Raw genomic sequence first — 1,153,433 nt, 5'->3', positions numbered from 1 at the left:
CCTAAAGGATATTAGTAAACCAGATGGGTCTTTCCCGACAATCGACAATGGATTCATGGTCATCATTAGACTCTTAATTCCAGGTATTTATGGATTCAAATTCCACCATCTAACATGGCGGGGGTTCGAGCTTGGGTCCCCAGAATGTTATCTGGGTCTCTGGATTAACAGTCCAGTGATAATACCACTAGGCCATTACCTCCCCTAATTCATAAGGTTGAAAATAGTACAGCAGCGAGTGGAAAGTTTAATTCAAACTATAAAGCTGTAGCTAATTATCAAGTTGAATACAATAATTTAGTTCCTGATAATACATTAAGATGGCAGCGCAGGTGATTGTCATAGTTTCAGCATATGGAAGTTTCTTGATGCCAGTTTGGTCTGGAGCAAACCTGTTTACAGCAAGTATCTGAAGGACAAGTAATTCCAACTCTGATGTTATGAGCTGGAGACTCAATTACAGACACAAACAGATCCGGGAGGGTGAAAGTTACTGAACTCCTTTGTACCAGGAGACAATGACACAGATTTCAGCCAGATTTGGTCAGCGTTCAGCAACAAGAGAGCCCACGTATATTTTTAAGGCACAGGTGGATACATTCATTGCTAAGCGAGGATTTAGAAAGTATTTGGGGACTGATGGATCATAGATTTGAAGGTTACAATCAGATCAGTTAAGATTTCATTGAATGATGGAGCAGGCTTGAGCAGCCGAATTGCCGCCTCCTGGTGCAGATTTGTATCATATGTAAAAGATTCATAAAAACAGTGGAAAACTGAGTTAGCTTGTCAGAGGTTATAAAGAAGAAAAGCATGCAAAGGCTTTGGTCAGTCCACTGATACCTGTGACAATAGCACTATTTTTGAGCCAAGTTTAGAAAGGCTGGGCCTGTACTCATTGGTGCCTTGAGGAATAAGATGTGATTGTATTGAAATAAGATTGAGAGTAATTTGATTGGGTGTTCTTCTTTTTGGATGAGTGATTAGAATAAAAGTACACAGTTTAAAGGAAAGGGTTTCCAATAAAAGATAGAGGTGAGGAGAATTCTTTTCTAAGATGCTTGGGACCTGTCAAATTTTCTTCTCTCGAGAGCACTGGAGCAGTCATTCAACAGTAGGTTTAACGGCTGAGGTATACAGTTTATTGACGGAGAAGGGAGTAAGGGTATGGGGATAGCCAGGAAAGTGGGCTTGTGCCCCAAACGCATCAGCCATAACCTTATCAAGCAGTAGAGGAACCAAATGGTCACACCTCCTCTTAATCTGTATGTATGTTTATGAAACCAGACATACAAATATAATGGAACAGTTTTAAACTAAGTAGTTTCTTTACATATAAAATTAACCAGTTGAGTTTATTTGAAAAAAAACAACTAAAATGAGGAAAATGATTTGAAAAATTAGGCTTGTATCAAAGAAAAAGTGCAGATTCTAATTAGCAGACTAACAAACACAACATACAGTGGATTCTAGAAATAAAACTATTAAATGCTGGAGAAACTCAGCAGGTCTGGAAGGATGTGTGGAGAGAGAAGCAAAGTGAACGTTTCAAGTCCTGTATGACTCTTCTTCAGAAATGGAACATATTAGAATGACACATACTCTTTAAATCATCTGAAAATGGCAGCAGTGTTTATGAAATAAATTGAAAACAGTTTTCAAAATTCAGGCTCCTACAGGCTAAGAGTTGAATTCAATCCAAGTAGTGAAGAAACAACTGCATTCATGAGCAATTCCACAGCCACCTTAAAATGTCTTGCTTTGACCAACGATTGTGTAAAACAAATCAAGACATGATTATTTTGGCATATACATTAAGATGAAACTGTCTGAGATTACTAATCTGAATTAAGAATATCTCAACTGAGGCAGATTGATGGGATTTAGTGAGGCCATGAATAAATCAATTGAGAGTAGTTTGCAGGGAAAATGTTGGTCAGTAATGAACATTCAATTGAGGAGAAGTAGGCTATTAGACACCTCAAGCCTATCATGCCACATAGTCATAGAGATCTACATTACGCAAATAGTCCTTTCGATCCAACTTTTCCATGACGACCATATATTTTAAATAAATCTAGTCCCATTTGTCAGCATTTGGCCCAAATATCTCTAAACGCTCCTTATTCATATACCCATCCAGATGCCTTTTAAATGTTGATACTTGAAATCCAATGGCAGAACAGTCAGCTGTGAAGATTCACCACTGCCAGGTCAAATAGCAGTGCATGTTTATTTCTCCATTTGGTTCATTTCCCACGTTGTTGCTGCTTTTGTCTGTCTTCTTCCTTGTATAAAGTGCCATTGTTTTGATCTTCTTTCTCCCAAAGTTCCAAAACAATGCAACAGCTTATGATACAGTAATTACTGCTCCTAGAAGTTGAGGAAATCAGCTCCAACACTGAAAATACCTCAAAGAAAAAGGGAGCAGCTCTTACAGCCACAAATTTTTCCCATCCTCCATGTTGGATTACCTAGAATCCTGTCATTCAGTAAGATCATTGCTGATTTGTTGAGTTTCAAATTCCGCATTCCCAACAATTCCTGATTGCCCTTGGTTCTCCAGTTAACAAACTTTCTACCTCTGCCTTCAAAGCATTTAAAGACCCCCTTCTCCACTGGATCCTGAGGTAGAAATTTCCAACACTGTACTACCTTCTGAGGAAAGAACTCTCATCACTGGTGGCCCTTAATTTTTAAACAATGCTGCCTAGCTGTGGATTCTCCCGCAAGAGGAATTATCTTTTCTGCATTCACCTTGTCAACTTTCAGTATCTTATATAAGTAGATCGTTACCTCTCATTCTTATAATGATCCTAGACAAAAACCTGACTTGATAGATCATATTTTGATTTTGCATTAAGTAGCTTCTTGCTGAAGTATAAGCACGCAGTGCTGCAGATTTTACTTTAACAATAAAGCAGTTTACTAAAATAAGTGAAGAAGTATGGGTGGAAATTAGGAACAGCAAGGGAGTAGTCACCTCGTTAGGGGTTTACTACAGGCCCCCCAATAGCAGCAGGGAGATTGTAGAAAGCATAGGTCGACAGATTTTGGAAAAGTGTGGACGCAGTAGGGTTGTTGTAATGGGTGACTTTAACTTTCCTAATATTGATTGGAACCTCCTTCGAGCAGAAGATTTGAATGGAGCTGTTTTTGTAAGGTGTGTTCAGGAGGGTTTCCTAACGCAGTACGTTGACAGGCCGACGAGGGGAGAGGCCATTCTAGACTTGGTGCTCGGAAACGAGCCGGGGCAGGTATCAGATCTTGTGGTGGGAGAGCATTTTGGTGATAGTGACCATAACACTCTCTCATTCTACATAGCTATGGAGAAGGAGAGGATTAGGCAGAATGGGAGGATATTTAATTGGGGAAGAGGAAACTATGATGCGATTAGACACGAGTTAGGAAGCATGGACTGGGAGCAGTTGTTCCATGGTAAGGGAACTATAGACATGTGGAGATGGTTTAAGGAACAGTTGTTGGGAGTGATGAGTAAATATGTCCCTCTGAGACAGGCAAGAAGGGGTAAGATAAAGGAACCTTGGATGACGAGAGCGGTGGAGCTTCTAGTGAAAAGGAAGAAGGTAGCTTACATAAGGTGGAGGAAGCTAGGGTCAAGTTCAGCTAGAGAGGATTACATGCAGGCAAGGAAGGAGCTCAAAAATGGTCTGAGGAGAGCCAGGAGGGGGCACGAGAAAGGCTTGGCAGAAGGAATCCGGGAAAACACAAAGGCATTTTACACTTACGTGAGGAATAAGAGAATGGTCAAAGAAAGAGTAGGGCCGATCAGGGATAGCATAGGGAACTTGTGTGTGGAGCCTGAGGAGGTAGGGGAAGCCCTAAATGAGTTTTTTGCTTCTGTCTTTATGAAAGAAACGAACTGTGTAGTGAATGAAACCTTTGAAGAGCAGGTGTGCATGCTGGAATGGATAGAGATAGAGAAAGCTGATGTACTGAAAATTTTGTCAAACATTAAGATTGACAAGTCGCCAGGCCCGGATCAGATTTGTCCTCGGCTGCTTTGGGAAGCGAGAAATGCAATTGCTTCGCCACTTGCGAAGATCTTTGCATCCTCGCTCTCCACTGGAGTCGTACCTGAGGACTGGAGAGAGGCAAATGTAATTCCTCTCTTCAAGAAAGGAAATAGGGAAATCCCCGGCAATTATAGACCGGTAAGTCTCACGTCTGTCGTCTGCAAGGTGTTAGAAAGGATTCTGAGGGATAAGATTTATGACCATCTGGAAGAGCATGGCTTGATCAAATACAGTCAACACGGCTTTGTGAGGGGTAGGTCATGCCTTACAAACCTTATCGAGTTTTTTGAGGATGTGACTAGTAAGGTTGATGAGGGTCGAGCTGTGGATGTGGTGTATATGGACTTCAGTAAGGCATTTGATAAGGTTCCCCATGGAAGGCTCATTCAGAAGGTCAGGAGGAATGGGATACAGGGGAACTTAGCTGCTTGGATACAGAATTGGCTGGCCAACAGAAGACAGCAAGTGGTAGTAGAAGGAAAATATTCTGCCTGGAAGTCAGTGGTGAGTGGGGTTCCACAGGGCTCTGTCCTTGGGCCTCTACTGTTTGTAATTTTTATTAATGACTTGGACGAGGGAATTGAAGGATGGGTCAGCAAGTTTGCAGACGACACAAAGGTCGGAGGTGTCGTTGACAGTGTAGAGGGCTGTTGTAGGCTGCAGCGGGACATTGACAGGATGCAGAGATGGGCTGAGAGGTGGCAGATGGAGTTCAACCTGGATAAATGCGAGGTGATGCATTTTGGAAGGTCGAATTTGAAAGCTGAGTACAGGATTAAGGATAGGATTCTTGGCAGCGTGGAGGAACAGAGGGATCTTGGTGTGCAGATACATAGATCCCTTAAAATGGCCACCCAAGTGGACAGGGTTGTTAAGAAAGCATATGGTGTTTTGGCTTTCATTAACAGGGGGATTGAGTTTAAGAGTCGTGAGATCTTGTTGCAGCTCTATAAAACTTTGGTTAGACCGCACTTGGAATACTGCGTCCAGTTCTGGGCGCCCTATTATAGGAAAGATGTGGATGCTTTGGAGAGGGTTCAGAGGAGGTTTACCAGGATGCTGCCTGGACTCGAGGGCTTATCTTATGAAGAGAGGTTGACTGAGCTCGGTCTCTTTTCATTGGAGAAAAGGAGGAGGAGAGGGGACCTAATTGAGGTATACAAGATAATGAGAGGCATAGATAGAGTTGATAGCCAGAGACTATTTCCCAGGGCAGAAATGGCTAGCACGAGGGGTCATAGTTTTAAGCTGGTTGGTGGAAAGTATAGAGGGGATGTCAGAGGCAGGTTCTTTACGCAGAGAGTTGTGAGAGCATGGAATGCGTTGCCAGCAGCAGTTGTGGAAGCAAGGTCATTGGGGTCATTTAAGAGACTGCTGGACATGCATATGGTCACAGAAATTTGAGGGTGCATCCATGAGGATCAATGGTCGGCACAACATTGTGGGCTGAAGGGCCTGTTCTGTGCTGTACTGTTCTATGTTCTATGTTCTATGTTCTATAAAATAGAATAATTTAAACTATTCATAATATAAATTCAAAGACTTTAGACAGACAGTAAGAGTATAATCCCAAAACACATCTTCATAAATTGAAAAAAAACTTTCAACAGTACTCAAAACAAGTCCCTGATATAATGGCCAAAAGTACATACAATACCCACACCAGAGTGCCTGTATAAAAACACCTCAGTAGGTTTAAGTCACCTGTGACTTTGACTTTTGAACTGGTACTGGTGATGGCTTCTCCTGAAGCCATTATATTTTACATTTTAAAATGTACTTAGCCTTAAGCAACCTCCTTAGAGTTTTTCCAAATGTTTTTGGTGTGGGAGGAAACCTAATTTTTCAGTCTAAGGTAACCGAGTTCATTACATATGTTTCACTTATCAGGCACACTGGTCTATACAGCTATCCTATTCCAACAACTTGACAGGACTACCCAAAACTCTGAAGGGGCTCAGCAGGACAGATTGTTTCAAGAGTGTCCAACAAGGGGAAATTCAGGACATTATCTCAGAGTAAGGGGTTGCTAAGTTAAGGCAGAGATGAGGAGGGTTTTCTTCTCTCAAAGGGTAGCAAATCTGTGGAGTTCTTTGTTCAGAAGTCTGTAAAGGCTGGGTCTTTAAATTTTCAAGGCTGAGGCAGACAGATTGGATTCCCTTACTAAATACAAGAGTTATGGGGAAAAGGCAGAAAAGTGGAGTTGAGGATCATCAGATCAGCCATGTTCTCATTGAATAGCAAAGCAGACTGAATGGGCTGAACGGAGAAAAGTATACCAATGTCTTATGGATTTAAATGAGGAGGCCAAAACTATACATAACATGACAGATGTAGTCTCATCAATCACCTAATTAACTTCAACATAATACTCCGAAAGGATAGCATCCTGTTAACCTTTTTAATTATTTGCTGCATCTTGTTATAATGTTTTGTGATTCATCAACCACAACACTCTGCACCTTGGCATTCTACAGTTGTTCTCCAAATATTTAATATTCATTTTTTTTCATTCATGTTGTCAAAGTGAACTTCCTTACATATTCTCGCATTATACTTTGCTCACTCAACCCATCTTCTTTATTTTCTTCACAATTTATTTCCCCACCGATCAGCAAATTTAGCTTCAGAATGTTTGGTCTCCTCAACCAAGTTGTTGATATAAATCCAACATAGACTGTATAGGACTCCACTTGTCACAAAGACCCCATTGATACACACTATCATCTATCCATGCTATTATGTCACCCCGTACACTATGGGCTCCTACTTTGTAAAATAACTTTTTACTGTGGCACCAATTCAATGTTCCTGGAAATCCAAGTACAGTACATCTACAGGTTTCCCTTCCTGCAAAGATGAATTTTGCTCTTGCAAAAGAACTGCAATAAATTAGTCTTAAAAAAAAATTTCAGTATTTCCTTATCATTTCCAACTATGGCCCATTTCGAAACATAAAAATTATTGTGACGCACCTTGGTGAAGGCAGGTGTGGGGTCTCTAGAGAAGTCGTCCTAGGATCAATTCAAATGCATTCTCCATAAAGTACAAAGTACATCGAGATAACTGGCATGTCATTTACAGTTGTCTGAGTCTACTGCTCATCACCATGCAACCCCCCCCAGCTACCTACTCCCCACCCAATCTTTCTTGAGTAAATGAGTTGTACTTGCTACTTTCTAGTTTGACAAAACTTTAAGGATCTAGTAAATGTTTGAACATTAACACAAACTATAAAAACCATGCATTTTTGTTTTGGTGTTTTTAAAAACTGCGGACTGCAAGGAGAAGTAACTGTTTAAAGAAAGTTCTGGTTACAGCTGCCTGTTTTCTGCAGTAAAAAAAAAGTTAAAACTTGAAGGAAGCCAGTTACCTTTCCTCCTATAATTGTGGTGAGCTGTGATGTTTGAATTGACAAATCAGAACATTTTCCAAGTGAATCAGTTGCTCTCTGCTTCTTACGAACCAGGAGCAGCTTCCAGGAAGAAACAACTGAACATCAAGCCCCTGTCTGGTTGAAAAAGCATCATCTCAGCATCAGAATTGGGAAGTAAACATTTACTTTCCAACAGTTTTCTGCTTTTGCCAATAATAGACTTCCCCTTTTGGTTTGCGCATGTTAGCAATGTTATATGCCAAAGACTTATCAAGTTTACTTGTTGCTGAAGTTTAATTACTTACAATAAATAACTCTAGTTTAATACAGGCCTGTGGTCTGAAAGTCAGGTGAATTGTGTTATACTGCGCACCTTGAAAAAGATGTCAACAAAAAAATACACAAAGAACTGCAAATACAGGAAATCAGAAACAAAAACAGAAAGCACTGCCAAGACTCAGCAGGTCTGGCAGCATCTATGGACAGAAGTCAGTTAAATGTTTTGCGTCCAATGATTCTTCTTCACTCTTTAAACGCTTTAAAACATTTTAATATTGAGTGTATTGGGCTTGATTTACAGCTCTCACCCTCAGTTGGTAGTAACAGAACCCATCTACTACCTCATTAGCCAACTCTTTTAATGCCTTAAGTTGAAGCCCATCAGGACATGGGGATTTGTCTGTCTGAAGGTCTGTCAGTTTGCTCAGAATGAGCACCTGATCATTGCAATTTCAATGAGTTCCCCTCTCAACCATCTGCGTTACATCTATGACTAGAATATTTTATCCTCTACAGTGAAGGGAGAGCAAAAATGTATTTACTTCAGCTGCCATTTCTTTAGTGTCTATTAACTCCCCACTCTCACTGTAGAGAAGTCCAGCAGTCACTCTACTCTTACATTTTAAATATCTGTCGAAACTCTTGCCATTTGTTTATATATTTCTACCCAGATTCCTCTCATTCCTGTAATTTCCTTTTCCTGAGTAATCTTTTAGTCATTCTCTGCCTTGCATTTTATTCTGTATGGTTTAAAGAGTGAAGATCATACTAGAAGATGGGAAAAAGAGACAAGAAACCATGCTCCCAGGGAAAGAGAATAGCAAATCTAAATTTCCCAAGCGATACATCAAAGTCCTATTTGGGCCATTAATAGAGCAAATTCCAAGCCACATGACTGTAAGAAGCAACATCTACATCAATCAGCAAGAAAATTAACACCTTTATGGGCATGAATTAAAAGGGAGAAAACCAATCAATTGTCAAATTTTCCTTGGAACTATTTCCCAGAAGTGGCAGTGACAGAACTGCATAACCCAGATAAAACTCTGTCGTTAGATCATAATTGCTTAAAACACGAAATTTCAAGGCTTCAGCCCAGCCAAGGAAGAGACAGTGTATCAACAGGAATATCCAGTATATGAAAACTTCCCTATGCATAGTAAAGACCATGAGATATAGGAACAGAAGGAGGCAATTTGGCCCATATTCCACCATTCAATGAGATCATGGATGATCTGATAATTCTAATCTCCAATTCCCTGCAATTTTCTCATAATCCTTGATTCTCTTACTGATTAAATATGTCTTTCTCATTCTTGAATATACTTATTGATTCAGCTTTGACAATCTTCTGTGGTAAGGAATTGCACAGTTTGCACTAACTTCAAAAAATAAATTCCTCATCCCTCTGCCTTAAATATGCAGCCCCTTATTCTGAGGTGATGCCCTTTGGTCCCAGTCTCTCCCACAAGGGGAAACAACCTTTTCACATCTACTCTGTCGTGTTCCCCTAAGAATACTGTATGTTTCTATAAGGTTGCCTCTCATTCTCCAACAAGTACAGGCATAATCTACTCAACTTCTCCTCAAAAGATAGTCTCTTCACATCTAGGATCAGTCTCGTGAGCCTTCACTGGATTGCCTCCAATGCCAGATGTATCTTTCCTTAGATAAGTGGTGCAAAACAGTTCATAGTATTCCAACTGCAGTCTGACTCATGCCTGGGATAGTTTCAGCAAAACCTCCTTACTTTTATACTGCATTCCTTTCAAAATAAAGGCCAACATTCCACTTACCTTCCCTGTTACCCACTGAACTTTGTTGCTGGCTTTTTGTAATTCATGGACAAGGACTCCCAAATCCACCTGATCCATAGATTTCTGCAGTCTTTCTCCATTTAAATAATATTCAGCTTCTCTATTTTGCCTGCCAGAATGCATGACGTGATATTTTCCACATTACATTTCATCTGCTGAGTCTTTGTCCACTTGCTTAAACTATCTATATCCTTTTGGGAGACTCAGTGTGTCATCCTCACCATTTGCTTTCCGACCTATTTTTGTGTCATCCACAAACTTGCATTCAGTTTATTCACTTTCCTTACCCAAGTTATTAATATGTTATAAATAATTTTGGCCCTAGCATCAATTCCTGTGGCACTCCATTAATTGCAAGTTGTCATCCTGAAAATGTACCCCTTATCAAAACTCCATCTTCTGTTGTTAGCTAATCCTCTTATCTACTTCCACACCATAGGTTCCTATCTTGTTAAGTAGCCCAATGTATGGTACCTTATTAACAGTGTTCTGAAAATCTAAATTCATTAAGTCTCCTACTTCATGCTTGTTATCTCAAAGCATTCTAGTAAATTTGTCAGATATGATTTCCCCTTCATGAAGCCATGGTGACTCTGCTTGACTATATTACATGATTCTGTATGAAGATGTCTGCTATATAACATCTTGGGCTAAACTACACTTAGATACAGTAAGACAGATATGGGCATGGTGGCAAAATTTGGTAGACTCTTTTAGTGATTAATACTGTGCTAAAAATGATGACTTTTTGATTAATTACTTATCTTGACATTGTTTTCAATTCAGTCACAGCAGTGAAATGATTTTTAAAAAATCAGTTTTATTCACAGAAATCACATTCTAGTCTAACTTGATAGAATGTTTTGAATGAAAAGGTGGTGAAACCTGCAATAACTTTGCCTGTGTCACTCCTATCCAATATGATATTGCAGGTATTGATAGCAAACTTCACCCCTCAGTGGCCACATTCAATGAGTTTCCAGGAAAGGAGGGATCATGGATCCCAAGAAAAATAGTCTAAATCTGTCAGGGAGAATATAAAAATTTACAGGCACAGCCATTTCCTGAATATATGCAACTGGCATGTAGTCTCATGAATGAAGCATACATTTAAAAAATTTGCTGTTCCAGTGAAGTAGGTAACTCCAAGGAAATGATTCAAAGGTCATAGACTATGTAATAAAAATGCCCAAATCTCAACGGTATGACACAAACATTAGATGGTCTGTTAGAAGAAACTTACAGCATATTGTTCAGACTCTCAAAACAGGAAAAAAAGACACAAAGTTAGCCTTACCTATTCCTCTGGAAGGAAACAGTTAACTAAAACAAAGGTTCCAGAGCTGGGTCACAGAACACTTTAGCAAAATATTATTCATTCTCAGGATGTAAGTTTTGCTGGCAAAGCTGACATTTAATGCTGATTCTTAGCTGTCTTGAGAATGTAGCTTTGGGCGGGCTTCTTGAATAGTACTGTCACATCTGATGGTATTCCTTGCTACTTGGTGGGCTACTTCACAGCTCGGTTAAAAGTTGGGCTTTGAGGGTCCCAGCTCTGCCAGAATCGGGGAATAAACTTTGATATAACAAGGAGTAATAAAGGAAAGAAAAATGAACGATTAAATAAACATTTCCCTGATTCCAATACGTTTAAACACTTCCAGTTAACTGAAACACTTCCAGTTGATATTTATTGCCCATCCCTAACTGCTCTTGACAGGATGGAATGAGCTACAATCTTGAACTATTCCAGTTCATGGGAGGGATATACACCCAGAGTGCTGTCAGGAAAGGAGTTCTAGTAGTTTGAGTCAGCAAGTGAAAAAACAGCAAACTAATTCAAAGTTAGATAGGGATCTTGGTGGTACTTATTTGTAGCTACTGCCCCTGTCTTTCTGGGTGGTAGAGGTCATGGGTTTGGAAGGTGTTGTCAGAGCAGCCTGTACATCTTGGAGATGATACACACTGGTGTCACTGTGCATTTATCCAATTCCTTTCTGAAAGCCATGAATGAATTTGCATCCACTGCAGTCTGAGGCAGTACATACCAGAGCTTAAATCTCTTCACATAGCCAGTAGTTTTCTCATTAAAATCAGGGATTCTCAGAATCAGAGAAGCACAGATACCCCAGAGGCATGTAAGAGATGACAAAGATAGAGTGAGGATAGGTCATTGAGGGATTCAAATGTAAAAATGTCTTATTCTTGTTTATTTATAAGCCTTGCATGGTCAACGGCCAATGTAGCAAATTTTGGATGATCTCAAGTCGATGAAGGGTAGAACGTGACAGGCCAGCAAGGGTGGAATGAAATAGTCAAACCCAGCCAAAAGGCAGCAAAACACAAATGAGTGCCACTGAGTTCTCCTCCAAGGGTAAAATCTTGACTTGGAATGATATTGCTTTTCCTTCACTGTAACTGGTGCAAACTTCTGGCACTCATTCCCTAATGGCACTGCGGATATACACATCTCCGTGGTCTGCAACAGTTCAAGGATGCAGCTCAACACCACCTTCTCCAGGGCAATAAATGTGGGCCTAACCATTGATGCAGACGGCCTTCGAACATCAAAGCATCAATGAAGGGGTCAGCAGTAGAGGAGCTGAGACAGGGCTAAAATCATGCAGTTTTATAAACGAGTGACCGTGCCGTCAGAGGCTCACCTGTGGTCATACCAGACATCAAGGCTGCAAACTATGTTCCCTCGACACTACACAACCGTACAGTTGCTCTGAGGATCCATGTAAGGATGCAGATGCTGCAGCAATGCATTCACTTCTGGTTTCTTCAACTGCTGACACCTGCAGGGCTTGGAGGTCCACGCAGCAGCTGGTGACATTAAAAGGAGATTCAGGCTGCAAACAGACTGGGTTCATCCAAGATTGTTGCCAGGGACAGGGATGGAGTTACAAGCTAGGTAACAGAGTTTTGTATGTAATACATCAGAATGTGCGTTCCCGTCTACCTCCACTTCCACATGTGCAGATGATCTCCCTGATATCGATGGAATCCTGTTACTTTAGCTGTATTTCCCAGCTTAAATTCACACTCTCACATTCTCCTTCTCGGCCCTTGAACTTGCTCAGTGCACATTTGGTGAGTGGTGACTGATTGACTGTCCTGGAAATTAATAGGAACTAAATCCAGAGGCCCTAAAACAAACGGTGTAGCCGTTTGGACAGAACCCAAAATCAGTCAAGTGAGTCAATGAAATGCAGTAAACAGCTGACTTTAAATGACATAGTCATTGTTGCTGGAATTTTGGTTTCCTGGAGATCATGTTAAATGCTTAAATATTACAGGAACTTCTACGATGCGAATTTGAATGCAACAATCTGATTTTGCATATGTGCTGCTCCATCTGGATGGTGCTGCTGGTGACAAATACAGCCGTAAATGTATATATAACAAAATAAAATTAATTCAAATTTTGAAATTATCATAATAAAACTTGAAACTATGCTCCCCAGATTATTAGTGCCAGGATTATGATGTCTCAATTCTGAATAATAACAATTGTTTGGGTAAAATATTGGAAATTATCATTCCAGGAGCATGTAAAAAAAATTGATTCAAGGAACTGTGTAAACATTACAGGAGTCTTACTTGTTCATTCACAATTTAATGACAGAATCTTAAATACGTGTGATCTATTAAGGTATGTGGGGCGTACACACTGTTTGCATAATGTAAATCAAAGTTAGCAGAGATTGAACAAGCAAGTTTAGTCCAGCCACGACATGTGCAAACTACAGTGTTTTGTTGGAAGCTGCAAAATGGTTAGAAAAATTGAAATGAAGCTACATTTATGAGATCTCAATGCATTTCAGTCTATTTTGTTATGTATCCATAAAACACCACAACCAGCTAATAAGCAGGATCCTCTAAGTAGTCTAGCAGACTCCACACTACTGGGGATTCCTCACAAAAATGAAAGGTATAGTTCTTTTACAATATTGCTCTAATTAGCGCCAAGAGATCCAGTACTATCCAATTAACATTTTAGAACCAATTTTGACTTGTAATAGCATTGGAAAACATAACAACAGTGGATCAACCACCACCATAATCTCATGGTCCAGCATATCCTACCCAGACTCTTCCCTTACCAGCAAGGCAGAGGATTAAACTTGATTCAATGAACAGTGCAGGAGGACATGCCAGGAGCTGCACCACGCACATCAAAAATAACGTTTTATAACTGGTAATAACTGGTTTTAAACCAGTGAAGTTAATTCAATTCACACACCAGGCAGCAAAAGCAGTGCAATGTGCACAGCTGTCCCACAGCCAATGATCAAATCTTAGCCCTGCACACCTGCCACATAAAACTGACAGAATGATGATGGATAATAAAGAGTGAAGCTGGATGAACACAGCAGGCCAAGCAGCATCTCAGGAGCACAAAAGCTGACTTTTCGGGCCTAGACCCTTCATCAGAGAGGGGGATGGGGAGAGGGAACTGGAATAAATAGGGAGAAGGGAGAGGCGGACCAAAGATGGAGAGAAAAGATGATAAGTGGAGAGGAGAGTATAGGTGGGGAGGTAGGGAGGGGATAGGTCAGTCCAGGGAAGACAGACAGGTCAAGGGAGGTGGGATGAGGTTAGTAGGTAGGAAATGGAGATGCGGCTTGGGGTGGGAGGAAGGGATGGGTGAGAGGAAGAACAGGTTAGGGATGCAGAAACAGGCTGGGCTGGTTTTGGGATGCGGTGGGGGCTTGGGAGATTTTGAAGCTTGTGAAGTCCACATTGATACCATTGGGCTGCAGGGTTCCGAAGCGGATTAGGAGTTGCTGTTCCCGCAACCTTCGGGTGGCATCATTGCGGCACTGCAGGAGGCCCATGATGGACATATCATCTAAAGAATGGGAGGGGGAGTTGAAATGGTTCGCGACTGGGAGGTGCAAGGTGCAGTTGTTTATTGCGAACCGAGCGGAGGTGTTCTGCAAAGCGGTCCCCAAGCCTGTGCTTGGTTTCCCCAATGTAGCGGAGGCCACACCAGGTACAATGGATACAGTATACCATATTGGCAGATGTGCAGGTGAACCTCAGCTTAATATGGAAAGTCATCTTCGGGCCTGGGATAGGGGTGAGGGAGGAGGTGTGGGGGCAAGTGTAGCACTTCTTGCGGTTGCAGGGGAAGGTGCCAGGTGTGGTGGGGTTGGAGGGCAGTGTGGAGCGAACAAGGGAGTCACAGAGAGAGTGGTCTCTCCGGAAAGCAGACAAGGGTGGGGATGGAAAAACTTCTTGGCTGGTGGGGTCGGATTGTAGATGGCGGAAGTGTCAGAGGATGATGCGTTGTATCCGGAGGTTGGTGGGGTGGTGTGTGAGAACGAGGGGGATCCTCTTTTGGGCGGTTGTGGCGGGGGTGGGGCGTGAAGGATGTGTTGCGGGAAATGCGGCGTTCTTGACCACTGTGGGGGGAAAGTTCCGGTCCTTTAAGAACTTGGACATCTGGGATGTGCGGGAGTGGAATGCCTCATTGTGGGAGCAGATGCAGTGGAGGTGGAGGAATTGGGAATAGGGGATGGAATTTTTGCAGGAGGGTGGGTGGGAGTCGGTGGGCTTGAAATGGACATCAGTTACAAGCTGGTTGCCTGAGAATGATAATGGAGCTGAGTTTAAACCCATCAACGCAATCATTTCCTGCATAAAGGCACTAAATAAGAAAAGTTGGGTGCAAAATTCGGAGGACAACTGCAGCTGAATTACTGGTTGTAACTGTGCGGAACTCTATGAAATTGCTAGGTTTTTCTTAAAGGCAGGATACTGGCATCATGTAGCATAGTAGAGCTGGGAGCAAAATAGATGCACATTACGGGGTTGAAGGTTATGTTGGACTGAGAAACATTCGGTTTTACACAACCTTCAGCCCAACATCTCCAGTAGTTGTAGGTTCCCCCGGACATGTAGCCTTCCATTAGGAAGTATCATTTCTGTTCTGTCCCTGCTTACTGTGTTGTTCTCCACTGCATAGTTCCTTCTACATTTAAAAAAATACTCTATTCTCCCAACCATCCCTGTCTATACAGGCTAGTTTATGTTCCATCATACAGCAGTGAACTTCACAAATAAAAAACACATTTTACATTACATTGCAGGACTGTCCTTATCCATCATAATCAAATTGAGACATATTATGCTAAAACATAATTCACATAATTGTTTCACATTTCAGTTGTCATAAATCAGCATTTATCCATTTTAAAAAAGAAAATAGTGTCTTTATCCCCTAGCACAGGTTCCATTCACTACCTTTCGTACCCTCAGCTCTTCAGCCATTGTCTCAGGCTGAACAAGGTTATCAACAAAGTAGTGCCAAAACTGAGCTTTTGATTCCAGTTCTCTCCAAGCATTTCACCCATGAAGGACTCAAGGAAATGGGTGGATAGATAGGAAAATGGAGCAGAGACCACAAAAAAGCACAGCCATAATCTTAGTGAATGCAGAGCATGTTTGAAAGGGGTTGAATAACCTTGTCTGCCTCTTATTAGAAATACTCACATTTCCACATTGATGCACTTTGACATTTGTTTGTTAAACGTTTGTTGGACCACGGTATTATCATTCCCAAGTCAGATTACAGTTGATGTGGACAATCGCTTTAAACATACGTTTTTAAAATGGCAGGCAAAAAAGCAGTAGTATTTTTGGTGGGCGCTCTTTTCCGATCAAGAATACATATTACTGCCCTTCTTTTCCAACTGCACAGACTTTAAAACCCATTCCTCCCCACTGACCTCATGCCCCACCCTTGGAGAGTAAAACCATCCTTGCCCAGCAGTCTCCTCTTTTACCTGGATCTCCTATTGGGCCTCCTCTTTGAGCCTGGTGGCAGGCCCAGCATTGCCTGATAAAAACCCATGACACTGCTAGGTCTGTGAGAGCTGCTGGTTAATCAGATTGGCTGGCACCACCTCCAGAGTAAGAGGATGACACCCCCCTCTACACCAATTTATCTGCCCACAGCGCTTGATGGTTCTGTTCCACATCTGTCAGCCTGAACGGTCGACTATTCTTCCAGAGAAACAAGTTATACTCGAGCAATGATAAATCACTAGCAAAAATTGATCTGCAACTTCTGGCAAAAAAGAAATCCAAATTCTTTGTAGTTACACCCTCGTGTTGCTGAAGTCAAATATGCCCCAGTCCAATCTACTTGACAGAATCATAGAACCGCTGTTCAGGTGTTTGTATCTGGGCCTATTAATACATGATGTCACAGCTACCATCTCCCCACAGTGTTCCTGTTAAATCCATCCCTGAAAATTTCAGCAGGGTATGAAGAAAGAATGGCAGACACGTAGCCGACTTCAAATTTAAAGCAGAGCAGACAAAGCAGCGCTTAAACAAAGTGTGAAGCTGGATGAACACAGCAGGCCAAGCAAGCTTTTGTGCTCCTGAGATGCTGCTTAGCCTGTTGTGTTCATCCAGCTTCACACTTTATTATCTTGGATTCTCCAGCATCTGCAGTTCCCATTATCACTCACCAAAGCAGCGCTTAAAGACAGGTTTACTGCATTTCAACATTTCAGAACAAACAATCCACAAAAACTGGATACAAACTTACTTGTTGTTTCAGGAAGATCGCTGAGATCACTGTGAAACTTTGAAACCCAGCCACTGAGCAAAGGTGGAGAGAAAGCAGGGTGGTGTAGAAAACTGGGCACTAAAAGAATAGATTCACAGATGTACTATTGTACATGTTCCATGATCAAAGCTCAAATCAGTGATGATTTTCAAGAGGAAAATCCTCCCTAACGACAACTTGCAAGAAATGATCTACAGCCATGGTAAAGGGTAGATTGATAAAGGTGGCTTGAAAATATGGCCCGCAAAATTTTAGAGCTCTCAATCAAGAGGACTAAAGTCTTTTCACTGAAGGCATGTTCAAATCATAGTGTTCAACCATGGGATGTCTCCTAAGACAAGGCCTTCAAGGATAATATAATAAATTGCGAAATATCAGGATAATTGGAGGAGAAAAGGCATTCACAGGCAGCATAAAGCTTTGACATGAGCAATTATGTGTCAGTGGGTTTTAGAGCTCTGGAAAAGAATCAGAACGGAAAAAGAGTTCACTTCCCTAACTGCCCTCGAGACGGAGGTAGCGAGTTGCGTTCTTGAACCACTGCAGTTCATTTGCTATAGGTACACTCACAATGCTATTAGGGAGAGAGTTCCAAAGCATTTTGTCCCAGCAGCACTGAAGAAAGAGTGAGATATTTCCAAAACCAGATGTTGCATGGTTTGGAGGGGAGACTGCAGGCGTTGATGTTCCTATATATGTGCTGCCCTTTTCCTTCTAGATGGAGTGGTCTTAGAGTTAGAAGGCGCTATCTGAGGAGCACTGGCAAATTTCTGCAGCGCATCCTGTGGAAAGTACATATTGCTGCTGCTGTGTGTCAGAGAAGGAGGAGGGATTGAATGTTTGTGGATATTGTGCCAATCAAGCTGGTTGCTTTGTCCTGGTTGCTGGAGCTGCACCCATCCAGGTAGGTGGGGAGTATTCCATCAATGGCTAACACCTTTTACTGTGTCTTGTAGATGGCACACTTTGGAGAGTTGGCAAGTGACTAACTGCATGATTCTTAGCCTCTGACTGCTCTTGTAACCACAGTACTTTCAGGACTAGTCAGGTCTTTGGTCATTGGTAACCTCCAGGATATTGATAGTGAGGTATTCAATGGTGGTGATGACATTGAATGTCATGGCGCAATAGCAGACTCTATCTTATTGGAAGTGGTCTTTGCCTGGTACTTGTATGGCACAAATGTTACTTGCCACTTGTTAGCCCAAACCTAGGAATTGTCCAAGTCATGTTACGTTTATGCACTGACTGCTTCAGTATCTGAGAATTAGGAACAGTGGTGAATGTTGCAAAATCAGCAGTGAACATCCTCATATCTGAGCTTTATGAAGAGAAAGTCATTGACACAGCAGCTGGAGACGGTTGAGTCAAGACTACTCTGATATGCTGTACCAATTTTGGCAGTGACCTCTACAGACTGTGGAATATCTAATGCTTTGATGCTGCAGAAGATGATGATTTATGGAATGAAGTGGTCAATGGTATTGTGATTGCGGATAAAAGTGATGTGGATGATCCATATAATGATACAATTCAAAATGGCAATAAATTACTTGTTTATGAAGATGAGGAGGAATGTAAATTTTTTGGATATTATGACATGTTCAGTGCATGGTCAGCTGATAAGAATTATTCATTTCTGTATTGCAAGAAATGTAAACTTGGATACAAGATGTATGTTTTTGATGAATTTGCTTAATTCCAGTATCCTAAATGAATTAATTTAATCAGTTTCCTTGAAGGTTATAAAAATTGAATAAATTTCAGCTCTGTTTAAGCTACTTTTGGGAGCAGGGTAGGTGGGATCATTACCGGATTAGCAGTTGCAATTTGAGAGGGTGGATTTCAACCTCTCTGGAAACATCACTTGTGGAAAAGTTGAGCTTGTGGCTAAATATCTAGTCCCAGGAACTCTGCCTTTACGGGAAGACATATTGTAAATCTTGCCTTAAATACGGAGATCAAAATTGTGCATGGTATTCCAGGTGTGGTCTCAACAAAGCATCATAGAAAAGTAGCATAACTTCTTTATTCTTGTCCTCCCATCCCTTCAAATCAAGGTCAATGTGCAACTGCTTTCCTAACTGCACGTCGTATACGTATGTTAACTTTGTGTTTCTTGTACAAATACACATGCGTCTCTCTGAACATAAACATTCAGAAGTTTCACACTTTTTATAATATATTCTATTTTTCCACTCTTTTGGATAGAACGAAAGGAAAATGATGCTTCCCCTTATTACATGCCATTTGACATCTTGTTTCAACTATCTCTTTGCAGTCTCTTTGTGTCCTCCTCAAAGCTTATGTTCCAAGCTAGCTATTCCCACCACAAGCCTAGACACATCCTTTAAGATGGTCCTTATAATCTGCTTCTTTGACCAAGCTTTCGGACATCTGTCCCAATATCACCTTTTGTATTTCTATGTTGTTTCCCCACACAGAATTACCATTCTCACACTGAATTGATAAGTACTGTCGGTTCAATTTATTTGAAAATCACAAACAGATTTACTTAACAGACAAACTGACAACTTGCAGTCACAGAGAAATCTCTGTTCATATCCTTGAGTCGAACATGCTGCTGCTTGATCTCCGCATGGTGTCATCCTGGTCCTTTACATACTCGGCTCTTACAGCAATAAGACAACATCGTCGAGAGGGCTCAGTGCCTAATCCTGATTTATAATCTTCCTGTGAAGAATCTCGGGACATATTTACTATGTTAAAGTTGGTAGACAAATACAAATTGCTGCCTCAGTATTACTTTATGCCTGTGGCTGGCACAGACCTCATGTTTGTGAAAATGTGCTTAATTGTGCTCATCAATTCACCAATTATCTGGCAGTTCTACAACCATACATCTCTCAAAATGTTTTCAGTTCAGTTTGCAGATTGACAGGGATATTGAGAAGGATTTTATCCAATGTGCAATTACTTTAAAATTACTTCTAATGTACAGGGATCACCAGAACCTAATGTCATATAATTAAGCATCAACTTAAAGCTACCTCACACAAAAAAAAACAAATTTCAGGGGGTGGTAGTGGGGGTCAATAGGAATGTGGAATTTGAAACAAACAGATCAGCCATGAACTTGTAGAATGGCGAAGCAGGTTCAAGGGGCTGAATGGCCTACACCTGCTCTAATTATGTATGCTTATAAATATCAAGTCTTCTGTGGAGGTACTAGGGTGTTGGGCATATTACTCATTGAAGAGCAAGTGTTGCGGACCGTCAGTGGGACCATGAAACGTTTGATGGAACATTGTCTCACTGCTAACATAGAATGTGTATCGTGTGGATAAAGGATATTCAGTCCATCAATCTCAAACCAATGCTACAAAAAGCATCCCACCTAGACCCAGGCCATAACACTATCCCCATAACCCCACATTTTCCATGACTAGCCCACCAAACCTGCACATCCCTGGACACTACTGGCAATTTACCATTGCCAATCCATTTAATTTGCACACCTTTGGACATCATGGCAGTTGTCAGTCCAGATACTGAACTCTTTATGGTAGAAGAACTGGTCAGCAATATTATCAATTCTCTTCCCAGCATCATAACCAACATGCAGGTCAACAAAAGTGAAATGCACCACGTACATTCAGGAAGAACAACAAGCAAAGTGGGTCACATGTTTAAACATTGGCAATATGTCGGGATGACATGAACTCAACAAGATTTTTCATTCTTCGTACACTGTCTGCTGAGGAAGTGGACTGAGGAAGCCTGCTCAGGGAGAAATTCAGTTGGGAGATGGAGAGTAGAAAAATGTACTACAAAGTTGGGATTGGCGCCAGGGTGGGGTTGCTGGTGGTGGTGCTGCTGGAGAAGAGCAAAACTAGAATAAAACAAGAAAAACAAATATCTTCTTCAAATGAAAGTGATAGGTAGGCAGAAAGCAGGGGTGCAAAGGATTTCCCAGAAGATACCACAATTTTTCAGGGACCTTTGGGGCAAAAACACAGTGCTACAAAATTATTTATGAAGGTACTCAGAAAATTGCCTGGAATCTGTTTGAAAAAACATGGTGAAACCAATGGTGAAAATTCAAGTGTGGCAGACAGACAATCATGCAGCAACTTATTCTCAACATATATTCTATCTTTACTATTGAGAGAGATATTCAGGCTATTGTTTTGCAATAAAAAGCATAATTAGAACAGTTACAAAAGCCTAAAAACAATAATTAAAAGCATCCCAAATCACAATACAAGTTTCAAACACCTCAACATTTCAATGACTTAAAACACTGCCCTAAGAAGCAACAACAGCTGCTTGCACATAGATAGTTTGTGCAATAAACTGCCAAATTCTGTATATACATGTCGAGAAAACATTAGTTTTTTTTAGAAAGGATGTTACTTTTGAGGAAATTGCTGTTCATAAACAGCAAAAAGGTGTCTTCCTTCTAATGCTTTTTGCTGTAATCACCATAGTTTGCTACAGTGACTTAAAGCTGGCAGTCTCCAGTCATTCTGCTGCTCTAGACCACACTAAGTCATTCAAATGTTGGTCAACGTCAAACTGCAGTTAAAAAGTGTTAAAAAGGTCACTAAGCAGCCAATTGACTCACTGACGACATTAGAAAAACTGATTTCCAAATTTTTAAACATTGGTATTAAACTGTTGCTGAAAATAACTCCCGGGAGGTTGTTTCATGCCACCTGCCAAAGTTTGACAACTATCTTATGTTGGTCTAAACCACATCAGGACAAAATTATCTTATATAACAGTCCTATAAAGCAGCTGACTGCATTACACCTAGCCAAGCAGAACGAAACTGAGGAGAATACACAATAAATATGAAGTGGCAATCAGCCTGGCATTTTGTCGTTTATTTCACGTTTATATGCGTTGCTAAAAGACGACAGGAGTAAGCAGAACAAAAAGTCACTCAGTAGTGACAATAGATCAGTCAACACTTAATTGAAACTAAAAGAAAAACTTGATTCACCCATGGACTGCAGTTTCTTACCCGAATAGTCCAGGAGTTGGCTAGCTCTGTGCTTTAAGCAGACAGCAAAAACAAGTTTCAATGAGCATGCTCAGTTTTGATCAGAGAACTTTCTGTACTTGCGGTGATGATTTTGCAGCCCTGCCAAAAGATCACCATTATGTGAAACCAGACACTAGTCACAACTAGTAATCTGGTGCTTTTAAACCAATTACTCTAAAGATTAAAATACAAATATATTTAGTATGCCATAATTCTCCAATGAGGAGTGAGACTTAAAGCAGGATGCAAAACAATCAAGCAGCACAAAACATCAAGTCTGTTTCAATGAAAACAAAGCACACGCTCATAATTGAAACTACAATATATTCCACCAAACACAACACAGGGCAATTTCTTCAGCAGTGGGTGGATAATAATTAGATACAAATTATGTGCACACAATCAATCTCAGTGACTGGTAGATTGACAGGAGAAATTAACCAATCATATCTGTTCCGCCTAATAACAGTGACACAATGTGGTGCCATTTTAACTTAAATGGTTAGATTCTCAGAAAACAATAGAAAAGAGCTTAAGACGGCACTGTAAGTAAAATCATTTATTCTGCACGGGGCAGCTCCACAATTTGATCTTATATTTACTGAGATAACTGACCTGGGTTGGAGCATGGGATAATCGGCCAGAACTATTTATAGGAAGTGTGTGTGTGTGTGTGTGTGTGTGTGTGTGTGTGTGTGTGTGTGTGTGTGTGTGTGTGTGTGTGTGTGTGTGTGTGTGTGTGTATCTCAGCAAAGAACAGGGCCTTTGTCCACAGATGTTACCTGACTAGCAGACTGTCTCAAAGCTTTTAAAACAGAAAATGCTTCAGAAAGGATTAAGCTTAGTTGGATAATGGTCTTCATATCTGTGAAGCTTGATGACGCCCTGCTGAGGTTCACAATATGAAATACTCCAGGATGACGATGATCTGTTTTCCAAAAAGAAAAAGAAAAATATAGACTTGGATGGAGGAGAAACTTACAAATCAATGCAAAAATACACATTCCGTCTGATGATATGACTGGATGCAGAAATGTCTCCTAGTAACAGTTCCAAATATTTTTCTGCAAGAGCATTCTCCATTTATCCTGATTGACAAAAATCAACCATTTGGTATTCCACAGCTATCTTCCAATTCTTGTCTCAAAGTTGCTCAGCTCTCCCAGATTATTGCCTGCTTTCTTGATCTTGTTCCTAAATTCCTGATCATTTTACCCCTTCAATATCACCAACATTCCATGCCTCAAGACACCACCACATAACCCACTTTCACCAACCTTCCTCAATATGTAAAAGTATTCAAATGCATCACTGCATTCCAATACGGTGTCATTCTTGCCTTAAACTCCTCCACATATCCATACCATCCCATCATGCTCACCAATGAATGATAGTTGCTGTAACTGTGAGGAAGGTACATTACCTCTTCTCAACCTCATTACAGCCTTGTGACATATTGAGCCACACCATCTCCTCCAACAATTTCTTCCACTGGCCAAGTTTATGGGCTGTCCTTGTTTATGTTACACATGTCTATCTGACTGTCTAGAAACAGACAAGTTCTTTCCAAGTTGTTGTTGCGCCTTGGACATTCTGATCAGTTTACATATTAAAAATACCTTACCCAAGTGCTCTTGTTGCTGAGGTAGACAAAGGGACACAATTCAGCTTGCAGTTCAAAGTGATTTTATTAACAAAATATTCTTTTTAAAAATTTACCATGTGAGCATTTCCCAAAATCCCACAATATTTACTCGCTATCTAGCTCTGTCCTTCTGAGAAAGGATATTACCCACAATAGTCCATATGTTTGAGCTGAGCTGTTGGAATCTCCTTCCTCTCAGATGTACGTCTGTCTCTCTTCCACAAAAAGGTGGGTCTCTCCGGTCCGGGTGGATATTCTCCTGGGCCGTCTTGGGTTGCTGCATGGACTTCTGTCAAAGTTTTTGCTCGCGCGTGAGGGGGATCACTTCTAGGTGGTATTTTTATCCCCTTTGGCCAATGGAGTCATGAGCAGGGTTCAAAGCATCCAATGGGGTTGTGCCAATGCCCTTCACTGTTGCCATTCCAAGAGGTGTAAAGTGCACGACCTCAGGCACTCACTGGAAGTTAAGGTGCCAGAAAACCTGACTGATACTTCTCCAACACTTCTTTTTAAATTTAAAAAATATACTTTATTCATAATATCTTTATATCCATACATAGACACTGAAGCAGTTCTCTTCTGCACTGTAGCATATGAAGAAAACAAACAAACATCAGAGCTTTACTTTATCCAGCAAACAAGCCAAAGCCATCTCTTGCTTGTACAAGATTATATTTGTGTACATTTCAGGTACTTGAAGGACACGATATTTAATAGGCCCCCATTTAACTGTGGCAAGAAGATCTTAAACGGCAATCTTTCCCCACTGCACCTCGGTGGCAGCTGCCCAAAGCTTTAATGCGTCGCCCAGCATGTAGCCTTGGACATTGGAACGTGCCTATCTGTAACACTTGGTCAAGGTCAACTCCTTGCTCTGGAAGACCAACAAGTTTCGAGCAGGCCAAACAGCACCTTTCACCGAGTTGACGGTCCTGCAGGCACAGTTGATGCTGGTCTCAGTGCGCAGCCTGGGGAACAGGCCGTAGGGCAATACACAATCCCTATGATGATTATAACTGAATTACCCCGAATCCTTGTGACCTTGGTTTTCACTGTTCTCTGTAGCCAATAACTGCAGGCTTCTGTTAAATTTAGCTTGACCAATTTTCTGTCAAGCTTTCTCTGGCTGTGGGTCAATTTAGAGGGTCCAACTTAGGGCCTGTGGTCACTTGACCACAAAGCATACAATGTTAGCTTCAGAGAATCCTGAAGGCAATGTTGATGAAACTCAGACATACCATTGCACTAGCTATCAAATGCCTGATAAGACATTGTAATGACATGTGACCATAAAGTAAACCATGGCCCTTTCAAGAGGAAGGGCAAGGGAAATCTCCCAGACTTTTCCAATGATACAAAAACAGGTCAACTGAACATCTTATGTTGAAAATATACATTTGCAAGATAAAAATGGGGCATTCAGCTCTTTGTAATGACATCTGCACACCTTGTTTCCTCTCCCATTTTGATCATATATTTATCCACTTCTATTCTGACTGTTGATGTAGTTGCTATGTCAACCAATTATTGTGCAAATGAATCCCACAGCCTCAACTTGAACCATGAAGAGAATCATCTTAGTCTCTGTTCTAAAGTTGAACTATTTAATTTTCTTGAGACTCCAGATAGAACAGGTCAGAGAACTGGGGTTGGCCCACACAGGAGGCTGAGAAGAATGAATGATTAAAATAGGAAGAGTGGAAGGTTAATAATACTTAATGTGCTGATTTTGAAGGTAATGAAGCTTTCTTTGGACACATTATCTCCCCCAACCCCCTTCACCCATCCCAGACTGAGACTGTAGTAGTAATCTCAGGAGCGACAGAATCTGTGATGTGTAGAAATGCTTCACAGCAGATTCGGTCTCTCCCACAGAGTGGGGTGACTTTAATCAGTCAGTCCCATAAAATGACACTTTCATCTGCACTTTAGGGACGGTAGTGAGAATTCATCCACCACTCAGTTTAACTGTGAGCCCTCCGGCAGCACCAATGTGAGCTTTTACGACAGCCTACATTGGCACCCAGCAGCCTGTATTTACCTCTGACCTCTGCCGCAGCTCAACTGGCCAGACTGCAGACAGGACTTGTTCACTGATAATGAAGGCCCTATTTTTGTGGGCATCTTCTCTGGAGGCAGGGACATAAAACCAGGAATTTTCCAGACTACCTCAATTATGAAAATCCAGGCCCTAATCTCACTCTAATTACTGAAAGATCTGAATGAATGTAGCAAAACAAAAACTAATTGAAAATCACAGATTATTTGGAATTAAATATTAGTACCGATATGGTCCTGTGTCACTTCAATTGAAACGCTGAATGATCGCGTCAATGGCTTCCAATTTACCAAAGTCCTCACATGAACTGAAACGCAGGATGTTACAATTACGCTGTTACGTAATGAACAGCAAGTTGGCAGTCACTGTGGTACCAATTTATGCTTTGTTTTCAGTTATTCGTCATTCTGAAACTCAAATCCAAATGCACGTTGTCAAATATGAAATTTCTACAGTAATTCCCTTAATCAACTGCAGATTTCATTTTAGCTTCTCTCTCTTCTTGACCATTGACTGCATTTAACTGATATGTAATTCTTTAGCAGTATCTGCCTTTATCACCCTCCTTTAGATTCAGTTTCTGCTGCTTCCACTTTAACTTGCACAGAGCAGTTGGTGATTGTCCACGACAAAGTCAAAGATACCATATGCCAAAGTGGAAATTTTTGGGCAAATATTAGAATGAAATAAATATTTTATAAAGGTTTATGAAACTTTTTTTTTGCTACCAAAAGTAGGGCACAACATTTCTATAAGCAAATAAGGGCAAATTCCATAGCAATGACTAGTTGTAAAAAGCAGAAAGATTAAGTCTGTGAATCACCCAATATACCGTAACATACTTGTGGAACTTAACATTAAAAGATGCTACTGTGTGCACTTGAGAGACGAGAATGACAGGTTTATTTATGACAATAATACTACTGAAGTACGCTAAAGTTTGCAATTTCCAATCTCCTTCTGCCTTTGGCTATCAATATCAGTTTCAAGTTTTAGTAAGTCGCAAGGCATCTTGGTGCAAAATATGACAATACTCCCCAGTTATAACATGAAACAATAATAAATGCTGTGGTAGAATTCAGCAATCAATTAATTTATGCCCAATGACAGTTTCCAGTGGTAGTGAGCCCCACTTAAGTCAGCCATTGCCAGCAAGGACCTTTTATAAAAAAATACAAGTAATACAAATAATACTTACAATGAATTATTAGCATGAAAGTACAAAAAAAATGCTGTACTCATTTGTGCTGCAACATCAGGGGACAGACTTCCTGCCCCTGCTTGGTTGCAGTCTCAGAGCCAGCTGGCAGCATTGAAACTATCAGGTTGGTTAAACACATTAACGACGAAGGAAAAAGTTACCTATCATTAGGCCTGATAAACAACTGTACGTTCTTGTATTTCTTTCACTTCTTTAGGAACTGCATTCCTTTGTAAAATAGACTTCTGAAGATTCAGTAAATAAAGATCTGTAATGTCCTGATTACATTAAATGAGAATCTCAACTTTCAATGTGGAAAATTGATTGCAATACTTAATTTAAGGGCATTTTTTCAGTTAAAAACCATAAGTATTTTGACTAAAATATTTAAGGAAAACTTCTCAACAGACATGATAACCCTGGGATTACAAATCCCATATTCTACCAATGGAGCTATTGGGTCGGGTACAAACTTCGTCTACAAAGCCCTAAAACCAAACTACCTTTGGAGATAACACTCCCAGCAAATTTTATTAATATTGTGACCCTATTACATATCAGTGTCTAGAAGGAACAGTTTCCAGAAAATTGTGTTTTTCTATAGGCTGCACGGGAATTCCACGGTGGCATTTCAATTATATTTCCCCTGGCGGTATTACTGGCAAAATACACATGCATCATTGAATTTTAGTGTTGGAATCCCGACTGGAAATCCTTGCATTTCAAGTTCCAATGCAATGTGAGACCACATAGCCTTTGAAAGATTCCAAACCCTTGCTACTGGCAACAAGTGTTCAAGAGCAGTGGTGCGTGCACCAGCTGCCACAGTATGGGCCATGGGTGTACAAAACAACTCTTTACATGTTATTTAGCTTGGTAACAGGGATTAAAGTGAACAACAATAAGCCCTGTCCTGAGAGAAAGCATGTGTTATGTAATTTGTGTTTATTTTGTAGGTCTGTGCATAAACAGCATTACTTGTGTCAATGTTTACCACAAGTCATACACAATGTTTATCAACAAGTCTGAGTTGGGGGGGGGGGGGAGCGAAAGTGACAGCGAGTATAGAGTTAAATGGAAAGATAAGCAGCAGGATAGCATGTGTACAGGTGGGTTTAAGCTCGAGGCAGACTAGGAATACAGCAAAAAGGAAGGATAGCTTAAGACATCTTAGGATTTCCAACATCTCTAATAATGATAAGAAAGTTAGCATTAAGGCACTACCTAAATGCTTGTAGTATTCGCAACAAAGTAGATGAATTAACAGCACAAATCATCTCGAGTGATTATGATGTGGTAGGCATCACAGAGACATGGCTGCACGGAGTTCAGGACTGGTAGTTAAACAGCCAAGGATTCACAACTTATCGAAAAGACAGGGAGGTGGGCAGAGGGGGCGGGGTTGCCTTGTTAGTTAAGAATGAAATTAAATCTACGGCACTGAATGACATAGGGTCAGAGGATGTGGAGTCTATGTGGGTGGAGTTGAGGAACCACAAAGGCAAAAAAACTACAATGGGAGTTATGTACAGACCTCCTAACAGTAATCAGGACCAGGGGCGCAAGATGCACCAGGAAGCAGATAGGGAATGTCAGAAAGGCAAGGTCACAGTGATCATGGGGGACTTCAATATGCAGGTGGACTGGGTGAAAAATGTTGCCGGTGGATCCAAAGAAAGAGAATTCATGGAATATTTACAGGATGGCTTTTTGGAACAGCTTGTGATGGAACAAGGGAGCAGGCTATTCTGGACTTAGTGCTATGTAATGAGCCTGACTTTATAAAAGATCTTAAAGTGAGGCAACACTTAAGAGGCAGCGATCATAATATGATAGAGTTCAGTCTGCAGTTTGAAAGAGAGAAGGCAAAATCAGATGTAATGATGTTACAGTTAAATAAAGGTAATTACAGGGGCATGAGAGAGGAATTGATGAAAATCGACTGGAAGCAGAGCCTAGCGGGGAAGACAGTAAAGCAACAATAGCAGGAGTTTCTGGGTGTAATTGAGGACATAGTACAGAGGTTCATCCCAAAGAAGAGAAAGATTATCCGGGGTGGGATTAGACAGCCATGGCTGACAAAGGAAGTCAGGAAATGTATCAAAGAAAAACAGACAGCCTATAAAGTGGCCAAGAGCACTGGGAAATCAGAAGATTGGGAAGGTTACAAAAACAAACAAACAGAGGATAACAAAGAGAGAAATCAGGAAGGAGAGGATCAAATATGAAGGTAGGCTAGCTAGTAATATTAGAAATGATAGAAAAAGTTTCTTTCAATACATAAGAAACAAACGAGAGTCAAAAGTAGATATTGGGCCGCTCCAAATTGTTGCTGGAAGGCTAGTGATGGGAGACAAGGAAATAGCTGAAGAACTTAAGTACTTTGCGTCAGTCTTGACAGTGAAGACATGAGTAGTATGCCAACAATTAAGAGGAGTTGGGGACAGAGTTGAGTATGGTAGGCATTACAAAAGAGAAAGTTCTAGAAAAGCTAAAAGATATAAAAATTGATAAATCTCCTGGCCCCGATGGGCTACATCCTAGAGTTCTGAGGGAGGTGGCTGAGGAAATAGCGGAGGCTTTGGTCGTGATCTTTCAAAAGTCAATGGAGTCTGGCAAAGTCCCAGATGATTGGAAAATTGCTGTTGTAACCCCCTTGTTTAAGAAAGGATCAAGGCAAAAGATGGAAAATTATAGGCCAATTAGCCTGACCTCAGTTGGTGGTAAAATTCTAGAATCCATTGTTAAGGATGAGATTTCTAAATTCCTGGGAGTACAGGGTCAGATTAGAACAAGTCAGCATGGATTTAGTAAGGGGAGGTCATGCCTGACAAACCTGTTAGAATTCTTTGAAGAGGTAACAAGTAGGTTAGACCAGGGAAACCCAGTGGATGTTATCTATCTAGACTTCCAAAAGGCCTTTGATAAGGTGCCTCACGGGAGGCTGCTGAGTAAGGTGAGGACCCATGGTGCTCGAGGTGAGCTACTGACTTGGATTGAGGATTGGCTGTCTGACAGAAGGCAGACAGTTGGAATAAACGGCTCTTTTTCGAAATGGCAATCGGTGACAAGTGGTGTCCTGCAGGGCTCAGTGTTGGGGCCGCAGCTGTTCACTTTATATATTAATGATCTGGATGAAGGGACTGGGGGCATTCTGGTGAGGTTTGCCGATGATACGAAGATAGGTGGGCAGGCAGATCCTACTGAGGAGATGGGGAGGCTGCAGAAAGATTTAGACAGTTTAGGAGAGTGGTCCAGGAAATGGCTGATGAAATTCAACGTGAGCAAATGTGAGGTTCTGCACTTTGGAAAAAAGAATACAGGCATGGACTATTTTCTAAATGGTGAGAAAATTCGTAAAGCAGAAGTACAAAGGGATCTGGGAGTGTTGGTCCAAGATTCTCTAAAAGTTAACTTGCAGGTAGAGTCCGTGATTAAGAAAGCAAATGTAATGTTGTCGTTTATCTCAAGAGGGTTGGAATATAAAAGCAGTGATGTGCTTCTGAGGCTTTATAAAGCTCTAGTTAGGCCCCATTTAGAATACTGTGTCCAATTCTGGGCCCCACACCTCAGGAAGGACATACTGGCACTGGAGCGTGTCCAGCAGAGATTCACACGGATGATCCCTGGAATGGTAGGTTTAATGTACAATGAATGGCTAAGAATCCTGGGATTGTATTCATTAGAGTTTAGAAGGTTGAGGGGAAATCTAATAGAAACTTACAAGATAACGTATGGTTTAGAAAGCGTGGACGCTGGGAAGTTGTTTCCATTAGGCGGGGAGACTAGGACCCGTGGGCGCAGCCTTAGAATTAGAGGGGGTAAATTTAAAACGGAAATGAGGAAACATTTCTTCAGCCAAAGAGTGGTGGGCCTGTGGAATTCATTGCCACGGAGTGCAGTGGAGGCCAGGACATTAAATGCCTTCAAGGCAATGATCAATAAATTCTTGATCTCACAAGGAATCAAGGGCTACAGGGAGATTGCAGGGAAGTGGAGTTGAAATGCCCATCAGCCATGATCTAAATGGCAGAGTGGACTCGATGGGCCGAATGGCCTTACTGCCACTCCTATGTTTTATGGTCTGATGGGTTGGTTTACTGAAATACCAGTGAACTGTGTCCCGTCTCAAGGCAAGAGAAAATTTATAAAGAAATGCCTAATTGTGTATCCATTAAATAAAGGCTTTTCAAAAAAATACAGATCAAATATTGCACTGAAAAATAAAGCTGCTATTTTGGGAATCATTAATTGATTTGTCCAAATGTCTATCAATGAATGGAAGTCAGCACTGATGTGATAAATGTAAAATCATATTTTAAACTTGGTTTATAGAGTTACTTGCTTAAGTAATAAAAACATTACAAGGTATTAGTACAATTCCTGCTAGCAAAATGGAAGTGCCCGGATTAAATAGACTTAAAAAAACTTGGTTAAGAGACAGAAAACTAAATATTGTTGAGTGTTGAAAGCGACATCTGGTGGATGCTGAAAAGGGGAAAGCAAACCCAGAAAATGCTGGAGAAACTCAGCAGGTCTGGCAGCATCTTTGGAGAGAAAAAACAAAGTTAACACTTCAAGTCCAGAACTGGAGGTGAATTATAAAAACCAACAGAACTGCAGATGCTGTAAACTAGGAACAAAACCAAAGTTGCCAGAAAAGCTCAGCAGGTCTGGCAGCACCTGAGAAGAAAAAAATCAGAGTTAATGTTTTTGGGTTCGGTGACACTTCCTCAGGACTCAATGTTAATTCTTTCTCTCTCCCTTCTCTCTCTCGTCAGCTGTAGTCAGTGGATGTTTTTCACGCTGCAGGAAATTATGCAATGGAGTTGGCATCAAAAACTGTACTTTTTTGATACTACTGATTTGGATACGAGTACTGGGCTTAATTTCAAAGTTTACAGACGACGTGTTATCAATTATAATAACTAGTGAGAAGGGTATTAGACTTTAAAATATAGGTGAATAATATGGGCATCCACAAGGCAAATGAAATATGTAGTCATGAAGCATCAAGTGGTTCATTTGGTAGGATGAAAATGGGCAAACAATATAAAATCAATAGCAAAATTTTGAAGACGGAAGAACAAGTTAAGAAGGCAGTTTAAAAAAGCCTGCGCACCAGACCCTCAGCCAGGGCCTCCTGATCTCTGTTGGAGAACCTCAGTGCCAATTCGCCCTTGTTAGTCATTCCCGTCCGCTCACTATCAGGAGCACTGTGGCTCTGGAAAATGATGCATCTCCAAGGGATGCTTTTCTTATGGTGACTGTCTGATGAGTGGTGTGTTCTCCCAGGAATGGTGGTGGTAAATTAGGGATGGAGATACGTGATACTCACCACTGGGTCAGTAATGGCAATCAAAGCAGGGAATTTACAAGGAAACTGGCTCTGCCCTGTGGCGAGTTTCATTTCATCAAACTCGGTATGACCCACACTCAGACAAAACAAAAGCATAAGATCCTGCCCACTGTATTTTATGGGCCAACTATTAGCATTTATCAGGATCCATTCACTATAACATTGACCCAGAATTAATGGCTGTTACTGCTTGTTGTTATTACTAGTAAAACTGATAGAAACTTCTGTCACTTGCACATGCAGAAACTGCTCCTCCACACGGTGCACCATTGCCTTCTTTGCAGATTATTCAACACAGAGGCTGACTTGGGGCAAACCTAAATAAATTGCCTGCTATTCTCACAGCAAACATTGATAAAAAAGTTAAACTTTGTTTAATCAGGAGCAGTCATTAGTGAAAAACTGCTCTGATCCTGAAAAACTAATTTACCAATTATAGAATTTCACTTTCCCTGAAGGAAATGAAATATGTTTAAAATAAAACTTGTTTTTTTAAAAGTTTGAGCTTTGATATTCAGACTTCTCCCTTAATGTCAAGTCTTTGTTCAACTTTTTTTCTTTTGCTTCCTGTGCATGATGCCTCAAATGTAATTTATGCTGCCCATTTTGCAATCAGAGAGAATTCAAAGGGATCAGCTCATTAGCCTGCTGCCTTATAGAAGGCATCATTTCAAACTGATGTCAGTAAAATCTGTTCTACAGTCTGTTAAAACTTTATGAACAACTTTCCTCATGGTCAACAACGATGTTACTCCTTTGCCACCAACTAAAGTCAAGGCCAAGATTCCGATGCTAAAATAACGCAATTCTGTAGCTTTTGCTATTACTTAACTTTTATTACATAGCTTATTAAAACGTACCATTGCATAATATACATTACAGATGAGTTTCTTGTTTCTGGTAAAGCCTTTCAACACAATACAGTACCTGACAATTAAGCATCAAATGCACTACAGCAGAAGCAGCACATATTGCCTGATTCAACTCAAATGCTGTTTTCGTTTTCGCATTACCAACATGATTAAGGAGGTCATTGACACTGACACCATGCACTTGGAACCGATTAAAAATTAACCATAAAGTTACAATATCCATGTATGGAGCTGCACCAATGGAGCACTTTAGGAATAAAATATTTGAAAATCCAGCTGGTTGTGTTTATCAAAACACAATAAAAGTTCCGTGTTTCAAACAAAACACTGCTGGATGTCAGGCGCTGATTTTTTTTGGGTCATTTTCTATATGCATTGCCAGGAAAAACTGCTGTAAACAATTCAACTCACCAGCTTTGCCAAAGAAATGGCAACAGTGGTAAACAAAATGGTCAGCAAAACAGGGCTAGAACAACATAGAACAAGAGGGCAAGAGGGTCTGCAGGACACATGGAATACACATTAAGTGGCTTGCAGAAACAGAAAGTGCTGACGGTGTAGGTAAACAAGCCTCCATGCTTACATCAACTGGGAGCCTAACCCTCCCTCCACTGACCCCTTCACCTGCTTCCAACACAAGTCCTCCTCCTGGACACCACCCCCAGGCGTCCTAGCCTCCCTCGACCTCTTCATCTCCAACTGCCGTCGAGACATTAACCGCCTCAACCTCTCCACCACTCTCACCCACTCTAACCTCTCCCCCGCAGAACGGGCAGCCCTCCACTCCCTCCGCTCCAACCCCAACCTCACCATCAAACCCGCAGACAAGCGTGGCGCAGTGGTAGTATGGCGCACTGACCTCTACATCGCCGAGGCCAAACGCCAACAGTCCGATACCTCCTCCTACCGCCCCCCGATCATGACTCCACCCCCGAGCACCAAATCATCATCTCCAACACCATCCATGACCTCATCACCTCAGGGGACCTCCCACCCACAGCCTCCAACCTCATTGTTCCCCAACCCCGCACGGCCCATTTCTATCTCCTTCCCAAAATCCACAAACCTGCCTGCCCTGGTCGACCCATTGTCTCAGCCTGCTCCTGTCCCACCGAACTCATCTCCACCTATCTGGACTCCATTTTCTCGCTTTGGTCCAGGAACTCCCTAGCTACGTCCGTGACACCACCCACGCCCTCCGCCTCCTCCAGGACTTCCGATTCCCTGCCCCAACACCTCATTTTCACCATGGACATCCAGTCCCTGTACACCTGTATTCCTCATGCAGATGGCCTCAAGGCCCTTCACTTCTTCATGTCCCGCAGGCCTGACCAGTCCCCCTCCACCGACACCCTCATCCGCCTAGCCGAACTCGTCCTCAACCTCAACAACTTCTCTTTCGATTCCTCCCACTTCCTACAGACCAAGGGGGTGGCTATGGGCACCCGCATGGGCCCCAGCTATACCTGCCTCTTTGTAGGTTACATGGAACAGTCCCTCTTCCACACCTACACAGGCCCCAAACCCCACCTCTTCCTCCGGTACATTGATGACTGTGTCGGCGCCGCCTCATGCTCCCCAGAGGAGCTCGAACAGTTCATCCACTTCACCAACACCTTCCACCCCAACCTCAAGTTCACCTGGGCTATCTCCAACACATCCCTCACCTTCCTGGACCTCTCAGTCTCCATCTCAGGCAACCAGCTAGTAACTGTTGTCCGTTTCAAGCCCACCGACTCCCACAAGCTACCTAGAATACACCTCCTCCCATCCACTCTCCTGCAAAAATTCCATCTCTTATTCCCAATTCCTCCGCCTGTGACGCATCTGCTCCCAGGATGAGGCATTCCACTCCCGCACATCCCAGATGTCCAAGTTCTTTCAGGGCCGCAACTTTCCCCCCTCCCCCACAGTGGTTGAGAACGCCCTTGACCGTGTCTCCTGCATTTCCCGCAACACATCCCTCACACCCCACCCCCGCCACAACCGCCCGAAGAGGATCCCCCTCATTCTCACACACCACCCCACCAACCTCCGGATACAACGCATCATCCTCCGACTCTCCCGCCATCTACAATCCGACCCCACCACTCAAGACATTTTTCCATGCCCACCCTTGTCTGCATTCCGGAGAGACCACTCTCTCCGTGACTCCCTTGTTCGCTCCACACTGCCCTCCAACCCCACCACATCCGGCACCTTCCCCTGCAACCGCAGAAAGTGCTACACTTGCCCCCACACCTCCTCCCTCACCCCCATCACAGGCCCCAAGATGACTTTCCACATTAAGCAGAGGTTCACCTGCACATCTGCCAATGTGGTCTACTGTATCCATTGTACTCGGTGCGGCTTCCACTACATTGGGGAAACCAAGCGGAGGCTTGGGGACCACTTTGTTGAACACCTCCGCTCGGTTCGCAATAAACAACTGCACCTCCCAGTCGCGAACCATTTTAACTCCCCCTCCCGTTCTTCAGACGACATGTCCATCAGGGGCCTCCTGCGGTGCCACAATGATGCCACCCGAAGGTTGCAGGAACAGCAACTCATATTCCGCTTGGGAACCCTGCAGCCCAATGGTATCAATGTGGACTTCACCAGCTTCAAAATCTCCCCTTCCCCCATCGCATCCCAAAACCAGCCCAGCTCATCCCCTCCCTCCACTGCATCCCAAAACCAGTCCAACCTGTCTCTGCCTCCCTAACCTGTTCTTCCTCTCACCCATCCCTTCCTACCACCCCAAGCCGCACCTCCATTTCCTACCTACTAACCTCATCCCACCTCCTTGACCTGTCCGTCTTCCCTGGACTGACTTTCCCCTCCCTACCTATACTCTCCTCTCCACCTATCTTCTTTTCTCTCCATCTTCGGTCCGCCTCCCCCTCGCTCCCTATTTATTCCAGAACCCTTTCCCCGTATCCCTCTCTGATGAAGGGTCTAGGCCCGAAACGTCAGCTTTTGTGCTCCCGAGATGCTGGTTGGCCTGCTGTGTTCATCCAGCTCCACATTTTGTTATTTTGAAGGTGGTAGAGCAAGTTATTCCAAAACAAAAGTATTCTTCACTTTATAAAAAGACAGTGAATACAAATGTGAATAATTTATTCTAAATCTTTATAAATTACCAATTATCCCTCAGCAAGTGTATTCTATCAAACCACTGGTACCAGACTTTAGAAAGGTCAAGGTCTTGGAGAATATTCACTAAAAATAGTTTCAAGCATGAAAGATTACTGGAACCGGGGTCATTTTCCTTAGAGTGCAGGAGGTTAAGAGGAAACATAATAGAGATGTTTGGAGTTTTGGTAAAGTAACGAAGTGGAAATTAATTTTAGAAGCAGAAGGGGAGTACAAGTTCACAGTTCCTTGAAAGTGGAGTCGCAGGTAGACAGGATAGTGAAGAAGGTGTTTAATATGCTGGCCTTTATTGGTCAGTGCATTGAGTATAGGAGTTGGGAGGTCATGTTGCGGCTGTACAGGACATTGATTAGGCTACAACTGGAATACTGCTGCAATTCTGGTCTCCCTACTATATGAAGAATGTTGAGTAACTTGAAAGGGTTCAGAAAAGATTTACAAGGATGTTGCCAGGGTTGGAGGTTTGGGCCACAGGTAGAGGCTAAATAGGATGAGGCTGTTTTCACTTGAGCATCAGAGGCCGAGGGGGAGGGGGGGGGGGGGTGACCGTATAGAGGTTCATAAAGCATGAGGGGCATGGATAGGGTGAAGAACAGAAGTTTTTTTTCCTGGGGTCAGGGTGGGAGTCCAAAACTACAGGGCATAGCTTTAAGATGAGGGGGAAAGTTTTAAAAAGGACATGTGGGGCAAGCTTTTCATGCAGAGGGTGGTCCATGTACAGAATGAGCTGCCAGAGGTAGTGGTGGTGGCTGGTAGAATTACAACATTTAAAAGGCATTTGGATGGATGTATGAATAGGAAAGGTTGAGGAATATGGACCAAATGCTCACAAATGGGACTAGATTAGATTGTTGGCTTCCTCAACGAGCTGGCTGATTATCATATAGATGTTTCATCACTATCCTAAGTAACATCATCAGTGCAGCCTCGGATGAAGCAGTGTTGTTCTACTCTGCTTGGATTTAAATGATCTGGTCTGTTAAGTTGGGGTTGTGTCATTTCCGGTTCTATTCTGCAAGGGTTCCAAATGGGATCTAATTCCACGTTTGTTGATTGTATTATGGGTTGAAAGCCAGGCCTCTTGGAATTCCCCTTTGTATCTGTGTTGGCTTGAGCTAATGTGGTCATGTTGTCCCAGTTGAATTGACGGGCTTCATTATCAGAGTGAATCGAGATAAAATAAAGTTTGTTGTGTCCTTTTGCTGCTAGCTGGTGTATGTGTTTCCTTCCAATTTGGCCAATGTAACGTTTGTTGCAGTCATTGCAAGGTATTTTGTAAACTACATTGGTCCTGCGTATCATGGGTCTGGGGTCATTGGTCCTTGTGAGTGTTTATTGTAGTGTGGCTGTGGGTTTGTGAGCTACCATGATTCCTAGCGGTCGCAGGAGTCACGTGGTCAGTTCGGATATGTTCTTGATATAGGGTAGTGTGGCCAGTGTATTGGAGGATACTGTCTTCTTGGCTTTGCCTATCTAGTAGGCACCTGCAGGTGAAGTTATTGGGATATCTACTGTTAGCAACTGCTTTGTATAGGTGCTATTCCTCTTTCCTGCCTAGCTCTGGCATGTTTCAGTGAGTTGTGGCCCTTTGACAGGCATCCTAACACAGGTTTGTGGACTTTGAGGTGATTGCAATGGAAATTGAGGATTTGGTCAGTGTGGGTAGCTTTTCTATTTATTGAGGTTTGGAACTCCCCGTTCGTTCAAGCCTGACATCTAGAAACAGAAGTTGATGTTGTCTTCCACTTCTCTTGTAAATTTGAACCCCGCGGAAATAGGATTGACGAGATGGTGTGTCTCTTCTAACTTAGTGCTTTTAATGATGATAAACATGTCGCCCATGTATTGGATCCACAGCTTTGGCTGTATGTGGGGCGATGGTAGTGTGTTCCAGTCTTTGCGTGACTGCCTCTGCACTAAGTCCTGAGATTGGTGACCCCATGGATGTGCCATTCATTCGTTTGTATATTTGGGCATTAAAGATGAAGTATGTGGTGAGGCTTAGGCGCAGTAGTCCGAGTATGTTTCCCTTGCTGGTGGAGCTGTTTGGAGTTGGCGTTTCTGCTACATCTAGTATCGTGGCAAGGTGTTTTTTTGGCTAGTGGAATGTCATCATGGAATCATAGTATCCCTACAGTATGAAAACATGTCCGGCGGCCCAGCAAGTCCACATTGACCCTTGAGCATTCCACCCAGACCCATCCCCCCATAACCCACCTAATCTACACATCTCTGAACACTACGGGCAATTTAGCATGGCCAATCCACAGACCTGCACATCTTTGGACTGTGGGAGGAAACTGGAGCACCCAGAGGAAACCCATGCAGACATGAGGAGAACATGCAAACTCCGCCCAAGGAGGGAATCAAACCTGGGTCCCTGGCGCTGTGAGGCAGCAGCGCTAACCACTGAGCCACCGTGCCATGTCAATAGATGTGAATAAAATGTGACATCAAATGATGCCATAATCTCATTCTTGTTGATTTTAATATTATCGAGGCTAAGGAATTCCTGGGTTGAGTCGATGGAGCGGGGTGATCCATTGACCAATATTCCATTGTAGGTTCTTAGTCAGTTTGTGTGTAGGTGTGCATGGTAGGGAAACAATGGGTCTGAGGGGCACATCTGGTTTGTGTACTTTGGGGAGTCCGCAGACGTCGGGGCTGTTTTAAGTGTTCTGGTTTCATTCTTATGTAGTTTGTCTTGGTCATTTACCCTGCATTTTCAGTCTCCTCAGTGTTTGGATGATCCTGCTACCTAGCTGCAGTGTTGCGTCTATCTCTGCCTGTTGGTGAGTGCCTGTATCTGTAAAGCAGTGCCTGTGCTTTCTCAACGTTGTCTGGTTTGTTCATGACGGTCATGAGCCTGTTGTCTGCTGGTAGGATTATGATGTTCTTGTCTTTCGAGTCCTTTGAGTGCTATTCTCTCTGATGTGTTGAGGGTGTCCCGTTCATTCCTCCGTTCAATACACAGATTGTAGTCTGTCAGATGGCTTCTTGTGTTTTGTCTGAGTCCATTTAATATAGCTTCCAGAGCAGCCACAAAGTCTGTTTTGTCTGTGTCTGTGGTTATAGTTTAGTCCATGTTTTACGACAGATTTGTCGGTTTTTGTAAGCAATTTCTAGACAGGTTTCTGATCCATGAATCTGGTTTGTTGTTGTCGTCCTTGTTTTTGTAGTGGAACAGTTTGGTCAGTTTCTCCTCTACTGTGTGTTTCTTCTTTGGTCCTGTGTTGTTTGTTGATGCTGGCCTGTTCCAGGGTTGTAGTCCATTGCTGGTTGGTAATGCTTTGGTATAAATGATTTTTTTGTGAAATTTCTCATTTGTACCTGTAGAGCTGGTTATGGGCATCGTTGATCATTACCCATAGCATTCTCCGGCCACTTTGTTCAGTTGTTTTGCATGCCAGTGGGTTGTTAAGTTGGGGGTTTGTACTTAATGTTGCAGGCAGTACCTGGTTCCTGAGGCGCTCAGGGAACAACTGTAGCTGCTCGCAGGTAACACTCAGTCAGTTCCCAATGTCGGACTATTTTGAGCACGTTGCACCCATAGGTGTTTAAAGTTCTTGTGAAGATTTGCTAAGTATTTTAGGATATCCGGTTGGCATGGATGAGTTGGACCGAAGGGTCTGTTTCTGTGCTGTGCAACTCAATGACTAACTGGTGGTGGTGGTGATGGGACGTGGAAGAGGAGAATTTTATGTATACAAAAAAAAAGTGTGAGGTATGAATGATCTGGAACGCACTTGCTGCATTTACCAATCTAAGCTAAACAACTGTGAAGGCCAATTTTACGTGAAGGATCCACCGTCTGGTCTTTGCATCAGTGGCTAAAACTGAAAGTAATATCATGGAAAAGCCAATACTCAAAGCCAGGCCTATCAAGATTATGTCTGTCTCCGACTACACCCTTCACAACCTGCTGAGGTCACTTATAGATATTTCTGATCAATCTGTTTAGGGGATGTTACGACACAAGTCCCAAGCAGGTGGGGCTTGAACCTCGACTTCCTGATCAGGTTAGGGACACTATCACTGTATTTACAAGAACCCACCACTCTTGGATTGCAGATGTTTGGTGGGATTCAGGCCAGATCCCCAGCACATTATGTGGGTCTCTGGATTAATGAAGCAGATATCATATCCCGAGTGCCTCCTGTTGAGTGCTTTTTACATTGCTGCTCTGAAATGATTTGCCACATCATTATCGATTGATGGGCACTCCAGGACTTCTCTCTGCCTTGTACTTAGCTAATTTGGCACCACTCCATATACACACCTCCCCCTTTCTTTTTACTTCCAATGGGAAATATCTGTTTTCTGCACTGAATTTCATCTGCAGTTGCTATGTGCATTAAGAAATAATGTTTAGTTCTTCAACCGCTTTGTTGTTAACTGCCTTCTTACACTTTGTAACAAGCATTTTGCTAGTATGTTTATATCTGGACATGCAAACAGATAGAGCAACTTTAGTCCATTTCAGATAGCAAGGCAACATTTACACAAAGCTACAGTGTAGCAGCAAAACTCAGACAGTACATTTAGGCATCGACATGTGGCTGAATATTTTCTGCTCACCTTGTCTCTAGATATTTTCATAACAATCTATTCAGCAATGCTATGATACCCTTTTGAAATATGGGACTTGAGCCTAGGTCTCCTAATTCTGAGGGGATACTACCACTGTGTACTAAGAGTCCTCAAATACACGCTTATTTGTGCACAATCACAGAGATCACCCCACCAGTAGTCTGTTATTTTGACAACAAAATCTCAGCTCTCATACCCATTACAAAACACACTTGTAAATTATGATCAAGTTCACCAAGAGTAAATAAAGAGATCATGAAATGCTTTAATGATAGAGTGAAATGAAAACCGAGTACCATCTATTCCCAGTCTAATCAGCTGCTGTGGATTTCTCCCCATATTTCAATTTCTCAGCCAAACCAATGTCTGTCTTGTCCTGCACATGTAGAGAATTCATGATTTTGCTTTCTGCCCCAATCTCTAGCTCATCCTGCTTCTCACAGACAAAATTCATAAAATTCAACAAAAATATCAAATCATACGAAAAGCTAGTTTTAGAAATTGACAGAAAATTGAACACAACATGTACTTACAAACCACCTGCCTGGATCTAAGCATTTAATGTTTAAATTTGAAGCATTTCATTTTATTTGTAAAACGTAATCTTTATAGTATGTATCAAAATGCAATATACTATTGACCTTACGATAGACTAACTTGTATTTTTGCTCAAGGAACTGTGTCAACTTACTACAATATGCAGTTTAAAACCAAGATATTGATAATTTCTGATATCATAGCAAAGGAAATCACCAATCTCACTTACCTTTGGAATGGGAGTCTAAACACTAGACAATACTGATAATCGAGCTTGTGACAGTCAAGCTGGGAGTGGGACATCAATTACTTGAATTCTTGGGCCAGGCTGGGTGGCATACCTTTGGCTTCAATAATGAACTGGAGTCAAGATTTTCCATGCAGTAATGGGAGGAGAGGAGGGAGAGAAGAGGGAAAAAAAAATTAAAGTCATGCTAAACACCATATTTGTATATATTACTTCCAATATAATAATTCTTCCTAGTGAACAGATAACAAGGTAAGGAAAGAGCACATTACAAAAAAAGCACTTTAAAGGAACCATCTTTAACAGTTAAAAAGAATTCTTGTTTTAGATCACGGTCTGCAGGACATACATTGGACCAACTTGATTTGTGCTTCTGGTAGGCACACTGATATTATCCCGAGAGCTCGTACCAGAACTCAAACTGTTAATGCTGGCGTAAATGCTAACTGGACTATGAAGCCATCAGTTACGAATTAATACAAACTAAGACATGGATGGGCCTGCAAAGTAAGTGGCAACCGATCCAACTGTGTAAGTAGTAACGTACCCCATATTCTACGAAGTGAAGCTAACCTTAAAATGTAACTGTGATGCCATTATGAATGGCTGTAACCTAAAACAAATGCCTTTGTTACAACTGGACGTTTTAATTCCAACACATTATTTATTTGGTCCCCTCGATGCAAACACAGATCTGGATTCTCTGAGCAATGTTGCTTGTTTTTGGGGAAAAAAAAATTCGAGTTATACTGCACACTGAAATGAGGTACCAATTAATTCACTAGAAGACCAAAAGGGAAAGCACTGATACAAGTTAAGAGAAAAATGTTAAAACATGGCAGGTGAAATTTATTGTAACCAAGCAGAGTGATAAATTTTGACTGAAAGAACAATAGGATTAATTTATATTGTCAAACCTCACTGAGCTAATGTGTTTGAGATCGGGTGTGCTATTCCTGGGGTCATCACAAAAGTTAAGGAGATTGTAATCAAAACATACAAACTTCTCCAATTTTCCTATCATTTTAGATCTAGGTTGACAGAGAGCACAGACCAGGTTTCTGTATAAGTCTACCTTTTAAAAGTCTAACATCCTTGATAAACTCCCATTACTACACATACAGGCAAGCATATATAGAAACAAAAAAAGTTAGCGTTTTGGTGAAAGAGAAAAACTGGACAGTCATTTCAATGGCTTCTCTCCACATGGTTCACCGAGACGATCCTTTGGCTGGTTAAGACTTATTATTGCACAATCTCTCTTCTTCAGGTATTTTCACTTGTTTGCAGGAGGCACAGACCAATTGCTTCCCAATTTCCAAGTCTCGGTTATAAGCAACAGCTTGTAGCAACTAGTGGGAGGAAATAAACTGTCTTTCTTCAGGTTGTAGATTATTTTTTTAAAAAATTGCACAGCAAAGCCCAACACCTCCCCTCTGGAGATCCGAAGGTGGTTGGCTGTATTATTCACATCCATAAGCTGCTTAGCTACCTGCTAGCCACTTATTTAGTTGCTGGCAGGCAGAAACTCTTAAGCATTGACAACTTGTCACCAATCCACAGACTAATTAACTATGTGTTGCTGGCCAAATTTCTTTGTACTCTTCCCTTGGCTTCATTAATTGTTTCAGGGCTTCTTTGCAGTTTCCCTTTGGTTTTCATCCCATCTGCAATAACGTCCACATTGCTGGAACCAGCAGTATAAACAGCACTTTTGTTTTAAAAAGTGTGTTGGCTACCCACCTTTAAAGAGTGCAGAAATGCTTTCTGCAATCTTTGGTTTTCAAAACAGTCTTTTTCCCATTTTGGTTCACAATCAATCAAAAAGACAGAAAAATAAAAAGGTTCGATCTTTGTAATGCCATAAATGGAAGTAGGGCTGATTCAGAAGAGGAGAAGTGTGGCATGAGCATTGGCTTCATAGAATATAAAAGTCAGCACTTTTGCTTAATACAGCTGTTAAAAGAAAGAAAAAAGGGATTTTGGCCAAGATAACATTAAAAATAAGACAGGCAGTGAACCTCTGACCAAATACTTTTTAACTGAATTCTCAAAACAAATACATAATAAACTCCTTGTTGTAAGGAGAGTGCTGAGGATTTAGCAGGGATACAATGCAAATTCAATAAAACTGTGCACATCATGAAGGAAAACAAAGACATGAAAAAAAATTAGAAAAAGAAATCTGAGATGACAAAAGCGTTTAAAATTATGAAAAGACAGGTTAGATATAAGCATCAGAGATAATGGGAACTGCAGATGCTGGAGATTCCAAGATAATAAAATGTGGGGCTGGATGAACACAGCAGGCCAAGCAGCATCTCAGGAGCACGGGTCTAGGCCCGAAACGTCAGCTTTTGTGCTCCTGAGATGCTGCTTGGCCTGCTGTGTTCATCCAGCCCCACATTTTATTATCTTAGATATAAGCATATTGCTTTCAGTACTTGATAGGTCAGGAAATAGGCCAAAGATACATAATTATTAGAGACTGCAATATGTATGTTGACCTGACACACAAGACAATCTCACTTCTCAGCAAATGTTTATGCCTATACTCGGTGTACATGTCATTCCCCCTTCCTTCCACTACCTTTTCTGCAAAAAAATATAATACTTGTTTTAGGAAATGATCTGAACTCTTCTCCTTAAGTCAGTCTGTGGAGTCAAGCAGATGATACAGGCTGTATGACAAAGATGATATACAGGAATCTAAGGCAGGGAAGTACAGAGCACCATGTGTGTTAAACGACAAATCAAAATGGCAAAATTAAAAGGTGGTTTCAAGCCAAAATTAATAACATTTGCTAACTTGTCAAATTACTTTTCTACAGCAAATGGTTTCAATGATGCTGAAAAACTGATGTGAGGATGAAAGAAGGGATCTGCCCTGAGGAAAATGCTCAAGGTCAAATGTGCCATGGGAACAGAGACCAGCTACTGGACTATTAGCTTGGGAAATGTATCAGAATGGGTCCTCAAAACAGTCACCAAAAATGCAATGTGTACATACACACTTAACTGGACTAAATGAAACCCAGACCCAGCAAAGACTTCGGACCAAACACTGGCTCATGTAGCCATTTACTAGAATGAAAAAAGGTGGTTCAACCTTGTGCAAAACTAAAGAGTCTGGTTCCATGCTTTATGACTCTCTCAGACTTTGATGCCCAAATTACTTATTTCAAATCTGATCCAGAACAGGATCCTTTGGATGATGACATCAAACTAATTCAATCGCATGTTGTGGACAACTGACAGTTTTGAAGATATTTTGGTTGTAGTCAATAGGTATTACTGCAGAATTAATTTATTTCATAAAATATGCGTTATACTGGTAGGGGATTTTTAACTTCCAATAAAAAACAGACTGGGACTGCCATAGCGTTAAGGGCTTGGATGGACAGGAATTTGTTAGGTGTGTACAAGGAAACTTTCTTATTCAATGTGTGGATGTGCTTACTAGAGAAACAGATGGCTATACCCAACATATGAGTACCAGATGGCTATACCCAATCGTATACTCTTATACAGACCAGGTTTCTGTATAAGTCTACCTTTTAAAAGTCTAACATCCTTGATAAACTCCCATTACTACACATACAGGCAAGCATATATAGAAACAAAAACTTGACCCTCTCTTGGGAAAGAAGGCAGAGCAAACGAATGAGGTGTCAGTGGGGGAGCGCTTTGGGCCAAGTGATCATAACTCCATTCGTTTTAAAATAGTGATGGAAAAGGAAAGACATGATTTACAAGTTAAAGTTCTAAAATGGAAGAAGTTCAAATCTGATGGTATTAGGTAATAACTTTCAAAAGTTGATTGGGGGAGAACAATCGCATGTAAAAGGACAAGTTGAAAGTGGGAGGCCTTCAAAAATTAGGTAACAAGAGTTCAGAGACAGTATGTTCTTGTTGGTGTGAAGGGCAAGGCTGGTGGGTATAGGGAATTCTGAATGACTAGATAAATTGAGGTTCTGGTCAAGGAAAGCAAAGCATATGTTGGGTATAGCCATCTGGTACAGAATGAATCTCTAGAAGAGTATAAAGGCAGTAGTAGTATACTTAAGAGGGAAATCAAGACGTCAAAATGGGGACATGAGATAGCTTTGGTAAACAAGGTTAAAGAAGAAACCAAAAGAGATTCTACAAATATGTGAAGGACAAAAGAATAACTGGAGTGAGAACAGTATCCTTTCTGGTGACTGTTTTGAGGACCAATTCTGATACATTTCCCAAGCTAATAGTCCAGTATCTGGTCTCTGTTCCCATGGCACATTTCGCCTTGAGCATTTTCTTCATGGCAGATGCCTTCTTCCATCCTCACATCAGAGAACAATATACTGAATTGAGTCATAGAGATATACAACATGCAAACAGACCCTTTGGTCCAACTTATCCATGCCAACGGGATATCCTAAGTAAATCCAGTCCCATTTACCAGCATGTGGCTCATATTCCTCTAAACCTGTCCTATTCATATACCCTTCCAGATGTTGTAATTGTACCAGTCTCCACCACTTCCTCTGGCAACTTATTTCACATGCATCCCAGTCTGTGTGAAAAAGTTGCCTCTTACGTCCCTTTTAAATCTTTCCCTGCTCACTTTAAACCTATACCCCCAGTTTAGGGCTCTCCTATGCTGGGGAAAAAGGCCTTGGCTATTTAACCTATCAATTCCCCTCATGATTTTGTAAATCTCTGTAAGGTCACCCTTCAGGCTCCGACGCTTCAGGAAGAACAGCCCCAGCCTACTCAGACTCTCCCTACGGCTCAAACTCTCCAACCCTGCCAACACCCTTGTAAATATATTCTGTTTGTTAATAGATACTTGAAACCAAAAGCAGTGGCCGTTAGCTGTGTGGGTTAACTGTTCCATTTCAATCACTTCCCATGTGATCACTGTGTTCGTCTCTTTTCCTCCTTTTTAAAGTGCCATTGTTTTGATCCTTTTTCTTCCCCAAAAGTTCCAAAACAATGCAACAGCTTATAAAGCATTAATTACTGCTCCTAGAATTCAAGGAAATCACCTCCAACACTGACAATACCTCAAAAATAACAAGGAACAGCTGTTACAGTTACAATTTTTTCCATCCTCCACCTTGGATAACCTTCAGAATATCTTGTGTCAGTATTTACTATGGAGAAGGACATAGAAGCTAGGGAACTAAAGGGAATAAATAGTCGTGTCTTGATAAATGTCTGTAAATTCAGAAGAAGGTGCTAGAGGTCTTAAAACACATCAAGGTTGATAAATCCCCAGGATCTGATCAGGCGTATCCCAGAACTTTGTGCCCCCTGCTGAAATATTTGTATCATTGACAGCATGGGTGAGGTGCAGAAGACTGGAGGGTGGCTAACATGGTGCCATTACGTAAGGAAAAACCAGGGAATGATAACCTGGTGACCGTGACCTCAGTGGTGGGTAAGTTGTTGAAGACGATTCTGAGGGACAGGATTTATGTGCATCCAGGAAGGAAAAGACCGATTAGGGATATTCAACGTGGCTTTGTGCGTGAGAAATTATGTCTCACTAACTTAACTGATGCAGAAACCAAGAGACGCATATTGTTGTCAAATTTGCAAATTAATGTTGTCAATCATACCCAGTATTTTTCAGCAAGATTTCCCCATCTTGGAAATAGTGCATCTCCCATCACTGCACCAGCACAGGAAACTAACACTGCTGATGAGATCAATGTGCACATGGAGCTGAAGCCAGAACCAAATTTACCCATGTGCAAGTGTGGTGTCATTGGCACCCAATGATTCATTGCTACCATCATTCCACTCACCATTTCACTATTTACTTGGTACCCTGATCCCGACTTAACTGGCCAGTTTCCTCCCTCACTCCTAGGTACAGCGAGCAGCAAGACCGCACAGCAATGAACAGGTGGTGGTTCAGGCCAGACAGCTATTGGGAGTCCGACAGCGACCAAATCACACTCCCAGGACTTGAGTTCATTTAAAATATTAGAAACACACTCATTTTATTTCCCCTACACTGATACAGGCACCTCACTGTGGCATAGCTGACAGTAACGTCACATGCACTCTGACTGCAAGGCTGGCAAGTGTGCTCCCTGAGGCTGCGATAGCAGACACAGTCTTTTTGCAAAATAGGGAAGGTTAATTCTAAATATTATTTAACCAAACTTGAAATTCAAGCCAAGAGGACAGCAGAGCTACAACTTCCATTCATAACATAGTTTTGATACAGAGAGCATTCCAAGTCTCTGAAATTAAATGTAAGAACATGCATTTATAAGATTATAGGAACAAAATCAGGCTATTTGGCCTATTGGGGCTGCTCTGCCATTTGATCAAGGCTTATTTTTTCTCAAGCCCATTCTCATATATTCTCCCCTCACTCATCTGGAACCTCTGTCTTAAAGACACTCAATGACTTAGATTCCACAGCCCTCTGCAACAATGAGTTCCACAGATTCACCATTCTTTGGCTGAAGAAACTCATTCTCATCTTAGTTCTCAAGGGTCATGCCTTCGCTCTGAGGCCGTGCCCTCAGGTCCTACTGGTGGATTTATCTTCTCCATGTCCACTCAATGCAGGCCACTCAGTATTCTGTAAGTTTCAAGGAGATTCCCCTCACCCTTCTAAACTCCATCAAGTACAAACCTAGAATCCTCAAACACTCCTCATACTACAAGCTCTTCACTCCTGGGACTATGCTTATGAACCTTCTCTGGAACCTCCCCACAAAGACCAGCACAACCTTCCTTAGATATGGGGCACTAAACTGCTCACAATATTCCAACTGCAGTCTGACCAGAGCCTTATACAGCCTCAGCAGTACATCCCTGCTCTTGTATTGTAGTCCTCTTGAAATAAATGCTAAAATTGCATTTGCCTTCCTCGCTGCCAAATGAACCTGCATGCTAACTTTGGGTCACTTTATGTATGTTTCTCGCAACCCAAGAATGTCAAAAAAAAGGTTTTACAAATGGTGCTGTATGTTTAATGAGCAGTCATTGTATGTATAGTTTCTTAAACAATTTGCTTGCAGCAAGGTCCCACAAACAGTAGTGAGATAACTGACCAGATCAGTGATTTTACTGATGTTTGAAGGTCAACTATCGACCAGAGCATAGGGATTTCTTATTCTGTCCTTTGGAAGAGACCTATGGCTTATGCTCACTTAAAGATTAATGACTCAGCAACGCCTCAAACTGTACAAAATGCTTCAGTAATGACAGCCTGCTCAAGACTCTAGGGCTGACCTAATGCACATCCCTTGGGACAGGGCATGCAGCAACCCCCCCAAGCCTGTGCTACTAAATTGTATTGTCACTGATCTGTACCTCAACTCCATTTACCAACTTGCATTCCATATCCCTGAATTCCTCTGCCCAAAGGGATGTGCAAATCTCAGTCTTGAAAATCTCAACTAACATTGCAGCTACAGCCATTTGTTGAAAAAAAGTGTTCCAAATCTCCTTGGTTATGTGGAAAAATGTATCAAAATGCTCCAAGTCCATCTCCCATCCACCAATCCTTTATTACTACTGTTTCAAAATCCTGTAACTCCCAACCTAGCAGTAGCGAGGCAGTACTTTCATCACATACTATAGATCAATTCAAGGGGGCCGCAACCCCCACTTACTAGGGCAACTAAGAGTGAGCAATAAAATGTCATGTTTGCCATTGGTTATGGACCAGACCTGACCTCTCAAAACATTTTAAAGAAGGCTGCTCTAACTTTTTCTTATTTTAAAGGTAGATGTGAAGGGTGTGTTCCCAACGTGATGCAACTGGTCAAACTACTCGACATTAATTTATTTAAACACTACAATTACATTATGCACAAAAGAAAGAGGAATTTAAAATAACTTAACTATTAGAAACCTTAGCCGAATAATAGATACAGTACCTAATACTTACTAACTAACTGCTCCAATATAGTAATATCACATGATCACACCCCTTGGTACAAAGGCAAATTCAGACGCAGATTCTTACATGCAGTTCTCCAATCCAGGAGGGGGAAAAAACCATCGAGAGAAATTTTAGAAAATGTAGCAACTAGGAATCGCTCTCTGAAGCTCCCAAATCTTCCCAAACAGTTTGTGAGTGACTGAAAAGAGCAAAACCCAGAAATCTGAATCTGAGAGAGGTGACCACACCAATTCAAGCTTTAAAAAAAATCCAACGCCTCCTAAACTGTTTACTTAAGCAGTCTTCAGTAGCCAGTTCCGCACCTCTGCTTTCACAATCTGTTCAAATAAAAAGGACAAAATAGCTTTTGAAAGTGACAGCATCATGTATCAGTCCCCACATCCGTGGTCAACATTTCTCCTCAGGCAAAATCTTGCTGCCCTCGATAGCAGTGCCATCATTTTTTTTTTACTTTAGATTAGAATAGATTAGATTACCTACAGTGTGGAAACAGGCCCTTCAGCCCAACAAGTCCACACCGCCCTTTGAAACATCCCACCCAGACTCATCAGCTATAACCCACATACCCCTGAACTCTATGGGCAATTTAGCATGGCCAATCCACCTAACCTGCACATCTTTGGGCTGTGGGAGGAAACCGGAGCACCCGGAGGAAACCCATGCAGACATGGGGAGAATGTGCAAACTCCACACAGACAGTCACCCGAGGCTGGAATCGAACCCGAGTCCCTGGCGCTGTGAGACTGCAGTGCTAACCTCTGAGCTACCGTGCCGCTTTATAGTGCAATTCGTTGCCAGTGAAAAATGATGTGAAAGTAAACAGTGTCAGTGATGCATTACTTTCCTTTATGACTGGTTTATCACCATACAGAGGTATAATGACTTAGACAAACGGCTGTTTTGTATCATTTAAGTTTGTTCATGACACAATGATTCATGGAATATTGAAGAATGTTGATGGGGGTGTAATTTATCAATGTTTCTTTACAATTTTGAGTGAATGTAAAACTACAGCAGAAGAATCTCAAGACAGGCAAGTGTGAGGGCATCCCTCCAGGCCAATAGACAATAGATTAGAGTTTTACTTTAAGAAAAAATAAGTGTAAGGCTGAAGGTCTTAGGGTTTAGGAAGTCATGTACATGAGTAAAACTTAGTGGGCAGGTGGAAAGTGCTGTTTAAGAAAAAGGGCTAATGAAATACTAGTCTTTAAAAGTGGAGAGCAAGAATATAAGAGACAGTATTTAAACAATGCCTTCAACACAATGAAAAGGTCCCAAAAAGCAGTGCATACGAACATTCAGAAACCAAGTGTGACACTGCAACACACAGGAAAAATTTTAGGATAGATGAGCAAAAGCTTTTCAAAGTAGTACCTTCTAAGAAATGCTTTCAGAGAGGAAGCGAGAACGAGCTTTAAGGAAAGATTCTGATGTTAGGGCTAGGCAGCTGAAGGTAAGGACACAAATAAAGTAATTAAAATTGGGGGAGGGTGGGGGCGCGGAATGTTCAGGCGGCCAGAGTTAGAATTTCAAATATTTTGGATTATTTTAGGGCTGGAGGAGTTTACAAAGGAAAGCAGGCTTTGGGATTTGAAAATAAGGCTAAAGAGATTTTAACAATGGATACATTGTTTCTGGAATTCGATGTAGGTCAGTGAGTAGAGGGCTGATAGGCAAACTTGGATGAATTAGGACATTGGCAGGAGAGGTTTGAATAATCTTTAGGATAGGGATAGGAGAATATGGCCAGACAGCCTGAAGTGCACTGCAAAAATCAACTGTAGAGGTAAGAAAGACATGGATGAAGGTTTCAGTTGCAGCTGAGCTGAGGCAGGGCCAAAGATGACTAATATTACAAAGGTAGAATGGTATGGGAGCAGCAAGGGAAAACATTGCATGTGACACTCTGGCTATGATGAGACAAAGAAGAATGAAACCAGGCAAGAGCAATTCCATCTAACTAGAGGACAGTGGAGAGGCAATAGAAAATAATGGTGCGGTCAGCAATGCCAAAAGGTTGCAGGCACGTCAAGCAGGAAACATTCACATTTATCAAAGCTCATAGAATGTCATTTGTTACCTTGATATTCGCTAGCTCAGAGCTGTATCAGGGTGGATACCTGATTGTAGGGATTCAAGTATCCTAAGAAGGATGATTTTGATATATTTAAAGAATTTGAGGATAAAAGCAACGTGGAACTGCCCTGATAATTTAAAATGACAGTAAGATCAGGGATATTTAGCTTTGGGAAGAGGGCAATGATAGCAGATAACAAGGGAGCAAGTCAGTCAAGAGGGATGTAACAAAACTCTTCTTCACAAGGAAGGGAAGAGGGAGTGTGGAACTCTCCCACAAAAAAGGAGCAGATGCTAACTCTTAATATTGTTAAATCTAAGATATATTGATTCAAGAGTATTACATGATATAAGCTATTCACCCACCTTGAGTGAGGATCTAAATCTACTTTAAATCTCACTGAATGATGGAACATGCTCAATAGGCTCTGTCAGACTCAGAGCCTAAGTAGTGTAGTTAATCTGCTAGCGAACAGTCAAAAGCTCAGAATGAATTAACTTGACAGCATTTTGACTTCTGATTTTGTAAAAAATAAACTAAAGAACATAGTAGTTACAATAGTTTGAAAGAAAAAAAATTGAAGTGACAGTACCCAATTCCTAGAGTTAAACAGTTCAGCTCTGAAATTCTAAGTTGAAGTAAATAAATTTGAAACAGTCAAATTCGCAGTAACTACAAAAATATTAAAGCAAAATAAAATTCTTCAACTGTAAATTGAAGACATTTCAAAAGAACAAAAAACAAAATCACTGTCAGCACTGAAACCTTACCACAACATGACCTTCAGATAAATACTTTCCCACTCAGGCAAAATCTGAGGGTTTGTCGACATTGCATTCAAAAAAAGAAAATATTAGAGGTAGCAAACAATTTGAGTTCAACATCAACACAACCGTCTTTTCGAACTGCATGTTGTCTGCAGTTAAACATCAGTCACCCATTACTTAAAAGAAACTCTGGTTGGTTTCAAAGTGACTTTGGATATTCAATTATTCATAATCTGAGATATGTGGAAGATATTTTAACAGTCTCTTTAAATTGAAAAGTAAAGATAAATAATAATAATGGGCATGCAACTACTGCTAGCATTGCCTGGCAACAGACTTAGCGTTGACTGCCACTGGTTACTACTTACTGAATAACCCATGTGCCATATTTCACACTGGAACAGACAGCCAACTGTTGTGGCTTTGTGTTGACTTACAGACTCCCTGGTAGTGTATTCTATTCCTTGTACAGTATATGCTGCATGCAGTTATTGGTGCATCAAGACATTCATCAGGGCAATCTATGGTTTAAGAATATTAGTTGTCTACTGAATAATGTTTATTTAATATTGATTTTAGTTTGTTTGTTTCAATGACAGTCTGAAATTTGAAATCTGGTGTGATTTCATGAAATTGACCACTTGAAATTCAAACACTTGTTTTCAAAATGTAGCTGTCTTCATGAGGAGAGTGTACCACAAGTATGATGAACCTCTTTTTAAATAAAAGATTTTAAGCATGTTGCATTTGCTCAAAACACAGGACTTCTCACTACTACAACACACAGCAAATAGTTTTATTTTCTCAATGAATTAATGATAATAAAACAGTTGCTTAAAATGCACAAGTCAATTATTTTAAACAGATTCACAGGGAGGCTACCTGGAAACATATCACACTTACTGAATTTGTACTGTATTTCACAGTTCTCCCACAATAGTGTACGTATTTCCAAATGCCACCTGTTCCCAATAGCTGATGTGCATTTTCCCTGCTTTTCTGATGAAAACCCAATGTGATGAAATGGATTTAACTATCTTCCCTCTTAACAAATCAACATTGATATTTCAATACTGTGTCGAGGAAGTACTGCACTGTCAGAGGTTCTGTTTTCAGGTTAAAATGAAGCTACATCTGCTCTTGCTGATGTGCATAAATAGGTTCCGTAGAATTATTTGGAAAAGCTGGCAAATCATTCTGTGGTCTGGTCGATATTTATTTCTCAATTAGCATCACTAGGATAGATTGTCTACCCATCAATTTTGTAGTTTATGGTATCTTGCTGTGTACAAGTTGCTTATTTTCTGCATACAATAATGACTACATTTCAGAAGTACTTTTTAAAAGACTTTAGGTTATTATACAAAAAGATATTTATGTAGCTCCTATCTTCAAAAAGCAGTCGTTATGGTAAACAATGAATGTGTATTAAAGTATTAGGTGCTCAGTTTCTGTCTTTACCCTCACTGCAGTCAACTTTAACCTGTAAATGGTAGCTGTAAACAATGTAAGCATTATTAACAGAGCTCCAGACTACAGCACTATTAATCCACTTATGCTTAACACAAGATACCACAACGGTCTTTAAAAGTAACAAAATTGCAGCAAATTCACTGAACTGTCACAGGACAGAAGGGCAGAGTGTGATATTGCTTTGACAATACAGCAAGACAGGACAGGCTCATTATTAATTAATTCAGATTTGGCTTTCAACTCAGGAATAGTGGAACAGCTTTCCATTTATGATGGGTCATTGGTGTAAAATGAGATTCACGTAAATGATGATGATGCAATTGATGACATGACTCTGATATCAGTAAGCATAAAAGGTGCCAGTTTAGAATTAGCACAAGTAAACAGAAGTCCTAGCCGCTACACTGCAGAGCTGGATTTGATAACCTGTGAAACAGATGTAAATAAAAAGGAATGTCTAGTACAAAAAGACTTAAAGAGCCTTAATGATAAGGATAAAGCAGCCTCAATGACGGAGTCTGTCCAGACACCCGCAACCCAAGATATCCTGGAACATTATCTCTATGCTGAGATTGTAGCAAATGGCTTAAAGCACAAGATAATGCAATTGTAGTCCAGAATTTCTACTCGCGATTGAACATATGTGAAGCATGGGCACCCATTACAGTAACAATTTGCTGTAAGAATTAGGAGAAAAACCAGAACAAAATACACAGTTTCAAAACCGTGTGGGCTAGGTGGTGGACTGCCACCCACACCAATAGAGTGGCAGCATCAAGATCTGCAAGAGAAGAGGAGAATTTAGGAGAGGATGGAGGGGAGAAGCAATCTACTTAATGCCGCACCAATGTAAACTACGCCTTCCACAAGTTAATAGTTTGTTTAAACCTTTCGCATTAATATTGTCACCAGGATTGCCATAAACAAAATATTTATAGTCTGTGTTTAAATGATCACCAACGCTGATAAACACCTAAAGGCATGATTTGAGTTGTATTTATTATGGACAGTAATACTCAGTATTAACTGTAAATTCCAGAGGGTAAATGCTGGTCATGGTGGAAGGAATTTAAGTTAATTATCACTATAAATTATAGCCAAACAGGAAAAATTATACAAGTAAAAACATTGCACACAGGAGGCTTAAGAAACGCCAAATCACATGTCCTTGTAGAAGAACCCTTGCTATAAAGCTGCCAGTTCTTAGAATTAAAAGCTTGCATATACATCACATCTTTAACATCAAAAAGTCCCACAAAGGTTCAGAAACGCAAACCCATCAAGAAATTAATAGCAAGAAAAGGTGGGCTTCAAGTAAATAGAGGGTCATAGGGAGAGAATGTCAGAATATGGCATGTGGACAAGAAGGAATGTAGTGATGGACAAACTAGTGTTGGGCTCAGGAATTAAGTAGAATTAGAGAGGGATGAAAGCATGAAGAATTTTAAATTGATGCAATCAATTGGTAAACTCAGTGTAAAATTAGGACTTAGTGCAGATAGGACATTAGCAACAAACTACTGGTTGAACTGAAGTTTACAGAGAACAAAGGATGGGAAGCTGGACATAGACAGTCAATTCTGGAGTGGCATTTTACTTACTCATAAACTTGTTCTTATACAGCACCTTTAACATAACAAAGGCTCAAGCAATTCTGAAGAAACATTACAAAGCAAAGTTTGATACTGGGTCACACAAGAACATAGTAAGGCAGGACACCAAAAGAGGCAGATTTTAATGAACATCTTAAACAAGGATGGAGATGTTAAATAAACAAAGTGGTTCAGTGAGGGAATTCCAGAACTTAGGTATTGCAGCAGAAAGTACAGAAAAGTGAAGCAATTAAAATCAAGGATGATCAAGTGATAATAATTCAAGGAGTGCAGATAAATTGATGGACTGAGAGGCTGGTGGAGATTACAATGCATGATCTGAAAAAATGAATTTTAAAAATCAGGGTGTAACTCAAACCAGGAACCAATGCAGATAGGCAAGCACAGGGAAGATGAATAAATGGTGCTTAGTGCAAGTTAGGACATGGATGAAGCAGCAGTGCTAGAGGACTTCAGATTTACCAAGGATAGAACACAGGATAGTGGTAAAGGCTCAAGTCTAGAAGCAACAGCCCAGCAGAGTCAAACATTGCTATAGAGAACTTAGAAGAGGGGTTGGTGTTGGGGGTGTTTGGGGGCGGAGTGGTGATCAGGTGACTATTTAGTCAGAAGTTCAATACACAGATAAATATGACACAAGGCCGCATACAATTTTGATCAGTCTCAAATAGCTGCAAGGAAGAAAAAAAAGTGAAGATAATGGTTCCAGTGTTAAGCCTGTGGACACAGCAGGTAGCAGGGTGGCTATTAAATACAAATTGTTTCCCATTACTTAAATAGGGAAAATATTTCCTCATATGCAAGTACTGGCTCTGCAACAAGCAACCTCACAAAACTCAGGTGAAAACAGCCCCACAAGCTCGATGACAATATGTAAGCGTTGGAGGAGGACGGTCTAAAAGACTATGCTCAATGCTACAGGCAGATAGAAAAAGACAAAACAAAAAGGAGCATGTGCTTTTGCATAGGATGACATTGGCATGGGACAGAAGAGAATATCAAAAGACAAAATTAAGTTTCTAAACCCAAAACGCCATCCTTGCTTCTCATATATTTACACATCCCTGTAGTCACTCCATAAGATCTTACACTGCAACTTTTCCTTACTTGAAACTGATTTATGTTCAGTTCTCACCGCAGGCAATGTTGGATCTGACAGGTGCAGTTAGTGGTGAAGGCGACACATATTATGTTGGCCTTCACAGCAAGAAGATTAGAATACATTAGCAGGAATGTCTTACCGCAACTGCTCAGGGCTTCGGTGAGACCACATCTGGAATATTGTCTGCAAGTTTGGTCTCCGTCTGAAGAAGGATGTCTTGGCCACAAAGGGAGTGCAATGAAAGCTTTCTGTGATGACAGGACTGACATATGAAGAAAAACTGGGCAGTCAAAATTATATTCACTAGAGTTTAGAAGAAAGAGGAAAGATTTCATATAAACCTAAAAACATTCTAACAGAACTCGGCAAGGTAAGCACAGGAGGAATGTTTCTGATGACTGGGAGTCCAGAATCAGTGCAAGGATACAGGGAAGACCATTTAGGGCCGAGATAAAGAGAAATTTCTTCACTTGGAGTGATTAGCTTGTGGAATTCTCTGCCCAAAAACCAGTTGAGGCCAAAACAATAAATGCTTTCAAGAAGGAGTTATAGTTTTTAGAGCTAAAGTGATCAGAAGGTATGGAGAGAAATAGGGAACCAGGGTGCTGAGTTGTATGAGAAACAGTAGGAACTGCAGATGCTGGAGAATCTGAGATAACAAGATGTACAGCTGGATGAACACAGCCGGCCAAGCAGCATCAGAGGAGCAGGAAGGCTGACATTTTGGTCTAGGCCTTGTTATCTCTCTTACTGAGTTGTATGATCAGCCATGAACAAATTGAATGGCAGAGCAGGCGCAAGGACTGAACAATCTACTCCTACTTACATTTCAGTGTTTTACCATCTCCTTAAAATCAGATTGAAGCATGCTTGCTGAAGTATATAATCTGAACAAGGAAACTTAAGGTATGAAATTTATTTTAATACTGATTTGTATTCAAAAAGCAAAGAGGAAACAAAAGGTGGATTTGAGAAAGACAAAGTTCCAATTATTGTTTTAAACCTTCCATAATTAAAATCTAACAGGAAAGAGACTTGGCTTTTAGAACAGTTAATTTTAATTGCTAGAATACTTGCTCAGTAGTAATCAAAACTTATGCTGTTAATAATTCACTTCCACTTAAAGATCAAACCTTAACCTTTTCTGGTATATTCAACAAGCTTTTAGTGGACAAGTTGTTGGGGGGGGGGGGGGATGGGGAGAGAAAGAGTGATCTTCTGGTGCGGTGGTAGCAGCCCTGCCTCTAAACCAGAAGCTCCAGGGCACAAAGGCTAGAGAGAGACCCCTTCCAATATGCTTATGCCAGTTACACAATGTGTTGTACTGCCTCTCAAGCAAAAGCTTCTGACAACAGATTGGCAACCTGTTCTAAGAAAAAAAATGATCAGAGCAAATGTAAGCATGTACTTTGTCTGCTTTAAATGCAACTAGGTGCGAGAAGAAGAGGTGGGTAAGGATAGCAAATTCTTTACATGAATTTCAAGTTTATGGAAAGCTGTGTATGTATGTCAAGTGTAGCTAACCTTATAGATGAACAGGGCAATAATTAAAAACAAATGCTGAAATTGGGAAGTTGTTCTAAGTGCAATGTGTCTGCTGGGAGTTACTGTCTGTTTTGAATGAGCCACCTGAGATGGCTGATGGTCTCATTATCATTTTACTGCAATATTTGGAACAAACTGTTTTAGCGATCTTGGTCAAGAGATAAATTTTGGCAAGGCTCCTGGGATTTATTTTTCTGCTCTTTGAATAATGACATGGGATGTCAATATTAACTGAGATGTGATAGTTTGTTCAAGGATGTCTATCCTGACAGGCAAGCACTCCCTCTGTGCTGAAGTGCAGAGACTCAACTTTCGAGTGGAACTTAAATCCTCAAGCAATCCCCGAGCTAGGCCAAGGTAAACAGTGGTCACTACACAAATTTGAAAAAAGAAAAAAAACCAAACAAATGGCAACACCAATACTTAAGTGCAGAGGGACGAAGTTGAACTGTCTTCTGTTCCAATCATTATCCCGGCAAAAAATGTATTTGTTTAACCAACAAGCACTTTCTTCTGGCGGGTATTGCTTCATCTCTCGACGTCTCAGCATTCCTTAGACTAACCTGTCTTATGTAAAGACCGCAGACAACCACCCGGAAAATAAATGTCACGGTCATAATACGAAAATTGAAAAAAAGAACAGTGAGGCAAAGTGTAAAAAGAGCGTAGACACTGTCAGCATTAGCTACAACCTCTTCCTCGGGAAGGGGAAATGCTATGCACCCCAAACTAAATAAATTGCCTCGACGATCTGCTCAGTTCTCTAGAAAGACTCGGAGGCGTCCGATGGTGTTGTGACTTGTAATACCAACACACAAAACAAAAACAAATCGCAGCAACTCTTTCCACATCCGCTGTAAGAAAAGCCCTTCCTTCAACTTCTCCTGGAGGTCCGCACACGCCGACTGGTTGCAGGACATTTCTTTAAAAAAAACCCTCGGCGCCTTCCACGGGCGACGTGTCAGTCTCAGGCGGGCTACTTACACGGAGCAGATTCCAGCGGGATTTTCCTAAGAGGTGCACCGCTCCCGGGCGCGCAGCGAGGTTCTTCGGGCTGCCGAGGACGGCTTCCTTCTTTGAATGGGGAACGTTTCAGCAAACATTTGCCCCCAAACCCACGCACCCTCCCTCTCCATGGGGGAAAGAGAGGAGAAAAAAATGATAGGCCCTGGGGTATAGCGAACCTCCACCAGCGAAGTTGGGATTAGGAAGTGACTGGGAGATTTTGAGAGAGACGGATTGACACAGAGAGTGCAGGGAATTCCCTAAAGTGCAGCGACAATGTAACGAGCGAGGATCGAACGTGCGCTTCAATGTAACAAAAACACTGACAAGTACGGCGGCTGGCTGCGGCCACCACAGGCCGCCACATTCCAGCTGCGGCGCGCGCTCTCTCCCCGCCCCGGAGCAGATGGACAGCTCGGCTCGCGCTGCCAAGGTCCTGCAGAGACAAGTCCTTTTAAAGTGACAGCCACCACCCCAACTCTCCCTCTCCCACACACACACCGACGCAATGTCAGGCGGCCATTTAAAGATGTTCCCTCCCCACCAAACCCCTCATGCATTCTCTTCTCGCTTGACTCAATCTCACTTTTAAGCCCCTGCCGCGATTCCAGGGGATGGAGGTGCACCTCTCCCTCGCTCAGGTGCTCAGGGAGGAATTACCTGCGGCGCCCGGAAAAGTTGGACTTTCAAAAGTGGCCCCTCCTCACGTCTTCGTCATTTTTCTTGCCTCTTCAGCTCGACTTTCCATTATTCTCGTTTGTCCCCCCGAGACTCCGGCAACAGTCTACCCCTCTCTTGTGCGCAAATTCGATCGGGCTCTGCAAGCTCCTTGAAAAGCGGTGTCCCAAACTGACCCCCTTCCCCACCCCCCCGCCCACCTCTCCCCGGGCGCTGGAGACGGCGACCTTGAGCGCAGAGAAAGTGAGCGAGGGCTCCAGCGTGGAGCTCCGCCAGGGGGAGTCGCCGAGAACCTCCACATGATCGTAGGCGCCAAGCAGCAGGTCGGAGCCGCCGCGGCATGCCGCAAATACCGAACAAGGCGTATTTTACCTGCATTCTCCAAACGTAGACCCAACAGGCGATTCTCCCTAGTGGGAATGCAATGTGTTCAAGTGTGTTCTTGCAATACAGTTGGATAAAACGCCGCATTCTTTTACGTTGTCGTTTGCAACATACTTTTCTTTCTGTCTGTGATATGCTTACCGATTTTGATAATGCCTTTTTTTTGTGAATACTGAAGCGGACTGTGTTAGCCACGAGCATTTGGATACTTGTATTTTTCATCTTTTTACAACTAAAAGCAAAAGCGCATTTTGCACGTCAATAGAACCTCACAGCACATCCATGCTTCTAATTCTCGTGTACCCCTTGCTTATTTCAATTCTGAGCATCTTAGTTTAATTACAAGTCAGTGTCAAAATTCGCTTCGTCTAGGAAGCTCATAACCAAGGAAAATAAAACTCAATTCTTGGCAGCGGTCCGACATACTGCATTTAAAAGTCAAATTCTTTTGGTCTTCGGTTTTATGATTTAGCTGAAACCACAACATAAATTTCATCTGTTCATTTTCTTTTCCTGTTCATCAAGGTGGGGGATGCGCGAACCTTTAATCTCTGTCTGCTCTCTGAAGTCAGAGCTGTTATTCCCAAAGCTCCGTCCAAACATATCCCGATTTTTTTGCTGTACGAATTTCCTACATTTGGTGGTCTCTAACTGAGAGTTCAAATTAATGCTAAATCAAGGATTTCCTTTTGTTGCTTTTAAGCTTTTGCTCACTAGGAATGGTGATTATGTTACTAATGCTTTAAGCTTATGAACTCAAATCCTATCATGGCACTTGGAATTTAAATTGTGTTAATTAGATAAATATGGAACAAGAAGCTAGCTAGTATTTGTAATGGTGAAAATATAACTACTGAATAGTTGCTTTTAAAACTCCATCCAGTTCAGTAATGTTGCCTGGTTTGCCACCCCATTAATATTCTGTAGGTTACCCTTTAGCATAGATTGAACTGGGCCAGCCCAATGCTGCTCAGGACAGTGCAGACTGCTTAATTGGCATCCCATCTATCCTCTTTAAAATTTACCTGCTCCCCTAGCATGCACAGTGACAGTAATGTGTACTATCTACAAATGCAGTGCAAAAAAAGTGACTAATAGGTCTATACAATTCACACAAACCTCCTCAATCCATTTATCATATCCTTCTATTCCTTTCTACCTCCCATACTTATCCAGCTTCTCTCTTAAAGAAATCCAGGTTCAATTATCAGCAGTGCACTGAAGTGCCAACCAAGATTATGTGGGGACACTATGGAATGAGGCTCGAATTCATGGCCTGTTGCCCATTAGGCATGAAACACCCATCCCTAACATGATTATCTTATAAATTGAGAGATTTGTACAATCAATATGAAAGTTTATGATTTTGGAGTTTAGGACCATTGAATGCTTCACCCATCACAGTACATTATAATAATTATTACATAATATGGACTTTACACTCCAGTTAGGAGAGATTAAAAAAATGACCAAAATTAATAATGATAGCATAGCAACATGTAAAGTGGAAGCAAGCTACAAACAGTAAGCTTCACATAGTCAGTAAAGAGAGATCGCATCCAGAGTGAGACGCACCTTCCGGTTGCGAACCATTTCAACTCGCCTTCCCACTCCCTGGGTGACATACCCATCCTGGGCCTCCCCTAGTATCACAATGACGCCACATGCAAACTGGAGGAGCAGCACCCCACATTCCGCTTTGGGAGCCTGCAGCCCAAAGGTCTAAATATGGATTTTACCAGTTGCAAAATCTCCCTACTCCCAGCATCATCCCATGACCAACCCTCCATCTCATCCCCGCCTCCTTGAGCTGACACAGTCTGTTTGTCTGCTTTCCGACCTATCCACCTCTCCCACTTCACTGACCAATCCCCACCACTGCCTACCTGCACTCACCTATCACCATCCCACCTATCTTCCCCAGCCCCACACCTCCTCCCTCTACTTATTTCTGAGTTCCTTTCCCCCTCCCCTATTTCTGCAGAAGGGTGGTGACCTGAAACGTCAACTTGCCTGCTCCTCTGATGCTGCCTGGCCTGCTCTGTTCCTCCAGCTCCACACTATTATCTCCACAGCCTGAGTGAATATATATTTTGGAGAATTTGGAGGCAGTGTGGGAATTTGGTGCAGATGGGAAGAGGTGGGTTTTGCTTTGTTTTCACTCATGGTTTGTAAGGCTTTTTCCAACAGGATAAAGTGGCAAGCAGGATCAGAATTCAGTGACAAAAGTGTGATATCAGAGATAAGCCATTAGTTCATTGGTTGGTGATAGCTGCTAATTTGATTAACTATGAAAGCCTACTTTCAGATTGAATGTAAATACAGGAAATATTTACAGTTTACAAGCTAAAAAACTAGTAGGATTTTTTAAGAATCAAATTAAGAACTAGGTAAATAAAATGAATGTGTTCTACCTGCATAATGTAGCACCTGGTGGACTCATTGTGGTTCATAGTAATCATAGCCGGAACAAGTATTGGTTGCTTGAAGCCCTCTGGCCTAGAGTTGATGAGCTGGAGTCTGTGCTTTGAATACTGTGATATATGAGGGAGGGGGTGAGTTACTTAGATGCTGTGATTAACTACCTGTCCCACCAGACCAGTCAGTCTTACTTCTGTGGTGGCAAGTTATGAGAGAGGATTCTGAGGGATAGTGTTTTTGATTGTTTGGAAAAGCTTGGTTTAATTAGAAATAGTCAGCTTGGTTTTGTGAGGGGCAGGTTATGCCTCACAAGCCTTATTGAATTCTTTGAGGATGTGACCAAACACATCGATGAAGGTAGAGTAGTAGATGTGGTGTATATAGATTTTAGCAAGGCATTTGATAAGGTTCCACATGGTAGGCACATTCTGAAAGTAAGGAGGCATGGGATTCAGGGAAATTTGGCTGTCTGGAAACAAAACTGGCTGTCCAACAGAAGGCAGAGGGTGGTAGCAGATGGAAAGCATTCAGCCTGGAGCTTGGTAACCAGTGGTGTTCCACAGTATTCTGTTCTGGGACGTCTGCTGTTTATGATCTTTACTAATGACTTGGATGATGAAGTGGAAGGGCGGATTAGTAAGTTTGCCAAAGACACAAATGTTGGTGGAGTGTGGATAGTATGGAGGTCTGTTGTAGGTTGTAACGGGATATAGACAGGATGCAGAGCTGGGGAAAGAAGTGGCAGATGGAATTTAACCCAGAAAAGTGTGAGATGATTCATTTTGGAAGGTCACATTTGACTACAGAATACTAGGTTAGTGGCAGGATTCTCAGCAGTGTAGAGACACAGAGGGATCTTGGGGTCCATGTCCAGAGATCCCTCAAAGTTGCTACCCAAGTTGATAGGGTTGTAAAGAAGGCGTATGGTATGTTGGCTTTCATTGGCAGGGGAATTGAGTTTAAGAGCAGTGAGGTTATCCTGCAGCTCTAGACCACACTTTGAATATTGTGTTCAGTTCTGGTCACCTCATAACAGAAAAGATGTGGAAGCTTTAAAGAGGGTGCAGAGGAGATTTATTAGGATGCTGCCTGGACAGTAAGGCAGGTCTTATGAGGAAAGGTTGAGAGAGCCAGGGCTTTTATTATTGGAGCGAAGGGAAGATGAGAGGTGACTTGATAGGGGTGTACAAGGTGATGAGAGGCATAGATAGAGTGGATAGTCAGAGACTTTTTTCCCAGGGCGGATGTGACTATTACAAGGGTCCATAATTTTAAGGTGATTGGAGGAAGGTATAGGGGAGATGTCAGAGATAGGTTCTTCACACAGAGTGGTGGGAATGTGGAATGCACTGCCAGCAGTGGTAGTGGAGTTTGATACTTTAGAGACTTTTAAGCGACTCTTGGATAGGGACATGGAGGATAATAAAATGTAGGGTAGGCAGGGTAGATTGATCTTATTAGGATAATAGGTTGGCACAGCATTGTGGGCCAAAGGCCCTGTACTGTGCTGTACTGTTCCATATTCTATGTTCTACCCCGAATTTGGTCAGTAGTGAGGGACAGGAGTGTGTGTTGACCAGTGAGGCAGGTAGAGTGGTCCAAGAGGTAGTGCGGAAGGAAGCTCAGTCCTTGAGCTTGATTAACAGGTTTGAGATTCTTGCTCCCCATGTGGAGGAGAGGGGGGTGTAGGAAGAATGAGCAATATGACCATAGCACCGTGGTTCCGGGAGCCAGTCAAGAAGAGGGTGTAAAGAGAAATGTAGTTGTAATCCGGCATTGTATAGTCAGGGGAACAGACACACTGTTCTCTGTGGTGGGATCGAGATTCTGAAGACTGTGTTGCCTGCTTGATGTCTGGGTTCAGGATATCTCATCTGGGCCGCAGAGGAACTTGGAGTAGGAGGGGAAAGATCCAGCTTTGTTGTCCACGTAGATACCAACAATATAGGTAGAAAGAGGGAAGAGGTTCTGCCAAGGGAAAATGAGCAGCTAGGGCTGAAATAAAAAGGAGTACTAAAAAGGTAATTAACTCTGGAATACTACCTGAGCCATGACCAACTTGCACAGGGTTACAAGATTAAAGGGTAAATACACGGTTCAAAGATTGATGTTGGAGAATTGGGTTTGAATTCATGGAACATTGGCACCAGTCCTGGGGAACGACGGAGCGGTTCCAGTGAGAATGCTTCACCTGAATCATGCTAGGATCAGAGTCCTGGGAAATTTCATAACTAGGGCAGTGGATAGGGCGCTAAACTAAATAGCTGGGGGGTGGGGGGGGTGCGGTTGCTTTGTTGGTGGTGGGTTCGGTTGCATGGAAAGTTGTGGGAAAGAGTTATAGACAGTGAGGGCTCAGCAAAGCTGTCAAAGTTTCCTGAACAATTAATTGGACAGACAATGAGGAAAGGGTCAGGAATCTAACTTCAGGCACAGCAGATAAGGGGACACCTATGAGAAGTGGGAGTGGTCAGCGCAGGACTGAGGATGTTGTACTCAAATACAAACAGTATATGAAACAAGTTTAAAAAGCTGTAGTGCAGATTGACTTTAACTATTATAATGATACGGGTATCACAGATGTGGCTGCAACGAGATCAGGGCTGGGAGCTAAACATCCAAGGATACACATCTTATTGAAAGTACAGATAAATGGGCAGACAGGGATGAGGTTGCCTGGTTAGTAAGAAATGAAATGAAATTAATAGCAAGAAGACAGGCAGAGTTGGAAAGTGCAGAGTTTGTGGGTGAAATTGAAGAACCACAAAGGAAAAGAAGACCTTGATGGGAGTTGTGTACAGGCCCCCTAGCAATAGTCAAGATCTGGAGAAGAAAATAAATCAGGAAGTAGAAAATGCACGTAAGAAAAGCACAATTACAATAATCATGGGGTCTTCAAATGCTGGTGGACTGGAAGAATGAATTTGGTAGCGGATCTCAAAAGGCATTCATGGATTGTGTACAAGTTGGGTTTTTTTTTGGAGCAGTTTGTGCCAGAGCCTACCAGGAAAAGGGCAATTCTGGATGTGGTGATGTCCAAAGAGGCAGATTTGATTAGAGAGCTTCAGGTGAAGGAACTCCTAGGGGGGCAGTGAACATAGTATGATGGAATTCACCCTGCAGTTTGAGAGGGAGAAACTGGCATCAGATGTAACAGTATTACTGTTGAGTAAAGGTAACTACAAAGACATAAGGGAGGAGTTGGCCAGCCTTGATTGGAAGGTGAGACTAACAGGGAAGACAATGGAGTAGTAAAGGCTGGAGTTTCTGAGGATAATTCAAGGAAGAAGAAACATATTAAGGATAGAATGAGGCAACTATGGATGACAGGGGGACTCAGATACAGCATAAAAGCAACAGAAAAAGCATATGGTGTGATGAAGATTCAGAGGAAGCTAGATAGGGAAGTCTTTAAAAACAAGCAGAGAATAGAGACTTCAGAAATCTGAAGCTCAAAGGGAGTTGGGAGTCCAAGTTCAGGATTCTCTTAAGGTTAACATGCATGTTCAGACAGCAGTTAGGAAGGCAAATTCAATGTTAGCATTCATTTCAAGAAGGCTAAATTGCATGAACAGAGACATAATGCTGAGGCTGTAAGGCTATGGTCAGACCACGTTTGGAATATTGTGAGCAGTTTTGTGTCCTGTTTCCAAAGAATGATATGCTGGCATTGGAGGGGATCCAGAGGAGGTTTACGAGGATAAAGAGTTGTCATACGAGGAGCAGCTGATTACTTTCTGTCTATACTCAGAGTTCAGGAGGGTGATAGTACAGAATACTGAGAGGCCTGATTGGAGTGGAAGTACAGTAGTACACTAGTAGGAGAGACTAGGATCTTAGGACAAAGCCTCAGAGTGAAGGCAGATCACTTTAAAATTGAGATAAAGTGGAATTTCATCAGTCCGAGGGTGGTTGATTTGTGGAACATATTGTCACCGAGGTCTGTGGTGGCCAAGTCATTCAGTGTATTTAAGACAGATAGATAAGTTCTTGCGCAGTATGGGGTTCAAGAGTTATGGGGAGAAGGCAGGAGAATGGGGTTGAGAAACATATCAGCCATGATTGAATGAATGACAGAGTAGACTCAATGGGGCAAATCACCTAATTGTGATCCAATATCTTAAGGTCTTATAGTATTCTCATTGTGCCTGAAATGGAGGCCATGACGTGCCGGTGCTGGTGTTGAACTGGGGTGGACAAACTCAGAAATCACGTGACACTGGGTTATAGTCGAACAGGTTTATTTGAAAACATACACTTTCAGAGTCTTACTCCTTCTTCAGGTGTTAGTGAGAATCATAGTATCAGACACAGAATTTATAAGTAAAAGATCGAAGGTTCACATCATTGAGGATGTATTAAACAAACCTAAGATACTGTTAAATCTTCAATCAGTAAGAAGGTTTTAATTGAATAATATGTATATGTAAATCCCCGAATTTCTTTTAAGCCACATCCTGAGAAAAATAAAAGTTTTACTAGTGTAAAGAAGAGATGATATTTTAGGTCAGATAATGCATGTTAGGTGTGAGGCCTTGATTAGAATCTGTTTGTGCTTTAGTTTGGAGTCAGACTGGTTTTATTTCTAAAGTAGGAATTTATAAAACACCATATTGACTGACTGTCTATAAATTGCGTGCTTTTCCTCATGGGTATGGAATTTGGCTATTAGCCTCTACTTGGCGACTCTGCATTGTTGTATATCCCAATGTCCGCCTTTGGGAATGTTTACCCAAAGATTGGAGGCCAAATGTTTTTGACTGCTGAAGTGTTTCCCCACTGTGAGGGAACATCCTTGTCTGGCGATTATTGTGCAGTGTTCATTCATCCGTTGTCGTAGCGTTCCTACTTTAGAAATAAAACCAGTCTGATGCCAAACTAAAACACAAACAGATTCTAATCAAAGTCTCACACCTAACATGCATTGTCTGACCTAAAATATCACCCCTTCCTTATACTAATAAAACCTTTAGTTCTCTCATGACAGTGACTTGGAAGAATTTGGGGATTTACACATACATATTAATCAGCTAAAACCTTCTAAGTGACTAAAGATGTAACAGCATCTCAGATTTGTTTAGCACATCCTCATCAATGGTGTGAACTTTTGATCTCTTACTTATAAATTCTGTGTCTGATACTACTCTCTCACTAATGCCTGAAGAAGGAGTGAGGCTCCGAAAGTTTGTGTTTTCAAATAAACCTGTGAGATTGTAACCTGATGTTGTGTGGTTTCTGACTATAATGACGGGTCATAGAAGGGACCCAGAGTAGAATGTCTTGATATGGAAGGAGTCAAAATGATGTTATTTACCTGGAAAAAGGAAGGCTTTGCATATCAGGAGAGCAGACTGAACAAGAAAGTTGTTTCAGCACTTCGGTTAATGACATTCACAACGGATAACAGAAATATGAAGCTTGCGGGGTGTAATGGCAATTGGGAAATGTTGCCTCAGGCTAACCACTGTCAGTAACTGAAGTTCTGGTTAGGTGAGCTACGACGTCCAGGATTGTTACAGAAATATTGGACATTTTCTTATGAGTATGGAGAAAAACTCAAGAAAATGGAAACCAAGTTTAAATCTAGCCAGCCTCTGCAATTTGCAAACTTCAGAGCTGGAACAGGCAGTATTTATGCAGCTAGACCATGGACAGTCAACTTCCCATCAAAACCAGATAGTCCTGGAACTGTTTGGCCAGGTACTAATAGCCACCTTACTTCAAAGGGAACTATTGTTGACACTTCCAGTGAGGCTGCTTTGTTAGAAGAATATTACGCAAACTTGGTGGTACCCAGATGAGTCAAAGGCCAGTGGCATAATGTGACAAGGACAACATTTAGAGTCATAAAATCATAATACTACAGCATAGAAACAGACCCTTCATTCTAACTTGTCCATGCTGACCAGATATCCTAAATTAATCTTGTCCCATTTGCCATCATTTGGCCCATATCCGTCTAAACTCTACCAATTCCTACACTCATCCAGAAGTCTTTTAAACATTTTAATTGTACCAGCCTCCCCCACTTCCGTGCACAGACCATCCCTGCATGAAAAGATTGTCCCATAGGTCCCTTTTAAATCTTATCACTATGGCAGTCCCAGTCTATGTTTGGAAAGTTAAAATCCCCTACCATAACCACCCCAGTATTCTCACAGATAACTGCAACCTCCTTACAATTGTGTTTCTCAATTTCCCGTTGACTACTGGGGAGTCTGTAATACAATCCCAATTAGATGATCATCCCTTTCTTATTTCTCAGTTCCAGCCAAGTTACTTCCCTGGACCTACTCCCAGGAATATTCTCTGTCAGTACAGCCATAATGTTATCTCTAATCAGAAATGTCACTCTCCCTCCTTTCTTGCCCCGCTTTCCATCCTTCCAATAGCATCTATAACCTGGAACATTAAGCTGCCAGTCCTGTCTGTCCCTGAGCCACGTGTCTGTAATTGCTATGATATCCCAATCCCATGGTGCCAGCCATGACTTGAGTTTGTCTGCCTTACCTGCAAGGCCTATCACATCGAAATAAAAGCAGTCTAATTTATCAGTCCAAACTTGTTCCTGGCTTTGTTTCTGCCTGCCCTAATTGTTTGACTTACACTTTTTCCCAACTCTGACTGCTCTCTTTTCTCACTATCTCCCTGGCTCCCAACTCCTCCTTACTAGTTAAACCCTCCTGAGAAGCCATAGCAAATCTCCCTGCCAGTATATTGGTCCTCTTGCAATTCAGGTGCAATCCGCCCTTCTTATACAGGTCACTTCTACCCAGAAGAGATTCCAACAATCCAAAAATGTGGATCCTTCTCCCCTTCACCAGCTTCTCGACCATGCATTCATCTGCTCTATCCTCTTACTCCTATCCTTACTAGCGTGTGGCACCTGGAGTAATCAGATATCACCACCCTCAAGGACCTACTTTCTACCTTCCTGCTAATTTCCTATAATTCTCTCCTCAGAACCTTTTCCTTTTCTTGTCCTCTGTCATTACTTCCAATGTGTACAATAACCTCCTGCTGGTCCCTCTGCTCTTTGAGAATATTCTATACCCACTCTGAAATATCCTTGATCCTAGCACAAGGGAGGCAAACACCATTCTGATGTCTCATTGTTGGCTGCAGAAAACAGCTGTCTGTGCCTCTGACAAGAGAGTGCCCTATCACAATTGACCACTTAGAACCTGGCATACCCCTTGTTACAGTAGAGCCAGTGTCAGTACCAGAAACTTGACTGTTAGTGCTGCATTCCCCTGAGAGTCCATCATCCGCTACATTTTCCAAATACTTGTTTGAGATGGGTTTAGCCAGAGGGGACCCCTGCTCTACCTGCTTCCCTCTCCTACCTTTATGGAGGCAAATTTTCTCCCATCCTGAAACTGCCATCTATCACACCCCCTAGTTCCTGTAAATTCCTCATTGCCTCTAACTCCCACTCCAACCGATCATTGGTAACATGGAACCTCTCCCTAATCTCCCACAACTGACAAGAAGAGTACATCACACTACTAAAGGCCATCTTTGCTCCTTAACAATCTACAGACCTAGAAAAACACAGTCTTACTGCTCTAAAAACAGTGCTCTGGGCTAACTTAGTACCTGTTTCATATTTGTAAAAGTTTAATTGAGACATATCTTAATAAAAACATGTAATAAAAAAAAACACTCTACTCGCTATTGTCGCTTTGCCAAAAAAACCCAGGAAGGTTACACTTTAAAATTAGCCACTTAGCTGCTCCCCTGTTGTCAGCTCCCCTACACATTTTTCTCCAAGGTCAGCTGTTAATTCCACTGCTTGTTTATTTTCCTTAGAACCAATTCCAATGTCCAGAGTTGTTTGTTACTAAATAGCACAGCAAGCCAGCTGTACACATTCCCTGCGGGGTCAGAGAGCTGTGCAGGTTTCGTTCTACATTTTTCACCTCCCATGTGGTATTTGTTAAGTTTCTTTTCCTGCTTTTCTTAAAGTGTTGTTGTTTCAATTTTTTTTTGTCAAGGTTCCAAAACAACGCAACAACTTTTAAAACTGTGATCGGAGATAATGGGCACTGCAGATGCTGGAAAATCTGAGATAACAAAGTGTGGAACTGGATGAACACAGCAGGCCAGGCAGCATCCTAAGATCCTAAAACCGTATTACTGCTCCAAAAATTCAAGCAAATCATCCCTATTATCGAGAAACCTCAAAAAAAGGAGCAGCTCTCACAGCCACAATTTTTACCATCCTCTATCTTGGATTAAGTTGACAGTTGGTCAACTGTAGCCTCCAAATATGGAATGTAGTCACCTATTTGGAATTTCCTGTGCCCACTCTGTGCTAGTATTGGACACAGGCCACAGAGTATTCGGAAAGGGCATGAGGAGAGGGAATAAAGAGGAAACCCAGAGCCTCAGCTCTCTCTGCTTTTTGTACTTTCTTCACTGGCATCTCGAAAGAGCACCTTCAAACTAGCTCTGAGCTACACAGTATCTCCAGTTCCTTGTACATCATGGTGAACACCATCAGACCAACCTGACCCAGAAAGACCACCTCAGTGAGACAATCCTAAGACTAGGAATGAGAGGGGAGGCCCAAATCGACAACTGCAGATCCTGACACATCCGGCCAACCCTCAAAGACCGAGGAATAGCCTGTCCCAGCCTTAGTGAATGGTAATACCAGTCTTTTCAGACAAATAGTTCAAGTACAGCGGTAGGGACCTGAGGATAGGGTGTAGCAAATCCTTGGGAAGGCATGTCAGAAGTACAAAGCTAGTGTAGATTTGAATCTGTTTGTTTAGAGTTTTAAAACTATTTTCTGCAGAGTACTGTGAAGACACTGATAGAATGTAATTAATGTGCACTTGTAGAATCTCATACATTTTGTTTTTCCTTAATAAAGTATTCAATAAAGTTGTGTTGGACTCTCCCCTAATTCTTGTCCCCTTTGTCTATCTCACAGTGTAACATGCCTGAGTTAGAAAGTGTTACTGCAACCTGGTCAAGGTTAGTCAGGGTACATTTACTCACTCTTTTGATTTGTCACACTTGTTTGTTTTGCATAATCAGCTTTATTCATTAATTCAACGGTAAGAATCCAATGAATTCCCACTGCTAACAGAGAGCGTTAACATGTCAAAGCTTTGCTTCTTTGGTTGGGGGGGGGAGGGGAGCGCGTTGGTGTAACACTTTTAAAAAATTCATTGACAGGATGTGTGTGTCACTGGCTGGGCTGGAATTTATTAATTGCCTTTGAGAAAGTGATGGTTAGCTGCTGCCTTGAATCATTACAGTGATGTGATGTAGGCAGATTGACAATGCCATTCAGGAGGGAGTTCCAGAATTTTGACTCTTCAACAATAAGTGAACAATGGTATATTTCCAAGATGGGATGGTGAGTGGCTTAGAGGGAAAGTTACGGATGGCGGTGTTCCCATATATATCTGCTGCCCTTGTCCTGCTAGATGCAAGTGCTTGCGGGTTTGGAAGGGTGAGGATCAGCTGCCTAAGGAACATAAGGGATTTTCTGAATGTATTTTTGCAGACATTTCCACCTTTTGAGCATTGGTGGTGTAGGGAATGATATTTGTGAATGTGGTGCCAATCAAGTGAGTGCTTTGTCCCAGATGGTGTCAAGCTCATTGAATGTTGTCAAAGACACATTCTGATGAAGGGTCTAGGCCCGAAACGTCAGCTTTTGTGCTCCTGAGATGCTGCTGGGCCTGCTGTGTTCATCCAGCCTCACATTTTATTATCTTTCATCCAGGCAAGTGGGAGTGGTGCACCACATTCCTGTGCTTTGTGGGTAGCGGACAGGCGTTGGGGCATCGGGAGGTGAGTTAGAGGATTGTTAGAGGTTTTGGAGGATTCCTAACCATCCTATCTTGTAACCACTGTGCGAAGATTAAACTCGTCTATTTCCTCAAGTTTTCTTCTCCTTATTTCTTATTTGTTTGTCCTCCATTTTCATCCCTGGCAGACCTTCAAATAGTCAGCCCAAGAATGAAAGGCTGAATGGCTTTGTTTTTCTATATCATGTCTCAACCAATTTCTGCGAAAGACTTGATATTTATATAGAATTCTATATGACTCCAAGACCATTTAAGCGCTTTTTAAAGTGTAGCCACTGATGCATCATTGAAAAAAGACCTGCAAAACTTTGCACGCAATGAAATCTAACAAATAGCAATGAAATAATGGCCAGATGATTTCATTTATTTTTTGAGATTGGCTGAACAACTAAGTTTTGGCGGGATACTGAGAGTCTCTCTTTGCATTTCTATACGGAAACCTCTGGTGATGTCCAATAATCCATTCTCAGACCAATCTTAATTCTGAGATGCATACTTTCTCTCTGTCAAACCAATGGAAAATATAATGTTGGTTCTTCCATGTAAACTGATCACACCCAACTCCACCTTACCACCACCTGTCTTGATCCCTCTATTAGTTCTAAATTGTTGGGCTACTTACTTGGCATCCAATGCTGAGTGACCAGAAATTTCTTCCAATTAAATGTTGGAAAAACTGAAGCCATTATCCTTGCTTCTAACTACAACTCAATTTGTAGCTGCTGAGTCCTTCCTGCCATCTGAAGGTTGAACTGTGCAATTTGCAATCTTGGGCATCATATTTGCTCCTATTTCTGCACCATCACTAAGACCAACTATTTCCATCTATGTAACATCATCTGTTTTCACCCTTTGCCTCAGCTATTCTGCTGCTGCTGAAACACTCGATAAAACCATTGTTATCTCCAGACTTGACAGTTCAAATGGACCCCTGGCTGGTGTCCCTCATTCTTCCATCTGCTAAAGTTGAGGTCATTCAAAGCTCTGTTATACATGCCTTGATTTATAATAAATGCTATTTACCTGTCACACCTACACTGTCTTGAAGATAGAACATAGAACATTACAGCGCAGTACAGGCCCTTTGGCCCTTGATGTTGTGTCAACCTGTGAAACCAAACTGAAGCCCATCTAACCTACACTATTCCATTGTCATCCATGTTTTTATCCAACGACCATTTAAATGCCCTTAAAGTCGGCGAGTCTACTACCGTTGCAGGCAGGGCATTCCATGCCCTTAGTACTCTCTGAGTAAAGAAACTACCTCTGACATCTGTCCTATATCTATCACCCCTCAATTTAAAGCTGTGTCCCCTCATGCTAGCCATCACCATCCGAGGAAAAATGCTCTCACTGTCCACCCTATCTAATCCTCTGATCATCTTGTATGTCTCTATTAGGTCACCTCTTACCCTTCTTTTCTCGAACGAAAACAGCCTCAAGTCCCTCAGCCTTTCCTCATAAGACCTTCCCTCCATACCAGGCAACATCCTGGTAAATCTCCTCTGCACCCTTTCCAATGCTTCCACATCCTTCCTATAATGCTGCAACCAGAACTGTACACAATGCTCCAAGTGTGGGCACACCAGAGTTTTGTACAGCTGCAACATGACCTCATGGCTCCAAAACTCAATCCCTCTACCAATAAAACCTAACACACCGTATGCCCTCTTAACAACCCTATCAACCTGGGTGGCAACTTTCAGGGATCTATGCACATGGACACCGAGATCTCTCTGCTCATCCACACTACCAAGAATCTTACCAATTGCCCAGTACTCTGTATTACCGTTACTCCTTCCAAAGTGAATCACCTCAAACTTTTCCGCATCAAACTCCATTTGCCACCTCTCAACCCAGCTCTGCAGCTTATCTATGTCTTTCTGTAACCTTCAACATCCTTCCGCACTAACCACAACTTGACCGACTTTCGTGCCATCTGCAAATTTACTAACCCATCCTTCTATGCCCTTATGCTGGTCATTTATAAAAATGACCAACAGCAGTGGCCCCAAAACAGATCCTTGCGGTACACCACTAGTAACAGCTCTCCAGGATGAATATTTCCCATCAACCACCACCTTCTGTCTTCTTACAGCTGGCCAATTTCTGATCCAAACCGCTAAATCACCCTCATTCCCATGCCTCCGTATTTTCTGCAATAGCCTACCGTGGGGAACCTTATCAAACGCTTCACTGAAATCCATATACACCACATCAACTGCTCTATCCTCATCCACCTGTTTAGTCACCTTCTCAGTGAACTGAATAAGGTCTGTGAGGCATGACCTATCCTTCACAAAATCGTGTTGATTATCCCTAATCAAGTTATTCCTTTCTAGATGATTATAAATCCTACATCTTATAATCCTTTCCAACACTTTTACCCACAACTGAAGTAAGGCTCACTAGTCTATAATTACCAAGATTGTCTCTACTCCCCTTCTTGAACAAGGGGACAACATTTACTATCCTCCAGTCTTCTGGCACTATTCCTGTAGACAATGACAACACAAAAAGATCAAAGCCAAAGGCTCTGCAATCTCCTCCCTTGCTTCCTGGAGAATCATAGGATAAATCCCATCCGGCCCACGGGATTTATCTATTTTCACACTTTCCAGAATTACTAACACCTCCTCCTTAGGAACCACAATCCCGTCTAGTCTAATAGCCTGTATCTCAGTATTCTCCTCAACAACACTGTCTTTTTCCTGTGTGAATACTGATGAAAAATATTCATTTTGCACCTCTCCTATCTCTTCAGACTCCACGCACAACTTCCCATACTGTCCTTGACTGGCCCTAATCTTACTCTAGACATTCTTTTATTCCTGACATACCTATAGAAAGCTTTAGGGTTTTCCTTGATCCTACCTGCCAAAGACTTCTCATGTCCCATCCTGGCTCTGCTTAGCTCTCTCTTTAGATCCTTCCCTGCTAACTTTTAACTTGCATGCACCCTAACTGAGCCTTCACACCTCATGTTTACATAAGCCTCCTTCTTTCTCTTGACAAGAGATTCAACTTCTTTAGTAAACCACAGATCCCTCGCTCGACCACTTCCTCCCTGCCTGACAGGTACATACTTATCAAGGACGCGCAGTAGCTGTTCGTTGAACAAGCTCCACATTTCAATTGTGCCCAGCCCCTGCAGTTTCCTTCCCCATCCTGTGCATCCTAAATCTTGCCTAATTTTCACCTCATAATTGCCTTTGCCCAGCTATAACTCTTGCCCTGCGGTATATATTTCCGTCGCTCAAGAAAACGTAACCGAATTGTGGTCACTATCACCGAAGTGCTCACGTACCTCCAAATCTAACACCTGGCCTGGTTCATCACCCAGTACTAAATCCAATGTGGCCTCGCCTCGTGTTGGCCTATCTACATACTGTGTCAGGAAACCCTCCTGCACACATTGGACAAAAACTGACCCATCTGAAGTACTCGAACTATAGTATTTCCTGTCAATATTTGGAAAGTTAAAGACTCCATAACAACTACCCGGTTACTTTTGCTTCTATCCTGGATCATGTTTGCAATCCTTTCCCCTACATCTCTGGAACTTGTTGGAGGCCTATAGAAAACTCCCTACAGGGTGACCTCTCTTTCCTGTTTCTAACCTCAGCCCATACTACCTCAGTAGACGAGTCCTCATCAAACATCCTTTCTGCCACTGTAATACTGTCCGTGACTAACAATGCCACACCTCCCCCTCTTTTACCACCTTCTCTGATCTTACTGAAACATCTAAACCCCAGAACCTGCAACAACCATTTTTGTCCCTGCTCTATCCATGTCTCTGAAATGGCCACAACATCAAAGTCCCAGGTACCAACCCATGCTGCAAGCTCATTGAATATCTCATTCTTGCTTTTTAATCTCTCAATGATTTGGTCACTGCATTTCTCTGTCATGTCTTCCACCTCCTCAACCCTTTGAGATATATGTGTCTCTAATTCTACCTCTTAAACATCCTAATATTACTCACTATTCCAGTAGTGGTTGTGTCTTGCTGCTTAGGCTCTAATCTCTAGAATTCCTTCCTGACAGATCTCTATATATGTATTGTGTACTGCACTTAGAAAAAAACTCTTAATGTGGACTCAATGCAAAGAACTATTGTTGTTCTAACTTTGCTGACACCTCCAGGAAGAGGGCACCAGATAGAAGGTCTCCTCTTTTAAAAACGTAAATGTTAAAAATGACACATGCACGTAACTTGCCAAAATGTAATAGGCGCATACCAACATCAAGAATACCTGAAATTTAACAGGGTTGTGCTGCATGTCGGACTTTACAGTAACCAAAACACACACATTCAATACTATTAAAGTAATTTACACATCAAAGATCTTTCCCTAAACACTGATATGTACTTAACAAAAAATAAATCATTTGAGAAGAAGCAATTAAAAGAAGCTTATCCTGAATTTTATTGCTCTTTCAAGCGCCTATGCAAGTATCTGTAAGGTTAATTTCTATGTTTGCACCATATCCACATTGGTGAGGAAGTTTATTTAATTCAAGAATATAATCTACAATCTCACTTAACAGCTATTTACTTTGATAGAATGTAATTCTCTGCGCAGTTACATTCTTAGACGTGCCAGAACATGAGTTGAGAATCTTACAGCTTCAGCATGTCATTGGTCCCCAATTTATGTAAGTCTAACTGACAACTGTTTGTACTTACAAACAAAATCCAATGTTAATCATTTTTAAGATCTGACGTGCAAATGTTTGCTTGTACTTCTGAATGGCTATTTTATATTGTATTGTATTGTGTTCTGACTTGCATACAAAATGGACTTACAATTGCATGCAAGACAGAATCCATTTGTATCCCAGGGACCGCTTGTATTCCATTGAAATGGATTACATGTGCAAAATTGATTAGAAACTATTTCAAAAGTATGCTTTTCCTTTACAGTGAAGAAAGCATTTACGTTTCTCCAATTTTATTTGCACTCAGTCAAATGTAAAATCTGTTTCAGTAATTACACTAGTCCTGTTTGTTAGGGTTGAACTCTCCCATTGTCCCCAAAAATGTTGTTCTCTTCCATTTCTTTTAGTCAGTTATGTCTGACAGAACTCACTAAGCTGTTTATCAACACATGGAACCATCTATCAAACCACTTAGGCTTCCCTCAGTGAACTTGAGAAGTTGCAAAACAAAAGCACTGCAACATTCCTCCATCATTACTTTCTCAAATTAAATGTGAAACAAAAAATTACATCCCAGCCTCACCACCATCTTTCAGTTGTACACAGACTATGAAAAAGCTACCACATGCAGCCTTTATTAAACTAACTTTAATTACACTTCTCCCACTCCCCCAGTGGAGGCACAATGCCCCTTCGCATGCTTCAGTCCCAAACCTCTTCACCCACTGAAGAACCTACACTCCTTCCCTTGGTCCAGATCCTACTGACTTCACATGCTCCTGGCACTCTATCCACTATCCCTCTGGCACACATCTTCCCCCCAATGTATCTCCTAGCCACTTGGCAGCCTACCCATCTGGTACCCACACCCTGGCAAACCTCCACTGTCCACCTGGTACCCAACCATCCTGGTAACTTACCCACTTGATATCCTACCCAACTGGCACCCTACTCCCAACACAGCTGGCAATCTACTTAAGTGAGATCCTGGCCCCCTAACAGTTGGCATCCTACATACCTGGCACCCTTCTCCCATCCCCTAACTTCACACTTATCTAGTGTAATTACCACCTAACAGCAAAGTGTCAATGCGGCTGTCTGTATTTTTGGACTTTAAATGTCAGAATACAGCAGCTGATTGCTTTGAAAGTGGGGTATGTTTCAGCTTCTCTTGACAATTTTGCACCAGATGAGAACTTTTAGAAATGAAGTACAGCTTCACAATCTGAAGGTGCCTTGACTGGAATCTCCTGTCAGAAATATGTTGTTCTCTCCTTTGTAAAAGTAGAAGGGGCAGAGTGACAACCAGCATGAGATTACTGCTCCTTGAAAATCTGGCCTATTATGTTCTGAGTTTTACACTCATGATTTGTATGAGTACAGAAAACACTCTGGCTGTTCTATACAGATGGGAGTCAGGTGCTGTTTGTAGTCATTGGGATATAAAACCTATCTAGCTGGCTTCACGCTAGCACTTAAACTTATTTATTTCTTCTTTTGTGTCATAAACGTCTGCTCTTTCGTTAAAGAAATTTTGAAGCCTTACGTAAATGTTTTGGTGACCATCATGGTAACAAATTTTTGAAACAATTCATATGAACTATAAAGCTATGCTTAATTTTGGGATTGGAGTTGTCCAGTAATATGATAAAGCAGGACTATAGCAAACTCATACACCACATTATTCATTGTCCTGGCAGGCAGAATGCCTTTTTCACTTGGCAGCAGCATCCTGTGAGTGGAAAATACCTCTAATGTTGGTAACACACAGTATAAGTATGAAAAGCTCTGCCTATCTGAAGTTACACGGATAACAGGATAGCCATTGATTTATCCAGTTTTCACATGAACTGTGAATGTGTTGTACCATTGCAAGGCCAAAAGGCCAACCCAGACATTTATATTTAAAAACCTGGAAAAGAGACTGCAAGAGTTATAGTTAACAGACATGACTACAGTGACAAAATGCCTACTAAACTGGGCCCCGATTCACATCCATTGCATCCACTACCAGTGTGACTGCATAGCCTTGCTCAAAAGCATGTTACAAAAATATTTGTTGGAGAGGTGCAAGTGTAACCAGCTGCTTAGAGTAGAACTAATGGCAACTCAAGTGCCTCATTCTAATTCCTCCTAAACTACCTAACGCAGGTAGAGGTCCAAACCAAATGGTGGCCTGGCAGATTTTATGGGTGTGCTAGTGCCAGACATGAAGGAAAGGAACCTCCTTTGGGTGTCCACTGTGTCTAATAGCGGTGTCATCACACTTCCTCTCTTTAAATCACCTCTACCCTCCCTTTAACTACTGCCTCTCCAAACCCAGTTGTTCACCTCCCCCAATCCCTCACAGGGACCTTCCAGTCAAGCTTTATTGGTACCGCAGACATCTGTATATCTGTATACTCTGCATAGTTTAAACAGATGCCCACAAGACATCACTTCCTTCTTAATAAATATGGCTTCTTAATGATTTGCACTAAAAGTATATGTATGCACTGTGGGAGATAGTTTGTGTCTCTAAAGTTTCCCACACCCATACTTTACACCTCTAAAGTCCACCATGTTGAGCCTCTGGGGTAGATATTTGATCAGGTACATTTCTGAATGTAAGGAGTATACAAAACACATTCCCAGCATCTTAATAATGAGAACTTATGAGCTCCTTCAATGTTGAACCTCACAGCTCATAAGCATGAGACAAGCATGATGCAGACTGGCAACTGGCAAAAAAGTAAGCAAAGGTGAAGTTGCAGGTAGCTTCTGCTATGTTTTGAAGTTTGCATGGAGATCATGGGAACATCCATGGACTTTTATAACCTTTAAATATAAACAAGCAGATACTTGGAGATCATGCATCTGTACTGCAAATAAAAGCCAGGAGAGGGAGTGCTGAGTCACTCATGGGAAAGAACAAATCGGTTTTCAGTTTTGGGATTGTAAGCAGTATATTTTGTAGGCAGTTATTCATTGCTCTAATGATAGAACATTTTTGAGAAACATGTAACATTGTATGCTGGAGTGCACTTCCATCTGAGTACATATCAAATGTGATAATAGAGCATCAAATAGCATTAAAATGGCAGACATTAATTATTTGCAAATAATCATTCAGATTTTGTTGTGGTAAGTGTTCACTGCCATTACTTATCTGAAACTGATAGCAACTTCTGAAGCCTGATCATGTGTAGTTAAACATGGAAATCCAGATGTTACTGGTTGTGATTCTATGCTACTTCAGGGGTGCATCATTGAAGTTGCTGTAAACTGTGGTCAATTAGAAATCACCAAATTGACTGGAATTTGCCCTCTTACATTCAGAGTCATGTTGTAAACACCTTTAAAATATTGTATTTCATTGAATGAGTTGTAACTGGGTTTTAATGATGTATTAGGTTCATTTTTGCTGCTAAACAGTCTAGCATTGAAAGAGTAATTGTATAATTATCAAATGTCAACTTTATCTTGAAATGAAATGCACAATTTTAAAATTATTTTTTAAAAAAAGTTATAAAGTTTCAATTTTGCTTTAATCATTACCTCGACAATTTATTTTGATAACTGATTCTTAATATTTAAAGTGAAAGGATTCGATGATTTTCATTTTCTGGTTTAATACCTGTATACAGTGATAGAGACACAAAGATGTACAGCATGGAAACAAACCTTTTGGTCCAACTCGTCTATGCTGACCATATATCCCAAATTAATCTATTCTCATTTGCTGGCATTTGACCTATATTACTCTAAACCCTTCTCTTTCATATACTCATCCAGATGCCTCTTAAATGTTGTAATTGTACCAGCCTCCACCACTTCCTCTGGCAGCTCGTCCTGTACACAGACCACCCATTGTGAAGAAAGGTTGCCCTCTAGGTCCCTTTTAAATCTTTCACCACTCACCTCAAACCAATGCCCTCTAGTTTTGGACTCCCCTGCCCTGGCAAAAAAAACTTTGAATACTCAACCCATGCCCCTCCTGATTTTAAAAGCTTCCATAAAGTCACGACTTAGCCTCCAACACTCCAGAGAAAATAACCCCAGCCTATTCAGTCTTTCCCTATAGCTCAAACACTCCAAACCTGGCATCATCCTTGTAAATCTTTACTGAACTCTTTCAAGTTTCACAACGCCCTTCCTATAGCAAAACATAAGATATGGTATCAGAACTAGGCCATTTGGCCCACTGAGTATGCTCCACCATTCGATCACATCTGATATGTTCCCCAACCTTGTTTTCCAGCCTTCTCCCTGTAACCTTTGATACCCTTAATAATCAAGAACCTATCTATCTCGCTCTTAAATACACTCAATTACTTGGCCTCCACAGCCCTACGTGGCAATGACTACCACAGATTCACCACCTTCTAGCTGAAGAAATTCTTCCTCATTTCAGTTCCAAAGGGTCATCGCTTCACTTTGAGGCTGTGCCCTCAAATCCTAGTCTCTCCTACTCGTGGAAACATCTTTCCCACCTCCATTCTATCCAGGCCTCTCAATTTTCTCTAAGATTCAAACAGATACCCCATATCCTTCTAAACTCCATTGAGCGCAAAGCCAGAGTTTTCAGCTGCTACTCAATATAACAAGCCCTTATTTCCAGGAATCATTGTTACAAACATTCTCTGAATCGCTACAATGTCAGCTTCCTTCCTTGGTTAAGGCGGCCAAAACTGGTCACAATGTTCTAAATGCGGTCTGAACAGGACCTTGTATACCCTCAGCAGGCCATCAATAATCTTCCATTCTAGCCCTTTTGAATTAATGCTAATGTTACATTTTCCTTCCTATTTGCCAACTGAGCCTGCATGCTAACTTTAAAGTAAATCCTGAACTAGGACTCCTAAGTCCCTTTGTGCTTCAGATTTGCAAAATCTTTCCTGGTTTAGAAAGCAGTTGATGCCTCTTCTTCCTACCAAAGTGCATAACCTCACCCTTTCCAACAAAGTATTCCATCTGACACTTCTTTGCCCACTCTCCTAACTTGTCCAAGTCCTTCTTCAGTCTCTCAGCTTTTTCAGGGCTATCTGTCCCTCCACCTGTACTTGTGTTATTTGCAAGCTTAGCAACAGAGCCCTCCAGTCCTTCGTTCAGATCGTTATGTATAATGTGAATACTTATGGACCCAACACAGACCCCTGTGGAACTTTTCTCTTTTCTCTGCCAGTCAGCCAAATCTATATTCATGCCAGGGCCTTGCCTCGAACACCATGGACTCTTATCTTATTTAGCAACCTCCTGAGCAGCACCTTGTAAAGGCCTTCTGGAAATCCATATAAGTCACATTCACTGGCTCCCCTTTGTCTAACTTGCTAGTTACCTCTTCAAAGAATTCTAACTGATTTGTCATGCAGGACCTCCCGTTGATGAAGCTGTGCTGACTTAGCCTTATCTTGCCATGCACTTCCAAAGTACTCGCCAATATCATCCTTAATAGTGGACACTAAAATTTACCAACAACCCGAGGCCAGGCTAAACCAGCTTATACTTTCTTGTCTCTGTCTCCCTCCCTTCATAAACAAGGGAGTTACATTTGTCCATTTTCTCCCCTTGTGTCCAGGAACTCCCCATCTTTGTCCGTGACACCACCCACGCCCTCCACCTTCTCCAGAACTTCCAATTTCCTGGCCCCCAACACCTCATTTTCACCATAGACGTCCTGTCCCTATACACCTGTATTCCTCATGCAGTATTCCCCAGGCCTCAAGACCCTCCGCTTCTTCCTGTACCGCAGACCAATCCAATCCCCCTCCACAGACACCCTCATCCGCCTAGCCGAACTCTTCCTCACCCTCAACAACTTCTCTTTTGATTCCTCCCACTTCCTACAGACAAAGGGGGTGGCCATGGGTACCTGCATGGGTCCAAGCTATGCCTGCCTCTTTGTAGGTTACGTGGAACAGTCCCTCTTCCCCACCTACACAGGCCCCAAACCCCACCTCTTCCTCCATTACACTGATGACTGTATCGGCGCTGCCTCTTGCTCCCCAGAAGAGCTCGAACAGTTCATCCATTTCACCAACACCTTCCACCCTAACCTCAAGTTCACCTGGGCCATCTCCAACACATCCCTCACCTTCCTGGACCGCTCAGTCTCCATCTCAGGTAACCAGTTAGAAACTGATGTCCATTTCAAGCCCACTGACTTCCACAGGTACCTAGAATACATCTCCTCCCACCCATCTTCTGCAAAAATTCTATCCCCTATTCCCAATTCCTCTGCCACCACTGCATCTCCTCCCAGGATGAGGAATTCCACTCCCGCACATCCCAGATGTCCACGTTCTTCAAGGACCGGAACTTTCCCCTCGCAGTGGTTGAGAACACTCTGGACCGCATCTCCGGCATTTCCCACAACACATCCCTCACACCCCGCCCCCGCCACAACCGCCCCAAGAGGATCCCCCTCATTCTCACATACCACCCTACCAACCTCCAGATACAACGCATCATCCTCCGACACTTCCACCATCTACAATCTGACCCCACCACCCAAGCCATTTTTCCATCCCCACCCTTTTCTGCCTTCCGGAGACACCACTCTTTCCGTGACTCACTTGTCTGCTCCACACTCCCCTCCAACCACACCACACCCGGCACCTTCCCCTGCAACCGCAGGAAGTGCTACACTTGCCCCCACACCTCCTCCCTCACCCCCATCCCAGGCCCCAAGATGACTTTCCATATTAAACAGGTGTTCACCTGCACATCCGCCAATGTGGTATACTGTATCCATTGTACCTGGTGTGGCTTCCTCTGCAGTGGGGAAACCAAGCGGAGGCTTGGGGACCGCTTTGCAGAACACCTCCGCTCGGTTCGCAACAAACAATTGCACCTCCCAGTCGCGAACCATTTTAACTCCCCCCTCCCATTCCTCAGATGACATGTCCATCATGGGCCTCCTGCAGTGCCAAAATAATGCCACCTGAAGGTTGCAGGAACAGCAACTCATATTCCACTTGGGAACGCTGCAGCCCAATGGTATCAATGTGGACTTCACAAGCTTCAAAATCTCCACTCCCCCAATCGCATCCCAAAACCAGCCCAGTTCGTCCCCTCCCCCCACTGCATCACAAAACCAGCCCAGCTTGTCCCCTCCACCCACTGCATCCCAAAACCAGCCCAGCCTGTCTCCGCCTCCCTACCCTGTTCTTCCTCTCACCCATCCCTTCCTCCCACCTCAAGCCGCACCTCCATTTCCTACCTACTATCTCATCCCGCCTCCTTGACCTGTCCGTCTTCCCTGGACTGACCTATCCCCTCCCTACCTCCCCACCTATACTCTCCTCTCCACCTATCTTCTTTTCTCTCCAACTTCGGTCCGTCTCTCCCTCTCTCCCTATTTATTCCAGAACTGTCTCCCCATCCCCTTCTCTGATGAAGGGTCTAGGCCCGAAACGTCAGCTTTTGTGCTCGTGATATGCTGCTTGGCCTGCTGTGTTCATCCAGCTTCACACTTTGTTGTCTTGGTGTTACATTTGCCGTTTTCCAGTCCTCAGGGACCTTCCCTGACTCCAGTAATTCCTGAAAGATCGCCACCAATGTCTCTACAATCTCCCAGCTATCTCTGTCAAAACCCTGGTGAATAGTCCATCTGGTCTGGATGATATATCCACTTTCAGATCTTTCGGCTTCCTCAGCACTTTCTCCTTAGTCACTGCACTCTACTTCTGCACCCTGACTCTGCTGCAGTTCTAGTATGCTGTTGGCGCCTTCCCCGTGAAGACTGATCCAAGGTACTCATTCAGTTCCTATTTGCTCCTCCACTTCTTTGTTCCCTACTACTGCTTCTCCAGTCTCATTTTCCAGTGTTCCAATGTCCATTCTTACCTTTTTTCTACTGTTTAAATACCTAAAAAAACTTTTGTAATCTTTTTTCATGATATTAGCTAGCTTACTGCCATATTTCATCTTGTTTCCCCCCACAAACCTATTGCTTTATTGGTTGTCCTCTGCTGGTTTTTAAAGACTTCCCACTAATCTCCATGACATTGTATGCTTCTGTATGAATGTGTTTGCTGTTTACTGTACTTAGTGATATCACTGCCTGAAAATCCTCTTGACTTGATGTCAGATGACACTGACTTTACGGTCATTGTGTGGACAGCTCTTTTTGGAGGCTAGATGCAATTGCTTTGTTTATTCATTCAGGGAATATGGGCTTCATCGGCAGCACCAGCATTTATTGCCCATCCTTAGGTGCTGTTGAGAGGGCAGTGGTGAGCTGCTTTCTTGAAATGCTGGAGTCCATCATGTTGCCTTGGCTTAGATCCCAGACATCCATTGCTCTGAGGAAACAATTGAGGCCCTTTGTGATTGAAAGCCCTGACTATTTGATCTCTGCTGCAAATTTCACAATGTTTGTATACACGCTTTCAGATTGTGTGCAAGAGATTTCAAGTGTTATAGTTTCAGCTATTCTTACTTTAGAATTTTTGGATGATTGTTGGTTTGCAGATGACACCAAATCTGGAGATGTAGTGGACAGTGAAGAAGGTTACCTCAGAGTACAATGGGACCTGGGTCAGATGGACCAATAGGCCGAGGATTGGCAGATTGAGTTTAATTTAGGTAAATGTGAGGCACAGCATTTTGGAAAGGCAAATCAAGGCAGGACTTATACACTTAATGATAATGTCATGGGTCTGTTGCTGAATGAAGAGATCTTAGAGTGCAGATTCATAGTTCCTTGAAAGTGGAGCCCCAGGTAGACAGCATAGTGAAGAAGGTGTTTGGTATGTTGGCTTTCTTGGTCAGTGCATTGAGTCTAGAAGTCGGGAGGTCAAGTTGTGATTCTACAGGACACTGGTCAGGCCACTATTGAAATGTTGTGTGCAATTCTGGTCTTCCTGCTATTGGAAGAATGTTGTGAAATTTGAAAGGGTTCAGAAAAGATCTACAAGGATGTTGCCAGGGTTGGAGAGTTTGAGCTATAGGGAGTGGCTGAATAGCTGGGGCTATTTTCCCTGGAGTGTCGGAGGCTGAGGGGACACCTTACAGAGGTTTATAAAATCATGAATGGCATGGATAGGGTGAATAGCCAAGGTCTTTACCCTGGATTGGGGGAGTCCAAAAGTAGAAGGCATAGGTTTAAGGTGAGAGGGGAAAGATTTAAAAGGGACCTAAGAAGCAACCTTTTCACGCAGAGGGTGGTCTGTGTATGGAATGAGCTGCCAGAGGAAGTGGTGGAGACCAGTACAATTACAGCATTTAAAAGGTATCCAGATGGGTATATGAACAGGAAGGGATATAGGTCAAATGCTGGCAAATGGGACTAGATTAATTAAGGATGTCTGGTTGACATGGAAGAGTGGGACCGAAGGGTCTGTTTACATACTGTTCAGCTGTATGACTTAATGATTGTATGACACTCGGTTGGCCTGTAACAAAAAGGAGTATTTTAACATCACGAAAAGATTTGTTTTTAGGAGGATTTTTACACTTCCTACAGTGACTGTATCATTTAATGTTTCTATACAATGTTTAGTGTGTCAATGGCAGTGGGTGAGATAGTGGAGCCTTGTTTGACATGATGGGCGAGACATGGCATGAGTGGGTAAGGGGAATATATGGGACATGAGGAAATGTAAAGTCCAGGGGGATTGATGAGGTGATGACTTGAGGGCCTTGTTTTTTATTTGTAACTAGGATTGAGTCCCATGGCACCATGGTGGACCTTTCAAACAATCCAGCTTTGTATCTGGCAGCCCCTATAGTTGTCTCTGGGTGTTCTTCTGGGTTTCCTCACCCACCCCCACACAATTAAAACTTTGACCTTGTGGATACATTTTCCCTAGGTATATGAACCGAGTGAGATATTTCTCAACTGCTGCCACCTGCCTTTAATGCAAAACATGGATAATGCTACCTTAATAGCTATAAATGGGAAATATGGCCCTTTAGTTGTGCTATGTGTGTGTTTCCATCTCTGTCTATGTACATTTATGTGTCTTTGGTGTTTCAGTCTTTGTATGTGTGCTTTGGTCTGTGTGCATGTTTCTGTGTGGGAGAATGCCCATGGGAACTTGCCTTTTAGTTTTTTTCCAGCATCCATAGAAAACTGCTTTAGCTCAGAATAAAAGACTTAACTATGACTGATTTGAAAAAAAATCAATGTACCACCAAAGCTTAGCAAAATCGATGCAAAAATGTCAAATTTCAATGCGGGCAACAATTTGTACTGAAATTGGTGAATAGGGTTGATAATTGGTTCAATCACAGGATATGCACAATGGCATGCATTAAGGTTTGTGATGAAATTCTTACTGCAGATTTAAATATTGCAAACATATTATTTACATATGAGAAATATGCAAGGGATACTAGTCCTAATGTATGATAATATGTAGCTTCTAGCAAGTATAAGATGCTCCACTGAAAATGCATTTCATGTGGAAATGAACAAAGATGTTTATGAAAGCTGGGCCGAGAAGGGATCCTGTGCTAAATCCAGTTTTGAAATGGAGCAGTCTAACATGCTGCCGGTCCTCAATGTGCCATATTGAGAAATCTGAAAATCGGTTTTCTACTTCTGTCTACTGCAAACCCAGCTTGACTGATCAGTTGGATTTTCTACAGTTCCATGTGGTAAAAGATTGGCTTTATCAGCAATATTATGCAAAAGGCTTAAGCCATTTACTCACTGTGTAAGCTTAATGCCAGAATAGGCCGCATTAAAACAAGCGTACGGGATGCTCATTGTTCCAGTCAGGTCATTACTTGCTGTATTTCCTGCATACTCATGAATGAGAGTAAGGCTGCCACTGTTGGACCTGAAAGATGTTCAATTTACCTCAAATATCAGGAAAATAAAGTATCTCAAAGATTTGAGCAACAGGCAAAGTCAACTGTTTTACGCTGTTACAATGCAGTAGTGATATGAGTGGTATTTTTAAACAACAAATGCTGCTGTCAAGCAAAAATAAAAGGTAATCTGCTTGCCATATATATAAGTGGTATATGAATTTCATTGGTGATGTGTTGCAAAGTGTGTGGGCTATATGTCCCAGTGGCTGATGGATTGTATCAAATAGGATGCCTCTTTGGTTGTTCATAATAGACAGAACACTGACGATACTCAATGAGACCATATTTGCAAAACTTAGAAAAGAATGTCTAACGTTGGAATTAACTCCCTCATTAGGCAATGCTCCCTGAACAATCCTAAGTGTGCTAATAATTACAGCCAAATAAAGATAACCAATCAGGCTTACAGTATATCAAGTTCACACTCACTAGAAGCCTCATACATTCATGCATTAATACTTGTCTACTTTAGGACAAAGGAACATGTGCAAGCATTGTGACTTTTTTGAGTTAAACAAAAGCAATGGGAACAATATTGTCCATGACAATGCCTCAACCAATTAAAATTGATTTGCCAACCAACCAGCTCCCTTTTCTCATGCGGTATTAACTATTGAAATTTTGTACACTTGCATCTGTCCTGACAAATCTCTTGTAAAACAAATCTTGTCTCTCAGCAATGATGAAAGATTTGTTAAATGAGCCAATTAATTAATCTCTTAAACCAGAATTGAGTCATAGACTTATACAGCATGGAAATAGAACCTTTGGTCCAACCAGTCCATGGCGATCATGTTCCCAAGCTAAGCTAGTCCCACCTCCCTGCACTTGGCCCATATCCCTCCAAACCTTTTTCTATTCATGAACTTATTCAAATGTCTTTTACACATTGCAACTATACCTGTATCCACCACTTTCTCTAGCAGTTCATTCTACACATAAACCACTCTCTATATTAAAAAAACTAATGTGCCATGACTGTCATCAAATTCTTTTTAATTTGAAGAGAAGGAAGATGATGTTATGATCACTTGAGGAGTGGCAAATTGGTTTCTCTCTTTGAAAGCATCCCTATTAGTCACAACAAGGGTTTAATTTCTTATTAGCATGGGGCAATAGTTCTGTCCTACTGAAACGTGGTTAACTGATCTGTACTACAGCAATAAGGAGCCAATGACAAGGTTCTCTTGAAAACGCAAGTTTGTTATCTGCTGACCCTGAAAAAAACAACAAAGACGCAACATCAAGCATAAAGCATATGTGATTGTACACAGGCATACGATAATGTTCTGTATAAAAGGAAAATAAAAGTATATATAGTTTGGAATCATATGTGTGTTTTCATGGCATAAGGTTTTAACCTAAGACCACAGATGTTTAATTACCATAGACCAATAGTAGTAGCAAATGTTGTGGTTATCTTTTGAGTTCCTGATCTTCTAATGTTTCCTTTTAGTCAAGATCCTCACCAAGAACTTATGTCATTTTGAGAGACAAAGTGAGAGAGACACCTTCCTAGTCTTTCAGTTCTGCATCCTTAATTTCTTCTTTCTGTCTTCCAAAAGCAGCTTAAGATACAAACTTATTTCTGTTTTCCATGTCTGAGTTTCGAGTCTCCAGGCTCAACAATTGCAAGTGATGTTTTCATTTCCAACATGATACATTCTCGTCAAGGTGTAAAACCGAAGTAAAAGAACCTCTGTGTAAAGTTTGATTGGTTTTCTTGCCTATGATAACATGTTAATATCAGCTTGGCTTTCTGTTATCCAGTCCATGATGAAAGTTTATCACTTGTGCTCAGGAGCTGTTTGTAGCCATTTTAAATCAGTGTTTTTGGTTCCTTTTTAAAAAAAAATTCAGTCCATGAAAGTTCAAGATTTTAAATTGGATGATGTCATTCAAAAATCAGTAGCCTATATTTTAATGATTATGACAGATGTTTGACCTGGTAACCAAATATTTGCTACATTTTCTGCATGATAGGATCATAGAGTCATAGATCACGGAAACAGACCTTCAGCTCAACCAGTCCTTGCTGACTATAATCCCAAATTAAACAAGTCCCACCTTCCTGCACTTGACCCATTTCTTATTCATGTACTTATCGAAATGTCTTTTAAATGTTGTAACTGTGCCTGCATTCGCCACTTCCTCTGGAAGTTTATTTCACACACACACTCTATAAAAGGAAGTCTTTCTCCTGTCATCTTAAAAATAATCCCCCACCCGAGGCAAAAGACACTTGTCATTCACCTTATCTATAACCCTCATTATTTTATAAACCTTTGTAATGCCACTTCTCAACCTCCTACACTCCAGTGAAAAAAGACCCAGCCTATCCAGCTTGTGCCTAAAACTTAAACCCTCCATTCCTGGCAATATCCTGGTAAATCTCTTCTGAACTCTCTCTAACATAATAATATCCTTCCTATTACAGGGGAAATAGAGGTGGAAAAAGTACTCCAGAAGAGGCCTCAGCAACATCCTGTATAATCTCAACATAACATCCCAACTTCTATATTCAAGGGTCTGAGCAATGAAGGCAAGCATGTTGAACTAGATTATATGCAATCCTGAAGTGTTGTTATTTCCACTAAAACTTTGACCTAAGTAATAGAACTAAGTAATAGTAATAGCATTCTTTTTTATTTGAGTAAACTGACTGGACATTAATTTGATCAAAGGATGAAAACAGATTCTATTTGGTTTAGTGTGCTATTTCAGTTTGAGTTACAAATTACTGTCCTCCCATTCCTCCTGAAGCCCAAGCCTCACACTCTCGTGACTTATAAATGGTGGATAAAATTTGGGAAATCAGGGCTTGAGTTAATCACCACAGAACTCCCAGTGTCTGACTTGCTCTTATAACTACAGAATTTATGTCGCTGTCCAGTTCAGTTTCTGGTCCATAGTAACCCCAGGATGTTGATAGTTAGGGAATCAATACTGGTAATGCCATTGCATATCAAGATGAACCAGAGAAGGGTTACAGCACAGAAAGAGGCCATTAGCCTAACTGTATAACTCAGCTTAATCCACTTGCCAGCATTTGGTCTGAACCTCTGCAAGTTATGCCTCTGGAGGTGCATGCAGAGTCATAGCATCATACAGCAGGGAAACAGACTCTTCGGTTCAACCAATCCATGCCGATCATAATCCCAAACTAAACTAGTCTCACCTACTTGCTCCTGGCCAATACTCTGCCAAACCTTTCCTATTCAGGTACTTACCCAAGTGTCTTTTAAACATTGTAACTGTGCCCACATCCATCTGAACTTCCTCAGGAAGTTCATTCCACACATGAACCACCCTTTGTGTATAAAAATTGCCTGTCATTTCTTTTTTAAATCTCTCTCCTCTGGCCTTAAAAATATCTTGTCTTGAAATCTGGGGGCTTTCTGCCACTTCCTGCTCTTTCAGGAAGTGAGTTTCAGACTTCAATCATGCGTTGAGCAAGAGTGTTTTTCCTTATCTTTCCTCTTTTCACCAATCACTCTAAATTGATATTCAGCCCCGAGTCATTAATCTGTCTTCTAAGATCAGTTTTTTCCCATCCACTCTATGCAGGCTTTCATAATCTTGTACACCTCAATAAATCTCCCCTCAGCTTCCTCTGTTCCAAGAAAAACAGGTCCAGCCTATCTAATTTTTCCTCAGAGTTGCAATTACCCAATCCTAGCCTGGGATAATAACTTCTTATTCTCTGATAATTCCACTAAATTCCTCTTTTCAGGAATGATGCTCAGCACACGCCACTCCATTGAAAGACCTTTTAGCACTTTATAGCTTAATTCACACTTATCTCTCAAACAGCTTCCCAGAGCAGATTAAAAATGACCGTCTGAGAGGTTCTCCTTTTAAGCCATCTCAGTAGATCCCTAAGAACTCTACATAACTAACTTGGGCATCACTGGCCGGCCAGAATTTATTGCCCATCCCTAGTTGCCCTTGAGAAGGTGCTGGTGAACTGTCTTGTTGAACCGCTACAGTCTATGTGATGTAGGTAGACTCATAAGGTCCTTGTGGAGGATATTCCAGGATTTTGATCTATGGACAGTGAAAGAACAGTGACACATTTCCAAGTCAGGATTGTGTTTGGCTTGGAGGAGAACTTGCAGATGGTGGTGTTCCCATGCATCTGCTGCCGTTGTCCTTCTAGATGGAAGTTTCATGATCATGGGTTTGGAAAGTGCTCTCTCAGGATCTTTGAATTTCTGTACTGCATCTTGTAGCTAGTATACACTGCAGCTACCAAACATTGGTGATGAGGGAAGTTAATGCTTTTGGATGTGGTTCCAGTCAATTGGGCTGCTTTTCCCTGGAGGTGTCAAGCTTCTTGAGTGTTGTTGGAGTTGCACCCATCCAGGAAAGTGGGAAATGGTCCATCACATTCCTGACTTGAGCCTTATAGATGGTAGACAGGCTTTGGGGAGTTAGGAGGTGAGTTACTTGCTGTACTATTCCCAGCCTCTGACCTGCTCTCATATCCACTGTGTTCATGTGGTCAGAGCAATTGGGTTTCTGTTCAATGTCAAAGCTGAAGATATTGAAGGTGAAGGATTCAGCAATCATAACACGATTGAATGTCAAGGAGTGTTGGTTAGATCATCTCTTTTGGAGATGGTCACAGTCTGGCATTTGAATGGCGCAAATTGTATTTGACACTTGTCACCCCAAAACTGGGTATTGTCCAGATCTTAATGTATTTGAACATGAACTGTTCCAGTGTCTGAGGAGTTGCGAATGGTACTGAACATTGCGCAGTCATGGATGAACATCCTCACTTCTGACATTATCATGGAGAAACTCCTGCAACAATGTCCTGGACCTGAGATGTTTGATCTCAGATAAGAACAACCATCTTCGTATGTAACAGATATAACTCCAACAAGTGGGGAATTTGCCCCCTGATATCTATTGAGTTCAGTTTTGCTAGGGCTCCTTGATACATTCTGTCAAAGGGAGCCTTGATGTCAAGGGCTGTTATTCTCACCCCAAATCTGAAATTCAGCTCTTTATCCATTCTTAAACCAAGGCTGTAATGAAGCCCAGAGATGAGTGGTCCTGGTGGAACCCAAACTGAGTGGCACTGAGTGGGTTATGGCTGAGAAAGTGTTGCTTGATAGCACTGTTGATGACACCTCTCATCACTTTACTGACCATTGAAAATAGACTGAATGGACTACAAACTGGCCAATTGAATTTGTCCTGCTTTTTGTGGACATGACATACCTGGGTGATTTTCTACATTGTCGGGTAGATACCAGTGTTGTAACTGTACTGAAGGATCTTGGTTAGGAAAGTGGCAAGTTCTGGAGCACAAGTCTTCAGTACTACTGCCAGAATGTTGCCAGGGCCCATGACCTTTGCAGTATCCGGCATCTCCAACCATTTCTTGATATCACGTGGATTGAATTGAATTGGCTGAAAATTGGAATCTGTAGTACTGGGACCATAGGAGGAGATACTTCTGGCTGAAGATTGCTGCGAATGCTTCAGCCTTATCTTTTGCACTGACGTGCTGGGCTCTTCCATCATTGAGGATGAAGATATTTGTGGAGCCTCCTCCTCCAGTGATTTGTTTAATTGTCCACCAATATTCACCACTAGATGTGGTGAGACTGCAGAGCTTAGGTAGAATCCCTTGGTTGTGGGATTGCTTAGCTCTGTCTATCACTTGCTGTTTATGCTGTTTCGTGTGCAAGTAGTTCTGTCTGACACCTCATTTTCAGATATCCCTGTTGCTGCTCCTGGCATGCCCTCCTGCACTCTCCATTGAATCAGGGTCAATCCCCTGGCTTCATGGCAATGGTTGAGTAGAAGAAATGCTGGACCACGAGGGTGCAGATTGTGCTGGAGTACAATTCAGCTGCTGTTGATGGCCCACAGTGCATCATTGGATACCCAATCTTGAGTTGCTAGATCTGTGTGAAGGCTGCCCCAGTTAGCATGGTGATAGTGCCGCATAACATGATGGAAGGTAGCCCTAATGTCAAGCTAAGGATTGTGCTGTGTTCGCTGTCATGGACAGATGCAGCTGCGGTTGGCAGATTGTTAAGGATGAGGTCAAATATCCTTTTCCCTCTTATAAAAACAGAAAGACTGTGGATGCTGTAAATCGAGGACAAAAACTGAAGTTGCTGGAAAAGCCCAGTAGCATCTGTGAAGAGAAATCAGAGTTAACAGTTTGGATCTGGTGACCATCCCATAGTACTCTGAGTTCTGAAGAAGGAACTTTGGACCCGAACCATTTACTCTGATTTCTCTTCACAGATGCTGCCAGACCTACTGGGCTTTTCTAATAACTTCTGATTTTGTTTTTCCCTCTTGGTGGTTCCCTCACCACTTTCTGCAGATCTAGTCTAACAGCTATGTCTTTTACAACTTGACCAGTTCAGCCAGTCATGCTGCTGCTGAGCCACTCTTGGTGGTGGGCATTGAAATTTTCTCACCCATAGTACCCACCCTCAGTGCTTTGATTCATCAGCCGAAGGAGGACTGTACATGGTAAACTGCAGAAACAAGAACAAAAATTCCTGGGGAAAGCTCAGCAGGTCTGGCAACATCTGTGGATAGAAATCATTGTTAATGTTTCATGTCCAGTGACTCTTCTTCAGAACTGATGATATCTAGGAAAATGTTGGTTGGACAAATGGCCGACAAATCTGTTTGAATTCTTCAAGGAGGTAGTGAGCAAGTTAGACAGAGGAGAGCTGGTGGATATGATCTATTTAGATTTCTAGAAGATCTTTGACAAGGTGCAGCACAGGACCTTGCTAAATAAGATGAGAACCCATGGTATTAGAGGCAAGATACTGGCATGGATACAGGATTGGCCAACTGGCAGAAGGCAGAGTGTGGGGATAAAGATCACTTTTTCAGGATGGCAGCCGGTGACTAGTGGAGTTCTACAGGGATTTGTGTTGGCACCACAACTATTCATGTATAAATTAATAATCTGGATGAAGGAACTGAGGAATTTGTTGCTAATTTTGCAGATGATATAAGGATTGTGATATAGAGTCATAGAATTGTACAGCACGGAAACAGGCCTTTAAATCCAACTCATCCATGCTGACCACATATCCTAAATTAATCTAGCCCCATTTTCCAGCATTTGGCCTATGTTCCTCCAAACCCTTCCTACTCGTATACAAAACCAGATGCCTTTTAAATGTGTTCAGAGATAATGGGAACTGCAGATGCTGGAGAATCCAAGATAACAAAGTGTGAAGCTAGATGAACATAGCAGGCCGAGCAGCATCTCAGGAGCACAAAAGCTGACGTTTCGGGCCTAGACCCTTCATCAGAGAGCTCTCTGATGAAGGATCTAGGCCCAAAATGTCAGCTTTTGTGCTCCTGGGATGCTGATTGGCCTGCTGTGTTCATCCAGCTTCGCACTTTGTTATCTTGCCTTTTAAGTGTTGTTATTGACCTGTCTCCACCACCTCTTCTGGCAGTTCATTCCGTATCCACACCATCCTCTGCGTGGAAAAAATGTCCTTTTTAAACCTTTCCCCTTTCACCTGAAACCTATGCATTCTGATTTTAAACTCCCCTACCCTGGGGTAAAGACCTTGGCTGTTCACCCTATCCATGCCCTTCATGAGTTTATAAATCTATATAAGGTCTCCCCTCAGCCTCTGGGGGACTCCAGGGAAAAGAGCCTCAGCTATTCACCCTCTCCCTATAGCTCAGACTCTCCAATCCTGGCAAAATCTTTGACAATTTTTTCTGAACCCTTCAAGTTTCACAATATCCTTCCAATAGCAGGGAGACCTGAATTTCACACAATATTCCAATAGTGGCCTGACCAATGTCTGTAGAGCCGCAACATGACCTCCCCACACATATACTCAATGCACTGACCAATAAAGCAAGCATACCAAAAACCTTCTTCACTATCCTGTCTATCTGCGACTCCGCTTTCAAAGAATGGTTAACCTGCACTGTAACGTCTCTTTGTTTGGCAGCGCTGCCCAGGACGATATGATTAGGTGTATAAGTCCTGCCCTGATTTGCCTTACCGAAATGCAGGATGTCACATTTCCCTAAATTAAACTCCATCTGCCACTTCTTGGCCCATTGGCCCATCTGACCAAGGTCCCATTGTACTGTGAGGTAACCTTCTTCACTGTCTGCTACACCTCCAATTTTAGTGTCATCTGCAAACTTACCAACCATGCCTCCTATATTCACATCCAAATCATTTACATAAATGACAAAAAGCAGTGGACCCAACACTGATCCTCATGGCACATTGTTGGTCAGAGGCCTCCAGTCTGAAAAGCAAATTCTACAACCACCATTCTCTCATACCTTTGAGTCAATTTTGTATTCAAATGGCTAATTCTTCCTGAATTCCATGTGATCTAATCTTGCTATACAGTCAACCATGCAGAACCTTGCCAAGCACCTTACTGAGGTCCAAAAAGACAATGTCTACTGCTCTGCCTTCATCAGTCTTCTTTGTTACTTGTTCAAAAAATTCAATCAAGTGACTGAGACACGATTTCCCACACACAAAGCCATGTTGATAATCTCTAATTAGTCCTTACCTTTCCAAATACATGTAAAGCTTGTCCCTTAAAATCTTCTTCAACAAGTCACCCACCACTGATGTCAGGCTCATCGGTTTATAATTCCCTTGCTCTTCCTTACAGCCTGTCTTAAATAATGGTGCCATGGGACTCTATAGGTATGTGAGGAATAAGAGGATGACTAGGGTAGGAATAGGGCTAGTCAAAGACAGAAGTGGGAAGTTGTGTGTGGACCCTGTGGAGATCGGAGAGGTGCTAACTGATTATTTCTCATTTGTTTTCCCTGAGGAACAGGAGAATATTGTAGAGGAGACGAGTGAGTTACGGGCTACTAGAATTGAAAAGATTAAGGTTAGTAAGGAGGAGGTGTTATCAATTCTAGAAGTTGTGAAGGTAGATAAATCCCCTGGGCCGGATGGGATTTTTCCGAGGATTGTCTGGCAAGCTAGGGAGGAGGTGGCGGAGCCTTTGGCCTTGATCTTTGAGTCCTCATTGTCTACAGGTTTAGTACCACAGGACTGGAGGATTGCAAATGTTGTGCCCTTGTTCATGAAGGGCAGTAGGGATGACCCAGGTAATTATAGACCTGTGAGCTTTACGTCTGTTGTAGGAAAAGTTTTGGAAAGGATTATAAGAGATAGGATTTATAATCATCTAGCAAGCAACAATTTGATTGGAGATAATCAGCATGGATTCGTCAAGGGCAGGTCGTGCCTCACAAACATCAGTGAGTTTTTTGAGAAGGTGACCAAGCATGTGGATGAGGGAAGGGCAGTTGACGTGGTGTACATGGATTTCAGTAAAGCCTTTGATAAGGTTCCACATGGTAGGCTATTGGAGAAAATGTGGAGGAATGGGATTGATGGAGATTTAGCAGTTTGGATTAGAAACTGGCTTTCTGTAAGAAGGCAACGAGTGGAGGTTGATGGAAAATATTCAGCTTGGAGTCAGGTCACTAGTGGTGTGCTTCAAGGATCTGTTTTGGGGCCACTGCTGTTTGTTATTTTTATAAATGACTTTGACGCAGGCATAGGTGGATGGGTTAGTAAGTTTGCAGACGACACTAAAGTCGGTGGAGTGGTGGTCAGTGTGGAAGAATGTTGCAGGTGGCAGGGAGACTTGGATAAACTGCAGAATTGGGCTGAAAGGTGGCAAATTGAGTTCAATGTGGATAAATGTGAGGTGATTCATTTTGGGACGAATAATAGGAAGGCAATACGCTGGGTCAATGGAAAGATTCTTGGTAGTATAGATGTACAGAGGGATTTTGGTGTCCATGTACATAGATCCCTGAAAGTTGCCACCCAGGTTAATAGTGCTGTTAAGAAGGCTTATGATGTGTTAGGTTTTATTGGAAGAGGGATTGAGTTCCGGAGCCGTGATGTCATGCTGCAACTGTACAAAACGCTAGTGCGGCCTCATTTGGAATATTGCGTGCAGTTCTGGTCGCCCCAGTAGAGGAAGAATGTGGAAGCATTGGAAAAGGTGCAGAGGAGATTTACCAGGATGCTGCCTGGTCTGGAGCGCAGGGCCAATGAAGAAAGGCTGAGGGACTTGCGTCTGTTCTCATTGGGGAGAAGGAGGCTAAGAGGGGGTTTAATAGAGACATACAAGATGATCAGAGGGTTAGATAGGGTGGACAGTGAGAGCCTTTTTCTGAGGATGATGACTTCAACTTGTACCAGGGGGCATAGCTACAAATTGAGGGGTGATAGAGAGTGATAAAGGCGTGGAACGCCCTGCCTGCCAATGTAGTTAGCTCAGCCACATTAGTGGCATTTAAACAGTCCTTGGATAAACATATGGATGATGATGGGATAGTGTCGGGGGAGGGGCTTAGATTAGTTCACAGGTTGGCGCAACATTAAGGGCCAAAGGGCCTGTTCTGCGCTGTTTTGTTCTATGTTCTATGTTCTATGTTAGCCAACCTCCAGTCTTCCGGCTCCCACCCATGGCTACCAATGACAGAAATATCTTAGCAAGGAGCCCAACAACTGCAATCCTAGCTTCCCAAAACGATCTCAGGTATACCTAGGTCCTTTCCTTTGTTCATTAACAGGATGAGGGCATCACTGGTCTGGCAGCATTTATTGCCCATCCCTAATTGCCCAGACGGCAGTTCAGAGTCAAAAGCATTGCTGTGGGCCTGGAGTCACTTGTAGGCCAAACCAGGTAAGGATGGCATTTTCATTCCTTAAAGGACATTAGTGAACCTGATGAGTTTTTCCTGACAATCAACTCATGGTTATCACTAGACTCTTAAATTCCAAATATTTATTGAATTCAAATTCCATCACCTACCATAGCAGGATTTGAACCCATATTTCCAGAATGTTATGTGAATCTCTGGATTAACAGTTCAGCAATAATACCACTATGCCATCACCTCCACATAGTGGAGGGATAGATAGTGTTGAGGAAGCAAGGAGGCTGCAGAAGGAATTGGACAGGCTAGGAAGTGGCAGATTTAATACAATGTGGGAAAGTGTGAGGTTGTACACTCTGATAGAAAGAATAGAAGCATAGAATATAATTGGAAATCTGAAGCACAAGGGTACTTGGGAGTCCTAGTTCAGGATTCTGTTAAGATTAGTATGTTGGTTCAGTTGGCAGTTAGAAAGAAAAATACAGTGTTAGCATTCATTTCCAGAGGGTTAGAATATAACAACAAGGATGTACTGCTGAAACTGTACAAAGACTGTATTTTAAATAGTGTGAGCAGTTTTGAGCCCTGTATGTAAAGAAGGGTATGCTGGCCTTGGAGATTCTGCAGGAAAGATTCACAAGAATGATCCTTAGAATGAAGGGCTTTTGAAGACTCTGGATCTGTGGCTTGGAATGATCAGGGAATCTTACTGAAACTCCCAAAATACTGGATAGAATGGATGTGGAGAAGGTGTTTCCGCTAGAGTGGGACCCAAGGGCACAGCCTCAGAATAGAGAGGTAACCCTTCAGAAACGAGATGAGGAGGAATTTTTGCTGCCAGAGGGTGGTGAAACTTTGGACTCAGTGACACAGGCTGTGGAGGCCAAGTTATTGAGTACATTTAAGACAGAAACGAATAGGTTCTTCATTAGCAAGGAGATCAAAGGTTATGGGGAGAAGGCAGGAGAATGGGGTTGAGAAACATATCAGCAATGATCAAATAGTAGGGCAGATTCAATGGGCTAAAAGGCCTAATCCTAGTCCTATAATCTTATTGATTTATGGAGTGAGAGCTGAGGGAATTAATAATGGAAAATAGCAAAATTGCAGATAAATTGAACAGATAATTTGCATTTGCCTTCACATTACAGAAATAATTGTGAATCAGAATGTGAAAAGGAAAGAGGAGTTTAAAACAATTGCAGTCACTCGGGAAATATTACTGAGGAAACTTATTGAAATAAATTTAACTAATCCTGAAGGTCTTGTTGCATATCATTCCAGGATGTTAAACGTAATGCTAGCTGGGGTAGAGATGTATTAGTTTTAATGATCCAAAATCCCCTATTTTTTTTTGGGAAAGTCCCATCAGATTAGAAAATAGTGAATGTGACTTCTTTATTCAAGAAAGGAAGGAGACAGAAATACAGGAAACCGAAGCAATTTAGCCTAAGATCTCTCATTGGAAAAATGCCAGAGTCTGTTATCAAGGAGATTATAACAGGACACTTAGAAAATCTGAATATTTTGAGATTTTTGGTGAAAGCCAATATGGTTTTGTGGAAGGAAAGATATGTTTGAATAAATTATTAGAATTCTTTGAGGAAGTACCAAGTCAGATAGATAAAGGGGAACTACTGAATGTATTGTATTTAGATTTTCAGAAGTCATTTGACAAGATGCCACATCAAAGATTACTATGTAAAATAAGAGTGAATGATATAGAGGGTACCAGCATTAACATGAATAGAGGATTGGTTGGCTATCAGGAAGCAGAAGCTAGGCATACATAGGCCTTTTCTAGATCAGCACAATATGATGATTAGTGCAACCCAAGAATCAGAGTTGGAGCACAATTATTGATTATTTTATATCATTGACTTGGATGATGGGACTAGATGTGTGATTGTTAAATTTGCTGATGATACAAAAATAAGGAGGTTAGTAAGTTATGAATAAGATATAAAGAGTCTGCAAAGGGATATAGAGAGATAGTGAATAGCCACATATTTGACGGTTGGAGTTTTATGTTGGAAAATGTAAACCTGTCCGCTTTTCCAGGAAGAATAAAAAGGCAGCATATTATTTAAGTGCAGGGAATGATTAATGCACCCTGCGGTGCAGAGGGATCCTGGTACAAATGTCCTTGTATATGAATCACAAGAAATTAGTATGCAACTACAGCAAGTGATTGGGAAGGCACATGGCATATCATTTAAAGCAGGGGAATTTAGTAAGGATAGGGATATTTTGGTACAACAATGTAAAGGGCTGGTGAAGCCAAACTGGAGTGCTGAGTACAATTTTGGTCTCCTTATTGAAGAGAGGATATAAAAATGTTTGAAGCAGTTCAGAGAATGTTTACTCAACTGATATCTGGGATGGGGTGGGTTACCTTATGAAGAAAGTTTGTACATACTGGGCCTGTATCCATTGGGGTTTAGCAGAATGAGACATAATCTTAATGAAACATAAGATCCTTAGTGGACAGGTTGGATGCTGAAAAGGTGTTTCCCCTTATGGGAGGAGTAGAACTGGGGCCACAGTTTAAAAAAAAGGTTGTCAATTTATGACGAAGATGCAGAGAGACATTTTCTTTCAAAGTCTTTGAAACTCTCTTCAAAGATAGGGTGAAGATATCTAATGTTGAGGCAGATAAGTTCTTGACTAACAAGAGAATTGATGGTTATCAAGGGTAGCTGGGAATGTTGAGTTGAGATCACAGTCAGATCAACAATGATGTAATTGACTGATGGAGCAGGCTATATGGGCCAATGGCCTTCTGTTTTCCTTTAACTTTGTATGTTTATGTGTAAGATAAGAGCTCATGCTTTGTGGTGAAGTATTTATTACCATGGATCTTGAGTTAGCAGCAACTTTCTGTAATATAATCTGCACCCTCTTGAGAAACTGGGTTCATTCCAATTCTAGCTCAAGTCAAGTTTACGGGAAGAGGCAGCAAGAATCTGGATCTTTTCATCTCCAAGGAAATGTCTGAGAGATGATCTGACACAAGTATGTAAAATATATTCAGAAAATTATTTAAAAATTCATTTCCTGCATTACAGAAGTGACCACCCTTCAAAAGCACTTTATCATTTGTAAAGCACTTTGTGGGGTTGTGAGAGACACTATAAGACTTTTGTTTGGAATTGTGCGCATTGAGCAACTGCTGGTCTCCACAGCAACAACAGCAACTTAATCTCATTTTAGACCTGATCCTTGTATCTGTCTGGTTCTAGTCTCCTGCATTTACTCAGCCTCAAGTCTGGGCTGTCAGGTTGCTCACACTTTCATGTTGGAGAAGCTGTCTAATGAGCCAATAATATTAATCATTAAACTTTATTCTATTTCTTTAAATATTTTACATGTAGAAAATCTCTACATCTAGTCATGTTCATAATAGAGCTATACCTACATCAAGAAACACCATTATATTTGACAATAAATGTAAGAACACAAAACTAGAAAACCTGATTTAGGAAGATTTTATGTCTATTTGGTGTTCAGGGTCTGAGATTTTAGTGATCATTTGAATATCTAACACACATGAAACTCCTGAGAAATCTGAAAGTTGGAGTTCCACTCAGCGTACTATATACACTTTCTCTTTCAATGATGTCCTGGATAATTAAGTGAGCCAACAAATCTCAGCACTAAAATACTATAAAGCAGTAGGTCTCCTCAGCCTCTAGAGCCTTTTGTATCTTGAACCATTAATCATCCTTTGTAATGAAATCTGAAAATGCTGGAACTATCCAGCAGGTCAAAGAGTAGCTATACAGAGAGAATTATACTTAATGTTTCAGATAAAATGACTTTTTAACATAACTGGGAACAGATAGAAATGTGTTGGGACTTAAAGGAATATGATTGCAGATGGTGGAAAATGAAATAAAGGAAAGGTCAGTGAGGTGGTTGAAAACAGGAGATTAAATAACACAAGTTTGTAGCGCAGGGCCAAAGGGAGGGGCAATGGAACAAGTAAAATTGTAAAATGGTTTGTCTAGAGGAGGTTTCAGAAAATGAAATTAAAAACTCAAACCTGCAAAAGCTGAAGGAAAAAGGAAACAAAACAAGGGGCGCCCTTCCATGGCCCAGTTGTGTTCCTTAAATGGGTAATTAATGCTTACCTAAGGACCTTATCCCATGACCTCTCCAATGGCTGTCCACAACTCCTCTTCCTCCAGTGCTGCTGCAATACATGATCATGGTGAGCCGCAGACCAGCTGACCTGTGATTGGTCAGAACTCTATGAAGTATGATTTCCCTGGAGATGGAGAGAAGTTTTAGCTCATTGGCTTAAAGAGCCATTGCCTAAAAAAATTGAAGCAAATTGAGCCAGACAAGTGAAGGAGGTCTTGCCACCTATGTTTATACTGGGGGTGCAGAAAACTCACCTGAAGGGTAATGGGATTAATGTCAGAAAGATGTGCAATTATGTAGTGATAATGTGTCACTAGTGTGTTGCTTAGCAAGAACCAGAATGCAACAGAAGCTTTATCCTATGCTGAGAGAATGCGTTTATGGATTAAGTTGTAGATAAGGAATTCTTGCACAAAATTCCATGCACTCCAGCAATGTTAGTTTGGGATACTAAATTGTGCGAAACCACGAACATAAAATATTCCCCTCTGTGTATAATCCAGTCTGAAATCTCAGTGCAGTATGGATATGGAAAGTGGGAAATAGGCATTCCTATGCCACTCCAGATCTTTTCCATATATTGCAATGATCCTGCACCAGTACTGATGGTGCAGAGGCACCAGACCAGTCCAGAAAAAGCAACACAGCCATCATGGTATGAAAATATTGCACAGAATAGGATGACAGCATAAAACTGTTTTTATGAGCATACTTGCAACACACACAGGTGTAGTCCCCCCCAAACAGCAACAAAGCTTTAAAAAAGTTCCACCTTATGTGGATTTGGGCTGTTGTTGGCATCTGGTATTTGATGTGCTTGTCACTAATTTCATTGATACCTGAGAGGTCCAGCCAAAAAGCATAGACCCATTGCTGAATTTAGCAGCAAAATTGAAGTGAGTAGGACAGAACATAATACAACTCAAGGAGTAAAAGTTAAATATTAGAAAATTGGAACAAATTGGGCAGGGTGGGACAGCAGAGTGCAGGAACATGTTCCAGTGATCAAAGATCTAAGAAAGAATGTGTTGTGGAAAAAAAATAGCATGCTGAGTCTTGAAGCCAAGTCAAATAGACTGAGGGATATTCATTACACTAGCAAATTCAAAGATTAAAGTTTGAGATTTCATGCAGTATTCTTGCAGCAGACATTTGGCTGGGATCTATCTTGAGGTTGAAGACACGCTCACCGATTTGCTGTGTTTAATTGCAGATGTTTTGTCACCCTGCTAGGTAACTTCGTCAGTGTGACTCCGGTGAAACATTAGCATTCTGTCCCACTTGTTACTGATGTGCTTCGGTTTGCTGAAGTGGTTGGCGTCATTTCCAGTTTTGTTTCTCAGTGGTTTGTGAATCGGGTCCAGTTCAATGTGTTTGTTCATGGAGTTCTGGTTGGAATGCCAGACCTCCGAGAATTCCCTGGAGTGCCTCTGTTTGGCTTGTGTGATTATGGATGTCTGGTCCCAATCAAATTTGTGTTCCTCATTGTCCATGTGTATTGAGATAAGTGAGAGTTGGTCATGTCTCTTGGTGGCAAGTTGGTGTTCATGTATCCTTACTGTCAGTTTTCTTCCAGTTTGGCCTATGTAATGTTTCTCACAGTCCTTATATGGTATTTTGTATATTATGATAGTTTTATTGGTTGTGGGTATGGGATCCTTTATATTCATCAGGAGCTGTGGCAGGGTGGTTGTTGGTTTGTGGGTTACCCCAATACCTTGTGGTCATCGCTGATATATCTCTGATGTACAGTAAGGTGACAAGTATTCTGTCTTCTTGTTGTGGTGTGTGGTGGAGATAACAGCGGATTGGGTATCCATTCCTTTTAAACACTTCATATAAGTATGCCTCTTCTGCTTTGCGCAGTTCCAGGTTGCTACATTGTGTTGTGGGTCATTTGAATAGTGTTCTGATGCCGCTCTGTTATGGGTGTTGTGGTGGTTGCTGGTGTAATTAGGTATCTGGTCTGTATGAATGGTCTTTCTGTATATACTAGTCTGGAGTTCCCTGTTGTTCCTACGTTCTACCATTTTATCTCAGAAGGGTAGTCGGTTATTGTTTTCTTCTTTTGTGAAGTTATTTCCGGTGACAATGCTGGTTGTGTGTTGATGGGTTTCTTCTAGTCTTATGCATTTGATAATCATGAAGTTGTCCTCTACATAACGGGCCCAGATTTTGGGTTGTATACTGGGGAGTGCTGTCCGTTCTAAACTTTGCATTACAGCTTCTGCAATCAGTCCTGTTTTTTGGATCTATCTTCATTGAATTGTGGTCTCAATGTTGCTAGTGTGTTGAATCCTGAATGTGACTGTAAACGTTTCATCTGCCCACTTTGCCCCATCTCAACATTAATTTTGAGTGTATATCTGGAGTGGATTCTTGAAATCCCTTGAAAATCATGCCAGATATATGGACAATGCTGCAGGGAGGCCTATACACTTACAGAAAGCCATGTAGGCCCTGTAGTCTCAGATTTAAACAGCAATAACTCTTCACTGGAATTGGTTGCTGTGCCACATATTGAAACAACTCTTGGAACTTGGGGCTTGGGCCTTGACCAAGTTGGATGCAACTTAATAGACAGAACTTTCATTATGTTGGACTTCAGTTGATGCAACAGCACTGCAAGGATTTTTTACGCTAGATGTCAAATGTGGATTGTTGAAGTGAAAGACGAAGGGCCATTCTTACCCTTTAAACATTCAGTGTACTCTTAGTTTAATAGACATGGGGTAATTCTGTCAGAACTGATACTCCCACTGAAAGCCTTTATTTAATCAGCAGATTTATTGCATTTACAATATTCAGCAAAAGGACAGGTTGCTTAAACAAACCACTGGGCCAAATATTAAAATGCTTTTTTATTAGTAAGCTGAGTTTGTGCATTCTGCATTTACAGAATCATATTAGAACCAAGGCCATGAAAGTCTGTTCTGATGTTTGTTGACTGCAGGAGCAATATTGGACAGGGACCAAAAGTGGGTGCAGGGCTGCAATACAGGACTCATTACTGCTAGTGCAGCCAGGTCCTCTGCCCCTTAAAGGGGTGGTGCATTGTGGCTGCAGCTAGTGCTGGAAGTCATTCTGCAAGGGAGTATGATGTGGGCAATGTTCCAAGATTATCCAAAGCTCCCTTGAGGTCTTGTTCTTTAGTGACAGAAAGTGAGGGCAGGAAATGTATGAGTGATAATGGGAACCGCAGATGCTGGAGAATCCAAGAGAACAAAGTGTGGAGCTGGATGAACACAGCAGGCCAAGCAGTATCTCAGGAGCACAAAAGCTGACATTTCTGGCCTAGACCCTTTATCAGAGAGGGGGATGGGGAGAGAGAACTGGAAAAAATAGGGAGAGAGTGGGAGGCGGACTGAAGATGGAGAGAAAACAAGATAGGTAGAGAGGACAGTACGGATGGGGAGGTAATATGGTATATTGTATCCATTGCACCCGGTGTGGCTTCCTCTACATTGGGGAAACCAAGCGGAGGCTTGGGGACCGCTTTGCAGAACACCTCCGCTCGGTTCGCAATAAACAACTGCACCTCCCAGTTGCGAACCATTTCAACTCCCCCTCCCATTCCTCAGACGACATGTCCATCATGAGCCTCCTGCAGTGCCACAATGATGCCAGCCAAAAGTTGCAGGAACAGCAACTCATATTCCGCTTGGGAACCCTGCAGCCCAATGGTATCAATGTGGACTTCACAAGCTTCAAAATCTCCCCTTCCCCTACTGCATCCCAAAACCAGCCCAGTTCTTCCCCTCCCCCCACTGCATCCCAAAACCAGCCCAGTTCTTCCCCTCCCCCCACTGCATCCCAAAAGCAGCCCAGCCTGTCTCTTCTTCCCACCTCAAGCCGCACTTCCATTTCCTACCAACTACCTCATCCCACCTCCTTCACCTGTCCGTCTTCCCCGGACTGACCTATCCCTTCCCTACCTCCCCACCTATACTCTCCTCTCTACCTATCCTGTTTTCTCTCCATCTTCGGTCCACCTCTCCCTCTCTCCCTATTTATTCCAGTTCCCTCTCCCCATCCCCCTCTCTGATGAAGGGCCTAGGCCTGAAACGTCTGCTTGAAATGTATGAGTGGGTCACAGTGGGTGACAGGGCTATAAGTGCTGGGAATTTGAGGAGGAGGTGGTGAGTTTTTGGAAATTCTGAGGAGACAGCTCACGGGACATGGGGATTAATGATGTGGGTGTCAATGTGAGTGAGTGAAAGTGTTGGCGGTAGTGCGATTGACAGAACATGAGCCTCAATGGGACATGGGAGCAGTAGCAGAGATATAGCGAGTGTGAAGTGGCAGCGGAAAATGTGACACTTATCATGGTGGGGCCAAGAAGGTCATTTATCTCCCAGTGGCACTGCTAGCCATTCCTCCAGACCTTGGGATGACACTGACCCAGGTCATGACCTGGAACTTGGCTGGCAGGGTTTGTTGGTGTGGCCTCATCTGCCAGTCCTCCAGGAAGAGGACATCTCTCCTCCAGACTACACTGTCCGTCTGGAGCTCCAGACCCCAGTAAGAGAGTTGCAATTCCACCTTCCCTTTCTCTGTCATGTTTCAAACCTGTGTATCAACAAGCAGCTCTGGATGGCCAGTGCTCAACCAGGTACCGCAGCCTTTTTAACATGGTAGATATCCACTGAAGGGTGAATTGTTTTCGGAACAGTGTGTGGTAGGATGCAATGTAAATCAGACATGAGAGAAGCCCTGTGGCATGGTAGGTAATTGATGTGGAGTGTTTGGTAAGATGTAGTGAGAGAACATGTTTGGCCTCAAAGCAAATAACCCATCCCAGAAACATGATGCAAGTCAAACCTAGCCAAATAAGCTAAGATTGAGAGATATCAGCCCATTTACCTGTGACAGTACACTTCAGCTTCTCTCTGCTGCTAGTTTTTATCATCTATTGTGGCACTCCCCCCCAGCCTCTCTCTCTCTCATTCTTTCATTCTTTATGAAACTGTTGCCCCAGTTTCTCGCATGCTGTTTCAGAAGCACAGCATCCTGATCGCTCTGTTGCTCCCTCTGTCGCTTTCATGCATATTTTAACTGCTGGTCACTGTCTCTGGGTCCTTCTCTTTTCCATTCATCGTGCAAGAGTCTTCTGGGGAAATTAGACACCACTGGATGGCTGAAATAAAATGTTTAAGGATTGCTGTAAATTGGGTTCAAATTTACTGCCGGGCCTCAAACTGAAGTTGTGCATCATGATGAAAAAAATCGAGCAGTCTCAATAGTTGTAGCTCTGTCAGTATCATTCTGAATTTTACTGTAATGAGGTGGATTCAGAGCAGTATCCAAACACGAGTGGGTTATCTGAAGAAAGCTCCAGACCCAAAACGTCAGCTTTCAAGCTCCTCTGATGCTGCTTGGCCTGCTGTATTCATCCAGCTCTATAACTTGTTATCTCAGATTTTCCAGCATTGGCAGTCCTACTATCTCTGCGTTATCTGATTTTTATGTGTAGAAAGGCGCTGTAATATCAATATTCCATAATCATTACTGCTGATTCTGATTGAAATATTAATAATCCAAGAAAAGAAAATAGGGCCAAACGTACCGTGATAAAAATAATGGTCCTGCGAAATGTATCGCTTCTAGGAAACGTCAGGCAAATCCCATCACTGAACCAGTTCTACCCATATTATTCCAAGAATTAATCTTTCGAAAGTCAAGGCCTTCTCAAAGAGGCACAGGTATAGGTTTTCCAAGGGTCATTTAGACCTAATCCCCAATCCATATGGAAGTCTCAAACCTACCCTCATCATCATGAAAGCTGCTGGCTCTACAAATTTCACTTACACAAATGCAAGACTGGAAACTTGCATCTGTTCCCTGTGACTTTATGATGAATTTGAGTCCGGTTCTCCTACATAACCAGGTCACTCTCAGTCCTGCGCATGGGCAGCACTTTTTCAAAAGTAGGATGCAATTAAACTTTAAGTCCTGATTTTACGAGTTAGATGCCTTGTGTTGCACTCTTAAATCGATCATTAACATGCCTTGTGCAGTTCAAATTAGTACCAATGAGTGGCACTGTTTGTTCATACCTAACTCTTTGTACAACTTCTCAAACCTTTCAATATGTGTAGAGATGGTTGGGAAATTGGATTTTTTTCGATCTGATTTTTTTGTGTAATATGACTATCGTTAGGGATCTGACATGAAGTTCACACATCACAGGCATGCGTAGAGTATGCCAGATGCTGCATTGTAAAGCTACTGGCATGCATATAGTTAACGTCTCCCAGATAAACCATAGTGTCAATCAGAGTGAACTTGGGGCCCGTTTGTTAGGTACATTGAAGAGGGAGCTGCTTGTAGCCATTGCAGCTAAAGGGATCAAGGGGTATGGAGAGAAACTGGAAGTGGGCTACTGAAATTGCATGATCAGCCATGACCATATTGAATGGTATTGCAGGCTCGAAGGGCCAAATGCCCTATTCTTGCAGCCATCTTCTATGTTTGTGTTAGACAGCAGCAATATCATTGCAGATCTCCCTGCTTCAGATGGCACTTCCTCTGAGGTTTGTTCAGCAAAGCACACATTAAACAGCTGGCAGGGTATCCCCACCTGTGCTATTTAAAGGGATCATTAACTATGTCCATACTAGTTTTTAGTTCATTTCTTCTGGATGTTGCCATAAATTGATATGTTGATGTTTCCTATGGCTGTTTCTTGTTTAAAACAAGAGTGGTGTGACAGGTGCTGGAGAACACTTTACTGACTTCAAGACTGCTATCGAAACCATTTGCTCCCAGACATGGCTGCAATGGAACATCCTTTTACTTTCATGAGATATGCAAACACTGGGAAGGCCAGTGTCTGCAGCTCTTTCCTGTTTTTCTTGAACTGAGGAGCTCACTTGGTCATTTCAGAGACCAGTTAAGAGTCACTGCTGTTGGGTTTGGAGTCACGTGTAGATCAGGTCATTGGCAAATTTTCTACTCTTATGGACATTGGCAAACAATTTTGTTTTTTGCTACAATCAATGATAGTTGATAATCTCTATTGCTGAAGCTGGTTTCCAATTCCAGAGTTATTAATAGCAGAGGTGGGATTTAAATCTATTCCTCCAGAGGATGAATCTGGCTCTCGAGATTACCTGTCCAGTCACATTGTCATGATGTCACCTTCCCCACTGACAGTAATGTGGAGAATTAACAAAAACCAAAAATCGTACAGAGCAGCATAAGCTGAGAGGGGGGCATTGCTGGGGAGGTGGGGATGGTGAAGGGCGCCTGCTGAAAGGCTTTATCAGCTCAGTGTGTAGAAAGATGTCACCCCATCTGGAACTCAGCTACAACCCCACTTTGGAGTTATCTCCACTTTACTAATTATGTCCTCACTGAAATCTGCCAATTGACATGGACAATTCCAGCCAGAGAGCAGAAACCACATTGCCATTGGTTATGTAGGTGATCGCTAGTGTCAACATTTATGCATCGGGCTTCTTCCAGATATTGACAAGATCTTGCAGTTTGTCTTCCACTGTAACTTGGAAAGGATCATTTCATTTCATTCACTTCTCCCAGAGCAAGCAGGAAAGTAAACACAGTTTTCAGGCTTCCCTATGATTTGGGTGTCATTAACCACACACATTACTTTGCAGGCACTGCTTTGTCAACTCTGCCGTGTATCAAAACTGAAAGAACTGCAATTCATTCAAAGTACCACTTTCTTTTATGTCTTTATTCCTGGCTGTGTCATTGCTAGCATTTACTGTCTATCCCTTGTTGCCCTTGGCAGTAGTGAGTTGCCTTTTTGAACCATTGCAATCCATGTGCCATTATGCCAAATGTCAACCCTAATATTTTCTGAGTAGTCACAATGCCTTTAGATATATCAATCCACCATGGGATAGCTGCTAGGCAGTAGGTGTGTAAACACTTTAAGACCCTGGCGCAATCTTGTGATGATGTAATGGAATTGCTCCCCACTGGACATAAATAGTACAGTGTGGGGCAAGTTAGTCAGACCAAAGATAGGCAGCTGAGATTGGAAGAGTGAAGAGAAAAACACACATAGAAAATAGCCTTAAAGTATAACTGTAAGTTTAGTGCCTGGCCTATCTCAGGTTACCAAGTGTAATAGTAATTAGTATGAATATGCTTTAAACAGAGTTCTAAAGATGTCTAAACCTGGACACAGTCCTTGACCCACTCCTCAATCAGTCTGCCTTGAAACCAATCTCTTAGATGGGGAAATAAAGCCATGCAGCAAAAAATAGGGGATATCCACCAATGGCATGGTTGATGACCCTATTTCACATCTCATGCACTGTGTGCTCCGTTGAAGCTAAAGGAATTGCAATGGAGCAGACCATTGACAAGTTGTTAATCTTTTATAAAGACAGAGACTTAGAGGGATATAAGGTAGTGATAAACCTTAGCTAAAGCCAAAGCACTGAGGATACTGGTAATCAGAGATAAAACCAGAAAGTGCTAAAGAAACTTAACAGGTCTTGCAGCATCTGTGGTGAGAGAAACAGAATTAACATTTCTAATTCAACATGACTCTCTGTGGAACTAGCAATAAACCTACTTTATTTGCGTATTTGCAACAATTGTACAAAGAAGTTAATAACCAGACAAAAACTTGGGTGGAGATGTTGTATAAATTAGTACCTGAAGGGTTAACTGACATTGTAAGATAAACTATGACCCATCATGCTATAAATGACTCCTTTGGACAGAGGTAAGTGGTGTGATAATAGTTCTTCCAGTCTCCAGAGTGCTTCAATGATTTGCTCTTGGTATCAAAAGCATGCAGTTAAAGTCGTAAAATGCATATCAGCTCTAAAGTTGTCCTGGCATGGGTTTTCCATTGGCAAGGCAAGCCTCATTCCAGTGTATTGGAACAGTCCCTCTTCCGCACCTACACAGTCCCCAAACCCCACCTCTTCCTCCGGTACATTGTTGACTGTATCGGCGCCGCCTCTTGCTCCCCAGAGGAGCTCGAACAGTTCATCCACTTCACCAACACCTTCCACCCCAACCTTCAGTTCACCTGGGCCACCTCCAGCACATCCCTCACCTTCCTGGACCTCTCAGTCTCCATCTCAGGCAACCAGCTTGTAACTGATGTCCATTTCAAGCCCACCGACTCCCACAGCTACCTAGAATACACCTCCTCCCACCCACCCTCCTGCAAAAATTCCATCCCCTATTCCCAATTCCTCCGCCTCCGCCGCATCTGCTCCCACGATAAGACATTCCACTCCCGCACATCCCAGATGTCCAAGTTCTTTCAGGGCCGCAACTTTCCCACCACAGTGATCGAGAACGCCCTTGACCGCGTCTCCCGTATTTCCCGCAACACATCCCTCACACCCCGCCCCCGCCACAACCGCCCCAAGAGGATCCCCCTCGTTCTCACACACCACCCTACCAACCTCCGGATACAACGCATTATCCTCCGACACTTCCGCCATTTACAATCCGACCCCACCACCCAAGACATTTTTCCATCCCCTCCCCTGTCAGCTTTCCGGAGAGACCACTCTCTCCGTGACTCCCTTGTTCGCTCCACACTGCCCTCCAACCCCACCACACCCGGCACCTTCCCCTGCAACCGCAGGATATGCTACACCTGTCCCCACACCTCCTCCCTTACCCCCATCCCAGGCCCCAAGATGACATTCCACATTAAGCAGAGGTTCACCTGCACATTTGCCAATGTGGTATACTGCATCCACTGTACCCGATGCGGCTTCCTCTACATTGGGGAAACCAAGCGGAGGCTTGGGGATCGCTTTGCAGAACACCTCCGCTCAGTTCGCAACAAACAACTGCACCTCCCAGTCGCAAACCATTTCCACTCCCCCTCCCATTCTCTAGATGACATGTCCATCATGGGCCTCCTGCACTGCCACAATGATGCCACCCGAAGGTTGCAGGAACAGCAACTCATATTCCGCCTGGGAACCCTGCAGCCATATGGTATCAATGTGGACTTCACCAGTTTCAAAATCTCCCCTTCCCCTACTGCATCCCTAAACCAGCCCAGTTCGTCCCCTCCCCCCACTGCACCACACAACCAGCCCAGCTCTTTCCCCCCACCCACTGCATCCCAAAACCAGTCCAACCTGTCTCTGCCTCCCTAACCGGTTCTTCCTCTCACCCATCCCTTCCTCCCACCCCAAGCCGCACACCCAGCTACCTACTAACCTCATCCCACCTCCTTGACCTGTCCGTCTTCCCTGGACTGACCTATCCCCTCCCTACCTCCCCACCTACACTCTCTCCACCTATCTTCTTTACTCTCCATCTTCGGTCCGCCTCCCCCTCTCTCCCTATTTATTCCAGTTCCCTCTCCCCATCCCCCTCTCTGATGAAGGGTCTAGGCCCGAAACGTCAGCTTTTGTGCTCCTGAGATGCTGCTTGGCCTGCTGTGTTCATCCAGCCTCACATTTTATTATCTCCTTCCAGTGTAAATGGGAATTATGCGTGGGACCTTGAGAAATACCAGTCGTAGCACATTCCAAAGAAATTGCCTGGAAAATTGAAGATTCTGTTGGGCAATTTCTTCTATGTGTGATATCCCTGAAAGTCTCCATTTAAGTTTCCTGACTCAGAGGCCCCTTCTCCACTCTGGACCTGTATTCCCCATCCCTTGTTCACTCCTTCTCACCTCTGGACCTGCATTCCCCATTTCCCACTTTACTTTTCAAACCTTCCAACACTCTGAACCTGCCACAACCCAACTTGGTGGCACAGTGGCTCAGTGGTTAGAACTCTTGCTTTAGGTTCAATTCCACCCACGGGGTGATTGTCTGTGTGGAAATTGCACAATCTCCCTGTGCCTGCGTGCGTTTCCTCCAGGTGCTCTGGTTTTCCAGTTGCTCCAGTTTTGTCCCATAGCCTAATGATGTATGGATTAGCCATGAGAAATGCAGGGTTACAAGGATCAGGTGAGGGTGATGGGTCTGGGTGGGATGCCCTTCAGAGGGCCAGTGTGGACTTGCGTGGGATGGATGACCTGCTTCCACAATGTAGGGATTCTGTGATTCTATGAATTCTCCACTCTGGACCTGACCCTCCCAGTTCCTCTGCTCTAGATCTGATTTTTCCCCACACCCTCTCCGACTGCATGAGCCTAATAGACCCCACCCCGGGACTCAACACTGTCTCCTCTCCTCCTGCCCGCAACCACTGGACCCACTATCGTCTGTACACCCTGACCAACACTACACACTGCATAACCTAAATGGTAGCCAGGCACTCCAGCGACTGGCACCCTACCTCCTAGGAGCACTATCTCACTTGGCATCCTACCTACCTGGTACCTTGACCCCTACAATTTTGCATCCTTTCCCACGTAGCATCCTACACCTACCTCCTGTCCATGTGGCATCCTACTTTCCCGGCACTTTAACCTCACATTTACCTGATGTGCTTACCATTTGGCAGCAGCTGTCAAAGTGACTGTCGATGCTTCTGAACCTTTTATGTTTCAGCATACAGCAGCATACAGACCGCTGTGAAAAGTGGGTGTGGTTCGCCTTGCCCTGACACTTGGGCACTTTTATACAATTAATAGAATGGAAATATAGTTCCGTATTTCTGAACGAACTTTGACTGGAATCTCTTGTCAAAAATACCAAAGACGGAGTGTAATGCAATCTGCATGACATTGCCACTCCTTTGAAAAACCTGGCCCAGCTGCAAAATCAATCGTGTTTCAGTTCTAGTGTAACTTGCTACTACATAATATGTAATAAACATTTACTGTTTAATCAACACTGAGTTTACCTTTTACTTTGATGTTGAGTGTGCCCTAAATGGCATTGATAGCCTAGACTAATACCAGCGAGAAGAATTAGTGGTCCTGGATCTACCCATGTTGCTATCCAACATTGTAAGAAGGTGACAGCAATGAGGATTTTACAAATATTATACTTCAGGGGTTGTATTTGTGTTTGTGTTCGCCTTAGGAGTGAGGATATTTATTCAAAGAATTCGGAATAAGCAACAGTTGTCCATCTCTCAGGAAGCTGGATTGGCCACAGATTCCTTGGTCATATGTTCCTGGACTGTTCTGGTCACAGTATTTCTCAGTCCCTCTGCCTATTGCAGCCATCTTTGTTTTCTCAAAGAGAATAATCTTGTACAGGCATGGTTGATATTCTGACTTAGTCAGTTCCTGCTGTCAGCTTTGATGTGCCAATTTTACACAGGAGCCAAACACTTGTGATTGTAAACGAATATACTGAGGTGTTTCTGTTTGTCATGCCTCAGTTGGGAGTAATGAGATATATACGAGATTTGAGTAGTGCCTGTGAAGAATGCAAAAATGTGGATTCTGTAAACATCTATGCATATATAGTGATGGAAGCAATGTGTTAAGATTGTGATACTGGTCTTTGTGCAGTTATTGAACAGAGTGCTTCTGAGGTGGGATCTTACCTTGTCATGTCAAACATTTTTTTTTCTGGCACTGAAGATATGTCCGAGGCTCAGGCCTGGGCCCAGACTGAGGCTCCTGGCTACCTTCCACCACCACCCCCCAAAATCTCCGCAAATGATCTCAACGAAGGTGACTCACAGCTGCTTCTGTATCTCCTCCACCAGGACTCTCAGTGCCATGTAATAGCCTGGCACCCTCTATCCAGGTCCCTGGGCTGACCCAGCCAGCACACTGGACACTCTCTGGTCAGTAGAAGTGTCCTTATATTTACCCAGTCTAGCCCTGTTAGAATTTTATAGGTTTTTTATGAGATCCCTCCTCATTCTTCAAAACTCCAGTTGATATAGTCCTCACTGATCCAGTGTCTCTTCATGAGTCAGTCCTGCCATCCTAGGAATCAGTCTGGGTAAACCTTCGTTACACTCCCTCCACAAACAGAATATCCTAGCTCAGGTGAAAACTGTACACAGTACTCCGTATATGATCTCACCAAGATCCAATTGCACAAGACATCCCTGCTCCTATACTCAAATCCACTCACTATGCAGACCAATAAGTGGATAACTTCACCTTTATCTACATTATACTCCACCTGCCTTATATTTGCCCACTCACACAAATTGTCCAAATCCCACTGAAACATCTCTGCATCCTTGTCCCAGTTCACCTGCTCGCCCAGCTTTGTGGTCATCTGCAAATATAGAGACATTGTATTTAGTTCCTTCATCTAAATCATTGATACATATTTTGAAAAGCTGGGGTCCCAATGCTGATACCACACATAACCCACTACTCACTGGCTGCCACTCAGAAGGAGATCCATTTATTCCTACTCTTTCTTTCCTGTCTGCTAACTAGTTCTCTAACCACGTCAGTGCACTACCCAATCCCATGTGTATGAATTTAACATGCTAATTTCTTAAGCAGGACCTTATTGAAAGTCTTCTGAAAGTCCCTTCTGTACGTCCATGCTGACCTTGTCCAATCTGTCACTGTTTTTCAAATTCTCTGTTATTAAATTTTTAGAATGGACTGTAGCATTTTCCCAATTCCTGATCTCAGGCTAACTGAACTGTGATTCTTTGTTTTCTCTCGAGGCCTGAAACCTCATCAGAAAAAGAAGAATCACCAATTAAACGGAAAGCTGTCTGCTCAATCTAGACTTTGAAGTAAGTATTTATTAATAGTGCTGTGCCCATTTTGTGCCTGTTTTCACACCAAGGCATAAATAACCCTACTATTTGTGAAAAGACCTAATTGCTAGCTGTTGTGAGAGGTTAGTCTTCTGTTACTTTTGCTCCTCATTCCTCCTCTTCGTATAACCAAATCAAACTTCCATGAATGACACTAGTGACAAGCTGTGTGATTATTATTATTATGTAAAATAAAATTGGGGCAAACTTCCCTATGGCAATTCAGTAGATGCAGTAATGATGATATGAATGGTTGCCTTTTAAATGTTGCTTCTAAAATCCATGACAGTCAAGTTGTCAATTCCACTAGGATTTACCTGGTGAGTGTTCGGCTCTGAGGGTTTTCATCTATTCATCTGAAAATTGTAAGAGGTCCTAATATTATCACATGATTTGTATGCATTTGTGACATTTCTACCTAGCTCTTGTGCATGTTAATTCACAAGATTGAAGTCAAAAGAAAGCATTTTTTTCCTGTGTTGTACATTGCAGGGCTTCAATGTCACAACAGGATTTATAAGATTTCTAAAAAAGCATTGTGTGTGAATTAGCAAATTTATGTGTGGAGAGCAGTGTAGCAAGTTGATGTGGGTATTGATTTTATAATAGCCCCCGGCACAAAGACCTTTCAATTGTTACGTTGAAATAATATTCAGGCAGAGTATGGCATTTAAATTGATTTTATTACAACAAGTTGCTCATTATTGTTCATCCAGTGATTAAGGACATGTTCAGTGTAAATGGAGTTTGAGTGTGAACAACCTTCATGCATAAATTGACAATCCAGCATTAAATCTCTGAAGTGACTCTCTAATTGCACCCACTAACACTGTAGCAGTTCAAGGTAAAATTGGAGTCGAAAGGGTGGAGCCTCCTCTGTCAACACACTGCCTTTGACTGCCCTCCAAAAACTAAAAATTACTGCAACAGGAGAAGAAGAAAACGATTGGTCACTGGCCAAATGGACAGAGTGCTGCTGAATTATAGATCATTACCAAACTAGTTCCAAAGCAATAGAACACAAAAATGCAAACAGAAGTTGCTGGAAAAGTTCAGCAGGTCTGGCAGGATCTGTGAAGAGAAATCAGAGTTAATGTTTTAGATCCAGTGTCCCTTCCTCAGAACTGATGGTAGCTGGTTTATATGCAGAATATCGGGTGGGTGGGGCAACAAGTAAACGATGGTTACTTGAGGTTTTGCACTTTGGAAAAAAGAATACAGGCATGGACTATTTTTTAAACGGTGAGAAAATTCGCGAATCAGAAGTGCAAAGGGTTCTGGGAGTGTTGGTCCAGGATTCTCTAAAGGTTAACTTGCAGGTAGAGACCGTAATTAAGAAAGCAAATGTAATGTTGTCGTTTATCTCAAGAGGGTTGGAATATAAAAGCAGCGATGTGCTTCTGAGGCTTTATAAGGCTCTAGTTAGGCCCCATTTAGAATACTGTGTCCAATTTTGGGCCCCACACCTCAGGAAGGACATACTAGCCCTGGAGCGTGTCCAGCTGAGCTTCACACGGATGATCCCTGGAATGGTAGGTTTAACGTATGATGAATGGCTAAGGATCCTGGGATTGTACTCGTTAGAGTTTAGAAGGTTGAGGGGAGATCTAATAGAAACTTACAAGATAATGTATGGTTTAGAAGGGGTGGACGCTAGGAAGTTGTTTCTGTTAGGCGGGGAGACTAGGACCAATGGGCACAACCTTAAAATTAGAGGGGGTAAATTTAAAACTGAAATAAGACGACATTTCTTCAGCCAGAGAGTGGTGGGCTTGTGGAATTCATTGCCATGGAGTGCAGTGGAGGCCGGAATGTTGGATGCCTTCAAGGCAGAGATCGACAAATTCTTGATCTCAAAAGGAATCAAGGGCTACGGGGAGGAGTGCAGGGAAGTGGTGTTGAAATGCCCATCAGCCATGATTTAAATGGCGGAGTAGACTTGATGGGCTGAATGGCCTTACTTCCACTCCTATGCCTTATGGTGTTATGGATGGGTGGGGATAGATGGAAGAGGAAAGAAGAGCAGTTGGACAGACAAAGGAATTGCTAATGATCTAGCTTGGAGGGTGAATAGTTGTTAATGGTAGCTCGGAGGGTGAATAGTTGTTAATGGGGACTGTCAGTGATTAACAATAGGTAGTGTGCAATGACAAACTATGTGATAACAAGGCCTCGTGTGTGTGTGTGTGGTGGAAGGCTAGGATGTAGGAGAGGTTAGGCCCTAAAATTATTGAACTTGACAATGACGCCAGAGGGCTGCAGGGGTCCCAAGCCGAAGATGAGGTGTTGTTCTTTCAGCTTGATTTGAGCTTCACTGAAACACTGCAGCAAGCCTGAAACACAGTTGTTGACCAGAGAAAAGGGTGGTGCGTTAAAGTGGCAGGCAGCTGGAAGCTCAAGCTCTTTTTGCAAGCACAATGTAATTGTTCTGCGAAGTGGTCACCCAGTACAGGGTTCATTTCCCCAAAGTACTTTTCTATGTTCTATATTCTATGTAGAGGAAACCACATTGTGAGCAGCACTGCTTCACCTGGAATGTTTGGGGCCTTAGAGACTGAGCAAGGAGGAGGTAAATAGGCAGGTGTTACATCTTTGGAAGTTGAAGGGGAAGGTGTCATGGAGCTGTGTGTGGGGGGGAAGGAAGAGTGGACCAGAGTGTCCTGGAGGGAATGGTCCCTGCAGAAGGCAGACAAGGGAGGGGAGATGAATATGTGTCTGTTGGTGACATTTCGCTGGAGGTGATGGAAATAGTGGCTGATGATCTTCTGAATGTGGATGCTGGTAGGATGGTAGGTAAGGACAAGGGGATCCCTATCACTGTTGCGGGAGGGAAGAGATGGGTTGAGGGCGCAAGTGCGGGAGATGGGTTAGTTCCAGTTGAGGGCCCTGTTGACAAGGGATCTGGGAAATCCTTGGTTGAGGAAGAAAGTGGACTTTTCGGAGGCTCCCCTGTCGAAGCTGGCCTCATTGGAACATATGCATTGGAAACAAAGGAACTGGGAGAATGAATTGGAGTTTTCACAGGAAGCAGGGTGCAAGGGTGTATAGTCCAGGTGGCTGAGGGATGTCTTCTCTCCTTCCCACTGTGAGTGCAGTCCTTTGAAAATCAGCTTCTGTACCACAATGTGGTCAACTTCACCCCAGTCAAGTGATTTAGCTGTTCCATGTGTACGTGTTGATCATTGAAATAAAAACTAGAAGCTGGATTTTTTGATTTTCAAACCATTGTAACCACTGTCCATCATTCTTAAAGTTCTGAGTCCATTCCAACAGAAGAGAACCTCATATGTGGCTGTTGTGTTTTGGAAGGATTATGGGACATGCGTCTGATTGCCTGCTACCACAGCTGAGGCTTCACACAAAATGCACGGACTAATAAAAAATCCTCTATTAGCAAACCAATCAGAGTGAGGCCAAATTTCATTCTACCATTTGGCTGAATATCGCAAATGCCAAGCCTAGATTGTTGCCCTCCAATTTTAACTGTATTTGAAGTCCAAATGGTAACACATTGGATTGATAGAGGAAACATTATTAATATAATGCACTAAATTCACAAAAGTAAGTTAAAAACATTTAGCAAAAATGCAAGCATGTATTTAAAACGGCATTTTGAAGGTTAGGTGGAAGGAGAGCTCAATGAGCACAATTGCTTAAGACCTTAAGGCACATGGCAGGAGTATCTACCCTAACTCAGAGTCTGGGTTAGCCTTATGTGTCACTATTAATGGAAAACAAATTTACAAGACTAAACTGTTTCTGAGTCTGTCTAATTACCAGTAATCATTTCTAAATTCTCTGGCACAGACAAGACTAAGAAGAGACTGACAGAGATCTTTAAAGTTTTGAATACACCCAGGCAGCAGCATTGGGTATAAAGGGCATAGTTGTGCCCGTTTGAAGGGCTATGGGCTCTTAGATTCGATGGACTGCCTGTGGATGGTAGGGAGAGAAGTGGGTCAACTTGCCTTTGCTTCCTCCATGTGCTCCGTGGAGCAAGACTGGGTGAGAGGGGCCAAGTCGCCAGGAATCATTGCCACAGCCTTAAATTCTTCAACCGATTAGAGAGGGAAACATGTACACTGCACAGGGAGAAGATATCTGCCTGCAGCATCTGGGGCTCCCCTTGTACAGTAACAGCAGTCTTTCACGAAGCTGCAAAGATAGCGGCAGTTCTTGTACCTGCACAGGGAGTCCTTAATATGCTGGTGCCAAAGCTTGTCAAGCCTCAAGCAACTAGAGGATGGTCACTGTGACCATCAAAAGCCAGAAAAAAGGAATGTCAGCTGCCTGGGACTACCTCAGCTGACAGCAAAGGAGGTCATATCAGATAAGAACACCTGGAAGCCCTAAAAAGTGCACCAAGCTGAGTTGGAAATCATGGAGGCATATTTTGTCAATGGATGTTTTAAATGAATCTGGAATGGAACAACAGAGCTATAACTCTTTCTTTACACAATATTGGTCAATTAAAATTCTGTAAGGTCAACTCACTCTGCAATTTGTTGTCTAAAGTATTTGCCGGAGCAAAGAATTGGTAAGTCCAATCAAGGAAATGGCAACACTGCTGCATGAGTTTGTGGCTTTGTTAGATAGAATGGGTCTGATAATAGGCTCATCTGAAGCATACCAAATGAACACATTGTGAGCCTTCCTTGTGCATGTCTTATGGCACCCATCCTGCACTCCCTTCAAGTCTTTTTAAAAATGTATTCATGTGATGAAGGTGTCGCTGGCTTGGTCAATATTTATTGCCTTTCCTTAATTTCCCCAAAGAAGGAGAAGGTGAGTGGCCTCCTTGAACTGCTTCAGTCTTTGGTGTATAAATACATCCTCAATGCTGTTGGGAAGGATGTTCCAAGATCTGGACCCTACAGCAGTGAAAGCACAGCGATATTGTCCCAAGTCAGCATGGTATGTGGCTTGGAGGGGAATTTGCACATGGTAGTATTCTCACATATCTGTTGCACTTGTCCTTTTCAGAGATAAAGGCTACATGTTAGGGAGATGCTGTTGCAGGAGGATTGGTGAGTTACTGCAGTGGATCTTCTAAATGGTGTATATCATTGTGCATCAGTGGTAAAGGAAGTGAATTTTGAAAGTGGTGGATGCAAATCCAGCAGTTGCTTTGTCCTGGATGATGTCAAGTTTCTTGAGTGTTACTGGAGAAACATCCATCAAGGTAATTGGTGAGTCCTTCATCACATTCCTGAATTGTACCTTGTATATGGTGGGCAGGCACTGAGGAGAAAGGAGGTGAGAAACTTGCTGAAGTTTTTCTAAACTCTGATGTATTTTTTGCAACCACAATATTTATATGGTGAGTCTAGATGTCCTTACTGTGCCATATTGAAAGGTTCCATCAGATCTATCCGGCATCTGAAGTACATTCTCAGCAGCACTCCAGCCTGCTCGATTGTCATTGGGGTTGTCTCATGGTAGCTGTTGTATCTGTCCCATGATTTTGTGCTTGTGTTCTGCACAGATTAAGTCAGGGTGTCTTCAGTGGATAGTCCTTGTCAGGCAGCATCCAAAGGGCAGGCTCCTTACACTGTCGGCATAATGCAGCTCCCTGGGAACCCTTCCCTGGACATAAAAGATCTGTTTACGTTTAATGTTGTAAAGTTGCACATTGAGCTAGTGGAAGCCTTCCCTGTTGATGAAGGCTGTTATATGGTTGTAGAAGCTTCACAGCTGTATCTATATAATCAATGACACCCTCCTTCAGGATGGTCCTGAGCTCAACAGTCCTCTCAGCCTGACTGTAGGGCTCAGTAATAGACCTCACACCTCTTGAACAGGGTCTTTGTGCCCATCTCGATACAGCAATGAGTGTACATAAATTGCAAGAGCCAAGAACATTCTTGGAATGATCCTGAAGAGCACATATTCAGTTCCATGGCGATATGCAGCATTCCACACATTGAGGAACACCGCATTCCCACTGGACTCAGCTCCTTCTCCATCAGGATGCATAACCCCGTGTCTCCTCCCGAAGAGGTGTGCTTTTTCATGGTAATACTGCTCCAACATCTGGAGGAAGCTGAGTTTCTGACCACAGACCGTCTTTGGCAGTAACTTCTGCGCACACGTGACTGGTTGTACGTTCCTCTTTGCCCTCCTCGTCTGCTCCCCCTTCCAAGCTCCTGATCCTAATGTCCCACTGGGTGCTGATACCCAGCTCCTGTTGGCCACAGCTTTCTCTCTCTTCTCCTCACCTGAAAATGATGCTGATGGAAAGAAGCTAAAAACAATGTGCAAGTTAGCCCACTCCTCTTTTCCCCCTTACTCCGTGCATACTTATGCCAAGTTAGCCAGCACACTCAATTGCTGGGCCAGCCAATTGTATTTGGCTACAATCTGCGACTGCTGCTGTGCATTCAGTTTGACCCACAATATGGAGGTCCTGCTGCAGCTTGTAATGGTTGCTGACTGCCGTCGGTTCTGACCTGTCGCTGAGCTCCTTCCTTGTTATAACAGGCAAGGTCTGAAGCTCCACTGTTCTCAATCTGAAACAGTTTATTGCCTGTTTAACAGGATTCACTACTCCCTTGTCAACTCAACGTATAAAATCCCCCTTTCAGCCTGACCACCTCTTGAATTATTCACAAGTGATGTGAAGATGTTGAGTTTCCCTCCTGACACAATCCCTTATGATTTTTCTAGCCCTGCCACTTCCCAGTCCGTCTCCTTAAAGGGGCAGAAACTCCCATTTCATGTTCCCTTTATGTAAAGCATTAAGAAGAATGTTCAAATATCAGGTCAATGTTTCCCACATGTTTTCCCATTTCAACATTGAACATCATCACAACCCCTTGGTGAGAAATGAATGAGGAGTTGGGAGCAGTTGCTGGGGTTGCTGGGAAATAGACCTATGGCAGCAGGAAGTGGGAGGAGACGCAATCTTCAGGAGGGGTTGGCGGGTGGAAGGGTTGGTGGTAGAAAGGGCAGAGCTAGCTCCATGGCAACTGTTCTACCTCAATGCTAGGGAACCCAAAAATTAAGTTTATAATACTCCTGGGGCCCTGAACCCCAATTTGATAAGCCGTGCTGTAAACATACAAATTCCATTAACTTCATGGTAAGGGCAACCTGAATCACAGAATCAGGTCAAAATCTCACCCCCAGTCATTTCATTGATGCAAACTCGCTATCTTTCTGGACTCTTTAGTCAATGAAATATTCTGGCATTTACGATTAAAGATTAGATTTCTTACAGTGTGGAAACAGGCCCTTCAGCCCAACAAGTCCACATCGCCCCTTGGAGCATCCCACCCAAACACATCTCCCTATAACCCACACACCCCTGAACACTATGGGCAATTTAGCATGGCCAGTCCACCTAGCCTGCACATCTTTTGACTGTGGGAGGAAACCGGAGCACCCGGAGGAAACCCACGCAGACATGGGGAGAATGTGCAAACTCCAAACAGACAGTTTCAGTTTCATTAATTTCTGATTCATGAATAATAAAAGACAGAAAAATGGAACTGTCCAAGTTAATTCTTTGTGATTAATTTTTAAAGAGGCACTGATGGTAGCGGTAACATTGTAATGTGTGGGGATTATTATTTTTTTTCTACTCCATAGCTGGGAATTCCTAGTAACAATGTAATTAACGGGCCTAGAAACGAATCAGTATATAAAACTGAAAAAGCGGCCAGTTGTAATTCAGCCACAATGTGAAAATGATTATACACTACTTGGTGACCAGTTTTAGTTACAAAATTAAAGGGATTTTGATGGTCCCAAAGATCCCGGTCTACATTTGAATATTTATTTTTTAGGCTTGAAAACCATGTGATTCCTTGAGGCGTTATTTCTCTGATTATAAATCTGCTTTTTGATGGGCATCTTTCATTTTTTTTATTATTTTGAGCAGCTGTTGTTGTTGCCTGTGGAGATTAGGTGAGTCGTTGATTGCCAGACAGAAATGTTTTATTCTGAGCAAGTAAGCAGGCAACAGCATGCATTGTGCAGTAACATCTGTCTCTCTCATTTCAGCTTCCGTTCTGACACATAGTACATCTTTTAGCCAATCTAGCTAATTACAAATGATGCACCATATAAACAACGGGGATCATGATGAGTCAGAACAGTTGATGTTCTCTTTGGAAAATGTATTTGTGTAAAGACATTTTAATCAGACATTTATTAAATACCACATTCTCTGTTCTTATGCTTAAACCGGAATGCTGAAATAATAGTGTTGTCCTTTGCTGTGTTTGTAGAGCTGAGGCCGATAGACTGTGTTGGAGACTGAAATGTTTACATGGTTAATGAAACTGCTTTCAGAATGAGGTAATAGGAACTGCAGCCATTTCTGATGAAGGATCTAGGCCCAGAACGTCAGCTTTACTGCTCCTAAGATGCTGTTTGGCTAGCTATGTTCATCTAGCTCCGCACCTCGTTATCCCTGCTTTCAGAATGATTTGACTCTTGTACCATTGCTGGAAAAACTGTGGCATTTAGTTATCTTTACTTACTGCTTTTTGCTGCTTAATTAAACAGTGGTGGTTTTGCCTGTCAGTTAACAATGTTGTCTGGCAAGGCATATCACTTTGCAATCAATATGGTTTCAAAGAGCTACCCAATCAAGTATCGGAACAATCAAGAAAAATTGAATAAGCAAATGAATTATTGCTAAGAAACCACAGGACCATGAGATATAGGAGCAGAAATTAGGCCATTCGACCCATCCATTCTGTTCTGCCACTCAGTCATGGCTGGTACATTTCTCAACCCCATCTCCTGCTTTCTCCATGTAACCTTTGATCTTGTTAACAATGAAGAACCTATCTATCCCTGTCTTAAATATTATCAATGGCCTCAACAGCCTTCTGTGGCAACAAATTCCAAAGATTCACCACCCTCCAGCTAAAGAAGTTTCTCCTCATCTCCCTTCTAAAAGGTTTTCCCTTTACTCTTAGACTGTGCCCTCAGGTCCTAGTCTCTCCTGTTAATGAAAACATCTTCCCAACATCCACTCCACACAAGCCTTTCAGTATTTTGTAAGTTTCAATTAGATTCCCCCCTCATCTTTCTAAATTCCATCAAGTATAGACCCTGAGTCCTCAAATGTTCCTCATCTGAGGTTGTTGACTTGCTTGCCAAGTTGGCAGGTTATAGTTCAGAAATTCATCTAGGCAACATCAGCAGTGCAGCCTCCAATGGAGTGATGCTGTTCTACTCCACTTAGTATTTATATGATCCAGTCTGTTGAGGTGTTATGTGTCATTGCTGGTTCTTTTTTTGTAAGGGTTTGCACATGGGGTGTAATTCCACATGGTTATTGATTGCATTATTGGTGGAGAATCAGGCCTCGAGAAATTCCCGTGCATGTCTATGGTTGGCTTGAGCTAGGATGGTCATTTTGTCCCAGTTAAATTGATGGCCTTTGTCTGAGTGTACTGACATGAGGGAAAGTTCATCATGTCGTTTTGCTCCTAGCTGATGTTCGTTTAACCTGATTGGCTATTTTCCTTCCTGTCAGGCCAATATAATGTTTTTGGCAGTCGTTACACAGTATTTTGTACACTACGCTAGTCCTGCATGTTTTGGGTATGTAGTTTTTGATCCTTGTGAGCATTTGTTGTAATGTGGCTATGGGTTTGTTTGCTGTCCTGATTTCTACTGGTTGGAGTCTTGTTGTCAGTTCCGATATATTCTTGACAAATGGTAGTGTGGCCAGTGTATTAGGTCATATTGTGTCCTCTTGGTGTTGTCAATCTAGTAGGCGTCTGCGGATGAAGTTGGTGGGGTATCCATTGATAGCGAAGACCTTGCATAGGTGCTCTTCCTCCTTCTTGTGAAGTTCGGTGTGTTGCAGTGGGTTGCGACCCATTTGAATAGTACACTGACACAACTATATTTGTGGACGTTGGGGTGATCGCTGTGGAAATTGAGGATTTGGTCAGCGCAGGTAGCCTTCCTATCTACTGAGGTTTGAAACTCCCCGTTTGTCATTCGTTCTACCCTGACTTCTAGAAATGGAAGTTGATTGTTGCTTTCCCCTTCTCACGTGAATTTGATCCTGGTGAATACATTGGTGATGGGATGATGTGTATCTTCTAAGTTAGTGCATTTAATGATGACAAACGTGTCGTCCACGTATCTTATCCACAGTTTTGGCTGTATGAGGGGGAGTATCATGCATTCCAATCTTTGCATGACTGCCTCTGCAATGAGCCCTGAGATGAGTGACCCCAAAGGTGTGTCATTAATCTCGTTTATATACTGGACTGTTAAAGATGAAGTGTGTGGTGAGGCCTAGGTCCAGTAGTTTGAGTGTGTTGTCCTTGATGATGGAGCTGTTGGTCAGCATTCCTGTTTCCTCTAGTAATGTGGCCAGTGTTTCTTTGGCTAGTGGGATGTCAATGGATGTGAGTAATGCTGTGACATCACAAGATACCTTAATCTCGTTGTCATTGATTTTAATTTTCTGGAGGTTGTTAAGAAATTCCTGGGTTGAGTGGATGGAGTGGGGTGACCCGTCGACCAAGTGTTTCAGTGTCTATTGTTGGTCCTTGGCCAGTTTGTGTGTGGGTGTGCCTGGTAGGGAGACAATGGGTCTGAGGGGGATATCTGGTTTGTGCACTTTGGGGAGTCTGTAGAAGCTGGGGCTGCTTGAGTCTTTTGGTTTCATTTTTATGTAGTTTATCTTGGTTATTTGTCCCTCATTTTACAGTCTCCTCAGTGTTTGTGCGATCCTATTACCTAGCTGCAGTGTTGGGTCTGTCTCCACCTGTTGGTAAGAGTCTGCAAAGCAGTGCCTGTGCTTTCTCAATTTCGTCTGGTTTGTTCATAATTACAGTCATGAGCCTGTTGCCCGCTGGTAGGGTTTTGATGTTCCTGTCTTTCTTGAGTCCTTTGAGTGTTTTTCTCTCTGAAATGTTGAGGGTGCCTCATTCCTTCCTCCAGTTCAGTGTAGGGATTGTAGTTGGTCAGATAGCCTGTTGTGTTTTATCTATGAGTCCATTATCTTTTGGTGTAGCTTCTAGAGCAGCCATGAAGTCTGTTCTAGTTGTGTCTCTGTGGGGAGTTTATAGTTTAGCCCACATATTACGACAGATTTGTCGGTTTCTGTATGTGGTCTGTTGGATAAGTTACTTATCCATGAATCTGGTTGTTGTCCTTGTCTTTGTGGCAGATCAGTTTTCAGCTTCTCCTGTAATTTGTCTCTCTTCTTAGTTCTGGTCCTATGTTGTTTGATGGTGCTGGCCTGTTCTAGGGTTGTAGTCCATTGCTGATCGGTAGTGTTTTAATATAACGATTTTTGGCGTGAAATTTCTATCTCGTGCTTGTGGATCCAATTATGGGCATCGTTAATCATTACCTGAAGCATCCTGCGGCCATTTAGTTTGGTTGTTTTGTACACAACTGCTACAGGGCAGTACCTGATTCCTAAGGCATTTGTGGAGAAAATGAAGTTGTTCGCGGTTAGCGCTCAGTGGGTTGGTGAAGGTTTCCCATTGTCGGGCTATTTTGAGCATGTTGCGCCTGTAGGTGTTTAGGGTTCTTACAAGGTCTTTACTATCAATGGGTACCCTATCAGCTTCATCCACAGATGCCTACTAGATAGACAACACCAAGAGGACACAATATGACGTAATGCACTGGCCACACGGCCGTTTGTCAAGAACATGTCAGAACTGACAACGAGACTCCTACCACCAATGGGAATCATGGTAACACACAAAGCCACTGCCACACCATGACCAACACTCACAAGGCCCAAAGAACCCTTACCCACAACATGCAGGACCAGCGTAGCGTACAAAATACTGTGCAACAGCTGCCAAAAACATTACATTGGCCTGACCGGAAGGAAACTAGCCATCAGCATACACAAACATCAGCTAGGAGCAAAACAACATGATGAACTTTCCCTCATTTCAGTGCACTCAGACAAAGGTCATTGATTTAACTGGGACAACATGACCATCCTAGCTCAAGCCAACCATAGATATGCATAAGAATTTCTCGTGGCCTGGTTTTCCATCCATAATGCAATCAATAAACATGTGGAATTCGACCCCATATACAAACACTGGCAAAAAAGGAACCAACAATGACACATAACACCTCAACAGACTGGATCATATAAATACTAAGCAGAGTAGAAAGCATCACTTTATCAGAGGACACACTAATGGTGTTACGTAGCATGGTGACAAAATGTTTGAACCATAACCAGCCAGCTCGGTGAGCAAGTCAACAACCTCACCCACAACCTGAAGTACAAATCTTCGCAGAACCTTAAATGGTCCTCCTATGTTAAGCCTTTTGTTCCCGGGATCATTCTCGTGAGCCTCCTCTGGACCTTCTCCAGGACCAGCACTTCCTTCCTGAGGTATGGGGCCCAAAATTGCTCACAATAGTCTAAATGTGTTCTGACCAGAGCCTTATTAAGCTTCAGAAGAACATTGCTGCTTTTATATTCTAGTCTTCTTGAAATAAATGCTGACACCGTATTTTCCTTCCTAACTACTGGCTCAACCTTAAGAGAATCCTGGACTAGGACTCCCAAGTCCCTTTGCACTTCAGATTTCTGAATTTTCTCCCCATTTAGAAAATGGTCTATACCTTCATTCTTCCTACCAGAGTGCACAGCCTCGCACTTTCCCACATTGTATTCCATCTGCCACATCTTTGCCCACTCTCCTAACTGGCCTAAATCCTTTGGCAGCGTCCCTGCCTCCACAATACTACTGTCCCTCCTCTGTCTTAGTACCATCTACAAATGTAGTCAGAATGCCCTCAGTTCCTTCATTGAGATCATTAATCTTTAAAGTGAAAAATTATGGTCCCAACATTGACACTTATGGAATACCACCAGTCACTGGCTACTACCTTAAGAAAGACACTTTTATCCCCACTCTCTGCTTTCTGCCAGAGAGCCAATCTTCTATCCATGCTAGTACCATGTCTCCAACACCATAGGCTCTTATCTTACTCAGCGACCTCCGGTCCGGCACCTTGTCAAAGACCTTCTGGAAACCCATGTAGGTAACATCCACTGGCACTCCTTGGTCTAACCTACTCATTACACCCTCAAAGAATTCTAACAGATTTGTCAGGAATGACCTCCCCTTGATGAAATCATGCTGACTTTATCTTATTTTATCATGCACTTCAGAGTGTTCAGAAATCTCATCCTTCACAACGGGCTCTAAAATCTTACCAACAACGGAGGTTAGGCTAATCAGCTTATAACTTCCTGTCTTTTGCCTTACTCCCTTCTTAAACAGGGACGTTACATTAGTGATTCTCCAGTCCTCTGGGACCCTCCTCGATTCTAGTGATTCCTGAAAGATCATCACTAACGCCTCCACTGTATCTTTGGGTATCTCCTTAAGAACTCTAGGGTGTAGTCCATCAGGTCCTTGTTATTTATCTGCCTTCAAGCCATTCAGTTTTTCTAACACCTTCTCCTTGGTGATGGCCACCATACTCACCTCTGAACCCGCCCCCTGCCGAGTCTCTTGAATTTTTGTGATGTTATTCATGCCTTCCCCCATGAAGACTGATGCATAGTACTTGTTCCATTCCTCTGCCATTCCTTGTTCCCCATTACTACTTCTCCACAGTCATTTTGCAATGGCCCAGGTGCTGCAAGTTGTGACTTTGAATTGGATATGTCTGAGACCTCTTTTAAGTAAACTAGCCACCCTGTGCCTCGTGCAAACCAGTGAAATCATTTGGAAAAATGAAAGCCAAGGGAAAACCATCGGATCAGCAAGAACCAACCCAATGCCCTTGGAAACAACATCAATGGAACTGTTTCCCCTATTTTGCTTCTGGCCACGTGTTATTTATGCCCTCTTTATATTTGATTGTCTGTGAATATGGAAGGATGAGGTTTTAACAGGATTTCAAGTTTTAATTTGTATTGTTTTCTTGATTTTGTTTTATTGTTTACCTGCAGCTAGAATCTTTAATTAATAGGAGTTTTTGTAGGAAGCCTGGTCTGTGTTGTCCATTAAACTGGGTCTGAAAATTAGGTAGTTTGGGAATATTGCATATTTCTTCCAAAAGCTTTCATTTTTGTGACGACCCTGGGAATAGCACTGCTACTCCCACCTAGAGTCATGGCACTTCAGGCAGTTACACTGTAGCTATCTTGAGCAGTCTGACTATTACTGGCTGAGCTTTTAAGAGAGTAAATCCTTTTAGGTCGTTAGACTTCTCCAAGTTTTAATTGGAATATATGCAAGCTCCATTCAATGCTCAAAGATAAGCCCTTTTAAGGAATTTCTCAGCTCCAAGTGCTTCGTTGTGTGGTCTTCTGCTTCTTTTTTTGAAATAAACTGTGTGCTTCTGTGGTTCACAATGGGACTCAATTGCAGATTTGATCTGACAATTTTGCAGAATAATAATCTCTGAATGACCAGTATTGGATTGATCCAAATTGAAATTAAGGGTTTCCTTTCTCCTGGATAGGATTTTGGTGACTGCTTGATGTACATCCTCAGTAGGCTGAGTGGAAAAGCAGGTCCATTCACCTTTTCCCACTCCTTTTCAATGAAAAGTATGTCTCCTCATATGATGCAGTGTAAACTTCACCATCATTCATGCCATATCCGAAAAATATAGCTAGATCCAGGGTCTCGCCATGTAATAAACCATCTGCCTCTTTTTCCAGTGAAATAAAGTCCACAACTTCATTTTGTGGCTGGCCACATCCCATTCCATGCTGTTGTAGCCTTTTTTCAAATAGAAGTGAACTATCTGCAGAATCATTCTGTAGGCTTGCAGATGGTGATTCTACAGTGAATACAAGCTCAGAGGACAATGGGGCACCTGTAATTTCTGCTGCAGCTGCTGAATTACAAAAATAAAGATACGCATGTGATCCTGTTTCAGAAAGAACAATGTTGATTGGGAATGACATTCAATATTTAAATGGTCTGTCTCCCATTGCCTGCATCTGTCCTCATGCTGTCATCTTGGGCTGGATTTTCTGAGGAGTGTCTGTTATGCTGAGATTACCACTCCACACCTCCTTTGGTTATATCAAAGAGGAGCTCCGTATTCCTGACAAATGATTCCGATCGGTGCTCCCTCAGAAATAGGGATTGTAATTTCAATTTGAAAGATCCCTCACAGTGCAGGATAGTTAGGGGAAGGAAACTCACATACCTTATTCACAGCAATAGTTAATGTGTTGGCGATTTAAATGTCCAGCATCACAGGCAGCCATTTGCTCCAGTGAAATGATGAGGTAAAGTTAAGTGTGAGATTAGGGCGCCAGGAGGGTAGGGTGCTGGGTAGGTAGGATGGCAGGTGGGGAAGAGATAGGTTGATGGGTGGGCTGGATGTCAGGTTAACAGGATGAAAGGATGCCCATTAGGAGGAGATGGATTGATAAGTGACGGAGTGTTTAAGGTAGGTGAGATGGGCAGGAGATATCATTTCTGGCTGGGGTGGGAGAGTTAAATCTTAAATTTCCTTGGCAATTCTTTCAGAATCTTCTGCATTTGGGATTCCATGGCGTCCTGATGTGCAACTTGTATCTACACTGCAGTCATTAGCCCAATGGACAATCCACGCCATTGTGATTCCTCCTGCACTTAAAACTTGATGGAAGGCGGTAGATGAAATTAACCATAACATTAATTCTGAAAAAGTGGATACTCTTGCCACTGATTCCAAGTTAATATTGGCTCTCTTGTCACTGGCCATGCCAGAAATCATCTTGTGGCTTTACCACCTTTCACAGAAAGAATTTGTTATAGTCATGGGAAGCTTCTACTTGTACTTTCACAGGCGAGAGTTGCCTGAACTTAAACATAAGATCATAATAAATAGGAGCAAGAGTAGGCTATTTGCTCCATCAAGCCTGCCCCATCATGCAACAAGATCATGGCTGATCGGCCCCAGGCCTCACCTCCTGTTTGGTGCCAGCTCAGTGTGTCCATCAATTTCCTGATATTTTGAAAATCTATCTACCCGCTGTTTAAATACTTTCAGTGATCTAACCTCCACAGTTCTCCAGGATTGTGGATTCTAGACATTCACTACCCACTGGAAGGAGAAATTGCTTTGCATTTCAGTTTTAAATAAGTGACTTTCTACTCAGTTCAAGATTGTCTAGTATAAGACTACAAAGACTAATATAAACATCTCCTCAAGCCACAACAGTATCTTATATGTTTCAATAAAATCACCCCTCATTCTTCTTAATCTTAATGTATAAAAATGAAACTATTTAGCTGTTCATGATAAGTCCACCTCTTCACATAGGAATCAGCTTGGTGAATCTCTTTTGAACTGCCTCGAATGCTAATGTTTCCTTCCTTAAATAGGAAAACCCAAACTGTACACAATACTCCAGGTGCATTGTCAGTTATAACAAGATTTCCCTGTTGTTTTTAAGTTCCCACCCACGAGCAATAAAAGCCAAAATTCCATACCAAACTTCCATGCAGCAACTGGAAATCTCCTATTACTATTTCAGCAGACTGCCTAAAAATGGCCTTTTCATTACTGAGTGCCAGTATTGGTGCTGGTGCCTGGGTAAGGTGGACAAGAAGCAATGGTGGGAGCAGCATTCTTGTCATAGTGTGACTGCTATCTTACTGGCACATGGGCAGCCATCTGATTTATAAACTGGACTGAATGCAGTCCATTGTCTCGCCACAGGAATATTCTAGTTCCCCATTGTTTAGAAAACGTCTGTTCTGCTTGTTTATTTCAGCCTGTCTTACAAACTGCATTGCTTTTGGTAATGTCTTCTTCAAATTGTAAAAATTCCAATCATGTTTCATCCAACACCACCAGTACAATGTGGTCCTGTTGATATTGCCAATTATCCACAAGGTGGCATAAATCATCAGTAAAGGAGTCAGTGGTTTATCCTGGCTTCTGACTGTACTCATTAACCTTTGCTCAGTGTGTAATGGGGTTGAACCTGAAAGTATAATAGGAGTTGAAGGCCTGTATTACATCTTTGTATTTTATAGTCTCTTCCTATATGCCTTGTCTGATAAGAATGAAGTTGACACTTCTCCCGATTATGCATAGCAATGCATTGACCTGGCCTTTGGCTGGCTTTTTATAAAGGGCTGAGGCAGTGGAGTATCCGCTGAGCCAAGAGCACCACTCTATTGAATACCCAGTCTGTTCAGATCCCACTACGTGGTTTTAGACTGTCTGCTAAAGGAAATCTTTTTCCACAATTGGGTGTATTTGCTAAGTGGGCTATGGTAACTGAAACCTTTTGCCTTCCCACCCTTTTTTTTATAGCATTGTGTAGTTTCCTCTCCTCCTTTATGGAAAGATGTCAAATCTATAGTAATTGATTACTCACTGTGGTTGACTGATTATTTGTAGTTTGTCACGTTCCCTGCCCTGGGCTTTTTCCAGAGCTCTGTCAGAATTGCACAGGGGTTTCCCTTTCCATAGACAGATGACTGAATGAGCAATGAACTCCTTCACCCACAAACGTAGCTGCTGGGCTGCTTTTCAGTCTTTTTCCCCTCTTCTGTGTTTGGATAGCTAGGCTGGCCTGATATTTCACTTGTACTGCCATTAGGCTTCACTCCAGCTACTCCCTGCTGCTTATCTCTGGTCTCACAGGTCTGGTCACCATTGGTACCATATCACAAGATCAGGTCTGCACTTAGGTCAGTGAAAAATGACAGGCCTCATTGAGCACAGCTATGTACAAGAGATTGTTAGAGAGGACAGCCTCTGAAACCTTACATATTCAAGTCCCTGTTTAAAGGGATCTGGCCTCACCAGACTATAGTTTCTTAAAGACATGTTTAATAGCTGTTCTCAGAGTTAAGATAAAGTTAAGCCTTTACTCCACAGAAAAAGAAATATCTCGGAAGCAGTATCATAATAGAAATTGAAAAGTAGGCTACCTAAACTAAAAAAATTATTGACTGGGAAGGAGGCGAACAAAGCAAAAGCATGGGAAAAGGGAAGAAGTATGGTAAAAGGATGGAGAAGAAATTTTGAGATGATCTGAATGGTTAGCTCTTAAGACCAGTTCAGGTATGAAGGGTCAATTGATCACACTCTGATCTGTAAAATTCAATGATTCTGATCCAGTGGTTCACATTGCATGATGGCAAAGGTAGTGAAATTGTCAGCATTTGCACTGATTGGAAACTGGAAGCAACTTCTGGAGTCAGCACATTAGCAGCTAAATGGGAAAACAAGGAGTGCCATCAGAGGCTCAACATTTACCTGCAGAATGCTTTGTTGACGGCTCCACCAAATGCAATTTTAGCTATCACCAAGCTGATGAGAACTTATCCCTTTATGATATTAATCTCCTGTAAAAAGTAAAGTAAAAGTTGTACATTTTTATGTAAGTATGTCACTAGATTTTTAAAAGTGTACAAACTTCATAATTTTTGTTTAAGGGCTTTTTGCATCTGATAAATTAATTTTATGTTTACAGAATGTCAGAGCTTGCCATTGCAATAAAATAACTCAACAAACTTCAATTTTAGAATAAACTATATAGTGAGGAAACAGGTCCTTCAGCCCAACAAGTCCACACCACCCCTCACAACCCACCTAACCTACACATCCCTGAGCACTGTGGGCAATTTAACGTGGCCACTCTACCTAATCTGCACATCTTTGGATTGTGGGAGGAAAGGAAAGCATCAGGATGAAAGCCAGGCAGACAAGGGGAGAATCTGCAAACTTCACAGAGACAGTCACCCGAAGGTGGAATTGAACCCAGGTCCCTGGTACTGTAAGACAGCAGTGCTAACCGCTAAGCCACCTTGCCACATGTTTGTCATTTACTTTTTGATATTTCAGATCCCACCTTGATCCCATGTATCTGCCTCAATTCTTAATGTGATCACTGGGAAAAAATAACGTGAAGGTTAATCAGTCTATTTGACTCCCTAGTTTAGTGTTTGTGAGAATATGGGATATGGGCATCACTGCTGCTTTTGTTGGCCACCCCTAGTTGACTTCGAATTAAATAGTTTGTTAGACCATTTCAGGTTTTGCTTAAGAGACAGCCACGATACAGTGAACCTGGAGTCACGTGCAGACCAGTCTGGCGAAGATGGCAGATTTCCCTTCACTGAAGGACATTATTTGAATGTAATTGAATATGCAAATGATTACAGCATAACTGATGTTACTCTGACAGCAGCAGAGCAGACCAGACAACAGAGTCGTGAGATGAGAAGTATGTAAAGAGAAGGTCTTAGACTCCACACTGGAGTGCTGTATTCAGGAACCTGTAATACATAAATATGAATGCAAAGTGTCCCATTGCTGAAGTAAATGAGAGAGTTTTGTTCTGGGATTATGTGAGCCAGAGAAGCAAGAGACCAAGATTAGTGGTAACTTAGGAAAATGGAGCAGGTTCTGTGTATGTTTAGACACCCACAGCCCAGGGGTACTATGAATGCTAGCAGTGGGGTTGACGTAAAGCAATTAGCATATCAAATTTTTTTTAACAATCAATGCTAGCGCTATGTTCACCATTATTTATAGAAGTTTTCAATTCCAGCTTCTATTAATTGAACTTAAGTTCCATCATTTGCCATTTGGGACTTGAATCCATGTCTCTATTCATTAGCCTGGGCCTTAGTCTCTTGGTCCCTGATTACTAGTCAAGTAATATTGCCACTGTAATACTGTCTGTCCCATATTAGGATCAACTTCTTACCCTATTGGATGTCATTACCATTTCTAGACAATGGGACATCTTGATTTGGCATCAGATTCAAAAAAATGTCAGCAAAAGTAGAAGCCACTCCACAGCAATTGTTTCATTTTTATTGACATCTTTTCTTGAGGTTGGCATTGAGCACCATGGTGAACACTGGAGGCGAAATTAGGACCATTCTATAATGTGGAATATCAGACCACTTTAGTAGACTTATGTTTCTCTACATGGTGTTACAATCTGGTAGGGAAGGGGCAGTCAGCTCCGTTCTTTTTAAAACATAGAACATAGAACTGTACAGCACAGTACATCCCTTTGGACTACGATGTTGTGCCGAACTTTTACCCGAAATCTAAGGTCTATCTAACCTCCACCACTACCTTATACTATCATCCAAATATCTATCTAATATCCGCTTAAATGCCCCTAATGAGGCCGACTCCACTACCCCCTCCAGCAATGCATTCCACACTCTGAGTAAAGAATCTACCTCTGACATCTCCCCTATATCTACCACCTTTCACTTTAAAACTATGTCCCCTCATAAAAGCTACCTCCGCCCTCGGAAAAAGTCTCTGTCTGTCCACTCTATCTATATCTCAGATCATTTTGTACACCTCTATCAAGTCACCTCTCATCGTTCGTCGTTCTAAAGAGAAATGCCCTGGGTCTCTCAACCTTTCCTCATAAGACCTTCCCTCCACTCCAGGCAACATCCTGGTAAATCTCTTCTGCACCTTTTCCAATGATTCCACATCTTTCCTGTAATGAGGCGACCAGAACTGGACACAATACTCCAGATGTGGCCGAACCAGGCTCTTGTACGGCTGGAGCATAACTTCACGGCTCTTGAACTCGATCCCTCTATTAATAAAAGCTGACACACCATACGCCTTCTTAACAACTATATCCTGGGTGGCAGCTTTCAGAGAACTGTGAACATGAACCCCAATATCCCTCCACACTGCCAAGAATCTTTCCGTTAACTCTGTATTCTGCTTTCAACTTTGTCCTTCCAGAATGAATCACCTCATACTTTTCAGGGTTAAACTCCATCTGCCACTTCTCAGTCTAGCTCTGCATCCTATCAATGTCCCTTTGTAACCCAGAACAGTTCTTGTTAGGCCACAACAAACATTTTTATTTTTCAGTACAGAGCAATTACACTTAAATTAAATGTATAATTCACTAAAAAACAAATGAATCATGTACCAAGGTTTTCTTGACTGACAGAATACTTTGTGACCAACTAACCCTGAGAAATAGTAGTGAAAATGTGATCTCAAACATGTACAAATACTGGTAATAAGCTTAAAAACAAGTTAAAAATAGAGAGGGAAAATAAAAGATTTGCTGTTCAAGAGCCCTTGAGATGTTAGATTCTTAATCTGAGACCACAGTCTAATGGTTGACTTGTACCTTCAGTAATAGTGGAATCTGTAGATCTTTGAGTTCTTGGCGAATGACTGTTTCCCCAATTTTTGTTTTTACTGAGTATTGTTTTCTGAGTTGAGAGAAACCGGCCAAGAGGGATGAAGTTGACAGTGCTTATTTCCACTTCAGTTTTCCCTCCCTCTGCCCTACTGTTGAAATAAAGTTCACTGAATATTCTGGAGTGAGCTATATTATTTTTCCAAGCTGACTAATTGGTAAAGAAATGTTTCATCTCCCAATATGTAAAATTATCAGTCAGTGTGAAGTAGAGTGGAAATACAGTTTTCTTGCTGTTGACTCAGTTGTATGATTTTGGTGTCTTTCGATTGAAATTTCACATAGGTCACCTGATGCCTGCTCCAATCTGTGGTCAAGTGACCACTGCAGCTATTTTAGCTCCATGATTGTTTTTAAAAGCAATTTTAGCTTATGAAAGCAATCAGCTACAGCAATCAGATGACAGAAGTTAAAATTTGGTCGTTCATATATACTTTGATTGTGACAATGATTACATGAATCCCTCTACTTTGTATGGATTTGACGTTTTACTGTGAGACAACAAATGTAAATATTTAATACATTAAATTTTTATATCTGTCAATTTTCTTCTAAATTTTCTCCTTCAAAAGTACCTCAACCTGTTTGATTTTCCCCAGTTATAGAACATAGAACATAGAACAATACAGCACAGAGCAGGCCCTTTGGCCCTCGATGTTGCACCGGCCTGTGAACTAATCTAAGCCCATCCCCCACACTATCCCATCATTATCCATGTGCTTATCCAAGGACTGTTTAAATGCCCCTAATGTGGCTGGGTTAACTACATTGGAATGCCCTGCCTGCCACGCCCTTACCACTCTGAGTAAAGAACCTGCCTCTGACATCTGTGTATGTGAGTTTGCTCGCTGAGCTGGAAGGTTAGTATTCAGACGTTTTGTCACCATTCTTGGTAACATCAGTAAGCCTCCAAAGCGCTGGTGTTATGTCCCGCTTTCTATTTATCTGTTTAGGTTTCCTTGGGTTGGTGATGTCATTTCCTGCATTGGTGATGTCATTTCCTGTTCTTTTTCTCAGGGGATGGCTCCAAAAATCAGGGTGTTTGTTGATGGAGTTCCAGTTGGAATGCCATGCTCCTAGGAATTCTCGTGCATGTCTCCGTTTGGCCCGTCCTAGGATGGATGTGTTGTCCCAAACTGGTGTCCTTCCTCATCTGTATGTAAGGATACGAGTGATAGTGGGTCATGTCGTTTTGTGGCTAGTTGATGTTCATGTATCCTGGTGGCTAGCTTTCTGCCTGTTTGTCCAATGTAGTGTTTGTCACAGTTCTTGCAAGGTATTTTGTAGATGACGTTCGTTTTGCTTGTTGTCTGTATAGGGTCTTTTAAGTTCATTAGCTGCTGTTTTAGTGGGTTTGTGGGTTTGTGGGCTACCCTGATGCCAAGGGGTTCGAGTAGTCTGGCAGTCATTTCGGAAATGTCTTTGATGTAGCGGAGAGTGGTTATGGTTTCTGAGCCCGTTTTGTCTGTTTGTTTGGGTTTATTGCTGAGGAATCGGAGGACTGTGTTCATAGGGTACCCATTCTTTTTGAATACGCTGTATAGGTGATTTTCCTCTGCTCTGTGTAGTTCCTCTGTGCTGCAGTGTGTGGTGGCTTGTTGGAATAATGTTCTAATGCAGCTTCGTTTGTGGGTGTTGGGATGGTTGCTCCTGTAGTTCAGTATTTGGCCCGTACGTGTTGTTTTCCTGTAGACGCTGGTTTGAAGTTCCCCATTGGCTGTTCGCTCTACTGTGACATCTAGGAATGGCAGTTTGTTGTTGTTTTCCTCCTCTTTTGTGAATGTTATGCCAGTAAAGGGTATTATTGATGGTCTTGAAGGTTTCCTCTAATTTGTTTTGTTTGGTGATGACAAAGGTGTCATCCACGTAGCGGACCCAAAGTTTGGGCTGGATGATTGGCAGAGCTGTTTGTTCAAGTCTCTGCATTACTGCCTCTGCTAAGAACCCTGATATCGGAGATCCCATGGGTGTACCGTTGGTTTGTCTGTAGGTTTTGTTATTGAAAGTGAAGTGGGTGGTAAGGCATAGGTTCACTTGATGATGATGTCCTTGCTGATGAAGTTGGCGTCTGCTGTATGTGTCGTTGGTTCTTCTAATAGTGCAGTCAGTGTTTCTTTGGCCAGGTTGATGTTAATGAATGTGAACAGGGCTGTTACGTCAAAGGAGATCATTATTTCATCCTCTACTATCTTGGTGTCTTTGGTGTTCAGGAATTCTTGGGTGGAGCGAATGGAGTGGCGTGAGTCTTCCACGAGGTGTTTTAGTCTTTGGTGTAGTTCCTTGGCTAATCTGTAGGTTGGTGTTCCAGGTAGCGAGACTATGGTCTGAGGGGGGCTCCTGGTTTGTGAATTTTTGGTAGTCCGTAGAAGCGTGGTGTGCTGGATCCATCTGGTTACATTTTTTGGAAGTCTCTTTTGTTTAATTCTCCAGATTTCAGAAGTTTGAGTAAGGCTGTGATTCGGTTCTCTAGTTGTGGGGTCGGGTCTATTGCCACCTGTTGGTAAGTGTTGGTATCTGCAAGCAATGCCACCCGCGAACAGCTGTACTTCTGACATCTGTCTTAAATCTATCACCCCTCAATTTGTAGCTATGCCCCCTTGTACAAGCTGAAGTCATCATCCTTGGAAGAAGACACTCACTGTCCACCCTATCTAATCCTCTAATCATCCTGTATGTCTCTATTAAATCTCCTCTTAGCCTCCTTCTCTCCAATGAGAACAGACCCAAGTCCCTCAGCCTTTCCTCATAGGGCCTGCGCTCCAGACCAGGCAACATCCTGGTAAGTCTCCTCTGCACCTTTTCCATTGCTTCCACATTCTTCCTGTAATGGGGCGACTAGAACTGCACACAATATTCCAAATGAGGCCGCACTAGCGTTTTGTACAGTTGCAGCATGACATCACAGCTCCCAAACTCAATCCCTCTACCAATAAAACCTAACACACCGTAAGCCTTCTTAACAGCACTATCAACCTGGGTGGCAACTTTGAGGGATCTATGTACATGGACATCAAGATCCCTCTGCACATCCACACGACCAAGAATCTTTCCACTGACCCAGTATTCTGCCTTCCTATTATTCCTCCCAAAGTGAATCACCTCACATTTATCCGTATTAAACTCCATTTGCCACCTTTCGGCCCAATTCTGCAGTTTATCCAAGTCTCCCTGCAACATTCTTCCACAGTGTCCACTACTCCACCGACTTTAGTGTCATCTGCAAACCTACTAACCCATTCACCTATGCCCGTGTCCCAGTCATTTATAAAACTGACAATCAGCAGTGGTCGCAAAACAGATCCTTGAGGCACACCACTAGGAACCAGACTCCAGGCTGGATATTTTCATTCAACCACCACTCGTTGCCTTCTTACAGAAAGCCAGTTTCTAATACAAACTGCTAAATCTCCCTCAATCCCGTGCCTCTGTTTTCTCCAATAGCCTACCATGTGGAACCTTATCAAAGGCTTTACTGAAGTCCATGTATACCACATCAACTGCCCTACCCTCATCCACATACTTGGTCACCTTCTCAAAAAAACTCAATGAGGTTTGAGAGACACGACCTGCCCTTGACGAATCCAAGCTGATTATCTCCAATCAAATCGTTGCTTGCTAGATGATTATTAATCCTATCTCTTATAATCCTTTCCAAAAAAATTTTCCTACAACAGACAGAAGGCTCACAGGTCTATAATTACCTGGGTCATTCCTACTGCCCTACTTGAACAAAGGCACAACACTTGCAATCCTCTAGTCCTCTGGCACTAAACCTGAAGACAATGGAAGACTCAAAGATCAAGGCCAAAAGCTCCACCACCTCCTCCCTAGACACCAGACAATCCTTCCATCTGGCCCAGGGGATTTATCTACCTTCACATCTTCTAGAATTGATAACACCTCCTCCTTACTAACCTCAATCCTTTCAACTCTAATAGCCTGTAACTCAGCCTTCTCCTCTACAATATTCTCCTTTTCCTGAGTGAAAACAGATGAGAAATAATCATTTAGCACCTCTCCAATCTCCACAGGGTCCCCGCACAACGTCCCACTGCTGTCTTTGACTGGCTCTATTCCTACCTTAGGCATCCTCTTATTCCTCACATACCTATAGAAAGCTTTAGGGTTCTCCTTTATTCTACCTGCCAATGTCTGTTTATGCCCCCTCCTTGCTCTTCTTAACTCTTTAAATCCTTCCTAGCTAACCTGTATCTCTCCATCACCTCATCTGAACCATCTTGTCTCATCGTCACAAGTCTCCCTCTTCCGCTTACAAGAGATACAATTTCTTTAGTAAACCATGGTTCCCTTACCTTATTGCTTCCTCCCTGCCTGACAGGGACACACCTGTCAAGGACACGCAATATCTGTTCCTTAAACCAGCTCCACATTTCAATTGTCCCCAATCTATGCCTCCTAAGTCTTGCCTAAGTGTATTATAATTGCCCTTCCCCCATCTATAACTCTTGCCCTCTGGCATGTTCCTATCCCTTTCCATTGCTAAAGTAAACATAACCGAATTATGGTCACTCTCTCAAGTGCTCACCTACCACTAAATCAAACACCTGGCCTGGTTCATTACCAAGTAACAGATCCAGTGTGGCCTCCCCTCTCGTGGGCCCTTTGACATACTGAGTCAGGAAACCCTCCTGCACACATTGGACAAAAACCGATCCATCCGACGTACTAGACTTATAGCATTTCCAGCCAATGTTAGGGAAGTTAAAGTCTCCCATAATGACCACCTGTTCCTTTCACTCCTGCCCAAAATAGTTGTGTCGATCCTCTCCTCCACATCCCTGAAACTTTGCAGAGGCCTATTTTAAAAAACCTCCCAGCAGTGTTACCTTTCCTCTCCTGTTTCTGACCTCAGCAGACGAGTCCTCATCAAAAGTTCTTTCAGCCACCGTTACGCTGTCCTTGACTAAGAAAGCTAAACCTCCCCCTCTTTTACCACCTTCCCTGACCTTAATGAAAGATCTAAACCCTGGAACCTGCAACATCCATTCCTGACCCTGCTCTATCCATGTCTCCGAAATGGCCACAACATCGAAGTCGCAGGTAACTTTCCATGCTGCAGGCCAGTTAATCTAACATAGATGCTACAATTTTCTGAGAACCAATTAATAGGGAAATCAGAAAATTGCAGTATGATCAAAGTTGTTCTGAACATGTAACTAGCATGGTAGTTAAAGTAGAGCCAATAGTTGTAATATATTTGGATTTTCAGAAGATATTTCATAAAGGGCCAAACAAAAGGCTAATACACAATGGTCTATGGAGTTGAGGAATAAGACAAAAGCATGAATGAAGAAATAGTTTTGTGTTAGGAAATAAAATGAGCAAGGATTATAAGCAGGGAATTCTCAAGTTGGTAGGCAGTGACTAGTGTAACCCCACAGAATAACTGCAGGGGTTCCAGCTACTTATAATCTTTATTGCTCACTTTGCCCAAATATTAATGGCACAAGGTTAATCAGTCCATCAAGTCCATGCTGTCTCTCCATGGAATGATCTAATCAGTCCCATTCCCTACTCTATATCCGTACCCTTGCAAGTTTTTCCTCTCCTACCTAATCAATTTCTTTTTGAAGTTATTAGACAATGAATTCAATGCCAATTCTACACAGCTCCCTCACAGTGCATCTCTTGCCCAAAATCAGAGTTGAAACTCTGCACCACTGGGGCAAAATAAGTGATCTCATTGAAACATACAAGATTCTGAATGGACAAAAAAAAACCTGAAAGAACTGTGGATGCTGGAAATCTGAAACAAAAACAAAAATTGCTGGAAAATCTCAGCAGGTCTGGCAGCATCTGTGGAAAGAAATCAGAGTTAATATTTTGGGTCTAAGACCCTTCTACAGAACCCTGACATTCTGAAAGGGTTTGACACGTATACATGTAGTGGTTTCCCCTAGTGAAGGAAACTGAGCAGGGTCTTGGATTAACAAGCCAAATCATTTAGGACTGAGAAAAGAATTCCTTGACTCAGACTGTTAACCTTTTCCAATTCTCCACCTCTGGAGGGCCATGGATGGTAAATATATGATGAAGGCTGTGATAGGTTTTTGGTCTCCCAGGGAATCAAGGGTTCAAGAGTGCTGAATGAGAAAGTGGAAGAGAAGCTAAAAAACAACTGGCCGAGCAGGATCAAGGGGAATGTCTTTTTGTGTTCCCATTTTTTATGTTCTCAATTTAAATCTGGAGCTCAGTTCTCCAAAAAGCTATGACCATAAACTGACATTTCAATTGTCGGAGGTCAATGGATTTCAGCTGTGTACGTGAACATGGAACAAGGACAGGTAAACAGCTGAGGTAAAAATCATACAAAAATCTAACTATGGCAGAATAAACTGGACAGACATTCTCTGAAGACTTCTCTTACTTTCTCATAAGTCTTTTTAAACTTATTTAAAAGGTGAACGTGTTTTGCTAGTTAATTAGCAATTTCACAGCACTAGTTTTATTCAGTAGTAGTACTGAAGTATTCTTTCCAGTCTTTCTCCCCTCAGGCTAGGGCAGAACCTTCATGTCACTGCTTCTTTCAGAAGATTCAGATCGTTGCAGTAAAGATCTACTTAAATCACACTTGTTCATTGCAAATCACTCCCAACCCAAACTAGTGTTAGAGATAACAAGGTGTAGAGCTGGATGAACACAGCAGGCCAAGCAGCAGGAAGGCTGACGCTTCGGGCCCAGACCCGAAGAAGGGTCGAAGATCTAGGCCCAAAACGTCAGCCCCTCCGCCCGGCCCGCCGTGTTCATCCAGCTCCACACCCCGCTATATCAGATTCTCCAGCATCTGCAGCTCCTACTATCTCTCCCAGACTAGTGTTACCCACTTTTTCTTAGAGCAACCATAAAGGCTCTAATTATCAGTTTCAACAATAGGACACAACTCAGACATTCACATGTTCCATACTACTGTTTGGTTAGCAACTCAAGGCTCCTTTTTAATTTTAATTCATTGTTCCTCTTTCAAGGTTGTTTCTTAAAAGGCGCTTGGTTCATTTAAATTAACAATTTAAAGGATTTTTGTAGCTCATCTCAACAGCATTAAGCAATAAAACTACATTCAGCAAACAGAACTACTTGATGAAAATCACAAAGCAATTAAACATCAACATATCTTGACCTCTTTCCAATTCAGCTCTGTAAAGCAGTTTAATTTATTTACTCTTTTTGTCATCTTGGTCAACTGTGTTATCTCCAGTTTATATTATGGCATTTTCTTTTCCTTCATTCAGCACAAGTATATACGCTTGGACCAAATTCTGGGAGTTCAGTAGACCTGTGTAAACTTAAAGCCTGCTTGCAAAAAGTAGGTTTGTGTCATCACAAAATGCTGGAATTAGTCAGATTTCAGATTTCATTTTCATTTTCAGATTTCTAGCACTTTAGTATTCTGCTACTTTGAATGAAAGTTTATTTTACTGTTGCTTTGCAAACTGTTGGGGTGAGCTAAGATCCACAGGGACTGAACCACAACTTTTTATTAATTCTATCCACAGACTGGATATCGCTGGCTGGACCAGCATTTATCACTCATTCGTAGATGCCCTTGAAGGTGGTGGCAGCTGATTTTTGGACCACTAAAGTCTATTGGTGCAGATATACCCACAATGCAGTCAGCTGCTAGGGGGAAAGAGTTCCAAGATTTGGACCCAGCAACACTGAAGGGACTGTGGTCTCTAAGTTTTTGTTCCATCGTTTCTGGTCATTTTTGCACTTTCTCCACTGTTTCATATCCTTTCTGTAGTTTGTGGATTCAATACTTTTACCCTGGAAATACATCTCAGTACATTGTTAGACTTTCCAGTTGCCAGCCTATGATGCCACTTAGATCATACATTGCCTACAGTGTGGAAACAGATCCTTTGGCCCAACAAGTCCACACTGACTCTCAGAGCATCCCACCAGACCCAGCCCCCTGTAACCCACCTAATCTACACATCCCTGAACACTACGGACAATTTTGCATGGATAATCTGCCTAGCCTGCACATCCTAGGACTATGGGAAGAAACCGGAGCACCCAGAGGAAACTCACACAGACACAGGGAGAAACTACAAACTCCACACAGACTGTCACCTGAGGTCGGAATCGAACCTGGGTCCCTGGCGCTGTGAGGCAGCAGTGTTTTTAATAGTTTGACTATCTACAACCTTGGCCAAATTATACTCTTGTATTTTGCTCAGTTTATTTTGTATTTTCAATGATGTCAGTGATACTTCCATTATTCCTACGAAAGTACATCACTCCATATTTACTTACATTTGCCTTCATTTTATACTTAACAGCCAAGTCTGAAAATTTTCTAATGTTTTCATACATTGTTGCTAATGTTTACTATAATGCATAGTTTGGTATAATTTGCAGATTTTGCTGTTGATTTAATTGTTCCTAAGTTCAAATCGTTATCTTGAATTACGAATATCATGTGGAACACTACTTTCTCAATTCTTCCAAGTACATTACTCAGTCCTTTGAGTATAAGAGTTGGGACGTTATGTTGAGGTTGTACAGGATATTGGTGAGACCTTGCTTCTAGAGTACTGTGTGCTTCTGGTCACCAGTTCTAGGAAGTACATTGTCAAGCTGGAGATGGTTCAGGAGAGATTTACCAAGGTGTTGCTGGGTATGGAAGGTTTGAGTTATAAAGAAAGGCTGGATAGACTGGGACTTTTTTCACTGGAAAGTAGGAAGTTGAGGGGTGAATTGATAGAAGTTTATAAAATAATGAGAGGCATAGGTAGTTGATGGTAGTTGTCTTTTTCCTAAGATGTGGAATTTCAAAACTGGGCGGGGGGGCACATTTTTAAGATGAGTGGAGAGAGATTTTAAAAGACATAAGAGGCAATCTTTTTACACAGAGGATGGTTTGCGCGTGGAATTAACTTCCCGAGGAAGTGATGGATATGGGTACAATTACAACATTTAAAAGGCATTTGGACAAGTACGTGAATAGGAAAGGTTTAGAGGATATGGGCCAGGAGCAGGCAGGTGGGACTAGCTTAATTTGGGGTCATGTTTGGCAAGGACTGGTTGGGCTGAACGGTCTGTTTCCGTGCTGAATGACTCTATGACTCTATAACCGATAATGTTAAATTTTTAATGTATATTTCAAGTGACTATCCAAATCCATCTTTTAAGGTGAGGCAAATGTAAAACAATGGCACAAGGCACAAGGTTCTAGGTAATGTGACTATCACCACCAGATATGCATGTCTGAATTACATGAAGAACAAAAGCACTTAAACTTCAGTTTGCTGCAGATACTGTAGGGGGCAGTGCTGCTGTTCCAAATACATTCAGATTCTATCTAGGCTGTATTTGAAATAAGTCAAATAGAACTGTTCACTGTCTGTCAGCATTAAACACTGGAGACCTAACCCTCTCAACTTGCTTTGCTAATTGAACCCAGCCTATTTTTATAACTTGATGGTTGGCAGTTATGTCATTGTGCATTTGCTGGAAGCCAAAGTACAAAGTATTCGTAATGTTGCCATTGCCTTAAGGCCTTGAGGTAAATACTATGTTCTGTATGCTTGAGATGCTAATTGAGGGTGTTGAAGGGACATTATGCCCCCAGATGCATTCCAGATATCAGGGACAGCAAAAGTGGATTGGGCGTAGCAAAATTGTAAGCGTTCTTTTCTAAATTGCCTATATTGCACAGTGTAAACCTTCCCCTCAGGAGATTGCAAATATGACTCTTCAAAACATGTTACTGATATGTGTTGCACTTACATATTCTTAATGGAACAGTAGAAGACACCCTATCCTCTTGATGGAAGTAAGCATATTTTATAATAACATTCTACAATCAACTCTCACACTTCCTGTCAAGTCCAAAGAGAATGTTGCCTTGGCTGATAATGTAAAATTAGCAATTGCTTTGAATTGTTGAAGCTATTTTACAGCCTGATTTTCTTTTGGAATAGAATCATAGAGCTGAACCTTATGTTTACTCGCAAATTGCAAGTTGCATCAGGTTTGCTGGAGGATTCTCAGCACAGTGCCCAGTCAGATTTCTCACAGTATCTTCATTAACTACTTACCCAGCTCCTGTGATATCTGTGATTTCAATTCTATCTCCATCCTATAATCTGCTATTCCTGGAGCAACTTGCCACTCACTGGATATCCATCGAAAGGCTGGGTCCTTTGTGCCATGCCATCTATAAAAGCCCATCGTGTACTCAGACAAGCACAGTCAGTCCAGAGCTGCCCGGAATCATGCTTGACATTTACCCCAGGTATGGCAGACAGATGCTCTGCTTTGTGAGCAGGGACCTGGTGGGTGTGCTGGAGAGGGTGGCGCAGATGAGGGAATGCCACTTTCTCCGGGACCAGGAATGGAGGCCCTGATACCAGACTGCCTGGGTTAGTGCAGTCTCCACTGTCTGGAGGAATGCACAGAACTGTAGGAAGAAGGTGAACGTCCTTTCCCACTCCTCTAGTGTGAGTGCCACCATCTCTCCACCAATGCCTCGCACTCACTCTATCTCTGCTACTGTGCTGACTTCTGACTAAGGCTGATGCTCTACCTATTTCACTATTGATTGCGATATCTTCTCCACTCATGTCACCCACCTTTAGCCGGCCTCCATGTCATGCCGTCTCACTCAGGACTCATCCCCAGCTGCCCCACAAATAACAACTGTACCAGCCAGGTTCATCTCCATTAATTAGATTAGATTTCCTACAGTGTGGAAAAGGGCCCTTTGGCCCAACAAGTCCACACCGCCCCTTGGAGCATCCCACCCAGGCCCATCCTCCTATAACCCACACATCCCTGAACACTACAGGCAATTTAGCATGGCCAATCCACCTAGCCTGCACATCTTTGGACTGTGGGAGGGAACCAGAGCACCCGGAGGAAACCCATGCAGACACGGGGAGAATGTGCAAACTCCACACTGGCAATTGCCCGAGGTTGGAATCGAACCTGGGTCCCCGGCGCTGTGAGGCTGCAGTGCTAACCACTGAGTCACTGTGCGCTGGCCTCTCATACTGGCCTCTATCTCATTCTGGGATGAAAACAGCCACCAATAGGACAGAAAGACAAGGAGTGGACTGCCAGACGTTTGGCTCCTCATGCCTAATGAGGAGATGACCCTGGCTCTAACCACCTGACCAGCTGACTGACTGTATCCAAGCCTGGTATTGGTGGCTGTCCTTGACTTACAGTGCCAGGAATTCCTGATGATAGGCTATCCCGCTTGACTTGACTGAAGCCTGCTCACAAACAAGGCAAGCTTCCAGCTTTGTGTCTGCGCTAGACAGAAGTAACATGAGCCTGGTATCTCTGGCTGAGAGGCAATTTACAAAAAGGCAAGGCAAAGCAGGGATATTGTGAGCATCCAGATGGGTTCAGAATGAGTGAGCACTATGACGATGAGTGAAAGGCCCAGAGGTGCAGCCTGGACCAGACTATAGGCTGAGTGTATATCACTGACAACAGTGCCTTTACTGTAGCATTACAATGATAATTGCTGGTACAGCACAAAGTGTAGCTCTGTGGGGCACATTTGAAATATCAGTGCCTGTGGGCATGCGCAGTGTGTGGTTAGTGCCAATGAGAGGCATAGCCTGAGGTGCTCTGACTTCTATCTTGACTTTTCTTGCCATTTAGCTTGTTTGTTAAATTTATAAGAAGCTGAATATTGATGTGATGAGTTGTGGTGTTAATAAGGCATTTAACAAGCTATGAACCTCCTTAATTGGCCATAGAAAGGTACAGCTTACAAGGAGGCCATTCAGCCCATTGGGTCTGTGCCAGCTCTTTGAAAGGGGCACCAATTAGTACTATTCCAAGTAGCTCTGAAAATATTTCATTTGCAATCAGTGAAATTTGCTTCTGAATCTGTATCAACAACTTTCCTTTCAGGCAGTTTACTCCAGATTGCAATTACCTATTAAGACTAAAAAAATTCCTCACCCTGTTTCTAGTACCTTTGAAAATAATCTTCAATCTGTGTCGTTTAGTTACCAACCCTTCCACCACTGGAAACAATTGGTCCTTGTTTACTATGTCAAAGCCTATCACGATTTTGAACTGTTCTTTCAAATCTTCACTTCACTTCCTCTGCTCCAAGAAGGATACCCTAGCTTTTTATTCAATTCTTCAGTCTCTCTATGCATTTGAGACATAGGCACTATCTGGTCCTACCCATTTATTATGCATATTTTGCAATGGTTAGTTTTGTGTCAGATGACTGCCTTTAGAATTTCTGTACTCCTGACATTTGGCTGGCTAGCCTGCAGGTGCTGAATTTAACTCTCTTCCTGTTCATTGCAGAGTGTTGTACTATTTGTAATCCTTCACTCCCCTGGCACTGCTCCCATATTTAAGATCGATTGAATGATTTGGCCCAGAAGCTTTGTTGTCTCTCTCCTTAGTTCTCCAGGAAAGGAAAAAGTAATTTATCCAGATTGAATGACTTTTCTATATTGAGCACTGACAAGATTTTAAATATGTCCTTCTTAATCAATTTTCATCTCATCTACTTGTCTTGTACATTCTTCCTTAATATGAGATTGGCATTATTTTCTTTTTATTGATAGATGCAGTGTGCTCAGTTAGTAGCACAGCCATGATGTCTGTGCCAACAAGATGAGTGAAACTTCCCTAGAGCTGAACAATGTGGGCATCAGGAGAGGATTGGGAGAACTGTGCAGATCAGCAGTGAAGATCTTCATGCTGTCGAGAACAAAAAATATCCAATTTTCCAAGCAAAGGCTGATCAGCGGTACAAGATTCTTGATAGTGCAATGTGAGGGGTCCACCTGCATGTATTAGCGTGCATGAACACTTTTATTACTACAACATCTCACCTCACTGATGTACAATTTCCTGTTCTCCAACCTGCTGCATAGAAAGAAGACAGTAACAATGTCTGACACAGAACAGAGGGGGTTACCTGGTGACTCCAGCTCACCCCTTGGTCTTCCAGATCTCCATCAGCTCCCAACACCTCAGGACACACTTCATGGACACCAACTGCACGTAACTCCTGTCCTCTGAAATGTCCAGATTCCTTAAGTCAAAGTGGGTGCAAATTACCTTCTGTCCAACATATCGAGGACAATGAAACAAAGTACGCTGGGCAACTGTGGGACTGCCAAGTCTTGACTGGGTGCACAGCTGGGTTTTAAAGATGGCACGGGCACCAGAAATGCCAGGAGATCCCGGCAGTGTCCTGTACTTTAGCATGTGGTGAGCGGGAGAATAGGATAAGCAGGGCACCGTGGGGATATGTAGAAAGGTTGGGAAGATATTGTGGGAAAACCTACTCTGTCTTATGGAGAGAAGCCCTCTGGGGAACTCCGCAAAAATGACTCTTAGCCGATTTTCGATAAAATTTAGCCAAGGTCTTTTTTTGGTCCTCACTGGACCTCAGTCTTCCTTTGACCACCTTGACTATTAATACATTTGTTAAAGATATTTTGATTTCCTTTCATGTTACTTGCTAATTTATTCTTGTGCGTTCACTTTGCCCCTTTTATTTTCTTCTTCATTCTTCATCTAAACCTTCTGGATTCAACCTACTTCTGTATTTTTTCATATGCGACATTTACTACAAACTTTCTTTTTATGCCCCACTTTAACCGCAATATCTTTAGTCATCCAGGATGCTCTAACTTCTTGTATGTTACTTACCATCCTGTGACAACGCAACTAATCTGCACCCAAACTGCCTACTCTATCAAGGCCTCCCACTTCTCATTCACCGTTTACTTACTTACCTTTGAGTCCAAGCCAGCTGGACCAGCTCCCCTTCAATGCATTAAAATTAGTATGCATTTTATTAGTATCATTTTATTATGTACATATGTATTTGTATTGTATTTATCTTCAAGTAAATTGGAAAGAAAATCAGATGGTGTGAGTGAGTTTCCAATTTGCCGTTTCCCACTTCCCATGTTTGCCTTTAAAAATTCTTTGCATTAATCAGAGTCAACTAACTGTCAACAGCGATTCTCTGCTTTTGTTGGAAAATGAAAGCATCATCATTATCGTCAATGCAGATTGACTACATCTGTGTGCTGTAGCATGTTCAGACACTTGTGTCTGAGGAAGGCTGACCGCCCACGGGCTGTTTTACTCTGTGGTAGATGAATTATCTGTTTAATGTCTTAAATCTACCAGCTCCTAGAATTTGAAATCATTGCATGATTCTGTAAAGTCACACTGTGTATTAAATTCGGGGGCAGTCTTCGCTCCAGCTGTTACGTTGTTCTCCCTAAGCTGAGCCACCTGGACTTACGGTACAACTGAAGCAGAAGGTGATTTCATAGTTTCTATGATAATTTCCCTATCAAATGATACAATTATGGGCGTAAATTCAGAAACAAAATCCTAATTTAGAAGAGCGTTAGAATATGCAATAAACATTTCCTGAACAAACAACAGCAGATCTCAAAGACAAGATTTTCGAAATGGCCCTAGTTGGCTAATCTTGAACAGTTAATTTGTCACATGTTCATTGTCGTCTGGCTGACACCCTTTATGTATTCTTTTGGTGCACCTTAAAGAAACACCATTCTGTCATTCACTCATCAAACAACCGGACCTTAGTTTCACACTGCCAGGAATTATTAGGTCTCCAGCCCTTAAGGAAACCATTACGTAGAAGGTTAGAACTTAAAATAAAAACGCACCTATTTCTACCCTTACAATTCCAAGGAAATTTGTTACGGATGTAAATGAGTTAGTGTCTAAACCAAATTATTACTCAAAGCCTTTGGTATGGAGAATTCCCTGAAATGAAAACAAAACCAACTCGAGTTATGAAGGCCTCCTGCAAACTAAAGCAATGTTGGTCTTTCCAAAATTATAGCCAAAACTAGTACAAATTCAAAGACAAACCTTGTACGAAAGTCTCTTGGGTCTGTAACTAGAGCATTGAGTGTTCTGAATGAATTCACCATTCCCCAGTTTGAATTAAGGTGCTGATAAGCTGCTTCCGTCATAATCATTGACAGATGGGAAAAGAGGGAAAAACTTGCAATTGCATGCTGCCTCATTCCCACTTAAACTGAGGAAACTGGCATTTGGAAATCTGATGAAGAGATTGTGCTTTCGCTTTCAAACCTGAATCACTTTCCTGCAGGCCCTTCACTGGGAAGCAGTGAGCTGGGGTATGTTGGAGAAAAAAGCAGTCACATGGAAACAGAATCAAATGCAAGTTCTCCTCTCAACTTCTCCTTTACTGTCACTGGGTCAAAATCCTAGGTCATCCTTCTTATTGCACTGTGGGTGCAAATATTCACTACGGACTGTTAAAAGTTCAAAAAGATGACCTAGCACAATCTCAAAGAGAACTAGAGATGGGCAATAATTTCTATCCCAGCAAGTGACATCCATACCCTGTGAATAAATAACTTTCAAAGAGAAATCGTTGAAGATTAACGAGCAGCACGGTGGCTCCACGATTAGCACTACTACTTCACAATGCTAGGGACCAGGGTTCGATTCCACCCTTGGGCTACTGTTTGTGTGGAGTTTGCACATCCTCCCTGTGTGTGTGTGGGTTTCCACCACGTGCTCCAGTTTCCACCCACAGCGCAAAGATGTGCAGGCTAGGTTGATCGGCCATGCTCAATTGACCATAGTGTTCAGGGATGTGTTGATTAGGGGGATGGGTCTGCGTGGGATGCTCTGAGGGTCAGTGTGGACTTATTGGGCCAAAGGGACTGTTTCCACACTGTAGGCATTCTACAATTGCACAACACTCCGATGCCTAATCGGATGTCAACTATCTACAGGCGCAAGTGAGGAGTGAAATGAAATCTTCCCTGTTTACTTGAAGTTCCAACAACATTTGAGACCATCCAGGACAAAACAGTCTGTTTGAAAGATAATAAAGTGTGAAGCTGGATGAACACAGCAGGCCAAGCAGCATCTAAGGAGCACAAAAGCTGACGTTTTGGGCCTAGACCCTTCATCAGAGTCTGATGAAGGGTCTAGGCCCGAAACATCAGCTTTTGTGCTCCTGAGATGCTGCTGGGCCTGCTGTGTTCATCCAGCCTCACACTTTGTTATCTTGGATTCTCCAGCATCTGCAGTTCCCATTATCACTGTTTGAAAGATACATTACCTTAAAGATCCATTCCCTCTACCATAGCATCCAGTGGCAGTGGCATGTACTTACATACAAGATGCTCTTGAGAAACTCATTAAAGTTCCAAACAAAAGTCCTCTACAATCTAGAAGGACAAAACCAGCAGATGCTTGGAAACACCACCACCTAGAAGTTCTTCACCAAGCCAAACACCAAACCAACTTGGAAATATATTGCCATTCCTTCACAGTCATTGGATAAAAAAATTGGAGCTTTTTCCAAACAGCATCACGGATGCACCAATATCACAACGGCAGCATTGGACCACGAGGACAGCTCACATCATCTTTAAATGCAATGAGGAAAGGGTAATAAATGCTTGCTTTGCCAGTAATGGTCACATTTCCATAAATGAACATTTCAAACTTCCGAAGGAAAATCTGGAAGCACATGTAGCTTTACAATATGTTACGTTTTTCAATTAAAGTTCACTTTTATCTCCTCTTACTCACCGTATAAAAATAACACTTCCTGATTTACATTTAGAATTAGCCTTCCATAATCTCTGAATTTATTTCAGCATTAATCATTGATTATAGTGCTAATGATTAAAATGATCTGACACGTAACCCTTTTTTGGCTCATGAGTGAACCCATCATTCAAGTTTCATTGGGCCATTTCAAATTATCACATTTAACGGACTGTATTTCAGTATGTTAGCTTTTTTTGTCAGAAATAAGAGAATATCAGCACAGTGAAAAAATACTCCTCATATATGACTGACGTACTATGAAATCATTTCTAGGCCAAAAAAATGTTTACTTTTTAAAAAGTTCCATTTCAGCTGTCAAAATATGCACTTCTTGAAAAATAGATGTATTAACCCATTGCAAAGAACAACCAGCCTCCCTCAATCGGGAGAAGTTGCTTGTTTCATTGCTTGGTTTTGAGATCTTGCTGTTCACTGAGGTTTTGCAGGGTTCATTTGCCGGCTTATGGCAGTTTTGTCATTTTGGAGACTCTCTGTGGAATTTCCAAATTCTCTTGCCCAATGGCTTGCAACCTGTGATACTGAAAGATGAAAATTGTAAAGGTGAAGACCATTTTACCAAGGTGGTGGCTTTAAAAAGGCTGCACAGACATGTGATGCACATCTGTGCCTACACATCAAAGGCAACATAGGATGCACCTTGTATGTGCGATTGATTTGTATTTTGTTCAGCCACAATGCCTTTTGTTAATTTGTTTTCTTCCAACTAATTTTTCTGTGGCTAATGTTTGAGCCATCTACCATTTGAAAGGAATGATAGAATCTTAGGACATAATTTAAGCAAATGATCATGTTCCCTGCACTTCTCTTTTCTCCTTTTTGTTATTCATTTGTGGGGGTGGGCGTTGCTGGCTGGCCAGCATTTCTTGCCCATCCCTGTTTGCCCTTGATAGGTGGTGGAGAGCTGCCTTCTTGCCCTACTGCAGTCCTCCTGCTGTGGGTTGACCCACAATGCCAATAGGGAGGGAATTCCAGGTTTTTGACCCAGTGACAGTGAAGGAATGGGGATACATTTCCAAGTCAGAATGGTGAGTGGCTTGGAGGGGAACTTGAAGGTGGTGGTGTTCCCATATGTCTGCTGCCCTTCTCTTTTTAGATGGACATGGTCGTGTGTTTGGAAGGTGCTGTCTTAGGGTCTTTGGTGAATTTCGCAGTGGGCAAGTCATAGCTAGTACACACTGCTGTAACCGAACATCAGTGGTGGAGGGAGTGGATGCTTGTGGATGTAGTGCCAATCAAGTGGGCTGCTTTGTTCTGGATGGTATCAAGCTTCTTGAGTATTGTTGGGGCTGCACTCATCCAGGCAAGTGGGGAGTGTTCCATCACACTCCTGACTTGTGCCTTGTGAATGGTGAATATTGTCCTGATCTTGTTGCATGTGAACCTGGACTGCCTCAGTATCTGAGAACATAGAACATAGGACACTACAGCGCAGTACAGGCCCTTCGGCCCTCGATGTTGGGCCGACCTGTGAAACCAAACTAAAGCCCATCTAACCTACACTATTCCATTATCATTCACATGTTTATCCAATGACCATTTAAATGCCCTTAAAGTTGGTGAGCCTACTACTGTTGCAGGCAGGGCATTCCACACCCTTACTACTCTCTGAGTAAAGAACCTACTTCTGACCTCTGTCCTATATCTATCACCCCTCAATTTAAAGCTATGTCCCCTCGTGCAAGCCATTGCCATCCAAGGAAAAAGGTTCTCACTGCCCACCCTATCTAATCTTATGATCATCTCGTATGTCTCTATTAGGTCACCTCTTAACCTTCTTTTCTCTAATGAAAACAGCCTCAAGTCCCTCAGCCTTTCCTCATGAGACCATCCCTCCATACCAGGCAAAATCCTGGTAAATCTCCTCTGCACCTTTTCCAATCCTTCCACATCCTTCCTATAATGTGGTGACCAGAACTGTACGCAATACTCCAAGTGCGGCTGCACCAGAGTTTTGTACAGCTGCAGCATGAAGTCACGAAAGGTGCTGAACGTTATGCACTCATCAGCGAACATCCCCACTTCTGACCTTATGATGGCAAAAGGTCATAGATGAAGCAGCTGAAGATGGCTCATTGTTAATTGACTTTGAACAATAAACCATCAGCTAAGGAAGAAATATCTTCTAACTGTTATTGCATTTCTTCATTCTTCTTTTCTTCACCAGATTTCCCTTCCTTTCTAATATTCTCAACATCCCTCTTACTACACAAGAACAGCAACAGTAACAAATTGCATCTATGTTGCGTTGCAGATATTGTAAAATGTGCCTAGGTGCTGCAGGAAACATTATCAAACAAAATTCGATCCTGAGTGACATAAGGGGATTTGAAGGCAGATGGTCAAAAGCTTGGTCTAAGAGGTAGGCTAACGGCCTGGGAGTCATATTAAGGCCAGACCAGGCAATGACAACAGTTTCCTATGCTAAGGGACTTCAGGGAACCCGATAGAGACAATTCTGGGATAACAAAGTGTAGAACTGAATGAACACAGCAGGCCAAGCAGCATCTTAGGAGCACATAATTCCGGTCTCTTTTATAAAACAGATACAATAACATTTGAAAAAGTGTGAAGAAAATCACAACAATGTAACTAGAACTGATAAAATTTAACTGAAAATATTTCCACCAGTAGCGGCGTCCTAAACTAGGAGTCATAAAAATAAGGTTGTCGGTGATAAATCTAATTGGGAAATTAGGAGGAATGAGTTTATTCAAAGACTGATAAGAACAGTGAGCTTACTACCACAAGAAGTAGTTGAGATGAAAAGCATTAAATACATTTAAGGGGATGTAAACTAATGACTTCAGAAAGAAAAAAAAAAGGATATGTTGAGAGGTTTATATGAAAATGAATATGTGTTGGCTTATGTGGCGAGAAACATCTCCATAGATCAGATGGACTAAAGATGCATTGTAGATTCCATAAAACACTCTTGAACTATATACCTTTTCTCCCGATATCTTATCAATTTTCCAAAAGTTTAATTACTGAGATGAAAGAGGTCAAGCAGTTTCAAGTCTCAAACTTTTGTTTGATGCATTTGCCTTAAATGGTTGTCAGAAACTTTACATTTTTTGAAGTCTTTCTGGCCCAACTCATTTTCTGCAGAATCTCTACACAATTGATTTGACCTAGTTGATTTTAACAGCAACAACAACAACAGCAAAAACAGTTCTGAGGAAGGGTCACCGGACCTGAAACATTAACTCTGTTTTCTCCTTCACAGATACTGCCAGATCTGCTGAGCTTTTCCAGCAACTTTGTTTTCGTTCTAGTTGACTCTAACTCCCTTTACCAGACATAATAGGGGCAGTTGCGGACTGCAACCATTGTTGGGCCACTTATCATCTGATTTGCACTGATGGTCCAATCACTGCCACCTTGGATAAGATTCTGAGTTGATTGTTTGAATAGGCGCCTGTTTTAGGAGGCTACCTATAGCGTGCAAATCAGAGTCCTGTGCCAGGTCTAGGACCCCAAATGTAGTCCTGATGTGCAAAAATGAGGAGTGTCTGCGTTGTGTACTGTGTCTACTTGTAATGGATGGTGAATGTGCATAATTAAGTATCAGCTGCCAAGATCAAAAGTAGTCTTGAAATCAATTTTTTTTGTGCAATTGATCAACTTTAGTGATTCTATACTCTCAAAATGGAACATTTACAGAGGAAGTAAGATACTGCAGTTGATTGCTGTCTGAGAACCCTATTCAATGACGCTGTTCTCTGGTAATGTAAGATCACTGAATAAGGCCGAAGTAGGATGGATGTGACTTTATATTAATAACACTATGTACGATAAATATTGAAGAGAAAGCACTTCTGTATAAATAAATGTTGCTTTGCATAATGAATACAGTTAATATCTCAAAATAATAGGACCATCATTAAGGATGTTACTTTACTCTCTATTGTCCGAAGTTGCCCACACATTGGTTCTGCCAGTTGTATTTTTTAAAATTGGTTTGATCTTAATCCTGGAAAATGTAATCAACTTTAAATCCCATAACCAAAAATAAAAGTACTGTACTGTGATGTGCGCAATTTAGATTCATGTCCTTGGAGACAAGCCGGCTGGGATACAAGAGAACCGACTCTATGTAACATAGAACACAGGATCTTTTGTATCCACCTCTGGCAGTCAACATAATCATAACTGTTAATCAAACTCAGTACACTATTTCTGCTTTCTGTCCATCCCTGTGATTCCTTTAGTCCTAAGAGCCGTATCTCAGTCCTTGAAAACATGTAAAGTTTTGGTCTGAACAGCACTCAGTGGCAGTGAATTCCACTGGAACTCCACTCTCCAATGAACAAATTTCTGTTCTCTTTCAGTCCTAAATGGTCTGTTCCATAACCTTAAATTGTGATAAGAACAGATGTTGCTGGAAAAGCTCAGCAGATCTGGCAGCATCTGGGAATAAAAAAAATCAAAGTTAATGTTTCAGGTCCAGTGACCCTTTCCCAGAACAGATGGTGGCTGGGAAAATATCGGATTATATGCAGAAAATAGGGAGGGGGATGAGGTGGGTAGTAAACGATAGGATAAAGATAGAGCCTGAAGAGAGAGAAGAGCAGTTGGATAGCCAAAAGAGTTGATAATGATCTGGCAAGGAGGGGGAATAGCTGTTAATGGGGATGTTAGTAACTAACAATAGGTAGTGTGTGATGGCAGGCTATGTGATAACAAGGCCTGGTGTGTGGGGCAGGGGGCAGAATTTAGGCCCTAAAATTATTGAACTCGATGTTGAGTCTGGAGGGCTGCAGGGTCCCCAAGCAGAAAATTGGGTGTTGTTCTTCTAGCTTGCGTTGAGCTTTGCTGGAACACTGCAGCAAACTTGAGACAGAGATGTTGGCGAGATGTTGGCCACACTTCACCTGCACTTCCCAGAATCTAGTCTACTATTGCTGCTCACTATATGGTCTCCTCTACACTGGGGAAAAGAAGCATAGACTGGGTGACCGCTTCATAGAACATCTACGTTTTGTTCACAAAAAAGACCCTGATTTTCCAGACTAGTGGGAACTGCTGATGCTGGAGAATCTGAGACAACAGTGTGTAGAGCTTCCAGTTGCCTGCCACTTCAATGCACCACCCTGTTCCCTGGCCAAATCGCTATCGAGAGCCTACAGCTTGATGACCTGAACATAGAATTCACCAGTTTTAAAATTCCTCCCAACCCTGGCCTCATCCCAAGTCCAACCCTCCCTCTCATCCCTGCATCCTTGACCTGACATAACCTGTTCATCTTACCTCCCACCTATCTGCCTCACCCTTCCCACTGACCAATCCCTACTACACCCTACCTGCATCCACCTATCACCATCCCACTTAATTTCCCCAGCCCCACCCCTCCTCTGTCTACTTGTTTCCCAGCTCCTTTTCCCCTCCCCAGTTCTGAAGAAGGGTCCCAAACCAATACGTCAACTTTCCACTCCTCTGATGTTGCCTGGCCTGCTGTGTTCCTCCAGCTCTACACTATGTTGACTCTGACTCCAGCAGCTGCTTGGTATCTGCCTGCCAGGCTTGCTGAACTTTTCCAGAAACTTCTGTACTTGTTCCTGATTTACATCATCCGCAGTTCTTTCGGTTTTCCTTAGATTGTGACCCCTGGTTCTGGACAGCCCAGTCATCAGGAATATCCTTTCTTTACTTACCCTTTGGTCCTGTTAGAGTTTTACAGAATTCTATGGGATCCTCCCTCTCTCTGGTAAACCCATCCTAGGATTGCTTGTTCTCAATTTGGTTCTTCAACATATTGATCCAGAATACAGTCTCCAGGAATTCCTCCTCTACAGGATTGTTACTGATTTGACTTCCCCGATTTATGTTCAGATTAAAATCACCCATAATTATAATTGTACCTTAAACAAAAATCTAAATAACTTGCAGACTCTGGAAATTTGAAACAAAAGCAGAAATTACTTCAGACTCTTAGCGGATCTGGTAGCATCTGTGGAGAGAAAGCGGAGTTACCGTTTTGCACCCAGTGACCCTCCTTCTGATTGCTTGTGTCTCTAATTTCCTGTTTAAAACCTTCCCCAATGTTACCACTACAGTTTGGGGGTCTATATATAAGCCCCATGTTGATTTCTCCCCTTTAGTGTTTCTAAACTCTACCGTATCAATTCCACTTCACCAGAGCTAATATTGTTACCCACTATTCTGTTGATACTGTTTCACCAGTAATGCTACCCATCTCCTATTCCTTTTTGTCTGTCATTCCTAAAAACTGAATACCTGTGTTCCCGTCCCTGGTCATCCTACAGTGATGCCTCCAGAATCTTAACTATATCATACCTGTTTTTAACTACTTGTGCAAATAATTCTTCCATTTTGTTGTGAACGCTCTGTGCATTAAGACACAAGGCCTTAAATCTCATCGCTTTAATATTCTTAATCTCATTTGCATTATTTTGGACTGTGGCCAAGTTTAATTCTTGCTCTTGAATTCTGCACCCATCACTTCTCTTACTTCCCCTTTTGTCTTCTGTTTTTGCCCTTGTATCCCTCTCTTCTGTGTCCCTGTATAGGTTCCCAACCTGCTGCCATTTTAACTTAGTTCCTCCCTAATCATATATACAAATATTCCCCTGAACACTTCATTTTCCGTCCTGCCTAGGTGCAACCTATGCACTTTGTACAGGTCCCATCTCCTCTAGAATAGGCCCCAACGTCCCAGGGATCTAAAACACTCCCCTCTGCACTATCTCTTTAGCCGCAAATTCATCTGCTATATCCTGCTACTTCTATTCTGATTGGCAGGTGGCACTGGTAGTAATCCTGAGATCATTGCCTTTGCTGTCCTAGTTTTTAATTTAGTTCTGAACACCCTATATTCTACTTTTAGGACATCATCCTTTTTTTAACCTATGTCATTTGGACCAATATGTACCAGGAGCATTGGTTGTTCACCCTCCCCCTCCATGATGTCCTGCAGCTGCTCTGAGACCTTGACCCTTGCATCAGGGTCATTTTTGGCCACAGAAATGTTCCCTTAATAATGGAATCTTCTATTATGATAGTCGTTTCACATGTTTACATCTTCTGCTATGGAGCAGAGCTGACATGGATGCAATGAATTTTACTGGTGCAACTTTCTTTGAAGGCCATTCCTCACAATAGTATCTAAAACAGTACATCTGTTTTGCAGAAGAGTAGCCATGGGGTCTCCTACATTGCCTGCCTGGTCTGCTTTTTTCTGCCTGGTGCTCATCTCTTCCCTCCAGGCCTGTGGAGTCCTTAGGCTGCAGGGCGATCACCTCACTGTTTCCATGCTATACATGCTTTTCTCAAAGCTTGCAGATGCTCCATTGTGTTTCCAGCAGTTACTCCAGCTCTGTAACTTGGGCTTTCAGGATTTGCAGCTGGAAACACTTTCTGCACACGTTCTGTTCCTGGGCATTGGACGTGTACCAAATTTCCCACATAAAGCAGGAGGAGCATATCGTGGCTTCAAGCGGTCCTGCCAAGACTTAAATATATAATCTAAACTCTTTGATCCTTAAACTCTTCAAATGTGTATTGTTACGAAATTCTTTAGAAATCTTTCATTCGTTTGCACCAAAAAAAATTCCACGCGGAATGTTGATTTTTCAGTTTACATGTACACAATGGAATAATTCTGGAACAATTGGAATAGTTCTGTGATTCTATGTTTAGGTGTTTAAATGCTCAAACAGAGTGCTTTCAGCTTCTGCCACTGGTAGGAATGGAAAAGGAATGAAGCTATCACGATCAAAAATGCAAATGAAGTGAAAGCCTGAAACAAAATCAATTAAATGCAATTAAAAATGCAATGCAAATTTCAACCTTCAGGCCCTAGCCCTGCCTTGCCAACCAAATCTTCTAGATCTGCATTGTGGAAAACACACCAGCAGGAAATTATCAGAGATAGTAAGAACTGCAGATGCTGGAGTCAGAGATAACACAGTGTGGAGCTGGAGGAACACAGCAGGCCAGGCAGCATCAGAGGAACAGGAAAGTTGACGTTTCGGGTCGGGACCCTTCTTCAGAAAATTATTCACGGCCCAGCTTTCTAGAAAGAATGTCCTTGACACTCTTAAGGACAGAAATCACAGTTCTGGAAATAGCAGCTCTCGCACCTCTATGTAACTTAAGAGTCTTCCAAAAATAAGAACAATATTGTTTATTGACTTAGATGGGCAACGCCCTCAGGGTCATTCCCAGTGGCAAAGTGACAGTTCATTTATTTTTTGTTTTTGGCTTTAATTCACTGCAGGTGATCGTCCAGAACTCTGAACTGCAGCTGAAAAGAATCATTTCACTTTTATTTCTGCACAAACTCATAAATGTTTGCCAAGAAAATGAATATTACACAAAGTTCAGTATGAACTTTTACAAAAGTTGATTATTATAATTAACTTTGAGATGTTGTTTGCTCTAATAGTGGGAGGATTAATAGCCATTCTGCTAAAAAAAACTGATTAGCTGTTTTCTTCAGCTGCAGAATGTTCTGGTTAATTGCAGACTTGAATTATGTTATTCCATGTGACCTGTGAAGTGACTCACTAGTAAATTATGTACGCGAATGACGGTCACAATCTTATTTTAGTTGTGAGTAAAATGCAAAGGAGTCAATTAAAGAATCTTTGTAACCCCCCCCACCACCCACTTTAATATCAGTATATGCTGTAATGAAAACTGCAGTCTTCACTGAGATCTTTACTCCTGTTCTATGAAGCAACAATCCTCACTGTTTTCAAATCATAATTATACCAAAACTTCATATGCTAATTTACTTACTGAGGACATCTGCAATGCAAACAATGTAACTTTCTAGGGCATTTAGGAAATACAGGGTTTATAGTTTTTTATTGAATTTTGTTTTCCATCTCATTGTCCTTTGTGAGCTGTATCGAAATGGTATGAGTTCACAGTTCTGAAATGCCTCTTTCTATATTGGTCCTATTGGCCTTCAGTGATTCCCAGCTGCCAAAGAAACAAAGAAACCTACAGCACAGGAACAGGCCCTTCGGCCCTCCAAGCCTGCGCCGATCAAGATCCTCTGTCTAACCTGTCGTCTATTTTCTAAGGGTCTGTGTCCATTTGCTCCCCCCCCCAATCCATGTACCCATCCAAATATATCTTAAAAGACGCTAATGTGTCTGCGTCTACCACCTCCGCTGGCAACGCATTCCAGGCACCCACGACCCTCTGTGTAAAGAACTTTCCACGCATATCTCCCTTAAACTTTCCTCCTCTCACTTTGAACTCATGACCCCTAGTAACTGAGTCCCCAACTCTGGGAAAAAGCTTTTTGCTATCCACCCTGTCTATACCCCTCATGATTTTGTATGCTTCAATCAGGCCCCCCCTCAATCTCCGTCTTTCTAATGAAAATAATCCTAATCTACTCAACATCTCTTCATAGCTAGCACCCGCCTAGCAACATCCTGGTGAACCTCCTCTGCACCCTCTCCAAAGCATCCACGTCCTTTTGGTAATGTGGTGACCAGAACTGTACACAGCACTCCAAATGTGGCCCTTGATGACAACCCACAAGCAATAGCCCCTTCGCCAATATTCTCATAGAAGGCTAAATGTCTGTTTTAGGACCCTCAGAGTAAGAGCTGCAGTCAGTGGAGCAGGCACATTCGGATTCGCTGCTTTGGTTGTCAGGAAAGCGTCTTTTTAATATGAAATCAGGAACGACAGAAAGAGATTCTGCACCCCAGTGTCTGATTGCTCTACAGTTGGCCTGCTTGTCATACTCCACCTTCAGGACTTACCTGAGAAAGGAAAATGGCAAAAATGTCAATTATTTTTCAGAGTGAATTACAGTTTGAAGCATGGAGGATGCTGACAGCTTGCTTGGAATATATAAATAAGGTCTGAGATATAACTCAAGGCTGGACTCAAACCATTCAGTTTGGATATGTTCCGCGGTTGTTAACTGTCTACACTGAACTGAAAGTGCTATAGAAACTCCAGGCAACATCTGAGCATTGAGGAAAAAAGTTAACATTTCAAGTCCAAATGTAAGACAACAAGGTGTAGAGCTGAATGAATACAGCAGGCCCAGCAGCATGTTCCCAGTATCTCAAGTCTGAATGTAAGTCTTCTTTAGAACTTAGTCAGTTCTCTGGGGTTGAGTTTCATGTTGATTTTCTACTTCGGACATACTCGACATTTCTGACATGAGTTACACCCAAACTTGTGACCAGCTTGAAAATTATTCCAGATCAAATTTATTTGCATACCGTCAAACCCGTATGCCATCATCAGCCAGCTCAATCCAACCACGGTGAAAACATTTGATTTATATTATTTCTTGATATATGTAAGTGTGACAATGCTGTCACTTTAAAGAGGTTATTTTGCCTTAGATTTTTTCCAAGAGAAGTTGGAAAGGCTGAGGTACAAAAGTGTCTTCTGGATCCGGCCTAAATCAATAGGTTAAGAGGTCTTTAAGATTTTTTTTATCGCAGCTGTAACAATGGAAGGGAGGATCCAGCTCTCCCAGATCGGGGTTTCTAGTTTTTGTTTAGCTGTAGCAGCCATAAGCTGTTTGAGTACTGGAAAAGTTGGAGCTTCAGTAAGTGATTCCTAACTGTGACCTTTTGACTGAAATCTCTCTTGTTGTTCCCTGTTGTTCCACATTAGCGTCTTTTAAGATATCTGTGGTTGAATTTACCCTTGTGGGAGGAGGGTGTTTATGGGGCATTACTATATTGGAACAGTTAGTTAGTAATAGGTACTGTATATATTGTTCAGTTTAGTTTTCCAATAGTTAAGTTATTCTAAATGCCTCTTTCTTTTGTTTGTATTTTAACTACTGTGTTTAAATAAATTGTTTTACTAAACGTCAAGTGGTTTGCCCAGTTGCATCATATCTGGAACAGTCACTTCACATCTACCTTTAAAACAAGAAAAAAATGAGGCCCAGGCTACCTTCTTAAAATATTTTGAGGGGATCTGGTCTGTTACATAACAGTAAGAATAGCAGCTTAGTGTAGGCAGGTTAATACAGCTGAATATGGATTTATGGTATAATAAAAAGAAAACAGGGTCTGTTGCATTATGCTTCATGGACAATTGACAGTATGCCTTTAAAATACATACTCATGATATCATCACTGTAGTATAACACGTGACCTAAGGGTTTAAAATTCACATACTCCATCTTACCTGGGATCGCTTGAAGCATAAACTGTTGGATGTATGGTTCTCAACTGTGATGAAGCATTTCAATGTTAGCCTGGACCCTGCGCCTGGGGAATGTAATGTGTGTCTACAATAGTTAGTTGTAATAAATGGCTATTGGATTCTTTATACTGGTATAGCCATATCCAGTTTCTTCTCCCACAGGAGATAACACAAACATTACCACGAAAGGTAACATACCCTGTTGGAGGCAACTCATAACAAGCTAACAGTGCTGGTTATTTATAAAGTACTTCAATAGTTCAGTGGTAGATATTTGGAAAACTGTTTGAAGATCAATTGGACAATAGTTTTGGATAAAAAAGAATTGAAGGTTTCTAACCTTTAGGTAACATCAGTTTCTGTGAGTACAGACAGCTGTCAAATTTGTAGATAAGGCATTAACCATGAAAAAAAATCAATTTATTTTTGATTAGAAGTTAAATTCTTTCAGAATTAAATAAATTCCTAAGATTGCCTAAACTAAATGAAAAATAACTGAAGTATACCCTTGAGCTGGGACAACAACACAGTGCAGTAGACAAAGCTGGAAGGCTTGAAATCTCTGTCTTGACATTTGATAGATGAGTAACAGTTTCTCAATACAATGCTACAAAGCCTCAAGAAAGAAGCATTTTTAAAAATTTACACTGACATGGAGCCAGGATGCATAGTTTAAGGTGACACAGTCCAATATTTCCAAGGTAGAATCATGGATAGCAGCAACTTAGCAGAATCAATATTGTTAACCTCATTCATCATATCAACAGTTTAAGAGAACTAGTAGCTTTCACAACTATGAACATCGTGTGTCCTGAAAAGGCAGGAGGACACTCACATAAAAGGCTACAATTGACAGGAGAGTCAGTGGGCCTGGCTTTCCTTGGCATCCACCATTACTTTCTAAGATGGCAGCAGAGTAGGACACCTCAACCGGAGTGTGTACATTCTGTCCATTTCTTTTCTTTTTCTCTCCTTTTCTCTTTTCTGTTTCCTTTGCTCTCTTTTTTTCTTCTTGGCAATGGCCTGAATTCCTGGCTTCAGTTTGACTCGGATTCCCGGTTTCAGCACAGAATCAGTGAGGCATCCTCTCGGCCTGGTGTGGCAGTCTCCTAGCCCAGAGTGGTGGCCTTCCAGCCCAGCAAGGTGTCCTCACGGCCCTGCATGGTGATCTTCTGGCCTGACATGGCGGTCTGTCAGCGGCCTGATGTGGCGGTCTCTCGGCGGCCTGATGTGGCAGTCTCTGGGCGGCCCATGGTAGTCTTTTGGCAGCCCATGGCAGTCTCTTGGTGACCTGGTGTGATGGCCTTTTGCCAGTCTGTGGCAGTCTTTTGCCCAGTGTGGCCTCAGCATGGACTTTCGAGCTCAGCGTGGACTTTCGAGCTCAGCATGGACTTTCGAGCTCATCATGGACTTTTGGGCTCAAGATGATTCTGGGGTGATCTTCTGGCCTCAAGAACCTCGAGATGAAGCTTGGCATAGTCTGGAGTCAAGGCCCGGTGTGGACAGGAGGCTAAGTGCCAACATGAGCTGGTTTGGAAGAACTGTTGTTCTGAACTTTTTATTTCTCTATTTTCTAATTTATTTCTATAATCTGTAATGTTGGACCTTTTATTTCCCTAATCTTCTAATAGTTTTTCCTAAGAACTTGTACTGAAGAATCTGTATCGAAGTACTTTGTATCTAAGTTGGCGCCGCAAGTGACAACTTGTAAACTTTTCACTGTATTCATGTGAGTAAATGTGATAATTAAACCAATTCAGTTCAATTCAATTCACGTGTCTATGGGGTCAGCCAGATGATCCCATACCTGAAGCAGCTGGGTCATTGTAGTTTAGCTGCCCTGTTTCAGCCTCTGGGCAGTGAGGGCCATTGCCTCCAACATCCCTGGCTGCCACTCCTCTTCCTCCCTGTGCACATGGATAAAGTCCCTGACTGCTGGCAACTCAGGGTCCTCTCCATGCCTGGTCTCCAGCAGTCTGCCAAGTGACAGCACCTTGATGTGTCTCTTCCTCGGCCAGTTGCCAACATTGAGGTCCTCGCCAGCCTGTGCTCCCAAAACCTTCTACCCCTGGAAAGTTGTCAGCAGCTTTAGTTGCAGCTTGTCCTTGTAGGTGCGCCCCACTACCAGCCATGAGGATATCTCATACAGCTTTGTCTCTCCAAGTGGTAAGGACCTTTCTTTTATTTATATGGCTGGGGGAAGCAGCTATAGTTTGGTATTGATGTTAACGACCAATTCAACAGCTTCAGATGACAAGGGCTGTGCCCTTATGGCAGTGTCACATACAGCAGACCACCACAAAATAATACTTTCCTGAGTAAGGCAGGGCTTCTTCACAGTGGTCCAATAAAAATGTTATGCTGGGGTGTCGGTGATCTGCTCTATTACATACCTTGTGGTAGCATGGCTCACCTTGTAGTACAATGTCTACCTGGGCATGGATTGAGTGTACGCATCAAGTGCAATGTCGGGAAAGGGTTGCTTTTGTTACCCAGCAGCCAGCTGCTGGAAGCCCAAATGTAGCTGCTCCCTGTTGAGGGAATAGAACCAGAGCTACAGTCGGCCTCACAGCCATTGGAGTTGTCTGTCCTTGCCTTGCCCCTATGGTTGTGGCTTTGGCTGATTTCAATGAAGGTGTCTTGGATGAAGATGAAGAGTAAGATTTACATTTAAATAGCACTTTTCCTAACCACATGACATTTAACAGCATTTTGCAAGTAATGAAGTTCTTTGTTGAAATGTAGTCACTCTCGTGTTGGAAATCAAAAGGCTAGTGTGTTCATAGCCAACTCCCACATACAGCAATATGATAATGGTCAGATAATGTATCTCTGTGATGTTGTTGAAAAATAAATATTGACCAGGGATAACAACCTCGCCCTTCTTCAAAATAGTGTTTTGGAATCATTTATACCCACCTGAGGGGAAAGATTGAAGTTTGACTTTTGGATTTGTCTAATGATGTATTTGGAATGAGATAAGGTAGTAAATCCATATGAAATCGAAAGTTATTGTAAGAACACTCAGTGACCGAAGAACATCTTTATTTATCTTTGTGTAGGTGGAGAAAAGCAGCACAGAAGAACAGCTTCAGGAGTGTCAGCATCAGACAGGTCTTTCACGTTTGCTGATGCATCATCTGACACACTGCTAACAACAGTAACGCCACAAATGGAACAATATACGGAGCCTGACAGTGAGGAATCAACCTGAGAATCCAGGTTGTCCAATGTTGAATAAAAACGCTCTGGAGCTGAGTCTTTATGCAGTTTTTTAATGATAGAGATATACGCTGTGTAACTCATACTAACAGCCACAGCTCAACTGGATTCTCCACATAAACACAGTAGCTGCAAGAACAGGCCAGTGACTGGGAATCCTGCAGTAAGTAATTCACCTCCTGACATCCCAAATCCTGTCCACCATCTACAAGGCACAAGTCAGGAAAGTGATGGAATGCTCCCCATTTGGTTGGATGGGTGCAGCTCCAACAACACTTAAGAAGCTCAACACAGTCCATGACAAAGCAACCCCTTGATTGACATTTTATCCACAAAGATTCACTCACTCCACCATAAATGCTCAGTAGCTGCAGTCTGTAACATGCATAAGATGCACTGCAGAAATTTGACAATGACACCTTCCAAACATTCAACCACTTCCCAGGACAAGGGCAGTACATTCATGAGAACACCAACACCTGCAAGTTCCTTTCCAAGGCTCTCACAATCCTAACTTGGAAATACATTGCCATTCCTTTATTACTGCTGCATCAAACTCCTGGAATTCTCTCCGTAAGGGCATTGTGTGTTTGCCTACAGCACATGGACTGCTGCAGTTGAAGAAAGCAGCTCACCACCATCTTCTCAAGAGCAACAAGGGGTGGAAAATAAATGCTGGTCCAGCCAGTGTCTCCCACATCCCACAAATTAGTAAAAAGGCTTCCCTTTGTCCCTATACTTTTGATCACAGGTGAGTCGTCTATAATGCCCGCCACTTGGATTCAATTAAACACCCAACTAACAGACAACAAATAGACCCATAAAAAGATGATTCAGGAATTATGAAGGCAGGTAGCTTAGAAGGCTGTTCCAAACTGTTAGTGCAATAGCCATCACGTCATGAACTGCCAGACGATGACCTTATGAAGTTTGCTAAGGATGTCAAGTGATTGTTCTACGTATGTTTCATGTGAGAACGAAAGTGCTACACCTCTCTTAACTTCTTTCCTACCAAAGGATTGTTGGAATTTACCTGATATTATCTGGTAGAGAATTGGACTTTGGTTATGAGAGCAGTTAAACTGACTGTTCACAAGCACATGCTGGGAACTTGACCAAGTGTCAAAGTGTTCTGTAGACTGTCTAGATGGCCACAGACACCATCATTGGAAACCATCATAAACAACATGTGTAACTTGGTCGCACCAGCCTGTAATCATGGGAAAAAGGTCATGGAATATTGCTGAGAGGCTCTAACTATCAATAGTGTACAAAAGAGTCCATTGGTCTATGAGACACAGGGCTTAGAGTATGGATGGAATTTAAAGCTGTCTCCTGAGACAGGTCTGGTGGTGGTGGGTTTACTTTGGTGGGACAGTTTGAAATGTGGACAGCATCGCCTTTGGGAAAGACGTGGGAAAAAGTCCAGGACCTTCCTGCACCAGCACAATCTGAGGCCTTTAAGTAGGCAGTTTCTACTATCACTGACTGTAGATATAGTGCTAGTATTAAAGATGAGATTTTTTATCAAAAAGTGTAGAAATCAGACTCCTGCATCACTGAGTCTTATCATTGCAAAGGAAAGAAACCGCATATGATCAATGCTAAGACCATTAGACCATGAGATAGAGGAGCTAAATTATGCCATTTGGTCAATCAAGTATGCTCCAAATTTGATCATAGCTGATTTGTTGCTCAACGCTATTCTCCTGCTGCTCCTATAACTCTTGATCCCCTTACTAATCAGGAACCTATCTATCTCTGTCTTAAATACACTCAATGACTTGGCCTCCACAGCACTCTGTGGCAATGCACTGATGCACCATGCACTGGCTGAAGAAATTCCTCCTCACCTCAGTTCTCAAGGGTTGCCTCTGCAGTCAGAGGTTGTGACCTCAGGACCCAGTCTCTCCTACTCATGGAAACATCTTTTCCACATCCATGCTATCCCAGCCTTTCAGCTTCAATGAGGTCCCCCGCATCCTTCTAATCTCTATCAAGTACAGAACCAGAGTCCTTAAACGCTCTTCACGTGACAAACCCTTCATTCCTGAGATCATTCTTGTGAATCTCCTCTGGATCTCTCCATACCCAGCACATCCTTCCTTAGATATGGGGCCCAAAACTGCTCACAATATTCCAAAAGCAGTCTGACCAGAGCTTCATACAGCATCAGTACTCTTGTATATACCTACTCTTGTATATCCCTACTCTTGTATTTCTATCACTCTTGAAATAAATGCTAAAATTGTGTTTATTTCCTAACAGCCAACTGAACCTGAATGTTAACCTTAGGAGAATCCTGAACTAGAACTCTCAAGTCCCTTTGTGTTTCAGACTTATAAATCCTTTTTCCATTTACAGAACATTCTATGCCTCTATTCTTCCACCAAAATACATTACCTCACACTTTCCCACATTGTATTCCATCTGCAACTTTGCCTACTTTCCTGGCCTGTCCAAGTCCTTCTGCAGCCTCGCTGCTTCCTCAACACTACCTATTCCTCCAAGCTATTTTTGTGTCAACTGCAAAGTAATGTGATTGATGAAGGAACAATTAACCTTGAAGAATATGCAGAGGTTTTACTGCTCATGGGATAGATTCTGAGAAAAGGGAGTTAACTGCTCGGATGATGTTGGGAAAGGATCATTTCATTTTTCCATGTAACCTCAAAGCCTTTCAATGAGCAACAGCCCAATGATACTACTGCTTCTATAGATGGCTTGTAGGGACAGTATTAAAAAGGCAATTTTGTGGACACCTTGTGGTGCAGTGGCAAGGTACATTCATGACCAGGCAATACAATTTACTTAATAATCGGTAAATCCTTCCAAAGCACCTACGACAGATTGTAAAGTTGCCAAGGTCCCAGAGGACCATTGGGCTGCTCTTTCATTACAAAGGTGGTGAGTTTAACCTGAGGGCCCATGCACTTCAGGCAAGGAGCAAGTTTGTGACTCACCTTGCGTGGGAAATTAACCTGTTCTGTTGGCATCATTCTGCATCAGAAACCAGCCGTCCAGCTAACTGAGCTAACCAATTACCTTGATTGGAAGCCTAAAAGCAACCTTACATATATTTGCCCTGTCACTTCTGAATGAATATCAGCAATACAGTAATAAGGTCCTCGAATGGGCATTAATTGCCCATGCCTCTGCCACGTCGTAAGTGTGGGAAATTTTCCAGGTCAATCAGAAACACATAGTAGCTACAATGCAACAGCCTGCCCATGCTCAAAGACTCCACATATAGGTTCTTGTCACAGGCTGTACTCTGTGGCAAGTGTTGTCCCCATGTCATCAACATAAGAAAAGGACAATTTCAAAGGTCTTTCAGGATGTAATTGGCGCTATGAGTTTCCTTTGTGAGGAATTTGTTATTTTAACTGAGAAACTACTTAAATGGGTGGAAAGAACTTGTTTGAAGAATTGCTCTGCTATTCAAAAAATAATACAGTCAGCTAAAAAGATTTTTTGCTAAGTTTTGGTATAAAACGTTAATTGGCATGGATCATTGAGTAACGGTGCTCACTGTGTTGGACTGCACAAGCATTCTGAAGCGCTGCAAAAGTACACGATAGGTTGAAAAATCTGCATCCACTACATTCTACACCAGTAAGAGAAAGATAAAGTGTTTCAAATTATGTTTATTTTCATCTGTACTTGAGAGAGACAGCCAGCAGAGATTTGTTTTAAGATCTTGATTTTAAAACCAGATTCAAAACGATTATTTTATTACCTATTTTTATTATGCTTGAAAAAGATCTAGTGAAATAAGTCACAAATTGTGATATGCCAGTATTAAACAATCACCTTCTGACATTGCTTGGTAAATAATTCTCCTTTAAATTGTTGAATATTCACTCAATTCACAAAGGACATCATACAGGTTCAAACCTGTACTCTAACATCATATAGTGATAATGGGAACTGCAGATGCTGGAGAATCCAAGATAATAAAATGTGAGGCTGGATGAACACAGCAGGCCCAGCAGCATCTCAGGAGCACAAAAGCTGACGTTTCGGGCCTAGACCCTTCATCAGAGAGGGGGATGGGGTGAGGGTTCTGGAATAAATAGGGAGAGAGGGGGAGGCGGACCGAAGATGGAGAGAAAAGAAGATAGGTGGAGAGGAGAGTATAGGTGGGGAGGTAGGGAGGGGATAGGTCAGTCCAGTGAAGACGGACAGATAAAGGAGGTGGGATGAGGTGAGTAGGTAGGAGATGGAGGTGCGGCTTGGGGTGGGAGGAAGGGATGGATGAGAGGAAGAACAGGTTAGGGAGGCAGAGACTGGTTGGACTGGTTTTGGGATGCAGTGGGTGGAGGGGAAGAGCTGGGCTGGTTGTGTGGTGCAGTGGGGGGAGGGGACGAACTGGGCTGGTTTTGGGATGCGGTGGGGGAAGGGGAGATTTTGAAGCTGGTGAAGTCCACATTGATACCATTGCGCTGCAGGGTTCCCAAGCAGAATATGAGTTGCTGTTCCTGCAGCCATCGGGTGGCATCATTGTGGCACTGCAGGAGGCCCATGATGGACATGTCATCCAAAGAATGGGAGGGGGAGTGGAAATGGTTTGCGACTGGGAGGTGCAGTTGTTTATTGCGAACCGAGCAGGGGTGTTCTGCAAAGCGGTCCCCAAGCCTCCGCTTGGTTTCCCCAATGTAGAGGAAGCCACACCGGGTACAGTGGATGCAGTATAGCACATTGGCAGATGTGCAGGTGAACCTCTGCTTAATGTGGAAAGTCATCTTGGGGCCTGGGATAGGGGTGAGGGAGGAGGTGTGGGGGCAAGTGTAGCATTTCCTGCGGTTGCAGGGGAAGGTGCCGGGTGTGGTGGGGTTGGAGGGCAGTGTGGAGCAAACAAGGGAGTCACGGAGAGAGTGGTCTCTCCGGAAAGCAGACAGGGGTGGGGATGGAAAATTGTCTTGGGTGGTGGTGTCGGATTGTAGATTGCGGAAGTGTCAGAGGATGATGCGTTGTATCCGGAGGATGGTGGGGTGGTGTGTGAGAACGAGGGGGATCCTCTTTGGGCGGTTGTGGCGGGGCTGGGGTGTGAGGGATGTGTTGCGGGAAATGCGGGAGACACGGTCAAGGGCGTTCTTGACCACTGTGGGGGGAAAGTTGCGGTCCTTGAAGAACTTGGACATCTGGGATGTGCGAGAGTGGAATGCCTCATCATGGGAGCAGATGCGGCGGAGGCGGAGGAATTGGGAATAGGGGGTGGAATTTTTGCAGGAGGTTGGGTGGGAGGAGGTGTATTCTAGGTAGCTGTGGGAGTCGGTGGGCTTGAAATGGACATCAGTTACAAGCTGGTTGCCTGAGATCGAGACTGAGAGGTCCAGGAAGGTGAGGGATGTGCTGGAGGTGGCCCAGGTGAACTGAAGGTTGGGGTGGAAGGTGTTGGTGAAGTGGATGAACTGTTCGAGCTCCTCTGGGGAGCAAGAGGCGGCGCCGATACAGTCATCAATGTGCCGGAGGAAGAGGTGGGGTTTGGGGCCTGTGTAGGTGCGGAAGACGGACTGTTCCATGTAACCTACAAAGAGGCAGGCATAGCTGGAGCCCATGCGTGTGCCCATGGCCACCCCCTTAGTCTGTAGGAAGTGGGAGGAGTCGAAAGAGAAGTTGTTGAGGGTGAAGACGAGTTCGGCTAGGCGGATGAGGGTGTCGGTGGAGGGGGACTGGTCGGGCCTGCGGGACAGGAAGAAGCGGAGGGCCTTGAGACCATCTGCATGTGGATCATATCATATATTTGGCTTTTGGAGCATTCGAAAGAACAAAGAGAACAAAAGAGAAGTACAGCACAGGAACAGGCCCTTCGACCCTCCACGCCTGTGTCGATCATCATGCACTGACGAAGCTAAAAAAAATTCCTTTCCTTATTCAGTCCGTATCTCTCTATTCCCTCCCTATTTATGTAACCATTTAAATGCCTCTTAAATGTCACCAACATGCCTGTTCTATGACCTCCTCTGGCAATGCATTCCAGGCTCCTATCACTCTCTGCTTGAAAAATCTTCCCTCGCGCATCTCCCTTAAACTTTTGCCCCCTCACCTTAAACCTGTGCCCCCTTGTAATTGAAACTTCAACCCTGGGAAAAAGCCTCTGAATATCCACCCTATCTATGCCTCTAATAATCTTGTAGACCTCTATCAGGTCTCCTCTGAGCTGCTTTCTTTCCAGCGAAATCAATAGAACATAGGACGTTACAGGACAATACAGGCCCTTCGGCCCTCGATATTGTGCCGACCTGTCATACCGATCTCAAGCCCATCTAACCTACACTATTCCATGTACGTCCATATGCTTGCCCAATGGCGACTTAAATGTACCCAAAGTTGGCGTATCTACTACCGTTGCAGGCAAAGCGTTCCATTCCCTTACTATTCTCTGAGTAAAGAAACTACCTCTGACATCTGTCCTATATCTTTCACCCCTCAATTTAAAGCTATGCCCCCTCGTGCTCGCCGTCACCATCCTAGGAAAAAGGCTCTCCCTATCCACCCTATCTAACCCTCTGATTATCTTCTATGTCTCAATTAAGTCACCTCTCAACCTTCTTCTCTCTAACGAAAACAGCCTCAAGTCCCTCAACCTTTCCTCATAAGACCTTCCCTCCATATCGGGCAGCATCCCAGTAAATCTCCTCTGCACCCTTTCTAAAGCTTCCACATCCTTCTTATAATGCGGTGACCAGAACTGTACGCAATACTCCAAGTGCGGCTGCACCAGAGTTTTGTACAGCTGCAGCATAACCTCTTGGTTCCGGAACTCGATCCCTCTATTAATAAAATCTAAAACACTGTATGCCTTCTTAACAGCCCTGTCAACCTGGGTGGCAACTTTCAAGGATCTGTGTACATGGACACCGAGATCTCTCTGCTCATCTACACACTACCAAGAACCTTACCATTAGCCCAGTACTTTGCCTTCCAGTTACTCCTACCAAAGTGCATCACCTCACACTTGTCCGCATTAAACTCCATTTGCCACCTCTCAGCCCAGCTCTGCAGCCTTTCTATGTCTCTCTGTAACCTACAGCATCCTTCGTCACTATCCACAACTCCCCCGACCTTAGTGTCGTCTGCAAATTTACTAACCCATCCTTCTACGCCCTCATCCATGTCATTTATAAAAATGACAAACAGCAGTGGACTCAACACCGATCCTTGCGGTACACCACGAGTAACTGGTCTCTAGGATGAACATTTCCCTTCAACTACCACCCTCTGTCTTCTTTCAGCAAGCCAATTTCCGATCCAAACTGCTATATCTCCCACAATCCCATTCCTCCGCATTTTGTACAATAACCTACTGTGGGGAACCTTATCGGATGCCTTGCTGAAATCCATAAACACCACATCGACCGGTTTACTCTCATCTACCTGTTTGGTCACCTTCTCAAAGAACTCAATAAGGTTTGTGAGGCCAACCTACCCTTCACAAAACCATGCTGACTATCCCTAATCAATTTATTCTTTTCTAGATGATTATAAATCCTATCTCTTATAACCTTTTCCAACACTTTACCAACAACTGAAGTAAGGCTCACTGGTCTATAATTACCAGGGTTGTCTCTACTCCCCTTCTTGCACAGGGGAGCCACATTTGCTATCCTCCAGTTGTCTGGCACTATTCCTGTAGACAATGACGAGTTAAGGATCAATGCCAAAGGCTTGGCAATCTCTTCCCTGGCTTCCCAGAGGATCCCAGGATAAATCCCATCCGGCCCAAGGGACTTATCTATCCTCACACTCTGAAGAATTTCTAATACCTCTTCCTTGTGAACCTCAATCCCACCTAGTCTAGTAGCCTGTATCTCAGTATTCTCCTCGACAACATTGTCGTTTTCTAGAGTGAATACTGTTGAAAAATATTCATTTAGTGCTTCCCCTATCTCCTCTGACTCCACACACAACTTCCCACTACTACCCTTGATTGGCCCTAATCTTACTTTCGTCATTCTTTTATCCCTTAAGTAACTATAGAAAGCCTTAGGGTTTACCCTGATCCTATCCGCCAACAACTTCTCATGTCTCCTCCTGGCTCTTCTGAGCTCTCTCTTTAGGTCTTTCCTGACTACCTCGTAGCCCTCAACCGCCCTAACTGAGCCTTCACATCTCATCCTAACATAAGCCTTCTTCTTCCTCTTGACCAGAGATTCCACTTCCTTTGTAAACCACGGCTCCTGCGCTCTATAGCTTCCTCCCTGCCTGACAGGTACATAATTATCTCGGACACACAGGAGCTTTTCCTTGAATAAGGTCCATATTTCTAATGTGCCCATCCCCTGCAGTTTCCTTCCCCATCCTATGCTCACTAAATCTTGCCTAATCTCATCATAATTGCCTTTCCCCCAGCTATAACTCTTGACCAGTGGTATACACCTATCCCTTTCCATCACTAAAGTAAACATAACAGAATTGTGATCGCTATCACCGAAGTGCTCACCTACTTCCAAATCTAACACCTGGCCAGGCTCATTACCCCGTATCAAACCTAATGTGGCTTCGCCCCTTGTTGGCCTATCTGCATACTGTGTCAGGAAGCCCTCCTGCACACACTGGACAAAAACTGACCCATCTATAGTACTCGAACTATAGTTTCCCAGTCAATATTTGGAAAGTTGAAGTCCCCCATGACAACTACCCTGTCTCTCTCACTCCTATCGAGAATCATCTTTGCTATCCTTTCCTCTTTGTCTTTTTAACCTTTCCTCATAGCTAATGGCCTCGAGACCAGGCAACATCCTGGTGAGCCATCTCTATCCTCCCTCCACAGCTTCCATGTCCTTCTGGTAGTGTGACGACCAAAACTGCACACAATATACCAAATGCGGATTTAAAAGGATACAGCAGCAACATGTTTTGCCATCTCTGTACTCAATGACCCAGCCGATGAAGGCAAGCATGCCATATGCCTTTTTGATCATTTTGGCCACCTGTGTTGCCACTTTTAGGGAACTGTGGACGTGTATACCCAGATCTATCTGTATATTAATGTTCTTAAGAGTTCTCCCATTAACAGTATAATTCACACCTAAATTTGATGCCTAAAATGCATCACCTCACAATTTGTCTGGATTAAACTCCATCTGCCATTTCTGTGCCCAAGTTGCCAATCTATCTCTATCCTGTTCCATACTTTCACAATAGTTGGTACTATCAGCAATTCCACCAACCTTCGTACCATCTATAAAATTACTAATGAGACCACCCATTTTTCTTCCAGATCATTTATATATGCTACAAACAACAGAGGACCTAAGACTGATCCCTGTGGGATGCCACTAGTTAGAAGTCTCCATTCTGAAAAACACTCTTCCACCACTACTCTCTATCTTCTATGACCAAGCCAGTTTTGTATCCATCTAGCCAGTCCACCCTGAGTCCCATGTGATTTTAGCTTCTGTACCAATTTATTTAGTATAAGAATTTAGAATTCATTTATTCTGAAAAATCAAGTTGATAAAACATTTCCTTCTCCATTTATAGAAATAATTCTGTTTTCTCTATGGAAAGAATTACATAGATGGTTACATAATTTTATGTATAATTATATACTTGGTACATTTACTTTAGATTTCTCGGAAAAGTTATTGACAGACAAACCAACATATATGCTTAGCAAGAAGGATTTAGGCTTGTAGAGGACACGATGTGACATGATATGACAAAACAAAAGATGAATCATGCCATTCACTGAAAGTAATCATCATCTTTTGCTTGAAATCAGAGCAGTGAGAATCAAATGAATGCATTATATTCCATCTCTTAATACCACTATTTCTCTGTAGATTAAGGTGAACAATATTAAATTATACAGCCAATGATGGTGCATAAAAAGATTTCTAGAATTGCAGTTCTCTCCGAAATTTTTAAGAAAGCAGGTCACTGAAATTACGTATTTACTGGAGACAGAATCTAGTAGCTGAAATAATAGGTTTTTAAATAATGGCTTCACTGCAGGATGGATGTAATAGAGGCGGTGTAGGGCTTGGTCTGTTAGGGAAGGGGGTAAGTTCTTAATGGAGTAAATCTTTAAACATTTGTGAGTTGTATTGGAACATCTAATTCAGGCACTTTGTTGACTGAGCTGTTGCTTGTGTTTCCTTCAGAAACTGTCATTTGACAGCACTTTGTACTGAGTAGCCCAGGGTATTCACTTCTGAATTTGTATAGGTGAAAGTAAACATTGCTTTCCATCTCTTGTTTTCTCTTGTACTTCCTTGTAATTTTTGTGGGATTCATTTTACTGACTACAAATCCACATTCTTTGGAACTCATGCATATATTTTGTAACCAACCGAATCTCTTCTTTGCAAGACACTTTTCTGTGCCATTTATTACCCAAACTGAGAGGTTCTGTAGATAATCATTGCCCCCTTTTCAAACTGCTTGACTCTTTAATATTAACTCGTGGAGAAATAGTGGTTATGAATACATAGAAAATTCTACATTTATTTGGCTCTTTCTGTTCCAATTATAGGCAAAAGATGAGGATCACTTTCATTAACTGGCAAAGTTCATCTTTCCATTTGTCATAACCCATCACATCATGCTCTCTGGCTCCATGGTGCTTGCTAATCAGCTTTTAGATATTAAGCATGAGCTCTTCAAGTTACTGTGCTCTTGATATTATTTTTCTTTTTGTGGGAAATTTCTGGCTTGCACTTAATCTCTATTTACATGGGGGTCCAGCTGCGAATGAGAGCACAAATAAGAGAATCAACCATGGGCTTATTTCATATATTTGGTCCATCCATGGCATGGCCCATCCTTTCCTTTCCCTGCAATTTTGGCAAATAGCTTACGTTGCCATTCCAAAGTTGTGCAGTTAGATGGACTAGCTGTGCTAAATTGTCCTGTCGTTTCCAAGGATATGCACGCTAGCTGGGTTAGCCATGAGAAATGCAGGATTACAGGATTAGGATAGGGGAGTGTGTCTGAGTGGGATGGTCTTCAGAGGGTTGGTGTGATCTTGAGGGGCCAAATGGCCTGCTTCCATGCTGTAGGGGTTCTATGATTCTATGCTTCTGCAGTTGATGTGGTGTGGTGATTTTGCTGTCGCAGGAGACCATGCATACGACTGAGGGAGGTGAATAATTCTGCTTGTAATTGGAATGCACATGGAAACAAGGTAGACTGCCGGAAGTGAAGATAAAGCCATACTTTATTTCGTTTTCTTATTAGGATATGCACATAAGGATCTCACAGTTCTGCAAATTTGGGATTCATTCTGAGATGTCAGATGGTAAATAGAGTACCCATCTGACTTGGAGCAATTTTAGTTTAACCTACCCGACCTGAAACTAACAGCAATAGATGCAACTGTGCAAAGAATTAGATTAAAATGACCTCCTGCTTAGCCAGAAAAATGACTGATCAAAGTATGTTAAAATGATTTACTACCTTCAAGAACAGAATGAAGAAACTAAGTGAGAATATTCACATAAAACTATAACGTATTTACAGAAAATGTACTAACTCCTGACAACAATAACTAAATGGTCTATCAATATTCTTATCCTGTCAGAAGCACAGATACTTCTTTCTTTGATACATTGGGCAGATATTACGATGGAACACTGCACAGTCCAAGTTCACTATGATTCCTAGTGTGTTTTCTTTCATTGTCAGAGTTAACTTAGCTCATCAAACAAAGGACTTTAAACTTGCGACGAACTAGCAAATCATTAGAACTCCATCAGTCAACAACCATCTGCATTTTGGTGTTGGGAACCCAGCGGAAACTAATTTTCAAAATGGATTCATCACGCAAAACTAAAACATTGCCGACAAAGGACTGCTGTATTCCAGTTAGGAAATGCATCATTTTCAATTATATTGCCTTTCCAAAATAGGAAGGTTTTAGTTATATGCAATTCATTCCAGCACCTCTAATGTGCACAATCCTAAAATGACTTTATTATCGCAGGCAGCAGCCTCAAACCATCTCACAGTGAACTCGTTATTCCTCTTTCTATCGGGTGCTCAGTTAAAGACAGGAGTTATGTGTAGAATTTTAATGACAATAAACCATTTTCTCTCTGATTGTTAAATCATAACATTATGTTAACAACTGCAGACCATTGAACTTGGATTAAAGATGGGGCCAAACTTTATTTCTCTACTGAGTAGACTTAATATCACTTGCCTTATCTCATCCGCTGCTGAAGCCATCTTTAATAGCTTAGTTGCCCCCAGCCTCAACACTTTGCTACCTCCACCCTCTCTAAAGAATACCATCCAAAAGACTCAGTGATAGTAGGAACTGCCGATGCTGGAGTCAGAGGTAACACAGTGTGCAGCTGAAGGAGTACAGCAGGACACGCAGCATTAGAGGAGCAGGTAAATTGATGTTTTGGGTTGGGACTCTTGTTTAGAAATGGCCCCGACCTGAAACGTCAACTTTCCTGCTCCTCTGATGCTGCATGGCCTGCTGTACTGTTCCAGCTCCACAACTCTAAAAGACTGCTGGCCATATCCTCTTCTGCACCCAGTTCTACTCATGCATAGCCCCTGGTGCTTGCTGACCGCCACTGATTCCAGGTCCCCAAAGGTCACAACGTTAAAATACTCCTCCTCGGGTTTAAATCCTTCTTTCACTTTGTGATCTCCCTCTCTTTATAATCTGTACAATCCTCCAAAAATACTTATTCCACCAACTTTTACATCCACCTCTTCCTTTACCCCCAAAATGGCAGAAATACCATCCGCAGTATAGGGCCGACATACTTGAATTCTCAGTGTAAACCCACCACCAACTCTCTGAATCCTATCCATTCTTTAAACCACCACAAAACCCCTGGGAGTTTGACCAAGTTTGCAGCCATTCATTTCGGTATCTCCTTCTATGGTTTACTTTGGTCAGTGAGCTATGTTTCTCTGCTTAAAATTTAAGGGCAATATAAGCACATCCCTTAATTTTTTTCTTACCTCACTCATTGACAGTGATGCCATTGCAAAAGCCTGTGAAAAAATGGATTATCAAATCAGCAAGTTGAACCTTCAATGCTGGTAAAAAGAAAATCAGTTGTGGGATCTGAGGAGTCCATTTTGGAGTGCTCATACAAGATGGGCCAAATGGCCTTTTTTTGTACTGTAACAGTTCTGTGATGCTGTTGCTCCAGTGAGGCAGTCAGGACAAGAAGGCACCCTCTCCAACCAAGCAGACCTATAAGGAGCTAACTGGGACAGCCCAAAAGTGGAAGCATAGTCTTTCCTACCTGGAGGGGATAGACAAAATCACCCTGGGCCTTAGGAGGCTGGGGAAGGTAACACTGCCAGATACCACATTCTAAGTCTCCTGGCATTGTCCTGCACTATACTCCTCAGGACCTTGCAACTCCATTTGTTCCTCTTTCTGCTGGCACCTCACCTTTAAACAACTAGGGTTGGAACTCATCCTAATGCTGTTCTGATCTTGCGCCCACACCTCAATATAAACCTCCATAAACACTGTCCTTCCTTGCTATTGGCAAAAGGTATTTTTAGCCTTCAAAGCTTCCAGATATCTCTCCTTAACAAGAGAAAATAGCACTCAACCCGCTGGGGGTGTGGGGGTGCGGTGGTGGTGGGGAATGGTGGTGGGATAGGGGAGGAGACACCAGAGGGGTACTACCATAGTTACAGCTAATACATGCTCAGCTGGTACAATGGGAAGGTAGATATCTTTTTCTAGGAGGCTGCGGGTGTCAGCAGTGACCTACCACCTATTCCTCAGCATCCTCAGACACTGGTGCATTTCGAGAAACTGGATTCTCTGTTTATAGACTCTGTGTTTGGCGATTTTATTCTCCTTCTAGTGTCCAACTCCACTACCCTGTGATATTTGGAGAGATGGTGGCACAGTGGTGATGTCACTGCAATAATAAACCAGAAGACCAGGCATGAATTCTGGTGAAATGGGTTCAAGTCCTACCATGGTGGATAGTGAAATCTGAATTCACAACATAAATAAAAGGCCAGTCTAATGGTGACCATGTAGTCATTTTTGATTGTTATATAAACCCACGCTTTAAATAAAAGAAGCCTGGCCTACATGTGATTCCAGATCTACAGCAATAAAATTGACTTTTACCTGTATTCTGGCATTTAGGGATAGGCAATAAATGTGGCCTGGCCAGTGATGCCCAAAGCCCATGAACAAGTAAACAGAAAAAAAACTCCGAAAAGACAGCAGCAGCTAATGGCAGTGTTGCTTATTCTCGTATCCCTCATCAAAAGTGCAATGTTAAGTTATTTAAGTTGCTCTTATACTGGGCCAAAAACAGGCAATGATATCTGAGATAGTAGGAAGTGCAGATGCTGGAGAATCTGAGATAACAAGGTGTGGAGCTGGATGAACACAGCAGGCCAAGCACTATCAGAGGAGCAGGAAGGCTGATGAAGGATCTCGGCCTGAAACGTCAGCCTTTCTGCTCCGCTGATGCTGTTTGGCCTGCTGTGTTCATCCAGCTCCACTTGGTATCAATGACCTCCGAAGTATTGTGCATGAAGGGTTAATTACTATTACCTTAAATTTTAATGACCTATTATTTAGATTTCAATCATGAATCAACATCGCAAAAACAGTTTTAGTTCATTATCAGGAAATGCTACACTTGCCCCCACACCTCCTCCCTCACCCCTATCCCAGGCCCCAAGATGGCTTTCCACATTAAGCAGAGGTTCACCTGCACATCTGCCAATGTGGTATACTGCATCCACTGTACCCGGTGTGGCTTCCTCTACATGGGGGAAACCAAGCGGAGGCTTGGGAACCACTTTGCAGAACACCTCCGCTCGGTTCGCAATAAACAACTGCACCTCTCAGTCGCGAATCATTTTAACTCCCCCTCCCATTCTTTAGATGACATGTCCATCATGGGCCTCCTGCAGTGCCACAATGATGCCACCCAAAGGTTGCAGGAACAGCAACTCATATTCCGCTTGGGAACCCTGCAGCCCAATGGTATCAATGTGGACTTCACCAGCTTCAAAATCCCTCCCTTCCCCCACCGCATCCCAAAACCAGCCCAGTTCGTCCCCTCCCCCCACAGCACCACACAACCAGCCCAGCTCTTCCCCTCCACCCACTGCATCCCAAAACCAGTCCAACCTGTCTCTGCCTCCCTAACCTGTTCTTCCTCTCACCCATCCCTTCCTCCCACCCCAAGCCGCACCTCCATCTCCTACCTACTCACCTCATCCCACCTCCTTGACCTGTCCGTCTTCCCTGGACTGACCTATCCCCTCCCTACCTCCCCACCTATACTCTCCTCTCCACCTATCTTCTTTTCTCTTCATCTTCGGTCCGCCTCCCCCTCTCTCCCTATTTATTCCAGAACCCTCACCCCATCCCCCTCTCTGATGAAGGGTCTAGGCCCGAAGCGTCAGCTTTTGTGCTCCTGAGATGCTGCTGGGCCTGCTGTGTTCATCCAGCCTCACATTTCATTATCTTAGTTCATTATCATATCACTTTTTTTTCTGGGAATTTGCTATGTGGATATTAGCAGCTGTATTTCCTATATTGCAAATGTGGCTAAGCTTAAAAAACTGCTTTAATGGCTGTTCTGTGCTTGGATAACTAGTGGTTGTAATAAGCGCTATATAGTTGCAAGTCTTATATTACTCACAGGGATTCTGTGATCACTTTACTCCTACACAGACGAAACCCAGAAGTGGGATGCAGTTGGGATCCAGATTTCATTTCGTTGCGTGGATTTACATGGTCTGAAACCTGCCGCCACATGTCAATAAAAATTCTTCTGTTAATCCTGTTTCTCACTCTATATAAGGACCTGTGATTTACTGAGCATTTCTAGCATTTTCTGATTTGTTGTAGGCTGAACTATTCCACTAGTTATATCTTGTCAAACCCATAATTGTAGGTCAGAACTAAAAGAACTGCGGATGCTGTAAATCAGGAACATAAGCAAAGTTGTTGGAAAAGCTCAGCAGGTCTGGCAGCATCTATGAAGTAAAAACAGTGTTGAAGTTTCGGTCCAGTGACCCTGCCTCAGAATTTCACTGATGCTGCCAACCTGCTGAGCTTTTCCAGCAATTTTGTTTTTGCCTGTAATTGTAGGTGGTCAGCACCTTTTATTACCCTTACATCTCAGTCACCAGCTCAAAAAAGAGGCTCTTTATTTAACTTACAATTATATTGTAAACAAATAGAATGCGACCAGCTGCCCATGTAGTATAGTGATAATGGGAACTGCAGATGCTGGAGAATCCAAGATAATAAAATGTGGAGCTGGATGAACACAGCAGGCCCAGCAGCATCTCAGGAGCACAGAAGCTGATGTTTCGGGCCTAGACCCTTCATCAGAGAGGGGGATGGGATGAGGGTTCTGGAATAAATAGGGAGAGAGGGGGAGGCGGACCGAAGATGGAGAGAAAAGAAGATAGGTAGAGAGGAGAATACAAGAGAGTTGCAGTGGGAGAGAGATTTACAAGAGAGTTGCAGTGGAAGAGTAGTATAGTGGTTTGTTTCTACAATACATTTTTCACACTGAGGCATTTTTGTTAGCAAAATTATTGTATCATTATGGCAGAGATACCAGTCTTGTCAAATAAAAATGACTCACCAAAGCTCTTTTGACAGCACCTTTCAAACCAACAACCTCTGTCAGCTATAAAGACAAGGGAAAGAGATGAATTTGAGCACCACTACTTGCAAGTGCCCCTCCAAATCATGCATCAACCAAACTGTGAACCACATCACCATTCCTTTACTGGTGCTGGGTCAAAATCCTGGAACTCCCTTCTTACCAGCACTGTGGATGTGCTACATGGCAATGACTTAATAGGACAATGCACCACCACCTTCTCAATAGCATTAAGGGATGGGCAATAAATGCTGACAGCAACATCGCACCCCATGAAAAAAATCTCAAGAAATAAAACAATTCGTCATGCATCACTTGATGTAGAGAATTGAAGCTTCTTGTGATGATTTTTAACGCGCTCTGCATACAGGCCACTTTTACAGTAAGTTCACGTCCCTACTATCATCAGAGGATAAGAAAAGGCAACATTAGATCTGTGTTCAATCCCTGAAAAGCAGATACCTTCTGTTTTGGAGAAAGAAAGAGAGTGAGGAAAGGGTGATGGGCAGAACAGAGAAGAGGCGATAGAGTGCAAAGGAGGAAAGAAAGGAATGTGTAAGGAAAGATAGATATAAATGGGCTGCTGAGTGTCATGAAAGATATTAGATATAATTTCAGATGCTTTGGTAGCATTAGAAAGGAGAACATACTTTACCCTTTGAGCTATGAGCTAGACAATGGAAGTTAGGCACTCATAGCTAAGTGTCAAGAGAATCTTGTAACTTGAAAACAAGTGGGATGGTGTGGTGAAAATGTTTAGCTGCACAAACTATGTTGCTTTTAGAGCAGTGAACTTGTACCTATTAAGGGACACACCTTATCTCTAACTCATTTACAGGTGTCCTTAAGTTAAGGTAAAACTGCCTGATAACAGTCCTAAGATTGGCCCATCTCAGTTTGTTATTGATCTGTGAATACATTGCAAGCATCCAGTGCTAGCAAAGAACAAAAACCTCTCCCTCCCCACTTCTGTGTGAGTAAAAAGGCAGAAAACGTAAAATCTCTAACAAAAAAGAAGAATTCTAATACAATGAAAGACCCAATTAGTGATTGAATTCAGGATTGACTATCACTCTGCAGACAATGTTGTGCTTTCATTTCTAAAATCAAAAGAACTGTGGGAAATAACTTTCCAAATCGTGGTCTGGACTTTTGATCTACAGGGATTGTTTTCCCTATCTATATTTTTCTAATAGCGTGTCAAACCTTCTGTTTTTTTGCCTGTCTTGCTCATTAATACAAGTGTGTGTATTTGAGGCTTTAAGGGGGTATGGTTTAGGGTACATATTAGCAAATTATGAATCTGTTGTTTTGCCAGTCATTCAAAAAGCTTGTTTATAATAGATAGAGTTATTTTTCCATTAATGACAAAGGCTGATGTGAATTGTATGTGTTCTAAATAACAGCCAGCCTCATAAATTCATCACCTCAGTATCTAACTGAGTCCTCATACATTTTTGTAATGACTTGTGGAATAGCAGGGCTCAGTTATTGAAACATCTTTCCCAAATGAGTTCTGACTGTGTCTAAAACAGGAAGTAGACCTCTTACATATGCAAGTGAAGGACATTACGATGGTTTTAAAGCCCCCTTTCTGAAGTTTGATACCTTAGAACAATGTAGGACCCAAGCTGTGGCTAACCTGTTCATACGGCCGAGGTGCCTACAGAGAAACAGCCAGTGCCAATAATTCTTCAATCAATACCAGTCAGGCCTGGAATCCAATTTTGGGCTGGCCTGAGGTATCCCTCATTAGAATCCAACATACACATGTACTGAAGATTCCTGCTAGCTTTTAGGGACTGTCCTTCCTGACTGTGCTATAGATTAAGTAAAGTTTGGCATGATGAATCCGTGGCAACTTTGCCTCACGCGACTAAGGTTGGCAATTTAAACTCTTGCATCCACTGGATTCTGCTGTCTGAAAATGGTTAAAATTGCCCCTTGAATCCTATTACTAACCAGATATTTATCAAGTTGCTTTTTGCAGGAGTTAATTGTTGTTGCATAACTGCTGCTGATGGGAGCCTTGTTATATATTGTAATTAGCAGCAATTAAACAGCAGCATCGGAATTACTAATCTTTTGAGGTGGGAGGATGACCTATGAGAAATCAAATTTGTGAACCTTCCTTTGTCGAGTGCAAGATTACTAACAAAAAGATGTCCACTGGATTTTGGAACAAAGTCCTCATTTTAACACTAGGCACTCAGGAGAAAATGGCCAGTGGGTATTTACATCAGCAAAACAACTATGTCCACCAACTATGTTATTTTAATCTATTTTCTTTAAGAGGCATTTGAGACTCCCATCAAAAGTCAGGAGAATCTTGTTTTAAATGTGCTCCAGTAATATCACTGGGACTGTATTATAATTTAAGCTGCAGCTCTGAGTACAATTACATTCAAATTGCATGGAAATACTAAACAAGGAAAAATAATTAGCCACAAGTTGATCCACAGACAGAAAGGGCCCATTAAATTGATTCAATTTATTTATTACCATTTTGTTTGTTGACGGCAGTGAAACCATGGACCTCTCCTGCCCAGGCCTGCCCTTTCACAAAATATAATGCCCTCCTGTAAGAATCACAGAATCCCTATGGTGTGGGAACAGGCCATTCGGCCCATCAAGTCCACACCAACCCTCCAAAGAGCATCCCACCCAGACCACATCACTACCCTATCCCTGCAAACCTGCAGTGCCCATGGCTAACCCACCTACCCTACATATCCCTGGACACTATGCCCAATCCACCTCGCCTGCACATCTTTGGACTGTGGGAGGAAACCAGAGCACCTGGAGGAAACCCACTCTCTGCAGGCACAGGAAGAATGCTCAACCTCCACGGAGACAATTACCAGAGAGTGTAATTGAGCACCAGTCCCTTTTGCAGTGAGGCAGCAGTGCTAACCACTCAGCTACTGTTCCGTCCTGTTTGCTGGAGAATTCCACTTGGGTCCCTGCTCGTGGCTTGCTAACCAAATCCCACACCTGTCCACTGAGTTGGTTTGATTTGCTGCTGGGTTCAGGAAGGAAGTCAACATGCAGATAACACCGAAGTGTTAAAATCATCTGGGTATCATGTTGCAGGATGGTGAATGGTTTGCCACTATCTTGGCTCACTGAATATGGAGTTAAAGTTGACACCGAAATTCAGAAGAAGATTTGAAAGGATGTATTTTGGAACGTTAAAAATGACATTTTATCTTAATATTTGTATTTCGTACTATACTTTCATGCAGTTTAAGAGAGTGTTGGCTGGAAAATGTACTTAATCTTTAGTCTGACAATTATGGATCTTTGATGCGTTATTTAGTTACTATTCTAAGTTTTCAGGAGAATTAAGAATTGATATTTCGGTTGGCATCAAGCTTATAGCTGACAGCAGATGAACAAAAATAACCAACGAAGTATACAAGCCTGATAATGTGAATTTTCTATCACATCCTGGCTCTTGCCAAAGTTGTAATAAAAATAATTTTTGAGTTCTAATTTTCTCAGTTCCCATTTGGAACAATAATTAATCCAACTGATTAGACACTTAAGACTAGAGCTGTCCATTTGCAGCAGTAAGACTTTGTTAATTCAATATATTAATCTCTTTCAGATGGAGTTGAGAGTGTTGGACCAGATTTATTTAGAAAGCTTCAACTGAATGTTTGAGCTGCTTCCAATGTCCTTTCCATGTTTTGTGGAATACTTTAGCTTGAAACATTTTCTGCCTAAGAGAAGGGCTGTAGGCAAGTGGGAGTTGTGCAGCATGCAAACAGACCCTCCGGCCCAACTTGTCCATACCAACCAGGTTTCCTATGTAACTAGTCCCATTTGCCTGCATTTGGCCTATATCCCTCTAAATCTTTCCAACCTGTGGACCTGTCCTAACATCTTTTAAATGTTGTAATCACACCGGCCTCTACTACTTCCTCTGGCAGCTCATTTCATAAATGACCTCATCCTCTGCTCCTCAGGTTCCTTTTCAATCTTTCCCCTCTCATCTTAAACCTATACACGTCAGTTTTGTACTCCCCTGCCCTGGGAAAAGACCTTGGCTTTTACCTTAACTATGCCACTCATGATTGTATAAGTCTCCTATGCTCGAGGGAAAAAAGTCCCAGCCTATCCAGTCTCTCCTTATAACTCAAATCCTCCAATCTCTGTAACATCCTTGTAAATCTGTGTTTTCACCATTTCCAATTAAATAACATCCTTCTTATTGAAGAGTGACCAGAATTGTATGCAGTACTCCAAATGCGGCCTTATCAATATCTTGCACAGCTCTGACATGATATCCCAACTCCTTTACTCAATGCTCTGGCTAATAAAGGCAAATGCTAAATCCCTTTTTCATTGTCCTGTCTATTTGTGATGCCCTTTCAATGAAATATTTACCTGCACCCCTACATCTCTCGGTTTGACAACAGTCCCCAGGGCCCTACCATAAATTGTATAAGTCCTACCTAGCATGGTGACAAAACTTCTTAATGAGAACAAGCCAGCACAGCAAACAAGTCAACAATGTCACCCTCAACTCAGGCTATAGATCTTTGCCAAAACCTTAAATGGCAGATCCTCTAACTCACTGCCATATTCCCACTTTCTATCCATATCCTTTGATGCCTTTAAACTTTAAGCATTTATCGATCTTTTTTTTAATATATTCGTTGACTTGATCTCCTCAACCATCTGTGGTAGCAAATTCCACAGGTTGGCCACCCTCTGTGTGATGAAATGTATACTTACCTCAATCCTACATGACCTATGTGCATACTGATACTGTGACCCCCTAGTTCTAACCTCCTGATTCTGTGGAAACAAACTCCCTGCATTTCCTGTCAGAATTTTGTATGTTCTATTCGGTCCCGTGTCATTTTTCTAAACTCTACTGAGTAAAGGCCCAGTTGAAACAATCTTTCTTCATTTGACAATGCTGCCATCTCCAGGATTGGCCTTGTGATTGCCCTCCATGGCAAGTGCATCATCTTTTAGGTGGGGAGACCAATATTGCACAAAATACTCTGAGTGCAGTCTGATCAAGGCCCTATATTACTGTAATAAGATTTCCCTACTTTCTATCTCAGACTCTCTTGGAATGAGTACAAACATATCATTTGACTGCCCAATTTTTTGCTACAACTGCCTGTCTACTTTCATTGTCTGGTGTACAAGGGTGCACAGATCCCTTTATATATCCACATTTCCCAATATAAATCAACAATTAAATAATACTCTTCTTATCTGTTTTTCATTCCGAAGCATGCAAATTCACTTTTATCCATGGTATATTGCTTCAGTTGTTACACAGCAGGTCTCCCCCACTCAACTCAACAACACGTTAATCACCATATAAATGTGCCCAAAAAGGCTGAGATACAAAATGGTAACCTTAACAGAATCGAGCCATCTACTTCAAAAAGAGTTCCACACAAAATTCAGCATGCATAATGCACCGTTTAATATCTAACAAGGAACCAGTTTTCATGCAAATGGGGGAGGTGATGGCCTAGTGGTATTATCACTGGACTGTAGCTGCAGGGACCCAGATAATATTCTGGGGACCTGCGTTTGAATCTATCTGCCATGGTGGAATTTGAATTCAATCCAAAAATATTGGTAATTAAGAGTCTAATGATGACCATAAACTGTTGATTGTTGGGGAAAAAAAATCCCATCTGTCCACTAATGTCCTTTAGGGAAGAAATCTGTCATTCTTTCTTGGTCTGGCCTACATGTGACTCCAGATCCTCAGCAATGTGATTGACTCTTAACTGCCCTCTGGGCAATTAGGGATGGACAATAAGTGTCAGCCTAGCCGGCTACACCCTCAACCAATGATTAAAAAAAACTCGGCTTTTTCCAATGTGTCTTGGGAAACATTGTCACTTAGTTACCTAGAAAATATACCAAAAAAGTACAGACACATTAGCCAGCAGGGCTAATGTTCTCATGAATTTACCACTGAACAATAGCAAAAATAATGAGGAGCTGCTTATTTTTATGAAAATGTTGACTTTCCCTAGAGGGTATTCATTGTACTGGCAACAATGTTGGACTTTATGCATAATGATGGAATTGTTTTAAGTTTTTTGCGTTCGATAAGACATGCTTCCACCAACGTAGAATCATGGGAAATAATATCCATTTTCTTCAAAGCCCTGTGATTCCTCAAACTCAATACGGTCACCTGCCCTTCCCTTCTTTAAAGAGCAATACAGAGTGGAAAAGGCTGTCTCGTCCCATCTTGGTTATAATTCCTATGGACCTATCATGCAAAACCTAACAATGCAGCCCAGCTACAAATATTTTGTGTGTAATTATTGTCATCTTCATTGTACATGATTTGACTTTGAAAAGAAGGTTCAATCTGCAGTTTTATTGCCAGGATAGCAAATCTATGATAGATCAAGAGGATGCCATCGGCATTGAAATTGATCACACCTTTCTATTTTCCACTCTCCTCCAAGTGAATGTCTTGCAGCATTCTATGAATCCTTGGCCCTAGCACCAAGGAGGCAACATACCATTCTAGATTTATGTGTGCTGTCACAGAAATGCCTGTCTGTTCATGGCACTAACAAGTCCCCTGTCACTTCTACTCTTCCTTTCTTCTTCTTCCCATTCTGTACAGCTGAACCCCCCCCTTGGTATGACCAACTTGGTTCTGACAGCATTCCTCTAAGGAATCAACACCATTACCAATGTCCATTTAAACCAAAAATGACTTAGAATAGCCTATCTCTTGAACCTAATTTGCTACTCAAGGTTTATATCTGGCTCAGATATAGTCTCCTGTTGGTGGGTCCCTTACTGACCTTGATTTTTATGTCAATGAATTGTTTCTCATCTCAATATGTCTGAACTCCAATTTATTTTTAAACGAGCTCTTCAGTCATCTGGTTTTAGAACCTTTCTCGCTATTATACAGATTTTTAATCAAATCCTTCTTGAGACAAATGTTCCCTGTAGCCACTTTGCCCTAAAAGCTGAACACTAACAGTTGAACATGGGATGACTCCTGGAACATACTTACCTCTCTAAATAAGTTGTAGATTATCTGTTCTCCTTTATGTTTATTTCCTAGGAAGATCAATCATGTGATCAGATACTGGAAGCAAGCTGCGTTTTTACAATAAATCTTTCAGATAATCTTCACTCTTAATGGGACCACAATCCAACATAAAGCATGTTTTCTTTTCCCTCTCAAAGCACGTGTATGTCACAATTCTTCTGTTTAATTCTATTTCCTACTTATTGCTACATATTTTCATAGCTGTGACAAAGCTTAGTTTACTCACTGTGTGATCTTGTTGTTTTCCTTCTGATATTCAAAAATTTAAAAAAGCTTAACATGATCGTGCATTTTTCATATCCAATATCTCAATGACACATTGAAATAAGTTTTTACAATTTATTTTGATTCGTTAACTAGTTAAATGTCCAATACTTTCTGGAGTTATAGAAGAAGGTATACTTCTATAGGAAAAGAGCAGACAGGCTTCAGTCACCTAAACTGCATTCCTCCTCTCCAGAAAGCCTTACATTGATGTGTGCAGGATGAAAATAAGTTCTCCTGATTCTGTAATACCCAACTGGGCGGCAATTTCATTGAGCACACATCTGGCCATGCTTTCCCAGAGGGCCAACATGTTAGTAAAGCAGTTCATTATAACACTGTGTGGTAAAACAGCTTGTGTTATTAGAAGCACATTTTTTTATTAAATGTGCTTTGAAGAGCTACAGTATAGCAGTTTTGATTAAAACTCTAGGTAGAAAAAGAAATGTAGATTTCAATTCTATGTAGTAGTGGAAGACAGATAATAGTAAATCCTCAAAGCATTCAATATCTCTCTTGTTTCTAAGTGGGTTGCCCATGTTACACTGTCAAACAAAGTCAAAATCTAGCCCGGAGAGGAACTGCATCATTTAAGATTCAGAGACACGAGTATGATTTCCTGATATAGCTTTGAAATGAAGGTGAATTGTCAACAGAAGATCTATATGTAACAAAGCCCTTCTGCAATCTGCCGCAGTCACCCAACTACCTCACTTAATAGTGTTTTTATAACCTGTACTGATAAATGTTTCTTGTGAGATAAGTGATTGGTGACTCTTTTAATTGTTCTTCTTTATTAACCAATAATGTCAAGGAGGTGGCTTACATCCTTTGAAAACAATAAGAACCCAAGAGCATATGTGAAGGTCACATTTTTCCTACCTTGATGTACTCCTATCATTAACGAGCGACAGCATGTTCACCCTTGAATCATAACATCTAATGCGGGAAGGAGGCAATGGAAATTTAGTTAACTGCTTTACATTGAATTAAATTTGGTTTAACAGTATCTGGCTGTGAGCATTTTCATTGGAAGCTGAAATTTATATTTTGTTAACTGCCAAAACCATTAAAGCTCCCTTATTTAATGTGAATTCCTTGTTTATGCTATCTTTGTAAATCCACGCAATCAATACCTTTTAATTGATGCGCTGTAAATTATAACTGTATTTTTAGAATTTCGTATATTGATATAATTACAGATCTGTCTACCATTATTGCCATAATTTGATGTTGATGCACAGAATTGATGGAAATGTAGCATTTACCGCATTATAGCAGCTTATTTTGAAATTGCATTTTAGATTTCTTTTATAAGATGCTGTCATGTTAAAACTCATCATGATATTCAGGTTGATTACTCAACCTGCGTTTAGAACTACAAACGTCCTGTACATATAATACTCAGACTTCATAAATACTTATTAAAGTGTGGTTCTCAGCCAGGCTGAGATGGTGTTAAGAGGGTAATTTAACAACGCTAGGCTGGATATTAATATGCACGTATGTTGAGAACTGGAACAGTGACGATTGATGAGGGAGGGAAGAGGCATGATAGTACCCCAGGCAACCCACAAACATATTAAGTGCATCTCTGTGTGGCTTTTTAATGCAGTTACCTCATTTGCATTTTAACTCAGGGTTTCTCACCAAATTGCATCATTGGCCACAATGATTATTTGAATGATGCAATTTTTATTCCTCTACTTGAAAAGGAGAATCCAAGTGTGCAACTTGAAGCAATCGAGGTTTGGAAGAAAGAGGACAAAAATCAGAATTGGGAGGCACGGTGGCTCAGTAATTAGCACTGGTTATAGGAGGATGGATCTGGGTGGGATGCTCTGAGGGTCTCTCCGAAAACCCAGAAGCAGATGCTGTTAATTGTAACATCAGCAAGAGGCTGAATAGAAGAAGCAAGAAACCATGGTCAGAAGTGCCAGAAGATACAATATACGAAGCAGTTTAAAGACGTAACCAGGTACAAAAAGTGGGAACCAGAGTGCATTCTCCCACATCCTCATGTGATATCACCCTAATAACTTTATTCCATCTTCTCAAACCTGTCGCAGTACATCACTCAGCACACCAACTTGCCTTGCAGATATTCCTATCCCTCACTGTAAATGCCCTTCCCCACATCTCTGTCTATCTGCCCTCCACTGCTATGCATCTTGGTCTTTCGGCAATGTCAGTGTCGTGCCTCTTCCATATAGTTACCCTCAGTAAATGTTCTCCTTCCATTGGGTGAAAACGAACAGCTAATCCTACTCAAGATAATAAAATGTGAGGCTGGATGAACACAGCAGGCCAAGCAGCATCTCAGGAGCACAAAAGCTGACGTTTCAGGCCTAGACCCTTCATCAGTGTTCATCCAGCCTCACATTTTATTATCTTGGAATTCTCCAGCATCTGCAGTTCCCATTATCTCTGAAGCTAATCCTACTCATCAGTCTCTTTGATTTCCCATTGGAGAGAGAACACAGAACACAAGGGGGAGCCACAGAAGTGGAGTTGGCCATCCAATCATCTCCCTCTGAACAATGTGTAGGGGAGGAGGTGTTGAAGATTTGTGGAGACTCGGCGTGCCTGGCAATTGGAAATGAGGAAATGGGGGTGTCAAGGACACTTGATCACAGTGTTAAGTTTCAGGTGGCCTAATTGCATAGAAATCTCTCTTACTTTGTACAGTGTATGATTCTCAGCATAATGGTCACTGATACAGTATACAATCAAGTCTTTTATCATGGACAGGGACATCCTACATCTAGTGGGAAAGGTCGAATTGGCTGCTATTGATGATTGTCCACTCTTCAATCGAATCATTTAAGTGACGGTTTTGGTATGATAAGTCAGATTCCTAACCAAGTTTAATTCCTCTTTTACATGAGAGTTTTGGAAAAAAAAGACAGCTTAGATAATCAATAACTGTAGGTGTAAAATAGTATTCCTGAGAGGGACCACAGGGTGTACGATAAGTGTGTTCTGTGCGTTATACACACAGATCGTACCATACAAGAAGCATCAGAGTAGCAGAACAGAGTGCAGAATACAGTGTTACAGCCACAGAGAAGATGCAAAGAGAGAGAGAGAGAGAGATCAGCATTTGAGAGATCTGTTCAAAAGTCTGTGAACAGTGGGAAAGAAGCTGTTCTTAATTCTGTTCGTAGGTGTAATCAAACTCAATACCTTGTACCTGACAGAAGTGGGTAGAAGAGAGTATAACCAGGGTTGGAGAGATCTTAGATTGGTTGCTTTCCCCAGGCAGCAAGTAGTATAGGGCAAAGAATAAAGGGAAGTTCAGCACAGGAACAGGCCATTCAGCCTTCCAAGCCTATGCTGAACATCAAGCACTGCCTAAACTAAGAAACAAACGTTCTGCCCTAATTTGGTCTGTATCCCGCTATTGTCTCCCTATTCATGTAATCATCCAGACCCTCTTAAATGCTGCCAACGTGCCCACTTCCACCACCTTCTCTAGCAGTGCATTCCAGGCTCCTACCATTCTGCATGAAAAACTTCCCTCGCACATCTCCCTTAAACTTTTGCCCTCTCACCTTGAAAGTGTGCCCCCTTGTACTTGAAACTTCAACCCTGGGAAAAAGCCTCTGATTATCCACGCTATCTATGCCCCTCATGAGTTTGTAGATCTCTATCAGGTCTCCTCTCAGCTGCCTTCTTTCCAGTGAAAATAATGCTAGACTTTTTAACCTTTCTTCACAGCTAATGCTCTTGAAACTGGGCAAAATCCTGGTGAACCTTCTCTGCACTCTCTCCAAAGCTTCCACATTCTTCTGGTAATGTGGCGATCAAAACTGCAAGCAATACTTCAAATGCATCCTAACAAGGGTTTTATACAGCCGCAACATGGTTTGCCAACTCTTGCACTCCATGCCCCGGCCGATGAAGGCAAGCATGCCATGTTCCTTCTTAATCACCTTGGCCACCTGTGTTGCCACTTTTAGGGAACTGTAGACCTGCATGGCCAGATCCATCTGTATGTTGTAGATGGAGTCAATGGATGGAAGGCTGGTTTTCGCGATGGATTGGGCTGTGTTCATGACTCTGTAGTTTCTTGAGGTCTTCAGAAGAGCACTTGCCCTACTATACTATAAAACATTTGGATAGATGCTTTCTATGGCGCATGTATAAAAATTGGTAAGAGCCATTGTTGACATGCCGAGTTTCCTTAGCCTCCTGAGGAAGTAGAGATGTTGCTGTGCTTTCTTGACTGTTGTGTTTTCTGTTTTCCCCTTGAAAGAATGTATAAGGATAAAAATGAAAAAGCCAAGAAGGATCTCTGGACTTGAAAGATTAACTTTATTTTCTCCCCACAGTTGTTGCCATACCAGTCGAGTATCTCACGTAATTTCTGTTTTTGTCTCAGATTTCCAACATCTGCAGTTCCTTATTTTGCATAAAAGTTCATTTGGGTCTGGGAGAAAATTATCCATAAGAGAAAGGATACTTTCAAATTAACCTTGTTGCAATCAACTGCGGTTTTAGGTGAATAATGAAGGGAGTTGGTCCATCCGTCCTCATACGAGAGTCTAACAGTATGGGATATCATGTCTCGAATTATAATAAATGAGGAAACATTGCTCGGGATCTGATCATAACAGTGTTGACATGGCCCTTACCACTTCAGAAGTGTTGACTGCTACAAGAGGAAAACTTCATTGTAACTGCCTCAGCATCTTATGCATTTCACCTGAAATAAAAATTATTTTTGTTGTTGCACAACTGTATATTGATACAGTGGAAGACTTTGGAGTTGATTAACATTCTTGGTTCATCTATGTGTGTCTTAATTGCCATGTGTGTACAATCAATGAAGCCCTGCAGACGAGGGAAACAATTGGAGCCACACAATTACAGCTTACACTGGCATCATTGGTGCAAAGTTGACACAATTGGAGAACTTGGTAAACATGCTGTCAACCACTTGTCTCTGTAATTGTGTACTGCCAACCACAAGATCCTGAAAATACCTCCAGCAGATGCTCAGAATAGAGCAGAGGCAAAGGGTTGAGGATGACTTTGATAGTCAAAGTACAGAAAAACAATCGGCTGGCAGCAGTTTTTAAACGGTTGCCACAACCTGACATGGTCGCCCGAGCTTCCTGAGGTGGTGTTTAGACATGTTGAGAAAGCTGAGTCTTTGACCTTGTGTTTCAGGTCCAGGGACCTGTAAGTTACATGTGTGCATTGCTTCCCTCGCTCCTATGGAGAGTTAGGCCTGTTACTATTTGGTTAATCTGGTCAACAATTGTCCTCGTCTGAGAGTGATCTAATGCAGTATAAAAGGCACCCATACTAATTTGATCATTTAGAACTCTAATTTTCAGTTCAAATTTCCAAGGTACTAGGTGTGGATTGATTGTTGCATAGTTTTTGTGTTTAATCATGTGCAGATGGAGGTCACGAACTGGGCTTTCACTTGAAAATTTAAACACTCTTATCCCTTTGAGGAGCAGCTCATCAGTTAATTAGTTTATTTTGTTCAATTGTTATTCTGAAGACGATAAAGAAGCAATTGCTAAAGTTTTTTTTGCCAGTTTTGGTTATTTTGTTGCATAATCTTGAAGGTTCTCATGTAGGAGTTGATTTGCTTTTTTATATATTCGGTTAATTTGAATTGTTCAAAAGTAGGTAAAGAGATAATTCTGGAGTGTGTCATCAGCCAGTAATGGCATTTAATTTAAAGAGATTCCTTTGTTTTTGCTGGAATAACCTGATAGTGCCCCTTTAAGAGTTTGATTATTTGTCTCTGTTATCAACTCTCAGAAGGGTATGTTAACCACAAGACGTGCACCAACTGAGCTCATAAGGATTAACAGAAAACAGAGCTTGGGTGGTGGGGTCGGATTGTAGATGGCAGAAGTGTCAGAGGATGATACATTGAATCTAGAGGTTGGTGGGGTGGTATGTGAGGACGAGGGGGATTTTCTTAGGGCAGTTATTGTGGGGGCGGGGTGTGAGGGATGTGACCCTGCCCCCCACAATAACCGCCCTAAGAGTATCCCCCTCGTCCTCACATACCACCCCACCAACCTCCGGATACAACGCATCATCCTCCGACACTTCCGCCATCTACAATCCGACCCCACCACCCAAGACATTTTTCCATCCCCACCCTTGCCTGCCTTCCGGAGAGACCACTCTCTCCGTGACTCCCTTGTCCGCTCCACACTCCCCTCCAATCCCACCACACTCGGCACCTTCCCCTGCAAGCGCAGGAAGTGCTACACTTGCCCCCACACCTCCTCCCTCACGCCCATCCCAGGCTTCAAGGTGACTTTCCGTATTAAGCAGATGTTCACCTGCACATCTGCCAACGTGGTATACTGTATCCACTGTACCCGGTGTGGCTTCCTCTACATTGAGGAAACCAAGCGGAGGCTTGTGGACCGCATTGCAGAACACCTCTGCTCGGTTCGCAATAAACAACTGCACCTCCCAGTCACGAAGCATTTTAACTCCCCCTCCCATTTGTTAGACGACATGTCCATCATGGGCCTCCTGCAGTGCCACAATGATGCCACCCAAAGGTTACAGGAACAGCAACTCATATTCCACTTGGGAATCCTGCAGCCCAATGGTATCAATGTGGACTTCACAAGCTTCAAAATCTCTCCCTCCCCCACCGCATCCCAAAACCAGCCCAGCTCATCCCCACCTCCCTAACCTGTTCTTCCTCTCACCTATCCCCTCCTCCCACCTCAAGCCGCACCTCCATTTCCTACCTACCACCTCATCCCGCCTCCTTGACCTGTCCGTCTTCCCTGGACTGACCTATCCCCTCCCTACCTCCCCACGTATACTCTCCTCTCCACCTATCTTCTCCTCTATCCATCTTCGGTCTGCCTCCCCCTCTCTCCCTATTTATTTCAGAACCCTCTCCCCATCCGCTCTCTGATGAAGGGTCTAGGCCCGAAACGTCAGCTTTTGTGCTCCTGAGATGCTGCTTAGCCTGCTGTGTTCATCCAGCTCCACACTTTGTTATCTTGGATTCTCCAGCATCTGTAGTTCCCATTATCGCCTACCAACTCTATCTATGCCTCTCATTATTTTATAATTTCTATTGGGTCACCTCTCAACTTTCTATGTACCAGTGAAAAAATTCCCGATCTATCCAGCCTTTCTTTATAACTCAAACCTTCCATACCCGGCAATATCCTGGTAAATCTCCTGTGGGCCCTCCCCAGCTTGATGATATCCTTCCTATAACCAGGCGACCAGAATTAGACACAGTATTCCAGAAGATGCTTCACCAACGTCCTGTACGTCAACAGAACATCTCTCAACTCCTATACTTAAAGGTCTGAGCAATGAAGGCAAGCTTGCCAATTACCTTTTCAACTATTCTATCTATATGTGACACAACTTTAAAGAATTATGTACCTGCACCTCTAGGTCGGTCTGTTCTACATCACTACCTAGGCCCTAGCATTAATTGTATAAGTCCTGCCCTTGTTTGCTGTACAAAAATAAAATACCTTGCATTTACCCAGATTGAGCCCCATCTGCCATTTTTCAGTCCATTGACCCATTTGATCAAGATCTCTTTGTAATCTTAGAAAACCTTCTTCACTGTCTATAATGACACCGTCATCCACAAACTAACTAACCAATAAATAATGACAAACAAAAGAGGACTCAGAACTGATCCCTGTGGAACACCGCTGGTCACAGGCCTCCAGTCCCAAAAACAACCCTCCACCATTACTCTCTGTCTCCTGCCATTAAGCCAATTTTGTGTCCAATTGACAAGCTCACCCTGGATCTCATGTAACCTAGCTTTATTAATTAGCCTACCATGCAGAACCTCGTCAAAGGTTTTACTAAAATCCAAATAAACAATGTCCACTGCTCTGCCATCATCAACCTTTTTTTGTAATATCCTCAAAAAACTCAAGTTTGTGAAACATGATTTTCCTCACACAAAACCATGCTGATTGTGCCTAGTCAATTTTTGCCTCTCTAAATGACCATAAATCCTGTCTTTTATAACGATCTCCAATAATTTACCAACGATTGAAGTCAAAACTCACAGATTTCTGGTTCTCTGGTTTCTCCTTACAAAATTTCTGAAACAGAGGTACAACATTAGGTACCTTCCAGTTGTCAGGCACCTCACCTGTAGTCTCTTTATTTATATCTCTTCCCTACCATTTCAAGCATAGCAGTTGTTTTTTTGCTCTGGGCCACCTTTCCACTTGTTTCTCCTCCTTCCTTTTTTACACCATAGAACTCATCACTTTTCCAGCTCCCTTCAGTTGTGAAGAATTGAACTTGAAACATTAACTCTTTTTTTCCATCCACAGACTTGCACTCTCTGTTTGTATGTAACCATTGTCAATTGTCATGAAAACCCATCTGATTCACTAATGACCTTCATGGAAGGAAGTCTGCCATTCTTGCTTGGTCTGCTTAATATATGACTCCAGATCCAAAGCAATGCAATATGCTCTTAACTGCCTTCTGGGAAATTAAGGACAGGAAATAAGTGCTGGCATAGAATGAATAAATAAAATGTCATTCCTGAGGAGTGGCTCTCCAGAAATTCTAGTAACTCTTTGAGGCACAGATTACTGAACTGTTGTTTGAGCCTGTAACACTAAGCATCTGAGGTTCCTTTACTGTACTGAGATCTTGGATCGATTCTACTTTGCTGCAACTGAGGACTGAGACCATGAAACACTGCATCATGATTTGGTCTGCATGGAGTTAACCACCACTTCCACCTTGGGTAAGATGGGTTCCACGCTCTGTACGGTCCCCTGCACCACATCGGAGCCATACTCTGCTTGCTTCTTGACATTGACAAAAGGCTGTTCTACCCAATGTATCTGCCAGAATACCAAGGATGTCTGCTGCTTCCCTTTATTGTCCTGTGATTGTATGTGGCTCTACTCTGGTGATGTGCTCATCATATTGAATAACTGGAGTCGCATGGAGGTAGTGAGAGGTGGGTATTAGTCTTTCACCAGAGGAATCCCTCAGGGTCTCTTGCCATCTGTTTCCAATTTCCTTTGGAGTGTCTATTTTTAGAGTCTAGTGAATGCATTTGAAACCAGTCCTCTTTCTTCCCTTCTATTAGAAAGTCATCAATGCTACATCAATGAACTGTGTAGACCTCTTTGTGCCTTGGTGCTCCACTTCCCTCAAGCAGAATTGCAGTGCTATCAGTCGGCAGTAGCCTCCCATTCTACAGTACAGACTCCCTTCAAGAGGAACACACTAGTTTTAAAAGATGAAGGTTAGCTGTAAGATGTACATTTTGGGCATTGTTATATCTCCTATTGTGCAGGCAGCCAGCCAGCCAGCAACATGAGTTAAACTGGGCTGGGCTTTCGCTGGGAAAATGGAAGCAGGATATTTTAAGGGTAAACATTGTCGTAATTCATGATTCATTCTACTGAGAGTGAAGTTTTGCTTTGAATGGTGCTTAGAGCTGGAAGAATGAGGAAGACATTCCTTGATTCTTTTGTGCCTTTCTGGGTTATTAAATGCATGTACCCTTAGCTCATTATTCTCCCTTACATTGTTTGGAATTAATTGATGGTTTATGACAATTTTTAAAGCCACTCCTCAAATCACAACAATGCGTTTGCATCTTTATTTTTGGGGGGGAATTGTCACACAAAAAATCACAAGGCCAGAACGTCTGTTATTAGCTGGCATGGCTGCAAAAGCATGCTTAACTTGGACAAACTCAGCCCTCCAAAAATTGTCATCTATGGTAGTTTGGCACCGATTGAATATTTTCTGTGTTGACTTGTATAAACATGGGGACAACAATGCTGTATTAAACCAAAAAAAATTAAATGGCTCAATTACACAATGTACGGAACTCCAAGGAACTGGGTTGTACAGGAACCAGATTTGAAATATTGATTCATCACAAGACAACGAGATAATATCCTGTCTTCTTTTTGTTAGCCTGTTGATTTCATTGTAGATCTGTTTTTCAGTGAAAATGATCCCAGGCGGGACACATTATCTGGAGTACAGAGTTGGAACCTTCTGCTGCAATCAAGTATTTTGAATAATATGTCCCAACTGGGAAGCCTACTTAATATGAAGTCAGCTGGCAGATGGAAAAAGGCAAAAAGATTGCTGCCACATGTGTTACAAGCTGAATATCTCCCTAAAACTGTTTCATATAATTCTTGAGCACAAATGCTGGGCCTGCTGTGTTCATCCAGCCTCACATTTTATTATCTCGGATTCTCCAGCATCTGCAGTTCCCATTATCACTCATATAATTCTTCATGTGGGGCAGATGGGGTTTTTATTTCAGCAAAAGTATAGAAATATTGCATTTTTTAAAGCGTCAAAGTGTTTGCTCTTTATATCCAGAATTTAAGTGTGAAACTACTATTGAGAGGTACTCCTCACTTTGATGAATCCTCAAAATAGTTACCAGAACACAATTCAAATAATAACAAAGTCCACAAAAAAATTGACAGAATTGCAGAATATGACCCCCAAATCACCAGTAAAAGTCCCTAATCACAAGCAATAAAAAATTGGATTTGACTTTATATCGCCATAAATAAACAGTGAGCACAGTTCCATCTGGAGCTAAATTTTAGCAGTTAATGTTGCCATGGTTAAAAACTACTTCAAATTGATTTGTCTCCTGAGGGTGATGAATAGCTACAGTTCAAACTGCCAGAAATGAAAAACTGAAATTATCTTTGATGATGGTAATCCAGGCAAAAAAAATAAAATGGTGTGACAGACATTTATTTGCCCTCCAGGACATGTTGTGGGTGAAGGTGGCCCCATGATGAGGGAGTTGGTTGGCTCAGTGGGCTGAATAGTTGGTTTGCAATGCATAATGATACCATGGTTTAATTCCCACGCTGTTTGAGATAATTGTGAAGGACTGTCCTTCTCAACCTCTCCCCTCGCCTGAGACATAGGGATCCTTGGGTTAAACCACCCATTAGCTGTCTCCCCCTGATGGAAGAGCAGCTGTGAGGTCTGGTTGATTTTTACTGTACATGTACCTGTCCTGCGTGGTGTCAGAGGTCACGGGGCTGCAAGAAACTCTTTGAAGCTGTGAACAGAGTAGACTAGCTTCGCTGAGAAAGTCGTGATCAACGTTTTACTTGTGCTGTTCTGTTCCTCATGGTGATGATGTTTTCCTGTGGTACAGGGTGGTGAATTACAGGATTGGGAGTTAGTGACATTACAGCCTAAGAAATGGAGCCATCTGTTTCTGTCAAACTGCTCTGCCATTTATTAAACTCATAGTTGACCTGATTGTTGCCTTAATCCCATTCTTGTCATCTTCCTTCCCCAACTTCTATAACCCTGAGTCGTTTTTTGGCCAAACTTCCGTCTAAGTCAGCCTTGAGTATATTCAACAATCCAGTCTTCTCTCTATGGAAGAGAATTCCAAAGATTAATGTCCCTCTAAAAGGTGTTCCTCATGTCTAACTTAGATGATAGATGTCTTATTTTGAAATTGTACCCAGCTCTCGATTCCCCATTCTCTCAGTGTCTCCCTGTCATCTGTTCTCCTTCCTTCATAAGCTTTTCGTATCTTTGAATACAAGCACTTCTCATTCTACTAAACTGATAAGAGTAAAGGTTCAATATGACCAAGATTAACTCACAAACCATCCTGCAGTCTCACCATGTAGCATAAGCCTCCATCATCTCTGGTAAAATCCAAGTGGTACAGGATGAAGTCCAGAGGCAGGCAGACAGTGCAGTGTCTTTCCTGCACTGTTAAAATACTGTCAAAATGATGTTAAACTGTTGAGGCAGTTAGCTAACTGGCATGGTGCATTTAGAAGGCCACCCAGTTTTACAGCCAAGCTCTTCTGTGTTCCTTGATGTGGCAAAACACAGGTATACCAACTCACCAAACATCTCATTGTGCATCATCATCATTGTATTCCAGCCCATCAAAACCATTACCTGAGTCTGCGGCTGCGGAACTCACTGCTGTCCAAGAATCTGTCCAATAATAGGATACTGGATTTGCCAACTTGCCAATTTGTGAGAGTAGCAGTGGCATTGTGAAATACCCACCTGCTGTGCTTGCTGTAGTTGATGGCATTTGTGTTCCCTACTCTGGCCAATGCCACTGCCTGCTGCCACTCAGGCAGTCTAGACCATTGGATCCGTGCTAAGGTCCGAAGTCAGGCACTCAAAGACCAGAGCTGCTGGAGGATGATCTACAAGGCTATCAGAAGTCCAATCAGTGATATCAGCAGTTTCTAACAGTCTTTCTGCTGCTGGGGCCACACTGCATTTTTGACGGCACATCCAGTTTTATGCAGGCCAGGATGCCTCCTTCCTGCATCCTCTTTTTGTCTCTCTTCCAACTCTGTGGCGATTCCCCTCTCTGCATCCTGCCCTCAATTTCCTGGTAATTTCATGCAGACTCAGCACCCTTGCCCTCATATTTAAGTCACTAATTCCCTTGTTTACCATGACTGTAAGCACCAATTGTCAGAAAACATCTCCAAACACAATAGAGGTACATCCAGAGATTTGGCAATTGCCAACATTCTTCAAATTCACTTTGCCTGCAATTGGATACTTAGCCTTTTCAATATCGCTAGTGCTGGGCACTTCTACACTGAATGTTTGGCTTTCGGTGACTGACTTAGAAATTTATTGAATTCACCTGCTGATGTGTGTTGCAGGAACAGGCATCGGTTAAGGTCCTTTTGGTGTGTTTACAGGATGCCTGTATGTTTGCCCTTCTTAAGGAGCTTTACATGGGGGTCGAGCTATTGCAGTCCCAGGAGAGTGATTGGCTCCAGTGCTGTATGCACAGATATTACTTCTTCATATTTACATTAAAAATCAGTAAGTCAAATGTTTGCTATTTTGCGAGACTGTTGGGTCAGCCCTGTAATGCCTTCAAAGTGTGTGTTCAGCTTCATCTATGAAGATCAGCCTTTCTATCTCTGCCAGAGCTCATTTTTATTTTGCTATTTTAATAAAAATATTCAACTACATGTGTGCACCTTGTGAATATAAATATTAAGATCACGCGCCCAAAGGCTGTGGCAACACTCATTTTTTGAAAACAACATGTGTCAATAGGGGACAAAATATGAAGAACTGTGGATGCTGAAACATAAACAAAAATTGCTGGAAAAACTCAGCAGGTCTGGCAACTTCTGTGAGGGGAAAGCAGACGTAATGTTTTGAATTCAGTGATTCTACGTCAAAATTGATCGTACCTGAATTGACCAACTTCCTTCGTCTCCAGTGAACCAAAAGAGAATTCTCAGGCCTCCAATGGTTCCAGATACCATTATTATTAACAAAGAGGGTTAAAACAAGCAAGTTATGCTAAGAGGGGCTTCAACTGGATTATCCTGTGCAATTCTGGGCTAGTGCATACGGTTCTGTGCATCACACTTTAGGAACAATGAAAGGGTGCAGAATAAACTTTTTTTTAAAGTTACCAGGGGTAAGGGAGATCAATTATTTCATCAGACTGGATAGACTGGGGTTGTTTGATTTTGAGAAGAGAAGATTTAGATTAGATTTCATAGAGATGTTCAAAAATCATGAAGAATTTTGATGGAAGAAGTAATAATGATAAACTGTTTGCAGCAGCACAGTGTTGGTAACCAAAAGAAACAGATGAACATAATAGGCCAATGAACTAGAGATGACATGCATTTCCTGGGCTTCTGCTTTCACATCCCCTCGCCCCAACAAAAATAAAGGCAGACTTCCCCTTGTCCTCACATATCACCCCACGAACCTTCACATCCAGCGTAGCATTCCCTACCATTTCAGCCACCTACAGCCCCACAATGAAGAGATATTTCCCTCCCCATCCCTTTCTGCCCTTCATAGGGATCAGTCACTCTGCAACTCCCTCGTCTGCTCCACACTCCCCACTAGCCGCACCACTCCCGGCACTTTTCCTTACGATGGCAGGAATTACTACCTGCCCCTAAACCTCACCCTTACACCTCTCCTCTAACTTCCATCCTAGGTCCAAAACAAACCTTTCACATCAGACAGACGTTCACCTGCACATCCGACAACTTGGTCTATGATATCTGCTGTTCCCGATGTGGCTTCTTCTACATTGGTGAGAACGTTTCGTGCAGCATCTGTGCTCTGTTCGCAACAAACAACAACACTTTCCGGTCGTGAACCATTTCAACTTCCCCTCCCACTCCCTGGGCAACATGTCCACCCTGGGCCTCCACCAGTGTCACAATGACACCACCTGCAAACTGGTGGAACAACACCTCATTTTCTGCCTTGGGAGCCTACAGCCCAATGACCTAAATGTGGATATTAACAGTTTAAAAATCTTCGCAACCCCTGCCTCATCCCACGTACAACCTTCCTTCTCATCCCTGCCTCCTTGACTTGACACAACCTGTCCATCATCTCTCCCACTTATCCGTTCCTCCCACCTCACTGACCAATCCCCACCACTGCCGATCTGCACTCACCTATCACCGTCCCACCTACCTTCCCCAGGCTCCCCCCCCCACCCCCCAATTTATTTCGGAGCTCCCTTCCCCCTCCCCCATTTCTGAAGAAGGATCCCAACCCAAAATGTCAGCTTTCCTTGCTCCCCTGATGCGGCCGGGCCTGCTGCGTTCCTCCAGCCCCACACCGTATTGTCATCCAGCATCTGCAATTCTTGCTGTCTCTGACATGACCATGCTTTTTTTTTGTTTTGCGACAACCTGAAATTTGGATTTGTCAATTTGAATTTGTGATTGACTGGAAAGGTGGTAGAACCAGATTCAATAGTAATATCGAGAGTGAATTGGATAAATATTTGATGGAAATATAATGGCAGGATACTGGAGAAGAGGAGGGAGTGGGGCTAATTGAATAGCTTTACAGATGGTCTGCAACAGCAGGAAGTGCTACATGTCCTATTTTGTGGTGTGCCATATGTTAATCCTAACATGATAATAAAAACTGCACCTATCTGGGCCCCACATGAATGTTAGCCAATAGGAGTAGCCGACAAATTCATGGATTAGGTATTCAGTGAGGAAACATCCTGACAATTTGGGATGGAATTGAACTAAATCATCAAAAGTGAAAGGCCATGATATTGTCCCCAGAAACATTAAGTACTTAAACTAATTATGTAAATCAATTGGCAGATTCATGAAGGTCAAGCCACAAAACAAGCTATTTTCTCCTGCTACCAACTGATGATGTCACTCTTCAGGAATGCAATATCTGAGGTACAATATTCTACAATTTACTTTAGTATGGGAAACCATTGACTAATTCCCTGACACCACATCACAATTAAAGAAAACTACAAGCCATCCACCTGTATGGTGTTCAAAGAGTTCACCTGAAACTAACATAAGTCTTATTTCAGAGGTAGTAGGAACTGCAGATGCTGGAGAATCTGAGATAACAAGGTGCGGAACTGGATGAGCACAGCAGGCCTAGCAACATCAGAGGAGCAAGAAGGCTGACATTTCGGGCCTAGATCCTTCATTTCTGAAGAAGGGTCTAGGCCCGAAATGTCAGCCTTCCTGCTCCTCTGATGCTGCTCGGCCTGCTGTGTTCATCCAGCTCCACACCTTGTTATCTCACAAGTCTTATTTCAGACATTTTTAAACAAATTCTATCTTCACCATTGATTTAATTGAATTGTCCTTTCACATAATGCTTGCTTTATTAAGTTGGCTTACCAAAATACTGCAGGCTAAATGTTACTTGCAAAGAATCCTCAAGTACATCCATGAAATATAGAAGAACTATTTAGAAAAAGATGGGCTCCAGTATTGACTTTTCATTTATGCAGGATAAGAAAGGATTCTTCCAATCAATTCCTTAATTTTTTCAAATGTACACAGACTTAATAGGTCACATTAGCACTAGATTAATGAATAACATTAGGAGTTTAATATTGATTCAGCCTTCTCGATTTTAGAAATAGATGTCCTTCATTCTATTTGCTTCATTTTAAAGTATAATGAATAAAACCTTCTGTTCCAGATTCATTTTCATCATTTGTTTACTAACCAATTTCATTTGCATAGCAAGGTCTTGCTGTACCAAAGCCATCTTCAATTTGAAGTGTGAAGTGATTCATGTGAGTGCATAGGGCACAAAGTCACAGCAGAAGAAAGTTATACATTTCCATGATTGTAACATTAAAAAAAAGCACGATGACTTGTTTCTGAGCCCAAATGACGGTGTTTTGGAATATTATGGTGAAAAATGCAGTTTTGTTGGAACTATAAATAGTACATGCTGCAGTCACAGAATATTAGTTGATACACACATCCTGTATGCATGAAGATATTGCAAATTTTTACTTAATAAAAGAAGCACAGAATATGGACGATTCAGAGGTGGGTTTGGGTGATTTGTGTGTTGTGTACCTACATAGACATAGACATGTATGAGCATATCCCTGGGATGCTATTTTAAAAGTAACGATAGCTGGCAGACTTGCCGTTCCAGTGAAGATGAAATTACAAAAACAGATTTTTAGGGTAAAACAAAACAAAGAACTGCCAATTGGATGTTGTTCATACCTGGCACGTTGATGAAACAGCAAACATTCTTCATTGCATGGCAAATTGCTTAGCCATCAACCCATTATGTGGACAATGGAAAGATTGATACTATAGTTATTAACTGGTCCGTAATAAGAAATAACTTATTAAAATAAAAGGACTCCCTAAGGGGCCTATGAAGAACAGATAGAAGTCATCTCACCCAGCAAACAAAAACCCCGCATCAAAAATCCACCACAGACACTGAAGTGAGACTACTTTGTTTTACTTGCAAGGTTTATCTTCACGAAAGGAGCTCATCAACAGAACCCTCTGGGACAAAGCCATGTTGTGCGTATTAAGTCATCCCAAGTTAAGTACCTGAAATGTCCAACTTCCTTTGTCTCCATTGAACCAAAAGAGAATTCTCAGGCCTGCAATGTTTCCAAATGCTATTTTGAAGAATCAGCATAACAATAATATTTTAATTCTCCTTAATCAATGCATACTACATCTTTAGAAAACATGCATTGAGTATGGGAGTTGAGAGGCATGTTGCGGCTGTACAGGGCATTGGTTCGGCCAGTTCTGGAATACTGCATTCAATTCTGGCCTCCCTGCTATAAGGAAGATACTGTTAAACTTGAAGAGGTGGAAAAAATAGTTACAAGGATGTAGCCAGGGTTGGAGTGTTTGAGCTATGAGGAGAGGCTGAATAGGCTGAGACTTTTTTCTCTGAAGCGTCAGAGGCTGAGGGGTGACCTTATAGATGTTATAAAATTATGAGGAGCATGGATAGGGTGAATAGCAATGGTCTTTTCCTGAGGGTATGAGAGTCCAAAATTAAAGGGTGTAGGTTTAAGGTGCGAGGAGAAAGATTTAAAAGGGACCTAAGGGGTAACTTTTTCACACAGAGAGTGGTGTTCATATGGAATGAGCTGCCTGAGGATGTGTTGAGCATTGGTACAATAGGAACACTTAAAGGTATCTGAATGGGTACATGAATAGGAGGATTTTAGGAGAATAAGGACAAAATGCTGGCAAACTGGACTTGATCTGTTCAGGATATCTGGATGAATTGTGCCAAAGGGTCTGTTTCAGTGCTATATGTCTTTTGACTCTATGGCAGTTTGTGTGCATTGTGAATGAAGAGTCAATGTCTGTTGTGGTTATATTTTACATAAATTGATTTTTATATTTTCTTTTGATTAAAATTTCAAGAAAACTTGTTTCGTGCCTCTTCTTAAAAGTCACACCACTAAAGGGGCTAAAGCACTTCTCAAAAATGAACTTGCCGCGGTCAGTTAAGAGGTGGGAGCACGGGGAAATTATCTAACATATCTCCACTGTCAGAAACTCAATGGAGATGATGAGCTGCACTGATTTTAACTGAACTACTCTTTTTCTAGATATTGTTGAGTTTTAAGTGTTGTGGCGGCACTCCTGATGAAGAAACTTTGAGAAGTCAAGTGTTGAGCCAGTTAAATGTAAGTTTATTAGCAACATGAATGAGAATGGACCATGCACCCTTAATGTACCTGAACTTACTCTTTGGCCTTGGAGTTGATATGTTGAGATTCAAGCATGCAAACTGATGAAGGTTATAAGGCAGGGATTCTTTGTTTTACTGGTGTTAAGCCTCTGTGACATTACTGGAAAAGCTTATCATTGAGAAGCTGACAATTTGCAACGGACCTTAGTGTCCAATACTCCAGATCCATCAGGGAACCACTCAGAGCTTAATGCCTGATCTTTAATCAGCCATGGAGAGCAGAGTTCAGTTGGGGAAACACCAGTTGCTGACTTCCCTTGACTGCTGAGGCAGGCATGAAGTGAATGTTCATCTCCTAATGGTTTCTCAGACTTTGAGATGCTGCCCAGGACTCCAGCAGCTGTGCCTGCTCCAATTGTTCTTCCCAGTTCTCCAGCCACTAGCAGAGGCTCTGGGATGCCCTATTCCTGGTGTTGGCTGTCGCTGGGGATCTGCGTTTCTGCGACATTCTCCCATCTTCTCATAACATCTGTCTCTTTCCCATCCAGTCTGCTAAAGGCACAGAGGGACCACAGGGCTGACTTATTGCTCTACTTGGAGTAGTACACCACTATTGCCAGCTACTGTGGGAGGCACAATATTATAACGTGTGACTTGGTAATGACGTTCAGGAACTGGTGGCTAGCCTTTCATCAGATGGAGATGGTCAATATCTGGTACTTACCAATACTTGCTAGAAGTCATCTCAATCATAGGTCTTTTCTTGAATTCCTTAGTAGACCAGCATGAGCTTTGTTTTCCCTTCAAGGTGTTGTAAGCAGAGTTAAACTCTGGTGAATTACAGTGAAGTGGTCCATTCCAAATCTTACAGAACAGCTGAACAATGCTGGGATGAGGGTGTCGCATTAAGGAGCTCCTGCACTATTTGGATAATAGTAAATTTTGTTTGTTTTATAGAAAGGAAACATGGTGGCAAGATAGCCCCTGATGTGTCAGGTGTGAACTGAGTTAATTTATTCCTTAAGTAACTCAGCTTATCAGAGGTATAAATATGAAAGATTCAGTTCTGTTGCATTGATGATTTGTTCATGCTTTTCATACTCGCTAAATAACATTTTCAAGCGTGGCTATTTGTTCTTAATTACTGATAAATCCCACCAAAGAGCTGGTTGTACAGTGTAGAATCTTCCATTATAGAGTGCAGGCATGGCATTAGGCATATTAGAAGTTGTCATTTTTGGTAATGGCCTGGGATGAGTTTGCTCATGCAATCACGTGGGTTTCAGCTCATGACTCAAGCATTCAGGGTTCTTGCGTGAGCTGACCAGCAGGACTCCCAGAACAGACAAATAGGAAAATCTCATACCTTCCAGGACATTTTGGGCCCAAAGTTTCATGCACCATGTTTAAATGATATGCAGATTTTACTTCTATTAGTGGCATCTTGCAGCATTATTTGAGCCTGTGTTGGTCACCTTCACTCTTCCTGCAAATAAACAACACTAGATAAAAACTGACCCTGCAGCTCAGTGAGTCCTCACTGCTGGTCCTGGTCTAGACTATGCTATAAAGAGGTAAGGTCCACGTGCCCAATCATGGCAAATATTGACCATCTCCATCTCTTTCCAGAGAAAGAGTAACCACCTCTTCCTCCCCTACAATAGTAATACCAAAGCCAGGGTGTTTAGACTGAACTTGCAGTGCAGGTCAGTGCCAGTAGCCCCCATACAAAGGAAGTCAGGGCAAGTGTGGGATGAATTATCTCCAGTGCTACGCAAAGCTAATTGGTGACTTCTTTTCACTGACACTCATAGTGGCATCAGTCAATGCAACTGTCTCACATTGGACTATTGTCTGCAAGTAACAATAACACACGGATCATACCCAGCAAATGTCTTTAAAGCAGCTCAGGCTGTTAATATTCTCATCATTGTCAAGCAGTGCACCTCCAAAGCCACAAATGCTGTGCTGGATATTTGAATCCTTAACCCTTTTGAGGGGCAGATCATAGACCTGGCAGAGGACCAGAGGTGACTGGGCACTGCCAATGCTGAGGTAGACTATTACAGGATACCAGTGAGGAAGCCTGCAGTCTGTTGGTCTCAGGTATGCACACTGCATCAGACGCATAGTTCTATAAGTCACTGTGAATGTTCAGCAAGTAATTCTTTCTCTTCTCCACTCCAGGGATGAATGGATACTGGAAAACAAAGGACAGGATGCCACAACGTTCCCCCTTATTATCATCATCTCTGAGCATAATGCCACTGAAACCTCAGAGGATACACTGTTTACCTCCATCAAAATTGAAAGTTTCAACCTCAGTGGGATCCCTATCTAGAGAACGCTCACAGTCACAGTATTGTTAGCACATCAATGGCACTGGTCCACACTCAGTGGATGAACTATTGTCCACATTGTCTACCAATCTGAGGGCTGCTGGAGGCAGGAAGGTACCAGTAGAAAACCACAGGGAGGAGGAATGCCAGCCAGGCTCTCAGCAGGGCAGCACCCTCTAGATCATGACCCCCTAGACGTTGCCTGGCAAAGCCATCACAGTCACCAGGATGTACCAGTCAATCATGTGCCTCCAACCCCACTGGGGATGTTGGGGCAACACCTAACTGTAGATAAAGAAAGATGAAGACACTTTGAGGACATATGACTGATATGGTTGTTCATTAAATCTGCTATTATTAATGCCTGTCAATATCTATTCAGTTGCACATTGATTTAATATTTGCTCAGAGATAATGGGAGCTGCATCCCAAAACCAGCCCAGCTCGTCCCTGCCTCCCTAATCTGTTCTTCCTTTCACCTATCCCCTCCACTCACCTCAAGCTGCACCTCCATTTCCTACCTACTAATCTGTCTGTCCTCCCCGGACTGAACTAACCCCTCTCCACCTCCCCACCTATACTCTCCTCTCCAACTATCTTCTCCTCTATCCATCTTTGATCCGCCTCCCCCTCTCTCCCTGTTTATTTCAGAACCGTCTCTCCCTCCCCCTTTTCTGATGAAGGGTCTAGGCCTGAAACATCAGCTTTTGTGTTCCTAAGATGCTGCTTGGCCTGCTGTGTTCATCCAGCTCCACACTTTGTTATCTTTAATATTGCTGTTGTCTCACTATACTGTTCGGTATAGACATTATTGTCTGAAACGCAAAGTTTGTAGCATCTAGCCTTAACAGTTTACAATTCTGGTCATCCATCAGCATATCTTTTATAGTTTAACATCTTACCACTCCAATTCCTCCTTACGACAGGCCTGTCACCCAGTAACACCAGACAGACCCCTAGCCATAAATTTTCCATTGCACGGACCATACCCTGGACCCTATGACTGTCCCTTGTCATCACCTCAAACACCACAAGGACAGAATTGCTATGAGGTCCACCATTTTGCCCTTGGGCAGACAGAACCTCACTCTTGATTGGACAGTAGCCTGAAGGCTTCTCTCTTCCCCTAACCATCTTTGCTTCACCCTACCCCTCATTGAGAAGCCACCTTCCCTTCTATTAGCCATTTGGACCATATATGGATAACATACCTGAGACACAATGTGACCATCATTTAAATCCATATTGTTACCAGGACAAGGAATTTACAGAAAGAAGTAAAAATTGACAGATCTTCATGGTCGGATATCTGTAAGGATGGATTTCTGGATTTGATCATAGGAACATAGGAATAGGGGTAGTCTATTCAATCCCTTGAGCTGGTTCCACCATTCAATAAGATCATGGATAATCTATGGTCTAACTCCACATGCCTGCCTTGGGATCGTATCCCTTAATACGCTTGCTTAATAAATGTATGTCTACTTCAGATTTAAATTTAACAACTGAATTAGCATCGGCTGTTGTTTAGGGAAAAGAGCTCCGAGCGTCCACTGTTCTTCAATTAGATCATTCCTTAACTTTCTGAATTCTAGAGAGTAAAGGTGAATTTGTCTAATCTCTCCTTATAACTTAAATTTGATGTTCATTGGGATTGCCCACTTAATTGCAGTGAGTGGTGATTTTCATTAGATGTAAATGCATGCAGTCGGGAAGGCTGGCCTGCTCATTAAAGTCAGAGAACTTATCACAAAGATTTATCCCGCCTGTGACAATCTGCAAGTTCAATTGAGTTCACATGACTCCCATTCATCTTGCCTCCTCCGGGACTGGAAGACTCCTTCCACATTGAAGAAAGATCTTGTATTTACTTAACACCTTTCGCAATTTCAAATATTCTCAAAATGGCTCACAGCCAATGAAGAGATTTGAATTGATGGAATATAGAGAAATGTATTGGTAAACCGTCATCAGAGATGTTCTTATTTTTCTCATTTATGTGGCTTCCAAAGTAGTATTACAAAATACGATGAAGTTTTTTAAAGTGCTACAATCTTAAATAGTTTCTTCCTCGAATGTTATTTAGGAGTGTTGTCACAAACTACCTCAGAGAATGATGGAGACAGTCTAGCGATCTCAATCCTGACACTGTACACAGTTGCCAATGCAGAAGTCAAGCCCTTCCCTGCAGGAAGTCAGAAAGGAAATAAAGAAAAATAAATGGATTACGTAATGCTATGTTAAAAGGGCACTTATATATAGTGCGCGGAAACTGGTAAAACCTATATTTTTTTGTGGGGAGCAAATAAACAAGCTTTGAATCACAGTTCACTCAACACACCACAGCCAGACAGCATGTTCACAGAGGCCTGAAGACATAGAGGAGCAAGACAGCAAGAGGTTGCTGCCTGATTAGGGACAAGCTGACACCTAAGTCCTGATCTTAACCTGAGATGCCAGCAGCTGGGACAGCATCACATAATTCCCTGAATCATCCAGTTTCTGCTTTCTCGTCCACTTTTTCTTCCTGAGCAAACTGAAAGGAGAGCCCCCTTTGCGGTCCCAGACAGCGGACATGAAGCAAGAAATTATGAATTTTGTCACTCACTCCAGGCTGTACTGAGGGATTGATTCATAGCTGCTTGTTTCACTGTTTCACACTGGCAGTACTTTGATCCATCATCGTCCTTAATTTTGCACATTTCTGATTATATTGTCATTCATTGCCCGACATTGGCTAGAATATTGCCCCTGATCCCATAGCTGGCTGGGTGGAACAGGGAGGGATTTGAAGGCAGTCTAATGACTGTTATCACAAAATTGGTTACATGGCTGCATTATTTGCTGCTTAATATCACGAGCCAATTGAACAGTGAGTGAAAGGTGGCCTGCATGACTAGTTTGTGATTGAGACCTGTGCTGCAGGAATTCTGCAATGTAGGCATATCCAGGCACTCTACAAAAGAAAAACAAAAGAACTACAGATGCTGTAAATCAGGAACAAACACAGAAGTTGCTGGAAAAGCTCAGCAGGTCTGGCAGCATCTGTGAAGAAAATTCAGAGTTAATGTTTTGGGTCCGATGACCCTTCCTCAGAACTGATGTGATCAATGTTACCAGAATCAGTGAATGGAATGAATGAAAGGGGATACATTTTAGAATCATGGAGAGCTTCGCTGACACAGAAAGTACAGTGCAGCTGCATTATCTCTTGTTTCTGAGTGAAATTCAGGTGCAATTCCAGTTTCTGAATGCCTGCAGACTGTAAAAGAGCCTGTCCTCTTCCCTGCATCACCTTCCACTGGCTGATTGAGCAAGTTGTTGCTGCCATCAATTCTGTTGCTCTTCCTCCTGTCCAGGGAATTAAGGAAAATGTCCAGCAAAACCAATGGAGAGCAAGTGAATTCTCAGAAAAAGAACTCAGGACTTCTATCGACTTGTCTCTTCCACTGTGTTTCAAGACAAAGCAATTGCCAAAGCAGCCAAAACTACAAGTCTACAAAATCTAACTTTAATGCAGGCTGCTCTACCACTGTCCTTGTTATTGTTTGTTGGATGGGTTTAGAAAGTGATGTATACGAGCACCAGTTTATAAAGGAGTCCAAATTCAGTCTCAGGAACCTTGTTAAGATATTTTAAGGATTTCTGAAGTTTGCTTCAGGCTGCTGACAGAAAACTCCAAAATTGGCATCAGATGCATTTCCATTATAATACCTTTGTACCTTGTAAATGGCAAAAAGGTATTTCTATTTATATTCGTTGCAGATATTTGGAGTTTATACTTGCTATTGAAGACCATTTAAGCTTTCTGACCCCTGTGTGGTCAGGGAAGTTTAAGTCTCTATTACATTCTTTGAGCAGTTTTTTTTGACCTGATATCTGAGCAAAATCACAGAACAGATCATTATTACAGCTCTTACAGACATGCAGCATTTGCTCTCCACCTGGGGTGTGGAGCCAACCCTGTTTCATCGAGCTCAGAGTCTGCAATAACAGGAAATGTTTAAATTCTCATTGAGTGACTGCTTCGCTCTCTGTCTAAGGATAAACAACAAGGGTTGTGTTTGCTTTTTGGGATGGGTCCGTCCTAAATTACAGGAAAATAATCAAAAATGACACACTTGTGACTTTGCTCTTCATTTGCTGGACAGTTAGTTCCACTCATTGCTAATATATAATTCAATTTGAAGGACTGTTGTGATACTCTTTGTTGCTGTAGTAAGGTTTCTAATGAATGAACTGACAAACCAGATGTTCTCTCAGCAATTGGCCTGAGCACTGTACATTTCAAACTCTGAAAGTCGCAAGTTTCTCAGGGAATTTCACAAACACAAGAATGGTATGCGTTATTGCACACAGGTAAACACATAACATTTCCAAAGAATAATCTGAAAATCATGAAAAATGTATTAAGTGTGAGAGATTCAAAGGTAAAGAACGACTTTTGCACAGTGGAGACCGAGTACAGTAATGAAAAAACATGTAATGTAAAACATGTCAAACAAGCACAAAGAAATAATCTTGCTGCTTGGTCTGCTGTGTTCATCTAGCTCTACACCTTGTTATCTCAGATTCTCCAGCATCGGTAGCTCCTACTGTCTGTGTAACAAAGAAATAGTCTCATGGTTTTAGTGGTGAGATTGAAAACAGTTGACTGTGTTTTTATTGTTTGAATGGAATGGGACCTTGAATGGGGATTGACACAGTAGGGAAAGGAGCTGGCGCCAGGACCACCTCATCGATGCAGAAGCGTGGGCTCACTCACTGCTACTGATGCCACTGCTGTGACCAAATTCTTCAACAAGAGGTAAGTAAAAGATGAAGGGTCTAGGCCCGAAACGTCAACTTTCCTGCTCCTCTGAAGCTGCTTGGCCTGCTGTGTTCATCCAGCTCTACACCTTGTTATCTCAGATTCTCCAGCATCTGCAGTTCCTACTGTCTCTCTGCATTTGTGCAGGTTATCTTCTGTTTGCAATGAAGTGCCATCCAAAGCCCAGTGTAGCTTGACATCTTCTTGCTGTTCAATGTGGCAGTGTCACACACATGGAAGATTTCAAATTGTTGGAAGGGTTCACTTTTATTCAACAACAGCAAGAGGAACGATAAGAAAAATGAGCAAATGTCCTGTAAGGCGCTTGGAACAGAGAGGAAATGCTTGTATTCTGATTAATAAAAACTTACTGTCAATGAGTAGTCACTCTCCCCAGCTCACATCGAGAGGAAGCTGGTGTCAATTAGATACTGCCTGACTTAATGCTCCTGATGTTGCAGCACTCTTTCACGTGCAAAAAGTGACACTCCTCCTTTCATTGTCAAAAACAAAGAGAACAAAGAAAATTACAGCACAGGAACAGGCCCTTTGGCCCTCTAAGCCTGTGCCGATCGAGATCCTCTGTCTAACCTGTCATCTATTTTCTAAGGGTCTGTGTCCATTTGCTCCCCCCCATCCATGTACCTGTCCAAATATATCTTAAAAGACGCTAACGTGCCTGCGTCTACCACATCCACTGGCAACGCATTCCAGGCACCCACGACCCTTTGCGTAAAGCACTTTCCACGCATATCTCCCTTAAACTTTCCTCCTCTCACTTTGAACTCATGACCCCTAGTAACTGAGTCCCCCACTCTGGGAAGAAGCTTCTTGCTATCCACCCTGTCTATACCCCTCGTGATTTTGTAGACCTCAATCGGGTCCCCCCTCAATCTCCGTCTTTCTAATGAAAATAATCATAATCTACTGAACCTCTCTTCATAGCTAGCACCCTTCATACCAGGCAGCATCCTGGTGAACCTCCTCTGCACCCTCTCCAAAGCGTCCACATCCTTTTGGTAATGTGGCGACTAGAACTGTACACAGTACTATAAATGTGGCCGAACCAAAGTCTTATACAACTGTAACATGACCTGCCAACTCTTGTACTCAATACCCCATCCAATGAAGGAAAGCATGCCGTATGCCTTCTTGACCACCCTATTGACCTGTGTTGCCACCTTCAGGGAACAATGGACCCGAACACTCAGATCTCTCTGTTCATCAATTTTCCCTAGGACTTTTCCATTGACTGTATAGTTCGCCCTTGAATTAGATCTTCTAAAATGCATCACCTTGCATTTGCCCGGTTTGAACTCCAGCTGCCATTTATCTGCCCAACTCTCCAGTCGATTTATATTCTGCTGTAATCTCTGACAGTCCCCTTCACTATCTGCTACTCCACCAATCTTAGTGTCATCTGCAAATTTGTCCTCATCTACCTCCTCAGAAGGCTGTTCCCACATTAAAGGCAAAAATTGACACAGGACCCAGTGCTAATATGTTAACACTGTGCACCCTGACAGACATGTACCTCAGCAAATGTCCCTCCATGGTGCAGCTTATGAGAGCATTTCACATCACATACAACAGCTCTCCAATTCCATTCATTGGCACAATCGCACTGAACTGCTAATACACAACATAAACTCACGTTGGCTTCCCAAAAATATTCTGCCAGGTAGGCACCAATGGTCCACCTGTGGCGGGACAACTCGTATGTACAGGTCTTGGTATTATCATGATCCATCAGATTCAAATCACACCTGTGTGATGGAGCAGTCTACGTGAGACACAGTTGAATCAGTCAATTATCTCAAATGCCTGTACCTGGGTGAATTTGTGCAAGCAAATATTTTGAGAGATACGCAGTATTGCATCTTAAAGTTTGTGTTAACTCATTTTTTGATCCTCCAGGGCAGTGCAGCGTGCAGATTCAGAGGAAACTTTGTGGGGAACTGAATGAGTTGGAAAGAAGCTAAATAATTTGGATATTTAACAACTACGAAAATTGGTATAGCTCCATCACATGGGATTCAAAGAAAGATAGCACCGTAAAAGTAAACCTACATCCTCAGCACCACAACCTTTCAATTAAGAGGCAGTCACACCAAATGCTGATGTAGGAAGGATTAATTCTTAAAGTTTCTGGAGCAAAGTGCTGGTCTGTCCATTTAGCAGAATCCCAAGAGCTCTTGACTTCTTGGCTGTCACTTGGGCTTTTTTTAATAGCATCCCTACAGTGTGGAAACTGGCCATTTGGCCCAATAAGTCCACACTGACCCTCTGAAGAGTATCCCACCCAGACTCACCCCTACCCTATATTTCCAATGGCTAATCCATTTAACCTACACATCTTTGGAGTGTGGGAGTAAACTAGAGCACCCAGGTGAAACCCACACACACAGGGGGAAGGGTGTAAACTCCACGTAGACAGTGACCCGAGGCAGGAGTTAAAACCAGGTCCTTGGCACTGTGAGGCAGCAACGCTAACCACTGAGCTATCCAAGCTTCTGGATTGGTTTAATAAAAGCATTCTGTTGTCATGTAACCTATGAGCATATCAGAAGCCCTTACATTAGGCATCTAAGAAAGGCAATGTTTGTTCTCAATTGTAGCTTTTGCAAACATATGTAGTATCTGGCAATACCATGAAACTTACATCCAGATTCTTAATTTAGGGAAAATAAGCATTACCATGTCAGATAAAATACCACGTTGGAGGCAAAATCCACATCAGGGATGAGATAGCATGAGACATCAACGGTTACCTTGAGGTCAAACATTATGCAAATATTACGATTTTGAATACTTAGTTGCTTGTAGCTCCTTGAAAGCTTATGTAGTGATTCTAGACATAGAAAATTGTTACGCTGGAGATGTTGATAGTTTCTTGTGCTCCTGGCTGTGAATTGTTTTCTCTCTAGTAGATTGCAGTCTCTTAAAAAGACAGGAGAACTGCAGATGCTGTAAATCAGGAACAAAAACAAAGTTGCTGGAAAAACTCAGCCGATCTGGCAACTTCTGTGAAGGAAAAAACAGAGTTAGTGTTTTGAGTTCTGAGGAAGGGTCACTGAAATGTTAACTCTATTTTTTCCTTCACAGATGCTGCCAGATTGCAGTCTCTTGTTGAATTTTCCAGTGAGTGTGACAGGCACAAAAATTCCACCCAGAAAGGTCTGAATTTTCTTTTGTTTCATCCTGTGCAGCACTCAAAATGAAATTGAAATGCCCCGACAGCTCTGATCATTTCACATTAGGATTTTTAAATGAGAACTGGGACAAATTTATCACTTCTATTTATCCTAATGACATTGAATGGGTCCTATGTGAAATCTCTGCGCTGGAAAACACCTGGAAATGACCAGATTCCTGAAGGAAAGAGTCACTGAGGAGGAGTTATTGTTATTGTTGTAAGCAATAGAAAAATGAACCAGTGCCATAGTGCATTTCTTGTCAGTGTAATGCTGACATATGGTCAAGCAAATTAGAGGGATGCACCATAATAATCTTAATATGGTGAGGTAAGCCTCATAGATTTTAAATTTCAGATAATTCTGTTTTACAAAAATTGAAAGCTGAAACCCAAATTTACTCTTTCGGAAGAGGCTGAACTTTCTAGCTCACAAATAATGTTCCGCGCCAGCTATGTTTATATTACTTACATCCACTGATTAAAATTGAACTGACATGCTTCAAAAATACTGAATAATGTTATTGAACTTTTAACGCATCTTTTGGCATTCAATAATCCCTTACTTCAGTGAATTAATGTCTAGCTCATTAATTGTTAAGCTTTCATCCCTGTGCAATCAATTATGGATCATGAATTGTTCCAGAAAAATGATGAAACAAGCATTGATTTGTGAGATGACTGGACAAGTCCACTTTATTGAAGAAAAAGCAGTTGAAGCTGGCAATCAGTTTCTTGAAACAATCCAAGATCTGAAGAAATAAGAGTGTCAATCGATATTTTTGTGTATTTTGTGCGCTGTGCTTAATACCAATCTCCGTTCATTTTTCATTCTGTCTGCAGCCTAACTACTTAGCATTTTAGAAAATCATCAATATTTTTGTCTTTCATTATATAATATGTGTTGACAGGAGAAAACAAAACCATATTGGCACTGAAATCTCACTGTCACTGATTGTTTTAAATTTATGGTGCTGATCTACCGTAATCATCCCTCCCCCTATTTAAAAAGAGGGGCACTTCCCAGAGAACCGGCAGAATTGGTCATATCACCAACCTTCGGCACTCCGTTCTGAGGTTGCCGGCTGGGTCAGTGCTCCGTCTACAGCCTGGAGGGCTGCCCAGCAGTGCCATAAGACAGTCAATGACCTACACCGTTCTGTCAGGTAAGTGGTGCACACTGTTCTCTCTGCTACCTCATACTCACTCTGTCTCTGCTACTGCACCCATCTCCTATCTCTCAGTCTCACTATTTCCTGTACATCTTCCATCATGCAGATTTGAACTTCTCTAACCTGGCCCACCACTAATCTCAGCATGTATACTCAACTGCCCAAGGCACCTCACTAGCTTCTGACCAACTGAACCAGCATTAAGAGCTGTGCAGCCCACTTTCAGCTCACTCAGTCCCTCCCTCTCTTTCTTTATAGGAGGAAGTAGCTGATGATACGGCTGGAAGAGACAGGGCTGGTGGTGGAGGGGGTTTGTGACATAAGGAGAATCCGGTCCATTACAGGAGAAGACTGGGACCACTCCTGGGGGAATGCTGAGACATTTACGGCCTACCAACTGAGTAAGTGTCATAAGTTATCCTGGACACTTTGACCAGTTTATGCATTAAAAACACTTTACCCAAGCACTCTCGCTGGTGAGACGAACAACGGGACATAGAATTCAGTTTGTGGTTCAACTTGATTTCATTAACAAGATATTCCTTATTAAAAACACCAAGTGAGCATTTCCCAAATTCCTACAATATTTAGTTTCTATCTAGCTCTGTCTGTCTGAGAAAGGATATTACCCATGATGATCCATATGTCTGAGCTGGGCCAATGGAATCTCCTTCCTCTCTAACCTCGGGCTGGCACTCTTCCTCAAAGGCGGATCATGCAAGTCAGCATGAGACCCTCCCTTGGCTCTTCATGGGTTGCTGCATGGTTTTCTGCCACAAGTCTTGCTGTGAGTCTCCACTGAGACGGTGAGCTTCCAGTTATTTGTTATGATCTGCTCTTGCCCCCAACCTTCTGGATCATTCTGTGGCCTTTGTCCAATGGGGCCATGAGTTCAAAGCATCCAATGGGGTTGCACCGGCACTCTTCTTTGTTGCCATGCTGGGGAGTGCATGTCCTTTGGCACTGGCTGGAAGTCAAGGTGCCAGAGAGTTTGACTGATTGGACTTGTCCACTCCTTCTGCTTTTCTTTACTTTTTTTTAGTATTTTCTCTTTTTATAAACTCTCTTTCTTTTACTTAGAGATAACAAGGTGTGGAGCTGGATGAACACAGCAGGCCTAGCAGCATCTGAGGAGCAGGAAAGCTGACTTTTCGGGCCTAGACCCTCCATCTTTTACTTACCTCTTGTTGAAGAATTCGGTCACAGCGGTGACTTCAATGGCAGTGAGTGAGCCCAGGCTTCTGCATCGATGAGGTGGTCCTGGCGACAGCTGATGCCTGCTGTGGCTGAGGCAAGTTTGGGTTCCTGGCGGCATCTGTGGGCAGTGCAGATTTGTGGAGGAGGCTGCGGAAGTGCGTTTAGGCCCAGTGTGAGACCTGAAGTAATCGGCAGTAGCCGCATCGGCGAGGTGGGCCTGAACCTGACGCCGGCTCACGGTGGCAGTGGAGTGGAGTTTAGGCCGGTGCAGTGCCTAGAGGCATCAGTGACGGCTGTGTCAGCGAGGCCCAGCGAGGAGTCATAGTGACAAGGGCATTGGTGGAGGTAAGATGGTGCCAAAGTGTGAAGACTCTTGTTACAGCAGTGACTGCGAAGGGGTCTCACAGCTCACAGCTGGCAGGGGACCATAAAGTTGAACACTATTTCTTCTTTTGTTTCTTTTTTCTGCTTATTTTTATTCTAGGTTTTGGTTTACTTTCCTGTGTTTTAAGATGGTGCTGGAGAGTGGCAACACTGTACAACACTTTTCACTGTATTTTGTAACAAAATACGCATGACAAATAAATCAATCAATCAATCAATCTAGTACATAAACTTTGGGCTGATGCACCCCGAACCTTTGTAGCCCTCTTTGATCTTGATTTCAATGTTTTCCATTGGCTACTGTTTAATTTAGTTTGGCCAATTCTCTGTCAGACTGTCATTGCTCAGAGACTGCTGGAGTGCAGCTACGCTATGGTGACCCAGCAAGCCCAGCCTATCTGGGTCTGTTGGAGTGATGCACACACCTAACATCATTGCTACAATGACCGATCCTCACGGCTGAATGCGTGGTGACAGGGGAGGGGTTCCTGATGCATACTCCAGGTGCCCCTTCCTCACAAAGAGACAGGGCAGCGCCAGGAGGCACTGAGCCAGAGTAGGAGCCACACAGACAGGGCCTTCAGAAGTCTTCTCCTAGATCACTCCATCTCCACTCTGCCCACAGCCCTCCTCTTACTTTTGGAATTTGAAGCTGAGCAGAGCCCACTTGTTTCTGGCAAGGGGATCCTGGCCATGTCCAGGTAGTCCAAATCTCCAAGGCCATGGGACTGTGTTGACCAGCAGGCTAACTTTGCTCTAGCTGTAGAGAACCTGGGATGACACTGCAATGAAGGGAGAGGGGAAAAAAAAAGCCTTTCAGGGCACTTTGGTGACACAGGTGACATGAAATTGTCCATCGATGCTCACATTTCCATGAATGGTCATTAATTTGAAGTATGCTATTTATTTAACGTTTGTGCGGCACTGACTGTAATTGTAACACAATGAGGCCTAAGTTCAATTCCCTACACAATGTACTTCAATCAAATTTTATATTGAGGGACTGCTGCAGAATGAACGGGGCATATATCGAGCAAGGAGTTCTACTGACACCATTGTTTTCCAGGCCTCTGTGTCTAAAAGTTTTGTGTTGAATGAAGTGGTCAGTGAGACGTGAGCAGGGAGAGTCACGGTACATTGGGATCCCATGCATCAGGGTCACCAGCCAAAGGGACACTACAGATCAGTCTCCTGTACAGTCAGTGTGTAATGTTGTTATTCTCTAAAGGATCTCACAGTTCCTTCTCTCATATATTGAGACCTTACCCCTCCCTCAGTCTGATGGGGTCACAGCCATTTTCTTTCCATTTGTGTTGTTTGGATTTCCTGCACAATGAAAGGTGACTGTGAGCTCACTTTGGGCAGTGATTTCCATCCTCTACTTGCACATGTTGGTATGATCCTTGGCCATTTGAGTCCTCTTTGTGGTAGCCCTTTGCAAGGGAGAACATGCAACTCTGCACAGACAGTCATATGAAGCTGGAATCAAATCTGGGTCTCTGTCATTAACCACTGTGCCACTGTGCCACCCTGTTATGGACAGATGCATCTGTAGCAGGCAGACTGGTAAGGGTGAGATCAAGTATGTTTTTCCCTCACGTTAGTTCCCTCTCCACCTGACGCAGACCTAGTCTAGCAGCTATGTCCTTTACAAACCGACCAACTAAATCAGTAATGCTACTGCTGAGCTACTTTTGGTAATGGACATTGAAATCTCCCAACCAGAGCACAATCTGCACCCCTGGCATGCCCAGCGCCTCCTCCAAATGGTGCTCAACACAGAAACGCGTTGACTCACCAGCTGAGGAGGACGGCATGCAATAACAAACAGGAGGTTTTCTTGCCCATTTTGAACTTGATGCCATGAGACTTCATGGGGTCCAGAGTCATGTTGAAGACTCCCATGGACAACTCCCTCCCAACAGTATACCAATACCAATGTTTCACGACCTCTGCTCATCTATCCTGCCAGTGGGACAGGGCATTTCCAAGGGAGGTGTTAGTAATGTTTGGGACATCATCTGTAAGGTATGATTCCATGAGTATGACTATGTCAGGGTATTGCATGACTAGTCTGTGAGACAGTTTTACCAATTTTTACACCAGCCCCTGGATGTAATGAAGAAGGTCGACCACTTTTCCAGTGCCTAGTGGTCCATCCAATGTTCTGTGGACCAGGTTCAACTCTCACCATGGCAGGTGATGGAGTTCAAATTGAATAAATATCTGGAATTAAGAATTTAATGATGACCATGAAACCACTGTCAGAGAAACCCCACTGCCTTACTAGTGGTTTTCAAGGAAAGAGATGATCTGCTCTGGCCCTACATGTGACCCCAGACTCTCAGGAATGTGGTTGATTCTCAGCTGCCCTCACAAATAGCTGAGCAAGCCACTCAACTCAACTCAATTGCTCGGAAATGTCACCGAAGAAATGAAACTGGATGGACCACTAGGCACAGGAAAAGTGGTCGACCTTCTCCATTACATCCAGGGGCTGGTGTAAAAATTGGTAAAACTGTCTCACAGACTAGTCATGCAATACTCTGACATAGTCATACTCATGGAATCATACCTTACAGATGATGTCCCAAACATTACTAACACCTCCCTTGGAAATGCCCTGTCCCACTGGCAGGATAGACGAGCAGAGGTGGTGAAACATTGGTATTGGTATACTGTTGGGAGGGAGTTGTCCATGGGAGTCTTCAACATGGCTCTGGACCCCATGAAGTCTCATGGCATCAAGTTCAAAACGGGCAAGAAAACCTCCTGTTTGTTATTGCGTGCCGTCCTCCTCAGCTGGTGAGTCAACGCGTTTCTGTGTTGAGCACCATTTGGAGGAGGCGCTGGGCATGCCAGGGGTGCAGATTGTGCTCTGGTTGGGAGATTTCAATGTCCATTACCAAGAGTATCTCAGCAGTAGCATGACTGATTTAGCTGGTCGGTTTGTAAAGGACATAGCTGCTAGACTAGGTCTGCGTCAAGTGGAGAGGGAACTAACGTGAGGGAAAAACATACTTGATCTCACCCTTACCAGTCTGCCTGCTACAGATGCATCTGTCCATAACAGGGGTGGCACAGTGGCTCAGTGGTTAATGACAGAGACCCAGGTTTGATTCCAGCTTCAGATGACTGTCTGTCAGTCCAAAGATGTGCAAGTTAGGTGGATTGGCCATGCTAAATTACTCATGGTGTTCAGAGGGATGTGTAGGGTAGGTGCATCAGCCATGGGAATTGCAGGGTTCCAGGAATGGTGTAAGGGGATGGGATGCTCTTCAGTGGGTTGGTGTGGACTTGTTGGGCTGTATGGCCTGTTTCCATGCTGTGGGGATTCTATATATAAATTTCAAACTTCCCCAGGTGTGCATCCAAACTGGGTCTCCCTGACCCTGTACCTGCCCATCCTCTGCCCCACGGTCACACCCAGGTGACCATACTGGGCTTTGTCACATACTGTCCCCTTCATCTTGAAGCCACAGCGACTCTGTGTGTAGATGTGACACCCGACTCACCCTATTCTTATCTATGCTTTACCATAAACCCTCCCTACAAATTCAGTTGCCCCTTTTCACAATTGTTACATTTCCCTTCCCACCGACCACCAGCACCCAATCCTCAGGAATAGGTTCCAGAGATTCCTTCCAGAACAGTTGACCCCCTCTTGACCCCTAACCCTAATCCCCCTTCGTTTCTCTGATCATTGCCTAACCTTCTGAGTGATCGAACCTTACAGCCCTTGGACTAGGGGTGCCCAGACCTCTGACGGAAACCTGCACATCTGCCCAGCTCCATCAGTGCTACCACCCGGACTAGTCACTTGGGAGCCACAGGACCAACCATGATCCATCCCCGATGTTGGTGATGGCACGGGCAAAATGCTCTGGACTGAGATCACTCCTGACCATGGCTGATCCACTGGACTGGTATTGGAGGCTGCTCTGATCCTTACAGGATCCCCCTAACTGATGGTGCCTTTCTGGAGTTTAGTGAGGACTACTCCCCCAAGATTTTGAGCTACAGCTGTTTGCTTGCTGCACATACAGTGTGTGTGCTGCTAAGCTGCTGGCACATGGAGCTGGTGGGAGATTGCTATAGCACACTGCTGTTCTGCGAGGTGTCCACCCCCATCACTGAGGAGGACAGAGTGGTGAGGTAAGCTGCCTGATTGTTTGGCTGCACAAGTAGAACACAGAAGGCCAAGTGAACCATGGATGCTGTGGGCATCCAGCATGGTACAAAATCAGTGAGTACTAAGATAGCAAGTGAGCTGCACTTACACACAGCCTGCTCCAGTCCATCAGCTGGGTGCCTGTCCCTGCGGGCAATGCGTCCTTGCAGCAGCCTTCCAATGCTAGATGTTGCTGTGCCAGCAGTTAGGGTAGGCGATCACCTACTGGTATTATTGCTAAACTATTAATCTAGAAACCCAGCTCATGTTCTGGGGAGATAGTAGGAACTGCCGATGCTGGAAAATCTGAGATAACACGGTGTGAAGCTGGATGAACACAGCGGGCCAAGCAGCATCAGAGGAGCAGGAAAGCTTGATGTTTTGGGTCGGGACCGAAGAAGGATCCCGACCCGAACCGTCAGCTTTCCTGCTTCTCTGATGCTGCTTGGCCCGTTGTGTTCATCCAGCTTCACACCGTGTTATCTCATGTTCTGGGGACTTGGGTTCGAATCCCACCACGGCAGATGATGGAATTTGAATTCAATAGTTAAAATCAAAAGTCTAGAATTAAGAATCTACTGATCACCATGAAATCATTGCTGATTGTTAGAAAAACCTATCAGATCCACTAGTGTCCTTCAGGGAAGGAAATCTTCCACCCTCACTTGGTCTAGCCTACATGTGACTCCAGACCCACAGCAATGTGGTTGACTCTCAATTGCCCTCTGAAATGCGGAGCAAGCCAGTCAGCTGTGCCAATTGTTAAAAAGTATCAAAGAAAATGGATCATTGGCATCGATGTAGTCACCGGAAAAGACAACAGCAGAAACAGCCCTGTCAACTCTGCAAAATCCTCTTCACTAATATCTGGGGGTTAGTGCCAACATTGGGACTGCTGTCTCACAAACTAGTCAAGTAACAGCCTGACATAGTCATACTCGCAGAATCATACCTTACAGACAGTGTCCCAGACACCACTATCACCATCCCTGAATATGTCCTGTCACAGCAGAGGTGGCGGCACAGCGGTATACAGTCGGGAGAGAGTTGCTCTAGGAGTCCTCCATATTGACTCAGGATACCCATGAAGTCTCATGGCTTCAGGTTAAACATGGATGAGGAAACCTCCTGATGATTACCACATACTGTCCTCCCTCAACTGATGAATCAGGATTCCTCAATGCCAAACAACACTTAGAGGAAGCATTGATGATGGCAAGGGCACAGAATGTACTCGAGGTGGGTAATTTTAATGTCTACTACCAAGAGTGACTCAGCAGCAGCAGTACAGATCGAGCTGGTCGGGTTCCAAAGTTAATAACTGCTAGACTGGGTCTGCGACAGGTGGTGAGGGAACCAACAAGAGCGAAAACATACTTGACCTCATCCTCACCAATCTACCAGCTGCAGTTGTATCTGCCCATGACAGTATCAGTAAGAGTGACCATCGCACAGTCCTTGTGGAGATAGCGTTCCGCCTTCACATTGAGAATAACTTCCATCGTGTTGTGTGGCACTACTACTGTGCTAAATGGGACAAACTTTGCAAAGAGAGATAACAAAGTGTGGAGCAGGATGAACACAGCAGGCCGAGCAGCATCTTAGGAGCGCTAAAGCTAATGTTTCAGGCCTAGATCCCCGAAACATCAGCTTTTGTGCTCCTAAGATACTGCTTGGCCTGCTGTGTTCATCCCGCTCCACACTTTGTCATCTCAGACTTTGCAAAGATCTAGCAACTCAAGGCTAGCCATCCATGAAATGCTGTGGGCCATCAACAGCAGCAGAATTGTACTCCAGCACAATCTGTAACCTCATGGCCCAGCATATCCCCAACTCAACCATTACCATCAAGCCAGGGGGCCAACCCTAGTTCAATGGAGACTGAAGGAGGGCATGCCAGGAGCAGCACCATGCATTCCTGAAGATGAAGTATCAACCTGGTGAAGCCACCAAGCAGGACTACTTGCATACCAAACAGCGAAAGCAGCAAGTGATAGACAGAGAAAAGCTCTTCCACAACCAATGAATCAGATCTAAGCTCTGTAGCCCCACCACATCCATTCATGAACAGTGCTGGACAATTAAACAACTCACTGGAGGAGGAGGTTCCTCAAATATTCTCATCCTCAATGATGGAAGAGCCTGGCACAAGGTAAGGCTGAAGATTTTGCAATGATCTTCAGCCAGAAGTGCCGAGTGGATGATCCATCTTGGCATCCTCCAGTGGTCCCCAGATTCACTGATACCAGTCTTCAGCCATTTTGATTCGCTCCACATGATATCAAGAAATGGTTGGAGACACTGGATGCTGCATAGGCTATGGATCCTGACAATATTCCGGCAATAGTACCGAAGACCTGTGCTCTAGAACATGCTGCTCCCATAGCAAACTTGTTCCAGTACAGTTACAACCCTGATATCTACCTGACAATGTGGAAAATTGCCCAAGTATGTCCTGTACACAAAAAGCAGGACAATTCCAATGCAGCCAATTACCACCCCATCGGTCTACTCTCAATCATCTGAAAATGATGGAAGGTGTCACTAACAGTGCTGTAAAGTAGCACTTGCTCAGAAATAACCTATTCAGTGACACCCAGTTTGGGTTCTGCCAGGGCCACTCCTGATCTCACTACAGCCTTGGTTCAAACATGAACAAAACAGCTGAATCAGAGGTGAGGAGAGAGTGACAGCCCTTGACATCAAGGCTACATTTGACTGAGTGTGGCATCTAGGAGCCCGAGCAAAACTGGAATCAATGGGTATCAGGGGGCAAACTCTCTGGTGGTTGGAGTCATAGCTGACACATAGGAAAATAGTCATGGTTGTTGGAGGCCAGTTAACTCAGCTCCAGGACGTCTCCTCAGGAGTTCCTCAGGGTAGTGTCCTTAGCCCAATCATCTTCAGCTGCTTCACCAATCACCTTCCCTCCAGCATAAGGCCAAAGTGAGAATGTTTGCTGATGATTGCACGATGCTCAGTACCATTTGTGACTCCTCAGATGCGGAAGCAGTTCCATGTTCAAATGCAACAAGATCTGGACAATATCCAGACTTGGGCTGACAAGTGGTAAGTGACATTCGTGTCACAAAAATGCCAGGCTCTGACCATCGCCAATAAGAGACAATGTAACTACTGCCCCTTCACATTCAAAGGTGTTACCATTACTGAATCCCCCACAATCAACATCCTGGGAGTTATCATTGACCAGAAACTCAACTGAATTCATCAAAGTGACACAGTGGCCACAAGCATAGGCCAGAAGATGGGAACACTGCGGTAAGTAGCTTATCTCCTGACTCCTCAAAGCCTGTCCACCATCTACAAGGCACAAGTCTGGAGTGTGCTGGTATACTCCCCACTGGTCTAGTTGGGTGCAGCCCCAACAACACTCAAGAAGCTTGACACCATTCAGGACAAATCAGCTTGCTTGATTGGCACCACATCCACACTCCTCCACCACTAACGCTCCGTAGCAGCAGTGTGTACTATCTACAAGATGCATTGCAGAAATTAATCAAAGATCCTCAGATAGCACCTTCCAAACCCACGACCACTTCCATCTAGAAGGACAAAAGCATCAGACATATGGGAACACCATCACCTCCAAGTTCCCCTCCAAGTCACTCACCATCCTAACTTGGAAATATATTGCCGTTCCTTCAATGTCGCTGGGTCAAAATCCTGGGATTCCCTCCATAATAGCATTGTGGGTCAACCCACAGCAGGTGGACTGCAGCGGTCCAAAAAGGCAGCTCACCACCAGCTTCTCAAGGGGCAGCTTGGGACTGGGCAATAAATATTGGCCAGCAATTGACATCAACACCCCACAAATAAGTAGAAAAAAAAAGTTTAGGCCTGCACTTTCTAAACATCGTGCTTGGCTTGTGATGGGTGGCAGTTAACAGATGCTGAAGTCTGTGGACGAAGGCTGAATGTGACTAGTGACCGGTGAACATGCTCTGAGATGCTTTAGTGTTGGGACAGACGAGGAGGCTGTAGTTGACTGGCGGCAAGCTAAAGATGGCAGGTAATCTCGCTGATGTCCATGTTGAAAATTCTCTGCAGTTAGTTTGTTTACAGCAGGTAGCAAGATAGGAAGCTGCTTATTACTGAATCAAAGTGTGCCATTAATAAGGTTGTTCACAAGCACTAATCCCTCTTACTAGGCCCTTGTCACTGCCCAGTGAGAATCTCACCTTTACACCTAGAACTTAGTTGAACAACGCAGCGAATTGCTCTTGTTGTTGAGATAGGCCTCACGGGAATTCTCGACTTAATTCAGTCACATTTGCTGCTGAAGACCACGGTGTTTGGCTCTCAACAAGAAATCGCCTTATCTTTGTTCCCTTTTTTAGGTTAGTGATCTCTTTATCATCTTCTTTTATGTAGTTTCTCCTCAGTAAGAATAATAGGCAGCAGGACAGCCTGGGCTTTCCCTACCTCCCCTCACTCCAGAACAATTTGTTTTCCCTGCCCACCCAATGACCTCAGTTATTACCCAGTTATTCCCCAATGCAGTGATTGATCATGTGCTGGCAATTTCAGTTCATATTCCTGGTGTTTGGATTGAAAATGGCCTCCTGTGCACCATTACTACTGTGTCCCCTTTGATGAAAAATTAACCTCACGCCCTACTTTGGAGACTTGAGCACATGACTTATGCCGACATTTCACTGCAGGACTGATGAAATGCTACACTGTTGCAAGTACTGATGAGACATTAAACCGAAGCCTGTCAGCTTTCTCAGGTGAATTTTTTTAATAAAAAGCCAAGCACAGTAATGATAGCATAGCAGGGAATTTCCAACGTCCACCATTCAATCAATTCAATCAGGAAAATAAATAAGACTGCATTAATAAAAAGGTTTTTTTCCTAATTATTTGAACATTGTTGTGACTTCTTGCGTAATTGATTGATTGATTTAGTGTTGTCATATGTATTGAGATACAGTGAAAAGTGTTGTTTTGCGTGCTTTATACACACAGATTGTACCATACAAAGTGCATCAGAGTAGCAGAACAGAATGCAGAATACAGTGTTACAGCCACAGAGAAGATGCAGAGAGAGAGAGAGAGAGATCACTGTTAACATTTGAGATGTCCATTCAAAAGTCTGATATCAGTGAGGAAGAAGCTGTTCTTGAATCATCTTAGAAACATAGACAATAGGAACAGGAGCAGGCCATTCAGCCCTTTGAGTTCCCTTTGCTAGTCAATATAATAATGGCTGATCATCCAACTCAATACCCTGTTCCTGCTCTCTCCAGTGCTCTTTGATCACTTTAGCCCCAACAACTATATCTAATTCCTTCTTGAAAACATTTAATGCTTTCGTGTCACTTGCTTTCTTTGGCACAGAGTTCCACAAGCTCACCACCTTCTCGGTGAAGAAATTGCTCCTCATCCCCATCCTAAGTGGTCTACTCTGAATTTTTGGACTGTAATCCCTAATTCTGCACTCCCTGGTCATCAGGAACATCCTTACTGTGTTTACCTTGTCCAGTCCTGTTAGGATTTTATAAGTTGTTGTAAGATTCCTCCGAACCCTCCCCCACCCCCAGCCAAAACCCATTCTTCTAAACTTCAGTGAACATAGTCCTATCCAGTTCAATCTCTCACCGTATGTCAGCCAGACTAGGACTCACCTGGTAAAATATGGTTACACTCCATCCATGGATCAGAACATCCATCCTGAGATAAGGAGACCAAAATTGCACACTTAGTTGTCTTGCGTTATATCTAATGTTTAATGTTAGTCTAAATGTAAACATTGTTTGGCCATTTGGAATAAACAGAAGACTGTGCTCACTATTTTAAGTGGTGTGACAAACCATAGGTGACAGGGGTTTGCTTTGATCAAAAGTATTCAGTTTCTCAGAGAATGACAGAGAGCCATCCCTGACTGTGCTGCTCAATCTTCACCCCTATCGTATGATGTCCCATGCCGTCACCACACATTGTGGCCTGGGATCCACCACTGGTCCTGGGCCTTGTCGTTCGAGGAGCAGGCATAGCTGCCAATACAGCAGCCAGCTTCTGATGGGCCAACTGTGCTTAATAAGTGAGATGGCTGTCCATAGGGTCAATGAGCCTGTAAGAAGTCCTGCTACAGGGCTGCCTAGTACCTGACTGAAGCTTGAAGTGTCTGGTCTTCCTATAAAGAGGCGACAGAGGAATCTAGCTGGCTTTCCAGCCAGCCCTCCTTTACAACATCACCTCCGACTGTTTATCTACTTTATTCTGGAAAAACAATTCAGAACATTGAGAGAGATTTTAGGAAGTTTGTAATGGCTTAAGTTTATTATGTCCATAAGCTTTCGGTGGAGTATAGAAATAGGACTGCCTTTTATAATTTTCTCAATCAATGAAAGTTGGTATTGTTTGGAGTTTAGAAAAGATAAAGCCAAAAGATCCACATACACATTTGTAGAAGTCAATGTAAGGACCAACATGTATAAGGTTCAAGATTTTTATCATGTATAGTCAATGTGAACAATCTGCACGCTTGTTATGCATTTCAATTCAATAATTCAATTATGTATCCTTTCATGCAACAGTACCTTAGTCATAACGTCACTACATGAAATAATTGTTAAATTGAGTGATTTCTTATGTTTAAGCATTGGTAGTTCTTATGCAATAGTCAAGGATCAATTCAGCTTAAAGAAAAATACAAGTTAAACTGACTGCTTTGGACATTTCATGAGCTGCCTTAATCCTACTCTGCTTCTGGCATTGTAATCTCCTTCATGGCAGATCCATGTCAATAAGATCACTGCACACTATTAAGTACATAAGAGAATTTCAAAGAAAAAATAGCTCAGTTATGACATATACATTTTATTGCAAGGATCATTAAGTTTTAAAAGTACTTTGCAGAGATTTTGAGCAATTGAAATAATGTAGCTCAGGAGTAAATCTATGTTATGGTGCAAATAAGAATATAAAACAGACAGCAGAAAATTGTCCCATATGTTCTCATCCAGAAAGCCAGTCAGTGAAGGACAATACTCAGTTTTCCTTTTATTTGCAGAGTCCAGCATTACAAGCACACATTCCCCATCTCAACCATATTAGAGTTGCAATAAATGTCTTTTACGTGCATTTAAATGAAACCAGAAATAATGCCTACTACTTCCACACAATTCATCAAATTAAAATATCATTAACAACGAGGTGGTGCTGCAACTGCAAAAATAGGAAATTCGTGATGTGGGTGTTATAGTTCCAATGCTAAAATTGTTGTTATTAGGAAGCAAAAGTGAAAAATGTTATGGGGGAGTACTGATTTGCTTAAAGTTCTCCCTTCCCTGTGCAAAATAAAGTTAGAAAAAGATTTTTTTAAAGAAACAAATTCTACAGCCACAGAATCATCGAGGTCTACAGCACTAGCAAAGCTCTTCAACTCATTGAATCTGCACTGGTTAAAAATAGCCAGTGACAGGGGTAGCTCAGTGACTAGCACTGCTGCTTCACCACATCAGGAACCTGGGTTCAATTCCAACCTTGGGTGACTGTCTGTGTGGAGTTTGCACATTCTCTGTGTGTCTGCGTGGGTTTCCTCTGGGTGCTCTAGTTTCCTCAGAGTCTGAAGATGAGCATGTTGGGTGGATTGGCTGTTCTATATTGCCCATAGTGTTCAGGTGGGTTAGCCTTGGGAAATGCAGGGATTGGGTGAGATGCTGTTTGGTGTGGACTTGATGGGCTGAATGGCCTGCTTCTACACTGCAGAGATTGTAACAGTGAAACTATTCTAATCCCACTTTCCAGCACCTGGCCCATAGATACTTGTGTCTTGGCATTGCATGTGTACTTCTAAATATTTCTTAAACATGATGAGTGTTTCTACCCCTACTGCCCTTTTAGTCAGTGAGTTCCACATTCCCACCATGCTCTGGGCGAAAATGTTTCTCCCACATTTACTGTGTAGAAATGAATGCTCACTACTTTGAAATCGTATATCTTGAGAGATTGTTCGATGAGGCTACTGACTGAGTAGAATCACCTATATTTAACACAGAAACTAAAGGCAAAACAGATGTTTACCAGTATAGGGTCACATTGCTTGCAAAACCTATCATCTTCTAAAAGAATACCTCAGTTTATCTCAGTAGGTCAATTCTTTTCTCAAGGAATCAATGTAGCTTTCAGCATTAAAAAAGTGAAATTGTATTTTTTTCCCCATTAGAATTTCCCTTTCATCTTCCTTACTGATGGTGCACACCCAAACTAAAACAGATAAACTCCCGCCACTCTTTAGTGTCTCACTCCATGAATACTTTTAAGTGATGTTTTACCCTTAGCTACACAAATCCCACACTCTGGAATTTTCCTTCCAACATTTTTTTTCATCTCCGTGTCGTCCTTTACAATTCTTCTTAAAGTTCACTTCTTCCCTTCAGTATCCCTTCAGCCATCCTTATTTTCTTCCTTGGTCTGGCCTCCACTTTTGTCCAATTGTGCCTCTGTGAAGCACTCCAGACAATTTTCTACATGAAAGATGTTTGCTGATGCTGTTTGTCTGAATGGGGATCATTGTCAGGCTTTTGGGCTGTCAGGAAATCAAAGCAAAATAGGCCCTGTCCTCACCTGATTTCCATGGGTTTACATGGCTTACTGTAGTTCTCTAAATAATGATCAGCTAAATCTGCACAGATTGGAGATCAGCCCAGACACTGGTGGAATTTTTTGATTACCCACGTATCAGTTTTATCAAATAAACTATTAGGAATGTACTTGCCACAATTTGCTTGGAAGTGGAATTCCTACTGCTGCAAAGGAATATTTGTGAGAAAGACCCGAAGCCAAACATTCAATATCGCCTGCAAATGGGGACAGGGATTGCAATGTATAATCACCCTGTGCTTAGTTACAATGATGCAGTTAGCCTAAAATCTCTGCGCTACCTGCTCATCTCTAAGATTGTGGCATGTAGCCCAGTGCTAAGGGCACTGCTGAGAGACTATCTACACAACAGGGAGTTCACATTCATGTGTGCATTGCCTGCACTTCTTCAAGCCAGACTGATGAGGAGTGAAGTGGAATGTCCACCGAAGTGTTAGTGGTGCAAGTAGGGGCTAGAGGGAAGTGAGGTGGTTGGTGGGAGAATTTTAATGATCGGTACTCAGCAACGTTAAGTGCTACCATCTTCTTTCTGCTACCTCACACTCAACGGTCTACCACTCGCTCCTACTCTGCCACTGCAGATGCTTCTTACATTTGCATTCATCATGTCCACTCAATGGCTTCCCGATCTTATCTTCCCAAACTACTGACCATTTCTTTCCTCTGCACTTCCTACTCACTCAATGGGAACACTTCATTATTTCTCCTGACCCCTGCATCATCACTAACTGCTTCTTCAATCCACTTTCATCATACTTAAACCATTGCTTAGTCTCATTGAAGGAAAAAGTGACCTGAAGGAAGCAGGCAGGTCTTAGGTATCACTGAAATCCAGGCTGAAGTCCTGAAGAGTAGAAGCATGTGAATGGGTTGACATGATGATGTGGTGATGCTAGTGGTTTGCCAATGTCAACTTGCATGGATAAGGTGTTGAGGATGATGGGAGATACAGGGATGTTGTTGTGAAGATGCATTTGAATGATGGTTGGGGCAAGCATCCAATGATCTGTAGCCACTAAACACTTGAAATGCACTACACCAGGAATTTACTGTATAGTTTCTCTTGGGAAGAAGAGAAGTGGAAGTGGCATTGGGGTTTTGATGAAATGCAAATGCTTGGATATAAAGTGGATGCTGCTTAATCATGAAATTTTAAGGTTACCATTTAAGTCTTGAGGAGAAAATCCCAGAAGGGTTTCTTGATGTTGAGATTCTGATGTATTTCATTCCCTTTGTATTTTCTCACCTTCCTCATTATTGCTCATGCCACAGCATGGAGAGAAAAATTCAACCCCTGGCAAATGTCTAGGTGATGGCCACTGTCTGCCAGGATATCACTATAAATTATCCCTACTGATAGAATAGAATACAATACAAATATTACTGACAAATTGACAGTAACATAATTCCTTTACTGATAATATAACTAATGTGTATTTGGAGATGGATCATTCTGGTTATCTGGATCTTGTCCTGCTTGATTCATTGCAATGCCTTTGACCTTGGACTGATGCATCTTAGTAATACTTACACCTTCCAAAGCGTCTAATAAAACATGAAGCAAAATTTAAAAGAATAAATTTTTTCATACATTCAAGTGGGGACGTTACTGATTTATATGTTGAATGTAGGTTACAGTTGGCATGACTTTTATTCAGAATGCAATAGAATCATGCTATAAATTTTAAAAATCACATCTTATAAGGAATATTTTGCTCATCTAGCTTTACAGCTATTACATTCGCTTTTTTCATAAACAATCAAATTAAATGGTGATAGTTTTAGCATTAACCACTTACCTTTCTCACAATCCAGACCAAGAGTACTCTCAGTGTCTGACTTTATGTTTATCCTCGAATTAACACCTAGCAACACCTCAAACAGATAAAACATTGACTATCGAATCCACGACAACACAATTATTTACTCATAATATAATTAAGGTGCACTAAAACAGAGATTGGCTCTTATCTCTTGCTGCTAGTGGGACTTTTTCTGCACATATTAGCTGCCACGTTTGCTGCATTTGAAGCATGACTACACTTCTAAAGTTCTTCATTGTTTGTAAACATCCTTGAAACTCACCGAGGCCATAAAACCTGATTCATAAATGCATGTGTTTTCCTTTCATAATCATTTAGTTCAACAGTCTCTAATATTTCTTGATGAAATCAATTAGTCTTATTGTAAAATTGGTGAAAACAAATGTTCAACAATTAAACAAGAACTGAATACGTTGTAAAAAGGTATGAAAATTAGTCCAATAAAACATTTCAGTAAGTTGTTGACTCAATGAATCTACCAGATTTGCATCTTCATTGCTTTTGTGTTGTGCTGGGTACTTGCTGAAGCTCTGAGGAAGGGTCACTCGACCCAAAACGTTGCCAGATTAGCTGAGTTTTCCAGCAATTTCTATTTTTGTTTCTGATTTACAGTGTCTGCAGATCGTTTGGTTTTTACTTGCTGGATTGCTATTTTCTCATTGGAACCCATGTGCCTTAAACAACAGGGATCGAAACATTTCCTTTAAGGAATAATGACACAGAATGAGTGGTGACTGTGATTTTCATTGTTAAAGCTTGTTAGAAAATGGGCACAGAAGACAAAAGGTCCTCTTCCAATTAACTCCTGCAGCAAGAAGAACTCAGATGTCATCGATAAAGATTGATGTTGGGATCTTTACAAAATTGCAAAGTTCAACATGACCTCCAAGGTGTCAGCTCAGACTTCAGCCAATTCAGGGAAGAAATATCTGAGGACCGTGATTTCAAACATGAGACTAAACTCACAGTTTACTGGCAGAAACATTCCCGTGGTCTATATGCTTCAAAGTCTTTGATGACTTTCAGTAAGCACATCAGCAATGGAGAAATGTCACCAGCAGAGCTTGTAATAAGATGAAATCTACTCTCATCTGACTGAACAATAACAAGGTTCGTTAAACATAACTATATGTAACGCATGGTAAGAGGAGACATTCGTGCGGAACTCCATAAACTCAGACTGAAGTTCCAAGTGAAATGACATCACTATGACGCAGCTCCTTTTTGTGCCTTCTCAGTAGCTATTCTTAATGGTATAATTAACCTTTAATCAACTGTGTCTTCACAAAATCCTCTAAATCCAACAGCAAGAAAGTAGCTCCTCTCCAAGCTAATTTTCCCATCATTGAGAAGATAATTTCTCAAAATCAGCATCCCTGCTGACGACATTTCATTCAGTCAATTTGGGGAAGGATTATTTGAAGACAATATAGCAGCCACTTATCTCAAGAAGTAAATACTCAACTCAGAGCTTGGTTATAGCAGGAGACTCCCAGGAAGAGAGCAGAACCACTTTGGAGATGTCCTCACATTATCCCTGAAGTGGTCAACATGTGGAGTACCCTGGCTTATGGCCAACTAAAATGGAGAAGCCTCATTCAGGAAGGCAACAAACACATCAAGACATCTCGGCAGAAATGAGCAGAGGTGAAGACAAATTGTCAGAGGAAGCATGCGAATCTCAAAGCTACATGTTTACCTGACCCTTATGTCTTGATCACATTTTTTACTGGCTTTGTAGAGTAGGTGTGGATTGAATACACAGACCTCCACAGTACCACTGCACCACAAGACTTTTGCACCACAGTATGTCTGATCACAGTCTATTATCCATATTTATCACATTTAATTCTGGGTGTAAGAAAAAGAGTTGCACCTGTATTGGAGATCAAATTACTGTTCTAAAATTCATTTTTGCTTGATCAATCAAATTGTTCAATATTGTGGTTTTATTCTCTTAGTATGTCCTTTGGATCTTTGCCTTTGTCTACTTTAAAAATTAAAGTTACTGGCTCTTAGCCAGATGGTAACATAATTTAAGGTCTGATCTGGGATTATAAGTCTCTATAAACTGTGCACTATTGCAAATCATTTAGACAAAGGCAAAATTGATTCCATTGTTATTATTAATATTTAGTCTTTTTCGAAATCAGTGGAATTTTATTTAAAGTTAATCAATTTACAGTGTTTGGAAGGTACAAGGAAACAATACCCAAGGTAATTGCAACTTTCCTCACGGTAAAGTCATGTACCTGCAAAACAGTTATCTTTTATGGAGACAGTTTATCACAACTTAACCAACAGCTTTGGCAGCAAATCTAATACTGCAAAAAAAATCCTTTCAAATACAATCTTGTATTGTTGATCATCATGCTGTGCGCTTCCTAAGAATGCAGCAGGCTCCCAGAAAATATTGATCGCAATGTTAAATATTAGTGTAATCTGTTTTATCTGAAGTAAAATTTCATTACTTCATAGTTGATTGATTTCCTTTTCCTAGTGCCTGACTTGAGTCAGTTTCTGGAGTGATGGGAAGAGTGAGACAGACTGGAGAACCTGTTTGTAAAAATAGATAGCCTATAGTGCCAATTTTTCCTTCCTTTGCACTTGGCACTCATTTTCAGGGATATTTCCAGCATGCAGGTCATGAATAATTTTAACATACCACAAATGAAGGATTTCAAAATTTACTTTCTCCCTGTTGCTCAGTAGAGATCTGACCTTTTGACAGGTCTGAATACCAACAGGAATTTGCACTGACATGGACCCGCTCAGTGGTTTAATTTACCTCTCCAACCTGCAACGAGTGGAGATTTCCCAGGGGCATGCATAGTCAGGGACTGAACACACCATTTAAGTGATCTGAACCTTGAAATGTTGCCCAGTTCAGGTAAGATAATGTGGTTGAAAGGTAAAGAGTATTGCCCAAATGAGAAGGAAATTGATGCCAGTGATGTGCAGTTACTTGTTAAGTAGTTTGGGCTAAAGTTGAAAATGGCCAATGACCCTTTGCGTTAGCAGACATTAGCAAAACATAGGCACATCCATTTCAGATACACGCTTTAGCTCGTGAAGCAAATTATCAATGGTCTGAAAAACTGACTTCAGTATCTTGTCATTTTTATCTTGCTTTTCTACAAGCTATAGAAACTTGCTGAGAGCCACCACCAAATTTTACTGTTCCAAAGCAGTAAATTAGATCATATGCAATTAGTAGGTGATCAAAGATCTTTCTAGAAGAACAGACAGAAGAATAACAACTTAGTGAGACACAATCGTAATCAACCATATCGAACTTAACAAAACAGGCTATTTACAAGCCATTGCAAATTATAGCTCTTTTCCATACGAATCTTAAGCATTCAGATTTGGATTGATGGTACATGTTATTGATATCTCATTCCTGCTGAAAATGTATTATTTTTTACATTGTCATTGTTGTCAGTGATATAGCATTTTCAGGTCAATTACAGTATGAAAGTTCAAATACAATTCAGAGCGCTCCTGTGCTTTCCTGACAATGTGCTTGAACCCAATTCACCTTTGCAATGTCAGATGACCTTTCCATTTCCTTTGGTATTCTTCTTGTCTCTCTTACTGAGTTTGTTGAACTGATGCCAAACGAATCTACATGGATATCCTTTGCTCAATAGTCAAACTGCTATGTTAAACTACTTATGTCTCCTGTCAGGATATAGCTGGAAACTATCTTTGCAACACACAGATTAACAATAACATTTTTACAGCCATCATTGCACATTTTTTTGGTGTTAATTCAAATAACTAAATGTGAGCAGGCAGGTAAGCAGCAAGAAACTTGTATACTATTATCATTGCTTCGAGTCTTTGTCAGAAAGATTAGCACAGTTTCTTAAGAGCAATATTGAGAATATCATGCAAGGTACATAGAAGTTATTAAAAAGTGAGCTCTGATTTCATAACTAAAATAAATAAACCAAAAATTACTGGAGAAAGACAGCAGGTCTTGCAACACCTGTGATGAGAAAATAGAGTTAATGTTTCGAGACCAGTCACCCTTCTTCAAAAGTCACCAGACTCGAAACATTAGTGCTCGCTTCTCTTCACAGATGCTGCCAGTTCTGTTGATTTTCTCTGACAATTTCTACTATTTGTTTGTTCCAGATCAGATGGGGGTTATCAAATGAGGCCATATGCTTAGAACTTAGAAACAAGAAGAGGATGGTCACTCTGTTGGGAGTGCATTAAATGCTCAAGTAGCCAGTGGGTGCGACAGGAGCAGATTTGTAGAGAGATTGCAGATACATGTAGGAATACAGAGTAGTATAGGTTGGAGATTTTAACTTCACCCGTATTGACTGGGCTACCCAGAGTGTAAAAGGCCCAGATGGGGTGGAATTTGTCAAGTATGTCCAAGAAAGTTTTCTAAATCAAAATGTAAGATGCAACAATGGACTTTCTTTTAGGAAATGAGGCCGGGCAAGTGACTGAAGTGTCAGTTTGAGAGAACTTTGAGTCCAGTGACCATAACTCTCTTCGTTTTAACATAGTTATGGAAACAGATAGGATGGGTTCACACGTTAAGGAGCTAAACTGGACCAGGGCCAAGTTTGTGAGCCGTTAGGCAGGATCTAACAGGCCGATTGAGTGGGTCAGTTTGAAGGAAAAGGAACAACTGGCAAATGGGAGGATTTTAAAAGCATCAAGAGTCCAGGGACACTGTGTCCCCCTTAGGGTAAAGGGAAAAACTGGCAGGTTTAGGGATCCCTGCTGACAAGGGATATTGCGGTGCTGGTCAGGGAAAAGATGACATACATTGGGTTTAAGATTTTGGACTCAAGTGAATCCCGAGATGACTATAAAAAGTGTAAGATCACATTTAAGAGTGAAATCAGGAACAGCAAAAAGGGTATGAGATGGATCTGGCAGATAAGGTTAAAGATAATCCCAAGAGGTTCTATAGCAATATTAAGAGTAAAAGTATGGCTAGGGAGAGAATAGATCTCCTCAAAGATCAGCAACGCTGTCTATGTGTGGAGCCACAGGGGAAGATGGAGGCTTTTATTGAATATTGGGTGCTATGAATCATGTGTGCTAAGGAAACGATGAAAACAAGTGGGGTTGTTTTGGACCACATACATATTACCAGAGAGGATGCGTTCACAGCCTTACATCACTTTAAGATGGCCATATCCCCTGGGCCTGATCAAGTCCATCCTTTGATGCTGTGGGAGGCTAGGGAAGAAATTGCAGAGGCCCTTGCAGACATTTTTGCTTCATCTTTAGCCACTGATGAAGTTCAGGAAGACTGGAGGTGGCTAATGTTGTTCCAATGTTTAAGAAAGGTAGCAAAGACAAGACAGGGAACTACGGGCCAGTGAGCCTAACATCAGTGATAGGCATGTTATTGGAGAGCGTACGGAGGAGCAGGATCAACCAATATTTGGATAGCCAAGGTCTGATTAGGGATAGTCAGCATGGATTTGTGCACGGGAAGTCATGTCTGACAAATATTTTAGAGTTTTTCAAAGAGGAAACCAAGACAATAGATATGGGTAGGGCAGTGGATGTTGTCTATATTGACATTAGTAAAGCCTTTGACAAGGTCCCACTTGGCAAGCTAGTCATGAAGATTAGGTAGTATAGGGTTTAGGGGGTGCTAACTAATTGGAGTCAAAATTGATACAATGGTAGGAAGCAGAGGATGATGGTTGAAGGTTGTTTCTCAGACTGGAGGCCTATGACTAGTGCTGTGGCACAGGGGTGGTGCTGGGACCTTTGTTATTTGACAATTACAATAATGATGTGATGTGACTGTGCAAGGCATGATCAGTAAGTTTGTAGATGATACAAAATTAGGAGGTATTGTTGATAGCAAGGTTATCAAAAATTACAGAGGGATCTTGATCAGAAATTGGAGTGGCTGAGGAATGACAAATGCAATTCTGTACAAATAAGTGTGAGGTGTTGCACTTTGGACAGTCAAACCAAGGTAGGATGTATACAGTAAATGGTAAGTTCCTGAGGAGTGTTGTGGAACAGAGGGACCTAGGAGTACAAGTACATAGTTTGTTGAAAGTAGTGTCACAGGTGGACAGGGTGATGAAGAAGACATTTAGCATGCTGGCCTTCATTGGTTGAGGCACTGAGTATAGGAGTTGAGACGTTATGATACAGTTATGTAAATCGTTGGTGAGGCTGCACTTGGAGTATTGTGTAGAGTTTTGCTCACCCTGTTATAGGAAAGACATAGTTAAACTGGAAAGTGTGCAAAGAAGATTGATGAGGATATTGCCAGAGCTAGTAGGTCTGAGTCATAGGGAGAGGTTGGCCAGGACAGGACTTTATTCCTTGGAACATAGGAGAATGAGGGGTGACATTATTGAGGTGTATAAAATCATGAGGGGCATAGATAGGATGACTGCATATAGTCTTTTCCCCAGGGATGGAGAATTAAAAACTAGAGGACATAAGTTTAAGGTGAGCAGGAAAGATTTAAGAAGGATCTGAGGGGCAGCTTCTTCACACAGAGAGTGGTGCATGTATGGAATGGGACACAGAGAAAGTGGTTGAGGCAGGTACAACAGCAACATTTATAAAAATAAATTTGGGTAGGTATATGTATGGGAAGGGTTTCGAAGGATATAAACCAAATGCGGGCAGTTGGAACTAACTGAGTGAGCACCATGGTCAGGATGGACCAGTTTAGGCCAAATGGCTTGTTTCCACGTTGTATTACTCTATGACTCTATGGCTACATGGCTCTCTTTCCAGTTTCCACAGTTTTTTTGTTTTTTTTTGTTTTATTTTTGTATTTAGAACATGTCAGCTATGATTTCAAATCACCATTGGACCCAATCTCTTTATGTTATTTTAAAATGATCTAATTCACTCTTGTATTTACAGAAATAATAGTCACAAACTCATGTTCCTTCTGGCCTCGTGTCTCCTTCATCTTCTTTGGTCCAAAGGTGACAATTGGGTGCTGTATCAAAGGCATTGGAGAAGTATCACCAGCCGTGCCTTCATAAGGTCCTCCAAGGTCAGTGGCGAGAAATTATGTTCTCTTCATGGCCAGCATTAAGGCATTAGCATTTCAAACCACTAGAAAAGATTTATTACTTCTCAGCCAGATGCCATACTCCAAACAAGCACACTACCTATGTCAATGATGGCTGGGAATAGTAGAAGTGCTTTACAGATGTCCTTCAAGCACCATTCAAGGGGTTAAAGACCCCAACAACTCTCTGGATTGTCACCAACCAAAATAGAAAGGTTCATTCAGGGAGGCACCAAATAATTTTGCAAGAGCATGCAGAGGTGAAGTTGACGTGTTCTAGGGACTGCACAAACTTCCAAACAACTGATGCAGTTGAGCATTCCAATAGCATGTGGCCAAATGTGCATATCACAGATCAAACAGTTCACACGTCTTATCAAGTCTGAATGAAGTGAGACACCGTCAATCCCCAGTGACTGCCTGAGAGAAAAGAGACCGTGATGGTACCATAGGATACTACTTTGTACTTTCAGTAGGCTTGCTGCTGTGGCTATCCAATGGTAGCCCCTGATTAACACCAACACAGTAAGAATGGAGAGAGAGATGAACATCATAGCCACCAATTTCTGGGCTCTATCTCCTCATTTCTGAAAGGAGATAGGGTATAAATTTAAGCTCCAAGAATAGTTTTTATTTTATTTGCTCCTCAGAAAAATAGGACACCTTAGCATTGCATTATATTTCCTGTTCCCAGTTTCCTGAGACATGATGGCAAAACTTCTTGAGCTGCTGATGGGCAGAATTCCCACTGTGTTGTAGGAACATCGAACATTTTGACTGTGTTAATAAAAAAAGGCACTATATATTTTAGTGGTTGAGGGAACTGTTGTGGGGACAGGGGGATGTGGTTGCATACTTTTACAGTAAGCTTGGTGAGACATTGCAGTGCGTTCTATAGTTAATGCATACTGCAACCATCGTTTGCTTTTGTTGGAGGATCTTGACATTGTGTGGTTCTGATCAAGTGAGTTGCTCTGTTTCTGAGCACAGCGCTAGCCATAGCCTTTGAGACAAGTGAACGCATTTTCCATCATATTTCATTATTGAGCTTTGCAAATGGGCTGTGATTAAGGAACCTGATAATGACACACTTTTGCAAAGTACCAAGCTTTGTCCCTACATTTAAAAAAAGTGGAGTAGGCAAGTTAGGCCCAGAATCTCATGCTTTTAGTTTTGTATTTTTTCAGTTGAGGAACAACATAAGATGGGACACGAGCATTAATTTCTGTTCCCTTTTGAAATTGATAATACATTTTCAGAAGGACAGGCAGAGAGTTTAACATTGTGTAATATTGTGAAAGGGGTGATAGAGAATAGGAAGCTAATTTTACATCTCTCCCTAATTGCTGTCTCTTGTTTTACACTATCACTGAAGTCACATTCTAGCTCACAGTGTGGTGTTATTGAAACAGTGATTCACAGTGTCTAGAGATTTGTGATAAGTAATTCTAATGCTTCAATCTTATCGAGTCCTCTGGGAAGCCTATTGAAAGATAAAAACTGAGGTCTATTCTATTTAAATCCCAGAGAAATTCGCAGCTCAGCTTTGACCACATGCAAAGGGAAATGGTAACTTCAACCATCAGTAATCGATGGGCAAAATCCCAAACCTTTCCAAACAAGAACAACAAGAAGCAAGATCAACATCATAGTAACTGTCCAACCTATTTGGGTAATGTGAAGGAAGCACTAAATAGCTGCAGAAATTCTTCAAGCTGACAAGAGCTGATTGCTATCTTTTTATTCACATGAAACCAGAAGGAATAATATCCCAGTCAATGTTCCCTCTAAGCAGGTCATGCATTGGTTGTCACTCTAAGTTACCACATGTTTAGTGCCACCCAAAAAACCTTAAAGGGACCATACCTTTAAACAAATCGACAATGCTCTCAAGAAAGAGAATGTTGTTTGCACTGTGTATATGATTTTGTTTACCCAATCAAACTTCAGCACCAAGATCTCATCATCGGATTTTCATTGAATGAAAGACAAAGAAACATGTTCGAGTTATTCATTCACAGAATGTGGGCATTGCTGGCAAGGCCCAGCATTTATTACCCTTTCCTAATTGCTCATATGACTGTGAAAAAATTTCGAGAGACCTTTAGAATGTAGAATTCTCTGCCACAGCACAAAGAGTTGGTAAATTCTTTTAAAAATCGTTAAATATATGCATGACTGAGAAGAATGTTAAATGTATGAAAGAAGGAAAGAAATTTATATTCATGTAGTTTGTCTTGTGTTCTCAGGAGGTTTTACATTTGTTTGAATTGTAGCTTTGGTGCTTTGCTTTGGATCCGTTGATGTGCAAGAGGCAGGTTTACTAAATCATGTCAGAATAAACCATTCCCTAGAAGACAGTGACAATAACATGGTAGAGTTTACCTTTCATTTTGAGAGGGAGAAATTTACGTCAGAAATAACTGTGCTTAGTTTTAAAGAGGAAATTACTTAGGAATGAGGGCAGGGACGGCTGGTCAGGACAGGGAAATGAGTTGAGCAGCAAATGTGGCTGAGGAACAATGGCAGACATTTAAGAAAATAGCTCCTGACTCAACAGCAAAGATATTTTCCAGAGAGAATGAAAGATTTTAGGAAGGAGGTAAACCAACTCTAGTTACCCAGGTAAGTTAAAGCTCGCAAAGAAAAATGAAAAGCACAATGTGGCGAAGATTAGTGGTAAGCTATTGGATTGGGAAGTTTTTGAAAAAAGCTGAAGATGACTAAAGAGAAATATAAAGAAGGAGAAGATAAACTTTGAGGATAAACTTGCATGTAATATCAAGTTGGAGGGCAAGGGCTCCTTTAAATTTATTAAAAAAACAATAAAGAGGCCAAAATGAACATAGACTTCTTAGAGAATGAAACTGGAGATATAATAGTGGGGGGACCATTTAATTGCAGATGGCCTGAATAAATACTTTGCATCAATCTTCATAAGATGCTACTAGCATTCCAAATATACCAAATAATACAGGGACAGAAGGGGGAGCGGAAATAAAGATGATAACTCTCAATGGAGAATAAAAACACTCAGAAAGTTAATGGGGCTAAAGACCAAGTTGTACCCTGGACCTGATGGTTTTCATCCTAGGATATTAAAGGAAATAGCTACAGACACAGACACTGGTAGTAATCTTTCAAAACTTATGGGTTCTAGAAAAGTCTCAACGGATTAGAAAACCTTTACTCAAAAAGGGAAGGAGACCAAAAACAGGTAACTATAGGTCAGGTGGCTGAACATCTCTTGTGAGGGAAATGTTAGAGTCTGTAACAATGTATGTAATAGCAGAGCATTTAGAAGTCCATGATACAATCAAGTTGAGTCAGCACAGCTTCATTAAAGGGAAATCATGGCTGACAATTGTATTAGAATTCTTTGAGCAAGTAAGAAGAACAAAGGAGAAGCAATGGATATACAGATATAGGGCTTCCAAGCAGCATTTAATTAGATATGACATTAAAGACTATAAGATAAGTGCCTATGGTGGTGAAAGTAGTCAATTAGCATAGATAGAGGATTGTCTAACTAATAGAAAAAAGAGATTTGGGATAAGTGAGGTGTTGAGTATACATGCAATAATACACCATAGAAGACTTTGATTGTTTATTCATTAGTTTCATTGAGTGCAAGGTTCATTAACTGAAGTTTGCTCTTTACTTTTTCCTTGTTTAAGCCTTTAGCCTAACTAATTTTAACAGAGAGCATTTTCAGGAAAGCACCTTGTAACAAGTAGAATGCCACTGGAATCAGTGCTGACCCACAATCATTATTTACAATATATTTTAATGACTTGGTTTAGGTAAGTTAATGTAATATTGCCAAGTTTGTAGATGATGCAAAAGTAGGCGAGAAGTCAATTGGTGAGGATGACAGGCTGAGTCTGCAGAGGGATACAGAGAAGTTAAACATATAGAGAAGCTGAATGTTAATTAAATGGAGAAAACTGCAAAACGCTACACAACTGAGGAATTTAGGAATACTCGTGCATAAGTCAGAGAAAGCTAGTGTACAATTTCAGCAGGAACTAAGAAAGGCAAATGTAATAGGATAGTAGTAACTGCAGATGCTGGAGAATCTGAGATAACAACGTGTGGAGCTGGATGAACGCAGCAGGCCATGCAGCATCAGAGGAGCAGGAAAGCTGACGTTTCGTGTCTAGACCCTCCTTCAGAAATGAGGGAGGGGAAGGGGATTCTGAAATAAACAGAGAGAGAGGGGGAGATGGATAGAAGATGGATAAAGGAGAAGATAGGTGGAGAGGTGACAGACAGGTCAAGGAGGCAGGGGTGGAGCCAGTAAAGGTGAGTGTAGGTGGGGAGTTAGGGAGGGGATAGGTCAGTCTCCCTGGCAAATGTAATGTTGGCTTTTATTCCAAAGGGAATGGAATATAAAAATAGGGAGGCCTTGTATAGCCTTAAAACTACAGCAGGCGCTATGTAGACCACATCTGGAATACTCTAAACAGTTTTGGTCCCCATATCTAAGAAAAGATATACTGGCCTTAGAGGCAGAGAAAGTTCATTAGGTTTGTCCTTGGTATAGAGGATTATCTTATGAGGACACAGTGCGTAGGCTGGACCTGTACACATTGGAATTTAAAAGGATGAGTACAGACCTTATTGAAACACATGATTTTTAGGGAACTTGACAAGGTAGATGTGGTCAGGTTGTTTCACTTTTGGGAGAATCTTGGACCAGAGGGCAATAGGAGAATCAAGGCTTTTGGGGAAAAGGTAGGAAAGTAAACTTGAGGATTCTTCAATCAGCCCTGATCTCATTGAAGGCGGAGCAAACTCAATGGACTGAATGGGCTACTTTCTACTCCTCTGTCGAATGGTCCTAAGGGCTGAGGACCAGCTCTCTACACAGTTTCTGTCACAGCCATTTTGTTGAATATATGTGATGTGTGTCTGCTGCATAGGCAGCTGGAATGAGATTAACATCTCAGTGTGCCGTACAGCTAGATGGCACCCCACCATGCACCATTCCCTAATGACAAGTTGTCTGTTTGTTTGTGTAAAAACACATCAATACGGCAACACCGAAAGCCTTTAGTTTTAGCTGAAATGCCAGCATTATAACTGGCATGCATCAGCATGGCAAGTTAAGGTATGCATGTTGTGAGCATGCAGGTGGGCACTGCATGAATGAGCAGCATGAGAGCAAGTGAGCAACCTGAGATGCAGCCTGTCCTTGCATGCACGGTGTCCTTGCCACAGTCTTACAAGGCTAGCAGCAGTACAAATTTGTGCTTTCGTAGTAGTTTGCACTTGGATCAGTGAAGTGCCAAGATGGCCGTGTGGGTCTAGCAAGTGTCAGAAGCTAATGGACAAGGGCTGCAAGAGGCTTATGTCCATGGATCATATTCTGAGATGCTGTTTGGCCTGAACAAAATGGAAGCTTCTTGCAGCCAGCTGAAATGCCAGATATTCTCTCTGACTAACATGTTGCGATTTCTCAAAGTCTAGCTTGTTTGACATGTTTGGTAAGAGAGGCAGTTGAATATTAATTAAACGGGCCATGTCATTAATAAAGTGTTTAATAAGCTTTTTTGCTCCTTAATTGACAACTCATGACTGTCTAGTAAGAAACTCATCTCGCTGTTCAACAACAGCTCATCAAAAGGGCAAAACAGTCCTGAGCTTGAAATGCACGTCACCTAATTTCTCGCCCAGTTCAGCTGCAAATCTTGCCAGAGCTCATGTCATGGACACCCCATAAGATTCCACCATTTGAATAAATGTCTCATGGCTTATTTTTTAGAACAGCTTTTTTAAACTGGCAATTTGATGAATGGTCACTATACCATCAATTCCACTCAGCAAATGTAACTAGCCATTCTTCTGTATCAGCAACATTTGAAACGCCATCTTCTTATGATGAAAAATGATCAGTAGCATTAATAGATCTGTTCTGAAGGTCAGTTGGGTGTTTGGTCCAAAACGCCTCCAGTATATTAATTCACGCTCTCCTAAATGTTTCAGCAAAAACATGGAATATTGGGTATTTGCAGAAGAAAAGCTGAATTATAAAAGCAACTGTCAATGTAAAGGATGACGCTATAACATCTTGTAAAGGATTTTTGGTTTTCTGAATGAAGACTTTACTTACTGCTTCCATCTTTTAATTGATTCCATTATTTTCTCCACGCACGTTTGCCTAAGTGCTAGCTCCTTTTAAATTAGTATCTCAGCTATGCTTTTGACAAAGACTTACGAGGCACCAGTTATATAGAATCAACTATTCTTTATCAAGATAGCCAACAGCAACTGGAATTGATGAATCAATTCCAGTATGGTACAGCGGCTACTCTGACCCTAATGTGTAATATTTGACAAGAACAAATATAAAAATATGAAAAAACCCACGAGAGACATCAATTTTGGGATCTTGCTTCAAAAAAAAGCTTCAATGTGAGATTGCAATTGTGCTTGACTTAACTGCAATATAACCAGTGTGAAATCCACAAAAGCGAATGTCACATTTACCTTCCAAAATCACTTGTGGCCATACTAAATTCATGAGAATTCAGAGCAAACTGTTCTATCAAAAATCAAGGCAAAACGTAGAGTCTTTTGGATTTTATTCACAAGATTGGTGTGACATCAATATGGCAACATCCAATTTTCTTCAATATGAAGACATTTTGACTTAAAGACGACCTTATATATTAAATGAAACAACTTGTTGTTCAGCTAATTGAATTCAACTCCACCAGTCAATCATCTTGGAATAGTAACAGAAAGTTTTGGAGAAACTCAGCAGATCTGGTAGTCTGTGGCGAGAGAAACAGAGTTAACATTTTGAGCCCAACATGGCTATGAATGAAGCTTCTTAGAATTTTGTAATCTGATTTTTTTACCATTTGAATATACCTGAAGATGAAAGATAACTAAGGATATTCTAAGGGTGGCATGGTAGCTCAGCGCTTAGCACTATTGCTTCACAGCACCAGATACCTGGGTTTGATTCCAGTCTTAGTTGACCGTCTCTGTGAGTTTTCTCTGGGTGCTCTGATTTCCTCCCACAGATCATGATGTGCAGATTAGGCAGAGTGGCCACGCTAAATTGCCCATAGCTTCCAGGGGTTTGCAGGCTAGGTGGATTAGGCTTGAGGAATGCAGGGTTACACGGAAGGGGTGGGACTGGGTAGGATGTTCCTTGGATGGTTGGTCTGGATTTGATGGGTTGAATTGCCTGGTTTCACGCTGGAGGGATGATATAATCCATAATATTAAAAAGTACAGCAAAGAAAACCTGTAACTGAAAAATAGAAACTTACTTATGCAAGTCTTCACTGTTATAATTATTATTAAGATTCCTACTGATTTGGTAGTTTTTGAGCTGCATAAGGTTTAAGGGATATTCTCTTAGGGATATTCGCATTGCTTAGGGGCAGGTAGTAGCATTGTGGTAACGTTACTGGACAAGTAATCCAGAGGGCTAGACTAAATCTCTGCTGGAATTTAAATTCAATTAATAAATCTTGAATTAAAAGTTCATCTAATAGTGATCATGAAGCCATTGTTGATTGATATTAAATCTATGTAGTCCACTAATGTCCTTTGGATAGGAAATCCGCCATCCTTACTGGGTCTGGCCTACATGAGACTCCAGACCCACAGCAATGGTTGTAATCTTAGCTGCCCTCTGAAATGACCTAGGAAGACAGTCAATACCATCAAACTTCAATGACAAAACTGGGCAGACTTCCTGGCATCAAGTTAGATGCAGAAAACAATAATAAAAATCCAACAACAAAAACAGAAATTGCTGGAGAAACTTAGCAGGTCTGGCAGCATCTGCAGGAAGAAGACAGAGTTAACTTCATCAGAACACGGTCACCTAATTCGAAATGCTAACTCTACTTCCTGCTGAGTTTCTCCAGCAATTTCTGTTTTTGGTTTAGATCTCCAGAGTCTGCAGTTCTTTGTTTTAGTTTAATGACAGACTAACCCTGTCTGTCCTGCAAAATCCTTTGTGGGCTGGGGCATGGTTGTCAAAATTAACAGGGCTGCCTCAGAGATTAGTCAAATGACAGCCCTACATAGCCATAGTGACGGGATCATACATCACAAAGTTCTTGACAACAACATCACCATGCCTGGCTATGTCCTGTCCCAGTGACAGCATAGGCCCATCAGAGGTGCCAGCACAATGGTATACAGTTGGGAGGGTGTTGCCCTGTGAGTACATAGTATCATTTCATGTCAATTATGATGATACAACTGATGACATGACTCTCACATCAGTCAGACAGAGTCTAGAATAGACACGTGAAGACAGAGCTGTTCTGCACTGGAAAGCTGTATTTGCTAAACCATTATGTGCGGATGTAAAGAAACGAGTGTCACAGTACATAGGAGTTGAACAGCCTTACTTCAGAGATGATGTGGAGCTGGGGCGGACTAGGTCAGAAATCACATGACACCAGGTTATAATCCAACAGGCTTATTTAAAACCACAAGCTTTTAGTATATGGATGTCATTCGGTTAAATAAAGTAGCAAGAAAAGCAATCCAACTTGTTTCACCGGGCGTTAGTAATTGGGCAAAATTGGCAACAAACACGTCTTTCCCAAAACTGGCAGATACCTCCAGACCAAGAGTGAAGATTGCTGACAACATTCATTACAATATTTGTCAGTATTGCTTCAGGCATCTACCGTTTGGAATTTCAACGGCATCAGAGATTTTCCAAATGTCTAGAATCCTGGAAGGGAAACAAGGAACCATTTGCTATATGCCATGTGCTGCTTCAGAAAGTGGTGGCAGCAGGATCATTGAATATTTTTAAGGTTGAAGTGGATAGATTCTTACTAGGCAAGCAAAACTTACCAAACATAATTGGGAACAGGGAATTCAGAACACAAACAGAGTGCAAAGCCATGATTTTGTTGAATAGCAGAGTAGGCTTGAAGGTCTGAACAGCCTATTTGTGGTATGAGTTTGCATGTGATTATTATCCCAGTGCATGGTAAAGTGAAGAAGGAATGCCACTGGAGGGTCAGGATGTGTTAAAATCACTGCAGCACATGGGTCTTACACCAAATGAGACATGCCACTTCTATAGAATGTTGATTACATTTCCAAGAACTTGGCATTGTGGCAAAGCCAATAAAGACAGGAATCACCAGTGAATTTCCAGCATTAAAGTATCTAAATGATGTATGGGGCTTCTTAGGCATGGTGAATCAACTCAGAAGGGTTTATTCCCAACTTAACAAGACTTAGTCAACCGTAACAGAGCTTTTGAATGTAGGCCAGCTTGGTGTCTGGAACAGATTGCAGCTTTTGAAAGAATTGAAGAGAAGTTTACTTGCTGCTGATGTTCCAGTCCATTACAATCCAGCCTTATTCATTCCAATGGCTGCAGATGCACTGTCTACAGGACTAGGAGCCATGACTGTTCAAATGTGAACTGATGGAACATGAAAACTGGCCTATTTTATGTCAAGAATTTTGACAAAGCTTGAACAGAGGAACATAACTTTAGGGAAGGAAGTCTTAACAATTACAAGGGTATATAAAAGTTTCAGAAACTATTTTATCAGTTGAAATCCTGAGTTAATATGGATGACATGCCATTGGTAATGTTATTAGAGTTGAAATGAATCTTAAAACTGCCTCTGGGCAGATAAAGAATTAGCATTAAGTTAATGAGCTGTGACAGTGGAACGTAATGAAGGTAGATACATTCTCGAGGCCAGCTAGTAGTTCGAGCAGAAAAGAGAATCTAATTCTGACGGAAGCAGAGTCTTTCAGCTATAACCTAGCCACTGAGGGGAATATCAGATTAGTTGATGTATCTCGAAAATCTGATAAGGAGTACACAAAAGTCCGTCAACTCCATCTATAAGTGTGGCTCAAAATACGGTCCAGCAGAATAAGTGGAAAGAGGTAACAGAAATAAACCTTGACAATATTGCAAGATTTATTAATGTTATGGCTATAGATTGTTATGGAAACGAGGCATATCTAGGTACCAGGAAGTGTAGAGCAAGAGATCAACAATCTGTCTTAAGCCCAAATATTTTGAAAGATGCCCAGGATTACATTCCAAACATGTGCCAGAAAAAGTCAAGTGTTAACAGAACCAACGTTCCATCAAGTTTTCCGGAATGGCCATAGGAAAGTTTACAAATGGATTTGTTCAATTTTAAAGCAGAGACATAATTAGTTCAGGTCTACCAAAATTCAGGTTCCATTAAAATGACAAGATTTCATTGGACACTAGCAACCTCAGTGATCAGATCACTGGAAAGGATTTTTGTGATACCTAGCTTCATGGAAGGATATGTATCAGGCAGTGGAACTCAATTTATGAAGAAGGATTTTGGGCAGATCTTTAGAAACGGACATCATAAGATGTCAAGTTCTCCACTCCATTTGAAGTCAATCAGACAGGCAGAAAAAGGAGTCAAGACTGTGAGGTCACTGGTGCATAAGCATCCAAACTGAAATTAACTTTACACAGTTACGGAGCAGCACCATTGAATAATGAGTACTTGCCAGTGGAATTGTTAATGGGGAGAACACACCCTTGAGCAAAACATTACCTCTGAAGACCATGAAAAAGAAAATTAGTTAGAAAAAAGACACAATAAAAAAACAGAAAGGGTGGTACAACTCCGGCACCAGGTGAAAACATTGTCAACCTGAAAGCTGGGTAGAAAGTTTGGTTAAAGGACAGGATGTTAGAAGCACCAGTTGTGAGACAAGTGTATCGACTAAAATCTTATTGTCAAGACGCCTAAAACAACATTCCAGAGTAAAGCGATGAATGTACTTGAGTCAAGTCATAAAACTAGAGTGTGGTTATTACTTCAGGGAAGGTACAGAATGATCCAAGTGTTCAGGTCAAGCGATGTGTGGGCGTGAGTAATACTGGTGATTACAGTCATAATGGTAATAATGCTGCAAATAATGATGTTACTTATGACAAAGAATATATAAATAAATGAAAGTAAACTACATGAATAATGTAACAAAGTAGAAGGAAAATTGGTGGGAATGTAATATAATGAGATTCATGTAACTCATGATCATCATATAATTTGTTGTGACTTCAGTAAGAGAAAAGCTACTGGCCTTGAGTAAGAGATAATAGGAACTGCAAATGCTGGAGAATCCGAGATAACAAGGTGGAGAGCTGGATGAACACAGCAGGCCAAGCAGCGTCTTAGGAGCGGGAAAGCAGGAAAGGGACTAGGCCTGAAACGTCAGCTTTCCTGCTCCCAAGATGCTGCTTGACCTGCTGTGTTCATCCAACTCCACACGTTGTTATCTCGTAGTTTTGAGTAAGCATGTGAAGAGATGATACCACACTCGAAAGCTGTTTTTGATGACCTCAGTGTACTGGTGTAAATAAAGGAGTGTTGCAGGCCATAAGCAATTGAAAGCCTTCCTTAAAGATAGGGAATAAGCTGCTTTGGGAAAATGTACATGCAGACACCACAGCCCAGAGGAAGCCCAGTCTGGAATTTCAAGGTGAGGTAAAAGTATTGCATAAAAGCACAAAATAAAGTACTTGACATTGATTCCATACCCCATAAAGTCTCAAGACATCAAATTGTCAAAAAAGTCTCCAGTTGATCACCCCAAACCAGACTGCTCAGCTGATGAATCAGTGTGTCTCCATATTGAACACCACTTGGAAGAAGCAGCAAAGTACACAAGATATTTTCTGGATGGGGACTTAAATGCTCCTCACAAGACATGACTCTCAGAAGCACCATTAATGATTAAGCTGGCCAAGAACAAAGGAACATAGCTGCTGGAATAGGTCTGCAGTAGATGGTGAGGGAAACAAAAAGAGAGAAATACCTTTGAGTGATAATGGGAACTGCAGATGCTGGAGAATCCGAGATAATAAAATGTGAGGCTGGATGAACACAGCAGGCCAAGCAGCATCTCAGGAGCACAAAAGCTGACATTTCGGGCCTAGACCCTTCATCAGAGATACCTACTTGACTTTATCTTCATCAATCCACCTGTTACAAATGCATCACATTGTGACTATTACTGTCACAGTCCTTGTGGAAACAAAGCCCCATACCACATACCATGCATTGCATTGTGATACGATGCTAAATGGATAGATTTCGGACAGATCTAGCATCTCAAAACTGGTTATTTATGCAGTGCTGTGGGTCATTAGTAGGAGAAGGAAATCTTCAATGACAACTGGTCATCTCATGGTCTGGCAAATTTCCCGGTTGATCATTGCCATAAAAACGGTGGATCAGCCCTAATTCAATGAAAAGTGCAGGAGGGGATGCCAGCAGCAGCACCAGGCGTACCTAAAAAAGCCAGAGATAGCAAGAATTGCAGATGCTGGAGTCAATGTCAATACAGTGTGGAGCTCTACACTGTATCTGAAAAAGCCACTCAGTGGAATTGGTACAGCTTTGCACAGATATGATTACTGCCACTGGAGCCATGCTGATTTTCTCTTTGATCTTTCTTTCTCTCTCCTGTGATCTCTTGCATTATCACAATAGGAAGTGCTACTCCTAATGCTTCAGGCATGAACCCTTTCAAGCCCTCATACTATAAATGCTGCGAAGACTAAGACCCTGACAAATATTCCAGGAATAGTACTGAATACTTGTTCCCCTGAATTTGTTACAGCCCTAGCTAAGTTGTTTCGCTGCAGCTACAGATCTACAATTTACCTGACAATGTGAAAAGTTACCCAGATATGACCCAGATAATACAGGATAACCCAACCTAGCCAATCATTGCCTTATCAGTTTAATGTCAATCTTCTGTAAAGTGATGGATGGGGTCACCCACAGTACTATCAAATGGCACTTGCTAAACAATAACCTGCTCATTGACACTCATTTTGGGTCCTTCTGGGGCTAGTCAGTTCCTGATCTGATTACAACATTGGCTCAAATATGAACAGAAGAGCTAAACCCAGAGATGAGGTGAGAATGACAGCCCTTGATATCAATCCAATATTTGACTGAGTGTGGCATCAAGGAGCCCTAGAAAAACTGCAGATGATGGGAATTGATGGGGAGGTTCTCAGCTGATTGGAGTCATACCTAGTCAAAAGGAAGATTGTTGCGGTTTGTTTTAGCTCAATCTTCATAGCCCCAGGCCATCACTGGGACCGTTCCTCAGCATAGCATCCGAGGCCAATCATCTTCAAATGCTTCATGAATATATCACTGTTCCTTCACTGATGCTATATCAAAATTCTGGATGTCCCTAGTTAACAGCTCAGTGACGAAAAGTGAAAATTATGATCAAAATGAAGAGAACTTTACAATTGCCTTTACAGCATTGACCCTGTCAAATTCCTTCAGGATCCCATACAGGGAAAAGTATTGGTAATGGATATTCTTCGGCCTGAGGAAGGTTTGAAGTGGAGTCTCTGAGGGTAACCGTTGGAAGCTTTCCTCTTCCTGATACATTTAAATCACCTAAACACTGGTGTGCAAGGAACAATTTCAAAATTTGACGATAAAATAAAACATGGGAGCATTAGAATCTGAGGGGAGGATAGTGTAGAATTATAAAAAGACATAGACAAATTGTTGAATGGAGAGATATGTCACAGATAAAATTCAATGCGGAAAAATGTGAGGTGAGTCCTTTTGGTAGGAAGAATGTAGAGAGACAATATAAAATAAAAAGCCCACTTCTGAGGTGGATGACAGAGCAGACAGATCTGGGTGTTTAAATTGCTAAGTCGTTAATGGTGGCAGGATGGTTTAAGAATGCATTTATCAAGGCTATAGGTATCCTTGGCTTTATTTTTACCAGAGCGAAAGCAAGGAGGTTAAATTGAAACAAACTCAAAGAATGCTGGAGAAATTCAGCAGATCTGGCCACATTTGTGGAGAGGAAGAAAGAGTTAACATTTCAAGTACATAGAACATAGAACAGTACAGCACAGAACAGGCCCTTCAGCCCACAATGTTGTGCCGACCATTGATCCTCATGTATGCACCCTCAAATTTCTGTGACCATATACATGTCCAGCAGTCTCTTAAATGACCCCAATGACCTTGCTTCCACAACTGCTGCTGGCAACGCATTCCATGCTCTCACAACACTCTGCGTAAAGAACCTGCCTCTGACATCCCCTCGATACTTTCCACCAACCAGCTTAAAACTATGACCCCTCGTGCTAGCCATTTCTGCCCTGGGAAATAGTCTCTGGCTATCAACTCTATCTATGCCTCTCATTATCTTGTATACCTCAATTAGGTCCCCTCTCCTCCTCCTTTTCTCCAATGAAAAGAGACCGAGCTCAGTCAACCTCTCTTCATAAGATAAGCCCTCCAGTCCAGGCAGCATCCTGGTAAACCTCCTCTGAACCCTCTCCAAAGCATCCACATCTTTCCTATAATAGGGCGCCCAGAACTGGACGCAGTATTCCAAGTGCGGTCTAACCAAAGTTTTATAGAGCTGCAACAAGATCTCACGACTCTTAAACTCAATCCCCCTGTTAATGAAAGCCAAAACACCATATGCTTTCTTAACAACCCTGTCCACTTGGGTGGCCATTTTAAGGGATCTATGTATCTGCACACCAAGATCCCTCTGTTCCTCCACGCTGCCAAGAATCCTATCCTTAATCCTGTACTCAGCTTTCAAATTCGACCTTCCAAAATGCATCACCTCGCATTTATCCAGGTTGAACTCCATCTGCCACCTCTCAGCCCATCTCTGCATCCTGTCAATGTCCCGCTGCAGCCTTCAACAGCCCTCTACACTGTCAACGACACCTCCGACCTTTGTGTCGTCTGCAAACTTGCTGACCCATCCTTCAATTCCCTCGTCCAAGTCAGAGTGTAATACAGCATGGAAACAGGCCCTTCGGCCCAAACTGGTCTGTGCTGACTATGGTACCCACTCAGCAATTTCTAACTGCCTGCATTTGGTCCATATCCCCACTAAACACTTCCATCCATGTACCTGCCCAAATGTGTTCTAAACGTTGCTATTGTACCTGTCTCAACCACATTCTCTGGCAGCCCATTCCAAATATGCACCACTGTCTGTGTGAAGAAGTTGCCCCTCACGTCCTCCTTAAATCTGACCTCTCTCACCTTAAATCTGTACACTCTAGTTTTCCATTCCCCATCCCTGGGAACAAGACTACGTGCATTAATAAAAATTACAAACAGTAGAGGCCCAAGGACAGAGCCCTGTGGAACTCCACTCACCACTGACTTCCAGGCAGAATATTTTCCTTCTACTACCACTCGCTGTCTTCTGTTGGCCAGCCAATTCTGTATCCAAGCAGCTAAGTTCCCCTGTATCCCATTCCTCCTGACCTTCTGAATGAGCCTACCATGGGGAACCTTATCAAATGCCTTACTGAAGTCCATATACACCACATCCACAGCTCGACCCTCATCAACCTTTCTAGTCACATCCTCAAAAAACTCGATAAGGTTTGTAAGGCATGACCTACCCCTCACAAAGTCTTGTATAATTCTTCTTCAGGTTACATTGAAGTTGTCTTTTTCAGCCTTGGTTAAAAGATGGCAAGCAGTTCGAGGCACTACATTTTAAGAAGGATGTGTTAGCACTGCAGAAAGTACAGAAGTGACTTAGAAGAATGGTTCTCCTGAAACTCTATAATATGCTGAAACCTGCAAACCACGGAGTCCAATTGGTCAGAACGTAAAAATAAACAATGCCCACAAATAAACATGCCAACCTAAAGTTCTAAATGACCCCAAACCATGATGTGTGTAGACTTACTGTGTGTGTTGTCCCTTAGTACCTGTTCTATGGATTTTGCATAAACACAGCAGGCCATGCAGCATCATAGGAGCAGGAAAGCTGATGTTTCAGGCCTAGACCCTTCTTCCCTAGGCCCGAAACGTCAGCTTTCCTGCTCCTATGATGCTGCTTGGCCTGCTGTGTTCATCCAGCTCTACAACTTGTCATCTCAGATTTCCCAGAATCTGCAGTTCCTACCATCTCTACGGATTTTGCAAGTCTTTTTGCCAGTCCTAATAATCTTTGCAGTGCTGGTTGAGTGTTTAAGATTCCTACAAGATGTACAATACGGTAGATAGCAGAGCAATTAATTATTCACATGAGGTTCTCAGAGAATTTCCCAAATAAATATTTCTTCTGCGTTGGTAAACAGTTGGTAAAGTGTCTCAGAAATTCTCCTGATGTGAGAGACCGACTTCACGGTTCCTACAGTAATGACATAGAAAGAGTGAATGTTTTTAAAGGAGCACATGAAATCTACTCTGAAGACATGTTTACAGCTGATCACCATTCAGAGAGAAGATGAGTTAAATTGTGATCCAGCAAAATGCTGTGCAATCTCTTTAATGACATTAGTAACCAGACTCGTCCTCACACTCAACAACTTCTCTTTTGACTCCTCCCACTTCCTACAGACTAAGGGGGTGGCCATGGGCACCCGCATGGGCCCCAGCTATGCCTGCCTCTTTGTAGGTTACGTGGAACAGTCCCTCTTCCGCACCTACACAGGCCCCAAACCCCACCTCTTCCTACGGTACATTGATGACTGTATCGGCGCCGCCTCTTGCTCCCCAGAGGAGCTCGAACAGTTCATCCACTTCACCAACACCTTCCACCCCAACCTTCAGTTCACCTGGGCCATCTCCAGCACATCCCTCACCTTCCTGGACCTCTCAGTCTCCATCTCAGGCAACCAGCTTGTAACTGATGTCCATTTCAAGCCCACCGACTCCCACAGCTACCTAGAATACACCTCCTCCCACCCACCCTCCTGCAAAAATTCCATCCCCTATTCCCAATTCCTCCGCCTCCACCGCATCTGCTCCCACAATAAGACATTCCACACCCGCACATCCCAGATGTCCAAGTTCTTCAAGGACCGCAACTTTCCCCCCACAGTGATCGAGAACGCCCTTGACCGCGTCTCCCGTATTTCCCGCAACACATCCCTCACACCCCACCCCCGCCACAACCGCCCTAAGAGGATCCCCCTCGTTCTCACACACCACCCTTCCAACCTCCGGATACGACGCATCATCCTCTGACACTTCCGCCATTTACAATCCGACCCCACCACCCAAGACATTTTTCCATCCCCTCCCCTGTCTGCTTTCCGGAGAGACCACTCTCTCCGTGACTCCCTTGTTCGCTCCACACTGCCCTCCAACCCCACCACACCCGGCACCTTCCCCTGCAACCGCAGGAAATGCTACACTTGTCCCCACACCTCCTCCCTCACCCCCATCCCAGGCCCCAAGATGACATTCCACATTAAGCAGAGGTTCACCTGCACATCTGCCAATGTGCTATACTGCATCCATTGTACCCGCTGCGGCTTCCTCTACATTGGGGAAACCAAGCGGAGGCTTGGAGACCGCTTTGCAGAACACCTCCGCTCAGTTCGCAACAAACAACTGCACCTCCCAGTCGCAAACCATTTCCACTCCCCCTCCCATTCTCTAGATGACATGTCCATCATGGGCCTCCTGCACTGCCACAATGATGCCACCCGAAGGTTGCAGGAACAGCAACTCATATTCCGCCTGGGAACCCTGCAGCCATATGGTATCAATGTGGACTTCACCAGTTTCAAAATCTCCCCTTCCCCTACTGCATCCCTAAACCAGCCTAGTTCGTCCCCTCCCCCCACTGCACCACACAACCAGCCCAGCTCTTCCCATCCCACCCACTGCATCCCAAAACCAGTCCAACCTGTCTCTGCCTCCCTAACCGGTTCTTCCTCTCACCCATCCCTTCCTCCCACCCCAAGCCGCACCCCCAGCTACCTACTAACCTCATCCCACCTCCTTGACCTGTCCGTCTTCCCTGGACTGACCTATCCCCTCCCTACCTCCCCACCTATACTCTCTCCACCTATCTTCTTTACTCTCCATCTTCGGTCCGCCTCCCCTCTCTCCCTATTTATTCCAGCTCCCTCTCCCCATCCCCCTCTCTGATGAAGGGTCTAGGCCCGAAACGTCAGCTTTTGTGCTCCTGAGATGCTGCTTGGCCTGCTGTGTTCATCCAGCCTCACATTTTATTATCTTACATGATAATCAACTGTTTACCCAGTCTTTAGGGACTGAGTACTGGCTTTGACTCCTTTACCAGGATAGCATCTTGCACAAATGTGGCATAAACTGGCATTTCAGCTTAAGATCCCATCTTGGATATCTCTTTTCCTTTTTAGAGTAAAAATATTTGAGGAAAATGTCCACAAATGCTATTTGGTGAAAAGTCAGTGCATATTTTTGGTTTTTATTCCGCATACAGCTGAATCTCACATTATGATTGATGTGTTGTTCTTCAGTAACCAACTTGATCAACCATGTTAAAATTCTCACCTTAGTAATGGAAAGCATTGCTGCTGACACAGCCTGTGCCACTGCTGTGCCCCACCCCTGATGCTAACTCTCCTCCACCCCATTCTGAACAGAATAATCATGTTCCAGAGCAGCCCCTTCCCACTGATGAAAATTTTACCCAAGGTCTCACTTCACTGTTTGTTGCTCTGCCTCCTTTTCCATGCTCCTCTCCCATCCTCTTCACACTTCATTCATTCACAGGATGAAGGTGTCGCTGGCTAGGAAGCATTTATTGCCCATCCCTAATTGCCCAGAAAACAGTTGAGAGTCAACCACATTGCTGTGGGTCTGGAGTCACATGTCAGCCAGACCAGGTAAGGATGCCAGTTTCCTTCCCTAAAGGACACCAGTGAACATAGGACATAGAACAATACAGCACAGAACTGGCCCTTTGGCCCTCGATGTTGCGCCAACCTGCGAACTAATCTAAGCGCATTCCCCTACACTACCCTATCATCATCCAAGGACTGTTTAAATGCCCCTAATATGGCTGAGTTAATGACATTGGCAGGCAGGGCATTCCACACTCTTACCACTCTCTGAGTAAAGAACCTGCCTCTGACATCTGTCTTAAATTTATCACCCCTCAATTTGTAGCTATGCCCCCTCGTACAAGCTGACGTCATCATCCGAGGAAAAAGACTCTCATTGTCCACCCTATCTAATCCTCTGATCATCTTGTATGTCTCTATTAAATCCCCTCTTAGCCTTGAATCAGGTAGGTTTTTCCGACAATCAGCAATGGATTCATGATTTTCGCTGGATTCTTAATTCCAGATATTTCTTCTCTTATCTCCTCCTCTTCCCTTACCCTTTTCCCCTCTATTACACTCTTTATACTTCTCCATCCCACTACCATCTCTCCCATTCCCATCTCCCGTTTCTTCATCTCCTCCACCCCTCCATTGTGTCTCGTTGCCATCTTGCTGTCTGTCTTAACCTCTGCTCTTTCCTGTTCACTTCCTTTTCTTCACCCTGCTTTCCTCTTCTTTATTCCTAAATGTTCCTTCTCCCACATTTGCTCCAACTATCTCTCCAATTATAATCCTGCTTGACCTGAAAGTGTGGGCACTTCCTTCTGACACCCTGAGGGCTATGCTATGGCAGATCAACCTGTTAAATATTGAAAGAGATGGAGTTTCATTTTAAATTCAGCATCTTTGTAGATGGTAGGCAGGCTTTGGAGAATCAGGAAATACAGTTATTCACTGTAGAATATCCCATCCTATGCTTGCTGTCATAGCTACAGTACTTAAATGACTGGCCCAGTTGTGATTTTGGTCAGTAGCAGCACGCAGGTTTTTGATGAAGGGGTATTGGTGATAGTTATGGCTGTTGAATGGGCTGTGCAGTGTGATACTCACTTCAGAAATCTTTTATTATTCCTAATAGAGTGGTTTCTATTAGGTGACCTAATAGAGACATACAAGACGATCAGAGGATTAGATAGGATGGACAGTGAGAGCCTTTTTCCTTGGATGGAGATGGGTAGTACGAGGGGGCATAGCTTTAAATTGAGGGGTGATAGGTATAGGACACATGTCAGAGGTAGGTTCCTTATTCAGAGAGTAGTAAGGGTATGGAATGCCCTGCTTGCAACAGTAGTAGACACGCCAAGTTTAAGGGCATTCAAATGATCATTGGATAAACATATGGATGATAATGGAATAGTGTAGGTTAGATGGGCTTCAGTTTGGTTTCACAGGTCAGTGTAACAGAGGGCCGAAGGGCCTGTATTGTGCTGTAGTGTTCTATGTTCTATGTTCCTCTGTGTTCATGTGCCTTCGCGAAAGCGTAACCCTCTCACAGAAACATACACCTGGGTAATTCTTGTTCATGTGTTCCTGATATCACTGTGAGAAGTTTATTGAGGAAAGAAATGATACACTGCAGGACAATCTGCATCTGTAAAATAAAAAGGTGAATTGGCTGAGCAGTTGGTTTGCGAAGTACTGCGATACCGCTAGCATGGGCTCAATTTCTATATTGGCTGAGATCATCATCAAGACCTTTCCTTCTCAACTTCTCCCCACATCTGAGGTGTAATGACCTTCAGGTCTAGCCAACATTAGATGTCTTTCTCTAATGAGAGAGTGTCCCTATGATCTGCTAGCATTATGACCATATAAACTTTTTACCTTTAATATTTTGCTTCTTTAGTTAGCGCTTTTACTTACACTTTCCACATTAATGCTACGAATTGTAACTGTCATGTGTAGTATTAGTAGCAACATATAATAATGTAAAACAAGTAAAGAAATACAACTTGGTGTATTCACTTCCCTCCTTACGACCCTCTGATTTATAAAATCCAAGAAAATTCACCACAATGTGACATTATCAATGTGACATTTCATTTATTCCAATGACAACCATGCATTTGAATACAATTCCATCTAGTGTATCAAAACAGAACTCAAAATTCACCAAGGTAATTAGGAATGGCCAACAAAGGCTGGCCTAGCTAGTGACATACACCTCCACAAAGGAAGGAAACAACAACAGCACTTGGAATTAAATCAGAACACTTGGATCAGAACTCTGATAATTCCTCTCATCCATAGGCAATCTGCAATGGCTGCCCCAGGTATATTACATAAAGATGTTGTTGTCTTTGTCCATCAGATTTATTTTGCTGACTGTACAAAATACATGTAAAATATTTATGCCGAATGCAAACATTCTGAATGCTTAGATATAAAGAAAAATATTTAAAAATTCACCATCTTGGTTTAGTACAACACCCACCAGGAAACTCAGGCTCAGGTCTCATGTAGCTGATTAAACAAGGCTGATGATCAGTGACTATCTGAAAACTGCTTCCGCTGTGGGTGTCAGAAGCACCTTTCAGGTCAAGCAGGATTGAGATTTGAGGGTTAGTCAGCCCAAGAATGGGAGATAGGAGATAATCCATTTAGTGGGTGGGGATAATTTTGAATTATGATAACGTATAATAGATTATTTTGATTCAGCTCCCATTATTATCTCCTGAGTTTTCATTTCTACAACAACCTATTGTCAATTATTCCCTTCGCATGCGTAGCAAGAAATTGCACTGCATTTGGAAAGACGTTACAGCAGTAGAAAGGGAGCAGTTCCAAGACTATTCCTGGCTATTTCTTTCTAAACTCTTGGCAATAGGTTTCTGTCTCATTTGTACACATTACCGCTATTGTGTAAGATTGTCTGCAGCACTTATAATTGGTTTTGCCCTACTTTCACCTCGGTAACAATGCTTGACTTCATTCCTGCACCAGTTCATCTACTGCTAAAGCCCTCACCCATTGTTACCTTTGGACTTGACAAGTCTAAACACAGCTGGCTAGCCTCCCTAAGGTATACTCTGCATGCTTGAAGTCATCTAAAACACTACTGCCTATGTATTTTCTCATGCTTAGTTCCATTTATTCATCAGCTCTGTGAATTACATTGCCTCCTGGTTAAGCAATGCTACAGTTTTAAAATTCTCCTCCTAGCTTTCAAATTTCTCCAGGCCTTGTCCTTTCTTCTTGCCCCCAGCCCGACCATCCTCTGAGGCAGCTTCATTAATCAAATTTTGTTCTCGCATCCTCGGTTTTACTTGCTGTACCACTGGTGCTTGCACTTCCAGGTGCCTGGACCCCAAGCTCTGAAATTCCCTCCCTGTTCACCTCGTGATCTCTCCTTCCTCATTTAAGGTGCACCTCAAAACTTATCTCTTCGATTAAGCTTTTGGCCATCTGCCTAACATTGCTGAATGACTAGGGTGTTCAGTTTTGTCTGAAATTGCACTTGCGAAGTGTGTGGGACATTTTATTACTTCAAAGGTGCTATATAAAAACAAATTATTATTAATACGTACTTTACCACTGACAACATTCTGTAAAATAAAGCTCTTAGATATGTTCCTCAGCATGGCTCTTGGCCCATTGTATTATCTGAAAATAAGCAAGAGAATTCTCCCAGTATCCTAGCCAATATTGACCCTTTAATCAGCATCAACAGAAGAAATGATCGCTTCTCTTATTTCTGTTTAAGGATCTTTCTGGAACTTAAATTAGTTGCCGTGTTGCCTGACAGTAAAACTGAAGCTAGCCTTCAAACTGACATTAAATTGAAAGGCACAGTCAATATTGAGGTGGATTGTAAGAAATTACAAGAACGTGTAAACAAACTTACAGAAGGGGCATCAGAGCTAGTAGGAACTGCAGATGCTGGAGAATCCGAGATAACAAAGTGTGGAGCTGGATGAAGACGGCAGGCCAAGCAGCATCTTAGGAGCACACAAGCTGATGTTTTGGGCCCAGATCCTTCATCAGGTCCAAAACATCAGCTGTTCTGCTCCTAAGATGCTGCTTGGCCTGCTGTGTTCATCCAGCTCCACACTTTGTTATTAGAGAAGGGGCATATCTTGGCACACAAATTGTAATGCCAAGTTGTCAAAAAGAAAAAGATGCTAAAGGCCAGGGAATACCTGAAGAATCATGGGACCCTGGGAATCATTAAGGATCAGGAGGGACTTTTTGTGCATTTCGCCCAGTTCCTTTAAAGTATCAGGACAGGTAGATAACTCCGACGGCTGTCTGTACAGCTCCCAGACTGACCTACTATTTCTGGGCCGATTGCTCTCGAATTGCAATGATACAGAACCTCTGAACCTGACCACCCCAAGGAGCTGACTGATTGTGTTCAAGCCCCTTAAATGAGATTGGATGCTGCCATTGTCTGACAGTAGTGGCACCCACTGACTGACAACAATCCCCCTCAGCATGACTGGTGACGTTCATCTTAGACTTTGACACATGGCCATTTGGCTAAAGCACATGCAGTGTGTTTGACACATAAGTTGCTGGTGCACATTATAGACATGGCTTGATGTTAGTTGGTGCTGTACAGCAATATGCCCACTCTCTCGACTAACCACTGCTGACGACCGTAACAGGCTTTGTGTCAGTTAGGCGAGACGTCAGTAATGTGAAGCTAGGTGCTCTGAATGAGGTGAGGAGGAGATGCTATGAGCATCAAGTTGGTGCAGATGTGAGTGAATGCTAAGAAAACAAGCTGGAATCTCTGAGTGCACCCTGCTCTGATGTATAAAATAGGGTCCTGCCCCTGTGTGCAAAGTAGCCTGACAGCAGCATTTTAATGAAAGGTGTTGGGTGCATTCCAAAGTGCACCATTAAAGTGAAGAACTGCATTCCAAGTCAGCCTGAAAAGTGCCATAATAACTTGGTGAGGCAGTCACATGCCTAATGCTGACCCACATGGTTTGGGAGTTGATGGGTGCTGGGGGCAGTGGCTGCCCGTGGAGCATACCCTGAGATACCCTGTGGCACGCCAGCCAAGGTGGCTGCTAGGAGGAGCAAGTGGCAAGCTGGAGCTACCAGCTAACTACTCTTACTGTCACATCAGGAATTGTCACCATCTAGTTTCACTTTACCATGTGGGAGCAGTGTAAACTGGGTCTAAATGAGACAAGATTATTAATGCAACGCAAATCCTTTTAAATCATTCCTCCACTATTGAGATTCTCATCTTGCCAAGCAAACCCCCTCTATAAAATCAGACTTCTTTGTCTCTGCTTTGAGAATCTCCTTTTTCTATTCTTTCCATATTTTCTCACTGACTTGCTGTTGCCCACATTATTCAGCACTGGGAACAGTCATCATTTTCTGACCTCCTTCAGTTCTGAGGAAAAGTCATATCAGCCTCAAAACATTAACTCTGTTTTGCTCCACACATGCTGCCAGCACCTCTGGGTATCTAAAACACTTTCCTTTTTTATTTCTCCTTCTCCAGAGGTTAGAAGCTCTGGGACCTGGGTCTGCAGGTCGTTAAGGGTGGATGGGCAGATTAAAACAAAATGTAAAAAGACAAAAGGAAGTTTTCAAATGTGTTCATAAAATCACAGAACATCAAAGGAAAGTGCTAATACTGACACTGCATAACTGCTTACACAGGCTATGGTTTGGAACACCCTATTGTAGAAAGGATATAGAAACAAGTTTATTAATGAACCAATAAAGTTATTTCAAGAATCAATGATAGTTTCATGATTATCATTTCCAACACTAACTTTCAATTGTGGAATTATTAACTGAATTGAAATTACATCCATTGCTGTGGTAGGATTTGAACCCATGGCCTCAGTGCATTTACTTGGTTGCCTGGGTTACTAATCCAGTGATGTTACGCCATCGTCTCCCCAAAATCCATGCATATGCTTTAATAGTAAAAGGTTAATTGAAAAGAAGGATAATTTAAAAAAAAGCAAATGGAACAGGTAGAAATACATGACACAGAATTGGTGAAAAGTACTGCAATAGACAAAACAGTGGGTGAATTGTTTTAATAGGGGCAGCCTGTTGCCCAGTTGAATGGTTGATTGTGTAAGCTGTTTGCCAGATGTACCAGTTTGTGGAAGTCATTCTTATACTGATGTGTCAATCAAAATTACAATTAATTTTCTTAGATCATTGTTACTCAGTATACTTTTCAACACCTCAGAGCTGAAGGACTCCACAGTTGTTCAGTACTTAATATTTAAAGTTTCACATTTGGAAACATCTTCCTCAGGGGAACTTGAATTTATTTTTCATTTGTAGGATGTGAGTATTGCTGTCTGGGCAGCATTTATTGCCCATCTCTAATTGCCCAAAAGGCAGTTTTGAAATCAACCACATCACTGTGGGTCTGGAGTCACATGTAGGCCAGATCAGGTGAGGACAGCAGTTTCCTTCCCTAAAGGACTTTAGTGAGCCAGATGAATGTTTTCCCCCAACAATTGTTTCGTGGTCATCATCAGACTCTTAGTTCTAGATTTTTATTTAATTTGATTTGAAAACAGGTCCCCATAACGTTACTTGGGCCTTATGCATTAATGAAACACTACTTGGCCATTGCCTTCCCTTAACACTGGCTTGAGATCCAAGCAATTATTTAGCATTAGCAAAAGAAGTGGCTGCACGTATTATTAATGTCCCAGTTTGACTAGCTCATTTTCCTTGCTGACCAGTAGAGAAGCCTTTAGTCAAGGAATCCCAACTAGGTTGGAAATTGGATTTTGTGACAAATCTTGTTCCTGTTTCACACAAAAGTGATTTCACCTTGAACAGTATAAACAATGATTGTAACTCACATAAATGTGACTTTTGAAACTAGGTACATCATCAGAGAAGATAAGCTCTAAACTCACTTTATAGCATAATACACAAATGCTTCAGTTTATAAAGTAAGTTTACTTTATAAACATATACATATACTTATAAGCATAATACATATTTTAAAATAAAATAATGTTAAAAGCTGTGTTATCAGTAGGATTCTATACTTACCAAGGCATTATTACAGAAAGTGCCTGCTAAGTTTCTACTCTTCATTTGTTTAATTTTGCCATAGATTTGGCATTTTCTTCATTAACATTAGATGTCATGAAGCTGCACTAATATTAGATTACATTATGTGACACTGATTTACTATTCAGACCACAAGGGGGCTCCTGATGCAAGAAATGTTAAAAGCTGCATCTATTTCTCTCTTTTACCTTTATAATACAAAACGTGCTGAAGCTAAACCAAATTGAGGGAAGTTACAAAGATCATTGTCAATCTGAATGATTCGAGTAGATTTTCTTGACTCATGGTGAAGTGGAAGAATGGATCAAAATCCCTTAAGTGTCTGTTTCTCCTTGTGCTGCTCTGGGATTTCCTTAACTTGTTCAAGTGGCCTGTTCTTTTATTAAGCTCAGAATTTGATACATAATAGTTATGGCTCTCTCTGCCTCACTTTGTGCCAGTACCCTGCATTGTGCTTCCTGAAAAACTTTTCACAAGAGCTCACTCCTAGATCCCTGTAATATGGAAGGCTTGTGGAGATCATAGGGGCAAGACTAAATATTTGGGAGGCAAGGCAAGAAGTTTTTTGTTGGATAGCTCTCTGCCACTGCATAATATCTTGAATTTACTATTTTGCTGCACAGTGCAGGTTTGATATTAAAGGGGTGAAATTCCTCTTGGATGTCAACACACGACATGCGATAAGAAATCACTGGTACTGTTTGGAATCTGCCCAATTCTTTTCTCCACAGTAAATGTTTGTCATTCCAATGAGGTACAGGTTTGCAACAAGCAATGCACTTTGCGATTTTCAATGAGTTTCCAGTGTGGTAAAATGTTGTTGATGGCAGATCTAGATCAAATAGTCTAACGCTACCCTGAGCAGTGGTTTGAATTCTTTTAAAGAAAATGTTTGAAAAAAAACCCAGCAAGCTAATGAATTATCACTGCACCTGAAAGCTAGACAGGTTAGTTCGTGGAATATTGCAACTCAAACTGATTTCAAACTGAAGTTGTAATGGTTGTTTCAGTGATCCAAGATGGCTCCTGTTTATATTCAAAATAACAGGATACATTTTCTTAAAAGATATCCCAAGATGGTGGTGGGTGGGGTGATGTGGCTGGTGTGGCTGGAGAGGCAACTGGCTTTGATGACAAGTCTGTTAATGAATGGTTGATGGAGGAGAAGTTAAATGACCCAGGTCTCCCTGTTTCTGGGGAGGGTGACAAAAGAATGACTCTGGTGGTGGGTTTATTGCCTCACTTTGGATTGTGGGTGTGTGGTGGGTGATTTTGGAGCTGGGGATGGGAATTAACAAGAAAAATAAAGAAAAGTTCTTCCAAGTCAATTTTGGTGACTAGCAGAATGTACCCTTCTACAGAGAAGAGACTGACATGCTCCTATTATTTTTCTAGTTTTTGAGGATTAGTCTGCAGTAAAAGGGCTGGGTGACACTGTTGGTTATTGCGACTCAACACATTTACCTATTAACTAAACTTTTAAAAAAATGTATTCATGGGATGAGTGCAACGCTGGGAAGTTCAGCAGTTGTTGACAGTCCCCACTTGCCCTCGAACTGAGTAGCTTGCTGGGTCAATTCAGAAAGTATTGAAAGGCACAGACATCTCTGTCAGTCTGGAGTAACATGTTGGCCAGACCAGCCAATGCCAGCAGGTTTCCTTCCCTTAAGGGTATTAATGAATCAGATGGTTTTTACTACAATTGATGATATTTTGTAACTACTATTACTGAGACTAAATTTCAGTTCCAGGTTTGTTGAATTGAATTTAAATTCTGTGATGGGATCAGAATCAACATGCCCGGAGTCTGGATCTCTGGATTACTAGTCCAGTGATATTGCCATGATAATGACTAGAAAAATACATGTGAATACAAAAGACATGGGGCCAAATTTTAACCCTAACAGATTGCCAGTTTTAGGGAGGTTGAAGTGTTAAATATCTGAATCTTGAACAGATGCACAACTTACCAAATTCAGGTTTTAATGGAAATGGTTGAGGGTCCGACAACTACAGTGCACTCAGGAGGTGGGATGACAATTTATTGATTCTCAATTTCAAGTTTAATTCTGGCCAGCCAAGATTCATGGGCCTTGGGAAAACAGCAACTGAAGGAGAGGGAGGATTGCAGTCACATAGAGGCGAGAGCCTTCCCATTTAGTGTACTTGCTGCAGTCACTTACTTGCTGTATTTATTGTACCTGCTGTATCCACTGTACCTGCTGTATTCACTATTCAGGCTGTATTTACTGTACCTGCAGTATCAACTGTAGCTGCTGCAGTCACTGTACCTGCTGTATTTACTGTAGCTGCTGTATTTACTGTAGCTGCTGCAGTCACTGTACCTGCTGCAGTCACTGTACCAGCTGTATTTACTGTAGCTGCTGCAGTCACTGTACTGACTGCATTTACTGCACCTGCTGGAAACACTGTACTTGCTGCAGACAGTGTCCTGCTGCATCCACTTGTACCTGCTGCATCCACTGTACCTGCTGTATTTATTGTACCTGCTGTACTCACTGTACCTGTTACAGTCACTGTATCTGATGTATTTACTGCACCTGCTGCAGTCACTGAACCTGCTGTACAGACTGTACTGGCTGGATATACTGTACCTGGTGTATCCATTGTACCTGCAGTATTTACTGTACCTGCTTCAGTCCACTGTACCTGCTGCATTCACTGTGCCTGCTGTATCCATTGTACCTGATGTATTTACTCTATCTGCTGTATTCACTATACCTACTGCAGTCACTATACCTTCTGTATTTACTGTACCTGCTGTATACACCGAACCTGCTGCAGTCACTGTACCTGCTGTATTAACTGTACTCGTCTCCCCTGTACCTGCTGTATTTACTGTAGCTGCTGCAAACTATGTACCTGTTGTATCCACTGTACCTGCTGTAATTCCTGTACCTGCTGCTATGGCTGTACATGCTGTATCCACTGTATCTGCTGTATTTACTGTGCCTGTTGCAGTCACTGAACCTGCTGTATTTACTGTACCTGCTGTATTTACTGTACCTGCTGTATACACTGTACATGCATTATTTACTGTACCTGCAGAAGTTACTGTACCTGTTGTATTTACTGGACTTGTGGCAGTCACTGTACCTGCTGCAACACTGCACCTCTGTAATTACTGAAACTGCTGTATTTACTGTACCTGCTGCATTCGCTGTTACTGCTGGTTTACAGAACCTGTTGCATTTACTCTACCAGCTGCATTCATTTTACCTGCTGTATATACTGTCCCTGCAGTATTCACTCTACCTGCTGTATTCACAGTAAATGTTGTTTCCACTGTGCCTGCTGTATCCACTGTACCCACTGTAGTCACTGTACTGCTGTATTTAACGTACCTGCTGTATCCGCTGTACCAGCTGTATTTACTGTGTCTGCTGTATTTACTGTACCTGCTGCAGTCACTGTACCTACTGTATTTAGTGTAACTGCTGGTGTCACTGTACCTGCTGTATTTAGTGTAACTGCTGGTGTCACTGTATCTGCTGCATCTACTGCACGTGCTGTATTTACTGTTACTGCTGAAGTTACTCTCCCTGCTGCAGCCACTGTACCTGGTGTATTTACTGAACCTACTGCGATCACTGTACTTGCGGCAGTCACTGTACCTGCTGCAGTCACTGTACCTGCTGCATTCACTGTACCTGCTGCAGTCACTGTACCTGATGCATTTACTGTACCTGCTGCAGTCACTGTACCTGATGCATTCACTGTACCTGCTGCAGTCACTGTACCTGTTGTATTTACTGTACCTGCTGCAGTCACTGTACCTGATGCATTTACTGTACCTGCTGCAGTCACTGTACCTGATGCATCTACTGCACCTGCTGTATTTACTGTACCTGCTGTGTCTACTGTACATGCTGCAGTCACTCTTTGTGCTGGATTCCGATCATACTAGCTTCTGCTGTCTGACACACAGCCCACCCACTGATCTCTGTGTGCCCATGTGCCACACACCCCTGGCATCTGATTTCCAACACCCTTCAATTGATTTCCAACACCACCTCTCAACCCTGTCTGCGAAACCAAACCTGCTTTCTTCCATCTCCAGTCTCCATCCTCTACATTACTGGTTTGTATTACCTGATCTCATTGTACCCAATCTCCAATCTCTCAACTCTTCCTCTTTATTCTGCATCTGTGGCTTCATACAGATCTTGCAATCTCTGAATCTATCTGACTACAGCCGGAAAATGGAGTAAACTAATGTCAAAAGGGCCTTATGGATCCTGAAGAAATTTAACCTATGTTTCTGGATTTCCGCAATGAAGCTTCTCTGTTCCTTCCTTCCCTTCAAGTGAGATGCTAGCACCTGCTATCTGGTTCTGATCACCCAAAGGAGCACCGGGGCTCAGTGGTTAGCACTGCTGTCTCGCAGAGCCAGTGACCTGGGTTTGATTCCAGCCTCGGGCGACTGTCTGTGTGGAGTTTGCACATTCTCCCTGCATCCATGCAAGTTTCCTCTGGGGTGCTCCAATTTCTTCCCAGTCTAAAGTTGTGCACACTGGGTAGATCAGCCATGCTAAATGGCCCATAGTGTCCAGGAGTGTGCAGGCTAGGTGGACTAGCCATGGAAAATGCAGGGTTACAGGGATAATGTGGGGGGTATGTCCGGGTGTGATGCTCTTCGGAAGGTCAATGTGGACTTGATGGGCAGAATGGCCTGCTCCCACACCGTAGGGACTCTGTGATTTGGTCCTCACTGCTGGAGGTTCAGATTATTTACAGAATTAGTAGTCAGAGACTACCCGAGGAAGATTTGATACTTGTTTCAAGCACTTACTCGGAGATTTACTAGGATGTTGCCTGGTATGGAGGGAAGGTCTTACGAGGAAAGGCTGAGGGACTTGAGGCTGTTTTCATTAGAGAGAAGAAGGTTGAGAGGTGACTTAATTGAAACATATAAAATAATCAGAGGGTTAGATAGGGTGGATAGGGAGAGCCTTTTTCCTGGGATGGTGACGGCAAGCATGAGGGGGCATAGCTTTAAATTGAGGTGTGAAAGATATAGGACAGATGTCAGAGGTAGTTTCTTTACTCAGAGAGTAGTAAGGGAATGGAACGCTTTGCCTGCAATGGTAGTAGATTCGCCAACTTTAAGTACATTTAAGTCAGCATTGGACAAGCATATGGACGTACATGGAATAGTGTAGGTTAGATGGGCTTGAGATCGGTATGACAGGTCGGTACAACATTGAGGTCTGAAGGGCCTGTACTGTGCTGTAATGTTCTATGTTCTATTTCAGAAGCTGATGGCCAGAGATGGACAGTATTTCTTCAGGTACAGGTACGTGTTCTTTCTGAAGGAAAGGATATGGGGTTTGAACCTGCAAATGGTTTGTAAAGCATGAGATATTAACCGAGAAGTGAACAGCGCTAATAGCAAGTGCTTGTGCTGAGGCGGTTTTGGCCATTATTGGAAGTGGCTTCTGATTATCAAAATGACATTACAGCTAAATTGAGAACCTTAATTGAGAGAAGGGTGGAATCAGCACTAATATGTATGATCAGCCCATGTCTGCAGCTCATGCAGCAAAGGTACAGCGCAGAAATGAGGATGAGATGATTGTCAAGGAAGTATCCTGAGTGGATCCTTAAATTGCTTAATTGGGTGTTGGGAAAGAAATCCTTACTTGAGATAGGAGATAATGGGAACTGCAGATGCTGGAGAATGCAAGATAATAAAGTGTGAAGCTGGATGAACACAGCAGGCCAAGCAGCATCTCAGGAGCACAAAAATCCAGCTTCACATTTTGTTATCCATACTTGAGATATTTGTTTTTCACTGTGTAAGGTACGAGTGGCAGCAAGCCAGGGATCTCCATGGAGCTGGACAATGGAGGGAGGTGTCAGAGCAGGATGGTGTGCTCAAACTTGTTAGAAACCTAAAGATGTTGACAAGAATAACACACCAAAATCACAGTCTGAACGATGTTATTCAGTCACTGTAAATGAGTGGCCTGAATGATATCTTTATGTTACATGTAGACGTTAAGACTGACAGATAATACCCAAGATTACATATGTGTACAATTGCTGTTATGCCATTGCTTAACTTTGCACTTGCTAATTTGATTTTGAGGCAAATCTCTTGCACGTGATAGATTCAATTGCAATTTTTTCACCTGATTAGCTCATATGCAAATTCCTTAATTTTCAAATCTAGCAGCCAGTGAGATATCACAACAGAAGCAGCAATCACAGATATTTCTCAGTATTTCATTATTTCATAATTATTGTTATAACTGTGATCTATTCTTCACAACTGGATAAGTCAAAGCATGAGTTTATGCTAAATCTTAGGAAATGGGACCTTGCTTATGAAAGCAGCATGTTTCATCAGCGGTAATAAAGGTATTTGACCAGAATTGACCGACCGAGTAGAATTTTATTATGGCACCTGGCATCTTGTCTATCATCTGGAAAGACAGATACATGTCTATATTCTATCTTCCAGGGAGGGCCCACTGAACCCTGAGTCCATCAGGCAGTGGTAAGGTCACCTTTAGAACTTCCCTTGCAATTAAGATACCAGGGGACAGAAGTCCTACGTGGTGAGAGCTGCTGACCAATCAGAGGCCAGAACTCTTTGTTGTCAGCAGGACCACTGATAAAGCAGGAGATCTCTCAGTCCAAGGAATGAAGGCAACCCAAGGTGATAGCAAGTCATGTTGTGGGAGGGAACTGTCATGGGGAAAGCTGTGAAAGGTTGGAAGCAAGGGTTGGAAGAGGGTTCAAAGCAAGGGCAAGTGGTTTGGTTGATAGCCCCAATCACCAACCTGATGCTCATCCTTCAATCAGACACAGATTGACTTTGACTGAGGGACATAGACCCCTCCCCGGTCATCCCAAGGTTGTGCAAACCGCATGGTGGTCAGTTCTCTGAATTTGGGTTAATCCAAACAGAGGTGATGCGAGCTCTTTACATAGTCCTTAATTGGCGACTTAATGGCCTCAATTTGTGATGGGGTAGGTAGGTTAACCAGAGCCATTCGTGTCCAGGCGTAATTCAGGTAGAGACGGTAAGGTGACAGGTATTTAGATTGATGGACAATCAGGTACAAAGGTCTGTCCTAGTCTGCCATAGCCATGTGGCCTCTAACATGTGGCACATCCCCTGCAGACATACATCTTAAACTTCACATAAAGTCCTCCTGTTGAACACAACACTAGGTTGTGCACTTGAAATATGGTGTCAGGTGAGGCACTGAATGAATGTCCAGAGCTGAAATAAAAAGCACAAGCTGCAGAGCTGTGAGCCGCCACTGGGAAAGAAAGACCACCAGGAAAATGCAGTTTACAATAAATTAGCTGCACCTTTTCCCCAACCAGCTCCTGTTCAGATGGCTGGGGATATAAAACTGGGAGCACTTGCAGAATTATTTTATAGCCAAAGATTTTTGAAAAACCTGAAACGAGTACATATCATTCCCCTTCTATCACTGTTAGGATATTCCACCCAAAATCTCTCTGGAGATCAGAAAAAAAACACATGGTAGAAATTTTAAAGCTCTGAATGCATGCTTAGAACTGCAGTGAACATTATATATGAATGGTATATTTTTAATATTAAGGATCAAAGTGAATATAGAGGCCTGTGATGATATGTAATGTCATTAACTCAGCTTGCAAAAACCTCTGAATTTGTGCAGTTAAAAGATGAGCTAAATTTAAGGCAGGATCGCTTTAGGAATAAAGGATCCAAAAGTGAAAAAAACGTGCCTCCTGAAGTGAAGACAAACTTACACTCAGGAGAGCAATTGAGCTGTACAAGAAATACTGAGGATATGAATCAACAGCAAAAACATATTCATGGCAGGGCAGACCAGGTTTCGCATTACACTGACAGATCATGCAGGGACAAAGGGCAGAACAATCATAGACAAAAGACAGGAACCAAACACTGCAGAAGACATCATTGCAAAAGAGAAGGTGTGTCCAGCATGGTGAAAGCAATGTTCTCACTGCAAGATGTTGAATTGCTTTGCACCATGCAACAGGTTGGTTCAGACAAGTTAATGGATGAGAAATGGTTTGTGATTGTTGCAGATGAAGAACATCAGGTCAACATCAAATGTCAGATAGACACTGGTGTGTAATGCAACATCGCAACTTTTATAGACCTGTTCAGAGTGCCTCAATATAATGAGCCAAAAATGAAGCCCTTGTACTGACTTGGCAGATAATTGTCAGCCCATTGTAGTAACACGAATGAGGATCTGGAGTTCCAGATCATAGCTGGGAAGGAAATGCCACTCATTGCAGCCAGACCAAGTCTAAAGCATGCACTGGTAACCCTCAATGTGCCAAAAGAGATTTGCAATGTGTCGCAGCTCACTAAACTATTGTCTGGGAACATACCCTAGATGAGTACAAAGATGAGTTGATAGGGTTACAATTTTCTACAGAATATGATCTCAAACTAGATGAGAATGCAAGACCAATACAACATCTGCTGGGGGGAATCCTTGCTGCTTTCACAGCCAGCCTGAAAGACAAGATGGGAAGCTGGAAAAGAGAAGAGCAGTCAAGAAAGTGATGATTCTGCAGACTGGATTAGCAACATTGCAACAATGAAACGCCACATAAAAGTGAGAGTATGCACTTGTTCCAAGGAATCTAAATAAAGCCCTTAAGAGATCTCACTAACCCGTGTGAAAGATTTGCTAGTTTGTGGATACAGAGACTCAGTGAAAGGATTCATTGATGACCATGATCACAATCTAGAGTGACAGAGCACACCAATTGAATCTGAAGTTCAAAAAGAAAACAAAAAGTAATTAAAGATGCCTGACATCAAGTACATGGGACTTGTAGTGATAGGAAAAAGGTTTTTACACAAATCTCAAAAGGGTGCAACTCCACAAGATGTAAAAGCAGTGCAACCATTTGTTGGATTCATCGCCTGTTTAAAAAAATCTGTGTCCAATTTGTTGCTGGAGTGTAAAGCATCATGCCAACTCATGACCAAGGAGATGTAACAGTATTTGGACATGAACAAGAAGCAGCAGTCACTGAAATCACGTGGCTAGTGATTTCAATGTCAAATCCGAAATACCATATCATAAATAATGAAACCCCCTGTAGTTGATGCCAGTGAGAAAAGAATTGAAGCAACCTTAATGCAGCAAGGACAACCTACCACAAACAGAAAGACATCATGCTCAGATCGAGAAAGAGTTCCTATCTATCATCTTTGCTTGCGTTAATTTTCATCAGCACTGAATTGGAAGAAACAAACAGATTCCTATCATAAGACAATTCAAAATATTTTGCATTTACCTGCACCTAAAATGGCTGCTTCTCTTGGGCCTCAAAAAAAAATAAATAAAGGGCCTTTTATACATGACCACGAATAGCCTGTAAAGAGTTTCCTGGCTAGTCGCTCAATTCTTGGTACAACTCAATGGGAGCATTTGTAACACAGAATATGCCCATTTGTAGTTGAATTTTGCATCTAGCTTCACAACCAATGGTGGACCCAACATATTTAAAGAACTGAACGCCATTTTCAGGTGTGCATCTGAACAACTAAAATTTGCTTGAGCCAATACATTGTCTGGTGTGTTTTCAGTACAGTTCCAGTAGGGTCAATTGCAAACTGCAGTGGTCCTAAACTGAGTTAATACTGGGAAAATGGCTGTCTGTGTGTTGAATTTGCCCTCCTTGTTCAGTTTTCTATTGAATGCTCTTTCATTAATTCATTTCCAGAGGTATTTCTTGCTTTTTTTTTGCAATTTAGTTACCAGATCTCTAATTGGGGTGAAAAAAGTCACCTTGAAACTTTGTTCAGAAAGAAAGTTTGGGCCTAAGTGTGTGATAATTGAGAAAAGTAATTTGCAAGCCATACTTTGGAAGTAGACTAATTTTCTATTGTTGTTAAATATCTGTCTATGTTCTTTGTTCCCTTAAAACAAAGCAAAATTTGCAAGGTGAGTTCTCAGATGAATCAAATGACCAATATTAATGTTGTCTGAAAATTTATCCATAGTTTGCCAAGATGCAGAAGAGCCAGTTCTTCAGCAGAATGTGCCTGTAAGTCACAATACTGAGAAGCTTCATGAAAATAATGAAATGAATCTTTGTCTTTCATTCGAGTAAAACTGTTGTTTCCAGAAAATCTGTTACCAATGGTGAAGAATTGGAAAAAAAGAATTGAGAAAATAAAATGTTAATCTGGTTGTAGAAATTCTTTAACCATTTATCTGGAGACCTTGGGGTGACTCTCAATATTAGCAGTAATCCATTCAAACGTGTTGAATTAACTGTAATATGTGAGGTTTCTTCAATACTGAGAGTAAACATAGTCAATCAGGGCCAGCATTATTATTGCAAGATGATTGAAGAGCTGGAGCTCAATCAATAAATGAAAATAGAAGTTGTGGATGTAAAAATTCCCTGATGTATTGTAACTATGACTGCAGGCATGATGAAAGACCTGAGGTCTACTCATATTCATTAATCAAAAAATTGCCCCCTTGGTAGTTAATCTACATTGATTAATATCATAAGTTCATAGAGTTAACCTGCCCAAATTTGTAGACATTGCATTTTCGACCAGGAGACATTGTATGCATAGAGGATCAAGGTATTTTCATTTTTGCTGACAACATAATTAAATATACAATTCAAGAACTTCTTTGCGAACTTACAATTAGGCTTCTTATTGGATGAGGCTTTTTTTGATATGTTACAATGCTTTTAAGGTTCATTTGACCATGAGGAAGTAGAACTATTGTGTGATGTAATACATCACAAAGTGCTTTACAGGGAAATGGGTGGAACAGTTTTGGAGGGAGTATTGTATTACAAAGTAACAAAATATACAAAAGTAGCAAATATTTTTAAATCATTAATGTAAAAGGATGGTAGACAATGTCAGATTGATATTCCAGTGTTGGGCACTCACACCATTGGTAAATGTTTCATAAAGTGCAATTTTAAACATTATGATATTCAGAAATTCCATCACAATTACATTGCTCTGTGTAGGTCTGTAGACCACTGGCTAGTGGGAAGTAGGTAGAGGAACAGCTCAGCAGGAATATGACAGAAAGTTGCCGACATTGCAGAGAGGATAAATTGAAGTTTTAACTACCATGACTTAGACAATTGAGTACAGGAATTAGAACATAGAACATAGAACATAGAACATTACAGCACAGTACAGGCCCTTTGGCCCTCAATGTTGTGCCGACCTGTCATACCGATCTCAAGCCTATCTAACCTACACTATTCCATGTACGTCCATATGCTTGCCCAATGACGACTTAAATGTACTTAAAGTTGGCGAATCTACTACCGTTGCAGGCAAAGCGTTCCATTCCCTTACTACTCTCTGAGTAAAGAAACTACCTCTGACATCTGTCCTATATCCTTCACACCTCAATTTAAAGCTATGCCCCCTCGTGCTCGCCGTCACCATCCTAGGAAAAAGGCTCTCCCTATCCACCCTACCTAACCCTCTGATTATTTTATATGTTTCAATTAAGTCACCTCTCAACCTTCTTCTCTCTAATGAAAACAGCCTCAAGTCCCTCAGCCTTTCCTCGTAAGACCTTCCCTCCATACCAGGCAACATCCTAGTAAATCTCCTCTGCACCCTTTCCAAAGCTTCCACATCCTTCTTATAATGCGGTGACCAGAACTGTACACAATACTCCAAGTGCGGCTGCACCAGAGTTTTGTACAGCTTCACCATAACCTCTTGGTTCCGGAACTCGATCCCTCTATTAATAAAAGCTAAAACACTGTATCCCTTCTTAACAGCGCTGTCAACCTGGGTGACAACTTTCAAGGATCTGTGTACATGGACACCGAGATCTCTCTGCTCATCTACACTACTAAGAATCTTACCATTAGCCCACTACTTTGCCTTCTGGTTACTCCTACCAAAGTGCATCACCTCACACTTGTCTGCATTAAACTCCATTTGCCACCTCTCAGTCCAGCTCTGCAGCTTATCTATTGGAAGATAACTGAAACATATAAAATAATTAGAGGGTTAGATAGGGTGGATAGGGAGAGCCTTTTTCCTAGGATCCTATCTAGAAGATCATGTTGATGATGTACAGGACATTGGTGAAGTCACTTCTGGAGTTCTGTGTACAGTTTTGGTCACCCTGCTATATAAAGCATATTATTAAATTGGACAAGGTGCAGAAAAGATTTACAAGGATGTTGCCAGGACTGGAGGGTTATAAGGAGAGGCTGCGTAGTCTGGGACCATTTTTTCACTGGAGCGTAGGAGGTTGAGGCATGACCTTGTAGAGATTTATAAAATCATGAGGGGCATAAACAGAGTGAATGGCCAAGGTCTTTTCTCTGGGGTAGGAAATGCAAAACTAGAAGGAGGAAGATTTAAAAGGGAGCTAAGGGGCAACGTCTTCACACAGAAGTTGGCTCACATGCAGAATGAACTGCGAGAGGAAGTGGTAGATGCAGATACAGTTGCAACATTTGAAACACATTTGGACAGATACATGAATAGGAAAGAAAACCCCTCTGAGTGCAGTGGTGCGGGTTCTCACAGCATTCAGTAATTAACCATTTCATGGCGAGGAATTGTTAGCAGTTATTAGTAAAAGGCATTGGAATCTGGTAGGGTTTGCAACCGCAAAGTATGCTAGTCAACCCAATAACAGGTTTACAATTTCCTAAAGCTTGCTAGAAGATCTCCTATAGGTTACGCTCAATGGCATCTTTATAGAATCCTGATGCTTTGTGATAAATTTCAATTTGTTTCCGTTGAATCAATTCATAATTCTTGCTCACAGTGGGTGGTATGGTGGCTCAGTGGTTAGCACTACTGCCTCACAGTGCATGGGCCATTGTGAAGAGTTTTCATATTCTCCCCGTATCTGTGGGGATTTCTTTCAAGTGCTCTGGTTTCCTCCCACAGTCCAAAGATGTGCAGTTTGAGTGGATTGGCCGTGCTAAATTGCCTATAGTGCCGAGGGATGTGCGGGCTAGGTGGGTTAGCCATTGAGAATACAGGGTAGTGGTGTAGATCTGGGTGGGATGCTCTTTGGAGAATCGGTGTGGACGTGATGGATCAAATGGCTTACTTCTACACTGTGGCTCTCTGATTCTATAATCTATCTGGAAGTAATTTTTGACCTTGCTGGATTGTCTTATGGGCAAATGCAGGCAAATAGGATTAGTTTAGTTTGGGGAAACTTGGTCAGCTGGACTGAAGAGTCTCTGTTGTCTTGTATAGCTCCATGACTCTACCCAAATGTTAACTGGCAAGGTAGTGACATTAAGGACAGAAAGTGGCAATTTCCTAGATTGTGTTTTGAAAAATTTCCTACAGTAAAAAATGTTCAGTCCAACTAGAATGAATGATGTATTAGACCTGGCTTTTGGAAATGTGATGAGACAAATGGATCAAGTGTCAGTGGACGATCATTAGGAAACAGTGATCATTGTATCGTAAGGTTTTGAATGGTGACAGCAACATGAAACAGGTAATCCAGAGTAATAATAATTAACTGGCAGAACAGAGCTGGGCCAGAAAGACGGGAACTGAAGAATGATGGGAAAATCTGTCGCTGGATAAGAAAAATGGTTCAGACATGGTCAAGATATATTCCCTGTAAAGGTTGGAGAAGCAAATTAAGTTCCCAGGTTGAAAAAGAAAATAGAAATTAAAATAAAGAAGAAAAAGTGTGCTCATGATAGGTGCCAGATGAAAGATGGGAGGTGATAATGCATATAAAAGAAGAGGCAGAACATTATGAGAAATGACTGGTGGCCAACGTAAAGGGGAATCCCAAAGTATTCTACAGACACATAAATAGTAGAAGGTTAATATGAAGAGGAGTATGGCTGATTAGAGGCCAAAAAAGGGATTTACACATGGAGGAAAGAGGTAAAGAGGTATGGCTGAGGTGTTAAATTAATATTTTGCACCTGGCTTTTCCATGGAGATTGCTGATTCCCAGGCTATTGTGACAAGGAGAACACTGTGTCACTGTAACGATTCAAAATTGATAAGGAGGGTGTATTGGATAGGCTATTGATACATAAAGTTGACGAGGCATCAGAATTGAATGAGAGAAACCAGAGGACTTTGGAAGAAGTGAGAGTGGGCATTGCAGGGGAATTGACCACAAACTTTCAATCTTCCTGAGACTCAAGGACGGTGCCTGATGATTGGGGATTGTAGACATTGAGCCCTTTTTAAAAAAAAAAGTTGTAATGGTAAGCCTAGCAATAACACACACGTCAATTTGACTTCAATAGTGGGGAAGCTTCCAGAAACAATTATTTAGGATAGATTTAGTTATCACATGGAAAAGGTGGAGTGGTTAGGTAGAACTAGCATAGAATTCTAATGTGGAAATTGTGTCTGACTAACTTGCCAGAATTTTTGAAGAGGCATTAGAAAGGATCGATGAGGGGAATGTGGTGTGCATTGACATCCAAAAGGTGTTTGATACAATGCCACACAACAGAGTTGTGGGAAAGGTCATAGTTCATGGAAAAAAAAGGGATGTTAGTAATGTGAATACAAAATTGGCTGAGTGATAGGAAGTAGGGACTACTGGTCAAAGGATATTTTCTGGGCTGGAGGAAGGTTTCCAAACAAATTCACCAGAATTGGTTTTAGGGTCCTTGCTTTTTCAGCATCTTGGTGAGAAGGGGTAATTTCAGATGATACAGAATTTGGAAGAATTGTGAACTGTGAGAAGACAGTGTGGAACTCGAAGTGAATTTAGATAAGTTGGTGGAATGGGCAGATTGGTGGCACATGAAGTTTAATGTGGAGAAGTGTCAGCTGAATCATTTGGTACATAAACCTTGGAAGACAATATATAATGGGGGATACAATACTTAAGAGAGTGCAGAAGTAAAGGATCTTTGTGAGTATTTGCACAGATCATTGAAGGTGGCAGGACACAGACAGCAGTTAATAAAGCATATCCTGGATTTTATTAAAAGCCCCTTAAAGGACAAGAACAAGGAGGTTGTGTTGAATTTATATAAGTCACTTTTTAGACCTCGCCTGGAATGTTATATGTAGTTTTGGATGCCACACTGTAGTAGTATTTGAATGCTTTGGTGAGAGTGCAAAGAGAGTTGCAAAACTGATTGTCGGGATGAGAAACTTCACTTGAGGATAGATTGGAAACATTGGGGCTATTCTCCCTGGAGAGCAGAAAGTTATGAGGACATCTGATAGAAATTTTCAAAATCATGACAGATCTGGTTGGGGTAGATTGGGAGATACTGTTCCCACTTGTAAAACAATTGAGAATGTAAGGGTATGTACTTCAAGTGATTTGTAACTGTAGCAAAAGTGATGTGGAAAAAAAATTCTCACATGATGAGTGGGTTGGGTTTGGAATGCATTTCCTGGAAGCACAGTAGGCAGAGTCAATTGAGATGTTCAAGGGGGAGTTAGATGATTATTTAAATAGGAACTATGTTCAAGGGTTAGAGTAAAATGTAGGTGAGTGCGCAAAGTCAAATGTTTATTGGAGAGCTGGTACGAAAACGATGAACAGACTGGTCCCTTTCTGCACCGTAACAATTCTGTGATTTAAGTATGTTTTCCGATGAATGAATCTGACTGCAGTAACTGTGGTGTGCAAATTCCTGATTTGAATGCTTAATGTGTCCATAAATTCCTCCCTCTGTTAATTCAACCTATTTAAAATAATCATGCTAATAAGTCTGTAAAAATATTGGAGTCTGCAATTTGACGCGAGTCTTTTAAACATTTGCATAATAAAAATTTACTGACAATCATTTCTACTCCCAATTCTGCTAGTAATGGACAAACGTCTTTTCATACAAAACAGGGATCTGCTTTAAATTTGCCAACCAGTGAAATGAATGAGCTAGTAAAATGTGAGGCTGGATGAACACAGCAGGCCAAGCAGCATCTCAGGAGCACAAAAGCTGACGTTTCGGGCCTAGACCCTTCATCAGAGAGGGGGATGGGGGGAGGGAACTGGAATAAATAGGGAGAGAGGGGGAGGCGGACCGAAGATGGAGAGTAAAGAAGATAGGTGGAGAGGGTGTAGGTGGGGAGGTAGGGAGGGGATAGGTCAGTCCAGGGAAGACGGACAGGTCAAGGAGGTGGGATGAGGTTAGTAGGTAGCTGGGGGTGCGGCTTGGGGTGGGAGGAAGGGATGGGTGAGAGGAAGAACCGGTTAGGGAGGCAGAGACAGGTTGGACTGGTTTTGGGATGCAGTGGGTGGGGGGGAAGAGCTGGGCTGGTTGTGTGGTGCAGTGGGGGGAGGGGATGAACTGGGCTGGTTGAGGGATGCAGTGGGGGAAGGGGAGATTTTGAAACTGGTGAAGTCCACATTGATACCATATGGCTGCAGGGTTCCCAGGCGGAATATGAGTTGCTGTTCCTGCAACCGAAGATGGAGAGTAAAGAAGATAGGTGGAGAGGGTGTAGGTGGGGAGGTAGGGTTCTTCCTCTCACCCATCCCTTCCTCCCACCCCAAGCCGCACCCCCAGCTACCTACTAACCTCATCCCACCTCCTTGACCTGTCCGTCTTCCCTGGACTGACCTATCCCCTCCCTACCTCCCCACCTACACCCTCTCCACCTATCTTCTTTACTCTCCATCTTCGGTTGCAGGAACAGCAACTCATATTCCGCCTGGGAACCCTGCAGCCATATGGTATCAATGTGGACTTCACCAGTTTCAAAATCTCCCCTTCCCCCACTGCATCCCTCAACCAGCCCAGTTCATCCCCTCCCCCCACTGCACCACACAACCAGCCCAGCTCTTCCCCCCCACCCACTGCATCCCAAAACCAGTCCAACCTGTCTCTGCCTCCCTAACCGGTTCTTCCTCTCACCCATCCCTTCCTCCCACCCCAAGCCGCACCCCCAGCTACCTACTAACCTCATCCCACCTCCTTGACCTGTCCGTCTTCCCTGGACTGACCTATCCCCTCCCTACCTCCCCACCTACACCCTCTCCACCTATCTTCTTTACTCTCCATCTTCGGTCCGCCTCCCCCTCTCTCCCTATTTATTCCAGTTCCCTCCCCCCATCCCCCTCTCTGATGAAGGGTCTAGGCCCGAAACGTCAGCTTTTGTGCTCCTGAGATGCTGCTTGGCCTGCTGTGTTCATCCAGCCTCACATTTTATTATCTTGGAATCTCCAGCATCTGCAGTTCCCATTATCTCAAATGAATGAGCTAGCCTCCTGTTATGATGGAAAAGTGAAGTACGTGGGTGGTTGTTGAGTGACTGACTTAAAGCCCTCTCTTCCCCTGTGTCAGCCTACCACCCTCAATCCCCGCAACTCCCCCACCCCTCACCATCCCTGTTTCTGTTTGGTAGTAACAACCCTTTTGTCAGGGAAGAGTTTGTACAGGAAGTTCAATTTATCAGTCATTTGGCCAAGTCTTTAACATTATTAGCACCTTGAAAAGAAAAGAAGCTGTGTGAAGCTTTCAGTATATGTTGTAGTTCCTTTTGAATGGGAGCCAAATCTCAGTAGTAAAGTCACTTGTTTTAGTTTATTACTCAACTCTCTTCTCAGTTAATGACTGAATGGTTCTCGGCTGTCCCAGTTTGTGTCTTCTGGGCCACCTGGGTTACTGATCATGTAGACACACTTATGCTGTACTGGTAAGTGTGATGGATAAATGGACTCACCATGAACTTTTACTTAAATGTAAAGTTGAATTTGCTTCAAAACTTAGAGACAAAGGGGTTTTTTTAAGGAGGGAGCGGCTTTTTTCGGTACATAGTCAGAGAAACATAGAAAATCCAAGCAGAAGTAGACCAATAGGGTTTTCAAACCTGTTCTACCATTCAATACAATCACGACTAATGATCCTACTCAGCATCCTGTTACTGTATGGGGACTTGGTGAGACCACACCTGGAGTATGGTACGCAGCTCTGTCTCCTTGTCTGAGAAAGGATGTTCTGGTTATGAAGGGAGTGCAACAGAGATTTACCAGACTGATTATTGAGATGGCAGCACTGACAGATGAAGAGGGACTGAATCAGTTAGGACTATATTTGCTGGGTAAACGCAGGAAGGAGGTTCCTGAAACAGCAGTCACATTATAAAGATTTGGGGTAGATCATTTAAAACGGAGATGAGGAGAAATTTCTTCAACCAGAGATTGGTGAGCCTGTGGAATTCTTTGCCACAGGAAGCAATTGTGGACGAAACATTGAATGTTTCCCAGAAGGTGTTACACATGGTTCTTAACGTGAAAGGGATCAAAGGGTTTGGGGAGAAGGCAGTAGCTTTAAGATAGCCTGGATCCTGGACTTGAATCCTCTCGCTATGAAGGCCAACATACCATTTGCCACTTTCATTCCCTGTTGCATGTGCATGTATACTTTCAGCAACTGGTGTACAAGGGCGCCCAGGTCACATTACACCTCCCTCTTTCCCAATCTATTGCTCTTCAGATAATATTCTGCCTCCTTGTTCTTTTACCAAAATAGACAAGCTCGCATTTACTCACATTACACTGCACTTTCCATGCATTTGCCAACTCACTCAACTATATATTGTCCAGAGCTGTGAGTCCACGTATTGATCACCGTGTACACCAATCACTGCCTGTTACAGAGAAAAAGAGCTGTTTATTTCTATGATAATAAAATGTGAGGCTGGATGAACACAGCAGGCCAAGCAGCATCTCAGGAGCACAAAAGCTGACGTTTCGGGCCTAGACCCTCTGATGAAGGGTCTAGGCCCGAAACGTCAGCTTTTGTGCTCCTGAGATGCTGCTTGGCCTGCTGTGTTCATCCAGCCTCACATTTTATTATCTTGGAATCTCCAGCATCTGCAGTTCCCATTATCTCTGTTTATTTCTATTCTTTGTTTCTTGTCTGCCAACCAATTCTCTACTGATATCAGTACATTATTCCTAATCGCATGCACTTTAATACCACAGGCTAATCTCTTACATGGGACTTTATGGAAAATCTTCTGAAAGTCCAAAGTAAATCACTTCCATTGGCTCTCCCTTATCAACTCTACTAGATACTAGAAATATTCTAATGAGGGAACAGTTACCGTTTCTAACATCAATGAAGAGCGTTAAATGATCTTAAAACTCTTCATATAAATTTCACATAACAATCTAATGCTTCAAGATAACGTTGTGAGTTTCATTACCTCTATCGGCAAAGTGAGCAAGGAGGAAAACATGAACCAAATAATGATTAGTGCTAACTTCAGGCAAGTTGTACAAAAGATAGCACACTGAAACAGTTCAAATGCAAACCTCAAAGTGATAGCTGGGATTGGGCCTGATCACAAATAGTGCAGAGAGACAGTGATTTTCAATTCTGGGTGATGAACAGGGCTACCTACTCAATTTTGAGTTGTTAAAGAATGATCCAGAAATGCCCACTGGCATAGTTCAAGAGTCAGGCCAATAGGAGGTGCTCTAGCTCTGGTACATCAGCAACCTTAAGGGGGCTGTAATTTATTATGGACAGAGAGAGGGCTTGTCAACACTAAAGGACAGATCATAATTTTATAATTTACACTGACCACTGATGCCTGGCTGTGTTGTGGAAGAACAAAATTTCCAAGGGATGGCTAGCAACAATTCTAACCCTGAAGCCATGATAACTTGTTGGGGCGAGGGATGGGTGGAAATGCTTGCATGATCCTTTGGTCCATACCCCCAGCTTTGGCTCTGTTCATTACCAATGAATTTTGATAAAAATGATGGTGACTTTGCAAAGGTAAAATCTTTGGGGAGGCAGTTATCATTGATTCATTCAATTAAATATACTTCTTTCAGACAATAATATATTGAGCTGTAGAATTATAGTAAATTGATCATTTCAAACATCACATGCAATTGCATCATTGGAGGAGCAAAAAGGTGTCTTTGAACCACTTTTGATTCCCAAAGCTTTTCAGCACTGCGAGCCTTCCTGGTGTCATTCCAGCTCCTGCATGATAGGCCTCAAGGGCCAACAACTTTGTTTACATCAGAATAATACAAAGTGACCTAGATGGAGCTTGGACATTTTATGCCGAGCAATTCTGACATTTTTGAAGGAAAAAGATTGGGGGCAAAGATACAAGGTTGATGACCTTCATATCTCTTTCCAAACACCTGGATCTCATGAATCCCGCCATATCAAGAGTCAGCTCCTAAACTCCCGTAGTTGCCAGCTTCTCCCTTCAATTGCATCTTCTTCTCCCGAAAATATGAGACCCACTATTGCCATGGGATCAGTTAAGATACCTCATAAAACAAAATCTGTGAGAAAATGTAATGTGAGATAATGACAACTCTTTACTGGAGAATACCTCATATGGACTTTCAAACAAGATGTACTTTGTTTAATAGTGAGAAGGGAATTTCCAATAAGAGCATTCAGGTCTGCCCACACATTTAGTGCCATCACACACTACCTTCAAGATTCCTGCAACCGTGAAGAGGCTGTTGCACATATCCTGCTGAAATGCAACTTCGCAAAGATGGTCTGGAGAGAGATTCCGTGGATTTTATTGAAGATCATCCCAAGTAGCTTTGTGACACAGGACTTTGTGCTCTATGGGATGTTCCCAGGGATGTACACTAGGTCAAACATTAACCAAGACTGGAAGTCTCTAAGGTTTTGGAGTAGATTTGTACTTCAGGTTGTGGGTGTTGAGGTGGGTTGGCTGGCTGGCCGAGCTGGTTTGTTGTTCCGCAGACATTTCGTCACCATGCTTGGTAACATCCTCAGTGCAGCCTCTGATGAAGCATCAGTGTGTTTTCCCACCTGGCTTTAAACTCTCACCACAACTCTTCTATGACGGCTGGGCATCAAAGTGGCACATAAACCCACATCAACCCTATGACAAGCGCTCACCGAACTAAAGACGCACTCCTCGCCATGGACAGGACCAATATCATCTACAAGATCCCCCTGCAAAGACTGTGAGAAACACTACATTGGACAAACGGGAAGGAAACTAACAACACGAGTGCATGAACACCAACAGGCTACAAAAAGACACGACCAATACTCACTCATCTCAATCCACATGGACAAGGAGAACCACAACTTTGACTGGGGCAACACCGAGATCCTGGGACAGGCTCGGCAGAGACAAGCACGAGAATTCCTGGAAGCGTGGAACTCCATGAAGCCGGCTATTAATAAACATATTGAAGCCGACCCCATATACATTCCACTATGGAGGAAAATGGGAGGTGAGGCAATCCATCGCAACGGACCACAGAGTTTAAAAACCAGACGGGAAAGCATACCGACGCTTCATCAGAGGCTGCACTGAGGATGTTACCAAACATGGTAACGAAACGTCTGTGGACCAACAAACCAGCTTGGCGAGCCAACCAACCTAAGACTGGAAGACCATCAACTCAATGAAAGATACGCTTCAGTTTACCTGAAACGTATTGATTTTCCAAAGCAAAGTATCAGCCATGACTAAGTGTCTCACACTGGCATATTCCAAGGCCTGGGGCTATGTGCTGAGGGCTGCAATAAGATTTGGAACAGCTACTGCAAAGGCACAGAGGCAAATAATCACTCACTAAGACCTTTCTGCCATAATGTACCAGTTGGCTGACAGTTGCAGAACTCCACAGACTGTATGCTTGCTATGGACTGTATCTAGTAAAAGTCACATGTATTACAATTATCTTGAGTGACCTTAAAATGAAATATGCTCATGGAGAAATGTTGAATATTATTGCAGTTTCCATAACCTCCACTTTGAAATATTTTAGAAAGTATTTTCAAATAGTTTTTGAATTAAGACCATTATGGGGATTATTGGCCTGATATCCATATTGGCATCCCAGAATTGCTACTGGGGACAATTAAACAACCATCTGCACACACCAGTCTAGTTTATATGAAGCTCAGTTTTGGGCGTACCGTGAGCCTACCGGGCCCTGTGTGAGGATTTCACCATGTTATCTTTGTTCCTCCAGTGAGGTGTTTCAAGCGATTGTAAAAACTTTACATGAACTTAGTTTGTAAGTTGCCCAATCATTGAATGTTAATTTAATCAAAAACATCCTGGCTTGTCACATTGTTGGCTGATTATTTGTGATTCTACTGTCCGAAATGTTGTAATATATAAAGAAAGTGATTTTTTGAAAGTGTGAAACAATAAAATTTTAGAGATTACTAAGGTCTGATTCCACTGATCTCTGTGTGAGTGTGAGGGTACAAGTTATTGTTGGGGGCCAGGCGGTTAGTTGGAAATTAAATTGAACTCTAATGTCATCATTTTACCTTCTGTTCCTCAATTACACATTGATTTACTGCCTTTGTGATCATGTGAAGTACCTGTCCATATGTAACTTTTTTAAAAAATCTAATCACATTAAAGCTGATAGAATGTTTAAGTGCATTGGGAAAAAGTACAGAATACAATGTCAAAATTCATGATTAAATCATACTGCAAAGGATGGGATTGCGTAAAATTTTCAGTTGAGAAGCAGGCCACTTGGTGCAACCAGTCCTTGCTTGTGTTTATTTTCCATCTTTTTTCATTTAAATATATCGAAACCACCTTCTATTCCTGTCTCTCTCAAATGCTTGTCGAACCTCATTTTAAATGCATCCATATTTTCTGCTTCCAAGTTTTGCATTCTCATCACTCTTGGCTGATGAGGTTTCTTTTGAACTCCCTATTTCATGGTGACGTTCTTAAAGGTTAATAACAAGATAGGAAATATATTTTCTTTGTATTTACTGGATCAAAACCTTTCCTAATTTTATAAATGTCTTATTTTATCAACCCTCTGCCTTCTTCTTTCAACTAAGAAGTGACCTAGCCCGTCAATCCTTCCTTGAAATTATAGGGTCTTATTGGCCCACATCTTTGGAACCTTGTGCAGTACCAATCACCAAGATACAGGAGAGACTTTCAAGTCTGTAAAGGTTCTAAGAGACTTTTCCCTTAAAAGATAAATGAAATAAATGGTGCAAGAATGAAGCAATTGTCTGTAGGCTCAAGCTAGCAAAAAGTAAATTTAAAACTAACATTATAAACTTCTCCACACAAAAAGCGAACAAAAGATTAAATGAATTTGTGACTCAAAACTAGGTATGAAATTCATGGATCGTACAACAATCAATTAGAGGTTTCGACAGGGGGCCTTAAGTAGGATGGGCCTTAATCCTTTGATTAGGAGTTCTTTCTAAATTTTCTCGACTTGGACGTGACCCCTGAAGCCTTTAGAGACAGGGGAGAGTTTGACTTGGATAATAGCCTTCAATGGTGACAGCTTAGATGTTCCGTCTCACAGCTGCTCTTTATGCAGTTCAGTAAAAAGGTGCGTGTTGCTTATAGCATCACACCTACACTGGCCCAGGTATTGGATTAGTGCCTTCATTTATCTCTTCAGCCATCAGGAAGTCATCACTTTGAGATAACCACATGTTTTTGTCCTCAGCTGCCATGATTGTTAAGATTTCCACCACTTAACAATGGTGATTAACTTTTTTCAAGAGTTTTATTGCTGATCATAAATCTTCAAACTCATAAACCTGCCTTCAGATTCTGAGCAGCTGGCAGCAGTAATAACACTTCAGGCAGGAAAAGCATAGCTTGGAAAATTCATGTGATGTTTCCATCCCCTGAAGGATCCTGTCAGTCCACAACAGCCGTTCTGTCATGAACTGCACCCAGCTTTGGTTTCCTCTTTAAAGTAAATTAGTTCAATCTTCTATTTTCCCCCAAGGATGCCTTTGCTTTCAGGCTAGAGGAGGGGCAGGTCCTTGTTTCAAATGTCTCCAAAGTGGGTATCAATGCTGCTTGATGAATAACAAGCAAGAGGCATAAATTAAATAATTTAACTCAACAATATCATTAGCTCCTCCCTCACCATGGAAACAAAGAATAAAAATATTTTCTTCTCACCAAAGTGTCATGATGAAATATTCACAAAGTCAGTAAAACTGAGCGTGGCTATGAAATTAAATCACCAGTAACCCGAATAAATATATCCCAAACTTGTTTGTCGTCATTGGAGACATAAACTGGATTATTTGCAATTGAATGTTAAAGTGAGTTGAGGGTTCATTGTAAATGAAAGGTGAAAACTGGTGGTGAGGTCAACCTGAGGGTCTCCATGCCTAGGGCAAGGGTCAAGGTTGAGAAGGTGGAGCTTTTATGCTGCCCTCATTTGGTGAGGGATATAAGGCAACACTGCTGGTGTCATTCTGCATTGCTAACTGTCCAGCCAAATGAGCTAAATAATGCCCTTATACTTTGTACCAGTATTAAGTCTATCTTCCGTGTTGTAATGTATGCTTCACCACTGGCCGCTTCGTATACAGCATAAGTGACGCACGGAGAGGTGCTCTCTGAGTATGAATGGTCATGATAATTACTTACATTAATTGATGGATTGAAATTGACCAGTTTGTGCAGACTTCATCTTTATTAGTCCCTCCTGAAACAACAAGCTTTAGAAAGCATGGTAAGCCCTGTTGTAGGATTTATTTTTGCATATCAACCACCAAATCATGTTCTGGATTTTTTTTTGCCTAGTTATAGGATTATTTAAAAGGATACTTAATAAATTGCGGCTGAGGTGCCTTTGGCTGGCTTATGGGGAAGAAAGATAGATTGCATTTCTTGGCTACTGGCAAACTCAAAGCACTTGTATTTTTATTCTTTCATGGGTCACTTGTGAGGCCAGCATTTATTGCTCATCCCTAATTGTCCTTGAGGAGAGCGAATTGAGCTATCTTCTTGACTGCTGCAGTCCATGTGATGTCGGTACACTGACAGTGCTGTTAGGAAGGGAGTTTCTGGATTGTTATCAATGAAGGAACAGCGACAGAGCTTCATGTTAGGAGTGTGTGTGGCTTGGAGAGGAACTTACAGTTGGTGGTTGTAAGCTCCATTTCTAGGTCTTCCATAATGACCAGAGGAACAGGCGTGAAGTGGCTCCCCTCTGCCCAACCTCCTCGGTTAGTCACGACAGAGGTTCAGGCTCCTTTTTAAATGAGGCAATATCTCTCAACTTGATAATATAGTTAACTACATTTGCCATTAGCAACAACGAGCCAATCAACAGGGTTTTCTTTGGAAAAAGAATGAGTAAGCATATTATCTGTTAAACCTGAGAAAAAGTAATAAAAATGAAAGATATAGATAACCTTTGAACACAGGTCGTGTGTGTGTGTGTGTGTGTGTGTGTGTGTGTGTGTGTGTGTGTGTGTTGTGTGTGTGTGCGTGTGTGTGTGTGTGCGTGTATATTTGCATGGATGTGTGCTCATGGATGTGTGTGTATTTGTGTGCATGTGTGTGCGGGTGTCTGTGCAAGTGTGTGCACGCACATGTCTGTGTATGTGTTTGTGTGTATGTGTAGATGTCTGTGTACATGTGAGCATTTGTGTTTGTGTATAGGTGTCTGTGTACATGTGTGTGTATGCATATGTTTACATGTGTGTATGTGTGTGCAAATTTACATGTGTATGCGGGTGCACACATTTGCGAGCGTGTGTGTGTGTGTGTGTGTGTGTGTGTGTGCATGCGTGTGTATTTGTGTAAGCGTGTACGTTATGTGTATGTGCGCGCGCGTGCGCGCGTGTGTGTGTGTGTGTGTGTGTGTGTGTGTGTGTGTGTGTGTGTGTGTTTGCACATTGAGGGTGGTGGCATTAATTTGACAGAACTGGCTATTTGCTCAAACGGGGGATCAATTATTTTTACAAAAGGAGCCAATGGTTCATTGGCAGAGTTTGTGATTCTTTGAGATTTACGGTTGAGGGGAGGTGTTTCAATCCTCCTATTTGCAGAATGCTTTGGTTTGAAGTAATTATTCCAGCAATACCTGTAGTTGAGAAGTCTCTCTTTTCTCATCCTTTTGAGAGTGGATTGCTTGGATAGTCACCTCAACCTTGGAAAATGGCCTTTCATTTTTAAGCATTTTGCCTCATCACAGTGTCACTGAGTCAATAGACAGCTTGTTAAGTACCTCTATGAATTTGGCCACTTTCACAGTTGATGAGTTTAGTGTCCGTGGGAGACAGCGGTGTTGTCACTGGGCTAGTATTCAGGGACCAGATAAGCCTCTGGCAACAAAGGTTTGATTTTCATCAGTGCAGAACAGCAGCATTTTAATTCAATATGTAAAATTTAACCTTGAAATATGCATTTAAAATATACATAATTTTAAAATATATGTTTTAAAACAGCTAATCTCGAGATGATCATGTAATCATTGTTAATAATCATAAAAGCCCAACTCGATCACTGATGTCATTCAGGGAAGGGAATCTGCTTTCCTTACCTGGTCAGGCCTAAAAGGATAAAGGTAGCGGATACATGGGATCACCACCCTCCAATCCACTCACCATCCTGAGTTGGAAATAAATCTTCATTCCTTCAGTGTCACTAAGTCAAAATTCTGCAAACTCTGGGAGAACTGCAAGTGTATCTGCAGCACACGGGCTACTGCAGTTCAAGAAGGCAGTTCACTCCATCACTTTTTCAGACACAGGTAAAGATGGGCAATAATCGCCTGCATAACGGATGTCACCCACATCCTGTGAATGAAGAAAAAACATGTTAAGCACCATAACCCATACTTAAACTCTCATTCTGAGTGTCCAAGGCTTTTAAATTAGCTGATGAGATTTTAAAGATTTATAGTTTGCAGTTTATACCATCATGAAACTTTTATAAGTTAATTTGCACTAGGATTATAAAATTGAATATGATTTTAGACAGTTAAATTAAGTTTTCTGTTTAAGTGCTAATACTCAGACAAGAGATGAGCGTTTTATATTATTTTGGCTGAAAGTTCTCTTCACTTACAATCACACTACAGACAATTAGCCTGTGGGTGAATGCAGTCAGTTGGTTGATCAAACAAAAACTTCAGTCTTTTCTTTGCTCTTGTTAACTGTAAGGGCTGTATTTATATTTCCATTAGGCCATCCTAGAATGCTTCTTTTGAGTGAGATGGATGCTTCTTAGTCAAAAACATATTGTCCATTTGTTTCAAAACACTTTCTTCTCTGATCATTTCCTTTGCAGTTCCAACCCCTGACAGTTCTCAATCCTCATGTGTTATTTCTTATTGGAATGGGTGCCTGCAAATCGTGACCACATACGACGCAGACAATAACTACCAGTTCCTTCCTGTGGCTTCTCATCAGATTGAGTTACTTCCACAGAATGCATTGTGCTGCTCAGACTAACATCACCTTTAACATCAAGGCTCCTGCTGGATCTTATTCGTAAAATCATAGCTAGTCTTGATTGGCCAGGTAGCAGTTGCAAATCTTAGCCAACCAAGTTAATTGTGGTTCATTGAAGGTGTTCCCCGTGTGTGATGCCCTTGTCATTTTCTAGATGGCACAGGATGTGTGCATGAGAAGTGTTGTTGAAAAAGCCATGGTGAGCTACTACAGCACCTATAAGTAGTTCACCCTGTCTTCACTGTAGACATTTGTTGTGGTAGATGGAGTGAAAGAGTAAAAAAGTGGCTAAGAAGAGGTCCACTTAAAGATCAGCACGGCAGTGATCTTGTCTATATGGATGTTGTCTATATGGACTTTAGTAAGGCCATTAACAAGGTCCTGCGCAGCAGTCTATTCATGAAAATTAAGTTGCATGGGATTCAGGGAGAGCTAGCTAATTGGATTCATAATTGACTTGATGGTAGGAAGCAGTGGATGATGGTTGAAGGTTGTTTCTTGGACTAGTGGCCTGTGACTACTGGTGTGCCACAGGAGTCGGCACTGGACCTTTGTTATTTACATCAATGATCTGGATGTGACTGTACAAGGCATGATTAGTAAAATTGTGGATGATAAAAAATTAGGAGGTATCGTTGAAAGCGAAGAAGGTTATTAAAAATTACAGAAGGATCTTGATCAGATGGGGAAGTGAGATGCGGACTGGTGAATGCAATTCAATACAGGTAAGTGTGAGGTGTTGCACTTTGGAAAGTCAAACCAAGGTAGGATTTACACAGTAAATGGTAAGGTCCTGAGGAGTGTTGTGGAACAGAGGGACCTAGGAGGACAAGTACATAGTTTGTTGAAAGTAGCGTCACAGGTGGACAGGATGGTGAAGAAGGCATTTAACATGCTGGCCTACATCATTCATGAATCATGAAAACGTAACCAGAAAATGGAGCACGGGAATTGGGACATTATGTTGTATAAGTCATGGGTGAGGCCACACTTGTGTACAGTTTTTGTCACCCTGTTATAGGAAAGACATAGTTAGACTGGAAAGTTTGCAAAGAAGATTTATGAGGATGTCGCCAGAACTAGTAGGTCTGAGTTATAGAGAGAGGATGGCCAGGATAGGACTTTATCCCTTGGAGCATAGGAGAATGAGGGGTGACATTATTGAGGTGTATAAAATCATGAAGGGCATAGATACTCAATGCTTGGGAAAATAAATACAAACAAAAACAGAAATTCCTGGAAAATGTCAGCAGGTCTGGAAGCATCTGTCCTGAGAAATCAGAGTTAATATTTTTGGTCCAATGACCTTCCTTCAGAAACCTTCTTCAGATCTTTGGCTTGGATTAATGTTCCCGTTGAAGGTCTTCCGCTCAGGTGGAGAAGCAGGGGAAACCCTGTGATGATTCTGTGGGAGAGTTAAAATTTGGGACCACATTAAATGTCTATCAGACAATCTTGATCATTATAGGAAGAGAAGCGAATGAGCCTGCTGGGAGAACTCCTGAGAGAACATGTCCTGTTGGAAAGGTCTTTACGTTTTTACAATGAAGCTGCTTTATTCTTTCTTCAGCTGCTTATTTTACTGAAGTAGGATCATATTTAAAATGGAGCTAAAAGTTGAGACGTACAACTTTATTAAAGTATTTAAATCTGCAACCATCTTGGGAGAAGAAGTTGATAGTTCACCCAACTACCCATCAACCCTCTTCCATTAAAACGGAAAGCGAGTAGGTATGAGGCACAGTGAGTGTGAGCTTGAGATTGCTTTGTTTTGTCAGTTATCTCGGACAGCTGATTTGTGATGCAGAGTGATGCCAATATTGTGGGCTCAATTCCGACATTGACTGAAATTACTATAGTGGACTCTCCTTTCCAACCTCTACCTTCGTCTGAGATGCAGTGACCCTCAGGTTAAACCATCTTCAGTCATCTCCCTTAAATTACTTCCACTTACACTCAAACCAACACAAATCCACCTATTCCTGGGTTTCACCTCCCTGCCACTTAATTGAGAATAATGACAACACTTTGGGAGATATATTGACTAAATATCAAGACTAGATTATCTGTACTTGGCAGAATAGGAAAAGGGAAGATGAAAGTCAAGCAGTGAACAGAATCGGAAGAAAACAGACAAACTGTACTTGATGTGCAGAATGCACAAGGGGATCCAGAGTTGGCCAGGGTTTAAGAACAGTGAGTACAAACCAGGAGTCTGAGGATTGGAATAAACAGGAATAAATCCGCTGCTGCATCTCTTCCAAATCTTACCAAGACAGAAGCATGATAATTCCGGCTGAGGCAATGAAAGGCATTTGTCTGTGTGCATATTCCTATATTTTGCAAATCTTACTCTTTTCTTTTCAGAAACATTTAAGAAGTGTTTCAATGGAATGTAACTGCAAGGCATGGCCTGTCATGAATGGTGCCTGTTGAGTCTGTGAGCGGGCACAAGCTGGGACTGGATTCATTGTGGAATTGTATCCCCTGCATAATTGCTAAATTAGCTCCAACAATTACCTGGAATGTAAATTATAGTGACAATCTGTCATAGTAATAGGTGCTAATACACCTTAATAAATATTATAGGATCTAATAGCATCTTAATTGGATATTTGAACAAATCCTGTGGGATTGCAAGAAGCAAACTATCAGTTGTTTTGATTGTTGCCACTGTAGGATATACAAGATGTTGGAAAATAACTTCAACGTCCTGTGTTATCATGCATCATGAAAACGTAACCAGGAAATGTTAGAACAAGTAAATAGGTTCAACAAGTTATCATTTTGGATATGGAAGCTCAATCATTATTACAATTTTGTACAGGGTCAAAATTTAAAAGTAACTGAACAGGTGAAGGGATAAACATATCTGTGCACAAAGGAAGTAATTGAATAGCTTTAATGTGCCACAGTTGAAGCACAGGTTCTCAGAAGCACATAATCTAGATAGAGACCTTTCAGTTCATCATGCCACTGCCAACGTTTTGAAAGAACTTGAGTACTGTGTACATTTCATTACATGCAGGACGTTATTAAACTGGAAAGGATGCAAAAAAGATTTACAGGATGTTACTGAGACTGGAAGGCTTGCGTTTTGAGCAGAGGTTGGATAGATTGGGACTGTTTTTCCTAGAGCGTAGGAAGCTGAGGGGTCACCTTACAGAAGTTTATCAAATCATGAGGGGCATGGTTAAGGTAAATAGCCTTTTCCCCTGGTACAGGAGTCCACAACTAGGGGACATAGGTTTAAGGTGAGGAGGAAAGATTCAAAAGGGACAACTTTTTCATGCAGAGGGTGGTATATGTATGGAATGAGCTGCCAGCAGAAGTGGTGGAGGCTGGCACAGTTGCAACATTTAAAAGGCATCTGGGTGGGTATATGATCAGGAAGGGTTTAGAGGCATATGAGTCAAATGCTGGCAAGTGGGACCAGATTTATTTAGGCTATCTGGTTAACATGGACTAGTTGGACCAAAGGTCTGTTTCTGTGCTCTACACCTCTATGACTCTATATGTAATTTTGATCTTGGCAATGCTACGGGAAAGCAAAAGAATAATTTTTTTTTGATTAACACAACTTTGTTTTTGCCAAGCAATGAAAAAATGTTTGCCAAATACCTTCTTGTAGAGATAGTGGCCAAGAAATCTGAATAATGGCAACAATCAGTGCAACATGGCCATCATATTTAGGTAGAATGTGGTGACATGGTGGTTGTTTGTATCATTAAGTCAAGAAGTGTTAAGGGCATAGATGAGGGTTTCAGCAACAGCTGAGCTGAACCAGGAGCAATGTTGGAAACTGTTACTGAAGTGGAAGTGGGTCATCTTAGTGATTTGGAGATAGTTGGAACTGCCGATGCCGAAGTATCTGTGATAACAAAGTATAGAGCTGGATGAACACAGCAGGCCAAGCAGCATCAGAGGAGCAGGAAGGCTGACGTTTCGTGTCTGGGCCCTTCTTCAGAAATGAGGGAGGTGAAAGGGATTCTGAAATAAATAAGGAGGGGAGACGATGTTGGAAGGTGGCTAAAGTAGCAGATAGGTGGAGAGAAAATGGACAGGTCAAGGAGGCAGGGTTGGAGCCAGTAAAGGTGAGTGTAGGTAGGGAATTAAGATGGGGGTTGGTCAATTGAGGGAAGACGGACAGGTCAAGGAGGTGGAGATGAGGCTGGTAGGTAGGAGGTGGGGGTGGGGTTTGGTCAGTGAGGTGGGAGGAGTGGATAGAAGGGAGAAAAAAACGGACAGGTCAAGGAGGTGGAGACAAGCTGGGCTGGTCTTGGGATGAGGTTGGGGCTGGGGAGATTTTGAAGCTTGTAAAGTCCACATTGAGACCATTGGGCTGCAAGGTTCCCAAGCGACATATGAGGTGCTGTTCCTGCAGACTTCGGGTGGCATCCCGAAGGGGAGGCCCAGGATGGACATGTCGTCTATGGAGTGGGAGGGGGAGTTGATGTGGTTGACGACTGAGAGGTGCAGTCGTTTGTCACGAACCGAGCATAGGTGCTCCACACAGCAGTCCCCAAGCCTCCGCTTGGTTTTCCTGATGTAGAGGAGGCCACATTGGGAACTGCAGATGCAGTATACCACATTAGCAGATGTGCAGGTGAACATCTGTGTAATGTGGAAGGTTTTCTTGGGGCATGGAATGGGGGTGAGGGTGAAGATGTAGGGGCAGGTGTAGCACTTCCTGCGGTTGCAGGGAGAAGTACCAGGGGTGGTGGAGCTAGAGGGGAGTGTGGAATAGACGAGGGAGTCATGGAGAGAGCGGTCCCTCCGGCAGGCAAATAAGGGTGAGGAGGGAATAATGTCCTTGGTGGTGGGGTCAGATTGCAGGTGGCGGAAATGGTGGAGGATGATGTGTTGAATCTGGAGGTCGGTGGGGTGGTATGTGAGAATGAGGGAGAATCTGTTTTTGTTGTTATTGCGGGGAGGGGGTGTGAGGGATGAGATGTGGGAAACACAAAAGATGCGGTCAAGGGCGTTTTCAACCACTGTGGAGGGGAAATTACGGTCCTTGAAAAACGAGGACATCTGGGATTACTGGGATTACATTTGGACTTCCCAATATTTAATTAAAGGAAATTTCTGCTCATCCGGTAAAATTGTGAGATGAATAATCTGATAATTTGGATACAGTGAAGGGGTTCAAAGAAGCAGTGGTAAGATAGGGCTTGGAGCATCCACATACAAATGAAAGCTGGTATTGTGTTTGTTGGATGGTGTCGCCAAGGGAAGCCTGTAGGTGAGAAACAGGCGAAGCCAAGAGAAGGACAACAGGGTCTGGACAGTGAGGAGAAGGAAAAGAAGCCAATGCAGATGCTTTTCTGATACAATTAGGAGGATAGGGAGAGGACCCAACTGAGTGAAGTGCCATTCAACTGAACAACAGTGAAGAAGCATTTGAGGAGCTCGCTGTGATTCCCTGTGTGAAATCCTGTGGATTACCTGAGAAGGATAAAGAAGGATCGTTTTCCATGGTCCAATTCTTGTAAGTCAGTTATGACTGTGCTAACTATTTTGGCACTGTGGCAAAGGCAGAAAAATGTTTAGAAGGATTCAAACATGGAGTTGTAAGAAAAAAAAAGACCATGGATTTGGGAAGCAAATGTTGCATGATTGTGCAATTTTGACAACTGATACTCCTGTGCATAAATGTGAAAACAGTTGGCAGATCAAATGTTTTGTAGCAGGGATGAAACACACAAATCAGAAAGACAAAGGCAATAATCTGCAATGCCCTCATGCAAAAAGAAAACATTATACTGATTAATCTGTAGAGCTTGGCTAAGACATTTAAAAAAATTAATTCAGAAAATTAAAAGTCCATAGCTGGCTTTGTATCTGTTGTTTGGTTTTTGTTTCATCAGATTCTTCTCAGCCTCTCCTCGTGTGGTATTTATGTTGTGCAAGACTCCAAGTCCTTCTTGTCTTTCATCTTCCCTTTCCTTTCTTTGCAATTTGAAGTGTGATGAAGGAAATCTATATGCATCTGACACTAATCAGCGCTGAACAGAAAACTCTGGAGCATTGTTTCAAGGCAAGGTATGGGAATCGAACTGAGAGGCTGTACACTGAAGCTGGTAGCAGATGCATTTTGGAGTAATCAACGTCATGGAATAAAACTGAATAAAACTCATGGAAGTGAAAAGTTCAATAGATTACTTTTTGGACACTGTGAGGTGAATGTCACCTTTCTTTTTATACATAAATTCAGAAGGATCAAAGAATGCCCCTTGTCTACATCTATATTTTGATCTTATATTCACTTCTTCTCTACAATAGTGCTTCAGTGCTCAGTGAGAGATATTTGAGGGCTGAACGTGACCAGATTCTTTATCCTTTCTCTTGCTTTATCCATCTTTAATTTTGGGAGAAAGCACAAAGGTAGTTAAATATCACTGTAATTTATGTTTCCCTTAGATTGTGAAAGTAGACCAAGAAAAGATCACTATAATGTTGGATGACTTAGAAATCAGGCTGTACTGGATGGAGGAGATCAATGTGTTGAATCTGAGTTAAACTTGCTTTAATTTGAGTTCTGAAGAAGGCTCACCGGACCTGAAACTTTAACTCTGATTTTTTTTCTTCACAGATGCTGCCATGCCTGCTGAGCTTTTCCAGCAACTTTGTTTTTGTTCCTTAATTTCTCACTCTGTTGGTATATGAGATCCTTTAGTTTTAATGGATCATCGTAGACTGTTTCCTCCTGTGTTGTGAAGAAGCCTCAATGGAAAATTTTTCAGGAATACTTTACCATTTAGATGTTCTGACTCACTAGAGAAAAGGTCCATAAGCTCATTTTGGAAAGATATGTTTCATAAATATTGTACTGAACCACTTAAAATTGAGGACAGAAATGCTACAGCCATTGTACACATTGTACAGTTTTTAAAGTCAATGGCATTGATAATATATTAATACAACTCTCTCCTTTGCAGTATGGTGTAAGCATCAGGCACTAGTGAGAATGGAATGTGTGTAGTGTTTAATATATAATGTTTTGGATGAAGGAACTGAGAGCATTGTTGAAAACATCTCAGATGAATCAAAGATAGGTGGAGGGAAAGGTAGTGTTAAGGAATGTGCGTGGCTGCAGAAGGACCTGGACAGGCTAAGAGAGTAGGCAAAGAACTGGCAAATGGAATACAATGTGAGAAAGCATAAGGTTATGTGCTTTGAAAGCAAGAATACAGGCATAGACCATTTTCTAAACAAGGAAGGTTTCAGAAATTTGAAGCACAGAGAGACTTGGGAGTCCTAGTTCAGGATTTTTTAAAGATTAACATAGAGTCATAGAGTTGTACAGCACAGAAACAGACCCTTCAGTCCAACTCATCTGCATGTACCTGAGATGCTGCTTGGCCTGCTGTGTTCATCCAGCTTCACACTTTGTTATCATCTGCATGTAGGTTCAGTTAGCAATTAGGAAGGCAAATGCAACATTAACACTCATTTCAAGAGGACTAGAATACAAGTGCAGAGATGTACTGCTGAGGCTGTATGTGGCTATGGTCAGGCCACATTCGGAATATCGTGGCTAGTGTTAGGCCATGTATCTAATGAACAGTGTGCTGGCCCAGGAGGGGGTCCACAGTAGATTTTCAAGAATAATCCCAGGAATGAAATTGTGAAATGAGGAGTGGTTGAAGCCTTTGGGTCTGTCTTGTGAGAGTTGGAAAGGACGAGGGAGGATTTGATTGAAACTTATAGAATACAGAGAAGCCTGGATACATGAATGTGAAGAAGATATTTCCACTCATAGGAGAGACTATGATTCAAGGGCACACCCTCAGAATAAGGAGGTGACCCTTTAGAACTGAGATGAGGAGGAATTTATTCAGCCAGAGAATGGCTAATCAATTGAACTTATTGTTGCAGAGGGCTGTGGAGGCCAAGTCATTGAGTATTTTTAAAATAGAAATAGATATGCTCTTGATTAGTCATGGGATCAATGATTACAGCCAGAAGGCAGGACAATGGGGTTCAGAAAACTTATCAGCCATGATCAAATAGTGGAGTAGATTGATGGGCCAAATGGCCTAATTATGCTCCGATATCTTACGAGCTTATGGTCTTATTATAAGTTATGCACACCACAAAATCTTATTTGTATGCTATGATCTGTCATGATTTCAGTCTTTCCACAAAGGCAGCATCTCTGAATACTGCAATTCATTTGGAATACACCATATAGTTGGAGATGAGATATTTTGGCATCTGACTTTTGAAACAGCAGATTTATTTAGAGTCTGGCGTGTGTTTACTGTGTACTTAAATCTTTTCATCCCATATATTTTAATGCAATATCGCATAAAATTCTTTGAGACTGTCTATCATTACAAACCTGTGCTAATGTAACAATCCACTGGACAACTATACATATAAGCATTAACTTTGGACAGAATAATGTAACTCAGATAAGTTCTGAGTGTTATTCCCCATACAGCAGCAATTAAGATCTTAATGTTATGTTCTTTTGCTACTTATAATAAGGTCCTGTGGGAGAAGCTTTGCTAACAGTTGGTCCCCTGGCAACGCGCACCATCAGTCAAGAACCTTACAGCTGCATGAAATCGGATTCCAATGTCATCAGGCTGTTGGCTGAAAACTGCAAACCACAATTGGGCATCATGAGCTAGCTCAGCAGTCCCATGTGGGTGACATTGCAGACACAGCCTCCTCTTCAGGAGTGATTAGGTAGATCAGGGGATGGGGAAGATCATCCTTGTTAAAATGAGATTTTCAGCATTGGACTCAACGGCCCAACGGGAGCCTCAGCAACATCTCATGAAGGTTTAGCAACATTCCTGTTTGTGTTCTTGATGCAAACACGGTCACAATGGTTAAAGAAAAAACACTTAGAAAAGTACATGAATAGGAAAGGTTTGGGGATATATGGGCCAGGAACAGGCATGTTGGACTAATTTTGTTTGAAATTATGTTCGGCATGGACAGCTTGGACCAAAGAGTCTGTTTCTGTGTTGTATGACTCTATGACATGATATTACTGGCGTGCCCAAGATTTATTGCACACCCATAAGTGACCTTGAGAAAGTGACGAGAATCTTAACTGATCTGCTGAAGTCTATGTGGTAAATATTTCCGTCTTTCAAGCCAATGATCCTATTTTCCGAGACTATTTAGCCCTACAGTCAGACTTGAATTTTGCTTTTACGTAAATCTCAACTGCAAATGATGTAAAGGAGGGAGATCAGTGAAAATGTCCAAGTTTAAGCTGACAACTGAGGCAGCAGATTTGGAGATGATGACCCATGTAGGGAGAGCGTGAAGAGGTTGTGAAGAAATATAGACAGGTTCAGGGAGGGGTTGCCAAGACTGAACGTGGAGTACGATGTGGGGGTGTGAGTTTATTCACTTTGGCCACAAGAATAGAAAAGCAGAAACTTTTTGAAATGGATGAAAATTTAAAATGTTGATGTTCAGAAAGAAATCTGTGTGCTCGTAAAAGGAATACTGAAAGTTAGCATGCAGGTACTGCAAGCATTTGGGAAGGCAAATGGTATTTTGGCCTTTATTCCAAATGAACTAAGTAAAGCCATACAAGGCTTTGATGGGACCACAGCGCACAGTATTGGCCTCAAAAATTTTGAAAGGAGATATGAAATGAAAATTCTCTAAGTTGATTCCTGTAATGTAGGGGGTGTCCTATGAAGAGATGCTGAGTAAATTGGGCCTTTTCCCTGGAGTTTGAAAAATGAGAATTTCATCAAAACCCATGATTGTGAAGGGGCTTGATAGGGTAGATGCTGAAAGATTGTTTCTGCAGGTCTGGAAATCCAAGTCACAATGCCATAGTCTCAGGATAAGAGGCCAATCATTTAGGAATTGGAGGAGAGGAAATTACTTCACTCAGAGGGTCCTGAAGCTCTGGAATTCTCTACACCAAGAGGTAGTGATTACTCTGCCATTTAATACAATTAATGCATCAAGAGATATCTTCATCTGTCAGGGAGCCATGAGATATGAGGAGCGTGCAGGAGAGTGGAGTTGAAGACCAAGATCAGCCTTGATTCCATTGAGTGATGATGTCAGCTCATCAGGCTGTATGGTCAGCCAGCTCCTATTTCTTTCCCAGACTTAGTGCTATGAGGTGCAGGTGAATGTATCCCTGGCATTGTCTGGGAAATCCCAGTCAAAATCATTTTTGAAACCAGCAGGAAGTGACAGGTGGGAGTGGATTGTCACGGAGTAAGGGGCTGCAGGCACTGGCACAGCCCAATGCGAGTAAATTTCCAGGATGGGAGTTCAACAAGGTCCCATAGTTAAGGGAATTCACAGGACGGAAGGGAAATATAGAAAAAAGATTTGATCTTTTTGGCTTGTATATCATCAGGGTTTTGAGATTGAGTCGCAGTTATCAGCTACTGGGTTGCTTCAGGAAGAGTGGCTGCTGGAAGGAAGAACACTATGTGTCTGGAGACTGTCACTGTTATCCAAAGAAGGACTTTGGCAGGAATTCCGGAGAGGAAGCTCATTTCTAGGTTGTCACGGCTGGCAAACTGGGAAAGTGGAAGTCAGCACTTTCTTCGGAAAACTTAAAAAAATACTACTGCTTGTCCAGATCCTACTAAGCTTCTTTTCTAACAATGTATGAAAGTGGGTGTTACTCACGGATCTGTGTTCCTAGTGCACTCCACTCTCAACTGATCCTCATTTGGAGCGAACAGATGAAACCTGCTGGTCCTAGAGTCTGTGCTCATGGCAGAAAGGCTCTCTGTAGCCAACAAAAAAATTCTAAAGCAGTGGCCTGTATTTTTATCACATCCATCAACTGTTGAACACTTTGGTTTGGATTGACAAAAATTTTGCTGCAGCCCTCAGAGTTTTCTCCACTTCTCTTTGTGCCCCACAAACACAGTTGGCATTTTCCGTATTGGCAAGAGCAGAGGTGGGCATCCTGTGCAGAGCCTGCTATCTGAATTAGAACAGGGTCAAGATAGCAGGAGGAAGTTCAACAAGTTGGGATAAGACGCAGAAAATTCAGCTCTGCCTATTGGTCCCAGGTATCTGTCACCTTCTGTGTATCATAGACCAGCTGGAAAATGTTTCTGGAATCCATTGTGACCTATTCATTGATAATCTTGTTACAGTGGCCTCGGCACATTCACCAGAGTACACCAACACCAGTGAACACCAGCTGTTGATAGTTGAACCAACAATTGCTGAAGTCAGAGAAACTGAATTTAGAGTAAATAAACCACACAACAAATTAACACTTTATGTTAGTGATATAACAGAGAACTCAAAAGTGATTTCTGGGCAGTATCAAGGCATAGCAAATGAATGGAAATTGTTCTAATTTTTTTTATAACTTATTTTTCTAATCAACCTCTTCAGCAATGTTATTATACACCCCTGGGACTTGAACCCAGGCCTCTTGGTCCAGAGTTAGGGACACTACCACTGCACTATTGGGCTTGTCCATACAGTTTATGATGTCATTGGATCCCAGTGAATGGACTACTGCCTTTTAATCACTTGATATTGATCTTTGCTCTTTAATTAATTAGCCAGTGTTTAAACTGATTTATTTTTTACACGATCAATAATTGGACTACTGCATTTCATTACCTCCATTACGAGCAAATTAATCGGTGTAGTGGATAAAGCATTGGACTTACATGCCTGGGACCCTTGTTCAGATTCATTTCCAACTGAAATATCTCTCTCTGTGCTGACTGAGTCGTCTGTGTGAAATGTGGCTCAGCTGGTTTCACCATGTTTCTAAGGCATAGGCTCAAAGCGCAATTCTAGTCAATTTTGGCTCTAATTTAACTCTAGCATGATTCAGTTTGGAAAGGTCATTATCACAGTCCCATAGTAGAAATTTTGCAAATGGCCCCCGTGGTGCAGTGATAATGACCATACCTTTGAGTCAGGAGGCCTGCATTCATAATCCCACATGCTCCAGGGGAATACAAGAACATCTCTGAACAGACTGTTTTGAACGTACATATACATGTTGTGAATATCTACTTTGTGTTAATATTTTAGAAGTAGTGTTTAGCTCTGGGTTCTAAAGGTAATGCAGTTAAAATGCCGGGCTTTTGTGATTGTGTATTGAACCTAAAAAAATGGCAGTTTAGAAGGTTCTCATGTTTGTTTAATGGAGTCAGAATAGAAAAAATAGACCACTAAAACAAAAGGATGGCACGGTGGCGCAGTGGTTAGCACTTCTGCCTCACAGCACCAGGGCTCTGAGTTCAATTCTAACTTCGGGTGGCTGTCTGTGTGGAGTTTGCACATTCTCCCTGTGTCTGTGTGGGTTTCCTCCCACAGTCCAAAGATGAGCACACTAGGTGAATTGGTCATGCTAAATTGTCTGTAGTGTCCAGGGTTACAGGGAGTGGGTCTGGGTGGGATGCTCTTCAGAGGGTTGGTGTGGGCTTAACAGACTGAAAAGCCTGCTTTCACACTGCAGGAATTCTACAACTAATCTGGAGAATTTGTGAATGGGAGCTTATTAGTTTAAAAGGCAATTACAGGACAGACCACATCAGGCTATATCATCATGGAGGTCTGTGGAGCTGAGGAAGGCTTGCTCAATACAACTTTTCTGGAGAGGTTTTTAGTGGCAGTTTTGATCAGATAACTGAGAGAAGGCAAGTGTGCCTGTACAATAAGCAGAGAAAAACCCCAATGTCTTCATTAATCTATGGAAGGTAGATGAGGCTTAATCTCCGTTTGAAATTGTTGAGGAACAGAAGTTAGAAGAGTACCAAGTTTGAAGGTAGTGGAAGATTCTGTAATAGAATGTCTTTATTGCAAATTAAAGTAACCAATGGATTAGCTTAGATACATTGGAAAAGTAAGAGCAAGGAACTGAGGCTTCTACACTTATTGGGGAGTGTTTGAAACTTTTACTTCCATGGGTAAATAAAGCTGAGGGGAGTAAAAGACTTCCCAGGGGAATAAGGCTTACCTACAGAAAAAAAAATTAAGAGTAATGTCTATTACCAGTGAATTCTTGGGGAAAGAAGGCAATAAATTTGAATGTATAAGTGGTTATAAGTCACATTAAACACTTGGTACCAATTTTGTCTGATTATTTTATCGACAATAGAGTTCATTTTTTAAAGAAGAAATTTAAATCTTTGGATATGTTTTCATTGGATAAGATGAGTTATTTGGGTTTCCTTTCAAATGTTAATGATCCCAAACTGGATCATAACCGTAAATTCATGTTGAAGCACATGATTGGCCCATTCATTTCCCATAAATGGAGAGAAAAGTACTCCTTTCTCCAGTTCTACATCTTGATGGAAATGTTAACCCTTCAAAAAAAATCAAAATTAAATTTAACCAAATACTTTAAAACAATGGGTGAGTAGGAAGTGGCAGAAGTTCCAAGCCTTTTGACATTGTTTCCTCTCTAGAATTCATTTTCTTGTTCTGAACACATGTCCACAGATTTCTGAACCCTTGCTGACATGAGCATTTTTACATGAATTGGAATACATTTTAGGTTGTTTATATGTTGACAGATTGCTGGTACTTCATCCTTATAAATATAAAACATACTGAATTTCCCAGACAATATCACTTATGGATAGAATCTATGACTTAATTTTACCAAATCAATTTTGAGACCAATTATTATGGCTTACTGCCTTCTGTTTGGAAAAATGCAACTGTACATTTTTCTGAAGAAGTGTCATAACCCAAAACGTCAACTTTCCTGATCCTCTGATGCTGCCTGGCCTGCTGTGTTCCTTCAGCTCCACACCCTGTTATCTCAGACTCCAGCATCGGCAGTTCCTACTATCTCTGTACATTGTACTAGCTGTCTTTCTATAGCCATGATCACCTACCTCTGCTGTATGGGTGACAAAATGGCTCAGTGGTTTTCACTGTTGCCTCATAGCACCAGGGACCCGGGTTTAATTCTCACCTCGGGTGACTGTCTGTGCGGAGTTTGCACATTTTCCTTGTGTTTGCGTGGGTTTCTGCAGGGTATTCCATTTTGTCTCCATAGTCCAAAGATGTAGAAGCTAGGTGGATTGGCCATAGTGTTTAGGGATATCTAGATTAGGTGGTTACAGGGGAAAGTGTTAGAGGGATGGGTCTAGCTGGGTTGCTCTGAGGGCCAATGTGGACTTGTTGGGCAGAAGGGCTTGTTTCCACACTGCTGGGATTCTATGTAACTTGCTTTCACTTTAGCCATTAAATAGCCATTTAAACATTTTACTTTGAAGATTGTATCAAAAATATTCAACTGGAATTGTGAGGCTTTTCAGAGTTGTAATTTAGCCAGTTTCTGTATTCAGCAGCTTTGAAGTGCTGGGTGAGTCAGATTGGCTACGAAATTTCCATACTGTGCCCCAGTGAAAATGAAAGAAAAAAAATGAGACAGAAATTGAATGTATTGCACTCCCAGTGGCAAAATTATGAAATATCTATAAAATTAAATAAAAAGGCTGAGCAAGTAAGGGGAACAACCCTTTTATCAATGCTGGGGTTAGAGGTTCATTGTACTCGTTGAGGAGGATTTTGAAGGCTTTGAAAACATACAATGAGCCTCATATTAATGTTACTTTTGAACAGTTTATGTTCAACATCAGAGCTTGGGACAGAGGGCCACTATTGATCAGAATGCAATGGCACTGATAGATTTAACTGAATCCTGTGAGTTTGTACAACCGAAAGATGATCTCATCAGAGATAGGATTGTCTTAGACATTACGGAACCCACTGTGGCACATTTTTGCTGAGACAGGAGAAGCCTGCCTCGAGAAAGTTATCAACATGTGCGGATGCTCAAAGGTGTTAATCATGGGCTAGAGTTTATTAATAAGAGAATAGATGAGACTTTGGAAGAAAGGAAGAAATATTTGCAGATGGGCCAGCAGAAAGTTCAAGATCAGTGGGCGTTATGCAAATGCTATCGAGGACAATGTTATTGTGGAGAAGGCAGTGATATAACTGAGGGCGTATGATAGAATGATACTCATCCCAAGAGGACAAATGAGGCTGAGAGCACACTGCACTGGGAACATTGAAGATGCGAAAGACCTAATAGTAGAATCTTTTGAGAAATCCATTCATCTTGGGTGAAGCACATCTAAAGCTTGCTCTGGTAACTGTACACATAATGGAAGAGATTTGTAGTGTTTTGTAAACCATTGGCGGCTGCTCAGACCCTAGACAAAAGGTGCTCGTACAGGTCTAGAATGTCTTCCTGGAGAGCGTTTTCTAAAAGTAACTGAGAGTCTAACTCTTGAACTATTCTGAGTGACCTACTGTAACCTCAAACAAGTAAACCCGACAGCTCGCCCATTGTTAAGCATGTCGACTGAAGGCAGAGGAGACATTTTCAAAATCGCGAGTGGTCTGGACAGTTTAGAGGGGAAGAACCTGTTCCTGTTTGAATGAACTGACAACCAAAGGGCTAGTTTTAAATTGTTTTGCAATCCAAGCAACTGTGATGTGGGAAAGAACTTATTCATACACCGAGTAGTTAGATAATGGAATGCACTGCCTGGAAGTGTGATGGAGGCTGGTTCATTTGAGACATTCAAGAGGGTCTTGGAGAATTATTTAAAATGAAACCATGTGCAGGGCTATGAGGAAAAGGCAGGAGATTGGCAGTAAACTAAAATGCTTGGAGAAGGAGTGCACACACCATGCATCAAAAGGTCTCCTTCTGCACAGTAATAATTGTGTACTTTTGTGACATCTTAGGCAGAGTTCACTTACAGTTTAGTTCGATACCTCAATAAATGCATAAAGTAATAACGTAATTCTATCAAATCACAACCCAAAAGTGGAAAACTCCAATTTGGTCACTTGGAATTCAATGAGTTGAAATGGCTCCATTTGGAGTAGTAACTTACATAAAGTTTACGTAACTTAAAATCTTTAAAAATCTTCTTTTTATGTCCAACAGAAGAACCCGGAGAGCACAATGTTATCATTTTTTTGAAGTGTGCAGCGATGAGCACACTGTTCCCACTGGCAAGATAATCCACTTGGTGACCTGCCAATCTGCTCATTAAGAGTTCAGAAATCAGGATTCTTGCATTTTTATCCCTTCCTCAGCCTCTCTCAACAGTGCATCTCCTTGAGGGGCTGGCAAGACTTCAGATCTGCCAACTCAATCTCATGCTGCATGACTATTGTTTTTAATGGGATGGTGAGAAATAGCTAATTAGGAGACTATCTCCCTATGAATAACTTCTCCGCTCTGGCTCCCAGCACCTGTGAGTTTGGGACATTCATATGGGCTCAATTTCAGAGTCATGAAGCCTAAAGGAAAATTTTGTCTGTGGCTCTCTTTAGCATTGCACAAATTAGAGCTGCTTGACCAGCTAAACAATAAACTAAAACCTGCTGCATAAAATTGAAGGAAGAATTATGCATTTTACAAATGTTACAAATCTATAAGATATACTGAATCTAGGCCTAATTGAACTTGATTCCCGTGAATCATAATAACCTGCAAAACAATCCCTTTTATCTCATTTAAATGAGATTCCTCTTACTGTGTTAAGTTTCTGTAATGAAAAGAATGAGGATATCTACCAGGTGCTGTGTTGTTAATGTATATTTACTAAGTAAACAACAGATTTATTACAATGAGGTTTGACTACTGGGTAAAAGCGCATTAAAAATATATTTAAATCATATGGTGAGGCACAAAAACAATATAGATTCCATCATATTTAAAAGTTGACCTTGTACGGGTGACTACAACAGGAATAATCTATCTTTAAATAATTCCATTTATAACGAATGGAGCTAGCTGCATATTTAGACATTCTATCAAATGCTGGTCATTTTCACAGTGTTATAAACTTGCAACCATTCATCTGAGCCTTCTGCTTATTTTTTTTCCCTGAAGCTCCACTGCATTTTTATGTATTAAAAAAGAACCAAAGAAATATTGGTCCATTTTAAATGGCTCATCGAAAACATCTGGTACAGTTTTATGACTGAATACATAAATATGTCTCTTCACTAAAATTTGAAATGGTTCACTTGAATATATATACATTTAATAATATATATTATATATAACAATATATGATCTATATTTTCACATTTGAATATTATACTGAATATCCTTAGGAAATTTGTTCTGTGGTTTTTTGTGATATATTTTCATTATATTGTAATCTGTCTGTTTTCCATAACTCATCATTAAATGGAACACCATCTATTCTTCATTATTTCTGAAACCCCATTATTTTTTAAGCCTTGAATTATTGTTGCATTAATCATGACTTGGTTTCCCCACGGCAATATGCAACATACGGCTCACTTCCTACCACGTTAGGTAGAATCCAGACAACAGCACTCAGACTCTTCACCATTATCATTCTGTGTCCCCTGGATGTAGGATTTGCCAAGACCCAATTTCTAGCAAAAAAAACATTTCACTTTCAAAGGGTAACATTGAAATTCTAGTGCTGTTACCCCACATACAGTTGGGTCCTTTCCCACTCTTTTCTAGGAGTCTGTTGCTCTATCAATACAGGTGGTTTTGTTTCCCTGAATCAATATAATATTTGGTCATTTTGTTTGTGCTGACAACCTTTGGGAACTTTTGTTTTTTTCCACAGATTTATCATATCCTCTCACTTTGCGACCGTCACCAGTTAGGACACTGCCACCTTTGAATACTCCTTCTTCAAAAACACCCCTCACCCCACAACTTCAAATCTATACTCAAGTTATCATTGACTCTGATATTGTCCTCCATGTTTAATGATAGGATTTAAATGGATTAAAATGGTCCACTTGAATGAATTGTGTTTGATGTTATGTTGACATGGAATTGACTATTATAATTACTATAACAGTACATATATATCACCACACCCAAGGTTGTCATCAATTCTGATCTTAATTTTGTAACTGCTTAGGAGAAAGTTTAGCTAAGGTAGTTGCAAATCCAGTCAATGGAGGACACAATTTAATGTAACGTAGATAGTTACTTTATATTCAAGGATGACGCCAAATTGGAACTCATGGACGATCTTCACAGTCATTTGGATGATTATAAATGAGCCACAGCTTATATTATGACAATCACCTCTAACGAGTGCACCCCTCATTTTAAGGCAAACTGTATTGGGGTTCCTATGCATGGTCGGAGATTATCTTGTCTATGGCGAGCAGTCCCCAATCAAGTCCAGGGAGACACCCTTCAGTCAGGGGATCCCAGCACTGTAAACAAAGGACTGCATCATAAATCAGTCTAGGCTATTAGGCATGGTCAGGGAGTCTGCACCTCTACAGTCTGGTTAGTGGGCCATGCAAAGCCCTGTGTGTTCGGTACAGGGAGTCACAGGAAGACAATTAGGGAGCTGTGCAGGTTTCTGGTCACTCACCATTCAGAGCCATCTGATTAAGTTGTTCAAGGGGAAGTAGTCTGGCTATTAAAAGACAAGTGGTGCCCTTTCAGAGACCATTGCTGCAACTGAAAAGTTGGAGAACCTAATTTTAGGGACTGGAAACAGAATGCTAGAATACAGAAAAGATTGGTTGTAGCTATTAGAGACATAAAAAAACTGCAGATGCTGGAATCCAAGGTAGACAAACAGTAGGCTAGAAGAACACAGCAGGCCAGGCAGCATCTGGAAGAAAGGAGCAGTCAATGTTCCGGATAATGCCCTTCTTCAGGACTGGGTATGGGGGTAGGGAGAGCTGCAGATACAGTCAAAGTTGACAAACAGGAAGCCAGAGGAATCTACGCCCACCTCCAGTCCTGAAGAAGGGTAATACCTGAAATATTGATTTCTCCTTTCCTCCAGATGCAGACTGGCTTGCTGTGTCCTTCTAGCCTCCTGTTTGTCAAGCATAGTTGTGGCTGTGATTCATAGGCTCTCTCTGTCTCTGTCTCTCTCTTCCTCTCTCTGTTATATATAAAAGGCATGGAGACAGTAGTGGATTGACCAGAAAGGTGTAAAATGGAAGTAGGAGTTGGTGAAAGCCTGCAGCACGAGGGCTTTGATGGAGAGCAGTTCATCACAAAGTCTGACATGGTTACTCGATATTGCTGGGGCTATAGTGTACTGGGGGAAAGGGATAGGTGGGATGGTTTGGGTGGGAAAATGGGCTGATAAAAATTTAGATGGAGGTATTAGGTGGGGACTCAGGGAAGTTCCAAGCATCAGGGAATGTCTGGTAAGAAGGGAATGTGTACAACTGGGAGTTCTCCAATCGTAAGTGACTGAGCCTGAGGTGCACTGTGCTGTTTCCTTCCATTGTGCTATAAGTTACAACGGCACAAAGGAGCTGAAAATGGCTACCAATGCACCTATAGTGGGCGAAGTAAGTGTTTCATTCCAAGACGGAGGGTTTCAATTTTGGGTGAAGCGATGCCCACCGAAGGCCAACAGTATCAGACAGACAGTCAGCCAGGGCAGATGGAAGATTCCTGTGAGCAATGGATGCTGAATGTGAACTGTAGGCATTAACCTAATGTGTACGGTCCAAATCCTAGTCCAAGCACTCTCAACTATTACAACTCAATCCCATTAATGGCTGTGATACTTAAGCAATGCTCTGCTGCACAAAAAGATTGACCCTGGAGCTGCTTACAGCACAGCCTGACCATTGAACATCAGCCAGCTCTAAGGACAGCTAGGCTTTGTACCTTCAGTGTTATAGTTCAGCCTAGACAGACGTCCAGACAGCAGATTAAGAAAAGTGAACGTAGCTTTCCAAATGTGATATCTTTACAATGATGTGGCCCCATGACACAATGTGCCCTCTGAAAGTTATCTTCCTTCTATCCCTCCCACTATGTCCCAATTTCCAGAGCTGGGATGGCAGGAGGCTGCGTTACCATGGAGTCCATTGGCATTGGGGGTCTCTACACTTTGATGCAGCAGGCTGTGATAGTGAGATGGAGTGCAAGTCTTTACATACATATATCCAGCAGACTCTGATAGGCCTGGACCAGGGTCTCCATGACTGCTACCAGCCCAAACACGGAGGTAGTCAGAATAACACATTTCAGGGACAGGAGCATCCCAATGGTGTTGCTGCACTCCTGTAACCATTATGTCAGTTTGTCCTGTGCCCCTGACCGACCTGCCTGCTACCACTGTATCAACGAAGTCATCAACAGCTGGCACTGTGAGAACCTCTCCTGTCTAGGGCTAAGCAGGTGCCTGCTCTCTGCCAGTCCTCTGCATTCCAAATAACCTGGGCATTTCTTCCTTAACCAGGTACAGAGATATGTCAGGGATGACTCTAATCTTGCTAAAGTACCCACCAGGGTGTCAGTGTCTGAACTGATAGAGGGTCCAGGAGGCAGTCTTGCAGGTGCACCCGCTGGGGTATCCCTGCTGTCTTGCAGATAGATGATTGGGGCATGTATAGCTTGGTGCCCTCCTGGCATGTTGATGTACCTGCAGGAGACAAAAGAGAGAATGTGGCACTTCCACCAAGCAGTAGATGTTCAAAGGGGAACATAACAGTTTCTTACTCAGTTGCTGGGGCCATGGATGTTTCCTTCTCTCTGCAGGTAACAGTCTCAGACGTCACCAATGACGGCTCAGATCCTCTCTTCACACGGGGCGAGGAGCTGAATGTCAGGTACTTCACCATCCATCCTGACTCTTCCACCCAATTGTGGGTCACTTGCCCCTGCAGTGGGACAAAGGGAGGGACTGAGGGAGGTGAGAGTGGGTGGCATTGCTGTTAGAGCTGGTACAACTTGGAGGAAGGTGGTGAGGTGCCCTGAATGAGTGAGTAGGCAGCGCAGAGGCCATGCAGGGTTAGAGGTGTGGAAGCATTCTGGTGGATGGCAAAAGTGGTTTGGGAGAAGATGGTTCATACAATTGTGTGGAAGGTAGAGCAGAAGCCTTGGCAGGAGGTGTGTGCAGCAGCAGAGGTAGACTGAGTGTGAAGGTAGCAACGAAAATATGGTATAGCTATCTAGGAAGTGGCGAATAGTTCCACCTGCATCAAGTTGAAGGCTCAGGCTAGCGTTGGACAAGTGGGCCACCGTAGGGGTGTGGTACCATGATAATGAAGTGAGTTTGGGACGATAGTGTGAAAAAAACACTCTGGGCCTCACCAAGAGAAGATCTCCAGGAAACTTGACAAAAATAACACTTAGCTGATTTCCTTTCAAATCTACTCCAATGATATGTGTTATGTCAAGAGTATTCCAGACTAGAGAAAAGTCAGTGAGTGTGTCATGTTAATATATTGAAGTGATACTACAATAACAGATAGTCAGGAAAGAAGTGAGTTTACAGTAGTGAAAGAAATGGGGAGTAAAGTAAAAATATGAGTGATTTAAGAAAATATCAGAAAGTGAAAAGTCTACGGTTGACTTTACTAGACTGGATAAAATGGAAGTGCTTAAAAAGTTAAATGGAATATTATATGGTGTCATAGAGGTGACTAATGGAAACTATTTCGGAGTGGTTAATCAGTTAGTGTAAAGTGGCCAGGGAAGATATCTTTGTCCACACATGAATTAATATAATGAACCCATCACCCATAAAACATCATCCTTACAGATTCAGCTCAGGGAAGTTAGTGCAGATGAGGGCAAAGATTATGTTCACGAAGGAAATGACAGCATTGAACTGAGTCACAGTAGCTGGAGCTCACTTATTGTGATGCTAACAAAACCAGCTGGGTTATAACAGAGATAGTAGGAACTGCTGATGCTGGAGAATCTGAGATAACAAGGTGTAGAGCTGGATGAACACAGCAGGCCAAGCAGCATCAGAGGAGCAGGAAGGCTGACGTTTCCGGTCTAGACCCTCCTTCAGAAATGCATTCAGAAATGGATTATAACAATTGTCAACAGATTATCACAGTCATTGTCATAGCAGATGAGGCCACATATCTGATTCCAGGATTGGAGGATTGTATTGAGATGATTTGGCAAGCATATTTCATTCTAAGAATTGATTTATTACAAGGACGTTGACAAGTTCCATTGACTGGTATGGCCAAAGAGCTATCAGCTTTTATAACCTTGGATGGATTTTATCTATGTAAAGTCATGCTGTCTGGAATGAAAAACATGCACAAGCAACTTTTCAATGATTAACTAACAAGGTCATTGAAAAATTATGCAACAGTGCTAGTGATGATTTTGTTGTGTTAGGCCAAGCCAAAGAACATTTACAAGACTTAAGGGGATTGCTTGATTGATTACAAAGAGTCAATTTAGCCACAAAGAGCCAAGCTGGTCTCAAAAAGCCTACTTGCACATGAGCTTGGACAAAGGTGAATTTGACAAATTAAAAATACGGCTTATTTAATCTACACTGCAGAACAGCCAAGTAATACATAGAGAAGCAAAAATAAGGATGTTTCCCTTGGCGTTTCCACTGTCTAAGGCAAAATGAGAGATTTTGTGGTAAATAGGCATGACCAGATTCTACCGCATATTGGTTCTAAATTTCAGCACTTTAATCATTCCTTTGGTGGTTTTTAAAGAAAGGCAAGTCACTTGAATGGCCAGAGGAATGTCAGAGTGCTTTTGACAATTTGAAAGTTGTACTGACCATGACACTAGGTTTACCAGCGCTGAATTATGCAAAGCTATTTTAAACTGTCTGTAATATTAGCATCAGTATAGTGTCCTTACACAAAAGAGAAGATGGGGATTGAATGAATAATCAGTTATTTTTCGAGAAATAGTCAACTGTGGAACAAAAAGAAGACATTACGAGTTTGGCATTGGCTCTATAACATTTTGAGGTCTACATATTCAATAACTGCTTGTGAACAATAACATTTTAGATTTTCTAGTAAGATTTCATTGCAAGAATTTGAGCCTGTTTCGTTAAAGGTTAATGGTACAACCACACAATATGAAGATAATGTACGCAGCAGGAAGAGACAATATCATAGTGGATGCTTTATCAAGAGCAAGTACGGAGAGAAGTGATCAAAATCTGTGATCAAAACAGGCGTATGTTAAAGATGATTGTTATGGAAAATCCTTGTGCACTTAGTAAAATGTCGTTACTGTCAAAGTAAAATGTGCATAAGTAAAATAGAAATAATGTTAAGAGGATCATATTATAGAAAATTAAAATGCCTTTTAAAGATAGCATTTCACTTTTTTCTGCTGGTTTGGTATACAATGTTATGGTTGAACTTAGGATATAAGTGGAGGAACAATAGATACTAATTTTTCTGTTCTATGAAAATCTGATTTCTTTTTGGAAAGATCAAAAAGTGGTTTTTAATGTTGAGTTGAAAACAGCATTTAAATGACCAACAAGTCACCTGGGGTAATGTTCACTACAGCGTTTGCTGACTTAAGTTTTATGACCATGAAAATGAGAGAGAAGGGGCCAAGCATGAAGGAGGAAGTAGTTCAGGATAGTGGAGGTGAGCTTTTTTAGCAATCTTCAAAAAAGTCAGGGCTGGGGAGAAGTCTTGAGTTGCTTAGAATTCAGAGAGGAAAAAGATCCAAAATTGGACATCTCTTGCAGAAGAGTGGGATGTGACAGAGAGAAAAATATCCTATAAGCTATTGAAGAAATGTGTTTAGAAATCCATGTTTAGGAAACCAAGCAATAGTGGGAATAAATTACCAAACTGGTTTAAGAATTTCAGGCAGAGGCACTGACTTAAGGAAATAACATCTAGCGAATTTGCGGTGATTTGTTGAAAAGACACTGATTACAGCAGTAGTAGCAAAACAAGAAGCTTTAACATGGAGGTAGGCAGGACTTTTCACTGAAGTTTGAGATTCTGTAAGGTTATTGCTGGGATAAAAGGGGTAAACTTTTTTCTCTGGTGTTATAATGAGATTTCTTCAATGAACCTTGCATGATGATGAGTCCAGAGATAATGGGAACTGCAGATGCTGGAGAATCCGAGATAACAAAGTGTGGAGCTGGATGAGCACAGCGGGCCAAGCAGCATCTTAGGAGCACAAAAGCAGGCGTTTCGGGCCTAGACCCTTTATTTAGTGACTGACCTTCAAGGTAAACAAAACTAAAATATAAAAATTATCATCAATAAAACCGGATTTCACGCTGGAATCTGACTTGTCTGATATTACTATTGGCTGGAATCATTGCAAAATCGTGTGTGTAAGTAGCACACAGTTCTTCTGGGTCAATTTGTTTAAAATTATTTACAGATACAGGTTCGAATGGATCAATGTGACAGGCAAAATAGTGATGGAAGATGCAATTTGGGTATAAATGCAATTTGAAAGGATGTATGCTGCCGAAGAGAATTGTCACAAATGTGCATCTAAATCCATGAGCACCCCAAAGCTGGAAGGGCAGGAGGCTAAGAAGTGATAGGTACAATGTGAAAGATAGGGCAGGCACATGTAGAAAATGGCCTGAAAGGTCAGTTCGGTCATTGGCTGGAGCAGGCTGGAGTCTGACTGATTGAGCTTTGCTGACTGATATCTCTCTGATATTCCTTCTGTCATTACATGGTGTGAATGGAGTGGTTTGGAAGAATCAAGCAGCTAAACAGATAGAGAGACCTCCGCACATATCGCTGCTGTCGTAAGTTAATTCACAAATCAAGCCACTGCCTGCACTGACCATGTACTGACTGAAGTGAGACTTGGTTACCTCTGTTGGTGCAGATGCTGTGCGTGGACATTGCAGAGCTTTTGCACATCTTGACCCACTTACTATCTTTTTATTTGTCCTCCTCTTTTCTTCTGCTTCTTAAAAAGAGCACCTGCACTTAGGAAGATTGATTGTTGTGATGGTGCTGTACATCTGAATAAAAAGGATTACATAAATTTAATTGCCATTTTAAAGGGTCTTTTAAGTAAATTTACTTGTACAGCTTGATGAACGGCATCGTTGAATGCTAGTAAAATAGGACGCTGATTTCAGCTGGTGTAAACTTCAAGACATAAAAAGGAGTAGGAATTATCATCTTTTAAATATACAATAGGGGAGGTTTAAACAAATTTAGCAGAGGAACAAGCATTATGGTAAAGCATTGCTGTAATACCACCCAATTGGTCGGAAGAGACAAACTGCATTAGAATGGAGATTGGCTAAAATAGGGAGGATTCAGACAAGTGAAAACATAAAATAGTTAGGATGGAGTGCATGTTAGTAAATAGACTGAGCCTGGTAAATAGAATGATAAGCTACAGGCACAAATTGTGCTCTCACAGCATAATCAGAAAGCTGACTCAAATAAGAGGAGAACTGAAAACTTTATTTTCACAGCGCTAAGGCATTCAGAGGAGATAGGAAGAGAGAAAAGGAAGGCATGATGGTTTTCTTTTAAAACATTGTCAAGGCATTGGGAAAGCATGCTGCACCTAAGATTTTAATCTAGAGGGCTAGAATATCAATTTAGGCATATTTGATCACCCAAGTTCAAATTTCTGCTAGTTTCTCAATTGAAACTTTTGCTAAAGTTCCCAAATAAATTCATTTGCTTATCAACAAATGCAGATGACATAAAAATAGGTGGAAAGGCAGATTACGAGAGGGATACAGTGAGATATTGATAGGTTAAAAGGGCAAACAGTTGGCAATGTGGGAAAATTTGAAGCTGCTCATTCTAGAAGGTAGAGCAAAAGAACAGAACATTATTTAAACAGAGAAAATCTACCAAAAGGTACAATGCAAAGGGACTTGGGGACATTGTGTAAAAAAACACAGAAAGCTAGTAGACAGGTGCAGTAGGTAATTGAAGGATAATGGAATGTCAGCCCCTATTTCAAGGGGTTAATAGTGTAAGACTGGGGATGTCTGACTGCAATTGTACAAGGTGCTAGTGAGACCACATCTAGAATAATGTGAGCAGTTTTGGTCACTTTATTGAAGGAAAGATATTATTTCACTGGAGGCAATTTGGAGAAGGTTCACTGGAAATGATCCCTAGTATGGAGGGATTGTTTCATGAGCAAAGGCTCTACTCACTGGAGTTTAGGAGATTGAGCGGTGATCTCATTGAAATGTATAGGGTTCTTAAGGGACTTGACAGGGTAAATGCTGTTGTTTAAGGATGTTTCCCTTCATGGAGTGTCTAGCACCAGAGGGTATTGTCTCAGAACAAAGGGAACCAATTTAAGAGTGAAATGCGAAGGAATTTCTTCTCTCAGAAGGTTGTGAGTCTCTGGAACTCCGTGGCACAGAGTGCCGCATGTGTATATTTAAGGCACTGAAAAATGGAACAGTCTTGACGGGCTGAATGGCTTCTGCTTGTTCCTGCTTCTTGATGTCCTACAGTCTTATGATTGGGCAAGATACTACCACAACTGATCCTGATCACAACTTCACAACCTTCCATGCTGGAGCTTCTAGCAAATGACTACATACTTACTCAGGCAAGGAATTGTTGAGCTCTGTCCAGTGCCATAACCAGGTTCTTCAGATGGTGTTACAGGTGCCAACATTCCTCTCCAATGTTCATGCAGACTCTGTCAGTCTGGCTGGGGTGGTCTCCTTTTTTCCAGCCAACCTGCGGGCATTCTGCTGATCACTTATGGTCTGGAGGAAGGCTCGCAGGGAGTCATTAGCAAACCATAAGACTTTCCTTATCTCCATCCGTAGCTGGTGGTTCCATTCTCTCCTCCATCCGACACAGCGCTTCATCCCAAGTGAGGGGCAGGATTCCTGTCTCCAGCCCATTAAATGCTCCACGCAGTGTTTAACGGAGGTGGGGCTGCTGGGAGGAAGTGACATGGTAGGACTGACCCATAGCAACTGAGCAGGCACACAGCTAAAATTCACTAATATCCTTGCAACACTCTCCAGCCTTGGTACTCTGTGATTTTAACTGGAGTTTTTGATGACTGGCTGATCTTTGTTGACATAAGGAGGTTGTCTCTCAATCACATCATCAGACATCAAATATTATTCTAATGTTGTTGCAGCTTCCCTATCAGTTAGAGTGAAGGCAGAAGAGGAACTGAGAGCAGAAAAGGTCATTTAAGATAAAATATTTTTTCTCCTCCTATGAGGGCAGGAGGAGAATGAGCACTTTGCAAGGAACCCCTCAGTCCCTGGCTAATAAAATGAGAGGCTGGATGAACACAGCAGGCCAAGCAGCATCTCAGGAGCACAAAAGCTGACGTTTCGGGCCTAGACCCTTCATCAGAGAGGGGGATGGGGAGAGGGAGCTGGAATAAATAGGGAGAGAGGGGGAGGCGGACCGAAGATGGAGAGTAAAGAAGATAGGTGGAGAGAGTATAGGTGGGGAGGTAGGGAGGGGATAGGTCAGTCCAGGGAAGACGGACAGGTCAAGGAGGTGGGATGAGGTTAGTAGGTAGCTGGGGGTGCGGCTTGGTGTGGGAGGAAGGGATGGGTGAGAGGAAGAACCGGTTAGGGAGGCAGAGACAGGTTGGACTGGTTTTGGGATGCAGTGGGTGGGGGGGAAGAGCTGGGCTGGTTGTGTGGTGTGGTGGGGGGAGGGGACGAACTAGGCTGGTTTAGGGATGCAGTAGGGGAAGGGGAGATTTTGAAACTGGTGAAGTCCACATTGATACCATATGGCTGCAGGGTTCCCAGGCGGAATATGAGTTGCTGTTCCTGCAACCTTCGGGTGGCATCATTGTGGCAGTGCAGGAGGCCCATGATGGACATGTCATCTAGAGAATGGGAGGGGGAGTGGAAATGGTTTGCGACTGGGAGGTGCAGTTGTTTGTTGCGAACTGAGCGGAGGTGTTCTGCAAAGCGGTCTCCAAGCCTCCACTTGGTTTCCCCAATGTAGAGGAAGCCACACCGGGTACAATGGATGCAGTATACCACATTGGCAGATGTGCAGCTGAACCTCTGCTTAATGTGGAATGTCATCTTGGGGCCTGCGATAGGGGTGAGGGAGGAGGTGTGGGGACAAGTGTAGCATTTCCTGCGGTTGCAGGGGAAGGTGCCGGGTGTGGTGGGGTTGGAGGGCAGTGTGGAGCGAACAAGGGAGTCACGGAGAGAGTGGTCTCTCCGGAAAGCAGACAGGGGAGGGGATGGAAAAATGTCTTGGGTGGTGGGCTCGGATTGTAAATGGCGGAAGTGTCGGAGGATGATGCGTTGTATCCGGAGGTTGGTAGGGTGGTGTGTGAGAACGAGGGGGATCCTCTTAGGGCGGTTGTGGCGGGGGCGGGGTGTGAGGGATGTGTTGCGGGAAATACGGGAGACGCGGTCAAGGGCGTTCTCGATCACTGTGGGGGGAAAGTTGCGGTCCTTAAAGAACTTGGACATCTGGGATGTGCGGGAGTGGAATGTCTTATCGTGGGAGCAGATGCGGCGGAGGCGGAGGAATTGGGAATAGGGGATGGAATTTTTGCAGGAGGGTAGGTGGGAGGAGGTGTATTCTAGGTAGCTGTGCGAGTCGGTGGGCTTGAAATGGCCATCAGTTACAAGCTGGTTGCCTGAGATGGAGACTGAGAGGTCCAGGAAGGTGAGGGATGTGCTGGAGATGGCCCAGGTGAACTGAAGGTTGGGGTGGAAGGTGTTTTAGTCCCTGGCTGTTTTGATCCAGTATCCTTACTGGCTCAAGGATCTACCAGTGGGGATTGGTCTGTGTTCAGGATGCTTTGAACCTCTGCTAATGAACGAAATTGAGTGGTTTCTGGTCAGGTCAGGTGGATTACTCTTTGGTACACCATTCATTACGATCCACATGTGGGAACTGTAACCTAACCACATTTACCAAATGACCTGTAAAGCAGAAATTACAAAGTCCATTCATTACAACTTCTTCTTTAACAGAAACAATAGAAATTAAACATGAATTAAAATCATACTATAAATATAAAGGGAAATTGCATTTTAAATGGTCAATGCAACTAAGATGCATCTCGAAAGCCACAAGTCTGCATGATACATGCATAATCTGGCACCACATAGCTGCATCACTCCACAATCTGTTGTTCTTTACAGTGTCAGTCAGTATGCTTATTTGGGAATGGCGATCATCTCCCAAGTTCCATGGGTACGAGTGTCATGAGCAAGGCACATAAATCTTCCTGTTTGGTCATGCCAGCTCGGATAGTGTAGCGTTCCAGAATTCAGTTTGTCCACTTCTGGGGATACACTGACGTTGCTAAACTATCCACACAGCTTTTCAGGTTTTGGAGCACAATTAGCCAGCTCAACAGTCCCTCGAAGAGATCCAGCCTCCTCAGCTGCCAAACAGAAAAACCTGAACTCTTTCTGAAACTGAGTTGCTTCTTCCCTTCACAAAATCCAATGTGTTCCTCTTTCTGTCTCTGTTGGTCTCTCTTTGACTGTACATCTGTGCACTGATTATCTTCATATTTCGCCTGCCAGCTCCTCTGGATATAGCTCTCCTTTGTGTCTGCTGCCACATGGTTTCTGTCTTGCGTTCTTCCCGTCAGGGTAGCTTCTAGGTCAAGGAGCACCAGGTGAAATGAGCAAGCATTTTATATTATCCAAGAAACTTACAATTGATCCTTTTATAATTGCTGCAAGCTCTTAAAGGCCCTATTCTAACATTTTAAAAATCAATTTCAGACTCTACATCTTTAAAATAAATTGCACATTTTACGCAATGTGCTGAGTCTTGGCCAGTAGTTGTTGGACTAGTGCATAGGTGTGGCCATGGGGAAAGGAGAAAAGAAAATCAGTGGTAGTCAACTGCTTTGAAGGTGGTCTATATAGTCTGATAAAGCAGAGTATTATGCAACTCACTGTAAGCAATGACATGGGAGCCAAATGCCTTGCAGGCACCCATCAGATTCAGATGTCAGCATTTGTTAGAGATGCAAAGCAGACTTTAAAAAAGAAAGAAACCTGCCGTTGACCTGGAGCCTGAAATATGCAAGTAGTTACATTTGCCCTGTGAATGACCTCAGCCATTTAAACAGCTACAATTATTTGGATGTGCCTATTTAGAGCACTCGCTTTAAAAGGACGGGCCGAGATTGCAGCCAAACATCACAAACACTCTGTAAGACCCCAGACTCTCCGTAAGCAATGCCATGACTGATTCACAAGACATTACAGAAAAGATTCATTGTTGGTATATTTCCCCCTCCCCACCCCCACAGTAATATCAATGTTGCTCTGAAATGGTTATTGCTTCTCCTTGTTGGAGATGTCACATGATCAGCCTGGAAGGAAGCAGCACCAAAATGACAGGTCGCCAGTGGGGCAGGAAATTTGACGGTTTTTAAAACAGTTGTGAATAATTTTATAATTATGAATATTTTTGCATTGGCATTAGGGAATACTTTGAGCACAAAGCGTTCCCTACAGCATTTCCTTCCTCCTTAATCAAGTTCTAGTTAAAGAGCAGCAGGCTTTACAACGTGGTGGGAGAGAACAAGCAGCACAACCAAATGTCATTTGCACTGTCTCTGGTCACAGGTGAAGAACATCCTAATAGACACCCAGATGTTTATTACTACAGAGTAATGCACAGTATATAATCCTGGGCTGCTTTTGTATAGTTGCATATAAAACACAAATTAATGTATCTTATCTGTTCAGATACTTGTCCATTTGACAAAAATGCACATAACTATTTATATATCTACTTCCTTTTAGCAAACATAATTAGCATTACATCTGGGTGAGCTGACTACTTGGATAAGTAGGTGCTCCGCAATAATGAGCAATGACCATGATGTCAGAGGTTTAAAATTGCATTGTGTAAGAGTGGCCCAATGTCAAACATACTCAGTAGATTGTTGCCCAGAAAATATGGCACTTTTTATTTTACACAATATTAAAATATTTGCAGTATGTGCATTCTGTGTAACATTCTGTGATATCAAAAAGATCCTGAGCCATAAGTTCCTGTTGCCATATTCTAAGATCAAACAACACGGACTATCAATGTGGCACAACATCACACAAATGACCAACGTTGTTCATCAAAAAATCATGAAATACTGGATGATTGGGTCAGTCACTGCATCATTTGTTCACGGTCCTTACAGAAAGCTATCTCGCATCCTTTCTGCAGTCTGATACCATACATCTCCTAATGTGCACAGCATGAAGCAGAGTACTTACCAAGACATATTTTAACAGAATACATTAGGCAAAATGTATTTTGGTTGGGACTAGAAATAACATGTGAACAGTTTAAGCTAAGTTGAGGTGATTTCCCAAATGCATGAATAAAAGGCTAAAATCTGCCTTTTCTCTTTGGGGACCATCAGGAATTTTATGTTTCCTGATCACTTCAATGTCCCTCAAAATACAAGCCTTGCAAATTTTGTAGGAAAGAAACATAAAGGAATGCTGAACGAGAGCACAGGAGAGACTGGGTATATTGTACTTTTAGTGAGTTGTGAAATAAGTCACTTTCAGGTAACACCCTTCACTCTAACATTTTCTCCACCTCCAACCTGCAGTGTTAGTTCAGAGCAGGGTCAAATATCACTGATACTGGGGGCTTTGTTGTGCTTCTCCCTTGTACTTCCAAACCTACCCACAGCGAGAGAAGTCGCACAAAATCAACATATGCGACTTATTTTAATGCTGTGGAATTGATTTTAAAAATGTTTGAATAGGACCTTTAAGAGTTTGCAGCAATTATAAAAGGGATCAATGTAAATCAGTGCTTACCTCATACTTGTGTCTGAGGATAATATATTATTACACCACAGCTTCCATCAATATTTTAGGGGATAGAAAGACTAAGCCAGAATTTCCCTTTTTTTTCGCTGAACGTCATGTTCAACAGTTTCTCATCACAGCCCATTGTGTCCTTTCTCATGCAATATTCACCTGGTTACCTGATCAAATATGCTATCAGGGCAGCAAGTGGCTCAATGGTTTACACTGCAGCCTCACAGCACCAGGAACCCACGTTCAATTCCATCCTTGGGTGATTGCTGTGTGGAGTTTGTACGTTCTCCCTGTGTCTGTGTGGGTCTCCTCAGGTGCTCTGGTTTCCTCCCACAGTCCAAATATGTGCAGGCTAGGTGGATTGGCCATGCTAAATTACCTGATGTTCAGGGACATGTAGATTCAGTGTGATATAGGGGGATGGGTCTGGGTGGGATGCTCTGATGGTTGGTGTGGACTTGTTGAGCTGAAGGGCCTGTTTCCACACTGTAGGGTGTCTCTGGGCTCAGTGGCAGTCATTTTGTTCAGTTGTGTGGCAGCAGAGCCAGGGCCTTTCAGTGTTCATACTGTGAACACTGTATTTAAAACACAGCTATGCATTTCGAGCACTGTAAGCCAGTAGCCTGCCTTCACATTCTGCTGCCTGATCATTATTACTGAGGACGTGTTTGAGAGGGAGAAGTTGGCACACCAGTTTTCCACCAGAGACCTAGAAGTGTTCAGGCTGGAGCGGGGGGAGGGGAGTACTTTATCCTGTGGCCAGTCAAAGGAGATTATAGCACCTGATGCTGCCAGCCTGGATGAAAATAACTACCCGAGTCAGTGCTGTCTCCATTGTAAGACAAAATGGCCAGAAAGAAGGTCAATGACATTTTGCGTTCTGCAAGGTTAAATGTCACCATCTTCCCTCAACTACCTACACTCACTCCAGCTCTCCACTCTTATCAATCTCACTATTGCAAGCAGCATCGTCCCTCACTACATCTCTCATACCTCATCCTATCCAACTAGTATCCCTTCCTACCCTTTGTACTTCCTACTCATTCACTTCCCCAACTTTCCATCTCATGCACTACTACCAACAAACTTCCCTGGCACTTTCATTAGGGAAGGAAATTGTGTCCTTACTAGGCCTGGCCATATGTGAATCCAGTTCCAGAGCACTGTGGTTGACACTTAACTGCTTTCTGGGCAATTAGGGACAGGCAATAAGTGCTGATCTAGTCAGAAATACCTCCATCTTATGAATGAATAAAAATATACACACAGAAATAAAGTTTATGAAAGGGTAGTACAAAAAGTAATATCACAAATATGTTTTTTTAATGAAGAAATGTCCCTGAGGTGTTAGGGTTTATTTTGAGACCCACAGTTGTTTAACTGTGGTCTTGCATCCTTAGTAGTGGTGGTAAATATAGAAGTTCTTAGTGAACGGATGTGTGTCCAATTTGTTTTGTCAGCAGGTACTGTTTTTAGACAGGCTGAGAGTGATAGGGAGGGAGACAGTGAGAGAGTGACAGAGCGAGAGAGAGAGAGAGACAAAGCGGGAGAAAGAAAGAGAAAGGTTTCTAGAAATTCTGGTACAAATCCATTTTCCTCTCTTCCTTCACCCAATAGCTGTTGCCTGAAATACAACTGATTTGCGTTTTCCCATTTTTGGCTTCTATTCAAGTTGGATAACCTGCGGGTGACTTTCATCCTAATATGTGAACCTTAGAGAAAGCTGTAAATCAAAAAGAGGATACAATCCATAGTGACTGGTTTCAGTCACTTTGGTGGCACATTAATTTCACTTTAGATTAGGGTTTTTTTGTTGATGATTCATGGTTAGTAAGTTTACGGACAGCACCCAAAATTGGTGGCAGAGCAGAGAGTGAAGAAAGTTTTCTAAGGTTACAGAGAGATCTTGATCAAATGGGTCAACAGGCTGAATAATGGCGGATGGAGTTCAATCTGGATAAATGCGAGGTATTGCATTTTGGTACAACAAACAAGGGTAGGGCTTATACAATTAATGGCAGGGCCTTGGGTAGTGTTGTAGAACTGAGGGACCTGGGATGTAGGTGCATAATTCTTTGAAGTTTATGTCACATACGGACAGGGTGGTTAAAAAGGTGTTTGGCATGGTTGCCTTCATTGCTCAGTCCTTTGAGTATGGGAGTTGGGAAGTCATGTTGTGGTTGTACAGGACATTGGTGAGGCCTCTTCCAGAATGCTGTGTTCCTTTGAGTTTAGAAGAGATTTACTAGGATGTTGCTGGGTATGGAAGGTTTGAGTTATTAAGATATGTTGGATAGGCTGGCACCTTTTTCTTTGGAGAGTGGGATGTTGAGAAGCGACCTGATAGAAGTTTAGAAAATAATGAGAGGTACAGATAGAGTTAATGACAGTTGTCTTTTCCTTAGGAGGGGGAATTTCAAGACGGGGGAGGACATTTTGAGTGGAGAGGGATTTAAAAAAGATGTGAGGCAAATTTTTTACACTGACGGTGGTTCGCATGTTCCATGTGAATGGAATGAGCTTCCTGAGGACGTGTTGGATGCAGGTACAACAGTGATATTTAACAGAACATAGAACATAGAATAATACAGCGCAGAACAGGCCCTTCGGCCCTCGATGTTGCACCGACCTGTGAGCTAATCCAAGCCCCTCCCCCTACACTATCCCATCATTATCCATATGTTTATCCAGGGATGCTTAAATGCCCCTAACGTGGCTGAGTTAACCATGTTGGCAGGCAGAGCGTTCCATACTCTTACCACTCTCTGAGTAAAGAACCTGCCTCTGACATCTGTCTTATAACTATCACGCCGCAATTTGTAGCTATGCCCCCTCGTACAAGCTGACGTCATCATCCTCGGAAAAAGACTTTCACCGTCCACCCTATCTAATCCTCTGATCATCTTGTATGTCTCTATTAAATCCCCTCTTAGCCTCCTTCTCTCCAATGAGAACAGAGCCAAGTCCCTCAGCCTTTCTTCATAGGCCCTTCGCTCCAGACCAGGCAGCATCCTGGTAAATCTCCTCCGCGCCTTTTCCAATGCTTCCACATCCTTCCTGTAAGACATTTGTGTAAGTACATGAAAAGGAACGGTTTGGAGGGATATCGGCCAGAAGCAGGCAGATGGGACTACTTTAGTTTGGCATTACATTTGGCGTAGACTGGTTGGACCGAAGGGTCTGTTTCCGTGCTGTATGACTCTATGGCTCTATGGCTTAACCTGTGGTTAAGTGATTAATGTGGCTGCTGTGATTGTAATGAGGTCAGCCAGGTGGACCTCATAGAAAATGAGTTCTCTAATTGGGACTGTCAGTCTGGTGCAATCCGGGAGCCCTGGTTGACAGATAGGGAACAGGAGTGTCAGACATCATGTTTGCTCTGAGAGCTGCCTTTGAGGGAGCTGGATCAGCATCAAGGACTCTCAACATGTAAATAAAGGGTGACTTGGTGATGGGATACCGGCCTCCGTGAAGTTATTTCTGTGGCAACAAGAGTGGGATTAACGATGTAACCATGCAAATACACCAACTAGCTGAAGTCCAAATGGATTTCAAACAGGCACTACAAATGGTTTTGTCATTGGAAAATGCAGCAAGTGAAGTATTTGTGTTCCAGGGCATTACAATGGATGTGGACATTCATGCCAGTCCAACTGAGCTTGGGGAACACCACTTGAATGAAGGCAATTGTATAACCTCACTAAGAGCATCCTGAACAGAGTCATACAGTCATACAGCTGTGCAGCATGGAAACAGACCATTCAGTCCAACTCGCCCATGTCAACCTGATGTCCTAAATATATCTAGCCTTATGTGCCAACATTTGGCCCATATCTGTCCAAATCCTTCCTATCCACATGCCCATCCAGATGTCATTAAATGTTGTAATTGTACCAGATGTCATTAAATGTTATAATTGTACCAGCCTCCACCACTTCCTCTGGCAGCTCATTCCTGAAATGCACCGCCCTCTGCTCGAAAACAGTGTCCCTTAGGTCCCTTTTAAATCTTTCCCTGCTCACCTTAAACTTGTGCCCTCGGGTTTTGGACTCCCCTAAACTGAGGAAAAGACCCAGACACTTCTGAATGACCTCTCCCAAAACCCACAACCAACATCACACCCCCCACCCCAAGTCCCACTGCTCCACCCTGGGGCCCATGCCTTCAGTTGCTCTGGATATTCCCCTCTACACCTCCCCATCTTTCTTTCCCACTTCTGAACTTTTTGTTTTCCACACCCCCCCGCTACTAATAACCACATTACTCAGTGACAGACGTTACCTCACAATTATTTCTGGTCTGGGACTGCCCAGACAATCAAAGGATATAGAGGCTTGTTGTGGATTTAAAGGTAAGAAGTAGGTGGCCATGCAGGGATTTGAACACCAGGATGGGAATTTTAAGATCGACGTGGCTGGTTCATAAGTTGCAGTGCAAGCAAGGCTACTGATGCAGCCCAGGCAATGATTGAACACAATTTATACCCACATAAGAGGAGAATGTATAGAGGTTAGTCAGGGGGTTATGATAACCACTTGGCACAGGGTTCTCTGCTCTCGCTCAGCAAATCCTCAAAAGCCAAGCATTGGCCAAATAGTTAAAATTTTCTTCTGGATCTAGGACAGCAAGCTATGGTAATTGTTGCTGGTATGTGGACTCAAGGGAGCAAAACAGTTCCATTAGACATAAATTGAGTAAGAGAACTCATGGGCCGGTATCCAGGAGAGTGCACACCCTGGAAAGTTTATCAGCATCTGGTTTGGAACAACTGAATTGCTTAGCAACATCCAAATCAGAGCCAATCAAATTAAACATCCTGTTAAGCGGATATGCATGAAGCTGGACATGAACCATACCTACCTGCAATTGGAGTTAGATGAGGAGCCTCAAAAGCAAGTTACAAAGGTTTGCACTAATATACAAGGCTGTCATTTAGACAATTGTTAGCCTGTGCAATTTCTCAGGAGACAATGGAGAGCATTCTACAAGACCCATCCCAGGTCGCCAGTTATCTAGATGATACGCTGATAACAGGAGGACTAATAAAGAACACTTAGAGAACTTGGATATAGTCCTTAGCTAGTTCTCCCAGTCAGGCATGTACCTTAGAACAGGAAAAGGTGTGTTCCAGGCATCCCAAGCAATCTACTTAGGCTACAGAGTCAACAATACTGGGGTATACCCATTGGAATATAAAGTGAAGATGATCAAAGGTACCCCAGCTCACATATCTGTACCAGAGCTTAAATCTTTCACTGGGTTGGTGAATTATTATGGAAAGTTCACATATAACCTGGCCTCCATCCTGGCACATTTGCATCAACTCTTTAAAAAGGGTCGGCCTTCGAAATGGTTATGTAGCCAAGCTGTAGTTTTCAGGGAAGTGAAGAGACAGCTATCAACCTTGAAGGTATTGTCACACGATGATCTGAAGTGGGGTCTGGCATTGGCATGTGATGCCTCCACATGTGGCATGGGGGTAGTATTAGCTCAGAGGTGGCCTAATGGAGAGGGATGCCCAACCACATATATATTTAGGATTTTGGCTGATACAGAGCAAAACTGCACCCATATAGAGAAGGAAGATTTGGTGGTCATATCTTGAGTCAAGAAGTTCCACCAACACCTTTTGCGGATGTAAATTGATAATAATGAAGGACCACAAACCCCTGCTAGGTCTACTTAAAGATGAGAACGCAGTGCCACCCATAGCTTCAGGCCGAATTAAGTGGTGGGCTCCAACACTAAGCACGTACAATTACAAGCCAGAACACTGTCCGGGAGGCCAAGTAGTGAATGAGGAAGCATTGAGCTGACTCCTGCTGACAGATACACCACCGGTGGTACCGCCACTGGAAGAGTCCGTAATGGTTTTAGGTTTTAGGTTTTCTGGAAGTATTTCTGGTCACAGCTGACAATGTCACATTTTGGATGCAGAAAGGTCCCGTTTTGGCAAAACTGAAACAGCTGGTGGTGATGGGGAAAACCAAAGGGTCATTACAACTAGAAGTGGAATCTTTTTGGACCTGGAGACACCAGATCACAGTAGAAGATGGCATGGGGAGCAAGCGTAATTATCCTGAACAAAGATCGCTGCCAGATAATAGCTGAACTCCACTGGGATCATCCAGAGGTTTCCAAAATAAAGATGTTGGCCAGAAGTTATGTCTGGTGGCCAGCATTGGATACAGGCGTAGCCATATTCATGAGGACATTCCCAGAGTGCCAACCAGGACAAAAAATACTACCAGCAGCTCCCTAACATTTGTGGGAATGGCTGGGTAAAGCCCAGACTGTTAAACATCAACTGTACAGATCCTTTCTTTGGCTCAATGCTTGTGGACGCTCACTCAAAGTGGATGGACATGCATAGAGTTCATTCCTCAAACACAGAGATGACAATAGAAAAACTACATGCATCTTTTGCAATACATGAACTTCCAGAAATGTTGGTCATAGATGAAAGGCCATTGTTTACCAGTAGGAAATTTGAGAACTTCCAAAAGCTGAATGGTTTCCCTTACACAAGGACTGCTTCATACCGTGTATCATTCAATGATCTAGCAGAAACATCAGCCCAAACTTTGAAGGAAAGCTTAAATAAACAGCCAACAGCTTCCCTAGATACAAAACTGTCATAAGAACGGATTTTTTCTGGCCCCAACTCCACTTACCCATCTGCTCACCATAACCCTTAGTTCCTTTACTGTTCGAAATTCTACCTGACTTTGCCTTAAAAAACAGTCAACGAGGTAAACTCAACTACTTCCCTGGGCAGGGATTTCCACAGATTCACAATCCTCTGGGTGAAGAAGTTCCTCCACAATTCAGTCTTAAACCTGCTCCCCCTTATTTTCAGGCTATGGCCCCTGATTCTAGTTTCACCTGCCAGTAAAAACAACCTCCCTGCTTCCATCTCATCTATTCCCTTCATGATTTTAAAAATGTCTGTAAGATCCCTCTTCATTCTTCTGCATTCCAGTGAATACAGTCCAAATCTACTCAATCTCTCCTCATAAGCCAACCCTCTCAACTCCGGAACAACCCGTCCACTGCCTCTACATCCTTTCTCAAGTATGGAGACCAAAACTGCATGCAGTACGACAGGTGTGGCCTCACCAACACTCTATGTCCTCAACTACTTTAGCCTCCCTGTCATCAATTTTTGCATGTTATTTATGTCTTCCACTGTGAAGACCAACACAAAATACCTTTCAATGCCTCAGCCATATCCTTATATCCCATTATGAAATCCCCCTTCTTATCCTCTAAAGGACCAATGTTTACTTTAGCCACTCTATTTCGTTTTATCATTGTAGAAACTTTTGCTATCTGTTTTTATATTCTGAGCTAGTTTATTCTTATAATCCATCTTAGTTTCTTTTATAGCTTTTTTCAAGGCTTTCTGTCCCAGTTCCTGTTTGATTTTCAGACTACCACTCATGCAACTACAGGAGTAGCTCCAGCAGAGTTGCCAATGGGGAGAAGCCTCAGCATCAGTTAAATCTGAGCTTCCAAGACTGGAGGAGTAGGGTGGGGTGGGGTGGGGGTGCGAGATAAGGGCCAAACAGCGTCAGGAATGTCAATGTCGGACACAAGGCTCTGCTAAGCAAAAGAAACAGTTTAGGAGACAAAGTCTGGGGAAGGAACCATGGGAATGGCCCTGCATGGATAAGTGGCCTGATCAATCTGAGGTCAGGTCCAGTGACATATAAAATTTAGGTAGGCACGACACTCCTGAATGTGTATCACATGAAAGCTGAAAACTCGCAAACGGTGCTGGAGCAAAACGTGTCCAGCTCCTCGACTGCCTTTCTGACTGTTCCAGAAACCATGGGTTCTCTCTCTCTCTCTACTTCAAGTGATACCTCAGAATCTGAGATGGGCACAGCAGATGTCATCGCCCTCGAAGCCTTTGCAATCTCGAGAGTAGAAAGAATTTATTTTGAGACACTCCAGGCACAAAAGTCAATCTACTGTGTGCTACACGCCTCCTGTATCAGAAGCAGAGTTGGAGGAAGCCGACACAGCGCTAAAACGCCCCAGAAGGAGCTACGAGAAAAGAACCGGCCTATGTCCTCAGATTCAGAGATGGAGGGATGTGATGATTGTAGAAGTCAGCCAGATGGACATCATAGGATATAAGTTCCCTGATTGGGGTGGTTAGTCTGGTCCAATCAGGGAGACCTGGCTAACAGATAAGGGACAGGAATGTCAGACATCCTGTTCACTCTGAGACCTAGTTCTGATTGAGCTGGATAACTGTTAAGGATTTTGCACATGTAAATTAAGGGTGACTTGGAGACAGGATGCAGGCCTCTGTGGAGTTATTTTAGTGGCCATGTTAAGTTAGTGTTTCTTTTTCCCTTTTTTGAAACAATTGTAATCTTGAAAAATGCCAGATGTTAAAAATCAGAAGATAGAAGGAAAAGAATTGAACATTCACTTTTACAAATATCACAACATAGCTCCTGGCTTTCATTTTTATGGTGATGGCAATCATTTAACTCTGTCCGTCATTACTGGAAAGAATTATATAAGTTCTTGAGCAACCCACTAGGTGGTGGCTCACACTGCGATAAAGTACTTCACCCTGGGAGATATAAATCTGAAACAATGAGATAAAGCCCTTCTCTAGCTAACCAATCCACAATGGGATATAATGAAGGATTAGAGCCACTGAAACCTTTGCAGTTGTTATACAAATTGAAGCAGCTTCTATGGATAAATACAATCAGAAAAGAACAGGGGTAAAAATGAAGTGAAAATAATGTTGCAAAAGCCGTGCAAAAATTGGAATTAATAGTGCATATAATTCAAGGTTTCACTGCCTTTCAAGTAAATCAAAACAGTTGATACAAAACCTCACAAGATGGATCTTTCCGGTGAAATAATGTCGGGCATCAAGATATTTCATTTCAGTCTGGCAAGTTCTGTTTTGACATGTTTCTAAAACTGTTCATCACCAGCCCACTCCTATTTAGTCATTCAGTGTGTAAGCTAGTGTTATTTCCAGTACCTCTGAACCCCATTGTAAAGGGTTAGAGTTACAGTGTGGTACGTGCTGCTTTACTGTACTGCAATTCATTCTATTCCCAGGTGTACGATGTGTGTGTTCATCGGCCAAATGTTTAAGTTTGTCTTGGCACCTGCCCAATGACTAAATTTTCAAAACTAATGGTGAAGCATTTTAACTTGAAATCTTTGGTTCTTCCACGCTCTACAATTGCTGGGCACTAGCTTTGCATCAAAAAAACGACTTAAGCATGGATTCTTTAAATGCACTTTTGTTTCATTTCCATAACCTTAACTAATTGTCATCCTGGGAAGAAAATTAGTGTGACATTTTAGTGCAGTTGTTGGTTAAATAAAAGACATTTACTGTTCATTGTAGGAAACTGCCGGACATAGAGTTAAGTTGTTTTGAACAGGCTGTATAAATGATTTTGAATGGCTTTTGCATGGTACACATCTGGAAACAATTTCAGGCATTCCTTCTAGATTAAACCATGTTTTTTTTATTTTAAAAGAAGTTCATTTGCCAGGTTCTAGGCATGATGGACATAGTTGCTAAACTGTGTAGGGGCTGTTACCGAGGCTGATAACTTCTGCCTCTTAATTTTCTGAAGGACCCTGAGAAATGTTTGTTAACGTTAACATTCAACACAGTCACAAACGGAACAACAGACCGTCTGCATGCTCTGCACCAATATGCTACAAAGCTGTTAGAAATGGCGCACTGTGACAGCAATGCCATATAATAGGAGGAAATAGCTCCAAGTCTGCAGTTCCACATATGGAGTTGGTGTTGGCTTTGAGGGGGAAGTGGCAGCTTAAGAATACAGGCTAGTTGATTCTCATAAGGAAGAGGAGAAAATCACAGGAAATAATTCCCGTCATTGGCTCAAAAGCATCACTGGCAGAAGTTTTGAGTGCATTATTTCTCGGCAGGGAATAATACATTCTATGAAGAAGATATAAGGAATAAAAACAAAACAAAATTAAACACTTTTTTTTTCTGCAACTTATTTTTATACGGCACATTTAAGGGAAGTTATTCCCCAAAGTATTTGCTGGTTGGAGCTTGGCAACAAGATACCGATTGAAGAAAGGAAATAAGAGAAAGGCAGCAAACATTTGATCATTGCGGAAGTTTTTACGAAGCTTTTTCAAAGGAAGAGAGAAAGAGAGGTGGATCTTGGTGAGATTTGCTCCTGGCACCAACTCCTCTCCTGTGCTTGTGGTGATACATTTCACCTCATTGGTGGTTTCATGAGGGATACAGATTGGAATTTCTTAGATGTGGATCTGGAGTTGAGATGGTCCAGAGCACTTGTGTTGAATCTCCTGTGAAAATTCCTGGTAACTCATGCGGTAACTTGCCTTTCTGACTGCCTCCCTATTTTCACATTACACACACACACTGTCTGCCACCGTTATCAAAAAGAATTGTTACCATAGATGCGACTTCAGAGTTAACAATACTTTGTTAAATAATACAAGGCGAAGATGCAACATTTTGATGTGGGCCATGAATTCCAGGGATTTGACAGATTTTCATTATGAAAGTTTCTCCAATGCATTTTCTGTGTTAATATTAACTACTTTAAGTCCTTCACTCTTCTCTCTTCGAAGAAGGAGACAAAAACAGAAAAATGTTAATTCTGACTCTTCTCTCCTTATGAGGAGAAAGTACTTGAAATGGCCAGAGCAGAGATTGACTGCTCACGGGGGTGGGGATGCGGAGACTTCAATAGGCGACTGATTGGGAATTTGGTTGTGGTCTCCCGTGACTACCAGTGTGAACTCATTCTTAATATTCACAAGCTTCAATCTCTCTTATACAATTAATTCCTTCCCTTCCGTAACGTAGACCCAAGGGGTAGCTTGTGAGCCTTCGCTCTCTAGTAGCCAGCACTGAGAGCCTCAGCTTCACCCTCACCTCTGAGCAGGAACCCTCAGAGGGTGCACTAGCAAGACTTTCCCCTGCACTCTCCTGCAGCTCAGGGACTTTCATCTCGGGGATTTGGGAGAGTCTCCTTCCACATCTTTCTCGGGGGTTCAACCTGGTGAACACAGCACTGACACAACTTATGTTCTTAAAATGTCTGTTCTGCTGACTTTTTGTCAGCCTGGTTGCATAGCATGTGAGATGTGAGCAACCACTTTAAATGTCATAGCTGAAGGAAAATGTTGAGGGTCAGGCCTCTTGTAAAACCTCAGTTCCCTGTGGATATCCTCAGGTGACAGGGACTCCTGAACTGTAGCACTGAGGACTGCAGCCAAAGTGTTGCACCTTCATGTGGATGACACTGAGGATAAATGCGGCGCATTCCTGTCAACACCCAGCCTGTGATTGAGAGTATGGAGTCGACTGGGAGATGTGCAGTGGGCCCTTCACAGTCCCACTCTCCCTCAGTCAGTGGCATGCTGAGAAAAGCTGCACACAGCACTACCCCTCACAAGCTCAATGTTGTTCTCCAGGATGCTCGAGAGTTTGAGGACAACGTTTCAAAGAACAAAGAGAACAAAGAAACCTACAGCACAGGAACAGGCCCTTCGGCTCTCCAAGCTTGCACCGATCAAGATCCTCTGCCTAACCTGTCATCTATTTTCTAACGGTCTGCGTCTATTTGCTCCCTGCCCATCCATGTACTGTCCAAATATATCTTAAAGGATATCTTCACTCTGAAACATCAAAAGTTTCAAACAACGGATAATAGAAGGGATCAAAGGAGATTCCTCAGGACTCTTCTCAATCTCTTGTCGGTCATGAGAGACTTCACTGCACAGCACTCGGATATGACATCCTGCTGGCAGCTCTATGTACTACTGAAACTTTGTACCAGTCAATGTTACTTCAATCTCTCACTGATTGATGCTTTTTCCTGAACACTCTGTTAGATATGTAATACAGTGAGCGTTCAAAAGTGGGATCACCCAAAGACATCAAACTTACAGTCAGAGAGATAACTGGACATTCAATCAGTAACAGAAAAGATTAAGAACTGCCAAAATAACAAGTCTACATGCCCTTCACAGTAAGCAGAGGCTTCTTGCAGTATTACTGACAGACTCTTAAAACAATTGGAAGAAGTTCAACTCTAATCCATTCATCCTGAAAACATGTTTCAATGTGGCTCTCTCTGGTTTCTCGTGTTCAGTGATGTATTGTTCTGTTGCACTGTTTTGGATCATCCTTCTGGTCAATATCCCAGCCATTATCATAATCTTCATGAATATAAATAGAGGGAACCATGAGTGGATGAGGCACTAATTGGTAAGGAAGGGTTACAGAACCTTACCAAAAGGATAGCCATGGTTCATATTTTTTAAAAAAGCGTCCATAAATTACAACAGTTATTCTTTTCTATCTGGAGCAAAACTAAAAAAGGAAAGATGGCCCAACCATGGCTTACAAAAGAAATTAGGGCTAGGGCTAAATCCAAAGAGGAAATACATAAAAATGTGAGAAAAGGCAGCACGACTGAGGATTGCGACCATTTTAGAATTCAACAAAAAAAGACAAAAACCACTCCAAGGATTGAGGGAGAACATAGAATAGAATAGCAATTTATTATCATGACTATTTATGAAAACACAATGAGACATATATAAGGCATCACAATTTGGTATCATTTTAATTATCGGAATTAGAAAAGAAATAATTGAGACAAAGTTAGGACAAAGTTCATCTTTTGCTCCCCTCATGACAGTCTGGATTTGTGGAATGGATACAGGATGTCACCTCCGAAGCTGCACCCTAAGGCCACTGAAGCAAGGAATTCTGGGCCAGACTCGCCACTCTGCCACTGGCAAAGGTGACACTGTAACCATAGGCACCATAGCAAGGAGGGACAGACTAAGTCATCGACACTGAAACTGTCACCACTTCGGTTGCTGCCTGAAGCCATCACATTGCCGCCATCGTCAATGAGGAATTAACCAGAACTGTGATGCGGCCACTGCTATAGTCGTCGCTGAAACTGCTACACCGCCAACGGGAAGAATGGACCAGAGCCACCGATGATGGAGACTTCGGGAAATCCACAACGGATCCACCACGCTACCACTGCCACAGCAAGCCTTCATGTCTTGACTGGACCTGTTGTTTATTTTCCACCTGGCAGTAGTGGGGCCCTGTCCTTAGGTGCTGTAGCTCTCAGTTTCAACACTGCTGGGTGGAGAGGTTAAAATTGGAGCTTCTCTCTTCTGGTCATTCCTTAAGTGCCAGTCTTTACCAGGAGGCTCTCCTGGTGTTGCCCATTGCCCTCAATGGATTATGAGAGCAAAATTGTAGTAAGCATAGAAACTGAACATAAGAGCTACTGTAAATATGTTAAGAGAAAATGATTTGTAAAAAACAAAATGCAACTCCTAATAGTCAGAAAGTTGAGGATGTAAGGGATAGAATAGATAAGAGAGAACAAGGGGATATGAAGTCCTGTATTTGGATTTTCAGAAGGCTTTGGATCACGTTCCTCCTTAGATGTTAGTGGGAAATGTTAAAGTACATGGGATAGAGGGTAAAAATTGGCATGGATCAAGAATTAGTTGACAGAAAAGAAACAGAGAATAAATGTGCCTTTTCCAACTGGCAGGCAGTAACTAATGGGGCTCCAAAGAGTCCATGTTTGGGACATGGCTATTTTACATATACAAATGACCAACAATATATAAAAGCTCCGCAGGTCTGGCAGTATCTGTGAAGTGATGGGCCAGATGGCCTGCTTCCACACTGTAAGGATTTTTTTACAAAATGAGCTTTAGGAATAATTTTGGTTATAATGTTAGAGCCAACTGAAGGAAGAAACTGTCTTTATGTGTGATAGATTTTATTCACAGAGTGAAAGGTTGCAGGTATGTGTCTGCTGTCTCCATTCTATTCCTATGTATTATCTGGATACACTTAAAGGAATTTGTGAAGGATTCTCAGGTAGAACCTTCCAAACACTTGATATCCACCTACTTAAAAGTACCAGGAATGCGTGAACAACATTGCCTCAAAATATCCTACACTAACACACCGTCCTTACCTGAATATGTGTCACTATTTTATCATTGTCACCGGTCCAAAGTGTTGAAACTGTTTACCCAATAGCATTATGGGGCACCTCTATGACATAGACAGATGTGGCTCAAGAGAAAGGACTCGCACCACTTTCTCCAGGGCAGCTAAAGTTCAACTCTAAACACTGCCATTATCTACATCCTGTAAAAGAATTTTCTGGACATTTTTCATGTGTTTCATCACTTGTCTATAATACTTCAGTGTGATGGCTGTATCTTCGAGGCTGCTATACAATCATGGGCCTAGTTTAGACCCACTCAGGGATAATGAGATGAAAAAAGATTTCTGTCTCATATAATTGCAAGTAACTTCAAGTAATCTTAACCTATTTATTTGCTGCGAAAATTATATTGAGGAATGAGTTTGAAATTTCCTGTGCTCATCACACACAGTTAGATTAGGACAAACCATAGATGAGCATTAATTGTAACTAAATTGGTAATCACACTTAAAGATAGCACAAAAATAGCTGATGCAGGAAAAACGTAGGCAAGGAATTATTTCTGGTTAAAGTTGAGAGCAGACAATTCTAATGATGTGACACATGGCTCCAATTAACCCCAGAGCAGATCCATAGAATTATTGCTATCATCGATGATGTTGGCAAGCAGTCCTTTGTGACACTGAACTGAATCTTCCTTTTCTCTTAAGTTTCCACGTTGTTGAGTTTCGTGGAATGTTTCTTTCCATGAGGTCCAACACATTCTGTTTCTGGCTTTACCAGAATTGCTTAATTAACAATCTTCCCTAATCCTTTGCCTAATTTTTACCACTCGCTATTCCCAGTAGAACACACTACTCACTGGATATCCCCTGGAAGGCCAGCAGCCCTGGCATTTTGCCATCTTTATAATGTGCCTTGCTCAATGACAGACAGTGCTCTGAAGATATCACACAAGGAAAAACATGGTGTCCTGATTCACCAGCAGGGACCTCCAGGTCATGATGGACAGGTAGCCCTGAGGAATGCCCGCCTCTCCCCTGAGTGCCTGCAGAGGTGGCCATACCACCAGACCCCATCAGTCTGGTCCTATGATGCCACCCGGGTTAGTGCTAACTCTATGGTCTGGAGGGCAGCAGTGCAGGATGATGGTTAATGAACCTCTACACTCCTCCGGGGAAGTGCCGCAGGATTGCAGAGAGTCCCTGTTGCAGTCTTTCACTCCTGGTCACTGGTTCACCCAAAGTGCAGATATCAACTTCCTCAGTTGGATCAGAGAGGTGTCATGAAGATCCTGAGGAGTTGACATTGATCAGATGTCAATGCCCGTGAATGAGAGGGCAGGCGGCTGGTGCTTCTGGTGCCCAGTGTGAAGGCCCCTTGGAGCCAGTGGTGAACTGAAAATGCCAGTAACCCACTTTGATTTCCATTGTCTAGAATCCCCAGCATTCAGTTGGCAGGCAGCAGATAAAAGGATAGAAAGCTGCATATTAATGTGGAGTGATCCGCCGTTACTAAGATCACTGACATGCAATAATTCACATCAACAGGCAACTTGCTGCTGCCTGGAGAGATTCTCACCTAATATCCGTACTTAGTTAAAAGATGCAGCGCGTTTTTCCTCGATGTCGGGATCAGTCTTGCTGGAACTTCTGCCCAATTCTACCAGATGTTGCATTATTAACCACTTTGTTCAGTCTGTGTAAGATTCCACCCGTTGTTTCCCTTAGTCGCTATTCAATCGTGTGTGAAGTCACTTTTAGGGATCAATTCTATTCAGAGCTGGGAGATTGAAGGATGTATGGAATCTTAATGCAGCCTTTAAATTGATTCAAGAATGTAACATGTGGCTGCCAGCTTTTAAGTGATGTGCTCAATTGCATGTATTATCAAATCAGTCTGCTGGTTTCCCTGACAAAGAGGCTGATATGTTTCAAGCCAACAATTAGTACATCATGTAAGGTTAACAGTTCACAGGAAATGAACCCAATATGAGCACAACCTGACTTGAAGAAATTTTAAACAAAAATCATTGAATGTAGAGTTTTTTGAAATATTAATTTCCAATGTTTAATTGAAGAATGTTGTTTCTTAATTGCAAACATGTAGGGCTGAATCTTACCAATTTTGTTTGCTATCAATTTCTTTGAATTTCATGGAGAGTTTCTCATCTGCGAAATCTCTGTGAGTTTTCTCAGGCTATTGTCCCAGGTTCACTGCATAACTAGCTACCACATCCTACAGCACCCCTCTCATCCATCTCTACTACTCGCTGCAGTCAGCAGAACTTGTCACTGCCCCGGTATCCCAGGTAGCCTGGCACCCTTGGCACTCGCGCCATCTTGGGACCCTAGCCAAGCATTTGCAGTCCAGAGTTATCCTTCGCCATTAACATGGCACAGCACAGCAGCCATGTTTCTCACAGTACAGAGGTAGCACAGCCAATGCTTCCACATACAACTCCACCTTCTTAACACTATTTAATCACACAGCTTACCTTCCCTGATTCGCAACTCATCTTACTGGCCTTTCCAAGTCACCATTGCTCTCTCCAGTGTTCGGAATGGCCCAGCCTCTTATCATTGAGGCCCATCCCATAAAGGAAGCTCTCAAACTGCACAAATCAGGAATGTGATGGAATGCTCCCCACTTACCTGGATAGGTGCAGCTCCAAAATCTTTCAAGGAACTTTACACCATCCAGGACAAAGTAGCCCTTTCAATTGGCACCACAACCACAAACATTCATTCTCTCTAGCACCAATGCTCAGTAGCAGCAGAGTATATCATGTACAAGATGCACTGCAGAAATTCACCAACATTCCTTATACAGCACCTTTCAAACCCACGACCACTTCCATCTAGAAGGACAAGGGCAGCATACATATAGGAACACCACCACCTGCAATTTCCCCTCCAAGCCACTTACCATTCTGGCTTGGAAATATATCACTGTTACTTCAGTGTCTCGGGGTCAAAATCCTGGAATTCCCTCCCTAACAGCCTTGTGGGTCTAATTACTGTATACCGTATCAGTTCCAGAGGGAGATCACCACCACCTTCTCAGGGACACCTAGGGATGGGCAATAAATACTGGCCCAGTGAGTGAAGCCTACATCCCACGAACGAACAAAAGAAAAGCCCCAGGTGATCTTTTACTTACAAATTCCAAACTCAAACAGAAAGAAAATGAATAGAAGATGCATTCCTCTCACAGTTACAAATAACTCGCTTACATGTTGAACAGCAACTGTTGTATAATTGAAGATTGTTGCTACCAGCTCTAATAGCCTAGCGCTCAGTGTCAGTCAGGTCTTGTTGGGTTTGTTATACCTAATACAGCTGAGCTCTGTCATGCGTAAAGTGAGGTTCTTCCTCCTTAATGATCTTGTCTGACTCCGTTGACTTTTCCTGTTGTCTTACTTCCTTGGCATCAATCAAATCCCCTTGTTGCCTGTTCTAGTTGTGCTGGGATGATGTGGCACGCTTTGCCCAGAGTATATTGCAGGGCTACACCCAACCTGTCCAAGCAATGGAAACATATCTTCAGGAAGCCTAACATCGACTCCACCATGACCCTAGTTAAGGCAGGGATGACATGTGCTCGGCATCAATGCAGGTTCACATCATCACAATCATAACACCATGAATGTGAAATTAATGCAATATTCAAGTATGTGGGCCGCAGGAATTGGCTACAACCAACATCCACTTTTCCTCAAACACTGTAACTCGCAACCCCTCAACGAAGTGCCTGCCTCAGAGTGTCATGACAATCCTATGTGTAACCATGCTTGTCTGTATGGCCTGTGCCTCATTGTATGGAGAAGTGTGCTCAGCCGACATTGTAAGATTACTGCCTCTTGTCACAGCGAATGGCGCGTTCTACCCTTCTGTTCCCAAACGCAGGCTTGGTGTGAGAATGAGTAATGTGGCTGTCCCAGTGGCTGCCTTGCTAAGAAGGGAAATCAATGATAAGCAGTTGCACCAGCTGTGGGATCTGACAAGCTTCCAACACAAGTAGAAGTCACAACCACAGGGTCTATTAGGATATATTAGGGGCACGATAGGGCCACAGTGTATCATCCTCAAAGCCCTGTCCTTCAGATGAGCAAGGCACAGCTTCGACACAGACAGTATATATCCCAGGACCCTGCGACGACACTGTGCCAGATGTTGGATTGGGACCTGAGACCGGCAGGAGTGGGTGACCCTCCTCTCCGCAAAGCTACGGATGTGACAGATGTATTGACTTCACTGCAACTGACTCCCACCAGGAAACCACTGGTGGCCTATATGGGATCTTACAGTTATCCACCCACATCAGGACATCATGACCAAGGTCATCTGATCGCACCAGATCATTTAGTTTCCCCATGACATGGCCGGGCAGTAGGATTCAGAAATCACCATTTCATTCCTCTAAACGTAGCATGCCATCAACTCATTGCACACTTTACTGAGGGGACCATACCACGACGTAGCAGAGTTCACCAGTAAGAAGGAGCTCCAGCCCATCAATGTGAAAGTGAATGACAATCACCAGTTCTACTTCTTGGAGGGTGGCACCCAGTACCTTGGTAGCTGCAATGACTCCTACATCATGCAGAACTCCCACATCCCTTGTGCATTTTAGGGGCTAGACACCTTACAAAACTGGCTGGTGGGGGATAGGGGCTACCTACCGTGACCCACACTGATGGCACCATTGTTGGAGATGAGCAGACAAAAGTCTTTTTATAATGTCTTATCTCATCACTACCCTTACAAAGTGGAGATCGACCCTTCTTTTATTAACTAAAATTGAAACACCAAAGAGAAGCTCGCCTTGCCTCATAATCTACTAAAGAAATTTTGAAAAGTGATCTCTCACTGCCCCCTCTAATCTGTGACAAAGGGGAGGTTAAATGAAATGAACTCCTGACAGTCACTCTTCTTAAATAGCCTGGCAGTAAATTTCTACCCTTGGTCTGACCGAATCTCCCTGGGTAATCCATAACAGGTAAAGAAAGCAAGCAATTCCTCAACAACCTTTCTTGCCTTGACATTCCATAATGAAATTGCCCCGGAAATTTGGTAGACACATCCATTATGATTAGCAAATATTGGTTCCCACTTTTTGCTTTAGGGAGGGGACCTACACAATCAATCATAACCCATGTGAAAAGTTCTTCAAATGTGGGAATTGGCATCAAAGCCACTGGTTTTATTACTGCCTGTGGCTTTCTTACCATCTGACACGTATGTCAGATGCAGCAAAATTTAATCACATCTTTAGGTAACCCAGGACAAGAGAAATGTTTTTCTATCTTTCCCTGAGACTTCCTCACTCCTAGGTGACCTCCTACAGGTAATTTGTGCACTACCTGCAATACCTTGTGTCTGTATGCCACCAGCAATCTGGTGAAGTTCCACCCAGCTCTCCTCTGTGCTAACCTGCCAAGGTCTCCATTTCTGCCTTAGGATTCTAACCTTAAGGTAACATTCTGATTCCTTTTCTGAGTAGGCTAATGGTATACATCTTTCATGGTCTCATCTTTTTGTTGTAACTCCATTAGTCTTTCAGATCTAAACACCTCTGCCTGATCCTCTACCTGCTTAGGTTCTTCCTTTACCATTGCATACAAACAGGACATCAGCTAACTGGACCTCAACTCCTTCATCTTTCGCTTAAGTTTTCCCTTCTTGCTTTAACTTACGGCTGTGGGATCTTCTCACCACATTGTCCAGAAAAAAAATTCCAGGGTTTTTTTTAACTCTTCCGTTCCCTGGTGTTCTATTGGCTTCTTCCCAACAATGGGAATCACTCCCACATTTGATCCTGCTCGGTCATTTCCAAGAACAAACTGTATTCCTCAAATAGACACTCTTTCAATCACTTCCACTGTCACTTCTCCAGTCTTGAATGGACTTTCCAGCCTTACCTTACACAGGATAACACTAAATCTCTCTCCATTTTATCACTCTGTTGGGTAACATTTCAGAAGGAGCGCAAACACTTTCATCTCCTACTTTTAGACACTGGCCAGCTTCCATTTCTCATAATACTATAACTTCTTTACCTTCTCCCTTGTTCTAACTGAGTAAAACTTACCCACAGAGGTGAAGTCTTTGAGAAGAATGAGTTCTATTTTACTATCCAGCCCATGAATAGGCTATGTACTCTCCTGTAGCTCCTCGACATCTCTTGGGATTCCCTTCACAACTTCAACGAATCCCACTGGTTTACCACATCCCTTTCCCCAGGTGATCTAGTTTTTGTTCTTCTTTGAAGAATCTCCCTTTTTCCCAATTTCTTTCCACTATGGAATGAAATTCCTGCCAGAAAACAAATTTTGATTTATACACGAATGTGTATTCACCTGCCATCTCTGCAGCCCTTCTCGCTGTTTTAACTTTCTGTTCTCCACATGAGTTCTTACCATTTCTGGAAGTGAGATTTCGTTCTCCTCCAGCAGAATAATCTCTCTAAGATCCTCAAATGTCTCTTCTATTTTTTAAGCTCTCATCCACCTATTGAAGTTCCTCTGGTTAATTCGTTCAAAGTCAATATAAGTCTGAACTGTTGCCTATATGCTTCTAGTACCAATCTGTAGGCACTCAAAATAGCCTCTTTTACTTCTTTACAGTCTCTTCAAATCTCCCCTGACAACGCTGCAAGCACCTCACTTTGCCCACCTACCAACTTGGTCTGAATTAACAATACCCACACAGTCTCTGGCCTCGTTTGGTTCGCCAATTTCTCAAAATGTTTGAGCTGCTTCATCATTTCCAACTCAAACATTCTTTCCTTTTCTTTCTCTTCTGCCCTGGCTATCCTTTTGTTTTCCTCTTTTGCTTTTAACCGTAATTCAAAATGTTTCATTTCTCTTTCTTTCTTTTACTCCAGCCTCTTAAGTTCACTTAGCTCCAATTGTCTCACTTGTAATTTATTTTTTTCTAATTCCATTGCACCTAACTGTTTCTCTGGTATACCTAAATGCTTGACTAACTCCTTTACAATTCCATCTTTCCACTTATCCCTAGTTAAACCCAATTCTAGCCTGTTTGCTAAGTCTAAAAATATATCCTTCCTCTGTCTTTCTAAACTTTCCTGGCAAATTTGGGAAACATCTTCAAACCTCAGAACCTCTTTAACAATTTTAAGAGCCATTTCCCCAATTTTGATTGAACCAACCACAAGTAACCAAAAGTAAACAGGTTTTCCACTTCTCATGCAAGTGTTATTTAAAGATTTAGGACACTAATTACAACCAACCACAACATCCACAACCCAAACTGCAAAACTACTCTAAAACCTTAGACAAGTCTGTTTAAATCTGTCCAAACCCATTCAGCCCCTGTGCACGAAATGCCCAGATCCTGAATGAGCCCTCAACCTGTTATAAGGCTGACGTCGACCCCACCCCTTTTATAACTAAAATCGAAACACCTCGGGAAAATAGCCTTGCTTCTCCATCTGTTGAAGGAAGTTTGAAAAGTGATACAACCTGTCTCTCACCCCCAATGTGTTATAAAGGAAGGGTTAAATGAAATGAATTTCTACAGTCATTCTATAATTAACAAGTACCAATTTATTTCTCTAACCCTGACAGGGAACAAATTAACAGAACTACTAACAAGCCAAACAATTCCCCGTTAACTACTAACTCTTCCTGAAGAAAACAACATCCTAATGGGATGTCATTTCAATAGATATGAATCCCATTTATATATACCTAACCAATTTTAAAATAAAGACTTAAAACTTAGTCTCTTGAAATTATAGCTGGGATACATCTTCCAGAATGTTCTGCACCCTCTCTGTTGATCCTCAGTCTGGAATGCCTTTCTCCATTGAATTCCTATGTCGGGAATATTAGCTGCTGAATGCCGCTGTACCTTTATTAAAATGATGGCTTTCTGAGAGTTTAGAGAATTCTGTGGGAGCCAGTGATTTTCTCTTTAGATCTGATGCATTATTAATTCTACTAGATGGCAGTTGCTCTCCACCAATTTTCAAATGCCATCTTATTTTATACCATTGACGACCTATTAATTTCTTAAAATTGGTTTGGTCCTAGGTTGTCAAAATCATTAGATTTAAATTTAATTGGCTTTTAGTCTCTAAGTGTCCGGCTTAAATTAATTGACTGATATTCAAACTGGTTGCGTTGCTAACAAATCAAGATGACTGTCTCATTCGCTTGTCTTTTGATACAAATGTTTCAATTTCAGGAATTCTCAGCGCCTGGTGCTGCTTGCAGACCTTATTTTTTAGATCTCCAAGTCTAGAAAAACCACATTATCTTTTAAAGGGACCACACACTCTTCCCCTCTATTACACAAACATCACATGCTCTACCTAACTTTGCAACAGCTATGTTGATAGATTGCTGATCTCCCGCCATGCTTTCTTTAGGGATATTTCAATTGGCAGTACTGGAACGTTCGATGTGCTGTGCTATGGGTGATATGTTAAGCAAAAGCCCCTGCATGCTTGCTCCAATGGAACTCTTTGCAAGGTATGGAGTTTTACATATCAAAAACCAGGGAATTCTGGGAGTGTTCCGATATAAACAGTTGTAAAATAGGGTTAATTAGTCTCGATTGTCATTGTTGCTTGTGGGAGATTGCTGTGCGTGAAATGGCTGATGCTGTTCCCCTAGCAGAGCAGTTATGAAAGCTCAGATTTTATTGAATGGAGATGATTCGGACAGGGTTCTGAGAAATGTAATACAGTGACATGCATACAAATGTCTTGTTACTTGCTCTACTTTACATCCCTCAGAATCTGAAAAAAAATAATGGGCAGACCAGAAATCTTCTGACATGTAAAATACTGTTCACATCTGCATCACCAGATGGTGTATAGATTTTCAGCTAACTCTGTGTTTTATGTTCTTGCTGCCTAGTGAGATTATAGTTATTTGATGTTCAACAGGGGGGCTATCAGCAACTTTTTATGAGTTTCTGATGTTTATTGAACATCAGAGACATAATAACAATTTACAGGGGCATTTATTTTCAATTTGATGGACCATCTATCTAAAATAAGAATATGTGAAAACCTTCTTTACACTTCTATGTCCAAATTCACGTTTCTTGTCTATGTGCTGTGTATCAGCAGATATTAATTTTCTCCTTTATAGTCAGCTTGAAGTAAAATTAATGGAAGTGAATCTGGTGGAGATTGGATATGTGTAAATAATAATATCAATCTGCTATGCGTCAAGGAACTACAGGGATTAATTACCCTTCACTATGACATCCACCCCATGAGCTGTAGGTAGTTTAAGCAATGTGTCATTCATTCCAAATATAATTATATTATTTAATACACTTGATTTAAAGCATATGAGCAAGTTAAATAGAATTGTTTATAAATTTAAATTAAAGACATTAATTTGCCCAGAGGAAGTCTCCCCAGACCCCAACATGTATCATGTACAGAGGACCAGGGAATGCTTTCCTGAGAATCTGGAGAAAAGTGTATTATCCAGTGTGGAACTGACTTACAAAAGCAGAATACTGTAGTTACTGGAAATCAGAAATAAAATCAAAACATTTTGGAAGATCCCAACGGTGAAGTGACATCTGTGGAGAGTGAGAAAAGGACTAACATTGCAGCTCAAACTGGAAGAAGTGAGTCCTTCATCAGTTTAAAAGTAGAGCAGAGCCAAGGAACAAAATTATGGGATGGATATCACTTCATTTGTCTCAATCCAAGTAGTATCAGGTTTTTTGGATTTTTTTTTGCTGCTAAGCCTAGTGAGTCCCCTTCCCTATTTTACAAAACCCGTCCTATTAACTATCTATCCCATGCCTATGGCGCCGATGACATTCAATGCCAGCCATATCTTACCTTGTGCCATTTCCAGAACACCACTCAGTGGATATCACCTAATAAAAACAGCATCTTGACCATCTTTCAAAGCCCATTGTGCACCCAGACAAGCATTGGAGGACCAAAGCTGCCCTGTGTGTTGATGGACAGAATCTGAAACAGGTATTTGCGTTTCTTTGACAAGGACCCAGAACGCTTGGTGGAGGGGGTCATGCAAGGGTTTGGGGGGGGGAGTGTAGGGATTGCATCCTCTCCCCAGAGAGCAGCTAGAGGAGGTCATGCCATCAGTGATACAAGAAGGTCAATGACCTTCCCCATTCTATAATTTCCAGAATCTCCTCCTGGTTACTTCATACTCCTTCTATCTTACTTCACCCAGCAAGGCTGTTTCTCTACCATTCTCACTATAGCCTATAACCCTAAACTCCATCCTTTCACACACACAGACACACACACACACACACACACACACACACACACACACACACACACACACACACACACCCCTCCAGATATAGTCACTGCTGCCTACGCCACCACAAATAGTAAAAATAGTCATTCTGCTCATTTTCAGTGTTGGTGGTGGAGGGAGTGAATGCTTGTGGATACAGGGCCACTCAAGTTGACTGCTTTGTCCTGGATGGTGTCAAGGTTCTTGAGAGTTAGTGGAGCTGCACTCATCCAGGCAAGGGGGAGGATTCCATCACACTCCTGACTTACATGTTGTTGATGATGGAAAGGCTTTGGAGACTTAGGAAGTGAGTAGCTCATAGTAGGATACCTAGTCTTTGACTTGTTCTTGTAACCACAGTATTATATAGCTAGTCAAGTTCAGTTTCTGTTCAAAGGTAATCCAGCAGGATGTTGATTTTGATGGATTCCATGATAGTAATATTATTTTATGTCAAGTGACAATGGTTAGTCTCTATCATTGGAGATGGTCATTACCTGGAATTTGTGTCGTGCCAATGTTACTTGACACTTTTTGACCTATGCCTGGATATTGTCCAGGTCTTGTTGTGTTTGGGCATGGATTATTTCCATACCTGAGGACTCTCAAATGGCATCAATCATTGTACAACCATCAGCAAACATCTACACTTATAACCTTTTGATGCAGGGAAGGTCATTGAAGAAGCAGCTGAAGATGGTTGGGCCTTGGACACTACCCTGCGGAAACTCTGCAGAGATGTCCTGGAGCTGAGATGATTGACCTCCAACAACCATGAGCATCTTCCTATGTGTCAGGTATGATTCCAACCAGTGGAGAGTTTTCCGCTGATTCCCATTGAACCTAGTTTCACTATGGTTTTAGAGATTATTTTTCTCTCCAAGACATTAATCAAATCAAGAGAACTATCCTTGTTCATAGTGTATTTAATTATCAGGGCCTATACTTACTCATATATTCTTCAATCTAATTCCCTACTTCTTTGCATCTCTCAGAAACATGGCTGAATGTACCAATTAAATTAATTCATTTTCAATATAGTTATTCTTATTTTGTAGATCAATGCTGCAGGTCGTTCGGTTCAGTGCAAATGCTTTGAGCAACAATGGGAACAGAGTGATCCAGTGTGACTAATGCAGATGAGGTGACAGTACCCAGATTTGTATGCTGCTCATCTTCAATAGAAAAACCATGGACAGCTTGCAAATTGCCGCTCTTATGCCTGAATAATGAAACAGTCCAAGTTTTAGCCCTAAAAAATCCCAATTATTTGTATGTTGGACTATCAATGGATAAAATCATTTGGCATTTATGTGCTCTTAGGAATCTGAAAGCAACATTAGATAATTTACATCGCTGCAATGGAGTTTAAAGCTATGACTCTGACAGTTTCATTAAATTTGAAGCCAGGCATATTTATCTCCACTCCCAGATGTTTGGGAAAGATATTTTATGAGGTGCAACACTGACAACATCTGGATTTAAACTTGCCATTTGTGTTAGTTTACTAATGCATTTCCTCCAGTTCCATTCAAATATTCAATAAAAATATATCAAAAGGAAAAAAAAACTTACTTTATTAATTGAAATGCCAAATTTCTGCCTCAGATGTGTCATATATGCCTGTGATATATGTTTTGCCTTGCTAATTTGTACTGTGCCACATTGTAACAAATCAATTAATAATTGCTTGCTGCTTACCTTGCAAGTTCTGCTTCTGGTACACCTTGACACTGGTACTATTTCTGAACAATGTGGAATGAGCAGGTATTTTGTATCTCAATCGGTCGTAAAGAAAGTAGTGTGTTCACAGCAGCATGCGTATGCTAGTTAAATTTTTAATGCTAGCAAAGAGGTAATGAGCCAGACAAGTCTTTTCCTCTACTGGCATGACCAAGTTGCTCACTTGGATTTCTTCCAACCGATTTTCCCACACAGTTGTTTGCACAGTAGAATTTCGTAAAGATCTCTTCATGAAGTGCTCTCACAGCACTGGCCGAAAATGCATTGTGGCATTATTAGCCATCCTTATTTGTTAGTTACATTACACTTCAGTTTACAGTGACGTGATGTGAAGTTTATGTTGCAGACATAAAATCTTTGGAGAGCTCGGTCTCAAGGATCCTTAACCATTTCAAATTTGGCCAACTTTTTGATTGATCCCAGATTAATCTTGAAATTAAATTTTCCTGAACATAATGATTTGTTTTATAAGCAAATCACCTTCTTAGACAATTAAGCTTAATCAAACTAATATGTTGCACAATCTGGGCAGAAGTATAAAGACAAGCCTTTTGCCTGGCATTTTCACTCAATATGGCTAAATTATTCTATGAGCACAAGGATGTCATCTAAGTAAGTGTTAAAATGTCATTTCTGTGACTCAGTTCAGTGGGAATTGAGGGCTTTGGCTTTCCCCTTCTCCTAATTTTATGTCAATCCCTTTGTGTTTGACAAAGGTTTGAATTGTTGTCTAGTGACTTATTTCTTTGTGTTATAGACATTCGTGGTGCAGTTAATCTTGTTCTATGCTAAATTGGTTCATTAACTAGCAACTGGAAAGGATAAATGTAAAATCTCCTCCCAAAAACATGAAAACCCAGTTAACAGGATTCAACTCACTGTAAACATTTAAATGAATAGTGGGGAAGTAATGGAATTTTGGATTGGCTCTTAATTCTCTCTACGCCTCATCAATCCCAACCTTTCCTTGTGGCTTAATGTTAAAGAAATGAAAATGACACATTTATTCTTATGCGCCAAATGAATAATTTCTGTGTGTTTGGCATATCTTGACTGCATAGATTAAAAAAAACTAATGGCAATTTGCATTATCTGAATATGAAAATGTGATAAAGGATGCAAAACAGTAAGGGGCATTCAAATTGAATGACTGTAACAGAGGGTGGTACTGCAACAGAATGAGGTAGGTTAGTTGATGAGACTAAAGGAGACATGCTGCTTTGAACTGGGCAAACAGTGACCAGACTCTCCCCAGTATATTCATAAATGCAATATATGAATCAGTCCTGATTCCAATTTGGAATTACTGTTTAAAAGAAACTGTAATAAAGAAAAGCAATTAGCCTTTTGCCATAATGGTGTAGGAACCTGCGGTATCCTGAAGCAACAGAATATGAATTTAGATGTCACGAGTGGTCACCTGGAAGAGTTATTCATTCATTGTAACCATGGGCGAGGAAGAAGGAGTCAACTTACTTTGTCTGTTGATTCGAAAAAGATTAATTCAAAGTGGATTCTTTCCCTTGTGAATACCTTCCCCCGGACCAAATATATCAACGTTTCAAAAGGAGCCAATTTAACAAGACTTTCTTGAGTTAAACAATGAATGACTTTGCTATCCACTAAAATGTGAGAAAAGGAATAATAAAACACAATACAGATTAGAAATTAGCAGCGAGTCTAAAATGTAAAATGGGGAAAAAGATATGAATCAATGTTTGGCTTTTCTGTGACTAACACATTGTGAAATATTCTGGCTGATTTCAGTAGCATGGTTTTGGCAGATGAACAGTTGTTTGGAGATTATTGATTCAGCATGTGTAGGTGTACAGTTTGTAGTTTGTACAGTTCCTTTCCAGTGGCTTTGCTAAAGACATTTTTCCGGCAATCAGAAAAACAAACTTTATTTTTTTTAATCTGTACGCATTGGGTTAAGTCGTGGACATTCTCAGCTTTGTCTTCACACTGGACATTATGACAGTATAACCCAAACACAAGCCAGCATTTTAGCACACCAGCAATCTAACACACTCCCGATGGTGCTGAAGTTGGTTTGTAACACTCTTTCTTATGTATTCCTGGAAGGGTAAAACACAGTAGTTTTTCACCCAAAACTGCCTTTCTTTAAACCCAATTCATTAATGAAGTCTAGAACACAATGCACCAGGAAAGCATGGTTTAGATTTTTGAGTGGCATCTCTCCCTCTGAAATTATGCTGACTGACGTTCCCTTGACACTCATCAGGTGACATATTCCTTAATTCCCTTGGGACTTGGTGCAACCCACAAACTACAGTCCCCAGAAAACTACCAAATCTATGTTTTCTGCTATCGTTTAGCTTATTGCTACGTTTTTAAAAAATATATTGAATAGGTCAATATCTGTAGGTAATTTGGCTTTCAGATCCATTGTCATGACAAGATGTGGTAGTATTTTTCAGGCCAAGATTCTACTAAAAGTACTCAATGAACAATCAACAAAGCTCTGTGTACCTGCCTAAAACTTCATCGAAAGTCCTCAACATTACAGTTGCCAGTTTTAGCAAACTGGATTGACTCTTCAAAATATCAAGAAATGACAAAAGACACTGGATACTGCAAAAGCTACGGGCCGGGGAATATTCAGGCATCTAGTACTGATGAAGGGTCCAGGCTCGAAACGTCAGCTTTTGTGCTCCTGAGATGCTGCTTGGCCTGCTGTGTTCATCCAGCCTCACATTTTATTATCTTGGAATTCTCCAGCATCTGCAGTTCCCATTATCTCTGTACCAGCACAGTTATGGCCCTGACATGTACTCTCAATGTGGAAACTTGCCCATTTATGCTCTGTTTGCAAAGACCAGAACAAATCTAACCCAATCAGTTACTGCTCACTCTCTACTCCTAATCGTCAACAAAGTGATGGAAGAGGTTGTCTACAGCACTATCCAACAACATTTCCAAAAGAATAGCCTGTTCACTCTTACTTTGTTTGCATTTATCTCAGCCATTTGAACACGTCACAGATTTGGACAAAAGACCAGAACTCTACAGCTGAGTGTGACTGATCTAAATATCAAGGCAGCATTTCATTGAATATGGCATCAAGGAGTCTGTATCAAACTGAAGATAATGCGATCAGAGAAAAATTTTCTGCTGCTTAAAGTCCTACCTCACACAAAGCCAGGAGGGGATATGAGAAGTCTTTGGCACGTAGGATCAAGGAAAACCCTAAAGCTTTCTATAGGTATGTCAGGAATAATAGAATGACTAAAGAAAAATTGGGGTCATTCAAGGACAGTAGTGGGAAGCTGTGCGTGGAGTCTGAAGAGATAGGAGAGGTGCTAAATGAATATTTTTCATCAGTATTCACACAAGAAAAAGATAATGTTGTCAAGGAGAATACTGAGATACGAGCTATTAGACTAGACAGGATTGAGGTTCACAAGGAGGAGGTGTTAGCAATTCTGGAAGGTGTGAAAATAGAAAAGTCCCCTGGGCCAGATGGGATGTACCCAAGGATTCTCTGGGAAGCTAGGGAGGAGATTACAGAGCCTTTGGCTTAGATTTTTATGTCGTCATTATCTTCAGGAATAGTGCCAGAAGACTGGAGGATAGCAAATGTTGTCCCCTTGTTCAAGAAGGGGAGTAGAGACAACCCTGGTAATTATAGACGAATGAGCCTTACTTCAGTTGTGGGTAAAGTGTTGGAAAGGATTATAAGAGACAGGATTTATAACCATCTAGAAAGGAATAATTTGATTAGGGATAGTCAACACGGTTTTGAGAAGGGTAGGTTGTGCCTCACAAACCTAACTGAGTTCTTTGAGAAGGTGACCAAACAGGTGGATGAAGGTAAAGTGGTTGATGTGGTGTATATGGATTTCAGTAAGGCGTTTGATAAGGTTCCCCATGGTAGGCTATTGCAGAAAATACGGAGGCATGGGATTAAGGGTGATTTAGTGGTTTGGATCAAAAATTGGCTAACTGTAAGATGACAGAGGGTGGTTGATGATGGGAAATGTTCACCCTTGAGGTCAGTTACTAGTGGTGTACGGCAAGGATCTGTTTTGGGGCCACTGTTGTTTGTCACTTTTATAAATGTCCTGGATGAGGGCGTAGAAGGATGGGTTAGTAAATTTACGGATGACACTAAAGTCAGTGGAGTTGTGGATAGTGCGGAAGGATATTGCAGGTTACAGTGGGACATAAATAAGCTGCAGAGCTTGGCTGAGAGGTGGCAAATGGAGGTTAATTCAGAAAAGTGTGAGGTGATTCACTTTGGAAGGAGTAACTGGAATACAGAGTACTGGGCTAATGGTAAGATTCTTGGCAGTGTGGATAAGCAGAGAGATCTCAGTGTCCACGTGCAGAGATACCTGAAAGTTGCCACCCAGGTTGATCGGGTTGTTAGGAAGGCACACGGTTAATGAGGTTTTATTGGTAGAGGGATTGAGTTTCAGAGAAATGAGGTCATGTTGCAGCTGTACAAAACTCTGGTGCAGCTGCACTTGGAGTATTGTGTACAGTTCTGGTCGCAGCATTATAGGAAGGATGTTGAAGCATTGGAAAGGGTGCAGAGGAGATTTACCAGGATGTTGCCCAGTATGGAGAGAAGGTCTCATGAGGAAGGGCTGAGGGACTTAAGGCTGTTTTCATTAGAGAAAAGAAGGTTAAGAGGTGACCTAATCGAGACATACAAGATGATCAGAGGATTAGATAGGGTGGACAGTGAGAGCCTTTTTCCTCAGATGGAGATGAATCTCTCCTCATTAATGTGCGGGTTCCTATTCTACCACCCACCATGAGGTTTAAAGATTTAAATTGAGGGGTGATAGATATAGGACAGATGTCAGAGGTAGGTTCTTTACTCAGAGAGTAGTAAGGGTATGGAATGCCCTGCCTGCAACAGTAGTAGACTTGCCAAGTTTAAGGGCATTCAAATGGTCATTGGATAAACATATGCATAATAATGGAATAGTGTAGGTTAGATGGGCTTCAGTTTGGTTTCACAGGTCAGTGCAACATCCAGGGCCAAAGGGCATGTACTGCGCTATAATGTTCTATGTTCTATGTTCTAAAGGATGATGCTCGTGGTTGTTGGAGGTCAGTCATCGCTGCTAAAAAACATGTCTACAGGAATTCTTCAGGACGATGTCCTTGGTCCAACTATTTTTAGCTGTATCATCAGTCACCTTCCCTCCATAAGTGGTCAGAAGTCAGAATGTTTGCTAATGATTGCACAATGTTTAGCACCACTCACAACTCCTCAGATACTAAAATAGTCCACAGCCAAATACTGCAAGACCTGGACAATATCCAGTCCCGCATTGGTATGTGGCAAGTAACATTAATGTCGCACAAGTACTATGCAATGACTATTTTCAGCAAAATAGGTTATAACCATTTCCAGTTGATGTTCAATGACATTACCGTCACAGAATACCATCAGCTGAAATAATTAATGTTGTAGTCAGAGGCAAATATATTGTATTGACATGTAATATTTGCATACCATTATGAAGCAGCTTGAAGATTCTTAGTTTTATACTAATGGATCATTAATTTAATTGAATGCTAAGAGAAAAAAACACCAAACATTGTAGTTCAATATTTTAACTCTGTGTACTGATGTAGTGGATCATTTGATTGATTTTTTTTAGTTGTTCCTTCTAGGATATGGATGTCACTTACAAATCTGGAAATTTCTATCAATGCCTACCTCCGCTTGAGAACATGTTGATGGATCTTCTTACTGAATTACTGTACTCCATGTGATGTTTATAGACAATATTGTTAGGAAAAGAGATCCAGAATTTTACTTCCACAATGAAGCAACAGAAATATATGTTGATGGCAGGGTGGTGCATGCTTTGGAAAGGAACTTGAATTTGAATATATTTCTAAGTATTTGCTGTTTTTGTCTTCTGGGCCATGATGGGAGAAGTATGAGGCACTGTCAAAGAAGACTTTGCAAATAGGTGTGTTGTCTGCAGCCATGGAACAATGGCAGTGGGTATTTAGATTGGAGAGTGAGCAGTTGGTTGACTGATGTTTGCCATGGGTGATGCTGAATGTCTTAGTCTAACAATTGAGGTATTTCAATGTTTGAGCGCATGTGGGATGGCCATTATGTAGAAATGCACAAAACCTGTGTATTTGCTGAATTGTGCCAGTGATTATGTCCATATGAATCTCTTTACATGTCTTCCAATGAATCTTTCTGCTCTGTCTCTCACGCTCCTATCTAGCTTCCTGTAAATGCAGCTGTGTGATTTGTCAATGAGTTCCATATTCTCAACACTCGCTGATGAAAGGATAATAAGAGCTTAAGTGCACCCATTTTTGGACCTTAGGCTTCATTATCATCAAGCTGACAATTTGTAGGCACTGATAGAGGGATCGGACTGCCGCAGCAGCTCCCCTCAGATAAGTGACAAAAAGGGATAGACCAACCTGGTAAGATGAGTCAAGAGCAAGCAGCGTGATTGGGCAGACAGATTGTTGGTTGACAGCAGTCTATGAACACACCCAATCCATTCCCCAAATGGTTTCAAATTGCCCCATCACAAACATGTTTATAATTCTTCAGTGGTTTTTGACATTAACATAGAAATTATACCAATAACTTGGAGAAACTAATTCTATTTGGTTTTTCATCAATAATCTACCATTTTAGAGTTTGGTATAAAATTAATTTCGATTCAATGGCCAGAATCAATATAGTTCACAGGCAGAAGATTAGAGTCAAAAATGATTCAAGTGCGATTGCAATTCTTTCAGGGATAAACTTTATCATTTATTTAGTTTTTACAATATTAACTTTGAATATTTCTGAGAAAAGATGCATTGGACAAAATTTCCAGAGGCCTGAATGACGTGCTGTGGTGAGAAATGTGGGAGAAATCAGGAATTGCTCTTCTCAATGTCAGGAACAACTTGTTACATTTTCAGTCAGAGTTTCAGACATCAAGACAAGATTCAAGTTAGGGAGCAGGGAAGCAGCAAGATGCCTATTAAAGGGGATTGTTACTTGTTAACAGCCTCAGTAACAATGAATCTCTCCTCATTAACGTGCAGGTTCCTATTCTACCATCCACCATGAGGAGACCAGGCACCAACAATTCCCATTATGAATATCAAAATGGGTCTTTCAGAGAGAGGCCAGAAGGCCCACAGCACTGCCGTACTGACTTGCTGTTTAGCTCACACACAGAGTCAAGCTGCTTGTGTGTAGCGATCAGGGGCAGGGGCAGGCATCTTGCTGCACAGCACAATGAAACATCAATCTCACACCATGTGCCAGCTGCCTGCGCAGCAAACACACTGGATAACTTTTCCAACAAATGCTCACCTCGCAAAATATGCAGCACTTTATCAAGAGGGTGTGCTATCACTCGGGGTGATCCAATGCTGGGGGTCATGTGTGGAGACCGTTCAGGGTCTAGGCCACTGTCAATTTAATGCCTTGGACAGTCATGGCCAGGGAATATGTCCACATACAGCCCAGGAGTGGGCTACAGTTAGGCCCTCAGGACACCTGGAAACAGTCAGGAGAATCACATGCCACCAGGCTGGAAGCTACAAGGACAGCAATCTGGGTTCTGATTGTCAATAGTTGGTCTGGAACAAAGTTAGGGCCACAATGTAATCGATCTGGGGCAGTGGAGAAGAGGAAAGGCATCCGGAGCCAAAACATTGAAAACTGGGGAGGACGAGCACAAGCAGGTACTGAATTGGGGACAAGTACAGTGACACAGAGAAAGTCAGGGAATAGGGTAAGTCGGTGTTAACGAGACAGAGTGGGGCGACATGAAAAGCTATGGGAGGGGGAGATATTGGCAGTGGCCACTATTATAGTCTCAATGTGGGGAGGGAGATTGTAAAGGTCCATGTAGGGGGCATCGTTAAAGTGTAATGTCAGGGATCAGGAGTCAAAGGCAAGGGGAGGTTCTATCTGGAGGACTAAAACAGTGGAAATGGATTGTCTGGGAAGACCAAGCTAAAAGGGTATGTGGCGACTCAGTGGGCACACGTAATGGCCAGGATGACCTGGTGCTGAGAGTGTCCACCATTACTTTCCCTGCCTTCATTTGCCATTTGACAGAAGTGACCTGCATCTATAAAGTGTTTAACCCAATAGGCCAGGGTGTGTGGAATCAGTGTCAGTTCATGAACAAATGAGCTCATGAGGCTCAATTTCTGGTGGATGGGAGGACTTTGCTGGGGTAAATGAGTTCACCTCATTTGCAATTTTATTATTGGAGTGTGGGCAATGCATCTGAAAGTGTTTGGGGTTCAAATAGCCATCCCAGGCAATGACTATGACATTGTCCATTGAAAATTGCTCAGAGTGACCTTAAATGAAGTAGATGTTTTGGCTACTGACTTTAAAGAGGAGGATACCAACCACAATCAATACAGTACTTGCAAGAGCTCCAAGGGCATTATGCAACACAGAACCAATCCAATCTAACACTTGCACAGTGAGTATAAAGATAGGTGCAACTGCACGCAAGATAATATCTATGTTTTATATGAGGCTAGGATAAGAAGGGATCAGAACATATGAAACAATCCCAAGAAATTGTTCTTTGTTATTCACACATTCAGTGTAACGTCTCCTCCAAGTAGGTGGCTATCCCAAAGAGCCCCAAGAACTATAAATATGGCCCTCATTGTCAGTGCACTGCAAGTCTTATTACATGACAAAACATGCAGCCATCACTTGTAAGTTACGCCATAATTGACTGTCGAAGAATCAGTTCTGTTTCTTACGCGCCCACAACCTGTTGGCAGGGACCATGGATTCGTCCACAGGCGGCATGCTGGGTGCAGTGACAGGCCTTACTACGAAGATGAAGGCAGATGCAGAAGGACCAGGTTCAACAGCATCCCCAGGACTGGCAGCAACCCACTGCCAAGGCAGAGGAGCACCCAGCTCTAGCAGAGGTCACAACTTCAGACTCCCTCACGATGCACTGGGGCCAGAGTGTTTCACCCTCAAGCCCACTTTCTTGGGATGAATGGGGTGTAATTTGAATGCAGGCTCTGTATATCCCAGGACACTGTAGTGGAATTGTGCCAGCTGCTGGATTGGGACATGAAGCCTGTAGGTGTGGGGGCTATCCCCTCCTGGAAGTTGCGAAGGGAACTACGTCAATGAGCCTCTGTGTGGCTGGCTCCTTGCAGTAGGTGATGTGTGGGTGGGATCTCTGAGTTGCGCTCCCACAATCCATCAATATAGTGACTGATACCATCTGTGTAATATCAAACCAGTTCACTTCCTCTTCCGTGATGAGGTCAATGCTGCAACCCAGGCAGTAGGATTCAGGAGCGGAGCTGGCTTCCCCTGGGGCCTAGGCCCAAAATGTCAGCTTTCCTGCTCCTCTGATGCTGCTTAGCTTGATGTGTTCATCCAGCTCCACAACTTGTTATCTCAGCTTCCCCCAGGTGCAGGTTACCAATCAACTGTACACACTTGGCACTGAGAGGGTCATATCACAATGCGGAATCAACCTGTCCATCTTCTCTCCCACTTATCCACTCCTCCCACCTCGCTAACCAATCCTCATCATTGCCTACCTGCACTCACCTATCACCATCCCACCGACTTCCCCCAGCACACCCCCACCTCTCTATTTATTTCAGAGCTCCCTTCCCCCTCCCCCATTTCTCCCAACCTGAAACGTCAACTTCCCTGCTCCTCTGATGCCGTCTGGCCTGCTGTGTTCCTACAGCTCCATACTGTGTTACCATTGGATTAATGCCCAGGTGATCTGCGATCATTGTTGCCACTTCCTGGAATTGTGTGCCCATTACCCTGGCAGAACTCACCACTCCCTGGATGTTCCTCATGCCAGTGCCATCTTTAAACCCTAGCCAAACACCCGATCAAGTATTGACATTGTAAAGTTTACCAGCAATATAATAGCACAACATCCCCAAACACAGGCTGCTCATGGCACAGAGATGGCATGGCTTACACCTCCTGGCATATGAAGCCCCACATTCTAGGCCCAGTGGTTGTCTAACCTTCAGGCTTCACAGCTTACCTGTCCTTAGACACATCCTACCTACTACCCTCTCGATGTCACCTCTACTCTATCTCTTACTGCAGACCAGTGGGTGAGCATGAGATAGGCAAGCATCTGGACAAGTCCAAATACCAGCTTTTATTATCAGTCATTAGAAATGATCACAAACAAAAGTAAAATCAAGGTTGTATGCAAACAAAAAGCCGGTATGGTGACCAATGACTATTTTACACGATGCTCTGCTACACCCAGCTCTCCTCTCCTGGAAGTGGGTGTCCAATAGCTCCTGACTGGCATATAGTGCCTGATGCATCTGAGCTCTGTTATGGTCAAGGAGAGCTTTCTTCTCAACATCTTCATCCCACTCCTTCGGAGATGCTCCCACTCTCACAGTTGCTATGGATCTCACACATCATCTCATCACCAGCTCCAATTGGGTGGAGCACAGCACACCAGTATGATGAGGTCCACTGCGTCTGGACTGTACTGGAGCTCCCCCCCCACCACCGCCACCACCCCCCCCTCCCCCCCCGCCCCCCCCCCCCCCCCCCCCCGTCTCCCCCAGACTGGTCCAAGCAGCAGAATTGTATAGTCAGCAGCCCCATTGTCTGCTCTATCACAGGGCCTGGACAAGGCATGGGTGGCGTCATACCTCCACACTATATCAGTCAGGGGTTACACAATGGTGTCATGATTAGTTTCATGGTGTCAGTGGCTAGTTCCTGTCCCCAGTAACTGGCCATGGACTCTCAAACATGCTGGGTACATGAGAATAATGGAAAATGAAAATTGAATAACATCGATTTCACTAGTTATACATTTAATTCTCATCAAAGCACCAGAAATGTGCAGGGACTTTGAGCGAATGCTGAATACAGCTCAGAAAAGATTAACAAAAACACATTCATGAACTGTGGCACAGTTGGTCACATTCTTGACTTTGAATCATGAACTTTGGGTTCCTGAGTCACTGTAGGGCCAGAACCCATAAATCACGGGGTGACACTCCTGTTGAGAGCTGAGGGGCTGTTGCATGATTGGAGGTGCCAGTTTCCAGGTGGAATATGAAACTAAGGTGCCACCTATCTGCACTGGTGAATGTTAAAGCTCCTCCATCATCATACTGAAGAAGAGCAGAGGAGTTATCCCCAGTATCCTGACCAATATTTATCCTTTATTCAACACAAAATGATTATCTGTCCACATATTGGCTGCCGTTTTTAATTTACAATACAACTATCGGCTTACTTCTACCAAAAAAATGGCTAAGTACTAGTCAACATGGTTTCATGGAAGGTTTCTCGCTGTGAACTCTAGTTTCTCATGCAATTTTATATTTTTTATGCCCTTAAGAATGCACCTCACCACTTCAGTGTCTCACGTGAGCTACTATACACATCACAGTGCCTGAACTGCTTACCACTGCTGACACCTTCTGGAATGACCAGCATCAACAATGCATTTAGAGATCGGCCGTGCACCAGTTCACTGCTGCCAGCCAGGAATATGCCCTTATTCATCTGTGAGACATGGGTGTCGCTGGCTGGCCAGCATTTATTGCCCATCCCTGGCTGCCCTTGAGAAGGTGATAGCAAGTTGCCTTCTTGAACTGTTGCCATCTGTTCTGTATACCTAATGCACTTAATGAGGGAGATCCGTAGTTTTGACCCAATGAAGCCGATGGACCGGCAATAAATTTCTAAGTAAGAATGGTGAGTGTCTTAGAGGGAGGTGGTGTGTGTCCCTATGTATCTGCAACCCTTGTCCTTCTGGATGGAGGTGGCTGTAGGCTTAGAAAGTGCTGAAAAGGAGATTTGATGAATTTCTGCTGTATGTCTTGTAGATGGTACACACTACTGTTACTGAGCTTTGGTGGTAGAGAGAGCGAATGCTTGGGGACGCGGTGCCAGTCAAATGAGCTGTTTGTCCCGGATGGTGGTGGAACTGCACTCATCCAGACAAGTGGGGAGTATTCCATCATACTTCTGACTCGTGCCTTACTTTTGGTGGGCAGGCTTTGGGGATCAGGAGGTGCATTACCCACCACAGAATTCCAAGCCTCTGGCCTGCCCTTGTAGCCACTGTATCCAGTTTAGTTTCTGGTCAATGGTAACCAGCACGGAAATGATGTGATGAGGCTATTGCATGTCTAATATCAGCCATTGTAATTGCTGCAGATTGTTATTTCCCATAGAACATGCTCTGAGCTCTAGCTGAGTACTGTCCAAGGTAGAAGCCCAGGGACATGCAAGTACTTGGTCTGACTTTCATGTCACACATTGTCACTATCTAGTTTCTCTCCGATGCATGGGACAATAGGAGACTGCAGATCAATGAGGTGAAATTAGGTACTGATGAAATGTTAATGCATACAAATAGACTTCTTTCCATGAGATTCTCATCTCAGTGTTCAAACTTTGAGTGCATCGTTGGGCTTCTTTTTCATGATTTCCAGAATCTCATTTTTCCGATTTTGCCACATTTTCCCAACTGACTCTCTACTGCAGCGGCTGGGAGAATTCAATCTTATATTTCAAAAGTATTCCCTGGTTACAAAGCCCTTTAAGATGTAGAGTGCTTGCTAAAAGTGCTGTCTCAGTGCAAGTCTTTCTTCAACAGAGGTGTGTCATTGAGAAGATTGAACTCTGATTTCCTGTTACAAACTGCCTGTAGATGTGAATTTCACCCTTAGTTCCAGCATGCCCACATTTTAAGCCACAATGAATCCCACCAAAGAAAATAATTAGTAGTCAAGTGTTGTGGTGTCGCTGCTCAAGTTTAGCTACTGCATCTGTCTACACACAATTGTGCCCACAACTCGAAGTAAGCAATTTATGTTACAAATTCAAGTTTTCTACTGGGAGCGAAAAGTGATAAAAATGTAGCTCAAAAAGTAGGAGCGGTAGGTTGAAAGATGATGAAGTGTCCAAACAAAATATGAGTGTCATGTAATATAAGTAACTTATAACGTTTAAAATAATGGTTAATACCTTCCTGATGTGTACTTGTATTTAAATATTTCCATTCTCAGTAGCTAATAAGCATAGATTTTGTTGTATTCCCACTGATATGTGCATACTAATGCACAAACTACAACTTCTGTATTTTTTTAACTTAGGAAAATGAACAATTTACTTATTCCTTTGCAGTGTTAACGAATTGTTAGGGTTCTGTGGAACTTGCTGTGTGTGAAGTGCTGACTTACTGGCCAGGCTAATAACTCATAGGAAAGTGTTCACAGACTGTTGCAATTTATAATATAACCAACAAAGACAGTCTAAATATTTTCACTTTGCCATGTCCTTAAATTACGCTGTCACTTGTCTCAAGCAAATAATAACAACATTGGAAGAGATGAGGTATTTCCCTGATGGCAACAGCAGTTCAATGTTGTTACAAAGAAGAACTTCCTGAGAACAAAACATCTAATACAGAGAGGAGCTCAAGGGATTAGTGTCACCATATATGCACCAAAGAAATGTGCTGGTGAGTGACGCATTTAAATTTAGAAGTTATTATACTACTGAAAGTTTTAATACTTTTAAACTCCAACCAACAAAGTCATGACTTATGATAATGGAGAAAGATGTCTTTAAAATCATTATGCACGAGTGAGATTTTAAACATATTGGAAGATTTCCTATATTTGCTGTTTCAAGAAAAAGAATTGAAAGCATGTTTTGACTTACTACAATGAATAATCAGAGGAAACTTTCACACAATGGTTTAGTATATTGTTGTCACATTGTGGTCAAATATAAAAGCTTCCACTCCAGCTACTAACTCCTATCTCATCTTCAATGTTAAATTTACATTGTATTACTCTTTACAGTTCCTTCTACATAAATAGTCAGGTCAGGTCATTAACAATGCAAATCTCGCTCTAGGCTATGGCTTGCTTTTGAGCATATTCCCTTCTTTTTAAAGATTCTGCTTAATAAGATTTTAGATGCAGTTGGTTTTTACTTAGACTTGATTTTGCAACTAATTAATTAGTTGCTGTTGCAACATATTTAGTGACACTACTATGCATGTTGACACTGACCGAAAAATGTAAGCATTTATGGAAAACGGCTGTGTTTTGGAATCTGTAATTTCCACTTTCATGAAAATTCTCCATGTTGGAAGTTAATTTGCTCCTGACATAAATGATTAGTGAGTAGGTTTGCCTTATCACATGCTGAGTTTCTGCCTCTGCTGTCAAAGGCACTTGATGCCCCCTGCGGTGTAAATGGCAAAGAACTTCATTACTGACATTCATATGCTTCTTTTCTTAATTAAGCAGCAGTAACTTTGAAGTTGTGGTTACTGATTTGCAGCTGGTCATGTGGAGCATGTGCTTTATGTAAGTAGACAGTAAATTTCCATGTTGTCAACAGTGATAGATGTTGATGTTAGCGAAGCTTTGAGTCATTCTTGCATTTTTAATGTTGTCAAGTAGATCCAGCGCTAAACCCATCATCTTACATTTGAAAGGGTGGATCTAAAATGGGTATTTAGGTATCATTGTAAATATGAAAACTAAAAATGCACCGATATTATTTCACTAGTATAGTTGAGTATAAATGGTCATATTCAATCATCAGTTTGATACCCTATTTGGAACGTGTTACAGTGGTCTGGTATTGCATTGAAAGTCAATGCTTCTTCCAGATTAATTGAAGGGGCTTCCATTTTGTGAAATGAAGCGCTGATAGAACAGTGGTGAGTGATATATTCTGGAATTTCTACTGTGGTTACCTCTCTGAACTTCAACAACCTGGATCAATCTCAATGCAAATGTTTACCCAGCCAGGATCTAGACAGTTCGGAATGAACCCAAAAATCAAACAGAAAATGATTTTATGTATTGGTACCATCATGAGGCTTCGACATTGGAAGATAGGACAATAAATAAATTTTAAGGAATTGACTATTAACTGACAAAATAACACAGAATAGACAAATAAACCAAGAAAATTTGAAATATACTTGAAAAGAGTGAATTTGCAGGCTTTTGGGGGATGGTTGGAGGCCTGTGTTGGAGGCGGGGGAGTGGAACTGAACATAGAAAGAACCAACACAAGAGTGGTGGGCTGAACAGCCTTGTTTCATGCTTGTGATTCTCTGATGCAATGAATAGGAGCAATAAAGCACTGCAGTTTTACAATAGGTACAGGCTAAGCAAACGTCAGGTAAGAAATAGCATACAATTAAGTTGGGCTAATCTTAAATATGAGCTGAGTATTAATCTTTGATTGTTCATCATTTTCTGGACTCTGGCCGTACCTTTCTCTCCATGATGCCTTCAAACTGAATAGCTAATTTCAATAACGTATAGACCTGAATTACTGAGGGATGGAAAGTGTCTTTGGCTTAAGCAAATGACAATAGAGCCATAATTCTGGAAGCCTGCACTCCTGAACCTGGTACCTGCCATTTTCACATAATGGGAAGGAGTGTAGGGCAGGTTGGAGGTTGCACATTCATGTTTCATGGAGGCAGCAGTGCCAGTAAAAACAGAAGTTGCCTGTTAACACATCCAATTTACATTAGTGGGATGTCCAAAACATAACTTGCAGGATTTACACCTTTCAGGAGAAGGTTTAAACAGGGCAGAGTTCTTTGGTAAAGTAGAATATTCCTTTGAAAGAAGTAAGGATGCATTTTGTAGGCAGATGTGTCTTTTGGAAGACAGTAAGAGCCCTTTGTGAGAGGTTAAATGCCCTTTGGGATGATTCAAAGCTGACATAAATGCATGCAAAATGTGGATAAAGTTATTGGCACTGTTAATATACTAAGGCATTTAAAATCTCTTTGAACTGTCAAACGGTCAAGACACAAAATATTCTGGCCTTTGAATGAAAAGAAAGTAGTCTGTAATTTTAAAAAAAAGTGTTTGGTACTTCACTCTGCTATTTGACAAAGACCTGAGGGCCTTAATTATCGTATTTGTATCGAATGACCAATCTTATAATCTACAATTAACAGAATGGAGTGCCTGTCAATTCACAGTTTGAATGACAACTCCAAGTAGTTACAATATACAGCTACAATCTTATTGCTTATCATGTAAAGGATGAAGTAGTTGGAGATATGAAAATATAGTAACTAGCTTTTATTAAAAATCAACAAGCGAGTTTTCAATTTCAATGTAGTAATCATCTACCAAAATGTGGAACTTATTTTGTTTCTTTTCAGCATAGCTACTGACTAATTTGGCTATAGTGGACCATAGGGAGTAGGTGGAATGGCAAAGAATATATGAGGGCCTTGAGGAAGGATAAAGAGCCATGAGGTAGTATGGGTTGACAATGATGGGGCATGTAGATTGTGTGAAGGATGTGTGGGATGTGGGATGAGAGCTAGAGAACTAGCTTTAATGTTTTGCCTTTTATGGCTCACAGTGCCAAGATAAAGCTATCACACAGCCTTCTTCCACAACTGACAGCTCCTGCAGATGCCTCTGTACTGTTCCTGGGGTATAGCAAGCCCAAGCCCAGGTAGCAAACAAAGCCCCCAACCTGAAACAAAACTAGAACACCAAGCACTTTCTCCCAAATCAGGCTTTTGCACTGGGGGATTTTCCTGACCCTGTACCCCCAACTGGGGCCATAGTTTTGAAAATGAGACCAGAAATACACTGAATTCTCTCTCGCTTAAATTGAATGAATAAGATGCTGAAATAAAATTTAGATAAAGCTAGTTAGAGAGCACAGGGAACATGCAGGCAATGCAAATGATAAACCATGCTATTTGTTCGTTGTCATGCTTGTGGCCTGCAGCCCTAGGTTACATTTATTGTTGAATAGTTGCCTGCTCGGGAAGGAACACATTTGTATAAAGCTAATGCCAATTAAACCCAGCCTGCATCTCTTTAAATAGAGCAGCAATTGGAATTGATTGCAAGGAATGATCTAATAAAAATGAAACTGGAATAGCGGAATAACCAGTGGGGGAGACTATTGCTGGGTTGTCTGATATTGCAGCACTGGTGCTGTTGTTGCAGGAAGGTTCTGCAGACACACAATGTGGAAGTGTCACAAGAGCCTGCTTCTGAATGCGTCAAGATAGTCGAAAAGTAATGATCTCATGTGAGCAGAACTGGTCAGTGAATCTTAAAATGGCATCTACCACCAAATGCATCACCATCCTCATGCACTGCTCAATGCATCTTTACTGTCTTTTCAGCTGTCTCTAATGATTAGGTTCCTATGCTGGTTTCAAGGGATAGGGGCCAAGAGCAGGTGGTTGGGTCTAGTTTGGTTTGGGATTATGTGCGGCATGGCCTGGTTGGACCAAAAGGTCTGTTTCCGTGCTGTATGAATCTATGACTCTATATGCTCTCTATAATTCAGCATTTGTATGGCAGACATAGCATTTTAACCTGTTCCTAACCCAATGAATTATTTTCTTAAATGGAACCAGGATGCGGTGGAGAAACTCAACAGGTTTGACACCTTCAGTGGAGAGACCAACAGAGTTAACATTTCATAGAAACATAGAGGAAAGGAGCAGGAGAAGGTCGTTCAGCCCTTCGAGCGTGCTCTGCCATTCTTCACGATCGTGACTGATCAATAGCCTAATCCTGCTTTCTCCCCATAACCTTTGATCCCATTCACCCCAAGTGGCATACCTAGCCACCCCTTGAATACATTCAATATTTTGGCATCAACTGCTTCCTGTGGGAATGAATTCCACAGGCTCACCACTCTTTGGATGAAGAAATGTCTCCCCATCTTATTCCAAAATGGTCTACCCTGAATCCTCAGATTGTGACCCTGGCTCTGGACACACTTACCATCAGGAACATCCTCCCTTCATCTAATATGGCTCTTTTTTGGAACTGGAATTTATTTCTTCCTAAGTCAACTCAATTTTTTTCTCCTCTTGTTCAGTCTTTTCCCATTACATTCATGATCATTCTGATGTTTTAAGTCAGCCCTACAATTTCCAGTCTCTCCAACAGCCACCTCTTTACCATGGATGTGCGATCCCTCTACACACCCTGCAAACTTTATCAGGATGGTTTCAAGGCTGTCTGCTTCTTCTTGAAAAAAGGCTTGTGCGGTCTCCATCAACCAGCCTCCTTTACCTGCTCTCATTTTGAGCAGCTCTTCCCAACTCATCTGTGGAGTGAAGAAAGGTCACTGGACCCACAAAATTAACTTGGCTTTCTCTCTACAGATGCTGCCAGACCTGCAGAGATTTTCCAGCAATTTCTGTTTTTTTTCTGATTTCCAGCACCCACAGTTCTTTTGAGTCTTTTCTTAAGACTGAACTCTGAGTTCAACATCTTCAGAGCATGAACACTGTGCTCCATTTTGTTTACACCCTCCTACATCCCAAATGATGTCTTGTTTGTGTGGATTTGCTCTCAGAACAGCCAACTTATTTTACACTAGTCACACCGGCCATTAGCACCAGTTTTACATCACAACCGCAACTTTAAAACCATTAGCACTCTAAGTGTTTCCTTGTGGACTCCATCAAAATCTGTTCTGGTTCCTTCTCCTTCTTTGTTAACAGCGTTAATCACATCATCTTCCAGCTTCCTTCAGTTTTGGAGAAGATTCATTAAACTTGAAATGTTCACTCTATTTCACAGCTACTGCCAACTTTGCTGGGTTTCCACTGATCCTTCTGTTTTTACGCCAGGTCCCCAGTGTCTGCAGTATTTTGCTTTCCTTTTACTTATGTGTGCCACCTCATTCTCGTGTATGCACCACTGCTGTAAGCATCACACTCAGTTCTCAAAGCTTTCATATAATTCAAGGTCTTTGGTTATGCATGGGGAGAGGAGCAGGGTAGAGAAGGGGTGGTGATGGCCTAGTCGTATTATCGCTGGATTATTAATCCAGAGACCCAAACAATGGCGTGGAAACCCAGGTTCGAATCCACGACAGATGGTGGAATTTGAATTCACTTTAAAAAACCTGGAATTGAAAATCTAATGATGACAACTAATCCAATGTCGATTGTTGGAAAAACCCACCTGGTTCACTAATGTCCTTTAGGGAAGGAAACTGCTGTCCTTACATTGGCCTACATGTGACTCCAGACCTACAGCAATGTGGTTGACTCATAACGGCCCTCGGGGCAATTAGGGATGGGCATTAAATGCTGGCTTAGCCAGCAATGCCCTCATCCCTTGAATGAATAAAGGAAAAACTAATACAGATACAACTCATACCCTGTCACCATTCCTTCTGTCCTGCAGGACCAAGTGGTGAATCATAGAATCATAGAATCCTTACAAGTGTGGAAGCAGACCATTCAGCCCATTGACTCCACACTACCTCTCTGAAGAGCGTCCCACCCAGACTAACCCCCCCTCCCCTATCCCTGTAACCTTGCATTTCCATTGCTATTCCACCTCGCTTGCACATCCCTGGACCCTATGGTTAATTTAACATGCCTAATCCACCTAGCCTGCACATCTTTGGACTGTAAATGATGGGAGGAAACCACAAAGAATCAGCTTGGCTGAAAATAACTTCATTTCCTCACTGGCTTGGAGCAGAGAATGCTCAGCTCTGCAATTAACTCACCCAAGGTCTTCTGACAACACCTTCCAAGCCTATGACCACTGCCACCTAGAAGGACAAAGGCAGCAGGTACATGAGGACACCACAGCCTGTAGGTTCCCCTCTAAGGCAGACACCCTTCTAACTTGGAAATACAGTCAGTTCTGATATAACAGAATAGTCCTGTTTTCTTTTATAAGAAAATTGCACAATAGCCCAGCCATTTAAACTAACGAGGCCAGAATTGTGTTACAGCCAGTACAGGTAAGGAGTACTCACGTTCTACATATAGTGGTTTAAATTCTTCAATAGCATTAAAGCCAATTTATGTTGAAGAAACACATCTTTTTGCAGAACCAAATGTCTTTTGCTGTTCCTCATTTTCTATCTGAAACCCAAGGGCAGCAGCGGTTCAAGATGGCAGCTCCCCATCACTATCTCCAGGATAATTTTGGATAGGCAACAAATGCTGTTTTTGCCAGTGATGCCTGCATCCCATGAACACATAAATAAAAAAAAAGATTTAGCACTTGGGCCTTACAATCAAAGCAATTGGTTTAGCCATCATCTTATCAATGGCTGAGCAGGCCGACTGTCACTCTTAATGCTTATGAGTTATGAACTCAGGTAGCATAGGCAGTAGCCTTGAGGGACTACATTTATAGAGTTTCTATAACCATTTTGAGTCAGATGTCTTTATTTTGTCAACTATGGGAAATGTGTTAGAAGTAGCCTCTCTCTCTAATAATTGAAATTGCCCGTACAGTGAAATTTGTACTAGGAGGCCAAATATAATTTGAATATTGTAAAAAGTGAGTGACACGTGAACCAGGCTAATTCGTTTAACTCTTGTCGGATCAAAAATTGTTAAAAGGTGAAATGGATGTTACAAACAAACATCTAAAGAGTGTTGAAGGCATAAGGAACAGTCAGCATAGTTTTAGATGTAAAAAACCAAAAGGGCCGCAGATGCTGGAAACCAGAAACAAAAACAGAAGTTGCTGGAAAATTTCAGCAGGTCTGGCAGCATCTGTGGAAAGAAATCAGAGTGAATGTTTTGGGTTCAATGACTTTCCTTCAGAGCTGATGGTAGCTAGGTAAAGAATGATGTTTATGCAAAGGATAGGATGGGAGGAAGAAAGAGGAGTAAACAATAGGTGGAGATAAAAGCCAAAGAAAGAGAAAAACAGTGGGACAGACAAAGGAGTGGGTAAAGGACAGTACAGAAAAATGAATAGTTGCTAATAGGGACTATTCACAGCTGACAATGGGTTGTGTATGGTAGTAGCCCATGACAAGGCCTGGTGTCTGGGTGTTGGGGTAAGGGCACTGGAGAAAGTGCCTTGAGTCCTAAAACTGTTGAATTTGATATTGAATCCAGAAGGCCGCAGACGTCCCAAGCAGAAAATGAGGTGTTGTTCTTCCAGCTTGTGCTGAGCTTCGTTGCAGTATTGCTGCAAGTCTGAGACAGAGAGTTTGGCCAGATACATGCTGGCGTGTTGAAGCAGCAGGCAACTGGGAGCTCATGGTCATTTTTTGCCAGCAGAAGATACATGTTCTATGAAGTGGTCACCCAGTCTGCACTTTGTTTCCCCATTGTAGAGAAAACCGCATTCTGAACTTTAGGTATAGTTGGCCATGCATCACTTAAAACCTACCAAAGCTCTTTGAGAGGGAAATGACAAAACTGGATGGAATGCTTTGATAGGATTAGTAGAAAAATATGCTGTAAATTGCCCACAATGCCATGTTAATGAAAGACCAATTGTTAGACTGGGAATAAGGCTAACTGGACTTTCTACTGGAATTCTCCAGCAAGATCAGCAGTTTGTAGTGTAAACCATTTCTCTGGAATGTCTGCTACATCCCAACCATGTCACAACTGAAGAATTGGAGACCTCTGAGAAAATTCATGATAACTCATGTCTTTTGGATTAATATTTGTTTCAGCAAATATTAAACCCATTTTGATTGCTGCACAATACAAGATGTTGATATTGCTCTCCAAAATCTTGAAGTTGTAACTTCTGCAATTGAAATAAAGTTGTCTTCAATAGAACTCAACTCCGAAACATCTGTCTAACTGAACATTAATTAAGAAATTATTTGTACTATTGGATCACATCATGTTTATCAGATAGTCACAACAAGCCCCATATAATTGAAGAGCTGATCTTCATTTGTGAAATTGGGCAATAATTCGACAAGTTTCAATCACGAGTCATGTAGTTTTGGTCATGTAGTCGTAAGGGTTTCAATGATCTGCACTGGGCTACATTCTCCCCTTGCTCTTGGCCTCAAATTGTCCTCCATTATGTCCATGATTTCACAACCTATGAGATGTTTTCAAAGACATTCAGTCCTTAATTAATGAAGAGGCTGCCAGTTATTAGTTTCCCTTCTGCATCAATATAGTCCAGCATATTAACAGCTCAGAAGAAATAACCAAGATCTAATCCTGGTAAATCTGGGGTGCAAAGCATCATTGTCCAAAATTTGGTTTGAGTTGACAAATTGTAAGACTGGAAGAGGCTGTACTGATGTTGTGTGTACAAAGTGTAAAACTGATTTAATGTGCAAGCCATTTCAAAATAGCATAATTACATCATTGCAATGTTGTTTTCTAGAAAAATGCAATCACATTGGGAGCTTATAATCCAATAAATTCTTGAAGTTTTCAGAAAAAACATATTAACCGCTTGAAAAAAGCACAGAAAAAAACATGTAGCATCGCTTTGTCATTAAATTATACTGGAAATTTAGACAATCATGCTTGATTTGTAGAATGCAGTAATTGCTCATGTTGTAATAATACTTGGGAATTCTATTCTAATGTATCATATATAAAGAGCTGCATCTTACATTTTATTAACTAAGTCTGAGTTTATTGGAAGGTTTGTTGCCATGAGGCTGAGTTACTTACTAAATTAATTAACTTCCATGCCCCAGTGCATCTCATAGGTCTAATTTCCATGTCAGCTTGCTACATGCCATTCTCGAAACAACTTTCCACTCGGTGTAAATCCCAGAGCTGACTAGAAAACCTTGTGCCCACGTCAACCTCCCAGGCCCTGCTGGCCTGTAGGTGCCCTGTCTTATTCCTGACATTTGGCCTAAGTAGCTGATAGAGGGTAATAGGTGTCCTACCATGCAAGCATCGTCCTGGATGTCCTTCTGGATGGCGTGGTAATACCATGGGATGTCATCCTTCCTTCCACAGCAGTAATGGAGGCTATGGCACCAGCCCATGCCAGCCTGGTCGGAGGTTTCCACCTGGAATACAGCAGTCTCAGTCGCCTGAAGGAATGCCCAGCTCTGAAAGAAGAATGTCATTTCCCTTTTCTGCTCCGCCAGCATTCATGGCACAATCTTTTCTCCAATACCTGATACTCACTGTGCTGTTATCACATCCACCCCCATCATGGCTCTTGCTCTTCCACTCTCACTATCACCTGTAACATCTTCCTTCATTTGCTGTCACCCACGTTGACCCCAACATCACTATCCCTTATATCTTCTTTGCTGTCTTCTCGCTTGCTCAGGATACTACCCTGCTTGGACTAATAATAACTGCTGGGCCATAGACTTTCAACATGCGTAATACCTACCTCTCTCTCATTCCATGAAGACAACAGCCCATATAGAGCAGAAAGGTTCACTGGTACACTGCCTGTAATTCAGCTCATCCCCTCCCAAGACGAGAGGTTCCTGACTCTGACAACCCTGAGCAGAATCTGGACTGGTACCAGAGTCTGCCCTAGATTTAATCTGCCAGAAACCCATAAGCAAGCACTATCACCATTCACTTGACTGAGGCCTTCTGGTAACTACAACAAGATTCCTGCCTTTGTGTCTGTGCCAAACAGCAATGCAGAAACAATATGAGCCTAGCTGAGGTGGCAATGTGCATGAAGCCAAGGCAATGTGAGGCAGGGTTGCTGTGAGCGTCCAGGTAGGCTCAGAGTGTGTGATTGCTAGGAGAGCAGATAAAGAGCCCAGAGATGCAGCCTGGTCCAGTCTATGAGCTGGGTCTGTGTCCCTGAGTGCACAGGGTCTTTGCAGGAGCATTAAAATGATAATTGCTAGTCCAGCCTTCGATGTTGTATTAACATGCAGAAGCATGCTGTAATTGTCTTGGAGGTGTGCCATGAGTTAGAAGTTGGTAGATGTCAGATACCAGTGTCCATGAATGTGGTGTGCATGTAGCCTTTGCCTATGGACCATGCCCTGCGATGTTGCTGCCTGGTATCCAATATGGAAGCACTAACTGATCTGCTGAATCCATCAAGTATTTGCTCTGGTTTTTCTGTTACATTTTCTAACTGTTTCGTTTGTTTAGAGAGATTTTTGAGATGGCAAAATAAATGTTAAAGAGCTGTGTTGGGCTATTCACAACACATTTAGCAAGCGATAATCACCATCAATTGGCAGTTCACGCTGCTTAATGAGGATCTTGTCACAACGCTTAAAAGCATAAAACATGGCACAAGTTACTGCCAGTGTTGAGATGGGCCTCACTGGATTACTAACTGATTCTGCCACACATCTTGCAAGAACCCACATTGCTCAGGTCCCTGTAAGATTCTGCCCTATATTAGGTCCAATTAAGACCAATTGGAGCATTCCTTTCAACATCTCATTGGATAGCAGCCAACTAGGTACAGCATTAAAATTCAAATGTGGATGTGCTTTGTTCTATATGCTGAATTCTGCATTAAACCAGTTGAGTCACAAGAGTAGTGTCCCAGCTTTGGTGGTTCAGTTGGTGGCATTCTTGTTTCTGAACTACAAGGCACATGGCTCAAGTCAAGAAATGAGCAGAAGCATTAGGCTGGCCATCCGGTACAATACCGATGGAAAGCCACACTGTCAAAGCTGTCTTTTGGATGCAGTGTTAAATTTACACTCCATCTGCCTTTTTGTGTCAATGTAAGAGAAGCTAATGCACAGTTTAAAAATAGGGGGTAGGCCATTTAGAACAGAGTTGAGGAAAAATTTCTTCACCCAGAGAGTGGTGGATATATGGAATGCTCTGCCCCAGAAGGCAGTGGAGGCCAACTCTCTGGATGCTTTCAAGAAAGAGATAGACAGAGGTCTTAAAGATAGTGGAATCAAGGGTTATGGGGATAAGGCAGGAACAGGATACTGATTGTGGATGATCAGCCATGATCATAATGAATGGTGGTGCTGGCTCGAGGGGCCGAATGGCCTACTCCAGCATCTATTGTCTATTGTCTATTGCACTATGTTGCAGAAAAGCAGAATTCTTGATATTTAACCTTCGATTGACATTACAAAAACAAATGATCTGTCTTTATCACGTTGCTGTTTGTGGGAGTTCCCTGTAACATATTAGCCTCTATGCTTCCTATTCTTCAAAAATGACACATTTCAAAAGTACTTCCTTGGCTGTAATGCACTTTGAGGTGTCCAGTAGTCATGAGAAGTGCTGTATTAATGCAAGTTATTATTTTCTTTCTGTTTAAATTGTAAGTGAAGAATTCAAAGCAAATGACACTCATTTTGCTGCTGGAAAGTTTATATTCAAAAATACGACCAAGGTAATGGGATACACAAAGTCTTTTACCACAGAATTACTGTTGGGAAATTCTCCATCCAGACAGCCAAACCTCCTTGTTGGAAAACAGAAAGCATAAATATCTCTGAGCACTTTCCACGCACCTTTTAGGATTAGCGCCTTGTTGATTGCTGCTCTTTGGTGGATATTGTCTCTGTGGTTTTAGTTTAATAGGCAACAACTTGGCTAACGGTCATGAGTTGCCTGACTGATATTTCCAACCAAAGCGTTATTTAGTTGGAGCAACAGTTTTGAAATGAGCACCAGATATTAAACCACAGTTTAGCTTATCTTAAAATTGCATTATGAACTTCATTTAGTAGGGCAGTATTTATAGAGCCAAAGGGAGCTATGGCGCAGAAAACGGCTCTTCGGCCCATTAAGTCTACACTAGTGAAAAACAACCATCTAATTATTCTAATTCTATTTTCCAGCACTTGACCCAGATCATGGTATGCCTTGGCATTACAAGTGTACATCTAAGTACTTCTGAAATATTATGAGGGTTTCTGCCTTTCCCACCCTTTCAGGCAGTGAGTTGCAGATTTGCACCATCCTTGGGGTGAGAAAGTTTTCCTCACATCCTTTCTAAACCTATTGTCCCTTATCTTAAATCTATACTCCAGTCATTGATTGCGCCATCAAGGAGAAAAACTTTTCCTATTTGCCTTATGTATACCCCTCATAATTTTATACATCTCAATCATGTCCCCTCTCAATTGCCATTGCACTAAGGAAGACAATCACAGCCTATCCAAGATAACAAGGTGTGGAGCTGGATGAACACAGCAGGCCAAGCAACATCAGAGGAGCAGGAAAGTTGACATTTTGGGCCTGGACCCTTCATCAGAAATTCTGCAGAATTCTTCTCTGAGGAAGGGTCCAGACCTGAAACATCAGCCTTCCTGCTCCTCTGATGCTGCTGGGCCTGTTGTGTTCGTCCAGCTCCACACCTTGTTATCTCAGATTCTCCAGCATCGGAAATTCCCACTAACTCTCACAGTCTATCCAATCTCTCTTCCGAGCTGAAACTCCCCAGTCCAGGTAACATCCCAGTAAAACTTCTTAGCAACCATTCCACAGCTATCATATCCCTTTTATAATGTGGATTCCAGAAATGCATACAGGGCTAGTCTACAATACTAACCAATTCATCTCCTTTTAAATTGTTGCATTACTTTATGACTTGTTTAGTCATGATACTAATGAAAATTCACATGGTAAACATACTGGCTAATAAATGTTATGAGAGGGAGGAGTTTGATAAATTATAATTTATTATTATTCAATTATGGTTTGATAAATTAACAGCTTTTTTATTTCTTCAAAAACACTTCACATAAGTGATCAGATTCTAAATGTTCAGTTGTGAAAATACCATTCATGTTTGTTGTAATATTCTTCATTTTTGAAAGTGATAGAGATGTATTGGTCACTGACGTGAGAAAAGGGAAAGATCTTGTATTGGCTCAAATGAGGCCAAAGTATACTCAATCTATTTTATTCTCAATGAGATTGGAATTTGATTAAATCTCATAAAGAAACACAAATCTATTGACAGAATTGAAATTCAAATTACAACTTCATTTTACTGTAACTAGGATTGAAATAATGCTAGGTAACTTGAGTTTGAGATTGGGCTCAAATTCATTATTTCATTAATAGTTCTCTTGAAATATATTATTATTTGATGTCTTCTTCCAAGCTGTAGCCTTTCCAAGCAGGATCTTTTTGTTATTGTCAATGATGATAATTGCACTGCTTTGCTAAGAGTGCCATTAGATGTTTTATTAGAGTCAAATATTCAGAAGCTTCTGTTATTCATCTGAGAAAAAAATGTCACTTACAATAAACAGCGACCACAGGAAATAAGCTAATGACACTTTTGTTGAATTCATGGAATGGTTAGGAAAAGCTGTTTGGATTTGTTACACTAGACCTAATTGTTGCTTACTGACCTTTACTGCTTCATCAAACTATGCAAATATTGTAAAACACTGTAACATATTTTTGTTACTTTCTCTGAAACTAAGACAGCAAGGAGCCTTTCTGTCATTGCAATAAAAGATGGACGAGGCCAAAGTCCAGAGGTTCAGTCCACAGACATGGCCCCCAGCATTTTCACAGTGGGGGTATGGGGTGAGTGTCACATTCCACCCATGTTCCATTGAGGCAGCTATCCTTGTCAAATCATGGCTACTTCCAGTGAAGTTCAATTTTCATCAGCTAGGAGTCAGAAGCATGTTGTGTGTGGTTTAGACCTTGTAGGAGCAGGTTTGAACTTTGTGCATTGCTTTGGAAAGATAGAATATCCTTTTGGATATAGTCCTTGACACCTTTGTATGAATGTCCATAAAAAACTGGAGTGTTTAAAAACATCAGCTTGCTTTTTTCACCCTATTGACACGAGACTGAAAGTTATCATTACTGAATTGGTGATGTATGACTGACTTAACAACCTTGTGTTATCAAAGTATGGTATCTATCGGTTCATAGTTTGATTGACAATTTGCAAGAAGTTATAGACACTTTGAAGTGGGAGTGTGAATTGCAACATTTGTTTTTATAAGGAATGAAAGGAGGTCAAGTATTTTAAGTATTTTATTATTGTGTGTTTTTTTAAAATACGGAATTCTTCAAGTGACACTCTAATTTCAGCATACGTCATGAAGTCTGCACACAGTGGATACTGGGTGTTTTGGCATGGTCATTATAAGGGCAATGGATAGTGGTTGGGGGCATAAGTTGGCATGTATTGACAAAAAGCATAGAAACTTATAATGGGGTAGCTAGAGTTGTAGGTTGGCGTGGAGGCTTTGCTGCCAGGCTTTGGGTGGCATTGCTGTTATAGGTGAGGCCCCCAGAATATAAAATCTTGATTTCTGAGGCACTTTTTCAAGGTCTGGTTTGTAGAACCAAGAACTGCCTTAACTCTGTTCTCACAATCCAGGGAGTGAAACTTCAGTCCTGAATAACTGAATGCAAATCTTGTAGCAAAAATAGTTATATAGCAAAAATGGTTAATCCTTGAGTAAGACCATCTTCTCCCCGTTCAGATATTAAGGGTGAAATGCTGTTGAGGAATTGGGAATCAGTCCTGCCAGGTGGAGAGCCTACAATGTCTCCTTTCAGGAATACCTAGTGAAACCAGTCGGACTGTGGTGAGGCTATTGTTGAGTCTGCCCCTGGGACCTAGACCACACAGGATAGTGAGTGTGCTTCACATCTAATCCCTGGATGAACCTCTGGCTGTTTTTGAACAGGGGGCTACAAGCCAAAACCCTAGAAGTGACAAGGTTTCAACTGCTGCACATTGTATGGCAATAAGGCCGTCCTGTTTCTGGGTTCATCCAAGCAGTGAAGTCGTCATAAATTAGCTACTGACGGGTCTTGATTTCATGCCTAGAACTTATTTCAACATTGACTAGGAGGTGACTAGATTCAGATCCATCACCACTATTCCACCTAATCAAATATTTCCCACCTCTAATATCACTATCAGTGAGAGAAAGGTGAGATATTTAAACTCTAGTAGTACCACAGATAATAACTTTTAATTGGCATCATATTGTACTTGAAGGAAGGGAATGGAGGTGTATAAAGTATACATATCAGGCTGAAGCTTTTTAGTGAGCACAGAGTTTACAATGTAGGATTATAGCAAGCCCAGGGGAGAAGTGATGCAGATACATGAACCTTGGACTACCTGTTGATGTCCATGACTGGCACATGAAGGACACCGCACCCTCAGCAGGGAGCCCAGGTTCAAATGTAACTTCTTAAAGCCAGCATGTACTTCTTAAAGCAGAAGTGCATCGTGGCTGCAGGAAGTCGAACTGATGGATTGGACGATGTTTCCTACCGGAAAGTAACATGTGCAATGGAGCTTATGGGTATGATGGGTGTGTGGCTGGGTTCTCAGGTGCAGCACTGGAGGACTGAGTGTACAAGGACTAAAATCATCTTTTTACAGGGAGCCAGGAAACTTTCCAAACAAACACATATTGGAATTGGGAGTAGACAGACATGGAGCTTAATGCCAAGTCTCTGGAGTAAGGAAATGGGATATAATACAAGATAAAACTCTTCCTGGTGATCATTCAGTTCACTCTTCCCCAATTTTGTACAATGCAGTAAAGCTTAAAAGACACTTTACAACAGTGATCTGAAACCCTTTAAGTGTATGGCCCACAAAAATCCAGTTACTTCTTTGGAAAAATATTGAAATTCATTTTAGAATTAAATAGAGTGTTAGTTCATTAATGACTGAGAGTAATAAAAGATTGATTAAGTAACAGAAATTCTTTGACAAAACTAAAGTAATTGAAATCATAAATTTATTGGCTTTGTGGAATTACTTGTGAAATTACTTTTGTAACACCATAGTCGCATTCTGTGTGACCTTGCAGTATAGAAAATTGCACGGTAGGAAACTGCCATAGGAAATCATGTTATAGGGAAATGGCTGTAGAAAATTGCTATACCTGCACAGCAGAAAGTTCGCATTATCTACAAAGCATCCACTATTCATCAATCATGTTGCAACCCAATTCATGTTAATAAAACACGTGCTGTAGCAGAACTACCTGTATCTCTAAGTATCAAAAATGGAATTTAATGTCTAGCTTTATTCATTCTTATAACTTCCTCAATCTCTGAAGACAGTATGTTATTGCCATAATTTTAAACCTAACAGTAGGTGTAAGGGAGTGTAGTGGTAGGGAGGGAGGGGGCACTATTTGTGAACAATGCAGGGTACAATTACTTGCTTGAGCAGTGCAAATAATGTTTTTATTCCCCACAAATACGATACAACAAAGATGCAGAGCTATTCCACTCAGTAACACAGAACTTGGAATAAGTATAAGTGGGATTTATCACCTATGTTTAGGTGATTGTCATTGCCAGGCAGTTATTCAAAACATCTTGAATGTGATGACTCTCAGATCCAGATGTTCTGTTGATGAATTACCAACCATAGAGTAGTGCATATACATTGGGGTCAAGTACCAAATCCCAAAACACTCATGGAACATCCTTGGACAAATAGCAAACCATTATCTCCAACCACCATCAAGTGAAATCTCTGGCACCTTCAGGTGAAAACAGAAGTTTCCACTGAGAAACCTAACAAATATATTTGGTTCGAATAGAGTCATTTATGTTTGTGAACTTCAATACAGATGAATTGCTAATTGTCATTTCTATAACGTGAATCATCTATTGAATCGGGTGTATCTGAACATTGGTAGGGACATATCCAATAGAGAAAACATTGACAGTATGAATGGTGCAATGGCAAAAAATTATTTTATATGGTCTTTAAAATTTCCATTCATTTAGGGAGGATCCATTGGTGGCTTTTTGAAGTTTAACTTGCTATGTGTGTGACCACAAGACAATAAGATGTCTGAGCAAAAATAAGCTATCCTGCTTCACCACTCACTAAGATCATGACTGATCTGTTAATCCTCAGCCCCACTTACCGGCCTTTTCTCCGTCAGTCTTGATTCACTTACTGATTAAAAATCTATCTCTGCCTTGCATATGCTTAATGAACCAGTCTCAATAGCCCACTGTGGTAAGGAATTCCAGATTCGTTCCCTTCTGAGAGAAAAATAAACATGCGATTGTTTACTCTGAAGTTACACCCTCAGGTCTTAGACTCTCCCACACTCGGAAACAACGTTTCAACATCTACTGTGGTCAAGTCCCCAAATAATCTTGCATGTTTCAATCAGTTCTCCTCTCATTGTTCAGTATCCTAACAGTACAAATACTACATTGTCAGTGAGGTGTTCTGGAGCTATTTGAATTGCCAGTGGCCATATGACGTATTGGTCAGTCACATCATCCATAAAATAGAGTTCATTGGGCAGCCTTAGCACGTTAAATACATTTTTAGAAGAATGTTATCTCATATTGTTCATCTACCACTGCCTCCAGTATTTATCTAATCTCGTTCCTTCTCTGTTCCCAGGGCAGATTTGCTGTGCTATTCACCGCAATGTGTGAATTTGTCTGGATACGGAAGCATATAATCTGCCTTTCATTATAAAATTCTCTAAATATAATAAGACGTGGGAAATAAGCGGTACATGAAATAAGAGCAAAATGCTGCAGATGTTGAAAACCCTAAATAAAGGCAAAAATGCTGCAAATACTCAGCAGGTCTGGCAACATCTGTGTACAAAGAAACAAAGTTAATACTTTAAACAAAATATGACCATTCTTCTGAACTGAGAGAAATAAATGATTTGGGATGTCCAGAGTATAATGGATATCTGGAAGAACGGGAGGCTGTTAAAACAGTCGGGTGGTTCAAATGATATTATTGACTGCATAAAGATGTCAGAGGTTGTGCGATTTTCTAACATAACCCGACCCCCTTCAATTGAGTTATTTCCTGGGATATCTGTTACTTAATCACAATATACACTGCTTGCTATGTGGTATTTATGTCCCTGATGATGCAGACTCACCCTCACTATACATGTTTACTAGATAGGTCTTTGATGTTTGCAAGCATTGCTATTGAAATGTCTGAAGTTCTTACCAAAGTTTGAGAATATTTAGTTTAAAACTGAAACAATTCTATTTCTAGAGGATATATGGATGGTTTGCCAAAATGTTCTCCTTCATTAAAGCTGCGTATCAATTTAGAATTAATTCAGTTTGTAGCCCTGCCTGGTAGCCTGGTGATAAGGCTAAATAAAGCTGTTTTACAGATAGTACTTCCATGCACTGTAACCATTTGCACTGTATCAGGCATTCAAGTTTTTTTTTGTAAAAATTATTGGCCGTCACTTGATTGAGTGTAAAATTAATTTGCATTTATGTGAGGGTTTAGTTCTATTCACAGAAATAGCGTACCACTTTCCAAATTCCTGCTCACACAATCTAAAGATTCACCAGTCAGTTCACAGCAATTCAGTAATGAGAGAATTGATTTTTTCTTCTGGCTTCATGGAGAACTGATTTGATAGTAGAAACGAATGCACCTCTCTCTTGCTACATGTAAGCCTTGAGCTCTCCGTCTTCATGACAGTTGGTGAAAGAGCATTGCTGATTACGGACCTAACGGAATTATTGGCAAGCACCAACATGAAGACCCTTGGTGTTTCAAAATCTTTTTGTTCACACTCAAGATGCCTTCAGTCTGGTGAGATGCATTTTTAATTCTAATGATTTCAGTTAACCTTTAAATGATGATTTTATTTCTCACATCTGTATTCGTGAAACCAAGTTCGGCTCTGTTACACATTGCATCACAGATAAAATTCACTCCATCTAATAAAGATAATGTGCTAAAGGTATCTTGCTTTGATCTGTATAATTTTGACAACATATACATTATTTATAGCAATAAAATCATAAATATAGAGTTGTCACTCAGCATGATCTGTTATATGCTTTTCCGTGTAAACTATACCTTATTTTTCCAGCTGTTTTAGTTATTGTATTGGTAACCATTTGAAGAATTGCAATAAAATATCAGGATATTATTCCATTTGTTGTCATGCTGTGATTGGTGAGACACATAATGTTTAAATGCTAGCATCTGGTTGTTGTCCTAAAGTCTACAATGTTTTGCTATATCAATACTTCCCACCTAGGGAGTACTGCAAGCTATAGAGCAGATTTACTGTAGTTGTCCTTAAATTGCTTTTCAAATATTACAGATATGCAATGGAATGGAATTTGATCATACTGACATCAGGTTTCTATGAATATACGGTTGGTCTCTCAGATACTCAGATATGACACAACCATTGATATGTCATGCAGTATTACATGAATTTGTATTAACATCTCAGATACTGAAAGATATTTACATTATTTAGAAGTTGTTTTCTTTTTATGTATTTCTTGCTTGTTAAAAGTGCAAAACTGCTGCCTCAATTTTAATAGAGTTAAATATGGAACCGTGTCATGTACATTCTGAGGAGCACTCTCTGGGTTGTATTCTGATTTGTAAATGTCTCCCCCAGCCATTGACATTGAAAGTGTAGTCAGGGGAAAGTATAATCTCTCGGCTGCAGATGTGAAACTGAAAGGGTCTTTCACTAAGGTCTATTACGTTAGTTAAATAATGTGTAAACTTTACTAAAGCTGAGTCTCCATAATAAATTGAAGTATGATTTTGCTGTGTGTTCACATTCATCTTTAGGACATGGAGCTCTGTAAATATAATAATGTATATGAGACTAAAGTGAAGAAGAATGCCCTATTCATTTTGTATTTCTTGTCACTTTTTATCACATATTGGAGCTGCCAAATCTCCAGTGAACCTTTTCATCTTTTTATACAGAATTCCTTTTTCTGTTTTAAGGTAGCACGTGGAAAGTTTATTCACTTCTGTAATGTCTTTTACTGTTTATGAGTCAATGTTAAGTTTGGCATTTTCCATATAAGTAGCAGAAACTGTAGCACTTTAAACCTCTATACACAATTAAAAACATGCTATAAAAAGACACGACTATATATTAATTCTATTAATTAACCACTGTTGTAATCTTATCACATCCTCAGATGCGTAGACTGCAAGTTGCATTTTCCATCTTAGTATCAATTTTTCTTTAAATTTTTGAAAATAAAATTGTCTATCAGTTTATAGCATAAACACATGACTAGATGTAATTACAATTCTGTGGTAGAGGCTGCTGAAAATCATGCATGATTCAAAAGTGCTATGGGCAAACCATCTATTTCCAGCTCTGTGTTTATTGATCAGTAGCAAAAACTAATTAATAGCTGCATGAATTTTTTCCAGATGGCAGTTTAGAATGGGACAAAACAAGTAGTTAATTCTTCAACCATCATGGTGACAAAAGACGTAACTCTCAGTCAACTTCTTTGTGAATTACTGCATTTATATACATATGTCTGCTACAGAAGCATTGGACTGATTTTGTCACATCCTAGTATGGGCGTAAATCAGGTACAGTGCACTTGAAGTTTCTAATTCCTGACCTACATTTCCATCAGTTGATGTCCCACAAGTTCAGGCCATTCATGAAGATAAGATTGACAATTAAAGGTGCAACACAAGTAAGTAACAGGCAGAAGACATTCTATCCCGATTACTTCATAGTGTTGGTACTCAGAAAAGGAAATTTTTAGGGAGTGAAATTGGTCTAACGAATTGATATCCTGTACTACATTCCACCAGATTTGTTTCTCCCATCAAATATTGCCAAGACTTGTAGGCTTAAACCAAGTAAATGTGAGCAAGGCTCAGAAATGAGTGTCCAAAACAGAATTGTTGTTTTGTGAATAAAAATAAGATTGGCTGGAAAGAAAATTAGCCGCTGATTCACTGTGAGCCCATTTCCCGCTAATGAAATAGACCAGTCTCATCCCCATAGTTTCTGACTGTTTGCAAGTTTAGACTGGGCTTTACTCAGATCCTGGAAACTTTGTGAGATCTGGGTCCAAAGCCATCATTCACTTCAGCCAATGCACCCAAAATTGGATTTTATCTTGCTTAACTAAAAGCAGATGGGTTGGAAGATAGTATGATGTTCCTTTGTCTCTTTTAGAGGAATATGAGCCAAATGCAGGCAAATGAGACTAGTTTAGTTTGGGAAACCCAATCAGCTGGACAAGTTGGACTGAAGAGTCTGTTTCTGTGCTGTATGACTTTAAGACTCTACTTCAAAGTTTACAGCTTCTATAGCTTTAAACATCTCAGCCCCTTTGAGAAAAGCAAGCATCCTCAAGCACTGCAAAGGAATTGGACAAATGAAATGTTTGAGACTTTGTTTCCATTGTCTCGTGTCTAAGGCAAAAACATTGGTTGAGTGCAAAACAACAAAACAGAAAAATCTGGCACAAAAATCTCACCTGTTAACCATTTTACTCGCCATTTTAGATTATTCTGAAATGGTCCAGGCACGCAGTTCTAGTTACAGTGACATTCACCTGCCACTGTGTCCTCATTACATCAAAACATACAAAGTGGAAGCAGCAGCAAAGCAAAGCAGCTCCAATCTTTTCTGCCATTCATTACAATCATCACCGATCCTCAGTCTTAACTCCACTTTCTCGCCTGTTCCCCATATCTCAATTCCTCAAGAGAGCAAAACGGTCTCAAACTCACATGTGTTCAACAATAGACCATCTACAAATCTCTGAGGGAGACTTCCAGAAAATGAATAACACTTTGAGTGAAATAACATTTCTTCCTTGCAGTTATAAATGGTCAACTCCTAATCCACTGAAGTCTGGATTCCTCAAGCCAGGGAACCAACATCTCAGTGTTTATCCAGTGAAACCCTTTCAGATCCTTATGAGTTTTAATAAGATTGCCTCTCATTCTTCTAAACTCCAGGGAGTGTAAGCCCAATTTATTCAGCCCTGTTCATAAGACAACGTTCTTATTCAAGGAACCAATCTAGGGAACTGTGCGCACTGCTTCCAATGTAAGTATGTCTATGCTCAAAAAATAAACCAAACAACTACAGTTGCTGAAAATCAGATACAAACACAGAAATTGCTTGAAAACTTCAGCAGATCTGGCAGCATCTGTGGAGAGAAAGCAGAATTAATTTTTCAGGTCCAGTGACACTTCTGCAGAAGAACGGCCTGAAGAAGCTCTGAAGATAGTGCTAGTGGTACTATTGCTCGACAATTAAACCAAGACCCAGATAATGTTCAAATCTTGCCATAGCAGATGGCAGAATTTAAATTTGAATTCAATAAAAAAAATCTGAAATTAAGAATCTACTGATGACCATGAAATCATTGTCGATTGTCAGAAAAACCCATCTGGTTCACTAATGTCCTTCAGGGAAGGAAATCTGCTATTCTCACTTGGTCTGGCCCAATGTGACTCCGGACCCACAGTAATGTGGTGGACTCTCTACTGCCCTCTGAAATGGCCTAATAGACTATTCTGTTGTAACAATCACTGCAAAGTCTCAAGGAAATAAAACCGATGGATCACCTGCCATTGACCTAAACACCAGAAAAGACAATGGCAGAAACAATACAGTGTGGAGCTGGAGGAACACAGCAGGCCAGGCAGTGTTAGAGGAGCAGGAAAGTTGATGTTTTCGGCTGGTTGGGTTTTCTGAAAAAGGACCCTGACCTGAAAAGTCAACTTTCCTGCTCCTCTGATGCTGCCTGGCCTGCTGTGTTCCTCCAGCTCCATACTGTGTCGTTTCTGACTCCAGCATCTGCAGTTCTTGCTATCCCTGAATAATTTAATGGTGACCATTTTTTGTTTGTGTATAGATTTACATTTATGTGTTGTCATATTTCAAATCATCTCATATACTTTGAATTACTTGAGGTGCAGTGACTATGTGGGAAACTTGGATGCAACTAACTAGCTGTGATTTCACCCTTCCATAGAAAGCATATTTACAATGATAGCTATTTTTTGCATCGGTTATGCTTCATTGTGTGATGTGGCTATAAATTAATTGGTGAAGTGGTGATTATTAATGATATTCTGAATTCTTCTAAATCCATATCTGTAATGCTCCAAATACCTCACATACCAACACAAATACAGAGGGTAACATTGCAATGTGACTGCAACAACTATCAAAGAAGTCAGCGAGAATGATAAAAGCAGCGAGAATGATAAAAGCAGCGAAAATAACAAATTTTGGAGATCACAGCAGGTCAGGCTGCATCCTTGGAGAGAGAGCATGCGAGCAGTTCGAGCCTAGATGACTCTTAATCAGAGCTGATGTGAAGTGTAGAGAGGGTATCATTTATGCAATAGTGGACTGGGTGGAGTGCTGGGGGAGAGAGGCTGCTAATAGAGCAGATTAAGTGATCAGAATGTGAGAATGGCAGAACAGTGGTGTGTCTAACTACTACGCAGGAGAGAACAGATAGACCCACTAGAGGGGACCCGGGGCGAAGGGAGAGAGGCCATGTTACAAGTAAAACTAACTGTAACAAATAAAACTAAAAGAAAGGAAAGGAATGGGAATAGGTTCACAATCTGAAGGTGTTGAACTCAATATTAAATTTAGAAAAGAGTTGCCCCTGAGAACCAAAAAGCAGCCTCCATCAATCAAAAGGCAGCCATCGAGAAATCCTCAAGAGGAGCCCTCAAAACAAAACGTTTACCACTGTTAAAAATGGTCAAAAATCCCACAATACCAGATTATAGTCCAATAGATTCCTCACGCATGAGGAAGGGGCTGAGCTCCAAAAGCTTGCATTTTCAAATAAACGTGTTTGACCATAACCGGGTGTCATGGGATTTCTGACCTTGTCCACCCTAGTCCAACACCAACATCTCCACATCACTGTTTAAAATGGACAAATGTTTATGGCCTAGCATCAATTCAGCTCATCCTTCTGGACCAGGAAAATGGGATGGATGCATATGTGCAAAGTAGGGTGTGTATGAATTGTTCAAATGTTTCCCCTCCCACGTATTATCTCTCAGGCTGCTTTGTATCACCCTGTTGAATCATTCAGTACAATTTTACAGTTGTGATATCAAGTAGGGTTGAAATCCATCACTTGCTTGGAACTCCATGAACTGGAGTGAACTACAATGTAGTCCATTGTCTGTAGCAATGCTCAATACTAAAAACTATTTTGTAAACAGTTTATCTATAGTGTCAATGATTGAAATGGTGGTTATGGAATTTGTTTGGCTATTTACAATGTTATCAACAGACAACAAGCAGACTGTATTGATCCCTAAGGGCTGCTTGCGCTTTTATCTACTTGAAGTTGTTTCCATAGTTTTGTTGGCCACTGCGTCAATTGTAGGATTGAACTCTTCTATGCAGTAATCAATTGCTGGCCACTAACCTGCTTCATGGGAGCATTGCTTCAGCTCAATAACAGCAAGTTGTTCCTGGGCAAGATGCAATGCCTGATGCAGTAGCAGTTTTGGTGTAACCAGTTCAGTTCTATCCACACTATAGTCATCAGCAAACAATGCGAGTTTATCGCATACTGTATCTTATAAGACCAGTCATTCTCCTGGTTTACAAAGCTTGTTGCGTTTCAGATACTTGGCTACTTTTTGTGGTGCATGGTCTGTTGCGAATCCTGCCTCCAACTCCTCTCACACAGCAAGATTTTCAGTCATAGACAAAATCACTGCAAAGTCTTCAAATATTATGAAATGATTTATTATCACTGATGCTGTCTGTGATAGCAAAATGCTTTGGCATACAGCTACTAAGTTGTATATATCCGCAGGATCCTCAGCCTCAAAATTATACTGATGAAGCCAATCTGACCAACTGTAAATAGGTAGAGGCTGAAGACCTGGTCCTGGTGTAGCCAACAATATAGGCAGTGGTGGTGAAACAGTATCGAGAGTAAACCTACTGCTGTAGATTTACGTACAACAATGTTTACATGTGTGGATGCAGGCTACTGCTGCCTGTTCTTCAACACAACATTTGTGATCAGTTTCTTACAACTGGCTCACAGGCTAATTGAAGCTTTTTTCAGTGGGCAGTCAGAGTGCAGCTCCAATTGGAATTCCTGATCTATGTTTTGAGACATTTTTCTGCATGTGCATCGAAATGCACGAGAATGCTGTTATCACTTGCAATATTTCAAACAAGGTGTATGCTGTCATAAAGAACATATCCATTTATTTTTCTGCATTCTTGATTGTGGACTGAAATAAGGACAAAACTATTTAAAAAGCCAATTCAGGGATGGCTGAAATTTCTGAAAAGCAAGTTACTTGGCACTCATTGTAAGTGTTGTTTACTCAGCTGTTGGCTCAAGCTGTGGGGTAGGTTAGCTATAGACAGGCTAAAGCCAGGAAGCTATGTATAAATGGGAGATTTGGTTGGCCACATGTAACTGATTGGTTTCTACTCTCAGGTGGTTAAACAGCTTGGGAGTGTGAATGTTCTCATCAGAAGACATCGGACCTCTGGAGGGGAGCAAACTGTTTCTGTTTTCAGTAAACAGCATCTCGAATCTGAAGATAGCCAATTTATTTCTCTTCATCTGTAGCTATGCAATTTAACTTAACTGTATCAGACCGGTTAACATCTTAGTAAATGTGAAACAACCTCCCTGTGCCTCCTACCAACTAGTGAAAGAACCTGTGGAAGTAAAATCAAGAAGCAGCATTCTGATCCGCAAAAGGATCATACAAGCAAACCATTGAACTGCCTTCCTAGTGTTGCCCTCCCCCTGTAACACCCATGGTTTTGTGTGTCAGTCTATGTGGAGGGGAGCTTTATAAGGAGGTTTGAATTTAAACTAGTCGAATTGTATGTGAAGATGCATAAATATTTATCTATTGTTGCAATCTATCTATTTGTAATAAAAAGTCATTCTTGTTAAGTATAAAAACCCAGCTAGCAGTTTTTGTCAACCTGGGTATGAAAGAGTGGTAAATTGGGGAATTTCGTGTACTTTTAAAACTCTTTTAACTTTTATGATGACTCTGCAAATAGTGGGGACTGCAGTAAGGTGTAATCCTGTGGTGACTGTCTATTCCCAGGGCGCACCTTTACGCAATAGTGTCTATGAATTCTTCACGATCTCGGTGCAGTAGGAATGAATTTATTATAAATGTTGGTAATTCCAAGGAATGTTGCTAACTGTTTCACATCAAATAGTCCCAGTAGTTTTGTCAACAAGGATCACTTGTTTCTTACTTTTCTTTTTGGTCACCACTTCTTCTTTGTCTTGCCACCAGTCTTTTTTACTGGATTATTATCCTTTTTTACCCCTCTCATTCCTCTTCCTGTCACCTTTAGGAGGCATGTTACTGACCACAGACTAAAATTATCTAGCAGTGTGTAAGAATCTGTGATCAGACAAGTTTAATCAAACATTACTGCCTCCACTAGTCACAGTGTACCAACTTGAAAATGTTCTGTTTATAACCATTCCCTGCTTCGTGTCAAACGGCCAATCCTCAACTCCATGAGCCCTCTGTAAATTTAAGTACTTCTGCAGGTTCTCCATTATCCATTCTGCTAGTTATACTCTAAAAAACACTTTTATTTAAAACGTAATTTCCATTTCATAAAGCCATGTTAAATTTTCCAGACAAATTATGTTTTTACCAGTTCATGACTAAGTCTTCCATGATAATGGATTTTAGCATTTTCCTAATGACTAATGTTAAGTTAACTGACCCCTAGTCCCTTTTATCTCTCTCTCCTTCCTTGAATAGAATGGTTACATTTGTTCACTTGCAATCCACTGGAATAGTTCTAATATCTAGAGGACTCCAGAAAATTGTAACCACTATCTCCGTAGCTACCCATTATGGAACTTGAGAATGTAAACTAACAGGTCCTGGGGATTTGGTGGACTTGAGTCGCTTCCCATTCTCCAACAATTTCCTCCTTCCTGTGTTAATTATGTTGTGCTCCTGTCCTGACTTCTTTTAGCCAAAGATTCAACTAGATTTCTGGAATGCAATTTGCGTCATTCATTCTGAAGGTAGACACAAAGGGTGGAATTTAATGAATGCGTTACTTAAGGGTCTTACACAACCTCTGGACTGAATCTTTCCCATGCAAAGCTTGGTCATGGAAAATCTGCACACTTCCAAACTCATCTCGATGGGAGGGTATCAGAGATAATGGGAACTGCAGATGCTGGAGATTCCAAGATAATAAAATGTGAGGCTGGATGGCCTGCTGTGTTCATCCAGCCTCACATTTTATTATCGATGGGAGGGTACTAACTTCTCACCAAAAATATCTGTTCAATGTGTCAGCTATCTCCTCAATCTATAACTCTTACTGCAAGGAACCAATCCTTACTTTATATACTCCCTTCTGCCACATTTAAATATGTTTTAAATATTATGTTTAAACATTTAAATATTGGTTAATATCTGTGTTTGCTCCCATTTCATTTTTCCCCCTTTATTGCCTCTTGGTGATTTTCTAAAACATTCCTCATTTTCAATGCTTGCTACTATTTTTTGCCTCATTAAAAGCCTCATCTTTAAATGTAATATTATCTTTACTTCCTTAGTGACCCATGGAAAGATTTTACTTACTGCACTTTTGTTTTTAAAGTGAATACACTTTTGTTGAATGTTTTGAAACTTTTGAAACGTTTCCCACTGTTTAATTATTACCACATCTTTGGATCTATTTACCCCAGTCAGCCTCCGCCAACTCTCCCCTCATACATATGTAATTGATTTTATTTAAGATTCTTGTTTGGGGCTAAAGTATGTTTCTTTCAAGTATAGTGTGGAACTCAGTTGTAATCATTTGTCGTATGGATTTTTTACTCTGGAATTATTCACTTCACAATGCTAGATCTAAAGCAGCTTTACTTTGCAATATAATGCTTAAAAGAAATTCACTAAACTGATGACAAACGGAAAGAACTGCAGATGCTGTAAATCAGAAACTAAAACAGAAATTACTGGAAAAACTCAGCAGGTCTGGCAGCATCTGTGAAGAGAAATCAGAGTTAACACTTTGGGTCCAGTGACCCTTCCTCTGAAACTTCCTGAGGCCGGGTCACCGGACCCAAAACAGTAACTCTGATATCTCTTCACAGATGCTGCCAGATCTGCTGGGCTTTTCCAGCAACTTCTTCTTTTATCACTTGACTGATTCCTGAGTGAAGGAGCTGATTTATCAGGATGGCTTAAAAAAAATTGGATCCTTCTTCATTCGTGTTACAAGACTGAGGGGCGATCTTATTGAAATGTACACATTTCTGAGAGGGCTTGACAGGTTCAATGTTGAGGAGATGCTTCCTCTGCTGGGGGAATCTTGAACAAGGATCTATAGCAAAAGAATAAGGGGACACTCATTTGAAACTGAGATGTAAAGAAAGTCATTTTTCCAAAGAGTAACCAAAGTCTGGAAATCTTTATCCCAGAGAGTCATGGAGGCCAGATCTCTGAAAGTATTTGAAAAGAAACTCAGCTGCTAAGGAGTTGATAACTATTCTGAGCTGATATGAAAGTAGACCAAAGGCCTAGGGCAGACTAGCCATGATCTTATTGAATGGTGAGGCAGGGTTGAGGGACTGAACTGTCTATTCCTCACTCTATTTCTTACGTTCTGATATTCAGAAAGCGGAATTGCAGAATCACAGGAATATTGTGGGACATGGGCAGGCCATTTGGCCCATCCTGCCTTATACCGAAACATACTACAAACAAATTCTAGACCACAAAAAAAGTGTGAAATGATTCATTTTGGAAGGTAAAATCTGAATGCAGAATACACAGTTAATGGCAGGATTCTTGGCAGTGTGGAGGAACAGAGGGATCTTGCAGTCCATGTCCACAGATCCCCCAAAGTTGTCACCTAATTCGATAGGGTTGTAAAGAAGGTGTATGGTATGTTGGCTTTCATTGGCAGGGGAATTGAGTTTAAGAGCTGTGAGGTTATGCTGAAGCTCTATAAAACTCTGGTTAGACCACACTTGGAATATTGTGTTCAGTTCTGGTCACCTCATTACAGGAAAGATGTTGAAGCTTTAGAGAGGGCACAGGCAAGATTTGCCAGGATGCTGCCTGCGTTGGAGGGCAGATCTTATGAGGAAAGGTTGAGAGATCTCGGGCTTTTCTCATGGGAGCAAAGAAGGATGAGAGGTGACTTGATAGAGATGTACAAGATGACGAGAAGCATAGATGGAGTGGATAGTCAGAGATTTTTTTTTCCCAGGGTGGAAATGACCATTACAAGGAGGCGTAGTTTTAAGGTGATTGGAGGAAGGTAGAGGAGAGATGTCAGAGGTAGGTTCTATACACAGAGAGTGGTGGGTGCATGGAATGCGCTGCCGGCAGTGGTAATGGAGTCAGATACATTAGAGGCTTTTAAGTGACTCTTGAATAGGCACATGGATGATAGTAAAATGAAGAGTATGCAGGATAGTTTGATTTTAGAGTAGGATAATAAGTCGGCACAACATTGTGGGCCGAAGGGCCTGTACTGTGCTGTACTGTTCTATGTTCTATGTTCTATATTCTACTTTCATTTATTTGCTTGGCCCAGTCTGAATGCAGGCTTAAGTTCCTCATAATTATGACATTACCTGTTCTACAAGCTCCAAGTATTTGTTGCTTAATGATCTGTCTGATGGCATATCTATTGTTAGAGGGCCTTTACATTATTCCTATTTATATTTTCTGATCCATATCATTCCTAATCACTGTCCATATTGATTATTCTTTCTGACCAGACCATTCAAGATCTTTTCCCAATACAGACTTTACCATGAAGGTTACTCTCTCTCCTTCTCCGTTCTGTTCGTCGCACTCTGGAATTTTCACTCTCCAGCTGTAAGTAGGAGTTTTTAATAGTGGTGAGGGGAAGGGAAGCAGGTGAAGGTTCCTGCTGAGTTACTGGAAATACTTGTGAGGTACATACTCCTGCTTTAGATGGCTACCACTCAACAACTGATGTTTCTGTGGCGTTTCAACTAGCTGAAGGCAGGATTTCTTACCCCATCAAAGGAGGATATTCAGCCTCAGACAATCGACAGCCAACCTAATGGACCAGTAGATCTTCAGTCCCAGCAGCACCATCAGGATTGATCGTCACAGCTGGGACTGCACCCCAACCCAGTGAAGAAGAGACAGGATCCATCAGCATGTGAGCAGTGGTGGTTATCTGGTAGAAGACATTTCCTGATTGCTATAAAATCCTACTAATTTTCATTTCATTATTTGCATAAGAAAAGAAATGAGTTATGATCTAGAGAGTGTGGCTGAACTATTGCCCCAGATTAAAGCCTATATAATGAAGGTTAACCTTTACTCTCAAATGCCTGATACACTGATCGATACAGGCTTTGACCTGCTGGCTGGGTCTTACAATAGTAGTTTGTAAACCTGTCATCGAGAATGCATTTCTGAATTGACCAAAATAACGAAGAAGTAACTATTCTCATATTTATCATTATGCTACAGTGAGCAATCAAAGGAAAATAAAGTGCTGGAGAAAATCAGCAGGTCAGCAGTATCTGGTCATACTGGATTCAAAATGTTAGCTCTGTTTCTCTCTCCATGAATACTGCTCAACTTGTTGGGTTTCTCCACTGCTTTCTGGTTTTATTCCCGATCTCAAGCATCTACAGCATTTTGATTTTAAATCAATGACCAAAAGAACTCTACTCCCTGGTATCTTTGCTTCATCTAGTCTTTCCTTGATATCTGAAGATGAAAGAGTTAAAACAGAGAAAGAGTTGTGGGTGGGGGCTCAAGTAGGACTAGAACAAGTAATCTTCTACATACCCCAGAAAGAGATAGTCATAACTGGGACCCATGTTGACACCTTTAACTTGGAGACAATTAAAGGAAGAGTTGTTCAAATTGAGAATGGGCTCAGCCAGATGAAGGAGGGTAGTGGATGGGGACTGTTCAGGTCTTTTTTTCAAGGAGGAAGTGGTAAGTAATCAGATCTTCCTGATGGGGACGGATGGGTAGAGGGATTGCACACATATGGTGCAAAGGCTAGACCCAAAAAAACGGAAATTGTGGAATCAACATAAAACATCAGAAGAGTCATGAATGGAAGTGGAGAAAGACTGAATAAAGTGAGGGAAAATAATTGGGTTGAGATAGAAAGAAATAAGTTCAGTGGGGCAGAAAAAAGGCTGAAACAATGATCCTGCCAGGGCAATCCTGATAGTAAACATGGGGAAAAAAGTAGAAGACGGGTCGTGCAGAACTGGAGGTCTAGTCGGTGGGAAGCAGTAGGGAGATATTACCGGAGATGAAATTAGTGACAGTCCTGGAAACTACAGCCTAATGTTCAATGGTGGGATCATGTCCCAGGGGAGAGAAGGAGGAGGTGTCTTTGAGTTGGCACTGTCTTCTCCAGGGTAGAGATCAGCATAATAACAGCCAAATGAGAACGACACCCCTTATCAGCAGGTTTAATAACCATATTAAACCAAGTTTAGGGGAAAACAAATCAGAGAGGATGAAGGGAGCAGAGGAATCATGGCAGCTGATTTCACATTGGCAGTTTGTCATGAAGAAATCAACTGCAAGCAAAAGGCCAGAGAGAGAGGTTGGAGTGGCAAGGGTGTATTGGAGACAAGTAAAAGGGTCTGTGTGGCAGGGAGAGAACTCCTGTCTAAAGAAAATAGGCACGGAGGTGAAGGAAAATAAAAAGGAGTGCAGTTTCATTACATTCCTAAAATTCATTCCAAATCTTACATTTGCTTCTCCTTCCGCTCTGTCTACAGCATGATCAACACAACTTTTCAGCCCTTTTTCATTCTGAAGGAGAGCAATACACTACTTGTAACATTAACTCTGTAACTCTCACCACAATTGTTACCAGACCTGCTGAGTTTCTCTAGCACTTTCTGATTAGATTTGAAAATGATTACCAAACAAGATGGGAATTTGGGAACTATGGACTTCTTAAATGAATAGACTTAAATTGGAAAATAGATACAATAACGGCAGATGAAATTTAAAATAGACAACTCTAATTTACTACACATTAGAAGAATATATAAGCAGCATTTGTTCCTGTCTAGTGTTGAACTGGCTATAGATGAAGTTGAGAAAGGTCATGGTGTCTTAGAACTCTCAATGTCCAACATGGGAAGTCTAGAAAAACAGTGCAAACTTTATTTACACCATTTTATGCCCTTCAAGAATATTCTGTTAAAGTTCCCGCATACAGCTGGCATGACCTTGTTAAATCCACCTCTATTAGTTTTCCCTTGAATTAAGGATGGGTAGCTTTAGTATAGTTCTCGTTCTTTACAACTACCACAATTAGAAATTGTTCCCAGATTTTCTTTGATTATAGTTTTACTGCAATCCATTATCTTAGTGTAAACTGTGTCTTCAAATTATCAGCATTAAAGACAATCTGTGCAAGCTCACCTATATAAAAAAAAGTACCATCTCTCAACACAGTCTCAAACATTCTCTTAAATGATTCCATATTCCTTGTATTATTTCCATAGTTATGACTGAAATGTACCTTTTAGCCTGCGCTTGAGAGAAAAATGTCCTTTCAATCAATGCCCAATTTGCTTTTCACCAGTTCAAATTTGTGGTTCTTTGCTCTAATTTCATGGCAACATTCCACATTTGCATTTTCTGTACCAATAGTACAGTCATTTTGCGAACATGCTACCATTTGTCAGTTGGATTATCATGAACTGATAAAGGTCATACTCAGTAGGTAAGTGAGAAGGGTCTCAAAGTAGGTCCAAAATAACAGGCCTGCTGACAGAAGATTGGAAGGGAGTCGATCTTCTGTGGCAGACAGACCAGTAAAACCAATAATTGAAGCCAAGCTTGTCCAAGCGCTTAAGTTACTGTGAGGTTTGATGATTGATCTGCCATCTGACAGGCTAATGGATTAAAGAGTGCTGCCACTGAAAAATATGATATACAGATAACACTGAAATCCAAAGACCTAGCAAATACAGTTTCTCTGACTTGGTGTGCAGTTGGAAGCTTGTTATGTGACACACTTTGTTTGGACTGTACTGCAAGGCTCCCCATCCCAGACTTGATTCAAGCATGAGAACGCCATCTTCAGCAAACCTATCATCTACTCCACGATTTCCCCGGTGGAAGAACAGGCTCCATTGTATCTACCTTAGGCCCCTCGGGACAGCCCTAAGCAGCACGATTGAAATAGATCATCAATTATTTTGCATAGCTGTCTAGTGATTGCTCCCAGTGTTTGGGGCTTTCAGTGCGATTTGAAGTTGCTAGGGGTTCCAGGCAGTGGTATGGACCATCCTGGAGCATCTTTCCTGGCTTTCTAAGTCACTTGCTCCCAGACATAGGAGTAGTGAAATGTTTTCATCTCAGACTATACACTGACAAGCACACACATCCACATACAAAAGGCTATAACCCTAAACACACCTTTCGTGGACTACAGAGATCATAGCTAACTAATTTTCATCAAAAGAACGCACAAAACTGGAAGATTTTACTCAGGATTTTATGCCCTTTTCATAGCATCTCAGATTGGAATTTAACAGTTGACACTATGTCCAACAGCATTCATTACATTGACAACTTACACAGTAGCTCCTGAACAGGTGCAATCTTAAGATAGAGGTTCATTGCCTCAGTGATTTCCTGGCTCCTAATTAGCTAAGTGTTCCTTTATTTGCAGGTTCAACATTATTCACTCACTTTTCCATCTTTCCTCTCCTTACATTCCCACCATGAAACCTCCCACCCTCTCCTCAATGCCTTGCAGACATCATACAATAACCTCCAATTTCCCTCCCATTCCCCCAACTTGCAGCTTCTCACTTCGCTAGCTTTCTCGTCTCTCTACCTCTCCTTACACAGTCTTCACTCCTCTCTCTCTATTTCCCTTGCCACCATCCCCGCAGCACCCCCTTCTATTGATCATCTGACTCCACCCCTGCTGTTCTCCCCCAGCATCTGAATTTGTGCCCTCGTCCAATCCTCTTAACTCCTGCTGCATTCACTTTCTTGCTCTTTGCTCCTACGGCACTGCCACCACCCATCAAAGCCCCTACTCCTATCATTCCCTGGCAACTCACATTTGTACAGCTTCATTTGTCCAGGCACCTAAAGGATGATGACTGAGTAACAAGAAACAGCGTGATCAGAGATAATGGGAACTGTTGATGCTGGAGAATCCGAGATAATAAAGTGTGGAGCTGGATGAACACAGCAGGCCAAGCAGCATCTTAGGAGCACAAAAGCTGATGTTTCGGGCCTAGACCCTTCATCAGAAAAGGGGGATGGGAAGAGGATTCTGAAATAAATAGGGAAAGAGGGGGAGGTGGGCTGAAGATAGATAGAGGAGAAGATAGGTGGAGAGGAGAGTATAGGTGGGCAGGTACGGAGGGGATAGGTCAGTCTGGGGAGGACGGACAGATCAAGGGGCCAGAATGAGGTTAGTAGGTAGGAAATGGAGGTGTGGCTTGAGGTGGGTGGAGGGGATAGGTGAAAGGAAGAACAGGTTAGGGAGGCAGGTACGAGCTGGGCTGGTTTTGGGATGCAGTGAGGGGAGGGGAGATATTGAAGATTGTGAAATACACATTGATACCATTGGGCTGCAGGTTGGGCTCCATGTCGCAGCTTGACATAGAGGATATAACGGGCCATGAGAGTGAGAGTACAGGGCCATAGCTTGACGTGGTGTATAAGAAAAGCATGGGAAGTGGGCGGAGGTGACTATCATGGCATAGAGGCAGTTATGCTGAAGGCATGAAATGGCATGATGGGGCATGGGCAATATTTTGAGATGAGAGGTGTGAGACGTGAGGGCTAGTGAGCCATGATATTTTATTCTAACATGGAGAATATCTCAAAGCATTAAGAGAAGCCTTTTGAACAGCCAGCCTTGACCCTCGGTTGCCCTTGTGCTGCCTCCAAACTCTTTGTGTGGGCAATAGATCCACCTCTAGCACTCCCACCCCTTTGGAATGAAAATTATACCTCCAAAGCCATTCACTCCCAAGGCAAACACGCAAAACAAGGTATTTTCTGACATCTGCTACTTACTTTGAGGATTAATTCCTGATATAATTTGAATCCACATGGACACTTCTGTGATAGTAGGAACTGCAGATGCTGGAGAATCCAAGATAACAAAGTGTAGAGTGGACGAACACAGCAGGCCAAGCAGCATCTTAGGAGCACAAAAGCTGACCTGGACCCTTCATGTTTGGTCGCTGTATTAACTTTCACCATTTTCTAACAATGCAGCAAGTGTACATTGATATGTTTTCAGCCAATGATTCATTTTGCTTTCCACTTTTATGCTTTATATTTTGAACAATTTCGATCCTGTACTCTTTACTTGCCCCAAAGTACACATGATTAACATCTATTGAAAATATTGGGCCAGATTGGAGAGCTGAGGTTGCTAGGCGGTCTAGAGGAGATCAGTAAGGGTTATGTGAGGTACATATAGGTCATGATAACAGTTACTTGGGAATTAGACTATGTATTTAATTGCCTGACTTTCCCTGAGTGACTATTTTACTCTAGTTCATTGGAAATATCTGAAGTCTCTCATTTAAATAGAGACTTTCAAAGGGTTCCAGGATTAAGTGGAATTGCCCAGAGAAAAATTCAATTTCCCAGCCAGTTCCTTCAGACTCTGTAATAGTGGAGATTCTGCAGTCTCTGTGTGAAGAGTGCAGGGCCAATATGTTCCAATTAAGGTAAAGAACGGGACCAATTGGTCCCGTGAACCCTGGGTGTTGAAAGATATACTGATTGAATGAAGAGAAAAAGGAAAGTTTATTACAGATGTCAAGGCCTCAAAACAGCAGAAACCTAGAGGAGAACAGAATGTGCAAGAGGGAGCTTAGAAAGATCAGAAGAGCAAAAAGGAATAATGTCAGGTAGAATAAAGGAAAATTCTAAATTATTTTACAAACACATTAAGTATAAAAGGATAACAAGGGAAAAAGTAGGGACCGATTAAGGACCACCGTGGCAATTTGCTCGTGGAGCTAGAGGGCAGAGACATGATTGAAAACGAATACTCTGTGTCGGTGATCACGAGTGAGACAGGTGATGTGGACATGGAAATCAGGGAGAAGGGCTGTGAAATAACTACAGAATTTAGCAGAGTTAGAGACGAAGTTCTGGGTGTTCAGAAGAAGTTCTAAAACCTTCTGAGGAAGGTCTTTCGGGTTTAAAAGTAAATAAATCACCAGGGCGCGATGAAATGTTTCCCTGGCTGTTGAGTGAGCCAAGGGAGGGAACAGTAGATGCACTGCCAACAATTTTCAATTCCTCTCTGGCCGTGGGAAAGCTGCTCCAGCGTTAAATGTCAGCCATTGTGGGGCTGTTATTCAAGAAGGGAGCAAGGGATAAATCAGGAAACTACAGGCCAGTCCAACTGAACTTAAACAGTGAGGAAACAATTGGACGCAATTCAGAGGGACCAAATTAATCTGCTTGTGAAGAGGCAGGGATGAATCAAGAAGCACCAGCATCGTTTTGTTAGGGAGAAGCGTTGTCTGACCAACTTGATTGACTTTTTCAAAGAGGTTACCAGGTGTGTAGATGAGAACAATGTTTTTTATGTAGCTTACTTGGGCTTCAAAAAGTCCCATAGGATAAGTCCCACATGGGAGAATGTTAACTAAGGTAAATGCCAATGGAATCTAAGGACATTTGTTAAACTGGATCCAACATTGGCTGAGTGACAGGAACCAGACCTTGAAGGTTGAGGGGTGATTTTGTGACTGGAAGCCTCTGTCCAGTGGGGTCCCACAGGGATCAGTGTTGGGGACCTTGCTGTTTCTATTATATATAAACAATTAGACTTGAATGTAGGAGATTTGATCAGAACTTTTGTGGATGACACAAAAACAGATGGTCAGGAGGACAGCCTTAGATTACAGGAGGATATAGATGGGTTGGTCAGATGGACTGATCAGTGGTAAATGGAATTCAATCCACATAAGTATGGTGTGATGTTTTTGGACAGGATAAGCAAGGAAAAGGAAATACATGATGCACAGTAGGATCCTGGGGAGCACAAGGATCAGAGGGACCTTTGTGTGCATACCCATCAGTCCCTTAAGGTAGCAGGACGGGTAGATAAAGTGGTTAAAAAGGCATGTTTGAGACTTGCCTTAATTAGAGGAGGCATAAAGTTTAATAACATGGCGAGTATTCAGGAATTCTATAGAACGTTGCTTCAGCCACACACATACTTTAGTACAGTGTATAATGTTGGGATCTGTATAATAGGAGGGATGAGATAGCACTGGAAATAGTTCAGAAGAGATTTACCAGGATGTTACCTGGTCCAGAGAGTTTTACTTATGAAGAGCAATTGAACAGACTGGGGCAGTTTTCCTTGGAGAAGAAGAGACTGAGAGCTGCATGGTCGAGATGTATAAAATTATGAGAGCATAGGTAAGGCAGACAGGAAAAGACTTTTCTCTTTGGTGAAGGGATCAATGATTCTTTTACTCATTCACAGGATGAGGGTGTCACTGACTAGGCAGCATTTATTGCCCATCCCTAATTGTCCTGTGGGTTTTTTTTTCAAAGAGTCAACCACATTGCTGTGGGTCTGGAGTCACATGTAGGTCAGACCAGGTAAGGATGACAGTTTCCTTCCCTAAAGGAAATTAGTGAAACAGAGATGCTTTTCTGACAACTGATTCATGGTCATCATTGGATTCTTAATTCCAGATATTTTAATTCAAATTCCACCATCTGCTGTGGTGGGATTTGAACTTGTGCCCCCAGAACATTATCCAGATCTCTGGATTAACAGTCCAGCGATAATACCATGAGGTCATTGCCTCTGTGCTATGGTCTCTATGGGAGTATAGAATTAAAGTAAGAAGCAGGATGTTTAGCGAGAATATGAGGAAAGGTTTCTTTCACCCAGAGGCAGATGAAAATCTGAAACTCACTGCCTGTAAGGGTGGGAGAGGGAGAAACTCTCATAATGTTTAAGAAGTATGTAGATATGGACTTGCAGTGCCAAGGCATACAAGGCTCTGGGCTGAGTAACGGAAAATGCAATTAAAAGTTATCACAGAATCCCTACAGTATCGAAACAGACCCTTCAGCCCAACAAGTCCACACCAACCCATCCCCCTATAACCCACCTACGCTCCACACCCCTGAGCACTACAGGCAATTTAGCATGGCCAATCCACCCAGCTAGCACAGGTTTGGACTAACTAGAACACAGCAGCAGAAATGTACTGCTGAGGCTGCGTAACACAGTCAAGTCAGACTGCATTTGAATACTGAGAGCAATTATCGACCCTGTATCTAAGAATTAATGAGCTGGTATTGCAGGAGTTCCAGCGGATGTTCATGAGAATGATTTGGGGATGGAGGGCTTGTCATATGAAGAGCACTTGAGGACTAGTTACTAAGAGGCCTGGATATAGTGGATGTGGAGATAATGTTTCCAATAGGAGGAGAGACTAAGACCCAAGGCCATAGGCTCCAAGTGAAGGGATGACATTTTGAATTGAGATGATAAGCAATTTACTTTTCAGCCAGAGGGTGATTAATCTGTGGAACACATTGCCGCAGAGGACTATGGAGGCCAAGTCATTGAGTGTATTTAAAAACAAGTAGATAATTTCTTGATTGGTAAGAAGATCAAAGGAGAAGCATGGACAACGGTGTTGAGAGAACTATCAGCCATGAACGATGTGCCATTTGGCCTGATTCTGCTCTTACGTTTTAGTCCAGACAATTACCATCACCAAGAGACAATCTCACCACAGCCATCGAAATTCAATGCATTACTATCTCCGAATCCCCCATTATCAGCATTCTGGCGGTTACTATTGACCAAAACTCAATTGGACTCACCATATAAGTAAAAGACCAAGTCAGTGACTCAGAATAATACAATAAGCTACTCACCTCCTGACTCCCCGAAACCTGACCACCATCTCCAAATCACAAATCAGCAGTGTGATGGAATACTCCCCAGTCGGATGAGTGTAGCTTCAACACTACAAGAAACTACGCACTACCCCAAGCAAAGCAGCTTAAATAATTGGCAACACCCACTCCGTACACCACGAACGCACAGTCACAGCACTGTGTACTATCTAAAAGGGGAGTGTTGGTTAGTTCAGTTGGCTGTACAGCTGGTTTGCAATACAGATCATGCAGGTCCACCCTCTCAACCTCTCCTCTCGTCTGAGTTGCAGTGACCCTCAAGTCAAGCAACCACCAGTCATCTCTATCTTTCTAATGAGAGACTATATCTTTAGTATCTGCAAGATCCCATGACAAAATCCAAATATCCTTAGACAGCACCTTAGAAACCCACCACCACTCCCATCTAGAAGGACAAGGGCAGCTGATACATGGGAACACCACCACCTATAAAGGTCTCCTCCAAGACACTCAAAATCCTGATCTGGAAGTATAACATTGTTCCTTCCATGATAACACTGTGTGAAGCTGGATGAACACAGCAGGCCAAGCAGCAGAGGAGCAGCAAAGCCCGACGCCCCGGGTCGAGACCCTCCCTCAGGGAAAAAAAGTCTTTTTCAAGGTAGCAACCAGTGACTAGTGATGTTTTTATTCCTGAAGAAGGGTCTCGACCCGAAACATCAAACTTCCCCGCTCCTCTGATGCTGCCCGGCCCACTGCGTTCATCCAGCCCCACACTGTGCCATCTCAGATTCTCCAGCATCGGCAGTTCACACTATCTCTGTAGTAATTGTTCCTTCGGTGTTCTTTACGTCAAAATCCTGGAACTCTCTTTCGAATGGCATTGTTGGTCTACATACAGCACATGAGCTGCAAAGGTTCAAGGGAGCTCACCACCATCTTCTCTAGGATAACAAGGGGCTGACAGTAATACTGGCCAAGCCATCAAAGAAGCTAAAAGCTCCTTTGTAAACAAAGGGATTTCTTGATGGAATCAGCAAGTCTGTAAAAAGCATTGTTATCTCTATTATAGATTTGGCAACTGGTGAAATCAAAATTCAACTAATAAATCCAACCTCAGCAATTGCGATCTTGACAACTATCAATAATTGTTACAAGAACCCATCAGGTTCACTAATATCCTTTGAGTAAGGAACATATGCCACTCCCAACTGGCCTGGTCTCCACATGTCTTCAGACACTATGTTGGATAATTCTTAACTACCCTATGACATTGAGTAGCTTGCTACTCAGTTTAAGGACAATTAGGGAGGAGTAACAAATGCTGGCCTTGCCACAGGCAGCCACATCTCATCAATGATAAAAACATAACAGGTCATAACGGAGTTGTAAAGCAACTGTGAAGGAGAACAGAGCTATCAGTGTGTTTTTAATTTCCCTTTGGATGTCACTGGGCAGGAGTTGGAGACCTTACAACGCAGTTGCAGAGAAGTTTAAAATTGGTCCCAGTTTGTTTGCTTGTTTGTGTGTGCCATCATGACAAAAATGGGTTTGAGGATTATAGCCACATATTTGAGATTGAGCTTTCTGATAAAGCACAAATAACCACAGACAAAATGGTTAAATTATTGTAACCTGTTTTCTTAATATAGACTTTATTTTCAATTAAAATCCACAATTGTGTGGCGTAAGTTCTGCCACTTCATCAAGAGTTTGAATTGCTTTTCAAAATGAATGGTCTCTGCAGAAATTATAACAAAAATGGTCAGAATTGAGGATGTTCACAATGATTGCTAGGTGTTCAAAGCTATTTGCAGTTCCTCAGATAATAAAGCTGCCTGACCCTACGAGGGCATTGCAGCACAGGCTGATATTTGACAAGTAGAAAATAACATTTGCACAACAGTTGGGGGTAGGAGACAGAGGGTGATGGCAGAGGGTTGCTTTTCAGGCTGCAGGCCTGTGACCAGCAGTGTGCCACAAGGATCGGTGCTGGGTACACTGTTTTTCGTCATTTATGTAAATGGTTTGGATGTGAACATAGGAGGTACAATTAGTAAGTCTGCAGATGACACTAAAATTGGAAGTGCAGTGGACAGCCTAGAAGGTTACCTCAGAGTACAAAATGACCTTGATCAGATGCCAATGGGCTGAGGTGTGGCAGATGGAGTTTAATTCAGATAAATGTGAGATACTGCGTTTTGGAAAGGCAAATGAGGACAGGACTTATACGCTTAATGATAAGGTTGTGGGGAGTGTTGCTGAACAAGGGCACATTGGAGTGCAGGTTCGTTGTTCCTTTAAAGTAGAATCACAGGTAGACAAAATAGTAAAGAAAGCATTGGTATACTTGCCTTTATTGGTCAGTGCATTGAGTACAGCAGTTGAGAGGTCATGTTGAAGCTGTACAGAACACTGCTTAGCCCATTTTTGGAATACTGCATTCAATTCTGGTCTCCCTACTAGAGGAAGGACGTTGAGAAACTTAAAAGGGTTCAGAAAACATTTACAAGAATGTCAGCATAGTAACAAAGTCTTAACTTACTCATGTTTTTAAGTGTCGAATACTGCAATGTGGATTTGGAGAAAAAAAACCTGAAATTATGGCCAACGAGGAGTCAGAGCACCAACTGTTCCATTACACCCTGTTTTGATACAAACTATAGTTTGCAATTAGAACAGTAACAACAATAATTGGCTCAAGAAAAGTGATCCAAGCATATAACTGTTTTGGAAAATTAACTAATTTTGATCAATGTGAAATGTTGTAAATGTTTATTAAAGGTCATTAGATTTGTGCACAGGTTCATAACCTTGGTTTAAATATTGCAAGGCTACATCATGGAGGGGGTTTAAGAAGTGTTGTACATTAGCTTGATCTCACACTTGACAAGGAGGTCATATTTTGTCACAGTAGAGCGAACAGCCAATGGGGAACTTCAAACCAGCGTCTACAGGAAAACAACACGTACGGACCAAATACTGAACTACAGGAGCAACCATCCCAACACCCACAAACAAAGCTGCATTAGAACATTATTCCAACAAGCCACCACACACTGCAGCACAAAGGAACCCAGCCAATCCAGCCTTTTTTATAACTCAAACCTGTCATACTTGCAACATCTTGGTAACAAGGTGTAGAGTTGAATGAACACAGCAGGCCAAGCAGCATCAGAGGAGCAGAAAAGCCGACATTTCGGGCCTAGACCCTTCTTCAGAAAATGAAGATCTTGGTAAATCTCTACTGAACCCCCTCCCACTTAATAATATCCTTCCTAATACTGGGCCACTAGAACGGGAGACAGTATTCCAAAAGAGACCTCATCAATGTCCCCTACAACCTCAATATGACTTCCCATCTCCTATACTCAAAGGACTGAGCAATGAAGGCAAGCATGCCAAATGCCTGTATAACCACATTATCTATATTTCAAAGATTTGCGTACCTGAACTAGGTCTCTCTGTTCTGTAACACGACCCAAGGCCCTACCGTTAATTGTATATAAATGACATTATTTGAATACAGGCACTGCAACAGTCCTTCAGGACCATTAAGCTCACTCATTAGACAGAGAGATGAACAATGATGGCTTAACCTAAGGGTCACCACGCCCTAGGTGAGGGGGGAGATTAAGAAGAAGGAATCTTCTCGCTCGAAATGAATACTAACATTGCATTTGCCTCCACATTAGGGGCATTTAAACAGTCCTTGGATAAGCAGATGGATGATGATGGGATAGTGTCGGGGGAGGGGCTTAGATTAGTTCACAGGTCGGTGCAACATTGAGGGGTGAAGGGCCTGTTCTGCGCTGTATTGTTCTATGTTCTATGTTCTATGGCAGGGAACCAGAGCATCCGGAGGGAACCCACTCAGACACGAGGAGAATGTGCAAACTCCACACAATCACCTGACAGTGGAATCAAATCCAGGTCCTTGGCACTGTGAGGCAGCAGTGATAACCACTGAGCCTTCATGCAAGCTTAATGGATTGAGGGGTCCTTCTCTATGCTGTAGACTTCCGTGCCTCCGTTCACACTGGAACAAAAGTTGTCTGGCCAGTGGAAAATCCAGACCATTGATGCTTTGACACAATACCAGCAGTGTTGGTTCTGCTTACAGTGCTCCTTTCAACTGCTTTAATGGGATAATAAAATAATGAAGCTCATGCAGCACAAACATTCAGCCGTGTCATGTACATTTCATTGACCGTTGCAATGGTGATAGAATGCCATGATGATCTTCTCTTTCCTGAAAAAGAAAACAAACCTCATGTTTCAATAAACTTGCCCAGAATACAATCAGGCCATTTGTAGAAATATATTTGTCTCCTCTTTTATTGAAGAAACTGAACGTTGCTGCCAATGAAATTCCCATAATCTGCGACGCTGAACTCCACATCAGATATATCAGGGCAGCTGACCAGATAATGCTTCCCAAACAATGTGGGACATGTATAGGAAAAATACCCATTCCGTCAGCGGCAAATCAATTTATTGGCAAATCAAGCAATGCAATTTCAAAATGACTCAATTAATGACAATTGAATGCTCAATAGGAATAATTGTTTTGATTTTTCACAAACAAATTAACATTCCTTCGAGTAGCGACAATAATACATGACTCAGAATGATTTACTATCAGTATTCACAGGGACTTAGCCACACGGTAGGCGATGGCCTAGTGGTATTAAGTCAGAAACCTAGCTGATGTTCCGGGGACCTGGATTTGAATCCCACCATGGCAGAGGTGGCATTTGAGTTAAACAGAAAGTCTAGAATTAAGAATCTACCGATCACCAGTAAACCATTTGTCGGGAAAAACCTATCTGGCTCACTAATGCCCTTCAGGGGAGGAAATCTGCCATCCTCACCTAATCTGATCTACATGTATCTCCAGGCTCATAGCAATATGGTTGACTCTCAATTGCCCTCTGAAATGGCCAAGCAAGCCACTGAGTTGTACCAATCGCTACAAAGGCTCAAAGAAATGGGACTGGATGGATCACCTGGCATCGACCTAGGCACCAGAAAAGACAATGGCAGAAACAGCCCTGGTGACCCTGCAAATTCCTCGTCACCATTATCTGGGGTTTAGTGCCAAACGTGGGAGAGCTGTCTCACAGACTAGTTAAACAACAGCCTGACATAGTCACACTCGCAGAATCATATGTTACAGACAATGTGTCAGACACGACCATTACCACCGCTGGATATATCCTGTCCCACCGGTAGGCCAGAGATGGCAGCACAGTGATATACAGTCGGGAGGGAGTTGCTCTGGGAGTCCTCAACGTTGATTCTGGATACCCATGAGGTCTCATGCTTTCAACTTAAACAGGGGCAAGGAAACCCCCTGCTGATTATCACATACCGTCCTCTCTCAGCTGATGAATCAGTACTCCTCACTGTTGAAGAACACTGAGAATGGTGAGGGCACAAAATGAGGGCACAACCTCCGGATACAACGCATCATCCTCTGACACTTCCGCCATCTACAATCCGACCCCACCACTCAAGACATTATCCCATCCCCACCCTTGTCTGCCTTCCAGAGAGACCACTCTCTCCATGACTCCCTTGCCCGCTCCACACCTACCTCCAACCCCACCACACTCAGCACCTTCCCCTGCAACCGCAGGAAGTGCTACACTTGCCCCCACACCTCCTCCCTCACCTCCATCCCAAGCCCCAAGATGACTTTCCACATCAAGTAGACGTTCACCTGCATATCTGCCAATGTGGTATTCTGTATCCACTGTACCCGGTGTGGCTTCCTCTACATTGGGGAAACCAAGCGGAGGCTTGGGGACGGCTTTGCAGAACACCTCCACTCAGTTCGCAATAAACAATTGCACCTCCCAGTCGCAAACCATTTTAACTCCCCGTCCCATTCCTTAGATGACATGTCCATCATGGGCCTCCTGCAGTGCCACAATGATGCCACCCGAAGGTTGCAGAAACAGCAACTCATATTCCGCTTGGGAACCCTGCAGCTCAATAGTATCAATGTGGATTTCACCAGCTTCAAAATCTCCCCCTCCCCCACCGCATCCCAAAACCAGCCCAGCTCGCCCCCTCTCCCCACTGCATCACAAAACCAGCCCAGCTCATCTCCGCCTCCCCAACCTGTTCTTCCTCTCACCTACCCCCTCCTCCTACCTCAAGCCGCACCTCCATTTCCCACCTACCAACCTCATCCTGCCTCCTTGCTGTCCGTCTTCCCCGGACTGACCCATCACCTCCCCACCTCCCCACCTATACTCTCCTCTCCACCTATCTTCTCCTCTATCCATCTTCAGTCCGCCTCCCCCTCTCTCCCTATTTATTTCAGGCCCCTCTCCCCATCCCCCTCTCTGATGAAGGGTCTAGGCCCGAAATGTCAGCTTTTGTGCTCCTGAGATGCTGCTTGGCCTGCTGTGTTCATCCAGCTCCACACTTTGTTATCCAGGGCACAAAATGTACTCTGGTTGGGGGATTTCAACGTCCACCACCAAGAATAGCTCAGCAGCAGTACTTTTGATCCAGCTGAACAGGTCCTGCAGGACATAGCCACTCGGTCTGCGACAAATGTCCCCATCTTCAATGATGGAAGATCCTGACACATCAGTGCCAAAGATAAGGCTGAAGCTTTTGCAACAATCGTCAGCCAGAAGTGCCATGTGGATGATCCATCTCGGCCTCATCCAGTGGTCCCCAGCATTACAGATACCGATCTTCAGCCAATTTGATTCATTCCATGCGATATCAAGAAACGGTTAGAGACATTAGATACTGCAAAAGCTGGAGGCTCTGACAACATTCTGGCAGTAGTACTGAAGACATGTGCTCAAGACCTTGTTGGTCTCCTAGCCAAGCTGTTCCAGCACAGTTACAACACAACCCGACAATATAGAAAATGTCCCAGGTAAGTCCTGTACACAAAAAGCTGGACAAATCCAATACAGCCAATTATCACCCCATCAGTCTACCCTTGATCATCAGTAAAGTGATAGAAAGTATCATTAACAGTGTTATCAAGCAGAATCTGCTCAGAAATAACCTGCTCACTGACACCCAGTTTGGATTCCACAAGGGCCACTCAGCTCCTGATCTCATTACAGCCTTGGTTCGAACATGAACAAAAGAGCTGAATTCTAGAGATGAGATGAGGGTGACAACCCTTGACAATCAACTGAGTGTGGCATCACGGAGCCCTAGCAAAACTGGAATCAATGGGTATTGGAGGCAAACGTCTGGTGGTTGGAGTCATACCTGACACATAGAAAGATGGTCATGTTTTTTGGAGATCAATTATCTCAGCTCCAGGACATCTCTGGAGGAGTTCCTCAAGTTAGGTCCTAGGTCTGACCATCTTCAGCTGCTTCATCAATGGCTTTCCCTCTATCATAAGGTCAGAAGTGGGGACGTTTGCTGAAGATTGCACAATGTTCAGCACCATTTGGGACTCCCCAGACACTGAAGCAGTCAGACTTGGGCAGACAAGTGGCAAGTGACATTCACATCACACAAATGCTAGGCTTTGACCATCACCAGTAAGAGATGGTCTAACAACTGCCCCTTGACATTCAATGACATTACTATCACTGAATCCCCACTATCAACATCCTGGGGGTTATCATTGACCAGAAACTCACCTGGACTCACAACATAATTGCAGTGGATACAAGAGCAGGTCAGAGGCTAGGAATACTGCAAGAGTAACTCACCTCCTGACTCCCCAAAGCCAGTTCATTATCTACAAGGCACAATCAGGAGTGTGTTGGAATACTCCCCACTTGCCTGGATGAGTGCAGCCCTAACAACACTCAAGAAGCTTGACACCATCCAGGGCAAATCAGCCCACGTGATTGGCATTATATCCATAGGCATTCATTCCCTCTATCACCAATGCTCCGTAGCAGCAGTATGTACTATCTACAAGATGCATGGCAGAAATTCACCAAAGATCCTTAGACAGCACCTTCCAAACCCACGACCACTTCCATCTAGAAGGACAAGGGCAGCAGACGCATGGGAACACCACCACCTTCAAGTTCCCCTCCAAGTCACTCACCATCCTAACTTGGAAATATATTGTCATTCCTTCACTGTTGCTGGGTCAAAATTCTGGAATTCCCTCCCTAATAGCATTGTGGGTCAACCCACAGCAGGAGGACCGCAGCGGTTCAAAAAGGTAGCGCACCCCTGCCTTCTCAAGGGGCAACTAGGGATGGGCAATAAATGCTGGCTAGCCAGCAACACCCACACCCTGAAACATGAATAAATAAAAGAAAATAATATTTAAGTAACTGCACAGTGAGAAAATTATCATCTTGTTAAATTAACCAAAAATAAAACATGAGCTAAAAACCTATACAAAAGACATTGAAGTGGAGAATATCCTCTTTGGTTAAACAATAGACTTTTGATATCAAGTTAAGAGCTTAGAATTTTTTGAGCAGTTTTGCTTATCACTTATAGTGTTGATTTGTGTAGGTTGTTGGAAGAATAATGTTCCCTAGTTTGAGCAACCATTGTTCTTTGCTTTATAGTATTTATGTTGAATTCAACACATTAATGTTCATGCAGGATGGAAAAGTTGGTTAGCTTAAGATATGCACAATGTGGGCACCATCAATTTTTACAGAGGTAAAAGTTACAGCCTTTTTAATTTAGTTAGAAAAGGTAGCACTCTAAGGTAAGAGATAATGGTGCTTTGAAAGTTGCGTACGGCTATAACATCTGATAACTGCCACCCATCTAGCAGAGTATTAACATATATTATAAATATGACTATTTGATTTTTTGTTATGTTGTACAAATTTATTTTAAATAATGTATTTGTAAATGTGTATTATGCTCAATCCACAAAACCTGTTATAAGTATAAATTCATTGACAGTCATTTGGGAGGAGAGAGTTTGAGTATTGCTAAAATAACATACATATTTTGCCAAAGCTTCTCATTTTGTAAGCACCAAGCCAAATCACAAAAAGGGAAACAACATTTTCATCCTGTTAAAGAAAACTGTGTTGACTGGTTGGCAAGTGGGCTGTGGTTGAGGCTTTGCCATGGAAAATGCACCAGTTTGATGATGCCAACTCACTATTGATGCTATAAGTTTGGCTTTGTCAGCAATCCATTTGCTCACTGGATATGTTTAATACTAAACTAAGGCACATCAAAGCTATCCTGTGAGATAATGGCTATACTAATCAGATTACTTCCCATTGATTATCATGCAAACCCATTAATGGGCCTAAGGCATTCTTTCAGTGCTGAGAAGTGCCAGTCCATCTCAGAATGTAGGGTATGAAATTCAAAATACCTTGGAAGGGAAGGAATATCAAAATTTTAAACAACAGGAGAAGCCAATTGTTTCATGTTGCTACTACGCAACATGAACATGAGAGGCATTCACTGTTAACAGGATACTATCGTTAAGCCAAAGAGACAATGTGCCTGTCACATAACTGATTAATATGGTTTATGAATTTCAGTGCCTGTGTGATGCTAGGTATGTAGGTTGTACATCTCAAAAACTGACAAATCATATCAAGCAGCATGTCCCTTTGGCTGTTCACAACAGGCAAGGTACTGATTGCACTGAACTAGCCTGTGCTTGCAAATCTCCAAACACAATGCCCAACGTTAGATGTGATTTTGCAGTTGGACAGTATTTGCTGACTAATCCTCATTGTGAATAGAATTACTCTGGCAACCAATCTAAGATTGTCAATAAAGCTCCCTGTGTAGTGCACTTGTCTGTACAAGAACCTTGAGCTCTTTATTTGCATGCATTTCACTGTTTCAACTGAATAAAACAGGTTCTTGTTTATTCCTCCAAGTGATATCTTAACCAATCAGGTTGACCAGAGTTAACTTGTCGGGATATATTTACAGTTGACAGTTAACTCATTGGCCAGCAGATTGTTGAAAAGTGCAAACGTAACAGGGTTGTTGTTATAGGTGACTTCAACTTTCCCAATATAGATTGGAACCTCCTTAATGCAGATGGTTTGGATGGAGCTGTTTTTGTCAGGTGTGTTCAGGAGGGTTTCCTTACTCAGTATGTGGACAGGCCGACGAGGGGAGAGGCCATTTTGGATTCGATGCTCGGCAATGAGCCAGGACAGGTGTCAGATCTCGTGGTGGGAGAACACTTTGGCTACAGTGACCACAACAGCCTCACATTTACCATAGCCATGGAAAGGGAAAGGAGCAGTTACCAGGGGAAGATATTTAACTGGGTAAAGAAAACTACGATGCTATCAGACAGGAGCTGGGAAGTACAGATTGGGAGCAATTGTTCCACAGAAAGGGCACAGCAGACATGTGGAGGCTGTTTAAGGAGCAGTTGTTGCGAGTGATGTATAAATTTGTTCCTCTGAGACAGGTAAAAAGGGGTAAGATTAAGGAGCCTTGGATGACAGGTAGAGAGGTGCTTTTTGTCAAAAAGAAAAAGGCAGCGTACGTAAGGTGGAGGAAACAAGGGTCTAGCACAGCTTTAGAGGATTACAGGCTTGCTCGGAAGGAGCTCAAAAGTGGACTGAGGAGGGCCAGGAGGGGGCACGAAAAAGGGTTGGCAGGAAGGATTAGGGAGAACCCGAAGACATTTTACTCATACATGAGGAATAAGAGAATGATCAGGGAGGAGGTAGAGCTGATCAGGGATAGCGTAGGGGACTTGTGTGTGGAGTCTGAGCAGATAGGGGAAGCCCTAAATGAGTTTTTTGCATTGGTTTTCATGAAGGAAAGGGACCTTGTTGTGAATGAGAACTTTGAGGAGCAGGAAAACAGGCTTGAACGGATCAAGATTGAGGAAGTTGATGTGCTGGAAATTTTGACAACATTAAGATTGATAAGTCCCCAGGGCCAGACCAGATTTATCCTAGGCTGCTCCGGGAAGCGAGAAAGGGCGTTGCTAAGCCGCTGGCGAAGATCTTTGCTTCCTCGCTCTCCACGGGAGTCGTACCGGAAGATTGGAGGGAGGCAAATGTTGTTCCTCTTTTCAAGAAAGGGAATAGGGAAATCCCTGGAAATTACAGACCAGTCAGTCTTATGTCTGTGGTCAGCAATGTTTCGGAAAGAATTCTGAGGGATAGGATTTATGACTATTTGGAAAACCATAGTGTGATTAAAGGGAGTCAGCATGGCTTTGTGAGGGGCAGGTCATGCCTTACAAATCTTATTGAGTTCTTTGAGGAAGTCATGAGACAGGTTGACAAGGGTCGAGCAGTGGATGTGGTGTACATGGACTTCAGCAAGGCATTTGATAAGGTTCCCCACGGCAGGCTCATTCATAAAGTCAGGAGGTATGGGATACAGGGTGATTTGGCTGTCTGGATTCAGAATTGGTTGACTGACAGGAGGCAGAGAGTCGTTGTAGATGGTAAGTATTCTGCCTGGAGGCCAGTGCTGAGTGGTGTCCCACAGGGCTCTGTTCTTGCGCCTCTGCTCTTTGTAGTTTTTGTAAATGACTTGATGAGGAGGTTGAGGGGTGGGTTAGTATGTTTGCTGATGACACAAAGGTCGGAGGTGCCATTGATGGTGTCAAGGCCTATTGCAGGTTTCAGCGAGACATTGATAGAATGCAGAGCTGGGCTGAGAAATGGCAGATGGAGTTCAACCTAGATAAATGCGAAGTGCTACATTTTGGAAGGTCGAACTTAAATGCTGAATATAGGATTTAAGGAAGGATTCTCGGCAGTGTGGAGGAACAGCGGGATATTGGTGTTCAAGTGCATAGCTCCCTCAAAGTTGCCACCCAAGTGGATAAGGTTGTTAAGAAAGCATATGGTGTTTTGGCTTTCATTAACAGGGGTATCAAGTTTAAGAGCCGCGAGGTTATGCTGCAACTCTACAAAACCCTGGTGAGACCACACTTGGAATATTGTGTCCAGTTCTGGTCGCCCTATTATAGGAAAGATGTGGAGGCTTTGGAGAGGGTGCAAAGGAGGTTTACCAGGATGCTGCCTGGACTGGAGGGCTTGTCTTACGAGGAGAGGTTGACTGAGCTCGGACTTTTCTCTCTAGAGAGATGGAGAAAGAGAGGTGACCTGATCGAGGTGTACAAGGTAATGAGAGGCATGGATATAGTCAATAGCCAGAGACTTTTCCCCAGGGCAGGATTAACTGCCACGAAGGGTCATAGTTTTAAGGTGTTAGGAGGAAGGTATAGAGGAGACGCCAGGGGACGTTCTTCACCCAGAGAGTTGTGACCGCATGGAATAGTTTGCCAGTGGTAGTCGTGGAAGCGGAGTCATTAGTGACATTTAAGCGACTGCTGGACATGCACATGGACAGCAGTGAATTGAGGGGAATGTAGGTTAGGTTATTTTATTTTTGGATTAGGATTATTCCACGGCACAACATCGTGGGCCGAAGGGCCTGTACTGTGCTGTACTTTTCTATGTTCTATGTTCTTAACTATCAGTCATCATCTACCTGGTGCATTCTTCATGACAATCATCTAACCAGTCAGAATCCTACTGATCAGCATGATTTTTCATACTATATGCAAATATTTGTTCCCTTTGCCTTGGTATTCCTGATAGTAAAAATGAAAAGCTTTGGCAAAATTAGTAATTTTGCAGCACTCAGATTCATTAATATTTTGCAAAGTCAGATTTTACAGAGAGCTATTAATGACATGCTGAAAGTTAACATTGATACTTTCACAATTTCTTGTCCTCTCTTCTTGCGTACCATATGCCACTGTCAAAGCATAAAAATATATCATGGATAAACGTAATTCTACACTAAGACTTTAAAAGTGTGATAATAAAAGCACATTGTGGTTATTTGCTCAGATGCTGCTTTTCAGCATCTGATTGTATAAAACAGTAGCACCAGTTTGGATCACGTCACCTCAGTTTGAAAGGTCAGTTCAGACTCGTTGGCATGTCAAGAATATTTCTTTTAACTTCAAACTAAATGAATGTACCTGTTGCCAAACATAAATATCAGTCAGTTGCAGAAGATGCTTTGATTGATAACTGCAACTCTTGAGCAATTATAATTACTGAGCCCTAAGTTCATAGCAGGGAATTGCCAATAATGGATTATAGCGAAATAATTTGAACTCAGCACCCAGAAATTGTATATCCCTTTTGAAAATGCTGGCTGCATATAATTGTTTACAAAACATCAAGCAACTGATCCACCTGTACAGGCCATGATAGATCAACAGCCAGTATGGGTTTTGGGAATGTGGAAATAGCTTGATTTGCTTCAGCAGGTCACATTGCAGAGAAGAGCTCTCAATTCAGTGAAGAAGTGTACTGATTGTAATGTGGTCAGCCAAGTGGACCTCATAGAATATGAGTTCCCTCATTGTGGCTGTTAGTGTGGCCCAATCAGGGAGCCCTGGCTGACATATAAGCAGGAGAGTTAAGTCATCCTGTCACTGAGAGCTGGCTCTGAGGGAGCATGATCAGTGTCAAGGATTCTCCACGTGTAAATAAAGGGTGACTTGGCAATGGGATTCTGGACTCTTTTTCCACACGGTAGACAAGGACTGCATGCAGTAGAATCATACAGTCACTTGACAGTCACTTCAGCCTGGAAACGTAATTTCTCTATTAGCAGTACTGGATGGAATAAAGTTAATAAATTTCGGTAAATAGTATGAATGATGAAGTCTGTTTAATTTAGCCAGTTTACAATTTCAACTGTTGTGACTAAAGTGATTTTTACATTCATTGTATTTTGCCCAAAAGTAAGTACCTGATAAAAAGAAATTCACAGAGTTTTTGGGTGGAATCTTATAGGGGCCCGATCAGCGTGAGTTATGATGAACTGTGGCAGAATCATATCAGAAGCTCAGTGAGGACCACCTTGACATCAGGAAAAACTTGGGCAGCAATGAGTTGCCCAATAGCTGGGATAATTCCTTCCTGATGACACATCATACCTCATTAATATGCAGTTTCCTTTCCTACCACCAACTGCGAGCAAACCAGATGTTGTGAATTTTCAACATGGAATTCAAAGCATGTACCAGCTAACTTCAGCTCACGGAGAGGAAGTCCAAACTAAGAAACAAGTTCAGGTTGATGTAATTTGTTGACCTATTTCAGCACAAAACTACAGGGAGATTGAGTATGAAACCCAGCAACACAAATTAAAGATGGAGAGTAGACAACTCCGTAGAATACACCACGCAGAAGAGACAAGCAACATCTAAAAGATTTATGATATTGCAAAGAATAAGGTGCCTGCTGTAGCACAATTGACACTCTTCACAAAAGTAACACAAATGATTTAAGGTCCTCCAGCTCAGAAGAGAATGGCAGACCTCAAACCATCAGGAAGATAATCCAAGACACCAACCTTCCACCTAACAAACTACCATTCTCGAAAATCAGAAGGCTTCATGTTTGGGGAGAATAGTGAAACCTCCACGTCATCTGCAGGTGTGAAGTCAATTACCTGTGAGGAGATATGGTGGTGGTAAATGGAATAATATAAACCCATGTATTAAAATAATAAGCTATCAGACATAAAGTTTTAGGAAGGATGTTGTATACAGATCAGAAAGGGTGAATACTTTATTGTATGCAATAAGTACCCTGCCCAGATGGCCCTGGTCCTAACTCAGCAACAGCCTGTGGGCATGGGTTCCACTTTGTGGGGACGCCCAACAGCATTGGGCTGCTTATGGGCTTTGAGGAATGTTAGCATTGGAGAGGGGAGGTGAATTTGGGAGTGGTATCCTCTGTCCTAAAGTATTCATTACCTGATTGAAGCATTGGGTATTGAGAAGTAGCAGGACCCACTGAGAGCCATCGCTCTGTCCTTGTTGCTGACCTCTCTTTACCCATTCCCCTTAAATCGCACCCAGTGACACCACAGCTGCCATCTCTTACAGTGGCCTGGTTCTTCCAATCACATTTACCTCAGCTGGGCGTGGTTCGGGGTCAGCGACAGGTTCCCTGCTGATACTGCCAAGCGATGAAGAGCTGTCTGTCTCTGATGGGATGACTTGGTAAACCCTGGGTGAGACACACCTTGGCCTAATTCAGTGCCTGATGGTGATGGGGGTGGGCCGATGCTTTTTCTGGCTTTCCAACAGGAAGCTGGTGGTGAGAGATAATGGGAACTGCAGATGCTGGAGAATTCCAAGATAATAAAATGTGAGGCTGGATGAACACAGCAGGCCAAGCAGCATCTCAGGAGCACAAAAGCTGACGTTTCGGGCCTAGACCCTTCATCAGAGAGGGGGATGGGGAGAGGGAACTGGAGTAAATAGGGAGAGAGGGGGAGGCGGATCGAAGATGGAGAGTAAAGAAGATAGGTGGAGAGAGTGTAGGTGGGGAGGTAGGGAGGGGATAGGTCGGTCCAGGGAAGACGGACAGGTCAAGGAGGTGGGATGAGGTTAGTAGGTAGATGGGGGTGCAGCTTGGGGTGGGAGGAAGGGATGGGTGGCAGAGACAGGTTGGACTGGTTTTGGGATGCAGTGGGTGGGGGGGAAGAGTTGGGCTGGTTGTGTGGTGCAGTGGGGGGAGGGGACGAACTGGGCTGGTTTAGGGATGCAGTAGGGGAAGGGGAGATTTTGAAACTGGTGAAGTCCACATTGATACCATATGGCTGCAGGGTTCCCAGGCGGAATATGAGTTGCTGTTCCTGCAACCTTCGGGTGGCATCATTGTGGCAGTGCAGGAGGCCCATGATGGACATGTCATCAAGAGAATGGGAGGGGGAGTGGAAATGGTTTGCGACTGGGAGGTGCAGTTGTTTGTTGCGAACTGAGCAGAGGTGTTCTGCAAAGCGGTCCCCAAGCCTCCGCTTGGTTTCCCCAATGTAGAGGAAGCCGCACCGGGTACAGTGGATGCAGTATACCACATTGGCAGATGTGCAGGTGAACCTCTGCTTAATGTGGAATGTCATCTTGGGGCCTGGGATGGGGGTGAGGGAGGAGGTACAATTCCCTAGCCCCCAACACCTCATACTTCCAATTCCCTGGCCCCCAACACCTCATATTCACCATGGACGTCCAGTCCCTATACACCTGCATTCCGCATGGAGATGGCCTCAAGGCCCTCCGCTTCTTCCTATCCCGCAGGCCCGACCAGTCCCCCTCCACCGACACTCTCATCCGCCTAGCTGAACTCGTCCTCACACTCAACAACTTCTCTTTTGACTCCTCCCACTTCCTACAGACTAAGGGGGTGGCCATGGGCACCCGCATGGGCCCCAGCTATGCCTGCCTCTTTGTAGGTTACGTGGAACAGTCCCTCTTCCGCACCTACACAGGCCCCAAACCCCACCTCTTCCTCCGGTACATTGATGACTGTATCGGCGCCGCCTCTTGCTCCCCAGAGGAGCTCGAACAGTTCATCCACTTCACCAACACCTTCCACCCCAACCTTCAGTTCACCTGGGCCATCTCCAGCACATCCCTCACCTTCCTGGACCTCTCAGTCTCCATCTCAGGCAACCAGCTTGTAACTGATGTCCATTTCAAGCCCACCGACTCCCACAGCTACCTAGAATACACCTCCTCCCACCCACCCTCCTGCAAAAATTCCATCCCCTATTCCCAATTCCTCCGCCTCCGCCGCATCTGCTCCCACGATAAGACATTCCACTCCCGCACATCCCAGATGTCCAAGTTCTTTAAGGACCGCAACTTTCCCCCCACAGTGATCGAGAACGCCCTTGACCGCGTCTCCCGTATTTCCCGCAACACATCCCTCACACCCCGCCCCCGCCACAACCGCCCCAAGAGGATCCCCCTCGTTCTCACACACCACCCCACCAACCTCCGGATACAACGCATCATCCTCCGACACTTCCGCCATTTACAATCCGACCCCACCACCCAAGCCATTTTTCCATCCCCTCCCCTGTCTGCTTTCCGGAGAGACCACGCTCTCCGTGACTCCCTTGTTCGCTCCACACTGCCCTCCAACCCCACCACACCCGGCACCTTCCCCTGCAACCGCAGGAAATGCTACACCTGTCCCCACACCTCCTCCCTCACCCCCATCCCAGGCCCCAAGATGACATTCCACATTAAGCAGAGGTTCACCTGCACATCTGCCAATGTGGTATACTGCATCCACTGTACCCGGTGCGGCTTCCTCTACATTGGGGAAACCAAGCGGAGACTTGGGGACCGCTTTGCAGAACACTTCCGCTCAGTTCGCAACAAACAACTGCACCTCCCAGTCGCAAACCATTTCCACTCCCCCTCCCATTCTCTAGATGACATGTCCATCATGGGCCTCCTGCACTGCCACAATGATGCCACCCGAAGGTTGCAGGAACAGCAACTCATATTCCGCCTGGGAACCCTGCAGCCATATGGTATCAATGTGGACTTCACCAGTTTCAAAATCTCCCCTTCCCCTACTGCATCCCTAAACCAGCCCAGTTCGTCCCCTCCCCCCACTGCACCACACAACCAGCCCAGCTCTTCCCCCCCACCCACTGCATCCCAAAACCAGTCCAACCTGTCTCTGCCTCCCTAACCGGTTCTTCCTCTCACCCATCCCTTCCTCCCACCCCAAGCCGCACCCCCAGCTACCTACTAACCTCATCCCACCTCCTTGACCTGTCCGTCTTCCCTGGACCGACCTATCCCCTCCCTACCTCTCCACCTGCACTCTCTCCACCTATCTTCTTTACTCTCCATCTTTGGTCTGCCTCCCCCTCTCTCCCTATTTATTCCAGTTCCCTCTCCCCATCCCCCTCTCTGATGAAGGGTCTAGGCCCGAAACGTCAGCTTTGGTGCTCCTGAGATGCTACTTGGCCTGCTGTGTTCATCCAGCCTCACACTTTATTATCTAGGAAGCTGGTGGTGTTTGCTTTCATACAGGCAGACCAATGCTCTGGCCCTTACAAAGCAAGTTATACAGGCCTCAAGCGGCAGGTACTCAGCACTCTGGGATTTTTTCACGCTGCTGCAGCTCTCAGTGGGGTTTCTGGCTTTGTTATATCCAATTGTTTCTCAGTGGTAGTCTTCACAGATTACAGATATACAACTTGTTATATCCAAAAACGGAATGTGTGGGAGGTTAAAACCAGAATTCAATCAGCTTCAGAGGCCACCTGATTTTGAATTAATTTGAATCACCTTTGGAAAGTACTCTCAAGCATTGGAATGTGGTGCGTTTCAGCTGATGTTTGACCGGGTGCGACCAGCATCTGACAAGATTTTCATTGAGCTGCCCATGATATTGGAAGCGAAGCTGCTGTTTTCACAGAACCCTGCACAACTAACAGCTTGTAACAATCCCTGGGTGAATATGTCAATAAGCTGAGAGATACAAACACTGGTGTTCTCAGGTTGTATTCATCGTAGGTGGTATCAGACTCAGATTGTAGCAACGTCACTGTGGAAAACTTACCGCATTTCACAATAAAATCATACACCGTGAAAATAAAAAACAAATGAACTACAAATAAGGAAAAGAGAAATCCTCTGTTAATTGCAAATAAACCATTGACCAGCAGATGATGGGAATTAACTGGGTGTTTCACTTGTGCCCATAGAAATGAACACAGGGGGTCTTGTGACCAAGTGGTAGTGTTCCCACTCCTGAGCCAGAAGGTTAGGATTGAGCCATAACATGTCTGAGCAGGTTGGTGGAAACTAATGTAAAAGGACATAAAGGGGTCCTGTGGTGCTCTGGTAGTGCACTAACATCTGGGCTGGCAAATTCAGGGTCAAGTCTGACCTGACTGGGAACTGCGTCGGAGTGGGATGGATTGTTCGAGGAGGTCCTTCATAATGAAAAAGTAAAAGAGCTCTACATTTCTGGCAGGAGACTCCAAGCTAGGCTCCTTCAACAATGCAGAGCTGTTCGGCCATTCTGATAGTTCATCACAGTGCCGAACAGTCAGGAGAAGGCAAATTTCTGATCCCTTTCTCACAGCAATCAGTTGCCGTATACTGTGATTCATACGTCCAGGATTACAGACAGCCTCTTTTGAAAGAGTAAGTAGGTAAGGTCAGTCTGAGGTCTGTGTGTTGGCAGGAGAGTGTGCCAAATGAGTAGAATGTCAGGTAAGGAAGGTGCAAGGTTGACAGGGGTTGGGTGTCATGGAAGTATTGTGTCAAGCACATAGGGTGGCAGGTGGACAGGGCGCTAGGTGGATGGGGTGGCAACAGGTAGGGTGTGGCATACCAGGGAGTAGGGAGCCAGGGCACAAGGTGGCGAGGGGGGAAGAAAGTGATGGAATGTTTAGTCTAGATTGAGGTGGGCAAAAAGTGAGTGAATACAGTGCTGGATAATGGGGAGGTATCCAACTCTGGGGGGGTGAGGGGGAAGGAGGGTGTTTTTGCAGAGTGATGAGAGTGTGCAAGGACCAGTGGCAGGGTTTCAGTCAGGTCCCGGGGAGGAAGAAGGTCAGGCCAGATTCATGGCAATGAAATGTTTGTGGGTGAGGTGTGGTTGGGGTGAGTGAGGGAGGTTGAACGTTATTTAAATAGTTACTCAGAAGTTAGATGAGGGATTAAGTAGTCCAGCCTTTTCTGAGCAACCATTTTCTTAAGGGCGGTTGAACCTTCTCAAGTCTCTGATATAATGAATATTTTCAGAAGGTTCCAGGAATAAGGAATTTGCCCAGTCTGGTATGCTAGGGATTCCTCATGGCCCCCATGCAAAGCTCCTATCCCTGATACATAAATAATAATCTGGTCACCAGAAAGTCCAGGCCCTTTTGTCTGATAAAGTTGATTTAAAAGAATTGCCAGAGGGCCTTGTGGTGCACTGGTAGTGTTTCTAAGCCTGGGTCACAAGATCCCAGTATATATGTTCCCTGCCTTGGAATTCTATTATAACATGTCTGAATAAGTTGTTTATGAATAATTTTACAAACAGACACAGATCAAAACCAATTCTTGGGTTGAAGACGTGTTTGTTTCTAGCATGCAATGCTATGAAATACATCCAACATCACGTGAAGATTCACTTCAGTTCCACCCGTCACCAATTGGTTCGCTGGAATAGATCATCCTCCACCAATAAGTGAAATATGTCTATCAGATTGAAAGCTTAATTAAGTCACTTTCATTGCTTCTCCCTGAATCATGGAATATTTGAGTGCAGGGGAAGGCGATTTGACACTTTATATCTGTGCCACTATCTGAAAGCACTATATTGTTCAAATCCTGTAATACAACAATGAATAACTTCACTTCAAAAAATACTTAATTGGGTGTAAAGTACTTTTCTTTGTGAAAGCTGGCTGCAGCAACGTTCATAGTATTCTTCATACTTTGCGTGCTTAATCATTCTGCATTTTTTAGTCTGTCATTACTTTGTTTTACTTTCGTAATGATGCCACTCTGGTTATGTCCAAAGATGAGTGACTTTAAACTGACTGAAGGAGAAATAAGGCTCGCATTTTCACCCAGGAGTGGGAGCAGGTTGGGAGGTTGGTGTGCTGGCCTTGTGGGGCCTATTCCCTCTCTGGCCTGTTTTCAGGGACGTAGCTTTGAGTCGGGGGCGGGGGGGGGGGGGTGCGGTGGTGTGTGTTGGTGGGGTGGCTGGGGGTGTGGTGGGAGGATTGGTGGGGGGTGGGGTTGGTGACAGGAACTGAATGTAGTGGTAGCAGATGGTGCTCTTCACTTGGCTTCTGATTTTGAGGCTGAAATCTGTAGATAGAAACATGGTGGCCTCCTGGTGGCAGGCTAAGACAGTACAAGTGGCATATCCTTAAGGTTCTGCTGGGCTTCAAGGACCATGTGACAGTTGTAGAAAAACTCACTCACTGTTATGATGGTGTCGTGCCTGCAATCCCAGTAAATTTTGTCCTATTTATGAGCCTTTAGAGGCACGCTCTTTTCCTGCCAGCCATCCTAAACCTTGGTACTCCTGTTGGCCCTTCCAACCACAGGCCCCATCCACTGTCCTGAATTGAAGGGGCTCTCAGAGTTGGTCCTCTTAATTGGTTGACTCCTCAAAAATCTCCTTGAGTGCCCCCACTGTCTCTACTCTTGGGCTTCCAATCCTGAAGTAAGAACAAAGTTAGGATTGGGGCCTTTCACATATTCAGTTCAAAATGTCAGCCAGAGATTAGTGGAGAAGTTTTACCAGGATGTTGGCAGGGATGGAATGCTTGAGTTACTAAGAAAGGCTGGATAGGCTGAGAATTTTTTTTGCTGGAGTGTAGGAGATTGAGAGGCCACCTGACAGAATTTTATAAAATAATGAGGGACCTAGATAGAGTTAATGGTAGTTTTCTTTTCCAAAGAATGGGGACACGATTTTAAAGTGACAGAACAGACATTTAAAAAAGAAATGAGGGGAAAAGTTTTTACACGTGGTTTGCGTGTGGAATGAACTTCCTCAGGAAGTTGTGGATGTGGGTACAATTACAAGGTTTAAAAGTCATTTGGTTAAGTCCATGATTAGGAAAGGTTTGGAGGGATATGGGCCAGAAGCAGGCAGGTAGGACTAGTTTAGAGATAATGGGAACTGCAGATGCTGGAGATTCCAAGATAATAAAATGTGAGGCTGGATGAACACAGCAGGCCAAGCAGCATCTCAGGAGCACAAAAGCTGACGTTTCGGGCCTAGACCCTTCATCAGAGAGCAGGACTAGTTTAGTTTGGGATTATGTTCTGTATGAACTGGTTGGACCAAAGGTTCTGTTTTCATGCTGTATGTCTCTATGACTATGACTCTATGTTATATCAGTGCTTCTAAATGGCTGAAGAAACATGGAGTTAGTGCAGTGCAACTACATTTTATGATGGCAAATTTAATGAGATAAATTATGGAAGCTTGGAAGGAGTGTATTAGAAAGAGATCTAAGGATGTCTTCACTATCTCTTTATTGACACTGCTTCACTAATAAGACCAGGCACTGATCATTTGTTAGCACTGCTGGCAATCTGCCAAACAGTGATGACTAGATTCTTCCCAGACAGTAGATTTTATGAGCTCCTTCTAGTTCTGATTTTAAATTCTACTTAGATCAAGATCAGTCGTCTCTAAAAAAAATCAACACACTGGGGAACAGAATTGAAAACCAAGGGCAAAGAAAAGCAAAAATGTTTCCATTTTTCATAGCCAGTTATCCTGTGGAAAAATCATCTCTTATCTAAAGGAAACTGTAAACACCGATGAGGATCAAAGTGTTGGCAGACTTGTAATTACATGTCTTGGCTCAGCAGGAGATGTTTGCATGCTCTAGTCCTGAGAATACTTTGGCTTGTCTTTTGATAAGCAGCATCCCTGTTACAGAGTAAAGACATTCTTAAATCTCCTAGGATTTTAGAGCAATGTGTTCCATAGATCTCTGTCTCCCACGGTGGTAGTCAGATAGTAATTAATTTATTTATTCGACTTTTTTGTTTAACTTGTATCAAAATTCAATTATTACAATATCAGTGAAGCATGTTGGCACTGCAAAGAAAAATATAAAGTTATAGATGCCAGTTCAGAATGCTTTTTCTTACTGCACAATTTTCACAACTGCTACCTTATAGTGCTAGTGTAACACACTCTATGTATGGCGAAGTACATCAGCCTTTGGAAAATTGCTGGGAATGATATGTGTCCTAGAGGAAGCTGACTTTATTAGAAAATTTGTGTTTGAAACTCTGGAGGTGTTTTATTCAGCTTCCCATTAACTGCTTGTAAGACAGTGCAGATGCACAGAGTTATTTCCTTTTTCCTTGTATTGTGTATTTATTGCTGTGTATCAACCAATCGGATGGGGTGGACAATTAGTGGATGTCCTTTGCTTACTTATAAATACTCAAAAGGATGTTTGCTGCATGATTAGTTCTTTCACACATTTAGTACTTCTAGCAGCCAAAATTGCCCTTTATAAACACTATGGCTGGTCCTCTGGGGTTACAACAAACACTGCACAAGCCCAGAGTCCAGTTTAAGAAGATCGCCCAAGAATCCACATGCTCCTATTGTTATCGCTCTTACAATTCTTTTCTGAGAACTGCCCTGCAAATTTCACATTCTTTCCAAATGACTCAAACTCAAGGCAACTCTGAAAGCACTTGCCAATTTGGTTGCAGAACTATTTGAAGAATCTTATTTTATTGTAAGTTCTTAAGTGCAAGTAAGAAAAGAATCTAAAGAAAAGTTGCCCAATTTGCAACAGAAGTATGAAATAGGCGACCGTATAGTCCTTTCTGTCCAGAGAAAAATCCACTTAAATTTTCTAACTTTTCCACAACACCTGGGCAATTAGGATTCAATATCAAGTTCAATAATTTGAAAGCCTGAGCACCTTCTTCCATGTCCTTTATACAACCCAACACTCTCAGCCCTATCATCACAATCACAACCAATCCATTGGTAACAAAGTGTGAAGCTGGATGAACACACCAGGCCAAGCAACATCTTAGGAGTACAAAACCTGATGTTTCGGGCCTAGAGCCTTCATCAGAGAGGCTCTCTGATGAAGGATCTAGGCCCGAAACGTCAGCTTTTGTGCTCCTAAGATGCTGCTTGGCCTGCTGTGTTCATCCAGCTTCACACTTCGTTATCTCGGATTCTCTAGCATCTGCAGCTCCCATTATCTCTGACAAGCAACCCATTGTCAGCTCTCAATGGTCCTCATTAGCAGCTATTGATTCTCCCAGGCTGACCATTGCCCCATTATCTTTCCTGCCCAATTGTTGTTCACTATCTCCGTCAGGGCTCCATCCCCACCTATCATTCACTCCTCACCCTCTCCCACACCTCCAGTATATTTACCAATCTTAAACTGGCTGTAATCAATTCTGATGTAAGATTTGCGGACCCGAAGTGTTAACTCTACTTTATCTCCACAGATGCTGCCAGACCTGCTGAGTTTCTCTAGCAATTTCTGTGCTTGTTTCAGATTTCCAGCATCTGCAGTTGTTTTGTTTTCTTTGAATTCCTGATAACTGGGTTCATCGCAATGTGCACACTTCCCTCCTTACCGTGAATTGTTCCTGTTCCTGCTCAGTTTGTCAGTCTGCCAATCTGCCAGCTCTTCCCAGAGACAAACAACTGAGAGGCTGTGACCAGGACATCTATTCCATTAAGGGCAGTGGGCGGGTTCCTGAGACCACATCTTCAATTAAAGGAACTCAAGATTGCTTCTGAAAAGGATCCGTTCCTTCCCCAAGGTAATATCCTCAATCATTGAACTATTGCCAGGCTATGTTACACTATGGTTTTACCACAAGGCTAAGGTGAAGAGATTAGTACCTCTGCTGGAATAGGGACTAAACCCAGTACTATTGGCATTATTCACAACCACATGGTAACCTTCTAACCAACTGAGCTGACCCAATCGTCCCCCAGAAGCGGTTAGACACGATAATAGAAACCCCTCCACAGGATGACCGGTGGCAGCAACCGTGGCACAGATTGTTGTTGTTGTTTAGTGTCCCCACCTCATGCCAGTAACATGTTTAGATTTTGACCCCCCCCCCCCCCCCCACCAACTTCCAGGCTGAATAGCGCCCTGCCTACAAGTGGATTTCCAAAGGATTGAGACATGTGAGACCACTGATCCGATGCCTCTATCCCTAACTTGCTTCTGTTCCTGCATCCCCAACAACCGTCGCAAAACCAGAAAGGGTCTACCTAATATTCCGGTGGTGTGAGGCATGTTAAAAGAAAAGCCATTGAAATTGTATCATTGTCTCCAGTCTAATCATAACATGAAGGATTCTATGCACAGCAAGGTTGCCAATTCTGGCAAGTAAAAATATATATGTTTGTGATAATGCTGATCTGCATTTTTCAGTCATAATGACACAACTGCGATTTCATACCAATGTGAGAAACAAAACATTCTGCTATTTTTAGATGTAGCGCATGGAATCCTTGGAGGAAGCTGTGATGGAAATTCAGCACCAGTTCAAGACTACTTAACTGTCAATAATTTTACACTTTTATACCCGGCATAAGGCATGGTCCTAGTAGCGCAAGTAAAGGCCATTTAATGCTGATGGATTTACTGCATCTCTGTATCTTTTCATCTTAGAAAAATGTCTTGGCACAATGTTAGGAATCATGCAGTCAAGATAAAAGTGCAAAAGTTATCTTCATGATGGATTGTTATTCTGTTAACACTATTAATAAAGCTTTTCAGCAAGAATCATGTTAATTATATTATTAAAAATAAACACATTCCCACAGTGCAGGTACAGTGACAGTAAATTTTATAAAATATTAATTTGGGCTAAAATATAATTGAATTCCATAACATTTTACTGTTGAAAACAGAATAATTCATCTTGATTAAGTACATTGCTTCATGTTTTCGATACGCTTGCCAAGTGTATTACAACATTGACCTCTGCTGAGATTTTGAGTTTTGCTTCAAATTTGGGTTTGCTGAATAGGTGTAGAGTTATTATCAACAACATATTTATGTTATTTCAATTAACCACTAGGTTCCAAACTTGGGACATAATCAAACCAGAGGGCATGTGGGCTCAGTGTGCACATGCTAGTCTCCAGAAAGTGGAAAATACAATGTTACTTACCTGAAAGGTGGGCAATCTAGATTCAAGACACTGTCATTGTGATCTGCCATGTCTGACAGTTCTGGGTGATCCCACTATAAAGAAAGAGATGGCCATGGGTCAGCTCCATAATTCATTTCTCTAGAACTGAAAATCAGGTGGGGTGTAAAATAGACAGCTCTTTGCTATGAAACAAGAGCTGTGAAAATCAATTTCTTTATATGTCACCCCATCCCCCCACTAAGACAAAAAACTTAGTGACTTCACCAAGTGGTCACTCATTCTTGTTCTTAATTGTCAGTTCCTTCTCCCTGCCTCTTCCTGCCACATATACTTCTTAATGGAATAAATTCCAATATCTAGATGTAGAAAAGTAATGATTATTCATGTGTCCCACAGTAAAGAGCCTTATCAATCTGTTCAGTAGCCATCATAGTCAAGACTGAGCTTGCACCTTCCATTAGTTTCTCTCTTGTCTATCCTCAAATATACCTTTGATCCCACTTCCATTAAACAGCTAATTACCCATCTTCTCCTCTAGTTAGCCTAACAGAGCTCCCTCTTCAGAAGGTATCTCTTGCTCCAGATCTCCTGTCATCATTTCTCTATTCACAAAACTAGCTCTATGCTCATTGACCCTTGTAAGTCATTGTCTCATCTCCAACCATCCTTTGCTTTCCATAATCCTTCAATGTGTTGTCTTCTCCCAAATTCAATCCCGTCTTTCTAGGAGTTCCAAGTTTGAATCCTTCCAACTCAGCTTCTGTCCCTGCCACAGTGTGAAACAGCTCTAATCGAAGCCACAACTAAGATCATTGGTGGCTGTGACAAAGGTATTTTTTTTGTCCTGTCCTTCTCATCCTATCCATTGGCCACACATTCCTTCAACACCTCTCCACTGTTTTCCTGCTGGTATGGTCTGCTCTCACCTAATTGCATTTTGTTTTGTGTGCTGCCATTCATGTCTGGGGTGTGTTGCTGAACAAAGCGACGTTGGGGTGCAGGTTCATGGTTCTTTGAAAGTGGAGTCACGGGTAGACAGGATAGCGAAGGAGGCACCAATAAATGTGGAGTTGGAAAGCACAACTGGTCAGATAGCATCCGAGGAGCAGGAATGTCAACGTTTTGGGCCAAAACATTGACTTTCCTTTCCCTTGGATGCTGTCTGACCAGCTGTGCTTTTCCAGCACCACATTTATTGACTCCAGCTTCCACTATCTGCAATCCTTACTGTCTCCAAATAGTGAAGAAGGCATTTTTTATTGGTCAATGCATTGAGTGTCGGAGTTGGGATGTCAAGTTTCTTCTGGACAGGACATTGGTGAGGCCACTTTTGGAATACTATGTGAAATTGTGTTCTCCCTGCTACAGGAAGGATGTTGTGAAACTGGAAAGGGTTCAGAAAAGATTTACAAAGATGCTGCCAGGGATGGAAAGTTTGATCTTTAGGGAGAGGCTGAATAGGCTGGGGCTATTTTCCCTGGAGCATGGGAGGCTCGGGTGTGACCTTATAGAGGCTTGTAAAAGCATCATAGATAGGTTTAATAGGCAAGGTCTTTTCCCTGGGTTGGGGAGCCCAAAATCGGAGATCATAGGTTTAAGGTGAGTAGGGAATGATTTAATAGGGACCTAAGGGGCACCCTTTTCACACAGAAGATGGTGTGAGTACGGAATGAGCTGTCAGAAGAAGTGGTGGAGGTTGGTACAATTACATCATTTAAAAGGAATTTGGATGGGTAGATGAATAGGAAGGGTTTAGAGGGACATGGACCGAATGCTGGCAAAAGGAACTATATTTATTTAGGATATCTGGTCAGCATGGAAGAGTTGGACTGAAGGGCCTGCTTCCACGCTGTACTGCTCTATGACTCTATGACTATACCTTCAAGTGTTTAAATGGTTCAGTGTGTGAGAGAGTCTAATAAGAAGAACCTTGTAGAACAAACAAGATGTAGTTTGTTATATCTCTACATGTATTAACAGGTTATAAGAAAAGGTTCTATGTTATTACAATAACTTTTGAGAGAATCTAGCTTTGTCTATTTACCATGAGATCCCATTTTGCTTTCTTAGCATTTCAAACTCACACAACAATTCTGATCTATCCAATTTTAATCAGATAAATATTCACATTATGTTCTCTTCCTGCCCTAGAACACTGACTATTACCAGTGGCATGTCCCAAGGATCTATCTTTGGTCCTTTCCTATTTCTCATCTTCATACCGCCGCTTGGTAAGATCATTCGAAGGCAAGGCATTTGTTTTCATGTGTACAAGTTATCTCACCATCAGCTCTCTCGACTGTTTTACATGTTGCTAAGTTATCAACCTGCTTATCTGACATCCAGCATTGAATAAGCAAAACTTTTCTTTCATGAACCTGCAAGGCAGCGGACTCATCTTATTTGCATTTTCATAAATATATTGTATCCATATCTAATTTTACAGTAGATTAGAACTATCACATTTCTCACTTAGTAACTTCTAGCATATAAACTAACTTTTGTTGTGTTTAGGCAATGCACTGGCTCAGTGCTTAGCACTTCTCCCTCACAGCACCAGGGACTGACTTTCATTCCACCCTCAGGCGACTGTATATGGAGTTTGCACAGTCTTCCCATGTCTGCGTGGGTTTCCACTGGGTGCTTCAGTTTCCTTCCACAGTCTAAAGATGTTAGGTTAGGTGGATTGCCCACAGTGTCCAGGGATTTGTAGACTAGGTGGGTAAGCCTTGGGAAATATAGGGGTGGGGTGGATCTGGCTGAGATGCTGTTTGGATTGTCAGTATGGACTCAAAGGGCTGAATGGCCTGCATTCCACAGTGTAGGGATTCTATGACAATTCTAAACTAAAGCTTTGCTGCAAATTGGAACACTGACAAAGCCAAACAGGGATAAATAAACTGTACAAATTTGTAGTGCATGACCGCTCTACAGACATACTTCATATGATCATGTCGCGATAATTTACACCACAGCACATTTTAGAATTTCTTAACATGCGTGGGAGGCAATGGCCTAGCAGTCTTACCACTAGGCTGTTAATCCAGAGACCCAGGTAATGTGCTGGCGTCCGAGGTTCGAATCCTGCATTGGCTGATGGTGGAATTTGAATATAATCAAAATCAAAACTTTGGAACCAAAGACCTAATGATGAGTATAAAACCATTGCCGATTGCTGAGGGAAAGACTAATGTTGATTAATGTCACTTACACAAGGAAATTTGCTGGCCTACCTGTGACTCCAGATCCAGAGCAATATGGTTAATTCTTTCAACCCACTTGTTAATAAATGCCACCCAAGCCAGTAACAACCACATCTTGTGATTGAATGAAAAAGAAACACAAGTTTCCTTTCCTCTGAAGTTCGGAGGTTCCATATTCCTTGGTTTTTGTGAATACAAAATGTTTTTGGATGTTATTCCCATCTTCCTTTGACTGACTTGTCATGCCTGTACCCATGAGGAGTAACTTTGAGTTTGGCGACAGTGAACGACAAATCATATGAGCCACGTCTTAAACATCTCTCCCAATGCTCCCTTTCATGGAAATTGAAATTATTGCCACTTCGTACCTTTAGGTGACAAGGAGGAAGAAGGGATTTTGACCTCTAGATGGGTCATCTTTCCTCACCCAACTGAGGCAATTACTTCAGAATTTTTTGTAGCAGTTAATCATGTGGAGAACTTGCTGCTAAAGTGATCCATCAATTTACAAACATATGACGATCAAAAGACACTAAATTCTGAAAACCTCAGAGAAGGTGAGCGTGAATGAGGTAATTTTCTTTGTGTAAAAAATGGATATGAAATGATAACAATTATGGAAGTGAAAATTGGAAGAGAAATATTGAGTGGTTTGTCTGTTACTGTGCAATTTACGTTATTAGTTAAAATTGGCCCATGTTCAAATTGTCTGTGTCTCCCACTTATCCACACTCTGTGTCAAAATCAATCTCCGAGACCCTGCAATTGCTTTATCTCAAAAACCATCCCTCAAAGGATGAAAATAAATGCATTATGTAAATTATATAATTTCCAGCTTGTATATTTTGACAACAAAACCCTGTAACAAAAATCGTCACAGCATTATAGTTTGAACGTTGGTATGCATTTTTTTATAGGCAGCAGGGGATATGTTTTGTGAATGGCCTATAGTGGCTCCATTGGAAAGAAGCTGCATGCAAATATCGGTGTGGCCACTGATTCAGCATGTACAGATCTCAACTCGACACTATTTTTAAGGTCAATGCTTTGCCAGTACATGAACACTTGACTGCAAGTAAATGATGAAACTTCCTCATCAGTTAGCAGTTACTGTTACATTTATTTGATTGTAATGTAATGCTGAACATTATTTGATTGTAATGTCATACTTGTTGTTGGCTGCTCAGCAGTTAAAGCCTTAGTGTTGGAGACTGACGCCACAGGAAAACAGCATAGATTTGCAGGTGGTAGCAAAGCCCTCAAGGGTCACCTTTGGCACAGACTGGGACCAAATGACATGACAGTTAATGTCCTGATACTTGTCCTGACCTGGCACCAGTGCCACAAGAAGCAGGGAGACAATGGCCTAGTGGTATTATCGCTGGGCTGTTAATCCAGAGACCCAGATAACTTCTGGACCTGGGTTCGAATCCTGCTTTGACAGATGGTGGAATCCTGCTTTGACAGATGGTGGAATTTGAATTCAATTAAACATCTGGAATTAAGAATCTAATGATGACCATGAATCCATTGTCGATTGTTGGGAAAAACCCATCTGATTCACTAATGTCCTTTAGGGAAGAAACCTGCCATCCTTACCTGGTCTGGCCTAAATGTGACGCCAGGCCCATAACAACGTGGTTGTCTCTCAGTTGGTCTCTGGGCAATTACGGAAAGGTAATAAATGCTGCCTTGTCAATGATGCTCTCATTCCATGAATGAATAATAATTTTTAAAAAAGCCTCGTAACCTCATATGAATAAACAAAGTCGATAAACGCACATTCACATGACTGCTGCTACCCACTGGAGCACCAGCCTCTCCCGCTGCCCTCAGGAATCACATCAAGAATCCACATACTCCACCTTAATGTCACATACTTAAAATCATCTACCCATTCTATCTAAACTCTCTCCCAACAAACAACTCCATTTATTCACCTACATTAACCACCATCAAACAAGCTCCATTTGACCCACACACTTACATTCTCCCCTCTTCCTTGAGGACGTAGTAGCTAAAAATAGGAGAGAGCTAATGGTGGGCAATGACATCTGCATGTCCTGGGTCCTATGGTTGAGATGGATCATGGAGCTCTCTGTGATAAAGTCCATGACATCCTGCATTGCTGATAACGTCCACTATGTCAGCATATTCCTAGTTCATGCCCTTTCTCAATTCCCAGTTAACTCTCATCCTGGCATTTACCACGGTGAAGAAGCTGAAGCTGGTGCAAAGATGGTCCTGTTATTTTCCACACCACCCTCTTTCCCTTTACCTAATCATCCCTTCTGATTTCCAGAGCCAGCTGAGAAGGCAAGCTCTTTGTGATATTGTCTATCAGAATCCACCCTGTTCCTTGAGAGCAACAGGAGGCAATCTGATAGGTTAGGGAATTCACCAAAAACTTTAGCCCTTCAACATTCTCCTGCATGTTCCCCATACAGGTCTTCATCTGAAATCCTTTAAAACAGAACCTGTCTACAAGTTTAGCTTCAGGTAAGCAGGTATACATACACCCATTACTACACATGGCTGTAGCCCACTTGTGGCCACTGATTCAGCATGTACAGATCTCACCTCGACACTACTTTTAAGATCAATGCTTTGCCAGTACATGAACACTTGACCGCAAGTAAATGATGAAACATCCTCATCACTTAACAGTTACTGTCTGTCTACTCACCCTGGGCCCGTTATGGCTGAATAGGAGGCACATTCTTCAACCCTGGAGAAACCATATAAAAGGTGACAATGGTGAGTGATGGAAAGAACCTGCACATAAAATTAGATGTACTTTTTTAGTGATTATTAAAAATGAAATGTTTATCTAAGGCAGCCAGAACTCGAGATAGAATTGGTTGATGGTGAAGTATACAGAATGCAGGCTCAACTTTTAGCGAGACTAGGAGTCCATCAGACTCCAGATCTTATAAAATTATCTTTAAGAGAGTGCAATGCAGTGTTTCAAAGCAGAAGCCTTATGTTAGAAAGCACATCAAGATTATTAGCAAATGCCTCTGACAACTTAACTAATGTTAATACATTAGACACATATCTCAAAATATAACTTGCTACCTCTATTCCAAGGATGTTTACAGACATTTGGAATTCCAGAACGAAGGGCCTAAGCAATTGAAAGCATGACTATCAACAGAGGAGCAAGTCAAGTTAGAAATAAGTAAGTGACCAGAATTAGATATCTTGAAAGGCTTTGAAACTGGAAGAGATTTCTGAGATGGGGAAAAGCAAGGTAATCAAGGAATTCAAAATTGAGAATGAGCATTTTAAAACTGGGGCTTTGCTTACCTGGGAATCAATATAGATCAAAAGCAGGTAAGGTCAAGTTTACGGGGAATAAAACATGAGGAGCTAGGAAGAAGTGGTGGTGGTTTGTGAGGTGGTACATTCTGGTGGTTTAATCTTCGTGTTTAAGCAGCAGATGAGCAGAGGCAGTGAAGGAGGCAGGCAATGTTACAGAGATGGAATTGTATGGGCTTCATGATGGTGCAAAATGTGATCAAATCTCACCATTGGGTCAAAGATCATCCAAGGTTGTGAAAAATCTTGTTCAGCCTCATATAGTTGACAGGGAGAAAGTAGTGAGGAATCATCGTTTTGATGGGGACTAAAGATAATAAGTTTAGGTTTCTCAATAATTAGTTATAGAAAATTTTTATTCATGCTGTTCTGAATGTTGGACTAAACGTCTGATTTGGAAATAGTGGAGGAATGGTGATGGTCAAGGAGAGTAGCAATGGTTTTCAGTCTAGACGTGGGCACTAAAAAACTAAACTTTCAGATGATGTCATTGATGGACATCAAGTAGATGAAAATTTGAAGAGGACCAAGTGTTCATAAAAATCTCAATGCTTACTTTTTCAACAAAATTAAATGCAGTAAAATATTAAACAGGAGATAATCATGAGGTGGAAAATGTTAAGAAAAAAGTTGAAGAACATTGCTGTAAACAGTGTCAGACTATTTTCAGAGTTCACATCTATTTCAGTTTCCTTAAATTGCACTTGCTGAATAGATTTTGCATTAGTGTAACACAAAAACCATGTTCAATTGACATTAAGTTCACAGTGCAACTGATACGTGAGTTAATGTGCTATAATCTGTTACAGTTAGGTTTAATTAACTGCAGAAAAATGTGTTTGCAGCAATAGCAACATAGGTAGATATTGCACTAAAAGCCTCATTTAAGTATTCATATAAGTGCAAATGTATGTAGTTTGTGCACAATCTGAAAGTGTCACATTGGGTCATGTAGAAGATGCATAGCTAACTCTCTCAAGTTGGTATGTTGAAATAAGTGAAGGCACACTGGAAAATAATGTTAAACTCATTAAGAGGGATTTACAGAAGTGTCTGAAAAGTCTTATACCTGTAGAGAGACACAACGTCCTCCTTCTCCTTCAGAAGTAATTTTCTGGAGCTAACAATCAAATTATTAGGGACAAGTGTTCTATTGTTAATTTTAGATAAATAAGTATACATGGGCATGTGGCATGGAATACTACTTTTCCCATGTGAAAATATAAATTCAGTTCATTTCAATTGATAATGCTCCTTAGGTTGAAGAAATGGAAATGGTTCGTATCGTGTGACAGTATCTCACCTCTGGAAGAGTCTACTGAACTGACCCAGTGCAGCTGCACTATATTTGAAAAGCTCTTGCAAGGCCCCATATGAAGAAGTAGATTGTCAACATGTTTGAGAAGGCCCTCCAAATTGAGAAAATAATTTTTAAATCCATAGTTTGAAGTGGAGGTTAAAAAAGGAAATCTGCATTGAGTGCTTCCAGTGTGACTGTGGATGCTACAGTCAGTCAAATGTGCCCTTGATTTCAAGGGAAGTCACTCATACCTCACTTTTGCAATTCAGTGATTCTTTTCTACGTATAGACGAAGGTAGCATTGAGATCTCTTGCTTAGTGTTTCCACATGACTCTAAACTGAATGTCAGTGAGCTAGTTATTATTGTGCCAATGCCATATGATAATCCTGTCAATGATTCTGTCTATCACTTTATTGATGATTGAAAGTAGTGTGCTGCAGCACTAATTACCAGAAATGTCTAGTCCAACACTATGAGGTCTGAACTCGTGAAGTAATCAGTTACAAGGGATTTCATCAAATGCCATTAAACATACCTGCCTCCCACCATAATATAAATTAACAATAGCTTTTGTCATTGTTTTGAAAGTGTAGAATGGACAAGAGAATATTTCCTTTCCCTGAGACACACGTGACCACATTGAAAAAGAGATCATGGAAAATTCGACATTGACGGTCATTTGCTTTTTAGTACATTTTCATGCATAGCACTCTCTGTAAAATGAAACAACTTTGCCTCAAGAGGTTCAATCAGGCCTTATTCATTTTGATAGAAATGAAAGTTTTGTCAGTCGATTTTGTTTGTAGCAGAAAGTAGTTTCAAATGTAAGAAATGGTTCAACGTTGTTTTCCCGTGCAGTATCCTGGAAGAAACTGGGGGGATTTCTAATCCCTCACAACAGATAGGGATGTAGGTTAATAATTTAAATCTGAAATCCACCATCTCTCCTACATCAGCTTCTGGTTTGATGGGGGCAAATGACTAATTTCTTTCCAAAAGACAGTCAGATATTCAGCAACTTAAATGTAAGATAAATATACTAATATAGACAGAGAAAAACAGTTCTCATTCATTAAAGGTTGGGAACTAAAGGACACAGTTTTAAATTATTTTGGAAAAGTAACAAATGCCACGTGACAAAAAAACTTCTGCAAAACAAAGCATAGCAGGTAGTTCTCAATTGGCATGCGCTGCCTGGAAATGCACTGGGGGCAGATTCAAGCTAGGCATTTAAAAGGGAATTGGATGATTATTTACATAAATACAATGATTGGAGTATGGAGGAATGGCACGAGATTAGCACTAATTTAAAATGTGCAGAAAGCAAGTGTGGACATAATGGGTCTAATGTCCTCCTGTGATTCTGAATTTGACTGTGAGATAATAGGCCTCAAATTTTAACAAACTCCTAGATTTAATTCCTATGCATTGGGTTTTTTGGGGATGCAATCTCCTCGCCCCACCCTTTGGAGTGACAAACCATCTAGGATTTTATGGTTATCCCACGCCTGGGGTGGTTTGCTGCAACAACAACCTTTTTCTGGTTGTTTTTATTCTTTGCCACATTTCACAGGATGAACATTCTCTGGCTTGGAAGCTGCCACAGCGTTGTCACCACCATCCACACCCCACCTCCCCTGCATCCTCACCAACAAGCCCCGTTCCTATCACCCATCATGCCAAAATATCCCTTCCCTTTTCCCCCAGGAGCTGATCGTCCTTCCCCACTTAAACCGCCAGCCCAAAATCACCACCCCAGAAACACAAGCGGCCCATAAGCCTAGCAGGACCTCCACATACCTACATTTCAAGGTTTGCTGGCTGCTACACTGTCTTCACCTCCTGTGACTAGCAAAACCATTGCTCGTAATGAGGTATTCAAAGAAACTGCTGAACATCTCAGTTTTGCCACCCCTGCAGAACTCCAACATATTTTACTTTCATTTGAGCTGGCGCAGCCATCCGAATCCATCAGGAAGAGAGAAGGAAAACTACAAGAGGCTCTGTCAATAATAGCAAGCTCGCTACAGAAATGTAACGTCTTGTAACAGTCCAGTTCGCAATGTACACTAGCCCGGAAGTTACAAATTTCTGAAGAGAGAAAAATAAACCTGTGCCTGCTGTTATCCTGTACTTTTCATTTGTCCAGTTGATGTTTAATAACCCATTTGGAACTTTATAGGCAGAACCTTGTGCCCTTCCCAGTGGCTGGTTTGGTTGGCAGGAGGGGCATTTCATTAGGCAGCAGGATGGCAGAGGAGACTCCACACTGAACAAATCTGTGGCAGAAAGCCTCAGAGACATCCTTCCTGCCATGTGGCTATTGGAGCATCCCCATGCCTCTGCTGCTGGTGATAATCAATGATGGGTAGGGGATTGCCACTTGGTAACATGGCAAGGTGGGTGGGTTCCTGTTGGGAGGAGAAGGGCTCCTCATCAATAGTGCTCTGTGCCTGACTTGGAGTCCCAGGATTGAAGAAAGGGTTGCTTACTATGAATCACTTCCTGCCCTTGCCATCTACCCCGCTCATCTCATACCCCACAGTTACCCTCCTGTCATCACTCAGCTGCAGGCTAGATCGGGCAACAATACTGGGCCTTGGGTTGCTGGCATACTGGCAGTGCCTTCCCAGTGCCATTGCTGTTCAATTAAGCTGCTGACATCCAATTGGCCAACAGGTCTTGGAGGGTGGTACTTTTGTCCTTGGTGCCCTTGACCTGGGAAAAAGAGCTGCCCCTGGATGGTTAAACGCCTGAGTGGGATGGGATGTGATGGGCATCCCGGGAAAGTAATAATGTGGAGCACATACCAGGACTGGAATAACCTCTGACGCCTCCAAAGGATTCTGGCCGAAGCCTAAGCCAAGATTTATTTTCTGCCTCCTGGATTTGAGGAAGATAATTTGAAGGCATCCAATGTTACCAGTAGCCTAAGTACAGGAAGGATGGTTATCTGCTCAACTTTGAGTTTGCTGCTTTGTCTAGTTATTGAGTAATGAAGGTGCATGTCTGATATGAGCTAGACTCAGTGGCAGTCACCAATATCTTCATGGATGGACTGACTGTACACTAACCAGAGCCATGGTAAGATTGGCAGACTTCTCCATCCTTTGATCCAAATTGCCTCTGCTGTTTCTGAGCCTATTTCAGCAAAGTCATTAATTGTCAACTCCACAGAATCGTCCTCTAAGCTGGGGCTGAGCAGGTACCTGGACCCTAGATGCCCTGTGCGGGGCATCTTTTGACCAGCGAGAGAACTGTCAGTAAGCATGCTCGCCGGGCCGCGCTTCCAAATGTAAAGATGAAAGAGAATCCCTGGCGGTGGGAGGCTTTGAACTGGTGAAGAGGATAGCCTTGGAGCATTCAATGGGCTCCTCCTCATAGGTGAAGGTGGAGCTGAGGGTCTCTGGAACTGGCCTTTTCAGAGAAGTTCACTGTGCAGGTGCCAGTATGGGCTGGAGAAGATAAAGTCAGAAATCACACAACACCAGGGTTGTAGCCCCACAGGTTTATTTGAAAACACAAGCTTTTGGAGCCTCTCTCCTGCTTCAGGTGTTAGTGAGAGAGTAGTATCAGACACAGAATTTACAAGTAAAAGATCAAAGAGTCACACACTGATGAGGATAGAGTAAACAAACCTAGGATGCTGTTACATCTTTAATCAGTTAGAAGATTTTAATTGATTAATATATATATATGTAAATCCACAAATTCCTTTCACGTCACTGTTCTGAGAGAACTAAAGGTTTTATTGGCGCAAAAAAGAGGTGACATTTTACGTCAGAAAATGCATATTAGGTGGGAGGCCTTGTTTAGAATCTGTTTATGCTTTAGTTTGGAGTCAGACTGTTCTTTTATTTCTAAAGTAGAAATTGATAAAATGCCACATTGACTGACTGTCTATAAATTGTGCGCTTTTTGAACAAAATGGAATGTATCTGCAAACACAAATTCACCCCACAGATTCACGTGTGTGTGAGAGAGAGAGTGTGTGTGTGTGTGTGTGTGTGTGTGTGTGTGTGTGTGTGTGGGGTGGAGAGACAGTATGTGTGTGTGAAGGAGAAAGAGAGTCTGTGGTGTGTGTGTGTGTGTATATGTGTGTGTATGGGGGGAGGGAGGAGAGAAAGAGTGTCCATGTGTGTGATTGCATTGGGGTCACCCAGTTCGGGCCATCCTTATGGATACCGAACTTGGCTATCAGCCACTGCTCGGCGACTCTACGTTGTTGGGCATTTCAAAGTCTGCCTTGGACATTTACCCAAAGATCCAAAGCCGAATGTCCTTAACCGCTGAAGTGTTCCCCCACTGGGAGGGAACATCCCTGTTCGGTCATTATTGCACAGTGTCCATCCATCTGTTGTCATAGCGTCTGCAGGGTTTTGCCAAGAAACCATGCATCAGGGCATCCTTGGCTGCAGCGTATGAGATAGACAATATTGCCCGAGTCACAATAGTACCTGCCACGTACATGGTGGGTGGTGTTCCCACGTATGATGGTAGTGTCCACGTCAATAATCTGACATATCTTGCAGATGTTGCTATGACCAGGTTTAACAGTGCTGCGGTTGATGTTGTCCTGAAGGCTGGGTAGTTATCTGCAAATAACGGTCTGTTTAAGGTTTGGTACCTGTTTGAAGATGAGAAGTGGAGGCATGGAGAAGTAGCGAGGCACTCATTGTCATTGATAATGTGTTGAAGGCTGTGAAGAACATGGCATTTTTGCAGTGGGAGCAGTGAGAGCGAGGACCGGGGGCTGCTGGGAAGGTAAGGTAACCCTTTAAAAACCTACCTGGTGACTAGGCGGAACACACGCTGAACAGGAGCAGACACGGGACGTCTGAGTAAGTGAGGTCATATATCTGGGCAGTTGCTTTACCCAAAACACTACTTTGCGAATGTCTCCCACCCACCCTCCTCCTCTAAACAAAACACAAAGGTTCTGAGCTCCAATTTGGTAAGGTTACCAGTTTTTTTTTTCTGTAGTCTGTTTGGGAATTCAGAACAGTAGGAACGGATGTTAGGGCAGTTGCATGCTCCTCCTGTAGAATGTGGGAGATAAGGGTCACCCCACTGACTTCGTCTGCAGGAAGAGCACCCAACTCCAACTCCTCGGAAACTGCCTGAGGGAACTGGAGCTGGAGCTGAATGAACTTCAGTTCATTCGGGAGGCCGAGGAGGTAATTGAGAGGAGTTACAGGGTGGTAGTCACGCCTCAGGTACAGGAAAATGGTAGATGGGTTACAGTCAAGGGACGGAAAGGGAACAGGCAGACAGAGCAGGGATCTCCTGTGGCCGCTCCCCTCAGTAACAAGTATACTGTTTTGGATACTGTTGGAGGGGACAACTTACTAGTGGTAAGCCATGGGGTACAGGTCTCTGGCACAGAATCTGTCCCTGTTGCTCAGAAGGGAAGGGGGGAGAGGAGGAGAGCTTTAGTCATTTGGGACTCCATAGTTAGGGGGACAGATAGGAGATTCTGCAGGAATGAGAGAGACTCGTGGTTGGTGTGTTGCCTCCCAGGTGCCAGTGTCCATGATGTCTCAGATCATGCTTTCGGGATCCTTAAAGGGGATGAGGAGCAGGCCCAAGTCATGGTCCACATAGGCACCAATGACATAGGAAAACAGATGGGGATGTAACGCAGAAATTCAAGGAGCTAGGGTGGAAGCTTAGAGCTAGGACAAACAGAGTTGTTATCTCTGTTACCCGTACCAAGTGCTAGCGAGGCGAGGAAGAGGGAGAAAGAGCAGTTGAACACGTGGCTACAGGGATGGTGCAGGAGGGAGGGATTCAGATACCTGGATAATTGGGGCTCATTCTGAGGTGGGTGGGACCTCTACAAACGGGATGGTCTACACCTGAACCAGAGGGGTACCAATGTCTTGGAGGGGAGATTTGCTATTGCTGTTCGGGAGGGTTTAGACTAATTCAACAGGGGGATGGGAACCTGAATGGTAGGTCCAGTGTACAGGAAGTTGAGAGTAGTGTGGTCATGAATAAGGTTTCAAGGATGCAGGAGTGTACCGGCAGGCAGGAACGTGGTTTGAAGTGTGTCTACTTCAATGCCAGGAGTGTCCGCAATAAGGTGGGTGAACTTGCAGCATGGGTTGGTACCTAAGACTTCGATGTTGCGGCCATTTCAGAGACATGGATAGAGCAGGGACAGGAATGGTTGTTGCAGGTTCTGGGGTTTAGATGTTTCAGTAAGAACAGAGAAGATGGTAAAAGGGGTGGAGGTGTGGCATTGTTGGTCAAGGACAGTATTACAGTGGCAGAAAGGATGTTTGATGAGGACTCGTCAACTGAGGTAGTATGGGCTGAGGTTAGAAACAGGAAAGAGAGGTCACCCTGTAGGGAGTTTTCTATAGGCCTCCAACAAGTTCCAGAGATGTAGAGGAAAGGATTGCAAAGATGATTCTGGATAGGAGTGAGAGAGACAGGGTAGTTGTCATGGGGGACTTCAACTTTCCAAATATTGACTGGGAACACTATAGTTTGAGTACTATAGATGGGTCAGTTTTTGTCCAATGTGTGCAGGAGGGCTTCCTGACACAGTATGTAGATAGGCCAACACGAGGCGAGGCCACATTGGATTTGGTACTGGGTAATGAACCAGGCCAGGTGTTAGATTTGGAGGTAGGTGAGCACTTCGGTGATAGTGACAACAATTTGGTTACATTTTCTTGAGCAATGGAAAGGGATAGGTATATACCGCAGGGCAAGAGTTATAGCTGGGCAAAGGCAATTATGAGGTGAAAATTAGGCAAGATTTAGGATGCACAGGATGGGGAAGGAAACTGCAGGGGCTGGGCACAATTGAAATGTGGAGCTAGTTCAGGAACAGCTACTGTGTGTCCTTGATAAGCATGTACCTGTCAGGCAGGGAGGAAGTGGTCGAGCGAAGGAACCGTGGTTTACGAAAGAAGTTGAATCTCTTGTCAGGAGGAAGAGGGAGGCTTATGTAAAGATGAGGCATGAAGGCTCAGTTAGGGTGCTTGAGAGTTACAAGTTAGCCAGGAAGGACTTAAAGAGAGAGCTGAGAAGAGCCAGAATGGGACATGAGAAGTCTTTGGAAGGTCGGAGCAAGGAAAGCCCTAAAGCTTTCTATTGGTATGTGAGGAATAAAAGAATGTCTAGAGTAAGATTAGGGCCAGTCAAGGACAGTAGTGGGAAGTTGTGCGTGGAGTCTGGAGAGATAGGAGTTGTGCTAAATGGATACTTTTATCAGTATTCACACAGGAAAAAAGGCAGTGTTGTTGAGGAGAATACTGAAATATGGGCTATTAGACTAGATGGGATTGAGGTTCATAAAGTGGAGGTATTAGAAATTCTGGGAAGTGTGAAAATAGATAATTCCCCCAGGCCTGATGGGATTTATCCTCTGGGAAGCTAGGGAGCAGATTGCAGAGCCTTTGACTTTGATCTTTATGTCATCATTGTCTATAGGAATAGTGCCAGAAGACTGGAGGATAGCAAATGTTGCCCCCTTGTTCAAGAAGGGGAGTAGAGACAACCCTGGTAATTATAGAACAGTGAGCCTTACTTCAGTTGTGGGTAAAGTGTTGGAAAGGATTATAAGAGATAGGATTTATAATCATCTAGAAAGGAATAATTTGATTAGGGATCGTCAACACGGTTTTGTGACGGATATGTTGTGCCTCACAAACTTTATTGAGTTCTTTGAGAATGTGACCAAACAGGTAGATGAGGGTAAAGCGGTTGATGTGGTGTATATGGATTTCAGTAAAGCGTTTGATAAGCTTTCCCTTAGGGTAGGCTATTGCAGACAGTATGGAGGTATGGGATTGAGGGTGATTTAGCGGTTTGGATCAAAAATTGAAGGAGTAACAGGAATACAGAGTACTGGGCTAATGGTAAGATTTTTGGTAGTGTGGATGAGCAGTGATCTCGATGCCCATGTGCATAGATCCCTGAAAGTTGCCACCCAGGTTGATAGGGTTGTTAAGAAGGCATACAGTGTGTTAGGTTTTATTGGTAGAGGGATTAAGTTTTGGAGCCATGAGGTCATGTTGCAGCTGTACAAAACTTTGGTGCGCCCACACTTGGAGTATTGTGTACAGTTCTGGTTGCCGCATTATAGGAAGAATGTGGAAGCATTGGTAAGGGTGCAGAGGAGATTTACTGGAAAGTTGCCTGGTATGGAGGGAAGGCTGAGGGACTTGAGGCTGTTTTCGTTAGAGAGAAGAAGGTTAAGAGGTGACTTAATAGAGACATACAAGATGATCAGAGGATTAGAAAGGATGGACAGTGAGAGCCTTTTTCCTTGGATGGAGATGGCTAGCATGAGGGGACATAGCTTTAAATTGAGGGGTAATAGATATAGGACAGATTTCAGAGGTAGTTTCTTTACTCAGAGAGTAGTAAGGGTGTGGAATGCACTGCCTGCCACAGTAGTAGACTCGCCAAGTTTAAGGGCATTTAAATGGTCATTGGATAAACATATGGATGATAATGGAATAGTGTAGATTAGATGGGCTTTAGTTTGGTTTCACAGGTCAGCGCAACATCAAGGGCCGAAGGGCCTGTGCTGCGCTGTAATGTTCTATGTTCTCTGCTCCGGGGAAGTACTGGACAATGAAGGGTACTCTGTCAGACCTATCCTGTGTCTGCCTGCTGAGGAATTCATTACGGTTTTTCACTGTGTCACACCAAAACTGGTGATCGATGATTTGAGTTGAGCATCATATCCTGTTCCTAATGACGGTGTCCTTCAACACCTTCGGGTGTCTGTCATGTTCCTCCTCATTCAAACAAATTCTGTGTCTGTGTAGGGCTCGTCTGTAGGGGATGGCTGTTTTAGTATGTTTAGGGTGGAAGCTCAAGAAGTGCAGCATCCTGAGCTTATCCATGGGCTTTCAGTAGAGTGAGACATTGAGGCGCACATCTCTGATGGAGATGTGTGTGTCCAAGGATGACACTGATTCTAAAGCGAAGTCCATGGTAAGTCTGACTGTGGGATGAAACTTATTGATGTCACTAAGTAGTTGTTTCAGTGATTCCTGTACATGAGTCCAAAGGAAGAAGATAACAAGACTCCTAAGACCACTAGGAATCATGGTGGCCCACAAGGCCACAGCCACTCTATGATAAACACCCACAAGGATTAAAGACCCCATTCCCACAACATGCAGAACCAATGCGTTTACAAAATACCATGCAACAACTGCCACAAACATAACATTGGACAGACACGAAAGAAACTAGCCATCAGAATACATGAACATCAACTGGCAGCAAAATGACACAACAAACTTTTCCTAACATTGGTACACTCAGACAATGAAGGCCATCAGTTTAACTGGGACAAGGTAACCATAGCAGCCTGAGGCAAACATAGACAAGCATGGGAATTCCTAGAGGCATGGTTCTCCACCCTTAATGCAATCAACAAACATGTCAAATTGGACCCCATAAACAAACCCATACAGTTCAAGACCAGAAATGACACAACTCACCATAACGGACCGGACAGTATGAATTCCAAATGGAGTGGAACAACATCGCTTCATTGGATGCTCCACAGATGATGGCACCTAACACGGTGACGAAATACCTGAACGAGAACAAGCCAGCTCGGTGAGCAAGACAACAACCTCACCCACAACCCGAGATGCAGATCTTTGCCAAAACTTTCAAGAAAATGTCATCAATGCAACTGGTGTACAGTATTGGTCGTAGGTCTGTGCAGCAAAGAAGTCTTGTTTGAACCTATGTAAGAAAATGTGGCAGATTGGGGAGCAAACCTGGTTTTCCATTGCTGTTCTATGTGTCTGAATGAAGAACTGGTTATCAAAGGTGAAGATATTGTGGTCAAAGACGAAGTGAATGAGTTGTAGGATGGGGTCTGAAAATTGGTAGTTGATGGTATTAAGCATTGTGGCTGAGTAATCCATAGGGATTACTGGTGTAGAGTGCCAAAACATCTATTGTGATGAGGAATATTCTTGGTTCAACTCTTCCATGGGTGCTGAGTTTCTGTAAGAAATCTATAGTGCTGTGATAGAAGCTGTGCAATGGGTTTCAAGATGCCCTCGACCAAAATAGACCACATTGTCCATGCAGCAGATACAAAGGAATTCATCAGACAAATGAGATTCTGGGAATACTTCCAAGATGTCAGCAGCAAGCCCAAAGACACAACCAATGAATTGGATCAGGCAACAGAGAGATCCATGGGAGAACAGGCAAAGAATAATCGAATTGGACCCCTTCAGAAGGCCGTTGCCTGGGGCTTGACAGGTATGCTCATACCATCAGAAATTGTCAGATCTTCGACAGGGACACGATCATCACACGTGAGTACACCATCCACCACGTACATGGCAGATACTCATGTGACTTGGCCAACATTGTCTATCTCATAAGCTGCAGCCAGGGATGACCTGAGGCGTGGTTTTTTGGCAAAACCATGCAGACGTTACAACAACGGATGAATGGACACCATGCAATAATCATCAAACAGGGATGTTTCCTCCCAGTGGGGGAACACTTCAGCGGTTAAGGATATTCAACATTGGATCTTTGGGTAAAGGTCCCACAAGGTAGTCTTTGGGATACACAACAATGCAGAGTTGCCAAGCAGAGGCTGATAGCCAAGTTTGGTACCCATAAGGACGTCCTCAAGCGGGATTTCAGGTTCATGTCGCTCTATAGGTAATCCCACCACACACACACACACACACACACACTCACACACATTTATACATATACACACTCACTTACACAAATACACTGTCTCACACACACACACAGTTGCACACTCACACACTCACCCAGGTCCTCTCAAACACACACAGCCTGTCTTCCACCCATCCCATCCCACACACATAGACCCTGTCTCATACACACACTGTCTGTCAAGCACACACCGACACTGTCTCTCACACATGCACACACAAACACACACACACTCCTCACACACAAACACACACACATGCACGTGCGCGCACACACACTCACAACACACACATATGAACATGCACATGCACACACACACACACATACATGTGAATCTATGGGTGAGCTTTTTAGCAACTTTGTGTTGAATCTATAGAGTGATTCTGTATTTGCAGATACATTATACTTTGTTCAAAAAGTACACAATTTATAAACAATCAGTCAATATGGCGTTTTATAAATTTCTACTTTAGAAATAAAACCAGTCTGACTCAAACACAAACAGATTTTAATCAAGGTCTCAAACTTAACATGCATTGTCTGACCAAAAATGTCACCTCTTCTTTACACTGATAAAACCTTTAGTTCTCTCAGGACCATGACTTGAAAGGAATTCAGGGATTTACATATACATATTAATCAACTAAAATCTTCTAACTGATTAAAAAATTTAACAGTGTCTTAGGTTCGTTTAGTACACCGTCCCCAATGGTGTGAATCTTTGATCTTTTACTTATAAATTCTATGTCTAATAATACCTCTCACTAACACCTGAAGCAGGAGTGAGGCTCCAAAAGCTTGTGTTTTCAAATAAACCTATTGGACTATGATCTGGTGTCGTGCGATCTCTGAGTTTGTGCCTGCATAAGAGAAGACAGGGAATTAGTTTATAGAAGAGATAAACACAAGTGCAGATTAAGGGTGATTTAGCATTGGTTGTAATGGCAGTATGGTGCAGTACAAGTGTGCTTACATGTTGGTGACTGTTCACTCTCCCTGTCTCCACATAAACAGCTGTACATTTCTCTGGCTTTAATTGTAGGAGGGAGAAGTCTGATTTCCACCACACCCTATGTGTGGGTCACGTTTTCCTGCAATGAGGCAAAGGGATGGATTGAGTTTGATGGAAATGGGTGCAAGAGCAGTTTGTGGGGATGCAGAAGAAAGAGACGTGGTGAGTGAAGCATGCCCTGTACGTAAGTAGGAAGCGCAGAGGATGGAACAGATTGGGAGGATGATGTCGGGGAGAGCTATTGAGGGGACATGATGTTACAATTCTGAGAATTGTACCCCTGAGCCTTGGCAACAACTGCAGATCACAGCCCACGAATCGGTAAGCCAGCTTCGCTTTCTGTGCTACACCGGTCTAACACCTTAGCATCAGAGCCAGATCCTGGGCTGCAGCATCTAAAGTCGTTGTGCTTTAAACAGTTTGCCAATCGTGTGAATGGCAAAAGTTCTCAGCGACGATGAGTGTTCCGCAACCGTGCGATTACACAAGAAGGGATCCACAGAGCATGGCTGCAGAATTCATAACGTGAACAGCCGCAGATTCCATCATGAAATCAGACTCGCTCGAAAAGGCAGTATACCTGAAAGTAGAGCATTCCAACCTTAATGCTCACATGGTAGATGCATCATCTGCCAACTTCCACATGGGTGACACTTTGCTGAGTTATATGAGTCATTTTTGTTATATGGGCAGTCAAACCAAGTCTGGACCTCACCGTGAATGTTGGAGATTTCAATGTCCACCACCAAAAGTGGGCCAACAGCAGCACTACTGATCAAGCTGGTAGGGGCCAAAGGCATAACTGCTAAACTGGGTCTCGAGCAGGTCGGAGGGAATCAAAAGCGGGTAAAACAAACTTGACCTCATCCCTAACAATCTGCCAGCTGCAGTTGTATCTGTCCATGACAGTATCAGTAAGAGTGACCATCGCACAGTCCTTGTGGAGATGAAATCCCACCTTCAAAATGAGAATATCCTCCATTGTGTTGTGAGGCACTATCAATCATGCTAAATGGGAAAGATTCAAACAGATTAGCAACTCAAGACTGAGTATCCAGAAGGTGTTTTGGACAATCGTATTCCAGCACAATCTGTAACCTCATGGCCCAGTATATTACCCACTCAGCCATTACCATCAAGCCAGGGGATCAACTTTGGTTCAATGGAGAGTGCAAGAGGGCATGCCAGGAGCAGCACCTGGCTTTTCAAAAAATGAGGTGTCCACCTGGTGGTGCCAAACAGGACAACGGCATAAGCAGCAAGTGATAGACAAAGGTAAGCAATCCCATGGCCACCAGATCAAATCAGATCCTAGCTCTGCATCCTATCACATCCAGCCATGAATGATAGTGGGCAATTAAACACCTCACTGGAGGAGGAGGGTCCACATCTTTAATAATGGAAGAACCCAACGCATCAATGTAAAAGATAAAGCTGAAGCATATGCAGCAAACATCAGCCACATGTTGCCAAGTGAATAATCCACCTCAGCCTCCTCCAATAGTCCCCAGTACCACTGATACCAATCTTTATGTAATGTTATTCATGTCACATGGTGCTAGGAAATAGCTAATATATAAGGCAAAGGCTATGGGCCCTGACAACATTCTGGCAATAGTACTGAGCACTTGTGCTCCAGAACTTACTGTTCCCCTAATCCAGTACAGAGGGTGGCACAGTGGCTCAGTGGTTAGCACAGCTACCTCATAGCGCCAGGGACCAGGGTTCAATTCCAATCTTGGACAACTGTCTGTGTGGAGTTTGCACTTTCTCCTAGTGTCTGTGGGGGTTTTCTCCGGGTCCTCCGGTTTCCCTGCACAGTCCCAAGATGTGTAGGTTAGTTGGATTGGCTATGCTAAATTGTCCATAGTGTCCAGGGATGCGCAGGTTTGGTGGATTAGCCATAGGAAATGTAGGGATAGTGCAGAGGGGTGAGCCTGAGTAAGATGTTCTTAGGAGAGTTTGGTGTAGACTTGTTTCCACACAGCAGGGATTCTGAGAAAATTATGTTCTATAACACTGGCATTTGCCCACAATGTGAAGAGTTGCACAGGTATACCTTGTACACACAAAGCAGGACAAATCCAATCCTGTCAGTCTCAATCATCAATAACATGATGGAAGGTGTTGCTAACAGTGCTATCAGGCAGCACCTGCTCAGTGATGCCCAGTTTGGGTTCTGCCAGGGCCTCTCAGCTCCGGACATCATTACAGCCTTGGCTCAAACATGGACAAAAGAGCTGAATTCCAGAGGTGAGATGAGAGTGACAGCCCTTGACATCAATGGTGCATTCAACCGAGTGTGGCATCGAGGAGTCAGAGCAAAACTGGAATCAAAGGAAAGCTTTCCGTTTGCTTTAGTCATACCTGACATGTAGGAAGATAGTTGTGGTTGTTGGAAGTCAGTCATCTCAGCTCCATGACATCTCTGCAGGCCCAATTGTCTTCTGCTGACCTTCCCTCCATCGTAAAGTCAGAAGTGGGGATGTTCACTGATCAGCATCATTCGTAACTCCTCAGATACTGAAGCAGCCTGTGTTTAAATTCAACAAGATCTGCACAATATCCAGGCTTGGGATAATATATGGCAATTAATATCTGCACCATTAGAGTGACGGGTCTAATAAGAGGGAATATGATCATCATTCCTTGGTATTCAATGGCATTTCCATCACTGAATCTCCCACTGTCAACATCCTGGGGGTTACCATTGACCAGAAATTGAACTGAACTGGCCATATTGGTACTGTGACTGCAAAAACAGGTCAGAGGCTGGGAAACCTGCGATGGGTGACTCACTCCCTGACTCCCCAAAGCCTGTCCACTATCTACAAGGTACAAGTCAGGAAGTGTGATGGCATGCTCCCCACTTGCCTGCATGAGTGCAGCCCCAACAACACTCAAGAAGCCTGGCACCATCCAGGGCAAAGCAGTCTGCTTGAGTGACATCATATCCACAAGCATCCACCACCAACACACAGCAGTAGCATTGTATGTGATCGATAAGGTGCACTTCAGAAATTCAGCCAAGATCCTTTGAGAGCACCTTCCAGACCCAAGGCCACTTCCATCTAGAAGATCAAGGGAAGCAGATAGATAGGAACACCAACACCAGCAAGTTCCTGTCCAAGCCAGTCCCATCATGACTTGGAAATAAATTGCTTTCCTTTACTGTTAAAGGGTGAAAATCTTGGAACACCCACCTGAACAACATTATGAATATACCTAAATCAAATGAACTGCAGCAGTTTAAAAAGGTACTTCACTATCATCTTCTCAAGGGCACCTGGGGATGGCAGCAACACCCACAAAAACTACCATGGATAAATAAAAAGAAACAAAAGTCTGCAATACAATGCAATTTGTAGAAAACAGAATAGGCATAAATGGTTCATTTTGGGTTTTGAGAGGGTGATGTGCCACAAAGGTGAATTTTTTTTCTGTCTTGGAAAGGTGTTGTTGGTTGGAAATGGCCCCCTCAGAAAGGCAACAGAACCATTTAATCTATTAAGTTGAGTTCAATAAATTATTGATTGACACGGCAGTTAAAGGGATAGAGGTGTTAGATAGGAAAGTGGAGTTGAGGTTACAATCAGGTCAGCCATAGCTTCATCAAATGGTGGAGCAGGCTTCCAGGTTCAGTGGCTTTCTCCTATTCTTACTTCATGCTGCTGTGCAGAGGGACCTTTGGCCAAGAATCTCAACAAAGTTGATTTGCAGCTGCAGCAGGTAATTAAAAAGGCAAATGGAATATTGTTCGCTTTTGCTAAAGGGATGGAGCTTAAAGACAGAAATGTTATGCCACAGCTGTACAGGGTGTTGGTGAGGCCACACCTGGAGCACTGCGCGCAGTTTCGGTCTCCCTACTTGAGAAAGGATGCTCCAGCACTGAAGGGGTGGTACAGAGGAGATTCATTTGGTTGATTCCAGAGTTGAGAGGGTTATATAAAGAGATTGAGTAGACTGGAGCTATACTCATTGGAATTTCCAGCAAGGGTAGAGGAGGGTCTTATTGAAACAAATAAAGTTATGAAGGGAATCAATAAGATAGAAACAGGAAGGTTGTTTTCACTGGCAGATGAAACTAGAACAAGGGTAAATGGCCTCAAAATAAGGGGAGCAGATTTAGGACTGAATTGAGGAGGGACTTCTTCATCCATAGGGTTGTGAATCTGTGGAATTCCCTACCCAGTAAACTGTTGAGCCTACCTCATTGAATAGTTTTAAGGCAAAGATAGATAGATTTTTGAGCAGTAAAGGAATTAAGGTGATTGGGCAGGTAAGTGGAGCTGAATCCAAAAAAGAACAGCCACAGTCTTATTGAATTGCAGAACAGGATGGAGGGGCAAGATGGCCTGCTCCTGTTCCTATTTCTTATGCTCTGATGTCCTAATGTGTGTTTATAAGCTCCATTTAGTCTCTGTTCATGACTGCAATGAGTGTGATCCTCATGGCTTAAATCTCAATTTCCACTTAAAAAGGCACATTCAGTAGGGTCACCTTATATTGTGTAATAGTAGTTCCTAGTCTTTTGTCTTAACATCTGTATTTCTTTGTTTTGTTTTTGCAGTTTAAAGGGAAAAACCATCATTTCCCGAGCAGACTGTAAAGTCTACCAAAGGTACGTTTTGTGGTATAATGGCCTCCAGTTAACCTGAAGCAGAGCGATAAAACCTGTTTTTAATTTGTTCCATATCTCCCTTTGGAACGCAAACATAGATCTTGGAAATTTCATTTGACAGTGTTGAGTACAATTCTTGAGTATTCAGACTGTATACATCCAGGTTTCAACAAACAATTATTATGACAACCGGCAGCCATTCATGTCGGGCACCTATCGCTAACAGCCATATGAGTCGTTATCCAGTGGCTCCATTCCCTTTTATCTTCCCTCATTTACTTGGTGGATTCTCATCTCCTGCAATAAAAGGACTTCACAATCATCCACCTGCAAGTGGTTGCAGTACGCCGTCTCCTGCAAGTGAGTACTACGTTACACAAAATAGCTAATTGCTTGGTTCGTAGTGAATTTATTTTCTTCCGTAATCCTGGCTGTACTTTTAATGGGTTTTCGTGTGAGCAATGTCTTCTGCATCTTTTCTTGATTCTACTGTAACATTGCAAGCAGAAAGAAATTAGTCAGCTTTTTAGGTTTTGTGTTTCAGTAGCAATTACAATTTGAAAGCTTTTGCAACTCTACAGATTTTTGAATTACGCTTCTTCAGTTACCTTTTATGTAAATAATGATATGGTTTCAAGTTAACCTTTGCCGTTTCGAAACTGCTTTTGACTGCACTTGAGATATTTTAGTGCTGCAAATTTGTATTTGTATTCATTTGTTGGTTTCCTTGTTTACTGGAGCTATTTAAATCACAATTAAAACACAACATGAGCCAATTCCACGTGTGACAGGACTTAACTAAAATCAATAGAAGCTGTTTTCCTTCTTCTCAAGCTGAAAAAATTTACACCCCTAAAGTCTGCTCCTTTTCATTTACAGAGTAGGCTACTGGTAAAATACAAGCAACAGACTAACCTTAGTGGGAAGGCTACAGAGTCAAGGGTCATTACAAACATTCAGGACTGGGTAGATATTGCAAAAAATTTATTCCAATTTGAGGAAACAATTTCAGCATTTATTACAGTTTGTTGTTTCTAACTCGTATCTCAGTACCTGCACATCTTCATTACACAGAATATATATTTTTAAAAGGAAAAATGCATATCTTATAACCAACAAATTCCTGGAACCTCTTTTGTCCATGCTCCAATGGACATGAAGCAGTCAGATTTCAGTGTAAACAAAAGAAAGGTGCGATCATTTGGAAATTGGGTAAGAACAGAAGTCTGCTACAATAAACGGCCAGACCTATGTAATGAATAGTGAATATCCCTGGAATCTTTCAAAACAGATTTTGCAAGCTATTCAAAATATCAATATTTGTGCCGAATTTAGCACACGTTCAATATGAAATCGATTACATCCAATCAGTGTTCCTTGATGCAAAATATTTAAACTGACATATCTATGTTATAAAAAGACGACAAAAAATGAAAATTAGACTGAAATCAGCTAAAACTGAAATTAGTCTTTAAGAATGGATGTTAATTTGTGGTGTTTAAACGGAAAATCCTGCTGTGAAATTATCACTTTGATGCTACAAATTAAAGAGATTGTGGAGGTGCCAGTGTGTTGGCCTGGGGTGGACAAGGTCAAAAATCACACGACACCAGGTTATGGTCCCACAATTTTATTTGGAGATACAGCTTTCAGAGCCTTGCTCCTTCTGACACCTGAAGAATGAGCGAGACTCCAAAAGCAATTAACCAGATACACACTGAGGGTTATGAGGGAACGTATACCCTCAGTGGACTGTTTAATGAAATGTTTATAATGCTCTTTTTCTGTAGAAGGGGTTTAGAAGAAACATAAGCTTGAATGAAACATAAGAGATCCTGGACAGTCTTGACAAGGTGAATTTGTGAAAGAATCTCGAAAGAGATGTTTCTTTCAGTCAGAGGATCGTAAGTCTTTGGAACTGTCCACCTCAAAAGGTAGTGGAAGGAGACACTTTGAATGTTTTTAAAGCAGATGGAGATAGATTCTTTTTAAGCAAGGAGGTGACAGGTTAACAGGATAAGAGGAGTTTCAGGTTGCTATTGGATCAGCCATGACCTTGACAAATGGAGGAACAAACTCAAGAAGACAAGGAGCTAGCTCCTGTTCCCGACTCTGGTATTTGTATGTCTGTATGTAAATTCTCACAATTTCTCTACAATTTGCAAACAGATGAAATGCCCATCCTTTACTTACTAAAACAAGAACTTGTGATGCATGCAAAGAGGTTGATATTAGGAACAGAGAAACCGGTATATATTGTACAATGCATTTGTACAGCGAGCTCAAAAATACTCTTCTGATCCAGATGAAAATTAGGGATTTACATGTACCAGAATTTGTATATCTGGCATTGCATCAAGGAAACACAAGTTGAAATTTGCATTCTCCATTTTTTGACTAGCTGAATATGGCTACATTGTAACTCAGCAGGTATAATGTCTGCCACAATGACTGAAAGCATCTCGGTATGGAATACTTACGCCAGTAGTCAAGAAGTGAATAGTAATTACAGTTACAATTTCATAGACTCATATATTGCAATGGAATTTGCTAACTGATTTTGACTGGAATGGTTGGTCAACTTAACGACAGTCCGACAGTATTCTGATCCACAATACTATGTAATTTATTTTGATTAAAATTTGTATTGGTCAATAATTATGTTTAAAAATTTTCAGCTGCAGCATCTAACCCTGCAACAGTACACATATATTTCAAAAAATGTGTCCTCATCTAGAATTTTACCTCGTGAAGTTATAAATTGGAAAGCTGTTGAAGCAAGAAATGAGATTCAAAATTCTCTGTGAAGTGACAATGGCAAGTAATTTTCATGTCACACTGGTCCCATGCAATAATCATCTCCAAAATGAGTGAGCCAACGATTTTCCCCTTGACATTCAGCATCACCAAGCCCTCCACTGTACATATCCTGGGAGGGGGGTACCATTAACCAGAAACTGAACCAGACACATAGATTGGAATCTCATAGGGGTCAGATCAACATGAGCTACAGTGAGATTTGTGGCAGAATGAGATGAGAATACTTGGTGAGGCTGAGCTTGATGACAAGAGGGGCTCATCCTCTCTTTTATACTTGTGACAAGCTACATTGTGAGTTTCTCGCTAGGTGGCAGCAAGTTGGCAATCAAGGAGGATTATCGCTTGGGACACCCATTGTTAAAGATCCAACTAGCCCCATTAATATTCAGCTTCTTCTCTTACCAAATACATCAAATAAGCTCGACATTGAGAAACCTTGACGTGGAAACTACGGCGGGGGTGGGGTGTTACCTGGTGAATTCAGCTCCACATTGTGCTAGCATTTTGGTGTCTTTGTTGGGGGTGAACTGCAGCCTGTGTTGGTTTTGTCTGTGCTCCCTTTGTCTCTCTAAGTCAAAGCTCATGTTTGGATCTGTCCAATTGCTTGCCTGGCTGTAACTTTCCTTTGATGGTCTTCAGTGGGCACCGAGGACAGGATACTGGTGACATAGAGAGGTCTTCCTATGGAATGCAGCTATGGACAGGTAAATAGTGCAGAATGGTAATTAACAGTGATATGGATGAGAGAATGGGGTTTTATCCATGTGGAGGCTTCAGACGTGCTAGCTTTGTGCCATAGGGGATCATGGCTTTGTAGCTGGGATGCCAGTGAGGAGTAATAAGGCACCTTCAAAAATGGTGCAGTTGCAAAGAATGCTGGTTATTTGGTAGAAATCAGCTGATTGGTAAGTTGTTATGGGAAACTGTTCATGATAGGATGAGGCTGGACTCAGAAATGAGGGACACCATAGAGGCGGGTTAGGTTGTTAATGATCAACCAAAAGAACGGCAGACGCTGGAAATCGGAAACAAAAACAGAAATTGCTGGAAAATCTCAACAGATCCAGCAGTATCTATGGAAAGCAAGCAAAGTTAATGTCTCGGGTCCAGTGACCCTTCTTCAGAGGTTGTTAACAAGAGGTGAGTTTGGTAAGATACAGAGAGAAAACCTATAAGGCCTCATGGCAAAAAGCCATCCAAAGAGTTTTACTAAGCCAAAGAGTATAAAAACCAGCCCACTGTATTTACCCATACTTGACCAACTCTAATGCATATTTCTCCGTCACAATCATATCAGGAATGGCAGCAAATAGGGCATTGATTCAGCCCATTTATACTGTGGTTACTAAAGTAGATCAAAAGCTAGGCTTCCAATGAGTTACTCACCTTCTGACTCCCAAAGCCTGTCCACCATCTACAAAGCACAAGTCAGGAAGTGTGATGGAATAATCCCCACTTGCCTGAATGGGTGCAGCTCCAACAACACTCAAGAAGCTTGACACCTTCCAGGACAAAGCAGCCTGCTTGATCAATCCACAAACATCCACTCCCTCCACTAATGACATTTCATCAGTTGGTACCATCTACAAGATGCACTGATGAAAGTCACAAATGCTATTTAAACTGCACCTTCCAAACCCATGACCAGTGCTATCTAGGAGGGCAACAGATAGATGGGAACACCATATCCTGCAAGGTCCCCTCCAAGCTACTCACCATCCTGACTTGGAACTACATCACTGTTTCTTCACTCTCACTGAGTCAAAATCCCAGACCCTCCTTCTTAGCAGCACTATTGATGTATTCAACATGAACTGTAACAAGAAGGTTGCTCACTACCACTTTCTTAAGGATAATTAGAGACAGGCAACAGATGCTCATCTAGCTAGAGAAGGCTGCGTCCTTTGGATTAATAAATAACAAAAACCGCCGCATTTATGTGCAATGTCTATACTCTGTCCGCAGTCACTGGAAGAAATTCAGTAAAGGTAAGTGATGGTGAAACCAAATTATTTCACGTATTGGCAAGAAGATGCATTTAGATTCAGCTGCATTTAGATTTTCAGAAGTGCTGCTGTTTATAATAATGCAAAGGTGAAAGCAAGACTCATGGTGATGCCTCCCTGGATGTGTTGAGTTAAAACATGACAAAATCCTCACTGTCACAATAACAAAGTGGTGCAGAATTAATGGATTGCCACCGATTTTTCTAAATCGAGAGTGATGTCAACTTATATTCCTGACACTATAAGCTACTGCCATTATAAACTCAACAAAGATGTTTATTTATATTCAATTGGAATACATTTATGGAAAGAAAGTCTATCTATTGTACAATGTAGGACAGTAATACTAAATCACAAAGTCAAATTGCGGTACTCAAATGTTCTGAAAAAATGTTTACGATTGTATAGCAAGCAATTATAATAGGCTCAAATACATGTTCTGGACTGAAGTCCACTTCAGAATTGTGCAAGGGAAACAGCCAGAGATGATAAATATAACTGAACAGCATTGTAACAGACTTTAATGACATTGAACAGAAGATATCAATCACAGATCCAATGGATACAATGTTTAAGTAAAAGGTGGGCTTAACCTTGTTACACATGATAGTGGTACACAAGTTATACTCAGTCAGGTTAATAAATCCTTCCAATGTTTCCTTGCATTATGCATTATGAACCTAGAAACATTAGTAACAGGAGCAATTGGTCATTCAGCCCTCAAGCATGATGCAGTATTCAGTGGGATCCTGACGGACTGGCACTTCAATTCCGTTTTCAAATCTTTGCTTCTTTAATAATCTAATTTTTTAAAAACAGACATGCTATGAAGCATCTTGTTGAGAAGAGGAAGCTGCAAAGAAATAGATCATCTTTTACAGCATTAATGAATATTCGGTGTCCAGAGCTCAATGGGCTTTGTTCTCATTATTATTGGCTTTCCACAGATTATACAGCACTATTTTCTGAGGCTGTTTCCTGTTAAGTTTCCGGGGATGTATTATTAATCTTATTTATCCAGTAGACAAAAGATAATCTAACAAAATATGAACAATTATGTTCAACTTTTGGCTTTACTATTCGATTGACATTTAATCCAATGAGCTCTTGATACATGATTTCATCTGAACATTACCAGAAACAACAAGGAACTGTAAGTAATTTACCTGACAGTAAGATTGAAAGTAAGAATAAGGCTGAATAGGCCTAAAGTAAGAATAGATCTAAACATCCTGTCCTCATTTTAAAACTGTGCCCTTTAGTTATTAACTCACCTATTAAGGGGCAAAGTTTTCCCTTATTTTCCCTGTCTGTGTTTCTCAAAACACCTCAAATCAGATGACCCCTATTTCGCTCTACTGAAAACAACCCCATCCTATCTCTTCATAGCTGAATTGCTTCAGTCCAGGCAACTTTCTGGTGACTCTTCCCTGCACCCACTCTCATACAACCACATTCCTCCTGTAATATGGTGACCAGAACTGCACTCCAGCTGTGATCTAACTAACATTATATGCTGCTCCATCATAACCCCCTTGCTCTTTTAATCATGGAAAAGACATCTTCCCAGAGTAGCAAAAGGAAATTGTGATTGGCTTTGTCATAGTTGTGGTTGTAACTGAGGGGGGTAAATTGATTAGTGTGGGTCTGTTACTCATTGTAAAATTATAGTCATTGAGGAATGGTTCTTGTTTAATGGATGATTTCCCCTTTTGCATGGATGGAGAAAAGACATCTATTAGAACATACAGTATGATTTCCTAACTTTTGACATTAACTTCTGCCGAGTGAAATTCACTAACCCATTGCTGCAGAAAAATTTACTTATTTGAAGGAGTTGAGAGGAAGAGAGTGCATAAATTTGCAAGCCCCTCAGCTGCAATATTTTCTTCATTCACTGTCTTTTCTAATTTTTGGATATTAAGGAATACTAAGACTGTGATTTATGATTTTGTTACATATATTAAATTTAGAAAAGTATTCCACATAATTTCTAAAATTCATCCTCTTGCAGTTTCTGCTTGCTTTCTTATGCAGGGTCATCAATTCCTTGTCAGAAATGAGATCTGAATTCTTCTTATTGTTTTGCTGAGGGCTGCTAAACAAGTTTTCATAGAAGCCGACTTGGAGCAAATTGTGATTTCATCCACAATCCAAACCCTTTTTGAAACTAGTTGAAGAATTTTGTGGAACCATAAGTAAATTATTTTAAATTAAAACAGATTTTTAAAGCAAAATCTTACCCTGTTCCAAGACAATGTAACCTTGTGACTTGTCACACCTTACACTATTATCTTTTGCATAATTCAGATTTTCAATTATTTAAATTATTTTTGATATTTTACCACATAAAGTGAATTAAGGATTTTAGCAAACACTCAATTTGTTTTGAAGATATTGCTTTGTCTTTCTAACATTTACAATAGATTGAAAATTATACTTAACCTAAATTATTCAGGCCTATAATATGAAAGCAATAAGCACTTATCTGCTAATATGCCAAAATAAGTTCCAGACATATATCACTTGTCTTCAAATAGTGTGTATCACTCTGTGGATAAAGTATCTTTTTATTGAAACAATATTGTTTTTGACAATTTAATGCAACTACGTTTCATTGTCTTTGCACACAATGGAAAATCTATACTTTACAAAATAAATTATTTTATAATTGCTCAAATCACCTGTTCTGGGTCTTTGGTGTCATTTACTATATCCGAAGGAAAGTGTACAATCTAATTTAAATTTTCTGCCTGTGCTCCTCTGTTATTAAGGGTTTTAGGTTTGGAAATAATCTTGGTAATGTGCGGAGAAATTTTCCTGCGCAATAAGGAAGCACTTGGCTTCCACATGGCATGCCCCTCAATGGCACTGCTGAGACATGGGCACCAGATATAAGAGGTTGATGAAGCCATCAGGAGCAATTTGATGATTGGAAATGCAGGCAAAGGGGTGTATAGTAAAAGATAATAAGAGTTAGTGCATGCCCCCGGACAGTTGTAACAGGCATCGAGAAAGCATGTACTGACTGGTTAGAGCAGCGATTCAGGTCAGTCCCAACACATCATTCACGCCTTGTGATTTGTAAATGGTGTCCAGCTTGCACTCTGTTGAGTTATTTTAAAATGTATTTAATGAACTAGAATATGTCACTGCTGGGACATTGCGATGTGAGCACCATATTAGAAAGACACTCAAGCAGCATTTCACATCTCCAGAAGCCTCCCCCTTCTTTCTTGTGCGAGGAAACAGGTGGCTGGTCCATCTCCTACTCTTTTTTTATGTCTTCACCTTCCCATTGAGCTATGTTTTGCAGCAAACAGTTTCTATTGTAGACACTCTGTCTGGCAAGCATTAGAGTGCTTCCCCTCAGTGGTCCAGGCAATGGAAGCCCATCTACAGAAGACCAATTGCCCATTCAGTGATGGCCTTAGTGGATGCATGGAATACGTACCTGCGCTGTTTGGCATCATACAATCATACAGTATGGAGGAGGTCATTCAGCTCAACAAGTCTGCACTGACAACAACTACAGTAAATCTACACAAGGCCCACTTTGCAGTAGTTACCCCACAGCCTTGGACATTCTGGTATTTCACGTGTTTATCAAGTTTGTTTCAACAGTTCTGAGGTTTCTCTCCTCAACTACCCACCCAGGCAGCACATTCAAAATGCCCACCACCCCCTAGGCGAGAAAGGGTTTCCTCAAATCATCTGTCTTTCACCTTCAAATTATGCTCCCTTGTTATTGACTCTTCAGCGAGGGAGAGCACCAGTTTTCTATCCACGCTTTCCATGCCTATCATAATTTTACACCCCTCAATCAGGTGCCCCCTCATCCTTCTCCACTCTGAAGAAGGCAACCTGAGCTTATCCAGCCATCTCTTCATAGTGAAACTGTTCCATCCCAGGCAACATTCTGGCGAATCTCTTCTGCAGGCCCTCCAGTGCTATCGCATCCTTCCTAAAGTGCGCTTGCCAAAAAAGGTACACAATACTCCAGATGTGGCTTAACCATAGTTTGTACAGCTGCAACATAACTTCCTTGCTTTTTAAAATCCATGTGACAACTGATAAAGGCGTGTCCCATATGCCTTCTTAACTACCCTATTAATCTGTCCTGCCACCTTCAGGGATCTGTGGATAAGATCCTTCTGTTCCTCTGAGAATCCTAGTGTCCTGCCATCAAGGATTTCAGCCACTGCATTTCTTTACAATGTTTTCTGGGTCAGCGTTGAAGGTGTTGTGGAGGACAAACAATTACAGAACCTGCATATGTATGCATTGTGATTCCTCACTAGCATAACCACAGCCATAGGAATTATGCCCTTGGTCACAAAAAAAGGACACCAAGGGAATAAAGTGGCTGGATAATGTCAGACAGTTCTGGGCACCACATATCTGCAGCTGGTGGCCCCTTGTATTTGAAGGAACTCAGCAATGGCTGTAAATCTGCCAGCTTGGGCAGTCCAGGTCCATGATGAACCGAACAAAGTGAATTACTTTCAAGCGGAGGGCATCAATCACCTCAGGCAATGCACACGCAACTGTTGATTGGGAGACAATTTATAAGTTCGCAGGTGAGGCTTGAAAGAAGTCGATGGCTAGTGCAGCAGTGCTACACACAGAATGTTTCCCCCCAGCCACAAGATCTGCAGCTGGAGGAAGCAAATGTAAGTGATGGCTTCCCCAACCATGGGGAAATGCCCCTGGCACTGGTTCCATATATTGTCAGGTGGCTGCTATGACCTTTTCTCAGTGCATTGCTCAACAATGCTGAAGAGCCTGGCTGCCCTCTTCACACGCTTGCTGCTCATCCACAGTTGGAAGCCCCTGAGCCTCATGTCTCTGTTTCTGTTGGTGATGTTCATTCCTTCTTCGCCTTCTCCTCTTCTTTTTAACCTTTTAGTAAAGTTAAGACTGCGGCTAGGTTCAGGTGGTCCAGCCTCTTACATGGAAATACTGATGCATGAAAAAATTATCAGGAGGAGATGCATACTTTCCATTTGAGATCCTAACATCATCAGTTTATCCTTTGGAACCTCCTCAGGCGGTTCATGCATTGGGTGAAATCTCTACATGAGATGAGATGTATCTTCCGAGACCTTTACTGAGGCTACCTATGTGTAAAGACCCCATATTTTTATTTGTCTTTATTTAACATTGTGGACCAAAATGGGAAAGAGAATGCAAGAGTGTAGAAGCAGTCATTGCACTTCTGAAAACAATTTACTGGGCTGCATTGTTAGTTGGGTTTAGAGTGTGGCTTTGTTCAGGCAGTGGAAGAAGATTCTGAGATCCAGTGGACTGCGGGTGGGCATGTGTTTAGACTGTGCGAACAATCTTCATAGACCACAAGAGGCAGTGTGTCTCTTCCTCTCTCTCTCTCTGCAGTGAAGCAACCACGAGCTAAGAGATTGCTCATTATTTGCTATCAGCTGGTACTTCTAACAAGTGATTGAGAAGCCGAACAATTGATATGCAAATCAACCCAACCCATGCCTTTAGTGATGAACTTGGACACAAAATTGGAGATCCGAAGGACTTGATAGAAGCAAAGGGGAACATTGTATTAAATCCTGTAGACTGGAGCTATTGAACTGTGTTTCCCCAAGTCCTTCACCACAACATTTATGTTTGCTGGTCTGAATGTGTGTGTATGGTTATAAGACGGGGTTTGAGGTTCAGCAAGTAGAGTTACCTGGTTGAGGATAAAGGAAGACATGTAGGAAACACTGTTGAGGGAGGTTGCATTATCAGAACAGATATAACAGATGAAGAAACTGGCAGAATTAAATGAAGCCCTTAAAGAACTCAGAATGTGCAGCTAAAATATATTTTGTTAGTTTGTGCTCAAATTCTGTCATTGTTCAGCTGTGTTACATTAGAGTATAATTTATTTCCACATTAGACACATGAGTTGAAGATAGTAGGGAATTGACAAAGGTTGAGCAGCAGTTCAATACAATAGTTTCTGTGCTCTCAGCAAAAAAGGAGCCTTGAGGTGCTAGGCAAGGCAAATTGTCTGCCAGCTTTATGTATGTCGAAGGCTAAAGAGCCATCAGAGAAGTGCCTTTCACAATGACTGACAAGATACTTGCTTCCAAACTATTGCTAATTAAAGCATTAATGTTTGACCTTTGGGGATCTCTCATTTACATTTAAAAAGTACCACCTTGCCTTTAAAGAAGGTATTCTCCTGGCCGCTCAAACAGATTTTTTAAACTGCCTCTGAACTTTCATCTAAGTAATTTAATTTGCACTGTTAAAACAGCTCCGTATTAATTCAGAGCAGCTGGATATTTGAAAGCAGTCCAACTGTTCAGTGATGATATGAACAAGCTCAAGATTATTAACAAGGGTCAATAGCTGATTTTTAACTGGCCATTGAGAGAAATATTAATGCTCGCACTGTCGTAAACATAGCAGGAATTTGTAGGAAACACTAGATGTTTTCTGATCTTGTCCCTTTAACTTTGCTGCGTGTTCCATTCTCTTCAACAGCAACGTAGCTTGGATGTTGGCCAGAACCTTCTGCTGGACTAGGATGACATCCCTAGCAGATTGCTGAGCTCCTCTTTGCAACTAGCAATCCTCAGGTTGTCGCGTTCGTGATCTAATAATCAATCGCTCATCAAGGATTGATTAACTCCATGGGTTAGTTCATTTAATGCAGTCGAATACATCATATGCGAAGGGACAGCCTTTGCAGCAAACCAACTGACTTCTATGAGTGCTCCTAAGATGCTGCTTGGCCTGCTGTGTTCATCCAGCTCCACACTTTGTTATCTCGGATTCTGCAGCATCTGCAGTTCGATTATCTCTGACTTCTATAAGTGTGGTTTGCAGACCCAGACCAGACTAACTGATAGGGAGACATAGTGTGCACAGGGGAAAGACCTATTGTCACTAGACTTGTGTTCCAGAGAGCCAGGTTTATCTGGAGTTAGAAACTAGTTTAATGTCAATTGTATCAGTGATAATGGGAACTGCAGATGCTGGAGAATCCAAGATAACAAAGTGTGAAGCTGGATGAACACAGCAGGCCAAGCAGCATCTCAGGAGCACAAAAGCTGACGTTTTGGGCCTATGAAGGGTCTAGGCCCGAAACGTCAGCTTTTGTGCTCCTGAGATGCTGCTTGGCCTGCTGTGTTCATCCAGCTTCACACTTTGTTATCTTCATGTCAGTTGTCATTTGCTTCACTAATGGTGGTTCCAGAAAGAAATATACAATCCTTACCTGGCCTGGCCTCCACATGACTCCAGACCCACACAGCAATGTGGCTGATTCTTAACTGCCATCTGGGCAATAAATGCTGATCCATGTATCTCAGAAATGAATTTTTAAAAAACACACCGTGTAGAGGGCTTTAAGCTTAAAGGCATAATGTACACGCGACATCTGGAAGTTTAACAAATGAGCATATGAATCTCCATCAGGTATCGGTAATTTGCTAATATTTCCAGGTCTCAGAATGGTTGCTTTGTGTGGAGGTGCTGTAGATTGCCCGCAGTCATTACTCATATTGTTTACCATTCTGCTTGTGTTTGGAATTATGTGCATGGCACAGCTGGACTGGGAGATAGTTGTGAAATTGAAACAGGCCTTACTGTTGCTCATAAAAACTGACAGATCTGCAGATGCTGTAAATCAGGAACAAAAAAAATGTTCCTGGAAAAGTTCAGCATCTGTGAAGAAAACAATCAGAGTCAATGTTTCAAGTCCGGTGACCCTTCCTCGGAATGTGGGGTTGTTCCTCAGTTCAATCTCACCGTTGTGAGGCCACATGAATACACCTCATAAGATCTCAGTTCTGAGCATGTTCTTATTATCTCAGTTGATTGCCATGTACTTCCTATGGGAATTCCTAATTCCTATTCCCTGAATGGGAATTTGTTGTTCAATGCAATTTTGGCAATGACATCAAGGGCTGTCTCCCGCATCTTAGACAGTTGACCATGTGTTCTATCTGTAGTTGGACTAGTTTCCTGGTTCAAACAATAATAGCCCTTATCAGCATGATGGTTTCCATCACTTCTCGCCATATCACGTTAATAGCAATAATCTAATAATCGCTCGTCAGAAATCAATAAACCTCTTGAGTTAGTTTATTTAAAACAGTAAAACACATTACAGGTTGAGGAACAGACAACTGATTCATGTGTGTACAGTTTGTAAACCTACAGAAAATTAACCAACAGGCAAAGTTGCAACATTGTGTATGTACAGCATATGGAGTGCTTAAAGATGAATGCTTGTTGGCACAGCACACATATGACATAGGTGGTGATCGATAGTTTGTGCTTTCTTGTTCTCGGCTGTTTCAGCTACCAACTTCAGGATGTCAGGAGTCAGATATTTTTAACTGAGGTGATTCAGATCTCCTGGTTATATATGTGTTATTTCTTTTCTTTTTTTTGTCCTTTATGCCCTCACAGTACTGCCTCTCAGCAGTACTGCTTATATTTACCCCACAGCACTTGAGTTGTGTGCATGTAAGTGCAGGAGTCAGTAAAAACAGAATGTGCAAGGTCATTTTATTCAACATTCCTACCACCAGGAAAACCATGCATGTGACCAGGGAACCAATAACAAGCAAGGCCTGGTAGGAGTAATGCTTATGTGAAAGCAAAAATGAGGGGAATAACAGGGACAAAATCGAAGTGGTGTTGGAGGGGTAAATAAAGCACTCCACCCCCCATAGTGCCCATCTCTCCCTAAAGGCATCGAGAACGGTGGTGAACCACATGCTCTGTCTCCAAGGATTCCTGGGCTTGAACGTAACTGAGGAAGAGGGGCAGGCACAGGAGTGAGGTGTTTAAGGACAACATCCCGTAGTGGCAATTAACAGGACTGACACCAGCACTCATTTTTCAGGGGAAGTGACTTATTTAAACAATCCATCCTTTACCCATTCCTTATGGTGACCACTACAATACTTACAGTTATAATCTAAAAGCAATGATTGCTTAGTCCATTCTCTGCCGACTTGATAATTTCACTATTTGTCTGTGATGTTGCTTGCCCTGTACTGAAGCTAAACAAGGGTTATGAAAACTTATGAATTTGTAATATTTGTCCACCACATGATGATTGCCAAAAACTCCTTTCAAGGTGATTATGCTGTCAAAAACAGTTTCATTAGTATATCGTTTCCTATATGTTGCAGTAACAATCTATCTCAAATCTCTGCTCTTTTCCTGCTGTGAAATACTTGCTAATGTATACATTCACTTTGAGCTTTTTACTGACTGGTATACATCCTTGGTTGAAGGCAAAGCTGCAGTGCTAGTTCAGGCTATGCACTGAGCAGAGTGCAGAGTAAAATTCATTCAGGTGGTGGTGAGGGACTGAAGGAGAATATTTGTAAATTTTGACAAACTGAAATTTGAACAAATTGTGTGACATTAAATATTTAAACAAATATTGCCAGGTTTTGGCAATGCCTTGAGGTCCTGGCTGAGGTCTGGAAATCTTGTTCCGCTGGACCTGAGCTCTATTAGTGATAAAAAAGACTTTGACAATAAGTAACATTTGGATATTCCAGGAGCATCAATGAGTGAGTTTGATTCTGTCCACAACCAATTCCCATATGCATATACTTCTACCATGGATTACACCAGATTTCACCTCTGATAAACTCAACTCTCTTTGACCCACAGGCACTGAGGTAAATTTCAGTTCCCTGCATCTCATTAAATTAAGACTAGGAACCTGAGCACAAACACTTCACTGTAGTTGGCGTAAAATTAGTTTGTGATGAAATACAGTCTTTCCTTATCTTTGTAAAAATTAAGACTATTCTAATAATTAAAAATCAGAATAAGCTTGATACTTCAGTACAGGAGAAAGAAAAACTCAAAACATTTAGTATTCAGATGTGTCAATTCATTTAACTGCTTCACTTGAAATTCACTTTCTTTGAGCAGAATGTAGCAGCTGTCACTCATCAATCTCTGTCCAAATCATTCCCATTATTTTGCTTCTTTAGACGGAGCTTAATAATCCTCATTGGGGTGAGATAGCAGCCAGGAGGCATAGAATTGGACACCATACACAGTGACATTGGGACAGCCCACCTCAAGCCTATTTCACCCACAGTGGAGGAACTATCAAGTGGCCTGCTCACCCTTAGGCCAATTGAAGGCCTTAAGTGGCCAATTAAAAGTTATTTAAAGGCCTCCTCCTGCTGTCACTGAGAATTTCCCTGTGAATGGGAGGCCAATGTGAAATTATCAGGCCGCTTAACAAATGATGGCAGCCTGGCTGGATGAGTAGGAGGGGTATGTGAGGGAACGGTGCCTCCTATTTGGGTGACAACTGGCCACACCCTCACCTCACCCACATCTCACCATCTCCCTGCCCTGACCACTCTGGCACACTCACCAGGGAGTAGAAGGTGTACTTCCTCCCAATAAAGGGCCCAACGTCCATTAGATGGCAGTGGATCAAGCTGTCTGGGTGTAAGATGTCTTACACTGACTTTCAAATTCAGCCCTTAATCTCAACACAGTTAATATCTTAAATTCTATGAATGCCAGCAGCGCACCCCTCCCCTCCCAAGTGTTGGACTGGGGACCTGTGTAGGCAGTCAGTATTTGCAAGCCCAGTCAGACCACCTGTGGAAGCCCCCTGCATTGATCAACTGTAGGCCCTTTATAGGAAGACTATTATATTTATTTTTTTTAACTTTAGTTCTTATTTTTCTGATAGACTATGAATAACTGTAAGATCACGTAACTTTTTTATATCTCTAATTTGTATCTAAGATCTGTGCCTAGGTACTTTGTACTGAAGATGGTGCCATACGGGGCAACAAAGTAAATTTTTCACTGTAGTCATGTACTTCTTTATTTGAGGACGCGTGACAATAAACCTAATGGTAATTCTATTAAAAACCATTTTAATGAATTAAAATAATCAGGCAGTGAGACCCACCCTCAGCACATATCTTTGTCCGTACATCAAACTCCAGTTAAAAGATCTTGTGGAGCATGGTTTAAGCAAGCTAAGGAACATACACAAATACACTGTCTCAGAGCATTAAAACCCTTTTGTGTAAAACCTGCAATCATGAAAGTTGACTAAATAGCTGTAGTTAAGAGTGCTATTCTTTTGGGTAGTGCTAGAATCATAGAATCCAGACAGTGTGGAAGCAGACCATTCAGTCCACAACAACCTTCCGAAGAGCACCCCACCCAGATCTAACCCTCTACCCTATCCCTGCAGCCTGCATTTCCCATGGCCAATCCACTGACCCTGCACATTTTTGGACTATGGGAGGAAATCGAAGCACCTGGAGGAGACCTGCACAGGCAAGGGGAGAATGTGCAACCTCCACACAGACAGTCACCCAAGGGTAAAAATTGAACCCAGTTTCCTGTTGTTGTGATGCAGCTGTGCAAGCCACTGAGCCATCATGCTACCCTGCGCTTTCTTAGGAAACCAGAATGTTCAAAGGTACAGAGATAGCAGGAACTGCAGATGCTGGAGAATCTGAGATAATAAGGCGTAGAGCTGGATGAACACAGCAGGCCGAGCAGCATCAGAGGAGCAGGAAGGCTGATGTTTTGGGCCTAGATTTCTGAAGAAGGGTCTAGGCCCGATACGTCAGCCTTCCTGCTCGGCCTGCAGTGTTCATCTAGCTCCACACCTTGTTCAAAGGTACAGTCATTACTGAATCATACAGAAGCATATTTGACAAGCAATTCTTTCTTGATGAAATCTGCTCTCAAAGAATCTCACTGAAAATAAACAGTAAAATGAACAATGAGAATCACTCCTTGTCTCAGTATTAATAAGTGTCTGAGGGATTGTAATCTTTTTTACTGAATGCATCTGACAGTAAAATTTAACTTGGTCTTTCCTAATTCTAGAACTTTCTATCAAGGAAAACGTCAAAAAATGTTTCCTTATATATTGCTTTTCATGATATCTTAATGTTCACTAAAAGCAATGAAGTAGTTTTTGATCATCAGACACCATTTCCACCACCTCCAGCAAGATGCCACCACCAGACACATATTCCCCTCTCCTCCCTTGTCCGACTTCCGCAGGAACCGTTCCCTCTGGGACTCCCTGGTCCACACTTCCTTTACCCCCAATACCTGTGATAGGGTTAGGGTTAACCCTACATTACCTTCCCCTGTAACCAGCGAAGGTGCAACACCTGCCCATTTAACTCCTCCCTCCCCAGTATCCAAGGGCCCAACCATACCTTTCAGGTGAAGCAACACTTCACTTGTACTTCCCAGAATCTAGTCTACTGCATTTGCTGCTCTACATTGGAGAAACGAAGCATAGACTTGGCAATCACTTCACAGAACATCTACATTCTGCTCGCAAAAAAAGACCCTGAACTACCTGTTGCCTGTCACTTCAATGCACCACCCTGCTCCCTGTCCAATATCTCTGTCTCTGGTTTGTGACAGTGTTCCAGTGAAGCCTAACGCAAGCTGGAGGAACAACACCTCATTTTCTGCTTGGGCACCCTACAGCCCTCCAGACTCAATAATTTTAGGGCCTCAACTCTCCCATGCCCCGCAACCCCCCACCCCACACACCAGGACTTGTTACCACATAACCTGCCACTACACACCCCCTGTCCCCATTGACAACTATTCACCCTCCCAGCCTGATTGTTAGCAACTGCTTTGTCTGTCCAACTGCCTTTCTCTTTCTTTGGGCTCTATCCTGTCATTTACTCCCGACCCCACCCACCTCCCTATTTTCTGCATATAAACTGACGTTTTCCCAGCCACCATCAGTTCAGAGGAAAGATCATCGGACCCGAAACGTTAACTCTGTTTTCTCCTCCACAGATGCCAGACCTGCTGAGCTTTTCCAGCAACTTTGTTTTTGTTCCTGATTTACAGCATCCGCATCTCTTTTGGTTCTTTTTTTAAGTAGTTTTTCAAATGTATTCACTGTTGTAACATGGGAAATGCTGCAGCAAATTTGCAAAATGCACTGTGATAATGACCCAATAATCAAACTTTTTATATTGATGGAGGGATCAATATTGGCTGTCGCATGAGAGATTGCACCCCTGCTTTTCTTTAAAATAGTGCCATGGGAACTCCTACATCAATCTGAGCTGGCAGATGGAGCCCTGCTTTACTATCTTATTGAAAAGAATCTAGCTGTGCAGTGGTCTTACAATATTGCACTGCATTTTAGACTTGATCTATATGCTCTATACATGGAGTACAACTTGAGCCCAGAACGTGGCAATTTAATGTCAAATGTGGTAACCATACTGACACTGTTCCTGTGCCCTCTTTAGAAATTCACATTTTACTTTATACTTTCTCTCCACATTACTCCCATACATTGCTCTGCATTTCTTCTGCCCCATGAATTCCCAATCCACATTCTTTTTGAAGTCAATCACTCTCCACCTTGCAGTTCATGACATTTCCAAGTCTTGGATCAACTGATCTAAGTTATCAATTATCAACAGATGTCAATTAAAACAGTGATTGAAGTATTGCCCTTGATGAACTCCACAGTATATCTTACTTCAGCCTGAAAACAACTGTTAACCTCCATTCTCTGTTTCCTTTCACACAGCCAACCGAATATCCATGAAGTAACTGTCCCTTTTATTCCATGGACCTCAGTTTTCCTGACAAGCTCATGATGAGTTATTTTATTAAATGCCTTTTGGAAGTCCATGTACAGCTCAAAAAGAACAGTTAAATTTAATAATCACGGTTTGTGTTGTCTTCCCTTAATTAGTAGACCTTTCTTCAAGTGGCATTTAACATTGTAAGGATTATCATTCCAAAAGATTTCCCACCACTGAGACTAAACTGACCAGACTGTTGTTGCTAAGTTTAATCCCTTTGCCCTTTCACAAACAAGGGTGTATCATGTATAATTCTCCACTCCTCTGGTTCCTCTATCTAATGGGGATTGGAGGATTTTGGCCAGAATCTCCAAAATTTCTGCCTTTACTCCCATCTGCGATGAGATACATCCCATTTACAGCAGTCAATAAGCCTTTCCAGTATAAAACAGGGAACTGCAGATACTAGAACATCACGTCACTGAGACTGTAGGAGGAGGAAGAAGATGATGATGCTCTGCATACTTGAACGTGGAGAAGACTAACGTTAAACTTTCGGAGGCTTCTCCCAGCTCCACGTTGTCATGCCTATTGTCTTCCAAAGGATCCAATCTTCGCTCTTTCTAATTTCTCGTCTGTTGGCTGACTATCAGCAACATCGCAGAAAACTGGTTGGTTTTCACATCTACGTTGAGGATATTTAACTCTATCTCATCGTCACCTCTTTTGATTCTTCAACTGTCCCCAAATTTTCAGACTGCTCATTGTGAACCCAGTTTTGGATGAACAAAACCTTTCTCTGATGAAATATTGAGAAGAATGAAGCCATTGTTATTTGTCCTTGCTCCAGGCCCCTTTCCTGTCTATTGGGTCTATCCATCTATCTGGTAACAATCTATACAAGACTATATAAGACTTCTTAACTTCGCTGTCTTATTTGGCATCAAAATGAAATTTGGATTCTATGTTTGTGTGATCATGAAGATCACCTAATTCTACCAATGCAACATCACATGAAGTGGTTCATCTCCTGCTGAAACCCTCGCCAATGCCTTTGTTATCTTGAGACTTGATTAATCCAATGGATTTCAGGTGGATTACCCACAGTTTATCATTCATGATCATGAGCTCATACAAACGTTGTCACTTGTGCCTCAACCTTCCTGGATCTCTCTGTCTCCATCTCAGGCAACCACTTAGAAGCCGATATACATTTCAAACCCACCAACTCTCACAGCTACCTAGAATACGCTTCCTCCTACCCACCTTCCTGCAAAAATTCCATCCCCTATACCCAATTCCTTCGCCTCCGCCGCATCTGCTTCCAGGATGATGCATTCCACTCCCGTACATCTTAGATGTCCTTGTTTTTCAAGGACTGCAACTGCCCCCCTTCAGTGGTCAAGAACGCCCTCGACCGTGTCTCCCGCATTTCCTGCAACTCATCCCTCATACCCCCTCCTCACAATAACAGCCAAAACAGAACCCCCCTCATCCTCACGTACCACCCCACCAACCTCCAGATCCAATGCAATCTGACACTTCCACCATCTGCAATTCGACCCCGCCACCGAAGACATTTTTCTCTCTGCACCCTTATCTGCCTTCCGGAGGGAGAGAGGAAACTCACAGAGAGAGAAGGCACACCAGAAGAAAAGAGGGGACAGCACACTGGGAAAGGGGTTAATGTACGAGAGCAGAGATAATGCAAGGAGAGAGATGCAGCACTGGCAAAGAGAGGGCAGAGTTGTGATGGAGGGGACCTGCCAGGGAGAGAGGGAACTGGGCAGGAAGGATGAATGGCATCTGAAAAAGAGATACAGTGCAGACCGGGAAAAAGTATGCAACCTGGGAAAAAAAGGGGACAAGACAGGAGAGAGAGGTCAGTGGATGGAGAGGAGATAGCCAAATACAGTGACAAAATTTCCTTTTTAAATTCAAAACTATGGAAAAGAAATAAAAATTCCAGCTAGAGTCTAGTACTTTTTCCACTTCGTTTGCTTACATTAAAAGAGCACATGCAACAGATGGAAAACAGACGCAAATTCTGATGTGACACGAGCCCCGTGGCATTTTGTCTTTTCATTTTTACTTAACAATAATTGTGCTAATAATTTGTTAAACATGATCAGTTCCATCTATGGAACATAGCGAGCCTCCCAGTCAGGGACATATTAATATTTAATTGAAGCTCAGTCACACAGCAGCGGCAGCCTCTTGGAGAAAATGCAGAGATGTTCTTTCATTAATCCACCATAGACAATCTTTTTTCTGTCAGTTAAGAAAGGATACATTTAGATCAGTAAATCTTCAAAATGATTAAAGGCACCAAATACATCAAGTTTTATGGGCTTGTATTATTTTGGTGTTCAGGCTCAAAATACAAGTGTTTTTAGTTGGCTCACAGGATACGACCGGAGAAATATAGGGCTGAAAAAGAAATGCAGTCAGATTTCAGATGAGATTTGAAGATATTGTCCAATTGTGCTAACATTTTGATTTATGAAATATTGAAAATAAGTGATTAAATAAGTGCTTAAAAACTTATTTACAAACTACAAATGATACACTCGTGGTACAGTCTTGGAAAAGTTAGATTTGTGAGCATGAAGTTCTTACTTTTTTTAACACGTGTGATCTTGCTGTTTCACAGTGCTCCTTCTTTATAACTACAGTGGAAGATATTGTGTTTGAGTCTGTCAAGACATATAATTGTGAAATGTTCATTTCACAATTTGGAGATGAAAAGTTGCAGTGTTGGTTTGAAGAGCAGATTGACAACATATGTGATGAGTTGAACACTTTTCCATCTGGAAACTAGATTGGCAATGCTATTGGTGTTAAACTGTGAACACTCACTTAATAGTACAGGGGCACAATGTCCTGTCATCTGTGCTTATAGTTATCATAGTCTACAATGTAGTCAACAGCCTGAGTTTGACAGCTCGATGAGAAAGTACAGTGGGGACACCAACACACTGCTAACTTCCAGCTGTTTACAGGAGACATCTGCCTACATGAGATGCTCATAACAAACCCATTCTCAAGAAGCAGAAGATACAGGCAAAACAAGAGTAAAGGAAATGTTAATGATCTAACATTTATGTCCAGTGCTACCCTCAGATTTCCCACTCTTCTTTCATGAATCGTTCAAAACATATAAAAAGAAGAAGTTAACATAGCTTACCATTGCCGAAAAAAAACACTTTGAAAATGATTTCATCAGAATTGGATACTGTGAAAAATGTTTCAACAAATTAACAATTGCCCATCAGTTAAAGTTGCGATAATTTTCAAATCCTAGGTCAGTGTAAACTGGCATGAGTTGGCATGAATAGGGAATCCTTCCATTTAATTTCTTACTCTTGCTTCTTCCGTGTATTCTGTTCTTTAAAAGAGTAAGGTCTATGACACCAATATAAAACAAATATCCAAATTGTCAAACATTCGCAGAACTAGAATCATAATAAAGTGAGGGCTCTAGTGGGATCAGTATGTTAAAAGAAAATCTTTCTTGGCTGGATTATGGAACCCATAAATCTAAGTTGGATTCTTGAATTTGGGCACTGACAATTTCCAGCTGAATTGGCAATAGGTAATTTGGAGAACCCTGGTGAAAACTGTGACAATATGCTGAGAAAACAAATGTGTCTATCAGGAAATAAAAAGAGAATGATTGTGAAAGTAGGGTAATGTTTTGATAGAGACAGTTAAAAGAACTGTTAATTAATGGTGGTTAGAAATTATTTTCTAATAATTAAATATACAAATAACTCCTAATGGTGAGGCAGCTTTAATTTTTTTCAAGTAGTAAATTTCATGGTATTTTTTGAATAAATCTCAAGGTTCAAAAGATTAATTTTTCTTTAGGATTACCCAATACATAAAATTCAGCTGTTTTCATTCAATATCTTGTCTGCTAAAGTCTGAAATGTAATATGAAGAAGATGATTTTCATTGATACAAAGGGAATAAATGACAGCTTAAGTAACATTGCTACATTTACACAAATAGAGCAAAGATCCAACATTCCAATATAAGATCCCTTGAGTGTTAAATCAATATAAACTTGCCGATCTCACCAGTCCAGTAGCACCAGCAGAAATTCGTCAAGTTTAGCTGTTAAGTAAACATTGACATGAATCAGTATTACAAAGTGTGCTTTTTTTCTGTGAGAAATAACAGTGGCGAGAGCAATTTTATATCATCTTCATAGACTTATAGATAACAGAATACTCTTGTGAAAGGGCAAATTATTTTATGGTTGAACTGATTCTGTGCAGAGGAGGGAATACAAATGCTAAGAGCAGTGATGTAGACTAATTTGTTCACTCTGATGCAATATTTGATTCCACTATCCAAAATTCCTCATGTGATCAGATAGCTTTTACGGCAGAATACAAATTAAGCAGTATCAATATTTCTTCAGCTGTTTAAAGCAAATGTAGAATTTGTCTTTGAGTTCCAATCCATATCCCATTAGTGGCGCCTAACCTAAAAGCAGCATTAAGCGTTAGAGGAAACTCACAAAGATCTTGCGTGGGACTGGACTGGGAAAATTGACCAAGCTTCCCATGCTGTGACGGTCCTGTCCCAGTTTATCATGAGCTGTCCTCTACAAAGTTGCAACACAAACATTTCATGGATCTGAGAATAATTTGTGTATCCATTGGAGCACATATTGATGCAAATTTTGTGCATACTGGCAGAAAGTAGTAAGGGAATGGAACGCTTTGCCTGCAATGGTAGTAGATTCGCCAACTTTAGGTACATTTACGTCGTCATTGGATAAGCATATGGACGTACATGGAATAGTGTAGGTTAGATGGGCTTGAGATCGGTATGACAGGTTGACACAACATCGAGGGCCGAAGGGCCTGTACTGTGCTGTAATGTTCTATGTTCTAGTGTGAAGGGAGCAGTTGTTAATTAGAGCAGATCCTTCAATGAGCCAAGTCTGGTAACCTGGAAGAGTAGGAGAATTTTCACTATTCCACTTCCTATCGGCTGGATGACTTGTGCATTTTGTTCCGCGTTTCGAGAATACCCGGTATTATCGGATCTGATATTAACAACAAACGATGGTCAAAATTCTGTCAATTTGTCACATCCAGTCATGGATGCTGGTGAACAATTAAATAATGAATGAGAGGAGGAAGCTCTGTGAATATCTGCAACCTGGATTATGGTGAAGTCCAGTGTGTCAATACAAAAGCCAAAGATCAATTCTTGCCTACAACTGATGCCAGTCTGTAACCAATTTGATCTACTCCATGTCATGTCAAGCTGAACATCCTGGAATGTAGCAACTCCTTTGTTCCACATCCCTCCTGGCTTATAGCACAAAGATTTTCCTCCAGAACTACCCATGTGCCTAGCCAAACTGTTCCAAGCATAACTGTGGCATTGGCATCTATTCAACAATGTGGAAAGAAACCACCTGCTATGTCCTCTTAAAAACACAACAAGTCCAATTAGGCAAGATAATAAAATGTGAGGCTGGATGAACACAGCAGGCCCAGCAACATCTCAGGAGCACAAAAGCTGACGTTTCAGGCCTAGACCCTTCATCAGAGAGGGGGATGGGGTGAGGGTTCTGGAATAGTTCGTCCCCTCCCCCCACTGCACCACACCCAGTTCGTCCCCTCCCCCCACTGCACCACACAACCAGCCCAGCTCTTCCCCTCCACCCACTGCATCCCAAAACCAGTCCAACCTGCCTCCGCCTCCCTAACCTGTTCTTCCTCTCACCCATACCTTCCTCCCACCCCAAGCCGCACCCCCATCTACCTACTAACCTCATCCCACCTCCTTGACCTGTCCGTCTTCCCTGGACTGACCTATCCCCTCCCAACCTCCCCACCTATACTCTCCTCCCCACCTATCTTCTTTTCACTCCATCTTCGGTCCGCCTCCCCCTCTCTCCCTATTTATTTCAGAACCCTCACCCCATCCCCCTCTCTGATGAAGGGTCTAGGCCCGAAACGTCAGCTTTTGTGCTCCTGAGATGCTGCTGGGCCTGCTGTGTTCATCCAGCCTCACATTTTATTATCTTGGATTCTCCAGCATCTGCAGTTCCCATTATTACAAGTCCAATTAGGCAAATTGTCACTCCGTGTCTCGACTTGCAAATATTTGGTGGATGGTATTAGTGGCAGTGCGAACAACAAGCACTTGCCAATGATTAGCTCGTTGATGCCCAAATTGATTTTGGCTACAGTAAAGGCATTTAGTCACCTGGTGATTGGCTGCCTGGCTAATGGTATAAAGAACACAACCTTTTGACCAAGATTTGCTTCTTATTCATGTAGTATTCGACAGTCCCATTTCTTTGAGCATTTCACGACATGTAGTGTCCGAATGGATTAAAGAAGAGGGCATGGGGGCCAATATTGGAAGATAATGGAGGAGAGAAGGTCATAAAGGGGCATCCAAATATTCTTGATTCCCTGAGTTACCAAAATTCTTAGTCTACTTCCACACTGATATTGATTGAGTCAGACATCACAGCTTATTTAAAATGCAGTTGATTAAGTACTTGATTGTAAAAAATTAACAGTGAGAGCCATTAGATTGTATTAGAATTAGAATTAGGTTTATTGTGTATTCAAGTTACAAAAGAACAGGAATACAGCAAAAAGTGTACAATGTCCCCAACCATCTTAGTTCCAAAGTGCCTAGGTATGAAAAATAGAAAAAATAAAGAAAAAAACGTATACTACATTACAGATATACATAGCATATGTTATGAAAATAAGAAATAAAGCTAAAAAGATGGACATTACAGTCTTTCTATAAGGGCTTCCGTGTTGTCTGATTGGGCTCTACCAGTTTCCAATGAGTATAGAGTATACACTTGCACTGGCAAAGCAACTGCAGGACTGATATGATTGGATAAATAGCCTCACACTAACCTGCAGCTCTAGGTGTTGATGTGAAGGCTTTGGATATAATTTGGATCCAGCTGGTAAATATAATCTTGCCTGTGTGTTGGGGAAAGATGTCCGAGTTATAGCCACAAGGGCTTCTCTCCTTACATGGATTTTCACTGCCACTTGTGCAGAGGAAACTGTGGACAAGAGATAAGACATAACCTGACAGTTATGTACTGTTCCTATGTTTCAGCCACATGGCTCTGCAGAAGACTAGAAGAAATGCACCCAAGGATATCAAAGAAAGTCGCTGCAGTGATAATGGATGCATTGGGAGTAATCTTCAAAGAGTCCTTAGCTTCTGGAAAATTGGATTGAAAATTGAAACAGAGGATTGGAAAATTACCAATGTAACACATTTACTTAAAAACAAAGGAACACAGAACAAATAAAAATGGGGCTGGGGAAAATTGGGAAAATGTTAGAATCCATTGTAAAGAATGTAATAGCAGAGCATTTAGAAATACATAATATAATCACATAGAGTCAGCCTGTCTTCATGAAGGGGAAATCATGCCTGACAAATTTACTAGGATTCTTTGAGGAAGTTAACAAGGGGATAGATAAAGGGGAAGCAGTGGATGCAATATATTTCAATTTCCAGAAGGCATTTGATAAGGTATCGCACATTTGAGTATTTTATTTATTGAAGATAGTATATTACTACTGATAGAGGATTGGCAAACTATTAGGACAAAGAGAGTTGGGATAAGAGGGCCATTTTTAAGATGGCAATCAGTTCCCATTGGAATCCCATAAGGATCGGTGCTGGAGCAAAAATTATTTCCAATATATATCAATGACTTAGATGAGGAAAGTGACTCCAGGTGGGACGGGAGTGATTACAATGATACAAGGAGGCTGCAAAGGGATAAAGACAGAAGAAGGGGGTGTCAGTTTATGACTGAGGTGAGAAGGAATTTCTTCCCTCAGGGAGTTGTGAGTCTTTGGAACTCCTTGCTATATAGAGCAGCGGTGGGGTGGCGGGGGGGCGGGGGGGTAACGTAGAGTCTTGTGTATATTTAAGGCTGAGATGGATACTTGATCAGCAGGAAAACCAAGGGTTACAGAAAAATATAAGGAAGTGAATATAGATTAGTCTGTGTTATGAGCTTCAGAAGACATTCCTTATTGCATCTGTGCCACTGCCATGTCCTTCCTAGGCCTGCATCAGGCCTGTCATCAACCTCCTTCATTCAGGGCCTTATAAAATAGTATTCGCTGTTGTATGCATGAAAAATGGGCAGCAAGCACATTCTAATTTGATTTACTTACCTTATCCAGTTGTTCATTATTTCTATTCTGTTCATACAGCTGTGCTAGCATGAGAAAATATGATGTCTATACCCTATCAAACTGGGGGTAAGTAAGTTTAAAAATGTAAACACCACCAAAATGTGAAGCAAACGGTGATATTTACAGAGATAGTAGGAACTGTGGATGCTGGAAATTCTGAGGTAACAAGGTGTACAACTGGATGAACACAACAGGCCAAGCAGCATCAGGGTCTAGGCCCAAAACGTCAGCTTTTGTGCTCCTGAGATGCTGCTTGGCCTGCTGCGTTCATCCAGCTCTACACCTTGCTATCTTGGATTCTCCAGCATCTGCAGTTCCTACTATCTCTGAAGCAGTGATATTTACATCTCTTTAGGAGCAAGTTGCAAGAGCCAAGTATAACAATTGAAACAAAACAACATGCATTTTGAACAACAAATGGTATTACTACCTCCAGGGAAAGTTTAAGTGCTTGAGCTTTTATCCAAGTCTTCCATTGACAAAAACTTGAACTTTCAAAACCGCTTTGAAAGCCTTTGTTTTTCATTTTCTTAATGGTTGTTGATTCTTGAATGAGAAAAATAAAAACCTAAAGCATTGAACCCTGCATGTGAATACCTTCCTTCAGCCGGGTCCCTGGTGCTGTGAGGCAGCCGTGCTAACCACTGAGCCACCGTGCTGCCCCATTGTGTGAAGTTATTGTGCAGCTGATTTTTGGTCGAACATGACAAGCATTCCAACTTGGGTGTTAGAGTGACTGAGTTGTAGGTACCATCGGTGACCCATGACATTTTCCCATCTTTCCAGTGCTCTACTGTTATCTGTTCTATGAACTATGTTCATGTTCACTTTTCAGTCTGTAGATCCTTTTTGTCTGCTCATTCACTCCCTTTAAAGTTCTACCATTTAGTTTATATTGCCTTTCCTCATTTCTCCTTCCAAAAATAATTACTTCACCTATAAGGTGGCACTTAATCCAGGAGATGGGGTTGTTGTACCTTGTCTAGAGAGCATTACATTGCAATAAATACAACCTTCACACAATGATTAATGTAACCTCAAATTCTGTATCGAATAGGTGTAGATAATCTAATTTAAATACTGAATTCAAAAAGTGGTTCTCGTGTGGAATAGGCTATGCATAGCGACAATGAAGGCAGATGCTGTGCAAAAATTCAAAGCAACTTCTGGATAGATTTTTAACAAAAGGATGGGGACATTAAAAGAAAGCTAGATATTGAAATCAGTCTTTGATCACTGCGCAAAATGGGCAATTACGAATAGGCGGCTTGGAAAAGTAAATTGAGCTGGGTGTATATAGGCTACCTATTCTTTATACTTGATTTTGCACTCTGCTCAATGTCTAATTTCACTTACAACATGCAGTTTAATAGTTTTTTTCAGCTATCTTCCTGGTGTGTGCTGATGCACCCTAACTTTCTTTGCCTGCTGGTAGGTTGTCCCACCATTCTATCATTAGCATTTTGTGTTTTTTTTTCTCATTTTACAATTTTTTTTAGAATCCCTACAGTGTAGAAGCAGGCCATTTGGCCCATTGAGTCCACACTGACCCTCCGAACAGCATTCTACTCAGATTCCCCTACTCTACATTTCCCATGGCTAACCTACCTCGCCTATACATCTCTGGACACAATGGACAATTTACCGTGGCCAATCCACCGAACTTGCACACCTTTGGACTTTGGGAGAAAATCAGAGTCACCGTAGGAAATCCATACAGACAAAGGGGGAATGTGCAAACTCCACACAGACAGTTGCCCAATGGTAGAATTAAATACAAGTCCCAATCGCATTGAGGCAGCCGTATTAACCACTGAGCCAGCGTGCCGTGAGTTTAATCAACAAATCTTGATCAACAAACCTTTTCATTTCACTCAGATACTTTGCATTCGACAGCTGAATTGACCAGAATCTTTTTTGTTAATTCACAAAGTTTCTGTTTAATTAACTAAGTAGCATTAGTGCTGGTGCTTTTTGATTAGCCACTATGTTTGGAGTTAGTAATAGTGTAGTCTAACATGTCTGAGCTCACACAAAGCGTGCTGGATAAACCTGTTTCTTCCAGTAAGTGCATAAAAAGGGCAAAAATTGTCACCACCATTTAATATGTTGCTTGTGCCTCAGAGTAAAGGTGATCTCATCAGTGTGAAATCTTGAATAGCAATTGATATGCTTCAAAATGTTTCATTTCAGATCACAGAAAGTGAATATGTTCAGTCCATTATTAAATTTTACCATGTACTTATAAAGATGTTTCATTTCTTAAAATGTTTACTTACATTTGTTTGAAAATAATGATTTGTATGAATCTATTGACATTAATTAACAAAACAGATCTACTGAAAGTTCTAACAAGGCCAGAGCTGATGGTTAAATTCATTGTACCTCTCAACAGAAAGTATTGAAGTAAGGAGCAGTTTTCCAGAGTGGAGTCCACTTACACAGCGATTGCAGGAAAGTGAGGATTAATTGAAATAAATTATCTAAACAATATACAAAATATCGAAGCATTAAAAATATGTGCAGGAGTAAGCCATTCAGCCCATATTTAACTACCCCAATTTATCATATTTTTGAATGTTTATCAAGGTAATTAATAAATTAAACAGACAATATAGACGTGTTTTGATGAAATTTTGAAAGAAAGAAAGAATGGGCACGTATATAGTGTCTTTCACTACCCCCGTGGAAAGCTAAACAGAGTTAATGTTTGAATGAACCCTTCTTCATCAGGAGTTCCTGATGAGTACACCTGCCTCTGGTGAGAGCAAAAACTTGATGAGCTGGGTGCTAGAGAAACTCAGAGTGTGGACCATGAGGTGAGTTTTATATAACAGTACGAGAAATCTCACAAGGACTCACAGAGACAAACTCTCCATGAAACTTGTCAAAATTGACACTAAGCCAATTTCTGTTAAAATTCAACATTCTCTATCTCACTCATTCTTTCTCATTAGCTCATATATATACACACAAAAACACAAAATACAGTATTGTATCTATATTAGTGGGTGGGGTTCATTAACCTTCAGGATGTTGTGCTGGGTGTTTCAGAGGTTTTAACAAAGGTGCCCTGTGGAATCATAACCTGGGTTTGTAGTCCCATCTCCGGTTTGATGAGGGAAATGGCCAATATGGAGACAGTATAGGGTCAGATTGAAAAATGTCAGATTCTTCATGTTGAGAATAGTTAAACAGCAAATTCAGAATCTTTCTTTGAGCAGCAAAACCTTATTTCCAAGCCTTTGCATCTTATTGCAGGCCCACTTTGCCCTCTTGATGCCCTACTTCCAAAGCTCCTCTGATTTTTGATTGACTTGGTTTATTATTGTCCCATGTACAGAGATACAGTGAAAAGTATTGTTTTGAATGTTAACCAGACAAGTCATACCTTAGATAAGTACATTTCTGCCCCTGGGAAAGTAGTTGATTCCAATTCCCAACTGGTAAAAATCTAGGAGGTACTGAATGGCTTCAAAGCACAGAATCCCTAGCCCAGTCAACACGCCTCTGCTTCCTCTGTGCACTATTCCTGCATGCTCCCTGACCACTATCCTCCTGTTCGTGGTGGCTCAGTGATTAGCAATGCTGCTTCACCCTTGGGTGACTATTTGTGTAGAGGTTGCACCTTCTCCCTGTGCCTTTCTTCTGGGTGTTCCATGAATTCCTCCCACAGTCCAAAGATGTGCCGGTTGGGTGGATTGGCCATGTTAAATTGCCCCTAATGCCCAGGGATGTGTGGGTTAGGTGGATTAGTCATGGGAAATGCAGTGTTACAGGGATGGTGTGAGTCTGAGTGTGATGTTCTTCAGATCGCCCGATTTCATCCTGTAGAGATTCTAAGATTCGTATTTGCAAACACTCAACTCCAATTCTGCAAACCAGCAGCCTCACCACACCATCTGGGCCCCTCTCTGACCAAATCAGATACCAGCTGATGACTTTACACTGAAGCTGACAGATCCCTATGACTTGCATGCGTAAGCCAAGTTGCTATGTGAGCAGAGACAGCCACACATCTGATGCATCTGCGCATCTACACATTTGCACTTCCATGGTTCTTAGCTTGCTTTTGTAATGCTCGCTCACTTTCACGCTCACTTGGTGGCTGCCGTTATCTATCGTATGTATTGCTTTCCTAGTGCACACTGACATTAGCACAGAGTTAGAAGAACAATGACTACAGCACAGAAACAGGCCCTTCAACCCTCCAAACCTGCACTGACACATTTTGCCCTTCCACACTAAAACTGTCTTCACTTACAGGATCCAGATCCCTCTAGTCCCTTCATTCTCATGTATTCATCCAAGTGCTTTTTGAATGCAGCTATTGTGTCTGCTTCCACCACCTCCTCTGGCAACATGCTCCAGACACTCAGCACCCTTTGGGTGAAAAACTTGCTTCACACATCTCTTTTAAATTTCGGCCAGCAAGCTGCCGGTCTCTGTATGGTTCACAGTGCTCCCTTAGTTCCCAACATCTTCAGCAGTCAGTTATAGGCTGCCAGCCTCAATAGTTTGCATTGCTTCTAAGCACAGCGGTGCATAATGGTAGGAAGCAGCTTGGAGACTGCCTGACACTGTTGGGAGTGCTGAATAATCACAGGGTTGAATCTGTTGCTGTTGAACACTGTGCCGCATCAATGTCATAACTGCAACATCCGCCACCAGCTTACGCAGCAAACAGTCAGCCTGGGCTTCAACCTCATGGCCATGTCTGAAAGGCAAGCTGACCTTTGTGCGGTCACACGATGCTATAGTCAGGGTATACCATCACGGTTAGTTCAGGGGTCATCCTATTGGAGTCCAGGGGGTTGGATACAGGCAGTCAGCCACATGGTCCCTTGAGAGTCTAGGAATTCATGCCCTTACAGTCCGGACCATTTGGGAATTGACCAGCCCTGCAGGTCAAGTGTAAACAACCTGAGATTGCAGCAAGGTTGACCAGGGCACTGAGGTATTATCAGTCTGGGGCAATATGTACTGAGTAGCTGACGGAGCTGTCACTGTGAAAGCAGGCTATTGAAGATACTACAGTGGGAACTTATGGTGAATGGGAGGGGACTTGGGGGGGGGGGGTCTAGGAGGCATATTCAGCAAGGTTATGGTAACTGATCTATACTGGGGAAGGGCGATGTTCTTTCATTACTTCACCAGACAAAGGAGCAGCGCTCTAAAAGCTTGTAATTTCAAATAAACCAGAAATGCAAAGGGATCTGGGAGTGTTGATCCAGGCTTCTCTAAAGGTTAACTTGCAGGTTGAGTCCGTAATTAAGAAAGCGAATGTAATGTCGTTTATCTCAAGAGGGTTGGAATATAAAAGCAGTGACGTGTTTCTGAGGCTTTATAAGGCTCTAGTTAGGCCCCATTTAGTATACGGTGTCCAATTTTGGACCCCACACCTCAGGAAGGACATACTAGCCCTGGAGCGTGTCCAGCGGAGATTCACACGGATGATCCCTGGAATGGTAAGTTTAGCGTATGATGAATGGCTAAGGATCCTGGGATTGTACTCATTAGAGTTTAGAAGGTTCAGGGGAGATCTAATAGAAACTTACAAGATAATGTATGGTTTAGAAGGGGTGGACGCTAGGAAGTTGTTTCAATTAGGCGGGGAGACTAGGACCCTTGGGCACAGCCTTAAAATTAGAGGGGGTAAATTTAAAACTGAAATGAGATGACATTTCTTCAGCCAGAGAGCGGTGGACTTGTGGAATTCATTGCCGTAGAGTGCAGTGGAGGCCAGGACGTTGGATGCCTTCAAGGCAGAGATTGACAAATTCTTGATCTCAAAAGGAATCAAGGGCTACGGGGAAAGTGCAGGGAAGTGGTGTTGAAATGCCCATCAGCCATGATTTAAATGGCGGAGTAGACTTGATGGGCCGAATGGCCTTACTTCCACTCCTATGTCTTATGGTCTTATGGTCTAAACCTGTTGGACTATAACCTGGTATCATGTGACTTTTGACAATCTCTAACCCAGTCCAACGCCAGCACCTCCACGCCATGGTTCCAACAAGGGCATGGGAGTTTCCAAAGTGAGAAGATCTTGTGTTAAAATAGAATCAGTTATGGTTATATAAAGGGGTTCAACAAAAATGTGGGCAGGCTGAAAAATCACTAGGATTGTAACGAGGTCAGCCAGGTAGACCTCAGTAAGTATGAGTTCTGAGGAAGGGTCACCAGATCTGAAATGTTAACTCTGTTTTTTCCTTCACAGTTGCTTGCAGACCTGCTGAGTGTTTCCAGCGACTTTGGTCTTGTTGCACATTGAGTATGAGTTCCCTGATTGGAGCTGGAATGTCAGATATCCTGTCTCCAGGAGAACTGGCTCTGAGGAAGGTGTGCCAATGACATGGGCTTTTCATTTGTAAGTAAAGGGTGACTTGGTGACAGGCTACCAGCCTCTGAGGAATTATTTCCGTGGCGACAAAGTAAAGTATATTCCTGAATTCAAGAAACAGGGGGATCCATACTGGGATATTTGACTAGGTTATGATGACTGGCAGAGGCATGTGACTTTGGTTTAACCCTTAATGAGATGCTTGGTATATGGGATTTATGATGTAAACATGCAAAAGGACCAACAAACTGAAACCCAACTAGAGTTCAACCAGGCACTACAACTGGTTCTATCGTTGGAAAATGTGGCAAGTGGAGTATACGAGATACAGGGTATTCCAATAGAGGTGGACACCCACACCAGTCCAACTGAGCTTTGGGAAGGAGGTACACTCAGGACATATCCTGAACAGTCAGATTCAAGGTCTTCCCACAGCAAAACCCCAAAACTTGGTCAAACGGTTAACATTGTCTTCAGGATCCAGGCTGGCAAGCCATTTATTAGCTGCCAGTCTGCAGACTCAAGGCAGCAAAAGAGTCCCCCTAGAACTAAATTGAGAAAGATAACTCATGGGCAGGTATCCAGGAAAATGTGCACCCTGGAAAGTTCACCTGCATCAGATTTGGAACAGTTAAATTGCACTGCTACATCTAAATCAGAACGAATCAAAATAAATATCTCGTTAACTAGTCACCCAGTTCTATCAGAGGCCAATACTGGTATAGCTGTTTCAGTCATCACAGAACCTGTCTTTAACAAAATTCGCTCTGGACTCCAACCCTTGCATTTGCGCAAGGCCTCATCTAAACTGAGAACTTATACTGGGGAGGCTTTACAGATCAAGGGTACAACTTCAGTTCTGGTCTGTTATGAGAAGCAGCTGGTAACATTACCAGTGACTGTAGTAAAAGGCTCAGACCGAGCCTTGATGGGGTGAAATTGGTTGAGAATCATCTTGATTAGCTCAATGTTTTTCAATTAGAAAATGGCTGCCTGAGTGAAGTTCTAATTAAATAAATGGGAGTCTTTCAGGAATGTCTGAGGACTATCAAAGGAGTCAAGAACATCTTGCATGCTGTCCAGGAGGCAATTCCACAACACAGCAAGGCCCAGCCAGTGCCATTTACCTTGTGGACAAAATTAGAAGCAGAAAACAGGAGGCTGGAAAGTGAAGGAATCATTAAATCAGTATAGTTTGCAGAATGGCAGCTTTGGAAGTATCGACTATGAAACCCAAAGGGTGGCTTCACCTTTGTGGGAATTTTAAACACATGGTAAACCACTTTTCAAAGCTGAATAAATGCCTAATCCCTCACATAGAGGATTGGTGCACAAAGCTGGCAGGGGGCTGTCCTTTGCGAAGCTGGGCATTTGTCATGCATACTTGCAGTTGGCGTTAGATGAAGATTCGCAGAGGTATCGTACAATTAGTACTCATAAGGGCTTGTACCAATATATGAGACTACCGTTTGGGGTATCATCAGCCTGTGCATTGTTTCAGCAGATGGTGGAGAACACTTTGCAAGGTCTATCCCAGGTCACCATTTATCTGCATGACATGCTTATAACCTGGAATATCCAATAAGGAGCACTTCGAGAACTTAGCTATTTCTTCCAGGTGGGCAAAGGAAAAAGTATATGTTTCTGGCATCCCAAGTGACCGGCTTGGGCTACTGTGTGGGCAGAACCGGGTTACACTTGATCGAAAATAAAGTGAACACAATTAAAAATGCCACAGCTCCCATGTCTGTACCAGAACTTGGGTCGATCCTTAGACTGGTGAATTATTATGAAAAGTTTGTACATAACCTACCTCTATCTTGGCACTTCGGTTCAACTCCTAAAAATGGGTCAGCCTTGGATATGGCCATGCAGCCAAACCCTAGCTTTCCGGGAAGTGAAGAGACAGCTATCCTCCTCTAAAATTTTGGCACAATATGATCCCCAGTGAGGTCTGGTATTGGCATGTGATGTCTCCTCGAATGGCACTGGGATGGAATTAGATTATACGTGTCTTAAGGGAGAGGAATACCCAACAATGAATGCATTCAGGATTTTCAGTAAATACGCTCAGATAGAGAAGGAAGGTTTGGCAGTTGTATTCGAAGTCAGGAAGTTCCACTTTTACAGATGTAAATTTTTAATAATAATTGACCACAAACCCCTGCTAGGTCTACTTAAAGATGAGAATGCAGTGCCACCCATAGCTTCAGGCCGAATTCAGTGGTGGGCTCCAACACTAAGCACGTACAATTACAAGCCAGAACACTGTCCGGGAGGCCAAGTAGTGAATGCGGAAGCATTGAGCTGACTCCTGCTGACAGATACACCACCGGTGGTACCGCCACTGGAAGAGTCCATAATGGTTTTAAGTTTTCTGGACTTATTGTTAGTCACAGCTGACAATGTCAGACTTTGGATGCAGCAAGATCCTGTCCTGGCAAAACTGAAACAGCTGGTGGCGATGGGGGAAAGCAAAGGGCCATTACTACCTGAATTGAAACCATTTTAAACCCGGAGAGACCAGATCACAGTAGTAGATGGCAGCTTGTTATGGAGAACAAAAGTGATTGTCCTGAGTAAAGGTCGCCATCAGGCACTGACTGAAATCTACCAGGGTCATCCAGGAGTCTCCAAAATGAAGATGTTAGTGAGAGGTTAAGTCTGGTGGCCATGCTTGGATGCAGATATGGTTGTGTTAGTAGGGCAGTGCCCAGAATGTCAACAAGGACAAACATTACTGCCAACAGTCCCCAGCATTTGTGGGAATGTCCAGGTAAATCCTGGACTCAGCTAAGCCGGTCCTTTCATCGGCTCAAAGTTCTTAGTCATTGTGGATGCCATTCAAAGTGGTTAAATGTACATAGAGTTCATTCATCAAACACAGAGACAATCGTAGAAAACTGCATGCATCTTGTTTTTACAGATTTCCAGAAGTGTTGGTCACAGATAATGGGCCATCATTTCCCAGCAGCGAATTTGAGCATTTCCTAAAGTCAAATGGCATTCAACATAAAAGGACAGCTCCATACCATCCATTACCCATTGGCCTGGCAGAAAGGGCCATCCAAACTTCGAAGGCTTTCAAGCCTATAGCTTCACTAGATACTAAATCATATTGGTTCCTATTTGATTATCGGACCACACTTCATGCTGCTACAGGAATAGGCTAATGTTGCTAATGGGGAGAAGACACCACACCAGGTTAAATCTAACCTTCCCAGACATGGGGAGGAAGGTGAAATGGCACCAGGAGTGCCAATGCTACATGCTAGACACCACCAAGTGTGAGAGACAGTTTGTTACAGGAGACAAAGTTTGATGTAGGAAGCATGGAAATGGTCCCGCATGGGCAAGAGGCATGGTTGGCAGAAGGTCACGACAAGTGACATATAAAGTTCAGGTAGGAGCAACGATCCTGAATGAACACGTGGACCATGTGAAAGCTGCAAACATGCAAACAGTGTGGGAAGTTTACATGCCTTGCTCCTTAGCACAGTCAGAAAGGCTGCTGGAACCCATGGCATTGAGGAGACTTTGGAATCTGAGATGGACACGACGTATCTCACCGCCTCAACACTTTTGCTGTCAGAAAGTGAATGAATTTCTCCTGACGCACTCTGGACACAAGAAGCAAGCTATTGTGCATTACACGCCACCCACATCCAACACAGAGTTGCACAAACTGGACCTGGTGCTAAATTGCCCCTGGAGGTGCTATGTTAAAAAATAGGATCGGCTTATGTCCTCAGACTCAGATGGGGAGGGATGTGGTGATTATAATGGGGTCAGATAAAAAGAGGAGTGTCAGACATTCTGACACTGAGAGGTGGCTGTGAAGGAGCTGAACCTGTGCTAAGTACTATGCACATGAAAATAAAGGGTGAGTTGGTGATACCGGCCTCCGTGGAGTTATTTCAAGGACAGCAGGAACAGCAAGAGGAAAGGAAATATGAAGGCTTGGGGGAAAATCCTGGTTATAGGCACAGACAAGTCACTTACAGCGAAAGAAGATTGGATCATTGGTACGTCAGGTTGATAGCCAAGTGTGCACTAACTTCACAAATCACTTGTGACCCCGTGCAAAGGGGGCAGGTTAAGTTCCTGTTTCTTACTCCTAGTGAGGAGTAAAAGGACCTGATTTTAAGACTCTTCTCCAGGCAGTTGCTGTCATCATGCCTCCATTGACCCAGTAATGCCACCCATCTGGATTTATCACTGGATTGTTCATTATCCAAGAATGTACATGAACAATTGTAGCTTTGAGCAATTATGAGCATAATATTGTACACTCAGATTGTCTTGTTATCCTGTGAGCTAAATAGCCTTGCATGAAAACAAGGAATTTCAAAGTAAATTTCATGTTCCCCTTTGACAACCACTTTCCATAGCAACCTGGAAGAAGGCTGTTATCATGATGGTGTACGGGCAAAATTCAGTGCAGCATGAAAGTTTTCGTTGTTCATTGTACAAGTGGATGTATTGTCATATAACACAGGGCTCCAGGTCAAGGTATGACAATAAATTCCTTGGGAAGCCTACGTGCCACACTATGGGAGGTTTTGTGATTATGGATTCAGGAGTTCTTTCAATAACATTGTTTCCAATGGTCCCTGGTGATTATCTGCACATGGAGAATGCCATCATCACTGGACGCATTGTGGTCTCGGTGCTACTCTGAAGACAATACCAAAGGGGACAACACTACATTTTATCAGCAAGAACTGTAACCTCCAACAGCAGCTGCACAGCCTCCAGACGGAGAGGCAGCAAGTCAGGATCCACCGAATGTGTGGAGGGGAATGTCAAGTGCCTGCATCTACAGGCCTCACTGTCATTTACACCAACTCTCAGAAAGACAGTGTAGGCATTGGCTCAGGAGATCCCACTTCATCATCTCTGACCTACATTGTGTGCGGCAATAGGTTTAGTTCTCAGAAATGCTGGCTTTCCATCCCATCCCACTGACTCCCAAGCTTACAGTCACCATTAAATTTTATACCAATCTCTCATTCCAAGAAGTGACTAGGAGTGTTGTGGCATCTTCCGGTCTTCGACTCATAAATGTATCCGGGATGGTACTGGTGGCATTTTCCCTACAGCACACATCTCATTATATCAATCCCCGTGATGATTGGAATTAAACAAGTCAGACACTGGGATTCTTTAGCATTGCTGGCTTTCCCCAGTTGAGGGGAACAATCGTTATTGTTCTGAATGTGCCCTCTTACTAACCTGCAGAGTTCATCAATAGAAGACTCTTCCAATCCAGCAACATTCAAATTCCATGTATTCATTGATGCCAAATACTGGAGGTCTGCACCAGATACCCTAGAAGATGCCATGACTCGTATACCAGAGAAATCTGAATGCCTCTTCTGAAGGTCTTAAACCACTTTGGGATAGCTGATAGAAGGCAATGGCTACCCCTGTTCCAAATATGGCTCAAAATGTTTTAATAAAGCCCTCAGACTCACAACGAATCCAAATGTAACATTGTTTATATTTCTACCAGGGCCATAGTGGAAGAGACCATAAATCTAAAAAAGAACAGTTTTCAATGTCTGGACCATCTCAGTGATGTCTTACTGTAACAACCAGAAAGAGGGTAATGCAATCTTGTGGCATGCTGTGATCCTATAATCCTAGCCAGCAAAGTGAGGATTGTGCTGGCCACAGGTGAAATGGGGAATCGACAACAATCTTCTGAAATTGAAGATTAGAAAAAGGATGAGGACATTGGCCAGGAGAGCTATCCAAGACAGCAGGACAGTACAACATACCACAGAGTCTGAAAGGCCAGAGAAATCATTTCCAGCATTAGTGAGCTGGGTTTGGACTTTGTTTAATTGGTTATAATATTGTGGCTAGTCATGTAAGCAGCACAGTGCTTACGTGGTCCTTCTTATTTTCCTGGACATTTTTCATTTTTCCAACCCTTGACCATCTGTATTGCTGAATCTTGTGTTGCCTTGTCATCTCTGTGATTATACATACATCTTCAGATTATCCCTCTTTAAAATATCTACAGACAATATGTCTCGTGACTGTTCGAGGAAAAAAAGCAGCAGTCACTGAGACCACGTACTAACATCACTTGGCACTAACACTAGATCACTCTTAAGGCATCTGTCAGGATATGATAACCAAGTGCTGTGTGGTGGAATCATTCATATTAGCCACCAGGTTGACAGAATCCTGAGGACTCATCTTTTGAAGCGTCCATCATCAACAACCTTTCATTGTTTCAGAATACCAGAGTTGACCGACTGCTACAAAACTCACTCTCTACTACAATTTAGCTGCAAACAGCAAAAATCATTCATTTTATATAACCCTGTCACAGTCTGGCCTCCAGAACTAAATATAAACACGAGATAACAAAGTGTAGAGCCTGGTGAACACAGCAGGCCAACCAGCATCAGAAGAGCAGGAAGGCTGACGTTTTGGGCTTAGACCCTTCTTCAGAAGGCCTGAAACATCAGCTTTCCTGCTCCTCTGATGCTGCTGGCCTGTTGTGTTCATCCAGCTCTACATCTTGTTATCTCAGATTCTCCAGCATCTGCACTTCCTACTATCTCAAAATATAAACTCTGCCATTAACTAGATATCCCCACTGTTGTTCATGAAGCACCTTGATATCTTGGTTGGTTTGAAACTAATTAATGATATGACACTATTCTCAGAATATAGTGAAGTAAAAGAAAGCACAGGAAATGTGAAAGTGATACATTGGGTATTTGCCAGCCTCTATTTCAATGTGGTAACATGAAAGATTTTCATTGTCAAATGTATTTTGTCCACCAATGTTTAAAGCTATAGTCTATATTTTACCTTAAAGATAAAACTCTTAAAGGAAAAGTCATAAAAATAAAATAAAATAGTTGCAAAAGTATATGTCTTAAATTGTGTAATTTAGGACTAACTATCCTTTGAATATTTGCTGTATTGTGAATGTTTCAAGTGTTTTGATTCCACAAATGTGCACTGTTTTGGTACCATGACTTAAACTCTAATGTAATGACCTGTCAAATTGCCTTGGACTGCAAGCCATATTTTGACACAAAATTCATTATACCTCATTATTAGATGTGATTATATTATGCATTTATGAAAACAAGCTGCAGGTTGCCATGTATGTGAATGAAGCTTTTTGGCACATCCCACCTCTAAGCTCACAACAAATTTGGTTGTGAGAAGTCTGATTTTATAGTACGCTCTGTTCTAGGAGTGGCTCTTTCTAAGTCCAAAGCTCAGTCTGCTTGTAGGAGGCATCCATTTTGGTTTAGACATAAATAGCATAAACCTATTTTAAGAATTATGTTTAATTTACAAATCCTGTATGACCTGCCTGAAATTCAGATTAACACCTTAAGACATAAGAACAGGAGTAGACCATTCAGCCCCTCGAACATGTACCTCCATCCAATAGGATTATGGTTGATCCAACACTCCTCAAACCCTTTTTCTTGTATTTACCCAATAATCCTTGACTCCCTTGCTCATCAAGAATTTATGTATCCCAACCTCCAATATACACAAGGCCTCAGCCCTCACAGCTCTCTGTAGCAAGCAGTGGCAAAGACTCTCAATCATCTGAGAGAAGAAATTCCTCATCTCAGTCTTAAATTGGCAGCCCTTTATTCTCAGATTTTGCCCTCTGGTTCTAAACTGTTTCATGAATGGAAACATCCCCTCAGCATTTACCCTGCTAAACCCCTTAAGGATGGTACACGTTTCAATGAGATCACCTCTCACTCCTCTAAACTTTGTCCTGACTTCATACTAGCTTTGTTCTACCAAAGCAGTGAACAGAAGTTTGTTACTGTGTGGCAACATGTTCTTTCAGATTCTGCATGGAACAACTAGGGACTTAAGTTATTTAGCATTGTCGTTACATTGGAAAGGTGTTTGACTGTTTCAATTTCCGTGACAACAATAAGAGAAACAGGCGTTCTTCAGTTCCCTAGAGTCATGGTTTGCATACACTGTACTCATCCAAAGACTGCTTAATGTATACTTAGGTAGGAAATACTTTGTTTCTGATGAGATGGTGACAAGATTATCTGTATGGATTTATGTGGCAATTACTTAATTACCACACCCCTTTCTTTGTTTGCTCATGGGATGTGGATATCCCTAAAATGACAGCATCTGGTGCTTATTGCAGATTGCACTTTTGGAGATCTACTATTTAGAACCACAGCAGTCCATGTGGTGAAGGTACCCCTAAAGGGAATGATAACTAAGTAGTCTTTGGCAATGGAATAGCATTTCAGAGGCCTGAGATATGATTTGGTGCTCATGAGTTTAAATTCAACTGTGCTAGTTGGAAATTTAAATTCAATTAGTCTCATAAATTTAAAACAAAAGGCTAATATCAGTGATAGTGCCAGCAAAACAACAGAACTACATTGTTGTGTAAGCCCAACTCATTCACTGGCACCCTGTAGGATAATGAAATCTACAGTTTATACCTACTCAGGCTTATATACATGAGACAAAAATGGATGGGAGGAGTGTTGGATCAGCCATAATTCTATTGAAGGATAGAACAGGCTCATGGGGCCGAATGACCTACCCCTTTTCCTATTTCTTATGGTGTGAATCTGAATTTCAGGCAGGTAATACAGAATTTGTAAATTAAATTTAATACTTAAAATAGGTTTATACTATAATTAAGTTGAATGTGTCTAAACTGAGGTGGATGTTTCTCATAAGTATCATGGTTAATTCTTAACCACCCTTTGAAATAGCCTAGTAAACATTTAAGTTGTATCAAATAACACAATAAAGTCCAATAAGAATAACATTGGACTGACTATCCAGTATTGACCTAAGAACTGGTTATTACAAATTGCAGTGCAATCAGTCAACACAAACAAAGGGGCTCTACAAACATCCCCAGCCTCAATGATGGGAGACCCTTGCATTGGTGCAAATGATGAGCTCAAACCATTTGCAATATCAGCCAGAAGTGCCAAATGAATGATCCTTATTGGCCTCTTGAAGTCCCCACTATCTCAGACACCAGCCTTCAAACAATTTGATTCACTCCACATGATACCATGTAAAGGCATTGAATACAGCAAAGGAGATAATGGGATCTGCAGGTGTTGGAACATCTGAGGTAACTAAATGTGGAGCTGGATGAACACAGCAGGCCAAGCAGCATCTGAGGAGCACAAAAGCTGACGTTTCGGGCCTAGACCCTTGTTCATCCAGCTCCACACTTTGTTATCTCAAATACAGCAAAGGCATTGGCTCTTTAGAAGCTGTAGTATTGAAAGTTGTATACCAGAATTAGCCAAACCACTAAACCGTCCACAAAAAGCAAGACAAATTAAATTTGTCCAATACCTTCCCCATTCCACCTATCCTCAATAGTCAAATTGATGAAAGGCACCATTAGTGATATCAAAGATCACTTAATAGCTGCTCAGTTTGGATTCCACCCTTGATCCAAATGTACACAAAGTGTTGAATTCCAGTGAAAGGCAAACGTGGCAGTTTATTCATTCATGGTTTCAGACCAATATTTACTAACCATACCAAGTTTCCTTTGAGAAGACGGTAGTGAGTGGTATTCCCGGACTGCTGTAGTGCATTTGGTGTAGGTACACCCACAGTGCTGCTTGGGAGGGTGTTCCAAGATTTGGACCCAGTGACAGAGAAGGAGCGGCGATATGTTCCCAAGATAGGATGGTGAGTGGCTGGAGAGAAACTTGAAGCAGTTTAAAAGCAATTCCCAAGTTTGATTCCTGGGATAAAGGAGTTGACTTATCAAGAACGTCTAAACAGGTTAGGCCTTTTATTCCTGACAGTTTTTAAGAGAATGAGGCATGGTCTTATTGAAACATACTGAGCAGGTTAGACAGGGTAGATGTTGAGAAAATGTTTCCACCAGTGACAAAATCTCAAGCTTGGGGACATACCTACCAAATAAGGGGACATTCATTTAAAACTCAGAATTTCAGGAATTGCTTCTCCTAGAGGGTAATGAACATTTGGAATTCTTTAAACTAGAAAGTCATGGAGGCCAGATTAGTGAAGGATTTAAAGAGCAGGTAGATAGATTCTTGAAATATCGAAGATATAATAAGCTGGGACAAAGAGGAGGTGAGCCAGGGCAATCAGTCATGATCTTGTGGAATGGGAAGGCAGGCTTGATGGGCTGAATGGTCTACTCCTGCTCTTATTTCTTATATTCAATTGTACTTATGACCATAGACCAATCTTGGACTGCAAAGACACTGATCTTGGGATTATAGTTTGGCAGAGCACCTGACTCACTATGGCCCCTGGACTGAAGTGGGGTTTGCTGCTCAACTGAGTATAGCAGCATCCATGACTGACCATAGTCTCCCTTCACTCCACTAAGGGTTGATCCCCTTTGATTTTCAGACATGGTCATTTGATTTTGAACACAACAGGCCAAGCAGCATCTCAGGAGCACAAAAGATGATGTTTGGAACCTAGACCCTTCATCAGAGAGGGGGATGGGGAGTGGGTTCTGGAATAAATAGGGAGGGAGGGGGAGGCAGACGAAAGATGGAGAGAAAAGAAGATAGGTGGAGAGGAGAGTATAGGTAGGGAGGTAGGGAGGGAATAGGTCAGTCCAGGGAAGACATCAGGTCAAGGAGGTGGGAAGAGGTGGTAGTAGGAAGTGGAGGTGCAGCTTGAGGTGGGAGGAAGGGATGGATGGGAGGAAGAACAGGTTAGGGAGGCAGAGACAGGCTGGGCTGGTTTTGGGATGCAGTGGGGGGAGGGGACGAGCTGGGCTGGTTTTGGGATGCAGTGGGTGGAGGGGAAGAGCTGGACTGGTTTTGGGATGCAGTGGGGGGAGGGGACGAACTGGGCTGGTTTTGGGATGCGGTGGGTTAAGGGGAGATTTTGAAGCTGGTGAAATCCACGTTGATACCATTGGGCTGCAGGGTTCCCATGGTAAGGCTGGTGATTTTGCAATGCCAACATGTGTAGAGGAACGTTGGAAGAGATTGGTGTCTGTGGAGTATTTATTCAACTCCCGTGTCACTTCCTGGTCCCCATTATTATTTCAACAGCCTTATTCTCTAAAGGGCCTATGTTCACTTTGACCTCTCCCTTCCTTTTTATATACTTAAAAAAGCCCTTGCAGTCCATTTTAATATAACTTCCTGGTTTGCCTTCCTGGTTTAATTTGTCCCGTTTAATTTAGTTTTGTCATTATTTTTGTTGGCTTTTAAAACTTTCCCAGTCTCTGGTTAGTCACTAATCTCAGCCACATATGTCGTTTTGTGTTTAAAATGAATCAAGAAAGTTAAGGATAATATCAATCATGGGTGCTTTATCCTTTCCTAGAAACCTTTATCATCACTGGGATGTATTTTTTGCTGCAAAATCCCTTTATATTATAACTTAACATATCCTCCCACCTGAACTGTCCGCTCTGGAGGTTAAATCCCACTCCACAGCCCTGGCTATGGAAACCCATGGAGCTGCGTTTCCTAGGCCCTTACAGAATGAGCTTGGAAACCAGAGGGGCAGAATATCAGGACAGAAAAGATCAGGACAGGGACCTAATATCTTCATGTCACACCAGATATTCCCAAAATGGCTGGCACAATGAGAAGAAGTCACACAAAATTGGAATCGTTGGCCATTAGGGAAAGCACTCCACGAGTTGGAATCATGCTGAGCAGAAAGGAAGATGGTTGTGGTTGTTGGGTGTCAGCCATGTCAACTGTGCAGGACTTCCTCAGAATAGTGTTCTAGGCTCAACCGTCTTCAGCTGCTTCAGCGATGACTTTCCCTCCGTCATAAAGTCAGAGGTGGAGTCCTGTTCAGAAAGGTACACTTGCGGACTTTCAGCTCTCCTCAGCTGAACAGGCCCAATTGAGAATCCAGAGACCTGACGCCTTGCCACTGCGGCATAGAGATAATACTATGGACCAGCCAATGAGAATCTGCATACATCTCCAACAGCAACTGGCTGCTCTGCTGGGCATGGTTCTCCGGCAGAGCCTCTGATATTTTGACAGAGGAAGCCAAATGGATAGTTGGTGTGGATGTGCGAGCCCTCTTGACCCTGAAGACTCTTTTACTGCCTGTGCCAGGCTGTGTGTAATCTCTGAAACCTCTGCCAGCTGTGCAGGTACTGCAGGTACAGTATTGTCCATGAGAGCGACCATCAGCCTGGGTACAGCAGGGGCCTGGCTTCCCATGGCCCACTGACTGTCAGTGTCGTCCCCTCTGCCTGTCACAGGCTGTGTCACCTGTTCATGTACGGTTGTACTATGCCCACTAGCTCATGACCCGGAGCTCATGCCCTTAAAATGAGAGTTTCTGATTGGCGGGCAATGTAGGGGATTGATGCGACAATGCAACCTGTAAGGATCCCTCTTCCTCTTCAGAGCTGGACAGCTGTCCTGCATGAGATGAAAGGGTTAACCACTTCTGTTGCTTGGACTGGAGGGCAGGTCTTATGAAGAAGGGTTGAGGGAGCTAGGAGTTTTTGCATTGGAGCGAAGAAAGATGAGAGGTGACTTGATAGAGGTGTACAAGGTGATGAGAGGCATCGACAGAGTGGATATCCAGAGACTTTTTCCCAGGCCGGAAATGACTATTACAAGGGGGCATAGTTTTAAGGTGATTGGAGGAAGGTATAGGGGAGATGTCAGAGCTAGATTCTTTACACAGATAGTGGTGGGCGTATGGAATATGCACAGATACATTAGGGGCATTTAAGCGACTCTTGGATAGGCAGACAAATAATAGTAAAATGTAAGGTATGCAGAGTAGTTTGATCTTAGAGTAGGATAATAGGTCTGCACAACATTGTGGGCTGAAAGGCCTGTACTATGCTATATTGTTCTATGTTCTGTGTTCTATGTTCCTGTTCCTGAGCTCCATGTGCCAGTCTAACAGACGCGGGCACTACTTCTTTCATCTGTCAGAGGCTCTTTGGATATCTGGACCCAGCCACTCAATGTTGCCTTGCTCTCTTGTCAGGCCAACAGCAATGGAGTAGCTCTCGAGTTTCTCTGCCCGTTTTAACAACTCATCCTCCCATGGTCATTGAGATAGCCAATTACTGAATGCCGTAGCCAGTTTTGACCCATTCAAGCTGCCTTCTTCTGCAAGCAGAAAGACGAGCACTCTGTGAAATCAATTGTAGCACTACACTGGTGCCAACCCTGCTGACCACTCAATGAGGATGCCTCCAGCATAACCAGCCAGAAACTGATGTCCATTTCAACCCCACTGACTCCCACATCTACCGAGAATACCGCTCCTGCAAAAATTCCATCCCCTATTCCCAATTCCTCCGCCTCCGCTGCATCTGCTCCCAAGATGAGGCATTCCACTCCCACACATCCCAGATGTCCAAGTTCTTCCAGGACCGCAGCTTTCCCCCCTGCAGTTGTCAAGAACGCCCTTGCCCGTGTCTCCCGCATTTCCCGCAACACATCCCTCACACCCCACCGCCACCACAACCGCCCAAAGAGGATCCCCCTCATGCTCACATACAACCCCACCAACCTCTGGATACAACGCATCATCCTCCGACACTTCCGCCATCTACAATCCAACCCCACCACTAAAGACATCTTCCCATCCCCACCCCTGTCTGCTTTCCGGAGAGACCACTCTCTCCGTGACTCCCTTGTCCGCTCCACACTCCCCTCCAACCCCACCACACCTGACACCTTCCCCTGCAACCGCAGGAAGTGCTACACTTGCCCCCACACCTCCTCCCTCACCCCTATCCCAGGCCCCAAGATGACATTCCACATCAAGCAGATGTTCACCTGCACATCTGCCAATGTGGTATACTGTATCCACTGTACGCGGTGTGGCTACCTCTACATTGGGGAAACCAAGCGGAGGCTTGGGGACTGCTTTGCAGAACACCTTTGCTCGGTTTGCAATAAACAACTACACCTCCCAGTCGCGAACCATTTCAACTCCCCCTCCCATTCTTTGGATGACATGTCCATCATGGGCCTCCTGCATTGCCACAATGATGCCACCCGAAGGTTGCAGGAACAGCAACTCATATTCCGCTTGGGAACCCTGCAGCCCAATGGTATCAATGTGGACTTCACAAGCTTCAAAATCTCCCCTTCCCCCACTGTATCCCTAAACCAGCCCAGCCTGTCTCCGCCTCCCTACCCTGTTCTTCCTCTCACCCATCCCTTCCTCCCACCTCAAGCCCCACATCCATTTCCTACCTACTAACCTCATCCTGTCCCCTTGACCTGTCCGTCTTCCCTGAACTGACCTATCCCCTCCCTACCTCCTCACCTATACTCTCCTCTCCACCTATCTTCTTTACTCTCCATCTTCGGTCAGCCTCCCCCTCTCTCCATATTTATTCCAGAACCCTCTCCCCACCCCCCTCTCTGATAAAGGGTCTAGGCCCGAAACATCAGCTTTTGTGCTCCTGAGATGCTGCTTGGCCTGCTGTGTTCATCCAGCTCCACACTTTGTTATCTTGCCTCCAGCATGTGATTTCTCTCGAGGGCATCAGTAATGAAAAATTAGGGCCTTCCACCCAGATACCTCTGACAGGATATGGGACTGCCTGACTCTATTGCCATGATTCCCTTGGCACAAAGTCACCCTCTCGTTGCCACATACTAGTCCCAAGGAAGAGGAGATGTGGAGAGGAATGGCAGGGAATAAGGACATTGATACACTTATGGAATAGTATTCAGGCATGGGAAGTGGCATTGTTATCTCATTGCTGTTGACCACATCTGCAATGCCACTTGGGATACGCGTGCTGGTCCGCTCAATCTGCCCCAGGGAAGTCGGCCTCTCGTCTTGCCCTTGCAGTTCGCAGAACAGTCTTCAGAGATGTACCATCAACCTTGGTACGTCCACTGTCTTGACCAATGTTCTCCCCTTCTGCCAATTCCCTGGCACTGTCCATGGCATTGTGTGGTGATAGCCATTTAAATATGGGCACTGCCATCTGGCATCGCATGGTAGTATCCATGGAAAGAGAAACCAAGGTGATATTTTGACTTCAAAGATTCATTTGTATTTTTGTGTGGCCTCTTCACCTGCGTTTACTCCTGTATCGGTCAAACGCCCATTTGATTCTTAAGCTACTCTCTGATCATTCAGAGATATTACGACACACCTCCAAGGCAGGTGGGACTTGAACCCAGGCCTCCTGGCTCAGAGATAGATACATTACCAGTGCAGCACAACAGCACCAATCTGCTGATTCTTAGTTGGCCTCTGAAATGTCACTTGCAGCTGATAAATCTCTACCCAAGCTGCACTTCTGGTCCTGAGGGTGGAATTTGAAACTTGGCTGGGAAATTCGACATTTGGAGACCCAGGTGAGAAGAAAATCATGGTGCGGGCAATTTTCCTTCTGACCTCTTAACGGGTCTAAATTCATTTTGTGCCATTTCAGCCGCGGAATATTACTATTGAAAGTAATTGCAAGGCAATTCATTTTAAATTGTCCTGCCAATGAGCCGGGAACCTTGCAACAATCAATTAAATGGGTAGTTACTCTCTGAATAGGGGAGAACGGCTGTATTGTGAAAGCCTGCTCCTTTCCTGTTCTGCAACACCCCGTAAATATTTCAATTTATTGATTCAATTACCTCGATAATTTGTCTATTTTTGTTTCTTGCAATCGTTCCAAACATTTCAAAAGAACAAGTACAAAGCAAACAAAAACAAAAAGACATGAGACAGAAGGAAAATATTTTTTAAGGCTCATTGAAGGATCTTGCACTGTTTAAAGCTTTTGTGCATTCACCTACTCCAGATGGATAGTCAATCAGCAGAGTACGACTCCCTTGTATAGAAATCATATGTACTTCAATTTGCAACAATTACCCACTTACTTGACAATAGCAATGAAGCTCAGTCATTAAACAACTGGAAATCTACAAAGCAAGGGATTGCTTCAAGGAATGAGCAAGGTTATGTCGCAGCAAAATTCCAACTCTCAGCACGACTGCACCGCTGAACCCTTGAACTGGAAGACTTCTCCACAGGTCTCAGTATAAACAAAACCACCTGAGTTTCTCTGGCAAGTTATTCTAAGTACTTTCCGTGCACCTTGGGCAAAAGTAGTTGAGAGGAAATTTATTGAGCAGGGAACCTTGGGACCTGCCAGATGAAGATAAATCAAGTTTGTGGCCGAACAAGACCATGCACAAAAGTGATAGTAAATGCCCGCAGATCCTGGAGGTCTTAAATAAAAACAGAAAGTGCTGGAGAAACTCAGCGGGTCTGGCAGCATCCAGAGACAGAGAAACCAAGTTCATATTTTGAATCCAATATGAATCTTATTTGGAACCAATTTTGTTTATGTTAGGCCATTCCATGAGCCTATTCTCCTCTCAGATATTGTGGGCAAAATTTCAAGACATGTGTCTTCACAGAATTGTCAAGATGCAGAAGGTCACCATTCTACCAACATGTCTTCATCTTCCACATTGTCAACTACTTTCAATATCCTAGCCTTACCTTACTTCCTGCTGAAACACTCATGTGTATCTTTGTTACCTCGAGGCTTCACTATTCCAATATGCTCCTGTTTGGTGTCCATATTCTAGCCTTCATAGACTTGGCCTCATCCAAAGTTCAGCTACCCACATCCTTATTCATGCCCAGTCATTGGGATTGTCCTGGGAGGCACAGTGGATTCACTGGGAAGGTGGAAAGGCACATAATTCGTTGATCTGACAGTTTGCACCTTGGTTTAGATGCTGAATTTCCTGAGGTGTGAGAAAGCAACCACGTTGCTGCTAAATTCAAAATGCTGAATCCGTATGAGGCTCACAGTGTTATGATGATATTGAAATGCCATCCAGCCTCCTGGGAATGGGTTAGCCATTCACCATATCTTTGTCACATTGTAATTAAACTCTGAAACTGGTAGGTAGATGTGGTTTGGGTTAAGATTCACTGGGAGCACTCTACCTTCGCTGCTGTAGAGGCTGAGACAGCAGCCAGCAGGCACTCTGTCATGGGTTAGGCTGGCATTGTTCCTTGGAGGTGCCCACTACTCCCAGTGTGGCAAGAACAGGTTCAACTGCTACATGGTGTCCTACACCTCGGTCGACCTGACCATGCTCAGATCAGGTGACACAAGGCTCTCTGACAGGCCAGGCGAAACAAGAGGCATCTCAACATGCATATTCTTCTGTAAGTTCCTGCATTTTGCCCCAGTGAGGCCCTGTAGCAGAATCCATCAGTCACCTTGCTATAGGAGGGTTTGCCCATGCCCTATCAGAGTTGGATCTGAATGAATGGAGGGAGTAAGTTCAGAGGGAAGGAGTTTCAGCTGGGTGAGGGGCGCAGAGAAATTGGGACCACTGAAGTCATGTCAATGGTTTTCACTGAATGCAGGGAGGGAGGGATCTAGGTAGAGGGAGAGTGTTTGAGGTGGGTGAAACGGAGAGAACTCTTGTGCAAAGACATGGGCTTGAAGCTGAAGGTGACAGAAAAAGAGTTCAATGTCATGTCATGTCATGTCTGTAGTTCACTGAGGTTGGGTGCAGAGGGATAAAATGAAGTCCTTCGATGAGTACAGAACATTCAGCACAGACACCGGAAAGTCAGAGGGGATACTAAATCCCAGCAGAAGGTAGGGCTAGGAGAAGAGAGGGAGACAGTAGAAAGGGGACAGGAGGAAGCTCCCAGAGGGGCATGGTTATCTCAGCGTTGCTGAAATTTGCATTCCTTAATGCCTGAAAGGAAGAGGAAAAAGTTTGTTGTTAGAACATCAAACAAGGTGGAAAATGAAGTGGAATTGGGGGAAGGGGGTAGGGGTGGGGGTGCAGTACACCACTGACATAGTGTAAGGCAGAGACTATAATGGGAGAGAGAGAGGATGAGTGTGTGCATGGCACTGAGTGTGGATCTCAGGGTGCGGGGAGAGCAGCTGTCTGAGGACCATTGTACATCACTGAGATGCTTGTAATTGTTGGTGGATTTCAAATGCAAAGGATGAAACTTCGGTTGGAACCCACATGGAGTCAGTCTGTGCCAGAGGTCACTAAGGAATGTGATGTGGCTGTGGAACTGAGTTTTGGGAAACACTTTGACAAACAGTGGGAGGGAAAACAAAAGGAACGATGGTGAATGAGACCAAAGTTTCAAATGGAAATCTCGTCAGAGGGAGGAGCAGAACTTCTTCAAGATGGACATACCTAATGGAGAAGTGGCACTGAATTAAACATTCAAATGAAGCAAAGAACAGCAGATTCTGGAGATCTGAAACAAAAAATAAAACAGTAAGCGCTGGAGACACTCAGCATCTGTGGGGGGAAAGCAGTGTAATGTTTCAGGGCCAGTGACCTTTCATCAGAACCGCAAGCAGCAGGGAAATGGTGGCATTTGTGCTGATGAGAGGGGGTGGTGGAAATGGATGGAGACAGTGCCCTGAGAGAGAGAGAGAGAGAGAGAGAGAGAGAGAGAAAAAACAAAAGGAGAAGCAGACAGAGGAATTGCTGATAATGAGCCGAGAGAGAAAGATGCCAAATGGCACTAACAGGAACTGTGAATAGTTGAAAAAGGGTTTAGATGTGCCTGGAGCTATCCATACAGAACAGGAGCTAAGGATGTGGGGGTGAGTAACAAATATTTCCTGTGATTAACAATGTTGACTTCTGAATGCTGTGAGGTACCCAGGAGAGAGATGAAATACTGTTTGTCCCGCTTGTATTGAGCCTTGCTACAGCACTGCAGCAGGCATGATACAGAAATGTTGGTCAGAGAACACCATGCTATGTTGAAGCGGATGGCAACTAGAAGCTCAGGGTCAGTTTTACGGACAGAGCAAAGGTGCTCTGCAAAGCAGTCACTCAGCCCACTCCCCACTGTCGAGGAGACCAGATTGCAACGTATGGTGCTATTGATTAGATGGAGTGAAGTGCAAATAAATTGTTGCTTCACCTGGAAGGTCTGTCTGGGGCCTTGGATAGTCAGGAAGGAGGAGGTAAATGGGCAAGTGTGTTACACCTTCTGTGATTGCAAGAGAAGGTACCATGGGGGTGTGAGGTGGTGTTAGGAATGGAGGAAGAGTTGATCTGGGTGTCCTGGAGAGATCAGCCGCTGTGGAATGCTGACAAGGGACAGGAGGGTAATGGTGAAGCTGAATTTTTCTCCTTGCACAAGTGAAGGTTTGATAGAGGTGCTCAAAATCATGAAGGATCTGGACAGAATACAGCCGGTTCTGCTTTAATGCGATAGTTGGGTTTCTGCATGACATTGCATTCTAGAAAATCACACTATAGAAATAACAGAGCCTATGGAAAAAGTGGGATTGGGGCAGGCCACCAAAAAAAATCACCAAATTCACTCAAAAATCACTCAAAAGCCCAACACAAAGGATAACACAATTTGAATAGATGTTTAACTCATATTTAATAATGAAATGAAAGCAAATTTAAGACTTTACCTTGTAAAAATGTCAAGATGACTTGATGGGAGAGGAGGTCGTACTGTACCTCTCACAGAAAGCACTTAACAACAAAGTACCCAAAATGATCATGTGATACAGGCACACCAACTCTTTTGGTGCGAAGATTGTACATATTTGCGACAAAGCCCGTGAAACAATGTGATGTCAGCGTGCACTCCTCCGCGCACCAAAGGAATCGTGTTATGACCAACACAAGTTTGCATTTTAGATATAGCATTCCCCTATTCGTCAGTCACATTACAGCCAATTCGCATCAGTGGAACACGCGTTATTGCAGAACTGACCGTAGGTAGGAAGGGTCAAACACCAGGGAATATCAATTAGTAAGCTGACAAAAGGACCAGAGGCAACAAGAGGAAAGCTTGTTTTGTTGAACAGTAAGTGGTAAGGCACTAGAATGCACTACCTGAGAGCGTGGAGGAGGCAGATTCAATTGGTTCTTGCAAAAGTGTACAGGATAACTAAGCAAAGAGAAAACATTTACAGGGCTGTGGGTAAGGCTGGGGAGTGGGACTAGTTTGTTGCCCTTGCTGAGAAGTGATATGGAACACAATGAACTGAATCTGCCTTTTGTGCTGTAACCTTTCTATGATTCTCTGTCTAGACTGCAACTGACAGATAGGAACAACACGACAAGGGACCCAAATACAGCATTGTTACATTTATTTACAAGGACAAACTAGTTGCTGATGTGCCAGAAAAAGCAATGGGAAAGCCTGCGAACCAAGAGCAGTACTGAATTTGACAGTCAGAGGGTGATCACGGCAGATCTTGAAATTAGGCTCTGGCATGAACATTCTGGACCCATTTTTAAAATTCCATTAAACTAATGGGGACTGCTTTTGCTTTCTTTAAATAGCCAAAACAGCTGTGCTGATGAAGCTGGTCTTTTTAGATTTTTACCTTAACTTGGGGACAGAAGAGACAGGTCCATAGCCATTCTCAGTACATGTTCACATTCCCATTGCAATTCTCTCACTCACCCGATTTCCTCCCACAAAACCCCTGACACCTCAGTCCTGGACTCAAAGTCATACAGCACAGAAACAGACCCTTCAGTCCAACCAGTCCATGCCAACCATAATCCTAAACTAAACCAGTTCCAGAGTAGCAGGAACTGCAGATGCTAGAGAATCTGAGATAACAAGGTGGAGAGCTGGATGATCACAGCAGGCCAAGCAGCGTCAGAGGAGCAGGAAAGCTGATGTTTTGGGCCTAGACCCTTCTTCAGACAAAATGTCTTGGCCCGAAACATCAGCCTTCCTGCTTGTCTGATGCTGCTTGCCCTGCTAAGTTCAGCCAGCCCTACAAATTGTTATTTCTAAACTAGTTCCACCCTGAGTGCGCTTAGCTGATATCCCTCCAAACATTCCTTATTCATGTACCTAGTTACATGTCTTTTAAGTGTTGTAACTGTACCCCTTTCCAACACTTTCTCTGGAAGTTCATTCCACACACGAACCACTCTCTGTGTAAATAAAAAAATGCCCCTCATGTCTTTTTAAAATCTTTCTCCTCTCACCTTAAAATTATGCCCCCTAGTCTTCAACTCACCCAGCCTAGGGAAAGACACCTACCATTCACCTTATCAATGCTCTATCAGGTTACCTCTCAACGTCTTGCACCCCAGTGAAGAAGGTCCCAGACTATCCAGCCTCTCCTTACAAGTCAAACTCTCCATTCCTGGCATCATCCTTGTAAATCTCTTCTGAACTTTCTGCAGCTTAGTAATATCCTTCCTGTAACGGAGCCTTGTGGCATTGGCCCACAGCCTGGCCACCTGAACTTGGTCATGGTGAGTTATGTCGATTCCCCCACTGTAGCCCTAGGTTTATGATAAATAGGCTGCAGGGCAGGCCTAGAATGTTTCTCAGGCCTCTCTGCTTTGGCTATGAATTACATGGATTGCGCTCGGTTTCAGACACAAATTCAGTTATCATGATTTATATGCATTTGATAAACTGCTAACTTATCTGTACAGACACAAGTAGCTTCATGGTACTTACTAATATATATCAGAAATGTTACAACTCGTCAAAGTCCGTTTACATAGTTTCATCACATCTGCCCATCAGATCATGACGGTAAAGAGTGTAATTCATTACATACACAATAGGAATCCATTTTATCAATATATGCTCGTGACTGTGGGTATTATCAAAGTGCTGGTAAATGCTTTGAACTCGCATTCAACCTTGAGCTGCCGGCAACCATTGTGTGGAACAATGCACCAGGGAGAAGTGCCTGGGAAATGTAAAGAGTTTCAGGGATATCAGCATATAAAATATTGTGGTAAGAAAATAACAACAGAGCTGTTTCTATTGAACTTCTGAGCACATCATGATACTTATTTGTAATATAAAGGAAGGGGTATATTCTCTGAAGGCTAATAAAAAGGCATGTTTACACAGAGGGCAAAACAAGTTTTATGCTTGAGGTATTCCTGATGCCATAGTAAAGAGCTAGAATATGTTCATTATCACAGCCAGTAAGTTATATCTAACACCATTCACTTCACCTTTTCACTGAGGAGCACCTGCTCGCTCTGGGGAGTATAGACTTTTCATCTTGTCAACAGCTGGAAATGCAAAAGCAGTTTGTAGCTGCTGTTTGTTTTCTCTGAAACAAATTTTAAACAAAAAGCTTAGATAGAAGAAAAAAGCTAAAAACATTGAAACAAACAGAAGGACCGCAGTTAGTGGCAGCCTTCCATCTGATAAGATTTTGGTGTGCATTGTGACAATTAACTCTGCGTTAAGCACTGCCTGGCTTGGCTCGGGACACCACTTTCTGGCATGGCAGGCTCTGCTGGATTTGTTGCAGAGGAAGGCAATGGGCTGAGAAGGTGTACTGCCTTTCTACAGGCAGGAAGTCTTTTCATTGCTGTTCGTCTATTCCAATGCTCTTCCAAACACTTCACCTCAGGAGCTTAAAGCTGTCGGCATCTGTCTCCCATTTGTGTCAATGTTCACCATCTTCATATGTCACATCCTTCTCACGCTGATATAGGTTGTGACTCAGTGACCAATTCTATAGACGGAATTTTTGAGTGTATAAGGCTGACTTCTACTTGATGAAAAATGGCAGAGCCAGCACAGATACCATGAGCTTAGTAATGCGGGTACGCTGAGAGAAGATTGTGGTCATTCTTAGCACGTGTTCGCAGCCTTTCCGCTATTTCCTCTTCCACCCTGAATTTTATTGCTTAAACTCCCTGCCACCTTCCTCTCAAACTCATCTGTAGCTTTGACCCACACCTTGGCCAGATGAAATTAGTTGCGGCTAGATTCGACAAGGTATGTTAGGTATTAAACTGATGACCCTAGCATTCAGATTCAGCATGCTTCTGAGCCTCAGAGTTTGGTGATTTCATCCCACCAAAGAAAAGCTAAGAATCCATCTCAGATACCAAGGTTGGGGCAGTTCAATCTTTTCTCCTGCCTGGTACTGTATATGTTGCCTGGGTCTGTCCCTTGAAAAGAAGGCATTGAGGACGCAGGTTTAGCAAACTCACTGTTCAGTGTTCGGAGCCAAAATTTATGACTTTTCACATTCACTTACTTACATTTTACATATTGGCTGCTGCTTTTGCAATGCATGCATTAATTTCAGCAACTGAGACTTTATAAAGCTCTAGCTAGGCCCATTTAGAATACTGTGTCCAATTTTGGGCCCCACATCTCAGGAAGGACATACTGGCGCTGGAGCATGTCCAGCGGAGATTCACATGGATGATCCCTGGAATAGTAGGCCTAACGTACGATGAACGGCTGAAGATCCTGGGATTGTATTTATTAGAGTTTAGAAGGTTGAGGGGAGATCTAATAGAAACTTACAAGATAATGTATGGCTTAGAAAGGGTGGACGCTGGGAAGTTGTTTCCATTGGGTGAGGAGTCTAGGACCTGTGGGCACAGCCTGAGAATTAGAGGGGGTAAATTTAGAGCAGAAATGAGGAGACATTCTTCAGCCAGAGAGTTGTTGGCCTGTGGAATTCATTGCCACGGAGCGCAGTGGAGGCCGGGACATTAAATGTTGTCCAGGCAGAGATTGATAATTCCTTGATCTCGCTAGTAATTAAGGGCTATGGGGAGAGTGCAGGGAAGTGGAGTTGAAATGCCCATCAGCCATGATTTAAATGGCGGAGTGGACTCGATGGGCTAAATGGCCTTACTTCCACTCCTATGTCTTATGGTCTTATGGTCTAACGAGAGACAGATTGATGCAAATAGTGAATCGTACGTACTTGAAACTCACAACAACTGCGTCATATCGGCAAAGCTGTTGTTATGACTGACAGGTTATATCCCAGGCTGAAATCTGCCTCTAAAGATGCAATTTTATTTTGGTTTCATCAAGATGGTGTCTCACTGAAACATAAGCACACAATATTGTGTATTTGGTTTTAACAACAAAACTAAACGCTATTGAGGAAAAATGAATGAAGGTAAATAGAATAGACCAAACTCAATAATTGTTGCAACCATTGGTCTTGTGTGGGGTTGCAGAAATTCTGGTGGATTACCACCACATCGCCCCCTCGCACAGCCCCCAAAGCACCAAACCCCCACCCTACACCCCACACATCTGCCGCCGTCTTCAGAAGCAAAAAGATTTGTGTAAATATTGTAGGATTTCCTCCGCTTGGTGAGCCCAGATGACATGGAATCAGCACCTGGAGCTGTGCTAAGGAAACGTAGATCAGTAGCTTTGCTATACTTTGTCACTGTGGCTTCAATACCTGGCTTTCTTGGTGATTGTGCTCTCCTAAAACACAAACAAAGATGATGTCCAGCAGACTATATCAAACAGAGAATTGTTGTTTTTCAGGCTGGAGGCCTGAGCCCAGTGGTGTTCCAAACATTTCTTATCCATGTACTTAGCTACATGTCTTTTAAACGTTGTGTACCCATCACTTTCTCTGGAAATTCATTCCACACATGAACCACTCTCTGTCTAAAAAAATTGTTACTCTTGTCTTTTTAAAATCTTTCTTTTGTTTGTTGTCTATCTAAATGATTTAGATGAGAATATAGAAGGCATGGTTACTAAGTTTGGGAGAACACAAAGATTGGTGGCATAGTGGATACCAAACGGGGTTATCTACGATTCCAAAGAGGTCTTGATCAAATGGGTCAGTGGGTTGAAGGGTGGCAGATGGAGTTTAATTTAGATAAATGCAAGGTATTGCATTTTGGTAAAACAAACAAGGGCAGGACTATACAATTAAACATAGGGCCTTGGGTAGTGTTGGAGAGCAGAGAGGCCAAGGGGTTCAGGTGGAAAGTTCTTTGAAATTTGCAGCACGTATAGATAGGGTGGTTAAGAAGGTACATAGCATGCTTGTCTTCGTTGCTCAGACCTTTGAGAGTAGGATTGAGATGTCATGTTGAGGTTGAACAGGATGTTGGTGAGGCCTTTTTTTTTGGAGTATTGTATCCACTTCTGGTTGCCCCATTAAAGGAAGTATATTATTAAGCTGGAGAGGGTTCAGAAGTAATTTACCAGGACGTTGCCGGTAATGGAGGGTTTGTGATATAAGGAGAGGCTGCATAAGCTGAGACTTCTTTCATTGGAGTATAGGAGGTTGAGAGTTGACCTTGTAGAGCTTTATAAAATCATGATAAGGTGAATGTCAGGCCCCTTTTCCCTAGAGTGGATAATTTCACCACTAGGGGGGCATATTTTTAAGGCGAGAGGAGAAAAATTTAAAAATGACAAGCGAGGCAACTTTTTTTGTACACAGTAAGTGGTTCATGTGTGGAATAAACTTCCAGAGAAAGTGATGGATACAGGTACACTTACAACATTTAAAAGACAATAAAATGTGAGGCTGGATGAACACAGCAGGCCCAGCAGCATCTCAGGAGCACAAAAGCTGACGTTTCGGGCCTAGGCCCTTCATCAGAGATGACTTTCCACATTAAGCAGAGGTTCACCTGCACATCTGCCAATGTGGTAAACTGCATCCACTGTACCCGGTGTGGCTTCCTCTACATTGGGGAAACCAAGCGGAGGCTTGGAGACCGCTTTGCAGAACACCTCCGCTCGGTTCGCAATAAACAACTGCACCTCCCGGTCGCAAACCATTTCCACTCCCCCTCCCATTCTTTAGATGACATGTCCATCGTGGGCCTCCTGCAGTCCCACAATGAGGCCACCCGAAAGCTCTCTGATGAAGGGTCTAGGCCCGAAACGTCAGCTTTTGTGCTCCTGAGATGCTGCTGGGCCTGCTGTGTTCATCCAGCTTCACATTTTATTATCTTGGATTCTCCAGCATCTGCAGTTCCCATTATCACTGACACATTTAAAAGACACATAGCTAAGTACATGAATGTGAAATGTATGGTCAGATATGGGTGAAGCTTTGGCAGGTGGGACTAGTTTAGTTTTGGATTACGGTCGGCATGGACTGTTTGGATCAAATGGTCTGTTTCCGTGCTGTAGGACTCTAAATAGTCAGAGAGATAGACAGGTTTTTAATCAGTAAGACAATCAAGGGTTATGGGGGAACTGGCAGGGAAGTGGAGATGAGGATTAACAGATCAGACATGATCTCATTGAATGGTGAAGCAAACTTGATGGGCTGAATGGCCTACTTCTGCTCCTCTGTCTTATGTTTTTATGGTCATATCTCTGATTAGATCGGTTCACAGATCGGTCAGTAACTGGAGAATAAAAACATTTTGTATCTTGGTGATATTCTTCATCACATTTAGCATTTATGGAAACGGACAAACTGAAGGTGTGGAGGGTATGACTCAGGATGGCCAGTAGAGATCAAAGGTTCAAGTATTTAAGAATCCCACTCGAAATATCATCATATTTTAACACTACATTGTGAACATTTGTTACTCCTAACATATTATTTTATATTTAGAACTGTGATGGGAATATAAAATTTCAGTTTAGTTCTTGTACAGATCACAAGGAAAAGCACATTAGCAACATCTTTACTGTAAATTAACGCAGCCTGGATTGTAAAGTCAGAATGACTGGGATTTCTCCATTATTTATTTACATTTTAAACTGGATAGCCTGCAGTGATGTATTATCTTCTATCCTCTGGAGAATAAACCACTTAACCTACAGTTAATTTTAAAGAGGTGCAATGGGGTGCAATAACTAAATACAATCTGATTTTGCAGGCTTTAAAATCTGTGGGCAAAACAAATGATTAACACATGCTGTTGACGATAGAAGCTTAACGCTGCTAGCAGTCAATTAACAGGCAGTGTTAGAACTGGCTGTCTGCCATGCCTTGTAAAAGCCTCAACAATCAAATCGCCATAATTTGTAAGAATTTGCATTGGAACTAACGTACTGTATCTTGTCACAGGTAACAAATGAAAGGCTGTTTTGCTTCCATTTCAAAAGAAGAGGAACTGTACATTTTTCTTAAATTACAGTCCACTAACGCAACCACTATTTAGAATCGTGCATTTTCTGAAAATGTATTTCGCTAGCAACAAATGCAGCATATAGGTCCTGATCATGCCATAACTTTTAATAATATCTTTTTAATAACATCCTTTGAAACATATAATGCAGCCGACAAACCTCTTCACTGAGCTATGATGCATTTAACTTTTTAGAAATGAAGTTTTCTCTTTTTAAAAAAAAGCCTCTTTACTGACCAGATACCAATCATTTTAGAAAAGTCTGCCCTGGAGAAACGTGAGCACAATTTCTTTAGGGATATTCATGCTTAGTGCCATCTTCCTTTCTTTTCTCATCCTCAAGTACCTGTGAGCCAGGGACAGCTAAGAATGTGGGAGCAGGGCTGGGGCTACTGCTGAGAATGGGCCATCAGAGAATTTAGACCCTGTATGTTTGCCAAATAAAATAGCAAAAATACAGAACAAAAGCTACCCAACAGCAAATGCTCCAGCGTCAAAATAAGAGACAGTCTCATTAAACCTGGAGCAATGGTTACCCTGCTATCAATTACTTTTAAGAGGGCATATTCCAGAACCCAACATTTCTTAAAGAAAAAGAAATTCATTTTCTTGGAGAACTTGCCAATGATTTTGAATTTATGACCTCTAGAATCAGCCCAACGGCAAGTGAAAATATTTTTTCCCTTAGCTAGCGAGACGTCTCATTATCTTCAAAAACATCATTAGATAATCTTTTAAACCTGTGTTTTTTTTTCCTGGGAGAACAGTCCAATCTTTTGCAGCCACTCCTCATAACTGAAATAAGCTCATGCCTTGGAACACTCTGCTAAATATTCTGATGACTTTCCATATTAAGCAGATGTTCACCTGCACATCTGCCAATGTGGTATACTGTATCCATTGTACCCGGTGTGGCTTCCTCTACATTGGGGAAACCAAGCGGAGGCTTGGGGACCGCTTTGCAGAACACCTCCGCTCGGTTCGCAATAAACAACTGCACCTCCCAGTCGCAAACCATTTCAACTCCCCTTCCCATTCTTTAGATGACATGCCCATCATGGGCCTCCTGCAGTGCCACAATGATGCCACCCGAAGGTTGCAGGAACAGCAACTCATATTCCGCCTGGGAACCCTGCAGCCCAATGGTATCAATGTGGACTTCACCAGCTTCAAAATCTCCCTCTTCCCCCACTGCATCCCAAAACCAGCCCAGTTCTTCCCCTCCCCCCACTACATCCCAAAACCAGCCTAGCCTGTCTCTGCCTCCCTAACCTATTCTTCCTCTCACCCATCCCTTCCTCCCACCCCAAGCCGCACCTCCATTTCCTACCTACTAACCTCATCCCACCTCCTTGACCTGTCCGTCTTCCCTGGACTGACCTATCCCCTCCCTACTTCCCCACCTATACTCTCCTCTCCACCTATCTTCTTTTCTCTCCATCTTCGGTCCGCTTACCCCTCTCTCCCTATTTATTCCAGAACCATCACCCCATCCCCCTCTCTGATGAAGGGTCTAGGCCCGAAACGTCAGCTTTTGTGCTCCTGGGATGCCGCTTGGCCTGCTGTGTTCATCCAGCTTCACACTTTATTATCTTGGATTCTCCAGCATCTGCAGTTCCCATTATCTCTGCTAAATATCCTTACTGTTTCTGAAATCTTCACAATTTTTCTGAACTGAAGCAGCAGAGCTGGCTGCAGTCCTTCAGCTGAGGCCTACCCAGTACTTTACATAGCTCCATTAAAATCTCTTTGTTTTCAAATGCCATTCTGCATTTTATAAACCCCAAATTGTATATTTTGAAAGCACCCTATCAACTTCCAAAACCACTTTAAAATTGTGACCACAGCCACCAGGGTCTTTCTAGTTGGTCTACATTCTTCACACATTTATCAGTCACAACGCAAAAGTAGTTAAGTGTTGACAAGTTGGAGAACTAAAGGTATCCAGAGGGGCTTTCGCAAGGTTAAGTGTGCATCATGATTATTTTTGTAAACAGTGCAAACAACATTTATGAACATGAAGGAGTATACCTGCTAAGAAATGTGTAGAAAGCTCTGTTCTACTCCATATGACCATCAGAACAAAGGAGGGACATGTCAGCACCGCAAACCTGCTCTCCCTTTCAATTAGATCATAGGCAATCAGTATCTCAACTCCATTCATTCACATTTGGTCCACATTTAATATCATTACTGAACAAAATTAATAAATCTCTATCTCAAAATTCAACAGTCGAAATAAATTCCAGATTATGACAATTTTTTGTGTTTCCTGCATTAACAATTAAGTGGCCAACCATTCATTTTAAGCTTACATTGTCTTGTTTTGGGCTCTACCACGACATTTAATAATTTCCCTCTATCTAATCTATTGAACCCTCTAATCGCCTTACATACTTCATCTATATCATACTTCTGTCTTCCAATTTCAAAGAATTTAAGCTTAGGCTATGCATCCCATCTCATAATTTAACCCCCTTGGTCCTAGGATAGTATGGTAAACTCACACTTCACTCCCTCTAAAGCCATATATTGGGATGATTTAACTGTGCGTATGTAAATGGGGTTTTAACTCATTTAAATTCAGCCGACCCTTTCTGAGACTCAGTGTCCAGAACTAGAAGCAATACTCTTCATGTTCTGTCGAAAGCTTTACACGACAACATACAATCCTTTGTATTCTTGGGAAGAAAGTTAAATATTCCATGAGCCTCTTAAATTATATTTTGTATCTGTCAATTAGTTTTCAGAGCTTTCTGTCTATAACCCTGAAACCTCTCTGATCCAGTATAGATTCAAGCTTCTCACCATTTAAAAAATACTCCAAGCATTGGTCCAAAGGAGATGGCAATGCACTTCCATTATGGCTTTACTCAATAAATTGATGATTCAATGTCCTTTTGCGATCTTCTCTTCCTATCTAGACTATTTACCGTGCCACCCAACTCAGCAAGCTTGAAGATACGGATATCTATGCTTTTAGTGAGGTGATTTGTGAACACAATGAAAAACCAACACTCCAATAGAAATTCTAGGTGGCACCACTAGTCATATCCTGTCAAATGCCCACTTTTCTGCATCCCAACCAATTCCCAACCTGTGTTAACAGGAGATGTCTCGAAGCCCACATGATCCCACGATTTAAGATAACAAAGTGTAGAGCTCTGATCCCACATTTTAACAGTATTTCTGTGGAAATTTTTAGAAGTTGGGTGTCATCAGCTTACATGTGAATATGGATTTTTGGATGATGCCACTGAGACATAGTGTGTTGCTAAGAAATAGAAGGAGCCAAGAAATAGTGCACAGCAAGTTTGAAGAGAAACCATTTGAAGAGGTACACCAGATGTGGTTAGAGGGTTAAGAATGTAACCAGGTCAAAACAGAGTCCCAGCCAGCTGACTGGTAGAGGAAATGGTTTAGAGAAGGGTGGTGTGATATATGGTGTCAGAAGCTGTAAACAGGTTGAGAAGGATGAGGACCAATTGTGTACCTTCGTCAAAGTCACCATTGGACATCAAACATGTCTTTGAATAGAAGAGTTTCAGTACTGCAGCCGTACTAGAAACCTCTTTGAAGGGCTATATTGGTATTGGATGTAGTGCAGAGAAGGTTCACTGAGTTAAGTCCTGGTGTGGAGGGATTTTCTTATGAGGAGACACTGAGTAGGTTGTTCTTTTATACTTATTGGAATTTAGAAGACTGAGAGGAGACTTTACTGAAACATGTAAGATCGTTCGGACTCCAGTGGAAACATTGATTCTCCTTGTGGGAGAGTCTAGGATCGGAGCGCATAACCTCAGAGTAAGGAGTCACTCATTTAAGACAGAAGTACGAGGATTTTTTTCTCTCCATGGGTATGAATCTATGGATTTTGTTTTACCGCAAAGGGTGGTCAAGGCTGGGTTGATAATCATGTTCAGGGCTGAGATAGATTTTTAATCAGTTAGAGAAGCAAGAAATATGGGGTCAAAGCAAGAAGGTGGAATTGAGAATGATCGGATGTCATTGAATGAACAAGCAGACCTAACCGGCCTACTGCCGCTCCTGCAGCATAAGATTTTATAATTTTAAACAGAGTGTCTGCGAAAGAGGGCCACAAGGTTGAGGATTTTTGGAAAGGAAAGGGAGGGAGAGGACACTTATAGTTTGTAAGGACAATGCTATGATCAAAATGCTACAAGTGTGGAAAATTTGAAATAAAAATAAGAAAGTGCTGGAATTGCTCAGCAAGCAGGATACCATATGCGCAGAGAGTTAATGTTTCTGGTTGATGACCTTTCATCAGAATTGGGAAAAGTTACAAACAAAGAAGCTTTATGAAATGAAATAGCTGAAAGGGTAAGGGAAAACCAAAAACAAAAATAAAGGAAAATCTGTGATCAATTGGAGGTCAGGAGAGAAAAAATTACAAATGATTTGATAGCATAAGGGCATGGGGAGTGATCATAGGGAATGTGAAGAAGCAGATGAGGTGTAAATGGCAGAATGCAAAACAGATGTTTACCTAAAAACAAAAACTGAAGGAAAGTAGAAGTAAAACCAAACTTTGCCTTGGTAAAGGAAACAAAATAGAGGTGGTGGTTACAGTGTGAAATTGTTGAATTCAATGTTAAGCCCGGAAGATTGAAAAGTATTCAGTTGAAAGATGAGCCGTTGCTCCTTGAGCTGACATTGAGCTCCATTGGAAGCCTGCAGGAAAACAGTAACAGAGGGATCAGCGTGAAATCAAAGCAGAGAATCTGAAGAATTTTTAAAGAAGGGTCTAGGCCCAAAACATCAGCTTTCCTGCTCCTCTGATGCTGCTTGGCCTGCTGTGTTCATCCAGCTCCACACCTTGTTATCGGAGAATCCAAATTACCAGGGAGCAGATGCTCAGGTTGTGGACTGAACAAAGATATTTCAAAAAGTTAGCAACTAATTTGAATTTGATGCTCCTAATGCAGACTGTACAGTGAGCAGCAAATACAATATATTCAATCAATTCAGTACCCAGAACATCTCCACCATCTCTACACAACTAAGTGTATCTCCTTCACCTTCCCCACCCCTTCAGTATGGCACTCTGGTCCACTCCAAAATCAGTCCCATTGCTGCTCACAATTTTATATTCCTCACACTGGGATGCTCAAACAAGGATCGGCTGACACTTCATTCCCAGATTCTCCATCGTCCTCTCGCACTGATATATTTTTCCCTGAAACAAAATGGACAAAATCTGCAGAAGTCGAATTCTAGACATTCCAACTTGAACATTATGGAAAGAGTAATAAATTTCAATTTTTCTGCATGAAGCATGTAATCATTCCATGGGTGTCATCATTACAATTGCAATAACTTTAATACTTCCTGCACCAAATCCTTGGGTGTCCTCAACAATCCATGCATTTCTATTTCAGAATTCCATGTTTAAAACATCCAAGCAGCTTCCCAGTGTGGTCACATCTGTCATCGAAGTCACTGTTGGTATTGACAAGCAGACAGCCTAAAATAAAATCAATTTAAATGGAATATTACAGATAACTCAATTGGGTTTAACTTTGCTTCACTCAGTACGTCCCAATCTGAACTGTCTCAATACAACTACCCCGATATACACCAAATTCATCTTCATCATCATTGGTGGTTCTCTTACAGGCGAGGTTGACTCGCTTCCACTCTCAGGGTGAGCCTGTAGGTGGCTGTACAGACCGATGTGGCGACCACAGGTTTTGTTACACTTGAAGCAGAAGGTGGTCGTGGGAAGAGGTGGGTGTGCCAGTGAGGCCTTGAGGGTATCACTGAAGCACCTTCCTCTGTCCACCTGGGGTTTTCCTTCCATTTCGAAACTGGGAGTAGAGCACCTGCCCGGGGGATCCAGTGTTGGACATGCAGAGGATGTGCCCAGCCCATCGTAGTGGATCAAGGGTGGTCAATGCATCAATGCTGAGGATGTTGGCCTGGTTGAGGATGCTGGTGTTGGTGCAACTTTCCTCCCAGCAGATTCGCAGGATCTTGTGCAAACAACATCGGTGGTATTGCCTCAGTGTCCTGAGCTGCCTGTTGTAGACAAAAAAAAGGAGAATTGTTGGTGCACAGAAGGTTATACAGCCCATCATGTCTGTACTGGCTCTCCTAGTTAGCAATTTATCTAATGCCATTCTCCTGCCTTCTCTCTGTAAACCTGCACATTCTTCCTTATCAGTTAAGAGTGTGTTTTTCTTTCAAATGCATCCATTAAATGGCAGGACCACACTTTGAAAACAGAAACAAACTCCCAAGGCAATCTGTAAATAGTTCCATTAATGCTTTGTATGTATTATCTGAACCATGCAGCTTTGGAAACCTACACCCAGAGCTCATTTGTGACAGAATTGTCGTTGGGTCTTTTAAATAAGTCAATTATTGAACTTTTTCAGTCAAAAGAAGAGATAACTCTGAAATGAGCAGTCCAAGTAGCAGTGGATGCAGGACCTAGGAAATGCTTTAAGAAGTACTTAAGCAGCAAAAGTTCTATTTTAATGCTGAAAAATTCTGTAGCGAGTGTCAACAACTGAAAACATTCGAACAAAGGAGGCAGGCCCCTCATCTGAAAAATATACAGTGTGTGAAAACATCAACACAATATCCGAGGTAATCTATTAATGCGCTAGTGTGATTTCAAAACCCCAGTTCAGTGAATAGAAAACTGCCTAGCCTCACTCCAGCAATGTCACTGAGCAAAAATGTGCCACAGTCTGAAGAGCATACTCAACATCAAACCAAATCATTTCCAAGCTGACCTGTAAACTCATCCTTTGGAATAGAACCTTGAAGAACAGGTCAAACTGCAACGGAACAAATTTCTTTATATGGTGGACAAGTGCCTACACATGAACAACAATAATTTCTTTCTCAGAGAATTAACAGCATGATCTAAATGCTAATGATGGGGAAGAAGAAACAGCCCAGCCTCTCCATAGATTACTGCAGGTGCATGCATGCAAGATCTGTCAGCAAGCATTGCTGCTCCAACAGAGGCCACCATGGAAAATGAAAGCTCACTAACTTAACCTCAGCTGTTTCTACACCTGATTCCAAAGACATACCTAGATAGGCCAAGTCAAAAACATGGGAAGTGATAGAAGTTGTAAAGAGAAAAAGTACCATGAATGTTGTAATCTAAGTGACTCATGTGAGAATGTATAAAAATGTCAGCCAATGTTTTTGATGGGGGTAAATAGCTTGGATAGGGAGGTAATAATTTGTGTGTAATGGCTTCAGGTCATAGGAGCAATCTTGCGATGATGCCATGCAGCTGGGTATAAATAGCACAGTGTGGGCAGTGTGGAGAAAAAGAGAGAACCACACATAGAGCTAGGTAAAAGCCTTGTCTAGCCACGTCAAGCAGAGATACATATAGAGTAGACTGGCTGGTATTGGCTGCAAAATTTATGGAATAATATTCCAATAATATAACATTAAGATTAGAGCCTCTCATCTCTATCTATCATAATCTTCATATGCAACAAATTGTATTACAAAGAAGTTGAAGCCTGAAGACTCTTCTTGGCCTGGCCTTCTCTTTAGCCAATGTCCCCGAACCCTAACAAAGCACAACAAAAGTCTAACAATTGTTTCACTCTAATGGAACAGAAATCTTCCCTCTCACGTATCATGTGCCTGTTTCATGCTGCTGGGATAAGAAGACAAATCAAGAAAATATTTTTTACCTTTCTTCTTCACATCACACTTGCTTTGTATGTTCCTCTGCCTATTGCTCAGCACCACAGTGCTGCCCATTGGCTATCTTCCTCCAGGAGAGCCTGTGGGAGAACATTGTTATGGTCAGAATATAGCACAGCAGCATAAAAACATTCACAGTTGGAAGGTACTCTACAATATCTGGGAACAGCAGCAATCATCATTTTATTTTACATGTGCCTGTCATCATGGCTTACCCAACTCAGAAAGAGTTGATAGAAATTGTTTTTCAAAATCAGTCTTCAAAAGCCACATGAACCAATGACACCAAGCTGACGTTTCGGGCCTAGACCCTTCATCTTGGAATTCTCCAGCATCTGCAGTTCCCGTTATCTCTCAATGACACCAATATCATTCTAACTTGATGCTTTCATTGTATCTGACCCCGGAATGGTGCTGTTGCCTTTGTGCATCATGAATCCTGAACCTGGCATCCTCACTAGCCTCTACAAACTGGCTGTCCACCTGATGGCCATGTACCTGAGCAGGGTCAGAAAAGGAAGTTAGGACCTGGAAGAGTTTCTGACATTATTTGATCGGCTCCACCTAATGCAGGATGGAGGGGAGGCGGTGGCATGGTGGCTCAGTGTTTAGCACTGCTGCCTCACAGCAACAGGGGCCTGGGTTCAATTTCATCCTCAGATGACTGTCTGCTTGGACTCTGTACATTTTCCCCAAGACTGCATGTGCTCTCTCCAAGTGCTCCAGTTTCCTCCCACAGTCCAGAGACTTGCAGGTTAGGTGGGTTAGCTGTAGGAAATGCAGGGTTACAGGGATAGGGTAGGTGATGGGTCTGGGTAGGATACTCTTCAGAGGGTCGGTGTAGACTAGATGAGCCAAATGGCCTGCTATCCTGATGGGATTCTATGAGCTTCTAGGATATAAAAGAAAGTTCCAGTGAGGAGCTAACCAGTTATTCAGAGATAGTAGGAACCCCTTCCCCTCCCCCATTTCTGAAGAAGTATCCAGACCCGAAACATCAGCATTCCTGCTCCTCTGATGCTGCTTAGCCTGCTGTTTTCATCCAGCTCCACACCTTGTTAACCTGTTATTCAGTTGTCTCATTATGTTTCAGTTGTATAATGTGTACTTAATGCTTAAAAATAGCCTGAGGACTTACCCTGGACTCTCATGCTATTTACTTGTAATGTAACAGCTACCAAGTACCATGTAATACACCTATTCTGTTAATAAAGATTGTGCCTACCTTCTACCTAAGACATTGGGTAGACATCTTTCTCTACTTATATCAGGAGCTTTTATTAATATCAAGAATAAGGATTGGTGGGGGTGAATCTCCTGACGCATCCCAAATAGTTCAAGTGGACATGACCACAACATGATACATATGGACAGCAATGAGGAGTTCAGCACACTGAGCATGCTGACAGCACTGCTATAGAGAACAGAGAACAACGGTGCGGGCTGAGACCAGACAATGCTAGCCTGAAGAAATCCTCGGCTCTGCAAAAACCATCTGAGGGGGAGGAGGAAGAAAACAATTCCAGTCAGATGACTGCAAGTGAAATCTTACCAGGCTCTGAGCAACTGTAGTGAGACATATGGCAGGATTGTACAAGATGTTCAGTAAGGTCCATCTCAGCAATGAGACCATCCCAAAGAATCCTGCTCGCTTCTCTCAAGCAGCGTGGTGAGATTCTCACTCGGCAATGCTTATTAAACAGATTTAATTATTAGCCTTTGAGAATGGTGTTTCTGGATGACATATCATTTTGTGGGAATGTCTTCAATTCAGAAGCATCCAAAAAAAGGCATATGCTTCTACGCATATGAGTAGAATAAAATGGACTTAAGTAGGAGCAGCAGTAGACTATCCAGTCCCTGAAACCTCTTCTACATATTTCTTTAACAACGTAGATATTTAACAAGAAGAATATGTGTGTGGGTGCGCCTGTCCGTCAATTGACATCTATGAAGTCTAATTTCAGATGTACAATTTTACAAATGCACAAACAGATTTTAAATCTCTGGTCAAGACGGATTACTGATTCTGAGTTGTGAAAATAGAATTGTGTAATTGCTAAATGAGAAGAGATCAAAGTCTGTCTAAGTTACCTTTTACCTGTCTGGTAGTGACACTGTACAGTGATAATGCTGTTGTCAATGAATGATATAGAAGAATGGTGATAGTGAAATTACTAGAAGATTTTTGAAAGTAACATTTAAACTGATAATAAGCACTGTTTGCAATAGATATGGGATGATACAGTAACGATACGGTAAACATTTGGTCAATAACAAGAAAGCACATTTACAAATTGCATACCAACTTAGCTGCCTTAAGATCCTTGAATACGGCAACAATGATTATTATTTAAAAGAAAATAATTTAAATTTATAAATGAATGAGAAACAGTGCTGACAGTTAAAAAAGAATCATTTTTCAAGTACAAGAGGATGCTTGTTGACAGTTTATCGATGAAAGGCTTTTGGTAGGGAAGAAAATTGGCCGGAGAAGAAAGTATTGTCTGAGACTCCAGAAGAGATCCCACTGTGAGGAATTGCTGGGTAACTGGAATTATTTAGTAGATACCACATGTAACACTGAAAAAGAGCCAGGGAGGTTCAGCCCAAGTGCAGCTGTTTGTGAGACTGTTTAAGAAATTGGAATAAGATGTTTTTGGACTGCAGGTTGAAAATTTTCCTTGAACTATTTTTAGTGCATAGTTAATCCTTCTACATCAAGATGCTGTGTGTGCTATTTTCATAAGGTTATTCGCATCAAATAAGTTGTAATTAAAGTTATTGGAGGGAATGAGAATTTAAAGAGTCCATTAAAAGCCTTATTTTAGAGATGTAAACATTTAAATATGCCTTAATTCAAAACAAAATATAAAGACAACGCACATCTCCATCTGTCCTTAGGCATAATGGAAAACAAGAGTATCTTCCAACAGTTTAGTTAAAACAACAATAGAAGGCTCACCAATTGTGGCCACATTTCTCCATATTTGCCTACATCAGCAAATTGCCAAACAGTTTCCACTTTCTCAACTTCTGTTTTTGTTTTGTTTCCTTGGTTTGGGAGCTGTGCTGACAGGGAGTGGAGCTACTGAGGCTTTCAGGCTGCAGTGTATGATTTTATGAGGCATCAGTCAAGGCTACTTTGAGGATACTGATTGTATTTTGCAGTGGCAGTAGTCTGTGGAATTCAGTGGGTCCTTCTGGTTCTCAGGTACCAGTGATGGCCTAGTGGTATTATCGCTGGACTGTTATTCCAGAGACCCAGATAATGTTCTAGGGAACTGGGTACGAATCCTGCCACGGCAGATGATGAAATTTGCATTCAATAAATTTCTGGAATTAACAGTCTAATGATAACCATCAATTCATCGTCAATTTGCAGGAAAAACCCATTTGGTTCACTAATGCCCTTTAGGGAAGGAAACTGCCATCTTTACCTGGTCTGGCCTACATGTGACTCCAGACCCACAGCAATGTGCTTTCCTCTGGGTAATAAATGCTGGCCGAGCCAACGACGCCCTCGTCCCGTGAATGATTTTTTTAAAAAATGAGCGGATGTGAAAATAACCCATTTCATGGTTCAGGCCAGCTTTGGGGTTTGTAAATGAGGGAAGGCATCCAATCTGGAATCAGGGATTGTTGGATAATGCCCATACATGAAGCAAGTGAGATAAGAAAAAACAAACCTTGGAGAAACTCAGCAGGATGCCCTTTCTCTACAGTATTGCAGAAGCAAAAAAAACTGCATCATCTCAAATACCTCAAGATACAGAACCAGAATGGCCAATACATTCATTTCCAGGTACATAGAACATACAACATACAACATTACAGCACAGTACAGGCCCTTTGGCCCTCGATGTTGTGCCGAGCTGTCATACCCATCTCAAGCCCATCTAACCTACACTATTCCATGTACGTCCATATGCTTGCCCAATGACGACTTAAATGTACCTAAAGTTGGCGAATCTACTACCGTTGCAGGCAAATCATTCCATTCCCTTACTACTCTCTGAGTAAAGAAACTACCTCTGACATCTGTCCTATATCTTTCACCCCTCAATTTAAAGCTATGCCCCCTCATGCTCGCCGTCACCATCCTAGGAAAAAGGCTCTCCCTATCCACCCTATCTAACCCTCTGATTATTTTATATGTTTCAATTAAGTCACCTCTCAACCTTCTTCTCTCTAATGAAAACAGCCTCAAGTCCCTCAGCCTTTCCTCGTAAGACCTTTCCTCCATACCAGGCAACATCCTAGTAAATCTCCTCAGCACCCTTTCCAAAGCTTCCACATCCTTCTTGTAATGCGGTGACCAGAATTGTACACAATACTCCAAGTGCAGCCGCACCAGAGTTTTGTACAGCTTCACCATAACCTCTTGGTTCCGGAACTCGATCCCTCTATTAATAAAAGCTAAAACACTGTACGCCTTCTTAACAGCCCTGTTTTTCTCTCTGGGGTAAAGCTCATCGCATTTCAACCTTCAGTTCCATGGTACTGGCTTTAATTCTAGAGTTCACGATATCATTTTCACCATTTTCTTTGAGAAGCCTGTTTGGTGGAATGAGCCATAACTTGTTTATTTCTCTGATATGCTCCATCCCAGACTCAAATTCAGTTTTGAGGTGGCCCAGTTTAAGATATTCCCATTTATCAATGTTTGGAAAATTCTTCCTTAGGTTCTCCTTTAAGGTCTACCTCGAGCATAACTTCGCCAGTCAATATATACATTGGAATTCAAGTAAATCCACATTATTACCAGACATATAAATGGACTTCTCATATAGTAAAGTTGAACATTCCCTGCACCTTCGCTGAAGCTGTAGCACTATTTTTTTGCATTCTGTTCTGATACCCTGATGTACTTATTTAAGGCTTGATTCATCTGGTTAGCACACAATAAAATAGTTTTCACTATATGTGACAATAATAAATCAAATCATGCACTCAAATATTGGCCTAATGAGTAATAACAGGCTGCTTTTCTGATGAGTAGCATCTCACATAGATTACCACTCTTTTTTTTACAACATGAAAGCTTTACATTTCTGAGAGGAGTTTCTGATCTCGTCTCCTTCAGAAATGCAGGGCCATACTTCCATTCTGACAGGTCACTCATAGCCTAAAACAGTCAGGAGATGGTAAGCCATGTCCCCTTCTCATCACGGTCTGCTGTTATATTCTGAAATTTATGGTTCCAGCATCACAGACAGCCATCACTGAAGGTAAGTGTGAGGTTAAAGTGGTGCGAGGCTAGGCTGCCAGATGGATAATCTCAGAAAATTGAACAAAAGGTTAATTACATTGTTTTACACTGCTACCAAATAATGGCTTTGTGAATAGCATTTTCCACTGAAAGATGCTGCTATCAGTCCAAATAAACATTCTGCCAAACTCACGACTGAGTAATATTGTGGATGGATTCCAAGGACAATGTGGTTCCAGGTAATTTACTTGCATGTTCCAATGCTTGTCTGATGGAATCAAATATCCTGTACCATTGGTTGTTCTATAATTGGTCAGCACTTACTGATCAATTCAGAGTGTGTTCATGACCCATTCATGCATACAAGAAGTGGAAAGACAGGAAATATGTTCAAGCCTTGTAACTTTTTGAATTACCTGGGAGCTTGTGAAGCCCATAGTTCCTGGCTGCAGCTTCCATGGCAATGCTTTGGTCACTGACAGTTGTAAGGAGCATGCATTTTTATTTTTGTGTTTTTAAAACCTGGGAACTGAAGTAAGAAAGAAATATTTTAAAACCAATGTTTGTAAGAAAGTGGCTGCCACTTAGAAAGGAAATAACCTGCTGCCCATAATTGGCGTTGTAATGAGTTGTTTGAACAAGCAGCAATAGAAGTTCAGGCTGCAGATGATCTGGAATCAGGGGTATGTACTGATCAGTAAAAAGTTGATTGAAAACTATGACTCATTGACAGACCAAAGATAGAGACCGTTTGTTTACCAACAACAGTGTGACACGTTTCTAGATGGCTGAGCAGCCTGGAGCTGGAAACAAGTGACAGAGACACGGAGAGATAAAAGGTTGTTTGGGGAGGGGGGGTGGGGTGGGGGTGGCACTGTTGGTCAAGAGGAAAAAGCAAGCGTGTAGATCTTGAAGCTGCCTGTATTCAGAAGTCAAAAATTCGCTTTAAACTTGAAGGAAACTAATTAGCTTTCCTGCAGCTGTTGCTAATAGGTATTGCTGTTGAATTGATAAATCAGACATTTTCCAAGTGAATAAGTCACTCTGCAAGTCTTACAAACCACTAGAAGCTTCCATAAAAAAAAAGACAGCTGAACACCATGGGCCTTGTTCCCCAAAGATCATCTCACAATTGGAATTGTGAAGCAAAAATCACTGACTTGACTTTCAGTTTCTATATTTCTGCCAATAACCTGTTTTCCCTTTTTTGTGTGACTGTGTGTAATTGGAAGTTTACAAGGGAACTGGAGTTTAGATTGTAGTGTTATATGCCAATGATTTATATCTGTTCACTTGTAACTATAGTCTAAATACTTATAATGAATAATAACTCTTGTTTAGTAGGAAACCTGATCCATATGTTCAATGAACCTTGGTCTGAAAGTCAGTAAATTGGGATACTGACTGTACTTTTAAAAAAATACATTACATTTGGCACGAGCCCTGGAACAGTGGAGTTTGATCTATAGAACACTACCTCAGAGGGTTAGAACATAGTTGACTTGCCAACCAGAGTACCAATTTTCTTATCTAACAATCTGTTGAGAATCATTTGGATTCTTGCACTTATTCTGATGTTGCAAGACAAAAAGCGTCAGCAACATATCTCTATAATATTACTAAGTTATACAGTCAGAATATGAACATAAATAGACCATCGATCCAATAAGGCAGCTACTGGTGAACGTTAACAAGCATGTCGGCACAGTGGTACTAATTTTTTGGAAGAATCCCTACAGTGTGGAAACAGGCCCTTCAGCCCAACAGGTCCACGCTGACCCTTAGCGCATCCCACCCAGACCCATCACCTTATAACCCACCTGAGCATTGTGTGCAATTTATCATGGCCAATCCACCTCTCCTGCACATCTTTGGACTGTGGGAGGAAACCAGAGCACCCGGAGGAAACCCACGCAGACGTGGGGAGAATGTGCAAACTCCCGGGGAATCTGCAAACTCCACACATACAGTTGCCTGAGGGTGGAATTGAACCTGGGTCCCTGGCACTGTGAGGCAGCAGGGCTAACCACTGAGCCACCGTGCCGCCCTGATTGTTGGTAATGAAAGCCTTTGTCACCATCCAAAGCATATACCCATAGATGTAGCATCAGCATAATGTTTTTGCAAACCTGAATATCAATGCATTCCAATAAAATGCATGTATTTGCGGAAAGGGTAAGTGGTGATTTGACCAAACAAAGCTAAACATGCCATGTACAAGAGCTTGGAGATTCCACACCTGGGATCCAGTATACTAAGGTATTGCTATCAAAACTCACCACAGTCATCCGAGGCATTTCATATTGTGGAGGCCGTAAGTGCAGTGATTACAGGCCGAGCGGAATGCAAGGACCTGTGCTTGGTTACTGTCCTGGGATCATTAATGTAACCACACAGACCATGAAGTTTTTACTTCTTGATATCATCCCACGATTGGGAAATAAGACCATAAGGCCATAAGACATAGGAGTGGAAGTAAGGCCATTCGGCCCATCAAGTCCACTCCAACATTTAAATCATGGCTGATGGGCATTTCAACACCACTTCCCAGCACTCCTCCCCGTAGCCCTTGACTCCTTTTGAGATCAAGAATTTGTCGATCTCTGCCTTGAAGGTATCCAGCGTCCCGGCCTCCACTGCAATCTGCGGCAATGAATTCCACAAGCCCGCCACTCTCTGGCTGAAGAAATGTCGTCTCATTTCAGTTTTAAGTTTACCCCCTCTAATTTTAAGGCTGTGCCCATGGGTCCTAGTCTCCCTGCCTAACGGAAACAACTTCCTAGCGTCCACCCCTTCTCAACCATGCATTATCTTGTAAGTTTCTATTAGATCTCCCCTCAGCCTTCTAAACTCTAATGAGTACAATCCCAGGATCCTTAGCTGTTCATCATACGCTAAACCTACCATTCCAGGGATCATATGTGTGAATCTCCGCTGGACACGCTCCAGGGCTAGTATGTCCTTCCTGAGGTGTCGGGTCCAAAATTGGACACAGTATTCTAAATGGGGCCTAACTAGAGCTTTATAAAGCCTCAGAAGCACATCACTGCTTTTATATTCCAACCCTCTTGAGATAAACGACAACATTACATTCGCTTTCTTAATTACGGACTCTACCTGCAAGTTAACCTTTAGAGAAGCCTGCACCAACACTCCCAGATCCCTTTGCACTTCTGATTTGCGGATTTTCTCACCGTTTAGAAAATAGTCCATGCCTGTATTCTTTTTTCCAAAGTGCAAAACCTCACATTGACTCAGCGATAATGGGAACTGCCGATGGTGGAGAATCCAAGATAATAAAATGTGAGGCTGGATGAACACAGCAGGCCAAGCAGCATCTCAGGAGCACAAAAGCTGATGTTTCGGGCCTAGACCCTTCATCAGAGAGGGGGATGGGGTGAGGGTTCTGGAATAAATAGGGAGAGAGGGGGAGGCGGACCGAAGATGGAGAGAAAAGAAGATAGGTGGAGAGGAGAGTATAGGTGGGAAGGTAGGGAGGGGATAGGTCAGTCCAGGGAAGACGGACAGGTCAAGGAGGTGGGATGAGGTTAGTAGGTAGGAAATGGAGGTGCGGCTTGGGGTGGGGGGAAGGGATGGGTGAGAGGAAAAACAGGTTAGGGAGGCAAAGACAGGTTGGACTGGTTTTGGGATGCAATGGGCGGAGTGGAAGAGCTGGGCTGGTTGTGTGGTGCAGTGGGGGGAGGGGACAAACTGGGCTGGTTTTGGGATGCGGTGGGGGAAGGGGAGATTTTGAAGCTGGTGAAGTCCACATTGATACCATTGGGCTGCAGGGTTCCCAAGCGGAATATGAGTTGCTGTTCCTGGTTTGCGACTGGGAGGTGCAGTTGTTTATTGCGAACTGAGCGGAGGTGTTCTGCAAAGCGGTCCCCAAATACCAAATACCAGTCATTGTTGGACATAGAGCAGTTTTTCCGCCGCCTTCACCTCCAAGCCTACTTCTTCAACCGGGAACCTAACCCTCCCTCCACTGACCCCTTCACCCGCTTCCAACACAAGTCCTCCTCCTGGACACCAGCCCCAGGCCTCCTACCTTCCCTCGATCTCTTCATCTCTAACTGCCGTCGAGACATTAACCGCCTCAACCTCTCCACCCCTCTCACCCACTCCAACCTCTCCCCTACAGAACGGGCAGCCCTCCGCTCCCTCCACTCCAACCCCAACCTCACCATCAAACCCGCAGACAAGGGCGGCGCAGTGGTAGTATGGCATACTGACCTCTACATCGCCGAGGCCAAACGCCAACTCTCCGACACCACCTCCTACCGCCTCCTCGATCATGACCCCACACCCGTGCACCAAACCATCATCTCCAACACCATTCATGACCTCATCACCTCAGGGGACCTCCCACCCACAGCCTCCAACCTCATTGTTCCCCAACCCCGCACGGCCCATTTCTATCTCAATCCCAAAATCCACAAACCTGCCTGCCCTGGTCGACCCATTGTCTCAGCCTGTTTCTGCCCCACCGAACTCATCTCCACCTATCTGGACTCCATTTTCTCCCCTTTGGTCCAGGAACACCCTACCTACGTCCGTGACACCACCCATGCCCTCCACCTCCTCCAGGACTTCCAATTCCCTGGCCCCCAACACCTCATTTTCACCATGGACGTCCAGTCCCTATACACCTGTATTCCGCATGCAGATGGCCTCAAGGCCCTCCACTTCTTCCTGTCCCGCAGGCCCGACCAGTCCCCCTCCACCGACACCCTCATCCGACTAGATGAACTCGTCCTCACCCTCAACAAGTTCTCTTTCGATTCCTCCCACTTCCTACAGACTAAGGGGGTGGCCATGGGCACCCGCATGGGCCCCAGCTATGCCTGCCTCTTTGTAGGTTACGTGGAACAGTCCCTCTTCCGCACCTACACAGGCCCCAAACCCCACCCTTTCCTCCGTTACATTGATGACTGTATCGGCGCTGCCTCTTGCTCCCCAGAGGAGCTCGAACAGTTCATCCACTTCACCAACACCTTCCACCCCAACCTTCAGTTCACCTGGGCCATCTCCAGCACATCCCTCACCTTCCTGGACCTCTCAGTCTCCATCTCAGGCAACCAGCTTGTAACTGATGTCCATTTCAAGCCCACCGACTCCCACAGCTACCTAGAATACACCTCCTCCCACCCACCCTCCTGCAAAAATTCCATCCCCTATTCCCAATTCCTCTGCCTCCGCCACATCTGCTCCCACGATGAAGCATTCCACTCCCGCACATCCCAGATGTCCAAGTTCTTCAAGGACCGCAACTTTCCCCCCACAGTGGTCGAGAACGCCCTTGACCGCGTCTCCCGCATTTCCCGCAACACATCCCTCACACCCCGCCCCCGCCACAACCGCCCAAAGAGGATCCCCCTCATTCTCACACACCACCCCACCAACCTCCGGATACAACGCATCATCCTCCGACACTTCCGCCATCTACAATCCGACCCCACCACCCAAGACATTTTCCCATCCCCACCCTTGTCTGCTTTCCGGAGAGACCACTCTCTCCGTGACTCCCTTGTTCGCTCCACACTGCCCTCCAACCCCACCACACCCGGCACCTTCCCCTGCAACCACAGGAAATGCTACACTTGCCCCCTCACCTCCTCCCTCACCCCTATCCCAGGCCCCAAGATGACTTTCCATATTAAGCAGAGGTTCACCTGCACATCTGCCAATGTGGTATACTGCATCCACTGTACCCGGTGCGACTTCCTCTACATTGGGGAAACCAAGCGGAGGCTTGGGGACCGCTTTGCAGAACACCTCCGCTCGGTTCACAATAAACAACTGCACCTCCCAGTCGCAAACCATTTCCACTCCCCCTCCCATTCTTTAGATGACATGTCCATCATGGGCCTCCTGCAGTGCCACAATGATGCCACCCGAAGGTTGCAGGAACAGCAACTCATATTCCACTTGGGAACCCTGCAGCCCAATGGTATCAATGTGGACTTCACCAGCTTCAAAATCTCCCCTTCCCCCACCGCATCCCAAAACCAGCCCAGTTTGTCCCCTCCCCCCACTGCACCACACAACCAGCCCAGCTCTTCCACTCCACCCACTGCATCCCAAAACCAGTCCAACCTGTCTCTGCCTCCCTAACCTGTTCTTCCTCTCACCCATCCCTTCCTCCCACCCCAAGCCGCACCTCCATCTCCTACCTGCTAACCTCATCCCACCTCCTTGACCTGTCCGTCTTCCCTGGATTGACCTATCCCCTCCCTACCTCCCCACCTATACTCTCCTCTCCACCTAACTTCTTTTCTCTCCATCTTCGGTCCGCCTCCCCCTCTCTCCCTATTTATTCCAGAACCCTCACCCCATCCCCCTCTCTGATGAAGGGTCTAGGCCTGAAACATCAGCTTTTGTGCTCCTGAGATGCTGCTTGGCCTGCTGTGTTCATCCAGCCTCACATTTTATTATCTCACATTTGCTCACGTTGAATTTCATCAGCCATTTCCTGGACCACTCTCCTGAACAATCTAAATCTTTCTGCAGCTTCCCCACCCCCTCCAAATGCTTGCTGATTAATCTTGAGTGTGCCAGAGGATGTACCAACAACCAGTTTAAGCCATTAAATTTTAAGGAGCGCCGTTGGCAATTCTGTTCTTACACTGGAAGAAGATTGCCTAACTCTGCAACACAGATCATTTGTCAGCAAACTATATGACACTGTTTGAATCAAATATGCACAACTAATCTGAGCTTATACACTTTGTCACACTGTAGAAATAATGCTTTAGGGAGACAGAACGGACAAATTGCCCAATTCATGTCTTGATAATATTTCCAGGAGAACCTGGCACGTTTCCAAAAATAGGGGAGAATAAAAGATGACGATGAGTAGCATTAGGTTAACATACTGCCCAGCAGGAGGTTTGAGTAGAGCATCAATCTGATGGCAATTGGAATACATTAGAAATCATCAGCACAAGTCCAGCATCAAGACCATATCAAACACAAGACCACAGGTATGACAGTGCGACAAAACACATGCCAAACTAGAACAACATCACAACCATATAAACTAAGTTATCCAATTGGGTAACTAGAACATGATCTAGGATGCAAAGCAAACCAAGCGTCCCTAACTAGAATTCTGTTAGTGTATAGAAGCCTCCAGCAAAGTTCAGCATAACTAGCGATAAAAAAACTGCCAATATGCTTCAGACAATATTGCTATTTGTTAAAGTACATTCAAACACAATATTATTTTCTTTTGCTGATGTGCAAGTAGCTTGAATTTTTAAAGGTAAATTTTGAGTTAGATAAAAAGAGGATGTAATGGGATGAGTATATATACCTTTCAGGTGCATGCATTAAACTGTTATCAATCATTATCTAGCTGAAAAGGATCTGATAGTTTAGTTCGATGATTTCTTAAGTAGTCTGAAGCAGCAGAGACAGAAGTCAGATTGAAGTCATATGTACAATGCACATTCTCTTAGCAAACATTGTCTGTATAAAGTTAGTCTTCAAATAAAAATTCACATTATTATTTCACCGAACTTTATGTGTAATAATACATTTATGCCGAAAGGATGACTGTTATATTACAGACAAGGCAGTGCACCATACATGGTGAATATTGCTCCATCTAATGTGCATTGTCTTTTCCCATTGAGAGGCTCTTCCTCCAGTGAGGAGGTGGAAGACGAGAAGGTGATCACAGCACTCATAATCTGCATGGACTCTTCCAATATCTATGGCAATGCAGACAAACCTTCTGGAATCTCTGCCAAGTCCCCACTCGCCTCGTACTATACGTCTAGCATCTGCATCCTGATGGATCCTTCAGAAGCTGGTCATCAGCATCTAATTCATCTCCAACACTCCTCCAACTACCTAAGGCCTTCTTTATTCAAATGCCAGCAGCTGATGTTACAACTGCGATGTCTCCTCACTGGTATGTGGATGATTTATAGCCGAACTATTGGTATTTGTGTTCACCAAGATGATGCAACTATCTGCACTGGTACTGGTTGCAGAGCAAAAATATGTTCCTGCACCATCTGAGGTTTCATCCTCCACTTTGGAAGGTCTCTTGGGCTAATTGAATTCTGCTCTGATATTTAGTTTATCGCTGGAAACAAAAAACACAGTGAATGAAGAGCACTATCACCATTTGTGGTGGATTAAGGACACATGCTGCACCATTAAAAAAATGTTTCTTATAATCTTCCAGAGCCAGGCAGACAATCCCAAATTGTACAAACCTCCACAGTCAAAGGACATTGAAACCACATTAAAAAAGCCTCCCCAGCTTCTATGACAGTTGCCCAACACCTTTCCAATGAATAGAGAGCCATACACCCTGAATCTCACCACCCCAGAATCTTCCTCTGACCTTTCCTCAGCCAATGGCTCAGTTTTGTTGTGTTATAGCATAGATTCCAGACCAGAGTGGCCTATACCTTTGAGACAATTAGATGATATCAGGACAGGTAACGTTCCTGTATGAAGTTACGTGCCTCACTTTCAGTCATTTCTCTATGAAATGAACTTTCCATAATCAGTCAGTTGTATCATTGTGAAATGTGCAGTAACATTAGTAAGCCCAGAATTCAGGCTACACGTGTAATTTATGATATGGTTGCTTTGTACACAGGAAGTGTTGTAAATATCCCTCAAGATATTTGACTTAGGAAGAACACATATTTTGTAGTATATGTTATGTGGGCCAACATGTAGAAAACCATGAAGTGCATCATACAAACAGCTATGGTGACATTATGTGGAAACTAAAAACTAATCGTGACAGTATGGATGTAATGAAAAGTCTTTCTCCCCAACCATTATCCAAAAATCTGTACAATTTCAGAGCTGAGGTCACAACTACAACCAAACCTAAAGTGATACAACCAAAACTTAAGACTACAAATCTGTACTGATGCACAATGAGTCCTCTACTCCTCTCTTTCAAAGAAAACATCCATTTGTATCCAGGACAGTTCAGAATTTTAAAAGATTAATTAAAAGTGCTGAAAGACAGGTCTGAGTTCAGCAAGAAATCCTGAAAAAAAGGCATAAAAACAAACATAGGAAAAATGTTTGTTGCACTAAAAAGACTTTACCTGTGTGTCATTATCAATCAATTCCACCATTTTCTTTGCCCAAGCAGCACAATTTTTTTAAAAAATCTTTTATTTTCATGAATGCTACCTATAGGCACAATTCTACAACCTTTAAAGGAATGCCAACTCTGAAGGCAATAGCAATGAATAATAACATAAAAAAAGAGAAAAGCAAGCAAAATAACAGAAAAGGTATCACACTGCAATATACATTTTTGCATTTTTTCACAGCACAAAGTTACAAACTAAATGGAAAGCAGATACCTAACCATGGACTGGCAATCCTCTGATATTTGTTCAGAAATTCAGTTATTTAAAAAGAGTCAATCTTTATAGATCAGCAGATGGTTGAGAAAGAACGAGAAGGTAATAACAACTTACTCTTGCTTGCATAGAGGCGTTAAGAAAAAAAATCCTCTGATGTTTCTTATAATGACCAGAAAAGTACAGAGGAACTTTTTTTAGTTTTCAGAAGATCAACTTAAAGCTCAAAACAATTTCAGGATACATAAGCTTGGGCTCATGTCATAAATGGCAAAAGTTAGGTGAAACAATCAACCAAATCAAAGGTAGGTGTCAACTCAGAGATGAGATTTTGCTGAAGCATATTCAGCTGAAAAGCTTACAGAATTGATCATTGATTTTACATCCATCAAATTCTTTAGAAAAGCATTTCTGGACAAACCCAAAAACATATACCATTGACAGTCTACTAGTAAAAGAAGGCTATTTCAAAGCAATTATAGCAGGTCAGCAGCATCTGCAAGCGTCTGTCTCTGGAACAAGTATTGGAGGTGTCAATAGGTCCAATGGAAGAGATTGCCTAACATTACAACTAGCAGACCCCATTTAGACAGTACATGTGCTAAACCTGATACACCATCAGGGCATTGTCAGAAAAGCTAAGCCTTTACCTCCATCAAAATGATATGCCCAAAAGAAACGGATAAGATGTATTGTATGTGAAAATTACTACTCGTGCAAAGGCAAATATCATCCATTTACACATTTCACTCAAGATGTACACAGGGAACTAGCACAGGTCCACATAAATTAAGCTAATAGCTCATGATAGGTATAAAATGTCATACATTGAATGGATATCTAAAACCTTTCCTATTGTTTAATTGTGTGGACCTTTTCTTATTGGCTTACTGATTTGCATGGACCTGCATATTCTTAAGACACTCAAAACTAACAAGTCCATCAGCGAAAACACCAAAGTTACCAAAATGCAACATTACATTGTTGAGCAGAGCAGATGCAACAAACTCCATCAAGCAATGACTAGTTAAGGTGAGTTGGAAATTTCCAAAAAAGTATTCTTCAAACCTAGACAAGTCGTACAATATCAAAACACTCTAGATCACATGGGAACAGAAAAATACAAGAGACAGACATATAAATCCACAGACATATTCACCGGACATTAATGAGGACATCAATCAACTAATCAAGGTGTGAAACATATCAGTTCCATCAACCTCAATAATTAAGCAAACCTCTCCTTCTCCTCAAGATTTTTTCTGTGCCATGGTGTAAGACTGTGTTGTCGTCCCAACTGATGTTATTACCCAGACAAGTCAGATTCCAGACTGGAAACTGTCTTGATAGATTGTGGTTTTATTTGTTTTGGTTTGAATTAAGTGATGTCTCACTGATCGAAGGCATGCGATGCTAGGATCTTGCTGCCTTAATAAAAATGAAATTTATTGACAAGACAAATGAGGATAAACCTAAAATAATTCAAACTATCTACTTATGCTACAAGCTCAAATATTTTTAAACACAGTACAAATGTAATCCCGTTAATCCCAAAACTCCCCTTTAGAAATTTAAAATAGACAAAACAGCATTCATGTAGAACCCAAAACATATCACTGGTATAGTGCACAGAATACCACTCATACAATACTCACCACAGAATCTATGTAATAACATCTGCGTAGATTTAAGTCACAATGACTTCAGCATTTTGACTGGAACTGCCCATAGCCTCTTTGTGGAACTCTCATACATCTGTTTAAATGTATTCAACTGTAACCAGCCACTTTAGGGGTTTATCCCAATACTTTTTGTCTGGGATTAACACTAACTCCTCACTCCGAAGTAACCTAGTTCATTGCATTTCCTTCCTTTTTCTCTTTTTGTGGAGAACAGTTTTCTACACAGCTGTCCTCTTCCAAGGACTTCACTGGATTACTTGATTCAAGGTCAGCGGTGAAACTCGAAATCTTCGTCTCCCGGCTATGCATGTTTCCATTAAGCTTAAACAAAAAGTCCTAGAATTCTTTAACAATCTTGAAGCTCCATTACTAACCATGCTGGGTTGAAAAACATTCTAAATACACAGAAATCAATGAGTAGTCTACGAAACCTGTTCGGTCTCAAGCTAGGCCTGATAAACTGCTATTAAGAAAAATCACCATGGCTGCACAAATGTGTAAAAATTGATTATTAACTCAGGTATGCATGAAGCCCAGTGCTTACAAATTCAAAAACTAGAGACCCAAACTCAAAAAATAACATTAAATACTGTGCAATCATACAATTTATTTTGCAACTCGTCCTAAACAAAGAATGAAAATATGTCTGAAAGAAGTATTTTCATCACTTATCCAAACTCATCTTACCATTATTTCTACATTATACTAATACCAATTCCATTTGAAGTTTAATTATACACTAAGTTACAAAACAACCAATTTTATACAACACGGTCTCTGGTAGGTGCTCTCTTCATCACATGTCCGTGATTACATTTTCTTTTCAAGGTGCATGAATGATTGTCAAATTGTACAGCTAGAAAATCAAGCTGCATTGAATCAATTGTAAGTTCTTGTCCTAAATTTTTCTTTGAAAATCTAACAGTTGTGGTCCATATAAATAACAGTTTTGACAGTATCAGTGATGCAAATGTCAAAATGGTGTCCAGCCAGCTCAAAACTCAATGTCCCTTTATCAATAGAACATAGAACATAGAACATAGAACAGTACAGCACAGAACAGGCCCTTCAGCCCACAATGTTGTGCCGACCATTGATCCTCATGTATGCACCCTCAAATTTCTGTGACCATATACATGTCCAGCAGTCTCTTAAATGACCCCAATGACCTTGCTTCCACAACTGCTGCTGGCAACGCATTCCATGCTCTCACAACTCTCTGCGTAAAGAACCTGCCTCTGACATCCCCTCTATACTTTCCACCAACCAGCTTAAATCTATGACCCCTCGTGCTAGCCATTTCTGCCCTGGGAAATAGTCTCTGGCTATCAACTCTATCTATGCCTCTCATTATCTTGTATACCTCAATTAGGTCCCCTCTCCTCCTCCTTTTCTCCAATGAAAAGAGACCGAGCTCAGTCAACCTCTCTTCATAAGATAAGCCCTCCAGTCCAGGCAGCATCCTGGTAAACCTCCTCTGAACCCTCTCCAAAGCATCCACATCTTTTCTATAATAGGGCGCCCAGAACTGGACGCAGTATTCCAAGTGCGGTCTAACCAAAGTTTTATAGAGCTGCAACAAGATCTCACGACTCTTAAACTCAATCCCCCTGTTAATGAAAGCCAAAACACCATATGCTTTCTTAACAACCCTGTCCACTTGGGTGGCCATTTTAAGGGATCTATGTATCTGCACACCAAGATCCCTCTGTTCCTCCACGCTGCCAAGAATCCTATCCTTAGTCCTGTACTCAGCTTTCAAATTCGACCTTCCAAAATGCATCACCTCGCATTTATCCAGGTTGAACTCCATCTGCCACCTCTCAGCCCATCTCTGCATCCTGTCAATGTCCCGCTGCAGCCTACAACAGCCCTCTACACTGTCAACGACACCTCCGACCTTTGTGTCGTCTGCAAACTTGCTGACCCATCCTTCAATTCCCTCGTCCAAGTCATTAATAAAAATTACAAACAGTAGAGGCCCAAGGACAGAGCCCTGTGGAACTCCACTCACCACTGACTTCTAGGCAGAATATTTTCCTTCTACTACCACTCGCTGTCTTCTGTTGGCCAGCCAATTCTGTATCTTGCTTTAGTCATTGAAAAGTGACAAAATCATTAGGCTTTCGAACTGAAGAAATGCCATTGCAAATTTTGCAATCAATGTCAAACAGGTAATGTCTGAATTATTTGTCCTTAGAAGGCTCAACAATCAGCAAGTTGGAAAACTCACCAAGTACCTTGTCTGCTGTTCAAAGCAGAGGTGTGTGTATATGTCAAGATAGGACTAAATTTTTTTAAAATTTATGCATGGGATGCAGAATTTGCCTGGTGAGCCGGTATTTATTGCCCAGAGGGCAGTTGCAACTCAGCCAGGTGGCTCAGCGGTTAGCACTGCTGCCTCATAGTGCCAGGGACCCACGATCAGTTCCACTCTCGGGCGACTATCTGTGTGGAGTTTTCACATTCTCCTGTTAAATAGTTTTCAAGATATGCAGCCAATTTCTTTCTAAAATAACTGGCAATCTGTTTAAGCCTTAGCTTGTCACCTCACAGTGAAACAGCTCCCCCCAACAATGTCACTGGCATTAGCAGTATAACTAGGTGCAGCTAAAACCGGTACTGTTGTTAGCACAAGCAATTTGAGATTCTTGTATTCCTTCAAATATTCTCTTTTTTGACAAGTTTGTTAGGGGTGAAACAACAGAGGTGAGGTTCGGTAAAATAGAGCAAAAGGAACCATTCATGACTACATAAAGTTTCACATTTCATCTTTGGCATGGACAAGTCCAAAATAGCCTGTACTTTTGCTTTTCTATGACTTGACTTAATGCCACAGTATGACACAAAATAAGTCACATTGGCATCGGCAAATTCATTTTTGGCCAATTTTTGTTTACCCAATTGGTTTGTTGGAGCCAAACAGTTCAATCAAATGGTAATAAACAGTTTTCCCAGATTTGGCTAAAAGTATCCAAGTCATCAATGTAAGTTTTAGAATTACCAAACCTTATTGGTTGACAGTTGAAATGTTGCTGCCTATTTTTCGTTCCAAATGACATGGCTTCCTTTGAACAAAAGTCCCAATGGTTGTCTCATGCAAAAACAAATTCAAGTTTTAGTTTTTCGTTGACTTTGGTTTTCATTATTTCTTGACCTTCTTTCAAATGTTTTTTCAGCAACTTGCATGTGTTAGTCAGTTTCTGCTAGAAATTTTGCACATAGACTGGAAGCATTGCTTCTGAGCTTTGGTTTAGCAACTATTCTTTGATTAATTTAAATGTTGCTTTTACCTCACATCCGAATACTAGATCAAAAAGAATAAATCCTGTGGACTCAGGCAGAGTGACCATTTGAAGGCAAATAGTATCAAAGGAATTCTCTTATTCCAATCATTAGCACATTCTTGGCAAAAAGCTCTAAAATCATAGAGTCCAAAGTTGGACCATAAGACATGGGAGCAGAAGTAAGCCATTCAGCTCATTGAATCAGTTCTGCCATTTAATGAGATCGTAACTGACCTAAAAGTCCTCAACTCCATTTTCCTGCCTTTTGCCCATAATCAGCAATTCCCTTACTTAAAAATCTATCTCAGCCTTGAATGTACTTAATGACCCAGCCTCAATAGCCCTCTGTGCTAATGAATTCAATAGATTCATAACCCTCTGAGAGAAGAAAGTCCTCCTCGACTCTGTTTTAATTGTATAAACACTTATTCTGAGATGATACCCTCTGATCCTCGACTCTCGCACAAGGGGAAACAACCTTGTCACATCTCCCCTGTCAAGACCCTGTATGTTTCAATAAGATAGCCGGTCATTCTTTTAAATTCCAATGAGTACAGGCCCAATCTATTCAAAATTTCCTTACAAGACAGTCCATACCTTCTAGCAGACATGGTGAGCTTCTCTGAACTGCCTTCGATGCCATAATATCTTGCCTCATGTAAGGGGGAGAAAACTGATCAAAGTATTTCAGCTGTGGCCTGACTCATGGTTTGTCTAGTTTTAGCAAAACTCCCTACATCTATGTTCCATTCCCTTTGAAATAGAGATCAATAGACCATCTGCCTTCTCTGTCTCTCTCTCCAATTGCCAGATCCATTCTGTCCTCCATCTTTGAAGAGCCAAAGAAAGTTAAAAGCTTGCGGTCAAATCCTCTCACAAAAAGTTTATATTCATAAACAGAGTGGGTCAGGTATATTCAAATGACCTTTCCTCCTTGTTAAGCTCTTACCTACTGTAATAGTTAAAAAAAATGAAATGCTTTGGTGGGAGAAAGTTGCTGTTTTCAAAGTCTGTTTTTCTGGTGCAAGAACAACAGTTGTCTGCTTTTGATTGACTAATGATGAGTAACCTCACATCTACCCCTTCTGCTTTCCCCTTCATTCATCCCATCCACCCTTTTCTCAAGTGGGTGCACTGACCAGTTCCTGGAGGTGGTTATCCACCTTCTGACCAGGCAACTGTTAATTTGATAATAAAACACCATTCAAAATGTGGGACCGACCCCTGGATCAGATTACCACCCGGTGCTTAAGCCTTACAAGATGCAGCCCAATGTAGCACTCTATGTCATACCATGTTTCATACCGTCATGCCTGTTTTGGTTATCTGGACATGTCAGGCCTGGTGGGTTTATGGTTTTAATAATCTAGCAGGGGAAAAACATTTTCTTTCTTTTTGATAATGTTGGAGAATAGAATCTAACTTTCATTTGTAAAATTAACCTTGAATTGGACAAACATTTAGACTTGCAAGGACCTCTGAAATGAAAGAGATCACCACATAATAACACACTTACATCCAAAGTAAAAATCGTACTTTGACTTACATACTTATATATTGCCTTTGTTTTCTCTGGACAATTCGATTTGTCCCTTTTCTCCACTCACTGAACTTAAAATCATTCAAAATTCTGCTGTCCATGTGCTTACCTGCACCAGATTGCATTCACACAGCTTACTGACCTCAAAGGGCTCCTGTTTTTATTAAATTTCTAATCCATAGTTCAGAACCTTCATTGGCCTTGCTCTTATTCATCTCTGTCATTTCCTCTGACCCGCTGGGATAATGAGGAGCTCCTCCCAAATCTGGCCCCTTCGGCATCCCTGATTTTAATTGCTTCCCCATTGGTGGCTGTGCCTCCTATTCCCTCGGCTCCACACTCTGGAATCTCTTCCCAAAAGTTTTCTGGTTTGTGTCTCTCTATCTTTCTGTAAGTAGCTTCCTATTACTCTTTCCAGCAAAGTTGAAACCACTGAAATAAAGGGGCAATGCTGGCAAAGGTGCAATGTTGGCTGTATGACAGGAAGCAGAATATAGTTGGCAACTGATGTTTTCTGACTAGTGGAAGGTATACAGTGGGATTCCACAGGATTGGGGCTAGGACAACTGGTCTTCTTGATACCTACTCAAAACTGAGACTTAGGTGTACGAAACAATTCCAAATGTTGCAGATAACATAATAAATGGAAGTTCTGTGAGCAGTCAGAGAAACAAATGATTCCTGAATCAATCTCATATTGAGGTGGTGGTGGGGTGGGGTGTGCGCAAAGGTTAGCTTTGCAGTCTGTTCATCTCTAGACCTGCCTTAATGCTGATGCCCTTTGTCTGCATGTCTTCTGCTGGAAGATTAGGTCTAGGATTATAGGAACTGGGTGGTCACGTTGCAGCTGTACAGGCCATTGGTTCGGCCACTTTTGGAATATTACATTCAATTCTGGCTTCCTTGCTATAGGGAAGATATTGGTAAATTTGAAAGGGTTCAGTAAAGATTTACAAGGCTGTTGCCAGGGTTGGAGCATCTGAGCATTGGAGGCTGAGGGGTGGCCTTTATAAAATCATGTGGGGCATAGATAGGGTAAATAGCCAGGCTCTTTCCCCAGGGTAAGCGAGTCAAAATTTAGAGGGCATAAGTTTAAGGTGAGAGGGAACCAATTTAAAAGGCACCTGAGGGACAACTTTTTCACGCAGAGGTGGTGTCTGTATGGAATGAGCTGCCGGAGGAAGTGGAGGAGGCACGTATAATTACAACATTTAAAAGGCATCTGGATGGTTATATAAATAGGAATGTTTTAGAGGGGTATGGGTTCCAATGCTGGTAAATGGGACTAGATTAAGAGAGCATATCTGGTCGGTATGGACATGTTGGGCCAAAGGGTCTGTTTCTGTGCTGTACAACTCTATGACTATGACAGCGATAGGCTTCAAGGTGACTTAGACAGGCTGGCAGTAATTTGGTGCACAGAACTGTGAGGTTATACATTCTAGTGAGAATTTTTAGGAGAGGTGATATAATATGCAGGGACAGAGAGAGCTGGGGGTGCAGATGTGCACCAATCATTAATTGTGACAAGCTGGGTTGAGATAATGATTTTAAAAAATTACAGATGCTTGTGCTTTTAAATAGATACATTGGATACAAAAGCAAAGAAGTTATGATGAACCTTAATACAACATCAGTTCAATGCAAGTCAAAAAATTCTACCTGGCCCCTAGGCATTGTATGATGTAAATGCAGTAAAAACTGACGAAAACAGCTCCAGGGATGGGGAACGTCAGTTAGGTCGATAGATTGGAGAAGCTGAGGCTGTTCTCCGGAGAAGAGAAGTTTGAGAGGAGATTTGGCAGAGGTGTGCAAAATCATGGGCCATCTACACACACTAAATTGTGAGAAATTGATCCAATTGGCAGAAGGGTCAAGAATCTGAAGATGTCGATATAAGATAAATGGCAAAAGAACCAAGAACAACATGAAGAAAAATTTTTTTTTGGACAGCTGGTTTTTCAGTTCTGGAATGCTCTGTCTAAGAGTATGATGAAGGCAAATGCAATCAAAGCTGCTGAAAGGAAATTGAGAGTGAAGATAAAAAAAATTGCAAAGTTACAGGGTAAGGGCAGGAAAGCAGGTCTAGCTGGGTTGCCCTTTCCAGAGCAGATATGGTGAGTCAAATAGTCTCTCTCTGTGCTGTAACCATTTAAATAATTCCATGAAAAATATCTCTCTTTGGTCATCTGCCCTAACATCACCATATCATCTGGCAAATTCGCTTTATAGTACTGTGTCACGCTGTGGAATCTTTTATCATGTTAAAGGCATTGTATATATACAATTTGTTGCTGTTACATTACAAAAAAGGACTAAAATGGTATTTGAAATAGGATGGTTAAGACTTCCACCCATGTGAGAGCCATTAATATTTTTAAAACGGTTTTGAAAAGAATATTCTCCTTTTGAAGTTAAGGGAAATAATTGATTTATATGATGCATTTTCCATCTTTACGCTCAATATCAACATGTTGTACTTTTCAATTAAAATAAACTGAGATATAGTTCAGTCCCTCTACATGGCACAAAAATATTTCTCAACTCAGAAGAGCCAGTCTGTGCCAGTGAAACATCTGCATTCCCACAACATCTTTCTGACCTTTGAACAGATGCCTACTGAGAACTGATTTGATACCAACCAAAGCCATTTTGCTCAGGATATTTAACAACCACGAGGAAGAAGCTCTGGCTTAGCTCATTCTTAAGTAAAGAGGCTTTTGTACACCATGCCCTGGACCTATTTGATAACTTTGGTTTAATATCTGTTTACATTTCTTCCTTTTGGCATTGTATTGCATTGTATTTTATAAATGACACAACAATTCTTTCCATTAAAAAGGTGGACTGTATGTATTTCTGCACTGAATGATTCACCTGCTACTCAACACTGGAAGATTTCTATAGCAACTTCCATAAATCAAGAAAATTGTCTTTCTTTAAACTTGTTAACAGGCACAACATGCTTCTTTAGAAAATTCTACTATTCTCTCAACAGACTTTGATTGAAAATCTGCCTTTTTAACTAGCACATTTTCATTCACATCTAGTAGCAGTTTGTATGGCTGTCTAGGAGTTAATTTATCAGCCTTTAAAGATTATCCTACACTTGAATGCTTTGTTAGTGTTTAAATTTGCATTTGCTAGCACAGTATCAATGAATGTATCTTCCTTGAACAATACCCATGTCCACATATTGAATTTCAACTTAATCTGTTTGTTTTGTCATTTTACCTTTGCTTTTATAAAAGCTGCTTTTCATTCAAACAAACACTTGTCAGCATGTCAACTTGGCTTTAACTACAAAATGTGGTCAAAGCAGTGGATATTGTTAAAAAGTAATATACTTCAGTATTTTTCCTTAAATGACTTTAAAAATCCAATATGTCTGCTAAATGATACTGAAAACTCCAAACCATATTCTGCTTACAAATTGTGTACACTTTAAATAATTGATAAAATCAATAAAATTGATAGAATCAATAAAATTCTGGTTGTAAAATTTGGCTGCTCCACACTATTGGTTTTAGAGTAATGGGAACCCAGAATTCAAACAAATAGTGTGAGATATTGAATTTTAGCAAGGCCAATGTTGGATCACTTTTTTGAAAAGCATCCTGTGCATTCTCTAGAAACACACCGAATGGCCAGATCACAAGATCAGTTTGGACAGCAACTCCTGAACACAAAGTATGAAGGTGACAGTCTGAGCCTGTGTGACAGCAAGCCAGGCTCGCTTGGCCAGAAACCAAGTTCTCATAGCTTCAGTCTGAGTGCCCAGTGCAGCAGTGAGCTTTTGGATTGTTTTCACTGCAAGTGAAGCTGAGATATTACCCACTTGAGCTGCTGTTATGGAGTTCGCCACCATTCCTTTCTGAGAAAAGAGAGCTAGCCATTTGGAAACAACATTGGCTCAAAGGTAGGAGACTGAAGGTGATTCTGGAAGGCTGCTTTTTGGACTGGAGGCCTGTGACCAGCGGTGTGCCACAAGGATCAGATCTGGGTCCACTGCTTCTTGTCATTTATACAAATGATTTGGATGTGAACATAGAAGGTATGGTTAGTAAGTTTGCAGATGACACCAAAATTCGAGGTGTAGCGGACAGAGAAGAAGGTTAGCTCAGAGTACAATGGCGCCTTGATCAGATGGGCCAATGGGCCCAGGAGTGGCAAGTGGAGTTTAATTGAGATAAATATGAACTGTTGTATTTTGGTAAGGCAAACCAGGACAGGAATTATACACTTAATGATAAGGTCCTGGGGAGTGTTGCCAAGTAAAGAGACCTTGAGATGCATGTGCTTATTTCCTTGGAATTGGAGTCACAGGTAGGTAGGCTGGTGAAGAAGGTATTTGGTTCACTTGCCTTTATTAGTCAGTGCATGGAGTATAGGAATTGGGAGGGCATGTGGCTGTCCAGGACATTTGTTAGGTCAATTTTGGAATACTTCGTTCAATTCCAGTCTCCCTGCTATAGAAAGATGCTATAAAACTTGAAAAGTTTCAGAAAAGATTTACAAGGAAATTGCCAGGGTTGAAGGATTTGAGCTATAGGCAGAGCATGAATAGGCTGAGGCATTTTTCCCTGCAGTGTAGGAGGCCATATAGAAGTTTATAAAGTTATATTGGGCCTGGACAGGGTGAAATTCTTTTCTCAAGGGTAGGTGAGTTCAAATCTAGAGGGCATAGGTTTAAGGTGAGAGGGCAAAGATTTAAAAGGGATCTAAGGATCAAATTTTCACACAGCGCATATGTGGAATGAGCTGCCAGAGTCGTGGAGGCTGGTACAATTACATCACTTAAAAGGATTAAACACTTCAATATTTATGATTCGGAAACATTTGGAGCAATATGCTGGCAAATGGGGCTAGATTAATTTAGGATATTTAGTCAGCATGGATGAGTTGGACCAAAGGGTTTGTTTCCATGCTGTACATCTCTATGATTCTACGAATATGCTTTTTAGGCTCTCCTTGAAGTCTTATTCCAAGTTAAAGACAGAAATTTCCATCAGAGATTCTGTGTCAGACCTGCCAATACACCAAGCCTTATGATGTGTTTTCCTGATCGTTAAAACATCAATCAACACCTTTATCTGACTCCTATCCAGCAAGACTCACCTTTACCAAGGTCTTCCCACGAACTAGCACACAAGCTATTGATTCTCCATTACATTCTATTGGAAATGCTGCCTGCATTTAAAGTTAACAATTCACCAGGACCGAATGGGCTGCATCTGAGAGTGCTGATGGAAAAAAAGGAGGAAATTGTGAAGGTGGTGGCCATTGTCTTCAAAACAGCCTCAAATACTAAAAGAATGCTCAATGGGATGTAATTGTTCAATAAGCATTGTACAGATAGATTCAGCAATCATACACTAGTCAGTTAACTTTGGTAAGTGAGAAGGCGTTTAGGAATTGGAAGGTGAATATGATGGCCTTCAGGGAACAATGACAGTCCGCAGGGCAGACACATGGCTGATGCTGAAGGGTATTGTAAGGTAGTGGATTTCAATCAGCCACCACACTAGAGGAAGGAAGTGAAATGAATAATAAGAAAGTTCTGGGGGTGAGAGTTACGTGGATAGATTTGAGAAGCCAGGAGAATGGATTTCAGCTGTGATTGAATGGTGGAGCAGACTCGATGGGCCAAATAGCCTAATCTGGATCATGCTCCTTCGAAAAAAGGCAATTAAGAGGAGGTTTGAAGTTAAAATTACATCTAGTTCAAGCAGATTGAGAGAAAGCAGAAAGTTCAAGATTCAAAAAAATTCCAGTTCAAAGTGATTGGCATTAAGAACCAAAGACAATATGAGGAAAACTACTTTTCCACAATAATTAGTTTTGATCTGAAATTCACTGCCGGGGGAGTGCGGTGGAGGCAGATTCAATTATGATTTTCCAAAGAGAATTCAATAAGTTAGATAAGTACATGAACAGGAAATATTTGGAGGGATATGGTCCATGAGCAGGCAAGAGGGACTAGTTCAGTTTGAGATTATGTCCAGCACAGACTGGTTGAACCAAAGGGTCTGTTTCTGTGCTGTATGACTCTATATCTGTATAAGTGCCGGGACAGAATAAAAACTTACAAGGTTATATAGAAAAAGTGAAAGACTGAGGCCTTGTTGAGGAGCCCAAGCAACCTAATAAGTCACAATGAGGCAGCTTTGGAGTTGGGTGAGCAGAGACTTTCAGGACACTGTGCCCCTGGGCAATCTCACCAAAGGCAAGTTCATTCCAACACGGAGTGACTGCCTGAAGCACTTATCTGCGGGCCATCCATTTACAGTCAAGGAAATCCTGGTGACATCCACAAGTAGTCCCTTGGGTTCAGGGTTTGGCTTCCTAGCTCTACTGGGCTGAGATTTCTGCCAATGATACCTGCCCCTGAGAAGCCAACCATATCAGTCCACTATAATAAAATGTGAGGCTGGATGAACACAGCAGGCCAAGCAGCATCTCAGGAGCACAAAAGCTGACGTTTCGGGCCTAGACCCTTCATCAGATGAAGGGTCTAGGCCCGAAACGTCAGCTTTTGTGCTCCTGAGATGCTGCTTGGCCTGCTGTGTTCATCCAGCCTCACATTTTATTATCTTGGATTCTCCAGCATTTGCAGCTCCCATTATCTCTCATATCAGTCCACTGTCCTGGCACGAACATTTCAGACCTCTCCCCCATTTCTGTCTTCAGCTTTTCCCCAAGAGGACCAGGAAGATTCTGCCTTAACGAACTAAAATGATATTTATTTCAGGGCACTTAATATTCAACCAACTCTTATCCAGAATATAGATAATGGGTTAGTTTGTAACCCAGAAATGGTTCTAAGTTTCCATTCTCACTCACAGAGGGAAGTCCTGTTCATTAACTAAGTTTTCACCAAGTACAAGAAGTACCACACAAATAAGTGGCACACAGATTATGTCACTGGCATGATGTAATTATAGTTACTGAATGGAACCAAAGAATTTAAACATTTAATAACGTTCAGTATTGACCAAGGAATTATATTAAAATACGCAACTATTGCCTCAATGATAGCACATCCAAATGATTAATATATCCATCCTGTAAAGCAATATTTACTCCAGTCTAGGGTTTTTCCTACAGTCATCAAGTTCAAGTGGTTTGATTTCACCCTTGGGAGACTATCTGTGGGGAGTTTGCACATTCTTCCTGTGCCTGCGTGGGTTTCCTCTGAGTGCTCTGGTTTCTTCCCACAGTCCAAAGATGTGTAGGCTCAGTGGATTGGCCATGCTAAATTACCCAGAGTGTTCAGGGATGAGTAGATTAGGTCGGTTATATGGGGATGGGTCTGGGTGGCATGCTGTGAGGGTCGGTCTGGACTTGTTGGGCTGAAGGGCCTGTTTCCACACTGGAAGGATTCTATAATGGGAGAATGCTACAGCCAGAAACATAGCTCTTTAAATCAAAACATTTTAGATCTCCAGTCACAATCATCAATGTCAAGGTGCTTTGGGGCATTTCAGAAGTAAAAAAGATTTATAACAAAAATAGATTGGGATGTTCTGCTGTGAAATTTGTCTCCTCACATTGCCACCCACTAACTTAAATCTGCTGCTCCCTCATTGTCATTAGCTCTGTTATGTCTTTATTTGCAGCTGTTTTCCAAAGGAAAAAAAATGTTTAAACAAATTTTAATTTGTCTCTCACAGCAATTCAAGTGACACCAGCAAGCAATACATGTCATTGACTTCAGAAAGGCACAAGTGATACTTAATTCAAGCATACAATTCTAATGTACAAGATTCACTTCCCATTCTCTCTAATTATAGTATATGTAATTGCTATCCTGGCATAACACATACATGCCTTCAAACACATTAATCTTAAACATTTCCCCAAACCTTTCTTTACTTAGCACACATATTATTATCTGGTGCTGATCAGCTGCGATTTCTACATTTAAAGTATCATCGGTCCAAAGTTCAGAGCGAAGGAAGAGCAAAAATGCAGTAAAACCCCATCCAGAAGGTCACAATCTGGAACAGAACTGGCTACAGATTTCCTAGACCTGCTGGCATTTCATTGTTGGAGTAATTTGGGGACTTTTCTAGGGGGTGGAACTGGACCATCTCAGCTCAAGGTCAGGTCCAATGGAACTGATCCCTGCTGAAGGGTTAGCTCTGTTCCCTTGATGGCAGCACCATTACATAAATAAACAGTGATTGATCTTGATGGTTTCCAACGCCAGCCTTTGCAGATAATATAATCATTAGCTGATATAGCCATTGGTCTGATGGGACTTTCAGATTTCTCCTCATTTCTTCCAACCTTTGAAGTGCTAAGTATTGCTACAAATCATGTGCAAGTGGAAAGCCTAGCACAGGATAAAGACGTGAGAAAGACAATGACCTGAGGATATGCCTAGGGGTGGAGCACACACAATGATGATAATTATAATGATGACGATCCAATAATTATGTTCCTAGTTTTGGACCTCCCCAAAAGTGGCCTCAAAGTCTTTACATCTACCCTATCAGACTACTTCATTGTTTTAAAGACATCTGTCATTCACCCATCCACCTATTTGCAGGGGAAAAAAGATCTCTGCCTGGTGTAATGTTTACTGATGGACAAAACCTTTCAATTCCAGTATCATCCTTGAATCTCTTTTGCATCTTCTGCAGTGTTTCTTGATTCTTACCCCTTTGAATGGTTTTACGTGGTGACTTATACATCCTAAATCAGTTAGGAATGGCACATTAAGTTGCAGATACTGAAACTCTGAAACAAAAGAAGATCTGATAGCTCGCATTTCGTGCTGATTTAAATGCTAAGGTTTAATATATCGATCAATGGACAGCATTTCTAACAATGTAATACTGTCTCAGTACAGTACTGATATGTCAGACTGAGCTGTGCAACAATGCAGAAACAATAAGTAATCACTTTATACTGACTCGCACACAGATCTCAATTTGGAAGAAACCCAAACCAAACCACATCCAACGAAGCAAATAAAAAATAAATGAAAAGCTCTGGAAGCATTTGGCACATTAGTGCAGAGAGAACCAATGTCAACTTGGGAAATTTTATGGATTTAGTGTCCACTGGAACAGCAGGACCATTTTCAGGCTGGGAACATGTTTACTATTCAGTAGATTTAGATTTTTTCACTGGACCCAATGATCAAGTGAATGGGTGCCTCCCCTAATTATAAAGATTGTTGACTGATCTGATGATGCATTTATCGTCACATGAGTGCAATCAATCACTTTGCAGACCAGCGAAAGAAGTGAAACCTGGATTTGGCTCACCTCATTCACTTGGAGTGGATGTTTTTGGTGGCCTATTGATTTCAGCCTTTATGTTGTTGCTATCCAGCCTCTTCCATCCCCAATGGCTTGCTGCTCCTCCAACTTGACAAGATGTAAAAACAGTGTGAAACTCATGCATGGACATTAATGTCACAATATAGGATTAAAGGACATTTAACTTGTTCATAATTACTTCAATTTTTTTTTGGCAGATCCAAATGGTGCTCCCTGCACATCTCAGAGTATACTCTGGGGAGAGCCAGAACAAGTTGGGTTGACATTAGATCCCAAACAGACCACTTTTAGGGGTTTTACCTTCCCTTATGCACCAAAACCTATCTTACATTGCTTGGAAAAACTCTTCCTAATCTTTCAGGTTGACCTTTCATTAGAACCATTGAGAAAACTTGAGATTGCTGTCTGTCCAGGTGCATTTGTGTCATTGTTACTTCTATTGAGGAAGTCTTGCATTTCGACGGATGCTGTTTTGTGATTGAGATGTTAAACTCAGGGCCTGATCACCGTCTCAGATGGATATAAACATCCCTATTATTGAGAGAAGAGGGGTCAGTACTCCAAAGTCCTGGTCAGCATTTAACCCTCAAGAAGCATCAGTAAAACAGTTAATTGGTGATAGATCTAATTAATGTTTGTAGTTCATTACCACATATAAATTGGATGCGTCATTTTCCTACATTATAACAATGACTGGATTTCAAAAATAAGGCCTGGGCTTTATTGAGGCAGTGAAATTGGGAGCTATTTATAATTGCAGGTGAGTCCCAATTTGAGGATTCTTGTCCCTATTTCTGAGTTTTTCAATTTTTGGGAGTAACTTTTGGGAGTACCTGGTTTGGGTCTGAAGTGTATACCCTGAACTCTGACCTGACCATTCCCATTATGGAAGTAGGTCTTCTAATTCCACTATTTTCACTGAGTTCAGCCATAATTCATGGTGCCCATGAGGTGTGGGGTATCGTAGTCTGTATGAAGTGCTGCAGAACGTCCAGTGGCTTGAATTGTTCAACATAAATACCAACTTTTATTTCTTAAAAATCAATTGTTAGCCATGGCATGAGATGCCACACTCTAACACAGCCTCGCTGTGGGAGTCAAGACATCGATTCCTTTTATTCTGCCAAGTGACTCTCGAGTTCTGCCATAACATTTGCATTGTTACAGCCTCCAACAGTTTCACATCAACAACTCTAGAAAAAGCCCTCTTGGCAAAATTCACAGCATTCCCTAATCAGAATCATTAACATTACATAAACTGTTCTTCACCCTGTAACATTCAAATCTGTACTCCTGCTGCAATGTTCTGCATTTACATTTGTCATATGCTACAAAATAAAAGGAAAGACATTCACTGGAACATTGTTTCAAAGCTAGGTCTACTGTCAGCTATAAATATTTAAAATCTATTCAGTATATTTAAAATATTTTTCTCCACAAAGCTCAGTGCTGTGTGTCCCAAATGGCAGCAAACAAACCAGGAACCTTAGTTTACTGCACCCAGCAGCAACTGGGCACTTCAACAGAACTCATTGCCCATGCACCAGGAATAGGGGAAGTCAGACATGGCCAATATGCTAGATCCCTAGCAAATGAATACTTTGAAAACCGTGTACTACTGGATTCCTCCTCTCTGCATCCCCTCCAACACATGCTGTATTTTGACTGGTTGTTGTTACATATTCGTCCCACAAGCTTGACTTCAGAAAGAAAGAAGGAGAACACGTCCCCCATCGACATCAATGGAACTGAGGTTGAGACGATGGAAAGCATCAGGTTCCTTGCAGTAACAATAACCGGCGACCTGTCCTGGACTTCCCACGTAGGTGCGACAGTCAAGAACACACAACAATGCCTCTTCTTCCTCAGGCAGCTCAGAAAATTCAGTATGTCCACAAGGTCCCTCACCAGCTTCTACAGATGCACAGTTGAAAACCTTCCGTCCAGGTGCATAATGGCTTGGTTTAGCAACTGCTCTGCCCAGGACTGTGAGAAACTATAGAAGGTGGTGTGCACAACCCAGACAATCACAGAAGCCAACCTTCCATCCATGGACTCCATGTACGTGGCTTACTGCTGCGGAAAGACAGTCAACATCATCAAAGACACATCACACCCCGGTAATGACCTCCTACATCCTATTCTGTCAGGCAGAAGATACAGAAGCCTGAACATATGCACTAGAGGGTTCAGGAACTGCTTCTTTCCAGCCGTTATCAAACTGTTGAATAGACTCTAGCCTCAAATAATGTAACCTGCAATGTAACCTGTGTGCCTCTAAGTGTTTTTGATCTGTAGATCCTTTGTTTGCTGTGATCTGCCTGTACTGCTCATAAAAAAAGTTTTTCACTGTATTTCGGTACGTGACAATAAAATCAATCAATCAAAAACTCAATCAATCAAGTAAAACAAAATGAATAAGCCACTAACACACCACCATGTAAATTTGCATACAAAATATAAAAATAAAGTACGAGAGAGCCTTTGAGAAAAACACAATCAGCAGGACTCTTACTGCACTTGAGCAAAGAAAATTGAAGTAGCTCACATTTGCTGCAGTTTGCTAACTAAAAACCATAGCCATAAAATAATTGTAAACATATAAACTACAAATGTTATCCCTTAAAATTGTTGTAAATATCTCTTCTTTTTAGTAAAAGCAAAATTTAATTTAAACTAGATATCTAAATTATCTCTCTGTTCTATATGCAGCCCGTCTAAATATGAATTACTTTTAATTTTAATCATTTACAGATATTTTCAGTGTTCCTGTTGTGTCATCCAGCTGTTGCTATGATCTAGCTATTGCTGTTATATAGGAAGTGCAGGATATAGCACCTCCATCGGCGGCTCAATCAGTTGAAGCACTTAAACTAATGGGGTCACGTCATAGTTCCAGTTCAGACTTTCCAATAGCTATTCTGGGTAAACCAGCAAATATTTTATCGATTTCAAAACAAAGTCATAACTCCATGTTAAGTGTGAGGTTGACAGTGTTGTCAGTGGGAATGAAGATCTGTGTTGCTTAGATCTCATTGCTACTGGCAATGAATAAATGTGCTACAAGGTGAAACAGGGGATCATTTTGGAAACAATGAGTGGTGCATTATTTTTATTGACATCTCTCAAACACCTTGCCTTGCATTTTATTCTAATGTTCTAAATAACCAAAATTTACTTGCTATTTTCCTGGAATTACTTCTGAAAAATTATGTTTAAGTGAATTCCTGGAAAATCAATATTGATAACATAATAATCTTTATCATATCAACATGCCCTACTTTTCCTTATAATCTCTATCATTGGAACAATATCTGCTTTGAAATATGGTGCAATTACACCATCATCTCTGTGACATTTAAAATCTGTCAGCTACAAAAAAAATGTTTTTAAATTAGGAAAATGTCTCTCCTTTTAGCTGTGCCATTGTTTGCACTGCCATGATAGCATTATCAGTAAAAGTAAACCTGGAGCAAACACTAAACTTGACAACATGAAAAGGCAAAATTAACGTTAACTAGAACAATGATAGGATCTGTTGTTTCTTAAAGAAAAGCAGAACCAGGGCAATGCTTTTAGAAACAGTTAGATTCCATCCTGAAAAAACAAGTCTGAGGGATCAAGAGGGATATCTTTATCCAATACTGTTCTGCCAGTAAATCCCCAAACTGAACCAAGTATTAATGGTAAGTATGACTGGAATTTGTCAACCAGCAATTCTGCTCAATATTTCGATGGCTAAAAGAGATGCAGAACAGCCAGGTTTCACGCTTCAGCACTCTTGTAGAAATATATGGTCACCGGTAGACAGGTGAAGCTCTTGCAATTTCAAGAAGGTTTAACATTTAAATTCATTAACAGCATCTACAATCACAGAAAAAAAACTTTTCAATGTTCAGTCATTTTGTCTTTGATTTTCCATTGGCTAGTTACCATGGTTATACAACATTTAATAGTTTACTTACCTAAAATACAGCATTCAATATCACTTTCAGGGAAGGCAGTGACATAGTGACAATACTACTGGATTAACAATCTGGAATGTGGCTTCAAATCCCATAGTGGCAGACAGTGAAATTTCAATTCAGTAAAAATTTGGACAATAAAACTGCTGGTGTACTGTCGACCATGCAATGGGAGGTGATTGTCATTAAAACCCATCTGGCTCACTAGTGTCCTTCAGGAAAGGAAATCCACTGTCCTTACCTGCTCTGGCCCACATGTAATTCCAGACCCATAATGTAGTTCACTTTTAACTGTTAGGGATGGGCAACAAATGCTGGCCCACTCAGCCACATCACACCCTGTGAATAAATAAATAATAGAGAGCCCACTTTGTCCTCGTGCTTTAACAAACTGCAGGCCAATTCCTACAATCATTTACATGTTCATAGTGAGCAGATAAGGATATGGTGGATTACAATATCAACACTAAAACCAGTATTCAAAGAACTTCTTTGATGCTGTACAATATCCCCCTGAACAACATTATCAAATAGAATTTAAATCACATAAAACAATACAAAGACCAAGTACCAGAAGCCAAAGAAGTAGTTTTAAAGAGTGTCTTAAAGGACACCAGACCAGATGCAGTGGGAAACTGATAAGATTTTAGGAAAGGGGTTCCACTACTTAGAACTTTGAGAGCTGAAAACTTGGTTACTAACATTGGTTTAAAATTGGGAATGCCCAAAAGACCAGAAGTAGAGGACCGCTGATATCTTAAAGGTCTATGGAACTGGAAGAGAAAACAGAGATAGGAACAGGGTGAGGCCATGGAGGGATTTGAAGGCAAGGATGAGAATATTAAAACTGAGGCATTACTTAACCGAGAGCTAATGTAGGTCAGTGAGTGCAGGCATAATAGGTGAACAGGAGCTGGAGGGGAACTTGCATGTGACCATGGGGACGGTATGGTGTACTTGGGAAGGTAGAAATGGGTGCAAAAGATGGCAATACCACAGGAAACCACATTGAATCCACTGACCACCAGGTAAAATTCTGAAGAGGACACTCATTTTAAAAATGTTAATGAAGCTGAAAACCTGTGCCTTTGCTTGCCTTGCTGGTTGAATATTGGTATCTCAGTTTCTTCAGCCCTGGGAAACCTGCTAGCAGCTGCAAAGTGACATAGGGTTGGCATTAAGCTAACAGCTAAACAGTACTTTGTGTGGACCAGGTGGAGTTGGAATAAATCCTTTAGTCTCTTCAGAAGCCCCTCTGATACAAATCCGCTTGTCCCTAGTCTATATCTGTACGAGGCATCAGCTCTACATCCCCCAAAACAGCCCCAACCATCAGGATCAGGTCTGAAAGATCATGGATACCCAATCCCCATCCCCTGGCTTTATATTGCCAATCATATATACAGATGCAAAGATGTGCACCTCGTCATGTTGCATGAAATCTCTGTGCGGTAAAATTGTTCACACTCTGAAGAAGGGTCACTAAATGTCAACTCTGCTTTTCTCTCCACGGATACCTGCTGAGTTTTGCCAGCAATTTTGGTTCTTGTTTCAGATTTCCGGCATCTGCGTTCTTTGTTTTAGATTTTAGATCTCACCATAGCTGTTCAAAATATCAGTCTCAACATCTGATTTGAGTTAGCAAATTCCATGTAATAAGTAGCAGGAAGCCAGCACCATGGAGCTAAGCCACAATGGCATCAGATTTCAACAATAAAGGAAGCTACTTCATTCTCACCTTGACTTGTCCAAGAATGGTTCTGATTTGACTTTGTTAAGTCGTTGCTTTGACGCTTTTTCTCTGCATCGGTTGTTGTTCAGTCTGATGGAAAAGGCCCGGCCTACTTTGTTGTGCATGCTTGGCAGCTTGCATGGGGAGAGGGTTAATAGCAGTTCAATTATGTTCATGAAGGATAGCGTTATTGTTCGACTTGTATTCACTGTTGCCTGTGATCAGTTTTGGCATTTAGCATCACTGAATTCTCTGTGTAACAATCCTTGGAATAATTTAAATTTCCAAATCACACAGCCCAAACTCTACATTTGACCTGTTACCCTGTTTGTCTGGGCCTCTGAACTTAGCAACTTTTCCTAGAAAATGGGCAGCTGTGAGAGACAGATTTGCATTTTTGAGGTGTTCATTTTTTTGGAATCTGCAAGCTACCAGGAATTATTGATGACATTTGACCATGGAAATCCCCATTCCTCATTGCCAAACATTTCATAAGTAAAAACTGCTTCTACTCATTCAATGTGAAACTAATCTATGGCCTGCAACCCTTTCAAATTCCACAATTCGCTTTATGGCCATCTGCAAGTTTGGAACTGAGAGCCAGGTGACTTCTGCATCCACTGCAGCCATGGCTTCTTGCCCCATTGGAGAATTCAAAGATAAAGTCTGAAGTTTTATGCAATAAGACACTGTGACTCAACTGAGTTCTTCATTGGCATCTTGAAGCAAAGGTACAGTTATTTGAACCCATTAGGAGAATGTTGCAGTGCAAGCCAGGAAAATCTATAGAGTCTGTTGGGCTTGTCACAATTATGTTCAGAAAAGAGTTTTAGGCAGGTTGTGAAAGACAAATTGCATTGATCATTCATTAAGTGCCTTCCTAAATTAGTGACCAATAAGGCAGATTAAAAAAGCAGGCTCTCACAGAATACATTTTTCCTTAATTTCATGAATAGCCAAAGTATAACAGTGATTTGTTTATAAATATAGCACTTGATCAAAAACTAAACCTGAGAAGTGAGCCTTTGAATACAACCAAGTTTTTCACTATCTTAGTAATCTTCAAGCATTGTTGACCATGAGTGATTGTTAAAATTATTTGCTCTAGTTGCGATGGGTGTATTCCCTTTGTGGCAGTGTACGGTATATATAATCTAGTCCTTAATGTGCTAAGGTCCTTCACGGAAGCAGGAGGAAGTGAGATGAATGGTTGCTGCATGGTACAGGCCATCTCAAGGAAAGGAAATAGTCCGGTATCTCTTTATGTCAAGGTTGAAGAAGGCCTTGCAATGACAAAAACACAAACAGAAATTGGTGGAAAATCTCAGCAAGGTAAGGCAGCATCTGTGGAGAGAAAGCAGAGTTAACATTTTGGGTCAGTGACGCTTCTGTTCTTTTGGTTTCTTGTAGCAACAGGCACTGCATGCTTTGTGTGCCTGCAAACACAGCTGTACTTACTTGAAAAAAGAAATTGTGTTTTAATGGGTATGGCATCACAACAGGAGATAATTTCTTCAAGCACTTAAGTCCCTGGGCATTCTTCTACCTCTGGGAAATCCTTCAGCATGTGCAGAGATTCCTTAGCAAGTAAACCATTGGCAGTAATGAGATTGTGTAAGTCCTGCAATAGAACAGTTTTATTTTGATTCCCGAATATTGTCAGTTCAGACGAATAGGATAAGGCTGAAACCTTTGCAAAGAACCTTAAACGAAGTATGGAAGGTGAGGTGGAGGGCATGTAGAAGTGTTGCTGCAATTTAGAGAATCTAGATGACCAAAACCCTTCATGATGGTCTGCCGTGTCAGTCTGGCAGTTAAATTGCACTGCATGAATAACGTTACATACTGCTCTCTAAATACTCCAATCTAGACAGGCCATTTGGCATGTTCTCAAATAACTGCTCATGTGGAGCTCTTAAACAAACCTCTCAGTTCAGCACTTGATGGCACTGTTACAAATTTAAGATCTTACCTTAGAAATGTTCTTAGCACAGCAATCTGAAAGGCTTACTTTTAAAGGTGAGTTTGCATCACCAAACATCCAGCCACAATAGTGCAAACCATAGTGTAAGCCTCGTGGTTGGAGCTAGAAACTGTCTAACATTTGCATTTGTCTCTTTGCCTTGTGTTTGACAGTGAATTGAAAAACACCTGGAAAGGTGAGGCCACATGGAAATGAATAAACTGCCATATTTTGCAGCCAGAATATCTGGAATTTAAATGTTACTTAATTCAATAAATACTATTTATCTTCATGTAATAACACAACATTGAAGAAACTTCACATTCCACATTCGTTAGGCTTCTAGCTTGACTTAATTCAAATAACTTTCAACTTGTCCTTGAATTCTAAGTGATGCACCTGCTGAAGGTCAATCTTCATTGCTTATTGTTTAAAACCCCAGGCCTGAGTGGGAACAGGAGAGGCTCTCAATCTTAACCAAAATAGCAGAAAAATCCTGAATCCAAAATTTCCACCACTGAATCTGACCTCAGCCTCTTTCTCAGGGTAAATGAGGACGAGTCTGTATTTACATATCCACAATCCATGGAAGCTGCTGTCCATGTTAAAGAGCTGCTGCAAAAATCAGATCTGATTTTCACGAATGGAATATCCAAAACCCGAAGTTACAACTTTAGACCTGCTGGGAGAAGGTCAAAAGCTGCTCCAGAGCTCTTTGCAGAACTTAGGAATTCAGTTACAGAGCTAACGTATCCTTTCGGATATGATCGTACGACAGCTTTGGGAGAGCTCAATGCTCTTTGGGAAATGTAAGATAACCTTCAGGATTGTTAAAAGTAGAGATAAATGTGTAAAAAAATCTGCATAAACTAATTAGAGCTGTCTAGCTCATTGGAACATTAACATGCATGGCTCTCAGTTTTCCATCTCTTCCCAAAAATGTCCAGCCCCTGCAATGAAGATCTAAACATCTAAGGCAATTTTCCCCAGGCTGGACTCCCAGGCTGAGGAATTGTCTTGATTCTACGCTCACAATAAGGAGAAGAATTCAGGCTTCTGGCTTGGTTGTTGCTTCCAGTGTTTGGAAATTAATTTCCAAGTCAATCTTGTTCATATTTTGGCTTTCTTCTATAAACTGTACAAATGCATTTTATTTGAAAACGTTATTATTTTACAATATTTAATCATTCCTGGTATGTTTTTCTCTCCACAGAAACTGCCAGACCTGATCAGCTTGCTTAGCATTCTCTGTATTTTTTTCAGATTTCCAGCATCTTCAGTAGTTTCCTTTAATTCCCTGTTTTCATTTTTATTCCCTTGCAATAAACAACATTCCATTTGTCTTCCTTATCACTTGTTGTACCTGCAAACAGGCTTTCCATGATTCATGGACTAGTACTTGCAGATCCTTCTGTACCACAGAGTCCTGCGATCTCTCTCTATTTAATTAATAAGCTGCTTTTCTGTTCCACTTGCCAAAGTGGACAAAATTACACTTTCCCACATAATATACTCCATCTGTCAAACTTTGGCCTATTCACATAACCTACCAAAATCCCTTTGTAGACATTTTATGTCCTCTTGATGAGTTACTTGCGTAATTATCTGCTGGCCCCTTTATCCAAGTTATTATAGCAATCACAAAGTAATGATGATACTGTGATAAATCTCTAGGTCACCTCCCTTCAGTACTGCTGTTGACTGATAGGCAATTCAAAAGTTGAAAAATAAATTTGCCTTCCATCTTCTGTAGTATTTCTTACAAAACTACGTCCAAAGTATTATAGCTGTGTGGTGTTCTCTGGCCTCTGTGCTGCAATGTTTCAAATTTGTGACTAGTTTTTTTTTCTAGGATAAGCTATGTCATCATTCAACCCCTGGATGATTTCAGTTTTGGAGGATACCCAGGGCTTGAAAAGCAGCAGACAAAGCACCATTGTGCCAAATCCCATTATCAGCTTTAAGTAGCTTGCATTCACCTAAACATAACTCATATTTTAACCTATTTTTCTAATAACTCACATTTTATTTAAGCAAAGTCAACCACTATCATCTATTTCTACCAGTACAAAGAGGTTAGAATCACTGATAGGGCCAAATGGCTTATTGCTATCGTTTAAATTGTTTATTTGCATAATTGTTTGCAAAGCTCTACTGAATAGTTTAAGTCTCCACTGACAATAAATTGGTAGTGAAAAGAGTAAATCACACATTATAACCCTGCATTTAACTTCAAAGAGCTTTAAATCTACCTTATATCTTTACCAGTATCAATTGAGCAAATTATAGTAAGATATAAAGGGACCTCAGGCAGATTAAATGGAATGAAAATTGATAAATTGAACCATTGATAAGCAATGGGACATAACATAATACGATTTGGAAAAGATACAAATCAATTACTTTCCAAGAGTGGAGGCTGGTGTTTCAGAAATGAATAGGAAGATTAGATCAACTTCTGAATCTAAAAGGCATGCAAAAAAAAAATGAAAATAGAAGCAAATGTATTAAAAATTAGTAAAAAGAGATGACTAAGTCTATTACAGAAGATAAAAGAAAATCATTGAAAAATCATGAGAGACAATAATTAGCTCTCAATAGATCCATTACTAATACGAGGATAGAAAGATGGGAATAAGCTTTTAGCAAATGAAGAAAACGAAAGAGATTGAGGGAATGGTAGAGATAATAAATAAGTACACTGCCTGAATTTTCATAAAGAAAGTGGATATTGAGGCTGAAGAACTACTTCTGCAGGCAATGAAACTGCTAATAAACATTTTTGTTTAGGAAAAAAATGCAATAAAGAAATTACTCAAACATAAGATGGGCATTTATTGTTATCAGAAAAAGAAGGACGTGCATGGTTGTACATTAACACATGAATTGGGAGCATAGGTAGACCATTTGGCCTCTCAAGCCGGCTCTGCCATTCAATAATACAAAGATTAAATTGAATGAGGCCTCAGACCTACTTTCCTGACTATCAGTGTTATATGTTGACTCCATTGTTTATCAAGCATTTATCTCCTTTGCCCTTAAAAATATTCAACGATCTTGCCTCCATTGCTGTATTGAAGAGACTTCCAAGGACTTATGGCTGTCATTGAGAAAACATTGTGTACCCTAGTTTCAGTCTCTCCCACAAAAGGAAACGACCTTTCAACATGTACCCTGTCAAATCCCCTCAGGATCTTTGATGTCTCAATAAGTTGAGTTAATATTCTCTGAACTTGATTGGATATCAGACCATCCTTTCCTGATGAGATAGCTGTCCCATATGAGTCAAGTGAGATTTCTCTGAACTGCATCAAATGTATCTTTATCAAATAAAGAGACCAAAACTGTACTCAGTACTCCAGATGCAATATCACCAAATTCCTATACAATTGAAGCAAAATATTCACACTTAAATGTTCCATTTGTCATCTTTCATTAAGCTATTCCATTTGCCTTTCAAATCACTTGCTGTGCCTGAGGAACTAGATCCCTTGGTTCTTCCAAATTCTGCAATCTCTGTCTGTTTAGACAATACTCTGTTTTGCAACTCTCTCTTCTAAAGTGCACAAGTTCACATTTTCCTACATTATACTCTATATACCAAATTTTTGCCTTCTCACTTAACCTATTAATACACCTTTGCAGGATCCTTATATCCTCTTCACAACTTACTCTCAGACTTAACTTTGAGCAATCAGCAAACTTATCAACCACACCTTTATTCCTTCATCTATGCCATTGATTTAAATAGGAAATGGTTAAGGCTTCAGCGTAGATCCCTGTGGTACATCATCTCACAGCTTGCCAACCTAAAATGGCCTACTAATGTTGACCTTACTATTTTCTGGTAACTAGTCCACACTTTATCTTTGTTAATGTGTTACTCCCTGTACAATGAGCTACTATTTTCATAAACTTTGATGTGGGACTTTTGTCAAATGTCTTCTACAAATCTAGGTCCAACACATGGTAGGTATTTCTTTACCAACATTGATTTACATTCCCTCAAATAATTTCAATACATTAGTCAAAAATGATTTCCCCTACACAAAACCATGTTTATTTTAAACATTCAGCCATATTCTCCTTAATTATAGATTCCATTATTTTCCCTTTGAAAGATATTAAGCCAACTCTAGCTTCCATGGCAGATGGTGGATTTTGAATACAATAAAAATCTTGAATTAAAGGTCTAATAATGACCACGAATCCATTTTTTTGGTCATGAAAGACCCATCCGGTTCATGAATGTCCTTTAAATAGGAAAATCTGCCATCCTCACCTAGTCTGCCCTACCTGTGATAATAGAGGTGTGATGAAATCTTAATTGCCCCTTGAAATGTTTGGTAGGACCACTCAGTTGACTACTAGAAAGCCTCAAAAAAGAAATGAGACAGAATGGACCACCTGGCTTCAACCTAGGCACCAGAAACCGCAGCAAACACAACCCAATCTACCCTGCAATCCCAATATAAATCTATCACCATTCCTTCAGTGTCACTGGGTCAAAATCCTGGAATGTCCTCCTTAACAACATTGTATGTCTCCCTATAGGGCATGACCTGCAGTTCAGGAAGGCAGTTCATTTCCACCTTCTCAAGGACAATGAGAAGGGGGCAGGCCATAAATGCTGACCCAGCCAGCAACACGGACAGTTCATGAACGAGTAAAAATAAGATTACAGTACAGCTTGAAGTTTGATATATTCCGTTATGAACAGGTTATCATGAAGAAAGGGTTAATGATACTATTACAATTTGGAAACTTGAATTCTAAACTGCATTGAATTATGAATAGCTTTAAGATTTATTTGTATTTCTACATTGTTAAGAAGGGCGGGGACATAGGGCAGAACCTTGTAGGGGCCTGAACAATGGCAATGGTGAGGAATATGGGGGAGGAATACAGTTGGAAGTGTAAACTCTATAAGTGTAATTGTGGACTGAAATGAGAAAATAATTCTTTAAAAACCAAGGATTTTTGAAAGACTGTTGCATGTTTTGAAAGCAGATAACCTGACACTCATTGGAAGCACTGTTTACACAGCTCAGGGTTTGAGCAGTGGTTCAAAAGTGACTTCAAACAAATTGGAGCCTAGAACTTGTTAGTTAATGGAGCTTTGATTGCTATAAATAGCTGATTGGGTTGTGGACTTATTATCAATGACAAAGGCCAACAATGATGTGATTGGTTCTCAGCTAAGCAGCCTGAGGCTGTGAAGAGGATACAAAAAAAAGCAGGTCACTGGCTTAGGTATCCATGACATATAATCAGTGAACCAGCCAGCCTGTGCTTCCTGTAAACATGTGCGAACATCTAGAGGAAAGTTGACCCAGAAGCAGCATTCTGACCAGCCCAAGAATCATCAGAATCATCTCAGCAACCTTTGTGAGAAGGAATGTCTGAACTATCTTCCCAGTTTCTCCCCCAGTTTGTAACAACCATTCTTTTCTGTGTGTGTGTGTGCGCGTGCATTTGCATGTTTGTGTGACATAGAGAGAGTTTATAACGTGATTAGAGTTGTAATTAGTAGAGTTATATGCTAACTGTTCATGATTGTTTACCTGTAGTTAAAATCTAATTACTTGTAGTAAGTAGTAATTTTTGTCAGTGCAGAAACCCGGTTGTGCTCTCTGTCAAACAATCTAAAAGACAGATAAACTGGAGAATTCTGTTGTTTTTTTAAGAAATCTTTTAACTTTTGTAATGATTTGGGAATTGATTTCCAGCGTGCTATTTCAGTGCAGTGTAACAGGAGCAAGGTTCAATCTGGCAGGTCTCCACGTAGGTGGGATGGGGGGAGTGCGGGCATTGGGGCTGCAAATAGAAATAAGCTAAAAGGATTACAGAGGCTCGAGATGCAGACCTGATGACCAAGTGGGGCCCTGTGCTGATGGTGCCCATCACAAGTTTCCTGGCCTGTCATCACTTGCTGTTCATTAGATGCTAATTGCAACTGGAAAGTATCAGGATCAAAACTCAGGGCTGCAGTCATTGTCCATTTACTGGGAGGAAAATGTGGGATCCATGTCTAGGACATTAAAGAACATTTACATGAAATGTGCGCTTGCAAATTCCAACTACATAATTAATTTGCAATCCTTCCATCGTCCGCGTGCGATGCATGTAGCATCAGTGTGCTTAGGGTTCAGGTTCTAGTCAAAAGTGACTTGCATCATGCCATTAGTCCTTGCAAACTGAACTTTGGCATCTCAGTGATGCAGAAGTTAGTAGCAATGATTTAAAAAGAAAGGAAAGTGCTGGCCAAAGGCAATCCATAACTTGTGACTCCTGCAAGGGTGCTGTAGTAGGAAGGGATGCTTGCTTCATTATTTGTCTTGGTGTAAGCATTGGGATGAACAATACTGAATCCAATGATAGGTTTCATTATTGATGGGGATCTGGGATGGGAACTGTGCTGGAGAGCAGCAGGCAGTTTCTTTTTAATGGAATGTTTTGGTTAGCGGGTTAGCACCTTCACCAAGCCGGTGCCCATGCTGAGGCTGAGGCAGGATGAATGATGGACTCAGGGCCCTTGTTATCAGGGCGCTGCATGTTTCACTGTCCGAACAAGTGTACAGTCTTCATCTATAGGGATATGCCAGTATTGACCGTCCTGAGATTTAAGAACCTCTTTCACTCTTTATTTCACCAACATCCACTATTTGGAGCAGGATCTTGTGCCCAGCCTCTGGTGGCATCTTGGTCACTATGGCAAATACAGCAAGCCAAGGACCACCAGGCGGAGCAGCAGCTGCCCACCACAGAGATTTCTGCTGCAGGACCCTTCAGAATGCATCAAGTCCACAAGAGAATGAGGGGGTTTTTTTGCCCCAACTCCATTTCCTGCGGATGAACAGGGCGCAGGGTTGATGCAGACACTGTGGTGAAATTATGCCAGCAACTCGATTGGCATGTCAGACCTGTACGAGTGGAAGCCAGCCCCTCCTGGAGGCTGTGAAGGGAACTGCATCACCAAACCACTGTGACTGGCTCCTTGCCAGAGGTGGTGCGTGCCCTAAATATGATATCAGTCTTGCTCCCACAATCCATCAGGACAGTGGCCAATACCATCCATGTAAAATCACACCAAAGTAGACAGAACAAGTAATAGGGCAGAAAGTATGGAAGGGGGTCAGGAATCTAACTTTAGTCTTGGCAGATAAGGGGACAACTGTGAGGAAGGTGCAGTCGATGCAGGGACAGAGGGTGTTCTACATCAATGCACAGAATCCTCAAAAGAAAGAAACAGTGCTTATAGCACAGATTGAAATTGGCAAGCACAATAGTATGAGTATCTTAGAGACGTGGCGGCATGGGGACCAGAGCTGGGAACTAAACATCCAAAGACAGAATTCATATCAAATGATGCGCAGAGGGGGTGGGGTTTCTTTGTTTGCAAGAAAAGAAATTAAATCGATTGCAAGAAGTGATATAGCGTCAGAAGACACAGAATCTGTGTGGGTAGAGTCGAGGAACCACAAATGGAAGAAGAGCCTAATGAGAGTTGTGTACAGGCCTCCTAACGGTAGTCAGAATGTGGTGAAGAAAATAAATCAGGAGATAGGAAGACATTGCTACAATAAACATGAGGGACTTCAATATGCTGGTGGAATGGGAAAACCAGGTTGGCAGCGGATCCCAAAAAAAGGGAATTCAAGGAATGTCCAAGAAAATTCTTGGAGCAGCCTGTAGCAGAGCCCACTAGGGAACAGGAAATTCTGGATTTGGTGCTGTGTAATGAGGCAGAGTTGGTTAGGAAGCCTAAGGAAAGGAGACCCTGGGGGGCAATGACTGTATTCACCCTGCAATTTGAGAGACACAAGCTGGACCCAGATGTAATAGTACTACAGCCAAGCAGAGGTAACAACAATGACATGATGAGAGAGGAGCTGGTCAGGGTTTAATGGAACGGGAGCTTAGCAGGGAAGACAATAGAGCAGCAATGGCGAGTTTCTGGGTTAGTTTGAGAGGCACAGCAGAAATTCATCCAAGGAAGAAAAACATGCTAAGGGGAGGACAAGGCATCTACAGTTGACAAGGAAAGTCAGGATTAGCTAAAAGCAAAAGGAAAAGCATTCAATGTAGTGAACATTAGTGGGAATCCGGGGACTGTGATTTCTTTAAAAATCAACAGAAAACGAGTAAAAATTTAATCAGGGCAAAGATGAAAATTGAGAGTAAGATAGCCAGTAATATAAAAGAAGATTACAAGAGTTTTCGTTAGTGATATGAAAGGCAAGAGTGGACATTTGGACCATTAGAAAATGAGGCTGGATAAGTAGTAATGGGAAACAATAAAACAGGTGCTGGAACTGAATCGGTACTTTACATCAGTTTTCACAGGGGAAGACACCTGTAACATACCCGAATTTCAACAGTCAGGGCGTTGAGGTGAATGTAGTGGCTATCATGAAGGAGATGGTGCTGAGGAAGCTGAAAGGTCAGAAAGTGGATAAAACTCCCAGACGAATTGGACTAAACCCCAGAGTTCTGAAGGAGATAGCTGAGGAGAAAGTCTAGGCATTAGTGGTGATCTTTCAGGAATCGCTGGAGTCAGGGAGAGTTCCAGACAACTGGAAAATGGCTAATGTCACACCCCTGTTTTGAGAAAGGAGAGAGGTAAAAGATGGGAAACCATAGGCCAGCTAGCCTGAGCTTGGTTGTCAGTAAGATTTTTAGACTCCATTATTAAGGATGAGATTGCAGAATATGATTGCTTCTGATATAACACATCTTTCTTCAATGTAAGATAACAAAGTGTGAAGCTGGATGAACACAGGCCAAGCAGCATCTCAGGAGCACAAAAGCTGATGTTTTGGGCCTAGACCCTTCATCAGAGAAGGGGATGGGGAGAGGAAACTGGAATAAATAGGGAGAGAGGGGGAGGTGGACCGAAGATGGAGAGAAAAGAAGATAGGTGGAGAGGAGAGTATAGGTGGGGAGGTAGGGAGGGGACAGGTCAGTCCAGGGAAGACGAACATGACAAGGGAGCAGGATGAGGTGGTAGGTAGGAAATGGAGGTGCGGCGTGAGGTGGGAGGAAGGGATGGGTGAGAGGAGGAACAGGTTAGAGAGGCAGAGACAGGCTGGGCTGGTTTTGGGATGCAGTGGGGGGAGGAGACGAGCTGGGCTGGTTTTGGGATGCAGTGGGGGGAGGGGAGATTTTGAAGCTTGTGAAGTCCACATTGATACCATTGGGCTGCAGGGTTCCCAAGAGGAATATGAGTTGCTGTTCCTAACAGTTATCTTGGATTCTCCAGCATCTGCAGTTCCCATTATCACTTTCTTCAATGTAAATTGGTTTTAACACACTTGAGGAATTCTGGATTGATATTTGTAGAACAAGAGATCCCCTTCCTGTATTGGATAAAACTTGATTCCATACCCATTACTTTAGATAGTGTTGTTATGGCACAATTTTCTTATAACTCAAGGTTGCACAGGAATGGAACTTTCACGTTATATCAGAACCAACTGTACTTGGGAGTATATGGTTAAATAGGGCTAAGTCTGCACGGCCTCGTCAAGGGGAAGTCATGCCTGATAAAACTGTTGGAATTCTTTGAGGATGTAATGAGCAAGTTAGAAAAAGGAGAGCCAGCGGATGTGATATATTTGAATTTCCGGAAGGCCTTTGACAAGGTGTCGCACAGGAAGTTGGTAAATAAGGTAAGAGCCCATGGTGTTCGGAGCAAGGTGTTGGCATGGATAGAGGATTTGCTGACTGGCAGAAGGCAGAAAGTGGGGATCAAGGTCTTTTTCAAGATGGTAGCCATTGACTAGTAGAGTTCAGCAGGGGTCTCTGTTGGGATAATGCTAACATAATCCGGACAAAGGAACTGAAGGCATTGTAACTAAGTTTGCAGATAATACAAAGGTTGATAGAGGGACAGGAAGTGTTGAGGAAGTAGGGACACTGCAGAAAGACTTGGACAGGCTAGGAGAAGTGGCAAATGGAATACAATGTGGGAAAGCATAAGGTTATGCACTTTGGGAGGAAGAATAAGGCCCTGGTCAGATTTCATTTGGAATATTGTTAGCAATTTTGGGCTTCATATTTAAATAATGTTGTGCTGGTCTTGGAGAGGGTCCAAGGAGGCTCCCAAGAATGATCCTGGGGATGAAGGGCTTGTCATATGAAGAGTGGTTGAGGATTCTGGGTCTCTTCTTAATGGAGTTCAGTAGGATGAGAGGAATTTCAAACAAACCTATGGAATTCATAGAAGTCAGGATAGTGTAGAGGCAGAGAAGATGGTTCCTCTAGTTGGAGACACTAGGACCTGAGCAGGCAGCTTCAGAGTGAAGGGATGACCCTTTAAAATGACAATGAAGTTGAATTTCTTCAGCCAGCGGGTGGTTACTTAATAGAACCTGTTACTGCAGAGGACTGTGAAGACCAATTCAATTAGTGTCTTTAAGAGATGAGATAACTAGGTTGTTGATTAGTAAGGGGTTTGAGGGTTGATGTATCAGGAGAATGAGGTTGAGAAATATATCAGCCATGATGAAAAGGTGGAGCAATCATGATGGGCTGAATGGCCTAATTTTGCTCCCATATCTTATGGTACTTTGTTTCATTTCCTTCCTCCAGGCTGAGATCAATGCTGCAGGCCGAGCAATAGGATTCAGAACCTCTCTTAGGTGTGGGATGTCATTGGCTGTCCATATATGGCATTGAGAGGGCCATATCACAACACTATGGAATTCATCAACAGGAAGAGATCCCATTCAAATAGTTCTGAAGTGATCTAAGATCACTGTTACCTACCCCTGGAGGTTTGTGCCTGTTACCTTGGCAACTGCCCCAACACCTACATCCAGAACATTCAGGTGTACCTGGTGTATTTGAGGGTCCAGATGCATCGCAGGCTGGTTACTGGGGACAAAGCTCCTCAGTGCGACCATGACTCATGACGTCATTGTGTAACCCCTGACTCATAGTGTAGTGATATAGTACCGCCCATGCCTTGTCCAGGCCCTGTGGTAGAGCAGACAATGGGACTGCTGATGATACAATTCTGCTGCTTGGACCAGTCTGGGAAGGCCTCCAGTACAGTCCAGACAGAGTGTGCCTCATCGTACTAGTGTGCTGTGCTCCACCCAATTGCAGCAGGCCATGAGGTGATGCATGGGATACTGAAGAGTTGGAAGAATAGGGACAATCATCTGAAGAGGAGGATGTTGGGGAGGAAGCTGTCCTCATCCATGACTTAGAGATGATATTTCAATGGGATGTTGCTAAAGGCAGGTATATAGTATGGCCTAGTTAAACAGGAACTGGGCAGAGAGCACGGCGTTCAATGTTCGAGAAAGTGCTGGCTATGTGCAGAGGAGCGTACCCATTGTTGCTGCTGTACCATGACTTTGCTGGTGAGAGGTAATGCTAAATGGCTAATAATTGTCTGGGACACAGTGGCCTTTTGAAGATGGTGCTAGCACCAGCGATTATCCAGTGGCTGACCAAACAGCAAGCTGGAATCAAGCAAGAGGGATGCCGTAAGATTGGGATAGTGAGTTAATGAGGCACTTTTAGTAAGGTACAGAGAGTGATCTAAGCCTTATGGAGTGAACCCCTCTGCAAAACTCAATGAAACTGACACTGCTACTTATTGAACAGCTGAATAACTAACTGAAAAAAAGGATAAGACAGGCAATGGGATTAGTTTTGAAATGCTGTAATAAAATGCAGGCGTTGACATAATGATGTTAATGGCTTCTTCACAACTGTAAATGATTAAATGATTCATTTGTAAAAGAGGCAACAGTTGATTTGGTTTGGCTGATATTGTAGCATTCTATTCGTCTTCAAATATAAAGAGTAAATTTGGCATAGAATAAAAATAGACACACATACTTGATCCTGTCCTTTATCCTTTTCGTTTGAAAAGCTAAACATTATGCTGTAACAGCAAATCATTTTAAATTCCAATGGTTTGTTTTTGCAGGCTTTAGTGCAACATGTTTTAAATGTTTGCAGTAATCCAGAAAACCAACTGTGTGACCTGAGGGTGGATACTCAGCACATTTCCCTTCCTCAGTGGTAAACATGGAACAAGTTCATTTTCTGCCTTTTGCTTCTTTGTTTACTTCTTTCACAAGAGCTTGATGTTACAGGACGCTGTATAGTTTTTGTTCTACAAAACGCGGTTGATTGACCTAAGGACAGGTTATTGGTTCATTTCTCCAACGTTTTACAATCTTGGGCTTTTCTATTCAGTTGGTTGCAAGATTTTTCCATTTTGAATTTCAGTGATTGATATGACTGGAGAAAAGAACACACGAGTTTCCTTGTAGGTTTCCTCAGGTGTGCTTCATGAAAACACAAGTTCCCTTCCAAAGAGGCCTCTGCCTGTAAGCAGCTGTCATCCCTTGAGATTTGAATTCTTCTGCTATCACCATCAAAAATTTGCTGGTTCCACCATTGGCCATGATTCATAGTCCTACACAAAAGCCCCTTAAGCTGGGTCAGGGCTGACTAGTAAAATGACAATATGACCACCTTCTGAGATCTCAAATGACACCATTGGCCTACATCAAGTTAATATATGCTTTCATTTTGGTATTTACTCTGCTGGGATTGGGGGAAGATTGATGTGCACAGATAAGCTCTCCACATTCTCACCAATCACCCTTTATGCTTATTTATTAGATTAAATAATATTATGTTGCTATGCAGTTAAATATGGTCCTCAATACTTTACATTGTAAACAATAACTCAAAAGCTATCTAGGAAAGTTCCATTGACTGAGGTAACAATGAAGTAGTGAACAGAGTTGTGTTTCTTACCTACTAGATTAGTTTTCTATCACTAGCTGGATATCTTCTGTACGTGTGAAATTAAAATAGCCTCCATTTATTGAGTGCCGTAGCAACTTTGGCTGAAGAGGGCAGGTTTCTTCGCTGAATTGCAATTCTAACTGAGAGTTTAAAAAGGTACTTTCTGGCACAGAAGGCTAAGGGGAGGATAAAGGGTAAGATTTAAAGTCTATGTTTCTATCAGGATCGTCTTGTAGAAACAAAAGTCAGGTGAAATGTGAAAGTCACGGAGAAAGATTGGTTCTGCCTGAAAAAAATGGACATAGTTCAAAAGACATTGGGGGTAACCGTCTCTGGAGGGTTGCTTTCTTATGGCTTCATTTCAGCCAAAGAACCAGTGAGCCTCGGAAAAAACATCACAGGAAGCTGGTTTGCTGTTTCATCAGGTACCTATGATGTGTCCAATGGTTATCGCAGACAACCCGAAGAGTTTGCCCGAGAAGAGCATCCACTGTAGGTTACAGCACTAGGGTTAGTTTGCAATGCTATACACCAATGCATTAGTTTGCATCAGAAGTGTCAATACCAACTACTTGGGGATTGTGTCTCTACCCGTGGGTTTAACCCATTAACAGGATGAAAACAGCATGAGTTGTAATTTTCCTTTTATGAAAACTTTAGAGATAAGAGCTTACACCAGATTTTCTACTCTTGTTTTTGATGTTCTTGAGCTCTGAATGATGAAGCATCCACATTGCATTTCCTACCCAGTAAGATTGGTTTGGGTTGGATTCACAATTGCTCATACACTAAACAGAAGCAAGCAGGAGTGTGGACAATGGATGACAGAGGGCTACTCCCATTCACTGGAACACTAGCCCAGGTCAGTTAATCTTGGTTAGATTTAAGTTAACAGATTTAAATGCTCTCCCTCTCAGCTCCATCACCTATTTTGTCCACGAACACGTATGTGAACATTGAATTCAGAGCAGCAGCAGCCCAGAGCCATTGAATAAAATTATTGCTGATCTTATTGTGACTTCGACTTCACTTTTCCCTCTAGGCTGTTTGACTCCTTTTGAAAGTCAAGAATCTAATTAACTCTGACTCTCTCTGTGGAAGAAATTCACCGAGTGAATGACACTCCAAGTGATATAACAGTGGCAGCTATAACACAGGCATGCCCATCTGTTGCTCCATGCATCTCTCATTTCGCCCGCATGCCCTTTCCCTGTGCCCTGTCATGACTCCCATATCCCTCCATACATCCTCCAGATACATCTATCCAGAATCTGTTCACTCAGTATCTGCCCTGGACAGAACTCATGAGTCCTAATAATAACGTGAGGAAGTCTTTGAAATGTTCATGAAATAAATAAATAAAAATAATCTGAATCTGTTATTGGGGTTCAGAGCTCAGAGAAACAATCATGATGAGGTAGTTGCAGATCTGTGTGAGCAGAATCTCCAAAGCTTCATAAAATGGGATCTTTAAAATTGTTTGAATAACTCCACAATATGCTTTGCATTAAGGTTCTTTTGACAGCACTTTGCAAACCCATGATCTCCAGAAGGGAAGGACAGCAGCCACTTCGCTATTCTTCTCCCAGCCACACACCATCCTTACTATATTGCTCTTCCTTCAGCGTTGCTAGCTCAGAATGCAGGCATTCTTAACAGCATGATGTGTGCACTTGTCTCGCACAGTCTACAGTAGTTCAAGGAGGTAGCTCACCATTATGTTCTCAAGAAAAATTAAGAAAAGACAATAAATGTTGTGATATAACCAGTTATGACTGCATCCTGTGTCATAGAGTCATATAGCATGAAAACAAACCTTTCTATCCAACACATCCCAGCCGACCAATTTTCCCATAATAAACTAGACCCACTTGCTTGCATTTGGCCCATATCCGTCTGTACCTTCCCTATTCATTTACATGCCCCGATGTCTGTTAAATGCTATGATTATACCTGCATCTACCACTTCCTCTGGCAGTTTATTCCATGTACAAACCACCCTTTGTGTGGAAAAGGTGCCCCTCAAGTCCCTTTTAATCTTTCTCTTCTCACCTTAAAAATGTGCCCCCTAGTTTTGAACTCCCCCACCCCAGGCAGAAGGCCTTTACTATTCACCTTATCTAAGCCCTTCATGATTTTATAAGCCCCTTTATGGGACCCCTCAATATTAATACCGATTGCTAATACTGTTGAATGCAGAACAGCACGTATCCAGTGAAAAGCATTCACTTATGCATCTGAACATTTACACGATGCTGGTTAGTTAATCATCACTGATTGTTTAACACCAGAGCCCTTTGATAATTCACTGCACTGAAAATAGTCAACTTAATTAAGGTGTATGAAGTATTCTCAAATTGAACAAGCGCTAAGAACACAAATGAGCAGCCCTGAGATGCAGCGCCATCCATTGTACCAGCCTGGCCCTGTGTTCAAAGTGTTCTTGCAGGACCATTGCTTTGAAGGCTGCCAGTGTGCTCCAAAATTTGGTATGAATTTAAAGAAACAGTGTGAGTGGATCAGAGATGTGCTGTGAGATGCAGAGAGGCCGGTGCATGTGAGATGCCAGTGCTGATAGATGCGGGGTATGTTCATGGACTGTGCCCTGAGATACTGATGCTGAATGCCCAATGGAGGAAGTGGTGAGCTGAAGTTGCCAGGTAACCACTCTGACTCTCATGTCAGAAACTCTCAATGTCTAGTTTCTATCTGGCATTTGAAAGAAAAGAAACCTGTATATTAATTAGGTGATAATGAGAATGACAATACCCATGAATCGGTGTCATGCTGCTCACTGGTGAAAATTTCATCTCTATGTCTGGACTGTAGTTGGAAAATGTGACTTGTTGCTTTCATTGAGAAAGGCCTCACTCAGCTTCTCATGTGAAATTCCCAAATGTCCTGCCATAGCCCACATTGTTCAGGAGCCAGAATGATTGTGCTCCAAGTGTGTATGTTGAGTCATCACTTGCCAAATTTCCAATGGCAGTAAAAGTGATAGCTAGCGGGAATTAGTTGAGAAATTTGAATTTATAATACATCTGCCTCCATTTTCAGCCTCCTGACATGGATTTTCCCAGGGTCAGGATGGCAAGATCAGGTCCCTTGTGCTTCATCAGAGAGTTGTGATCTATTCATTTCTGTATGTGTTGTTCAGGAAGTCAGTTTGGTGAGTTATAATTAGAATTTTTATTAGTCCACCTGCAGGAAGGCTGGAGATAAAGTGAACATATGAGGTTGCAGAATCTGATACACTCCCTGGGTTTTGTAATAATTTTACCAGATGTAAAACTAAATAATTGCACTCGGTAGGTAGTGGATTTCCTTACGAAGGGTGATTGGAGATGCAGAGCCTCAGTAATATGCAGTGCCTTTCTGAAATGTGTAAGATCTGGCTGCTTCATCTCAGTCTCAGAATCACAGATTCACTTTTCTGTCCCACAGAATCTCATTATTGGCTAAAAAACCTTTTTCCGTTGTAAGTATGTGAAGTGGACAGAATACTGTAACAGCCTCCCATGCTCAGAATAAACAAATGCTATTATAATGGGATTCAAATATTTGTTGTTATACAATGCAATGTTTTCATTACTTACAGGGCCCACACTGGGTCAAAATAGCTGCCACATCCACAGACTGATTCCTGGCACTCCAGGTTTAGTGTAATGTGTGCGTAGGTTGCTTGTCCCAGTGCTAACAATGTGCTTTAGACATTTGCAGCATCAGCTGATTGTGACTCCAATCCATGTGGGTAGCTAATTCGATAGTACCAATGTTAATTTGAAGCTCAAAGAAAAAGTTTTCCCTTGGCCTTGCAGAGAGAAGTGCTTTCAGCAAGAGGAAGGACACTGACACCCATCCACAGCCGCCCCCTGCCAATGTTATTTAAAATGGTTCATCAACAATAGGGGCTGTTTGATTTCTGGTCATTGTTCTCTAGTTTTGTATAAACATGTAGTGGTTTTTGTCAAAGTCAACTGCTAGGGCACTCCCTGTATGCAGAACTCGAGATATAGCTATTCATGCAGACTTATGAATGTTTCATACAGTTCTAATCTTACCTACCTGTTCTCAAACTTTATGCCTCAGCTAATAAAGGAAAGGAACTTGTTTGCCTTCTTCAATGCTTTATCTAACTGTCCTTCAGGGTCTCCTGGCCTCCAGTGGTTACAGAACTTTCTTCTCCAGTGCAGCTCCTGGATTAAGGACTCCAGTGCTTGTGACCACTTCGTACCATTCCCCTGTCTTTTCTAAGTCAAATTCGCTTTTTGAATGGTTTCCAGCCATTCCCCCAGGTAAAACGCGCCTCCCCTTTTGAGCCCTGTAGCCAGTAGGACCTCTGATGCTGTGCCCTTGCATGGGCATTCAGCAACTTAGCAGCGTGTTTTATCTAGCTGCAAATGACAACCATGTAAGTGAGCACCACTATCTGCAACAGAAGCAAGCAGTTTGAGTTAATCACAGGTCACCGCTGCTGTGTCAGTGTTCACTGTGTATACTCAAGTACTCTCATGTAAAAGTTGACTCTTGATCTTTGGCCAAAAATCCTTTTTGTTAAATTTAGCTTGTCTATAAGTCAATTCCTGACATTTGCTCCCACGATTCCCTGCCTTTTCTGCTTACCAGCCCATCAGAACTCTTCATCCAATGGCAGCTGAAGATCTCGCCATGTCCACACTTGCTGTCAAAGCCACTATCTCACCAATGCCAGCTCACCCCTGTCAATCCCGACATGGAATACCGCAACACGGTGTCCAGACGAAATGGTATCCCGGGGAAACATAAAGTCACTCAGATTGCAGAGTTGGAGAAATAATCACATAATGACTCGAGGACAAAGGAATGAGTAAAATCTCAGATTTTGGCGAGATGAGAGAATGGACTCTGTGTTTCGTCAATCTGCCTGAATCTTCGCTCTCAAACAACCACGAAAATTTAAGTGGTGCAGATTTCAAAGCCTGATGTCCTAACGTTTTGCAAAGAGGCATTGCTTTTTGTTTTGAACAAGCCTTTGATGTCTCACTGAACAAGTCCTTTAAGAGTAAAAGTCGTTCACCTGGTGAATTAGAGGACAGAAGACAATTGGCAAGAGAGGAATCACATAGGCTCTGACGTCTACAATCCTGTGAGAAAGGGTTGCACAAGCCTGAGGTGAAATCAAAATAGAGATTGTTTTAATGATTTGACAACAATGTGGGATAACCAGCACTAGAAGGCACAGGGAATGTTTCTATGTGGAATGATGTAGCAAATGATGAAATGATTGCTGAAGAGTCTGATGTTTGTTCTGCTAAGGACTATGCTTTAATATCCTGTGCAAAATGGAGCGATATTGTACAAACCTATACAAATGGCTTTTGTTTTTGATCATTTTAATTAATTTTGTAAATTTAGTGTCTGTCTCCATCGATGTTGTTATTTTCTGAATAAAAATTCAAGAATATAAATACTTTTTGACTGCCTTAGCCCTATTTTTGGGTCAGAGTTGATGAGAGCCGTCTCTGATCTGAAAATCCTTCTATAGCAAGTCAATGGGAGAAAGTAGATTTCAACCTCTCCAAAATATTACCTGTGTACAAGTTAACACCCTACTTTCTGACTCAAACTTGAGTTTCAAAAATTTGACTTTTCCATAGGTATATTTGGAATCCAATTTTTTGTGTGTGAACCTGGCACAAGTAATCACGTTAAGTTGTCTTGGGGTTTAAGTTGTTGTAAGTGTTTACTACATGGGAACTGACACAATGATCTGTTTGTACAATAGCAAAGTGATGACAGTTCAATCATAACAAACTGTTTTACAAAGAAAAGTCTGATTTAATATGATACACCAATGCTACTTCTTTTTAGGAGGTTGAGAACAGAGAACTTGGAATTCATGTACACACATGATAAGGAGATCATGTTTAAAGCACATAGAAACATAAGGCCAGCAAGTTAAGCAGAATCTTTATGAAACACTGGTTAGGCTTTAGCTAGTGTAATGTCCTCAATTTTCACTGAGTCAGGATATATTGGACAGCCTTAAAATGACATGTGGATTCCAGGATTCCTGGAATCCTGACTTAGCCAGTCCATTGTGTAGATGGATATGGCCTAGTGCATCTTAATGTTCATGGCCTTGGGATCAGCCTTCTAAAGGGCCAAAATTCATGACTTAGACGTTACCCCCTCCTATCCTCCATGCCAAATTATACCTCATTCACAGAATCAAAGAATTGCAGATTTGTAACAGATGAAGTACCTTCGACTCATTGTGTCTGCACTTGCTCTTCAAATGAGCATCATGACCTAGTGCCTATCTCCTGCCTTTTCCATACACTCCTGCACACTATTTCTGTCCAACTATTCATCCGATGCCCTCTTTAATGCTTGAATTGAACCTGAATCCATCACATTTCCAGGTATTCCCAAAAGACCTGCGGTATGAAGAAGTTTTTTTTTCACACATCTCCCTTGCTTCTTTTGCACAACACTTTAAATCAATGTCCTCCTTTTTTTTCCCTTTCTACAAGGCAGGGGCAGATCTACCTGTCTACTCTACCCAGCTCACTCCTGATCTTGAAAATGTCGATTAAATTTCCTCTCAGCCTTCTTCTCTCAAAGGAGAACACACTTCAACAATTCACCCAATACATTACTGTTTAAAAAAAAGAACTGTGGTGAAATTTGGATATATTTTAAAATAATGTAAAGGGAAAGTCATACAGTGATAATGAAGACTATGTTTAAAAACATCCTGCTGACCACAAGCAAATAAAGGTGTCAACCTTTAAGACCAAGTAAAGTTTCCGGGACTGAAACTACAAAGCACTTTAGACCATTTTGCTTTATGTTAATAAATATTGTAAAGCTGCTAGCAGAAATCAGACTCTCAAAGCTGTTGATTAAATATGGGCTCAGGTGTTTCAGGAGCTCAAGGATTTCAGTCATCACAGGTAAGTATACATATTAACTACTCTCTTGCATATATTGTTTAATTTCCTCTCCTGCAAAGTGAGGGTAAGGAATTCAACTCCAGTTTACCTTCCCTTTTGTCCATCATAACCAAATTCACACTGATGATACTATCATTGCCTTTGCTCAGTCCTTCTAAACCTATGTAACTTTGATTCCTTCCCTTGGATAGGGGTTGACAATGGGCACACATCTCCCGTTGCATTCATTGAGATTCCAGCTCGGCCATGTGTGTTGTAGAAGGTAACAGTTCTGAGAGAAGTAATGTTTGAGCTATACTGAGTTCCACTCCATCTGATGACATCGCACAGCCTCCGAGTTGAGATCTAATTCCTTGAACTCTGGCACAGTCATGTGATGGACACAAGTGGCTTTTCCACCTCTTGTCAGTAATAGTTAAAATGCCTAACAATCAACCTGTACATAGTTACTGAGATGTAAAAACCACATCTTGTTATCTAAGATAAAAGTCTGTTCTGCTGATGCTTATTTATGGTCCACCCTGTAGCACAGATTAAACAATGTGTCTGATAAGTACAGGAAGGAGAATTGGTGGCAAATGCTATTCCAGTCACAAGGCTCTAGTGGTTGGTAGACAGGTACCTCATCATATTATAACATGGCATCAGCAGTGGGCATCATATTGCCTATTCTAACAGTGGTCTACAGCGTGGCTTGCTTTGTACACAGCTTGCCAGAAACTGAAATGTTGTTGAAGTTCTTTCTGCACTTAACCAAGTTCTGGTACCACGCTGTGGCCCTTGGCCACATCCAGCCATTGGGAATCTCCTAGAAGTGAAGCATTTCTCCTGGCTTGGTCTGACTCTAACATTCCCTCCAGGGAGACATGGCTAAAATTCAAAAAAGGCTCTACCACGGGACACAGTTATCATTCTCTGAAGCCCATTTCCTTTGAGCTGATTCTTTCTGCCCATCTACATTTGGAATCCAAGATGGCATCTTTTAAATTCTGCCTGTTACTTCTAAGGCCCATCTGCTGCTCATGCCCATCATCTGCAATTGGGCAGAAGTCGTAGACGTAACCCACTCAGTTGATCGTTCTCACAAGCTGGTGATATGATTCGCACTCTGACATCCATTGGCTTGCAGTCTTTGAATGACCACGCCGTCAGTGTGCTTGGAAAATCCAAGCCTGAGCATCTATTAATAACACAAACTTTTACTATTAGCTTTCTCCATTTAGCCTGACATCTTCAACAATTTCTGGTCTTAAAGCTGGAGACAGAGCCCAGAGAGAGATATGAAAGAAGAAGGCAGACAGGGGATTGTTGTACTAAGCCAGGCCCAAACAGAAGTTCAATAAGTGACAATGAGAGCTAGGAGAAGGAGACAATGTGATAGGCCATGCTGAAAGCTACCCACAACATGGACCAGGGAATTGGGGTTGGTACAAACATAGAAGGATGGAATCAAGCTCTGAAGTTATTGAATGTGATGTTGAGTCCTAGAGCCTGCAGCGTCCCCAAGCTGAAAGTGAGATATTGTTCTATGAGCCATTGTTGAGGCTCACTGGGACGTTGCAACAAGCCTGAGGCAGAAAGGTTGGCATAGGAACACAATGGTGTGTTGAAGAGGCTGGCAGGGAACTGAAAGCTTGGGGTCATTGAGACAGACAGATGTAGGAGTTCTGTAAAGCAGTACCCAGGCTGTGTTTTGTCACCCCAGTGTAGAGTAAACCACATAGTTAGTAGCGAATACAAGTGACTAGATTTTTTGAGGAGTAGGGAAATTGCTGCTTCACCCAGAAGGTGCATCCAGGGCTTTGGATAATAAGGAGGGAAGAATTAATTGGGAAGTGTTCCACCTTCTGAAATTGTATGGGAAGGTACTGTGCAGGTGTGAGGAGATGTTGGGGATGGTGGAAAAGTAGACCAGGGTGTCCAGGAGGGAACGGTTCTTGGATAAACCCTAGGTCCACAACACTTCAGATGCTGCAATCCAGTCTGAAGCTGTGCCGTTATCTATGAGGAAAGGACTCAGAAACGCAAATTGGCACTTTACCAACAGGAAACTAGTGGTGCTGGTGGACGGGTGAAGAGGAGAGAACTGCTGTACCCCATGCTTGGCAAAAGAGATTATGCCATTCATCTCAGACAACCTGACAGCCTGGGTAGTGGCGGTGCCCCAGATGACATGCCATATACAGTAGTTGAGAAGTAAAAGATATTCTACGCTCCAATAGAAATGAGCTGAGATTGACTTAAAATAAGGTGCACATATGTGGAAATAAGACCATTGCTGCCCATTTCTGAAATTCAGAGCTCATTGTTTACACCGTAAGGTGAAGTGGGGAAAGAAATACTGCTGGCAACATGTAAGTTACAAAAGAACTCATAGATCAGGACAAAATAAACAGCTCTCAATTTTTAATGTGTTAAAAAGCTAATGAAAAAGGGAAAAAGTACTTTGCTTTTAAGAGCTTATAAAAACACAACAGTAGCAGCTTGTCATTCAAGCAGGCTGAATAATTTGCTCATTTTTAATGCGCTGTTTCGGCATTTTACATAAATCTTTAAATTATTGAAAGAGATCATTTATTGTACTTGTAATTTTTGAACAGATGTAATTTTCTGCAGACACTCACAAGCCTGTCAGGGGATGATTTATAAGAACAAGATAAAAAGATGCTGGGACAGGAATAGCTGGAAAACTCAGCAGTTACGGCAGCAACTGTGGAGAGAAAGCAGGGTTAACGTTTAGGTTTGAGTGACCCTTCCTCAGGACTTTTCGGGCCTCTCGACCCAAAGCATTCACTCTGATTTCTCTCCACAGATGCTGCCAGATCTGCTGAGCTTTTCCAGCAATTTCTGCCTTGGTTTCTCATTTCCAGCATCTGCAGTTCTTTCAGCTTTTGTGATAGCCGAATTTTAAAGGAGTGACACTTGCTTCATCTTACCTATACAGGTCATACCTGTCATGCAGGAAAAAGCAATGGAAATCTATCCTGATAACAATCACACATTATGCAATTATTTACAACCAGTTTTAACATTGTTCCTGCACTCATCCTGGGTCTTCAGACAAGTTAATTTAAAACTGTAAAGTAAAACTTAAAACTACTAAGCCATTGCCTCTCCTCATGTCGGAGTGGTTTCCTCCAGGTGCTCCTGTTTATTCACACAGTCCAAAGAGTTGCAGATTACGTGGATTTGCCATGCTATATTACCCACAGTGTCCAAGGATGTGCAGGCTAAGTGGATTAGCCATGGGAAATGCAGGTTTACAAGGATAGGATACTGGGATGGGTCTGGGTGGGACGGTCTTCAGGCAGACAGTGTGGGCTTGATGGGTCAAATGGCCCACTTGCACACTGTAGGGCTGCTATAATTTTCTGCCTAAGAATAGAATGCATTCAACTTCTTTCGAAATCAAAGCTTATTAAAGCAGGCGTCCCAAAATGTACTCTTCGACTCTGACTTTGCTGAACAGCTGAAGTCTGATTATTAGCCCAAAAGCAATTCAATTTTACTGTCAACGTCTTAATGGGCCTTGAAGAGAAAGAGTAGCAGATGTTAAAGTCCACACCCTGGAATTCAAACAGGCCACCCAGAGTTTTGCAAAGTCTTTTGATTCACCAGTCAGCTTTCACAGAGTTGACAACTTCATGCTATGATGAAACAAAATTCCTATTGTACACCAACTATAATCCGTGCATGACTGATAGTTTGAAGTCTTATGTTATTAAGGTTATGCATAAAGTCACATCAGGATCCCTGAGGAACTGTTTGTTGATTAAGGAGTGGTAACTGTGACTATGTGGTTACCATTTCCAGACAACATGTAGGTTCTTGTAATGGCATCTGGAACATTATAGCAAACAGTTACTGTATTTAATTCCCAAGTCCCTTACCCCAACCCACATGTCCTGTTCCCTTAAACACATGGAATAAACCTTATAAAACTGATTATTTTAAGTTTATCAGGCTTATTCGAGGTTGTTCTCTCAGTAAAAGGTCTGGTTATTTGTGCCGGTAAAGTATTTCCACTTTTTGTTGCTTACTTCATTGACTGGTACGCATAACCCTAATGTAAGGTTTGGTAGCCAAATGCTGCAGTTCATAATTTGCTAGGGTCCATTGGATACACAGGCTTTCTTTAATTTACAGTGTTTAACTTGGAAGGCTGCCAGTGAGAGACTCAAATATTCCACAAAAGTTTTTTTGTGACACAGGACAAAAGGTTGTTAAACAAACACATCTTTTTTTTCAAAGAAAGCAAATGTCATTTATTTGTTCAGATGCAAAGAATTTTTCACTATATAAACATTTAATAATTTGACGGTTCATTTAGAGGTTCCTCTGCCATTCTTCAGTTATTAGATTTTCTAGAAAAACATTTGCTGTTGGCTGAGAGATTCAGTTTACACCTATGTAATAATAACATCTTTTGTGGTATATCGATGCCCTTAGTTTGCACCCAGTGAAGGTTTAGTTACAGACAGGTTTGGTATCTTTGGTTCAGTATACAAACAGACAAGGGGCAGACTGTAGGGTGGAGATGTGGAAAGATAGTTTATGATGTTTTCTTCTCTTTGAGTGAATATTAATTGAACTCTTGTGTAAGCTCAATAATGGTTTCAGATTAAAAATCAAGTTCATTGAAAATAAACTTTAATGTTAAAAATCACACGTTTGGTATCCAATTTACAGTTTAGAAATTACAGAGCTCAAAATCTAGATTCTTCAATTGAATCCTAGGCAGTCCATTACAATATTGAATGAGTGCTAAATATAAATTGTAATATGTAAGTGTGGAATTATTTATCTCAGGAAATTATTATTTATTCAGGGACCCCTTCTTCTTTATCTAACTGGTTACATTCTAGAGACAAGTTAAATTATAATAGAAGCTTAGTTTTTGTTACGCTAAGCTTACAAAGTAATTCGCATATCTGCATTATTCTGTTATCTGGCTAGATGGATGGTTATCTGAACATAGATATCATCAATGCTGTTCTTTGTCAGTCTCCCAGGAAACATTCTTGCTCAATGTGGCTGGAAGCCACTATAGCAACTGTAGTCTGCACCAAGCCAGAAATTCTAAATCTTTCCAGAAATCCATGCCTGGCTGTTTGTTGAAACCAGACTTCATTTGACAATGATTTACTGCCAAAACATAAAGTCGGCATATGACACACAGACCTTCTAAAGAAGGATCAGGTCAGACAGAAGGTATCACCAAACTCATTGGATCATTCAAGGATATCTAATACGTTCATGCGATTATCTTCTGTAGTGAGAAAACAAACACTCCATTACAAAACGGTTATAATGGAAATGATAAGTGCGGAATTATTTGCTCTACAAATCTGTTGAAGTACTCCATCTGCTACGTGTGTGCAACTCCATTCAAGGTACAGTATTCCAAAGATTTTAGGAACATGGTTATTGTTTATCAATCTGATCAAACTCCACACCTGAAACATGGAGTGATATTTAGTGGAGGTGACAGGGGTATCTTGAGACTTGGAGGCAATCCTGTGTTGCCCCTTTTTGGAGAGAGCCACTGAATTAAGTGCCAAGAGGAGGCATCTCCCGAGTTCATCTCTATCAACATTTTTAGCTTGCACGTGTCAATGTAACAAAGTTGTGAAATTCCAGCAGATGACAACCCAGTTGCCAGTTGCTTGGACAGAAGGTCTTTGGTCCTACCACTATTATCTGCCCAGTGACTATGACCAGGCCAGCAGGCATCATTGACTTTGCAATGAGTGTATGTAGATAGAATTAACATTCTCTAGGACTTCTGAATTGGTGACCTTCTCCTGCCAAGGGATGCTGAGGACATATTAATACAGCAGAAGTAGTGAACCTTTGATCAGATTTTTCTCCTGCTTTGTATATGTTGTCACTACTATAGTAAACCATGCTGAAGATGCAAGCTTGCTAGATCCACAGAATGTAGTTTTCAATTAGATTGCTTTTTAGTTTTTATTTCACACTCTCTTACTTAGCGCGAGCATAACTGCTGCAGCTTTTGCAATGTTTAAGTTGATTTCAGAATCAAGTGACAGATTGCTGTTCACTACCAAGTCTAGATATGGGAAACTATTAGCAATCTCACCACTTCTCCATGCTAATAGATAGTGGTAAGGCAATATCCTAGGCTATGACTTTGTCTCCCTGATGCTGATGGTTCAACCAAATACTTTACAGGTGTGAGAGAGTCTGTCCATTTACTGCTGACTGTATTCCTTTCTATTGACTGCTGATGCGGTATCATCAGAATGGAGCAACTTGCTGATGAGATCTTAGTACATTCTTTGCCTTGGATTTCATGTGGGCTTTGTCAGTTCTGCCACCTAAGGAGACACATTCTGTAGATGAACTGTAGGTGTTAAAGAGAGTGGTGGTAAAATGCAATTTTTTTGATCCCAGTGTGGATCAGAAAGAATTCTAATGTTGCTCTGTCATCGCTGACCTTGTCCATCATGCTGTCATAGAATGAAGAGATCATGTTGAGCAACTTCAATGGGTAGACAATTTTGTCTAGCAGATTAATATGAGTACTTAGCTCGCATCATCAAATGCTTTAGTGAGAGAAAAACTTGAAATATACTGGTCTGTTTTGTTCCCAATAATTCACTTGCCTCTGCCAGACTAAAAAGATCATATCAATTTTGGGTCTTCAAGTTATAAAATATACTCAGATGCAGGTAAATGTTTCCAGTAAAGACAAAGACAACAAAGGCAAATACTATTCCTGTGATGCTCAACAGTTGTTGCAATTACTGTGGTTATCCCTGTTCTTGTAGAGGATCACAATGTCCTAGGGCACTTCCCCACTACCCTTTCAACAGAAACAGAGATGTTCATGTAGATATAGCAGAAATCTTGGTTTCTCAAGCTCAATGGTTTCAGTTTTACAGCATTAGCAGCTGGAGCTTTGCCCATGGCGAGTGAGTCAATAGCTTTGCTACTCTTCCCCAATGATGTGTTCATTAACCAGCTTCTCCATGACAGGCAGACCCGATATGATGCCTTGACCTTCCTCGGTGACTGTTTTCTTTCTAGAATGCAACTCAAGATAGTGCTTAACTCATGTCTCTGATTTTTAATTTAGTCCTTGCTGAGATTTGTTGCTATTTTCTTTACCAATAAACCTGTTGTTTTGCTGATCCCATGATACACGTTGCTATATTTCTTATGTCGAAGAACATTGAATATTCTGGCATAATTGGGATCAGTAGTCACTGAGCACGCTATTTAGCAGTCTGTTGGGCTTTATTTCAATTAACTCTCAGTATAATTGCAGTACTTTCGCTCAGGTTTCTCTTGTAATTAGTAGGAATGAACTATTTGGCCTCATCTACATGTTCTATTACAGCAATGTTAGACTCAAACAAGACAGCATCTTCTTACTGTTGCATCCTTTAATTTAGAAAAAAGAGTATAAAAAAAGCAATGCAACAAATTGCATGCATTATTATTCCCAGTTACAGTCTAAACCATGTGTGTGGAAAATTATCATTCATGTGTAAAGATGCGCTAATTCTTGTCTCCCCCATTTTTGTTACTCTCTGCGTGTGTATTTCACACCACAGTTTAAACTGGAAGTAACTGCATCAAGGTCATTTGGCTATGCCAGTTCAGAGTACACAATATATGAATGCATTTCCCCAAACCATGTAAAAATGCTGATAAGTCCATTCAATCACTTTGAGGATCTACTGGTGTAATTTGGCTAGGCTATATAATTAAATGTGGATGCTATTTCTGTTTTGAATGTAAAGCCACCAAGGCTGCATTCTAACTCTAACAAAAACCGAAAGACCTGCAGATGCTGTAAATCAGGAACAGAAACAGAAGTTAGTGGAAAAGCTCAGCAGGTCTGGCAGCACCTGTAAAAAAATCTGAATTAACGTTTCAGGTCCGGTTCTAAGAAAGGGTCACCAGACCTGAAATGTTAACTCTGATCTTTTCTTCACAGATGCTGCCAGACCTGCTGAGCTTTTCCAGCAAACCCTGTTTTTGTTACATTCTAACTATATTATCCACCTGGAACTGATTTGTATCGCAGTCGATGTTGTGGTAGATGTGTGTGTTGAGAATGTTGTTTGGAGAGTTACATCTGGCAATGATAAGATCCAGCTGATGCCATTACCTTGACTTTGAACATTTTCAGGACACCTTGTGGCATTGTTTGTTCTGAAAGAATGTATTTGTTACACAAAGCTTATAGTAGCACCGAAGTTCAAATCATTGCCTCTTTCTCATTTATCATTTCTAGATAATGATTTCCAAGGCTGGAGGGTTCCAACTCACGGTTTGTGCCCATTTGTGCATTGAAATCACTAGTAGGTGATGATGTTTTGTATTATTGCATTTTGCTAATAGCAGTGTTAAGAGACCCAGACCTCATCTTTCACATAGCAGTTGGGATGTCATGCTGAGGTTGTAGAGGATGTTGGTGAGGCTTCTTCTGGAGTACTGTGTGCAGTTCTGGTCACCCTGCTATATGAAGCATTTTATGAAATTAGACAGAGTTCATCAAAGACTTACCACGGTTAATTCTTAGAATCGAGGGTTTGAGCAATAACAAGGCTGATTGGCTGAGACTTTTTTTTCACTGGCACATTGGAGGTTGAGGTTTTTAGAGGTTTATAAGGCCACAGATAAGATGAATAGCAAAAGTCTTTTTCCTAGCATAGCGATGTTCAAAACTGGGAAGTATGTTTTTAAGGTGAGAGGGGAAAGTTTTACGTAGGAAATGGGGTCGACTTTATTACACGGAGAATGGTTTGTGGTCTGGAATGAACTGCCAGAGAAAGTGATGGATGCAGGTTCAGTTACAAGATTTAAGAGACGTTTAGATAAATACATGAACAGGAAGGGTTTGGAGGGATATGGACCAAATGCAGGCAAATGAGACAAATTTATTTTAGGAACATGGTTGGCATAGGCTAGTTGGACCGAAGGGTCTGTTTCCATGCTGTATGACTCTAGATATATTGGAGCACAGTATTGGATCATAAATACTCATAAGGAGGGGCTGGATGGAGAGAACACATTCTGAACAATTAGTGTTAGTTGAGAGTGGAGTGGTGTCTATCATTGAAGCTTGTGTTTCCTCTGGACTCTGTCAGTCAGAGAAACATGATGTTTTTCTTTCAGCGATCCACACTTGGTAAGCCTGGTCTCTTGCAGGGAAGATATGTCAATATAGAGCCTATCATAAATCCATCTCAGTCATCTTTCTGCACTCTTATCAACCAGCTGCGAGCAGTTTATCAATCACACGCGTACAGTCCTGAGGTTCCAGCTTGCCAATCATAGCATTGGCATCTTTCATTTCAAAGACTCTCTACAAACTAACAAGCAGCAACTTAACATATATATGGAATTAAACAGGACAAAATAAAGCCAGTAATTTCCTGCTTATTTCTTCTGACCTTAACCCATTCTCTCCCAAAATAAATTATTCTCAAAAAGCTGTCAATTTCCAGACAAATTTTTCTGGACAACAATAATTAGCCTTTAATCATGTTCAGGATTGGCCATTTGCCACAGTGGATGTGGTGGCTGTAAAGAGACAGGATAGATTAATATAGTTTCTCTCTAATAGTGGAAGTCAAAGGAATCAAATGTTACAGGAAAATGCAGGAAAGCATCAGTAAAAAATTTTGAATCAGCCACTATCCTATCGAATGGCAGCACAGGCTTAGAGGGGCTGAATGGCATACTCTGTTCCTATTTCTTATGATCTTACATGCTACTCCTTTACTTACTATGAGTAGCAGTGTCTTTTCAAACATATATTTGTTCTATGAATGAGTTTTAAAGTGATTTGATGTTGCTTAATTTTGTCAAATCTTATTTTCTTCAGATAGTTTGGATGATACATTTACAAGGAATTGTTATGTTAGAATAATAATTTCATTCTGCCTTCATGCTTTATTATTGATGTGTATTGAATTATGACAGAATTGCACTGTTTGTATAGATGATACAATGAATGCAAGCATTGTGAAAACATTGGTGTCCCATCATTTTCCACTAGAAACTACAAGTGAATTCAAAGCTTTTTGTTTAACTGATTTCTGAGTGCAAAGCTCTAGCTGTTTCAAGCAATGAAAATGATCAAATGTTGACAAAATGCATCTGATTTAACTATGATCTGCTGTTGTCATATCCATCCAATGACTGGATTAGGAAGGGATGTAGGATATAAAAACAGAAAACATTGGAAACATTTAGCAGCATAGACAGCATCTGTACGGTCAATAACAGAGATGCCACTCCAAGTTTGTGAAGGCTGGCATAAAATATAAAAGGGTTTAGGCAATTACTGAGGCTGGGAAGTGGGAAAGCGAGAAAGAAAGGGAAAATCTTGGTTACAGTGGAAGGTTAGAGCTTCCTGTTTGAATAGACTTCCAAACAGTCTCCATCCCTCCACCCAGCTGAACCTCAGAGAACAAAGCTTTTGGTATTGGGAGCAGGAATACGGTGAATGTGAAGTTGTTGGTGCAATGATATCTCAAGGATTCTCTGTCATTGCCTGGGAAGTTTCCACTTTGGGCTGTCAGTTTCTACCTATTCCTTACACTTAGCTCAATGTTGGAAAGTTGACTTAATACGTTCTCCTTATCCAGACTCACCATAGAATTGCTTCACGGTTTGATCTCTGACTACTCTTGACCCAATTAGAGAGACTACATACACACCGTTCCCCTCAATCCCCCTGCTGTCCCCCACAGGGCTGATTATCCATCACCCCATGACTTTATTCCCAATCAGACCCCCTTACTACCTTGACCAGACAACCCTTTACTTCAAACTGAACTGGCTACTGGTCAAGTGGAGATGGAGCCCAGGGAGGGAGGGAGACAGAGAGATATGAAAGGGCTAGATAAAAATGACTATTGATATCAGGCCAGGACACAAGAAATATGAATAAGTGATAATAAGAGCTGAGAGCGAGAAAAGTGTATGTGAGCTATGCTAAATTCAACCAATATGTTGTGATAATTGGCCTAGGAGTATGTGAGAATGTGTGACTTTGCTAGAAACAACCCATGTCATAACAGGACTGAGTGTTGGGGTGGGCTAGAGAACATGGAGGGATGGAATCAGGGTCTAAAGTTATTGAACAAAAAACAAAGTTGCTGGAAAAGCTCAGAAGGTCTGGCAGCATCTGTGACGGAGAAAACAGAGTTAATGTTCCAGGTCCAGTGACCCTTCCTCTAAAGTTATTGAACTCAACGTTGAGTCCTAGAGGCTGCAGGGTCCCCAGGTGGAAGATGGCATGCTGTTCTTTGAGCTTGCGCTGTGGCTCACTGGAACACTGCAGCAGCCCTGAGACTGAAATGATGGTGTGAGAACACTGTGGTGTGATGAAATGGCAGCCAAGTGGAATCTCAGGGTCATTTTTACATACCGGGTGTAGATGTTGTGCAAAGTAATCACCTAGTCTGCATTTTGTGTCACTAATGTAGAGGGCACCACATTGTGAGCAGTGAATACAGGAGGCTATATTGAGTGAAGTGCAGCTAAAGCACTCCTTCACCTAGAAAATGTGCCTCGGACCTTGTATTGTGAGGAGGGAGGAAGTGAACGGGAACATTTTACACCTTCTATGATTGCAGGAGAAGGTGCCATGGGAGTGACGGGAGATGTTGGGAGTGGAGGAGGAGTGGATCAGGGGTTCTCATTCAGCAACATGCCCACCTCATTGACTGGTGACTACTTGACAGCCATGGCAAGCTACCCACCTTTGTGTCTAAACCAAAAAACAAGGCAAGCCACGAAATGCCGTGAGCATCCAAGTAAATGCAAAGGTGAGTGAGCGTGAAGACAGCAAGCATGCTAGCCTGTAATTCACATTATTCTCCCTTTCTGCAGTGTATTGCAATGAGAGACGCTGATGTAGTCCAGAATGCAAGATTATTATATAAAAGTGTAGAGTAAGTATATCAAAAATGTGCCATTAGTGTGCGGAGAAGCTGGCATGAGGTAGATGCCAAGGTCTATGAACATGGGTTGCATGCAACCACTGCCCTGTACTGTGCCCTGTGTTGTTATTCCAGATCCAGAGGAGCATGCCCAAGTTGGAGACACCAGGTACCAGCTCAAGAACTGTCAGTTACTGTCAGTGTTCAGTTCCTATCTGTCCTCTGCTACAATAGAAACCTGCACAGAACTCCACTGGAAAATGTAACTTGTCGCTCCCAATGGTGAGAAAGACCTCGCCGAACATCATACACAATCCTCCCAGATTTCTCGCCATAGTACACGTTGTATAGAGCCTGATAAGATCCCACTCATAACAATGAAGGGATGAAAAACAGAGGAAAATATAAAAAAATCTAGAGAAAAATGGGAAACTAATGGAACTAAAAGCTAATAAGTGCCCAGGAGGCAATCCCAGAATATTAAAGGGAGTAGCAAAAGATACAGTGCCTGACCTGGTAATAATGTGCCAACAATTCTTTGATTCTGGAAAAGCCTGGGAGGATTGGAAAATGACCAATCTAACACCTTTATTCCAAAGAGAGTGGCACAAGAAAGAGGTAACCATTGATCAGTTAGCTCTTACATTTAAGCAGAATCAGCACAACATTTAAGAAAGCGAGATCATGACTGACAAATTCACAACATTCTTTTGAGGATGTAACAAGCAGGAAAGCTAAAGGGGCAGCGATGAATACAGTGTATTTGGATTTTCTGAAGGTGTTTGATAAGGTCCCAGATATTAGGCTACTTAATATGATAAGAGCCCATGGTGTTGGAGGCAGTAAATTAACATCGATAGAGGGCTGGCTAACTAACAGAAGAAAGACAAATAAGAAGGGCATTTTCAGGATGGCAATTTGTAACAAATGGAGGGCCAACAGAGTTTAGTGCTGTGACCGCGATTATTTACAATATATAGTAACGACTAGGACCGTGGAAGTGAATGCCTTAGCCACTAACCTATAGCCAGGTTTGTGGATGCTACAAACACAGATGGGAAGTCAAGTGATGAGAATGGCTGATTTGTCTTTTCCATATGAGGAAAGGCTTTGGAATTACGAAGCACAGAGAGGCGTAGACGTCCTAGTTCAAGATTCTCTAAAGGATAACATGCATGTTCGGTTGGCAGTTAGGAAATAAACATAATATTAGCACTCATTTCAAGAGGGCTAGATTACAAGAGTAGAGATGTGCTGCTGAGGTCATATGAGGCTCTGGTCAGACCGCATTTGGAATATTGCCAGCAATTTTGAGACCCATATCTAAGAAAAGATGTGCTAGTGTTGGAGGGGGTCCAGAAGAAATTCACAAGAATGATCCTGGGGATGAGGAGCGATTGAGGATGCTCAGTCTGTGCTTAATGGAGTTTAGAAGGATGAGGGGGGATCTGAAATTTACAGAACACTGAGAAATCTGGACAGAGTGGATGTAGTAAGGATGTTTCTATTAATAAGAGAGACTAGGACCCGAGTACACTGTCTCAGAGTGAAGAGACAACTCTTTCGAACTGAGATGAGCAGGAATTCGGTCAGCCAAAAGGTAGCGAATCTGTGGAACTCATTGCCACAGGAGGCTGCAGAGGCCAAGTCACTAAGAGTATTTGGGACAGAGATAAATAAGTTCTTGATTAATAAGGAGTTCAAGGATTAGGAGGAGAAGGTAGGAGAATGGGGTTGAGCAACATATCAGACATGGTGGAGTAGACTTGATGGGGTGAAAGAACTAATTCTGCTCCTGTATTTTATGGTCTTTTGGTCTTTTGGCTAAATATGTGTTGTATCGAGGTTTATGGAGGATTTGTTGCTAACAGCCCTGAGCAAGACCTGGACTGGTTTTGGAAGCTGCCTTGGGCTTACTGCAACGGGATTTCCTGAGCAAAGGCTACCCCTCTTTACGTGACCGAGGCCTGCTCACAAACATGACAAGCTTCCTTCCATTGTGTCTGCATTAAACAGCATGGTAAGACAACAATAATCTAAGCCTCAGAGTGAGTGAGTGAGTGCTATGAGAACAGGCAAAGAAACTGGAGGCTGGCCCAGTCTAGGAGCTGTCTGTCTGTCGCTGAGTGCACAGTGTCCTTGCTGCAGTATTGCAATGATAGTTGCGCATCCAAGGTGCAGCATTGAAGTGTCTGTGCATCAGTGACGTGCCATGAAGGTTTTTCGAGGCTGGCACATGTCGAATATGAAGTGTATGTGGCCAGTGGCCAGTGCCCATGGAGTGTACTCTGGGATTCTGCTGCCTGGTCATCCAATATGTCATTTGGAGCAAACAATGAGTTGAATCTGCCAGATTGGAAACATAAAAACATAAAAGATAGGGGCAGGAGAAGGCCATTCGTCTTTCAAGCCTGCTCCACTATTCTTCACAATCATGGCTGATTGTCCAACTTAATAGCCTAATCCTGCTTTCTCTCCATAACCTTTGATCCCATTTTCCCCAAGTGCTATATCTAGCCTCCTCTTGAATACATTCAGTGTTTTGACATTGCCTACTTCCTGTGGTAATGAATTCCACAGGCTTGTCACTCTTTGGGTGAAGCAATATCGCCTCTTCTCCATCCTAAATTATTGATCTGAGCAGGGTAATAGGTCTGTGCTGTAGGACCTATATTGTGCTGTACTGTTCTATGCTCTATGTTTAAATGGTCAATCCCAAATCCCCTGGTGCTGAGCACACCCACCATTGGGAACAACTTCCCTACATCTACCCTGTCCAGTTCTGTTAGAATTTTATAAGTCTGTATGAGATCCCTCCTCATTCATTTGAACTCCAGTGAAAACAATCCTAATCCAGTCAATCTCTCTTCATACGTCACTCCCACCATTTCCAGTAAATCTTTGCTGCACTCCGTCAAGAGCAAGAAGCATCCTTCCTCAATAAAGGAGACCAAAATTGCACACAATATTATAGGCTCAGCCTCACCAAGGCCCTGTATAACCACCACAATACATCCCTGCTCCTGTATTCAAAACCTCTCCCAATGAAAGCCAACATACCATTTGCCTTCTTTACCATCAGCTGCACCTGCGTGCTTACCTTCAGCGACTGGTGCATAAGGACACCCAGATCCTGCGGCACACTCCTCGCTTGTTTCACTGTTGCATTTTCCTGATATCAAGCTGATTTGGTGTGTGTGGTAAGGTTGGAGGCTGAATATTAATGAGGCAAGTTTTTCATTAACAAACATTAATCTCCATCAATTGACTTCTCACTGCTGCCTCGTGAGAATCTCACCAGACTGCTTGCGAAAAGTCAAAGTGAGACATTCCCAACATTGAAATAGGTCTTGTTTAACTTGTTGCCTAATTCTGCTATGGCCCATGTCATTCATACCCCTATAGCTCATTGCCCAATGAGCCTAACAGGGATATGGAAAAGTTAAATGGTTGGATAAAAACTTATCAGGTGGAATATAATGTGGGAAAATGTGAGGTAACACACTTTAGCAGGAAGAACTCAAGAACAGAATATCATTGAATGGAGGAAAAACTGCAGAAAGCTATAGAAGGACAATGGTTCCATGTGCATGAATCACAAATAGCTAACATCCACATTCAGTGAGTAACAGGGAAGGCAAATGGACTGTTGTCCTTTATTTCAAAGGGTATTGTTTCTAAAAGTAGGAACTCTCACTAAGGCACTTATCAGACCATGCCTAGAATGCTGTGAACAGCTCTGGGTCCCCTTTCCAATAAAAAGATATACTAGTATTAGAGCCGGTCTCACAGTCAGTGGGGGGTCACCCATTTAAGATAGAGATGAAGAGAAACTTCTTCTCTGAGAATTCTTCACTACAGAGGGCTGTAGAGGCTGAGTCATTAGAAATCAGTCCATCTCAGCCTTATAATCAATAAGGAAATCGAGGAAGATGGTGAAAAGGAAAAAAAATGTAGTTAAGGATTACCAAATCAAACATAGTCTCATTGAATGGTGAGCTGAACGGCCTCACTCTGCTTCCATATCTTATGGTTTTATGGTAGCTTAAGGAATACCCCCTCATCATTCAGTTCGGCACTATACAACTTTCGAGATTCAACACTGACTTTGACAATTTTGCATCAGTACCAAGGCTATGTTTTCAGTTAACACTGCTAAGAATGATTTATAATGTAAGTGCCATTTTCTCTAAGTGGAACAGAGGTTGTTCGAATGTCCCATTACTGCATGTTTTAGCCTTGTAACAACACCACCTTTCAACAATTCTTACTTTCAACCCAATCCTTCTACCTTGCCTTTTGATCTGTTCCCACTCTCCTCTGCCCTTTCAGTGACTCCGAATTTGCTGTGGGGTATGCCCGAAAGATTCACAGGGTGCATGTGGGGATTTCCTCCCAACGCACACTTTGTGAGCTGCTCTGCCATGTAATAAAAACATGGCAGCACACAAATAAGCTCAATGAACATGAGTGAACAACATGGAAAGATGCCACTGACATTACTGACAAGGATATTGCACATGAGAGTTTTGCACGTGCAAAATTACTTATTTTCGGGTGCATCGGCCAACATTCTGTGAACAATATTCTAGCCCCAACTTCTCCTAATTCTGCAGTGAGGTCATTGCCCTGAAATATTAACTCCATTTCTCTCTCAGTAGCTGCTGCCAGACCTGCTAACAATTTCCAACATCTACTGTTGCTTGTTAATATGGATTTTCAGATTCCAGTCTTTTACTTTGAAAGGGAGATGGAAGAGATTGTTAAATAAAATAGAGATTTCCCAAAACTCATTTGTATTTCGTTCTTGTATTAAAGATTTATTCCTTTTTCATTTTACTTCTTCCCATTGAGCCTGCTGGAATTTGATCCTTTGGGCAGCTCTTACCTGGCGTCCAGTCTAATGAACGACATTGCACAGAGCTGCCTATTGTTTCCCAGACTGCTACCACGGCTGCATAGCCTTGTGTTTCTTCAGCTTGCATTATTTGTATTGTTTCAGATGGGGTGGTGATTGTGGGAGGAGGGCAATGAGAGGGGGTACCTTTGCTGAACTTTCTTTAGCAGCTTCTCCAGGAAATGAGAACATTGACTATCCTATGGGCAGACAAAGGTGATGAAGGGGATGCTGCATATAAAAAGACAGAGCACTAGGTTAGCTCATCTAATCTTTGGTGGTTCACAGAAACATGGAGAATTGTGCCCAATCTTTACAATGGATTCCTTCACAAGAATGGTCACCACGCAGAATGGTTCAACAGTCTTAAGGCCATCTTGAGGGAATGAAAGTAATTTATCACTACAAAACACCGAAGGCTAAATCATCTTTGAAGAAATCTACCTTCTGGGCTAAAAAAGTTTAATTTCCTGTGCTTTCCCTTTATAAAACATTCCTTTACTTTGGGTACTCAATGTAATCATCACACATTCCTGTGTCCAGTATAGCTTAACCTGACACAACATAAGGCTCTGCCCTCTCTTCCGGGAGTATTCTGAAGGGTGTGTTGTCCTTGTATCCTTCAGGTACCATCTAAATGACAGAACTAAGGGCCAGCACTTAGCATATAAAACAGATCATAATTTTGTGTGACTTCATTGAACAGAGATTCATTTTTAATGCGGCTGTTTTGTTTTTGAATGATGAGAATTTTTGGAACACTGGAAGAAATTAGTCCTCCCTACATCTCAGTAATTTGACTTCAGGCTATTCTTCCCTTTATCTCCGCAAATACAAAGAAACAAAGAAACCTACAGCACAGGAACAGGCCCTTCGGCCCTCCAAGCCTGCGCCGATCAAGATCCTCTGTCTAACCTGTCATCTATTTTCTAACGGTCTGTGTCCATTTGCTCCCCCCCCATCCATGTACCTGTCCAAATATATCTTAAAAGACGCTAATGTATCTGCGTCTACCACCTCCACTGGCAACGCGTTCCAGGCACCTACCACCCTCTGTGTAAAGAACTTTCCAAGCATATCTCCCTTAAACTTTCCTCCTCTCACTTTGAACTCATGACCCGAATAATTGAGTCCCCACTCAGGGAAAAAGCTTTTTGCTATCCACCTTGTCTATACCCGTCATGATTTTGTAGACCTCAATCAGGTCCCCCCTCAATCTCCGTCTTTCTAATGAAAATAATACTAATCTATTCAACCTCTCTCCATAGCTAGCACCCTCCATACCAGGCAACATCCTGGTGAACCTCCTCTGCACCCTCTCCAAAGCATCCACATCCTTTTGGTAATGTGGTGACCAGAACTGCACACAGTACTCCAAATGTGGCCGAACCAAGGTCCTATATAACTGCAACATGACCTTCCAACTCTTGTACTCAATACCCCGCCCAATGAAGGAAAGCATGCCATATGCCTTTTTGACCACCCTATTGACCTCCGTTGTCACCTTCAGGGAACAATGGACCTGAACACCCAGATCTCTCTGTTCATCAATTTTCCCTAGGACGTTTCCATTTACTGTATAGTTCACCCTTGAATTTGATCTTCCAAAATGCATCACCTTGCATTTGCCTGGATTGAACTCCATCTGTCATTTATCCGCCCAACTCTCCAGTCTATCTATACTCTTCTATAATTTCTGACAGTCCCCTTCACTATCAGCTACTCCACCAATCTTAGTGTCATCAACAAACTTGATGATCAGACCACCTACACCATCCTCCAGATCATTTACATATATCACAAACAACAGTGGTCCCAGCACAGATCCCTGTGGAACCCCACTGGTTACAGGTCTCCGATGTGAGAAACTCCCTTCTACTACTATCCTCTGTCTTCTGTTGCCTAGCCAGTTTTTTATCCATCTAGCTGGCACACCCTGGACCCCATGTGACTTTACTTTCTCCATCAGCCTGCCATGGGGAAACTTCTCAATTACCTTACTGAAGTCCATGTATATGACATCTACAGCCTTTCCCTCATTGATCAACTTTGTCATGTCCTCAAAGAATTCTATTAAGTCGGTAAGACATGACCTTCCCTGTACAAAACCACGTTGCCTGTCACTGATAAGCCCATTTTCTTCCAAATGGGAATGGATCCTATCCCTCAGTATCTTCTCCAGTAGCTTCCCTACCACTGACGTCAGGCTCACCGGTCGATAATTACCTGGATTATCCTGGCTGCCCTTTTTAAAAAGGAAACAACATTAGCAAGTCTCCAGTCCTCTGGGACCTCACCCGTGTCTAAGGACACTGCAAAGATATCTGTTAGGGCCCCGGCTATTTCCTCTCTCGTTTCCCTCAGTAACCTGGGATAGATCCCATCTGGACCTGGGGACTTGTCCACCTTAATGTCTTTTAGGATACCTAACACTTCCTCCTTCCTTATATCAACTTGACCTAGACTAAGCAAACATCTATCCCTAACCTCAACATCCGTCATGTCCCTCTCCTTGGTGAACACCGATGCAAAATACTCGTTAAGAATGTCACCCGTTTTCTCTGACTCAGCGCATAACTTTTTTTCTTTGTCCTTAAGTGGGCCAATCCTTTCTCTCGTTACCCTCTTGCTTTTTATATATGAATAAATATTTGTAATCATATTTGTCCATAATTCCTCCAAATGATGATTTCATATCATCGATAATTACAGAAGAAGAAAGCTGCTCAGCTCATCTTTGGTCATCCACTCAGAGGGATCCTCCCACAGTAACACAAAAAAAGTCACAATGCCAAAAAGGATGCTGTAAAAAGAAACCCAGTAGAACCAGATGCACTGTGTTCATTCCTCAGGTAATTTTCACTGAGTAGAGCAATTGCTGCACATTGCTCCTTATGCCGAATTTCACTGTGCTACCCTTTTATTGCTATTGCAACATAAATTACCTCAAGATTAAAACACATTCCACTGTAAGGTTAATGCACAAGTGAGAATTAAATGTTTAAGGTGAGGGAATAATTCATCTGTAAATGGCTTACAGATCAAGTATGTTAAATGCATAAAGAAAGAACTTATTTAAGTAGTGTTTTTCATGTCCTCAGTACATCCCAAAACACTTTATAAGCAATAAATTACTTTTGAAGTGCAATCGTTCATAGCACATAGAAAAATACAACTGCCAATTTGCACGTGGTAAGGTCCCATAGATGCAATGAGCTTCATGACATCTTGTTCGGTGTTGTTGGCGCTGTTTGAGTGTTGAACATTTTCCAGGGCACGAAGAGGACCTCCTGCTCATCTTCAAAATACGTGTTCTTTTCTTTACATTCACTAACAAAGGCAGTTCTGTTTCATATTTGATTGGAAGGTTAGGACTTCAGAGAATACAAGTGTTGCAGTCAAGTGGGGATTATGTACTCAAACTTTGTAAGTGATACTTGAAAACATCTATCTCGGAGAATAATAGTTCTACCACTGGGCTAAGCTGACTCTTGAAAATTGCACAGAAAATATTCATCACTGATATATGTCGATTCAAAAACTATTTGAAACACTGCAGAACTATTGACATTTTAATCATCCTAATCAGACCACCCGTCAAACCACTGTGCTTAGATGGATACATGCCAAGATGATGCAACCTGTCCTTATAATTAAAGCTTTTAAACTCAGTATATTTCTGGTAAATGGTGGGCTGAGTCCCCACCAGATTCAATTTATCTTGCCCGAGGTGCACCATCCAAAACTGAGGACTTGATCCAGATGGGATCTGACAAAGGCTCCATACAATTGAAGCACAATGTCTTCCACATTGCCTTTCAGTAAGAATGCCCCGCATCCTGATGCAAAATATTTGCAAAGTGGCAGTGCTGGAAAAGTCCTTAGGTTATAGAGCAGTTGCATTAAAGCCTAGCCTGAGGATGTAAAGTTACAATTTCAAGGAATAGAAGGGTGGAAGGTACACTATTAGGTTTGGAGAAGGTACTTGTACGAGTGTACTAAAGTCTGGTCCAAGTGGGCCCGGCGTTTGAGTCATTTTGTTTTATTTTCAGTTTTTGATAATTGTTCAAAATAAGCTAAACCATATGAAGTGAACATATACGTTCTTCCTATTGGTTCAATGTATTACAAATTGGTAAGGACACAGACAAAAAGAACTTTTTTTATATTCAATTATTTTTAGCAGGAAATCAACAGAATCAGAAACTGGTAAAGACTGATAGGGCAGTTCTATATGTCTGTCAACAATGTGCTAAGAAGGGACTGGACAGTTTCTTTATGAGTAAAACTGTATGGCCAACTGTTTCAGAGTCTTTTGATTTTGGCTCCAAATTCACAGTTATTTTCCACTGTTTTTCTAGCATTTGCATTCAATAAGAAGTTGATTTGTTGATTCTACAGCATGGGAAAGGGCTGACAACAGATTTACTAGATAGATGGTTCAGCCATCCCCTTCAAGTGTTATGAAAACTGTTTAAAATGTTTAGATTGGCCTCTCTGATGTACAATAAATTGTTGTTATCTGGAACGGTTGATAATCAAGGAGGAAAAGGCATAATTAAATTTCAGGAAATGCAGGGCCTGTTTGAGCGAGGGGAGACTGACTTGTTTCTTTGACAGAAAGCTGTGGAAGGCAGTCTGCCTCACAGGAAGGTCTTACATTCCTGTCCTTTTGGTGAACCTGCCTGAAAAAGGAATACAGGAGTTATTGGGTAATCAAGAGTTGTCAGCACCTTGGTTATGCAGCATGGGTTCAATCCGATAATGTGAATGGAACCTGTAATAGGGCTGATGAAAAGAGGAGCATTTGAAAAGCCTTGAATGATTTTTTTGTTCCCTTTCTGTTTACGTGTAATGTGTTATTGATGACTTCATGCATCTGGTTAGGAGGCAGCCTAGAAATTCATTACTTAAAAAAAAAGATCCTGTTACATATAGAAAATTGCACTGGAAGAGCATAACTGAAAGATATTGATTTTCTGGCATCTGACTTCTTCCGATTAGAAACGCAAGTGTATGAGGCTGAAATCCTCACTGCTGTGCAGTTCAGATGTAGTTCAGTGTCAGGCTCTACCATGATGAAACTGATTTTTTTCAAACAAGGCACAGTTTTTGTGATACACTGTTTGGGAACAAACACGATGCATACGATTTGCTTTAAAAGTTACTTTTAGAACTCAAAAGCCTCCAGAGACAGGGTCTAGAGAAAGCTGAGGAGTATTTAAGTAACAAGATCAAAAACTACATTTTTTTTTGTTTAGTTTACTCCCAGAAAGCTGTAATTTAGGAAGCATTTCAATGTCTCTGCACTTTTATCTCCAGTCTCAATTTAGCCCTGGGGATTGATTTCATGAAATGTTCGATTATTGTTCTTTATTTTAAAGTTTGTAGAAAAATAGACAATAAAATTTGAGTCAGAGTCAACATCTCCTGTCCATAAATCCTTTTCTACTTTTATTTCATAATGTACATCCTGAGGGGGGCAAAAAAGAAAATTATCTTTGCAGGTAGAATACGACTTTATATAAAAACGACGTGTGCAACATTGTTTAAAGAGTAAATTGAGATTTTTAGTTAATTAAATTTTCGTTCTGAAAGGGCAGAGGTATGTAATTTAGACAGGTCTAAAATTAGAAAAGTATGTTCTCCCACAGAGTGGTGACTCCACCCAGGGCAAAGATGCTTTGTTTTTCTTTCATTGTGGTATTGTTAACAGAAACTGACTCTGAAGACAAGTTTATAAGTTCACAGTGACAATATCTTTTGTGAGTGTCGCTTGCTGTTATTTAACTCTGAGGTATATTATTTTCCAGTGTCATTCAACCAAACAGAAGTTCATATTACCATAGTTTAAATCATACAATATACTCTAGCTACTTTGGCGGTTGTCTTTAATGCATCTGTTTTCTCACATTCAGGAGCTTACCGCTCAACTCCATTCTTCAAATCATAAACATTTGCACCTTTTATTTGTGTCATTACAATGAGTAATGTATGTATAGAAACATGTTACATGTCAGTGTTTGGTCAAGAATGAAAGCATCAAATACCATTAATAAAGTCGAACCTTTTAAAATACTCCCAACTATATCTTACCCTTTATATCAATTATTCTGTGTAGAGTTCAATTGTCATAAAAGGGCAAATATTCAAACATAATGCCCTTCTGAGAATTCTAATAAAATACAACTCAGTACTGAAATTATAACTCGTGCAAAATCCATTTCCTTATACAGCATCGCAATTGGGCCCCTTAGTGCATCTTGTGTTCCTGTGACCCTTAGACTCAATATGTAACCCTCACTTTAATACACACTTTCTCTATGCTACTCAAAGTCTTCCTTCTCAAGGAATGCTATACTTAGTTTGTCTTTACATACTAAAAGCAAACAAGCTTTTTTTTGTTGGCATCAGACATCAAAATTACAGATTGATAACCAAATAGAAGTTTCCAAGTAATATTTTTAAACATTGAATTACACAAAAAATTCTTATTCACACATAATTTTTGACACTTCTTGATATCTAGTTGAACAACAGTTGCTAAAATGCATCTTTGTTAATTACTAAATGTAAATAGCTGCAGATGTGTGTGTATCGGTCAGGATGCATTGATATCTGCATGTTTTGCCTTGTAATTTTGATTTCTACAGAAAGATAAATGAATGTTTCAACTGTTGTATAATTAGTAGCAATAGAACATATCTAAAACATGATTGCTTTTGTATGTGAACATTGCTGGGGTTTCTTGGGGTGGTTTTTCTTTATGCTCCTATTATAAATGGTCTAATATTCTGCTAAATGTATGTTATTTACCATGGTGGTTAGAATGATTGATCACAGGGTACCATAACCTTATTGAATGCAATTATTGGTATATTAAAATGCTGCTTTAAAATGTAATAGTCAATATCATATTCTCCAAGAAAATAAGGGAACTGGCTTGCACAGGACGTAGAGAAATACAACCTGAGGCATTTATAGTTTATCATCTGCTGGATTCATGAGAAATTTAAGGATATATAGAAAAGACGATAGATTTGATAACACTGCCGTGATTCTTAATACAGCCAGGAACAGCTGGTGTGTGTTCTCTCAAAATTGTAATTTTAGTAAACGCCTTTTTTTTTAAACTAAAAAGCAGGTCTGTGACCATTTTTTTTTCGCTCTCTGAATTCTGTTTCTTCCTATTTTCAATTACATATCACTTCCAACAGCTAAGTTGAAGGGTTTGTTCCCAGTCTCCATCTAAAGTGTTATTTAGGGAGCTCGTCAAAGACATGCAAAAGTAGTGAAATAAACACAGTGAACAGAATTTTATGCATCCATGGAGGGAAGCTAGGGCAGAAGGGACCTTAATGTAGAGAAAGACAATGCAACTAGAGACTCCTCCCGCCTTGGTCGTACCAGAAAGGGAATGGTCAGGATGGCCTTCCCACCTGGAGGTCAACTGAGGCCTTAAGAGGCCACTGAAGGGCTTCGTCCCACCACTGTCAGTGTTAAACAAGTGAAGGTGGGGCCATGTCATGTGATGAACCCTGACGTTATGTTCCTGGGCTGATGGACATGGGGCTCCATCCTATTTGGGCCAATCAATGCTGACTGAGAGATCAACAGGCAGTCTGGGCCACCCATGTGAGAAGACCCCATCCGTGCTATAAAAAGAACGTCATTCCCCTCTGATTAGTGCCTGTGAGCCTGCATCATCTACATTTCCTCCTGGGCCATGACAACAAACCTCAGGCTGTATATGCTGCAGTACTGGTAGTGACCACCTTTCCCAGTGACACTGGCAGCACTCAAGAGCTGACAGTCTCTGATTGGCTAGCAGCTTTCTGAGGCACCGTGTCACTCTGCAGATGACAAGGACCCCTTTCCCAACCAGTTAAGTACCTGACTGATAGTAAATCAGATGACGAGCCTAGAATACATGCAGCAAGGAAATCACTGGCTCTCCAGTTAATAGATAGACCATCATGAACATTAAATCACCTCTAAATATCCAAACTTCCCCCATTTCTTGGCAATAAAAATGCACGCGAGACCAGAAAAAGAACTTCCTTCTAAATAGTACTCAAAAAGACCTTAAATGTGTCAATACACATCAAACAAGCCATATATTTTGAAGTGCAGTCATTGTCGAGAAAAGTGGCAGCCAATCTATTCATAACAAAGTCAAAAAACTGCAGTGAGATGAATAGACAATTGAACTGTTTAGGTGTTGTCAGTCAGAGATGGGTTTTGGCTGGGATATAATTTGTATCCAACTATTTTGTAATATCCAATATCAGCTTCAGGATAGATCATCAAGTAAACGTTGGAGATTTTTTTCCAGGTGTAGAATGAATTTCTTACACCTTTCCATCCGATCCAATATTTCCAGTGACTACAGTTGATGGAAGCAATTTTCAGCTTTTCAATTTTGTAATAAATTACTTTTTAATTACACATTTTAGTCTTTCAAGTTTTAGTGGGGGTAAATTGCCCAAAACATCAAAGTAATTCCACTGTAAACATTTGAACAGCCTCAAAACTGGCCACTGCCATCCTTAGCCATACCGAATGGCCTGAGTACAATGTGGGAAAGTGTGAGGTCATGCTTTTTAGTAGGTAGAATAGAGGCACAGACTATTTTCTAAATGGGGAGAAAATTCAGAAATCTGAAATGCAAAGGGACTTTGGATTCCTAGTGCAAGATTCTCTTAAGGTAACTTCGCAGGTTGAGTCGGTAGTTAGGATAGAATATGTAATGTTGGCATTTATTTCAATTTGGCTGGAATATACAAGCAAGGATGTGCTTTTAAGGCCTTATAAGGCTTTGGTCAGATCGCATTTAGTAATTTTGGCTCCAAATCTCAGGTAGGATGTACTGGCCCTGGAGCAGGTCCAGAAGAGAGTCACAAGAATAATCCCAGGAATGAAAAGCTTAACGTATGAGGAACATTTGAGGACTCCTGTTCTGTGCTTTATGGAGTTTAGTAAGATATGGGGAGATCTAATTGAAATTTCCAGAATACTGAATGGCCTGGGCAGAGTGGACATTGGGAAGATGCTTCCATTAGCAGGAGAAACTATGACCCGAGGGCACAGCCTCATAGTAAAGTGAAGACTCTTTAGAATCATAGAATCCCTACCGTGTGGTAACAGGCCATTCGACCCAATGAGTCCACACTGACCATCCAAAGAGCATCCCACCTAGATGCATCCCCTATCTTTTCCCTGTAACCCTGCTTTCCTATGCTAACACACATAACCCACACATCCCTGAGCACTACGGACAATTTAGCATGGCCAATTCACATAGCCTGCACATCTTTGGGCTGCAGGAGGAAACCGGAGCACCCAGTGGAATGAGGAGATGAGGAGAAACATCTTCACTCAGAGAGTGGTGAGCCTATGGAATTCATTTCCACAGAAAGCTGTGGAGGTCAGGTCGTTGAGTATATTTAAGACAGGGATGGATAGGTTCCTGATTGTTAAGGGGATCAAAGGCTACGGGGAGAAAGCAGGAGAATAATGTAGAGAAATGTATCAGCCATGATTAAGTAGCGGAGCAGACTCAAAGGGCCGAATAGCCTAATTCCTGCTCCTATGTCTTGCGGTCTTGAGGTCAACTCAAACGGTATATCAGTAGATTGACAGTATATGTCGAAATTACCTTTTGGAAATGGAACTTCTGATGATACCAACCCCGGAAAAGCATAACAGAAAATACATTCTTTAGTATTTAGTATTAAGACTGCTGCAGCTCAGCAATGGCTGGTCTGCTGTTACTTCAATCTCTTACCTCGGGACATATGACCGGCTGAGGCTTTGAGCTGTGTATCACAAGGTATTTTAAACACTTGCTACTTTTAATTAAATCTGGTTGCAAGTTGTCTTTAGTTTCCTACTCTTGACAGCAGTTTGAAAACCTGATGCAGATGCCCCGATGGGAAAATAATTAATGTAGATTGGAGTTACATGTGGGGACAGTGTGAGTCCACGAGAATTTCCAAGAAGTTTGAACTTGTCTGGAAGCCTCCAAGAAAACTTCTGACTCTAGATTACAGCCAGAGACTTTGGAGGGTTCTGATTGAATTACACTCAGGGCCAGGAAAAGTTCAGAGGATCAATGATACCTTGACACTCATAACCCCAAACTGAACCTAATCATCCATGACCCAAACCCCCCAGTTACAGTCCACCTCCTCCACAGGAACCTAACACTCAACACTCCTAAGGACAATCAATTCCCTCATCCCCCAGGACTGAAACAAACACACCTTGACCACCTCCCCATCCTGATGACCGCCACTCCATCCCCATCTTGAAAGCCTCCAGTTGTTCTCACCCACCCTAACCCAATCTCCCCCAACTGGCCTTAAACCTTTACCAACCCACCCTGGCACGTGTGCCCCACATCCCCCCAAACTATCTGTCATTGAGGATGTCACTGAGTGCTATGTGAAGAACCATTTGTTCCATGGGGACGTGGAACCAGGGAGTCCATTCACAACAGCACAAGAATTAAGAGCGGGAGTTGGCCTCCAATAAAATCAGAGCTGATCTGATCATGGTCTCAACTCCATTTTCCTTCCCCGCTTCCCAAAAACCTTGACTCCTGTGTCAATGGGAAATCTCTCTAAGTTGGAGTAGGTTCATTGATTCAAGCTCCGCCTGTCTCTGAGGAAGAGAACTCACAGATTAACCACCCTCTGAGAGGCTCTCGTCTCAGCCACATTAATGATCTGGATGAACGAACTGAGGACGTTGTTGCTAAGTTTGCAGATGACACAAAGCTAGGTGAAGGGGCAGGTAGGGTTGAGGAAGTGGGGAGATTGCAGAAGGAATTGGTCAGGCTATTAGAGTGGGCGAAGAAGTGGCAAATGGAATAGAGTGTGGGAAAGTGTGAGGTTGTGCACTTCAGAAGAAAGAATAGAGGCGTACATATTATTTCTGCCACCCAGGTGGATAGAGTTTTTAAGAAAGCATATGGTGTGTTAGCTTTCATTAATAGAGGTATCAAGTTCAAGAGCCACGAAGTTATGCTCCATCTATACAAAAGCCTGGTTCGGCCACATCTGGAGTATTGTGTCCAGTTCTGGTTGCCTCATTACAGGAAAGATGTGGAGGGGTTGGGAAAGGTGCAATGTAGATTTACCATGGCGTTGCCTGGAATGGAGGGAAGGTCTTTGAGAGAGCCAGGGCTTTTCTCTTTAGAACAACAAAGGATGAGAGGTGACTTGATAGAGGTGTACAAAATGATCTGAGGTATAGATAGAGTGGACAGCCAGAGACTTTTTCCTAGGGTGGAGGTTATTATTACAAGGGGGCATAGTTTTAAAGTGAGTGGAGGTAGATACAAGGGAGATGTCAGAGGTAGCTCTTTACTCAGACAGTGGTCGGGGCATGGAATGCATAGCTGGAGAAAGTAGTGGAGTCAGCCTCATTAGGGGCATTTAAGTGGCTATTAGACAGGCATATGGATGATAGTATAAGGTAGAGGTGGAGGTTAGATAGACCTGAGGTTTCGGGTAAAAGCTCAGCACAACATCATGGGCCAAAGGGCCTGTACTGTGCTGTACTGTTCTATTTTCTATGGTCTATTTGTACCCTTCACGCTCCGGCACTCCAACCTAACACCCTACCCCTCATTCGTTTACATAGTTACCTTCTCTCGATCACTGTTTTTAGGAGCTTTGAACAACGGAGTACAGCGGCAATGCTATAAAATTGTGGGCGATATGTTTCCAGTGATGATCACTCCGCTACTGCTTGTGTAGATTCTAACTTCAAGGAGAAGATTTGGGCCTCGCGTCCATCACAAATTGATTTAATTAGAACAAAACTATTAAAATACAATAAAGATGGTTTCAAACTGAATATAGGAATTTCATATTTCATGTGAAATCACTGAGTCAATTCCAATTTGAAATTTTTTATGAGTAATATGTCAGCATTAGAGACTCAGCACAATATGGAACTGTAAAGCTGAGATTAACATTAAACTGAAGTTCACTCAGTGACACAATGACTTAGCTCAATTACTGGCTATTCATCTCAGAGTCAGAAAGTTGCCAGTTCGAGCATCATTCCTGTATGTGAGTTTATAAGGCAGGCTGACACTCTAGAGTAGCAGTAAAAATTTGCTGCATTGTTGAAGATGTGATCCATCAGATAAGATGTTAAACCAAGGCCTTATCTGTCTGTTGCTGTGATCCATGTGGACAATAAAGATCCCACATTGCTATTTGTTGAAATATTGGGCAGCAGGGAGCCCTAGCCAACATTTTTCACTCATTCAATGCTTCTTAAATTAGATTAGCTGGTCACTTGTCTCATGCTGCATGTGGGACAATTCTGGAATAGAATGACTGCTTTGTCTATAACAGCAGTCACTGGACTTTAAAAATAGCTAATCTCATGAAGTGCTTTGAGGTGTTTTGATATGATATAACTGTGTTTTATTCCTTTAAAAGATGTGGGACTGAATCACAGAGACCGGAGCCTCTGTGGCTTGAATTTAGTTCGACACAAAATCAACTGGTCTTGGTGATAGCTTGGAGACTAAGCCCGGCTTCAGTTTCTGTGGTTTAAGTTAGGGGTAACAAATTGATTAAACTAGCTCTCCAATGAGTCTTTTCAGACAGTACAGAAATGTAGAAAATTAATTTCCCGAGACATTGCCATTCCTTGGAAAATCCAGACCAATCTCTCACAGATTCCGCCTTTGTTAAATCATGATAAAGTTTCACATTCCTGACAGGAAATTCCAATCAAGGATCCTTCAGAAATGCAGAGCCGTACTTCCATTCCAAAGGCAGGGTCTGGGGTGGGGGAAGGGGTCAGATTACGTCTGGAGGTATAAGGGGTCTGGAGAAGGTGTAGATATGAGGAGCAGGGTTGCGATACATTGGGGCTCAGTTGAATAGTCATTCAGGAGCCAGAATTTATACTTATAGAGAGATAGGGTCATAGAGTTACACAGTAAGCAAACAGAGCCCTTGTACCAACTGATCCATGCTGATCAGATATCCTAAACTGATCTAATTCCATTTACCAGCATTCAGCCCGTATGCCTCGAAACAGTTCTTATTCAGGTACCCACCCAAATGTTGTAAATGTACCTGCCTCCACCACGACCTCTGTTAGTTCAATGCATCACCTTCTGCATGAAAATGTTATTCCTCAGGTCCCCTCAAAATCTTTTCCCCTCCCATCTTAAACTTATGCCGGGTAGTTTTGGGCTGGCCTATCCTGGGAATTGGACATTGGCTATTCACCATATCCCTATGCCCCTTATGATTTTATAATCCTCTATAAAGTCACCCCTCAGCTTCCAATGCTCCAGGGAAAATAACCCAGTCAATTCAGCATCTCTCTATAACTCAGACCCTTCAGTCCTGGCAACATCCTTGTAAATCTTTTTTTTCTGAATGCTTTCAAGTTTAATGACATCTTTCCTACAGTAGGGGGCCAGAACTGAATGCGATATCCCAAAAGTTGCCTAACCAAGATGCTGTAGAACCACAACGTTACCTCCTAACGCCTATACTCAGTTCACTGACCAATAAAGGAAAGCATGCCAAATGCCTTCTTCACTGCCCTGTCTACCTGCAAATCTCTTTCAAGGAGCTATGCATCTGCACCATTGGTCTCTTTGTTCAACAACACTCCGCAGTGCCCTACCGTTAACTGTATAAGTCCTACCCTAATTTGCCTGACCAAAATGAAACACTTCATATTTATCAAAATTAAGCTCCATCTGCCACTCCTCGACCCATTGACCTATCTGATGAAGGTCCCGTTGTACTCTGAGATAATTATTTTTACCATCTCCTACACCACCAATTTTGTTGTCATCTGCAAGCTTACTAAACATACCTTCTATGTTCACATCCAATTCATTTATACAAATGACAAAATGCAGTGGACCCAGGCCCGACCCTTGTGGGGCACTGCTGGCCACAGGCTTCCAGCCTGAAAAACAACCCTCCACCACCACCCTCTGTCTCCTACCTTCAAGCCAATTTTCATAGTATCCCTACAGTGTGGAAATAGGCCCTCAGTCCAACAAGTCCACACCGACCCTCAGACAATCTCACCCAGACCCATCCATCTATAACCCACCTAATCTACTCATCCACTATGGGCAATTTAGTATGACCAATCCACGTAGCCTGTGCATCTTTGGACTGTGGGAGGAAACCCATGCAGACATAGGGAGAACATGCAAACTCCACACAGACAGTCATCTAAGGGTGGAATCGAACCAGGGTCCCCTGTGCTGTGAGGCAGCAATGCTAACCACTGAGCCACCATGCCACCCAACTTGCACTAATTGGCTAGCTCCCCCTGGATTGCATGTAATCTAACCTGTAATCATTTTTCCTGATGAACTATTTACTAAACTTCAGAGGAATCCTCCAAATTCTACAATTTCCAGCTGTGGTGGAATTGCCCAGCATATACCTCAATTTCTTGGGTAATCCCTGAGGAATGTTCTATGATGAAGATTCCTCTGGATCCCCATGCACAATTCCCATCTGTATTGGAATAACAACTGTCTGGCCATCGTAAAATCCAGGCGCTTGAAGAAGAAAAGGTCGTGCTTGGCAGTTTTGAAGTTATACGGTTTTCACACACACCCTGTCTTGATTCAGTGAGGAATCACCATTCGAGTGAGTTACTAGATAAATCGCACAGAACATTTCCCAGCCTAAAGAAGAGGGAGGAAAGAGAAAATTTTGAAATCAGACAATGAAACATCATTCAGACCTGAATCCAGACCTAAATCATACAGCTGTGATTCTTTCACAGGTAGCATGTTGACCAAGTTGGGAAGAAAGCAATTTCTGATGTGATTGGACTCTGAAAGTGTGCGAATTACTTGCTAATAATTTTCTGCGTTACTTTGTAACTACTCTTCAAATGCCTTAAGTGGGTCTGATCTGACAATGTCTTATAGTGCCTCTAAAATTTACTGTCAGTAAACATTGCTGTCTCAGAAATTAATTTATGGCTGTTGACTTTTAACCTGGAAGCTCCAAAGTGAATTGTAATTTCTTTAAAGTGTGAATTCATAATTAGTTTTAAGAATTTAAAAATAGTGTGGATGTGAAAATCTGAAATATAGCCAGAAAATATTGCAGAAGAACTCAGCAAGACTGACAGCAACTGTGGTGGGGAGAATAGTTTCTCAATTCTAAAGAAAGTCATTTGGTTTAAAAATGTTTCTTCTATTTTTCCCTTCATAGATACTGCTAAACCTGTTGAGTTTTCGCAGTATTTCCTATTTTTATTAGTTTTAGAAATGTTTGAAAAGAGCTATGAGGAGTTGGCATTGATTATGAATGGGTCAATGGTATAATTCAAGAAAATTAAGAAATATTAATCCACATGACCGAGCGACACATTACCTGGAAGCAGTACCAAAAGGAAGAGAGTTAATATATGAGAGACATGTGGCCAAACACAGAGAAGAAGAGTTCCAGGCAAAGAATTGCAGCAAAGCAGAGAACAGAGAAGGCACGTTTACAAAGAGGTGTATGTGTTACACAGTTAAACAGGACAGAAGGTTAAAGACAGGATTTAAGCAGGGTCCTGCTTATCTTTCAGATTTGTCAGAGCAGACCAGACCAGTCAACTCAATTTATTCAGGGATACGATAAAGCAGCTTCTGACGAATCCATGTCATCAAGCCTGTGATGCTGTAGACAACAAGGTTCTGTAGGCAAATGCCACTCAGGTAATGAATGTCTCCAGGGACACCAGATAGAATACAGCTGTTGGTGAGGATGATTTGAGTGCTGAATATAGAATGTGAGAAGTTGAGAGACCCTACATCCAAACATCTGGTTAGAGATCTTCGGAACTGTACCTGGCAACAAAGGTCTGTGAGGAATGATTCAGCTGCTTTTGGTTATGTAATTTATATGTTATTCCAAATATTTCAAGAGAAATTTACTTTTTTACTTGTAAGATTACAATTTTAATTCAGTGGTAGGATGAGGGCTTCACAGGCTAGGGTAGCATTTATTGCCAATCCTAATTGCTCAGAGGACAGTTGAGACTCAACATCATTGCTGTGGGTCAGAACATTCTACTGTAGGGGCCACTCAAAAGCCAGAATAATGGTTCCAGCTTGCAGAGAATGAATGCCTGACCAGGTGCCCTCCAAATATGGTGCCACAACTTCTGATCTCATCCAGTAACATCACAGGCATTGACCTCCTGCTTGCCCATGCTGGAAGATTCACCGTGCTCCTTTAACACGCTAATGGATGCAGCTGATAACTGTAATTATGCATGTATAGCTGAAACATCCATGAGCAGAAAGAACCCTATCTCCACACACAGCTTCTAACCTGCACTCCAGAACAAACAGTTCAGCCCTACATTAGATCGCAGACGTTGCAAAAGCTTTTCAACTTAACAGTCATCAGGCCAAATGCACAAATGCCAAATTTCAAATGATCACACTGATTTATACAGCAGGAGAGACAGGCCAGCTGACTGATTGGCAAGTTAATTCTGATTGACCAAGGTATTGCATGGAGACATCAATCGAGAATTACAGGCTCCCAATGCTTAGAAGTGGTTGGAAAAAGGGAGCAAGGCCTGAACAGAGTACAAACTGTACCTACATACTGGTTTTCTGCAGTTCATGCACAAGGACATCCAGATCCCTCTGCACAAAAGCATTCTGAAGTTTCTCTCCATTTAGAAAAGTTTCCTACTATTCCTCCAACAAAAATGAATAACCCCAAACTTACCCATATTAAACTCCACCTGCCAAGCTTGCCCCATTCACCTAACTTATCCCTATCCATTTGTAACTTTTTTTATTACAACTTACTGTCCCATCTATTTTAGTGCAATCCACAAATTTGATTAGAGCACTTTCTATCCCTGCATCCAAACATAATACTGATTGTAAATAGTTGGAGCCCAAGCACTGTGGCACCCCATTACTTTCATCTTACCAACCAGGAAATAGTAAGTGTTTCAAATACATTTATTCCAACTCTCAGCTTTCTGTTGGTTAGCCACACCACTACCAAACTGATACATTACCCTTAGCCTTAGCCTTTGTAATTTTATCTTGTGTAGCTTATCAAATGCCTTCTGGAAGTCCATATATGCTGCATCTCCAGTATCCACTTAGCTCATTACAACTTTGAAGAACTCTAATAAATTAGTCAAAAATGATTTATTCCTCAGAAAACCATGTTGACTCTGTGATAGGGTTAGGGTTAGATTGCATTTTCACGTTCCAAATATTCTGTTATTACTTTCTTAATAACGGAATTTCCCAATGACAGATGTTAAACTAACTGACCAATACTTTCCTACTTTCTGTTTCCCTCTCTTTTTGAATATCAGCCAGTTTTGTCAGTTGAATAAAACTTTGGAATATTATAACCAGTGGATCCACAGTATCTTCTTCTATTTCCCTTAAAACCGTAGGATGTCGGCAATCAGGCCTTGGGGACATGTCTACCTTCATTCCCAATAATTTGCTCAGTTTGCAAAAATGTGGAGCTTCAAACACCTTCATTTTGTTCAAAAATAATCCAATTTGCTGAATCCTATTTCATAATGAAGTTCAGCCCACAAGAGAATGACCCAAGTGTTACAAGTGAACTGGACAATTCAGCCAATCAGAACAAGTTACAGCAGCTGTCTGATATGTCACAGATGAAAGTAGTTTTTAAAGAGGTGTCTGAAAGTCAAAGTGCGGTTAAGGGGCTGGGCAGAGCAGCGTAGGAAAACCATGGCATGGTGTAGAGGCAGATGAAGGGTGCAACACAATGAGAGAGTGGCCAAGGCATGAATGGAATAATTTATTGCAAAATGACAGATTTGGTCTCTCCTGTGTGAAAATATGCAGTCAAACATATCTGGGCCAGAAATGAACAAACTAATGCTGGAAGCTTTGAGCTGGGAAGGACACAAATAATGAATCTCCTGGAGCCATAAAATCTGATGCGAGAAGAGGAAATGTTGGAAATACGTCACCAAACCCTCACCTCAGGCAAAGGAACACCCTGGGGAATATATCAGATGTGTGCCCTTCATCAGATCTCACAAAGCATTCCAAAACATTAACCTGTCTTTTTCTTTTTCCAATTATAGAAGAACCTGCTCTGTATTTGAAACATTTACTATTTTTGTTACCATGTTTGATTCCTATTTGCTGTATAACTGTGACAACAGTTCAATAGTAGCACACAGACTATAAAGCAATTTTATTTTTGCAACAGTCAAGACATAAATGCAAGACTCGTCCTTTCTTTCCCAGTTATGATTTCTGCCAGATACTTCCATGTCAAGTGAGGACAGTGTAGGGTTCAACTGTGCTGCCCCTTATGTTCAAATAGCCCGCTTAAACATCATTTGCTCTAATACTGATATTGTTTTATTCTGGGATCAGAAAACTCACATCCACAAGCAGTCACAGGGGCTTAGATTTTTAAATGACATGTGCCACTTCTCTGGCAGGTCTATCAGGAGAAACGACCACAAACTGGGACAGAACTCAGTGCCAGCAATATTTCATTGCCTGAGGAAGAGCTTGGGAATTTCTGACAAATGGGCATGTGGGACAACCATAACTTTTAGGCTCTCTCTGGCCGGTTAATGGTACATTTCTGAGGGAGATTCTGGGCTAACACAGGGATTTCACTCAGTCATCTTTATGGGCCTCATCAGAATACATCAGCACAGAGTTGGTTTTGCCCCACTGAGGTCCCAGAAAAGGAGGGAGTCAACAATATCTAACAGAAGTCTCTTTCATTGTTACCTTCTCAGGCTTCCATCTTTCCTTTGGATTGCCATGGGGTCACTGTGGCTTTGCTGCTGTTGCAGCCACACTCATGGACAAATTGTTCAGTCACCTATGGTCTGCTCCACCACTCTTCTATCAGCAGAAAGACCTGATCAAAATTTCAGGACAAGCTGGAATAAGGAAGACCACTTTGTTGGTGATAGCACACGGACCTAACTCACTGACACTACTCCCTAGAATTTGTGGTAAACAAGAGGTGGCCTCAGAGAGGATTGTTGAATCACATGTGGTGTAGATAATGTGACTAGCAGATGTCTTTTCCCTACAGTGGGGGATTTCAAGTCAAGGGAACATGTTTTTAAGCTGAGAGGAGAAAGATTTAAAAAAGGAATGAGGAGCTTTTTTTACACAGAGTGGTTTGTGTGTGAAAAGAACTTCTAGAGGAAGTGGTGGTTGTAATCACAGTTACATTGTTTAACAGATATTTGGATAAGTACATGAATAGGAAAGATTTGGAGGGTTATGAGCCAAACGTGGGCAGGTGGGACTAGTTCAATTTGGAATTATGGTCAGCATGGACTGGTTGGACCGAAGGGACTGTTTCTATGCTGCATGACTCTAAATGCCAGTAAAATACTCTGTTGCCCCCCTAAAAGGATGACCACTCAAATGATAATGGTTGCAACCAAACAATTAAACAGCTGCAGAAAAAAATATAAGGAGGATGCAGAACCTGAAAGAAAAGGAGCAACATCTTAAGTGGAATCATTTATAGACACCAGATTATTAAGTCATTGAGTGGCTTGTGGGTTTACTGTTTTCAACATTCTAGATCTGCTTTTGTGCGCTTTGAGTCTAATAAACAGCTGTGACTTATCGAGGGTAACTATTACCATTCCTGGTATTTACCCTGACACTAAAGTGCACCCATTAATGACAAATTATAACTGCAGCTGCATCTGTGACTCCAGCACCTCAATTAGCTTTTCTCACTGAGTGGAATTGATCGAGGTTGCTTTTTTCAAAAGTCATACTTTGCGAAACTATGTGATTAGTTCCTCTCAATATTAACGCAAGGAGATCAACTTAATTTGAACTGCTCCTCAACTGCCTTAATGGCTGGCATAGTAACATGTTAACTTTGCTAAATATTGGTCCAAACTGATTTGATCCCTTAGGGAGTGGAATACACCTAAATTGAATTGATTTGAAGTTGGTTTAAATCCATTGTGTGCACAGAGCTGAACAAACACATTCCTTATCTTGAAGGATGGAATCATTACCTCCAAATTACCAACTCATTTGCAGATGTATACAATTACCTTTCAAATTAAACACTGGCTTAAAGCAGAAAAAGCAGACCCTGAGGGGGGACCCACCAAGTGATTTATTTCTGCCTCTTTTATCAATTGACCTTATGATTTGACATAAATTCCACAATAACTACTTTTAGTCAGTGCCTTATAGTGACACACATATTGTTGAACATGAATAGCCACCTGTTCTCAATTTTAGTTTATTTTTGAAAGTAAGAAAACCATTTATTTTGTCCCCAGTGATTCAGTCCACATTGCAACTCAGGACATGTAGTTAGGAGTCGTTCTAAGTTGGATCTTGGGAACCTCAGAGAAACATGCATATTCTTTATTTTTCCCGATGGAAATTTGATTTTTGAAGCTGCACCTCATACTTTTTTTTCCTCACTGGTTTGCTCATGTTACTATTTCAATCACTAAAAATTTACACAATGGCAGAAAGAATTTGATATTATGAAATCATTATTTTAACCAATTAATAAGTGTCTGTGGCAGTAAGACTAGCAGTAGTTTCTTAGCGTTTACTGTATACGCAGGTTACACTTAGAATACACTGAAATGAGTTCTTCTGCAGTAGATTAAAGAGTCTGAAGAAAGGTTTCTCTGGAATCCCAGTGAGAGAGGGGAATGTGAAATATATCACTACAAAGAGTTGTGGTGTTTCATTGTAATGATACATTTAAAAGGAGACAAGACAAACATCAACTGCAAAAGTTTTATCTCTTCGCGCTGACTCTTTTAAGAGTTACAGTTTGAAATGAGTTGTAACTGACTCTATCTTTTCTGTAAATGCTGAAATGCAGCAGAAGCCTGACGAAAAATCACAAAACTGAAATATTGACTTGAATCATCCGACCCATATGTTGCAATCCCCGCTTACAAACCAAATCAGACAAAAAGTTTCCCGCTTGCTGTTGCGAGAGTTTTCCACGTAAACATCTGAGCCAGGAGCTTTCCCAGGTGAAGTGTTATCAAGTCTAGAAGTCGACGCAGGCTCCGTGGAGTGGGTCGGTGCTGAACCATCATCCTTTTTATGGCAGCAGCCGCTGTATTTTACTGTGTAATGGTCTTGCAGACACTTTGGTAGCTGCTGAGAGAAGGTAAGCGAGGAACTGGGTGGCAGGTAGGTGGGAGTGTTCACTTCTCTTCTTAGGCAGTCCTTTAGGATCAAGTATGACTTTACCTACATCTGTCTCGAATGTTCTACTCACCCAGCTCTGAGGATACTCACGAGTACAACAGACCCTTGTTGAACTTATTTGATGAGGAGGGTGATGTGTTATGAAAGCAGTTTGGAACAAAGCATCAGTTTTCCTGCTTTTAGTGGGCAATGACCTGGACCTCAGTTTCTGAATATGTGCACAAACTCTCTTTGCATATGAGAGCTTAATGACTGAAATTGAAGTGGTTTTGCTTTGAAGGTGGTACAGGTTATACAGTTTGCCTGCTGCCTGCTTTCTGAGCTATCTCCACATCTGAAATTTATTTGCTGGAAATGAACTACAGTGTTACATAGAACATATAGAACATTACAGCACAGTACAGGCCCTACGGCCCTCGATGTTGTGCCGACCTGTCATACCGATCTGAAGCCCATCTAACCTACACTATTCCATGTACGTCCATATGCTTATCCAATACAATACAATAAGGAAAGTGGGGATAAGAAAGCACTGTTTGACCTGAGTCTGCACTGTATTTTGGACCTGTTGGTGGTTCTGTAGATGAGGATGATGACTTAGAGATAGTTCGGTAAGCTAAACATGGTGACCGAATTCTAATGACTGTAAAATTTGAGGATACGGTAGCATTCACAGGTTGACAGAGTCAAAGGGTTTTGTAAAGTCAAAAAAGACTGCATGCTAATTGGTGCTGTTGCATTTCTCTTAAATTTGACATATAGTGATAGTTATATCTAGTGTACCTCTCAAATGGATGAAGACCATATCCTGAAGTTTGTGTGACTTTGAAACTTTTGCCTCAGAAGGCGATGGAATCATTGAATAATATTTTAAACACCAAGGTGGATCAATTCTTGTGAGGCAGGGAATCAAGGGTTATGGTCAGCTGAGTTATGGGCTGAACTCTCTAGATTGAGGCGTGATCCTTGTAACCTGGAATTATCTCATTGTATTCAAACTCTGAGATGGTGCCACGCAGAAATGCAAGGCACTGAGTGCAAATTGCAGAAGATAAAAAATAGAAATAAGAGAAAGATCATAGCCGGGTGTGCGCAGTGGAGAATATTTTCAGCAGCTAGGATCAGCCGATCTTCACCCTTTCATTGTAGAAGTGACAAAAAACACAAGACCTCTTACAAAAACGACATTCAACAAAGTTGACAGTTGGAATTTGGAACTTATTTTGTATTTAAGTTTAAATTGGCGTCAAGCCTAGCTTTTAATATTCATTTACTGCTAAACACTAGGAAGTATTTGCAGGTGTATAATCTCATGTAAATTAGTGGATTAAATTCTCTGATAAAACAATGGATAGTTCACACCAGAAGAGATGCAATTTATACCTAGCCACTTTTGTAAATACTCTATATACTACACTCCGGTATGATCATTCACATGGGATATCATAAAGGAATGCAATTCTGTTCGAGTAATGATGAGAGGAGCTTCGGTACTGCATTTGAAAGTAGCAGGAGATGGGTGGTGGAAATACACAATGATCGGAAAAGGAGGTTCTTTTCACTGTTCTGTCATATATTGCAGTACCAACCATCAGTGACTGGGTTATAGGGCTGCTGGAGTCATCCTGCCTACGCTAAGTGGAAGGGCCCATCTATTTAGCACCTAAAGACTAAGTGAAATGCTCAGATTATGTGCAGCTTGAAGTACAACTTCAACATTAATTCTTGCAAAAGATAATGGTTTGGAAACATGTTTCTCAGCCTTCAATCTATCTTTTACATACCATGATTAAAATTGATATACATTAACATGATTTCATGCACACAAGGGTTCTGCAGCTCAGATTGGAACCCTGGCATGAACTTAATTGATCACTAAAGGGGAATAGGAATAAGGGAAGTAAAATGCTTTATTGCCCAGAATTAACCCATTGTTAGCCACTAACAGTGCCAACTAACAGCTATTCACCCTCCTAGCCAGATTGTTGTCCATTTCTTTGTCTATCCAGCAACTTAAACAAAGTTGCTGGAAAAGCTCAGCAGGTCTGGCAGTATCTGCGAAGGAGAAAACAGAGTTAACATTTCAGGTCCAGTGACCCTTCCTTAGAAGGGTCCCGAAACGTTAACTCTGTTTTCTCCTTCACAGATGCTGCCAGACCTGCTGTGCTTTTCCAGAAACTTTGTTTTTGTTCCTGATTTACAGCATCGTCAGTTCTTTTGGTTTATCTTTGTATGTCCAACAGCTCTTCTCTTTCTTTGGGTTATATCCTCACCTATCATTTATTCCTTACCCCTTTCCCCAAACCTAACTTCTGCATATAAGCTGGCATTTTCCTAGTTACCATCAGTTCCGAGGAAGGGTCGCTGGACCCAAAACGTTAGCTCTGATGTCCCTTACAGATGTCATCAGACCTAATGAGCTTTTCCAGCAATTTCTGTTTCTGTTTCTGATTTATAGCACCTGAAGTTATTTTTTTCAGGGATTAAATTTGTTTAAGTTGTGTCGATTTCTTCCAATGGGGAAACAGGAAAATATTTGCCTCGCAGGGCTCTTGTGACAGGAATGTATGGTGTTCAAATGCTCCAAAGTCTTCCTTTAAATTCCATTCTTTTAGTTCTTTAAAGGCCTTTAGTGAAATCTTGTCAGCTTACAATGAGTCCAGCTCAGGCTCTAAGAAAAGCTTGAAGACTATCACAGCAAGTGATCATGTCACTTCACTTCAGATCTGCAGTACAAGTTACTATTCCTTCAGTCCATCAGAGAAATGGGGCAATATGCAGTCTGAGTGGAAACGATTAATGGGCTCTGAATAACATGAATTGTTCACTTTGGTAGGAAAAATGAAAAGGCGTAATATTACTTAAACAGAAAATGACTGCAGACTTCCCAGAGGGATCTAGTTATTCTAACACGAGTCACAAAAAAAAATTTGGATATACGTGGGCTCAAATAAGATGCTGATTTTTATTGTGAGAGAAATTGAACATTAAAGTTGCTACACTAAAATTTTGCAAGCCATGGGTGAGTCCACAACTTCAATACTATGCGATAGTAGGAACTGCTGATGCTGGAGTCTGAGATAACAGTGTGGAGCTGGAGGAACACAGCAGGCCAGGCAGCATCAGAGGAGCAGGAAAGCTGTCGTTTTGCGTCGGGACCCTTATTTTTCTGAAGAAGGGTTCAGACCTGAAACGTCAGCTTTCCTGCTTCTCTGATGCTGCCTGACCTGCTATGTTCATTCCGATCCACACTGCATTATTGAATACTACACATTGGTTTTGTCTCCATATTTCAGAACAGGTTTAAGTAAATTGGAGTCTGTTCAGGGGATGCTTACTAAACTGATAGCTGGAATAAGGTGACTGCCCCTTGAGGAAAGGTGGTACAAGCTGGCCCTGTGTTCACTTGGGTTTCAAAATGTGAGGGGTGGCTTGATTAAAGTGTGTAAGATCCTGAATGGTCTTGACAAGGAAGACATGGAAAGGATGTTTCCTCTTAAGTCCAAGACTTGTGGAGGTGGTGGGGGGCACTGGTTTAAAATTAAAGGTAAAAGCCAAAAGAACTGTAAATGCTAGAAATCAGAAACAAAAACAGAAATTACTGGAAAAGCTCAACAGACCTGGCAGCATCTGACCAATTGATTTGATTTATTGTCTCATGTACCGAAATACAGTGAAAAGCTTTGTTTACAAGTGGTACAGGCAGATCATAGCAAACAAAGGATGTACTGATCAGAAAGACTTAGAGGCACACAGGTTACATTGCAGGCGACATTATTTGCATTTATTCAACAGTCTGATAACAGCCAGATGGAAGCTGTTCCTGAGCCTGTTTGTACCTGTGTTCAGCTTTTGTATCTTCTGCCTGGTGGAAAAGGTTGTAGGAGATCATTGCTGGGGTGAGGTGGGTCTTAGATGATGTTGGCTGCCTTACTGCAGCAACAAGCCATTTAAGTGGAGTCCATGGATGGAAGGTTGGCTTCTGTGATTGTCTGGGTTGTGCACACCACCTTCTATAGTTTCTCACAGTCCTGGGCAGAGCAGTTGCCGTACCAGGCCGTTATGCACCTGTGTACAATGGTGCATCTGTAGAAGTTGGTGAGGGACCTTATGGACTTGTTGAATTTCCTGAGCTGCCTGAGGAAGAAGAGGCATTGTTGTGCCTTCTTGACTGTTGCGTCTATGTGGGAAGTCTTGTGGAGAGATATCAGAGTTAATGTTTCGGTTTCAGTGACCCTTCCACAGAACAGTTTTTGTCGTTGATAAAATGAAAGGTCACCTTTTTAGGGCAGAGATGGGAATTGTTTCACAGAGGGTTCTATGACTTTTGAGCTCTCTGCTTTGGAAAGTGGATGAAAAGGTTCTTTTAATATTTTTAAGACATATTTAGTTTTTTGTTTGATGAGGGAATAGATGGGAATATGAAACAGAAACAAATTAGCCATGATCTTACTGAAATATGGAGCAGGCTCGAGGTACCATCAAAATGGCTGATTTCTGCTCCTAATTCACATGCTTATAATTTATATGCGACAGCTTTAGTTTAGGATGTTGTGCAGACCTCCCCACTTGGATACAATTATGCCGTTTATGCCACATTTCATTTGCTGGACCGAACTAATTGGAATTTAAGTGTCCACTGTCACAATATGAGGGTCACAATTTTTCAATGTGCTTTGATTGTAAAGTCAATATTTGTTAAACCTTGGAATGTTTGTCACTGCCATAGCCTCATAAGATTGCCATTCCAAGTTTCTCTTGAGAAGATGGTGATGGGCCACTCTCTACTACTGTTCCAGCTTCGGAGTGACGCTATTGTTTGGAAGAGAGTCACATTGCTGTACCACTTAAAAGGAGAGCTAAGTCAGGCATATTGAAACTCCAGTGCTTAAAGACTGTAGCTTTCCTTCTCAAGAAGACATCAGTAAAATAGCTAGACATCATGACAAGTTGACAGCTCTGTGAAAATATGAGCTGAATAAAACTAACTTGTTCTATTGATATTTAAGATCACCTTTCATGACGTATTAAAGCAATGTTACTTGTTGAGTTAAGTGATGAGCATGCGATCTGAGCATCAGTTAATAGATAATACATAACAAGAACGGACTGTGTAACCCCTCCAACGTGGATGTTTTGGAAGAAGCTGCTTCTGATTGGAAGAATCAATTCAGATAAAACTACTTTCACCAAAGCATGGTAAAATGTGTAAAAGGGTTGAAATAGTGTCAAACTGCCAAGGCAATGCAGACTTGAGATACTTATCAACACATAGAGGTAGCTGTCTTCATCCTGTCATGTCAATCAGTTGCAAATGTTCTTAGTGATTCATCTAATCACCATTGCCCAATGGATCAGCTTTTTAAAAAAGTGCTGTGTTTACAGAGTCAAACAGTGTGGAAACAGACCCTTTGATCTGACCAGTCCATGCTGACCGTAATCTCAAACTAAACTGGTCTCACCAGCCTGCTCCTGGCCCATATCCCTCCAAGCCTTTCCTATTCACAGATTTATCCAAATATCTGTTATGCGTTGTAATTGTATCCACATCCACCACTTCCTTTGGAAATTCATTCCACACATGAAACACCGTCTGTGTAAAAAATTTGCCTCTAATGTCTTTTTTAAACGTTTCTTTCCTCTCACATTAAACACGTGCCCCTTCGTCTTGAAATCCCCCATCCAAGGGAAAAGACACCTCCTTTTATCTTTGTCCATTCCCTTCATTATTTTATAAACTTCTATAAGGTCACCTCTCCACCTTGTATTTCCCAGTGAAAAAAATTCCCAGCCTTTCTTTATCATTCAAAACTTCCATACCTGGAAACATCCTGGTACATCTCTTCTGAACCCTCTGCAGCTTAATAAAATCCTTCCTATAACTGGGTGACCAGAACTGGGCATGGTATTCCAGAAGAGGCCTCACCAATGTCCGGTACAACTTCAACATGACTTCCTGTTGAAAGATGGAAGGTGAAAGAAGTTCTGGCAGTAAAAGTAATCATTTCATTAGTTCAGCAATGGCGTATGGAAATAATTTCTGGAACATGTGCTTCAAAACGTGTTTATTTTATTGAGAAAAGCAGATTGCTAACTTCATCTAAAATTGTGTAAGACAAAAATGCAAACAGCATGGCCAACTGGTTTGTTTGCAAACTTTTTATGAACAAATTGTTCTTGTCAATATTTCTCTTCTGGGTCAACTTTCTATCCCAAACTTTTGAATAACTTGTTTATGAGGTTTAATAAAGCTTGTTATTTGCTGTGTAGTCCTCAGATTGTGAAAGGGCTTGGGATATTTTTCATTGAAGCACATTTAGGAATTCCATTCTTGGAGAATAGGGAGAGGAAGAAACCACAGTTGTGTTTGGAAACAGAAAGTAGAAAGGTGCTTATTCAGAATGAAGCTGACCTTCCTAAGAAAGTTTATAGATCCATGAAGAAAATGCTTAAATGACCAAATGATATAGGAGCAGTATTAGGCCCTGCCATTTGATCATGGCTGATTTGTCTCTCAACCTCACTCTCCTGCATTCTCCCCCTATCCCTTGATCCCCTTACTCATCAAGGACCTAACTATCTCTGTGTAAACACGCTCAATGACTTGACTTCCATGGTCTTCTGCAGCAATAGGTTCCATAAACTAACCACCCTCTTGCTGATGAAATTCCTCTTCATCTCAATTCTAAATGGTCATCCCTTCACCTTTGAGACTATGACTTTGGGCCCAAGTAACTCCTAATGATGGAAACATCTTCACTCTATCTAGGCCTCTCAGTATTCAAGTTTCAATGAGGATCACCCCATCCTTATAAACTCCACCGAGAACAGACCCAGAATTCTCAGCCATGCCTCATATGCCAAGCCCTTCATCCCTGGGGTCATTCTTGTAAAAATTCTATGGATCCATCCAAGACCAGCACATATTTCCTTAAGTGTAGGGCCCAAGCCATATACAGCCTCAACAGTACGCCCCTTCCCTTGAATTTTAGCCGTCTCAAAATGGCTACCATTGTATTTGCTTTCCTAATTGACAACTGAATCTGCATGTTAACAAAAAGTGAATCCTGAACTAGGACCCCTGAGTCCTTTTCTGCTTCAGACGTCCAAAACCTTTCCCTATATATAAAATAGTCTACACCTCTGTTCTTGCTGTCAAAGTGTATAATCTCACACTTTCCCACGTTTTAATCCATCTGCCAATTCTTTGCCTACTCTCCTAACCTCTCCAAGTGCTTCTGCAGTCTCCCTGTTTCCTCAACACTAGCTGTCCCTCCACCTCTCTTTGTGCCATCTGCAAAGTTTGTAACAATGCCCGCAATTCCTTCATCCAGATCATTAATGTATAACATGATTAGTTGTGGTCCCAACATGGCCCCTGTGCAACTCCATTAGTTGCCAGCTGTCATTCTGAAAAAGATCTGTTTATCTCACTCTCTGCCTTCTTCCAGTCACACAACCCTTTTTCTCCATGCTAGAATCTTACACTAACACCATGGGCTCTCATCTTACTTAGCAGTATCCTGTGAGGCACTTTGTCAAAGGGCTTCTGAAAATCAAAATGGATTACGTCTACTGGCTCTCCTTTATCTAACTGGTTTACTACCTCCTCAAAGAATTCTAACAGATTTTTGGTCACAGCCTCCCCTTGATGAAGCTGTGCTGACTATGCCCTATTTTATTATATGTATCAAATCTTGCAAGAAAATATGTAACCAGTTTCCAAAACAAACAAGGTCTTGTGTGTGAGAGATAGTAGAAACTGCCAATGCTGGAGAATCTGAGATAACAAAGTGCGGAGCTGGATGAACACAGCAGGCCAAGCAGCATCAGAGGAGCAGGAAAGCTAATGTTTTGGGTCTGGGTCCTTCTTCAGAAATGGTGGACAGGAAGGCAATTCTGAAATAAATAGAGAGAGAGTGGGAGGCGGATAGAAGATGGACAGAGGAGAAGATAGATGGAGTGGAGACAGACAAGTCAAAGAGGCAGGGTTGGAGCCAGTAAAGGTGAGAGTAGGTGGGGAGTTAGGGAGGGGATAGGTCAGTTTCCCTGAGTGAAGCGTGTTCTTCCAGCTGTACACCTTGTTATCTCAAGGTCTTGTGTGTTACAGTTGACAGCCACTTGAAGTTCTTGATACTTTGTCTCCAGCTCCATCAGGGCAGCCAGTTGTGATTACAACAGCTCTGTCCAATGTGTTGTTTATAATTAAGTTAAATGGGTAACTAACATCTGATTTGCTTGAGTAGATCCATCATTTTCTCTATGGCTGTCTGAAAACCATTCAATAGAGCTCAGAGGTTTCCTATGGATTACAGGATCCCCTCCCATCCTCTGAGGCATCATTACGTCATCCTGCAAACTTCTTCACAAAATGTCACCACATTTATACTTCATCGACATTTTACTAATTCACGATAACCAGCGGCATATCGAGCAGGTTAATTGTGATTCGCAAGGTCAGGGGTGGAGGAAAGGTCAATTAAAACAAGATGAAAATGCTCACTTTCCTGATATTTATCATCACGCCTTTGTAGATTGTGGTAATTGATCGCCCCTCCACTATTTGGCCTTATACAGTGCGTTTGTCAATTGGCTGCTTATAAAGCTCGAGTTTTCATTTGCATACCTGCCTCTTTGGAACCCGTTCTAAGCAGTGAGACAATTAGATCCATCATTTGACTTGAATGCTCATTTAGCAGACCACTGGAGTCTTGGTGCAATGGACCAGATTTTATCAGGCACCATTGTCCTGCTTGATCCCTTCTTCAACTGAAAATTAAACTGAAGGAGAAGAGATGATGGGGCGTGGACTTCCAGATAAGTCAGGGTTTTGGGGTGAGCATGACTGAGGAGTGAATTGGGTGGGGATTGAACCCTCAAGGCGGGGTTCGGGGTAGGGGTGGGGATGTGACATAAGGGAGCTGCCCAAAAGATACACCCAAGAACAGTCAGGCTATCTGTGTGGACTGCAATTGGTAAACATTGCAGTGGAGCTGGAATGAGGCCATTAAGTGACCATTCATTGGAAAAGCAGCGTGAAGGTCACAAGCTCTAAACTACAAACCCTATTCACATCCTCTCTGTCAAAGACATTGGAAAGAAATGTTAAATTCAGCCCATGATTCAGTTAGCTGACCTCCAACCTGGTGTTGACCTCTAACTCAGCGCACTCAGAAGGCCCTATATCAATGCAATTTGCTCCATGGTGTCCAATGCCCTTCCACATTGGAAGGATTGGAAGGAACCATTGCCAGAGTTCTTCAGTGGCTTCCTGAAAGCAACTTCAGCTGAATGATCCATGCTTTTTTTTCCCCTTTTGTCAAGTTTTTATATCCTTCATAGGGGGCAGCATGATGACTCAGTGGTTAGCACCACTTCCTCACAGAACCAGAGACCCAGGTTCAATTCCACCCTCGAGTGACTATCTACATGGAGTTTATACGTTTTCCTTGTGTCTGCGTGGGTTTCCTCTGGGTGCTCCAGTTTCCATCCAAAGATGCACAGGCTAGTAGGATTAGCCATGGGAAATGCAGACCTGTAGGGTAAGGGAGTGGGATGCTCTTCAGACAGGTAGTGTGGACTCGATGGACCGATTGGCCTGCTTCCACTCTGTAGGGGTTCTACAATTCCAACCTGTAGTAGTAACAACATATACTGAATGACTGAAACTGCTCTTTGTGTTACCTCAGTTATAAGATTATCTGCTATCATTCATCATTCACCATGAAGGGATTATCAGTATTCATCACTGAGGGGGAGGTGATAGCACAGTTGTATTCTCACTGAACACATAATCCAGAGATTTTGGCTAATGTCCTAAGGACATGACTTGAAATTCCCACCATGTACATGGTGAAATTTGAATTAGCTAATAAATCTGGAAGTATATAAATTATAAATTTATAAGTTATGAAATTCTAACAAGGACCATGCAATCTTCTGAATTGTAACGAAAACCCATCTGGTTCACTGACACCCCTCAGAGAAGGAAATCTGCTGTCCTCACCTGGTCTGGCTTACATGGGACTGCAGACCGCCTGTAAAATTGTAGAGTTTTAACTGCCTTATGAAAAAGCCTCGCTATTACAAAGTAAAAAGTAAGGAATGAAACCATACAAACTACCTGGCATTGACCTAAGCTTCGGAAAGGATAAGGGCAAACAAGGAACTGCTGACCCTACAGAGCTCTCCTTACTAACATTGCTAAAACTGGGACATTTGCCCCATAGGCTAGTCATGCAACAATAGTCATTCATATTGAATCATATCTTAGTGTCCTAGACACTACCATTACCAATCCTAGATATGTCCTGTCCCAACAACAGAACAGACACAGTGGCATACAGCCAGGAGGGCGTTTCCTTGGGAGTCCTCAACATTGAATTTGGATCCAACGTAATCTTATTACATGACATCAAATGTGGCCAAAAAGAACCTTCTGCTGGTAGTCACCAACTGCCCCCTCCCCAAACCCCTCTGCTGTTGAATCAGTTCCCTTCCATGTTGAACATGCATACATTAAGCAGGAGTACACCAGTCAGTGCATTGATTCTGTTCCACGAATTAATAAGATCATGGATGAACTGGTTGGAACCTTGAATCGATATTCCTGCCTACTCCTCATAAACTTTCACCCCTTGCTTGACTACATATCTCTGTCTTAAAAATATTCAAGGACTCTGCTTTCACCACCTTCTCAAGAAGAGAGTTCCAAACAGTGAAATTCAGAGAGAAATTTAACCTTGTCTCTGTTTTAAATGGACACCATCTATTTTTTAAACAGTGACCCTGGATTAGATTCTCCCGTTGAGAGAAAACATCCTGTCCACAGCTCTTTTGTTAAGATCCCTCAAGAACTTATATGTTTAATCAAGTCATCCCTTACTATGCTACACTTCAGTAAAGCAAGTCTAATCTGTGCAGCCCTTACACAATAGATAACCTGCCTTTTCCAGGTATTAGTCTGGTAATCCATCTCTGCAATGCTTCCAATGTCTTTACATCCTTCCTGAAATAATGCTGTGCAGCCCACAACCAATTTTGACCTGCTCTGCACCATTGTGGGCTGTTTTATTGTGGCTGTTACGGAGAGGAAAGCGAGTGACACAGCTGTTACTGTTGGTGCAGGGTGGGGAAGTGTTCCAAGTGAATAGGCAGCACAGAGGACATGCAGGGTTAATAAAGTGTGAATCTGGATGAACACAGCAGGCCAAGCAGCATCTCAGGAGCACAAAAGCTGACGTTTTGGGCCTAGACCCTTCATCAGAGAGCACTCTGATGAAGGGTCTAGGCCCGAAACGTCAGCTTTTGTGCTCCTGAGATGCTGCTTGGCCTGCTGTGTTCATCCATCTTCATACTTTATTATCTTCGATTCTCCAACATTTGCAGTTCCCATTATCTCTCACATGCAGGGTTAGTAGTGCCAGGGGTTAGAATGGCTGAAAGTGATTGTGGGAAAGTAATGCAAGCAACTTGGAGAGTGGAAGAGCATGAACCTTAGTGGAAGGTGGGTACAGTGGTAGAGATAGAGCGAGTGTCAGGTATCAGAGCGTGATGGCACATATGCTGGCAGAATGGAAAAGCTCATTGACCTTCTTCCTACAGTGTTAGGTATTCTTCCAGATGACTGAGGCTGCACTAACTCAGTGACACAATCAGACTTAGGCTGGCATCGTCTAGCGCCATGACCTCCTCTGCTTAGCCTGTAGGAAGGGAAAGTCCTGCATCCACCAGGGCCCTGGGACTCTGTCCGCAAAATGGTCACCGATTCTCCCCCTAGCTGCACATATTCGGGATTAATGTCAGGAACCATACAGGACAGCTCCAGACTGACAGCACTGGTGCAGGTGCAAAATGGTTTTTTAAGACGACACAAACACGAGATGGTGTGACGGTTATCTACTGAGTGTTGAGTTGTTCTGAAAATAGCGTGTGGTGAGATGGGGGATAGAAATGGATGTGAGAGACCCCATACATGTACGGTAGGTAATTAATGAAGCAGGCTTGGTAAGATGTGGTGAGAAATCTCATTTGACCTTGCAGCAAGAATCCCTCTAAAAACATTTGATGCGACCCACACTTACCCAGAAAGTATGTAAGATTCAACACATGATTGTAAACTGAATATAAGGGCATTGATGTTCTGCCTCTGCATGCAGAGCACTAGTGAGACTGAAGACAGCACTAGTCCCCACCTTATTTAAGGAAGGATCTAACTATGTTGGAAGCTGTTCATAGAAGGTGTCCTGGACTAACACATTGAATGAGAGGGTCATTTTATGAGGAAAGGTTAGACTTGCTAGTTTTTTTTTACTGGTAATTAGAAGAGTATGTTTAAAGCATATAAGATCCTAAGGGATAGTGACAGGGTGGGAACATAGGAACTGAAGTAGACCATTCAGCCCATTGATTCTGCCTTGCAATTTCGTAAAGAAATGATTGGGCAAACACTTCAATGCCTTTTATGCATGCCATTCCCAAAACCATGTACGCCACTAATGATGAGAAATCTATCAATCTCTACATTAAAGATACTCAAAGTCTGAGGCCCTATGATCTTTTGTGGTAAAGAATACCAAAGGTTAATACTCCTCCGAGTAAAAAAAAATTCTTCTCATCTTGGACCTTAGTGGCGTTTTCCTTATTATTACATAGAGGCACGTACGGTTTCTAGGCTGCCAACCAGGGAAGTATCTTACCTGGCCCTATCTATCTCTTTAAATATGTTGTAGATTAACTCTCCTCCTTCAAAGCTTCAGAGAAAATAGGGCCCAGTTGCCCAAACTCTCTTTACAGGACAGTCCTCCCATCCTGTGGGAATAAGTTGGGTATTAGTAGAGGGAATGTCTCCTGTTACAGTAAATTCTTGAACTAGGGGTCACTGTTTAAAAACCAGGTGTTCTCCATTTAAAACAGAGATGAGGTGAATTTCTCTCAAAGGGTTTGGAGCCTTTGGAGCTTTTTTCCTAAAATAGTGGTGAAAGCAGTATCCTTGCATATTTTTAGAGCAGACATAAATACATTGATTCTTGTTCGGCCATGGGTGAAAGATTATCAGGAGTAGGCAAGAATACAGATTATAATCAAATTAACCATGATTTTATTGAATAATGAAGTATGCCAAATGGCCTAGTCACGCTCTTAGTCTGTGTTCCTACATGTTAAGTATGTCTATGTCTACAGCACAGAAGCATTCCTACTAAAGTACTAACAACAGTTTCTTGGGATGGCTGCTGTGTGAAATAGAAAAAATGACACTCCTTTCCAGGAAGGTGAGGTAAAGTCACTTAAGTCCCAGATGACTGTAAGTCTGTTCACTCAATGGAGAGAGATGACTGGTGGTGGTTTTAACCTGAGGGTCTCCATGCCTCAGGTGACTTTGAGAAGGTGGGTCCTACATGGCATGAGAATTGAGCCTGTGCTATTGGTGTTACTCTGCATTGCAAACTACTGTCCAACCGACTGAGCTAATTGAAATTCCCCCTACTACTCCCCACCCCCACCCCCACACCCCACATGTACACCATTTGCAGTCGGGGGTTTGGCACTTTGGAGGACACAGAGCCGAATGATTATAATCTACATTCAGCAACAATGTACCTGCCCTGGAAGCACTTGACATTGAACAAGGCTGTTTGAAATGGGAAGCATTTCATGTTGCAGCTCTTTCCCCTTCATGACAAAGCTTTTAAAGCAGACATTTACATCGCTGTGATATGTTTTCAAAGCACCTTCGTTTCCTCTGCATGCCTTTAGTGGGAATGTGATGAAAGTTCTATCGAGGTGCTCTGAGGAAAATATTTTCAAACATGTTTCAGTCAGTTTCCTTTGTTTCAACTGGAGTTATTGGACTGCCTGGCAACACCTGGGCTTATTGAAGAAATTATAGTCTTTCTTTCCCTCCAGCAATGTTGATTTGTTTTTCTCTCTCTCTTATGGAGGTGACTAACGATCTGTTTCAACATACCCTCTGAGAGTCTGTGAGCTGGCTGTTTGGACAAATATGATACTGTGATGAGCACTGACACTGTTGAGACATGTTGATTAAGGAGCAACTTATCAACCACTATAGGTTCAGTATTTCCGGGCGCTGTCCTGTCTTGTTCAATGTAAATATTTCAGGTAAAGTTGCTAAAATGCAAGCCTGAGTCTTGGTTACGAAATCTTCCTAAATCTGTTGAAGAATATATGGGAAAATTAAATTAATTTCAAAATTCAAACGGAGCAGAGAACAAATGTGCTTGAATGGTGAGACATTAACCTTTGTGAAGTAATTAGTCGGCACAAATGACTGAACTGTTGTTTTTAATTTAAAAAGACTGAAACATTATACATATTATAAAATCTGTCCCTTGAATTTAAAACTGGAACCAGATTGTTTGATCATCCGTATTCATAACAAGTGAGGTAGTGTCACTTAAATTCCAAATTTTCTTAAAGACAACCAGACCACTTTCTCAGGGGTAGTGGATGCGAATTAGCTAGCCATCAGGCCTATCTTTTTCCATGCAACCAAAATGACGATTCATTTTGAGTCTTGGGATCTTGGTGACATTTGGCCAGCCAGGATTACTATCCCTGAGGGGTGTAAGAGATTCCTGGGTTGATGTACCCACTACTTACCAGATTTAAGGTGGAGATTGGAACTCTTGACCCCTGAAATGCTGGTCTAAGAAACCTACTAAACCCCATGTATTACTAAGTTTAGTGTGCATTATTTGCCCTAAGGTTCTCCTCGCTGTAAATGTGGTGGGAAACTAGAAGAAGTCCTAGATACAGCATGTAAACATGCTGACTGCCAAAGTCACAGTGACTAATCACAATACCTCGTGAAGAGATTTTTCACCAAAGTACCATCCAGAAAATCTGTTTTAACACACATCACTTTGTTAAACCTATTCAGCACTTGTTCCCACCTATATTTCCTGTATCCTCGATAGGTTGAAGTATTATTTGAAGTGACTTAGTGCTTTTTCACAAGATGACAAAAATATCAGCAGGCAACCAGCATTGGCTGGACTTTCTGGCCAAAGCCACAATGAAGCCTTTAGTTCTCGTCCTTCTTAAGGAGCGAAGTAAACAACACCTTCTAGCGGCCACAGATGAATAATTAAAGCCTAAAGCAGGAAGTTGCTGTTCAAGTTTCCCTCCTTTTCTAGGAGACTCACTCTGACAACATCTCATTGAGAGACCTGGAACTGAAATGTATCACTCACCCAAATTTGTGGTACCTCGGCTTTGGATGTTCAATCAACTCACATCAGGGAAGCCAAGCGGGGCTTGGGGACCGCTGTGCAGAACACCTACAATCGGTTCGCATTAAACAACCGTACCTCCCAATCACAAACTATTTCAACTCCCCCTCCCATTCCTTAGACGACATGTCCATCCTGGGCGTCCTGCAGTGCCACAATGATGCCACCTGAAGATTGCAGGAACCGCAACTCATATTCCGCTTGGGAACCCTGCAGCCCAGTGGTATCAATGTGGATTTCACAAGCTTCCAGATCTCAGCTCCCCCCACTGCATCCCAAAACCAGCCCAGCTCATCCCCACCTCCCTAACCTGTCCTTCCTCCCACCTATCCCCTCCTCCCACCTCAAGCCACACCTCCATTTCCTACCTACTAACCTCAACCCGCCCCCTTGACCTGTATGTCCACCCCAGACTGACCTATCCCCTTCCTACCTCCCCACCGATACTCACATCTACAGGCTCCATCCCCGTCCCTTTAACTTGTCTGTCTCCTCTCTACCTATCTTCTCCTCTATCCACCTTCAATCTGCCTCCCCCTCTCTCCCTATTTATTTCAGAACCCTCTCCCCATCCCCCTTTTCTGATGAAGGGTCTAGGCCCGAAACATCAGATTTCGTGCTCCTAAGATGCTGCTTGGCCTGCTGTGTTCGTCCAGCTCCACACTTTGTTATTACCCAAATGTGACATGTCTGTTCAATTATCGGGAATTTTTAATAACTTGATAAATCATCATTGCTGCCTAGTATCCTCACTGGTACTGAAAGTCAACTTTTACAAGGATGTATTCTCAGTCCATCAGATTTCAACTTTTGTGAAAGGCTCTTTTTCAAAACTGAACTTTCTTTCACGCTTTTCTGCTTTCTGTGCGTCAAATTTAACATGAATACTTGCACTTTTTTTGGTTCAGACTGCTTGTCTGAGCACTGCGGCTCGATTGTTTCAAGAGATTTGCCATGGCCTACACTCTTTTAATACAGGGCCAGATCACCCTAGAGAATGGGTCCGAGCTATGCCTGCCTGTTTGTCCTTCTTCCACTGTTACACTGGCCCCATTCCTCACTTCTTCCTCCACAACATTGACGACTGTATCGGCACTGCCTCGTGCTCTCATGAGGAGCTTTACTAACACCTTTCACCCCAACCTCAAATTCACCTGGACCATAGAATCCCTACAGTGTTTAAACAGGCCCTTCGGCCCAACGAGTTCACACTGACCCTTGGAGCATCCCACCCAGATCCACCCCCTTTTGACCCACCCAATGTACACATCCCTGAACATTACGGGCAATTTAGCATGGCCAGTCCACCTAACCTGCACATTTTTGGGGTGCAGGAGGAAACTGGAGCACCCGAGGGAAAGCTATGCAGACACAGGGAGAATGTGCAAACTCCACACAGAAAGTCCATGGCACTGTGAGGCAGCAGTGCTAACCACTGAGCCACCAGGCCACCCTCCAAACCATCTGCAATAGCTCCCTCCCCTTCCTGGACCTCTCCATCTCCATTTCTGGTGGCCGTCTCAGCACCAACATCTATTTCAAACCCATCAATTCCCATAGCTACCTTGACTACACCTCCTTTTACCCACTCTCCTGCCAGAATGCGATCCCTTACTCCCAATTCCTCCGCCTCTGCCACATCTGCTCCCAAGATGGAGCATTCCACTCCTGCACATCCCAGATGTCAGCCTACTTCAAGGACCACAATGTACCCCCTCCAGTGACCAAAAATGCCCTCAACTTCATCTCTTGCTTTTCCAGCACTCTGCCCTCAAACCCCCTCCTCCGAACAAAAATAAAGACAGAATCCTGCTTGTCCTCATATACCAACTCACTGACCTCTGCATCCAGTGTATCATTTCCCACCACTTCCACCATCTGCAATCTGACCCCATAACCAAAGAGATATTTCCCTCCCCATCCCTACCTGCCTTTCGTAAGGACCGCTCACTCCGTGACTCCCTCATCTGCTCCACACTCTCCACCCCACCTGGCACCTTTCCCCGCAACCACAGGATGTGCTACACCTCCCCCCTCACCTTCGTCCCAGGCCCCAGACAAACTTTCCAAACCCGAAAGGTGTTCACCTGAACATCCTCCAACCTGTCTACTGTATCTGCTCCCAATGTGGCCTCCTCTACACTGGTGAGACAAAATGTAGATGCAGTGACAGATTTGCAGAGCACCTGTTCTCTGAACGCTATAACCAGCAACACCATCAGGTCACCAACCATTTTAACTCCCGCTCCCACTCCCTGGGGACATCTCCATCCTGGGCCTCCTCCAGTGTCACAATGATGCCACGCACAAACTGGAGGAGCCACGCCTCATAATTCTACCTCAGGAGCCTACAGTCAATGGCCTAAACATAGAATTCACCAGTTTTAAAATCTCCCCACTCCTGGCCTCATCCCATGTCCAACCCTCCCTCTCATTCCGTCTCCTTGACCTGACACAATCTATCCATCTTCTCTCCCACCTATCGGCTCCTCCCACCTCACTGACATATCCCCACCACTTCTCTATCTGCATCGAACTATCACCATTCCACCTACCCGCCCCCAAACCCACCCTCTTCCCTCTATTTATTTCCCAGCTCCTTTCCCCCTTCCCATCCCTGATGAAGGGCCTAGGCCCAAAACATCAACTCCCCTCCTCGTCCTCTGATGCTGCCTGGCCTGCTGTTCCTCCAGCTCCACACTCTGCGGACTCACCTGAGAGAATGGCTGTCGTCTAGGATTCATAACCACTGCAAACTGCAGCCCAGAAGCTCATAGGAAGTCTGCAGATAAGTGTTAGTATTATGAACAGCTGGCACAGTTCCTTTGACTCTAATATGATGCCATGGGGTGACTTATTACATGAGTTCCACTCTATCATTTCCAACAGCACTAAGTCTTGTGGTTCTTCTGGAGCACCGCACACAACAGAGAGCAGTACACAGTCACAGCGAAGTTGGGCAAGTTGCATAAACAACAATAAGGCTGTGTAGCTATATTTACCAGTGACCAGAATGCCTAAAGAAACAAATAAAGTTTGATTCCCCGTCAGCCCAGATTGACAACATGTTTCTGAAAGGTCTACAATACTGCTCAGCTCTTAGTGATTTTTGAGAAACCAACGAAACAGATTAACTATGCCCAAACTGCAGAGAACATGAATGTCACAGAAATGTGATTGATTTTGTCAGTATTCATGTTCACTATCAAACATTCATGTGGAATATTTTAATCAAATTAAGTAGTTATTCACTTTACAGGGAATTGATTCAAACTCTTAGGCAGGAACACAGCAAAGCGAGTGACGCTCTCGACTGCAACTTTTTGATTTTGAAGTATTTTCCTTGCCTGCTTGAGATTTTTACTTTACTCCCAAAACCTCAAATTGTCTGTTTGCTCTCCAGTTTAACCTCAGCTTAGGAACACTCCTGCAGATCGTCAGCATCTGATGTATTCTGTTGGACTAATATATCAGTTCCAGAGAGTTTCAAACACGCTGTGGCTCATCGCTCACTCAGTCTGAAATGTTTTCCTTGACCGACTGTAGATTCTGCCTTGTGCAATCTTGCCGTGTGTTGGTCTTTCATGGGGAATTTGAAAGATTACTTCTGTCAGCACAAGAAGCTTTCTTAAAGCTGTGTCTGAGGATTCTTCAGACCCTTTCCTGTTTGTTACATAGTTTTAAGGCAGTGCACTGCCCACGACCATGTTGGAACTGAATTCTCACTGGGAGCTCACCGTAGTGTAAGATTCAGGTAGTAAATTTGGTAACACCTTCCTCTTCCCTAGTTGGGGGTGCAGTGCTGGAGGGTCGTGTGGTTTACCAGGGTGTAAGTCTTGCTGAGGGAGTGTGACGATCTGAGAATTGGTAGGAGATGAGGGCCTTGAGTCACGCCTTGGATGGAGGGGGTACCATTGTCAGGGGGAGAACAGTGCTAGTTCGTGGGGGGAGGGATTAATTTTTGGACCTTTCCAATACAGCGCCCACAGTCCTAGTCCTGAAATTAACAGTTGCAGAAGAATGAGATAAATATCTGTGTGAGTGTAGGGCGTCAAGCCCAGGTCTCCAACACTAGGGTCAAATGTTCTTAGATGGTTGCATGCAGCAAACTCTGTAATACTCTTCCTGATATACAACAGCAGCAGACAATCTCAGATTTCAACACAGTGGCCATTCAATCATCTAGGCCAGTAACTAATCTGACTTTTAACATGCTGTCATATTGAAAACTGCAGCCTACATGCTCAAGCTTCCATCATGGCCCTTATATACTTCGTGTGAGTTTTGGATTCATTCTTTCACTTCACGTCCAGTCTTCTTCCTTATGGTTCTGCTATCAATCCAATGCTTCTTGCTTGACATTTTGACCTTCTTATTGAGAGCACATTCTTGGCTCACTGTCTTTATCTGCCGTAGATGTGGAACACACTATCTTGCCAGAGTTAGTTTCTGAGCCATATTCGGCAATATTTAATTCAGGGTTCGCCACCATGGTATGAATCATTCCACATTGTCTGAGTGTGGGTCCTATTGAGTTTGACGAAATGAAGCTCACCACAAGTCAGAGCCAGTCTTCTTGTCGTATATGAGTAAACTCGCTGCTTTAATTGCCGTTGTTGACCTAGTGATGAGTATCAGGTCACATCTCCTTCCTATCTTACAGCCACCATTCCTGGGAGAACTCGCCACACACCGGACATTCACCGTAAGACCAGCATCCTTTGCAGCTGCGCCATCTTCCAGAGACCACAGTGCTCACACAGGGATGTGCTCCTAGTCCACGGAGAGGGCCAGGCTGTGCACCAGCCAGCTCACTCAGGGCACATTCACCTGGTGCCTACTGGTATGCCCGCAGCACTCAGCCCTTGCCCGACTGTACCTTGTGCTGGCCATTGGTGCATTCACACAGCCAGGCAGATGGGGACACTGTGCAGCAGTACTCACAGAGGGAGCCTGTTCTTGTGCATTTATTGTACCTGATGCAGCCATGTCCTGGTGGTTAACAGTGAGCCCTACTTCTCCTGTGCACAATTGCAGGGTGCAATCCCAGACCGTTTGATGGATGGTGGTGATGGCTCCCTGAAAATCTGGTGCCATTGTCTGTGGTAAAAGGGTGCATGTGGCTACTACTTGTGAGTCATGTCCTACACTGCAGTATGGCCATGGGCAACATGGAGGTTGTTTGGAACAAGTAGTGAGTTGAATCCTCCCAGGCACCCCACTTAATTTTCACATCAAGGGCGAGCTTTTTCCTCACTAGTTTTTACGGTGCGTTTGGTAAGACTGTAACCCATAGGAAGGGGTAGTGGCTCAGTGGTTAGGACGGCTGCCTCATGGCACTAGCGTCCCAAGTTCAATTCCAAACTTGGCCGACTGTCCATGTGGAATTTGTACATTCTCTCCATGTCTGAGTGGGCTTCCTCCAATTTCCACCCACAGCCCAAAGATGTGCAAATTAAGTGGATTGGTCATGCGCAATTGTCCTGTAGTGTCCATGGATGTGTAGATTAGGTGGGTTAGCCATGGGAAATACAGGGCCACTGGGGAAGTGTGAGGGGCTGGGTCTGGGTGAGATGCTCTTTGGAGCGTCAGTGTAAATTTGATGGACCAAATGGCCTGCTTCCACGCTGTAGGTGGTTTGGATTATTATCAAGGTGCTTAACAAGCAATAAAGAGAGTCAGTTGGGAACTCTGATGCCAAGCATGAATCTCGCCGTGCTGCTTAAGCAAAGGGAGAAGATGATCTTGATATTGAGATAACCATCTCTCCTGATTCTGCCACTTCTCTCACCATAACCTGTGCTGCTCATTAGATTCTGCTAATGCTTGATTCAACCAGAACATGCAGCGAGGGTGAAGATAGAATCAAAGATAACAATGTTGACATTTTGGTGAGTGCAGATAAAGAAAAGGGATTAACTTTATGTGCTATGAATAGAATTCACATAAAATGCCATCAAAAGCCTAAATATATATAAACTTAAAGATTGAATTAAATAAAACAGGTGGGACTCTTCTATGTAGTATTTCTGCTTTGTAAAGTGACTTAAGTTTATAATGTAAAGACTTATCTTTATGTTCTCCAGATTTACTGACTATTATTTAAGAACTCTTCATCTAAGTGACCATTTGCATGTTTGAGGATAAACAATGAGTGTCATATCACTATTCCACTGTGGAATGAATCATAGCAAAGTCAGATCCCATTCCCACCAAACATGCTCATTGCCTATTTATCTGGAGAGCTGGTTCATAGAATCCCTGCAGCATGGAAACAGGCCATTCAGCCCAATATGTCCACACCAACTCTCTGAACAGCATCCCACCCAGACCCACCCCAACCTGTAACCCTGCGTTTCTGATGGCTGTTACACTTGAGCAATTTAGCATGGCCAGTCCACCAAACCTGCACATCTTTGGACTGTGGGAGGAAACCAAAGCACCCAGAGGAAACCCACACGGAGACGGGGAGAATGTGCAAACGCCAGACAGACAGTCGCTCGAGGGTGGAATCGAACCCGGGTCCCCGACACTGTGAGCCATCATAGCACCCTAATTGTTGAAAATCAGTTCAGAATAAGTCACTGTTTGGTTTACTTTTCCCTTTCTAAGTCACGCAGGGTCACTTTTTGTCCTAAATGGAGGCAGCAGAAGCTTCACATAACAAATTTCAAGCCTAACAGCATCCTGGTCCCTATGCTAAATTGCCTTGTCACATTCGCCCCCTGAGGAAAGGTAAGAGTTCAGTGTTAGGCATACCAAGCTGACAAACAAGTCAAGATATGAATCTACAGTAATGCTCCAGTATACAGGAACAGAAGAGTAGTGATACTCTGAGTCCAGTAATCCAAAAGCTGCACGATGTTCTGGAGGCATGAGTTCAAATCCCACCGCAACAACTGGCAGAATTCAAATTTAATGAACACATCTGGAACAAAACGCTCGTCTCATGATCATGAAACCACCAGATTGTCATAAAACCCATCTGGTTCATTAATGTTCTTCGGGGAATGTAATATGCTATCCTCACGCCTACACATGGCTCCAGCTCTGCAGCAGCGTGGTTAACACTTAAATTGCCCTTTCAGGTGGCTGAAGAAGCCATTTAAAGGGTAACTCGTGATGGTTAAAGGACATTGGTCCTGCCTGTGACTCTCACATATGGAGGTCAAATTAATATTACCATATTGGTGACTGCACTTTCAAATGTAAGCAATAATGGATCATTTTATTATTATTTTGTTACAGCCATAATCCACAAACTTCCCGTTTGGTTTTGGATTTTGATGCTGCAAGTCACAGCAAAGTAAAATGCTGCATGTGAGTTGGTGTTGTGGTGAGGGAAGTAAGGCATGTTTACAACTCCTCAGCTCTAAGATGACAGCTGAAAGATGCTTAAGTACAAAAATGGGACAACGCTCTTGTACTTTTCTCCTGTGCTTCCTGTGGTATTGGTGAATCTACCCATGAAAGCTAGAGTCAGGAAGGAGAAGAAAATCAGATTCAATACAGATATGTATTTGCAGGGGGAATGTGATATTTATTTTCTACATTTATCAGCTCACAAGCATCTTTAATTACATTTTTTCCTGATGAATTCTGTAAGATACCATCTAAGTCTGACTCAATGCCTTTTAATTTAGAAGGGAAAGGGTCAAGGTTATGGTGCCTCAGTGAGAAGGATACTGCTGTGATTTGCAGATGGGGAAGGGTGTGGAACTGAGTGCTGAGTGCTGAAACAATCTCTTTCTGATACAGGCTTGGTGCATGGGATCAGATCCTTCAAGGGTTCCTTTTTATTTTGAGTAATGGGATCACATTCATCTGTAAAATCAGATTGAATCAAATATCTGACCTTTGTGAATTCACAATATACCATTACTCTGCCACTCAAGCTAACAGTCTTCAAAAATATGCACACATTTCAGCTTAACCTGTATGGGCAATTTTAAATAAAATAACTTTTGTTTTTGGGTGTGCTATATTTCCCTGTCTTTTTGCCTTTAATATACTTTCCGATAGATTTTTTTTCTTGCCTTCTCACGTAAATGTAACATGATCAAGAGGATTTGAGCATGCCATACTCCTATGGAAACCCTCTGCTGCCAGGTACCAGTGGGTACCTGGTATTACCCAGAGGGGACAGCCCTCTGTCACTTGCTGCCTTTTGTAGGGCAATGCTACCGAACCCATTCATGTATAGTTGTCCTTGCTCTGCAGTGCTCAACGTAAGAATGCAAAAGTCACGAGATCATTTTGACGCTGTCATTTTTGTAACAATGTTAATGTTCAGGATATATTGGAAAACAGTTTCTGAGGTGATATCAGCAGAATTTAGCACTATGGTTGACTACTGGTAGGTACTGGTAACTCAACTGCTAATCTCATCTTTTGGAAAATGAAGTAGCTTCTGCGAGAAGCTTAATTCATTGGAAAGAAAGTAATGGGAGGAATTCTGTAAGCCCTACAGTGGGATTGGGAATGTATTTGACTTCCACTCCCTCGCTTTTTCCTGGTTCCCATACAATTGCACTTAAAATGTAAAGTTCCACCTGCATGCTGGTGTCCAAGGGTGTTTTTTAGATGTAGACCTCTACCATGTAGGCCACTAATATTGCTGAACCTACAGGTGGGCAATGAGAAAACCTACTGATCAAACAACGACGATCATTGCAAAGGTTCATTCCAGCTCCATTACTATTAATATATGACCTGAGAGCACACAAGTGACATTGGTGTTTTTGAAAACTATGCTTCGCTTACCAATAATTCACTGCATTGGTTTAATCTTCCTCCGAGTGAATCATTTTTATTCATCCAGATGATTTTAGTCAAAGAGCTCAGTGTATTAGCTGACCTTATGGTTAGTAGAGATGGATGGCTGTGGGTATGTTAGATATTTCCTTTACCATGTTCCTCTTCGTTCTTCGTTGAATGTTCATGTTAGTTTCAGTGTTGTACGCATCAGGGTGGTACGGAGGCTCAGTGGTTAGTGCCAGGGACCCAGGTACGATTTCACCCTTGGGTGATTTACTGTGTGAAGTTTGTACTTTTTCCCCATGTCTACATTGATATTCCTCAGGGTGCTCCAGTTTCCTCCCACAGTCCAATTATGCGCAGGTTAGGAGGATTGGCCATGCTAAATTGTCCATGGTGTCCAAGGGTGTGCTGACTAGTGGATTAACCATGGAAAATGCAGAGTTACAGGCGGGAATAAGGGGTTGGGTCTGGGTGGGATGCTCTATGGAGGATCGGTGTGACTCAATGGACCAAATGACCTGCTTCCACACTGTCAGGCTTCTATGATTCATTAATCTGTGGGACCTGATCTCACTCCATCTCATTGCTTTACAAATTCCTCACACTTTCTCCTGCCCTCTTCCTTTGTGCTGTGGAGCTAAACAAAGAAGACTCGATCATATTCGTAGTCATCATTGAGTCGTACAGATGTACAGCACAGAAAAAAAGACCCTTTCTCCCATTGAGACTCCAATGTTCAAAAACTACAATCTAACAATTTTTATCCCATTTTCTAGCTCTTGGCCCTAAGTGTCATAAGTGCACATGTAAATATTGTTTAATTGTAGTGGGGGTTTCTGTCTCTACCACCCTTTCAGGTAGTCAGTTCTGGATTCCTACTACCCTCTGAGTGAAAAAGCTTTCTCCCCATATCCCCTCTCAGCCCTCTGCCCCTTATCTTAAATCTATGTCCCCAGTAATTGATCCCTCCATCAAGGTGAAATGCCTCTTCCTGTCCATAATTTTAAACAATGTGAACATGCCCCCAACTCAGCCTCCTTTCTACCAAGGAAAACAAACCCCAGTCTATCCAGAGGCAGTAGGAACTGCCAATGCTGGAGCCTGAGATAACAGGGCATGGAGTTGGAGGAACATAGCAGGCCAAGCATCATCAGAGGAGCAGGAAAGCTGACGTTTCGGGTCTGGACACTTCTTCAGAAATCTGCCCTTTCTGAAGAAGGGCCCAGACCTGAAACATCAGCTTTCCTGCTCCTCTGATGCTGCCTGGTCTGTTATGTTCATCCAGCTCTACACCTTGTTATCCCAGTCTATCCAATCACTTTGTATCTAAGACTGTACAGCCCAGGTAACATTCTGGTAAATCTCCTCTGTAACCTCTCCGGTGCCATCACTTCCCTCCCATAATGTGGATTCCAGAACTGCACAATACTTTATCTGTGACCTGAACAACATTTTATTTAGTTCCAGCTTATCCTCCCTGCTCCTAAATAGTCCCAACTGCACAAAGCTGAACGGTGCGTGCCACATTTAAATACGTATGAAACTGGGTACCATGAGATTTTTGTGTCCTGCTAACTCTATCTTGAGGGTGCAACCAATTAATAGCAACTTTACCCTTTATATGAATGCTCATAAGTATGAATCCATCACTGGCCAGTCTAACACTTGATGTTCTGCAAACACATGGCTGTCTTTATGTCTTCATCTCAACCTGCCATCGGGGAATTTGGATCTCACATCCCACCTAACTAACTAAATCATTCGGCATGGCATGTTTCCTGCTCTTGTAGGTTCCATACCATCCAGCCCCAAAAAATGTTTAAGGAACTGTAGGGAATATTGGTGTCCGTCTCAAATTATACTACATACTCCCCATGCAAATATCTTTGAGATACTGCCAATAGTAATAGTCTCCATGAAAATGTGCCTGATAACGTTTTAGTTATGTTGTGCGTCATTTTCTCCAAAGGACGCCATTCCAACATCATGGCACATGACATCAAAAAAAACTTTGCTGAAATGGAAATGATGCAAGAGGCCTATTAAGGAAAGAAATGCATTAGCCTTGGAAATTACTTTTCTCACAATTAGTCAATCATTTAATACCTGTAAGCTATGGAGATTCTACCATTGTTATTGTATAGTTTTTCAGAAATGCTGATGTTAAACAGTATACTTTGAATAGATGTTCATGTTACATTGTGAATATTACACAGCATTCGAGAAGGGTAATGGTAATGCCTGTTTTATTGTGGAAAAATTACAGAATTTAATAGGTCTTTTTAATACATATTAATTCATTCAGATTGGAATACAATTCATGATATATACCGGATGTGTTGAAACTATGGCTCCCAGATCAACATAGGAGCTGTTTTCCAAATATATATAGATTTCATACTTCATAAAATTTTGGTGGGTTTGAAATTAATCAAAATTGAAGCACAAAACAAACAGAAGTATACATTTGTTTTCATCATGTCAATGCTAAAGTTTCCCACAATGTGACATTTTTTGCTGTTGTGAACAGTGTTGCAGGGCTGTAGGTGAGCAGAGTAGAAGATCCAGATTCATGTCTGTTTTGGAAACAATGTTATTTAATTGCATTTTTGAATTAAATTACACAAAAGGAATATGACTTTTGACAGGTAAGTAATTGTGTTTGTTTCTTGACATATGACGGATTATTTCATTACTTTAGTAGCTAATGTGAATCAGATGACAAGCTGTTTTGAATTTGGATTGCTTGTTCAAATTTGACTAAGCATTATTTATTTGGATGGAAAATCACTTATTTTGGTTTAAAGATGTGATGTATTTGTTGTATACTCTTAAAAATAAACAAAGCTTCATGAGGCTGGTGTGTGTTTTGCCCCCTTCAATGTATTTTCTGGTGGTTGTTAACATTGCAGATTCCAGCACACAGCAATGGGTTAAAATGAACAATTGTTCTACAGCTGCAAGAATTATACTGAATTATTTAAACAAACAGGAAATCAGGCTCTTGACCTCCATAAGTCACCACATGGTAATATTGTTGGCAGAAATGTTTGGGATATGGCATATGTGTCTCAAAAAAACAGTGACTCGTCTTTAGGAGCATTTGAGGATCTGATGGGAGCGTGTGACGATAGCCAAGAAGCCTTTAATATTGAGAGATGTTACCAATCTCCAAAAATCATGCTCCATATAAAAGGACTTGGAATAGTTTATGAGGAGATTGGATTCATTGTCTCTAAATTAAAGATGTGATAAGAAGTCAAAAAAACTGGCTTCAATGATGTGATGAAACCTAACACAATGGAGTCATTGAAGAGTGTCTTCCTTTTGGTAAACCATTACTTTCTGAGGTTGAGAGAGATAATGGGAGCTGCAGATGCAGGAGAATCCAAGATAACAAAGTGTGAAACTGGATGAACACAGCAGGTCAAGCAGCATCTCAGGAGCACAAAAGCTGATGTTTCGGGCCTAGACCCTTCATCGGAAAGGGGAATGGGGAGAGGGTTCTGCAATAAATAGGGAGAGAGGGGGAGGCGGACCGAAGATGGATAGAGGAGAAGATAGGTAGAGAGGAGAGTACTGGTGGGGAGGTGGAGAGGGGATAGGTCAGTCCGGGGAGGACGGACAGGTCAAGGAGGTGGGATGAGTTTGGTAGGTGGGAAATGGAGGTGCGGCTTGAGGTGGGAGGAGGGGATAGGTGAGAGGAAGAACAGGTGAAGGAGGCGGGGACGAGCTGGGCTAGTTTTGGGGTGCAGTGGGGGAGGGGGAGATTTTGAAGCTTATGAAGTCCACATTGATACCATTGGGCTGCAGGGTTCCCAAGCGGAATATGAGTTGCTGTTCCTGCAATCTTCGGGTGGCATCATTGTGGCACTGCAGGAGGCCCATGATGGACATGTCATCTCAGGAATGGGAGGGGGGGTTAAAATGGTTCGCGACTGGGAGGTGCAGTTGTTAATTGAGAACCAAGCAGAGGTGTTCTGCAAAGTGGTCCCCAAGCCTCCACTTGGTTTCCCCAATGTAGAGGAAGCCACACCGGGTACAGTGGATACAATATACTACATTGGTAGATGTGCAGGTGAACATCTTCTTAATATGGAAAGTCATCGTGGGGCCTGGGATGGAGGTGAGGGAGGAGGTGTGGGGGCAGGTGTAGCACTTCCTGTGGTTGCAGGGGAATTTGTGGATATCCTTAGACGACATGTCCATCATGGGCCTCCTGCAGTGGCACAATGATGCCACCCGAAGGTTGCAGGAACAGCAACTCATATTCCACTTGGGAGTCCTGCAGCCCAATGGTATCAATGTGGACTTCATAAGCTTCAAAATCTTCCCCTCCCCCACTGCATCACAAAAGCAGCCCAGCTCATCCCCGCCTCCCTCACCTGTTCTTCCTCTCACCTATCCCCTCCTCCCACCTCAAGCCGCACCTCCATTTCCCACCTACCAACCTCATCCCGCCTCCTTGACCTGTCTGTCCTCCCCGGACTGACCTATCCCCTCTCCACCTCCCCACCTATACTCTCCTCTTCACGTATCTTCTCCTCTATCCATCTTCAGTCCGCCTCCCCCTCTCTCCTCTATCCATCTTCAGTCCGCCTCCCCCTCTCTCCCTATTTATTTCAGAACCTTCTCCCCATCCCCCTCTCTGATGAAGGGTCTAGGCCCGAAATGTCAGCTTTTGTGCTCCTGAGATGCTGCTTGGCCTGCCGTGTTCATCCAGCTACACACTTTCTGAGGTTGAGTTTTGTTCTGGAAAGTGTGCTACATTATATATTACAATGTAACTACAAAGCTTTGTACTCGTGGTCTTATGTAGCCCTTACCATTTGAGTGACAATAGTTAATGGCAATGTCAACAAATGGGCCCAGGAGGCTTCAGTGATCCAAAATTAGTCATTATATCTTCAGGGATTTTGAAGAGCAGAAAGATACTGAAGCCTTACTAGGTTCTGATTGATCATATTGCATCCTGTAGCTGGGAGGCAAGGTCTAGGAATATCTAGTACAGACTGTCAAATGTTAAGAGTACGTATGCATGCAGAAAGCCCTGCTGTAATGCTCCTACTTCTTTTCACAACTTACACAGCACTGTTTCAATTGACCAAGGTAATACAATGACTTATTTTACATTTTCTGCAGCATGCATCAAGCTCTGCTCTGATCAGTGGTTTCATGCTCTTTCTGTTAGAGAAACATACGCGCAAATTTGTGGGCAGTTCAGATATTGTGTTCCATTGGCAGCAAATCATGTAGGCATAGGATTGCATTTGGGAAATAGTATCTGGCTATGGCGGATTACTCTATCATCTAGTGTCTTATCATGTGATAGGCAACATGGTTCAAATTTGGAATTCAGCAGTGGTGTTGATGCTCTCTGCTGATCTCAAGGAAAGCTATCCATGAAGATCTACCAACCTTTGTGGCATGGATTTCACCTTTCTTGATATTAATTTATTTCCAGTGTTAGCTCAATGGACTCTCCAGGATCTGACAACAGTGATAATCATTTCACAAGCATAAAGTTAGTTCTTTAGGGCCAGGCAAGTCGTTCATCATTAATTATGAGCTTGGTACTCCTTTTAAAACTCAATAATACTTCATTAAACAAGGAATAACGTTTCCAATGCTTTTTTGAATGGAATTGAATGGAATTTCCCATCAATCTAAATGATGCATGAGATTTTTGTTTGTGGTGACTTCGACAGTGCACCCCATGGAGGGGAAGATTGCAGGGGTCAGTGTGGTAAACGTTAATGGCAGCGCATTCTGGACTTCCATTTTTAACTGTGCAAGTGTGACTGTCAGAAGCTGCTCTCAGTTTCACGCTTATCATAAATGAGAGCTGAAGAATACCGATGCAAAATCTAGTCTCGTGTCCAGTAGGGTTGGAGACAGGTCCCTGATCAGAACATGCGCAGGAACTTCTCCTTTGGGTGATAACTCTGCCAGCAACGATCTATGAGTTCAGCTGGAATTTCCAGAGTCTCGGAGTTGTGGTATGCGTGATGGAAAGCTGGTCGTTTCTGATTCTGCTGCAGGTGAAGGTTATAAAGGTTAGCTTCAATGCTTCCCTCCAGTCTCCCCTGTAAGTGGGTGGCCTGAATCTCATGCTTATTCGCTGGGCCGGATGAAAATCAAGTTGTTGTAGAAGTGGGAGTCATGTCCACTGGGTAGTTCAGTGTCTGGAGGATGAGTTCTAAGACCTGATCAGTTTTAACAGTGCTCATTGACCGAGACGTTATTCATAGAGTGTAATGTACCATACTTGTAAATACATTCCAGTTTGGAAACTATAAATAGCCTTCTGGTTAAAGCAAAATATTTGTTGCAGATTTATTTAAGTTACAGAGTGTCGTAGTTAATTATAGCTCTGAGTTCAAATAGTCCAGATCAACAATAAAGGACTTCCTGAGTATCTTCTCTGTTGACAGTTGGGAAGCAACTAAGAACTTCATGAGCACCATAATTATTTGCATAGTACTTGGGTATTTATATATGCGACTTAATTTGGGAAAGTCACTGTCCCAAACTCTATAAACACTAGTGTAGTCAACATGCTGAAAGTGGGCAAGTAGGAATGTTTATTTAAGGTCTTGTGATTATGAATTTTTTGTTGCTCTGCATTGATAGCAGTAGAGTGGAGTAATTGTGAGTTTGCTGCATCCTGCAGCATAATCCTGATCATTCATTCTTTTTCCCGAATGTCTGAATAACGCTTTCGTCATACAGACCCACGCCCCCACTCCAGCTCTGAGTGGTGTGGGCAATGGCAAGACACCTGGCAAAATACTGTGAGAATGAAAACATTGGAATCATGACGCTGAGAAAAACAAGTCCTGATTTTCCCTTTTTTTAAACAGCGACTTCAGAGCCTTGCTACTAAGCAGTGGTTACCTTATTTACATTTCATTCTTAGCCCAACATGCCTCATTTATACACCGCATCTGATTTACTTCTCTTTCCCCAGGAAACTGGTGTTTGCAAATTCCCACATCTGAATCAGAGCTGGTACCTGAAAGCTGCAGCTTGCCGATTGCTTACCCTCGCCATTGTCCCATTGTGTCTACAGTACAAGGTCTCTGTGTGCTCCATGGACACCATCCTCTTCCACCCTTTGTTCATGCACATTGACATTGCCAAACCATCAGCCTCACCACCTCATTCGATCTGCTCTTGGCTAGATTCACACAACAATTCAACACTTTATAATGGCGCTCAGGGACACCCACAACTTGTATGCTTCTGCCATGTTGTTTGGCATGCAGGAGACACACAACGCACATAAACATGGAGACACACACAAATGTGGAGACACACACATACACACAAACAGAGACACACACACATGCTGACACACGGACACATGCACAGACACATACACAGATATGGATACACACAAACACGGAGACACACACCTACAGACACACACATAGACACAGATAGAGACACACACACACACACACACACACACACACACTCTCACACGCACACACTCAGGGATAAATACATACACACGGACATACACAGCAGCAGGCACACACACACAGGCACTTATATCTATGTATCTAAATGGATTGATCATCTGATTCTTAACTTTATTTCTTAGAATTCACAGACATTGTGCTTAGTTGGAGGCTGCTAACCTCTGTGGTTGGCATTGCTGTGTAGCATGATGGGCTACCAGCTTATTGGGGAGCACTCAGTCAAGGGTGTGAACATCTTAGTGTATGACATTGTCCAACGTCAACATCACCCCTGAACGATTGCCAACAGCTTACACTGAATGTGCTTCAACACAATGACCATGTCTGAAAGTCAAAGAGGAGCAGTGCTTTGTGGCAGCAAGGGGCCTACAGTCAGTCAATTATCTCTTCTGATCCCAGCCAAGGAAATTGGCCATGCTCAGTCAGACATTGGTCCTACCACAGTCTAGGGATCCATGGCATGCAGTCCATGGATGGTGACTTGGTCAGTCCTGGAATTTTCTCAATAATGGTCAGGAGCTTACCAGTGGGGATTCCATAGATTCCAATAGAGAGCAGGGCAACTTTAGTCTAAGGACCAAGTTCATTGTAATGGGTCATAGAGGGAATTAGCATAGTGAAAGGGGCCAATTCTCGATATAAGGGTGGGATCTTATGGAGCAGAGGAGAGGACAGGGATCTCCAGAAGTAGTCTTGTCACAGTTTGTGGTCACTCTGGTCTCTTCAAGGGGAGAATGAAGGGCCAAAAAGGAATGAAAATTTGCAAAGCCATCATCTATGAAGGTAAATTGGGGGAATTAATGATTGTATAAAGGGGCCAAATGGAAATGTGGAGAGTCTAAGAAGTCTTTGGGGACACAGGTCAGCATCACAAAGGGAGCACAAAGGATATGGGGGATCATTCAGCATCTCAGGAAGAGTCTACAACTCAGTCACAAAGACACAAGATTGAAACCTTGCCAATTTTGGACCAAAGTCAGGTGTACGATCCCAATATAAATGATTGTCAGTGCATGCAGAGTAGGCAAAGTAAGGTCCCATTAATTTGTTCAGGGGCAGTATCAAATAATTTGAAATAGAGACCCTTCTAGGGCCAATTGCATTAATCATACATCTATTGAGACAATAGTATCACCTATGTGATATCGAATTTCACTTCACTGGCAGGCCATTCAAAGTCTAAGAATGGCCGTTACAAATAATGACCTGAAGCAATCGTGACCCCTGCATTGTGCACATTAGTTGCCTTCTAGTCACGTTAGCAAATTAAATGTAATTAGATTACCCAAGTGTCACCGGGGCATTGCATTTCTGAAACACATTCCATAGCTAACATATAGAAAAAAAGACAATGATTTTCAATTGCCACATTCTTATAATCAACTGTAATAGGTAAGGACATGTTCTATGATCAGCAAAGGCATTGTTTCTTTGTGGAGGTGAGCTATCACTGTCATAAATCTATTGCCCCCAAAAAACAAAAACATTTTGGTTGTGCAACATGCATTTGGATAAGGTTACATAAGTCAAAGCTTCTGATTGAGGCATAGGATTGACCTCCATAGGAAGCCTCCAGGCCACACTGTGGGAGGGTATGATATGAAGCTTCATATTGATGGATGTGAGGGCTCAGGAGTATTGTTAATAAAATGGTATTACCTTTCTGACATTCCTCACAGATTATCTCCTCACCTATTTTACGCTAAAGTTCCTGTGACTGTGGTATCGCTTCAAATGTAAATACATTGAGGAAGTAGATAAAAATGACAGCATCTTCAGCAAAGAACAGCAACTTCGAGGAGCTGCCTCGCAACTTTCAGAGTGGGAACCAGCAGGTGAAGAGAGTCCAGTCAGACAGGGGAGGGCGATATGGCCCCACATCCACTGGCCTTGCTCTTAACTTCTACCACTTTAACAAAAACTGTGCCAATTAAAGTTGTCGTGAGCCATCATCACCAAATTGCATTAGCTGCTGGAGCAGTTCGCAAGATCTAGGTCCCATTCCAACCCAATAGCTGCCCAAGGCCACGGATGCCCAGAATGTTTATGCCAGCAGCTCATTTCAATGATCAACTGGGGAGCTGTGTGGCATTATCCAACCCTCAAACCACAAACGCATTCAGGATGTCACTGATGGTGCTTATTCCAGAAAATTCACCTGTATCCTTCCCCTGTACCAGGGAGAGTCAGCAGCTCAGGCAGTGGGATCCTCCACCACTGCTGACTTACCCAGTGCGCAGGGTATTATAGACTGCTCCCACATTGCTTTGAGAATTTCCCACCACCGACCTCCAGAGTTCTTCAATGGAGAACGCTTCCATTCGACCAATGTTCAAATTCTCTGGGACTATTGATGCCAGATTTTGGAGGTGTAGGCTAAACACCCCAGATACTTCCATGGTACCTACAGGCACCCACGTCCTTCCATTGGCACACTAAGGATGGAGGAACATGAGGGCTACCCCATCTAAACATTGCTCATGACATCTTTATGAGACCCTCAGTCTGATGAACATTGTGTTTGGCCTCAGCATTGTCCATGGTAAACTACAACTCCTCGGTTACAGTCATCACCGTCATAGTTTGAGAGCCATTAATGGCCAAGACTGCATTCGAGGGGTCTGTTATTTACCTGAAATGATCTTGACCATTACAGTTTCTTTCATTCTTGTGATGTGTAAAGAGCCCGCAATTTCAGCAGCTCTGACGGTCAGAAGGATGTTAAAGCAGACATTTTACAAATATGCAAATTATTTACAATTATGTGCCATTGATGCCACCCATGTGCTCTCAGTGAGTTATTTGCATCATTTCCCTCCTATTATGGTCTGGGGCAGTGCCAAATTCTGCAGCTGGGGTGGAGGGATTCTGTTCTGTAGTTGGCCCTATTGGATGGAAAGGCTTAGGTGGTCATTCATGGGAGAGAGTTAGGTCTCAAGGGGCCTAGCATGCTGAGAATGTCCTCTCAAGACACAGGCTCACTCTCCAGGCTGGAGCCTCGGCAGGGTTTGGGTTTACAGGCAGGCCAGTTATGAAGAGGTTGGCAGCTCAGGAGGGGCCTGAAAAGAAGCTAAAAGCATTCTATATGTGGCTGCCCCTCCCTGTGGATATCTACTGGTACTGCCCTGTCTCCCTGATAGGAAGGGGCATTTGGAGTGAAGTCCACTTCCCTTTGCCCAGCCATAAATAGTAACAGTGAAGGACCGCCTGTCCATATGCATAGCCAGCAGCCAGCATGCCTGTGCTGCACTGGTGTCTTTATGGAAATCACCGTCCTGTTCAGACATGTGTATGCTGGAGCCAGCAGAGTATTAATAACATTCCTGGACTACTGCATCATTCGATGCAGATTACTGTCTCTGTCAGGCCTCACTGCTGTCCTTTTGCTTGTCTGTGCTTTTTCACAAAGTCATGAATGGGAACGACCGTGGGATTGTTGTCTGTCTGAGGCTGAGCAAGTGCTTCATTTCCAACAGTCCTCTGAATACCAGAGGCCTGGGTCGTTTTCCTCAGTTAGCTGCAGAGACATGTCAATGATGAGTTCACCTGACTGTGCTCCCAAATATAATCTAGAAAGAGAGAAGGTGACTCTATGCTGGGGGAGGGTACAGGTAAAAATGTTGCCAGTGCACCTTTTGAGGGATCTTCAGAGGTGAAGGAGGAGTTGAGGGTCTCCAGTGCTGGCCTCTTGGCAGAGATTAATTGATGGTCACAAGAGCCTACCTAAGAGAAGAGAGGGAATTAGTTGACTAAGAGGGATTTAGACTTCTGCAAGATTCATTAGCACTGGTGATATTTGGAAAGCAACTTAGCACAATGAAGCTTACTGGGTTGATTGGACATTTACGTCTCCCTGGCCCCACAGGAACGATTGTGCTGTTCTCTGGATAACTCGAGAAGTTTTCCCTTATTGGGGGTGACAAGCATCCAGCCACTAGACTTTACGCTGTCTGTGCAGATGCTAGCTAACTGCTCCTGCAATGAGACAAAGGGCTGGAGTGAGTATAATGGAGGTGGATGGGAGAGCAGTTAGTGATGATGCAGGAACAGGAAGATTATACCCAATAAATAAATAGGAAGCTTACAGAAGGGGAAGGGTCAATAGAATGGGAGGATGAGGCAGGTGAGAAGTGCTTACAAAGGTGGGAGTTGTGATTTATGGATTTTAGTGAAATGTGTGTGTAGCGGCAGACTTAGAAAGCTGGCACTGTGAGTCTGAGACAGCAGAGTGAGGATGGTGATATTTATCCTGGCAGAATGTGGAAGATTATTAACCTCCTTGTATGTTCCTTAAAGGTCAAGATCAAATGCCGTTGCTTAGCCATTGAATTCAAAACCTAGACCATTAATATTAAGGATAGAATTACCATGCTTGCATGCAATCTTCATAAACCCTTTGCAACTTGGAAAATCCAGGTTTTCCATTTTGTAAATGCCGAGACAAGCAATGCTACAAGTCCGAATTTTAAGTGGGCTTCAAACATTGAAAGTGCTTTAAAAGTTGCTTATTAAGTTTTCCAGTGTAATACTCTCCCGCTGTGGAAACTAATCCACACAAATTTTAGAAAACAAGATAAACTAAAATTACATGTATTTTTAAAGTTATCAAAATGGTGTACTTTCTTGGCCAAATATGCTCAAATGTAGATACCAAATTAGTCATTTAGACAACAGTTAAAAGTTTAATTTAAAAATATAATGAATGAAACTATTAGTTTCATGAAAGGTTTTTAGTTGGACACATTTGACCAGATCTTGCTGGAAAAGTAATGGCATGTTAAAGGAATACATCATCATTAATGTACAAAATGGCCAGGAAGTTCAGTGGATTAAGAGATATAACATATGCCACTGGTTCTCCACAATGCACAGGTCAATTTGTGGAACTCCACCATTAGCTTTGCATAAGCAGCATTAACTCACTGTTTTTTTAAAAAATAATTTACTGGATTTGTTCTTTCATTTCCTTTAAACTCTCCACAGAACGTTAAGTCTGGTCATTAATGGGGTAAAGTGCTTTTTTAATGACAAAGTAATTATTAATATAAAGTCGATCAATCATTCTGGTCCAGAAAGTGAAAAATTTAAACTGGAGACACATTCCTTCAGGTAGCAATTTGCTTTTAGGGATTTAAAAAATGTCATCCTATTAACATAGATGTCTTTTTATTTACCTTCCATCTGTTTTTCTCCTCAATCCAGTCTCTCTTTCCCTATTTTTATTTCTCTTATCCAGTTTGACTGTGAATCACCCTCCTTTACAGTCATTTTTCTGAGCAATAATTAAATCACATTAGCTGGACATAATATGTCAATGATCATCGAGGTCCCAGATGCTCTGTTTTGTTTGTTGCAGCACTTTCACTTTCAGCAATTTTGCTGAAAATTATCTTGAGCTGAAAGTGTCAGAGAAGTGTCTGATTAACGGAGCATTCAGTTCAAAGCCTGGCACCAGGAAGATTTGGCACATCGTCAGAGGCATGCATTACTGACAACAATAGTGACAACTTCCTTTAAATAAATGCCGTTAGTGGAAAAACACCTTATGGAATCATGAGGAAATAAGCAGAGGCCATATCAAAGGAATCACATCATTAGCTATCATGTTTCCTACATTGCAATAGTGCAGCACTTCAAAAAGCCTTCATTGATTATAATTTATTTTGAGACAATGGCGGTGAAAAAGAGCAAAAATACACTTCATTCTTTTTATTAATAAATTGCTCGTACAATATATTAACACTTGAACTAGAACTAATGCCAAACTTTATGGCATTGGTAATGTGAGAGAGATAATGGGAACTGCAGATGCTGGAGAATCCGAGATAACAAAGTGTGGAACTGGATGAACACAGCAGGCCAAGCAGCATCTTGGGAGCACAAAAGCTGATGTTTCGGGCCTAGACCCTAGACCTTTTCTGATGAAGGCCCTAGGCCTGAAACGTCAGCATTTGTGTTCCTAAGATGCTGCTTGGCCTGCTCTGTTCATCCAGCTCCACACTTTGTTATCTGGCATTAGTAACGTGCTTATTTCATAGAATAGAAGTAACAATTGTGTTAGAATAGGAATTGTGGCAGCACATTCTTATTTGCATCTTTACATGTTGTCATTCAACCATTTCACATTATACACATTAGTGTCATTCAAAACAGAGATAGATCTTTCAATTTAATTCCTGCCTCTACTGAGGAGAATTTTCAAGGTGTTTTCATTGCAAAACTGTTCATTTTGGATATAATTTTTTTATTGTGCCACTTAATTACATTAACATGACCATCAATTCTGAATGCCGTCTAAATGTACCAGAGCAGCGTTCTTAAAAGAAAATATTATGATTGTTATAATGTACTAGGCAAATATCATATTTTATAGTACACAATGCAATGTAAAATATTGGAAACTTAAGTCCAGTAATTCTTTTACAAGAATATTGCTCTAATTCAACCAACAGTCCAATGCTGTAATGTAATGTGGTTATAGAAATAATGTGAAAATAAGATTATTTTGTGATCAGCAGTAACAAAAGATAAATATCTCCATGAGTGAATCTGCTCGGATAGCTCAGGAGCAAGAAAATCATGTGTGGACTGTGGTCAGTCTTGTAGTTGAGATAATTATCACATCCTAGTTATGATGTGCTCTATTTGTATAATACATTGCAAATATGATATATTGAATGTTTTTACAATTCAAGGGCAAAGATATGGAAAAAAGTATCTCCTGATTTTCAGACCACACAAGTAGTAGGAGATAAGTAAATGCTTTCAAATCTGCACAATGATCTGTTGTGCATTAATTCTTTCATCACTGTATTGTTAGCTTTTCAAGTACCTATGAAAAGGCTTGTTATGAGACAAAAAATCTTCAGAGCAATGAGATGAAGTGGTTTAAAAGTGTTAAATGTTGGATATGGAATTAATTTTATCACCTTTTACAATACTATTTTACCCAGCTATTCCTCTTGTCCCGTTGTCACCCTCAATTTTTTTTTCTAAAAGACTCAAGATGCTGCCATGAAATTGCCTGTCCTGGCTATGGGCACAGAAATAGTGTGTCACCTGTTATTTTGTCGTTTGGATCCTCAGACTGGGAAAAAATAGATAGCTGTAAGCAAAAGTCCTTTAGTTTTTAAATTACCTCTTTGTTACCTAGTTAAAATAGAAAGGTGAGCGTGCGAAGGGAGTAATGATGGAAAAATGTTGGATGATATGTTTACCACAATAGCTTATCATTTGAAAATGCCTGCACAAGTACTGTTGGGTGCATGCAAAATCCCGTTCCATTTTTCATAGAGATTCCTGGAACTGGCACCAGGAAATAAGGAGACAGGGGAAAAATTCTGTGCCACATTCCATGCTGCTGACCATTTACTGCTATTTGAAACTATCAAGTGGAATTTTTTTCGGGAGAGAAGAAATCGCTGGAAGGAATTTAATCACCTTGGTGGAAGGGTTCATTCACAAACATTTGTTGATGGCACAATGAAACTCTGCTGTGATTTCCTGACCTGCTGACATTCATATTTTAGCCTCACACATGAAAAATGGCTTCTTGGGTGAGGTATTTAAGGCTTTCGGGTAACTGTTCAATTGTGCCCCAGCACTTCAGTGTTTTTGGGGAAGAAGAACAGAATATGTGCACAGGTAGATGGAAATCAGTAGAATTACTGGTGAGTTAATGTTTGACCACGAAAATTAAGTTTGTTCTGCCAAATATTTTGATTCGCTGAATAGATATATTGAAGGCAGATAGATATATGCTTATGTAGGCTCAAAATATTAACTTCTCATCTTTCTCTTCTGTTACTCATTCAGAATAAAGCTTTCTTAGGTTAAAAAATGATGATCATAATTTAAAGGGTTCCTTTTAAAAAATTTAATGTTTTTTTCAACAAGAAATGCAACGTTCAGTGCGATTATTTATCTTGCAGATTATTTGTTTAGAAAAAGCGCTTTCATATTCAAAGCTGCTTAGTTTTCTTCTGCTATAATTGCCTTTTTTCCTCCATTAGGTTTCTTTATGATTTCATACTGAACAAAATATCTGATTTAAAAACATTGGTTTCGTATTGCAGTATAGTTCTTTCAACAATCGCACTATTCCCCAGTAAAGTCACAGCCACATGACAGAAAGCATGGAAGATGTTGTTAAATTCCTCCATAGTTCCAGGATTTCAAGAGCTCTGTGTGTAGAAGCCTCTGTCTGAATATCTTGGAAAACCTGATATGATTACTTTCATCTGCTGATCATACCTGTAAGATATTCTGCATTTCACTTTCTGTGACATTCAGATACTAAATGACGTCTGCTGTATCTGATGCAGATGCTGGATTTAGAGATGTTTTGGCTCAGTGTTGAAACAGTAAGGGTTTCTCCTGCACTTGTAACCGTAGGGTGAACTCTGCAGTTATCACAAAATAATGCTCTGAAATGAAAGCTTTTGAGTAACTGGCTTTTGTTGTTGTTGCTGCTCCTTCTTTTTACTTCTCCCGCTAATTGACATAAAGGCATTTCAGTCTTTGCGGCAGGCAGTTCAGGGTCTAAGACACACCACTTATCCTGAATGTAAACTGCTGGCCTGGCATTGTCCCCACTTTAACAACAAATGCCCATCACTCATCACTTGCCATTTGACTCTGTCTTAATGGTTGCTGAAGGGAAATGGGTGTGGTAGAACAGAACTGAATTTATCCATTCACTATTTGATTATGACGTATATTGTGCTTACGTGCAGGTAAGAATAACTATTTAAAACCATGTAAATTTCTCAAAAGTAAAGTCACTTCTGCATCACTTAATGAATAATCAAAACATTTGAGCATTTGTCAAAAGAGGTTTGGCTGGTTGATCTCGTTTTTGCGAACACAGATAGTTATGCCAACAATTTCGCAACGTTGCCTTGCAATACAGATCTGCTTGCTACCAGTCTGCTGAGTATCTTTGGCATCTTTCGCTTCTGTTTCAGATTTCCCACACCTGCAGCATTTTGCTTTAGTGTTATAGCCCATTCATCTTATGCTAGCTGACACCCAGGAAAAGCTTGAGCAGTATCATCATTCACTGATCACAAATATCAAAGTGTAAGATTCAAACTGATGTGCCAGCAATCCTTCAAATTAGAGTGCACTCCAAGCTGTCACACTGATGTAGATTTGCTACAGTGTGGAAGCAGGCTACTCAGCCCATCCAGTCCACACTGATCCTCCAAAGAGCATCCAACTCAGACCAACCCCCAACTATCCCGTGGCTAATCCACTTAACCTACACGCCCCTGGACACTTACGGGCAATTTAGCATGGCCAATACACCTAACTTGCATATCTTTGGACTGTGGGAGGGAACCGGAGCACCCAGAGGAAAACCCACAAAGACAGTCGTCGAAGGATAGAATCGAACCTGGCGCTGCTAACCACTGGACTTTTACAAATTACAGTTCCAGAAATTGGGCATCCAGTCTGCTGTGATTTTAGCTTGATGATAATTTATTAGAATTGCTGCATAGAATAAACGTGCACAATAATTATCTAAATGATAAAACACGGGCATTCGAATGAAAAAGAAGTGTCGGATGAACGCGATTTCTTTCAAAATTCGGTTTTAATTCCCTGAATGACTGGTGTAAAAAAATCATTGCTGCCAACAATAAAGGCAGCAAGGTTCGTGTGTGTCTGTCTGGTTTTGTGGGGCTTGTGAACCTTCTCGGTCTCTAGCTTCACGCATAGGATTTTTTTTGTCCGCCTCCTGCTCACTGGGATGTTAGATGCAGCTTGTATCTGCTCTGCTTGGCTTCTGGAAATATGAAGTGCTGTGGGAATCCTGGGAGCTGGTGATGTCAGGCTGGGTTGGGTCATTTGAAGGTTAGCAGCCTGGGTAGGGTTCAGAGAAAGTTCACTTGCATACATTAGGCAATTCAATCTTTTACTGTGCTTGTGTGACATAAGGAGTAGGAAGTAAGCTGGTCAAAAGGCAGGACGAGCCATTTTGGAAAACAAGAGGGGTGAGCGGAGCTATTCTGACGGCTGCGGATTTGTTTCGTGCAAATTGTGCAGGGGATCGGGAGATTTCCGCGGGTCCCGCTGAGCCCCGAGCGACAGAGTCACTCAGCGAAAGGGCAGCTGCCAAAACCTGGAGATCAGGCACCTCGACTTCCCCTCTCCTCCCCTTCACCTTTCCTCATTTTAAATTGAGCGCCGTCTTCTTGACTTTTTTGTGAGGGTGGTGGGGGGTGTGTGTGTTGGTTTGGTGTTGTGTGGAAGGGGGAAATGGTAAAGGATCATTTGGATCAATTACAAGCTTTTAGTTGTCTTGTCTGTCATAATTCATGATTCTGCCCTGGGAAAAAGACCAGCAGTTCTCACGTGCCAAGAAAAAGAGGGGAGGACAGAGAAAATAGAAAAAAGGAAAGGGCAAGAGTTTGGATGGGAGTTGGAGCAACTTTTTTTCTGTGCAAATTTGCCCACACCTAGAGAGAGAGAGAGGAGAGACACATTTCTTCGCAGGTTGTGGGGACAGCCTGTCGTCATGTTTGACTGTATGGATGTGCTCGCAGTCAGCCCTGGGCAAATGCTGGATTTCTACACTCCGAGCCCGTCCTCTTGCATGCTGCAAGAGAAAGCTCTGACTGCATGCTTCAATGGACTGACACACAGGGACTGGCAACAGAGGCACAGCACTCAATGTAGGTCTCTTTATCATTATTATTCATAATGTTTATTTACAAAATCTTGCGGATTTTTAAAAATCTTTTTCCTTTTAATTCTCGAAGTACAGTTCCCTCCTGTCACATGCACCCCCCCACTTTCCCTACCTCCCCCTCCCCGCACCCCAAACACTACTGTTTGTTGTGCTTAGCTGTGACCGGTATTAATCTCCATGAGCGCTTCTCCGTGGATGGCAGACTGACAAGAGTTGAAAAGTAACTGGATACTTTTGTCACTTCAACTGCGCGGCTCATACCGTTTCTACCCCCCACCCCATGTGCCGAGGAATGCAGTTGGTAAACAGTGGCACAAGCGTTACGAAAAAAAAATCAGTGAGGAAAGACACAAGAGTGGCAAACCCGACCCTCTGGTTCTGTGATGCTGTCTGAGCAGGACAGGAGCTGAGTCTGAGGCATACTCTTGTGGCCGGTCAGTGATTTCAATAGATCTCCAGCAGTCCCTTCTCAGCTGTCTGTCTGCAGTACCCTTCACAATTTCGAGGGAAGTGTCACTTCTGTTCATTCATTTCCACCGGTTATTATTTCGATGTTTCACTTTAATAACTGGAGTGCTGTTAAAACAGTTCGGGAACTAGTTTTGCACTCCACTTTGTTCGGGTTAGATGGAGGGTTATTGTATTATTTTCAGTGAGATGAAGCACCTTTTCGTGATCGTGTTTCCAATCACAAAATTAAACATTCATATTTTTTAAAAAACACACAAATAAAGCAGCAACTGCTCTTAAAGAGGAAAACAAGTAAGGACTTTATCAGGAGCCAAATTGTGTGTTTCTGGTCGGGTAACAGAGAATTGAGGATAAAAGATTAATATCAAACCATCAAAAGAAATAACCAGAGCTTTTCACCGCACTCCAATTATAACTAGACAAACATCGATTTTGGTTTTATTATTGCTGCTTTTTCACTCGAGTGCATGTTTTTTTTGGTTAGATTTGGCAGGACACTTTCTACATTTGTCGTGTGACATTTTCATTGCGGAGGTTTTTTTGTTTATTCGTATCAAAATATTGAATTATTTAATTCTTCGACATCCCACTGTAACAAGGTCCAAACCTGCTATTGTGATCTCGCCTGTACCCGCTTTAAACAAAAATCGCATTCTGCCTTCAACCTTTGTTTTTCATAACTCGAGGTTCGCTTTTCAGGAAACTTGATGCTTTTCCATGCAAATCAAGAAACAAAATTTGATGCGCTTATGTCGAAATTTGCAGATAGCATTTAAGAAAATGCAGAGCAAGACAAAGCTGGGCGATGGTATAAAGGTCTTATTGTGACTTAATGCAGAAGGAGCAGCTTTAGTACAGGAGCAGGCTATGTAGGGTAAATCTGGAGGTAATATTGCCTCATGAGTACCAGTGACCGCAGACCCTAGTATTTCCTGGTCTGCTGTTCCTCATTAAGCACTTTGTGACTCTATGTTTATTAATGGCTAGCAGAGACTGCAGATTGATTGCGCTGACCTGCCACATATTTGAAAAACCTTTTTTTGATTGTCCTAGTGTAATGAAAAGGAGATTGAGGGAGCTGACAATACTAAGGTTTTAGTAATGTAATAATGTTGTACGGGACACTTAAATTACCTGTTTGATGTACATTCAGTAATTTCAGCTGTTGAAAGAAAAAAAATCAATCCATGGTACAGTAACTTGTCCCCTGTGTGCTGATACCAGCTGTACACTGCTTTTCTTAAGCACCAGTCACGTCAAAGTTTCATGGGCATAACTCGGTGTTTTTAAGGTTTAATTAAATTAATAACATGAAAATCAATGAAAATATAACAATTTCATTATGGTTTTACTGCAGAAACAACCCATGCTTTTTGATGTTTCACTATGTCAAATTGTTAATTTTGTTGTGCTGTTGTAACTAAGCATTGTCATTCAAATTGGGATGAGTATTGCATATAACTAAAATGACATGGGTATATGATGCAAATGAGACAATAGCATAAACGTATAACTTGGGCAGGGATGCAAAGTGGACAGTCCTTAGATAATTAAATTTAATTCCACTGATTGCAATGGAGCTGCAATTTTCAATTTACAGATAAAATCCATATAAATTCAAACACATACAAGGCAGTTTTGCAGAATAATAGTTCTATTGTAATTCAATGCATAAGGAGCAACTTCTCTCTGAGAGCAGATTATTTAGGGAGAACCTGGAGGTAATATTGCATCTTGCATACCAGTGACCACAGACCCTAGTATTTCCTGGTCTGCTGTTCTTCATTAGCCCAGTCTTGTCTTGGTTTGTAAAACTGCTTTGTGCCACCACAACATTCTACTCCTCTTGTGTTCATGCTTAAGGAGAATATAAATATATAAGAACAGTCTAAAGCCTTGGGTAAAGTCTGTTTCATCTCGAATTGAAAGTTCTTCCCCTACGTGTGTTGGATTTTAATGGTGAATTGGTAACATGGAGTTTAAAAAAAACGAGACTGTCAATGTTATTCAAAAACCATCCACCAGGAGGTGTGTGATGTAACTAGATGATTGACCCACAGATCTATCCTCCTTATCTGTGGTTAAGTGTTTGATTGCTGCTGTAGCCTCTCATGGTTGGAAAGATAAACTAATCAGCATTTGGTTATCACAAATGGTTAAAAGATTATTTCTGGTGATGACATTTTTGGGGCTTCAAAATATTGAGTTGCTGTATTTGTGAGTGCATTCTAAATTAAAAATGCATCATAAAAAATATTTGTGCAACAGGTAGCTTAATCTTTTTTTCTATGATTCCATACCTAGTGATGTGGAAGAAAGCAGTAGTTTGTATGTTCGCTCTGTCTGTGGGTGAAAACAGGTAACTGTTGTGTCAGTGGTCATCAGTAGATAAATTAAATTAAATGAGCGATTGGATTGACTGAATGAGCCAGCATAAATACATTACAAAATTGTGCTCCCTAAGTGGTTGGTAATCTATCAGTGATATTAAGGAATATTCTTTATATTGGGATGGCATGAATCATGTAGAATGTAATTACTGCAATGACTAACGAATAGCAATGTATTTCTATTAAAAATTAACATTACCAAATTTTGAGTTTTTTTACCATTACCTTTCAAAAATTTAATAATCAATAAAAAATAAATTTTACTAGCTTTTATGAAAAATTAAACTGAATTTTATTTAATATTGTAACTTGATTGTAAGGATAATATCAACACAGTACCATTTGTCTCTGTATCAGACCCTTCACTATGGAATTGAATAAGCACAGGGTGTAGCATTTGTAAATTCTTAATCCGTCTTCCATTCCCTGACCCTAATTATTCAGATTCATAACTTTAAATACCTTGACAGTGTATGTACAAACATAACCATCTCATTTCCTCAGTTGACCTCATAGGTAATCTAAACAAATGCTTGGTTGCAACCTTATGTAAATGAAATCCAATGAAACTTGACAATTTGACAGTGCACTATGGAAAAGGTTTCAGAAGGTAATCAAGAAATGTCTGAGCATTTATTTCTATTTTTTTTCAAATCATATAAGGTAACTTTTTCAAATGCTGCTTTTCACAGACTTCAGTTCATCTTTATCTGGTAGCCAGTGAAGGACTGGTTGCTAGTTTTATGAGTATTAGATTCAAACTGGAAGGAGAATGCAATTTCCAATGCTTTGGATGCATAAAAACAACAAGATATTTGACAGTGTCACGTCCCATTGTGTGTCGTGCTGGCTGCATAATGTCTTAGGTGAGGTCTTGAGACATTGGCTAATGTCCTTGCCATCAGTCAGAAGCGCAGCATTTGAGTTCTAGCCCTCAGTTTGACTATGACAAATTATACATTCATAACATGGCCAAATATTAACTTGTCAGTGCTTCTGATATGCTTATGACAAGTGGTAAGAGTGGCCAGTGTTGCTTCAACAAATTGGCACTCTTCAAGCGATAGCCTCTGGTGACAGGCTGGTAAACCGAACTCTACGAAAACTGGCAGAACAGGCATAAGCAAATGCTTTGTTAGCCTAGTCTGAAAAGTTTGCGATGTAACATCTTTGCACCTTAGGAGAAAACCTTCTATCGAAATTAAGGACTGCAGTGCTAATTTTGTTGCAATTTTTGGTGTATCAACAGCTACAATGGATTAAGAATTGGACTGTTTCATTGTTTAAATTTGATAGCTTCCAGTTTGTGCCTGTAGTATGACAGAAAGCATGTGTGCAAGATGATTAATGTTCAAAGGGTTATTGTTTCTCTAAAGCAAATATGTTTCACATTATAAAAGTGCAGGAGAACAGTCGTAAAGGCTTGTGCATTGTGCATCGCATACCAGAATATGGATTAGATGAGTAAATTACTGGGCTGAGATGGGATTAATGTCAGGGGAAATTGTCATGATTTCATTAGCTTAGACACTTTCTATCCTGGGATGCATACGCAGTAGTCATTAGTGAATATGTCAAATGGCCATGATTCAGAGTTTTTTTTTTAAATCAGGGTCTGGTTGGACATTGATATTTAATTATAAAATTGCAGAGAACTACTGGCAATGAGCCAATTAGAGGTTTCCTTTAGAACTAACCACATGCACATTACCCAGATATTAAAGTAGAACGTGACAGTATTTATGTTTCTGACAATGCAATATCAGTGACAAATGGTGCAGTAACAGACTGTTTGTCAGTTGCACCAGTTAGCACAAAAAATGCAAGAGCTAAATTCAAAGAAAGGAAAGAAAGTATTAGATTTGGCAGTTTCTGGTCTGTCCATTGTTTTCTTGGAATAAGTATTAACAGGATTTCACTGACACTGTTAGAGTTGGCGTTTCTCATCTATCCCTAGTTGCTTTTGAGAAGGTGGTATTGAGTTGTCTTCTTCAACTGCTGCAGTCTGCAAAACTGTTGGGCAGGGGTCCTGGTTATTTACTCAACGACAATAGAAGAATGGTGGCATATCTCCAGAAAACTACTTTGTGACTTAAGGGGACTTTGCAGGAGGCTGTTTTCTCATTGGCTTTGTTCCTTCAAATAGAAGTTGTGGCTTTAGGAAGTGCTGTTGGAGAGTTGCTGAGCACAGCTTAAGAATGAAACCATCTCAGTTACATGCCCTAGCAGGGGCAGAAGTGTGGTTAAGATGGTACTTAGGGCATCAGTCAAATGTGCTGCTTTGTCATGTGGATGTTGTCAAGTTTCCTCAGTGGTTTTGGAACTGTGCTTATCCAGACAAAGCACATAGTATTCAAATAGACTGGGGCGTGAGTTACAAGCTAAAGAAAGCCCCAGACTCTTAACTGCCGTTGTAGCCACAGTATTTATGTGACTGGTTCATTCAGGTTTCTGGTCAATGGTGACCTCAAGATGTTGGTGACAGAATTTAACAATAGTATATTAAACGTCAAAGGGAGGTAGTTGCACTTTTCATTGTTGAACTAGCTCATTACCTGGCACTTGTTCGGCACAAATATTAATTGCCAGTTGTGTTCAGAAGCCCAGATATGTATGATAACATTATCACCTTCAAGTTTCATAGGTAGAACCGGGATGTTTACATGGTAAAAGGGATTCAGATCATTCCAGTATAATAGCAACAATCAAACAAAGTTCCTTGGTGTGAATTTTCTTCAATGATTGAGTGATCTGACCCGTTATGCTAGTGTATGGAAGATGTTTTAAACAGCTGCAGCTCATGATTAATTATAAATGCTTGTGAGTTGATGGAAATTATTGTGTACTAGATAAGTGTTAACTTTTAATATTTAATTTTCCCTTGAATTAATTTCTTGCATATTTAAATATAACTTCAAGAAGAATGGCAACCAAAGATCAGACTTGTACAAGAGTATTTTTCAGCATATTTTTCTGCAATATTGTCACCAGGTTGATTATGGAAATATTTTGAGGTGCATTTACTGTCCACAAGTTGAGGTTTAGTGTGAAGCCAAAGCTTTTTCTGTCCCAAAAGTTGGAGTGGAAATTGGGTCTGAGGGTCCCAGTTTGTTCCAAACCAAAGCACAGGAGAACTTCTTCCTTCACTGATGCCAGAAATAGACTGGATTTACACAGCAGCTTTGGTATGTGGTTAAAGTGCCTTGCTCCAGTGCTACAGTTATGGTCTAACTGTCTCAATTGTCTAATTCATTGCCTCTAATTACTCCAAACACAGAATGGTAACCTCTAGTGTTTTATCCTCATGTTAAATAATACAATGTACAACCCAACAGTGGACTAAGTCTATTATTACATTGTTGGGTGGTTTTCGCAGCTGAAGTGGACGTAGGATGAAAATTTGAAGTGCCCACCACTGTGCTTTATCGAATTTGTAATGACAATGCTGGTATTGTCTTGTAACTGTAGAACTGCACTGGGAAACATCTACTTCCAAAATGAGAGTATCTTTTATGAGAATCTTGCTTTAATTTCAAAGAATTCACCATGTCACAAGACATCATGTGGAAGCGCTTTCAAGACAGATAGAGGCTGCTCTTGTAATAAAGTTTGGAATTGGCTCGGAGAAAAAAGAGAGGGGCCATGGGAGCTGGATGTGCTCTGAGAGCTCACATTGTAAGCATCTTTTTCAGTCATTAAAGATATCTTTTGATAGATAAGTCAGGTTATTTATGGCTGTTACAACATGTATAAATTATTAAAAGCATTTCTGTATGAACCAGAAGACAAACACATTTTACAGACAATAAAATGTGAGGCTGGATGAACACAGCAGGCCAAGCAGCATCTGAGATGCTGCTTGGCCTGCTGTGTTCATCCAGCCTCACATTTTATTATCTTGGAATTCTCCAGAACCTGCAGTTCCCATTATCTCTGATAACATTTTACAGACAAGCATCTTTTGCTATATTTTTAAATTAAATATTTCTGTGTATGAAAAGCCACTTCACAGTTGTGCTGCTGGCTGCTGTTAAAGTGATAAGGTGTTAATTTGCTTTGGGCCAAGATGGCTGAAAGACTACCAGATAAATGAAATATTCAAATATGACATTTACATAAGTTGTGGGTTTAGTAATGACAATTCCAATAGTAACTCCAAATTATGTCTGTGAAGTGCTTGTAATCCTTACTATCACTTTGATTGTATCTTGTATCATTTAATAATGGGGACCTGATGACTTACATAGAAATAATGTAGAAATTAATCTCTTGAAAAAAATGGCTGGAGCGTAACTTTGCTGTACTAATTTCGTGTTTGCATTTTAAACCTCACAAAACATAATGAAGAGAGTTTTTTTCTAGAAAAAGACACTGCAATATTTTTGATTTATATCTTTAAACTAAATAGATTGCATCTGAACTACATGCAATCACCTTTTGGAATCACCAGTGATTCATACAGCACGTTGTGTATGTCCAAATGTTAACTATATACTTTACAATGAAAAACCCACATCTTAGCTAAAAATTGTTTTGAGATGGAAAGTAATCTGCAGATGGATATTATTTTTCAGCTGAATGAATGTTGATCTGGATTTCAGAACCCAAAAATGCATTTCTACTTGGACAAACTGTGTGCTGTTATAGGGGTGAACAGATGGATTGACGTTTTAACTTCTCTATGCTTGCTTACAGATGGACTAAATGAATAAGCATGCAAGAAAGAGCAATGAGTGCTTCACATTATGAATATTTAATTTTCTTTTATTTTGTAATGCTGGCCTTTTGATGTTTATCAGTTCAAGCTGCAGTCTGTGCCTGTATGGAATTAGCCATACTCGCAGGGTAACAAGTGTGATCAAACAGAGCTTGTTACAGGGTTGACAACTGACATTGCCAATTGACTCCGTATGAAGCGAGCAATGTACTGACCTATGGACATCTGAATTATTGAATAACCCCTATTGACTAAAACATATAACTTCCCTGTCTTAACACTTTGGAGTTCTTTGCTAGGGTAGATAGACAATTTCATCTTTTCTCATCCTAATTTTCCAGAAATATTTCTTTCTTTAACTTCTTTTCTATTTGATTTGTGATCTTTTACTTTGCTGTTTCCTCAAATCAGACTTTCACGTCAATATGTTCAACACTTCACATCACGACAGCATGCTGCACTGAGAAGGTAGTTTCCAACGATGTGGAAAAAGATCCCTTTTACAACCAATTTTCTCCTGTTTTATTCCCCCACTCTCCGACCCCCACTGCAGCTTACCAGCCAGATCTCTCATCAGAACCTGCAAAATGAAGCATATTATAAACCCTTTTGGAAGTCTGATTGCAAATGTTATTCAAGACTCTGTCAAGCTTGGTCTTGTAAAGTTCAGCATTCAGTTCTTCTAGCCAACTGGGAACCAATCCGAACTAGTATTACTCTGTTGATGTGATCCTGTATCACTTCCGTTTTTGGGTAATTTCATTAATTTCTCCGTCTCCCTTTGCCCATTTCTAAAACTTGCTTCATTCTGTAGAAGTTTGCTGAATCCTACTTGTATTGTTACTGTATCTATTTAATCACCTAAACTTATACAGTGCATGAGGGAAACAGTTACCTTGAGGAGCAGATGTGTCAAGGTGGTATTGGTTTTCCTAAAGGAACTTTGTTTCCATTCACCTTCCCAGTTTTATGACGCTGCAAACATTTAACTGATAGGTATGCCATTGGAGACCAGTAGAGATTTGTCTTTTACTCCTAACTCATGATCTGCCTGTTACCTCAAGGTTCCAATTTGATCAAAACTTTGAGAACTGCCAAATAAACTAAAGTCGGAGTCACGCTGCGTGCACCTGTTTTACAAACAGTTCAGAACCATGTAATGCAGAGAGCCAGATCCCAGTAGCACTGTGTAGCCCAACCTGTCTGTATGCCTGGGTCAAACATACCGAATAAGGGTCATTGGCAGTTCACTGAGTCAGGTCTGGCAAGCGGCAAATACCTACTGCTTTAAACAAGTCAAACTCCTTCACTGCCTGCTCACAGAACTTGACATTCTCCCAACAAAAATGCAACCTGAACAATTCTTGAAACTATAAGCTTGGTTTACGGTGTCGGAGCTAAGTATGGTTCCCTTTCAAGGCGCGCGCACACACACAGACGGAATTTATAGTGATTGAACTAATAGGATTTAGGTAGGGATAGGGGATAATGAATAAAGGAGTGTTGTGAGAGCTGGCTGCTTTAATTAGAGTGAGATTCCATCGATATTTTCTGTTTAACATTTTTGTTCAAATGGTTTTATTGTCCTTTTTATGTGATTCAGCCTTAATTGATGGCTTTGCCACCTCTGAGTCAGAAGGTTAGAGGTTCAAGTACCTCTTCTTGACTTGAACACTAATGGTGCAGAACTGAAGAACGCTTGCTGCATTGTCAGCTACTGTCTTTTCAATTGGACATGAATTGCATGTTCAAAAGAATATTTGGAATAGAGTAGGAGTTCGCTCAATGTCCTCCTTTAAGTCAATGACCTGGATCTTACAATAGCAATGGAGGTGTAACTTCTAGCATTTGCCATCATTATTCTATTGTAATTGACAGCACCCTCAGGAATCTGCAAATACACGGGTTAAACCCTGAAATCCAGAAGGAGCTGTCAGTGATCCTTCACTCTTCCTCAGTGTGCACTGTCTGTGTGTCCCTCCAGATATACTCCCTAAACAACCTGTGAGTTCTCAAAATGCACCACTTTTACACTGTTCCTCTTAATGTAAAAACCCTTTCAAAAGATGCACCTTTGCTGAATGAACTTTAAACATTGCTTAATAGCTTATTATGATTGTTGCTAAACAAACTGACTAACTCTGAAAAGTTTTTTTTTAATCGTCACGATGAGTAACTTGGGTAGCTTTTCAACTTCCTACCCAGTCATGAATCTTCTAACATTCTTATTGTCGAAATCGCAAGAATTTTATTTTGACTGATTTCAGTGAGAGACAGCCAGTGTTCACTGCCCGTTTCATGCCATTGGAAACCTGGAAAAGCCATTGCATTGTCTCTGAGAAAGGAAGGCCAGTGGAAGAAGGAAACCGAAATTATAATGAAAATTTCTTTTCAGCCCAAGTGTCAGAAATCCTGCTCAACCACTTTTGGCAGCCTTAATGAATAGCTTTTATTTTGTGAGAATTGTATAAGTGATTGCTTTATTTTACCATTAAATAAGGGCGAGCATCTAGGTATGATCTTCTCTGCCAGTGGTGATTGCAACCCAAGTTTCTGCTGTTGGAAGCTGAAATTGGCCGCTGTTGTGAATGAGCTTCACTGTTTGGCCCCAATCTCTCAGTGCTGTCAAAGGAGAAACCCACCAATTTAGGGAAGGGGCAAAACCAAACCATTTGCCAACCTGCTGTCCAACTTTCCATGATTTAGTTCCACTGATGACAAAGATTCAGTGCGTGAAGAACTAGTCTTATTCACCTTGAAACTAAGTGTTACTTTTGTAAACCCTGGGATCCGAATCTAACTGTCATCCAAATCAAATATTTTGGTACTTTTAATGTACTCTCTCATTACTGGCCTGTATTATTGTCTGTCATCTGGCTGTTCATTATTGATCTGAATTATGGAGGCCTTTTTGTTTTTGGTTATTTATTGCTGAAATCAAACTTCAAAGCCGGGAATGCAATTAGTAACTACAGCAGACGTGATTCTAAGCGGTATAGATTGAGGGCCCCGACTGTAGTTTTGAAACCCATAACTTATCACGTTGTCACCCGCTGTTCCATTGTTTCCTCTTACGTGTGACCAAAATAGAATGAAATCAGTGCCTGAAGTATGTTCCCAATGTTGTCTGTGTGTATTTATTAAAGGAATATCATTAGAAATAACATGCACTTAAGCGAGTCATCCATGTTAAATCCATTGTTCCTTACCTGAGGAGAATTAGTTCCTCTTTTTCAGTTTACACGCTCTTCTCCAAAGAAGTCAGACTAAAATTACTGCAACGTTCTGGGATTAAAATTGTCACCTTAGTTTTGAAATGCATTTGCAGGAACAGGCAACTTTGTATGGTTTCTTAGCAACTCAGTAACACAAAAGGTTTTTTTAAAAAAAACACGCAACTTGCAGCTCAAATGCAAGGCAAATGCGAAATGCTGCTCGACAGGCAATAGGGGCTGAGGTGGGTGTGGAATCAGTAGCTTCCAATAAACAAGCACCAAAGCTATAAACAAAGATTCACATATTATGATCTCGAGATCATTTTAGAAGGTGTGAAGACATAGTGACGTGCGCTTCACAGGCAAAAAAACCAAGTCGCCAACAGCTACAGTGTGAAGGAAACGTGAGAGACTGTCGTACAAGAGACAAGTGCACAAGGGAAATGGAAGGATATTTGGAAGAAAGTGACAGATTTGAAGGATGTGAGGAGTGAGAAAAATCTATAAATAAATCTAAATGAAATGCATCATGTCATTTGGTATGCTGTTTATATGAATTTGTTTGATCATGATCTGAATTGAACAGGCTTTAGAAACGGGTCACGAAAATAACACCAAGTAAGATAATAAACAAGATTGCAAAGTAATGGAGCAGAATCAAAAGGTGAAGTGGCATGTAATTGCAGCTCAATAAATGGAGGAATGGCCTACCTCTATATGCACTAACAACACAATACATTTGGCCAGCCTCTCTCAATTCTTCTCTCAAACAGTCTGTAGCCAAAATACTTGACATTCATGCATTCTAGCATAAGGCCATACAGCATAAAATGTCCAGTCGTTCACAGGTTACTTAGCTCCCAAACATAGCAAAGAGAGCTTTAGACTGATTTTGGTCCCAAGGGGAGTTTTAGCAATGTGCGCATAAATATAACCATTATAATACATTTGTTTACATTTATCACATGTTCACTAAAACTTGTGGACTTGCTGCCATGAACTAGCATTGCAAGAAAATAGGGATCAAATCCTTCACAAACAGTTGTGATGATCTGTGAATAGACTTGAAGTATTTGCTGAGGTTCTAACTCTGCACGTTGAGGTCAGGTATAACCCTGCTCCTGTATCATAACTTTAACCAAATCTTGTTTCACTGACAACACTGTGTGCTTATTGATCTATGTTGACTCCCAGTTAGGCACCATGTTGACTTCAAAAGTTTCATTCTTGTTTGCTTACCCTCCCCATCTCTGTCGTCACCTCCAGTCTCATAGCTTTTGGAGATAACTTGTTCCATCGTTGGCCTTCAGTTTCCGAGGCCACAAATTCTGGAATACATTTCTTACAACTTTCCAACTCTCTGCCTTGCTTTCTTCCTTTCTTTTCTTCGGCCTTTTTCTTTACTTCTTGAGAGGTAGGTTGTTACAGTTGTTGTTGAGATTATCCGTTACTCCTGTGGATCCTTTAGCCTGAGGCTGCCAGTCTGGGCTATCACCGCTGTAAGTATCGTTGCTGCCAACAAAGAATATCCCACTCACGCTTGGTGTGCATTTCTTCTGGGTTCTTCCAATCCAGGCTGAAGAGGAAATGCGTAACACTCCATCCTCTGGGAGCTCCGTCAGCTTGTAGTAGAGATGAGGACAGGGAACATGTCCGTCTCTTATGGCATGACCTGCCTTATTCTGGTCGGTGTTTAAATCTCCAGCCCTGTAAATAGGTGGGTGTCTGGGTGAATGGGCGAATCAGTGGAGTGGGCGTGCAAGTAGACAAGTGAGTGACTTGTTTAGTGGGTGAGTGTGTGAGTAAATGAATGAATGGGTGTTGAGGGTAGGTATGTGAGTCATTTGGGTCAGTTGGTGAGTGGGCCGGTGCATCAGGGGAGTAATTAGGTAGCTGAGGTGGGGGTGGTCAGCTGGCAGTCATGTCGGCTGGGGGATGGTCAGCCTGTTGGAGGTTATCCAGCAGGTCTCAAAGGGTAGTCTGGTGTGCAGGATCCATTCAAGTCTGGCGGTGTCGTTTGGTCTGGCCAAGGCTGTCAGGTCTGGCCAGGGGAGGTAGATGGGTCATTCATAAGAGGTTTCAGGTACTCGGGAAGATCATCAAGGGATCAAGAGTGGTCTGATTGGTTGTGCGGTCAGGAGGGTATTTTGATGGCCAGAAAGCACCTTGGTTAAGGTGGTTTGAGTGGTCAGGGCTTGTAGTGTCAAACGGGTGGGTATTTGCATGGCTGGAGAATAACTGGGTCTGGTTAGAAGGGTTGACTAGTTTGGAGTCCAGTGAACAGGGGTGGGTGAATTGTAGTACTGTCAGTTGTGGAGCTAAGGGGAGACGATGGCCTAATGGTATTATTGCTAGACTGTTCATGGAGTGACCCAGATCACATTCTGGGGGCCCAGGTTCAAAGCCCACCACAGCAAATGGTGAATTTGAATTCAATAAATATCAGGAATTAAAAACCTAATGACAACAATGAATCCGTTGACCATTGTCAGGGAAAACCCATCTGGTTCACTAATGTCCTTTAGGGAAGGAAACTGCCATTCTTACCTGTGCTGGGCTACATGTGACTCCAGACCCACAGCAAGGGGGTTGACTCTGACCTGCCCTCTGAGCAATTAGGGATGCACAATAAATGCTGCTTGGTCAGCAATGTCCCTCATCCCGTAAATGAAGTTTAAAAAAGCCCGATCGTAAGTTTTAAACTGCCTGTGAATTAAGTCACCAACTCTAGTTCGGAGTTGGAGACATTGGCACTGGGTGCCAGACAACAGGAAGTTGCCCGTCAGACGTTCAAGCCTCCCAGGCATTGGAGACCAGGGACTTGGAGGATTATTTCTTGTTCCTTCAAGCCAAAACAAGTTTTCCCTTCAGTGAGTAGAAGAGATTTGAGTACTGTGATGTGGGAAAAGCTCTGAGTGTGATCAGAGAGAGATAATTGTGGAAATTAATGACCCAGGAGAGTTCCAGGAGTTTATTGTCCATGGCCTTTGGAAGAGGAAAATCTAACAGCATCCTTAGTGCACCATTGACTTTCACCCTCCTTATTTCAACCAAAACATTGTATCTTTCATACAACTCATCTCCATTGCTTATCGCTGACTACTTAGTCTCTGAATGGAATTTACAGTCATTGTAATATCCTGGATTTTGTGGTCAATTATGAAAAGATGACACTCTCCACTGAACTCAAAGCCATCACTCGGATCGAGTGATTTTGGTGATTATGAGTTTGCTGTTTTTTCAATACTAATTTGAATCCAATGCGAAAACAAAGGATCTCCAGATGTCCAAAGAGTAGATATTATGAAATGCAGTGTACAGTCTTTCATAGAGAAGAATTACCACGGTCAGCAAACCAGCAAGTAAAATGATTATCCTGCATTTATTTATGTTATCTCCAGTAAAGTTTGGGACCTGCACATTATAACAGAAATGTTATAAATATTTGTGTCTATTAGAACCTTTTTCATCATAATGGCAAAACATGAAATTAAAGCTTTTTTCTGGGCCAAAGAGGTTGTTCAGGAATAGTTTTGACTGAATACACTGTTCAAAATTCATTTACGAGTAAAATAGCCATTTGTTGATGCTCTCAGCTCACGTCCATTTGCTGCAACTTCAATAGGACATCCTATCACAAAGTATAGAATCACTGACAGCTGCTTCTGGATTTCTGCCTTTAACTACACGTTTGCAGCCTCCAGAAACTGCTGTCAGGTTCAGAGGAGTAATGACACCAAATGCTAGCTAGGACATTGTTTTGAATTCTCTTTGTGGTGTCAACTAACCTCCTCTCAGAAACTTTCTCTAGCCTTCAGTCCCCTCCCTTCATTGCACTCCAACATTCTGTATGTACCCCCTCTCTTTGAGCTTCTTCAGTGGTACAGCCTTTAGTTATACAGTCCTATTACTTTAAAGTCCCAACCAAAATCCTTCAATCTCTTTTTGTGTGTCTCTACCCATTAAAATCCTTTCAGAGTACATCTGTTCAACCAAGTTTTCACTCATATCTCCTGACCCTTCCACAGACGCTCTCTTTGTTACTGTTTGTGAAGTGCCTTGAGATGTTAGTCTGTCTGCATTATTAAATAGTTGCTTTTCTTCCCTAAAATGCTTCTGTTATTTTCTCGTTTGACATTGTTACGTTCTTAAGTTGTAAGATAAGAATGGCAATTAAATGTTGAAGAGTGTTTATGTTCCCAGTTCAGATCAGGAAGTTTTAGTTTTTCACACATTTTCACTATCCTCATCTAGTAATACCGAGATCAGTGCTGTTTTTGTTTGCAATAGCCGGGCAGTGCACTATGAAGACCCGTCTGTGATGTTGTTGGTGGCCCTGCTTAGCCAGGCTTGTGTTTAAGTTCATTTTGGTGGTACCCCCGCTGTTTGCCTGACTGGTCATATGGGGGTGCTGACTGCAAAATCTAGTCCTTAACAATGTTTAATTGTAGCCCCCCCCCCCCCCCCCCACTTCGAGAGTTCAACATTTGTAGCATGGCACTGCAGCAACTGATCTGAAACTCGGCTTTAAAGAAACAAAGGACAACATTTGGAGAACAGTAAGAGGGTGAAAATCATCTTACCACGTACAATTCATATATTTCTGATTTGCTAGCTAAGCTTTGTCTTATTCAAAGAACATCTGTTCCCAAAATACTAAACAGTCTTGTTGCTGCAGAAGGCAGTTCTGACCTGTACTTTCTTAGAACACCTTTAAGGTAGTTATTCAGAATAAGGAGTAGTAAATTTGGACGTTTCTGAAAAGTGGCCATAAATTACGAGCTAGTGAGTTTTGGAGTGAAAAACAAGGCAGGGCATCAGGACGAGTTAAAGTCACATTAAAACTGACAACTGCTGAAGTTTGTTTTGATAAAAAGCAGACCTGTCCTGATTCTATGGTTGAGAATTAAAAGAAGGGCTGCTTTTGTTTCCTAACTTTAGGTGTCTTATAAATAAATGCAGTATTAAATGTACACCGAGGTATGTAGCAAATCTGTTCCTAATTACTTGTACTTTAGTTGAACTTTAGTGTTTCCTTTGACATACTGCCTAATGTATGCGAACTGCACGTCTCTTACTCCAACAGTGAATTCATATAAAAAAATCCTGTCTGACTCCTTTCTGTGCCAACAAAAATGAGGGATAACAGAATGTTTTGACCAAATGCAACACTTTGCTATATACCCTAATTAAACAAAATTGTTCCATTCCATATGCGGCTTACAGCTTAGTACTCAAAACTCCCCCTGGGGCTGTACAGGAAATGCCTTTTGCTTTACAACTTCTTTTCTGGAGATTACCATTTTCTTTTTTTTTTGCTGTCAGTATTCTTTCCTTTTCACTCTTGCTGCCCTGTGGGTACCTGCTGTTGCTGGGGTTCGGGATGCAGATGTCTTTTCACTGTCACTCGATTTTTGTCTCCATACCCCTGGCACTAGCCCTAGAACACAAGTCAGTTGCCATTGTTGAGATTGTGTGTGTGTGTGTGTGTGTGTGTGTGTGATTGACTGACTGCCAACTGGCTCAATTGAGACTGCGACTTGCATCTCCTGTTGGCAGTTTTAGCCAATTGAAGGATTACCTTTTCACATGCATCAACAGGTAATTGGCAACTTGTGTGATTTATATCCCCAAAACTACTTGGATCAAAAGGATCAGGGAGAGAAGGGAAGGAAGAGGTAATGTAAACATTACTTGTTGTAAGGTTGTCAGCAACAATTACCTGTCAGTTGACGTGACATTTTCCTGTTGCAAACCAGCCTGTAAGATGCCTGCCTATATGACCCATCAAGGACACCCTGTGCAGCTACTGGTTTATTTATTGAGATATTGGGTAGAATCTTACCAGGCCCTAGACAACGCGGCCTATGGTGAGGCCTCATAAAAATCGAGTGAGCCCTTTGTCCACATTGGGGACAATAAGTCACATGGAGAGCCAGAGGTTGACAGGTGACCTGATAGGAGTTTATCAAATAATGAGAAGTATAGTTAGAGTTGATGGTAGTTAAGATGGCGAATTTCAAGTCTGGGGGGGCCACATTTTTAAGGTGAGAGGAAAGAGACTCAAAGACAAAAGAGCCAAACTTTTTACACAGAAGGAAGTTCATGTGTGGAATGAACTTCCTGATGCAGTGGTGAACATGTGTACAATCAGAACATTTAAAAGACATTTGGATGGATATGTGAATACGAAAAGGTTTGATGGGATATGGGCCAGGAGCAGGCATTGGGACTAGCTTAGTTTAGAATTATGTTCAGCGTGGACTAGTTAGACTAAGGAGTCCATTTCCCTGCTGAATGTCTCTATGACTCTATAACTAAAGTTTGGATGCCAAGGTGAAATTATTGCGTGAGTGATGTTTGGTGTCTTATTGGCAATCATTGCATGTTATATTCCTCGTTACTGCCTAATCTCGGCTCATTAATATGCAAGTTCCATTCCCCCGTATAGAAACCAGATACCGAGAATTCCCAACATGTAAGTCACTGCAGGACCTGGTGACTCCAGCTTGCCATTCGCTCGTGCAAACTGCCGTCTTGGGCACTCAGCACCAAAGGCCCATGGCACACTCATGAGCAATTGTGCATGGACCCCACATCCACATGGGCTTGGCATCTGACACATATTTCTGCATTTCAATGCTGCATTTTGGAGCACACGGGCACCCCTCTTTGGAATGCTACCGAAAGAACGCTTTGCCCATTGGGACAGACACTCAGTTCATGGATTTGACCAGGTTGCAACTCAAGGCTGCTTGCTTGCTGTCTTAGTTCTCACATACTACCTGCATGCTCACAGCCTTGTCTTTTAGTACTGTGTTCCCTCAGCCAGAGTAAATGGGTATACAGTACTTCTATCTTGACTTGCCTTTTACAGCAGACAGAAGGCCAGGAAGCTTAGCATGATTGTCAGCAATGATCAGCCAAGGTGGGTGGATGTCTTGCTGTTTGGCACAGCCTCACACCTACACCCTGTGCCAGCAATGTACAAGGTAAGCCTCCAAGTCTAACGGGATTCATGCACAGTCAAGTCAAGAGAACCTCCCCCCAGTCAGGGGCTCTGGGCTCAATCTGTCAAAGACAGTTTCTGATATTAGTCCAGCGGGCTCCAGTGTAGTCAGTTGTGGTTAGGGTTAGGATCCCCTTCTTGTAGAAGATGTGACGCAGAATGTTGGGGCACTCCATCACCTGTCTGCATTCATTATATCTTACTGTGGGCTTTGATTGAGAGCAAGGGAGGATTGAGTTAGGCAGAAGAGGGGTGGCACAGCTGTCAGTTCTACTGCAGGCAGGTGAAAGGTGGCAATGTGTACCGGACGAGTGAGTAGTCAGCACAGGGCATGCAGGATTAGTATTTTGGAGGAATTGAGTGGCTGAGAGTGAGCGAGAGAAGATATTGCATGCAATATGAGAGTGAGAGCACATGAGTCTTACTTGGAGGTGTGTGCAGGAGCAGAGATAGTGACATAGTAGAGAGAAGATGGTGGCTTCTAATCTTGTGGAGCAGAGACTAACTTTCCTGTTACATAGCTGGCATTCATTCAGACAGCCAAATTCGCACTGGCTTGGGTGGCAACCCTGAACAAGGGTGGTATGGTCTAGTGTCATGGCTTCCTCTGCTGGCCATGAGTGAAGAGGTTGGCCCTTCTCTGTACTATCCCTTCTGGTGGAAATTCCATTTGGCCGAATAGGGAACCAACATCCCCTCAGCTGTCATGCCCAGGACTAATGTCAAAAACTGTGCAGGGCACTTCTGGACTGACCAGGTAAGGGGTTCATAATCTTTAATTATGATCCTAGCACCAGGAATGCCAGTAGATGCCAGGCACTGCTGAGTACTTCCAGCAATGATGTGTGGGCAAATTGGGCTTGCATTGGACAAGAGGGTTGTCATAGGGATGTGGTCAATAGTTAACAAGATGGTTTTGGAGTGATTTGTGCAAGAAAATCTGCAAGATCCCCATTATAGAAACTCTCCATGAAACCTGATGGAAATGACACTTTGCCAAAATATCGGGAAATGCAGCCCATTTTGACTTTGAATCTGTGTCTGAAATGCATTCTGGCTGATTAATTTAACATAGTGCATGTCGATCCTGCACACTCTCAGAATTACATAGTGCCAAAAGAGCACTGCTTTTATAAGAGGAATGCATTCAGTGTTTTTACTTGTTTATATAATTGAAGGGCAAAATGAGCTTTGCAAGCAAATAGTTGGATAAACTGGCCTCTCCCTTACTTCAGAAACTGAAGGGCATCTTTTGTACTAGTTTTGAATTAAGAAACCTGTTTTGTTTAAGAAATTGCATGCAAGCATATGAACCTTTTGGCCACGTTTCCTGGAACTGCACCAAATGGCTTCATGCAACACTTTAGCAGACAAATACTTTAGTGGCAGTTAAAACAAGGGCCATTCAGCCCAAGCACCTGTGTCAGCTTTCGCCCTTCGTGCCAGCAAATTTGCACAATAGTGTTCAACCGCCCCAACTGTTTATCTTCTTTTTCTTCGTGCACCTATCCAAAGTAATCTTGGATGTTGACATAGTTTCTGCCTGAACCACTAATCCGAGAAATTAATTCCACAGTCACACAACTCTCCCTGGCCTCTGCTCGAAATCTCTGATGTTTAATCTCACACGGTGCAAATAAGGGACAAGCAACCAGAGAGATTGCTTGGAGTCATGCACCATGTCAAAGGTCCCCAGTAGGCTAAGTAATCGTATTAGTACTAGTTACAGTCATTCACATTGTGGGTGGGAGGAAGAACAGAAAGAGTCCATCTCTTCGATCCCAGTGACAGCATCCACAAGTCGAATGTACCTTCTGGTCTTGTACCTTTTGATCATTTGCTGTTGACTTCTACAACTGTAGGAGACAGTCTGCACTATTCCACCCTTAATCCTTCTACATTTTTCCATCATATTGCCCCATAACCTGCTCTGTTTTAACAAACTAAATTACAAATATTTGTTTAACCAGTTTCCTAGTGAATCTTCTGTTAAAATGGCCGTATCCTTTCAGCACCTCAATTCTTTCAATAGTGTAGAGCCCAATGTTGGTGGCAGAGTGGCTCAGTGGTTAGCACTACTGCCTCTCAACGCCAGGGACCTGGGTTCAGTCTCGGGCTTGGGTGACTGTGTGGTGTTTGCATGTTCTCCCTGTGTGTGTGTGTGTGTGCGCGCGTGCGTGCTCTCTGGTTTCCTCGCACAGTCCAAAGATGTGCAGATTATGTGAACTCACCATGCTGAATTGCCCCTAGTTTTCAGGGATGTGTAGGGTAGATGGATTAGCTGTGGGAAATGCAGGGTTACAGGGATAGGATAAGGGTAGGGTCTGAGTGGGACGCTGTTTGGAGGGTCACTGCTGACTTAATGGGTCAAATGGCCTGCTTCCCCACTGTAGGAATTCTGTGACTAGGATAACTGAGGACTCAACAGTCTGGATTTTGAGTTCAGTGGCATAGTGATGGCAGTTACTGTGGATTTTCAGAAAGCTGTCCATAAAGATCTAGTGATCTCTTTGATTTGTCCTTTCTTGATGTTACAGTTTGCATGTGGCATTATGTCAAGGGGACCTTCACACATCCAGAAATAGTGATGTAATCACACGGAAGGATTTTCACAGATTGTAAATCAGGAAACATAGCTCTTACTTACTCCGCACCTTTCAGGAATTTTACAGAGCGAGAGAGAGATAGATTGAGCTGTGCACATTGAAAGAGGAATATCATAAAACTTAAAAACAAATTACTGTAATAAACTATCATCTTATCATTTTGGAAAAAAAATGTTGACATTACACAAATATAAAATTAGTTTTTCAGAGACAGAGCCATTTTTCAGTATTGTTATGTGTCAATACAGGTTACATTTCATGAAAAGGCTGTCTTGTTTTGGGGAACTTATGAAAGCAACAGTACAGTGTAAAAGGGGAGATTCTCATCAGTTCTTTGTCTTGATAGAAGATTTCCAACTGCAGGGATATGAACAGTGCACCCTGTCAAGCAGTGAGGAAAGTATTGTCAGCCACTTCTGGATTTCCATAGCTAACTGTGCATTTGCAAACACTGGAGTTTGCTGCCAGTCTTTCATTTGTAATGGTGGTGAATATTAACTGTTTCATGGTCCGTACAATCACAAATTCCAGGCCATTAAGATTCAACTAGGCTTATAATTAGCTCATGGTTTTACATGCTGTATTTTTCACAATCCTGTCAACGGTGTCTTCATTACAACTTTATTAACTTGAGGCAGCACTTTTAATATCCTGTGACTTCAGAGTTCAAAATTACCCCCATTGTCTTCATTTTCATTGCCTTTCCTTTCAGTATTGTTCTTTTACAAAAAAAAGCTTATTTTTTAGGATTGAATCAATCGCTTCATAGTGGTTTAAATGTTGAAATGTAGCCTGAGAGTTGCTGACATTGAGTTTTGGCATTGACACTATATTGTGGGCAGTAAATTTTGTTTTAGTATTTCCAAGACATGTTTGAGAGGAATGCCAGTTGGATCATGGTTTTTCTCTTTGCAAGGAACATTTTAAAGACACTTCTCTTCACTTTGTGAGTGTAGGTTCAAAACTGTAGAAATTTACCCAGGGCCTTGTTTCAAAATGGGCGACAAAGGATCAACTGTCTGATGTTCGGGACCATTACAGTCTATGGAATAAAATAATGATGTTGTGTATAAAAGGTGACTGACCTGATGCTGTTTGTTTTTCACAGTCCTGCAATGAATTTCTCCCTCTCTGTGTCTGCATTGTTTACTTTCAGGATTTTAGTAAAATGCCAACCAATGGAAATAATTTCCAACTTTTGAAAATACTTTTTATTCATATCTTTTTAAAAAATGCTTCTAAATATTTCAAACGCATGGAGATAAATGGTGTCATTGTTACAAAAACTGAGACTGGTCCTTTTATTCATAATAATGTGATATAATTGGAATAATCGAACTGTCCAGGGCAGGAGACCATTCAGCCCACTGCACCTGTGGTGGCTGTTCAAGAAGGTGATTCAATTCACCACACTCTGTAGCTCTTTACCCACAGCCTTGCAGTCATTTCCTTTTCAAGTGTACATTGTGATCCCTTCAGTTTTAACCATCCTTTCAAAAATGGCATTCTTGCAGGAGTAGTCAGAATTAATATAGTTTGCACGGTCAGCAATTAAGATTCTTGTTTGGAGATTTAAGTGTTTTTACTACACAATGAATAGAAAGAAAGATCATGCATTTATATGACAATGTTACCGTAAATGTTAACAGGACAAAATAATACATTGCATTTGTGTAAATCGGCCTGTGATCTGCATTGTGCAAGAACATCAGGTATCGGGTTCACTTTTTTAATGGAGTTGGAATGAGGAATTTCGGTGCTGAAGAAGTGCCCTTTTCATCTATCCCATTGATAGCAACAAAGTACTTCTAGTCAGGAGAAGCATGACCAGATTCAGACTGACTGCATTGTTAATGCAATGTCCCAATTTTGGGTTCTGTACTACAGCTTTTGTGCCAAATTAAGACCCAGAGTTGGCATGAAAATTACCATCACGAGCAACTAAACTGGAGAGCCCAGAAAGTTGGCTTATTGCCTGGCTGGTGCTTTGGCTCTAGTGAAAACGCTAAAGTCAATAAGCATACCAAATACTGAGTCTCTCATCACAGCACGACTGAATTAAATATCCTGTATGTGCACTAACCAGTACAAATTCAGGCTGAAAGCTGTACGTGGATAGCACATTGGTATATCGTACTATGTACACAAAGAAACACACAGAAGGGTATTTCCATTCAGCCATATAACGCCAAAATGGTGACATATTTTACACTACTTTCTTCAACATGTTTCACTTATTCTGGCCTACTGTCTGCCAAAGAGGAACATGACAAAACAGGAAGGAATAGACAAGCTTACTCCACCCACTAAAGTGGATCACAACTGATCATATTAGTCTCCCTCTTCGAAAAACACACTGTCTTGTACTAATGCTAACGTTATAGTTCTTAGACTCTGCAAATAACAGAAGTACCAGTTTGTAGATAGTTTTTGGGCTGTGAATTCACACCCATCAAATGGAGCTTATTGAGATGGAGATTTTCCAGTCATCAGAGCGGAGGGCTGGAGTGCTGGAGGTGTCTGAGTAATGTGGGCGATGGTGAGATTTGTGGCAGAATCAGTCCTGCAAGGCTGAGCTCAACATTGAAAACAGCTGTCTCCCTTTTCCATGTTTGACACAAGTGGCAAGGCAAATTTCTCACTAGGTCATGGTAAGTAACCAATTAAGGGGATTATTGCTTGCGAAATGCCTTGTTGATGGCCTGTCGTGGCTCATAATGACTCGGCTTCCTATCTCACCAGAGTCTCTGAACAAGCAAGAAAACTCAGTGTGAAATTACAGTGGCTGCCTGCTCACCATGTTGGACACTGGGCACCAACATCCCCATGCTCCATGGTCACCTTACACCTCCCTCCCTAATACCATGGATGTTGGCATTCGATTTCTGCCAGCCTGTACAACCCTCACAAATACATCATGAATCCACTTCTAGGATGATTCTGTATTTCAGTGCTGTACCTCAGCCTGCACCAACAACCTCTCAATGTAATGCTGCTGTCAGGACGCTGTGTGTTCTCAGAAACACACCCCCAGCCCATCGACTGCATGAGGCCACACCTTGGGCTGTTCGCTCAGTGTTGCGAGCACTCGCTCACTCTGGGCCTGCCAGATACTCGCAATGTGGCACAGCCTGTTTTTGCACTTTAAGAGATACCAGGCTGATACTACTTGCATAGCTTGCCATTCAACACAAATACAAAGGCAGGAAGCTGGCTGTAATGGTCAGCAGACCTCAGGCAAGTCGAGGGGTCCCAAAGCAGGCTGCGATAGCAGCCGGGGGCTTAGACATAGTCAGCCAATCAGTCAGTCACTCGAGGTGGTCAGAGTCATGATGCTCTCCCACGTAAGCAGTGAAGAGCTGAATGTCAGGCAACTCACCACTCGCCTCACATCCTTCCATCCTATTGTGTGCAGTTTTCCTCCTGGAATGACGGAGGTGGCGATTTAAAGAGATGGTAGTGAGTGAGTGGCACAATTATTACTTTTTGGTGAAATAAGTAAGATGGCAGTGCAGAAGGCATGCAGGGTTAGTGGTGCCAGGGTGAGGGGTGGTTGGGGTGGATCAGAGCGAGTGGGCAGGAAGAAAGAGGCAGCAGGGAATGTGGAGAGCATGATCCTTGGTGGAAGGTGGTTATAGTGGCAGAGATAGAGCGAGTGTGAGGTATCAAAGAGAAGATGGTGGCACATTCTCTGGCCGAGTGGAGAAGGATGTTGACCTTTTTCCTACCTCGCTGTGCGTTCCTTCAGACAGCTGAGACTACACTTGACCTGGGTGGCAACCTCAGACCAGGCTGGCATGCCCTGGGGTTGTGGCATTCTTTTGCCAGTCCTGGGGGGGTAGAGTTTAAGAGCAAGTACCAAATCACTCTGTTCATCACCCTGTTCAGGAGGACCTCCAAGACCCTGCCCAAGTACCAGGGCAACTGTTTTTCCATCTGCTATTTCAGGGGCAAGTGTGAGGAACTGTGCAGGGTAGTTCCAGACAGACAGTGCTTGTCTGGCTTTTCAAGATGGTGCAGGCACAGGGGTGCCAGTGAATTCTGGGATAACCTCTGAGTGGCAAGTTGTTCTGGGAAAGGCATGTGGCACAAGATGTGACCTGAATCAGGTTCCATAGGGTCAGACGAGGTATTCATGCGAGGGGGTTTGGTAAAACGAAGTGAGAGAACACACTCTGTGCCTTTATGGCAAAAGATCCTCCAAAAAGTCCAATGTAACTTTGGATCTAGTCAAATGAAAAAAATTGTAAGATTCACCCTGAGGTATTTGACACACCATCTAGGTTAGATTTCAGCTGACGTTTCAGTGGCAAAAATACCAGCGAAGTACTCTGCACGCCTGTGTGTGAAAATGAAGGAGTCAAACTGCCAAAATACTATTAATTCAAATTGAATGCTCCATTGAATTTCACTTTTACCCTGTTTTGGATCGGCACTGTTTGTTTTCACCTCTCACAGTATTAATGCAGATTGTCCCCAGGATTATTCAAATTCCACAGCCCTTCTATTGCCCATGTCTGTTCTTTATACATTATTGGAAATATCTAAATGCACCTAATGCCATCATGTTAGTTATTTTTAAGCTATCAGTACACTTTTTTTCACAATGTGTTACAGAATCATATCCAACCTAATTCTTTATAGCTGGTCTTCTTGTTCTGCCAAGTTTTAATTTCCACTCTTTGTATCTTCCACCCATTGTTATCAAACCGAATGCAGATTGAATGATCTCATTGCCTTATCACTTAGTTTTGTTAATGAGTACATTCTGATCTTCCCAAGACTCTACCATTTTTAAACATCCCTCTCTTTCTTGCAATGATTTTTCTTTTTGTTTTTACTACACTATAGAGGATTGCAGTCAAGGAACCTCTCCTTCCCATCATTTTCTGACTGTTCAGGCCTGGTTGGATAAATCCAGATGGAGTACTGAACGACTGACCAATGATTTAGCAAAGGGATTAGGTGTTAGACCACATTACATGGCTTGTGTCTTTACTTTGATGTACAATCGGATAGACATTTGAAATATGGTCTAAATTACCAGCGGGCTCCTCTAAGTTCTCTCTGGTGCCAGCAAAACTATATTACTACCAAATTCCAAATCTATCAAATCCTTTGTACACCCAAGGTTTCCCTTGTAATCAGTTCCTCAGCCGTCATTCCTTTGTAATTATTTTTCTAAGATGACAGTAATTTTTAGATGAAAGTTGATCTGTTTATGCTCAGGAAATGCAGTTCCAAGGAGCCATTTGGAGGTCTATGTACTGCACAGGTGATTTCAAAAATTGTTGCATATGGAAGTAACCTAATGTAATATTTTGAAGAAGAATACCTGGAATTAAATGGCCAAGAGCTATTCTGATTGGTTCTTGGCTATCTGAAAAGGTGTACATATTATCCTCCCCTTTTATCTTTAGTTCAAGTGAAAACAAATTGTGATTTGAAGTGGATACCTTCTGTTCTGTGCAATATTTGTTTGTACAGTATTAACAATGCATCTGTGAAGACTCAGGGCTGAACTTTGTGATAAGGCATGGTGATGAGTGGGTTTCGTGATGTCATTGGCTCAACAGTATTTTTGGGCAATTTCCTGTCTCACCTCATTAATTAGACAAGTGCAATATTGGGTGTGTTTCTTGCTGAATTTTGTTGTGAATGAGATGGAAATGCTGGGACCCTCTGGTTTCCAAGCCTCGGGCGCCATCTTTAAAGCATGGCAGTAAGCGCTCAAGATGCTACAAGCCAGGATCATGTGGGGTGTTTGCACATACACTGTGGATGCATGGTACAGCAGGAAGCTACACTCGCTACTTCCTAGAGAAGGATCTGGAGGCACTGGTAGGTGAGGGGATGGAAAGAAGGTCACACTGTTGTCCTGGACCGAAATAGCAGCACGGCATCATGGATGGTCAGAAGGAAGAAGGTCAAAAGGCTTCTGTGCTGCATGGGGTTAAATGGATTCTGGCTTTTCTCTGCCAGCTTGCACTTGCAGTGCTATCACTCACTGTAACTCTACCATTGAATGCTCAATTTTCCAAAACTGATGGACCACAACGCTCGGTATTATGTACATCATGCACACACGAGGGGTCACACCCACCTCACCTTGTCTGCTTCGACCCCTTCTTGTGCCTGCATCATCACTAACTGCTCTCCTGGCCACTTCCATTGCATTCAATTGCTCCCTGTCTCTTTGCAGAGAAGAAAACTGGCCCACAGAAGGGCTGAGAGGTCCGAGACAAATTGGATGTTGGCAGACGTTAGACTCTGCGCTCCCTCTGAGGAGAGGATAGTGGAGCTGGCTGCAGAGGACCAGAACTACTGCTGTGCTATCAGGAGGGTAAAATAGTCAACCCGGTCAGCTGCCCCTGTGCTATCATCCTCTCCATTTACGATCTGTCAACTCACTTTATCACCTTCTCCAACTATTTCCCTCTTTTCTTCTAGGCAGGCATTAGTGACACCCAGACAACCTCCCGAGGGGAAAAGCCAGTGCTGGAAACCCTCTGCTCCTCCTCAATGTCTGAGACAAGCCGGTGAGCCCTCCGAGGAGGCAGGGTCTTCTCCTGCACACTTCCCCAGCTTAGAGACTCGGAGGGTTCACCTCAGACTCGGGAGCACAGTCTGGCAAACACAACTGGAAGGCTCATCAGCTGGTCCAAGAAGAAAGACCCTGGTCACTGGCAATCAGAGGATGACCAAAAACCGAGTACCCGCTCAAGCCCAGGCAGAAGATGTGCCTCCAATCTCCACCATTATTAACGTGGTCAACCTGCAGAGCCTGGCATGGGAAGATCAGGCAGTTGTCTGTCAGGAATGAAGAATGGTGGAGTCTTCAATGTTCACATTACTGCTGCTTCTACAGCCTGGGAACATGCTGTTGCTTTCATGGAAAGGGCCCAGCAGATATGTACTCGGACCTGCACTCCATAACTTTAACAGTGGCTCCTCAGCGTTAATGGCAAGGTGAGAGCAGTGGCAGGAATCTTGGTATCCGGCTTTGTGCCCGCTCCTTTCGGGGAGGCTGGATAGTCCTAACACGTACCCACAGGGAGCAGAGCAACTGACCCTACCCCCACAGAAAACTTCAGCCAATCCAGAGGTGTAATATGATGGTAGAGTCCTGCATAAAGACATAGTTGACATGTCTGCTGCACTAAGCAGAGGATCATCTGCATGGCGAACAACAGACTCTCAAACACTCAAATGAACTCAGACCTTCCCTCGGTAATTCTGCAGATGGGTTGCAATGAGTTTGCCTCTGGCCTGTCAGGCTTCCTGCATTGCTGCGTCATCTTCTCTTGGGCTGCTGTCCTGGTCCATGTCATTATCTCCAGTCACACCTTCATCCTCAGAAGAATAGTGTTGAATTCCCCCACTGTGTCTGCCTCCCAGACATTTCCATTTTAATCTGCTGTAGTTGTGAGGGGCGCAGCACACCACATTGATGGGGCACTCGTTTTCTGGGCTATAAAACAAAAACCCTACCAGAGTGACCCACCATCAAAACCTCATCTCCAGGAAATCAATGGCCTGTTCCATCACGGCCCTGGTGTCATATCCTCATTCTGCACCTATCCTTGGGTTTCTTAAAGGTGCCCTACTTAGAGGGATAGCCCTTTGCTGTCTGTGTGCCCTGAGCACCTTGTAAGGAGGCAGAGACTGGTGAGTGGTCCAGTGCATACACATCACGGCAGCTCCCAGAATATCTGGTGTAGACCTCCTGAAAGATGGCTGTCATGCTTACAGATAATTTGGATTTGAATCCTTTCCTGTTCACAGATGTTGCAGGTTACAATTGAGTACTCAGAGTCATGCAGGAGCAATCACCCCTGCACCAGGGGCGCTCCAGCAATAGTAGCATATCTCAATGTCCTGGGCTGCTCCACCATCATTGTCAAGGGGGAAAGAAATGAAGAGATTGCCTCTGCCTCTGCCTCTGCCTCTGCCTCTAGAAAAAATGCATTGATGACCGGAGATTGGGAGATGCCACAGAGATGTCCAGTTGCTCCAGCTGCCAACGGGAAGATTAAGGGCAGTTGTGGTCTGGATGGCCACTGAGACGGGAATGCCACCCTGTCCCTGCTGCTAGAGCTGGCATCACTGTAAGGGTTGGCACAGTGGGGGCACCCTTAATTGTCACCGGCAATGCTGTTTGGTCTCTTGAAAGAAACTCAACAAAGCTGATATAGTCCGGCTCTTAGCGTTCACCTGTGCCTGTTCAGTGGATCCTGCTTCGCTGTTTCTCCCTCTGGAGGCTACGCACAGCAGTGGATGTTGTTGCTGCTGGGCTTGCTGAAGCTTCTCTCTCCCTCTCTGGTTTCTTCTGGATAGGCCCCCACGAAGCCAGACATGGCCTGAGGCATTGTGGCTCCGAGGAAAAATTCCGAGAGATCACCCAGTGTTTTTGAAGTGACTTCTGAGCACTCACATCCTCGACAATCACTGTTTGTACTGTCATACAATGTACCCAAGGAACTCATTGTCACAGCTTGAGCCCTGAGCTGTCTCACCTTATCCAGTTCCACTCTGGACATCCATCCAAAGCATCTCTACTCCATTGGGATTAGACTTATGTTGGTAGTCCACCATTAAATGCACTCCTCCCCATCGTAAAGAAGCTCCCATCACAGCCTATGGAACTACTTTCTGTGTAAGGATACACGTGTAATGCATTGTTCGCCAGTTCTCGCTGTGGCAAGTCGCTATCAAAGGAGAACTTCCGGTTCTGCTTTCAAGTTCCCTGTTATCGATATTTTCCTTAATCAATTTGTATGCGATGTCCACATACCTCTGGCTCAGAGGTAGGCACATTACTGTTGTTGTGCTGTGAGAGCCATTAGTAAGTTGTTGAGCTCTCATGATAAGGAAGCAATCAGGGCACACGCATACCTTGTAGCTATACCTTGTTTTCTTCTGACTTTGACAAGCCACCACCTTCCTGCTGAGGTGAGGATGAATGTAGGTGGACCGTATTGTTTCATCAACAAAGACACAGCAATTGCCCTTAGCGGAGCCTCAAAAACCAAGGTTGTAAGTTTGCTCCTGAAGAGAAAAAAGTAACTGTCTCTTCCTCCTTTTTGTGTGTGCTTGCAGCAGGTATTGCACAGTTGACATGCAATCCGACATCATGAGATTTGAACTGGCAGGCTTCCTCCCAATGATATTCCAATATCCGCCCACCCCCCCCCCCCACCCATTCTGTGTGTTGCTGTCCCCGAGCCCCCGATAACCATGAAGCCTCCCTCCATTTCAGTTAAGCTGCTTTATGTCATTTTTAATAGTTGTGCTTTACTTCCAAAGCCCACAGTTCAGGAGGTTCCTGTGGCCTCACCAGGTCAATCTCCTCAGACAGATGCAAGAGTAAGCATGACCTGCTCGAACCCTCTCTCCGATGAGTTCCCATTGCCGCTTATGACTAACCATGTCCTGCCATTTCCCTGGAGTGATTTAGCAGTGCAGCTCTGACTGACCCTGGACTGATCTCTGAGCAGCAACCTGACTGACCTGTGTTGTAATTTCCAGGCTGGTTGAATTGGACCTTAAGGAGCCACCATGGCCTAGCCCCTGGATTGCAATAGCAATGTGTCCATGGATTTTCATCTGAATTTCTGACTGTGGCCAAACTCCTGCACTATAATGGGACCAGGTCCTTGACTGACTGTTGTGGTGCTTCTTGATGAACTCAAAAGGCACGGTGCTGTGTACTTGCCATGTAAGCTGTGGGCACATGTTGTAAGTCAGTTATTGATGTGGCGCTTTGCAGGACAGTGACACGTCCATCCCTGGTCTGACTGAAATATTTATTCTTCAGTGCACCCCTCTGCTGCAAGGTGTTTGCCTCTTGCTGTGCTGAACAGCAAGCTAAACTGTATAGGCCCCCGCTTATAACTCAACTCTAAAGACCTTGTGCATTAAAGAACAATGAAAGTGACACTGCCTGAAAGCCTGTATGTAAACACTAAAGATCTCCTATACTACAAGGTGAGCTCAGACCCATAAAATGCCTGGCTCTGTCAGTGCAAAAAAATCCTGTAAAATACATGTGATGCTTCTGATTCTGAGTGCAAAGCAACCTAGCTGAAGCAGGCAACTCCTAGTTTTTACAGAGCTCCAGGGTAAATGGTTGAAACTTTGAAATGTTGGTGTCAGAGAGCAGGCTTGTTGAGGTTGTGAAGCTGGACCCAAGTTGTGTGGATGAAGGGTCAAGGAAGACGATGGCTTAGGACCTTGCAGGGACCTTGTGCAGTCAGTGGGAGCGTGTAAAGAGAAGTTGGATGGCTAGGACAGCTAGCCCATGACTGCAGTGGACAGTGTCGATGAAGACAAATCACCAGCTACCTGCTGAGCTTTAGCATCATCGCGCTCCTCTGTGGAGGAGAGCCAGACTAAAAGTACAATATTAATGGACCATGTTTTACATGGTAAAAAAAAATTGCAGCATGCTGTTGTGCTGAGGGCCTTGGGTGTCCTTGTGCGTGAATCGCTAAAAGTAGGGTTGCAGGTGCAGCAGGTAATTAAAAAGGCAAATGGAATTTTGTCTGCCATTGCTAGAGGGATGGAGTTTAAAAACAGGGAGGCTATGCTGCAGCTGTATAAGGTCCTGGTGAGGCCACACTTGGAGTACTGTGTGCAGTTTTCGTCTCCTTACTTGAGAAGGGATATAGTAGCACTGGAGGGGGTGCAGAGGAGACTCACTTGGTTGATTCTGGAGTTGAGAGGGTTGGGTTATGAGGAAAGACTGAGTAGACTGGGATTATACTCATTAGAATTCAGAAGAATGAGGGGAAATCTTATAGAAACATATAAGGTTATGAAGGGAATAGATAAGGTGGAGGCAGGGAGGTTGTTTCTGCTAACAGGTGAAACTAGGACTAGAGGGCATTGCCTCAAAATAAAGTGAAGCAAATGTAGGACTGAGGCCAGGAGGAACTTCTTCACCCAAAGGGTTGTGAATCTGTGGAATTCCGTGCCCAGTGAAACAGTTGAAGCTACCTCGCTGAATGTTTTTAAGGCAAGGCTAGATAAATTTTTGAACAGTAAAAGAATTAAGGATTATGGTGCGTGGGCGGGTAAGTAGAGCTGAGTCTCAAAAAAATCAGCCATGCTCTTATTAAATGGCAGGGCAGGCTCGAGGGGCCAGATGGCTCCTAGTTCTTATGTTCTTATGTAATACTGTGAGTTTCAGCTTTTCACGAGGTCCAAATGCATCAAAATGAACTTGCTGCCTCTTGATGGCAAGATTCTGAACTCCCCATCTAATGGGCGCTTGAAGATTTAACTGGGTGAGTTTTTTGATATTGAGTGTCCTTCACCCTGGCTTGCCAATAATCTCGCCACACTGGCAACAGGAAAATTCCACCCTCAGCATTTATTCGATTTCCATTGATAAAATATCGTTGTTTAAAGTGAAAGGTAATAGTACTGGACACAACTGTATTAGTCTTGTTTGACAGCCAGCACAGAGAGATTCAACCACTCTCGGATCTGGCACGCTAGAGGTGAATAAAGCTTCCCACGCTTTGGTGGGGCAACGTGCTCTAAGGCCAACATCCACTGCATCTGTGTGAACTGTTGAATATGCCACATCAACCATTGATTCTGATTGATCCTGTCAATTTTTGTAGAACTGTGAACAGTTGCGCACTGGTGACATCTGCTTACTGGAAAATATTTTGGCTCACTCACAGAGGAATCCTACGAATTTAGATTATCAACCCCATAGATTCCTGGAATTAAAAGCCCAGAAGGAATCCAGCCGACTGATCGTATCTGCAAATGTCAGCTCTTCAACGAAAAGCAAAATAACGATTAAATAGCATTTATATCTGTGGTAATTGTTCACTCAACTACCATTATTATTTTTGTCCAAGTGTATTCAGTTTCCTCACCAAATATTTGCATTGCTTTATGAAAGAAAACATTCCTGAGAAAGGAGTGGGAAACAGCTAATCTCCCCTGCTCATACTTCCATGCCAAAATTTTCAATCTGCGTTGTGTTCACAATTCTTGCAGTACCACATACTGAAAATACCGCTGTATATGTGTGGCTGACATATTAAAGTTGTATGTTATTGGCTGTGGTCTGAGGGATAATGGCTCTTGAGGTTAGGTCACAATCCATTGTAGTCCTAAGAGTCACAGTTATAGAATCGTCATGTTTGAGAAAAAATAGTATTCTGTCTCTTCTTTTATTCTGGTTGTCCAATTTTTCTACTCTCGCTGTGGGGTTGTTAGCACATTGATGGGAGAGAGGATTCTGAAAAAGGTGGTTTGTGTGCTTATTTTTTTTCTGCAGTGTTTTCTCTATCAGTACTAATGTTACTTTTTAAAAATACGTGAACGCATAACTTGTTTTGTTTTTCAGCAATTGAAACACAGAGTACCAGTTCTGAAGAGATAGTTCCAAGCCCACCGTCTCCAATTCCACCCCCGCGGGTATACAAACCTTGTTTTGTGTGTCAGGACAAGTCATCGGGCTATCACTATGGAGTCAGTGCCTGTGAAGGCTGCAAGGTAAGGCTGCCTCATGCTGTGAAGAGGGATTGTTTTGTACTTTGGAGTTTTTCATTTGTTCGCTGGGATGTGGGTGTCACTGGCTAGGCCAGCATTCATTGCCCATCCCTAATTGCTCAGAGGGCAGCCCAGAGTCAGCTCGAGTCACAAGTAGGCCAGATAGGGCAGGATTGGCAGGCTTTCCTTTTTTAAAGAGCAATCATAGCCACCACTTTTTATTCAGTTCAAATTTCCATGATGGGATTCACGCCCATGTCCCAGAATATTAAAACCCGAAAGAACCACAGATGCGGTAAATCAGGAACAAACACACAGTCTCTGGAAAAGCTCAGCAGGTCTGGTGACACCTGTGTAGGAAAAAACAGAGTTAACGCTTTCGGTCCGGTGACCCTTCCTCAGAGCTCAGTTCTAGGCCTTTTTTCTGATGAAGGGCCTAGGCCCGAAACGTCAGCTTTTGTGCTCCCAAGATGCTGCTGGGCCTGCTGTGTTCATCCAGCTCCACACATTGTTATCTCGGATTCTCCAGCATCTGCAGTTCCCATTATTTCTAGTGGTATTATTGCTGGACTGTTAATCCGGACACCCAGGTAATGTTCTGGGGACCTGGGTTCGAATGCTGCCATGGCAGATGGTGGAATTTGAATTCAGTAAATATCTGGAATTAACAATCTAATGATGATCGTGAATCCATTGTCGATTGATGGGGGAAACCCATCAGATTCACTAATGTTCTTTAGGGTAGGAAACTGCCATCGTTACCTGGTTTGGCCTACATGTGACTCCAGACCCACAGCAACGTGGTTGACTCTGAACTGCCCTCTGGGCAATTAGGGATGGGCAAGAAATGCTGCCTGGCCAGCAACACCCTCATCCCATGAATGAATAAAGGGGAAAAAAGACTTTGTGCTAACATTATAGACATTCCTGGCACACACATTACAAGCTACTGTTGCTGCCAAGAGGGGCTGGTCGTGTGACAGGAACCCAGCACATGAACATTAGCACTTGTTTGAAGATATTTATGTCTTAAATTTAGCTGGTCCAGAACTAACTGACTGATATTAATTACTTAGAACTGTCTGAACATAATCAGTATGCCTCCTCTTCCTCATGTCAGCCTCAGGAGTACACCAGGAGTCCTTTACTCTTCATCTACATGCTCAGTGATTATTATCCATTGATGTCGAGTAACCTCCCACCACCCATAACTGCCTCTTCAGCAGTTTGTCTGATGGACATCCCAGACACATCAGTCCTTTTCAAACTCTCGGAAATCAAAAGCATGCAGTTGTGCTCCTGTTGAAGCCTTCGGACCACAGCCGCTAATTACATTCCGTCGTTCCTGTTTTCTCAACTTAAGCTCGATAACATGAAACCTTGGCGTTCTTTTTGACAATGAGTTGTGCTTTAAATCATGCCCCACCATCACCAAGATCGCCAACAGCATACTGCCTGCCTCCATACACATAGTGCCCTGACAGCTACTGAAATGCTCATTTACTTCTGTGCTACTTTTACACTAAACTTCAACAAACCCGACTTGCAGTCCTTTCAAACTGCACAATATGTGAGCATCACAGAACTTACTTCCTACATCCTGTCCTCATTAGCTCCCATTACTCGAACACATCAGTTCATGTCAATTATTGATGGCCACCATTTCATCTATTGGCCAACACACAGACTTTTAAAAACGCTGAAATGGGTAGCAAGAGATACGTAGTGAAGGTACTGTTCTCTGTGACCTTGTCATTTCAGCCGACCAAGTGTTTACTAGTGCGTTTGTTTGAATTAATGTCTGCCTTTTGGGTTCTTTTAGGATACTCACATGTTCTTACAAAAAAAGTCATTAAATATGGCTCACCAGTCTTGGGTGATTGCTTAATTCGATTTGTGAAGTCAGGGCAGCTGGCTTATCATATCTTAATAATTTCATTCCATTAGTGAAACTCACTTTCAGAAATGGCTGTGATTATTCATTTCATGGTAACCAGTCAGAGAGATGTTTTCAGGATTTAAAACTGTCGTGGGAGCCAGGGTTACACTGTTTCAATCTCCTGAAAAATGTGAAAGCGTGACAGATTGTACTTGGACGCGGAATCTAAATAGTGAATCTGATTCTTTGTTTAAACATCACTATATTCAGGTTTCATTTGTAGATAATAAAAATAACAGAATCTTAAAGAAAACTACCCAGGTTTCCTGTTCGTGGAGATTGGATTTCCTTTTATTAAGTCGTAAAGTTTACAAAGAGTAGCACAAATGAATGATGACCCACCTCAATCTGATTTGCTCTTTGAACGAGTGCGACATTTTTCTCTGTGCCTTTTGCAGAATAACTATTCCAGTTATTGGTTACTTCTCTCTTGAACTTCAGAGTTTCTTTTTATCAATTTGTTGCATTGTTTAATTGTATGCAATCATGCTTTCAACCTGGAAACAATCATCAGGATGAGCATTTTCGCCGACCCTGAGTAACTTATGTACTTTGACAAGGTCCTCTTTCCAAATTCTCATTTAAAGAGTGAGAAGTTTAGTTTTTTCCCAATTGTTCTTCATTTCTTCAGCACCAACGTTCACCAATCGTAGCCTTTCTCGGCCCCAGTTCCAGGGTTAGCTGTTTCCTTGTGCCTTAGTGACTGGTATTGAATTGAGAATCAAGGTGTAGTTCCATCAAAGTACCTGACTTCAGCCGAACAGATTGAGATTTCTGGGGTGAGATTTTGTGAGCAACGATGCTATCCTTGTACCAGGCGCAAAGACAGTGGCAGGAGTGAGAAGGCAACATTCTCAAGGCCGTCCAATCACATGAACAAATGGCGGGTAAAGAGCTGGCCAATTCGGGAGGAGGCCTTTTTCCACTTTGCCAGCCCAATCAGAAGGCTGCTTGGCCTGCAAACTTGATAGTGCCTCACTGAGATGCCGAGAAGAACACAAGGCCATCTGCAGTTTGATGATGGGGTAGCAGGGATTTGTTTTCTTTCAGCAGGAGCCAGACATCTTGCTGGGTCCCAGCAAGCAAGCCTTGCAGTTGGAGGGGAAAGATGTTTAGCGCTGGCAGTGGAACTGTGAGGACAAGATAACAAAATGTGAGGCTGGATGAACACAGCAGGCCAAGCAGCATCTCAGGAGCACAAAAGCTGACGTTTTGGGCCTAGACCCTTCATCAGAGAGGGGGATGGGGTGAGGGTTCTGGAATAAATAGGGAGAGAGGGGGAGGCGGACCGAAGATGGAGAGAAAAGAAGATAGGTGGAGGGAGTATAGGTAGGGAGGGGATAGGTCAGTCCAGGGAAGACGGACAGGTCAAGGAGGTGGGATGAGGTTAGTAGGTAGGAGATGGGAGTATGGCTTGGGATGGGAGGAAGGGATGGGTGAGAGGAAGAACAGGTTAGGGAGGCAGAGACAGGTTGGACTGGTTTTGGGATGCGGTCGGTGGAGGGGAAGAGCTGGGCTGGTTGTGTGGTGCAGTGGGGGGAGGGGACGAACTGGGCTGGTTTAGGGATGCAGTAGGGGAAGGGGAGATTTTGAAGCTGGTGAAGTCCACATTGATACCATTAGGCTGCAGGGTTCCCAAGCGGAATATGAGTTGCTGTTCCTGCAACCTTCGGGTGGCATCATTGTGGCATTGCAGGAGGCCCATGATGGACATGTCATCTAAAGAATGGGAGGGGGAGTGGAAATGGATTGCGACTGGGAGGTGCAGTTGTTGGTTGCGAACCGAGCGGAGGTGTTCTGCAAAGCTGTCCCCAAGCCTCTGCTTGGTTTCCCCAATGTAGAGGAAGCCACACCGGGTACAATGGATGCAGTATACCACATTGGCAGATGTGCAGGTGAACCTCTGCTTAATGTGGAAAGCCATCTTGGGGCCTGGGATAGGGGTGAGGGAGGAGGTGTGAGGGCAAGTGTAGCATTTCCTGCGGTTGCAGGGGAAGGTGCCAGGTGTGGTGGGGTTGGAAGGCAGTGTGGAGCGAACAAGGGAGTCACGGAGAGAGTGGTCTCTCCAGAAAGCAGACAGGGGTGGGGATGGAAAAATGTCTTGGGTGGTGGGGTCGGATTGTAGATGGCGGAAGTGTCGGAGGATGATGCGTTGTATCCGGATGTTGGTGGGGTGGTGTGTGAGAACGAGGGGGATCCTCTTTGGGCAGTTGTGGCGGGGGCGGGGTGTGAGGGATGTGTTGCAGGAAATGCGGGAGACGCGGTCAAGGGTGTTCTCGATCACTGTGGGGGGAAAGTTGCGGTCCTTGAAGAACTTGGACATCTGGGATGTGCGGGAGTGGAATGTCTTATCGTGGGAGCAGATGCGGCGGAGGCGGAGGAATTGGGAATAGGGGATGGAATTTTTGCAGGAGGGTGGGAGGAGGTGTATTCTAGGTAGCTGTGGGAATCGGTGGGCTTGAAATGGACATCAGTTACAAGCTGGTTGCCGGAGATGGAGACTGAGAGATCCAGGAAGGTGAGGGATGTGCTGGAGATGGCCCAGGTGAACTGATGGTTGGGGTGGAAGGTGTTGAAGTGGATGAACTGTTCGAGCTCCTCTGGGGAGCAAGAGGCGGCGCCGATACAGTCATCAATGTACCGGAGGAAGAGGTGGGGTTTGGGGCCTGTGTAGGTGCGGAAGAGGGACTGTTCCACGTAACCTACAAAGAGGCAGGCATAGCTGGGGCCCATGCGGGTGCCCATGGCCACCCACTTAGTCTGTAGGAAGTGGGAGGACAGCCTTTTCTACTGGCGTCATCTTACTTAATTCTGCATTGTGTTGTTGGCTGAGGGTGTTTATTGATCCTGAGGAGGTGAAGGTGAACTGCTTTTTTGTAATACTGCAGTGCTATTAGGGAAGTAGCTCCAGGATTTCGATCCAGCAATAATGAAGGAACAGTGATATATTTCCAAGTCAGAATGGTGAGCAGCTTGGAGGGGAACTTGTAGCGGTGGTGTTCGTGTGTATCTGCTGTCCTTGCCCTTCTAGATGGAAGCCCTTTTGGAAGGTAACTTTGAATTTCTGCAGTGCATCTTGTAAATGTACACAGTGCTGTTACTGAGCATCAGTGGTGAAGGGAGTGAATGTTTGTAGATGTGGTGCCAATCAAGAGGCTGCTTTGGCCTGGATGGTGTCAAGCTTCTTGAATGTTGTTGGGGCTGCACCCATCCAGGCAAGTAGGGAGTATTCATCATATTCCTGACTTATGCCTTGTAGAAGGCAGACAGGCTTTGGGGAGTCAGGAGGTGAGTTACTGTCTGCAGTATTCCAAGCGTCTGACCTGCTCTTGTATTCACCGTTTTTATATGGCTGCTGCAGTTCAACATTTAGTCAGAGAAACCTCAAAAATAGGAACAGGAGTAGGTTGTTTGGCCTTTCAAGCCTACTCTACCATTTAATATGAAATTGGCTGATCATCTGACTCACTATTCTGCTCCCACGTTCTCCCCAGACCCTTTGATGCCATTAGCCCTAAGAACTATGTTTAAATCCTTCCCGAAAACATTCAATGTTTTGGTCTCCTTGTTTTTATTCCCAAGGTAGATAGCTTCACATTTACCCACATTATTCTTGGTTAATTGGAACTTCAAGGATTGTGGCTTGGGTGTGGAGCTCTGGTTGTGATTTTTTAAATTTAATTTTGGACATATAGTTTTTTTTATGAATAAAGTATAAGAACCTACAAAGATTCAAAATCAGTTCTGTACAGTCTTTTCAGATAGGGGAACAAAAGCAAGAAAACTTGGAATTTTGGCATTTTTCAGAGCTTCTCTACAGTTGCAAAAAACAAACACATTTTCTATTTATGCAGGAAACTATGTTTGTTTTGAGGCAGCAGAAGGGTCTGATAACTGACCGGTCCCCCATTTACCTTTGGCAGGAAAACCTCAGACAGTGGTCTTTCCCCACTGTGCATTGGCTACAGCTGCCCTAAGCTGTAGCACGTCCCTCAGCACACAGTCCTGTACTTTGGAATGTGCCAGTCTGCAACACTCGGTCAAGGTTGGCTCTTTGCGCTGGAAGACCAACAAGGTTCAGGCAGACCAAACAGTGTCTTTCATTTGAGTTGATGGTCCTCCAGATGCAGTCAGTGTTTGTCTTGGTGTATGTCCCAGGAACAGACCGGAGAGCACAGAGTATCTTTCCCCAGATGTCTTTTGCATAGGCACTATCCAGCAGGAGAGTTGTCTGTCATCATTCTTACTATTTACAATTGCTTTATACGTTCTTTCAAGATCCTTAATTCAGGATCTGTTGCTTTTCCTCTTTCCAGTTTAATATTACCTATGAAGTAAATTTGACCAGTTTACTATGTCCTTTTTAGTTTAAGTTTGAAGAGATCAGGACTTAAAAGGGCCCACACACTGATGGAATATGTCACTGAGTATGTTTCCCCAGTTAGATGTTATTCCCCTAATTAATATTTTCTGCTGAACCTCCTTCAGTCAATCGTTCTCTACCTCTGAATTTTGCTCAGTGGCTAGATCAAAGTGGCAACTTAGACCTGTTGCTGTTTGAACAAATTTAAAGGCTAAACAAGGGAACCTCACTCGTACCTATAAATTTTGAAATTTACACTTTTTTTAAAAAATTGCATTTACCTGAGATATTCTTTTATTCTTTCCTGCCTGGATCTCTCAATATGTATTTTGTTTTGACAATGAATGATGATAACATCACATTAAATTTGGCGTGGAGCACTTTCCAAGCACTGCAGTACATGGAATCATTTGAGGACTCCGTTTCCACTGGGAAGACCTGTTCTTCTGTCACTGTGGAAAAGGTAGAATTCTTCAAAATGCAAAGTGTTGACATGAGTCAAAACCAACTTTGGCAAACTGCCCTACATTCTGGATGGTGGAAACATCATCAGCCCTTTTGACTCTTAAAATTCTGGTGAGTGACATCTGCAGTTACTTGGGAAAAATATGAACATAATTTATTAGCGAGTTTTGAGAAGATTTGTAGCTCAGGTTGAGGTTCTGGATGTGATTTTGCTTGCTGAGCTGGAAGGTTTGTTTTCAGACGTTTCGTCACCTTTTATTTTAAAAGATATACTTTATTCATAAGATGTACAAAAAATAAAACATATTTACATACCTACCCAGTCATGCAAGCCGCTCCAGGTTACCCAGGGGGTACATACACCAACTAAAGGAAACAAAAACAAACAAAGAAGAAAAAAAAACAAAGCAAAGGAAACACCCCGGCAGTCGTCACCCCGCACTGTCCCCGTTGGCCCCCTGACCAGTTGGGGAAGGCGCCAGCTGGGCCCAGTTACCAGATAGGGCCCGTTTTTTCTATTCTGGACAAGGGGTTTCATACCGTGGTCTTTCCCCACCGCGCCTTGGCGGCGGCTGCCCCAAGCTTTAGCGCGTCCCTCAGCACGTAGTCCTGGACCTTGGAGTGTGCCAGTCTGCAACACTCGGTCGGGGTCAGTTCTTTCAGCTGGCAGACCAGCAAGTTGCGGGCAGACCAAAGAGCGTCTTTCACCGCATTGATGGTCCTCCAGGCGCAGTTGATGTTGGTCTCAGTGTGCGTCCCGGGAAACAGCCCGTATAGCACGGAGTCCCGCGTCACAGAGCTGCTCGGGACGAGCCTCGACAAATACCACTGCATCCCCCTCCAGACCTCCTGCGCATAGGCACACTCCAGAAGGAGGTGATTGACAGTCTCGTCCCCCCCCGTAGCCACCTCGAGGGCAGCGTGCGGTGGCGCAGACATTCCGGGCGTGCATAAAGGATCTCACTGGCAGAGCCCCTCTCACCGCCAGCCAAGCAATGTCCTTGTGCTTGTTTGAAAGTTCTGGCGATGAGGCATTCTGCCAAACGATTTTGGCAGTCTGTGTGGGGAACCACACGACGGGATCCACCCTCTCCTTTTCCCGAAGGGTCTCGAGGATACTACGTGCTGACCACTGCCTGACGGCCTTGTGATCAAAGGTGTTTCCTTTCAAAAATTTCTCCACGAAGGTCAGGTGGTACGGAACGTTCCAAATACTCGGAGCGTTCCGCGGAAACGAGGCCAGGCCCATCCTTCGCAACACCGGGGACAGGTAGAACCTCAGTAAGTAGTGACACTTGGTGTTTGCGTACTGAGGATCTACGCACAGCTTGATGCAGCCGCACACAAAGGTAGCCATCAGGGCGAGGGTGGCGTTCGGTACGCCCTTTCCCTCATTTTCCAGGTCTTTGTACATGGTGTCCCTGCGGACCCGGTCCATCCTCGACCCCCAAATGAAGTGGAAGATGGCCCGGGTGACCGCAGCGGCGCAGGCCCAGGGAATAGGGCAGGCCTGCGCCACATACAACAGTACCGAAAGCCCCTCGCACCTGACAACCAGGTTCTTACCCGCGATGGAGAGGGACCAGAGCGTCCACCTGCCCAGCTTCTGCTTCAGTTTGGTGATACGCTCCTCCCGAGTCTTAGTGCATGCCCCAGCTCCACCAAACCAAACACCCAGCACCTTCAGGTAGTCTGTCCTGACGGTGAAGGGGATGAAGGAGCGGTCATCCCAGTTCCCGAAGAACATGGCCTCGCTCTTAACCCTATTGACTTTGGCACCCGAGGCCAGTTCAAACTGGCCGCAGATGTCCAACAGTCTACTCATCGACTGACGATCGGTGCAGAAGACGGCGACATCGTCCATGTGCAGGGAGGTCTTGACCTGAAGGCCTCCGCTGCCTGGGATAGTCACGCCCTTCAGGCTCACGTCCTTCCTGATGGATGCGGCGAAGGGCTCCACACGGCACACGAACAAGGCAGGAGAGAGTGGGCAGCCCTGCCTGACTCCAGATCTGACGGGAAAACTATCCGATTCCCACCCGTTGATCGAGACTGCGCTAACGATGTTGGTGTAGAGCAGCCGGATCCAATTGCGGATGCCCTCCCCGAACCCCAATTTGGAGAGGACGTCCCTCATGTAAGCATGAGAGACCCTGTCGAAGGCCTTCTCCTGGTCCAGGCTGACGAGGCAGGTGTCCACCCGCCTGTCCTGTACGTAGGCGATCGTATCCCTGATGAGCGCGAGGCTCTCAGCGATCTTCCTGCCCGGCACAGCACAGGTTTGGTCAGGGTGAATCACCGACTCCAGCACAGACCTGACCCGGTTGGCTATGACCTTGGCCAGGATTTTGTAGTCCACGTTCAATAGTGAAATGGGACGCCAATTCTTAATATCTTCCCTCTCCCCCTTCCTCTTGTAAATGAGGGTGATGATGCCCTTCCTCATGGACTTGCACATTTCCCCTGCCCGAAGCGCACTATCGTACACCTCCAGCAGGTCCTGGCCGACCAGGTCCCACAGAGCAGAATACAGCTCGACCGGTAAGCCGTTGCTTCCGGGAGTCCTATTCCTCTCCAAGGACTTGAGGGCTCTGGTCAGCTCGTCCAGGGATATCGGCCGGTCCAGCCACTCCCCTGTGCCGTCGTCTAAGACCTCCGTGATAGATGACAGGAATGACTCGGAGGCCGTGCTGTCCGTGGGCTTCGTGTCGTACAGTCCGGCATAGAAGGATCTGCTGATCCTCAAAATGTCGGGCCGAGGTGACGTCACCGAGCCGTCATCCTCCTTCAGCCGGCTAAGCACAGAGCTCTCTTTGTGCACCTTCTGAAAGAAGAAACGCGAGCACGTCTCGTCCTGCTCCACGGAGCGGACCCTGGACCGGAAGATTATCCTGGACGCCTCCACGGCGAAGAGCGAGGCTTGCTGGCCCCCGCACCTCGCGGAGGTCCTCTGTGACATTGACCCCCATCAACTGCAGAAGGAGCAGGTTCTGCACCCTTTTCTGGAGTCGCGACAGCTTTCCCCGCCTTTCTCTTGCCTCCAGTCTCCCACCAGTCGTCCGGAGACTCAAAGAGGGGTTTCACGGTTCTCCAACTGGCGTACTCCCTCTTAAGCTCCTCGATGTTCTCTGGGGTCAACAGAGTCGTGTTGAGCTTCCACGTCCCCTTGCCGGCCGGCTGGTCGTCCTGTAAGTGACAGTCGGCCAGCAGGAGGCAGTGGTCAGAGAAGAACACCGGCTCAACGCCGGTGGACCTGACCAAGAACGCCCGTGACACAAACAGGAAGTCTATCCTTGAGCGAATAGACCCGTCTGGCCGCGACCAATTGTACCTCCGCTGTGCTCCGTCTGCAGGGGTGCTGAAGACATTGAGCAGCTTGGCGTCCTTCACCGTGCCCATCAGGAATCTGGACGTGACGTCCAGTTGACTCCCCCCACCCGCTGTCCCCATGCCGGATCTTCCATCTGCATTGACGATGCAGTTGAAGTCTCCGCCCAGGATGACCGGCCTGGACGTAGCCAGCAGGGGTGGAAGCCGCTGCAGGACGGCTAACCGCTCACTCCATACTGCTGGGGCATACACGTTGATCAGCCTCGGGGGAGCGTTTCTGTAGGTGACGTCACCCACTAGGAGGCGCCCCCCCCCACCAGCTCCTGAACTTGAGAGATGGTGAAGTCGCGCCCCCGCAGCAGAATAGCCAGGCCCGAGGAGCGACAGTCGTTACCCCCCAACCAGATCGAAGGCCCACAGGCCCAGGCGCTGGACCATGTCCCGTACCTGCCGAGGTGCGGTATACCGCACTCCTGCAGAAACAGGAGGTCCGCCTTGATGGTGGTCAGGTAGGCCACCGTGGATACACATCTTGCGGTGGACTTGACACTGCGCACATTAATGCTCGCAACTCGTACCCCCATTGTGGGCAGTGACTGCAGTACCCTCCCCAAGTCCAAGGTCCAGCCCCTCCATCTGTCCCTTCGTGCCCATTGCCCGGGCTAACTGCTGGACGCTCTCCAGGCTGAGGAAACCGTCCGTGCTGCCTTCCGGGTGGCATCCCCCCCCCGTCGGGAGTACGGAGGCAGGAGAGTCCGGCTCTGGGTCAGGCTGGGGACGCGCTGTTTCCTCCTTCCCGCCTGGAAGTTCCGGGGGGCCTTCCAGTGCCCCAGCGGCATGTGTCTGGGTGTCGGAGGGAGCCTCAGGACGCCTTCTGTCACCTGGAAGCGTGGTGCTGCTTTCCTTCTCCCTTGAGATCTTTAACTTCTGCTTCGGGTGGGCCCTCTCCGAATCCCCCTCGTCAGAGGAGCTCTTATAGCCCCCCGGTAACTGCCTCTTCCCGCCTGATGGTTGCGGTTCCTGGGCTCGCCGACGCACCTTCCTCCTCGCTTTCCGGACCGTCGTCCACTCCCCTGGGTCGCCTGTCGCCGCCTCCATCGACTCCGGGTTGTCGGGGAGGAGCGGAGTCTGCAGGGGCGCTTTGCTGGCCTCGGGCCCATCCTGCGGGGCTGGGCCCTCCTGCACGACCTGGCCCTCCTGCACATTAGTGGGGTCCTTGCTGGGCCCTGGTGCCTTCCTCTCCTCTGGGGGGGGGGGGGGGGGGAGCTGGCCCTGCATTGCCCCTGCCGGCGACCTGGGCGTAGGTGGTCCCCCGCTGCGGGCATGCCCTATAGAGGTGGCCCGCTTCCACGCAAAGGTTGCAGCATTTCTCTTGTGGGCAATCCTTTGCAAGGTGTCCCTCCTCCCTGCAGATGGTGGCTTTGCAGTCGGCCGCCACGTGACCTGACCTACCACAAGCATGGCAGACTTTAGGTTGTCCTGCATAGGTCAGGTAGCCCTTGCTCCTGCCGATCGCGAAGCTGGACGGTGGGTGTACGACGTTCCTGTCTGCGCCCATCCTCAGCGTCACCTTGACCTGCCTCTTACTGGTCCAGATGCCAAAGGGGTCCATGATGTCAGTTAGGTCCTCTTCCACTTTCACGTACCTTCCAAGGAAGGTCAGGACATCAACTGCTGGCACATGTGGGTTGTACATGTGTACAGTCACCATACGGCTCCTCTGCGCTGGCATCACGAACAGCGGGGCAGCAGTCAATACAGAGAGGGGGCCCTCACCTCCTTTCTCCTTGAAAACCTCCAGTTGATGAACATCAACTAGCCACAAAACGACATGACCCACTATCACTCGTATCCTTACATACAGATGAGGAAGGACACCACTTTGATTGGGACAACACATCCATCCTAGGACAAGCCAAACAGCGACGCGCACAAGAATTCCTAGAAGCATGGCATTCCAACCGGAACTCCATCAACAAACACATTGATTTGGAGCCAATCTACCACCCCCTGAGAAAAAGCACAGGAAATGACATCACCAACCCAAGGAAACCTAACCAGATAAATAGAAAGCGGGACATAACACCAGCGCTTCGTTGGAGGCTCACTGGTGATGTTACCTAGAATGGTGACGAAACGTCTGAAAACGAACCTTCCAGCTCAGCAAGCAAACTCACATCCAGAACATAATTTATTATTGTGCCTCTGTTTGATGTAAATGCTTTAATTGTTGATTTGATTTTCTTTGGGCACAACTTATTGTAAAAATCGCGAGAGTCTAAAATCACTTTTAAAAAAAAATACTTCACGCCTTCACAGTTGGTTCCTCTACATCTGTAACTTTGAAACCACTTCAGCCTGCTCATTTGGCCCTGAAGCAGGAGAAAAATGAGCCATCACTGTAGGGCAGCGTTTCACAAGCTATGGAATTCAACCTGCACACTGTTACTGATGCCCAGCAGGATGTAACACCTCTCTTCCTCTGAAGCTTAATCAAAAGCTGCAGAATATTCTTCCATGGGAAGCGAAACACACCAGCCACAATGGATTAGTTTGGCCTTTCATGATCCTCACCATACAGCCATGACAAACACAAGGAAAGAACTGAGCTGAAATTTCAGACTGTCTAATAAATGTCTGTGCAATTGTCCAATTGTGTAATGTAACACAAATATACATCAACATATCATTGCAGTACATTGACTGACAGACTTGGTGCAGTGAATCTCTTTACCAACTGGTCAGAAGCCAGTCTGTCTGCTCCATGCAGTTCGGGAATGTAAGTATTTGGAGCATTCTGGTGTTTTACTCAGTCTTGGCCCAGACTGTGTTCCCAATGTAGGCATGGTTCAAGATGGTGACACTGTATTGGGCCCTTTCAGAGCTAAACAGTCAGTTTGTCATAAAAAACTATTAATAGTGGGTGTTTATTTAAATTAGTTAGAAAGACCACCAAAAATGAATGTTAAGAGTTGAAGATTGATTTCCATGCTTTATAATTACATTAACTTTTTCAAATATGTGTATTTATGTACAGATATATTTTACGTAGGGATATATAATAACATTACTCTGCTTACTTGCATTTAATTCTTGGATACACTCGATTTTCTTGATGGCTCCCTGCTTTTTAATAGATAACTGGTGCATTTCACCAGTTTTCTAGAAATACAAGTTTGATAATTTTATTTTAATAAGGAGTACAACGATGCTTACTTGGCTGCAAAAAGAATAAAATCTATAAACGTAGAACCAACATTTAAAATAAGCAACAACCACAAATGGGTACATCTCAGGGATGTAACTGTCTTGTATTCTCTAAATTCCTCTGAAGACCGGTTGGTGACAACAAAAGGCAGATAGAGCATAACCAATAGAGATCTTATTTGTGTATTTTTGACGTGACTTATTTATCTGAAAATCTGTACATTATTTCATTATTTCTAGCTACAATTTGCCTGCCACTATTTTGTATAGACACAATGTATGCCTTTGTTGTGATTGTTAGAATTTGTATTACATGCAGTGCTCATCTATCTTCTGGCACTGTTCTGTGCTATATACAAAGCTTTATCAACACTTGTGATTTTGTGAAAAATCCATAACATTTCTCTGCTCACAATGTTCCCTGAACCTGTAATATCTGAATGATTTATTGTTTTTGCATTACTTTAATCTCCATGATTCATGATAATAGAGCGAGAGAGAGAAACACTCCTTCCCGGTCAACCAATTGAATTGGGCATATTAAAATAGTGCAGAATCAATAAATCATTAAGGTATTGCAAGCATTATCATTTTGAGCAAAGAAAATCAATAAATCTGTAACAAATTTCCAACCCTGAACAATGCTGTGCACATGTAGATGGTGGTTTGACTTGTGCACCTTGGAACAATTAAATTTCTCCAGAAAAATGTTACAATTGTAAACTTTCACAAAGTATCCCCTAAAAGCACTTGATTAGCATGGTGTCCAACTAATAGCTTTTGATGCCTCTTTTGAAGTAATTAGCTCTGTCAGGAAAAAAATACTATTGACATTGCTTCATTATAAATTATACATCTACTTTACATTGCAAATTTTCTCAGGCATTAAATAAAGATGCAATTAAACGCATTGACTTAAGCCTGTTGGTAAATAATAAAAGACTAGTTTAAATTTCAGACGTATTGAGTTGGCGTATGAGATTCACAATATTGGAATTGGCAGATTTACTTTAGATAATTGGTCCACTCCATTATATTTGGTTTGATCGCTGGGCTTTTCGTAGATTAATCATTTTTAAATGGTCTGTTAATGCACTGAAAGAAATTGGGGTATGAATATAGTGGGTTGAATCTTCCAAACTTTTAAACTTCACAAATGTTGGGATTATTTTCACCTGTCCAAGTGCATATCCTGAGGGGAGGCACCCAACTAACAGACTGCTTCTCCATTCATTTCCAGTTCAGGACAGGAGGCAGCAGACAAGTAGGACAGGGTGCATCAGAGAGAGGGATGTAGGGAATGGCCAGCTGCCCCACTGAGAAAGCTGACACAGCTCGGGCAGATAGTGAGAGGGCACCACAGGTGGACATTGCCATCTAAAAGTGCAAACATGTCCTTTAAATAGCTTCCAGAACCGTCCCATGAATCAGTGTGCAGGAGAAACAGCTCCAGATGTTGGCAGGTTTGCTTTCTGTTTCTCTACACATGAACCTACAAGATGGTACGATGACACTTTGACCTCCTGTCATGACTCCATCTCTGACATTGTTGCCAGGCTCCGCTGTGCACACATCCTAAATGTGGGAAAATGTTTGTCACTCTTCGTTTCACATTTGCTTACAACATGCCCACCACTACCCTCTAAGGGTCATACTCAGTGCTGTGGATGTTCTAGCCAATACCTAATGGATGGTTTTGCTGCTGAAACTTACCAGGCTGGATATTATGGTTCTTTGCTGAAGCCAGCAGCCTGACCGCCATTTTGAGTTGAATATTTAATAAGCAGTTGAGCTTGTCATCAAACCCCTTGCTTCCTATTGCATGCTACCCACCTCACACTGCAGGTGGGCAGGGCAGAGTCGGCAGGCTACTTTTGAAAAATATGAATGTTTCAGGGAGGTAGGACATCTAGGGTTAGGGTTAGAACTGTATTCGGAGGGTAGCCTCATGCATTGGGAACAGATGTCAATCCCTTTGACCCCCCCCTCCCCCCGGTCTTCAAAGCTCTTCCAACAACCCCGTCAGCTCGATTTTGCCCTCCGCTCCCAAACCTGACTGTGGGGTAAATCTTTTCTTCCTGGGTCTACTCAAAGCTGTGGCAAGGCCCGTTATGGAGGTCTAGTGGGGACAGCTGCAGATCTGGCCAGTAGCTCTTGAGGCTATGACTGTGTGTCACTCTCAGCCTGTTTAACCTCCACCCATCATATTATCACTGTGGAGAGGGCTTGTTTTAGGCCTCTTGACCACCAGCCACTTCCTGCAACCCCAGTGAAATTCAGACCATTATATTTGTTGATTCTAAGGCACCTTGCTTTTGAATACATAGTCTATACAAAACCCTGTGAATTTTCTTTCATAGCATATTAATTTGCATCTTTAAAGGTCCATGGGCTTTGCTAAATATGTATTGGCAATTCATTTAATTCAGTATAAGTTCTCTCTAGCACTTTACCAGTTACTGGTGTTGATGATTTTCTCTTCAGGATCCTGATGTAAACAGGGGAGGAGGGGTAATGTACTCCTTTTGTTTAAATATCTTTGGTCAATCATGACAAATTATTTTCTTTTAGCATTCAGCCATCAATTTCAATTAAAATGGTAATTAACGAGTTTAAAACAAGGGAGTCAAATGATAAGATTTCCTTCCGGGAAAGGAAGTGGAGCTCTAATGCCTACTAAACACAAGAGGAAAAAAAGAAATTGCAACAACAAACGCAGATAATAAAGTATAAAAAAAAACAGTAGGAGAGGTGAGATTAAAAAGGTGTAAAGCTAGGTGTAAAACTCTGGGACTCAGATTTCACTCTTGGAACCCAAAGCGTCTAAAAACTTTACTCTGGAACTGTATTGACATTTCTGCCTGTATAGGCACCTCTCCTATTTGTTTCAGAGATAGTAGGAACTGCAGATGCTGGAGAATCTGAGATTAAAAAGGTGTAGAGCTGGATGAACACAGCAGGCCAAGCAGCATCAGAGGAGCAGGAAAGCTGACATTTTGGGCCTGGACGCTTCTTTAGAAAAAACTGAAATATCAGCTTTCCAGCACTTCTGATGCTGCTTGGCCTGCTGTGTTCATCCAGCTCTGTACCTTGTTATCTCAGATTCTCCAGCATCTACAGTTCCTACTATGTCTGAAGCAAATAGGAGAGGTGCTTGTACAGGCAGAAATGTCAATACAGTTCCAGTTTAAAGTTTTTAGACGCATTGGGTTCCAACAGTGAAATCTGAGTCCCAAATGTTTAACTCTTGTCCTGTTTTCTCAGAATAGGCAAAGATAGCATATAACCTTAATTCCTCAATGGAAAATTTTTTATTTTATGTTGCATTTTCATGTGGTGGTTTCTGATATTGAGAGTGGGCTGGGGGTGGAGAGAAGAGTTTTCAGTATATTTGCTGCTGACTTTTTCTATATTGCTTTGTCTTTGTTGCTCAAAAGCAACCTGCTGAAAGATGGTTCATTTGTATATTCCAAGTCTAGCTGCATTGTCTTTTTCCGGCTAGTTACTCCATAAATGACCTTTCATCTCTAAATTCATTGTACATGAGCAATTAAAACAAGAGATGCAAGTTCCTTGGCTCCTCACTGAGTTTCAGTGCCTGTTGATAAGTTGGTAATTCTGATGTTAGCCAGTTTTATATATTCCATGTGCATTACATTGGCTTGTCAGTAGTGTCTTTTTTAAAAAAAATACTTTCAGTCCATGAAAATCCCAGATTTTAAAATGGAATGTAGAATTTGAGTAAGGATTCTCTATTTTCACTATGACCTTAATTTCCAACCTGTTGACACTGCCCTGCTTTTCCCTCATTAAACAAATTTAATTTGGCACTTCTTCGTTTAATTTGTGTTGCCCATGTAAATGTGCTAGTTTATTTCTCAGTGATGACTGCTAATTGATCTCTGTATCCTACTGACATTCTTCTCCGGCCCTCTGTCACCTTCCCTCCATCCTCTGACATGATACAGGAGGGATGGCGTATTTTACATTTTCCCATACTATGAACTGTTTGAGGATCGAGCAGCTCTCGGTCATGTGGGAACGGTTTGTAAAAAGACCTTTATTTTTCAAAAGCAGGGAAGAGAACTGACTTCATGGTCTTTGTAGCAATTTCTGAAAACCTAGTGTGGCCTGTGCGATGACTCTTGAACAATGCCAGTATTGTGTGTGGTGGAGAGAAACTAGTGCCTTGGCAGATTCTGCTGTCTGTTAAAGTCTTGTTGTACTTTCACTGAAAAGAAGACATTCCGTTGCCAGCGGTGGGCCGAGAGCCTTTTTTGGCCACTGCTGCATTGGTTAGAGCAGTTGCCTAGGGCTTTTTATTGGCATAAGCAGCAAGATGCAGAATGTGGAAAGCTTTGGTGGCATTTTAACAGCACTTAAGACAAATCCATTTATGTGGATAATTAAAACTGAAATGGTGCCACTGTGTCTGCTGATGACAAGGATTAAAAACAAAAAGGAAACTCCAGAAATTTCAAAAACAAGCAGCAGTGCTGCAAATGCACACTAGTGTTAAGACTAACTCAGAATTGTGATCCAACTTTAAACCGTGGCAATGCTATTTTTGCGATAACCCAATTTTCCCCCCTCCGTCATGTGTAAATGTTACTAATCCTGGAGGGCTGTTAACTCTTTAAATAACCATTGCTGAATATGACAAAATAGACACTGAACACGGGAAACCAACCTGTTTTTTGAGACAGACAGTCTTACGAGCCTCACGCAGAAGAGATTGTGTTTGTTCTGACCTTTGGGACAAATTCATAAAATAATTCTGTTGCTCTGCCTGGTTGCCAGAGCCCTGTCACTTCCTTTGCTTGAATCATTCATGTGTGTCTTTAAAAGATGCAGTGTTGCCTGCCTCAAACATTCCCTGTTACAATCCTCCGATAACTTGCTGCATGAAGAATTTGTCTTAGAATCGAGGAAACAGACCCTTCGGTCCAACTAGACCATGTTCCCAAACTAAACTAGACCCACCTCCCTGTGCTGTGTCCGTGTTCTATCTGATCCTTACCTATTCATGAACTTATCCAAATATATTTTAAACATTGTACTGTACCTGCATTTACCACATTCTCAGGCAGTTCATTCCACACAGAAACCACTGTCTGTGCCCCTCATGTCCTTTCTAAAGCTTTCTCCCCTCACCTTTAAAATCGTCTCCAGTTTTTGAACCTCCCCACCGTAGGGAAGAGACCCGTGTTATTCAGCTTATTTATGCCCCTCGTGATGTTATAAACCTCAATAAGGTTACCCCTCAACCTTCTTCACCCTAGCCTATCCAGTTCTATTTTTATATCTCAAACTTGCCATTCCTGGTAAAGCTTTTCTGAACGCTGTCCAGCTTAATAATATCCTTCCTATAACAGGGTGGCCAGAACTATACACAGTACTCCAGAAGAAGTCTCACCAATGTCCTGTATAACCTCAGCATGACATCCCAACTCCTTTACTCAAAGGCTCAAACTGTTCATGGTTGTTTTATGTTGATGAAAACTTTTCACTATATCTCCCTAGATGTATGTGGCAATAAGTCCTTCCGTCCTTCCGTCCCAATTGGTCTCAGTATCTCAAGTATTTCCTCATAAGTGTAGCTTTTCAATTTTGATATCAACATAGTGAACTAACATTCTTTCAATGGCTTTAGTGTTAATTTTTATAATGGAATAAGTCAGACTTCACACAAAACTTTAACTGTAGCCGAGTCATTGAAATAGCCAGCCTGGATTTTACTGTCAACTTTTGCCATCATTTCACCTCTGATTTCAGGGATCTACAAGCATGCAGGTAAAAGTGAAAATCCAAACTTTTCTGCTATTTCTGTGTTTCTTCACAGGGTACTCTTCTGATGTCTGTAATATAAACAGTAACAATTTAACTGATGAGTACTGCCACTTCTGTGTTTTTGGTCTTGTAATAAAAATCCTTGAGAAAGTTGCATCTCATTGAATGAGGCCCAGTTGGGTTTTTAATGGTGCATTTAAACATAATTTATTAGTGAGCAACCTCTCTGGCCATGATAATTTGATTTTATATATGTGGATTGTCAAATTTCTCGATTAAAATAAAAAAGTATGCTTTTCTAGCTACTTCCTTAAGTATTTTTCACTCCTATTTTCCACTGACAATTTGCCGTCAGTGTGACTATGTCATTGTGCTCGGTGTTTAGTAAATCAGAGGATTTTCCTATTGCTGGACATTTGGAGATCTCCTTTACCAGGCTGCAGCTTATAAAGTGAAGTCTCTGCCACAGTGACTGGCAGACTTTTTATCAACTCACTTTCTTTGATGTCCGTGCTGCATGCCATCGCTTTGTTCTGACGTAAAATCTAGGCAATATAACCTCCTTGCTCATCTCGTCTGTCCCTCAAATATAGAATGGTTTGGTTTTATTATTTTATTTACCTGCAATCATACTTTCAAGGATTATTTGCCAGACTTCTATCAGAACAGAACTAGATGGGCAATGACAAGCGGGACCCAATTTTGGGATACCTGTCTCTGGTCCGTTGCTGGCAATTTTATTTGATTTATTTATTGTCATGTGTTTATTAGAATACAGGGAAAAGCATTGTTTAGTGTCGCCAGTCTCTGGCACCATCTTAAAACACAGAAAATAAACCAAAACACGGAATATAAAGCCAGAAAACAAAACAACAAAGTTCATACTCCACCCAGATGCCTCAAGTCCAAACCGATGACATGGCTACAACTGTCCTTCAACGTGCCACTGCTGGACCAAAGAGTCAGCACTCTCCAGCACCATCTCGCCTCTGTCAACACCGTCACTGCCATGAGTTCACGGTTGGCCGACCTCATCAATGCAGCTGCCATTGACACTGCTGTGAGGGACCCGGGCCTAGCTGGAGACCTGGAGCCTCAGCTCAGCCAGTGGGTCTGAACTGGGAGTAGTAAACCTGGGACCTGCTCCTAACTCCTGAACTGGGGGGATGAAAATCATTTTACCTGCCAGGCAAATGGTGAGATTGTTTATCTGAATCCATGCAATTGACCTGTCTATCCGGGTCTGCATGTTGGAGATTATAGCCTTGGATGAGAAGTGTTTGAGCAAACAAAACCTCGATTTTGAAGAAGTCACATTAGTGCAAAGATCTGTGCAATGGTGCTTAGAGGAAAGCCTCTACCTTGCCATCTACATGGAGGCTGCGTGGTCTACTGTGTTCATCCAGCTCCACACCCTTGTTGTCTCAGATTCTCCAGCAACTGCAGCTCCTATTATCTCTGCTTCATAAAGAGCCAGTCAGGTTTGTGAGTGCATTGTTTTCCTCACTCTTCTCAACAAGATTGAACCTGTGAATGTTATTCCAGTGGACACAGGGTGTTCATGAATATTCAATGAAAGCAGAAATGGCCCCTGACCATCACAGGCTGGAATGCCAACCTGCCAGAAGGATTCTGAGCACTTAATGTCAAACATTGACACGCTGTCAGAAAACGCAGTTTTTGCCTCCTGCCCAATGAAGTTCCCTTTGCCATGAGTCTGATGCTGCACTCTGTTTCTGCAGTCTGTTTCTAACAATTAGTTGGATAACAATGAAAGGTCAAGTACAGCAAAACCTTACTTAACCCAACTGAATCTCTTCTAGTTCAATTTATTAAATACTTCCAATGCGGTAGTGGCTATCAATTGTGAAAACAACCACAATAAACTGTGTAATCAAGTACAAGGTAAGTGTGCCGCATCCCTGTGTAAGGTTATTGAGTAAACCTGCCATCCTCGGAAATTCTCTTGAATATTTTGTAAGCAGTTTCTGAGACCATGGTACAGCTTGAGTTTTTCAGTGGGAGGGGGCCAATGGTGAAGGAAAGAAGGAATAGCCAACCAGGAAAAGGACAGTTAATAAAAGTGGTTTTATCTCCAAAAGTCACTTGTCCTAACCAGCTTGCCTTAAACAAGCATCCAGATCTGCACAAAAGCAAAAGCTGGCTTCAGTAACTAATACGATAAACAGGGCATGTATTTGCAGTAGCACTAGATTGTGCTGTCATGTTCTTTTGCTTCTGTTTTGCAACAAACAATGACATAAGCAGAGGTCACAATATTAATACCAATGCCCTTCACACTTTATTAGAATCTTAGCTGTAAATATCTGTCTGCTTTTTGGAAATTTACAAGGCCTACCAAGAGAGTCCTCCTAAGTTTAATTTATTTTACGTTTTTTCATGTACATGTGCACTCCTTAAACTATGATATTGCTAAACAGTTCAAAGTTCTCGCTCTTCCTGTTTTCTAGTTGCTACATGTTCAGATGCAGTTCACTGACTGTTTGTTTGTTTCTGACAGACAGAAGGGGGAGGCACCTTTCTACCCTTGCTGTAAAGTTGTGAGATGAACAGTTTGACCCACCAAGTGGTCAGTCGAGTCAGCCTCCTGTGGGTTGTGACCTCAAAGCTCCCAAACATTTGCTTTTAACCATGTCCGACCAAAGTACTTAGAACAAAATGTGCCTAATTTTATAGCCATCATGGGCAATGTGACGCTTGTAAAGACATGAAACATTGGCTGTATTTTAAAATAAACAGCTTCTGTTTACAAATTGATTTATTAAATCACGATCAAACTCTTATCAGGCCACTGCAGATGGTCAGTGCAATGGGGTCTGTAAAATAATGTGGGTGAGCAGGGGGTGATGGGCTAACTGTCCTCTCTTTGCCAGGCCATCTTGCCAGCACTGGGGATGATGGCAGATGACCCCCTGATCAGATGCCACTTAAGTGGCTTTTTTGTGCCAGTGTTTAGATTTTGCCAGTGGCTGATACCAAATAGTTAAATACCAGCTTCTGGCAGGCCCTGGTGTTCAGGAGATGACAGAGGTTCCTTTCTCATCACTCTTGAGCCAATAGAAGCAATGAACCTACCCAGAGGGAAGGATGGGTTCCAGGCTCTGTGCAAAACCCTGAGCCAAGTTGGAACTAGACTCCTCCCTGCTCCTTGACAGTGAGCATAAGTTCTGTGACAGGCTTGTCACTGCCCCCAGCCTCTCTGTGTTCATGTTTACCAGCTCACTCCTGTCAGAGTACCCAACTGAATCTGCAGGAGAGCTAGTTTGCAACCTGCCAGCCGATTGTCCTCTCCTGTTTAATAGCTGAGCACGGACGGACCATAGCTCTGTCATTCGCTGTCCAGTATGTGCAATGCCAGTACGTGAGCTAGTGACTGCGGGACAGCCTGGATCAAGTGAAATTGCTCAGTAAATATCAGTTTCGTCCATCGTGGTCAGGCTGCAAGGACTGATCAGGTGTGACCTCTTAGGTTTCTGAAGGCTAAAGTGCAGAAGGGGAGAGTTGGCCTGAGAGATGGCAGGCAGGTGAAAAACAGGGGCCCCATGGCAGCACCATCTACATGACAGAAAGCGGTGGATCTGAGAAGATGCGCGTACTGTCATCCTCAAGGATCTCAGAAATGGCAATTACAATATTGTATCTCAATCTTTGTGGATTTGTAAGGAGAAACAGTATCTCTAGCAACAGGCTAAGGTGATGCAGTTGTTCCTGTTCCCTATTAATTTTCTCCAGTTTCTTCGTGTAATGCTCGGCACGAATCCTAATTGGAGGAAATGGGCTTGTAGTTGAGCAATGTGGTTTGAACAGTGTGAGGAGTAAGGATGGGATTGAAAGGGAGATGTCATTTGAAGATGAACTCACTAACCTTAAACACTTGTTTGAGGTTATTAAGCCTTTGGGGACATTGCAGTGGCTCTGCTCCCATTCCTTCGGTGGGATATCCTGACCTCTGCAGAAACGTGACTTCTGTCCTTTTCCAAGCCCTGCTCATAGGTCTGCAATAGCTCTTCTGAGAATCTCCTGAGCTTTCTCTCTGATTGTATGTATCATTGAAAGGCTTTGAGGGAAGGTTAACAAACACTATTGCGTTTAATTCCACTGGCTTTTGAAGTTAACATCTGATTCCCACTTACCTCCTGAGAAGTAAAAGCAAATATTTTGGATTCAGGAAGCCTTGTTGGTTTTGCTGTCAGTATGACAGGTCCATTTTCTCCTTGTGTTTACATCAAGTTTGGATTGTGACTGTTAATACTGGCTTTATCTTCCGTATCCGCACCCCAACCCCTCCCCACATGCCCCAGCTTCCCCCCCTCCTCTCCCAGCCCATGCTGGGCTGCAGTCCACTATCAGCAAGAAGAGCAGGTAGCTGTACATTGGCATGCTGTCTGCCTCATCTTGGCCAGGCACATCACAATGTCACAGCTTCTAACAAGTCACCCCGAATTTGTAGACCAATTTATTTTAGGTTTTGATTGACAGCTAATTGTTAAAATCCTCTATTCTTCAAAAAGTGCCACAAGATCTTTTACCTCTGCCTGCAAGAGCAAAAGGGGCCTCAGTTTAATCTCTCATTTGAAAGATGGCACCTACAACAGTGCGTTGCTTTACTTTAGCTGGAACTCAGACGTCAGGCTAGTATATGTGATCAAGTCTCTGGAGTGGGCTTGGACCCTATGGTTAAGAGACAAGACAAAGACATTTTTTTGAAAAAAACTGATTAACTTATAACTGTGTCGTAATTATTCCCTGTACCTTTTCAATGCAGAATGCCATGCTTTACATGGCGTGCTGAACATATGCTGTTCTGTATTTAAATAATGCAACAGGTAAATTGTTCTTCCTATATCTTTTGTGTTTGTGATTCTGTGTATCACTTTTCACTTTCTTTACCAAGATAGCGTTTCAACTAATTAAGAATTTAAAAAATAAGCTGATAATCTTCTGAAGGTTGGAAGTATAAATAACAAGGTACACATACAAAGAAATGAAGCTTTCTTAAATTGCTATTCATGGTCACCAATGCTGTGTAGCCAATGTGTAGACACTGTTTGAAGGTAGAAAAGTATAGCCTTGTGCATTGACAATCAATTTAAAGTCTCAATTGAAAGTTCCACATTATTAAATCAGAGCTGACTATCAAATATATAAAGAGCCGATGGAACCAGGCCTGTTGAGTTTCAGTGGCTGGGATGTGGATGCTTGTCAGTCGTCCCATGTAGTACATTTATACATTGAGCGGTTGGACAGGATCTATATCAATAACACCACTTCTGTCACAAAGCAAGCTCATACTCTTTGCAGTTTAAACATTTGGAGGTGTGATCCGTGCAAATCAATATGCTTCACAAGAGTGGAAATATTATCGAGGGAGTCCTTCAAGGATGCCGCTGTGAGCTACAGTTTACTGCTGGTGTTGGAAGAGGCTGTTTTCATCCAATCTCTGGGGTTTCCATTCTCCAAAGGTGTGGTTCGCTACCAGCAGCAGCAAGTAAAGATAGTGTCTTTTAACTCAGTAAAACATCCCAAACAGAAGTGGTTGTCAGATGAAGTTTGGTGAAGCCACATAAGGAGATGTTAGGACAGGTGCCTAAAGTCTAGGTCAGAGTGGTAGCAAAACTGAAATTGCTGGTAAAGCTCTGCATGTCTGGCAGCATCTGTGGAGAGAAATCAGAATTAACGTTTTGGGGCGAGTGACCCTACCTCAGAACACAGAGTGGTAGGTTTTGAGGAGTGTCTTAAGGAAGGAGAATGAGTGAGTGAGGGAAGCAGTGAGAGTTAAGGAAAGATTCCCAGCTTGGGGCTTCAGCAACTTAAAGCCTCAATAGTGGAGCAAAGGAAATTGGCAATGCTCAAAGAGGCAGAGTGCAGAGATCACAGAGCGAAGGTAGTTACCTGCGTAGGGTTGGGAGAGGCGCTGAGAGGACTTGAACACAAAGATGAGAATTTACAGTTTGAGCCATTTCTGGACAAGGAGCTAGTACAGGCCAGTGAGCTCAGAGATGATGGAGAACAGAACTAGATGAAAGTCGGTAAACTGGCGGCGAAAATGTAGAGGCATTTATCTCAGTATCTTCTATCTGCTATGTTTTTTATTGAATTCAGCCCAACAGTTTCTGGTTAGTGGTAGCATTTTCAAAGTTTTGGTCAGGTTTGGCTTGAAAAATCTTGTGTTTGTAAAATGCTTCATCTATTTTTGTTTTGGACATCAGCTGTAGGTGGTAATTCTGCTATTCCATTTGTGCCACCTCTACATCCATTCTTTAGTTCTTCACTTGTCTCATTGACATCATCTTTTACCTCAGGAACAAAGCCAGTGTCTATGAAGTACGAACAGGCCATTTGACTCTTTGAGCCTGCTCCACAATTCAACTCAGTCGTGGCCAATCCACTTCAGTGCCCTTCTCCTCCACTAGGATGTGGCACCTGGAGCTATGCAACATTTATTGCTCTCTTTTATGTTTGCCTTCTAGAAGGTAGTGTTGAGTTACCACCTGGAACCACTGCTGCCCTTGTTGGTAGCTACTCCCACAATGCTGCTCAGAAGGAAGTTACAAGATTTTCATCAAGCAACAGTGAAGGAATAGTGAAGGCTGTTGTTTGAGGGAAGCTGACACCCTGCTGGCGTTCGTGCATGATCTGTCCTTGTCCTTCGAGTTGGTCATGGATCTGGAAGGTGCCATCAAATTGAGTTGCTGCAGTGAATCTGGTAGATGATTAAAAACTGCTGCCATGGTGAGGGGTATGAACTGCTGCCATGGTAAGGGGGGTGAATATTGAAGATGATTTGCAGAGTGTCAGTCGAGAGAATTGTTTTGTCTGGATGGTGTCAAGCTTCTTGAGGTTGCACTCATCCAGGCAAGTGAGGAGTATTCGATTACACTCCTGACTAGTTCGTTGTAAATGGTGGACAGGCTTTGCGAGTCACTCATTGCAATATTCCTGACTTCTAACTGGCTGTTGTAGCTACATATTGAAATGGCTGGTCCAGTTCAGTTTCTGATGAATGACAAACCCCAATATGTTGATATAGGATATTCAGCAATGATTAGGCCATTGGATGTAAAGAAGAGACAGTTAGATTCTGTCTTGTTGGAGATGGTCATTACTCGGGCACTTGTGTGGTGTGAATGTTACTTCTTTCTTCTCACCTTTAGCCTGAATATAATCCAGGTCATGCTGGGCATTTGAGGAGCTGTGAATGGTGAACATCCCCATTTCTGAAGGCCATTGATGAAGCAACTGAAGATGATTGGGTCTAGGAAACTAGTCTGAGGAACTCTTCCAGGGATGTCATCTTTGTTAAACCGGAATCTATTGAACTCTGTCTTGAACAGTCATAAAGTATGAATATCCATTGCTTTGATAACAAAGTGTGGCACTGGATGAACACAGCAGGCCAAGCAGCATCTTAGAAGCACAAAAGCTGACGTTTTGGGCCTAGACCCTTCATCAGAGAGGGGGATGGGGAGAGGGTTCTGAAATGAATAGGGAGAGAGGGGGAGGCGGAGTGAAGATGGATAGAGGAAAAGATAGGAGGAGAGGAGAGTATGGGTGGGGAGGTAGGGAGGAGATGGGTCAGTCCGGGGAGGACGGACAGGTCAAGGGGGCAGGATGAGGTTAGTAGGTAGGAAATGGAGGTGCAGCTTGAGGTGGGAGGAGGGGATAAGTGAGAGGAAGAACGGGTTAGGGAGACGGGGACGAGCTGGGCTGGTTTTGGGATACAGTGGGGGGAGGGGACGAGCTTAGCTGGTTTTTGGATGCAGTGGAGGAAGGGGAGATTTTGAAGCTGGTGAAATCCGCATTGATACCATTGGGCTGCAGGGTTCCCAAGCGGAATATGAGTTGCTGTTCCTGCAACCTGCGGGTGGCATCATTATGGTACTTCAGGAGGCTCAGGATGGGCATGCCATCTAAGGAATGGGAGGGGGAGTTGAAATGGTTCGCGACTGGGAGGTGCAGTTGTTTACTGCAAACTGAGCGTAGGTGTTCTGCAAAGTGGTCCGCTTGGTTTCCCCAATGTAGAGGAAGCCACACCGGGTATAGCGGATGCAGTATACCACAATGGCTGATGTGCAGGTAAACATCTGCTTGATGTGGAAAGTCATCCTGGGGCCTGGGATGGGGGTGAGGAAGGAGGTGTGGGGGCAAGTGTAGCACTTCCTGCGGTTGCAGGGGAAAGTGCCGGGTGTGGTGGGGTTGGAGGGGAGTGTGGAGTGGAGAAGGGAGTCACGGAGAGAGTGGTCTCTCAGGAAGGCAGACAAGGGTGGGGATGGGAAGATGTCTTTAGTGGTGGGGTTGGATTGTAGACGACGGAAGTGTCGGAGGATGATGCTTTGTATCCTGAGGTTGGTAGGCTGGTATGTGACGACTAGGGGGATTCTCTAGGGGCGGTTATTGCGGGGGCGGGGTGTGAGGGATGAGGTGCGGGAAATGCGGGAGTCATGGTCAAGGGCGTTCTCGGCCACTGCGGGAGGGGGGAGGTTGCGGCCCTTGAACAAGGACATCTGTGACGTGCGGGAGTGGAATGCCTCATCCTGAGAGCAGATGTGGCGGAAGCGAAGGAATTGGGAATAGGGCCGAAACGTCAGCTTTTGTGCTCCTAAGATGCTGCTTGGCCTGCTGTGTTCATCCAGCCCCACACTTTGTTATCTTGGATTCTCCAGCATCTGCAGTTCCCATTATCTCTGATCACAACATCCATGGCTTTCTTGTGCAGAGAACTCCAAAGGTTCATCACCCTCTGAATGAAGAATTTGCTCCTCTTCTCTGCTTTAAAGGGCCAGAGTCCCTTGGTTCTGAACCCATCAGCCGGGGGATCATCTTTCTTACATCTACCCTATTAAGCCCTATAAACATTTTGTATGCTTCAATAAGATTACCTCTCATTCCTCTAAATTCAAATAATTATATAGGCTCAGTCTCCTTGGTCTCGCCTCATTGAATTATCATGCTAACCCAGAGGATTTGTTGCTTTCCCTCTGCGGCTAGTACCTCATTGCTTAGATAAGGAGACTGAAACTGTGCACCATACTTCATGTACACTCTTTCCAAGGCTTGATTCAGTTTCAGCAAGACACCCATAGTCTTGTATTCCAAACTTCTTGCAGTGAAACCAACGTACCATTTATCTTGCAATTTGTTTTATATACTTGCATTTAGCTTTAGTGACTTGCGAACAAAGACACTGTTTGCACATTAACAATGCCCAGTTTCTCACCACTTTGTAATTACTCTGGATTTCTGCTGTTCACAACAAAATGGACAGCTTCGTATTTTTTCCCACATTAAATTGCATGTGCCATGTTCTTGCTCACTGACTTAGCCATTCTCAAAATCCTTGAAGCCTTGTTTCAGCTTCCCCACATTTCCACCTGGCTTTGCACTATTAGCAGATTTGAAAATATTACACTTAGTCCCCAAATTCAAATCATTGCTTTGGATTGGAAGCACTGATTCCTGCAGAACTCCACTGGTCACAGCCTGTGAACCTGACACCTACACCTATTGTATATCATTGTGTACATAACTATTCTCTTTTTTCCCCAGTCATCTTTGCTGTAATTTTTATTACCAACCTGAGGTGCAGGATCTTAGCAGAAAACTTCCCGAAAGTCCAAACCCACCAGATCCACAAGTATCCCCTTATCTAATCTGTTTGTTACATTCTTTAAAAAAAATGTCAAGTTGTTTGTTAAACATGATTTTCCCCATGATAACTTTGCCCAGTCTGACTATTATTTTCTCAAATGTTCTGGTATCTCACCTTTTTAATCTTTTTCAGTCATTCTGCAGTTTCTCTCTCTCTCTCTCTCTCTCTCTCTCTCTCTCTCTCTCTCTCTCTCTCTCTCTCTCTCTCTCTCTCTCTTTCTGTCTCTCATCTTTGTTAGATAGAGGGGACCATTTGGTTTCTTCTGGTCTCCAGGAAATATTCCACAAACTATGGAACTCTGCAAGATGGTCTCCAATCTTGTTCTGGTTCCCACATTATAGAAAGAACAAGATTACACTAGAGACAGTGCAGAGCAGATTTACCAGAATACTGCTTCGGCTGGAAGGTCTGAGCTGTAAAGAAACAATGATGGATTGGGGTGGTTTTCCTTGGAACAGTGAACGGATGTAAGCCACCAGGTCCAAAGGGAATTGTCAATTTCCCCAGTGAGAATTTGTTATTGATACTGATTTCTTTCAGCTTCTCATTCTTGCTGGTTCCTTTTTCCTTTCTTCCTTCATAAGGCTAGATTCAAGGAATTTTATAGTTTCTCTCATGTTTTCCTATTCCCAATTATAAATTCTCCTGTATCTGCCTGTAGTGCGCCCACACTTATTTATGCTACTTTTTTCCTTTTTATGTATCTATTGAAATGTTTATAGTTCATTATATATTTTTCACTAGTTTGTTTTCACAATATAGTTTTTCTTTATTTCTTAGTTATCACTTGCTAATTCTAAATTGCTTTTAAGAGACATTTGCTTTCAAAGCTTCATTGCACTATCATCCTTTTTGTGGTTTAATTTGTCTGGGTTTCTACCTTATCACACACCTTTCCATTTGCCCTTCCCCCTTTGCCTCCCTCTGTACTTGCTTAAAACCTATTCTGTGTTTAACTTTTTCTTGGTTATAATGAAAAGTCATCAACTTTGTTTATCTGCCCAAAGGTCAGCAGAATATTTGTAATATTTTCTGTTCTCATTATAAGAAAAAGATAATTGAGTATATTCTTGCCTCATCTACCCTTAAAAAGGTTTTTGCCTCTTTCTAACTGAATTGCCTCTATGATTTCTGTCTCTTGTCATACTTTTCTCTCAACTAAGTGAGATTCAGGGTGAGCTTGCCATTTGGATACACAATTGGCTTGATGGCAGGAGACAGAGGTGGCTGGTGGAGGGTTGATTTTCACACTGGAGGCCTGTGACTAGCAGTGTTCCACAAAGATCAGTATTGGGTTCACTTTTGTTTATAATTTGTATAAATCTTTGGATGAGAATATAGGTGGCACATTTAGTCAGCTTGCAGATGACACCAGAATTGGTGGTCGAGTGGACAGTGAAGAAGTTTATCTAAAAGATACAAAGAGATCTTGATCAATTGGGTAATGACTGAAGAGTAGCAGATAGAGTTCAGTTTGGATATGTGCAAGAATTGCATTTTGGTAAAACAAACAAGGGCAGGACTTACACGGTTAATGGTAGGGCCCTGAATAGTGCTTGCTGTAGATCAGAGACACCTAGGGGGTTCAAATACATAATGCTTTGAAATTTGCATCACAGGTAAACAGGGTGGTTTAGAAAGCATTTAGCACTTCATAGCTCAGACCTTTTTGAGTATAAGAATTGGGATGTCATGTTGAAGGTGTACACGATATTGGTGAGGTCTCTTCTGGAGTACTGTGTCCAGTTATGATCACACTGCTACAGGAAGGATATAACTACATTGGAAAGTGTTCAGAAAAGATTTACCAGAATGTTGCCAGGAATGGAGGGTTTGAGTTATATAGAGAGACTGGATAGGCTGGGACTTTTTCAGTGGACCTTAGGAGATTGATGGGTGACTTTATTGATGTTGAGGAAAATCATGAGGGGCATGGATAAGGTGAATGACAAGGGTCTTTTTCTTTGGGTAGGTGAGTTCAAAACTAAGGGGGCATGGTTTTAAGGTGAGAGGAGAATGTTTGTTTTTAAAGAGATGAAGGGAAACCTTTTTACACAGAGAGTAGTTCATAAGTGGAATAAACTGTCAGAGGAAGCAGTGGTTGCAGGTACATTTGGATAAGTTCATGAATAGGAACCGTTTGGAGGGATATGGGCCAAATGCAGACAAATGGACTAGTTTAGTTTGGGAACATAGTCAGCAAGGACAAGTTGGACCAAAGGGTCTGTTTCCATGCTGTATGACTCTATTACTGTGACTCTAGTTTCAGACTGTCTTCAGTTAAAGCTTTCATACTGTTTACCACCTCCAAAGGACATACCTGATACCTTCCATATGAAGTGAAATACATTGAATTAACTTCTGTAATTTTATTTCAACAATAAACAAAAAATTCACTCTGGTCTTCTTAGAATTCTTCTGTCCTACAAGTGCGCTAGGTATGTTCCATGACAAGTGAATCAAATAAATCAAAACCAAACTACCATAAATTCCATACGAGTCTTTCTACGGAATAGACTTGTATGATAAGTCTTACTTACACATTGTTGGCCCTGAGTCCCTGTTTCCTCCAGTTACCTCCAATTCAGAATCAGAATTCTCTCTTTGACAGCAAATCTGTGAACTGTACTCACTGACTGTGGCCTGATAAAACGGAAATTGATTTTTGATTGGATGAGTACTGCATTCTAATATGCTTGCTGACTTGTATTGGGTTTGGGGAAAAATAATGTTTGCTGCTTTTCTGCAGTGAAGTCAGTGTAATCACTGCAATCTATTCACATGCCTTTGCAAATATGTTGTTGTTATTTATTGTTATCTTACTGCACAGTTTGCAAAGATAAAGACCCAATTTCAGTCTACACAAGGTGGGTTTCAGAATGTTTCAAGTGGGATTTGATACCATTGATTGAATAAGTTATAGCCATTATAGTCACTTCTAAAGCTGCACTTAAACTTGTCTTTGAAGAGCATTGATATTGGTTCTTATTCTGAGCTCTCACTTTGGCTGATATTTATAATCCCATTTTGATTCACATAAATAAGAGAATTTTTCATCCAACAGTAGTATCCTTATTTCTGAGCTAGGAGACCCCAGTTCAAGTCCCTCCTATCCCAGAGATGTGTAATAACATCTCTGAACAGGTTGATTTAGAAAATATCTAACACTAGTATTTTTTATGTCATGTAAAGAAATCATGGAACAAATTACATACTATCCAGGTTACAAAACATCTGTTCTTACTGTCAACTATTTACGGGTAATTATCTGATCATTGAAAAGATGGTTCATAAATAAAGTTCCACGATTGGCCAATGTGTATGATCACATACCAAAATCTTATTTTAAAATAGTTAGCAGCCAATGGAAAATCTCATATAAGGCAGTCAAAGATTTGGTTAAGTTCAACCTCTAAGACAGCAGAAATACGAACTTGTGTGCTCTGACTAATTAGGGTGTTGTACTATAGTCAGCGATAACTACATTGTACCCTTGATACATAATAACATCAATGGGTTACAGCTGATACAGTGATCCTGCCAGGAACTGGAGAAAGGCAGATCTGTTTTGGGACTTTTCTAAAATTAGCTTTTACTCTAAGCTTTGGGTTACTAGTGAAGTGCAATGGCTAAAGTTGCAGAATATTCAGCACAATGAAGGTGGTAGAGTCTGAAGCTAGACGAGTGACCTGCTGTTGGATTTGAATATGCCACAGAATGAGGCAGGCAGTTAACAAATAAAACTTCATTTAGAGAAATGCTTCACAATAGGAGAAAAAAAATCCAGCAAATGACAGGTCCACGGGAAGAAAATAGTACATAGAATTCTGGGTCGTGACTAAGAATATATTCAAGCTGCCATAGCGATGCTTGATTAAAAGTGAGGAAAACAATTGGAATAAATTAAAAGATCGAAATTGAGCTCTGGTATTCCTGCCACTTCATAACTCATTGATGTGATGATCCTGAGAATGCCAAATAGAATTCTAATTGCTGCAGTATGGGAAGGAGATTACAGCTATTGTGAAGAGTACCAAAAGGATTCTATGACGAGCAATGAATGATTTATTGTCACTTGTAGTGTACAATGAACGACTCAGTAAAATACAGTGAAATGCTTCAAGTGTCGCTGCAACCCAGTAACATTTGAATATTTGAAGAATAAAAAGGAAAAGATAAAGCTGAAAGAAAGTCCATCTTCGTTCTGACGCTCCCGCTTATGAGCCCTCAGCCAGCTGACTGATGACACCTACACTGCCACCCCTCCAACAGCTGCTCCGCACCCACCTTCAGGCGCCATCTCTTCATCACTGGGCCCACCTCACCAATGGGCCACTGAGCTGGCATTTCAATTGTGCGATGGGGGCCCCTGGCGATCAGAGAAACCCACCCTCCACCATTTGTGGGACTCCTCCCCAGCAACAATTGATGGCTGTCAGGCAAGCAAACCTTAGCCAGTGGTGTTTTCAGCTTTTGGAAGGATGGGTGGCCACCTGCAGAGATAGCAGTACCGCTGGGAGCAGTGCTCTCTGCTGAGAATGTAGCCAGGAGATAAGGATGTCATTGGAAGCAGCTCCCCCTAAATGCCAAGGAAGCAACATCTAGGTTTGCTGGACCTTGATAGTGTGAGAGGAGAGTTATAGGGGAGGTCTGGTTTTGCTATGGGATCATAGAGTGTCTGAAAAGGAGGGTGTTTATGCACAGAGGGCGTTATGGTAAAATATAGGGAGAGGAGAGCCTTAGCTGGCCTCTTAAGTGACTCAGTCAGTGTTGGAGCAGGAGGGTCTCTTCCTCCACCTCCTCTGCTGGTCAGGTGGCATGGTGGTAGGGAGAGAGTGGGTGTTCCTCATCTTCCTTTGCCAGTTAATGGAACCCCCTCACCTCCCAGCTTCCCTCCAGAATACTGATAAAACCCAGCCCACTCACTCAGAATGCTCTCACAAGGAGGGCACAAGGTGATTTTGCTGCATTTTGGGATTCTAAAGGGACCGTAAGACTGTCCAGGGAATGGTATCACCTCCTCCAGCACAGAGAATAGGACCTGTGCCGAAAAGGGCTAAATTTCAAACTAATCTATAAAAATGGGAAAATATTGACTCTCGTGAGAGCTGGGAGAGTTTTGGTGGTGGGAGTAGGTGTTAATATTGAGGCAAACATTTTTGAAGATTAGATTGAGATGAAACACATGGAGCACAATCCTAAACTATCACTCATATGTGTCATGGCAGATGTGTCTGAGTATCTCCCGTCCCTGTGGAAAGGCAAGCCACTGAGATATGGATCTAACCAGCCTCTGTGCAGTTTTAAATGGGGTTTGAATTCATGACTGGTGCAAGTGTTTGCCAGGACTCAGTGAAAGCATGGGAAGCATTAAGTGACACCTCACACAGCACTCCCTGATGGGGCAGGATGAACAAGACTGCTCTTTCACATCCCCCAAGAAAGTTTTTGACCTCCACTCTGTCTCCATCTACTGCTGGCTGTCTGATTTTTTATTTCAGACAACTCCAATCCTCCCAATTGCATTTCTCACCAACAATCCTTCGTGATCTTTTTGAGGTTGTATAGGACATTGGTGAGGCCTCTTCTGCAGTACTGTGTGCAGTTCTGGTTGCCCTGTTATAGAAAGGATATTATTAAACTGGAGAGGGTTTAGAAAATATTTATCAGGATGTTGGCGACAGTGGTGGGTTTGAGATATATACATAGACTGGATAGGCTGGGACTTTTTTCACTGAAACATAGGAGGTTGAAGGGTGACCTTATAGTATGTAAAATCAAGAGGTGTCATTGATAAGGTGGATAGGGAAATTCAAAACTAGGGCACATCTTTTTAAGATAAGAAGAGAAAGATTTAAAAAGGATATGAGGGGCAACTTTTTTTACAGTGTGGTTCGTGTGTGGAATGAACTGCCAGAGAAAGTGGTGGATGCATGTAAAGTTACAAGGTTTAAAAGACATTTTGATAAATTCCTGAATTGGAAGGGTTTGGAGGGATATGGGCCAAGTGTGTGAAGGTCTGACTACTTTGGATGGGAAATTGGACAGACAGGGCTGTTGCCATGTGACTTCATAACCCCCACTCCAGGCCTAATCATCAACCCCTCTGCCAAATTCCAGGCCGCTTGTCCCCCAGCCCCCATTCATTGTTGACTTTTCATCTCTTCAGCAGAGCCTTACTTGTGGACCGTTACCACCTCCTCTCTACACCATATCAGAGGCCTCTTCTCCAACCTCCATAGCCAGCCTTCTCCATGGCCCCCCTGGTGACTAACACAAGCCCCATGCCAACTATCCTCATGGTCCAATTGCATACCTCCTCGGCAAGGCTGGATACAGTCAAGGCCTTCTCCTTGCCAGGCCCAGTTGACCGCTTTCTGTCCTCCCGCTTGTTGAGGACCATCCTCAAAGATCCAGCATTCAGCATCTTGGCTAACAGGCAGGAGCCAAAGCTAGAAGACAGTAAGGAAATTGTGGCATTAAGATTACCGGTCTTTAAAGCTTTTTAAAATCTCAGTGACGCCCTGCCTCTTCATAATATTAGGATCGTTATTTCAGTGGGAGTTTGGTGAATCTGAGGAACAGGCTGTGTGGGGAGAGAATGGAAGCAGAGAGGGTTATCAACAGCAATTTAGATAGATTTCTTTAAAAAAATACAATTCAGATACAGTTTAAGGTCAATCCGAGACCAAAAACACTGGAAGTGCCATGTTCTCAGAAGGGCTTAAAAATTGCAGCTCGAAAATTTTTCTATCTTTGACAAGTTTTCAGTTCCTGTTGTTTGGGCATGCGGCAGATGATGATGGAGATTGGCCGTGAAAGTAAGTCAACACATCACTACCATTGTATTATACATCTGTCACAATGGTCAAGCTTTGGGATGCCTTATTACATTGGCGACATGAAAAGTGCTGCAAGTAGTTGTAGTGGAAACTGAACCAACTGGACCTGGTGTTCTATCACCAACATTTCCCAGTTCCTATCAAAGGCATTCTGTCCAGTTTACTGGTCAGAGATATGTGGCACCCAGGCTACTTCTGCAAGAAGTCATCCCAAGACCCTTTCTGAATCAGAATGGAACACCCCTGGAAGGTATTTGATTCCGAATTGAGCAACTGTGGCACTTGCAAGGGAATTAATCCCCAGTTGAGAGCTTTTGGAAAATTTTAAGGAATTTCATATGCGTGCTTCCAGATTCCTGGGAATTCCCCCTATAATGTACCACATTGCCTTGGAATGATAGGCCCACCGAAAAATTCTTTACAGTTTAAAAGATCATTACAAATGGAATGTTAACCTGGCATAATTGGAACCCATAGCAAATTGTTGCTTCCCCAGATTTTTGAGTTTAGGTTTTCAACTATCATATAAGAAACAAACTTGTTGAACAAATACGTTAATAGTTGCACATTTAAAATTCCATTTGAATCATGCCAGCTTTCTTTGACACAGAAGCTTCATTACAGTCATTAAAGAACTTTGTGTAACTGCCCGTGCGTGTTTCAATAGCAATCAGCTGCTCTCGCACCTATCACATTATTCTTAATGTTTGCAATGACTTTTCTTTGATATTTTAATACATTTCCCATGGTAGATTATTCAACCTGTTTCATTAATGCTTATCAACATCAACACTTATTTTTGGTTTAATTACAGAATACTGAAAGAGCAGTCAAAACACTGCAAATGGTACAAGATCTAAGAAATGTGGAACAGATATAAGAAGTTGAATGCTTTCATTTGTTCTTATCCTGTATAAAGCAGATGAATTGAAATTATGGATTTGACAAAATAACAAATTAAGGGAATGATCAGTGCTACCATTCAGTGTCCATTGACGATCTGATGTTGGGGATATAAGCATCCAATAGTCAACAGGAAAAGTTTAAAAAATTCGGTTTTCAGTTACCAGCATGAAAGTGGCTGGTGGTGTGAATTCCACTCATTGTCTTTTCATCACTAGCTGACCTGGGTTTTGGAACAAAGGGTGCAGACTACTTCCTGATCAATCTCACAGATTTGAATCTCTTTCCATAGAATCAAAGTTGGCTAATTTGACACCCCCAACAGAAGGTGCGGGGATCATGACGTTCAAGTAATTCACACTTGATCAGGATCCCATGGGAGGACATCATATTGCACACTGCTTCAAATGGTTTCAGCACTCACCTGCTACTAACTGCACTATTGAGGCTTTTGGCATGAGACTGGTATCTTGGCAGCATCTGTGAATAACCTTGTCCGCAGCTCCGAAGCTGGAGCAGGTGCTGAGGGTTGCATAATAAGTAACTCTGATCAGTGAAACTTTGAATACTGGTACAACAGAGCAGAGAGCAGCCTCACCATGTTCTAACACTGCACTCGCGGCCTTATAGTGGACAAGGTGGAGGAAAGATGCCCTGTATTCACAGCCCTCCTTGTAGGTAATGTTTAGGTAATGGGAGTGAGAAGCGTGGAGGTAAGTGAAGTAAGATTTTGCCAGGACCGCACCTTGAAATGCGGTCTCCCATGAACTGCAACACAAGTACTGCACTTCTACAACCCCAACCCTCACTCACCAACAATCTCACTTAACCGTGATTCATAACTGGCATTCATATGCTCCATTACCCTAAGCACAGCCTTGCGTTTCACAGCCAGATTGCTCAGCTTGCATACATTGTTCAACTGTGATGGCAAACTCAACCAGATTTTTCAGCACCAGCTGATACATTCCATTTCCACCATTTCCACTCCCCCTCCCATTCTTTAGATGACATGTCCATCATGGGCCTCCTGCAGTGCCACAATGATGCCACCCGAAGGTTACAGGAACAGCAACTCATATTCCGCTTGGGAACCCTGCAGCCCAATGGTATCAATGTGGACTTCACCAGTTTCAAAATCTCCCCTTCCCCCACCGCATCCCAAAACCAGTCCAGTTCGTCCCGTCCCCCCTCTGGACCACACAACCAGCCCAGCTCTTCCCTTCCCCCCACTGCATCCCAAAACCAGTCCAACCTGTCTCTGCCTCCCTAACCTGTTCTTCCTCTCACCCATCCCTTCCTCCCACCCCAAGCCGCACCTCCATCTCCTACCTACTAACCTCATCCCACCTCCTTGACCTGTCCGTCTTCCCTGGACTGACCTATCCCCTCCCTAGCTCCCCACCTATACTCTCCTCTCCACCTATCTTCTTTTCTCTCCATCTTCGGTCCGCTTACCCCTCTCTCCCTATTTATTCCAGAACCCTCACCCCATCCCCCTCTCTGATGAAGGGTCTAGGCCCGAAACGTCAGCTTTTGTGCTCCTGAGATGCTGCTGGGCCTGCTGTGTTCATCCAGCCTCACATTTTATAATCTTGGATTCTCCAACATCTGCAGTTCCCATTATCACTGATACATTCCCCTGTCTTGTCAGGACCATGTGCTGCACACCAGGAGGCAGATACCGGAGGAAAAGTGCATGACCTGACCCTTTCTGTCCAGCAGATTGCCAGTATTGCAGAAGTGACTGTGTGGGGCAATAACTGTGGTTTTGTGCAACACCAATTGACTACCCACTTTCTCGGAAAGCACAATTTTCCCTTGTATACATACTTTTCTGTCAGCACCCTTGCTGTCTCTTATCAGGCAGCCAAGCCAGACTGCTGCTGAGATGGTCCAGTTTGCAGTCTGGCGTTCCATGCTCACTGCTACCTATGGTCATTCTCCAAGACCATGTACAGTTGTCCCACTGAAAACTCAGCAGCCTTGCTCTGGCTATGCTGCAGCTGATGGAGTAACAATGCACAGGAACAAAAGGGAAAGCAATGCCACATGGAAGACCAGCTATAGGAGGACAGATAAGGAAGACTTGTTTAAATTTGTCGACAATATGGACTGCTTTAATGCATAAATTTCATAAGGGTTGTTTACTTTGTGGTGACGTGTAGTTTTGCATTGACTGGGTGGAGGTCACGATTGGGGGACTGTTGTTGAGTAAGGATTTAGTTATGTTCAGTGTCATATTCAGTTGTCAGAAAAGGCCATGTTTCCTCAGTTCCTCCTCTTTCTGCTCCTGCTGCAGCTTCTCCTCCTGCTTCTCAATGACTCGGCCTTTGGCTGGTTTGGCTGACGTGGCCTCCCTAGATGCTGGGGTCTGACAGCATGCAGCAGATTGCAGGGAGCCCAGGCAGTGCGATTCTTGCATCAGAATGTGAGCAGTTGGCTGTATCACATTTTGGTAGCATTTCTTTCACTGTATGCACGTGGATATGTATATGGATTGAACGCTGGAGCTATCAGTCGTGTTATCAGCGAATGGCCCTTGTTGCCCAATAATTATCTTTAGGTTTGCCTTACTGGCTGAAGTGTACTTGGTACAGCAGACTGACGCAGGATGAAATCATCATGAGAGCTGTCGGATACCAAGAATTGATCTGTGAGATTCACTATTGTCTATGGCTAGGAAATGGAACTGGAATCCCTTTTGGTTGTAGTACAGAGCCAAAGCAATAAGCAGTGCTTAGAATGTACTGTGAGAATGAAGCATAGTTAGCTGTACATGAACAGAAAGAGGTTCAGTCACCTTCCCTCCGCAACAGCGGATGATGAACTGGCTAATATTGCAAACATCTCCTGCTCCAGTCTGAAAAGAGCTAAGCATATAGACATTTCTAATCAGGGTCACCTTCACAGCCACTGGCAGTGCAGTGCTTGCCCAGTCCGGAAGTTGCAGTTATGGCTGTAGCAGCTGGTATTTCAGTGAAGGGATCCTGATGGAAGCGCATACACCACTCCCCTCTTCGGCTTGGAGAACCGTTCCCTGAATACCCTGTCTGGAAATGGTCTCCAGCTGACACCACAACTCCCCCTCCTCCTCCTCCTCCTTTTTCAGATGACTTGTTGATGAAGACAAGCTGGATCCAAGCATCATATTTACCGTTACACCCAGATATCTGGAGATAAGGCTTAAATAAATGTGTAGCTCGTTATACCTCAACCAGGCTTTAATCATTACTTTAGTTCCAGTGGAGGCAGCTCTGTGAAGGGGACTCATGCCTGGCCACCAGACCCATGGCCCATGATGGAGAATTTAACAAGAATAACTGTTAAAGTTGAATACTTTTTCTTCTTTTTTTTTCATTTTTCTGCCTGTATATTCTATGTTTTAGTTCATGTGTCTGTGTTTTAAGATGGCATTGGAGAGTGGCGACACTGCAACATTTTTCACCATATTTTGTAACAAAATACATGTGACAGTAAATAAATCATTATTATTTTCAGTGGCACTGATGAACAATATTAGATTGCAGATGATAATTTATGAATATATGTATTATGTTTATGAACAACAACAAACAGAACAAAGACTTGCATTCATATGTTTTCTTTAATGTGCCAAGAAGCTTCATATAAAGTGAGGAAATAGGCATCAAGTGAGAGAGAGAGAGAGAGGTTGGGAAGAGTGATTGAAACTTTGTTTAAGGATATAGCTTTTGAGGATTTGAACATTGGCAGAACAGAAAGCTTTAGGGAGCGATTTCTAGGAAGTTACTGGGTTGGCTGAAGACATTGTGACTAGCACTGGGCTAAGGGATAAAGTCTGAAGACCGAAGAACATAGAATAGGATAAAATGCTGGAAGAAATTGGAAAGACAGCATGGAGGATATTCAAGATGCAGGCAAGAGGTTTACATTTGTCCTTTTACGGTAACAGGCAGTCAATGTATTTCAGTAAGGAGAGAGGTAGAGGAGAAAAAAATGTGACACAGGCACAGGCAACAGACTGATTTCCAGAAGCATGAAAGGTGGGAATCCACTGAGCAAGATATTGGAAAAATTAATTCTGGAGTTGGCAAAACATTGTGTACTGTTTAAGCAGTGGAGGGAGAGTGAAATAAGCGTTCTTAATTACAACCCAGTTCATAAATCTCTTCTTTTTAAATGCAATTTCTCTATTAGCAGGCAGTGACCAAAACAGTTTTTCCTGTTACATGAGGCGTGATCATACACTGAGTCATCAAGGAATCTCATCATATGACCCTTGCAATAAAATATCCTTTTCTCTCAATGGATTGTCAGCTGCTATCTTCAAATTACAATCTAACACGACATAATGCACCTTATGTAGGATAATGAGCTTTTAATTTAAAAGGAACTGTGTAATTTTAACAGTCATATCTCAGAATGGGGAGAGGAACAAACATATAATTTTAGTCTGCTGATCTCACTCATCCATTCTGTTTAATTATAAGTGCTGCCAGCCTACTCAACTGGTGTAGTCTGCTTATTAGTACAATCAATTCTAATGTTGCTTCTCAGAAAAAGTTATTGCATTGTATCAAAATAATGTGAGCAGTGTACCTTTCAGCAATTGACATCTTCCCAATTTCATTTTAAAAAGGGAGGGAAACTTATGCAAAATTCAGTGGGGGCAAAATTCAATAGCCTCCTAAAAAGGATGTGGGGATGGAGATGTAGGACTAACTAGTACCGAGTGCTTCTGACTCAATCAGCACTGGGTTTTCAAGCATCCTCTTAATTAACACGATTACAGCATGCTGCTAGCATGAACTACAGTGTTGAGGGGTCACATGCCTCAGCAGGAAGCCCAAATTGTGAGAGGTCAGTGTCATTCTTACAACCAATCATCCTTTAAAATGGGATTGAGAGGGGTATCATGGTTGGAGCAGATGCTTTAATTCATTCTGCAACTTGTTTTTGACTTAATGATTGACAAATCACAGGAAGGAACAGACTGGAAGTTCTTTTGATACTGCATTGCAGCTTTGCTCAAGATGATGCAGAAGAAGAGAGATCTGTTGGGGGACTGTTGAGCAAATTTGCAGATGACATCAAGATTGGTAGAGTGGTTAATGGTGAAGAAGATGGTTGCAGGTTATCGGAAGACATAGATGGGTCTGTCAGATGGTATTTAACCCTGATAAGTGCAATGTGATGCATTTTGGAAGAAGAAATAAGATGAGGGAGTATTTGATGCATTACAGGACACTGGGCAACTCAGAGGAACAGAGGGATCTTGGGGTAATAATTCACAGGTTCCTTAAATCAGCAGAGCAAGTGAATGGGATAGTTAAGAAGGCATTTGGGAAACTTGCTTTCATCAGTTGTGGCATAGCAATGAGAGCAAGGAGGTAATGTTGGAGTTGTACAAAGTGTTGGGTTGGCCACAGCTAGAGTACTGTGAGTAGTTCTGGTCACCTCGCTACACGAAGGATGTGATAGCAGTACTGGGGATACAGAGGAGGTTCAGCAGGATGTTGCCTGAGATGAAGAGACTGGATAGGCTTGGATTGTTTTCTTGTAGAGCAGAGAAGGTGGAGGGAAGACATAATTGAGGTGTATAAGATTAGGAAGGGTATGAACAGAATGAATAGAGAGCAGCTGTTCCCCTTGGTTGGGGGGGTCAATCATGAGGAGGCATAGTTTTCGGGTAAAGGGCAGGAGATTCAGAGGGGATATAGGAAAATACTTATTCACTCAGCAGGTGGAGGAACCTGGACTGCACTGCCAGGGAAGGCAGTGGAGGTCAGAAACCTTACGACCTTTAAAAACATTTGAATGAGCACTTCAAACATCATAACACCCAGGATGTGGGACAGGTGCAGGAAATTGAGATTGGTGCACTTTTAGAGGTAGTTATGCTTTTGTAGACTTAATGACCAAAGAGCCTTTTTGGTGATGCATGAGTCTGTGATCGGCACCAATAGCTTCACATACAGCACAATGTACCAAACTCCCTCCCTTGCCTGCAAATTAAAAATGACTCATACCTAATCTTCAGAATTTCCTCACACACACACACACAGCACAGCACTGGTGGTACAGTGGTCATTTCAAATCTCATGTGCTCCAGAGTTGCATAAAAATATCTACCCCCCCCCCACGCACTGAATGCGCCTGCATGCCTCACACTCACATTTCGCAGGTTTTGCACACTGTAGGCTGTGCAACCATGACAGTCAAATCTTCCAAATACAACATACCACACTCATCAATGCATATTCCTCTCCTATTCGATGATTTAACACCCAGTTAAATACAGCGGGGATATTCTGTTATATTAGATCCAGGGAGGAGAAGATACTTGTCATATTGGAGTAGTCATTTCTGAGAGTGTCACCATGGGAATGAAAGGGCAGTGAAGGGGTTGGAGAACATAATAACATAAGAACTAGGAGCAGGAATAGGCTGCCCGACCCTTCGAGCCTGCTCCACCATTCAGTAAGATCATGGTTGATCTTTTTGTGGACTCAAATCAACTTACCCACACTCTCACCATATCCCTTAATTCCTTTATTGTTAAAAAAAAATCCACCTTAGCTTTAAAAACGTTTTCTGAAGTAGCATCAACTACTTCACTGGGCAAGGAATTCCATAGATTAACAACCCTCTGGGTGAAGAAGTTCCTTCTCAATTCAGTCCCAAATCTGCTCCCTCTAATCTTGAGGCTATGCCCTCTTGTCCTAACTTCACCTGCCAGTGGAAACATCCTCTCTACTTCTATCTTGTCTTCGCTTCATAATTTTATATGAAGATCTCCCTCAATCTTCTGAATTCCAATGAATATAACCCCAGTCTACTCTGTCTCTCCTCATAAGCCAACCTTCTTAACTCTGGAATCAACCTAGTCAACCTCCTCTGCACCCCCTCCAGTGCCAGTACATCCTTTCTCAAGTAAGGAGACCAAAATTGCACACGGTATTCCAGGTGTGGCCTCACCAGCACCTTGTACATCTGCAATATAACTTCTCTGCTTTTAAACTCAATACCATTAGCAATGAAGGACAAAATTCCATTTGCCTTCCTAATTACTTGTTGTACCTGCAGACCAACCTTCTGTGATTCCTGCATAAGGACACCCAGGTCCCTCTGCATAGCATCATGCTGCAACTTTTTACCATTCAAGTAATAATCCTTTGTACTATAACTGCTACCAAAATGTATGACTTCACATTTATTTACATCGTACTCCATCTGTCAGATCTTTTCCACTCACTCAATGTATCTATGTTCCTCTGCAAAGTTTCACAGTCCTCTGCACACTTTGCTTTGCCACTCATCTTAGTGTCATCTGCAAACTTTGACACCCTTCATGTGGTCCCCAACTCCAAATCATCTATATAAATTGTAAACAGTTGCGATCCTAACACCGATCCCTGAGGCACACCACTCGTCACTGATTGCAAGCCAGAATATCACTATTTATCCCCACTCTTTGCTTTTTGTTATCAACCAATCCTCTATTCAGGCTAATACTTTACCCCTAATGCCATACATCCTTATCTTATGCAGCAGCCTCTTGTCGAGGGCCTTTTGGAAATCTAGGTACACCACCTCCACTGGGTCCCCATTGTCCACCTTGCTCATAATGTCTTCATAGAATTCCAAAAGATTTGTCAAGCATGACCTACCCTCCGTGAACCCATGCTACGTCAGCCCAACAGGACAATTTCTATTGAGATGCCTTGCTATTTCTTCCTTGATAATAGACTCAGGCATCTTCCCCATGACAGAGGTTAAGCTAACAGGTCTATAATTCCCCACCTTTTGTCTACCTCCCTTTTTAAATAGTGGCGTCACATTTGCTGTTTTCCAATCTGCTGGAACTGCCCCATCCTGTGTTCTCAGACCAGCAGCCACAAGCACTGAAACTGAATTGGTGTGTGTGTGTGTGTGTGTGTGTGTGTGTGTGTGTGTGTGTGTGTGTGTGTGTGAACTGCACACACAGAGAGCCAGGAAGATGAGGGACCTGCAGCCAGAAGTCCTGATGCAGGGGTATTGTAGGGACCAGCTCCCTAGCAGCTAAGGGTGTGTGCAGGCTTTGCTACAAGGTGATGGGTGGGCACTTTGCTTGGTGCACGGGAGGCCTGTCAGAATTACAGTACAAACAGTTGGTGTGGAAATCTCAGACTTCTCTTCCTGAAAAGTCAGCTCCCTGTCATTGCAAACGCTGACTGCCTCTTCATTGCTGTGATGGGCAGTGCTCAAGGAGGCTCTGAAAGTCTGGCTATCCTTTCTCATTTGTTAAGTTAGATCCAAGGCCCTCATCACCTGTCTTACCATTTCCTGCACACATTTAGCAACTTTGAATGCCTACAGAATGTATACTCTTGTACAGTCGTTACAACAGCCAGTAGGAATCACTCAGCAACTAACAAAAAAGTAATTAAGGGGTTTTGGTGGAGGAGGAGTCCTTTCTGCTGTTAAACACATGTTCAGCTTTGTGCGATAAAAAAGACATCAGCTAGAACATAGAACTGCAAACTCTCAGTGCTGATGTTGGATCGATGTTAGACTATTGACTGACGACCCGTATGTTTTCAGCAGACATTCATACTAATGACTTCACCAACAATGGTGCCCAATGTGACCCATCCCAGATATGTGCTGTGTGTGAGCTCTACAGTTATTCGTATTACTCAAACAGCAGGCTTCATGCACCCAAAATTTGTGCTGGCTGCCTTTCCAGTTTGTTTTAGAGTTTCTTTGCCCAATTTTGCCTAACGTCTTTAAACATAAGTGACTATATTTTCATCCTGAATGATTAGAAATGATAATTGATGCAGTTTGAGTGAATGTTTCTAAATATGCTTGAAATCAGTACTGTTTAAAGTGGCATGGTTTGTACTTGCCTAACCATTTCATTTTTATAAATTAAGCGACGTAGGGAAATGCACTAAAGTTGATAGGAACTTGTTTTTGTTTTTACTCCTCATGCACTGAGAATCTCATCTAGATTTAGTTCCCTTCCAGGTTTTACTTTGTTATTTTCTCTGAATTCTCTTCCTAGCCCATACCATTATTGAATCAATGGACCAAGGAGTTGCCTCAAGCCCTGCTCTGGTAGAATGTACAAATCCTAGTTATTTCACACTTTGTAAACCTTTTAGTAGAATCCGTCTTGAGCTGTTGTTTAGATTTTAAAATATCGTTGTCAACTGTTGCATTTTCTGCACTGTTTAATTTTTTTTCAATGCAGTGCTGCTTCAGACAGTCTTGACTGATAATACAAATTACATTTAGGTGTTATTTCCATGAAGATAATGCATGGTGACCAACATGGCACTGATTAATTTGTCCACATTTGAGTGTTCAAATAGTATAACTGCTCCCTTATTAACCATAAGTGGTCAATTTATTCAAAATTTCAGAAAGCTATTCCTGAGAAATTACTGTTGACAATATCAGCAGACAAATCCTTAACACATCGATATGATGGCCCTCTGTCCATAATGTTAAGGAATGAGATAAGCCATTTAAAATAAACAAGTTAATGTTTCAATTAAAGTAGCGGAAAGGGGACTAACATCCAAGTACGCTGTTTGGGTGTCCACTTGTATTGCCAGCAGTAATTTATGAGGAGATATCTAACTTGTCAGAAATGGGTGGTTCAGTTTACATAATTGATAAGGATCAAGGTTTAATTTGAATCTGAAGCCCATCTGAGACATGATGCTTCTTGTGTTTTTTGATGTTTTTCCCCTGGTGCTTGTTGGATCCATCATAATCTTCTCCTAATAAACACATCTTGATTATAGATGGGCTGTGTGGACACTGAAGAGTATTTCACTTGAAACTTTAATGCCTCCTAACTTTACTCTTCAGTGAAGTTAAAATCTTTGAACAGATCTTACAGTTGGAGGATTCAGTAGCCAAGAGCTCGATATGGGGCATGTTTTTCACAAATTATCCATGACAAACGATTTCCTTCATATAGAAGCTCGAAAGTAGTACATTTCTTAGAATCATACAATCCCTACTGTGCAGATAGAGGCCACTTGGCCCATCGAGCCTGCATCAACCCTCTGAAGAGCATCCCACCCAAACCCACCGCCCCCTTGCCCCCACCCTGTCCCCATAATTCCACATCTCCCATGGCTAATCCACCTAGCCTGCAGATCCCTAGACACCACAGGACAATTCAACATGGCCAATCCACCTTACCAGCATAGTTTTGGGCTTTAGCTGAACCTCCTTTTGCCTTTTCTTTGATGGACTCCCCAGAGACCTTCAGCTGGGACCAGAACTTAGGTTTTCTCAGCTCAGATCCCAAGTCAACAACTTCAATGATCTTTGTTCCATAACTCTGGAACAGCATCAGGAAAACTCGCTGAGGTTGTTCTTACCTTTGTTCGAGTAAACTGTGATTTGAAAATAATGCTGCAGATAACACATCATATTTTTAATCAAATAGTTATCAGCTTTGAAAGAATTCAGCCATCGTGGAAAACATTGGAACTATGGTCTTGGCAATGTGAAGACATTACGACAATGTCGCCTATCAGTTTCAAACAAAACCAATTAGATTCCAGGTTAATATTGGTAACAATAATTGACACTTAAGCTATTACATGTAAGATATAGTACTATAGTTTGGAAACCTCTATTACAATAAAATAAGTTGGTACAAAAATACATTGAAATGCAATTTTCGTGTATATTGGAAATTTAGTCATAAACTCTTGCATAATTTTTCATTTGACTGAGTGCAGTGCAATGAGTGTAATGCTCACCTCAGTTTTTAATACATGTGACTAGTGGGCATGGCTCCCTGCCAGAAGCACAGAAGTACTCCTTCTATGTCCCCGAACTTCAAAGAAAAATAGTAGCTGAAATAAGGAACGTGTTTCAGCGCTGCATTGTAGCAAAGGTTGACAGCCCTTTTATTAAAATCATCTGCCTCTTTGGATCAAGCCTGGTTTAAATTTAAACTCCTCTGATTTTTTCATTGATTGGCAGATTAAAGAGTGAGCCTTATTACAACTTCCTTTTAATGGTAATCATTTCCAAAGAATTATTTTATAATTAGCCATCCATGTGTTTTTTTTTGCTTGAAATATTTATTACATGAGGCCAGTTAATGAGAACCTTGTTAGGGACCAGTTTTTAAGGAATCTGCTGGCTTGAGAGAGCTAAGTTAGCATTAGTGACTAGATGCTTCAACCCAGGAAGCTGCAGTGATTTTATAATTGCAGTTTTCTGTGCAGATTCAACTTCCCTATCATGTTTAACTGCTAGCATCATAGAATAGTAGCAGCCAATTGGTCTGTCATGTTTATCACAGCCACTCCCACTTGCCCACCCTTTCCCCATAGCCTAGCAACTTTGTTTTTCTTTACAACTGCTTATCCATTCCCCTTTTGAAAGCGACAATCGAATCTGCCTCCACCACATTCTCAGTCAGCACGAGCTGAATCCTCTGTATAAATAATACTTTCCCCGATGGTGTCATTGTTCTTTTTCCCTGCCACTTTAAATGGATGGCGAGGTTAATGGGAACTGCAGATGCTGGAGAATCCAAGATAATAAAGTGTGAAGCTGGGTGAACACACCAGGCCAAGCAGCATCTCAGGAGCACAAAAGCTGACGTTTCGGGCCTAGACCCTTCATCAGAGAGGGGGATGGGGAGAGGGTTCTGGAATAAATAGGGAGAGAGTGGGAGGCAGACTGAAGATGGAGAGAAAAGAAGATAGGTAGAAAGGAGAGTATAGGTGGGGAGGTAGGGAGGGGATAGGTCAGTCCAGGGAAGACGGACAGTTCAAGGAGGTGGGATGAGGTTAGTAGGTAGGAAATGGAGGTGCGGCTTGGGGTGGGAGGAAGGGATGGGTGAGAGGAAGAACAGGTTAGGGAGGCAGAGACAGGCTGGGCTGGTTTTGGGATGCGGTGGGGGAAGGGGAGATTTTGAAGCTGGTGAAGTCCACATTGATACCATTGGGCTGCAGGGTTCCCAAGCAGAATATGAGTTGCTGTTCCTGCAACCTTCGGGTGGCATCATTGTGGCACTGCAGGAGGCCCATGATGGACATGTCATCTAAAGAATGGGAGGGGGGAGTGGAAATGGTTTGCGACTGGGAGGTGCATTGTTTTTTGCGAACCGAGCGGAGGTATTCTGCAAAGCGGTCCCCAAGCCTCCGCTTGGTTTCCCCAATGTAGAGGAAGCCACACCGGGTACAATGGATACAGTATACCACATTGGCAGATGTGCAGGTGAACCTCTGCTTAATATGGAAAGTCATCTTGGGGCCTGGGTTGGGGGTGAGGGAGGAGGTGTGGGGGCAAGTGTAGCACTTCCTGCGGTTGCAGGGGAAGGTGCCCGGTGTGATATAGTTGGAGGGCAGTGTGGAGCGAACAAGGGAGTCACGGAGAGAGTGGTCTCTCCGGAAGGCAGACAAGGGTGGGGATGGAAAAATGTCTTGGGTGGTGGGGTCGGATTGTAGATAGCGGAAGTGTTGGAGGATGATGCGTTGTATCTAGAGGTTGGTGGGGTGCTGTGTGAGAACGAGGGGGATCCTTTTTGGGCGTTTGTGGCGGGGGCGGGGTATGAGGGATGTGTTGCGGGAAGTGTGGGAGATGCAGTCAAGGGCGTTCTCGACCACTGTGGGGGGAATGTTGCAGTCCTTGAAGAACTTGGGCATCTGGAATGTGCGGGAGTGGAATGCCTCATCCTGGGAGCAGATGCGGCGGAGGCAGAGGAGGAGGAATTGGGAATAGGGGATGGAATTTTTGCAGGAGGGTGGGTGGGAGGAGGTGTATTCTAGGTAGCTGTGGGAGTCGGTGGGCTTGAAATGGACATCAGTTACAAGCTGGCTGCCTGAGATGGAGACTGAGGGGTCCAGGAAGGTGAGGGATGTGTTGGAGATGGCCCAGGTGAACTTGAGGTTGGGGTGGAAGGTGTTGGTGAAGTGGATGAACTGTTCGAGCTCCTCTGGGGAGCAAGAGGCAGCGCCGATACAGTCATCAATGTACCGGAGGAAGAGTTGGGGTTTGGGGCCTATGTAGGTGTGGAAGAGGGACTGTTACATGTGACCTACAAAGAGGCAGGCATAGCTGGGGCCCATGCGGGTGCCCATGGCCACCCCCTTTGTCTGTAGGAAGTGGGAGGACTCGAAAGAGAAGTTTTTGAGGGTGAGGACGAGTTCGGCTAGGCGGATGAGGGTGTCAGTGGAGGGGGACTGGTCGGGCCTGCGGGACAGGAAGAAGCAGAGGGCCTTGAGGCCATCTGCATGCGGAATACAGGTGTATAGGTGGTAAATTAATGGATGGCCTCTGGTTTCCATCCCATCTTTCAACAGGAACAGTTTCTCTCCATGTGCCGTGTCTAAGCTGATTTGACGTAAACTTCACCATCATCATTATTGAGGTGAATGGGAAATTCAGGTTGTACAGGCATTATAATTGGTCAGCAATCATTCAGTTGGCCTTCTTGTTCATGCAGCGAAGGTACAAAGTACGTCTCGTAACTTTTCAATACAAAAATATTCAAAACCAGAAGAAGGAAGAAAACCAAAGACAAGTCAAATTCTGTGCAACACATTGTTTTTTGCAAATATTCATTTCGTAATCATCTTCAAACTGTTTTATACAAGTTTTGATTCTTGGACAGAATGAAATTTTGTTGGTGGGTGCATTGTTACTCAGACAGAAGTGAATGTAGGGTGGTGCCTTTTTCAGCAGAGATGGGGAACATCTGGAAAAATCACATTGCTTTTAACGTGACATGATGCACAAATGACTCAAGTGATATTTATATGAAGCAACGATATGTTTCAACACAACCTACTTCACCAATTACAACCCAAGGCGAACTGAACTCACCAGAATAATTGTCTTTAAAATCACGGTCTTACATTTTAAGGAAAGATTTGTACATTTACAGTGAGGACCTCTGCCATAGCCGTAGATTTGGTCACTTCTTAATGCTGAATGACCCTAACATAACAGTAACTAGCATTCTTTTGAAGAGTTAATCTTACACAAGGTAAACTGTAAGCCATTCTCTGTTTACATAATGCAACCAGTAAATTGCCTACCTAATACCTTTTGTACTCAAGGTTCCGCATATCACGTTCCACTTTCTTCACTGAAGATAAGATTTCATGACAATTAAGAATTAAAAATGAGCTGTCTACTTTTGTCAGTGCTGAAAGTACTTTGAGTACATAAACAGACACACACACACACAGACACGCACACAGAAACACACACATGCACACACATACATGCACGCGTACGCACACGCATACAAAGACAGACACACACAAGAAGAGTACTATCATTTTGCTGTTAGTAACTACATTATTTAAAGGAAGTTAACTGATTTGTAGGGCGAATGATGACTAGTATGCAATGATAAGTCCACATTCATGCAAGTCATTTCACAGATGATTTGTGGCACTGTGACAGTTCTCAGAGTCACTATAAGCTTCTGCTTGTTTGTACTTCTTTCATCATTGAGCAGCTTGGTGTCTTACTCGAAAAGTGTCCCCAAATTATTTAATATCCTCTCAGTACTTTAGGAATGACCAAAAAAAATAGTTTCTGAACCTCCATCAAAACTTACAAAGTAGGCACAGTACTGGATACATTTTCAATGCAGTAGCTAGTGCTGGCATAGTGAGGCAGGATTTCACTGTGGGCTTTGGGACTCTAAGGTTGAGATGTAAAGAAGATCGTGATCCCATGCTTGTTGTCAATGTGACTGGCTCAGCCATTTTCCTGGTTGCTGTCTTCTAAGTGAGCAACTCCAAGTTTGACATTTGAATAAAGAGGTTGGATGGTCCTGCCATTCCCCAGTCAGACGGTAGGTATCTCTGTGGCTGTGCCAGTCCTTAACGACAGATGGCCTTGACAGAGTTAGTTCAGGGCAGTAGGAGGGCACCTCAACAGCAAGCTCCCTTTCAAAAGGAACAATTTCACTCGGAGACCAGAGGGACCAAGCGGACCTCTTGGAGCCACAAGACATGGGTCCTTCCCTGCCCGGGGCACACCCCGCCCAGCCACCCCCGCACCCAAACCCCAAACACAAATCAGACATGTAGCCTAGTCATCCCCCTGGGTTGCTGACAGGAAGCTGGCACCATTGAAGCTGGCAGCCTTGCCATAAGGATACCGGCGGGTCTGCCAGCTGCTCGCAGCCCTAAGAAATTGACCCCAGTCAGGATCTTAACTTCGAAAAATTGGTTACCTTCCTGTGTTCAGCAAGCCCTGGGAAACCTCCCCTAGAACTGGGACTGCATGGGGAGCCATGTCATTGCGATTTCCCGCGACTTTCCAGACCCACCGTTTCCTAGCCTACCATCACGGAATCAGGAAAATCCTGCCCAGTAATTCCAAGTGTAAAGACTCATATTGGCATCATTCATTACCTGCTAACTGATAGTACAGGTTCAGTGTAACAAATTCATGAAGGGAGAAGACCAACAAATAAAAAGTAGGCCACACCCTCATGTTATACAAAGGCATTGCCCTTGAAAAATCTATCATTGGAAATAAATTCACTTTGGCCAATAGAGTTAATATTTAAGTAATCCTCATTTCAGCTACAGGAAACAAATCAACAGGTTGGTGCTTTTAGATTTTTCTGCATCGGAGAGGATTTAGAAGAAGCCTAATAGAGGTTACTAAAATGTGAATAGTTTGGAGAGGGTAGATGTTTGTACTTTTGGGCAAATCAACACTAAGAACACAAATAAAACCAATAAGGAGCAATTACTCAGAATGGGTAGGATGTGGAACTCAAAACAACAGGAGGTGGCTGAGGCAAACAGGGTTGAAACTTTCATGGGGGATCTGCGCAAATTCATGAGTGAAAAGGGAGGAGAAAGGTATGCTACAAGGTTGAGATGAGGCTGATGGAATGGGAGGAAACTCGTGAGGAATACAATCGTCAACACAGATTGGTTGCACCAATGACCTGGATTGTAATTACATGTTTCAGAAGACACTACAACATGAGAGTTAGTGCAGAAAAGATAGGACGGTAGGTAGTTGCCCTGGACAGGAGGGCAGACACATGGTTATGCATCTGCTGCTCATTATTTTCCCAACCCAACTTTTGGTGCCATTAACTTCAATTGAGCTGAATCTGAAGCCCCACAGGAAACAACTTAAGGTAATACCACTCATTACACATCCCTATCCAAGAATATTTTCTACTGCAAGTACCGATGGATGAAACATGCTTTTTCAAGATGCCTCACGAGGACCTGGCCAAATAATAGTGCCCACGTGTATTTGAAATTGACTCCTGTGCCAAATAAAACCTGCCTAGTCATTTATCCAAACAACAGTTAAGTACCACTGCTATTTTCTTTCCTTCAGAAGCACAACATTAAAGAGGTCTCAGTTTTATTGGTTGATGTATCTGCTGTTATGCAAGTAAGCAGTCAGGGAGAGGCCTATGTCGTGGTAATGTTACTGGATGTGTAATCCGAAGGGCCAGACTAATCTTCTGGCAATATGAGTTCAAATCCTACCCTTGGAGCTGGTGAAATTCTAAGTCCGTTTATGAACATCTGGAAATGAAAACTAATCTCAACAATGGTGACCGTGAAACTGTCGTTAATTTTAGTTAGAAATCCAGCTGGTGAACTAATGTCCTTTCGGAAGGAAAATCTGCTGTCCTTACTTGATGTGGCTCGCATGTGATTTTGGACAGTGTCGCTGAACTGTCTCTCAGCTCAGTTGCATTCAGCGATGGATAATAAATACCCATGCCCAGTGAAAAGAATAAATCAGTGAAATTGGGAGTTTCCATTTGCAGCCACTGTTTAGCTCGACTTGGTATGTGATAATCTTGTGTCGGCCATAATCTCTTGTTCAGTGTATCAGATGGAGCCTGAGCTTGATCTGATAATATTGAGACATTGCACATTGGTTGGAGGCAATGGATACTGCAGAGGCTATGGGTTCTGACAACATTCCTGAAAGCATGCTGGAGATCTGTGCTTCAGCACGTGCTGCTCCCCTAGACAAGTTGTTCCAGTACAATTACAACACTGGCATCTGCCCGGCAATGTGGAATATTGTCCAGGTGTGTTCTGTACATAGAAAGCAGAACAATTCCCACCCGGCCAATTACCATCCGATCACTCTACACTCAATCATCAGTAAAGTGATAGAACGTGTCATCAACTGTGCTGTCAAGCAGGACCTCCTCATAAGACCATAAGACATGGGAACAGAACCAGCCATTCAGCCCATCGAGTCCTCTGCCTTTTGATTATGGCTGAAATGTTTCCAACTCCATTCTTCTGCCTTCCCCCTGTAACCTTTGATCCCCTTAGTGGTCAAGAACTTATCCGTCTCTGTCTTGAAGATTCTCAATGACTTGGCCTCCATAGCCTTCTGTGACAATGAGTTCCACAGGCTCACCACCATCTGGCTGAAGAAATTCCTCCTCATCTCAGTTGTAAGATGTTGTCCTTTCACTCTGACACTGTGCCCTAAGGTGCTAGTCTCTTCAACTAGTGGAAACATCATCTCCGCATCCATTTATCCTCATCTCTCAATATTCTGTAAGCTTCAATCAGATCTCCTCTCATCTTTCTAAACTCCATCAAGGACAGACCAAGAGTCCACAACCACTCCTCATAAGACAAGCTCTTTGTGCCCAGGATCATTCTTGTAAACCACCTCTGTGTCCCCTCCAAGGGCAGCGTATCCTTGGTTAGATATGGAGTCCAAAACTGCACGATATTACAAATGAGGTCTGATCAAAAGCTGATGCAGCCTTAACAGTACATCATATTCTAGCCCTCTCAAAATGAATGTTAACTTTGCATTAGCCTTCTTAATTGCCATCTGAACATACATGTTACCCTGAAGTGAATCCTGAACTAGGACTTCCAAGTCACTTTGTGCTTCAGATTTCCAAAGCCTTTATCCATTTAGAAAATAGTCTATGCTGCTGTGATTTCTGCCAAAATGCATAACCTCACATGTTAAGTACTGGAACAACTTGGCTACGGGAGTAGCACGTGCTGAAGCACAGATCTCCAGCACGCTTACAGGAATGTTGTCAGAACCTGCAGCCCATGCAGTGTCCATGTGCATAGATGAAGGGAACGTCAGCTTTTGTGCTCCTGAAATGCTGCTTGGCCTGTTGTATTCAGAACCTGTAGCCCATGCAGTGTCCATGTGCATAGATCCCTGAAAGTTGCCACCCAGGTTGATAGGGTTGTCAAGAAGGCGTATGGTGTATTAGGTTTTATTGGTAGGTGGATTGCGTTTCAGAGCCATGAGGTCATGTTGCAGCTGTACAAAACTCTGGTGCGGCTACAGTTGGAGTATTGTGTACAGTTCTGATCGCCGCATTATAGGAAGGATGTGGAAGCATTGGAAAGGGTGCAGAGGACATTTAGGATGTTGCCTGGTATGGAGGTAAGGTCTATAAAGAAAGGCTGAGGGACTTGAGGCTGTTTTCGTTAGAGAGAAGAAGGTTAAGAGGTGACTTAATAGAGACATACAACATGATGAGAGGATTAGATAGGGTGGACAGTGAGGGCCTTTTCCCTCAGATGGTGATGGCTAGCACAAGGGGACACCGCTTTAAATTGAGGGGTGATAGATATAGGACTGATGTCAGAGGTAGGTTCTTTATTCAGAGAGTAGTAAGGGCATGGAATGCCCTGCCTGCAACAGTAGTAGGCTCGCCAAGTTTAAGGGTATTTAAATGCTCATTGGATAAACAAATGGATGATAATGGAATAGTGTAGGTTAGATGGTCTCACAGGTCGGTGCAACATCGAGGGCGATGGGCCTATACTGCGCTGTAATGTTCTACGTTCTATGTTCCCATATTGTATTCCATCTTCCACTTCTTTGCCCACTTTTCAAGCCTGTCCAATTCGTTCTGCAGCCTCCCCACTTCACCAACACTACCTGCCCCTCTTCCTGCCTTTGGGTTATCTGTTAGCTTAGCAACAAGGTCCTCAGTTATTCATTGTTAATATACATGGTGAATAGTTGTGGTCCCAGCACAGAGCCCTTATGGAACTCCACTAGTCACCGGCTGCCGTGCTGAAAAAGACCCATTTATCCTTACTTTGCGCGTCTGCCAGTCGGCCAGTCCTCCATCCATGCCAGTATCTTACCCTAACACCTCTTAGCAGCCTCCTGTGTGGCACTCTGTCAAAGGAAAATTCTGGAAACCCAACTAGATCACATCCACGATCTCTCCTTAGTCTAACTTGCCCATTGTCTTCTCAACAAATTCAGATTTGTCAGGTATGACCTCTCCTGCAGAAAGTCATTCTGACTCAGCCCTATTTTACCACACACTTCCAAACAATCTCCTCCTTAGCAATGGACTCAAAAGTCTTATCTACGACTGAGATCAAGTTTACCAGTGTATAATTTCTTACATTCTGCCTCGCTTGCTTCTTCACACAGATGTTACCTTAGCCATTTTCCAATCCTGTGGGACCCTCCCTGACTCCAGTGGCAGCTGAAAGATCATCACCAGTGCCTCAGCTATCTCCTTCAGAATTCTGGAGTCTGGTCCTCCTGGTCTAGGTGATTTATCCACCTTCAGACCTGCTTAGCACTAACCTGCTCATTGACACCCAGTTTGAGTTCCAGCTAGCAAAATTGGAATCAGTAGGAATGGGGGTAGAAATCTCCACAAGTCATGTCAGGTTGTTGGAGATCAGTCGTCTCAGCTCCAGGACATCTCTGCAGGAGTTCCTCAGGGCAGTGTCCTTAGCCCAACCATCTTCAGTTGCTTCATTAATGACCTTCCCTCAATCATAAGGAGTGAGGATGTTCACCAATGATTGCACATTTTCAACACACCAGATACTGAAACTGTCCATATCCAAATGCATTAATACCTGGATAATATACAGGCTTGAACTGAAAAGTGGCAATTAACTGTACAAATGCTCGGCAATGACTACCTCCAATAAGAGACAATCTGATCATTGGCACTTGATATTCTGTGATGCTGCCATCATTTGATTAGCACATCCACAAATACTCACTCCCTCCAGCACCGATGTTCAGTAGCAGCAGCGTGCACTGTCCACAAGGTGCACTCCAAAGATCCTTAGACAGCACCTTCCAAACCCACGGCTACTTCTTCCTTAGCACCAAACATGGGACGAAAATTTTTATTTCATATTGCCACGCCCAGAAGCTTGAAATCCACCCAATGCCATCTTATGCTGTGCAAACCTCAACGAGCTTTCTCAATTCTCTAACAACCCAGCCACTGGTTCTTGAGGGACTGTTATAAAGTTAGAAATATCAGGTAAGTGAATGTCTTTTCATGTGGAGCATGGAGAAGAGATGTATACTTTGGTCTCCTCACTGACGCAAGGATTTGCTAGATTTCGGGTGCAGTGTAACAGAGGTGCATTTGAATGTTTCATGAAGTAAGGGGAACGTCCTTCCAGAAAAATAAGTGAGCAGTCTCCCCGCCTGTAACCCCATGAAATATTTGTAAAACCTGGGAGCGTCCGTGGAGGAAAAATAAACAGAGATAAACGGTTAGTGAATTGATCTTTTTAATAGAGCATTCCTGGACTCTGAAGATGATCCAATTTTCCATTTACCCCACTGTAGTGGGGTAACAGTGCAATGCCAAGATACTTCTATTTGAATAAATGAGATGAAAGAGAGTTAATTTTCAGTTGGGTCATTCATGTCTTAAAATATGACTATTATTCATTATAGATTTTGTACTTTGCATTGTGAACGTATCTGCCGCTGTGTTCTGGGTGTAACTCTTACATTTCTATTTTGCTGTCTTCCAGGGTTTCTTTCGCAGAAGCATCCAGAAAAATATGGTTTATACGTGTCACAGAGAAAAGAACTGTGTCATCAACAAGGTCACCAGGAATCGTTGCCAGTACTGCCGGTTGCAGAAGTGCTTTGAAGTGGGCATGTCTAAAGAGTGTAAGTGCACATTTTAGTCTTTATCTTTGTCCACTTTATGCAAAGTCCAGTTTATCCCTCAAATTAGCTGTGATGAAAAGCTTCTATTAAATGCAATGGCAATGGAGAATGCTGGATAAAATTAAAATTGTTCGGCTACAATATAGATTCACTGACTCATTCTGACTCATTTTTAGAATATTTCCATCGCTGCAGTGGTTCACAGTGCCACAGCTATTTTGGTTGCAGGATTTGGCTCCTCGCTGTCTGAAATTTTGGCACTTAGAGTGCTGTTTTACCTCTAAACTGGTGTTCAGCACACTGCCATGTGAATCTGTTGGACCAGCACTGGACACAGTGAGCCTGTTAAAATACAGACATGGAGTGCCCATCAGGGGCTATGCAGTGCAAGCACTTCTGGAACTAACAGTCTCTGTTAACTTCATGAAGCAAGACATATGTTCAACAATTGAAGATATCTTTGAGCCCATTCTGTGTCATCTGGGCCCATTTTTGTGTATTCCCGATGACAGAATCACTTTCAGAAACACAATACCACTTGCTCCAACCACAATCCACCCTTTTCTGAGGTGCAGGCTGGTTTTTAGTCTGGGTCTGCTTGAGCTTATCCTATCCTCCATTGACTTTGAGTCCCCTGTTTGGTCCTGCAGCCAGTGAACAATCTGTTTAGTGCTGCCTGCTATAGACATTTAAATTACTGGGCAGAAAGGAATTTGTGTTCTGCTTTTGTCGGAAGCAATGGGCTCAGAGCGATCCTGCATTGCAATTCCTATACTGAATATTGAGCCAAGTCTCATTTGCAGCCATCATCTCCCTAAGTAACTCTCTTTCATCTTATAGTCATTCTGGGAAGACTGTGCCCTGAATTTCCTCATGTTAATTGCATGTAGTTTTTGAAGCATAATCAATAACATTGGGGCGAGAGGCTTTGAAATAAGCCTTATTGGTCAATTGACCCTGATCAACATTTCAGCATTTTAGAAATTGCAGAGTATTGTGTGAGTAGAAGAATTGTGGACATTGAAAATAAGTGAACTGGAGCATCTCTCTGCAAACGACATACTCAGTAAAATGAGAAATGAAATCAGTACCACGCCTGGGATTGTATAATGTGAGGTAATAACCATAATTGCAATTTACTTGTTTACTCTAAATTTTAAACATTTCAAGAGCTATTTCTCAAAGATTTGGGAAAACAATCACTGAGCATAAGAGGATGGTTTTACAAGAGTTGACCAAATCCTTAATGAAAGATGTGGACTTTAAGAGGGCGTTCATGGATCAGAGAGGCACAATGTTTTGAAATGGCTTTGGTAGAGACTGGGCCCCAGTAGGTTGAGGGTATAATTGCTCCCAATGAGCCAAAAGGCAGAGCTAACGTATGAATTACACAGATGAGAGGAATACAGATTTCCAGGATGGGTGGGGAGTTGTATGATTTTGGGAGATTTCTGTGATAGTCTGGGAAAGTTTAAACACAACAGTGAGATTTTTCATTTTGAGGTGTTACAAGATGAGAAACGGTGTAGCTCCACGATGAAAGTAACCGATGAGTGAGTCAGGCCTGGGGCAGGATAAGATATAGCAGAAGAATTTCAGATGAGTTGACTTGCTTCTGAGGGTGGAGGATTGGCTCGACTTTCAGGAGTGCATTGGATAATTAGGTCTGGAGCCGAAGACATGAGTTAAAGCCAATTAACTGAGTTGGGGTGAAGGTGGGTGGTAACAGAAGGTTGGTAGTAGTAGAGACAGAAGTAGGCAAGGTTTGTGACACGAAAGAATATCCATTAGAAACTCAGCTTTGGATTGGACCGAATGCCTAGATTGTGAATTGTCTGGTTCAGTTTGAGACTGAGAATGGGGAGGAAGTTAATGGTGAATGAATAGAGTTGGTGGCAGTAACCAAGATATTTATGATTCTCAGACTCCCTGTGACATTAATATTACAATTAGCCTCAGTGATGTTTTGCACTTTTTTTTGCTTGTTTCTATCCATCGTTTTCAAAAATATAAGTGTCAGCGACCTGATTGGGATACTGATAGGAAAGGTTCCCTGAGATTGACAAGAGTAAGGAAATTGAATTAACATTAAATCAGTTCCAAATGGCACTCCATCATCATCCATGGTTGTCAGTTCAAATTCTATACGATATGCAGCTCAACAAACCTTTCAAACCAGTACTCCCATTAATGTTGTCAGCTTTCAGCAATTGTCTATTGAAATGGACAGAACAAAAGCCAGCTGAAATTCACCAAGGCCCTTTAGACAAACCCGCAATGACTACATCCAGAAGGACAAGATAAACGGGAACACGGTCCATCTGAACACTTAACCATCCTGACTTGGAAATACGTTACCTTTCTGTCAGTGTTACTGGGTCAAAATCCTGGAATTCCTTGCCTAAAGTTATTTTGGTTTATCCTCAACAAATGGCCTGCAGCAATTCAAGAAGACAGCTCACCACCGCCTTCTCAAGGACACTTAAGGATGGTCAATAAAGACTGGCTGAGCCAGCAATGCTCACACCCCCTGAACAAATAAAATAAAAGATGGTCACAAGTAACCTTTGTTCTTAATTTTGAAATTTATTGCCATTAGTACCATCACATAAAAATTGCAGCAGTTCTCACAATCCACCCCTGTGATGTCAGTGAAAGATTTAAAACACTTCGAATAACCATGTAAATGAATGTTGATTGGTAACTTGCCCCAACTTGGCTGAAAAGTAGGAATTAATCACGAGAATTCCCCCAGTAAAATTCAATCTTGATTTTTTTTAAGCTAATAAAATGAGATACATTGAAATGGCCTAGTACTGTAAAAACAAACCGGATTTAGTTTAGAATTTATCAATTAATCAGTTTCTTTGCATTTTTTGATGAAATATGCATTAATATGTAAAATAGATATCATATTTAATTCTATAGTCAGCATTGCAAGGTTAACATCTCAGTTTTCAGAAATTAAAATAGAAACTTAATCTGTTCACGTGGAATTTACTAAACTCTAATCAACATAATTATTATTCCCAAATTAGTGTTTTACCGTAGTTACTAGAATGCATGTCAGTTTGAGCATATACTTAATGTCAACATGAATGAAAATATAAAGAAAAGGCAGGCAGAGGAAGAGTATGAAAGAAAAGGATGAGGTAAGAAAGATTTGGTAGAGAAACTCATTAAAGGGGACAACAGAGTAAGGAAACAAAAACGTCGAAACCACTACAGCAAAGCAAAAAATGTTTACACATTGAAACTATTAATCTTTTAAACGTTATAGACAGTGCCACAGTTAGCCATGCATTATACATCACAGATGTTTGATAAGTTACAAAGTTGGTGCACAGGCTTACAGTTTATTGATTTTGTTTTTAAAATACTTCCATAAGTTTGTTTTTCAAACATTTACTTTGTCATCCAGTTTCTTCAAAAGCTGGCCATTAACTACGTTGTAAATATTTTAGATGTGTACTCTTAATATTTTATTTCAAATGTAATGAAAAGTCCATTAAAGATTTATAAAGCTGTTCTACTGAAACCTAGTACAAGAAGTTACATAATCCCTAGAGTATGCCTTTCAAAGCACATACATGCTTCTGCTCATGTAACACCACACAACTGATTTTCTGGAAGGTTTCTAAACACTGTGTGTTGCGAAACTTAGAGAAAGGCATGTAATTGTACAGCATTTCCTAATTAATTTTCTTAAAAGTGAATACTGTGCAGGGATCTTCCAGTGTTTGAGGTAAAACATAGACTCGGAGTTCAGTCCGAGGGTAGAGAATAATTCTTAAATCTATCGGATCAAGATAAGGTCGAAATGGTAATCGTACTTTTTTCAGTCATCAGAACTCAGGCTGAACTCAACCTTTGGTGCCCCAGGGAATACAATCTACAGATGTAAAAACCAAGGTTTCCACTATTACAAATTCTTTTCCATGGATCCAATTACATCACATTAAATGAAAGTGAAGGGTGAAAATACAATAACATGCAGCAGTTTGGTGAAACTTTATAATGAATGGTATAATTTTCTCTTACAGTTAAGTCTATTGTATTTCCTCAGTAGGTAATGTAATAGAGAATATGTTTGTACTTAAGCTGTTTTGGTCTGTTATGTGACAGTTTTAATGGGGCTATTTAGACATACCATCAATGCGAGGGAAATATGACCGAACTTTTTCTACTGCATAGCAACAAATAAACTGTTGCTAACCTGGATGAGAAAACACTTCTTCTCCAGTCGATTCACACCATCCAGCTTGCAATTACATTTTATGGCATCCAGCCTGCAACTGTAATCTATTTTCGATAACAAGGTGTAGAGCTGGATGAACACAGCGGGTCAAGCAGCATCAGAGGAGCAGGAAAGCTGACGTTTCAGGTCTTTCTGAAGGAGGGTCTCGACTCAAAACATTTGCTTTCCTGCTCCTCTGATGCTGCTTGGCCCGCTGCGTTCATCCAGCTCTACACCTTGTTATCTCAGATTCTCCACTATCTGCAGTTCCTACTATCTCTGTAATGTATTTTAGTCAACTTTATGGTCTGCAATATTAAATTTGACACTTCTTTGTAATATGATTTTTTTCACATTACCTTCTTCAGTTTAAGCATACTGTACTTGAAAAGGCTTTGTAACATTGATTAAAGTTTTCTTCGAAGGAAGCACCTAATATGAAGCACCTCAAGGCGTTTTATTACCTTAGAAGTGCTACATAAATGCATATTGGAGTTGTTGACAGTAACTCATTTTTAAAGCTGCAGATCCCAAAGCATTTTTTCCATGCAAGCTGAGCAGTCGCAAATGATGAGCATTTTGAGAACCTGCTCCACTTTCCTGGTTGAAGATCAGCATTGGTCAGACCCATGTTTTTTTACAAAGGAATGATATCTTTGAGATGAGATAGTTCACTTGATCCATTAGGAAAGATCTTTACAGTGTATTCAGTTTCAACATCATTGCAGGCTTCACACCAGCAGTGAAAGAGGGTTCTGTTTCCTCAAGGAGCAGCCTGTATGTGACAATGCATTGTGCCACTCAATGCCCAGTATCCTTGCAACAGTTATGAGATCTTCAGCCTGTGGCACTGTACTATCCCAATTGTACTTGAACCTCCACAACAAGTGGCTGTTGGGCAATAAAAGTCATCAGTTCAATGCATGCTGCCATATGACTCCAGTGTAATCCATGCGTGCACACACTGGAAGCTATTTTTCCACCATGTATGTGATGGTGCAGAACCTTGAGAAGGTGAAACGAGGTTCTCCCTGCCTTGACCCCTGCAGCACTTGGCAAGTTTGCAGTAAAACTTCACGAAGGTCTACTGTATGCTGTGCAAGGTCCCATCCAGAGGGACCAGCCGTAGCCAGTGGATGGGCCAGCTCAGGACCAGGAACACGAGGAGGAGGAGGAGATGGTCCAGGAAGCTGAGAAGAAGGATGAAGAAGTGAGGCCAGCAGCACGCCAATTTTCCGCCTGAATAGTGGCTGAAGAGCACATCTGATCACCACTAACTGCAGCCCAATTCCTCATTTGCCACCAGTCCTGCACCTTGTCTTCCTTCTATTCTTGACCATCACTCAACCACAAGGCAAAAAGAGTGCAACATCTTACTAAGTGTTAATTCTGAGTTACGTGCAGTGTTAGTACCTGTGCTGCTGGCTATGAGTGTGACCTTTATTAAGGTAGTAAAAACTTCCTCCTCCTCCTCTTCCTGTGGTTCCCACTGTCCAGCTAGAGTTTAGCAATCTGGATTGAGGGAGGAACGAGGTTGCGGATGTGGAGAAGCAAGGAGAGTAAAGGGGTTATGCTCATACCTTCCACTGCTTGTTAAGCAGTAGAGACTGGGGTGTGGGTAAGGTGGGTTCTGAGAAGCAGGAATAATATGAGAATGCTGTCACCTTCAGTGGCCTCTGCCATTCCTTCCTTTAGCAATGGGCATCTTTCTGCTCATGGGGACCCATCCCCTTTATGGGTATGAGGACATGCCCTCTTTGGTCAGTCTCCACTGCTTCTAGTTACATGTCACCTTCTCTTGCAAGAGGGAGGGTGACTGTGCTATGATTGTTTTGCCCTTGATGGTTGAGTAGCTGCCTGTGCAGATAAGGCTGTGAAATTTAGCTGTGAGATTTGCTCCAGTGTGGGAGTCTGATGAATCTTATCAATACCCAAGTCATTGCTGATAGTAATTGTTGGTGAGTGATGGGATGAATCAAGTGGTTGAGGCTAGTGGGATGGAAAGGAAACAACATTCCAACCTGCACGCACTGACAACAACAACTTACATTTAGAAAGTGCCTTGATAATAAAAGGTGCTTCCCAGGATCATAATAAAGCAAAATTTGGCACTGAGCCACAAAGTGACATTAGGACAGATGTTCAAAGGTTAATTAAAGGGATTGGTTTAGGGGGCACTTTAACGTGGGAAAGATATGGGAAGAGAGGTTGAAGGTGGAAATCTCAAATGTTTGGGATCTTGACGGCTGATGGGATGGTTGTCAATAGTGAAGCAATTGAACATTTTCATGAAGCCAGATGTCAAGGAGCGCAGCTATCTCAAATAGGACTGAAGGTGGAGAAGATTGCAGAGCTAGAGACAGATGAGGCCTTGGATGGATTAGAGAGCAAGGCTGAGAATTCTACAAAGTATTGCTTCACCAGGATCCACAAGCACGGGCTGTTCACTGGGCGAACCAGGCTTGGTGCAGAGCTTTGGATGACCTCACATTTATGAGGGGTGGATTGTGGGATACAGCCAGGGGTATCATGTCTGAAGGTAACAGAGGCAGAGCTGACTGTTTTAGCAGCAGCTGAACCGAGATGGGGGTGAAGTCAAGCAATGATATGGAGATGGGAAAAGACTACCTTAGTGATCGATGTAAGATTGGGTTTATAATCTTGACCACTCATGCAAAGTCACTGAAAACTTTTGGAACTGCATCCAGGGTCTCCTGCCACTGATCTCCACAGCTATTAGCTCCCACTGCCTCGGAACATGTGTCTGCCAATAGAGATTTTTCCTGCATTTCATCTTTCACATTGGAATAGTCTGTGCAGCATTTGTAAACCTCACTCTCCAATGTTGTCGTTTAATTAATATTTCCGAGTTCAGGTTCGGCTGATAAAAGGATTCTGAGCGTCTGCTGTGGCCACAGTAGAGTTCCAGCCAGGCACCCAGCCAATGAGCAATGTGGTTATCCACGAAACAACCATGCTGTCATGTAAAACAACAGGCAGTGTGCCATTCCCATGGCAGCCTACATTGCAAATAACAGGCAGGGACTAATCACTCATCACGATCCTGTGGTCAGTTCCCCAGGCAATCAGATTTTACCCCCATGATTCAGTTAAGGAGCAAAACCCAAAAAAGATCCAAACAAATTGCTGGAAGAACTCAGCAGGTCTGGTAGCATCTGTAGAGAGAAAACGGAGTTACTGTTTCCAGACCAGTAACTTTTCATCGGAACTGATAGCTGCTAGGAAAATGTGGCATTTATGCTAAAGGTGAGGAGGGATGAAGGAGATATGAGCGAGGGATGAAAAAAGTATGAAAAGTACTGAAAATACCTTAAAATTCCAATTGAGCAAGATGATCAAACTGCCAATCTGATCATGGTTAACTTAGCTATTAGCTATTTCATACTGACCTTGTCTGTACACAATAAGCTGATCTTAGTCAGGATGGACAGCTGTACGGAGTAAACAGTGGCCTCATTGAGTCTGTTTTGGGGTGCCCCACCCACACACCCCACACACACCCTATCCCTGCAAGCTTGCACTGTTGGGTCAAGACTTCAAGTGAGTGACCCAAAATATTAACTTCATCATGGCCAATCCACCCAGTCTGCACATCTGTGGACTGCCGTAGGAAACTGGAGCACCCGGGGAAACCCACGCAGAGACAGGGAGAATAGGTAAACGCCACACAGACAGTCAGCCAAGGCTGGGATCAAACCCAAGTCCCTGGCCCTGTGAGGCAGCAGTGCTAACCACTGAGCCACGATGTCACCTTAATGATCACTGCCTCAACTCACAAGCAAGGAATGACCAAGTGATGCATGAATTGTTCCTGGAGGTGTGTAACCCAGCAAACAGTCAGTACTTTCAGGGAAGAAGGAGGACAGCAGGAGATAATGTTAGACAAAGGGGATAAAGAGAGAAGGAAACCAGAGAGGGAGAGAGGTCAGGGTCTGACTATCCCAGGGAGGGAGGTCAGGGTCAGGCTGTCCCGGGGAGGGAGGTCAGGGTCAGGCTGTCCCAGGGAGGGAGCTCAGGGTCTGACTGGCCCAAGGAGGGAGGTCAGGGCCAGGCTGTCACAGGGAGGGACGTCAGGGTCTGGATGTCTCAGGGAAGGATGTCAGGGTCAGGCTGTCCCCAGGGAGGGAGGTCAGGGTCAGGCTGTCCCAGGGAGGGAGGTCAGGGTCTGGATGTCTCAGGGAAGGAGGTCAGGGTCTGACTGTCCCAGGGAGGGAGGTCAAGGTCTGGTTGCCCCAGGGAGGGACGGCAGGGTCTGACTGGCCTAAGGAGGGACGTCAAGGTCAGGCTGTCCCCGGGAGGGAGCTCAGGGTCAGGTTGTCCAAGGGAGAGAGGTCAGGGTCTGGCTGTTCCCAGGGATGAATCACCGCAGTATAAACTGTGTGGGTACATCCACGGTGCGGGTTGGAAGGTAGTTCTGTGCTTTTGACCCAGCGACAGTGAAGGAACAGCGATGTATTTCCAATTCAGGATGGTGAGGGACCTTGGAGGGAACATGCAGGTGGTGGTGCTTCCATATATTTGTGCCGTTCTCCCTTTTAGATGGTAGTGGTTGTAGATTTATGGGTGTTGTGTAAAGACCCTTGGTGAATCTGTGCCATGCATCCTGCAGATAGTACACACGGCTGCTACTGAGCGTCGGTGCCGGAGGGAGTGAATGTTTGCAAATGGGTGCCAATCAAGCGGGCGGCTTTGTCCTCTATTATTTGAAGCCTCTTGAATGTAATTGGGGCTGCACCCATCCACAAGATGGGAGTATTCAATCATGCTCTTGATTTCCGGTTTGTAAATGGTTTTGGGGAGTCAGGAGGTGGGTCACTCGCTGTAGTAGCCAGTGTGTTTATATGGCAGGTCCAGTTCAGTTTCTGGTAAATTGTAACTCCCGGGATGTTGATTATGGGGAAGTTTCGGCTATTGTACAGCCGTTGAATATCGGCTGGTAATGGTTAGATTTTCTCTTTTTGTTGATGGCCGTTGTCTGGCACTTATGTGGCACAAACGTTATTTACTGCTTGCCTCAGTGAAGTCTGTGTGTAAATTGACCTTTGAAGCCGCTAATAAAATGATGGTTGATCTGTACACAAAGTAGAAAAGAGAAACATAGGAATTGTAGCAGGTTGAGGCCATTTGGCCCATCAAGTCCGCTGCACCACTCAACATGAACATGGCTGATCCTCTATCTCAACACCATTATTCCCTTACAGTTGAAACCTTCAGCTTTTTTCTAGAAATGCATCTATGTTTTTCTTAGATATATTCAGTGACCTCACCTCTGCAGCCTTTTGTGGCAGAGAACTCCACAAATTCACCACCCTTTGAGTGAAGAAATTTCTCCACATTTCAGTGCAAACGGATCTACCCCATAGTCCTGAGAGCGTGAGGCCTTGTTCTAAGCCCCTGGCCAGCAGAAACATCATCCTGAATCAGTCTGTCCAGCCGTGCCAGAAATGGATACATTTCAATGAGAATCCTCCCCCCTCCAGTGTTCTAAACCCCAGCGTATACAGGCCCAGACAACCCAGTCTCTCTTCATACGTCAAACTTGTCATTCTCAAAAAAAACTCCCGTACTGTAGGTTTGTCAAACACGATTTCCCCTCAATAACTCGGTGTTAACTTCGTGTAATACTGCTGGTGTTATTTCAGTACCCTGTTATCAAATCCTTTTTAATAGAATCTAGCAATCTTCCTGATACTGATGCTGAACTAACCAGGCTGTAATTCCTGGTTTTCATCCTCCCTCTTTTTTTTTAAACAGTCCGGTTACATTTGCCACCTTCCAATTTGTGGAACTGTTCCAGAATCTACAGGATTTCAGACGGTGACAACCAGCACATCCACTGTTGAGCCTGGGAGTAGACCTGGTGGATTTATCAGCTTTAATTCTCATTAAATTCTCCAACACTTTTTTTCATTAATACTAATTTCTTTGAATTCCTGCTTCCCAAAAGACCTTTGCTTCCTTTGCGCTTCTGGGAAGTTATTTGTGTCTTCTATGAAGACGGAACAAAAGTAGTTGTTGACTTGCTCTGCCATTTCCTTGTTCCCTATTTTCAATTCTCCTGTTACAGACTGTAAGGATCTGGCATTTGTTTTCGTTAATCTATTTGTTTTTCCATCCTTGAGGAACCTCTTAGGGTCTATATTTATGTTCCTTGCAGGATCACCCCCTTACCCTCATTTTTACCTTCTTAATCAACTTTGCATTTCCTTGCTGAATTCTGAACTTCCCCAATCCTCAGGCTTGCTCTTTTCTCACAGATTTTAGGGGGTATTTCCCTCACTCACTCCTCTCAGTGATCTGACTGCCTGTCTCAGAGCCTGTACCTCACTCGCTCCTCTCCACGATGCTGACTGCCTGTCTCAGAGCCTGTACCTCACTCGTTCCTCTCCATGATGCTGACTGCCTGTCTCAGAGCCTGTACCTCACTCGTTCCTCTCCATGATGCTGACTGCCTGTCTCAGAGCCTGTACCTCACTTGCTCCTCTCCACGAGGCTGACTGCCTGTCTCAGAGCCTGTACCTCACTCGCTCCTCTCCACGATGCTGACTGCCTTTCTCAGAGCCTGTACCTCACTCGCTCCTCTCCACGATGCTGACTGCCTGTCTCAGAGCCTGTACCTCACTTGCTCCTCTCCACGATGCTGACTGCCTGTCTCAGAGCCCGTACCTCACTCGCTCCTCTCCACGATGCTGACTGCCTGTCTCAGAGCCCGTACCTCACTCGCTCGTCTCCACGATGCTGACTGCCTGTCTCAGAGCCTGTACCTCACTCACTCCTCTCCACGATGCTGACTGCCTTTCTCAGAGCCCGTACCTCACTCGCTCCTCTCCACGATGCTGACTGCCTGTCTCAGAGCCTGTACCTCACTCGCTCCTCTCCACGATGCTGACTGCCTGTCTCAGAGCCTGTACCTCACTCGCTCCTCTCCACGATGCTGACTGCCTGTCTCAGAGCCTGTACCTCACTCGCTGCTCTCCATGATGCTGACTGCCTGTCTCAGAGCCTGTACCTCACTCGCTCCTCTCACTGATGCTGACTGCCTGTCTCAGAGCCTGTACCTCACTCGCTCCTCTCCACAATGCTGACTGCCTGTCTCAGACCCTGTAACTCACTCGCTCCTCTCCATGATGCTGACTGCCTGTCTCAGAGCCTGTACCTCACTCACTCCGCTCAATATGAACTGCCCCCGTGGGATGTTGCCGTTTTGAAATGTGAAATTAAAACAAAACATCAGTAATTCATATTAAATTGAGTGCCATGGTCTATTGACTAAATTAATTGCACAAAGACATCTTTAACCAGGATTATTTTAAAGCCAGCGAATCGCTTCTCCTTTGCAAGGAGTTCATCGAGTTCATTCTGAGGCATATAACAGGTGTAGAGAGCTGGGATCAAGTGAATCCTAAGAGGAATATAAGGGCAGTAGGAGTATACTTAAGAGGCAATTCAAGAGGACACAAGGGGGACATGAAATAGCTTTGGCAAATAGAATAAAAGAGAATCCAAAGAGATTTTGTAAGTACATTAAAGGCAAAAAACTAACTATGGAGATAGTAGCACTTTTTAAAGACCAACATGACCATCTATGCGTGGAACCATCAGAGATGGGTGAGATACTAAACAAATATTTCGTGTCAGTATTTACTCTGGAGAAGGACATGGAAGCTAGGCAACTTGGGGAAATAAATAGTAATGTTTTCAAAGAGTTTATATTATAGAAGAGGAGACGCTGTCAGTCTTAAAATGCTTAAAGATCAATCAATCCCTGGAAGGTAGGGGACAGAGGGTGGTGGTGGCACGTTGCTTTTCAGACTGGAGGCCTGTGACCAGCAATGTACCACAAGAATCGGTGCTGGGTCCACTGCTTTTTGTCATTTATGTAAATGATTTGGATGTGAGTAAAGAAGGCATATCTAGTAAGTTTGCAGATGACACCAAAATAGGTGGTGTAGTGGACAGTGAAGAATATTATCTCAGATTAAAACAGACCTTAATCAGATGGGCCCCGATGAGCTGAGGAGTGGCAGATGGAGTTTAATACATAGAAAATGTGAGGTGCTGCTTTTTGGAAAGGCAAGTCAGGGCAGGACTTCCACAGTTGATGAGGAGTGTTGTCAAGCAAAGAGGTTGAGGGGTGCAGAAGCATAGTTCCTTGAAAGTGGAGTTGCAGGTAGGCAGGGTGCTGAAGAAAGCTTTTGGCATGCTTGTCTTCATTGGTCAGAACATTGAGCATAGAAGTTGGGATGTCACAGTTGCACGATATTAGTGAGGCCACTTTTTGAATACTGCATACAATTCTGGTTGCCCTTCTCGAGGAAGAATGATGTTAAACTGGAGAGGGTGCGGAAAAGATTGCAGCAGCTGGAGGGTTTGAGTTGTAGGGACATGTTGAATTAACTGGGGCTTTTTACCCTGGAGTGTCAGAGGCTAATGGGGAAGCGACCTTACAGAGATTTGTAAAATCATGATGGGTATGAATAGGGTGAATAGCCAAAGTCTTTATTCCATGGTGGGAGAGCCCAAAGCGAGAGGGCATTGGTTTAAGGTGAGAGGGGAAAGATTTAAAAAGGATCTGAGGGGTAACTAGTTCACACAAATGGTGGTGCATGTATGAAGTGGTGGAGGCTGGTACCACTACAACATTTAAAAAGCATCTGGATGGGTATATGAATGAGAATGGTCGAGAGGGATACGGGCCAAATGCCGGCAAATGGGACAAGGCCAGATTGGGATGTCCAGTCGGCATGGACAAGCTGGAATGAAGGTTCTCTTATGCTAACTGGAATGCAGGTGTTAATTCTGTGGATTTTACCAAAATCTGAACCTGTCCCACTGGGATACCTATCTTAAACATTGATCAATCCAAACCAATCGCTTCTGTCGTCATCGAGGGTGGGTTCAGATTTGAAAGTTGACAATGAATTTGATCTTGGACCACTGAACATGCCTGCTAGTACCATCATTTCTATCCGTACATAATTTTCACTGGAATTGTATATCATTCCACAGTTTGGTTATTGGATATATGGAAATTTATGTTGACAGTAACACACACACACACACACACACACACACACACACACACACACACGCACACTCTGTCTCTCTCTCTCTCTCACACACACACACTCAAACTCTCTCTCTCTCTCTCACACATGCACACACACAAAATCTGTCTCTCCCACACACATACATTCTCTCTCTCTCACACACACACACACACACACACACACACACACACACACACACACACACACACACTCTCTCTCACACACACACACACACGCGCACACACACACTAACACACACACGCTAAAACACACACACTCACACTCTGTCCTCTCTCTCAAAGACAAACGCACTCTCTGTCTCTGTCACACACACACTCATACGCTCTCCCTCTCTTTCTCACGCACACATGCGCACTCTCTCTCACACACACACTGTCTCTCACGCACACTCTCACACACATACACACACTCTCTCACACACACATGCACTCTATCTCACAAACATACACGTACGCTCTCTCTCACACGCACACGAACTCTGTCTCACACACACACACACTCTCTCACACACACTACACACACTCTCTCACACATACATGCACTCTGTCTCACGTACGCTCTCTCACACATACACTCTCTCTCACGTGCACACGCACATGCGCTGTCTCTCACACACAGTCTCCCATGCACACTCTCTCACACACGCACACACACTCTCTCTCTCTTGCACATGCATGCACGCTCTCTCTCCCTCTCACACGCACACACAGTCTCCCTCGCACACACATGCACACACACACACTCTCTCTCCCACAGACATCCAAACTCACTTGCACACACACACACACTCGCACACACACATACACCACACATACTCACACACACACACACATGCACAGACACACGCACACACATACTGTCTCTCTTTCTCACTCTCACACATGCGCACACTCTGTCTCACATACACCACATTCACGCATACTTCACACATACTCTCTCACACACACACACACACACACACACACACACACACACACACACACACACGTGCCCACATACATGCAGGCACGTGCGCGCGCACATGCACACTCAGTGGAGGGAATAAGGAGAGATGGACAAATTTGGTTTGTTTTCATTTGAATGTTGAATGAGAGGGGCAACCTGATGGTAGTTTACAAAATTATGAGTGACATGGACAGAATATATCATTTGATAGCCAGAGACTTTTCCCCAGGGCAGGATTGCCTGCCACGAGGGTTCATAGTTTTAAGGTATTAGGAGGAAGGTATAGAGGAGACATCAGAGGGAGGTTCTTCACCCAGAGAGTTGTGAGCGCCTGGAATAGTTTACCAGTGGTAGTCATGCAAACGGAGTCATTAGTGACATTTAAGCGACTGCTGGACATGCACATGGACAGCAGTGAATTGAGGGGAATGTAGGTTAGGTTATTTTATTTTTGGATTAGGATTATTCCACGGCACAACATCATGGGCCGAAGGGCCTGTACTGTGCTGTACTTTTCTATGTTCTGTGTTCTGTCATTTTTCCCAGGGTAGAAATGTCAATTGGTAGGGGGCATAAGTTTAAGATAAAAGGGGGAAGTTTAGAGGAGATGTCAGAGAAAGCTTTTTAACATCGAGGATGGTATGTGCCTGGAATACGCTGACAGGGGAGGGGATTGAGGCAGACACAGTAGCAGTGTTTAAGAGGCACCTTGACAGTTACATGAATAGGCACTGAACAGAGGGATACAAACTGTGTCGAAGCAAAGGTTTTTTGATTTAGAAAGGCATCATGTGACAGTGCAGTCTTGGTGGACTGAAGGGCCTGTTCCTGTGCTGAGCTGTTCCTTGGTCTTTGGTAAGCACAAGTTCAGTTCTTAGTGGATGTACAATTATTACTAAGACCCTCCCCAGTGCAGCACCATAACATCGGTGAAGGAATTCCTACCATCATCCTGACTGTGATATGGGCATGTAAAATACCTATTGAATGACCCATGCCTACCACTCTATGACCCAATACTGTTGAGTGCCAAGTCCTCGATTTAAGATCCTATATTCTCATACCTGGGCCCCCCAATGTAAAATCACACGCTAGTTTACTTCCACATTAGTCAGAATTGGGCTTCATTGAAAGATGAAAGGTGCTAACCTGAGAATATATCTTTGGCTCAAAAAAAGTTTACAGCTATGGAGGCATAGTAGGAATTAAATTCAGACAGATATTAACGCTTTAATATTGTTTATGAATAAAGGTTGAATTATCATAGTAAGGTGTGCCAATTGTTGTCATGGTTTGGATACAATACAGCAAAGTTGTACTTTGATGGATCAAAATAAACAAGATTTACATTATCCCGCTGAAGATCATGGAAAAGATCAAGATTTAAATACCATGTTGAATAAAGAGTATAAAACTGTGAGGCTTGTAACACATTATCTCAGGGTAAGCTGAATTATCAGAAAGGATTTAAACTTAAGAAAAGTAACATGGAAAAGTAAGCTGAGAAAAGAAAGTGAGGTGAGAATGATTCATGGTCTTATGTGTGGATAAATTTGGATAATGAGTGGAGGGGATTACTATGAAGAAAAGTGGACAGAGAAAGACCTTAAAGCGACGGGAAACCATTAATTTGATGGAAATAGTGATCAGATCATGAACTTTCAACTGGTTAGCTGTTACATTGATTTGGAGGTAAGGTTTAAAATCACATTAGACTCTTGAGAGAGTTTTTATATGTAATCAGAACAATGTTGTATGATGTATCAAAACATTCAAAAGCAGACCTCGAAAGGTGTATAATATCTTCAGAGAAATAACCTTGTCAGAAACTATTCAAATCATGCATTATGTGAAGAGCTTCAAAATGATGTTTAGTTTGATAGTTAATAGCTTCCTTAGCTTACAAAAATAGCAATGAAAGGAGTAGTTTGAGTAAATGGAGATTGAATGTCATTTAATGAATGGGGAGACTTTGCAAAGGTGAACTATTTAATAGTATTTCCAAAATATGGTCCTGAGGTTGGCCTAATTTTGTTCATGAAAATTCTAAATTTTATATGGCTTTATATGCTAACTATGTGCTGTTACCGTTTATTTCTTATGCATGCTTATTAATACTACACAATATGTCTTCTCTACATTGCCCATATGTGTTCATCTAATGTGCCTGTGAGTTCCTTCTGTGCTGCCGCCTTATGGAAGCTCGATATTTACTGGGCAAGCTTACATATAAAAGCCCAGTAAGGAGAACAGTAACTGCCAGGAAAACAAATACCTCCGTTTACTATGCATAACTTCAAGCTGATGCAACTGCCGAATCAGTTGTAGCCAAGAAAATACATTGTAAACACATAAAGATTGTGGAGAGGATAGAGCTCTTCCCTTGTGTTGCCTGGGACCAGGCTTCTTGTGTGGTAAAAGCTGAAGACTAATGGGGAGACGGGTGAAAGGGAGGTTAGGTGTTATCCTTTGATATACTGAATTGTTCTACGTTCATTCTAATGTCTGTAGAATTTCTGTAAGATGTTATTAAATACCAGCAGGATAATTTGTCTGTGGGGGAGACTCTGTACTTGGCATACTGAACAGATATTAAAAAGGGGATTTCATTCTTACTGTTTTCTTCAAAGCTTTAACAGCGATCATACATACTCCTGCTTGGCTAGCTATTCACATATGCCATTTTAATAGGAACAATGATTTCCTGGAACCCAGCATCCATACTAATCTATTCTTGTACTAAATCTATTTTGTATTAAATCAGATTGGTGACACATGGTCTTCTTTGATGGACAGCCAGCTGCTGTTAAAATCCTTATTGTTCAATGATGGGTGCTAGCTCAGTAGCAGGCAGAAAATGGACAGCAGTGTCAAATTAGCATAATGCATAACTATCGGCCATTCGAGGCAGGGCTAGAGCAGCAGATGCTCTTCAGCAGATTTTTTGGAATTTGATTAAATACCAAACAATCAATTACTAATGAAGATTATTCCAAATTATTTTTAATCCTAGACTATTGAGTTTTGATTTTTAAGCAGTACAAGTTGAGCGTTGTGGTAAGATTTCTTAGCTAATTCCGTTGAAGTAGTAGAAATCACTCTTCTTGTTTACTACGCAATTGCACATTTAATTTATTTATTACGTGTAACAGGCAGAGCTGATTTTCGAGTGCTGGTGGGCAGACTCTGGTGGAGGTGATGGGAGTCCCAGCCATCAACTGGAGAGCTAATAGGAACTGCAGATGCTGGAGAATCTGAGATAACAAGGTGTGGAGCTGGATGAACACAGCAGGCCAAGCAGCATCAGAGGAGCAGGAAAGCTGACGTTTTGGGCCTAGACCCTTCATCAGAAATGGGGGAGGGGAAGAAGGTTCTGAAATAATTAGGGAGAGAGGGGGAGGCGGATTGAAGATGTTTAGAGGAGAAGTTACGTGGAGAGGAGACAGACAGGTCAAATAGGCAGGGATGGAGCCAGTAAAGGTGAGTGTAGGTGGGGATGTAGGGAGGAGATAGGTCAGTCTGGGGAGGGCGAACAGTTCAAGGGGGCGGGATAAGGTTAGTAGGTAGGAGATGGGGGTGCGGCTTGAGGTGGGAGGAGGGGATAGGTGGGAGGGAGGACAGGTTAGGGAGGCGGGTCGAGCTGGGCTGGTTTTGTGATGCAGTAGGGGGAGGGAAGATTTTGAAGCTTGTGAAGTCCACATTGATACCATTGTGTTGCAGGGTTCCCCAGCGGAATATGAGTCGCTGTTCCTGCAACCTTTGGGTAGCATCATTGTGGCACTGCAGGAGGCCCAGGATGGACATGTTGCCTGAGGAATGGGAGGGGGTGTTGAAATGGTTCACGACTGGGAGGTGCAGTTGTTTATTGTGAACTGAGCGGAGGTGTTCTACAAAGTGGTCGCCAAACCTCTGCTTGGTTTCCCTGATGTAGAGGAGACCACAACAGGTACAGCAGATGCAGTATTCCACATTGGCAGATGTGCAAGTGAACATCTGCTTGATGTGGAAAGTCTTCTTGGGGCCTGGGATGTGGGTGAGGGAGGAGGTGTAGGGGCAGGTGTGGCACTTCCTGCGGTTGCAGGGAAAAGTGCTGGGGGTGGCGGGGCTGGAGGGGAGTGTGGAGTGGACAAGGCAGTCACGGAGAGAGTGGTCTCTCCGGAAAGCAGACAAGGGTGTGAAGGGAAAAATGTCTTTGGTGGTGGAGTTGGATTGCAGATGGCGGAAATGCCAGAGGATGATGCATTGGATCTGATGGTTGGTGGGGTGGTATGTGAGGATGAGATGTTGCTTGGCCTTCTGAGTTCATCCAGCTCCATACCTTGTTATCAACTGGAGAGCTGGTGGGTTTAGGCACTGCCACTTTTCGAGAAATCCTGCTGCATCTTCTGGCACTCAGGCATCAGGCTTTCCCTCGAGATGGAGGACCCAGGGAGGAAGCAGGGGTTAGAGGAGGTGGGGTGGGGCAGTGGCTGTGAATCTTTGGAAGCCCTGCCCACCGAAAGCTGCTGACCAATCTGGCCGGGCAGCACCTCCGTACTCAGCCGAGGGAAATTGGCAGCAATGGGGAATGGATGGTGTTGAATCTCAGTGCACCTTACCCCCAAGCAGGGTCCTTCAATCAGGCACTCAGTGCCTTTAAATGACATTCCCCACCTCCAGGGGCCTACAAGCAAGTACACGTGGGTTAGTACTGGCAGTAGCAGGGTATGGCTCTTGTCTGGATATGAGTTGCCCACTTTGGTGACTCAACTGATTAAATGTCCACTTGGCTGCCAAACATGACGTTGGAGGGATGAAGATTCAGCCCAGTGTTGCAATTTTAAACTGATACTTTATTCAGTTACTTTATTGATTTAATACAAAATAGATTTAGTACCAGAATACATTAGAATGGATGCTGGGATTGGAGAGAGAACTGTTTAAATGTGTTAATGAAGTTTTACCATGTTTGTTAGCATTGCCGTTGCCATTAATTTGATTTAGAGCCATAGAGATAGAGTCAAGATTTGATTTGTTTTATTATTGTTGCAAGTACCTAGGTACAGTGACAAGTTTTCTTTTGCGTGCGGTACAGGCAGATTGTACCATTCGAAGATCGTAGGATGATAGAACAGAGTGAGGAATACAAAGTTATAGCTGCAGAGAACGTGCACAAAAAGCAAGATCGACAGTAGATTTGAAATTTGAGAGGTCCGTTCAGAAGCCTAATAACAAGCGAGGAAGAAGCTGTTCTTTAATCTGTTGGTACGTGTGTTTAAGTTCTTTTAAATCTTCTGTCTGATGGAAGAGGTTGGAAGAGATTACAAGTGGGGTAATGTGGGTAATCCAGGACAGGTCGTTGGTGATCATCACTGCTAGGAACTTGATGCTCTCAACCATCTCCACCTCGGCTCCATTGATGTAGGTAAAGGCATGTTCTCCTCCGTGCTTCCTGAAGTCGGTGGTCAATTCTTTTGTTTTGCTGACATTGAGGGAGAGATTGTTATCTGTTTGCCATGCCACCAAGCACTTTGCCCCGTTCCTGTTTTCTGTCTCATCATTGTTTGATATCCAGTCTACAACAGTGGCACTGTCAGCAAACTTGTAAATGGAGTTTAGATGAAATTTGGCCACACAGTGGTGAGTGTACAGGGAGTACAGTAGGGGCTTGAGTACACAGCCTTGCGGGGCACTGGTGGATAAGAGTATCATGGAGAGGGTGTTGTTGCCTGTCTTTGCTCTTTGCAGTCTAATGATCAGGAAGCCGAGGATCCAGTTGCAGAGTGCTGATCAGAGACGTTGGTCTTGGAGTTTGGAAATTAGTTTTGCTGGGATTGTAGTGTTGAAGGCGGAGCTGTGGTCAATAAGTAAGAGCCTGACATGGGTGTCCTTGTTATCCAGATGTACAAAGGGAGGCAGCAGAATGATCCGAACATGGCAACTGGCTCAATGAAAGAAACATTTTGTTGTTAAAGCTGCTAGCTTATGATGTATTGAAAACCATGTTGTCGTAAAAATTTCCAGTCCATATTATTTTCGTGTGTGTGGGTGTGCACAATGTTGTACATATATGTAAATCAGTTTTGATGATGCTATTGTTCACGTATCATTAGCTGGCATTTACAACTTAGCTCCTCCTCCATAACCATGTCATGTGATAATTCATTATGTGATTACATTGAAGGAGACTAAAAGATAATGAAACTATATCTCTGCTCTGCTTTGTGCCATCAGCTATTACCTATGTACTTCATATCGTAATAATGCTGTTTAATGGCTCAATTAAATTAAATTATGTTTTGTTCTTTAGCTTCTAGAGCTGCTTGTTACGAAGTTCAAAGAAAGTATATATTATAAAGTCCCAACAATATACTTAAAGAATAAAAACAGTTCTATTAGATGACCATTAGACATACTTCACTGCATTAACTTATCTTCTATGATTTGTATCGTAATTTATGTCATTCATTTCCACTGCAAAAATTGCCAATATTTCATGATGTAACTGTTCGGTTCTTACCCTCTGCCTCTCTAGTAAGATCATAAAGCAGCCTAACTTCATTTGCTATGAAAAAGAAAAATCCCCAAAATAAATCTTTAATATTAAGTTGGTTATTGTATTTAATCATAGTTATTAATTTAAATTTTACTTTCTTAACCAGACATCAAAAAGTATTTTCAATCCACTTGGAATCGGAATGCGACAGCAATAATTCCTTTCAGAATCTACTTGGCAAAAATACATACGTATGTAATGTTTTACAAAGCTTTCAAAGTAGAACTTTGCGAATGGTCTTGATGATCATTAACTGTAGGCCAGGCGTGAAGAATTTTGCAAAAGCTGCAGTTTGAACAGCAGGGAGAGAATCAACAAGTGTTTGAAATTTGAGGAGTAAATCTCTTGAGTATTTGAATGTTTCTGGGTATATTTTAGACCTCTTGAAAATGTGACACTCAGCAGGCCTGCGATTGCACAAGCAGCCTAAATCTTGTGAAGAAGCGATGTCAAAGAATTAGAAGAAAACCTAAAAGCTAGCTTAAGAATATCCTAAGATATCTGTGAAGTTTGACACGATTCGACAAAATTCATAATTTATTTAGCAAGCTCCAGATCTGCATTCACAGAATTATTTCCCCAATTTCTTTGGTGTGTTAGTTAATTAGTATGAAGAGAATAAAAAGGCTAATAAATGATTTGTATTTATGAATCCCCTTGTTATCGCATTGGGCTGCCCTAAAAAATATTACATGTTAAAAATGTTAACATCTTGAAAGGGTGTGTAGTGGATTTACTAGAATGTAGCAGTGATGAAGAACTTCAGTCATGTGAAGAGACTAGGGAAGCTGCAATTAAAGTAGAAAATTCTGGAAATGCTCTGAAGGCAGGGAGCATTTCTGGTAAAAGAATGAGAGTCAACATTTCAGGTTTTTGTTTGCTTCGAGATGCTGGTGTTTATCGCAGCGCAGGGAAAGCTAAGGGGAGAATCAAGAGAGGCATTTGAAATTATGTGATGTTTTAGTAGAATAGATAGAGAGAGGAGGAACCAGAGAATGTGGGTTTAGGATAATTAGCAAAAGAAGCAGAGGGGGAGTTTTTTTTCACACAGCTTGTTAACATGATCTGGAATTCACTGCCGGAAGAAGTAATAGAAGCAGTTTCAATAATAGCTTTCAAAAGGGAATTGAGAAAGGAAAGGTTTCCAGGTCAAGGGGAGAGAGCAAGAGAGTGATGGGCCTTTGAACGAACCAGCACCAGCGTTCCTCAGTGCTGTAAAATTCTCTGATTCATACTCAGTGAACTAATTATTTGAGCCAGCAGCCAAATGAGATTAATGATTGGTGAATATATTTTCACTGATGTTGGTTTAGATCTGCATGTCTATATGACATCTGTGGAAAAGGTGACAAGGTAAATGTTTTGGTCAATGAGCTCTCATCAAGCTGGAAAAGGTTTGTGATGTGTCAGGTTTTAAGCAAATACAGAGGAAGAGAAAGGCTCCTGGAAGATTAAGAGGAAGGGTTGATGATAGGACAGAAGACCGAGGAGTTTTTAAATAAAAGGAAGATAACAATGCAAGGCAATAGCAAAGGGTAATAGAGCAAGTAAAGGAACAAAAGAAAATGTCTTGAGGAATGTAAATGGGAAATCAGATTCACTCCATCAACCGCTGCCCAAACACAAACAAAATACTAAATAAAAGGGAAGGAAGGTTATGACCCTAAGTTGTTGAACTTGGTGTTGAGTCCAGGTGGTGGAGCTGACATTGGAACAGTGTAGGAAATCGAAGACAGGGAGGTCAGACTGGGTGCGGAGCAGGGAATTCTGTCAAGATGTCCTGTATTTGCTAAGACTCTGTTAAACTAACCCTCCCAGTATTTTACCTCAGATGTCCACCAGTCAGAGAGTTTTGTTTGTGCACCGCTAGAATGCCTTTTCTTCCCTTAATAATGCCGTGGTTTCTTTTACATCTCTCTGATAGACCAGAAGAAGCCTGACCTTAAGAAAGGTGGCAGTCTAATCAATGTAGTGGCCCTTCAGTCCTCTCATTTAAATGCAGGGTAATGAGGAGTGCAGAACTGAATAATCAAATGGAATTTGCAACCAAGTGGTCTAGTATTAGAGCAAAACACACACTGATTTAGCTAGAAACATCAGGTCAATGAACACTATCCATAAGAATGCATTTTTTATTCCTTTGGTGGCAACATGGAGTCACCATTACATATTGGAAAATTGATGGTGCACAGCTCTTGGTTTGCCATCAAACAACTGCACAAAGCTAAGCATTTACCCTAATAGGATTGTACTGTGTCATGAAGAAGCTAACGATATATACATTTTTTTAATAAACAGAAGAATATATAAGGTGATAAATTAAGTTTGTGGGTAATGTGGCAATTTACTGTTCCATAAATGCCACACAGAATCTCATTATTCTGACATTGCTTATTTTATAGAAAATTAACCTATTCCCTCTTGAGTCTTCTAAGACGGTCTTCTTTCTTTTGTCCATGAGTATTGTGTTTCATGCATTCACCATTCTATTTAAATTTGCAAAATTTAAACTGTGAGTGATTTTCATCCTTGTAGGTTGGGTTTTTTTAACTTTCAGATATTCTATCTGAATCCCGCATCATGAACAATTCATGCATGCACAGATTTGCAAGATTCTTCCTCGATTCCCAAATACAGACCAAAAGAAATACAGCGATGAATATATGATCAAGCTGTGCCAGTAGATGGGTCAATGTGGTGACATCAACTTGCAGTCTGGTACACCGCACCACTTCCCATCCCAGTAAATTATTGCACTCAGAATGTTAGGCCCACTGATGGAAATATTGTTTCTAACAGCTGGAGTGCACCAGTTACCGCAGAATGAATGCTGGGTGACTGGCAACAAGCTCATGGAGGAGTGTGACTTCAAAGCAGAAGTATCAGAACCGTGTCAGTCTTGGTTTGCTTTTTTAAGTCATCACATGCATACTGTAGGTGCGGTTTTTGTAAGTAAAATCACTGCTGCATTTCACAAAGTTCGAGACTTGAAGTATTGATTCCTACCATTTCAGCCAGCAGACGGCAGGGACCTGGCTACATGATGTCACAGCGCCGCAAAGGAGATTCTCTAAGTGAGTTGAAACTTCAGTTTTGACTCACTTATACACATAGAGAGAGTGAAGCTTCTTTAAAAACAGTGACTCCCTTTTCCTGTAATTATGCTGGATAACATTTAAGCTTCTTTGTTTGGTTTTTAGAACAAAGACAAAATTACAACATAGGAACAGGCCCTTTGGCCCTCCAATGGGCATGCTGACCGTCACAACTAAAACTCCCTCCCCTACTGGGGACCGGATCCCTCTATTCCCATCCTATTCATGTATTTGTCAAGACGCCCTTTAAAAGTCACTATAGTATCTGCTTCAACTACCTCCCCCCCCAGCAGTGAGTTCCAGGCACCCACCACCCTCTGTGTAAAAATCTTGCCTCATACACCACCTGTAAACCTTGCCCCTCGCACCTTAAGCCTGTGCCCCACCCGCTGGGAACTGACTCTTCCACTCTGCGAAAAAGCTTCTGACTGTCCACTCTGTCCATGCCCTTCATAATCTTGTAGACCTCTGTCAGGTCGCCCCTCAACCTCCGTCGTTCCAGGGAGAACAACCCAGGTTTCTCCAACCTCTCCTCATAGCTAATGCCCTCCGTACCATCCTGGTGAATCTTCTGTAGTTCTTTTTTAGTAATTTTTTTGTGCAGATAATAGGGAACTAATTTGCAACTCATCACTTTGAGCGATGAAACTTTCTTTTACCAATTTTGCCACCCATTATCAGTACTAGATGTTTCCAGCTTAAGGATGAGAATAGCGAGTTGCAACACAAGCTCTCTTTCCTCCAAATGTTAGCATGAGGGTGAGGCGTTTACAATCAATATCTTTATGCCTATCTGAGAGAGTTTTCCACTTCTGTGTTCAGTAATGCTATTGGTTTTCATGTATTTGACTTGGAATCTATTGAGCTTCTTCAATTGAAGAGAATTTCTACCAATCAATCTTCGGTAAATTTGGGTCTGAAAGTCAAAGGTACAATGGCCTTGAGATCATTGTTGAACTCAGTCTGCCATCTGGATTAATACACGCTATAAGTGCTAACTCCATGTATAAGCGTGATATATGCAGCTTATTTGTGGTTTTCTGTAGAAAAGTAAGTAAGTAAAGTCATTTCAGTTCCAGGGACCCAGAGGGGGAGACAGAGAGAGGGGACTGAGAGTGAGGGTCACCATGCCTCAGGTAAAGGGCAAGATTGAGAAGGTGGCATCTCAGCTGGTATAGCAATTGAACTCACACTGTTGCCATCACTCTGCATCATTAACCAAATGTCCAGCTAACTGAGCTAACTAACCACCTGTAGAACAGCTGGTCAGCTCACGACATCATGTTTTGTATCTGTTTCAGATATATGGCTGTTCCACTTTCAACTTCAATCAATCCAATGCAATATTCTTGATGATTTTTTTCTTTGTAATTAGGTTGAGAAAACTGGCACGTTAAAAACTTCTTCACTATTTGTCACCTCAGATGGAAGCTCGGAGCTTTATCAGATGCTCGGTCGGGAGAATTCCTGGCTCCGGGAGCTCTACTGATAACATTTTCCGCCCAAAGATCAGACTTTTAGTCTGGAGGCTGTGGGATGTATCAGAGGTGGCACCAATGTAACTCAGAGGAAGGAGACAGTAAGGACTGCAGATTCTGGAAGCCAGAGCCAATAGATTTGAAGCTGGAAAAGCACAGCAGACCAGACAGCATCCGAAGAGCAGGGAAGTCAATGTTTCGGGCTGAAACTCTTTATCAGGACTGGAGGCGCGGTGAGGGGAGCCTAGAAATAAATAGGTGGGGTGGAGCTGGGGGAGGGTAGGTGGGATGGTGATAGTTGGATACAGGTGGAGATTATTGTGATCGGTCAGTGGGAAGGGTGGAGCGGATAGGGGAGTAGGAAGATGGATGGGTTTGGTCAGGTCAGGGAGGCAAGGAAGAGGGGAAGGGCTTGACATGGGATAAGGTTGGGGATGTCGGGACTTTGAAGCTGGTGAAGTCAATATTGAGGCCATTGAGCTGTAAGCTCCCGAGGCGAAATATGAGGTGCTGTTCCTGACCATGGAGGAGGCCAAGGATGGACGTGTTGCCGGGCAGTGGGGGGGGAATTAAAATGGATGGCAACCTAAAAGTCGGGTTGGTTTGTGTGTGCAGAGTGCAAATGCTTGGTGAACTGGCCCCCATGTCTGCATTTGGTCTCTAGAAGACCATGTGACTGCCGACATCATTGATGACTGGGCCACTTCCGCTTCCGCCCACTTAGCCACTCCAGTGCATCCGCCTGCCATTCCTGACGAAGTCTCCAGCCCATTTCTGGACCCAGGTCTACACTCAGTCCCAGCGCCCCCCAAGCCCTGCCAAGTATTTAATATGCACCCCCCCCCACAACCTCCCATCTCCTCTCCCGGCCTCCCACCTTCCCTTGACTTCTTCATTTCAAACTGCCACCATGACATCAATCGTTTGGATCCCTCCACCGCTCTCACTTACTCCAACCTCTCCCCATTGGAATGCATGGCCCTCTGCCCCCTTCGCTCCAATGCCAACTTCAATCTTAAACCCGCCGCGATAAGGGGGAGCAGGAGGTGGCGCAGTGGTAGTATGGTGAACTGACCTCTACATCGCCAAGGCCAGACACCAACTCCCTGTCACCTCCTCCAACCGTCCCCTCGATCATGACCTCACCTCTGAACACCAAGCCACCATCTTCCAGACCGTCCACAACCTCATCACTGGGAGATCTCCTGTCCACAGCCTCTAACCTGATAGTTCCCCAACCCCACACTGCACATTTCAATCTCCTAACCAAAACTGCCCTGCTTGACCCATTGTCACTGCCCACTCCTGCCCTACCGAGCTCATCTCCTCCTACTTTGACTCTGCTCTTACCCCTTTGGTCCAGGAACTCCCGACCTATATTCACGACACAACCCTTTCCAAAACTTTCAATTCCCTGGCCCCCAACACCTTATCTTCCCTGTGGATGTACAGTCCCTTTACACCTGTATCCTCCATGACAAGGGCCAAAAGCCCTCTGTTTCTTCCTCTCCCATAGGCCAACCCATTCCGCTCCACTGACACCCACATTCACTTGACAACACTGCTTCTCACCCTCAGAAGTTTTCCTTTTGATTCCTCCCACTTCCTACAAACCAAAGGAATGGCAATGGGTACCCACACGAGCCCGAGCTATGCCTCCTTCTTTGTAGGATTTGTGGAACAGTCCCTCTTCCACATCTGTGGCACCAACCCTCACTTCTTTCTCTGCTATATTGATGACAACAGCGGCCTTATGCTTCCATGAGGAGCTTGAGCAGCTCATCAACTCCGCCACTACCTTCCACCTTGCCCTCAAATTCACCCGGACATCCGACACCTCCCTCCCCTTCTGGACCTCTCTATCTCTATCTCTGGAAACTGACTCACCACTGACATTCATTTCAAACCCATTGACTCTACAACTACCTCGAATGTACCTTCTCTCACTTACCCATTCTCTCAATTACTCTACCTCCACTTCATCTGCTCCCAGCATGAGATGTTTTACTCCAGGATATTCTACAGGTCTTCTACTTTTCCCTTCCTCTCTAATTAATGATGCCCTCAACTGCATCTCCTCCATTTCCCACACTCTAACTGAAAACCCCATCCCCCCAACAGCAATAAGGATAGAATCCCCTTCGTCCTCATGTGCCACCCCACCGACTTCTGAATACAACGCATCATCATCCAACATTTCTGCCACCTACAATCAGACCCCACCACCCAAAAGATATTCCCCTTACCACGCCTGTCACTTCCCACGCGGACAGTTCATTCCATTACTCCCTTTCCAGCTCTACACTCCCCACCAACCCTTCCACCACACCCGACACCTTTCCCTCCAACCGCAGGAGGTGCAGCACCTGCCCCGACACTTCCCCCCCCCCCTCACCTCTCTCCAAAGCCCCAAACAATCCTTCCAAACCTGGCAGAGATTCACTTGCACTTCATCTAACCCCACCTACTGTATCCTGTTGCTTCTGATGTGGTCTCCTCTTTATCGGGGAGATCAAATGCAGACGCGGGGATTGGTTCATGGAGCATCTGCGTTCTTCACGCACCAACCAACCTGATCTTCTGGCTGCCACCCATTTTAACCTCCCCCCCCACCAACTCACCTGGTGACATGTCCGTCCTTGGCCTCCTCCACTGTCAGAGTGAGGCCAAATGTAAACTAGAGGAACCGCACCTCATATTTCGCCTTGGGCGCTTACAGCTCAATTGCCTCACTTTTGACCTCACCAACTTCAAAATCCCTCCGCCCCCAACATTATCCCATGTCCAACCATTCCCCTTTTCCTCGCCTCCCTGACCTGACATAACCTGTCTACCTTCCTACTCACCTATCTGCTCCACCCTTCCTACTGACCAATCACAATAATCCCCACTTGCATCCAACTAACACCATCCCACCTACCCTTACCCTAGCCCCAACTCCCACTGCCTATTTACTCAAGAGCTCTGCCCCCAGTCCCAAAACATTGACTTTCCTGCTCCTCGGATGCTGTCTGACCTACTGTGCTTTTGCAGATTCACACACACACACACACACACACACACACACAATGCATTGTCAGTATATGCAACCTCATGTCCCTTGTCCAGACCTCATAACCTCTCAGTACTCGATAGTGCCAAATGATCCTGTACTTACCGCTGTGGTTCTTTGCAGCCCCTATGCCAACACATGCCAATACCCCTTACACCTGTATTTTCAAAAATAACCACCTTATTATATATTTTCCTTGGTCCTCCTTGAAATTTTGTTAATGTCAGCAAGTGAAGCCAAGATTTCTTCAGGGTGAGTTGCTTTGCAAGTGAAGTTTTCCCCCTCACTAACTTGTGATAAACATACTGAAATTGTTCATTTTTTGTTCAATATTTTGCAAGATTTGGGGGTAATTTGGATGTTTTTTGTGAAAGTGCAGACTGGTCAGAGTGATTTGACAGCTAGCTCGTAGTCAATGGAAGTGAAAATGGGGAGAGTTGGTACTTGGTTGAATCAAAGTCACTGGCTTTATGCTCTCATTAAAGGTCAAAATGAGTTCCGTTACATTTTCAATTTCTGCTCTGAGGAAAATAATCAGTTACAAAGGCCAGGAGAAAGAGCAGGAAATGCCACCCATGTGGAGGATGCAGAAATTGTGCATCCTCAGAAATTTCATGTAAGTGGACAATTGTGTAACTGGTGTAAGTAACAAGCCATGAGTGAAAAGTCTGGCATTAACGTTCCCTCAATGTCATTTACTTAAGTTGTAATGATTCTAAGGAAAGTATGGTAAAGAGTTAACACTGTTCCAAATCTCAAGAAACTCATAGAATTTTGGAGCAAGACTTGTGTGACTTTTAAACCCTGGAAGTCAAGATTGCTCACTGCTGCAGTTGATGACATTTGAAAAAATGCATCCAGCTAAAAAGCCAACGTTAAAGTGAGATTGAATGCACACTTATTTCCATTGATTGATATTCGACACAAATTGTGCTTTTCACCAAAACAAATACAGAATTCAATTTCTGTACATTTCTCTTATCATTGTAATCTTCCTTTCCATTTGCGCTTAGTCCAGGAGCCATTGCAAGATAATGGACAGGATTTAGTGTAAAATAAGTTGTTTTTATAATGAATAATTCAGCAATAGCATATGGAGTGAGAAAGGATTCACCTGACTGGGATGTTTGTCAATATGTGTGTAGGTATGTACAAAAGATGTTGTATTCACTTTAATGTACTAGCTGCATCATTTTATACAGAACAGAGCAATAAATTAAGGATCTCCCTTCTACTCAGGAAATTTGCCAAGCACAGCCTGAACTTTTAACAAACTCCACCAAGTGTGAAGGTTCATAAAGTAAAACAAATCCCTTGTTTAATTAATGTGCTCTAACAGGTGATTTTGGCTGTGGAGAATGTAAAATTGTAGGTGGTAAATATATGAAAGCTGTTGAATCTGCTCAGTGCTTTTACAGTAAGCGATAAAATTGTTCCTCCCTTAACACTGAATCCTCTGTTGTGAGAAATAAAGGAAGCCTGATCTTTAGAAATGGACTCAAAAAGTTTCATGAGAAAAACACAGATAGTTTAAGTGTATCATACTGTGAGCATCAGAATGTAAATTTAAGTATGAAAATAACATCGGGTAGCTCTGACAATGAACATGTGAGCACAGAAAATAGAATTAGTATTCCAAAATAGACAAGCTGGAGCCTTGGAGACATTTTTAACTTGAAGAAGAATTTATTTTGGCTGTTGAAATGCTGGATTGCTGGTTTGGCTCCAGGTCTATAAAATACAACACCTGAAGCCAAGTTTTATTTTTCGTTTTTAAATCAAAGCGCTCAGTGGGCCTGTTCTGACATCTCTGGCACCTGCGGATTTGCCAAGTCTCAAACTGTTAGGTTGGAAAATATAACCTGTTTCAGTACACCTCATTCTTTGTAGTTGGACACACTGCTGTATATTTTGTTGGTCTTGTTATCCATCTCACTCATTCTACTCCTAAAATCTCATACTATTAATGTGCCAAGATTGGCAGCTAAGCACCATTCTCTTCCTTTGGGAATTAAATAATAGTATTGGTACTGATAGGAGCATAGTGTATTTTAGTTTGATGACCTTCAGTGATTCTTATCCAGCATTCTACCAATTGGGCACAGAATTCTATAAACACACAAATTTGCATCTTTCTCTCTGTACTGTGTTGTTGTTTTATGTGTTCTCATTGATTTTATTCAGTTTCTCCTTTCCTGACAGCTGAAGCAATGTAAGAGTCATGTGTACTCAAGTCCAGAGATACAGGAGCCCAGTCAAAATTTTACAAATGTCAGCATTCATGGCACCATCTTAAGTACGAGGTACCTAGACACAAAATCTTCGGGCAAAAGTGGAAAAATAGAGAAATAATTTAAAAATTCTACATTACTGTGCTTCTCAGTGTAAAGTAGTAAATAAGAAATAAAAAGTTCCAAATTACAATTCTTTTTTTAGCAGATACCTAAAATGAACTAGAATTTAAAGCAAAATCTGACAAGACGCAATCATGATGAGGGGAAACAAGATTAAAAATGAGCAAACGACACAGGGAAGATAGTAGCAGCTAACAGTACAGAGAGCCTCGTGGCTAGAAAGGTGAAATGGCACAAGCAGAGTGAGACTGAGAGCAAGTTTGCTCTTGACACTGCTTTGTATTTGAGGATAATTTGTCAGCGTAGCTCCCCAGTGGCCGTTGGCATTGCCTGTTTGTATAGGTAGCAGTCTGTCATGTCACTCCCATATACCTTGTGGTAAGAAGATAAAACCTTATAAATAAAAGTAAGTGTGTGTGGCTGAAGGCCTCTCCTTACATCCAGTCTGAGCAAATATCGGCCACTTCTGACATTCTTGCTCCTTTGTTTGTTACCTTTCTTTAACCACTGGAGCTATTCCCCGATCTAAACTTAGACTTGTCATTAGCCCACAATCTGCATACTCTTACGTTCTGCTCACTCATTACCCTTGCTCCTGCAGATCTCCCAGTGGATCCTAATACAACAAATTCCAATTCTCCACTCTTATTGGCTGTTCTATCTGTGGCGTTCCTTCCTCCTTTCTCTCCTGACCCCCTACATCCCAATTTTCCAGCCTACAACCTTCACTTCTCTGATATTGAACTCCTGTGGATCCAAAGCGTTTTCTTGGCTCTCCTTATTTCATGGTTGAGCTTTTACTTCTCTTTGTGCCAGGCTCTGGAATCTCACCCTGACCGTTCTTTAGCTTCCAATTTAAAAACCTCTCATGAGCCGCCATTTTAACTGCGTCTTCCAGAATGTCAGCTATTTGCTTCGTCTGTCCAAATCTTTCTGGAATTTGTTCTGGCACTGTGGTGCTTCACAATTGATTCCTTCCTTGGTCCTTATTCAACAATTGACTTTTTGGCCTTTTTCCAAAACTGAAACTGCCGGTTTTTTTTCCAGGACCAAAGTTGCACCCAGGAAGTTTGTTTTCTTCTTTTTGCCTATTGCGTAATTTTTAACCCATTTGAAGTTCTTTCTCAGCTTGAAGGCCAGGGAGATGCCTTCAGTAACTTTTGTACACATCTGAACAAAACACAAGATACAGATTTCCCTCTGCTGCCAGAGATGGGCTGCAACAGACCATTCACCTGCTGCTGACCCCTTGGAGAGTGTTAACACGATCATGATTTGAGCTTAAGTAATGGTGTAGGGCAGGCCCCTGGATCATTGTTACAGCACAGAAACAGCTCGTGAGTGTTGGGCAATAAAACTGAGCAGAAGGAGAGATACGAACCACCACTAAAGGCGATGGAAGTAGTTTTCTTTTCTGATTTGTGGAAAGGCTTAAAGTGAGTTATTATTTTGATCGCAGGAGTCAGGGGTTTGGTCATTCCCAGGCCTTTTCCGTTCATCAGACTCATCAGTAATCTCCCCACAGCCGCCTCATCTTTGCTGAAGTGGTCAGAGCTGGATCGGCACTGCTGCAGTAGGTAGGCAGACATTTTTCAGTTTTTCTTGCTTCACCCCGTCACCACGTAAAGGTGGCAAGATGGGCTGTGGCTTCCAGGGATCCTGCAGTCAACATTCGTGCTGGGTGATGGCGGAAGTTTCTGTAGATGGTTTTCTGGGACCAGGGTCTGGTGGTAGGCCGCCTCTCCTCCTCCTCTTTCTCATTCCTTCTGAATGGCAGTCATGAACATAGGATAATATTCTTCTCACTTTCTCCCCTGCTGCTGAACTGATGTCAGTGGGAGCTCAGAGGAAGCATGAACAAAGTGTTCGCTGCTTTTCTACTGAAGATGAGGCAGCTGAGTAGGTGTTACACTGTGGCAATTCAGTCGCACTGGGCCAAATGTTACATTTTCTTGGCTAAGTCTGAGTTTTGTCGTGTCTTTTGGAGGATAGTTACTGAAGGACCGAGTGAGATTTTCTGGCCGTACCTGACCAAACTGGCCTCATCCATCACTACTGGGTCTCTCACATCTCGTTTCCACCCTATCATATCACGCACCATTCCTGGGACAACTTGCCACTCTGCAGATACAGAGTTCTCCCCGCCATCCTCTGCACTTGTGCCATCTTTATCAACCCCTTGAGCACTTGGACAAGCACTGCTAGTCCGCAGCTTCCCTGCACAATTGCTGACACTAGCCCCAGACGTGGCAGACTTGGGGATATTGATGGCCTGCCATGTGGGACAGATCCTGGAGCCTGATGCAGGCCTGTTTCCCCCAGGACCATGTCACCCTGGTCTGAGGCTGTCACCCAGATTAAAGCACTTGCAGCCATCTGGTGGAATACCCAGGTTTGTAGAAAGATGACCATTGCTGTTCCCCAGTCTACCAGCGTTAGTACCATCATTTTCTCACCAATACCTCATACCCACTGAATTTCTGACACTGTGCCCACCTCCCATTAAGGCTCATGCTCTCCTTCTCTCAAAATTGCTTGCTATCATCGCTGTCATCCACCCCAACCCCTGGCAGCATTTATCCTGCATGCCCTCTGTGTTGCCTACTCACTCAACCGGGACACCACTTGCACCAGCTGTAACCACCCATTTTCATCTCCCTTAACACCGGCCCCTCTCTCATTCCAGGAGATAATCAGACCACTGTAGAGCAGGAAGTGTTAAGTGAGGTGCTGCGCTGCCCAACGTTCAGGTTCTCACCCTGATCCTGACTTGCATTGCCCTGAGAGGGGCCTGGCCTCATATCAGAGGCAACATGTGACTTACTGTGCCAGGATTCTTTGACTAAAAGCTCTCCTCCTTGATTTGGCTGAGGGCTGTTGATAACAATGCCAAGCTTCCTGGTTTTGTGTTTGTCCTGAACAAGACAAGGTAGAAGTATTATGAGCACATTATTTCTGGCTGATGGGGCAAAATGAGGCAATGCAAGGCCGGAATGCTATGAGCATCCAGCTTGGCGCAGAGTGAGTGAGCTCCGAGATACTACGTGGCCCAGTCCCTGAGCTGGGTGTGTGTCCATGAGCGCACAGTGTCCTAGCTTCTGCATTACATGATAGTAGCCAGTGCGGCCCAGGGAGTAGCGTTAAAGTGAGGAAACATCCTGGATCAGAGATGGACCAATATGGTTCTTAGATGCTGTCACATGTTAAATGCCAGTGTCTATGTACCTGGGTACAGGTGGCCAGTGCCCGTGGGGCGTGTCAAGTTTCCAACATGATTGGCAAGAGCTGAGCTGACTCCACCGCCTACAGACTCCAGGCTCCTTGTTGAGTTTTCCCAATGCCGAGCTTGTTAATTGGTAACTCATCACTGCTTGGCAAGAATCCCCCAACCCGCCACTTATAAGAAGTGTAAAATAAGGCCCAGGTTGTTCAAGCTGTTGAGATAGGCCTTGTTGCCCTCATCACATGATACTGCCACCCATCTCCCCATTGCCCACGTCACTCAGACAGTGACAAGATTCTGCCCATTGCTATTGCTGAGGCTCCAAATGTATTTGCATCAAACCTTATCCCTTCTGTTTCCCCTTTTTTGTGACATCCGATAAGTGGAACTCGTTATCTCCACCAGTCTGTTCTGCTCCTGCGATTTTTGAAGTTTTAAAAGCCGAGTTTAATGTGACCTGATGAGTCCTTTCCCAATTCATCTCACCCTTTTCTTTAACACTTGGTATTTTGCACCATGCTCCATGGCGGTGGCTGCTCAACTGTACAAAGAATGACAAAGGAGGGATAAAGATCACGGTGTCTGGGAAGTTACTCTCGAAGGGCACCTTCAGAGTTCTCAGAACCCGTTTGCAAATGTTTAACTTTATTTTACATTTCATGCCCAAACACAACGTGCTACTTTATGCGAATACAAAATCTGCAAGGAGAGGAGTTCCAGGACTGGAGAAGGAGCAAACTGATTCCCGTGTGAATTATCTCTTGTATCTTGGAGTTCTTGGCAACGATTCATAAGACTACAGTAAATAACAATGTGTTTGTGTTCTTCAGACAGTTTAAAGCTGTTGAGCAAAGGAGCCAATGTGTTTGAACGTTAAACAAATCTGTCATCCAATCTTAAAATGTAGGTAAATGTGTCTTTCTTCTGGAAAGGGCATTTTTTCCTTTTTTGCTGAAGTGTGAAGACTTAATGGTGGCTGCAGTAAATTTTCCATGCAACAGATAATTGAAGACTGCAATGAAGATTGGAAATCAGATTCAACCATGATAAACAAACTCCAAACCTCAAGAATGCTTGCAGTTCCAACTCACTAGCAAGGATAAATTAATCTAAAAATTGCACTTCATAACCTTCCCAAGAGGCTTATAACAAAAAGAAAACCAGCATAAGGCAGATATTTAGAATTTTTGCTTCAGATGCTAGGTATTTGCCTTCTTTTCATTAAAATTTTACATGCTTCCTGTTTCACTTTGGAATTTTAAATTGTTCAAGGCAACAACATTTGCGAGGCATCTGGATGGATACATGAGCAGGAAGGAAAACCAAAAGAACTGTGGATGCTGTTAATCAGGGACAAAAACAAGTTGCTGGAAAAGCTCAGCAGGTTTGGCAGCATCGGTGAAGGGAAAAACAACAGTTAACGTTTCGAGTCCGGTGACCCTTCCTCAGAACGGGCTCTGAGGAACAGTCACGGGACCTGAAACGTTAACTCTGTTTTTTCCCTCCACATGAATAGGAAGGGTTTAGAGAGATATGGGCCAAAAGCTGGCAAATGGGACAAGATTAATTTAGGATACCTGGTTGGTATGAAAGCTTGGACAGTTTGCTGTGAATTTGCTCCAAGGGTAAGTTTGCTGGAGTGGGGGAATTTAGAGCAGGACCTCTAACCACTGACTACGCCATGACTCCAACCCATCCCCCCATAAAAAAAGGCAGTAACATGCTTAAAAGGAGCCATCATTTGAGCATGCAAGGCCATTCTGGAGGGAGAGGTAGCCCCTGTCTCAACTGAAAGAGTGAAACCCTCACCCACTAGGGCCCTTTCCTGTGCTTCCAAGCGCAACTGTCAGTAATTGGTGGATTATCAGACCACACTTCACTGCTATCCTTTCGGGGCAGCAAAATAGGCAAGAGGCATCAGACCTCCTTTCCTCTTTAGGACAGTAAAACACAACACATTCTGCTCCCAGACTTCAGGGTGATGCTGGTCACACAAGTACTTTTCCTTGTGTTTTTGTGAAGTCTACATTCTGAAAGAATTTTTGCAGCAGAAATTCTGATTGAACATGCCCTGGCCCGGGATGTTGTTCAAAACAGCATCAGCGATGCACCTGCCTGCTCTCAGGGTGAAATGCATTAGGCACCATTAATATTGTTATTATCGCTGGAATTAACAGCCACTGGAAATATGCAGAGCAAGAGGACTTCTCTACTTAACATACACACTTTCATCCTTGCAAAAGCCGATTTTATTCCCACCTTTCCTCTGTCTCCCAAGTCCATTTACATCTTTCCCAAACTCCTTTTTCCAATCTTTCTAGTCATGTTTCTGCTCCTTCCATAATCCAAAACAACTCCAATTAAAGTCACAATTGGCATCCTGTCTGACGGTTACTATAGGCCTGCTTCCACACTGTTGGGATTCTATTCTGTGATCCATCCTTCTCAACTTTCTTGCAGTCTGTGGAACGGTTACCCACACCATCCTCCTTCACTGACCAACAATCGAGAATCTAACCATCACCCACTGGCATTCAATGGCATTATCATTGCTGATCTTCCCACCGTGAACATCCTGGGGTTACCATTGACCAGAAAGCTAACTGCGGATGCTGGAAATCAGAAACATAAACAAAAACTGGGGAAAATCAGCAGGCCCGGCAGCATCTGTGGAGAGAAACCAGAGTTTCAGGCCTAGTAACTCTTCTTCAGAACTGGTTGTAGCCAAGAAGAGGTTGGTATATGTGCTGAAGTTGGGCTAGAGTTGCGATGGGGCGAAGTGAATGATGGGTTGAGATGGAGCCCAGAGAGAGATAATTGTGGATAAACAAAGGAATGGGTAAAGATCAGCCTGGGGGAATCAGGAGCTGCTAATGGGGACCATGAGGCTAACCGTGCTTTGGTTGTGGTCGCAGCCCATATAATGACGTAGCCTGGTGGGTTGGGGTAAATACATGAGAGAAGGTGCTCAGGCCCTAAAATTATTGAACTCAACATTGAACTTCCAATTGCTGTTTTTGCTCTCTCTCTCTCTCTCTCTCTCTCTCTCTCTCTCTCTCTCTCGGCTTCATTTCCATCTATCATTCACTCCTCTACCCTGCCCCATCAGCAGCATATACATCAACCATTTCCTAGCTGCAGTTGGTTTTGAAGAAGGGTTCTGAGGAACAGTCACGGGACCTGAAACGTTAACTCTGTTTTTTTCCCTCACATGAATAGGAAGGGTTTAGAGAGATATGGGCCAAAAGCTGGCAAATGGGACAAGATTAATTTGGGATACCTGGTTGGGAAGAAAGCTTGGACAGTTTGCTGTGAATTTGCTCCAAGGGTAAGTTTGCACACCGTCCTGACTTGGACATCTATCGCTGTTCCTTCAGTGTCACTGGGACAAGATTCTGGAGGTGCCTTCAATCAGCACCTTCTCAAATGCGAGATAACAAGGTGTGGAGCTGGATGAGTGCAGCAGGCCAAGCAGCGTCAGAGGAGCAGGAAAGCTGACGTTTCAGGCCTCGACCCTCCTTCAGAAAATGCGAGTAGGATCTTGTGAAGAATGTCCATGTCTCAACAACGAATATAGACATTAATGTAGAACTAGTTTATTAAAAGTCTGTCCCAAGATTTTAAGTTCTCTTTTAAATATTGTATTATGCAATGTACTTTTCTAGCTGCTGCTATTTTGGTTTTAGATAATTCTGGTGTTTACAATACTGTGGGTGACAGACCTTAGCTGAACAAACCTTTCTGCTTCTATTGTCTGACACCATGTTGAATGCCACCACAGTACTATCCATCAATGTACCCAGTCAGTGTGAGGTTATAATCTAATCTAATGGCAGAATAATGACAGAATCTTTGGTCTGCTTTGGAATAATCGTGTAGCAGTTGGCGATGATGAACATGAAGAAATCTGGCATTGACAATGTTGTAAGATGCCAAACGTCTGTGTTTTCTTTGAAGAAACTATGTGAAGGGAGTAATGTGCTGAGAACAAAAGTCCATTTCTTTTAAGAAAAAAATCACTCCCCAGTTTTTGCATTCAGACCAGCTTTCAACTGATGTTAATACAAATTGGCTTTTGATTTTGTTAGGTATATAATCAGGAGTGCCAGCATTAAGAAAACAATCTTACTCTCATCCCATCTGGCCACATGCTACCCCCACTTATGAAGGCTAGTGGAGGTAGTGCTTTTGCAAATATTTGTTGGTCTGTAAATATTATATCTCAAAACTAATAAGTACATTTCCACGAAATGTGATGCTCAAGTTTGAAATTGGCCCAAAAAAAAACTGGTTACTTTTTGGTGAAAATCCAGATCCTGCAATTTTTGAAATGATCTACTAACATTGGAAGATAGGATAAATCAATTGTTTTTTTTTAGACTGACAGAGAATATTGATTGTTTTAAAGTGTTGTGGATTGACTCAGAAGCTGTGGAGATGCTTATGATAGCCGTTTATCAAAATGTGAACAGAGTTTTCAGAGCAGGTTGTTCAGTGTGGATTGGCTTGAAGCTTCTTTTTAATTACTTTTTTTAAGCTACGCAGTTACAGAATATCAACCAGGCAGAGAAAAGCTTCAAGGAAATCAGTGTAATTGTAATCATACTGAGTTAACACAACATGGCTGAGGTATATAATAGAGTGCCCGCTTCACTTTGCATTACTTAGGCAGTTGCTTTTGAGCATCACTAAGCAGGAACTGTGGGCCTGTGCTGTTTTAATCTTTCATTTGTTTCCACCAACATTGTGAGTATGTTTGCACCAAGGCAGACAGTGTTTGCATCATGGAAGAATGTCCCATTTACTTCCTTATGGGATTCTGATTGCACTAGTTTGGCTTCATTATTTCCTGTGCTAACTGTATGCATAGCTTCTCGGAGCAAGAATAATAACCACGTTACATTTTGAGATTATACTCAGGCTGTACGGGACATTGGTTAGGTCACTGCTGGAACACTGCGTGCAATTCTGCTCTCAGTGCTATCAGAAGGTTCTGAAACTTGAAAGGGTTCAGAAAAGATCTGCAAGGACTTTGCCAGGGTTGGAGGGTTTGAGCTAAAGGGAGAAGCTGAATAGGCTGGGGCTACTTTCCCAGGAGCATTGGAGGCTAAGGGGTGACCTTATAGAGCCTTATAAAATCATGAGGGGCATGGCAAATGAAACAGGGTGTGGTAAGAAACGGAAGTTGTTTCCGTTAGGCGGGGAGACTAGGACCCGTGGGCACAGCCTTAGAATTAGAGGCGGTCAATTTAGAATGGAAATGAGGAGACATTTCTTCAGCCAGAGAGTGGTGGGCCTGTGGAATTCATTGCCACGGAGCGCAGTGGAGGCTGGGACGTTAAATGTCTTCAAGGCAGAGATTGATAAATTCTTGATCTCGCAAGCAATTAAGAACTACGGGGAGAGTGTGGGTAAGTGGAGTTGAAATGCCCATCAGCCATGATTTAAATGACGAAGTGGACTCGATGGGCCAAATGACCTTACTTCCACTCCTATGTCTTATGGTATTATGGATAGAGTAAATAGACAAGGAGCTTTCCCCGGGGTGGAGAGTCCAAAACTAGAGGGCATAGGTTTAAAGTGAGGGGGGAAAGATTTAAAAGGGGCCTGAGGGGCAGTCTTCAGGCAGAGGGCGGTGCGTATGTGGAATGAGCTGCCAGAGGAAGTGGTGAAAGCTGTTACAATTACAACATTTAAAAGGCATCTGGATGGGTAGATGAATAGTAATGGTTTAAAGAGATATGGGCCAAATGATGGCAAATGGGTCTAGATTTATTTAGGATATCTGGTCGGCTTGGATGAGTTAGACCAAAGGGTCTGTTTCCATGCTGTATATTTCTATGACTATGCATTTATGCCCATTCAGTTTACCAGAGAAAATAAGGTGTTAACAGACTATACAATATCCACTGTCACAAAAGCTGTACACGGGCAATACAAAAATAAGTCCTGCCATTGCTACTTCACAACCTGCCGCTGGAATATGCATAAAAATGTCTGTGAGACCCTTTTTTAAAATTTATTTTCTGGTGCGAGTGTGTAAAACATCCACGCTGCCCTGCAAAACTAACTGTGTTTCAGAACAAATCTGTACATTGACTGTGGTAGGAAATGATTCAGAACTTCACCTGAGGTGAAGTGTTTGAGAAAGTGGGGAACATGGTGAGTTAGATTTTCGATATGCCAGGGACTGTACATGGAACATGATGGAAATGGATCAAGATCACAAATTTGGACCCTGAACCTGGGGCCGCTCTCATTTCCACAGGGATGGGAATGGAGGTGGCGCTGGCTTCATTATGTGGGGTTCTCGAAGACAGCTAGACATTCAAATTCTCAGGTGCCTCTGTTTAAATCCCATTTTGGCTGCACTGAACGCGGACGGTATAGGACAGACCAGGTAAGAGCTGGTATATTTTCACTGCTTTTCTCTTGGATAGCTGGAGGACCCTTTTGGAGAGCTGAGATATCTCTGTGGATGCAAACCAGAACACCTTGGGAGTGGGTTCAGTTATCCTTTGCAGTGGCCAAGTTAGATCAGTTATCCTTTACAAGTGGGAGGGAAACTTCAGGGGGAAAAGGCGCATATTTTTTCAGAGATATCAGGTGCCCTTTAACTGAGGAAAAGATTGTGCATAAAAGATGCAGAAACTGTTTGGGATGAAGAACTGTCAAGAAGTGTCGAACTGTCTAGAACTGTCGAAATGTGCTTTTTCTGTAAATGAGTGAGCATTCCTCAATAGAGTAATATTCAGGAATATAGAGCTTTAAGTGATACATAACTTTTTTTTCCTCCTGTGTGCGTGGGTGTTTCTGGATATTAAGTGAGTTGGTCTGGTTGGTGAAGGGGAAAGGGTGGGGGGTGTGAAAGTGGCATCAAGTTATCATGAGGGTATGAAGGACCATGGAAGAGGTAAAGGGCATAAGGTGGCATGGGTTCGCATAGGTGTGGTATGAGAAGTGTGTGGGGTTGGTGGGTGTGAGGGGAATGTTTTATGTTTTATTCTTTAACTTTAATTTTTAAACACAATGTTGGAGCCCTGAGGCAGGCATCAGAGCGCGGCAGCATTCCCAGGTCACCCGGCCAGACTTCCGATCCAGCCCACCACCTGTCGAGTGCACACAGCCATTTTTAAAGGTTGGGTTCACTGAATTGCAAACCCTCCCGCCTCTGTGCACTGGACACAGCAATGAAAACCAGAGTCAGTAGGTTCATTACTGCTCGATCACTTCTTACACTCAGGTTCAAATCAATGCCAGATACAGCGAAGTTCTTATTCTACATAAAACAACTTTGTACCTCCTCAGCCCAGTTCATGGAGCCTGTATGCTTCTATCCAACATGGCAGTACCCTTTCGGAGCCACTGAGAGAGACCACTAGGGAATTTTTTTTAAATTTGGAAACATAGCGGGAAGTTTTACTACATTCAACTGTGCTACATCGGACTGAAGTACTGGATGTTGAAAGACATTGAGTTGTGTTTTCCAGTACATCCCTCATTATGACAAACACAAAAATGTCAGAAAGGTTAAAAAGATCCAGCCTTTGAAATGAAGAATTGGCTCATGTAATTTTAGAATAATTGGATTTGATTAAGTGTGTGAAACGTGTTTATTTTGTCAATTTAAAAAAAAGTATGATGCAATTACATCATTGACTAGAAAGTGCACGATCAAAAATGATGAATTTTAAGCTCCATTTAGCGTTCATTCCCTAGTGGCCCATTAATGCTTTAAGTCCCTTCACTTTTTTGAAGTGCATTAACTATTATTTATTGATGATGAACCTTTTTTGTATTATTTCTTCAGGGCACATTTTAATGTAAATCAAAAAGGTTTGAAAAGCCATAAACATGTAACATACACTAAGAGCTTAAGTGTGATAATAAATTCACATTTATTATAGACTTAAAATTCTCCCCCTTTGAATTTGTAATGTTCTTCCTCTCTTGACAATTAATCACAGAAGTGAAGTATGATCCAGCCACAAATTGCTCCATAGTTTTAATTAATGGTGCTCCTTTCTTGGCAGTTGAAACAGTATAAAAAAAAAGTCAGTGGTATATGATTGATATAGAATGTTGTACAGTCACCTGACATTGTGGCTTCCTTAGGCTGGACAGCTTTTGATCGAAATCAAAGCCAGACCCTCATTGCAATCAAGGAAGCACTCTGAAATGCTTGCTTATCTGCAGTATTATCAGATTAGGGAGGCTAGGAAATCTGATCTATTGGGAAGTTTCGCTTAAGGAAAATGATAAACATCGCAAAATTCTTATTTTCCTTTGGCAATGAAGTTAAGAACACCTTAAGTTTCCTACAGGCATAAATTGCTTTCAGTTTAAATGCCATAGACAATGCCAAGCAGCCAGCATCTGTCTCTCTCTTGTGGGCAGTTGTCTGGTTTGGTGATTGCAAGATGATTTTGGGGCAGATTGCAATTGAGCAGGCTGCAGGCTCAGAGACATTCATTGACCCAGGAAGAGTTCCTCTGCTTCTCTAGGACCTAGAAAAATAAAAACTCACAATTTGATAATTGTATTGTTGAACATCCAACAGTGGCCTCTGTAAGGATCATGAGTAATACATTTAAATAACCTTATACTTAAAGGTGAGCTGCTCACCATTTACAAGTCTCACCTGAATATGGCATCGAGCAGGCAATAGACTAAGGTAACTCTCCAATTTTAAGGCACTAAATGACAAGTATTGAGTTGAATCTCTTTTCTTTCCTTGCTCATTGTTCCATTCCTTGTCTTGAACCATTAGGTTCATTTTCAAACTATGCTCACTGTGAAATATTAACAATGGTACAATGTAGAAATACAGGAGACCCTCAAGGAACTAAACGCAATTACTGCCTCAGAGATAGTAGGAACTGCAGATGCTGGAGAATCTGAGATAACAAGGTGTAGAGCTGGATGAACACAGCTGGCCGAGGAGCAGGAAAGCTGACGTTTAGGGCCTAGACCCTTCTTCAGAAAAGGTCTAGACCCGAAACGTCAGCCTTCCTGCTCCTCTTATGCTGACTGGCCTGCTGTGTTCATCCCACTCTACATCTTGTTATCTCTGCAATTACTGCCTGTTCACCGCTGACCCCATTCAAAATCTTTGTGTGTCTTTACTAAATGATAAACTGAATCTTATGCAATGTATCTTTATTTGGAAAACAAATAGAAGAAAGAATGCTTCTTGAAGACACTCTCCTTTGTTATTACGGTTATTTATCCTTGTTGCCATTTATCATTTATCAATTTTAACTGCTGCCTTTCTGTTTTCCATTTCTTTTTCACTGATGTATTTGAGCTGTTTTGTGAAATTCGTTCACCAAGCCCTCTGTCAGCAGCCCTCAAATAAGTTACAGGATAGCTTGACATGTGAATGTTGCAATGAAATGCCATGAATTAATATGTTGAGAGCAAGTACAAACAGAGCTCGATCATTTGGTTTTGTGTTTCATAAACACAACATGCCCGCACAAAATATTATAGAGCCTTCCTTTGTTTTAGTCTAAGCTTGCCTTTTATATATGGAGAGCTTATGCAATGTTGTTGCCACTTTGATGCTTCAGAAACTGACTTGTGTCGTGTCCCACAGAAAACAATTGATGGCCAGAAGCAATTATTGCAATTCATAGTGTTTGGTATTTAGAAGGTGCTGCACAAATTGTATAAAAGGTATTTAATTGTGATGTATTCTTCTTCTAGCCGTAAGAAATGACAGAAACAAAAAGAAAAAGGAGACGCCAAAGCAAGAATGTTCAGAAAGTTACACGATGACAGCAGAGTTGGAGGATCTTATTGAGAAGATTCGCAAAGCTCACCAGGAGACCTTCCCTTCTCTTTGCCAGCTGGGGAAATACACTACAGTAAGTACTGGACCATAGATGTTTGGTGCTTTGAACTGTTGATACATCATCCTAATTGAGAAAAGACATTTACATCATAAAGGAAAAGAGAAATACTCCAATTCTTGGAAAGTATGAAATTTAAAAAATGGGAAAAACCCAGCAAGCCAGGCAGCCTTTTTGGAGAGAGAAACAAAAAAAATTAACATTTTAAATTGATGGCTTCTCATCAGAACTTATTAAGGACTTAGCTCGACAGTGACTATGTTAATTTAAGTAAATATTTCAGAGATATTGCTGTAGAGTACAGGAGAACCTAAACCATAACCTGTGGTACAAGTCAGACATTAAAAGGTCGATTGTCTAAACTGGGAGCTTCTAAGTGCATGACCTTTGGGAGTGTGGAGGGCTAATGACTGCAAGAAGTTCAGCATCCATCCTTTATAAGGGCAGCAGGTTCACTAAAGGGGAACATACTTCAAAAAGCCTTGTGCTGGAATTATATTATTACCACTGGTTTGTACAGCACTTTGAAGATTAATTTTTTAAAAAGGATTTTGTCAGCTAATTCTGAATAATGGAATATAATGGAATCCAATATGACAGCCACAAGTTAAAAAGAAGACAATCACTGCTGTTCCCAGCTATTTTAAAGTGCCTACCCACAGTAATTATCTTTATGCTGCTGTGTCACAGTGAGACAGTATCAGTGTCTTGGCAGTCTGACAGTAACAGTGTCATGTAGGCACTTGGTTCTCCTACACACCATTCTGGAGAAAGATATCAACTGGGCAGCACTGTGGTGCTAAGTAGTAGCAGAGAAACATGGAACGTAACTGAAGTATTAAGAGTGATAATAAGTAATAATTGTCTGATGGTGAGCGTCTTCTTATCCCAGATATTACAAAATGGATGCCTACTCTTCGAGAGGGGAGATATCTGTTGTAAACAGTTATAGGTGGCTTTGAATGTGATCAGGAAATATTTCTCCAGCAGTTGTGAGGAATATTTGCAGTTGCTGCTTCCTGACTGCCTGCGGAAATGCCCTATTTGCAAACAAAAGATAGGGCTCATAGCGGTCAACATCGCCTCTGCTAGTAGATGCAAAAGACTAATTGCATTCTGCCAGAAGTGTTGAAACAGGAGTATGAGGTGTTACTGGAACAGTCTGTTCTGAAACTGCACCTGGTACTACATGTGATTAGAAATGATAAGGTAGCATTGTTAATTGCAAGAGGAATTAAATACAGAGTAAGACATTACACTTTGGTTGTATGAGCCATTAGCAAAATTGCATCTGGGATGTTGTGTACAGCTTTGGTCACCTTATTTAAGGACAGATGTAAATGCATTTGTTTGAGATGAGAGAAGGTTTACTGGACTGACACTTGGAAAGTTGGCTTATGAGGAAGGATTGGACAGGCTCGGTTTGTATCTGCCGAAGTTTTAAGAGTAAGAGTCAATTTGGTTGAAACATATAAGATCCTTTGTGGCCTTGAATGGGCTTGGCTGGAAAGCGTGCTTCTTCTTGTGGGAAAGTCTAGAACCAGGGTTCACTGTTTAAAAATAAGTGTTTGTCCATTAAAACAGATTGTAGGGGTTTTATCCTACAGAGCATCATTTGGAATATCTTCACAAAACACAGTGGAAACAGTTTCTGAATTTTTTTTGAGGCTGGGTAGGTAGATTCCTGATAAGAGGGTGAGAGGTTAACATGGGAAGGCAGAAATGTGAAATAATCAGATCAGCCGTGATCTTAATGAATGGCAGTATGAGCTCAAGGGGCTGTGTGGCCTCGTTCTGTTCCTAATTTGTCTGTTCATATCTTTGTGCAGAGGCATCTAGTTCTCATTTGCATGCAGTTTTAAATGCTGGGATCCCAATTGAGCCGAGTTGGTGGCATTTTAAGCACCTAAAATAGTCATCAGTTAGTTAGGCAAACTCCTTATACCCAATCAGCACAGGTATCCGATCTCGTGTTGGCTTGGTCAGATATGGTTTGGTCTTTTTGTTTTAAGATGACCAAAGTGAGAACTGGCCTCAATTCAAACTCGAAGTGAGGTTCCTGCACTCACTTCAGATGCAGACTCCGGCATTTGTTTTGTATTCCAGGAGTTTGCACATCACATGGTTTAAGCGACTTGACCGTGTAGGAGCCTCTGGAGGAAGTGCTTCAAAAACTCAGAAATGTTTTGTGTGGTTAGCAGGGAAAGGACCAGGCTCCCTGGTTCCTGAAAACACCTGCAAGATGCTACAGATCTTTTGCTGGATCCTTTCCTGCTTTATGTTTCATGGGTAGTTGCAGCGGAGGTAACGGGAGCCTCAGCTGTTGGCTTAAGAACAGGCAAGAACTCCACGTCGTCACCTTTTAGGAAGTCCGACCATATCCTGTTCTGCTAAAGCACTTGACAGGCCAGCAGGCCCTGTGTCTGACACCTCAATTGAGTGGAAGCACCAGCAGTGAGGTGCTGCCTGTTGCCTGTATCACATTCTCCTGACCACCACAACCATCATCGGCTTGCAGGCCAGAAGCGAGTGATAGTGGGAGGGTAGGTCTCTGGTTAATGTCCAGGGGGAAGGGGCTGGCAGCAAGGGCCGGAGGGTGGCTCAGTGAACTCTCCTTTCCTAGAAGGCACTTTGAAAGAGGGAATCCTCTTGGAGACTTCAAATTAACACACACAGCAGCCCAGTGTGGCAAGTCCTGCAATCCCTGCTAAGATAATCCCAGCAATGGCGAGAGAAAGCACCTAAGGCCTTATTTACCAAGTTAGAAGCCTCAATTGGCAACAGAATGGACCCTCCATGATCTTTCCTGCTCTCACCTGATGAAATACTCTCCATGCCACCACACTGGCCACAGGGGGTGTCATAAGATTCTGCCCCATATTTCAATTAATGTTTGTGATGGCAGAATAGTGTCAGGAGGTGTCAATGAATTGCATTTATTGTGATGTTCCAAAACTTGGGATATCCTCCATCAGTGAGTAGCATTATAAAGAATATGAGAATTAGCAGTAAGAAATATAATTCTACAGTTCTGTTTTCATATTAAACATTGTAACCATTTCAAAAGAAGGATTTTGTATTGGATATAGACTGGCTATTCACTAATGAATGGTGTCATAGTGCTAAGAGTATTGTGCACTATTGTTAGGATTTGAAGGGTCTTGCAACTCAGTTATAGGCCATTCAGCTCATTGAAGTGGAATCAACTCTTTTGAAAGAACTATCTGTTCAGTTCCTTTCCGCTGCCCTTTCTCCAAACGCTTTCAAATTGTTCTTCTTGAAATGTTAATCTACTTAGCATTCAAAAGCAATGACAGATTGTGCTTTCAAGACTGTTTCTGGTGAAGCATTCTATATCTGAACAGCCTTGTGGACAAAGAAATGTTCCCTTACCTCTTCCTTTCCTTTTCTTAGTAACAATCATAAACTTATGTCTCTGATTCATATATTCAGTCAACAATGAAATAATTTACCCAGTCCCCTAAATCAAAATCTTCCATCATTTTGAAAATATTTCAGCTCTGTTCTTAACCACTATTCTTTCAGTAAGGAGAGCTCAAATGTTCCAGTCTAACTGCATAATTAAAGCTGTTCATTACTGGTGTCATCTTAATCAGTAGTTTCTTTACAGTCTCCAACGTCTATTGTAGAGTATCTAAAAATGGACACAATATTCTAACAACAGCCCAGACCATAATTTATAAGATTTATAGACATTTATTTGCTTTTGAACTCGATGCCTCTATGCATAACAGTCTAAATAGCTTTATTTTCACAAATTTAACAGCTGTATAATTTCATAGGTTTAAATATCAGGCCCATTGACTGTCTCTGTTCTCTGCTCTGAAAATTTTTCATCAGTGTACATTTTCTCCCAATCTTCCTCCAAAACATTTTATCTCCATGAAGTTTCACCTGCTCAATTGATTAATTGCTGCTAAATTTGCAGTTAACTATATTCTTGTTTTTGCTTAGTCTGCAGTTTTGGTGTTGTGTCCCTTATTTTCTAGTACAAATCGAATTTGAACAATGTGCAATAAAACTTTATTCTCTGACTCGCAGTTAACTTTCCAACCATGCTGCTGTATTTCCTCAAGATCATGAAACTTAACTTATCCAACAAACCTCATGTGCAGCGCATTCTGAAAATACATATACTCTACATCCACCGCATTTTCTTTATTCCAATATGTGCCCTTACTTTTTCAAAGGACCATGTGAGAATTTCCAAGTAAAATTTGCCTTTTACAAATCGATTTTGGCAGTCTGGGTTTGACTCGTGTCACTAAGTGGATATTCATTTTATCATACACTGTTATCTGTAGATTTAGATTTTTATTGTCATGTGTACTCAAGTACAAAAGTACAGGAATAGTGTGAAACATGTACAATGTCACCACATCATAACTGCAAGGTAGAAAGAAAGAATGAAGTTGGAGGTTTAAAATTCCAGTATGAAAATTAAGAAATAAAGCTAAAAGTCAAACATTACAGTCTTTTGAAAGTGCTTAGGCATGCTGGGATCACACTGCCTACAGGGGCTCAATCTCTATCTCTTCACCTTGTAGAAGTATATTCACACTAATGTACTAACATATGACATCATCATTAACTTGTATTGATTCTGTGCCTTTATCATAAAAACGTGTTTTAAAGCCCTTCACAGCAGCGTTTTAAAAGTGTCATAGTACGGTAGAGGTCTTTAGTACAGAAGAAGGCCCTTTGGCCCATCAAGTCTGTGCAGGTCAAAAACAAGCACCTAACTATTCTAATCCTATTTTCCAGCATTTGGCCCATAGCCTTGTGACACCAAGCCACAGAAAAAGTATACTGAGATAAGTGACAAAATTTTGGTCAAAAAGGTAAGGTTAGACAGCTGGAAGCAAGTCCAGCAATGCTAGAATAATTAAAATGGGAATGCTCAAGAGGCCAGAGTTAGAGAAGTGCCAAGAGTTCAGGGTGTTGTGGCCTGATGGAGAATTACAGGGACAGGGAGGGGTGGGACTGTCGGAGTATTTGAAAGGGGAATAAGAAGTGTAAAATTGAGGCATTGCTTAATCAGGAGTGAGTGAGTTGTTTCTGGAATTCAGAAACGAAACTGTTATCTTTAATAAACTCAAATGCAAGGAGACTGACTTTTTTTGTGATCAGCAGGATTGGACAAACGCGTAATTTCAATCATTAATTTAATGTGAATAGGCTTTGCTTTACTCCCCATTATAACTTGAGTACAACCGCAGTTCTAAATTCCTTGCTTACCAAAAACAGTACGTTTTCTCTGACGAGTTGCTGTAGTCCCTCGAATAGTTGTAGTAGAGCCAAATACCCCATTCCAGTAATCTCCCCTGAATTAGGCTCATAATGAAAAAGTAACAATGGATAATTCCGGACAATGACTGAATTTGGACTGTGTGCCCTTCTGACAGGTGCAAAGTTACAAGTCCGTCTACACCCTTCACAGGAAATCTGCTTCAATGTCTATACAAAATGGACAAACATATTTTAAAGCATTCAGATCAGAGCTGTTTTGTTTGAAGTCCCCGATTAGACAATTAGACAATACTCTTTCCTTTTTAATGTAAGCATTGTAAAATACTTGTCACATATTATTGTTGTGTGATGTATCCTCGGCATATGTTACTTTTCAGAGATGTGTGGGGTGTTATTGTAATGTAATCCTGTGTTGTTGGACAACCGTAGTACAGCATCATTACATTCTAAAGTGTCTCTTCTTCCTATTCCAAGATGAAAAACAACATGGATAAATTGGCAACAATGATGGTATCAGTTGCCATTGGGATTATGTCCAAAGAAGCACCAAAGCTTGAGGTCCAAATGCTCTGCAAACTCCTGAGTTCCACTTTTGCAGTTTGATGTCCACAAATCCTTTCTACTGTATGTAGCTACTTAATTCACTCTGAGCCATCATAAATTCTTACTTATGATAAACAGGATCTAGTTAACTAAACAGTTTTTATTGATTAATGTTGCTTGGATGTCCTAGTATATAGTAATAGGAAAATCACTTGCACTGCAGTCAAAAGAAACAGATTTAAAACAGAGAGTGTTTACAAGAGCTGAGAATCAGTCAATATCTGTTGAATTTTGTTTGTTTTCTAGATACTTCGATCAGTGCCAATGCTTTATACTATGACCACCTTTATGTTTTGGACATAATTATATTCATGTAATTTATCAAGTCAGGAAATAATTTAAGTTTTACGTACTTGTTATTTAGCTTCATTTTTGTTCTTTGAATTTAGAGAAGTAATCCTGCATATCTTTGGTAGTTAGTACTGGAAAACACTAATGTAATCATTGTCCCGTTAATAAATAAAAATAAATCATTAATGCTCTCCGTTCTTCAATTATCTGTTTATTTAGATGCACACTGTCAGTTTTACACTTTGCTATGCTACCAGCCATTAATTGTACTTTACCATGCGTTCAGTGTTTCATGGTGTTGGCAGAGAGCGTTACAAATTGAACTCTCAATCTAGTCCAAAAAGTTGATAGAACCCACTAAGCAGAAAGTGCTTCCTCATATTGCTTAGGGGAAATTGTGAGACAATCAGCCCAGACCATTCTCACACAGCACTCAGTCTCTGTTTAAAGAACTGCTTGAGTAGTGGCTTAAGAACAGGGCATTTAGCTGCAGAACCAATCAAATTTCTGAGTTTTGGAAGAGCACATAGCGCAACACACATTAAAATAGCCGTGGGGAAATGTAACGTCAGTCTAAATTTTCAGAAATGCTTCAAAGGACCTTAAAACTAAGTTACTTTCAAAAGTCACAATAATCTCAAAAATGCAGTTGGTAATTTAGAGAATAACACAAAAAATTAAGGGGGAGTTACTTAAGTAGTCAATTGCATGTAAAGAAATGAGAAATTCTACATTGTTTTATAGTTGTGTTCAGAGTTCATTGGACAGGATTTTCCTACCACATGTGGAATCTCACATAGAGTTGGGAGGCTTAGATTGTCATACAGGAAGTGTATTATACAGCTAAACACATTAAAAGACATTGTTTGTGATTTTCCGTAGATCGATAGTGATAAATGACAAAATTGCAGGTAGTTCACTCCATGGGAGATCATTTTGACTTGAGTGATATTGTATATCAAGCTTTCAAATTATCTGTCTGATATATAAGTCTCCCGGCATCCAATTCCATTGTTTTCAATGATTAGATATCAACCAAATTCAAAATTATGCAAAGCGTGTTTATTTCTGGGACTTAAATCATTTTTACTATTTACACTCATTAAATGAATACTTCATTGCCCTTAAAGTTACAGCGCCAATTACCTTCAAATCACATGTAATTCCCAATATTTGAGTGAACTGATAACTATCGCCCACAGCTGTTAAAAATATCCAAAATGGCTACTACTCTGAAGTATAATAGTTTTCAAAACAATAACTTAAGTTTAGGAAAACATGGTCCAATCCTATTTCTCCACATATTTGCAATTCTTACTGTTTGTGATGTTATAGTCAATTTATACATGTTCAGGTAGGGTATCGAAGAGTGCCAACTGACTGTCAATAATGAAATCAAAACAGAAAATGCTGGAAATACTCATCAGGTAGCAGCTGTGGAATGTGAAGCACAGTTAATGCTGCAGGTCAAATTTATTCTTACTGTTGATCAATTAAATGCTACATGACATTTTTATTCTTTAACTATTTTCTATTAGTTACATCTTTTATCCTTTTTATTCTTAAACTATTCAAAAAAGTGCCCGATTGTGGCAATTGTTCAAGTTTTCCACTGCATTTTGCGGCATTGTTCACTGTAAAATGCAAATGACAATAAATGACTCATTCATCATTCATTCAGTTGGCACTACTCTCTTCTCTGAATCAGAAAAGAAGAACCCAAAAATTTTAATGAAACTGGTCACTGGACTTTTCTACATAAAAAGCAGAGAGGATGACAGCTGAGTGGCTTATAGAAGGGAGCATCAAAAAAGGGCCAAGCGTGTCTCATAGGGGGCTGTGCCATTGAATATGACTATTTTACTTTGCCCGTTACAAATAAGTGCCCTGATGAAGTTAGGCAAGATAACTGGTTTAATCAAGCTTCCTTCCCTTCTTTAAATGCCATGGACACCAGAGAAAGTATCCACCTTCTGAAATGATTGGCTGTGTGAGTAACCCTTCACACTGTAAAACAGTGAACTGGTTCACCAACCTGATACATTGAAGAACATTTTGTCAACCCACCCAACAGGAATTACTTACACATATAAAGTCCTCTACTGTAACAGAATGTCACCAACAGAAGTACTACACGACTGGCCAGACGTCCCTCTGATGCTAACCTTATCCTAATTCACGTGGCTTTGATACAAGAATAACTTATAAGTAAGACCCACGGGCTCATTTAGGGTATACTAGGCCACTCACATTTTATAAGTTGATGGAGAGCTCTCCATTCAAGTTACGAGAGACTACAATTTAGAGATGTGAGAGATAGCTCAGAGGCCAGAACTAATGCTCTAGAGGTGCGAGTTGAAATCCTACCATGGGAGCTAAGGAATTTAAACTCAATTAACTGAATGAATCTGGAGGATAAACTAATCATTCATTGATAAAAGTTACTGTGCAACTACTGGATTATTGTTTAAAAAAAAAGGCCCAGCTGGTTCACTAAAGTTGTTTAAGGGAGAAAGTGTGCTGTCCTTACTCTCTCTGGCAATTATATATCCCCAGACCCCTAGCAATGTGATTGGCACTGAAATGAGCTCTGAAGGATAGCAGGCCTCTCACAGTTGTATCAAGATGCTCCAGAAAATTTGCGACTGCCTGCTTCATGTAAATAGTTTGGCCTTCGTCATGAAAATGAGGCAATTTCTTACTAACCTTGCAAGTTATTAGAGAGTATAATATAATGCAGTTGTGATCTAACTGTGGGCAAATGTGATCTGTGCAATTTCAGGCCCATTTATGTCTTTCTGAACTTTGTTAAGTTATTTTCACTTCAAGGTCCTTTGCCACAATCTGCTTGATTACTAATCTAAGCTGAGTTGCAGAGCAAAGCAGAAACTGCGCACAGTGTAAGGAAATTTCTGAGATACTCTTCCTGCAGAAAGGCAAATTGAAACTAACACTGGTCAAGCAACCAGGATGGCATGGTGGCTCAGTGGTTAGCACTGCTGCCTCGGGCACCAGGTGAAATTCAACCCCTTGGGCAATCATCTGTGTGGAGTTTGCACATTCTCCGAGTGCCTGCATGGGTTTCCACAGGATGTTCGGGGTTTCCTCCCATACTCCAAAGATGTGCACGTTAGCTGGATTGACCATGTTAAGTTGCCCATGGTGTCCAGGGATGGACAGGCTGGGTGGATTGGCTATGGGAAATGCATGGCTACAGGGATAGGTAAGGAGCTTGGTCTGGTTTCTTCTGGTGTCCTGGTTGATAAGTATCTATGACACAGCACCACCCATTATCTAGCTTGTTGTTTGTGGCATCTTGCCCTATGCAAAGTGACTTTGTCATATTTACCCACATAACAACAAGTAATCGATTGGCTTAGAAGCCATGATGGCCTGAGAATACGATAAATGCATTTTTTTCATTGTGCTTTATTGAAATCTGGACTCTCATGGAGTCTATTTTCTCATCCCAATGAATCTAGTTTCCATTTTCCTCATATTCTAATATCCTTTCTGCAATGCCCCAGTACATAGCACTCATAAATGTGGCTTAATCATTCATATGTTGATAGATTAGACTGATGACAGCGCACAGATTAGAAAGTTAAAAATTAAACATGAGAAAGCCTCTTCTTTTAAAAGCATGGAGTGTATTAGCCAGAAACAGCTTTCCAACTCTGGCATTCCTTCCAACTCAGAATGACGTGGAATTAATGACGAACAGCAAGAACTAGGCTTATGCAATTCAGCATTTAAAACTTTATTTAAAGCCCACAAGCTGAGAATGTGCCACCATTAGAACAAATAAAGGAATGTGACAGCGAAGACAAAGGCCTTGATTTTTTGTGGGTCCATTGACACGCTCCTGATACATTGACCATGAATACAGCAGTGTCACATGATGCACAAACTACCTTTGGTAAGGGCTTGATAAAACTGGAACTTACATTGGTCCATGATCCCAGAGGGAGTGGAGTGAAGGGGAGCACATTCCTGCATCAGAACTTTCTTCTGCCTAGCTCTGCTTCATACTTGGTGCTCCAGACATTTAGAATGAACCTGGTGCGTGGGCACATCCAGGGATCTGTAAATGGGGCAGTGGATTCCTGATGAAAGCTGATTGCCTGCCCCTTTATAAAAGCAGCCCACTAAGCTCGTTTAAGTAAACAATACATATAAATATTAAATGTAAATGAATGTGTTGAGAGTGCCAGACACTTCACCGTTACTTGACCAGTGTCCATCAGCTTTCCTCTAGCAGGCACCTAAATGGCCCCCTGGGTTGTGTGTTATGGCACTGAACTTTCCCCACAGCCCACATGCGCCAATCCTAGACATTCTGACACAGCCAAGGTCACAGGTCTGTGCCCACAGTCTCACCAGTGGACCAGGACTCATAAAGATTGGAAACTTCAGTTCTGAGGAAGGGTCACCCGACCCAAAACATTAACTGTGATTTGTTCTTCACAGATGCTGCCAGACCTGCTTAGCTTTTCCAGCAACTTCTTTTTTTGGTTCCCCCCAGATGATAATGCCTCACCCTTAGCCTGCTGTTCCTTTGCGAAACATCAGAAGTGGGCTACATCTCTTATTCTTGAACATTTCTGACTGTATTTGTTTGCAACCAGCACTATGTTAGATATGATATATACCACCTTCATTGTGTCTTTCCATTCAGCATACAGTCAGAAGGTCAGAATTACAGATGCTCGTTGATGATTGTATAATGTTCAGTTCCATTCACAACTCCTCAGGTAATGAAGCAGTCTATGCCCAAACACATCAAGCACAGGATAACACTCAGGCATGGCCCAATAATAGTGGGTAGCAGTTACACCCCACAAGTGTCAGACAATAATTAACTCCAATAGCGAGAGTCACACCAGTTCCCTTGATATTCAGTGACATTACCATTGCTGAATCCTGCATCATCAACAGTCTCTGGCTTACGATTTTCCAGAAACTGAACTGGACCGTTGTATATACTACGGCTACAAGAGCAGGTTAGAGGTTAGGAATCCTGCAGTAAGTAACTGACCTCCTGACTCTCCAAAGCCTGTTCGTCATCTACCAGGCACAAGCCAAAAGCCCTGCCTTGGAAGTATGTTATATCTCTTCAGTGTCAACGTGTCCAAATCCTGGGACTTCCTATTTCCTTGTGGGTGAACTTCTACAGCACATGAACAACAAAAATGGTTCAAGAAGACAGTTCAGAAGTACATTTAGGGCTGGGCAGTAAACAATGACCTAGCCTACACATTCCATGGCTGAATCCTATGAATGCTTTATTTCACATATGTTAGAATAATCTTTTCATTCCAGCACTGTCAAGCATTCTGCTTTACTGGTCAAAATTTACTCTACTGCCTTCACATTGTAATCTTTTATGAAAGTTAATGGTGTTAAAAATCCATTAAATAAACAAAGGCTTTCAACTCGTACTGACTAATGGCCTGACTTTAGCCAGCACTAAGTAAAGCATGATGGAACTAGGGTGAGAGAGGTTTCAAACAGTCTGCAAGCCCAGGATTGTATACAGTCGGAAAAGGAAGTCTTGAACCGAAAAATGCAATGGCAGCCTCAAAGATAGCTTTGATATTGAAGTAAACATTGACCTCAAAAACAATATATATTTCAGTTCATTGATCTGTCTGTCCACCCTTGAAGTCATCACTATCACAGACTGCTCTTTGTCAGATGTTAGCTCTTGCCTGTGGAAAGGAATCAACACAAGACAAAGATAACAAGACAAACTGCGATCTTCTACCACATGACAGATCAAATTGCCTTCCTGTTAGAAAATCCTGGACCCTGGTCATTCAATAGAGACAACAGTTTAGAAAATCATTAAAGTATTTTAAAGAATCCCCACAGTATGGAGGCAAGCCATTTGGCCCATTGAGTCCACACATGACCCTCTAAATAGCATACCACCCAGACCCATCCATAACCCTGCATTTCCCATGGCTAACCCACCGAGCTGCACACTATGGGTAATCCACCGAATACGCACATCTTTGGACTGAGGGAGGAAACTGGAGCATCCTACACAGACACGAGGAAAATGTGCAAATTCCACACAGCCCAAGGGTGGAATCAAACTCGGGTCCCTGGAGCTGTGCAGCAGCAGTACTAACCACTGAGCCACCATACCACCAACTCTACAGGGAATGATCTTCTCCAAATTATTGACCATGTGCTGAAAATGGGAGTTAATTAAGTTAGAAATGCACTCTAACTGATCCATAGGAAATATTTTTTGGAAAAGATGCCTATATCTCAAAGACAGCTTTTCATCTCCAAATCTGTAGTTCTTTAACTTTTCCCTCCAATCTAAATAAACTGTTTTACTCTTGGTTTGCATTTTGTCTTTTAGTTTAAAAAAAATTGGTCATTCACTACCAAAATGCTCAGTTCCATTTCGCAACATCTGCGCTAATGAAGCAGACGTGCTCATATTAATCAAGAGGAGGACACCTCTAATTGTTTAGTTTTATTTCTGTTCAGTTGGTTTTTTATTTTTTAATATGATTTATATGGCAGGGCCATTAAATATTTTTAAGATGGATGTAGATAGTTTCTTGACTAAGAGGTTAGTCAGAGGATATCAGGGAAAGAGAGAATCAGTTCAGACAAGATTTTATTAGCAGTAATAGTAACGGTAATTTATTGTTATATGTATTTAGAAAATACAGTAAACTGTGCGTAAGTTGCCATAAGCTGGAACCATTTTAATGACATAAATTATAAAAAGAAATAAATCATACGAAGTTAGGACAAATTTCATTTGTCCCATACTCAGCTTCTTGTTTTCCTAAGTGGCTACGGGACGCTGCCGCACGCTGCAGCCGCTTGACCTGTTCCTAAGGCTGTGACACCAAGTAGGAAGCAGGCTGAAGCAGGCCCCACCGCCACTGACCAGGCCCAAAATGCCGTCTCTGCCAAAGCTGCCTCATCGCCACCGATACTCAACTGCCGCCATAGCCAGGAGACTGTCGCAGCCCTCAAACACCGGGGTACATCTCAACTCCTCAGGACCAAGGGACCATTCACTCCACCGCTGTTGCAGATACATTAGTGGAAAAGAATGGACCGCAATTCGCTTGCTCAAGCTGTGACCTCTGCGGCCATGAAGAATGGACCGGATCCGTTGCTCAACAGCTCCTCACAACCTCTCTCTGCCACTGTACCTGCAGAAAGAAGAAAAGATTAATTTGATTCAAAAGTTAAAGAAAAAAGAAAGATGGATGCGGTCGGTGATGCAAGAGGGAGCGGATGGTCCAGGAGCCCGAACACCTCCTATCATCCCACCTCTGCCATCTTGAAAAAAATGGTAGCGTAGTATCAAAGGGGCCAATGGCCTACTCATGCTCCTAATTCACTTGCTCCTATGCTTTCTTTGTGCCATACCTCGTCTATGGCTCAGGCTCTCTAAAGTTTTGATTTCATACAACTCTTGTGCTGTAATTGTTTCATGTTTCTGGCAGAACATGGCACCAAATGCACAGAATGTCTTTCCTGACAGAAGGTTAGGCCATTTGAAAAGTAGCTATTCTTCCTTTGTCAAATCAAAAGTGAAACCCTCTGCGTTAAATTCCCCTATTGACAAAGATTCCCAAAAAAAAATCATCTGTAATTATGTTTAAAGCAATCATGTCGTCACCATTTACTCTGAATATATCATTTGCCGCAGAGACAAAGGGGAACCAATGGATGTGGTATCTGGTCAGGTTCTGCATAGGAGATGAGGAGAATATACCAGTATGGAATACGAACTGATTAACAGATAAAAAAGTAGAGAGCAGAAATAAATGAATAATTCTCAGTGACAGAATTGTTACACTGCGGAATGAAGCTATTAAACCTATTGTGTCTGCATCAGCTTTCTGAATGAGCATTTTGAGTTTGTGTGTTCTGCCGCCATTTCCCCATAACATACACACTCTTCTATTCTCATTATCGTCCAATGTCCACCTGATTGCCTGAGTTGAACTTGCCTCCACTGTGTTTTCTAGCAGTGTGTTCCACACCATAAGTATATGCTGGGGGAAAAAGCTTTGTCTTGCATCACCTTTACTCCTTTTGCAAATTACCTTGTATCTGCGCCATTTTGCTCTTGATCCTGTAATGAGTTCGGACAGTTTCTCCCCATCTATCTCATCTCCATTTTCCTCATGAATTTGAAAATTTCTATCAAAGTTCCTCTTAGCCTTTCCTCTACAAAGGTGTCAGGGGTGCTGCAAAGGTCAGTGCTTGGGCGGCAACTGTTCGCAATCTCTATGAATAATTTGGTGTAGCAACTAATTGTCACATTTCCAAATTTGTTGATTGAAACCAAACTCGGTGGAAATGTAGGTTGTGAGGAAGATGCAATGATTCTTCAAAGGAACTTGGACAGGTTAAGTGAATGGACTGAAAAATGACTAATGGAGTATAATATGGATAAATATGAAGGTATCCACTTTACTAGACACAAAAAGGCAAAATATCGTTTAAGTGGTGAAAGTTTGGGAATTGTGGGTATTTGAAGATATCTGAAAGCTATCAGATACCCACACAAAGTCATAATGCTCGTTCAGAAAGTTGATGAGACATAATATAGGCCAAACAGCCTTATTCTAAACTGCTGCAAGTCCTTGTCCCTGAGCCGTTAAAAATAGCATGCAACTTCAGCAAATAATCAGAAAGGCATATGATATGTTGGCATTCATTTCCAGGGGATTTCAGTACTTGCTGCAGTTAGTCAGGGCATTGTTAAGATCTCCTCTGGAGTACTGTGTGCAGTTTTGGTCTCCTTACCAAAGGAAGGAGGGATAGAGGGATAATCCAGATTAATCCCTGAGATCCAGAGGGAAAGCACAAAGATTCGGAAATCTGGGTTTGAATTCCATAGAATTTCAATTAGAGGTGATTTTATTTAGAAAATATTGCCAGGACAGGACAGTAGAAGGTATTTCCCCTGGCTGCTGACCAGGCCATTTAAGACTGAAATGAAGTGAAATTTCTTCCACTTCAGCGGGGGTGAATCTTGAGAATTGTCCACACCAAAAGACTGTGGAAGTTCAATCTTTCAGCAGCTTCAAGATAGAAATGGATAGGTTTCTGAAAATTAATGACAAAAGGAATGATGAGATAGTGCGAGAAAGTGGCAATGGGGTAGACAATGAGCCATGGTCTAATTGAATGACAGAATTGGGTCGATGGGCTGAATGACCTGCTCTTCCCATGGCCAGGAATGCTTTAATTTTTTGTGGGGGTAGGGGCAAGATGTTTGGAGAAAATTCAGGTTTTCAAGGGATTTGAAGCTAAATTCTCACATCGTAGTCAAGGTCACCACTATATCTTTAAGACGTATTTTCTGTAAGGATTTTCAAGAGTCAAAAGTATGTTGGGCAATTCAAAACCAGAAAAATAAACAGCAATAAACAAATTGTACCAACAGCAACTCCCTTATGACATGGATTACTGTGATTACAAAACACATCGGCATGAAAAACTCTAATTATAAGACATATTCTAAACGAAACAAGATTTATGCTTCACATTGCTACCAGTAATCTGAAACATATACAGAATGCTGAAAACACATGTCATCTCCTCATTCTGACTGACCTGCTCAATTAACCTTTAGGTGTGTGCCCTTCTGCATCCCTCAAATATAGAAGCTAGGAAGATGTCTTAACCTGGCTAACACTAGAGAGGGGGTTTTCTGGAGGGTCTGTTAAATCCAAAGAGGAGGCAAGAATAGGAATGATATAGCAGCTGTCAACTAATGGATAGAAACATAAAGACATGAAAGAAATTTATGAACTGTTAGGGAAATGGAACAGATGGATCAGATCTGAAATTAAAGCAGATTTTAAAATGGAAAGTATCCGCTAAGTCTGAAATCATTGAAATTATATCAGTGCTTTGCCTGGTTTTGGGGATTTACAATATTGTGTTATGGCCACAGACCGTGGGCAAGGTGGGAATAGGTGTATGTGTTCAAGTTATAGATTTATAAATCTGTGGTTGAGAGCACATGAGTAGAGGCATACCCTTGTTCACTGGTTGGGCTGAGATAGGTGATTCTTATTGAAATTAGAAGAAAAGGCTAAGCCTAGTCATTAAGCAACCGCCCTGAACCTCTGTGGTCTTTTCTTTCTTGCCTTCCATATCGACCTCATGAGCGATGACCTTCCTTCCACACATTTGCACCCAACTGTTGCATTTAAATCTCGCCCAACGTTACTCACTGAGGCCTGGTTCTATAATTTACCTATGTCAGCCATCATGCTGCACTGCTCTCCTCCCTCTATCGCAGCCAGGGTGATTGTGAGATTGATGTAGCATGGTGCCACATGTCCACTCCCTTACCTGATGACAATCATGGCAAGCTGCTTGGCTTTGTATCTGCTCTAAATGGTAAGGCAAAGACAGAAGCACTGTGAACTTTGAAGTTCTGAGTGAGACAACAATGACCAAAAGGACAAGGCGAGGCACAGTTGCTGTGAGCATCCAAGTAGGCACATAGTGAGTGAGCACTAAGACAGCAAGTGAGGAGCCCTGAAATCCACTCTGGTTGCTACCATGAGAAAGGTTCCTGTCTCTGCACAAAACGGTGTTACAATGCCTGGCACCAGTGCAATCTAAAGTGCAGGATTGAAGTGGAGCACTGTATTTCATGTGAGTTGGCGCTTACCATGATGATGTGGTGAGGCGGGAGCATTGCCAGTGTCAAGTTCTGGGGATTCAATGTGCGTGCAGTCACTGCCCATGGAGCACATTCAGGATGGAGGCCCAGAGGTGAAAGTGGCAAGCCTTAGGTACCCACTCTGACTTTCCTATTGGGCATTGTCATCGTCTAGTCCACTGTGTGGGAGAATTGAAAACTGCATAGCGAAAGCGTGAGGTTAGGCACTGCTAACATGCTAATGCATGGAAGTAGGTACCTCACCAGTCACTTGTGCGATTCTCATCCCACTGTTCAAAACCAGGTTGCAGAGCCGGACTTTATTTTCCCAATGTTGAAAGCTTCATTTTCCTGCTCCCACAGGTAATTGTCCAACTGTCTCACCACTGCACGTGTCAGCTGGTAAAATTCAGCCCGTCTCTGGAAATAAGTCAAATTTGTTGGAGACAATTTTTTACTAATCATTTTGAACAATTTTTAATATATTTATAACCTTAGACATATTAAGGCAAATTTTGTGATGTTAGTCCGGAAGGTCTGGTTGAAGGGAACACAGTTCCCAGATAGGACTTTAATATCATCAGTCTGGTTCTCCAAACTGTGCTCCCTGGGACTGCAGTTTCCCACAGGATTACGGAATCATAGAATTTGCCATATTGCTGACGTGATCACATATTCGATCGAGTAGGACAAGATTTACAGCTAGCATTATGTTTCAAAAATAAGAACAGTAAGCTGATTAATTGATTGCAACAACAGCCTTTTAATTGTTATTGTCGGATCTTTGGTGGACTTATTTTAAATATTCCCCAGTTGTTTATTTGAGCAAATGAGGTCACTTTTATCCTGCTGATAGCTTTAATGTGTTACAATATTGATTGAATTGGCGATTTACGGACTCTGACAGAATGTCCAGTTAGTCAACTATTGGCTAGGAAATTGATTACATCCCTTGTCAGAATTTCTGGTGCGTAGTCTTGCCACATCACATAAACTGCTAGCTTTCCAAGGAAGTTGGAAAATTATCACTAACATTTGTTATGAAAAACTCTTAGCTGTTTAAATAGATGTGTTTGAATGAAGTCTCTCTTTGACTTTCTTTTCTGTACACTGTAAAGCTAGATTTATCTTGTTCCTACTCCGAGCCAAGCCCTTTCCACTTGTTTTCAGTCTTTTCTATACCCTGTCCAGTACTCGCACATTCCTTTTGGAGTCGGCTGAAACTGTATAAAGATTCAGTTCAACTTCTTTTTATCTTTACTTCTTTTTTGGTTCCACATCCCGACATTTGACTTCCTCCTTTGATTATTTTTCGCAACGTCTCAATATTGAAAGCCATGACTCTGTTGCCATCACTATTGAATCCCCGGTTTGCTAAATCTCTCTCTGCTAAATCATGTTGCATGCTAATCACGTCTTGCAATATATTTGCATCCTGTTCCTTGATGTGAGAAGGGAGTTGGAAGAGCATCCCAGATGTAGAAGCATTTTTGAAATCTTGAACATAGTTCGGTTAAATAGTTTTATGGAGAGTTAAAAGTTGTTATTTAATTTTGGCACTAATAAGAAAGTAGAATTTCTTGGAGACGGTTGTAGCAATGAAGGAGATGTGAGTGTTTAGAAGAGATTGTAGGGTGAAGAAGACCAGAATTATTTCAGCCTAGTATGGCGAAATTAGAACCGTAATATTAAGTTAAACAGGCCTAACAATCTTTTCGGAAGTTATAGTTCTTTAAAGCTACCTGTTTAAAATATAGTCATTTCTAATACCAAGAATACTTACCCTCGCAATGGCCTGTAGCTCTGGGGATTTAATATGTCCAAACGTCACCATTTATTGAACACATTGTAACACTGAACATACCATGATATTGTAGTAGCCTTTATTATCTGTAGAAATGCAATGAGCATTCCAACAATTAGAAAAAAAACAATTATTTCTAATAGTCTGACTTTATATTTAACTGATGTATTGAATTATGTATTTTACACTTACTTTTCATGCTCATGAAAAAGGACTTTGTTTTTCGTTGCAGTGTAAAAAACAGACATCTGATTGGCTGATAAACAGTAACTCAGAGCCAAATTATAAGCCAGTTGAGTCCAATGAGTCTGAATCTTTAATGATATTTTCAGCATCAGATCGAACATATGGGAAGTTAACTGTTTCATACCTCTATCACCTTGACTTTGATGGATATTATCCCAGATGTTCTAGATATTAAGTACTTAAAGGGCAGGCATAAGGCGCCATTCTGGATAAAATACCTTAATGCATAGATTAAGATGATACCTGGCTGACATTTTAATGCTGGTGTTTTGCCATTTGAATAGCTCCTTCAGGTATCAGCTTGTGAACTTTGCTTCAACTTCCATCTTGTTTCCCAATAGAAGAAATAGCAACCCGACATGATGAGTTGGTGCACAACGGGTTAATTGCCCTGGCATTTTTGTTATTTGAAAATGCGCAAGGAAATGTGGATCATATGACATTTACTGAATATAGTGCCCTTTTCAAAAGTCCTTCTTCTACTTCAAATTAATGAATTTTCCAGGGGAAAAAAAGATCACTAGGAGGCTTAGAAAACCTTCATGCTGTTGGAATACAGACACATGCTTTGTGTTTATGTTTAGATTTTAAACAATGTAATAGCTTCCCACAGATGGACAATTTAAAAAAGCTGCTTTCAATTTTTGAAAGCAATGTGAAAATTGTTGGTATTGGAAAAAAAAACACATGGCTACGTGCTCATCTGGTGGTAGCTTCATGTCCCTGCCCTTGTTTGCCATAGTCAAAACAATCAATGCAGGCATTCTGCTAAATAACAGGAATTGCTGCAGTGGCCAAACACGTTCATCTCCCTCAGGGCCTCTGTTGCATTCTGGATTCTGTTCCTGATAAGAGTCAGCTGGTGAAGAGCGTCAGAAATTTGCTTTGAATCTCATGCTTTTCAACATAATTCAAAACTATTTTTCAAATCACATTCTCAGCTCTACGTCAACCAACAGTTACCATTACTGCATTGACATCGCTTGAGTTCACAGACTCCGCTGAAACACGTCCACCAATCTTAGAAATTGCACACGAGCTGTACAGGCTTCTCACCTCATAACCCAGTCATGCACATGTCCTACTGAACTGTCATTGAGACAGTGCACAGACGGCACTCCCTTAAAAGGCTGACAAGTATGCAAACTTTTTTGAAGTTTGATGTTTTTCCAGTGCCATTTGCCGTATAATCCCCTGTGCTTCTGTGACTCATTCTCTAGCAAACAACACATTAAAATCATTTGAACACGTCAATGAATCCTGGTTAACAAGAACATTTTTAAAGTAGCCACATCCCAATCGATATTCAAGTGAAGCAATAATATGTTTATATAGTTTGTTAAAAATTATTCAAGTCACTTTACAAACACCAGAAGAACAAGGCAAACTTAAGAAGAAAAGTTTAGGTGTCACCAACTGCTAAGGCAAAGAAGTGAGTTTAAAATCTAAAAGGAGATGCAGATGGGGAAGAAATGACATAATTTATGGAATAAAAGGAAAACACAGTAAATAAGGTTGTGTGAAAATAGAAGAGGATGGAGTCAGAGGAAGAGGTGTTTCATGGAGGGTGGGTTTTGTTGGACAGGTGGAATTTAAACAGACAGAGGTGTGGTTATAATATGATTTAAATGCCACAATATGAATTTGAATATCTGGGTGGCAAGAAACCAAGAGACCATTGTTCAGCGAAGTATGGGACCCACTATATCCATAATAACCCATTTGGGAACTAGATGCAGCATCAAGAGGGCAAGATGTCCTTTTAATTGCATATCATGGAATGATGGATTGGAAGTCTATTCTCTTTTGTTGGATGTTCAATACAAAATGAGCTTAGGCAAAGAGCATGGGCCTAGACACAAAGCTATTTCATATTTGATGCTAATTGATGTCAAATCTGAAACCTTACTTGGAGCGAACACAGCATGACAAGTCCAGCAAATAAAACTGTTGCACTGATACAGAAGGAGGTGCTGTCCTGTGACTGGAATTATGGCACAGTGTTAGGACTGAGTCAAATGAGCTTTGCAGTACAACTGATTATTTGAAAAAGAGTGCTTGATGCTGGGAGTGATTCCAGAAATGAGGAAATGCATTAATTTCCAACCATAACATTACACGTGTTACTAGCATAAAGGAATATCCAGTTACCTTTCCTGAGAAAAAAATTAGTAATGCAGTGCAACTCCGGTCATCCGTTTGATATTTTGCATCATCTACATAAAATTTGTTCCAATCAAATAAAGGTGTAGAGAGGTCAGTTTGAGGCATATTTACAAATTGCAAATTTGCATTATAAAACTGCATAATGTGTCAGAACGAGTCCCTAGGGTTCTCCAATCTATCTTTCAGAAAACACACTATTGACAATAGAACATTTTACCACTGTCGCGGGTGTTCCCCTGAACTTTGCCTTTCTTTTCCTTCCAAGTTGCATATACGCTGGTCTTTATTTTTGTTTCTCTAGCCTCAGTCTTCACTAGGTTGAAATTGAAACTCACTGCACAGCGTCGCACTCCTTCTGATTGTGTTTCAGGACCCCAGAACAGTGGGAAATTTTAGCACCTTCTTTCTCTCCTCCTGTAATTTACAGGTTTTTAATCCCATGTTATTCACTGTATAACTACTGCTTTGGGATTTATTCCCTCGTTTCTAGGTTTCTGGTGTTTTGAAGAAAACTTGTTGTATAGCTTTTCCTTTATTCAGTAGGTTTTAGTGCTATTGTTGCTTTTCGCTTCAGGATAAAATTGACAGGTTAGTTTAAGAGCCGCTTTAAATTCAGTAACAACGAATAAAGGGAGTCTAGTCATGACTGACTCTCCCATGCCTGTCCTGGGATCCTTACACATTGCCAAGATTTCTAAGTTTCTGTTGATAGCCTCTGAATGCATCCTTTTGTTCAATTTCAGTCATCAGTCTCCAGCTACTTGTACTGTAATCTTAAAACATGCTTTTATTTTTCATCAACACATGTAACATTTAACCCTTTAAGTGTTGAATCTCTTTCCTTTTTGCATTTCGAGGTGTGTTTTACATTGTTTTGGCAGAGTGAGGTGGAAGATCTGTTTAGTGTGTGTCTACTGCGATTAAACTGAAAACACTGGTCAGAGTTCTTTTTTGAGATTAACGGAGGTGAGTCTAAAAGTGAGAGAGGGAATGTGTCAGGTATTCTCCCAACATTACTTCCGTCTTTGCTCATTCCTGTGTGGGGAGAATGCCATATTTTATGGACAGGTAGCGCAGAGGTTTTGCCCTTCACCAGGACCTTCTAGCTACCATATTTTAAAGGCAGCAGTTTACAGACCCCCATCCAGGAGCATCACTCAACCTCTGTCCATCACCCCCACCAACCCGCAGAGAGGTCAGAAATCAGGCAACATACAGACTGTCCAGACGAGAAGGCCAGTTTCTTTTCCTTTTGGATGAGAAGCCGTCCCAATTGATGAAGGCAGAGATGGCTATGGGGTTACACAACCTGACAATGCTGAAGTCCCTGGGTCTGCTTTTCATACAATGCATGCTCGTCCAGAGCTTGGCACCCCCTGTGCTCACGTCTCTGTTTCTGCTGCTGATGGTCAACCTTCCTTCCCCTTCATCTTCTGAACTTTCATGAAGCTAATACTGCTGCTGGGTTCAGTTGGTTAAATATTTGTCACGGAAGTTGATCTATGAAACGATATCAGCAATGAGATGACAAAGTGTGAAGCTGGATGAACACAGCAGGCCAAGCAGCATCTTCAGGAGCACAAAAGCTGATGTTTCGGGCCTAGACCCTTCATCAGAGAGCCATCTTGGATTCTCCAGTATCTGCAGTTCCCATTATTTCAGCAATGAAGTGTTTAGTTTCCGTTTGAGATCTTGACAAAGTCGTGCACCTTTTTTGAGCCTCAGCAGGCTGCTCATGTGCTAGGTGAAGGCCCAGCTGTACTGCCACCTCAACTTGAGGTGAGGAGTATCCTTCATGACCCCAGACTGGGTTTCCTCTTCCTCATTCCATCATGTGCAAGACCTTTGTGGCTTTGAATTGCCGATGGTGGTGGAGTCTGAAATAACGTGGTGTGGAGCTGGAGGAACACAGCAGGCCAGGCAGCATCAGGGGAGCAGGGAAGCTGACTTTTCGGCTGGGACCCTTTCTCAGAAATGGAGAAGCTTTTCTATGAATGTTTTCTATTTACACCCTTTGCCTTTTGACACCCTTTTTCATTTTGGGCTCCTTTTCAATGGAGTATCACTTTGTCTGCCCCAGTCAGGGGTGACTGCCTCACTTGGTCAGGTTCAAGAACTCGATCACTCTTCACTTCTTACACTGTAAGTGTTTAAGAACTACAAGTAAGACCACACATCTGAGACTTTTCAATGGCTGATTGACCCAGTAAGGCTTCACTCCTTATGCAGTCCGTGTTTGTGCAAAGAAAGAGCTGGATTATGAAGAATTCGAGATCGGTGAAGAATTTCGTACTCACTGGAGCTTTGAGGAAAAAGGTCTACGCTGCAAAGTACACGGGTCATATTTGTAGTCAGCTTTTGGCAAACATGGCTGTGCCCGTGACTGTACGTCACGGAGGCTGGGGTCCTCATGAGTAACTATTAATGGCATGTTACTCAATGTTAGAAGTGTTCCTGACCATGAAGTTCAGGAAGACAGGCCCTGCCTGAAAAGTTCTGAGATCTTAACAACAAAACTTTAACACTCACTGCACAAAACTGATTTATTTTTGCCTGCTGCTCAAGTATGTTACCCTCACCCTAACCTTCTAAAAGTATCGCACAAATTCTGAAATAACACGGTGTAGAGCTGGATGAACGCAGCAGGCCAAGCGACATCAGAGGAGCAGGAAGGCTGACATTTCGGGTCTAGACCCTTCTTCAGAAAAGAAGGTTTCTGAAGGAGGATCTCGACCCAAAAGGCAGCCTTCCTGCTCCTCTGATGCTGCTTGGCCTGCTGTGTTCATCCAGCTTCACACCGTGTTATCGCAGATGCTCCAGCATCGGCAGTTCCTACTATCTCTGCACAAATTCTGAAATTGCACCCAATATTATCACGGACTAGTCTTCATTATAAGAACAGAATTGTCACTTGGAAACTGACTGGTGAAGCAGAGGTGAAGCTAACAATGTGCCCTGGCACACAAAGACAAATTTGTCAAAATTTAATCTGAACACTACTTCTCAATCATCTTTTGGAAATCATGGCTACAATGTTATTTTCACTACTTAAGATATACACCAGAAAGAAAACTTGACAGAGTTAAGGCTACCCAGTTCAGAATTGTTTCCTAAAGGGACATCTAATGCAATCTCCTCTGATCAGTCCTGCTCAGAAAATCATTGAAAAAGGATATTTTCAAATAATACCAACCAAGACAAATCTTTATGATAAAGGAAAAGACTTGTGTTTATACTCGTAAAATATTGTTGCACAAAGTAACCAGAGCAATGTTTCCCAGTGGAGCCTGGACTGCTTCTGAGTGAGTCACAAGCCAGACTCAGGGAAGTTTGTTTCAATAAACTATTGTTTCCATTTTGTGTCATGTTTATATCATACAGTGACAGAAACAGGAAATCTCTGAACTATGCTTAGCCTTTTTTAAACAAGGTACAGATTTGCTGTCGTCCATTTTACACTGTCACAGAAATCTACTCCTACCCACTTTTAAATTTGATAAAGTTCTTTCTGTTGATTGTAGAATGCCGTTTACACCCGAACTAAATGTAACAAATCTTGTGAACCAATATAGCTTTGAATAGAGGGAATTAACTATTCTATGCATGTAATTAATGAATAGATTTTTGCAAAGATGTGGTTGGAGCTAAGATTTCTCCCTGCAAGTCTTCTCTAGCATTTTTTTTAAAACTTGAAGTAGTTATTCATTTAGCCTTCATAAGCTACGTGGGTTTTTTTGTGAGGAAGGATGTCAAAGAATATTAGAAAGCAGAGCATGTGAGGGGAGAGATACAAATGGTCAGGCAAAATTAGCAAATTGATAGGGTCAATTTAGTTTTGAATGTAGTGGCAAGTGAGCATTAGGGGGTGTAGGGCTTTCGGCTTCGTGATAATGGAAGGTCTGATCGTTTACCTATCTGGAATAGACTGTCAATGCTTTGCTGACCAACTACTTGGCCTTCATAGTTTTACAATCCAGCTTTTTGTCTGTTGGACCAGGCTAGTAATATACAATCTAACAATGAGCAAGAAATTACTGAGGTGGCGGCGCAGGGTCTGGTATCAGGTAGTTTGATTTTGTGGCACAAATAGTCATACTCAGATTTGTTGAATGTAATTAACCAGAGACCTTTCAGACGAAACTTCAAAGGCACATATACCACCCGTTGGAACTGGAACATTTTGTTGAGGTCCTTTCTATATTATAGCATTAAGATCCATATGAGATTAATGAGACTCTAGTCAGCTTCAGATGGGAGCACCAGATGCTTATTGCCGGGTCTGCTTCATAATCACAGGAGGCTGGAGCTAAGTGGAAGTGGGACAGTGAGTATGGCACAGTACTTTTCATCTCACTAACATCCTGTTTGTGCCAGAAAGGTTGATGACAAGAGCAAAATTAATTCCTCTGTGTCGCTATGTTTGAAGTCAATGCCTGTGTATAAAAGCCTTGCATACTTTTATTCAGGCATTTCTTTTAATTAAAATAGTTACAGCTTAAATTCAAACTACCACACAGGGCAACAAAAGAGAAAATCACCATATCTGAGCCGTTGTTGTGAATTTTCCGATTTTCCTAAACAAGCGTATTGCCACAATGAGAGTTGTCATTTTCTTGAAAAAGAGAGATATGCATTTAGTATCTGTTTCGGGAAAGTTATACAGGATAAACTTCCCCCTTGGAAGAAAAATTTCTGCACACCACTTACTGCATTATCTTCCATTTTATTCAGATTTCCACTTGTTACATTTGAATTAAAATACCTCATAAATGTGTCAATACAATCGCTGCAGCAAAGCATAGTATGAACAATTTTTTTGTCAGGTAGAGTGTTACAATGCTGTTTTTGGAACGGCTGTAAATTCTGACAATCAAAGTGTTTTTATTTGTATTTTGCCATTGTTCAAAATATTGTTGTTCTGGATGCAAAAGGAAATGGAGCATAAAAGTAGTGTAATGGTGCTACCTTGTATGGGATAATCTGGAATTCTGTGTACAGTTTGGTCTCCTTATTTGAAGAAGTTATTACCACTTTTATGGCAATTCAGAGAAGGTTCATGTATTTTATTTTTGGGGAACATTATGATGAAAAGTTGAATAGTTTTGCTTATATCCAATGGAGTTTAGGAGAATAAAAAGTGATGTTGTTGAAATATATATATATCCTGAACTTATGTCCTGAACAGACCAGATAGCATGCAGAACCACAGATGATTACAATTGTGAGGGTGAATAAAGCGATGCGATAAAGTTTAAGATTAGACGGTCTCCCTTTTAAGAGAAAGATGCCGAGACTTTCTTTCTCCCGGAGTGATATTACATTGTGGAATTGTGTTACTCAGAAGGTAACAAAGCTGCGTCTTTCGAGTTATTCCAGGCTGAGTTAGATTTTTGATAAACAAGGCAGTCAGAGCCTGTGGAGTGCTGACAGTTAAGTGGAGTGGACACACCAGTCACATCAGCCATGATCTTATCGAATGCTGGAATGGTCTCATAAGGCCAAGTGGCTACTCCTGCTCCTAAGTTCTATGGTCCTAGGAATATCTGCCTTTAATGCAGCTAAATAAATCTTCAGTCCAAACTGGTTTTCTTCAGGGAAGGGGAATGAAGTACTGTCATAGTCAATGAGAACAAAATCCAATTCCATTCTCACCCAGGCTTCCGCACTGATACATTTTAGCAGGGGGACCAGTGGATTGTGACCAGCATTAGGAATGCTGGCTACTCTTCTTCCTTTCATAAAGCCAATTGTAGATTAACTCTCACCAGGCTATTGTATCCCAGCATTGTGCAGCATAGAAGGGGGCATGTTCTGCATGGACTTGATTTTTGAAGAAGCTGTTCAATTAGTCTAACTTGCCTGCCCATTTCTTGAGGCCCTGTGTATTTCTAAAATATTCATCCAATTCCCTTTTGAAAGTTACCAGCAAATCAGTGCCAGTCTTGGGCAGCCAAGAAGTACCAGAGGAATTGAATTAATATTTTGCATCAGTCTTCATTGTAGAAGACAGTAATAACATTCCAAAATTACTAAATACTGATGGGGCAAAAGGAGGAAATAAATGCAATAATTATAATGAGAGGGAACAGTGCTCAGGGAAGTAATGGTGCTAAAGACTATTAAGTCCGAAGGACCTGGTGGGATGCATCTGAGGATATTAAAGAGAGCTACAGGGATGGGGGACGTACTAATCTTCAAAGAACCTTTACATGTTTGAAAGATTCCTGAGGATTGGAAAACTTCTAATGTAATACCTACTTAAAAAAGTATGGAGGGAAAAAAACAGATAACAATGGGCCATTTTATTTTATATGCAACTATTGGCTAGTTAGTTTAACATCTGTTATGAGGAAATATTCGGGTCTATTATAAGGGTTATAATAGCAGAGCATTTAGAAATCTGTGATATGGTCAAGCAGGGTCAGCATGACTTCATGAAGAGGAAATCACGCCTGTCAAATTTACTAGAATTCTTTGAGAAGGTAAAGGTAACAGGGGAGCAGTGGATCTAATATATTTGGATTTTCAGAAGGCATTTTATAAGACACCAGACATTAGGCTATTTAATAAGATGTGAGCCCACAATGTTTGAAGTAGCGTATTGGCATTGGTAAAGGATTAGTTAATTAATAGAAGTCAGAGTTGGGATAAAAAGGGAATTTTCATAATGGTAACCCATGACTAGTGGAGTGCCATGGAGATCGATGTTTAGGGCCACAATTATTTACCACATATAGTACTGACTTGGATGAGAAAAGTGAATGAATTATAGCCAGGTTTATGGATGACACAAAAATAGGTGGGAAGGCAAGGGGTGAGGACAATACTAAAATTTTGACAGAATTATAGATAGGTTAAGCGAGTGGGAGAAAGCTTGATGGTTGGAATATAATGTGGGAAAACGTGATGCATCGCACTTTGGCAGGAAGAATAGAGATGCCAAATGGAGAAAGACTACGGAAAGTATCAGACGAGAGCAAACACTATTGACTGAATGGCCTTCATTTCCTCCTACATCTTATCATTGAAGGGGCAGCATGAACAAAGTAGAAACTAAAGCCTGACTTTTCCAATGTGTATCCTTCTTAGGCACAACCTTACTTTAGATTGAAAAAGGAAACGATAAAGGTGAAATGAATGGGGAGAAAATCAACAGATGCAGCAATTATAATAAAAGCAGGTTTTTGCACTCAGGAGAGTGAACATTAACAGGCCTTATTGAACAGTATTGTGTACAAGGGGCACCATTTCTGGAACTATGCAGACTCAGAGGCTAATCCCACGTAATCTGCAATCATTACACAGCTCCTTACACGGTACTCAGTATCTATTCCTGGAGGAAAGGTATCGTTAACCCTTCACTCCACTTCTCGGCCATCAACAAAATTTACTCTTTTCACAAACGGTTTCCAGCTTTCATCCAACTCCTGTTCCCCCACTCAAATCTCTTTGAACTGAGGAGTTATTCCACATTGTTGGTCATGGCTTTCTTGGAGGAGATGTAGAGCATATGCATTGTCTTCTTGCTGTATCTGAAGGCGATGGCAGTGGTGGAGTGGTTTGGCAGCTTCTCACAACAGTCAGCTTGTTCAATCTGATATGATGCCACTATGACATAGCTATCGAGCATGTGCCAAAGAGCTATTATAGACATAGTTAATATTTTATTCCTGGCTAAAACTGTCTTCAGCTGCTTCATTGACGACCTTCCCTCCATCATATAGTCAGAAGTGAGGATGTTCGCTGACGATTGCACAATGTTTAGCACCATTCGTAGCTCCTCAGACACGAAAGCAGTCCGTATCCAAATGCAGGAATATTAGACAAGGATTGAAAAGTGACAAGTAACATCTGCACCACACATTGCCAAGTAATGATCATCTGAAACAAGTGGCAATTTAACCATTGCTCCTTGACATTCAATGGCATTACCATCACTGTATCCTCCTCTGTCAACATGTTGGGACTTACCTTTGATCAAAGACTGAACTGGATTCACCATTTAAATACAATGGCTATAAGTGTAGATCAGAGGCTAGGAATACTACAGTGCATAATTCACTTCCTGACTTCCTAGAGCCTGTCCACAATCCTCAAGGCAGGACTGTGATGGAATACTCCCCACTTTCCCAGATGAGCGCAGCCCCAACAACACTCAAGGAGCTTGACACCGTCCAGGACAAAGCAGCCCGCTTGATTGGCACCTCATCCACAGCATTCACTCCCTCCACCACTGAAGCTCAGTAGCAGCAGTGTGTAGTGTCAATGAGATGCACTGCAGAAATTCACCAGAGGTCCCCCAGACAGCACCTTCCAAACCCATGACCACTTCCATCCTGTGGGACAAGAGAAGCAGATATATGGGAGTACCCCCCCACCTGGAATTTCATCTCCAAGCCACTCACGGTCCAGACTTGGAAATATGCTGGCGTTCTCTCACCGTGTCGGGGTTAGAATCCTAGAACACCCTCCCTGAAAAAATTGAGGGTCAACCTATTGCTTCTGGATGCAGTGGTTCAAGAAGGCAGCTCACCACCACGTTTGCAAGGACAACTAGAGACGAGCAATAAATATTGAAGCAGCCAGCTCTGCCCATGTCTCACAAGTAAACTAAACATAATTACACAACAATCACACAACCTGCAAAACACCGACTGGAAACGGGGAACATGAAAGCACCTCAGTGAAGAAATGCATATTTGCATAACCGGCAGAAGAATGTGTAACAAATGGTATGGAAAAATACAGAGGTGAATTTTCACTTCCTATAATTGAGATTAACAGAGAGGTGGTCTCTAGGTTTGGAGGAGTTATCACCTCATTAATATTGACAACTGACCCAGGAGTACTTTAACAGTGATATCTCACAAAAGTGTTTTTTGTCACGGGCTCCTTTAAATATGCAAGCAGCCATTGCCATTATCCAAGACAATGTATCGGCGTTTGTGAAATGCATTGCCGATCACTTCTACAGTCAACGGGATCATAAAGGCTCAGAGAGCTCCTCTGAGTCCCACAAAATAAATAAGCCACTTCCAGCATGCAACCACCTCCTGCCATTACCTTGCTTCTAATCTTTGTGTCCTGATACTAGGGTTAAACGACAGCAGCAACCTATCTACCTTAAAACTATCATCCTCGTATTCAAATTCTTTCATGGGCTCACTGCTGACTATATCTGTCATATCCCCTAGCTCTCTAATCCTCCAAGAATTTGTCAATCTTCCAACTTTAGTCTAAACGCCTGCACATTTCACCCCGTCATTGGCTTTGATTTCAGCCCTTTGGGCCCTGAGCTCTGCACTTGCTTCCCTAAACCTTTCGGCCTCTCCATTTGTGCTTTCTCTTTTAAACTGCTCGTTAAAACCTCTCACTTTGACTATTTAGTCTCACAGATCCTCCTTTGGCTTCGTCTCACTATGATCTGTTACTTTGAGGTATCCTGGATGTTTTGATGCCCTACTGGTGCTACATAAATGCAGTTTATTGATGCATCCCCTGACCTGGATTGGCTGCCTGTGATACACGCCATTTGCTTTTGCTTTCCATTGGACTTACCCTCACGCTTGCCAGCGTTTTTGGCCACCCCATTTAAAATATGCATGAGTGCAAAACTAGTTTGAAATAAAGTGCCTAGCACTCAAAAAATCAAGGATATTTTTAAGGTGGTAAATAAGATTAATGTTATACAGTCCCAAGGTCCAGGACTTTGTGCTGAGGGGCAGCAGTCACCACGGTGAAGTGAAGAAAGACCACCATTTAAGGTCTTTCTGCCGAAGTATAATGAGGGTGCATTCAGTTGTCAGACCCTCCCATTGCCTCGAAATGAACATAAATCATTTCCTGCTTGACTAGGAAATGCCTTTCTTTTTGCAACTGTCGAGAAGCTCTGAGAAATGTCAAAAATGCAGTGTTTTTTCTGCTTTTGACTGTACATAACTGATTTAGAATCTTTGTATGCATTCATGAATGATATTTATGAATAAAGTGTATTTTCAAAATTCATAAAAAGGTGATTTTGATAAATGTTGCTCTTTAAATGTGTATCACTGTTTATGCATATGTGCACATCTTTTCCTATCCAATTTTAACTACATCATGTTCAGTCTTTCCCAGAATATTTACTTAAATGCTGAAAGAACCTTAATAATGCAAATTGCTCGGGCAGATAGTACAGTGCTAACCTTTGGGAGTGAATTTCCTCACCTCAGCATTGTTGGGCTTTAGGATCCCCATGGACTTCATTCACTGATATATCCTCTTCCATATCGAACATGCTGTACACATCAAACATAGCAAGTTCTTTTGAAAAGCTGACCTTGACTCCAAAATTGACAGTGAGACTTAAGGCAAAGAACGAACAAGGCAAGGGCAAGATTTTAAAGTTTGGTTTTAAAATTCAGTTCGACAACGGCAAAGCTAACATAAAATGTAACAAACACTCGAGGGGAAGGAACAGTAGTGGGAAAATCTAAAAAAAAGTTAGTCTGTGGGTGAAATTAACTTGTTTATTTTATGGTTCATGAAATCAGTGCTTTAGTGCTTTGATATCACTGTAATGGAACCATTATTAATATGAGGGAATGGTAGCATTGTGATCACCTATGGCTAAAAGCTGGGGGGCATGGGAATGGGATAGGTAATGAACCTGGAAACAGGGAGTGGTGCCATCAGTACAATGCCCGCTGTCTACATGCCTGCCCCTTTGCAATCTTATGAACAAGGAGGTAGGCATAAGGGGAACCACCCGACTGCCACTTATGGCGCTTAAGTAGGATATGAATACTCACTCATCCCACCACTGCTCAGATTAACAGCACGGACCCAATTGAGGGTTGACCCTGCTGGCTGTGCAAAGAGAGGATGCTTCGCTTCTGGGGCATAGGTGCTAAATGGATGTTCCAAGCCCCCAGCTCATTCTGTATAGTTTCCCTCCCCCCACCTCTGCCCAGTCCAGCACGCCTCCACCCCAACAGATCCCGAATTTAACTTGGTCCCTCGACGTTGCAGTTCCTCATGGGCCTCCTCCAGTCCCGACAGTAGCGTCTGTACCTGGCAGCTCTCAGAGCCAAACTTGCTCCTGGATGGCAGCAGCAGTCTCACTCCACAATAATAAAAAGGCCATTAATTGTAAAAGTAAAGCAGGCCAAACCACCCAAAAGGAAGGCAGACCCATCCCAACATTTATTTTGGAGTACAGAGAGCCCACCCTCAGCTATAACCCAGCCCCGTGTTACACAACCAGCAATTAATGACTCAGAAACAAAAACCAAGGTTCCACCCACCACAGGAGAAACTTAAATTGCATTTTAAAAATTTCTACTATTAAAAATACTCCCGTTCAATAATATGGAGAATGATTCGAGGGATGAAAGACTGTAGTTCTGAGGATAGATTGGGGAAGTTGGGATTGTTTCCCTTTGAAAAGGGCAGGCAGATAGGTCTTAGAATCATGCAGTACGGAAACAGACCCTTTGGCCCAACTCGTCCATGCTGACCAGGTTTTCCTAAACTGAACTAGGCCCATTTGCTTGTGTTTGGCCCTTATCCGCCTAAACATTTCCTGCCCATGTACCCGTCCAAATGGCTTTTAAATGTTGTAACTGTGCAGATATAAGTTCAAATTCATGAGATGTCTGCACAGTGTAGATGGGGAAACTCTGTTCCCACTTGTAAAAAGATCAAGAACTATGATGAAGGGTCTAGGCCCGAAACGTCAGCTTTTGTGCTCCTGAGATGCTGCTTGGCCTGCTGTGTTCATCCAGCCTCACATTTTATTATCTAAGAACTAGAGGGCACCGTTTTAAGAAGTTTTGCAGAAGGAACAAATGTGAAAAATAAAAATCTGTTTCAAACAGGCAGCTAGATTTGGAAGGCACTGCCTGGGAGTCTGGGGGAGGCAGGTTCAACTGAGGCATTCAAGAGAGAACTGGATTTGCACTCGAGAAAACAACACGTCAAGTCATGGGGAAAAGGCAGGGATTTTGTACTGTGTAAAAATGCTCAGAGAACCAATGCAGACATGATGGGCCAAATGACCTGTGATTCTGTGAATAGTTTACAGGGAATGAACCCTACTGTCTTTGCCTGACCTCATGTCCATGTGACTCCAGCAGTCCTCTTAAAATTCTAGCAAACTGTGACAGAAAGAGATGATATAAATCCAACTAGACAGCCCATCTGTAATTGTCATGTCTTATCGGTGTGACAGATCCACCACAGTGATAGACAATGGGGAGTTGCCCTGACAGCCTTCAACTTTGACTCTGCATCATATGAACTTTTATGATGTAAAGTCAAACATAGGTAAGGAATCATGTTGGTTAGCTACTGCCCTTCCTCACCTGATGAATCAGTCCGTCTCCATTTTCCACGACACTTGGAAGAAGTATGAGTAGCCAGAGGACAGAATATACTCTGCCTGGGGGCTTCATTGTCCATGAATGATTCAGTTGTGCCGCTCCCAATGGAGCTAAATGAGTCCTAAAAGACATATCTGCCAGTCTCAGCCTGTGGTGGTGTGATGAGAGAATCACTAAGATGGAAAAGTGCAAGAGGCAACCTCTGGATATAACGCGTCATCCTCCGACACTTCCGCCATCTACAATCCGACCCCACCACCCGAGACATTTTTCCATCCCCACCCTTGTCTGCCTTCCGGAGGGACCACTCTCTCCGTAACTCCCTTGTCTGCTCCACACTCCCCTCCAACCCCACCACACCCGGCACCTTCCCCTGCAATCGCAGGAAGTGCTACACTTGCCCCCTCACCTCCTCCCTCACTCCATCCCAGGCTCCTAGATGACTTTCCATATTAAGCAGATGTTCACCTGCATATCTGCCAATGTGGTATACTGTATCCACTGTATCTGGTGTGGCTTCCTGTACATTGGGGAAACCAAGTGGAGGCTTGGGGACCGCATTGCAGAATACCTCCGCTTGGTTCGCAATAAACAACTGCACCTCTCAGTCGTGAAGCATTTTAACTCCCCCTCCCATTCCTTAGACGACATGTCCATCATGGGCCTCCTGCAGTGCCACAATGATGCCACCCGAAGGTTGCAGGAACAGCAACTCATATTTCGCTTGGGAACCCTGCAACCCAACGGTATCAATTTGGACTTCACAAGCTTTAAAATCTCCCCCTCCCCAACTGCATCCCAAAACCAGCCCAGCTCGTCCCCGCCTGCCTAACCTGTTCTTCCTCTCACCTATGCCCTCCTCCCACCTCAAGCCTCACCTCCATTTCCCACCTACTAACCTCATCCCGCCTCCTTGACCTATCCGTTCTCAGAGGACTGACCTATCCCCTCCCCACCTACACTCTCCTCTCCACCTATCTTCTCCTCTGTCCATCTTCGGTCTGTCTCCCCCTCTCTCCCTATTTATTCCAGTTCCCTCTCCCATCCCCCTCTCTGATGAAGGGTCTAGGCCCGAAACGTCAGCTTTTGTGCTCCTGAGATGCTGCTTGGCCTGCTGTGTTCATCCAGCTTCACACTTTGGAAAAGTGCAATGTTGCCCCCAGGAACCTATCCAAGCTCTGTTGCTGGAGATAGAAACAGCTGAAGTGTCCATATGTGCTTACATCGGAATCGGGGTGATTCACTCAGGCCTTGTAAACCACCATTCGGTCAGATTATGTACCAGCTGATCTGTACCTCAACCCCATTTATCAGCTTAACTTCCCTGTCCTTTTATAGCCTTACTCCATAGCTTAATCCTTTAAGCCTTGGTGTCATTGGTGATTTGGCAGTGTACTCCTTATAGGAAGGTTTTGTCACCCCTTACCTTTAAAGACATATTTTGCTATTGGAGACAATGCTAGAACCATCTAGCAAACAAGTTTTTTCTAAAACTGTGTATCAGGAATGCAGCTGTCAGAGAAATACCCACTTTGTGCAAACGTGCTGCTTTATGTAATCAAAAGACTGGTACATTGAAGAGTGATGTGTAGCAGCATGAGTGCCCTTTGCCCTCCCCTGCTGGGCATCCTCACATTGCTGTTGTCTTCAGTGCTTCTTCCAAGTGGAATTCATCATAACATTACATTTTCACCCATAATTCCCCGAAATCTATGGGCCTACTTTCTGTGGTCCTCAATCAGCTGCAGAAATGAAGCTTCCAAGAATGGAGATTTAAAAAGGAATGAGTTGTTTTAATTTGTGGTGCTTTTTAAGTGTTAGATTTCAGTTTAAAAGAAAACATCATAGCATTTCCATGACTGCCATACAGATTTTGACTGTGTTGATGTAGTTAGTGACTGAGTGACTGTCAGTCGCGTTGCAGGATGTCAATCATGACATTGTAGGGTCTCTGCTTTTGTTTTTAAACATAAAGAGCAGTCTGTTTGCCCCCAGGTGGCCTTTAAAATGTTCCTGTGAACTTTTGCCAGCAGCATTTTTGAAAACTGATCGCTCAATGTGGGATCTTTTGTGGTTAGCGACTAAAACAGAGTGTGGTTGCTGTTAACAGGAGCAATGTTTGAGAACAAGAAGGATGCAGAAATGCAGCTAGTCAAGAATTGATCTCCTGTTCAACCCTTCAGATTTTTGCAGTGAAGGTCTTCAACCGCTTTGCCATTTTCAGCAGCAGTATTGATACAATGAGAGATAATACTGAGCCATACCAGATCAGAACAATGCCGTGTTTGGTTCCCAAAATGCACAGGTCAGCTGGCCTCAGCTAACCTGGCAGTAGGAGGGTCTAGGCCTGAAACATCAGCTTTTGTGCTCCTAAGATGCTGCTTGGCCTGCTGTGTTCATCCAGCTCCACACTCTGTCATGCAGGACAGCGATAGTGTCTCCCAGTGTTCCTGGGACAACAAAGGGAAGTAATCAGCCGAGATTCACAGTCCTAATTCCTCTTGAGTGCCATATTGACACAGCTGAATCATAGCATCTCTACAGAGTGGAAGAATGGCCATTTGACCCATTGAGTCCACAGTGACTCTCTGAAACTCAGGCCACCCAGACCCACCACCCCCCCACCCTATAACGCTGCATTTCCCATTTCCCAATCCATCTAGTCTGCATATCCCTGCATACTGTGGACAATTTAGCATGGCCAACTCGCCTCATCTACACAAGGTCAGACTGTGGGAGGAAACCAGAGATCCTGGAGGAAACCCACATATATCGGGACAGTGTGCAAACTCCACACAGACAGTCGCCCAAGAGTGGAAACTAACCTGGGGCCCTGCCTCTGTGAGGCAGTAGTGCTAACCACTGAGCCGGCATGCTAAACATCAAAATGGTCTAGATTGTAATGCTTGCCATTGTCAAATATCATAATAGCGTTTCACTGTTGGAATCACATGTGAAGAATCGCCACTGCTATGAAGTGCCAGAGAGCTGCCAATACTCCAGGAACTATACTGTCACATCTGAAGAGGGATCCCAACCCGAAACATCAATTTTCCTACTCCTGTGATGCTGCCTGACGTGCTGTGTTCCTCCAGCTCCACACTGTGTTGTCAGCTACAGTGCAGGCTGTTAACCATGCTGCTCTGTGCTTTTCAAAGACTGTAAGCTATACTGATGGTCTACTTTCTGCACTAGAACTACCACAGCAATAGCAACTATAGCAAGAGTTCTACATTCTCTTATATCACAAAGTCACAAAGCCACAAAACTCCCTCCACATGTGGAGCTGACGTCGATTATGAAGAATTAGTTAGACTTCCTTAAATGTAAGGCAAAGCTGTAAAAGCGACCTACCGTACTCTCTGTTCATGGGGAAAGAATTGCAAATGAATGTAGGAATTGTGGACAAAAACAAAAGTTGCTGGGAAAGCTCAGCAGGTCTGGCAGCATCTGTGAAGAGAAATCAGAGTTAACATTTCAGGACTGGTGACCTTTCCTCAAAGCTGATGGCTTCTGAGGAAGCATCTCTCTCTGCAGATGCTGTCAGACTTGCTGAGCTTTTCCAGTAACTTCTGTTTTTGTTTCTGATTTACAGCATCCGCAGTTCTTTCGGACTTTATGCAGGAATTGTGGAGCTAGTTTGGCTTCCACCTTCTGTTAACTGCATGATAAAGAGATAGGCACAAAGTTAGGAATAATTGTAGCACTCTGTCAGTCAGTCGACAGCGGACTCAGAAATGCCAAGAATCTCAGTGGAGAGAGGATTTGGGACTAGTAAATCCAACCTCATTGCTTCTCCCAAAGCCTGCTCCATGTATCACATCATGTTTCAGATTACTCATGCATTGCATTCTAAAATGTCAGTTTCTGCAAATAAAAAGTCAATCTATTTTCCATTTGAACCAGTGCTAGTTTTGGCTGTAGAATTCAGGCATGCTGGGAATAGTAATCTCTCCAATCTTCTTTGAAATACCAATACCTGAAATTTTTTTAGGATAGAACATGAAAATCTCAGGGAAAGGTCATAGGCATTCAAATAAAAACACACTGTAGTTACCTGAAGCAATTCATTACTTATACATTGCTGGCTCACGTGAATCTGATATGATAACCGTTTCTAAGAAATTAATTTCTTGCCTCCTTGTTGGAGCTTATACATTGAGTGAATCAATTAAAAAACAAACATAATGAAAAATTAAAAACAGGATTAGACATTTGTGAAATGAAATGCCAAGCTTAGGGAAATGCATCGGTTTTGATGCCTGTGTGATCATTTAATCACTTCAGAGAGCAAGTTAAGAACATGTGATTTGGAGTAATATCTGCTGCTTCTTGCTTCATTACATGCTGAAGTTCTGAGTTATTGACTGTACTCTGTCCTGAGACCCTTTATGGTTGTAAACACGTCAGATCCTCAATATAAATGGTGTGAGACAATACTTGTATGAAGAATAAGCTTTGTGGTTTGTTTTTGTAATACATAATATTTCTGAATATGTAAAGTGTATTGTGAAAGTAGGAACTTGATTCACTATTGCTTGTGTTGTGATTGGATCAATTTCTAATAATTTTCAAGTCAGTTTGGCAAATGTAAATGCCTAATATTTTCTAAAGACTGAGTTGAAATGGGAAATCATAAGTCAACTCTTCATATCATACTGCTAAATTACACTGCTCGGAGTTGTTACTCACGTATCTATTGAATTGAAAGCAGTCTGCATTCCAGATGAGGTTGCTGTTACTTACAGTTAGGCAACATTCTGTTTTATGCAACCGTTCTCTAAAATCTTCATCATTTAACTCCTTTCACCTGTAAGTGCATGCAGTACACAGACATCCAGACACTTAAGGAAAAAGTAGCTTATGTTTCTTTTCCCAGTAGAGATTGTGCTAAATCCACGAGAGCAACAACAGAGAAAAGGTGCTGGATTTGCACTTTAATGAGCAGATTTGATCAGGGTTGTGGGGAACTAGCATTGGGTCAGAATGCCTGGGCCAATCATGGCTTGACCACATATGGGACCATCCATTCCCAATCCCCGCAGCACCATTCACATTTTAGACCCTCCTAGCAGCCAATCTTCTGCCTTTAAACATAGAAAAATAGAAAATAGAATAAGAAGACCATTCAACCCATTGAGCTCCCCCCCCTTGAAACATTTGATCATGAGTGATCGTCCATCTCAATACCATACTCCTGCTCTCTCTCCATGGCCTTTGACTCCTTTAGTTTCTAGGAATTGATCTGTTTCTTCAGAAGGGAGGAGAACCCACTCACATGATCTGCAGTGCAATCAGGCATTACCATTGGGAATTAGGAGACATCCACGATCGAGAGGAAACTTATCAATATGAGCAGAGATAATGGGAACTGCAGATGCTGGCGAATCCAGGATAGTAAAGTGTGAAGCTGGATGAACACAGCAGGCCAAGCAGCATCTCAGGAGCACAAAAGCTGACGTTTCGGGCCTAGACCCTTCACCAGAGAGGGATATGGGGAGAGGGTTCTGGAATAAATAGGGAGAGAGGGGGAGGCGGACCGAAGATGGAGAGAAAAGAAGATAGGTGGAGAGGAGAGTATAGGTGGGAAGGTAGGGAGGGGATAGGTCAGTCCAGGGAAGACAGACAGGCCAAGGAGGTGGGATGAGGTCAGTAGGTAGGAAATGGAGGTGCGGCTTGAGGTGGGAGGAAGGGATGGATGAGAGGAAGAACAGGTTAGGGAGGCAGAGACAGGCTGGGCTGGTTTTGGGATGCAATGGGCGGAGGGGATGAACTGGACTGGTTGTGTGATGCAGTGGGGGGAGGGGAAAAACTGGGCTGGTTTTGGGATGCGGTGGGGGAAGGGGAGATTTTGAAGCTCGTGAAGTCCACATTGATACCATTGGGCTGCAGGGTTCCCAAGCAGAATATGAGTTGCTGTTCCTGCAACCTTTGGGTGGCATCATTGTGGCACTGCAGGAGGCCCATGATGGACATGTCGTCTAAAGAATGGGAGGGGGCGTGGAAATGGTTTGCGACTGGGAGGTGCAGTTGTTTATTGCGAACTGAGCGGGGGTGTTCTGCAAAGCGGTCCCCAAGCCTCCGCTTGGTTTCCCCAATGTAGAGGAAGCCACACCGGGTACAATGGATACAGTATACCACATTGGCAGATGTGCAGGTGAACATATGCTTAATATGGAAAGTCATCTTGGGGCCTGGGATAGGGGTGAGGGAGGAGGTGTGGGGGCAAGTGTAGCACTTCCTGCGGTTGCAGGGGAAGGTGCCGGGTGTGGTGGGGTTGGAGGGCAGTGTGGAGCGAACAAGGGAGTCACGGAGAGAGTGGTCTCTCCGGAAAGCAGACAGGGGAGGGGATGGAAAAATGTCTTGGGTGGTGGAGTCGGATTGTAGATGGCAGAAGTGTCGGAGGATGATGCGTTGTATCCGGAGGTTGGTGGGGTGTTGTGTGAGATGACTTTCCATATTAAGCAGAGGTTCACCTGCACATCTGCCAATGTGGTATACTGTATCCATTGTACCCGGTGTGGCTTCCTCTACGTTGGGGAAACCAAGTGGAGGCTTGGGGACCACTTTGCAGAACACCTCCACTCGGTTTGCAATAAACAACTGCACCTCCCAGTCGCAAACCATTTTACCTCCCCCTCCCATTCTTTAGATGACATGTCCATCTGTGGCCTCCTGCAGTGCCACAATGATGCCACCTGAAGGTTGCAGGAACATCAACTCATATTCCGCTTGGGAACCCTGCAGCCCAATGGTATCAATGTGGACTTCACCAGCTTCAAAATCTCGCCTTCCCCCACCACATCCCAAAACCAGCCCAGTTCGTCCCCTCCCCCCACTGCATCACACAACCAGCCCAGCTCATCCCCTCCCCCCACTGCATCCCAAAACCAGCCCAGCCTGTCTCTGCCCCCCAACCTGTTCTTCCTCTCACCCATCCCTTCATCTCACCTCAAGCCGCACCTCCATTTCCTACCTACTAACCTCATCCCACCTCCTTGATCTGTCCGTCTTCCCTGGACTGATCTATCCCCTCCCTACTTCCCCACCTATACTCTCCTCTCCACCTATCTTCTTTTCTCTCCATCTTCGGTCCGCCTCCCCCTCTCTCCCTATTTATTCCGGAACCCTCTCCCCATCCCCCTCTCTGATGAAGGGTCTAGGCCCGAAACGTCAGCTTTTGTGCTCCTGAGATGCTGCTTGGCCTGCTGTGTTCATCCAGCTTCACACTTTATTATCTTATCAATATGAGCAGTTGGTATTCACATTGTGTTTTACTGATAGTTGAGCATACCCCTCCAGGTAGTGGGTCATGGGATATTTGGACAAGGAGGGCCATGGAATAACTCTTCATGTAGTTTTACATTGGACCTTATTCCAATGAGTGGATTTCCTATCATACGGCAATGAGCCAATGGAGAAACTGTAGAGTGAATGAACACTGATCCCTTCTCTGTCTAGATCCACATCACCCATGGTCGGCATTACTGTATAAAGGAGTCCTACAGTTAAACTTACAGTACAGGTTGGGAGGGATTCAGTCTTAAACCACTATGAAGTTTATAAAGTCCTAAATTAGTTGTGTGATTTGTGGCCTACAGCTGCTTCTTCTAAGGTTGCCAGGGATTAATGCTGCTTCACAGAGAGGTCTGTCAGCAGGGACCATTCACATGGTCAGCATTGTTTGTGATTAGCATTTGCACCATACCTTTGGACACATGTACACATTTCACATCACAAAGATGTAATTGCACATATTTTCAGCATGAACTCTGCAGGCGCATATTTGATACAGTTGCTGCTTGAAAGGCCTCTTGTCACTCAAAAATGCAGCTCGCACTTTTGGCCAGCAAGCAGAAGCTGACTGCAGGCATAGTAGCAGCCATTTCCCATTTAGCACTCAAGCAATCAAGGAAGGGAATTCAGGTTGTGCTGTACACCATGAGTATAAGGCTTGGCTTGGTCATCAGCCCCTCTACCCCATCTCCCCTCCAAATAAAACTTCCCTGACCCTTTCAACTCAGCCAGCTAAGCTTCCCATTTCTGCTCACCCCTTCCAGTGCACCTTGAAATAGTCATAAGACTGTAAGAAATAGGAACAGATTTTCTAACCATCAAATCTGCTGCACCATTCAATCATAGCTGATATGTTTCTTAACTCCATTTCCCCGCCTTCTCCTCATAACTCTTCATTTCCTTACTAAATCATGAGTCTATCTATCCCCGTCTTAAAATGTACTCAATGACTTGGCCTCCAGACCCCTCTATGGCCATGAGTTCCACAAATTAACTACGCTCCGACTGAAGAAATTCCTCCTCATCTCAGTTCTAAAGGGTCCTAGTCTCTCCTACCAGTGGAAAGACCTTCTCCAAATTCACTCTATCCAGGCCTCTCAGTATTCTGTAAGTTTCAATGAGAGCACCAATCCCGCCCAGCGCCCCCATCCTTCTAAACTCCATCAAGACAGACACAGAGTCCTCAACCACTCCTCATATGATGAGTCCGTCATTCAAAGGATCATTCTTGTAGTCCTTCTCTGGATCCCCTCCAATACCAGCACATCCTCCCTTAGATACAAGGCCCAAAACTGCTCACAACATCCCAAATGCCAGCTGACCAGAGCTTTACAGCCTCAGCAGTATATCCCTACTCTTCAATTCTAGCCCTCTAGAAATGAATGCTAACATCACATTTGCTGTCTTAACCACCAAATGAATCTGCATGTTAACATTAAAGAGAATCTTGAACTAGGACTCCCAACTTCTGAAGATTTTCCTCAAAAAAACCCAAATGCTGGGAAAAAACGAACCTAAACAAAAGTAAAAAACAGAAGATAATAAAATGTGAGGCTGGATGAACACAGCAGGCCAAGCAGCATCTCAGGAGCACAAAAGCTGACGTTCCGACCCTTCATCAGAGAGGGGGATGGGGAGAGGGTTCTGGAATAAATAGGGAGAGAGGGGGAGGCGGACCGAAGATGGAGAGTAAAGAAGATAGGTGGAGAGAGTGTAGGTGGGGAGGTAGGGAGGGGATAGGTCAGTCCAGGGAAGACGGACAGGTCAAGGAGGTGGGCTGAGGTTAGTAGGTAGATGGGGGTGCGGCTTGGGGTGGGAGGAAGGGATGGGTGAGAGGAAGAACCGGTTAGGGAGGCAGAGACAGGTTGGACTGGTTTTGGGATGCAGTGGGTGGGGGGGAAGAGCTGGGCTGGTTGTGTGGTGCAGTGGGGGGAGGGGACGAACTGGGCTGGTTTAGGGATGCAGTAGGGGAAGGGGAGATTTTGAAACTGGTGAAGTCCACATTGATACCATATGGCTGCAGGGTTCCCAGGCGGAATATGAGTTGCAGTTCCTGCAACCTTCGGGTGGCATCATTGTGGCAGTGCAGGAGGTCCATGATGGACATGTCATCTAGAGAATGGGAGGGGGAGTGGAAATGGTTTGCGACTGGGAGGTGCAGTTGTTTGTTGCGAACTGAGCGGAGGTGTTCTGCAAAGCAGCCCCCAAGCCTCCGCTTGGTTTCCCCAATGTAGAGGAAGCCGCACCGGGTACAGTGGATGCAGTATACCACATTGGCAGATGTGCAGGTGAACCTCTGCTTAATATGGAATGTCATCTTGGGGCCTGGGATGGGGGTGAGGGAGGAGGTGTGGGGACAAGTGTAGCATTTCCTGCGGTTGCAGGGGAAGGTGCCGGGTGTGGTGGGGTTGGAGGGCAGTGTGGAGCAAACAAGGGAGTCACGGAGAGAGTGGTCTCTCCGGAAAGCAGACAGGGGAGGGGATGGAAAAATGTCTTGGGTGGTGGGGTCGGATTGTAAATGGTGGAAGTGTCGGAGGATAATGCGTTGTATCCGGAGGTTGGTAGGGTGGTGTGTGAGAACGAGGGGGATCCTCTTGGGGCGGTTGTGGCGGGGGCGGGGTGTGAGGGATGTGTTGCGGGAAATACGGGAGACGCGGTCAAGGGCGTTCTCGATCACTGTGGGGGGAAAGTTGCGGTCCTTAAAGAACTTGGACATCTGGGATGTGCGGGAGTGGAATGTCTTATCGTGGGAGCAGATGCAGCGGAGGCGGAGGAATTGGGAATAGGGGATGGAATTTTTGCAGGAGGGTGGGTGGGAGGAGGTGTATTCTAGGTAGCTGTGGGAGTCGGTGGGCTTGAAATGGACATCAGTTACAAGCTGGTTGCCTGAGATGGAGACTGAGAGGTCCAGGAAGGTGAGGGATGTGTTGGAGATGGCCCTGGTGAACTGAAGGTTGGGGTGGTAGGTGTTGGTGAAGTGGATGAACTGTTCGAGCTCCTCTGGGGAGCAAGAGGCGGCGCTGATACAGTCATCGATGTACCGGAGGAAGAGGTGGGGTTTGGGGCCTGTGTAGGTGCGGAAGAGGGACTGTTCCACGTAACCTACAAAGAGGCAGGCATAGCTGGGGCCCATGCGGGTGCCCATGGCCACCCCCTTAGTCTGTAGGAAGTGGGAGGAGTCAAAAGAGAAGTTGTTGAGCGTGAGGACGAGTTCAGCTAGGCGGATGAGAGTGTCGGTGGAGGGGGACTGGTCGGGCCTGCGGGACAGGAAGAAGCGGAGGGCCTTGAGGCCATCTCTATGCGGAATGCAGGTGTACAGGGACTGGACGTCCATGCTGAATATGAGGTGTTGGGGGCCAGGGAATTGGAAGTCCTGGAGGAAGTAGAGGGCGTGGGTGGTGTCACGGACGTAGGTGGGGAGTTCCTGGACCAAAGGGGAGAAAATGGAGTCCAGATAGGTGGAGATGAGTTCGGTGGGGCAGGAGCAGGCTGAGACGATGGGTCGACGAGGGCAGGCAGGTTTGTGGATTTTGGGAAGGAGATAGAAACGGGCCGTGCGGGGTTGGGGAACAATGAGGTTGGAGGCTGTGGGTGGGAGGTCCCCTGAGGTGATGAGGTCGTGAATGGTGTTTGAGATGATGGTTTGGTGCTCGTGGTTCAGAGTTTGCAAACTGGGGGAAATAGAGTTGTCGCTCTGTTTCCAACTGTACTTTGACCCAAATGTGGTCATAGCTGGTGGATTCAAGCTGCCTGATTTACACCATTGGATTCCATCTGGACCCATTCCTTTCATAGCCAGGATCCCATTGTTCAAGTGATTATATCTAATCGTTTGACACCATTCAGTTGAACATTCAGGTGATTGTCATCACATTTGCTAATGGGTGAGAGATGAGCCCCATTCACATTCCTTTTAAGATAATTGTCTCTGGTAAGGCTTTGCAGACAGGTTGTCTCCATTTCAAAGGCTTTGGAATGTCAAAAGTAGCGTTGCAAATACTCAGCCATGTTTGCCACAATGATTTCAAATCATTGGAATGTGGCCTCAGTTTTTTTTAATAAGAATTCAATTAGGGGTTTCCAACCAGCAAATACTTAAAAAAAAGTCACTTTTGATATAAAGCATGATTTCATAACAAGACTTGACTTTCCCAACTCAGACTTGGAGTTTTGCCCATTTGGAACACATATCGGAAAGTTGACTGAAAATTGTGAGAAGCAAACTCACCAATTCCTGATCAGCAGTGAAAACGATGTGTCTACAGTTACTCTAAGAGGCTCTTCTAAGTCTCTAAATGCTAATTCATTTCCATCGACTGTAACCATAGGTCCCACATTTTTGCATCCAGTGTGCCATAGCTTACATGTATTAGTGTTAAATTTTCACAGGGATAATTTTCCCAAGTACAGGCTCAAAGCAGAAGGTTGTGAATAATGACAACCAGAGGGAGCGTGCCCAGAGATATTACAATCTGCACAGCCTGCATTCGAGATTATCTGCCATCAATATGAACTTGCAAAATTCGCTCCCTGCGATTAAACTCGAGGGAAACTTTGCTAATTGCTTACCAGTTGTGTTTTATTAAAAACATCTGATCTATCAGCCTGAAGTATTCGTTTTTCTAAAAGCACTTTATTAATGGTAATAGTTATGGACCTTTTAAAATCAGTTCCAATGAGCAGTTACATTTTAATCCTATTATATGACAAATTCAATTTATAAACCAACTGGTTTGTTATAGCTTAAATACCTACATTCGTGGGGTTCTTTCACTCAGTGAGTCCCACTGGATTTTACCTGTCACATACTTTGTAACTGCATTTTGGTTGACAGTGATTATACATTCATTGATTTTGTTGATTACAGAATTCCAGTGCTGACCACCGGGTACGGCTTGACCTGGGTTTGTGGGACAAATTCAGTGAACTTGCCACAAAGTGCATTATCAAAATAGTGGAGTTTGCTAAACGACTGCCCGGCTTCACAAGCTTGACCATTGCAGATCAGATCACTCTGCTCAAAGCTGCCTGCCTGGATATCTTGGTAGGTACACATTCATTAACAAGATTTATTCTCTGTCACACAATATTGCCTGTAATTGACCTTAGGATTTTGCACCTCCTGGTCTTGTCAAAACCAGCTGAGGACACTGTGAGAGTTTAGACATTGATATATGGCGTGCGTCCAGTTGCCCTGCCACTAACTCAATCATTGAGACAGCTAAGTTCATCCAGGAAATCCCAGAATTTGGCTTTAACTAACTGTCCTTTGCTCAAGGGATTTCAGAGCTTCTTTTATGTGTGGAATTCTCAGCTGGAAAAGAACTGCCACCTATTAGCAGCTATACACATATTGTTTTACTGGTTAATAGCAGAAAAATGATAAGGAATAATGACAGTACAAAATCTCCCTGAACCCTTTCCCACAGGAAAAGGAATAATTTTCATTCCAAGTGCTCAGACTTTAAGTATTGAATAGCATTTAAGATTAAACAAATAGTTTATGTGTGACTAACTATACTTAAAGGATCATTTTGCATTCTCACAGAGAATCTGTTTTTTTGGAAAAGCATCCGAAAATGAGTTTCATGCTATGTTGCATCAGTACATGCCATGCCTTGGAAAATGGGCTTATCTGAACAGGTGAGGGGCGGTTCAGAGCTAGTAATCTGTATCTTATCACAATCAGTGGTTCAGGTGGGAACCATAGACCACATTTTTAACCTGCCCATTTGATGTAAAATTGATGCTGGGGATCAAAGAAAGCTTAAAGAAACCATTTAATTTCCACTTCATCTGCAGTCTTTTGCTTTTGTTTTACCAACCTGCACTACCTGTACAAACTGAACAGTTTGTTCACATGTTATAATTTCATCAGGCTGTCACCTCCTCTGATAACCCTCAGCTAGCTGCACCCCATCATTGCCAGCTAACTGGGTTTGTGCCAGTTAAATCACATCTTTATTGAAGGTGCTAATGGGCGAATTGACAGAATGTGCAATTGTTCAGTGCTTTCTCAAAGTTGCATGAATCTTAAATCTTTGGATCATTTCCTTCTTTTATTGGCATTTTAAAGTGTCTAAATATTGTTTGGGTTTTTATTGCCGGGAATAGGAGCACTACATTTATTGAACTTCATAAAAATGTTTAAAGATTTCTATTATCTCCGTATCATTTTAATAGTGTGGAGCATGTTTTCTCCTTAATGAGCATTTCAGTAAAGCATTAGACACGACTGCTTGAAAATCTTGAGTTTGACATAGACTCTAGAACTAACTTAATCCTATTCTTGACTAAAAGGACTGATTCAGATTGCTGTGCCAATATGCACAGCAAATGGACTGCTCCATAGGGAGTTGCCCAGGGTTCTGGCAAAGTTATGTGGCACCCTCACTTACTCTTACTGCTGAGTTTTCTAATCAGTGATGCAGGGCAGTAAGATCCAAAATTGAAAAGAGTCAGTTCATACAGAAAACAGAAGTGGTTTATTGAATGTACTGAACAGTAAGACAGAGAAGACCAGATCCTTCACTTTCTAAAAAGTGATCCAATATCGCGGCAGTAAGCAACTTTCATTGGAAGCCACAATATTTTAAATCCCCACTTCCGTTGCCCTCTGGGCTCCTCCCAGGACCTCTTTGAGGCCTGCTGTTAATGTGGGACTTGGCCTATCTTACAGTAGACCTGATTGCAGCCCACTTCTCTCTGGTTTTGTGGCAGTGGACTAATTTTGGACTATCCTCAGGTCTACTTGCATCAGTGTTAATAGAGTCACCAAATTCAATACCTGAAAAGGGACAGCTTTGTGCCTGTTGAGCACAAAGAGCCTTTGAATGAGTCTCATAACTTGCTCTTTCCAATAGCTCTGGAAATCTATCCTTTCAAGTATTTATCCAATACCTTTTTAAAAATTACTTCCATCGCCATCTCACTGTTGAAGTTGTGTTGAACATTTCAAATGCTAGCCCAAGATGTTCCTTCCTGAATAACATTCCACAGTGGTTTTTCCTTCCAGTGATCCATACAAAAATCAAACAGACTTTTATCTAGTTAGGTATTTAATACTTCCAGAGGTTCTTTGGCATCATCATGGTGTGTTATGGAATGGAACTCTGTTCAATGTCTGCATCCTGTGTCACAAAGAAAACCGTCCAGAATCATGAGAGTATTGCTTCAATTTCCTCTACTCTCATCCAATCCCAATCTGCACTGCACTAGTTCCCACAAACACATCTTTATGGTGATGCATTTGCGCTGCATTGTAGTACATACTTTGCTATGGTTCTCTACTCTCTGGAATGGCCTTAAATATTCCTGGCTTATTTTAGATAGGAAACTTAGAATTTAGAGATAAGCTTTTTAATCCCATTCATCAAAGGGATTCAAGTTATAGCCAAGAAATGACGAGACAATATGAAGATGTACAGTACTACCGATTCCCGTTTTGCGAGATATTTCAGAAAATTGAAAAGCTTTGTCTGAAATTTGCCACTTTTTAATGAGGGGAACCACTGCTTTGTTTTTTCAACCATGACAAGCTAATTCCTCGAGTTTCATCAACAACCCTCAGCCACCAGTGCCTTCCAGTGCTGCTTGAAGGAAATTCACTGAAATTAGTGATAAGATTCTGTCAGAGAATTCCTTTCAAATGAGCTTTGTAAGCCCACCCTTCACTCCATCAAATACCTTCCATTCCCGAACCTTACTTAAAGTACTGCTTGTAATGCCCTGATTATTATCATGGGAAGATCAGTTTCTGACTTCGGTTTTCAAAATGTCTCATGTTTGTTTTTATCTTGATCAAGCCCCTATACAGTGGAAGTTTTAATTTTATTCGTTTGTTTTGATGAAATTTGTGTTTATCCAGATGAAAGATCACAAGTGAAGAAGAGATGGTCTTGTTTATTATGTTATCTCAGCATGTGGGTAGCAGTAACAGGGTCACGGTTTTAGCTTTAATAGCGGGCCTTCACTTTGCATTGTTGCAATCTTTGTGATGACGGTGCTCCCTCAGTGGTATTAGGTCCTCAATTGCAGAATGATGAATCAGCGTCAATGAAGGATGATATATGACAGAGTGAGGACCTTGGAGACAAGGAACACTGTTCTCCTGCAATTGCTGCCCTTAATCTTCTGCTGGTCGTGGTAGTGGTGGAATTTGGGACTGTTGAAGTCATCTTGGTGAGCTCCTACAGTATATCCTGTACACCGTGCATACGGTAGCCACATTGTGCTAGTGATATATGTTGACTCCTGCGGCAGCCGTTTGGTCTTTCCAATGTTGAACTTTTTGAGGGTTTGCTTTGCCACACTAATCCAGGTGAGTGGAAGTTCAATTTCAGGTCAATGGTGGCCCAGAATGCTTTTACTGGTGGATTCAGCGCTGTCAAAGGTCAGAGGAAAATGGCTGCAATTTCTCATGTTTGGCATTTATTTAGCATGAATGTTTCCAGTATTTGTCCACTCAAACCTAAACATCTTCCACATAATGTTATAGGAAAGCACCAAATGTTTCATTATGGGGGGGCGTTCGTGAATGGAACAGAACACCAATAAATTATCAACAGATGCCCATTCCTAACCTTGTGATGGAGGAAAGTCATCGACGAAGCATTTGAGAGTGGTTGGATGTGAGGGCTTTGACAACATGATTAGATCTGACTCCAATCCGCTGGAAGATTTTCTCTTTGAGGCTCGTTGCTGGCATGCTTGCGTTGGATACTGACGGCATATGCTGTTAACTCTCCTATAAGATGTAACTCTTATGTCTATATTTGGAGCTGAGTGTTTCCGCTGGAAGTCAAACAAAGCCGTCACTGAGCAGTGCATTAGTGCTTGTCAGTTGGTAGTATTTTTTTTCTGTGTCCATCTGCAGGGTTGACCTGAGAACAATCCTTAGTACATTCAGCTTGGTTTTTATCTTGCTAGGGTGTACCTGGAAAATGTCCTCCCTTTGCCCAGTAGATGCCAGTATCATAGCTGTACTGCAATAGTTTGGATAGGATAGCGCTTGTTTCAGTGCATAGGCCTTCAGTACAATAGTCAGGATGTTGGAATAGGCTCAATAGTTTTTGCTTTGTCAACTGACTCATTAGCTTTTGCTTAATGTCATGTGGATGGATATAATTGATTGGAAGCCAGTATCTCTGGGGGCTTCAGCAAAAGTGAAGAAGTGGTGGCACGGTGGCTCAGTGGTTAGCACTGCTGCCTCAGTGCCAGAAACCCAGGCTCAATTCCCCTCCTCAGGCGACTGTTTGTGTGGAGTTTGCACATTCTCCCTGTGTCTGCGTGGGTTTCCTTTGGTTTCCTCCCACTGTCCAAAGTTGTACAGGCTGGGTGGATTGGCCATGCTAAATTGGCTGTAGTGTTCAGGGACGTGTAAGTTAGGTGGGTTATGGGAGGTGGGTCTGGGTGGGATACTCTGAGGGCTCGTGTGGACTTGTTGGGCTGAAGGGCCTGTTTCCACACTGCAGGGATTCTAAGGAAAAGTCACGCAGTACTTTCAGTCCTTGCCAACATTTCAGCCTTGTCTCTCATACTTGTGCTGAGAGGTGATGGAGGATGGAAATCTTCTTAGAGCTTCCCTCCTGTCTTAGTTATTTGGTTGTCCACATTGAATAGGGTGAGGCTACAGAACTTCCCTACAATATATTTGCAATCACAGACCCAGAGCTATGCCAGATCATGTAAGATACAACTCACTCAGAGATAGTAGGACTTGCCAATGCTGGAGTCCGAGATAACAAGGTGTGGAGCTGAATGAACACAGCAGGCCAGGCAGCATCAGAGGAGTGGGAAAGCTGACGTTTCGAGTCAGGACTCTTCTTCAGGAAAAAAAAGACCCAAAACGTCAGCTTTCCTGCTCCTCTGATGCTGCCTGGCCTGCTGTGTTCATTGAACTCCACACCTCGTTATCTCATGTAAGATACAAGTTGTGTTACAAGTTCCCTATTGAGGTAACATTGCGACTCAAAGGTGCCTGGTTTGCGGCTGCGAGGTCTTCCTTTACCTGTCCTAAATACTATAATCTTGCACAGTGGAAATGAGTTTCATTTACAAACACTATGCAATGGTCATTTCCACTAGCTGTCTCTTTGGCAGAAAGATTGGCGAGGAGGTGATTGCGTAACTGATGACCAGCATGTGAGTCAGTAAATTAATATAATCAAATAAACTGAGCACCATTTTAAATTTATTGTGGTTCCAAGGAGAAAAACAAAATCATTGTAAGTCAGCTGAAAAATGCTGCTGTAGATTTTATTTGATTTTCCAAGAATACCTTATGCCCAATGCATCACCAAACATAAGAGAAAAAATATTGCAGAAAAGCTTGTCAATTGTAGTTAATGCAATAATTCCTTCCTGTTTGTACACACTTGTTTCATAGCAGCTTCTGCCCCTTCAAAGCTTTGGTCTACTAAATGGTTGTCATGTGGCATTTTGGCCTCTGAATCTGGCAGTACTTTCACATTTCAGCAACAATCTCTGAAGCCACTTATCTAAAAACAAACTGGGGCCAAATACTATCAAAGCTGAGCTCCCTGCAGGTTAATGACTGTGACTCCATTGAACAAACAAGCCATTAACTATCCAATTCACCAAAAGTAAATAACTGCAGCCATCTCCACAAGGGGAGCAATAAATAGTAACTGCAGTGTGGCAGGAAACACCTCAGAGCAAATAGCACAGCAGTGCTAGGCTGAGGAATGCTGCCTGTCATGCAAAATGCATTAATTTGGGACCATCAATTACTGAGTAATTAATTGGTCAAATTGAGATTGAAACAAATTAGGCTGTCCCAAATATACACTGGGCAGACTCACTACACTTTATACATTGCAGTGTGGACTGACATCAGAAGCTGTGGTAAAATCAAATAAAATAAGGAGTAATATTAGGAACAAATAATAGCAATAACTTGTCATAACAAAAATCAAGCGAAGAAAGTATTATCGATTTTTGAGAAGTTGGTAGTTTCAGGTTGGCAGTGGAGCCCAGGCTTTGTTCTGCTGGTGTTTGTAAGTGAACCTGTCCTCTTACCTTCAAGATTTAAATGAACTGACTGTTCAGCTGAAATATCTTTTAGAGTTAAGTATGGCAATGTAAGGACATAGGACATGGTTCAGCCAATAAACTCAAGCCAGTTCTGCTGTATTATAACTGATTTGCATGCCAACTCCATTATAATAACTCTGAATAGCTTTAGCTGACACAATCAATTAACCTTAATTATATATTCGGAGAAGCGAGATCTACATTCTATGGCACCATGTATGAAGAGTTCAGCTTCCTGATAATATCCTGAATGATCTGGCTCAGGTTTTAAGGTTATGCCCCACTGTTCTTTGTTGTTTCATGAGAAGAGAGAGTTTCTCTCTCTCTATCCTATTAAATATTTGAATCATCTTGAATGCCCTGATTGGGCTATTCCTTATTCTTCTATTCTCCACAAGAATGCAAGCCTAGTCTATATAACCTGCCCTTACAATTTATCCTTTTTTAGCTCTGTAATATGCTGGGAATCCTACCAAGGATATCACCCAAGAGATGCTGTTTCCAGAACTGAATGTGCTAAGTATGGTCGAGCCAGATTTTTGAATGACTGAAACGTCTTGTCCACGTTTTGTATTCCTGCTCCTTTGGGATAAAGATGTTCTGAAGACACTTTTTATTTAGTATCACTTATAGGACTTAACTTTTGAAAACAAGTTTTATAGATTCACTGAAGAGTGAAGAATTCCACAGAAGGGGTTGTGTACAATCCAGTCAACTGTCATTTTTTTCAAAGTAATCATTTCATTTAAAGGAAAGAAGAGGCTGATGTTCTGTCACATTGTAATCAGTTTAGAAGCTATTGCTACAGAATAAAGTCTGTGGGATGTCAAGTTGTGCTATTAAGGCTACTTCTTATTCCCATGCTGGGAATGGCAATGTTAGAATTGTAAAATAGCACATTCTGCTCCCGTATATAAAATGCTAAAAGTAAGTTGTTACAGTGAGAAACAGGGGAAGTTATAATGGAGAACAAAGAGATGGCAGACCAATTAAATACATACAATGGTTCTGTCTTCACAAGGAACGACACAAAACTTCCAAAAACTGTTAGGGAACACATTGTCCAGTGAAAGGGAGGCACTGAAGGAAATCAGTAGTAGTAGGGAAATGATGTTGGGGAAATTGATGGGATTAAAAGCCAACAAATCCCCAGGCTCCTGTAGTCTATATCCCAGAGTACTTAAAGTATTCCTGGAGCTAGCGGATGTGTTCGTGGTCATCTTTCAAAATTTTGAAGAGTTTTGAATAATTCCTATGGATAAGGTAGGGGAATGGGTCAGTGTGGACCTGTTGGGGCTGAATGGCCTGTTTCCATACTGTAGAGTTTATATGTATGTATTTCTATAACATAACCCCCCCCCCCCCCCCCACTATTTAAAAAAAGCAGAAAGAAAACAGGGAATTATAGAGGTAATTAGTAGTGGTGATGCAAAGATTCAATAGCAGAGTAACAGGATCAAAAAGAGTCATCATAGATTTATGAAAGGGAAATCATGCTTGACAAATCTGCTGGAACGTTTCAAGGATATAACTAGTAGACATGAACTTTCCAGAAGGCTTTTGATCAAACCCCACAAAGGTGATTGACATGTAAAATTAAAGCACATGGGATTGAGATTAGTGTGCTGACATGGTAGAGAATTAGTTGGGAGACATGAAACAAACAGTAGGAATAAATTGGTCTTCTTCTGAGTGCCAGGTTATAATTAGCAGTTATAGGATCAGAGCATGGACCCTAGCTATTCACAATCTTATTAATAAATTAAGTGTAACATCTCCGAGTTTGCAGGCAGCACAAAGCTGGCTGAGGGAGAGCTGTGAGGAGTATGCAGAGATGCTTTGGTGTGAATTGGACAAGTTGAGAGAATGGGCCAATTCCATGGCAGGTGACGTATAATGTGGATAAATGTGAGGTTATCCACTTTGGAAGCAAAAATAAGGAGGCACATTATTATCTTTACGGCGATAGGTTGGGAATGGAGAGTTGCAACGAGCATTGGGTGTCCTTGTACACCAACTGCTGAAAGTAAGCATGCAGGTGTAGCAGGCAGCAAAGAAGGCAAATGGGAGCATGTGGACTTTCATAGCAAGAGGATTGAGTACAGGAACAGGGATGTGTGCTGCAGTTCAATAGGGACTTGATGAGACCGCACCTGAAGTGTTGAGTGCAGCTTTGATCTGTTGAAGGATGTTCTGTTTATGGAAGGATACAGCACTGGTTCAGCATACTGATTCCTCAGATGGCAACACTGACATATGAAGAGAGACTTGATCAGTTAGAATTAGGTTCGCTGGAGTTCCTTTGAGTGAATTTTCAAATATGTTTTCTTTAAAGATCATTTATATGAAAATGGTATAAATGACAATTAAAATGATTTTCTCATTGTGTGATTTCTAATCTGAAACTTTGCCAATATGGACTGTCCATTGAGGAATTCTCTGGGCGCTCTTCTTCATTTATGTTTATACGTCAGAAAATTCTAGAAAGATGACTTCCCAGTATCTATCATGGTGCTTAAGGGTCCAAGCTGGAAATATTCAATCATAAAATCATTTCAGAAATACTAATCCATGGAGAACAATGAATAGTCAATACGGTGTGGAGCTGGAGGAACACAGCAGGTCAGGCAGAGGAGCAGGAGAGTTGATGTTTCAGGCCTAGACCCACCCTTAATGAGTATTTTTTTTGTCAAATATGATCATACTACCTGAGAAAGAGAAATTTTATATTAAATGTATTTTTTGTGGCTGCATGATTTAACACTCATTAATTTGTGAACCATCCATGCTGGTCATCTTTACTGAGCAAAAGAATAATGCTGTTTTACAACAGAATGTGATTTTCAAGAAGTGTAAACTAAAAATTCTTTCCTCTGCCGAACTATTTGAATCAAATCTTCCCAACATACATTCGATTAAAAAATCTACTATAGTTTTGATGTAACCGTCACCTGTGACTGTTGGTAAACTCGGTAACTGGGAGTTTCTGCCTTTGATCATTGATAGAGTCATAGAGTTATACAGCATGGAAACAGACCCTTCGGTCCAACTCGTCCATGCTGACCAGATATCCTAAACTGAACTAGTCCCATTTGCCAGCATTTGGCCCTTATCTCTCTAAACCCTTCCTTTTCATGTACCCATCCAGATGTCTTTTAAATGTTGTAATTATCAGAGGAGGGTGAGATTTATGATAGAAGCTGGCTAAAGTCTGGTGATTGTACACTCCTTGTTTGATGGCTTGTGTCAAAATGCAAACTTTATTCATCAGCACAACCTATCACATTTCTGTTTCCATCATAGGGATAGTGCTATACTAAGCTTTCTCCCTTGATACTTAAGTTCCAAGTCTGCCTTCCTTCTCCCTGTGCTCCTGCTGTTTTCACAACGAGATTTATACTTACTCTGTCATAATATCATAGAATGGTTCCAGCACAGAAAGTGGCCATGTGGCCCATTGTGTCTGTACTAGCTGTCTACCAAAGCAACTCAGCTAGTTCCATCTTTTCACCGTAGCTCTGCAAATCTTTCATCTTAAGGCAATTATCCAATTCGTTTTTGAAAGCCACAATTGAACCTGCCTCTAGCACCAGTGTGTTCTAGATCCTAAACACTTGGTTTACTGTTCATCTTAAACCAGTTTCATCTGGTTGTTGACCATTCTGCAATGGGAACATACCTATTCTGCCAAGATCCCTCATGACTTTGAAAACTTTCATCATTATCACCCCTCACTCCTCCTCTCCAAGCAGAACAGACAAAAGTCTCCCACGTATGTGCACAACTGAAACCTCTCATCCCTACATGTCCTTCCATAAATGCTTTCACATCCTTCCCAAAATTTGGTGCTGAGAATTGGCCAAACAGGTGTTGTATAAGGATTCCTTGCTTTCATACTCAGTGCCTCTGTTAATAAAACCCAGAATCCATACCCCATATTTTCGAATTTCTTAAGTCCTTTCTACCTTCAATAACTGTGCGCATATCCAGGTTTCTCTGCTCCTGCACCCCCTTTGGAATTATACTGTTTGCTTTATATCACCCCTTCCTACCCAAATGGTAATAACTATCTAACATAGCTCTGCATTAAATTTTGTCTGCCAGCTGTCCACAAGCCTGCCTGAGATCTCCAAGTTATTCACCTTTATGAGAGAGCAAGATTGCTTAGATGCAGGAAGGATGTTCCTGATGGTGGAGCTGTCCAGAAACAGCAGTCACAGGGATACGGGGCGAACCATTTAGCACTGAGGTGAGGATAAATTTCTTCACCGAGAGAGTGGTGCGCCAGCGGAATTCATTGCTACAGGTAGCAGTCGAGGCTTGTATGGATGCCTTAAGAAAGGGGTTAGACATAACACTTAGGGCCAAAGGGATCAAAGGATATGGGGAGAAACAGGAACAAGCGACTGAGCTGGATGTCAGCCATGAGCATAACAAATGGCACATCTGATTCAAAGGGCTGAATGGCCTACTTTTCCTCCTAATTTTTATGTTTCTACATCCATATTTTTACACATTGTTCCAGAACCTCAGAACTATGGAAGCTCTATGTTCCTCAACCATGCCTTCCACAATTATCTCAATATACTCTTGGATTGAGAGAGATAGTAGGAACTGCAGATGCTAGAGAATCCAAGATAACAAGGTGTAGAGCTGGATGAACACAGCAGGCCAAGCAGCTTCCGAGGAGCAGGAAAACTGATGTTTCGGGTCCAGACCCTTCTGCAGAAATGGGGGAAGAGAAGAGAGTTCTGAAATAAATAGGGAGAGAGGGGTGGCAGATAGAAGATGGATAGAGGAGAAGATAGTGGAGAGGAGACAGACAGGTCAAAGAGGCGGGGTTGGAGCCAGTAAAGGTGAGTGTAGGTGGGGAGGTAGGGAGGGGATGGGTCAGTCCAGGGAGGACGGACAGGTCAAGGGGGCGAGATGAGGTTAGTAGGTGGGAGATGGGGTGGGGCTTGAGGTGGGAGGAGGGGATGGGTGTGAGAAAGGACAGGCTAGGGAGGTGAGGACAATCTGGGCTTGGTTTTGGGATGTGGTAGGGGAGGGGAGACTTTGAAGCTTGTGAAGTCCACATTGATACCATTGGGCTGAGGGGCTCTCAAGCGGAATATGAGTTGCTGTTCCTGCAACCTTCGGGTAGCATCATTGTGGCAATGCAAGAGGCCCAGCAGCCTCCAAGCCTCTGCCTGGTTTCCCGAATGTAGAGGAGGCCACATTGGGATCAGCGGATATAGTATACCACATTAGCAGATGTGCAGGTGAACATCTGTTTGATGTGGAAAGTCTTCTCGGGCCCTGGGATGGTGGTAAAGGGTGAGGTGTGGGGGCAGGTGCAGCACATCCTGCGGTTGCAGGGAAAATCACCGGGTGTGGTGGGTCTGGAGGAGTGTGTGGAGCGGACAAGGGAGTCACGGAGAGAGTGGTCCTACCAGAAAGCAGACAAGGGTGGGGAGGGAAAAGTGTCTTTGGAAGTGGGGTCGAATTGCAGGTGGCAGAAGTGTTTAAGGATGAGGTGTTGGATCCGGAGGTTGGTGGGTTGGTACGTGAGGACCAGGGGGATTCTGTTTTGGTTGTTATTGTTGGGAGGGGCTGTGAGGGATGAGTTGAGGGAACTGAGGGAGACACGGTCGAGGGCGTTCTCGACCACTGAGGGGGGTAAGTTGCGGTCTTCGAAAAACGAGGACATCTGAGATGAGTGGAATGCCTCATCCTGAGAGCAGATGCAGCGGAGACAAAGGAATTGGGAATAGGGGGTGGCATTTTTGCAGGAAGGTGGGTGGGGGGGAGGTTTATTCTAGGTCGCTGTGGGAGTCAGTGGGCTTGAAATGGATATTGGTTTCTAGGTGGTTGCCGGAGATGGAAACTGAGAGGTCCAGGAAGGAGAGAGAGAGGTATCAGAGATGGTCCAGGTGCACTTAGGGTTGGGGTGGAAGGTGTTAGTGAAGTGGATGAACTGTTCGAGCTTCTCGTGGGAACACGAGGTGGCGCTGAAACAGTCATCGATGTAACGGAGGAAGAGGTGGGGATAGGGCCTGTGTAGCTTTGGAAGGGGAATTGTTCCATGTAACCTACAAAGAGGCAGGCATAGCTTGGGCCCATGCGATTTGTCTTGGATTGCCTGACTTTCTCTGAAAGCTGTGACCTCTCACTTTGTAGCTGGTCCCCTTATGTTGATGAGTGAATCTATCTATCTCACAGTGATTAAATGTTCTAGTCAGCTCTGCCATTGTGAATGCCAGTTTAGCAGGAATCAAGTACCTCAATTTCCACTTTTTTGGTCCCTGAACTGTGATTAATTGTGGCCATGCAGAGTTTGTTTGGAGTTAGCATTTACCTCTTAAAATTTGTTCCACTCTTGCTATAATAATCATGAGTTAGGGAAAATAATTTGCACTGTTGTTGATTGTTGAAGGCAGTCCCATTTACAATCCACGCTGCAGACTGACTGCAAATAAAACATTTCACTGAAACATTTCAGTTCTTCAAATCACATGTTTAAAGTCCTTCAAAGTCAGCAGATAAGGAAATAGACTATAAATTGTATTAAAATGAATAATGTTTTGTGGTGACTTTTATATTTTGACAATAACTAGGGCTATGCTCTCAGCAAGAGTCCACTTAAAATGCTATTTTTTGCAAAATTAAGACAGTTCACGATTATTTTCAGTGTTTGCTAATTACACTAGTTAAAAGAACAATTAACACATAAAAATGCAAGCAGTGCCTCGAGAACTAAATTAGTTCTTTAAATGCCCATCATTCTCATATTACACAATGGATTTTTGTGAATGAAAACATTTTTAAAAGAACACCTCCTTTGTTTGCAGCTTGTTTGCTAGTTTGCAGTTTTATGAGAGCCGATAGCTCGTTGACTGACTGAAGTATCTGCTCCTCTTGGCCACGCACAAGTGAATTCTGCATTTACCTCCAAAGAGGTAGAATGGTCTTACAGTTCCCACCAGAGTTTCACTGATGGTACACAGACACAGTATCCAGTGGGCTTCGTGCCTTCAGTTTGCACCCGGCCCGCTCATCTGCCCAGGAACAGTATCGGTGGATGGGCGGAGAGGTGGCCATACTTTGGGCTGGATTTTACAGGCCACCGAAGCCCCTGTCCTGCCCAGCTGGAAGCAACATTCATTACTTCAAGGAGAACCTGCTACTATCTCTGCAGGAGGTCCCACCAGGAGGTAGTCCCTGCAATGCCAGAGGGAGAAGTGGCCAGTGTTGGACTACAGGCTCTCTCACCACACTAAGGAGCTTTGGCTCATTCAAGAGGACAGGGGTAAGGGCTAAAGGTGGGGCTAGGTGGGGCAGTGATCTTTGGTGGGTCTCCAATGGGCCTACAAGTGGCCCAAAGAAGAATCCCACCCCTCAGCCCTTAACCTGACATCAGCCCTCACAGTTAAAGATGCATAGTGTGGGCCTTCCCTCACGATGCCTAAAAGCAACAGGATGGGGTACTTAAATGGCCATTAATTAAGGTCCTTAACAGGACAAAGGGCAAGCAGGCTGTATGAAATTTCAGGCAGCATACAGGGAGGCATTGGGAAAATCACTCACTGGGTTTTAAATATACCACTGCCTTGAAGGACTGCTCTTGGGAGTACATTGTAAAATCTAGCCCCTTACTTCTATCCAGCATGTGGAGTTTAGAATGATCGAATCACTGCAGTGCATAAAGAAGCCATTCAGCCCATCAAATCTGCACTGACCCTCCAAAGAACATCCTCCACCCAGACCCAGCTCCCTACCCTGTTCCTGTAGCCCTGACGTTACCATGGTGCATCCAGGTAACCTGTACATCTTTGGACTGTGGGAGGAAATCGGAGCACCCAGAGGAAATCCACACAAACAGTCACTTAAGGGTGGAATCGAACCCGGGTTCCTGGCGCTGTAAAAGGAATCCACATGCTTTGAAAAGGTTAATTCATCTGAGTGCAATGAGTTGGAGAGTCTTCACTCAGGATGATGCTAGCAGGCTTGAAAATCTAATCCTTGATACGAAGCTCTGGGAGACAGTCAGAAATTCTAATTTTGGCTTTCTACTTTGTGTGGACATGGGGAGTTGGTCCCAAATGGACTCAATGACCCCATTCATACTTAGATTGAGACCCAACAGGTTTCAGAGACTGAACATGTACAACTAATAGATCTACTTTGTTATTTTCAATATTGCCAGAAACAATAGGGAGCAGACTGAATTTCTATGAAAAGTGTTGTTTTATTTATTATTATCTAACACTGAAATTAAACATCAGTTTACAATTGACCTCATCTCACTATGTTGTTTGTCCACCTGCCATATAGAAGATAGAAGCAATGCTTGGGAAGGATATGTGAATATTCAGTACATGCAAAAATGAATTATAATGTTATGACTCAGGTCACCCCATCATATGACTATTTTAAGCAATAAAACAAGCTCCTGACTCGCATCCCAGTAGAATTTCTCATGCAGAGGTAAAACTTACACAAAGAGGATCAGTGAAATTACTTTGTTATCTAATGGCCCTTTAACACCAAATGTGAGAGCTCAGAGCACTGCTCTCAGATACTCAGGAAATCTCTGTAAAAGTGGTAGAAATTATCTGCTTTTTGTGTAAGTTGCATATTTATTGGAGAAATACAAACCAGAGTCCAATGATGGAGTTTACTTCACCCTCCCTTAATATTTGCTGTGCAGTTAATTTATTTTCACTATTAAAGCACATAATTCCACTGTCAGCTTGGTGTAATGGTTGTAAGGTGACATCAGTAACAGGAATTTATGCAACATTGTTAAATTTTTGATAATAATAAGCTAGGCATTAATCTGTGCTTAAGAGAGGGCAAAGTGAATAAATAAGCCTCATGAATTAAATGTTGTATAACTATGACTTTAGTTTTTCTCTATCTCTCTGTGGACTGATGAGAAATCCCATAACAGCAATTCAGAACCTGTGCCGTTTCTATGCCCTGCCTTTGCAGAAACCCATTAGCCTTGAGCTAACAATTACCAACCGGTAGAGGGAGAAATCAGAGATAATGGGAACTGCAGATGCTGGTGAATCCAAGACAACAAAGTGTGGAGCTGGATGAACACAGCAGGCCAAGCAGCATCTCAGGAGCACAAAAGCTGATGTTTCGGGCCTAGACCCTTCATCAGAAAAACTTTTTTTCTTTTTCTGATGAAGGGTCTAGGCCCGAAACGTCAGCTTTTGTGCTCCTAAGATGCTGCTTGGCCTGCTGTGTTCATCCAGCTACACACTTAAGAGGGAGAAATCTGTTTGTGTGGTGCTGATACATGTCAATTCCACCAGGCGATGCAGACTACACTGTGTGAGCCACTGTCCATATGGGCCATACAGTACCACGGTGCTTTCTGTCCCTAGGGAGTTGGTATCTGTAATGCCACCAGAAATGGCGCTACTTAAACAAATCCATCTCCCACCCACCCCTCCCCCACTCTTATTATTGAGCTAAGTACAGGCTTGTGGTCTGTGATCAGATTGTGTTTTAAATAATTGTGCTCCACAGACTCAAATGTTCACAAATTAATTTTAATTCTGAAATAATGAGCATAAACGTGAGGTACAATAATCAGACTATGCAAAAAGTGCAATTATACAAATAAACGTAGGAGCTGAATTGCCATGATAATAAAATGTGAGGCTGGATGAACACAGCAGGCCAAGCAGCATCTCAGGAGCACAAAAGCTGACGTTTCGGGCCTAGACCCTTCATCAGAGAGGGGGATGGGGGGAGGGAACTGGAATAAATAGGGAGAGAGGGGGAGGCGGACCGAAGATGGAGAGTAAAGAAGATAGGTGGAGAGAGTGTAGGTAGGGAGGGGATAGGTCAGTCCAGGGAAGACGGACAGGTCAAGGAGGTGGGATGAGGTTAGTAGGTAGCTGGGGGTGCGGCTTGGGGTGGGAGGAAGGGATGGGTGAGAGGAAGAACCGGTTAGGGAGGCAGAGACAGGTTGGACTGGTTTTGGGATGCAGTGGGTGGGGGGGAAGAGCTGGGCTGGTTGTGTGGTGCAGTGGGGGGAGGGGACGAACTGGGCACAACCTCCACAGCCAGCAACCCCAGAGAAGACAGCCACACTGAGCCCTGCCGCATCTTCACCATCCCCCCAGACCTCCCACTGACTGAGGACGAACGGTCAGTCCTTAGCAAGGGGCTCACCTTTGTCCCCCTACAACCACACATCAACGAATACCAATCACGGTTGGACATAGAGCAGTTTTTCCGCCGTCTTCACCTCCATGCCTACTTCTTTAACCGGGAACCCAACCCTCCTTCCACTGACCCCTTCACCCGCTTCCAACACAAGTCCTCCTCCTGGACACCACCCCCAGGCCTCCTACCCTCCCTCGACCTCTTCATCTCCAACTGCCGTCGAGACATTAACCGCCTCAACCTCTCCACCCCTCTCACCCACTCCAACCTCTCCCCCGCAGAACGGGCAGCCCTCCGCTCCCTCCGCTCCAACCCCAACCTCACCATCAAACCCGCAGACAAGGGTGGCGCAGTGGTAGTATGGCGCACTGACCTCTACATCGCCGAGGCCAGACGCCAACTCTCCGACACCACCTCCTACCGCCTCCTCGATCATGACCCCACACCCGAGCACCAAACCATCATCTCCAACACCATTCACGACCTCATCACCACAGGGGACCTCCCACCCACAGCCTCCAACCTCATTGTTCCCCAACCCCGCACGGCCCGTTTCTATCTTCTTCCCAAAATCCAGAAACCTGCCTGCCCTGGTCGACCCATCGTCTCAGCCTGCTCCTGCCCCACCGAACTCATCTCCACCTATCTGGACTCCATTTTCTCCCCTTTGGTCCAGGAACTCCCCACCTACGTCCGTGACACCACCCACGCCCTCCACCTCCTCCAGGACTTCCAATTCCCTGGCCCCCAACACCTCATATTCACCATGGACGTCCAGTCCCTGTACACCTGCATTCCGCATGGAGATGGCCTCAAGGCCCTCCGCTTCTTCCTGTCCCGCAGGCCCGACCATTCCCCCTCCACCGACACTCTCATCCGCCTAGCTGAACTCGTCCTCACACTCAACAACTTCTCTTTTGACTCCTCCCACTTCCTACAGACTAAGGGGGTGGCCATGGGCACCCGCATGGGCCCCAGCTATGCCTGCCTCCTTGTAGGTTACGTGGAACAGTCCCTCTTCCGCACCTACACAGGCCCCAAACCCCACCTCTTCCTCCGGTACATTGATGACTGTATCGGCGCCGCCTCTTGCTCCCCAGAGGAGCTCGAACAGTTCATCCACTTCACCAACACCTTCCACCCCAACCTTCAGTTCACCTGGGCCATCTCCAGCACATCCCTCACCTTCCTGGACCTCTCAGTCTCCATCTCAGGCAACCAGCTTGTAACTGATGTCCATTTCAAGCCCACCGACTCCCACAGCTACCTGGAATACACCTCCTCCCACCCACCCTCCTGCAAAAATTCCATCCCCTATTCCCAATTCCTCTGCCTCCGCCGCATCTGCTCCCACGATCAGACATTCCACTCCCGCACATCCCAGATGTCCAAGTTCTTTAAGGACCGCAACTTTCCCCCCACAGTGATCGAGAACGCCCTTGACCGCGTCTCCCGTATTTCCCGCAACACATCCCTCACACCCCGCCCCCGCCACAACCGCCCCAAGAGGATCCCCCTCGTTCTCACACACCACCCTACCAACCTCCGGATACAACGCATTATCCTCCGACACTTCCGCCATTTACAATCCGACCCCACCACCCAAGACATTTTTCCATCCCCTCCCCTGTCAGCTTTCCGGAGAGACCACTCTCTCCGTGACTCCCTTGTTTGCTCCACACTGCCCTCCAACCCCACCACACCCGGCACCTTCCCCTGCAACCGCAGGAAATGCTACACTTGTCCCCACACCACCTCCCTCACCCCATCCCAGGCCCCAAGATGACATTCCACATTAAGCAGAGGTTCACCTGCACATCTGCCAATGTGGTATACTGCATCCACTGTACCCGGTGCGGCCTCCTCTACATTGGGGAAACCAAGCGGAGGCTTGGGGACCGCTTTGCAGAATACCTCCGCTCAGTCCGCAACAAACAACTGCACCTCCCAGTAGCAAACCATTTCCACTCCCCCTCCCGTTCTTCAGACGACATGTCCATCATGGGCCTCCTGCAGTGCCACAATGATGCCACCCGAAGGTTGCAGGAACAGCAACTCATATTCCGCCTGGGAACCCTGCAGCCCAATGGTATCAATGTGGACTTCACCAGTTTCAAAATCTCCCCTTCTCCTACTGCATCCCTAAACCAGCCCAGTTCGTCCCCTCCCCCCACTGCACCACACAACCAGCCCAGCTCTTCCCCCCCCCCCCCCCCCCCCCACCCACTGCATCCCAAAACCAGTCCAACCTGTCTCTGCCTCCCTAACCGGTTCTTCCTCTCACCCATCCCTTCCTCCCACCCCAAGCCGCACCCCCAGCTACCTACTAACCTCATCCCACCTCCTTGACCTGTCCGTCTTCCCTGGACTGACCTATCCCCTCCCTACCTCCCCACCTACACTCTCTCCACCTATCTTCTTTACTCTCCATCTTCGGTCCGCCTCCCCCTCTCTCCCTATTTATTCCAGTTCCCTCCCCCCATCCCCCTCTCTGATAAAGGGTCTAGGCCCGAAACGTCAGCTTTTGTGCTCCTGAGATGCTGCTTGGCCTGCTGTGTTCATCCAGCCTCACATTTTATTATCTTGGAATTCTCCAGCATCTGCAGTTCCCATTATCGCTGAATTGCCATTGTGGCTTTCGTTATTTGCCATAACATTGGCAGAAGATCAGCAGAAACCCTGCTGAAATAGAAGGGATGCCATTTCTTAAGCAAAGGCAATCAGAAGATTAGCCCACCTAAAAATGCACTAGACTGAGTTAATCTACACCGGGTTGTTGGTCCTGAGTTCGAAGATGCACAAACTTGGTGTCTCCATCTTGTATATTGGTTTCTGTTCACACACAGCCATTCTCAAAATAGGTACTATACTGCTCCTTGCTTTCTGCAACTGAGGGCATATTTATCTACCCAATGAAACTCCTGTATCAATTTAACTCACACACTTACAAGGTATTTACAGCATCAAACAAGCTATTAGGCTTAACTCCTCCATGCTGCTGTGTGTGTGTATTCCCCAGAGACCTTCTCCCACTCCTCCTTATTTAAGCTGCTGACATATCCTTTCTATTGCCTTCTTCATCATGCATTTATCAGCTTCACCTTGAACATATCTATGTTGTGCACCTCACTTATTCCAGTGGTATCCAGTGCCACATTCTAACCGCACTGAATAAAGTTGTTTCGAGCTGGAAGAGTTTTGTTAGTGTCTATTTTGTATTTATGGCCCCTTATTCTGGTTTCAACTGCAAATGGAGATGTTGTGTGCCTATTTCTCCCTGACTCTAGGCTCCCACAGTGTATTAAATTCAAGAGAATACACACAAGTCGGGCATTTTTGCTCAATTGTGCCGAATTCCTTTCACCACAATACTCATGTTAGTGGTACAGCTGCCATAACTGTGTTCAGTGCACCTCAGGTTTTGCAGTAGATGTGTAGATATCGAGCTAGAAATGTCCCCATTCTTAAAATTGACCGTGTCCCATGATGAATTAATCAGCACTAGCAATTTCCAATAATTGTTTTTTTCTTTGTGGAGACTCTAAAACTTAAGCTGGAATTTTTAGGCTCAAGACACTAACAGATATACCTTGAAAGATTTAGTTTCATTTTCAGTCTACTCTGGAACTGACTACCGTACCTCAATCAAATCAGAAAGAAGTTCTGTACATTTTAGAAGTCCAAAATTTAAATTTTGTATATTAAACCTTCAGCAATTTAAAATTGGGTTACTTCCAGTTGGAAAATTAGCACTGATTTAAATTGTTATTTTTGTAATAATTTGATGCTCAGTTGTAATCATCAAAATGCATTATGTTACTTTTCTTAAGTTTCAAGGCAAATATTTTGAAAGCAACTTTTAAAATATAATATTCTAACACTTGCAAAGTTACACTAACTTTTTTAGCAAAATGTTGCATTCAGCACTATGTAAAGGAGTTTTCATGGAGCCTTGAGAGGGGAAAGGATCACTTTTCAAGATTGGTGTACTTTGCAATGGAATTATTTAATCCAGACATTTTACTTTTGTTTGCTCATGCAACTTGGCCTCCCAATTCAAACCTTTATACCTCAGTATCATTCTGGTGAATCTGCTGTTTAGTCTTTTCAAGACCAGTGTTATCTTCCTAAGGTGTGGTCACCAAAATGATTGCAGTTTTCCAAATGAGGTTTACCACAGGTTCTTACTATTAAAACATCACTTCTTCCTGCTTATATTCCAGCCCACTTGAGATAAAGGATAATATTCCATTCTCCTTTTCAATTACACCTCGTCCCCTATCGTCTAATGACTCAGAGACCTAAATCCCTGCTCTCCTCTCTGGTTCCTTGTAGCACCATTTTAAAACATCTGATTTGTCGTTCAGAATCCGAAGTGAATACCCACACCTCTCCACTTTGAATTCCATCTACCACCATTTTACCCACACCTTTCAGATCCCAATCAGCAAATACTCCCCTTATCAGTAACCACAATCTCTTACCATCAACCAGTTAACAGCTCAGCATGAAATGTTTCGCAGCATTAAATTATCTTGGTCAGCATGGTTGTTCTGAATAACTGTCATTCGTACTCTCTATGTTCTGCTAAATTCACCATTGTTCTTACTGGTTCTGTTAGAGTATAAGAGGAGGTGTATTTTTAAGTTTAGAAATTTATACTATACCGTTAGCAAGCTAAAGCACTCTTCATGTGATTTCAGAAAGATCAGCCTCAGATGATGATTCAAAGAGTCTGTGACAGAATCATTAGGCCTTTAGATCTTCAGTTTTAGGACAGGAGCCATGCTCCCAGGAGCTTTGAACCAGCGCTCTGAATGTTTACACAACTGATTCTCTCTGGCCTACAAAAGGGGATGTCTGCCAAGTCTCACAGCCAGCAGTGGACTAATACATCAAGTCAAAAACTTCTGCAGCAAGTCAATTTTTCGCAATTACCTGCAGAAATCATGGCAACATGAGAAAGTATTGCGCTGGTAAAATGTGACACCTTTTCCTGCAGTTATATGGTAAAGATTAATAGTCCATGTATGGCCACATGGGCATTGACTTCAAGTGTCGTTGACCTTTTTATTGAGAGAAATGGATCTATTTTGCAGTTGGCTTGTGACCATCTTTACAGAAACATACTGATGAATAAGTGCTTTATTTTCCAGCAATCAATTCCACCAGTATAATTTGAAACCCAGAAAAACTGGTGAAATACTGGTCAGAGTCACAGGTCACCCTGTTCTGATCTTACAGCAATGTCTGAGCAGGAGTGACAGAGTGTTAGAATGAGAGCCACATCCCAACACATCAGGATCATGGGAATTTGTGCCTTTTGGATGGAGGCAGACATTTGTTTCATTCATTGTGTAGATACTTGTCATCGCGAAAGGAGGCAGACCTGCTGTGCTGCTGTCATCCAACAGGATTCCTACTGTTCTTGAGTGTTCTGCTCCAAATGTATTGGCAAAATGCTGGCATTATGCTTTCCATTTCTCCAACAGTGGCTCAACAGACATTGAGATCGACACCAACTCTAACAAACTTGTATTTGCACAAGTCCTTTTCGGTTGAAATATCTCAGTGTTCTTCATACAACAAATTATATTTCAAGTGTTGTTCCAATTGTTACATAAGGAATTGACTGTCTGCTGTTTTTCTTCTTCGAGTTCCTGAATTATGTTCACCTGTCAATTTAAGTGAAATTCATTTTTAAAAAGAAAACTTTACTCCCGGATTTTACATCTGGTTTTCTACTTCTTGTGACAGTGTATTACTTTGAGAGGTATTACAAACGGCGTTTGAAAACAAAAATTCCAATTTTTATTTCAGATTCTCCGAATCTGCACCCGATATACACCTGAGCAAGACACGATGACCTTCTCGGACGGCCTTACCTTGAACAGGATTCAGATGCACAATGCAGGGTTTGGCCCCCTCACTGACCTTGTCTTTACCTTTGCCAACCAGCTCCTGCCACTTGAAATGGATGACACCGAGACTGGCCTTCTTAGTGCCATCTGCCTGATCTGTGGGGGTAGGTCTGTCACCTTTATTGGTAAATACTGCACCTCCTGCATTGACTTCAAAAGCAATAAGTCACGAATCTGCGCATCGGTTACTGATGTGCAAAAGGGGCAAGAACTTCAGCCACTTTCACTTTTCAATCAAGCAAATAGCAATGTGTGCCACAGGAAAAGGGGGTGTTAATCAGTCTAATGGGCATGATAACTGAATCTGCAGATTGGTTCTCACCAATGATGTTGAGTTGTCTCAGTATGGCTTGAGCCTCCGATGTAAAAGAAACATTAGGTCAGGTGTATTGCTTTCAACTGAAAAGTCTACAGTCTCCAGCTCCATTCACTATCCCGAATGAAGCTTCTTGTGCCAGCTTACAGCAAGATATGGGCAGTCCACATACAAGTGGCTGGTCACATTTCTGCCACTTAAGTGCCAGGCAGTGATAATCAGAAATAAAAGTGCTTGGCTGCCACCTCCCGAGGTATGACCAATGCCGACACCATCACCAGCACCATGACCGAAAGCAGAACTGAAGCATTCTGTCAACGCCAGGGCTAGACTAAATTGGGGCATTCTGTGATGAGTACCTCACTTGCTGACACCTTAAAGTTTCTCCGTTATGTCCGAGGAGTGAATCAGGAATGTAATCGATCACTGACTGTATACCCCATCCCAGAAAGTACCAACATTGTAGGTGACCCTTTCGATTATCCCTCACCAGTCATGATGGTAGTTCACTGAATAATAAAACTCACTTTTGGCTTCCAAAAACAAGTTCCTGATATTTTTGTTTTGTATCAGAACTAAAACCAAGCAATTTGCGAAATACACAGCAGTCCTGATGACATTTGAATAGAGAAAAGATAATTTGTTTATCAAAGTTGCAAACCTTTGCTCAGAAATTCTGTTACTGTCCTAAGTAAGCTTGGGTTAGAATTTAAATAGCCCTGTTTTTTTGGATACTGGGGCTGTGATCCATGACTTCCCTTTGCCCTCAAAATCACCTGACTGAGTGATTCCCACACTGGCCTCATCTCCCAACTTCACATCCAGCAGCGCATCATTGTTTAGGAAATATGTAGCGCAGTTCACCTGCTGCTTCTAAAGGCAGTCTGTCCCTTTTATGGAGAAGCTGCCCTGAAAAAAATTGCTGGTGTTTAAAACAGTGGCCAAGTGAGCACCAGGTCCTAGAGGCTGAGGGCTGAAGAGTAACTTATGTGATTCTGGAGGCATTAGTGCTGCAATTGAGTGGAAAGAGAGCATTTGGGCTGTTAGAAGCCCTGAAGTAGCACTCTTGGAAAACCAGGCAGGTCAGTTCCCAGATTCGGGAATCTAGGACCTGGCAGTGATGTCACAAGATCTTAAAAGCTTATCTGGCTGAGTATCTTCACGTGATATCTCCTACCTAGCACTTCACCAGTTTCTGATGCTGCTTCATGTTTCACACCCCAATCTCTGATGAAACAGCAGCCCCTGACAGCCAGGTCTAATATCCAGGTGCTCCACCTCACCCACACATACCTACTGATACTATCAGCCTCACACCCACCTCTCACTGCCTGTTTACACCTCCACCTCTAGCAGGCACATTGCTGGAACAGTGCCACGTGCTCCCTTACATTAAGCCCCTTTTGCCTGCATGGCAACGTGTCATGCAACAGAAAGGAGCTAAGTAGAATGGAAATGGGACAAGGTCCACTTCATCTCCTAATGGCATGCTCCTGCCTTGGCAAATCCCTGCTAAGCCTCATCCTGCTGTCTGAGGTGGTGAGATAATAGACTTCTACCTTCCCCGCTCCCCGCTTGTGTCAACCTGACGTTCCGCTCGGTGTTCCCGCTTTCAGACACCCAGAAAAGCTGCTTGCTTGGTCACAGCAACTTCAGGACGTTGAGGGACAGCAACTGCACAGTGTTGATGAAGAAGCCTCATCACTGGGTCTGACCCATAGCTCAGATCTTGCTCCTGTACCCACCCGGGAAGCTGGCTTAGTGTGGGCACTGGCACACAGCCAGACTAAGTAAAAGATGGTTCATTCACCTCAAGGTGAGACTGTAAACAGTCTCTCCTGCCCAGGGATAGTAGGAACTGCCGATGCTAGAGAATCTGAGATAACAAGGTGTACAGCTGGACGAACACAGCAGGCCGAGCAGCATCAGAGGAGCAGGAAGGCTGACGTTTCGGGCCTAGACCCTTCTTCGGAAAAATCATTTTTCCGAAGAAGGGTCTAGGCCCAAAACGTTAGCTTTCTTGCTCCTCTGATGCTCCTTGGCCTGCTGTGTTCGTCCAGCTGTACACCTTGTTACCTCCTGCACAGGACTCAGTTGAGGACCTCCTCATCCAGGAGAGCACTGATGTACGCACCCACTGGGACGGTAAGTGGTCCTGCCGGACAGGCAGCAAAATGAAAGAGCCATCAAACTCTTGGCCATCCCTATTAGTGACTGTACAGTGACACTCCTGGCCAAATTCTCAAAGCAAAGGTTTTCCGGATCCACTCGAGAGGATCTCCAAATACTGTGTAACACACAAGGTCATCCCAAACCACTTGTTCGGTAACTAGGCCTTTAAGAAAAGTTGGTACAAAGCTCTGGAGTGATGTAGGAAGGGACATGTGGACAGGAGCAGTCTTCTGTAAATCTGATTGTTGGTGCCCCAACCTTTCCAGTACCTGATCAACCCTCCAGTTTGAAACACCACTGCATTTGTGCTGTGATGCTGCCACCTCCTGGCAGCTTTTCACACTCCATACGTAACTGAGAGCTTGCACTTCTACAAGGCTTGAGATCTCTGCAAGCCGTCCCATAGCTCTTCACAGCTTATTAAGAATGTTCAAACTGAAATCATTGTGGTAGTATGTGAAAATGCAGCCACCAATCTCTGCACAACTGGTCCCACAAACAGCAGCATGATCATTGCCAATCACATGTATTGCTGAGATCTTGTGCAGAAGAGTACCATCTGTTGCTGAATTCACTCTAAAGTCAAAATCCTTCCAGCTTCACTTGTCGGGCTGCAGTGTGCAGATGACACTCGGACGTGCTCACGCACAAACTGAGCATCAGGTCATTGCCAACTCCTTGCCAGAAGCTTCAAAGGAACTGGGCCTTCTGCTAAACCCCTGCAAGGCGAAGGTCCTGTTCGAACCAGCACCCATAACACAACAGCTCTCCACGGTGGTAAAACCGCAGCGGGGAGGTGATGGCCTAGTGGTATGATCGCTGGACTGTTAATCCAGAGACCCAGATAACGTTCTGGGGACCTGGGTTCAAATCCCACCTTGGCAGATGGTGGACTTTGAGTTCAACGAAAATATCTGGAATTAAGAATGAAATGATGTCCATGAATCCATTGTTGCTTGTTGAGGAAAAATCCATCTGGTTCACTAATGGCCTTTAGGAAAGGAAACTGCCATCTTTACCTGGTCTGGCCCACATGTGACTCCAGACCCACAGCAATGTGGTTGACTCTCAATTAGGGATGGGCAATAAATGCTGCCTGGCCAGCAACACCCTCATCCCCAGAATGAATAAAAAAAACCTGAATCAAAGTGAGGTGGAAATGAGGAAAATATTTTTGTCTCTGAAGAAGCTTTACCTGCTCCTTATTCACATCTATGCATGTTTGGCAAGACCCTGGAAAATCTTCAGTGTCTTCCTCTCAACAGAGATACATCATCACATGAAGTGTGCTAGCCCAGCCCTTTGGGCGACCGATGAGCAGAATATCACAAGACTTAGATCTAGAGAGTTACCTCTGTAAGATCTTCCAAAACCAGTAGCAAGGAGGCTGGTCCCAAGCTAACTAGTCAAGCATTGAATTGTTCGTCCCTCAAGGCCAGCCCTTGCTCATATCCCCGATTCTTGAATCAGAAATTCTGTCACAGCAGGAGACTCCCAGGAGGAATATGGAGGAGTTTTAGGAATGTCCTCCAAGCATCCCTGCAGAGGTCAGTTTTCCCTGCCAATCCATTGGTGCTCGTAGCTTGTGAGAAAGAAAGAATGGAGAATATTCGTTTGAGACAGCAACAAGTACATTGAGAGACTTAATTGGAAACATGTGGAAGTGAAGTCAAGATGTCAGAGGGAGCTGAGAAAACACCAAACAACCTCATCTAAAAAATTAATCCAGTTCTATCTGCCTCTGTGTGACAGATTCTGCCAGTTGCACTTTGGAATTATCATCGACCTGAGAACCCACGGAGAATCCTTGACCCTGAGGAACTCCTTACAAAGAAGAAATATTTGCAGGACACCAGGCAGCAAATAAAGATAATGAACTGCATTCCTATTTTGCAACATACAATGAGCTGAGATCAGAGGTTATGCCATGATCACAACCTTCACTCACTGACCCTGCTGGTCAACAATGGCAGCTCACCATCTGAAGCAGGGGAGGGGTGGTGGTTGAGTGCCATGCCTGTAACATCTACCTCGCCCTATGCCCCTGCAGTCAATTACTTGGGCTCACTATTTGGAGAATGGGCTTACAGCAGGGGGAGGCACATCTGCCCAGCTTCCACCACCAAGACATTAATTACCTCAGCCTCCAGTGGTAAAGTGGCAACGTGTGTTAAGCTTTCTCCCTGTTTAGGAGCCTGGGTACTTTACTCAATCTGAACTGACCATTGGACTGCGGACCTCAATTCTTCGGAATACGTGTCATCCAAACTCAGGCTGCTAATTGTGGAATAAAAATTCCCAGTTCAGGGAATTCTGTCAAACAAGGCATCATTTCCCTTGACAGGGCAGTGAGAAGTTTCACCCCTTCCTGGTTGACAAAGGGGTATCACGATGATTTTGCTGTTTTCCCATGATGATACAGCAGAGCCTTTGAGAAATGTTACCTCTAAAATTTTGCAAATCGAGACGGAAGAGTAGATGAGCAAATGTATTTACATCTACACATAGACCGACAGGGCAACTGTGATCAATCTTAGGAATTTTAGGGGTGTGTGTCAGAAGGTACAATTTTGTTTTCCATCCCGTTGGTTGAGAACTGGAGAATCTTGGGTTGAGGATGTCCCACCTGTAGTTGCAGTGTGGTGCTGAGCGAATTTCATGGTAATCTCTTGCTTTTCACCTCAACTGAGCTGTTGGGTGCCATTGTCTGTCAAAAGAGAGGAGAAGGAGGAGGAGGAGGAAGTGCTCACCTCTGCTAGGACCTTCTTACCTGCAGGACTGTATTTAAACCTCAGTGGCCTTACCCTACTCCACCAGCACAGTGGCTCAGTGGTCAACACTGCTGCCTCAAAGTGCTAGGGACCCGGGTTTGATTCCCTCCTCGGGCAACTGTCTGTGTGGAGTTGGCACATTCTCCTCGTGTCTGTGTGGGTTTCCTTCGCGTGCTCTGGTTTCCTCCCACAGTCACAAAGACCAGTGCAGGTTAGGTGGATTGGCCATGCTAAATTGCCGATATTGTCCAGGAGTGTGTAAATTAGGTGGATTAGCCATGGGGAAATGGGTTACAGGGACAAGGTAGGGGGATTGGTCTGGATGGGATCCTCTTCAGAAGGGTCAGTGTGGACTTGTTGGGCTGAATGGCCTGCTTCCACACTGTGGGGCTTCTTGCAGACACTGCACACTGGGAACTGCCCCTCTGTGTAGTACCCAACACTGAAAGCTAGCTCCTTGCTGTCAGGATGGTGATCTTGGCAGGGGGGGGTAGGAGTGGTGTGCAGGAGGAAAGACCCTTTCCAGCAGTTCCTCCCAGGAGGCTACATCACCCCCAGACTGCTGTCCAGCTCAGTGCTGCACTGCAGGTGGAACATGATGCCTAGCATTGCAGTTCTAAGTGCCACTGTCCCTGCTATCTCACACACTCGCAGTCCGACAAAGCCAGGACTCATTTGAGCTCTGTCACTGCATGACCTCCCACCAAGGCTAATGGTCTGCAACTCTCACCTTGGGCAAGAAGCGCCCCTGCACAACAGCTCTCCCCCCAGCTCATCCTCTGGATCTGCTGAGCCTTACTGTCCTCACTCACTGCTCCTCTTCCACATCACACTCGATCCCTCCCTTTCCCTCGCTGCAATAAGAACTCTCCGTCCACAGCTGGAAGACTAGGGCTGAAGGCTGTGGGCAAACATCCGGTTCCCCTCCCTTCCTGCAAAGCATTTGCATCACCCCTTACTATAGAATGTGGCTATGAAATAGGAACTTTGGGTTCCACTTGTATGTTTGTTGTTCTCATGCTAATTGTTTAGCTGACATGATAAGGGGGAAATTAGTGTGCACAATGTAATGCTCATGTTTATTTGCAGTGATCATTTGTAATACATCCTTGAACGATGAAAGATCCATGGATGAAGTGCAAATTGAAACCAGATGGGTAGCGTAATGCAATAAATTGAAGCTTGAGAACTGCTGTGGCCCCCCAGCAAGATCTCAATATCCAAGGTGTTATTCCAAAGAGAAGCATCTGTAACAGATCCCCACACCCCACCCATTTTGCATGTGGTGGCAGCCATTTTGTCTGGTTAATGTGCAGCTGACTTTCAGTCAGACATGGCAGGATTCCAGCTTCATGCTGGTATCAGTGACCTTCAGGCTGTGTCTGTGACCCACAAATTTACCCTCATCCTTTTGTATTGATGTCCCTGTGGGTAGCCTCCCCCGTTTCAGTTAAGCCCCTTTACAGACTTATTAATGTGCCCCCTTTAGTCCCAGAAGCCATAACTTTGAGAATTCCCATGGACCTGTTGTCTCGATACACTCCCCACATAGAGGATGTTGAAGGTGTCTGAAGCCCACGTTCAGTTGCCCCCTATCCCTTACCTGGGTGAGTTGTGTTACAAGGGAGAGTGCCTTGAGGAGTAGGAATACAAAATCAAACAGAAGGTTTGGGCTTTGACACTGCACAACACCTCATCTGTCATGTTTAAATCCATTTCTTTCAGACCGCCAAGAACTAGAAGATGCAGGGAAAGTGGACAAATTACAAGAACCACTTTTGGAAGCTTTAAAGATTTACATCCGGAAAAGAAGACCCAATAAACCCCATATGTTCCCAAAGATATTAATGAAAATTACAGACTTGCGCAGCATTAGTGCAAAAGGTACCAGAACAAGATCATTCTTGTTGTGTCTTTTTCCATTCCAGTTCATTTCTATTGTGTTGACAGTTTTATGAAACAATTACTTTTGCATTCTCAGGAGCAGTTATTGAGGCACGGAGTTGTAATCAGTTCTTTGATCATGATGTCTCAGGAACAGCACGCTGCCTTTGCAGTGCATCTGGTGGTGATTCACCCACCCAGGTGATGCCTATGGTCAGCTCTGACCTACAGTGAGGCTGTTAAGGTGATTAGGCAGCTCTGACTGGTGTGCTTATAATGACGAATGGCAGTAGCAGAGGAATCTGGAATTAAGCCAGTTCAAATGAATTCAGGGAAGAAAAAGTTTTCACTCAAACACAAAACTGCAGAAGCAGATGAAATGTAATATTTTGGTAATTTTGGCATGAACGATTTTGAGAAAAAAAAACAGAAATTAAAAAGTTGACCACGCAGGATCCTTGGGTTGAATAAATCATTCCTGTTCTTGTTTCTCTGGCTTGAAGTTTTATAACAATACCTCAGCGGTGAAAACTTTTCGATGTCAGTTACAAAATAATATGGTGGAAATTACTGTTAGCGATAGTTTTTGAACATTTACTGTACTCTGAATAAATTCTTCTCTACTGTCTTAACAGATGTTTCTCCAATCTGTCGCTAATCTCCTAAACAGCCTCACACAGAACAGTACTCTGAATTCTTTAGCCACTGTTATCAGCACTAATTCCAACTGCAAAATGCACTACTAGAAAACCTAACCTCCACTGATTACATTTTATTTTAAGTATTGCTTTTGGGATTGAGGTTTATTGATATTATTTTTGCTCTATCTTTCTGGAACTTCATCTGGTAATTTTGAATTCAGTGCAGTCACTTGCTTTTCAAAATCTGTATCAAATGTCATGAACCTTTCCAGTGACTGACCTGTACATGTGTTTGTTTGATTTACAATTTTTGAAGTGCTGCCCACTGTACAAACAGGGTAAGGTCCCTTCCTCACTGGTATATTCACTGCGGGCTGAATATGCTCTTGGTAGGTAAAAATTCACTTAAGTGGTAAGTTGGGTGTTAATAGATAATATTCTCAAAGCGTTGCATAAAGATAAACTAGCCAAGTCATAGATAACAAAGTGTGGAGCTAGATGAACACAGCAGGCCAAACAGCACCTCAGGAGCACAAAAGCTGACGTTTTGGGCCTAGATCCTTCATCAGAGAGGGGGATGGGCAGAGGGTTCTGAAATAAATAGGGAGAGAGGGGGAGGTGGACCGAAGATAGATAGAGAAGATAGGTGGAGAGGTGAGTATAGGTGGGCAGGTAGGGAGGGGATAGGTCAGTCCAGGGAGGACGGACAGGTCAAGGAGGCGGGATGAGCTTGGTAGGTGGGAAATAGAGGTGCGGCTTGAGGTGGGAGGAGGGGATAGGTGAGAGGAAGAACAGGTTAGGGAGGTGGGGATGAGCTGGGCTGGTTTTGTGATGCAGTCAAGGGGGGGGGGGGGGGGGGGTAGATTTTGAAGCTTGTGAAGTCCACATTGATACCATTGGGCTGCAGGGTTCCCAAGTGGAATGAGTTGCTGTTCCTGCAACCTTCGGGTGGCGTCATTGTGGCACTGCAGGAGGCCCATGATGGACATGTCATCTGAGGAATGGGAGGGGGAATTAAAATGGTTTGTGACTGGGAGGTGCAGTTGTTTATTGCAAACCGAGCGGAGGTGTTCTGCAAAGCGGTCCCCAAGCCTCTCTTGGTTTCCCCAATGTAGAGGAAGCCACACCGGGTACAGCCTCTCACTTTGTTATCTTGGATTCTCCAGCATCTGCAGTTCCCATTGTCTCTAGCCAAGTCATAGAGTTTGCTTGTGCAATTATTAGAAATGCCTTAAGTCTTTGAGACCCACTCAAGCAGCTACAGAAATCAGTGCACTGCCTCCAGGAGAAATGTTAAAGGTATTCCTCGTGGGAACTTCTGAAAGACTGACATCTCGTTCACTTCATCTAATGGTGATGGGTGGTTTTTATTAAGGTACTTGAGGACTGTACTATTTTGCAGCACTGCCAGTAGTTTGTTTTTAATGATGCATGTTTTACTAAACCGGTCCACTTCCAGTTATAGCTCTGTGTGCATTTCTGAGTACCATATTATAAAAAGGAATGACCGACAAGTGGCACTGAAACTATTTTGCTGCAGCAGCTAATACAGGGATTGAAAAGAGGTTTTTAAATAAGTGATCTGAAAAGTGTATCTGACCAGCATTGTCTGCACATCAATTTGTGTAGGAAGTCAAAGTAATACATGAAACAGAGAGTAACAAAGAAGAGATTTCTCTCTCTGTTCAGGTGCAGAACGTGTCATCACGCTCAAGTTGGAGATCCCTGGTTCGATGCCCCCCCTTATTCAAGAAATGCTGGAAAACTCGGAAGGCCACGACCCCCTTGCACCCACGGCAAACACAAGCACAGAAACTAATGGGAGCAGCGGTCTAGCACTAGATGCAACTTCCAGCCCCAGTGTGTCTCCCAGCTCTGCAGCCCATGGACCAAACAGCCAGGTACCCAACACACAGTAAATGGTGCTGCAATGTCCACAACCATTCCCAACTGTGATAGCTTCTTCTTTCCTCTGTTCTGAGACATCAGGCTCTGAAGGGCCAGGTTGATAAGTGTATCCAACATTAACACCACAAGAGCTCAGGACCCCAGAGGACCTCTGAACATGAGAAGAGTGAATCCCAAACTGTGCTGGCCAGGTTTCAGATCTGCTGGATTGTATGCAGTCAGTTCAAAGTCTGCTGCCTGATAAAACCAATCTGTGTCCACTATTGCATGCTGGGAAGAAGCTGTGGAAAATTATGTCGAACTCTGATTATTACTTTATTTTGCAAAGTTACTCCTCAATGTATCCTAAATTTCTATGCTGGAGTTTCTGGTGCTTTCTCATTGCCTTGCATATCATGTCTAAACACGTACACCAAGTTACAGAACAAAGCCTAAATACATAAATCAGGTGAGCTATGCTTACAAAGTTCTTTGGTTTAGACAACATGGGTCATCCATTATTATTCTCAAAGTTACTGTTGCATTCTCTTGTATTTCTTAAATTGAAAAAAAAACCTGAAGATTAGGATTTTATCCTCAGTGCACCAGCATTCAATTTTGTCAAATAAACAAGGACATATTTCCACCTCTTTTTTTGCAATGAAAAACCACGTTTGAGATTTAATTTTTTTTTAAAAATGCTAGCACTTTGTGCTGGTAGTAATTGTTTCCCACTGGCACGGTTAGCCTACCCACTACCATGTTGTTTGTATGAATGTTTACAGTTCACAAGCACTTAAGTAACAGATTTTTTTTTAACAAAAAGAAAGAAAAGCAACTCTTTGCATACATTTAGTAAGAACATATTATTTTTTGTGGTAGGGTTCACCCATTGCCTACTGGTTTTGTGCTAGCGTAAAGAGCTAGTAAAAAGTTTTTTAGTTATTTCAGCTGAGCAGGTTCATTTCATGTTCAGCAACATATCAAGAGATAAAGTAAAGCACTGCATGTTGTTTGCAGTAAAGATAGCCTCCAAGGCACAACACTTTTCAGTGTTATTTTGTTATTTTATTTGCTTGTACATGAGCCAGTAAGTAAATTTCATCTGGTGGCTGACACACATTATATCTCTCTGCAGAAGCGTGGTCTATTGTAGATTTGTTCTTGAGTACAGTAATTTGAGTTTATTGAATCATTCTTGTAGTGTCTGAAGCACTAGTGGGATGTTGTTTTCTAGCATTAGGACTGCTCTGTATTTCTACTGGCTCGGTTTGTACATTGAGATTGTTTAACAATGCTTTCTATGTTCATATACTGTTACCTTTTCCATCAAGTTTCCTGGCAAAAGAATAAAGTATATTTATTTTAAAGTGTGCTGTGGAGTTACTTTTTCCTGAGATATCCAATACATTTCACCACATGCCAAGACTTACCATCCTTTGATTTATTTACACAACATCATCAATGATATCTTCAAAATGCCTAAGTTTTACCTAGGCACTGCCAGTGGTTTCCCTTCCAAGTTCTACAGCATTATCTCTATTTGCTCCAAGGATCTATCCATGGTAGCCCCACCTCCCCACCCCACACACACTCACCCCCAACTACATCTCACCACATGCTGCCCTTGGTAACACCATCCAAAAACACAACGCCCATTTCCACATGTAATCCGAGGCTCACCATCACCGTCCCCGATTTCTCCATTGTCTCTACTTCATGCTGAGAAGCACCACGAAAACCAAAACCACCATAAACTGAAGCAGGGTCTAGGCCCGAAACATCAGCCTTCCTGCTCCTCTGATGCTGCTTGGCCTGCTGTGTTCATCCAGGTGTACACCTTGTTAACGCAGATTCCCCAACATCTGCAGATCCTGCTATCTCTCACCACCATAAACTCCACTGATTCCATTTGTCACTGAATGGGACGGAATCAAACTGTGAGAATATGGCAATTTCTTCAGTCCAGGGAAGAGTTTCCAGCACCTGACTTCCCCTGCTTCAGCTAGACTGGGAAACCCTCCTTTGTTACTTGTATACTTGACAATGCCAAAGCCCTCAGCCTTCAGAAAATGCAGCTCTTCAAGTCTGTGCTGTCCTTGGCCCTAATGTGCATTCATCATCACTACTGATCTATATTGGCTCTTAGTTCAGCAATATCTCTATTTCAAAATGCTCATCTTGTCTAAAACTTCCTTCTGTCTCTCTCCAATCCATATAACTTTCATCTTCTCCTGCCTTTCTGAGATCTCTGCACTCCTTCAATGCCAACTGTTTGTGACTCCCTGATTTTATTCATTGTATTATCTATAGGCACATTTGTCAGCTTCCTGGATCCCAGGTCTGATATTCTTTGCCCAAATTTCTCTCTGCTTTCCTCCCTCACTCCTGCCTCTTTGACCCAGCTTTTGATCATGTGTTTTACTATCTCACTGTGTAATTCAATGTCAAATTTTGTTTGAACTAAAGCTTTGAAAAGGTGTGATATGTTATTGTCGCTGAGCTGTGATAATGCAGTATATAAATGGAAAAGTCAAGAGTCTTTCGAAATAATTCAGTAAGAACTTGAGAATGTGAGAGGCAGTCTTTGCTTCTTCATGACCTAAGTTGCTGAAGAACAATGAGTGTTAATGGAACATTCCAATGAGGAGAAGGAGGGAAGAAATTAGTGCTTAAACATGGGCTCTACCAACATTTCCAGGCTCCTGCTGGTCAAAATATAGCTGCAATGAAGTACATCCCACTATATGGCATGAAGTTCAAAAGGATCAATAAATAGGAGATAAAACAGAGTCGAGGCTCTGTATGTCACTCTATTTAATTGGCCATCCCAATATTTGGGACTGCAGACTGAGGACTTTGGTTTGAAGAATCTTATAACTCAGGTTGCGGTGGAGCCTGCAACTATAATGTTCTGACATGAAACCAGTACCAACAATTCCAACCTGGTCAGGTTGGTCTTTTAGAAAATTGTCATTTCCACTCAGCAATTTTAGTGCAGCAAATTGAAAGTTCACGTGACTGAAGCAAGGATGCAGACTGTTAAAGTGTGTAAGGGAGCTGCACGCTAACTTTTATAATCTGTGAAGCTAGATGAGCACAGCAGGCCAAGCAGCATCTTAGGAACACAAAAGCTGACGTTTCGGGCCAAGACCCTTCATCAGAAAGCTCATGGCCCGAAACGTCAGCTTTTGTGCTCCTAAGATGCTGCTTGGCCTGCTGCGTTCATCCAGCCCCACACTTTGTTACCTCGGATTCTCCAGTATCTGCAGTTCCCATTATCTCTGATCAACATTTCTCTTTCCCAGGCAATGACCCAGCACTCCCTCTGCTGGTGTTTATTTACATTACACTAAATCCTTTCAAGATTTGAACATTGCTTTTAACTGCCTCTTATTTCTTATCTGCATGTTGCCCAGCAGTGACATCATCTAAACGCACGGTATTAACTTTCACAAACTTGCTGACAACAGCCAGCTCTGCCTTGACTCCTGTCTTGACACCCCCACTGTTGCTAAACTATCAGATTGTTGCTCGGAAATCCAATACAGGAGTGGCGTGAAATTTTCTTTAATTAAACATTGAGAAGAAAGAAGTCATTGTTTTCACTCACTGCTCCACAATCTGTTCTCCAGCTACCTACACTGTCCCTTTCCTTGGCAGCTGTCTGACACTAAACTAACCTGTTTATAATGTCAACGGCAGATTTAACCTCAAGAAGATGCGCCAACCACATATTATTATGTTTCATTGTTAAAATTACCTGTTTCCACCTCAATAACATTGTCCAACGTTGGCTCCATCTCAGTACATCTACTGCTGAACTCCTTCTTCACACCCTTGTTACTTTACCCCATTCCAACAAATTTCAGACTGGTCTTCCAGATTCTATGCTTCAGAGGCGTTATGTGATCTGAAACCTTCGGTCCCATATCTTAACTCTCAGTATCTTCTTTCCCAAATTTCTTCTGTGTTACTTAGAACATAGAACAGTACAGCACAGAACAGGCCCTTCAGCCCACAATGTTGTGCCGACCATTGATCCTCATGTATGCACCCTCAAATTTCTGTGACCATATGCATGTCCAGCAGTCTCTTAAATGACCCCAATGACCTTGCTTCCACAACTGCTGCTGGCAACGCATTCCATGCTCTCACAACTCTCTGCGTAAAGAACCCGCCTCTGACATCCCCTCTATACTTTCCTCCAACCAGCTTAAAACTATGACCCCTCGTGCTAGCCATTTCTGCCCTGGGAAATAGTCTCTGGCTATCAACTCTATCTATGCCTCTCATTATCTTGTATACCTCAATTAGGTCCCCTCTCCTCCTCCTTTTCTCCAATGAAAAGAGACCGAGCTCAGTCAACCTCTCTTCATAAGATAAGCCCTCCAGTCCAGGCAGCATCTTGGTAAACCTCCTCTGAACCCTCTCCAAAGCATCCACATCTTTCCTATAATAGAGCGACCAGAACTGGACGCAGTATTCCAAGTGCGGTCTAACCAAAGTTTTATAGAGCTGCAACAAGATCTCACAACTCTTAAACTCAATCCCCCTGTTAATGAAAGCCAAAACACCATATGCTTTCTTAACAACCCTGTCCACTTGGGTGGCCATTTTAAGGGATCTATGTATCTGCACACCAAGATCCTCTGTTCCTCCACACTGTCAAGAATCCTGTCCTTAATCCTGTACTCAGCTTTCAAATTCGACCTTCCAAAATGCATCACCTCGCATTTATCCAGGTTGAACTCCATCTGCCACCTCTCAGCCCATCTCTGCATCCTGTCAATGTCCCGCTGCAGCCTACAACAGCCCTCTATACTGTCAACGACACCTCCGACCTTTGTGTCATCTGCAAACTTGCTGACCCTCCTTCAATCCCCTCATCCAAGTCATTAATAAAAATTACAAACAGTAGAGGCCCAAGGACAGAGCCCTGTGGAACCCCACTCACCACTGACTTCCAGGCAGAATATTTTCCTTCTACTACCACTCCTGTCTTCTGTTGGCCAGCCAATTCTGTATCCAGACAGCTAAGTTCCCCTGTATCCCATTCCTCCTGACCTTCTGAGTGAGCCTACCATGGGGAACCTTATCAAATGCCTTACTGAATTCCATATACACCACATCCACAGCTCGACCCTCATCAACTTTTCTAGTCACATCCTCAAAAAACTCGATAAGGTCTGTGAGGCATGACCTACCCCTCACAAAGCCATGTTGACTGTATTTGATCAAGCCATGCTCTTCCAGATAGTCATAAATCCTATCCCTCAGAATCCTTTCTAACACCTTGCAGACGACAGACGTGAGACTGACTGGTCTGTAATTGCCGGGGATATCCCTATTTCCTTTCTTGAAGAGAGGAATTACATTTGCCTCTCTCCAGTCCTCAGGTACGACTCCAGTGGAGAGCGAGGATGCAAAGATCTTCGCAAGTGGCGAAGCAATTGCATTTCTCGCTTCCCAAAGCAGCCGAGGACAAATCTGGTCCGGGCCTGGCGACTTGTCAATCTTAATGTTTGACAAAATTTTCAGCACATCAGCTTCCTCTATCCCTATCCATTCCAGCATGCACACCTGCTCTTCAAAGATTTCATTCACTACAAAGTTTGTTTCTTTTGTAAAGACAGAAGCAAAAAACTCATTTAGGGCTTCCCCTACCTCCTCAGACTCCACACACAAGTTCCCTATGCTATCCCTGATCGGCCCTACTCTTTCTTTGACCATTCTCTTATTCCTCACATAAGTGTAAAATGCCTTTGTGTTTTCCCTGATTCCTTCTGCCAAGCCTTTCTCGTGCCCCCTCCTGGCTCTCCTCAGACCATTTTTGAGCTCCTTCCTTGCCTGCGTGTAATCCTCTCTAGCTGAACTTGACCCTAGCTTCCTCCACCTTATGTAAGCTACCTTCTTCCTTTTCACATGAAGCTCCACCGCTCTCATCATCCAAGGTTCCTTTATCTTACCCCTTCTTGCCTGTCTCAGAGGGACATATTTACTCATCACTCGCAACAACTGTTCCTTAAACAGTCTCCACATGTCTATAGTTCCCTTACCATGGAACAATTGCTCCCAGTCCATGCTTCCTAACTCATGTCTAATCGCGTCATAGTTTCCTCTTCCCCAATTAAATATCCTCCCATTCTGCCTAATCCTCTCCTTCTCCATAGCTGTGTAGAATGTGAGGCAGTTATGGTCACTATCACCAAAATGTTCTCCCACCACAAGATCTGATACCTGCCCCGGCTCGTTCCCGAGCACCAAGTCTAGAATGGCCTCTCCCCTCGTCGGCCTGTCAACGTACTGTGTTAGGAAACCCTCCTGAACACACCTTACAAAAACAGCTCCATTCAAATCTTCTGCTCGAAGGAGGTTCCAATCAATATTAGGAAAGTTAGAGTCATCCATTACAACAACTCTACTGCGTCCACACTTTTCCAAAATCTGTCGACCTATGCTTTCTTCAATCTCCCTGCTACTATTTTCAGCACATCAGCTTCCTCTATCTCTATCCATTCCAGCATGCACACCTGCTCTTCAAAGGTTTTTTAAATACTTTGACAGACAATCAAACAACACCCAGATTTTACAAGTCTCATCCTTGGTTTCAAATCCCTCCACGACACCATCCATCCATATCTTTTTAATCTCCACTGACCCTACATTCTTGGAGAGATCTGTACTCATTATTGTCATTTTTTAATTCATTTGTAGTAAGAGGACATTGCAGGCTAGACCAGCATTTATTACCCATCCCTAATTGCCCTGAGGGCAGTTAAGAGTCAACCACATTGCTGTGGGTCTGGAGTCACATGTGGGCAAGACCAGGTAAAGATGGCAGTTTCCTTCCCTCAAGGACATTAGTGAATGAGATGGGTTTCTCCGACAGCCAACAATGGATTCATAGTCATCATTAGACTCTCAATTCGAAATTTTTAAAAATTAAATTTGGATGTCACCATCTGCTGTGGTGAGATTCAAACCCAGATCCCCACAGACATTACCTGGGTCTCTGGATTATGCGTCTAGCAATAATACCGCTAGGCCATCCACACCCCCCCACCCCACCAAACGAGGGCACCATGTCTGTAATTTCTCCACCACTGGTGACCATGTGTTCAGTTGGAATTCCCTCCTACTGACAGTATCTTGCCCTCCTCCTATAAGTCACCTTGGACAGCTGATCTAAATTCTTCTCATATGACTCACTGATGTATTTTATTGTGAAATATTACCGATCAGGTTGAGATTGCCATGAAGGATTCTCCTCCTTAATCTCCTCCTCTCCCCTGAGACGTGCTGACTCTCAGGTTAAACAACTACTAGTCATCTCTGTCTAATGAGAGACTGGTTTTGGTGACTTTACCTAATTGGCCTTTACCTTACTCCTGCAAAGCACCTTGGCTGAATTTATTACATTAAACAGGCCATATAAATAAAACATTGTTGCTCTTTTGGTTTGAAGCAAAGAATTCATTGATTTTTTTTTCAAATTCTGTTGATACTGAGTTAGATACAAAGTAAGCCCTACTGGAATCAGTTGTTTATGTGGAAACTTTAATATAGGAAGGCAATAATGCAAATCATTCTCACCAGATGCTGGTATCTGGATGGACAGATTCAGATTCCAGTAATTTAAAAACAAATCACTTGGACATAAGTATCGCTGGCTAGCCAGCATTTATTGCCCGTCCCCAGTTGCCCTAGAGAAGGTGGTGGTGAGCTGCCTTCTTGAATTGCTGCAGTCCTCCTGCTGTGTGTTGACCCACAACACTGTTAGGGAGGGAATTCCAGGATTTTGACCCGACAACGGTTGGTGGCAAATTTGCAGGTGCTGGTATTCTCAGGCATCTGCTGCCCTTGTCCTGCTTATTGGATTTGGCCATGGGTTTGGAAGGTGCTTTCTGAAGATCTTTGGTGAATTTTTGCAGTGCATCTTGTAGATAGTACACACTGCTGCTACTGAGGGTCAGTGGATGTTCGTGGATGTGGTGCCAATCAAATGGACTGCTTTATTCTGTTAATGCCAAGTTTCTTGAGTGTTGTTGGAGCAGCATGTATCCAGACAAGTGCTAGGTACCCCATCACTTGTGCCTTGTAGATGGTGGACAGGCTTTGGGAAGTCAGTAAATGAGTTACCCACTACAGTATTCCAAGCCTTTGACCTATTTTGTAGCCGCTATGTTTATGTGGGGAGTATCGTTGAGTTTCTAGTCAATAGTAACTCACAAGCTGTTGATAGTGGGGTATTCAGTAGTGATGACACCATTAAATGTCATGGGGTGATGGTTAGAGTGTCTCATATTGGGGACAGTCATAGCCTGGCATTTGTGTGGTATGAATATTGTTTACCACTTATCAGCCCAAACCTGGTTATCATCCAGATCTTTTGCATTTGAACGTGAACTGCTTCAGTATTTGAGGAGTTGTGAATGATGCTGAACATTGAGCCATCATTGACATTTCTGACCTTACGATGGAGAGAAGGTCATTGATGAAGGTGGTTGGGCCTAGGACACTACCCTCAGATGTCCTGGAGCTGAGATGACTGACCTTCAACAATGCCAACTCAGTTCTGTGGAAAGGTCACTGGACCTGAAATGTTAGCTCTGAGTTTCTCCACAGATGCTGACAGACGTGCTGAGCTTTTCCAGCAATTTCTGTATTGTTTCTGATTCCCAGCATTTGCAGTTCCCTTGGTTTTTATTTAGAGTAATAGATAGTTTAGATTACATAATTTGGGAAGCCTTGAAACATAAGCTTTTAATCTGATGTCTAAATTAGGTGTTCACACTTTAATTTCCGGATGTTTACTCCCAGTCAGTTCTGTAACTTGGTGTTTTTCTTCTTGAGAGACTGAGACCGCTCTCTACAGCCAATATTTGGTTCTGCAGTCTAAAATCCCTCTATCTTACTATGCCAAAGAAGCCCTTTGAAGTGCATTCCCTGTCTGCTCAGGGTTTGTTCCAGGAATAATAATTGTAGGCGAGGGTCTAGCTCCAACCTGTGCAGGTTCTCATAATGGTGTAATGAACAACAAGAATGAGGGCCTTTCTATGCCTCTCAGTGCTGGCAATGGTAATGGAGTGGGTGTGTTTCTGGTTTCATGACCTTTTGGGTGAAATGTTCATTTCAGTTCAGATCATAGACCATAGTTCAGAGCAGTGCAGATACAGACCATTTGGCCTATCAAATCTGTACTAATCCTCCAAAGAGCACCCTACCCTATCCCCATAACCCTGCATTTCCATGGCTAACCCACTTGTCCTGCACATTCCCTGGATACAGGATAGGAGCAAATTACTGCCAATGCTGGAATCTGTACAGAAAACGTAAAATGCTGGAGATCACAGTGGGTCAGACAGCATCCATGGATAGAGAGCAAGCTAATGTTTCAAGTCTAGATGGCTCTTCATCAGAGTAGTGTGGAGAGGACAACATTTAGCAATAGTGGGCACACTGCATTGCTGAGGGAGAGAGGCTGCTGATAGAGCAAATTAAGTGATTAGAATATGAGAATGGCAGAGCAATGCTGTGTCTGACTACCACGCATGAGAGAACAGACAGTCCCGCTGGAGTTGGCGGAAGGGGGAGAGGACATGGTGACGGAGAATGTAACAAGCAAAGCTAAAAGAAAGGGAAGGATTGGGTGTGAGTTCACAATCTGAAGGTATTGAACTCAATATTAAGTGCAGAAGATTGTAAAGTGCCTAGTCTGAAGATGAGATGTTGTTCCTCCAGTTTGCACTGTGATTCACTAGAACATCCAGCTCACACAGCAAGGACAGACAAGTGGGCGTGTGAGAAGGATGCTCTGTTAAAATGACTGGCTATAGTAAAGTCCAAGTCATGCTTGCACAAAGACTGAAGGTGTTCTATGTGGCAATTTAGCAGGCTATATGTGTTTAGCCCCTGCTGGTTACAACAGACAGGTGATGCCTGTGGCCATTTTGAATCAGTATTATTGGTCCATTTTAAAAACCATTTTAGTGGAAGAAGAGATCAGATACCAACTCATATCATAGAATTCAAAGATTAATAGTACATGTGGAATGGGGAAATGAAGCAAGTAGGTAGAATTCTGACACATAAAACAACTTGGGGCTTCAGGTAAGCAAATCATTGAGATTTGAAGAAATAGGTTCTGAGATTAATCCAAACCATCAACGGACTCAATGACCAGAATACAGTGACTGGAAATCATTTTCCAGCTATACTGAGGTCCTGTGGAAGTGTCATCGGATCTGAAACGTTAATGCCAATGTTTTCTTCACAGGTTCAGCCAGGCCTGCTGAACTTTTTCAGCAACTTGTGTTTTTGTATACTGAGGTCTTGTTAGGCCACACCTGGGCTTGGGTTTGATGGCCCTCTGGCAGCGGATTTGCAGATGGCGAGGCCTGTAAAATACCACGGGTACAATCATCGCTGCCTTTACCAGCAACAGAGAATTGTTGGGCAGCATGCCCACAAGTAAACAAATTGAGGCCCTCAAAGGATATAGTTAATGGCTACTTGAGGGCCTCATCTCACTACTGATGAAATTTACCCAGCAGAAACCAGGATCCAGGCAGGCAGCTCATGCTGCGAGGTCTGGTGGCGTCAGGGTAGTTAGCTCGTTGGAGGATCAATTAACCCAGATCTCCCCCTCAATTCCAGTACTGGTCTGTCTACCTAAGCACCCTACTCCCATCACCACCCTCTTATCAGGGTCTTCTGCCCTGTCCTGCCAAAATCCCTCTCCTCTTAAGGCTTTTCTGTATCTATACAAGACCTAACAATTTACGAGTGTTTTTCCAGCAAGTCTCAACCAGAGTGGACAGACGGGAACCAACAGATGTGTAGCATTTGGACCTCCAGAAGGCATTTGAGAATGTACCTCACAAAAGGTTAAGATATAAAATAGCATAGTGTTGGAGGTAGTAATTTAGAATGGAAAGAAAATTAGTGAATGGCCAGGAAACAGTGAGTGGGGATAAGGGGCTCTTTTTCAGGTTGTCGACCTAAGACCATTGGGGTTCCACAGGGGTCAGTGCTGGGACCACAACTGTTTCCAATATATATTAATGACTTGGAGGAAGGAAATGAATATACTGGAGCCAAATTTGCAGCTAACACAAAAATAGGTGGAAAGACAGGTTGTTAGAGGTAAGCACTTGTGGTCCCAGCACTGATCTCTGTAGTAAGTGGACAAAAAATTGGCAAATGGAGTTTAATATGGAAGATGTGAAGTTGTTCACTTTGGAAGGCAAAACAATGGAACAGAATATTATTTAAATGGAATAAAACTGCAGAAAGCTGCAACACAGAAGGACTTGGAGATAGAGAGAACACAGTGTGGAGCCAGAGGAACACAGCAGGCCAGGCAGCATCAGAGGAACAGGAAACCCATTTCTGAAGAAAGGTCCCAAACCGAAACATCAGCTTTCCCGCTCCTCTGATGCTGCCTGGCCTGTTGTGTTCCTCCAGCTCCACACTTTGCTATCTCTGGCACCAGCACCTGCAGTTCTTGTGATCTCTAAGGGCCTTGGAGATACTTGTGCATAAAACACAGCAAGCTAGCCCACAGGTGCAACAGGTAATCAGGAAGGCTCAGGGAATGTGGGACCTTATTTCAAGAGGATGGGAGTGTAAGAGTAGAGAGGTTTCACTACAACTATACAAGGTGCCGGTGAGACCATACCTAGAGTACTGAAAGCAGTTTTGGACCCCTTATTTAAAGAAAGATATTATTTAATTGGGGGCAGTCCAGAGAAGGTTCATGAAATGATACTTGTTGTGGAGGGATTTTCTTTTGAGCAAAAGATAAACAAGTTGGGACTCTACTCATTGGAGGTTAGAAGAATAAGAGGTCATCTCATTGAAAAATGCACGATTCTTAAGGGGCTTGACAGGGTGAATACTGAAAGGATGTTTCTCGTTATGGGAAAGTCTAGGACCAGTCTAGGGCAGAGCCCCTTGTGTGTATTTAAGACTGAGATAGATAGATTCTCGAACAATAGATGAAAGGGCAGGAAAGTGGGCGTGAAGACCGTGAGATCAATCATGATCCTATGGAATTACGCAGCAGGCTCAAAGGGCTGAATGGTGTACTCCTGTTCCTATTTCTTAAATCTTAAAAATATATAAGTTTGGAACTAATTTCCACAATTAATTGTTAATCTTAAAATTGACTTGTTAAAACTGACTCACTGAAGTAAAGACAAATGTATGGGGTTTGGTCGCACATCCAACATGATCTTCCTGAATGGAGCAACAAGATTCAGGACTAGAAGGGCCTACTCATGGCCCTATGGTCCTTTGATTTTTTTTAATAAATTGCCAAGTTATCTGGGGAAGAACAGATCAAACTGTGTGAAATGCCTTCCGTTAGAGAAAACAGATTTACTGCACAAGTAACCGTTCACTTTCTCCATGCTAGTTAATCTGTAATTTAGCTCGGATCTTTTCCACCATTATTAAACTTATATTCTACTGTTCAATTAAACTGAAATAATCTGTGACTCCAAAGTAATACTGTAATGTTTAAAAATTAAACTGCTCCAAAATTACAGGCAATGGTTTATTGGTCAGTACCAACAGAAAGTTTCAGTCGGGTGACCAATGTACAAATAAAGTACGTGTCGTTATATTAATTTAGCATCTTTGCAATAACACCCAGCACACCCATCACCTCCCTGACCATGCAGAAATCAAGATCTAAGACACACAATAGGAGTTCATAGTCCATGCTGCTTTAATAAGTTATTGGAAACTGCAAGAAGTTTGTATATACTTCCATCTAATGGCAAGAATCAGTAATACTATTCTAGTTATTACCTGAAATCAAAGAGTGAAATTGTACTGGTGAAAGTCATTTCTTTAAATCAAATGGGAATCATGTTCTTAACTTGATCAGATGATATTGTTATGGACTTCTGACTCATATCCAGGGGCTCAAGACAAAATGGTAGGACCAAGGCCACACATGGACAGAATGGAGGCATTCACTGAAACAGTCAAAAATTGATTCGAGGAATTGCAGTGAATGCACTGTCTGTGGAAAAATGTGATATTGGGGTGGGAAGATTTTTCTGGGCTAGTGGTGCATCTTCTGCAGTTTTGTCAAAGATATCAGAATAGCAGCTGAAAGTAAGAGTAAAGTAAAATGTGCTTGACTTTGGAAAGTGAGTGGAAAGCCCAGGAAGAGAATAAATCAGTAGAAATAACAAGAACTGCAAAGTTCGGCACTTTCTTTGTTTCTTCATTTTACTGCTTTTTTAGCGTATGGTTTGGTTTGTTTTACAGTAGTTTAAGATGGCGCTGTCAGTGGTGACACTATACAACATTTTTCAGTGTATTTTGTTATAAGATACATGGAAAATAAATCAAATCATATGTACTGTAGAAGATAACAATTAGATTTATACATTGAAGTTTTAGGTCTAGAAAAGGAGCATCTGTTTGAGAAACTGGATAAAGCTTCTCTCAAATAAATGCAAACCATCATAGGGTTTATATGTCCTAAAATGTTGGGGCCATGTTAACTTAAAAGTTTAACATCTAGAAAGTTTAGACCACAAAAGAGCAGGTAGCCTTGCTTAGTTAAAGAACAAGAGACAAATGCTTGCAATCCTTGCAGTCAGGGCAACTTAGACCGAAGTATTTTTCTGTTTTTGGAGTTAGAGATAAATTAATTTAAAAGCATTTAGTAAACTTTCAAAGGTTATAATAGTGTTATAATCTATTTTGTGGATTGTGGATAAGGATTAACTTAAGTTTGACGTTCATGGGGGAAAGAAGTTGGAAAGTTGCCTAGTTTGAAGCTTATACAAAAATCAAAGTGGTCTTCACCGACTCTTGTGGGAAAAGGAAGCACGTAGCAGATTAGTGTGAAAGTACTGAGAAGGCAACCAGAAGAAAGGATAAGGCATTCACAGTTAAGAAACAGTAAATTAAAGCCTTATTTCTGAGAATAGTTGGAAGTGAAGAGAATTAGTTTTCAGTAGACTGTGGCAATTTTTGGGTGATCTCAACTGAAGTAAATAACTTTAAGATATCATTAAGTTTAAGAGAATTCTTGCAGCAAGTAAGAAGTGAACTGAGAGCATAACAAATGCAATTAAAGACATATAGCGAAGTTAATCTTGCTTGTTTTGGTTGGCATAGTTCTATTGGTACAAGCGAGATGTTCAGATTTCTTTTTGAATGTTAATGGCTTTGAACCAGATTGTAACAAAATGCTATTTTGTAACTATACTACACCTGTTTTACTGTTTTGGTGCTGTAAATAAACATATCTTTTTCTTGAAATTATATACATGTAATCATTCATTGTCAATGAACTATCAATGTCTAAACCATTTGTTTCTGTCCCACTCTGTCCATTAGCTTTTCACTAACTTTTTCCAAGTGACCAATATGCACCTTTCTATAGGGTTACATTGCTAATCAACAATTACCTTTACCTTTCTAAAGCTCATGAGAGAGGTTTAGATGTGACATGTTCTGCATTGTATGGGGGAATAGCTTTCAGAGCGTCTCTGTCATGCAGTTGAATTTGGAAACTAACAACTGAAGCGGAGCTCAGAGTAAGCAAGACTTTGAGTTTGAGTGGGGAAGAAGGCAATGGAACATTGGAGTATCCAGTTGGTTGTCGTACATCAATTGAACATATAACGTTACCATAAAAAATTAAAAATGAAAACTGTTTTACTGATAACACAATACACAGACAATAGATAAAGTAAGTGAGCTAATGCCCGGTAAAATGTTGGAGCTAAATTAACTATACATCTCCAGAAACAAAACTTGAGTTGAGAAGTGTGGCAGCAAAATATTTGTCTGCATTATCACTGTGTTAGAAATAGTTAGTGGTGCATTGATAACATCAATGGCCCTGTAACCCAGAATCACAGACTGATGGTGTAGGTTCAAATCCCACCATTATAAATGTTAGAATGTAGACTTAACAAAGATCTGGAATTAAATCTAGACCATTGTTAATTGCCATTAAACTCAAATTGATTCATTTGTGCCCTTTAGGAAAGGAAATCCTCTAAATCTAGTCCATTGTTAATTGCCTTAAAAATCAAACTGATTCACTTTTGCCCTTTAGAGAAAGAAGTCTTTTCCTGGTCTGTCCACTTGTGACTCCAGACCCACAGAAATGTAATAAACTCTTAACTGACTTCTGAAATGACCAAAGAAGCCATTCTGCTCAAGTCAATTTGGAGTGGCAATAAGTCCTGGCCAAATCAATATTACATATTTCCCCTGAATGGCTTTTAAAAATGCAATTTTTTTGGGAATACATGTTTTCATGCAAAATACATATCTTCGAATGGGACTTGAGTTTGGGAAATGGTTGTCTTGTTTCCAGTTGGAACTCTTCTCTGTCTGACATTGAAGGCCTAAAATCTTCCATTTTAATGAAGTGGGACACCTTCATTCAGCATGCTGCATTCAAAAGGGAGACAAAAAGCGCGAAAGAACAGACTAGTTAGCTTAGCATTGGTCATAGGAAAGATGTTAGAAGATATTACATAAGACATTGTAGTAAGGCACAGGGAAAATTAGGAAAGTAATCAGGAAGAACCAACATGGTTTTTTACAATAATGGGGATCATTTCTAACTGACTTATGCATGTTCTTTGCAGTGCTATGGATAAAGGGAAACTGGTAGATATACTGCACTTAGATTTCTTGAAATCAGTTAATAAGGTATCACATCAAAGGCTAATGAGAAAAATAAATGCTCATTGTAGGAAGGAGGACATTGGCATGAATTGACAGAAGAATGATTAGCACACAGGGAACAATAGGCATAAATTGGTCATTTTCTGATTGGCAAGGTGCAATGAATAGTGTGCCATCAGGATCAGCACTGGGGTCTCAATGCTTTGTAACTTATATAAGTGGCTTTGATAAAGGCACCGGTTGTTTAGTTGCTGTATTTGCTGACACCACAAACATAGGTGGAAAAGTATGTTCTGAGGAGAATATAAGGAAACTGCAAAGGATACAGATAGGTTAAGTGAGTGAACAAACTTCTGGCAAATTGAGTATAATATGGAAAAATGCAAGATTGTCCATATAAGTAAGAGGATTAAACAAAGCATATTATTAAAATGATGAGGGATTGAAGTATTCTAACATGCAAAGGGATCCGCATATCTAAATCCACAAATGTTAACATGCATACACCAAGCAATTAGGAAAACTAATGGAATGTGTCAAGACCATACCTTTGTTTTTTTGCTGCATTTTTGATTTATCGACTGGAATAGAAAAGGAACTACTTTAAAAACTAAGAATAGTAGAAGGGATGCTGCATTTTTAAAAAGCAAAGTAACCACACCTATTTACATTGTTGCTTGTTCAAGCATTTAGGTGGGGTGAGGTGCGCGGTAGTTTTTGGTGGTTACTGAAGGTGAGCTGAAGCCAAGAGCGAGTACAAAGGGAGATTTGACTGGCAACAAGAAACTGATTGACAATTGATCATTACCGTATAGAACAATGACAAAGGCTTTCTGCTCGTCAACAACTTTGCGATTGGCTCCCAGCTAGCTGGACAGTTTATGGGTCAGAAAAAGATAGTCAGAAATCTTCATATCTCTGAAAAGGGAGGCAGTATCCTTTCTCCATAGTTAAATAAAACCCTAAAGCCCGAAGAAAACCTATTTATTTTTCCTCATCAGCTGCTGCATTCAACCACTATCAGAGAATTGATACATTATGATCCAATTACTTCATGCTAACTGCAAACAAGTCAAAGTGCCTGAAGAAGCCAGATTGAGAAGCAGCAACTCCTGGCAATTGAAAAGTGTAATCTCAGCGAACGCTTCGGACGGGAGCCATCAAACAACCTCCTTGGTTTCCCCTCCATCCATAACACTATACTTTTTTCCCAATTGTCTGTATATATGTGTAGGGAGAGTTTTATACGGGGGCAAGAGTTTGAATGAGAGTTATATGTTGACAGTTTGTTATTGTTTACCTGTGGCTAGGGTTTAATCATTTAGAGTCAGAGTCATACTACACAGAAGCAGACCCTTTGGTCCAATTTGTCTATGTTGACCAGGTTTCCCAAGCTAAACTAGTCCCATATCCTTCTAAATCTTTCCTATTCATATACCTGTCCAATATCTTTCAAATGCTACAACTGTACCTGTACCTACCACTTCCTCTGGTCAATCATTCAATATATGAATCACGCACTGTGTTAAAAAGTTGCGCCTCAGGTCCCTTTTAAATCTTTCTCCTCCCACCTTAAAAATATGTCCCCTAGTTTTGAACTCACCCACCCTAACGAAAAGACCTTTGCTATTTACCTTATCTGTTCCCCTCATGATTTTATAAATCTTCATAATATCACCCCTCAACCTGCTACACTCCAGTGAAAAAGTTCCAACTTACCCAGCCTCTCCTTGTAACTTAACGTTCTTGCGAAGATTTATAGTGTGCATTGTGGATGAGGTTGTTGGCTTGCTCTCCGAACTGGCTGGTTATCATACAGGTGTTTTGTTACCATGCTAGGTAACATCGTCAATGCGGCCTCTGATGAAGCAATGTTGTTCCACTCTGCTTGGAATTTATACGATCCGGTCTGTTAAGTTGGGTTGTGTCATTTCCAATTCCGTTTTGCAAGGGTTTGTATATGGGATTTAATTCCACATGTTTGTTGATTGTATTACGGGTGAAAAACTAGGCCTCCAGGAATTCCCATGTGTGTCTCTGGTTGGCTTGAGCTAGGATGGTCACATTGTCCCAGTTAAATTGATGGCCTTCATTGTCTGAGTGCACAGCAATGAGGGAAAGTTTGTCATGTCATTTTGCTGCTAACTAGTGTTCATGTATGTGTGTTACCATGATTCCTAGTGGTCGCAGGAGTCACATTATCAGTTCTGATATGTTCTTGATATGGAGTAGTGTGACCAGTGTCTTGGGGCGTACTGTGTCCTCTTGGCTTCGTCTATCTAGTAGGCATCTGTGGATAAGATGACACAGTACACCCCAAGACACTGGAGACACGGCACTAGAACAAGAACATATCAGAACTGACAAGACTCCTATGATCACTAGGAATCATGGAAACACACAAACCACAGCCACACTGCAATAAACACTCACAAGGACCAAAGATCCCAGACCCATGACATGCTGGACCAGCATAGTTTACAAAATATCTTGCAATGACTGCAACTAACATTACATCAGAGAGATCAGAACTAGCCATGAGGACAGATGAACACCAGCTAGCAGCAAAACGATACAACAAACTTTCCCTCATCTCAGTGCACTCAGACAATGAAGGCCATCAATTTAACCGGGGCAATGTGACCATTTAGCTCAAGCCAATCATAGACACGGACAGGAATTCCGAGAGACCTGGTTTGCAACCATAATACAATCAACAAACATGTAGAATTAGACCCCATATTCAAACCCTTGCAGAACAGAACAAGAAATGACACAACCCAACTTAACAGACCGGATGATATAAATTCCACCTGGAGTAAAACCACATTGCTTCATTGGAGGCCACACTGATGATGTTACCTGGCATGGTAATGAAACATCTGTACAATAACCAGCCAGCTCAGCAAACAAGCCAACAACCTCTCCTTATAACTCAAATCCCCAGTCTCAGTAATGCCCTCGTAAATCTTTTCTGCACCCTCTCCAATGTAATAAAATCCTTCCTTAAGCAGTTGTAACAAATAGTCATTGGTATTGAGTAGTAAAACCTGTTCCATGCTTTTTCAGACCCAGGCTAACAAGGCAGGTAATTTGGGAATTTTGGATACTTTGGTAAAATCTGTAACTTTTGTGATGACTTCAGAAATACTGGCTTCATTTCCAGCATGTGACTCAGTGAGGCATGGCAAATGTCATGAAAAGTGGAGGAGTAGTACCTCATATTCCACTTTGGAACCTACAACCCAATGGTTTCAACATGGACTTTACTAGCTTCAAAACCTCCCCACCCCCGTCCTCATCCCATGACCAACCCTCACTCCCATCCCTGCCTCCCTGACCTATCTGTCTTCTCTCTTGCCTATCTGCTCCTCCCTCTTCAATGACCAATCCCCACCACTAACTACCTACACTCACCTATCAGCATCCCATCTCCCTTCCTCAGCACAACCCCCCCTATTTATTTCAGAATCACCTTCCCCCTCCCATTTCTGAAGAAATACCAGCTTTCCTGCTCCTCTGATGCCACCTGGCCTGTTGTGTTCCTCCAGCTCCACACTGTGTTATCTTATGGAAAATGTCTTTGTTTATTAAGGAGGGGATTAGAGTACAAAAGCTGGTGCAGACACGGCTGAATGGCACAATAAACTGATTATTTGAGGGGTTATACTTTATTTATACAGGGCATTGATGACTCCACAAAGGGAGCATTTCTTATTCGTCCTGATCTCCTTACTGAAAGGAAGGCTTGAGCTATGATGGTCACATTGTCCCAGTTAAATTGATGGCCTTCATTGTCTGAATGCACTGACACGAGAGAGTTCATTGTGTCATTTTGCTGCTAGCTGGTGTTCGTATATTTATAAATAAATTTTAAAAGTGGACAAGTCATCTTGGGAATAAACATCAGCTTGTATCTGTTGAAATTTAGAACAGTAAGAAGCAATTTGATTAAAACATAAAGTACTGTAGATTCTTAAAAGAATGGATAGGGAAAGATTGTTTCCTCTTGTAGGAAAATCTAGAACAAACAGTTATTGATTTAAAAAAGTCATTTATTTAAAACGAAAGAGCTGATCACCGACTTCAGGAAGCACAGAGGAAGCTCTACCTACATCAATGGAGCTGAGGTGGAGATAGTTGAGAGCATCAAGTTTCTAGGGGTGATGAACACCAACAATGTCCTGGAATACCCACATTGATGCAATGGTCAAGAAGGCACAACTACACCTCTACTTCATCAGGAGGTTAAGAAAATTCAGCATGTCTATAAGGACTCTTACCAACTTTTATGGATGCACAATAGAATGCTTTCTATCCGGATACATCACAGCTTGGTATGGCAACTGCTCTGCCCAGGACTATAAGAAATTACAGGAAGTTGTGAACTCAGCCCAGTCTACCGTGCAAGCCAGCCTTCATTCCATTGGCTCCATCTATAATTCTTATTGCCTCAGAAAGGCAGCAAACATTATCAAAGACACATTCCACCCTGCTTATAATCTCTTGCAACCTCTTCTGTTAGGCCGAAGATTAAAAACAAACTTGAACATCCATATCAGCAGGTTAAAGCTTAGCTTCTTCCCCAGTTATTAGACTTCTGAATGGACCTCTCAAATATCAAATCTACCGTGAATGTTGCTTTTTGTGCATCTTCTCTGAAGCTGTAACTTTGTATTCCTGTCAGTTCAATAACCCTATGATCTTTGAATGGTATGATTTGCCTGTACTGCACACAAAACAAAACTTGTAACTGTACCTAGGTACATATGACAAGAAAAACTCAAATCAAAATACACATGGAAATTACCTTTCTTTGAGGGTCCCAATTCTTTGAACCCCCCTCTGCAAAAAACCACATCTCTGAATATTATCATTCTGATAAATCTGGACAGCACTCTGTTTTGCAGCTATGTCACGGTAAGGCACTCCACTTTTCACTGTCTGACTTGAAATTGAAACCAGCAATTCAATCAGATTTGTTCCTCATAGTCCATGAATTTGTACAAAGAATGGTTTCAACACTACAGCTCATCCTCCTGCTGTTTTGTTTTCTCACGTTTATTTCTCACTCCTGATTTAATTCTATTACTTATTCTAATTTTTCCTTTATTGTATATTGCCTAAAGCAAAATTTGACGATTACTCTCATCCTTTTTAACTGTTTAGAATCTTTTCAATTACTTTTTCTACTTAAATTCCCAATCTTCATTTAATAACCAATATTTCTGCCCAAGTTATTCGGAAAAATAAAGTTAAAAATATAAAATCAGTGAATTAGACACAGGAGGCATAGATGTTTAACATACCTGTGTAAATCTCTATCTCTCCTCTCAACAGATTCAATATAAAATTATGCAATAAAGTCATGCTGAAATTTAAATGTAAAGAAAGCCATCAGAGGAATTATACTTCATACGTGAGTTACCATTTTCTCTAACAAGAGGAAGTATGACCACTTCAATTAAAATAAAATCAAGAAAATATATTTTGGTGCCTGAATCAATCTGTCCATAATTTATACTTTTGTGGCTTTGATTTTGATAGTTTTCTTGGAAGGCTCAGGGTTTATTTGTTATTTTGCCTTGGAACTGGAAATTTTTAAGAAATTTCTACTTGGTATTGCTCCCTCAAACATCACAGCCCAGATATTCCGATAGCCAGTTAGTCACTGGAACAGTGGAGGTTGGGATTGTCTGGACCAAAGTACAATCTCGGATGCAGCAGACTCCCATAATCGTGAATTGGTCACGAACTTAAAGATTCTGATAGGCAATTTCCCTGCATCTGTATTCCTCCAACAGAATCCATTAAAGTAGAGGCATTTAGAGGGTTCTGCTTTAGTCAAGCTGTTAATTAAGTTAGAATATTGAAAACCTATTTTAATTTCTGGGTGATTACTGCATTGACTGCGCTGCCAACTTGCCACTGAGTCAGAGATCATAGAGTCTGTTTCCATGCTGTATGACTCTTCGATCCAACCAGTCTATGCTAAGCATAATCCCAAACTAAACTAGTCCGGCTTTCTTGCTTTTAGTCCATATTCTTCCAAATGTTTCTTATTCATGTAGTTATCTAAATGTCTTTTAAACATTGTAACTGTACCCACAGGCATCACTACCTCGGAAAGTAGTCTACACACGAACCACTTGCTGTGCAAAAAATTGCCCCTTGTATTTTTTAAAATCTTTCTCCCTTCACTTTAAAAATGTGGCCCTTAGTCTTGAAATCCTCCACACTAGGGAAAAGACATCTGCCGTTCACCTTATCTACATCCCAAATGGTTTTATAAGCATCTGAGAGTTCACCCCTCAACCTCCTAGGAAAAAAATGTCAGCCTACCTAACCTCTTCCGATAATTCAGATCCACCAAACCTGGCAACATCTTGGTAAATTTCTTCTGCATCTTCTCCAATTTAATAATATCCTTCCTATAACAGGGTGATCAGAACTGGACACCGTATTCCAGAAGAGGCTTCACCAACATCCTGTACAACAATAATATCTCAATTCCCTACTCAAAAAGCCTGAGCAATGAAGGCAAGTATGCTAAATACCTTCTGATGCAGACTTCAAAGAATTAGGTGCCTGAACCTCTAGGTGTCTCTGTTCTACAACACACTGAAGGCCGTATTTTTAATTGCAGTAGTCCTGCCCTTGTTTGTTTTGCCAAAATGCAATACCTCACACTTATCCAAAGTTAAATGCCATCTGCCACTCTATAACTCATTGACTCAAATGATCAAAATCTCTTTGTATTCTTGGAATATCTTCTTCACGATACACTTTAGCACTAATTGTGGTGTAACCCACAAACTTACTAACCGAGCCTGCCATATTCTCATCTAAATCATTTTTACACATGACAAACATAAGTGACTCAGCACCAATCTTTGGAACACTGCTGGTCACAGGCCTCCATCCCAAAAAAAAACCCTCTCTAATATCACTCCTGTCGTTAAGCCAATTTTGAATCCAATTGGCAAGCTCACCCTAAATCCCATATGATCTAACTGCACTAAATACTCTACCATTTAGAATTTTGTCAAAGGCTTTACTGAAGTCAAGTAAACAACGTCTGCCACTCTGCCCTCAATTTTCTTGGTTACTGCCTCACAAGACTCAATCAAGTTTGGTAGATTTGATTTTCCTCGCAGAAAACCATGCTATCCTTGTTCATTCCTTGCCTCTTCAAATGCACGTAAATCCTATCTCTCAAAATCACTTCCAATAACTTACCCACCACCAAAGTCTGACTCCCAGGTCTATAGTTCCCAAACTTCACCATATATCCCTTCTTCAACAAAGGCACAGCACCCATAGTTGTAGACGATGCAAATATTTCTGCAAGGGGCCCTGCAATTTCCTCCTTATCTCATTCTGCCCCACTCCACCAATCTTACCTTCCCCAACCCATTTTTACATTTTGGACAGACAAACATCTCCAACTCAACATAATTTTGTCCATCCATTCTTTCCCAAACCCTCGAACTGGACCTGGACCCAATCCATCCAAACCTCCTCGCCTTGACACTTCTGCCACAGCCACCTGAACATCCCTTTCTCCGCCAGATCCAACAATCCACAAATCACCAAACCAGACTGCTAATCCCCCCAAAGCATTCCATCACTTCGCTGGCACTGTATCCACCTGCACTGCAAAGCCCTTAACCAAAAACAATCCTAAGCCAATACTTACCCTCTTTCCTTTCATAGGAGCTGTTACAGTAGCTGGTTCTTCTGTTGAATATTTAAAACAAGAAAATCACAAAACACAGCAACTACTGTTATGAAATGTTGGGTATAGTTTGACCTCCCAATTATCCTGCCCAATGGGGGAAATGTTGGATTTCAGGTGTGGTCTGTACTTCTGAAGGAGTCAGATTGGAATTGCTGGCTAATAATGTGGATTTCTGTCCTACTATGAACATGTAGGTGTGAAGGTGCAATTTGACTGTGACAGCGCTAGCCACTCAGAATATCCTGGCCATGGTCAAAAACATTATTGCTAGTACCAAATCCTGTTCATCGATCACTCTTGCTTACTGACACACATCACTGTTAAGCATCATTTTTGATGCTAAACTGTTAAATTCCGCATTCCTCAATGGCCTGGCCCCTCCCAGGTGTTGCATAAAGGGGAGACAGAGAGAGAGAGTGAAAATGGCAGAGATAAAGTGTCAGCTATAATCATATTGAATGCTGGAGCACATTTGATGCATCAAATGGCTTATTGTTGCTCCTATTCCCTACATTCTCCTCATTTCTGCAATCCCTTCAAAGTCCTCCAAGATATCTGCACTCATCTAATTATGGTTGACTGAACATCTCTGATTTTTAATTGTTTGATCATGAATGGTACTGTTTATCACTGTCAAAGCCTGAAACTCTGGTACACCTTCCCTAAATCATCAAGTACTTAGAACAGGATGTTTCATGTAAAAGTGCATTTTACAATTGGGCTTTTGGCCATCTATACCACGAGTACGTTATGTGATTTGGTGTCTTTTTAAATAATGGTTTTGAGAGTTATGGTATGATTACAATAAACTTATATAAAGTAGGTATTGTTCATGTCCATTTATTTATTCAATAGTAATGCAATCACTGAACAAAAGTCCATTTCTAAAAGTTTATTTCAAGATCATTTAAAAAAAACGCATTCAGTTTTGCAATTCTTTTTCACTTAAACAGTTAAAATGTGCTTTCAGCATTCTATTACATCTCTACAAGACTACTCAAAACAGACATGAATTTTGTAAGTAGTAAAAAAGTGAATAAAATTGCATGTATGCATGATAAAATGTTAAGAACATCTACACACAATAAAAACAGGTACAATTTCACAAAAACCGAGCCAAAATGTACAAAAGAACCAGATAGAAGAGACAAAAATAAAGAGACACAAGGTACATTATTTTGCTTCAATATTTTTAAAACAGTTAATCATACATATCATCATCATAGTCATCTTCATCTGATTCTATAAAATATTTCACCTCTTTCTTAGCTCGGCCCAGCCTTGATTGAGATGCATCAGGATGCATGCTTCGAACACCATCAACTGGCTCAAAATCATTTTCACCGTCTTCCTCATCATATACTGACTTTTTAGATTTCTAGGGTTAAAACACAAACTTAAAATCAAATCAGAACTATTTTTAAGTTTAGTACATTCGACACATATAAAGGAAGTTGTTGCATGCATGAATCTAGATTCGAATGACAATATTATGTTTGTTTTACTTTGCCAGTCACAGCAAATATCTCAAGTAGTACCCTTCTAATAAAAAACTATTGGACTGCTCTTGTAAGGTCAATTACATTTTCTTTCCCTTTTAGTACAACATTATCTGCAAATTCTCCTGCTCTCATTTACAAGTCTGCTCTGCCCATACCTGAAGTTCTTTGACAGGAACAGCAAGTATTAACATTTTGAATGTGGAGGTGCTGGTGTTGGACTGGGGTGGACAAAGTCAGAAATCACATGACACCAGGTTACAGTCCAATAGGTTTATTTGAAATCACAAGCTTTTGGAGCGCTGCTCCTTCATCAGGTGAAGTGGAGGGATCGACCTATAAATCCCTCCACTTCAACTGACAAAGGAGCAGCGCTGCAAAAGCTTGTGATTTCAAATAAACCTGCTGGACTATAACCTAGTGTCATGTAACTTCTAAAACTTTGGAAGTTAACGTGAGACAAGTACATAACGAAATGACAAAGGAAATTCCAAGCAGCACTGAAGAAAGTTTCAAGAACCTGTTTGTATATAATTGTCATAAAACTTCATAAAATCTAATAACCTGTATGCAGCTTAAAACTAGGGCCACTACCACTGCACTCCAAGACCCTTTCGAAAAATTGGACAGATATAAATTTTGTTCAATCAGTGTATACATAAACAAGGCATGAATTGGAAGGTGCAAATTAGTGGGGAAACTGAAGGGTTTCTCCAGACAGAGCATATAGAAAAAATAAAAGTAAACCAGCACTGGCATGATAGGCTAAATGGTCTTGTTTCATATTGTAACATCCTATATTTCTTTTCAGTGGAAATAAATGAGATGATGGAAGAGGAATGTTGGTATTGTGGTTTCCTATAATGTGACATGCATTCAATTTTTAGCAAAAATAAAGATGAGGATTCAACTACTACTATACCTGCTTATCAAGCATGATGAATTCAACAAATCAACACCTCTTCAGTACCTTCTGCCAAAGAGATCTAGCACACAGCTTCAAGTACAAGAAGCTTATGATCACTAAAAACACAAGCATTCAAACTGCACTTTGTAAGTAAGCAATTTTTTTCCAAAACAGCAGGATATGCATGCAACTTGAAGTGATCACACTAATGATGCTAATCCTAGCTATATATGGATAATTAAATTTTAAAATAAAAAAGGTTCCATATGATTAATGAAAACAACTTTAATACTGCTTACAAATTTCGAACCATTTGTGAAAGGAGGTGTTCAGAGGTTCAAAATAGCCAAATCTTAAACTTTTTAAACTAAAAGAAGTAATCTCAATTTGAAATGGACAGTAACGCATCAAAAACTTACCTAGAACAATGTTGTGAAACATAGCAACTGATGGTGAATGGAGTATTGATTACCCAGACTCTCAACTGCCCTAGCAAGTCATTCAGTTGTATCCATGAATACAAAGTCTCAATAAAGAAATAAAACTGGATGGACCTAGGCTCCATAAATGACAACAGTAAACACAGCCCTGTTGACCATGCAAAGTCATCCTTACTCACATGTGGGGGCTGGTGCCAAAATTGGGAGAGTTGTCTCAGAGACTAGTCAAGTAACAGCTTCATGTTGTCTGTGGGTATAATTCTGTCAGGAAGCCTATATCCCAAACAATACCATCACCATCCTTGAATGTGCCCTCTCCAACAGGACAGACCCAGCAGAAGTGGTGACACACTGATATACAGTAGGGAGGGCGTTGCCCCAGGAGACCTCAACATCGATTCTGGACCCCATGAAATCTCATGATATAAGGTTAAACATGAGCAAGAAAACACCCTGTTGATCACTAAGTACTGCTCTCCTCCATGTTGATCAACACTTTGAGGAAGCACAAAACAGGCAAGGGTGCAAATGTACTCCCGGTGAGGTTTTTTTAATATCCACCATGAAGAGTGGCTTGACAGCAGCATTACTGATCGAGTTGGTTGGGTGCTAAAAGATATAGATGCTGACTGGGTCCACGGCAGGTGGTGAGGGAACCATGGAGTCACGTAGCACGGAAACAGTTCCTTTGGTGACTTAATTGAAACATATAAAATAATCAGAGGGTTAGATAGGGTGGATAGGGAGAGCCTTTTTCCTAGGATGGTGACGGCGAGCACGAGGGGGCATAGCTTTAAATTGAGGGGTGAAAGATATAGGACAGATGTCAGAGGTAGTTTCTTTACTCAGAGTAGTAAGGGAATGGAACACTTTGCCTGCAACGGTAGTAGATTCGCCAACTTTAGGTACATTTAAGTCGTCATTGGATAAGCATATGGACGTACACGGAATAGTGTAGGTTAGATGGGCTTGAGATCTGTATGACAGGTCGGCACAACATCGAGGGCCGAAGGGACTGTACTATGCTGTAATGTTCTATGTCCACAACAAGAAGGGAAAAACATATTTCACATCATTGTTAACAATCTGTCTACTGCAAATTCATCTGCCTATGACAGTGTCGGTTAAGAGTGACCACCGCACAGTCCGTGTGGAGGCAAAGTCCCACCTTCATATTGAGAATAGCCTCCCTTGTGTTGTGTGGCACTATCATCGTGCTAAATGGGACAGATTTTGAGCAGATCCAGCAACTCCATATTGGGCATTTATGAGGCACTGTGGGCCATCAACAGTAGCAGAATTCCAGCATAACCTGCAATTTCATGACCTGGCATATCTCCCCCCTCAGCCATTAACATCCATCCAGGGGATCGACCTTGGTACAATGAAGATTGCGGGAGGGTATGCCAAGAACAGCACCAGGCATGCCTAAAAATGAGGTGTCAACCTGATAAAGCTACCGAACAGGACTACCTGCGTGCTAATTAGCATAAGCAGCAAATGATATAGCAAAAAGTGATTCCACAACCAACAGACCAGATCTAAGCTCTTCAATCATGATTGACAGTGGACAATTAAACAAATCACTGAATGAGGAGGATCCACAGATATTCCCATGCTTAACAAGTGAAGTGCAATTTATCAGTGCAAAAGATATGACTGAAGCATTCACAGCAGCATTCAGCCAGAAGTGCCGAAGGGTAATACATCTCAGACTCCCGGAGTGGTCCCCAGCATCACAGATCCAAGTTTTCAGCCAATTTGATTCATTCCAGGTGATATCAAGAAATACTTACAGGCACTGGATACTTTGAAGACATTGGGCTCTGACAACATTCTGGCAATCGTACTGAAGATTTGAGCTCCAGATCTTGTTGCTTCCCTAACGAAGCTGTTCCAGTACAGTTACAATACTGGCATCTACCTGATGATATGGAAATTTGCCCATGTATGTCCTGTACTATTCTAACTCAGCCAATTACCACCCTATCAATCTACTCTCGATTATCAGGAAAGTGATGGAAGGTGTCGTCAAAAATGCTGTCAAGCTGCACCTATTTGGCAATACCCTGCTCAGTGATGCCCAATTTGAGTTTCAGAAGGACCAGTCACCTCCTGACCTCATTGCAGCCTGGGTCGGCCATGGACAAAAAGAGTTGAATTCCAGAGGCAAGGTGACAGTTACAACTCTTGAAATCAAGGTTGCATTTGACTGAGTGTAGCGTCATGGAGCCCACCCAGAAATGTAATCAATGGGAATAGAGGGCAAACTCTCTGCTGGTTGGAGTCATATCTGGCACACAGGAAGGTGGTTCAAGTTGTTGGAGGTCAGTCATTTCAGCTCCAGGACATCTCTGCAGGAAATGCTCAGGGTAGTATCGTAGGCCCAACCTCATGGAGGTCAGAAGTAGGATGCTTGCCCAAGATTGCACACAATGTTCAGGACCATTTACAACTCCTCTGGGTACTGAAGGAGTCCGTGGCAAAATGCAGCAAGATCTGGACAATAGCCATGCACACAAATGTCAGGCAATGACCATCTCCAATAATGGACAATCTAACACGGTCCCTTGGCATTCAAGGTCGTTACCATTACTGAATTCCCAACAATCAATATCTTGGGGCTTACCCTTGACCAGAAACTCAACTGGACTCACCGTACAAATACTTTAGCCACAAGAATAGGTCATAGGCTACGAATACAGTCCAAAGATGTGCAGGCTAGGTGGATTGGCCATGCTAAATTGCCCAGAGTGTTCAGGGATGTGCGGGTTATAGGGGGATGGGTCTGGGTGGGGTGCTTCAAGGGGCGGTGTGGACCTGTTGGGACAAAGGGCCTGTTTCCACACTGTAAGTAATCTAATCTAATACTGCAGCAAGTAACTCACCTCCTGACTCCCCAAAGACTGTCTATCATCTAGGACATTTAAGCCAAGAGTGTGATGGAATACTTCCCATTTCTCTGGATGGATACAGCTCCAACTACACAAGAAACCTGACACCATCCAGAACAAAGCAGCCTACTTGATTGGCACCACACCAAAAGCATTCACTCGCTCCATCACCAACACGATACACTGCAGAAATTCACCAAAGATCCTTAGACAGCTCTTTCAAACCCACAACAACTTCCATCTGGAAGGACAAGGGCAGCCAACACATGGGAACTCCATAATCCGCACACTACTCTACCAAGCCACTCAACATCCTGATGTGGAAATATATAGCTGCTCCTTCGGTATCACTAGGTCAAAATCTTGGAAAGCCGTCCCTAAAGGAATTGCGGGTCTGCCTACAGAACGTGGATGACAGTGCCTTCAAGAAGGCAGCTCTCCATCATCTTCTCAAAGGCAACTAGGGACAGGCCATAAACACTGGCCAGAAAGTAATGCCCATGTCCCACAAGTGAATTTTTAAAAAAGCTTGCGAACTGATGCAAATTCTCCTTAAATCAAAAATCAAATTCAAACAGCATTGCAGAAGCACAGGAATTAACGTACACTGCAACATTAGCTACTGTATTTTCATCTAGAGTGTAACAATATATTTACTAATAGTTTTATGAATTGAATGGAAGCATTCCTCCACCCTGATTCCCATACTGAGTGCAGTCAACCTGTAAACTGTCAATGCAAGTCTTGAAGCAATGAGATTAATGCTAAGAGTGTTGTGAAAGCTATAACCACTGTTTAGGTGTCTAGGGAGCACCTATTCTTAATTTGGTAAGTAATTCCTTTAGCACATGAATCCTAATATCCTGTTTATGAAGGAAGATAGATCAAGACATTTTGTAGCCCATTATGCAGCCAGCATCAGCATTAATTAAGAAAACAATCAAAAGTGATTTCCTACACAGTCATCCCAAGGAGGGATTATTAATTTTGCATCAAGAACATATAGCTGACTGGCTTGAGCATTTCTGCTTTCTCTAAAAGGGAAAGAAGTTGCCTTTTTGTTGCTGTAATGAGCAATTTGGTTCGATGTATAAAAATAATGAAAAGTACTATCAGAAAGCATGTTAGATTAATATTGTTATCAGTGCGTATAGGTACAAATGGCATTATAGGGCTTTTCACATTACTTCCCCCACAATGCATTACAAACAGTTGTTTCACAGTGATAATGTGTTAACATGGCGCTCACTCTATCAGAGCCATCTGTGGCTGCACACAATAAAGCAGCTCAGGCACTTCAAATTAAAACGCATATTTTGGTAGCATACCAGCAGTAAGCCAAAAGATGATCAGCAGGCCCTTTCCTGCGTAAATTAGGATTTACTCTGGGGTTAAAGTACAGAAGGAAGACATTCAATCCATCATGACTCAACAAGCTCTCTAAGCTAGCTGTTCAACTAGGCACATTTTTGAATATTGAGCTTTGTTCAAGTTTACAATGCAAGTAGACTAACAGTTAAACCCTTATGATAGCAATGTCACAGCTATTGTACACAACCAAAAGAAAAGAATAATTAACTCCACTTAATCACTTGGAAAAATATGGACTGATAAATGGCAACCATGCTCACTTGTTAAAAGGAATTGTGTCTGACAAATGTTTTTGTAACAAACAGTGCTGAGGGCTTTAATAAGGCTTCTGACATGCTGCCACATAATAAACATGATTGTAAAACTGATACCGCAAAACGTATCCAGAACTGAGAAGAGTAGCAAACACTTTTTCCAAATTTGACGAGCTTACATCAGAAATTAACGGTAAGTTGTTCAAAGTTACAAAGCATTTACTTCGAGCAAAGTAGGAGATACTGTTTTGAATGGCAGGTGTATTAATAGCAAGCGGACAATGATTGAAGGTAGGTGGCTAAAGAACCAAAGAGAAGTTGAAATTTTTAATATGTGTTTTATGATGATCTAGAGTGCATGATACAAAAAAATTTGGTGAAAGCAGGTTCCGTAGTAACTTCTACATAAAGTGGACAAATTTCCAAAAAAATGATTTGTAAGGTTTTGGGAAAAGAACAGAGAGGATTTCCAAGTGTTCCCCAAGCCACATGCTTGACAGATCGAATGATTCATGATCGCACAAACTGAGGCCCAGTAAAGATAATCATTTCTCCCAGTGTTGAGCTGGTGGTTTATGTGTACTGTTCCTACGAAGGATACAAAAGCAGAATCTGGAATACAACCAGAAAAACACTCTTTCACACAAAAATACCTAACATAGCTAGAAAGGAGAAATAAATCCCTGACAGGCTCTCAGAAGACAGGTGACAAGTTTCCCACCAGGAATTCTATCAATGGATAGACTTAGTTTGATGTGGAACTAGTCACATTTGCTGCCATCACTCCCAAATAAAACAAAAACTATAAAAATGATGCCTGCCACTATAGGAACGACTGCTCTGCTGAACTAAAACAAGAATCATAAGGTTTAATGATAGGAGAACAAAGCCACAGAGCAACCAGCTAAATCAGAGGCTGCCATTTAGTGGTGGGGAATAACAATATCTGGATAATCTGCTTAATACTTATGCACCTGGTAGGATAATCTAACCAAAGATCAGGTTAGTCAAAAAGAATAATGAAATGCATTTAAGTCACTAAATAAAACAAGTATTCTTAAACACTAACAAAGATTAGCTTTCATTAAGAAACTTCAAAAATGAAGCAATGGCAAGAGAAATCATTAGGAATAATTTGTTACTATCATCCTTTGCAAAGTCTAACCGGAACTCAACCATTCAGAGTAGGCCCACAATGAAAAACCAAGTGTTCAAGGATGTACCAATCTGGCAACTATCTTTGTGGTGGTATTGTAAGCTGTTATTATGTCCCAATATACATGGCAGGTTCAGAGTATCAATATGGAAACACGATATACAAACAAGTTGTTTGAGAGGAGCAAGTCACTTGGCTCCTCGTGCCTGCTCCACCATTCATATCATGAAGCAATTGAACAAAATCTAAGAAGCCTTGAAATTTGCTGAGTCAAATACTCTGGGCTTGTGAACATATGAATTAGGAGCTGCAGTTGGCTCTCAAGTTTGCTATGCCATTTAATAAGATATGGCAGATCCAATTACTTGATAAACTGCCTACCTCTGATAACCTGTCATTCTCTTGCGTTCAAGCATTGACCTACCCGTGTTGTAAAAATATTCAAAGGCTCCGCTTCCAATATTTTTGAGGAAGTGTTCCAAGGACTGATGACATGACAAAAAAAACTCCTTACCTCTGATGTTGTCTTATTTTAAGCCCCCTTTTTCCTCTAAAGGAGTGATCCCTAGTTCTAGATTTTTCTACAAGGAGAAATATCCTTTACACATTGTTTTTACTGTAATTTTGATTTTGGACTGAAATAGGGAGAGGACTATTTTCAAAAATCAAGGACTGTAAAGGGATTGCTGCAATTTTTAAAAAAGCAAACTACCAGCAATTATTTACATAGTTATCTGTTCATGCAGTGGGGAAAGCTTACAACAAATGAGCTGAGTAAATAAAAAGGAATATGCAGCTCACAATGAGTAGCTGAGTAGTCTGTGGAGCGATGTGGAGTTGTGGATGACAAAGGCCTTCTGCCTGCCAACAAATGTTTGATGTAGAACATAGGTTCCTTCCAGTCAGAAACAGGGGGAGTTGTAATGGGGAACAAAGATGACAGACCAATTAAATACATGATTTGGAACTGACTTTACAAAGTAGGACACAAATGATGTCCCAAAGATATTGGCCAATTCAGGGCTGTGAGAGGGAGGAATGGAAGGAAATCTGTACTATTGGGAGACAGTGTTGTGGAAACAGACGGGATTTAAGAATAAATCCCTAGGGCCTGACAATCTCCACACAAGAGCACTTAAGGATCTGATCCCAGAAACAGTGGTTGCTTTGGTGTGCATCTTACAAAGATGTACTTTCAGTGGTGCTCTTTCATGCAACAGCTTTAGAATGTTCAAATTGAGTTATAGGAAGATGATTTAGAACTGAATGGTATTTATGTCAATTAACATTAACAATACATCAGGTTTCACCAGATCTTTGAGTTCCTCATAACAGCACAACTTTTGAAAGGAATGGCTTGGTTTTAATAATATCTCATGCAACAATGCCCCAAAATGATCTTGGATTTAAAGAATAGCTAAGGAATAAGTGTTTTACATTCTGGATGTGAGTTTGCTCGCTGAGCTGGAAGGTTTGTTTTCAGACGTTTCGTTACCATTCTAGGTAACATCATCAGGATGACGAAAGGTCTGAAAACGAACCTTCCAGCTCAGTGAGCAAACTCACATCCAGAATCTCAACCTGAGCTACAAATCTTCTCAAAACTCGCTGTTTTACATTCTCTAGACATAATTTAAAGAAATGTTGCCTAGTTTGCAAGACGTACTGCTCTCTACAGAGAAGTTAATTTGCAAAAAAGCAAGTTGAAAGATATGACCAAAAGCCTGACTGATAAAAATCGCATAAGGGACTGAAAAAACTATAACAATCAAGTGCATTTGCAGCAATTAAAGTACAGAGAAAGAAAGGCATCCATATTTATTGTTGTTCATATCATTGGTCAGGACTTGAGCATCATTGGCAAGGCTACCCATTCTCTAGTTCCCCTTGAGAAAATGAGAAGGGATTTTTACCACAGGACCCCTTTGAAGTGGGTGAAAGGAATGCTGTTAGGTTGGATGTTGATTCGAAAACAATTAAGGAATGTTGATATACTCCTACTTCAAGACGGTAAGAGACATAGTGGTGAATTTGCAAGTAACACTGTCCCCATTACCACCTACTCACGTTCTGCTAGGCGGTGGCAGTGGTCACAGCTTTTGTAACTGTCGCCAAAGAAGTTTTTATAATTGGTTGTAGCACATCCTGAAGGACGTGTTCTTCCAGAGTGTGGATGTCACAAAAAATTAAAAAGAAATCTGGCTTGTTGATGGTGGAGTGAGAGAATGTGCAAGTTAGTTCATGAGCACTTGATCAAGCAGGCTGTTTTTCCAGGGCAGTGTAAAGTATAATTACTGCCAAAATTGAGCATTCCACTTGATGAGTCATTCACTTCCAAAAATCTTTCTGAAAATCCAGCTACATAACGTGTGACTGGTCTAGTTCAATTTCTTGTTGACTTCCACAATGTTGGTGGGTTGGGTACCTGGCAATGACAAGCCACTGAACATCAAATGTAGATGGTGATGATCTCTCTTGTAGGGAGATGCTTAGTACACAACATTTGTAAATTTTATTTCAGCCATTTTCACAACAAACGTCCTTTTTTTAGTTAATATTTATACGGATAGGCATGTTCTGGGTCATTCTGGCGATGAGGTCTACATCAATGTTTGAAAATTTACAGTTATTTGTTTGTCTGCTTATAGATTTTTTGGCTGATTTAAGTATCAGTTAACTCCGAAAAGGAGCTAAAGGGACCACTGTTTTGTAATATAGCAAAATATACCAACCTTGCTTGCTGATGATTTATTAGGCTTCTTCACAGGAGAATATTCATCATCTTCAGAGCCAGATTGTTTTCTCTTCTTTCCTCGACTTTTACCTGTTACGCAAGTCCTCAGTATTAATTTCAGAAAAAGAAATTTTAAAATTAACTGAGAAAATATTGAACTGTTCTATTGATACAAACACTAAACACACCTTTTGGTGGTCCTGATTTCTTTAACATGCCAGAGCCCAAGTCTGATTCCGAATCAGAATCTACAAATTCTGATTTCTTCGGTTTAGCTGCCTGCTTCCGCTTTGCTGGTGCTGCTTTTTTTGTTATTCCACAACCAAAGTCAGAGTCAGAATCAATATGCTCTGATTTTTTCGGTTTAGGTGGTCGCTTCGGTTTGGATGTGCTATCAGTGGTGGATGTTTTCTTTGTAGCTAGATATGAAAGAGAAGACTGAATTATAAACATTAATACAAGAAAGCAAAATTAGAACAAATATCAAGGTGGGACACAGAGGAAACATGATGGCCAATGGAAGAACAGTGTTAATCTAACACTCAAGAACATAATAAAGATTGTCTGGATACAGCTGAGGAGTAAAACTGGAGCTCTAACTCTGTTGAGAGCTAGATTACTAAATATTTGAAAGCAAATGCCGAGAAAAGGAAAAATTAACAAATTAGCAGAAAAGACACAGTGGGTCCATAATAATGAGCAATTGTGGCGATCAAAAATAAATTGTATTACTGGCATGTGGCACGGAAAGGGAGAGATTTCTACAATGTGTCCAGAAGAGTTTTTGGTATCTTTAGATTACTAGTTCAACAAAGACAAGGCAGTTGTAGTTTGAGTTTGAGTTGTAGAAAATTAAGCACAATAAACAAAGAAATGGGGTTGAAGCATTCAGGAAGTATCAAGCAGAACATCAGGTTTGATTTTCAAGTATGGTGAAATGAATGGGAATCAAACAGCAAGTATTTAGAAAAATTTTAGGTAGGAAAACAGCTTTCAGGATGAGCTGAGAAATAAAAACACAAGACTTAAAACAACACTACAACTGAATGTAGAAAATAGAAGAAAAGAAAAAACGAAGCCAAACGAAAGTCATGCCAGAAGAAAATTAAGAATAAATTTTGTAAACATACAACGTAGAAGAATAATTAAAGGGTAGGGCAAATTAAAGCTAAAAAGGAAATCCTCTATCCCGAAAGTATTTTGCTATGAAACCAGTAATTCCAGCTTCTCTAATCGTGCTCTATATAACTGAAGCTAGTCATTTCTGAAATTATTATCCTGGTAAATCCTCTGTGCACTCTTTGCAAGAAACTAACACCCGTTCTCAACTGTGACTGACCCAGAGATTTATAAAGAATTAGCACATCCTTTGGCTTTATATTTTAATTTAAAATACAAAAGATCGCTTAAACTTTTCTGCAGCCTTATCAACATGTCCTGCACCTTCAAAGGCATCTTGTACATGCAGCTGGCAGGGTAGATGGCACACAAACAAAACTGCTGGAAAAGCTCAGCAGGTCTGGCATTATCGGTGAAGGAAAAATCAGAATTAATGTTTCGGGTCCGGTGACCCTACCTCAGAGCTCAGGAGCAGATGATGCCTCAGCTAAAATTGCAAATGTTGGCTAATGATTAATCTTAAAAAAAGAAGCAACCAAGCACTTTGCTTTACTTCTAGAGGGATAGAACTAAAAATATCCTACATATATCAGGCAATGCCCGTCTCCAACAAGACAGAATCTAACCATCACCCAACATTCAATAGCATCACCATCATGGAATTCTTCATGATCAACACATCCTGGAGGTTATCACAGACCAGAAACTGACTAGACTAGCCATACAAATACAATGATTACAAGACTAAGTCAGAGGCTAGGAATACTGCAGCAAGTAACTCATCTCCTGAACATCCCCCAAAGCCTGTCCACCATCTTCAAGGTACAAGTCAGGAAATGTGATGCAATTCTCCCTACTTGACTGGATGAGTTCAGCTCCGACAGCACTCAAGGTACTTGACATCATCCAAAACAGAGTAGCCTGCTTGACAGGCACCAGATCCACACTCTTAATCACTGGTGCTCAGCAGCAGCAGGGCATACCATGTATACAACACACTACACAAATTCACCAAAGATTCTTTCAATGGCACCTTCCAAACTCTCAACCACTACCATCAAGATGGGCAAGTGCAATAAATCCATGGGAACACAACCACACAAGTTTCTATCAAGCACTCACCACCATGACTTGGAAGTATACCACTGGTCCTTCAGTGTCGCTGGGTTAAAATCAAGGAATTCCCTCCCTAACAGCATTGAGAATCTACCTCCCAAATTAAGACTGCAGCAGTTCAAGAAGGTGGTTCACTACCATCTTCTCAAGGGCAACAAGGGACTGGAAATGGATGTTGGCCCAGTGAAAATGCCCACCTCCCATAAATACATTAGAAAATATTAATTCCACATTCTAGGCTCTGCAGGAAGGTGTAACAGCTTTTTAATATGTGACCTGACAAGCAGTCTCTAAAGTTTAAGCATTTCAACGAAATCACCTTTCATTTTTCTAGCTTTTAAATTTTGATTGTGAAAATGTTAATCCATCTTTTTAGCTGATGGACTGTCTGTTGCAATATATTACTGCTTTTACTGCAAGCATTTTGATTTTTGAGAGACTAGGTCACAACTTGTTTTTTCAAGGTGACAAAAAGAATGGAGTTCTAGCGATGCTACTGCCATTGTTGGCCCAATCCTCTCATCCTTATTTCTAATTATAGGAGCTTTAGGGCCTATATGCTTCAAAACCTAATTTCATAATAAATGAAAGGAATTAAAAAAAACTATTTACCCTTCTTAGAAGGTGGAAGCGTCTGTAATTTGACAGGAGACTTATGTGAGCTCTTAATACTGCTGAGAGATGAATACATTGGCGATGAATCTTCATCACTATCTGACTTTAAGAGATCTGAAGAGAAAACAAAATAAAACATCACCTTGAACTAGTGGAAGGTAAAGTTTACCTGTTCAATAATGAGAACTAGTCATTAAAAGTTGTGTCTAATGTTGCAATATGACAAGGGACTTTACAAAGGCAGAGGAAAATGGGTACTGATTCAGAAGCACTTTGTAAAGAGACATTATCCAAATAGATGAAAGTTAAGTCAAAGGTGGAAATATAAAGTCTCTGAGGAGGGTCGTGAAACCTTCTGACTTAAAGATGAACATGCTACCAACGGGTCTACAACTAAAGTGTGACCAAACATTTGGGTAATGAGTTAGGTTTAAAGAGGTGAGAAAGCTATGCTAAAACTGAAGATATAGAAGAGCTGGGAGATGGAATTCCAGAAGCTGAACCATGACAATTTGCAATATGACCAAGGATCGACCAAATGAATAGGAAGTGCACAAGAATCCAGCAGGAGAAGAATGAAGCATTTGAGGTGGGTTGCAAAGCTGGAGGAAACAATAAGAGATAGGCACTAAACTAAAACAAAGAATTACGGATGCTGAAGATCTGAAACAAAACTGAGAATTGCTGCCAAACCACAGTAGGTCTTGCAGTATCTATGGGAAGAAAGCATAGTTAACATTTAGATTCTGGTGATTTTTCTTCAGAGGGATTGAAATGAGCTTCCTACATTCATCTTTTCTGAGCAGTACTTTGAAATCCATCTAGTGGCAGAGGTTGGGCAGTACAAGTAGCAGCTGGACTTTCAGAACTACTAGCACTGCCTCATGTCTGCCACTAGGTGGAACCCAAAACCTTTGCATGTTCAAAAGTGAATCTAGGAGTGAAACCAGTAGCAAACAGAAGAATAGATCTGGAGTCAAAAGTAAGAACAGAGGCAGGAGGGGAGGCTGGGGTACAGAAATCTGGGAAAGAAAGCTGGGAAGGTGATGAGTTCAGGAAGCACAAGTGAGAGACAAAGGCCTCCACGTTTTGAGTAGGAGGGGCAAAGAGGGATTGGGGAGAGGGCAGAAATATATGATTGCTTAAGGAGCAGGGAGTCTAGGAAACAAAGAAAAACTGAATGTTTAACAGCTAATAGCAGAAACTGCTGGAAAAATTCAATAGGTCTGGCAGCATTCACAGAGAAAAAAAAAGTTAACATATGAAGTTCCCGCCTGAAACATTAACTTTGTTTTCTCTCCACTGATTCTGTCAGATCTGTTGAGTTTTTCCAGCAATTGTTTTTGTTTCAGATCTCCAATATCCACAGTTCTTTGAGTTATACAGATACCTAAAAATTAACTTGCTTAATCTTATTTGCATGTTTCAACATTGATTCCGGTGGGAAATCAGACTTCACTTAAAGTCATTTCATTTAAAGTTGTGATTTTCAGGAATGCAACTACAAATTTAAGTAAAGACTTACTGGTAATCAGCTTGATACTGTTGTGAATTTCAAGTAAAGCTATGCAAAAGATGTCTTGTGGTAGCTTAAAATGAGCATACTATTTAGTAAAGATTGTGGTGACTGAGACACCGGCAAATTATTGCCACCCAATCATTGAACACTCAAAATCAAAACGGATTCTTCTCAGTAGCCTCGGCATGCTGAGTCCAATTATCATGATCTAAATTCCATTTCGCTAAAATCAACTAATTTCAAGATTAGGGACTGAAATTTATCTGTTTGTTGTTTAATTTCAAATTAGGTTACTCACTTATTCAAATAATTGCTGAAAACATTGCAACTTCTTAATTATTTTAAAGACAATGAAAACCAAAACACAAGTAAAATAAGATGGCCACAATATTGGAATCTTCAAAAAGCGCTACTCAATGATCAGTTTGCCAGATTGGTCCAATGTTTCTTGACATCTGTGCTCCTTCTGCCAAATGTTGAGCAAACTAAAGTATTAACATATGAATTAAATATATTTAACTAACAATATTGAGACGTGACCAGATATTAAAGCAGCCCAAAAATTGCACTACTCCAAAAAGGCAGCATGTCAATGTTAATCATACATCAGACTAGAAGGTGAATTAGCTTCATCCAATATAATGCATCTGTGCTAATTGTCTGAACCCCCAGCAAAATAAAAAAAACTTTCACAGTTTTTAACCACTGACAATCATTTGACCTACCTGCTTCTTCTATTCTGTCATGATACGATGGTGAAAATATGCTTTCTTCCTCGTGATTTTTCATAGACTGTGGACTACTCTTCCCAGCACTAGATAGTGAAAATAAAATCCAGATTTGTAGGAAACCGAAATGGTTTGAACTATCAAAATTCAAAAACTCAAGAAAATTAACAAATTTTAAAGTATAATATATTTAATACAAATCTAGTAGGAAATATGGAACCAATTCCTAGGATGAGATAAGGAAATTGTATCATGGAAATAAAATGTTCAGTTCAAATAGAAGCAAAGACAAAATAAGAAATTATTTTGGCTTTTTTGCAGAAATCACAGATGACATGATGATTAAATATTAATTTTATCGCAAATGATGTTAGTTAAATGTTCTTTAGAAAGCATCAAATCAGCAGTGAACAAAAATCTTTAGACTAAAAAGTAAAATACTTCTTTTCAAATGACAGAAGATGTAGTAAGGATGTATAACATCATACAGACAAGTAGAAAATACGCAAAGTAAAAATGAATGTATCACTGTACTTCGTAAGGAGTAACAGTTTGCACCTTAAAGTCTGGTATTTACATGGTTATAGGCTTTGCTATGCAAGCAATGGAAGCACACCCAGAGACACTGGCAAGCAGTGTCTGTACTGCAGGGAGGTATGCAAGAGACTCAAACCATGGAAGCTGCAAATACCAGAGTATATATGCATTATGATCACTCCCTGATGTGCTTCCAGCAGTCATGTAGCAGCTGGACAAGTATAGTATCGTTCACAAAGCTTCATGTGGATGCAGTTGGCAAATTTATTCCAGATGTTAAACTTAATCTTACCCTTCTGAACTTCCCAAAAAGAATGTATCAATAAAAAGATTCTTAATCTATATTGCACACGTTTTCAATTTCTACTACAGTCCCTGTACCTATGCTCTTATCTATTCTGTTAAAGTGCCCATCAGTCACATTTAGAATATTCCAGTGTCGTTGCAATTTCTGGTTTCACTCAAAGACCACAGTCCTACCTGTTTAATTTTGATCCAGATGGCTGCCTCTCAAATTTAAAACCAATTAAACATTCGCTTCTGTGATAGCACTCCTGATAGATTTTGGGGCTTTAGGGCCACAATTACTTAACATAAGCAGTCAAACATCCATAAGGAATTTTAAAGTTGATCAATTTTTTAATTAAACTGATCTGAAAAAAGGCTGGGCAAAACATTCACCAAGTGATTAGGTCATAATTCAATGTACCTTGTTTTAAGAAACAGTATGATTGGACAGACTCAACAGTCTTCTTTCTGAAAGGGAATCAAGGAATTATGCTCAAAGAATATTTTTGCAGGGTGCAACTAGTCAGGTGGGAAAGGTGCCAAAGGATGTAGTGGACTTGGCTTTTGATAAGTCTTCACATAAAACAGTATGTCCGAGGGAGGATGAGACTTTTGCTACTGAACTGCAATTTTACCACGTTTTGCTTTTTTCCCCCCCAGAAGTAGCAGTAAGAATTTCCTCCCCTGATAGAAGAAGAGATCAACGAAGAGAAATGAAAAATTTATGAAATTTATGAAATGAAAAATGAAAAAGGTGTAGTCGAACGAAAATGTCATCTCATTTCTAATTAACAGAAGGCAAGTCCCTTGAGGACTGTCTTCTAATCATTGTTTTCAAGAGTTTTGAAAGCAAATTTTAATCATTTCTTCCCTCCAACTCCCATCACCCCCAAAAACGCAGTGCTATCTCTTCACCACCTCCACTACGGTTGACATCAATACAACTAAGGAATCAGAGCATTAGGAAGTGAATGATGAGCTAGGTAGCATATAGATGCTTTTTCTAATTTAAAGGACTGCTCTTGGCAGCTCTTTGGCTGCTCTAAACAGTACTTTTTAAAAATATTAAAAGTAAGTAGATCAGCCCCAGGTAAAAGAGTTCAAGTTTGTGAACAAAAACAGCGGTTGCTGGAAGCTTAGCAGGTCTGGCAGCATCTGAGAAGGAAAAAAATCAGAGTTAATGTTTCAGGTCCAGTGACCCTTCCTCAAAAGAAAATTGATTTTTTTTCTTCACAGCTGCTGCCAGACCTGCTGAGCTCCCAACAACTTCTGCTTTTGTTCTTTACTTACAGCATCTGCAGTTCTTTCATTTTTTTAATTCAAGTTTGTGCACTGCAGATCCCAGAGTGGTCACTAGTGGAGGCTGCGATGGGCCATTTTTGGCCGATGGGAAATTTGGGGTTCCAGCGTAGGTCAACTGTCTGGAATTATCAAGTTTGTTGCAACATCAATAATAGTGAACATTTCACATCTGCAAGTATTTGGTCCAGAAGATCAGGGTCACTGCTCACCAATTGTCAATTCTTGCCAAGTATGCGTCAAATTCTATGAACAGGAATCTTGTAAAGGGCATTGGAAAGGTGGTCGGGTCACTTTCGGGATAATACAGTACAATACTGGACAGTCCCAAGGAACAGCACTGGGACCTCAGCAACTTACGATCTATACAGGTTAGCTGGTTGACAATTCAAAGCTAGGAAGAAAAATAAGCTGTGAGTAGGACACAAAGACAAATACTAAAGACCAAGCACAAGTGAGGAGTGTAGTGGAATACCTGCCATGTGCGTGAATGTTGGAGTACAACTCCAACAACATTCAATAAACTTGGCACCATCCCGAACAAAGCAGCCTATCTGACTGGTGTCACATCCAGAAACATCCACTCCATCCATCAACCTACTGTACGCACTGCTGCTACGAATCACAAGATGCATTGCAAAAATTCACTGAGGCTCCTGAGATAGCACCTTCCAAACCCACAATCAATTTTATCTAGAAGGACAAAAGTAGCAGTTGCATGGGAACACCACCACCTCTTGTGCCCTTCCAGCTTCTGACCATCCGGACTTGGAAATATATCACTGTTACTTCACTGCCATCAGGTCAAAATCCTGGGATTCCCTCTCTAGCAATATTATTGCTATACCTACACACATTGATTGCAGTGGTTCAAGAAGGCAGCTAACAACCGCTTTCTCAAGGGCAATTAGAAATGAGCAATAAATGTTGGCCCAAACAGGAACACACACATCCAGGGAGTAAATTAGTAGTAGTATTTGGGTAAAAAGGAAACAATACTGTGGGAAACTGTGGAATTATCCACTCAAATGGAAAAGGTCTTTTTTAAACAGCTCGGAGATTAGTAACGTTGAGAGGGGGCTTTGGGAGTCATGCTCCACTGAGGAGCATTAAAAATAAACCTAAGCACCATCAAACATATCCAACTGTCACAGCTACATGATAATCAAAACAACTGGACACTGCAAATTTGGACCAAGTACCTCTAGAATCACTCTTGGTATAAAATTGTCTCAATCACAATATGACCCATTGAGCTGAATTTTTGGAATTACTATTAATTTACTGGCACATTACTTGCTTTAGAATGATGTTTTCAATAGTTCCCCAATGGAAATGCAGAAGCTTCTCATGAATAACTAAATATTTATTATACATCAATATTAGCTCTAACTAATATCTGTAATAAGCCAGAAGGCTGAGACTCAGGCCATGGTAGGTCAGCAAAAGTGTATTAGAACTCCTCCTCCAACATATGGAATAATGTTAAAATCTATTCTCGAGTTGAGATTGTGGGGCTGCAGTGCTATGATGAAAGGCAATGGATGCACATGTTGTAGTTTCAGGTGGGAAGGACTCAAAAGAGCTTTCAAGTTTGGGGTTAGATTGACCAACAGACTGTCCAAATGGTACATGAAAATGCCAAAGAACTTATGGGCTAGGAACTGGCAAAAATAAACAAACAAGCAAGCAATTAACTTGGTAAAAACGTTCACTGGGTGTGGGAGCTTGAAGAAGTTTGCAACCTGTGACTGAAGTTAGAAAGGCTTAACCATGCAGAGCAAATTTTCTTCAAAAGGATTTTAGAAAACAATTCCATATACTAAATAATGCGCTTGTATTCTGACAGAATTAAACACCATTAGTATGTTCTATTTTGAAATCTGCCTGCCTGAAACAAAGGATCAGAAGCAGTTTTTCATGAAAATTGTGAAGAATTCTGCCCAACCTTGTTCCTTCTCCCATGCAGTGCAATTGCCTGAATATCAGTGGTGGTTGTGTAGTGAAATTGAAATCTTAAAAAAAAAATGCTTTTATACTGACTGCAATGATGGCTTGGATTTGATGGAGAAGAAATCATCATCTTCGTCCTTCCCCCCACTGTCTGAAGGAACAAATTCAGCATCCCTTTCTTCCACACTTGGAGATTCAGATTTCATTTTCAAATCATCATCATCTTCATCTGCTTCTTCTTCAGAGAAATCAAAAGTATATTTTGGCTTTTCAGCTAGGGAAACAAAGTTAAACATATGTTACATTCATAATTTACATTCGTTGTAGACTAGTAATTAGCCATTTAATGGACTGACACTAGATTAAGAACAGAAATAAAACCTTTGCTAGTAATTTCAATACCAAACAACTTACCAAAAGACCACCTTGGAAAACATTTGTATTTTAGTAGTCTTCTTATGGAATTCTGTTACTTAAGTCCTCAACAACATAGAAGCTCCTCAAACAATATAGTAGCAAAATACTGCATATGCTAGAAATCTAAAATTTACATGTAATACTGAAATATGAAAATACTGATGACAAGATTTATGAAAGAAAAAGTCTATTTTAGGTTGTTGACCTTCAGTCTAAACTAGCAAAAGATAGAGATGAAAAAAATGCATGTATTGAGGGGGGAATGGGGAGGGGAAAGGAGAGAAAATAACTGTAGATCTGCAACCGTCTGGAAACATGATAAAAAGTATTAATTGAATTATGGAAGTGTCAGTGCTACATCTTCAGTCATTACTGATCTTCCTGATTCAGGTATATTTGGATTCATCTCAAAACCAGTTTCAACTGTGTTGAAAGACACTATTGCAGGATATTGCATATCAAAATCAAACTGGATGGAAGTGCAAAGGGAAACACAATATCAGCTATTGGTGTCAATAATGAAGAGTATGAGATCATTCGGCATAAAGTGGAGCTAACCTATCACAGAGGTGAAATACATAGTATACAAAATATAAAGTTAGCAACAGTAGTGGTCTTCACCAGACTGCTGCACTGTCATAAAAATCCATCTGGTTAACTAATTTTAAATAAGGAAATCTGTCATTTCTACGAAGTAGAATCTAGATGTGATTCCACAGCCACAGCAATGTAATAACTCTTAACTGCCTGCTAAAATGACCTAGCAAGACACAATTGTGCTGAATCATTGTGGAACTACCCAACAGAAATCAAAACTGCGAGCACCCAGATTGACTAAGGCACCAGAGATGACAAGTAGGGTCTTGGAGGTTCTCAATATTGACTCTATTAAATTTCATTGCCTGTAGTAAATCGCGGCAAGGAAAGCAATAACAAGCTTCTGCCATTACTCGAGCGAATCAGTACCTACCATATTGAACATCGCTCGAAAGAAGCGTGGAGGATAGGAATGGCTCAGGACATAATAATGGAAGGGGACTTCAAAAGGCATAACTCAGAGTATCTTGGTAGGACTACTATTGACTAAGCTGGCTGAATCCAGAAACATACAGATAACAAACTGGGCTTCCAGAAGATGTAAGACAACAGTAGGTTTGGAGCATGAACATTTGGGACCAAGCAGATCCTGATCAAGACACAGCCAGAGTGACTATGTGTATCAGGGAATTTACAGCATGGTGGGAATTCAGTATAAGGGGTAAGAGGTACACTTTGCTTTTACTTTTGGTTTATAATTTGTGAGGACTATTCCAAGGTAACAAAAACCAGGGAATAGGGATGCTAGAGTAATTGATATTTCCAAAAGGTTTAATTTAAAAGGGAAAGCAATGGCAGGAGAATGCAAAGCTGTAGAGCATTCTTCTTGGTTTATGTGGTAGGACTGTCCACAGCCACAGCACCTGGAAATCTGGGCTCTGGAGCTGGAGCACTGGATGTGAGCATCCGCAAGATAGGATATCATGCATCTCGTGGATAGAGAGGTGGTCACACCACAGGCTAAGACGCCACAGACAGGAAGGGAATAGGTGTCTACCAGGCAGAGAAAGAAGACAAGGAGGCAATGCCAAAGTCTCCTGTGGCTATACTCAGGAGATTATAGCCAGTAACAGCTGGCTGGGATGGGGGATGGGGGGATGGATGCAATAGTTACAGGAGATTCAGTTCTGAAGAAGAATAAATAGGCATTTCTGTTGTTGTAAACATGACTCCAGGGTGATATAACAGTGTGAAGCTGGATGAACACAGCAGGCTAAGTAGCATCAGAGGAGCAGGAAAGCTTGATGTTTCGGGTCAGGACCATTCTTCAGAAATGAAGCTTCCAGGGTGATATGTTGCCTCCTGGGACTTAGGGTCTAGGATGCTTCAGAGTGGCTACGGGACATTCTGGAAGGGGAGGGCAAACAGTCAGTGATTGTGGTACGCACTGGCACAAACAATACAGATCAAAAAGTCCCAGACGTCCTAGAAGCAGATTAAATGGAATTAAGAAGTAAATTGAAAAGTAGATCCTCAAAACTGTACTAATCTCAAAATTACCATCAGTGCCACATGCTAGTCAGAGTAGACAAGTAGGATATATCAGATGAGTATGTGGCTGATGAGGTGCAACAGGGAGGACTTCAAACTCCTGGGGAATTACGATCAGTGCTGAAGAGGTGGGACCAGTACAAACTGGAGAGGTTACACCTTAGTCGGATTGGGACTGATGTTCTCGATGGAAAAATCTGCTAGTGGTTGGGAGACTTTAAAATGGCAGGGGCACAGGAACCAATGCAAAGCACAAGAGGAAGGGGAATGAACAACAAAATACGTAAAAGGTGAATTCAGAAAGTAACAGGCAGAGAAATTAATGGCCAGGATCAAACAGGACCACAGTGAACAATAATGGTAATAGAACAAGTAACCTTAAGAAGACAAGCCTTAAGGCTTTGTACCTTAATACACAGAACATTCACAATGTGGATGAATTAAATGTGCAAATAGATGGGATTATAGTCAGGATTATGGAGATATGGTGGCAAGGACACCAAAGGTGGGAACTGAATGTAAAGGGTTATTCAGTATTTGGGCAGGTCAAACAAAAACAAAAAGGCAATGTAGTTGCATTGTTGGTTAAAATGGAAACTAATGCAATAGTGAATTAATGTATAGTGATATTAGCTCTGTCAATGTGGAATCTGTGTGGGTACAGCTGAGAAACACCAAGGAGCAGAAAAAATTAGTGAGGTTTGTATATGAACCCCCAATCTGCAGGGGACATGTTGGGAATGGCATCAAACTGGAAACTAGAGACGCATGTAATGAACGAACATCTGTAATTATGGGTGACTTTAATCTTCATATAGTAAGTAACAATAGGTACAGAAGGGATTCCTGGAGTGTTTAAGGAATGGTTTTCTGGACTAACACTTTGAGAAGCCAACTAGAGAATAGGTCGTAGACTGGGCACTGTGCATGAGAAAGGACTTATTGGCCATCTGGATGGGTGAGCCCCTCGGGAACAAGTGACCATAGTAAGGGGGAATTCTTCATCAAGATTGAGAATGAGCTACATCGTTCTCTAAGTATGTTCCTGAATCTAAAAAGGCCAAACTATAATGATAAGGGACTTGAGTCAGCTATTAAGGAACATTACCTAAAAAGGAGTGATATCGAAAAGACAATGGTAAACATTCAAAGAACCCATGGGTAAACTGCAATAATTGTTCATTTCTGGTTGGTGCAAACTTAAAACCGGAAAGGTTGAGTTCCTTTTGCAGAAAGTTGCTGTGGACACCAAGGCACAATGCCCTTCGCCTCCAGCATAAGAATTTCACAATTCTATTATATTCCAACACACCCCTGGCTGGTTTCAACATTACCATCTCTGCAAACTTGAGGCCACCTGAAACTTTACAGCCTATACCCTAACCTGTACCAAGTTCCATTCACTCTCACCCATGTGGTTGCTAATCTACATTGGCTCTTATTCAAGGAATGCATAATTTTAAAATTCTAGTCCTTGGTTTCAGTTCTTCCATGACTTCGCACCATCTCAACATTGGAAAAAGACAAAAATGTGCAGTAATGTTTTGTAGAATCCCAACAGTACGGTACGAGGTTATTCAGCTCTGGGAGGAAATTGGAGCACCAGAGGAAATCCACACAGACACGAGGAGAATGTGCTAACAGAGAAAGTCACCAGAGGGTGGAATTGAAACAGATCCCTGGCACTATGAGGCAGCACTGCGCCACCATTTTGCCCACACATTCATGCAACAGTTTGGCATTTTGGTTCCTATTCAAGAAACTAGCATGCTTTCACTTATTGGAGAGATACTATTCATGTTTTGCAATTCTGTTTTTCTTTTTATTTTCAAGACAAGTCTACGTAGGGTTTGGGAATGCATTTTACAACTATCATCAAACCTGGCACCCACTGCTAGAGTCCTGAACATTATATGTAAACTTCTGCTCCTGAAGAGTATCACTATCTCTCAATGATTCTTAAATTAACATTTTGGTCTGTACGCCTTTTTCTGATTAGGATCCATGTTCAGTCTGCCATGGTTAATTTCATATACATATCTTTACATCCAGCAGACTGATTAAACCCTAAACATTACATAATTAATGTTATAAACAACCTGCAGCTCTTCGAGGTGTGATTTCTCTTGGAATGAAAGTTAAGTCAGGTTCTTCTAGGTCATCATCTGATTTGGATTCCGAATCAGACCAGGGATTTTTCTTCTTTCCTTTCTTGACATTGGATTTGGAACTCTGTGGCGTTTTCCGTGCTCTGACACCTGTGAATTAGTCAAATGTATGCCATAAGGAAATGTACTTTAGAATCACAACAAAATGATCTAAATATTACAATTTTTGACATTTTGCAAGCCAGGTTTCTACAGTAAAGTAACATAAAACAAAGATAACTGGCACAAATTTTTCAGATGCCCTGTGTACACACAAAGTATCAGTACAAGCTGTTAAGTGCAATCAGTTTATATTTTAAATCACCGACTAAACTAAATATTTTCACTTACAAACACCCTCTAAATTTATTTTTTTATTCTTGGGATGCGGAAGTCGCTGATTGGGCCAGCATTTATTGTCTGTCCACTTGAGAAGTTGATGGTTCTGAGCTGCCTTTTTGAACTTCTTCAGCCCATATGATGTATATAGAACCACAACGGCATTAGGTGAGAGAATTCCAGATTTTTGATCCAGCGACAGCGAAGGAATGCCAACATTTCCAAGTCAGGATGCTGAATGGATTGCAAGTGGTGGTATTCCCATGCATCTGATACGCTTGTCCTTCGAGATGGAATATTCATGGATGTAGAGCCAATCAAGTAGGTTGCTTTACCCTGGATAATATTAAGATTCTTGAATGTTGTTGGAGCTGCACTAATCAGATAAGCAGGGAGTATTCCATGACAATAAAATGTGAGGCTGGATGAACACAGCAGGCCAAGCAGCATCTCAGGAGCACAGAAGCTGACGTTTCGGGCCTGGACCCTTCATCAGAGAGGGGGATGGGGAGAGGGAACTGGAATAAATAGGGAGAGAGGGGGAGGCGGACCGAAGATGGAGAGTAAAGAAGATAGGTGGAGAGAGTATAGGTGGGGAGGTAGGGAGGGGATAGGTCAGTCCAGGGAAGACGGACAGGTCAAGGAGGTGGGATGAGGTTAGTAGGTAGATGGGGGTGCGGCTTGGGGTGGGAGGAAGGGATGGGTGAGAGGAAGAACCGGTTAGGGAGGCAGAGACAGATTGGACTGGTATTGGGATGCAGTGGGTGGGGGGGAAGAGCTGGGCTGGTTGTGTGGTGCAGTGGGGGGAGGGGACGAACTGGGCTGGTTTAGGGATGCAGTAGGGGAAGGGGAGATTTTGAAACTGGTGAAGTCCACATTGATACCATTAGGCTGCAGAGTTCCCAGGCGGAATATGAGTTGCTGTTCCTGCAACCTTCGGGTGGCATCATTGTGGCACTGCAGGAGGCCCATGATGGACATGTCATCTAGAGAATGGGAGGGGGAGTGGAAATGGTTTGCGACTGAGACGTGCAGTTGTTTGTTGCGAACTGAGCGGAGGTGTTCTGCAAAGCGGTCTCCAAGCCTTCGCTTGGTTTCCCCAATGTAGAGGATGCCACACCGGGTACAGTGGGTGCAGTATACCACATTGGCAGATGTGCAGGTGAACCTCTGCTTAATGTGGAATGTCATCTTGGGGCCTGGGATAGGGGTGAGGGAGGAGGTGTGGGGGCAAGTGTAGCATTTCCTGCGGTTGCAGGGGAAGGTGCCAGGTGCGGTGGGGTTGGAGGGCAGTGTGGAGCGAACAAGGGAGTCACGGAGAGAGTGGTCTCTCCGGAAAGCAGACAGGGGTGGGGATGGAAAAATGTCTTGGGTGGTGGGGTCAGATTGTAAATGGCGAAAGTGTCGGAGGATGATGCGTTGTATCCGGAGGTTGGTAGGGTGGTGTGTGAGAACGAGGGGGATCCTCTTAGGGCGGTTGTGGCGGGGGCGGGGTGTGAGGGGTGTGTTGCGGGAAATACGGGAGACGCAGTCAAGGGCGTTCTCGATCACTGTGGGGGGGAAAGTTGCGGTCCTTGAAGAACTTGGACATCTGGGATGTGCGGGAGTGGAATGTCTTATCGTGGGAGCAGATGCGGCGGAGGCGGAGGAGTTGGGAATAGGGAATGGAATTTTTGCAGGAGGGTGGGTGGGAGGAGGTGTATTCTAGGTAGCTGTGGGAGTCGGTGGGCTTGAAATGGACATCAGTTACAAGCTGGTTGCCTGAGATGGAGACTGAGAGGTCCAGGAAGGTGAGGGATGTGTTGGAGATGGCCCAGGTGAACTGAAGGTTGGGGTGGAAGGTGTTGGTGAAGTGGATGAACTGTTCGAGCTCCTCTGGGGAGCAAGAGGCGGCGCCGATACAGTCATCAATGTACCGGAGGAAGAGGTGGGGTTTGGGGCCTGTGTAGGTGCGGAAGAGGGACTGTTCCACGTAACCTACAAAGAGGCAAGCATAGCTGGGGCCCATAACGGGTGCCCATGGCCACCCCCTTAGTCTGTAGGAAGTGGGAGGAGTCAAAAAAGAGAAGTTGTTGAGGGTGAGGACGAGTTCAGCTAGGCGGATGAGAGTGTCGGAGGAGGGGGACTGGTCGGGCCTGCGGGACGGGAAGAAGCGGAGGGCCTTGAGGCCATCTGCATGCAGAATGCAGGTGTATAGGGACTGGACGTCCATGGTGAATATGAGGTGTTGGGGGCCAGGGAATTGGAAGTCCTGGAGGAGGTGGAGGGCGTGGGTGGTGTCACGGACGTAGGTGGGGAGTTCCTGGACCAAAGGGGAGAAAATGGAGCCCAGATAGGTGGAGATGAGTTTGGTGGGTCAGGAGCAGGCTGAGACGATGGGTCGACCAGGGCAGGCAGGTTTGTGGATTTTGGGAAGGAGACAGAAATGGGCCGTGCGGGGTTGGGGAACAATGAGGTTGGAGGCTGTGGGTGGGAGGTCCCCTGAGGTGATGAGGTCGTGAATGGTGTTGGAGATGATGGTTTGGTGCTCGGGTGTGGGGTCACGATCGAGGGGGCGGTAGGAGGTGGTGTCGGAGAGTTGGCGTCTGGCCTCGGCGATGTAGAGGTCAGTGCGCCATACTACCACTGCGCCACCCTTGTCTGCGGGTTTGATGGTGAGGTTGGGGTTGGAGCGGAGGGAGCGGAGGGCTGCCCGTTCTGCGGGGGAGAGGTTGGAGTGGGTGAGAGGGGTGGAGAGGTTGAGGCGGTTAATGTCTCGACGGCATTTGGAGATGAAGAGGTCGAGGGAGGGTAGGAGGCCTGGGGGTGGTGTCCAGGAGGAGGACTTGTGTTGGAAGCGGGTGAAGGGGTCAGTGGAAGGAGGGTTAGGTTCCCGGTTGAAGAAGTAGGCATGGAGGCGAAGACGGCGGAAAAACTGCTCTATGTCCAACCGTGACTGGTATTCGTTGATGAACACCTCATATTCAATTCCAATTCCCTGGCCCCCAACACCTCATATTCAATTCCAATTCCCTGGCCCCCAACACCTCATCTTCACCATGGACGTCCAGTCCCTGTACACCTGCATTCCGCATGCAGATGGCCTCAAGGCCCTCCGCTTCTTCCCGTCCCGCAGGCCCGACCAGTCCCCCTCCACCGACACTCTCATCCGCCTAGCTGAGCTCGTCCTCACCCTCAACAACTTCTCTTTTTTGACTCCTCCCACTTCCTACAGACTAAGGGGGTGGCCATGGGCACCCGTTATGGGCCCCAGCTATGCTTGCCTCTTTGTAGGTTACGTGGAACAGTCCCTCTTCCGCACCTACACAGGCCCCAAACCCCACCTCTTCCTCCGGTACATTGATGACTGTATCGGCGCCGCCTCTTGCTCCCCAGAGGAGCTCGAACAGTTCATCCACTTCACCAACACCTTCCACCCCAACCTTCAGTTCACCTGGGCCATCTCCAACACATCCCTCACCTTCCTGGACCTCTCAGTCTCCATCTCAGGCAACCAGCTTGTAACTGATGTCCATTTCAAGCCCACCGACTCCCACAGCTACCTAGAATACACCTCCTCCCACCGACCCTCCTGCAAAAATTCCATTCCCTATTCCCAACTCCTCCGCCTCCGCCGCATCTGCTCCCACGATAAGACATTCCACTCCCGCACATCCCAGATGTCCAAGTTCTTCAAGGACCGCAACTTCCCCCCCCACAGTGATCGAGAACGCCCTTGACTGCGTCTCCCGTATTTCCCGCAACACACCCCTCACACCCCGCCCCCGCCACAACCGCCCTAAGAGGATCCCCCTCGTTCTCACACACCACCCTACCAACCTCCGGATACAACGCATCATCCTCCGACACTTTCGCCATTTACAATCTGACCCCACCACCCAAGACATTTTTCCATCCCCACCCCTGTCTGCTTTCCGGAGAGACCACTCTCTCCGTGACTCCCTTGTTCGCTCCACACTGCCCTCCAACCCCACCGCACCTGGCACCTTCCCCTGCAACCGCAGGAAATGCTACACTTGCCCCCACACCTCCTCCCTCACCCCTATCCCAGGCCCCAAGATGACATTCCACATTAAGCAGAGGTTCACCTGCACATCTGCCAATGTGGTATACTGCACCCACTGTACCCGGTGTGGCATCCTCTACATTGGGGAAACCAAGCGAAGGCTTGGAGACCGCTTTGCAGAACACCTCCGCTCAGTTCGCAACAAACAACTGCACGTCTCAGTCGCAAACCATTTCCACTCCCCCTCCCATTCTCTAGATGACATGTCCATCATGGGCCTCCTGCAGTGCCACAATGATGCCACCCGAAGGTTGCAGGAACAGCAACTCATATTCCGCCTGGGAACTCTGCAGCCTAATGGTATCAATGTGGACTTCACCAGTTTCAAAATCTCCCCTTCCCCTACTGCATCCCTAAACCAGCCCAGTTCGTCCCCTCCCCCCACTGCACCACACAACCAGCCCAGCTCTTCCCCCCCACCCACTGCATCCCAATACCAGTCCAATCTGTCTCTGCCTCCCTAACCGGTTCTTCCTCTCACCCATCCCTTCCTCCCACCCCAAGCCGCACCCCCATCTACCTACTAACCTCATCCCACCTCCTTGACCTGTCCGTCTTCCCTGGACTGACCTATCCCCTCCCTACCTCCCCACCTATACTCTCTCCACCTATCTTCTTTACTCTCCATCTTCGGTCCGCCTCCCCCTCGCTCCCTATTTATTCCAGTTCCCTCTCCCCATCCCCCTCTCTGATGAAGGGTCCAGGCCCGAAACGTCAGCTTCTGTGCTCCGGAGATGCTGCTTGGCCTGCTGTGTACATCCAGCCTCACATTTTATTATCTTGGAATTCTCCAGCATCTGCAGTTCCCATTATCTCTGATAGTATTCCATGACACTCTTGATTTGTGATTTGTCCAGTGCAAAAGCTTTGGTGAATTATGTAGTGAGTTACTGACTGCAGTATTCCTAGCCTTTGATCTGCTCTTGTAGCCACTATCTTTATATAGTAAGTCCAGGTCAATTTCTGGTCCATGGTGACCTTTGGGATGTTGATAGAGAGAAAATTCAGTGATGGTAGCACCAGTGAATGTCAAAAGGCAGTTGTTAGATTGTCCCGTATTGGTGACGGTCAATGACTAGCAATTATATGGCAAAAATATTACTTGCCATCTTTCAGCTAAGCCTGGCTACAGTGCAGTGATGGATTTGAACACAGACTGCTCGAGTATCTGTGGAGTTAGGACTGAGGTGCCTTGGAGCTGAGATGACAGACCTTCAACAACCACAATCATCTTTCCACATGCAAGGTATGACTCCAACCATCAGAAAGTTTCTCCCCAATTCCCTTTGACTCCAGTTTTTCTTGTTTTCACACTGTAGGTTTTTGGGTGCAGTCATAATTTACTTTGTCCAAATATAAGTAAGGCCTTATCTTTCAAACTGAATTGCTTAAGATCACAGTATGTTACTTAGACACACAAAAGAGATGGCCATGAAATCCAAACTAAATCTGACAACTATACAGGGTGACAAATTGAAGTGCAACATTTTTATTAACAATGGGTAGGAAGAGGCTGGTCAGGTGGCTTTTCACTCTAGTATGGATTTGCTTTCACCATGGTTAGCAGGATCCTCAATCATGTCCATCCAATGACCTACACTTCTTTTCTAACCACTTCTCACAGAATGTTAACAGAGTTTTCCTCTCCCTCATCTTGGCCCCACCGAACACTGAACATTGAACATTGATCATTTTCTGCCACTTCTGTTACCGTCAGCATAATGCTACCACCGAACCAAGCCCTTTCCCTCCTTTTTCAAAGTGCTGAAGGGATGTTTCCTCTGATAACCTGGTCCACTCTTGAATCATGTCCTACACACTGTCTATTACCGAAGGCATTGCCCATACAAATGCATTAATAGTAAAGGCCTTTCCTTTTACATCCTTCTTTCCACTACCCCGGATCTCCAAGCACTTCTTTTAGTTAAAAGAGTGGTTTACTTTGCATTTTTTTAAAATCAACATATTCGTTGCTCCCAATATGATTCTCCTCTACATTGGGGGAGATATGTAGATTGGGTCACTGATTTGCAGGACACTGCCATTCAATCTACTAGCTTGATTTGGATCTCCTAGTTCCTTATTATTATAATTTGTTGCTCATGCTTTTATTTTAGAAACAGTCTCCTACGCTGTTCCAAAGAACTTGAGAAACAGCATCCAGTATATCATTTTTCAATTGGGCAATTTTCCATAACTCCAGCCTCAACACTAATAACAGCTGATGTTTGAGTTCATTTTCTCCCCCAAACATCAGCTATTGATAAGGGTTGTTATTCCCATTTACACATTTTCTCTACACATCTTTTGTTTCGCCACTTGCACCAGAGAAGCATGCAACATCAGCTGTTCTGCCAGTTGTTGTTTTTCTTTTCCATAGGCCGTGTCTTCTGTTCCATCTCCTCTTCCCTGTTTTGTGCTTTTGCACTCACACAGAATCGGTTGCAGATTTAATTTTTGGCAGTTCTATTGAATGGCTATTGTTTGAAGTGTTAACTTTCTCTCTCCACAGATGCACACCTGCTAAGTAATTCAGATTTCCAGCATTTGCACTACTTTGTTTTTGCTGGATTTTTTGAATTAATTATTATAGACTCTGGTTAATAAAGTTATAAGCAAACAAGATAAAGTGGTGAATATTCTAATTAGTGTCTACATACCTGGTTCCTTCTTTTCTTTCTTCAGTCGTGGAGCTTTAATTTTGGGTTCACTTGCATTCAATACTTCTCCTCCATTTCCTTCACCAATGCCTGCCCCAACCTCTTCATCAAATTCCAGTTTTATTGCATCTGGATCACCCTGAAAATAATAATTCATGATTACTAGGAATCAACAATGTCACAGTCCATTAATGCTACAAAGATTTTCTTTTAATGAAATACACTCCATCACAATGCCATAAGAGGAACCGAAAATTTATTTTCTTCAATGACATGATGATGAAGTACTGCCACATAGGGTGTTTAAGGCAGACTGTACATGACAAGTTTGATAGAAAGAAATTATGAAAATGATTCAATAAATTTGGAAAATGCTGTGCGTGTCTTAAAGATGGGTTACCGGAGAAGATTTAAGTAGATGCTTTAAAACTTCAGGCAAATGAAAGGAATTGCAGCAGTAGACTTGTTTGACAACATTAATTGATAGCAAAGAATGGATATTGCTTAGACTGAAAAGAATTGGAAAGTGAGTCAAAGACACAAACTGAATCCATTCTTGTTTTCATTCACACATGCATTAATGACTAAGAATCAAGAATAGACAATAAGTTTAAAATTTGCTTTTGACCCAGAAGAGGTTTCAAAACAGCAAGGGTGGCATCAAACACAAAATCAGTTTATTTTTATATGGTACCTTCAGCATAGTGAACTGTCTCAACACATTTCACAGGAACAAAATAAAACCGAGCCACAGGAGATTAGAGGACAGTTGACCAAGGAGAACTTCAGAGAAGCAAAGAGGCAGGAGCAGAAGAATGAATTTTAAAAGGTAGTACACAGGAAACTGAAGATGAATGTGCAGTGACTAAAATTGGAGATTTTAGCAAGACCACAATGACTGATGGGAACACATACATTTGAGGGGATGTTCGACTGGAAAATGCCACAGGAACAGGAAGATATGACAGGGAGCGATTTGAAATCAAGCATGCAAATTTCAATAAAATTAAGGAGCTGCTTGATTAAGAGCAAATGTAACTCAGGAAGCAGATGAGTGATAAGTGAGTGGCAGAGTTAGGACATGGGTGACATAGCTTTGGTTGACCTCATGTTATGGGAGGCCAGAGCATGGGAGGCCAGAGCATGGGAGGCCAGAGCATGGGAGGCCAGAGCATGGGAGGCCAGAGCATGGGAGGCCAGAGCATGGGAGGCCAGAGCATGGGAGGCCAGAGCATGGGAGGCCAGAGCATGGGAGGCCAGAGCATGGGAGGCCAGAGCATGGGAGGCCAGAGCATGGGAGGCCAGAGCATGGGAGGCCAGAGCATGGGAGGCCAGAGCATGGGAGGCCAGAGCATGGGAGGCCAGAGCATGGGAGGCCAGAGCATGGGAGGCCAGAGCATGGGAGGCCAGAGCATGGGAGGCCAGAGCATGGGAGGCCAGAGCATGGGAGGCCAGAGCATGGGAGGCCAGAGCATGGGAGGCCAGAGCATGGGAGGCCAGAGCATGGGAGGCCAGAGCATGGGAGGCCAGAGCATGGGAGGCCAGAGCATGGGAGGCCAGAGCATGGGAGGCCAGAGCATGGGAGGCCAGAGCATGGGAGGCCAGAGCATGGGAGGCCAGAGCATGGGAGGCCAGAGCATGGGAGGCCAGAGCATGGGAGGCCAGAGCATGGGAGGCCAGAGCATGGGAGGCCAGAGCATGGGAGGCCAGAGCATGGGAGGCCAGAGCATGGGAGGCCAGAGCATGGGAGGCCAGAGCATGGGAGGCCAGAGCATGGGAGGCCAGAGCATGGGAGGCCAGAGCATGGGAGGCCAGAGCATGGGAGGCCAGAGCATGGGAGGCCAGAGCATGGGAGGCCAGAGCATGGGAGGCCAGAGCATGGGAGGCCAGAGCATGGGAGGCCAGAGCATGGGAGGCCAGAGCATGGGAGGCCAGAGCATGGGAGGCCAGAGCATGGGAGGCCAGAGCATGGGAGGCCAGAGCATGGGAGGCCAGAGCATGGGAGGCCAGAGCATGGGAGGCCAGAGCATGGGAGGCCAGAGCATGGGAGGCCAGAGCATGGGAGGCCAGAGCATGGGAGGCCAGAGCATGGGAGGCCAGAGCATGGGAGGCCAGAGCATGGGAGGCCAGAGCATGGGAGGCCAGAGCATGGGAGGCCAGAGCATGGGAGGCCAGAGCATGGGAGGCCAGAGCATGGGAGGCCAGAGCATGGGAGGCCAGAGCATGGGAGGCCAGAGCATGGGAGGCCAGAGCATGGGAGGCCAGAGCATGGGAGGCCAGAGCATGGGAGGCCAGAGCATGGGAGGCCAGAGCATGGGAGGCCAGAGCATGGGAGGCCAGAGCATGGGAGGCCAGAGCATGGGAGGCCAGAGCATGGGAGGCCAGAGCATGGGAGGCCAGAGCATGGGAGGCCAGAGCATGGGAGGCCAGAGCATGGGAGGCCAGAGCATGGGAGGCCAGAGCATGGGAGGCCAGAGCATGGGAGGCCAGAGCATGGGAGGCCAGAGCATGGGAGGCCAGAGCATGGGAGGCCAGAGCATGGGAGGCCAGAGCATGGGAGGCCAGAGCATGGGAGGCCAGAGCATGGGAGGCCAGAGCATGGGAGGCCAGAGCATGGGAGGCCAGAGCATGGGAGGCCAGAGCATGGGAGGCCAGAGCATGGGAGGCCAGAGCATGGGAGGCCAGAGCATGGGAGGCCAGAGCATGGGAGGCCAGAGCATGGGAGGCCAGAGCATGGGAGGCCAGAGCATGGGAGGCCAGAGCATGGGAGGCCAGAGCATGGGAGGCCAGAGCATGGGAGGCCAGAGCATGGGAGGCCAGAGCATGGGAGGCCAGAGCATGGGAGGCCAGAGCATGGGAGGCCAGAGCATGGGAGGCCAGAGCATGGGAGGCCAGAGCATGGGAGGCCAGAGCATGGGAGGCCAGAGCATGGGAGGCCAGTCAAGAGTGCATTGGAGGCCAGTCAAGAGTGCATTGGAGGCCAGTCAAGAGTGCATTGGAGGCCAGTCAAGAGTGCATTGGAGGCCAGTCAAGAGTGCATTGGAGGCCAGTCAAGAGTGCATTGGAGGCCAGTCAAGAGTGCATTGGAGGCCAGTCAAGAGTGCATTGGAGGCCAGTCAAGAGTGCATTGGAGGCCAGTCAAGAGTGCATTGGAGGCCAGTCAAGAGTGCATTGGAGGCCAGTCAAGAGTGCATTGGAGGCCAGTCAAGAGTGCATTGGAGGCCAGTCAAGAGTGCATTGGAGGCCAGTCAAGAGTGCATTGGAACAATCAGGCACAATGAAGGTTTCAGCAACTGATGAGACAGAGTAATTAGCCAGGGAACAGAGCTTTTGGTAGCAATCAAAGAAAATGGTTTCCCCTTTTGTAATATTTAGTTGAGAGAAAAATTCTCCTCATCAAAACAGGACATCAGACAAGCAGTCTAACAATTCAGAAACAATGAAAGAATTAAGTCAGGTGTTGCTGAGGTACAGTTGGTTCTCAACATACAAGTGGAATCTGATGCTGCAGTTTCGGATGATATTGCTGAGGAGTGGCATGCAGACAAAAAATAGAAGGGATCCAAGAATACAGCCTTGGCAACACAAGAGGGAACAGTGCAGAAGATGAAATGAAAACCACTGCAGATAGTTATCTGCCTGTCCCCTGAACTTAACTGAACAAACACGAGAGCCACAACAAAGAGCAATACCCATAACCCGGTTGGGCAGGTCAGTAGCTGTGGAAGCGTCATGAGTGCAGGGTTAAAGACAGTTGGAATTTAAAATTGCACTCATGAAAATATTGGAAAAAGGGAACAAAACAAAAATGATTCAATGTTAAGTAAGAGCTGCACTGCACTACAATGAGCTCCATGGGGCAAATAAGGGAACAGTAGTCATGCAGTGAGATTTAATTTAGAGTGAAGATGGAATACAGCCTGGCATTGGAATTAATATTTAAAAATCCTAAAATTCAAATCAAAAGAAAGAAGTAATTAAAATCAGCCTGTCATATAGGAAATCCTGCAGCGCTCCCAATGGCATTAATTCTTACATTCTAATAGCTGGTGTCTCGTGTCCTTCTTCAGGTGTGGGAATCTCTGGGTCAAGCCATAATTAACACCCAATCATAGAAAATCCATTACGTACATGGCAAAGATATTTGGTATTTCCACTGAAGCTGAAAGGTTGCCCAGGCTTCACTATGATTTTTAAAAATATCAAAATAAGTAGAGTTTAAAAAATTAGAAGTACGGATGCGTGTGGCCACATTTTTTTTGCTTGAGGATTGTTCAAGAATGAAATTCTTTAGCTGGACCATTGCAAATTTTAAGTGGGGATTTGATAAATATTTGGAGTGGAGAAAAATTAAGGCTATCTGATAAAGCAGGCGACAGAACTAGTTTTGAATAATTCAGTTAAACATGGGGTAAAAGGTCTTCTTCCATATTGCTATGTACAAAGTACTTATTCATGGGAAATATATATATTTAAGCAGAAGGATGGCTGAATCATCCAAGTCATGTTGCTTTTATTTGATTAAGCTCAAACACAATGCAATTTTATATCTATATTGTAACCACATCTTTCTACCAATTCAAAATACTTTCCCAAATGCAGAGATAAATCAAGAACAAAAATGCCCAACATACTCCGAATAAAACAAAATATATTCGGCCCTGTACTTCAACTTGCCTTTCCTTTTCTCTTGATCATCTTTTTTGTGGCATCTGCCTTCATTGCAAGGCTGATGACTGGTTCAATTCTTCTTCCATGGACTGAGGGTAGAGTTTCTTCAAGTTGTAGCTTTTTAATTTTTGGTTTACCAACCTTGCCCTTAACGGTCTTACCAATCGATCCCGCCAGAATATCCTCTCTCTCTTGGGCTTCAACACGCTGCATTAAAATTGAGAAACATATCATATTAATTGAAACTATTCTATATTTGAAATTAAAATTCCATTCAGAAATCAGCTGATTTTAACTGCAAATTAATATTCCAATCACATTAGATTTTAGTCCATGTGTTGAACTGTTCTTTCCCTCTGGTCTGAGCTTAAGCTTCATTAAAGTGTCTCTACAGGTTCATAGCTTTGGTTACAGACCAATTCTTATTCAAAGCAAACTCTACAACATTATTTATTTTAGTAAAAAATTGCTTCTTTACTTTCTGTGTAGAGGTTTCTTTATGCAATGAAAGAAAATGACATTTACTTTCCATGAACGATCTTTGGGCAGATCTTTGATAAATTTCTTTTACTGAAGTTATGCACTTTTCTCTAATATCCATATCCATGGAAAACTTCCCCCACTCCTTACACGTGCATGATAATTACATGGAATTGGAGTCAAAGTCATGAAAAATGTACTTATTTTACAAGCTGCTAAATTAGTTGAAGTATTTCAATTATGATTAATTTTACAATTTGACTTCAAAGAGTTTGCAGCTCATACTTAGCAAACATTTGATGCACTGCCATCACAGAATTATAGACTTTGAAAATTCACAACAATTGTCAATTCCAGAGCTCTGTTTTAAGATTGGCCATGACCTCTTTTGCACTGAAACACTCTTTTACCCGAGGTAAGAACATAGAACAGTACAGCACTTGACAGGCCCTTTGGCCCACGATGTTCTGCAGTGGAGTCTATCATTTTGAATGCGAGGGAATGGCAAGGCAATACATTAAATGTCATGCATGTCTAAATAGTGCCATTAGGCATTTCTGGTGGTTTTGCCACATTTTAAATTGTTACAGTTGGATCTTTAAAATACTCACTCCCTTGTTTAATCTTTTAAATCACAAATAATTACAAGAATTTGGAAGAAGTTTTTTTGTAAGATGGATAAATCTTGGTTTAAGCTTTTCCAACATAAGGAATGCATATTAGTAGGCTTGATTTTGTTATACCTACATCAAGTTCTTCGATAAATGCAGCAAGATCATCTTTCCAAAGATCATGAGCACTTTTTCTCTTCAGATCATCAAGCTCCTTTCCCTACAACACATAAAAGATTGTTTGGCACAGTATTCCAAGACACAGGCCTGCAAGTATAAAGATAAGAGGAGTCAACGCATTACTTTTCCATCCCTCTGTTTTAGTAGTTCTTCTACTTTCTCCTTTGTAAGGGACCAAAGAGGCATGTTTAAGATGTAGTTGAAGTCTGGTCCAGATCCAGCACCTGAAACACTTGAAGTGCCATCATCTAATTCCAGCAAATCCTCTTCTGCAGCTGTCTGCAAAGAAAAAAATCAGATGTTATTTGTAAAGAAGAGTGCTCAAATTTATTTTCAAGTAGAATTCAGTACAAGATCATGGAACCAAATGCTAATTAGGCTAGAATCACAAAATTCCTCCAACTTTACACACTGTTTTCAATGCAACTATATGAAGCCAGAAAACAATAAAAGAGCCAAAAACAAGAAAAAGGTCAAATCTTTGTAATGATCACATGCTGAACTCCAAAGTCAGAGAGAGAGGTGTTGGGCCAGAATTCTGCTGTTGTACAGCATCGAATATCATCTGCTGTTAGTTGATGTACTAATTCATCTTTCGGCTCAAAATGTCTTATCCTACATGATGCTGAAAGTGACAGCTGATAAAGGAAACAGGTCACCCAAAACCGGAGAGAACAGAATAACTAACTGGACATTTAAGGATTGGAAATAAATGATTGAAGGTGGTGAATTCAGGTACAGAAAGAAAAGGAAGTCTGGATAAAGAATAGATGGAAAAAGAGCTACATGGTTTGACATTTTTATAATCTTAAGGAAAAATTAAATATCTGAAGTATTAAGATGATTTTCAGTGCCTGAAGTTTACTGGCAGAAATGAATAATTATCACATTGTTAAAAAAAATTTACCCTTCTAATTAGTGGGCTTAAATACCTGCAGTGGGCTTGGTTCACATCTACATCACAAATACAAGTTGAAAACATCCACTACACAGTTGTGAGGCAAACAGCAAAATGCCAATTCCATGAAGCTAGCAGCACAACAATGCATCTTCAGAGCAACCTTATTTATAACTGCTTCCCTCACCTGAAGCTAATGTACAATTTATCTACTGAGAAATAAGGCAAGCACCATTGAGAGTGAATTTTTGCAGTCCCAACAACACCCAAGTTCAGTGTCGTACAGGATAGCAGTTCCACAAAGTGATATGTCACAGACGCTAGAGGTAGGCAATTCCTCCTGAGCAATGAGTTAGGCATCCAAGAGAGTAAGTGACCAAGGGTGCCACCAGTGTGCAAATAACACCACCAGAGGGTGGAACCCTGTTCAGTGCTTTCAACATCTTGGGTGGGAAAAAAGTGCAGCAATCCCATGCTCAGTATATTAAGAAAGTGGAAGCAGAATGAGGCCCTTAAGTGAGCAATATCTGAGTGGACAGGACATTGATTTGCTAGCTATTTGATTTATTTTATTGCTCCCACGCCCTTATCTTGAAAGAGTACTTTTGAAACATGATTCTTGTCAGAACTCTGATCCTGGCTTAAGTAACACAAAGTATTACAATCTCAGTTATGAGAATACTGCGAAAGCTGGATCCTTATTAGGGACTCACTTGATATACCATAATATTTGAAAGGGCACAACGTGTAAAAGACCCAACAGTAAGCCAATAAACAGCAGCATTTCATGGGTGAATTAAGGTGTCAAACAAAAAAAAAATCACAATTCTATAAACTTGAGCTTAGCAAGCATATGTTATAATGACCAGATAGGTATACTGAGCAACTAAATTGTGATTTTAAACCATACACATTATATATTCAACTTGATTTAATTCTAAATGCCAGTAAATTAGTTATCCGGCAAATTGTGGTCATTTCCCCACTGACTGCTCAGTTAAATAGCCAATGCGGTCAAGACAGACCCGACTCAAGTATTAATAAAACCATGGGTAGGAAAAAACTCATTAAAATTCTGACACCTTCACAAGGATTCTAATTCTTCACTTTTTGAAAATCCAGCCTTGGAAAGGCAATCAAAACCTGACTGCTCATGTCTTGGGTTACCCAAGATTCCTGAGTTTGCTCCCAAGCATCTAATTACTGGTGCAATTCCAGATTTTAATCGAACAGTTGAATTTCTTAGCTGGCAGGCACAAAAATATCCCCATCCAATAAACTGTTCTTCTTGAGCCATTTATAATTAAGAATCACATCATTGTTTTTTGGTGAAATAAAAGCAAACTACTGTGGATGCCTGAATCAAAATATCGACCCATTCCCTGACTCTTTTCCCAGACAGGTAGATTTTGTACAGTGCTTACAAAACAGCACAACCAAGCCCAGGAAATCAGTTTCCATGAAGCAAGTAATTACTAATACGAATGCCATTTTTTGAAAATTATTTGACATACCAAAACAATGTTGACTTTCACCAGTTAAAGATGAATATTTCTGCCAACTTTGATTAAAATAAAATTCACTCTAAACTATTTAGGTTCTCATCTAGTCCTTACTAACCTCAGAATCATTTGACAGATGCATTTTGTATATTTCCGTGCAAATTCCCATCCCCCTTCTGCCAACGACCTTGGGAACATCAATGCATTCAAACATACTGAATTATGCCAAAAATATTGCCTTAAAATGGTTAAGGCACATCACTACTTTCCCATCAACTTATATGATTTGGACCTGCACAAAACTGGAGTGCTGATGTTTATTGCAATTCTGGTTGTTTCAAAATTCTTGACCATTTTTGGGATTCTTGTGTGCTTAAATTTTCTCACGAATCTCACTACAATGTTTGGGATCTTACCCGACACATTCACTACCTAATAATTCCATCAACTGGTTCAATTATTAAACTATAAAACTTAATGATTACACTTTGGTAGTTAGCATATTTTTAAGAAACCATTTTTACCTTCTCTTGAGCTTCTTTCCAGGCTTTGATTGGATCAGATTCATAGCCCCGCTGGATGAGCATTTGGTAAAGATCCCTCTTTGATTTATTCTCTAAGAAGAAAATATTTATGAAAAGGTTATATCTAAAAGTATACAAATATTAAATAAATTTGCCGATTACATCCATCATCTAGAATGTAAGATGCTAGAAAGATTTTGTTAACACTTCAAAAAATTGCAAATCTTTAACTTTGAATGTGTACAGACCATTCCACTGTAACTTTAAATACAGTAACCAAACTTTGAAATATGTGAATTATAAAAGGTCCTGGAATTTGCTATCCATGACGAAGCAATGGTGTTCACCAGTAACCATCAAAAGAAAAACTGCCTACAAAGATGTAGCTGCTTTGTGGATTTTGCTATTCCAAACACTATGTAAAACCCGGTATAAAGTCTCTAGCCATTTCAAGAGTCCAACAATAATTAGATCATCAACCAGAGAAGGTGACCAGTCACACAGAGGTACTATCAGGATAGCAAACCAGGAAGTAAAGACAGCATAATTTTTCATTTCTTAATTAAAACTCAAGTGCAAAATAAATAATTGGGAGATGGACATTTAATTATGGTTAAAGTTGAAATATCGAAGAGAATCTATAATATCAAATTTATGAATTAAAACCAATCAAAATGATTTATAGGAAATTTGGTATTTCAGAAATATAAAATTAAAATTATAATTTCCAAACAATAATAAAAATCCAGTATTATCTCACTCAAGTTGCAAACATTTCAAAGATTTTTATTCCAACTTCTGGATGGGAGTTTGCTCGCTGAGCTGGAAGGTTCGTCTTCAGATGTTTCGTCACCATTCTAGGTAACATCATCAGTGAGCCTCCGACAAAGCACTGGTGTTATGTCCCGCTTTCTATTTATCTGGTTAGGTTTCCTTGGGTTGGTGATGTCATTTCCTGTGTTGGTGATGTCATTTCCTGTGCTTTTTCTCAGGGGATGGTAGATTGACTCCAAATCAATGTGTTTGTTGATGGAGTTCCTGTTGGAATGCCATGCTTCTAGGAATTCTTGTGCATGTCTCTGTTTGCCTTGTCCTAGGATGGATGTGTTGTCCCAATCAAAGTGGTGACCTTCCTCATCTGTATGTAAGGATACGAGTGATAGTGGGTCATGTCATTTTGTGGCTAGTTGATGTTCATGTATCCTGGTGGCTAGCTTTCTGCCAGTTTGTCCAATGTAGTGTTTGTCACAGTTCTCGCAAGGTATTTTGTACATGATGTTCGTTTTATTTGTTGTCTGTATAGGGTCTTTTAAGTTCATTAGCTGTTGTTTGTTGGTGGGTTTGTGGGCTACCCTGATGCCAAGAGGTCCGAGTAGTCTGGCAGTCATTTTGGAAATGTCTTTGATGTAGGGGAGAGTGGTTATGGTTTCTGAGCCCGTTTTGTCTGTTTGTTTGGGTTTATTGCTGAGGAATCGGAGGACTGTGTTCATAGGGTACCCATTCTTTTTGAATACGCTGTATAGGTGATTTTCCTCTGCTCTGCATAGTTCCTCTGTGCTGCAGTGTGTGGTGGCTCATTGGAATAATGTTCTAATGCAGCTTCGTTTGTGGGTGTTGGAATGTTTGCTCCTGTAGTTCAGTATTTGGTCCATATGTGTTGTTTTCCTGTAGACGCTGGTTTGAAGTTCCCCATTGGCTGTTCGTTCTACTGTGACATCTAGGAATGGCAGTTTGTTGTTGTTTTCCTCCTCTTTTGTGAATGTTATGCCAGTAAGGGTATTAAACAACAGCTATGAACTTAAACGACCCTATGCAGACTACAAATAAAACGAACGTCATCTACAAAATACCTTGCAAGAACTGTGACAAACACTACATTGGACAAACTGGCAGAAAGCTAGCCACCAGGATACATGAACATCAACTAGCCACAAAACAACATGACCCACTATCACTTGTATCCTTACATACAGATGAGGAAGGACACCACTTTGATTGGGACAACACATCCATCCTAGGACAAGCCAAACAGAGACATGCACGAGAATTCCTAGAAGCATGGCATTCCAACTGGAACTCCATCAACAAACACATTGGCTCCAAATCAATCTACCATCCCCTGAGAAAAAGAACAGGAAATGACATCACCAACCCAAGGAAACCTAACCAGATAAATAGAAAGCGGGACATAACACCAGCGCTTCGTCGGAGGCTCACTGATGATGTTACCTAGAATGGTGACGAAACATCTGAAAATGAACCTTCCAGCTCAGCGAGCAAACTCACAGCCAGAACCTCAACCTGAGCTACATATCTTATCAAAACTCACTATTCCAACTTCTATTTATATAGCACCTTTACCATTGTGGCATTTTCATTAAGTGTTTAGCAGGACTATCTTAAGTCAGATGACTATAAGCTTAGTCAAAAAAATTTCAAAAATTGCTTTAAAAGAGAAAAGTGAGGTAAACAGAAGAGAATTCCAGAGCTTTGGGCCTAGACAACTTAAAAGCGTACAGCTAACGAGAGTGGAGAAATATTTAAGAATACACAAGAGGCCACAATGGAGTTGCACAAGCATCTTCCAGATCGTGCTGGAGGATATTACAGTCATGTAGAAGGGCAAGGCCACGAAGGAATGTGTAAACAGACATGAGAAATTCAAATTCAAGATGCTACTTGACCAAGAGTCAATGCAAGTCAATGAGGTATGGCCAGATGCCAGGACCTGACATGCTATAAGTGCAATGAAAGTGACATTTATAGTATATACGCACATTATTTATTGCACATTTAGGTTCTTGAAATGCTAAGTTAAACAATTTGGCTGTGTGTGTGTTTTTGGAGTTAAGAATTGACTTTTAACAACAATATCCATTATTCCAAATGAGACTACGTTACCCACAGTTCATATGGAACTACCCAGACAGCTGAAGGGAAGAACTTTCCAGACTAATTTTCAGTTTGTGCTGAGAAGTGATTCGAGTGAAAAGCACGCAGCAAGCTTCAAAGTGATAAGAATTCTCTCTAAGAAAAGGAATTCAAAGTAATGAAATTATCAAAGAATCAAATATTATTAGAAGTCCCATACTACAGTGTTGTCTGTCGGTGGAAAATAAGTGCTAGAATTTTTGTTTGAAAAAGGAGGAATGGAATTAAGTTGCTTCAAGGATGGCATAGTACTGGAAGGAATAATTAGTATTATTAGCAATGCTCCTGAATTAAGACTTCCTACATTTCCAGCAGATAAGATTAAATTTTAATTACTTCAAAAGAAGTCTCTCTCCTACATGGAAATAAACTAGACTCGATCTTCCTCGAAGGACAGCACTAGATGTTCTTAGAGCTGCAACAATGTTTATAACATATACTGCTGTGTGTCATTTCCAACACAAAGCTGTTTTATGTTCAAACTACAAAAATTGCTTGGGTTACTTCTAATCTGTTTAAAAAATCTCTGAATCTCTGTTAAGACAAAACTGTGTTTATCTTTTCGATCATTTTCATATCAATTGTTTATAAATTTTTGTATTGCTTTATTGTTAAAACACATTGCAACACTGTGCGCTTATTTTCAGTAAAAGATCACTTTGATAACTTTTTTTTTAAGGGTTATGATCTTTCTGTCCAAGAATGTGGCTCATCAAATGCGAGCATCAACTGGGCATTAACCCATAGCAAGTGGGCCCACCTGATCACAAGCAGAGATAGGAGGTGTCAAATTTACAGAAAGTAGAAAGTGGGCATCCACCCAAGAGTGTGTTAGAATAATTGATTGCAGAGGTAACAAAGGCCATGGATTAGAGTTTAATTGGCAGATGAGCTGAGACACGGTCAAGTCGAGCAATGTTACAAAGGCAGAAATAGGTGGCCATAGGCAATTGTGACCATATGGGGTCAGCAGCTCATCTCAACATCAAATACTGCAAGATCAACACAGTAAAAAAAGGGTACATGCTCATCAGTTAATTGATTTCTACATTATTTTAAAATGATTCACGTGATGTGACTGTCACGAGCAAGGCCAGCATTTGCCTAACTGGTCTTGAGAAGAAACTGGTGAGCTTATTTCTTGAACCACTGGAATACCCACAATACTGTTAAGGAGGCAGTTCTAGGACTTTAGGTAAAAGAACAACAATACATGTCAGGATGGTGAGAGACTTTGAAGAAAACAAAATACAGGGAGATGATAACAGTGCACCTTATGTCGTAAAAGAGAATCAATGATTGCAACCTCTGGATTTCCATGTTCAATGACTCATGTGCAGACTTCAGAGGTTACTGTCAGTTTGAGAGGCACAATGTATTTTTCAATACTAAAGCAAAATCCACACATTAATCTAACATAATTATAATTAAATTTTATGACAATTAAATTGATTTTACATCTTTTTAAGTATTATTCTCAATATTAGAGCTCACATGATGGGACTATTTCAGCATTAAGGCAAACAGGTCTATCTTAAATACTGAAGAAACATTATACAGTTTCATTTTAAATTAGCTGAGTTGCATTAGTTAGCACTAGTTAGAGTTAGACCATACAAAATATAAACAAAATTTAAACACTTAAGATTTTCACATGTGACTATTAAAATGGTGCCTTTAAAAACTGTATCAAAGGAGGTATCCAAGACAAGTAGTTCCCAATAATTTCCGCTGGACCCCGTTTGGACATTCACATCTAATACATGACCCCTCTTTACAAGAAAGAGTTTTTTTTTCAAAATAACACTGCAGAGGCATAACTGGGAACTTAAAATACTTAACTGTTTTATCATATCATCTGTTTTACGCTTTTGGGTTTTATTAGCAAAATCAGATCAATTCTAACTAAAAAGCCAGGGAGGTTCTTTGATATGCTCCTGTCTTACCAGCATTACTTAGAAATACAAGCAGTGAAACAGGAGTAAACCTAAGGTAGTATTGAGCAATTTCACAGAAAGTAAAACTGGACTTCTACTCTCTAAGTCTGAACCTAACCGGTCAGAATTGCATGATTAACAATCTTCTGTAGATAAAAATATAATGGATCTTGCATCAGTTTCTCTGCAAGTAGAACAAGGCATAATGGACACATGAATTGCTTTGAAATGTGCAAATATTGAAGGCTACACGAGTGTAGTTGCGACATCGCTTAGAATTGAGAATTAAATTAGTATCTAAGTTAAGTACAATGCAAATAAGGTAAATTAAACTTTTCAAAATGTGAGCAGCATTGTGAGCAAATAAATTTTGGAGACAATGACAATTTCTTACAAGAATGGCTATTTAACAATTCCTACTAAATATGATGGGTTCTAAGGGCTTTCGACAAATTCAATAGAAATTGAAAATAACAAGTGTATTCCACAAAGAATAGAAGAACATGGGACACATAACTTTTTAAACAGTTATTTTTTCAGCAAATACGAGGAATTTGTTTTGGGAGCACAAGTAGTAGGTGAGAGTCAGGTGACAATGCCAATATCTTGTTAGAATTTAATTTTTGGGGGAGAAAATGAGGAATCCAATGTACTTCCAAAAAAGGTACTGTGCTACACAGTACAAAAGGTAACTTTTCTTACATCTGCGAGACACAAACCCTCCTTAGGTATATTGAAAATACCTGCAAGATCAAACTGATCGTAGAATAAGACAGAAGAATTGAAAAGAGCGCATAAATTGGAAAATCTTCCTGTTGAGAGAACTGAGGGAATTCTAAAGCCTCATTGAGAAAATTCTTGGGGCAGATACTGCCTGTCAGCGCACTGCACTGAACTTTTACCCCACATCCCCATCACAATCCATCACTTCCCCAATCCAAATATCCTTGTCCTGCCATTGCCCCTCACCAAGTTTGGGAACTTGTCCCAGATAATCTAGTTTATGTACTTCTAAGAACTGTATAAACATTAGCAAATAGAAATGTGTAATGCCTTCAGAAACTCAAAATGTTGTACTGAAATCTATCAAGCTACAACTGATGATCAAAAGTGATTATATATAATGGCCCAGATAGTCACTATCAGCGTAAACTTGATTTGTGGGTTGGGACGACATGGAAATCCTGACACAGGAAATGCCTGAGGGAAATGCTGGAAATTGAAAATTTCCACCGGCAATTGTGCAGTGTCTGGAATCCTCAGCAAAAGTTCCTTAAAGTCAGAGTTCTTACTCACGTAACTTTAATTAACTAACCAAATTCAAACATTACGTCCCACTCAAATAGCTGGATACACAGAAAGCTGAATTCCCTCCCCCAAACGATGCGCCCAATTAAATACTATAAACCGAGCCCGAATTGACCGGATTTGACCTATAGTCCCCAAACTCATGCTTCCAAACCTCACATTCCCCATGACTGACACCATTCCTGTAATCTGACCCTGCTGGATCTGACACCCCATAAACCACTGAATGCGACCACACCAGATCAAACTCTCCAAGTCCCTTCCTCTCACAACTATATCTGATCAGACTGCCCCGCTACTATCATTTACCTTCAGCACTCAGGTACTTATCTTACATCTTAACTCTCTATCACCGCACCTCAACCATCTGGCATGCTAAACATCTCCCAACCGAATTCATCACTTACCATACACACTTAGCCTCTCACAGTAGCTTTCAGGTGTCTGATGGACAGTTAAACTTCTGAATACAACACTTAGAACTGTAAAAGGTGGTTTGGCTTTGACGAAGACCTTTTATGCAAGGATAATTGATCAGATTGCAAACAAGGCATTTCTATCCATGAATCTTTAGGGCAGAAGTCATCTGAATGGAATTTAGGCTAGTCGGTTATTTGCTAAGTGGAAGGAGGGTGTTTGGTTAAGAGGAGGAGGAGATAGTGATAACATAGCAACACTTCAGAATTTAAGTAGAAGAGAATGGGGTTCAGAGTCAATTCATGGACTATGAGGCAACACCTCAGGATTATACACCACTATGCTTCACTTCTGATGGGTGTCTCCTGCTAATTAGATAGGAGATATCCAGGAATGATGATTGTGTTGTCAGTAAACAATTACAATTATGTCAGGCTACTACCTCACTAGTCTGTGGAACAATTTTCCCAATTATGGGACATTCCTCAGATTTTGACAAGGTGGGCTTTAAATAATATTGGCCAAAAAACTGTCTGTTCTTACCAAAAAAAATCTCTGGTTCACTAATGCTCTTCAGGGGAGGAAATCTAGCTTTGTTACATGGTTTACATTTGTTTCTATAGACCTACAACCATATACTTGATTCTTAAATACACTCAGAAATGGGCTAGCAAACCACTCAATTCAAGGGCCAATTGGATGCGTGACAAACGTGGGTCTTGCCCACATCACATGGAAAAATATGTTTTTAAAGAAAGGACAAATAGAAGGCAGACTGGAAGCACCTCTTCTTTCACAAGCTTGATTAACAGATTTAGAGTTTCATTCAAAACTCTAATGAACATATGGCTGAGATAGTAAAAATTAAAAACTTGCTCAAATAAGCAAACATGATTTTACTCGCCAACAAATAAAGCGTTTCCCTAATGCAGATGAATATCCCATTAATTATAACCACTGTGATCCAACATGTACTCAGCTGCACCCACGATGTTATGCCATTAATGCAAAGGTTGCTTCCCACATACACGCTATTTGTCTAATATGAAGTGCAGAGAGGATAGTAGTGGTTGGAAAAGTCACTACCTAAAATCTGCTGCTTACGAAGGTTTGTTCACACAAGCAGTAAAGAGAATTATCACAATTGGGGTATGAGGTTTATGGTAACATTAAAATTAAAAGTTAAGCTTACTCCAAATGTCCTAGAACACCTCCAAAATGTTCCTCTATCTGTGACAGCCTCACATACATTCAATTGTAGTGTGCTGTGCACGCAAGGTTAAATACAATACTCTAACAGTGTACACAAGAATGCAGTACTCCATCTATTAGTGTCATTGGCCAGAAATACAACTGTCAATCACTGCATAATAGCAGCTACTACTGCATAAAATACAGTCTATTGAAAGCTATTACAATTTGTTGTCACATTTTAGTCCTTACCAATTGTAACCTTTCCTTGTATTTTTTCTAGAATGAAGCGAGCTTGGTTGTTCAGCTTTGCAGACTCTGCTCCGAACATTCCTGACAACCACTCTTTCCTCAGACCATAATAATGTAGCCTCAGATCAAAGAACTCCTTCAAGATGTCCTGTACAGTTTCATACTTCTTCAAGCAACCCATATGATCAAATAGCACCTGCAATTATCATAATGTTATTGCCATTTGAACATTTTAAAAATACATCTAGTATTTAATAATTTACACAGATGTTGTATGTTTTAATGAATGAATACTACCATAGAGTTGCAAGTGAGTGTTGTTTGGAGTTTGAACACCTTGTGTAAGCCAGCAGCTTCTGCTTGTGCAAGTTTCTCTTCTGACATTTTTACTACAAACTTTACAGAAGCATCAGTGTGATACTCTTTGTAATCATTTATCAAAGCTGGCGTCTTTTCTGTCCCATTGAGCATTGGCTCAAGAACTTGTTCTTTGTATGCCTACAAAGAAATAAAGGCTAAGTATTCATCAGCATATAAAAAACAGAACATTTTTTTTAAAAAAAGTTGCACTAAGTAGGCACAAGGCATCCTATAAAAGTCCCTGTCTAGCAGGGACGCATTTTTCACTCAGAGATGTAAGCTAACTTCTTTTTACCTGGAGCTAGAAATGCATAGTTGAATAAATATGTTGCAACATGGAAGCACTGATATCCTTATTCACAACGGGCAATGGATTTTACTAAGAAAATATATATCCTAAAATTCTCCTTTAGTATTATACAAAGAAACATTCCCAAATTATTGCTGATAGATTAAAGGGCAAACTTGGAGTTCTGTCATAAAGGCATGTTCTGACCCTGGCCAGTTAATTTGACAGGCACACATAAAGGGTAAAAAAAATGCTAATTAATTAATCTTATATGTTGTGAAACCAACAATTCAACCCACTAAGGTGCTCACCCACATCCTTATGGAATATTCAACCAAACAATTGTTGAAGGAAAGATGAGCACTATCCATATTCTCGACAGAAATAGAAGTAACAATCAATATATCCATAATCATGAAGAGTTGAATGATTTCCAAATTAACATTCCATTCAAAATTGTGCGCTACCTGCGTCCAGGTCCTGACTGGCAGTTCTGTAATTTCTATTGTATTTCGATCCAAAACCAAGATTTCACCACTGACAACATATTGATTTTGCCCCAACTCATGAATTGTTCCTTTAAAGTTCTTGTAGCTCGGAAGCTAGAGATTCAAAGCAAAACATAAAAATGAAATTTAACTGGACAGCTCACATCTGGCCTCTGCAATATTAGTAAAGACAGTGCAATGTTTTTATTCAAATTCAACAAGATTTAGCACATCATAAGCATTAATGAATATAAGAAGTATACAAGAACAATATGCTGATGTCATAAAAAAGCTATTTTTCTCTCAAATTAATAGTGTTACTCAAATAAGATCTTGTTATATTTAAATATTTCAAGAGCATGACATCTGATTTACAAGAGACAATTTGTCTGTAATAAAAGATTAATAAAGAACAAACTGGGATACATTTTGTGCCGATCACAATTTTAGGACACTCCAAAACACTTTACCGCTAATGAGGGGTAGTACTTTTGAATCGTTGGCACTGTTAGAATGTATAAATATAAACTAACTTCTGCACAAAATCCAATATGCAGTAATGAGATAAATGACCAATAGTTATTAAGGGAGATCTCCAGGACACAAGGCCAACCACCGATCCTCTATGAAAAGCACTCAGAATGTTTTAGATTGACTCAAGATGGTAGATGAGACCTCTGTTTGGATGAGATATTAAACAATGGCATCACATGCACGAAAGTGTTCAAGTAAAAACTGAAAGCACTACACAAACTCTGCAGATCTGGTGGCAACAGAACACGTGGAAACAGAAATCAAAGGTTTCAAGTCCAAATGACTTCTTGTGAAATCTTCTACAGACATTGTCACACTTGCCAAGTTTCCCTCTCACTTACTGTCTTTATTTCAGATCACTGCCATCTGCAGTATTTTGTGAACATAGTTTTATAATATTGAAATATTTGTTTAGATTGCATGCTCAGGTCTCCAGAACAGGACATAACCATAACTTCAGTGTGGAGTCACTGTTCCACAAGACACACCTGGTTTCCAATTACAATACAGTGTATCATAACTTCAGTCTCAAAGGTAAAGTAGATCTTGGTTCAGCTGTATCCCCAATGTAGAGGTAGCCACACCGGGTACAGTGGATACAGTATACCAGATTAAGCAGATGTTCACCTGCACATCTGCCAATGTGGAAAGTCATCTTGGGGTCTGGGGGGTGAGGGAGGAGGTGTGGGGGCAAGTGTAGCACTTCCTGCGGTTGCAGGGGAAGGTGCCGGGTGTGGTGGGGTTGGAGGGGAGTGTGGAGCGGACGAGGGAGTCACAGAGAGAGTGGCACCGCAATCCAACCTGCCCCAGCTCAGAGGCTCCCTCTCCCAGACCTGCAAAAGGACCTCTCCTGTTTTTTATCCTCCGCAGGATCCACAGACAGAACACCAAGTTCTACTCAGCTTTACTGGACACCAAAAATCGTAAGTACAACAACCTCACTGGCTCCTGCCACCTTTAAAAGGATTCCACCACCCCCCAAATCCCGAGCCTGTCCCACTTGGAGGCTTGGGGACCGCTTTGCGGAATACCTCCACTCGGTTCACAATAAACAACTGCACCACCGAGTCGCGAACCATCTTAACTCCCCCTCCCATTCCTCAGACAACATGTCCATCATGGGCCTCCTGCAGTGCCACAATGATGCCACCCGAAGGTTGCAGGAACAGCAACTCATATTCCGTTTGGGAACACTGCAGCCCAATGGTATCAATGTGGACTTCACCAGCTTCAAAATCTCCCCTTCCCCCACTGCATCCCAAAACCAGCCCAACTTGTCCTCTCGCCCCCACTGCATCCCAAAACCAGCCCAGCCTGTCCCCGCCTCCCTAACCTGTTCTTCCTCTCACCCATCCCTTCCTCCCACCTCAAGCAGCACCTCCATTTCCTACCTACTAACCTCATCCCGCCTCCTTGACCTGTCCATCTTCCCTGGACTGACCTATCCCCTCCCTACCTCCCCACCTTCGGTCCACCTACCCCTCTCTCCCTATTTATTTCAGAACCCTCTCCTCATCCCCCTCTCTGATGAAGGGTCTAGGCCCGAAACGTCAGCTTTGGTGCTCCTGAGATGCTGCTTGGCCTGCTGTGTTCATCCAGCTTCACACTTTGTTATCTTGGTTAAGTTCATCACTTAATGAAAAGGGTTGGCCAGGGTGTCATAAATATGATGTTATAACATCAGCTGTCACAGAATCACAATAGCTACAGTGCAAAAAGAGGCCATTCAGTCCATCATGCCTGCTTTGCATCTTGAGCATTTCAAATTGGTGCCAATCTCTTGCCTTTTCTCCACAATCCTACACATTGACTGTATTTAAATAATTATCCAATGCTTCCTTGAATGTCTCAATTGAACCTGTCGTCACCATACTTCTAGGCAGTATATTTAAGGGCTTAACCATTCACCGTGTAAAAAGGCTTTTTCTCACCTCATATTTGCTTCTTTTGAAAGAAGTGTTTAAGACACTAAGGCTTCCACACTTCTGTGGAAGTCAATTGAGAGAAAGAGAGATGTGGTGTAAAATGTGATGCTGGCTCATTACACAATCATGCTAGTGTAGACCAATTTTATCCCCTACATACTAGGTCTCCTTTGGTTATCATGAAACATATTTTCTTGAACAAAATGTTGCTCTAGTATATGCAAAACACATATTTACATGTATATAAAACACATTAATTTCTTAAAAAGTAGAATTATTTTTAAAAGTATTCACATAAATACATAGTATGATTTACCATAGGTAGGGGATCCAGGCCATCGAGCATCCGCCTAACATTGTTGACTAACTCCCTGGCGTCATAATTAGGAATTCTACAAGCCCATCCCGTACCAATACCTTCAGCTCCGTTAACAAGAACCATGGGAATTATGGGGCAGTACCATTCTGGTTCAACACGCTGGTTGTCATCATAAAGGAACTTCAACAAATTGTCATCCATTTGAGGAGAAAGCAAACGTGCCAATGGACTAAAAAGAAATGCAATAAATGTAACAGAATTAAATAACTCAATAATGAGTCAGAAAAATTATCCATTACATTGTAAATTAACTGTATATCCATTACATTGTAAATTAACTGCATATCCAAGCAAATTTTGAAATTTTGCAAGATGTTTTTACAGAGTAACAGAAACATTTTAAAAGTACAATTGCTATAAAATTATGTAAAAGGCAACATTAAAGAAATGCAAAAGCAACAAGTTAATTACAACACCAAAATAAAGCTGAGAATACTTTGAAATCTGGAACACAGGTCTGCCAGTGCTATAGGGAAAAGGCTGGCCAGTGTTTTAAGAGCTTGTGGGGAATATGTATATGAGCAACATTAGTCTGTCACTTTCTTGTCAACATTTACATATATTTCTAAACAGTTTTCTTCACTCACCTTAACATAGTGAAAATATATCGAGGACTAGCAGCATCTTTGCCACCATGTAGTCTCGTACCAAACTGGCCAATTGGCTGCAACAGACTTATATTGTTACTTCCTACAAAGTTTTGAGCCAAGTTTACAATGGTCATCATAAGTGCTTGCTGAAAAGGAACGTGACAGTTATTTGTGTAACAATAAAAATGCCAATACAAGATGCTACAACTAAAACTTCATTGACAACATTTCCAAGTAATTAATTTCACTTCTTTAATGCATCCTCTCTCATTCTTCTTAAAAATGGCAGCACTGGGTTATGCTCCTGATTGCACAAAGTTGCATTCACTCATCTTCCATATGGTTGCAGAATGACAATGAATCAATTTACATCCTCGTTTTCAAAATTCCTCAGTGGCCATAACCTTGGATGCAACGTCAAGATCTACAATCCTCTGAAATCTCTGTCCCCTTTCAATTCTGATCTTCCTCAATTTATGAATTTTAATCCAGCATTAACAACTGCTTTTTGGCCAAAATAAAAATTCTTTATTTGAAACATACTTCAATTTGTTATTCAGTAAGACAGCACTTGCAGACACATGAAATGCTGTCAGAATCAACGGAGCAGCTGTTCCTTTCCTTCCTGTGGCCACCCACGTAGCAGCAAAACTACAGGCCCAACCAATGCCATGGCTTCCTCTCCCAGGCTGTGGGGCTCAAAGAACACTCATTTAAGCAGGAGCACAGCCTGACGAAGAATTCAATGCCCCATGGCACTTCGATGTGAGTACCATGGATCATTCCTGTCATTAACACTCAATCAGCACAGAAAATGTGGATCAGTCTTATTTAATGGAGAGCCCCACTCTACCCAAAAGACTTGGATCTCCGTTTGCAGTTCAAAGTTCAAGGGCTGGGAAAAAAGTACTGATGTGCTAGCTGCTTTATGAAGAATTGATTAAGCCCCGGAACTGTTTAGAAGCAAAGAATACTTCGAAGGTTTAGGACTGCTTATAGACGCTTAATTTAGGAGTGTACTGGTCAGGTGTTTCTGTTGCCTGACCAATGGCTTCCTCCATTTACTGTACAAACTTTAACCCACTAATTTCTTTGCTTAAAACCCTGGGTTTCAAAATTTCACTTATACATGAGTGTATAAATGCCATTTGAGGGGAAATGGCCAGTGAAGAGTCCAAAAGGTATAATCGGTGACTTCTTTTGAAAAACATGTAATTGCCCTGGCGTCAGAGGTGCATATTGTGATCCTCTTTGCATTCTACATAAAGCAGCCCTACTTCAGAGATTTGAGTTGATTTTCTACTTCAACTTTGAGCAAAACACTACATCATAAAGGTCGGCATAGTCCTGCCAGATCATTGAGTTGCTCCCTCATTAGACAGGGGGAGGGGGACACAGACAACTGTTGACAGTTTAACCTGAGGGTCACCACACCTCAAACAAGGGGAGAGGTTGAGAAAGACAGTCCTTCACGGTAACCTCAGGTTGTGGGAACTGAATCCATGCAGCTAGCATCATATTGCACTGATAACCAGCCACCCAGTCAGACTACTTTACTCTGAAACATTCAATTTAATTAACAGCCATATGAGCAGGCGTAACTTTTTAAACTGTTGCATTTTCAGTTTTAAGAAAAAAAGGCATTAATCATTGCCCACACAGAAGATATGTATGAACGTTCTACTTAGAGACAGAAATATGCTATTCAGACTTTCTGGCCTGCTCCATCATTCAATATGATCATGGCTGACCTGGCTAATTTCAAATCCATATTCCCATCTCCACCTAAATCTTTCACACCTTAATAAAAATCTACCTACCTACTTCTGGTTTAGAAATATTCTACAAAGCTGCTTCCACGACATTTTCAAGAAGACAGTGCCAGAGAGACATGCTGCTCAAGGAGTATAAAATTTCATCGTATCTTTATTTCAAATGAGTGACTCCTAATTTTTAAAATGACTTCTAGTTCTAGATTCTTCCACAAGTAGAAAAATCATTTCTACATCTTCGTTGTCAATAACTATCAGGATCTTATACATTTCAACCAAGTCATCTTATCCTCTTTCAAAAATTCTAGTGGATATAAACCTAACCTGTCAAACCTTTCCTCGGAGGACAACCCCACCTTTTCAGATAATAACCTAGCAAACCTTACATTCTTCCTTAAATAAGGTGATCAATACTAGTGCACATTTCTTCAAATGCACAGTCTCATCAGTGCCTTGTATAAATGATGAATAGCCTCCCTACTTTGTATTCCATTCCCTTCACAATAAAGGATAGCATTTTATGTGCTTTCCTAATTATTTGTTGTACCTGCATACTATCCTTTTGTGATTCATGCACTAGGACGCCAGATTTCCTTTGTGCTCCGAAATTTCTCATTGAGATAAAATGTTTCTCTTTTACTTTTCCTGACAAAACAGGCAATTTCATATTTTACCACACTTTATTTCATTTGCAGCGTCTTTGCCCGATAATTTCATCTATTATATAGTTATTTGTCACCTCCTCTCAACTTACTTTCCTACTTATCTTTGCGTCGTCAGCAAATATGTCAACCATATCTTCCATTGTTTCAATCATTTATATTAATTGTAAACATTTGGAGGTGCCAGCACCAAGCCCTGAGACACACCAATTCTTACGTCATGCCAACTTGTAAAAGATCCATTTATACCTACTCTGTTTCCTCTTAGCCAGTCAATCTTTTAACCACGCCAATACACTAACCCTGACATATAAGCTGTTGTTTTCCACAATAACCATTGATACAACACACTATCAAATTCCTTCTGGAAACAAGTATAGTACATTTATTCACAGGACGTGTTATCTTCTCAAAGGACTGCAGTAGGCTGGTCAAACATGATTTCTTTTTCTTAAAATCATACTGACTATGCCCAATTATCAACTGCTCTAAAATAACCGCTTTAATAACAGATTACATGTTCCCTGTTCCAGATATTACACTATAGGCAAGTATCAGCAACAAAATGTCTGGCACTGGTTGAAAGAATCGCCAGTCTCCACCCCCCCGCCCCCCGAGATTTTAGCCCTAATGAAGACGTGGGAAACATAAGATAAAATCCTGCACCAGTTTGGCTCCTATTTCACAATATCCGTGAAGAAAATTACACTAGTTCTCTCACACCAAACCTACAACATCACATTTCAACAGACTGTCAAAACTTTGAAGCTGTTCTATCAAACAAAATCCAAATTTTTACAAGGGTACTTGGCAGTCCATTCCTAAGGAATAGAAAGAAATGTACCTGCAAGGAAGTGTCAAAAATGAGTGTGACCGTTTGGCCCTTCAAGATTCCTCCACCATTGAGTATCAGCATGTGTGATCATCCCTCTCAGTACAACGCTACTGCTTTCTCCTCATATCCTTTGATCTCATTAGGCCTAAGAACTACATCTAACTCAAAATTTCACTGCCTGCCACAATGACATGATTAGATTGTTGCTGTATCCAAGATCACAGGCAACAGATTTTAGACACGATTATTGCCAGGTTAATCATCACCACTCAAACAGGTTAACTCCAGAAATCTATAAATGAGTGCTCTTCCTTAACATTTCGGACAATGGTACATCCAAAATAAACAGAATGTATCAAATTAATTTTTCCACTTTAGTTTGACTCCATACACCACCAAAGTTAAATGCACGTGGATGCTTTTTCAGTCCAAGGATATTTGCGTCGGGGGTGAAGTTCATCACTGATAGTTAGGAAATCAGTAATTTAACATGAGATGCCTGCTTACGTAGAAGATGTTACAAAAGCTCAAAAACAGCTGATAAAAACTAGACCTGTACTCTTAAACAACTCTTGAATAAAGATTTAACTTCAGATATCATGGGCAGAATTTTATGCACTGGCAGATTTGCAAGTATAGGGGATCTATAAAATTACCCCGTGTGCTCCTGCCCCACCTCAAAGTCCACCCTTCCGGGTGCTCTCTCTCTTTTTAGTCTCCAAGAATCTCTTCAGCTGAAAAATCCATCTCGTTGCCAAGTTCAAGACATGTCTACACGAAGTAGCTTATTCTTTGCCATTGTCTTGCTTGGTGATCTGCCTTCAGACAGCAAAAGATTGCACCCTCCATCATATTTGGATATGAGAGGCCATATATCTGTATTGACACTGTATTTCCACCTCAATAACATTGCCCACCTCCACCCTGCCTCAGCTCATTTGTTACTCAAAGCCTCACCTAACCAGACAGAACAAAGCGATTGTATAAGCAACGTATCAGAGGAAAGATCCACAAATCTACCAAATCCAGCATGAGTCATGGTGGATACTTAAACAGGTGTGTGGACAAGGCTCCAAAAACATCATCTTCAAAGATGGAGGAGCCCAGAATGTCAGTGTGATAAAGATAAAGTTGAACTGTGACCATCTTTCACCAGAAGAGCTGAGTAGATGATCCATCCTGTCCTTTTTGAGGTGCCCTAGCCTTACAGGGACCAACTTTCAGCCAATTTGGTTCAGTCTGTGCAATATTTGGAAACAGCTGAAAACAGTGCAGAAACACTATGGTTTTCAAAAGCATGAAAGTTGTGAAACCGAAAATGTTTGTAATTTTTAGAATTAGTTGAGCCCTTAGCCAAGCTACTGTAGCATGGCTACAAAACAGGCATCTAGCTGAAAATGTCAAAACATTTCCCAGGCGTGGTCTTTCCACAAAAAAATGAGAAATCAAATCTAGCCAGTTACAGCTCCAGTCTGCTTTAAAGAGACGAAAGTATTGTTCAGTGCTATCAAGAAGCATTTACATGGCAATATGGCCACCTATGCTTATTTTGGGGCCCCCAGATCAGCCCCTGATTTCAGCACAGCATTGATCAAAATATGAATTAAAAAGTTGAACTTGGGGGTGAGGCAAGAGTTCTGGCTCTTAATGTAAATGCTGCTACATGCACGTGGCGTTTAACCGTACTAGCACACCTCAAGTTATAGGAATTGGGGAGAGTTCTCCACTGGCTGAAATCAAAACAAGAAAAATTGTTGTGACTGTTGAAGGCCAATCATCTCAGACCCAGGTCACTGCAGCAGAAGTCTCAAAGGGTAGTGTCCCACATCTTATAGAGTCATACAGGTCTATTCCACACTGGTCAAAACAACCACCTCGTTATTCAAATCCTATTTTCCAGCACTTGGCCCAAAGTCTTGTATGCCTTGGCATTGCAAGTGCACATCTATATACTTAAATGTGGGGGGTTTCTGCCTCTGCCAACTTTACAAGCAGTGAACACCAGGTTCCCATCACGTTATGGGTGAAAACAAGTTCTCTCAACCCTTCTAAACTTCCTGCCCCTTACCTTAAATATGTATCCCTTGTCATTGATCCCTCCACCAAGGGGAAACATTCCTTCCCACCTATCCTCTCTGTGCCCCAGAATTTTGTACATCTTAATCATATTCCCCCAACCCAGTTTCTGCTGTTCCAAGGAAAACAACCTCAGCACATTCAATCTCTTCATAACTAAAACTCTCCAGTCCAGGCAACATCTTGGTAAATTGCCTCTGCATCCTCTCCTGTGCTATCACTTTCCTTCTATAATGTGAATTCCAGAATTGCACACAATACTCTAGCTGTAATCTAACCAACTTCTTATGTAGTTCCAGCAAAACCTCCCTGATTTTAAACTCTATGCCATGGCTAATGAGTAAAGTATCCTTCTTAGCTACCTTGTCAATCTGCCCTGCCATCTTAAGGAATCAATGAACACGTAGAAGGTCCCTCTGATCCTCAATGCTTCCCATATGCATTACCATTACCATCACCTACACAACTTGTCAGCACTTTGAAAAATTATTCAAGTTGGTCAGATTTGATCTCACTTCAACAAAACAGTGCTGACTGCTCTAAATTAATGCCTGCCTTTTCAAGTGCAGATAAATTCTGCCCCTCGTAACTGCTTCCAACAGTTTTTCCATGAGCCCTAGAGATTTATGTACTCTTAAGACTAACAGTCCACTCAGAGCCTCTTTTGACTGCGTTAATTTTTTTAAATATATCAGTCCTTCCCCTCGATGTCTATACCCACATTGCCCCTCTCACTGGTAAACACCAACACAAAGTAGTTGTTCAGAATGCCACATGTATACTCTGGCTCCACGCAAAAATTATAGGGCCTTCTCTTGCCCTAGTTATCTTTAACATACTTGCAACTAAGTTAGGATTTTCCTTTATTTTACCTGCATTATTCTTATGCGCTCCCTTTATGATCTACTATTTTTTTTTAGAAAAGTTCCCTCTTGCACAATCTATACTCCTCTCGGGCTTTTGCTTCTTGAACGCTCAGTACCCGATCTAACCCTCCCCTTTTTTTCTCTTTATTCAATCCTGTACATCCCTTAATATCCAGGATTCACAGAATATGTTGATCCCACCCTTATTCCTTATTTGGAAGATGATGGCCTTCAACTTTGTATTTCCTTCTTGAATGTGTTCTATTGTTCTGACACAGAATTACCTAAAACTACCTGCTCCCAGTCCACTCTGGCCAAATCTTCTTAAAGCCAGCATTCCCATGGTTCAGAACTGATTTCAGGGCCATGCTCGTCCTTTTTCATAAGAATCTAGCATCTAAAAGAGGAAATGAACACTGTCTTCATAATCCACCCCACTTATACTTCAACCGTGTACCTGGTTTCATTACCTAAAATTAAGTCCAGGACTGTGCCCTCTCTTGTAGGGTTTTCTAATACAATCGCTTTAAAATGGTCTCCTGCGTATATTTTTTAAGATTTTCACTCCCTTACCATTTCACATTATGGCTATCCTAGTGTTATTGGGCAAACTGGAATCTCCCATCTTTACCCTATTATTTTTACACCTCTGAAATGTGCCTACTTATCTGCTCTATTTTTCTGATTGTTAAGGGTCCAATGGTACACACCCAGCAATGTGATTGCTCCTTTTTGACTTTTAAGCTCTCCCCATATGGCTTTATTTGAGGAGCCTTGTAAAGCGTCATACCTTAATTATAGCTCCTAACCACTTTCATTGATTCCCTGATCAATACTGCAACATTCTTTGCTCTTATTCCTCCTTCCTTGTCTCACCTGAAGACACTATACCCTGGAATCCTGCCCCTCTCTCAAGCATGCTTCAGCAATAGCAATGACACTGTATCCCCATGTTTTAATTTTTGTCCTCAGCTCATCTGCGTTTTTTTCAGATTCCTTGCACTAAAATAAATACCATTTGGCTCCCCATCTCTGAACATTCTCAGTGCTAAGTTAGTTTAAATTCTCCCCAACAACACTAGTCCCATTCCAGTAAAGGTACAATCTATCCACCTTGTACAAGTTCCACCACCCCAAAAAACAGAGCACACTGTCCCAGAAATCTAAAGTCCTCCCTCTTGTACCATTTCTTCAGCTGCATGTTCATCTGAACTCATTCCTATTTGCTATTCTATTGCCATATTCACTAACACAAGGTACAGCTTTAGCTGCTTCAATTACCTTTCCTCCAGTATAACGTCAGAACATTCAGCCTGTAACAATAAATTGCAAAGAATATTGATGTTACTCAAATTAGACAATGATCACCTCCAACAAGGAGAATCTAGCTATTTCTCCTCGACTTTCAACAGCATTTCCATCACTGAATCTTCCATTAACATCCTGCACGCTACCATTATCTAAAAACATAACACGACTATTCATCTAAATATAAGAAAAGTCATACTAGCTACAGCTAAGAAGCTGTAGAAATTCTACAGCAAGTAACACTTTCCAACTCTCCAAAGATTACCTGCTAACTATTAGGCACAAGTCAGGAGTGTGATGGAATACTATCGACTTGACTAGATGAGTGAAGTTCCAAATCAAAGTTTGATATCATTTAAGAAGCAGCGACCTGTTGGATCAGCATGCCACCTGGAACATTCACTCCTTCCACTACTGTTGCAGTGATAGCAGAGTATACTGTCCAAAAGACACAACACAGCAACTCACCAAGGCTCCTTCAATGGCATCTTTCAAACCTGTGACCTTTAATGCTTCGAAAATGAAGGGCAGCAGACATATGGGAATATCCACACAGCTGTTTTTGAATTATAGTCATCATTCCATCATGATGTCAGGTCAAAATTCTGGAACCCTCTTACAAAAAGCGCTGCCATGACATCAACATTAAATGGACTGCACTGAGTCAAGACAGCAAAAGCTCACAGCATCCTTGCAAGAACAAATAAAGAGGAACAATAAATACTGGCCCCACTAGACACAGCTACATTCCAAGAACAAATGCAAGTGCCAACTGCTGTCAAAGAAGTTAGTTCCAGGATTTTGACACAGCAACAAAGAAGGAGGGAGCGATTTTTCCAAGTCAGTATGGGGGACACGAAGGAGAATTTGCAGGTCGTGGTGTTCCATGAACGTGCTGTCCTTGCTTTTTTAGGAAGCAAAAGTTGTAGATTTGAAAAATTGCCGAAGAGACTTTGGCAGGTTGGTCAGTACATTTTTTCCCAATTCATTCATGGGATGTGGACATCATTGGCTGGACAGCATTTATGGCGCAGAGGGCAATTAAGAGACGTTGCTAGGTTCGGGAGTCACATGTAGACTGACCAGGTAAGACGGCAGATTTTCTTCCCTCAAGAACATCATTAAACCAGGTGGGTTTGTCCTGATAATGGAAAATGATTTCATGGTCACCGTTATGACTTTTATTGCCAGATTATTATTGAATTCAAATCCCACCATCTGCCATGATGAGATTTGAAACCAAGTACCCCGAATGTTATCTGGGCCTCTTAATAGTGGAGCGCTAATCCGTCTAGGGCATCACCCATCCCACAGCTAACAGCTATAGCTAATATGAACTGCAAGCTGTATGCACAGGTGGCAGGCAGAATAACTGAATGCTTAACATAGTGGGTGGGGGTGTCAATCAAGCACGCTGTGCTCTTGGCTGGCACTGAGTTTCATGTATATTGTTGAAACTGCATTCATCTCAGCAAGCAGAGACTTTTGCTGGAAAGACTTCAGGGAATTAAAAGCCAAGTTACTTGCCTCTGATTTCTCAGACAAAAGCACAAGCTATTATACCTACAATATTTATCTGGCTGGCCCAATTAAGCTTCTGTTGAATGGTGACCCTTGAGTTGTTCATGGTCAGGAGGATTAGCAATGCCAATATCATTGAAGTACCTATTAGTTAGTTAATTCTCCAACAACATTCCTCAGTTAATTGCAACACGACAGCTTTGACCTGATTGGTGTAATCGACCTGATACATGTAATCTTATGTGGTAACTTCACCAAGTTGCCAGGTATGCCTGGATGGTCCATGTATATTCCAGTGACAGGCAGTTGGTTATCTGCATTTACAATGACAGAGGGTGCAGAAATACGCTCAGCAATGAAACGTAACTCTGCTGCTGATGGTCCACTTTGCCTCATGGATGCCACTTTGAACTCTTAGATATATCTTTAATTTGTCCACTTACTAAAATAGAAACATAGAAACATAGAACAGTACAGCACAGAACAGGCCCTTCAGCCCACAATGTTGTGTCGACCATTGATCCTCATGTATGCACCCTCAAATTTCTGTGACCATATACATGTCCAGCAGTCTCTTAAATGACCCCAATGACCTTGCTTCCACAACTGCTGCTGGCAACGCATTCCATGCTCTCACAACTCTCTGCGTAAAGAACCTGCCTCTGACATCCCCTCTATACTTTCCACCAACCAGCTTAAAACTATGACCCCTCGTGCTAGCCATTTCTGCCCTGGGAAATAGTCTCTGGCTATCAACTCTATCTATGCCTCTCATTATCTTGTATACCTCAATTAGGTCCCCTCTCCTCCTCCTTTTCTCCAATGAAAAGAGACCGAGCTCAGTCAACCTCTCTTCATAAGATAAGCCCTCCAGTCCAGGCAGCATCCTGGTAAACCTCCTCTGAACCCTCTCCAAAGCATCCACATCTTTCCTATAATAGGGCGCCCAGAACTGGACGCAGTATTCCAAGTGCGGTCTAACCAAAGTTTGATAGAGCTGCAACAAGATCTCACGACTCTTAAACTCAATCCCCCTGTTAATGAAAGCCAAAACACCATATGCTTTCTTAACAACCCTGTCCACTTGGGTGGCCATTTTAAGGGATCTATGTATCTGCACACCAAGATCCCTCTGTTCCTCCACGCTGCCAAGAATCCTATCCTTAATCCTGTACTCAGCTTTCAAATTCGACCATCCAAAATGCATCACCTCGCATTTATCCAGGTTGAACTCCATCTGTGATGACAGTGTAATGATGGCCCTTGGTCTCCACAAGGCATTGAACTGGTCACTCTCTCCAGTACCACCACGGTCAGATGTATCTCGATCATGAGTGAAGGAAGCCAGGCAAGTTATTCCATTTTGCTGGCAATCTCACCACTGGCTGAGCCTAGTCTGACATCTATGATCTTCAGAATAGATGCTAGTAACCCACAACCTAAAATATATTTCATGCCCCTGGCTATGATATTCACTTGGAGAAAAAGGTTTCAACAAACAAAGGGTGGCAATAAGTGATAATTAGAAGGTTTCCTCATCAGCATTAAATCTGAAGGCATGAGTCTTTATGGGACTTGTAGAGTGTTAACTCACTCAAGGGCCACTACTACCTGACATTCTGGCCCCTTCCAATACCGTATGTCCTCCCATCATGTCAAAATGCAATGGAAAAGTCTAAGACATTAACTGTAAGGTATTTTATGAATGTAACTGTCAGGCTGGTTAATCTTTGGAACAGCTCTCTCAATGTTGGTACTAGTTCTTGATGTAAGTAAGGGGGATTCTATTCAGACAACGTGGTTAGTTGCACCATCATGTCAAAACACAATGCTGAGGTATTTTTTTCGCAGAAGTTGATGCAACTAATGGTTCACTGGGCCTCTCCAAAGGCCAGTTTAAAAAAAATTAACCATATTGTTTGGAGACTAGAATCATTATAAAAATCAGAAAGTAACAAAGACAGGTTTTTAAACCACACCCATTTTAATGAACAAATTGAATGCCTCAATGAGACACAGCCAAATTTGCACTAACACTATACTTTTACCCATTTTCTAAAAAGAGGAACTCAACTTCACAAATGGGATCTGAAATAAGTCTTGATTATAAGTTTGGGCACTTCAATACTAAAGAATTCTCTCTTTAGATACAACAAGAAATGTAAAGGCATTTTCTGAATACAGACAGCTGCAAAAACTTATTGATTCTAAATTTACTTCTACATTTGGGGCTAACATACATAATGCTTATTTGGTATGAACTATGAATGCAGGGTAGGTTTGTCTGCTTTTTCACTTACCTCACCATGGTGATAAGCTGACATTTCAGCCACTGATCCCGCCAACTGAGCAACCTTAACTTCTCGTTTGTCATTTCTCTTGAAGCATGTATATAAAACTTTGCGTTGCCCAGGTTTTAAGCCTGAAACAAATGTGTACAAATCTTACAATACAGGAGACTTGGTTTTAACCAGCACCTTGCGAACCAGTAAAAATCATATGCCTCAATATCAGAAAATTACTGTTTTACTGCAAACTCTGTGATATCCGAGTAGTCAGTTGAGGGTGCGAGAGTAGGCACTCTGCTGGTAAGTTTTATTTAATGCAAAACTGCATCATTATTTAGGTATTTTATTTACAGAATAAATCACAACAGTGATGTGTATATTCCTGCATTATATTTCTATGACTTAGTGTTTGTTTTTACATCAATTACATGAACCAACTGATCAACTGGAATATTTGATCAACCAGGACACTCCTGGTCCCACAGGTTCTGGTTTAAAAAAAGTTTGCCGTACAATTTAGTTCAGTAAAAAAATAGAAAATTTCAAGAGAGGGGCTGGGGCCTTCTTTAGACATAGGAAGGAGCAAAAAGTATCGCTGAAGTCTATGAATTATGTCGTATCACGTTAAACACTCATGGAGCATGGACACTGCTGAAGCATCAGTGTTTATTGCTCATCCATAATACTCCTCAGAAGTATTGGTGGTAAGGCATTGCTGTAGTGCATGTAGTGTAAGTACACTACTCGTGCTGGTAGGGAAGGAGTTCCAGGATTTTAATGGTGACAGTGAAGGAACATCAATTTAGTTCCAAGTGAGAATGATTTGTCACTTGGAAGAGAACTTGTAGGCAGTTTTTTTTTAAAAACTGTCTACAGCCTTATCCTTCTGGGATGCAAATGCCACAAGTCTGGAAGGTATTTCTGAAACAACTTGGTGAGGGGCTACATGCACCTTATAAATAATAAACATTGCTGCCACTGTTGGAAATGAAGGCACTGAACATTTAAGGTGAGGCTGGGGTACCAAGCAGGCTGCTTCATTTTGAATTATTGTGACCACCTTGTGAGTTGCTGTAGCTCTCCTCATCATGTCAAATAATGAGCAGTTCACACTCCTGATTTATGTTTAGTAATTGGCGGACAAGCTTTAGAAATAGGAAACGGGCTACTTGCCAAAGAATTCCCAGTCCAGTCAAATTTCTGGTCAACAGTAATCTCTAGGATGGCGATGGCGTGGATTTAGTGACAGCAATTGGACTCAATGTCAAAAGATTATTAAATTAATCCCTTCTGCGGATGGTCAAAAAACATAGAAGATAGGAGCAGGATGCAGACTTTTGGCTTTTTGTGCCTGCTCTGCCATTCAATATGATCATGACTATCATCTGACTCGATATTCTGGTCTTGTATTTTCCCTATCCCTTTAGCCCCAAGAACTATATGCAAATCCTTCTTGAAGGAAGCATTCAATATTTTGGCCTCAACAACTTTCTTTGGCAGATTACTACTCAGGCACACCACGCTCTGGGTAAAGAAATTTCTCTTGGCATAAATCACCTGTCAACTGAGTGGTGCAAATGTTAATTTCTTTTATCGGTACAAATATTTGTATATCTAAGTTTAAACTGCTTCAGTTTCTAGAGTTGTGAACAATATTGAATGTTATGCAATCATCTCTTTTTCTGACTTTATGATTGCAGGAAGGTCATTGTTGAGTCTGCGACACTGCCCTGAAGAACCTCTGCAATAATGTTCTAGGGCTGATATGAATAGAACCTGACCATCAGGACCATTTTCATCTACGTTAGGCATGACGCTAGTTTGCAAGAGAACATTCTTTCCAATTTCTGCTAACACAATTTTGCTACATTTCTTTCATACATACTTGGTCAAATGCTGGGCAATCATTCCAAGTTCACCTCAGGAGTTTAGCTATTTTGTATTTCTTTGGACCTAGTCTGTAATGCAGGCTGAGTGAATTAGCTTTGGCAGGACCCAAATTGAGTATCCAGTGGCAGATTATAGCTAAGTAAGGGCCACCCAATAACATTTTTGACAGGTCCTTCTTTCTCTGTGTCGATGCAAAGAAACTGATGCAGCAGGTACAAATGAATTTGCCTTGTTTCTGAACAGAACGTAGTTGGGCAACTTTTCACACTTTTGGATAAATGCCAGTGTTGTAGTAACACTAGAACACCTAGGCTAAAGGCCCAGATATTTCTGGAGCACTGGGGACATTCTTCAGGATCCAGATCCACAGCGTTTTCTGTATCCAGTAAACACTGCTATTACTTGATTAAAAGTATGCTGAATTGGAACACTTGGTGATTGGAATCTTTGATACTGTAGGCTTCTGTAGGAGATGGAGATGTATTTTCCACTTGGCACTTCTGGCTTAACACAGTTGCAAATAATTCAGCCTTATTTTACAACAATGAGGCGGATCTGCCATCAGTGAATGAGAACTATTTTTTATTAGAAGAGTCTGTGCAGAGTTGCTGCTTCTGGCTGGGTGCTTAACCGTTCACCACCATTCACAAGGCAGGAATCCAAAGCTTAGTCTGATCTCTTGGCTTTGGGATTGTTAACTCTACATAATCGCATGTTATTTCTGCTATTCAGAATGCACGTTGTCCAATGTTGTAAGTCTATGAGGATACAATCACATTTTTTGTTTGTCTTGTGAAGTTCCTGTACACTTTTCATCGAGGAGGGTTTAATCCCAGGCTTGGAGAGATATGGCAGGCAACAAAGTTTACAAATCATGCTTGGATAAAATTCAGCTTTTGATGATGGTTCATAGAACCTCATGAGCCCTGTTTGAGCTTCCAGACCTGTTCTAAATCTATTCCATTTTGTAAGTGGCCCTGCCCCACAATACACCAGTGGGCATCCTTAGTGTGAAGACAGGCTTTTATCACCACAAGGATTACAGCGGTTTCTCTTAAAAATTCAGTCATGAGAATGCATCTACAACAGACAGATTCTGCACAATGAGATTGTACATATATTTTTTCCCGCTCATTGGCTCCCTTGTCATTTGCCACAGGCCAGATATCTCTTAAAACCAGACCAGCTCAGTCAGTGGTGCTACCAAGGCACTCTCAGTGATGCACTTAAAAGATCCCCACCTGGAGTTCGTTCTTGTCCTTTCTACCCATATTGTTTCAATGTAAGTGATGTTCAACATGGAACAGAACTAATTCATCGATGGTTTTCAGCAAAAAAAGTTTCTCGCTAATGTTTCACTTGAAGCTATGAGACTTCACGGAATCCAGAGTCAATGTTGAGGCCTCCGAAAATTCCTCCACTTGACGGCATACCACCGTCCTACTGTTCTGGTTCTCAGTGAGACAGGACATAGCCAAGGATGGCAACAGAGAAGTCTAGGATGTTGGCTGCAAGGTATGACTGTCAAGCTATTGCTGGACTATGTTGATGTGCAGCTCTCTGAATTTTGACACAAGTTCTTGAAAAGGTGCCTAGGTCAATGCCAATTTTTTTGTTCTTATTCAGCACTTCTAGAGCCATTTGATGCAACTGAGTGACTTATTAGATCATTTCAAGTCAAACACTTAGTAATGGGTCTGGAGTCACAAGGAAACCAGAATGGCTAAGGTCAGTAAGTTCCTTTCCAAAAGAACAGTAGTGAGCAAGATTTTTTGTTTAAGACAATGTCCCAGTAGTGTGATAATTTCTGAGAATGGTTTTCATCAAATTATTTAGTTTACATTAATCCAGACGCCACACTGAGATTTGAACTCGTTTCCTGAATGTTAGTAAGGGCCCTGAATTACAAGTGCAGCAACATCACAGCAAAAGGACGTTTCCATTTACATACTTAACAATCAGTGCCAGGTGGGAAACAAATGTATCAAAAATGAAACTGATTTAATTCATAAAATTAAAATGATTTTAAATTGTATACAAAATAAAAAGTTTACATTATCTCAATTTTTAACATATTTTATCAAAAGCTGCTCAAGTCTGAATTCATAAGTTTCCTGCATTTAAACTGCTAACATTAGAGGCCAATAAGCTGGATACAACGGGGAACGAGGAAAGGAATTTTAGATTATATGACTTACGCTAAAAATAGGCATGGATTTATTTCATTATTTTTAAAAAAAGTATGAGATGACAGACGCTTTTTGGCCCAATTTAGATAAGTGGGGAAATAATGAGATAAAAAAATCAAAGTTTAATTATATACAGGATAGCTCCAAATCAGAAATACTTACCATCAACAAGAGAAGGAATAGATCTTTCATTGTCAGAATTTGAGAAAAGGATCAATTCTTTGTTGATGAAGTCGTTGTACGTCAAGTGCTTTGTTGCTGTTCCATATAAATATTGCTGTAAAATTAGATTTTGAAAAGTCACAACCATGAACACAACAGAACAAAATATTAGCCATTAAGACTACAATTTAACATCACAGACCTCTGGCAGCCCATGTAGCCTTCTCTGTCTTCGGTCTTCCATGAAATTGGTCAACCATTCTTTTCGATCATCTATCTTCTTTTTGCTGAAAGCCTGAGACATTGTAACATTAAAGACATCTGATAAACTACAGAAGGATGACCATGCTGCAGTGCCTAGTGACTGATTGTTGATGAAATCACAATACTGCTTAAAAAAAAGTATTACCAAATATATTCCTTAAATTATAAAAATCAGTCACAATATGACCTAACCTAAAATAAATTATGAAATAAACGCTGAATTTAAAAAAAAACAAAAACATTGTGCTTTTAATCACTGGGATTAATTTGGTACTACACTTGTAGCAATCTTCCAAGAATTCTTCGGTTCTGGAAAGATCCCAGAAAATTAGGAAACTGCCCGGGTATTACCCTTATTCAAAGAGTAAGTGAGACAAAAAAATCTTGTAACTATTGGCCAGTTATCTTTACATTTGTCATTGGGATAATGTTAAAGGCTATTGAAAAGGATGAGACAGTAGAACACTTAGGAATAATAATACAATCAAGTAGTCAGCATGGCTTCAGGAAGGAGGACATGCTTGTAAAATTTATTAGTGTTCTTTGAAGAAGTCTTCAGGATAGACAAACCAGATGTAATAGATTTGGGTTTCCAAAAGGCACTCGACAAAGTACCCTATGTAAGGCTACTTAGTAAGAGCCACAGTTTTGGGGGCAGCATCTTAGCATGGAATAATGATTAGCTAACTAATAGAAGATAGAAAGTTGGGATAAAGTGGGTTCTTCAGGTTAGCAATCCAAGATTAGCGGAGTGCCAAAGGGATTAGTGTTGGGACTGCAATTATTCACAATAAGATCTGAATAGCTGGGATGTGAAGAGCGAATGCACTATCACAGAGTTTGCAGATGGCTCAAAAATAGGTGAGAAGGTAAATAGTGAGGATGGCACACAGACGCTAAGGAGGAATGCAGACTGGTTAAGCGAGTGAACAAAAAGACTTGACAGATAGAAAATACCATTGGAAAAAGTGAAGTTGTGCACTTTGGTAGGAAAAAGAGAGGAATGAAATATTATTAAAACGGACAAAATACAGAAAGTTGCAGCACAGAGGGATTTCTAAGTCCTTGGGTGAATCACAAAAGCTCGTATCAAAATTAGTGGATGACAGGGAAAGCAAATGCAAGATTAGCCATTCTTTCAAATGGTGTATAATCAAAGAGACACCTTGCTAAAATTATACAGGCACAGGTCAGACCACAGCTGGAATACTTTCAAAGAGTGTTTTGGTCCCCTTATCTAAAAAGGTATACTGGCACTGGAGGTAGATCAAATAAGGTTTACTAGATTGATTCCACATATGGAGAGATTTTCTTGAGGAGTTTGCATAGGTTTGGTTTGTACTTATTGGAGTTTAGAAGAATGAGAGGAGAGGAGACTTTATTGAAACATAAGATTCTTAGTGAGCTTGACAGGGTAGATGTAGAATCATTCAGCTTGCTGAGTCTGCACCGACCCTCTGAAAAGCATATCACCAAGACCCAGTCTGCCACTCTAACCTCTTAATTACCATAACTAATCCACTGAACCTGGACAATAGAACTGTGGGATGAAACACTGCACCCAGAGGAAACCTATGCAGACTTGAGGCAAATTCCACACACAGAATCAAACCCACTGTGAGGCAACAGTGCTAACCAATCAGCCAGTGGGCTGCCCATATAGAGAATATGTCTGTTGTGGGAGAGTATGACTACAACACACAAACTCATAGCAAGGGGTCACGTATTTAAAACAAAGATGAAAAGGAATTGTTTCTCTCAAGGAAGTTGCAGATGTGGAATTCTTTACTACAGAGAGGTAGTGAGGGGGAGCCAAAAATATATTCAAGGATGAATCAGACAGATTTTTAATCTGTAAGGGAAACAAGGGTTATGGGGATAAAGCAGGAACTTAGAGATAAGGATTATTAGATTCAGTCACGAACAGTTTGAATGGCAGAGGTGACTCGATGAGCTGAATTGCACACTACTGCTCCTACAGTTTATGGTCTTATGGGACCACAAATGTTTAAATACAGGATTTATGCTGAATTTGACCTGTAAATTTTGGGTTTGCCGTGAAACCTTTTAGTTGAATTTATATAAAAGATTGACAAGTTTTATTTTCTACAATAGTCATCCACAATACCAGGGTAATTGCAGCATCATCCTCCGGGCCATTGTATCTAAACATTACGCGATGCCTGTCCATATCAGCAAAGTATTCTTTTGCTTCTTTTGATGTACTGGTACCGAGACCTGTGAGAGACATCATATATTACAGTCATTTTATTACATGCATTTACTATGATTATTACTTAACATTAGCTCTATTGGGTACCTGCGATTGGCAGAATGAAATTCAACTCCAGTTCGATAGTATATCAGCATTAAGAGAACTTGTTGGCAGCTGTGCAAAAATACAAAATTACTAAATTAAGTCACATTTGCCCCCACCTCCTGAGGCTTTTACTTTTGACTGTTGATAGCAGAACTTTTACGTTACAAACCTTTGTAGTATTTTACTTTCCAAGATTTGTTGTTCTCTGCTTGTTTTTTCCACTCATCAAATTCAGGAATGCTGTAGAATGCCAATTCTTGTTTGTTTTTGGTAGCCTGTATGGAAAATATTAAAACCGTATTTTTTAAACCAACTATTATAATACAGAATATTCTGTGAAAACTGTGGTAATCTGAAGGTTGAACTAGCCTTTACAATAGGTGTAATGAATTCTTCCAGGAAATGGTGTCGCAACAGAGATGGCCAGTTATGATGGAAGAAATTAATCAGCAAACCTTTGATATGAGAGCCATCCTGATCCTGTAACATTTAAAGATATACAAATGTAATATTAGTCAATGTGATAAGCAGTCACAATTCACTGATAACAAAACAGGAAATTAATTAAATCACCCATAACAATTAGAAAAAGGGCAGAACATTGTGCAAGAAATGAGGGCCTTGGCTACGCGTTGGAGAGAAGGTGACAAACTGTCTTCCTAAAAACAAGGTTGGACGGGAAGGCTGGCAACAGGTTTTCCGACCATGGTTTAATTGGGTGAACGTGCAAAGGAGATTGGATTTCTGTACCCTTCAATCCAATTAAACGACCCCCTATGCCACAAAGACCACCAAGGGAGAGGACGAGATTCTTTTCCAAACTTTATTACACGTGTCATACAAAATGTTTTTCTTCTTTCTGATCTGCAACTTGATCTATTTTCCTTTCTCCCAAAACCTGAATTTCTCTTATTGATATAACTCTAACTATTCACGTTCTTTCAATGCATTCTCTCCATTTTAGGACTCCATAATCCACAATATCCAAGTAGGGAGCACAAATAGCAGAAAATATTTACTTTAGTTTAAATTTGCTCATGGGATTTGGGCTTCAATAGCTATGCCACCATTTATTGCTCCTCCCTAGCTGCCAAGGAAAAAATGCTGCTAAGTTGTTTTTTTGAACTGCTGTAGCCCTTAGGGTGAAGGGACACCCAAAGTACTGTTAGAAAGGGAAATCTATGATTTTGACCCAGCAAAAATGAAGCAAGTTAGGACAGTGTGTCTTGGGGGTGGGGGGGGGGAGGGGGGGTGGTGGATTTATAGGTGGGTGGTGCTCCCAAGTCTGCTGCCCTTACCCCTTTAAATGATTTGAGGTCCGGAGCTTCAAGGTGTAGGTCAAAATGTAGATGTGTCTACACTACAGTGCATTTTGTAGTTGTACATACAGTTGTAATGTACATCAACGATGAAGGAAGGGAATAAATCAGTGGTTAAAGAGGCGATCATCAAATGAGCTGCTTTCTGGTTAACACTGTCAAGGATCTTGAGTGTTAATGGAGCTGCACTCATCCAGGAAAGTGGAGAGTATTCCATCACACTCCTGCTTTGTACTTTGACAACACTGAGACAACAGGTGATGAGTTACTTGCTGCAGAATTCTAGTCTCTGATATAAATGCAGTCGCTACAAGAGCATAAGACCAATGGCCACCCACTGCCCTGGATGTTGATAATGTGGAATTCAGCAACCGTAATGCTGCTGAACTCTCAGGGGCATGGTTGTATTTTCTCAGTGTAGATGATCATTGCCGAGCATTTATGTGGCACCAATGGTCATTGTCACTTGTCCAGCAATGGGCTGAGATTCCCCAGTTCTCGACAAGCATGGATTGCTTCAGTTGCTCAGGAGTTGTGAATAGTACAGAAAATTGTACAAACATCAGCAACAATCTCCATATCTGGCTTTATGTCAAAGGGAAAGTCACTAAAGAAGCAGCCGAAGATGGATGGGCATAGGACACTACCCCAAGGAAATCCTCCAGTGATGTCCTGAGGCTGAGAAAACTGACCTCCAACAACCACAAACATCTTCCTATAGGCTAGGTACGATTTCAACCAGAATTTTCCCAATATTCCAGTTTTGCTTAGTTGATTGAACGCCACCTTCATGTCAATGACACTCACTGCCCCTGCACTTCTGGGAGATCAGTTATTCTGTCTGTGTTTGAACTAAAGCTATAATGATATCAGGATCTAAGTCCTTCTAGCAGAATCCAAACTGAGCCACTTAGAATCACAGAATCCCTACAGTGCAGAAAGAGGCTAATCGACCATTTGAAGAGCACCCCAAGCAGATCCCCGTAACCTTGCATCTGCCACAGCGGATTAACCTAGCTTGTACATTCCTAGAAACTAGGAGCCAATTTAGCACGGCCAATACACCTAATCCACATATCATTGGACTGTGGTAGGAGAGTGAAGCACCTGGCAGAAACCCATGCAGACATGGAGAAAAATGAACAAACTCCACACAGACAGTCACGCAAGGGTAGAATCAAACCAGGTCCCTGGTGCTGTGAGACAGCAGTGCTAATTACTGCACCACCATGCTGCTCCATTATTCCTTTGGATATGTCACCTACAGCAGTATTGACAACCTTTTCCATCTCTTAACCAATAATTGAGGGTAGACTAATAAGTTGTAATTAATGGGTTGGGTTTGTCCTGCTTTTTGTGCAAAGAATGTAATTAAGCAACTCTTCTCATATTTGGGTGTCATCAAAATGGGACAAGACGACCCTGACGAGGGATAAGGCTATTCCCGAAGGGCACATTTCTAGTACCATTGCTGGAACATTGTCAGAACCAATACCCTTTTGCAGTATCCAAGACCTTCAGCCATATTACACAGGGTGAATCAAATTTGCTGAAGATGGAGATCAATAATTAATGCCACAGCTTGCTGAGTGCATATTGGCTGCCAGGTAATCTATTGCACAACAGTGACTGCACTTCAAAAAGTGCCTCAAAACATAGTGTCACAGGAGATTTATTAGTACACTGAATGTCTGCATGCAGCTCTATTCTACTGCTCACAAATCAGGTTTTCTATAATTTTAAACAAAATTCTTTTTTTGTTTCAATTAAAACTCATTCAGACCTGATCAGTCATGATCATAATCTTGCCATAGCGAAGAGATTTCAGAGACTCTGCATCATCATAACTTTTCTTGTATTGGAGGCCAACTATCTTGATAATGTTGTTGATTTCTGCATTTTCCATTATCTGCAATACATATAGTCATATTCATGTTTTTAGTAGAATTACCATATTTTGCCACTTTCATGTTATTAACAGATTGAAACGGTGAAATCATTTTTATCACACACACACCGCACCCCCCCAATCAGTTACAGTAGTTTTTGAGGTAATATAATTAGCTGCTTTACGCAAATCCAACTGAAGAAATGTCCTAAAATTAATCAAACAATTGAAATTTTGACAAATTTCAGATACCAAACATATTTACAGTGAAGGATTATCTATATCTGGTACATATCTAATATTTAACTGTCTTTTTAAAAAAAATTACCTGTACACCTGCAAGTTTACTTATAGCATTAATGACACAGAATATGACATAAAACTGTAAAGACCAGAAGTTCCTACTTTTCTGTCTTCTTTAATGTGGAGTGAAATGGGGAAAGCGGCACTTTAAAACCAAGGATTGTGAAAGGAATTACGACACTTTTTAAAAGCAAGTTTAAATTTAAACTCAATAGAAGTCATATTTACACAGTTGCTTTCTTCAATTAGTGGGGAAGTCTGTTTGCTGACAGGCCAACACCAAGAAGTACATACAAAGTAAGATTAGCATGATAAAAAAGGTAGCCAATTGGCCTGGCGAGTTGTAACCAATTGTGGGTGACAAAGGCAACCAGCCAAACAACTATTTGATTGGCACGTGAGTAGCTGAACAACCTGTGGGCGTGCACAGTACTGGCAGAAGCCTTCAGATCTCCATAAAGGGAGGATAATGCATCTTTCTCTCCAGTTAAATATCTAAAGCCTGAAGCATGTCAATTTATTTTCCCTCACCAACTGCTGTAAGCTGTGGCCTTAAATCAGTTAACTCTAAGACCTTACAGTTAATGCACCAATCGCCTGTGCCTCCTGTGAAGAGGTGAAAGACACCTGAAGAGAGACTGAACAGCAGCAAAGGATAATAGTAAGCAAGAGCATCGCCTCAGCAAACCCTGTGAATTGGGGCCAGTCACCTATATCTGCCTACAGCACAATGTTTTCTTTGTCTGTGTATGGAATTTTAGAAGAACATTTGAATTTTAACTGGTCAAGTTATAGTCTGAGAGGTCATAGTTGTTTCTGTGGCTTGAATCTATTAATTTATAAGCAATTGGGAATCCTTCGCGTTAAAACCTCAGGACCAGCCTGTGCTCAGATAAATAATATCTTTGGTTTTCGGGATCCGTTAGGGTACTTAGGAAAAGAAAAGGACTTTTCTTGTATGAAACAAACTCAATTTAGTAGCCTGACACCACAGATTAGCAACTGTACTACGATTTCACGGTTTCAAAAACATACTGCGAATACTTTAAAAAGACTGATATGAAATGCTAGAACTATCTGATCAATCAGGCAACACTTACTGAAAATGTAACAGAATTAACGTTTCACATTCTGGTGAGTCATCAACCTGAAATGTTAATTCTGTTTCTCTCCAAAGATACTGCTCAACCCCTAGAACATTTCCAAGTTTGTACCACTAGATGTTGACTGGGAGGAAAAGATATGGCAGCCTACACAAAACCAAGTTAAAAGTTACCTTGCTTTTACAGATAAACCTTCACCCGCACAAATAAATGCAGCAACTAGGTTTAGGAACAGATACCTGCATCTTATTTAGGATAATTGCAATGTCTAATTCAATGGGTCACATCCCCATTGCATATAGAATGAACTAGCAGGAATAATCATTCACCATTTTAAAGAAGGTTAAAGGATAAACCTGGTCATTTCCACTCATTCAGCTTAACGCTAGTGGTTAGGGAACTTCTAAAGGTGATATCAGCATTTGATAAGTATGATCGAATAAATTAAGTCAGCAAATTTCATTTGACTAACTTGATTGACATTATTTGAAGTAATGGAGAGGACTGTAGGCAGAAGTAGCATACATGAATAGGCACATATATGAATTTTCAAGAAGTTGTTTGAGTGAATACTACATAATAAAAAAAAGCCTATGGAATTACAGAGATGCATGGATATATACAGAGATGCACAGATATAAAATAGGCTAAGGAGCAGAAAGCCGAGAGAGTAACGGTGAAGAGTTGCTTTGCAGACTAATGGGATGTTGTAATGGTGCTCCAAGGGTCAGTGCTGGGACCATTCTTCTTTTGACATACAGTAAGGAATTAAAGTATGATTTCTTTAATTGTAAAATACATTCTCCAAGGAGAAACAGCCACATGGAACAGGACATGTGCTTTTTAGCAATCCGAGATTGATCGTGTGCTATCTTGAGCATTGGTAAGCCAATTAAGTTCAGGATATCCCTGATCATGCACATGAGATTGTGGATAGCAAGATTGAGTAAGTGATAACACTTAGTGGTTTGATGCACAGAAAGGATGACTAAAGACAGAAGGAGAATTTCAGTCAACAGAAGAGAACACAAGACAAGAGCCCAGTCAACCAGAAACATGTGCCAGTGATTCAGAGTGAAAAATAATTTTTATTAACTACCATTTCTTTGATATTGAATCAATTCATTGAAACTCAAATGTATGTGTCTTTGGAGTAGGTCTTGTAATTAATCACGTTTAGCAAATTTTTAGATTGTAAACTGAGTTGAGAGAACCAATCGTAATCGACGGAAAATTTAAAAAGTGAACCCCAGAATCTTACTACACAGAACCTGAACTTTACTGAAGTGAGAGACATGTTGCTGAAATTTTTCACTTTGCAATGATCAGGACAAATACAAAATGCTAAACATAAAAAAAATGATAATTTATACTACAGGAGGAATGAATGCTAACTCGTTGGCAGGTTGACTGTGATTGACTGAGGCATTCCATGCTAAAGTCAATAAGGAACCGTAGGCCACTCAAGCTCCCTGGTAATTCAAACAAAACACGCAAAGCTTTAACATATCTATTTGTTTCTTTAGGCACACATTGTCTATGTCATACCCAACAACAAGCAGACCTGCTTGCAGAAAACAGATCCATAACCTACAAACATACGTCACTTCCAGCAGCAAGTGGTAGTGAGCCATATTACAAATTTGACTAATTATTTTAAATTAGCTGCAAGTATAGCTATACGCACAAATCAGGAACGCACTTCATTGAGACACAGAAAATATCATTTTAGACACACAGCAGCATCCAGTTATTGGAAAATACCATTTGTGTTACCACTCCACATGAAAAGCTACCATTTTTAGACTTGGTCTACATTAAATTACCCTGGAAATACAACGTACTTTGAAAATTTGGTTATATGACAAAGTTTAGCTCGAAGGTTGACACTTATAAAAAGCAATATTGAATATGGTCAATGTATGTTCACAAAGTGGACTTCAGAAGATCAGGTGCCTTTTTGGGCTGTGTCTGTGTCTGAGGAATGGTTTTGCTCTGCATCATTTATACTTTTGATATTGTCAAAGATAAGCATTTAGCTTTCTTCTGATTTGAATTTACAAGAAAGCCTATCTTGTGTTTGTTCTTTAAATAGAGCACTCAACAGTGTTAAAACACTCAAAACAACGATAGTTTGTTATAGTTAGCCAAGTAGTGAGAAAAGAGGAAATTATTGCATATGTTTCACTGTTCGCAACACAGTTTATGCATGCCTTTTCAAGCTGTTATACGCAGTGTCTTCATTAATGGTACTTTGCATTATTAGGATGCTTCCATCAGTCCAAAAATTGACACATTTGAAAAAGACTGAATTTCAGTGCAAGTAAGTACGATGCATATTCTGAATAAAAACTGTGGAATAAGGACTGATCCAGGAGATATCAAGGATACAAACATCATAACATTAAATCAGTAACCATCCAAAAATATATACTCCTTCATTTGCAAATATCTCTCCCAACATATGTGCCAATATAAAATGTACAGTTCTCTTAATTAAGATGCTCCTAATCTCAACATAATTGTCAAGTCTCAATTGCTTTACTCAGTTGTTTTCCATACAAGAGGAAAAAAAGGCAAATCCTTCATTCCTGTGAAACCATAATGGATACATAATTTATATTGCATCACTGCTGTATGGTCATACCTGTTTATGTGAAGCTTCTCGAACATTGAGAATTTTACCCCTCAGTGGGAACACACCATATCTGTCACGTCCAATGACAGCTAGGCCTGACACAGCCAAGGATTTAGCTGAATCTCCTTCAGTCAGAATCAACGTACAGTCTGAAGAATGTCTGCCACCTGATCAAATACAAACATTCACACAGAAATCCTTTAACTTGTAATTAATTATTAAAATGCTGCACTAATTTAAGTCAGAGAGAGAAATTTTGACAGCTACAGTTACAAACATGAAATAGATTTTCGATGGTGATCGCAATAAAATCAACGGTTCTATTTCTAACAAGTTATAAATGGCAGCTTATGTCATCACTATCGTAATAAATATGTAAGCAAACAAACAGTTTACCCGCATCGTTGGCATCATCCAATTTTGGAATGCCTTTGATTTTGCTGTGTTTTACAGATGAACATTTCTTGTTCAGTTGGGTCTGGGCTTTAAATTTGACCCAATTCAGTATACTTTCAACAATTCCACAGTTGTTTGCCTGAAAGGGTCAAAGAAATTTTTATCCTACTTAAAATAATTTGCAAAAGACAACACTGATGCAAATGTATCAACTTAATTTTAAGCATATAAAATAAATGCGACCAAGTAAAATCGAACAATCCTGTCCCCTAAAGAATTATCCTGGAGAGAAACAAATAAAAGGATGCTTAACTACAGTGCGAGATTTAATAAAGAAAATAAAAACTTTGGTTGCAAACATGGATTCTAAGGAGCTCCTGTAAAACTCAAGAGGTGAGGTAGTGAGGAATACAGAGTTGAGAGATTAAAGCTGCTTCCATTACTAGATAGAAATAGACTGTGGTGAATGGAGGAGGAAAAGAAAGGAGAAGATATGAAGAGGCATAAAGTGACAGTGAAGAATGAGACAGCTGTCCCTCAATTCAAGGATGACATCTGCTCAAGGTCACAGGTTTTTGCAATGGACCTTCACATGACTGAACAAGTTGATTGCAACCTGAAAATCTTTAGGTACATAAGGCAGGATGTCCATGAGTTACCGGGATCTGAAGTGCCTCTGTTGCTCTTCATTACTAGAGCTTCTGGATGCAAAACATGACGCAGCTTAAATGGAAGAATTATCACCATTTGGAACAATTGATAGACAGCGAGCTACTCAAATGTCAATGCTGGTAGACTTCAATAAAGAGCTTCAGTGTCTGAAGCATCTTCTGTGGTTGGAGATTTCAGAATGAAATCTTGAGGCTCAATCTCTTAGTGCAAGATAGTGTTGAACATGGAGAATGGCTTAACTTCAGGAAAGTTTTAGTTTATTAGAAGTCAAGGACAGGTTTGATATAGAGGGCATTGGAAAAAGTAAGTTTGAGAAATAGAATTGCAGTTTTGCTGGGAAAAAAAATTTCAAAGCATTTTGTCTTGCAATCATCAGAACAATCTGCAAACATAGTAATTTCAGAGGAAAAAAAACCCAACATTTATTCTGTATAAGAGAAATGAGATGACTGATTGCAAGTAGGCTCTGATTGGTAAAGGTGGTACCATGAAGAACACTCCAGTTAAGGAAGGTCAACAGTTAACGCTCAGGTTTTGTTTAAAATTTTAAACCAGGCAGGTTGACTCTGAATTGTCAAATGAATGAGTTACCTATTTCGTTGAGTTGAAGGAGGAGCAATGCACGCATGCATGCAAGTGTGCCACACTACAAACCTGACTAACAATCCTAAACAATTTGTCAGCGTAATTCTTTGCACACTCAGGATTATCCAATAAATGCTGCCCAAACTGTAAACTCAGATCTAAAGTCTGATGTTGGCTATAGAGATTTGCCTCGATTGCTGTGAGCAGCCAGGGGCAAAATATTGATATTATTAAGTACCTCATACACAAATGGATGGACGCATGAAAACTACAGATTTTGTGGAAAGGGTGGTTCAATGAAGCTAGTATGACATATCAGGGAAGATCAGGACTCAGTGACAGGGACAGTATATTGGGAGAGTGTGAACGATGGGATGCGAGGTAAGACTGTGGAGGTTGTGTTTGATTATTCGGTCTGCAGCAAACACTTCTGCTCCTCCTACAACTAAGGGTTTAGGCATCCAGTCCTTGTTACTTCCTTTTATCTGCTGAGTTTCCAATGCCTATGGAATCCAGGAGCAGGATGTTTCCTACATTAGTTTAATACTTTAACTTCTCTCTCCAAAACCAAAAATACCAAGTATTATTGATGGAAATTAAAATCAGGTCAACATATAGAAAATTGCAAATGTTAATGCAATAACATTGAAATACTAACCGCTTTAAAGAATCTCTCAGAAAGTACACACTTGGAGCCAAAATTCTTAGGTTGAAGAGTCATATTTTCTTTTGTTTGAGAATCAAACGTTGGATTTTCAATCAGACAGTTAACAAAGACCCATATATGATTTTTTACCTAAGCACAAAAAGACAATGCACGTATATTATTCTTTTTCCCTAAATTCATGACAAGCTTTCGGATGGAAAGTTGTAGATACAATTCTGTTAAAAACTGACCTGAAAGGGTTTTACTGATACTCCAGCTTTGTTCTTCTTTTTCACAACTTCAATCAGTTTACTAACAATCTGATCTACTACATAATCAGCATGCCTACCACCCTGTGAAAACAGGATATTTGATAAATTCAGAAATTTAATTCTAATATACAAAGAAAAAAAAACTTAAAATTTACAAACAAAGTCTCTTCCACTTCAAAAACCAATGGTTGAACTAATGTTAACTCAAAAGGTACACTTATTCTCAAATACCAACCTTTGTCGTGGCAATGCTATTTACAAAGCTGATTTGCTGGAACCCTTTCTCACTCATGGTTAGACATACTTCCCAACGATCATTCACAGTTTCATGAACCACCTTCAGTGCAACTCCAGTTTCATCCAATTTATCTTTCACATAAAGATCAACATAGCTCCGGAACCCATTTATCTACATGGCAAAGAATAAAACATGAGGTTAAAATCAAATAATGTAGCATATTTTTATATCATTCATCTGCTTTGTTTACTTCAAAATCTCTGATCCTATTTTGAAGGTTTACTACAAATCTTTAGCCTCAGTGAAAATTATTCCTGCCCTAAAATTTCATCATATTTAGGGCAATTTTTGTGCTGATGTCTTGAATGAATACACTTGTTGATAAAAATATGAGGCGAGTGATTGTATCCCTATCCCTAGACCAGGAAGCTCATGTTCAAATCTCACCCACTCAGGAGGTATGTGATAACATCACTGAATAAGTGTATTGAAAAAATAGGTTATATTTTATTAAAATATGGTGCTGGGGCAGGGGAGGTACTGCATGGAGTAGCCCCGAACTATATGGGAGAAACAAAACCTTTATTCTAAGTTTTCACAAGACAAACAAGGGAGAGTCATTTAGCCATTTTTTTGCTTTCATTTCTGGATCATACCCAGAGATCTTTCACTGAGTAGAGCATCCTTAAATACAGTGCTTTGTAACCAAAATTTGCCTCTCATTTCAAGCCTACTTCTCTCTGCATTTTAATTCAGAATTGATTTCTATGTTTACCTTCCTTTGAACTTTTAACACTTTACACATCTCAAAGTCATCCGTTATTGTGTGTCAAGGTTGAAAGCACAGATTTTTCTAGATTTTACAAGGAAATTTACCATTCTTCTAGCTTCTAAAGTGTAACCCTTTGTGTCACAATAACCAATAAATGGATACTCTACTGCAGGCATTTGATAAGCAAGATACTGACCTGAACAGTTTAAGTACAATTTATGATTTATATTCAATACTACTACACGTGAAATTTTTAAAAAATTTGTTTTCCATTTCATTTGGGCATATTTAGCGCATTGTCATTAATACTTCAACATAATTCTCAACATCATTGAAAGAATGGCTAGGTTGTCCATTTATTTCTATTGGCCCTTACTGTTTACACTCCAAACAGTCCCTACTTTGTTCACATATGTTTCAGAAAATACACTGCGTTATTATCAAGATGTCTCTTCAGGTTCCACTGAAACAGTATCCCCAGATTGGAATCATCCAAAAAAGTACCTGAATTTGCAATAAGCATCTCAATACAAGTTGTTAATGCCAGTCAGACATAGCAAGAATTCATCTATCACCATCTAATGCAATAGGAAAATGCAAAAATATAAATTAGGTGAAGAAGGCCACTTGGCCTGTTAAACATGTTCTACCACTCAATAATATTGTGGCTGATGCTATTGTTGCTTTAACTCCATGTTCCATCTAGACTAGACAACCTTAAATTCCATCATTTGTCACAAGTCATTCTACTTCCATATCAGTTCTCCGGGGAGCACTCCCATAAGAACTTCATTCCCCAAACAAGATCACATTGCTTCTTGCCCACCAGCTAATTTCTTATTCATTCCCCAGCTTAATTTTAACCTTCTAATGCTTACTATCTACGAACTGGCCTAAGCATTAAACAGTGTCCTGTCTGAATTCTATCAAGGTCCTTTTTGGAATATCTTTTGGATGAGATGTTAAATCCTTTCTGCTCTTCAGGAAGATGTGGAGATCCCATGGCTTCATTGTGAAGAAAACGCTAGTTATTCCAGCATATCGGGCAACATTTGCCATGCAATTGGCAGCAGAAAAACAAACTGTTCCAGATTTTTCAGTCAACATAGCTAGAGGCTGGATTAACCCTGACATGCTCATCAGAACTCCTTGAAAGCCCCAACACAATGGCTGAGAGTAATTATCTGGGAAGTTTACATTTTTGATGAGCAATCATCTAGCAGTTGGAATACTCCGAAAGATGTCTGATTATGAGTCAGACAGTTTTGATTTATTTAGCTGTATAATTATCCAGGCCATGTTAAACAAATTAAAAGCTATTCCAGCACTTGGGGATCTGTACAATTGATACCACTATCCAGATCTAACTTCATAACCAGATTCCTCTGCCCAGTCCTAACCCCCTCATTCATCCAGTTGTCACGACACTACCAGAAATATTGCAGAAAGTCAAATAGATAACTTTTTGTCTGATCTGTCGGCAATAGGGATTCCAAGCCAGATCAAAAGAGTTGGACCAATATTTGGTCATTATCTGTGGGAATTTGATGCGTGCAAACTAAATACACATTGCTCACATCACAACAAGGATTTTATTCAAACAGTAACTGTTTGATTGTAAATTACTTTGAGCCATCTGATAGCAAGGCAAAGTGTAACCTTTGGTGGCTCAGTGGTGGGCACTGCTGTCTCACAGCACCGCTGTCTCACAGCACCAGGACCCAGGTTCGTTTTCAGCCTTGGGTGACTAACCACGTGGTGTTTGCACATTCTCCCTGTATCTGCACGGGCTTCCTTCGGGTGCTCTGGTTTCCGCCCCCAGTCCAAAGATGTGGAGTTTAGATGGATTGGCCATGCTAAATTGCCCCTCGTGTCCAGTACTGGCAGGCTAGGTGGATTAGCCATGGAAAATGCAGAGTTACAGGGATAGGTTATGGGTTGGGTCTAGGCGAGATGTTCTTTGGAGGGTCAGTGTGGGTTCGATGGACCAAACAGCTTGCTTCCACACTGTAGGGATTCTATGATTCTATGTGAACATGACTGCAAGCATTTCTTTTAAAAAGGCAGCAATGCTATTTTGTCGCGCTCTTAAACATCCTGCTCAAGGATGTCACCTTCTCAAAACATAGTCAAGGAAGTTGTAAAAATAAAGTCTCTTCTTCTGGATGTGAGAATTGTCATTCACTGGATTACAATAATGGAACCAAATGCAAATACCACTGGTAACAGATGCTAGTATTTTATTATCTATGACTGTGAAACTAACCAAACTGTAATCATGCATTACACATTTTATAAAATGGGTATTAGGTTCAGTGGTTTCTAATCTACAAAGAAATTCCCAGCAAGGCCTCCTTCATGACACCAACACTTCATTAACCCGGTCTTAGAGATCATCATCATATATTTGACTCACGTAGATGTTGTTAATTTGGCTGTATTACAAGTGAGTATGGACATGTTTACAGAAATTTTAATAATCTAATGTAGAGAAAATACAGGTGACGGCAACATTTTAACTAATCTTGGAAAAATGGATATGGATTTAATTTTTTCTTTTGCTAATTAATCTAAAAGGTGAGGAAAGCCAGCTCTGAGGAAAACATTTAATAGAGAAAAAATTGTTATGCTAAGCATAACATTTTAAGGTCTGAAAAATGGGCAGTGAGCAGAATTTTTTTTAAAATGTCAGTTTGCTTACAAACGTAAATTAACAGGGAGGCTAAGAAAGGACAGGAATTAGCCTACGGTGGCAAGGACATGGTGAAGAAATGACAGGGAAAAAATATGCAGTGAGGAGACATGATTGGATTGTACACAATAATACTGAAGCATATTAGAGAGGGCACAGCAGCATATGACACAAACTATGCTGCCGTAATGGTTGAGAGGGGAGAGAAGATCAAGTACAGAACTGGATTACAAAGGTTGAAACTCCATTTCTTCCACATTACTTTCAATTGATGTTGTGAACCCTAACACTGCCAAAGGAATTCCTCTTTCCAAACCCAGGGCCTGTAACTGTAACTGTCCATGTTTCACCTCCCAACATAACAACCTGAAGACTTCCATTCCATTCTTCATATTGCAATTCACACCTATAATAGGAAAAGACCCCAGCAAAACAAAAAGCCAAACAGAGCTAGAGAGAAAAGTAGCAATAATACTGAGGCAAAAGAAACAGCCACAATGGGGACAACATAGTAATATGTGTGATGATTTGCCATACGAGACTCACCAATAATTTAAATAGTTACTCCGTTCACCAAGAAAAGACTCACTTTAAATACTATTCTATGAAATCTAGCATTCAAAAAAATTAGTACAGAAAAGTTAAACTTCAGAAATCTTTTAAATGTTCTTCACCTCAATTGCCATGGTCACCAGAGGACAGAGCAGTTTGTCTGAAATATGTCCTCTTCTACGATGCTCAATGCAACATAGCTGGTCAACACTTGTACAACTTATATATGATCGAGATCAACAATGCCATTTTTCCCAGCTCTTAAGAAACAAATATACACCAAGAAAGCATTCTGAGGGAAACACCTCCTGCTGAAACACAGGTTCAGAAATGTAGTTACTTTAATCAATCTGTTCAGACATGTTATGACACACCTCTGGACCAGGTACAACTTGAACCCTGATCTTTTGGCCAGAGACGTATCACTTCCACTGTGCTACATGAGTCCCTTGGTCCAAAAATATAATACACTTCAGCTCAATTAGCACAAAAACCAAATAATTGCAGCAAAGTGACTAGAGCAGGCACCTTCCCAGCTGGAAACAATAACAATTAATGGAGCTCTTTCTTGTCACCTTTAATGGTACAAGCAGATCCTATAGCTGTGGAGATTTCTTAAGACAAAGGAAAGTTTAAAAGAAAATAAACTCATGCAAACTGGAGATAATTTGAGCAGCTGATAAAGAAATGATTTAAAAATTTAGATTTTGTCAGAAGAAATATTGGTTGGAAGCAGAATACCACAAGATCGTCCATCAAAACAGCCTATATGTATTTAAGTAATTGAACAAGTATATTTTAAAAAGAACTTACTGGTAATTTTTTTCCATTTAACATGACTTTAACTCCTCTACATGACCCAGCTACATCATAAACTCTTCGTGTCATGAGTGCCACTATATCTTTATCCAGTTTTTCCATCTTAAATTTTGAGAGATCAGGTTGGAATGTAATACATGTGTAATCATCACCATCAAAGTATTTAATCTTTGCATCAGACGATTTGTTCATATTGTTTGTCCATGTCTGTTTAATGGAAACAAAAATATTTAAATACGTTAACCTCCTTTTTTTTCACAACTTATGATATAAATTTAACAAACATTGCTGTTTCCACATTACAGAAGTTAGCCATTTCTAAAATGTTTACAAAGTCAGTTGCACAGTTTTGTTTATTGGTGGCAGTGGTTGATGATTTCTCAACTATTTATAACACCATAATTGTAAAAGGAACATAACTTTAGTGCAAATAAAGGAATCAATTTTAAATTCATACAAAATGGTAGTCTTCTGATGTCTCGGGCCTAAGTGATTTCAGAACATCGGTAAAGGTTAAGTGGGGTAAAAGGCAACAAAATTCTAAAACCGACAATGGGAAATATCTAAAGGGGTGAAAATGGCACTTTTGTGAAAAACACTACAGCTTTGTATGAACATTACATTAATTAATATTTATGTATTGATATTTAACTTACATTTTTATAATGATAGAGTCAAATGCCAGGGATAAAATGGGTAATGAATGGGTAAAAATTAGTTTTTTTTCCATCTAGCAATTTCTGTATTTAGCATATGGACATCAAAACGTGTCTGGAATGCACCAAACATGCTCAGTTTGGGGACTGCTAGGTGAATTCAACTCCAGATTATTGCAGCCTTCATTCAAATAAGGCTACAAGAGATCAGTTCCTGAGGTGAGATGAGAGTGACTGCACCTTGATCAAGCATGGCTTCAAGGCCTAGTGAAAAAGATGACAGTGGGGATTCAGCTAGAAATTTCCCACTAGCTGCACTCACACCCAACACTCTTCTTAGATCACTGCACAAATTCTTCATGCAGTGACTTTACCCCAGAACATCTTCAGCTAATGCATCCATGGTGTAGTCTCCATCAGAATCTCAGAATAAACAGTTGCTGATCATTACAATACTCACTTGTTTTCACAACGTGTCAGATAATAAAGCAGACCTGCTCACGTGTGGTGAGATCTGGATTTCAGGTATGGGCTCTTAAGTAGCATGCAGCATATACAAGCATCAGGTAATAATTAATCGAGAAAAGACAGTCTAACCATCCCCATTTAACACTTAATGACATTGCCATCAATTAACTACCCATCAACATTCTGGATCCACCAGTGGCCAGAAACTTACATGTCAACAACTGAAGTGCACCACGCCACCTGCATTGTGGCTGTATAAGCAGATCAAAAAAAGATGAAAAGTCTGAAGCAAATGACCACCCCCACTGCAGCCAGTGCTTCAGCAAGAATATGTTCAACTTAAAAGAAGCCTACATTTAAAAGCTGACAGCGAAAGCAAATACAATGTCTTGGTTCGGCAAGAACAACAAGTGGGTTTAGAAGTGATTAATGTACAGAGGTATCAGAACAACAGTCACTTTGTGGTGACTTCATTTTGGGGTTGTAGTTGTGTAGCCTTGTCACCAGTATCACAACAAGAATGCTTTAACTTAAAAGCAGACAATATGCCCGGGCAATTAGGAACAGGCAATAAATGCCAGCTAGCCTGTGACACCTACATTCCATGAGCTAATCATAGGAGCTCAAAAAATAAGTGCTGCAAAAAGGCAATGCAAAATGAGCAATTTTCAGAAATTGGCCAAAAACTTTGCGTCCATGGGATTTCACAAAACCTTAGGACTGAATCAATAAACGAAAACCTCAAAAATCTGACAGATACAACAGATGATTTCTTGAATGTACCAGTTAAAATATGGCAGAGGCTACAACAATTACACATCTATCCAAATGAATTTTCTCTCCCATTTGAACTCCCATGGACAACTGCAGAACTGCAAACAGCACTTTCAGACTAGCCATTTGTGGTTGCTAGATGGCTGGCAATGCCCCTATATTCCTTGGAAATTATAATTCTCAGGATCATTTCATTACAGCCAAATTTTATCACACGATAAGCTATAATCTATGCCAGCAAAACATCTGATCTGTTAACAGACTATTCATGAACACAGAATGTGAGTTTGTTGCAACATTTAAGAGGTATAATATAGAGCTGGAGAGGACTGCAGTATAATCTAGCCACAGATGTAATTTTTGCTGATTTTGAAAGCAAAAAATGTATCTAGCAGCTGAAGTACTGGATAGAATGGATCTTCTCAGAAATTAAATTTTAATAAGAGAATAGGATGCATAAACTAAAACCCAAAAAGGAGTATCAATACATCAAGGTGCAGCAGCATAAGTGCGGCTCAGAAACCTCAAGAAGAATATTTGAGATTACTGACTGAAGTTGAGCTGGGTACTGATCATTTTTAATAAAGTTATTGATGCTACAATAAACTATGAAGAGTTGTGAGCTTTGATCATTTTTGCTATTTGGACAAATTTAAAATCAAACATTAGAGTTAGAATTCTGAGGGAAGATACATGTTCACCTTCCTAGACTACAAAGCCTTTATAACATTTTCAAAGCATTGATCAGGTGTGAAATGGAATACTCTCCGGTTGCGTGAACAGGTACATACCCAACAACATTCAAAAAGTACAACAAATTTCAAGACGAAGCAGCCCTCTTTGACCAACACCATCACAAATGTTCATTACCTTCTCCATCAGTGCATTATGCCGCTGCACTTGCCAAGGTTTAACTACTGCCAAAGGTCAGCAGAAATCTGGAAATCAATGCCTATGAAGTTTGTAGAGGCAGAAAACCTCATTGTACTTAACAAGGATTCAGAAAAAAATTATGGAAAACCTTCCTAAACAATTTCAAGGGAGCACCTTTACGACACAGGCCACAGCAGTTCAAGGTGGCAGGTGAACACCAGCTTAGGTCAAATGGGGACAAGGAATAAATGCTGGCCTTGCCAGCAACTCCCCCTCAATATCATGAACAAACAAAATAAAACTAAACGCTGTGCATTCCATGCAGGGATGGCATAACAAAATGCCACCTAGACCTAAAAGTTGTCATTCTTGATTTGAGTGACAGCTAATGACACTCAGGGTTGTGAATGTCTGTCCTAGACCATCTGTGATCAAACAGGCTAGATCTTGATCTGCATAGCTTTGGGCATTTGGGGCAAGGTTTCTCATGAGATAGCAAGATCCACAGTACAGGATTCGCCTCCTATCTTGCATTCCCTGCCACCACTCTACTCGACCATTAAGAAAGTTGGACTCCAACTTGATACAGCTTGGTGGACAAGATATAGCCTTTTTCAATGACTGATAGCAAATTCCTTGCAGTCAGAGTCACAGAGCTGTACAGCATGGAAACAGATTCTTTGGTTCTACTTATCCGTGCTGACTGGATATCCTAAATTAATCTTGTCCTTTTAGCCAGCATTTGGCCTGTATCCCTCTAAACCCTTCCTAATCATATGCCCAACCAGACGCCTTTTAAAAGTTGTAATAGTTGTAATTGTGCCAGTCTCTATCACTTCTTCTGGCAGCACATTTCATACAAGCACCACTCTCTTGTGTGAAGTTGTTGTCCCTTAGGTCCCTGTTAAATCTTTCCCCTCTCACCTAAAACCTATGCCCTCTAGTTTCTGACTGCCCACCCTGGGGAAAAGACTTCACCTATTCACTTTATCCATGCAACTCATGATTTTATAAACCTATGTAAGGTCACCCCTCAGCTTCCAACACTCCTGTTCTGCCTCTCCCTCTAGCTCAAACCCTGGCAACGTTCTTGTGCATCTTTTCTGTACCCTTTCAAGTTTCAAAATATCCGACCTAAAGCACAGAGAACAGAACTGCAAACAGTATTCCAAAAGGGGCCTAACCAAAGGCCTGAGCAGCCACAATATGACAGCTCAACTCCAAAACTCAGCGGACTGACCAATAAAAGCAAGCGTCATTTTCACTATCCTGGTCTCCTGGCATTTCACTTTCAAGGAACTATGAACCTGTGCAATCATTGATATAAATGGCACTGCTACAAGGAGAACTGCACGGTATCTAATGTTAGCATTTTCTTTGCTCCTGTTTCTTGTAATGCTGGCAATTTGAAAGTTAAAGTGACAATACCCAGCACATTTAGTACTTAAAAAGTAAATACATGCAGAAATAAATGTCAATGAAACAAAATCAAAGATTCAAAAGTACAAAATGGCAAACAAAAGTTAAAATAATTGACTTTTTACAAGAACATTATGGTAAGGGCTTGCTATCTTTTACTACCTCTCATGGTAACAGGATAGTTGTGGTTGAGATAACAACTGCTAACAAGGGCAAGATAGCAGTGGAGAGTGGAAAGCATAATACTTGGGATCAATTTTGGCAGGGGCATGGATTGGAAGACTATAGAAACTCATGATAGATAGCATCCAAAGATAGAAGATTACTTGGCCCTTCTCGGTTCATGGAGATCAAATGTTCAACAGGTTTCTATATCATGAATTGAGAAATGTGTTTCATGAGGAATTTTCTGATATCAATCCTCAACTTGCCTATTATTAACCCGAATCTACGTTCTCATGTCTCATCTCAGTACTCATTTTAAACTGATGGTGGACACCACTAATTAAAAACATCTCCTGAGATCAAACAGATTTTGTGCCTAATTGAGGTTGCCTGCATTTCGCAGACATTTTACCTCAGGATACTTAACCGGTACGAACTTTCGAATTGTTCCTTGCCTGTAATCAACGCACACACACACACGCACGCACGCACGCACACGCACGCACTTGTCCATGGTCTATTTCTAATAACTGAATCTAGGACAAGTGTCCAAGCGAAAGGTGGACAAGCCAGCAAGAGAAAGAGGCCTTAGCAGAATAGGCTGTTCATGAACACTCCCATCTGAACTTCAGTTGCCAAATTAGGAAGGATTTTTCAATGCAGCTCTATATACAGAGTATGGCATGAACATTATGGCATACCTGCTTAAAACTGTTTTTGTATTCCTTGCAAGCAGTTTCAACAGTAAACTTGGTGCTAAATATGTTGCAGAGTTTAGCACCATAGCCATTTCTTCCACCTGTAAAATGCAAATTATTAAGTTTATCATTAACAAAATTATGGGCACCAACCTCTAAATACCCCAAAAGTATTTATCATTATAGAATGTAATGGTACACTCATTTCTTACCCGTGACTTTCTTTTCATCATCATCATAGTTACTGGAGGTTAACAGCTGGCCAAATATTAGAGCAGGTACAAATACTTTTTCTACTTTGTGCTCCACTACTGGAATTCCTTTCCCATTGTTCCAAATACTAATGATGTTGGAATCCCTTTAAAAAAACACAACATACAAGTGTTGTCCTCTCTTCTAAAGCAAGAATCAGCGATCTCAAGGCAAGAACAAGTGATTAACTTATTTATAAACATGAACAAAAAACACTGCGTTTTTTCCTTATTTTAGTCAATAAATCATGCCTTCAAAATCTTTTAGACAGAACCAAATACAGGGATCCAAATTCTGAAGCAGGGATTTGTTCCTTTGGCTACAAATGAAAACATATTTAACTTGTCTGTGCAACTCAATAAAACAAAACACTGCTGAACATTACAGAACTTTACTACTCATCCATGCTGACCAGATATCCTATATAAATCTAGTCCCATTTACCAGCATTTTGCCCATATATCTCTAAACCATTCCTGCTAACATACCCATCCAGATGCCTTTTAAATGTTGTAATTCTACCAGACTTCGCCAATTCCTCTGGTAGCTCATTCTATACATGCATCACCCTTTGCATGAAAAAGTTGCTCCTGAGGTCCTTTATAAATCTGTCCCTTCTCACCTGAAACCTATGCCCTCTCACTTTCATCTCACGCACACCAGGGAAAAGACCTTGCCTATTTACAGTACCCATGCCCCTCATGATTTTATGAGCTTCTATAAGGTCAGCCCTTGGCCTCTGACACTCCAGGGAAAACAGCCCCCGCCTATTCAGCATCTCCCAATAATTCCAAGCCAGGCAACAATCTTTTCTGAACCATTTCTAGTTTCACAATATCCTTCCTGAAGGAGGGAGACCAAAACTGCACTTAATACTCCAGAAGTAGCCAAACTATTGTCCTATACAGCCACAACATGACCTCCCAACTCCTATACACAATGTGCTGACCAATAAATTCTACGTCTCTATAACTACTTTCTCTCCAGACATTCAAAAGATACTGAAATGCTCAAATGTAAACAAATCAATGCCCATAAAATCCTGCAATACAGATGGAATTTAGTGAGTTCACTAGACCTGTGCCAGATCTTGGAAAGTCTCTTTCCTTTTACCAAAAATAAAACAGGAAATTTTGGAAATACTCAGCAAAGCAGACATCATCTATGGAGAAGAGAAACAGGTTTACATTTCAAGTTGATGACATTTCCTGAGAACTGGGAAAATATATATTAGTAATAGGCCTTAAACAAATAAAATCATGTTTTGGACAGTTTCTTTCATACAAGTTAATATGGAGCACTGGGGCAGAAGGAAGACAATTCAATTGAATGGATGTTTTGGACAGCGAACCTACGACCCAGAAAAAGAGGATAAAGTCCAGAAGTCCAAAGCTAAAATACAGAGTTCAAAGATTGTTTGAAAAGGTAAACACCCTGGTGAAGGTATACTGTCTGGTTTTATGGAAAAACAAAAGAAATTACTGAGTTCAGACAGTAAGAAGCATGAAAGAATTTCTTTTGATTTTACAATGGTAAGCTCGTTGGTACTGCTGGTAAGAGAAAACCTATAATTATCACAAATCAGCAATGCTCTTCTTGAGAAATAGTGTATTTGGTTAAACAATTTTTGAACCAAGGGCATGGAAAAGCTGGGTAACCAAATAAAAATGATAAAGGAGCTTTGCCACAGTGAATGATAGTGAGTGAGGCCAAAGCAGTAAAATTAACTCTGGCGAAAAACTTGCGATTCCAAGAATTCAACCAAACTGAACTTTAAGTTCTAGTTATCATTAGAAACTGCATGTGATGGGTAGAACCTTACAATGCTGCCAAGAACAAACTGTTTAAATGGTATAATATGACAGGGGAAATTCTTACATGCAATAAGTTAGTTGATAAGTCATACAATATTAGAAAATAAACACAAAGAACATAATAAGAAAATTATTTTATGGTTATAATCTTGATCTTTTGGCAGAGATGGACGCAAGATTTTAAGATTTTGTTTTGAACTCTATTTAATTCAAGATAAAAATGGAGTAGAGAAGATGGCCATGTGATCTGTTATCATGTTTCCCCAACAAGCCTGCGCGGCTGACTGGGAGTTCACAACTAAAAACACAGAGGCAGGAGCAGTTGGGTTAACTGTTGACAAAGTTTTAGTTTCAGTCAAAAAATGTGGAGCTGATAAAGCTCTTAAGTACAGCAGAAATAATCTTAACAATTGTTTCAATGAGATGGACAACCCCAAGTGACATTATAGCACGTTCTCCCCAGGATTATGGTCTTTGTCGGAAACATTCCACAGTTCCTGCCAGCTTCAAGTGAATTCATGGCTCCCGGTTTTGCTGATTCATAATGTTAAGTGACTATCAAATGTCCACATTTCAAGTGTGGAGAACTTCAAACCAGCAGTAAGGCGCACTCCAGTGATTTCTTCACCTGACTTTTCCAGGGTAAGTTCTACAGACTCCAGCTTTCCACAGGATGTGCCCTTTTGACCAGTGATGATCTCCTTCCTGTCTTCTGTCTGAAAGCTCACAGAGCCCTCTAAGCTTCCTCCTTTCCGCTGACCATGTCAGCTGCAACTTTTTGTCTTGAGACCTCTGTATTTTTGCGTAGAAATCTGAAACCAAAGACAGAAAGAACTGTAGATATTGGAAGCTAGAATAGCACAGGATAGGCAGCATTCAAGAAGCAGAAAGTCAACATTCAGGTCAGAATCATCTTCTGTCTGAAGAAGGTTCCAACCTGAAACGCTGACTTTCCTGCTCCTGGGATGCTGTCTGTCCTGCTGTGCTTTTCTAGCTTCACATTTTTTTTTTAATTCTAGTTTCCAGTATCTACAGTTGTTTCTGTCTTTTGGTTTCAGGTTTCTACACAAAAACACAGAGGTCTCATCAAGACAAAAAGCTGCAGTGACATGGTCAGCAGAAAGGAGGAACCTTAGAGGGCTCTGTGAGCTTCGAGACAGAGGCAGGAAGGAGAACATCACTGATCAAAAGGGCACGTCCTGTGGAAAGCTGGAGTCTGTAAAGCTTACCCTGGAAAGTCAGGTGAAGAAATCACTGGAGTGTGCCTTACTGCTGGTTTGAAGTTCTCCACACTTGAAATGTGGACATTTGACAGTCACTTAACATTATGAATCAGCAAAACCGGGAGCCATGAATTCACTGGAAGCTGGCAGGAACTGTGGAATATTTCCGACAAAGACCATAATCCTGGGGAGAACGTGCTATAATGCATAGCTATGTCACTTGGGGTTGTCCATCACATTGAAACAATTGTTGAGATTATTTCTTCTGTACTTTAGAGGATTAGTTGTTAGTAGTAGTGTGCAGTTATGTTGTTGTAGTTTTTGTTTTACAGTCGAGGACATAAAACCCAGAAGTCTTGACATGCAATTCTAATAAATTTAAAGTTACCAGTTTCTAAGCATTAACAAAACTATTCAACAAACAGTCCCTGCACTGGGGCAAAACAGTAGGGATCAAGTGATAGAAGGGTGGAGGCCATTCATTTCTTAGTTCTCCAGTCCTGCTGCAACTAAGAGTGGATTACAGGTATTGTAGGTTGAAGAGTTTTCTGTCCATTTTGTTCATTACCTAATCAACAACATGCAGTGCAAGTGTCACAAATGGAAATAAAGAAGAGAGTAAATGCAAATGACATAGCCTTCTATGATCCTTGTTGAAGACTGGGACGAGCATATCAGAGGAAAGTAATTTGAGGATGGTCACAAATTTCTGAGGGCCGCCAAAGCTGAGAAAGATACTCCAGAAGACTTTGAAATTGAAAGAATCAAAGGCTTTAGTGGGGTTCAAATAGGCTAAGTACAGCAATTGGTGTAGTTCTTTGCACTTTTCTCTGATGCACATCAGAAAATGTTTTTTTTTGTTGAAATGTATAGAAATCATGTATACAAACATGTGAACATGGTCTCAAATCAAACCAGGCCTTTCCCAGTGAGAAAAAGCATCCATGACCCAAACTATGCTTATTCAAATCAATCAAGGTCAATTATTAAGTTGTGAAATAATGGTTAGTGCATCTTCCATTGCATTCACTATTCTCAAGAACATATTTTGAATCCATAAGACTATATTGTTAAAACGTACAAAACATCCTATCATAGGTCTTAATTCTAACAAGAATAAAGTTGAAACTGTACAAAATAATAAACAAATTTGTGGCAGGTATAATACTCAAATACTTACACATCAATTGAAACTTTGATGCATGTCATATTCTTGTCTCTCTGCTTGTTATCAGCTGCATTAACTAAAAGACAAAATAAATCAATTTGTACAGATTCCAAAAAGTACAGTATATAAAACAATAATTAGCACTTAAACAGCAAAATCCTTACGATCGTACTGATTACTCATTTAAAATCTAGAATAATGAATTGTCATTTCCGTCCACTGACAATGAAATGACCAGGCCATTACACCACATTTTCCAGTAACTTCCTAACAAATTTGATAAATTCCAGCAGAATGAAAATCCTCAAGTGGAAATTCATTATTTCAATAATGAGTTTGTGAGCTGCTGTAGCAATTACAGGCTGCAACAATTTAGCTGGATTACTGGAGCAAAGCTTTCAGAAATTAGAGGAGGAAAATTTAGGATCCAGTGTTTGACTTTGTTCGTTACAATTGTCAGGTGAATGGAGAACAGTGTCAGGGAGGAGATAAGAAAACAGAGGGAGAAGAAAGAACAGAGACAGAAAAAAAAAGCAGACGTACAAAATAAAAAGGTCAATACTTACCAAGAATCTCATCAAATATTTTGTACAAGCCTGGAACAAAGGTAATATCCCTCAAGTTCATGCCCACATCTTCATCATATACCCACATTGGCTGAAAAGAAATGGAACTACATTAACTTCAGCCGATCATTCACACCTTTTTAAAAAAATTTAAGATTAAATTTAGACACTTACATAATGCTTCTGGGTCTGTCCGCCAAATTTAAATAGATTTTAAGTTAACAGAATTTTCAGCAAGTTGGGCTGGCTCAGGGAACATTTGCGAACAGCGAGCAGCAGCAGATGATTTGAGGATTCCCAACTTCCATCAATTTTTGCTGGCATGGGTTAGGATGCAGGTAACCAGCATTCATGCTCTTGCCAGCTCCACTGGAAGGGTGGGAAGCTCAAACTCCAAGCAATTATCATGGAGTCAGGCCCTTTCTGTATTTATACATAGTTCAAGTCCTTTACAGGAGTCTTAAATCATGAGGGAACCAGGGCCATAAGGGAACATCATGATCAAAATCAGCCATATAATATTCCAACAGAACGGCCATCTCACCTCAGAAAGCTGTGAATCAATGCTGGGCTGAACATCAAAAAACAGAAAAAAAGCAAATGACCTTAAATTTCAGCAAGCAAAGACTGGTGAAGATTTGAGGACATGACATTTATCATTATAACAGGGCCAATGCTCCAAAACAAAACAAAAAGTGGAGGTAGCATTCTCGTTGTGACATCTGCATGCCTCCGTTGCCACCTTATACCCACCTCCATAGGCAACTGGCCTGGCTCTCTTGCTCCCATCTATCTAGATAAAAATATGGCAGGTGGGAGCCTTTTTAAAAGGGGAAAGATCTGCCAACTAATGAAGTTTACCAACCTAACAGCCTTCACTCCTTCACAAAAAATCCAGACCAAGGCTTTTCTGGCTGTAGATCTTTCATTAGTTTTGATGGAAGGTCATTGACCTGAAACATTAACTTTGTTTCTTTCTGTCCAGAGATGCTACATTGGAATTTTTCAGTTTCTCTGTTTCAGATTTGGCTTTTGTTTTGGACAAAACAGATTGAACTCTCTTAGAGATAATGGGAACTGCAGATGCTGGAGAATCCAAAATAATAAAACATGAGGCTGGATGAACACAGCAGGCCAAGCAGCATCTCAGGAGTGCTCCTGAGATGCTGCTTGGCCTGCTGTGTTCATCCAGCCTCACGTTTTATTATCTTGAACTCTCTTAGCATCTTTTGAGATTGATTTCAAAATGCAATTGCTTTAATTTTTCAACTGCAGGCTCTTACGTTTGTGAGACCAAACATATTTTCTGTCCAATCAAGAATATTCTCAGTAACGCTAATACGGAAAATTTTTTACTTTTGTTGTGATTACTTTCTGAAAATTGAATCTGAATATGCATAAAGCCTCCTTTGTGGATTACAGCATTATATTTAACTTTCCTCAAAAGGACGGAAAATAGAAAATTAAATCTAAAAAGAAATAAAGGTTTCAAATAATTCTTGTGGCATATAGACTTAGAAAAAGTTATCCAATACCTTTACTACAGATACTCAAAAGGCATACTTGACAAAATTTAGCTTGGCGCTGCCTGCATTAACTTTACACTCTGAAATTTCAAATCTTTCAGAGTCAGATAGTTACAGCAATAACAGTATACAATTTTTATTTAAAACTGTTCCCTCATGGAATGTGGGTGCATCTATTGAGGCTAGCATTCATTACACTAATTGACTGAAACAAAAGCCACGTCCCGGAACCACGAAATTCATATGATGGAATTTTCTTGGCACAAGCGGTGGTCACTCCTACAACATATATCATCATGGACAGATACATCAACAACAGGTGGATGGATGAAAAAGTTCCAGCATATTTTTGCTTCATGCTGATTTTCTCACCTACTGCAGGCCCAGTCTGGCATCTACATTCAAGTGTCATGGAAACTTTTAAGTGATAGATACTGAAATACATCGTGCATTCTTGTTATCTTCAGTGCCTCTGGTTGACACTTAATATGGAGGAATACAAATTCACAAGCTGATAGAATGCAATCAATAGCTATCAGCAGAAGGTTTCCTTTCCGATGAGCATAACATACTGAGGAAAGGGTGTTGCATGAGAGATCTGATACATTAATTGAAAAACATGATACCGAGAGTTTGACCACGTCAGACTATTAACTAGTCCCTGGATCAACATTCCCAATTTGGGCAAAAGTCCCGAGAACTTACTGTAGTAGAGTTTACTGTATCAATTGGGCCTAGGATGCCTTTGTAACTCCTGGTGCACAGTAGTTTGAAAAAAAAGAGTGGTTTGCTAAGGTATTTCAAATGGCAGCGAAGAATCAACTACACCGTTGTGGATATGAAGTCACTTACAGGTCAGACTAGGTAAGGACTACAGACTTTCTAATTTAAAGCTGGTTCATGAACTGATTACTGGAGAGATTCTAATCACATTCCAGTTGTTGTGTAGTCACAGTTATTAAAGCAAGTTTTTTAAATTTGATTGGTTTGCAGCAACACTTTAAATAACAGGAACAGTAAGAGACGATGCATCTAATTCATTTTGGCAAGTGCCAATGCGCAGTTTTCATGCCAACTTTGACAGCAGAATTGCAATTGAGTGAAGTGAAATTTTTCTGCTGCTATACTGAAGCCAACTTTTGGCAAAGCAATGACGGCATGCAAATTTTGCATACTACATACACTAGGAAAATGCAAAACATCTAAGAATGCAACTATAGGTTTCATCACTCCTGACTTTGATTGTGCACAAGTAGGTTATCTTTATGAGACTCCAGGTAAAAGTACTTCATAAATTGAGATGAGCGATATATCACTTAAAACATACTTTTTCCCCCCAATTTCTGGGGATGCTTTTAAGGCAAATGCTTGTATTAACTAAATAACTAAAACATCCAATTCATTTAAAAACAATAACAACTACATCATGAAAATACGTAATACTGAATCTTTCACCTGGTTTACAGGTTCCACAGATCCAATGTATGAGTCTGGACGGAGAAGGATATGCTCCAGCTGTGTTTTCTTCTGATAAACTCTCTCCACAGACATCTTCTTGGAAGCTTCTGACATCTTTTTTGAAGTGTCGCTCTTTGCATTTATTTCTTCTTTATTTGCAAGATTTTTCTGATTGCTGAATAACGTCTGCAAAGGAAACAGACTGCTGAAATTTGCTACAAAACATCAAATGCACCATTTCATTGCCATGAGGCACTATCAAACAGATGAAATTGATATGAACACTCTGAGATGAATACATACATGAGTTGAACAATTTACCAAAGCTACCCATACACTACAGACCACCTGACTTCATTTACTGAGAATCAATCATAAACATGAACTTCTAACTGTTCAATTTCCTAGATACTGTGACATATTAATACTGAATCACAACAAAAGTCATACAAGTTGAAATCACATTTGATTGAAAGTTTATTTAAAATATGAGGTTTGGGAGAATACACTGCTGGCTATCTCAACTGCATCATGGATTGTGAATCATCACTCAGCTGTGATATTTCAGCCTTCTTTTTAAATTTATTAAAATATAATAAAAATTTGAAATATTACTGAGAACTACAAAAATAAAGTCCAAATTTCAGAATTTACTTCTGTCTCTGCTCTGGAGCTATCCAGACCTAATCATTAAGGAACAGCGTAGATGCTGACCGGCCCACTCCACAGCATAACATTGTTGTGTTAAAGTGCCACTACTTGCTGGCATCATAAAAATGAAGCGCTTTTTAAAAATTAAAGTCAGAAATCACATGACACCAGGTTATAGCCCAATAGGTTTATTTGAAAAGACAAGGCTTAGGAGTCTTGCTCCTTCTTCAGGTATTAGTGAGAGGTAGTATCAGACACAGAATTTGTAAGTAAAAGATCAAAAGGTCACACCATTTCCGAAGATGTACTAAATCAAGCCTAAGATGCTGTTAAATCTTTAATCAGTTGGAAGGTTTTAACTGACTTATATGTATATGTATATGTAAATCCCCAAATTCCATTGGAAGTCACTATCCTGAGAAAACTAAAGGTTTTAATCAATGTAAAGAAGAGGTGACATTTTAGGTCAGCCAATGCATGTTAGGTATGAGGCCTTGTTTAGAACCTGTTTGTGTTTTGGTTTGGAGTCAGGCTGGTTGTGTTTCTAAAATAGGAATTTATAAAACACCACATTGATTGACTGTCAATAAACTGTGAGCTTTTTGAACAAAATAGAACGTTTCTGTAAATACAAATTCGCCCCATAGATTATTGTGTAAGTGCATGTGTGTGGTAGTATTAGTTTGTGTGAGGGAGAGAGTGAACAAGTGAGTGTGCAAGTGGTTTTCAGCACGTATAGATTTCACAATTTACCTCATTTTCAGACCAGTTTGACAGAAGGTATGGAACAAATTTCTGAACTTAACATGAATTAGAATTTATTACAAATAATATTCTAGCTTCAGGTAAACAATAATAAATTGTCTACATATATCATTACAAATTAAAACTCTAATCCCTTACAGACTACCCCAATCTATCTCACTCTCACACACACACATTTCTTTCGGATCATCCATTCATTTGCAAGCAACAAAGGCTGACTGGATCACTGACAAAAGATCTCTAACTCATCAACTAGACGTCACAGTTTAAAACAACTGAACAAAAGTGGACTTCACCAGTTTCAAAATCTCCCCTTCCCCCACCGCATCCCTGAACAAGCCCAGTTCGTCCCCTCCCCCCACTGCACCACACAACCAGCCCAGCTCTTCCCCTCCACCCACTGCATCCCAAAACCAGTCCAACCTGTCTCTGCCTCCCTAACCTGTTCTTCCTCTCACCCATCCCTTCCTCCCACCCAAGCCGCACCCCCATCTACCTACTAACCTCATCCCATCTCCTTGACCTGTCCGTCTTCCCTGGACTGACCTATCCCGTCCCTACCTCCCCACCTATACTCTCTCCACCTATCTTCTTTTCTCTCCATCTTCGGTCCGCCTCCCCCTCTCTCCCTATTTATTCCAGACCCTCACCCCATCCCCCTCTCTGATGAAGGGTCGAGGCCCAAAATGTCAGCTTTTGTGCTCCTGAGATGCTGCTTGGCCTGCTGTGTTCATCCAGCCTCACATTTTATTATCTTGAACAAAAGTTAAACTGATTTTCTTCCAGTTTATAAATTGTTTTTGATTGCAAACAATGAAGAGACAGCTCTTGTGTTGGGAAGAGTGGCTCACTTTTCTCTGTATCTTGTTCCCAATCCCAAGCTGTTCAGTTACCCAAGAAACATTCACAGAGCTTATTGAAGGCAAAGGGCCTTCATCATCAACAGCTGGTCACTATTCCAAAGACCAATCAACTTCTAGTTGCCAGAGTTCCATCTGAAAACGGAAACACTCTGCTCGAGCTTGTCTGTGACTACTTAAATTATTGTTCATTCAAATAGCTGTCTAAAATTCTGCCATGTTACTTGCTTTACAAAACATGTAGCAATCCTTGAAAAACTCTGATTTTAAACTAGTTCTCTCATTTCAGGCCACAATTTTAAAAAAGCACAAAAACAATCTTTACACGCTCCTGCCCTTAAAAAAAAGTAGCACAATTTCAAACTTGTGTGTTTCCTTACAAACATGTGATACACGAATAACAAAAACACAAGACTGTATGTATTCATTCTTTCTTTTGTTATACAACCTTACACAATCTTACCATTTCGTCAGCCTTTAATTTATTCTGACATTTACATTCAGAAACAATGTATCTGTTATATTATCTTCACCATTAAAATGGATAATCTTCACATTATATGGTTGTAACAAAAGACTTCATTTGAACAGTTTCACATTATAAGTTTTAAACTTTACAATAAAGGCCAACAGACTAAGGTCAACGTTGAATTACTGCTTCTGTTATCATGTCAGATTGCTCATCAAAAGTGTTGAACCGTTAACAACAATCTCTCAGTTTCATTTCCTATAAGCGTGCTTATTTCTGATAACGGAGATAATAGGAACTGCAGATGCTGGAGAATCCAAAATAATAAAGTGTGAAGCTGGATGAACACAGCAGGCCAAGCAGCATCTCAGCAGCACAAAAGCTGACGTTTCGGGCCTAGACCCTTCAGAGAGGGGGATGGGGAGGGGGTTCTGAAATAAATAGGGAGAGAGGAGGAGGCGGACTGAAGATGGATAGAGGAGAAGATAGATGGACAGGAGAGTATAGTTAGGGAGGGGATAGGTCAGTCCGTGGAGGCCGGACAGGTCAAGGAGGCGGGATGAGGTTAGTAGGTGGGAAATGGAGGTGCAGCTTGAGGTGAGTGGAGGGGATAGGAGAGAGGAAGAACAGGTTAGGGAGGTGGGGACGAGCTGGGCTGGTTTTGGGAAGCAGTCCCACTGCATCCCAAAACCAGCCCAGCTCATCCCCTTCCCCCCACTACACTCCACTCTGGTTCACTTAAGATTGCCTTCAGCTTCTTAAACGCTCTTTGGCATTCTGCTGACCATTCCACTTTTGCTGGCTTCTTTAACAAATTTATTAAGGTACATTTATCATTGTGAAATTGCAAACACATTCTGGTCAAATCTACCTATTCCTAAAGAGCTCATGGTTTCTCATCTAGTTTTAGAAACAGGGATCTTTTTCTTTCATTGTCCTTTGCAACAATTGTTCTTTTTCAACAGTACACTCTCCCCCACTCCCCCCAAAAGCTAAGTTACTCTTGCTTCCACAAATTCAATTTGGCTGAAGTTATCCCCAAGCTAGCTAAATGTAATTGCTTAAACAGGTCTCCACCTTGTCTCACATGATCTTCCCGAGTGCTACTATATAATACAACATTCCAAGTACACTACACAGTTATGAACCTCTGCTTTCTCAATTCATAAGCCTTTGGCACATAACTGGGCCATTCTCAAGTATACCGGATATTGATGTAACCCATTTGGTGAAACAAGTAAAGTCTAGTTGATTTACAAGATTCTCTGTTGCCATTTCTCTAACGAGGACCACTGTCTAGGTGTCTTATATTTCTGTGTTGGCTAGTCAAATTAGAGAAAGTTTGCATTGAGAACTGTCCAGCCCTCCTCCGTCATCTTCCACGACTCTTACCACCTGAAACACTTCCTACCCTCTTCCCTATGATTCAGTTTTGTCACATGCTAAAAATGTATCTTCTACCTCGGAAAATGGTATATTTATCAGTACTTTATTAACACACCTGGCTACTCTATGTGGCCCACCAAATTTGCATCAAGGCAGAAGCCATACAAGTTGTATGATGAGCAACGCATTGATGACACTCAACAGCATGCCCCTTAACTACAAAATATAACGCTGGACGCGTTTGAACATTCTCCACTTGTGTGCACTTTCAACACAGTTTCACATAGTTACCGATTCTGCCTTTTGGGTTCCTTTCAACATCAAATAAACAGGATTTTGGAAAGGATTACTGCACATTTTTAAAAGCAAGTTACTTGGCACTCATTGTAAAGTGCTGTTTACACTACTGTTTGTTCAAGTAGTAGGGGAGGTTATTGCATGATATATATGAAAAAATTCAGCAGGCAAAAAGTTTCCGACGTCAAAGGCCTTCTGACTGTCAATAACTATGTAACCAGCTCCCAGGTATCTGAAAAGCTTGTGGGTGTGAATGTTTGGGCAAAAGCCATTGGACTTCTGGCAATGAAGGAGTTAAACTTCTCTCTGCAACAAAACACATCATTCTCCCTCATCAGTTGCTGCAAGTTGCAGCTCTTAACAAAAAGTCAAATACTTAAAGGGTGAACCAGTCACTTTCGTGTCTCCTGCAGGCAAATGAAAGTACATGGAGAAGTAAGATCAAGCAGCAGCAGGATCTGACAAGCCAAAAAGGATCACCTCAACAAATCCTGTACAACGGACCAATGAAATGCCTTCCCAGTCTTTCCCTCTGCCATGACGCCTCTTTTCTTTTCTCTTTGGATATACTCATGTGGCAGTGAGTTTTAGAACTGGATTAAAAAACTTTACCTAGTAGAGTTATATATTGACAGTTCATGAATATTTCTGCAGATTATATCTGTTTATTTACAGTAAATAGTGATTCTTGATAAGTACAGAAATCTGGTCTGTCAGCTGAATTTAAGTGTGGAATTTTGCATACTTATACAAAATCTTTTAACTTTTGTGATACTTCTATGATTAACAAGGCTTTAGTTGTAACATGCTATAAGAGTCAACCACACTATCGTGGATCTGGAGTTGAATGAAAACAGACCAGACATTCATTCCTAAAGGAAGGACAATAGTGAACCAAATTGGTTTTAACAACGGTGGCTTCATAATATTTCACAAATTCAAATTCCATCAGTTACTCTGGTGGGATTTGAGGTTGTATCTCCAGGACATTAGCGTGGGCTTTCAAATTAGTCCAATGTCATTAGCACCATACCACTGCCTCAAACCATATTCCAAACCGTATCCTGACAATAAACTTCTAAGCCATGATGCTATCTTTCTATTCTAACATATAACTGAATTGCTATCCCAAGAATCATAACTCATTGAATGCCTTATGAAAAATCAATGTAGATTATAGAGTTATAGAGTCATGGGGTCATTCAACATGGAAAGAGATCCTTCAGTCCAACCTGTACATGCCTACCATAATCCCAAACTAAATTAGTCCCACCTGCCTGTGCTTTTCACATATCCCTCCAAACGTTTTTTACTCATATACTTATCTACACTTCTTTTAAACTGTGTAACCATTCCCACATCCACCACTTCCTCTGGAAGCTCATTTCAAACATGAACCACTCTGTTTTTAAAAAAAAGTTGCCCCTCCTGTCTTTTTTCCATCATAATCACAAATCTACCCCTGTTCAGGGGTAATATCCAAAAGACAACTACTGGGTTAGTATGCAGTCATAAGATTTGGGAGCAAGAGTAGGCCATTCAGCACCTCAAGCCTGCTCTGCTTTCTGATACTTGATCTGATTGTGACTTTAGCCCTGCCTTCCTGTCTGTCCAACTATGACCCGTGACTCCCTTGCTGATCAAACAACTCCGCAACTCTGCTTGTTACAACAGCAACCCCATTTCAGAACACCATTGGCTGCGAAGCCTGAGGTGGTCAAAGGCGCAAGGGAAATGCAATCCTTTCATTCTAGTTTTGTTAATGCTTGCTGCTGATCCAAAGTGCCTGGCACAAAGTCTATTTCACAGCCGCTATGCCCCAGATATAACAAGGCTTTATATGCAGGACAAGGACTGAAAAATAAAACCACCTCACTCATTAAGAAAACAGGAGCCAGAATTGGCCATTCAGCCCTTTGAGCCTGCTCCACCATTCAACAGGATCATGGCTGACAGAGTCAGAGATGTACAGCTTGAAACAGACCAGTCAGTCCAACTCATCCATGCCAAATCAGATCGTTCTACAATAATCTAGTCCGATTTGCCAGCATTTGGCCCATGTCCCGCTAAGTCCTTCCTGTCCTTTTACCTATCTAGATGTCTTTTAAATGTTATAATTGTATCAGTCTCCACCACGCCATCTGGTAGCTAATTCCACACACATACCACCCTCTGCATGAAGAAGCTGCTCCTAAGGTCCATTTTAAATCTTTTCTTTCTCACCTTAAACCTATGCCCTCTAATTTTGGACAACCCTAACCTAGGGAAAAGACCTTGACTATTCACCCTATCCATGCTCAAGATTTTATGAGCTTTTTTAAGGTCACCCCTCAGTCTCTGACACCCCTGGGAAAATAGCCCCAGCCTAATCAGCCTCTCCCTTTCACTCAAACCCTTCAACCCTGGCAACATCCTTGTAAATCTTTTTTGAACCCTTTCAAGGTTCACAACATCTTTCCCATAGCAAGACGACCAGAAGAGAATGCAATATTCCAAAAGTAGCCTAACCGATGTCCTGTACGGCTACAAAATGACCTCTCAACTCCTATACTCAATGCACTGACCAATAAAGGCAAGCGTACTAAACATTACATTCACTATGCTATCTATCTGTAATTCTACCTTCAAGGAACTATGTACCCGCAACACAAGGTCCCTATGTTCAGCAACACTCCCCAGGACATTAAGTGTGTAAATCTTGCCCTGATTTGCCCTACCAAAATGCAGCACCTCACATTTATCTAATCCATCCACCATTCCTCAGCACATTTACCCATCCGCTGCATTCTGAGGTAACCACCTTCACTGTCCACTACAGCAATTTTGGTGTAATCCGCAAACTTACTAACTACACCTCCTACATTCACATCCAAATCATTTATATAAATGTCAAAAACCAACGGACCCACCATCGAACCTTGCTGCACACCATGTATCACAGGTCCCCAGTCCAAAAAGCAACCCTCCACCTTACACCCTGTTTCCTACCTTTGAGCCAATTTTGTATCTATTGAGCACATTCCTGCTATTTCACTAATCTTCAAGGAATAAGACTTTTTTTTGATAATTATCAATATAGACTTCCAGAAGGCATCCAAAAATATTACACAGAAATGGTTTACTTAGAGGATGGCTTGAACAAGAATTGGCTGATAAGTAGGTTATTTTTTTCTTCAAGATGACGGCAGGTCTGCCTGCCAGTTCTCTGTCTCTCTCTTTCTTTGTCTTTCCTTTCTTGTTTCTCCCTTCTCTCTCTCTATTGTAGTTCCAACCACAGCACCCCCCACCCCGCCATTGCTTGCAATTCCTTACCTAAGGAGTCAGGAAGGAGCTAGATCGCGACTGGGAATCACATGGCGGGATGGCGGGAGCTGAACGTGCGGGCTTCGTCCAGCAGCAATGGCGGGTCAAGTGTAGGCGGGAGCAATGACAACAGATCAAAAGGGATGTGGTGAGCGCTGGCCGGTGAGACAGTGCCAGCCAGACTGGGCCAGTCAAACAGCTCACAGCAAGACACCAGCAGAGACATGGCGAGGGCTGGAAAGACCAAAGTGTGAATGCAGCAGTGGAAAGGAAGTTGGACTCTCTTAAGTTATCTTTATTTCCCTTCTTGTTTTATTCTAAGTTAATGTGAATGGCACCATGTATGCACAGCAAAGGTGCACACTATTCACTATGCCCGCCTCAAGCTGGGCAGCCCCTAACCAATTAGGTGCTGTCCCGCCACAGTCCGCCCGCTCCACTAGGTGCGTGGGGCTTAGGGATACAAGTATCCTGAATCGCGGACTATAAACACTGCACCAAGCAAAACAAGGAAACAAGGAAAGAAGCCTGCAATCAGACTTGGATGCTGGAACGTACGGACCATGACAACTGTTCTATCAGACAACCTTTGAGAGATCAGTGACACCTGCAAGATGGCAGTGATTAACAATGAACTGCCACGACTTCAAGTGGACATTGCAGCACTCCAAGAGACAAGGCTCCCAGAATTGGGGACCTTATGTGAGAGAGACTATACCTTCTTCTGGCAGAGGAAAGGCGTAGTCGAGACCAGAAAGCATGGTGTCAGCTTTGCCGTGAAGAACTGGCTGTTGAAGTTGGTGGAACCCAGCAAGGATGGATCGGAGCGGATCCTCTCACTTTGAATGCACACCACCGACAGACCGGTCAACCTTATCAGTGCTTATGCCCCAACCCTCTATTTCGCACAAGATGCAAAGGATGAGTTTTACGACCAACTTTGAAGGAAAATACAGGCGATCCCGAATCAGGGACAGTTGCTGCTACGTGGCGACTTCAACGCCAGAGTGGGTGCCGACCACAACTCCTGGCCGGGCTGTCTGGGATGGTACGGGATCGGTAACATGAATGAAAATGGACAACGACTGCTCGAGCTTTGCATGCTCCACGAACTGTGTGTTACCAACACCTACTTCCACGCCAAAGTTCAGCACAAAGTCTCATGGCGACATCCCCACTCCAAACACTGGCACCAGCTAGACCTGATCCTCACAAGACACAGCCACCTGAAAAATGTGCTCATGACTCGGTCCTTTGAGAGTGCCGACTGTGACATGGGTCACTCCCTGGTTTGCTGTAAACTCAGACTCCAACCAAAGAAGATGCGCTACGCCAAGCCTGCAGGCAAGCAGCGTATCAATGCTACTACGACCCAACATTCAGACAAAGTGGCAATATTCATCAAGTCACTGGAGGTCACCCTCCTTGCAGACCCATCAGAAAGAGCTGCTCAGCAGAGATGGGACTCTCTAAGGGACACTATCTATAGCACTGCATTGAAGACCTTCGGGAAGAAGCGGAGCAAAACACAGGACTGGTTTGAAGCAAATGCGAATGAGCTCAACGCGACCGTTGAGGCAAAGCATGCTGCACTGTTTAATCACAAACACCAACCTGGCTAGGTAACACTGCAAGTGCTGAGGACAGCAAGAAACAACACACAGAAGACAGCCAGACACTGTGCAAATGACTACTGGCTACAACAATGCGAAAGCATACAGTTATCATTTGACACAGGCAACATACGTGGAATGTATGAGGGGGATCAAGAAAGCCATCGGTCCAACCCAGAGCAAGAAAGCTCCACTGAAATCCAGGACAGGCAAGATCAAAGACAAAAGCAAGCAGAGAGATGGGTGGAGCATTACTCGGAACTCTACTCCAGGGAAAACAACATCTCGGACAACGCGTTAGACACCGTGGAATGCCTACCAGTCATGGAGGAGCTGGACGCATTGCCAACTGCTGACGAGCTGAGCACAGCCATCGACAGCTTTCCACTGGGACGGCACCGGGGTTGGATGGCATCCCACCAGAGGTCATCAAGTGCGCAAAGTGAGTTCTGCTTAGCCACCTGTTGGAAATACTGTGCCAGTGCTGGGAAGAGGGAACAGTGCCGCAAGACATGACAGACTGCGATATTGTCATCCTCTGTAAGAACAAAGAGGACAGAAGTGACTGTAACAATTACAGAGAAATCTCGCTACTGAGCATCATTGGGAAGGTCTTCGTCTGCGTGGTCCTGAACAGACGACAGAAAATCACTGAAAGGGTACACCCCAAATCTCAATGCGGTTTCAGGTCAGAACGCTCCACAATCGACATGATGTTCTCCCTCCAACAGCTACAAGAGAAATGCCGAGAGCAAAGACAACCACTCTGCGTCACTTTCATTGACCTCACAAAGGCACTCGACCTTGTGAGCACAGAAGGCTTATGCAAAATCCTCGCCAGGATTGGCTGTCCTCCGAGACTCCTTAGAATAGTCCAATCGTTTCACAGATATGAAAGGCATCGTTCAATTTGACGGCTCTTCGGAGGCTTTCAACATCCGCACCAGTGTTTTGCAGGGCTGTGTGCTTGCCCCCACCCTGTTCGACATCTTTTCCGCAGTCATGCTGAAACACGCATTTGGAACATCAACTGATGGTGTCTACCTCCACACCAGATCGTACGGAAGGCTGTTCAGTCTGTCCCGGCTGAGGGCAAAATCCAAGGTTCATGAAGTACTCTTTAGAGACATGTTTTTTGCAGATGATGCAGCGTTGGCAGCACACTCTGAAGAGCAACTGCAGCGCCTCATGGACAACCTCTCAAGAGCCTGCCAAGAATTCAGCATGACCATTAGCCTGAAGACGACCAACGTGCTGGGTCAAGGCGTTGAGCTTTCATCACCAGCAATAACTCCGAGCTGGAGGTAGTCTACGAATTCACATACCTCGGCTCCACCACCCACAGACAGCGTCTCCCTAGACTCCGAGATCAACAGGCGGATCGGACGAGCAGCTCCCCATTCGCCAGGCTGACCTAGAGTGTCTGGGAGAACAAAAAACTGACTACACACACCAAGATTGCAGTCTACAGGGCGTGTGTCCTCAGCACACTGGTTTACAGCAGTGAGACCTGGAGCCTCTACTCCAGACAAGAGCGGCGTCTCAACACTTTCCATCTTCGCAACCTGAGACGCATCCTGGATATCAAGTGGACTGACCAAGTCACCAACACCGAAGTCCTCACCCGTGCCCAGGTCCCCAGCCTCTTCACCCTACTCCAACAATGCCGCCTCTACTCGTTGGATCACGTACATCATATGCCGGACGGGAGGATCCTGAAAGATATGCGGGGAATTGGCCATCAGCAAGAGAGCACCAGGATGTTTTCGTCTTCATTTCAAGGGCATCTATAAAAGGGACAAGAAGTCAATGGACCAGGACGTCGAGAGATGGAAGATGTCGCAAAAGATTGTTCACATTGGAGACGGGAACTACGCAGAGGGCTGGAGCGAGGAGAGAAGAAATTGAGGCTTGCCGCTGAGGAAAAGCACACTCGACGGAAAGAAAGTAACACGGCACCACTGGAGGACAGTGTCTTTGCAGTCGCTGCAATCGAGACTGTCACTACCGTGTGGGGCTGTACAGCCACAATAGACGCTGCGCTACCACCAGCAGCTGAATCAAAACTCTTCAGGCGCAGATCCATGGTCTCACGAGACTGACGGAGGCCACACACACAGACACACGAAGAGCAGGTGTAAAAGAGATATATTCTAAGGTTTTGGAGTACAGTTTAAACCCCAGAGTTTAAAAACCAGGCGGGAAAACACACCAATGCTTCATCGGAGGCTGCACTGAGGATGTTATCAAGCATGGAAACGAAACATCTGCAAAACCACAAACCAGCTTGGCAAGCCAACCAACCTCAGCATAGATATACTGATTAGCAATCAGAAAAGTGCTGTTGCTTGGTGATCACATATTCATACCATCACTACTATAGATACCTTCCGGACAGACCACTCTCTCCGCGACTCCCTTGTCCGCTCCACACTCCCCTCCAACCCCACCACACCCGGCACCTTCCCCTGCAACCGCAGGAAGTGCTACACTTGCCCCCACACCTCCTCCCTCACCCCCATCCCAGGCCCCAAGATGACTTTCCATATCAAGGAGATGTTCACTGGCACATCTGCCAATGTGGTATATTGTATCCATTGCACCCGGTGTGGCTTCCTCTACATTGGGGAAACCAAGCGGAGGCTTGGGGACCGCTTTGCAGAACGCCTCCACTCAGTTCGCAATAAACAACCGCACCGCCCAGTCGCGAACCATCTTAACTCCCCATCCTATTCCTCAGACGACATGTCCATCATGGGCCTCCTGCAGTGCCACAATGATGCCACCCAAAGGTTGCAGGAGCAGCAACTCATATTCCGCTTGGGAACCCTGCGCCCAATGGTATCAATGTGGACTTCACAAGCTTCAAAATCACCCCTTCCCCCACTGCATCCCAAAACCAGCCCAGTTCTCCCCTCCCCCCACTATATCACAAAACCAGCCCAGCTTGTCCCCTCCCGCCACTACATCCCAAAACCAGCCCAGCCTGTCTCTGCCTCCCTAACCTGTTCTTCCTCTCACCTATCCCTTCCTCCCACCTCAAGCCGCACCTCCATTTCCTACCTACCACCTCATCCCGCCTCCTTGACGTGTCCATCTTCCCTGACTGACCTATCCCCTCCCTCCCTCCCCACCTATCTTGTTTTCTCTCCATCTTCGGTCCGCCTCCCCCTCTCTCCCTATTTATTCCAGTTCCCTCACCCCATCCCCCTCTCTGAAAGAGGGTCTAGGTCCGAAACATCAGCTTTTGTGCTCCTGAGATGCTGCTTGGCCTGCTGTGTTCATCCAGCTCCACACTTTGTTATCATAGATACCTTCTACTTCTTTTGCAAAATCACCCAAACCACCCTCTATAAACTACCCTATTCGACATCCTGCAAACCTTTAATTGATCTCAATAAATCTTACACCAACGACAATTCTTACTAGCTATGTTTTCAAATGTTCACTTCCAACAACAACTGCCTTTTACAATATACACTGACAATTCAATTATACTAAAAGTTACTGCAATGGAGTAGAGTTTCTGTTCATTTATGTTGGTTTAATTAGCCAAACAGATTTAAAAAGTACTACGCTGGTCACAGTTGCCCACACGACTCCCAGATCAAAGTTAAAATCAACATGACTGGTTTCCTCCAACTTTATCTACGTTTTGACCCTCAGGGAAGCTCTCAAGAAGATTTTTACCATAATGGCACTAAATTATAATAAATATATATCCTATAACAAAAACAAAGTTGCTGTAAAAGCTCAGCAGGTCAGGCAGCATCGGTAACGGAGAAAATGGAGTTAATGTTTCGGGTCCAGTGGCCCTTCCTCACCAGACCCAAAACGTTAACTCTTTTCTCCTTCACAGATGCCGCCAGACCTGCAGAACTTTTCCAGCAACTTTGTCTTTGTTCCCGATTTACAGCATCTGCAGTTCTTTTGGTTTTTATTATATATCCTATAACAGCAAATTAAACATTACTATTAAAAAAAACTAATAAACTAGCTTCTGTAGAGCAAACTCAGGAAAAGATTGTGTTTTTTTTAAAAAGTCATCTGCATTTAAAACTGTGTTGCTGATAGGTGGTGGACTGGGTACTTAGTACAAATAATCATTTTTCAAGTTAAACCCAGTTCCAGCTGGTTTAACAAAACAATACAATTTACCATTCAAATGAAGGAATACATGTGCAAATTGCATTTTATAACTGTCAATCTGCCATTATCATTTAATATATTACTTCCAGCAGTAAGCAAATAATTAATGCAATTTTGCACTCAGTTTTTGCTTAGAAATCCAGTATATGTTTCCAGATTTCTGTGTGCCCAGTTGGCAGCTATAAGTTCCCTTCAGGGAACTAAATGCAATACTTCCAAGCTTGTACATGACAAAGCTGGCTGGTAGGCTATACTGGAAGAAGAATGCAGAGATCGTTCGGTGTCATTTGGACAAGTTGAGTGAGTGGGCAAATGCATGGCAGATGAAGTATGATGTGGACAGATAAAGACGCTAAGACCACAAGACATAGGTGCAAAAATTAAGCCATTCAGCCCACCGAGTCTGCTCCGCCATTCAATCACAGCTGAGAAATTTCTCAACCCCATTCTTCTGCTTTCTCCCTGTAACCCCTGAACCCCTTGGCGATAAAGAACCTACCTATCTCAGTCTTATCAATGACCTGGCCTCCACAGCCTTCGGCGGCAGTGAATTCCACAGATTCACCACTCTCTGGCTGAAGAAGCTTCTCCTTATCTCTGCTCTCAAAGGTTTTCCCTTTACTCTACCACCGTGCCCTTGGGTCCTAGTCTCTCCCACCAATGGAATCATCTTTCCAACATCCACTCTGTCCAGGCCATTCAGTATTCTGTAAGTTTCAATTAGATCCCTCCTCATCCTTCCAAACTTCATCAAGTATAGACCCAGAGTCCTCAAACATTCCTCATGTTAAACTTTTCATTCTTGGGACCATTCTCGTGAACCACCTCTAAACCCACTCCACTGCCAGTGCATCTTTCCTGAGATATGGGGCCCAAAACTGTGCACAACACTCCAAATGTGGCCTGATCAGAGCCTTATAAAGCATTAGAAGTACATCCCTGGTTTTATATTCATGTCCTCTGAAAATGAATGCCAAAGTTGCATTTGCCTTCCGAACTACTGACTCAACCCGCAAGTTTGCCTTGAGAGAATCCTGGACTAGAACTTCCAAGTCTCTGCACTTCAGACTTCTGAATTTTCTCCCTATTAAGAAAATAGTCCATGCTTCTATTCTTGTTACCTAAGTGCCTTACCTCACACGTTCCAACATTGTACTCTATCTGCCTCTTCTTTGCCCACTTTCCTAGCCTATCCAAATCCTTCTGCACCCTCGCTGCATCCTCAATACTTCCTGTTGCTTTAACTATCTTTGTATCAACTGCAAACTTAGCCAGGATGCCCTCTGTTCCTTCATCAAGATCATTAATGATCAAAGTGAAAAGTTGTGGTCCTAACACTGATCTTTGTGGAACACCACTTATCATTGACTGCCATCCTGAGAAGAGCCCTTTTATCCCCACTCTCTGCCTTCTGTCGGAGAACCAATCTTTTATCCACGCTAGTATCTTGCCTCTAAAACTATGGGCCCTTATCTTACTCAGCAACCTCCTGTATGGCACCTTGTCAAAGGCCTTCTGGAAATCCAGGTTAGTAACATCCATTGGCTCTCCTTGGTCTAAACCTGCTCGTTACCTCCTCAAAAGAATTCAACAGATTTAATCAGACATGACCTCCCCTTGATGAAGCCACGCTGACTATTTTACCATGCACTTCTAAGTATTCAAAAATCTCATCCTTCACAATGGACTCCAAAATCTTACCCACGACCAAAGTTGGGCTAATCGGCTTGTAATTTTCAGTCTTTTGCCGTACTCTCTTTTTGAAGAGGAGTATCACATTAGCAATTTTCCAGTCCTCTGGATCCTCTCTGATGCTAGCAATTCCTGAAAGATGACCACTAACACCTCCATTATCTCTTCAGCTATCTCAAGAACTCTGGGGTATAGTCCATCTGGTCCTGGTGATTTATCCACCTGCAAGCCATTCAGTTTTTCTAGCACCTTCTCCATGGTGATGGCCACCATACTCAGCTCTGCCCACCGACACTCAAATTTTTGGGATGTTACTCGTGTCTTCCATTGTAATGACTGACGCAAAGTAATTATTCAGTTCCTTACTGTTTCCTTGTTCCCACTACTATCTCTACAGCAGTCCAATGTCCATTTCTGCCTCTTTTATATCTAAAGAAACTCTTACTGTCTTCCTTTATATTACTAGCTTACTTACCCTCATATTTAATCTTCTCTCTCCTTATTTTTTTTTGTTGGACATTGTAAGCTTCCTAATCCTCTGGTTTCCCACTGTCCTTCACCACATTATGTGCTTTCACTTTTGGTCTTATGCTATCCCTGACTTCCCTAGTCAGCCATGGTTGCCTCATCGTCCCCGATCCATGCTGTGTTTTCTTAAGGATGCATTTTTGCTGTATCTCCTGACTTATCATTGCTGTTCCATTATCTTTCCTGCTCGGCCCCTCTCCCAGTCAATTCTGCCCAGCTCCTCCCTCATGCCTCTGTAGTTGCCTTCATTCAGCTGTAATAACATTACCTTTGATTCTATCTTCTCCCTCTCAAATAGCGCAGCAAATTCAATCATATTATGATCACTGCCTCCTAAGGGCTCCTTCACCTCAAGCTCTCGTGGCAAGTCTGCCTCATTGCACAACTCTGAATCCAGTAATGTCTGCCCCCTAAAGGGCTCTACAACAAACTGCTCCAAAAAGCCATCTCATAGACATTCCACAAATTCCTTTCCTTGCAATCTATCATCAACCTGATTTTCCCAATCCTCCTGCATACTGAAATCTCCCACGATCACCGTAACTTTGTCTTTCTTATATGCCTTTTCTATCTCGTGGTATATCTTGTGCCCCAGCTCCTCACTACAGTTTGGAGGCCTGTACATAATTTCAACTATGGTTTTTGTTTTAGACCTCTGTGGTTCCTCAACACTATCCACACATTCTACACCATCTAATCCTACTTTATTGCTTACTATTCATTTAATTTCATTTCTTACTAATAAGGCAATCCCAGCGTGTAACATTTAAGAGAAACTTCAGAGACGACATTAGCTGCTGGAAGTACCTTCATATTTCCTCACCCGTAACATTCAAGTCTAGCTGGGTGGGTGGGCCGGTATTGGCATCCCAGCGTGTCCTACTGGATCGGCCACAGACTATCTCTACCAATGGACTGCGGCAGAGTGAGGTATTATTCTCACATGGTACAGAGCTAGGGGAAAAATCTTTCACCAGTTATGGCCCGTTTCAGATGTCAGCTCAGTCAATTTAGCTTAGAGTTCTGTTAGCTCTTTCCACTATCCCTGCCGCCTAGGGGTGGTAGGCACAGTGGAATTGTTGTTGGATGTGTAACGCATCACATAATTCCTTATTAATCTTTCCTACAAAGTGAGGGCCATTATCCGAACTAATTTGTCAAGGCACTCCAAACCTTGGTATTACCTCAGTTAATAACAATTTTACTATTGTTAAGGCTTTATTATTTGTCATTGGGAAAACCACCTACTGAATACATGAACAATCACAAGACAATACTTATAACTATGTACACGCGGTAACTCAATAAAATCTAGCTGAATACATTCAAACGGTCCACCTGGAAAGACAGTGTTCTTCCTGGCGAACATCTCACCCCCTGCCCAACATTGTTTTGCTGGCATGTCAAACATGTTGCTATGAGAGACTGGGCTACCTAAGCCAGCTGGGGATGCCACCAGGTATGGAGCATGATACCACTCATTGCCTCTTTGCCAAGGTGGGTATCAGAATGAAGACAATCAATGAGCAAAGGCAACAAAGCATCAGGTATACACACTAGGCCGATTGGAGTAACCCAAAAGCCTGATGACGCAGAATGCGCATATCCATGTGCCTTCCAAATGTCCTTTTCAGAGGCAGGGGCGTCCCCCTGTCAACACTGAGCAGTGACAATATCTGGCATGCCCGTTGTGTTCAAAGGAGGCAAGCAATTTATCGCCTGCTTGTTCAGAGGGCACAATAAAAGTTTGATCTGCAGTAGCCTGTTTAGTAACATGATCAGCCCGAGCATTGCCCTCAGTAACTAGAGAGTCATCGGAAGCATGGGCAGCACATTTGATAATAGCCAACTGTCTAGGGAGGAGGATTGCCCTAAGAAGGTTTTTGACCTACAAGGAATTCTGGATGGGCACACCCGAGGACGTTAAAAACCCATATCACTGTACATATGAAGCATCCAGAGTAGATGCCGTGGCCCCAGTATCAATCATAAAGAGAACTGCTACGCCTTGTACAATTGATTACCAATTGGTTCATCCTCCGGATCTCTAGTTAAAACGGGCAAATTATGGGACGAAGGTAGTCAGACTGAAAAAGGGTTACTAGTGAAAAAGGTTGCCTTCTTCCATGGGGTCTCCCTCGAGGTTGATTCGGAGGACAATTCCTCTTCCAGTGATCCCGAATGCCACAGTTAAAACATCCCCAGGCAGAATGGGGTGTTCCGCCTCGCGGCAGAGGGGCACTGGGTCTACGGAATAGGGGAGCGGGTGCGTATGGCACTCAATATTGTGGAGCAGTAGAACCATGTGGATGGGTGGCATTACCGTTACCGTAACTGTCGACCCAGCCAGGAACATAGTACTGGGGTTCCATATAATATGCCCTCACTAATTCAAAGTCCGACACTAGAGGTGCTGGGCTTTTGGGCCTGGGTTGGCATGGGGGATGCTGCACCATGTCATACTTGACCCTGGTCGGTTTGGACTTCTTAGCAGTGTTCCTGCTCAAGGCCCTTCTCATCTGGGGATGTGTATTATCTGGCCAATCCATGTAATTAGTACGAATTGCCGTCGCCACAGCCTCAGGTAAACACGGCAGCAAAAGAGCATTGAACTGTGGTGAGGGATTCCCTGCAATGTAGGCAGTATCACCTGCATTGGTGGACCAGAAACAATCCCAGAAATCAGGCCGTCCTCCCCGGGTTTGGGTTTGCACTCGAGCACTTTGGTAACATTTACTCGCTGCTGTAAGGTTTGCTTAAGTGCATCTTTAATGGTTTGTAGCTGAAGACCTTCAGCCATGAGACCTGTAAAAGTATCCCAATCTTGGGGGAGCTGTGTTTCCTAGATGGCCTTTACGACAAGTACATTCACTAGGGGTAAGAGTCATACAGCACAGGCTAAAGTGATCTTGGAGGGGGGAATGGCTTGGTACATTTAAATAGTGCCCAGGATGTAATCAATGAAGTCGTCAGGATTAGTCTTTCAATCGGGGCCCTTGACATAATTAAACACGTCTCTTGCGGCTTCCGAGGGGTGTAGACCTGCATGGTATTTTGGCCCCACTTGTGGTGGGTTCAGGTGAGGGACCATGCGATTCGGAAATTGTCAACGATTTTTCTTAAACGGGGGTCCTTCGTTAGGGGATGGTTATCCGAGGGTCCCTCCCAAAACACTGTCCTCAGATTCATTATCGTCCGCCTGTAAATTGAGACTATCATACTCTTCACTACTTGCAGAATCATTAGGGAACACTAGACAGGCACTAGAGGGCAAAGAAAACTGCGCACGGGGCTTAAGTTTTTTTTCGGGCTCTCCCTGAGAGTCTTAAAAGAATCATGCCCTCCCTCCTTTGGTCCACTAGCGGTCTGTTCTGTATCCCGTTTCTTGTTTGTCTGTTTAATTTCAGACCTAGTACGACAGGAGATAGGGTCTATGAATGGCCCGAGTCAGATGCATGGCAGAAGGAGAAGCCGCGGGTTCAGCAAGAGACTCATGTGGGCTGGTTAGTGAAAGGCCTTGAGATTCTATGGCAGAAGGTATGGTTTGGCCTTGGACAGCGTACGGTGGTGGTGGTAAGGACACAGGCGATTGCTGGGGCTTATGGTAGTGTTGGAATGCCTGTAGGTGTAGGTTGGCCAGGGACAGGTAGAATTGTGGAGGGGGCAGTGGTCCCGATGGGGCAGAGGGGTGCCTTCTCCAGCCCTCCTCGTCTTCCTTGTCCATGTCATTGCTTTGGAACAACATCTGCAAGCCAGATTAGCCAGGAGGTACCTCCGGTTTCACATTTTTCATCAACTCAGCCTGCCGCTGTAATCCCTGTTCTCTGTTTCGTCTTTTCCTTTCCAGCCTTTCTTGTTTAACCCTTTCCTGTTCATTCATTTCATGATCCTCACACTGCAGCTTTAAAACATCCCAAGTTTTTTGTTCCCCCTCGTTATCACAGGCGCTAATCCCTCTCCTACATACGTTATCCACCCAACTGGCCAGTTTTGATTTCCCAGTCAGCTCCTCAGTTCTTTTTCACCAGGATGATATTAATCCTTTCCACTTGCTTCCCACATTACGTGCCCATATTGACACTTTGGCTTTAATACATAGATCTACATCCCACGTTCCCACTAATGGCCAATTCTCATTTCCTAGTTTTTTGTTTAGGCATGCCAACAGACGTCTGAACCGCACTTCACTTTGGGAGGTCATCCCAGCATAACCGATGCAAAGGGGTTCCGACACCCGACTTAGCCAATGTCTGTCCCATTTTAACGCTTTTACTTCTTACTTATTTCTGTATACTATTCCAGTGTCCTTGGTGTCCACACTCACTTCAGGGTCCTGGCCTTTGCATGGGGGATCTCCCTTCTTAACAACCAGAGTAGTAACCAAGGCAGAGTAGTTGAGACACACACTGTAGTTATCCTTTACCCACGTTCCAGGGACTTGAAGTATTTTAACCTCCGAATTCATGATACTTATAGCTGGGAGGACTCTAACCTCCAAATTCCTGACCCTTACATGGGGACTCTAACCTCCCGGACTTACTTAGTCAATGTATACTGACCTTGGGACTCGAACCCCGGTCACCAGGGGAGTCTAACCTCCGGAATTAGTTTATCATAGTTCTGGAGATTCTAAACTCCAGGCATTAGGATTAACAGTGTCCAAGGTCGTGAGTCGTCTTGGGGTTCCATCAATGCAGAGCCACGTAGGGACGAGGGGTCGCACAGGTGGTAGATTAGTGAGAGACAGCAGGTGAATCATTCCTTGTGGATCCATCCGTCTCACGCCACTGACGCCCAAATGATCACTTATTCAGTCCTCCACATATGACCTCCGTAAATAATGGAACACTGCTCACAGTGCCAAATGTCAGGTTCGTTTTTTGGTTTGGTAATCCCATTGACATCTCACCCAGAGTGGTGAACTTGTGAAACTGTCTGCCACAGAAAGCAGTTGAGGCCAAAAGACTGAATACTTTCAAGAAGGAGTTAGATAGCGTTCACAGGGCAACAAGGGGAATAGAGAACCAATATACTGAATGACTGAGCAGGCTCAAAAAGGGCTAAATGGCCTACTCCTGCTGCCATTTTCTGTATTTTAATCCACACATATTGTAAATGGAAATTCCTCAGTTATTTATCATTCAACATTTGTGAAAATCTGCTTGCAGCATTCCAGTGCTACTCTGTGGAATATTATATAAATATTACTAACAATACAAGCGTGCCAATTTAAGATGTTCGAAAATAGACCTTTACTCCGAGGGCTTATCCAAGCTTAGTGTTACAACTGCCGTCAGACTATTCAGGAGGTAAATCATTTTCAAATTGAATTAAAAATGGACAAGTAAACAGTACAAGTAGATAGGACAGCATTTTTAGGCCCTGCCAGAAATGGAGGCAGGTAGGCACTAAAAAAGCACTGCCAGCCTGTGTGTTTCAATTCCAGGTCATTTGCCATAAGTCGAATAAAGTGGGGAAGGGAGGAAGTTCATATCAGGAAATTTTAAAAAGAGAAAAAGGTTTAAATACAAAAGTGAGCAAACTTGTAAAAACATTTGTATGAATTTCAGCCCAAATTAATTGGTAATGGTGGCTCTTTCAAATATTTAAGCACTTCTCAAAATTAATCAAAATTAAGCCACAGGTAATTGACAACAGTAACTGAATGTTGCAAATATTCACACTGCAATATTGCTTTGAAAATTAAATATTCAAGTAATACAGTAGAGGACCAGCAGAATAATCAGAGCAACATTGCTATCACATGCAGTCAATTTTTCCACCAAAAGCTAACTATTTGTCTTATCAGTACACAAGTGAGGTTATGAATATGACAAACAGATTCTTCACATCTTCAGAGATAATAGGAATTGCAGATTCTGGAGAATCCAATATAACAAAGTGTAGAGCTGGATGAACACAGCAGGCCAAGCAGCATCTTAAGAGCAGGAATTTCTGATGAAGGGTCTAGACCCAAAATGTCAGCTTTCCTGCTCGGCCTGCTGTGTTCATCCAGCTCTACACCTTGTTATATCTTCACATTCTCCTTTCGTTTGCAAAGCAGAGATTTGGGTGTCCTTAAGGTGGGTCACAAAGTTAGCATGCAGGTAAAGCACACCTTTTTCTGAGCTCCAAGTAACTGTTTTCCAAATTTTATTATAGTTTTTCTATAAAATAACACAAGTTATAATGAAATTTGGAAAAACAAGTGGTTTCAACCTGCAAGTTAATTGTAATATGCTGATATAAATGTGGTCACACTGCATACTGTAGAAGAGCTTCTGACTCTTGGAATTGCAATCCCATCTTTAAACCCTGAACGTGAATAGCTGAAAGGATTTTTACCAGTGTTAATACTTATTCTCCAACCTTTCAGTGTTACGTTCAAACTTGTTAAAAGTACTAGGCAGAGAGAATATTGAACAACAAGAGTACATCTGGGCTGTGCAAAAGAGCTACGGAAGAACGTAAGACCAGGAGTAGGCAATTCAGCTCATCAGGCCTGCTCTGCCACTTAATGCAATCATGGTTGATCTCATATTGGTACCAACTTCACTTTCCTGCTGACTCCCCATAACCCACTACTAATGAGAAAAACAGCCCATTTTCTCCTCAAAATTTATTCATCGTCCCGGCAGCCACCTCACTTTGGGGTAGTCAATTCCATAGGATCACCACCTTTTGAGAGATGTAACTCCTCATCTGTTTTACATCTACCGTCCCATAGCCTAAAACTATCACTTCTTATTCTAGGTCGCCCCACAATCTATAAAGAGAAAACATCTGCCTTATGTTTATCAATCCCCTTTAACATTTAATGTACCTCAATTAGATGTCCACTCATCTTTCTAACTTCTAGTAGATACAGGCCTACACTGCTCAATCTCTCCTTTTAAGACAAACCTTTCATCTCTGGAATTAGTGAATCAAAAAGCATTAACCCATTCCATAAGAACATCCAGACTAGGCTGCTGAACAAAAATAGGATGAAGAAAACAATCACACACACACAAAATGCATAATGGAGGAAATTTATTATAAAATATTTAGAAATAGTCAAGGAATCCTCAATCTCAAAACATCAGCATGATAGTGGGCTATGTCTCATAGCAGCAACACAGTCACACAGCAGTGGAATAAAGTCCTTTAGTCCAATTTGTCCGCGCTAACCAAACATCCCAACTTGATCTTGTCCCATTTGCCAGCATGTGGCCATATCCTCCTAAACCCTTCCTATTCATACACCCCTCCAAATGCCTTCGAGATGTTAAAATTGTGCCCGCCTCCATCAATTCCTATCAGCTCATTCCATGTGCGCACATCCCTTTGCGTGAAGAAGTTACCCTTCAGGTCCCCTTTTTAAAAAAAAAACTTTCCACTCTCACCTTAAACCTCTGCCCTGTAATTTTCGACTTCCCTACCTTGGGGAAAAGCTATTCACCCTATCCAACCCCCTCATGATTTTGTAAACATCTCTAAGGTCACCCCTCAGCTTCAGACGGTCCATGGAAAATAGGCTCAAGCCTACTCAGCTTCTCTCTTTAACTCAAAGCCTCCAGTCCCAGCATCATCCTTATAAATCTTTTCTGCATCCTCTCAGGTTTAATAACATCCTTTCTATAGGAAGGGTGGCCAGAATTATACGCAGTATTCTAAAAGTGGCCTTGCCAATGACCTTTACAGTCGCAACATGACACCCCAACTCCTATACTAGATATCCTGACAATGCAGACAAACATGCCAAGCATCTCCCTCGCCACCCTGTCTACCTGGGACTCCACTTTCAAGGAACCATATGCCTGCACGTCTAGGTTTCTTTTTTGTTTGGCAACAGTCCTCAGGACCCTATCATTAATTATACAAGTCCTGTCGTGGTTTGCCTTACCAAAATGCAACACCTCACATTTATCTAAGTCAGGCTCCATTTGCCACTCCTTGGCCCACTGGCCCATCTGTTCGAGTGGTGAAAGACCAACAAAAGAGAAAAACCTACTTGACCACTGTCTCACCAATATAGCTGCTGATGCATCTGTCCATGACAGTATTGGTAAGGATGACCACTACACGTGTCTGTATAACAAAGACCCATTTTCATACTGAGGGCATCCTCCAGTCTGTTGAATATTTTATTTGTATGTGGGAGATGCCTGCCAGACCAACAATTATTGCCTATCCCTAATTAACTGGGGAGGGTGGTGGTCAGTTGCTGACTTGAACAGAGATATCAACAACACTGCTATTTCAGGATTCTGACCCACTGACAGTTCCCAGTCAAAGTGGTGTGTTAACCAAAGGGGAACTGGCAGGTGGTGACACTCAGGTGCATTTTCCAGGTAGGAGAAGTGTTGGGCCTTGAAGATGCTTCAGAGGGAACTCTAGTGACCTGCTACAATGCATCCCACAGGTAGTGCACGCCACCACTGTGCATCAGTGGAGGAGGGAGTGAGTGAACACTGGAGGTTACGACATCTAAATTTATTTAATTAGACTTGCTCATGCATGTTTAGCATCTTTTTTTAAAAAAAAGCTGTTCCAAGGTGCTGGATTATGATCTTAATAAGGAGCACCACGGAAAACAGAGCATACGGGGGAAACCAGAACATTGGAACCCTAGTAAACAGGCAAGCTTCACCCTCAACTAATCAATCAGACTGAAGAATTGGATGTCAATAGCACAGGGGCTAAGAAGCAAGTGTAAACTACAGCCAGCAAATTCAATGTCTAAACAGGTATAAAAAGAGAAGGAAAGGAAGAACATATTAAGAGATTAGAGAACGTGTAGACAAGTTTATAAATATTAAAAAAATGAAAAACTTTGTTGGAGATACAACGAATCAGAGAACTGTGACCATGGTTCTAATAACTAATTCTTCTGACCCAGAGAATCACATGCTGACTAACAATGATTTAACTTTTATAAAGCATTTGTAGTTATTATCTTTAAATATCCACAGTGGATTCAGTTCATGTTAACAGAATTCACATAACAGTCAAAACAAGTCCTGGGACTCTGCTGCAGGAACTCCTGAGGGAATTTTCCTATGGATAATAGTCAGGCTCAGACAGCCAAGTGGTAGATATCATTCATGTGAACTAAATGTCATGCAAGACAATAAAATGAATTTAAAAATAAAAATTGAAAAATTTAAATAAATGAGAACCCAATGATCTGACCTTGGCAGTTTTCTTCTTTGACGGTGCAAATGTATCGCTCGTAACAGCAGCATTTCATGCTCATCCCTAATCACCTTGAATTGAATGGCATCCCAAGCCATTTCAAAGGGATCTTAAGAGTCAGCCATGTTGCTGCAGGTCTGAAGTTACATGCAAGGCAGATCAGATAAGGAGGCAGATTATGTCACCTTCTTATAAAGGTTTCATTTAATTACTAGAAAAATTAGAGGGGATCTGGGGAAAAGCTTCAGCATTCAGACAGTGGTGGATATCTGGAATGTGCTGCCCAAATGAGGGGCAGGAGGCACAGACCTTCAACTCCTTTAAAAGGAATCCAAATTTGTATTTGAAACATATGCAAAGATGCAGACTAGCTGCTGGAAACTGAGACTAGAATGTATGGGTACTTTATTCAGCCTTGTAGACACAACGCGTTGAATGGTCTATTTCTGTGCTGTTCCTTTTCTATGATCTAGTACTTTGAAGACTTTAGTTTGATAGATTGTAGAGGTACGATTGTTTTCCCCAAGAAGAAACACTGGAATCTTTGTTTTAAAAAGGCACCTTTTGGAAATCACGTGGTTCCAGATAATTGCCAGTCTTATTTGTCTGAACTCACTTCAGGAAAAACACATGACAGTTATAAAAACAATCAAGTGGCTGTGTCTGCTTTGATATTGTTTGAAGTGATTGGTGGCAGACCTGCCGAAGGCAAACAGCTTCCCAGTTTAGCTCAGCTGTTCCTCAAAAAAAACACCTTGTTGTGAAACCTGAAACTATCCTCTCAAACAGAATCCAGAAGTATCCTTGATAAGCTGTATTTGCCAAGATTCCAGAGTCAACTGCCCATGTTGGGTGACACCTGGCTACACTGGCCAGAATGTCAGGCCAAGAGTAATCTGAATATTTCAAAAATGTACCCTTGTGGACTTCAAGAACTAGCCATCAAAAAAAATTATTTAGAAGTACAGGTGAGCACACAGGTTTCAAGAGAGAGTGAGAGGGTGTTGGAGAAGAGGTAAGTATTAACATTGCCTTATTGCAAATTGTATGTGTCAATCAGTTCTGCACGTTCGCAGCTAAGTTTCATCCAACAGTAAAATCAATAATTTTGCAAGCGTTAAAGAATCCTGGCTACTGAATTTTTTATTCCAAATTAATATGGAGCAACCATTCAATTGCACATATCGAGGACTGGATAAAATATTGATATTTGTGAGTAATGGGACTAAAGAAAAACAATGCACTCCTCCAGTCTAGTCATAACAGCCTAAAGAAGTGAATAAATTAATCAAACTTTGACTACTGTCAATGATAGCTGTCACTGTTACCACGATCTTGTATTCTAGATAAAACACCATGTGGAGCTGGAGGAACACAGCAGGCCAGGCAGCATCAGGGGAGCAGGAAAGTTGATCTGTCAGGTCTGGACCCTTCATTTTCTAACACATAGATATCAGTGAATGCAATTAACATTACCATTATTTTGAAAATGAAATTTTGGCTTCAATAAAAAGGATTTAGACTGGGTGTGACTCAAAAATCACAATATTGCACAAGAAATCCTACTTGCAAGTAAAAGAAAAACTGAAATCCATTATATTGAAAAATGCTGAACATTTCTGGGATAAAAGCAAGAGAAATTACAGTTGTCAAATGAACCCTGTCATCTACATCAACTATTTTGAAGACTTTTTTAAAAATTTGAGCGTTGATTATAGCAGTTAATGGAGGGTGCTTAAACAAGAATAATTTATTTTGCTTACAAATTGCCCTTAGCTTTTAGCCTGCAGAATTCTGACTTACTCTTGCAATAGTTTCAATTGTCAAAGTAACTCTGTTCTCTATGTTTAGAATGAGCCATCATGGCAACAAATTCTTATTCATTGCAATGAAAGAAAATATATCCTTACAAAACATATGTACAATGCTTCTAGTTAAATAACCATCAAATGTACTCTTGAATGCCTTAATTGAACCTACATCCAGCATACTTCCTGACCCTAACAAATTGCCTTGTTGAAAAAAAAACTTTTCCTCTTCTTTCTTTTGCAAAGCATTTTAAACCTGTGTATCTCTGGTTCTCAAATCATTCGAGTGGGAACAGTTTCTCCCTCTCCACTCTTTCCTCACCACTCGTGATTTTGGAAATGTCCATCAATTCTCTTAGTCTTCTCTCCAAGGAAAACTGTTCCAACTTCTCTAATCATTCCTCATAACTAAAGTCTCTTGCCTCTGGAACCATTCTTGTAAACTACTTCTACACTGTCAGCATTGACTGCAGCATTGAGAAGGAACAGAGACAGAGATCACAGAACCTAGTGCTGGTCCTGGTCCCCAGCCCCTGACTTGAGCACAGTAGTTCTAACGCTCACCCAAGCACAGCGAGATCCCTAGAGCCTTGGGTCTCTGTTATGGACCTTAATGTAAACAATATTCACATCATTCCTATAGCTTGGACCCATAACTGTAAACAATACTCCAGCTGAGGTCAAAACAATATCTTGTTCATCATAACATGCCTGTTGTTGCCCTTATAATTGAACCCTGAATATACGTATAGTTTATTAATAGCTGCCTCTGCAAAAAAGTTCCCTCTACGCTGCACACATACACAGCCGCCCCAACTTTCCACATACAGCAATCGGTGTTGGTGCGCCAATCTTGTCATTGGCTTCCTGCTGTGGAAGTTGCTGCCATCCACAGGGGTCAGATATCCATGTAATTTCCATGCCACGTTCAATGAGTTATTCACATATGGCTTTTGTACATATGTTCCCAGATGTCTCTGCTCCAGCATATCCTTTAGATTAGCACCCTTAATTTCATATTGTCACTCTGTATTCTTTGGACCAAAGTAAATTTTTTAAACATTGAACTTCATCTGCCCCTAACACATATATGTAAAATGTCCTTTTGAAGTTCTACACTGTCCTACTCTCAGTTTACAATACAAGTCATCAACTGTCTTGCCCTCCCCAACCCTCTTGGTGACCGCTTCAAAAAACCTCCAGCCTGTTAGTTAGTCACAATTTTCCCTTAAATTCATGCTGGCTCATAATGGTGAAGCAAGCCTCCATAGTATTTACATCTACCTGACAAGTGGTTATTTATTTCAAAGAGAATCAAAACATCATCTGAACAGAAAAGTATTTATTCTCAGTCACTCCCATACTTAACTTAAGCTAACCATAAGCATATATGTTCTGCAGTTTGCAAATGACTACAATATTGTTGCTCACTCTGCACCAGGTTTGCAAGCCACTCTTACTCTCCTCGCTTCTGCATATAAAAAATTCAGCCGGTTCTCAAATGTTACCAAAATAAAACTCATCAACCACACCTGGTCAACTAAACAGGTGTGTTGAAGAAAGAATCTTTGGAATAAGTTGAGCACTTCCCATTCTTTGGCAGCCATCTCTTACAAAATGCTGCAAATAATAGCTTGACATTTATATAAATGAATTGGATGAGAATTTAGGACCAAAACTGGTGGCATGGTGGACAGTGAAGAAGGTTACCTAAGATTACAAAGGGATCTTGATCAATTGAATCAATGGGCTGAGGGGTGGCTGATACAGTTTATTTTAGATAAATGCGAGATACTGCACTTTGCTAAGACGAACAAGATTTATACAGTTAATGTGGAGTGTTGTCGAACAGACAGACCTAGGGATTCAAGTACAAAGTTCTTTGAAAGTTGCGTCACAGGTAGACAGGGTAGTTAAAAAGGCATATAGCGTGGTTGCTATCATTGCTCAGACCATTCCGAATAGAGGTTGGGACATCATGCTGACGTTGTACAGAATGTTGCTAAGGCCACTTTTCAAGTACTGTGTACAGCCCAGGCCACCCTGCTATAGAAGGTCATTATTAAATTGGACAGGGTAGAGAAAAGGTTTTCCAGGATGGTGTTGGGACTGGAGGGTTTGTGTTATAAGAAGAGGCTGGATAGGCTGGGAATCTTCTCACTGCAGTGAAGGTTGAGGGGCAACCTTACAGAGGTTTATAAAATCATGAGGGGCATAGCTAAGTTGAATAGCAAAGGTCTTTTCCCTAGGGTAGGGGGCTTCAAAACTAGAGGGCATAATTTTAAGGTGAGGGGAGAAAGATTTAAAAAGGGACTAGAGGGGCAACATTTTCACACAAAGGGTGGTTTGTATGTAGAACAAACTGCCAGAGGAAGTGGTAGATGCAGGTACAGTTACAACATTTGAAATACATTTGGGCAGGTACACAAATAGAAAAGGTTTAGAATGATATGGGCCAAGGCAGCAAGTGGGGCTAGTTTACTTTGGGTAACTTGGTCGGCATGGGCAAGTTGGACCAAAGGGTCTGTTTCTGTGCCAAATGACTCTATGGAGATCTACTACCGGCTCAGCGAAGTTAACTGAGTCTTTTACAAGCCTTGGCAAGTGTTGGTAACTAAGACCTCCAAAAGCCTTAGCATGTAGAGCAATTATCAGCACCACACTCCTGTACTACAACGAGACCTGGGCTGCATAACAGGTGCATCTAAGAGTGGGAGAGAAATTCCACCAACAGTGCCTCTGCCACATTCTTGATATTCAATGAGAGGACGGTCAGACAAATGTGAGCATTCTTCACACAACATTCAGGCCAACTCCCCAAAAACAAATGCACGCGACTTGGATATTGCATCCTTTAATTTTTCATGAGTTATAGATGCACTCATAAGGTATGAATTTGTTGCCCACCCCCAATTGCCCTAGAACCGAATTTCCTGCTGAGCCATTCCAATACGTAGTTAGTAGTCAACCATATTGATTTGGGTCTTGTGTTGCCTACATATAATTCAAGGGGAGAGGACAGATTTCATTCCTGAAAGAACGTTAGTAAATCAGGTGGTTACTTACAATAATCAATTAATGGTTGCTGAAACTAGTTTTCAGTTCTAGGTATATTAGAAATTCAATTCAAATTCCACTATAGTAGGAAATGAAGCCATGTCCCTGAGCATTAGTTTGCGTGTCTTAATGACCAGGTCGGTGATATGAACATGATGCAATTTCACCTAAATGCCTAGAGGCTCAAAAACCATCCTGCTGCCAATTTCTGTTGTCTCAACTATCAAATTATCAGCATTTAAACGGGAGATAAAGAAAGCCCTTCAAAAGACCCTTGAAAGCTCTCTGAATATCAAGACAGACAGCAAGGGCTTCTTTAAATATATCAAACGGAAGAGAGCAACCAAAGTGAACATGGGCCCCATCAAGAAGGATGCTGGGGAAACAATAAATAGCGAACGTGGAAATGGCAGAGGAGTTGACAAATAGTTTGCATCAAGCTAACAACAGAATACACTAAAAGCACTCCAAATTTACTAAATATTAAATGGGCAAAAAGGAGGTGAGGAAATAAAAACAATAACTATCATTACAGAAAAAGTGTTTAAGAAACTAATGGGGCTAAAGAGTGATACGTTCCCTGAGCCTAATGGGATATATTCTACGATGCCAAACAAATTAGCTACAGAGATAATGGATGTACTGGTAATAATCTTCCAAGAATCCTTCTATTATGGAAAAATCCCAGAGGATTATAAAATTGCCAGCGTAACACCTTCATTTATAAAAAGGGGAAGAAGATAAAAAGAAAAAGGTAACCACAAGCTAGTTAACTTAAATGTATATCATTGGAGAAAATTTAGTCTATTATAAAGGATGTAAATAGTAGCGTTTTTAGAAATACATAATATGTTCACGGTTTGCAAAAATGGGTGGGATGTAATCGAGTAGACTGCTTTGTTCTGGATGATGTTGAGCTTCCTGCATGTTGTTGCAGATGTATTCATCCAGACAGATGAAGAGTGCTCTAAAGACACCTGGCTTGAGAGTTCTGGTTAGTGGGTAGAATTTGGGGTATTAGAAGATGAGGGAGTCATGTCACACTTACCATCCTTACTCACCACTTACCATTACACTAACTTCTCTTGTCGTCACAATATTCATCTGGTTGGTCGAGTTTAGTTTACGGTCAATAGTATTCCCAAGAGTTTCAATTATGACTCAAACCAAAGGAAAGTTTCCCCTTTCAATTCCTATTTATTTCAATTGCTCAAGAGCTTCTTGATATCATGCTTAGATAAATGTTGCCGTAATATAAGACCAGTGATTTGTGCCTTCCCTCTGGAATTCAGCATTTTCGTCCATAAGACCACACAATGTAGGTGCAGGAGTAAGTCATTCAGCCCGTCAAGTCTGCTCCACCATTCAATGAATTCAGGTCTGATCTTGTGATCCCCTATGCCACTTTCCTGCCTTAGGCCTGTAACCCTGGATTCCTTACGGATTAAAAATTTGTTTAAATCATCTTTGAACATTCATAATGACCCAGCCTCAAGCCCTCCACGGTAAAGAATTCCACATATTCACTATACTCAGAAGAATTCCTCCTCATCTGAGCCTTAAAAGGACAATCCCTTATTTTAGGATAATGCCTGCTGGTCCCAGGCTGTCCTGCAAGGGGAAACAACCTTTCCTCATCTAACCTGTCAAATTCCCTACGATTCTTAAGTTTCAATAAGGCTGTTTCTGGTTCTTCTAAACTCCAAGGAGTACAGGTCCAATCTACTCAGTCTCTGACAAGACCATACCTGGGCTCAGCCTAGTGAGCCTTCTCTAGGCAGCATCCAGTGCCAGTATATCTTTCTTGAATAAGTGGCCAAAACTGTTCACTATATACAAATTGTCTAGTTTTAGCAAACTTCCCTATTTTTATATTCCCTTCTCTTTGGGAAAAGGCAGCCAACATTCCACATACCTTCCCTACTACCTGTTGAACACGGACGTTAGCTTTGTGATTTACACATGAGAACGAACAAAGAACAAAGAGGATTCCCAAACTCCTCTGTGCTGTCCCTTTCTTTCTTTTTCCATTTAAATAACATCCAACTACTCTATTCTTCCTGCCAAAGTAGAAAACTTCACATTTTTCCCACATATTCCATCTGCAAAGCCTTCTAGCCACTCAATTAACCTGTCTGTACATCTTCGCAGATTCTTTGTATCATCCTCACCACCAGCTTTCCCATCTATTTCAGTCATTAGCAAAACTGTGTAATTACTTTCCTCATCTAAGACATTAACATATATTGTAAACAATTGTGACCCTCAGTCCTGATCCCCGTGGCACTTCTCATTATGTTTGGACCAATCTATAATGCAGTCAGGAGTTGAGCGACTCTGGAAGGGCCCAAACTGAACCTTAGCTTGGCCCAGATGAAAAGTGAATAAAAGTACCTTTCTAAAATTTAGAAAAGTGAGAGGCAATTTCATTGAAACATTAAGGTACTTTATATTTTAGATGCTTGAAAGATGTCTAAGGTGGAAGCCTAGAAATAGTGGGTTAAGTTTCAGAAAAAAAGACTTGGACAATTAAGGCAGAGATGAGAAGAAACATCTCCTAACGTAGAACTATGACAGACCTTTGGAACACTCTATCCTGGAAGCAATGGCAGATCAATGACATTTTGGTACTAAGAGAATAATTCATTTTTTAATTTATTTGGTCATAAGATGTGGATATAATCGTTGGCCAGACAAGCATTTATTGCCCATCTTTGAGGAAGTGGCAGGGAGCTGCACTCTTGAACTGCTGCATTCCTTTTCTTCCGTCATAGGCAAATCCACAGTACTGTTGGGAACGTAGTCCTGAGATTTTTACAGAGTGGTTATGAAGTATTGGTGTTATTGTTTAAAATCAAGACAATGAATAGCTTAGACAGAAACTTACAGATTAATGCCATTGCCAACGGACTCAAATGTAAAAAGCTTTGAAATATAAAATGGATTTCCATGCTGCCAAAAATGAACTGCAACTTCAGTTACCAAAAATTACGGGGTGATAAGAAACGCAGGCCGTAATAAACCCATGAACAGAGTATGATGCAATAAATTTGGATGCATAGAAAAGTTGCAGAGCACAAGACCAGGCCAGCCTTCATTTTTGTTTCTCACACTTCATGAAAATTTTCATTTAGTGAGGCAGTCTGTAGGTCCCAACTAATAGGATTGTCCTTAAATAAATTAGACACAGATCAGCTTTGATCTAACTGTGACACAGTAGGTGTGAAGTTCTGTATGATCTGCTCCTTATTCTATCTTTTGATGGTCCTTGATTCTCTCCTGGTGCTATTCCCAATGAAGACTGCCATTATTATTTGATTCTAAAAATAAGATCAGGAATTCCATTGAGTTAAATCACACTTGTGCTACTCTATTCTCAGAAAAAAAATCAAACATTTTTGAAGACCTGTCCATATTCATGCTACAAAGACAATGTAATTTTTTAAAAAATGGTTTTCACAGATTTACAGCCACCCCACTTGTTTGTTTTGGCAAGCTGTTGTACATAATTTAATGTTGGTATCCTTTCGTCCTTCCTCAGTTGTCAGTGCTGTTGAAAAATAATTGGTCAACATTCTCAGAGTTTTTAAATTTTCATCTTTTCCCCAAATCCCCCTTCTGTAACTTTCTGCTGTCTTTCTTCATTTAAAACAATATTTAGCTCTACTATTCTTCCTACCAAAGTGCATAATCTCATATTTTCCTACATTATATTTCATCTGCTAAGATATCACCCACTTCCTTGACCTTTCTATGTGCCTCCACAGGAGACTTTCTCACCACTTGCACTCCCACCTATTTTTATGTCCTCCACAAAAGCAGCCATAACATGTTTGTTTTCTTCATCCGAGTCATGAATAGATTTTGCAAATAACTTGGCCCCAGCACTGATCCCTGTGGCACTCCCAAGAGTTACAGGTTGCCATCCCGAAAATGCTCCTCTTATCCCTACGCCCTGTATTAATCAGCCAATCCTCTTACATGTGAATATAATACTTTCAACACCATAGATTCTTATCAAATTAAGTTGCCTAATGTATGGCATTCAATGCGTTGCTAGGGAAAAACTTAAAAATTGGAAGTGAGATTTGTGGGCTTTAAATATACTGAAATAGATACTAACCAGAATACATTTTAAGTTAATTTAAAACCAATCCTATGCAGGGTGTGATACAACCATCCCAGTTAACTGCACTATATCACAGAAAGATAACATTACATTCAACGAGAGAGCAACTGAGAAGCTTGATTGGTCAGTTGGACTAGCTGTGCACAATGCTTGTTTTAGTGACATTCAGTTCTTCAATAAAATATTCTGAAGTAAATATTTAAAGGACAAACAAAACATTTTTAAAAATTAAATTCAAGAGAGAAGTGTTTACTTAACTTCCCATCCTTTAGGTGACCAAAGGAGCATGAAGCTCATCATTTGTAGCAGTGATTCAAATGCTAATCTTCCTCATGAGCATCCTAGTACATAATATGGATGAAACTAGGAAATGTCCTTTAGCTTGTGAAGCTGATTAGGCGTTGCTAAAACCGCTCTGGCTGCTAAAACACAAGCTCGTGGAGTAACAGGATATGGGATTCTACTTGTCAAACAATTTTTTGACAGATTCTGGAAAGTGGCATTACTTAAGATAGTGTACACATCAAATCTAGTGCAGATAACTGTTCTTTGTAGGGTAATAAACAGGCTACAATAAATGAGTGTCAGAAAGAATACAGGTTCATTTTGTTGGCTTGAAACAGGTTGCAGTAAAAGAAACTCTCTATTACTGAATGGACAGATACAAGTCAACAACTATCAGATTGCTTTACATAATGAAATGTATAAACTGAAAAATTAAGGTTGATGAACAGAAAGGCAGCTTGCCATTTAGCAGCTTTTGCAGAAGGATAGAAGTCTCTAACTTAATTTGTAAAGAAATTATGACAGTACGCATAAATGCTACTTTTTATTTGGGGAGAGACGGGAATTTGTTCATCATTTATTGATTGTCAACGATGCGAGTAAGGTTCATTTGTGCTTCAGTAAGTAAGATTCAAACAGTTCTAGTGTATGTTTACAGTTCAGATCTCCAAGCAAGTTGACACTTGAACCAGTTCTATAGTGCACAATCAGGCTTTCTGGAATTGAACCTGAGAATATGTTATTAAGAATAATGCGCAGCAAGTGACAGACAGAGTTAGGCGATTTTACAGTCACTAATCAGATCTAAGATCTGCAGTCCTACCATATTTAGACTGAACACTGGCAGATAATTAAACAATTCACTTGAGGAAGTGGCTCTGCAAAACATTCCCCACTGTCAAATGATAGAGGAGTCCAGCATATAAGTGCAAAAAAGTAAGCTTGAAGCATTTGCAACAATCTTCAGCCAGAAGTGCCGAGTCAATGATCCATCTTGGCCGCTTCCAGAGGTTCCCAGCATCACAGATGCCAGTCTTCAGCTCATTCAATTCACTCCACATCAGATCAAGATACGGTTGGAAGCACAGGATATACAAAGGCTACAGGCCCTCACAATGTTCTAGCAACAGTAAGGAAGACTTGTGCTCCAGAACTTGCCATGCCTCACAGCTACATCACTAGCATCTACTTGACAATGTAGAATATTACCCAGGTAGATTCTGTACAGAGAAGCAGGACAAATCCAACATAGCTAATTACCATCACAGTCTACTGTCCATCATCAGTAAGACAGCAGTAGGTGTCATCAGAGATATCAAACAGCACCTGTTTAGCAAAAACCAGCCATGGCACTCCGTTCAAACTCTGCCAAGTGCACTAAGTTCCTGCCTTCACTCTTAGTCCTAACGTAGACAAAATAACCGAATTCTGTAGTGAAGTGACAGTAACTGCCTTTGACATCAAGGCAACATTTGACCAAGCGTGGCATAAAGGAGTTCTAGCAAAATTGGAATTGTCACAACTCTGGGACATGTCTGCAGAAGCTCCTCAGGGTACCGTCCTTACCGCAACCATCTTCAAATGCTTCAACAGCCTTCCCTCCATCATAAAGTCATAAACGGGGATATTTGCCAATGACTACACAATGTCCAGCACCACAGAAAACTGCTCAGATACTGAAGTAGTTCTACTAAAATACAGTAAGTCCTTGACAATATCCAGGTTTGGACTGCTAAGTCAGACAACATTCACACCACACAAGGCAATGACCATCTCCAACAAGGCAGAATTTACCCATTGTCCATATTTAAATAGCATCACCTCATCAAATCCTTCACTATCAACATAATGGGGGTACCATTGACTAGAAACTAAACTGGACTAGTCATAGTACGCACTCCTGCTGTTCATATCTACAAGATGCACTGCAAATATTCACAATGGTTCCTTAGACAGCACCTTATAAGCACATAGCCATTGCCATCTCAATAGACAAGGGCAGCAGATAACATGGGGACACCAATGATAAGTTTCACTCTAAACCACTCATCAACGAGGATATATATCACTGTTCCTTCAGTATCACTGAGCCAAAATTCAGATACTCGTACCTCAACAATCTTGAGTCTATTTACAGTAAATGGACTGCAGTGGTCCATGAAGGCAGCCCACCATTACTTGTTCAAGGGAGGCTAGGGTAGGCGATTAGTGAGTGATGATCACATTCCTTGAATGAATAAAACAAAACATAATTAAGAGGTAAAGATATCCCAATGCTCATTTTCTTTCATTGTTTTTTATTCCTGCAGAGCTGCCCGCCATCCACAGGCTCACAATATAGGCAACAGCACAGCAAGTTGCAGGGCTCTGGAGATCGACCTTCAAATGTTACAGCGGTTGGGATCATAGTCCTGCTTCATATACATTTGCTACAATTAATTTTGCACCAAAAATAGAAAATTATGTATTTTATACCATGAAAGCAATTCCTGAATGATTTCAATGCCAGAGAACCCAAAACTGTGAAGAGGGCTACAATTAAACATGTAAAAGTTTCCGTAGTTGTCCCACTAAGTTTTCTTAACTTGACAGATATGTGCTTCTATCAACTGATCTCTATCAAAAAGGTACCTTTGCATTTCTGTGAAAATTGGTGTTTATTCCATCAGTAATAAGTTATGTAGGACATAATTATTTCAAAAAGGTAGCCTCTACTTCATCCTCCTGAGATTTTTAACATATTTCTTCTGGGGAAAAAAAAATTCATGTCATCAACTCAAACAAGCATCAGGAAACAGATTTCCTGTCCCATCAGAGACCCCAACATCTTTGACCACTACTACACAATCAAAGCTGCCTACCACACCACCTCCGGCCCATGTTTTGGGAAAAAAAATCAGACCATAAGGCCTTGCCCCTTCTCCCAGCATACAGAAAAAACTGAAGCAAGAGGATCTGGTACAAAAGATTATACAGTGTTGGTCTGAGGTAACGGATGATCACTTATGTGACTGCTTGGAATTGGTGAACTGGTCCAGAGTATGCCACTACTGACACAGACTTCATCAGCAAGTGTGCAAAGGACTGCGTACCAGAGAAGTTGATCCAAGTGTTTTCCAACGAGAAACCAATAATGAACCAGGGGATCCACTTCCCACTGAAATCCAGATCTGAGGCATTCAAGTCGGGTGACCCTGACCTCTACAGGAAGCTCGATATGGCCTCCATAAAGTTATCAGGAACACTGAGAGACAAAGACACACTAAACTAGAGTCCCAAACTAACCACACAAACACATGTCAATTGTAGCAAGGTTACATGATATAACAGGCTACAAAACAAAGTCAAGTATAATGTCAGACAACAATGCATCCCTCCCCAGTCAGTTCAATGTATTCTCTGCTCATTTTGAACAGAAAAGTCAGTGAAATAATAAGACCGTAAGACACAGGAGTGGAAGTAAGGCCATTTGGCCCATCGAGTCCACTCCGCCATTTAATCATGGTTGGTGGGCATTTCAACTCCACTTACCCGTACTCTCCCCGTAGCCCTTAAAGAGGTGAAAAAGCGAAGAACCCTTCAAAAGGAAAAAAAAGAGGCAGAGAAAAAGAGGAGGGAACAAGAAACGGAAGCTATATAACGTGAACAACAGGAACTAACGCAGGAGATTAACGCGTTGCAAGAATTGAGGGAATGATGAGCGTATGAGAAATATCTGAATCATAAAAGAAATCTGTAGTGGGGACAGAGTGGAAGTGACTTAATGAAGGGGGAGGAGAAGGAAGAGAAACAGGCGAGAGGAGGGATCCGAGCGGGAAAAGTGAGCAAGGATGGGAGGAATTGGAGATAGAGTCAGAGTTACAGTCCGATGAGGAATCACAATGTGGCAGTCTCAGCAAGGGAAAGAAGCCCCCACAAGGGAAGATGCTGCCATTGCTTATAAAAGGGAGGAAACCGCCACACTATATTCCTTGGGGGACTCAGGATCTGGAAGGGCTGAGAAATGTGTTACCCAGCCTACATGAGGGGGCAGGGAAGTGGATTAGAGCCTTTGAAGACAAAACCACAGGACGATTATTGGCTATGGGTGATTTGAAGGCATTGCTGGTAAAGGTGGTGGGACTCTCGAAATTGAAAGAGATAATGGACCGAGCCGGCCTGAAGAATGTGGCAGACAATCCAATGATTGACGGGGCTGGGTTTGATCAAGTAAGACAAAGGGTATGGCAGGCCCTTAGAGACTGTCATCCACCTAAGATGGATCCCAAGGCTCTGAGAAGGGATCCATTGGGAGACAGTGAAACCCAGTAGCCTATTTGGAAAGTTAGCTGAGAAAGTGGAGGAAGACACAGAGGGTAACCAATTAGTGACCACAATGTTCCAGACTGCAATTATTGAGGCAATGCCCACTCAAGTCAGGACGAGGCTGGAAGAGGTGGTAGGTCTGACGTCAATGAGCCACCAGGAATTTAGAGATCACGTAGCTCATGCAGTCGAGAAGTTCCGAAAGGACAAAAAGAAACTGAGCAACAGGAGGAGGTGCAGAGAAAGCCGGAGCAACTGCAGCTTGAGGAGCTCAAAAAGAAAGAGAGAAAGAGAAGGGCAAAAAGATGTTGCCCGTAATGACTGGCTCAATAGCCAATACTGACATGAACAGAATGCCATCTCAAGAGGGACCCACTCACTGCCAAACAAGGGCTGGAAAACTCCATGCCAACAGTGAACGTCTTTGGGGAAACTCTTCCACAGATCCCTGTACCCAGGTTAAAATAAAATTAAACAACAGACCGAACAGAACTGGGGTTCCCAAGGACAAGGACAGATAGAGGGGTTAAAGAATTTAACAAGAAGCCAGACTCAGGGACGGCCAGAAATAGTGTGTTGGGGGTGCTATCAACCAAGCCACTTCAGCAGGAATTGCCCATATTGGACTTGGCTCTCCCCATTCTATAATGGACGTATGCACAGAGAATTCCTGGCTGCCCCACCACAAGCATCTACGAGCCCAATGGGATCTGTCAACCCATATGGGATGTGCTAGGAGATCAGGGATCTGCCCAGAGAACCTGGGTGGAAAGGGACAATACCCTATGATAACACAGGAGGCTGAACAGGAACCCATTGTGCAGGTTAGTTTAGAAGGATGGTTGATGCCAATAATGATAGACACTGGAGCCACATACACTTGTGTCCAACTGCAATATGCCTCCCACCTTCCCACGTCGGGAAAATTTGTTAAAAATGTAGGGTTCTTGGGAATATCAGTTAACACGATTTACAGCTCCAGTGAGTTTAAAAATGGAAGGCAGAGAAATAGTTTTGCCAATACCAGTGTCCCAAGGAACACCGCTCAATTTGTTAGGAAGAGATGCCTTGCTAAAACTGGAATTGAAATGGGAATGTACTAAGCAGGGTTTAAGTGTAGGAAAAGTAAGTACCCAGTTGGTGATGCAGAAAACCGAAAATGCTAAAGTATATTGGATAGGAGACATAGAATATTACATTCAGAACATTTTAGGGAAAACAGAAGACAGAAATTCTAGCATTACTACCTAGAGCTAAACCGGCCAAGTCTGAGCTGCACTGTACAGTGATATTCAATGAGACTCAGAACGAAGCATTAGAAAGGTGATGGCATTGTGAAGTCGTCACTCAACAGCATTTAAAAGGTGAAGCTATAATAGTAGGAAAGCAGGGAGTGGTGTTGCAAATAAAAAAAAAAATGAATTCCTGGAAAAATGGTACGGTGTGCCAGGTGCTGTGGCCTATGTGACACTGCTAGTAAATGAGGGATGTCAGTCCAAAGACTTAGAACCCGTGGTAAGGCAGGCAGAAACAATTAGTGATTGGCAAGCAGCAGCATCAGGGGTCTGCAAATCTGGGAATGATGATTATGTTAAAATTGCAGTATGTATAGACATGATGGGAAACCCGAAGGAAGTTGAGGTGGCTCCCCCACGGAATATGCCAGTGACTGTCGGAGAAAATAATCAACACTGGCGTGGGGAATCCTTTCCTGAAAGAGGGAGGCTGTGATGGGTGAGGTACCTGGCTGAAAGGCCTGTTCTGTTCCCTCCGGTCCATGATGAGCTTGGCAATTTTGTCCCCCACCCTTTGGAGGGTCTTCAGCTGTTTCAGGGATCCGTTGTTCAGGATGTAATCTTTGTGTTTTTTTTGTCATCCACCGAGACAGCCTCAGGTGCACCTGTTTCCACAGTCACCACCGCAGGCATCAGACTGGCCTCAGAGTGAGCCCACAGAAAATGACCAACCAGGATGGAGTCCCCAGCCATGCACCCATGTGTGGACTAGCCAGGGAGAATATTTGCAGACATCTCTAATCTCTACTTAGTCCAATCTGAGGTTCCCACCTGCTTCAAGAAGACCACTATTATCATGGTGCCAAAGGAAAAAAAAAATCAGGTGGCATGCCTTAATGATCACAGACCTAGGGGCTCTGACACCCACCATTATGAAGTGCTCAGAGAGGCGAGTAACGGCACTCATCCGCTCTGGCCTCCCAGATTGCTTTGATACATCTCAATTACCGTCAGAAGGTTTCTGCCCTGAATCTCATCTCCCTGACCCTACAATCATCCCTGGAACATCTGGAGAACGAGGAGATCTACACCAGACTTCCATTGGTTGGCTTTAGCTCTGCCTTAAACATCATAATTCCAACCAACTCTGAGGCCCAGGACTCCGCTTCCCCCTCAAACTGGATCCCTGGGTTCCTGACCTACAGACTGCAGTCAGTAAGTATAGGCACCAACATCTCATCCACCAGGTCTGGCAGCATCTGTGAAGAGAAAAAAAAGTTAACATTTGAGGTCCAGCGACACTTCCTCAGAACTGATGGTGGCTGGGGAAATCATCAGATTCTGACGTTTTCCCAGCCACAATCAGTTCTGAAAAAGGGTTACCGGACCTGAAACGTTAACTGTTTTTGCCTTCCCAGACGCTGCCAGGCCTGCTGAGCTTTTCCAACAATTTCTGTTTTCTTTCCCCAATTTACAGCATCCGGAGTTCTTTTGTTTTTTTTATTTAACATCACATCCACAGTAATTCTCAACATCGGTGCCCTGCAATGCTGTGCACTCAACCCCTTCCTCTAGTCATACATTCTTCAGCTGTGTTGCCAAATTCTGCACTAACTCCATTTACACACTTGCTGATGAACCAGCATAACAGGTCAGAGCTTAAACGAGACAGAACACAAAAAAGATTGGGAAACTTGGTGGCACGACTTGGTGACAACAATTTCCCCCTCAATGACAGCAAACCAAAGGAGCTAGTCAGTCATCGGCTTCAGGAACGGAATAGATGGCACACCCCTGTCTGTACCACTGACACCGAGGTGGAGATGATTGAGTGTTTCAAGTTCATAGAGATTAAGTATCACCAACAATCTGTCTTGGCCCATCCATGCTGACACTACAAATCAAAAAAGCACACCAACACGTCCACTTCCTCAGAACGCTAAGTAAATGTGGCATGCCCAGAATGACTCTTACCAATTTTTAAAATCAGTGCACCACAGAAAGCATGCAATCCAGATGCACAGCTTGGTATGGCAACTGCTCTGTCCAGGACAACAGGAAATTAGATTTGTGAACGCAGTCCAGTCCATCACACAAACGAACCTTCCATGCCTATACTTCCCTCTGACTCTGGGAAGCAGCCTACATAATCAAAGATCCCTCCCCTCCCTGGTTATATCCTTTTCCACCCTCTTCCACTAGGCTGAAGGTACAGAAGTATCAGTACAGGCAAGAATAGCTTCTTTCCCACTATTCAGATTTCTGAACAGATCTCACATATTAAAAGTAAACAGTGTGGAGCTGGAGGAACACAGCAGGGCAGACATCATCAGAGGAGCAGGAAAACTGACATATCAGGTTGGGACCCTTCAGAAATTTCTGAAGAAACTTCCTGACCCAAAACGTCAATTTTCCCGCTCCTCTGATGCTGTCCGCCCTGCTGTGTTCCTTCAGCTCCACACTGTGTTATTTCTGACTCCAGCATCAGCAGATCTTACTATCTCCCATATTAAAGTTGATCTTTCTCTGCACCTTTTCTGTAGGTCTAAAACTATATTTTGCATTCAGTTCTAATTTCCTGATATACTTACCTAAGGTATTATTTGCCTGGATATCACAAGTCTTTTCACTGTGCTGCGGTACATGTGACAATAATAAATCAAATTAAATCATTCAAGGTCCAGAATATCTTATTTGTGTAATGTGAATAACAATGGAAACAGCATATTTTACCTCCTATTATTTACAAAAATTCGAAGTGAACTGGCCCATCATTCAAAGTTCAGTACATACAATGGAGAGTCATGCCGAGAACACACCAGGTTGGGTAAACTCCCCAAAGAAGATGTCAGTGAACCAATTACTCCTCGACAGGATCATGCTCACTTTTGATCTCGCTAGCCCACTAATCACCTAATTTATTAAGTAAAGAAAGTAAAATATACTGTTTCCATTGTTATTCACATTACACAAATAAGATATTTTGGACCTTGAATGATTTAATTTGATTTGATTTATTATTGTCACATGTATTGCATAACAGTGAAAAGACTTTTGAGAGATCCAGGCAAATTACTATACTGAAATCGGAAATCAGAATTTCAGTTCTGATGCTAGATCATAACCACCATGTGTTTGAGTACTCATTTATAAAGAAAAATTAAATTCTTGATTCAGAACTTTAAAGCAATTAAAAGGTGCACAACTCATACTCTCTAAGACCTCTGCCCATTAGCAACATTTCTACTTGAGATTGTTCCATGATCCAAGTGGCATTCACCCAAATACATAAATTGCTCCCTTCCCCTCCCAATCATTGGTTCCATATCCATTTTTCTATTAAATAAGGAATGTTTCTAATTACATTAATAAAAGATCAACTAGCAAATCACTGAGTATATGAAAATTGTCATCAGACAGACTTGGGTACATTGGAGTGAAGTAAATAGCCAAACATTGGGAAGTCCAAAGAAATTGATGTGAAAAAAAGTGAGCACCATGTTTCATATATAGCATAATTCAAGATGTACATCACCTAAATAAGAGAACAGATAGCATGATGCAACATAAGAGAACAACTTTAAAATCTAAAGCAAAAGGCAACATTAATTACACTTTCTCTAGGTCACCATAAACAAGAAGGTCGAATTTTGAGACACTAAAACAGCACATGCTTTAGTCAGCCAGAAAGTTTACTTCTTCCCTCCAGTCGTTTGTAAGTTCTCATTAGCACGAGAAAAAATAGTTTCCTCTACTCTTGCAAAACTTAATTGTGAGCAGGAAAGGAGTAAGATAATGTGGACATCAACAAAAAAATCTTCAGAGCATTAAAGGGATGAGCTTGGCACAGAAACTTTTATCTATTTATGAAGTGTTTTTCGAAAATAGTAGAACATCCAGACAACGAAAACTGCGTTGTCAAATTGTTCCACCCATCCCAGATGTTATAAATCGTGGGCTCTCGCCGGCCTGAAGAGCAAGCTCAGCTTTGGCAGCGGGGAACGGTGGGGGGGGAGAAGAGACAGATCTCCATGGTGCTTTCTCACACAGATCGACTTCCTCACGACCTCATCCACCCAACTCTTTCCCCATTAAATGCCTTTGCTCAAAGCGGACACTTACCACCCAAGTCAGACCTCCGGATTCTCCGTCTCCTTTGGACATCTTTGCGAAGCTTCCCGACCCCCCGAGGGACTCACTTTCTCCGGCTGGGGACCTGGCAGTTGTATTTTAAAAGGGATCGTCACTCTCCAGGGCTTAGCGACGCCTCCAAACCGTCGGTGCTTCCCCAATGCCTTTCGCCGTTACATGGATCCCGTCCTGCCACTCGTTCTCCACAAACCCGGGAGGCCCTGGTTTAAAGGAGAGTTATTTAAAAATCCTGAGGAGGAGGAGGAGGAGGAGGAGGAAGGATGGCGGCGGTGGCTCCTCCTGCACAAGGAGGGAGGCCTGCCGTTTGTCTGCCTGTGCCGGCTCTCCCGGTCCTCAGTGAGCCGCGGTTTCTGCTGGTTAGGACCACCACTTCGGGGTGAACGTTGACTCTGAGCTGCGACGGAGCAGACGGCGAGGAAGCGGCGCCGCTTTATTCTTGCTTCGAGCTATTCGTCGTCGTTTTCCAGGCCGAGGTCTATAAACACGTAAACAAAATACCCGTATTGAAATCCCACTGGCGCTACCGCCTCTTCACAATAAAAGGACGCATCGTCAAATCGACGTTTTGAGTCGAAAAATGAAAGCACGAACCGCCAAGCGAGACAGCCGTTGATTTTTATATTGAGACGGTTAGGGCTCACAATCTCCCGCTGTCTTCCCTCCCACCCGCGCGCTCGCTCGCGCACCGGCCCCAAACAATGGGAGAGCGAGGAAGCTGCCACCGACTGACAACCAGCCCTCTCGTCCAATCATCTCCATCCGTCCTCACCGCCTGACACCCCCACCAATCGGCGGGGCCGCTCCGGCCTGACGTCGCCCTCCTCTTTCAAAAGGATTCGGTGCTAGAGTGACGGCGTTCGTTGCTAGTGGCTGGTGAAGGTGAGAGGTTTTGACTTTCTCGTGTGGACTATTTGCAAAGTGTACTTGAATCTTAGCCGGGAAGAAGCAGAAAAAAAGGTGCAAGGGATGTTCAATTCACGAGATGCTACATAGTCCATCGTGTCTGTGTCCACTCTGTATGAGAGCAACTGGGGCCACCTTTTCTTCCAGACTGCCGTCCAGTTCCTTTTTGAACGGCACAGTTGAATCTGTGATAATGGGAACTGCAGATGCTGGAGAATCATCAGATGAAGGGTCTAGGCCCGAAACGTCAGCTTTTGTGCTCCTGAGATGTTGCTGGGCCTGCCGTGTTCATCCAGCCTCACATTTTATTATCTTACAGTTGAATCTGTGTCCGCCGCACAGTCAGACACTACTTTTTGTGAACCCTAACCACTTGCTGTATGAAAGCTTCACCTCCTGTCAATTTTTTGTTTCACTTGCCAGTGGATTTGTATGAGTCCTTCATTAAGTGGAGCAGTTTCTTGCTACCTGTTCTATTGAGATGATTTTCAACATCTCTATTAAATCTCCTTCCTTTTGAAAAGTAACTTCTCAAACCCATTAATCTAAATCCCTCAGCTATGGAGGCATTCTCATATAGAGTTATATAAACACAGAAACAGACCCTTCAGACCAACTTGTCGATGCTGACCAGATATCCTAATTTAATCTAGTCCTGTTTGCCAGCATCTAACCCAAATCCCTCTTAAACCCTTCTTATTCATGACCTCATCCTGATGCCTTTTAAATGTTGTAATTGTACCAGCCTCCATCATTTTTGGCAGCTTATTCCGTACACACATCACCCTCTGTGAAAAGAATCACTGCTTTGGTCACTTCTTTAATTTTTTTTTCCTGTCATCTAAACCTATGTCCTGGTTTTTGACTTGTCAACCCTGAGAAAGAAAATTTAGCTATTCATCCTATCCATGCCCCTCATGATTTCATAGACCCATATAAGGTCGTCTGTCAGCTTCTGATGCTCCAGGGAAAATAGCCCCAGCCTATTTAGCCTCTCCCAACAGCTCAAACACAGCAATGTCCCCGTAAATCTTTTCTGAACTCTTTAAATTTTCACAATGTCTTTCCCATAACAATGAGACCAGAATTGCATGCAGTATTTCAAAAGTGGCCTAACCAGTGTCCTGTACAGCCACAACATGGCATCTTAACCCCTATACTAATTGCACAGATGAATAAATGCAAGTGTTGCAAACACCTCCTTTACTATCTGTGACTCCATTTTGAAGGAACTATGAATCTGCACTCCAAGGTCTCTTTGGTAACACTTCCCAGAACCTTAGCATGAATTGTTAAGTCCCACTCTGAATTGCCTTACCAAATGCAACATCCTTCATTTATTTAAATTAAACTATCTGCCACTCCTCAGCGCATCAGGGCCCACCTGATCAAGGTCCTGGTGTATTCTTCACTGTCCCCTATACCACCAATTTTGGTGTCATCTGCAAACTTACTAACCATACCTCCTATATTCATCTCCAAATCATTTCTATAAAAAATAAATGAGGGAAAATAGTGGACCCAGCACTGATCCTTGCGGCACACTGCTGGTCACAGGCCTCCAGTCCATCTTTTCTGTACCCTTGTTAAAGATTTCACATTCTTCCTAGTGAATAGTGACCAGAATTGGGAAGACGACTGTGTTATAAAAGTTTAATATAATTTCCTTGCCTTAAAACTTTATATAAAGACCAGCATCCTGCACCATCTTAATGTTTGACCACATAACACATGTCTCTTTAGAATTCTACCTTTGATCTTTCACCAAAAACTAGCACTTCACCTTTCATTAAATTTCAACTGCTACAAACTGCACATTATATTTACCATTTCCTCTTAAGTATTTCACAAGTATCCTCAGAGTTCATGGTATTTCTTTCTTGTGTTGACTTTGGTTATATTTTATTGTCATGTACCAAGATATGGTGAAAAGTATTGTTTTGGTGCTATCCAGACAAATTATACCATACCTTCATCAGGGTAATACAATAGAATGCAGAATATAGTGACTTCAAATGTTCAAAATATGCTTTTTGCACCCATATCAAGAATAGAGCTGTTCTGAGTACCTACATCTGAGGGACCACACTATATAAGGTTTTCCTGTCCTAAACAGCCATACACCACAAGCCTTGTTCCTATAATTCAGCCAATTTAATGTCCATGTTGCCACTTATCTTTTGATTCTGTGCCCTTAAGCTTGCTGACGTGTCTGTTATATGGCAGCTCATAAAATGCTTTATTGAGGTCTGTATATTTGAAGCAGTCCCTCCCAGGCAAGGATGACTTGCTTTTGCTCCAATTTGCGCAAGTCTGAAGTGGCTGATAGGTCCAACATATGATCTACAGACTCTGTCATGTACATGGCAGGTAAGTGATAATTAAATGGTTGGATGGTTGGGTTTTTTAATGATTAATACACTGCTTTGAATATCTCTGCAAGTTCGAGGCAAAAATTTTTAATGTGCTCAGTGCCTTGCTGAATGGGTCTTCTTCATTCTGGTTGATCGCAAACCAAGATCTGCTATGAATCAGGAAGCCTGTTTCACCACTTTAAGGATACTTTGAGAACATCACTAAGGTACTCTGTCTTCTTGAAAGTCTCCTGCTGTGATTACATAGAGTTCCATGTCCAGCAGATGCTTTGAGTGTCAGCTGTACAAATGAATGTTCTGTAAGCAGACTTGGTTTTTGATACATTAGCAGTTTGATGCTGGTTAAGTTGAAGAGATATCAAGGTATACATCATGGAAACAGACCCTTCGGCCCAACTCTTCCATCCAGACAAGGATATCTAAACTGAACTAGTCCCATTTGCCTGTGTTTGGCCCATATGCCTCCCAACTTTTCCTGTCCATGTATCTGTTTTAGTTAAGTCCAGCTGCTTGGAGGTGTAGCCTTTATATCCTGAGGTGAAACTTGAATTCAGGCGTAATGGCTCAGAAGTAAGGACATTGCCACTATGTCATGAGACCCTTTCTTAAGTCTCTTTATTTTGAACTAAGTACCATAACATCAGGGTAACTGGAATTTGGATCTGCTCTTATAGCACAGTGAAAGATAATTACCACTGAGGCACAAGAGCCCTCTAGTGGTGATGGTGAATATGTTCTGATCTGCCCGCTAATTAAGCCAGCCAGCTAATACAATATTTCAAGGTGAAAACACATGCAGGACTGCGCAACAAAAGTACCCTTTTCAGCGTGATCAACATTGCAGGGAAAAGAAACATAAAAGTGAAATAACTGCACAGAGGTGTCACCAAGATAGCCTTTACTTACACATGAAGAGTCCTTGACTCTAGTATTGCTTCTTCAGAGTCTGTTGTGAGTGCCAGGATCTCTGATACTACTCTTTTTATTTGTCAGCAAGAGCGCCCTGATTGGACCAGGTTAACCCCAATCAGGGAACTCATATTCTACGATGTCCAGCTTGCTGACCACTTTAAACACACAAATGCCACCCCTCTGAATGCGAGGACATGGTGTCATAGCTGGTCCTCTTTATTAGACAGCATCCTGGGGCATTTTAGCACCAGATCAGTTTCCTCCAACTCAGCATCCAATATGGACGACATGTGCCCAATGGGAGTTTGCCGCTTACGCCAGGAGTGCCTTGGTAGAATTTCACTCTTCTTTCAACGGCAAAGGCGTTGAGTCACTACATCCGTCATGTCCATCTTTAATTCTGAGGACTCATCAACGCTTGATGGAGAGGGTGAACCCATGGGTTCTGGAAGACCTTCCAACTGTTCTGAAGGGCCGGGGATGTTTTGCTTCCACACCATTTATGAATTTTGTGGCTTTCGTATGTTCCGTGTGCTTATTCAGGACTATTGTACCTACCTGAACTTTATTCATCAGTAGTCCTGACCTTGTGACAACCATGCATCTTAGTCATGCGGGGCCATTTCTGTGATTCTTACACAAAACTGTCTCAAACTGTCTCTCTCACTTGTGTCCAGCATTGGTGTTCCTGATGCCCCCCCCCAGCTCTGGGAAGATCATTCTTAACCTGGTACAGAGTCTTCAACCCATTAGCAACTCTACCACCTCTATGCCTGTAGTGAGGTGATCCTATATTCAAATAAGAATAATGACAGCTTATCTATCGAGCCTGTAGGCTGTTCCTTCAGGGTTGCCTTCAAACTTTGGACTGTCATGCTGCCAAGCCATTGGAGGATGAATGACATGGAACTGTCCTTATCTGTTGAATCCCATTCGTTTTTCGGAAATATCCAAACATCCTGCTCGTAAACGAGGCCCCTTATCTGTGACCAATTCTTCTGGGACTCTCTATTGAAAAAGATGTGCACAGTTTTTCCAATTGTCATCCCCATGTTTGACAAATGAACTCTTTGCATGTCTAGCCGCTTTGAGTGGGCATCCACAATGACTAAGAGCAAATGAGCCCATCAAAGGCCCTACATAGTTGACGTGCAACCAACTCCAAGATTTACCTGGCCATTTCTACAGATGTGGGGGAGCTACTGGAAGGAATTTCTGTCCTTGTCGGCACCTCGTGTACTGCCCCACCAACGAATCTGCATCTGGGTCTCGCCACCAAACATGCTTTCTCACCAACATCTTCCGTGGAGACCGCCATTGGAGTTCAGCCACTAATTGACTACAACCTTTGCTCAGGACCATCACTCTTGCTCCCTATGACAATATGCCATCCTCTAGTGGGAACTGGTCTCTCCGGGGCCAAAAAGGTTTCAACTCAAGTTACCCGGTTGTTTCAGTTTTGACAGGACTGGATCTTTATGTTCAAAGTCTGATACTGTCAGCTATGACTGGGAGTGTATTTAGAAAATTTAATACCTTTGCAAGGAGGTACCATCTGTGGTGCATCTCCTAATGGCAGGCAGCTCGCAATGCATTCACATTTGCTACTCAGTCTCCTGGACTGTGTTCTAACCTGTAGGCACTTAGTAGTAGAGCCCACCACCGAATGTGGCTTGAAGCTTTGGGCTGCAGTGCCTGTCCTCTCTAAGCAGACCAAGTAGGAACTTGCGGTCTGTTATGATCACACATTTTCGTCTAAAAAAGTATTGGTGGAACTTTCTGACTCCAAATATCACTGCCTATCCTCCTTTCTCAATCCGGCCATAGGCACGTTCTGCATTAGCCAAAGTCCTGGATGCACGTGCCATTGGGCATTCATCTCCATTAGGCCACCAATGAGCTAATACCACCCAAAGTTTGCTTGGGAGAGAATGTTGATATTTTACTGACCTAATTGTTACTGGATTTGAATGATCTTGCTAAGTCACCACTAGCAATACTTCTCCAAATCGTATTCAGTTAACTAAATTAGTACTGTGAATAAGTGTTTGGAGTTTGAAATGCACTCATGGGACTTCTACAGTTCCTTAGCTGGTTATTTGTGACTCTGTTACCCATTCATAAGAACATAAAAGCTAGGAATAGTGGTGGGGATTTCAGCCCCTTGACTCTGCTCTACCATTCAATATGGTCATGCCAATCTTATCTCAGCCTCAACTCTACTTTCCTGTATGATCTCCATAACCCTTCAACCCATTACTAATTAACAACGTTTCTCTCCTCCTCAAATTTATTCAGTGTCCTGGCATCTACTACACTTTAAGGTAGTGAATTCCACAGACTCTCAACCTTTTAAGAGGTTTTAAATCTGCTGTCCCCATCCTAAAATTGTGAGTTTCTCATTCTAGATTTCCCCGCGAGGGGAAACATCCATTCTATGTCTACTTTGTCAATTCCCTTTAATATTTTATATCCTGCTACTAGATCTCTTATTCTTCTAAACTCTAGAGACCATAGACCCAAGACACCATTTACTCTCTGCCTAATGCTTTCAAGTAAGAGTTACACATCTGAAAATGCACCATATAGCTGTAAACCTCACAGAAGCACAAAGACTCTTAAGTTCTAAGACTTAGAGCTCGAGCTGCTTCAGCTGACAACATTTCCTGGGCATATAGTTATTCAGGACATCAAAAACATCCTGGAGATCCCACAAGGAACAGGATATGCACTTTATGGGACTGAGCTGTCCTGCCATTCATCTATTTATTTGACTAAACTTAGCAGAAATACACAAGAATTACTTAAAAAGTAGCAGATACCCACCAATCAGCACCTTCCATTTTTTCACATCATATTTAGATTTTGTAACGTCACTCCTGATGTTCATCTGACTCTGTACTACCCTCAAATACTTTCACATCTGCACTTTTACCTCTAGACCACTAGAAAAGAAATTACCTATGCTGTGCTGGTGCACAATGCTGAGAGCAAATGGCCTCTTTCTGCACAGTTACAATTCTGTGATTTTGTAGTGACCTTCCTTGATGTTTTTCTTCTGTTGATTTGGTCCTGGTGTTCTTTCACTACCACTGTCTCATTGCCTAGTTTTAGCTGTTGGTCTCTGACATTGTTTCCCCTCAGATTCTCTTCCTGTCAAATCAGCTACTGCTTAATGTGCACAAAACCAAGTATATTATTTGCATCAGCCCATAACAGTCATCTATCTCATCAAATTCCCCAGCTGTCACCTGAAATGTCTGCTTTATTCTAACCCAGCTTTCCTGTGTCATTCTGTAAAACGCTTTCAGATGTTTCTGCATATGAGACTGCTACAGACAAGTTGTTCTAATTTGCTTTGCACATTGAGAAGCATAATCTCATTTAAGTATTTACTCCCTGCTGTCATATGAACAGAAATACAAGGTGCCACTTTAAATATTCTGTATTAAAGTTACAAATTCATCAGTGTTAAGTTTGTGTGAGTATGTAAACTTAATTGCTTTAACCCTGTTCTAATATCCATTGGTCCCTCTTTCTTCATTTGTCTGTTACAACGTTGTCTAAGACATCGGCTATTCTCAATCTTCGTTTTCCCCCTTCCTGCATTATAGATTCCAAAGGCTCCTGAAATAGAAGTTTTTTTAAAATTCAAAATGCTGTAAAATCAATCATATAGAATCATTGCTAAAAAGAGACAAAGCCAATGTTTTTCATCTTGCACTTGTCAGGACTGGAATGCAAGAAACAACACCAATTTATAAGAATGAAAAGGGTTTGAATAGGTTGGACCATGTTCTGCACGGAAATGCAGCAAGAGCTGTTAACGTTCAAACCAGTTAGCCACTTCTACTGAGACTAAGCAAGTTGACTCGGGTTGCTGCCAATTCCGGCTGCATTCTCCATGACAATGTCCAGAGTCCCTTCCTAAAGTACAATGGAGTCATGTATGGTCAATTTCCTTTTGCTTACAAAAAACAGCTTTTACCATGCACAAATCAATCACAGAGGTGAAATGGTAATTAAATTGCCCAAGTGTAATTTTCAACTCAGAATTATTTGGTAAATGTTTCTCAATAGTCTAAACACTTCTAATATGGACAAGATGTTTCGAGATTTGCAAGCACAGGCTGGTTGAGCACAGTTAGCACGCTGCCCACTACAGACAGTCATCAGGTCCTGGCGATTTGTCTGCTTTCAGTCTTACTATCATAAAATCCCTATAGTGTGGAAGCAGGCTATTCGTCCTTTTTTTTTACATTTTTTAGTTGTCTATTGCAAGTTCCTAAGATATTTGTAATCCTCTGGTTTATCGCTAGTTTTTGATACTTTCAATGTCATCAAATCCTCAACTTCCACAGCAACCACCCCAACGTACACAAACAAAGCTGTATTAGGACACTGTTTAAATGGGTCAGGTCACACTGCAACACTCTGGAACTACACAGGAAAGAGGAAGAGTACTTATACAAAATCCTCTCTATAAACAGATATCTCTACAATTTCACCTACAGATGTCTACTAAACAGACAACAACAGGAGGACACAGTACGCCCTAACACACTAGCCACACTGCCCGACATCAAGAATATGCTGGAACTGATAACTAAAGTTCTAAGACCACAAAGAATCATGGTGGCCCACAAGCCCACAGCACTCTACAACAAACACTCACAAGGATTAAAGACCCATTCCCAGAACATACAGAACCAATGCATTTACAAAATATCATGTAACAACTACCACAAATATTACATTGGACAGACAGGAAGGAAACAACCCATCAGAATACATGAACATCAACTAGCAGCAAAATGGCACAACAAACTCTCCTTCATATCGGTACACTCAGACAATGAAGGCCATCAGTTTCACTGGGATAAGGTAACCATACTAGCCCAAGCCAAACATACCACAGGAATTCCCAAGAGGCATGGTTTTCCACCCATAATGCAATCAATAAACATATAGAATTAGACCCCATATACAAACCCATTCAGTTAAAAACCAGAAATGACACTCCCCACCATAACAGACTGGACAGTATAAATTCCAAATGGAGTAGAGTAACATCACTTCATTGGAGGCTGCACTGATGATGTCACCCAGCACGGTGACGAAACGTCTGGACAAGAACAAGTGAGCTCGGTGAGCAAGTCAACAACCTAGTTGATTTCTAACAATTTGCTCACCACTGAAGAAAGACTTATTGGCCTGTAATTGTTTGGCATTTCCGTTGTACCCCTTTTTAAACAATGGAGTAACATTTGTATTCCTCACTCCTCCAGTACTTGTACCTACTGAAGATTGAAAAATAATCCTCAGACCATCTGCTATTTTGACCGTGACTTCTTTCAACATCCTATGGAACAATCCATCCAGCCATTTCTTTTCCAACGTTCTCTCAGTGGTTGTTTGGCCAGCATGGGCCTCCCCTTGAATGACTAGTACAACATCCGACCAGGTGCTAATCTTGAGCATAACACTTCCTGACGCTGAAACATCTGCAGTGTTGTTCGAACAATAATTAACCTGCAATTATTTTTCCATGCTACTTCCCAAATATAAGCATCAGTTTGTTCGCCTTTTTAAAAACAACATGCTGTGCAAAACTTGATTCTCGCATTTTGAAACCAAAAATGAGAAAAATAAAGTGTCTGAAGGTTGGTCAGTAGTACCCCTCTAGATGCTGATAGTGGGATATTCAATAATGGTCATGCAATTGTATGTCAAAGGGCAGCGGTCATTTCTGACACTTGTGTGGCACTAGTGTTACTTATCACTTGTCGGTCCAAACCTGGATATTGTCCAGATTGGCTGCATTTGGACGTGGATTGCTTCAGTATCCCAGAAGTCACAAATGGCGTTGAACATTGTTCAGTCATTAGTGAACTTCCCCAATACTGATCTTTACAGTCGAGAAAGGTAATTAGTGAATCAACAGCAGTGTAAAGGGCACTATCCTAAAGAACAAAAGAGGCTTTTGTAGTGCAGTGGTAAAGTCCCGCCATGTGGACCAGGAAGTCTAGCTTCAAGTCTGACCCACACCTGAGATGTGTCATAACATCCCTGAACATGTTGATTAGGAAACATCTACCATGAGTAACTCCTGCAAATATGTCTTAGAGCTAAGATGACTAACATCCTACAATCACAACTGTCTTGCTATGGGTCAAATATGACTAATCAGCAGGGAGCTCTGCCCTCCACCATGACCCCCACCCTGCAACATCTCCCCACCAGATTCTCATTGACTCCAGTCTTGCTAGAGATCCCTGATGACACAATTCATCAAACACAGCCTTAATATCAAGGGGAGTCACTCTCACCTCACCTCTGGGATTCAGTTATTTTGCCCATGTTTGAACTAAGGCTGTGCATCAAACCCTCATTATCCATGGAGGAGTGGGGACATGGATTTCCTGTGTGTACAGATCCAAAGTCCCTTTTCTACTTACAGCAAACGACTGTGCAATCAGACTGGATGTGTCAATGAATAAGAAAATTGATGGGCCAAATTTGTGATTATGAGGATCCGCTGGTAGTGTATCTATGGATAATGAGGAGTGAGTGTATTGAGGTCTGAAAGTAAGTGGCTTCGGTGAAACCAAAACTGGGCATCAGTCGGGAGGTTCTTGCTAAGCAAATGTTGCTTGGTGACGCTATTGATGCCACCATCCAGCATTTTAGTGATGATAGAGAGTAGACTAATGAGACAGTGATTAGCTGGGTTGGATTTGTCCTGCTTTTTGTATAATGGGAATACCAAGGCAATATTCCATATTGCCAGGTAAGTGCTAATGTTGTAACTGGACTCAAACAGCTTGTCTAGTGCTAAGGCCTGACCTGGAGCACAAGTCTTCAAGATCATAGCCTTTTCAGTATCCAATGCCTCCAGCAGTTGCTTGATGTCACATTAAGTGAATTGAATTAATCGAAAACTGGCATCTATGATGTGGAGCATGCCCTCCTGTACTCTTCGTTGAAGGATGGTTGATCCTTAGGCTTGCCAGTAATGATAGAGTGGAGGATTTGTAATGTTAGGAGGTCACAGGTTGTTATGGAGTACTATTCTGCTGTTGATGATGGCCCAGTCCTGAATTGCTGCATTGGTTCAAAATATATCACGTTAATTAAGATCTGGGGATGTGCCAGAATTGGGAGAATTGTCTCTCAAACTTGTCAAGCAATAGTCATACAGAATCGTACCTTACAATCAATGTCGTGGACGATATTGTCACTTTCCTGTCCCAGTAGCAGGACAGAGACAGCAGAGATGGCAGCACAGTTGTGTACAGTCAAGATGAAGTTGCCTTGGGCATCCTTAACATTAACTATAGCCCCATTAAATGTAATGGAATCTGGTCAAACATAGCCAAGGAAACATCCTGCTGATCACCATTTACTGCTCAGGGCTGTTTGTTATTGTGGTTTACAGTCCCTTGGGTTCCATATCTAGTTTCATTTTGTTTCTTTCCCCCCTTGAGGTTGATACAACTGAGTGACTTGTTGGGCATTTCAGAACAAGAGTTGGTTCTTCGAATCACAAGTATGCCAGATCAGATAAGGACAGCGGTTTCCTTCCTGAACAGGTATTAGTGCATTAATTGGGTGCTTTATGACAATTGACAACGGTCTTAATTCCAGATTTTCATTTGAATCAAAATTACACCATCTGCTGGTAGGACTCAAACCTGGGTCTCTGAGTTACCACTCAATCAGGCCATCAGCTCTCTGTTGGTTGCAAACAATCTCAGGAATGCAGATTTGAATGAACGGGTTGAGCTGCCAGATCATAAACAGTTGTTAAAGGAGTTTGCAGGCTAGATCTTTGAAAATGGAATTGAAATTTTTCATGGAGGAAACAAAAATAGTGGCCTAAAATGACTCACGTCTGGATGGTTTGCTTGCATCTGTATTTAAAGTGCAGAGTTTGATCAGAGTAGGATTAATAACCCATATTTAGTTATGTTAAATTTATTTTATTTTTCAAATCTTCTATAGTAGATTTTGTTTGTACAAAACCCTAGAAGAGCAGTTTTGTTCTGAGTATTTGAGATTTCAAACTTTATCTGCTTTAAGTTATCAGCCCTAACCAGTTGTAACATCAAGTTAGTGATCTTGACTGTGGTTAGCAAAACAGGCATGGCACTGACTTAGTATTTCAGGGATAAATGCAGCTCAAATAAATGTCAACTGTGAAGCAGCGCTTGCCCAGATCAAAGTCGAGGAAACGTACATGATATTATTGATATTCCATAATAATGGAATGTAATAACAATGGAGAATTTCTGTATGTCTCTTCGTCTCAATTCAAATTGCCTAGATAACAAGTAGTTAAAAATGCAGTCAAGGCCATGTGATTTATTTTTCTCCACCAAGAAGTATGAATGGGAGTTGGTGATGCCTTATGAAAAGAAATCCAGGAGAGATCCCAAAATACACTAGTGTGTATGTATATTTAACTAACATAGGTTAATATTATAGTATGTAACAGTAATTTTAAAAATACCTAATACTGATATAAAGCCCTGCATTTAGATAGTGCCTAATGAAATTCTGAAGATAGTTAACCACAGTTGGTGTCTAATTACTTTTAGCATGTGGTCACACGAATATATGGAGAAGTGAATCTGTGTTGCAACATTTTTTAACTGGAGAAGCCATCAGAAATGTCATTAACACAAAATACAAGTCATCAAATTTTATTCATCACACGGTACAAGTATTTTTCTGCAAGTGATCCCATCACAAGTTCTAATAGAGTCAAAGTCTCACCACCTACATCCAAAAGTATAGTACTGAAAATATTTTTAGTGCAAATGCCTCTATTGAATAATATAAAAAATACATGGTTTGAGTAATTTGAAAATTAGACTAGTGATAATTCATACTTAATCTAAATATCCTTAAAAGTTATAATGATCTCCATGGGATAGTCCTGACGATCAGTCAAACTTTGTCTGAAGAGTTGGGTGTGCTGCCATGCAACATCTCCTTCTCCACCAGTTAGCTCTGCCTCCAAAATTAATTCAGTTGATCCATTAAAATCAGTGAATGAATGAGTACTTTCATCTAATTTCAAGAAAGGTGTAAAAATTAAGACATTATGTTACTGTACTGAATTTTTTCCTTGCAATTAAGGAAAAATTTTTCATCAAATTCAATAATACTACAATACACACCTCCCTTTAGGTCTATGCTGACCAAGTTTGAACTTAGATGCCATTTAACAATTCCAGTTTGAAATGTCTGGCTCCTGGATCGAATGGAAACATTGTCAATCCTTAAACCCACTGAGCCACATTCAAACTTCCAACTGACTTTGGCACATGATGACCCTTCTGCACGAGCTAAGTACACCTAGACAAGACAAAGAAATATACTGCGTCAGGCAGCACACAGTAAAAAGCTTTTATAACAAGTTAGAGAGTCCTACAGCATGGAGACAGGCCCTTTGGCCCAAACAGGTCCGTGCCGAACAAAATGTTCACGCTAACCCCATTTCCTCCTAAACGTTTTCTATCCATATATTCATCCAAATGCCTTTTAATTGTTAATGTATCCACCTCAACCACTTCCACACTGGCAATTCATTCCATATGTATACCATCCTCTGCATTTCTAAAAAAAAAGGTCGCCCTTCAAGTTCCCATGTATTCTTTCCCCTCTTACCTTAAATTGCTGCCCTCTAGTCATCAATTCCCTGACTCTGGGAAAAAGACTGAGTGCATTCACCCAATCCATGCCTCACATGGTCTCATATACTTCTATAAGATACCCCTCAGTCTCCTACACTCGAAAGAAAAAGTCTTAGCTTGTCCAACATCTCCCTATAACTCAAGTTGGATTACGTTTATATTACAAAAGGAGTCATGTTCAGCTGTAACAGTGATAAGCATCAACTAAATCGTCAAATAATCCAAAAATCTCTTCACCAATCCATACTATTGATCTTTGTTTGTAAATGAAAAGAGGTCAATTTCCATGACCAGCTATTTTAACTTTGCTACTTTGGTGAAGCTGAAATTTATTCAGTGATTAATTATTAAAGAGTAGATGCTGGCTATTTGGCCATTCAAGCCTGTTCCACCATTCAATACTGAGTGAATGGTAGCCCTTAGCTGACCTGGTGGTGGTCTCAACTTCACTTTTGTACCCACCCCCCACCCCATCCCCCATGACCCTTAATTCCTTTGTCTATCAATAGTCTATCTAATTCGAATATAGCCTCCGCTGGTTTCTGAGGAAGAAAATTTCACAGGATAAGAGAGCTTGGAGAAAAAAAAAAATTTCATTGCAAAACAGAGACTTACCGCATCACCTAAAGTCTGTAAGGGGATAGAGGTACCAGGTGGATTACAGGGTATATTTGCCAGCTAAGTGTATGAAGGCTTACTCAGTTTTGGAGCAGAAGCAGGGGTGGGAGTTTGAGTGCTGGCAGCAAGCTTGTCAGTCTTGTGGTTAGCCAGAAATTGGAACAGGCTTTAATCCCTGTGACCTTTTCTAGTTAGCTAATTAATTAATCAGAACTCTCCAAAGTTTGTACTGCTAACTGAACACTTTTTTTTGGCCAACAGAAGAGTTATTTTTTGGTAGCAAAAGCTGGGATGCCCAGAGTTTTCCCAAAAAGTTAGTGGTGCCAGAACATGTGACATGGGACCCATCTGCATTGCTGCAACTACTATCATATTAAAAGATCTGGGCCAGTGTAATCTTGACAATGATGAGTTGCAGCCAGGCTCATTTTGTTCACACCTAGTCCACAACACTTTTACAATCAGACAAACCAATTTTCTTCAAAGGAAGTTAAGCAGAAAATTCAAATACATTCTAAGATATCCTGATGCAAATATGATCAGATCAAAGTTTATCATCTGAGACACTCCTCTGTTTCTTCCACCAAACTTGTCCTTGGAGTGTAATTCAAGATTTACAAAATTTTACATTGGAACTATAAAAATATGTTCACATCAAAAAAATACTTTGTTGCAAGCCCACACCATTTTCCAGTCTTCTTCCACTTTCCGAATCATAGAATCCATTTTCCATACAGCTTTTTCCCAGTCGTTAATGATTTCATTGTTGTTGGAAATTCGAATATAATAATTTTCTACTACATTGTATTTAAGATGAAAAGACTTTGCTGATTTTTCTTTTTCAGTAGCAGCAAAAGTGAATCCCGTGTTCTGTTCAGAAAAAAAAAGTGAAAAGTCATGCCTGGTATTACAAAACATGTTCGCTGTAGGCCATATGAACATTAGCAAGCTTTTTGAAAATGTTGAACATGGCAGACTGGTCATAAACTAAAATCTAATGGGATCCAAGGCAATGTGGAAGTAAGACCAAAACTTAACTCTGGCAGGAAGTATAATGGGCAAAGGACGTTTGTGTGACTGGAAGGCCAATTCCAATGGAGTTCCATAGTATTGGATCTGCCTCTGTGTTGAATAATGCATTTTAAATAAAGGCAGCAACTTTTAAAAATGTGTGAAAATTGCATGTGTCGTGATTTTGAAGAACATTGTAGGATAGAAGAAAATATCAATACCATCTGTTCCAGATGGCAAAAGTGATATTCAATCCAGCAGGATGTGAGGGAATACATTTGAACAGCGTTATCAAGAGCAGGAAATACACAATAAATAGTAGGATATTACATAGAAATTAGCAGCACAAAGGGCTGATGGCCTCTTCAAGCCTGATCCACCCTTCATCATGATTATGGTTGATCATCCAACTCAATAGCCTAATCCTGCTTTCTCCCCTTAACCTATGATCCCATTCACCCCAAGTGCTACATCTAGCTGCCTTTTAAATACATTCAATGTTTTAACATCAACTAGTTCCTGTGATAATGAATTCCACAGACTCACCATTTTTTGGGTGAAAAAATGTCTCATCTCCATCCTAAATGGGGCAGCATGGTCACTCAGTGGTTAGTACTGCTGCCTCACAGCGCCAAGAACCCAGGTTCAATTCTACCCTCTTGTGAGTGTGGGGAGTTTGCACAGCCTCCTTGTGTCTGTGTGGGTTTCTTCCCAGTGCTCCGGTTTCCTCCCACAGTCTAAAGATGTGCCGAGTTGATGGACTGGCTATGCTAAATTGCCCATAGTGTTCAGGAATGTGTAGATCAGGTAGGTTATATGGGGATGGATCTGGGTGGAATGCTGTGAGGGTCAGTGTGGACTTGTTGGGCTGAAGGACCTGTTCTCACACTGTTGGGATTCTATGATTCTAAATGATCTATCCCAAACCTCAGATTGTGGCCCTTGGTTCAAGACACACCCACGATCTGGAACATCCTCCCTGCATCTACCCTGTCTAGCCTGTTAGAATTTTATAAGTCTCTATTAGATCCACCTCATTCTTCTGAACTCCAGCAAAAATAATCCTAACCTAGTCAATCTCCTGTTAAGAAGGGTACAAAAACTGACAGACTTTACAGTATATGTCCAGAGATCCCAGAAGATGTCAGGACAGGTGGATAAAAGAGGCCAATAGGATATATTGCTTTATTTGTCATAGTCATACAGCATGGAAACAGACTCTTCAGTCGAACTAGTCCACACGGGCCACATTCCCTAACTAAACCAATCTCACCTGCCTGTGTTCGGCCCAGATCCCTCTAAGGCTTTCTTCTTCATGTATCTATCCAAATGATTTTTAAACATTGTAACTGTAACTGTATCTACCACTTCCTGTGGCAGTTCATTTCACACACAAACTATTGTGTGCAAAAAAAGTTGCCCCTCATGATCTTTTCAAATCTTTCGCTTCTCATCTTTAAAAATATACCCCCCCCCCCCACAGTTTTGAACTCCCCCCACCTTAGGGAAAAGACCTTTGCTATTCACATTACGATGTCCCATATGATTTTATAAACTTCTATAAAGGTCACCCCTCAACCTCCTACACTTCAGCGGAAAAAAAAGTCCCAGTGTATTTTTATAACTCGAACCCTCCATTCCTGTCATCATCCTGGTATCTTTTTTGAACCCTCTCCAGTTTAATAATATGCTTCCTATAACAGGGCAACCAGAAATGCACAGTTATACAGAAGAGGCCTCAAAACATCCAAATTCTGGACTATAAGAACAAGAGGCTGTGTTTAAACTGTATAGATGTGGCTTAATGTGTCTTAGAATACTCTGTACACTTCTGCTCACAGAAAGCATGTGATCATTCTGGACAGGTATAGAGGTTAAATGTAGAATGTTACTAAGAATGGAGAATTTTATATAAGAAAGATTGAAAGACCAAGGTTATTTCATTTGGATTATAAGAGGCAGACAGGGGATTTTATTGAGGTTTAAAACATTACAGACATGAATATTGTTGATAACAATGACGTAGTGTCAGTAGTGACGCCAATAACCCAGAGTCAGATTTAAAAGCAGCTGGTAGAAAGACCAAAGCTGAATTGGAAAAAGAAACTAATTCATCCAGAGGGTGGTCAGCATCTGGAACTGAACTTCCAAAAGGGTGATGAAGGCAGAATCCCTAATTGCATTTAATAAGTATTTGAATTTACACTTGAAATGCTCATACAGATCTGTGGATCACGATCTGGAAAAGAGGATATTTTTGGCCAGCATTGACACAATGAGCGAGACGGCTGAGCAAGGTGGCACGACCAATTAATCTTGCAGCTGGGGAGAATGAAAATCAAGTCAAGGGACTAGTGATAATGGGAACTGCAGATACTGGAGAATCCAAGATAATAAAGTGTGAAGCTGGATGAACAGAGCAGGGCAAGCAGCATCTCAGGAGCACAAAAGCTGACGTTTCAGGCCTAGACCCTTCATCAGAGAGGGGGATGGGGTGAGGGTTCTGGAATAAATAGGGAGAGAGGGGGAGGCGGACCGAAGATGGAGAGAAAAGATGATAGGTGGAGAGGAGAGTATAGGTGGGGAGGTAGGGAGGGGATAGGTCAGTCCAGGGAAGACGGTCAGGTCAAGGAGGTGGGATGAGGTTAGTAGGTAGGAAATGGAGGTGTGGCTTGGTGTGGGAGGAAGGGATGGGTGAGAGGAAGAACAGGTTAGGGAGGCAGAGACAGGCTGGGCTGGTTTTGGGATGCAGTGGTGGGGAGGGGATGAACTGGGCTGTTCGGCTGGCTGCCCAGTTCGTCCCCTCCCCCCACTGCATCACACAACCAGCCCAGTTCGTCCCCTCCCCACCAATGCATCCCAAAACCAGCCCAGCCTGTCTCTGCCTCCCTAACCTGTTCTTCCTCTCACCCATCCCTTCCTCCCACACCAAGCCACACCTCCATTTCCTACCTACTAACCTCATCCCACCTCCTTGACCTGTCCGTCTTCCCTGGACTGACCTATCCCCTCCCTACCTATACTCTCCTCTCCACCTATCTTCTTTTCTCTCCATCTTCGGTCCGCCTCCCCCTCTCCCCATTTATTCCAGAACCCTCACCCCATCCCCCTCTCTGATGAAGGGTCTAGGCCCGAAACGTCAACTTTTGTGCTCCTGAGATGCTGCTTGGCCTGCTGTGTTCATCCAGCTTCACACTTTATTATCAAGGGACTAGTGTGTGTTTTTGGTTCCCTATTTGTGAAAGAAGTACATTTCTTACTACAACTTCTGTTTTACATCCACAGTCCTAGATAGTGAGGCTAGCAGCTAGGCAGAACAGAGCACAAAGATTAAGGTCATTTTGTTCCACAGATGTCCTCACAGGTCGACTTTGCAACAGCAACCAAAAATAAAATTTGAAGTGTTTTTTTTCACCCCATAGCCAGGGACACAGACTTTTAAATCAAAATGTACAGCTTCCAGTAAGGCAGCACAGCTGTCTCACAGCAACAAGGACCCAGGTTTGATTCCAACCTCGGGCGACTGTCTGTTGTGGAGTTTACACATTCTTCCTGTATCTGCGTGGGTTTCCACCGGGTGCTTCGGTTTCCTCCTACAGTTCACAGGTATGTAAGATAGGTGGATTGGCCATGCTAAATTGTCCTAGCATCTAGGGGTGTCCGGGCTAGTGGCAGGATGCTCTTTGGAGGGTCGATACAGACTCGTAAGGCCAAAAAGTATTTTTCAACCCTGTAGGGGTTCTATTGATTCTAATAATCTGAGTGGAATGCCTGGAATAAAAAGTTGGGCTCAACAAGCCACTTGATATCATTACCAACCTGAGCAAGGGCTCCATTTTCTCCTCTGGATACTCTCCAAAGTACAGACCCTGATGTCCTTCCACCAAGTTCTCCTGGTTTTGGGGTCTTTGGTGAAATGAATTCTACAAGTTCAACAACCTGCCTTTCCAGAAGCTCCTGTTTCCTGTCTTGTGGAAGGAAGTGTTTTCTCTGAAATTATAAAACAATCTATATGGAACCAAATTTCAGCTTAATCAGACAGATTAATGGTGTATTTAATCTGTTCCATTCATTTTACACTACAAATTTTATTAAATAAATCCCACTCAATAAATATAATTTTGGCCCGAAGGTAGAAGAGAGTGAGTGGTGGTGGAAGGTTGCTTTTCAGACTGGAGGCCTGTGACCAGTGGTGTGCCACAAGGATCAATGCTGGGTCCACTGCTTTTCTTCATTTATATAAATGATGTGAATGCCAACATATGGTAAGTAAATTTGCAGATGATACAAAAATTGGAGGTGTAGTGGACAGTGAAGAAGGTTACTTCACAGTACAACGGGATTTTGATCAGATGAGCCGATGGTCAAGGAGTGGCAGATGGATTTTAATTTAGATGAATGTGAGGTGCTGCATTGGAAAGGCAACTCGGGGCAGGATTTTATACACTTAATGGTAAAGTCCTGAGGAGTAATACAGAGCAGAGAGACTTCGGAATGCAGGTTCGTAGTTCCTTGGAAGTGGAGTCCCAGGTGGGCACGATAGTGAAGAAGGCGCTTGGTATGCTTGCCCTTATTTGTCAGTACATTGAGTATTGGCTTTGAGAGGTCATGCTGCAGCTGAACAAGACATTGGCTAGGCTACTTTTGCAATACTGCATGCAATTCCCATCTTCCTCCTAAAGGAAGAATGTTGCTAAACTGAAAAGGTTCAGAAAAGATTTCAAAGGATGTTGCCAGAGAGTTGGAGGGTTAGAGCAATAGGAAGTGGCTGAATAGGCTGGGGCTCTTTTCCCTGGAGCATCGGAGGCTGAGGGGTGATCTTATTAGAGGTTTATAAAATCGTAAGAGTCATGGATAGGGTGAATAGCCAAGGTCTTTTCCCCAGGGCAGGGCAAAGGTTTAAGGTGAGAGAAGAAAGATTTAAAAGGAACCTAAGAAACAACTATTTCACACAGGGTGGTGTGTGTATGGAATGAGCTGTCAGAGGAAGTGATAAAGGTTGATACAAATACAACATTTAAAAGGTATCTAGATCAGTATATGAACAGGAAGGGTATAGAGAGATATGGACCAAATGCTGGTAAATGGGACTAGATTTGTTTAGGATATCTGGTCAACATGGATGAGTAGGACTGAAGTGTCTGTTTCCATGCTATACAACTGTATGATTAGGTCTAATGCAGGAACAGCAAGTAATTAGGAATGAACACAGTACAATGGCCTTTATTGCAAAGGGTTCAGAATAGGAATAACGAAGTCATGGTTCAATTATGGGCTTTTGAGGTTAGTTTTGATCTTTTTACTCAAGGACGGAAGCGCAAGTGAAGTTCACTGGATTGATTTCTGGGATCAGAGGACTGTGCATGAAAGAAGTTCAAATCGAACAGGCTTCTATTCTCCGGAGTTGAGAACAATCACAAGGTGATCTTGTTGAAATTAATAAAAAGGGAATTTGACAGGGCAGATGCTGAGAGGTTGGTTCCACTGGATGGAACAAGGGGTTGGCTATTTAGCACATAGATTGGGAGAAAATTTGTCATTCTAAGTGAATCTCTAGAATTTTCTATGCTGCAGGGCTACGAATGCTGAGTCACTGAGTATACCAATCTCAGTTTCAAATAAAATTTTGAGTACTAAGGGAATTCGAGAATATTAAGTTTGGAATGTGCTGTAGAGGTAGGACAATAGCTGATTCCTGACCATTTCCTGTTTAATTCAGATGGTGATATTTGAGAGATTTGAGAATATATCTGTAGGAGACCTGGTGTGAGAGCAGGAAAGGAGGGATGCACTTTTCGGAACAGTACCGTAAATAATTGTACTATTAGGAACATTGTATTTACACACTTATAAAACACCAAATCTATTTCAGATAATTTGAACTGATTTTAACAAACAACACTATAATTTATATTAAGCAATACAAACAGCAAATTGGAAAATAAATACCCAAATGCTCAAAATCAGTTCATTGCAATAATTGACTTTGAATCAAGAGTTAATTGTATATAAGAACCGGTGGCTTATTACCTTTTGCCATTTGTATATCATTTTCTCAAGAGGAAAGTCATAGATGCACATATGCATTCACACATGGTATTCGAACTAGCTCACCAAGTTATACACTGACCTCAGAGTTTAATTTATTAATAGTTTCTCGTAGTAATCGCTCATTGAGTTTGGTTCTGCGTGTCAGAACCTCTTTATGTTTGCAGGAATATCTCCAGGTAACATCAACCACCTGAAATGATAAAAGGAACTGCATTGTCAAAAAGGAAAGTTTTTATTGAAAGACTTAAAATGAGAGAGCAGCTTAGGGAGGGAACTCTAGAATCCTGGGTCTGGATAGCTGAAACCTGGCCACCAAATGATTGTGGCAAAGCAAGGTGGGTTGCACAAAGGTCCAGAGTTCAAAGAATAAAGAGAGTTCTTGCAGGACTGTAGGGCTGGTAATAGTTACAGAAAGAGAGAAGGGCAAGGCCACAATTAAACTGAAATGAATTTACACACTAAGAAAAGATTAAATTTGAGACATGTTTGGATTAGCAGACATGACGAGGTGGTTGAAGGCAGCAAAGTTTTCAATAAGTTCAGGTTTATACACGGAAAAAGATGTGATGGTAATCAGTTGAGCATTGGAACTGTTGAAGCTAGAGGTGACAACATGGATAGTAGTTACAGTGGTAGATAAGCTTAGGCAAAATCTGAATTCAGCAGTATAAGAGAAGGACGTCACGGAGATAGAGAATATAAAGATTTAGAAGTCACATGACTGTAGGTTGCAAACTGTCTGCTTAAGACATTGCAGCATGTAATCGGTGAGAGAGAACAGACTTTGCGGTGTAGCCAGAGCTTCCCAATATTGAAATGGAGGAAACTACAGCTCATCCAGGTTTGGATGTTAAACACATGGGTAGTAGAAAAGTTGAAAATGGGAGTTATTGATGGTGAGGCAAATGCTTAGAGGTAGACTTGGAATCTGACTTCATTTCTTGACTAGAGACAAAACTGCAGATGCTGAAATCCAAGCTAGACAAACAGAAGGCTGGAACAGCACAGAAAGCATCTGGAGGAAAGGAGCAGTGAATGTTTCAGGTATAACCCTTCTTCAGGACCTAAAACGTTGACTGCTCCTTTCCTTCAGATGCTGCCTGGCTTGCTGTGTTCTTCCAGCCTCCTGTTTGTCTACGTCATATCTTGGGTGCTGGCATGTAGCAGTATGTAACTAAGAACTAGTAGAAAGGCAAGTATAGATCCTTGGGATTTGGCATAGAGAATGGATATAGGACCAGGATGAGAATCCATTGCATTAAGGCACTCTAGCTACGATTGAATAGCAAAGAATGAAACTAGGCAAGGTCATCTGAACAAGGAGGAGACATTAAACAAATATCAAGTGATTGACCATGTCAAATTCTGCAGAGAGGTGGAGAAAGACAAGATAAAATACATAGCACAGTCACAGCAAATGTCATATTATTACTCACATAAAGGCTGTATCAATGCTAAAAACAAGGTCTTAAGCTTGATTTATAGGCATTATGAATTTGTGAGAAGATGGTAATGGATTTTAAGAGGCATAAACACATTCAAGGATTTTTAAGGGAAAAGGCAAATTGGAGAAAAGGTGGAATGAATTTTTTTAAGAAAAAGCTAGTGAGAGCAGATTTAAAAGAGGACAGGAAGTAGGTCCCATGCACAAGATAGGCTTGGAATGGCAGATAGGAGTGCAAATAGAGAAATACATAGTTTCTGGGCTAGAAACAGTGATGCAGCAAAACAGATAATTTTAGTCTCAGTGTCAAATGTGTGTCGCTCGAAGTGAGGCGGAAGCAAAAGGAATTTTAAGTTACATATATATGCAGAAGAAGCCAAGAATTCACCGAGTGTTTCGGGATGACCCTGGAGTATTGAGCAGTTTTGGTGGAAGAGACCTTGGCCTCATAATTCTTGACATGGTCCAGCCAGATCAGGCATGAATGGCTAATCTGGTTCTGCGCAAGATACTTTGAGGTCTGCACATCTTAAACTTCTGAAATTGAAGTTGAGATTGCAGCAGGACATTACATGAGAGTAACTGTTTAACAAGAACATACCTTAAAGCAAATCTCCCAATAATTATTCAATTACAGCTCTGCTGTTGTACGAATTTTCTTGAGAGCTGTTTGAAGCAGTATAAGAGAAAAAAAAAAGCAAGCCCTAGTTGACAAAGCTACCCTTGATATGCATCGGCGAATCAGAATTGAGATGGCTACAAAAAGACACTTGTGATGAAAGTTTGAAATTAAGTAACCCTTGCACAATAATCTCAATAAATTGATGTCTCAGTGAGACAGTTCATAGTAATGCAAAATATTCCTAATGATTAACTCATTTACGAGAATTGGAGGGATAGACTAGTTGAGTGGCATTAGGATTCGTCCCACAGATCTTCAGATAAAAGAAAGACCATGCTATTCTGCTCCAGAGGTGTGTTATAACATGTTTAAACAGGTTGTTTAAAGATATCTTTTTTGAACTGACAAAAAATGCACTTGGGGCAACTAGAAATTAGTTGTGTGTTTTACTGAGCTACCATAATCCTTGTGTCAATTATGTCCTCACAATCGTGATAGTTTGGGAATTCCTGGGATGGAGGAATGTTAATAAATGTTAAGTCAGGTTAGTGTATGGCTTGGAAGTGATGTGTTCTCACAATATCGATGTTCGTGTCTTACTAGAAATCAAAATATAGGACTGCGATAACTGAAAACTAGATGATTCACTGGAATGTGTCCCCAGTATCAGTGATTGAAGTTATAGATATTGGTCAAATGTCAAAGGCACCAACGAGTTGCCCTACTTGGGATGTTTTTTGAAATGGTGCAGTTAAACCCATCTAGAAATAACCAGTAGTCCACCCCATTCCTGAATTGTGCCTTGTATACAATCGAGTAGTCTTATGGTGAAATTAGACAATTGTTGCAGCTTCTACACTCTTTCTGGTAGCTATTTTGATATGATTGGTACAATTAGGTCCTTGTCAGTTGGGCCATCAAGGTGCTGGTGGTGACAATTTCGGACACCATGTGCTATTGAATTTCAGAGAGATAAGTGAGCATCTTTTTATTAGACCTGTCATTCATGTTATGAGCTTACCACTGACTTTCAACCCAAACTTTGCCTTTCTCCAAGTACAGGCAGCTTCGTGTTTGGAGGAGCGAAAAGATCTGATCAATATGGTATCATCACTGGATAGCCCTATCTTTGATCTTACAAAGACAGTGAAATTGATGGAGCAGCTTAAGCTTGTTCATCCAAGAACATATTGCTAAATACAATAGCTCAATAGATAGTTTAGTATGTTTCTACATTCTTAGAGTCTGATTGGAAAAGTCAACCAAGGCTACATTTCCATATACAATAAATGGAATAATTTAGAAATAGTGTCAAAACTAAGTAGATTTAAAATGTGGACATAAATAAAGAAAGACAAATAAATAAAGTAAAAAGATAGATAAAGTCACATTCTGAGTATCAAGCACATGATTTACATAACTGCTAATAGGATTTTAATAAGATTTTATTCACAGTTGAAGTAGTAAACTGATTCCAGTAGTACTTATTAGCACTTTGCTGCTTCCATGTCTCCCACTTATTCCTAGAATCTGCATTATGTGAAACACAACATTACCTCTCTGGCTAAGGGCCAGAAGAACACAATTCACAAATCCTTTAAAGTCATTGAAATCAAGCAATATATGCAAGGGATTGTCACCTTATTAGGATTTACACAAGCACAAATTTTACCTCATCCTTCGAAAATGCAAAAACATAAGACAGCTTTTTTCCCCATCCAACTTCATACAGGAGTGGTTTATCACAAGCATTTTCACAGGGATCACAATGCAGCCACCTCATCTGGGAGTTTGAGTATACCTCAGTCCATACATGATCTAAAAAAAACAACCAAAATCCAGTTGCATTATCAAAACCAGCCTTCTGGTTACAGCTGCAGTAACCAACTGAACTAGGTCAAAGGACTTTAAAATAACTCATTCCAGTTTTCTTACATCACGCATGACATATGTCCAACATTATGAATGATCCCACCTCTACAGTCATGCAGAACAATGCCAAAAAAACCCACATCTAATATAAATTGCAGTTAAATCAGGTTGAGCAATCATTTTATATGATCAGATTTTGTTTAATGTTATAAAACACTGATGGCAGGGATTGCAGTGCATTAGAATTTGAAAATATTTGTGTAGTTTTCATTCTCAATGTCATTTAAAAAAAGGAATCATTAGCATGGCCCTGAATTAACTTTGCAAGCCAATTGTTTAAAATGCCAGTTGTTCAACAAGGAATCTGATAGTTTAATGATTATCCTACATAACTAGTAATGCAGATGTGACAGGAGATTAAAGCTGACATGGCAGGTTGTGAAGGTGAATTTGGTACACTTGGTATATTGAGGGCTTACATTGGAAATTGAAAATAAAAACTCAAAACTGCACACAGGTAAACCTGCCACGCCTATTTATCCATACTATAGATGTGACTCCAGTTTTACATGACCTGGTTGATTCATGCTTTCAGACATCTAGGGATTGCTAATAAATACTGACGTTACAGCATCACCCATATTCCAAGTATGAAGGAAGTTACCAGTATCACTTCAAATACACGAAACAAGTACATCAAATAGTCAGACTCAGGAGCTACATTAAAATGGAGTTGCAGCTGCCCTCAGGCAAAATAGATTTCACATTAGGTACAAATTTGTATTGCCACATACTACTTGGACCTTGATATTTACAATCAAATATGTATTTATGGTGCAAAGATGTTATAAAATGCTTCATGCCAATTGAACTACTTCGTAGACTGGTGCCACTGTTGTAATTTAGGGAAGCTTCAAAGTTAATCTGCCCCTAACAAGGTCCTAAAATTGGCAATTTAAAAAAATACCTGATCAGATATTTGTTTTAGGGCATAATTATTTGTCAGGATCCCAGGAGAATTCTTTCCAAAGATGCCATGGGAACTGATATTGCATTTAAATGAATTTTGATGATGTGGTCAAATCTCTGAAGTGAGGCTTAAATCCGGTTTTAACTCAGCTGCAAAAGTGTTAAATCAAAGTTGAATGGACATAAAACAACTCGTACAGACTATAATCATTGGTATTAGCCATTCATGCATAGGACATTTTTGATTTATTTTTTAGGAATGATATCAGGCAAATCCAAAGGCAAGTCTATAAATACAAGAAACACAGACAATGTTATACATTACAGAAAGAAAAAGGCTGATTTGCAAAAAAAAATCCATTTTCTGGCACAGACTGCAGCAAGACGAAAAGATGAGGCAAGTAGTGATTGTGTTACAAGTTCCCTTATTGGGAAGGTTAGAAATTAATTTTGAGAGTGGTTTAATTGTAGTAATGTCATAATTATAATTAACTGCATTAGCATAAATTATAATAGATGTTTCAGCTTTCACTTTATTTTAGCTAGTAAATGTGTATTTTTCAGCAAAATATGTACACATCAAAAGCTTGAAGTGGCATGATGTTAAGCAGAAAAGTGAAACACCATGTTTGTCATATATTACTATAAATGAACTGTTTGAATATTGCAAAACTACTGCACATTTATTCTGATAATTTAATAGAATAGAATCATAGAATCCCAACAGTGTGGAAACTGGCCATTCGGTCCAACAAGTCCACGCCAGCTCTCTGAAAAGCATCCCACCCAGAGTCAAATCCCTACCCTATTCCCTGTAACTCTGCATTTCCCATTGCTAGACCACCTAACTGATGCATCCCTGGACTCTATGGGCAATTTAGCATAGACAGTCCACCTAACCTGCACACAAAAACGAGCACCCAGAGAAATCCCATGCAGACACGGGAGACTGTGAAACTCCACAGAGACAGTTGCTTGAGGGTGGAATTGAACCCGGGTCCCTGGAGCTGTGAGGCAGCAGTACTTACCAGTATGCTTCTGACATTTCTTGAATTTTGTGCAAAATATCTGTAATATTGAAAAGTAAACAACATTTTCATTTATTAAATTTCCATTTTACAGATATACATTATTTTACCTGTTGTACACCAAACATATCTTGCTTCAAACCCCATGGCTCTGCAGCAAAGTGTGAAACAGTTGGCCCACTCTCCACATCGTCCCCTCCTGGTTTCCAATAACTTTTCAGCATGATTATACCTATATATTTCAGAGCATTAAAAAATGTCAAAAATTAACATACCATCAAACTTGTGGAAACAATTTTTACAGAGAATAACTTCCAAGAAATATTTTAACATACACAAAAGCAGATTATAACAGAGACTGCTATTTCATACAAGTAAACATCCCATACTGTTATTCATAAAGTAAGAAAAATTGGAACAGGGTAGTCTCAAAAGCCAAATACACTGATGAACTTGCTTCCAACTGGACTACAAGGATCAGACCAGGGTCCAAAAACAATTGTCCATGCATGCAGTTCAGTTACAATTTCCAATAATCCTTGACTTTGTTTTTGTTTGTTTTTATCAACTTCAGACACTATCTTTAAATGGTTAGAATTATGTCAACGTGCTAAAGTTTTCTGTGGAGGCACAAGGAGGTCCTCTGTATGATCTCACGTAATTGTATGATATCAGCAGTGAAGATGACAAATCATCTGTACTATAACAAAACAAATGTTGGTTATCTTTGACTTTGGGCCAATATTGAGATATGATATCTTAATACTTGTACAAGTTTTATTAAGAGGAAGTAGTAATTTATAAATATTGCAATGCTTCAATGCAAGATGGATCAATCGATGTTACTAGAATGATCCGACATCAGTACACTCATTGTAAATCACCCTTCAGTTTACTGTATAAGTGCAAGTAGTAAAATCAAAATTAATAAATGGCATGAGCAACTCATCTTCTGCAAGTATTCTGTTTTTAAGTATATTGTCCTGCTGCCCTCTCTTAACCTGTCCCTTCCTATAAAACTTCCTTACCATCGTTCATGGCATCTTTAGCCTTACTATTTTTCTGTCTCGATTTCTATTGCATTACATATAAATAAGGCCAATTCTAGTCATTTTCTTAGAACCATCTTATTTCATTTCACATTTCAAACACTGAAATAAAGTCCAAGTCGTCAACTTTCAACTGTTTTATCTTAGTCCCTACATTAGGAATGATAGTCCTAGAGTTGATGACCTTCTCATTCACTTCCTTGCCTACTCCATTAATTCTACCATTGTCCCTCACCTGTGCCACATTCGCTCTTTCTCCCCAAGAAAATTCCAGGTTAGCCATTCAAGCTCAAGGGTTGTAAGACTTCAATTTATCCAGCACAGAACTGGTTTGATCATTCAGATCTGTCTGGGCCACAGTGTGTTATTGAGTTCTGTTGCCTTTTACCAAAACCTACTCACCAAGTATCATGCTGAAATGTAAAATTCCACCTGACTTTCTCCACCACTTCCAACTCTCCTGTTTAAACCCTTTTTCCCCTGAGCTTTTAAAAGAAATAGAACTTAGATTATTTGTTACTAAGACCAATCATCTACTCAGCTGCCTCCAGCTTAATCACAACCTTTCCCATTACCAATGAAACTTAATTTTCTATAGATTCCCCTCCTGAACATGTATCAATCACTAACTAGCTTTTCTCCTGTCTCACTTAGCACCTTTTCTGAGCTCTGCCTTTCTGTGGAATCCATCTGCTGTTCTCCCAAGTTGGAGACTATTCAACTTCCATTCCTTAATTTAAGTAGCCAGCAATGTAAACAGTCTGCTCACCCTTAAACCTTGAATGTGTTGTCACCTCCCAAATCCATGTCCCTCTTCTCTCAACTGTATTGAGATTCTCAAATCAGGTTTTATACACTATCATAGCACTGAAATGCCTCTAATCAGTCATTGTTGACATCCTGTGTCTAAGATCACAGTACACTCTCATTCCTCAACTTCATTCTCACATTGTCAAACAACCATCCCATTGTGAGAATCAAGTTGAAAAGTAGATGTCCTCTAAATTTATTCAAGCTTTGGTTTGATCACATTTGAGTGCTATTCTTGATACCAGATTATAATAAAGTGGCTGAGGAAAGGACCAAAAAATTTACAAGGGGTAAGATTAAAACCTTGAGCTGTGGAATAATACCCATCAGGAAGGGATGAATTTCTTTTCTTTTGAATAAAAAGTGAATGGTGATCTAATATAGCTCCTTCACAATCGGAAATGTTTTTAATAAAAATGAATCCACTTGAAGGAAGAGGAAACCAGGAGATTATCAATATAATAGTTATCAAGAAATCCAATAGACAAATCAGTGAGAACTTCTTTAATTAGGAAGTGGAACCCTCAGTCAAGGAAAGTAGTTGAATTTCAAAGCAAAGATGCATTAAAGAGGAAACTAGATAAGTATGAGGGAAAAGGGAATAGAGGGTGATAACGGATTAATTAGATGAGCTAAGATGGAAGGAGGTTTGAGTGAAACAAAATGGTGGCTTGTACCAGTTTGGCACCTGGTCTGTTTCTGTGCTAATAAACAATTCTACGTGAACCAGTTCCAACATCCCTCCCCTATTTTGTGTGATGGGATTTTCTCTGCTTTGTCCAACTCAAATTTTTAGTCAAACAAATCCTCATGTGATTATTCAATTCCAACTCTAATATTCTGAACCCTCCAAGATCTATTTCTTATCTACAGCCAGTTCTTGCAATGAGTCCCAATATATATTCTGTTGCCTCATTACCACCTTGAGCTGAATAAAACTGTTACCAATTTCAACACCCTCTGACTCCGAGTTGAGCTTCTGATTAGATATTTTGTTCAGGATTACTACTGCATCATTCATATTTAACTCTGCTTCATTCCCACTGCTGCTGAAATACTCATCCATACTTTTACCACTTCAAGCCCTGTCTGGTTGATCTCCCAAATTCCATCTTCCATAAATCACATTTCATTCAAAATTATGCTGCAAATATAAGCTGCATCAAAGCCTGCTTACCCATCACTCATAGGCCTGCTGACCTATCAACACCTCAATTCCAAAATTATCATGTTCACATCCATTCTAGATTCTCCCTTCTTACTATATAGGTAACTTCCTTCAGTCCTATAACCTTAAGAACTTGGTTCCTCCATCTCTGGTCTTTCAGCCCATGACATTGCTTTCTTTTCACTCACACGAACTTTCTTTGCTATCTTGCATATCGTGGAGATGGTTCCTGAATTTTGGAAAGTCTAGAAGATCAAAAGCAATGTGTGCACTACTTCTGGAACAATCTTTTTGCCAGCCTAAAAAGTAGACATTAAGTTACAGGGGCATACTGTTAAGTTCACAATGAGGAGCTTTGGAAGTGGAAGTCAAAATTCAGAAATTCTAAAGTGGACGCAGTGGGATTATGGTTTATTTTTGCATTTTATTTGTGATACACAACTTGGTTTGAGCAATTCTGTAATTGGCCATAAGATGATTCAATTGGGAAGATACAGCACAACTGCTGTCAGAAAGAAAGATGTTTAACCCAATTATACGCCAATTGTTTTGAAGCAGTTAATTCTTGGCCCACTTTTAAAGGCTGGACAGATTTATTACTATTATCATTCAAGTATGACTGCTTGTGAACAGTCCTAAAACAGGAGTGCAAATTCAATCAGAAACGTAATAATGTACGCAATTCAATGTATGGTAAAACTAGATTCTTGAAGCAAAAGGGTGTGGTTTTTCATTTCTTCATGGGGTATAGGTGTTGCTGGCTAGGCCAACCTAACCCTATCCCTAGTTAACCGAGAGAAGGTGGCAATGAGTTTTCTTTTTGAATCTCTGCATTTAAAAACCCAGAAAAGGAAGTGTGCATCAGAGACAAGATGAATAGGCTAAGTAGATGATGAGGGACAGTCAAGTTTGTTGAGTCAGATGTTTACAGGGAACAGTCTCAAAAGAAAGAAGACATTCGTAGAAACTATTTTCTTCCACTATGTAAAATGAAAAAAAATTGTGGCTAAAGTAAACATTGGTCTTTTAGAAGATAAGATGATTGCAGCAGATTGGAAAATGGCAAATGTGACACCACTGTTTTTTAAAAAAAGTGTAGACAAAAGGTAGGGAATTATAGGCCTGTTAGCTTAAATTCTTTTAGTGAGAGAAATGCATCAGTGTTGGAACCACAGTTGTTTACAATTAACACGTGGAGTTGGGGACCATGTGTAGTCTGTCAATATTTGTGGATGACACTAAGATGAGTGGAGAGCAAAGTGTGTACAGGGGTCTGAAATTTTGCAGAGGGATGTGGATAGTTTGAGAGTGGGCAAAGATCTGGCAGATGGAGTACAATGTTGATAAATGTAAAGTCATCTATTTTGGTTAAAATAATAGTAAAATGGACTATTATTTGAACAGTAAAGAATTCCAGCATGCTGTTGTGCAGAGGGACTGGGTGTCCTTGTGCATGAATCACAGATGGTTGGTTTGCAGGTGCAACAGATAATTAAGACAGCAAATGGAATTTTGTCCCTCATGCTAGAGAGATTGAGTTTAAAACAGATTATGTTGCAGATGTCTCGGGTGCTAGTGAGGCCCTACCTGGAGTACTGCAAGCAGTTTTGGTCTCTTAACTTAAGAAAAGGGTGTGCTGGCACTGGAGCAGGGTGCAGAGGAGATTCTCTAGATAGATTCTGGATTTGAGAGGGTTGGCTTATGAGGAGAGACTGAGTAGACTGGGATTATATTCATTGGAATTTATAAGAATGAAGGTGGAAATAATTGTGAAGGGAATAAGCTAGAAGCAGGGTGGATGTTTCTCCTGGCAATTAAAACAAGAACAAGAGGACATAGCTTCAAATTAGGGGGAGCAAATTTAGATTAGGTTAGATTCCCTTAGGGCCTGTTTCCACACTTCGGCCCAACAAGTCCACGCTGCCTGTTGGAGTATTCCACCCAGACCCATCCCCTTATAACCCACACACCCCTGAACACTACGGGCAATTTAGCATTGCCGATCCACCTAGCCTGCACATCTTTGGACTGTGGGAGGAAACCAGAGCACCCGGAGGAAACCCACGCAGACACGGGGAGAATGTGCAAACTCAAATGAATTGAGGGAGAACTTCTTCAAGTAAAGTGTAACGAATCTATGGTATTCCCTGCCCAATGTAGTAGTTGAGGCTTCCTAATTGAATGTTTTCATAGCTAAGAAAGATAATTTTTTGAATGGTAAAGGAATTAATGGTTATGGTGACGGGATGAGTAAGTGGAGCTGAGGCCACAAAAAGATCAGCCATGATCTTATTTAATGGCGGAGCAGGCTCAAAGGTCTAAATGGCCTATTCCTGGTTATTATGTTTTTCATGAAAACGATTGATAGTAAAAAGGTAAAGAAACAAACAAACAAAGTCATGAGTAAAACAGTATGCTGAGCAACTAACAAGTAACTAGGGTATTTTAGGTCTAGCTTTGTCAAAAAGTCCATGTAATAAATAATTTCACTGGTAACTATTCCTTAGTGAAGACTGGCTGTCATAATTATGAATTTCATAGAACTGGAGTGTCAGGTGGTTGAGCCACAAATTTGAGATTTGGAATTTAAGCCAAGCCAACCAGAGGAGTGAGGGCAAATTGGGCAATGTAGATCACAAAACTGGATTAAAAGATATAATGACATTTAAGCATCTAGAGAAATCATTCATAATTCTTAAGAAACATGTATTCTTTTAATGAAAAGAAAAATCCATTAGAAAAAAAGTGATACAATCAAGCTACAGAAGTTAAGAATAGTTCTTGTTTAAATGAGCCTTATAATAGGAAATGCAATAAACTTGAAGATTGCAAGTTTTAAAAAAAAGCATGATCAAGAAACAGCCGGACAACAAATTATAAAGTATTTTAAAAAGCTCATGTTTTTACAATATAGGAAAAGATTAGTGACAGTAAATGTGGATTCCTTGGAGACAAATGCAGGAAAATTTATAACAGGAAAGCAGACATTAGTCAAATATTTTATCCTTTTTTCGAACAAGAACTCAAATAGTGAGAACCTAGGGTACATTATCCAAGAGGCATACTGTAAACTGTCAGCAGAGATTTTTGAGAAATGAATGGGAATAAAAGCTGACGTATTGTTATAATCTGATAGTCTACATCTTATGGTTTTAAAATCAATGACTTCAGTTTTAAGGAATATGTTGGTCTTAATCTTCGAATTCCCTGGATTCTAGAATGGATTCCCTGGATTGCAAGGTAGTGAAAGAGCTGACAAGGATTGCAGGAGGTTCAAGAATACAGATTACCACACTTCAAGGATAACAGGGATGGGCAATAGATACTAGCGATGGCCACATCTCATGAACAAAAAAAACTTCCCTATTTAAAGGCATCGATGGTGGGAAAATTGCTTGAATACAGGAAACTTTATTTTAACTGGCACCTAAAGTACCGGCAAAAATTATATACCCGAAATACCAGATGTTTACTGCATTATTGAAATCTAATTAATCATTTGAAGGTGCAAATGAGAAGGCTGTCTGCCAATAAGTTTTGTTTGTGATTTATGCATTAAATAATATATAACAATGACCTGTATAACCCTTGCATTATGTTTCTATTACCTAGTGTGTGTTTTTACATATGAACAACTTGATCAACTGAAATATTTGATCAACTGGTACGCTCCTGGACCCACAAGTGCCAGTTAATAAAAATTTTGCTATATATCCTTCGGGATAGACCCATAAGGCAGGATCTCAATTCTGAGCTAACTGCTTGCTGTCAGAGCTATTGAGCGTTTTTGGAACTTTTGGCTTTTATTTCAGATGCCCAGATTTTTTGTTTGGTAATAAAAGATTGCTGATGGGTGAAATGCCAAGATTGTCTGTGAAATAAATTACAAATCTACTTAAAGCAATGTGAAATACAGTGGAAAAAATATGTTTTCCTTACTTTATTTATGACTGGGAGTAAAAAATTTATATTCGGTCAAACAATCAAGCAAGTCAAACAATAGATTTGGTAAAGGTAGCAAGTTGCTTTTATTGTGTAAACAATCCAAAGGTTCATATCCCTCTCCCAAATAAAAAAATGGAAATTGATAACTACTTGAAACTAAATTTACATTTAAGAATTATCAAATGCTGTACCTTTTTGAATTGCTAGATTTGAATGCGAAAGAATACTTTTAAAAATGAATATCCAAGTGCACCCTAAATAAAGTACGCAGTGTCTCACCAGTAAACTAAAGGATTATCGTACACAAGTCAAATTGAATTGTGTGGGTTGAAATTTTGGCATTATTCAGCACAAACCTTACTTCACAGGAGTTGTATACCTTGGAAATCGATTGCAGGTATAACATTTATTGCAAAGATGATTTTCAACTCTTTGAGCACCCCATCTTATCTCTTCACTGGATGGTGAAAGCGAACCTGATGCCTGTGTTGCTCCTCCACAATTGTTACAGGGCAAAGTATCTACCCATTGGAAAAAATCCTGTTTAAACCACTGCAAAAGCTCCAATAACAGAAAGTCTTCCAATTTTACTGTGGCGCCTATAAGAAAGATAAACATTACAATATATAGGTTCTTTGTGACTTCAAACATTTTACAAAATAGTTCTACAGCAAGAGTCAACAGCAGGAGACAGTAAATTGGGGGTCATGGCAGAAGATAGAATTACCACATGGTGCTCCTCTAGCCTGTCCACGATATCAAGAATACAGCAATATCAAGCCGATAGCCAAATGTAAGCCACACACTTGGTTACCACACAGAAGGACTCCACATGGCACATCCACCAACACCAGTCATGCCATTTCTGCGCTGTTTACATTCTTCTGCCATCTTCACTGGGGATACCGCAGCGTCCTGCCTGCATCAAGGACACACCAGCCGACACCACTCCACCCACCGCCCCTACAGCCAGCAGCTTGAAAGTCAACACCAGCTCCCAGCCCTTCACCAACCGCCCAGACCGGCCCCTCACTGAGGACGAACTGCCAGTTGTCAGTGAAGGACTCACCTTCACCCCCCTCCATCCGAACATCAACGAATACTACTCACACCTGGAGGTTAAACAGTTTTTCTGCCACCTCCATGCTTATTTCTTTAATAGAGAGTCTCATCCACCCTCTACAGACCCCTTCTCCTGCCTCCAACACACACTATCCTCCTGCCCTCCCTCGACTTCTTCATCTCTAACTGCCATCACAACATCAATCGCCTCAACCTCTCCACCGTTCTCACCCATTCCAACCACTCCCCCATAGAACCGGTCCTCCGCTCCAACCCTAACCTCACTATCAAATTCATAGGCATGGGAGGTGTGCAGTTGTGGTATGGTGCACTGACCTTTACATCACTAAAGCTAGACCCAACTCTCTGACACCACCGCCTACCACTCCCTTGATCATGACCCCACCCCTGACCAGCAAAACATCATCTCCCAGACCATCCATAACCTCATCATTCCCCAACCCCACACCACCCGTTTCTATCTCCTTCCCAAAATCCATAACCAACTGCCCTGGCTGACCCATTGGGTCAGTAGCAGGCAGAGACATCGAACTTATCTCCACTTATCTCAACTCTATTTTCTCCCCCGGTCCAGGACACCACCCACACACTGCACCTGCTCCAAAACTTCCAATTCCCTGGCCCCCAACACCTCATCTTCATGGATGTCCAGTCCCTGTATACTTGCATTTCCCATGCAGATGGTCTGAATGCCCTGTTTTTTCCTCTCCCGCAGGCCCAACCAGTCCGCCTCCACTGACCCCTTATCCACCTAACCGAACTCATCCTTACCCTTAACAGCTTCTCCTTCAACTCCTCCCACTTCCTACAGACTAAGGTGGCGGCCACAGGTACCTACACGGGCCCAAACTATGCCTGCCTCTTTGTAGGCTACATGGAACAGTTCCTCTTCTGCAATTATCCCCCATCTCTTCCTCCATTACATGGACGACTGTGTCGGCACCACCTGTGCTCCCACAAGGAACTCAAACAGTTCAACTTTACTAACACCTTCCACCGCAATGTCAAGTTCGTCTGGACCATCTCTGATACCTGTGTCCCCTTCCTGGACCTCAGTCTCCATGTCTGGTAACCACCTCGAAACTATCTATTTCAAGCCCACTGACTCCCACAGCTACCTAGAATACACCTCCTCTCACACACTTTCCTGCAAAAAGGCAATCCCCCTATTCCCAATTTCTCCACCTCTGCTCCTGTTCCACTCGGGGACATCCCAGATATCTTCATTTTTCAAGGAGTGCAATGCTCCCCCCGCAATAAAAACAAAGATGGAATTCCCCTCGTCCTCATGTATCGCCCCATTAACCTCCAGGTTAAACGCATCATTCTCCGCCACTTCTGCCACCTGCAATCTGACCCCACTATGAAGGATACTTCCCTCCCCAACTTTATTATGCCTTCCACAGGGCCTGCTCTTTGCAACTCCCTCGTCTGTCCCACTACCCTCCCCCCCGCAGCTTTCCCTGCAACCGCAGGTGGTGTTACACCTGCTCCCTCACTTCTATCCCAGCCCCCAAAAAAGCCTTCCACATTAAACAGATGTTCACCTGTACATCCACGTCGGAGAGGTCAAGCAGAGGCTCTGTGACTGCTTTGTGGAATATCTACGCTCGGTTTGCAACAAACAACACCTCCCAGTCGCAAACCACTTCAACTCCCCCTCCCACTCCCTGCACGACATGTCCATCCTGGGCCTCCTCCAGTGTCACAACAATGCCACCCGGAAACAGGGGGAACAGCACCTCATGTTCCTTGGAAGCCTACAATCCCAATGGTCTCAACGTAGACTTTGAATTTCAAAATCTCCCCACCCCCGACCTCATCCCAAGACCAGCCCCCCTCTCATCCCTGCCTCATTGACTTTTCCAACTTCTCTCCCACCTATCTGCTCCTCCCACTTCACTGACCAGCCCCCACTTCCTACCTACACTCACCCTTACTCGCTACATCCCCACCTCTTTGACCCGTCCACCACCTCTCCCACCTATCTGGTCTACTATCCACCTTCCATCACTTTCCCCCCGCCCATTTATTTCAGTGTCCCTGTCTCCTCCCCAATTTCTGAAGAAGGGTCCAGAGCCAAAACATCAGCTTTCCTGCTCCTCTGATGCTGTCTGGCCTGCTGTGTTCCTCCAGCTCCACACCTTGTTATCTTAGATTCCTGGAAACACCGCCTTCAATTGAAATTCAAAAGAACCGAAGTACAATTTTGTGGCTGAAAGGTTAAGGTACACTTTCATGATCCCTTTCTTTTCCTGTCAGAATAGGACTGAGCTAGAATAATTAGCTTTTCCCTATTTCATTTAAGAAATCAGATAAGATTAGAAGTCCTGGAAAATGATACAGTATCAATATTTCATGGAATTTCTGCACTATCACACAACACTGACCAGTAATTACTATGATATAGGTTAAGAAATTCCAAGGTATTGATAAAAAGAGACTAGTACCATTACTAGATATTACAGCTGGATTGAAATTGTCTGGACAAAAATCAGACATCTGTTTCAAGAGTAACATGGGAATTAATATCCAATGGACTCTCAGAAATTTCCAACTATTGACTTCTCAGTAACTTTCTCCAAAATACCAAGCACATATCCAATATCAGATATCACCAAATGTTTCCAGTAGCATTGTATTGGTAGCAATTTGAATCATAATTGTTTTAATCTAAAAGCAAAGGCTTCAACCCTCTGAAACCAACAACATTCATTTAGAACTCCTTCACTAGAGACAGTATTTTGGTGTGGTGTGAAGGTGTGCGCTCTCATGACTCTGAAAGCTAAGCTGCTGACAGTATAAATTCAAGGTACGACCACCTAAACGACATAGGACCAAAAGCAGAAACCAGAAGAAAAGCAGTTGACCAGTGTCCCATTAGATTTTGGGATTCAGGCTACTGACATGTAGAAGTAAAAGAATCACTCCTTCCTCGTGAAACATACTGGAAACTAGTTGTTTGTTACAGACTTACAAATATGATCAAATGTAGAATATCTCCATTAAAGAAAGGCAAAATTATACTGTTTCAGACAAATATCTTGCCTTAGATAGATAGCAGTGGAAGAAATAAGTAAGAATAAAAAGTAGTTATCAAAACTGAAGGCTAAGCAATTAATAGAGCAGTTGCAGCTTAGATCTGAAATTGGTTAAAATACCAAAAGCAAAAAGAAGAGTAATGGTGAACATGGAAGTATACAATTATGTCTACCAGGGGTCAGCAATTGGACCATTTCTTATTATCTGCAGTTGGACAAATTGGTCAGAATTTAAAGTGTTAGAGACGGCACCACGCTCTGAAATGTAGCAGATAGCGAAGGGGAGAGCAAGAGATTCAAACAAGACAGGCAGAATGATATAGGAGAAAATGATAGAAGAAATGGCCTAATAAATTATATTCAAGAAAGTGGCTCACCAACAGCTTTACAAAGTCAATTAGGGACGGAAAAATAAATGTTGGCTTAACTATGCATGCTCTTGTCCAAAGAAGGAGTTATTAAAATAATGTAGGAGAACAAGTAACATGCTCACCTTGTGGAAAAAATGCATTTTACTGAGAAAAATGAAAAGGCAAAATAAGCTTAATTGTATAATTTTAAAATTAATGGCAGAATAAAAGATATGGTTTCTCTGTCTTCATCTTCAAAGATTAGTGCAACTTGAGGAGGCTGTTTTTAAAAAGGCCTATGGATCTTGCCTTAATACCAAAGTAAAGAATTGATGCTTAACCTTAACGAAACATTGCTCAGGCTCAGCCTGCATCCTTTGAAATTCCGAAGACTAATTCAAGCACAAAAATCTCCTAACAGGGTAGATATTGAAAGGATGTCACCCCTTGACAGAGACAGAAGAACAAGGGAGATAATTTTATACTGTTAAGTCTCTCACTAAAGGCAGAGATCAGGAGAAACTCTGAGGATTGGATTTTTTGGAAGCAACTCTCTTCCCTGGAGACCAATGGAGGTAGGCTCATTGAATACTTTTGATGCACAGGTAGACAAATTCCTGGTTAACACAGGAGTCAATGAAGTGCAACCACTCCAAGGTTCTGCTATTGGCATCGGCACACCAATCACCATATTGACTTTTGGTTCCGGAGGTCTCTACCATACACAGGCCTCAAGAATCCTGTGTAGCCAGAAAAAAAATTAGAGGAATACTGCTCCTAATTCATATGTTTGTATTTCATCCAATTCTTATTATTGACACCTTAGAGAGGGCACAGTGGAGATCTAAAATGCTACCAGTGATAAAAGACTTCAGTTAAGCAGACAGAGTAAAAGAAGCTGAGGTTGCTCTATTAAACATAATGTTTCTGCTCTATTTAGAGATTGAATAAATGAAGGGTTCTGATAGTGTAAATAAGGGTAGATTGTATCCAGTGATAGATGGATCAAATATCCAATGAAACAGATTTAAAATAACTGATAAGAGTATTAGAGAATAAATTAGAACATTTTCTTTAAAAAAAGCACATAATTTTCAAAATGGAAATAAAAATAAAAATAAAAATAAAAATAAAAATATGCAGGGCTAAGAGGAGACAGTACTAATTAGATCTTTCAAAGAATTGACGTAGGCAGAGGTCACCTGGAACAATTTGCCTGTTTTGGATCACAAATCTCAAACTAGTTAAAGCGTTTAACATCAAAACAATAGATTGGTCTTGAATATATTATAAAATATGCATCCCAGTGCCAATAAATTAACATATTCCACCACAGAATCCGTACAGTGTGGAAACAGGCCATTCAGCCCAAAAGGTCGACACTATCCTTCCGAAGAGCATCCCACCCAGACCCATTCCCCTGCATTTCCCATGTCTAACTGAAACATCACTGGACACTGTAGGCAATTTAGCATGGCCAATCCAGCTACCCTGCACATCTCTGGACTGTGGGAGGTAAACCGGAGCACCCGGGGAGGAAACCCACACACAGACACAGGGAGAACGTACAAACTCCATACAGAAAGTCACCCAAGGGTGGAATTGAATCCAGGGTACCTGGTGCTCTGAGGCAGCAGTGCAAACCACTGAGCCACCATGATGCCCTATTTTTGATTATAAAATCAAACACTAATTACTTTAAACAAATGCATTTTCAGGAATGGGAAATCTACTGCTCTTGAATTTAGGAAATTTTGCAAACATTTTTACAGAGAAACAAGGCAGAAATTGTACAAATACCTTAATTTCACTTGCCTATTTGGAAACCTTGGGACAGAAAACTGATGAATTCCCAGTGGCTGATATCCCAGGAATGTTAAAAGGTGGTAGACATGGAAACAGTGGATGTGTTTTTTGTCAACTTCCAAAATTCTGGAGATTTTACACCAGTCCCCCAGCAGATTGGAGGGTGGCAAATACAACAACTTTTTAAAAAAAGGAAGAACATTAGGAATTACAGATTGGTTGGCTTAACATCTGTGGAAGGGAAAATGCTGAAGTATTATAACAGGATATTTAGAAAATACTGATGGGATAACACCAAGGCAACAGGAGTCTTTAACGTGGAAAAGCACTGATCCTCGCAGCACACCAGTGGTCACAGTCCCCCAGTCTGAAAAGCATGCTTCTACCACCACACCAATTTTGTAGCCAATGGATTATCTCCCTGTGAATCCCACGCGTTTTAACTTTACTAATCAGTCTACTATGCAGAACCACGTCAAATGCTTTGCTGAAGTCCATACAAGATAACATCTATCGCTCTGCCTTCAATCTTCTTTGTCACTCCTTCAAAAGAAAAACTCAATCAAGATAGTGAGACACGATTTCTCACATTCAAAGCCGTGTTGACTATCCCTAATCAATCCTTGCCTTTCCAAATGCACAGAAATCCTGTCCCTCAGAATCCCTCCAACAACTTATCCACCGCTGCCATAAGGCTCACCAGTCTATCCTGGTTTTTCTCTGAGCAATGAAATCTGAAGACACTCAACCTTCTGGGAGAAGAAATTACCCCTCATCTCAGTCTTATATTGACAGGCATTTGTTCTGAAATTGTGTCTTCTGGTCCTTGTTTCCGCTCATGGGAGAGTCTTTCTCACAGCATTTACCTTTTCAAGCCCCTTAGTTGCAATGCCTTACGCTTCAATGAGATCACCTCTCATTCTTCTAAACTCCAGCGAGTACAGTCCTAAACTCTGTAGCCTTTGTTCATAAGACAGTCCCTCCAGTCTGAAGGATCATTCTAGTGAACCGTCTCCATACTGTCTCCAATTAAATAGCTTTCCTTAAATAAAAAGGAACCAAAACTGCTATTTAAAAAAAAAATTACAAGGTACAGAGCTGGATGAACACAGCAGGCCAAGCAGCATCAGAGGAGCAGGAAGGCTGACGTTTTGGGCCTAGACTCTTCTCCAGAAATTTCTGAGGGAGGGTCTAGACCCAAAAAGTCAGCCTTCCTGCTCCTCTGATGCTGCTTAGCCTGCTGTGTTCATCCAGTTCGACACCTTGTTATCTCAGATTCTGTAGCATCTGCAGTTCCTACTGTCTCTGAACCAAAACTGCTATCAGTATTTCAAATATGGTCTCACCAGCACCTTGCATAGTTCCAATAAAACCTCTCTATGCATATTCCAGCTCACCCAGAAATAAGGACCATTATTGCACTAGCTTTCCTGTGTAAGCTTTCTGTGTTTTGTGTGCAAGTATCCCAAAGTCCTTTTATTTTGCACCTTTTTGGCCATGTCTACCTGTGACTCCACTTCCAGAGAACCATGCCCCAAGGTTCCTCTGTTCCACCACACTCCTTGAGGCTCTACCATTCACCATGAAATTCCTACCTTGATTTGACTTTCCAAATTGCAACAACTCTCACTTATCTGTATTAAACTCCATTTGCCATTTCTCAGCCCACTTCCCCATTGATCAAGATCCTGCTACAATTTTGGATAACTTTCCTCACTATCCACAATACTGCCTACTTCAGTGTCACCTGCAAACTTACTAATCATTCCTTGTACATTCTCATCCAAATCATCGATATAGATAGCAAAGGTCTATGGACCCAGCATGACCAGAGGGACACCACTAGTCACAGGCCTCCTGTCCGACAAGCATCCTTCCACTATTACTTTCTGCTTCTTACCATCAAGACAATTGTGTGCCCAATTTGCCAGCTGTCCCTGGATTCCATAGGACCTAACCTTCCTGAGCAGCCTTATCAAAGGCCTTGCTGAAATCCATGTAGACATCTACTGCCTTGCCCTCAATAACCTTCCTGGTCACTTCAAAGAGCTCTAACAAATTTGAGAGGCATGATCTCCCACACACAAAGCCATGCTGATTATTCCTAATCAGACCCAGTCTTTCTAAATGCTGGTGTCTTTGATCCCTCAGAAATTTCCTAAGTAACTTACCTACCACAGATATTAAGCTTACTGGTCTAAAATTCCCAGGTTTTTTCCTTTGCCTCCCTTTCTGAATAGGGCACAACATTCACTACCCTCCAGTCTTCCAGGACCTCGCTTGTGGCTAACAATGATGCAAATATATCAATCAGATATCAATCAGGGACCCTGCAATTTCCTTTGTAGCCTCCTGTAGGGTTCTTGGACATATCTGATTAGGACCAGGAAATGTATCCACCTTCATACATTCTAATACTTCCAACACCATCTCTACTGTGATATAGACTGTCCCCAAGATATCGCCACTAACTTCCCCAAGTCTTCATATCTTTCTCCCTGATAAACACAGAGGAGAAATATTCATTGAGGACCTCACCCATCTTCTGCAGTTCGACACACAGATGTCCACTTTGGTCTTTGAGGGGTCCTATTCTGTCTCTAGTTATTCTTTTTGCTTTAATATCCTTAAAGAATCTCCTTGGATTCACCTAATCTTCTCAGCCAAAGCTATCTATATCCCCTATATACTTCCAGGGATTCCCCTGATCCCAACTAACGGTCATCCAGGGTTCCTTAGTCCTGCCAACCTTACCCTTCACCCTCATAGGAACATATAGACCTTGAATTCTAGCTTTTAAACGCCTCCCACTTGCTAGAGGTGCCTTTGCCTTCAAACAAACTACTCCAGTCAACCCACTGCAAGCTCCTATCTAATTCCAATCAAGATTCGCCTTGCCCCAATTTAGAACTTGAACTTGTGGACCAGTTTTGTCCTTCTTCTCACATATTCTAAAATTTATAGAACTATGGTAAACTGGTCCCAAAGTGCTCCCCCACTGTCACCTCAGGCACCTGTCCTATTTCCCCAAGAGTAGGTGGAGTTTTGTCCCTTCTGGAGTAGGGCCCTCTATATACTGCTTGAAGAAACTTTCCCAAACACATTTAAAAAATTCCACCCCATCCAAACCCTTAAACACTTTAGCAGTCCCAGTCTATGTAAGGAAAAAAATGATAACTCTATTTCTCCTGCAAGTCTCTGCGATTTCCCTGCATATTTGTTCCTCCAATTTCCATTATTTGGACCTATAGTATGAGTCCAATAACGTCACTATCACCTTATTTCTTAGCTTCAGCCACAAAGTCTCACTAGATGATCCTCAGTTATTTCACCTAACTACTGCTGCGATACTCCCCTTAATCAAAAATGCAACTCTCATCCCCTCGTTCCTCCACCTCTGTCCTGCCTAAAGCACCTGTATCCTGCCACATTAAGCTGTCAGTCCTATCCCTCCTTTAGCCATGTTTCTGTAATGGCTATAGTATCCCAGCCCCACAAACCTATCCATGCCCCGAATTCATCAGCCTTCTTCCATTGAAGTAGATGCAATTTTGTCCAACAGGCATTCCTCACTCCCTGTCCTGTTAAAATTAAATCACACGGAATTGGTGGTAACATATTGGCATGGTTTGTAAATTGGTTAATAGACAGGAAACCGACCCATTTATTCCTGTTCTTTTTCAAGTAAACGATGATGACAAGTAAGATACCACAGGGTTCAGTGCTTGGGCTCCAGCTATTCATAACGTATCAATGATCTGAATAAGCTAGTGAAGAATATTTCCAAGCTTGCTAACAACAGAAACTAGGTGAGTGTGTGACTGGCGAGAAAGATGTTAAGTGGCTTCAGGTGAAAGCGACCAGCTGAGTGGGCAAAAACAAGGCAGAGGCAGCATAATGTGGATAAGTGGTAGTAAAAGCAGAATTGCTAAATATTATTTACAGTGATAGATTGGTATGGGTAAATGTATAATATTACCTGAATGTCCTGTATCCCAGTCACTGAAAACTAGCATAAAGGTGCAGCAAAGAGTTAGGAAAGCATATGCTTCTATTCCAAAAAGGTTTAAGTACAGATGAAACGACGACTTGTGACGACTATGGCACCTTGGTGAGACTACACTTGGAATACTATGTGCAGTTTTGGTCTCCTCATCTGAGAAAATATATACTTGCAAATAAATAAGTGTAATGAAGGTTCACCAGACTGATAACTGGATTTTGTCATACAAAGAGAGATTGTGTCAACAGAGACAGTATTCATTGGAGTTTTAAACATACAAAATTCTAACTGGGCTGAACAGGTTGGATGCAGGGATGATGTTACCCTTGGCCAAGCAGTGCAGATCAAGGAGTTATAGTCTCTACATATACACACACAACAGGCCACTTTGAATGGAGATAAAGAGAAATTGCTCCGCTCTGTTGTGCGCTCGTGAAATTTTCTACTACAGAAGGATGTCACAGCCAAGTCACTGAACATATTTAAAGAAACAGATGAGATTTCTGGAAGCTAGAAAAGGGGTATGGGTAGAGAGTGACAATATGACATTGAGATAAAGGATCAACTATAATCATGTTGAATGGCAGAGTTAGCTCCTACTTTCCACGTATTTTCACAATACATTCAATACACAGAGAAAGTGAATTTTGTAATAACTACCTCAAGCAGGATCGAATCATTTACATATTGCCCAAAAGTGAAACGGGGTTGACACACTAATGACAAGTAATAAAGTGGTCACATAGGTGCTGCATGCTGGACTGTTAAAGCACTGCATACTGTAATAGTAGTACATATTTGTACACCAAAACTCCCAAAGGGTGAAGTTTTAATTTTTTTCTATCAAGACAGAAAAATGAGACATAATGGATAATTCAGCCCCACAAACCTGCTGCACCAGTGAGATCATAGTTAATCCTAATCTGGCCTCAATTCCCCTTTCTGGTCTGTCTCCATAACCCCTCACCTGACTTTTATCTACCTAACAACCGTGAAAATATTCAATGGCCCAGACTCCATTATTCTTTGCAGAAAGAAATTTTACCAGCAAACACTTTGCAAAGACTGAATAATTTTTAGTCAAGACTGCCATGTTTTTAGTCACTTGTTAGAGTCATTGTTTTAATATACAAAATCTTGACATTCTTTGAACTCTCAATTCGAAGTTCTAAACTCTTTAAAAAAGTTAAGACTCAACGGGAACCGTAATAGTCTAAAACAAGACCCCAATAACACCATCTCCATAGACATGCTAAAGCTAATGAACCTATAACTCACCACCCACTTCACCTTTAACAGCCAAATATATGAACTGATCAACGGGACACCCATGCGATCACCTATCTCCAGACTAATAGCCAAACCGGTGATGCAGATTCTGGTAAGTTTGACCCTTCCGCTTATCCAACCAAAACTATGGATACACTACGTGGACAACACCTTTGCCATTATTAAACAGACCACACTGGAGGAGACACACAAACTAAAACGCTACCTCACTGGAATCGGATTCAAAGAGAAGAACAAACACTCCCATTCCTGGACATCATGGTAGAGCGCAGGACAAATGGAGAATTCCTAACAAAAAGGTACACAGGAAAGCCACACACACACACACTGACCAAGTACTGAATTTCAACAGCAACCACACTAACACACACAAACACAGTTGTGTCAGAACATTATTTAAACAGGCAAAAACACAACGCAGCAGCACAGAGCTACATAGAGAAGAGTACCTCTTCCAGGTATGCTGAGACAATAGATACCCGAAAAACTGGGTCAGAAGATGCCTATTACACGAACATCATGAAGATACTACACGCCCCAACACACTCATCACGCTACCTGATAGCAGGAACAGATCTGAACTGACCACAAGATTCCCATGACCACTACGCATCAGAGTAGCACACAAACACACATCGACCCTACGACAACTGCTCACCAGAACCAAAGACCCACTACGGACAGGACCAATGTCATGTACAAGATTCCCTGCAGAGACTGTGACAAATACTACAATCGGACAAACAGGAAGGAAATTAACAACAAGGGTATGTGAACATCAATTGGCTACAAAAAGGCACGACCAATACTCACTCATCTCTATCCATACAAATAAGGAGAACCACCAATTTGACTGGGACAACACCAAGACCCTGGGACAAGCAAAGCAGAGACAAACACAGGAATTCCTAGAAGCGTGATACTCCACAAAGAAAGCCATCAACAAACAGAGCTCGACCCCATATACACTCCACTGAGAGGGAAAACCAGAAGTGTGAGGTAATCCAGCTCAACGGACTCCAGATCTCATACAACAGGCAGGAAAGCACAACAGCGCTTCTTCGGAGGCTGCACTGATGTTACCCAGCATGGTAATGAAATGTCTACGTAACAACAAACAAGCTCGGCGAGCCAACCAACTGCAACATCCACAACCCGAACTACAAATCTACTCTAAAACCTTATTGCAACAGTCATTTCATATATGCTATCCAGTATAGAGTTACATTTTCAGAAACAGGTTCCCAAACACATCCCACTAGCCCAAAAAGAGCTGCAGGGTAAAGCAGACATCCTTTTACTCCACCACAATAAAAACAAAATGCAGTTGGAGCTTTCTTTCTTGCCCCCAAAACAAGAACAAAACATACCTGAATCCAATTTTATGGCATGCAACAGTTTTTCGTTAGCTCTTTTCTTTAGTTCTTGGGAAGGAATACAGGCCAGGGCTTTTCTTTGCAAAGCAGTGTCTTCATACATCAAGACATCCTGAAAATGTGTTTGTAAAGTTGCCAAGAAACTCCTTGCTGATGGCTTTAGGGATACAAGTAACATTTTTTTTTAAAACGTTGAGAGATTTTTACAGACCAATACCTGAAAAGCAAAATGCTATAAAATATGCAAATTAACAAATTAATTTTAAATAAATTACTTTGTGCCATTAACTAGCTTTCACAGGTCATTTTTTACTTTCAGTTATGATGTTATACATCTATCATTTTAGACTTGCCACATCAATAAGATGGCCCCGATGTCACAAATGGCATCCTCTACAGCCCTGAGTACAGTATACTACCCTCCCATCCCTTTATCTCTGTAACCTTTGACAACCAGCTTTCAAGAGATATCAGCCACCACAGCAATGGTCTGCACTGACTTTGAGGTATAGATCCATAGCCACTGCTAAGATTCACATAACAGTGAAAGTCAGAAACAGACATAGAAGAACAACTTCATAGACTTTACGTATACTTATAAAGCATTCAGTTTTGCAAAAAAGGACTCTTCCCACACTCCTCAATTAGTGATTTTAAGTTACTCCATTATCTTGTTCTAAACTGTTTTGAAGTGTTCTAAGGTTACTGTTCCTGCCACATTATACATTTTGTTTGGAAACTTTACCCCAGTCACTGGCCTCAATAGCCAAGAGGGTGTCTGCCTTGGAGTTTCATTAAAAAATGGCACAGCTCGGAAGGAGGCTTCAGGCTCTCTTGACTGGGCCTCAGCAGATGGTGAAAATGGCTGTGGCACTGAGACCGATCTATCAACAGTTGTCCTACGGTTTCTTTCAGCAGCAATTAAGTCTCTTATTCTTTGCAGCTTTTCCACTGATCCATTTTTAGGAAAGACAAGATGGGTTTCCTCCTGCAGATTGAGAAAGAATCAATTTAGTTTGTAGCACATTTCATAGGAATTCAAGGTGTGGAGCTGGGTGAACACAGCAGGCCAAGCAGCAAAGCCGATGTTTCAGGCCTAGACTCTTCAGCAGAAAAGGGGGAGGCGGAGAGGGTTCAGAAATAAATAGGGAGAGAGGCGGAGGCAGATCAAAAGATGGATAGAGGAAAAGATAGGTAGAGAGGAGACAGACAAGTTAAAGAAGCATGGATGGAGCCAGTAAAGGTAAGTGTAGGTGGGAAGTAGGGAGGACAGACAGGTCACGGGACAGGATGAGGTTAGTAGGTAGGAAATGGGGGCGTGGCTTGAGGTGGGAGGAGGGAAAGTTGAGAGGAAGAACAGGTTAGGAAGGCAGGGATGAGTTTGGCTGGTTTGGAATGAGGTGGGGGAGAGGGGAGAGGAGGTTTTGAAGCTTGCGAAATCCACATTGATACTATTGGGCTGCAGGGTTCCCAACCAGAATATGAGTTGCTCTTCCTGCAACGTTTGGGTGGCATCGTTGTGGCACTGCAGGAGGCCCAGGATGGACATGTTGTCTGAGGAACGGGAGGAGTTGAAATGGTTTGCGACTTTTCCTGCCCCACAGGCCCGACCAGTCCCCCTCCACTGACACCCTCATCCGCTTAGCCAAACTCGTCCTCACACTCAACAACTTCTCTTTCAATTCCTCCCACTTCCTACAGACAAAGGGGGTGGCCATCGCCACCTGCATGGGCCCAAGCTATGCCTGCCTCTTTGTAGGTTAGGTGGAACAATCCCTCTTCCACACCTACACTGGCCCTAAAGCCCACCTCTTCCTCCAATATATTGATGACTCTATCAGAGCCACCTCGTGCTCCCATGAGGAATTCCAACAGTTCATCCACTTCACCAGCACATTCCACCCCAACCTCAAGTTCACCCGGACTATCTCTAACACCTCCTTCACCTTTCTGGACCTCTGTGTCCATCTCGGGCAACCACCTAGAAACCGATATCCATTTCAAACCCACTGACTCTCACAGCTACCTAGAATACTACACCTCCCACCCACCTTCCTGCAAAAAAATGCCATCCCCTATTCCCAATTTCTTCGCCTCCGCCACATCTGCTCCCAGGGTGAGGCATTCCACTCCCATACATCTCAGGTGTCCTCATTTTTCCAAGGACCGCAACATCCCCGCCCCCACCACCGCAATGGTCAAGCACACCCGTGACCGTGCCTCCCGCATTTGCTGCAACTCATCCCTCACACCCCGTCCCCACAATAACAACCAAAAGAGAATCCCCCTCGTCGTCACAAGCCACCCCACCAACCTCTGGATCCAACGCATCATCCTCCGACACTTCTGCCATCTGCAATATGACCCCACCTCCAAAGACATTTTTCCCTCCCCACCCTTGTTTGCTTTCCAGAGGGACTACTCTCTCGTGACTCCCTTGTCCGCTGCACACTCCCCTCCAGCCCCACCACATCCGGCACTTTTCCCTGCGACTGTAGGAAGCACTGCACCTGCCGCAACACCTCCTCCCTCACCCCCATTCCAGTCCCCAAGAAGATTTTCCACATCAAGCAGAGGTTCACTTGCACATCTGATAACATGATATATTGCACCCACTGTACCCGTTGTGGTCTCCCCTACATCAGGGAAACCAAGCGGAGGCTTGGGGACCGCTTTGCAGAACACCTACGCTCTGTTCGCAATGAACAGCTGCACCTTCCAGTTGCAAACCATTTCAACTCCCCCTCCCATTCCTCAGACGATATGTCCATCCTGGGCCTCCTGCAGTGCCACAACGATGCTGCCCAAAGGTTGCAGGAACAGCAACTCACATTCCACTTGGGAACCCTGCGGCTCAATGGTATCAATGTGAATTTCACAAGCCTCAAAATCCGCCCCCCCCCCCCAATCCCAAAACCAGCCAAACTCGTCCCTGCCTCCCTAACCTGTTCTTCCTCTCAACTGCACCCCCATTTCCTACCTACTATCCCCATCCCATCCCCTTGACCTGTCCCTGGACTGACCCATCTCCTCCCTACTTCCCCACCTACACTCACTTATACTGGCTCCATCCCCGCCTCTTAACTTGTCTGTCTCCTCTCCACCTATCTTCTCTTCTATCCATCTTCAATCTGCCTCCCCCTCTCCCGATTTATTTCAGAAGCCTCTCCCCCTCCCCCATTTCTGATGAAGGGTCTAGGCCCAAAACATCAGCCTTCCTGCTCCTAAGATGCTGCTTGGCCTGCTGTGTTCATCCAGCTCCACACCTTGTTATCTCAGATTCCCCAGCATCTGCAGTTCCCATTATCTCTCATAGTAATTCATTTTTTTTGGTCAGTGAGAAATGCTGATTTACACAATTTAAACAATTTGCCTGTTTATTCAAACCAATTTCTAAGCAACACTAGCACATAAAATAGACCCCTGCTATCCCTTTAAGATGAACCTTTTGAATAGAAATATTGGTTGCGCGTTGGATTTTTAGAAATTCTGATTTCAATCATTCTTATTGATTACCAAAATCTTATCACATCAAAATTGATACTTTTATTCCAAATAAAAAAGTACAGGATACTGAAGGACACAATGCATAATAGAAGACAAGGAACATAAATACATTATCAGTACAGTTCCTACTGGAACCATTATCATGACTAGTCCGATTTAAGTCACTTTCAAATTCAAGTTTCAAATATAAAAGGGGAAAAGCTAATATTGTGGTGGGGAAACTGTACCAAGACTGATGCAGAAAGTTCACGTGAAGAAGCCTCAGAGATGCTGTGCTCTGTCCTTCATTAATAAATGGTAGTGTCTGAATAGGCCTAGGCCTAAATACGATGAGAGTCATAGCTGTATAGCATGGAAACAGACAGATGCCTTTTAAATGTTATAATTGTACCTATCTCCACCACTTCCTCTGGAAACTCATTCCATACAGACACCACCCTCTGCATGAAAAACTTGTTCCTTAGGTCCCTTTTAATTCTTCCCCCTCTCACCTCAAACCTATGCCCTCAAGTTTTGACTCCCCCACCCCAGGGAAACCCCACCTTATCTATTCACCTTGTGATTTTATAAACCTCTCTAAGGTCAGCCCGTGGCCTCCAACACTCCAGGAAAAATAGCTCCAGCCTATTCAGCCTCTCCTTATTGTTCAAGCCCTCCAACCCTGACAACATCCTTGTACATTTTTGCTGAACCCTTTCAAGTTTCACAACATCCTTCCTGTAGCAGGGAGAACAGAATTGTATGCAGTATTCCAAAAGTAGCCTAATCGATGCCCTTTTTATAGAAAATGAAAAAAATTAAATCCTCACAGATGCATTCTGAAATAACCCCACTATAACTGGTATCCATCACCAAGTCACCCTTTATTTACACATGGAAAGTCCTAGACACTGATCCAGGTCTCTCAGAGTGACAGGATGTCTGACAGTCCTCTTATTTGTCAGCAGCGTTCCCCGATTGGTCCAGACTAACAGCCCCAACCAGGGTATTCATTCTAGGAGGGCCACCTGGCTGACCTCATTACAATCACTACATCCCTGCCTAAGTCTGAGGACATAAGCCCAGTTCTTTTATCTACCTATCTGGTAGCTCTGACCGGAATTTTTTAGCATTGGGTCAGGTTTCTCTGACATGGGCAGCATGTAACACACCTTAGCTCACCTCACGCCCACACGTTCTCCTCTTCCCGCAAAGGCATTTAGGCGGCAAAAGCCGCCATGCCCATCTCCGATTCAAAGGTCTCTTTAACACTTGATGGAAAGGGAGAACCCATTGATTCCACTAGCCTTTCTGTCTGATCCAAGGAGCCGAGCATGTTTGCTCCTGCTTTGTCTAGTGTCTTCATGTGGTCCACGTGCTTGTTCAGGACTACTGCACCTACATCATTGGACCTCACCTTGGGTCAACCATGCCAGGCCATTCCTGAGGTTCCTGCACAACTTTGTCCCCTGAAGTTGTCTCTTTCGCTTCGCACAGTCTTGTCTGGCATGGATTTCCTGTATTGCAAAAGATGTACGTAGTTTGTCTTTAACTGTATCAAATGTCTGATGAATTAACTCTAATGCCCATCCAGCCACTTTGAATGGGTGTCCGCAATGACTAAGAACATTGCAGCTCCTTTCATGGATCAGGTGTAATGAGTTTGGGGTTTACCCAGCTGTTCCCACAAATGTGAGGTTGGTGCTGTTAGTAATTTTTGTCCTTGTTGGCACTCTGGACACCAGACATAATTTCTTACCAATATCTTCATTCTGGAAATCTCTGGATAACCCTGAAGGAGCTCAGCTGATATCTGATGACATCCTTCGCTCAGGATAATCACTCTTGCTCCCCATAATAATATGCCATCCTCTATTGTGATCTGGTCTCGCTGGGTCCAAAAAGATTCCAATTCTGGCGGTAATGGCCCTTTGCTTTCCCCCATCACCACCAGCTGTTTCAGTTTTGCCAGGACAGGATCTTGCTGCATCCAAAGTCTGACATTGCCAGCTGTGACTAGAAATAAGTCCAGAAAATTTAAAACCATTACGGACGCTTCCAGTGGCGGTACCACCAGTGGTGTATCTGTCAGCAGGAGTCAGCTCAATGCTTCCGCATTCACTACTTGGCCTCCCGGATAGTGTTCTGGCTTGTAATTGTACGTGCTTAGTGTTGGAGCCCACCACTGAATTCGGCCTGAAGCTATGGGTGGCACTGCGTTCTCATCTTTAAGTAGACCTAGCAGATATTTGTGGTCCTACAAATTTACATCTGCGAAAGGTGTGGTGGAACTTCCTAGTTCCAAACATGACCACCAAACTTTCCTTCTCTATCCGGATATATTTGTGACTCTGCATCAGCCATAGTATGGGCGGCATATGCTATTTGGTGTTCTTCTCCATTGGGCCACTTATGAGCTAATACTACCTCAGTGCTGTATGGGAAGGCATCGCACACTTGTGATCATAGACGAAGACAGCTTTTCTTCATTACCTGAAATCGATGGCTTAACTACATGACTGACTTTTTTAAAATTTAAAAAAACGAGATGATGCAAAGGTGCCAGGATGGAGGCCAGGTTATATATAAATTTCATGTAATAATTCACTAATCCAAGGAAAGACCTACGCTCTGGTACAAACGTGGGAGCCAGGGCACCTTTGATCACCCTCACTTTATTTTCCAATGGCTGTAACCCTGTCTTGTCAACTGTGGCCGAAGTCAGTCACTTGGGGTGCCTGGAACGCACATTTTTCCCTTCTCAGTCATTTGCCTGTCATTCTCAGGACTATGTTCAAGTTCTCCAAGTGCTCCATATTGGTATTCCCTGTTATTGGCACGTCTTCTAGTTAAAATGAAACCTGGGGTAGTCCCTGTAAAATGTTCTCTGTCTGCTGAAAAGTTGCATAGGCTGACAGTATCCCAAATGGTAGTCTCATATAGTGGTACATACCGTTGAGTTTTAATTGTAGCATACTTCTGGGAATCCTCATCTAACCACACTTGCAAGCATACATGGCTCATGTTCAGCTTTGCAACTAAATCCTCTAAGGGATTAGGTATTTATTTAGACATGAAAAGCAAATTACCATTTGTTTAAAATTGCCACAAAGGTAAACTGACCTATCAGGCTTCACAATCAGTACAAGTGGTGCTGCACATTCCACAAACTGGGCTGGTTTGCTAACTCCTTCACTTTCCATCCTTCTGATTTCTGCCTCTACTTCACCCCTACAGCATATGGCACTGGACGGGCCTTGCTGAATCATGAGAATTGCTTCCTGGTCAACATGCAAGGTGGTTTTGGCTCCTTTGATAGACCAAAGACTTTCCCAAGAAACGTCTGGATGTTTAATTAGGACTTCACTCAGGCACCCATTTTCTAATCAAAAAATGTTGAGCCAATCAAGCTGAATCATTGTCACCCAAATTTCACCCCATCAAGCTTGGACCTGAGCCTTTTACTACAATCAGTGGTAACAGAACCAGCTGCTTCTCAGAGATACTGGAAGTGAAGTCATACCCTTAATCAGTACAGGTTCCACAATAATAGGTTCTCAGTCTAGCTAAGGTCTCACACAAGGTTTGGAGTCCACAGCAAATTTTGTTAAACACTGGTTCTACAATCACTGAAACAGCTGTGCCTGGGCCAACCTCCATTAGAACCAGGTGACCATTTAACCAGACATTTATTGTGATTAGCAACATCCAAATTGTAGCCAAACAGTTTAATTGTTCCAAATCAGATGTAGGTAGACTTTCCAGGTTGTGCACTGTCCTGGATACCAGTCTGAGTTCTCTATCTCACTTTCAGTCTCATGGGAATCTTGCTATCTCAAGCCTGCATACTGGCGGCAACTACAATGGCTTGCCAGCCCAGATCCTGAAGAAAAGTTTAACATATTCCACATCTCATTTACAGCATCTTAACCTATTCCTGCTAGATTAGTGTACTGCATCCCTAATAATACCAATTTATTTAGGAAATTATTAGCTTTAATTTTAAAAAAAATGTATTACCGCACCTCTTGAAATCCCATTTCAAAGAGACACTCAACAGCTCCCTTAACAGGAAGCAGTCTGTTTGAAAAGGTCTGATTCCCAATCTTAATTGATTTGTACTTGTCTTCATTCGGGTTCCTGTTAAAGAGAGAGAGCATTATGTGACAAGCTACTGAAAGTATTGAACAGGTATATTCCTCATTTGATGGATGAATTATTTTTCAAAGTGATCAAATATCACTTATTCTGCTTTGTGTTTCATGGCATTTGCTGCCAGAATGTGCAATATTTATCCTGCAATCCAGCTTCTCTGTTAAAGGCTACTGCTCAGGTTCAGTACTCCCTGTGGAAATATTGTCAAAGTCTGAACTTGGAAATCGTTATCATTTATTATGACAGTTTCTGTAGACTGACATAGTCTGCTTTCTTTTGGCAAGGTTATTCCCCCCATTGTAGGAGGGAAAAGCAGAAACTAATTCCTGTTTTGTCTTGCATTTCGTTTTCAATTCTTGTGCCAATTGTGGTTCCTTGGTGTTTTGTAAAAGTACAATATTTGGAATGAGATGGGTGCAACAAACTAGCTCTTTTGTGGCAAACAAAAACCAAAAGAACTGTGGATGCTGTAAATCAGGAACAAAAGCAAAGTTGGTGGAAAAGCTCAGCAGGTCTGGCAGCATCTGTGGAGGAGAAAACAGAGTTAATGTTTCAGGTCCGGTGACCCTTCCTCAGAACTAGCTCTTTGTGGCATTACTCACTGTAAACTGAACAAAATGCGGTTTTGAAAAGCATTGCCACGTAGTGCATAACGCATTAGGTAATTTCATGAAAAATCATGAGAAAATATCTAATGAGAAGTGAGACAATTTTACAATTTAAGGGCAAATGAAAACAAGTTGACCAGGAAAAATGCAACTGAGCCTTCATGGCAAAGATATTTTAGGTCTAACCAAGCATCTTCCTACAAAGAAGAAAGATGGGAAATCCAAAGCTATTGGTGCCTGAATGATAAAAGAAATCATGGTTAAAGGGAAAAGTTTGAACAAACGTCAGCTAGGAGATTAAACTTTTAAAAAAGGCAACATGGTGGCTCAGTGGTTAGCTGAGAGGTCACTGTTGCTTCACAGTGCCAGGGACCCAGGTTCGATTCCACCTTTGGGTGACTATGTGGAGTTTGCATGTTCTCCCCCGTCTGTGGGTTTCTGCCAGGTGCTCCAGTTTCCTCCCACAGTCCAAAGACATGCAAGTTAGGTGGATTGGTCATGCTAAATTGCCCATAGTGTTCAGTGGCATAGGTGGGTTAGCCATGGAAAGTGCAGGATTATAGGGATGGGATGGGTCTAGCTGAGATGTTCTTCAGAGACTGTGTGACCCCGTTGAGCCAAATTGCCTGTTTCCCCATGTAAGGATTCTATGGAAATTTATGGATATTGCCAGTATAAGAGGGGGGGAAAAAAGGGCAAAATATATGAAAATGTTAGCAATTAACAAATTAAATCCAAAAATACTAGATCAACATATTGCCACGATCCCGGCTGATAGCTATACTGGATATGTCAGATCTAAATACGAAATTTGGCTTGAAAGATCAAAAAGTTTATTTTTACAGTAGCTTACCACTGCAGTCAGGCATTGAACATATTCACGTAAAGCTGTTATGGTTCTTTTACTACAAGAACTCACGTTTATTAAACTAAAAAAGCTATCCAACAATTTAGAAAAATTTTAATATCAACAGCAAAACAAAGTTTCAAACTTTCCCAGCTATTATTTACAGATGCTCATAGTTTAGTATTACTCCCATCTTAACTAATTTCTTAATTACTGTCTCCAGTTCCGATGGCCTCAGGGCTTCCCTCCAGATTCAACAGCTTGAAACTGTTACTCAAACTCTGGCAGCTTGGAGACTTCATAAAATAAAAATCATTCTGCTGAGATGAAACTGAAATCTGATACTCCTGAACTGAACTCAAACCTAAGCACCAGTGATTCCTGGTCATTTATTTTTCTGCATGTCATAAACTTAGCAACGTAAACACCTCATTAAGTAACACCACCGGTATCTGGCTTGGCACTTACTAAGCCACATGCTTCCTTAGAAATTCTATTTAGGTCATTTCTGCCACTAACTCTGACCTCTCCAAAACAAAACTGAAACGCAATTCCATTTGCCTCTATTTTTGAAATTCAAATTCCCAAATGATAAAAGTGCAAAATAAATATTTTCACAATATGAAGCAATATAAAGATTGAGATTGGTTAAGGATGAAACAGAAATTAGACATTCTGAAAAGGGATAACATTAAAGTTGCAGCGAGGAGGCAGTCAAGATGCTGGATTAGAAAAGGAAAAATAGAAATGTGATGCCAAGTTAGGTAGACAGCAGATGCTCTGATCACAATCTTCAATTCTTCTTTGGACATTGAAGTACTGGCAATAGGTTTACATGTTATGGCATTGTCGCCTCTTGGTTCAAAAACATTTGGGGAAGGACTGCATCTGTGGTACAAAAGCTAATTGAGACAAATTCCCACTTTTTCAAGACAAAATCAGAGCTAACTAATCTAGATTGAGTTACTTGATGATCTAAAAGAAGATTGAAGAAGCTGGTGCAATTGATGTGTAATATGAACTTTCAAAAGATATTTGATAAAGAATAACCTAATAGACTTAAACATAACTACATGATATGAAAAGGGGACAATGGTAATATGGTAATGAAATTGGCTGGGAGATAGCAGGCAACGGCCAAGTTACTTTTGACTGAAGATAGCATTCAACAGGGTTCCCACCCACTCATCCACTTAAGGGTCAGTATTAGGATTACTGTATTTTTGCAGTTTGCATTAATAGCCTAGACCTACCTATAACATACAATTTTGATGTTTGCAATTGATATATACATGGCAACACAATGTGCAGTAAACAGAAGAGCCACACTTTAGCAAGACATTGATGAAATGAGCACACACAACTTACTATCAGTAGAATGCAGTTTAGCATAAATGATCTGGAGAGGCAGTATGATGTAAATTATACCATTCTAAAGGGTGCAGAGAAGTGGGATCTGCACGTTCACACACAGTGGCAGGGAAGGTTAATGATGTAAATAAGAAAGCATGAACACTTGGCTTAATGAATAGTGACAACAAAATAAGGACGTTACATTCAACCTTTACAAGTCTACAATTAGACCGCATCTGCAGCACTGCAAATTATTCCGGGGAAAACCAAACACCTTAGGAAGAACGTCACAATCCTGGAAAGACTAAAGAAGAATTTCCACATTGGGGTTTTGGACACCACGCAAGAATGCGAGGCAAGATATCGGGGTCTCCAAGCAATTCTGGCTGTGGCCAGTAGGAGGTTTAGACCGATTCCTGACAGATGAGAGATTTCTTAAAACCCTCTGGGTGTTCTCCCAGTGGGCACGGCCTGACAGAGTGCTTTCTGAGATAATGGGAACTGCAGATGCTGGAGAATCCAAGGCAATAAAATGTGAGGCTGGATGAACACAGCAGGCCCAGCAGCATCTCAGGAGCACAAAAGCTGACATTTCGGGCCTGGACTCTCTGATGAAGGGTCCAGGCCCGAAACGTCAGCTTTTGTGCTCCTGAGATGCTGCTGGGCCTGCTGTGTTCATCCAGCCTCACATTTTATTGCCTCAGAGTGCTTTCTGAGTTCTGATTACTGCTGCAAAAGAATCAGCCTCTGATACTATAACAGTGTGTCGAAGCCCAGCCAAACTTCCCACGTACACCCCTCTCGCCCAGAACACAACAATCGAAACCTTTCCTTCAACCTATGAGAAAGGTGGTAACTCGGGGAGTGAATCGACCCATCGAAACAACACATTGGGATAGGGAGAAAATAACGTATGTTAACCTTGAATCCAACTTCACTCTCTGAGGGCGACCTGAACGGAGCCGGCGGCTGAGCGCTACCATTTTCAACACCCTCCCCCGCAAACCGGGACCTAGCCCTTACCTCAGGATGTTGTCGGCATATTTCAGCAGCAGCTCTGAAGCGTCCAGGAAGATGTGCTCGGGATTCTGGCTCAGCTCGCTCACAGCCACCGACACCGACACCATGGTGGACAGGCTATGGACTGCAGCCCACAGGAGAGGGCGCTTTAACTCCCCTTCCTCGACGAACAGCTGCTCCTGTGTATTCAGACGGCAGACAATCTCCAATTTAAAAAGAAAACCGGAATACCGACAACCGCTCGGCTGTCTGAGGAAAGAAACTGAAATAACCTCCGTTCAGGAAGTGATGACGCTGCATTAGCGCCGCTCTTGCCCCTTTCGGGTTGATGCTCTTTGGTTTTGGGCGGACAACCTCCTGCTCCGCCCACGTCGTGACGTCGTGGCACGGCCATGGCTGAGTTGCGCCTGCGCCTCAGGGAGTTGGTGAGTGAGCGTAGACGAATCTGAAAAGTTGCTTCTGTCTCTTTGTTCACGAGTCCTTCTCTAAAAATATTTCCCGTGTTTTCTTACATTTTATTTTGTGTTTACTTATGTTTCGTCCAAAGGACGGCTCCTCCTCAGTCTTGTTTATTTTAGAAACTGAAAGTAGTAGTGCTGATCCATCTTTCGGGGAATTGAAGGGTCTAGGCCCGAAACGTCTGCTCTTGTGCTCCTGAGATGCTGCTTGGCCTGCTGTGTTCATCCAGCTCCACACTTTGTTATCTGAGGGCCCAAGTACTTCTGTTTCCAAGTTTCTTATATTGTTAAAAAAAATCACGATCCTAACTAGTTTTGACGACAAGTCACAGAACGCTTTTTTCTCTCCACACGGAAAACTGCTGACATGCTGAGCCTTTCCAATACTTGGAACTAACCTTTTGCTGGTCTTCCAAAAAATACTTAAGACTTCTTGTGATCTTCTCGTTCCCCTTCAATAAGGATCCCGGCAACACCTACCTGAGATAGTAGGAACTGCAGATGCTGGAGAATCAGTAGACCTGGATGAACACAGCAGGCCAAGCAGCGTCAGAGGAGCCGGAAAGCTGACGTTTCGGGTCGAGACCCTTCTGAGATCTGTTTTGGGTATATAAAATAACTTGCTAAGCAAAATAATAAATTGATTAAAAATGAGTAATTCATAAAATAATCATTTAAAAGCTATCTAGAAGTTTAATAAGATTTTTGCTCTACCTTTTCATTTAACTCCAGAAATAGAGCTAGAGAGAGATAGGCAAGGCTCCAAATCTTGATCAATGAAGAACGGAAGCAGACAGAGGACTTTAGGACTTGTTCTGGATCCAATTCATCCATTCTGACCAGATATCCTAAATTAATCTTGACCCATTTGCCTGCATTTGGCCCATATCTCTCTAAACCTTCCTCCTCATGTACCCATCCAAATGCCTTTTAAATGGTGTAATTGTAGCTGCCTCCAAAATTTCTTCTGACAGCTCATTCCATGCACACGTCATCCTCAGCATGAAAAACTTGCCCCTTAATCCCTTTTAAATCTTTTCCTCACTCACCTTCAACCTATGCCCTTTCTAATGTTGAGTTAGCCTTGGGGGGGTGTACATTCCAAACTGACCTTGGTGGAATTCATGTGAAAATGAGGTTTGGAAGTGGCTTGTCTTTCATCCTGTCCTGGCTTGTTGTGTAAATAGATGTTTGTTGAATGAGGAGGGGCGTGTGTGTGTGCATGTGTCCGCAATGAGCAGCCTCTGTCTTGAGTGTGTACGCTCACTGTCACTCGAACTTCGGTGGAGTGGGGGCACAAAGTGTGACACTGATCTGACAGGGCACACAGAACAAACATGTGGGTTGGGGGGACATGTGAAGTATCACACTGAACTATCTGGGGCAAAGAGTCTCATAAACTGTGGTGACTGCAGGGAAAAGCACCCCCCTGGGTGTACTTTTAGCCATGTATTCAAACGTATGCTTCCAGTACATGGAAAAGTTTAAGGCTGGGACATCTGAACAATTTAAGGAAACTGTCAGGACACACACCAACATCTGGTCACCCTATTTGAGAGGCTCATGATGGTGATATCTCATGCGTAATGTCTTCTCCCCACTCCTAGGCCAGTACGCCCTTGGGGATTGGTGTCCAATATTCTTGGCCTTCAGCAATGGCCACCTTATTGTGTAGTCAAATTGATTTGAGCATGTTTAAGAATGTTTTACATTTTGGTTACAAATTGATAGCGTAGGTAACAATTCCTTCATTGTAATTTTGCATACAAGAAGCTCATTTGAAAGGTGAAATAACAGATCACTTTCTCAATGTAAGCCTGGAGCTACAAAATAGACAACTTGCTGCAAGGACAAGTTTTAATGAATAAATTCAAATATTCGTTACATTTTATTTAACTGAATTAGGGTCAACTCTAAATAGCTATTCTGTGTAATATCTAAACCTATAATGTATTAAAAAGTGTTTTATTTATGTATATTTCCTATCTTGATAAAACTATCGTCATTATGGATTACTATATTTTTTTATTAGTGAGAGTTATCTTTGTAAATGCATCATATTTAAATTATACCTCTCAACCAGTAGTGGGATCGTGGTACGATCACTGCAGCAAAGACTCTGCTTTTGAGATTTGTCGTAACAATCATGAATAATATAAACTCGTTTCCACACCGTAGGGAATCTAATCTAATCTAAAGACATAGTGTTTGACTTTAAAATGAGAACTGGGTTATGTCTATGCCCCAGTCAAATTTCCCAATGATTACATCTGTACTTATCTAAAATATGATTTTGAAATACAGTCACTTATTTGTGCATTTACATGATTCATTTAAACTTTGAATTGCCCAATGCTGACAGCCTTCTAGAACCGAGGATCGGTGATAGACGAGAATGCCTTAGTCAATAGTACTGAACAATGTGAAAAATCCAGGAATGACCCATTTCCTCCACAGTCACATCAATTTAAGGCCATTTATGATATTGGTCATTATGCTGTTGTTAACTTTAGCCACACTGCAGGAATTCACATTTGAGCTAATGGCATGTTTAACAACGTTAAACATTTAAAAAATGGGAAAGTGTTGATAGTATCTGAACATTGAATGACATTTGCAAACAGGAGGGGGCAGTTGAAGATGGAAGAATTAGGATGTCGATTTCATGAAAAAAACTAAACATAAAAGGCAGAGAGGAGATGAAAGAAAAACCACCATAATAAGGATTTGAAATGAGGTGAGGAGTAATTGGCACAGTGATGTTTGAAACCCATATGCTGCTTGCATTTGATTGAAAAGAGTGCAGATGAGCAGTGGAATAAAGAGATGATTTTTGTTGGACAAAGAAAGGCTGAGGGTTGTCATGCCTTCCAAGATGGTCTTATAGTATTTTTTTTTCCTTATTCTTTCATGGAATGTGGGTGTCACTTGCAAGGCCAGTATTTATTGTCTATCCCTCATTGCCCTTGAAATGAGTGGCTTACTTGATTATTTCACAAGGCAATTAAGAGTCACCCACATTGCTGTAGTTCTGGAGTCACATGTAAGCCAAAGCAGGTGAAGATGGAAGATTTCCTTACCCTTATGGCATTAGAGAACCAGATAGGTTTTCATGCCAATAGGTAGTTTCATCATCATCTTCGCTGAGATCACCTTTCAATTCTAGATGTTTATTAGTTTCATTCAAGTTCCCCCAGTTGTTATGGTGAAATTTATACATGACAATTGGTTTGTGTGTCTGGATCAGAAATCTGTAGATTGTGAAGAAGGGTCCAGAGCCAAAACGTCAGCTTTTCTACTCCTCTGATGCTGCCTGCCCTGCTGTGTTCTTCCAGCTCTATACCTTGTTATCTCACAACACAACGCCATGATCTGTTATGCAATATGATCCTGTTAGGACAAGATACTGAATACAGATTAGGGTGTGTTCCTCATATTATCAAAGTTAAATTGAAAGGTAAGTTAATCAGCAGTCTGTTCCCCATGTCCCACCCCCATTAAAAACTTGTTTTGAGGCAGTGTTGAGGGAGTAGAGAAACAGAGTTTGAGTGCTCCCTAATTTTTGACAGGAATGGTGATGTGTGCATTTTTTGGGGGGAAAAAAGAGTTGCATGAAAAATAAACACAACAGAATAAGTGCACAAAAATCAGAAGCAATATAACTTTCCAGAGTGTCTTTATTTCAATGTTATATTTAGTTGAACTTGATCTCTTATGAACTGTTCAATCACAGTTGAAAATGGAATAAATTTTAGGGGAGGCAATGGCCTAGTTGTATTATCACTGGACTGTTAATCAAGAGACCTGGATAATGTTCTGGGGACCTGGGTTCAAATCCCACCCTGGTAGATGGTGGAATTTGAATTCAATAAAAATATCTGGAATTAAGAATCTAATGATGACCATGAATCTATTGCCGATTGTCAGGAAAACGTATCTGCTTCACTAATGTTCTTTAGGGAAGGAAACTGCCATCCTTACCTGGTCTGCCCTACATGTGACTCCAGACCCACAGTAATGTATTTGACTTTGAGCTACCCTCTGGGCAATTAGGGATGGACAATAAATGCTGTCTAGCAAGCAACATCCTCACCCCATTAATGAATAAAGAAATTATCACAGTTTGTAATTAAACATTATTATCCTAAGCATGCATTCTGTCTTCAAGAAAACTTACATTGCAAAGATTTGAAATTTGGTTTTTCACAACTATTTGCTTACTACTTGCAGATTTTTTAATGATTTTCCTGTGCATCTTTACTGTTCACAGTAAAACCAAGTGCATTTTCTTGCCAACGTTGTGGATAAAAGCTAAAAGATATGTTGCTGCAAAGGAAGAAGCTGCTAACAAAGGTTTTCTGGTATCAACTGTTGAATCTCAAGAATACAAGATCAGAATTGAATGCACGTTGTTTCGCAAGTACCAACCATCCAAAACGTCGAAGGCGAGTTGTCATTACTGGGATTGGCTTAGTGTCTCCACTTGGAGTCGGTACTCAACTCACATGGAACCGAATCTTGAAAGGAGAGAGTGGTGTTATTTCTTTAGATGAGTCACAGTATAGAGACTTGCCTTGCACAATAGCTGCTTGTGTGCCTCGTGGTGATGGGGAGGGGCAGTTCAATGAAGAAATGTTTGTTTCAAAATCTGAAGCAAAGTCTATGTCAACTGCTACAATAATGGCAATAGGAGCGGCAAATCTTGCACTTAAAGATTCTGACTGGTATCCTCAGTCTGAAAGGGACCAGCTCAACACTGGAGTTGCTATTGGTATGGGTATGGTCCCACTTGACGAAATTAGCAATACTGCTGTGACATTAACAACCAAAGGTTATAAAAAAGTGAGTCCTTTTTTTGTCCCCAGGATTCTACCCAATATGGCAGCTGGACAAATCAGTATTAAGTTTAAACTTAAAGGTCCAAATCATGCAGTATCGACTGCATGTACCACAGGAACACATGCTATTGGGGATGCTTCAAGATTAATTCTCTATGGGGATGCAGAAGTGATGCTAGCTGGTGGAACTGAGGCTTGTGTTAACCCCTTATCTATCACAGGCTTTGCAAGGGCACATGCTCTCTGCACCAGTTGTAATGCTACCCCCAAACTGGCTTCACGTCCATTCCACCCTGACAGAGAGGGGTTTGTAATGGGAGAGGGGGCATCAGTACTGCTACTGGAGGAGTATACACATGCTGTAATGAGGGGAGCACGAATCTATGCGGAAATACTTGGTTATGGACTCTCTGGGGATGCCATTCATATCACCTCTCCCAGCGATGGAGGAGAAGGAGCCATCAGGTAAATTTTGATGTTCTAATGAAGGATATGACCAATCTTATCAGGATCAGAATTGGAGATACTAAACTACAGGTGTGGAAACTGAAGATTTCAAATACTCTAAATCAATCAAAAATTGGTGTTTAGTTCATATAGCTGTGAATCATCATGATTGATTTATGGATAGAATTATGGGAATTGATTCTCATAATACTGGTAAATATTCTTTAATTAATTTAATAAAACAAAAACATCCTCAAAAAGTCCCTCTGAATTAGCAACCTCAAGTGTTGGATGTAAATTTCCAAGCAGATTCTTCTGCTTGCATGTGTGCCCCCAGTGGGAGACGGAGGCTTAGTCATTGAGTATATGTTGAAGACAGAGGTCAATAGGTTTCTCGTAATTAATGGTATCAAAAAGATATGAAGATAATGTGGGAAAATAACATTGAAATAGCAGATCAGTCATGATCTCATTGAATTGTGAAACAAGCTCAGAAGCCAAATGGACTTTTCGTGCTCCTATTTCCTGTGCTATAATATTTTGGTGATACCACATTGACCACAGGAAAATTATACAAACAAAATTATGCTGGTTTCTGTGACTCCTGTGCTGGAATTACAGAGGATAAACTTGAATTATTAGGAAAGTCTGGAGAATCCTGGATCTTTCAGCTTGAAATTTGAAAGTTTTACTTATGGAACTATATAATATGGAAAAGTAAATACAGAACATTACTTCAAACTAGTTCATGATAGGAAGGCACGTGGATGCAAGTTCAAAATTGTGAAGAGAAGTGTTGACAAGTTGAAAGAATTTCTGGACTGGGCACTGGGTGGGGTGGGGGATGGTGGTGGTATCAGTTGGGAGCTATAACAGCTAACTGTAGGATCAACCAGGCAGACAGATTAAGCTGAGTTACTTTGACTTGCGTGCAAATGTGCGTTTTGATGTACTGCAACAAGAACAACTTCCATTCTCATAACATCTTTCATATCGCAAAATGCCCAAAGACACTTGCAGGAAAGCAGAAAAATCAGCTGTGAATTATGGCATGATCAAAGAAGTAAATTGTATGGAAGCAGTTGAAGGTGGGGAAAGATGTAGCTCATTGGAAGTAAGTTTATAAAGAGAATTTCAGCAGAATAGGGGCTGACAATTCTATTATCTACAATGAATCAGAAGCTGGAATTTATTGAGTCATTTATAGCTTGATGTGAACAAGCACAATAATAAAACGTTTTAGAGAGGTAGTGTTGTGTGTAGTCAGTGAACATATTGAAGGTATTCATTAACTGTAGTGATGATTTCTGGGTTAACAGGTTTTCAAGACGAGGATATGACCTACTGGTTTCCTTTTAACCATTAAATAGGCTACATTAGTTATACATGACATATGTGTTCTATTTATTACCTTCATGTTCCAACATGAATACTATGAATACTGTGTTGTGGGAAACATTGACAGTTCCCTTACCGCTGGTCTGAGGATAGGGAAGGAAGTTGGCAGCAGAGAAGGCCTATGAATCCCTACTTGAAACTGGAGAAGTTGGAATGTCACTGGTTCTTCTCAGAATTCGCCTAACAGGAAAAGAAATGCTTAATGTGGTTTCTTATGGTAGTTTTGCTACTAGACCAGTTGGTCTCTAAGTTGCAGTCAAAATAACATAACAATGCTGTGAAAAGTTGTGGTTTCTAAATCATAATTAAGCACTAACCTGCTTATAACAAAATATTGTAAACAAACTTAACTGGCTTTGACCTCTCCCACATTTTCCACATGCTGAGGGTTAAAATTGACCTCAGTGATTTAATAAATTCAGATGAAATACTGTGACTGTTAAGAGCTTGACATTGTTGTACGAAGAAACAACCTGTTCAAACTGCTGTAATGTAGAAGCAGACAGGTTGTTGTGACGTTTATGGAATAATTGTGCAAATCTATCTGCCAGCCTAACGTAGCAAGCAGAATTTTTAACTATCCAGTTGAAATTGCAAAAGGTTGAGTGGTTGCATATGAGGACAAATATTACCATTCTATTCAGCCTCAAAATCCTGGAACAGTGCAAACCTCTTTTCTGAGATAACAAGGTGTAGAGCTGGATGAACACAGCAGGCTAAGCAGCGTCAGAGAAGCAGGATAGCTGACGTTTCGGGCCTCGACCCTTCTTCAGAAATGGTTTGGTGGTCGGGGGTGGGGTCATGATCAAGGATCTGGTAGAAGGAGATGTCGGAGAGTTGGTGCCTGGCGTCAGTGATGTAGAGGTCAGTGCACCATACTACAACTGTACCTCCCTGTTCTGCGGGTTTTATAGTGAGGTTGGGCTTGGTGCGGAGGGCTGTATGTTCTGTGGGGGAGAGGTTGAAGTGAGTGAGACGGATGGAGAGGTTGAGGCGATTGATGTCTCGACAGCAGTTGGAGATGAAGAGGTCGAGGGAGGGTAGGAAGTCTTGGGGTGGTGTCTGGGAGGAGGGGTTGTGTTGGAGGCAGGAGAAGGGGTCAGTAGAGGGAGGGTTAGGTTTACCGTTGAAGAAGTAAGCGCGGAGGTGGCGGAAAAACTGTTCAACGTCCAAGCATGACTGGTATTCGTTGAAGTGTGGGTGGAGGGTGACAAAGGTGAGCCCTTTACTGAGGACTGACCTTTTGTACTCAGTAAGGGGGAGGTCTGGGGGGATGGTGAAGACTCGGCAGGGCTGGGGGCTGCTGTCTCCTCTGGAGCTGCTGGCTGTGACGGTGGTGGGCAGTGCGATATCAGCGTCGGTGGTGGGCCATGTGGTGTCAGCTGTGGGTGGAGTTGCATTGGTTGGCAGTGGGCAGGGTTGCGTTGGTGGTGGGTGGAGTGGGGCAGGCAGCGGCAGCAGCGGTGACAGGAGGTGCGTCCTTTGTGTCGGTGATGTTGGTCTCAGAAATGGAGGCGGTGGCATCAGCAGCGGTGTAGATGGCGTTTACTGTCCCAGAAGTGGTATACCCGGCAGCAGAGGATGTGATGTCATCTGTGGGTGCTCCGACAGTGGCCACGTGGCCAGTGGTGATGGGCATATTGTGGGGAAGTCCCTGGGTAGGGTTGGGGATTTGAGAAGTGGAGGAAGCCTGTTTTAGAACATAGAACATTACAGCACAGTACAGGCCCTTCGGCCCTCGATGTTGTGCTGACCTGTCATACCAATCTCAAGCCCGTCTAACCTACACTATTCCATGTACGCCCAGGAAGTTTACTGTACTTATGGTTTTTAGTGTCCAATAAAGCTGAGTAGAATTGTGAGATCAGATTGTGGATCCTACAAAGAAGAAAAAAAACAGGAAAGGTCCTTTGCAGGTCTGGGGGAGGGAGGCCCTGAGCTGGGGTAGGCTTGATTGTAATGTCAGGAGTTGCCGGCACATTGCTGCGAGTGTGTGTTTCAGGAGTCACAGGGAGAAACGCTTCTGAAGGATCTCAATGTTCTGAATGTAGACATTGTCACGGTTTGGGCCCAAATTGGGAAGGCCAGAATATAGGCTGTAGTCCATTGGGGATGATCTGGTTCCATAGGCAGGTACTAAGAAAGGTGATGTGGCTGTAGCACCTGGTTTGCTTCAGGACATGGTCAAGCAGTTTCAAGGCCGAAGAGATTACGAGAGAGTTGCAATGGGAGAGAGTTCCACTGAAGTTTTTCCAGAGGGAAGAGGGTAACTTCTTCAGCGTAGGCATCCTTAGAAGAGGCTTCGCAGTGGGGTTAAAATTGTTTCAGAGACAGTAGGAACTGCAGTTGCTGGAGAATCTGAGATACAAGATGTAGAAATGATTTCTGAAGAAGCGTCTAGGCCCAAAATGTCAGCTTTCCTGCTCCTCTGATGCTACTTGGCCTGCTGTGTTCATCCAGCTCTACACCTTGTTATCACAGGTTCTTCAGCATTGGCAGTTCCTACTATCTTTGAAACCTGTTTTCTCCCTGGAAGAGATGGTCTGGCAGAAGTGAGGCACGAGCATGATGATGATAAATCTGAAACGTTCCAGGACTTCTGTTTTCAATCTCTCATTCTCAGCATCTGCAGTATTTTGCTTTGGTACTGTGCTATATTGTTTATGCAAGTGCCCTGAATATGACTCGTTACATGAATTTGAAGGACAAGTAAAGGAATCAGCATGGAGAGGACACAATTGCTGAGATGCCATTATTCATTTATTTCCTCAAACTCCCTTTCACCCTGTAATTAAGAGAGGCAGCTCCATGTAGCAATTGAAGCCGTGCAGATTGACTTGACTACAAATTTTCATATTAGTCAGCACAACCTTCTTAAAAAAAAACAGATTCTGTCAGTATAATGATGTAACATGAAATGCATCCCACGGAACGGCCAACATTTAATTTGGTGTGAAATGACGAGTACAGTTGCAGTGTACAACAGAGACAGTGCTTCCATTATCTTCATTCTCATTTCAGTAATCATAGTTTCATTTAGCTAAATAATTGGGGTTTGAGAAAGCAGTGACAAGATTTGGTTCTGAATTCATATTCCTTTGGCATTTTAGTAGGCGGTACCTATTGCATTATGAAATTAATTGCATCAGTTAAAAGAATTCCAGCACATTAAACATTCATACACTTTACACATTATGAGTTCAGGATCTTTGAACTTGCTGGATGTAATTTACCCACACATGTTCCCATTCACCTGCTGCCCTTGTACTTCTAGATGGTAGAGATAGTGGGTTATTGAGGTGTTGTTTGAGAAACCTTGGTGGGTTACTGCAGATTACCTTCTAAATATTACACATGGCCTCCACTTGTGTGCCATTAGTGGAGGTGCCCCCCAAGTGGGCTACTAATATTATGGCCCCAGATAGTGTGAGCTTCTTGAGTGCTATTGGTGTTGCAGTCATCCAGAAGAGTATTCCATCACGTTCCTTAAATGCACTTTCCATATCTAGCCTGTCAAGTCCCCAAAGAATCTTGTATGTTTCAATGAGATCACCTTCATTCTTCTAAATTCCAATGAGAACGGGTCCAACCGACTCAACCTATCCTCGTAAGATACTCTAACCTTCTCTGACTGCCTCCAATGCCAGCATATCTTTGCTTACAGTAAGGGCCCAGAACTGTTCACAATATTCCAGCTGTGGTCTGACTGGAGCCTTGTATATTTTTAACAATAAACCCCTACTTTTAAACTCCATTTCCTCAAAAATAAAAGCCAGCATTTTATTTGTCTCCTGTATTACCTGTTGAATAATTAGCTCCTCTATTCTTTCTGCTAAAGCGCATAACCTCACATTTTTCCATGTTCCATTTGCCAGATTTTTGCCAACTTGTTTAATCCCTCTCCAATCTCTTTGAGTCACCTTAAACACTTGTGTTTCCATGTATTTTAATGTCATCCACACTTTTGACTATAGCACATTCTTTTCCTAATAAATGTCATCTATATATATATATATAAATAATTGTGGCCCCAGCACTAATTCCTGAGGTGATCCACTAGTTATAGGTTGCCAGCCTGAAAATGATTCCCTTATTCCAACTGTGTTCTATTAGTTAGCCAGTCCACTATCCATGTAATATATATCCTGTAACAGCATGGGGTCTTATTAAGTAGCCTAAAATGCCTTCCCAAAATCTAATGTATTACACCCACAGCTTCCCCTTTATCTATCCTGTGTATTACCGCCTTAAAGAATTCTTGTAAATTTGTCAGGTGTATCTTCCTCATCAAAAAGTAAAGCTGGCTTTGCTTGATTGTAATATATATTTCTAAATGTTCTACTTTTAGATCTTTTCTGAGAGACTGTAGCATTTAATAACAGCTGTTAAGCTAACTTGAATATAGTTACCCATTTTTGTCTCCTTCATTTTTAAATTAAAGTGTTACATTAACAGTTTTATAGTGGGACTTTTCCAGAATCTAAGAATTTCTGGAAAATTACTGTCAGTTCAACCAATATCTCTGTAGCTATTTCCTTTGACTTCCTAGTTTGCATCTCAGCAGGTCTGGGGAACTTACCAGTCTTTAGCCCCATTAATTTCCCTAGCTTTTTTTTCCTCTAGTGGTAGTTTTGTATTTATTTCTTGTGCTTTCTGTTCCTTCATTACTTAGTAATTTTAGAATGCTATTAATGTATTTTACTGTGATAACTTGTGCAAAGTACTTATTCAACTCCTCTATCGTTTCCTGGTTTCCCATTATTATTTCCTTAACCTTGTTCTCTCAGGGGCCTATGTTCACTTTGGCTTCTCTCTTCCTCTTTGTAAATTTAAAGAAGCTCTTGTTTTCCGTCTTAACATTACACGCAAATATATGCTTTGTGTTTACCTTCTCCCTCTTTAGCAGTTTTTTCATTGTCTTTTGATGGTATTCAAAACTTTCCCAATTCTTTGACTTAGCACTAATCTTTGCACATTTTGCATTTTCTTTCAATTTAATACTAGCACAAACTTCTCTGGTTAACCAAGGTTGGCTTATTTTCTTCCTAGGGCCCTTCTTCATCCCAGGATGTATCTTTACTGTAAGCCAAGAACTATTTTCTTAAATGTCTGTCATTAATTCTCAGCTATCGAACTACTAAAATTCTGTCATCTATGGTTAAGTGGCTGAACTCTGCCATCACTAAGTTGATGATTGAGAGTACCCTTGGGGAGCAGTAATTGACCCAGTTGGAATAGTGCTTTTTGGTCCATTTTTCAGTGTAGCTATCACTGGCAGGGTTTGTTTGCCTACCCAAATTACCCTTGAACTGAAAGCTTACTAGGCCATTTATAGAGGGCAGTTTAGTGTGAACAACATTCCTGCAGTTTCGGACTGACACTGTTAGTGAGACCAGCTAAATATGGCAAATTACTTTGCCTTAAGCACATTTGTGAACCAGATGAGTTCTTACAACAATCAATTTTGTAGTTACGGTTACCAAAACTAGTTTTCAATTCCAGATTTGTAAAAATTGAATTTAAATTGTACCAACTACCGTGTTGGGATTTGAACATGTCTTCAGAACATTAGCTGGGATCTGGATTACTGGTCCAGTGGCATTATCATTAATGACGTTACATTCTCACAAAAATAGGTCACTAGCCTTTCACCAGAGAGGAACCACTCCACATCAAGCATAACTGACGAGGAGACCTTTCTGCTGCTGCCTTTTACCACAGCTGAATCAGAAGGATTTACAAGTTGATGACAGAGCTCTTGAACCATATTATAAATACACATTCCATGGTCATCAAGCCCTGGAGGGGGACTTGAGCCCAGACTTTCTGGCTCACATATAGGGACACTATCACTGTGCCACCAAACTTTTATTTCTCAATTTCAGCCCAGCTCTCATTATAACTAATTGATTGATGATGCAGTACTATCTGCCTTTGCTTACAGTCTGTTCAATATATTCATTGGTTTGAGCAGGGGAAAAAAATCTTCCTTCAGTTCTTCACTATATGTACTGAGGTATCTTGAGTAATTGAGCGTGGAGTTTATAGATTAGAGAAATTGGAAACAACTGAGTGACAATATGAGAAAAGAACTCATGATTAATATTTGGAGAGGAATGATTTCATTATGGAGTTTAGATCCCCTGTTATTGTATGGAGTCATCCAGTCCGATAGTGTGTAATAACAATCAAACAAGGAAGTTGTCCAAATGGCTTCAAGTATGATTCAATAACACAGATCCTGACTTGTCTGCACAGCCAGTGTATCAGGTTGTATGTTTATAAATATGAGCTTTTGGGAGCTGGACTGCTATTGACTTTTTTTTAAACGGCTACTGCTTGCTGAGACCAGCCAATCTAGATATTTTTAATCAATCTGTTCAGATGTGTTATGGCATACCTGTGGAACAGATGGAGCTTGAACAGTTCAAAGATAGTGCCATAAGAGTGCTTAAAGATCAGCTGTTGTGTAGGGACAAATAGATTTCCAATTTGGAAGAAAACTAATCGGCTCTGTTTAAGTAGACTGTTTATAATTAGTGTCAAATACAAAGTTGACTTGGGTAAGTATTGGTTACTCCACGTATTGCTTAATGAAATTGCTTCACCAGGCAAAATGAGCTGAGTTGAGATGAGAAACTCTGAATAACTTGGTTCAATTATAATGTTTTCCCCAGATGTGCCTTCAGAATTTTAGATTCCTACAACAATGCAAACTTATGTAACACTTCAAATGTAATGTAGAAGTCTCAAAACTCTTTTCAGAAGAATGACCAAACAGAACATAAGGAGCATTAGGACAAATGTGCAAAATCTTGGTCAAAGATGTAGACTTTAAGGAGTAACTTAAAGGAAGACAAAGGAAGAATTCCGGAGCTTAAGATCTTAGTAGATGTCAAATTGAAGGGGAGGTAGTGTAGTGGTAATGTCATTGGACTAGTAACTCAGACGCCCAAACAAATGCTATGGGGACATGAGTTCAAATGTCACCTTTGCAGTTGGTGGGATTTTAGTGAATTTGCATTTGTAAATAAATCTGGAATTGCAAATTAGTCTCCTCACAAAAAGCAGGGTATAAGGCTATCATTAATTAACATTTTACAAAGAATATGACTCTCTGTTGTTCTTTAGGGAAAGATTCTGCAATCCTTACCAGGTCTGGCCTACATGTCACTCCAGTCTCAGAGCAATAATTCTGAAATGATTCTGAAGTGGCCTTGTAAAGCATCTAGTTCAAGGGCAGTTAAGGGTGAGAAACATGCTGGCTTTGCCTGCGATGCCATCATCCTGTGAAAAAAAAACAAAAAGGTATGGCCACCAATTGTTTCAAGTGCTCATCTAAATAACTTCCTAAATGTTTTGAGGGTTCTCGCCTGTGCCATCCTTGCAGGCAGTGAGTTAAGATATCCACCACCCTCTGAGTGAAAACAATTTTCCTCAAAACTCTTCTAAACTTTCCACTGTGTACATTAAATGTGTTCCTGGTTATTGACCCATTACTAAGGGGAAACATTTCTCCCTATGCGCCTTATCTGTGCCCTCATAATTTTTTACATCTCAATCAGGTCCCCTCTTGGGACTTCTCTAAGGAAAGCAACCCCAGCCTGTGTAGTCTTTCTTCATAGCTGAATCACTGCAGCTCAGTCAACATCCTGGTGAATCTCCTCTACACCTTCTCTTGTACAATCACATGCTCCCTGTAATATGGCAATCCAAATTGCACCCAGGATTCCATCTTTGGCCTAACTAAAGTTATATAGAGCTCCATCATAACCTTCTTGCTAAACAAAAGACAAGAACTATGGATGCTGGAAATCTGAAACAAAGCAGAAATTGCTGGAGGAACTCAGCAGGTCTGGCAGCATCTGTGGAGAGAAAGCAGAGTCAATGTTTCAGGTGCAGTGACCTTTCTTCAGAACCCCCTGTGTGGGGAAACCCCAGTGGTTTTCTAATCTATCACTTTAACCACTCAATCCAACCACACTTCTGAAGAAAGGTCATCCAAATTAGGACCAACATTCTGTTTGTCTTCCTGATTGCTGTACCTGTATGCTGATGTTTTGTGATTTATGCACAGTGATACTCCAATCCCTTTCTACTGCAGTCTCTGTCCATTTAAGAATATTCTGTTTTTCCATCTTGCTGCCAAAGTGAGCAGCTTCAAATTTGCATTATACTCCATGTGCCAATATTTACCTACTGATTTAACTTATCTGTATCATTTTGCACAAATCACAAATAGCTGAGGCCCCAGCAATGATCCTTGTGGCACTCCATGTTTTAAAGGTTACCATCTCAAATTGACACAATTATTTCATTTATGTTTCCAATTAGTTAATCTGCCCTCTATCCATGCTAATATGTCATCACTAAAATCATAAGCTTTCATCTTGCTCAATAATCCTTTTAGGGATACCTTATCAAATGATTTTTTTGGAATCTAATGTGCTACAGTTATAGGTTCCCTTTATCTACTCTCATTGCTTTATGCTCAAGAACTTCAATAAATTTCCCATGCGGAAATATGTGTTGACCCTGCTTAGTTGAGTCACTATTTTCTCAACATCTCTTTAATAATTGATTATGGCATTTTCCCAGTGACAAATGTCAGGATAACTGGCAGAAAGTTTCTTGCTTTGTGTCTGTCTCCTTTCTTGATTCTTTGACCAAGCTGGTGGTCATCTGCCTTCCTGTCTATTTATGTGGCTCAATGTCAAATTTTGTTTGATAATATTCCTGTGAAGCATCTTGGAATGTTTTGCTATGTTAGAGACACTAGGTTACTGTTGTAGCCCTGGAGGCTTTTAAACTGCCTGTTTGACCCTAGAGTCATAGAATCCCTACAGTGAAGAAAGAGGGCCATTTGGCCCAGTGAGTCCACACCAATCCCTTCAAGAACATCTCAACTAGACATAAACTCTCCCACATTATCCCCACTAATCCATATAGCCTACACATGCCGGGACACTGCGGGCAGCTTACCTTGGCCAGTCCACCTAACACCTTTGGACTGTGGAGGAAATCTCCAAAGACATGGAGAATATGCAGATTCCATGTAAGATTGTCACCTAAGACTAGAATTAAACCTGGGTCCCTGACAGTGTGAGGCAGCAGTGAACTACCATGCCACACCATGATGTTATTTAATTTTACTTATAAGCTCAAAGCCTGAGATGTGCACTTTGCCAAATTGTTATTTAAGAACATAAGAAATATGAGAAAGAGTAGGCCACTTGATCCATTGAACTCCTGCTATGCAGTATAATCATGGCTGACAGTCTACACCAACTCCACTACTTAGTGCCTTAGAACTCCTGAGTTCATTGGGGGAGACATTTCAAACGTTTCATACCTTATAAGAGATAAACTGGCTCCCCATCTCAGTCTTAGCAATAGACCTGTTCCCTAGATTTGGCAGACTGGAAAATCAGCCTCTCCGCTATCTTGTGAAATATTTAATGAGTGAACCTTACATGAATGGTAGGAAAATTATTGGAGAAGATTCTTAGGGACAGGTTTACTTGGAGTTGGGGAAGAATGGAGTCAGTAGGGATAGTCAGCATGGATTTTTGCAGGGGAGAATTTGTCTCTCAAACTAAGTTTTTTTTTGTGCAAGTGACAAAGATGATTGATGAGGATAAGGCATTGTATGTTGACTATACAGACTTTACTAGAGCAGTTGGTAAGGTTCCTCATGGTTGGCTGGTCCAGAAGATCAAATCACATAGAATCTAAATTCACGTGCCCAGAGAAGACAGAGGGTAGTTGTGATGGGATGTTTCTCTGACTGGAAGTCTGTGCTCAGTGATGTTCAAAAAGGATCACCCCTGGATCCCCTTTCTGTAATACATATAAATGATTTGGATGAAAATGTAAGTGATTTGATTAGTAAGTTTGCGGATGAGCAGAAAATTGGTGAGTTGTAGTTAGTGAGGAAGGATATAGGACAGGCAGAGAAATGACAAACAATAACAGAAGTCGCTGGAAAAGCTCAGCAGGTCTGGCAGTATGTGTGAAGAAAAATCAGAGTTAACGTTTCGGGTCCAATGAACCTTCCTCAGAACTGATGGTAGTGAGGAAAATGTTGATTTATGTGCAGAAGATAGGGGAGGGTGAGAGGGTAAGGAGTAAATGATAGGTGGGAATAGAACCCAAAGAGAAAGAACAGTGGACAGACAAAGGAGTTGATAACGATCTGGCTAGGAAGGTGAAGAGCTGTTAATGGGGACTGTCAGTGTCTAACAATAGGTAGTGTGTAATGGCGGGCTATGTGATAACAAGGTCTGGTGTGTGGGGTAGGACATGGGAGAGTTTAGGCCTTGAAATGATTGAACTTGATATTGAGTCCGGAGGGCTACAGGGTCCCCAAGCAGAAAATGTTGTTCTTCCAGCTTGCTCTGAGCTTTGCTGGAACATTACAGTCAGCCTGAGACACAGATATTGGCCAGGGAACAGGGTGGTGTGTTAAAGTGGCAGGCAACTGGAAACTCAGGGCCTCTTTTGTGTGCAGAATGTAGATGTTCTGTGAAATAGTCACCCAATCTACCCTTTGTTTCCTCAATGTGGAGGAAACCGCATTTTGAGCCTGAATGCAACCGGCTAGTTTGTGGGAATACAAATAAAGTGCTGCTTCACGTGAAAGGTGTGTTTGGGCCCTTGTATATGGGGGAGGGAGGATGTAAATGGGCAGGTGTTACACCTTTGGCGCTCACAGAGGAAGGTGCCTTGGGGCTGTGGGAGGATGTTGGGAATGAAGGAAGAGTGGACCAAAGTGTCCTGGAGGGAACAGTCCCTTACGGAAGGCGGTGGAGAGGGGAGGGGAATATGTGTTTGGCAGTGGCATCTCACTGGATCTGGTGGAAGTGGTGTCTGATGATCTTCTGGATGTGGATGCTGATGTGATGATAGCTGAGGACAAGGGGAACCCTATCGCTGTTGCAGGAGAGAAGAGACAGGGAGAAATGGCCAATGGACTTTATTTCGGACAAGTGTGAACTGATGCATTTTGAAAAGCCCAATGCAAGAGGAAAGTATACTGTAAATGGCCAGACTTTTAGAAGCATTGATAGACAGAGAAAACATCAGGCCCAAGTCCATAGCACCCTGAAAGAGGCAACACAAGTGGAAAAGGTGGTAAAGAAAGCTTATGACATGCTTCCTTCATTGGTCAGGACATTGAATACAAAAGTTGGCAAGTCATGTTACAGCAACATGAGGCTTTGGTCACTCCACATTTGGAGTACTGTATACAGTTGTGGTCACCACACTACTGGGGGAATTTGAATTCTTTGGAGAGGATGCGGAAGAGGTTTACTGGAATATTTTGCTTGGATTAGAGTGTATTAGCTATAAGAAGAGATTGGACAAACTTGGATTGTTTTAGCTAGAGCTTCAGAGGCTGACCTGGTAGACATTTATAAAATTATGAAAAGCATGGATAGGGTGAATAGTTGGAGTTTTTTCTGAAGACAGAAATGTCAACAAGCAGGGACCATAGGTTTAAGGTGAGGGGGGAGTAGGTTTTCAGGTGTGCAAGGCAGGTTTTTTTTCACAGATGGTAATAGGTACCTGGAACGCGCTGCCAGGGGAGATGGTAGAAGCAGATATGATAGCAAAGTTTAAGGGCCATTTAGACAGACACATGAACATACAAAGAATTGAGGGATACGGACTATATGCAGGTAGATGGGATTAGTTTCAGATGTCATCATCATTAGTCATACATGGTAGGCTGCAGAGCCTTTTCCTGTGCTGTACTGTCTGTGTTCTAACTCTTGATCCCACCCAACCTGCCTTGAACTAAACCAACCTCAACTCAACCACCCAATGGAAATCTGAAAATATCTGAAATCTAGGAAGGTCTCAATCCCAAGGGTGCCAAATTTGAGGTGACCTATCTGTACAATTTTGAGATTGAAAAAGTATAACATATTAGCTAGTCACATAATTTGTAACCAAGATATTTTTAATTAACACGTTCAGAGGTCTTATTACACATGTCTGGATCAGGTGAGACTTGAACCCGGATCCCCTGTCTAAGAGGTACAGTTACTACACTGTATCACAAGAGCCCTCACAATTTATAACCTACATTTTAGTGTTTAATGATAAATAAAAAGCATACCTACTGGGAAAATATAGCAGGTCAGGCAGCATTTTGTAGAGAAAGAACAGACTAGCTTTCCAATAGTGAGCCTTAATTTAGCACATACAATTACATGCTTTTCTTGTAGGTTAATATTTTTAATTTAATCTCACTTGAGACTTGTGTGAATGTAATTTGGTATTAACTCTGACTTTTCTCAGATGTATGTCAGCTGCAATGAATGATGCCGGAATAACGCCAGAAAATGTTACATACATCAATGCCCATGCCACGTCAACGCCACTAGGGGATGCAGCTGAGAACCAAGCCATTAAGAGACTGTTTAAAGAGCATTCACGTTCCCTTGCTGTTTCTTCCACTAAAGGAGCCACTGGTCACCTCCTGGGAGCAGCCGGAGCCATTGAAACTGCATTTACAGCATTGGCCTGCTTTCATGGGATCTTGCCTCCTACACTGAATCTCGATAAGACAGACCCTGATTTTGATTTGAATTATGTTCCTATAACAGCACAAGAATGGATAACTTCAAAAAGGCGTATTGCACTGACTAATTCATTTGGATTTGGAGGCACTAATGCAACGCTGTGCTTGGGGAGTGTCTAATTATTTTTATATTAATAAATAATTGAACGCAATACATTTCAGAAAGTTCGGAAAATCTGAAAAAGCCATGAGAAGTTGGAATATCTTTCATTGGAACTCCATCAACATAACAAGGACATGTTAACATTTTGGATAACTTCATTCATGTTCTCATTGATAACTGCAGACATCTTCATCAGTGAGCCAAAAGAGCTAACAATGAGTTCCATGCTTTGTGTTTATTATTATGGCACTTTTGTTAAAAGCAGTGTGTGAAAATTGTAATTTAAAAATGTTTTGCTCCTAAAATTTGAAAAAATACAGTGCAAATATTTCAACTTGAATGTTAATGGAAAGTGCAATAGAATTAAACTTCCCTTAATACAGCATGTTCCAATCTGAGGCATCTCAATATAATCTTTGTTGTTCATGATCTATGTTCCATTTCTGACCCACAGACCTGGAGGGGTTCTGCAGCTTCCAGACCCTCCGCGTACTATGAGTGAAAGCCGTAGGCAGCACTCTGCAGCCACACCTGAACCATGGAATGTGCAAGTCTGCGACGCTCTGTTGAAGGCGATTCTTTACATTGGAAGACAAGCAAGTCTTCAACCGCAGTTATGTTTATCTGTATGTGTGCCCCAGGAACAGCCAGTTCAGCATTCACCTTTGCCTCAATGTATCTAGGCTGCCAAGGCCAGTTTGAACAGAAAATGGCAGTATTATCCAGGTACAGAGAGGCTTTGACCTGCATTCCCCTACTACCTGGGATATTCACCCCTCTTAGGTACATGTCCCCCTGACTGACTCTGTAAAAGTTACTGTGCAGCATATGAACAGAACAGTGAAAGTGGACAACACTAACCGACTCCAGTTTGATCAGATAGTTTTCTGATCTGTAGAAATCAATCTTCTGGTTGATTGAAACTATACCTATGGTACCTAAGCAAAGCAGTTGGATCTAAATTTGTCCCTCCTCAAACTAAATCTTAGAAAGCACATCTATCATGTAGATGTGGAACATTCTGTAAAAGGCTTTACCCTTACCCTGATTGAGGCAATGTCCAAAACCTGGGCCCTCACAAAGCTTGAGACTGTACGAAATCTACCTGTCTGATACAGTACAAAGCTAGTCAGGGCCAGTCATCTTTTCCAGAGCAGACTTGACCCAACTGGTAGTGATTTTGTATAGAATTTTTTACTTCATGTTCAGTAGTGAAATAGTCAGTTGATTTTTACTTTCCTCCCATTTCCACTAACACTTATGGATGGGATGTTGATGCCTTTCCTCATGGATTCTGACATGCTGTCAGCCAGCAATAAGCAGATCTGCAACTGATCTGGACTTATTCAATCTCAGAGAGTCAAACACAATTGAGCAGGTGAGCTATTATTCTTGGGAGTTTTACTTCTCACAAAGAACTAGATGATAATCTCATTAGAGTTTGTGGTTCACCCGGACTCTCCCACATACAGTTATCCAAGAAATTTGTGGTAGAGGACAAGAATGAGTGAGAAATTCTCATCATATAGATGAGCACGAGTGGATTTGCAGATCCTCAAAATGTCAATCTGTGATGACGTCCTTGATTAGAGAGCTCTCTGTGTATACCTTCTGGAAGGAAGTGCAAGCATATTTCATCCTGCTTCATGGAGCAGACTCTAGATTGGAAGCCTCTTGATTATTTCATAATTTTGGAATGCTATTTGTGTCACCTAGCTTTTTCTGCCTCCCCATTATTACTTCTCCGACCTCATTCTTTAAAGGGTCTATGTTCACTGCCTCTCTTTTTATATATTTAAAGAGGCTCTTACTGTCCATTTTTATGTTACTTGCTAGTTTGTTCACATAGTTTATTTTTCCCTGTTTTTATTTTTGGCCATTTTTCCAAATCCTCAGATTTATTACCAACCTTAATCATGTTGTATGGTTTTTCTTTCACTTTGAAACTGTCATTAACGTCCCTGGTTAACCAAGGTCAGGGTATCCCCTTCCAGATCCTTCTTCCTCACTTGGGTGTACCTTTGCTGTGAATCATGATCTTCTTTACAGTTATATACCATTGCTCATCACAGGGCTTTTCTCCAAATCCACCCCACCACCCTGCTTCCTCGCCTGTGCTTTTTAATGGTCAAGTATCCCTAATATTTAGTTCTGAGCTTTCATTTTGTAAGCATGTCTCCCTAGTGAATATAAGACGATACTCATTAACCTTTATTTTTGCAATTAATTAAGTTATTCTGTTTCAAATACTATGTGCATTGAAGTAAAAACCCATTAATTTTGCCTTTTTACCTGTTATTCCCCCTTTTCACCTTTTATTCCCCCTTTTCTGCTGTTTCTTCAAGTTTGTATATTCTGTTCCATTCTGGGTACCATTGCCAAAATAGTTGCCTGGCAATGCTGCCGTATCCTTTCATCTAACAAGCCATGTTTTATCCCTGCCTCCCCGCCCTGCCAATTAGTTTAAGGCCTTCTGTATAGCTGTTCAATTCGTGTAGACACCTGACCTTGCAAGCTTCAAGGTAAGCAGTCAGTTACAACAGTTCCCTTCTACCTTAGCAAGGTGCCAATGTACCATGAACTGAAACCTATTCTTCCCATTCCAGTCTTTAGGCATGCAGTTAATTCGTTTATTCATCATTTGACAATTATTACCTTGGAGTTTCTCCATTTTAGTTCAGCTCCTAACTATTCAAAATCTTTCAGCAGAATTTCTTTCCTAGTCTTTCCAATGTTCTTAGTACTAAAGCAGATGACGACTAGATCCCTACCCGTCCTGCTTCAAGTTCCTCTGCAGCCCTGAGGGGATGTCCTTAACCCAAGCACCAGGCAAACAGTGCCCCCAGTACAGCTCACCCCACTGCTTGAATGGCTTCCTGGACCATAATGTCATAGTCAAGTCACTTGTCTTCCCTGCGGCTTCCACTATCATCCATACAGGTTGTAAGACTTTTTGACATTGTATACCTGCCTCACCTACAATCACATGCTTCTGTCTTTGATCTTGGACCAAATTTGAATCAACTAATTTAAAGGGTATTTAAAAGGTCCAGGTTTCGTTCCCTCACCTTGATGTAGCACAATGTCTGCAGCTCAGACTCCAGATCAGCTCAGAACCGAAGTTGTTCAAGCTGCAAACACTTGCTACCATTATGTTTGTTATGGATCACCTTAGTTTTCAGCAGCTCCCAGAGATTACAGCTGCATGGCATCATCCAACCTGCCATATCTATTGTGTTTAATTAAGTTATTAATTAAAATCGTTCTAGTACTCCTGTTGTTTATACTTGACTGTATTTTTCCCCTTTTCACTGTATTGGTATTAATTTTACACCTAACAAGCTATTTTTTAATTAAAGAAAATAAACTGGAGACCTGAACTCAAATTGATTTTGTTACTTTCTCTTTATAGATTGGAAATACTCACCAATCAGTTATTTTGTTTTGGCAAAAGTCAAACAGATGTCTCTCGGCTCCCTCTGCTTAACTTCTTGAGACATTTACTTCCTACACTGAAGTGCTGAGCTACACTGGATTGGCCACTTGAATATGTTCTCAAAGAAGCGAGCCGAGCTCACTCAGTAAACAAGGATCAAGTTTCAGTTGGTGAGGTTTGCTTTGATGCTTCCCACCAAAGCATTGTGCACTCAAAAGAGGATTTTCATGGCTGTCCAGCCTTCACAATTGCTTTTGAGTTCCTTGATGTTTTCTAGCTTTTCTTAATTTATCATTGAATCTTGTTATGTGAGTTAGAGTATCTGAACAGCGGAATGGCACACTGCAACTCGGTAGTAGATTCGCCAACTTTAGGTACATTTAAGTCGTCATTGGATAAGCATATTGACGTACATGGAATAGTGTAGGTTAGATGGGCTTCAGATCGGTATGACAGGTTGACACAACATCGAGGGCCGAAGGGCCTGTGCTGTGCTGTAATGTTCTATGTTCTATATGTTCTTACCTGGAATATCAAGCACATTCAGGTCAGGCATATTGCATCTGCTGATGTGCTAAAGCACCCAGAGTTCAAAAGAAAATTTCCAAGGACGTTGCCAAGGTTGAAGAGTTGGAGGGTTTGAGCTATCGGGACAGTCTGAATAGAGTGGGGCTACTTTCCTTGGAGTGTCAGAGGCTGAGGGCTGGCCTTGCAGAGGATTATAAAATTGTGAGGGGCATGGATAGACTAAATAGACAAGGTTGTTTCCCTGGGGTGGGGGAGTCCAAAACTAGAGGGCAGAAGCTTAAGGTGAGAGGGGAAAAATTTAAAAGGGACCTAAAGGGCAACTTTTTAATGCAGAGGGTGGTGTCTGTTTGAGTGAGCTGCCAGAAGAAGTGGTGGAGGCTGGTACGATTGCAACATTCAAAAGGCACCTGGATGAGTATGTGACTAGGAAGGGTTGAGAGCGATATGGGCCAAATGCTGGCACATGGGACTAGATTAATTTAGGATATCTGATCGTCATGGACAAGTTGGACCGAAGAGTCTGTTTCTATGCTGAATAACTCTATGTCTGTATTACTGCTCTATTTCAATTTGCTGCTTCTTCCAACTCAGGGAGCCACCTAGTGGCACCAAATCAGTTCTTTGCATTTCCTCATCTACCATCTTCTTGAAGATTATCAATCAAATACTGAATCAGTTATAATGTTGTGCTGCAGGAATATACTCAATTAGAGGTTTGTTCAGTTATCTAAACACATTTCACATTAGATCCTGGAAGGATGATCATTATTGATTAAAATGGTCAGGAGGGAATATCCCAGTTTTGGGGGGGAAATACCCTGTTCAAAACCCAGGCTATTGACCCTGATCTTAAAATAAAGGGAAAAATGCTTTTCAATTACTAAGTAGAAACCAATCCGACTGACAGAGTCATTGACCACTTTATTGGTGGCACCAAAGTGGCGAGGGAGGCAATGGCATCACCCAGTTGATAACAGAATCCATTGGAGGGCCGTTCGCAAATTGTATGATTTTTATAGAACCACAGACCCCCTACATTATGGAAGCAAGCCATTTGGTCCATCAAGTCCACCCTGACTGTCCAAAGAGCATCCCAACCAGACCAACCCCCATCCCTGTAACCCTGCATTTCCCGTGGTTAATTCACCTAGCCTGAACATCTTTGGACTGTGGGAGGAAACAGAGCACCTGGAGGAAACTCACAGAGACATGGGTAGACTATATAAACTCCACACAGACAGTCACCCGAGAGTGAAAACAAACCCAGATTCCTGCTGCTGTGAGGAAGCAGTGCTAATCACTGAGCCACCATGCCACCCAAGATCAGGAGTTCACGTTATCCCACAGTACAATGTAGACAAAGAACAGAAAACAGTACACATTCAATCAAAACTTTATGTCCAGGGAACCAATTGGGTAAACATCTATTTTCATGGACTGAGTCAACCAGTATGTAAAAAGCATAACTGTGGAGTCAACCTGTAGAACCAAAAACAGAAATATTGTGGCAGCCAGCCACAAGTTCTGGACATCAGGACAGCTCCCACCCTCTCTTTCTCCATAGCCAGCACCAAAAGGAGTCATTGCCAGGAATGGAGTACGCCCTAAGGACGCTGACCAAAGAATACAAGGCAAGATGACCGTTTCAAAAGCACAAAGTGGTGGAGAAACTCAGCAGGTCTGGAAGCACCTGTGAAGAGAGAAACAGAGTTAATGTTTCGAGCCCAATGATCATTCCAAGACCAGTTGTGACCAGTAAGGGTGAATCAACCTCACACGATCAGAAGTGCTATACATCCCATAATCCAGAATTTGCCCAAAATTGGTTACAATGCTGTTGAAATTTTAAAATATTATGACGACACGTAGGCTACAGAAGGAGCGTGTGGTTACATTTGCATGCTCATTTGCATTCCCGTTGCTGCAGATATTGTGTAAAGCCTGTGTAAGCAAATGAAGAAAATGGAAATATATGCACTCCACACAAAAACATTCTACTTCCATTCTTCAGTATAGATTAAAAAGCAGTAAGAAACTTCAAATATAAACAGAAACCATGGGAAATGCTCAGCAGGTCAGGCAGCATCTGGGGAGAGAAAAGCATTTAATATTTCAAGTTGATAACTTTTTGTCAACTTCACTGGCTGATTTAGAATTTTTAGTTCTTCTTTATTTAACATGGGTAACTCACAGTGTTCCTATTGTGTAGTGGGACAGGACTCAGTCAGAAAAATGCAAATATACTGACATAAATTATCTTGCATACAGTGAAAGGATGAAATTTGAGAAAGAATATCACAAAATATTGACAGCATCTAGTGGCCAAATTTTTTTCAGGTTGGACATCTCACAGTAAGGTCTGTTGGATTTGTTCCTACACCCTTAAGCTTAAATTTATTTCTGGTCTGTACATTGTCAGCATTCTGAGCTGTTAAAGGCACAATGAAGACAACATGGTATCTGGAATAAAAACAAAGTTGCTGGAAAAGCTCAGCAGGTCTGGCATCTGTGGAGGAGAAAACAGAGTTAACGTTTTGGGTCCGGTGACCCTTCCTCAGAACTGATGGTGGCTGGGAAAATGTCAGTTTATGTACAGAAAATAGGGAGGTGGGTGGGTAGGGAGTAAATGATAAGATAGAGCCCCAAAGAGAGAGACAGACAGTTGGACAGACAAAGGAGTTGCTAACAATCAGGCCGGGAGGGTGAACGGTTGTTAATGGGGACAGGGGCTGTGTAGTGGCAGGCTATGTGGTAACAAGTTCTGGTGGATGGGGTGGGGGGCTAGGACATGGGAGAGTTTAGGCCCTAAAATTATTGAACTCAATATTGAGTCCGGAGGGCTGTAAGGTGCCCAAGTGGAAAATGAGGTGTTGTTCCTCCAGCTTGCGTGGGGCTTCACTGGAACACTGTAGCAAGCCGGAGACAGACATGTTGGCCAGAGGGCAGGGTGGTGCATTGAAGTGGCAGGCAACAGGTAGTTCAGGGTCTTTTTTTGCGATCAGAACATAGATATTCTGCAAAGCGTTCACCAAGTCTACGTTTTATTTCCCCAATGTAGAGGAGGCCACATGGTGAGCAGCAAATGCAGTAGACTATATTCTTGGAAATGCAGGTGAAGAGTTGCTTCACCTGGAAGGTATGTTTGGGCCCTTGAAATAATGGGGAGGGAGGAGGTAAATGGGCAGGTGCTGCTCAAGGTAGAAGGTATCTTGATTCACGACTTCAAATTCTTAGAGAAAAAAATTAGAAAAAGTGAAAAAATAAAATGTCCAGCATTGCAGAAATTCAAAATTTCAAAACCATTTTAATAAATTAGAGAAATAAAGAAGTTGAGAACAACACTGCTTCCACCATTATATAACACTTAAATCATTAAAAATAGCATATAATATCTGTTTTGTACCCACCCAAAAACAGCGCAGCATTCTCACACTTCTGTACTGGAATGTCAATGTTGATGCTGTGCTTCAGTTTGAAGTGGAAGTTAAATCAACAATTTTCTGCCTCAGGCAAAGTGTTGTAAGATGAGCTGCAACCAACACTACAAATTGTCTAGAGAAAGAACGTAAGGGAAGAAAAGAAAGATTAGACTTCCTAGGAGAAGGAAGAATTTATTTTTAAAATGTAACATTTTAAAATATATTCATCAATTTGTTATATGCAGTTCATTTTAAGACTAAGCTCCATATTTTAAAATTATTTACTTGCTGGGCTTGAGAGCTAAATTGGTGGTCATTAACAACCAGTTGTCAGTAAAATAATTATTTGCCATTAGTTACTAGACTTAAACATCTCTGGAGAGTTTAGCAAGCAATTAATCTGAAATGCACCAATGAAACTTACAAAGTCATTAAGTGTGAGACAGCATTTCTGAGGAGTTAATGAAGGAGTGGTGCACATCAGTTACTGACAGAGATTCACAAGTCATGGGATAGTCCTGTATTTAACATCCCCCTCTTCTCATTGTCATCACTTTATTGAGTGTGCTTGAAGCTTGATTTGTAACCTTTACCAAACAATCTGTCCTATTTTGTGTTTTGGAGACTTTAATAACCACTCCTGAGTATTTAGATTAGATTAGATTTCCTAAAGTGTGGAAACAGGCCCTTTGGCCTAACAAGTCCACACCGCCCCTTAAAATATCCACTCCTCCCACCTCACTGACCTGTCCCCACTACTGCCTATCTGCACTCACCTATCACCATCCCCCCACCTTCCCCAGCCCCACCCCTCCTCTGTCTATTTATTTCAGAGTTCTCTTTCCTCTCCCCAGTTTCTGAAGAAGGGCCCCAATCCGAAACAACAGCTTTCCTGCTCCTCTGATGCTGCCTGGCCTGTGGTGCTCATCCAGCTCTGCACCTTGATATCTCTGACTACAGCATCAGCAGTTCTTACTATCTCTGATTAAATCAGATAGAACATGGCATCAAACTAGACACCAGAAATAACAACATCAAACTCAGCCCTATTAACCTTGCTAAATACCCTAAACCAACATCTTCAGACTAGTGCCAAAACTGGGAGAGCTGTCTCAGATCAGTCAAGCAACAGCCTCAAGTTGTTTGAGGAAGTATGTTTCCATGAGTATGACTGGGCCTCCAACATCCTCACTATCCCTCAGCGTGTCCTGAACTCTGGACAGGATAGACCCAGCAGAAGTGGTCGCACAGTGGTATATAGTCGGGATAAGTGTAAACTTCAGCTCACTGCTTGCTCCAAAGGACCTCCGTGCTGGTTACCAAATTCCATCATGTCCTAGCACGATCCATAGGCATGGACCTCATCCACCCACATCTGTATTTGACAGGTGCCAGCCTCTAAGAACCCTCAGGGCACATCTTCAATCCACTTGCAGGATGGTTCTGCATTTCAATGCCACATCTTGGGCTACACAAGAAATTATCATTGCAATGCTGCTGCAGAGACACTGTTTGCTCAGTGACACACACGCAGCTCGTAGACTGGACCAAGCTGCATCTCCAGGATGTTTGTCTGATCTTGTGGTACTCACTCACTCACTCGCCCTGAGTCTACCTGGATGCTCACAGCGACTCTGCTTTGCAATGCTTGGCTCACCTTTTTGCATTTTGCTCCCTCAGCCAGAGATACCAGGTACACTGTGCAGCGACATTACTGTGCCTTTTAGCAGCAACGCAAAGGAAGGAAATCAGTCATGGTCGGCAAAGGTCACCAGTTTCAAGCCAAGAGGACTAACCTTTGCTCAAGGAATCCCAGCATAGCAAGGCAAGGGCAGCCACTGATGCCAGTCCAGGGATCTGGCATAGCCAATCAGCAACTCAGGGAAGTCACAGTCAGGATATTCACCAGGTAAAGGGGGAGGAGCCAAAATTTGGGCTGCCCACCACCCGTTTGGATTCTTAATGCCCTAGTGGGAGCTCTGTTTTTCTCTTGGAGTGTAAGAGAGGCATTAAAGGAAATGAAAATTGGGTGGCACAGCTGTTACTGATGGTGGAAATGGTGACGTGCCCAAGTAAGTGAGTGAGCAGTGCAGAGGGCATGCGGGGTTAGTGGCATCAGGGGATGGGGTGAGTGAAAGTGAGTAAAGGAAAAGTGAGAGTGGTAAAGCATGGGCCGTGGTAGGGGTGGGTGCAATAATGGAAATGGAGTGAGTGTGAGATATCAGAGAGAAGATGGTGTCAAACATTGGCCGTCGTTGTGCATTTCTGCAGACAGTGGAGACTGCACTGATCTGAGTGGCAAGCTGGGACCAGGCTGGTGTGGTCTGATAATGCAGCCCCCACTGCTGGTCCTTGGGGCAAAGGACATCCCACCTGTCCACCATTCTGTCCAGCAGGACATCCAGGACCATGGTCACAAAGTGGGGCAATGAATTTCCCTTGTACGCCAGGCCTGGGGCCAAGGCCACGTACAGGGCAGCTCTGGACAGACAGCCCCTGTCTGGGTGTTTTAAAGAAAGCACCAGCATTGAGGTATCTGTCAATTCCGGGACATCCCAGCAGTGATGAATATTTCTAGGAATGCTGCATGATAAGAAGGAGACAGAATCGGACATGGGGGGCAATACAAGGGTGAGGTGGATAGTTGTAACGAGGCATATTTGGTAAGATTTAGTGAAAAAACTTGCTCAGCCCTTTTGTGGCAAATAATCCTCTGAAAAATAGAATGATGCTTAACCAAAAACAAAAGTACAATGCTGCACTTACTGCTAATTCAAGGAAGTCTGATTAAATTGGTTCCTTATATAGCACAAATTCATTTGAGTTTGGGAGAAAGGTATTGATAAAAGAAGAGATCCTTTTTTAAATTTCTCTTGTTATGAGTAAACAAATACCAAGCGGAGAACCATATGGAAGCAGTTCACGCTTCCTCACCTGCAAATTTAATACTTTGAGGTAAACCATTTGGAGCATTGGGGAACTTAGCCTGGGGACAGGTTGCACCAGCCTGCACTGCTAAAGATTTTCCATTTTGGACAGAGCAGGGACAAGTGAGTTAGAGGCTGGGAGGCAACCTCCTGGATTTTACAAGCTCTCATGTCTTCCAACATGCTGGTGGGGAAGTGCAGTGCGTTATGCTTCGCTATAGAATGGGCAAAATTATTCTCTGACAGACCTTGGTTCAATAATTTGCCAGTGTTGAAAACATTTCAAGAATAAATGCAAGTTTGAAATTATCAGCTTAAACTTTAATCAGCACTTTTCAGAATTAGAAGTCCTGCTCAGCTGCCAATTATCATAATTGCAATGAGCAATGGCATCCTCTTTAATTATGACTCAGCATTCTGTGATTAGTGAGGAATATTATTCGTGCACTTTACTATCATCATTGGTAATTATTATTCCAGGTGTCCTTTTTTTTAATGAAATCACATTGCTGTGGATGACTGTCCCATGGGAATGGGCAGCTACATTTTCATTAAATTAGATGCGAGGAAAGTTGTAAAATTGAAACAATATTTCACAGTTTCTGACTCGGTGGAGTTTTAATGCCAAGCATTAATGAATTAAGAATCTACAGACTGATTAAGGCTGACTCACACAGCAAATAAGTGACATCTGCTGCCAATTTTTAAAGTCCACGTTTTACGGCTTCTGGCAATTTTAGTGTCCACTTTTTGTCTACTTCTATCAGCAATGGTCATCCATTAATCCCAATTTGTTGTCAACCTGGGGGATGTGAGTAAATTCCTGATGATTTGCCAGCATATTGGAGGAGGCAATGCCTAGTGGTATTATTGCTGGCATGTTAACCCAGAAACCCAGGTATTATTCTGGGGACCCAGGTTCAAATCCTGGGTGGAAATTGAATGCAATTTTTACAAAAAAACTTATATTCTGAGTCTAACAATGACCATTGTCAGGAAAAATCCACTTACTTCACTAATGCCCTTTAGAGAAGGAAACTGCCATTCTTACCTGCTTTGGCCTACATGTGATTCCAAACCTGCAGCAGTGTGCTTGATTTTTCACTGCCCTCTGAGGATAAGGGATAAGCAATAAATGTTGGCCTGGCCAGCAGTGCCCTTCTCCCACGAATGAATAAAACAAAACTGAGTAGGAATTTCAAAATATCAACATTAAATTGCTGTGACTTCATAATACTTCACTCAGACATGCTGCAATCTTTAAACTGCGTTTCTATGTTTCCAAAAAATAAGCTGTGATTTCTCCCAGTGTTTCAATATTTAAACCTCCACATATTTTATAATCTTCAATTCGTTCTTAACTGTATATTCATCTAACTTTGGAGTGGCAAGGTGATTCAGTGTTTAGTACTGCTGCTTCACAGTGTCAGGGAACCAGGTTTGATTCAACCCATGGGTAACTGTCTGTATGGAGTTTGCACATTCTCACCATATCTGCATGGGTTTCCACCAGGTTTTGTTTCCTCCCACAGTCCAAAGATGTACAGGTTATGTGGATAGGTCATGCTAAATAACCCTGTAATGCTTAGGGATGTGAAGGTGAGTTGTGTTAGCCATGGGAAATGCAGGTTTACAGCTGTAGGATGAGGTGGTTCACGTGCGTGGGATGCTCTTCAGAGAGTCAGTGTGGACTTGAGGGGCTGAATGACCTGCCCCCATGCTATAGGGATTCTATGATCGTTATTTAAATTCTGCATTTATTAATCTGCAAGAGAACAAAAAAGCATTCATGCTAATTTATCAGTAGCATTTCAGGGAAAATGTATGAATGGCTGTTTTCATAGATGTGCATTTTTTAATTTGCTTGCAAGCACAGATTCCAGTGATGTAAACCACATTGAAACATAGCATTGTGCTAATTGTAGGGGATGACACCATTGCAAAAAAATTATATGCAGATCTGGTGCTTTTCTCCAACTTAGCAAAAAAACATCAGCGATGTGCAATTTAAACTCACAGATATGTATTCTCCAGAAATGCTGAGTGGCAATCTGATTTTCCCTTACATCACTCAGTGTCAGTAAGACTAACTGAGATAACAAAGTGTGGAGCTGAATGAACACAGCAGGCCGAGCAGCATCTTAGGAGCACAAAAGCTGACGTTTTGGGCCTAGACCCTTCATCAGAAAAGGGTCCAGGCCCGAAACATCAGCTTTTGCACTCTTTAAGATGCTGCTTGGCCTGCTGTGTTCATCCAGCTCCACACTTTGTTATCTCGGATTCTCCAGCATCTGCAGTTCCCGTTATCTCTGATCACTAAGACTAACTGTAGTGTTCTGTCACTGCCTTAGTTAGAACAATTAACTAAACACTTGTCACAGACTGAAACTTGTGAGATCTAGGTGGCTCAGTACCACACTATTGGATGTGTATACCTATGGAGCCTGTCTTAATATATTTTTCCTAATACCTTTTTCTTTGATTTGGTATCAATTGTAACAGGAATAGGCGTGAATCTGCCCATTTTGTTTTAAGAAGAGAAATTAAGAAGGATATTTCTCTGCTATATTAGGAAGACTGGGCAGTTTTAAAAGTCTCAAAAACATTCTAAAAAAAAATGAAAAGCTTTACTGCCACAATACATCAGGATTAACAGCTGAAGTCCTTAAATATCCCTAAAAGATATGACTAATACAAAAGTTCTGAAGGAGGGTCACCAGACCCGAAACGTTAACTCTGTTTTCTTATCACAGATGCTGCCAGACCTGCTGAGCTTTTCCAGCAACTTTGTTTTTGTTCCACAGTTGTTTTCGTTTTTATTAACAAATACAGAATCAGTTTAAATTTCCATATTAATTGACTAGAAACCATGTCATTTAGGAGTTTGCGGAATCTATAGACCTGATTTTTCACAATGTAGCAGGTAAGAAGCAAGTTTACTAGCAAGCGATGAGCCTCATGAATAGCAAATAATTGAGGGGACATTCAAAATCAGCCCTTTAACTTCCTTTGTCTCTTTAGAGATCGTTGGGAGAACGAAGCTTGGAGCTGGAGTCAGAATAGCGGGGAGCTAACATATCTCACAGCTGATTAAGTAAATTGAGAAAAGTGTGCAACTGACAGAGTACATAACATCCAGAGATTTGAAGGCCTCATTGTCACACAGTATCATCATTAGTATTCTTTAATTGCAGAAGCAGAGAACAAACAGTGCAAGACTGTATAGGATGGGCTGAAGGGCTAACAATGTTGACGATATTTGACAGCTGCATGAACTTGAATGAGTCCTGTGAACATCCTGTGTGTGCTGCAGAGAGCACAATCAAAACTTGTTTTCTGTACTAGCAAGCAGCTTGTCTTCTGTATCAGACATAACGGGAACTGCAGATGCTGGAGAATCCAAGATAACAAAGTGTGGGGCTGGATGAACACAGCAGGCCCAGCAGCATCTCAGGAGCACAAAAGCTGACGTTTCTGATGAAGGGTCCAGGCCCTAAACGCCAGCTTTTGTGCTCCTGAGATGCTGCTGGGCCTGCTGTGTTCATCCAGCTCCACACTTTGTTATCTTGTCGTTTGTATCTGCTTTTCTGTGCTGGGTGCTTGTTGCACTGTATAAAAGAGCGAGAATTTCATTCCAAAAATTGGGCTTTGCTTCAGACCAGGATCACGAATGGTTCCAGGAATAAACCTAAGCCTCCAGAGCAACTGTTGATCGAGGGGCCCCTGACAGACAGAGGGGTGTGAAACTTTTTGACTTTTGCTCTTTCTTCTCCCTTTTTTACTCTTATTATCACAATTATTATTACTTAATAAACACCCAAATTTAAGCGAATTGCTGTTGCCGAGTCTTCCCTTAATTGCATTTAACTGAATCGACAGAACTGTTTGGATACACCCTGTGATCCAAAACAAAGATGCAGCAAAGGCACCCGTTGTGAATCAGAGTAGTCCTGGAGTAGGTTGTCCATGAATAAAGTGGGACCTATGGCACCAATGTTCAGGAGAGAACGGCCCTAAGTGAATTATTAATTCAGAGAACGGTCATGATAGGCCAAATTAGCTCAAATAGAGCTTTAAAAATTCTGTGATTCTCTGGAGTATGGGTCAAAAATCTCTTTCAGTGGTTCTAGTATTTGAACTGAACAAACATGTCTCAGCAAACACACCTCAAAGTTTGAAGATATCCGTCAATTTTCTTGTATTTCACCACAGATACAACATCAGCATCTGCAGGGAAAAGCCCTGCGGGACCTACGATAACCTCGGAGGGGAACAGGATGCTCACAAGATGCAAAAATGGCACATCCTTGTTTTGTATCAGAGATAGTAGGAACTGCAGATGCTGGAGAATCTGAGATAACAAGGTGTGGAGCTAAACGAACACAGCAGGCCATGCAGCATCTTGGGAGCAGGAAAGCTAGACCCTTCATCAGAAATGGGGGAGGGGAAGAAGGTTTTGAAATAAATAGGGAGAAAGGGGGAGGTGGATAGAAAATGGATAGAGGAGAAGATAGGTGGAGTCGAGACAGACAAGTTAAAGAGGCAGGGATGGAGCCAGTAAAGGTGAGTGTAGGTGGGGAGGTAGGTCGGAGATAGGTCAGTCCAGGGAGGTCAGAAGGTGAAGCAGGTGGGATGAGGTTAGTAAGCAGGAAATGGGGGTGTGGCTTGAGGTGAGAGGAAGGGATAGGTGAGAGGAAGAACAGACTAGGGAGGCAGGGACGTGTTTGGCTGGTTTTGGGATGCAGTGGGGGGAGGGGAGATTTTGAAGCTAGTGAAATCCACATTGATACCATTGGGCTGCAGGGTTCCCAAGCGGAATATGAGTTGCTGTTCCTGTAACCTTCAGGTGGCATCATTATGGCACTGCAGGAGGCCCCGGATGGACATGTCATCTGAGGACGTGACTGGCAGGTTCAGTTGTTTATTCTGAACCGAGCGTAGGTGCTCTGCAATGCAGCCCCCAAGCCTCCACCTGGTTTCCCTGATGTAGAGGAGACTACAATGGGTACAGCGGATGCAGTCTACCACATTAGCAGATGAGCAAGTGAACCTCTGCTTGATGTGGAAAGGCTTCTTGGGGCCTGAGATGAGGGTAAGGGAGGAGGTGTGGGGGTACATGTAGCACTTCCTGCTGGTAGAGGGGAAAGTGCTGGATATGGTGGGGCTGGAGGGGAGTGTGGAGCAGACAAGGGAGTCGCAGAGAGAGTGGTCCATCGGGAAAACAGACAAGGGTGGGGATGGAAAAATGTCTTTGGTGGTGGTGGAGTCGGATTGCAGATGGCGGAAGTGTCGGAGGATGATGCATTGGATCCGGATTTTGGTAGGGTGGTATGTGAGGACAAGGGGGGATTCTCTTTTGGTTGTTATTGCGGGGACGGGGTGTGAGGGACGAATTGCAGGAAATGCGGGAGGAACGGTCAAGGGTGTTCTCAACCACTGCAGGTGGGAAGTTGTCACCATGTACCCCCCACCATTGGCCATGAGGCCTCTGTCGGAGGACCCATGGATTACGTCACATCCGCCTCCGCCAGGAACACACTTCCGGGACAGCAAACGCCGTCACTGCTGAAGCCGCCGTCTCCACTTCCGAAACCAACGCCACAGACACTACCATCACCGCTGCTGCTGCCACCTACCCCTCTCCGCCCACCGCCGATGCCGCTCCGCCCATCACAGATGCAGTCGCAACTCCGTCCACTGCCAACGCAACTCTGCCCACCACGGATGCTGCCGGAACTCTACCCACCGCTGACGCCGGCATCGTGGTGCCCACAGCCTCCACATCCAACAACTGCAGAGGAGACAGCAACACTGAGCCCTGCCGAGTCTTCACCATCCCCCCAGACCTCCCCCTGACTGAGGGCGAACGGCCAGTCCTCAGTAAGGGGCTCACATTTGTCCCCCTCCACCCACACATTAACGAATACTAGTCACGTTCGGACATTGAGCAGGTTTTCCGCCGCCTCCGCCTCCACGCTTACTTCTCTAACCATGAGCCTAACCCTCCCTCTACTGACCCCTTCACCTGCCTCCAACACAAGTCCTGCTCCTGGACACCACCCCCAGGCCTCCTACCCTCCCTCAACCTCTTCATTTCCAACTGCAGTCGAGACATCAATTGCCTCAACCTCTCCACCCCTCTCACCCACTCCAACCTCCTCCCTGCAGGATGTGCAGCCCTCCGCTCCCTCCGCTTCAATCCCAACCTCACCATAAAACCCAAGGGAGACGCAGTTGTAGTATGGCGCACTGACTTCTACATCAATGAGGCCAGACGCCAACTCTCCGACACCACCTCCTATTGTCCCCTGGATCATGACCCCACCCCCGAGCACCAAACCATCATCTCCCAAGCCATCCACAACCTCACCACCTCAGTTGACCTCCCACCCACAGCTTTCAACCTCATCATTCCCCAACCCCTCACCGCCCGCTTCTATCTCCTTCCCAAAATCCACAAACCCACCCGTCCTGGTCAACCCATTGTCTCTGCCTGCTCCTGCCTCATCGAACTCATCTCAATCTATCTGGACTCCATTTTCTCCCCCTTGGTCCAGGAACTCCCTGCCTACATCCATGACACCACCCACATCCTCCACCTCCTCCAGAGCTTCCAATTCCTTGGTCCCTAACACCTAATTTTTACCATGGACGTTCAGCCCCTATACACCCACATTCCCCATGCAGACGGCCTAAAGGCCCTCTGCTTCTTCCTGTCCCGCAGGCCCGACCAGTCCCCCTCCACCAACACCCTCATCCGCTTAGCCAAACTCGTCCTCACTCTCAACAACTTCTCTTTCAATTCCTCCCACTTCCTACAGACAAAGGGGGTGGCCATGGGCACCCACATGGGCCCAAGCTATGCCTGCATCTTTGTAGCCTCCTCCCACCCACCTTTCTGCAAAAATGCAATCCCCCATTCCCAATTCCTTCGCCTCTGCCACATCTGCTCCCAGGATGAAGCGTTCCACTCCCGTACATCTCAGACGTTCTCATTTTTCAAGGACCACAAAGGCCCCCCTGCAGTGGTCAAGAATGCCCTCGACCATGTCTACCGCATTTCCCGCAACTCATCCCTCACACCCTCATCCCAAGCCCGAAAAAGACTTCCCACATCAAGCAGAGGTTCACCTGTACATCTGCTAATGTGGTATATTGCATCCTCTGTACCCGTTGTATACTCCTCTACATTGGGGAAACCAAACGGAGGCTTGGGGACCGCTTTGCAGAACACCTACACTCTGTTTGCAATAAACAGCTGCATCTCCCAGTCGCAAACCATTTTAACTCCCCCTCCCATTCCTCAGACGACATGTCCATCCTGGGCTTCCTGCAGTGCCACAATGATCCACCCGAAGGTTGCAGGAACAGCAACTTATATTCCGCTTGGGAACCCTGCAGCCCAATGGTATCAGTGTGGATTTCACAAGCTTCAAAATCTGCCCACCCCCCCACCACATCCCAAAACCAGCCCAGCTCGACCCGCCTCCCAAACCTGTTCTTCCTCTCACCCATCCCCTCCTCCCACCTCAAGCTGCACTCTCATTTCCTACCTACTAACCTCATCCCGCCCCCTTCACCTGACCATCTTCCCTGGACTGACCTATCCCCTCCCTACCTCCCTGCCTACATTCACCTTTACTGGCTCCATCCCCACCTCTTTAACCTGCTTGTCTTCTCTCCACCTATCTTCTCCTCTATCCATCTTCAATCTGCCTCCCCCTCTCTCCTTATTTATTTCAGAAGCCTCTTTCCCTCCCCCATTTCTAATGAAGGGTCTAGGCCTGAAATGTCAGCTTTCCTGCTCCTAAGATGCTGCTTGGCTTGCTGTGTTCAAACAGCTCTACACCTCGTTACATCCTTGTTTTGTACTCAGCGCTAGCACAGATTCATGGTCCTCAGAAGGATATGCCTGGTTTATCTGTAAGAGATTTACACTCAGGTCACATGGGTGTACTTCCCAATGCAACCCAAGTATAAGATGCCATAAGAGCCTAAGAAACAACAAGGCTGCTGGTCCTGATTGGATTCTTCCCGAGATCCTAGAGGAGAGGGGCCCACAGCTCCATGAACACAAAAATGCTTTGCTCTTAAAGATTTGGCTCATGGAAGAACTTTCCTCGTAGGTCAGGGAAGATCTGATTGTGACCACATTCAAAAACAGTGACAAGGCTGACTGTGAGAATTACAGAGGCAGCTCCCTTCTCTCAACCACTGGAAAGTACTTGCACATGTCTTTGCCAATAAACTTTTGCCATTATCTGAGGAAGCACTCCCTGAATCGTGGTGTGGCTTCCACCTGTCCTGAGGAACAACAGACATGATCTTCATAGCACGTCAATTCCAAGAAAAATGCCAGGATAAGAAACAACCACTTCACATGGCCTTCATTGACCTAACTAAGGCCTTTGACACAGTTAACCATCAGGCTCTCTGGTGGATACTGTCCCAATGCAGCAGTGCTGGTAAGTTCATTTGGATGCTGGTGCCTCTACATGATGACATGTCTGTGACAGTGCTTAACAACTGTGGATTGGAGTCTGAGCATTGCATCATGGAGATGGGGGTGTTGGTGGGGGTGGGCGTCCGTGTGGTTAAGCTACATCATCATATCCACCCTGTTCACCATCTTCATTGTTGCCATCCTCCACCTCACTGGCCAAAACCTGTTCAAGGGAATTCAAATCATTTACCATAAGGACTGCAGGCCATCGCAACACCCTCTGCAGAAGATCTGCAATGTATCTTAGAAATAGCAGAAGTGTCTAGGCCCGAAATGTCAGCTTTCCTGCCCCTCTGATGCTGCTTGGCCTGCTGTGATCATCCGGCTCTACACCTTGTTATTGCAGTGTATCTTAGATGGATTTGCAATGATTTATAACTCCTGGGTCTTACCCTTAACATAAAATAGAGTCTAGTACTCCATCAGCTACTACTCAACAATCCCTCCAACAGATCCTACAATAAGAGTTAACAACCGTCTCCTTGAAAAGGTAGGTCACTTCCATAGCTCGGCAGCTTTCTCTCCTCCAATGATGACCTTAATGTGGAAATATAACACCATCTAAGCTGTGCTAGAGGAGCCTATGCCTAACTCAGAAGAAGGGTGTTTGACGACGATGACTAAACCTCTGGTCTACAAAGCCATTGTCGTTCCCACACTGCTATGTGGAGCTGAAATGTGGACCACCTACAGTAGGCACCTGAAAGCACTGCAACAACACCACCAGATATCCCTACAAAAAATCCTGTGGATCATTTGAGAAGATAAGCACAACTAACACCAGTGTCTTGGAGGAGGCCAACATAATTCAGCAGCAAGTCCAATGGACTGGCCATGCCATCGAAATACACAACTCATGCCTCCCTAAACAGATCATGTACTCCCAACTGAAGGAAGGCCACATGCCCCTTATAGCCAAAACACATGCTCAAAGATAACACACGGACCAACCTCAAGAAATTCCATATCAACATCAACAATTGGGAGGACATGGCTACAAACTGAATGACTAGAGAAACATCAACCAGCAGGGAGTTAGACATTATGAAAATGATCTCTGCTGCACCACTGAACAGAAGTGACTCTTGTGCAAGGAGAAGCAGAACATTAGGAAGGTCCACCCACCAACACCTCCAACCACCATCACTACCCACCAACATCTTCAACCACCATTACCACTTACCAACACCTCCAACCACCATTACCATCCACCAGCACCTCCAACCACCATTACCACTCACCAACACCTCCAACCACCATTACCATCCACTAATATCTCCAGCCACCATTACCATCCACTAACACCTCCAACCACCATTACCATCCACTAACACCTCCAACCACCATTACCATCCACTAACACCTCCAACCACCATTACCATCCACTAATATCTCCAGCCACCATTACCATCCACTAATATCTCCAGCCACCATTACCATCCACTAACACCTCCAACCACCATTACCATCCACTAACACCTCCAGCCACCATTACCATCCACTAACACCTCCAACCACCATTACCATCCACTAATACCTCCAGCCACCATTACCACTCACCAACACCTCCAACCACCATTACCATCCACTAATATCTCCAGCCACCATTACCATCCACTAATATCTCCAGCCACCATTACCATCCACTAATATCTCCAGCCACCATTACCATCCACTAATACCTCCAACCACCATTACCATCCACTAACACCTCCAACCACCATTACCATCCACTAATACCTCCAGCCACCATTACCATCCACTAACACCTCCAACCACCATTACCATCCACTAACACCTCCAACCATCATTACCATCCACTAATATCTCCAGCCACCATTACCATCCACTAATATCTCCAGCCACCATTACCATCCACTAATACCTCCAACCATCATTACCATCCACTAATACCTCCAACCACCATTACCATCCACTAATACCTCCAACCACCATTACCACCCATCAACACCTCCAACCACCATTACCACCCACCAAAGCCCACACTGCAACAGAATCAGTGGATCCAGGATTGGCCTCCACCCATCTGAAGATGCACAAATATATGACTTTATGGAAGACAATCATACTTGATCTGAGTGATCACCGATAGATAGACACACACCAGTAAGAACACATCACTGTCATACATCATTTGTATGAAATGGAGGACACCTCCAGCAATGAAAGGCATTTTGATATTTTGTGCATTTCTGTCATGCTTTAAGGGCTTTTGCTTTCAATATGTCTTGTATTTGGATATTTTAAATCAACCTCTTCAGATACGTTATGACATATCTCAGATCAGGTGGGACTTGAACTCAGCCCTTCTGAATTCAATTGTGCAGTTGAGCCTTCATGTCCTGTATTTAAACTTGATTTAAAATGTAACCAGTTGGTGGTATGGACTAATATACCAAGCTGAAATCTGCTTGGTAGGAAGGTGAAACTATGAAAGGAGAAGAGTGGGTGAGGCAAAGGCAAAGCAGCAACAAGAGCAGACTGGTAATCCAGAGCCCCAGACCAATCTTCTTTGAATACAGGAGCAGGGGTGCCTTTCTGCAATTGTACAGGGCATTGGTGAGACCACAGCTGAAAATTGCATGCATTTTTAGCCTCCTTATCTGAAGAAGTATACTCTGGCTGTGGAGGGAGTGCAATGAAAGTTTACCAGCCTGATTCCTGGGATGGTAGGCTTGATGTGTGAAGAGAGACTAGATTGGTTAGGATTATGTTCACTGGAGTTTCGAAGAAAGAGGGGGAGCTCATAGGAACTCATAAAAATTCTGCAGATGACCAAAAGAAAAGCCACCAGTGGCAAAATGAGCCCTCATTCAGTAGAAGATTAGATTTCCACAAAACCCCATCAACTGAGACTTAAATCCTAATTGCCATGTAAGATTTGATATGACAGTCTAAGCTTTATAATGCTACCAAAGACAAATTTTTTAGTGGTAATATGTGCTAACCATGGAGAGAATATTATTGGTACTGAAGGTATTAATTTAATTAATTAGTTATTTATAATATTATATTTTGATAGTCCTGTTTAAAAGTCATTACTACTTCATCTTTCAGGGGGAAATTATCTATGAGAAATTTTTAAGATTGTGTTTTAAATTGTCTCTTTAACTCCCAAATAAAGGAGTCGTGAAGAGGATCTGCTTTGATGTCCCCCCGTCAACAAGTCCGGGTGGCTTGGTTATTTTGGGGACATGGATGTCCAGGGTGATACTAAAGGGAATGAAGTATAAAATGTTCACACCTGCAAGTCAAGAACAGCAATCCTGAATGTGGTTAGACTTTCAAACTCCAAATGAAGGTGTAATAGAATTTAGTATAAATATAACATATTCTGCTGCCCACCTGTTTCAGCATTCCGAGGGAGCAAATCAGAAACTTTAGAATGCACTATCTGGAAATGTGGTGGAGACAGATCAATTAAGGTAGTCAAGAGAACATAATGTGAATATTTAAACTGAAACAATTTGTAGGGTTATGCAGAAAAGGCGGGAAATTAGCACTAAATCAAAATGCTCAGAGAACTAGTACAGATTTAGTAGGCTGAATGGTCTCCTTCTGCACTGTAACAAATCAGTAATTCTGTGATTTGTTTTGTCAGGATAATTGTGATTATTATAAAGCACATGGAAATGATCAATGGAAACATTTTGAGGCTTTGTTTTCCTATTTACTTTTAGATAGATTTGGAATAAATATTAAAGTATAAATCACTAATGCATGTGCAGTGCTAAATTAAACATTTTTCTGTCAAGGTAGTTATGATTATTTATCATATGTCTTTTAACTGACTGTATTATAGTTATTTTAGACATTGACAACAAATACATTTTATGGTATTGCAAGTTTTGCTTTCTAGTATAACTTTTACATTAATTTATTCTTGAACAGCATACCAACTAACTCAGGAGAATTTTCTCTTTGTGGACAATGGAATCAGAATTGTACAAAGCTGTCGGCTAAAGAGAATAATGTGCTGGAAACTAAGCTTCACTATTCCTGCAAACATCAAGGAGTTTTAAAACACCATCAAAGTGTGCGCAGTCCCCAATTTACCTGTCTGATAGATCCAGGCTGGTGGAAACGTGGAAAACAAAGTGTGGAGCAGGATGAACACAGCAGGCCAAGCCGCATCTCAGGAGCACAAAAGCTGACGTTTCGGGCCTAGACCCTTCATCAGAGAGGGGGATGGGGAGAGGGTTCTGGAATAAATAGGGAGAGAGGGGGAGGCGGACTGAAGATGGAGAGAAAAGAAGATAGGTGGAGAGGGGAGTATAGGTGGGGAGGTAGGGAGGGGATAGGTCAGTCCAGGGAAGACGGACAGGTCAAGGAGGTGGGATGAGGATAGTAGGTAAGCAGACAAGGGTGGGGATGGAAAAATGTCTTGGGTGGTGGGGTCGGATTGTAGATGGCGGAAGTGTTGGAGGATGATGCGTTGTATCCGGAGGTTGGTGGGGTGGTGTGTGAGAACGAGGGGGATCCTCTTTGGGCGGTTGTGGCGGGGGCGGGGTGTGAGGGATGTGTTGTGCGAAATGCGGGAGACGCGGTCAAGGGCGTTCTCGACCACTGTGGGGGGAAAGTTGCGGTCCTTGAAGAACTTGGAGATCTGGGATGTGCGGGAGTGGAATGCCTCATCGTGGGAGCAGATGCAGCGGAGGTGGAGGAATTGGGAATAGGGGATGGAATTTTTGCAGGAGGGTGGGTGGGAGGAGGTGTATTCTAGGTAGCTGTGGGAGTCGGTGGGCTTGAAATGGACATCAGTTACAAGCTGGTTGCCTGAGATGGAGACTGGCGGCAGAGGGACTGTTCCACGTAACCTACAAAGAGGCAAGCATAGCTGGGGCCCATGCGGGTGCCCATGGCCACCCCCTTTGTCTGTAGGACGTGGGAGGAATCGAAAGAGAAGTTGTTGAGGGTGAGGACGAGTTCGTCTAGGCGGATGAGGGTGTCAGTGGAGGGGGACTGGTTGGGCCTGCGGGACAGGAAGAAGCAGAGGGCCTTGAGGCCATCTGCATGCAGAATACAGGTGTATAGGGGCTGGACGTCCATGGTGAAAATGAGGTGTAGGGAGCCAGGGAATTGGGGGCCAAGGACTTCCAATTCCCTGGCCCCCTACACCTCATTTTCACCATGGACGTCCAGTCCCTATACACCTGTATTCTGCATGTAGATGGCCTCAAGGCCCTCCGCTTCTTCCTGTCCCACAGGCCCGACCAGTCCCTCTCCCCCGACACCCTCATCCGCCTAGACGAACTCGTCCTCACCCTCAACAACTTCTCTTTCGATTCCTCCCACGTCCTACAGACAAAGGGGGTGGCCATGGGCCCCAGCTATGCTTGCCTCTTTGTAGGTTACGTGGAACAGTCCCTCTTCCGCCAGTCTCCATCTCAGGCAACCAGCTTGTAACTGATGTCCATTTCAAGCCCACCGACTCCCACAGCTACCTAGAATACACACACACACACACACACATTTACATACACACACATACACATTTATACATACACGTGCAGATATACCTACACATACACAGATTTACACACATACATATTTATACACACGCACACATATGCACACACACACACACACACACACACACACACACACACACACACACACACACACACACACAGCCTACATACACACACACACAAACAAAAATAAATGTTTGAGTGGAAGGAAAAGGTACTGGACTAGCAGTTCATTGGAACAAGTCTTCATGATTCAATGGGGTGTTCCTTGTGTTTCCCGAGCCTTCTGTTATTCAGAGGAGACGTTAAACAACTGGTTCACAAATGCTAAAGTCTCTGACTTATTAAAAATAATGCCCTACAGTAACTAATAAAAGGAAGTGATTGGCTTTCTTTAACGTCAGGTGTTGTATTGGAGAAAGACAGAGTGAGGGAGAAACCACCTTCCCTTCCAAAGGTCTGAAGGCTCCTCACTGCATTGTTCACACCCACAAGCTGATCAGCTGGTCAGGACAGAACATAATTTTGCTTTGCAAGCAGTTAGCTCAATTGGATGGTTGTAATAGAGAGTGACACCAACAGCATTGGTTCAACTCCTGTACTGCTTGGAGGCGCCACGAAGGTGCCAACTTCTTGACCACTCCCCTTGCCTGAGGCATGGCAGCTCTCAGATTAAACCACTGCCAGCCATCTCACTCTAATGCGACAGAAGCTCTCTGGGGCTGAGGCTACTTAACATTTTTTAAAGCATGCAATTCCTTCCTTAGTCCTTAGGTGTGAAACAGTCCCTTTCCCAATTCAGTCCATAATAAAAAACAAAGTAAAATTAAAAGATACAGTCTTCAGAGCATTGACTAATTCTCCAGAAGTTAAGAAAAGTATTTTGTCTGATTTGAAGGCCTCATTTAATGAGTTAGCCTCAGGTTATCTCTATTAATAGATTTTAATGATGCCTGAGTTCATTTCAGATGATTAGAAGAATTACCAATATAGTAGACTTCAATTTTCATGCTCATCCCTGTGCTGAACATCTAGCTGCAAAACTTGTAAATCCAGCTTTGAATTTGCCCTCTGAAATTTTGTTAGGACCTAAGTGAGTTTCCATTCCTTCAAGTCCCATGCAACAATGGGCAAAAATTTTGCCAATTGAGATGACAGTGTCAGACAAAGCCTCCAGAAATTGGATATGATGAGCAGTCTGCGTTATGCAATTTCTCACCCTTCTCCCTGTAATCCTGCATGTATGTCCTTTCCAAATAACACTCTAAATCCCTACCGAATGCCTAGATTGAACACACTCCCTGCACACTCTCAAACAACGTATTCCACCCCCAATGACTTGCTATATGATAAAATTTTTTCCATATCACACTTGCTTCTTTTTCCAGTAATTTTAATTCTGTGCCCTCTCTCTTGAATGGAAATGGTTTATCCCTATATACTCTGTCCAGACTCCTGATCTTGACGACCTCCAACAAGTCTCCTGTCTGCCTTCTCTTCTCCAAGGAAAGCAATCCTAACTCGTCCAATCTATTTTTAAAAATGGGTGGGAAAGACAATCAGAGGGGAGTAGGGGTAACTTGGGAAATGAAAGAAGAAATTGTCAGGGAAGGACCCCTGGAGAGCCGGAAAGCTGGAATGGCTCTGATGGACCAGATAATCTTTCTGTATTGATCTTTTCATACGCTTTTGAGTGCTACTATTTGTAAGTAGAGCCTAGCCACCTTTTCTCACCTTACAAGCCTAATGGAGAAATAGAGCACAGTGGTAATTTATTGTTACTTCTACTTATGAAAACATAGCAAAGTATGGCACCATTTTAATTACATTTTACAGAAAACACACAAAGTTGAGACAAATTTCATTGTTTGTTCCACCCATGGCTTCTTGATTTCTTAAGTGGCTACAGATGGCACCTTGCTCCACAGCTGCCCAACCATTCCCTGAGAACACAACACCAAGGAGGAAACACACTGAAGTAGGCCTCCCTGTTGCTGCCCGGACCCAGAATGCCACCTCTGCCAAAGGTGCCTCATCACCACCGATACTCCAGTTGCTGCCACAGCCAGGAGTCTGTCACAACTCTCGAGGACTGGGGTCCATCTCAACTTCTGAGGGCCGAGCGATCATTCACACTGACGCCATTGCAGACGCTTCTGAAACACTAGAGTAAGAGAATGGTCCCCAATTCATCAAGGTTGGGGCTGTAGCCATGACCACCGTGGCCACAAAGGATGGACAGGATCCTCTCCTCAACAGCTCCTGTAACCTCTCTCCGCCTCCACAGCTGTGGAAGGAAAAGACGAACTTGATTCATAAGTTAAATGAAGATTAAATCATTGATTTCTGTATATTGTTAAGACTCACAATTAGGTTAAAGGCAGGCACTTTCAGACCCGAAAAGTGTGTGGTTTACATCAAATTACATCAAAGGTGAAGTATTTCAAATATTTGAACCAGAAGTTACGGGAGCCATTTTGAGGTCCTGCCATGCGGTGTTTATGTGAATGGTGTTTTTCACTGACAGGATGCTGCTGTCAGTCCAAAATAAGAATTTGGCTACTACACAATTTAACAATGTCGTGGATGGATTTCAGTGCTGGTATGAGGTCAGGTACATAGACAGTATGCACAATGACTTCCTGATCATGTTAAAAAACGTGTTCCACTGGTTATTCATAGTAGATAGCAATCATTCATCCTGCACTTTCAAAATCCAAAACAAAGCATTTACATTTAGATACAATTCCACGATTGGGAAGCATTCACGGAATGATCCTGAGTGTGCTAGTAGCTTTATTAACAAGTAATTGAAGATAATCAGCCATTCAATATCTAAGGGAACTGGGTGAGCTCATGTAATTCAAGATGGAAATTATACCACCTTAAAACTCATCACTTATAATATAACCACCTCAATTAAACAATAACAAAATTTTGGAATAAACATGCTCCATGTTGAATTCAGTTGAGATCAAGTTTAGAGTCAAATCTAAAGCTGGTGTCTGCTGCAGGAAATGTGTATCATAATCTAAGGTTTTTGATAATGTCATCAACTACAAGTAATATTACCTCAAGGCAAAGTTGTCCTTGAGAGTGCTCCCTTTTTTAAATTGTTTTCAATGTTTTATTGCATTAGCAGGCTTTGTTGTATACTTCTTATATAGTTATGATCAGACAAACACGCATCTTTAGTTATGACATCATCATGATATCATGTCATGTGACATTCTTGTATAAAGGTATCAACGCCATTTGTATCACCCCAGCTCAGACTTCTGGACTTGGCGATCCATCAGAGAAGTGAAACAGCTAGCCTATTGAGTGATGGAGCCCAACTATGCCAACATCTGTGATGGAGTAGGAATATGTTACTTGCTCTGTAAATACATTTTCTGGGACTTGTTCTCAGTAAGACTCCAGTGTCAGTGTTCATGTTACAAGCGTTAACAAGATAGCAAAACCCAAAGAACACAGCAGGCCTTCCAACAGGAAGGGTAAAAATTCATCTAATGAGTTGAGAACTGATTTTAGTGTACATACTGAAATCCATATACTACATTGCTGTATTCTACAATCTTTTTAATCACCATGGCTAATCGTGCTATTTCACATTTATTCACGAATGCTAATATCTTTGCTTGAACTGAGAATTTTTCAAAGGTGAATATTCTGTTTGATTTGTCAAATGATGGTGTTTTTGAAGTTGTGAATATTTAACAGATCACAGGAAAAAAAAAGCTTTCTAGTGCTTCTGATTCTGGCAAGGCATCAACATTTGGTTCAAAAATATCATTCATCATTTGGGTACCATTTCGTGGGTTACTAATGAGCACAAGAGAAGTGAGAAACAGTCAGAGTGCCACTATTGCTACTCAGTGTGTTACTACCAGATGAATTACCTTCCCTCTTTTAAACCCTGTGGTCAGATGCAACAAAGACATAATACATTTTAGCACACAGCTCTATCACACATCAATTAAACAATACCTGACAAATTCAAAATTAGGAGCCAACCTGAATGTTTAATTGAGTGAAAGCATACTCTTATTACTAACTAACACTGAGAAAATAATGGAATACACACACAACCACAGGTATACAGTTGGAAAAAAAGAGACAGTCTGGTACAAAAAGAAAGATGAACAAAATATAGTTTAAAGCCCTTAGAGCTCTTGATGTATTAGGTTTTAACCTGAGCCCATAGTTATTTCATTGATGTCTTATATCCTCACCAAGAGTGGAATTTCAGTTCTCAGTGAATAGATGTTTTGACAATTTGCATTATCACTGGGTGTTTTCTTTCAAGAAGCTGAAAGACACACCACTAGTACCCAACCTCTGACCCCACCTGTTGCTGCCACTGGAGACAGTTGTCACCCTACCCCGTCTTCAACTGGCACTCTATTCTCACTCCAGCTGGCATCCAAACTCAGCTGGCAACCTACACCCACCCTAACGGGCACCCTATTTACCCCTAATCACCTTGCACCTAACTAACATGGCATCCTAATCCCCTATCCATCTGGTAACCTTCTCTTGTAGCATCCAAACATCACACATTACTTACATACTTTCCCTCTGACAGTCACTGTCAAAGTGGCCAACGGGACCTTTACATTTCAGACTGCAGCAGCCAACTGGAAAGGGGCCATGGATTACGTTCCTCTGGTAGTTTTGTGCTAGGAAAGAGCTGTCAGAATGGAGATCAGTTCTGCTTCTCTGAGGCATCCCTGAGCAGAGTTGGTTAAGAATGCAGTGCTCCCTTCTTTCATAAAAATGTTAGCGATTGCCTCTTACTGGACATCCGGCCAATTACTTTTCCAAGCTGGATAATTTGCTCTCCTGCAACTCACCCCTCACACCCCGCCCCCGCAATAACCACCAAAACAGAATCCCCCTCGTCCTCACGTACCACCCCACCAACCTCCGGATACAACGCATCATCCTGTGACACTTCCGCCATCTACAATCCGACCCCACCACCAAAGACATTTTTCCATCCCCACTCTTGACTACCTTCTGGAGAAACCACTCACTCCGTGACTCCCTTGTCCACTCCACACTTCCCTCCAACCCCACCACACCTGGTACTTGCCCCTGCAACTGCAGGAGGTGCTACACCTGCCCCCACACCTCCTCCCTCACCTCCATCCCAGGCCCCAAGATGACTTCCCACATCAAGCAGATGTTAACCTGCACATCTGCCAATGTGGTATACTGCATCCGCTGTACCCGTTGTGGCTTCCTCTACATTGGGGAAACCAAGCGGAGGCTTGGGGACCGCTTTGCAGAACACCTCCACTCGGTTCGCAATAAACAACTGCACCTCCCAGTCGCAAACCATTTTATCTCCCCCTTCTACTCCTTGGATGACATGTCCATCCTGGGCCTCCTGCAGTGCTATAATGTTGCCACCCATAGTTTGCAGAAGGTTCTGCTTGGGAACCCTGCAGCCCAATGGTGTCAATGTAGATTTCGCAAGCTTCAAAACCTCCCCTCCCCCAACTGCATCCCAAAACCAGCCCAGCTCATCCCCACCTCCCTAACCTGTTCTTCCTCTCACCTATCCCCTCCTCCCACCTCCATTTCCCACCTACTAACCTCATCCCGCCCCCTTGACCTGTCTGTCCTCCTCGGACTGACCTATCCCCACCTATACTCTCCTTTCCACCTATCTTTTCCTCTATCCATCTTCGGTCCGCCTCCCCCTCTCTCCCTATTTATTTCAGAACCCTCTCCCCATCCCCCTTTTCTGATGAAGTGTCTAGGCCCAAAACGTCAGCTTTTGTGCTCCTGAGATGCTGCTTGGCATGATGTGTTCGTCCAGCCCCACACTTTGTTATCTTGGATTCTCCATCATCTGCAGTTCCCATTATCTCTGGATAATTTGCTGTGCATCTTTCATGCCAATATGTGAAAATTACCCATGAAGTTGAAAGTCAAACAGAGATGTACATATGAATTTCAATGCCTTTTGATAAAGATTTTAATTTCAGCTCAGCCTGGTTGTTGTTTCTCATGAGTTTGGTCAACCTGTGGTCAGCTGATTGGTGGGGCCAATTAAATCAGCATTTTCCCCTTTTGGAAGGTCATGTTCACAGGGATCACAGGGATTGAAATCAAATGATTGAAGTTGAAAATTGACGGTTTATTTTTACCACCATAATAACAAGTGTATTTAAAACCCTGCAGCCACCTTTTGGTTAACCAAAGCTTGCTCTCTTGAAGACCTGGTGTAGGCTGCTGCTGATGAATGAACCCGGTATGTACAAGATGGTGCGTAGACCACATTGCGCTGAAACAAATATCTGCAGCTGACGGGTAAGCTCTGGGGCAGTGTTTTGTGGAGGCTGCTTGTGAGACTCTATTATTCCAGTGAAGCATGCTGCAGGGGCGGAAATTCTGCATCTCCAATCATACCACCACTGTTCGTCAAAGTGTGATGTACACTCAAACACCACGCTCAACAGGCTGCTGACAATGCATTCAGAAATGATATGATGAGCCATGCCATTTATCATGTTACTCCTCAGCTGTTTCTAGCAATGTTAGTAAGAACTCGAATCTGCATTTGTCAGTATTCCAGTCACTGTGACTATACTCTGTGGAGCAAATGGGGCTTCTTTGCAGTTGTATTAGTATTGGTTTTGTATGAGTAAACCAGGAAAGAGAAAATCAATTCTCCATGGCAAACTCGCCAATTGAATGCATAAACTCTGCAGGTCTGAGGCACTGCAGAGTACTGCTGATTGATTATCAGCCAGCCTGCATTGTTAACATCATTTGAAGGAATAGTCCAGTCAATACAACTTTTGATTCTTACTCCTTGTCTACAGTGCCCTGCTTAGGAGCAAACAAATGCACTGATTTATGCCATGATTTTGGCCGGTATAACTCCAAACATTTAAACTCTTGGAAATTAGGGCATTGACATAAGAGGTTTGGGCTTAGGAGCTGAGACATATCCCTGCAGCTATAATATGAGCACTCATTGTCAGACAAACAGAGTATCTATTGTGTCCTTTATTCAGCAGCATGATTTGGTAATCCTCAATCACAATGATGGTTTTCACAAATACAACATTCCCAATTCATCCAAAGAAAGAAAATATACTTTACAATGATCAGACTAAAAAGAACATCATCTGGACGTGCTTGGGGAAATGGCCCACGTGAATCTGGTACTGGGTTTCTTGTTGTTTACAACATGTTTCAATGATTGGGAGATGTATATAAAATAATATGGAGCACAGTTTTCACTGTAAACTGTCATGTGAAGGAATTCATTTATAGTTGATATTCCTGTAGGTGGCACTGTGACACATCTTGCTCATTATAGCGTTGCTATTTTATCCAGCAATTATACATTTACATTCTTCAATTACTCACATTAACGTTTTATCCATTTCTTTTAAATACTTTTCAGGCAGTTTTTCTTCCAATGAGCATCTCCTCTTACTTTCTGTACCTTCATTCCTTACTTCTGTTCTACATTCCCTCTCACTCAAAACCTCTAAACCTGCTTTCTATTCTCCACCTCAAATGTACCTTCTCTGATTCCAAACCCAGTATTAAGATGACCATATGGCCCAGTGCCTGGATAAGCCCTGAACAAGCAATAGGTAAACTATAAGCTTATGGAGCCATTCATACTAGGGAAAAGTTTAGAACCTAGAAGTTTTCAAAAATTTGTTAATGGGATGAGGGTGTCACCAGCCAGGCAGCACATATTGCCCATCCTTAAGTGCACAGAGGGCAATCCAGAGCCAACACATTACTTATGTGTCTGGAGTCACATGGAGGCAAGGCCAGGTGAGGATGGAAGTTTCCTTCCCTAAAGGAGATTAGTGAGCCAGGTGGGCTTTCCCCCAACAATCAATTCATAGCCACCATTAGTTTCGTTAATTCCAGACATATATTTTATTAAATTCAAATTCCACCATCTGCCTGGGCAAAGTTTGAACCCATGTTCGCAGAACATTACCTAAGTCTCTAGATTAACAGTGCAGCAATAATATCACTAGGCCATTGTCTCCACTTTACACACTTGTAGTGCAGGTATTTCCTTGGCTGTTTAGCTCATCCACACCATTAACAATGACAAACTCTGCAGATTAGAGGGGAAAAGACAGATAACACTTAGACATAAATGGGCTGGTTGCACGGCATGGCCCTCCAATTTGAAGTGTACAAGACAAGTCAGGCCAGTATGTCTCATTTGCCTGTTTCACTCATTTTTGCTTCTGCATTTAATGCAATAAAATAACCCAAAATATTTCACTGAAGCTAGATAAAGCAGAGTGGGTTGGATTATGTGCTGACATCAGTCTCTGCACGTCAGCGTTAAGTCTGTGCTGAACTGGCCTTCACTTTGCTGGTTTATTCTACCTCAAATTTTTGGCTGACTGGCCTTCAATTATTTTGAGGACCCACTTCCACCCATCTCCAGGAGGAGATCCATCCCCATAGAACTGGTAACTCTGCAGTACTAGTTCCACCACTGGGACTGATGGCCACCGGTAA

General features: G+C 42.2%; 5 protein-coding genes across 14 annotated transcripts in view; 2 read left to right on the top strand and 3 right to left on the bottom strand.

Moving 5' to 3' along the window:
- The window catches only part of thrb (thyroid hormone receptor beta), a 223,012-nt gene extending 162,915 nt beyond the window's left edge, over positions 1 to 60,097 (bottom strand). The window contains exons 1-3 of one of the 4 annotated variants that reach the window (XM_059654410.1): positions 59,914 to 60,097; positions 41,739 to 41,869; positions 22,091 to 23,039 (exon numbers count right to left, since the gene is read on the bottom strand). The gene's annotated coding sequence lies outside the window, so the exon portion shown is untranslated. Of the gene's footprint in view, positions 1 to 22,090; positions 23,040 to 41,738; positions 41,870 to 59,232; positions 59,626 to 59,913 lie in introns of those variants that run through there. The other 3 variants (XM_048554764.1, XM_059654412.1, XM_048554773.1) reach the window with 3 other exon arrangements.
- A 327,518-nt stretch (positions 60,098 to 387,615) lies between these two features.
- LOC125466417 (retinoic acid receptor beta) lies at positions 387,616 to 876,242 on the top strand. 3 transcript variants are annotated; one of them, XM_048560882.2, is made up of 9 exons: positions 387,616 to 387,931; positions 457,564 to 457,974; positions 695,906 to 696,054; positions 753,338 to 753,479; positions 797,199 to 797,359; positions 842,926 to 843,102; positions 865,101 to 865,305; positions 872,186 to 872,344; positions 874,675 to 876,242. In XM_048560882.2, the coding sequence occupies exons 2-9, from the start codon at positions 457,797 to 457,799 to the stop codon at positions 874,902 to 874,904; spliced, it is 1,401 nt and encodes a 466-aa protein (XP_048416839.1). In that variant the 5' UTR covers positions 387,616 to 387,931; positions 457,564 to 457,796; the 3' UTR covers positions 874,905 to 876,242. The 3 variants fall into 3 exon arrangements, with proteins under 3 accessions (XP_048416839.1, XP_048416850.1, XP_048416865.1); XM_048560893.2 differs by lacking the exons at positions 387,616 to 387,931; positions 457,564 to 457,974 and adding an exon at positions 662,331 to 663,110; XM_048560908.2 differs by lacking the exons at positions 387,616 to 387,931; positions 457,564 to 457,974 and adding an exon at positions 662,360 to 662,429.
- Positions 876,243 to 899,168: 22,926 nt separating this feature from the next.
- On the bottom strand, positions 899,169 to 1,042,597 carry top2b (DNA topoisomerase II beta). 2 transcript variants are annotated; one of them, XM_059654353.1, is made up of 36 exons: positions 1,041,844 to 1,042,596; positions 998,010 to 998,198; positions 995,029 to 995,119; positions 994,475 to 994,538; positions 990,218 to 990,363; positions 990,009 to 990,106; positions 984,947 to 985,159; positions 980,115 to 980,288; positions 979,859 to 979,960; positions 979,620 to 979,757; positions 977,705 to 977,843; positions 977,318 to 977,475; positions 973,160 to 973,285; positions 970,427 to 970,537; positions 970,227 to 970,332; positions 969,866 to 969,975; positions 967,676 to 967,768; positions 967,474 to 967,588; positions 963,245 to 963,366; positions 951,902 to 952,050; positions 951,252 to 951,483; positions 948,456 to 948,590; positions 947,637 to 947,837; positions 947,340 to 947,535; positions 939,304 to 939,395; positions 936,503 to 936,658; positions 936,336 to 936,419; positions 935,115 to 935,315; positions 930,438 to 930,576; positions 923,325 to 923,483; positions 918,811 to 918,994; positions 914,641 to 914,729; positions 912,394 to 912,510; positions 909,735 to 909,965; positions 909,545 to 909,636; positions 899,169 to 899,669 (listed from the first exon to the last, which is right to left on the bottom strand). In XM_059654353.1, the coding sequence occupies exons 1-36, from the start codon at positions 1,041,883 to 1,041,885 to the stop codon at positions 899,493 to 899,495; spliced, it is 4,971 nt and encodes a 1,656-aa protein (XP_059510336.1). In that variant the 5' UTR covers positions 1,041,886 to 1,042,596; the 3' UTR covers positions 899,169 to 899,492. The 2 variants fall into 2 exon arrangements, with proteins under 2 accessions (XP_059510336.1, XP_059510337.1); XM_059654354.1 differs by lacking the exon at positions 912,394 to 912,510 and having other exon boundaries at positions 1,041,844 to 1,042,597.
- Positions 1,042,598 to 1,054,752: 12,155 nt separating this feature from the next.
- ngly1 (N-glycanase 1) lies at positions 1,054,753 to 1,101,112 on the bottom strand. The gene is made up of 12 exons (XM_048558128.1): positions 1,100,773 to 1,101,112; positions 1,096,812 to 1,096,926; positions 1,090,046 to 1,090,288; positions 1,089,295 to 1,089,457; positions 1,076,731 to 1,076,950; positions 1,069,490 to 1,069,611; positions 1,067,183 to 1,067,328; positions 1,063,524 to 1,063,634; positions 1,061,213 to 1,061,383; positions 1,057,067 to 1,057,252; positions 1,055,249 to 1,055,426; positions 1,054,753 to 1,055,138 (listed from the first exon to the last, which is right to left on the bottom strand). Exons 1-12 carry the CDS (start codon positions 1,100,874 to 1,100,876, stop codon positions 1,054,963 to 1,054,965), a joined length of 1,935 nt encoding a protein of 644 aa, XP_048414085.1. The 5' UTR covers positions 1,100,877 to 1,101,112; the 3' UTR covers positions 1,054,753 to 1,054,962.
- A 29-nt stretch (positions 1,101,113 to 1,101,141) lies between these two features.
- Positions 1,101,142 to 1,123,968, top strand: oxsm (3-oxoacyl-ACP synthase, mitochondrial). Of its 4 annotated transcripts, none has more exons than XM_059654377.1 (4): positions 1,101,205 to 1,101,833; positions 1,103,852 to 1,103,964; positions 1,105,498 to 1,106,530; positions 1,120,217 to 1,123,968. In XM_059654377.1, the coding sequence occupies exons 3-4, from the start codon at positions 1,105,548 to 1,105,550 to the stop codon at positions 1,120,617 to 1,120,619; spliced, it is 1,386 nt and encodes a 461-aa protein (XP_059510360.1). In that variant the 5' UTR covers positions 1,101,205 to 1,101,833; positions 1,103,852 to 1,103,964; positions 1,105,498 to 1,105,547; the 3' UTR covers positions 1,120,620 to 1,123,968. The 4 variants fall into 4 exon arrangements, with proteins under 4 accessions (XP_048414098.1, XP_059510360.1, XP_048414114.1 ...); XM_048558148.2 differs by lacking the exon at positions 1,101,205 to 1,101,833 and adding an exon at positions 1,102,350 to 1,102,364; XM_048558141.1 differs by lacking the exons at positions 1,101,205 to 1,101,833; positions 1,103,852 to 1,103,964 and adding an exon at positions 1,101,142 to 1,101,194.
- The last annotated feature ends 29,465 nt before the right edge of the window (positions 1,123,969 to 1,153,433 follow it).

Source organism: Stegostoma tigrinum, chromosome 2 (assembly GCF_030684315.1).
Source record: "Stegostoma tigrinum isolate sSteTig4 chromosome 2, sSteTig4.hap1, whole genome shotgun sequence".
Classification (NCBI taxonomy): Eukaryota; Metazoa; Chordata; class Chondrichthyes; order Orectolobiformes; family Stegostomatidae; genus Stegostoma; species Stegostoma tigrinum.
The sequence above is the reverse complement of the archived record's forward strand: the minus strand, read 5'-3'. Positions and strand labels throughout refer to the sequence as shown.

Bases quoted from the DNA above. Each gene is read 5' to 3' on its own strand.
- top2b (XM_059654353.1), bottom strand. From the start codon at position 1,041,885: ATGTCCAAAGGAGACGGAGAATCCGGAGGTCTGACTTGGGTG. The intron at 995,120-998,009 runs GTGAAAGATTCA...ATTTCTTTTCAG, and splicing joins CTGTGGAACCTGTAAACCAG to CCAATGTGGGTATATGATGA. The intron at 930,577-935,114 runs GCAAGTTGAAGT...TATTATTTTCAG, and splicing joins TGATCAAGAGAAAAGGAAAG to GGTGATCCAGATGCAATAAA.
- LOC125466417 (XM_048560882.2), top strand. From the start codon at position 457,797: ATGACAACCGGCAGCCATTCATGTCGGGCACCTATCGCTAACAGCCAT. The intron at 753,480-797,198 runs GTAAGTGCACAT...TTCTTCTTCTAG, and splicing joins AGTGGGCATGTCTAAAGAGT to CCGTAAGAAATGACAGAAAC. The intron at 865,306-872,185 runs GTAGGTCTGTCA...CATTTCTTTCAG, and splicing joins CATCTGCCTGATCTGTGGGG to ACCGCCAAGAACTAGAAGAT.
- ngly1 (XM_048558128.1), bottom strand. From the start codon at position 1,100,876: ATGGTGTCGGTGTCGGTGGCTGTGAGCGAGCTGAGCCAGAATCCCGAG. The intron at 1,090,289-1,096,811 runs GTGCGGTAATAC...CTCAATCTGCAG, and splicing joins TTGAAATGGGATTTCAAGAG to GAGGAAACCCATCTTGTCTT. The intron at 1,057,253-1,061,212 runs GTTGGTAATGAT...TTTTCTGAACAG, and splicing joins AAAATGGAGCCCTTGCTCAG to AACACGGGATTCACTTTTGC.
- oxsm (XM_048558141.1), top strand. From the start codon at position 1,105,548: ATGTTGCTGCAAAGGAAGAAGCTGCTAACAAAGGTTTTCTGGTATCAA. The intron at 1,106,531-1,120,216 runs GTAAATTTTGAT...GACTTTTCTCAG, and splicing joins GGAGGAGAAGGAGCCATCAG to ATGTATGTCAGCTGCAATGA.